The sequence below is a fragment of the Macaca thibetana genome, chromosome 3 (genome assembly GCF_024542745.1).
Source record: "Macaca thibetana thibetana isolate TM-01 chromosome 3, ASM2454274v1, whole genome shotgun sequence".
NCBI lineage: Eukaryota > Metazoa > Chordata > Mammalia > Primates > Cercopithecidae > Macaca > Macaca thibetana.
Genome location: NC_065580.1, coordinates 141,629,951 through 142,774,853, shown reverse-complemented (window position 1 = coordinate 142,774,853; position 1,144,903 = coordinate 141,629,951). Strand labels below are relative to the sequence as shown.

General features: G+C 47.3%; 18 protein-coding genes, 6 non-coding genes and 2 pseudogenes across 82 annotated transcripts; 14 read left to right on the top strand and 12 right to left on the bottom strand.

The window, feature by feature from the left end:
* The first annotated feature begins 122,655 nt into the window (after window positions 1-122,655).
* On the top strand, window positions 122,656-135,530 carry NPTX2 (neuronal pentraxin 2). The gene is made up of 5 exons (XM_050784134.1): window positions 122,656-123,262; window positions 124,954-125,170; window positions 130,253-130,497; window positions 132,808-132,987; window positions 134,107-135,530. The coding sequence occupies exons 1-5, from the start codon at window positions 122,837-122,839 to the stop codon at window positions 134,332-134,334; spliced, it is 1,296 nt and encodes a 431-aa protein (XP_050640091.1). The 5' UTR covers window positions 122,656-122,836; the 3' UTR covers window positions 134,335-135,530.
* Window positions 135,531-310,756: 175,226 nt separating this feature from the next.
* Window positions 310,757-310,863, bottom strand: LOC126951921 (U6 spliceosomal RNA). Its single transcript, XR_007724740.1, has one exon. It is a non-coding gene; the product is annotated as a U6 spliceosomal RNA (small nuclear RNA).
* A 50,813-nt stretch (window positions 310,864-361,676) lies between these two features.
* On the bottom strand, window positions 361,677-385,395 carry TMEM130 (transmembrane protein 130). 4 transcript variants are annotated; one of them, XM_050784074.1, is made up of 8 exons: window positions 385,003-385,395; window positions 377,595-377,900; window positions 374,739-374,898; window positions 370,870-371,036; window positions 370,080-370,164; window positions 366,306-366,508; window positions 363,425-363,537; window positions 361,677-363,086 (listed from the first exon to the last, which is right to left on the bottom strand). In XM_050784074.1, the coding sequence occupies exons 1-8, from the start codon at window positions 385,112-385,114 to the stop codon at window positions 362,898-362,900; spliced, it is 1,335 nt and encodes a 444-aa protein (XP_050640031.1). In that variant the 5' UTR covers window positions 385,115-385,395; the 3' UTR covers window positions 361,677-362,897. The 4 variants fall into 4 exon arrangements, with proteins under 4 accessions (XP_050640031.1, XP_050640033.1, XP_050640032.1 ...); XM_050784076.1 differs by having other exon boundaries at window positions 361,677-363,050; window positions 385,003-385,293; XM_050784075.1 differs by lacking the exon at window positions 385,003-385,395 and adding an exon at window positions 384,383-384,792.
* Window positions 385,396-392,899: 7,504 nt separating this feature from the next.
* Window positions 392,900-530,789, top strand: TRRAP (transformation/transcription domain associated protein). 13 transcript variants are annotated; one of them, XM_050783920.1, is made up of 73 exons: window positions 392,900-392,986; window positions 395,406-395,566; window positions 396,285-396,334; window positions 405,516-405,626; window positions 407,391-407,495; window positions 408,754-408,837; window positions 410,676-410,732; window positions 412,239-412,364; window positions 413,931-414,008; window positions 414,188-414,276; window positions 415,135-415,231; window positions 418,930-419,068; window positions 421,871-421,949; window positions 424,498-424,732; window positions 425,820-426,183; window positions 426,272-426,366; window positions 426,839-427,033; window positions 428,116-428,307; window positions 431,824-431,989; window positions 433,809-434,065; window positions 438,167-438,367; window positions 441,056-441,207; window positions 443,074-443,273; window positions 445,591-445,808; window positions 446,247-446,444; window positions 447,004-447,264; window positions 448,912-449,073; window positions 451,465-451,561; window positions 453,052-453,173; window positions 453,516-453,686; window positions 459,045-459,113; window positions 461,912-461,965; window positions 462,095-462,115; window positions 465,420-465,539; window positions 465,771-465,890; window positions 466,615-466,779; window positions 466,858-467,039; window positions 467,261-467,459; window positions 468,093-468,221; window positions 470,353-470,619; window positions 472,344-472,550; window positions 473,398-473,556; window positions 473,651-473,785; window positions 475,251-475,361; window positions 476,635-476,781; window positions 478,479-478,692; window positions 479,501-479,626; window positions 481,848-481,994; window positions 482,917-483,116; window positions 484,239-484,360; window positions 484,674-484,887; window positions 486,237-486,416; window positions 487,770-487,916; window positions 492,060-492,179; window positions 492,400-492,687; window positions 492,855-492,992; window positions 494,128-494,240; window positions 494,672-494,807; window positions 497,993-498,184; window positions 499,484-499,712; window positions 500,301-500,566; window positions 501,932-502,032; window positions 505,718-505,919; window positions 507,718-507,882; window positions 509,393-509,483; window positions 510,785-510,984; window positions 511,826-512,087; window positions 521,280-521,505; window positions 522,215-522,432; window positions 525,942-526,126; window positions 528,612-528,815; window positions 528,901-529,095; window positions 529,627-530,789. In XM_050783920.1, exons 2-73 carry the CDS (start codon window positions 395,467-395,469, stop codon window positions 529,909-529,911), a joined length of 11,652 nt encoding a protein of 3,883 aa, XP_050639877.1. In that variant the 5' UTR covers window positions 392,900-392,986; window positions 395,406-395,466; the 3' UTR covers window positions 529,912-530,789. The 13 variants fall into 13 exon arrangements, with proteins under 13 accessions (XP_050639877.1, XP_050639878.1, XP_050639881.1 ...); XM_050783921.1 differs by having other exon boundaries at window positions 426,269-426,366; window positions 448,912-449,058; XM_050783924.1 differs by having other exon boundaries at window positions 426,269-426,366; window positions 499,484-499,679.
* Window positions 396,003-396,198, top strand: LOC126951893 (small nucleolar RNA ZL1). The gene has a single exon (XR_007724727.1). It is a non-coding gene; the product is annotated as a small nucleolar RNA ZL1 (small nucleolar RNA).
* Window positions 399,267-399,370, bottom strand: LOC126951857 (small nucleolar RNA U13). The gene has a single exon (XR_007724700.1). It is a non-coding gene; the product is annotated as a small nucleolar RNA U13 (small nucleolar RNA).
* On the bottom strand, window positions 515,490-516,641 carry LOC126950506 (E3 ubiquitin-protein ligase RNF14-like; annotated as a pseudogene).
* Window positions 526,146-900,354, top strand: ARPC1A (actin related protein 2/3 complex subunit 1A). Its single transcript, XM_050784139.1, has 11 exons — window positions 526,146-526,149; window positions 860,085-860,166; window positions 867,239-867,331; window positions 872,599-872,703; window positions 878,730-878,952; window positions 883,528-883,635; window positions 887,904-888,116; window positions 892,417-892,492; window positions 893,621-893,814; window positions 897,586-897,676; window positions 899,983-900,354. The coding sequence occupies exons 3-11, from the start codon at window positions 867,268-867,270 to the stop codon at window positions 900,019-900,021; spliced, it is 1,113 nt and encodes a 370-aa protein (XP_050640096.1). The 5' UTR covers window positions 526,146-526,149; window positions 860,085-860,166; window positions 867,239-867,267; the 3' UTR covers window positions 900,022-900,354.
* Window positions 544,362-667,408, bottom strand: SMURF1 (SMAD specific E3 ubiquitin protein ligase 1). Of its 3 annotated transcripts, XM_050783965.1 has the most exons (19): window positions 666,989-667,408; window positions 579,880-579,918; window positions 578,628-578,736; window positions 575,153-575,286; window positions 574,940-575,005; window positions 572,547-572,622; window positions 569,592-569,833; window positions 568,740-568,824; window positions 568,320-568,397; window positions 566,977-567,123; window positions 565,101-565,299; window positions 563,149-563,252; window positions 559,557-559,671; window positions 557,493-557,671; window positions 555,470-555,607; window positions 553,922-554,042; window positions 552,407-552,608; window positions 549,968-550,052; window positions 544,362-547,609 (listed from the first exon to the last, which is right to left on the bottom strand). In XM_050783965.1, exons 1-19 carry the CDS (start codon window positions 667,041-667,043, stop codon window positions 547,510-547,512), a joined length of 2,274 nt encoding a protein of 757 aa, XP_050639922.1. In that variant the 5' UTR covers window positions 667,044-667,408; the 3' UTR covers window positions 544,362-547,509. The 3 variants fall into 3 exon arrangements, with proteins under 3 accessions (XP_050639922.1, XP_050639920.1, XP_050639921.1); XM_050783963.1 differs by lacking the exon at window positions 568,320-568,397; XM_050783964.1 differs by lacking the exon at window positions 568,320-568,397 and having other exon boundaries at window positions 549,968-550,043.
* Window positions 697,959-732,709, bottom strand: KPNA7 (karyopherin subunit alpha 7). The gene is made up of 10 exons (XM_050784192.1): window positions 732,521-732,709; window positions 727,951-728,082; window positions 720,994-721,076; window positions 719,961-720,229; window positions 717,550-717,632; window positions 712,625-712,888; window positions 708,983-709,216; window positions 706,066-706,248; window positions 702,630-702,776; window positions 697,959-698,190 (listed from the first exon to the last, which is right to left on the bottom strand). Exons 1-10 carry the CDS (start codon window positions 732,647-732,649, stop codon window positions 698,104-698,106), a joined length of 1,611 nt encoding a protein of 536 aa, XP_050640149.1. The 5' UTR covers window positions 732,650-732,709; the 3' UTR covers window positions 697,959-698,103.
* Window positions 770,880-845,411, top strand: LOC126950446 (myosin-16). Its single transcript, XM_050783938.1, has 43 exons — window positions 770,880-771,089; window positions 775,328-775,471; window positions 780,238-780,394; window positions 781,657-781,684; window positions 782,664-782,760; window positions 783,780-783,872; window positions 785,509-785,572; window positions 786,405-786,503; window positions 788,261-788,368; window positions 789,962-790,096; window positions 790,762-791,030; window positions 792,709-792,879; window positions 793,998-794,177; window positions 795,879-796,005; window positions 796,782-796,840; window positions 797,664-797,751; window positions 798,134-798,251; window positions 799,447-799,567; window positions 803,291-803,427; window positions 805,710-805,791; window positions 809,894-810,067; window positions 811,829-812,056; window positions 813,208-813,312; window positions 817,345-817,431; window positions 817,653-817,798; window positions 818,631-818,721; window positions 819,175-819,231; window positions 820,221-820,307; window positions 821,689-821,934; window positions 823,112-823,229; window positions 825,441-825,568; window positions 826,429-826,625; window positions 828,151-828,283; window positions 830,710-830,926; window positions 831,666-831,802; window positions 831,898-832,001; window positions 833,314-833,506; window positions 835,468-835,671; window positions 836,948-837,073; window positions 838,420-838,590; window positions 840,010-840,210; window positions 840,785-841,012; window positions 844,926-845,411. Exons 1-42 carry the CDS (start codon window positions 770,880-770,882, stop codon window positions 840,983-840,985), a joined length of 5,838 nt encoding a protein of 1,945 aa, XP_050639895.1. The 3' UTR covers window positions 840,986-841,012; window positions 844,926-845,411.
* Window positions 900,355-908,903: 8,549 nt separating the features above from the next.
* ARPC1B (actin related protein 2/3 complex subunit 1B) lies at window positions 908,904-929,775 on the top strand. Its single transcript, XM_050784138.1, has 10 exons — window positions 908,904-909,016; window positions 920,427-920,503; window positions 921,378-921,482; window positions 922,734-922,956; window positions 924,641-924,748; window positions 925,952-926,158; window positions 926,236-926,311; window positions 927,710-927,915; window positions 929,020-929,110; window positions 929,444-929,775. Exons 2-10 carry the CDS (start codon window positions 920,440-920,442, stop codon window positions 929,480-929,482), a joined length of 1,119 nt encoding a protein of 372 aa, XP_050640095.1. The 5' UTR covers window positions 908,904-909,016; window positions 920,427-920,439; the 3' UTR covers window positions 929,483-929,775.
* On the top strand, window positions 920,038-1,022,610 carry ZNF789 (zinc finger protein 789). 8 transcript variants are annotated; one of them, XM_050784063.1, is made up of 6 exons: window positions 920,038-920,043; window positions 1,005,876-1,006,098; window positions 1,010,661-1,010,738; window positions 1,014,259-1,014,385; window positions 1,019,031-1,019,144; window positions 1,021,500-1,022,610. In XM_050784063.1, exons 3-6 carry the CDS (start codon window positions 1,010,715-1,010,717, stop codon window positions 1,022,510-1,022,512), a joined length of 1,278 nt encoding a protein of 425 aa, XP_050640020.1. In that variant the 5' UTR covers window positions 920,038-920,043; window positions 1,005,876-1,006,098; window positions 1,010,661-1,010,714; the 3' UTR covers window positions 1,022,513-1,022,610. The 8 variants fall into 8 exon arrangements, with proteins under 8 accessions (XP_050640020.1, XP_050640016.1, XP_050640018.1 ...); XM_050784059.1 differs by lacking the exon at window positions 920,038-920,043 and having other exon boundaries at window positions 1,005,867-1,006,294; XM_050784061.1 differs by lacking the exons at window positions 920,038-920,043; window positions 1,019,031-1,019,144 and having other exon boundaries at window positions 1,005,867-1,006,098.
* ZNF394 (zinc finger protein 394) lies at window positions 935,581-1,038,663 on the bottom strand. 2 transcript variants are annotated; one of them, XM_050783986.1, is made up of 7 exons: window positions 1,034,687-1,035,403; window positions 1,033,771-1,033,897; window positions 1,029,177-1,030,184; window positions 943,548-943,609; window positions 939,970-940,061; window positions 938,509-938,616; window positions 935,581-935,702 (listed from the first exon to the last, which is right to left on the bottom strand). In XM_050783986.1, the coding sequence occupies exons 1-6, from the start codon at window positions 1,035,140-1,035,142 to the stop codon at window positions 938,547-938,549; spliced, it is 1,815 nt and encodes a 604-aa protein (XP_050639943.1). In that variant the 5' UTR covers window positions 1,035,143-1,035,403; the 3' UTR covers window positions 935,581-935,702; window positions 938,509-938,546. The 2 variants fall into 2 exon arrangements, with proteins under 2 accessions (XP_050639943.1, XP_050639944.1); XM_050783987.1 differs by lacking the exons at window positions 935,581-935,702; window positions 938,509-938,616; window positions 939,970-940,061; window positions 943,548-943,609 and adding an exon at window positions 1,038,566-1,038,663 and having other exon boundaries at window positions 1,028,980-1,030,184; window positions 1,034,687-1,035,178.
* BUD31 (BUD31 homolog) lies at window positions 943,624-953,518 on the top strand. 4 transcript variants are annotated; one of them, XM_050784171.1, is made up of 6 exons: window positions 943,624-944,022; window positions 945,045-945,182; window positions 946,085-946,207; window positions 950,065-950,187; window positions 951,366-951,532; window positions 953,293-953,518. In XM_050784171.1, exons 3-6 carry the CDS (start codon window positions 946,114-946,116, stop codon window positions 953,341-953,343), a joined length of 435 nt encoding a protein of 144 aa, XP_050640128.1. In that variant the 5' UTR covers window positions 943,624-944,022; window positions 945,045-945,182; window positions 946,085-946,113; the 3' UTR covers window positions 953,344-953,518. The 4 variants fall into 4 exon arrangements, with proteins under 4 accessions (XP_050640128.1, XP_050640130.1, XP_050640129.1 ...); XM_050784173.1 differs by having other exon boundaries at window positions 943,671-944,007; XM_050784172.1 differs by having other exon boundaries at window positions 943,986-944,262.
* Window positions 948,929-949,029, bottom strand: LOC126951870 (small nucleolar RNA U13). Its single transcript, XR_007724713.1, has one exon. It is a non-coding gene; the product is annotated as a small nucleolar RNA U13 (small nucleolar RNA).
* On the bottom strand, window positions 953,028-970,337 carry PTCD1 (pentatricopeptide repeat domain 1). Its single transcript, XM_050783971.1, has 8 exons — window positions 970,102-970,337; window positions 966,518-966,996; window positions 965,033-965,173; window positions 962,334-962,552; window positions 961,816-961,917; window positions 959,872-960,693; window positions 958,828-959,010; window positions 953,028-954,053 (listed from the first exon to the last, which is right to left on the bottom strand). The coding sequence occupies exons 2-8, from the start codon at window positions 966,968-966,970 to the stop codon at window positions 953,868-953,870; spliced, it is 2,106 nt and encodes a 701-aa protein (XP_050639928.1). The 5' UTR covers window positions 966,971-966,996; window positions 970,102-970,337; the 3' UTR covers window positions 953,028-953,867.
* Window positions 970,364-989,096, top strand: CPSF4 (cleavage and polyadenylation specific factor 4). Of its 6 annotated transcripts, none has more exons than XM_050784156.1 (8): window positions 970,364-970,606; window positions 976,543-976,593; window positions 979,964-980,116; window positions 982,112-982,207; window positions 982,562-982,655; window positions 984,379-984,451; window positions 986,073-986,165; window positions 988,140-989,096. In XM_050784156.1, the coding sequence occupies exons 1-8, from the start codon at window positions 970,504-970,506 to the stop codon at window positions 988,206-988,208; spliced, it is 732 nt and encodes a 243-aa protein (XP_050640113.1). In that variant the 5' UTR covers window positions 970,364-970,503; the 3' UTR covers window positions 988,209-989,096. The 6 variants fall into 6 exon arrangements, with proteins under 6 accessions (XP_050640113.1, XP_050640112.1, XP_050640111.1 ...); XM_050784155.1 differs by having other exon boundaries at window positions 986,070-986,165; XM_050784154.1 differs by having other exon boundaries at window positions 985,995-986,165.
* Window positions 974,261-978,095, bottom strand: LOC126950543 (SAP domain-containing ribonucleoprotein-like; annotated as a pseudogene).
* Window positions 989,917-1,130,020, bottom strand: ATP5MF (ATP synthase membrane subunit f). Of its 3 annotated transcripts, none has more exons than XM_050784186.1 (5): window positions 1,130,016-1,130,020; window positions 998,460-998,510; window positions 991,804-991,911; window positions 990,868-990,984; window positions 989,917-990,082 (listed from the first exon to the last, which is right to left on the bottom strand). In XM_050784186.1, the coding sequence occupies exons 2-5, from the start codon at window positions 998,470-998,472 to the stop codon at window positions 990,054-990,056; spliced, it is 267 nt and encodes an 88-aa protein (XP_050640143.1). In that variant the 5' UTR covers window positions 998,473-998,510; window positions 1,130,016-1,130,020; the 3' UTR covers window positions 989,917-990,053. The 3 variants fall into 3 exon arrangements, with proteins under 3 accessions (XP_050640143.1, XP_050640142.1, XP_050640141.1); XM_050784185.1 differs by lacking the exon at window positions 1,130,016-1,130,020 and adding an exon at window positions 1,118,337-1,118,340; XM_050784184.1 differs by lacking the exon at window positions 1,130,016-1,130,020 and having other exon boundaries at window positions 998,460-998,568.
* On the top strand, window positions 1,002,489-1,002,560 carry TRNAW-CCA (transfer RNA tryptophan (anticodon CCA)). Its single transcript has one exon. It is a non-coding gene; the product is annotated as a tRNA-Trp (tRNA).
* TRNAW-CCA (transfer RNA tryptophan (anticodon CCA)) lies at window positions 1,003,743-1,003,814 on the top strand. Its single transcript has one exon. It is a non-coding gene; the product is annotated as a tRNA-Trp (tRNA).
* Window positions 1,035,454-1,069,003, top strand: ZKSCAN5 (zinc finger with KRAB and SCAN domains 5). 6 transcript variants are annotated; one of them, XM_050783958.1, is made up of 8 exons: window positions 1,035,454-1,035,676; window positions 1,038,633-1,039,851; window positions 1,041,047-1,041,563; window positions 1,047,466-1,047,604; window positions 1,056,215-1,056,297; window positions 1,056,555-1,056,690; window positions 1,061,038-1,061,643; window positions 1,066,280-1,069,003. In XM_050783958.1, the coding sequence occupies exons 3-8, from the start codon at window positions 1,041,150-1,041,152 to the stop codon at window positions 1,067,419-1,067,421; spliced, it is 2,520 nt and encodes an 839-aa protein (XP_050639915.1). In that variant the 5' UTR covers window positions 1,035,454-1,035,676; window positions 1,038,633-1,039,851; window positions 1,041,047-1,041,149; the 3' UTR covers window positions 1,067,422-1,069,003. The 6 variants fall into 6 exon arrangements, with proteins under 6 accessions (XP_050639915.1, XP_050639916.1, XP_050639917.1 ...); XM_050783959.1 differs by having other exon boundaries at window positions 1,041,044-1,041,563; XM_050783962.1 differs by lacking the exons at window positions 1,035,454-1,035,676; window positions 1,038,633-1,039,851 and adding an exon at window positions 1,041,683-1,042,169 and having other exon boundaries at window positions 1,041,467-1,041,563.
* On the bottom strand, window positions 1,080,875-1,093,029 carry FAM200A (family with sequence similarity 200 member A). Of its 4 annotated transcripts, none has more exons than XM_050784011.1 (2): window positions 1,092,750-1,093,029; window positions 1,080,875-1,083,084 (listed from the first exon to the last, which is right to left on the bottom strand). In XM_050784011.1, exon 2 carries the CDS (start codon window positions 1,082,983-1,082,985, stop codon window positions 1,081,264-1,081,266), a length of 1,722 nt encoding a protein of 573 aa, XP_050639968.1. In that variant the 5' UTR covers window positions 1,082,986-1,083,084; window positions 1,092,750-1,093,029; the 3' UTR covers window positions 1,080,875-1,081,263. The 4 variants fall into 4 exon arrangements, with proteins under 4 accessions (XP_050639968.1, XP_050639969.1, XP_050639967.1 ...); XM_050784012.1 differs by having other exon boundaries at window positions 1,092,800-1,093,029; XM_050784010.1 differs by lacking the exon at window positions 1,092,750-1,093,029 and adding an exon at window positions 1,086,878-1,088,173.
* Window positions 1,093,115-1,111,989, top strand: ZNF655 (zinc finger protein 655). Of its 15 annotated transcripts, none has more exons than XM_050783991.1 (6): window positions 1,093,162-1,093,260; window positions 1,095,322-1,095,484; window positions 1,096,677-1,096,762; window positions 1,097,207-1,097,333; window positions 1,107,248-1,107,352; window positions 1,107,799-1,111,989. In XM_050783991.1, exons 2-6 carry the CDS (start codon window positions 1,095,349-1,095,351, stop codon window positions 1,109,139-1,109,141), a joined length of 1,797 nt encoding a protein of 598 aa, XP_050639948.1. In that variant the 5' UTR covers window positions 1,093,162-1,093,260; window positions 1,095,322-1,095,348; the 3' UTR covers window positions 1,109,142-1,111,989. The 15 variants fall into 15 exon arrangements, with proteins under 15 accessions (XP_050639958.1, XP_050639951.1, XP_050639955.1 ...); XM_050783992.1 differs by lacking the exon at window positions 1,093,162-1,093,260 and adding an exon at window positions 1,093,269-1,093,490; XM_050783993.1 differs by lacking the exon at window positions 1,093,162-1,093,260 and adding an exon at window positions 1,093,269-1,093,494.
* Window positions 1,125,681-1,140,351, top strand: TMEM225B (transmembrane protein 225B). 2 transcript variants are annotated; one of them, XM_050784164.1, is made up of 6 exons: window positions 1,125,681-1,125,951; window positions 1,127,712-1,127,790; window positions 1,132,672-1,132,882; window positions 1,135,698-1,135,844; window positions 1,136,635-1,136,772; window positions 1,139,911-1,140,351. In XM_050784164.1, exons 3-6 carry the CDS (start codon window positions 1,132,675-1,132,677, stop codon window positions 1,140,081-1,140,083), a joined length of 666 nt encoding a protein of 221 aa, XP_050640121.1. In that variant the 5' UTR covers window positions 1,125,681-1,125,951; window positions 1,127,712-1,127,790; window positions 1,132,672-1,132,674; the 3' UTR covers window positions 1,140,084-1,140,351. The 2 variants fall into 2 exon arrangements, with proteins under 2 accessions (XP_050640121.1, XP_050640120.1); XM_050784163.1 differs by lacking the exon at window positions 1,125,681-1,125,951 and adding an exon at window positions 1,126,065-1,126,178.
* The last annotated feature ends 4,552 nt before the right edge of the window (window positions 1,140,352-1,144,903 follow it).

The window sequence follows — 1,144,903 nt, the reverse complement described above, 5'->3', positions numbered from 1 at the left end:
GGAGGGGCTGATAAGAGAGAAACATGTCTCTTCCCACACTTCCTTGTCTTTCGGACCTTGATTTATTAGAGTGGGATTTCTATTCTCCCTAATTTACCCTCACTTAAGGCTTTAAGAAAAGATGAGGGGGACCAGGATCGCAGCAATCAACCTGCCTCTGTTTCTGATGGGAGTCTGGGTCTCTGGGCTGGGGAGATGTTGACCCGCTTGGAGAACATTACAGAGGAAGGCACCATCGTTCGTGAACACATAAAAGCCACGTGATTTCCAGTCATTTTTCAGCCAAAACATCTGCTTTATTAATATTGAATGAAAGCGCTTTAGGCTGTTAAGAAAACATTACTGTAAAACGTGTAAGTATAATGATGTCATTCTTGATATAGTTTATGAGATCCCCTGTATGGGAAAACAGGCAAACAGGTGCTTTTACACTTGTTTTTTTCTCCTATGTGAGTGTGATAGGTAATAAGAACATAAATCTACATGGTTACTGTCTCTTCCTGACATGAAAATCCTCTTGGATTGCATCCTCCTCTTCTCTGTGAGATGAATCTGGGCTTATTTCGAACGTTACTGTATCCTTCTGAAATATCAGCGCAACAGTCTAATTACAAGGGCTTGATGGAGTATATTTCTGTTAGTTCTGCGATTGGCAAGGGCAGAATGATCCGGTAGCCAATTCTCCAGCATCACTCGCCTTGGTGGAGGGAAAGTGTGAGGGGGAAGATCTTACTGGAACTCAGTGTAAAGGCATTTGGTAGTTCTGCAAACATCTGCCATCCATTGCAAATGTAGCGGCAAGCTTTGGAGGAAATGAGGGCGTGCTAATGGGGTAGCGTACATCTTCATTAAGACAGATATTTGTGGGGCCTGAAAAACCACCTTCATCCGTACGCGTAGCTTTGCAGGCAGGCAAGAAGTGCAGGTCGTAAGAGTGGTTGATAGAGCATTTTTTTCCCCAACAGAAATATCTATTAACAAGCAGATCTGCACACCTAAGGTAGGAATAGTAACTCATACTCATAACTATGGCCCTCCAGCAACATAAAATCCTGGTGAGCCTTTGTGTGTATCAGAGCCAGATTAAATTATGGTCACCAAGGTTTTAGTGCCAAGTGTATTTTGTTCTTTTATAATTCTCTGAGAACAGGAGATCTGTGCAAGGTACACATGAATGCTCCATTAACATGGATATCTGAGACAGAAGGGCCCTTTCCACTAGCCTTACTGGAGAGCAGAGTTAACTGAAATCTGCTAGTAAAATTGACAAACAGTGGCCCAGCAAGCCTAGTTCTCCTTACTGTGGTGATAGTAGCAAACGTAGCAGTCAGGATGGGGCTGGTGTGAGCTGGCCATAGGGAGAGGGGCAGAATTCCCAGCTCACTGGATGTCTCTATGGTGTGGGGAAGAGCTTGTGGGCATTGGCCCCTGCAGACTATGGCATGCAGAAATGTATCTGGGCCTCAGTGGTCCATCAATATCTCATCCTTGTCAACAAGCCAAAATGTCAACCCAGTGTGGAATTTAGGGGAATTCTGAGGCCCAGTGACATGAGCAGCTGGGCAGTGTTGTTATAGGACCACCAAGTTTGTGTGCCCATTGGAAAACAATAGGCCAATACATTGAGACAGCAGGATTTGCAGCAGAGAAAGAGTTTAATGATTGCAGGGCACTGAGCAAGGAGATGGGAGAAGATCCTCAAAACCATCATCCTGAGGAGTTCTGACCTGGTTTTTTTTTGTTGTTGTTTGTTTTTTTTTTTTTGAGACATGGTCTCACTCTGTCACCCAGGCTGGAGTGCAGTGGTGTGATCATAGTTCACTGCAGCCTTTACCTCTTGGGTTCAAGCAATCCTCCCACCTCAGCTTTCTGAGTAGCTGGAACTACAGGTGCATGCCAACATGACGAGCTATTTTTTTTTTTGGTAGAGATGGGGGCCTTGCTATGTCACCCAGGTTGGTCTTGAACTCCTGGACTCAAGCAATCCTCTTGCTTCAGCCTCCCAAAGTGTTGGGATTATAGGTGTGAGCCACCAAGTCTGGCTGAGTTCTGGGCTGTGATTTTTAAGGGGACCATGGAGGGCAAAGGGTTGGAAAATTGGGGTCATTGATTGATTAGGGTAAAGGAGATGAAATCATCAGGATATGGAAACTGCATTCTTTGGTGAGTCAGCTTCTCATGCAGTCCTTCAGACCAGTTGGTGTCAGTATGCAGGACCTGGAAGAACATCTCAAATGGAAAACATAATGTTTTATAATGTTCAAGTTGGTATCTACAGAGCTGGTAAGGCAACCTATAATCTTCTAACAGGGTCTACATGATTCTAGAATAATAGGCACCACCCAGCTATGTGAAAACAGGTCACAAAGCAGGCTGAGACCTCATGATAGATGCTGAATGTGTTATAAGCTTGGTTTATTTTCATTTCTTCCCCTCCCTTCTTCCCTGATTAATTTTATAGAGTTTATAGGGACAGTTTCAGTGTCTAAACAGGGCACTCACTGTCTGGGCCACTGGAGGCTGGGAGGGACAGTGACTTGCCCAAGTGACTCCACTTCAAAGTGGCAGAGGATGATCTTAGAACCCCACCTTCTGCCATCTGGAGTCTGGCTTGTAGCCCACAGCATGCAGAATTCTCTGTCCTGGCTCAGTGGTTCAGCGATATGGTCCTCTGCTCTCTGAAGATGTGGAAGTTCGCTCCTGCCTCACGACCTTTGCACGGGTTCCTTGTTGCCACCTGGAATGTTTGCCTCCTTGGCATTTGCATGGCTGACTCCTTTTGTCATCCCATTCATGGCATGGATAACACCTTAATGTTGACCACCCCGATCATCCAATCTAGAGTGGCCATTGGGTCACTTTCCATCATGCCATCTTGTTTAAATACCCCACATGTGCCCCTCACATGCTAATATTTTCTCTGGTCTTTTTTTCTGTTTCTTTTTTGAGATGGGGTCTTGTTCTGTTGCCCAGGCTGGAGTGCAGTGGTGCGATCTTGGTTCACTGCAAACTCTGCCTCCCAGGTTCAAGCGATTCTCGTGCCTCAGCCTCCTGAGTAGCTGGGACTACAGGTGTGCAACTTGTGCCTCAGCCTCCCGAGTAGCTGGGATTACAGGTGTGCACCACCACACTCAGCTAACTTCTGTATTTTTAATAGAGACAAGTTTCACCATGTTGGCCAGGCTGGTCTCGAACTCTTGACCTCAAGAGGTCTGCTTGCCTCGGCCTCCCAAAGTTCTGGTATTGCAGGCATGAGCCACTGCGCCCGGTCTTCTGATCTTCATGTGGAGTGTATTGTCTGTCTCCGTGAGGTTGGAGGACAGGCACATCTTGTTCAAAGCTGCATCTCCAATGCATCGTGCATATTGCAGGTGCTTTTAAATGTGGTGGAAGGAATGAAGTAAAGAATTGCTTTTGGGCAACTGTGGTTTGACGAAGAATACATCCAAATCCAGCTCTGGAGGTCCAGAGCACTTGACTGACAACAGGCCATCGATCCTTCACTCCTCTGTGGATGGGATGACATGGAGGAGAGTAACTTTTAGGGACAGGAAAACACCTGGAATGTGGGTGCTGCTTCAGGCCTGGGGAAGGTGGGATGTGCTGAGAGCAACATCTTCTAGTCAAGGTCATCAGCAACAAGGCAAGACTCACTCAGTTGAGGCTGAGGTGAAACAATTGCTTGAGGTCAGGAGTTCAAGACCAGCTTGGGCAACATAATGAGACCCTGTCTCTACAAATAATTAAAACATTAGTGGGATGTGGTAGCGTGCACCTGTAGAACCAGCTACTCCAGAGGCTGAGGTGGGAGGTTTGCTTGCCCAGGGGTTCAAGGCTGCAGTTAGCGGTGATTACACCATTGCATTCCAGCCTGGGCAACAGGGCGAGGCCCTCTCCCTGGACTGCTAAACAAAGGTTTTCACAAAATTGAGTCACAAGTGACAAAAGCAAAAAATAAAAAATAAAAAACAGGCCAGCCGTGGTGGCTCATGCCTGTAATCCCGGCACTTTGCGAGTCTGAGGTGGATGGATCATTTGAGGTCAGGAGTTCAAGACCAGCCCGGCCAATATGGTGAAACCCCATCTCTACCAAAAATACGAAAATTAACCAGGCATGGTGGTGGGTGCCTGTAATCCCAGCTACTCGGGAGGCTGAGGCAGGAGAATCACTGGAGCCCAGGAGGTGGAGGTTGGAGTGAGCCAAGATGGCACCACTGCACTCCAACCTGGGCAACAGAGTGAGATGCTGTCTCAAAAAATTTAAAAAAATGATAAAATAAAAACCGGACTCAAAACCTACCTAAGATCTCCCCAGGAATCATCTGGAGCAGGAATTAGGAGCTACAACAAAGACATCCTCAGAGGGGGTCCCAGCACTTCTCCCATGCAGGCACGGAAGAGCAGAAGGCAGAAAAATCCAAGTTCAGAACTTGGATAGGCCAGATGCTTGTAATCTCAGTGCTTTGGGAGGCAGAGGTAGGAGGATCACTTGAGCCCAGGAGTTCAAGACCAGCCTGGGCAACACAGCAAGACCCTGTCTCAAAACAAAAAAAAAATTATCTGGGCATGATGGTGCACACCTGTAGTCCCAGCTATTCAGGAGACTGAAGCAAGAGGGTCACTTGAGCTCAGGAGTTTGAGGCTTCAGTGAGCTATGATTGCACCCCTGCACTCCAGCCTGGGTGACAGGAAGACCTTGTCTCAAAAAAAAAACAAAAAAACAAAAAAACAAAAAAACAAAAAAAACCTTGAATGTATGGAATCCAGGCAGAGTTGACTGGAGCCCAGGTCTGCCCTCTCTGTGGCTTGTCTGCATAGTGACTGACAGCTCTCCCTGGCTTCTTCTCAGGGACTGTATTAGTCCGTTTTCATGCTGCTGATACCCAAGATTGGGAAGAAAAAGAGGTTTAATTGGACTTACAGTTCCACATGGCTGGGGAGGCCTGATAATCATGGCAGAAAGCAAAAGGCACATCTTACACGGCGGCAGACAAGAGAGAATGAGAGCCAAGAAAAGGAGTTTCCCTTTATAAAACTGTTGTATCTCATGAGATTTATTCACTACCATGAGAACAGTATGGGGGAAACGGCTGCCATGATTCAAATTATCTCCCACTGGGTCCCTCCCACAACACATGGAAATTATGGGAGTACAATTCAAGATGAGATTTGGGTGGGGACACAGCCAAACCATATCAGGAATACAGTAAAGGCCATATGCACCAGCTGGCACAGGTGGGTGTTGCATACGGTACAAATGTCAAATGGTTCTTACTGGACAGCCCCAACCATAAGCCGAAAATCAAGACCCAATTCCTCATAGCAGCACCAGCCTGAATTATGGCAAACATTTCTGGCTCCCGGCTGAACTTCGGAGACAGAGTCTCGTGTGTCTTAGACCAGTGAGAGATCACGGTCCCGCTTGAATAATAGCAATGACAGTAATAACTTGTGATGGCAGTGCTGACAGTTTGCATTTAGGAAAACTATTCTATGGGCTGAACACTGTGCTAAACACGTTCCACGTACTGCTGTATCCAACTCACACTAAAGCCATTTCACCAATGATAAAACTGGGGCTTAAAGAGATAAAATAATGTGCCTACCCAAGCTCACTTGACTGATAAGGGACAGAGTGAGGATTTGAACCTGGAGTCTGACACCCAAACCTCCCTACGAACCACCATGGCACGTGGTCTTTATTAGGGTTAAATGAGACCCAGGAGGTCTTGTCATGTCCGGAACAGATGGAGGGTGGCCAGAGGGGAGGCATCGCTCCCTGTCTGAGAGTGAAGATGATGACATAATGCATGGAAACGCTGTCATCTGTGGCTGGTGGTTGGAAAGGTCCCAGGTGGGTCTCCGTCTAGTGCTAATGATTTTGCAGCAACATAGGCCTCAAAGGAGCTTAAACGCAACACTCTCCAAGTTCAAAAGGGAGAACATAAAATTTCCTTCAAAGTAACATTGTCGTGAGAGCCTCCTTTTCCCTGAGGCTGATTGGACAAATTGCATTCAATACTTTTGAGTTCTTCCTGGCTAAAGATGGAGGTCATTAACAGGACCTTCGTTTGTTCTTTTTTTTTTTTTTAGACAGAGTCTTGCTCTGTTGCCCAGGCTGGAGTGCAATGGCATAATCTTGGCTTACTGCAACCTCTGCCTCCCCGTTCAAGCGATTATCATGCCTCAGTCTCCTGAGTAGCTAGGACTACAGGCACACATGACCACACCTGACTAATTTTTTTTTTTTGTATTTTTAGTGGAGACAGGGTTTCTCCATGTTGCCCAGGCTGGTCCTGAACTCCTGAGCTCAGGCAATCCACCTGCCTCGGCCTCCAAAAGTGCTAGGATTACAAGCATGAGCCATGGAGCCTGGCCTGGAACATTATATATGTATATAAAGTTAGTCTGCGCTGGAAACCAATTCAATGTCAAGCATATCACATAGAATATCCTTGTTCCTCATTAAAGCCCTGCAAGGGATACATTGTTCCCATTGTACAGGGGAATATATAAAAAATATGTATTTTTACATATATTATATATATGATTATATATTTTAATATATTATATATTATATATATAATCATATATATAATATATAATATATAAAAATATATAATCATATATATAATATATTATATATTACATATAATATATAATGTATTTATATATTATATCTAAAATAAAAATATATAAAATATATATATAAAAAATATATTTTTTGGATAGAGATGCAGTCTCACTATGTTGCCCAGGTTGGTCTCAATCTCCTGCCTTAAGAGATCCTCCCACTTCAACTTCTGAAGTAGCTAGGACTACGGCATGTGTCACCATGTCTGTCTAATTTTCAAAAACATTTTTTTTTTTTTTTGGTAGAGGGGTGGTGTCACTATGTTGCCCATCCTGGTCTTGAACTCCTGGTCTCAAGCAATCCTCTTGCCTCGGCCTCCCAAAGCACTGGGATTACAGGCATGAACCACCATGCTAGGCCTGGAACTTTTTTTTTGAGGTTGAAGCCGGTGGCCTTGCAGGTAATAAATAATAGAGGGTAGACCCAGCAGCCAGGCTCAGCCCTCAGAGAGTCCCAGTGCATCAGGAAGGGGAATGGAGAAGCCAGACAGAGCTGGTTGAGACTCCTATCTGCATCTTCCTTGTATGTGACCTGGGCACATTACTTAACCCTTTCTGAGCCTCAGGTTTCTCTCCTGTACAATGGGAATAATGTATCCCTTGCAGGGCTTTCATGAGGAACAAGGATATTCGGATATTCTATGTGATATGCTTGACATTGAATTGGTTTCTAGCACAGACTATCAACTCTGCTAGGACTCTGTGCATTTTTTTTTTTTTTCAGATGGAGTCTCGTTGTGTTGCCCAGGCTAGAGTTCAGTAGCGTGATCTTGGCTCACTGCAACCTCCACCTCCTGAGTTCAGGTGATTCTCGTGCCTCAGCCTCCTGAGTAGCTGGGATTGCAGCGCCCACCACCACGCCCGGCTAATTTTTGTATTTGTGTAGAGACGGGGTTTCACCATGTTGGCCAGGCTAGTCTCGAACTCCTGACCTCAAGTGATCTGCCCGCCTCGGCCTCCCAAAGTGTTGGGGTTACAGGTGTGAGTCACTGCACCTGGCCGAACTCAGTGCCTTTTGAACAAGGTGTCAGGTGGAAAAATATTTTCATGGACGTCTGCCCTCCTGTGCAGTGCTTCTGAGAGCTCTGAGCCCCACCTGCCCTGACAGAGGTGCCCTGATGACCTCCCCTGCTGGTGCCCGTTTGCCCTGTTCCCTGCGGAGTGTGACCTGTGATGCAGACTAAGGAATTCCCACCGTGAGTGAGTCCCCGACGGGCTGCCCCTCTTAAGAAGGCCCCACGCAGGCTGGGCGCGGTGGCTCACACCTGTAATCCCAGCACTTTGGGAGGTCGAGGCGGGCGGATCACCTGATAGGTCGGGAGTTTGAGACCAGCCTGACCAACATGGAGAAGCCCCGTCTCTACTAAAACTAAAAATTTAGCCGGGTGTGGTGGTGCATGCCTGTAATCCCAGCTACATGGGAGGCTGAGGCAGGAGCATTGCTTGAACCTGGGAGGCAGAGGTTGCAGTGAGCTGATATTGTGCCATTGCACTCCAGCCTGGGCAACAAGAGCAAAACTCCATCTCAAAAAAAAAAAAAAAAAAAAGGAAAAAAGAAGGTCCCATGCAAAAGGTGGTGGAGTGCGAGTAGGCTGGGGAAGCTGGGTTGCTGGGCTCCTGGAGTGTGCAGAGTGATTGACACCTGGAGGCAGGAGAGAGGCTCTGGTTAGGGCCTTATTCTGCAGCTCCCGTGCTGAGGAGCTGGAGAAGGTGAATGAATGTTGTGGGCAGGGTGGGGAGGGAGTGTCTTGACAAGCGTAGACCTTTGTTTTTTTTTTTGTTTTTTGTTTTTTTGAGACGGAGTCTCGCTCTGTCGTCCAGGCTGGAGTGCAGTGGCTGGATCTCAGCTCATTGCAAGCTCTGCCTCCCGGGTTCATGCCATTCTCCTGCCTCAGCCTCCCGAGTAGTTGGGACTACAGGCGCCCGCCACCTCGCCCGGCTAGTTTTTTTTTGTATTTTTTTTTAGTAGAGACGGGGTTTCACCGGGTTAGCCAGGATGGTCTTGATCTCCTGACCTTGTGATCCGCCATTCTCGGCCTCCCAAAGTGCTGGGATTACAGGCTTGAGCCACCGTGCCCGGCTTTTTTTTTTTTGAGAACAGAGTCTTGCTCTGTCACCCAGACTGGAGTGCAGTGATGCCATCTCGGCTTACTGCAACCTCTGCCTCCTGGGTTCAAGCGATTCTCCTACCTCAGCCTCCCGAGTAGCTGGGATTACAGGTGCCCGCCACTACGTCTGGCTAGTTTTTGTATTTTTTAGTAGAGATGGGGTTTCACCATGTTGGCCAGGCTGGTCTCGAACTCCTGACCTCAGGTGATCTGCCTGCCTCGTCCTCCCAAAGTGCTGGGATTACAGGCATGAGCCACCGCGCCTGGCCAAGTGCAGTCTTTTGAAGTCTGTCCTGGGTTGAATTGTGTACCCCCCAAAATTCATGTCCTTCCTGGACCTCAGAATGTGACTTTATTTGGAAACAGGGTCATTGCAGAAGTAATGGAAGTAATGAGTTAAGGTAAAATGAGATCGTACTGGGGTAGGAGAGCCTTTAATCTGACACAACTGGTGTCCTTATCATCAGAGAAGGACACAGAGACACACAGAGGGAAGACAGCCGTACGACGACAGAGGCAGAGATTAGAGTGGTGCATGCACAAACTGCTGTACCACAAGACTTGCTGGCAGCCACAGGCAGAGGCAGGCGGATCGCCTGATCCCAGGCATTCAAGACCAGCCTGGGCAGCATAGCAAGACCTCGTCTCTACAAAAAATGCAAACATTAGCTGGGAATGGTGGTGCGAACCTGTAGTTCCAACTACTTGACAGGCTGAAGTGGGAGGATCACCTGAGCCTAGGGAGATTGAGGCTGCCGTGAGCCATGATTGTGCCACTGTACTCCAGCCTGAGCAAGAGTGAGACCCTTTCTCAAGAAGCCAGGAAGAAAGCAAGGAGCAGATCATTGCCCTGAGCCCCCAAGAAGAAAACAACCTTGCAACAGCTTGAGTTTGGTGTTGTTCTGAGTCACCTAGTTTGGGTCACAGGAAACTAAGACAGGGACTCCCAGAGGGTGTGAGGAAGAGAGTCTGCAGAGTCTGGGGTCTTGGGCCCCCCAGGCAGAACAAGGAGGAGAAAAGCTCTAGAAAACTGCATACATTGGATGTGACAGCAAATAAACCGGTTGGTATAAGGAAGCACACAGGTTGATAGCACACAATACATTCAGAAACAGTTTCTCATACGCATGGAAATATGTTTGGCATTTCAAATCAGTAGAGAAAAAGTGAGATTATCCAAGACATGGTATTGAGATAACTCAGCACAGTCTGAAAAACATGAAACCGGGGTCCCTCTGTAGCAGGACGAGCCGCAGACAAAACTCCTCAGGCACCGGGTTAAAGAAGGAAGAGGTTTTTTATTCAGCCGGGAGCGTCGGCAGACTCGTGTCTTAAGAGCCGAGCTCCCTGAAGAAGAAATACGTGGGCTTTTTAAAGGCTTACAACTTTAAGGAATCCATGTAAAAGGGTCATGATAAATCAAGCAAGCGTGGAAAACGTGACGGGGGGCTACGTGCATCAGCTAACAGAACAAAAAGTTTTACAGTGCTTTCCCATACAATGTCTGGAATTTACAGATAACACTAGTAGTTTTGGTCAGGGGTTAATATTATTATTATTATTTTAACCACCAGGGCCAGGTGGTGGTGCCAAGGTCATCTAGCTATTTATCTTACTTCTGTTTCTTTCCAACTTTTTGCTTTCTCCCCCTTCTCCTGTCTTATAAACTAGGGAAAAGGGGAGATGGGGAAAAGCTGGGAAAGACAACATGAGAACTGGTGGTCTCATTCTATACCTCCATTGCTTCTTACGTAAAAATGAATTCTAGATGGATCAGAGAATTAAATGTCTTATCAAAAAACAAAACAAAGCAAAACAAAACAAAAAAACAAAGCCACAGCTTCCAGGATGGTGGAATAGACATACTTTTCACAATTCCTCCGGCTAAGTGCAGCTAAAACCTTTGAATATTGGATGTAAAACAAACAGACGAAGACTGTGAACAGTGGGGAGAGAAGGCAGATGGGCTGGGAGTTCCGAACTCGAGGAATGGCACGGCAGTGAGGTCCCTGGGTTTTCTTCTTGTCTCATATATCCCAGACTGCGTTCTGGAGAAGCTGGCAGCCTAGAAATGCCAACAGGTACAGGTTTGTTTTGTTTTGTTTTGTTTTTGTTTTTAAACATTCTTTGAAAAGCCTGCTTTTTAAAGCCAGATAACTAGAGGAAAGGGCCAGGAAAGGGACAGCCTCATGAGATTAAAAAAAAACTTCAGGCTGGAGGTGGTGGCTCCCACCTATAATCCCAGCACTTTGGGAGGTGGAGGCAGGCGGATCGCTTGATCCCAGGCATTCAATACCAGCCTGGGCAATATAGCGAGACCTCGTCTCTACAAAAAATGCAAAAATTAGCTGGACGTAATGGTGCAAACCTGTAGTTCCAGCTACTTGGGAGGCTGAAGTGGGAGGATCACCAGAGCCTGGGGAGATCGAGGCTGCAGTGAGCCATGATCATGCCACTGTACTCCAGCCTGAGCGGCAGAGTGAGACTCTTACTCAAAAAAAAAAAAAAAAAAAAAAAAATCCCAAAACGTTAGACAATAACCTCTGCACTCCAGCCAAATAAGGTTGAAAGCACTGAGACCCTCTGCCCACTTCTGCCAGCAAAGACCAAGTGTACAACTCAGACTGTCACCTTTTTTGGTTGTAATGAGGCACCCAACCCCCCCTTCACTGAGGTGGTGGCAGAGAAGTCTCCTGTGAGGGCTGATACTTGCCTTCCTGCTGGGTGCTCATGAGACCCCCTGCCTCTGCGGATTTGGTGGACACCCTTGTGGAGCCCACACTGACACCCCCACCCAGTGATAATGAGGCACCCCTTCTCCCCGTTGGAGTGATTAGAAGGAGTCCTGGTAAAACGGAGGGTTTAAATAAGATCCAGAGTCTTGTAACACATTATAAGAGTGATTTCAACTTAAGAAATCACTCATTATACCAAAATCGAGAAATATCTCAACTCAAATGAGACCAAGCAATCAACAGACACCAACACTGAGATGGCACAGATGTTAAAATTATCTGAAATGTATTTTAAAGCTGCTGTCATAAAAATGCTCCCATAATTGTGAACACACTGGAAACAAATGAAAATGTAGAATGTCTCAGCAAAGGAATAGGAAGTCCTGGCAAATAAATAGAAGATACGAAAAAGAACAAATGGAAATTTTATTTTTATTTTTACTTTTTTTTTTTTTTTTTTTTGAGACGGAGTCTGGCTCTGTTGCCCAGGCTGGAGTGCAGTGGCACCATCTCAGCTCACTGCAACCTCTGCCTCCTGGGTTCAAGCAATTCTCCTGCCTCAGCCTCCCGAGTAGCTGGGACTACAATCATGTGCCGCCACGCCTGGTTAATTTTTGTATTTTTAGTAGAGACAGGGGTTTCACCATGTGACACGGGTGGTCTCAAACTGCTGACCTCAGGTGATCCCACCCGCATTGGCCTCCCAAAGTGCTGGGATTGCAGGCGTGAGATGGCCCCAAATGGAAATTTGAGAACTGAAAAATACAATAATCAAAATGAAACCTCAGTGAATGAGCTCGACCACAGAATGATGGGACAGAGGAAAGAAGTGGCAAACTTGATAAAAGAATAATAGAAATTATCCAAGCTGAACAACAGGGAGAAAATGGGCTTGTAAAAAGCCTCAAGGATCCATAGGATAATAATAAAAGATCTAACATTAATGTTGTAGAAGTCCTGAAAGGAGAGGAGAAGGAGGGTGGGGCTAAAAACTCTTCAAAGAAAGAATGACTGAACCCCCCCCCCGACCTAATTTGATGGAAGACATAAACCTGCAGGTTGAAGAAGCTTGGTAAACAAACCCCAATCAGGAAAATGCAAAGAAATATATTCCAAGACACATCATAATCAGATTTCTAAAAAAAAAAAAATCTTGAACATAATGAGAGAAAATAACACTTTATCTATATGAAAAAATAATTAGAATTATAGCAGATTTCTCATTTGAAACCATAAAGGCCGTAAAGGAAGAAGCACAACAGTTTTCAAATGCTTACAGAAAAGAATCATCAGCCCAGAATTCTACATGAAGTAAAAATGTCCTTTGGAAATGAAGAGGCATTTAAGACATCCTCAGATTAAGAGAAGCTAAGAGATTCTGTCACCAGCCAACCTACTCTGAAAGAATGGCTAAAGAAAGGTCTCAGTTGGGTGCAGTGGCTCATGCCTGTAATCCCAGCACTTTGAGGGGCCAAGGCAGATGGATTGCTTGAGCTCAGGAGTTCAGAATCAGACTGAGCAACCGGATAAAACCCTGTCTCTACAAAAAAAATACAAAAATTAGCTGGGCATGGTGGTGCACACTGGTAGTTCCAGCTACTTAGGAGGCTACAGTGGGAGGATTGCTTGAGTCCAGGAGGTTGAGGCTGAGGTGAGCCATGATCACACCATTGCACTCCAGCCTGGGTGACAGAGCAAGATCCTGTCTCAGAAAAAAGAAAATGATAAAAGAATGAATCCTGGAATACTAAGAAAAAAGAGAAAAAGACAGAAAGGCTAAAAATATGGATAAATACAATATGCTTTCCTTGTATTCTTCAGTGTTCTAAGGTATGTTTGATGGTTAAGCAAAAAGTATAACATTGTCTGATGAAGTACTCAATTTATGTAGAGAAAATATTTAAGACAATTAAATTATAAATGGAAAAGTGTAAAGGGAAGTAAAGTTTCTATATTACCTTCAAACTGATTAAATGTTGACACTAGTAGACTGTGATTCATTATGTATACATAGTAAAATATCTAAGCTAAACTTAAAAAGTATGCAAAGGAATACACTAAAAACTATACATAAAAATGGAATTCTAAACAAATGTTCAAGTAAACCACAGGGAGGCAGAAAAAAGAAAACAGAGAAATGACACAAAAAAGAAAACAAAAAATAAAATGTCGGGCTTAAGCCCCAACAAATTAATAATTACATTAAATGTAAATGGCCCAAATATACTAGTTAAAATACAGATATTAGCATAGCAAATTCAAAAACAGCCACTGTGGAAAATAATTTAGCAGTTTCTTAAAAATTTAAGATACACTCACCATATGGTATAGCAATTGCACTCTTGGATGTTTATCCTAGAGAAATGAAAACTTATATCCATGCAAAAATGGACTATTCATAGCAGCTTTATTTGTAATGGCAAAAACTGGAATAACCCTACATTTGGTAAATGGTTTAACAAACTGTGAAGCATCCATGAAATACTACTTAGCAGTAAAAACGAATGAACTATTGATATTGGCAACAACTCAGATGGGTCTCAAGGGCATTATGATGATTCAGAAAAGCCAATCTCAAAAGGTCACTGACTGTAGGATTCCATTTATATAAAATTCTCAAAATGACAAAATTATAGAGATGAAAAACAAATTAGCTTGGGGTTAGAGGTGGTGGAGGGAAGAAGTATGGGTATTCCTATAAAGAGATAGCATGAGGGAGATCTTTGTGGTGATACACAGTTCTGTATTTTAATTGCAATGGTGGTTACACGAATCCACACAAGTGATAAAATTACATAGAACTACAAGTACGCATTGTGCCAACATCAATTTCTAAAGCTATGTAAGCTGTAATCACTGGGAGAAACTGGGTGGGATTATATACAACCTCTCTATCCTATCTTGATAACGTTCTATAAATCTATAACTGTTTCAGCATAAAAAGTTTAAAAAGAAAATAAAATTATAGAAGAAAGTGTGAGTGAAATAAAATACAACACCTAGAACTCAAAAAGGAAAGAATTGATAAATTTGACTACAGAAAATTTCTAAAACTTCCATTTGATAGAGAAGACCATAACATAAAGTCAAGAACGATGAAACACTGGGAAAACGTATTTGCAACATCTGTGGCAGACAAATGGGACAGGCCAGTTTCTCTGCTTTACAAAGAATTTGCATAAGTCGGTAAGAAAATGAAACAATAGAAAAATAGGCAAAGGATATGAATGGTCAGTTTATAGTAAAATAAACACAATTGGCTAGTAAATGTGGGAAAGCTGCCCAGCCTCATTCTTAAAGAACGAAATGTAAAACAAAGAACAGTGAAATTTGTTGCTCATTTATCAGGTTAACAAAAATGGAAAACTGTGATGCCTCAGGGCTGGTGAGGATGGGGAAGTAGACCCTTTCCTACGTGCTAGTGGGAGTGTAAATCAGTACACTTTTTCTGGAAGACAACTAGGAAATAATCATGAAAATTAAAAATATTCTCAGCAATAAAGTTATGCTAAAAATCTATTCTCAAGAGTTTCTCAAGATACATGCCCCAGAATCTTTGTTTTTCATTTCGTTTTGTTTTGTTTTGTGATGCTCTGTCCCCCAGGCTGGAGTGCAGTGGCATGATCTCGTCTCACTGTAACCTCCGCCTCCCAGGTTCACACCATTCTCCTGCCTCAGCCTCCTGAGTAGCTGGGACTTCAGGCAGCCACCACCACGCCCAGTTAATTTTTTGTATTTTTAGCAGAGACGGGGTTTCACCATGTTAGCCAGGATGGTCTTGATCTCCTTACCTTGTGATTTGCCTGTCTCGGCCTCCCAAGGTGCTGGGATTACAGGTGTGAGCCACTATGCCCGGCCGCCCCAGTATCTTTTTGTGCCAATAAATGGGTTATATTTGTAAAGCTCTTGAAATGGTGTGTGGCACATAAGAAGTCCTATGTAAGTGTTTATTAGATAAAACAACAGAAAAAGTATATATGCAAAGCTCTCAGAGAGAAACAAATAGTGTGTAAATGATGGGACTCCTTTTTGTATTTAAAAAACATGTCAACATAAATGTGAATATTTGCTTTATACATGCGTTTATGTGTCTATTTCTGTATGGGAGTGGGGAGGGAAGTGTTTACTTCATTTCTCTTTATTTTATTTTTATTTTTTGTAGAGATGAGGGTCTTGCTATGTTGCCCAGGCTGGTCTCAAACTCCTGGCTTTAAGAAATCCTTTCACCTCAGCCTCACAAAATGTTAGGATGACAGGTGTGAACCATGCCTGGCGTGTTTACTTAATTTCTTAGCTGTGTAGAAATCTGTGGTAGACTGAACCATTTTTCAGTAGTTCTCCGCTCCCCTTCCTCTTCCCACTAGGGATGAAGTAGATGTTTCTGCTTGGATTTGGTCATATGATTTGCTTTCAGCAACAGAATGTGAGTGAGTGTTGTGCAAACAGAAGCTTTCAATATGCTTTTGTGGTTTGGTCCGGCTTATTGTGTTTTTGTCAATGACCTGAGAAGAACATGCTCGAAGTTACCACCGGTCCTAGATTGGGGAAGATGTGGAGACCCACAGACTGGAGCTGCTCCAGCCACTTGCAGACTTGTCAGTGAAAAAAGTATTTGTCGCTGTAAGCCACTAAGATTTGGGGGTTATTTGGGATGCAGCATGATTGCTCTGGTAGATGACTAATATAATACCCCTCTAAACTTTTTTTTTGAGCTCTGTCGCCCAGGCTGGAGTGCAGTGGCATGATTTCAGCTCACCACAACCTCCGCCTCCCGGGTTCAAGTGATTCTTGTGCCTCAGCCTCCTGAGTAGCTGGGATTACAGGTGTGCACCACCATGCCCAACTAAAATTTTTGTATTTTTAGTAGAGACTGGGTTTCACCATGTTGGCCAGGCTGGTCTCGAACTCCTGACCTCAAGTGATCTGCCTGCCTCAGCCTCCCAAAGTGCTGGGATTATAGGCATGAAACACCACACCTGGTCCCCTATAAACTTTTGCTCTCTTTCTAATTTTACATATATATGTATATGTGTGTGTGCCTCTATATATACATAATTTCAACCTATGAATATACATGATATTAATACATAATGTTGAATATATGAATATGCGATATAAATATATATTCATATACTATATATTCAACATATGAATATATATTCAACATATGACTATATATAGATACACATACATATGTATTTTATTTTATTATTTCAAAATGTCAGTAGGTATTATCTAGGTGGAGAGATTATGGCTTATTTTGAATTTTCTTTTTCTTTTACTTTTTTTTTTTTTTTAAATAGAGACAGGGTCTCCCTGAGTTGCCCAGGCTGGTCTCAAACTCTTGGGCTCAAGCGATCCTCCTGACCCAGCCTCCCAAAGTGCTGGCATTACAGGCATGAGCCACCATGCCTGACCAATTTTCTTTAAAAATTAAACGATCTTAAGAAATATTATATTTTTCAAAGGGGAGATTCAGAAGGTGGTTGAAGGAGGCGAGTCTTATTCCTGACTGTTGTGGGGAGACCTGAGGTGGCGAGGAAGAGAGCTGTCAGTGGGTCTTTGCTTTTTCATTGACATCTCCATGTTTCTCTGCAGCACACACAGCCACCCGTGCATGGGGAGCTTGGTCTGGGAGGCTGCCTGCTCCCCCTTTGAGCCTGGGTGGCATGTGTCCAGGTGCCACCCCTAAGTGGAAGAGCCTTTCCTGGGGTGGTGTGCAGATGGCTACGATGGAGAGGCAAGGTGGCCCAGGGAGGAAGAGAGAAGCCCAGGAGAAGCCAGCTCAGGATACCTCTTGGACATGGCATGAGAGTGCGCTGTCTTTGGCACGTTCCGCAGGAGAAATCCATCAGAGGAAGTGAGAGTGAAGGTGGGAAACAGAACTCATCTTGTGGGCAGCCCTTCTTGCCAACGCCACACATCCTTGTTGTCCAAATGTCAAGGGAGAGATGTATCCGTGTGCATTGTCAGACCTCACTGCTGGGAGAGGTCAGCGCTGCCCATGACTCCACTGGGAGGGGACAACTGGGAGATCCACGTGTGGAGCCCTCCTAGACTCTGCCCCACGTGTCTCTTCCCTGGGCTGATTTTAATCTGTGTCCTTTTGCTGTAATAAGCTGTAAGTGTGAGTAGGATGCCCTTCTGAGTTCTGTGAGTCCTTCTAGCAAATTATCAAACCTGAAGGTGGTCTTGGAGACCTCCTGAACTTGCTAGGGGTGTCAGAAGTGAGAGTCCTTTTGTGGACTGTTTCCCTAAATTTCTTCTCCCTCATTTTTGGAATGCATATATACACACATACACATATATATGCATACGTGTACACACATATATACATGCATGTATACGTGTGTGTGTGTGTGCGCACGTGTGTATAATCTCACCCCTTGGTCTTCACAGGGCCTCTGTTTCCCTGTCTGAACCCTGTGGCAGGCACAGGGCTGGTGAGAGGGCATTTCCGGGCTCCAGTTTGGAGAATGGGTGAAACACAGACTATTCATTATCATAGTCATTGGTTTTTATTTTCGGTCTTGATGAAAATGGGGCAACTTTTACCTTGTCATAAAGCACACACCACCATGACTTAAGGATGCCAATTTATCGAGCTGACTTCATGCATTAATACATTTGATGGTTTGATACATTTATGACATTTTCAAAACCTGTCCCCTTTGGAAAATCGTAGGGTGAAGGGAACGTGTTTACCCTCTTCATACAATTACGACTGACCTGTTTTTAGGAATTGATTAGAATAGAGGCTTTTCCTGGTGGGGCTGAAGGAGAAAGGAGGTGATTTGGGTAGGAGTGGCTGGAGAAAGATGGGAAGAAGAGAATATCAAGGAGGAACTGCAGTATCTGTGTCCTTCAACAGCCATTGGAGTTGTGATGTGGAGAGGCATTTTCAGAAGAACCTCAGTGAAGCCCCAAAGATGGGCACAGTGGCCCTGGACTCTGTTGATAGATGCAGAGGTAGATCCAGCAGTGCTTGGCCTCAGGGAGGTCATGGCTTCCGGGGCACTGGCATGCAGATCCTGGGCTCAGACACTACAGTTGTGGTGTACATTGTTGGTGCCTACCTGTGATGGTTATTTTATTTTTTATTTCTTTTAGAAACATGGTCTCACTCTGTTGCCCAGGCTGGAGTGCAATGGTGTGATCGTAGTTTGCTGCAGCCTGAACTCCTGGGCTCAAGCGACCCTCCCACCTCAGCTTCCTGAGGTATGGGACACCACACCAGGCCAACAAAAAAAGAAACTTTTGGCCAGGTGCGGTGGCTCACATCTGTAATCCCAGCACTTTGGGAGGCCGAGATGGGTGGATCACGAGGTCAAGAGATCAAGACCATCCTGGCCAACATGGTGAAACTCCATCTCTGCTAAAAATACAAAAATTAACTGGGTGTTGTGGCGCCCACCTGTAATACCAGCTACTCAGGAGGCTGAGGCAGGAGAATCGCGCCATTGTGCTCCAGACTGGCGACAGAGTAAGGCTCGTTTAAAAAAAAAAAATTTTTTTTTTTTTGAGGGATTTAGTCTTGCTATGTTGCCCAGATTGGTCTGAAACATTGGCCCCAAGCAATCCTCCTGCCTCGACCTCCCAAAGTGTTGGGATCACAGGCATGAGCCACAGCTTCCAACCTGATGGTTAATTTTATGTGTCAACTTGACTGAGCCACAGGGTGCCTAGACATTTGGTCAAACATCATCCTGGGTTTGTCTCTAAGGGTGTTTTTGGATGAAATTAACATTTAACTCAGTAGGCTGAAGTAAGGCAGATTGCCTTCCCCTAATGTGGGTGGACTTCATCCAATCAATTGAAGACCTCATTAGGACAAAAAGCCTGAATAAAAGAGAACTTCTTGGCTGGGCGCGGTGGCTCACGCCTGTAATCCCAGCACTTTGGCATGACAAGGCAAGGAGATCACTTGAGGTCAGGAGTTCAAGACCAGCCTGGTCAACATGGTGAAATCCCGTCTCTACTAAAAATACAAAAATTAGCTGAGCATGGGCTGAGCGCGGTGGCTCACGCCTGTAATCCCAGCACTTTGGGAGGCCTAGGCAGGTGTATCATGAGGTCAGGAGTTCGAGACCAGCCTGACCAACATGGTGAGACCCCGTCTCTACTAAAAATACAACAATTAGCCAGGCATGGTAGTGTGCGCCTATAATCCCAGCTACTCAGGAGGCTGAGGCAGGAGAATCACTTGAACCCGGGAGGCAGAGGTTGCAGTGAGCTGAGACTGTACTACTGTGCTGCAGCCTAGGTGACAGAATGAGACGCCGTCTCGGGGAAAAAAAAAAAAATTAGCCAAGAGTGGTGGCAGGTGCCTGTAATCCCAGCTACTCAGTAGGCTGAAGCACAAGAATTGCTTGAACCCGGGAGTCGGAGGTTGCAGAGAGCCAAGATCGGCCCCCTGCACTCCAGCCTGGGTGACAGAGCAAGACTCCATCTCAAAAATAAAATAAAATGAAATAAAATAAAATGATAAAATAAAAGAAAAAAAGAACTCCTGCCTGTCTTTGAGCTTTAAGCCGGCACATCGGTCTCTTGCCTTCAGAGGTGGACTGGGACTGAATCTATACGATCGGTCCTCCTGGGCCTCCCGCCTGCAGACTACACATCTTAGGGCTTCTCAGCCTCCCTAATTCCATGAGCCAATTCTTTATAATACATTCCTTTATATAGATATCTTATTAGTTCTGTTTCTCTGGAGAACTCTTATGCACTACCCAAAATTCATTTCCCTCTTTCCTTCCACCAGGGCCCTAGGTTAGTAGAGTTGACCGTCTCCCCTCCCACAACACTGACCATTCCCGCTTGGACCCCAGTGAGCCTGAGCACGTGTCATCATTCCCTTGGTGACTGTGATTGGTCCAGGGCTGGCCATGTGACCTAAGCTGGTCCAATCAGATGGAAGGTGAGACTCCGCACTCTATTCCGGGGTGGAGTTTTGGCTCCTCCCTTCCGTCCCTGCTATTGGGTTGGAGCAGGAAACAGGGAGCTGTGATTGACACTTGCAGGCTAAACCGTGTGATGGATGCTGCGGCTTCACAGGGGGCACCAGGCAGTTGAGGCAAGAAGGCTAGAGCTGCAGAATGAGGGTGTGGGCCCTGAACCCAATTACGACATTTCTTGGGTGTCCCAGAAATATCCTGGGTGACACCGTGGGATGCTGTGGTCTTAGGGCCAGCTGTGGATTCAGAGATATTGTAATGTGGAAATTGCTGTGATCTCATTTGTAACCCCAGACTACTAAGGACTGTAGACAACTTTGGTCCCATAAGAACAAAGGAGGTCCCACCTCTTTTCATTTCCTTCCAAACTCAGGTGCCCTTTGCTTGAGAGATGCTGTTACCCAGCTCAGCTCCTGGGGGAAGACTCAGATCCTGAGGCAGCTAGTCCTGAGGACGATGAGGCCTCCTGTTGTCTTAGGCACTCACTGTATCTGTGTGCCTCCGATTTGATGCCATACAACACTCCTAAAGTCACATCTGCCTCTCACCTAGTTACCTAGAAACCACACTCAGGACGGGCTGTCCAACAAAGGCCTCCTGGCTCACGAGGTTCATGTCACACAGCAAAGAGAACCTCACATGTGGAGTCTTGGTTTTTCCCTAGTCCCCCTTCCTGTGATAATGAATGTCTGGTGCAGTGTTTCTTCCCTACACCCTCAAAAGTCTCTCTGTCTCTCTCTCTTGCTCTCTCTCTTTTTTTTTTTTTCCTTGAGACAGGGTCCTGCCCTGCTGCTCAGGCTTGAGTGCAGCTGCATGATCTTAGATCACTGCAGCCTCCAACTCCTGGGGTCAAGCAATCCTCCTGCCTCAGCCTCCTGAGTAGCTGGGACTACAAGTGTTCTCTACCACATCTGGCTAATTTTACATTTTTTTGTAGAGATGGGGTCTTGCTATGTTGCCCAGGCTGGAGTGTGGTTACATGACCATAGCTCACTTCAGCCTCCAACTCCTGGGCTCAAACAATCCTCCTGCCTCAGCTTCATGAGCATCTGGGACTACCTTGCCCTAATGTTGGCATGCATCTGTAGTCCCAGCTACTCGTGAGGCTGATTTTTAACTTTTTTCGCTAATTTCAAATTTTTTTTGTAGAGACAGGGTCTTGCTATGTTGCCCAGTCTGCAAAAGTCTCTACTCATTTTAAACATGTCCTAGGGCGGGATCTGATCCTGAGCACCCAGAAACTCAGCGTTCTGGATTCATAGTCTTTCCTGCTGCTCCCTGCACAGTGAGTCATCTACAGTGAAGACATTGGCCTTGGCCTTTGGGACACATAGTGTTTACGGCAGGCCTAGTGGACTGGGCCTCATCTCCAGGGAACTCCTATTTCACAAGTGTAGGTCAGGCAGAGTAAGAAAAGTGATGGTCACACCTTTCTGGTCTCAAATTCCTGAAGTCAAGGTCGTCTTGTGACGGGTGTGAATGTTGCTAAAAGTGAAACAACAGGATGCAGGCCTGTGCAGGAAATGCAATTAGCACCAACACTTTTATACCTCTCTTCTCACTTATCTAATTATTATCTAATTAAATAAGATTTTCTGTCTAAGGTAGAGGCAACCATACAGACAGGGTGACTTGCTCAGCTGGGGGACTTTGGCGTGCTCCATCACACGTGTTAGTGACATGTACAGTTCTTACTTTAGACTAAAAGACAAAATATTATCCTCTAGAATAGAATTAGAAAACAGAATTTTGACTTGTGAATTTCCTAGAATTCTTCCTTCTTTCTGTGTCCCTGAGGGGTATTGATTTGTTCTTTTTTTTTTTTTTCTTTTTTTTTTTGAGCTATAGTTTTGCTCTTGTTGCCTAGGCTAGAGTACAATGGGGCAATCTCAGCTCACCGCAACCTTGGCCTCCCAGATTCAAGCAATTCTCCTGCCTCAGCCTCTTGAGTAGCTGGGATTACAGGCATGCACCACCACGCCCAGCCAATTTTGTATTTTCAGTAGAGACGGGGTTTCTCCATGTTGGTCAGGCTGGTCTTGAACTCCTGACCTCGGGTGATCCGCCCACCCAGGCCTCCCAAAGTGCTGGGATTACAGGTGTGAGGCACCGCACCTGGCCTGATTTATTCGTTAGCCCATGAGATGCAAAGAAAGTTCTTTGAATGCATCTCAGAAGCAACCCTGGACTCTGAATCCCTGGAGACATCATCTTGGAACACACACCATTGCAAGCTCTCAGGGCAGTGATTTTTTTGTTTGTTTGTTTGTTTTAATAAATAAATGTAAGGTGAACACTCAGTTTAAAATGTTTCCTTCCATTTCTCTCCTCAACCAGCTCCCTTTCTCCCTCTTTTCTATTGAAATCTGCTTTTTAAAAATTTTTTAATTTTTTTTTTTTTTTGAGGCATGATTTCACTCTGTCACCCAGGCTGGAGTACAGTGGTGTGTGATCATAGCTCACTGCAGCCTCAAACTCAAGGGATCTTCCCATCTTAGCCTCCCCAGTAGCTGGGACTGCAAGCCCGTGTCACCAAACCCAACTGGTTTTTTGTAGAGATGGGGTTTCGCCATGTGGCGCCAGGCTGGTCTTGAACTCTGCCTCAGCCCCCCAAAGTGCTGGGATTATAGGTATGAGCCACTGAGCCTGGCCCCAAATTATATATTAACCAGTTTGCTTTAGATGAGTCAGGGAGGAGGGAGAGCTAATGTCTTCTCAGCAGATGTTTGCAAGAAACAAAGCTCTGAAATGAGGGACCCAGTAAGTTTCTCCATTGTGATTGGTGTCTGTGCCCGTAAGTCTTGTGAAAATGTTCTGGTTAAAAAGAAAAATACACAAATAATTTCCAATAATATAAGGCCTCAGACACAATTCTAACGAAGTGGAAGCTTAGGATAGAAAATGGCAGTTTCCTGACCCCGTCCTCCCACCCCCATCCTGCTGACTCCAGGACCACCTCTCTGCACAGTTTCCCTCTACAACTCATCTGGTAGCTGTTGCTGGAATGCTGGACAATATGCCTCTTTCTCTGTTTCTTCACTTGTCAAGAGTCACAATTGCGGCTGAGAGCCGTGGCTCGTGCCTGTAATCCCAGCACTTTGGGAGGTTGAGGCGGGAGGATTCCTTGAACCCAGGAGTTTGAGACCAGCCTGGGTGACACAGTGAAACCCTGTCTCTTTTTAAATTTTTAAAAATTAGTTGGGCATGGCGGTGCACATCTGTAGTCCTGTGCTACTCAGAAGGCTGAGGGCGGAGAATCGCTTAAGGCCAGTAGTTGGAGGGTGCAGTGAGCTATGATGGCGCCGCTATACTTTAGCCTGAGCAACAGAGCAAGAGCCTGTCTCTAAAGATAAAAATAAGCTGGGCATGGTGGCTCACGCCTATAATCTGAGCACTTTGGGAGGCCGAGATGGGCAGATCATCTGAGGTGAGAAGTTGGAGACCAGCCTGGCCAACATGGTAAAACCCCATCTCTACTAAAAATACAGAAATTAGCCAGGTGTGGTGGCAGGCACCTGTAATCCCGCTACTTGGGATGCCGAGGCAGGAGAATTGCTTGAACCTGGAAGGGGGAAGTTGCAGTGAGCCAAGATCGTACCACTGCACTCCAGCCTGGGCAAGAGAGCGACACTCAGTCTCAAAAACAAACAAACACACACACACAAAACAATCAAAAACCATACAAACAAAAATAAAAAAAGGACTTAATTGCTTAATTGATCAACACCACATTCTTCCTGCCTCTGCTTCTCTCCCCGTGTGAGCTGAGAACATTCTTTTTCCTTCTTGTATTGGCTCCCTGAGTGGTGTCTTTGGACACCATAAAGGCATGCTGACACCCAGGCTTCCTTTGAGGGTGTGTGAGTAGGTTACCCCGGATGCCCCCAGTCTCTGTGGGAGGAAGGCAATTCTGGGCGCTGGTTCTCCCTCTCCTGATTGCCCAATGGTCTGCCTGGGGTTAGATGAAGGCTTCCATATTTGTCAGCACCTGGGCCAGGGAGACGGCTGGTGAAAGCAGATGGGAGCAGACGTTTCCTAATCACGCCTTTCTCAGCCCCCCTTTCCCCAGGCTCCACCAGGCTGGCCTGGCTGGAATCCCCCCCCTCCCACTCCCACACCATTCCACTGAATTCCTAGTGATGACTTCCTCCCCTTTTCATCATTCCGTGTGGCCCCATTTATTTTCTTGTCTTCCAGAAACCCGCTGAAGTTTCTTACTCACCGGGTGAGAACTTTCCTCCCTTTCCTGTCTGCCTCCTCCCCAGGAAAACCATATCAGCCTTTTGAACAGGTCTCCAGGCGCCACACGGAGGCCCGAGCTCCACGGCCAGACGGCCCTGGACAGACAGTCTGCGAAGAAAGCCCAGGCGTGATCTCCGATGATGGGCTGCTTGGACCTTTCTGGGTTCCCTTTATAGATGTTCCAGGCAGTTCTATTCATCCTAAACTTCCTCGCAGGTTTAAAACAATCACTCAGCCTGGGGCCATTTGGGAAGTAATAAGTCATCTTTAGAGTGGGGGAGATGAGGTGGTGGTTGAGTCAGGCCAAACTGCACACACCTTCTTCCGTGAAGAGATGCCCATGGGAGCACACTTCTACCTGCCTGGTTACTCCAGGAAACAATTCTTGTGAAAAAGAAAGAAAAGTTTGAATGAATTCAAAAATCTCTGTGAGTACTTTTCTCTTTTTTTTTTTTTTTTTCCTTTTTTTTTTTTGAGACACAGTCTTGCTCTGTCACCCAGGCTGAAGTGCAGTGGCACAATCTCAGCTCACTGCAGCCTCCATCTCCTGGGTTCAAGCGATCCTCCTGCCTCAGCCTCCTGAGCAGCTGGGATTACAGGCACCTGCCTCCATGCCCGGCTAATTTTTGTATTTTCAGTAGAGACGGGATTTCACCATGTTGGCCAGGCCTGTCTTGAACTCTTGACCTCAAGTGATCCACCAGTCTCAGCCTCCCAGAGTGCTAGGATTACAGGCATGAGCCACCATGCCCAGCCTGGCGTTATTCCATTTCCCAGAGGAAACCAGTGGGCATAGAGGGGCTGCCAGACAGATCTGGGGTGTTGCCTCAGGTCTCCAGACAGAGTGGGTGTGTTGCAATTCGGTTTCTAGCAGAGTGTGGTTCTTGCATTAGGAACAACTCCGGAGCCACTCCCTGGGACCCCACATCAAATCATGGCTCTCCTAATGGCTTGAACCCAGGAGGTGGAGGTTGCAGTGAGCCGAGATTGTGCCACTGCACTCCAGCCTGGACAACAGAGCGAGATTCCATCTCAAACAAACAAACCAAAAAATCATGACTCTCCTGGTTTTATCACTTATTTCCAGTCATCAGTCTTTGTAGACAAATTATTTTTTCGTTTTTTCTTTTTCTTTTCTTTCTTTTTTTTTTTTTTTTTTCTGAGATGGAGTCTCACTGTGTCACCAGGCTGCAGTGCAGTGGTGCGATCTCAGCTCACTGCGACCCCTGCCTGCCGGGTTCAAGTGATTCTCCTGCCTCAGCCTCCTGAGTAGCTGGGACAACAGGTGTGCGCCACCATGCCTGGCTAATTTTTGTATTTTTGGTAGAGATGGGGTTTTGCCCTGTTGGCCAGGATGGCCTCCATCTCTTGGCCTCGTGGTCCTCCCCCCTCGGCCTCTGAAACTGCTGGAATTACAGATGTGAACCAGTATGCCTGGCATTTGTAGACTAATTCTATTACCCCAAAAGGTTGCCAGGCAGGACCGCCACAGTGAATGACAACCCTGACTTGGGGGAGTTTGGGATGGCCCCAAACAGGAGGGCGCTGACTGTTCTCAGAGGAGTCTCTTCCTCTTCTCCTCGCTGGATTCTTCTGCACAGACAAAAGTGCAGAAGGAAGCGTCACCGGCACTGTTTTATTTTAATTTTTTTCTTCCAAAGAGCTTTAATTAATAGAACTAAAAAAGAACAGAGTATAGCCAGGACCAAAATTGGAGGTATCCAGGCTGCATCCAGGCTGAAAGTGTTGGCTCAGGAACACCCATTTCGTGGAGCAGAAGCGCCTTGAGGGTGAACAGGGAACCTGTCAACTTTCCATGGGCAGGGCTCGGCTGTGAGGGGCGGGGCTCTGGATGAAAGTGGGCGGGGCTTTGGATAGGGATGCACAGGCCCTGGCTGGCAATAGGTGGAGCTCTGATGGGATAGGTGGGGCTCTGAATGAGAATGGGTGGGGCTCTGGCTGGGAGTGGGTGTGGCTCTGGATGGAGATGCACAAGACCCTGAATGGGGATGGGTGGAGCTCTGGGTGAGGTGGGTGGGGCTCTGGATGAGAATTGGTGGCACTTTGAAAAGAGATGGGCGGAGCCCTGGATGAGAATGGGCGCGGCTCTGAATGGGGATGCACAGGGCCTGGCTGGATTGGGTGGGGCTCTGGATGAGAGTGGGTGGGGCTCAGGATGATTGTGGGTGGGGCTCTGGCTGGGAGTGGGCGGGGCTCTGGATGAGAATTGGTGGTGCTTTGGGAGGAGTTGGGTGGCTCCCTGAATGGGGGTGTGCACATCTCTGGACATGCATGGGTGCAGATCTGAACCCGTCAGCAGTGGTTGGAAGAGGGGTAATGGGAGGACGAAGGCAGGCTGTGGGAGAAGGTGTGGTCCGGGGAGACCATGGCCTCTGGGTCTAGAATCTAGCTCTGCTGCTTGTCCGCTGCATAAGGTAGACAAGTCCTTTGCCCCAGTCTCCTCATCAGCAACAGTCACCTCATGCAGATCAAATGGGAAGGTGCCTGTGAGGCACTCACATGGTACCTGGCACATGGTGGGCTCTAGGACTGGGTTCCCCTCTTTCCTTCCTCTGGGTTTCCCATTGTTTTCCCTGCAGAAGGGGTCAAGGCACATGAGCGTGTGTGCATACCTATCCCAAGCCTTCTATGAGGCCCAATGCACCTGGATGTGTCTTCCCCTTGGGGAATGTTTAATGCAACAGAAACCAGGAGACCGAGTTCTGGTTTTAGGCATGCCAGTGAGTGGCCATGTGACCCTCGGCTTTCTAGACACAGTCGTCCCATCTGAAAACGACAGGTTTGAGACAAGAGAAGGTGTTTCCAGCTTCCCTATAAAGCCCAAAAAGTCCTGGGTCCTTGCCTCTTACTCCAAAACAGGCTCACATCATGAGTCTCTGTGGGCACTGTTGGTGGAGTCCTCGCCCTTTGGCTCCCACTCAGTCCCCTGTGTCCATTTGCTTGGTTCATGGGACCTCTGGGGGTCCTCACTACAGTCCCTGCCCACTGTGGGAATGTGGAGGGCACAGGCCAGGAAGCTCCTGACCCAAGGGGAGCCAGGGGGCTGAGTTGGATGGGGAAAGTGGTTCTCTCACGTCTGGGTGGTGCCTGTGGGGTCTGGATGGGGATGGATGCTGGGTGGCTACCTGTTCAGCCTCCTCACCCCTCCTCCTCCCCCCAGCTGGAGGCTCCCATCTTCCCCAGGCCCCTGAGGGTAGGTTATCAGTGTGTATGCACAGACACTGGTGTGAGTGTGTGTATGAGTGTGAGAGAGTGATATATGGTGTGAGGGCAGGTGTGCATGCAGGTGCATGAGTGTGGGACGGTGTGTGTGAGTGTGTGCATGTGCCTGTGTGAGGGTGTCTGAGCTGTCCCAGTTGCACATATGCAACAGATGAAGGGAGTTACTCTGGCTGTAGAGTTGGGGACCCAGGTGCTTCCATGGGCTCTTCCTCCCCACCCACAGCGGCTCCCAGTGCCCTCTGTGCAGCCTGGTAGATCTCTGGACTAGCGGACTTCTAAACTCTAACATTCTATGATTCCAAAATGTAAGACTCAGATGAGTCACTAGAGAAAACCTGGTAACAAAATCCCACTAAGGCACAGATGGCTGCCATGCCCTTCTTCCCAGGGGATACGTTTGGGCAGAGAAAGAGTTGGGATGCTGGAAAAAGTGGGGAGGGAGGGACATGGGTGACATGGGTACTTATGTCTGCAGGGGGGCATGGAGGGACATTGATGTCACATTCATGCAATAAGAAGGGAGAGGCCTTTCAAAAGAGTAAAAAGGAGGACCCCCAGGTCCTAGGAGATGCCTTCAGGGGTCTGCATGCACAAACACCCCAAACGGAGGTATCTTAGTCAGCTCAGGCTGCCGTAACAAAATAGCATAGTCTGGGTGGCTTGAACAACTAAAATTTGTCTTCTCATGGTTCTGGAGGATGGAAGCCCAAGGTCAGGGTACAGCTTCCGGTGAGGGCTCTTTTCCTGGCTTGTAAACAGCCACCTTCTCATTGTGTCCTCAAAGTGAGAAGAGAGGGAGATAGAGAGCTCGCTGATGTCTCTTCGTGTAAGGATACTAATCCTATCATGGGGACGCTACCCCAAGACCTCATCTAACCATAATTATCTCACAAAGGCCCCACTTCCAAATGCCATCATATCGTGGGGTAGGGCTTCACCCTGTGAATTTTTGAGTTACAAAAACATTCAGTCTGTAGCAGAGGGGTGGAGAACCATTGGGTGACCAGAAAGGGAAGACTGAATGTAACACGACGATGGCCTTTAGTAGTGACTGACAGCTTGCTGTGTGTTAGGCATTGTGCTCAGAATTCTATATGTATCAGCTTCCATCACTTTTGGGGCCCAAGGTGGGATTTTTTTCCCCATACCTTGCACCCTCTGAACACAACCACCCCAAAACACAGCCATCCCAACTGAGCACCCCACTGTCCCAAATAACTCAGTGTGGTTCCCTTTAAGTCACAGACTTCCCTGGTGCATTTAAAATGATTCCATTTAGCAAAATCAATTGACCCACAACTTTTCCAGGGACACAAATATTAGCTAATGCAAAAGACAAACAGAAAAGGATATTTTATCTCCTTGCATAACTAGCTCAGTGGTTTTCTTTTACCTCCCCGGAGAGGAAGCAGAGTTATATAAGTCAAGCTTTGGTGTCTCAGGATGTCTGAAGTCACTGATGGCAAAAACTTGGAGTTCTAAGAGCCAGTCAGTCACGAAACTCACTTTGTTAGGGGCAAAACAAGCAGGTTTGTAATCAACAAGCATCCATTTCTTTTCTGTTCTATGTGCTTCACTTTCGGGGCGGGGGTCTCCACTTTTCTTGGGTTTGCCCTTTAAACACAATTAATCAGCATGTCTTTGTCCAAACTGGGGCAAGGGAGGCATTCACAGACAATAGATCACTTATTTGGATCCTCATTTGTGTGTGCATCTTGCCCTATGCTTTTTCCTTCAGGTTCCATTATGGGTTTAACCGTGTCCTCTATACCAGCAATCCCCAACCTTTTGGCACAAGGGACCGGCTTAGTGAAAGACAATTTTTCCACAGACAGGGGCAAGAGATGGTTTCAGAATGATTCAAGCCCATTCCGTTTATTGTGCACTTTATTTCAATTATTATTGCATTATAATAGATAGTGAAATAATTCTACAACTCACCATCATGTAGAATCAGTGGGAGTCCTGAGCTTGTTTTCCTGCAACTAGACAGTCCTATCTGGGGGTGATGGAAGACAGTGACAGATCATCAGGCATTAGATTTTCATAAGGAAGGTGCAACCTGGATCACTCACATGCACAATTTACAATAGGGTTTGAGCTCCTATGAGAATCTAATGCTGCTGCTTATCTGACAGGAGGCAGAGCTCAGGCCATAATGCAAGCAATAGGGAGTGGCTGTAAATACAGATGAAGCAGCCAGGCGCAGTGGCTCACACATGTAATTCCAGCACTTTGGGAGGCCGAGGTGGGTGGATCATAAGGTCAAGAGATCAAGACCATCCTGGCCAACATGGTGAAACCCCGTCTCTACTAAATATGCAAAAATTAGCTGGGCATGGTGGCAGGTGCCTGTAGTCCCAGCTACTTAGGAGGCTGAGGCAGGAGAATCGCTTGAATGTGGGAGGTGGAGGTTGCAGTGAGCCGAGATCGCGCCACTGCACTCCAGCCTGGCGACAGAGCGAGACTCCATCTCAAATAAATAAATAAAATACAGATGAAGCTTCACTTACCAGCTGCTCATCTCCTGCCGTGCAGCCCTGTTCCTAACAGGCCGTAGACAGCTACCCATCTGTGGCCTGGGGATTGGGGATTGGGGACCCCTGCCCTACACCACCCTGAGTCCCCAGATTCATATGTGAAGGCTCCCAGTACTTCAGGAAATGACTCATCTGGAAATGGAGGCAACAAGTTAAAGGAAGGTCGTTAGGGTGGTCTGTAATCCAATGTGACTGATGTCCTTATAAAAAGAGGAAATTTGGGGCCAGGTGCAGTGACTCACACCTGTAATCCCAGCACTTTGGGAGGCCGAGGCAGCCAGATCACAAGGTCAAGAAAGAGAGACCAACCTGACCAACATGGTGAAACCCCGTCTCTACTAAAAATACAAAAATTAGCTGGGCATGGTGGCATGTGCCCGTAGTCCCAGCTACTCAGGAGGCTGAGGCAGAAGAATCACTTGAATCCGGGAGGCAGAGGCTGCAGTGATCTGAGATCACGACACTGCACTCCAGCCTGGCAACAGAGTGAGACTCCCTCTCAAAAAAAAAAAAAAAAAAAAAAAAAGTATATATATATATATACCTCCAATATTGTTAAATAACTTGTCAGGATTCACATTGTTTTCATTCTCTCTCCCTCCTCCTCCTTCCTCCAAAAAGGAAGCTTCCTAGGGCCAATGTAACCTATTGCCACAATCAGGTGAATTAAGGCAACAAAAATAGATTCTCTCATGGTCTGGAGGCCAGAAGTCCAAAATCCAGGCATTGGCAGGACTGCTTCCTTCTGGAAGCTCTGAGGGACAGTCATCCTCTGTTTCTCTCCAGCTGCTGGGGTGGCCGGCAGTCTTGGCGTTCCTTGGCTTATAGTTGCATCACTCCAGTCTCTGGCTCCATCTCCACCAGCCTCCTCCTTGTGTGTGTGTGTCTCTGTGTCTCTTCTTCTGAGGATACCAGTCCTCGGATTAGCACCCACCCTAATCCAGCACGACCTCATTTTAACTCGATTAATGACCGTTGCAAAGACCCTATTTCCAAACAAGATCCCATATACAAGTTTGGGGAATTGGGACTTCTACATGTATTTTTGGGGAACACAGTTTAACCCCCAGTGGGGCCATACCTTGGGATCAGTGGGCACGAAGGTGCTGCTTTGAGTGCTGGTGACAACAGCCATGGCGGCCAAGGGCCCCTCTTCTGCCTAGGAGTAGAGGGGAAGAGTTACCTTCCACCCCAGAGGCAGCCTGTGGGCATAAACCCTCTCCAACTCCTTGCTTCACAGCAGGACAGCTCTGCAGGGCAATTTTCTCACCAGAGACCCCTTAACTCTCATCCCCCTGTGGCCCGAGATCACATCCTTGCTGGACTTCCCCTGTGCCCTGTCTTGCCCTGGCTTCCATCAATAAACCTTGTCCTCTCCTCTCCAATTCCCAACTCAGGCTTTGCTTCCTGGGACCCGATCTAAGGAAATATCTCTCTTGATAAGTTCCCCCTCTATGGTTTTGACATTTTAATTTAATTTAATTTTTTAAAGAAACCAGGTCATTTGTCCTGCAGAGTCTCCATTGGCTGGATGTGCCTGATCGTACCCTGGGGTGCAGTTGGTTTTTACTGCCAGCCTCTCTCATGCTCTGATTCACCCTTTGAGGTCTGCAGCCCCTGCCCATGATGTAGACAGGGCACAGGTGCCACAGATTCACCTCCCGGACAGCCCGCCCCCAGGGCCCCAGTCATGTGGATAATCAGGTAGAGCTCTGTTGAAAAACAACCCCAACAGTCCAGGCACTGTGGCTCACACCTGTAATCCCAGCACTTTGGAAGGTCCAGGTGGGTGGATTACCTGAGGTCAGGAGTTCAAGACCAGCCTGACCAACATGGTGTAACCCCATCTCTACTGAATACAAAAGATTAGCCTGGCGTGGTGGCACATGCCTGTAATTCCAGCTACTTGGGAGGCTGAGGGAGGAGAATCACTTGAACCTGGGAGGTGGAGGTTGTAGTGAGCCGACATTGCATCGTTACACTCCAGCCTGGGCAATAAGAGTGAAACTCCATCTAAAAAAAACAAAAACAAAAACAAAACAACAATAACAACAACAATAAAAAACCCCACAACAAATTTTGTAAAATATTCAGAGGTTTATTACAAGCCAGTATGAGTGACCGTGGCCCTGGGAACAGTCTCAAGAGGTCCTGAGAAAGTGTACCTGGGGGCCAGCCATGGTGCTCATGCCTGTAATACCAGCATTTTGAGAGGCCAAAGTGGGTGAATCATTTGAGGTCAGGAGTTCGAGACCAGCCTGGCCGACATGGTGAAACTCTGCCTCTACTGAAAATATAAAAATTAGCCAGGCGTGGTAATGGGCGCCTGTATTCCTGCTACTCAGGCGGCTGAGGTAACAGAATCACTTGAACCTAGGAGGCGGAGCTTGCAGTGAGCCAAGATCGCGCCACTGCACTCCAGCCTGGGCTACGGAGGGAGACTCCGTCTCAAAAAAAAAAAAAGTGTACCTAATGGGGTTGGGTTACAGGTTGGTTTTATACATTTTAGGGAGACAAATTGTAGGTAAAATGATAAATCAATACATGGAAGATGTACATTGGTTCAGCTTAAAGGGGTGGGTTATCTTGAAGCAGGGACTTACAGGTGGATTCAGAGATTTTCTGATTGGCAATTGGTTGAAAGAGTTAAGCTTTGGCTAAAGACTTGAAGTCAGCAGAAATAAACGCTTGAGTTGAGATAATGGGGTCATATGGTTTGGATCCATGTCCCCACCCAAGTCCCAGGTTGAATTGTAATTCCCAATGCTAGAGGTAGGGCCTGCTGAGATGTGATTGGATCATGGGGGTGGAGTTCTCATGAATGGCTTAGCACCATCCCCCACTTGGTTCTGTAGAGTGAGTGAGTGTGCACAAGATCTGGTTGTTTAAAAGTGTGTGGCACCTCCCTCCTCTCTCTCTTGCTCCTATTCTGGCCTTGTAAGATGTTCCTGCTTCCCCTTCACCTTCCGCCATGATTGAAAGTTTCCTGAGACCTCCCCAGAAACTGAGCAGGTGCCAGGACCATGCTTCCTGTTCAGCCTGCAGAAGCATGAGCCAATTAAGCCTCTTTTCCTTATAAATTACCTGGTCTCAGGTCTGTCTTTCTTTCTTTTCCTTCCTTCCTTCTTTCCTTCCTTTCCTTCCTTTCCTTCCTTTTCTTCCCTCCCTCCCTCCCTCCCTCCCTCCCTCCCTCCCTCCCTCCCTCTCTCTCTCTCTCTCTCTTCTCTTTCTTTCTTTCTTTCTTTCTTTCTTTCTTTCTTTCTTTCTTTCTTTCTTTCTTTCTTTCTCTCTCTCTCTCTCTCTCCCCCCCCCCTTTCTCTAAGTCTCACTCTGTTGCCCAGGCTGGAGTGCAGTGGCACGATCTTGGCTCACTGCAACTTCTGCCTCCCAGGTTCAAGTGATTCTCCTACCTCAGCCTCCCGAGTACTGGGATTACAGGTGTCCGCCACCACACCCGACTAATATTTTGTGTTTTTAGTAGAGATAGGGTTTCACCATGTTAGCCAGGGTGGTCTCGAACTCCTGACCTCAGGTGATCTGCCTGCCTCGGCCTCCCAAAGTGCTAGGATTACAGGTGCCACTGCGCACGGCAGGTATTTTTTTTAATAGTAATGTGAGGATGAACTGATACACAGGGGTTGTGGACACCAAGGCTTTTGTTATGTAGATGGAACCTTAGAGGTGGAAGCCCTCAGAGAGAAGAGGTGGTAAATGTCCCTTTTCTGACCTTAAAAGGTGTCAGACTCTGAGTTGATCTCTCCTAGATCTGGGAAAGTCCTGGCTTCTTTAATGGAGATTCTCTACAGATGCAAATTTCCCCCACCAAAGATGGCTTTGCAGGGCCATTTCAAAATATGTCAAAGAAATATATTTTGGGGTAAAATATTTTGATGTCCTTCTGGGTGTACTATCTGTCATGTGATGCTATACCAGAGTCAGACTGGAATTTGAGGTCTTATTGCCACAGAGTCTGTCCTGTCAGTCTTATGATTTCTATTTTAATGTTAATGCTGGTCAGTTGTGCCTAAATCCCAAGAGGGAGGAGGTATAATGAGACATGTCCAACCTTATCATGGCAGACAATTCCATTTTCCAGGTTTCTATGGGGTCTTCTCGGCCCAGAGGGAGTTGACTGAGTCTTTTGGTTGGGAGTAGGAGTTTATTTTTGGTTTATAGCTCTGAGCCTGGGAGCAAGATGGGGGCCCTCCTGGCTGGAGTCAGGCTGAACTGCAAGGTGGGAGAGGCCTTTCAGGGCTGGCTGTGCCCCTTGTGGGACTTTGACATGGGGCTGTTTACAGTTCCTGAACTACCTCTTCTCAGCCTTTCCTGTCTTACTTGGTGAGGTCTTGTGAAATAGTGAGCCTTCTCCAGTGGGCAAGAGGAAACCAGGGGTTTCATGCACACCTTGCATTGTTCTGGGGGAGCATTTATCTCTAGTAGCCAGCAGGGGGTGGCATCAGGTACCAAAGGCGTGAGCCTGGCCCAAGGGAGTGGGAGCAGAGGGCTTTGCAGATTTGGGAGAGGTCAAGGTCAGGTCCCCCCATGCCCCACCACTCCTTTGTGCTCCACCACAGCTCTCTGGCCTCACCAGCAAGTATCATAATAGCTAGAAATGAGACTCGCAGATTTTTCTCCAAATACCTTCCAGTCCTAAACTCGGGGTGGGCATATGGCTGAGGATGTACCATGTCTGCGGTTGGCTTGAGCAGAGGTGAGAGTAAAGGTCGTGCAGGGCAACCCCTTGTCCATATGCATCCAAGGCCTATTTTGCCGGGCACACATTTTGGGCCTCTCATGGGGCAAACATTGTCACCCAGGTTTTAAAATCAGGCGTGGCCCTGGAAGTCATTTCTCTTGCCACCGAGAGACACAGCACCCCTGAGATGAATTAGCCCCTCTGGCATGGCCCTTCCACCAGAATTCTCCGCATGGGGCTATTTGTCCTTTCTTTCTCATCTTTTCCTTTTTCTGGCTGGGATTCTGGCGCCACAGCTGCCAGCCTGGTCCCAAATCTCACACCAGGGCTGCAGCCCTGAGAGGCTGATTCTGTCAGAGCCTTATTGGGTTGCAAGCCGCCCGGACAATGTCTTAGACAAGGGCATGCTGCTCTGAGATTAAATTCTTCCACAGAGATGGGGCCCGTCTTTCCTCGTAAAACATGAACTTCTGTCAATGTCAGTGCCCTCGGATCCGAGGGGAGCTCTGCAGTTGAGCCTGTGGGGACAGGGACAAGGAGATGACAAAGATGCTGCTCTCTGGGACTGCCTGCCTCTTGAGGGAGAGACTCCAGGCATGTGGGGAATGAGTCCTGGGTTGGAATTCTTAGCTTCTCGTCCTACTGGCTGGGTGGCTTTAGGTACCTCACTTTGCCAGCCGGAGCCACACAGCCCCTATCTGAGAGATGGTTCAGTGCAAATGTAATCAGAGAAGGCAAAGTGTCTGGCACATACTTTGTGATCAAGCTGTATTTGTTCTCTCTGCTCCCAGTATCTTCTCCAAGAGTCTGAAATTCCTACTTTTCAGGGTAAAGCAAGAACAATACTCTTCTGGGGTTATCACTTGAGTTTAAATGGATTAAGCAACACATGAACATTCAGTCTGTTTTAATGTGGATGCTATACTCTTTTTTCCCTTTTCTTCACCCCATCAGAAAATGTCAGTCCAGCCAGGTGCAGTGGCTCATGCCTGTAATCTCCGCGCTGTGGGAGGGCAAGGTGGGAAGATCCCTTGAGGCCAGAAGTTTGAGACCAGCCTGGGCAACATAATGAGACTGCATCTTTAGATGTATATATAAAAAATTAGCCTGGCATGGTGGTGTGCACCTGTAGTCCTAGCTACTTGGGAGGCTGAGGTGGGAGGATCACTTGAGCCCAGGAGGTCAAGGCTGCAGGGAGCGGTGATGGTGGCACTGCACTCCGGTCTGGGTGGTAGAGTGAGACCCACCTCAAAAAAAGAAAAATAACTTCAGCCCAGTCTAGGGTAGGAGTGAGGTGTGGGATGGGCAGGGTCCCTCTCCCTGACCCGACCATCAGGGGCAAACCCTTCGTTCGCCGGCCCGCTCACGTCTGTAGTCCCATCTCCTGGCTCTAGTAGTACCGTGGCTTTGGTGGAGGCTCTGGCCTCAGTGACTACCGGAGTGTGCCCTGCTAGGAAAGAGAAGATGGTTTCTGCTGTCAGGAAGAAAATTGTGTGCAGCTGGGGAGGGAGCTTGGTGCCTGGTACTGTTCTAGGTGCTTAGGACACAACAGTGTAGAGTCAGTCAACTCTCCTTCCTGGGCTCATATTCCAGTAGGAGAGAACCAGTAAACAGAAAGTATAATGCTTAAAAAGATGCAGCAGCCGGGTGCGGTGGCTCACGCCTGTAATCCCAACACTTTGAGAAGCCAAGGGGGGCGGATCATGAGGTCAGGAGTTCGAGACCAGCCTGGCCGACATAGTGACACCCCATCTCTACTAAAAATACAAAAAATTAGCTGGTGGTGGTGGCAAGCGCCTGTAGTCGCAGCTACTTAGGAGGCTGAGGCAGAAGAATCGCTTGAATCCGGGAGGCGGAGGTTGCAGTGAGTCGAGATTCCAACCCGAGTGACAGTGCAAGAAAGACTCTGTCTCAAAAAAAAAAAAAAAAAAAAAAGAAAAAAAAAAGATTCTGCAGCATGCTAGAGAGTAGCAAGCATCATGAGAAAAGGAAGCATCAAGCTGGGTAAGGGGCTGTGAGTGCAGGTAAGGGGTGAGAGGTAGCTCCCGGGGAGGGGTTGTGAAATCCTCTAAGGCTGCTGGAAGGTGGGGCTCAGTGAGAAGGTGACTTATTTTTTATTTATTACTATGTTAAAAATTTTATTTATTTATTTTAGAGAAAGGGTCTCACTCCACCAGCTGGAGAGCAGTGGAATGATCATAGCTCACTGCAGCATCAACCTCTTGGGTTCAAGGGATCCTCCTGCCTCAGCCTCCTGTGTAGATGGGACCACAGGTGTCACCCACCGCCATTTGCAGCTTTTTTTTTTCTTTACTTTTGGTAAAGATGGGGTCTCACTATGTTGCCCAGGCAGGTCTGGAACTCCTGGCCTCAGGCAATCCTCCTCACCTCAACCCCTCAAAGTGCTCGGATTACACCAGTGTGAGCCACCACACCTGGCCTGAAGGTGATTTTTAAACAAATAATTGAATTATGCAAGAGGAGTAGTCAAGTGGAGATCTGGGTGGAGGGTGTCCAGGCAGAGAGAACAGTCAGTGCCAACGCCCTGGGGCAGGAGTGTGCCTGGTGTGTTTGAGGCACAGAGGCAGGAGATGAGTGAAGCTGTGAAAGGATTTTGGGTTTTACTCTGAATGAGATGGGGAGGTACTACAGGGAGTTTGTTTTGCTTTGTTTTGTTTTGAGACGGAGTCTCGCCCTGTTGCCCACGTTGGAGTGCAATGGTGTGATCTCTGCTCACTGCAACCTCCACCTCCCAGGTTCAAGTGACTCTCCTGCCTCAGCCTCCTGAGCAACTGGGATTACAGGTGCCCAGCTGATTTTTGTATTTTTAGCAGAGACGGGGGTTTCACAATGTTGGCCGGGCTGGTCTCGAACTCCTTACCTCAGGTGTTCCACCCACCTTAGCCTCCCAAAGTGCTGGGATTAGAGGTGTGAGCCACCGAGCCCAGCCTGTTTTGTTTTCTTTTTAAGACATAGAGTCTCATTCTGCCTCCCAGGCTGGAATGCAGTGGCGCCATCACAGTTCACTGCTGCCTCAGTCTCCTGGGCTCAAGTGATCCTCCAACCTGGGCCTCCCAAAGTGCTGGGATCATAGGCATGAACCACCGAGTCTGGCTGAATTAGGGCTTTTATAAAAGACATGACATTGTCTGCTCTAGGGACACAAGAATAGAGCAGGTTGACCAGTTAGGAGGTGGTCACAGTGGTTCATGTATGAGATGATGGCCCTAGATCTGAAATTGGGTGGCTGCAGTGAAGTGGGGAGATTGGTTTCTGGGTGTATTTTTGTAAGTATTTCCAGCCAGATTGGATGTGGGAAAGAGGAGTCAAGGATGACTCAAAGCTTTTGACCCAGGGGCCTGGAGGAACAGAGCCTCCATCAACAAGGATGGAGAAGATGATGTGAGAAGTTGGTTTTGGATGGATGGAAGGCTGGGGGTTCAGTTTTGGACGGATTGACTTACACAAGAGGAGTAGCCAAGTGGAGATCTGGGTGGAGGGTGTCCAGGCAGAAAGAACAGTCAGTGCCAAGGCCCTGGGGCAGGAGTGTGCCTGGTATGTTTCAGGCACAGAGGCAGGAGATGAGTGAAGCTGTGAAAGGATTTCACAGTTGCATGGAGGTATCTGTTAGACAATTCCAGGAGGATACTCAGTCAGAAGTTGGATATAAACGTCTATCTGGAGTTTGGGAGAGAGAGCCAGGTTAGTGATGTACTGCGGGTCATTAGCCCATAGATGGAATTTATAGACCATGAGACTGAACAAGGTCAAAGCAACAAGGATATATGAAGAAGAGAAGAGAACAGAGGTCTGAGCCCTGGAGCCCTTCAAAGTCAAGGAGAAGAGAATAAACCAGCACAGAGGGTCAAGAAGCTGCCAGTGACGGGGTGGATGGGGTCATTGTTGACCTTGACAAGAGTACTGTTATCAGCAGCATCCACATGTTGAAGCCCTAACCCCTATCATCTCAGAATGTGACAGTGTTTGGAGACAGGGTCTTTAAGCAGTGAATTAAGGTGAGATGAGGTCACCTTAATCTAATAGGACTGGTGTCCTTATAAGAAGAGGAGCTTGGCCGGGCACAGTGGCTCACACCTGTAATTGCAGCACTTTGGGAGGCCGAGGCGGGCAGGTCACGAGGTGAAGAGATCGAAACCATCCTGGCCAACATGGTGAAACCCTGTCTCTACTAAAAATACAAAAATTAACTGAGCATGTGGTCCCAGCTACTACTCGGTAGACTGAGGCAGAAGAATTGCTTGAACCCAGGAGGCAGAGGTTGCAGTGAGCTGAGATTGCGCTGCTGCACTCCAGCCTGGTGACAGAGTGAGACTCTGTCAAAAAGAAAAGAAGAGGAGCTTAGACACAGATGTGTGCAAAGGAAAGATGATATGAAGACACAGGGAGAAAACAGCTATCCATAAGCCAGGGAGAGAGACTCAGAAGGAACCAGCCCTGCTAACAGCTTGATCTTGGACTTCCAGGCTCCAGAACCGTGAGACAATACATTTCTGTTGTTTAAGCCACTCTTCTGTTGTTAAGGTAGCACCAGCTCTGATAGGCTTAAGAAAGTGTGGGAAGAGAGAATAGGAACAGGAAAATATAGATAACTCTTCAGAGAGATTTACTGTAAACAAGAGCAAAGACGACTGGTAGCTTCCAGAGGAAGTAGGATTAAGGGATTATTTTTCCCTTTCTTTGAAACTTATTATTTATTTATTTATTTATTCATTTATTTATTTGATGGAAGAGATGGGAGACATAACAGCTTGTTATTTTGTTGCTGGGAATGATCGCCAGGCAAGAAAGATGATGGAGACCACTGTTCTACCTTCTGTTTCTATGATATCAACTCTTTTTTTTTTAATTTTTTCAAGATTTCACCTATAAGTGAGATCATGCAGTATTTGTCTTTCTGTGTCTGGCATTTGCTTTTCACTTAACATAATGACCTCTGGGTCCATCCATGTTGCTGTGAGTGGCAGGATTCCATTCTTTTTTATGGCTGCATAGTATTCCACTGTGTAGATATACCACATTTGTCCATTCCACCCATTACTAGACATTTGGGTTGACCCCACATCTTGCAGGGAAGGGGAAAGGGAGGATGGAAGGATGTTGGTTAATGGATACAAAGTGACAATTAGATAGGAGGAGTAAGTTCTGGGGTTCTAATGCACAGTGGGGTGCTGATGATGGGCAGTAAGGTATATATTATAAAATAGCCAGAAGAGAGGCTTTTGAATGTTCTCACTAGAAAGAAATAAGTGCATGAGGTGATGGATATGCTGTCTACCTTGATTTGATTATTATGATTATTATGCAACATATATATGTATCAAAACATCAAACTGTATCCCATAAATATGTGCAATTACAAAGTGTCAATATTTTTTTTCTTTTATTCTAAGAGACAGTCTCACTCTGTTGCCCAGGCTGGAGTGCAGTGGTGTCATCAAAGCTCACTGCAGCCTTGAAATCCTGGGTTCACGTGATCCTCCCACCTCAGCCTCCTGAGTAGCTAGGATTACTACTACTAGGCATGCCAGGATAATTTTTTAAAATTTTATTTCTTGTAGAGTCTTTGTAGGTTGCCCAGGCTGGTCTTGAACTCCTGACTTCAAGCAATCCTCCTGCCTCAGTCTCCCAAAGCACTGGGATTACAGGCCTAGCCAAAAATAAAATTATATATATAATATATATATATATATATATATATAAAAAAAAAAGATTATGTAGCACCCTGTCAGGTTGAGTTATCTCTGCCTTTTGTTGTGTTTGAGTTCTTTTACCACTCTGCACATTGTGATAGGATGCTCTGCACAATTGATAGGACGTAAGTGGTTCTCGTCTATTGAAATGCAAATGAAGTGTGTCTACTGGAAGGCAATTTATTATCACGCCATGGACAGATCAGTTTTGCATCTATTTGCAAATTTACATCAGCACTGTTTATTGTGATGCTTTCAATCCTTCTTTAAACCACTTGTAACATCTTACAGGTTCCCTCATTAATTAATGACTTAAAGAAGATCTTTGACATGTGTTCACTTTGGATTTGTATGAGAGTCATTTTTCTACCTGAAAAAAATCCTTTAATAAGATGCTGACAGATGATAGGTATCTTTAGATGTGCTCTTCTGATGGGTTAAATTTTTCCATGATGCTGAAGATCTGAGAAAAAGCAGACCCCTCTCTGAAACTTACCTGGGAACTTCTGAGTTTGGGCTACTGAGAGAGACTTTTTTTTTTTTTTTTTTTTTTTTTTTTTTTTAAGACAGAGTCTCACTCTGTTGCCCAGGCTGTAGTGCAGTGGCACAGTTTCAGCTCACTGCAACTTCCGCCTCCTGGGTTCAAGCAATTCTCCTGCCTCAGCCTCCTGAGTAGCTGGGATTACAGGTGCATGCCACCACACCTGGCTAATTTTTGTATTTTTAGAAGAGACAAGGTTTCCCCATGCTGGCCACGCTGGTCTTGAACTCCTGACCTTAGGTGATCCACCCGCCTCGGCCTCCCAAAGTGCTGGGATTACAGGCATGAACCACCACGCCCGGCCTGGACAGACTCTTTAAGTGTACTTATAAGCTGAGTCCTGGCTAGGGGATTGACCCAGGGTTCCTAAGATTGGTCCTGTGTGGATTGAGGGATCCCATTTGTATTTTGGCTGCAAGTCTGTCTGGCAACACCATGATTTTTCATGCTGAAACTCCAACGGAACTCAGAAATGCCCAGTATGGTTTATATTTTCATCTGACTGCAACCTGATGAAGGTGGGGCCATCCCACTGGGCTGGGATAAGACCAAGTGCATACACCTCCCTTACACAGTCAATCCCAACTCTCCAAGTTTGGCCTTGAGAGGAGAAACTGCAGGGGCTGGGGCCGCTCAAGGATGGAGAAGCGGGCCAGGTGTGGTGGTTCACGCCTGTAATCCCAGCACCTTGGGGAGCCGAGGTAGGAGGATCACTTGAGCCCAGAAGTTCGAGACCAGCCTTGGCAACATAGCGAGACCCCGTCTCTATAAAAAAGGAATTAGCCATGCGTGATGGTGTGTGCCTGTAGTCCCAGTTACTCGGGAGGCTGAGGTGAGAGGATTGCTTGAGCCCAGGAGTTCGAGGCCGTGGTGAGCCATGATCGTGCCACTGCACCCCAGCCTGGGTGACACAGCAAAATCCAATCTCAAAAAATAAAATAATAATAAAAAAAAAGATAAGCAGCTGGGCTTGGCCCCCTGATCCCACTTACTCTCCAAGACTGCAGTTGTCTCCTGGTGGAGTCCCTCTGTCTGCTCCCTGTGCACACCCCAGATAGAATGGGGCTCAGGAACACTAGTTCTTGCCACTCTGCCCCCGACCCTGTGCCCCTGCTTAGGCTCACAGACTCCAGTGTCCTTCAGTGCGGGGGCAGGACCTGCTCCTCAGCCTGTAATGAGCCCTTCTCCAGGGGTCATTCCAAGCTTCGCCCCTACTCCTGCCAAGGAGTAACCAATCCCATCTGTAACAATAGTAATTCGCCAATGAGTAGCAGCTGGAACTTCTCTTTGGCGGTCGTGGCCAGACTCTGGGCCTCCTTGACTTCCGCCAGAGATCTCTCTGTGACCATTTATTTTTATTTTTTATTTTTAGAGACAGGGTCCTGCTCTGCTACCCAGGCTGGAGTACAGTGGCACAATCATAGTTCACTGCAGCCTTGAACTCCTGGGCTCAAGTGATCCTCCTGCCTCAACCCCTTGAGTGGCTGGGACTACGGGCTCACACCACCATGCCCAGCTATTTATTTTTATTTTTTGTAGAGTTGGGGTCTTGCTATGTTGCCCGGGCTGGTCTTGAACTCCTGACCTCAAGTAATCTCCTACCGGCCTCCCCAAATGTTGAGATTACAGGCAAGAGCTACTGCACCCAGCCACTATCACTTATAAAAATGCCTCAGTGTTCTAGAATCTGATTAGGTTTGACCTTGTACAGGCTCTTTAGGACTACTGCCCCTGCTTCTGAGAAAATGTGTGTACTTTTTAATCTATGTCCTCCTTCTCCAGTTCTCAAAGGTCTACTCAATCTTTCAAGCTTGGAGCAAGTGCTGCCTCCTTCAGGCAGCCTTCCCGGATTGCTTGCAGATTGAATTGACTGCTCTCTACTCTATAGCTCAAATCCTCTTCCCATCCTGGTTGCATTTAGATGTTCATGTTGTTTCTTCTGGTAGATTCATTTGTTCATTCATTCATTCTTTCATTCATTCCTCAGAGGTTTTTGAGCACCAGTTCAAAAACAGGCACTGTGCTAGGCCTGGCATACAGGTGTAAATGCATCAAATGCCCTCTTTCCCCATGCCTGCATCCTTGGGTGGGCAGTGGACTGGGCTTGTTCCCAGCACCTAGCACAGCGCCTGCTGCCAGGTGACAGGTGTTTGATAAATAGATGCCAGGAGGCCATCTGATCACCTCTCCTGCACTTCAGCACATCTTATTTGTTTAGATTTTACCTGCTTTGCTAATTCACGCTTTAATGAACATTCTTCCTCCCTTGATGGGAGGGCAGCAGAGTAAGGCGGTTTGGAAGCTGGTAAGAAGCTGTCGTATGTTTACTGCAGCACTATTCACAATAGCAAAGACTTGGAACCTACCCAAATGTCCATCAATGACAGACAGGATTAAGAAAATGTGGCACATATACACCATGGAATACTATGCGGCCATAAAAAAGGATGAGTTCGTGTCCTTTGTAGGGACATGGATGCAGCTGGAAACCATCATTCTGAGCAAACTATCGCCAAGAACAGAAAACCAAACACCGCATGTTCTCACTCATAGGTGGGAATTGAACAATGAGATCACTTGGACACAGGAAGGGGAACATCACAGACTGGGGCCTGTTGTGGAGTGGGGGGAGGGGGGAGGGATAGCATTAGGACATATACCTAATGTAAATGACGAGTTAATGGGTGCAGCACACCAACATGACACATGTATACGTATGTAACAAACCTGCACGTCGTGCACATGTACCATAGAACTTAAAGTATAATTAAAAAAAAAAAAACTGTCAAGTCTCCACAGCTACTCTGGCCTGGGGCCCTGGGGCTGCCTGGTTCCTACGCTGGCTGTGGCTGCATGCCTTGGGCAATCCCCTACCTTCCGTTTCTCAGCCTCGCCTTCCTCCTCTGCCGCCTCTCGTCTGTTGGGAGCTCTGAGATGAGAGGAGTGGCCTTACACGGACCCATCCACGTGGTGTGGCTACCATCACTGCTCCTCAGCAAAAAAGGCCGCTCAGCCTTGATTTGGGGCTCCTATTCTCTGAGCCACTGAACCCTGCACAAAGCAGCCGGTGCCCAGGCAGGGTCAGACCAGGCAGAGAGGTGACCCGCTCTGCCCTCTGGGCAGCATAGCATCTGCAGGGGACTGAATGCCTTGAAGCGAGGCTGCCTTCAGGAGAGGATGGGGAGTAGGGAGGGGAGCAGGTCAGAGCCATGAATGTCACAGGGCAGGAGGCAGGCCCGCCTTCTGGTTCCCACTTTGCAGGATGACCCTGGAAGAGGGACAAGCATGGTCTGCAGAAAAGCATCCGTATCAGCTGGTGACTATGGCTAAGGCCCTGGACTGTGGCTGAGCCCCTGTCCTCCTGGGGTCTTGCTGTGGGGTGGACACAGGAGAGGCTTCCTGATCCACAGCCTGCCACCCCTCCTGCGGCCTCACCGTGTCTGCCATTGGGTCTTGGCTGCTGGTCACCATTTAGCAACGGTCTTGCATGTGAGCAGATGCTGACATGCCCATTGAATAGGGAGTCTACTGAGGGAGGGAGGTGGTGGCTGGCCCCCAGTCACAATGGAGACGGTTAAGGAGATGGTGGGCCAGGGACTGACCCTGGGGCAGTGGCTGCTCTCTCTTTATTGCCCCCAAAAGCCTTCAAGGTCATGGGCTCCAAAGGCTTGGTGAGACCTACAATCTGAGCTGGAGTGTAGGGACAGGGCAGCCAGGGACCACCATTCTCTTCCTCTATTCCCCTTTCCCAAGGCTGGAGGAGGGTCAGTAGGCTCTAGGATGTTCTGAACTTACAGGCAAACTAGGCTGTTGTCAACATAGTAGGTTTCCCGTGTGAACGTCAGGGGACTAGGCCCAGTGGCTCACACCTGTAATCCCAGTGCTTTGGGAGGCCGAGGCAGGAGGATCACTTGAGCCCAGGAATTGGAGACCAGCCTGGGCAACATAGTGAGACCCCCATGTCTACAAAAGCATTTAAAAATTAGCTGGGCATGGTGGCACACACCTGTATTCCCAGCTATTTGGGAGGCTGAGGTAGGAGGATGGCTTGAGCCCAGAAGTTCAAAGCTGCAGTGAGCTATGATTGCACCACTGCACTCCAGCCTGGGCGACAGAGCAAGACCTTGTCTCTAAACAAGCAAACAAAACAAACAAACATCAGAGAGATCAGCTCTCCAAAGAGAGAGTTTATTCAGGAGTTGCAATCTGGGATACATAGGCTATGATGAATCGTAGGTGCATCAAAAGAATTTGGGGCTGAGGGAAGCTTTTATTTTATTTATCTAAAGACAAAGTCTTGCTCTGTCACCCAGGCTGGTGTGTAGTGGTGTGATCATAGCTCACTACAGCCTCAAACTCCTGGGCTCAAGTGATTCTCCTGCCTCAGCCTCTCGAGTAGCTGGGATTATAGGTGTGTAATGCCCAGCTAATTTTTATTTTTTGTAGAGACAGGCTTTTGCCATGTTGGCCAGGCTGGTCTCGAACTCCTTGCCTCAAGCAATTCTCCCACCCCAGCCTCCCAAAGTGCTGGGATTATAGGCATGAGCCACCATGCCCGGCCAGGGAAGCTTTTAAAGACAAAAAAGGAGAGAAGTCCATGTAAACTGTTTCGAAACAAATACGTTGATGAAAGAGGCTCATTACAGGAGTTGGCAATTACTCACTGGTAGAAGGGGCCATTGTTGGGCAGGTGTTCTTGTGTTAGGTGCTTATTTGGAACCCTGATTTTTTTGTTTGTTTGTTTGAGATGGAGTCTTGCTCTGTCACCCAGGCTGGAGTGTAGTAGCGCGATCTGGGTTCACTGCAACCTCCGTCTCCTGGGTTCAAGCGATTCTCCTGCCTCAGCCTCCCCAGTAGCTGGGATTATAGGTACATGCCACTGTGACTACCTAATTTTTGTATTTTTAGTAGAGATGGGGTTTCACCATGTTGGCCAGGCTCGTCTTGAACTCCTGATCTCAAGTGATCTGCCTGTCTCCACCTCCCAAAGTGCTGGGATTACAAGCGAGAGCCATCGCGCCCTGCCTGGAACCCTGGATTTTAGAGGAGTTCCTTGCGTAGTTCCTGTCATAGGCATATGTGCAGGCGTTTTTTTTTTTTGTGTGTGTGTGTGTGTGTGATAAGTCCTGTTATGGCATACGTGCATGAGGGTTCCATCTCCATGGCCTCCTGGCAGCAGGCACTATGCTAGGAGCTGACTCTGTTTTGAGATTGGTAACGTCCACACTACATGAGTGTCCTGGGACTGCCATGACAAAGTACCACAAACTGGGTGGCTTAAGACAACAGGAATGTATTCTCTCACAGTTCTGGAGACCAGAAGGCCAGACGTGCAAGCTGTTGGCAGGGCCATGATCCCTCCAAAGTCCCTAGGGGAGGATTCTTTGCAGTGGCTGGTGGCTCTAGGAATCCTCAGGGTCCCTTGGTTTGGGAATGCATCACTCCAGTCTATTTCTGCCTTTCACATGGCTTTCAGCCCTGCATGCCTCTCTTTATCTCTTTCTTCCTTTCAAGACACCAATTACTGCATTAAGATTCGCCCAGATGAGTGATCCAGATGGCCTCATTGCAACTTGATTACATCTGCAAAGACCTGTTTCCAAATAAGATCACATTTTGAGGTTCAAAGGGGGCGTGAATTTTGGCAAGAACGCTATTCAAATTTGGTGTTGAGGCTGGGTGTGGCTCATGCCTGTAATCTCGGCACTTTGGGAGGTCGAGGCAGGAGGATTGCTTGAGGCCAGGAGTTCGAGACCAACCTGGGCAACATACTGAGACCCCATCTCTACAGAAACATTTAAATAATTAGCTGGGTGTGATGGTATGCCCCTGTAGTCCCAGCTACTCGGGAGGCTGAGGCAGGAGGATCACCCGAGCCCAGGAGGTTGAGATTGCAGTGAGCTGAGATTGCACCACTGTACTCCAGTCTGGGTGATGGAGTGAGACTCTGTCTCAAAAAAAAAAAAAAATAAAATAAAAAATTAAGAGTTGTCCGCATTTCCAGAGCTTCATCATGAGAACACAGGGGAGGGCCCCTCTGATCACAGCCACCCACCTCAGCCATCCTCTCCCAGCCCAGCTAGGGACCCTGAGGCTCGGTGGCAAGGCCTTGGTTCCCAAGGCCCTGGGTCCTGCAGTGGTAGAGATGGGAGTCCCTGCTAAAGCCCCTGGAGACCTGCCTGTCCCCATAGAGTGGTCGGATTCTCTCTCATGGCCTGCCTTTGTCAGCATCCTCCAACTTATTGTATAAACGTTGCCCTAAAACAACGTTCAGTGTCATGAGTCCAGTTTTCCCGAAACGAGGATATGGCTGAACATCTGATGGGAAAAAAAAAAAAAAAAAGCGGCAACTCTTCACCAATCAGCTAGAACCCTAAATGCATGAGTAAGAATTAAAATAGCCATTCAAATATTTTATGTTAATTAACATCTCTGGGGATGATTCAGTCTGGAGAGAAGTAAGCGAAGTGCTGGTTCTCCCTGGCAGGCTGTTGAGGGTGGCGACATCCTGAAGGAAGGGGATTGGAGGAGCTGGGTCCATTTATGCTCACTGCTGTGGGCATCTCTGCCCTGTAGCGCCTGGGTAGGACCTGGCTCTGCTGGGCAGAGATCTTTTCCTCTGAACACAGAATCAGTCCATGAGAGCTTCTTTCTTTTTTTTTTTTGAGATGGAGTCTTGCTCTGTCACCCAGGCTGGAATGCAGTGGCCGGATCTCAGCTCACTGCAAGCTCCGCCTCCCGGGTTCACGCCATTCTCCTGCCTCAGCCTCCCAAGTAGCTAGGACTACAGGCGCCCGCCACTATGCCCAGCTAATGTTTTGTATTTTTAGTAGAGACGGGGTTTCACTGTGTTAGCCAGGATGGTCTTGATCTCCTGACCTCGTGATCCACTAGCCTTGGCCTCCCAAAGTGCTGGGATTACAGTCGTGAGCCACCGCGCCCAGCTGAGAGCTTCTTTCTTTTGAGATGGAGTCTCACTCTGTTGCTCAGGCTGGAGTGCAGTGGTGCAATCTCAGCTCACTATAACCTCCACCTCCTGGGTTCAAGCAATTCTCCTGCCTCAGCCTCCTGAGTAGCTGGAATTACAGGTGCATGTGCCACCACGCCTGGCTAAGTTTTGTATTTTTAGTAGAGACGGGGTTTCCCCATGTTGGCCAGGCTGATCTCGAATTCCTGACCTTAGGTGATCTGCCCTCCTTGGCCTCCCAAAGTTCTGGGATTACAGGCGTGAGCCACCGTGCCCGGCAATGGGAGCTTCTTGCAAAGGTCATAACATTTGGGTTGGGGTTTGGGGTGGGTAGGGAACCCAGTGACCTGGGCTCCCGGGGAAGAGGGGGACTCGGAAAACATAGGCTGAGAGCCTGGGTTGAGACTCTGTCCTGTGCTGCCTAGCTCAGCCTGTCTGAGCTCCAGGTCTCCTCCTGGGTACCATGAGAATGAGGCCAGCATCTGCCTCAAAGCCTGCAATGAGGATTAAATGCCTCCTGTGCATAGAATTTAGCTTAGTGCAAGGCACGCCTAGTGGGCGCTCAGCTCGGTGAAGGTCAGCCACCATTATCCACACTTGCCGGGTGAATGCATTGACAGTGAATTATTTTGAAATGATCAGCAGTAGGAGGTGGGCTTTGCTCCCTCAGGGTCACCCCCAGCAAGGGATTACCTTCCCTCCTTGCAAACTTTCGTGGGTCACCACACACGGACTCAGAAGGCACTGCCTGCTCCTAGCGTTCAACCCTCAGAGCAGAACCACCACGATTATGATTCTCACTTGTGTCTGCTCCTAAAGTAAACAGCCCCTTCACACCCTGAGAACTTACAGATTGGTAAGGATATAAATACATCAATTTGTTTGAGGCCGTTGGGGAGAAGAGTGGCATTTTGAGCATTGAAAAGGACTGAATCACGCTCTCAGGGTGTACAATTGGATCAACTCGGAGCGGTCAAATGTAATTTTAGAGCAGAATTAGTATGATTCGTGATAGAGCTGTTAAACTTATAAAAACAATTTAGTTTTTTTCATTTCTAAGCAAGGGTTTTGGCTTTTTTAAAAGGATTTTCCCCCCAAAAAGTTTAACGTGTGCTTTGGAAAGGGGGAGGGGTTTGAGAGCCGTGGCAAGAGGCTGAACTGGCCTCTCTCAGCTGGGCATATCTTTGTTCCAAAGGTCTGTCGTGGTGACATGCCCTCATGATATGTGAGCTCGGGGAGAGCCTGGACTTCCTCATCAAGGTACTACCTCCTTTTCTTTTCTTTTCTTTTCCTTTTCTTTTTTTTTTCTGGGGGAGACAGAGTCTTACTCTGTCACCCAGGATGGAGTACAGTGGCACGATCTCAGCTCACTGCAACCGCCGCCTCCCAGGTTTAAACGATTCTCCTGCCTCAGCCTCCTGAATAGCTGGGATTACAGGCACCGGCCATCATGCCTGGCTAATTTTTGCAGAGACAGGGTTTCACTATGTTGGCCAGGCTGGTCTTGAACTCCTGACCTCAGGCGATCTGCCTGCCTCAGCCTCCCAAAGTGCTGGGATTATGGGCACGAGCCACTGCACTCAGCTGAATTAATTCAATTTTAATTGTTTCTTTCTTTCTTAGAGACACTCTCGCTCTGTCACCCAGGATGGAGTGCAGTGGCATGATCACAGCTCACTGCAGCCTTGAACTCCTGGGCTCAAGAGGTCCTCCTGCCTCAGCCTCCTGAGTAGCTGGGACTACAGGTGTGCACCACCACACCTGGCCAATTTTTAAATATTTTGTAGAGCTGAAGTCTCATGGCCAGGTGCGGTGGCTCATGCCTGTAATCTCAACACTTTGGGAGGCCAAGGTGGGCAGATTACCTGAGGTCAGGAGTTCGAGACCACCCTGGCCAACATGTCAAAACCCTGCCTCCACCAAAAAAATACAAAAATTAACTGGGCATGGTGGTGGGCGCCTGTAATCCCAGCTACTCAGGAGGCCGATGCAGGAGAATCAGTTGAACCAGGGAGCCAAGATCGTGCCACTGCATTCTAGCCTAGGCGACAGAGTGAGACTGTATCTTAAAAAAAAAAAAAAAAAAAAAAGAGAGAGAGAGAGAGAGAGAGAGAGATGAGGTCTCACCATGTTGCCCAGGCTGGTCCTAAACTCCTGGCCTCGGCCTCCCAAAGTGCTGGGATTATAGGTGTGAACCACCGAGCCCAGCTCAGTTTTAATTTTCAAAACAACTGGCTGGGCACGGTGGCTCATGCCTGTAATGTCAGCACTTTGAGAGGCCGAGGTGGGCAGATCACCTGAGGTCTGGAGTTCGAGACCAGCCTGGCCAACATGGTGAAACCCTGTCTCTACTAAAAATACAAAAATTAGCCAGGCATGGTGGCAGGTGCCTGCAATCCCAGCTACTTGGGAGGCTGAGGCAGGAGAATCGCCTGAACCCAGGAGGCAGAGGTTGCAGCGAGCCAAGATCGCACCATTGCGCTCCAACCTGGGCAACGAGAGCAAAACTCTGTCCCAAAACAAACAAACAAACAAACAAAGAAACAACCAATCAACCAATAGTAGGATTGAAGCAATCTCCTGCCTCAGCCTCCTGAATGCTGGGATTATAGGCACCTGCCATCATGCCTGGCTAATTTTTGTATTTTTGTAGAGACAGGGTTTCACCATGTTGGCCAGGCTGGTCTTGAACTCCTGACCTCAGGAGAGCTGCCTGTCTTGGACTCCCAAAGTGCTCCCCTCTAATCCTTCCCCAAAGACAAGCCCTAACTATTCCAGTTCTCACTCTATCAGTGCCTTTGGTGTTCCCACTCACACCCTCAGCGTCCTAGACCAGTTACTGGGGATTTTGTGGAGTGCATCCTTGCCCTGAAATCGCTTACTATTGGAAGAAGAAAGCATACTCTCAGAGACACATCTGTATCCATAGAGCAGGTTAGCCAATGGTACATTATTTCTGGAAAATCTTCAGAATATTCTGCTCAGATTTATTGCAAGTGTGGATTTAGTTTCTTTCCTGCAGTGTTGCCAGTTGGTAAGGACTTATTTTGCCAAGGTAATTTGTTCTGCTCTGGCCCAAGCAAGATGCAGCACGGGAAGACATGAAATCTTCAATTTGAGAAAGGAAAGAGCATAAATTCTGAAGTGTAGCACCCGCCAGTGTGGGAAGGTCCCTAGGGAAGGCTGTGCAAGAATTCTATAAAGTTTTAATAGCTCAAGACCCAAGGTAGCAGAATTAAATGCAAGCCTGGAGACCCACTCTTCTCTCGATCGTATAAAATGTGGGGAAATCTCTGCATCAACTCTGACAATTCCTCTGGTCTTTGGGCAGAATGTGGATGCTTTGGAGTTTCGAGGCACATGTGAGCCCTTCTTGTCTCATCACGAGAGATGGAGCTATTTTCTGGACGTGCCGAAGAGCATGATTACCTTATAGCTGCAGGACCCGGGGAATAGGACACAATCATGGGGTAGAAAACGGTCACTTCCCAGCGAGGTGCACAGACCCACCGTGACTGTGCCTCATCCATTAATGTGAAGCGAGGCTGTTTTCTTTTTCTATCTGATGTGTTCTGCAGTGGTGCTGTTGAAAGCAGGCCTCATCCCCCTGTAGTCATGCTACCTACTTACCTGTCGACCTACCTACCTGCCTATCCATCTACCTACCTATCTACCTGCCTACCTACCTGCCTATCTACCTGCCTACCTACTTACCTATCTACCTGCCTACTTACTTACCTATCTACCTGCCTACCTACCTACCTGCCCGCCTATCTACCTACCTGCCTACCTACCTACCTGTCTATCTGCCTACCTACCTACCTACCTGCCTATCTACCTGCCTATCTACCTGCCTACCTACTTACCTATCTACCTGCCTACTTACTTACCTATCTACCTGCCTACCTACCTACCTGCCCACCTATCTACCTACCTGCCTACCTACCTGTCTACCTGCCTATCTACCTGCCTACTTACTACCTGTCTACCTACCTACCTACTTACCTGTCTACCTGCCTACTTACCTACCTGTCTACCTGCCTACCTACCTGCCTATCTACCTGCCTACTTACTACCTGTCTACCTACCTACCTACCTACTTACCTGTCTACCTACCTATCTACCTACCTGCCTACCTAACTACCTATCTACCTGCCTACCTACCTACCTGCCTATCTACCTGCCTACCTACCTACCTGCCTATCTACCTGCCTACCTACTTACCTATCTACCTGCCTACCTACCTACCTGTCTACCTGTCTACCTGCCTGCCTATCTACCTGCCTACTTGCTACCAGTCTACCTACCTACCTACCTGCCTACCTAACTACCTATCTACCTGCCTACCAACCTACCTGCCTACCTATCTACTTACCTACCTACCTGCCTATCTACCTGATTACCTATCTACCTACCTATCTACCTACCTATGTACCTGTCTACCTACCTATCTACTTGCCTATCTATCTACCTGCCTACCTACCTACTTACCTACCTGCCTACCTACTTATCTACATACCTACCTGTCTACCTACCTGCCCGTCTCCCTACCCACCTACTTGTGCAGCTATCTACTTGCCTGCCTACCTGTCTATGTACCCGCCTGTCAACCTACCTACCTACCTACCTGTCTGCTTGACTGCCTACCTACCTACTTTCCTAAATAGGTAAGCAGGTACCTATCTACCTATCTTGAGAAGACAGGAAAGGGCTAACTATCTTCCTGCCTACCTTTTTCCCCAATAACTACAGTCTTTCTGTGCTCGTGGTTTTATTCTGGGAACCTACACAAGAACTGAGGCAAAGCCATGGGTGAGGGAGGTAGGGGAAAGACCCCTGCTGGGTGTGGGCAAAGCCTCCATCCTCCAGTGACAGAGTGGCTTGGCAGGGTCCTTGTGTTGGTTCCAACCCTCAACCCTCTGGCGTGAGGCACCAGTCTCCTCACCACAGCTGAACTTGTCTCCCAGGGCAGACCTACCAGAAAGGCTCCCGTGAGCATAAGGGCTGATCTGCCGTGGCTCCCCTCGAGCAGGGCCAGGTGCCCATGCTGATGGACACAGCTTTGGGCTGGGCATTGTGCCTGGGGTCAGGATTTTCATGATGAAATAGCTGAGCATTGGCCTCCTGTCCAAACATCTGCCGAGTCTGCGGAGGGTGACTTACTTCTCAGGAGGCTCCAAGATGAAGGGCAGGTGCCTCAACCTGGTGGCCCCATCTTCTGTGATCCAGATGTTCCTGCCCTGAGGCTTCCTTCCTGCAGCCCCCCTCCCCGCCTCTGCCACCCGGCCCCTGCGTCTCCTGCAATGGACACGTCTCCATCCCTGGCTCATACGCCGTGTCATCCTGTTCCAGTGTCTTTGCATATGCTGTTCCCCATGCTCCAATGCCCTTTTCTACCCTGTCTGTCAAAATCCCATCCACTCCTCAAGGCCTGCCTCACATGCCATCTGCACAGTCCCCGGTAGCTCCCTTCCCTGTCCTCACCAGGTCTGGACACCCCTCACTGCAGTTGGCTTCACACCACACCTGTATGTGCCTGCCCCCCAGCACTAGGTTTAAGATTCTTGAGGGCAGATACCTGGTGGATCCTTACCTTACACCCAGCAAGTGCCAATCAATAGGAGCATGAGATTTATTCAAACCTTAGTGTTGCCTCTTCATAGCTGTTTGACCTTGGGGAAGTTACTTGACCTCTCTGGACTTCAGTTTCCTAAATATACATATGTACATATATTTAGGAAAATGAATATATACATATTTAGGAAAAATACGTATATAATTATATTTGTATAATACATATAGAAATTATACATAAAATTTAGTGCATTGTATTTTTATATATATTATGCATATGTAACATGTATTTATGTATATTACACAAATATATATTACATACACATAAACATATATTTGTAATATATATTACAATATGTAATATATATACACATTGTATATATTTATATACATAAATATATATACATAAATATTTTATGTATTTTATTATAAATATATTTCTATATATTTATGTATATAAATGTATATATTTATGTATATAAATGTATATATTTATGTACATATATTTAGGTATATAAATATATATTACACATTACATATATTTGTATATGGAAATACATATATATGTACATATTACATATATTTGTATAAAGATAATGAATATATATTTAGGAAACAATATGTATAGAATTCTATATGTATAAATACATATATAAATTATATATAATTTAATGCATTTTATGTATTTTTATATATTTATGTATATGTTAATATATATGTATTTTTATATATATTTCTATACATATTACATACAACTTAGTGCATACAATGCACTACATTATATATATAATTTATATTTTATATAGATATGTATATATACTTATATATATAATTTCGTGCCTACAACATGCTGGGCCCTGCGCTGAATGCTTTATGTACGTTGTCTTGTTCATATAATTCCTCCTTGTAAGATTGGGACAAGCACAGGACCATTGTACCGGGATTTGGGGAGAATGATCATGCAGTAATGCTCAGAAGCTCCTCATAGCCTTGGGCAATTTCCTGTCCAGCTGGAGAATAAGACCCTCATAAGAAGAAGTGATTACTCAACGGTCCTCAATACAAGGTGAGAAACTGATGTTGTAGACACCACAGGAGGATGACCTGAGTGGGCACCTGCATCGGTCTGGAGGAGGAAGGCTTTCCTTTGGTGGGAGGGGTCTGGGGAAGCTTCTGGGAAGAGGTTGTTTTGGGACAGGGCAAGACAAGGTCCTGTCTCCTGAGTATTAGTCCTGCAAAAGCCTTTTCCTATTTCCATTAAAGAGCTCAGCTATGCTGACACTTCATCACCCATGTCTCAGGCTGGCTTCACAAACTTGACTACTGGGCAGGGGTTTTGGGTCTTGTTAATGGTGGTTTTCCTAGCATAGTGCTAAGTATTCATGAAGTGAATGCCATATATATATATATATATATATATATATATATGGCATATACATGTCATATGTATGGCATGTATATGTATATGTATATGTATATGTATATGTATATGTATATAGTCAGGATCTTGCTCTGTCGCCCAGGTTGGAGTGCAGTGGCACCATCATGGCTCATGGCAGCCTTGAACTCTTGGGCTCAAATGATTCTTCTGCCTCAGCCTCCTAAGCAGCTGGGACTATAAGTGCCCACTATCATGCCTGGCTCACTTTAAATTTTTTTTTGTAGAGATGAGGTGTCACTATGTTGTCCAGGCTGGTCTCAAGCTCCTGGGCTCAAGCAGGCCTCCTGCCTCAGTCTCCCAAAGTGCTGGCCTTACAGGCATGAGCTGCTGTGCCCAGGGAATGCCATATTACTTTCATCCCTCAAAGGGGCCATAGGAGGGGTTTTCATACATGCTGCAGTATTTGGTCATTCTCTGTTTTCTAACTTGCCCCCATTGGGCCAGCTTCCCAACTTGAAGCCAGATCCAAGTGGGAAAATGGCCCCGGAGTCACTCAAACAACAGTTCTTCTCACCCTGGTAAGTCCTCTATCCTGGAAAGATTCTCCCTGCAGCCTGTGATTAAACAACACTCCCCGAAGCAGCAGCCAGGCTGGCCTTGGGAGGGGCCCAGGATTCAGTAGTGTCTTATTACTCTCATAAAGTAATTGGCCTAGAAGTATCACAAACCCCACGGCGTCTGTACAAAGTAGGACTCCGGAACTAATTATATGACTGTGGGCATGAATGAATAATGGGAATGCCTGCCTGTATCGTGCTCTGCTCCATCGCTTCAAAGGGCTGCAAAGCCAGAACTCATCATCTCTGCCCAAATAACAGGGAGCTTTATGAGCTGAGTGTTGTATATCGACCCTGGGCCATTATGGATGTTGTTGTATAGTAAAGTCTGGAATTTCCCAAGAAATAGGAGTGCCATTGTTTTTCATGATCTCCTTGGATTCCATCTGAGTTTCAGCTAACAAGATGGCTCAGGATAAGGGCTGGTCAAGCCAGAAAGACCAACCAAGTGATTAGAGGGTTGGGGCTTTGAGCTACGTGATACCAGCTGGACCTCCAGGGAGAGGAGGGGGATTGGAGACTGAGTTCAGTCACATGACTAGTGATTCAATCAATCATGCGCATGTAATGAAACCTCAATAAAAACTCTGGACACCAAGGCTCAGGTGGGCTTCCTGGTTGGTGAAGATATTGATAAGAAGGTGACATTCCCGAGTTCATGGGGTCAGGGCAAGGAAGCTCTGCATTTGGGATCCTCCCTCATCCTGTGCTATTATGAGTCTCTTCTTTTGGCTGGTCTTGGTCTGTATTCTTTATAATGAAACTGTAATTGTAAGTACAGCATTTTCCTGAATTCTTCGAGTCATTCTTGTGAGTGATTGAACCTGAGGAAGTTGTGGGAGCTCACGATTTGTAGCCAGTCAGTTAGAAGTGTGGGTGAACTGGGGACCACCAATGTGTGTCTGAAGTAGTGGGAGCCTTGGGGGGTCCTTAACTTGTGAGGTCTATGCTAACTTTTGGTAGTTAGTGTTAGAATTGAATTGTTGCACACCTTGTTAGTCTCTTCTTTCCATCCAGCAGGGAAAATATTTCCATGCACATTCCTAAAAGGAATCAGGAGCTACTGGATCCTTCTTTCTTTCCAACGGGAGGCTAGTGTGGCCAGAGGGTTTGCCTGGGGACAAATGGCTTTTCGTGGGAACTCTTCTTGACAGCCAGGAAAGACCACAATCACACACTTTTTTTTTTTTTGAAATGGAGACTCACTCTGTCGCCAGGCTGGAGTGTAGTAGCACGATCTCAGCTCACTGCAACCTCCGCCTCCTGTGTTCAAGTGATTCTCCTGCCTCAGCCTCCCAAGTAGCTGGGACTACAGGTGCACACCACCACACCCAGCTAATTTTTGTCTTTTTAGTAGAGACAGGGTTTCACCATGTTGGCCAGGATGGTCTCAATCTCTTGACCTCGTGATCCACCTGCTTTGGGTTCCCAGAGTGCTGGGATTACAGGAGTGAGCCACTGTGCCCAGCCAATCACACACTTCTTATATCTTCATCTAGGTGCTACAAAGCCACAAAGCTAACCGGAAACCCAAGGTGTAAATGAACACCAAGATGGCAGCTCCAGGCACATGTGTCAAAATAATCTTTCCCAAATTGAGGTAGGAGGCAGGACTCAACTCTGGACCAGACTGAAGACTAGCTAAAACAGGGAAGAGGGGAAAGCATCTCTCCATATGGCATGCCCAGAGGGCCATGTCAGTTTACCACTGCCATGGCAACACCCAGAACTTACTGCCCCTTTCCATGGTGACAACCAGTAAGTACCACCCTTTTTCTAGAAAATTCTGAATAACTCACCGCTTCATTTGCAGGTAATCAAAAGTGGGTATAAATCTTACTTCAGGACTTCTCCTGAGCTACTACTCTCAGCACACTGCCCACAGGGGAGTCCTGGTCTGCAGGAGCAGTCACGGAGTGTAACATTGCTGCTTCCATGAAGCTGTTTCCTTCTACCACTGGCTTGCTCTTGAATTTTTTTTCTGAGTGAAGCCAAGAACTTTTCCAGGTTAAGCCCCAATTCTGGGGCTTGCCTGCTCTGCGTCAAAACGACAGAGAAGCCCTGAGTCTCTTGGGCTCTCCATTGGGTCTCAGGGTGACCATGTGACATACTCTTTTAAGCACAGGCTATAGGACAGTTAAGGTCTTACCCTTGCAACCAAAGTCTTTGCACAGCTTCACTGTGGGGTGGAGTTCCTGGCAGTGATATATTTGTAGTGCTGCTATTTAACTGGGTGATTTGCCTTGGCAGCTGCTGAGATCTCAGATCTCACAGAGATTTGAGACTTAATCACCCGCAGCACCAACAAAGACCTGCTCTTTTTATGCGGTTAAAAAAAAATATGACATCCAGACATAGCTCAGCCATGCTCTGTCTCCACGGCATTTAAAACACCTCTGCCCACGTGGGGTGCCCAAATGCAGCTAGGTTTCCTATTAGGAATGTGATCTTCAAAAAAAAAAAAAAAAAAAAAAGAGAGAAAAAGAACCCCCAAACCACCACCACAACACAAAAAGGGATGAAGAAAAGGCTCAAAGCTGGCTCTGGCAGTACATGAAGCTCATTTGAAGAGAAAGCGAAATTCTCAGTGTCTTGCATTGACATGGCCCAGAGTGGTGGGAGGCGGGAGAGGGGAGGATGAAGTCGTGTAAATGGACTTGAAGAGCTCCATGCACACTTCTGGAGTGCCCTGCACACTGAGGGTTTGCTTCTACTCTGAAAGGAAATTGCTTGGTTGAAGCTATGGATCTAAATCCACTTGAGGCTGGGCGTGGTGGCTGACGCCTATAATCCCAGCACTTTAGGAGGCCAACGTGGGTGTGGATCATCTGAGGTCAGGAGTTCGAGACCAGCCTAGCCAACATGGTGAAACTCCATCTCTACTAAAAAAAAAAAAAAAAATTAGCTGGGTGTGGTGGCAGGCGCCTGTAATCCCAGCAACTCGGGAGGCTAAGGAGAATCACTTGAACCTGGGAGGTAGAGGTTGCAGTGAGCTGAGATCATGCCACTGCACTCCAGCCTGGGCAACAAAAGTGAAACTCTGTCTCAAAACAAACAAACAAACAAATCCACTTGAATATCCTTATCACACTGTGTTTTCTCTGTTGGATGAAATAAAGACCACGTCTCCCTCTACCTGCTCTGCTCACACCCCAGGGCTGGCTCCTGCCTCCCCACCTCCTCTACTGTGTGTTTCTTTTCTTTTCTTTTCTTTTTTCTTTTCTTTCTTTGAGTTGGAGTCTTGCTCTGTCACCCAGGCTGCAGGGCAGTGGTGCGATCATAGCTCACAACAGCCTAGATCTCCTGAGCTCAAGTCATCCTCCCGCCTTAGCCTTCTGAGTAGCTGGGACTACAGGGAAGCACCACCATGCCCAGCTAATTTTAAAAATTTTTAGTAGGTCCAGGTACGGTGGCTCATGCCTGTAATCCCAGCACTCTGGGAGGCTGAGGCAGGTGGATCACCTGAGGTCAGGAGTTTGAGATCAGCCTGGCCAACATGGTGAAGTCCTGTCTCTACTAAAAATACAAAAAATTAGCTGGTCATGGTGCACTCCAGCCTGAGCAACAGAGACAGACTGTTTCGGGAAAAAAAAAAAAAAAAGACTTACCAAGTATATATTGTGCTAAAATAAGTTATTTTTGTTATTACTTGAATGGAGCTGCAGACAGTTGAAAAAAAAATTCTGTTTTTCATCAAGTGAAAAAAAGAAAAATCCAATAACACGGAACTCAGCCATTTGCACATCCGGATTCCTTTACCACAAATGGCTTAAGTGCCCAGACACGCCACTGTTCCCCTGCCACATGAACTCAGCGCTGGAGCCAAATGCAATTCCAGGCGGCAGGGGACAGAGCTCTCTCTGGCTTCCTGGAAGTGTGGTCACTGGTGAGACTTGATACGGGGCTGCAGCTGCAAGTGGCGAGAAACGTGTTCATTGCTCCTCGGAGTCGGTGCCAAGAGGCTCAGTGGACGGAGGCTCAGAAGGACGACCACGGAGCAAAGGCTATAGCACAGCCGCCCAGAGCAGGCAGGGCAGGCGACTCACCAGAGGGAAATAACCAAAGTCAGTTTGAGGAAGTGTTCTAAAACACACCTCGGGCCGGGCACGATGGCCCACGCCTGTAATCCTAGCACTTTGGGAGGCTGAGGCGGGCGAATCACAAGGTCAGGAGTTCGAGACCAGCTTGGTCAACATGGTGAAACCTCGTGTGTACTAAAAATACAAAAATTAGCCAGGCGTGGTGGTGTGTGCCTGTAATCCCAGCTACTCAGGAGGCTGAGGCAGGAGAATCGCTTGAACCCGGGAGGCGGAGGTTGCAGTGAGCTGAGATCGCGTCACTGCACTCCAGCCTGGGCGACAGAGTGAGACTCCCTCTAAAGAAAAAAAAAATCTTGCCACTATCTCCTGATCTCCCGGAATTTTCTTTTTCTTGGAGTGGGGGGAGCAGGAAAACAAATAAACTTCATGATATTTAAAACTCCTGATGTGCCAGGTGTGGTGGCTCCTGCCTGTAATCCCACTGCTTTGGGAGGCTGAGGCAGGAGGATCACTTGAGGCCAGGAGTATGAGACCAGCCTGGGAAACATAAGTGAGACCCCACCTCTACTAAAAAAAAAAATTGAGCCAAGTGTAGTGGCGCATGCCTATAATCTCAGTCACTCTGGAGGCTGAGGCAGGAGGATCACTTAAGCCCAGGCATTTGAGGTTGCAGCCAAGATTGCACTACGGCACTCCAGCCTGGGAGACATAGTGAGATCCCGTCTCTAAAACAGAAAGAGAAAACGAAAGAAAACCCTTGCTGTAATGATCTGCCTCCAGAAGGTGGGGGTCGAATCCCTACTTGGGCAAGGCTCTTACTCTTTGGAGCCTGTTTGCTGATATATAAACCTGGGAGGATGAGAACAGCCTCTCCTCTTCTAAGTGTCTGCATCTGGGCAACTGGTCATATGCAGGCTGAGCACATGTGGCCAGGTTTCCCTGGACCTCACTAGCTGAAAGCATTAACCCTTGCTTCCAGCCATCTGTGCGTATTTTTGCATAAAATGTGACTTTCGATTAAATTAACAAGAGTGGTAATGATAATCACGGGTTGCTGATATTAGCACAGTACATGGAAAGGAGCGACATGGTCAGGGAGATTTAGAGAAGGGCAAACAGACAGATGTGACTGGGCACTCCTGGAAGCAATCGCTGTTAGTCACTGCCACATGTCCTCTTACCTGTGTTCTCCTACCCGCGACTCAGGAGAAAATGACCTTGAACGTTTTCTCGCCATCTGAGGCCCACGGAGACCTTGACTCTCAGTCGCTCCGGATCTCACAGCAGAGATGACAGATCAGGGCTCTCCAAGGGCAGCGGGGCCTCTTAGCAGGAGGGTTTCCCTTTCCACTGCCCCAGGCCCCATCGTTGGAAACCCGGTGGTTTTACATGGATAAATTAGAGATGACATACCAATGCTTTCATTCCTACATTCTGCAAAGTTCCTGGAAAGGTGCAAAGCCAGCCTCTAACCCAGACTCAGAGACACAGAGTACTTCCTTGCATTCCCCACTTCCCCCACCGCTTTTTTTTTTTTTTTTTTTTTTGAGGCTGAGTCTCGCTCTGTTGCCCAGGCTGGAGTGCAGTGGCGCAATCTCAGCTCACTGCAGCCTCCACCTCCTGGGTTCAAGCAATTCTGCATCAGCCTCCCAAGTAGCTGGGATTACAGGTAGCTGGGATTACAGGTATGTGCCACCACGCCCGGCTAATTTTTGTATTCTTGGTAGAGACAGGGTTTCACCATGTTGGCCAGGCTGATCTCGAACTCCTGACCTCAAGTGATCCACCTTCCTTGGCCTCCCGAAGGGCTGGGATTATAGGTGTAAACCACTGTGCTCAGCCCCTCTCCCATATATATATATATATATATATATATATATATATATATATATATATATATATATTTTTTTTTTTTTTTTTTAAGAAGCGAAGTCACTTTCTCTCTCTCTCTCTCTCTCTCTCTCGGTTTTTTTCAAGGTCTTACTTTGTTGTCCAGGCTGATGTGCAATGGCGAGATCACAGGGCATTGCAGCCTACAACTCCCGTCTCAGGCAATCCTCCTGTCTCAGCTTCCCGAGTAGCTGGGACCACAGGCACATGCCACCAATATCAGCTAATTTTTGTCTCTCTTTTTTTGTTTTTTGGTAGAGATGGGGGCCTTGCTATGTTGTCCAGGCTGATCTTGAACTCCTGGGCTCAAGCGATTCTCCCACCTCAGCCTCCTAAAGTGCTGGGATTGCAGGTGTGAGCCTTGGTGTCCGGCCCAAAGCCATCTTTTCTTTAGAACATCATGACTACATCAGACAGAGGCACACAGCAGCTTCTCTCCAGCATCCTCCTCCTGCTCGGCTCCTGGGGTCTTCTTGGTGCCTCCTGGCTGCTCCCAGTCCCCGCTGTTACCCCGGGGCCTTCTCCTTATGCTCAGCGGCATCCTGAGTCGTGCATCTCTCTGGCTGTGCTTTCCAACCATCTAATCCGGGATCTACTTCATGCCAAGTTATTGCAGGCTGATGATAGATGCAGTGCACTGACCTCCCTAGAAAACTACCTTTGTTTTGAGTTGGGGTCTCACTCTGTTGCCCTGGCTGGAGTACAGTGGCACAATCATGGCTCACTGGAGCCTTGACCTTCTGGGCTCAAGTGATCCTCCTGCCTTAGCCTCCTGAGTAGCTTGTTTGGTTTGTCTTTTCTCTCTTTCTTTCTCTTTCTTCCTTTCCTTTCCTTTCCTTTCTTTTCCTTTCCTTTCCTTCCCTTTCCTTCCCTCCCTCCTTCCTTTCTTTTTTCTCTCTTTCTTTTTCTTTCTCTTTCTTTCCTTCCCTCCCTCCCACCCTCCTTCCGTCCCTCCCTCCCTCCCTCCCTCCCTCCCTCCCTCCCTCCCTTCCTTCCTTCCTTCCTTCCTTCCTTCCTTCCTTCCTTCCTTCCTTCCTTCCTTCCTTCCTTCCTTCCTTCCTTCTCTCTCTCTCTCTCTCTCCCCCTTTCTCTCTCTCTCTTTTCCTTACTTCCTTTCTTCTTTCCTTCAGGCATGCACCACCTTGGCTGGCTAATTATTTTATTTTTTGTAGAGATGAGATCTCATTATGTCGCCCAGCCTGATCTCAAATCCCTGGCCTCAAGCAATCCTCCTGTCTTGGCCTCCCAAAGTGCTGGGATTACAGGCACGAGCCACTGCGCCTGGTGAAAATACACATTGGAATAGAGATTTTTACTAAGGGTGAGTAGTCCCAGTGGACATCTGGGGAGACATTCTGGAGAGAAACTGCCACAGTTCAGAGTGGCTTGACCATCACAGGTCTGGTCATAGAGGAAAAAACTGTCATTTACTGAGACCCTGCTGAGCCTTCAGGCCTCTCTGTGTCTCGATTTGCTCTCGTTTTCTCTTCAATTGTTGTTCCTGCCTCTCTGTGTGCAGCTGGTATCTTGGGAGGTAAGAGGGCCATTTCTGGGAGGCAGGGAGGGGTTGTCCAGCCCTTGCAAACCTCAGAGGGCTGGGCTGAAAGGATTCAGAAGCAGAGTGTAAGGAGCAGGAACAAAGCAGGTTGGGAAATGGGTCCCGAGAGAGGAGGTGCCAGGAAGAAAAGGGGATGGCATGCATTGCTCTAAGGTGCCATGCCCTGTGTGGGGGAAGAGGAGAGAGAAAGGTGCCTGGCCTTCAGGCTCAGTGTTCTGCTATGTGGAAGGAGCCCCTGGGGTGGTTTCTAAGCAGAGCATCCACTCTGGGGTTGCAGTGGACTCCTCTGTGTGTGTCGGCAGCCATCACCCACTTCCTGGGGTAACCTAATCCCTCCCACAGGGTCATTCTAGTGGTGCTGCCAATCGTCACAACTTTGCTCAGGGATTGGCCCAAAGGGTGGGGACATGACTCAAGCAAGGCCAATCAGAGTCCTTCCCTGGGATTTTAAAGTTTAGAGCCCAAAGAAGGAGTGTTTCTTTCTCTTGGGCTGCTAAGCAGCCAGAACGTGAGTTCAGAGCTACCCCTGGCTGAGGTCCTTTCTTTTCCAAGTTAAAAACCCAGCAGCACTGGAACGGGAAGAAGCAGATGCTTGGAGGGAAACAGAGAAAGAGGCAGAGAGGGGAGGTCTGTCAGGGGTCGAGGGCCCAGAGCTAGCGTCCCACACCTATAGCGTTTTGGGTGGGCTGGGAGGGGTGGAGAGGAAGGAGGAGAACCCAGGAGAGAAGTGTGGCAGGAATGAAGATGTATTTGGAGGAGTATTAAGAAGAAATGGGTGGTTGAGAGTGGAAAGGACCATGGAAAATCACTCACTTGGATCTCAGTGTGAATCTATTGATGAATCTCATGTTGAATCTATTAGAATGGTCAGAAACAAAACAAAACAAAACAAAACAAAAACAAAAACAAAACCTGCCTCACACTGGCTCCACTACCAAAGGAGGATGGACTGAGTCGTATACCAGGAAGGTTGATAGGACAGCTGAGAACTGCCTGCTGCTGTTCTCAGCTGTCTCACGTGGCTGCTGACCAACATCTGCCCAAAGAAGTGCTTTCTCTCTTTTCTTCCTTTCTTTCTTTCTTTCCTTCTTTCTTCCTTCCTTCCTTCCTTCCTTCCTTCCTTCCTTCCTTCCTTCCTTTCTTTCTTTCTTTCTTTCTTTCTTTCTTTCTTTCTTTCTTTCTTTCTTTCTTTCCTTCTTTCTTTCTTTCTTTCCTTCTTTCTCTCTTTCTTCTTCTTTCTTTTCCTTCTCCTTCCTTCCTTCTTTCCTTCTTTCTTCCTTTTTTCTTTCTTTCCCTTTATCTCTTTTTCTCTCTCTTCTTTCTTTCTTCTTTCTCCTTCCTTCCATTCTTTTTTCTTCCTTCCTTCCTTCTCCTTTCTCTCCCTCTTTCTCTCTCTCCTCCTTTCTTTTCCTTCCTTCCTTTCTTCCTCCTTTCCCCTCTCCTCCACTCCCCTTCCCTTCTCTTCCTTCTTTCTCTCTCTCCCTTTCTTTGCTTTCTTGAAACAGGGTCTCACTCTCTTGTCCAGGCTGGAGTACAGTGGTGTGATTATAACTCACAGCAGCCTCAAACCTCTGGGCGCAAGCCATCTTCCCACCTCTGCCTCTTAAAGTGCTGGGATTACAGTCATGAGCTGCCATGCCTGACCTGGATGCTTTTTTCTAATTTTCCAAAGGTGCCGCGTGGTCCTAGGATTTTGTTCTCCGAATCATCTGCTGAGGGTCAGCCTCTGCCCTCAGTATGAGACATGGAGAGAAGAAGAGTCCTCCATCTCATAGTGTCTAGTCAGGAACTTTACAACGACTATATTTACCCCTCTATTCCATTGCAAGGTCAATGAGTTACCCCTTTTATTGACAGGGAGATTGAGGTTAAGGGCAACTTTGATTTTTGTCTTGTGGTGCAGAACTCTCACCTCTACAGAAGCCATTTTCTAGGCTGGATTGACTCTATTAGGACTATCAGAAAAAGAAAACCTATCTCCCACTGGCTCTACCACCAAAGGGAGATTGACTGAGTCATGTACCAGCAAGGTTCAAAGGTAAGATGGATTTCAGAGTTGGTTTGATTCAGCAGCCCAGCAATGTAATCAAGCACTCTGTTCTCTTTCTCTCTTTCCTTCCTTCCTTCCTTCCTTCCTTCCTTCCTTCCTTCCTTCCTTCCTTCCTTCCTTCCTTCCTTCCTCTTCCTCTTTCTCTCTCTCTTTCTCCCTCTGTCTTTCTCTTTCTTTCTTTCAAGACAAGATCTTGCTCTGTCATCTAGGAGAGTGCAGTGGCACGATCATAGTTCACTGCACCCTCTATCTACTGGGCTCAAGTGATCCTCCTGCCTCAACCTACCAAGTAGCTGAGACTGCAGGCATGCACTATCATGCCTGGCTAATTTTTAAAGGTTTTTGTTGAGATGAGTTCTTACTTTGTGGCCCAAGCAATCCTCCTGCCTCGGCCTCTCAAAGTGCTGAGATTACAGACATGAGCCACTGTGCCCTGGCCAAGCGATTTGGGTTTTCTTCAATTTCTGCTTTCCAGGATGGAAGACTTCTAGCTTAGTCATTGTGCAATTTCCCTCATGGTGGCAAAAAGACCTCTAGAGCTCCAGCTCTCACAACTGCTGTCATACCTCTTCTTGACGCTCTTCCAGACAGCAAGAAAACTTATCTAGGAAGCCCCTACACATTTTTCTTATGTGCCATTGAACACATGTGCATTCCTGAGGCCATGTCAGGAATACTCTGGGTTGAAAGGCTGAGCCCTGGATCCCTTGGAACAATCACTCTGGCCCAGAGCACGGGATCACTCTGTCTCCCCAGGTGGCCAGAGCTCACTGCACAAGCAGGCAGGCAGCTTGCTGAATGAAGCCAGGTGCTTCATGGGAGTTTGGGTGCTGTTGTGTGCTTGACCTGGGGGTGCTAGTGGGCCCCCCCAGGGATGCTGGTGACTTATTTTCCATGAGTGCAAGGTTGAACAGTTTTGTGTATTCACTGAAGCAGCAGAGCCTCTATTTGGATGCATGGATGCATTTCTGGCATCTTGGGGAGAAAAAGAACCAGATGAAGAGGCTCTCAAAGGACTTGATGTCCTCACTGGTTTCAAAAGGATGTTTTTCACGATCCTAGCAGACCTGTGCACACTCAGGAAATGGAATTCATATCAGAGCCTATAATTGCCTAATTAATTCAGGCACGGGGGCTTTTGGTAGGACGGAGGATGGGAAGGTGGGCGGCTCTACCTGGGTGCTCCTGGAGCTGGCAGCATCGGCCCCCGACAGTCAGAGCTGTAGGAAAACCCACCCAGATGGGGAGCCATAGGCACTCAAAGGCTAAACCTTCAGCCACAGTGTTTGACAAGGTGCTCCACTTGGCACCCCGCCTCTCTGACCTGGAGGGCACATCAATTCTACTCTCATCAGTTGTGGACAAGAGAAGGCTGTTAGTTAATTCGGAGCCCCAGGCTGTTCTGTGCATTTTCTCAGTTACTGCCTGGAACTGGCTCAAGTTCACCCAGGTCCTGGCTCAGGGAGCACCTGCAGGGTCCTCTTAATGGCATTGTTCTGTCATTCAGCATTCATTCTGCCAGCTACACCTGGGGCCAGGCTCTGTGCAGGGTGCTGTGGGGACAGATGGGTGGTCCCTGTCCAGGAGTGTGCAGGGTCAAGTGGGGAAGGGTGGGTCAGAGTGCACCTGGTCACCTGCTCTACGGGAGGAGCATGGGCTTTCTAAGCACTGACTCTTTGGGGTCTGGGCCATGAAAGAGCTTGGCATGTTTGGGAAACAGAGGTTCAGGGGACATGGGAGGGTACAGGGACAAGGGTTGTATGTGGGGGGAGGGGTCGTGGTAGAAAATGAGGCTATGGGGTAAACTGAGGCTAAGCCACATAGACTTTTTTTTTTTTTGAGATGGAATCTTGCTCTGTCACCCAGGTTGGAGTGCAATGGCACAATCTCGGCTCACTGCAACCTCCACCTCCTGGGTTCATGCAATTCTTTGACCTCAGTTTCCCGAGTAGCTGGGATTACAGGCATGTACCACCATGTCTGGCTAATTTTTGTTTTTTTAATAGAGACGGGGTTTCACCATGTTGGCCAGGCTGATCTTGAACTCCTGACCTCAAGTGATCTGCCTGCCTCAGCCTCCCAATGTGCTGGGATTACAGGCCTGAGCCACCACACCCGGCCCACAGAGACTTCCTGATAGGGTGGAAAACGGAGTGCCAAGTCACACTGGCAGGCAGATGGGTTTCTGGGACCAGATGTATCCGAAGGCTGTAGAGGGTGAGATATAGCAGGTCATGAAGGAGGGCGGAACAGGTGACAAGGTGAGGAATAGCCAGGAAGGAATCAAGTCTGGGAAGGTGGAGCCAGGCAGGACAGGTCTGATTGCCCATTGGATGTCGTGGCAAAAATCAAAGTTATCTTCAAAGTAATAGTAACTGGGCTAGAACATTCAGTTAGAGGACATAGGTGTGAGAGATGGGCTTGGATGGGTCAATGGAAGTCCAGTGCTGAAGTGCTTGTTGAACAGCCATAGTGTGTCCAGAGGGCAGCCAGATTCGGAGCTGGGGCACAGACGTGTCAGGAACAGGCCCCCAAAATCTGGCCATAAACTGGCCCCAAAACTGGCCATAAACAAAATCTCTGCAGCACTGTGACATGTTCGTGATGGCCATGACACCCACGCTGGAAGGTTGTGGGTTTACCAGAAAAAGGGCAAGGAACACCTGGCCCACCCAGGGTGGAAAACCACTTAAAGGTGTTCTTAAGCCACAAACAATAGCATCAGCGATCTGTGCCTTAAGGACATGCTCCTGCTGCAGGTAACTAGCCAGACCCATCCCTTTACTTCAGCCCATCCCTTTATCTCCCGTAAGGAATACTTTTAGTTAATCTATAATCTATAGAAACAATGCTTATCACTGCCTTGCTGTCAATAAATATGTGGGTAAATCTTTGTTCAGGGCTCTCAGCTCTGAAGATTGTGAGACCCCTGATTTCCCACTCCACACACTGTATTTCTGTATGTGTGTCTTTAATTCCTCTAGCACCGCTGGGTTAGGGTCTCCACAAAGCTGGTCTCGGCACAGACACATGATGCAGATGGGGATGCAGGGCTTGGCATCACTACCATTTTTATTTTGTACATTCCTTTCCAGTGTCTGTTCCTATGAGAAGCAGTTATAGCTCCCCTACTACAGACAGCCTGGGCTGGAGTCAAGCTCTGGCTCTCACCAGCTCTGCAGCATGTCACCCAGCTGAGCCTCTGTTTCCAGCAGCCATTGTTAGGACATGTGTAGATGCTTAGCATGGCCATGGTAAGCTGCACATCATTTGCTGAAATACGCCACTTCTCAACCCCCAGCATGGGAATGGTCTGGCAACATAGTTTGGATATTTGTCCCCTCCAAATCTCATGTTGAAATGTGGCCTCCAATATTGGAGGTGGGGCCTGGTGGGAGATGTTTGAGTCATGGGGGTAGATCCTCCATAGATGCCTTGGTGCCATCTCGATGGTAATGAGTGAGTTCTCGCTCTGTTAAATTCATGTGAGAGCTGGTTGTTTAGCCTGGCATCTCCTCCCCTCTCTCTTGCTCCCTATCACCATGTGATGCCTGCTCCCTGTTTACCTTCTGCCATGATTAAAAGCTTCCTGAGGGCTCATCAGAAGCAGATGCTGGCACCATGCTTCTTGTACAGCCTGCAGAACTGTGAGCCAAAATAAACCTCTTTTCTTTGTAAATGACTCAGCCTTGCATATCCCTTTATAGCAGAGCAAATGGACTAAAACATCCTGGTAGGCTGCCTTCATAGAAATCAAGGGAAGTGATGCTTCTGCTGTCCTCAGAGAGGGAAGATCTACTTTGGGGGAATTAATTTTTCTCAGGTCATTGTCTCTGATATATACAGCTGTGCTGCTTCACTACAAAGCAATATGGTTCCGTGTGACCAGCCCTTCCTCCCCTTTTTTTTGCTCTGTGGGCAGGACTACAGGACACAGGGTCAGGTGGTTTTACATAATGTAATTAACTCACACAATAGTGCTGATTTGCAGAGGATTGTTCTCAGAAGAGGGTCTGGAGGCACCAACAAACACAGCAGATGCGGGATCCAGGGCACCAGCACTTGGAGTATGTTGCTGCTTGAATGGCAAGCCCTGCTCAGACATTCAGACAGTTCCCTGTTTTCCCTGTGTCATGTTCTGGCTTTAGACAATGAGACGCATGCACAGTGCCCAGGAGAAAATCTGATCCAAATCCACTCTGAAAACTTGTGATTTCAGTGAAGATAATAAGCAGAGACAAGTAATGAAGGCCTTGCCCTTACCACAGGGAACTCAGGAGGAGGTTCTTTGGGACCTGGGGGTCCTACCTCATGGCCTCCATGTGTCCGAAGAGTCAAGATCTATTTAACTCCAGCCTCAGTCAGACCTCAAAGACTGTTCCCAAAAGACCATTCGAAATTCAAGGGATGAACTGGGGATCAGTGTGTAGAACAAGTGAAATTATTCCAATGAAAGATTTAGTTATGTCTGGTTTGCTCCTATCAGTCTTATTTCATATAGTTTCTCTGATATTGTATCAGAAGAATACTAAAAAGGGAGTTTGGTTGTACAACTTTAATAATGCCAACCAAAGAAAGGGAATACATTTGAGGATCTATGAGATTCTGGCAAGCAGAATATTTTAATATTTGTCAGTATCTTTGTTCAGCAGCGTAATTAACCCCCTGCTGTGGACCCAGCATTATGCTAATTGCTATCAGGGCTGCTATAATTTGAATGTGTCCCCCAGAAAGCATGTGTTGGAAACTTAATCTCCAATGCAACAGTGTTGGGAGGTGGGCTTAATGGGAGGTGTTTAGATCGTGGGGTCTCCACCTTCATTAATGAATTAATGCTGGTTATGAAAGATGTTGAGGCTGCAAGTTTGATCTCTTGCTCTCTCTAGCCCCCTCTTTTCTCTTCTGCCATGAGATGACACAGCAAGAAGGCCCTTGCAAGACACCAGGCCCTTGATCTTGGACTTCCCAGCCCCCAGAAGTGTGAGTCAATAAATTGCTGCTCATTATAAATTACCCAGTCTCAGGTATTCTGTTGTAGCAGCACAAAATGGACTAAGTCAGGGTCTAAACGTAACAGGTGCCTGACAAATGCTCGTTGGGTGGATGGTTGGATGAATGGATGGATGGCTAGGCAGATGGATAGATGGATGAATGAGTAAATGACAGGGTGAAGAGGGGGATGTGTGTCACGTCCTCAAGTCATCATGGCGATGCTTCATGCCTCCTTGGCACGTTTTAATAGACAAAGCATTCTCATTTACTTGTCTTGTGTACAATCTGTGATTGAGTCCATTACAGCATGGGAAAATCTGTCTGTCTGTCCTTCCTCTAACACCAGAGTGAGGCCTGAGGATTTGCTACTTTCCCTATGAATAGCTTTGCTTTTCTGTGTTTCAGTCCAGTTCCTTTGGCAGAAATGACAACACGGTGTCTGGGGAAGAGTTTAGCCCCAAATAGACTTTCTGCCTCAGATAATAGCAGAAGCGTTCATTTCACTTAGTTTATTAGATTTAGCCCTAGGTGGACGGATGGGCTGCTCCCTACTCCTGCAGGATTTGTACCACACTACAGAAAAATCCCAAGATAAGGAAGGAAGTCCAGGGCAGAGCAGTGCAGAGACTATGGGCACTTTTCATTTGAGGGAATCATGCAACCAGGGACAGCTATTTCCAAGGGTCTTTGCTGAGACACTCTAGCAACATCAGAGTTGAAATCCAGGTCGACTAATTAACCTTGGTTCCCATGACAACTCGCAGGGTGCGCCCATCTGCCCTCAGGCAAGAAAGCTTCTCTACAAGTGGCCTTGGGGAGAGACAAGAGGCAGAGTATCAGGGAGGAATATGAGAGCTGCCATGTCTGCTGTCCTGGCCAGGACTACGGACAGGGTGGAGTCCAAACTGCATTCCTTCCACATCAGCCTGAATACTGGGAAACGGAGGCCATGAAATTCCCAGAGGAATCCACCAAGGCGTGTCTATTCCCGTAGGATCCCTGTACATTCTGGGAGGTTTGCAGGTCCCAGGCAGCCGTGCCCCTGGCAGGGAGATGGAAGAATTCAGTCTCAGGATGAGAAACCAAGGCTGTGACCAACCCCATCGAAGTATCTTTCATTAACTTTGTGATGTTTGGAGAATGTCACACTGGTTTTGAGACTATCCCAGTTCTTGGGTCCTGTGTTCCAGAAGAATCTACTAATTGACAGAGGGGCGGGGAGGGAGGTGTCTTAGCTCCTTATTTATTTATTTATTTTTGAGATGGAGTCTCACTCTGTCACCCAGGCTGGAGTGCAGTGGCACAATCTCGGCTCACTGCAACCTCCACCTTGTGGGTTCAAGCGATTCTCCTGCCTCAGCCTCCCGATAGCTGGGATCACAGGTGCATGCCCCCATGCCCCATTAATTTTTGTATTTTTGGTAGAGACGGGGTTTCCCTAGGTTGGTCAGGCTGGTCTTGAACTCCCGACCTCAGGTGATCCACCCACCTTGGCCTCCAAAGTGCTGGGATTACAGGTGTGAGCCACCACGCCTGGCCCTTAGCTCCTACTTAAATGTATATATATTTTTAGGTTAGTTAATTTCAGAGATGGCAAAACAAAGAGAAAATGTGTGTGCGTCGGAGGGAACTTTTGATCCACAGCCACCGGCCTTTGCTTGGAGACATTTCTGGCTCGTCTTCAAAATTCTGTGCTAATTGACATTTGTCTTTTTCTCTGTGAAGCCTGCGCCATCTCCAGGTCATTAGGACACTGGGTTCTGGGCTGTAGTTTCTCTTCTATCAGGGCCAGACACCGCAGCAATTATCATAAAAGACAGTCGGATAAGGAACTTGCTTTGTAGGCTTAACTAAATTAGTAGACTCGTCTTGTGTCCAGATAGACTCTCCTTTTATTGGCACTGAAAAGTTCTCAGGCATGTGTCTGCGCAGAACAAAAGGCACCTAGACATCTTTATTTCTGCCCAACTCCTTTCCCCACCCCAAAACGCTACCTAGAAGTAAGAGATGACACGTGCTTTACAGAAACAAAATGACTCCCTTGACAATAGGAGCCGCAGTCTGGAAGATACATCTGAAAAGAGTAGTCAGAGGACCTTATTTTTCTGATTCCATATTGGCCGAGGAAGCATTTTTTTGTTTCGTTTTGTTTTTGAGACAGGGTCTTGCTCTGTTGCCCAGGCTGGAGTGCAGTAGCATCATCAGGAATCACTGCAGCCTCAAACTCCTGGGCTCAAGTGATCCTCCCACTTCAGCCTCCCGAGTAGCTAGGATTACAGGCAACGTGTCACCACACCTGGCTAATTTGTTTTCCTTTAGAGATGGGGTTTCACTATGTTGCCCAGGCTGGTCTTGGACTCCTGGCCTCAAGTGATCCTCCTGCCTTGGCCTTCTGAAGTGCTGGGATTACAGGCATGTGCCACCATGCCCAGCTAATTTTATTATAATTAATTAATTTATTTGTGAAGACAAGGTCTCACTATGTTGTCCAGGATGGTCTCAAGTCATCTTCCCACCTCAGCCCCACAAAGTGCTGGGATTATAGCACTTTATGAACCACTCACCTGGCCTTATGTTTTTTTTTGTTTTGTTTTGTTTTGTTTTGTTTTGTTTAGAAACGGTCTTGCTCTATCACCCAGGCTGGAGTGCAGTGGCACAATCATAGCTAACTGCAGCCTTGACCTCCTGGGTTCAAGCCATCCTCCCACCTCAGCCTCCCGAATAATCAGGACCACAAGCATGAGCCACGACTTCTGGCTGATTTTAAAATTTTTTTGTAGAGATGGGGTCTTGCTATGTTGCCCAGGCTGGTCTCTACCCCTTGGCCTTCACTGATCCCCCAACCTTGGCCTCCCAAAGGGCTGGGTTTATAGGCTTGGGCCACCACTTCTGGCCCTGGGGAAGCAATTTTTAAGAAATGTTCCCTCTTGATGCAGGGTAAGGTTTTGAAAGGTTTGCCCCCAATTACTGCAGGCAGGATGTGGAATAATTTGGAAATAAGGAAAAACTTGGGGAAAGGTGGAGGGGGAGTACTCGTGGCATAAAGTTAGGGGCACAACTCTCAGGCAGCAAAGCTAGTGGGGCTTAATTAGTGGCCAGAGCTGGATCCAGAGCCATGTCCCTGGCAGGCAGCCAGAACACAGCCTCATTTAAGGCCCAGGAATCCCTCCCTGATCCGTGAAGCTTGGGTCTCTGGTCTCTGATCATGGCTTACTCCTCTCAGACGACGGCAGCATTGATGGTGAGCGCGTGCACCCCTCAGCTCACAGCTAGGAGGAGCCTGTTAAAAATGGCCCTGCAGACCCTGGGGGCCACCCGTTAACCTCAGAAACAAGAATAAATAGGGGCCGGGCGTGGTGGCTCACGCCTGTAATCCCTGCACTTTGGAAGGCTAAGGTGGGCAGATCACGAGGTCAGGAGGTCATGACCAGCCTGGCCAACATGGTGAAACCCCGTCGCTACTAAAAATACAAAAATTAGCCAGGAGCGGTGGCGGGCGCCTGTAGTCCCAGCTACTCAGGAGGCTGAGGCAGGAGAATCGCTTGAAACCGGAAGGCGGAGGTTGCAGTGAGCCGAGATCATGCCACTACACTCCAGCCTGGGCGAAAGAGCAAAATTCCGTCTCAAAAAAAAAAAAAAAAAAAAAAAAAAAAAAAAGGAAAAGAAAGAAACAAGGAGAAAGAAAATCGCAGCGGGATGGATCTCTGTCTTTCTGTTAGTGTTTTGGAGACAGGGAGGGTACCTTTTGTGTGTGTGTGTATTGATTGGAGACGGGGAGGGTACCTTTTTGTGTGTGTGTATATTGAATGTCTGGCAAAAACTGAGTAATAGCTGAACAGAACAGTCAGGAATTCAAGTGCTCACTTCTGAATGGTTCTCAGGCAACAGGCACAGTGCCTGCTCCCAGAAACAGCTCTCTCTGCAAAGACGAACAGAACACAATGGTCTCCTTGTGTGACGTGCTACATTCGAGCCATACGCGGAGCCCGAGCCGGGAGCAGAAGTCACAGAAGCACATCGGGTGGGACAGCCCCTCTGTCCCACCCATCAGATAGGAATTATCTGGTGAGGGCGTGAGCAGGGGGCTGTACTTCTGGCCCCTTTATGGCCAGAAGACCAATTCTTGGCTGGCCTCTAAGCGAACAAAGAGAGCAGCACCTTGTCAGGGGATGTGATTTTTGTGACATCTGTCCCGCAGCCCCCATCAATTCACACCCAGCGTCTGCATGACTCATGTCCTTGAATTAGCCATTGTTGGGCCTGAGGGAGGCGAACGGGAAAACCGAACGGAAAAAAGGTGCGGGGAAGGGAACGTTCTGTTCTGTCCTCCGCCGATAAAGCGTCTGTTTGGCAGCGTCATGGCAGGGACAATGCAGAGATGGCCTTGAGAATTCTCAGGCTGTCAGGCTGAGGGGCAAAGAAAAGTCACCGGCAGCTGACAGTGGAAAGAGCAGAGCAAGGATTCATTCATTCAGTTATTCATTCATCAGTGGTTTATCGGCTTCTCTCTGTGACAAGCACCCTCCTAGGCACCGTAGGCGCCCTGGTGATCAAGACAACCACCCTTTTCTTGGAACTGAAGCTTCGTGGGGAGAGAGACGTTGAAAATTGGTGCTGAAATCACCAGCCTTGTGTGAAAAGCCAAAGTTCAACCCCACATCGGTGTTTGAGAGCGTCAGAAAAATTCTATCATAGGTGCTGCATGTCTCACACGTGTAATCCTAGTGCTTTGGGAGGCCGAGGGGGGAGGATTACTTGAGGCCAGGAGTTTGAGACCAGGCTGGACAACAGAGCAAGACTCTGTCTCTACATAAATTTTTTAAAAAAGTTAGCCAGGCGTGGTGGTGTGTGCCTGTAGTCCCTGTGGCTCACGAGGCTGAGGAAGGAGGATCGCTTGAGCCCAGGAGGTGGAGGCTGCAGTGAGTTACGATTGTACCACTGAACTCCAGCCTGGGCAATAGAGCAAGACCCTGTCTCTAAAAAAATGAAAATAAAATAAAAATAAATTTCAAGATGAATACTATGTGGTTCCTGCCCTAGAGGAGTGACTCTCCCATGAAGCAGCTACCTGGGGGTCTCAGCAAGGCATCCTGAAAGGACAGGGCAGGAAAGAAAGGGGCTCCCTTTGCAGAGTCGAATTATGGACTTGAGATGCCCTGCATCAGAGCGGAGTAGGCAAAGTCACCTTAAAGAGAGAGTCTTCAGTCAGCAGGACTATAATTGGATTTAATGTATAACTTATATAAAGAAAGATTGTGTTGAGAGGAAAGAAAGTCACTGGACAGGACCCCTCCCCCACCTGTCCTAGCTCTGTCCGGGGAGATTTGGCACCCTGGTCCAACCCCAACAGCAGGCACATTTGCATGGCGTTGAGACACTTCCAGGCTAGCTGTGGTGGGCAGGTTGCATTATTTGCTTACAATTCTTCCTTCCTTCCCTGCCCTCATCATGGTTTCCCTTGGTATGGGCTTGCTTGAGCCAATGGAAGGTTAGCGGATGTAACCCCAGCAGGGGCTGGACGTCCGCAGGCTTAAACATATGAGCGTCATTGGCCTCATGGTGGGTTCGCAAAGAGGGGTTGATACTCCCAGAAGCAAGGCCTCTGCCTGGCTCTGCTTGGCTTCTGAATGTCCAAGCTACATCCAGAGAATTAAATCCACTCATTCGTGGCCTTAAAAAACATTTTCTGGTTCCCTCCCCTGTCTGGGCTCTGGAGGGACCGTGATGAACAACACATACCGCTCCCCAAGGTGGATCTGCACCCACAATGAAGGAAGAACTCTGGGGCTGTGAGTTGGGCAAGGGAGCCTATTTGTCTGCCCGCGGCTGTGGCTGAAAAGAGGCTGAATCTCATTGAGTCATACGGCTTAAACTTTCTGCAAATAGGCACTCCCTGCATGACAAGGGCAAGAAGGGAGGGACATGGGTGGCCACCCAGGCCTGTCCGATGGAAGCCCTGGGCTGTACCCCACTCCACTTCCAACAGCACCTCTATCCCATGCTGCCCTTTCAAAGCCTTGAAGCCCATTTTAACCAAGTTCCTCGTACATAAACGTGTCACAATGCTATGCACCTGGGGACAGACATGGATGTGGCTTGCCCTGTTTGTAAGGCCACCAAGAGGGCTGCTCCATTCAGACAGCCCGGCAAAAAGATGGTGCCCTTCCCACTAGGGACCCAAGAGGCATGATTTGGTAGGATTAAGCACTTTACAAATTTTTGCAAGGATGACAACCTGCAGTGAACTCAGTGCTCCTGCTGGGATAGGAATGAAAATGTGTTCAGTAAATAAAAGCTGATTTTCCCAAACACTGTCTTGAAGACAGTGGTTTAATTGGTGGCAGCTGCTCCACACCTCCAGGCTGAACTGTCCCGTTTCAAGTCATTTCCTGTCCAGAATGCCACAGTATCTGTGCTGGAAGGACTTGGGGTCACTATACCAACGGCTCACAGCTTCTCAACTGTGTGAAACCCAAAACAAAAGAGAATAGAGCTTGGTTTGTCTATTTTCCTAACGGAGATATAATCTACCTGAAGTCAAATTCACACATTTTAATGCATTGCTCTGTGAGTTCTAACAAGGACGTAGAGTCGTGTAACCATTTGAGCACCTCAAAATGTTCCCATGTGTCCCTGAAATAGCCAACCTTCCTACCCATCTCCTGCCTCTGATATCCCTTATCTATTTTCTGTCCCTGCCCCCATCTTTTTTTTTTTTTTTTTTTTTTTTTGAGATGAAGTCTCGCTGTGTCACCCAGGCTGGAGTGCAGTGGTGCAATCTTGGCTCACTGCAATCTCTGCCTCCTGGGTTCAAGCGATTCTTCTGCCTCAGCCTCCCAAGTAGCTGGGATTACAGGTGTGCACCACCACGCCCAGCTAATTTTTGTATTTTTAGCAGAGACGGGATTTCACCATGTTGGCCAGTCTTGTCTCCAACTCCTGACTTCAGGTGATCCACCCTCTTCGGCCTCCTGAAGTGCTGGGATTACAGGCGTGAGCTACTGTGCCCAGTTGTTTTGTGTCCTTTCCCAGAATATCATATAAGTGGAATCATATAATGTGTGGTCTTTCTACATTTGGCTTCTTTCAGTTAAATTTACTGTTACTGTGCCTATGAACGGTCCATTTCTTTTTACTGTCTGGTCGTATTCCATGGTAGGCATACACCACAGTATGTTAATCCCTTCCCCAGTTGAAGGACCCTTGGGTGATTTCTGGTATCTTTCAGTGACTATGAATAAAGCAGTCATAAATATTCATGTTCAAGTTTTATGTGAACATAAGTTTTCATTTCTCTCAGGTAAATACCTAGGTCATGTGGTAAAGATGGATTTAATGTTATAAGAAATTGCCAAGGCCGGGCACGGGGGCTCACACCTGTAATCCCAGCACTTCAGGAGGTCAAGGCGGGCAGATCATTTGAGGTCAGGGGTTCAAGACCAACCTGACCAACATGGTGAAACCCTGTCTCTACTGAAAATACAAAATTAGCTAGGTATGGTGGTGCACGCCTGTAGTCCCACCTACTTGGGAGGCTGAGGCAGGAGAATCACTTGAACCTGGGAGGTGGAGGTTGCAGTGAGCTGAGATCGTGCCACTGCACTCCAGCCTTGGCAACAACAGCGAAATTCCATCTCAAATAAGTAAATAAATAAATAAGAAAGAAAGAAAGCGAGAGAGGAAGGAAGGAAGGAAGAGTGAGAGAGAGAAAGAAAGAGAGAGAGAGAGAGAAAGAAGAGAAGGGAGGAAGGAAAGGAAGGAAGGAAGGAAGGAAAGAAGGAAAGGAAAGAAAAAAAAGAAAGAAAGAAAGAAAGAAAGAAAGAAAGAAAGAAAGAAAGAAAGAAGGAAAAGGAAGGAAGGAAGAAAGAAAGAAATTGCCAAGTCTGAGAGTGGTGGCTCACGTCTGTAATCCCAGAACTTTAGGAGGCTAAGGTGAGTGGATCATTGAGGTCAGGAGTTCGAGACCAGCCTGGTTAATACGGTGAAACCCTGTCTCTACTAAAAATATTAAAAAACTTAGCCAGGCATGGTGGCAGGTGCCTGTAACCCCAGCTACTTGGGAGGCTGAAGCAGGAGAATTGTTTGAACCCGGGAGTTTTGAAGTGGAGGTCGCAGTGAGTCGAGATCATGCCAGTGCACTCCAGCCTGGGTGACAGTGCGAGACTGTATCTTAAAAAAAAAAAAAAAGAAAAAAGAAAGAAAGAAATTGCCAGCCTGCTTGCCAAAGTGGCTGTACCATGTGGTATTCCCATGAACAATGAGTAGAAGCTTCATTTGTTCCCATGCTCACAGGCGTTCTGTGTTGACAGGCTTTGTAGTTTGTTTATTTGCTTTAAGCCATTCTAGTATGTGTGTAATGGTATCTCACTGTGGCTTAAATTCGCATTTCTCTAATGACTAATGATATTGAATATGTTTTCATGGGCGTATTTGCCGTATGTATATTTTCTTTGGTAAAGTGTCTTTTCAAATCTTTTGCTCGACTGTATCATTTTATTCTCTTGAGTGTTTTAGAGTCTTTAAATCTTCTACGTACAAGTCCTTAATCACAATATATTGCTATGGTTTTTGCTTTCTACAGTCAATTACCTCTTAGAACAATGTAGAACAAGAAAAAAAAGTTTTAAATATTTATCTTCTTTCAAGCTATTTTTAGAGATGTTCGCTTCTTTGTATAAATCCAAATTTCTCTCTGGTACCATAGTCTTCTGGCTGAAGAATCTTCTTTAACATTTCTTGTATTACAGATCCGCAGATAATGAATTATCTCTGCTTTTGTTTGTCTGGAAAGAGTCTTTATTTTTTGTTTATTTTCGAGCACTAGAATTCTGGGGTGTATAGTAGAAGAAGTCTTCTACTATAATTCTATTTGTGCTTCTGTATGTAATGTGTCTGCTTTTTTTCTGGCTTCCTTTTTTATCACTCCTTTTTAGAAGTTCGAATGGGATGCATCTGAGTTTTTTGTTTTTTTGTATTTTGGCGATAAGCTATGTGTTCTAGTGTGGTCCTATGAGTTTTTAAAAGTCACATTTAATATTGACTAAGTTTATTTTTTTAAATTTCCAACTTTTAAGTTCAGGGGTACGTGTGCAGGATGTGCAGGTTTGTTACATAGGTAAACATGTGACGTGGTGGTTTGCTGCACAGACTCTCCCATCGCCCAGGGATTAAGCACAGCATCCACTAGCTATTCCTCCTGATCCTCTCCCTCCTCGCACCCCCTGCCCTCTGACAGGCCCCAGTGTGTGTTGTTCCCCTCTATGCATCTCTATGATTTTTTAAATCCATAATTTAATGTGATTTTAGTTTTGGAAAATTATCAGTCATTATCTCCTCAACTATTTTTTCTGTCTCATTGTTTCTCTTTGCCTTCTGGGATTTCAATTTCACCTATGTTAAACTTTTTTTTTTTTTTTGAGACAAGGTCTTGCTCATTGCCAAGCCTGGAGTGCAGTGGCATGATCTTGGCTCACTGCAGCCTTGACCTCCCAGGCTCAGGCCATCCTCCCATCTCAACCTCCTGAATATCTGGGACTACAGGTGTGTGCAACCACACCCTGCTAATTTTTAAAATTTTTCTGTAGAGACAAGGTCTCATAATGTGGTTGGTCTCAAACTGGTGGGCTCAAGTAATCTTCCTGCCTTGGTCTCCCAAAGTGCTGGGGTGACAAGCATGAGCCACTGTGCCCAGCCTTCACATATGTCAGACTATTAATTATTGCTCTATCTTGTAAAATGTCTCGTAAAATGTTTTTACTCTATTTGTGTGTGTATGTATGTTTCAGTTTGGGTAATTCTCGTTGACCTCCCTTAACATCCAGTTATTTTCTCAGTGGTGTCAAATGTTTCAATGAGCTCTCTAAAGGCATTTTAAAAATTTCTGTTACTTCTGTTTAAAAAGTATTTTTAACATCTACAGTTGACCCTTTCTTACACCCTTTTTTTCACCTCTGCTGAAATTTCTCATGTGTTCATGAATATTTTTCATCTTTTCTACCAGAGCCTTTAACATATCAATCATAGTCATTTTAAAATCTCTGTCTTATAGTTCTAACATCTAAGTCACTTCTGAGTCTAGTTCTCTTGATTGATTTATCTCTTGACAGAGGAGTGTTTTCACTTTCTTTTTTGATGTGTCTTGTAGTTTTCGATTGAGTGCTGAACATGGTATACAGAACAGTAGAGACAAGTAAACATTTATACCAGAAAATGGCAAGCCTTTTCTTTTGCTTGGCTGCTAGTATGCAGGAGGGGGGAGTTGAGTCAATCTAGTCAGGAATGAAACTGGAACTGGGTTTTGTTGTTGTTATATTTACTGTCAAGGCACTACCAGCTTGCATATTTCTAGAGGTGTCTTGTGCTTGCTGTGGGGGCTGGGTTGCTGGAGGATTTTTTCAATGCTCTCATGACACTGTCATCTTTTGGCCTTCCCTGTGTGCCTACATCTCAGAGAAGATTTCTATGTTCTTGGCTCTCCTACTGCAGTAGACTGATTGCTGTCACTTGGTGCTTACTAGCCTGGTGGTTGTGGACAAGGATGTTCCTTGTTTTCCTGGTCCAGCCTCAATCTTAGGCAGGTCTTGTGTCCCTGGGTCTTGGCAGTGGGATTTTCTCTGTGTTCCTACACTCCTACTAATGGTGGGCAAACACTGCCTTGCATTCTTGGTGTGTCTTCTGCAGGAGAAAATTTATTTCCCTCAACCAGCTAAAGACCTCTAATGGAATTAGTATAAAATTTTGGGCCCAGAATGATGTCCTGCTCCTCCTTTTAAGATACATTTTTATTCTTTTACTTTTCTCCCACCTGCAATGGGTCTTCACCTGTGTCTTGGGGGTGACAGTGTTTTTTGCTCTTCACCCAGCAGCTCATGGTCTTTGTTCCAAGAGGACAAGTGTCTCAGTGAGTTCTGTGTCTCTCCTACAGGAGCAGCTCCTTCCCTCATCCAGGCATGCATGCAAGGAAGGTTTGGTCTAGTGTCCCATTCTATGTCTAATCTTTTGTGCAAGCTCCTGATGGAGAGATGAAGAGAAAAGCCCACATTCGTACCAGAGCTCTATACTCTCATACTAGACCTCCCTTGGTCTTTAGAAATTCGTTAAATTTTTTATCTAAATTCTTCTTACCTATTTATATGTCACCTGGAGCCTTTTCCCCCTGTGCTCTGTCAGAGTTGATTCAGTGGCTGCATCCCATTTTTCCTTAGAAGAGCCCATCTTTCCTTAGATTTCAGACTATTTGGTTGCCCTGCAAATTCACCTATCTGACGGGTTCAGGAAAAGTGATGGTTTTCTTATTGTTAGGATAGGAGTGACATTCTCTCTGACTTTGTACCTCCAAGGCAGAAACAAAACTCTGATTTTTCCACTTTGAAAAGAAAGAAACAGCCTGGGTGTGGTGGCTCACATCTGTAATCCCAGCACTTTGGGAGGTTGAGGCAGGCAGATCACCTGAGGTCAGGAGTATGAGACCAGCCTGGCCAACATGGCAAAGCCCTATCTCTACTAAAAATACCAAAAATTAGCCGGGCGTGGTGGCGGGTGCCTATAGTCCCAGCTAATTGGGAGGCTGAGACACGAGAATTGCTTGAACCTGGGAGGAGGAGGTGGTAGTGAGCCGAGATGGCACCACTGTACTCCAGCCTGGGTGACAGAGTGAGACTCTCTAAAAGAAAGAAAGAAAGAAAGAGAGAAAGAAAGAAAGAGAGAGAGAGAGAAAGAAAGGAAGACAGAAAGAAAGAAAGAAAGAAAGAAAGAAAGAAAGAAAGAAAGAAAGAAAGAAAGAAAGAAAGAAAGAAAGAAAGAAAGAAAGAAAGGAGGGAGGGAGGGAGGGAGGGAGGGAGGGAGGGAAGGAAGGAAGGAAGGAAAGTAGAGAAGGAACGGCAGTGGAATAGACAGGGAGGTTTTTCCAAAACAGTAACAGGATGGACCCAAAGGCTCCATTCTTCTGCAGACCCAGGATACGACATTCTAGGACAAGGATGGGGGACATTTGCGAAGGTGCAATCAGCAGAAAAGCTTGAATCAACTAGGAGTCAAGAGATGTGACAATCCATTAAGACAAAGGCCGAATAATGCAGTGGGGCCAAGGCTGTATCTCAGCCTCACAGATTGATCCCATTGGAGGTGAGGGCTGGAGCCTGGTCCCCTGATACATCTGATGGAAGAGAAGCAGGAGCTGAGCAACTGCACAGTGAAAGGCAGCTGGCATACAGTACTATATCTCCAAAGTGTCCAGCAAATGAACCCCCAAATGTCTCCTCCCCAGCAACTCAGACTGCTTCGTGCACGGGGGTTTGCATCTCCTGATTTGGGTAGCTTCAGAGTCCTGCCTGTTTTATTTCCCCCCCTCCCCCAATTTTTTTCTTTCCACCTTCATTCATTCTTTCTTTTTTATTATTATTATTATTTTTTGAGACTGTCTCACTCGGTCACTCAGACTGGAGTGCAGTAGCACCATCATAGCTCATTGCAGTCTCAAACTTCTGGCTCAAGTGATCCCCCTGCCTCAGTCTCCCAAGTAGCTGGGACTACATGTGTGCACCACCACACCCAACTAATTTTTATATTTTTCTACAGAGATAGGGTCTCGCAGTGTTGCCCAGGCTGGTCTCAAACTCCTGGGCTCAGGCCATCCTCCAGCCTCGGCCTCCCAAGGTGCTGGGATTACAGGTGTGAGCCACTACACCTTGACAATTTGCTCTTTAAAAAGAGCTTTTTTGACATATACAGACCATAAAATTCACCCATTTAAAGTGTACAGGTCAGTGGTGGTTCGCATATTCGCATGAACTGATTTGTTCTTTAGATCTTAGTGACTTCTGAGTAGGATTTGAGGTTATTTATTTACAAAACTAAACACAATAGGAACAGGACAACTAATAACAATATGGCTCCCCCCACATAGATCTCAGCTGGGCACAGGGGCTCACGCCTGTAATCCCAGCACTTTGGGAGGCCGAGGCAGACGGATCATTTGAGGTCAGGAGCTCGAGACCAGCCTGACCAGCATGGTGAAACTCCATCTCTACTAAAAATACAAAAAAATTTAGCCCGGTCTGGTGGCACACACCTGTAGTCCCAGCTACTTGGGAGGCTGAGGCAGGAGAATCGCTTGAACCTGGGAGGTGGAGGTTGCAGTGAGCCGGGATCATGCCATTGTGCTCCAGCCTGGGCAACACAGCGAGACTCTGCCTCAAAAAGAAAAGAAATAGGATTTGCCAGGCACCCAAATGAGTTTCTCCATTTGGGCATTTAGTTTAGCTTAAGTCCCCTGGCAGAGAAGAAAAAAGGGAAATGGGTTGTATAATTCTCATTGTCTGATAAAACAATGAAGATACATTTCTCAAGGGAGATGTTCTTTCTTGGCAAAGACTCCAAGTAGGACATTTGCATAAAGAGCCATTATACATGACTCTTATTGATATACCAAAGACTTCTATTCAGAACAGTGCTGACATTTCTCCACTTAAATAAATTATTTACTCAATAGATTTGCTGGCGGGAATAAAATGTCTAGTGTAACACTGCAATTAAGAACACAGGCTTTACAGTCAGAAAACTTCCCCAACTTACCATCTTGTGTAACCGTCTGCAAGTTATTTTGTCTCTGTAAGTCTTAGTTGTCTCATCTGTAAATGGGGTTAATGATAGTTTTTCTATCAAAGGATTTCGGTATAAGGATTTCATGGTAAAGGAAGGTTAGGATGGTGCCTACAATGTTTCTCCACCTTAAATATGCTATATCTCAGACAGGTGCAGTGGCTCATGCCTGTAATCCCAGCACTTTGGGAGGCTGAGGCGGGTGGATCATGAGGTCAGGAGTCGGAGACCAGCTTGCCAACATGGTGAAACTCCGTCTCTACTAAAAATATAAAAATTAGCTGGGTGTGGTAGTGCGTGCCTGTAATCCCAGCTACTAAGGAGGCTGAGGCAGGAGAATTGCTTGAACCTGGGAGGCGGAAGTTGCAGTGAGCTGAGATCAGGCCACTGCACTCCAGCCTGGGTGACAGAGTAAGACTGTCTTTAAAAAAAAAAAAAAAAAAAAAAGGGAAAGAAAATAGTCTCACCCTTTCTGTCAATAGTTTTTGTTTGTTTGTTTGTTGTTTTTGTTTTTGAGATGGAGTCTCGCCCTGTCGCCCAGGCTGGAGTGCAGTGGCACGATCTTGGCTCACTGCAACCTCCGCCTCCCAAATTCAAGTGATTTTATTGCCTCAGCCACCAGAGTAGCTGGGATTACAGGGGCCTGCCACCACACCTGGCTAATTTTTGTATTTTTAGTAGAAATAGAGTTTCACCATGTTGACCAGGCTGGTCTCAAACTCCTGATGTCAAGTGATCCGCTCACCTCAGCCTCCCAAAGTGCTGGGATTACAGCCGTGAGCCACTGCGGCTGACCTCAATAAGTATCTTTTAAGGTGGTGCTTTGAGATTATGTAAATATCCTGTTACTCCTCAAAGTTTCACCCACTAGTTTTGTTACAGGAAAGGGGTTCCGATCCAGACCCTGACAGAGGGTTCTTGGATCTCACGCAAGGAAGAATTCATAGAGAGTCCATAGAGTAAAGTGAAAGCAAGTTTATTAGGAAAGTAAAGGAATAAAAGAATAGTTACTCCATAGACGGAGTAGCCCTGAGGGCTGCTGGCTGCCCATTTTAGTGGTTATTTCTTGATATGCTAAACAAAGGGTGGATTATTCATGCCTCATCTTTTTAGACTATCTAGAGTAACTTCCTGACGTTGCCATGGCATTTGTAAACTGTCATGGCGCTGGTGGGAGTGTAGCAGTGAGGACGACCAGAGGTCACTCTCGTCACCATCTTGGTTTTGGTGGGTTTTGGCCAATTTCTTTACTGCAAACTGTTTTATCAGCAAGGTCTTTATGACCTGTATTTTGTGCCGACCTCATATCTCATCCTGTGACTTAGAATGTCTTCACTGTCTGGGAATGCAGCCCAGTAAGTCTCAGCCTCATTTTACCCGGCTCCTATTCAAGATGGAGTTGCTCTGGTTTAAATGCCTCTGACAATTCTATCATCCACTGATAGTTCTTACCCAAATCAGTCATTCCTAGGGTAACTGCCAAATGGTAATCTTCTAATGCCATCATTCCTTCTGCAATTATTTGCTGACTTTCTACAGTAAGAAAGAGCTTTATGAAATTAAAGAAAATCTAAATAAGTGAAAACACTTACTTAGAACATTCTTGTTCATGAGTCAGAAAACTTAGTATTGTTAAGACAACTCTCCAAATTGATCTATACATTCAATGCAATCCCTATCAGAATCCTAGCTGATGTATGTGTGTGTATGGTTTTACTTTGTTTTTGTTTTGTTTTGTTTTTGCAGAAATGAATGAGCAGACCCTAAAATTGACATGGAAGTGCAAGGTACCCAGAAAAGTCAAATGATCTTGAAAAAGAAAGAAGTAGGACTCACACTATCTGAGTTAAAACTGACTTCAAAGCTCCATTAATCAGGACAGTGTGGTCCTGGCATAAGAGTAAACATATAGATGAATGGAACAGAATTTTTAGTGCAGAAATAAACTTTTACATCACGGACATTCAACTTTTGACAGAGTTGCCAAGACAGTTCAATGGGGTAAGGTTAGTCTTTTCAACCAATGATGCTGGGACAACTGGATATTCATTTGCCAAAGAATGATGTGAGATCTCTATGTCAGACCACACACAAAACAATCAAAATGGATCAAAGAGCCGGGTGCAGTGGCTTACGCCTGTAATCCCAGCATTTCAGGAGGCTGAGGCAGGAGGATTGCTTGAGCCCAGGAGTTTGAGACCAGCCTGGGCAACATGGCGAAACCCTGACTCTACTAAAAAATACAGAAATTAACCGGGCATGGTGGCACATACCTGCAATCCTCCCAAAATCAGGAGGCCGAGGTATGAAAATTGCTTGAACCCGAGAGGTGGAGGTTGCAGTGAGCTGAGATCATGCCACTGTACCCCAGCCTGGGCAACACAGAGAGACTGTGTCTCAAATAAATAAATAAATAAAGGATAAAAGATGTAAATATATGAGCTAAAACTATATATATATAAAAGGAAACATAGGAATAAAGCTTCATGATCTTGGATCAGCGTTAGGCAATGGTTTCTTAGATATGACACCAAAACCACAAGTGACAAAAGGAAATAGATATAATTGGACTTCATGAAAATTTTAAAAATGTGTGCTGCAAATGATGCCTTCAAGAGAATGAAAAGACAGCACACAGCATAGGAGAAAATGTTTGCAAATCATGTATCTGATAAGGTGCTTGTATCCAGAAATCGTAAAGCACCCCTACAACTCTATAGTAAAAAGATAAATTGGCCGGGCGTGATGGCTCACGCCTGCAATCTCAGCACTTTGGGAGGCTGAGGTGGGTGGATCACCTGAGGTTAGGAGTTTGAGACCAGCCTGGTCAACATGGTGAAACCCCATCTCTACCAAAAATACAAAATTAGCCAGGCAAGGTGGCAGACACCTGTAATCCCAGCTACTCGGGAGGTTGAGGCAGGAGAATTGCCTGAATTGCGCCACTGCACTCCAGCCTGGTGACAGAGCGTGACTCTGTCTCAAAAAAAAAAAAAAAAAAAGATAAATCACCCAGAATGGACAAAGGATCTTGACAGACATTTCTGCAACAAAAACATGCAAATGACCAACAAGCACATGAAAAGATGCTCAATGTCATTAGTCATTAGTGAAATCCAAATCAAAACCACGATGAGATAAAGTTTCACATCTAGTAGGAAGACTGTAATAATAATAAAAAAAAGACAGTAACAGGATGAGGAGAAGCCAGAAGACTCACGTATTGCTGGTGGGAACGTAAAATGCAGAATGTAAAAACGGTGAAGCTGCACTGGAAAATAGTTTGGCAGTTCTTCAAAATGTTAAACACAGCGTTATATGGTCCAGCAAATCCACTCATAGAGAAACCCACCCAAGAAATTAAGGTATATAGTCACACAAAAATTTGCAGGTGAATATTCATAGCATATTTATTTATTTATTTTTATTGAGACAGAGTCTCAATTTATTACCCACGGTGGTGTGCAGTGGGGCGATCTTGGCTCACTGGAACCTCTGCCTCCTAGGTTCAAACAATTCTTCTGAGTAGCTGGGATTACAGGTATGCACCACCACATCTGGCTAATTTTTGTATTTTTAGTAGAGACAGGGTTTCACCATGTTGGTCAGGCTGGTCTCGAACTCTTGACCTCAAGCAGTCCACCCATCTTGGCCTCCCAAAGTGCTGGGATTACAGGCGTGAGTCACTGTGCCCAGCCATAGCAGCATTATTTGTAAGAACTAAATAAATCATGGAAGGAACCCATATGACTATCAGCTGATGAATGGATAAATGAAAATGTGGTGTATGCATACAATGGAATATTATTTGGCAATGTAAAGGAATGAAGTAGTGATACATGGTACAACATAGATGGATGGACTTTGAAACAGTAAGTGAGAGAAGCTGATGACTACATATTATATGAACCCATTCCCGTGATATATCCAGAGTAGACAGATCTACGGAGACAAAGTAGATTAGTGGTTGCCTAAGGTTGGGAGGGCACTGGGGAATAACTACTAATGGTACAGGGCTTCTTTCTGGAATGATGAAAATGTTCTAAAATTAGATGTGGTGATGGCTGCAGAACTCTGTAAGTATACTTAAGCCACTGCATTTTACGATTTAAATGGGCAAATTGATGTGTGAATTACATCCATAAAGTTGCTTAAAAAGCAATATATAAACATTAAAATAATCAAATATATAAAAAGGAAGAACTTTCTCTCCCCCTATTTCCTTACTTATTTATGGCCATGTGGATTTGTGCATTCCATAGGTTAGAATCCTTTACTATCATTATTTATTTTGATGCTCAAAATATTCCATATTTTACCACTGGCAACACCTTCTGACTAACCACTGTGTCCTCTTGACAGTCTCCTATGATTCTTTGAGCATTTCTTTACTATTGTTTTCTTTACTTTTTGGTACAAGATAGTCCAGGCTTGTCTTGTATTTTTCTTGTCTCACCCTGGAGTTAGCCATCTCCCCAAAGAGCCTTGGTTCCTTTTGGTGAATAGTATTTAGAAACCAAAATCTGGGCACTAGGTGTGTTCATTGCTAGCGGGGTGTCAGCACTTTCCTGAGAACACAGAACTGAGTAATAGGTATTGGTAAATTCATTCACACATACATATGTGTGTGCACACATATATACATAGCTTTTCAATATTCATCTGTTTTTAAATCTAGTTATACTAAAACCCATGAGTTCACACTCATACAATTCAATTTCAACCCAACACCACAGGGTTCATTCCATCCTTCCCCCTTTCCACTCCTTTTCTGACAGTAAGAAACCTGACTCCCATTATCCACAGTAAGTGTACTTACTCATTTGCTCAATCCCAGGATGATCAGAAAGTAGTTTCAGAATTGCTAGCTCATGTCTCTGAGAAAAAAGAAAGCTACTAGTTAGAGTTCAATATTTATTTAGAGTTCTTTTTGTTTTTTACCTGAGGGCATACAGTTCAAATATTGTTTTCAAAAGTTCATTGGGTTTGTTCTTTTTTCCCTTATTTCTGTGGTTATGCTGCTCTTTGGAATTATGGTTCAGTTTGGGTTTTTTAAAGTCAATTTTAGAATTCTTCCCTGATCCTTGTTGATTTCCTTCCTTCCTTCTTTTCTCTTCCCTCCCTCCTTCCTTCCTTTTCTCCTTCCTTCATTCCCTCTTTCTTTCCTTCCTTTCCTATTTCCTTGTTTCTTTCCCTCTCTCCTTTTCTTTCCTTTCCTTTTTCCCTTCCTTTCCTCTTTCCCTTCCTTTCCTCTTCCCTTCATTCCTGTCTTCCTCTGTCTCCCTTTCCCCTTCCTTCCTTCCTTCTTCTTTCCTTCCTTCCTTTTCTCCTTCCTTCATTCCCTCTTTCTTTCTTTCCTTTCCTCTTTCCTTGTTTCTTTCCCTTTCTCCTTTTCTTTCCTTTCCTTTTTTCCTTCCTTTCCTCTTTCCTTCATTCCTGTCTTCCTCTGTCTCCCTTTCTCCTCCCTTCCTTCCTTTTTCCCTCCCTCCCTCCTTCCTTCCTCTTCTCTTCCTCTCTTCCTCCCTCCTTTCTTCCTTTCTCTCTCCTTCCTTCTTTCCTTCTTTCCTTCCTTCCTTCCTTCCTTCCTCCATTTCTCCTCCTTTCCTCCTTTTCTCCTTCCTTCTTTCTGTGTAAAACCTTACTTTCTTCTTTCTCTTCCTTTCTTTCTGTGTAAAACCTTAACATGGTCCTGAAGTCAGGATCATACAAAAAGATATATTCAGAGGAGTGTCATTTCCCCTCCCATTCTTTCTGTCCTTCTTACTCCATCCCCAATAATATCCTGTAGGTAACCAATCATATTAGTCTCTTGTTTATCTTTCCTGTAGTTCTCTTCAGTCAAATGAGCAGATAGATGTATATTTTCTAATTCACCCTTTCCTCTGCACAAAAGGTAGCATACCATCAATGCTCTTTCACATTTGACTTTCTTTTTTGACTTAAGAATATATCCTAAAAATTAGTCTCAATAAATTCATAGAGATCTTATTTTATTTTTTTAAGATGGAGTTTCATTCTTGTCGCCCAGGCTGGAGTGTAATGGTGTGATCTTGGCTCACTGCAATCTCTGCCTGCCAGATTCAAGCAATTCTCCTGCCTCAGCCTCCCGAGTGGCTGGGATTACAGGCATGCACCACCATATCCGGCTAATTTTGTATTTTTAGTAGAGACAGGGTTCCTCCATGTTGGTCAGGCTGGTCTCGAACTCCTGAGTTCAGGTGATCTACCCGCCTTGGCCTCCCAAAGTGCTGGGATTACAGGTGTGAGCCACCGTGCCTAGCCAAGATCTTATTTTTTACTGCTGCATAGGACTCCATGGAGTGGATGCACTACAGTTTATTCAACCACTCTGTTGCATATGTGAATTTAGGTCGTTTCCAATATTTTCCATTGTTGCAGGTGGTATCTTCAGCAAAAATTCCAAGAAGTGGGCTTACTGGTTGAAAAAGAAAAAGCATATGTAGTTTTGTGAGCTAGACAAATTCTCTCTATAAGGGTTGTAATAATTTTCACTGTCATCGATAATCTGTAAGAGTGTCTATTTCCCTACAGTCTCCACAACACAGTAAGTTGTTATGCTTCTTAATTATTTGTCAATCTGGTAGAAGAGAAATGATATCTTAATGCAGTCTTAATGAGCATTTCTCTTATCATGAGTGAGGTTGAACGCATTTTTTTTTTCTTCTTTGAGACGGAGTCTCGCTATCACCAGGCTAGAGTGCAGTGGCATAATCTCAGCTCACTGCCACCTCCGCCTCCCAGATTCAAGTGATTCTCCTGCCTTAGCCTCCCAAGTAGCTGGGACTACAGGCGTGTGCCACCACGCCCAGCTAATTTTTGTGTTTTTAGTAGAGATGGGGTTTCACCATATTGGCCAGGATGGTCTCAATCTCTTGACCTCATGATCCACCCGCCTTGGCCTCCCAAAGTGCTGGGATTATAGGCATAAACCATTGCGCCCGGCTGAACGTATTTTTATACAGTTGATCCTTGAACAATGCCAAGGTTAGGGGCATTGGCTCCCTATGCAGTTAAAAACCCATGTGTAACTTGACTCCTCCAAAACTTAATTAATAATATCCTACTGTTGACTGGAAGACTTACTGATAACATAAATAGCCAATTAACATATTTGGTATGTTATGTGTATTATATATGATATTCCTACAATAAAGTAAGCTAGAGAAAAAATGTTATTGAGAAAATCGTAAGGAAAATATATTTACTAACTACTTAAGTGGAAGTGGCTCATCATAAAGGTCTTCACTCTCATAGTCTTCACGTTGAATAGGCTAAAGAGGCGAAGAGGTTGGTCTTGCTGTCTCAAGGTTGGCAGAGGTGGAAGGGAAGGCAAGAGAGACAGGCACACTCAGTGTAATATTTATTTATTTATTTATTTATTTATTTTTGAGATGGAGTCTTACTCTGTTGCCCAGGCTGGAGTGCAGTGGTGCAATCTCTGCTGACTGTAACCTCTACCTCCCAGGTTCAAGCGATTCTCGTGCCTCAGCCTCTCGAGTAGCTGAGATTACAGGCACTCGCCACAATGCCCAGCTAATTTTTTTGTTTTTAGTAGAGACGGGGTTTTGCCATTTTGGCCAGGCTGGTCTTGAACTTCTGACCTCAGGTGATCCACCCACCTCGGCCGCCCAAAGTGCTGGGATTACAGACATGAGCCACCGTGCCCAGCCTCTTTTATTGAAAAAAAAATCTGCATTTAAGTGGACCCATGCAGTTCAAGTCCGTGTTGTTCAAGGGTCAACTATACTTTAAGGACAATTTTTATTTCACTTTTTCACTTTATAAATTATGAATTTATAAAGTTATCAATGTTAATATTAATTAATTCAATTAAATTTATAAAGTTATTAATATCAATAAATTCATAAATTACATTTATAAATTAACAAATTTTAAAGTATCTTAGCTGTCTTTTGTTTTTGTTTGTTTGTTTGCTTTTGAGATGGAATTTTGCTCTTGTTGACCAGGCTGGTGTGCAATGGCGCAATCTCAGCTCACTGCAAACTCCACCTCCCAGGTTCAAGTGATTCTCCTGCCTCAGCCTCCTAAGTAGGTGGTATTATAGAATAGAATTTTGTATTTTTAGTAGAGATGGGGCTCCATCATGTTGGTCAGGCTCGTGTAGAACTCCTGACCTCAGGTGATCCACCCACCTCGGCCTCCCAAAGTGCTAGGATTACGGGCACGAGCCACCATGCCTGGCCTCTTCATTGTCTTTTGACTTTGGATATATAGAGAAGTCTTTTTTCATGTAGTTAATTTATACATTTTATTTGAGACAGGATCTCACTCTGTTTTCCAGGCTGGAGTGCAGTGGCACAATCATGGCTCACTACAGCCTCAAACTCCTGGACTCAAGGGATCCTCTCACTTCTACCTCCTGAGTAGCTGAGACTATAGGTATGCATCACAATGCCTGGGCAATTTTTAAATATTTTTTAGAGATGGGATCTTGCTATGTTGCTTGGGCTGGTCTCAAACTCTTGGCCTCAAGTGGTCCTCCTGCCTTGGCCTCCTAAAGCCCTGGGATTACAGGCGTGAGCCACCATGCCTGAAGTATTCTCCTACATTATGTTCTGGATTATATATCCTCCTTCCAAAGGTAAATTATTACGCTAATATTAGTTATATTACATATTGATTACTGTTAGGTAATAGACCAAACATTTAAATAAATACTGCTGTTTTTATAGAAATCACACGGTGAGGGAGAATAGCATGCTAACTTTTTGTTTGGTTGTTGCCTGCTAACTTTTGACCCCACTATAGAAAGTTTTCCCATTTGGACCATATCGCTAGCTTAAGTGCCATCATTGATCTGCTGGAAGTTACCCAAATTTCAGGCATGAACCCTGGAAAGAAAGAAATGGCTTATGCATATAAACCTTGTCAAATTTGACCTATAACATGGCCGGTGTTAGTCCCTAAGGACTTGCTGAGAATTACTCATCTCTAAGGCCTTGCTAAGCATTATTTTGTCAGAGCAGACGTGCTAGCAGCATCCAGGTAGCTTGGAGCAATCGGCCCCTTGGGGGTAGGAAGAAGACACACTGAATACAAGCAAATCCTTCTTTATAATTTTCCCCCAACACAGGCCTTCCCCTGATATCCAAAGAGGTTGTTATTTCTAACATTCCATTGTACCAAAGAACTGGGCAGGTGTCTTCTTCATTTAAGAGGGAGTTGCCATGAACACAATAGATCAAGGAGTTCAGGTGATCCTGACCTGTCATCCTGCCCTGGTACCAGCAAAGGGAGGAAGTAGGTCAGGGAAAGGCATGTGGAAGAAAAGATCAAGTGTTTTCATTTTTAGTTTTTATTTTCAAGTTTCAGCTGTTTTAGGGTCATCAGCCAACCTTTACAGTGTCTTCCCATAAAATAGTAAGGGTCTAAATTGAGGAGCAACTGCATTTTTCAGACACGGAAAAGGAAGCTGAGAGTTGAGCCACATGGTAACTGGTCCTGTTTCCCCACCCACTGCTTGGCCTCAAAGATCAGAGGTCCCCTGGGTTTTCTCTCCACCATTCACTTGGCAAATGCCTGTTGTCTACCTGTGTGCTTGGCATTGTATGAGGTACCATTACCTGAAAAACAGTTTAGGGGACGTTTGCTCTGTTTCTATCTTAGTCAGCTCAGGCTGCCATAACAAAATACCACAGACTGGGCAGCTTAAGCAACAGACATTTATTTCTATAGTTTTAGGGGCTGGGAAGTCCAAGATCAAGATGCCAGAAGACCTGTTCCTGGTGAGGGCTCTCTTTCTGGCTTGCTGAGGGCCGCCTTCTGGCTGTGTCCTCATATGAACATTCCTCTGTGCATGGGTAGAGAAAGAGATATATCTTACTCTTCTTATAAAGATATCTTTCCTATTAGATTAGGGCTCTACCTTTATAACCTCATTTAACCTTAATCACCTCCTAAAGGCCCTATCTCCATATATAGTCACTCTGGGAGTTACGGCTTCAATATATAAATTTGGGGGTTGGGGGGGACACAACTCACACTGTAATGATTTCTTTCTGGAATTTTAAGATTTTGAAAAAGAGTTGGGGCTCATGCAGTGGCCTGTAATCCCAATGCTTTGGAAGGTTGAGGTGGGAGGATTGCTTGATGCCAAGGGTCTGAGACCAGGCTGGGCAATAGAGCGAAACACTGTCTCTACAAAAAAAAAAAAAATTAAAATTAAAAATTAGCTGGACATGGTAGCATACACCTGTATTCCAGCTACTAGGCAGGCTGAGGTGGGAGGATTACTTGAGCCTGGGAGGTTGAGGCCGCAGTGAACTGTGATTACATCACTGTATTCCAGCCTGGGTGACAGAGCAAGACTCTGTCTCCAAATAAAAAAAGAGTTGAGATCACAGGTATTTTGAGTCCAAGTGAGATTTTGCCTATTGGCCAAGACATCTGTGATCACCTAGTCTGTGGAACAAGTGGGAAAACTGGGTTAAAAAATCCTTATTCTTCCAAAGAGACAAGAGCAATGAGATGGAGTCACAAAGTAGCCATGCCTGTAGCACGTACTCATAAACTGGTTGGGTAGAAAGTCACTTACACAGTCTTAGCCTTGTGCCTTGCACATAGTAGGTGTTCCATCCAAATTGGCTGAATAAATGAACAAATGAATTTGTGTGTGAACGACCATGATTTCCACTGAATGTGGTCAATGTCCAATACCTAGGATTTTAATAAAAAGAGGCTTGCTGTCCCCCTTCTGTCTGCCATTCACACAATTCTGAGCTTGAAGCTGAGCATCTCATTTTTCAGCTTTGAGTTTCTCTTACTTCATATACTTTTGGAAGGGCAGAGCTTCCTCCAAGCCTTTGTGAAGTGAGCCTTAGATAAACTGCGGAGGTGTGAGAAGCACCTGTCTGAGAAGATCTATCAAATGTCTCCTGTAGGTCTTTAATCTGGTTCCTCCAGAGTGTGTGGCGTTGGCGGTTCACCAAGGTTCAATCAAATGCAGACAAGTGGGAATGGATTTCCTCTTGACGCAGTTGGCTAGATGGCGAGTTTCTTTGCTTTGCTTTTTTTTTTTTTGTCTTTTGCTTTGCACTGTTCACAAACCTATTTTAAGCTCTAAGATGGCTGGGACTCTGAAGGATCAGACAAATGCTTTTTGATAATCAAGGAGAAGGTTATTTAAAGATCTGTTTAAGGATTCTGCCAGCTTAACTTTAACTACACATGGGGTGTACTAAGTAAGAAAAATGGGCTGGGCACGGTGGCTCATTCCTATAATCCCAGAACTTTAGGAGGCCAAGGTGGGAGGATCTCTTGAACTCAGGAGTTTGGGACCAGCCTGGGCAACATAGCAAGACCCCAGCTCTACAAAAATTTTAAAAATTAGCTCAGCGTGGTGGCACATGCCTGTAGTCCCAGGTTTTCAGGAGGCTGAGGCAGGCGGATCACTTAAGCCTGGTATATTGAGGCTGCAGTGAGCCATGATCATATCGTTGTACTCCTGCCTGGGTGACAGAGTGAAACCCTGTCTCTAAAAAAGAAAAACAAAAGGTTCAGCCTAGGTCTATTTCACAGTGACTTATGTTCATGGTGAAATGTTTCATACTTTTCAAGCTATTTGAGATAAATTGAGAAAATTAAGTCTACCTTGCAAAATTTGAATTGGGATAAAACCATTAGAGGAGGTTCCCTAATCTAGCAAAACTATTACATTAAATGTAGAAGACTTAATAAATATTTGATAAACTCAATTCAGCTTATCTTCATGGGGTGCCTAACATGTACATATAAGGGCATAATAATCAATGCTACAAGGTTTACAAAAAAAGAATAAAATAGCTTGTCAAGGTGCTCTGGCTTCTTAAGAATTTCATATCACAATAATGTAAAAATATATAGCATTTAAGAAAAAGTAGCTCATGCATTTTATCTTCAAGGATTCCACTTCTTCTATATATAATTTTAATCCTACTGTACGTCAGAAGAGCTTTGTAGACATAAACAAAAGTTCCAACCTTAAGAAGGTAAAATGTCGGCTGAGCCTCAATAATGTTGTTTTAAAAACATTAATTGAGCCAAGGTGTTCTAGCTGAGAGCCAAAACAAAGGAACAGAATTCATGTATGGGTTCCTCTGCCAGGGGTACACACACATTCCCACCATCATTTGCTGATTTAATTCTGTCTTTGGCTCGAGATGTTTTCCCTGAGCGCCCATGAAGAAATCCACCCAGAGAGAGGCGAGTTCTCTCACCCACGGAACTCAATCTGGGCTTGAGAGCAGAGAAATAACACTAGTTCCTCTCAAAAAGGCTCTTATTACTGCTGGGATTCTTCCCCCCGCCTCCCTCCCCACACTTTCCGAAAGGCTCTATAGAAAGTCTCCATGATTTGCTCCTTTTGTGTTTCTCATTAGGGCTGAGAGGAACCCTATTGAGCTGCCCTGACATTATCTCGGTCCACCTGATGCCTGGGTGTTTTGCAATGTCGTTTTGCTTGAGAGATAATAGCAACCCTGATTATGTCCATCAGAGAGCCGGGCATGGAAAAAGTCAGCATAAAGGTGCTATAGGAAACGAAGTCCTCTTTTGGACTGTGGCAGCTCAGGGCAAGGCCAGCCAAGTGCCTACGATTCCAGGACACTGGGAACCTGCAGGGCCAGCAAACCACTCCTGTTTCCTCATTTACCCTGCCTTTCTGGGGCCTCACATCGCCCCTTGGTTTGAGGACTCCAGGGGAAAATAAGCACAATTGACATTGGTCTTAGGGATAATTTCATCTTGAATTTGCAATCTCAGAAGCCGACAGGGGCCAGGCAAGGATAAAAATGTATGCATCAGATTTGTTTATACATTATTATTGTTATTATTTTATGACAGGGTATCCTTCTGTCGCCCAGGTTGGAGTGCAGTGGCACCATCCTGGCTCATTGCAGCCTCGACCTCCTGGGCTCAAGCAATCCTCCCTCCTCAGCCTCCCAAGTAGCTGGGACAACAGGCATGAACCCCTGGCACCTGCCTTAGATTGTTTAATACAATAAGGAGTTGTGGGGTCAAGTGTCTAAACTGGCCATCTTAAGGAATTCAAATGTATGTGACTCCCTTCAAGCACACCAAACATATCCTGTGGCTTCCACAGGCCCTCAAGCTACCAATGTGCCATTCCTTTTTTTTTGTTTTTTCTAGAGATGGAGTCTCGCTCTGTCACTCAGGCTGGAGTGCAGTGGTGCAATCTCAGTTCACTGCAACCTCTGCCTTCCGGGTTCAAGCAATTCTTGTGCCTCAGCCTCCCTAGTAGCTGGGAGTACAGGTGCGTGCCACCAAACCTGACTAATTATTTATTATTATTATTTTTTAGTAGAGACAGAGTTTTGCCATGTTGGCCAGGCTGGTCCCAAACTCCTGACCTCAGGTGATCTGCCTGCCTTGGCCTCCCAAAGTGCTGGGATTACAGGCGTGAGCCACCATGCCCAGCCCCAACATGCCATTCCTTTTCTGGTCTGCCTTCTTCATTTTATAGATGGGGAAACTGAGCTGCGGGGTGAAAAGTGACCTGTTTCTGGGGCAGGACCCGAATCCAGGTTACCTGAACTTCCAACCATGGCTGGTGACTCCACAAAGCCTACCTCATTATTTGTTGGGGGCAGTAAATGGAGAGTGCTAGACCTGTAAATTCCACACCTTCAGATCTGCTGGCCCTGAGCAAATCCAAGTTGGGTGGCTCTGTGGCTCAGTTTCTCCATCTTCTGTAACCTGGGGATAAAGCTTCTCTTTTTATTTTGAAACAGTTTCATTCTGTCACCCAGGCTGGAGTGTAGTGGCACAATCTCAGCTCACTGCAACCTCCACCTCCCAGGTTCAAGTGATTCCCCTGCCTCAGCCTCCACAGTAGCTGGGATTACAGCTGTGTGCCACCACGCTCAGCTAATTTTTGTATTTTTAGTCGCATGGGATTTCACCATGTTGGTCAGGCTGGTCTCGAACTCCTGACCTCAAGTGATCCCCCTGCCTTGGCCTCTCAAAGTGCTGGGATGACAGGCATGAGCCACCGTGCTGGCCCAAAAACTTCCCATTTATCTATCATATGTCCATGACAAGTTACTTAACCTTTCAGCTTTCTCATCTATAGGATGGGGATTCCACAGATGAGGCTATTGTGAGAGTATAATGAGATGAGAATGAAAGCCTTTAGACCAGTGCCAGATGCAGACGAAGCTTTCATTCAGTGTTGATTATTATTGTGTTGCTGTATCGGTATTATGATATGGCGTGGTCCAAAACACCATTAGTAAAACACTAATGTTCCCCAGAAGCCTAAAAACAAGGAAATGACTAAAAACAAGCTTAGTATGTGAATCACACCGCATATCAAGGAAAATTACAAGGAGAGAAATTACATGGCCCAGCCAGAAAAAATGAATCATGAAAATCAAGCAGTAATGCTATCCAAGGTGAATGTTTTCAGCAGTCAGGGAGGTAAGAATTAAGCAAATTTGGTCTCAAGAAAGATATGGCATAGAACTTTCTCTGAAAAAGAAAAACTGAACAATCTGCTTAGTAAAAACTCTTAGGAAAGAATATTTCCTTCACCAAATTCATATTCAAAATGATCATGAGCCAGAAACGGAGGTGGGGGCATTTTTTCTCTAGTGAATTGAGATACAAAGTTTCTTGTAAATTAAAAACTTTCAGCCAGCTGCAATGGCTCACGCCTGTAATCCCCAGCACTTTTGGAGGCCGAGGTGGGAGGATTACTTGAGGTCAGGTGTTCAAGATCAGCCTGGGCAACATAGTGAGATCTTGTCTCTACAAAATACTTAAAAATTAGCCGGGCATGGTGGTGCATGCCTGCAGTCTCAGCTACTCAGGAGGCTGAGGTGGGAGGATTGCTTGAGCCCTGGAGGTTGAGGCTGTGGTGAGCTATCCTCATACTACTGCCCTCCAGCCTGAATGACAGAGTGAGACCCTGTCCCTAAAACAACAACGCCAACAAAAACGACAAAAGTTTCCAAAAGAATAGAGAAAATTAGCCAGGCGTGGTGGCTCACACCTGTAATCCCAGCACTTTGGGAGGCCGAGGTGGGTGGATCACCTGTCAGGAGTTTGAGACCAGTCTGACCAACACGGAGAAACCCCATCTCTACTAAAAATACAAAAATCAGGGTGTGGTGGCATGCACTTGTAATCCCAGCTATTCAGGAGGCTGAGGCAGGAGAATCACTTGAACCCAGAAGGCGGAGGTTGCAGTGAGGCAAGATCACGCCACTGCACTCCAGCCTGGGTGACATAGTGAGACTTCATCTAAGAAAGAAAAAAAGAAGGAAAAAAAGAAAGAAAGAAAGAAAGAAAGAAAGAAAGAAAGAAAGAAAGAAAGAAAGAAAGAAAGAAAGAAAGAAAGAAAGAAAGAAAGGAAGGAAGGAAGGAAGGAAGGAAGGAAGGAAGGAAGGAGAAGAGAGAGAGAGAGGGAGGAAAGAAAGAAAGAAAGAAAGAAAGAAAGAAAGAAAGAAAGAAAGAAAGAAAGAAAAAGAAAGAAAAAGAAAGAGAAAAGAAAGACACCTTCTTATTACTGTCGTAGGCCAGATTTCTGCATGCAAGTAGTTTACTGGGGACTGTCACTTCTGAGCCTTTGAATTTTTCTTCATCATCTGCCACAGTAGTTCTGACATTTCTGCTTCCTTTAATGTGAGCCTCTACTTTCTCCAAGATTCCAAGATTTATCCTAGCAGCACGTTAGCACCTTTTCCAGGGATCTTTGCAGGGTGTCTGATGCAGTATACATACACAGGACAGTATTTTCACACCAACAAACTCTCCCACATCCAATCCTTCCCCTTGGTCCAGCACCCCAAGAATCCAATCCCATGCATACTCTTCACCCCCTGGGAACAATCCCTCTGGTTCCTTAGCAGGTCCAGTCCTCCTCAGATGGCGCTGTGATGGCTTAATCCTTGACATGTGTCTGGTGCCAGGAGGGGGAGATCAGGCACCTCCTCACCAGGGTGCACATCACCCTGAAAAGTTGACACTTCTCTACAGTCTTCCAGCAGCCTCTAACAAGGAAGGGGTTAGAGGTGCAGGATCTAGGGGTTTAGAGGGGTCTGGGGCTTCAAGATTCTCAAGTGCATCAACCCAGGTGATCCCATCTCAATCCTCAGGGTCCCATCCCTTCCCATTCGTGCTCTGAGCTGACTCAGCAGACTTGCTGGAACTGAGAATACAATCCATTCTGGAAGATTGGGGCTGATCGAACAGTGAAGATCTGGGCTTGACTTTTCCTGTTTTCTGGCTGCAGGAGATAAGAGTCTCTTTCTATGCTATGGAGAAAGCCCTCTACATCTCACACTTCGACCCTTATGATCTTCCTCCAAGCCATCGGTGGGTGCTCATTAAAAAGCATCCCATTTCATTGGGATCATTCATTTCATTATATTACTTCATTCCCTTAACCTCTCAAAAGCCAGAGAGATTGCCCCAGCCAGAATGCCCCTTTCCCTTCACCATCTGTGTGAGTTTCACCCTTGCATCACTACAGCCCACCAAGCGTTACCAACACCCCATTTGCCACTGACACAGCCTCACCTGGGGGGCTGGGATTCAAATATCCTGCTTTTTTTTTTTTTTTTTTTTTTTTTTTGAGACAGGGTCTCACTCTGTCATCCAGGCTGGAGTGCAGTGGCATGTTCATAGCTCACAGCAGCCTAGAACTTCTGGTCCCAAGCGATCCTCCCGTCTCAGCCCCGCAAACAGCTGGGATTCAGGTGTGAGCCACTGCATCCAGCCCCATAGCCTACTTTTGAATCAGCTTCCTTGGACAGCTCCTGATGCCAACTGTCTGAAGTCTGTTTCTGCAGAAATAGGCTCTGAGTCTGAAATGTGCATGCAGGATGTTGATTGGGGAGGTCTAGAGTCCATCACCAGTGGGAGAATGAAGGTTGAAGGGGCTAAACTACAAGGCAGTTGCAACAAATGCTTCAACACATTCTGCGGAAGCTCCAGAGCAGTGCAGTCCCCTCAGGGCTGTCTGTCCTAGAGATGACGGGGCCTGAATCTTCAGACTGTCCCATGAGCCAGTCATGGGAGGTGGTTGTCCTGGGGAGGCAGTGTGACTTTGGGTGAGGACAGTTTCCAGATAGGGACTGATGATTGCCACTCCCCAAGCAGCAGACAACCCCTCATCACCTCCCTCCACCCGGGACCCCTGCTTATTGCAGCCAGAGTGGGGAAACCGCAGCAAATCTCATCACATGACCACTGTCCTGCCTAAAACCCTTTCCTGGCTTCCCAGTGCCCTCAGAGTCAAGCCCAGCTGCTGTCAAATGGTTCTTCATTAAGGCTTTGCATGGTCTGACATCTGAGGATTGTTGCAACCCCGTTTTTTAAATTTTATTTTTATTTTGTATTGCTTTTTGACAGACAGGGTCTTGCTCTATCACCCAGGCTGGAGTGCAGTGGCGCAATCATAGCTCACTGCAGCCTCGACTTTCTGGTATGAAGTGATCCTTCCACCTCAGTCTCCCAGGTTGCCTGGACTACAGGCATGTGCCACCATGCCTGGCTAAGATTTAATTTTTTTTTTTTTTGGTAGACATGGGGTCTTGCTATGTTGCCTAGGCTGGTCTTGAATTTCTGGCCTCAAGCAATCCTCCCGTCTCAGCCTCCCAAAATGCTAGGATTTTTTTTTTTTTTTTTGAGTCGAAGTCTCACTCTGTCGCCCAGACTGGAGTGCAGTGGTGTGATCTCAGCTCACTGCAACCTCTGCCTCCTGAGTTCAAGCAATTTTTGAGCCTCTGCCTCCCAAGTAGCTGGAATTACAGGTGCCTGCCACCACACCTGGCTAATTTTTGTATTTTTAGTAGAGACAGGGTTTCACCATGTTGGCCAGGCTGGTCTTGAACTCCTGACCTCAGGCGATCTGCCCTCCTCAGCCTCCCAAAGTGCTGGGATTACAGGCATGAGCCACCATACCTGGCCCACTCACTCTTACTTAGGGTGTTTTTTGCTACCTCTTTTTTTTTTTTTTGAAACAGAGTCTCACTCTGTTGCCCAGACTGGAGTGCAGTGGTGCAATCTCTGCTCACTGCAACCTCCACCTCCCAGGTTTAAGCAACTCTCCTTGCCTCAGCCTCCTGAGTAGCAGGGACTACAAGCCCGTGCCACTACAACGGGCCAATTTTTGTATTTTTAGTAGAGATGAAGTTTCACCATGTTGACCAAGCTGGTCTCGAACTCCTGGGCTCAAGCGACCTGCCTGCCTTGGCCTCCCAAAGTGCTGGGATTACAGGCATGAGCCACCATGCCTGGCATTTTTGCCACCTCTTGATCATAGATATTTGTACCTAAATTGCTTCCACAACATTAACCAGTTATTTTGCTGGTGACACTTTCAGTATTGCAACTTAGACAAGGACAAACTCTAAAAGCATGAATTGCTATGAAGGCCTAGAATCCTCTTCTGAATCCACGCTACCTCTCTGCCCCTCTCTGAATGAATATATATGCCTGGTGTAGACAAGTCACATCTGTAAATTAAACTTGAATTTTTTCCAGATACCATAAGTATGATGTTTAACAATGAGAAGCCGATAAGAGAGAAGTCTTTTAAACCTTGAAGCTGCATTTCAGAAATAGCTACAGATAGAGATATAAGCTATTAGGCCTTTTCCCAAAAGAGCGTGAGTAGAATGAAAAATCTATCTCAGCATGGATGAAAGAAAAGTAAGAAACAGGATTTTTTGTGTGGACACAGTGTTAGTATGATACAGGGAAAACTGAACTTCGAGCATGTACAAGTCTGATATTTATGAATCACCAAATGTATCATTTTCATCACTTTATTAGACCTCTTCGTTTTTATCATGACACTAATAATAATCATTAGTGAGTGCTGCTGTGTACCAAGTCCCACAGTCATCACTTAACAAATAAGTAGTATGTCATCTAATACAATGACCCCATGAAAAGATATGATTAGTACCATCTTATGGAAAAGGAAATTAAATCTGTTTTTAAGGTCACCAGCTCAAGTTATAAGATTAGTAGTGAACACAGGTTTGTTTGATCTAAACCCTGAATTCCCTTCTTATTTTTCATTTGTTAGAGACAGGGACTTACTATGTTACTCAGGCTGGAGTGCAGTGGCATGATCATAGCTCACTGCGGCCTCCAACTCCTGGGCTCAAGAGATCCTCCTGCCTCAGCCTCCCTGGTGTAGTTGAGGCTAGAGGTGTACACCACCACACCTGGATAATTTTCAATTTTTTGTGTGTGTGGAGACAGGTATACCATATTTTCTTTAACCTTTCATCCATTGATGGACCCTTAGGTGGGTTTCATATCTTTGTTGTTGTGAACAGTGCTGCAATCAACATTTAAATGCAGGTATCCCTCTGATATACTGTTTTCTTTTCCTCTGGATAAATACCCAGTAGTGGGATTACTGGGTTCTATGGTAGTTCTAGTTTTAGATTTTTGTTAGAATTCTGAAGGCATCACTACCCTGCCCTGTAGAGTTCAGTGGTGCTGCTGAGATACTTGATGCCGTTCTAATCCCTGATCCTTCCTATGTGAATTTTTACTGTCTTGGAAGTTTTGCTTTGGGGACTTCTCTTTGCCTCTAGTGTTCTGAAATTACATTATTACGAGTCTTACCGAAGGTCTATTTTGCACGGGGCCCTTGGTGGCCCCCCTCAATCTGAGCCCCTATGTCCTTTATCTCTGGGGACATTTATAAAAGAGTTTCATTGAGATACAACCTATATACTATAAAATTCACCCATGTAGAGTGTACAATTCAATGGTTTTCAATATATTTACAGAGTTGTGCAACCATCATCATAATTTCAAAATATCTTCATCATCATCAAAACAAACCTTTTACCCATTTGCCACAATTTCCCAATCTCCCCATCACCAGCCCTAAGTAACCACCAAACTACTTAGGGAATCATTCTTCAGAATTATTACTTTAATAACCACGCCCTCCATTTTCATTCTCCTCTGTCTAGAACAGCTATTATTCAGGTATTGGATCTCCCAAGTGATGTTTTAATTTTCTTATCTCCTCTCCAATTTCCATCTCTCTCCTTTCATCTGTTCTGCTCGAAAGGAGACCTCTGGCCGGGCACGGTGGCTCACGCCTGTAATCCTAACACTGTGGGAGGCTGAGGCGGGAGGATCGCTTGAGCCCAGGAGTTTGAGACCAGCCTGGGGCAACATGGCGAAACCCTGTCTCTATTTTTTAAAAAACAATCATAAAATAAAATAAATAAATAGAGTTCCCCAACTTAGCTTCCAAACCTTCCATTGAAGATTTTATTTGTTATGTAATGTTTAACTTGTTTTCTTGTTCTCTGAATGTCCTTTAGTAACTGCCTGTTCTTCTTTCATAGATGTACTATCCTTTTTTTTTTTTTTTTTTTTTTTTTTTTTAAAGTCTCTGAAGATCTCACTTGAAGGTTTCTTCTGCTCCTTGCATTGTTTCCTTTAAGCTCTTCCTTTCTTCTATTTATTTTGGTCTCTGACTTTCATAGTAGAGCTTCCTCAATATGAGGTGATATTTGACTATAGACTCATGCTTGGGAATGAAGCGCTCAGAAGTCCTCCGGTCTATGTGGCTGTGACTCATTGGCTGGTGATCTTTCCCGCAAAGGAGTGGTTCCAAGCCCGCCCTGGCAGTATGTTTTCATCACCCAGGAGGCTTTCAAACCAACACAAATGCCAGGACCCTGGCCCTGGAGCATGTGGTTTAATTGGTTGGATCCCTGACATTCATATACTTAAAAGCATCTCCGATGGTTCCATTGTCCAGGGGGGAGAACCTTAGCTGGGGGACTGGCCCCCTTCACTGGGAGGGACCTCAACTACCAATACACAGGATATGCTTTTTTTTCTTCAGGCTTATCAGATTCCTTGGAAGAGAATCTTTCAATCTCCCACCTTATGGGTAGGTGTCTAAGGTTCTATGACCCTATTGGGGGAAGTGGCTGAGGGTCTCTTTAATCAGTATGTAGGTATGGAAATGCTGGGGTTGGGTGCAGTGGCTCATGCCTGTAATCCCAGCATTTAGGGAGGCTGAGGTGAGGGGATTGCTTTAGGCCAAGAGTTTGAGACCAGTACAGGCAACATAGTGAGACTCCATGTCTAGAAAAAGAAAAAAAAAATAGGTAAGTAGATGCTCGTGCTATTCCTGTGGTCTGTATAGAAGTTGCACATTTGTTCAGTCACGATGGCTCATGCCCGTAATACCAACACTTTGGGAGGCCAAAGAGGGAGGATTGCTTGGGGCCAGGAGTTTGACACCAGCCTGGGCAACATAGCAAGACCTCATTCTACAAAAATTTTAAGAATAAGCCAGGCATGGTGGTGCGTGCCTACAGTCTCAGCTACTTGGGAGGCTGAGATGGGAGGATCACTTGAGGCCAGGAGTTGGAGGCTGCAGGTAGCTATGATTGTGCCCCTGCACTCCAGCCTGGGTAACAGAGCAAGACCCTGTCTCTAAAATAAATTTCAAAAAAACAAAACCAGAAAAAGAAGCACACTTAACTGTGCCTTGCGTGCCTGTGCCTAGAATCAGAGTGTAAATATCTAGTGTAATCAGCACTAGCATCAACAGCGCCTAGAAATTTGCTAGAAATGCAAGTTCTTGGGACCTGCCCTGGATCTGCTGCCTCAGAAGCTCTGGAAGGTGGGGACTCAGCCACCTGCCCCTGGACAAGCCTTCCAGGCATTGGGCTACTGGCTCGCCTTTGAGAACTACTCCTCTAGTCTTCCACTGGGGACGGAGCACAGCCATTCAGTTCAAACTGGGGAATGGCATTTGAGGATCCAAGCGCTTCTCCTGCAGTGTCTCAGCTGATCTTCCAGTGTCCAGCCTGAACTCCACATCCACTGTGAGAGGTGTCTGGGTCCCCAGTGCCTCCATCTGAGATTTTGTATTAGAAAGCAGTAGGCCGGGCACAGTGGCTCACGTCTGTAATCCTAGCACTTTGGGAGGCTGAGGTGGGTGGATTACTTTAGGTCAGGAGTTCGAGACCAGCCTGGCCAACATGGTGAAACCCTGTCTCCACTAAAAATACAAAAATTAGCCAGGCATGGTGGCACATGCCTGTAATCACAGCCACTAGGGAGGCTGAGGCATGAGAATCGCTTGAACCCGGGAGTCAGAGGTGGCAGTGAGCCGAGATTGCACCATTGCACTCCATCCTGGGTGACAGAACAAGATCCTGTCTTAAGAAAAAAAAAAAAAGCTGAGCGTGGTGACTCACGCCTGTAATCCTAGCACTTTGGGAGGCCGAGGCAGGTGGATCACGAGGTCAGGAGTTCAAGATCAGCCTGGCCAAGATGGTGAAACCCCATCTCTATCAAAAATACAAAAATTAGCCGGGCACAGTGACGGGCACCTGTAATCCCAGCTACTTGGGAGGCTGAGGTAGGAGAATTGCTTGAACATGGGGGGCGAAGGCTGCAGTGAGCCGAGATTGCACCACTACACTCTAGCCTGGGCAACAGAGTGAGACTGTATCTCAAAAAAAAAAAAAAAAAAAAAAAAAGAAAGAAAAAAAAAAAAAAAGCAGTGAACTGGGGTCTCTCTCCAATGTCCAGTTTTTATTTCTTTCATCCCCTAAGACAATTTCAGCTAGTCCATCTGCTTTCCTGTTCTGAGATTTTATTGTTCTAAGGTGTTATTGTTCTCTTCTCCTTTGTAGTTCTCTTTATCCTTGCAGCTCATATCCGTTTTAATCCCTTTTCTGCCACTTTCAGTGAGGTTGCAGGAGGGTATTTAATCTACCAGGTTTTCCCAAAGTCTCACGATACAGATTGAGTGAATAAAGAACACTACAGAAAAAAAAAAATACAGAAATATCTATTTTCCGTATATCACAAAGAAAGGAAGTGAAAAGCACAAAACCATGATATATGAGTTTATATATTTGTATATGTTTGTGCATGTATTTTAATACACAGAATGGAAGGATATATACACTCCCGACTGTTAAGGTAACTTATCTCAGGCTTCCAGGAAGTTGTATTAGAGGAGAAACGAGGAAGAGACTATTATTTTAAGATCTATTTACCTCTTAACTATTCAAATTGCTATGAAGAGTGAGTATTGCTTGTATAATTAAAAATATTAAAAATATACTTGCTTTGCAACAAGTGGCCATTTAAAAAAAATTCACATAGTGACCCCACCCAGGGGTTGGCAGACCTAGGAGTTCAGGGAAGAAAAATTCCTAATTCCCTGATGTTGTCTCAGGTTTAGGCTGGACCTACCCCTAATCAGCTAAATCCAAATATTCAAGTATATGAAGCTTGGACTTCAGCCTGTTTCCACCTTGATACTGGTACAGTATAAATGAGGAGTTCTCACACCTGACTGCATAGCCTGAACTCGTCAACAATCACAGCACCAAAGACAGCAAAACTCCTCATTGCCCCAGCCTCAGACTGGTTAAATCCCTAGGTGATTCTAATGTCCAGCCAAGGTTGATGTTCATTTATATGAATGGAATTTTGATCAGTGTTTAAAAGTCAGTTAAACCAGCTGCTATGGTTTGAACGTGTGTCCCCTCCAAATTTCACATTGAAATGCAATCTCCAATGCGGCAGTGTTGAGAAGTGGGGTGTTTAACAGGCGATTAGATCACGAGGGCTCTGTCCTCATGAATGCATTAACCCATTCATGGATTAATGGATTAATGGATTGTCATGGGAGTGAGACTGGTGGCCATGATTTATAAAGGAGAGGAAGAAAGATCTGAGCTAGCACGTTCAGCCCCCTCCCCATGTGATACCCTGCTCCATCCAGGCACCCTGCAGAGAGTCCCCCTCAGCAAGAAGGCTCTCACCAGATGCAGTCCCTCAACCCTGGGCTTCCTCAGCCTCTATAACTGTAAGAAATAAATTCCTTTTATTTATAAATTACCCAGTTTCGGGTATTCTGCTATATGCAACAGAAAATGGACTAAGACGTTGGCACTCTGGTGTCACTCAGACCTTATGAACAGATTGCTTTACTAGATTTTTAAAAATTATTCAACGTTCTGATGTTGTATAGCACAATACCATGCAAGTTTTTAGTCTAAGTCTTAAAATATAGCCTAGTTTTGGCTTTGCTAGAACCACAGTGATCAACCGAGCAGTATATCTCATAGCATTTTGAAACAGATGCTCTCTCATGGGCCTTAGAGATCATGCAAGTCTTCATTTTACAGATGAGGAAATATCACCCAGGAGGATTCTTTCACAGATTTACTGTATTGAGGGTGGGTGAGAGGGAAGAGAGGGAGAGAGAGAGAGTGTGTGTGTGTGTGTCTGTGTGTGTGAGAGAGAGAGCGAGGAGGAGGAGGAAGAGGAAGAGGAGGGCGGGAGAATGAGTGTTGTAAAATACTTGTATTACTTTTACAGGTTTATGTAGCTGGTTTATTCTATATTACGTCAGGAAGGTTCTCTAAGGATCAGTTTTACTTAACCTTGAAAAAAAAGCAGTCAAGGTCCAAATGAATTGTTGAAAATTGCTCATCTGTTCTTCCTCGTGGATTTTTACTAACTCAGCTCCAGCCCTGGCCTTGGCCTCTTGCAGAAAGTAAAGAATATATACATTTAAAATTTCTATATCTTTACCCAATCTACTTCTTTAAGAGGTCGTGGTTTTCTTCTTTGCAGTTTTATTGAAAGTATCTTGTTTCAGAAAGAAATCTTCTTGGCTTCACCTGAAATGTCCCAGAATAAATGGAGTGCTGCATAAACAAGGCCTTGGACTACGAGTTTATGAGTCTGAGAGCCACAGAAGGCTTAACGATTATGTTTTTCTTATTGAGGTCAAAGTGAGTAATAAGACGAGATGGTTCAGAGCAAAAAATAGGTTACTCATGTCATAAGCCAGGACTCTATGGTCAGAAGGGAGGAAATAAATTAATGTTTAATAGATGAAAATGTATTATTGGTCTTTCCTCCACTAAAATTATATTACATTTCCATGCTAGGCCATTACAAATGTCAGCTCATGACCAGGTGCAGTGGTTCATGCCTGTAATCCCAGTGCTTTGGTAGGCTAAGATGAAAGGAACGCTTGAGGTCAGGAGTTCAAGACTAGCCTAGGGAACACAGCAAGACTCTGTCTCTACAAAAATTAAAAATATTAGCTGAGTGTGGTGGCATGCTCCTATAGTCCTAGCTGCTCAGGAGGCTGAGGTAGGAATATCACTTGAGCCCAAGAGTTTGAGGTTACAGTGAGCTATGATAGCGCCACTGCCCTCCATCCTACACACGACAGAGCAAGGCCTTGTCTCAAAACAGAACAAAATAAATGCCATCTCATTGTGTATATGTCATCTCAAATGCACAATTACAATTTTTCAGGTGTATCTGTTAACGTATATGTACAGTTACATCATAAGCTTGCATTATTTAGATCTATACATTCTCGTATGTACAAAAATGTGATCTCATGTATGTGATCTCAATTGTACAATCATTTCTTTGTGTTACATCACATGGACACATGTCTATGTATAACGGTGTTATCCCAGCGGGTGTTCTTGGGGCCTTACATTCCAGCTACTGGTGATAACAATTTTGTTTTTGAGACAGGATCTTGCTCAGTTTCCCAGGCTGTAGAGTAGTGGCCCAGTCATGGCTCCCTGCAACCTTGACCTCATGGGCTCAAGCCATCCTCTCACAGCCTCCCAAGTAGCTGAGACTAGAGGAGTACGTCACCATGCCTGGCTAATTTTTTATAGTTTTATTAAAGACGAGTCTTACTTTGTTGCCCAGGTTAGATATATCACCTTTTTTAAAAACAGCTTTATTAGTATATAATTTGCACACTATAAATTTCACCTATTTTAAGGGTGCAATTCAATTATTTTTAATAAATTTACAGTTGCGTAACCATCATCACAAGTTAGTTTCAGAACATTCCCATTGCGCCCAGAAGACCACTGCGCTCATTTGCAATCAATTGCTATTCCCACCCCAGCCCAAGGCAACTACTAATCTACTTTCTATCTATAAATGTCTTTCCTGGACTCTTCCTATACATACAATTACATGTTATGTAGGTTTCTTTCACTTAGTGTAATGTTTTTAAGGTTCATCCATGTCATAGAAGTTCCTTTCCTTTTATTACTGAGTAGTATTCCATGGTATGGATGTATCACATTTTGTTTATCCATTCACCAGTTGATAGATATTTGGATCATTCTACTTCTTGGCTCTTCCGAAAAATGCTTCTATGAACATTTGTGTGCAAGTTTTTGTGTGAGCAAATGTTTTCATTTCCCTTGGGCAGATACCTAGGAGTTGAGGTTGGTGGGTCACATGGCAAGCATGTGTTTAACTTTATAAGAAGCCACCAAACAGTTTTGCTAAATGGCTGCATAATTTTGTGTTCCTACAAGCAATGTATGAGGTTTCCAGTTGCTTCATGTCTTCATCAGCCCTCAGGACTTTAAGTATTTTTTATTTTAGCCATTTGAATTGGTGTGTAATGGTTTTGATTTGCATTTCCCCAATGACTAACAATGTTGAGTGCCTTTTCATGTACTTACTAGTCATTTCTGTATCTTCTTTGGTGATCACTGGCTTATTTATTTTTCTATTTTTGTTAAGTTTCATTGAAATATAATTGACATAAAATAAACTTCACATATTTGAAGTGTACAACTTGGTAAATTTTTACAGATGTATAATCCATGAAGCCATCACTACAATCAAGATAATGACTATATCCATCAGCTATAGTTTGAATGTTTGTCCTTGCAAACCTCATGTTGAAATCTGAACCCCAGTGTTGGAGGTGGGGCCTAATGGGAGATGTTTGGGTCATGGAGTTGGATTCCTCATGAATGGCTAATGAGTGAGTTCTTACACTATTAGTTTCCACAAGAGCTGGCTGCTAAAAAGACTCTGGCAGAGGATCACTCGGGCCCCAGAGTTTGAAGCTGCAGTGAGTTATGATCACACCACTGCATTGCAGGCTGGGTTACAGAGCAAGACCCAATCTCTATAAAAATGTTTTAAAAAATTTGCTGGGCATGGTGGCACATGCCTGTAGTCCCAGCTACTCAGGAGGCTGAGGTGGGAGGACTGCTTGGGCCCAGGAGTTGGAGGCTACAGTGAGTTATGATCGCCCCACTGCACTCCAGCCTGGGCAACAGAGTGAGATTCGGTCTCAAAAAAAAACAAACAAAAAAAGACCCTAACTCACTTTCCTCTCTCACCATGTCATCTCTGCCCTCACCAGCTCCTCTTCCACGAGTGGAATCAGCTTGAGGCCCTTACCAGAGTAGATGTTGGTGCCATGCTTCCTATACAGCCTGCAGAATCATGAGCCAAATAAACTTCTTTTCTTCATAAATTACCCAGCCTCAGGCATTCCTTTATAGCAGCACAAATGGACTAAGATTTCATCACTCCTGAAAGTTTCCTTTTGGCCATCTGTAATTCCTCCCAGGCTCTCTCCAGTTCTCCACCCTCCCTTGCTAATTTGCTTTCTGTCCCTATAGACATACAGATTTGTGTTGCATTTCGTAGAATTTCACATAAGTGGAATTATGAGTACTACTCTTCTTTTTCTGCCTTCCCTCAATCATAATTGTTTTGAGATTCATCTGTGTTGTTACACATATTAATAGTTCATTCCATCTCATTTCTGAGTATTTAGCACAATTTATTTATCCACACATTTATTGGTGAATATTTGGATTGTTTCCACTTTCCAGCTATTCCAAATAAAGCTGCTATCAACATCCATGTACGAGTCTTTGCATAAAGGTAGCTTTCATTTCTCTTTGGTAAATACATGGAATAGAATGTCAGGAAATGTTAGCATATGTTTAATTTTTTAAAACCTGTTTTCCAGCACCAAACTGTTTTCCACAGTGGTTGTACCATTTTACATTCCTACAGCAATAGACAAGTATTCAGGTTTCTCCACATCTTTGCTAACACTTGGTGTGTTCCTCTGTTTATTATTTTAGATAGTCTAGTGGGTGTGTACCAGTATCCTGTGGCTGGAATTTGCACTTCTCCAATGACTGATGATGTTGTACATCTTTTCATGTGTTTATTAGCCACCTGTAGATCCTCTTTGGTGAGGCATCTGTTTAAATCTTCTACCATTTGTGAGTTGTGTTGTTTGTTTTCTTGTGCTGGAGTTTGAGAGTTCTTTATATATTCTGGATAAAAGTACTTGGTGAAATCTGTAATCTGAAAATATTTTCTCCAAGTCTTTTGCTTAACTGTTTTTGTATTCTCTTAACAGTGTCTTTCAAAGAGAAAAAAAAAATTCTTAATTTCTAAAGATGGGGATGTTCCATCTTTAGAACTGGGGATTTCATGACATAATTTATTGCCATCCAATGGGTAGGATAGTAACTTAAAGAACAGCATCCATTTCCACAATGAATTCCTTATTCAATATTTCTTGTGTCTAAGGATTTGGATGTTCTCTCTGGAATAAAACTGATCATAATAGAATAGGGATCAAGCTGAGTTTTTAGATCATTAAACTATTTCACATGACCTCCAAGATCTTATTTCACAACAAGAACTTCTTAAACCATATTTTCTGGTCTTACCATAGGTACTAGAAAAGATGTGAAAATGTGCTGGGCAGGCCCTCCCCCTCATTCTGCCACTTATGTTCCTGGTTGCTTCTCATTTCTTCCAACAGTAAGGCCTGTTGTGAAATTGAGTTTCAATTTCATTCTTTTCCAATCCGTCAGCTCAGATACTGATCACAGAGTGGGTCAATGTGCTATCTTTTGACAAAGCCGTTTCTATTTTAGATTTGTCAAAATAGTCTTTTAAAGGCATATGCTTATAATGATGATTGATGATTCAACAAAACTTCAGAGGGGTCACTTTCAATTTGGCTAAGAGGACCAAAAAGCCCTTTGTGTAACCTAGTTATCAATATCAGCCCACAAGCGTGGGAGCATCATAGAAATAACTCCTGTTCAAGTCAGGCCAGTCCAAAGATTCTGCAAGTGTTGTACTTACAGCAAATATTATAGCTCTAGAATTATGACAATCAGCACATAAGCAATGTGGGAGGTAAATGAATGCCTTCACGTTTTTGCTTTGTATTCCTAAGATTCCATTTGCAGAGTGTGTGTGTATGTATGTGTCTGTATGGCTTGGGTGGTGGTTGAGGTTCCACAAGGAATGTTAATTGCAATGATATGAAAAGAATAGCTGAGGCTTTTTCCAATGGAAAGGTCTTTTTAGGGATAGCCTCTGTTTTTGGCTGCTTCTCCTCATAACATCTCCTGTTAAGGTTTTCATTCTTTCTCTGGGGCAAGGCCATTCCCTCATTGTCTAATTCCCCAAAAGGCAGGCTTTTGTTTCTGTTGTTTTTCCCAGATGTGGAGATTTCCAATGTAAAATTAAAATTCCAATATAGTAGTCTCACCTGCAATTTTCAGAAGCAAATTAGGTCATTAAGTGAGCTTCTAGACCAGGAAGTTAGGAACATTTTACTCTAAGACACCATACCACCAGAATCTTACAATGTGCTACACTTGTGTAAGTGTAAGCCACACTTACACTATACCAGGCACTGTTTTAGTGCTGGAGACACAGAAGTAAACAAAATCAAAGTATTTATCCTTTATCACTACCAGTGGAGATAATATTTCCTGGCCAGTTTACTCTATCAGCATAACTTTCAGCAAGATTTGAAGCATCATGAATTGCAATTATATAATAATCTGAGGATTAATGTTGATTTCAAATGCAAAGGAAATGACATTCTCCCCGCTCACCAGCAAACACATACATTCTTTATACTTCCTGGCTTAGGTGGTTTTCAAACCAGAACTCACGATACCACTTATTTGTTTAAAGATAAAGATTAAACATCAAAACATTCACTGCAGTTTCAAGTAGCATACTTAATGCATATTTATTTTATTACAGGGCTTCGATGTTGAGAGAATTCTTTTTAGTGCCAAAATGGCAAAGGAAAATATGAAATACAATAAAAAGAATGAAGTCTAAGCTTTGGCCTAAAATACCACACATTGACTCAGATTCTTTTTGCTTTCATATGCCATAAGAATTTTTTATTATTAAATTGACCTTCTCTGTCAAACCCAAAGACTCAAGGCTGCAAATACATTATGATGCCTTTGTTCTCATAATCCTTTTTCTATCTTATGTAGTTTTCAGGAAGCTAGACTTAAAAACAATCATAACACAGTATCTCTTTACGCAAAATATTTTTTCTTCATTCTAAGGGTTTTAAACTATTTCCTAATGAATCCAACTGGGATTCATTTGAGTTAGGGAGTAAAATAAAGATTGCTTAACTGATTCTTGTTGAAGAGAGAAGAAAGTCATAGTTGGAGAATTGATTTATTTAGGCTGCTTATATTTAAGGGAAATGTCTCCTACATCCTTTAACCCAGATGGGCTGTTCACTAGCTAGACTGAATCACAGAGCAAAAGAAGAAAGAATCCGGATGGAATGAGCTGCTACTTCTGCAACAAAGGCAGCAAATGTACATGAGGGGTTTAATTCACTTCCTGTGGTCTAGGGCTGAGTGGAGATGGCAATGGGACATCTGGAACATAGAAGAACATATTTTCCTGATGCAGGCTGGTGATGGTACAATTCCTCTCTGATAGAAGTCTCAAGTATGCAGTCTTTCTGCATTTTTCATTCAGCTAAGAGAAGGCTATCCCAGGTGTGAACATCAGGATTCTGGGGGGAATAAATGATTAAACGAGATGAAAGGGCCAATAAGAATTTTAGCTCAAAGCTCAAAGCTGCACTGAACCTAATCTGTTGAGAATATACCACTGGAGAACTTGTCTTGGCTCTGACCCTCTAATTTCAGTTGCTTCTCAGTCTCAGAACCTGTAATAGTGCTGGGAGAGAGGTCTGTTCCTTTATAATTTCACTTTAACCCCTACCAAGTGGTGTTATAGAGCCTGAAAAAAAAAAAAAAAAAAAAAAAAAAAGCTAAACATCTCCCCGCCATTTCTGTGACACTTCCATCTGGGAAACCAGATGGAAGAATTTCAGAAAGTCTGGAATGTGTAGACATTTCAGACTCAAATTCCCACTTCCCTTTGCTCAATTAAAAACTGAACATTGTTACTACTCACTTTGTTCATTCTTGCAAGTAGATGTTTTGGTCACCTGTCTAAAATAATGGCCCTGTCCTTCCTTACGATGGTAGGTGAGTGATAGCTGCTGGAAATGAGATAAATTTATCCTAAGGTATCCTTGGAAACAGAAAACCAATTTGGAACAGAGGGCTGAAAGTCAGAGATTACTAACTACATATCTTGATTTTCTCTAATGGCTTCAACTTTCCCTTCTTTTGCCCCCTCTTCCAGATACCCAGCACTTTCTATCTACCATACCCTCCATTACCCTTTTCAAGGGCTAATTTCCAACTTCTCCATGAAAATGTCCCCTGTTTTCTAACACAGTGACTTTGTTCTTATGAAATTGCAGAATGGATTGATTACATGTTGAGCAAAACCTTCATTTCTTTCCCACAATGCTATTATGGCTGTGTACAATGACATCTAAGAGATATTTATTGAAAGAAGGAAGTATATCAGACTTAGATGTTGCCATTAAAAAGCTCATAATCCAGTAGAAAAGATAATTATAATACAGGGCTTAAAGTACTAAGAGAAATAAAGAATGTTATGGTGTCATTTCAAACTGAACAAAATCAGGGCAAGCTTTGTGGAGGAAGTAGTGTGTAAGCAGAGCCGTGAAGGATGAGTGGGTCTTGTGGTTCTAGAGATGGAAGAAAGATCATTCCAGATCTGTCTCCAGATATGGGAAACAACCTGAGTCCCAATGCCAGAGGATGAAAAATATGGGTCATGTGTGAAAAGCATAAGTTTACTTTGGAGTGAGGGTAGATCAAAGGATATAGTAAAAATTGGACTGAATAGGAGGGTGTGGGGGAAAATGATGGAGACTAAAGAGTTTTACACATTTGCATAGAGAAATAATGAAGGTTTCCGAGCAGTGCAGCTCAATGCTTTAGTGCTGTACTTCAGGAAAACGGACCTGGCAATAGAATATACAAGCTGAAATGGACATTGTAGAGCTGGAACGTTCAGTTAGAGGCAGCTGTATAGTTTAGAACAGAAGTAATGAGATCGTAGCTGTGAGAATAGAGTTGGCATATTGTACAAGCAGAATTAGGACTTAGAAATGAACTAGAATTTGAATAAAATTGGGGGTGGAGGAGATACAGATGTCTCCAAAGTTTTGAATTTGAATGACTTGGAAAGCATTAATGACATAAGAAATAGGAAACAGGAGGAAGAATAGAGGGAAAATAAAGAGAACAATAAGTTTACTTGACATATTGAGTTAGAAGTATGGGTAGTTTATCTCTGAGATGTCCAACATGCAATTGGTTTAGTATAATCTGGAACTCAGTATAGATAGTTTCTGCTATGGTTTGTGTCCCTCAAAATTCCTGTATTACATTTACTTACGTAACAAACTTGCACATCCGGCACATGTATATCAGAACTTAAAATTAGAATTTAAAAAGTTAATGTGTTAAAAACTTAACCCCCAAAGCAACAACGTTGGGAGGTGGGGCCAAGTATGGATTAATTGGGTCATGAGGAGGGAGCTCTCATGAATGGATTATTGCAATCATCTTAGGAATGGGTTATCACTAGAGTGGGTGGTTATAAAAGCAAGCCCAGCCCTTGGTGCTTTCTCTCCCACAGTTGCTCTCAGATATGTGCACTTGCTTCTGCCCTCCACCTTTCCACTATAGGTCAGATGCCAGCACCATGCTCTTGGACTTCCCAGCCTCCAGAACCATGAGCCAAATAGACTTCTTTTATTTACAAGTTACTGAGCCTGTGGTATTCTGTCATAGAAGCAGAAAATGAACTAAGACAGAATCACTAATATAACTTAAAAACTTAAAACTGTTAAGGTAGAGAGTATAGTGAGAGAAAGGAGAGAGCTATGGACAGTTCAACTTTGAATAGGGGTGTTGAGGAGGCAGGTAATGAAAGAAGATCCAGAAAATAAGAAATAAAGGAAAAAATGTTCAGAAATCAAAGAAAAAAACCAGAAGAATACAATATCATAGAAACCAATGTTGGAAAATTCTAATAAAAAAGACTTAGCCAACAATGTTCAATGCTCTATGAGTTCCAGGAGAATGACAGAAAAGGGGTCATTGGAATTAATGGCAAATTACTGATTTTTAAGAAAGTTGTTATTGAAGAAGAAACCAAGCATTCTAATAGGTTAATGAGTATGTTAGGGAGTGATACAGAGAAAAGAGCCCTTACTGGAAACCGGAGGGCCTGAGTTCCAGCATGGCCGTGCTGTTAAGTAGCCATATGATCTTTTAAGCATGGTTTTGAACTTATTTTGTGGGGAGGGGAAGTCTTTACTTTAAAATAATTTTAATTGACATGTAATAATTGTACCTATCTATAGGACACAGAGTAATATTTCAATACATGCATACAATGCATAATGATCAAATCAGGGTAATTAGCATATTCATCGCCTCAAACATTTATCATTTCTTCATGTTGGGTACATTCAAAATCCTCTCTTCTAGCTGTTTGAGAATACATTATAAATTATCATTAGCCATACTCACCCTACAGTGCTGTGGAACACCAGAACTTAATCTTCCTATCTAGCTGCCATATGACTTTTTAACCTTTCTCAAACTGTTTCCTAGTCTTAAAAATTCTATAAAATATCTTCAAACTCTCACTTTCAAAGATTCATACAAGCTACCTGTGTGCCTGAATCATACAGAGATATTGAGCCACATGTCTTTATCAGAAATAGGCCAATTTCACCACTTGTAACTTGTGTGAAAGTGGGGCACTTTCTTAGTGTTTCCTAATATAGAGAAATTGAGACTACATTCATGAAGATTTTCTCAAAGCAAACCAAGTTGATGATATTCCTTCCTTCAGCCTCCTCCCACTCCCAGTCTATTATCTTTTTACTTTTAAAAACTGAGGTAAGACATTATCCCTGGTATATCCGGTGACTTGTTCTATTGCTTGAAATCAGAGGATGCCACCAAAAGCCTTTTTTGGTTTGTTGAATCAGTTGAGTAATATGAACAACCAATTCCCCTAAATCACGGCTCTCTAACCACATGTGATAATATACTTGTACAGGGACACCACTTCCTGAAACTCAGTGTCTCATCTCACATGCTCCCAAAATTTAGCCAGAAATATGTTATTCAAGAAGAACCCAGATGCACTGAAGAAAGAACATTTTGCTTTATCCGAGGGGCTTCTATCTATTTGGATCTCGTAGCAATACAGATTCAGAACCATTGAGATGTTAAATATCACAAATGTTTTAGTGGGGTCCAGGCACACAGTCTGGTGATATATCCCAAGTGGAGGTGTGAAATAGTTCACTTTGACTGAATTCTCTGATTAAAGTTCAATAACATCATGCTTTATGCTTTTTTTAAAAACAAAAAACAAAAAACAAAAAACCCCACAAAGTAGTATATCTTTATCTTGCTGAGACACCAGTATATTTTCCTGACGTTTTCGTCCCTTATCTTTCCTCTTGGGAGGTTGGCCTGTTCTTTCTCAAGTATTCTTGCCTTATTTAATTCTAAAGAATATTGCAGAAAGTGAAGAATTTTCTTCAGCTTTGTTTTTAAAGGGACTTACATAATCCTGGTCTAAATTCAATGGAGAAAAGGGGAAGAAAAGGACAATTATCATCTATTGTGAACTGGCTATATGCCAAACATGTTCCCTTACATTATCTCACTCAAGCCTAACAATATTTTGTAGTAAATTTAGCTTTGATTTTAGAGATGAGGAAACTGAGGCGGGGAGAGGTTAAATCACTCTCTCAAGATAAAGTGGCAAGTCATAAAACTGGGACTGAAAGTAAAGCTGTCTGACTCCGAAGTTCAAGCCCTTTCTACACTATCATGCAGTTCAATCTAGTGAAAAAAAATCACTCTTGAAAGCGTCTTAGCATTTTAAGCATAAAAGTGTGTTAGTAAGGATCCTCTGGAGCTTCCAAATTCTGTTTTATCTGCACTGAATTTCACACACACACACACACACACGTCTCTTATTTCCCCCCTTCCTATTGAAATTCAGCACCGAGGACAGTTCCCGATTCATGTTTGCAGGAAGCTGTCCTTGGATTCTGTTAGAGCTCACACTCTCATTCTTGACTTCCCAAGTGGCACTGAGAAAGACAGGAGGAAATGTAAGAAAGTATGAGATGGGATCCTCTCACACCATGGTGGAAATTAGCACATTTCCCAGAAGACCAAGATAAAAATGCATGTGAGAAGAACAAGAGAACCAAACAGATGGGGCAATAAAATGGAGGCGGAATGAGCTCATCAGGATTCCCAGCACACGGTTTAAGTCCATACTGGGCTCACAGCTGACCTGGGACCAGCCGACATAGTGAATGAGTGGGTGGTTACTATGCTGCAGCATCAGTTACACTAAGAGATTAGGTGGAGCTGATTCACTGCTGCAGATCTGCACGACTTTTCAAGTGGAGGAAAATCTGTGGGCCCTGGTCTCTGCCACTCACATAACCATCCTCATGGGTAGCATGAGTCACACATGCAGGATCTTTCAGGTAGACAAAGTTGTTGTGCTGTGAGTAAATCCAGTATGAGCTTTCATGTCGTGGAGAGCAGGTTTTAACCACAGCTACAGCATCTCCGCATATGAAGGTTAACCTGCTATACTACACAACAACCCTGCCTTTCCACATTCACCTTTGGCTACAGGTGGTTCATAACACACACAGAAAAAACAAGTTTCTGAAACGTTTCTCACACCAACAGTGATTCCTTCTTTTCCAAACTACCAAGCTCTTGAGTACAGCTGAAGCACCTTTAGACAGTTGAGTCTTATCGTCTTACCTTTTTAAAATTATTATTATTATCATTATTATTATTCTGAGACGGAGTCACCCCCCATCGCCAGGCTGGAGTGCAGTGCTGCAATCTTGGCTCACTGCAACCTCGGCCTCCCGGGTTCAAGCTATTCTTCTGCCTCAGCCTCCCAAGTAGCTGGGACTATAAGCGGATGCCACCACACCCAGCTAATTTTTTTATTTTTAGCAGAGACAGGGTTTCACCATGTTGGCCAGGATGGTCTCGATCTCTTGACCTTGTGACCTGCCCGCCTCAGCCTCCCAAAGTGTTGGGATTACAGGCGTGAGCCACTGTGCCTGACCCCCCACCCCCGCCCTTATCTTATATGCAAGGAAACTGAAGTCCAGAGAGGAGAAATGACTTGCCCCAAACCAATTAGCTAGTGACAGAGTTAGAATTAGCACTGGATCCCTCATTCTTAAGCCAGCAGGCTTTTCATTGCACCAAGAAGATAAAACTGTCAATAGCATGGTACTCTGTTAACTAAGCCTCTAATTATACTGCCTCCAAAGAAAATAACATTTCAAATGTCTGGGTCTTTCCATTTGAGCTTTGGCAATTTCACTGATCACTTCTCATACTGGAATCTCTTTTAAGACGTTTAGGAGTAATTATATTGGGATATATGCTATTTTTACTCTTGTACACTGCTTTCTTTGTTTAGGAGGAAATTAGAATTCTGGAAATACACTTGATTTTGTTTAATTATTAAAGGAACAAGCTTCTATTTCAAGTAGTTGCAAATATGAATGTATCAGTCTGTGTGTCAAGAAAAGATATATGGAACAATATAGGAATGATAATACTCTATTGTCACATCCAATTAAGGGCCACCTAGGTCTACAAGTAAAGACGAACATCAAAGCTATGAGTGAAAATGGAAAAGTCACATTGTTATCTGAATAATTTTGAAAACGTCTGGATTTGGTGCCTTATGAATCATCTGAAATGTAACAAGGCATAAAGCGCTTTGCAACCCTGTTGCCTTCATTATTGTAATTTGTGCATATGTAGGTTTATTTGAACTTTTTCAAGTTTTCATCCAGCTGAAAAAGGATGTGGGAAGAATGAGTCCAGTCAAGGTCATACTTACAAGGTGAAACTGACACCTCCTGGGGATGCAGGCTAACAGAAACATGAGCCCATTACTCACCCCAAATCTCCCATCCATACCTTTTTCTGCTAATGAATATTCTTACCTGGACCATCATTACTTCCATTGTCCTCTGCTTTGGATACCTTGTAGACCAGGTTCCTGTCTCTCATTTTTATCCACGAAGAGATTTTCATGAATAGAACTTTTCTTGTAATTTAGCAATAATGTCCTTGTAAACCCCACAACTATTTACATAACAGAAGCTATTGTTTAATGTGCAAAGCAGGTCAGAATTTGGTTTCTAGAGATTAATCACTGCAGTCTAGTTTATATTATCATAATAATTTCATTTATTTTGATACAATTTGCTTTCAGAATCAACCTCGGCTTCTGCGCACAAGTGACAAATCCATTTGTTTCTGGTATAATGGATAACGTGATTAATGACCTTGCAACAGGATTTCTTAAAAACAGAGAGAGGAAAAGAAATAAAGATTTCCATTTATAAATGTGCAGTAAACCAGCTCAGTCTGTAGCTGTGCATCAAAATCCCTCTGAACTTGTTTTAAGCCACAGATTTAGAGAGATTCTGAAACAAATTTGCTCCTGACTTTTGGGGGTTTCTGCTCATATCTACTGTCTCCAAGAAGCTGAGGTCAGTGGCCTCACTTTGAGGAAGTGGTGACACTGTAGGCCCCCTGGTTACAAGGACGGGGCACTGTTTGACCACGTGGCTCCATCGCCATGACTCCAGTTAGATGTCACCCCGCTCCCCGAGCTCAGGTCTTGCTGAATAAGGTCACCGCCCAGGGGGCAGTCGATGAACACGCGCGCGAGGACTCTGCGAGTGGCCTTGTGACTTTGTCAACTCCGGGTGTCCCCGCCTTTCCGTCAGCGTCCGGTGCCTGGTCCTGGTCCCGGTCCCCGAGGCCCCGGGGATTCTTCCCGAGCGTTTTCCGAGTCGGCGCGGGGGATGGAGGCGGGGCCATGGAGCGCGTCCCGGGGACCGCTGCATCCGGAGGCGGCCGTCGTGCGGCTCCTTCCCGCCTCGAGAGTGAGGCGGCCGGGCCTTGACGAGATGGCCCACGCCTGCCGCGGGGGTGGCTCGCGATGGCAGTAGGGGTTCGAGTCCCGCCTGGTGGGCTGCTCCTGCTGGAGAAAACGCCTCCCTGTGGGCCGCGGCGAACGCACAGAGAGGCCCAGCGCCGCGCCGGAAGCCACCCTGAGGAAGTGGCACCGGGCACCGAGGGGTTCCCACTTTCTCCTCAGCCTGTGACGCCCGCGTCCTCGGGAGGGTTCGAGGGGCGCCCGGGCACAGCCAGCCGAGGCTCTCGAGAGCCCCAAGGTCGTTTTCCACCTCAGGTCTCCTCTCCTGAGGTGGGGCGCGGGACCTCGCGCTCTTGCTTCAGGCTCGGGCCCACGCGCCCGCCCGGCCGCCAGGCGCGCAACGGGAAGCGCCCCCGCCCCGCCCCGCCCACTGCGTGACGCGCACCCGGCCGAGCCAATCAGAGCTCGTGGCGCGCGCCCCACGCGCCGGCCCCCTCCGCCCCCCAGCTTAAGAAAGGGCGCGCGGACCGGGCAGGGCCAGAGCGCAGAGCAGCGCGAAGGGTGAGGTTGTGAGACGGCGTGAGACGTCGGCCGGGTGGTGCACGCGACCCTCGAGACGACAGCGCGGCTACTAGCAGCCGCGAAGGCGCCTCCCGCGGAGCGCCCCGACGGCGCCCGCCAGCCCATGCGGAGCTGAGCGCGGCGGCGGCAGCGGGATGCTGGCGCTGCTGGCCGCCATCGTGGTGCTCGCCGTGGCCGCCGGGGCCCAGGACAGCCCGGCGCCCGGCAGCCGCTTCGTGTGCACTGCACTGCCCCAGGAGGCGGTGCACGCCGGCTGCCCGCTGCCCGCGATGCCCATGCAGGGGGGCGCGCTGAGTCCCGAGGAGGAGCTGCGGGCCGCTGTGCTGCAGCTGCGCGAGACCGTCGTGCAGCAGAAAGAGACGCTGGGCGCGCAGCGCGAGGCCATCCGCGAGCTCACGGGCAAGCTAGCGCGCTGCGAGGGGCTGGCGGGCGGTAAGGCGCGCGGCACAGGGGCCACAGGCAAGGACACTATGGGCGACCTGCCGCGGGACCCCGGCCACGTCGTGGAGCAGCTCAGCCGCTCGCTGCAGACCCTCAAGGACCGCCTGGAGAGCCTCGAGGTAGCGGCCCGCGGGGAGTGCGGGGGACCTGGAATGGGGACGCTCCCGAGTCGGGGGCGGAAGACTCGGGAGGATGGGGAAAGCGGGCCTGGCCCTGGGGAGGCTGTGATCGTCCGTGGGGTGAGCTGGACTTGAGGGTGAAAGGCGGGGGTCTAGATCCAGCTCGGGAACTCCGCTGCGTGGTATCCCTTCCCACACCGCTGCTCTTGCTGGAAGGAAACGTTTAAATTCCACCCCCGCGCGCCGGGACTGCCGGCGGGATCCGCGGAGCACTTCCCGAGGTCCGGGCTGGCGAACCCAGACGGCCAAGCCGCGGGCGCCAAATACCCGGGGACGCGGTAGCCTCTATCCTCTTGCAAACGTCCAAATCTCTGCGAGCCGGGATGCGCTGCCGCAGGCCGTGCGGGTTGCTGCGAGGCTGCCGCGAGAGGTCAGCTGCCCCGGGCATCTGGTGTTTCTTTCTATAAATCAGGTCAGGCTGGACTAGAGGGGGCGGAAGTCTGGGGGTGGGGGTTGCAGGGAGGCGAGCGCAGGGGTTCACCGGAGACCCCAGAGCGCGCATTAGAGGTAACCTCTGGTTAACTTCAAAGACTCCCCTGCCTACGAGTTGGGTCACATTAAGGTGCTCTTCCGGATTGGTCCCTTCAGGGGAGGGGACCTTATTCCCTTCTCTCTCTCTCCCGCCACGGAGGGAAGATGCGTGCAGTTTGGAACTTTGAGAGAAGAATCTTCAATTATTTTTAATCTTTAGGCTCCACCCTTTTTAAGAAGTGTGGACATTGCTGCTAATAGCCTTTGTGAAAATACTTCTCAGCAAAACTAGGTTTAAATTACAGGTGGTAATTATTGCAAAAATGACTGGAGGGTTTCCTTTGGTGTGAGAGCTGAATACAGTATTTCCAGCATCTGTATATCCCCTGATTCATTGTGATTGCTAACAGCTAACATTTCTGGAGCACTAAATAACAGTCAGGCACATTATTTAATTTTTTAATCCTTGGAACAATGAATGGCACGAGGCAGATCCCATTATGTGCATTTCACAATTTGGAACACTTTGTGGAGAAGGGTAAGTAGCTTGCCATGAACTTATGGGCAGGCAGCCTGCCACAGCCTCCAGAACCACATGATGGTAGAGGAGAAAAAGAAATAGGAAGTGAGGATTTAGAAACAGCATTAAAAACAAAGATTGCTGGAGTTCAGAATAGCAACGTTTTAGATCTGTCATTTTCCAGAAACATCTCTGCATGCATAGTTATTTACCTTCGTGCCAGACCGGAACTTGGGGGCTGTTTTCATTTGTAGGTGAAAGCTCCTTGGCTTTGTGTAACCATCGATTTACTCTTAAAAAAGGAAAAAAATCCTAGAACTGCGTTTTGGTCTCTACCCAACATAGAATTATAGGTGTTGGTTAGAATGTTGACTTTTTAGTAAGAGGAGAAAAACGGCTTTTTGAGAAGGGAAAATGAGATTCACAAGTTTCAAATATTGCAGCAAAGTAATTCTTGTCTGACTTTGAAATCTTTTCCATACCAAAAAAGCATCAGTGAGATGCTCCCCTGCCTGCCAGTGGCACGATTCAGTTCTTAGTTTTGGAAGCTTCTCCCTATGTGGTCGGGCCATCACAGCCACATTTCACAATTTCTTTTTAACTGTTTCTGTGCTCCTCCTTTCTCCCCGGTGGCTGAAAGCACCAGCTCAGAGCAAACGTGTCCAATGCTGGGCTGCCCGGCGACTTCCGCGAGGTGCTCCAGCAGCGGCTGGGGGAGCTGGAGAGGCAGCTTCTGCGCAAGGTGGCAGAGCTGGAGGACGAGAAGTCCCTGCTGCACAATGAGACGTCTGCTCACCGGCAGAAGACCGAGAGCACCCTGAACGCGCTGCTGCAGAGGGTCACCGAGCTGGAGCGAGGTGTGTGCCTGGCCTGTTTCTCTGTCTGGGAGTGGCCTGATTTTCACCACTTGTGGTCAGACATGTGATTCCAGTTGACGGACAGCAGGGATTGTGACACCACATGGGCCTGGTTCCTGGGTGTGTAAGCAAATAATAAAGGTGACTGAGCATGGTCATCTCAGGAATGAGCTGCCAGCCCCCAGCCCCACTGGCATTATCCAGGGAAAAGCGAATGTGCCTGGGACCAACTTCAATAAGCAACCACAGGGGCATTTCAGTCCCTTCTTAACTAGTCCTGGCAGCAGATTCTGCATATCTTTCTCTTCTCTGCTCACACTGTGGTGAGTAAGTTTCTCCTACAGGAGACAGAGAGGGAGGGATCGGGGATAATTCAGATTGCATCATCAACCCCCAAACCACTGGGTGGCTTGGCTGTGAAGTTGTAGGTTTGCCCGTAGTGGGTGTTTATAGGACTGGCATTTTCCCAGATGCACTAACCTGATGAAGCCACTTCCCCGTGACTCCGTTCCATCCACTGATAGGAGGATGGCCAATAGCAGAACATCCAATGACTTTGACCGTGGTGGGGCAGATGGAGAAGGGGCTGGTGTTACTGTTCCATCTTACAGCCAGCATCCACAAGCCACAGGTCTCTTTCATCCCTTTCCCAGTCTCGTCCTCCAGAAAAACCCATCTTTTCTTCCTTGCCCTTCTCAGAAAAAGGTGAGTATGGCTTACCTGTTAGATTCTTGAGTTTCCAAAACATCTTCCTCTCTGTCTCCCCTCTGTTGCTGGGTGGCCTCAGGAGCCATCCCTGAAGGTAAAGTAGTCGCCGCTGTGACCCTCCTCCCATGACAGGAGGAGGGAGCATCTAGGCACAGGTGAGCGTGACTCCGTGGACCCTGCCTGAGCCACAGTGGATCCTCAAGACGGCCAGGGCTATGGACCTGGTACACTAAAGGTAGTTTGTCTCTCGAAAGGGGAGCTGTGGAACGGGAGGAGGGCTCTGTGAGAGACTTTGATGGCTGTAAATCTCCCTCTACACAGTGGCCAAGTTGCCACAAGGAGGTGGGTTAACAGCAGAATCCTGAGCCAGAGCCTCAGTCATGCCAGGCGGGAGCTCAGACTCCTGGTATACCCGTTTCATAGATGAGAAAAACAATCCGTTCTCAGCGGGACATGTATCTTTTGGGGAGAGGGGCCCAAAGTGGGGCCTGGGCCACTAGCTGGTAAACAGTGACAATCACATCAACCTGCACCTCCCCCTTCTCTTTCTCTGACTTAAGGCCGATGTCATTTCACTGGGCTTACTCCTAAGGTAAGCAATCATCACGGCTTTGGCCACCCAGAAGCTGCCACTTCGTGACTGTCCCTTTCGTCCCCAGCCTGTCCGTTACCAGCCAGAAAGAAACAGTCCGGACTCAGACCCCGCCAGCCTGACTGTTGATCCTTTAGTTTCCCAGAAAGCCCTCAGAGCTTGTCTGGCACAGAGGGGAAGCTCACCTCTACGAGGGCAAAAACCCTGCTGGCCATTTATGCACCCCAGAGAGGCAGCTCAGTCTCTCTTCACCCTGCCATGGGAAATCTAGAATCCTTCTGTAAGCTCCACCAACTCAGCTCTGGGATGTGCTTTAAGGAAAGTGATCATCTGCAGACCAGTTTATCTTCTGGGCAATTCTGAGTTTATATTTGTCCTGTTTGTGACAATTGTAGAGAGATGTGTAAACGCCCAGCCCCCCAAATGTACTATGATTGGAAACGATGCCAAGTTTCTTAGACACATCCAGCTGAATCCCGAGTAGCTAGACCTCAACCTCATGACAGGCAGGGGGCCTTGGTGGGGAGACTCTGGCCTTTGGTCCATCAGCCTCCACCCCTTGGGGACCAGATGCTCAGCTGTGAGTTGCACACTTGGCATTTTGTAACCCCTGCCACGACCCTGCAAGGTAGGTATTAGTTCAGACGAGGGACTCAAGTCAGAGAGCTGAAGTGATGTCTGCGTTCACGTCGCCAGCAGATTGCAGAGCTGGGAGTGAAGTGGGTGGAGCCCACAGAGGAGTAACGGAGGCTGCAGCCTGGAGCGGTGTGTGGGCCTCAGCCCTGCTGGATCGAGGCTCCTTGGAGCCCCCAGCAAACACCTGACCCCTGGCATATGGACGCCCCTGCCGCCTGGGGCCCAGGGTTGCTTGCTTTTCTGTGCTGCAAGACCTGCTCCTCTGCAAGGGCCTCCAGAGTCCGGGCCAGCTGTCCAGGCACCGCCTGGCTCAGTGTTGAAATAAATGTTGCTGCTGAGAAAACCAAAGCTGCATCTCTTCCAGCCCCAGGCTGCCCACCCCCTGCTGAACCTTTCCGCCACCTGCAGTGTTTGATTTATTGGTCAGGCCTTTTAATTCCTTAATTGGTTTTAACCAAGTTTCCTCCAAATCACCAAGCTGTTTTATTTAAATAAAAGGCACTGGCTCTCAGGGTACAGGCCCCCTCCTCTGCCCCTCGGCTCTCCCAGCTCTAATTAAACCTATCTGTTGTCACCAAGCTGACAGTATTACCCACACAGTCGTATCAGATTGGCAAGGCTGCCCTCCCGCAAGTATAGCAGCCATTTCTCTTTATTAGACAATGATGCCTTCATTAAGGACATGGTCATTTGCCACTTGAAGATTAAGTGCGAGTGCCTACGTGTCTTGGAAAGAGGGACTTGTGGCCCCTGGCCTGTCATTCACTAGCTGTGTGACCTTGGATACGTCACCTCACTTCACCGAGCCTCCGAGCCTCAACTATGCAACCTGCAAAAATGGGAGAGTAGGAACATTCTGGTTCTCTCTCTCAGTTTTGCTTTTCAGCCTAATGAGGGACTAGTCCCAGCTTTCACTCTGGCCTGGCCCCTTGGCTTCTTGGGTGAGCAGATCTTCCCAGCCCTCACCAGGTGCCCAGCAGCTCCGCAGTGGCATCGAGAGGTGCCCGTCCTTAGGAGGTCAGGAGCAATCAGGAGACCACCACTGGCAGATGTGAGTACACGCAACATGTGAAGCCCAGATTCTAGAATGTACACTGCCTGTTCCAGAGAAGTTAGAAAGGGGATAGTGGGTTCTGCTGTGCTCCTTTGCAGAAACCCTCCTTAGATAGATGTGAACTGTGGCCCCTGAGAGCCTTTCATGTGTATTATTCACTCTGAGGGAAAATGAGTTTGGGGGATTGTGGTGGAGAAAAGTTTATTCTGGCTCATGTTCTGCAGAAGGGACTGATTTAACTCCACAGTGACACAGGCAGTTCTGGCTTCAGAGAGCCCGCCTGTCTCTGATGGCCTCAGAGACTGTCTGAGCCCTTGTGGATGCTTAACCAACACTTGTTGAATGAGTGAAGGGCGTTTAGATTCCTTCAACGGCAGGGTCTGGTTCTCAAATAAGAGGGCAGCCTTTGCCATGACAGCTGGCACAATCAAACGGTGTCCTACAAACTTTGGGATCTGTGATGCCTGGATAAGGGCTACTGCTGTGGTTTACTTAATTTTGAACTTCAACCAAGGCTGCATTGGAAATTATGTAAACCCATTCTAGAATTTGTTTTCAAGGATTTTAGAAGCGCCAATGACATAGGGGTGGCCGGTGGATTCTCACCAATTCCAGGAAGGTCTGGAAGGGCCAAGGCTCTGGCCAGGTGTGTCCCCCTAAATGAGGACAGACACCCTGCGGTTTGGTTCCCCTGCCTCCCACTGGCTCCAGACGACAGGAAATGATCAACTAACTCAATCTTCTCTTGAGGAGGAAAAGACCAAGTGCTTTTCGTCAGGGATTTAGAGCAAAAAGCCACTTCTGAGTTAAGTTGTGGAGTCAAGACCCGGGAGTCTGACTCCTTCACCTCGGCAGTGGTAATTCTTTCCTGTGAGGAGTGACACAGACTCACTCACTCGACAAGTTTTTATTGGGTTCCTGGATCCCTGTAAGACTTCCTTCTTCTAAGCCCAAGTCCAGAGTTCCTAGATCCTGCCAAGATTTCAAGCAAATATCTGAAGTGATAAGATGTGGCTAAGGAAGCAGTTTCTGGCTTAACACAAGAAAATTAAATCTACCTTTCCTCTGCTCCTTCCTCAAGCTTTCTAGTCATCTAATATGACTTGTGAAAAGAGAGTATTAACTAGAAGGAACCAGAGCTTTTTCTTTTCTTTTCTTTTCTTTTTTTGAGACAGAGCCTCTGTCACCCAGGCGGGAGTGCAGTGATGCAATCATAGCTCACTGCAGCCTGGACCTCCTGGGCTCAAGTGATCCCTACCTCAGCCTCCCGAGTAGGTGGAACCACAGGTGTGTGCCACTCTGCCCAGCTAATTTTTATATTTTTTGTAGAGATGAGGTCTTGCCGTGTTGCCCAGGCTGTTCTCGAACTCCTGGGCTCAAGCAGTCCTCCCACCTCAGCCTCCCAAAGCACTGGGATTATAGGCATGAGCCACTGCACTTGGCTAATTTTTAAATTTTTTGTAGAGACGGGGTCTTGCTATGTTGCATAGGCTGGTCTCGAACTCTTGGCCACAAGCGATCCTCCTGCTCGGCCTCCCAAAATGCTGGTATTATATAGGTGTGAGCCACCACACCCATCCAAGAACATTTTTTCTTCTAGATTTCAAGAGGCCTCTTTTCCTGTCCTAAAAGATGGAGCTAAATTCTCTAACGTGCCCCACGCAGTGCCCACCAAATCTTCCTTTTCCTCCCTTTCCTGGGCGTCCTTGGGGTCTGGGGTTCTCTTCTGCAGGTCTTTCCAGGCCTTCCCTGCATCCTCTGCCTTCCCTCCCCCCGGCCACTCCCCGTCTTAGCCGGAGCCCCCGCCTGGCCTTCCCTCGCATACCTGCTGCTGGTTTCATGTCACCTTCCCCGCCCGAATGTAAGCTCCCTAAGGACAAGGACTCCTTCTAGTGTCCTGAATCCTGCTGGACTTCAGCCTTTTATCAGTGGCTGGCATGGAGCGGTCTTTGGTCACTTGCTGGAGGGTCCAGCAAGGCTGTGTGAGGGACCTTCTTGAGGATCTAGCAAGACGTGGCTCTGGGCAGTGCTGGTGGGTGGGGGGAGTGGGTGGCCTAACGCGCTGCTGGCGTCTCTTCCTCCCCACCCCCAGGCAACAGCGCCTTTAAGTCGCCAGATGCGTTCAAGGTGTCCCTCCCGCTCCGCACCAACTACTTATACGGCAAGATCAAGAAGACGCTGCCCGAGCTGTACGCCTTCACCATCTGCCTGTGGCTGCGGTCCAGCGCCTCGCCGGGCATTGGCACCCCCTTCTCCTACGCGGTGCCGGGGCAGGCCAACGAGATCGTGCTGATCGAGTGGGGTAACAACCCCATCGAGCTGCTCATCAATGACAAGGTGAGGCCCGCCTGCACCGCCACCCTCCCCGGAACCCATCGCGCGGCAGAGGGAGCCACAGTCCCCACCCCGGCCGTCCTCGCCACACCGAACGGGCCCAGACGTGGGACTGCGGGGCTGTCCTCCTGGAGGTGGGGATAGCTTTGTACACGCTGGGTGGCTCACAGGAGCGGGGCAGGGAGGGGCAGCTGCAGCTTGTGGGGGTCTGAGCTGTGAGTCCAACCACGAAGCGGCAGAAGGTCCAGGCACCTAGGCTGTGGAAGGGCAGAAGGAGCAGGTCTCCGTGTGCGGCCTGGATTGAGAGAGGACCTCAGGCCGGTCAGTGAGGGCTGTTCCCCAGGTCCACACTGATTAAGGGGGCATGTGTGTCTCAGTGTAAGACATTCCTCACGAGCATATTTTGGTGGGGATCAGGTTTCTAGAGATATGATTTATATACAGCAAAATGTACCCTTTTTTTTTTTTTTTTTTTTTTTTTTTGAGACGGAGTCTTGCTCTGTCACCCAGGCTGGAGTGCAGTGACCCGATCTCAGCTCACTGCAACCTCCGCCCCCCGAGTTCCCGCCATTCTCCTGCCTCAGCCTCCCGAGTAGCTGGGACTACAGGCGCCCGCCACCTCGCCCGGCTAGTTTTTTGTATTTTTTAGTAGAGACGGGGTTTCACCGTGTTAGCCAGGATGGTCTCGATGTCCTGACCTCGTAATCCGCCCATCTCGGCCTCCCAAAGTGCTGGGATTACAGGAAATGTACCCATTTTAATGTACAATTCAGGAAGTTTTAACAAAGGCACACAGTTGTGTAACCACCACCACGATGAAAAAATATAAAACAGTTCCATTGCCCCCCAAAACCCCCTTATAGCCCTTCATAGTTAGCTCTGATCGCAGCCCCAGCCCATGGCCACTGCTGACCTGTTATATATACCCTTAGTATCGCCTTTCCAAAGCAAATGCCCCTTCTTAATAGACTGCTTGGTTTTGGCATTCAGGAGCGGTCTTCTCGAGAGATCTGCTCCAAGAGCCGGGCATGGGAGCTCATGCCTGTAATCCCAGTGCGTTGGGAGGCCGAGGCAGGAGAATCGCTTGAGCCCAGGAGTTCGAGAGCAGCCTGGGCAACGTAGCAAGACCCCTTCTCTACAAAAAATTAAAAAGTTAGCTAGGTGTGGTGGTGTGCACCTGTAGTTCCAGCTACTCGGGAGGCTGCGGCAGAAGGATGAGTTTGAGCCCAGGATGTCGAGGCTGCAATGAACTATGATCGCACCACTGTACTCCAGCCTAGGTGACAGAGTGATACCCTGTCTCTTAAAAAATAAAAAAAGTCCACTTTGGGCCTCCTGGGGACCTCTCACAGCCCTACTTCCAAACTTTCATTCTAATGGCAGACTTCATATAACAAAAAGAGGATTCTCAGAACTTGGCCTGATTTGGGCATTTGAGTGACTATGCAAACTCCCTGCCACCCGGACCACCCCTGGTGGAGGTGGGGGCAGTTCAGTCCCTCACTCTGTTTGTCTTCACTGAACTGCCCTGGGTGGAGTTTGTCGAAGTTTAAGAAATGCTGTGGCATCAGCCTGCTGGGCTCCTCCTAGATAGACCCCCTTGCCTAAACCAGGAGTTAATTGTTCTAAATAACACCCTAGGACATAGTGGGGCTGAGAGCCTTGTTATCCTCTGGGTTTGGACTGCTTGTAAACATCGAATTCCTGGGAGGGAGGCTTCAGGTTGCTAGGAGACCAGCGGCAGCAACGCGGTGGTTCACAGGCGAGCCCGCATGGAAAGTGCTTGCAGGACCGCCAGGGATCCGGCCGGTGGCAGCGTCCTCCCCCCAGTTCCTCGTGCTGTCTGTGAGCTCCCTGCTCACACAGATACTCACACATGCCACTATGCAGGGAGGACAGGGGACACCCCCAGCACACAGACAGATCCCTGCATGCCACCATGGAGGTTTGGGACTTGGCATGAGAAATGAGGATCTCTGGTCTGTTTTCCAAGGAGACTGGCCCAGTGGAGCCCTGACTTCCCGAGGTTCTCTGGCATGGAGAGCTCGGGGCCAGCGTGGGGGTGTTGACCCTCACATCTGCTCGGCTGTCAGCCACGCCAGGCACCAAGGGTATCCCATTAATGTGAGGGCCGCTCTGGGGTCAGGGTTTCCACCGAGGCTGCCCCCTTTCATGTTCTCCACGTATGACCCCAGGTGACAGGAGGAGCAGTGTGGCCCAGGGGGATTGCGGGGTGTCCTTCCTGTTTCCTGCCCTGGCGAACCCCGAGGGCATGGGCCCAGCAGGTCCTTACCTGCACATTGCTGCCTGCAGGTTGCGCAGCTGCCCCTGTTTGTCAGTGATGGCAAGTGGCACCACATCTGTGTCACCTGGACGACACGGGATGGCATGTGGGAGGCGTTCCAGGATGGAGAGAAGCTGGGCACTGGGGAGAACCTGGCTCCCTGGCACCCCATCAAGCCTGGGGGAGTGCTGATCCTTGGGCAAGAGCAGGTGGGTGCAGGTGGGCACAGGGCAGGTGCAGAGCAGGTGCAGGTGGGTGCAAGGTGGGTGCGGGTGGACACAGGTAGGCGCAGGGTGGGTGCAGGTGGGCGCAGGTGGGTGCAGGGTGGCCGTGCACCCTTCCAGGAATGGTGCAAGGAGGGGCTAACCGAGCAGCACGAGGCCAGGCCTGCAGCTGTTCCCGCTCCTGGCCCCAGCTGTTGGCCCCACAGACCTGGCCACAGTGTCCTGACAGCCAGGTCGGGGGAGCGAGAACCCCAGCAGCCTGGCCCTTGCTGTCCTGTGGTCAGAGTTTGGGCGTGGGGACATGGCCTGCATGGGAGGGACCAGGTGGGTGTGGTTCAAACAGATTCCAAATAGAACCTGGCACAGAGGGGTGTGAGTGTCCCTGTGGTCATGGGTCATCTCGTGACACAGGCTACAGCTTCTGTCTGGGAGGAGGCTGAGTGAGGGAGTCTCCTGGAGTGCTCGTGGGACTGACTCAGGATTGTGGGGCTGGTGTCTTCCAGGAGTACCTGCTCAGGGTCTCCACCCTGATACCCAGCAAGGGGCACTTAGGTAATCCATGCTGGGTGCTCAGCCCATGGGGGAGACAGGGAGGAAAGGGTGGCACCTCAAAGCGCCCTCAAGAAACTTACCATCTAGGGGAAGGAATGGCTGAGCTGGCTGTCTGGTCTAGAACAGATAAGTGTTGGCATTTCAGTCTGTGTGTGGGTTTTTGATGATGGACAGTGGGGAGTAGATGCCAGGTGCACTGGGGGGCTTTGAGTCTGGTTCCTCCTTGGCCCACTCCTCCCTCAATTTCCCCTACTACATCTCCTCTGGGAGGGACTGGGAGTCATGAGACCTGGCTGTGATCCTGGCTTTGGGACTTTGAGCAGTATCTCCCCTTACCAGCCTCAGTTTCCCCTGTGTAAAATGGGGAGATTTGAGCAATGCCACCTCCCCCCAGTTCTGACAGGCCTGGGAGCTTCAGAACCTGCAGAAACAGGTAGTGTTGGTCAGAGCTGGAGGGGCATCAGAGAAATGCCCAAATCTCCTGTCTGTACCCCGTGTGCAGGGGGACTTGTGAGCCGGCCCTGATGCAGCTCTCTTGTTCCCATTCCCCAGGACACCGTGGGGGGTAGGTTTGATGCCACTCAGGCGTTTGTCGGGGAGCTCAGCCAGTTCAACATATGGGACCGCGTCCTTCGCGCACAAGAAATTGTCAACATCGCCAACTGCTCCACAAACATGCCGGGCAACATCATCCCGTGGGTGGACAATAACGTCGATGTCTTCGGGGGGGCCTCCAAGTGGCCCGTGGAGACGTGCGAGGAGCGTCTCCTTGACTTGTAGCCGCCTTCTCCTCTGTCCAGGAGGCCGGGATCAGGCTGTTGCCATGGAAGTTCAGGGCCATTGACTCCCCCACTTAAACTCTTGCCAGTCGGGGCTCAGGGTCGCCAGAGCTCATTCCCCAGGAATCTCTAAGACCGGGGCTAGGGCAGTGTCTGTCACTGGCTGATTTGTTCCCTACCAAGATTCTGTTGCTGTTTGAAGTAGTGCCGGGGTCCCCTGGGAAGATGCCCCAAGCCACGAGTGGGCGGATCTCTGCCCTCCTGCTACAAGTGGAGGCAGTTCCAGCAGCCCCTCTTCAGAGCCCATGTAAAGCTATCGCAGCCTGAGCCCTGTCGCCCTCCAGTTCCTTGGTGTCCCGTGCACCCCTTCTGTCTGTTCCCTTTCACGGCTGTGCAGCCATCCCGCTGGAGTGGCCGTGTCCCTTGTGCATTGAGTGTGTCCCCGTTGATGACTAAACTCGCGGCAAGCGGCTGCCCCCCGATCTGCAAAAGGGCCTCTCCCTTTGTGTTCCATACATTGTGAATCTTCCCATCTGAAGAACGCCCAGCCTGCCCAGACAAAGCCCTGCCCTCCCCAAAGCAGAGGGGCGGGGCTCAGAAAGGAGAAGGGCTGTGATCTCCGGCCCCTTCCCCCATCATCTCTTCCTTAGACGGATGCTTTGACTGAATCATCACTAGCTATGGCATTAAAAGGTCTCTCTTCTCATCTGGTGCCAAAGGTTCCATTGCAGCTTTTTACAACCATCCGGTGTGGTTCGGAGGATTTGTTTTTTGTTTTTTTTCCCCAACAGAAAAGAACAGCCATTAGAAGAAGGCTCCCATTTTCTGATGTTCCGCCCACTGTGAAGAGTGTGCTTGTTTTAAATTCATGTTGATTCCTGTAAGCAGTGGACTGTCTTCATCAACTATTTCCCTACAGAACTCCTCAAGAAAACAGATCATTTGCCTGGAGACTGGCTGAGTGACTCCAAGCTGCTCACTGTATTAGACAGGGGTGGTCATTTATTTTAAAGATAAAGTGACAAAGTGGGGAAATTTATAAAGCTAAATATTATATATTTTATTTTTCATACATGTTCGAAGTGCAAATCTGTGGATATTCCATTTGTAGGACCAAGTTGACATGCCCATCCTGACATTGTATGCTACGAGAACTCTTCTGATGACGGAATTTCGATTAAAGTGCACTGAAAGATGCTTCTGTGTCTGTCTTCCTCATGTTCTAAGGGCGAAGGTGGGAAGGGGTAGGGCTTTGCAACTTCTGGCAGAAGGATGATGGCTCTGGTTTGCCGGAGCCTGCATCTGGTGGGTTTGGGGACGCTGAGGATGGTTAGAGGAGGGTGTGGTCCGGCCGTCCATCCTTCCTGTTTCAATGCCTGGCTCACGCTGCGGGTGCCTGGCAGGCTGTGCCCGGGCTTCTTGTCCCCAGCCCACCCTTGTCTTTTCAATCAGGAAAGCCAGTTTAGCTAGAAGAACTGCAGCCGCCTTCCAGGTGTGGTACCTGCTTAGCGTCTACTCTGTGTAGGTGTTCTTTAGACATCATCTCATTGAATCCTCCCTGAATGAGCGAATCCCATTTTACAGGTGAATACACAACAATTAAAGCTATTTTGGGATCATGCAGCCGGTAGAGGATGGAGCTGGGCTCAAAGCCGGCCCGTGGCTCCGAGGGCTCTGTCCCTTCCACTGCTCACTCCAAGGCGCCCAGTGCCATTGTGTCCTCCCAGATCGGCCTCTCTGTGGCCACCTGGCCCTGGCAGGTGTGTTGACGGTCTTTCCTCCTCCACAAGCATTAGATTCCCCCCTACCACCACCACCACCTCTTTCCACTTTTGTAGCTTTACTCTGTCTTGGTAGCTGCAGAATGTAACTTAGTTTGTCCTTTTTCCAAGTAGCAATGTCAATTTCTATTATAATCGCAGAGCAGAGCCTAATCTTGGAGCCAACTGACACCGTGCGCCAGATGTACTTGATACCAAGGCTGAAATGGAAGCTGTAACCTCTAAAACCAAGACCGGGAGGTCATGGAGGTTCCTGGAGTCTATTTTTGATGTTGTGAAATATAACTTGGCAAGAACTGAAAACCACTGGTGTTGGGTAGAGCATGAAATGAGGCCAGATATCCCGCTCAGGGACCTTTGAAACTCAAAAGTGCTGAGACCAGGTGGAGAGCAGTTTGTTTTGAATCCCCTTCATGCTGGAAACACCAGCTACTCAGATCTCCCCCTGAAAGGTGCTGAGGGGTTTCCTCATTTCATATGCATGCCAGGCGCTGAGCCGGCCCAACTCGCTTCCCAGGCGCAGCCTCCCCCAAGAGCATCGCTTTGCATCAGGGCTTTGGAAACCCTGCTGAACCAGATAACTTCCTGCAACTGGAAGAGCTCTGAGCCCACAACATGGGATCAAAATGTTCCTTGCTGATCTGACCCGAAGATGAGAACCACCTCTCCATATCGTAGCTGCACACCAGTCCTCCTGCTGGCAGTTTGGTCCTCCTGACATACAAGCAGAAACAAGAATCATTTATGCAATCCAGCAAGTTCCTTATGCCTTGATCCTCCCATGTGAAGGAGACCTGTGGCCTCAGTTTCCCCCACTCAAAACTTTTTTTTTTTTTTTTTGAGACGGAGTCTCTCTCTGTTGCCCAGGCTGGAGTGCAGTGGTGTGATCTCGGCTCACTGCAACCTTGCCTCCCAGGTTCATGCCATTCTCCTGCCTCAGCCTCCCGAGTAGCTGGGACTACAGGCACCCCCTGCCATGCCCAGCTAATTTTTTGTATTTTTAGTAGAGACTGGGTTTCACTATGTTAGCCGGGATGATCTCGATCTTCTGACCTCGTGATCTGCCCGCCTTGGACTCCCAAAGTGCTGGGATTACAGGCGTGAGCCACCATGCTCGGCCTCAAAACTCCTATCCTTTGTGCAAGGCTGGAAAAATACTGATAGCAAACTGGGTTCTCCAAGAAGGGTGGGGTAGAGATTGTCCTGGATGTTGGAATATTCAGGTTGGTTAAGGGTTGTCATGGAAACTGTAGCCAAATGATCAATGATTAATGAATTGAAAAGTAATAAAATGCAGCTAAATCAAAGGCAGCCTGGGACCACGTCTCCACCAATAGGAAAGGCAGACCAAGATCCTGCCCAGCCTCTGGGGGCTTTGACATCAGCTCTCCTTATACAGAAGCTCTCAGAAAGAAAAGATGACTTCCTTTTGAGCACAGATGTTATAATTTATTCTATCAACAAATATTTGGGGCACCTACTTTGTGTCAGCAACTATTCCAGGCACTCAAGATGCAATGGTGAGCAACATAGCAAAGTTCTGCTTTTAAATGGAGATTAATTTCAGTGGGAAGTGTAGATAGAAGGCAAATATATAAACAAGAAAAATGCTGGTGATGTGATAGGGAGTAACTGGGGAACTACTTTCTAGGGTCACATTTAAGCTGGGACCTAATTGAAGAGAGGGAACCAATCGTGGGCGGAACCCACAGACAGAGAGAACAGGAAGTGTGAAAGCCTAAGGTAGAGCTGAGCTTGGATGTTCAAGAGAAGAAATAGCCAGGGTGGCTGCATTCACTGGAGAGGGGAGGGGTGGATGGGATAAAGAGATTGTAGGGTCAGATCACAAAGAACCTGTGTTGAGATCTCAGTGAAATGGGAAGTCTGGACGTTTTAAGCAGATGAATGTGATAATGTGATTAATATTGTTAGCCCACTACTCTTCCTGGTGGATGAAGAATAAACTGTAGAGCATTGTAAAGAGAAGTAGAGAGACTCATGAGGAGGTTACTATACTAGTCGTGGTAAGAGGTCATGATGGCTTGGACTAGGGAAGTAGCAGGGGAGACAGAAAAAATCGTGGAAGGATTTAGGATATACTTGGGAGTAGTCATCCTGACTTGCTGATATTTGGAAATTTGGGGAGAGAAATAACATACAATTTTTAAAAACCTAAACTCCAAGTAGGATAAACAGAGAGATTCACACCTAGAAATATCATAAACTGTTGAAAACCAACTAAAGACAGACAATTTTGAAAGCAGCAAGAGAGAAGAGAGAAGAGATGTACAAGGAATCCTCAATAAAATTTATAGCTGAATTCTCATCAGAATCTATGGATGCCAGAAGGCAGAGGGATGGACACATTCAAAGTGCTGAAAGGAAAAGACTGTCAACCAAGAATCCTATATCTGACAAAGCTATCCTTCAAAAATGAAGGCAAAACTAAGACATTCCAAATAAACAAAAACTGACGATTTGACACTAGTAGATCTGCTCTACAAAAAAATACTAACGGGAGTCCTTCAGGCGAAAGTGAAAGGATACTAGACGGTAACTCAAATCTACTTGAAGAAATAAAGGGCACTGTTAAAGGTAGCTGTGTGTGTAATTATAAAAGTGTAAGTGCATTTTTTTGTTTATAACTCTTTTCTTCTTCTATCTGATTTAAAAGACAACTGTAGAATGAATTCCCATTCACAATAGCTTCAAAGAGAATAAAATACCTAGGAATCCAACTTACAAGGGATGTAAAGGACCTCTTCAAGGAGAACTACAAACCACTGCTCAGTGAAATAAAAGAGGACACAAACAAATGGAAGAACATACCATGCTCATGGATAGGAAGAGTCAATATTGTGAAAATGGCCATACTGCCCAAGGTAATTTATGGATTCAATGCCATCCCCATTAAGCTACCAATGACTTTCTTCACAGAATTGGAAAAAAACTGCTTTAAAGTTCATATGGAACCAAAAAAGGCCCCGCATTGCCAAGACAATCCTAAGCCAAAAGAACAAAGCTGGAGTCATCACGCTACCTGACTTCAAGCTATACTACAAGGCTACACTAACCAAAACAACATGGTACTGGTACCAAAAGAGAGATATAGACCAATGGAAAAGAACAGAGCCCTCAGAAATAATACCACACATCTACAGCCATCTGGTCTTTGACACACCTGACAAAAACAAGAAATGGGGAAAGGATTCCCTATTTAATAAATGGTGCTGGGAAAACTGGCTAGCCATAAGTAAAAAGCTGAAACTGGATCCTTTCCTCACTCTTTATACGAAAATTAATTCAAGATGGATTAGAGACTTAAATGTTAGACCTAAAACCATAAAAACCCTAGAAGAAAACCTAGGTAATACCATTCAGGACATAGGCATGGGCAAGGACTTCATGTCTAAAACACCAAAAGCAATGACAACAAAAGCCAGAATTGACAAATGCGATCTAATTAAACTAAAGAGCTTCTGCACAGCAAAAGAAACTACCATCAGAGTGAACAGGCAATCTACAGAATGAGAGAAAATTTTTGCAATCTACTCATCTGACAAAGGGCTAATATCCAGAACCTATAAAGAACTCAATCAAATTTACAAGAAAAAAACAACCCCATGAAAAAGTGGGCAAAGGATATGAACAGACACTTATCAAAAGAAAACATTCATACAGCCAACAGGCACATGAAAAAATGCTCATCATCACTTGCCATCAGAGAAATGCAAATCAAAACCACAATGAGATACCATCTCACATCAGTTAGAATGGCAATCATTAAAAAATCAGGAAACAACAGGTGCTGAAGAGGATGTGGAGAAATAGGAACACTTTTACACTGTTGGTGGGACTGTAAACTAGTTCAACCATTGTGGAAAACAGTGTGGCAATTCCTCAAGGATCTAGAACTAGAAATACCATTTGACCCAGCCATCCCATTACTGGGGATATACCCAAAGGATTATAAGTCATGCTGCTATAAAGACACATGCACACGTATGTTTATTGTGGCACTATTCACAATAGCAAAGACTTGGAATCAACCCAAATGTCCATCAGTAACAGACTGGATTAAGAAAATGTGGCACATATACACCATGGAATACTATGCAGCCATAAAAAAGGATGAGTTTGTGTCCTTTGCAGAGACATGGATGCAGCTGGAAACCATCATTCTCAGCAAACTATCACAAGAACAGAAAACCGAATACCGCATGTTCTCACTCATAGGTGGGAACTGAACAATGAGATCACTTGGACACAGGAAGGGGATCATCACACACTGGGTCCTATTGTGGGGGGGGGGGGGGTGGGGAGGGATAGCATTAGGAGATACACCTAATGTAAATGATGAGTTAATGGGTGCAGCACACCAACATGGCACATGTATACATATGTAACAAACCTGCACGTTGTGCACATGTACCCTAGAACTTAAAGTATAAAAAAAAAAAAAGACAACTGTAGCTTGTCTACAGTTGTGTAGTGGCTCACACCTGTAATCCCAACACTTTGGGAGGCTGAGGTGGACAGATCACGAGGTCAGGAATTCGAGACCAGCCTGACCAACATGGTGAAACCCTGTGTCTACTAAAAAATACAAAAATTAGCTGGGCATGGTGGCACACGCCTGTAATCCCTGCTACTCCAGAAGCTGAGGCAGGAGAATTGGTTGAGCCCAGGAGGCAGAGGTTGCAGTGAGCCGAGATCATGCCACTGCACTCCAGCCTGGGTGACAGAGCGAGATTCTATCTCAAAAAGAAAAGACAACTGCATAAAGCAATAATTATAAATTTGCATTGATGGGCATAAATGTATAAAGATGCAATTTGTACAACAATAACAGAACAAAAGAGTGGAGAGGGGATGGAGCTATGTAAAAACAAATTTTTTGTTACTATTATAATGAAGTTGGTGTTAATCTAGGTTCAATGATTATAAATTAAGATGTTAATTGTACCTCAGGCAACCACTAAGAAAATAACTTGAAAGAATGTATTAAAAGAAACAACAAGGGAATTAAAATACTACACCACAAAATGCTCATTTAACATAAAAGAAGAGTGTCATGGGGAATAAGGGAACACAAAACACATTAATTAGACAAATAGAAAATAGCAAAATGGCAGATATAGACCCTACCTTATCAGTAATTACATTAAATGTAAATGTATTAAACACTCCAATTAAAAGGCAGAACAGGGTTTCACCACTTTTGGCCAAACTGGTCTCCAACTCCTGAACTCAGGTGGTCCTCCCACCTTCGCCACCTTGGCCAAAGTGTGGAATTACAGGCGTGAGCCACTGCATCTGGCTTTAAACAACACATTCTTAAACAACCAATGGGTCAAAGAAGAAATCACAAAGGAAATCAGAAAGCTTAGAGAGAAATTAAAATGAAAACATGACATACCAAAACTTATGGAACGTAGCAAAAGCAGAGCTAAGAGGGAAATTTATAACTATAAATGCTTACATTAAAAAAGAAAGATCTCAAATCAGCAGCCTATATTTAGAAAGTAAAGAACTAGGAAAAGCACAAACTAAACCCAATGCTAGCCGAAGAAAGAGAATAATAAAGATTAAAGTAGAGGTAAATCAAATAGAAAATAGAAAAACAATAGAGGAAAACACCAAAATTGAAATTTGGTTCTTTGAAAACATTTAACAAAATTGGCAAACTTTTGGCTAGACTGACCAGGAAAAAAGACACAACCTAGCCAGGCGTGGTGGTGCATGCCTGTTATCCCAGCTACTTGGGAGGCGGAGGCAGGAGAATCGCTTGAACCCAGGAGGTGGAGGTTGCAGTGAACTGAGATAGTGCCATTGCACTCCAGCCTGAGTGACAGAGCAAGACTGCCTCAAAAAGAAAAAGAAAGAGAAAAAAAAGACACAACCAAAATCAGAAAGAGGGGGCAGTACTACTGATCTTACTGAAATAAAAAGAATTACAAGAGAATACTATGAATAATTATATGCCAATAAATTGGCTAACCTAGATAAAATGGACAGATTCTAAGAATGATAAACTACTGAAACTGACTTAAAAAAAATCTGAATGTACCTAGTAAATAAATTGAATTAGTAATTTTAAAACTTCCCAGAAAGAAAAGCCCAGTACTAGATGTTTTCACTGGTGAATTCTACCAATCAAAGAATTAACACAAATCCTTCACAAAGTCTTCCGAAAAGTAGGAGAGGACAGTTAGGACTTTCTAACTCATTCTATGAGGCCAGCATTACCCTGATACCAAAACCAAAGATATTACAAGTCAACTCTAGACCAGGCCGGACATGTGGCTCACACCTGAATCCCAGCACTTTGGGAGACCGAGGGGGGTGGATCACCTAAGATCAGGAGTTCGAGACCAGCCTGGCTAACATGGTGCAACCTTGTCTCTACTAAAAATACAAAAATTAGCTAGGCATGATGGTGGGCACCTGTAATCTCAGCTACTCTGGAGGCTGAGGCAGGAGAATCACTTGAACCCGGGAGGCAGAGTTTGCAGTGAGCTGAGATCGTACCACTGCACTCCAGCCTGGGCAACGGAGCGAAACTCTGTCAAAAAAGAAAAAAAAAAAAAGAAAGAAAGAAAAGAAAAAGAAAAAGAAAAAAATTCTAGGCCAGACGTGGTGGCTGACGCCTGTAATCCCAGCACTTTGAGAGGCCAAGGTGAGTGGATTACCTAAGCTCAGGAGTTCGTGATCAGCCTGGGCAATATGGTGAAACCTGGTCTCTACTAAAATACAAAAAAATTTAACTGGGCATGGTGGCCTGCGCCTGTAGTCTCAGCTACTCAGGACGCTGAGGCAGGAGAATTGCTTGAACTCAGGAAGACAGAGGTTGCAGTGAGCCAAGATCGTGCCACTGCACTCCAGTCTCGGCGACAGAGCTAGACTCTATCTCAAAAAAAAAAAAAGAAAAGAAAATTCTAGACCAATATCCTTCATGAATATAGACACAAAATCCTTAATGAAATGCTAGCAAAGTGAACCTAATAGGAATTAAAATAGTATACCATGACCAAGTGGGATTTATTCCAGGAATTCAAGGGTGGTTCAACATAAGAAAATCAATCAGCGTAATACACTACATTAATAAAAAGAAGGAAAAAAGACCAAGTGATAATCTCAATAGACACTGAAAAACATTTGACAAAATCCAAGTCTCTTTCATGGGAAAAGCACTCAATAAAATAGGAAAAGTAGGGTACTTTTCAATATGATTAAGGGCATTTATGGAAAAACCCAAAGCTAACATTGGACTTAATGGTGAAAAACTGGATGCTGTTCTTATAAGATCAGGAGGCCGGGCATGGTGGCTCACGCCTGTAATCCCAGCACTTTGGGATGCCAAGGTGGGTGGATCACTTGAGGTCAGGAGTTCAAGACCAGCCTAGCCAAAACGGTGAGACTCTGTCTGTACTAAAAATTCAAAAATTAGCTGGGCGTGGTGGTGGGCCCCTGTAATCCCAGCTACTTGGGAAGCTGAGGCAGGAGGATCACTTGAACCCAGGAGGTGGAGGTTGCAATGAGCCAAGATCACGCCACTGCGCTCCAACCTAGGCAACAGAGTGAGACTCCATCTCAAAAAAGAAAAAAAAAAACAAAACAGAATTAAACCAGATATTTCTATTCTCATCATCTCTATTTGTTCCTGCATTGGTGGTTTTAGTCAAGGAACTTAGGCAAGAAAATAAAATACATAAAATGCATCCAGATTGTAAGTAAGAAGTAAAACAATTTTCTTGTCATATAAAAGTAAAGGAAGTGAAACTATCTTCTTTATAAGATCATAAGGAATCCACAAAAAAACTTACTAGAGCTAATAAATAAGTTTATCAAGGATGCAGAAAATAAGAGCGATATACCAAATCTACTGTATTTCTCCTGTATACATGATCAATGAACAATCTTAAATTTTAATTTCTTAAAATTAACTTAAGAAAGCATTTCTATTTGCAACAGTGTCAAAAATTCAAATACCTAGGAATGCATTTATTTATTTATTTATTTATTTATTTTTGAGACAGGATCTCACTCTGTTGCCCAGGCTGGAGTGTAGTGGCGTGATCGTAGCTCACTGAAGCCTCAACCTCTTGGGCTCAAGAAATCCTGCTGCCTCAGCCTCCTGAGTAGCTGCGATTACAGGTTAGCATTACCATGCCTGGCTAAATTTTAAAAAAATTTTTGTAGAGATGGGGTCTTGCTATGTTACCCGGGCTGATCTTGAACTCCTGGGTTCCAGCAGTCCTCCTGCCTTGGCCTCCCAAAGTGCTAGGATTACAGGAATGAGCCACCACACCCAGCCAGGAATAGATTTAATAAAACCAGGGAAAGATTTGTACCCTGAAAGCCATAAAGCATTATTAAAAAGAATTAAAGGCCAAAATAAATGGAAGGTTATCCATGTTTACTTAATGGAAGACTTAATATTGTTAAGACTGCTGGTGTGCAGCCTGACCAACATGGTGAAACCCCATCTCTACTAAAAAATGCAAAAATTAGCCAGGCCTGGTGGCACACGCTTGTAATTCCAGCTACTGGGGAGGCTGTGGCATGATAATTGCTTGAATCCCGGAGGTGAAGGTTGCGGTAAGCCAAGACTGCACCACTGCACTCCAGCCTGGGCAACAGAACAAGACTCTGTCTCAAAAAAAAAAAAAAAAAAAAAAAAAAAATAGACTGCTGGTGTGAACACTCAGTGGAAAAAATAATGTGTTGAGATGTTGAGTCTGATGACCCCACATGTACACACACCACGAGAGTGTGAAAAAGCTGATTACTCACTGTGATGGTAAATATTGAGTGTCGGCTTGATTGGATTGAAGGAAGCAAAGTATTGTTCCTGGGTGTGTCTGTGAGGGTGTTGCCAAAGGAGATTAACATCTGAGTCAGTGAGTGGGGAGAGGCAGACTCACTCTCATTCTGGGTGGACACCATCTAATCAGCTGCCAGCGAAGCTAGGATAAAAGCAGGCAGAAGAACGTGGAAGGCCTAGACTGGACTTCCTGAGTCTATGGCCTCCATCTTTCTCCCGTGCTGGCTGCTTCCTGCCCTCAAATATCAGACTCCAAGTTCTCCAGTTTTTGGACTCTTGGACCTACACCAGTGGGTGATTTGCCAGGGGCTCTTGAGTCTTTGGCCACAGACTAAAAGCTGCACTGTAGGTTTCCCTACTTTTGAGGTTTTTGGGACTCAGACTGGATTCCTTGCTCCTCAGTTTGCAGGCGGCTATGGTGGGACTTCTCCTTGTGATTCTGTGAGTCAATAGTCTTTAATAAACTCCCTTTCATATACACATCTATCCTATGAGTCCTGTTCCTCCAGAGAACCCTGACTAATACACTCACGTAATGAGGATTTCTGAGTAGAGCAGGTGGGTCCCAGGAAGGTCCAAAAATGGCTTGAGAGAGCAGGAAAAGCAGTCTGGTTTGGGTTTTTTATGGTAGTTTGAGGACAGGGCCAGTGTGGTGTGAATATTCTGAAAGCCACTGAATTATACATTTTAAAAGTAAAGGTGAATTTGATGGCGTGTAAATTATATCTCAGGTTTTGTTGTTGTTGTTTGTTTTTAGAGACAGACTCTCATTCTGATACCCAGGCTGTAGTGCAGTGATGTGATCATAGCTCACTGCAGCCTCGAACTCCTGGGCTCAAGGGATCCTTCCACCTCAACCTCCTGAGTAGCTGGGACTACACATGTGTGCCACCACTCCTGGCTAATTTTTAAAATTTTTTGTAGAGACAGGTCTCTGTCCTGTTGTCCAGGCTGGTCTCTAACTTCTGACCTCAAATTATCTTCCTGCCTGGGCCTCCCAAAGCACTAGGATTACAGGCATGAGCCACTGGACACAGTCTCATTTTCTAAAACAAGGTTTTGGACCAGGTGGGTAGATGACATTTACTGATGGGGAGTTGGAGCGGGCAAAAAGCAGGTTTTGGGGTGGGAAAAAAGAAAGAGTTCTGTTTTGGACTTCAGTGTGAGAATGTATTTTAGTGTAACTGTCAAGTGGGTAATTGGATTTGGGAAGAGGTCAGGGCTGGAGAGATAAAAAATGGGGTAGATTGGGCACAGTGACTCACATCTATAATCCCAGGGCTTTGGGAGGTCAAGGCAGGAGAATCGCTTGAGGCCAGGAGTTCAAGACCAGCCTGGGCAACATTTCAAGACCCTGTCTCTACAAAAATACAAAAACTAGCTAGGCATGGTGATGCATGCCTGTAGTCCCAGCTACTCAGGAGGCTGAGGCGGGAGGATGACTTGACCCAGGGAGTCAAGGCTGCAGTGAGCTGCGATTATACCACTGCACTCCAGCCTGGATAACAGAGCAAGACTCTGTCTCTAAAACAAATAAAAGATGAATTTTTGAAAACTGGATTAAAAGCATAGTCCTTGCCTCTAGGTACTCCCAGCCTCCCTACAGTTTGAAAGTAAAGACACAGACACAGACATGTTCATCCTTATTAGACCATTGACTGCTCACTGGTAGGAAGCACATTCAGGCATAAGCCAATTTAATTCAACATGCATTATCCTACTGTGTGTAGTGTCTACACGAATGAGACACAGTCTTCACTTCACAGTCCAGTATGAGAGACAGACAGTGAAGCCAATTAAGCAAATTGCTATATCAGAAAGTCTTCACCTGGCTAAGGCTGAGGGAGGGGCAGTTTCCATAGTGACTTCTTTAATCATCCATAGCTCTACCTTCAGCTACACACCGAACTAGTCAAGAAGAGTTGTTGACCTCAACCTTGGTGGCTCACAGAGCAGCTGATGACTCTGCAAGGGGTTGGTATTGAGCAGTCACACGGAAGTGATTTGATTGTTCCTGGGAATTTTAACATGGAAAGAAGCTTGTCAAGGCTGGGATCGTGCACGTTGGGTTATATGACTTTGGCCTTGACGAACGGCGAGCTTCCCATTGTTTTCTCAAAGAAGCACAAGACAAATTTACCAGGTTGTTTTACTTTTCTCTACAAAGCGATTCTGCTCTCTGTAGTTGTCAGTGCAAATATTCACAGGCACATTTTAAAACCCTGTTCAAGCAGAAATAAATCGCAGAAGACTGCAGCTGGGGGGCGGGTTGATATTTCCTTGTCACTCATCATCATACACAAGCCATCATGCCCTTTGGGAATAATATGGTCAACTCTGGCTTTCTGTGCTTAAGAGGGCAGCATAGATTGTGGAGAGTCTGTGTCTCAGCTCAAGACTCAGATCTTGCAAGAAATATCACACCTATTTATCATCTTTAAAGTATATTTCATTATGAGACATTATAGATACAACAGACCAAGTATACGCATATGCACAGTTGAAAAAATAATCATAAACGAATGTTTGTGTACCAATGACTCAGTTTAAGAAATATTTAATTAGTGCCTATTTTATACAAGGTACTTTGCTGGGTACTTTGTTGAAATCAATGAACAAAAAAGAAAAAGACTCCTCACTTTGCGGATCTAACATTCCGGAGGAAGGAGAATGATGACAACTACTAGACAGATGAGTAAGTAAATTATGTAATTTGTTAGAAGATGACAAGTGCTCTGGCAAAGGGAGAATGGAAATGTGATTGTTGGGGGTTCACAATGGAGGAGGATTCTTTGAGAAGATGACATTTGATCCAAGACTTGATGGAGATAAGAGAATTGGCCATGCATATCATTGCTTGATCAAACTCTATGAGTTCTTCTGTGACTTGCTTTTCTTTTTCTTGATATTATGTTTTTGATATTTCTCCAGGCTGATGTGTGTAGCTGTAATTCACCATTTTTCACTGCTATCTAGTCTTTTCTGACAGCATATACTATGGTTCTCTATCCATTCTCCTACTCAGGGACTGTTGGATGGTGCATATCTACTAATGCAGTGTGCAAAACTTTTCTCTAGGGTCAGTGCCTAGGAGTGCAATGGCTGGGTTGAAATCTGACACACTCTGCCCTTTACTTGGGGAATTTAGACCATTTACACTTATTGTGCTTATTGATTACTGGTTTTGGGCAAATCAATAATGATGTCTTTGTCAAGATGTGTGTTGGCCTTTGGTCAAGGCTTGGGTCAGTGTTACAGCTGAATGGGGCAGAGATAGGCTGAGAGAGTTCCACTCTCAGGTGGTAGGTGGCTGAGGTCAGCTGGCTGGTGGGGCCTGAGGCCCCAACCAGCAGGCAAGGAAGGTCTGGCTGAGGCCACAGAGCCCTACCAGGGAGGAGGTCTGCCAGCTGCCACCTGCCCCAGGGGCCTGACAGAGGCTTCCAGGAGCTTTATCCCAGCAAGTGTTCAGTGGCTTCCAGTCTGGGGATAAGTCCTCAACTGAGTGTGGTCTGTCTGCCATCTTTTACTCTGCATCTGCACATCTGTCCAGGGACAGTGAAATGACTGAGCAAGCTGTCTGCCCCCAAGGGTGGTGGGCTTGAGTGGAGGAACTCTCTGATGTCCTTCCTCAGGGTGCATGCTCTATAGGCCCCGGATCTCCTGCCTGTTCTGAGCTGGCCTTGTGTGGTAGGGAGGTCCCAGGAGATGACCATGCCTAGCATCTTCTCCTTAGGCAAGCAACCCTGAAGTGCAGAACTAGCTCAGTTGCTGCAGACGGTATTCATTTTCCCCAGGGCAGCCCTTCAGCTGGTCCCCAAGCTGCTTGTTAGAAACAGGGGCCTCCTGTAGAGCTGAGGAATCCAGATGTGGCATAGATGAGGAGGGTGTCCCACCCCTAGTGGGCTGTCGGTTTAATTCTGCAGTGGAAAGGGCCACGTTGTTGCAGGTCTTTCTATGGCATGGATGTGGAGGGTAAATTTGAAGCCTCATCAAACAGCTTCCTGCTCCTGAAGCCTGGACCATTCCTTGGGGACCTCCAAGAGGAGTCTGTGCCTGGGGATCTCTCCTCACAGCCCTACCTCCCTGTTCTATTTTAGGGATGTCCAGTGCAAAAACAGAGAAATGAAAACGAGAAATATATATGAGCTTTCAGCAGAGAAGAGGCAGATGGAGATGCCTCCCAGGAGACTTTCAGACCAGTGTGTCATGAGAATATTCAGACTCACTCCCAGCTGGGGGGCATTCGGAGCATGGACACAACCCTCGTTTACAGGTGAGGATCCAAGGCCCCAGACTTCTGAAAAAATGGATGCTCCATCCTGGATCTCTCCGTAGTATTTCTACATGCTAGCTCTGCATACCTCATTCTCTTAATAATAAGATGTAGTCTATTTTTCACCCCTGAGATGTAATTTAAATATAAATACAGCATCTGGCCTATTTATACATCAAAGTCTGTATGTGAACCAGTTAACCTGGAAACCTGTGGTGGTAGGGACCACCCCACTGGGAGAACCCGAGGTCCCTTCCCGGCGACTTAGGCCTACAGGGTTCTATTTCCATCTCCTCTCTGCTGAAATTTGCTCAGCAGACACTGTCCGTGCACGTGGCTCACCCAGGGCGTTGACCCAGATAGTAGCTAAGCCCTGAGCACATCTGCAGGGAAGCCTGGCTCAGCCATCCTTCACAACCACACAGCTGGTGACAGCTGGGCAGGAGGCGCCCTCATGGCCTGACATGGCAGCAGGATGAGGTAGCTAAGTTCTGGGTCCCGTTGCACTCGCTGTGTGGCCCAGGGCAAGCCACTTTCCCTCTCTGGGCTATCTGGAATGTGGCCTGGAGCTCACGACATCACTCTGTCCTGGAAGCCAGCCATGGGGTCTTTACAGCAATCCCTCAACAGGATGCTCTAGACGGCGATGGCTGGAATTCATTTTATTTTTTAAATTTTTATTTATTTTGGCCAGGCACAGTGGCTCACACCTGTAATCCCAGCACTCTAAGAGGCCGAGACAAGTGGATCACCTGAGGCCAGGAGTTCAAGACCAGCCTGGCCAACATGGCAAAATCCTGTCTCTACTAAAAATACAAAAATTAGTCAGGCATGGTGGTGGGCACCTGTAATCCCAGCTACTTGGGAGGCTGAGGCGGGAGGATCACTTAAACCCAGGAGGCGACGGTTGCAGTGAGCCAAGATTGCACCACTGCACTCACTCCAGCCTAGGTGCAGAGTGAGACTCCCTCTTAAAAAAAAAAAAAAAAAATCTATTTTTATTTGTTATAGAGACAGAGTCTCACTTTGCTGCCCAGGCTTGTTTCAAACTCCTGGCCTCAAGCAATCCTCTGGTCTCAGCCTCCCAATGTGCTGAGATTACAGGTCTGAGCCACCATGCCTGGCCTGGAATTCACTTTAGCCACACACCTCTGAAAACACAGGCCAGTTTGCTATTCCCATTTCACAGATGAGGAAACTGAGGCTCTGGTAAAAGAAAGGACTTGTCTAAGTCCACATGAACAATTACGTCAAGGGAGGCCCACCTGAGGTCTGGCTCTGGACATGCTGTTCTGAGGGCATATTTTATGCAGAGACCTTGGAGAAATAGTGCTTAAGACGGGGCATGAGACATCCTGACACCCCCACAGACACACCCTCCACCCAGGCACAGGATGGTAGAGGAGTTGTTACTGGAGGCATCTGAGTGCCCCCTGGGAACCCAGGAATAGCCCCCCAGCCATCTGCAGGTGCCCAGGGCTGAGCCCTCCTCCTGCTTCCCTCGCTGTCTCCCTCCCTCCCTGCTTTCTCTTTCGGCAAATATTTGCTGTTGCTGTTGTGAGCTGCTGCCATGGTTACAGGCATCCCCGGATCTGAGGGTCCAAGTTGGACTTGAAACCTCTTTAAAATTCAAGACCACGGTAAACAGCTGCTTTTTAAAACCCCAGTCCTGCAGGTGACCACATCTCATCACCCCAGACTGTAGGCTCTTTGCCAGCTGAGGGTTTGGGGAAGTAGAAGGGGAAGCTTCAGGTTTTCACCAGGCCCGGCAGCCTTGGAGTTGGGGGACAGCCTGAGACCACAAAGACCCACTCTGGGGAGACACCCCAGCATTCCTCCCAGCCCTGAAGAGGTGCCACTCCTGCACAGCAGGGCACCAGCCTCCAATAACCCCAGGTGACTGAGTTCCTGCAGGGCGCCCCTCCTCACCAGCTGTGCGACCCTGAGTGAGTCATGGTGGTCTGATGTGGTTGCTCATCTGTGAAATCAGGGCGATGAACCCTTGTGGGCTTATTTCGAGGAGTTAAGCCTTCAGCCCAGGTCACGCTTGCTGAGTAGGGTGGTGTGGTTGCTGATGGATGGAAAGCCCAGAGATCTGATGCGGCACCGGCTCCAACAGATGCAAACCCTCAAGTTTGTATTTCTCTGCACAACTTCCTCTTTGGGTGATTGTGAGCTGCCATTTTCTGCTTGGACCAGGGGAGAACAATCGTTTTGCATAGCGGAGGCTTCTCCTGAGGACTGAAGGAGCTGAGCATATTAGCTATCTGTTGCTACGTAATGAATGACTCTAAAACTTAGCAGCTAAAGACAACAAATGTTTAATATCTCACTGTTTCTGTGGGTCAGGAGTCCAGGAGTGGCCTCGCTGGGTAGTTCTGGCTCAGGGATCTTTCATAAAGTCACAATCAAAATGTTGGCCAGGATCAGATGCGTTGGCTCATGCCTGTAATCCCAGCACTTTGGGAGACCGAGGTGGGTGGATCATTTGAGGTCAGGAGTTCAAGACCAGCCTGGCCAACATGGTGAAAACCCGTCTCTACAAAAAAATACAAAAATAAACCAGGCATGGTGGTGCAAGCCTGTAGTTCTAGCTACTTGGGAGGCTGAGGCAAAGAATTGCTTGAACCTGGGAGGCAGAGGATGCAGTGAGCCAAGATTGTGCCACTGCACTCCAGGCTGAGCAACAGAGTGAGACTCCATTTCAAAAAAAAAAAAAAAAAAAAAAAAAAAAAGCAAAATACCACAACCCAAAACACACACCACACCAAAACACACACAAAAAACAACAAAAAGTTGGCCAGGGCTGCAGTCTCTGAAGATTGGACTGGGCTGGAGGAGCCCTTTTCATGATGGCTTCTGTGCATGGCTGTCGGCAGGAGGCCTCAGTTCCTCACCACCTGGGCCTCTCCAAAGGGCTGCTCATGGCCGGGCATGGCGGTTCACGCCTGTAATCCCAACACTTTAAGAGGCTGAGGCGAGAGGATCGCTTGAGCTTAGGAGGTCCAGACCAGCCTAGGTAACACAGGGAGACCCCATCTGTACAAAAAGTAAAAAATTATCCAGGCACTGTGGAGCACCTCTGGTCCCAGTTATTCAGGAGGCTGAAGTAGGAGGATCGCTTGAGCCCAGAGGTTGAGGCTGCAGTGAGCCGTGATTGCACCACTGTACTCCAGCCTGGGCTGCAGAGAGAGACCCTGTCTCTAAAAAGAAAAAGAAGAAGAAGAAGAAAAAAAAAAACACACACGCACAAAGGGCTGCTCATGACAGGGCAGCTGGCTTCCCAGGGTGAGCGATCTGAGAAAGCGTAATGTGGTTTATAACCTAACCTTGGAAGACACGCCCTCACTTCTGCTGTCTTGTACCGCTCACACAGACTAACCTTATTACAATATGTGAGAGGCTGTGAATACCAGGTGGCAGAGACGGCTGAGGCCATCTCTGGCCCCCAGTTCCTGCTGTAAGGTTGGCTATCATGGTAAGGAAAGGACTCCCCCAGGACCCGGCATACAGCAAATACTCAGTGTACGGGAGATGACACAGTTATTCTACAGTACACAACTCCAGAACCTAGAATGCCTCAGGGTTGGAAAAGGAAATGCAGAGAAGAGACCAGACCCAGAAGTGGGACCTCAGGCCCCAATGGAGACACATTTCTTGGACCAGGCAAAGAGACCTGGTGCCCAGCCCTGCCGTGCCAGGTGGAGAAGCGGCAGGAGGAGGACCCCAGCGAGGATACGAGCTTGCAGGAGCCAGGCCACCAGCTCAGAGCCAGGGCAGCCCGGGTCATTCAGTGGCCGGGAATCCGGCTGAACCCTGCACCCTGCCTGTCCCTGCCCCGCAGAGCAGGGAGGCATCTGGAGTGGGTAGAGTGGGCACCCTGGGCACTCTTGTCCTTGGAATTTCCCTCCGAAGCTGCCATCACCCTGTAAGAATCCAGTCCTGTGTGCTCTGTTCACACCCCCTGTGGGGTTTCCTGAGCTGTCTCCTTTGCTGCACCTCACTGATTGCCTCCTTACTCACCTGGGTTCCCACTGCTTCATTCACCTGCTTTGGAGCCAAGCACTTGGAAGGTGCAAAGAGCCTAGAATGAGATTATCTCCATGTACTGACTCCCTCTTTCCTGCCACCCAGGAAAATGCTCAGGGGACACAGCCTCAGAGGGGCCTTCCCAGACCTCCCGCTCTCCTGTGCCCCATCCTTCCCTCCCTATTACCACACCTGCTTTATGATCTCTAGAGCACAATGACTTCCCATCATCATCTGGTGTGTTTACTACTATTATTATATTTAGAGACAGGGTCTCACTTTGTAGCCCAGGCTGGAGTGCACTGTTGTAATCACAGTTCACTGCAGCTTTGAACTCCCAGGCTCAAACAATCCTCCCACCTCAGCTTCCCAAATAGCTGGGACCAGAGGTGCCCACCACCACATCCAACTAATTTTTTTTTTTTTTTTTTGAGATGGAATCTCAGTCTGTCACACAGCAGTGCATTGTCACCATCTTGGCTCACTGCAACCTCTGCCTTCCAGGTTCAAGTGATTCTCCTGCCTCAGCCTCCCAAGGAGCTGGAATTACAGGCGTATGCTGCTGTGCCAGCTGATTGTCATATTTTTAGTAAAGACGGGATTTTACCATGTTGCCCAGGCTGGTCTTGAACTCCTGACCTCAGGTGATCCACCTGCCTCGGCCTCCCAAAGTGCTGGGATTACAGGCGGGAGCCACTGCGCCCAGACAATTTTTTTGTGTTTTTTACAGAGCTGGGATCTCGCTACATTGGCCAGGCTGGTCTGGAACACCTGGCCTCAAGCACTCTTCCTACGTTGGCCTCCCAAAATGCTGAATGACAGGCGTGAGCCACCATGCTTGGCCTCTGGTGTGTCTCTTGACTGCTTGTGTATTCTTTTTTTCTTTTTTCTGTTTTCTTTCTTTTTTTTTTTGAGATGGAGTCTCACTCTGTCACCTAGGCTAGAGTGCAGTGGCGTGATCTTGACTCACTACAACCTCCACCTCCCTCGTTCAAGCAATTCTCCTGCCTTAGCCTCCCAAGCAGCTGGGATTACAGGTGCACGCCACCATGCCGGGCTAATTTTTGTATTTTTAGTGGAGATGGGGTTTCTCTGTGTTGGCTAGGCTGGTCTTGAACTCCTGATCTCAGGTGATTTGCCGGCCTCAGCCTCCCAAAATGCTGGAATTACAGGCGTGAGCCACCGCTCCTGGCCTACTTGTGTATTTTCTGTCCCCATATGTGGGACTGAAAGCAGAGACTGGGTCTGCCTTGTTCCTTGTGCACTCCCTGAGCCCAGCCCGGTGCCAGGGCTCAGCAACTTCTCCCATGAGTATCTGGAGAGTGAGTGGAGGAGAATGAAGAGGGAAAATGACCCCTAGATCAATCCAGCTGACACTCACTTTCTAGGCTGGGGGAGCAGCTAAGAGGCCTGAGGGAGTGAGCAGTCTTTTTTATTTTATTTATTTATTTTGATACAAAGTCTCACTCTGTCACCAGGCTGGAGTGCAGTGGCGCAATCTCAGCTCAATGCAACCTTTGCCTCCTGGGTTCAAGCCATTCTCCTGCCTCAGCCTCCTGAGTAGCTGGGATTACAGGCACCTGCCACCATACCCGGCTAATTTTTGTATTTTTGGTAGAGACGGGGTTTCACCATGTTGGCCAGGATGGTCTCGATTTCTTGACCTCGTGATCCGCCTGCCTCGGCCTCCCAAAGTGCTGGGATTACAGGAGTGAGCCACCGTGCCTGGCCAGTCTTTTTTATTTTTGAGACAGAATCTTGCTCTGTTGCCCAGGCTGGAGTGCAGTGGTGCGATCTCAGCTCACTAAAACCTCCGCCTCCTGGGTTCAAGCGATTCTCCTGCTTCACCCTCCCGAGTAGCTGGGATTACAGGTGCCTGCCACTACGCCCAACTAATTTTTGTATTTTTAATAGAGACACGAGTTTCACCATGTTGGCCAGAGATCTGCCCACCTCGGCCTCCCAAAGTACTGGGATTACAGGCATGAGCCACCGTACCTGGCCTGGAGTGGCCATTCTATTTTGAGCCCCAGGCAAGCACAGTCCCTAAGGCTCCAGCTCCCCAGTGCCTGGAGACCAGAGGCCAGGTCAGCTTTTCCAGCTGCAATTTCAGACCCAGACGACCTTTCCTTTTCAGCACAAGTATGTCCTCCCCATTTCCATCTCCATTGATCCGGATCCGGCTAGATTCAGAAGCACGCCCAGGCGAAGGCTGAGGGAAGGATGAACCCAATATTAAATTCTAATGAGCTGGGAAGCAGAGGAAAAGATGAGACTGATGCCAGCCCAACTGGAATGTCAATCATGTTTTCTGCAGGAACATGGAAATTTTCACGTCTTTTCTTGGAGCCCTGCTCCAAGAGTGATTTCCAGGCTATTCTATTGGGTGGATGTGAGTGATTAACTGTAAATATGAGGCAACAACTTGGCTCAGCAGGAAGAAATGAAGGGGCTCCCCTGCTGACGTGGGCGCCATTGCCAGCTGTGTAATTATTAAGTGCCTGTTGTGTACTAGCTGCTGGGGGAGGTCCCTGGAAATATCCCAGGACATCAGTCTCTGCTCAGGCTGTGGCTCAATGGTGATGCCCTTTCTTCTCCATCTGTCTGTATTCTGCCCCCATCCTCAGGCCCCAGTTCATTCCTCCTCCTCCTCCAGGCTGACCACCCGGCTGACTTCTCACCCACCTTGGCATAGCAATTAATAGTGTGTGTGTGCTGGACACCACTGGCCTCCACATTCTTTTTTTTTTTTTTTTTCTTTTTAAAGTCGGGGTTTTGCTCTGTTGCCCAGGCTGGAGTGCAGTGGTGCAATCACAGCTCACTGACGCCTCCAACTCCTGGGCTCAAGTGATCCTCCTGCCTCAGCCTCCCCAGTAGCTAGGACCACAGGTATGTGCCACCACACCAGTCTAATTTTTATTTTATTTATTTATTTATTTAGAAATGAAGTCTCTCTCGTCGCCCAGGCTGGAGTGCAATGGTGCAATCTCGGCTCACTGCAACCTCTGCCTCCCAAGATCCAGCAATTTTCCTGCCTCAGCCTCTGAGTAGCTGGGATTACAGTCATGTGCCACCACACCTGGCTCATTTTAGTATTTTTAGTAGAGGTGGGGTTTCTCCATGTTGGCCAGGCGGGTCTCAAACTCCTGACCTCAAGTGATTAGCCCGCCTCAGCCTCCCAAAGTGCTGGGATTACAGGCGTGAGCCACCACGCCCAGCAGCCCGGTCCCGGTTGAAGGCCCTGAGCCGATTCCATGTGAGCTTCGGGCGTTCTGTCTTTTGCACCATGAAGCACACTGGCTAAGATCCAGCTGCTGTCAAAGCGCAGCCCAGAATAACCTGCCTACAGGTTTCCAGGCCACGTCCTGGGGACTCTGACTCAGGGAATCTGTGGGGGCCCAGGATTCTGCATTGCTTGTGAACTCCAAGATGATTCTGAGGCTGATTCACTGCCGCTTTGAACTCCCAGGCTCAAGCCATCCTCCCACCTCAGCCTCCCAAACAGCCGAGACCTATGGGGATGACGGCAGATGCTGCTTGGTGAAATACCAAGGCTACATGGCAACGTGCACTCTCGGAGAGGCTGTCTGCTGTGGGACCAAGAGCAGGTGCCCCGGAGTGAGGCTGCTTGGGTCAGGCCTCACTCTGTCCCCTCCAGCTATGTCTCTTTGGGCAATTCAGCCATGAACTCTGGCTCAGTTTACTCATCACACACGGCCTGCAGGACAGATCCGTGCCCCTTCCATTCCCAACCCAGCAACCGGGCAATGTCTAAAGCCCAGGTTCAGCCTTCCTTCTCCCTATTGGAGGGTCTCTTTGTTTCCACAGTAAGCTCCTGGACCCGCAGTGGGTAGACAATGCTCTATCTGCCTTGGTCTCAGTTTTTGTTCCAGTTAAAGACCAATTTCTTGGTTTCAAAGGCAGCCAAGAGCTATTCTTTGTCCCTTAAATAAGTAGGCCTTCCCATGGGGAATACAGTGCCAGGCACAAGGAAACAAGAGAGAGAGGAGGGATTCTAGCCATCTTTAGCTGAGTACTGGCCAGCACATGTATGTGAGAAAATTACTGACTGGGCGTGGTAGCTCACACCTGTAATCCCAGCACTTCGGGAGGCCAAGGCAGGAGAAGCACCTAATGTCAGGAGTTCGAGACCATCCTGGCTAACATGATGAAACCCCGTCTCTACTAAAAATACAAAAGTTAGCCGGGCATGGTGGCGGGCACCTGTAGTCCCAGCTACTCAGGAGGCTGAGGCAGGAGAATCACTTGAACCTGGGAGGTGGAGGTTGCAGTGAGCCGAGATCATGCCACTGCACTCCAGCCTGGGCGACAGAGTGAGATTTCTCTCAAAAAAAAAAAAAAAAAAAAAAAAGAAAGAAAATTACCTGAGGCCAGGGGAAGAATCACCCAAAAGGATTAGAAAGAACAATTCAAGGAGCTCACGCAGGAATGGGAATACTTTCTGCTCCCTCTAGCCAGAGTAGAAATCCTCATAATTCACAGGATATCAGGGAGAATACTCAGAAGGGTCTTGCCTCAGTAGTGGGGGAAAATTAGCCCCACACTAAACACTTCTCTGATTCTACCTACCAAATCTTAAAGAGCAAGCCCTGAAAGGATGAGATGGTTAGGGAAGCGAGAGCCTCAGAGAGCCAGAGTAGCGCCATTTTAAAAGTTCAGCTCCATCTTGAGACTAACAAGGCACGTTCCTTGCCAGTTACGACCCATGGTCATAAGATGTTTACAGCTGAGAAAGCAGATTAGTAATGCCTGCAAGGACAAATACCTACAACAACAGAAAGTCCCGATGTCCCAATACCCATAACAATACCTGCATTCAAAATAATTACAGTTATGCTTTGATGTACTTATCCACTAAAATGTCAAGGATAGTTTTCTTTAAATCAATAGAATTGTGTCATGCTGTTTGCCCGCCCACATGTAGACACAGCTTGCTTTAGTCTTTACATAGACAAGACTTCTATATAAGAAAAACTTAGAACAAAGACAGTGCATTCCTCCTCTTGCTTTCTGAGGACGCCCTACTCCCTAGGGAAGTAGGTTTCAGTAACCTCTCCCTTTTCACTGCACTCTGCGATTTGCCTTGAATTCTTTCCTATGTGAGATCCAAGAACGCTCTCTTGGGGTCCGGATGGAGACCCCTTTTCTGGTAACAAAATGGTTTCCAAACTACTTATTCAGTTATTTGAGATGGGGTCTTGCTATGTCGCCCAGCCTGGAGTGCAGTGGCATGAGGTTGCTGCAGCCTCAACCTCCCAGGCTCAAGTGATTCTCTGGTCTCAATCTCTCGAGTAGCTGGGACTACAGACATACAACCACCATGCCTGGCTAATTTTTTTGTATATATATATATATATATATGATCCACCCACCTCAGCCTCCCAAAGCACTAGGACTACAGGCATGAGCCACCATGCAGAGCCCCCAAACTACTTAAAGATATCCCCAAATAAAACAGAACATTTGTGGTAATACGAAATTATCCAGAACCCAGTGAGGTAAAATTCACAATGCCAGGCACCCAGTCAAAAATGACCAGACATTCAAAGAAGCAGAGAAATACAATCAAAAATGAGGACAAAAAGCAACCAATTAATGCTGAGCCAGAATTTGTAGAATGGCCAGAAAAGGTCATGTTCCATGTGTTTAAGAAGCTGGAGAAAAGACTGAGCATTTCAGGTAGAGATAAGGGTGATATACCCAAAAAAGGTTCATATTGTACTTCTAGGTATAACAATAACAAGGTCTGAGGTGAGCCATTAGTTCTATATTTAGTGAAGCCATCCTTTGGGAATGAAGGGGCAACAAAGACATTCTCATATGAAGGAAAATAAAAAGAATGTGCTGCGAGTGGACTTACCCTTAACATTTAGCTGAAAAAAGTTTTTGTAACAGAAAGAAAATGATAAAAGAAAGAATCTGGCCAGGCGCGGTGGCTCACACCTATAATCCCAGCACTTTGGGAGGCTGAGGCAGGTGGATCATGAGGTCAGGAGATCGAGACCATCCTGGCCAAGATGGTGAAACCCTGTCTCTACTAAAAATACAAAAATTAGCCAGGCATGGTGGCACATGCTTGTAATCCCAGCTACTCAGGAGGTTGAGGCGGGAGAATCGCTTGAACCTGGGAGGCGGAGGTTGCAGTGAGCTGAGATCGTGCCATTGCACTCCAGCCTGGGCAACAAGAGTGAAACTCGAAAGAAAGAAAGAAAGAAAGAAAGAAAGAAAGAAAGAAAGAAAGAAAGAAAGAAAGAAAGAAAGAAAGAAAGAAAGAAAGAAAGAAAGAAAGAAAGAAAGAAAGAGAGAGAGAGAGAGAGAGAGAGAGAAAGAGAGAGAGAGAGAGAGAGAAAGAGAGAAAGAGAGAGAAAGAGAGAGAAAGAGAGAAAGAGAGAGAGAAGGAAGGAAGGGAGGGAGGGAAGGATCTTGGAGCATCAGAAGGGAGAAGGAGCAATGAGGAGAGCAGGGATCTGGGTCACATACAATAGACTGTCCTTCTCCTCCTGAGCTTTATAATCATATTGGACGATTGGAACAAAAATTATGAAACCATCCAATACTCAAGACCAAGGTATTTAAAAGTGGGAAAGAGAAAAAGACCAAAATTGAAATGAGGTCTTACTAGGAGATTATAATAAATTACATGTGTGTATTGTAATACCCAGGGCAACCACTACAAAAACTAGACAGAGATGTGCACCGAGAAACACTGCAAAAAAAAAAAGAAGATGGAAGATTCTGCAGCTCTTCCAAACAATCAGTAGATCTGCATGTACTGACATGGGAAGATGTCCAAGACACTCGGTAGTGAAATAAAAACAAGCTTCAGGACAATATACATATGACACTTTAAGTAAAAATCACATCTGTGTTATCTGTGTCACCTCAGGTCCTCTGAGAAACAGGCTGCAATGTGGAATTACATGGGATTCGATGCGCAAGACATTTATTGCAGAAAATGCCTGCAAGGAAAGATGGCAGGGAGGAGGGGCATTGAGGAAGCTGGGGGTATGGACAGTCCCTATGGAGGAGTAAAAGGAAGGATGGCTGGGTCACAAAGAGGGCTGGATATTGTCCCCCAAAAAAGATGTATCCAATTCCTAATCCCTGGTACCCGTGCATATGACTTTACTTGGAAATAGGTTATTTGCAGATGCAATTAAATTAAGAATCTCAAGATGGGATCATCTTGGATTTGGGGTCAACCCTAACGTCGATGACTGGCATCCTTATAAGAGGAAGGAGAGGGAGGTGTCAGACACACAAACACAAAGGGGCAAAGGCATATGAAGATGGAGGCGGAGGAGCCAAGAAACTCTAAGGATGGAGGGCAGCTGCCAGAGGCTGGAGAGAGGCACAGAACAGATTTTCCCTGAAAGCCTCCAGAGGGAACAAACCCCACCCACAACTTGATTTCAGATTTCTGGCCTCCTAACTGTGGGATGATACATTTCTGTTGTTTGAAGCCACTCAGTTTGTGGTCATGTGTTTCAGCACCTAAAAGAAACTAATACAAGTAGGAAAAATCTTAGGTCAGGGCGAGGTGGCTCATGCCTGTAATTCCAGCACTTTGGGAGTCCGAGACGGGCCAATTACTTGAGGTCAGGAGTTCGAGACCAACATGGTAAAACCCCGTCTCTACTAAAAATACAAAAATTAGCCAGGCATGGTGGCAGGTGCCTGTAGTCCCAGCTACTCAGGAGGCTGAGGCAGGAGAATCACTTGAACCGGGGAGGCAGAGGTTCCAGTGAGCCAAGATCGTGCCACTGCACTCCAGCCTGGGGGATGGAGCAAGACTCCATCTCAAAAAAATAAAAAATAAAAAATCTTAAACTAAGAAAGTTTTGCCAAAGCAGGTGGGGTGTCCTTGGCAAAGTTATTCATCAGAGGAGTCCTGCATGGCCCAGGAACGGGCCTGCCTCAGTGTTCCCGGCACACTCCATCATGGGCTGGGAGCAGCCTGCAAGACATATGGCCTTGGCGTGAACATGGTGATGGATTTCAGAATAGGCAGCTGGGGCTGTGGGCCAGTTGTCCTCCCTGCAGTGGGAAGTCTAACAGGCACGTGTTCATGATCACCCCGGTGTGGATATAGAATGCTGACCCTGAAAAAGAATACAGTTGCCTTGACAGCGATATCTTTGTAAGTAACTTTTTTTTTTTCCCCCCAGAGTCTCGCTCTTGTTGCCCAGGCTGGAGTGCAATGGAGCGACCTCGGCTCACTGCAACCTCCGCCTCCTGGGTTCAAGCGATTCTCCTGCCTTAGCCTCCCAAGTAGCTGGGATTACAGGAGTGCACCACAACGCCCAGCTAATTTTTGTATTTTTAGTAAAGATGGGGTTTTGCCATGTTGGCCAGGCTGGTCTCGAACTCCTGACCTCATGTGATCCACCCACCTTGGCCTCTCAAAGTTCTCGGATTACAGGCGCCCGCCACCACGTCTGGCTAACTTTTTGTATTTTAGTAGAGACGATGTTTCACCATGTTGGCCAGGCTGGTCTTGAACGCCTGACCTTCTTCTCAATTTGTTCCAAAATCCTAGATTTTTCATGCACAGGGCTTATCTGCATGGGGCATCTATTGCCATGATGGCTGGTCCTGCCTTGGAGACCTCCATGTTCAACCCAGGGCACCGCTAGTAATCCTATGCAATCCTAGAGTCTCTGATCATATCATTCAGGTTTCCTTTAGGTGACTTGACGTATGTTATGTGCTAGTGTGAGGGTAGCCGGCACATGCTTGCCTGGCCTCTGCAGTATCTTCTCCTTTCTCTCGACAATGACCTTGGGAGATTTACACACACACATGACCCTGACACAGGTGAGTGCCCTTCCACCCTCTTAAAATGCTCTTCCTTTGCAGAAACAGATTGCACTCTGTCTCCAGTGAGGAGGAGAGGAAGTGGCAAATGTCAGGTCCAAGCTCAAAGGTCTCTGAGATGAATCAGTGATCGCCTCACCTCTGAGATGGATCAGGGATGAACCTAGGACCCCACACAGGCCCTTGAGGTGTGAGGTAGGATCTGCCAGGTGCTGCTATTTTGAAGGATATCCTGAAACTCTTTCCTTCTGTCTCTCTATTCACCGGCATTGACCTCACTCAGATGTGGATGTTTCAAACTCATTCAAGCAGAGAGTAGAATGGTGGTTGCTAGGGGGAGGGAAGAAAAATAAATGGGGAGAATGTGGTCAAAGGGTAGAAGTTTTCAATAATGCAAGACAAACAAGTTCCAAACAGCTCAGCCTGGGCAACATAGGGAGACCCCCATCTCTACAAATAATTTACAAATTAGCCAGGCATGGTGGCACATACCTGTGGTCCCAGCTACTTGGGAGGCTGAGGCAAGAGGATTGTTTGAGCCTGGGGTTTTGAGGCTGCAGTGAACTATGATCGCACCATTGCACTCCAGCCCGGGTACAGCATGGTGATGCTAGTTGATACTCTGTATTGTATACTTGAAATTCACTAAGATATAGATCTCAAGTGTTCTAACCACAAAAAGGAAAAAAAAAGGCAGTAACAGGGAGTGTCGATGGCTTTGTTAATTAACTTGATGCTGGTGATTATCCCACAGTGCATACGTGTATCAAAACGTCAAACTGTACTCCTTGAATATACACAAGTTTTATTTGTCAATTATACCTCAGTAAAGCTGGAAGAAAAAAGCACACGTGGCAGGTGGGTTCTCTGGATGCAGGTGCTAATATGGAGTTTGGGGAACTAGGGACTCATCAGGAAGCAACAGCTGTGAAAAGAAGGAGGAGGAAGCAGGGCTGAGCTGAAGGAAAAGAGGAGCTGTAACCACAGGTCCAACAAAGCCTCGGCTGACCTGGAGGGACCCTGGAGAGAGGACGGCCTGTCAGAGTGCACCATCGCCAGACCTCTCTAGCCTTGTTCAGTCACCAGATGCAGGAGGTTTGAAGTGTATGACCTTGGGAAGGCATAGGCCTTTCCCCTGGATTGAGAACATTCGATCAAAATCAGCCTTGGAGATTTCACTCAGTGTGTGGGAACAAAAATCATCTCACTCCTCTTCTGGACTTTGTGGGTACTGGTGTAGGGCCTGGAGCAGCTGCAGCCATATGAGGGGAACAGATTGAGGCGAACAATTCCCCACTCCCACCACCAACTCCCACCACACCCGACCCACCTGCTACACATACCAGGTACAAATGCCAGAAAACCCACTGCCAACTGGTGCAAGCAGGAAGGAGGATTTCTTGACTTAGGAATCTGGAAGCACTAAAAGCAGGTTGACACCAGGATGGGTTTGACTCTGCAACTTAATATAAACTTAATATGTGTCTTAATATGTGTATAGTTATCTATCTACCTATCTGTCTATCTATCTATCTATCTATCTATCTATCTATCTTCTACCTATCATCTATCATCTATCACCTGTCTATCATCTATCACCTATTATCTATCATCTATCATCTATCACCTATCTATCTATTGATCTATCTATCTATCTATCAATCACCTATCATCTATCACATATCTGTCTATCATCTATCTATCTATCTATCATTTATCAATCATCTATCTATCTATCTATCTATCATCTATCACCTATCTGTCTATCATCTATCTATCATCTATCATCTGTCTATAACCTATCTGTCTATCATCTATCTATCTATCTATCTATCTATCTATCTATCTATCATCTATCATCTATCTATCACCTAAATGCCTATCATTATCTATCTATCTATCTATCTATCTATCTATCTATCTATCTATCTATCATCTATCTATCTGTCAATCTATCATTTATTTATCATCTATCAATCTATCAATCAGTCAATTATCTATCATCTATCTGTTTATCTGTCATCTATCTACCTATCGTCTATCCATCTGTCTATCTATCTATCTATCTATCTATCTATCTATCTATCTATCTATCTATCTGATATGGTTTGGATTTGTGTGCCTGCCCAAATCTCATGTTGAATTGTAATCCCCAGTGTTGGGGAGGGGACTGGTGGGAGGTGATTGGATCATGGGGGTGGATTTCTCCCTTGCTGTTCCCATGATAGTGAGCTCTTATGAGATCTGGTTGTTTAAAAGTGTATAGCACCTCCCCCTTCTCTCTCTTCCTCCTGCTGTGGCCATGTAAGATGTGCCTGCTTCCCCTTCTGCCATGATTCAAAGTTTCTTGAGGCCTCCCCAGCCATACTTCCTGTACAGCCTGCAGAACTGTGAGCCAATTAAACCTCCTTTCTTTATAAGTTACCCACTCTCAGGCAGTTCTGTATAGCAGCATGAGAATGGACTAACACACTATCTACCTATCGATCTATTATCTTAGTAACATAGTTACTAAAATGTGTAGAAAGTCACATGATGATTGCATTAGTCATACGGTGACTGTATCAGAGAAACAGAACTAATACAATATATATAGGTAGAGAGAATCGCAAGTGTCAGGACCCGGAGGTGGGACATTCTCAGAGTAACTTGGGGTAGGAAAGGTCCGTGAGGCAGGAGAATCCAAGGAAATATGGTGAGACATGAGACAAGACAGGTCTTGGAGCTGCAGCTTCTGGGGCCTGGATGTCCTGGGTCAGGACTCAGATTTCACTCTAGGTTTGTGGACAGCTGCTGGAGGGTATCTCAAGACAATGATTGTCTGACTCAGGTTGTAACAGCAGCATCCTGGCTACTGCAGGAAGACAGTGTAGGGGCCCTGGAAGAAAGCAAGGAGGCCTAGGAGCCTATTCTAGTAATTCAGGAGGGAAACGGTGGGGGCTGAGTCCGGGGTGCTGGCAGTGGAGGTGGTGAGAAGGGGTTGGATTCTGGGTTTGTTCTGAAAGTGGAACTGACAGGGGTTCCCGGCAGATTGGCCGTGGGTGCAAGAGGAGGAGAGGTATGAGAATGACTCAGGGTTTGGGCCAGAGCCCGGGGGACGGCAATGCCATTTGCTGAGTTGGAGCACCAGGGAAAGGGAGTCTGGGGGACATATAGTGGTTGGGTTTAGACGTTAGAGCTGTAGGTGTCTGTGAACACCAGGTGGAGGTGTGCACAGGTGTGCACATCAGCCTGGAGTTGGGAGAGTGGTCAGATTTGGGGACAAGAACGTGTCAGGGCCCAGGCATGGGAGTTGAATTTAAGCCATAAGGTCATCCAGGGAGCAAAGGGCAGGGTGCCAAGCCTGGACACTCCCAGGTTAGGGTCAGGAGAGGAGCAGGGACCATGTAGGTGTGGCAGGTGATAAAGGGTCAGTGCAGAATAGAGTCCTGGAAAACAAGCCTCAGGAGCATTTCAGCGACGAGAAAGATCTGGTGCCACCAGCCAGCACCCGACTGTATATCTCACACAGCTATGAAGTCCATTCTCACACTGCCATAAAGCACTACCCGAGACTAAGTAATTTATAAAGCAAAGAGGGCTCACAGTTCTGCAGGCTGTACAGGAAGCACGGCCGGGGAGGTCTCAGGAAACTTACAGTCATGGCAGAAGGGGAAGCAGGCACATCTTACATGGCCAGAGCAGGAGGAAGAGAGAGAAGGGGGAGATGCTACACACTTTTAAACAACCAGATCTCCTGAGAACTCACTATGATGAGAACAGCGGCCGGGCGAGGTGGCTCACACCTGTATCCCAGCACTCTGGGATGCCAAGGAGGGTGGATGACTTGAGGTCAGGAGTTCAACATCAGCCTGGCCAACATGGTGAAACCCAGTCTCTACTAAAAATACAAAAATTAGCCGGGTGTGGTGGAAGGCACCTGTAATCCCAGCTACTTGGGAGGCTGAGGCAGAAGAATCCTTGAATCCAGGAGGCAGAGGCTGCATTGAGCTGAGATTGCACCACTGCACTCCAACCTGGGCAACAGAGCAAGACTCCATTTGGAAAAAAAAGAGAACAGCAAGAGAGAAATCCACCTCCATGATCCAATCATCTCCCTCCAGTCCCCTCCCCTGACACTGGGGATTACAATTCAAGATGATATTTGGGAAGGGACACAAATCCAAAACCATATCAGATAGATAGATAGATAGATAGATAGATAGATAGATAGATAGATAGATAGATATAGATGGATAGATAGATAGATAGATAGAAAATAGATAATGGATTGATAGATGGATGATAGATAGATGGACAGATAGATGATGGATAGATAGATAGACGGATGGACAGATAGATGGATGGACGGATAGATAGACAATGAATAGATAGACAGATGGATAGATAGGTAGATGATGAATAGATAGGCGGATGGATGGATAGAATGATGATAGACAATAGATAGATAGATAGATAGATAGATAGATAGATAGATAGATAGATAGACGGTGCAGTGTGTGGAACAGTGTCCTTCAAATTCACGTCCACCTGGAGCTGCAGCATGAGCCCTTACCTGGAGATGGGGCATTTGCAGATGTAATTAATTAAGGTGAGCTCACACTGGATTAGGATGATTAGCCCTCATCCAATCCAATGGCTGGTGTCGCTGTAAAAAGAGGACGGGACACACAGAGAGACATAGACGGGAGGCCCCATGGGAAGACCGAGGCAGAGATGGGAGCCACCTATCTGCAAGCCAGGAATGGCCTGGGGCCAACAGAAGCTGGAAGAGGCAAGGAAGGGGCCTCCCTCTCTTGCTTCAGAGGGAGCGCGGCCCCACTGACACCACAATATCAGACTTCTGTAAGAGGACACATTCCTGGTGTTTTAAGCCATCTAGACTTGCAGTACTCTGTCCTAGCCGCCCTAGCAAATGAACACAGATGGCTACTTAAGAGTCCCTCTCCGGTTACCCAGGCCACCCTAGAGACCACTTTTAGCCAGAAGGTTGAGGCCTTGATCCCACACTGCCTCCTCCCCTGTGTCCCCGCCCCTACCCTGACGCATCAGAGCCGGGACCCTGGTGACTTTCCTGGGGAAATCTCTAGACGTGAGCTCTATAGCCGGGGACAGGGGACTGGGTTTGAGTCCTGCTCTGCCGCTTTCCAGCAAGCGCCCTCCTGCTTGGAGCCCAGATAAATGGACGGGACAGCATCCGGGCGGTGTGCGGGTTTAATCGGCACATGCGCTGCTGCCCGCAGGCCAAGCTCAGGATAATCTCTTGCAGTAACGAGCAATGTTTATGTCCTTCTACTCCTGGCTCAGAGACAGGACCCAGGCGGGAACTTGATTCGTGAAACCCACCAGGGATGAAGAGTTCCGACCCGTGCATTGAAGAATGGGGTGGACAGAAAGAAGGAACAGCAGTTAGAGCATTGGCGGATCCTGTAGCATCTGAGTCCCTGCTTGGACCAGCTTTCTGGGAGTAGGTGTCTGTGGGCTGCAGCCCAGCTTTGAGCACCCGAGGACGTAACACCTCACCACTCTTGGGGTTGACAGATAAAATACAGGATGCCCAGAAACATCTGAATTTCAGATACACGGCAAATCATTTTTTAGTAGAAGTATATTCCAAATATTACATGGGATAGACTTATACTATAAATTATTTGTTTATCCAAATTCAGATTTTTAAAAATCTTTTTGAAACCAGGTCTCTCTGTTGCCTAGGTTGGAGTGCAGTGTCCCGTTCACAGCTTACTGCCGTCTAGAGCTCCTGGGCTCCTCCCACCTCAGCCTTCCCAGTAGTGGGAACTACAGGTGCGCACCACCACACCTGGCTAATTCTTTTTTTTAAAGTGGAAATGGGGGTCTCACTATATTGGCCAAGCTGGTTTCGAACTCCTGAGCTCAAGTGGATTCTCCAGCCGCAGCCTCCCAAAGTGCTGGGATTACAGGCATGAGTCACTACCCCTGGCCCTGGATTCAGATTTAACTGGGTATCTTGTATTTTTATTTGCAGAATCTGGCAACCATACCCACCCCTTAACTTGCCCCCTCCACTGATGATTAATGACCAGGTGCAAGACAGTCTTCTGAAGGGGCCGCAAGACCACCGCGGGCTCCAGATAAACACTGAGTCCTGCCCTTGCCCACCTCCGCCTCTCTCCACCTCCACATCTTGGTTTCTGGTCCTCCATGTGCAAAATGTGTTTTCCTGCCCCACCTACGTCTCCACATATGAGGAATCAATAACAATTTTAGAGAGAAAATACAGTTGTCATGGAAAAAAAATGGAGTGAATTCAGAGTTCATTAGGCAAGTTAATCAAATTGTCCAGCCGTGTCTTGCTGTTTCTGGGAACCATCTGGCCCGCCTGATCAATGCGATTCCAGGTGGGAAGTGTTTGGGAGTGGGGGTGGCAGTGGCTTCCCTGAGGTCACAGCATGGAGATGCCAGGTAACTGGACGGGAGGGCTTGGCATGTCCCTGAGGGGTGCTGGGAATACATCATCCCATGCCTGGTCAGGGACAGCTTTGGCTGGGATCCTCCATCAGCACACACACACCTCTTTTTCTTAGAGCTGCACACACATAGAAAGAGGAACCAAGGCTGGGCACAGTGGCTCATTCCTGTAATCCCAGCAATTTGAGAGGCTGAGGCGGGTGGATCACCTGAGGTCAGGAGTTCAAGACCAGCCTGACCAACATGGAGAAACCCCGTCTCTACTAAAAAGACAAAAAATTAGCCAGGTGTGGTGGCTCATGCCTGTAATCCCAGCTGTTCGGGAGGCTGAGGCAGGAAAATCATTTGAACCTGGGATTCAGAGGTTGCAGTGAGCCAGATCACACTCTGTTGCACTCCAGCCTGGGCAACAGAGCAAGACTCCATCTCAAAAAAAAAAAGAAAAGAAAAGAAAAGAAAGAAAGAGGAACCAAGAAGCCGCCACTGGCTGAGCAAGGCCTGCTCTTTCACCAGTATTTCTAGGGCTCAGTATCTCTGGGGCTTATGCTCTGCGCCTGCTGCCATTCTAGGCGGCAGGTCATCCAGATGAGTCCCTTGGCCTCCCAGGGCTCATATTTCAGCCAGGGAGAGACAATCAGCAAAGAAACAAGGACTTGCAGGATGACCACCTTCTGGAGTTGTAGGTGGAGCCACGGGACCTGCCCAAACTGGGCCTACTCTGTTGATAGCTAAATGTCAAGTTTTATCTTGTAGCTACAATAGCTAAAAGCTGTAAGTCATGTAGCCCAGGCATGAATGGTAGAAAAAGCTTTGAGGCTGGGTGTGGTGGCTCATGCCTGTAATCCCAACACTTTCAGAGGCCAAGGCAAGAGGATTGCTTGAGTCTAGGAGTTCAAGACCAGCCTGGGCAACGTAGTGAGACCCCCATCTCCTCAAAAATTTTAAAAATTAGCTGGGCATAGTAGTGGCACATGCCTGTACTCCCCGCTCCTTGGGAGGCTGAGGTAGGAGGATCACTTGAGCCTGGGAGGGAGGTTGAGGCTGCTGTGAGCTGTGATCACATCAGGACAACAGAGTGAGACACTGTCTCAGAAAAAAAAAAAAAAAAGGGTGGTGGGAGAAAGAAGGAACAAAAGAAAAAGTTTTGACCTCTGACAACACTGGGAATCAATAATTCCTCCCCTTGGAGCCAAGAAGACTGGGACATGATGAAAACCCTAAACACTGAAATTCTTCCACAAGCGAGGGTCTGTTGGCCCAGAAGGTCTGGGGCTAAAATCCACCTCAACATACCTGACTGTTAATTGTCCAATTTGAAGCCCTCCAACCAGACCCTGCCATGCCCACGTTCCTAAATCCTTTCTCTTGCTCTCTGATCCCTTAGAACTTGCCCCAGACTCCAAACCAGAGAGACAGATCTGAGTCTGCCTCCTGTCTCCTTGTCTTACAATAAAACCCTTGCTTTTCTCTAAAGCTGTGACCATGGCATTGGCTTTTGTGTGCCTTGGAGGGTGAGCACCTTTGCTCAATGACACAGGGCTGCCGGCCCTTGGCCTCCACCAACCCACAGGCTTCCTGGAAGCCCAGCCCTCTTATTTGTAGGGGTGAGTGATATGGGTCTCAGTCTCTGTGGATGCCAGTGCTGAGTACATCCAGAACTTGCTCAAGTGGCACGGCAGAGGCCCATGGTTTCTGGAGCACTTGACCCCAGAGTCAGAAAGCAGGTTCACTTTCAGAGTCAGAAAGCAGGCTTACCAGGAGACAGCGTGAGACCCCAGCTCAAAAAAAAAAAAAGTAATTTAATTTTAAAAAGAAAGTCTCCTTACCAAATTTATAATATAGATTTCATGATTCTTTTGTTGGCACTTTCAACAATGTTGGCAACAGCATTCAAGCTGTCAGGGACTTTTCAGATTCCACAGTAGACATAGTTTGGGGTGCTGCCCAGCCTGTGCACCCAGCCTCCCAACTTAAAATACCCAGATTTCTGGCCAGGCACGATGGCTCATGCCTGTAATCCCAGCACTTTGGGAGACCAAGGCATTAGAGCCAGGACACCCGAGGCGGGTGGATCACCTGAGGTCAGGAGTTCGAGACCAGTCTGACCAATATGATGAAACCCCGTCTCTACTAAAAATACAAAAAATTAGCCGGGCATGGTGGTGGGCGCCTGTAATCCCGGCCACTCAGGAGGCTGAGACAGGAGAATTGCTTGAACTCGGGAGGCAGAGGTTGCTGTGAGCCAAGATCATGCCATTGCACTCCAGCATGGGCAACAAGAGTAAAACTCCATCTCAAAAACAAACTAACAAACAAACAAACAGATTTCTGTTCCAGGACTCCCTCTTCCCCCATCTCTGAGGTGGACTCTGTTTGACAGTGACCTGACTCAGTTCATTAAATTCTATTGGTCCAGCCATCAGAATGGTAACCTTCTCCAGCCAGGATGGCACAATGGGAGATTCTACGAGGCCTTGAGGGAAGTGAAGCCCCAGTGCAATGGCAGCCCTTTTGTGACCATGAGGGAAACCAGCCTTCAGTGAAGCTGATGCTGGTGAGGTAGCGTGGAGGGACCAAAGACACCAGGGTCTTGGTGTTGTCAAACAGCTGAATTGAACCTGACTTCAAAGCCCACCCATTCAGGAATCTTCAGTTTTGTGAGCTAATAAAGATCCTTTTTATTTAAGGACGTTATGTGTGAGGTTTCAGTTCCTTACAACTTAAGAGCACTGACCGATACATTCCTTCACTTCAGCTTTTTCCACAGAGGAGGGACTTGAGACTCCCAGGGGAGAGCAGTGAGCCTGAGGTCTCCCAGCTGGTCTGTGGCTCCCAGACCAGTGCTGCCCGTGAGTCCTGCAGCCTGTGAGGATAGCTCCAGGGACGAAAACACAAGTGTCCCCCAGGGCTCTCACCAGTGGAGCATGCCCTGAGCTTCTCACATGCACGGGACAACTTCATGCTTGTCCTTCTCACCCTCAAGATGGTGCCGCTCTTGGCTTGACTCGTGGGCTCCTTTGGGGGAGAGAAGGCTACCACTGGGTGACAATGTCACACGCTCCCCCAAGGCCCTGGCTACAGCCTGAGCTCTCCAGGTGGCCTGGGACACCACAGTCTGGGAGAACATCTGGCATGGCCCCTTTCTGCCCTGGCCCCAGCACCCCTTGTCAGGTGGGGTGGCAGCTGGGGAGTGGAGATGAGGAACAACAGACCACATGGGTGGCTCAGGGTCCCCCAGGAAACAGGTGCACCCTCACTCCGGAAGGGGAGAGGGAGGCATGGGGGCAAGGGTTGAAAAACTAACTATTGGGTACTATGTTCACTATTTGGGTGATGGTTTCACTAGAAGCCAGGATTTTTGCAGAGACTGTTTAAGGGGTGGGGATGTTATTTGCAGAGGTGGGGGACGGATGGAGAAACCAACCAGTGTGGGACAGTTCTCTGGGTAGGCTTGGATGGTCTCAGTTCTCCCCCGTGACCTGTTTCCCACTCAGAATACAGGAAAGACAGCTGAAACAAGGAGGAACCAGCTAGTGCAACCAGCCTCTGTTCCAAACCCCAGCCCCAAGAAACAGGTTGTCCTTCAATCCTTTTTTTTTTTTTAATTTTTCTTATTATACTTTAAGTTCTGGGATGCATGTGCAGAATGTGCAGGTTTGTTACATAGATACACACGTACCATGGTGGTTTGCTGCACCCTTCAACGCATCATCTACATTAGGTATTTCTCCTAATGCTCTCCCTCCCTTAACCCCCCCACTCCCTGACAGGCCCCAGTGTGCGATGTTCCCCTCCCTGTGTCCATGTGTTCTCATTGTTCAGCTCCCACTTATGAGTGAGAACATGCGGTGTTTGGTTTTCTGTTCTTGCATTAGTTTCTTTAATGCTTTTGTTGAGTGTATTATGTTTCTCCAGGGCACAAAACCCTAGATGGGCTGATTTTCAGTGTCCCTCAATTTCAGTGCAAGTGGAGCATGTGCATTTGAGACTCCATCTGCCCCAGAGAGTTTTCCTGAGCCCTGGAGCCCTGGCTCTCAATGAATCCTAGGCTTCTATCATCCCTTGCTGTCTATCTGTAAGGAATAAACCCACTTCACATCACTTCTTGTGGGTGGGTGGCCTATCTCACCGAACTCAGACAAGTTGGTAAGCAGTGTGTGATGAACCTGCTTCCCACCCAGGGGTAGTGATCTACCCAGACGTGAGCAGGAGGGGGAAGCTCTAGGCCTAAACAGGGAAGGACAGGGAAGGTGGTCAGCAGAGCCCAGGGAGTGTTCAGGGAAGCCCAGCAGCAACTGTAGCTTCTAGAACCACAGCAAAACAGAGCGTGTGGGTGCGGGGGACATTGGCAATGGTGAAACCGCACCTCTAAACTTTATGAAATTAATCAGGGAAGATGAGAGGGGGCAAAATAAAAATTTGCCAAGTTTGCATCACATTCAGCATTCCTCATGAGGTCAGCCTGCTCTCTGACCCTCTTCGTTAGTTTCATGCCTATTGTTCTAGAATCATGTAGATCTTGTTAAAAGATTAGTTCCCCTTAGCTGCTCTGTAGATAACAACTTGAACCTTATGAAATGTTAAGTTTTGCCTTTGAGATATTCTTTCAGGTCGTGCATACGGATGAAACCATTGACTTCCCTTGTCTCAGGGACCCCGCCAACACAAGCTGGTCTGAATGATCCCACTGACATCAGTTGGTCCAGAGGATCCTACAAGAAGCTGACCCACCAAGGAATGCAGTTTCCACATCCTGATGCCTTCATCTCCCTCATCCCAATCATTCTACAACCCCAATTCTCCAGCCTCTCGCCCTTTATGATCCCCTTAAAAACCCCAGCCCAGAACTTCTCAGGGAGACGGATTTGAGGGTCTCCTCCCATCTCCTTGCTTGGTACCCTGCAATCATTAAACTTTCTCTGCTGCAAACCCTGTTGTCTCAGCATAATGAGCCTGTTACTGCATGCGGGCATACAAACCTGGTGGTCCTATAACAATGGGGCAGGAATATCCTGACCTCTCTCCTCCAGCCCTTGGATCTGCCAGTGCCTTCCAATGGATCCCAGGTCTACTGGTTAGCTATTGCCATGATGGTGCTGGTCACAAACAACCCCGATATTTAGTGGCTTAAAACAACAACCATTTATTCTCACACTCAGGGGTGCATGGCTCATGGGAGCAGCTTGGCTTTACGTAGCTCATGTCTGATTCTCTGGCCAGGCTAGGTGCATCCTCCTCACACCAGTGGCAGACCCAGCTGCACAAGCACATTCCAAGCCTCTGATGTCTCATGTCCATTCATACTCCATGCATCATAGCAAGCCACATGGTCAAGCCCAAAGTCAGTGGGTGGTAAAGTCCCCTCCACCTGTTACCAAGCTGTAGCAAGAGTGTGAATGTGTATTCTCCCACAGAGGTGTACAGAACTGTGACCAATAAGTTAGTCACTTATGGAGTGGGGTGAAGCAGTCCACAGATCCAGGCTGCAGAAGCCCAGGGAAGGTAGAGACTGATGGGGCAAGTGTGCAAGAAGTAGGGCAAATCCTGTGCCTGCCGCCTCCCCATCTCACCTCCTGCCCAGGCGAGTCTGCACCATCTCCTCCTCCCTGCCCCTCTCTACATTAGGACTTGGCATTTGATGCTCCAAGACCCTTGGTCAAACGCCGGGAAGGGTTAACTGGAGCAGTATGCTGAATCACAGTCAGAGAGAGACTTTTTCAAAGACTTGATAAATAAATTACTCCTCATGTTTAATTCAAAGCCCCCGCTGCCTGCAGAGAACACAGAGAAGAGGCGATCTTTCAATTAAAACAACTCTGGGCCGGGCGCGGTGGCTCAAGCCTGTAATCCCAGCACTTTGGGAGGCCGAGACGGGCGGATCACGAGGTCAGGAGATCAAGACCATCCTGGCTAACACGGTGAAACCCCGTCTCTACTAAAAATACAAAAAATTAGCCGGGCGTGGTGGCGGGCGCCTGTAGTCCCAGCTACTCGGAGGCTGAGGCGGGAGAATGGCGTGAACCCGGGAGGCGGAGCTTGCAGTGAGCCGAGATCGCGCCACTACACTCCAGCCTGGGAGACACAGCGAGACTCCGTCTCAAAAAAAAAAAAAAAAAAAAAAAAAAAAAAACAACTCTGAGGGGCTTCTCCCCACTCTCCTGGGACCTTCCGGCCTCCCTGCTCTGGCCTGCCTGATCCCGCAGTGCTCCTAGGACAAGCTTAGAATAAAATGCAGACTCCTAATCCTAGCTGACGTACCAGCATCAGCCCCCGGCCATCCTCTTTGCTTATCTCATCATCTGAAAGTCCCTCTACTGGGCCACATTTCTACGTTTCTTTTTTTTTTTTTTTTTTTTTAATTTATTTATTATTATTATACTTTAAGTTGTAGGGTACATGTGCATAACGTGCAGGTTTGTTACATATGTATACTTGTGCCATGTTGCTGTGCATTTCTACGTTTCTATCAGAATCCAGTTTTCTTTTCTCCACAGCTCATCATCATTATGATACTTTTGACTGTTTCACTTCTTTCTTCTTTCTTTCTTCTGTCTTTTTCTTTCTTTCTCTCTTTTTTCTTTTTTCTTTCTTTCTTTCTTTCTTTCTTTCTTTCTTTCTTTCTTTCTCTCCCTTCCTTTCTCTTTCTTTCTTTCTCTCTGTCTCTCTCTCTTTCTTTCTTTCTCTCTCTCTCTCTCTCCTTCCTTCCTTTCTCTTTCTTTCTTTCTTTCTTTCTTTCTTTCTTTCTTTCTTTCTTTCTTTCTTTCTTTCTTTCTTTCTTTCTTTCTTCTTTATTTCCTTTGTGAGACAAGGTCTTGTTCTGTCACCCGGGCTGTAGTACAGTGGTGTGATCTTGACTCACTGCAGCCTCCAACTCCTGGGCTCCCATGACCCTCCTACCTCAGCCAGGTACTAGCTGGGACTACAGGCACCTGCCACCATGCCCAGCTAATTTTTTTTTTTTTTTTTTTTTTTGGTAGAGACAGGGTCTTGCTCTATTGTTCAGGCTGGTCACAAACTCCTGGCCTCAAGCAATCCTCCTGTCTTGACCTCCCAGAGTGCTGGGATTATAGGCATGAACTACTGCACCTGGCCTTCACTTGTTTCTTTGTTGTATGTCTTCTCCCACTAGAAAATCTCCTCCCTGTGAGCAGAAACTGGGCTCATCCTACTCCCTGCTGCATCTGTGGAACCCAGAACAGTGCTCAGTGCATAGTAGGTGCTCAATAAATATTTGTGGGTTGGGGTGGGAGGACAAGAATGTCTCTCCCAGAAGGCTTTTTTTTTCCCCAGGCTAAATACCCCCAGTTCCTTCATTTTCCCTCTTAGGTCAGGAGGCTGACCTCCAGGTCGGCCCCGTGCAGCTCTCTGAGCTTAGAGTTTCTGCAGAACAGCAAGAAAGTCAGAGAAATATGATGACACGTGTTCACAAGGGACTGTAACAGACCAGTCCTGCACTGAGGGCTTTATAACGATGGATGGACTGTCTTGTATGATCCTCACCAGAACCTATTTTATTTTATTTTATTATTTATTGAGACAGAGTCTCACTGTGTCACCCAGGCTGGAGTGCAGTGCATGATCTCAGCTCACTGAAACCTCCGCCTCCTGGGTTCAAACAATTCTCCTGCCTCAGCCTCCCAAGTAGCTGGGATTACAGGCAGCCACCACCACACTCAGCTAATTTTTGCATTTTTAGTAGAGACGGGGTTTTGCCTTGTTGGCCAGGCTGGTCTTGAACTCCTGATCTCAGGTGATCTGCTCCCCTCGGCCTCCCAAAGTGCTGGGATTACAGGCATGAGCCACCATGCCTGGCCAAGAGCCCATTTTATGGATGAACAAACAGAGGCATGGTGAGATAAAGCCATTTTCCCCAGGGCAGCACCCTTCGAAGAGTGATGGAGGCAGCATTTGAACCTAGGTCCCAGTGCTTTTTGAAGCAAGCAGCCTGAGTCACTCTTACAGAAGGTGAGAGCTTTTTATAACCACAGAGTGTTGTGAAGTGGGAATGATCACACACCTTAGCCGTCTGGCTTCAAAAATCCCAAGTGGCAAAAATCAGGCCCAGTGATAAAAGAAGGATCAACTCTTCTCCTTGTGAGCTCAGATCCAAATAATTTCTCAATCAGTATTTTGGACTTGAAACCTCTTCTTCGGTTTTTGCCAAAAAAGAGACCCTGTTCCCAGTGCCTTATTTATTCTAAGAACAGGTCTCAGTGCTAGCATTCAGCATCCTTTCCATGACTTAGTCCTCTGAGCAATATTATGCACTGGATATTTTTAATCTCCATCTTCCCTATAAGAAGTGAGGCTCCAAAAAATTCAATAACCCATGGTTGGGTGCAGTGGCTCACACCTTTAATCCCAGGATTTTGGGAGGCCGAGGCAGGCAGATCACCTGAGGTCAGGAGTTTGAGACCAGCCTGGCCAACATAGCGAAACCCCATCTCTACTAAAAATACAAAAATTAGCCGGGCATGGTGGCAGGCGCCTGTAACCCCAGCTACTCAGGAGGCTGAGGCAGGAGAGTCATTTGAACCTGGGAGGCAGAGGTTCCAGTGAGCTGAGATGGTGCCACGGCACTCCAGCCTGGGCGACAGAGTGAGAATTTGTCTCAATTAAAAACAAAAAAAAGTTCAGTAACCCAGTCATCCTTCTAGGGAGTGTTGGAGTCAGGAACTGAACCTCTGACCTCAGAATCCTGCCCTTTCTACTGTAATTCCACCACAGTGACTATATCAGTTGTAATTGTCATCACTAACTTTTTTTTTTTTTTTTTTTTTTTTGAGACAGAGTCTCGCTCTGTCACCCAGGCTGGAGTGCTTTGGTGCAATCTTGGCTCACTGCAACCTCCGACTCCCTAGTTCAAGCAATTCTCCTGCCTCAGCCTCCTGAGTAGCTGGGATTACAGGCACACACCACCACACCCAGCTAATTTTTGTAATTTTAGTAGAGACAGAGTTTCACCATCTTGGCCAGTATGGTCTCCATCTCCTGACCTAGTGATCTGCCCGCCTCGGCCTCCTGAAGTGCTGGGATTACAGGTGTGAGCCATCACGCCCGGCCTATCATCACTAACATTTAATGAGCGCTTACTATGTGCAGGGCAGTGTGCTTAGCACTAACAGGTATTAACTCGTTTGATCTCAGTTACAACTCTAGGAGGCAAGTACTCTTTTTAATTACCATTTTAAAGATGAGGAAATTAAGGTGCAGATGGGTAAGGAACTATTTAAAAATATAGGTTTGATTATTATTCAAGTACAATGAGGCCAACCAATCAGGAGAAGATTGACATTGGATAAATAGTTTGTTACTCACAGATCCCAAGAGGCAGGGGGCCTGCCACGCCACACAGGGCCATGCAGGGAAGCACTGGGGTTAGGCAGGAGGCAGAAGGACAGGGAAAAGCATGAACAAGAGCCTTTATTTTGTTTCATTTTATTTTGAGATAGGATCTTGCTCTGTTGCCCAGGCTGGAGTGCAGTGGTGTGATCACAGCTCACTGCAGCTTGAACTCCTGGGTTCAAGTGGTCCTCCTGCCTCAGCCTCCCAAGTAGCTGGGACTACAGGCATGCACCACCATGCCTGGCTAATTCTTTCACATTCTGTGTAGAGATGGGGTCTTACTATGTTGCCCAGGCTGGTCTTGAACTCCTGGGCTCAAGTGATCCTCCTGCCTCAGCCTCCCAAGTAGCTGGGATTATAGGCGTGAGCCAGTGCACTCAGCCTGTTGAGCAAGAGCCTTTATTGTGACTTCCTCTGGAGGGAACAAGCAAGGCAGAGTAAGAAGGCTTAGGATTGGTTATTCTGAAAATTTCAGAACCTCGGGCTCTGGAGTCTAGGGGCTGCCCATCATTGTCTGGCGCCTGGCCTTGGAATGATTAGGGCAGGGGAGTAGTGGCCCAGAGTGTGAGGGTCCCACAACGGAGGGGGTGGGGCGGGTGCTCTGGAGTGGTTGGTTTGCATGTGAAAGGCAAGTTCAGAGGCCAGTCCTTTACTATCCCTAGGAATTGAGGAGCCCTGGGAGAAACGGTCTCTCCAGGGTCAGCAAGGCCTCCAGATGTCAAAGCATCCGAAACACATGATTGATACAGGAATTCATGCAAAGTTGCTGGGAACTTGAAACCTGGGTGAGCTCATCTCAGAACCCTCACCCTGAGCTGCTATAGGATGAAATTTCCTCTCTGCAGCAAAATACTTGCTAATGCAACACGAGAAGAACTTAAAGGGAAGTCACTGAGAATATCAATATACAAATAGGGGCCAGCTGCAGTGGTTCAAGCCTGTAATCCCAGTGCTTTGGGAGGCAGAAGTGGGAGGATCGCTTGAGGCCAGGAGTTCAAGACCAGCCAGGGCAACATAGCCAGACATGGTGAGCGAGACCTTATCCACTTCATCTCTACAAAAAAATTAAAAATTATCAATGCATGGTGCTGTGCCCCTGTGATCCCAGCTATTTGGGAAGCTGAGGCACGAGGATTGCTTGAGCCCAGAAGTTGGAAGCTGCAGTGAGCTCTGATTGTGCCACTGCACTCCAGCCTCAGCAACAGAGCAAGACCCTGTCTCTTAAAAAAAAAAAAAAAAAAATGAGGCCAGCACGGTGGCTCATGCCTGTAATCCCAGCACTTTGGGAGGCAAGGTTGGGTGGATCACCTGAGGTCAAGAGTTCGACACCAGCCTGGCCAATATAGCAAAACCCCGTCTCTACTGAAAAAAAAACCACAAAAATTAGCTGGGCGTGGTGGCGGGCACCTGTAATCCCAGCTACTCTGGAAGCTGAGGCAAAAGAATCGCATGAACCTGGGAGGTGGAGGTTGCAGTGAGCCGAGATTGTGCCGCTGCACTCCAGCCTGGGTGGCAGAGCTGGGATATATACATCTCAAACGTATATATATACACACATGAACAGAGATGAGGCTGGGATACAGGCTGCAGGTGGGACCAGAGTGGAAGCCAGAAGGGCTGTATGCAGCTTTCTCCAGCCAGACGAAGTGTCCCTGAGAGGGCTGTCATGAGCTGGCACCCGTGTTGATTACACTGTTATTTCAATCTGGGAGAAAACCAGCAATACTTGACAGAAACTTGAACTCCCCCTTCCAAAAGAGCCCAGATTGGATCAAATGGTCCCTGTCGCATGGCTGGGCCACATCTCAATTGTGTTCTGATGTGGAGCCTCCCGTTCGAACATCCGCATGATTTGGGATGGGCAGCTGGAAGGGGAAGCACAGCCAGGATAAACAGCAACATCTGCTGGAAACTCCCAGGAGAAAAGCTCTCCTTTTGTTGCATATTAAGTCATTAAAACAGCAAGAAAAGGAAAGAGGACTTTAATTTCCCACCATATGTGGACAATATTTTAATGCCAAGGTACCCGGGGAGACGGGTCCTGCCTTCGGCTGGCAGTCCTGGGAGAAGGGCCAGGCATGGAGGGTTTGCCAGGTGCCTGAGCCAAAGTTTTCCCTGCAGGGAGGATTTCAGGAGCCTGGGCTGGGTCCACTCAACTCTGTCTTCCTGGTTTTCCTTTGCCTCCCCAGAACTAAGTCTCACTTAGAGCCCTGGGGATGCTACTGGGGTTTCAGACTCATGCCTACATTATTGTCTGAGACCCCCTTCGAGGCTGTGGTCATTTCTCTGAACCTGCTGCCAAGCCCCTGGGCCACTGAAGTAGGAATTCCTCAGCTGTCCAGCCTGGTATCAGGCTGACTGGATGCTGCCCTGTATCTGCCTGGACCCCCACGAGTCATCTGCTGGAAGGAGAATATGCTGGATCTGGAAGCCCCCATTCCAGCCTCCAAAATGGCCCATGTGACTTTGGTTGAGAGACTTGGCATCTCTGGGTCTTGGTGTCCTCATCTGTAGAATGGAGAAGGTGGAGTGTGCTACCGGGTGTCATGAGATTGAAAGAAATACTGACACCTGCACGTGCTGGGCGCTTCCACTGCTGGGTGGCATGCATGGTGCTGTGCCCCAGTGGGTTCCAGCTACTCAGGAAGCTGAGGCCAGAGGATCGCTTGAGCCCGGGAGTTGGAAGCTGCAGTGAGCTATCATTGTGCCACTGCACTCCAGCCTGAGCAACAGAGAACGACCCTGTCTCTTCAAAAAAATATATGGGCTGGGTGAGGTGCCTCACACTGGTAATTCCAGCACTTTGGGAGGCCAAGGCAAGTGGATCACTGGTCAGGAGTTTGAGACCAGCCTGACCAACATGGAGAAACACCGTCTCTACTAAAAATATAAAATTAGCTGGGCGTGGTGGCACATGCCTGTAGTCCCAGCTACTCAGGAGGCTGAGGCAGGAGAATCGCTTGAACCCGGGAGGCGGAGGTTGCAGTGAACCAAGATCGTGCCATTTCACTCCAGCCTGGGCAACAAGAGTGAAACTCCATCTCAAAAAATAAATAAATAATAAATAAAATGAACAGAGATGAGGCCAGGATACAGGCTGGTATAGTCTCTCATCTTCTGATTAGAATCAACGATGTCATTTCTTCCCTTCCTCCAGTGCTCATCTGGAGATCATGGTTGGGAAGAGGAGATGGGAGCGTCTTCTGAGCTAGCTCATGAAAGGGAGTTTCACCCTGTTGTGTGGCCCCTTGTTACAGGGCCTTTTGCCAAGGCTGCTCCTGGAACCTGCCAATAGCCTCATGAAGCCTCTGCACTCCTCGCAGTGATGATGCTACAAACCCAGAAGGAGCAACTGCCTCGTCTCTGTTTCTCGGTGTAGAGAGTAAATTGCACAATGTGCCCTTGCCTCTGTCATCTGCCCTCCCCTAGCTCCTTGGCCCAGAAAACACAGCCCTGTTGCTCCATCTCCCAGGAACAGGAATTCCATCTCTGCCCTGAGCTGGACACCAGAATCTGCCCACTGGGTTTGGACACCCACAAGAGCCTCCCTGGGCAATGCTCTTCACTGGCCGGGCTGGCCATTGGTGGTGGCTCTGTGCATCTTGGCATCAGCACCTACTGTAACTGCCACCTTTTGTGTGCCTGGGAGGGCCCTATTGAGAGGCTTATTATTATTATTATTATTATTATTATTCTTTAGAGACAGTGCCTAACTCTGTCGCCCAGGCTGGAGTGCAGTGGCACACTCTTGGCTCACTGCAGCCTTTTATTCCTGGGGTCAAGAGATCCTCTTGCCTTAGCCTCCCCAGTAGCTAGGACTACAGGCACATGCCACCACGCCTGGCTAATTTTTGAATTATTTTTCATAGAGACAGGGACTCACTATGTTACCCAGGCTGGTCTCAAACTTCTGGCCTCAAGAAAGTCTCCCACATCAGCCTTTCAAAGTGCTGGGACTACAGACGTGAATCCTGGGAGGCTTAGAACCAACATTTCTCTTTTGACTTGTCCTCAACCCTCCCTCTTGGGAAAAGAAGATCATCTTGTCCCACCTTTACTCTAAGCAAAAGGCTTAGAGCAAAGTTTCATTCTCAATTGTAGCAGCTACCCCGTCCTGATTGTAGATCTTGCTTATGAGTTTATTGAGTAGTTGACCTGAAAGAGGTATTAGTCAGGTTAAGCTATGCTCTGCTGCAGTAACAACAATGCCCAAGTCTCATGACTTTCACTCGGTTGATGTCTATTTCTTGTTCATGCACATTTTACTGCTGGTCTGGGTGACTATTCAGGACAATCCTCTATGTGTTTTCCCAACAATCCACCTATCCGTGCCCGATTCAAAGGAAGAAGGAGGTGCAAAGATCCCTGGATCCAGACAGAGAAGATGGTGGGGATGATGGGGAGTAGCCCTGATGCCTCCCACAGCTGGTAATCACAATAATAGTCATAACACACTCAAGGTGGCTGCTGACATCCTGGTGCTGTACTGAGCATGGCACATGTTAAGTCATTCAACTCTCACAGCAATCTTATAAGGCAGGCATTCTTTTCATACACATTTTATAGAAGAGGAAACTGAGACTCAGAGAAATGAAGTGATTTACCTGAGGTCTGTACCACCAATCCTCCAGTGCTACCTCCAGGAGAACCTCATTGATGAGGATAACAGGGAACAGTCTCCAAGCCTCTTGGCATCTCCCAGAGCTGTCTGGGACTGCACCATGGCATTCTCTTTGCTGAGTAATGTGCCTGATTTTCCCGATGTCTGTTGGGCCCAGATAGGCCAGAAAGCATGGTACTGCCTCAGTTTCCCCAAAGTAGTACAGGGACAGGGATGAAGGCAGTCAATCAGCACACAGACTAAAATCAGGACAAGATTTGTGGGTTGACTGTGCTCCAACCAGGAGACCCCAGTTCTGTGGGAAGTAGCTACTCATGGGGGATCTCAAAGTCTTTGAAACAACGGTGATGATTGTGGCCCACTGAGGAAACGCTCGCTGCCACCCTTGAAACTCCCTGGACATTTTCCAGTGGTGTTTGTGGGTATGAACCCTTGGCTTTTGACAAATCAAGGTTCATTCTAATGCTGTTTCCCAGGGCTCGGCCCAAAGCCCCCTGATTCATGGGCAGCCCCCAAATTGGGTCAATACCATGGACTTTGGAGGTCAGGTCTCAGTTACGATGGCTGCGTTAGTCCATTTGCCTTGCTATACAGAGATACCTGAGGCTGGGTAATTTATAAAGAAAAGAGGTTTGTTTTGGCTCATGGTTCTGCAAGCTGCACAGGAAGGGTGGTGCCAGCATGTGTTTCTTGTAAGGACACTCGGGAAGCTTCCAATTGTGGTGTAAGGCAAAGGGAGTGCAGGCATGTCACATGGCAAGAGAGGAAGCAAGAGAGAGAGAAAAGGAGATGCTAAGCTCCTTTTTTTTTTTTTTTTTTTTTCGAGACAGAGTCTCACTCTGTCACCTAGGCTGGAGTGCAGTGGCACGATCTCAGATCTCAGCTCACTGCAACCTCCGCCTCTTGGGTTCAAGCAATTCTCCTGCCTCAGCCTCCCGAGTAGCTGGAATTACAGGAGCCTGCCACCACACCTGGCTAATTTTTGTATTTTTAGTAGAGACGGGGTTTTGTCATGTTGGCCAGGCTGGTCAAAAATTCCTGACCTCAAGTGACCCGCCTGCCTTGGCCTCCCAAGGCAGGTTTGAGCCACTGTTTGAGCCACTGTTCCTGGCCCCAGGCTCCTTTTAACAATCAGATCTCGTGGTAAGCAACACAGCAATAACTCACTCATTACGGCAAGGACAGCACCAAGCTGTTCATGAGGGATTGACCCTAAGGACACAGACGCCTCCCACAAGATCCCATCTCCAACATTAGGAATCACATTTTGATATGAGATTTGGAGGGGACACATATCCAAACTATATCAGTGGTATTTGCCTGTGAGAAACCAGAAACCCAATGAATGGTATATTAAATAAGTTTACTTGCCTCATGCGATAATGACGGGGAAGACAATCCATGGATGTAATCAAAACCCAGATTACCCCTACCTCCTTGTTCTGCCATCCTTGGCATGTGGATTTGACTTCCTCATGGCCACAGAAAGGTTGCTGTGCCTCCAGGTATCATATCTGTATTCCAGGCAGAATAAACGGAGGAATCTGATTGGCTGAATCTGTTCCAAAGCCTCTCCCTTTTTGACTTACGTCTTCATGGCCCAAACTGGTCGGTTGGCCACATCTAGCTGCAAGGAAGTCTGGCAAGATAAGGCTTCCATCATGTCTAGAAGAGGAAGATAAGGAAAAGGGAGTTGGAAATGGCACTGGGCATCCAATCCTTGCCGTCTACCCGAGACAGGCAGATTTGGCAATACCACTTAGAATGTGACCTTGCATACATTATTTATTGGAACTTCAGCTTATTCAGTTGGAAAATGAGGGCAATAAGAGTATCTCCCTCCCAGGGTTGCAGTGCCTAGAATACAGTAAGAGTTTAATAAATGGTAAATCTCATTGCAATTATTATAATAGGGAAACAATATTTATATAAAAAGGCAGGCACAGCCCCAGTTAACGTCATTCTGGAAAATTACTGAACTATCCCAAATTATACAGAAATGTATTCCAAAATATATTCTACCATCCTTGCAGAGGTAGCTTAGAGTTTTACTTGAAGAGTCCTGAGGCTGAGGAAGGTGGAAATTGCTAATCTGTTTTCTTTGGAGCCTGTCAGAAGAGCCCACTGGGGGAATAAATCGAGAAGGAGGGAGGTAGACCAGGAAGCTCACAGGGCCACAGCCAGGAGCCTGCTCTGCCTAGGTAAGGTTGTGATTCTGCCAGGACAAGCAAGGATAGGGACTTCCCAGAACTGTAATGACTCAGATTTTCACCTGCTGCCCTCTCCTCGGTGGAGCTGGGACCCTCTCCCCACCCCACCCACTTTCTGTGATGCATCGTTTTGGTTGTTAAGCATACAGAAAGCGGATGGAAGCTGGAGGTGGGGGGGCCGGGCTGCAAGGTGAATATGCAGACGTTGAGAGCTGGGACCATCACTTGAGCTGGCTTCACCTTGGAGCTGGGGGCTGCAGCAGGGGGTGCCCCAGTTCCTGGTGTCCCATGGGGATGAAAACTGGAAAGGTCAAGTAGACAGATTTCTGCACAGAGGAGGTTCCAGCCCTTGTTTAACCAGCCCAGGTGACTCTAAGAGCCTCCGAGGGTCATGGTCCACAAGCAGGAGAGTGGACAAGACCCCCATGGCCCCCCCCCCCTCCCCCATGGCTGTTCTGCTTGAGGTTGGTCTCCAAGGAGCCCTATCAGTCCTGGGCTTTGGGAAAGTCACGTGGGCATGTCCCAGGGCCCTGTGCAGGCAGCAGCTCAGCCCTTGGGTCCTGAGTGGGTCATTTGAGCTGGTGCAACGTCTAGGGAAGCACAGATGTCCCAGAAATGGGTGGGAGATGCCAGGTGCCACTCCAAAATCTGCATACGGATGGTATGGAGCTGGCTTGACCGGGCTTGGCTGGTGTCGCTCACACGAGTGTCCATCTGTCCTGTGTCCTCCTGGGGCTGCCTGTCTCCTTCCCAGTACTCCGGCAGCAGGGAAGCCTAGGAGAGACTCAACAGGACATCCTGCCTGGTGAAGCCATTCATGCATATTGAGCATACATAATGCACCGACTGCATGCGCTGCCCTGGGCCAGACCAGTGTTAGAGACAGCCCTGGTCAAGTGCTGAATGCAGCTCTTGATTTTGCTTTGAAATCTGCTGATTTCTCCCCTCTAGGATGATTTTTGGGTTTTGTTTGTTTGTTTGTTTGTTTGTTTGTTTAGAGATGACTCAGAGTTCATCAATCGGAAAGAGACACGAAGGAAAAATTAAATTTGGAGTATCAGTGTCCTAAAAGGTCAATCCAAGCAGACACCAAACAGCTGACCCTCCTGGGAAATCAGCACCACCTAAGGGGGTTGGATTCAGGGAGGAAATTGGAGGACTACTGCCTGGCACACAGGTGTCCTCTTCTGAGGCCTCTGGGCTAAGCTGGGCCTGGGGATAATTGTCCATCAGCCCATTCCTCCTCCTAGCAGGTCCCTGACTTGACTTATTGGTTTGAGCTTCTCATTAACCTCCAAGATCGTTCCTGCCTTGGGGCCTTGGCACCTGCCGTCTTGTCTCCTTGAGCAGAAATGCTCTTTTCCCAACTCTGTGGCCAGAGCCCTTCCTTTCTCATTCTGCAGGGGTCACCTCTTAAGGCAGAGTAGCCACCCAGTTATTCTTCGCCCTCTCTGCCTTTCTCACAGTTTTATTCTTTTTTAAAATTTTATTTTAGAGAGAGAGTCTCACTCTGTAGCCCAGACTGGAGCACCGTGGTGCCATCATAGCTCACTGCAGCCTCGAACTACAAACTTCTGGGCTCAAGCAATCCTCCTGCCTCAGCCTCTCAAGTAGCTGGGACTACAAGCACAGTCCCCACATCTGGCTAATTTATTTATTTTTTGTACAGAGGAGGGTCTTGCTATGTTGTCCAGGCTGGACTCAAACTCCTAGCCTCAACTGATCCTCCCATCTCAGTCTCTCAAATTGCTAGAATTATAGGCATGAGCCACTGTGCCTGGCCCTATGATTTTATTCCTTTTTTTTTTTAAATTTCATTTTACTTTCAGTTCTGGGATACATGTGCAGAATGTACAGGTTAGTTACATAGATATACATGTGCCATGGTGGTTTGCTGCAACTATCAACCCGTCATCTAGGTTTTAAGCCTGGCATGCATTACGCATTTGTCCCAGTGCTCTCCCTCCCCTTGCCCGCCATCCCCCAACAGGCCCCAGTGTGTGATATTCCCCTCCCTGTGTCCATGTGTTCTCATTGTTCAGCTCCCACTTATGAGTGAGAACATGCAGTGTTTGGTTTTCTGTTCCTATGTTAGTTTGCTGAGAATGATGGCTTCCAGCTTCATCCATGTCCCTGCAAAGGACATGAACTCATTCCTTTTTACGGCTGCAGGCTTTATTCTTTAGCAGCACTTACCTTGACACGTTATCATAATATCCTTCTCCTCCCACTGTAGCCCCAGTATCTAGAAAAGATCATGGTGCATAGTAGGTCCTCAGTAAATATTATCAGGATGGATGAAAGGGTCCCATTTTACAGATTAGACAACTGAGGCCCAGACACCAATAGACTTACCAAAGCCTACATCACGGGTCAGTGCCAGGATTCGAACCCAGGTCTTCTGTGCTCTTTCTTCCTAGCACTGCCCTCCCTCTCAAATGCTCCAGGTCTCTTCTCATCTCAGCCTGATGATTCCAGCTCTACACTTACAGCCGCTTGACCTTATCCACAAGCCACCCACCTTCCTGTGTCTCAGTTTCCCCTTCTGTAAACTTTGGGAGTGATAGTGATATTGCCTGTCTTAGAGTATATGTAAATGGTAAATGAGATCATACACATGGGGCCTTGGAGCCAAGTCTTAAAAATGAGCACAGGCTGGGTGCTGTGGCTCATACCTGTAATCCCAGCACTTTGGGAGGCCGAACTGGGAGGATCACTTGAGCCTAGGAGTTTGAGACCAGCCCAGGCAAAGCAGTGAGACCCCACCTCTACAAAAAACAAAAGAAAAGAAAAATTAGCCAGGTGTGGTGCCATGCACCTGTGGTCCCAGCTACTCGGGAGGCTGAGGTGGGAGGATTGCTTGATCCTGGGAAATGGAGGCTCCAGTGAGCTATGATCACACCACTGCACTCCAGTCTAGGTGACAGAGCAAGACCCTGTCTCAGAAAACTACCTGAGTTCATTCATAGCTACTCTCTGCCTTTCACTGGTGTCTCAAAACATCCTCACCATCCTTGCTATATGGATGTTTCTTTGTTGTTGTTGTTGTTGTTGTTTTTAGACAGAGTCTCACTCTGTTACCCAGGCTGGAGTGCAGCGGCATAATCTCAGCACAACTGCAACCTCCACATCACGGGTTCGAGTGATTCTCCTGCTTCAGCCTCCCAAGTAGCTGGGACTACAAGTGCCCAACACCATGCCCAGCTAATTTTTGTATTTTTAGTAGAGATGGGGTTTCACCATGTTGGCCAGGCTGGTCTTGAACTCCTGACCTCGGGTGATCCACCCACCTTGGCCTCCCAAAGTGCTAGGATTACAGGCATGAGCCACTGTGCCCAGCCACACATTTCTGATATTACAAACTGGCCCTTGTACTGAATAAGACTGGGACCTCCACATTGAATAATGCTGGGACCGTTGGGCCAACCCAGGCTGTTGGCCCAGGATGACAGTGATGTGTGCAATGATGACAGTGGGAACTGCCAGGTCAGGAAGACTACTGGGGGGTGGAAGTGGGTATTCTAATACCAGACCCTCTTACATGTGATATCTGTGCCTTCCAGAAGAGCTGAGACTGTAACTGTAGATTTTGGTATCTGATCTGGGGACTGATGTTTGTTCTGAAAATGACATCACTGTGACCTTGCTGATGTCTGCATCAGCCGTCCCTGGTGTCAAGATTTCTCCTTGGGCCTGGGCTGTTGAGCTCCCTGCCTGTGATTTGTGGAACTGCTGGCATTGCAGAGGGAAGAGGAGGAGCAGGGCAGCAGGTCTGCAATGTATAGTTGTTCAGGTTGCAAACTTGAGGTCCTAGGGAGGCTCTGTGCACATGGCGGGTTTCTTCAGACCATCCTTGCATTCCTGCTCTTTCCATGCTTGTATTCTTGTTTGCTGTCTCTGAGACAAAGTAGCAAACATAAGACACCAGGTTGGCCAGGCTCTCGCCTGTAGTCCCAGCACTTTGGGAGTCCAAGGCCTGTGGATCACCTGAGGTTAGGAGTTCAAGACCAAATTGGCCAACATGGTGAAATCTGGTCTCTACTAAAAAATACAAAAATTAGCTTGGCATGGCAGCTACTCAGGAGGCTGAGGTGGGAGAATTGCTTGAATCTCAGAGGTGGAGGTTGTAGGGAGCTGAGATTGCACCATTGCACTCCAGCCAGGGTGACAAGAGAAAAACTCTGTCTAAAACAAAACAAAACAAACAAACAAAACAAAAAAACCCCACCAGGTTTGCTCATTTCTTGTAGCATCAGGATTTCACAAAGTCCCTGACTCTGTGAAGGTGGGCAGCTCTCCCGAAAGATGTTTTAAAGACAAAACAAGACAGAGCACACAGCCCACCACATCTCTTGCCTGAGTCACTGTATTCCTCAAAACGTAGACTGGGAATGGTGGTTCATGCCTGTAATCCCAGGATTTGGGGAGGCCAAAGCACACCTGTACTCTGAGCTACTCAGGAGGCTCAGGCAGGAGAATCACTTGAGCCCAGGAGGTGAAGGCTGAAGTGAGCCTCGATCACAAAACTGTACTCCAGTTTGGGTGACAGAGCAAGACCCTGTCTCTTAAAAAATAATAAGAATAAAATTAAATGACCCTAGTCCTTGCCTTTTTCTGCCCACAAAATAACATCTAACAGGGTTGTGATGACACTTCTGTAAGCGATAACCAGTTGTTCTTTTGCACTCAAACTTTGATGTGATTTTACACGTACTGAACCTCCACTACCTGTATGTAAGTGGTGACTTAAAACAGTAATTGGTCCCTAGCAAGCAGACCACAAAAAACAAACACAAAAGCAAAAAATTAAGAAACACTGATTGCTTCAGAGAAGTCTGATTGAACCTTTCTAAAGGGCTGCCCCTGGGCTATGGGCCTCAGTCTATAGTCCTCAGTAAGACTTCTGAATAAAACGAACTTTAATTCTTTAAAAGCTTGATTTTTCAGCCAGGTGGGGTGTCTCACACCTGTAATCCCAGCACTTTCGGAGGCCGAGGCGGGCGGATCATTTGAGGTCAGGAGTTCGAGACCAGCCTGGCCAACATGATAAAACCCTGTCTCTACTAAAAATACAAAAATTAGCCAGGCGTGGTGGCGGGCACCTGTAATCCCAGCTACGTGGGAGGCTGAGAGGCAGGAGAATTGATTGAACCCAGGAGGTGGAGGTTGCAGTGAGCCGAGATCGTGCCATTGCACTCCAGCCTGGGCAACAAGAGTGAAACTCCATCTCAAAAAATAAATACATAAATAAATAAACAAAAATTTTAAAAAAAGAAAGATAAAAACTTGTTCTTTTTTTTTTCTTTAGTTGACATGTCTATCTCCCCTACAGGTCTGAGCCCTTAAACACTGAGATGTCATTACCCCTGCATCCAGTGCCTAGCTGAGGCCAGGCCATCAACATGATTGCTAGTACTATTGCATAAGCCACACCTGTGGTCTAAATTCTCCAGCAACCACATTAAGCCTATGTATGCCTAGTGTTCCATTATTGGAATGCTAAGAATGTAGGGGTTGTTTATATCCTGTTGCTCAAGGTCATCACCAAGGTCTGATTGCAAATATTCAAAACATTGCAACCCCAGACATAAATGGGTTAAAATAGGAAAATGAAGCAGATGAAATACATTTTAAGAATATATTTCATTTTAACTCAACGTACCCAAAATGTTTGTAATCCCGACATATAATCAATATAAGAATTACGAATGAAATATTTTACATTTTTGGTACTCAGTCTTAGAAATCTGGTGTGTATGTTACACTCACTGCGTATCTCCATTCACACCCTAAATTTTCCTCAGAAATACTTGATCCGTATTTAGACTTCTTTAAAAATTTGCAGTTGAAGAAAAGCAGATTCAAACGTCTAAGTGGTTCCAAACATCTTGACGCGTTTTCTGATAACTCCTTCTGGTATCCATTCTTAAAATTCAACCGAATTGATAACAAATACAACTTATAAAAGAAAAGTTCAGCTCCTCAGTCATGCTAGCCACTTAAAATGCCAAATGCTTCATGGCCACATGGGGCTGGTGACCATTGTATTGGGCAACACATAGAGAACATTGTCAGAGCTCTAGAAAGTTCTGTGGGGCAGAGCAAAGCCAGGCTCTCGTGTCCTTTGGCCAAGGGTATGCCTTATCCATCTGGGTACTTAGGCCTTCAGCTCATCCCTGAGGGGTTTGAGGTCAGTGCCGTCTGTCCCTCTAGGTGACCCCAAAATACCCCCCACTGAAACTAGTAATGCTTTTACTACTAATAATACTTTTACAAAAGCCAAACACAATCCTGTCAAACATACGAGTAAGAAAACTTAGAGCCCACCCAGCTCAGAATGAAAAGGTAGATTTTGGCCAGGCACGGTGGCTCACACCTGTAATCCCAGGACATTGGTAGGCCAAAGTGGGCAGATCATCTGAGGTCAGGAGTTCAAGACCACCCTGGCCAACATGGGGAAACCCCGTCTCTACTAAAAATACAAAAATTAGCCAGGTGTGGTGGCGGGCGCCTGTAGTCCCAGCTACTTGGGAGGCTGAGGCAGGAGAATGGTGTGAACCCGGGAGGCAGAACTTGCAGTGAGCCAAGATCGTGCCACTGCACTCCAGCCTGGGTGACAGTGTGAGAATCTGTCTCAAAAAAAAAAAAAAAAATAGACATTATAATTCCCTCTACACCTTTGTTTTTCAGATGGGGACACAAAACCTAAAAAAAAATATAAGAGGCCAGGTGCAGTGGCTCACGCCTGTAATCCTAGCACTTTGGGAGGCCGAGGTGGGTGGATCACCTGAGGTCAGGAGATCAAGACCAGCTTGGCCAATATGGTGAAATCCCATCTTTACTAAAATACAAAAATTAGCTGGGCGTGATGGCGTGTGCATCTGTAGTCCCCGCTACTCGGGAGGCTGAGGCACGAAAATTGCTTGAACCTAGGAGGCGGAGGTTGCAGTGAGCCAAGATCGCGCCATTGCACTCCAGCCTGGGTGACTGAGCAAGACTCCATCTCAAAAAAAACAAAAATTGAAGAAACTCCTGGGAGACAAAGGGTTTCCAGAACACGTGGAAAAATGAAGTCTGAAATGGACACACCTTTAAGCACTTCCTGGATGGGGCCCATCTGGTCGCCTTCGGTGCCACTGGAGAGTGACGAGTGAGGCTGCCAGATGAGTACATCGTTGTGAGTTCGTTAGCAGACCAGATCTTACGTCGGCTGAAGGCTGCTGCTTTAATTTATTTACCGCTGTTTCAGGGTCTTGGTCTGCTTATGCAATCTCTGGTCAACACCCCCCAAATAAATAATCCGTCCCCAGAGTGGCACATTTGCTGGTACTGCTCAGATTAAAATCCCTAAACTAGGTATTTGGATTTGGCGTGGCCATTACAGGCCTCGGATAGCGTCAGAATCAAAATAAAATTTGGAACTCTTAGGAGACAACCAGCAACTTTTTCTGACGCCGGACTTCTCTCACACTGGTCTTCCTTGCTTCTAACGATGGATCTGGAGGCAATTGTCAGTGATCTTTTCGTGGCTGAGGCTGGTTTCTGGCCGAGACTACCTAATTACGTGTTGGAGTGCATGTCACACCTGCTTCCTGAGCTCTCAGAACAGAGGAATGCGCTATGTAATATTTATGGTTCCTGTAAAACCCACAGAATAATTTACGATGCTTGGCACTGGGCTGTTGTCTTCGACAGAGGCTCCCTGCCTTGGTAGAAATGCCCCTTTCCCTCCACCCCTGGGTCAGGACCAGTCTGGAGGAGACTCAGCTGACCCTGCCCTGAGATGGCCCTCCTAGTTAGAGAAGTGGGGAGGGGCTCCCCTAGCTAGCATCTGGCCTAGGAATTTGGGTTAGATGTGAGATGAAAACCCCATTTAAAAAGGCTCAGGCTGGGCGCAGTGGCTCACACCTGTAATTCCAGCACTTTGGGAGGCTGAGGCAGGAGGATCACCTGAGGTCAGGAGTTCCAAACCAGCCTGGCCAATATGGTGAAACTGTCTCTACTAAAAATACAGAAATTAACCAGCGTGGTGGCATGCACCTGTAGTCCCAGCTACTCGGGAGGCTGAGGCAGGAGAACCGCTTGAACCCAGGAGGCGGAAGTTGCAGTGAGCCAAGATTGCACCACTGGGTGCCTCCTGGGTTCCAGCCTGAGTGACAGAGCAAGACTCTGCCTGGAAAAAAAAAAAAGAGAGAGATGCTCAGAAATGGGCCAAGTGTGGTAGCTCATGGCCTATAATCTTAGTGCTTGAGAGGCTGAGGTAGGAGCATCCCTTGAGACCAGGAGCTTGAGACCAGTCTGGACAACATAGGGAGACCCCATCTCTACAAAAGAAAAATTTTAAAATTAGCTGGGCATGCTTGCATGCACCCGTAGTCCCAGCTATTTGGAAAGCTGAGGCAGGGGGATCGCTTGAGCCCAGGAGTTTGAGGTGACAGTGAGCTATGATCATGCCACTGCACTCCAGCCTGGGTGACAGGATGAGATCCTGTCTCTATTAAATAAAAAAATAAAAACTAAAACTCAGATACGTTTTCATATAGCCATGCCTTCTTTCATTCTGCATCCTCACCGTGGTCCTGTCTCCAGCTTTATTCTGTGCTGGACAGAAAGCTCGTGGAAGTGGGGCTGGAGGGGAAGAGTGATGAAGACAGTCAGGGGTGGGAGAGGGGAAAGGAGGGCACCCCAAGAGACCCAGGGTTCTGCTTATACTCCTCCCTCTCTCCTTCCCTCCCTTCTTTTCTGGGCTTTCTCCCAAAATTCACATTGAAACCTAATCCCTAGTGTGAGGGTATTTGAAGGTGGGGCCTTTGGGAAGTGATTAGGTCATGAGGGCTTTGTGTCCTTAGAAAAGGGATCCCAAAGAGCTCTCTTCCTCCCTCCTCCATGTAAGGACACTGTAAAGAAGATGTCATCTAGGAACCAGAAAGCAGGTCCTCGCCAGACTGAATTTGCCGTCACCTTGACCTTGGACTCCTCAGCCTCCAGAACTGTGAGCAATAAATTTCTGTTGTCGCTAAGCCACCAGTCTAAGATGTCCTGTTAAAGCAGCCTGAAGAGACTGAGGCCCGCCCGCCCTTCTTTCTTTCCTTCCTTCCTTCCTTCCTTCCTTCCTTCCTTCCTTCCTTCCTTCCTTCCTTCCTCCCTCCCTCCCTCCCTCCCTCCCTCTTTTCCTTCCTTCTTTCCCTCCTTCTTTCTTTCCTTCCTTCCTCCTCCCTCTTTTCCTTCCTTCTTTCCCTCCTTCTTTCTTTCCTTCCTTCCTCCTCCCTCCTTTCCTTCCTTCTTTCTTTCCTTCTTTCTTTCCTTCCTTCCTTCCTCCTTCCCTCCTTTCCTTCCTTCCCTCCTTCTTTCTTCCCTTCCTTCCTCCTTCTTTCTTTCCTTCCTTCCTCCCTCCATCCCTTCATTCCTTCCTTCCAATAATATTTGATAAGCACCTACTGCATATCAGACACTTAAAATACACCAAATAACAATAATAATAATAAACCCAAGTCCCTGCCCTTGGGAAGTGTTTTGCCTGGAGGAAGACAGAAACATTCCTTAGAGAATTCCACAATGTGTAAATTCACAACTGTGCTAACTACCATGGAAGAGCACCTACATTCTCCTCTCAGTTTCTTTCTCTCGTTTTTAAATTGTATTAACTAATTAATTAATTAATTAATTTTGAGATGAAGTCTTGCTCTGTTGCTCAGGCTGGAGTCTAATAGCACCATCATAGCTCATTGCAGCCTCCAACTCCTGGGCTTAAGTGATCCTCCTGCCTCAGCCTCTTGAGTAGCTGGGACCACAGATGCACACCAGCATGCCAAGGTTATTTACTTATTTTTATATATATATATATATTTATTTATTTATTTATTTATTTATTTTGAGATGGAGTGTTGCTCTTTTGCCCAGCCTGGAGTGCAGTGGCATGATCTTGGCTCATAACAACTTCCGCCTCCCAGGTTCTAGTGATTCTCCTGCCTCAGTCTCACAAGTAGCTGGAATGACAGGTGCCCACCACCACATCCAGCTAATTTTTTGTATTTTTAGTAGAACTGGGGTTTCACCATGTTGACCAGGCTAGTCTTGAACTCTTAACCTCAAGTGATCCACCCACCTCAGCCTCCCAAAGTACTGAGATCACAGGCATGAGCCACCATGCCCAGCCTATTGTCTCTGTTTCTTAAACATCTCCAAAGTCCAGGGAAGCATAAGTTTTGATCTTCACTGGCTTAATGCCCACATGGGTGCAGAGTAGGCTTGGATTTCTGGCAATTTGGCACTGTGGTACCAAGCGTTTGGTTATCTGTAAATAGTCACATCATTCATTCATTTATTCATTCATTCATTCATTTGTTCATTCCCTCAAACAACAAGCAGACTCTATGCTGGGTGCTGGGCTACAGAACTGTGAACAGGAGACTCTAGCTCAGAGGGAAGACGGCGATGATGGGAGTGAGCCATGGAGGGTTGGGAGGGCTCCGTGGAGGGAGGCCTTGTGCTTGGGGAGAAGGCAGATGGGTATCAGGGGCTGGTCGGTGTGGATGTAAATGAAAAACACCCAAATGAGAGAAGGCAAAGGCTCCTGATTCAGAGCTTGCTATAGCAAGGGGGTCGACCACTGTCATTTGGCGTTAGGTGGAAAGACTCAAAGGCAGGAAGAGGAAAGCTTTAGAGGGAAAAGGGAAGGCCAAGGTGTGCCCTGATTGAAGGCTGGAAGGATCTCCCTAGAAGCGGGGCTCCTATGAGGTTGGATAGAGGAGTGTCACTGGCTTCCTCTATTTGGTCATGAATTGGAAGTGGGAAAAATTATTCAGGAAGCTGATAGTTACTGATCTAGCCCTGGTGTTTGGTTCGGCTTCCTGGGCTGGCGGCTGCAGGAGGTGGGTCAGAGTTCCGTTGTCATACACAGGCCGAACACTGGTGCTTGCGTTCCAGTCTCTCAGCTCTGAATGCCCAGCTCTGTTCCATCTTCAGAACGAGCCCTCGTTTCCATGCATCCTATCTCTCATCGGGAAAGCTTTCTGGACATGGATTTGGGAGCTGAGTCTAGAAAGCAGAGGAGTTGTTTCCAGTAAAGGGTGGCCCGAGCAGAGGAATCAGCATCTTGGCACAGGACCCAGGCACCCAGGGAATCTTGGGCAGCTGCAGGGAAGGGCGGGACTTTGTGCTTCCAGAGGGAGCGAGATGCGATGAGGTCAGAGAGGGGAACAAGTGCTGGGGCATTAGGGACCCCATATATCCATGGAAAGTGTGTGAACCTTACCTGGGGGGTCGTGGGGAGCCACTGAAGGGTTTTAAGCCAGGGCAAGCCATGATCTGAACACAGTGCTAGAAGGATGGATGGGACAGTGTGGGGACAATGCGTTGTGGAAGGACCTTGAAAGGAGGTGGGAAAACCTTCAGTCCCAGTTGTCCAGCAAGAGATGAAGCTCCTGAGTCACTGTAGGGACAGTAAGGTGAGCAGATACTGCTGGGAGACATGGATGCACCCTTGGGCTCCACACAACAGCCTGGGTGTCCCTGAAGGCAGCCTCCCCTCAAGATGTTTGGGGCCACATTCTCCAGGCCTCCAACTTGCCCCAACCAATGTTTAAACCACATATCTCAGATTCAACTGACATTGGACTCACAGAACTCAAGTGGCTAAAAGCAAGGGTGGGTTGAACCTGAAGACAGGTTGGGATGGCTCTTAACTGAGATGTTGCCATGTCATACTGTGCCTCATGAACTTGAATAGATGACCAGGGGAACTTGACTGACTTCTGAGCATCTCCAATTTGGTATTGTGCAAAGGAATGAATGAGTTAATGAATGAGTGAGGGAAGGAGTGAATGAATGAATTAACAAACCAACTAGTGAATGAATGAGTGAATGAATTAATGAATGAACAAACCAAGTGAAATAAATGAGTGAATGACTGAATGAACCAACTGTGAACGAATGAAGGAAGGAGTGAATGAATGATTGAGTGAATGGATGAACCAAGCAAATGAATGAATGAATGAACAAACTGAGGGAGTGTATGAATGATTGAATGAACAAACCAACAAGAGTGAATGAATGAATCGACAAACCAACAAATGAATGAATGAGTGAACAAATGGACAAATGAACAAATGAATGAATGAGTAAATGAATGAATGGACAAACAACGAATGAATGAATGAGTCCATGAACCAGTGGATAAACTAACGAATGGATGAATGAGTGAAAGAAAGAATGGACAAATCAACAAATGATGGATGAGTGAATGAATGAGTAATACATCAAAGCTCCTGCATCCTACCAGTGTGCTTCCTTGTAAAACAAGGATATCATTTAAGCTCCTAATGAGCCCTTGAGTGTGTTCCATAATTAGGGAAGGCTCTGGTGGGCAGATGTGTGGCCAATTGCTACTCAGAGAACAAACCCCTTCTTTGTTGAGTTGATCCAGGATGGAGATTCACCAAAGTGAAAACTAATGAGATTGCGCAGTCACCGGGTTTTATGTGCAAGCGTATAATACCGGTGTAATTATACGTGTGCATCCATAAATTGGACACAAAGCTGAAAAACGGGCTTCAGTGGCAAATGCAAAAGAATGACAGAACCATAAAAGATACACTGTGCCCCAGCCGTGTGAAAGTCACCATGATGGAGCGTTTGTTTCCAAGGACTCAGCGATCTGGGGTCTCCTTTCTCATCCCCTAATCTTTTTTTTTTTTTTTTTTTTTTTTTTTTTTTTGAGACGGAGTCTTGCTCAGTCACCCAGGCTGCAGTGCGGTGGCGCGATCTCGGCTCACTGCAAGCTCCGCCTCCCGGGTTCTCACCATTCTCCTGCCTCAGCCTCCCGAGTAGCGGGACTACAGGCGCCTGCCACTACGCCCGGCTAGTTTTTTGTATTTTTAGTAGAGACGGGGTTTCACCGTGTTAGACAGGATGGTCTCGATCTCCCGACCTCGTGATCCGCCCGTCTCGGCCTCCCAAAGTGCTGGGATTACAGGCTTGAGCCACCGCGCCCGGCCTCTCATCCCCTAATCTTGCCCTTTCTTCTTAAAGTCAGGCAGTGCCCACATCTTGGCGTTCTCCCCACATCTGAACTGCAAATGTCAGGGATTGCTCTGAGCTGACGGGGAGCATTGCTTGTACTTTTTGTGGCTTCAAGCCATGTTGTTGGTTAATCACAGAGCTTAAAATCTGATCAGACAAGATCTCACTTTAGCCTTTCTAAGCTGGCAATTTTGCAGAATGCCCAGAGAATGACTGACATTCATTATATTAATTGTAAAACCCTTTAACCACCCGTTCTATCTGCAAACAGAAGCTCTTGAGCAGGGAGGAATTGGCAGTAAGCCTGCTCCTCTCTCTAAGCCCAGTTTCTTTCTCTGTAAATGGGGGGGTTTGGTATAGTTGCCCTCTTCGTAAATTACCCTAAACTTCGAAAACTCTAATTTACTTCCCAGGAGGTGACTTCTGTGGCTGTCTTGGGCCCACGCTGCACGAACTAATTCAGAATTTGTGAAGAAGGCTGAGGAACAGGCCACTCTGTGCTGAGATGACCCTGGGGAGGGAGCCATTTGGTTCTTCATTTGCCAAATCAGGTTTGTTCAGCTACAAAGGCTCTGAGAAATCTGCACAGAAGGCTACCCCAAACACCCTATCTCATCCCCAAAACAGATTCTCTCTCCAGTGTTTCCAAGGGTCCCCTAAAGTGCCAGATGCTGTTATAGGGACTGAGGGGCACAGCAATAAGATCATACTGCATCCGCTGTCCTGTGGGATGGCTCTGAAAAGGAACCAGGCTGGAGAAAGTCTCCGAGGGCTTCCAGGAGGTGGGCTGGGGAATAACATCATCAACTGGGTGGGATTCAGTTGAACAGACAGAAAGAGTCAAGGCACTTTTCCAACTCAGGCTTGGCAGTATCGCTCCTCCAGAGAAGGATCATTCTGCCATCAATGAGTTAGTGGTCCAAGAATGCACCCTTGACATTCACAAGCACGTCCATAGAGTGGGCTTCAAGAAGCGTGCCCCTTGGGCATGCAAAGAGATCCTGAAATTTGCCATGGAGGAGATGGGGAGTCTAGATGTGCACGTTGATATCAGGTAAGGAAAAGCTGCAAAAAAATAGGAAGGGAGAAGGAAGGAAGGAAAAAAGGAAGGAGGGAAGGAAGGAAGGAAGGGAAAGGAAGGAGAAGGAAGGAAGGAAGGAGAAAAAAGAGAGAGAGAAAGAAAGAAGGAGAGAAAGAAAGAAAGAGAGAGAGAAAGAAGGAAGGAAGGAAGGAAGGAAGGGAAAGGAAGGAAGGAAGGAAGAAAGAAAAAGGGAAGGAAGGAAGGAAGAAAGGAAAAGAAAGACAGATGAGGTATTTCAGGGAAGAAAAGCAGCGTAAATGAAAGTTGGCTGGCTAGGTGCTCATGCCTGTAATCCCAGCATTTTGGGAGGTCAAGGCAGGTGGATCACCTGAGGTCAGGAGTTCGAGACCAGCCTGACCAACATGGTGAAACCCCATCTCTACTAAAAATACAAAAATCAGGGTGTGGTGGCATACACCTGTAATCCCAGCTACTCGGGAGGCTGAGGCAGGAGAATCGCTTGAACCCAGAAGGCAGAGGTTGCAGTGAGCCAAGATCGCACCATTGTACTCCAGCCTGGTTGACATAGTGAGACTTCATCTCAAAAAAAAAAAAAAAAAAGAAAAAGAAAGAAAAGAAAAGAAAAGAAAAAATCAACCTTGCTCAAAGAGAGTTCTAGCCTTTTCCATCAGCTCCTGGGAAGGGATCTCTAAACCCTTGGAATGCCCTGTGTCATAAGTGTCTGTTTACCTGGGGGCCTTGGGCCACACCAGATAGTCTAAAAATGTGATTTAGGGTAGGGGCTTTGGGTTCTGCAGTATCAGCTCCGTGAAGAGGCTGGAAACCGAGGTCAGCCACATGGGCCATCAGCTACATCTCAGTGACTAAGTCCTAATAAAAACTGAACGCCAAGGCTCTGGCAAGCTTCCTGGTGGCCAGGGTCCCATGTGGGTTGTCACACATCACTGCAGGGGATATTTAGTGCTGCCCACAACTCTACTGGTGGAGAACAACTGGAAGCTCTGCTGGAACGTTCCTGGACTCCATCTCCTGAGTCTCTTCTCTGGGCTGATTTCAATCGTATCCTGCTCTGTAATAAACTGTAACGATGAGCGTAACAGCTTTCAGTGCATTCTGTGAGTCCTTCTAGGACATTGTCCAATCTGAGGACAATCTTGGGGACCCCTGAAGTTGGAGTTGGTGTCAGAAGTGAGAGCGGTTGTATTCGTTCATTTTCATGCTGCTAATAAAGACATACTGGAGACAGGGTAATTTGAAAAGAAAAAGGTTTAACGGACTCACAGTTCCACGTGGCTGCGGAGGCCTCACAATCATGGTGGAAGGTGAAAGGCGCATCTTATATGGCAGCAGACAAGAGAGAAGTGAAGACCAAGTGAAAGGCATTTACCGTGGTAAAACCATCAGATCTCATGAGACCTATTCACTACCACAGAACAGTATGGGGGAACCCCATTCAATTGATTCAATTGATTCAATTATCTCCCCCTGGGTCCCTCCCACAACATGTGGGCATTATGAGAGCTACAATTTAAGATAAGATTTGGGTGGGAACACATCCAAACCACATCAGCCGTCTTACAGATTGCTCCCCTAACTTCACAAATGACCTGCCCCGCAAAGCACACACCTGCCACCTGCCACCTGCCACCTGCCTGAGGAACACACCAGGAAGCACCCAGGAGGACCCCTGGCTGGTCTTTGCCAATAGTTCCTCTTGTTCAGGGGTTCAGGTGCTGCCTCTGGGACCCGCCTCACAGGAAACTCCAACTTCCCTGTTTCGAGGCCAACAAACAGACCCATGTCTGCTTCATAAAGTCATGAACTGGCCAGGCACAGGGGCTCATGCCTGTCATCCCAGCACTTTGGGAGGCTAAGCAGGGGGGCTAAGGTCAGGAGTTCCAGACCAGTCTGGTCAACATGGCAAAACCCCAACTCTATTAAAAATACAAACATTAGCCGGGCGTGATGATGGGCACTTGTAATCCCAGCTACTCGGGAGGCTGAGTCAGGAGAATTGCTTGAACCTGGGAGGCGGAGGCTCCATTGAGCTGAGATTACACCAGTGCACTCCAGCCTGGGTGACAGAGCAAGATTCTGTCTCTAAATAATTAATTAATTAATTAAAGTAAGTTATGAATCCATCTTTGGGACATGGCCCTTTAAGCCTTCACTGTGGTTCCAGTTTCTTGCTTCTCCTTCCCAGTCTCCTGTCTGGGGAGCATTTCCAGGTGCCATTGACTATCTGAAGTTGGCTCCTTCCTTCCTTCCTTCCTTCCTTCCTTCCTTCCTTCCTTCCTTCCTTCCTTCTTCCTCCCTCCCTCCTTCTCCTTTTTCCTCCCTCCCTCCCTTCCTTCCTTCCTTCCTTCCTCCCTCCCTCCCTCCCTCCCTCCCCCTCCCTCCCTTCCTTCCTTCCTTCCTTCCTTCCTTCCTTCCTTCCTTCCTTCCTTCTTCTCTTTCTTTTTTCTTTCTTTCTTTCTTTCTTTTTCTTCTTTCTTTCTTTCTTCTTTCTTTCTTTCTTTCTTTCTTTCTTTCTTTCTTTCTTTCTCTTTCTTTCTTTCTTTCTTTCTTTCTTTCTTTCTTTCTTTCTTTTTCTTTCTTTCTTTCTTTCTTTCTTTCTTTCTTTCTTTCTTTCTTTCTTTCTTTCTCTCTCTCTCTCTCTTTCTTTTTCTTTCCTTTCTTGACAGGGTCTCACTTTATCACCCAGGCTGGAGTGCAGTGGCACAATCATGGCTCACTGCAGCCTCAACCTCCTGGGCTCAAGCAATCCTCCCACCTCAGCCTCCTGAGTAGCTGGGACTACAGGCATGCACCACCACACCCAGCTAATTTTTGTATATATATACACATATATAATATATGTATATATATGTATATATATACACATATATAATATATAACATATATAATATATATAAAATATATATATATATATTTTTTTTTTTTGTAGAGACAGGGCTTCACCATGTTGCCCAGGCTGGTCTCAGACTCTTGGGTTCAAGCAATCTACCTACTTCAGCCTCCCAAAGTGCTGTGATTACAGTGTGAGCCACCGCACTCGGCCAGAAGTTGGTTTCTTCAGATCCCATCAAACCTTCATCCTCCGGTACCCCCAGAATCTGAAAAAAGCAAATGAGAACTGGAGATAATTTACTGGGAGAACCGTAGATAGTAAACAATTATGTGTATCTGTTGGTTTGTTTTCCACATCTGGTCACCAGGCCAAAGAGACGTAATTAATTTTTTGGTTCCAAAGAGACAATTCCACCAGTGATACACATCTTTAATTAGCCCAACTCGACAACTGCTCCAGTACTTTATTTCAGGGAGCTCAATGCTGACACATTCATGGAAGATGGTGCCAGACTCTGGGGTAAGAATAACTGTGATTGTAAAGGCTGAAATTAAAGCAGTTGCTTCAACAAGATAAGCACTGGGTTTTCATTCTAGAAGTGATCTGATCGGTTGTGTATCTAAGAGAGAAATGCAAATGGGTGAACAATGAAGCCGAATTCATTAGGAAGAAAGAGGGGCAAGAGAAAGGGGTTTCAGGCCGGGCGCAGTGGCTCACATCTGTAATGCCAGCACTTTGGGAGGCCGAGGTGGGTGGATCACTTAAGGTCAGGAGTTAGAGACCAGCTGGCCAACATGATGAAACCCTGTCTCTACTAAAAATACAAAAAATAAAATAAAAATAAATTAGCTGGGCATGGTGGTGGGTGCCTGTAATCCCAGCTACTCGGGAGGCTGAGGCAGGAGAATTGCTTGAACCCAGGAAGCAGAGGTTGTAATGAGTTGAGATCATGCCACTGCACTCCAGCCTAGGCGACAAAGTGAGACTCTGTCTCAAAAAAAAAAAAAAAAAAAGAGAGAGAGAGAGAGAGAAAGGGGTTTCAGGTCACTGGTATATTTTGCAAATGGTGGAAAATCCAATACAAACTAAGCATAAGGAACATTTGCTCTTTTAAGAAACTGAAGTCCTGTAGCAGAGCTGTCTGAGCAGTCTCTGACTCAGTTTCTCTGTTGTTCTCTTGTCTCTCTGTAATTGCCTGATGGGTTCTTCCTGCCCACTGCACAGACAAAATCAATTCATCGGGACGGCAACATTGCAGTGGAGAAAGAGTTTAATTGATGCAGAGCTGGGCATGCAGAAGAACTGGAGTATCACTCGATTCAGTCTTGCCAAGAGCTTAGAGGATACAGCTGTTTTTGTTTTTGCTTTTTGAGACAGAATCTCACTCTACCATCCAGGCTGGAGTGCAGTGGCATGATCTCGGCTCACCGCAACCTCCACCTCCCGGGTTCAAGAGATTCTCCTGCCTCAGGTTCCCGAGTAGCTAAGATTACAGGCACCCACCACCACGTCTGGCTTATTTTATTTTATTTTATTTTATTTTATTTTATTTTATTTTTGAGATGGAGTCTCGCTCTGTTGCCCAGGCTGGAGTGCAATGGCATGATCCTGGCTCACTGCAACCTCTGCCTCCTGGGTTCAAGCAATTCTCCTGCCTCAGCCTACCGAGTAGCTGGGATTACAGGCGCCCACCACCACGCCTGGCTAATTTTTGTATTTTTAGTAGAGACGGGGTTTCACCATGTTGGCCAGGCTGGTCTCAAACTCCTGACCTTGTGATCTGCCCTCCTCGGCCCCCCAAAGTACTGGGATTATAGGCATGAACCACCGCACCCAGCCAGAACCTAGAGTTTTATGGGTAATTTGGTGAGCAGGGGGCTAGAGCATGGGTGCTGCTGATTGGTTAGGGATGAAATCACAGGGGGCTGGAAAATGGTCCTCATGCACTGAGTCTACCTCTGGATGGGGCCACAGGACCAATTGAGTCATGAGTCATGGGTCCAGGTGGCGTCAGTGTGAAAAAACCTCAAAAGACCAATCTTAGATTCTATGATAGTGATGTTATCTATAGGAGCGATGGGAGAAGTCACAAATCCCATGGTCTCTGGCCACATGACTCCTGAATAGTAAGAGATTGTAGAAACCATGCCTACATTTTAGCAGAATTCTGGGCCCTCCCATAATCCTATTCTCATGGCCTTTCATTAGTTTGACAAAGGCAGTTTCAGTCCCCAAATAAGGAAGGGACCAGTTATAGGAAAGGACTATTGTCATCTTTGTTTCAAAGCTAAACCATAAACTAAATTCCTCCCAGGGTTAGCTCAACCTATGCCCAGGAATAAGCAAAGACAGCTTGGAGTTTAGACGCAAGATAGAGTCAGCCATGTCAGACTTCCTTTGCTATCATAATTTTGCAAAGGTGGTTTCATCTTCTCCTCCACCTGGTTTCTTTCTTATTTTTGTTTCCCTCATGGTCACAAGGCGGCTGCAGGAGACCTGCAGCTGCAGGCATCTCCCTTCTTATGGTAGGGGACTATGAAAACATTGGGGAGGATGAGTGAGAGAATGACTTCCCACGACTGCCGGAGACCTGCACTCTGCTGTGATTGGAACAACCTGGACGATCCCCGATGGGCTTAGGCAGATGACCCAACCTCTGTGCCAAATTAGCTGGACTTGAGATACTACGCCAGGAGAAGAGAGAAGCGAAATGTGGTTAGAAAGGAGGGATGTGTTGAAACTAACCCAATTTAGGAACACAAAATATTACGATAATTTGAGGAGAGCTTAACAGAGACCCATGAAAGATGTGGGCAGAATGTTACAAAAACTATGAGGTCGAGGCTATGTCCTGGGCTCCAAGAACACTCCTCAGTCCACAGCCACAGGAGACCCCCGTGGTCACGGCAGTCAGCAGCAGAAAGGCCCAAGGGGGCCCAGGCATGGTGGCTCACGCCTATCATCCCAGCACTTTGTGAGGCCGAGGCAGGTGGATCACCTGAGGTCAGGAGTTCGAGACCAGCCTGGCCAACATTGTGAAACCCTGTCTTTACTAAAATACCAAAATTAGCCAAGTGTGGTGGCAGGTGCCTGTAATCCCAGCTACTCAGGAGACTGAGACAGGAGAATCACTTGAACCCGGGAGGCAGAGGTTGCAGTGAGCCAAGATCGCACCACTGCACTTTAGCCTGGGAGACAGAGTAAGACTTCGTCTAAAAATAAACAAATAAACAAAGGTCCACAGGTAGGGGACCTGAGACCCTGGTGAAAGGAAACAGCCAGCCCGTGGTGACTGCACTGATAGCAAGTGAGGAACCAGTACTCAGACCTCAAGCTCTTCCCTCCCTCTATCACCTCCTGGGCTCCCATTGCTAAAGCTACTGAGAAGGCAGAGGACAGGGAACCTGTGGGTATGGCCCACACAGAGCTGCCCTGGCTAGAGAAGAAATTGAAGGAGAAGTTTCCAGAGGGCAGGAGAGGGAATTCCACACATGAACAGATGCAGAGTGTTCCCTGGGTGCACGCTGGGTGCAGGGTAGTGACACAGCTCCTGGTTTTGTCTCTCTGAGACTGACAGGACCAGGCAGGGGCATCGACAAGGGGTCAGACCAGCTTCTGCAGTGAGCCTGTGGGTCCTGACAGATGAGCCCTATAGGACCAATAGGACAGGGGTCTCCAGCCTTCAGGGACTGCGCCACACAGCAGATGAGCGGTAGGTGAGTGAGCAAAGCTTCATCTGTATTTACAGCTGCTCCCCATTGCTCACATTACCACCCTAACTCCACCTCCTGTTAGATAAGCCAACGCATTAGATTCTCACAGGAGCGTGAGCCCTATTGTGAACTGTGCATGAGGGATCTATGCTGCACATTCCTTATGAAAATCTAATGCCTGATGATCTGTCACTATCTCCCATCACCCCCAGATGGGACCATTTCGTTGTGGGAAAACAAGCTCAGTACTTCCACCGATTCTACATGATGGTGAGTTGCATAATTATTTCATTAGATATTGCAATGTAATAATAATAGAAATAAAGGGCACAATAAATGCAATGCACTTGAATCATGCTGAAGCTATACCAGACCCCACCCCTCCATCTGTGAAAAAAATGTCTTCTGTGAAACTGGTCCCGAGTGTAAAAAAGTTTTGGGACCACTGCAATAGGAGAAATTCATGATCTTCACACAGTGAACTGTAAAGAAGCAGACAGGTCAGTTTTTAAAGTATAGCCCTGTTATTTGCCATCTTTGTGAAATACAACTTAACCCCTGTGTGCTGTAGTTTCTGCAACCATAAGAGGGGGACCGTAAATCCAACCAATGGATCATTAGGAGGATTAAGTCAGATAATGTATATAAAGTGCTTGGCATGCAATAAGTGAAATCAATGTTAATAGTCAACGTTGGTTGACCAAATAAATAAATGAAGTCCTTAATGCTGTGACTATTTTTGACTGTGATGGACGTCTTTGCTCATCAGCTCTTAGGATAATGCTCAATATGTGGGCTTAGGCTGTATTTTTTTAATGGCTTTCTGAAAAGGTGGCATCGAAGCTGGGCCAGGATACATAAGAAAGAGTTTTCTAGGTGAATGCCACTGTCTTTCTCTTTTTTCTTTTTTGGAGACAGAGTTTCACTCTCGTTGCCCAGGCTGGAGTGCCATGGTGCAATCTCGGCTCACTGCAACCTCCGCCTCCCAGGTTCAAGCAATTCTCCTGCCTCAGCCTCTCAAGTAGCTGGGATTACAGGCATGTGCCACCATGCCTGGCTAATTTTGTATTTTTAGTAGAGACGGGGTTTCTCCATGTTGGTCAGTCCGGTCTCGAACTCCTGACCTCAGGTGATCCTCCTGCCTCAGCCTCCCAAAGTGCTGGGATTATAGGCATGAGCCAACATGTCAGGTGGGAAGATCTGTATTTATCTGCACCTTGATCACAGTGCTGTGCTGCTCAAACACCTGCCATGATTCCCTATTTCCTGCCATAACAATTCCAAGCTCCTGAATTTTTTTTTTTTTTTTTTTTTTTTTTTTTTTTGACATGGAGTCTCCCTCTGTCGCCCAGGCTGGAGTGCAGTGGCGTGATCTCAGCTCACTGCAACCTCCCCCTACCTGTTCAAGTGATTCTTCTGCCTCTGCCTCCCGAGTAGTTGGGACTACAGGAGTGTGCCACCATGCCCACCTAATTTTTATATTTTTAGTAGAGATGGGGTTTCTTCATGTTGGTCAGGCTGATCTCAAACTCCCCCCCTCAGGTGATCTGCCCGCCTCAGCCTCTCCAAATGCTGGGATTACAGGCGTGAGCCACTGCGTCTGTCACCAAGCTTGTGAAATTTGTTCCTACATCTGTCTGTGATATTCCTATCCATGGGAAAGCAGTGCTCAAGCTCATCCTCGTAGTTCTGAACTTCCGTAAACACTACCCCTGACCCCCACCTCTGAGCCAACATTGTCATCTTTCCAAATGTATAAATCCCTCTCACTTCACCTTACAAGGCTGAAGGAATCCATCCATCCCTGCTTTCATACCCACACATCCTCCTCCCATTGGATTGTTGCTGTTTGCTACACGTCCCCTTCACTCACCACCTTGGGAGTTCCTGGTGGCAGGACCTTAGAATTCTGGCAGACAGCCTTGTACATGTTGAAATCAATGTTAATAGTCAATGTTGGTTAACCAAATAAATGAAGTCCTTAACTCAATCTTTTATTAGTTATGGATAAGTGACTTAACTTTTCTGAGTCTGAATTTCCTCATTGGAAAACAAATGGATAAAATATCTCTTAGGGACTATATGAAGGATGAAATTACATAAGATCACACCTGTAATGTATAAGATCCATTGTAGGGGCTGGGCATGGTGACTCACACATGTAACACCAGCCCTTCAGGAGGCTGAGGTGGGTGGACTACTTGAGGCCAGGAATCCAAGACCAGCCTGGCTGACATGGTGAAACCTCATGTCTACTAAAAATACAAAAATTAGCCCAGTATGGTGGCCCATGCCTGTAGTCCCAGCTACTCAGGAGGCTGAGGCAGGAGAATCGCTTGAACCTGGGAGGCAGACGTTGCAGTGAGCTGAGATCACACCACTGCACTCCAGCCTGGGTGACAGAGTGAGACTCTGTCTCAGAAAAAAAAAAAAAATCCATTGTAGGGATTCAGTAATATATATTCCTCTTGACTTCCCTAGGCAATATAAGTTATCTGGAAGCAAGCCCCATGTTCTCCGAATGCTTCTTTTAAATTTTATTCAGGTATAATTTATATGCAATAAAATGCACACAGTTTTGTTTGATGAGTTTTGACTGTGTATACAGTCAAGATACAGAACATTTTCATCATTGCAAAATGTCCCATTATTTTCTCCCTTCCCAGTCAAAACACACTCCTCTTCCCAGGCTGCTGACAACCATTGATTTGCTTTCTATCATAATAGAGTAGATTTCTCTTTCCTAGAGTTTTATGAAAATAGAATCATACTGTAGCTACTCCTATGGGACTGGCTTCTTTCATTCACCATAAGGTTTTTGAATTTTGAGATTTAGCCATATTATTGCATTCCTTTTCAAGACTGAGTGGTGTTTCATTTTATGAATCTATTATAATTTGTTCATTCATTCACTTGTTGATGGACATTTGAATTGTTTCTGCTTGGACTATTATGATTAAAGCTTCTATGAATATTCATGTACAAGTCTTTGTGTGGGCATACGTTTTCATTTCATGGGTAAATATCTAGGAATGCAATCAATGAGTTGGATGGTAAGTGTACACTTAACTTTACAAGAGACTTCCAAACTGTTTTCCAAAGTGGTTGTACCATCTTATGCTCTGATGGGCAACATGTGAGAATTCTGGTTGCTCCAGATCCTTGCCAACATTTGATGTTATCAGTCTTTTAAGTTTTAGCCATTAGAATAAGCACATAGTAGTATCTCATTGTGGTTTTAATTTGCAATTCCTTCATGGCTAATGATGTTGACCATCTTTTCATGTGCTTATCGGCCATTTGTGCCTTTGCTTTTGTGAAGGGTCCATTCATAACTTTTGGCTACCCCTAATGCTTTTGAAGCCTGCTTTCTATGTTTTTGATAAAAAGGACCTGATAGTCACTTTCCCAGCTTCTCTTGCAACTAGCCTGCAGTCATGTGGTCTAGTCTTGACCAACCAGATGCTCCAAGTCTGCCTTCCACGTTTAATAAAAAGTGCCTGACAGTCATTTCCCCATCTTCCTTTTCAACTAGCCTACAGTCACATGACCTAGTCTTGACCAATCAGATGCTCCAATCCAGTCTTCAAATTAGTAGCCAGTGATTGAAACAAGTAGGGTCAGCAGAGACCATTTGGGCACTGGTGGGAGCCATAGTAAATCCATATAAAATGTTGAAGTGAAGCCAGCCCACTGGATTTCTTGAGTCCAAAGCAGCAGAGGCCTCACCAAGTAACTCCTTTTCCTGCTAACCTTAGATAAGTTCATTAAGTCTGTGTCTTACAATCAGGAAGACTAATTCCTTGATCCGTCCATGCTGAGACTTGGACCTGTCAAATTTTCAGTGTACTGGTGGAGCCCAAGGCTGTGATTTTCTTGGTCAGAAACTTTACCTGTCTCCAACGAGAACCAATGAATTAGCAGTCTGCTTGTCTTTGCAAGCTTGGCTGTCTTTCAACTTCTTTGCCAAAGGGCTGGATAATAAAAGTCACGGCTGAAAATAAAATCTTATAATTGCCTTTTTTAAAAGAGGGCTGAATTCCAAGGCATGGATCTCTGCCCTCATTTGCATTTGGATTGGGGATATCAATGCAGTATGATAAGTATTTATTTTTAAAAATCTGATAGCATGTAAATATATTTTCCTGTTTCCCAACTCCTTTCTCCTTCACCAACTTTTGCGCCCCTGACAAAAACAAGCAAACAAAAGCTCACGCCCTGTAAATGCAGCTGTGGATTTCTCAAAGACATGCCCTTTGGAAATTGCTAGAAGTTTCAAAGTTATATCACCTCTGGCATTGTGCTTTGAGTGCATACGGGACAGTGACGGGTGGGTTAAGGTTTTGTGGGATATGAAACAGGTGATTTGGCAGACTCCCCTTATAAAAAGAATACAACAGTAGCATTGCCAATTAGCAGCAGGATCTTGGAATAGGTCCTTGCAAGGGAAGGGGCTGACTCTGGCATTTCATTAGCCTTACTGTACATCTTTTTTCCTTTTTTGAGACTGAGTCTTGCTCTATTGCCCAGGCTATGGTGCAGTGGTGTGATCTCAGCTCACTGCAATCTCCACCTCCTGGGTTCAAGTGATTCTCTTGCCTCAGCCTCCCGAGTAGCTGGGATTACAGTTGCCCACTACCACATCTGGCTAATTTTTGTATTTTTAGTAGAGATGGGGTTTCACCATGTTGGCCAGGCTGGTCTCAAACTCCTGACCTCAAGTGATCCTCTTGAGGATCAGCCTCCCAAAGTGCTGGGATTACAGGTGTGAGCAACCTCAGCCTCCCAAAGTGCTGGGATTACAGGTGTGAGCAACCGTGCCTGGCCTCTTTATTGTACATCTTTTTCCTGCTGTCACTGATATTTTTCAAACATCAGCAGCAACCTAGATTCAGATGAAAGACTAAAACCAAGGTTCATCTTTCTTCTTTCTTTCTGCTTTTTTTTTTTTTTTTTTTTTTTTTGAGACAGGGTCTTGCCCTGTCACCCAGATTGGAGTGCAGTGACACCATCTTGACTCATTGCAACCTGCATTTCCTGGGGTCAAGCAATTCTCCCACCTCAGCCTCCTGAGTAGCTGGGACTACAGGCATGTGCCACCATTCTTAGCTAATTTTTTTTTTTTTTTTTTTTTTTTGTAGAAACAGGGTTTCACCATGTTGCTCAGGCTGGTCTTGAACTCCTGGCCTCAAGTGATCTTCTAGGCTCAGCCTCCCAAGGTGCTGGGATTACAGGCATGAGCCACCATGCCCGGCCAAGGTTCCCCTTTGAATGGGTCAGGTTTTTAACTTTCCCTTCCTTGCTTCTTCCATGGAAGGGGAAAAAAAATCCAGCTCTTTCTGGGCGTGTCTTTTGAACAGCTGTGTTGTCTGCCATCCCTGAACAGATTCAACATCTGGAGCAAATGAAGCATTAGTTTCACTAACCGACAGTCTTCTGTCACTGATCTACCATTAGGCAAAACCGCCACCAGTTAGGCAAAGCTAACAGTTAGTTTCCTCAGCCACCATTAAGCAAAACTGACAGTTTCCTTCTGTCCTCCCGTCACTGGTCAACAATGAAGTACAGCTGCCACCAGTGCTCTGAGCTTCCTCAGCTTTGGCCTGATGTCCAAATGACAAAGTGTACCCTTGGCTTGGTGGGTCAGAGGACAGGGAATTCCATCCTTTGGGTTTGGGAGCAAATATAAGATACGTAGTCACAACATGCGCGAACCCAGCTAGAAGAGACACAGTCACTTCGACTCACTCTCAGCCCAGATGCCTCTGTCTAACCCTCTCTAGTGATTTTTTGGGATAGGGTCAGGAGGCCTCTCTTAGGCTCCTCCATCGTCACCTCCTTGTTGCAGAATGAGTTTTGCTTGTACAGAAAGGCCAGACTGTGCAATGTCAGGAGGCTGGAGCTCTACGGAGCATGCTGCCAAAACTGCAGAGAGCAGGAGCGGCTGAACGTAGGTGGGGCTGCACCACCACTGGGGACCACAGTGCACTGTGAGAAGTGGTGGGTTGGGCTTTTCCAGGTGACTGACTTACTTTTTATGACTTCAGTGAGAAAAGGCGGAATCAGAGGAGTCTAGGCAAGATCTTGTATTTAGAAATTGTGCCAGCTACTTGGGAGGTTGAGGTGGGAGGACAGCCTGAGCCTGGGAGGTCAAGGCTGCAGTGAGCCATGATTGTGCCACTGTACTCCAGCCTGGGTGACATAGTGAGACCCTGTCTCAAAAAAAAAAAAAGGGAAATAAAGAAAGAGAGAGGTGAGGGGGGGGAGAGAGAGAGAGAGAAAGAAAGAAGAAAGAAAGAAAGAAAGAAAGAAAGAAAGAAAGAAAGAAAGAAAGAAAGAAAGAAAGAAAGAAAGAAAGAAAGAAAGAAAGAAAGAAAGAAAGAAAAAGAGGAAGAGAGAAAGAGAAAGAAAAAAAGAAAGAAAGAAAGAAAGAAAGAGAGAGAAAGAAAGAGAGGAAGAGAGAAAGAGAGAAAATAAATTTTGTGTATAGTCATATATACAGTTACAATGAGGCAGAATCTATGTCCCAAAGATGGTTGCAACAATATCTCCCGCCCCACAAACTCTTCCGCAGTGTGATCTTGACACTCCCCGCTCAGGGCTGGGCTCTAATCCCTTGCCCTTGAATCTGGCCATAGGATTCACCTTTAACCAATACAATGCAAAGAAAGTGGTTCCGCATGACTGTGAGACTCTCGAAACTCTTCCTCTCTGGAGGGCTCCTCCTGGGACCTTGCCTTGAGCAAGTTACCTGCCATGCTCTGAGGATGCCCAAGCCACATGGAGAGGCCATGGTTATGCATTCCAGGCCACAGTTCTGGCAGAGGCCAGGCTTCCAGGCACCTAGACAGTAGAACTGTCTAGTGGAGTGGAGTGGAGAAACCCCCAGATTATCCCAGTCTTCCCAGGTGAGATTCCAGACACGTGGAACAAAGACTGTGCCTTTCTTGAATTCCAGACCCACAGAAGCCATGAGCGTACTAAAATGATCGTATTTCATGCCACAACCCTTGGGGTGGTGAGTTATGTAGCAATGGATACATACGTCTTCCACCTCCTCCAGGAAGCCTCCCTGGCTGCACCCATCCCTGGGACCACCCTCTCCATCAAGGTCATGGCACCTCTTGGCCACAGCCCTCATTCCTCTCTTCATGAATATGTAGATATGTCGTGGCATGTTTGTTTAATATAACAGGAGTACAGAGAAAATGGACAGTCATATCCCAGGCTGACAATGACCAGAAGGGAGTGATGGGGAAGGAAAGAAAGGGAGAGAGAGAAAGAGAGAGGGAGAGTGGGGAGAGGGAGAGAGGAGGGGAAGGAAGGAAGAGAAAGAATGAGGGTAGGAGGCAGAGGCAAGACAAACAAAAAGGTTTCCATAATATAATGTGCTTGTATAATGGGATCCTATTTATGAACCTGTGTGTGTATGCGTGTGTGTGTAAATGCTTAAATAGATGTGTGAAAAGATGGTCCCAAAATGTTAGTGGTGACATTTAGGTGATTTTTCTTCTTTATGATTTTCTATGTTGTTGCAATTACTTTTACAATGAGCATGTATTTTTACATCATCAGAAAGCAGAGAAAAGCTATTTTCATTGAAAAAACAATTTTTTTTTGTCTTTAAAGCATCTATGGCTGACGACAGTGCGGCGCTGCAGTGACTCAGATGTCCCCTCTCGGGTTCCTGGCTCCTAAAGCCCCTGGCGCGTTGAGAACTTTGAATTACTGAATTTTTCCTGGATGGGGGCTTCCAGCATAGTTTTCTGGGACCCTTCAGTGGCCTCCAGGGATGTGGCCTGCTGGGGTGGCCTCCACCTCACCCATAACTCTGCCTCTCAGGGGATTCTCTGTAAGTCTGAGAGTTTCCCTGACTACTCGGTGTCACGCTGGGTGTGGTGATCGCCAGCGTGATCCTGGTCACCTCACATCATCCATTTCTCCCCTTCACAAACAGTAGAGTGAACCAGAAGAGGCGACAGGGAAGGCCCATCTGCTGTATCAGCACCTGCCACTGGCCTTTACAGCTTTTTTTTTGAGACAGAGTCTCACTTTCACTTTTCACTTGTCACTTTGTCACCTGGGCTGGAGTGGCATGGTGCAATCTCAGCTCACTGCAACCTCCCGGGTTCAAGCAATTCTCCTGCCTCAGCCTCCCGAGTAGTTGGGATTACAGGTGCACGCCGCCACGCCAGGCCAATTTTTTTTTTTTTTTATTTTAGCAGAGATGGTGCTTCAGCTTGTGGCACAGGCTGGTCTCGAACTCCTGAGCTCAGGTAATCCGCCCACCTCAGTCTCCCAAAGTGTTAGGATTACAAGCGTGAGCCAATGCACCTGGCCTTCGCTTTTTTAAAAACAGCTTTCATTGGGTGCAGTGACTCAAACCTGTAATCCCAGCACTTTGGGAGGCTGAGGTGAGAGGATCACTGGAGGCCAGGAGTCAAGACCAGCCTGGGCAACATAGCAAGACCCTGTCTCTACCAAAAATTCAAAACTCAGCCAAGCATGGTGGTGCACACCTGTGGCTGCAGCTACTCAGAAGGCTGAGGTGGGAGGATCCCTTGAGCCCGGGGAGGCCAAGGTTGCAGTGAGCTGTGACTGCACCACTGCACTCCAGTCTGGGTGACAAAGTAAGACCCTGTCTCAAACAGTAAAAAGTAAATTAATTAAAATAAAAACAGCTTTATTGAGATGTAATGTACATATCCTACAATGCACCCACTTAAAGTGTAGAAATCAATGGTTTGGGGCATATTACATTATTAAAATTTAAAAAACATGGTAAGGCCAGGTGCGGTGACTCACACCTCTAATCCCAGCATTTTGGGAGGTCGAGGCGGGTGGATCACTTGAGGTGAGGAGTTCAAGATCAGCCTGGTAAACATGACGCAACCCTGTCTTTACTAAAAATATAAAAATTAGCTGAGCATGATGGCACACACCCATAATCTCAGCTACTCAGGTAGCTAAGGCACAAGAATCACTTGAACCCAGAAGGTGGAGGTTGCAGTGAGCCAAGATCATGCCACTGCACTCCAGCCTGGGTGACAGAGTGAGACTCTGTCTCAAAAAATAAAATAAAACGAAAAACATGGTAAAATATACATAACATAAAATTTGCCATTTTGGCCGGGCGCGGTGGCTCAAGCCTGTAATCCCAGCACTTTGGGAGGCCTAGGCGGGTGGACCACGAGGTCAGGAGATCGAGACCATCCTGGCTAACATGGTGAAACCCCGTCTCTACTAAAAATACAAAAAACTAGCTGGGCGTGGTGGCGGGCGCCTGTAGTCCCAGCTACTCGGAGGCTGAGGCAGGAGAATGGCGTGAACCTGGGAGGCGGAGCTTGCAGTGAGCCGAGATCGCGCCACTGCACTCCAGCCTGGGTGACACAGCGCGAGACTCCGTCTCAAAAAAAAAAAAAAAAAAAAAAAAAAAAAAAAAAAAAAAAAAAATTTGCCATTTTAACTTTTTTTTTTTTTTATTTCTGAGATGGAGTCTCCCTCTGTCGCCCAGGCTGGAGTGCAGTGGTGCAATCTCAGCTCACTGCAAGCTCCACCTCCTGGGTTCACCCCATTCTCTTGCCTCAGCCTCTCCAGTAGCTGGGACTACAGGTGCCTGCCACCACGCCTGGCTAATTTTTTGTATTTTTAGTAGAGACAGGATTTCACCAATGGTCTCTATCTCCTGACATCATGATCCGCCCACCTCGGCCTCCCAAAGTGCTGGGATTACAGGCGTGAGCCACCACGCCAAGCGGATTTTAACCATTTTTAAGTGTACAATTCAGTAGCATGAAATTCATTCACTGCGTCATGCATGCATCACCACTATGACTCAAACTTGTAATCCCAGCACAGAAACGGTAGGTTTCCAAATCTCGTGGTTTTTTTTTAGACTGAGTCTTGCTCTTATTGCTCAGGCTGGAGTGCAGTGGCGCAACCTTGTCTCACTGCAACCTCTGCCTCCCAGATTCAAGGGATTCCCCTGCCTCAGCCTCCCAAGTAGCTGGGATTAATGCATGCGCCACCACAGCTAATTTTTTGTGTTTAGTAGAGACAGGGTTTCACCATGTTGGTCAGGCTGGTCTCAAACTCCTGACCACAGGTGACCCACCCACCTCGGCCTCCCAAGGTGCTGGGATTACAGGCGTGAGCCACTGTGCCCAGCCTCCAAAGCTTTTTTATCACCCCAAAGAGAAACTCTACTGGTTAAGCAATCACTCCCCGTTTCCCATCCCATCCGCCAGCCCCGGCTCATCTGCTTTCTGTCTCTATGGATTTGTCTATTCTAGAGATTTCATACAAGTGACGTCGCACAGCATGTGGCTTTTTGTCTGGCTTCTGTCACTTAGCACAATGTTTTCAAGGTTGACCCACGCTGTGGCACGTGTCAGGGCTTGGTTCCTTGTTAAAGCCAAATAAGGTCCCATTGGATGACTAGACCACACTGTGTTCTTCCACTCATCCATCATACACTTGGGCCATTTCCATGCTTCCTGCCACTGGCTCTTTCAAGTCACAGGAGTGTGTTTGTCCTGTTGGATACAGACCATCTTCATCCCCGCTCCCCATTGGAACTCACAAATCTGCCAAGGATGTTTCAGGTCTGGAGCAGAGGGTGGGATAAGGAGGAACAGCTCCAGAGGTTGGAGGGAGGAGAGAGGGGAGAAGACGGTTATGCCCACCGGTATGTCCAGTGACCCAGCGGACGTAGACTTGGTTCCCTCCCAACGTGCCAATCAGGGCAAGTTCCTCACCCTCTGTGCAACTCAGCTTCCTCATGTAATGCCTCCATGTGGAGTGCAGTCAGATGAGAAAAGAGAAGTTCAGGCAGACAGTTAGCCCAGCAGCTGACCTGTGACGGACATCCGACACATGGCAGCATAGGTGCGAGGCTGCTGTCCCGCCCTTTCCCTGGAACCATCTGCATCTCTCTGCCTGGGGCTTTCCTGGCAGCCAGAGCTTGCCCTAACAGTGCTCATGGCAGGATGGAAATGCAGGGAATAAAGCCATCCCCTGCCCTAGAAGCCCTCACCCAACAGTGCAGAAGCCCCCAGCTCCCTCCCACCTGGGTGGGGTAACTCCACAGTGCCCATTCTGCAGAGCTGCTGGGGTCCCCCAGGGAGATGATCCTCCAGTTGCCCATGGGGGAGCCTGACTTGCCATCACACCCTGTTTAAAAATATTTTGTGGGTACGTAGTAGGTGTATATATTTATGGAATACGTAAGATGTTTTGACGGGCATGGTGGCTCACGCCTGTAATCCCAGCACTTTGGGAGGCTGCGGAGGGTGGATCGCCTGAGGTCAGGAATTCGAGACCAGCCTGGCCAACATAGTGAAATCCCATTTCTACTAAAAATACAAAAAAATTAGCTGGGCATGGTGGGGGGCTCCTGTAATCCCAGTTACTAGGGAGGCTGAGGCAGGAGAATTGCTTGAACCCGCGAGGTGGAAGTTGCAGTGAGCAGAGATTGCACCATTGCACTCCAGCCTGGGCAATAAGAGTGAAACTCCATCTCAAAAAAAAAAAAAAAAAAAAAAAAAGGTGTTTTGATACAACCTTGCGGTGCGTAATAATCACATCAGTGTAAATGGGGTATCCCTTCCCTCAAGCATTTATCTTTTGTGTTACAAACAATCCAATTATACTTTTTAAAATTATTTTATTTTATTTTTTATTTTTATTAGAGACGGGGTTTCACCATGTTGGCCAGGCTGGTCTTGAACTCCTGACCTCAAACAATCCACCCGCCTTGGCCTCCACAAGTGCTGGGATTACAGGTGTGAGCCACTGTGCTGGCCTGTTTTTCATTATTTTAAAATGTACAATTAAATTATGATTGACTACAGTCACCCCATTGTGTTATCAAATACTAGGTCTTACTCATTCTATCTATTGTTTTGTACCCATTAACCATCCCCGCCTACACCTACCCCTACTTGTCCCAGCCTCTGGTAACCATCTTTCCACTCTCTATCTCCATGAGTTCAATTGTTTTTATTTTTAGCTCCCACAAATAAGTGAGAACATGGCCATCACACCCTTTATTGAACGCCTTCTCATCCCGCTCTCCCTCCCCACTCTTGGTGTTCCCAGTACCCCCCAAATAAACCACGTGCATTTGAACCCTTATCTCAGAAATGCTTCTGGCAGGAATTCAAACAAAGTTATTATCATTATTATCATTATTACTGTTAAATGGGATCCATCTCATCTTCCACCTCCTCCAGGAAGCCTCCCTGGCTGCACCCACCCCAGGGACCACCCTCTCCTACAAAGCCACAGCACTTGTTCGCCACAGCCCTCATTCCTGTCTTCATCGAGTCCACCTTATTTTATTCTACATTTCATCCGTTGCGAGTAGAAAATGCTAATTCCTTGGGCTGGCCCCCAGGAAGCCGGCAATGCATACCCTCTGAATCTGTGATGAAGCTGTCCCGCCTTTGATGGAGGCAGAAGATGAAACGTGAACCGCGGAGCGGCGAATCCCTGGGAGATGGGGCCTGCATGCAATATTTAAATGGTCCTTTCATGAAAGGGAGCTATCCAGGCTCTTAACATCAGTTTTCAAGAAAGTCGGACTCGATTTTTCAGCCTCAAACTGATGTTTGGCTGCACTTCGTGCTTTAAATACTCATTTCTACTGCCTTGATATTTTAATTTATTGCCTTTCAAGTTTTACAAGCCCAAAGAGTTTTCAGGGGCTTGGTCTCACAAGAGCCAGGGAACGAGAATTGGGGACTCATTGCATTCAAAGAGAGAATTTCACAGTCCCTGAGATGTCGGTGAGTGGATCCCTCTGACATGGAGGTATGAGGCACTTAAGGTTTGTCCTCACAGAGGCCAAGATATCTGTTGAAAAGTGCAGAGTTAATTCAGGGCGGCTTGACTCTTCTTCCTTCTTCTCCCTCCTTCTCTGTCTCTTTCCCTCCTTTTCTTCTTTTTCCTTTCTTTCCACGTTTTAATCGAGATATAACTTACAGTAGTCTAGGTTGCGGTGGCTCACGCCTGTAATCCCAACACTTAGGGAGGCCAAGACAGTAGGGTCACTTGAGGTCAGGAGTTTGAGACCAGCTGGGGCAATATAGCATTCCCCATCTATACAAAAAAAATTTTTTTAATTAGTTGAGCTTGGGGTCATGGTGGCATGCACCTGTAGTCTCAGCTACTCTTGGAGGGCTGACGCAGGAGGATTGCTTGAGCCCAGGAGTTCAAGGCTGCAATGAGTAATGTTTCTGCCACTGCACACCATCCTGAGTGACAGAGCAAGACCTTGTCTCAGAAAGAAAGAAAGAAAAGAAAGAAAGAAAGAAAGAAAGAAAGAAAGAAAGAAAGAAAGAAAGAAAGAAAGAAAGAAAGAAAGAAAGAGAAAGAAGGAAGGAAGGAAAGAAAGAAAGAAGAGAAGGAAGGAAGGAAAGAAAGAAAGAAAGAAAGAAAGAAAGAAAGAAAGAAAGAAAGAAAGAAAGAAAGAAAGAAAGAAAGAGATAACTTACAGAAAAGCAGACAGATCTAAGATCTAAGGGCACCGATTAATGCATTTCTGTGCACGTGCCTCTTGTCATTTCTACCAGGTCAAGATCTAGAACATTCTGTTTCTTCAGAGGGTCCCCCATGGCCCTTCCCAGCCAGTAGCCGCAAAAGGTAACCACTGTTCTGACCTCTTTCACCAAGATTAGTACTTTTTTTTTTTTTTTTTTTTTTTTTTTTTTTGAGACGGAGTCCCACTCTGTTGCCCAGGCTGGAGTGCAGTGGCACGATCTTGGCTCACTGCAACCTCCACCTCCCAGGTTCAAGCACTTCTCCTGCCTCAGCCCCCTGAGTAGCTGGGATTACAGATATGTGCCACCACACCCAGCTAATTTTTTGAATCTTTAGTAGAGATGGGGTTTCACTATGTTGGCTAGGCTGGTCTTGAACTCCTGACCTCAAGTGATTTGCCCATCTTGGCCTCTCAAAGTGCTGGGATTACAGGCGTGAGCCACCACACCCAGCCAATTAGTCTTAAACTTTATGTAAATGGAACTTTATAGCATGTCTGCATCTTTCACTCCACATGTTTTAAAATTTATCCATAAGGTCGCACACATCAATAATTTGTTCTTTTTCATGCCTACGTAGTATTCCACTGCAACATTAGTGCAATGTATTTAATCTATTCTCCTTTTGGCAGGGATTTGGTCTATTTCCAGTTTGGGCTCTGTATTCATATGCTCAGGCTGCCACAACAAAGTACCACAGACTGCATGGCTTAAACAGTTGAAATTTATTTTTCACAGTTTTAGAGTCTAGAAGCCTAAGATCAAGGTGCCAGCAAGTTTGTTTCTCCTGAGCCCTCTCTTGGCTTGCAGATGTCTTCTCATGATGTCCTCACATGGCCTTTTCTCTGGGTGTGTGTATCTGTGGTGTCTCTTCCTCTTCTTATACAGACAAGTCATACTGGATTAGAGCTTCGCTCTTATGTCCTCATTTTATTGTAATTATGGATTTATTTTTATTTATTTTTTATTTTTTTGAGACAGAGTCTCACTCTGTCACCCAGGCTGGAGTGCAGTGGCACAATCTCGGCTCACTGCAACCTCCGCCTCTCTGGTTCAAGCAATTCCCCTGCCTCAGGCTCCCTAGTAGCCTGGGATTACAGGGGCACGCCACCACGCCCTGCTAAGTTTTTTGAATTTTTAGTAGAGATGGGGTTTCACCATGTTGGCCAAACTGGTCTTGAACTCCTGACCTCAGGCAATCTGCCTGCCTCGGCCTCCCAGAGTGCTGGGATTACAGGCGTGAGCCACTGCACCTGGCCTGTAATTATCTCTTTAAAGTCCAAACACAGTTACATTAGGGGTTCAGGCTTCAATATACAAATTTTGGGGAGACAATTCAGTCTATAACAGGCTATTAAGAATAATTCTGCTATAAGGAACTCAAATAACTCAATAAGAAGGAAACAAGGAACTTGATTTTTTTTAATGGGCAAAAGGGACCGGGCATAGTGGCTCACGCCTGTAATCCCAGCACTTTGGGAGGCCGAGGCGGGCAGATCAGTCGAGGTCGGGAGTTTGAGACCAGCCTGGCCAACATGGTGAAACCCCATCTTTACTAAAAATACAAAAATTAGCCGGGCGTGGTGGCAGATGCCTGTAATCCCAGCTACTTGGGAGGCTGAGGCAGGAGAATCACTTGAGCCCGGGAGGCAGAGGTTACAGTGAGCAGAGATTGTGCCACTGCACTCCAGCCTGGGTGAGAGAGCGAGACTCTGCCTCAAGAAAATAAAAAAAAATAATAAATAAATAAACACACGATGAAATACCGTTCAGCTTTAAATGAAAGAAGGAAATCCTGTCACTTGCAGCAACATGGATGAACCTGGAGGATGTATGTTCGATGAAATAAGCCAGTCACAGAAAGACGACTACTGTGTAATCTCACTTACATGTGGAATCTAAAAACGCTGCTCTCAGAGAAGCAGACAGTAGAATGGTCGTTACCACGGGCTGGGAAGGTGAGGAGAGAGGGACTTGGGGAGTTGTTGGTTAGAAAAATTCAGTTAGCTAAGAGAAATAAGTTAAGTCAGGCGTGGTGGCTCACACCTGTAATCTCAGCACTTTGGGAGGCCGAGACAGGAGGATCACTTGAGACCAGGAGGCTGAGACCAGCCTGGGCAACATAGCGAAACCCCATTGCTACAAGAAAATAAAGAAAAAGAAATGAGCCAGTGTGGTGGTATGTACCTGTGGCGCCAGCTACTTGGGAGGCTGAGGTGGGAGGATTGCTTGAGCCTGGGAGGTCGAGGCTACAATGAGCTATGATAGCACCACTGCACTCTAGCCGAGGTGACAGAGCAAGATCCTGTCCCCAAAAATACATAAATAAATAAGTTCAAGAGACCTGACTATAGTGTTATAACAAGGTGTTGTATTCCTGCAAATTGCCGAGAGAGTAGGATTTAAGTGCTCACACCACACAAAAAAATGTATGTGAAGTAGGCCAGGTGTGGTGGCTCATGTGGTGAAACCCCCGTCTCTACTAAAAATACAAAAATTAGCTGGGCGTGTTGGCGGGCGCCTGTAATCCCAGCTACTCGGGAGGCTGAGGCAGCAGAATCGCTTGAATCCGGGAGGCAGAGGTTGCAGTGAGCCAAGATCGTGCCATTGCACTCTAGCCTGGGTTACAGAGTGAGACTCCGTCCCAAAAAAAAGAAAAAAAAAAGTATGTGAAGTAATGCATATGTTAATTTGCTGAATTTGCCATTCCGCAATGTGTATATATATATATTTCAAAACGTGTACCTGATAAAATATACCATGTTTATTTGTTAATTTAATACATATATATATATGTACATATCAATTCTTTTTAAAAAGAATACTGCTGCTATGAACATCCACATGCAGGATCTTTTCATGAACATCACACTCATTTTTGCTGGGGGTACACTCAGGGTTGAACTTACTGGTAGCATGTTGCATGCAGTAAGCGGTGTAACATGTTACATGCATGTAGCACATAGCATGAGTGACGTCAGTCAATACCCCCAAACGCCCTTCCAAAGTGACTGTACCAATCAACATTCTCACCGAGTTGGAGTGAGATTTCTAGCAGTTTAGGACTTTCAGTCATTTGCTGCTATATAAAGCCTGAGTGTAGGCAAAGCAGTGACTTAGATCCACTGACATTTCAAAACAGAAACTGCCTTTTCTGCCTTTGAGTATGCGCCTAACATCTAGCAACAGTATCTGCATGCGTTAATGCGCACGTAATTTTAGTGCTTCTTTAGAGACCTGGAAAGAATAAAGTGAGATTTCTAGTGCCACATCCTTTTTTGGTATTGTCTGTCCTTTTCGTTTTAGTCTTTCTAGTGGGCATATGCAGCATCGTTTTTTAAAAATCTACTTTCTATTTTGGAATAATTGTAGATTTGTAGAATGTTGCAAATACTACAGATTTGTAGAAAAGTTGCAGATATGGCTCCTGTATCCTTTTCATTCAGCTTCTCCTTATGTTAACATCAAAATAACATTCTTCTTTAAGAATTACCAACATTAAGGCCGGGCGCAGTGGCTCATGCCTGTCATCCCAGCACTTTGGGAGGCCGAGATAGGTGGATCACTTGAGATCAGTAGTTCGAGACCAGCCTGGCCAACACGACGAAACCCCGTCTCTACTAAAAATACAAAAATTAGCTGGGTGTGGTGGCGGGAGCCTGTAATCCCAGCTACTCGGGAGGCTGAGGGAGGGGAATCACTTGAGCCCAGGAGGTAGAGGTTGCGGTGAGCTGAGACTGCACCACTGCACTCCAACCTGGGAGACACAGCGAGACTCTGGCTCAAAAAACAAAACAGAAAAAACAAACAAACAAACAAAAAATACCAGTGGATCACATGTCACTTATCTAACTAAAATATCTAAATTAGACATGCTTCTTAAAATGAGCTTAGGCCCTACATTTATTTTCATAATTGGAACAGTTGGTATTTTGATCTTTTTCAGGATAATGAACATACTCCTATTACTCCTTATCATGGATGGAGAATTCATCATTTTCTGCATATATCAAACCAATTGTCTTTAAGTCATTCTTTGTCTCATGTATTCTCTTCACCCACAAAATCAGAGGAAAAACACACATACACACACACACACACACACACACACACACAGAGCTGAGTGCAGTGGCTCATGCCTGTAATCCCAACACTTTGGGAGGCCCAGGCAGGAAGATCGCTTGAGTCTAGGAATTTAAGGCCAGCCTGGGCAACATAGCAAGATCCTGTCTCTACAAAAATAAAAAACAAAAAGAACAAAATTAGCCAGGCGTGATGGTGGACCTGTAGTCCCAGCTACTCGGGAGGCTGAGGTGGGAGGATGGTGTAAGCCTAGAGACGTTGAGGCTTTAATGAGCCGTGATTGTGCCACTGCAGTCCAGCCTGGGTAACAGAGCGAGACCCTCTCTCAAAAAAGAAGAAGAAAAAAAAAACTTATCAAATACATACATCGGTATAGTTCACGTTTAGATTTTTTAAATTGTGGTAAAATATACAGACATAAAATTTACCATCTTAACCATTTTGAGTGTACAGTTCAGTAGCAGTGAGTATATTCACATTGCTATGCAACCCTCATCTCCATCCATCTCAAGAATTTTTCATCTTGCTAAACTGAAACTCTATATCATCCATTCAGAATAACCTTTTAAAAGTACAAATCAGATACGAGAGCCCTCTGATTTTTTCCCATATCTCTTACAATAAAATCTAAACTCTGGGCCAGGTACAGTGACTCACGCTTACAATCCCAGCACTTCGGGAGGCCAAGGCAGGAGGATCGCTTGAGCCCAGGACTTTGAGACTAGCCTGGGCAACATTCTGAGACCCCATCTCTATAAAAAATTTAGAAGTTAGCTGGGTTTGGTGGTGTACACCTGTGATCCCAGCTACTCGGGAAGCTGAGGACAGGAGGATCCCTTGAAGCTGAAAGTTGGTGAAAGAGACTCCAGTGATCCATGATCTTACCACTGCATTCCAGCCGGGGTGACAGAGTGAGACCCTGTCTCTAAAAACAGAGAAAAGAAAAAAAAAAAAAAAAAAAAAAGCCTAGACTCTGAACCATAAGGCCCCTGTGGAATCACCCAGGGCTCCGGTGTCTTGCTGTTTTTGGCCACACCCAGAATCTTCACCCGGCTGACTCCATCTGTCTTCGAATCATTCACCTTTATCTGAAGTTATCGTGTTTAGTCATTTGTTTGCGGCTTACTCTCTGTCTGTACTAGTAGGTGGTGTGCGCAAATTCTGTTCCCCTAAAATTCATACGTTGAAGTTCTCACTTCCAATGCCCCAGAAAGACAGGGCTTTGAAGAAGTGATTACGTTTGAGTGAATTCATTGGAGTGCCCCTTCTTCCAATATGACTGGGGTCCTTATAAGAAGAAAAGATTAGAATGGAGACACGCACAGAAGGACACTCCTGTGATGACACAGGGAGAAGACAGTGTCTACAAGCCAAGGAAAGCGGCCTCAGAAGGAATCGACCCTGCCGACACCTCGATCGTGCACTTCAGCCTCCCGAATTGACAGAAAATAAATCTCCATTGTTGAAGCCGTCCAGTCTATGTATTTTGTCATGGTAGCACCTGGAAACTCATAATACACTAGGCCTCACCCTTCTGTCATTGTCATCGAGGGCCCCAGGCTTCTGGCAGGACAGGCAAGAGTGGAATATGAGGTGGCAGAAGTGGGACAGTAAGTGAGACTCTCCGTGGAGTGTGGGACCCATGGAGGCGTGAAAGTTGACACGCTTCCTTGAAGAGCTCAGCATCCCGGGGCTCGTGGTACAAAGGTGGTACAAACCAGGCCTGCTTGCCAGACCTGGTTACCCAGGCACACAGAGCTCAGCTATCCAGAGGGACATAGCACAGCCTCCCCACGGTAAGATAGGGCACTGGGTCCACCAGGAGCCATCAGTTTCCTGGAAAGCAGTGCAAGGGCTTCTGTGGGTCGATGCAAAGGGCAGCCCAGCAGGTGACACCTGTTAGGCCAACAGGTGCCGCAGGGCCGCTGATGTACAGCTGGTGGAGATGGAGTCCATCGCAATGCTGGAGTCCTAGGATATCAATTCCTGCAGGTGTTTGACTTCTTCTGTCTTTCCTATAATCAGTTACGCGATTATAGGAAAATTAATCCACGGATCCTGTTCAAGTTGCACGCCTAGTAGAAGCTATGCCTGATGGGTAAAAATGAAAAGACACCAAAAAGGTGCTGTTGTGTTAGTCAGCACTGGATCCAACCAGCAGAACCACTTGGGACTGTGTATACAACATGAGGTTGACCATAGGTGGTGTGGGCTGAATTCTGTTCCCCTAAAATTCATATGTTGAAGTCCTAACCCTCAGCACCTCCAGAAAGTGCCCATATTTGAATACAGGGCTTTAAAGAGGTGATTAAATTTGAATGAATTCATTAACTGGGGTCCTTACAAGAAGAAAAGTTGGGCCGGGCGCAGTGGTTCACGCCTGTAATCCCAGCACTTCGGGAGGCTGAGGCAGGCGGATCATGAGGTCAGGAGTTCAAGACCAGCCCGGTCAAAATGGTGAAACTCCGTCTCCACTAAAAATGCAAAAATTAGTTGGGCATGGTTGCGTACACCTGTAGTCCCAGCTACTCAGGAGGCTGAGGCAGAAGAATCACTTCAACCTGGGAGGTGGAGGTTGCAGTGAGCTGAGATTGTGCCACTGCACTCCAGCCTGGGCGACAAAGCGGGACTCTGTCTCAAAAAAAAAAAAAAAAAAGAAGAAAAATAAGAAGAAGAAGAAGAAGAAGAAGAAGAAGAAGAAGAAGAAGAAGAAGAAGAAGAAGGAGGAGGAGGAGGAGGAGGAGGAAAGTTGACTGTGCTTCACAATAAAAAGTATATATGCAATTTGCCACTTACCACATGTTTGAAAATTCAACACAATACAGGATGTTTTTGAAATACACTGCCATTAGAGCATCACATCTTTTCTGAAACAAGCTTAGCACAGAGAACATCAACCGGCCAACCTTACATCAACTGTAACCAAGCAGGAATCTTGCATCTGGCTGAAATGTCATTACAGTTACAAAAAAGAATCACAAGCCTTAGTCGATTTGAGCTTCTTTTTCAAACGTCTTTAAAAAGTCAAAGCAAGCAATATTTTAAGCAGGAAAAGACTAATTTTCACAGAGTTGAGTGATCATCCGTCTTAGTGGCTCAGAGCACCCATTAGCCATCCCATAATAAACTGGAGTAGAAGTTTATTGCTTACATTAAGCATTGCAAATTAAAGGAAAAGGATAATTTCCTTTTAGCAAAATACTCTAGATACCACCTCAAAATTACAGAAATAATTGTGTCAGAAATACTGTTTAATAGCAAATGGTGTTCTGCCGTGAAACGAAATGCTTTTTATTAGGTTATATTTTGTAGAATCCAGCTCACCCTTGGACACCAGAAGGAAGGATTTCCCATAAGAAAAGCTTTAGGGCGATTTCACTTAGTGGCTAGAGATTTCTTTTCCATGTCACCAGATTATTAATAGCTGGGATTTGTGTTTCATATCAAGGCAGGAAATTAGTCATATCATGCACAAAGAAAGATTTCATGTGGTCCCATCTATTTCAAAAAGGAAAATGTAGTTAAGTACACTATTTAAATTAAATAAAACGATCAGTGTTTTAGCAATTACTGAGGCACGATTTCGTCAGATGGCAAGGAGAACGCATTAAAGATATGAACAGCTGTTTCTCAGTTTAAATTTATAGTATTTCAAAATTCAGGAAATGACTTTTGTGTTCAACTTAGAATCAAATTACAAAAAATAACAGAACCAGCCCATACTACAGCATTTCGAATTATAGAGGCATTTGGACCCTTTCACCAAAGTATATCGTTTTGGCAAAATGATCCAGTTCTAATAAAATCAGAACTGTAATGCAATAAAATCAGCTTTCTTGTCAGAGTTACATATTACGTTAGTGATCGTTTTCACTACAGAGATATCATTTGAATACCAAATCCAAGCACAATTGTGTGGCAGTTTAAGGAAGGACCAGTCAACCGTCTTTTAAACTAGAGCATCACGGCTTTTCTGGAACAAGCTTAGCGTACATAGAATATATACCATTCAAGCTTAGCATGTAATAAACTAACATGGCTTTTAAAATCATACAATCCCCATCCTTTTTCTTATTAGAAAGTTATTCATGCAGATTACTGAATTTCACACGGCAGGGTAATTATAGTATAAAGGTGAGTTGCTTTACTCTGAGGTTGATTCAAAACTAGGATCAACCATTTGAGGTTTAAGAGGCTTTCTGAGTTCTCTCTTGAGGGTGTTTAACACATCAATAATTAGTTAGGTCAGGCTGACCTAACCAGTATTTCAAGTATTACATCTGGCCGGGTATGGTGGCTTGTGCCTATAATCCCGGTGACTTGGGAGGCTGAAGCGGGAGGATCGCTTGAGCCCAGGAGTTCAAGACCAGCCTGGACAACATAACAAGACCCCATCTTCACAAAAAATTAAAAAATTAGCTGGGTGTGATGGCACGTGCCTGTGATCCCAGCTATCCTGGAGGCTGGGATGGGAGGATTGCTTGAGCTGGGGTTTTCAAGGCTGCAGTGGGCTATGATCACCTGGGTGATCCAGCCTGGCTGACAGAGGAAGACCCTGTCTCAATAAAAGAAGAAAATGAATGCTTCCTGTGAAGAATCAAGGGACTTTTCCACTAAACGCATCCTGGCCAGTGCCTTTGGTTGGTGCCTTTTTCAAGACCCTAATGAAAAAGCTGCTTTTTTTTTTTTTTTTTTTTTTTTTGAGATGAAGTCTCACTCTGTCGCCCAGGCTGGACATCGAACATTCATCCTGTATTTTCTGAATAAATGTTTCCTCAGAATAACCAAATAGTTGGGAGCATTTTCTCGTTGCAGAATTCTTCCAGCTCATAAACACAGGAGAAATCTTAGATTTAGGGTGTCATCAGATTGCAAACTCAGCAGTGATACGATCTAAGAAAGGGACCATCAGACATAACATGCCCCTAAGGGAAGACACACGGTCATCCATGAACTGGTCTTACCGAAAATGCCGCCTGAATCTGACAGGTCTTCAGACTTTCCCGATTAGATTAAATGCAGAGGACAGAGAAATACATTTCAGGACATCTCAGGGCTGCAAGCAGCAAAATCCAGGCAGTGGGAAACCCAACAGAATCAACAACCTAGTTTCTTTGATGAATAAATCACAAACAGGGTGGGAAAAATAAAGAGGGAGAGTGTGGGAGGGAAAATCCCCCAGAATAAAAGAAACGTAGGTATGATCCAATTGCAATGTGTGGACTTTATTTGGATTGTGATTCAAAGTGTAAAAAAAATATAGGCCGGGCGCGGTGGCTCACGCCTGTAATCCCAGCACTTTGGGAGGCCGAGGCGGGCGGACCACGAGGTCAGGAGATCGAGACCATCCTGGCTAACACGGTGAAACCCCATCTCTACTAAAAAAAAAAACAAAAAAACTAGCCAGGTGTGGTAGCGGGTGCCTGTAGTCCCAGCTACTGGGGAGGCTGAGACAGGAGAATGGCGTGAACCCAGAGGCAGAGCTTGCAGTGAGCCGAGATTGCACCACTGCACTCCAGCCTGGGCGACAGAGCGAGACTCCGTCTCAAAAAAAAAAATTTTTTAATATATACATATAAATATGTACAATTATAAGACAATTGGGGAAGTGGGGAAATTGGAACACAGGATTTTGGAAGAGATCAAGGGCTTAGAGTTCATTTTTTCGGTGTGATAATAAAATAGTGGTTATGTGGGGTTGTTTTTTTTTTTTGGAAAAGCATGCCCTTATCTTTTAAAGATGTTTACTGAAATGCTTACAGATGAAAGATGATGTCTGAGATTTACTTTTGTCATCAGAGAGACCAAAATAGATGGCCTCTATATTAACTTAGATGGACTCTAAGGAAACAAAATTACCTGCAGGTCAAGTGTTCAGGGCCTGGCTGACATGGCAAATTTCTAAATTCCTATAGCTGCAAGTAAAACCACACTTGCTAACCTCTTGACAATAGGAGCTATCAGACCCCTTCTAACTCTTTTCATTTTTTTTTTTTTTTTTTTTTTTTTTTTTTGAGATGGAGTCTCATTCTGTCGCCCAGGCTGGAGTGCAGTGGCACAATTTCAGCTCACTGCAACCTCTGCCTCCTGGGTTCAAGCGATTCCCTGCCTCAGCCTCCCGAGTAGCTGGGACTACAGGTGTGCACCCCCCCACACAGCTAATTTTTGTATTTTTAGTAGAGACAGGGTTTCACCATGTTGGCCAGGCTGGTCTCGAACTCCTGATTTCAGGTGATCCGTCCACCTCAGCCTCCCAAAGCACTGGGATTAGAGGCATAAGCCACCTCACCTGGCTTTTTATTATTATTATTATTATTTTTTTTTTTTTTTTTGTAAAGACGAAGTCTTGCTATGTTGTCCAGGCTGTTCTCAGACTCCTGAATTCAAGCAGTCCTCACACCTCAGCCTCCCAAAGTGCTGAGATTACAGATGTGAGCCACTGTGCCCAGCCCACCTCTAATTTACAACCCGGACCACTGCAATTCTGATTGGACAAAGGACCAGCCCTAACAAACACACTTTCCTGATAAGCAACTGCAGACTTTAAGCCAGTTTCAGCGCTCATAGATATTGCTCACAAAATGTCTTTGCGTCCTATTGTTCACCTTTTGTGTAAAAAGCCAAATGCCACCTCATTTTAATGCCAAAACTCCACGCCAAAGTGAGCACCAATGTATGTGACATATATGCTTACCCGATGTCCACGTGTTCAGCTCCTCTCATAAATATGTATAGCTTCCCCCCAAACCTCCTGAATATGCATGACTCTACGCATGAGGAACCTATGAGGCATAAATCCCAATCTGCCCTTTTGCTTCTCAAAGGAGGGCACCTTTAGCACACGGGGAGACTGTCTCTCTTTCGGTTTGCCAGCTGATGTCACCAATAAAGCTCTTTTTCCTGTGATTCAGCCATCCTGCTGGTCTTTTGCTTTATTTTTTATTTATTATTATTATTACTATTGAGATGGAGTCTCTTTCTGTTCCCAGGCTGGAGTGCAATGGCGTGATCTCAGCTCACTGCAACCTGCACCTCCTGAGTTCAAGCGATCCTCATGCCTCAGTCTCCCGGGTAGCTGGGATTACAGGTGTGTGCCACCATACCTAGCAAATTTTTTGTATTTTTAGTAGAGATGGGGTTTCACCATGTTGGTCAGGCTGGCCTCGAACTCCTGACCTCAGGTGATCCACCTGCCTCGGCCTCCCAAAGTGCTGGGATTACAGGTGTGAGCCACCACGCCCAGCCTGGTCTTTTGGATCACACTGGGTACTTATGGAAGCCAGGAGGTGAATATATAGGGGTTCACCTTCTCTATGTTTAGATTTGAAATATTCCATCATAAAACTTTTTTTAAAAAAAGCAATTTAAGATACAGCGAAAGCCACAGACTAGTATTGATTTTTTTTTTTTTTTTTTTTAATTTTTTGAGACAGAATCTCGCTCTGCTGCTCAGGCTAGAGTACAGTGGTACAACCACAGCTCACTGCAGCCTCAAACTCCTGGACTCAAGTGATCCTCCTGCCTCAGCCTCCTGAATAGCTGGGACTTCAACTGTGCTCCACCACACCCAGCTAATTTTTAAATTTTTTGTAGAGATGGGGTCTTGCTGTGTTGCCCAGGCTGTCTCAAGTGATCTCAAGTGATCCTCCCATCTCGGCCTCTCACAGTGCTGGGATTACAGGCATGAGCCACTGCGCCCATCCTACGATGACTTTTTAATCCAGTTCAGAAGTTAATGTTTTCATTGGGTAGCTAAAATCTCTGATCAACATATTTTTTTTTTCTGCAAAAAAAAAATAAAAAAAAAAAAGTGAGGTTTTTTTTCCAGGAGAAAAAAAAAAAGATGTGTACTATTTTATGTTTATAAAATAGCAATATATATGCAGCCAGCTTGGCGACCTTGATACACCCACCTTAGAGATCATTGTTCTAGAATACAATGGCCCCACTAGGGTCCCTATGCCAGCAGCTGTCCAGATGTCTCAGCCACTTTTTTTTTTTTTTTTTTTTTTGAGACAGAGTCTCACTCTGTTGCCCAGGCTGGAGTGCAGTGGCATGGTTTCGGCTCACTGCAACCTCTGCCTCTCGGGTTCAAGCGATTCTCCTGCCTTAGCCTCTTGAGTAGATGGGACTACAGGCGCCCGCCACCACACCCAGCTGATTTTTGTATTTTTAGTGGAGATAGGGTTTTGCCATGTTGGCCAGGCTGGTCTCAAACTCCTGGCCTCAGGTGATCCACCTGCCTCAGCCTCTCAAAATGCTAGGATTACAGGCTTGAGCCACTAAGCCCGGCCCTCTCAGCCACTTTTTAGGCACCCATTCCAAACTTTTGCATTTGACTGTCCTTTACTTCCCTTCAACCCCTCTGTGTCATCGCAGAGCCCAATGACTCCCCTGGAGACCATGGCTTTGCTAATTAAAATAGTTTTCCTGATTCTTGAAGGTGTGGATTATACATGAGTCTTACATTTATTGAAGCCGTTGCTGTGGGGAACGACTAATAGGTCGAGACGTGTCGTTCCCCCACAGGCTCGATTCACAGGATATGCCGAAACCGAAAGCCACTGCTGCTCTGGCCTGGGAGCCTGTGTTCCCTAGGACCTATTTGTCTGTTCAATTCATCAGGCCAACTTTACCTGGGTCCCCAGGAGTCCGGATTTTTGTATTGCGTGTAATAAAAGGGCTTTCCTTGAATGTTCAAAGACATACCCTGAAGTTCAGGACTTTTGGTGCCAGCAGCTCCAGCCTGGTCCAGGGACCCTGGAGCGCAGGGGCCGCACCTCACTGACTCTGCCCTCGTGGGAGTCCTGAGGTCATGGGCACTTCCTGAGGTCCCAGCGGTCCTCTGCTGCTGGCCTCTCCCGAGTACCCACGGCTGCATCACAGATCGGGGCAGCCCGGGCAGCAGGAGCCCCTCCTGGAACTAGACAGGGAACCAGGTGGTGGGTGCCTGGTGGGGCCTGCAGACCCCACACTGTGAGTCAAGACAGCTGCTTCAGAAGGAACCTGAACCCAGAAGTACCCTGGTGGAGGGGAGAAACATCAGCCTTGACACTTAGCTTTCCTGAACCTCAGTTTCCCTGTCTGTAAAATGGGTGTAAAACTACCTACGTGTATTCATTTGCTAAGCCCGCCCTCACAAAGGACCACAAAGGCTGAAAGTGACAGAAATGTATTCTCTCATCATTCCAAAGGCCCAAAGTGCAATATCAGTTTCACTGGCTTGAAATCAAAGTGTTGGCAGGACCACACCTCCCCCATAGGCTCTGGGGACAACACACACCTTGCCTTTTCAGCTTCCAGGGGCTGGTATCTCTTGGCTAATCTCTGCTTCTGACTTTACGTCACCGCCTCTTCTGCCTGTGTCAAATTGAAGCCGTCCCTCCATCTCCTACTTATAAAGACATTTATAATTGTATTTAAGGCCCACCTGGCTGTCATTGGACCAGCCTGAGAGGTACAAAGGTGGTGAGGTGTCTGCTCCAAGCTGAAAGTACCAGATGCACCTGCTTTCAAGATAATTCCCCCATCTCAATATCCTTCACTTAATTGCACTTGCAAAACCTCTTTTTCCTTATGAAAAGACAAGTACAGGTTCAAGGGATTAGGACCTTGGGTAGCCACCCTATCAGCCTACTACATGAACCCATAAAATAGTAGAGAGGATTCCTTGAGGGAATATATGTAAAATTCTCAGACACTGCGTGTATTAGTTCATTTTCATGCTGCTGATAAAGACATACCCAAGACTGGGTAATTGATAAAGAAGACGAGGTTTAATGCACTCACAGTTCCAGATGGCTGGGGAGTCTCCACAATCATGGCGGAAGGTGAAAGGCATGTCTTACATGGTGGCAGGCCAGAGAGAATAAGAGCCAAGCGAAAAGGGAAACCGCTTATAAAACCATCAGATCGGCTGGGTGCGGTGGCTCACACCTGTAATTATAAAACCATCAGATCGGCTGGGTGCGGTGGTTCACACCTGTAATTATAAAACCATCACATCGGCCGGGTGCAGTGGTTCACACCTGTAATTATAAAACCATCAGATCGGCTGGGTGCGGTGGCTCACACCTGTAATTATAAAACCATCAGATCGGCCGGGTGCGGTGGCTCACACCTGTAATTATAAAACCATCAGATCGGCTGGGTGCGGTGGCTCACACCTGTAATTATAAAACCATCAGATCGGCCGGGCGTGGTGGTTCACACCTGTAATTATAAAACCATCAGATCGGCCGGGCATGATGGTTCACACCGGTAATCCCAGCACTTTGGGAGGCCAAGGCAGGAGGATCACCTGAGGTCAGGAGTTTGAGACCAGCCTGGCCTTGTGAAACCCTGTCTCTACTAAAAATACAAAGATTAATCGGGTGTGGTGGTGGGAGCCTGTAATCCCAGCTACTAGGGAGGTTGAGGTTGGAGAATCACTTGAACCCAGGAGGTGGAGGTTGCAGCGAGCTGAGATTGAGCCACTGCACTCCAGCCTGGGCAACAAGAACGATTCTCCTCTCAAAAAAAAATATATATATATATCAGATCTTGTGAGACATATTCACTACCAGTACGGTGAAGCATCCCCATGATTCAATTATCTCCCACCCAGTCTCTCTTACAACATGTGGGAATTATGGGAGCTACAATTCAAGATGAGATTTGGGTGGGGACACAGCGAAGTTGTATCACTGTGCCTGGTGCCTGGAAAGCAATATTGTCCCCATTGTCCCAGGAGGCCAGGGAATTGGCATCTGATACATTAGCTTGGACCTGAAACCATGCTCTGAACTTCCCCCAACACCTCCATCCACATGCTTGTCTCATGATTCCAGTGACCTCTAAGGCTGGAAGCCTGACCCCTGTCCAGTGGAGCCTGTTCTCCGCAGCCCCTGGAGCCGGAAGGTCCATCTCACACACAGATACCCAGTGCCTACCCTACGGTAAGCATTCCCACCAAGCTTGTCTGTGGAATTCACTGGAGTACATTTTTTTGGAAACACTGAAGCTCGCCTTTTGAAATGTCTATGTGTTGGATCTTTTATGGAAATGTCCCTGAAATGGATCACATATTCCCCAACAGTGTCCCAGTGCAAACCATAAGCCTTTTGGAGCTGACACAGCCATGGTGGGGACTTGGTCCTTGCTGTGTGCACCTGATATTGGAGCAGCCTGATATAAGCAGAGGTGGCAGGGTATCTTCTCCAAGCTGAAAGTGCCACGTACATGTGGCAGGTGCGACTTGCAGCTTTCCCTGTTCTTCCCTCCTGCCAGGGTATCCATGCTTCTCAACTGCAAGGAACCCTTCTGCAAACAGTCATCCCCATCTCACCTGCCTTATACCCCCCAATTCCCACTCCATTTTTTTTTTTTTAAGACAGATTTTTGCTCTGTCACCTAGGCTGGAGAGCAGTGGCATGATCTCGGCTCACTGCAACCTCTGCCTCTCGGGTTCAAGCGATTCTCCTGCCTCAGCCTCCCGAGTAGCTAGGATTACAGGCGCCCACCACCACAATTAGCTATTTTTGTATTTTTAGTAGAGACAGGGTTTCATCATGTTAGCCAGGCAGGTCTTGAACTCCTGACCTCAAGTGATCCACCCACCTCAGCCTCCCAAGTAGCTGGGACTATCAGGCAGGCACCACCATGCCCGGTTTATTTTTAAATTCTTTTTTGTAAAGATGGGGTCTCATCATGTTGCCCAGGCTGGTCTGGAACTCCTAGCCTCAAGCTATCATCTCACCTTGGCCTCCCAAAGTGCTGGAATTTGCAGGCATGAGCCACCACACCCAGCCCCTACATTACTAATGCTGTCAGATATTATTTATAGGAAAAGGCAAGGATCAGGGTCATTTATCTTTTAAGGAATGTAGTGACTCAGGCAAGAGACATCAGGGACCATGTACTCTGTCCTGTTTTGTCTTCAAAGTATCATCTTTCTGGAGAGCTACACGTTGTCCCAGAGTCAGGGGCCCTGTGAAATTCTGCTACGAACAGAAATGAACAAGCATGGTTTCTTTTGTTTGTTACTTCATTTCCCAAGTGTTTTATTTGGTCATGAATTACTGGTTGTATTTATAAGATTAATGTTGATTGTTTTATATAGTTAGGAAGACTCTATTTTCTTTCCAAAAAATTGTATGCTGTCACAAACCAAGGAGATATATATATACACACACACACACACACACACACACACACACACACATTTTTTTTTTTTCTTTTGAGACAGACTCTCACTCTGCCTCCCCGGCTGGAGTGCAATGGTGCGATTTCAGCTCACCGCAGCCTCCACCTCCCTGGTTCAAGTGATTCTCCTGCCTCAGCCTCCTGAGAGGTTGGGGTTACAGGCGCCCACCACCACATCCGGCTAATTTTTGTATTTTTAGTAGAGACGGGGTTTCACCATGTTGGCCAGGCTGGTCTCAAACTCCTGACCTCAGGTGATCCGCCCGCCTTGGCCTCCCAAAGTGCTGAGATTACAGGCATGAGACACCACGCCTGGCCACAAACCAAGGATCTTATAAAATTATACCAAAAGCAAAAATAAGTAAACATGAGTTATTCTATTTATTGCTTTGTCTCATGTTGTTATTGTTTGATTATATGCCCTCCTCCACCACCACAAAGAAACTAAAACACTTTCTATCTTCTGACTTTTTTAATTGGCATCTAAAACTTTTCCTCAGTGCAAATGGTTGCAAAGGACAATATTTCTGGTGTAAATATTGACATTTAAAAAATAAAACTGTCACATCGCTCTCTTAAACGTGTCCATTGAAATCCACATGCCACAGTAATTTGATATCCATCATCATTTGCTTAGAAGATACACAGACAAGCTCCTTTTCAATAGTCAAGAATTTTGTAATTTTCATTGCTCTCCTTGATCTCATAGTTCCATTCCATTTCCCCCACAGAATTGTATTCTAACTCAATCTATTTTTATGCTTGAAAGTATTTTATTAATCGTCCTATTATAACTCTCTCAACAAAAAAAAATATCAGTTAAAATTACATTTTTTAATTACCTGTGACAAGAAAGCTCTAGAGTTAAATTCTTCTTGTTTGAGCTAACAATACAATTATGAGTACCCAATTTGTCAAAACCAACTCATTATACATTTTTGTACATAATTATTAAGCATAAATATAAACTTTTGTGAGACTTACATCTCTTAATGAGATCGATGGGGGTGTCTGCTTTTCCACACTGATTCCATGAATCCATAGCTGAGTGTCTCTCTCCTCAATGAACCCAATTCAGCAGCAGTTTTCCTCTCTTTTTTATTTTTATTTTTATTTTATTTTATTGAGACGGAGTCTCGCTCTGTCGCCCAGGCTGGAGTGCAGTGGTGCGATCTCGGCTCACTGCAACCTCCACCTTCGGGTTCAAGTCATTCTCCTGCCTCAGCCTCCCAAGTAGCTGGAATTATAGGTGCACACCACCATGCCTGGCTAATTTTTGTATTTTTAGTAGAGGCGGGGTTTCACCATGTTGACCAGGAGTGTCTCGATCTCCTGACGTCAGGTGATCTGCCTGCCTCAGTCTCCCAAAGTGCTGGGATTACAGGCATGAACCACTGCACCCAGCTTCTGTGTATTTTTTTAATGCAAGTTTTAAAAAGATACCATTCATAAAATAAGTAGATGGGCACATGGAAGGGGTTTTGTTAGAGCAGCACCCCTCAATTATTTGCAGTCTTTCAGAGTTAGGTGCCCAGATTCACATAATGATCTATCATCAAGAAAACTTCTATTGGTCTTGTTTTTTGTTTGTCTGTTTTTTTGTTTTGTTTTGTTTTGTTTTGTTTTGAGATGGAGTCTCCCTCTGTCGCCCAGGCTGGAGGGCAGTGGTGCAGTCTCAGCTCACTGCAAGCTCTGCCTCCCGGGTTCACGCCATTCTCCCGCCTCAGCCTCCCGAGTAGCTGGGACTACAGGCGCCCGCCACCACGCCCGGCTAATTTTTGTGTGTGTGTGTATTTTTAGTAGAGACAGGGTTCCACCATGTTAGCCAGAATGGTCTCGATCTCCTGACCTGGTCTTGTTTTAATGGTGTGGAAAGCTCAGTGCTAGAGACACCTGGCTGAATGATGACCTTGTCCCAGTAGGACATCAGCTCCCAAGGGCAGGCCCTGCTGGTCTCTCTGCTCTATCCCCAGGACCTGTCCAGTGGTCATCTCCAAGGACCAGAGTGGGTGAGTGGGTATAAAACTACCTACCTGTATTCATTTGCTAAGCCCGCCCTCACAACGGACTACTGACTTGGTGGCTGAAAACAACAGAAATATATTCTGTCATCATTCCAAAGGCCCGAACTGCAACATCTGTTTAACTAGCCTGTGACTCAGGTCCCAGTGGTGCTGACGGTGGTGGTGGCTGGCCAGGAAACCCATGAAGGCTCTAACTATGCATTGCAAAGGCTCTAGCCCCTCTACAAAACAGTAGCCTTTGTCAAAAACAGTTTTTCTTTTTTGTTTTTTGTTTTTGAGACAGGGTCTGGCTCTGTCACTCAGGCTGGCATGCAGTGATGCAATCTCAGCTCACTGCAGCCTCCATCTTCTGGGCTCAAGTGATCCTCCCATCTCAGTCTCCTGAGTAGCTGGGACTACAGGCATGCACCAGTATACCCGGCTAATCTTTGTAATTTTTTTATTTTTATTTTTAGTTTTTGAGATGGAGTCTTATACTATTGCCCAGGTTGGAGTGCAGTGGTGCAATCTCGGCTCACTGCAAGCTCCACCTCCTGGGTTCACGCCATTCACCTGCCTCAGCCTCCTAAGTAGCTGGGACTACAGGCGCCTGCCACCATATCTGGCTAATTTTTGTACTTTTAGTAGAGACGGGGTTTCACCGTGTTAGCCAGGATGGTCTCAATCTCCTGACCTCGTAATCCACCCACCTCAGCCTCCCAAAGTGCTGGGATTACCGGTGCGAGCCTGTAACCGTGCCCAGCTAATTTTTGTATTTTTAGTAGAGACAGGGTTCCACCATGTTGGCCAGGCTGGTCTTGAACTCCTGACCTCAGATGATCTGCCCACCTCGGCCTCCCAAAATGCTGGGATTACAGGCGTGAAGTACGGTGCCCAGACAACAAGGATAGTTTTTACTTTATTTTTTCTGTGAAATGGGATAATAGAATTCTTGGAAGGAAACCAAGGCTGCCAAGGAAAATCTTGATTGCAGCTGCCTTCTCAGATGGATCTGTTCCGGGAGATTGAAACTCTTAGAGTTTTCTTGTGTCCCAGCTAAAACGAGTGATGCCGGGGGCTCTCAGAGCTTAGCCTGAAGCACTTAACCAAGTGCTCGTTGGTCAACAGCCTGGCACGAAGAGGACATCAACTCCCAGGGAAGACCTTGCCTGGTCTTCTCTCTGCTCTGTCCCCAGGGCCTGCCCAGTGGATATCTCCAAGGACCAGTGTAGGTCAATGCACTGGTGGCTGTGGGTCGGGCCTTGATGGTTCTGATAGTGAGGGTCACCATCCAGGAAGCCCACGAAGGCTCTAACTATGCCACGCTCAAGCTAACAACCAAACACGGGGAGGCCCCATGGACTTGGCTTTCATGGTGCCAGCTGCCACTTTGCTCAGGTTTTCGAGGGATTTCCAACACATTTTAGCCAGAGGTTTCCATCAGTAGAGCTGAAACCCATGTCATCTATTGGTTACCTTATTTGTGCATTCATTTCTTCACTCATGAAACAGGTAGAACATGGAGCATTCAGTGGGTGTTCACTATCTGTGTGCCAGGCCCTGAACCAGGCACCAAAGGCAGGAGGATCACTTGAGGTCAGGAGTTTGAGACCAGCCTGGGCAATGTAGCAAGACCCCATTTCTAAAAAAAAAAAAATTTTTTTTTCAATTAGCCAGGCATGGTGGTGCACAGCTGTAGTCCTAGCTACTTGGGAGGGTGAGGTTGGGGGATCACCCAGGAGGTTGAGGCTGCAGTGAGCCATGATCACACCACTGCATTCCAGCCTGGGAGACAGCAAGATCCTGTTTAAAAAAATAAAAATTAATTGTACCGCTATAATCTGTAACCTGATGCACTCTGAAACGGTTTGGCTATGTCCCCACCCAAATCTCATCTTGTAGTTCCCATAATCCCCACGTGTCTTGGGAGGGAGTCAGTAGGAAGTGATCATATCATGGGGGTACCCTCCCCATGCTGCTCTTATGAAAGATCTAATGGCTGTTTTTTTTCTGTTTTGTTTTGTTTTGTTTTTGAGACAGAGTGTTGCTGCGACACCCATGCTGGAGGGCAATGGTGTGATCTCAGCTCACTGCAACTTCTGCCTCCCTGGTTCAAGTGATTCTCCTGCCTCAGCCTCCTAAGTAGCTAAGATTACAGGCACCTGCCACCACGTCCAGCTAATTTTTGTATTTTTAGTAGAGATGGGGTGTCACCATGTTGGCCAGGCTGGTCTTGAACTCTTGACCTCAAGTGATCTGCCCGCCTGGGCCTCCCAAAGTGCTGGGATTACAGGCATGAGTCACTGCACCTGGCCAGATCTGATGGTTTTATAAGCGTCTGGTATTCCCCTTGCTTGTACTTTTCCCTCCTGCTACCCTGTGAAGAAGGCACCTGCTTCCCCTTCACCTTCCATCATGATTGTAAGTTTCCTGAGGCCTCCCCAGCCATGCAGAACTGTGAGTCAATTAAACTTGTTTCCTTTATAAATTACCCAGCCCGGGTATTTTCTTATAGCAATGTGAGAATGGACTAATACACTCTTACCCTCAAACCTTGATGCAATTCTGCTATAATATAACTTCTAAAAACTTTGATATAATTTTACACATACTAAACTTCCACAACCTATGTATCAGCAATGGGCTTATACGCTGGTCCAGAAAAGTACAGTGGGTCTCCTGTCCTCAGGGCCCTCACCATGGGGAGACAGGTGCAGGCAGGACAACAACTTCCACCCTGCTGGAACGGAAATCCAAGCCCTGGATGCAGCAAGAGGGAAAGAAATTCAGGGTCTGGTGGCCTTTGGGCTGCAGTCCTTGACACTGTCTGCCCTGAAAAACCCCTAGCCCACTCTGCCATGTCATCATTTGAATACCTGGTGGGGGGCACTCGCATCTGGAAGGGTTCCTTGACAATCACCTTCCAGAACTCCGCCTCCTTAACATTCACCTCCCAGAGCTCTGTCTCCTTGACCTTCACCTCCCAGAACTACACCTCCTTAACATTCACCTCCCAGAACTCTGCCGCCTTGACAATCACCTCCCAGAACTCCGCCTCCTTGACCTTCACCTCCCAGAACTCCGCCTCCTTGACATTCAACTCCCAGAACTCCGCCTCCTTAATACTCATCTCCCAGAACTCCGCCTCCTTGACCTTCACCTCCCAGAACTCCGCCTCTTTGACATTCAACTCCCAGAACTCCGCTTCCTTAATATTCATCTCCCAGAACTCTGCCTCCTTGACCTTCGCCTCCCAGAACTCCACCTCCTTGACCTTCGCCTCCCAGAACTCCACCTCCTTGACCTTCGCCTCCCAGAACTCCACCTCCTTGACCTTCGCCTCCCAGAACTCCGCCTCCTTGACCTTCGCCTCCCAGAACTCCGCCTCCTTGACCTTTGCCTCCTAGAACTCCGCCTCCTTGACATTCGCCTCCCAGAACTCCGCCTCCTTGACCTTCGCCTCCCAGAACTCCGCCTCCTTGACATTCAACTCCCAGAACTCCGCCTCCTTAATACCCATCTCCCAGAACTCCACCTCCTTGACCTTCACCTCCCAGAACTCTGCTCCCTTGACATTCACCTCCCAGAACTCTGCCTCCTTGACAATCACCTCCCAGAACTCCGCCTCCTTGACCTTCACCTCCCAGAACTCCGCCTCCTTGACCTTCACTTCCCAGAACTCCGCCTCCTTGACCTTCACCTCCCAGAACTCCGCCTCCTTGACCTTCACCTCCCAGAATTCTGCCTCCTTGACAATCACCTCTCAGAACTCCACCTCCTTAATGTTCATCTCCCAGAACTCCACCTCCCTGACCTTCAACTCCCAGAACTCTGCCTCCTTGACAATCACCTCCTGGAACTCTGCCTCCTTAATATTCATCTCCCAGAACTCCGCCTCCTTGACATTCGCCTCCCAGAACTCTGCCTCCTTGACCTTCGCCTCCCAGAACTCCACCTCCTTGACCTTCGCCTCCCAGAACTCCGCCTCCTTGACCTTTGCCTCCCAGAACTCCGCCTCCTTGACCTTCGCCTCCCAGAACTCCGCCTCCTTGACATTCGCCTCCCAGAACTCTGCCTCCTTGACATTCGCCTCCCAGAACTCCGCCTCCTTGACCTTCGCCTCCCAGAACTCCGCCTCCTTGACATTCAACTCCCAGAACTCCGCCTCCTTAATACCCATCTCCCAGAACTCCACCTCCTTGACCTTCACCTCCCAGAACTCTGCCCCCTTGACATTCACCTCCCAGAACTCTGCCTCCTTGACAATCACCTCCCAGAACTCCGCCTCCTTGACCTTCACCTCCCAGAACTCCGCCTCCTTGACCTTCACTTCCCAGAACTCCGCCTCCTTGACCTTCACCTCCCAGAACTCCGCCTCCTTGACCTTCACCTCCCAGAACTCTGCCTCCTTGACAATCACCTCTCAGAACTCCACCTCCTTAATGTTCATCTCCCAGAACTCCGCCTCCTTGACATTCAACTCCCAGAACTCTGCCTCCTTGACAATCACCTCCCGGAACTCTGCCTCCTTAATATTCATCTCCCAGAACTCCGCCTCCTTGACATTCGCCTCCCAGAACTCCGCCTCCTTGACATTCACCTCCCAGAACTCCGCCTCCTTGACATTCACCTCCCAGAACTCCGCCTCTTTGACATTCATCTTCCAGAGCTCTGCCTCCTTGGTGCACTGTGTCAGAAACATCTTCAGGAGTGAGGAGGACAGAGACCAAGGAGTGAAGGAGCAGACACTCTCCCTCTCTCCCAGCAACAATGTCCCTGACCCCTGCATCTCTCCTGGAGGCTGCCCCCACCTTCCCACCCTAAACCAGGGCCCAGTGCTGGTCAGATCATGAATGTACCTATTGTCTCTGTCTTCCTGTCTGCCTGCAGTTGAAGACTGTGATGATTTGAAGAGCTTCAGTTTGTTGACTGCCACCCTTGCACTAGCTAAAAGGATTTTCAATCTCTCTCTCTTTTTTTCTCTCATCCTTTCTCTGCCTCTCTCTCTGTCTCTCCTCTCTCTCTTTTTCCGTCTCTTCCCGCTTTCTTTTCCTTTATTGGGAGTCAGATTTATTGGAGCATAATTTACATACCATAAAATTCACTCCTCAAGGCTGGGCACAGTGGCTCATGCCTGAAATCCCAGCAATTTGGGAGGCTGAGGTAGGAGGATTGCTTGAGCCCAGGAGTTGAAGACCAGCCTGGACAACATAGTGAGACCCCATCTTTGTAAAAATAATTTTAAAAATTAGCTGGGTATGTGGCATGTGTCTGTGATCCCAGCTACTTGGGAGGCTGAGGCAGGAGGATAGCTTGAGCCCAGGAGGTTGAGGCTACAATGAGCTATGACTGTGCCATTGCACTCCAGCCTGGATGACAGAGTGAGATCCTGTCACTTAAAAAATATAAAAAATGAAAAATAAAAATGAAAAAATTTTTTATTTTCTTGTTCATTTCTATGAGGTTTTGTTTTGTTTTGTTTTTTAGATAGAGTCTCACTGTGTTGCCCAGGCTGGAGTACAGCGGTACAATCTCAGCTCACTGCAACCTCTGCCTCCCAGGCTCAAGTGATTCTCTTGCTTCAGCCACCTGAGTAGCTGGGATTACAGGTGCCCACCACCATGCCTGGCTAATTTTTCTATTTTTAGTAGAGACGGGGTTTCGCCATGTTGGCCAGGCTGGTCTCGAACTCCTGACCTCAAATGATTCAGCCTCCCAAAGTGCTGGGATTATATGCATGAGCCACTATGCCCTGCCATTTCTATGAGTTTTGACGAACACATACAATTATATAACAATCACAGTCAAGAGAGGGGACATAATTATCACGCTAACAAATTCCCTTGTGGCCCTTCTGTAGTCAACCCCTTCTGTGCACCCACTCTGGCAACCAAAGATATGTTCTCTGCTACTCCTACAGTTTTACCTCTTCCAGATTCTTCTTTCCTTCCTTCCCTCCTTCCTTCCTCCCCTCTCCCTCCGCTTCTTTTCCTCCCTCTCGTCTTTTTCCGCTCCTTCTTCCCTTCCTTCTTCCCTCCCTCCTTCCTTTCTCTCCTTCCCTCCCCTCTCCCTCCCCTCCTTCCTTCCTTTTTTCTTCTCCCTCGTTCTTTCCTTTCTCCTTTAGCAGCCAACTTATTTCTGCAAATAAACAAGAAGGAAAGCAAACCAATTTTTTTAAGGAAACAAATTTTGTGTGCTTCCTGATGAATGCTGGTCTACTTAGCTCAAGGGAAGAATTTGAGAGCAGAAATTTCTTTGCTTTTCCTGGCCAGAACTTGCGCTGAGATGGAGGAAGGTTATATTACTATTCTGAAGGAGCCGAGAATTTATGTGGATGAAAAATGGATCCCCACTTGAGCAGGAATGGGGTCTTATGGCAGGAACGGAGCGGTGGGGTCACCATGAGCCTCGATACACTAGGCTCCAAATTAATAGCTTAGCTCCTAGTTCCTTGCAAACTGGAGATCTTGGCCATGTTTCTTTGGCTGTGAGTTAATAATTGCAACCTGTGTTCCAAGAAAGGCTTCAATCTGCTTTAAATGAGCAACAGAAAAAAAGCCAGTTTCCAAATATGTGCAACGTGAGACACATTCAGTAAAGTTCGCATCAGAAACTCATCAGCAACAAAAGGGAGAGGGTGGCTCGGGCTGCCCCGTGGCTGGGCTGCAAGATGGATTGAGTCAAGACATTTGCCAGTAAAGCATCAGCATTTCCAGCTGTGTCCCTCACATGCCATGAGGCCACCTCTCAGTGCAGATGGCCTCAGCCCTTTCTAGGAAGAGCTGGGTGGTGCAGAGGTGCAGAGCTGGGAAGAATGGGGCATAGGGGTGGGGTGGATCCTGCATGTCGGAGCCCCCAAATCTCCCCTCTATTCTCATATCCTAACCCTAATATCCTTCCTTAAGGGGTTAATTCCCCGAAGCTGCCTGACTTTTTTTTTTTTTCCCTGACACCAAACATGCGGTGTCTTCTCTGACACCAGTCAATGCTTCAATCCGCCCACACCAAATGGGTTTCCTACGATTCAATCCTAGCCTGACACTAACTTCTGGAGTTATCACAGACGGCCGTTTTCTCCCTGTGTCCTCGCATGGCTGTCCCTCTGCATGTTTCTGTGTCCTAATCTCGTCTTCCTACAAGGACGCCAGTCAGGTGGGATTGCGGCCCACCCTAAAGACCTCATTTGGATGTAATTCTCTCTTTTTCATTTTATTTTATTTATTTATTTATTTATTTATTTATTTATTTATTTGAGAGAGAGTTTTCAGTGTCGCCCAGGCTGGAGTGCAGTGGCGCAATCTTGGCTCACGGCAACCTCCACCTCCCAGATTCAAGCAGTTCTCGTGGCTCAGCCTCCCGAATAGCTGGGATTACAGGTGTGCACCACCATGCCCAGCTAGTTTTTGTATTTTGGGTAGAGATGGGGTTTCGTCATGTTGCCTAGGCTGGTCTCGAACTCCTGGGCTCAAGCAATTCTCCCGTCTTGGCCTCTGAAGTACGGGGATTACAGGCATGAGCCACCACACCTGGCCTTAATTACCTTTTCAAAGGCCCAATTTCCAAATAAGGTTACATTCTGAGGTGCCAGGGATTAGGATTCCAACATGTGAATTTGCAGCAGACACAGTTCAGCCCATAACACCAAACATGGTGTTATTCCTCGCTTGCAGGAGAAAGAGACAGAGGAAGGGAGATGAAGGTCACCAAAGGGGAAAATGGGACAAACAGGATGGAGGAAGATACAGCAGAGGAACAAGGCAGCAGGACAGATTCATGGGGTCAGGCTTCCGGGGATGGAAGGTGGACTTCCTGGAGGAGGTGGTCGCTGGGTCAGGCTCTGTGGGAAGCAGCATCGTGTTATGTCTAACAGGAGCATTGACACTGGAGTAAGGATGAGATCAATACAGGTCCCAGTACTTAGATGCTCAGCTGGGCAAGTTACTTAACCTTGGTTCCCTCCTCTATGAAACAGGGCTTCTTATACATCTGTGGAGTCATTAAAAGCAATAAATACACCGGGCACAGTGGTTGACGTCTGAAATCCCAGCACTGAGGTGGGAGGATCGTCTGAGGTTAGGAGTTCAAGACCAGCCTGGGCAGCATAGCAAGACCCCATCTCTAAAAAAAAACTTTAAAAGGGCTGGGCATAGTGGCTCACACCTGTAATCCCGGCACTTTGGGAGGTAGAGGCAACTGGATCAGTTGAGGTCAGGAGTTCGAGACCAGCCTGACCAACATGGTGAAACCCCATTTCTACTAAAAATACAAAATTAGCCAGGCATGGTGGAACATGCCTGTAATCCCAGCTACTCGGGAGGCTGAGGCATGAACCCAGGAGGCAGAGGTTGCAGTGAGCCTAGATTACGTCACTGTACTCCAGCCTGGGCAACGAGAGCAAAACTCTGTCTCAAAAAAAAAGAAAAGAAAAGAAAAGAAAACTTAAAAAAATTAGCTGGGCATGGTAGTGCTTCTGTAGTTCAGCTACTCAAGATTCTGAGGTAGGAGGATCGCTTGAGCCTGGGAGGTCGAGGCTGCCATGAGCTGAGATCGAGCTTTCCATGACGGTGAGCATTGATGACAACTATTATGGTGCTTAGTGAGCAGGGCTCCCAGGACCAGCCGGAGGGGCGGGAGTGAGTGATTTGGTTGTCAGGGGGGCAAGGACATGAGCTGGTGGGGCCTGAGCAGGGTGTGGCTGAGCACCCACTATGAGAGAGGAGGAAGAGGGAGCACAGGATTGAGTAGAGGCTGGGAGAGCTGGCCAGACCAGGAGCCCCAGGCTCCACCTATGTCAGAGAGACCCCCCTTCTGCCTGTTCCTGCCCTGGTAGGGCCCAAAGCGGGGTGTGTGTGTGTGTGTGTGTGTGTGTGTTTGTGTGTGTGTGTGTGTGTCAGTTTGGCCGTGCGCTGGGGGAGGCGTGCCACAGGTTGGAAGCTGCTAGAAGTTGGAACTGAGAAAGCAGCATCATGAGATGCAGGGTGAGGGAATTCGGTCAATTTGGCTGCCATCAGAGGCAACCAGTATGGGCCAGGGGTCCCCACATTATAGCTGACCCCAAGAAAGGGCAAATAAGAGCCCTACTCTCCTGGAAGGTGGGCCTGGCCCAGGCCCAGGGGCTCATGGTGTCACAGTTGTCCCCTCCCAAGACCTCCCCTGGGCAGGCCCACAGCCATCTCATCAAAGGCCCGGATATAGGTATCCCACTTCCTCAGTAATAATCCAGGATGGGGGCCGGGCGTGGTGGCCCAAGCCTGTAATCTCAGCACTTTGGGAGGCCGAGACAGGTGAATCACTTGAGGTCAGGAGTTCAAGACCAGCGTGGCCAACATGGTGAAATCCCATCTCGACTAAAAAAACAAGAAAGAAAAATTAGCTAGACACAGTGGTGTGCACCTGTAATCCCAGCTACTTGGGAGGCTGAGGCTGGAGAATCGCTTGAACCCAGGAAGCAGAGATTGCAGTGAGCCAAGATCACACCACTGCACTCCAGCCTGGGCAACAGAGCAAGACTCCATCTCAAATAATAAGAATAATAATAATGCAGATGGGGGCCTCTGAGCTCCAACATGGACCCCAACAGGTGCAGAAGGACCTACGACTGTACTGCCACCCTGTTGGAGAAGCAGGTAAACTCGGCCCAGGTTGCTGTTAAGGAGCCATCACCTGAGGGTGCTCCAAGCCCCCCAACTATCCAGGCTCCTGGGGAGCCAGAGCCTGAAGATACCATGACTCATTAGCTTTTATTTTTAGTTTTATGCCACAGAAGATGTGCAGTAATGAGACCAGCTTAAATGTCTTGCTATAAAAAGGATGATGGGTGGGGGGTGGTGGGAAGAGAGAGAAAGTCATACAGACATGGATGGACAAGAGATCAAGAAGAAGAAAAGAAGAAATATGCCAAAATGTTAACAAGGGTTTTCTCTAAGTGGCAAGATTGGGAGGAATCTTCAAGTATTTCTATAAATGATATATATTATTTTTATAATCAGAAAAATTCATGTTAAATAAATACATAAGGCATGAGAGGGCCTGAGAAAACTCTCTTGAGTCAATGCTATGCAGGTTTTCTACCCAGTTACCAGCCTTGCTGTAAAGGACACCACTTCTTTTCCAGGGATTTCAAAGAAGGTTCTAGAACAATCATGGACCACACCCACCCACCCCTGAAACTAAAACAATATGATAGCTGGCTTCCAAGACGGTATCAAGTCTTTCTGGCTTCCTGGTATTCATACTGTGGAGTTCCCTCTCTCCATGAATAGGGCTGACCTGTGTGGTCAGGGTATGTTTTGGAAATGATGGAGCATCACTTCTGAGGACCAGTCAGAAAGGACATTGGAGTTCTACCTTGTGTGCTCTTAGATCTCCCGCTCTGGGCAAAGACGGCCACCATGTCATAAGGACACTCAAGCAGCCTTGTGGAGAGGCCCATGCTGAGAACTGGGGCCTCGACTAACAGCAGTACCAGCACCAGCCACATGAGGGAGCCATCTTGGGAGTGGCACTTCCAGCCCCATTTGAGCCTTCAGATGATGACAGGCTTGACTAACCACATGACTGCAACCTTACGGAAGGTTTCAAAGCCAGAACTACCCAACTAAGCCACTCCTAAATGCCAGACCCACAAAAACTAGGAGATAATGAAGGTTTTTGGCCTTTTAAGCCACTAAGTTTAAGATAACTTTTTACATGGCATTAGATAACAAATACAAATGCTGATTTTAATTGGAAAGTCTTGGGTCACAAAACTCAGCCCCATAGCCAGGTTTGGGGTCATCCTACCCAACCCCAAGCCTGGAAGGGAGAAAAGAAATGGACTGTTATGCAGATGGAGCCAAAGGGGCCAAGACTGAAGGAGATAGGAGTGAATTTGTGCACATGCAGAGTTGGGTTTTGTCTTAATATTTAAGATATTTAAAATATTAATACTTTTTCCCTTGTGGGTTTTTTTTATTTTTGCATATTGCATTAAAATATTATTTATTTATTTATTTACTTTGAGATGGAGTCTCACTCTGTTGCCCAGGTTGGAGTGCAATGGCACAATCTTGGCTCACTGCAGCCTCTGCCTCCTGGGTTCAAGCAATTCTCCTGCCTCAGCCTCCCAAATAGCTGGTATTACAGGCACCCACCACCATGCCCAGCTAATTTTTGTATTTTTAGTATAGACGGGGTTTCATCACTTTGGCCAGGCTGGTCTCAAATTCCTGACCTCAGGTAATCCACCTGGCTTGACTTCCCAAGTGCTGGAATTACAGGCATGAGCCACCATGCCCTGCTGCAGTAAAATATTATTTATCCTGACTGCTGAGTTTTTGACACCCTTTGAAGTGTGAATCCAAGGTGAGTGCCTCACTTCTCTTACCCTAGTCCTGGCCCTCCTCTGTGGTAAGGTCCCATCCCACCACAGGCCCACATGATTCTCCTCTGCCTTTGTCCATGGGGGTGGGGAAAGTGGGGATCTCCCTTTCTGCTCACCTTGATCATGTTTGTCTGCTGACACTTCAAGCCCTGCTTCTCTGGTTTCCATGTTTGATTGTGAGAAGCTCTGTGCTCAAATACAATAGCCACTGGCCACGTGTGGATACCGAGCACTTGAAAAGTGACCAGCCCAAACTGAGATGTAAGTATAAAACGCATGCCAGGTTTTGAAGACTTACTACAAGAAAAAGAACGTGAAAGGTCTCAATCATAATTTTTTGGTTTTGGGTGTTTTTTTGAGATGGATCTCCCTCTATCATTTAGGCTGGAGTGCAGTGGCACAATCATGGCTCACTGGAGTCTCGAACTCCTGGCCTCAAGCGATCCTCCTGCCTCAGCCTCCCGAGTAGCTGGGAATACAGGCCTGTGCTACCACACCGTGTTAATTTTTTTTTTTAGACATGGGGGTCTCACTCTGTTGCCCAGCTGCTCTTGAACACCTGGGATCCAGCGATTCTTCTGCCTTGGGCTCCCAAAGTACTGGGGTTACCAGCGTGAGCCACTATGCCCTGCCTCGGTTGTAGTTTTTTATACTGATTCCATATAAAATAGTCTCTTTTAGATGTATTCTAGATAAAGGGATCATACATTTATCACATGTTAGATATATTCTACCTTCGTACAATGTGGCCACATTCTATTTTTATTTATTTTATTTTATTTTCAACAATAATTTTGGGGTCTTCAGGGACCTGGAAAACTTGCTGTCTTCAACATTTAGTATTATTTTTCAAGTCCTTTCTCTTTTTTATTGAGACGGAGTCTCACTCTGTTGCCAGGCTGGAGGGCAGTGGTGCAATCTCAGCTCACTGCAACCTCCACCTCCGGGTTCAAGTGATTCTCTTGCCTTATCCTACTGAGTATCTGGGACTACAGGCACGTGCCATTATGCCAGCTAATTTTTGTATTTTTAGTAGAGACAGAGTTTCACCATGTTGGCCAGGATGGTCTCAATGTCTTGTCCTCGTGATCTGCCAGCCTCGGCCTCCCAAAGTGCTGGGATTATAGGCGTGAGCCACCACGCCTGCCCTTTCAAGTATTTTTCTAACTTAGATCTTGGGAAAATATTCTTCGGGCCTGAGCATTTTGGGCATCCTCCAATAAGTCTTGGGTCCAAGTTAGTGTCTTCATCTCTAAGAATACCTTTGGCCAGGCACAGTGGCTCACACCTGTAATCCCAGACTTTGGGACGCTAAAGTGGGAGGATCACTTGAGGCAAGGAGTTTGAGACCAGCCTGGGCAACACAGTGAGATCTATCTCTACCAAAAACAAAACAAAACAAAAAATTAGGTGGGCATGATGGCACACAGCTGTAGTCCCAGCTCTTTGGGAGGCTGAGGTGGGAGGATTGCTTAAGCTCTGGGAGGCTGAGGCTGTAGTGAGCTATGATTGCACCACTACACTCCAGCCTAGGTGAAAGACGGAGACCCTATCTTAGGAATGGAGGGGAGGGGAGGGGAGGGGAGGGCAAGGGAAGGGAGGGGAGGGGAGGGGAGGGGAGGAGAGGGGAGGGGAGGGATATATTAATTTATACTTTTCTTCTGTAGTTGCTGGACATAAGAAGAGAAAGAAATGTATGATTTCCAAAGAGTTGTGGGTCCTTATTTGCTGGAATGGAACCTACACCTGAAAACCACAGTGGGCAGGGCTACTGTGGTCTGCTAGAGCTCACAAAAGTAAACCAAAGTCATTTTCCACATTCTCTGCAAACAGTGTGCTCAGGAGTCCACGCCAGCCATGACAGTGGTGTTGTTTCTGTGGCCTAAGGAGGTGGCACGTGGGATCACCCCTAAGTCACCACCCAGAGACGCGAAGTTCCTTAGTCAGGTCCCGGTGTGTCAGCTCCAGGGTCCTGTCCTCCCTGCTCCCCTGCCCACCGAGACCCTTGCCAACAGAGCCCCACTCTGGGCTTCAGCCTCCCGCTCCGAGAGCTTTCTCAACTCATTTCTTCCATGTGGGATTGGGGAGGTTGAGTCACTCTGAAGGAGCTTGACAAAATAGCTCACGAAAGTGTTTTTTATTTTAATAATAATCAGCACCAGATGCTTCCCCAGTGAGACTCCTTGCTTGAGTTGTGATAAACACAGCAACTGGAAAGTCACTTTATTAAACCATAAACACTCTCTACAAATCACAGCTAAATTAGCTTGTGGCAGGAGCTGCGCGGGAGCCCAGCCTGGTGCTTTAACTCCGCCAGGGAGGGAAAAGGTGACATCCTTTGAACACTTTCTCATTAGGCTTTTAAAAATCCCCAGGCCGGGCGTGGTGGCTCATGTCTGTAATCCCAGCACTTTGGGAGGCCAAGGCAGGTGGATCACTTGAGGCTGGGAGTTCGAGACCAGCCTGAGCAACATAGGAAGACTCCGTGTCTACAAAAATACAAAAATTAGCCAGGTATGGTGGTGTGTGCCTGTAGTCCCAGCTACTCAGGAGGCTGTGGTGGTAGGATTGCTTGAGCCCAGAGGTCAAGGCTACAGTGAGCTATGATTGCATCACTGCACTCCAGCCTCCAGCCTGGGCGATAGAGCAAGATTCTTTCTCTAAAAAAAAAAAAAAAAAGAAGGCCGGGCGCGATGGCACATGCCTGTAATCCCAGCACTTTGGGAGGCTGGGGTGGGTGGATCATAAGGTCAGGAGTTCAAGACCAGCCTGGCCAAGACGATGAAACCCCATCTCTACTAAATAATAATAATAATAATAATAATAATAATAAAATTAGCTGGGTGTAGTGGCAAGCACCTGTAATCCCAGCTACTCGGGAGGCTGAAGCAGAGAATTGCTTGAACTCGGGAGGTGGAGGTTGCAGTGAGCCGAGATCACACTGCACGCTGCACTCCAGCCTGGGTGACAGAGTGAGAATCCGTCTCAAAAAAAAAAAAAACCACACACACACAACAAAAACAACAACAACAAAAAACGAGGGCATTCTGTCCTATGAGTTAGGACATAAATGCAGGTGTGTACACACATTAAGGACACTGAGAGTGGAGGGAGGGAAAGGAAAAAGCCACCTTTGCTACTAGCCCTGGTGGCATTGGTCCCCATCACAGCCTGCCTGTCCATCAGATCTCCCTGCGAGGGAGACAGTCTGCCAGGCACAGGACCGGCCATGCGAGGGTGTTCCCACCTTAACCTCCCCAGATAACACCTGCATTTGAGCAACAGCCGCCTGGAGACTGAAGGTTGCGAACCAAGCCACTAGCCCATACTCGCCGTGATCTTGAGAAACCCCTTCCTCTCCTTGTACTGCTTCTTCAGCTATGAAGTGGGAGCAATGGGGAAACCACTGATTTCCAAACTGCCCCCAATGGAACCCTAGCGGAGTCACCGTAGGGACCTTTGTGGTGGCCCAGAGGGAGTTTCAGTGGAGGTGCAGTGGCCGGGGGCCGGGGGGCGGTGCTCCGAGCTGCCCATCTTCACTGTTACCTGAATAATTCCACCTTTACCTGTTTTTGATGTTGCGTTCTTGGAGGGTTTTGGTTTTTATTACTTTTTAAATTGTAATTATTTAATTTTTTTAGAGACAGAGTCTTGCTCTGTCACCCAGGCTGGAGTGCAGTGGTGCAATCATGGCCAAGCCTATAGGCACACAGGCTCAAGCCGTTTCTCAAGTCAGTCAATATTATAAACCAGGCATAAGAGGGTACTTAATTTACACATAAATGTTTTGTTTCGCTCTGTTTTGTTTCGTTTTGAGACAGAGTCTTGCTCTGTTGCCCAGGCTGGAGTGCAGTGGTGTGAGCTCGACTCACTGCAACCTCCACCACCTGGGTTCAACTGATTTTCCTGCCTCAGCCTCCCGAGTAACTGGGATTACAGGCACCCGCCTCCACGCCTGGCTGATTTTTGTCTTTGTAGTAGAGACGGGGTTTCACCATGTTGGCCAGGCTGGTCTCGAACTCCTGACCTCAAGTGATCCACCCACCTCAGCCTCCCAAAGCGCTGGGATTACAGGCGTGAGCCACTGCACCTGGCCAATACATAAATGTTATAGGCTAAGTATTTCACAACAAAGTAGCCGAGATCACAGCACTGTGGTCCAGCCTGGGTGACAGAGCGAGACTGTCTTAAAAAAAAAAAAAAGGAAACAAATATAAAATGGAGTGGATTTTCTAAGATAGAGTTAGTTATGTCAAGGGCACTCTGTATAGGCCCAAAAACAAGGTAGGGTGCTAGCAAGAAAAGGGAGTGGGAGGTTTTTTTTTGACACCACTCAAACACACCTAATGATTGTTTACAATGGCATTTATTTTCCTTCGGCTTCTGCCTCTCCAAATACATTCTCTGACCGCATTCATTCATCAAAACCAGAACGCTGCAGGACTTTCACTCCAAGAGCTAATCAGCTAAAATCACAATGAGGAGATTCAAATAAAGAGAAAACACTGACTCAAAAGAAGAAAAAACAAACATTTTGGTTTCTCCTCTTCCTCTCCCTTCTTATTAAAATACTTCTCCATTATGATAAGGCATCTTGAACTCCAATGAGTCACTCGAATTACTCTTGTTTATTACGTCAATGTGAGATTTTTAAAATTATTATTTATTCAATCTTAACTCCAGTCATGGATTTACTGCTTTTCCTGTGACCAGTTTTATTTATTTTATTATTTTATTTTATTTATTTATTTTGGAGACAAAGTCTCGCTCTGTTGCCCAGGCTGAATTGCAGTTGCACGATCTTGACTCATTGCAACCTCCACCTCCTGGGTTCAAGTGATTCTCCTGCCTCAGCCTCCCGAGTAGCTAGGATTACAGGCGCACGCCACCACGCCCAGCTAATTTTTGTATTTGTGGTAGAGACGGGGTTTTGCCATGATGGCCAGGCTGGTCTCGAACTCCTGACTTTAAGTGATCCGCCAGCCTTGGCCTCCCAAAGTGCTGGGATTATAGGTGTGAGCCACCACGCCCGGCCCCGTGACCAGTTTTCAAAGATTTGATTTAAGCTGTCAGAGTATAAATAACTTCAGGTATCTTCATAAATGGGGACTCCAAGTAGAGTTTTATTGTTGGAAAGAAAACGGAATAAGAAATCATGCTGCTAACACTAAAATGGTCTCTGTAGTCACAAAAAGAAAAAAAAGAAAAAAAACAGCCAGGTGCGGTGACTCACTCCTGTCATCCCAGCACTTTGGGAAGCCAAGGTGGGCAGATCACAAGGTCAGGAGATCGAGACCATCCTGGCTAACACGGTGAAACCCTGTCTGTACTAAAAATACAAAGAAATAGCTGGGCGTGGTGGCAGATGCCTGTAGCCCCAGCTACTCGGGAGGCTGAGGCAGAAGAATGGCACGAACCCAGGAGGCGGAGCTTGCAGTGAGCCGAGATAGAGCCACTGCAGTCCATCCTGGGCGACAGAGCGAGACTCTGTCTCAAAAAAAAAAAAAAAAAAACACTTTAAAGAGGCAGAAAGAAAGAAGAGAAAGAGAAGGGTAAGTGGTGATAGCTACAAGTCTGACATTTAATTTTAAAATCTAGCGAACCACCCTACGCTCAGTTTATCTTTTTATGTTTGTTTTTATTTTTATTTTTTTGAGACAGGGTCTCCCTCTGTCACCCAGGCTGGAGTGCAGTGGCACGATCACAGCTCACTGCAGCCTCGACCTCCTGGGCTCAAGCGATGATCCCATCCCAGCCCCCTGAGTAGCTGGGAACACAGGCATTCACCACCACGTTTGTCTAACTTATTTTGATATTTCGTAGAGACAGGGTCTTACTACGTTGCCCAGGCTGGTCACAAACTCTCTTGGACTCCAGCAATCCTGCTGCCCCAGCCTCCCAAGTGCTGGGATTGCAGGCATGAGCCACTGCACCCAGTCACTCAACTCCTCTTAAAGGCTATGTGTTCCGCGAGGTTGAATTCACACCTTCCTGGGATGCGTGGAACATCTTCCCCAGCTGGGGAAGGTAATTTTACCTGGAGAGGAGGAGTCCATGGCCTCACAGTGGGTCCAGTGGAAGAATCATTTGATGGACACTTGTGATTCTCAATGCCCAGTCGCCAGCCCCGTGCCTGCTCGACACGGGCACTCAGAAAATGTTTGCCACCTGAGGTCAGGAGTTCGAGACCAGCCTGGCCAACATGGCGAAACCCTGTCTCTACTAAAAACACAAAAATTAGCCAGGCATGGTGGTGCATGCCTGTACTCTTAGCTACTCAGAAGGCTGAGGCAGGAGAATTGCTTGAACCCGGGAGATGGAGGTTGTGGTGAGCTGAGATCGTACCACTGCTCTCCAGCCTGGGCAACAAGAGCAAAACTCTGTCTCAAAAACAAACAAACAAACAAACAAACAAAACGGGCCAGGCACAGTGGCTCAGGCCTGTGATCCCAGCACTTTGGGAGGCCGAGGTGGGTAGATCACCTGAAGTCAGGAGTTCAAGACCAGCCTGACCGACATGGTGAAACCCCGTCTCTACTAAATACAAAAAATTAGCAGGGTGTGGTGGCGCGTGCCTGTAGTCCCAGCTACTCCGGAGGCTGAGGCAGGAGACTCACTTGAGCCTGGGAGGCGGAGGTTGCAGTGAGCCAAGATTTTTCCACTGCACTCCATCCTGGGCAACAAGAGCAAAACTCCGTCTCAAAAAAAAAAAAAAAGAAAGAAAAGAAAAGAAAAAGAAAACATTTGCCAAATGAACAAATAATAATGAATGACAGCTGTGTCCCGTGCTGTCCGTGAGCACTTTCAGAAACAGGATTACACCGAGTCCTGCCTGAGCCTGACCAAGGAGGTATTATTTATTATCCCCATTTTACAGATGAGGTTATTGAGGTCCAGATGGATTCAGTAAATGTCGCATTATTACAGAGTCAGTAATTAATGATCAAAAGCCAGGTGTGTTTAGGCCGAGTCCTGGGCCTTTTCCTGTATGTCACAACACAATCAGAATGGACTTGAGGGTGGACTTCAGAAGAAGGTTGGTTGAAGTTCAGGAGGTTGTAGCAAGGCAGAGAAGCAGGACAAGTCACCCAGCCACTGGTTAGTGCCTCCCGGAATTAACAGACAGGTTCTACAGAGACGACTTATCTTCCAGACCTCTCCTATAACTGCAGAATATTCTGTCCCCTTCCTCTGAGAGCAGCATTTTTTTTTTTTTTTTTTTTTTTCTTCCTCCAGAGACAGGGTCTTGCTCTGTCACTCAGGCTGGAGTACAGCCGCGTCATCATAGCTCACTGCAGCCTCCACATCCTGAGCTCAAGCAATCCTCCCACCTCAGCCTTCCAAGTAGCTGCGACTACAGGTGCACACCACCATGGATGGCTAATTTTTTTATTTTTCGTAGGGGCAGTTCTCACTATGTTGCTCAGGCTGATCTCGAACTCCTGGGCTCAAGTGATTGTCCAGTCTCAGCCTCTCAAGTGGCTGGGATAATAGGGATGCGCCACCATGCCTGGCTGATTTTATCTTATCTTATCTTTTGTAGAGATGGGGTCTCACCATGTTGCCCAGGCTGGTCTTGACCTCTTGGGCTCAGGTGATCCTCCCACCTCAGCCTCCCGAGTAGCTGGGACTACAGGCATACACCACCACACACGGCTAATTTTTAAATTCTTTGTAGAGTTGGGTCTCACTGTGCTGCCCAGTCTGATCCTCCCACCTTGGCCTCTTGAGCAACATGATTGCAGCATCTTTGGTGTCTGGACACTTGGACACTGGGGAGGCAGGGATAGAGAAGGCACCAGGACCCTCTTCTAAAGGCTCAAGTGCCAGTTCCATCTGGCCTGGCCTCCTCCTGCTTTGTGCCTGGAAGTCTATGTCTGCCTCCCCCAGTTCTCCTTAGGAGAGTGGGGTTTTTTGTTTGTTTTGTTTTGTTTTGTTTGAGACAGAGTCTTGCTCTGTCGCCCAGGCTGGAGTGCAGTAGCGCAATCTTGGCTCACTGCAAACTCCGCCTCCCGGGTTCACGCCATTCTCCTGCCTCAGCCTCCCAAGTAGCTGGGACTACAGGTTCCCACCACCACACCCAGCTAATTTTTTTTTTTTTTTTTTTTTTTTGAGACGGAGTCTCACGCTGTTGCCCAGGCTGGAGTGCAGTGGCGCGATCTCGGCTCACTGCAAGCTCCGCCTCCTGGGTTCACGCCATTCTCCTGCCTCAGCCTCCTGAGTAGCTAGGACTACAGGCGCCAGCCACCGTGCCCGGCTAATTTTTTGTATTTTTAGTAGAGACGGGGTTTCACTGTGGTCTCGATCTCCTGACCTTGTGATCCGCCCGCCTCGGCCTTCCAAAGTGCTGGGATTACAGGCTTGAGCCACTGCGCCCAGCCGAGGGAGTGGTTCTTAACCTGGGCTGCACACTGGACTTACTTGCAAGCTTTAAAAAAGCACTGATGCAGAGGCCGGGCACAGTGGCACACACCAGTAATCCCAGCTTTGGGAGACCGAGGCAGGTGGATCACCTGAGGTCAGGAGTTCGAGACCAGCCTGGCCAACACAGCAAACCCCGTCTTTACTAAAAATACAAAAATGTGCTGGGCGTGGTGGTGGGCGCCTATATTCCCAGCTACTTGGGAGGCTTAGGCAGGAGAATCACTTGAATCTGGGTGGCAGAGGTTGCAGTGAGCTGAGATGGCACCACTGCACTCCAGCCTGGGCAACAGAGTGAACTCCATCTCAAAAAAAACAAACAAACAGGCAAAAAATAAACACTGATGCATGGGCCCCACCCTGAAGAGTCTGTGATTGAAATGCACAGCCGGGATTGGGAACAGCTGCCCTGGGGAGAGATGGGTACATCTGGGAAGAATATGGCAGCTTCCGGATCCCCAGGAAACACCCACCACCTTGGTGCTGGAGGCAGATAGGGACGAAAAGGAGGGTGTGCGCTGGTCTGGTCTTCAGTTCCGGAATCTGGGCATCACCCCAGCCATGGGCGGAACGTTTTGAGATGACAGGTGTCACCTCCAGGTTCCGATCAAGTAGCTAGGGTGGACCTGGGAGGTGGAGGTTTTGTTCAGATCAATACACCAGCTGCAGAGCATCCGGGCTCTTGAGATTCAGGAGTTGGGCCGAGTTTAGGCGGAAAGAGGCGGCTCTCTCCAGCTCTTCCTTCAGCTGTGTCCTCTTTAACCACGAAGGCCCGTGAGTGCGTATCCCTGCTATTTAGGATTAAAAGGGCCTAATCGTCTGCAGGCGGTCACAACCCTCTATTCATAGGAGAAGGGTCTCCAGGAAGCTGTTGAGGGATGAATTCTGCTTCTCAGAGCCAGGGTTGGCATTGCTGGGACTCGCAGCTGCCCCACCAAGGGGCTGTCTGTCATTTCAGATCTGCTGGAGTCACCCCACATGAAACGTGTTTGGATATTCTGAGTCCTGCTACGCAGCAGGTACTAAGCTGAGCCCGGGAGACAACGCTGAGGGACCTTGGTCCAAGGTGGGTGTCCAGCCAGGAGTGAACCACGTCAATGCTACAGGAGGGATGGACACCAAGGAAGAGAAAGAGAGGGGTAAGTGGTGATAACTAAAAGTCTGACACTTTTTTTTTTGAGATGGAGTCTCGCTCTGTCACCCAGGCTGGAGTGAGATTGCAACCTCTGCCTCCCGGGTTCAAGTGATTCTTGTGCCTCAGCCTCTCGAGTACCTGGGATTACAGGTGTGAGCCACCACGCCTTGCTAATTTTTGTATTTTTAGTAGAGACGGGGTTTCACCTTGTTGACCAGGCTGGTCTCAAACTCCCGACCTCAAGTGACCCACCCACCTTGGCCTCCCAAAGTGCTGGGGTTTACAGACAGGAGCCTCCATGCCCTGCCACTCAGCTCCTCTTAAAATCTATGTGTTCCATGAGGTTTAATTCACACCTTCCTGGGATGTCAGGAATATCTTCCCCAGGTGACCTGCAAATAATTTTACCTGGAAAAGAGGAGCTCACGGCCTCACAGTGAGTCCAGTGGGAGAATCATGTGACAGGCACCTACGTGGATGGGAGAGAGCCTGGGAGTCGGCTCCTGAAAGAGGAAAGGTTTCGCAGCTGGACACAGATGTCACACTGCTGGGGCAGAGTGAATACAGCAAAGCAAACAGCCCTCAACCCACTGAGACAGAAAAGAGCAGGATTTTATGTTCGGGGTGGGGTGACCGAGGCAGGCAGGATCCTGCTTGCAGGGACCTTGCGGGCAGGCTGAAGACATGGGACTTTATCCCAAGAGCAGCAGGGAGTCTTTGAAGGGCTTGAGTAGAGGAGTGACAAGAACAGGTTGGCATTTCAGAGACGTGGCTGGCAGGCGGTCATCCTGCGACCCCTGGGCAGTGGCTAAAATGCAGGTTCTCAGGTCCAAAGGTCAGGCTCAGATTCTGCTTCGGCAGCTCCCTGGAGGTGCGCCTTGAACAAGTTCCTGCCTTCCTCCAATTCCCTAAAATGCGGATGAGGATGGCTCCTGCCACGTGTAGTGGGGCGAGCACTAAGCCTGATAATACATAAAACATGTGGCACAGCGCCTAGCACGTGTTGAGCTCCCAGTAACTCCCCCTTCAGCTCCTGGTACAGTCCCTAACATACCCTGGTGCTCAGAATATATGAATGAATGGACGAATGAATGAAAGAAGTTCTAGGCTCATTTTACAAACATAGGACCCAAGAAGGTCAGAAGGTCAGGTCGAAACAATGGCCCAGGTACCAAAAGACAGACTAAGACACAGTGGCATATTAGTGTACGCTAACCATTAATGGCCAAAATAATGACCCCAAGCCCTCCAAGAGACTGCTTTGGCTTCATCAAAGCTCTCTCATCAGAGACACAATGAATTGATGGCCCAAGCTGATGTTCTCTTTGAGTTTTACCATATTTTATCATATTTCAATTTTTTTTTTCTTTTTAGAAAATGTTAGTGCTGTGACATGATCACAGATCACTGTGGTCTCAACCTCCTGGGCTCAAGCAATTCTCCCACCTCATCCTCCAGAGTAGCTGGGACTATAGGTGTGCACCACCATACCTGGCTAATTTTCTTTTTTTACTTTTTGTAGAGACGAGATCTCACTATGTTGCCCAGGCTAGTCTTGAACTCCTGGGCTCAAGCAATCCTCCTGCCTCAGCTTCCTAAGTGCTGAGATTATAAGCATGAGCCTATCGTGCCCAGCCTCAATTATTTTTTAATTCTTACATTAGTCATTAAGAGAAGCTTTGTGCATTAACAAATAACTCCAACATCTCAGTGACTTAATAGAACAATGATTTCTTTCTCACTCATTGTGTATATCCAGCACATGTCAACAGCGCCAGGAGGAAAGGCTGGACATGCTTTCCTCCACACAGTCACTCAGGGATCCAGGCTGATGGAAGCCTTCTCGATCATCAAGACAAGGGAAGAAGAGAGACTGGAGAATTGAGCCATCTGTTCAGTGCCTCGGCCCAAAAGGGACACATGCCACTTCTTTTGTTTGTTTGGTTTTTGTTTTTTTGTTTTTTAATGACACTTCTTATACTGTATATCATTGGCCAGATCTAGTTTGCACAGACTGGCCTACTGGCCAGGATGTGGCATCGCTGTGCTAGGAAAGAGAGGAGAATGGGATATTGGTGAACACTAGTGATGTCCACCCCAGTTCTTAATCCCCATTTTGGTTTATTTTTCCAGCTAGAAAAGAATGGGGATTTTCTCTTGAGACGGAGTCTCACTCTGTCACCCAGGCTGGAGTGCAGTGGCATGATCTCGGCTCACTGCAAGCTCGGCCTCCCGGGTTCACGCCATTCTCCTGCCTCAGCCTCCTGAGTAGCTGGGACTACAGGCGCCTGCCACCTCGCCCGGCTAATTTTTTGTATTTTTAGTAGAGATGGGGTTTCACCATATTAGCCAGGATGGTCTCGATCTCCTGACCTCGTGATCCGCCTGCCTTGGCCTCCCAAAGTGCTGGGATTATAGGTGTGAGCTACCGTGCCCGGCCCAAAAGCTAGAATATTTAATCTGCACTTCATTCAAAATATCTGCTGTCGCTATGCTATGGGTCAAAGTTGTGATCAAGCCTGAACCTTTCTGCTTCCTCCTGTTCAGTAGGAGAGTGAGTTTTGCCTGAATGACCCCCCTGTTTCTGTAGCTTCAGACGTGCAGGCAGAGAGCATGACAGATCTATTGTGGACTTTGCTTTATGTTTCATGCTTGGATTTTATGTCCACATTCATATTGATGATAAAGTTGCCATTTCTTTAACCAATTCTATGTCTACGCCTAGATGTTTGAATAGGGATTGGGAGGCTAAGTTCATCTGACAACAGCATCTTTGCTTGATATTACAGTGAAGTTTATAACATCAGTTGGGCTGATTTAACAAAATGTATAATGTATTCAGCAGTTGATGACTTGAGCCTAATTGAACACAAATTTATTATGCCATCCAGGGTTGTAATTAAAACACGGTAAAATGAGCCCATCAAATACTGTATACACACTCTCTTGCATGAAGCCATCAATGGCCTTTGTTTCCCGTATGGTCAATTACATTTTCAAAGTGGAATCCTTCCAAGAATTAGGCAGATGAATCAGGATGAAAGGAAACCCAACCAAAGGTTTAAGGCTGCTCTGCCCTGACAAGGAAACAGTCTGAAGATTGTCTTCAAACAATGAGAAAGTTAATTTTCCTATGTGGTGATTTTGGGGTATCCTTAGTCTTCCATATTACTTATTTATTTTTTTTCTCTTGAGAAAGAGTCTTGCTCTGTTGCCCAGGCTGGAGTGCAGTGGCCCGATCTTGGCTCACTGCAACTGCTGCCTCCCGGGTTCAAGTGATTCTTCTGCCTCAGCCTCCTAAGTAGCTGGGACTACAAGTGCCTGCCACCACGTCCGGCTAATTTTTGTATTTTTAGTAGAAACGGGGTTTCACCATGTTGGCCAGGATGGTCTTGAACTCCTGGTCTCATGATCTGCCTGCCTCAGCCTCCCAAAGTGCTAGGATGACAGGCATGAGCCACCATGCCCGGCCTAATTTTGTATTTTTAGTGGAGATAGGGTTTGGTATGTTGGCCAGACTAGTCTCGAACTCCTGACCTCAGGTGATCCACCTGCCTCGGCCTCCCAAATTGCTGGGATGACAGGTGTGAATCACCACGCCCGGCCTTCCATGTTATTTTAATGACCACAGAACTGTGGAAAGCTGGAGGAGGCTCAGATGCAATAAAAGGGAATTGTCCACGTGTCCTTGTCAGGAGTCCAAGCCATGCAGGAAAGAGAAAACAGGACGTCCTTCCCTCCCCAAAACCAGTTCCTTTATAATGACCCTGAAAAGGCGAATCAGCTGCAGGGATCATCCTGAGGGCTTCATGAATTCTAATCGCTCTTGGCAATACAGTGACACACTCTACCATGAGGGCGTCTTCAGGTCTAAAACTACATTTTGGGTCTAGAAACACTCCTTTCATAAATATTTTAAAAGGAAGAATTAAAGGAGTTCAGGAGAACAATAGCGGAGGTGGAGAAGCTCTGTTCTCACCAGTGGCGGTTCACAGTGCATTTTTGTCAGCCGTCTGCCATGGAAGAGTGCAGAGGCTCCTAGTTCCAGCTCAGAAAAAGGAGAGGAAAGGAATATGAGCTAATAATGAGATGCCTAATAATGAGTTGTCCCCTCTTATACGGGGAAAGAACTCTCATTTGTTCCAAGAGGAGACTTTCTCACCTGAGCCAGGCTCACACCCTCTCCACTGCGCCCCCTGGTGGTGTGGGCTTGTATCCAGCGTTAGCCGAACTGCAAGACCCCAACTATATACGTTCAGGGGTTTCTCAAAACCACTCTCAGGTTTTTGGTGTGTTTTTTTGTTTTTTGGGTTTGTTTTGTTTTGTTTTGTTTTGTTTTGTTTTGTTTTTGACAAGGTCTCGCTCTGTTGCCCGGGCCAGAGTGCAGTGGCACAATCACAGCTCACTGCAGCCTCAACCTCCCAGACCCAAGCAATCCTCCTGCCTTAGCCTCTCGAGCAGCTAGGACTACAGGCGTGTGCTACCACACCTGGCTAATTTTGTTTTATTTTTTTTTTTAGAGATGGGACCTCACTATGTTGTCCAGGCTAGTCTCTATCTCCTGGACTCAAGTGATCCTCCCACCTTGGCCTCCCAAAGTGCTGGAATTACGAATGGAAGGCACAGCGCCCAGCTAATTGTTTATATTTTTTTGTGGAGTTGGGGTCTCTCTTTGTTGCCGAGGCTAGTCCATAACTCCTGGACTCAAGTGATCCTCCCACCTTGGCCTCCCAAAGTGCTGAAATTACAAGTGGGAGCCACCATACCCAGCCAACTTTTTTAATTTAATTTTATTTTTTTATTTTTTACTTTTTTGTAGAGTTCAGGTCTTGCTTTGTTGCCCAGGCTGGTCTCAAACTCCTGGGCTCCAGCGATCCTCCCACCTCAGCCTCCCAAAGTGTTGGAAGTATAGGCGTGAGCCACCACACCCAGCCTCATTCATAACTCTGGAAAGACACCGTTTCTAAACAAAGTCACCTTCTGAGGTCCCGGGGTTTAGAATTTCAACATATGGATCTGGGTATGAGAGACAGTTGATCCCAGGACATAGCAGTGCAGAGGCCTGGATCACAGCCTCCCCTGCCAGGGGCTGGGGCCTTTCTACCATGGAAGTGTCTCCCCTACAAGGCCCCTGTCTCCCTTCAAAGCGGTTCTAGTTTGAGTCTGGAGAGGTAGCCTCCCCACTGGACCCTGAGGCAGGGACTTTGACCCAGGACATTGCTGCAGATGGTACCTCTAATACCTTCTCTGCAGCCCTCCCCTCCGAGCCTCTCCTCAACCAAACGTCTCCTGTAATCAGGGGCCCCATCTGCGGCCAGCTGGGATGGGGACGGTGTCTGTGATCATCTGACCTGCTGGGACGAGGGGGCAGTTATGTGGGGACACATTAGCAGAGCAGGAGGGTCACCAGGGTGGCCAGCCTGTGGCTCTTACAATCCAGCCAGAAATCAATTCCTTGCTCTCAGCAATACAGTTCTTCTCTTTAGGCAGAGCCTTTTCTGAAGGTGACTCAGAAGGTTCCACACCCTGTGGGCACATCCCCTGGGTCTTTTCCAACCTTGTTCTTTCTCATTATGCAAAGTGGAGAGTGTGCAGGCGACTCTCATGTCTGCGGACAACAGCTTGGAAGAGCCAGGAATTGCACATCTGTTCAGCATCCAAACCTGAAGAGCATCCAGTTGTGTTCCTCCCACGCCTCGCATCCATTTATCTCTTGACAAATTGTGGGCTCCTATCTAAATTAAAGAAAGGTGCACCAGACTACTCATTCTCAAGCAAAGGCAAACGTGCACACCTCGTGCCTTTGAAGCCAGGCTTCCTGGCTGCATCCGAAGGGCTCCTTCAAGGTTGTGGGTCCTGAGGACTTACTGTGAGAAAAGGAGCAAGCCACACAGCCTGTCCCCAAGTCTGATGGGGTTAACGCTACCCTGTGGTATAAAGATGAGGCTGAAAGACAATCTCAGAGAAAGAAAAAACAAACAAACTAGCAACTGCCTATACTAGGTCAAGGGTAGATGTGGGCCCGAGGGGACCTGCGCAGCAGCTGTTCTGCATTTGGGTTAGAGTGGGTGGGTAGAGGGTGAACAATGAGAGAGCAATGCCACTCAGGGAGCTTGGAGTTACTACCATCATCACTGCAATTTATTACAGGTTTGTACCAGGTTGAGCACTCTCTCATCTCCTTCACTTTGCACAACCTCCCTGCAAGGTACATATTAATACTGCCTGGCAGATGAGGAAACAGAGAAGTTAAGTGATTTGCCTAAGGCCAAGGTCAAATCTCAAGGTCAATGTTGCAACTCACACTCAGTCTGGCCAATCCCCAGCCTATGTTCCATGTAACTGCTGCATTCATGGTGTCCCACATGGATGGAGTGAAACCCTGCTGCAAAAAAAAAAAAAACAAAAGAGAGAAAGAGGGAGGAAAGGAGGGAGAGAAAGAGGAAAAAGAGAAGAAAGGAGAGAGAGGAGAAAGAGGGAGAGGCAGGGAGAGAGAGAGGAATGAGTGGGGGAAAGAAAAAGGGAAGGAAAAAAGGAAGGAAGAGAAAGACGAGAGAGAGGGAGAGAAGGAAGGAAGGGGAGAGAGAGAAAAGGAGGGGGAGAGGAAAGTGCAGAAGGAAGGAAGGAGAGAGAGAAAAAGAAAGAAAAAGAGAGGGCTGGGTACGGTGCCTCATGCCTGTAATTCCAGCACTTTGGGAGGCCAAGGCAGGTAGATCACAAGGTCAGGAGTTCAAGACCAGCCTGGCCAAGGTGGTGAAACCCTGTCTCTACAAAAAATACAAAAATTAGCCAGGTCTACTCAGGAGGCTGAGGCAAAGAATTGCCTGAACCTGGGAGGCAGAGGTTGCAGTGAGCCAAGATCGTGCCACTGAACTCCAGCCTGGGTGACAGAGCAAGACTCTCTCAAAAGAAAGAAAGAGAGAAAGAGAGAGAGAAGGAGGGAGGGAGGGCAAATGTTCAGACAGTCCCCATGTCACAGTGGCTCAACTTACAATTTTCGACTTTGCAAAGGTGCGAAAGTGATACATATTCAGTAGAATCCGTACTTTGAATTTCGATCTCGTCTGGGTCTAGTGCTATGCAGTCCAATGCTCTCTCAACGCTGAGCAGCTGCAGCTCCCAGGAAGCCACGTGATCACCAGGGTAGACAACCCATACCCTATAGTGTTCTGTGTTGCCAGGTAATTTTGCCAACTGGAGGCTAAGGGAAGTGTTCTGGGCACTTTTAAGGTGGTCAAGGCTAAGCAGAAATGTCTGGTAGGTTAATGTGTATTAAATGAATCTTCTGTTTATGCTTTTTTCAATTTATTATGGGCTTACTGGAGCTTAACCCCACCTAAGTCAAAGAGCATCTGTGTATCTCAAACTCTAGGGGAACCACTAAGAAAAAAATATTAAGTATAAATGAGATGCTATGAGAGTAAACAAAAGGAAATAGTAAAATGCTTAATTAAAACCATACAGCCGGGAGCAGTGGCTAACTCCTGTAATCCCAGCACTTTAGGAGGCCAAGGTGGGAGGATCACTTGACATCAGGAGTTTGAGACCAGCTTGGCCAACATGGTGAAACCCTGTTTCTACTAAGAAAAAAACAAATAAATACAAAATTAGCCAGGTGTGGTGGTGCATGCCTGTAATCCCAGCTACTCGGGAGGCTGAGGCAGGAGAATCTCTGGAACCCAGGAGGCAGATGTTGCCGTGAGCTGAGATCATGCCATCGCACTCCAGCCTGAGCAACAAGAGCAAAACTCCATCTCACAAAAAAAAAGAAAAAAAAATACAAAAATTAGCTGGTTGTGGGCAGGTGCCTGTAATCCCAGCTACTCAGGAGGCTGAAGCAGGAGAATCACTTGAACCCGGGAGGTAGATGTTGCAGTGAGCTAGGATCATGCCACTGCCCTCCAGCCTGGGTGACAGAGTAAGACCCCGTCAAAAATAAATAAATAAATAAATAAAACCACAGGAGGCAGAATAATAAGAAACAAAGTGCAGGCTGGGTGCGGTGGCACACATCTGTAATCCCAGCACTTTGGGAGGCAGAGGCGGGAGGATCACGTGAGCCCAGAGGAGTGTGAGACCAGCCTGGGCAACAGAGTGAAACCCCATCTTTACTCAAAATACAAAAAGTAGCCCGGGGTGGTGGAGGGCAACTATAATCCCAGCTACTCAAGAGACTGAGGCACGAGGATCTCTTGAACCAGGAGGCAGAGGTTGCAGTGAGCCGAGATCGCGCCCACTGCACTCCAGCCTGGACCAAACAGCAAAACTCCTCCGCCTCAAAAAAAAAAAAAAAAGAAAGAAAGAAAGAAAGAAAGAAAAGAAACTGCAAAAACTAGAAAACAGCAACAAACATGGCAGATATTAATCCAACTATAGAAATCATCACTTTAAAGGCAAATAATATAAATGTATCATTTAAAAAACAGAGATCGTCAGAGTGGATAAAAAGAAAAAACAAGACCCCACAATATGTTATTTATAACACGCCCACTTTAAATATAGAAACTCTGCTTGGTTAAAAGTAAAGGAACATACCTAGATCTGACACCTAAAGCACAAAACAACCAAAGAAAAAAACAGACAAATTGGACCTCATCAAAATGTGAAACTTCTGTGTTTCAAAGGATACCATCAAGAAACTGAAAAGACGACCTAAAAATGGGGGAAATGTTTGCAAATCATATATCTAGATAAACGTCTAGAATTCAGAATACAAGAACTCTTACAACTCAACCTAAAGAAGACAGCTAACCCAATTTTTTAAATGGCAGGAGATTTGGATGGATATTCCTCCAAAGAAGGTATACACGTAGTCAAGAAGCCCATGGAAAGATACTCACCATGTTTAGTCATTAGACTATTAGAGATACTTACCAATAAGACGACGCTTCGTACCCACTAGGATAGGTAATGAAAAAGATGAACGTTAACAGGAGTTGATGGCCAGGTGTGGTGGCTCACGCCTATAATCCCAACACTTTGGGAGGCTGAGGTGGGAGGATCGCCTGATCTCAGGAGTTTGAGACCAGCCTGGGCAACATAGCGAGACCCTATCTCTACAAAATATTAACATAAATTAGATGGGCGTGATGGTGTGCACCTACAGTCCCAGCTACTCAGGAGGTTGAGGTGGGAGAATCACCTGAACCCAGGAGTTTGAGGCTATAGTGAGCTATGGTCATGCCACTGCCGTCCCACCTGGGTGACAAAGCAAAACCCTTTCTCTAATACAAACAAACAACAGAAAGCAAGTGTTGACAAGCATTTGAACATTTCTTTTATATATATATATATATATATATGTATATATATATATATATATTTTGAGATGGAGTCTCACTCTATTGCTCAAGCTGGCGTGCAATGGCAATGATCTTCTCTCATTGCAACCTCCATCTCCTGGGTTCAAGTGATTCTCCTGCCCCAGCCTCCTGAGTAGCTGGGATTACAGGCATGCACCACCATGCCTGGCTAATTTTTTTTTTTTTTTTTAGTAGAGATGGGGTTTCACCATTTTGGTCAGGCTGGTCTCGAACTCCTGATCTCAGGTGATCCACCTGCCTCAGCCTCCCAAAATACTGGGATTACAGGCGTGAGCCACTGCACCTGGCCAGGATATGGAACCTTTCTAACTCCCATACGCTGCTAGTGGGAACAGAAAATAGCACAGCCACTTTGGAATATAGTTTGGCAATTTCTTATTGTTGTTTTTTTGTTGTTTTTGTTTTGTTTTTTTGAGATGGAGTCTCACCCTGTCACCCAGGCTGGAGTGCACCGGTACAGTCTCAGCTCACTGCAACCTCTGCCTCCCAGGTTCAAGTGATTCTCCTGTCTCAACCTCCCGAGTAGCTGGGATTACAGGTGCCCACCACCATGCCTGGCTAATTTTTTGTATTCTTAGTAGAGACAGGGTTTCACTCGTTGGCCAGGCTGGTCTTGAACTCCTGACCTCAGGTGATCCGCCCGCCTTGGCCTCCCGAAGTGTTGTGATTACAGGCGTGAGCCACCGTGCCCGGCTGTTTGGCAATTTCTTAAGAGCTAAGGGACATAAAACTTCTACTCAGAACACTGTGAATATTATTGAGAGAAACCAGAGACCAAATAAGTGGAGATCCAATGTGTGTGGAGGGAAGTGGTGACGAGCAGGGCTGGGGCTGCTGATGAAAGCTGCATTCCAGGGCCCCCAGGGAGGATCCGGACAGAGTTCCCTCCTGGTTCAGCCACTCAGGATCCCTGCAGGCAACAGCCCAGGGCAGGCTCCAAGGAAGGCAGGGAAGAGACATCCAGGCCCAGACAAGGTGCCTCCCAGATGCAGCTGAGACTTGAGCTGTGCTTTCCCATCCAGTCAGTTGCCAATTCTTCCCAGAGAAGCCGGATTCTGTTTAGGAGTTGACAGTGTGACACAGATTAGGGGAAATGCTTAGCCAGTCGGGAGGGCTCTGAACCACCCCAAACCCAGAACTGCCCAGCACACAAGAGGGACCAGAAGGCCAGTGTGGTGGGGAGGTTCCTGGGAGCTCATTGTTAGATTTTGAAGGGAAGGTGAGGGTTAAAGAAAGAGAAAGCGTGGCAGCTCTACAGCAAATGCAGGCTTTATGTCCAGCATAAGACCTACAGAGGTGGGGCATCAGCTTAATGCCAGTGCCCACCATCACTTACAGGCTGGGGTACTTACAGGTATGGGCAGGAGGGGTCTGGGCAGTATGGCTTGCAGCCTGGGAAGATGTTGATAAGATGTTCCCATGATGAGGCAGTTTGACCCTTGTTCCCACAGAATGAGATAGTGATGGTCCTTGGACTTTTTCCCGACAGAATGTGATCAAGTCAGGCAGCTGGGCAGGCTGTTTCTCACCTCACCGCCCCATCCCCCGTGGGATGTTTCACTTTGATCAAAGTCTGCGAAACAGCAGGAGGTTTACAAAATGGTGCAGTTTGGGCCGGGTGGCGCAGTGGCTCACGCCTGTAATCCCAGCACTATGGGAGGCCGAGGCGAGCGGATCACCTGAGGTCAGGAGTTCGAGACCAGCCTGGCCAACACGGTGAAACCCCATCTCTACCAAAAATACAAAAACTTAGCCAGGCGTGGTGGCAGGTGCCTGTAATCCCAGCTCCTCAGGAGGCTGAGGCAGGAGAATCGCTTGAACCCGGGAGGCAATGGTTGTAGTAAGCTGAGATCACACCACTGCACTCCAGCCTGGGTGACAAGAACGAAATTCTGTCTCAAAAAACAAACAAACAAACAAACAAAAAAGGTGCAGTGTGGACTAACAATTCTCAAGGTGGGTTTTTCAGAAGGCCTGGTCACAGCTGCCATGCAGACCTAGGTGCCCCCAACATCTCCCCACCAGGCCAGAAGGTAAACCCAGGCCTCAGGTCAGTGTGGACACAGAACAGTCTGTGGCTGGAAGGAAGCAGTTCGAGAGGGTTTGATTGATTTAGTCTGATTCAACCAGCACCTGTCTGTAGACCCCGCTGGTCTAGCCCTGTCCTGTACCAGGCTCTGTTTTGCCCAGCTCCCCAGTCCTCCAACCTGCACCCCACATTGGGCCTGTGCTGGCATAGCTCCTGCCCCAGGAGCTCCCTTTCCATGGAGCCCAGCTCTTCCACTGGGTAGGGCTCGCCATGAACGTGAGCGGGTGGATTTTGTGAGGTTGAGCGATGCATGTGTAGACAGGCACACACTCCGGGCAGAACCTGGCTTCACATAGGCAGGGCCACTGCTGCCTCAACCACCCACAGTCACCTGAGGCATGAAGCAGTGGCCTGGTGCTGGAGGTCCCCCAGGAATATTCTCCCCGTGATGCAGGGCAGGTGAGCTCCAAAGTTGGGGCTTAGCCCTACCGTCCACAGCACCCAAGACAGCCAGGCACACTGCAAGGGCTAGACGGCTACTGAGTAAATGACTGACAACATTCTTGGCTAGGACTAGGAAAGAATTCAAGGGCAAAACAGTGGCGTTAGACAGCAACTTTTGTTGTTGTTGTTTGGGATTTTTATTTTTATTTTTCGGGATAGAGTCTCACTCTGTCACCCAGGCTGGAGTGCGATGGCGTGATCTCGGCTCACTGCAACCTCCACCTCCAGGGTTCAAGGGATTCTCCTGCCTCAGCCTCTTGAGTAGCTGGGATTACAGGCACATGCCATCAGCCCCGCTAATTTTTCTTTCTTTTCTTTTCTTTTCTTTTCTTTCCTTTTCTTTTCTTTTCTTTCTTTTCTTTCTTCTTTCTTCCTTTCTTCCTTTCTTTCTTTCTTTCTTTCTTTCTTTCTTTCTTTCTTTCTTTCTTTCTTTCTTTCTTTGTATTTTTAGTGGAGACAGGGTTTTGCCATGTTGGCCACGCTGGTCTGGAACTCCTGACCTCAGGTGAATTGCCCACCTCGGCCTCCCAAAAGTACTGGGATTACAGGCGTGAGCCACCATGCACAGCCTAGACAGCAAATTTTATTGCAGAGCAGAGCTACCCCATAGGCAGTGTGCCAAGAGCAGCAGCTCAGAGGCAGTGCGGCAGTCATATTTATATCCACTTTTAATTATATGCAAATTAACAGGCAATTCATGCAGAGATTTCTAGGAAAAGGGTGGCAACTTCCTGGTTGTCAGGACTGTTGCCATGGAAAGGGGCGGTAACTTCCTGGTGTTGCCATGGCAATGGTAAACTGACATGGCACAGGGATGGGCATGTCTTATAGAAAGTAGCTTCTGCCCAGGACCTGTTTTAGGTAGTCCTCAATTTGGTACAGTGTCTGAGCCCTGCCTGCTTCACCCGCTTGTTGGTCTGCATCCCTCTGCTTGGGTCCTGGCCCCTGCAATCCCGAGGTGCCAGGAACCCATCAGGCAAATCACAGCCTCCACTCCCCTCCCTGCTGCCTGACTGCAGCTCCAGCCTCGGTCACCTCCTGGCTGGTCCCCGAACACTCCAGCAGCTCCCACCTCGGGCCTTTGCCCGGAACACTTCCCAGGCAGCACCCAGGCTCATTCTCCCATTCCCCAGGGTCTGTACTCAAAGATCCCTGTATTGGTTTCCTGGGGCTGCCCTTACAAAGCCCTACAAACTGCAGGGCTTAAATAACAGAAATGTTTGGTCTCACCATTCTGGAGGCCAGAAATTTAATATCGACACAACAGGACTGGTGTCTCTCTCCTTGGCTTTCCTATGGCCATCTTCTCTGTGTCCTCATATGGTCATCCCTCTATGTGTGTCTGTCCTCACCTCTTATGACACCAGTCCTGTTGGATTAGAACCCACCCTGATGACCCCCCATTGAAACTTAATTATCCCTTAAGGATCGTATCTGCAAATGCAGCCACGTTCTGAAGTACTGGGGGTTAAGACTTGAACCTATGAATTGGAAGGGATGCAGTTCAGCTCATGACAGTCCCCTGCACAGAACAGTCTTCCCTGACCACTCCTGATGCCACCTTCCTACCCTAACGTGGCATGTGGCACTACCAGACACAGCCTTCTCCTTTCCCCTCTCCCGCCCCTCCCAGCCCGTGAGGATGGAGCTCCTGCGGGAGGAGAAACAATGTTCTCCTCACTGCCATCTGCAGCACCCAAGACAGCCGGGTACACTGCAGATGCTGGACAGTTGCTGAGTGCATGACTGACAGCCAACCTCGGCAGGTGCATCCCCAGGGGCTACAATCTATGCATGAGAAGACACCGTCCCACCCAGCCCCTGGTGTGCAGAGCACTGAGGGAAGGGCCCTGGGGGGCAGCAGATGGCAGCATGGGACAGTGGTCAGGGCTTCTGTGGGGAGGCAGAAGGGCAGGCACAGTGCAGGGACGAGCGGGGACCAAGGTCTCAAGGTGGAGCTGGCCGGGCACGTGGCCAGTGGCAGGAGTCCGGGGCTGGGTGGGGGACTGGCTGCTGTGTGGCTCTCTCTGGAGTCACCCTCCTGATCCAGGGAAGTGACTGTCACACCCTGAGGCTCCGGCATACCCAGATGCCTTCTCCACCTCCCACAGGCAGCTCAGCCGCCTTGTCCTGTAGTTCAGGAGGAAGGAGGGCTGCCCTGGCATTTCAAGGAACAGAATTTGATGAAGCGGATGCCAGACAGTCTGCCCGCTCCACAGAGCCCAGCAGGCGCTGCCTCTCTCCCCTCCAATCCCAAACCCACATGGCCGGGGCATTCCAGGGACATGCACCTTCCTACGTGCCGCAACCAGTGCCCCAACCAGCATCGGGGGCCCCAGCCCTCCTGCCAGGCTATGGTTCCCAGGGGCTGTGTTCCCCAAAACTGCTTCTTAATTAATTTTCCCCACCACTCCCTGATGGTGCCATAACCACAGCACAAGAAACTCTTTCTAGGGCGGGTGTCACATAGCCCCCCAGCGCGTCCCCGCAGGAGCCCTATGCCTGCATGCTTTAATTAAGCAAGTTAATTACTCTCCAACTTGAGCGTCTGATCGGGCCTCCTGCTGGGAATGCCTCGCAGAGCTGCTCCGGATCCCACAGCCCCAGGCATCCCTGACTCCCACAGAGGACCCAGCTTGGGGTTCTCGGAACATCCCAGAATCTCCTGTTAATTTCACCAAGAAATCCAGCTGCAGACTCCTGGTAGAAGGAGCGCTCGTCTGGGCAGGGATATTTGTAAAACCCAAGGCATAAGGGAGGAAGGGAGCATGTTCGGGCTGGTGTTGGATGCGAGGGTCCCCGAGGTACCCACCTAACAGCACCGGAACTGGCTGACCTGACTTTAACTCTGGACCCCAGACTGCATTCCTTGTATCTCCCCCTTCCCCAGCAGGTTTAATCCTGGCTCACTTGCCCAGACCCAAGCAGATTCTCCCAAAATAAGGACCTGCTGGTCACCATCCACACATCACTGTCTAGCACTTCACAGTTTACAAACTTTTTTTTTTTTTTTTTTTTGAGGTGGAGTCTTGCTCTGTCACCCACACTGGAGTGCAGTGGAGAAACCATGGCTCACTGCAACTTCAACTTCCTAGGTTCAAGAGATCTGTCCTCCCACCTCAGCCTCCTGAGTAGCTGCCTATGCAGATTACATATGGGGGGATCTAATGGATTCCATGTGGGTTTGATGTGGGGATCTAATGGATCCCATGCAGATTAGATAGGGGGGATCCAATGTATCCCATACAGATTAGACACAGGCATGTGCCACCATGTCCGACTAATTTTTTTAGTTTTTTGTAGAGACAGGGTCTCACTATGTTGCCCAGGCTGGTCTCAGACTCCTGGGGTCAAGCGGTCCTCATGCCTCGGCCTCCCAAAGCACTGGGATTACAGACATGAACCACCGCCATGGCCCCCACGTTTCTAGAGATATTACCACACAGCAAGCACAATGCTATACGCTTTGCCTATTTCATCTCACCACCTTGCAGATGCCTGTTGGAGCTCCACCCATTGTGAATAATGGCAAACAGAGGCTCCTGAGGTTAAAAAAACTAGCCCATGGCTACCTGCCTGAGGAGCTGGAGATAGAACCACATCACAGGTGTTAAAGTCTATCCAACACCTCATGGTATGGCTTTTTTCATTCAGCACATGTTTATTGAGCATCTATTAGGTGTCAGGCACTGTTCTAAGAACCGACGACACAGCAGGGAGCAAGGAAATAAGTCAGCCAGGCATGATGGTGCTTTGGGAGCTCCCAGTGCTTTGGGAGGCCGAGATGGGAGGATCACTTGAGGCCAGGAGTTTGAGACCAGTCTGGGCAATGTAGTGAGACCCCATCTCTATTAAAAATAAAGCCACACTTGGTAATGCATGCCTGTAGTCCTAGCCACTCAGGAGGCTGAGGTGAGAGGATCACTTGAGCCCAGGAGTTTCTGTGAGCTATGATCACACCACTGTACTCCAGCTTGGGTGACAGAGTGAGACTCTGTCTCTAACAAAATGAAAGAACAAAAGAAGTAAAAACCCCTGGCTTTATGGAACTTCTAGTGGAGGAAAGTGATAATTTTCTTTTCTTTTTTTTTTGACAGAGTCTCGCTCTGTCACCCAGGCTGGAGTGCAGTAGCGCAATCTCTCTTCACTGCAAGCTCCGCCTCCCGGGTTCATGCCATTCTCCTGCCTCAGCCTCCCGAGTAGCTGGGACGACAGGCACCCGCCACCACACCCGGCTAATTTTTTGTATTTTTTAGTAGAGACAGCATTTCCACCATGTTAGCCAGGATGGTGTTGATCTCCTGACCTCGTGATTCGCCCACCTCAGCTTCCCAAAGTGCTGGGATTACAGGTATGAGCCATCGCACCCGGCCTTTTTTTTTTTTTTTTTTTTTTTTTTTTTTTTTTCTGAGACAGAGTTTTGTTCTTGTTGCCCAGGCTGGAGTGCAATGGTGCAATCTCAGCTCACTGCCTCAGCCTCCCTAGTAGCTGGGATTACAGACACCCGTCACCACACCTGGCTAACTTTTGTATTTTTAGTAGAGATGGGGTTTCACCATGTTGCCCAGACTGGTCTCAAACTCCTGACCTCAGGTGATCTGCCTGCCTCAGCCTCCCAAAGTGCTGGGATTACAGGCGTGAGCCACCGCACCTAGCCAGAGATAACTTTCAAATACATACTATTTAGGTTAAACCATGTGGTATATTAGAAGATTGTCCATGCTACTAAAAGCTTGATGGAGGTAGGAGGGGTAGCGTACAGGGCTTGGAGGCTGAATTTAAAGTTGGAATGATCAGAGCAGGCCTCGTTGAGAAGGTGACAGATGAGCAAAGACCTGTAGGAAATGAGGGAATGAGCCGCATGGGTATCTGGGAGCCTCATCCAGCAGAGAGAACAGCAGTGCAAAGGCCCTGAGGTGGAGCATGCCTCTATGTGTTCAGACATCAACGAGACCAGTAGCAGGAGAAGTGGCTTGAGCACAGAGGAGAGAGGTCAGAAGTGGGGGCTGCCTGTCCTGGAAAGGACTTTGCTCTGTGACATGAGTCTCTGGAGGGTTTTGAACAGAGGAGGAGAGACATGAACCCCACCCCCATAGACTTTTCATTGGGCCATTCTCCTGGGATTAGTTTTTTGGGATGGGATGGACATAGGGGTGCTAATGCAGCAGTCTAGGGGACAGATGGTGGTGGCTTGGATGAGGGTGGGAGCACAGGAGGTTGGATTCTAAATACATTTTGAAAGTGGAGCCAATGGGACTTGCAGATGGATTATATATTTATGCATGGAAGGATCTAAAGGATTCCATGTGGGTTAGATATGGGGGATCTAATGGATTCCATGTGCATTAGATATGGGGGGATCTAACAGATTCGATGTGGGTTAGATATGGGGGATCTAATGGACTCCATGTGGGTTAGATATGGGGGAATCTAATAGATTCCATGTGGGTTAGACATGGGGGATCTAATGCATTTCATGTGGGTTAGATATGGGGGATCTAATGGATTCCATGTGGGTTAGATATGGGGGGATCTAATGGATTCCATGTGGGTTAGATATGGAGGGATCTAATGGAATCCATGCAGATTAGATATGAGGAATCTAATGGATTCCACGTGGGTTAGATATGGAGGGATCTAATGGATTCCATATGGGTTAAATATGGGGGATCTAGTGGATTCTGTGTGATTAGATATGAAGGTAGCTAATGGATTCCATGTGGCTTAGATATGGAAGGATCTAATAGATTCCATATGAGTTAGATGTATGGGTGGATCTAATGGATTCCACGTAGATTCGATATGGGGGATCTAATGGATTCCATGTGGGTTAGATGTGGGGGATCTAATGGGTCTCATGTAGATTGGATATGGGGAGATCCAATGGATCCCATACACAATAGACATGGTAGGATCTAATAGATTCCATGTGACTTAGATATAGGAGATCTAATGGATCCTGTGCAGATTAGATAAGGTGGGAACTGATGATCCCATGTGGGTTAAATATGGAGGGATCTAATGGCTCCCATGTGGGTTCGATATGGAGAGATTTAATGAATTCCATGTGGATTAGCTATGAAGGAAGAAGTGAATCAAAGAGATCACCCAGGATTGGGCCCAGGATAGCAACTGAAAGAGTGGAGTTGCTATTAACTAGGTGAAGAAGTCCCTTGGAGGTAGTTTGCGGGTGCAGGGAGGAGGTCCAGAAATTCATATTCTGGGAGATGGTAAGTTTCAGATACCTAACTAGACATCTAGGTGCAGAAGTCCAAAAGGCAGTAGTATGTACGAGTCTGCAGCTTAAGGGGAATCTACCCTGGAGATATCAGTTTAGGGGTCATTGGTGAATTGATGGTTTTGATGCCATCAGACCAGATGAGCTCCCCATGGGAAGGAGAGTAGAAACAGCAAGAGGTCCAGGGTCCGAGCCCTGGGGCCTAACAGTAGAAGTTTGGTGGCGGCCGGGAGGAATCAGGAGAAACCAGCCAGCAGGTTAGGAGTCAAAGCAGATTTGGGGGCCAGAAAACTGAGGGAAGAAAGTGTTCCCAGGAGGACAGAGAGAGCAACTGTGCCCGATGCGGCTTCCAAGTCAAATGGGCCGAGGACCAAGAATCTACCTTGAAGGTCATGGGCCCTTGTGGGGGGCAGGTTCCTTGGAGTGGAGCAGGCAAAGCCTTCGTGGAGGGAGTTAAGAGAGGCGGAGCTGTGGGTGGAGGGCAAGAGAGCGTTGGAGACAGGGAGGAGTTTTGTTGCAAAGCAAAACAGTATACGGGGCAGTGGCTGGAGTAGGCAGGGGGTCAAGAAAGAGGTTCATAAGACGGGAGGAATAACAGGATCACTTCTCCCAGGCCTCTGCACGGGCGTGGAGTAAAACGAAACTCGTGTGTTACTGATGCGAAGTCGTGCCTTTGCGTCTCACATCCTGGGGGCTTTTACCAAATTCAGAAGGAATCCAGGCGTCCCACCAGCTACCAACGGCCACCCCCAGACAGATGTCACTGCTTTTCCGCCCATGACTCCTTAAGGTTGATACAGGGCCTGGCAACAGCTTCCTGCCCCCCTCCTCCCCATCCCTAGCTGAATAATTTAAGTGCTATTCTAAGTTGAAACCAAATAAAGCAGTTCAGAGTGACTAATTCCCTGTGAAATTTATGTTCCCCAAATGTCTTGCTGGTAACAATGCCGGGAGCCATTTACCCCCTTTAATTTCATCTGTGTTGTTTCTGGAAGGAGCTCCCAGCCTAACGTGGCCTCGTTCCCAGCCGCCCGTGTGAAAAGCGGCCCTGGAGGCAGGGCGGCCACCTGTGAGCCTCTTCCTGTACTTTCTCCTGGCCCAGGGCAGGGTGAGAAGCTGACACAGCTCCCAGGAGAGATGTGAGGATCTGCAGTAATGGAGCCATTCACAAGGCCGCCCTCCGCACTTCACAGTTGGAGAGGACAGAAGGAGAGTCCTCGGCCAGGGCAGTTGGGAGTTCCTTCCCAAAGCAGGTGTGACATTAGTGGGTCCCCAAGAACCGGAGGCTTTGGGAAGGTGACAAGAGGCTGCCAGTGCCCCCGCTGAGGGGATTGTAGGGGCATCTCCATGGAAAAGATGAGAGAGGCAGGAAGGAAAGGGTAGGGGAAAGGGAACGATCCCATACAGGTTAGACATGGTGGGATCTAATGGATCCCATAGGGGTTAAATATGGACAGATTAAATATGGAAGGATCTAATGGCTCACATGTGTGTTGGGAGCCACCTTCCATATTTAACCCACCTTCCCCGTACCCTGTCTCTGCCAGTTCAAACCTATCCTAACCCCCAGGGCTCTCCTACTTTAGAAACGTGAAACTACCTTGATCCGCCTTCCCAGATGCAGTCTGGGGTCTTCCAAGAGCCCTTCTCACGTTTCCTGGCTGTGGGGTGTTTTATAGACATAACGGGAAGAACCTTTATTATGTGACTCTCTGTGATGAGACACAGTGGCTTCAATTTAGGGATTTAGCCTGTGTCCTCAGCACAAGAAGCTTTTGTTTCTAAGCTTTACTGAGCATCGTTTTTTTTTTTTTATAATGACTCATCTACAACTTCTGAACATAGACACTACTAGCCTTGTCCCCACTGGGCTAGGAGCATCTGTGTCCAGACTGGCCTTCCCCTAGACTGGATACTTCCTTGCCATGTGGGTATCAGGAGAAGAATTATCCAGCAGAGGAAACAGCCAGTGCAAGGGCCCCGGGGTCCCGCATACCTCGTGTGTTCAGACAGCCAGGAGACCAGAGGCAGAAGTGGCAGGGCCTGGGTCTGAGCCATGTCACTCTCAGCACAGAGCCTGGCACACAGTAGGAGCCTTAAGGATGGTGGGGCGGGGGGTGGCGGGCACAGTGGGTCACGTCTGTAATCCCAGCACTTTGGGAGGCAGAGGTGGGAGGATCACTTGAGGTCAGGAGTTCAAGACCAGCCTGGCCAACATGGCGAAACCCCATCTCTACTAAAAATACAAAAATTAGCTGGGCGTGGTGGCGCATGCCTGTAATCCCAGCTCCTCAGGAGGCTGAGGCAGGAGAATCACTTGAACCAGGAGGCAGAGGGTACAGTGAGCTGAAATCACACCACTGCACTCCAGCCTGGGCGACAGAGGGAGATTCTGTCAAAAAAAAAAAAAAGAAAAGATGGGGAGGGGAAGGGGATAGACACATGTACACATCACATGTGCAGGGCGGAAGACCCCCTCCCCAGTTTTACTGTGACTATATTGTGCTGTAGACCTGAAATGCACCTGCCGCCGTGTGCTGTGAGCAGGGGGATGGTTGCTGGATCCTGCCTTTGTCTGGCTGGGTCCCCACGAGGCTGTCAGGAGCTGGGCATCAGGACCCTAGTGATGACTTCAGGCTGGTGGCACCTGCCTGCCTTGCACACAGGCACCCCTCCCTCCCAGCATGGGGGCCTCAGTTTCCCCCTCTGTATGGCCCCTGCCTGCCTTGCACACGGGCACCCCTCCCTCCCAGCGTGGGGGCCTCAGTTTCCTCCTCTGTACAGTGAGGAGGTTGCGGGGGATGCTCTCAAGTTTCCTTGCAGGTCAGAAGTGGAGACGGAAGACAGGCCTCAGAGACAGCCTGGTTTTTTAGCCAGACCTGGCGGGGTGGGATGTGTATTCTTTCAGGTGAGACTAAGGGTGGCAAGAACCTGCCTGGAAACCCCGGGAAGTTCTAAGGTCACCCTAGGGAAGACACTAGCAGCAGGGACAGGGGTCTGGAAGCCCTGCCATCCCCAGCAGTAGGCTCTGAAATGTGGCAGGAGGTGGAATGTGGACCCCTCCATTCTACAGGAAGAGCGTAGGGCTGCAGCACGGACCCCAGAGGCTTCTGCCTGGCAAAAGTATGAGGCTGCCTCACTCCTTCCAGGAGGAACCGAGTCCCAGAGCCAATTAGAGAGGGAGGTCTTGATTCCCTGAGGGCCCACCTCAGTACACAAAAATGTATTGAACACCTGCCGTATTCTGGGTCTCCTCATTCATTCTCACAACAGCCTTGGAGGTAGGCAGTTCAGTTTACAGAGGGAAAACAAGCTCAGAGAGGCTGTGTGACTAGCCAAAGGTCACACAGCATGGGAGTGCCTGAACCGAGATTTGAGATTTGCCTGGCTCCAGGCCAGACACAGTGGCTCACTCCTGTAATCTCAGCACTTTGGGAGGCCGAGGCGAGTGTATCACCTGAGGTCAGAAGTTTGAGACCAGCCTGGCCGACATGGCGAAACCCTGTCTCTACTAAAAATACAAAAATTAGCTGGGCGTGGTGTCAGGCACCTGCAATTCCAGCTACTTGAGAGGCTGAGGCAGGAGAATCACTTGAACTGGGAGGTGGAGGTTGCAGTGAGCCAAGATTGCGCCACTGCACTCCAGCCTGGGTTACAGAGCAAGACTCTGTCTCAAAAACAAAAAAAAACAAAAAAAAGGATTTACCTGACTCTGCTGGAAAAAAGTATTCCATTTTCACCTTGAAAGGATGATTCCCCAGTCCCCAGAGTTAAAAGGGGCCTCAGTTCCTCTTCGTACTGTCAGATTTCCCAGAATGAATCAAAGGTACTAAATTTATTGTGTTTAAAGCAACTTTTCAAGTTTCCCAATAAAGTCCTCTGATTTATAGCTAATGCGTTATTTTAAACACGTTGCAAAGGATAAAAATCAGTTCTGCAAATGCACCTCCAGAGAAATCGTATTAAAGGAAGAAAAGAAGCAGTGAGATTAGATATTGCATTAAAAGATAGAGTGATGAATTAAGACCCAAAACATAAATCTAGTGTGACTTCCCAGAAAATGTTGGGGGGCAGTAAATCCAAGGTGACAATCCATGTACGGTGTACCAATATTTGTCACTTTTATTACACTTTGTTCAGAAGTCGTAGATGGGTCATTATTTAAAATTTAAAACAACAACCAAAAAAAAACAATGCTCAATAAAGCTTAGAAATGAAAGCTGCTTGTGCTAGGGATATGGCTGGAACTCTAAATCCAAGCCACTGTGTCAGATCACACAACATCACATGATAAAAGTTTCTTCCTCTTATGTCCATAAAATATTCCACACCCGGAAAACGTAGGAAGGACTCTTGGAATATCCAGGCCATACCCAGGGAGGCGGATAAAGGTAGTGCCATGTCTCTAAAGTAGTACAGCCCTGTTCCCACCCACTCCAGCACCCTTATCAGGAGCAAGAATAGTCACTGGGGTGCCCGGCATGCCTCTCCATCACTCATTCAAGCAAGGGCTTTGGAGGGCTCTTCTTTGCTGGGAGGTGGTGGGAGTAGGGGATGTCAGAACTCCCTGCCTTGATCAGAGATCCTGGAGCCAATTAGATTCTTGTTCCAAATGTGTCCCTTCCTGGAACTGGATAATGCATCTACACTCTCTACCCTGTGACTCGAAGCACTTCCTGCTGGTAGTCAGGTACACATCCCGGCCCCATTGACATTGGCCTTGCCACCTAACTTGCTTCAGTGGATATGATACGAACAGAGATCAGAAATGTGCTTATGATCCCAGAACAAAAAAAGACACACATTAAAAACCTGAGCTCGGCCGGGCGCGGTAACTCACACCTGTAATCCCAGCACTTTGGGAGGCTGAAGTAGGCAGATCACCTGAGGTTGGGAGTTCAAGACCAGCCTGGCCAACATGGTGAAACCTCATCTCTACTAAAAGCACAAAATTATCCGGGCATGTGTGCCTGTAATCCCAGCTACTCACGAGGCTGAGGCAGGAGGATCACACCATTGCACTCCAGCTAAAAAAAAACAGCAATAATAAAAATTTAAAACATTTTTTAAAGTAAAAAATAAAAACCTGAGCTCAACGTATGGTGTGGATCAGACCCAGTGGAACCAAGCTGAGCCGACACACATCTGACCTGCAAATCCAGGCACAGGAATCAAATACGTGTTGCTGTAAGTCACTGAGGTTTTTTTAGGTAGCTTGTTACACAGCATCATTGCAATGGAAACTGATGGATACAGACTTTCAGCTGGACCAAAGGGCTGGGTAAATCCAGATGTCCTCCTCTATGCCCAGTGAGGGACAGGAGACTACACCATCATTCTGTCGTCCTTAGTCAAAGCTAACCCATTCATAACCAAGTGGGTATGACCAGTCTTCACAGTACTAGAAAGGTGGCTTTCTAGACGCTTCTAGTCTCAAGGTCTCCACTCCAGCCGCTTCCTGTTCTAGGCACACCTTTCCCTTAGGGGTCCACTTGACTCTGTCCCCACCCCTTCTCAGTTTGTAGAAACCTCACTGTCTCAAGATCTGGCAGCTGTATTTCAAATATTAGGTTTATCTGTTTTTTGTTTTGGTTTCTGTTTTGAGATGGGGTCTCACTCTGTAGCCCAGGCTGGAGTGCGGTGGTGCAATCATGGCTCACTGCAGCCTCAATTTCCCAGACGCAAACAATCCTCCCACCTCAGCCTCCCAAGTAGCTGGGACTCCAGGCATGCGCCACCACATCCAACTAATTTTTCTATTTTTTGTAGAGATGTGGTTTTGCCATGTTGCCTAAGCTAGTCTTGAGCTCGTGAGCTCAAGCAGTCTGTCTGCCTTGGTCTCCCAAAGAGCTGGGATTACAGGTGTAAGCCACCATGTCTGGTCTTATCTTTTTTTAGAAATAGGGTCTTGCTCTGTTGCCCAGGCTGGAGTGCAGTGGCACCACCACAGCTCACTTCAGTCTCGACTTCCCGGGCTCAAGCAGTCCTCCCACTTTAGCCTCCCAAGTAATTGGGACTACAGTTGTGCACCACCATGACTGGCTAATTTTTTTATTTTTATTTTTGCAGAGATAGGGGTCTCCCTTTGTTGCCCAGGCTGGTCTTAAACTCCTGGCTTCAAGCAATTCTCTTGCCTTGGCCTCCCAAAGTGCTGGGATCACAGGCATGACCTACCCTGCCTGGCCTTAAGTTTATTGAGGTATCATAAGCATGCACAGATTCTAAGCGTGTAGTTCAATGAGTTTCAACAAACGCGTTCAGGGAACCACTCCCAAAACCAAGATATAGAATATTGACCTCCTTCTTTAAATTGTAAACTGTTCTTTCCCATTCTTGTTATTCTGTTCTGCTTTTTCTTGTCCCATAATACTCATCACTTTCTAATTTACTGATTGATTTCTATATTTATTTATTTACCTATTTATCATATTTTTTACCCATTTACACAATATTGTTGTTTATGGCTTGTTTCTCCCCAGTAATATCCAGGCTCCACAGGGATGGAAATGGTTGTCTCTGTTGTTCACAGATGTATCCCAACAGCCTAGAACAGGTTCTGGCACATAGTAGGTGCTCAGTAAGTAGAATTTTTTTTTTTTTTTTTTTTTTTTTTTTTTTTGGAGACAGAGTCTCACTCTGTTGCCCAGGCTGTGGCTCAATACAACCCCCACCTCCCAGGTTCAAGCGATTCTCCTGCCTCAGCCCCCCGAGTAGCTGGGATTACAGGCACACACCATCATGCCCAGCTAGTTTTTGTATTTTTAGTAGGGATGGAGTTTTTCCATGTTGGCCAGGCTGGTCTCGAACCCCTGACCTCAAGTGATTCAGCCTCCGCCTCCCAAAGTGCTGGGATTACAGGCGTGAGCCACCGCACCCGGGTGAAATTTTGAATGAACGAATGAACCCCTACTTTGCAGATGAGGACAGTGAGGAACAGAGATGCTATGTGCTATGTTTTTGTCCAAGGGAGTGCTGTTTGTGAGTTTATGGAGAAGTGGGGATTTGAACCCAGGTCCTCCAGCTCCAGAACACTGTCTCTCCGTCATGCTGCCTCTCAGGAATGAGAAGACTCACCTGGTCGTCCAGGCCCCAGGCCCACCCAACAGCACCACGGCCTCCAACTGCCATCTTACCTCGACCTGCTCCCATGCGTTCCCTGTTCTCTTTGATCAGTTCGTTGGGCAGCACTTAACAGCCACTGATGATGGAGACTATCCTGTAGGAAGCTATGCTCTAGGCTGTGAGCTCACCAACAGTGGGGTCTAGGTCTGAGTCACACTGGGGTCCCTGGGTCCAGCACAGTGGCCTCGCAGGTATAGATCAGAAGTGGCAAATGAACGGATAGATGGATGGATGCCAGGGTAGATGGACGAACTTTCCTTCCCAGCCATGTCCCCTCAGGAGGGGACAACAGACAGTGGGTGGGCTGACGGAGGATGTTACCCTAGTACCTGTCTCTAAGAGGCAGGGTCTCCTGTGCAGAAGATTAGTGAGTTGCTTGACTTCCCGTTTTCTGGAGCCCCTGCCCTGCCTAATTACAAGGAGAGACCTCTCTTTTTGTTTTTTGAGACAGAGTCTTAATGGGTCACCCAGGCTGGAGTGCAGTGGTGCAATCTCAGCTCACCGCAACCTCTGCCTCCCGGGTTCAAGCATTCTCCTGCCTTAGCCCCCGAGTAGCTGGGATTACAGGCACACAACAACATGCCCGGCCAGTTTTTGTATTTTTAGTAGAGATGTGGTTTCACGTGTTGACCACGCTGGTCTTGAACTCCTGAGGTCAGGTGATCTGCCTGCCTCGGCCTCCCAATGTGCTGGGATTACAGGCGTGAGCCACTGCGCCCGGCCGCAAGAAGAAACGTCTTGCAGGTATGACATGAACGTCCATCCACCAGCTTTTCATCCCTCCCTTTGCCCTTCAATGGACGTCCCTGTGCTGGAGGGACATCACAGAATGAGGCCTATGCCGAGCTGCTGGTTAGGTTCGCCGCCTCCCCCCTCCAAAAAACCACAGGCATTTTCAGACATTGCTGGTGGAAGAATAAAATCGCACAACCCTCCTCTGCAGGGAAATTTGATTATAGCCAACAAAACAATATGCATTTACCCCTAACCCAGCAATCTCATGTCAGGGATCCACTCGGAAGATAAATTTCCAACAATACTGAGTAGATACACACGTGCTGAGCTTTGCAGTGTTATCTGTGATAAACTCACTCGCCCCACCGCCGGCAAGAGGGAAGTTGAGTAAATGGTGGTACATCCACACAAAAGGTGCTGTGCAGTTAATAATAAAAAAAATTTAAAAAAATGAAGATCTCTAGGAACTGATATGGAGTGACTTCCAGAATATATTGTTTAGTGAAAAAAAAAAAAAGTAAAAAAGTATTTACTGTGGGGCAATTTTTTGTATGAGAATAAAAGTACATATATATACATATATCTGCTGATTTTTGTAAACAGAAACACTAGAAGGATAACTTTAAAATGAATGAAATCATGGCCAGGCGCAGTGGTTCACACCTGTAATCCCAGCACTTTGGGAGGCCAAGGCGGGTGGATCACCTGAGGTCAGGAGTTCGAGACCAGCCTGGACAACATGGTGAAACCCCGCTTCTACTAAAAATACAAAAAATTAGCTGGGCGTGGTGCCACGTGCCTGTAATCCCAGCTATTCAGGAGGCCGAGGCAGGAGAATCGCTTGAACCCGGGAGGCAGAGGTTGTGGCGAGCTGAGATCGTGCCATTGCACTCCAGCCTGGACAACAAGAGTGAAGAAAAAAAAAAAAATTAATGAAATCGGTTACCTGTGGGGGCTGGGTAGGGATGGGGTATTTGACTACACCTTTTTTATTTAGTTCTCACTTTTGTATCAAAAATTAATAAGGTTGAGGGAAAATGCCTCAAAGTGGTTAAGAACATAAATAAATGGACCTAAATATATATCAAATGGATACCATAACCATATAGCAGAGAATTATTATTTTTATTATTATTTTGAGATAGGGTCTCACTTTGTTGCCCAGGCTGGAGTGCAGTGGCACGATCATAGCTCACTGCAGCCTCGAACTCCTGGTCTCAAGCCATCTTCCTCCCTCAGCTTCCCAAGTAGCTGGGACCACAGGTACGAGCCACCAATTTTTGATTTTTTTTTTTTTTTTTTTTTTTTTTTTTTTTATAGAGACAGGGTTTAACTCTGTCCCCCAGGCTGAAATGCAGTGGCACAACTATAACTCATTGCAGACCCGACCTCCTGGGCTCAAGAAGTCCTCCTGCCTCAGCCATCTGAGCAGCTATGACTACAGGCACACACCATCACACTGGGCTAGAATTTTTTTTTAAGTAGTTAATACAATTTTTTTTTTTTTGAAACAGAGTCTCGCTCTGTCGCCCAGGCTGGAGTGCAATGGCGCGATCTCAGCTCACTGCAAGTTCCGCCTCCTGGGTTCACGCCATTCTTCTGCCTCAGCCTCCCCAGTAGCTGGGACTACAGGCGCCCGCCACCTCGCCCGGCTAATGTTTTGTACTTTTAGTAGAGATGAGGTTTCACCGTGTTAGCCAGGATGGTCTCGATCTCCTGACCTCGTGATCTGCCTGCCTCCACCTCCCAAAGTGCTGGGATTACAGGCATAAGCCACTGTGCCCAGTGTTAATACAATTTTTTTTTAAATTCCCTCAAGCTTACTTAATTGTCAAACCCATTCCATAATATGCACTCAATAAATAAATGCTTCTTTGAGTGAGTGAATAAACGACATAAGGGAGAGTCTGTCTTCCCTTCCACTGAGATGTCTCTACTCTGATCGCAATTTAGGCTCTGTTAAGATCAACTTCATATCACAAAAATGAGCCACAGGTTGTTTCTGGGACCCATACCCTCGTCACCCACTTCTTCCCAAGCAAGACTCTGAAATCACACCTTGTTCTCTTTTCTTCCTCTTCCTTTTTGCTTCCCCCACATCCTCACTCTTCTCCCATGGGAGCCCTTTCTTAATAAAACACTTGCCATTTTGTTTGTTTGCAAGGGCCGCCAAAACAAAGCATCACACGCTGGGACTTAAGCAACACTTAATGTCCCACAGTTCTGGAAGCTGGAGGTTCTGAAACCAAGGGCATGGCAGCTGGTGGCTCACGCCTGTAATCTCAGCACTTTGGGAGGCCGAGACCAGAGGACTGTTTGAGGCCAGGAGTTGGAGACCAGCCTGGGCAACATAACAAGATAGTTTCTACTAAAAATATTAAAATTACGGCTGGGCACGGTGGCTCACATCTGTAATCCCAGCACTTTGGGAGCCCGAGGCGGGTGGATCACCTGAGATCAGGAGTTCAAAACCAGCCTGGCCAACATGGCAAAATGCTGACTCTACTAAAAATACAAAAATTAGCTAGGCATGGGGGCGAGTGCCTGTAATCCCAGCGACTCGGGAGGCTGAGCACAAGAATCGCTTGAATGCCTGTACGACAGAGAAAGACTCCGTCTCAAAATACATACATACATACATACACACATACATACATACATACATACAAAAATTAGCCAGGCATGGTGGTGCCTGTCTGTAATCCCAGCTACTCGGGAGGCTGAGGCACAAGAATCGTTTGAATGCCTGGGCGACAGAGCAAGACTCCGTCTCAAAATATATAAATACGTATATACATACATACACACATACATATATACATACAAAAATTAGGCAGGCATGGTGGTGCTCGTCTGTAATCCCAGCTACTCTGGAAGCTGAAGCAGGGGGATTGCTTGAGCCCAGGAGTTTGAGGCTGCAGTGAGCTACAATCACACCACTACACTCTTACTCTGGGTGACAGAGCAAGACCTTGTCTGTAGAAGAAGTAAAAAAAGGGGGGTGTTGGCAAGGCTGGTTTCTTATCAGGTTCTTATCAGGTCCGTGAGGAAGAATCTGTTCCGGGCCTTTCTCCTGGTCTCACAGATGGCCGTCTTCCCTGTCTCTTTGCAGCCTCTCCCCGCTGTGTGCTCCGTGTCCAAATTTCCCTTTTTCATAAGGACACCAGTCATATCGGATTCGGATCTATTCTAATGACTTCATTTTACTTGATCACCTGCAAAGACCCTATTTCCAAGTAAAGTCACTCATTACAGGTACTGGGGGTTAGAACCTCCACATCTTTTGGGGGACACAATTTAACTCATAACCTGTGTCTATGAACCTGCCTTAGAGAAGGGCATTACTGGAAAACAGCAGGACTGCTGTGAAGTTTAATTATTAATACACATAAAGCATTAATGACAGGACCTGGGACATAGCACATGGGTGATTTTTTTTTTTTTTTTTTTGAGACGGAGTCTTGCTCTGTTGCCCAGGGAGCGCCATGGCGCGATGATCTCGGCTCACTGCAAGCTCTGCCTCCCGGGTTCACGCCATTCTCCTGCCTCAGCCTCCCGAGTAGCTGGGACTACAGGTGCCTGCCACCACACCCAGCTAGTTTTTTGTATTTCTACTAGACACGGGGTTTCACTGTGGTCTCGATCTCCTGACCTTGTGATCCACCGGCCTCGGCCTCCCAAAGTGCTGGGATTAGGATTACAAGCGTGAGCCACCGCGACCAGTTGATTTTTTTTTTTTTTAAGACGAGGTCTTGCTCTGTGTCTAAGACTGGAATGTCGTGATGCAATCATAGCTCACTGCAGCCTCAAACTCCTGGGCTCAAGTGATCCCCCCCCTCAGCCTCCCACATAGCTGGGACTACAGGTGTGTGCCACCACGCCCAGCTAATTTTTAAATTTTTTGTACAGTAGGGGTCTCACTATGCTGCCCAGGCTGGTCTCAAATTCCTGGGCTGTTATTTTTATTATGATTTATTATTATTGTATAGTGAGGTGTGGTCTTCACTCTCTTCAATAGCCCAGGGCTCACCACCGAGCTGAGGGTATCCTTTGTGGAGGGGTACCTACCAGTCATTTTTCCTCCCATGCTTCATCACAGCTGCTTCCTAGGCTCCCCAGGCCCACAGCCCCAAGGCACAGATCTGATACTGCATCTTCCAAGAATCTTGGAAGAAGCACAAACCACTTAGGAAAAAATTTGAAGCCATGAAGGAAAACTACCAATGTCACAAGGACAAAGATGATCTCACCGTTAAAATGCCAGCGGCCTCAACACTCTGCCATAGAGGGGATCATCAAAGTTTCAACCCTCCAGAGCCTCCTTGTAATGTTTACAACTGTTCGCAGGGTTTCGCTTCCAGAGGACGCCGGAGGAGCAGATGTGAGCTGAGTCAGCAGCTGCTGGGGTCTTAAGGAATCAGAGCAGAAGGCTGGGGCTGGGTGTGTTGCTCTGAGATCTGCCTGGGACAGCTGAGCACGAGGGGATGAGTCAATTTTGGGCTCTGCGTTCCTTCCGGTTTGAGGAACGCAGGCCACAACACCCCGACCTGTGACTGTTTTTGCAGAAGACTTGGTCTGCCTGAGCAGACCCAGTATCGTGTCTCCACAATTCAACCAAGGTTTGAGAACCTCGACCACTCCCCTTTCCACGCATCAAATATTCAGCAATTCTTTCCAAAGGGATGGTGAAACGGGAGACAGCCTTGTGTGTCTGGCAGGCGAGGCCCCGGCTTTCAGCTCAGTTCAAGGTACAGGGGTTCTGCAAGCTGCCAAATGAAAGAACGCATTTGCGTATGAAAAGAAGAGCCCAGGAACAAAGGAGAGAGAACGGTGTGTGTGTCCCACTCTCGGTGGCCTTGGTGATGCTTGATATTTCTGCGAAATGAATTTAGCGCAAAAACCAACAATTCAAAACCTTGTGCCAAATAACTGATGCGAATAGAACCGGTGGGAGAAGAAACAACACGCGGGTGAAATGCATCCTAAAATAGTCATCGTTTGCTGCTGTGGTCCACGCCAGCAGAGAAGGACGAGTTGTCAGGGGAGTTGTATTAAAGCAGGAAAAAAGGAACGAGGGCCTCGCTGTTGAGTGAAGGAGTACGCGCTTGCATGAGCAGAGGGGGAGGTGGGGGAGTTCTTTCTCTGATGTACTCAGATTCTCCGTCTATAAATTCCCAGCAAACGGTGCAAATTCTACTTCTAATCCCCCGAGGACCCAGCCACATACAAAGCGGTGCCCCAAGTGACCAAGCACCATCCCACAAGCCCCTCCTACTCAACATGCCCGAAATGGACTCATTCTCTGCCCCCCAACAACTCCCTGTACCCTGAGCCCACTCCACTCCACCATTTTCCATCTCGGCAAGAGAACCCACCACCCAGACACCGGGAGACGGGGCCTCCTCTCTCGCCCCATCCAACCCACTGCCACCACTTCTGTATCCTCCCTGGGGAGGCAGTGTTGGGCCGTGAGGATGCTGGCAGGCTTTGGGAGCCAGACTGCTGGGGTTCTGAGTTCGAATTCCAACTCTTCCACGTACTAGTCATGTGACCTTGAACAAGTTCATTTCTTCAAGTCTCAGTCTCCTCTTCTGTCAAACAGCTCCTGCAGTCCCAGCTGCTCGGGAGGCTGAGATGGGAGGATTGCCCCACAGCTGCATCTGCATCTGTATTAGGGTTCTCTAGAGGGACGGAACTCATAGGATAGATGTATATACGAAGGGAAGTTTATTAAGGAGTATTGACTGTCATGATCACAAGGCGAGGTTTCACAGTAGGCCGTCTGCAAGCTGAGGGGTAAAGAAGCTAGTCCGAGTCCCCAAACCTCAAAAGTCAGGAAGCCAACAGTGCAGCCTTTGGTCTGTGGTAGAAGGTCCAAGAGTCCTAGAGCTGAAGAACTCAGATGTTTGAGGGCAGGAAGCCTCCAGCACAGGAGAACGAGGGAGGCCAGAAAACTAAACCATTCTAGTCTTTCCATGTTCCTCTGCCTGCTTTTTTTTTTTTTTTTTTTTTTTTTTTTTTTTTTTTTTTTGAAACAGAGTCTTGCCCTGTTGCTCAGGCTGGAGTGCAGTGGCACGATCTTGCAATCTTGGCTCACTGCAAGCTCCGCCTCCCGGGTTCACGCCATTCTCCTGCCTCAGCCTCCCAAGTAGCTGGGACTACAGGTGCCCTCCACTGTGCCTGGCTAATTTTTTGTATATTTAGTAGAAACCCGGTTTCACCGTGTTAGCCAGGATGGTCTTGATCTCCTGACTTGGTGATCCACCCGCCTCAGCCTCCCAAAGTGCTGGGATTACAGGCGTGAGCCACCGCGCCCATCCCTCTGCCTGCTTTTATCCTAGCTGCACTGGCAGCTGATTAGATGATGCCCGTGCAGATTGAAGGGGGATCTGCCTCTCCCAGTCCACTGACTCAAATGTGAATCTCCTTTGGCCACCCCTCACAGACACACCCAGGATCAGTACTTTGCATCCTTCAATCCAATCAAGTTGACAGCCAGTATTAATCATTAGAGCATCCTATTGCAGATGGGAGAATTCTGTGCTTTAAAACCCGTAACAGGCAAGGTGCAGTGGCTCATGCCTATAATCCCAGCACTTTGGGAGGCCGAGGCGGGCGGATCACTTGAGGTCGGGAGTTCGAGACCAGCCTGGCCCTAACATGGTGCAGCCCCGTTTATACTAAAAATACAAAAATTAGCCGGGTATGGTGGTGCATGCCGGTAATCCCAGCTACTCGGGAGGCTGAGGCAGGAGAACAATTGAACCAGGGAGGCGGAGGATGCAGTGAGCCAAGGTCGCACCATTGCACTCCAGCCTGGGCAACAGAGGGAGACTCCATCTAAAAAAAAAAAAAAAAAAAAAAAAAAAGGTGGCGCAATTCATATTCTTAGCTGGGAATTAGGAGAATAAAGACCCAATATCTGACCCGGGGACAGGCCCCCGATCCGCCCTGTTGGCAGGGGTGGTGGATACCGCCACACTGCACCTCCTCTGCCTCCATGCAGGGTTCAGCTGTGTTAGGGTTCAGGACCAGAAGGAAACTGGATGTCACTGGGGACCCTCATGCCTTGGGTAACTGGTTAGAAGATCAAATGAACTCTTGGAGAAGTGGGGGGCTATTCTTGCCTTGGGCTATTTTAAAGTGTTCTTACTAGACAAGGGCCAGGTGTCATTTCAGAACCACCTTCCACTAGAATAGTACACAGCTGCCCATGGCCCTGCTAGTACCTTCAAGAGAACCTAGGATAAGCTGGGCGCAGTGGCTCATGCCTGTAATTCTAGCCTTTTGGGAAGCCAAGGTGGGAGGATCGCTTTAGGCCAGGCGTTTGAGACTAGCCTGGGCAACATATTCCTACCCAAAAAAAAATACAAATAAAAATTAGCCAGGTGTCGTGGTATGCAGCTGTAGTCCCAGCTACTTAGGAGGCTGAGGCGGGAGGATGACTTGAGCCTGGGAGTTCAAGGCTGCAGTGAGCCGTGATCACATCACTGCACTCCAGCCTGGGCAAGAAAGCGAGACCCCCATCTCTAAAAATAATAATAAATAGAAGAGAAAATGACAAAATAATAATAATAAAAAATAGAAAACGAAAGGGCCCAGAGAAGGAGGCCATATAATGACGGAGACAGATCGGAGTGACATAGCTACAAGCCAGGGAATCCCAGGAGTTTTCTGCAACACTAGAAGCTGGAAAAGGCAGGACACATTCTCCCCTAGACCCCTCAGGGGATGCGTGTCCTGCTGACACCTGATTTCAGACGTCTGGCCTCCAGAGCTGTGATAGAAAAAACTTCTGTTTTTTCAACCACCCAGTCTCCAGTAATTTGATACAGGACCCCCAGGAGGCTAATACCGGCTTCTCTTCCACGTCACCCCCAGCAACTTTAAGCAACCCTGTGTCCCTCATTAAACACCATTTATAACCAACCACATCACTGTGGACTAGTAGCCATAACATGACATTCTGTAGATGTTTAATTAAACTTGTTATTGATTATGATTTTGCAATTTTCTTTTCCATATTTCACAGCCGATAATTGCTTTTCCCAGTTCTCAAACCTTTTCTTCAGCCTTAAAGAAGCCACAGGCTCCGTGCCCACAATGCACCAGCGGAACAAACATCTCTCACCTTGCTGTCTCCTCTCCCGGCAAGAAGACACCCCTAAAGACAAGGAAAATCCCGCCTGGTCCGGCATGGTGGCTCACGCCTGTAATCCCAGCCCTTTGGGAGGTTGAGGGAGGAGAATTGCTTGAGGCCAGAAGTTTGAGACCAGCCCGGGCAATAGAGCAAAACTCCATCTCTACAAAAAACAAAAAATTAGCCAGCATGGTGGGGGGTGCATGCATGGGGTCTCAGCTACTGGGGAGGCTGAGGCAGAAGGATCCTTTGAGCCCAGGAGGTTGAGGCTAGTGAGCTATTCTGGTGTCACTGCACTCCAGCCTGGGTGACAGAGCAAGACCCTGTCAAAAAATAATAATAATAATAGAAAAGAAAGAAGGAAAGAAAGGAAGGGAGGGAGGCAGGAAGGAAGGGAGGGAAAGAAAGCTCTGAACTGTCTCCTTGGGCAGACAAGCCAGCCCACCCCGGTGGGCTCTTCCTGCACCACTACAGACAGGTGCCAAGCCAGGTGTGGCAATGTCACTTCTGTTCAGGAGTGGAGGGAGTAAGTGTCCACTCTCTCCTCATTCACCGGGGACTGGGCTGTGGTCAAGTGATTCAGGCTCAGCCAATCAGACTCCTGATTGAAGGGGGAAGAGGGTGGAGGTCAGCAGAGGCCCTCCCTGGCACACCTGGGCTCCTCTCAGCCTCTGGGGTATTTTAGAGATTAGGACATTAGGAGAACAGAGGTCCAACGCCTGACCTGGGCACAGGCCCCGGATCCCGCCCTGTCTTCCCTTGGTCAGTCCCACAGCTGCCCCTGGCTTCAGCCAGCCCTCTTGGCCGCTCAGCCCCCGCCTGTTCACTACCTGGAGGTCCCTTTTGCCTTTCAGGCTCATCAACACTGACTGCATTCACAAGAGTCTTCCCCTTTTTTTCTAGAGACAGGGTCTTGCTCTGTGGCTCAGGCTGGAGCACAGTGGCAGGATCAGGGTTCACTGCAGCCTGGAACTCCTGGGCTCAAGTGATCCTCCCACCTTAGCCTTCTTGAGTAGCTGGAGGCATGCAACCCCACACCTGCTAATTTTTTTTTTTTTAGATGGAGTTTCGCTCTTGTTGCCTAGGCTGAAGTGCAGAGGTGCAATCTCGGCTCACTGCAAGTTCCACCTCCCAAGTTCAAACGATTCTCCCACCTCAGCCTCCCTAGTAGCTGGGGTTATAGGCGCCCGCCACCACGACCAGCTAATTTTTTGTAATTTTAGTAGAGACGGGGTTTCACTATGTTGGCCAGGCTGGTCTCAAACTCCTGACCTCAGGCAATCTACCCACCTCGGCCTCCCAAAGTGCTGGGATTACAGGCATGAGCCACCGCACCCAGCTACCTGCTAATTTTTAAATTACTTTTTGTAGAGACAGGGTCTTGCTCTGTTGCCCAGGCTGGTCTTGAACTCTTGACTTTAAGCAATCCTCCCATCTTAGCCTCCCAAAGCATTGGGATTACAGGCATGAGCCACCACCCCTGACCTAAGTCTCCTTCTTAGAGAGATGACACTTTCGAAATCAGATACACAGGGTCCAAGTCATGCTCCTGTTATCCTGAGCAAGCCACAACCCTCCCTGAACCCCAGCTTCCTTATGTGAAAAATGGGAGCACTTCCATCCACTATGGTCTTTGAGGAAACAGGTCTTAAACTGCAGTCATATAGTGGCTTGTTTTACCGTCCACTGGGTGGCCAGGCTGTGCCGCAGGACAGAATCACATAGGAAGGCAGACAAAGTTAAAAGGCAGATAAGTGTCCTCCAGGGAAGAGAAGAGAACAGTAAGGATTCAAAGTCACTTAGAACAGACAAAACGCACACACCAGGCCCCAGTGGCGCAGCATTTATTTACAGCAAGAGAGAAGAGAGGACGCTCACAATCCAGCCACTTGCAATATGCCAGTCCCGCAAGACCAGCAGAGCCACTCAACCACTGATATGGGCAGTGTAGCTGCACGAACCCCACTTCATGCTGCAGTGGAAGGAGCCCTCCTCCTCCCTCCCCCTCGGGGTTGGTGGGTCTCAGATACAGACAACTGGGGGCCATGTACGCATGCACTGAAGCAGAACAAAATACACGTGGAGTCTGAAACAGGGAACCATACCCCCACGCAGGGCGCTAAGCTCAGCAAGGGCTGCATGAGCTCCCTAGTTCTTGGTAAGAAAGTGATCCAGCCCTAAGACCCACTCTTTTAGTTGAGAGACAGAATCTCACTCTGTCACACAGGCTAGAATGCAGTGGCACCATTATAACTCACTGCAGCCGTTTAACTCCTGGGCTCAAGCCATCCTCCTGCCTCAGCCTCCCAAGTTGCTGGAACTACAAGCACACACCACCATGCACAGCTAATTTTTTTTTTTTTTCCTGAGACAAAATTTCACTCTTGTTGCCCAGGCTGGCGTGCAATGGCTTGATCTCTGCTCACCACAAGCTCTACCTCCCAGGTTCAAGCGATTCTCCTGCTTCAGCCTCCCAAGTAGCTGGAATTACAGGTGCGTGCCACCACACTCGGCTAATTTTGTATTTTTAGTAAAGACGAGGTTTCTCCGTGTTGTTCAGGCTGGTCTTAAACTCCCGACCTCGGGTGATCCGCCCACCTCGGCCTCCCAAAGTGCTGGGATTACAGGTGTAAGCCACCTGTAATCTACTCAACACTATTTCCCAGCCTTGTGTCCTGGACACACTCCATCAACCCATGCCTCAGGTGGGGCGTCCTGAGAAAGCAGAAGCTGAGAGTGAGACCTTTGCCCCACCCGGAAGGTGAGTCACCCCCAGGGTGGGCCACCCTGGGTTTGCCTTGCCCAGTTTCGTTGCTCTCCTTTTCCTCATCCACCAATCTGTTTTCTGTTTTCTGATCAGCTTTTATCTCCTTTCATCCTTCACCCTTGAACCTTCTCCATCACACACGACACATCTCCCAAGGGACACAGCAAAGGAAGAGCTGTCTCTTGGGGAGTAAGTGTCCATTGAGAGGCCGGATACCAAGACGGTGTTCATGAATATCCGCTCTTTTGGTTTAGAGAGAGAGTCTCCCTCTGTCACCCAGGCTAGAATGCAGTGGCACCATCACAGCTCACTGCAGCCTCGAACTCCTGGGCTCAAGCCATCCTCCTGCCTCAGCCTCCTGAGTAGCTGGAACTACAGGCACATACTACCATGCCTGGCTAACGAATGAGCAATGTCTCAGATGACAGCCAAGAGAAAGTGCATTTCACTGCTGATTTGGCGACATCCTTGGTGGCCTGTGACCTCTCCCAGAGGGGACACAGGATCCAGTTCCCACCCATCTAGGGACACTTAACCTGTTAGTCCCTTAGCATATCCACCTGTAAAATGAAGCAACCACATCTCAGCCCCACGCTGTGGTTGTGAAAGATTGTGGTGCCTGCATGGCACATGCCACATTATTTTCTCGATGCTCTTAAAAATGGGTGCAAGTGACTGCTAGACACCTGATCCCTACAGCACTGGCTCTGTCCATCATAAAGCTCTGGTTTTTTTTTTTTTTTTTTTTTTTTTTTTTGAGATGAAGTCTTGCTCTGTTGCCCAGGCTGGAGTGCAGTGGCACAATCTCAGCTCACTGCAACCTCTGTCTCCCTGGTTCAAGTGATTCTTCCACTTCAGCCTCCCAGGTAGCTGGGACTACAGGTGCGTGCCACCACACCCAGCTAATTTTTTGTATTTTTAGTATAGGTGGGGTTTCACCATGTTTTCCAGGCTGGTCTGAACTCCTGACCTCAGGTGAGCTGCCCACCTTGGCCTCCCAAAGTGCTGGGGTTACAGGCGTGACCCACTCCGCCCCACCATCTCCAAGATCTGGAAGTCTATGTTGTGCAACTTTTAACTTCTCCTTTTTAACTAAGAATTAACTCAGAGGTAATTGCTTAAGTCACATTGATGAAAATCAATATGGAGTGAATTAAACGTAAAGCTAAATGTATCCCGAACGTGTTCCTCGCTGCCTTTGCATAATGCTATGACAAAGCAAAGGTTTTATCTTCCAAGCTTAGCGCTTTTGTAGCTGGACATCTCAAAAGGAAATGTAATTAGAGGGTTCATTTATCAAAAAGATTAAGGAAATGGAGGAACGGGAATTGGTTTGCAACGGTTCTGGAAATTACATCAACGTGACCCTCAGGTCTGCATTTTTCACGCTGTGTCCAGCGAGTTTCTTGAAATACGCAATTTTTCCTCCACCTTCCCGACTCGACAAATCAATAGACATGACCAAGGTTGATTGGGAGGCGGTGAAGGAGCAGGCGCCTAAGAGAGGGGCCCTGTCTCCCATCCCAGGGTAGAAGTCTCCTCATCACGACGCCAGGCTGGCTGGCAGGAGAAACACTTATTTTTCTGCAACTGCACTGCCAAGGATACAGCATCGGGTCCTCCAGATCTGAATGAAAGAGCCTGGTTTCCGGGGTTTGTGTGTGTGTGTGTGCATTTCATAATTCAGAATGTGTTTGGTTTTCATTTGCAACCCAGCCTGCCGGCCCATCTTCCCCACAATGCTTCCCCAAAGCTCGTCCGTAACCAAGATGAATAAATCAAGTCTTCTTGGCTCTAGCTGCCTCGCCGGGAAGGAATGTGGGGGTGTTGGGAGTGAGATCAGAAGATTCTCCTGGGTGGGGGTTCTCAAGACTCACCCTGGGGGTCGAAATAGACACGGGTCACACCCAGGGGACTTTTACAAAGTGCATAGTCCCAGGCCCCCACTTACAGGGTGAGGCCCGGGCAGGTTTTGCAGAAGCTCCCTATGTGGTTCTGGTGGCTTAAGAACCTTCTCAAGTCTAGTGCCTTCACTTCCCAAGAGGCAGCAGGAGACCCAGGAGAGAAGGAAGATCTCTGGGAGCAGATGGTAATCAGCGTCAACTCCAACATTAACACCTGTGTCAGTGCCGAGGCCGGCCCAGGGAGATCCAGTATTCTGATTGGCCAGGCCTGGATCACTCATGGATGGCCAATCACTCATCCAGGTTCTGATTGGCCAGGGGGTGGGGTTAACCAGCTGAGTCCAAGGGGACCCCGAGTGGAGGGCGGTTCCCAGGGGAAATCAGGCTCGAAGGGCCCTGGGAGCCCCACCTGCTAGAAGCTGAGCCCAGGAAGCCCACAGTGCTCCAGGCATCCATTCCACAGAGTCATGACTCAGACAGGGGTGAGCTTGAGCCCCTGGAAGATTCTAGAACCTTCCAGAACCTCATCCATCTTATCTCCCAGGTCAGCAGAAAAACTATGAGTGTGCACAGGGTCTGGGGTGAGGGGAAGTCTGTTAACATTGCTGAGTGTTAACAGAAAAAAAAAAAAAATTCCTGTGAAATATTTAAAGAGGTTTATTCTGCATGCCATTCTCCTGCCTCAGCCTCCCGAGTAGCTGGGACTACAGGTGCCCACCACCATGCCGGGCTAATTTTTTGTAGTTTTAGTAGAGACGGGGTTTCATCATGTTAGCCAAGATGGTCTCAAACTCCTGACCTCGTGATCCACCCGCCTCGGCCTCCCAAAGTGCTGGGATTACAGGCGTGAGCCACCACGCCCGGCCGAGTCAAGCTTTTTCTAAAGACTTGAAGTCGTAGAAGGGAATGCTGAAGTTCCTGTTATCTGTCATGGGATGCTATACAGGAGTCAGGTTGGAAAGTAAACCACATTGACCCAGTGCAGTGGCTCACGCCTGTAATCCCAGCAGTTTGAGAGGCCGAGGCAGGCAGATCACGTGAGGTCAGGAGATCGAGACCAACTTGACCCCACCTGGTGAAACCCCATCTTTAGAAAAATAAAAAAATTAACCAGATGTGGTGGCACGTACCTGTAATTCCAGCTACTCGGGAAGCCAAGGCATGAGACTTGCTTAAACCTGGGAGGTGGAGCTTGCAGTGAGCCAAGGTCGGAACACTGCACTCCAGCCTGGGTGACAGAGTGAGACTCTGTCTCAAAAAAAAAGTAAGCCACATTATACCGGGTTATAAAAAAATTTTTTTAAACCTGACCAGGTGCAGTGACTCACACTTGTAATCTCAGCACTTTGGGAGGCTGAGGCGGGCTATCACTTAAGCTCAGGCATTTGAGACCAGCCTGGGCAACATGGCAAAACCCCGTCTCTACAAAAAGGTGGCCAGGTGTGGTGGTGTGCTCCTGTAGTCCCAGCTACCCAGGAGGCTGAGGTGGAAGGGTCACTTGAGCCCAGGAAGTCAAGGCTGCAGTGAGCCATGATCGTACCACTGCACTCCAGCCTGGGCATCATAGTAAGACCCTGTCTCGGAGAAAAAAAAAGAAAAAAAAAATACCTTTATTGAGATTTTATGGTTTATAGGGAGTGATTTAACTCTTGCCTAGCATAGCCTCAGGTCCTGTTTATAATTTGGTATCTTATTGCCACAAAGAGTCTGTTTTGTCAGTCTTAGGATCTCTTTCCTTTTTTTTTTTTTTTTTTTTTTTTTCTTTTTTGAGACGGAGTTTTGCTCTTGTTGCCCAGGCTGGAGTGCAGTAGTGCCATCTGGGTTCACTGCAACCTGCGCCTCCCAGGTTCAAGCGATTGATTCTCCTGCCTCAGCCTCCCAAGTAGCTGAAATTACAGGTGCCCGGCCATCACACAATTTTTGTATTTTTAGTAGAGACGGGGTTTCACCATGTTGGCCAGGCTCGTCTCGAACTCCTGACCCCATGATCCACCTGCCTCAGCCTCCCAAAGTGCTGGGATTACAGGCATGAGCCACCATGCTCGGCCAGGTCCTGTTTATAATTTGGTATCTTATTGCCACACAGAGTCTGTTCTGTCCGTCTTAGGATCTCTGTTTTAACCTTAATGCTGGTCACTTGTGTCTAAAATGAAAAAGGTGCTGTGTGGAGGTGGGTGCGTGGCATGACAGGACGTGCTCAACCTCTCCCTGTCTCCCATGGCCAAGAGCCCAGTGTTTCGGGTTTCTTTGGAATGCCCCTTGGCTGGCCAAATAGAGGGTACGCTCTGTTGGTGGGTGGAGGGGCTGGGGGTTTTATTTTTCATTTAGAAGAGGAAACAAAGGCAGATGTACAGGCTCAGTTTTAAAAAGGAATAGAAAGTAAAAAAGGCTGAGTCTTCCGGGCTGGGAGAAGAAGGAGGGGGCAGCGAGGAGAGGACCTCAACCAGCATCTGGAGCCGAGAATTCCCAGACTGGATCGTTTACACATGAATGTCTACTGAGAGGACCCTGGGGAGGATTATTTCATTCATTCATAGGAACAGAAGCCAAGCCAGCCAGGTTCATCTTGACACATGGGTCTACATCTGCGGCCCCTTCGTCTCCCCAAATCCACAACTGCTGGACATTCGTGTCCCTTTGACGCCTTTTGCAGCCAGACCTCAGTATTTCCCGATTCAGGACAAGCAAGCATTTGGATCTTTGGAATGGCAGAATTCTGAAGCTAATGAGGCCATTACTCTTCAAAGGTTTAATTTGCTTTGATGCCCCAATCTATAATCATATTTCCAAACAGCTTCTGTTTAATTACTGCACAAAACAAATGAGGTGCCTGAGCAGTTTGTGTCTGATTGACTCGCTGCCATGGTCTGAATGTCTGTGTCCCCCCAAAAATTTAGATGTTGAAACTGAGACCCCAGGGTCATGATATTAGGAGATGAGGGCTTTGGAGCTGATCAGGTCATGAGGGTGGAGACCTCCTGTCTCCTTTTCAATATTCACCTTGTTCAGTGTGAGCAACGCCCAGAGCTGCCTAATAATTTTGGGGGGGATTTAATGTACAGTATTCAGATTTTTTTTTTCTCTTGCTTGCAATCAAATATCCCCGACTTACACCAGACACCAGAACCACAGTCTTGCCCCTTGTAATACAGGTCTCCAGGCAGGGAGGGGACTAAGTACAAGACTCACTGGGGTTGTTCAGTGTGAAACCATCCAACTCTCTTGTCCTGACCACGCCCCTCATCCAGCTCATCTAGATCATATGTTTGCTGCAGGGATACTGCAATATACCAGGTGGCAGAAAAAGAAATGGTTAAAAAAGCAGTCGCGGCCCGGCGTGGTGGCTCACGCCTGTAATCCCAGCACTTTGGGAGGCCGAGGCGGGCAGATCACTTGTGGTCACGAGATCAGTCTGGCCAATGTGGTGAAACCCTGTCTGTACTAAAAACGTAAAAATTAGCCAAGTATGGTGGCACATGCCTGTAATCCCACGTACTTGGGAAGCTGAGGCGAGAGAATTGCTTGAACCTCGGAGACAGACAGTGAGCCGAGACTGCACCACTGCACCCCAGCCTGGGGAATAGAACTGGACTCCCTCTCCAAAAAAAAAAAAAAAAAAAAGCAATTGCAACACAGCCATGTAGGCATTAAAACAGAAGATATGGGACACTGTGGGAGCACAGATGAGGGCCACCTAATCCATGTAGGGGGTGGCCAGGGATGAGGAGGGACCAGAGCTGACTAGCACAGGAAGAGGATAGAGCCAGAGTGACCAGCTGTCCTGGTTTACCTGGGACTATCTTGGTTTTAGTGTTGAAAATTCCATGTCCTGGCTGGGTGTGGTGGCTCATGCCTGTAATCCCAGCACTTTGGGAGGAAGAGTTGGACGAATCACCTGAAGCCAGGAGTTTGAAACCAGCCTGGCCAGCATGTCAAAACCATGTCTCTACTAAAAATACAAAAATTAGCTGGGCATGGTGGTGCCCGCCTGTAATCCCAGCTACTCTGGAGGCTGAGGGAGGAGGATCTCTTGAATCTGGGAGATAGAGGTTGCAGTGAGCCGAGATCGCACCACTGCACTCCACCCTGGGCACAGAGCAAGACTCCGTCAAAAAAAAAAAAAAAAAAAAGGGAGGAAGGAAGGAAGGAAGGAAGACTGGGCGCGGTGGCTCATGCCTGTAATCCCAGCACTTTAGGAGGCCGAGGCGGGCGGATCACGAGGTCAGGAGATCGAGACCATCCTGGCTAACACAGTGAAACCCCGTCTCTACTAAAAATACAAAAAAATTAGCTGTGCGTGGTGGTGGGCACCTGTAGTCCCAGCTACTGGGGAGGCTGAGGAGGAGAATCGCTTGGACCCAGGAGGTAGAGTTTTCAATGAGCTGAGATCGCGCCACTGCATTCCAGCCTGGGCCACAGAGCGAGACTCCGTCTCAAGAAAAAAAAAAAAAGTCCCATGTCCTGAGAACCCCCGACAGTGCCGGGCAACCTGGGTGGTCAGTCTCCAGATGGAGCCCCCAGGGGATTTGTTTGTGCCTGGAGTGGAGAGTGCTGGGCAAACAGTGGAGAGAAATTGAGATGGAGCAGGATCATCAGGGGTCTTGCGGCCCATGGAAGAAGGTCTGGATCTTGAAGCCTAGATCGAATAGCGAGGGGAGGCATGGGAGATTCTCACACAGGAGCACAAGATGATGAGATCTGTGACTTTTCCAAGATTCTTTCACCTGCTCTCCATGAGAACGGGGTGTTGGAGTGAAAGACAGGGCAGAGAGGTCCGTCTGGGGGCTACTGCAAGAGACACCCCACACACAGGGACGCTACAGGGAGGCCCGTGGTGGCAGTAGGGGTGCTTCAAGTGCGATTCTGAGTCTTTTGTGGGAGAGTGAACTAGTGCCAGCCTCACTCTGAGCCCCCAAAGAGAGTCACAGCCCATCTCCTCTGATAGAGGCATCCAGCTGCACCCTGCACATGGATGATTTTCTCAGCATGTGCACTGTTGCAGGCAGTTCTAGGGATTTTGCAAACTTCTGAGATCCATTGTGCACCGCTGAGTCTGAACCCCTAAATTAGGGCTCTGGGTGGCCCCATCCTGCCATTCTTTGTAGATCAGTGCCTTGCCTCCCTTTCCTATACCTCCCCCAACCGTGGGGGCCAGTGGAACCGAATCCTCCCCCTCTCCTCCCTGACTCAGCAGAGTAGACACTGACGCAGCTCTTCCACCCAACTCTAACTCTGAGTGTCATCAATAAAGCCTCAAGGCTGTGGAAGGTTCTGTAAGGATCAGCCCTTTCCTGAGGACACCTGATTCCTGGCCCTCCAGAGCTCCTTGCCTCCTCCCCCACTTCCAGCCTAGGCCCTCCAATCACCTGGCCTTGCTGGGGGTTGGGGGAAGGGATAACCCTCCAAGAAACCCACTCAAGCTAATTCCCAGGTCAGTTTTGATCAAGTCCATTTTTCTTTTCTTTTTTTTTTTTTTTTTTTTTTTTTTTTTTTTTTTTTCTTTTTTTTTTTTTTTTTTTTTTTTTTTTGAGACAGAGTCTTGCTTTGTCACCCAAGCTGGAGGGCAGTGGCACGATTATAGCTCACTACAGCCTCCAATTCCTGGCCTCAAGTGATCCTCTCACCTCAGCCTCCCAAGTAGCTGGGACTACAGGTACATGCCACCATACCCAGCTCATTTTTTTTTTTTTTTTTTTTTTTTTTTTTTTTTGCAGAGACGCAGTTTCACTATGTTGCCCAGGCTGGTCTTGAACTCCTCGCCTCAAGTGATCCTCCCTCCTCAGCCTCACAAAATGCGGGGATTACAGGCATGAGCCGTCATTCCCGGCCTCAAGTCGATTTCATACATACAGCAAGTAGGTGGGGGAGCCTTGGGTAGTTCTGGGGCCCAGCCCGTTGCATTTTCTATTACCTTGTTGCCTACAGGGATGTGTGTTAGAGACATCCAGCTCTCCTCTTCTTTATTTGAAGATTATATTACAGATGGAGGTACAGCCGGCACTTGACTGAAATATAAATGGGTAGACAAGTTTTTTCCATTTCAAAACTCCACCAAGGAAATAGTACCTGAAGAATTACAACGGATTCTCAGGGCAACTCAACCAAGAGTTCTCTCTTTTCTCTTTTTGTTTTTTTGAGAAGGAGTTTCGCTCTTGTTGCCCAGGCTGGAGTGCAGTGGAGTGATCCCAGCTCTCTGCAACCTCCGCCTCCCCTCCCCACCCTCCACCCCTGGCTCAATCGATTCTCCTGCCCCAGCCCCCCAAGTAGCTGGAATTACAGGCATGTGCCACCACGCCCAGCTAATTTTTGTATTTTTAGTACAGAGGGGGTTTCACCATGTTGGCCAGGCTGGTCTCAAACTCCCGACCTCAGGTGACCCACCGCCTTGGCCTCCCAAAGTGCTGAGATTACAGACATGAGCCACCGCGCCCGGGCGAGTTCTCTCTTCTCCAAGGGGGGATATTGCACCATCTCTGACTTCACCAATTGGCATCTGGGGTCCAGGAAAGAAATAGAATACTGATTGTGTGTATCATGACACCATCTCCAGGAGGCAACAGAGGGAACAGCTAGAAAAATAGTGAACACACAGTCTAAGAAGGGAGAGTATTTCCCTGCTTTCTGCCCCGCACATGAAGGCGTTGATTACTGATAGAGTTGTTTGTTTTGTTTTCGTTTTTGAGACAGAGTTTCACTCTTGTCGCCCAGGCTGGAGTGCAGTGGCGCAATCTCTGCTCACTGTAACCTCTGCCTCTTGGGTTCAAGTGATTCTCCTGCCTCAGCCTCCCGAGTAGCTGGGATTGCGGGCGCCTGCCACCACACCCAGCTAATTTTTTCTGTGTTAGTAGTAAAGACGGGGTTTTACCTTGTTGGCCAGGCTAGTCTTGAACTCCTGAACTCAGGTGATCCGCCCAACTCGGCCTCCCAAAGTGCTGGGATTACAGGCATGAGCCACCACACCCAGCCATGATTACTAATAGAGTTTTAAGTTCTCCGGAAAGGAGACACAAATGCCCGGGGCTCCGGGAGAGGTGGAGATTGTGCGGATAAGGACTCAGGATAAGGATGCTGGATCCTGGTCAGAGACGATTACTGGAGGTCCCAAAACTAAGGTGAGCTACAAATTACACCAATAGAAACCTTCTGGCCAGGCACAGTGGCTCATGCCTGTAATCCCAGCACCTTGGGAGGCCAAGGCAGGAGGACCACTTCAGGTTAGAAATCTAAGACCAGGCTGGCCAAAATGAAACCCCGTCTCTACTAAAAAATATGACAACTAGCCAGACCTAGTGGCACAGGCCTGTAATCCTAGCTACTCGGGAGGCTGAGGCAGGAGAATCACTTGAACCCAGGAGGCCGAGGTTGCAGTAAGCCAAGATGGCAACACTACACTCCAGCCTGGGTGAGAGAGCAAGACTCCATCTAAAAACATAAATAAATAAAACCTTCTTAGGACCGTAAAGTGATTGGAGTATTTACTATTTACAGCAAGTGAAATCAGATGGGAGAAAGACATCCTTGCACAAGCAGGCCAGGCACGGTGGCTCATGCCTGTAATATCAGATCTTTGGGAGGCCAAAGTGGAAAGATTGCTTGAGACCAGGAGTTCAAGACCAGCCTGGGCAACATAGCAAGATCCCCCCTCATCTCTACAAAAAAAAAAAAAAAAAAAAAAAAAAAAAAAAAAACACACATTAAAATTAGCCAGGCATGGTAGCACGCACCTGTAGTCCCAGCTACTCAGGAGGCTAATGTGGGAGGATCACTTGAGTCCAGGAGTTCAAGGCTGCAGTGAGCTGTGATCCACTGCACTCCAGCCTGGGAAACAGAGACCCTGTCTCAAAATATTGCGCAAGCAGCCAGAAGTCTGGCATTCCTCAGCAGAGAGCCCGGTCCAGACTATTTGTGCCATAATGGTATCACTGCCTGCAGTGCAAACCCGCACGGTGGCTGTGACATGTGTCACTGGCTATTCTGGCACTGGCCTCTAGCCTTTGAGCCAGGCCACCAATCACCAAGAACAGTCCAGCCCTCTCTAGGGATTCTCTGGCTTAGTGCCCTGAGCAAGGCTGTTGGCTCAGACCCTGGCTGGCTGCCCTGCTATCATTCTTGCTGTCTGGGGCTGATGAACTGGGAGGAAAGACATTGATCCAACCCAAATGGCCCCAAGGACACAGACAGCGCTTCCAGGAAGAGCTGCAGAAGAAACGACACGTCAGACACAGGTCAAGGTGGAGAGAGATCCCCAACAACCCAGCGGCAGCCTCTCCAGCCTCACACAATCTCAGGTAAGCCTGTCATGAGAATTAAATGGTGCCTTTGTTTGCAGAGGCTGCCATCACACAGTACCACAAGCAGAGGCTTAAACAGCAGGAATGTATTTTTTCTCACCATTCTAGAGGCTAGAAGGCCAAGATCAAGGTGTTGGGAAAGTGGGTTCCTTCTTTTTTTTTTTTTTTTTTTTTTTTGACAGAGTCTTGCTTGGTTGCCCAGGCTGGAGTACAATGGCACAGTCTCGGCTCACTGCAACCTCTGCCTCCCGGATTCAAGTGATTCTCCTGCCTCAGCCTCCCAAGCAGCTGGGATTATAGGTGCCCAACACCGTGCCTGGCTAATTTTTGTATTTTTATTTATTTGTTTGTTTATGTATTTATTTTTCTGAGACGGAGTCTTGCTCTGTCGTCTAGGCTGGAGTGCAATGGCGCGATGTAGGCTCACTGCAAACTCCGCCTCCCGGATTTGAGCGATTCTCCTGCCTCAGCCTCACAAGCAGCTGGGATTACAGGCGCCCACCACCGTGCCCGGCTAATTTTTGTATTTTTAGTAGAGGTGGGGTATCACCATGTTGGTCAGGCTGGTCTTGAACTTCTGACCTCATGATCTGCCTGCCTCAGCCTCTCAAAATGCTGGGATTACAGGCATGAGCCACCATGCCCAGTCCAGTGGGTTCCTTCTGAAGCCTGTCTCCTTGGCTTGTATAGGGCATCCTCTTCCTATATGGTCTTCCCTCTATATGAGACTTTGTGTAAATTTCCTCTTCTTAGAAGGACAGCAGCCATGTTGGCTTAAGGCCCACCCTAACAACCTCGTGTCAACTCAGTTACTACCTTTGAAGACCCTGTCTCCTGGGCATGGTGGCTTATGCCTGTAATCCCAACATTTTGGGAGGCCAAGGTGGGCGGATTGCTTGAGGTCAGGAGTTCAAGACCCGCCTGGCCTACATGGTGAAACCCCGTCTCTACTAGAAATACAAAAATTGGCCAGGCGCAGTGGCGCATGCCTGCAATCCCAGCTACTCAGGAGGTTGAGGCACGAAAATCACTTGAACATGATAGGGCAGATGTCACGGTGAGTTGAGATCACGCCACTGCACTCCAGCCTGGGTGACAGAGTGAGACTCCCTCTCAAAAAATAAAATAAATAAATAAATAAATAAATACCCTGTCTCCAAACACAGCCACATTCTCAAGTACTGCGGTGTAGAATTTCAGTGCATGAATTTTAGAGAGACACTATTCAGCCCATAGGAGATGAGATGCCGGCTGGGCGCGGTGGCTCACGCCTGTAATCCCAGCACTTTGGGAGGCCAAGGCAGGCAGATCATGAGGTCAGGAGTTTGAGACCAGCCTGGCCAACATGGTGAAACCCCGTCTCTACTAAAAATACAAAAATTAGCCAGGTGTGGTGGTGCACACCTGAAATCCCAGCTACTCAGGAGGCTGAGGCAGGAGAATCTCTTGAACCGGAGAGGCAGAGGTTGCAGTGAGCCGAGATCACGCCACTGCACTCCAGCCTGGGCGACAGAGCGAGACTCCATCTCAAAACAAACAAAAAGAGATGAGATGCTGCACAGAGATGGCCAGATCCATGAGAGGTGGTTATTAAGCGGTGGCAAGTGTGAGTTCTTTCTTTAGAGTGACTGAGAAGGCAAGATAACATGGAAAAAACACCAGAATTCTGGGGTCTTTCCGCAGTCAACCTTTCTCTCCACCAGGAAGCCTTCCTGGATGACAGCAGTGAGTTCTTTCGGAAAGGAAGTAATTCCGTTGTACCCTGTGCAAGCCTGGATTTATGACTCGGCTCCTCTGAGCTGGTTCACAAACTCCCTCAAGCCTCCAGTGATGGGCAAAGTGAGCCTTGGGCAGGAATCCCAGGGCTGCTGCTGTGCCCACAGCTCCAGCCAACATCCAGTGCCAGCCTGGGAGTGCCTGGAGAGCCTGCAGCCTGCGTCAGGGGTCCTGATGTTGCTGCCTCCACACTGCCCCATGCAGACATCATTTGGATGGGAAGGAACAGAACTCGGGCAGGGACATGTTTAGAATTCCTTCCTAGAGCTGATTCCATTGGACATGGGGCAGGGGAGTGAATTCCGCCCCTCTGACGTTTTTCTTTTGCTGACCTGAACCTCTTGGTGAGAATTCCTCTTGGGACATCCTCAGAGGCCCTGAGGTCCATCTACCCAGGAAAGACACAGCCCTGAAAATAGGAGGCAGGTGCTCCAGCGACTGGCAAGGACCCAGGAATGGGAGCTCCCAACAGCCTGAGAGAGGGATCAGAAGAGAGAGGTCAGATTGATTTTAAGGCAAGAAGTGATTGAAAAGCATCTTCTGTGATTTAAAAGCATTCCCTAGGCCAGGTACTGTGTCCCACGCCTATAATCTCAGCATTTTGGGAGGCTCCCGTGGGAGGGTCACTTGAGGACCTCCCTGGGCAAGAGTTCAAGACCACCCTGGGCAACATAGTGAGACCTTGTCTCTACAAAAAGTTATTTTATATTATTATTGTTATTTATTATTTATTAATTTTTTACATATCTTTTAATTTTTTGAGATAGAGTCTCATTCTGTCACCCAGGCTTGGCTCACTGCAACCTCCACCTCCCAAGTTCAAGCAATTCTCCTACCTCAGCCTCTTGAGTAGCTGAGATTACAGGCACGCACCACCATCCCCAGCTAATTTTTAAAATGTGTTGTTGTTTTTTGGTTTTTGGTGGGGTTTTTTTTTTTTTTTTTTTTTGTAGTTTTAGTAGAGAGAGGGTTTTGCCATGTTACCCAGACTGGTCTTGAACACCCGACCTCAAGTGATCTTCCTGCCTTGGCCTCCCAAAGTTCTGGGATTACAGGTGTGGGCCACCGCACCCAGCCCTACAAAAAATTTTAAAATTGGCCAGGCATGGTGGAGTGGACCTGTGGTCCCAGCTACTGGAGAGGCTGAGGTGGGAGGATTGCTTGAGCACAAGGATTGGAGGCTATTCAGTGAGCTGTGTTCGTGCCACTGCACTTCAGCCTGGGTGACAGAGAAAGACCCTGTCTCTAAAAAAATAAATAAGTAAAATAAAAGCAATTTCTGATAGTTTCCCATGCTTCCCACTGATTTAAAAAATCGTCCCTAACCCCAAATCCCAAACAGCCTTTTCTTTTTTGTTTCTTGTTTTGTTTTGGTTTGGTTTGGTTTTTGTTTGTTTGTTTGTTTGTTTGTTTTTTGAGACAGAGTCTTGCTCTGTTGCCCAGGCTGGAGTGCAGTGGTGCAATTTTGGCTGACTGCAACCTCCGTCTCCTGAGTTCAAGCAATTCTCCCTACCTCAACCTCCTGAGTAGCTGGGATTACAGGCGCATGCCATGATGCCTGGATAGTTTTTGTATTTTTTACTAGAGATAGGGTTTTGCCATGTTGCCCAGGCTGGTCTGGAACTCCTGACCTCAGGTGATCTGCCCACCTCGGCCTCCCAAAGTGCTGGGATTACAAGCGTGAGCCACCGTGCCTGGCCCCAAACAGCCTTTTCAATGCTGGTTGTGTCAAAGGCCTTTTCGGCTTTTGCTAACTCTACTTCCTACCAAATGCAAACTGCTCTTGATGTCGTCCCTGAAATTTTGACATGTTGTATCAATTGGAAGATTGGAATGTTGTATCAATTGGAAGATGGTTGTATCAATTGGAAGATTGTTGTATCAATTGGAAGATTGTTGTATCAATTGGAAGATTATTGTATCAATTGGAAGATTGTTGTATCAATTGAAAGATTGTTGTATCAGTTGGAATGTTGTATCAGTTGGAAGATGGTTGTATCAATTGGCTTGTTGTATCAATTGGAAGATTGCTGTATCAATTAGAAGATGGTTATATCAGTTGGAAGATGCTTATATCAATTGGCTTGTTGTATCAATTGGAAGATTGTTGTATCAATTGGAAGACTGGAATGTTGTATCAGTTGGAAGACTTGTATCAATTGGCTTGTTGTATCAGTTGGCTTGTTGTATCAATTGGAAGACTGTTGCATCAATTGGAAGACTGGAATATTGTATCAGTTGGAAGGCGGTTGTTTCAATTGACTTGTATCGATTGGAAGATTGTTGTATCAATTGGAAGACTGGAATGTTGTATCGATTGGAAGATTGGTACATGTTGTATCAGTTGGAAGATTTTCTCCGAAACTGTGAGCAAGTTGCTGATAATTTTCTGCAACAGAAACGCCACCAGGGCTTTTTCTTTCTCCTTTTCCATTTAAAAACTGGATTATAGTAGACATTTTCCCCCTGGGGGTCTATATGTAGGAGAGCAGTTATTTCAATTCCAGAGAGTTTTAGCTGATGCATTTACAGAGATGTGTCCTGTGCGTCGTGAAATGCAGTACAGTCACCAGCATTTGTTTGCTGTGCACCAAACTGGGCTCTTGCCCCTGCTGGTCCACACTTTTGAACATGGGAAACTTTTTTCCTGTCTGGTGGATCCTGATAACTGCAAAACCAGCATTTGTGATCAAGCTCCAGGACCTGAATTGTGCAGAACAGAGTAAAGGCAAACCCCTTCCAGCTCCCTCCCTCGTCAAATCACAAAATTTCTCCAGAGGAGCCCTGGAGTCATCTTGCCTTCCATCAAAACCCCTTTTTTCTTTCTCTTGAAAATTTGATGAGAACCAAGTGGCGGCTTTCATCAGCGATTCCTGAAGAAAGAGAGAGAGGCGATAGTCCTCACCCACTGCCACAACCCCCATGTCACGCCGACAGTGCCTTCAGGAAGAAACATTAGACTTTTCTCTGTATGCACCTCATTCCTCTGCAGATTCATAAACAGCAGGGCACACAAGAAATGAACAAGGTTCCTCGAAAACTTAAAAACAGATCCAGCAATTGCACTTCTGGCTCTGTACCCCAAAGAAGCAAAAGCAGGGCCCCAAGGAGATATTTGCATAACCAATTTTTTTTTTTTTTTTTTTTTTTTTTTTTTTTTTTTTTTTTAAGATGGAGTCTTACTCTGTCACCCAGGCTGGAGGACAGTGGCACAATCTCCACTCACTGCAACCTCCCGGATTCAAGCGATTCTCCTGCCTCAGTCTCCTGAGTATCTGGTACTACAGGCATGCATGCGCCACCATGCCCAGCTAATCCATAACCAATTTTATAGCAGCATTATTTACAATAGCCAAAGGGTAGAAGCAACCCAGGTGGCCATCAACAGATAAATGGATAAACACAGTGTGATACATTCGTGCCGTGAAATATTTTTTTTATCATACTTTAAGTTCTGGGATTTATGTGCAGAATGTATAAGTTTGTTACATAGGTATACACATGCCATGGTGGTTTGCTGCACCCATCAACCCGTCATCTACATTAGGTATTTCTCCTAATGCTATCCATGCCCTAGCCCCCGACCCCCTGACAGGCCCCAGTGTGTGATGTTCCCCTCCCTGTGTCCATGGGTTCTCATTGTTCAACTCCCACTTATGAGTGAGAACATGCAGTGTTTGGTTTTCTGTTCCTATGTTAGTTTGCTAAAAATGATGGTTTCCAGCTTCATCCATGTCCCTGCAAAGGACATGAACTCATCCTTTTTTATGGCTGCATAGTGTTCCATGGTGTATATGTGCCACATTTTCTTTATCCAGTCTATCATTGATGGGAATTTGGGTTGATTCCAAGTCTTCACTATTGCGAAAAACAATATGGAACACTTCACAAATTTGCGTGTCATCCTTGCGCAGGGGCCATGCTAATCTTCTCTGTATCTTTCCAATTTTGGTATATGTGCTACGGAATCAAGCACCATGCCATGGAATATTATTCAGCCATAAAAAAATGGAAATTCTATCACATGGCACACCATAATAAAACATGAGAACATTATGCTCAGTGAAATAAACCAGTCATAAAAAGACAAATATTGCATGATTCCACTTAAATGAGGCACCTAGAGCAAGCTAATTCATAGAGACAGAAAGTAGACTGGGGGTTACCAGAGGCTGGAGGAGGGAAATAGGGGAGTTAGTATTTAATGGATAGAGTTTCAGTTTTGCAAGATAAAAAGTGTTCTGGAAATCCCTTACACAACAATGTGAATGTACTTCTTTTTTTTTTTTTTTTTTGTAGATGGAGTCTTGTGCTGTCACCCAGGCTGGAGTGTGGTGGTGCCATCTTGGCTCACTGCAACCTCCACCTCCCCGGTTCAAGCAATTCTCTGCCTCAGCCTCCCGAGTAGCTGAGATTACAGGCACCTGCCACCATACCCAGCTAATTTTTTTATTTTTTATTTTTAGTAGAGATAGGGTTTCACCATGTTGGCCAGGCTGGTCTTGAACTCCTGACCTCAGGTGATCCACCCACCTTGGCCTCCTGAAGTGCTGGGGTTAACAGACGTGAGCCACTGCACCTGGCCAATGTGAATATACTTAACACTACTGAACTATTTTATTTTATTTTATTTTATTTTATTTTGAAATAGAGTCTCACCCTGTCACCCACACTGGAGTGCAGTGGTGCAATTTCAGCTCACCACAGCCTCTATTTCCAGGCCCAAGCAATCCTCCTGCTTCAGCCTCCTGAGTAGCTGGGATGCACCACCATGCCTGGCTAACTTTTTTTTTTCTTTTCTTTTTTTTTTTTTTTTAGACAGATCTCAGTCAGTCTCCCAGGCTGGAGTGCAGTGGTGCAATCTTAGCTCACTGCAACCTTCGCCTTCTGGGTTCCAGCAATTCTTGTGCCTCACCCTCCCCAGTAGCTGAGACTACGGGCAAGCACCAGCACACCTGGCTAATTTTTGTATTTTTAATAGAGATGGGATCTCACCGTGTTGCCCAGGCTGGTCTCAAACTCCTGGCCTCAAGCGATCCTCCCTCCTCGGCCTCCCAAAGTGCTGGGGTTACAGGCGTGAGTCTCCACACCTGGCCAAGTGTACATTCAAAATGGTTAAAATGGTAAATTTCATAATGTTTATTCTACCACAACAAAAATGAATAAGTAGGGCTTTTTCAAGTGCTAGGGTCACGGTGGGTCTGCAGGAAGGAGTTGGAGGTGGGCATGGTGGCAGATGGCTGGGATGGTCCCCAGAAGTGGCTGGGCCTCAGTCCAGAGCAAACGGGCTTCCCAAGTTCTCCTACTGGTTGGATCCCTGGCTCTTCATCCTTTTTTGGCGAGATGGTGTTTTTCTTTGCATGTCTTTTGCCATGACTAGTTTACGGATGCCCAAATTAAGAAGTCAGCTTCTAGAATGAATTCTGAAGATGACTGCAAACTTCTTCAATAAACAGCACAGCCAGGACTGGGCCACCGAAGAATTTCAAATCTCTAAGTGACCTGCCTTTCATTTTACACTTCTTGTTACTCATTTGGAGAACTCCATTATGTGGGTAAGAGCTCACTCGTTCCTAGCTAAGTTCTTCAAACTAGACTCTTTGGTTCACATTTAAAAATTTTCAGCTGGGCTTGGTGGTTCATGCCTGTAATCCCAGCATTTTGGGAGGTCAAGGCAGGCGGATCACTAGAGGTCAGGAGTTCAAGACCAGACTGGCCTACATGGTGAAGCCCTGTCGCTACTAAAAAATACAAAAATATTAACTGGGCATGGTGGCCCACACCCGTAGTCCCAGTTACTCAGGAGGCTGAGGCAGGAGAGTTGATTGGACCCGGGAGGTGGAGGTTGCAGTGAGCCGAGATCATGCCACTGCCCTCCAGCCTGGGCGACAGAGCGAAACTCTGTCTCAAAAACAAACAAACAACAACAAAAAAAACTTTTTACAGCTGGGTGCAGTGATTCACTCTATAATCCCAGAACTTTGAGAGGCTGAGGTGGGAGAATTGCTTGAGACCAGGAGTTCAAGACCAGCCGGAGCAACATAGTGAGACCCTGTCCCTACAAAAAAAAATTAAAAAGCAATAAGGCATGGTGGCGTGCACCTGTAGTCCCAGCTACTCAGGAGGCTGAGGCCAGAGGATCACTTAAGCCCAGGACTTTTCAGGCTGCAGTGAACTGTGATCATGCCCCTGCACTCCAGGCTGGGCAACAGAGCGAGGTGCTGTCTCAAAAACAAAACCACAAAAATATACACTTTTTTCAAATATCTGATAACTTTACAGGGGCTGAACATAAAAGTATGTGCACTTAAAATTAATTAATTAATTAATGGCCGGGCGTGGTGGCTCACGCCTGTAATCCTAGCACTTTGGGAGGCCAAGGTGGGCGGATCACGAGGTCAGGAGATTGAGACCATCCTGGCTAACACGGTGAAACCCCATCTCTACTAAAAAAATACAAAAAACTAGCCAGGTGAGGTGGCGGGCATCTGTAGTCCCAGCTACTCGGGAGGCTGAGGCAGGAGAATGGCGTGAACCCGGGAGGCGGAGCTTGCAGTGAGCTGAGATCCTTCCACTGCACTCCAGCCTGGGCGACAGAGCAAGACTCCGTCTCAAAAAAAAAAAAAAAAAAAAAAAAAAAAAATTAATTAATAATGCCACTCCAAAGTAGCCCAGGGACTTTGCTGTCCCCAGGATGGGCAAAATGGCCCAGTGGGTGTCACCCTGGGTGTCTGGCAAACCTGGAACCAGCTCTCCCAGGTATCTTGGTGCTCGGGCAGACTACCCTCAGTCTGGAAGGGGGCCCACTTTGTCTCCATAAATCACCAGGCAGAAACAGCTCTGGGCACCTGTCACATGAGATTAAATTTAGATAACGGGGCCCTTGGGAGGCACGGGGCTGATGCCACGCAGGAGGCCAAGGAGCTCAAGGATGTTCTTCGTGTTCCACTGTGTCAGAGGCCGATGGAGGGTTTCAGGAGTATAGATGCTGTCACTGCACATTTGTGGACAGAGAGAGCAGAGTAAGGGATGCTGGGCCTGAGTCGAGGGCCCTGAGGACTGGATGTGACCAAATGGACAGACAGAGCAGCTTCTTGTCCGTGAAGTCTTTTTAAAAAATTATTTTTAACTTTTTTGGAGACAAGATCTTGCTCTGTCCCGCAGGCTGGAGTGCAGCAGTGCCATGATAGCTCACTGCACCCTCCTACTTCTGGGCTCAAGTGATCCTCCCACCTCAGCCTCTGGAGTAGCTGGGACCACAGGTGCACACCACTACGCCCAGCTAATTTTTTTAATTTTTTGTAGAAATAGAGTGTCTCCTGGCAGGGCGTGGTGGTTCACAACTGTAATCTTAGCACTTTGGGAGGCTGAGGTGGGTGGATCACTTGAGCTCAGGAGTTTGAGACCAGCCTGGGCAACATGGCGAAGCCCTATCTCTACTAAAGATACAAAAATTAGCCAGGTATGGTGGTGCATGTAGTCCCAGGCTACCTGTGAGGCTGAGGCATGAGAATCACTTGAACCTGAGAGGCGGAGGTTTCAGTGAGCTGAGATTGCACCACTGCGCTCCAGCCTGGGTGACAGAGGGAGACTCCATCTCAAAAAAATAGAAAAGAAATGGAGTCTCTCTATGTTGCCCAGGCTGGTCTCGAACTCCTGGAGTTCAGCAATCCTTCCATCTCAGCCTCCCAAAGTGCTGGGATAACAGGTGTGAGCCACTGCACCCAGCATAGACCAAGTCTTTATCCTTTCTGAAGACAAATGCTTCTGCCAGGAAGAGTAGGAGAGAGAAGGCTCTTTTCATTCTGGTGAAGAGCAGGGGCTTTGGACTTAAAGAGGACTCAAGCCCCAGCACCCCCTCTTGCCCACTGTGTAACCTGGGGCGGGCCCTCACGTCTCTGGGCCTCATTTCCTTCCTCTCCGTTTTTATAGGGATAATAATTGCACCTTTCTTGTAAGAATTAAATTAGATCACTCATGGAAGATACTTTGCACGGTTTCTGCCAGATGATATGTGTTTGATGAATGCTGAAGATGATCACGCAACTCTGTAAATATAAATTCCTTAAACCTGAAATGCAGGGATCTAAATCAAATCGCAACTTGAGCCGGGCACAGTGGCTCACACCTGTAATCCCAGCACTTTGGGAGGCTGAGGCGGGCAGATCACCTGAGGTCAGGAGTTAGAGACCAGCCTGGCCAACATGGTGAACACTCATCTCTACTAAAAATACAAAATTAGCCAGTTGTGATGGCACATGTCTGTAATCCCAGCTACTCAGGAGGCTGAGGCAGGGGAATTACTTGAACCCGGGAAGTGGAGGTTGCAGTGAGCCCAGATCACTGCATTGCACTCTAGCCTGGGCAAAAAAAAAAAGAGAGTGAAACTCTGCCTCAAAGGAAAAACAAAAAGAAACACAAATTGGAGTTTGGCTTTGTGGAGTCTGCAAAGGTACGTTTCCACATTTACTCAGCTCTGATTCCTGGTTTCCCCTGGAGGAGTGTTTGTTGGGAAGGCGCCAGGCCAGTGTTTTTTGCATTTCTGTGTTTTATATAACAATAATGACCATGTATTGAGCACCCCTTCTGTGGCTGGTCCCATACTAAACATGCTCTTTGCACAATTGGATTCTAGTCTCCAGCATCTCCATGAGCCTAGGGTTGTTATCTCCTGCAGTGGGTTGAATAGTGATATGGTTTGGATCCGTGCCCCCACCAGATCTCATATTCAGTTGTAATCTCCAATGCTGGAAGTAGGAGCTGATTGGATTATGGGGGCGGATTTCTCTCTTGGTGCTGTCCTCACCATAATGAGTAAGTGCTGGTGAGATCTGGTTGTCTAAAAGTGTGTAGCTGGCCGGGCGCAGTGGTTCATGCCTGTAATCCCAACACTTTGGGAAGCTGAGGCAGGTGGATCACGAGGTCAGGAGTTCGAGGCCAGCCTGACCAACTTGGCAAAACCCCATCTCTACTAAAAATACAAAAATTAGCCGGGTGTGGTGGTGCATGCCTGTAATCCCAGCTACTCAGGAGGCTGAGGCAGGAGAATCGCTTGAACCCAGGAGGCGGAGGTTGCGGTGAGCCGAGATTGTGCCACTGCACTCCAGCCTGGGCAACAGAGTGAGACTCCTTTCCAAAAAAAAAAAGAAGTGCGTAGCACCTCCCCACTCACTCTCTCCCTCCTGCTCCAGTCATGTAAGATACGTCGATCCTCGTTCACCTTTCACCATGATTAGAAGCTTCCTGAGGCCAGAAGCAGAAGCTGCTATGTTTCCTGTACAGCCTATAGAACCATGATCCAATTAAACCTCTTTTCTTTATGAATTAGCCAGTCTCAAGCATTTCCTTTGTTTTAACTTTTATTTTAGGTTCAGAGGCACATGTGAAGGCTTCTTGCATAGGTAAATTTGTGTCATAGGGGTTTGTTGTACAGATTATTTCATCAACCAGGTATTAAGCCCATACCCACTAGTTATTTCTCTACTCTTCTCCCTCCTCCTGCCTTCCACCCTCAAGTAGACTCCAGTGTGTGTTGTTCCTTTCTTTGTGTTCATGAGTTCTCATCATTTAGCTCCCACTTATAAGTGAGAACATGCGGTATTTGGTCTTCTGTTCCTGCATTAGTTTGCTGAGCATTATAACCTCCAGCTTCATCCATGTTCTCACAAAAGACATGATCTCATTCTTTTTTATGGCTGCATAGTATTCCATGGTGTATACGTACCACGTTTTCTTTTTTTTTTTTTTTTTTTTTTTTTTTTTGAGACGGAGTCTCACTCTGTCGCCCAAGCTGGAGTGCAGTGGCGCGATCCTGGCTCACTGCAAGCTCCGCCTCCTGGGTTCACGCCATTCTCCTGCCCCAGCCTCCCGAGTAGCTGGGACTACAGGCGCCTACTGCGCCCGGCTCATTTTTTGTATTTTTAGTAGAGACGGGGTTTCACCGTGGTCTCGATCTCCTGACCTTGTGATCCGCCCGCCTCGGCCTCCCAAAGTGCTGGGATTACAGGCGTGAGCCACCGCGCCCGGCCACCACGTTTTCTTTATCTGGTTGTCACTGATGGACATTTAGGTTGATTCCATGTCTTTGCTATCGCAAATGGTTCTGCAATGAACATTCATGTGCGTGTGTCTTTATGGTACAATGATTTATATTTCTCTGGGTGTATACTCAGTAATGAGATTGCTAGGTTGAATGGTAGTGCTGCTTTTAGCTTTTTGAGGAATCACCATACTGCTTTCCACAATGGTTGAACTAATTTACACTTCCACCAACAGTATATGAGTATTCCCTTTTCTCTGCAACCTTGTCAGCATCTGTTATTTTTTGACTTTCAGATATTTCTTTACAGCAGTGTGAGAACAGACTGACAGAGGTAGCATCCACCCAAAATTCATGTCCACCTGGACCTCAGGGTGTGACCTTATTCAGAAATAGTTCTTTCCCACATTGAACCAGCTTTATGTCTGGAAGGTAGGAGAAAAGGGCCAACTGGGGCCCAGTTTTTAGAGCTAGGAGGACTGTGAGTTTCCACGTCTTCCTTCTTGGATTCTGTACTTTTGGAAGCTACGAGCCATCATCTAAAAAGTCCAGGTGCTCTCCAGGAAGACCACATGGAGTAGTGAGATCTTTGCACTATAGTAAGCTGTGTATAGATGACACCAGCCCGGCCACTATCTAACTAGAACACACAAAAAGCTGTAGTGAGACCAGAAGAACTGTCTTGCTGAGCCCAGCCAACCCACAGGACTATAAGAGATAATAATATGGCTCTTTGGAGGTTGTTTTGCTACAGGGCAATTTGTAAGTGAAATAGCAGTAGTTCATGCTTTAGCTTCCCCAGGGCTGAAATCTGCAAAAGGGCCTATGTGGAATGTCAGCAGGAGATGATCTTGAGAAATGTGTGTTTAAGTGACTGCCATGATATGGCATGAGTGTAGGAGGCTCTTTTGGAAGGCTCCCTTTTCCAACCATCTCTACTTTACCTTTTCTTCTGTAACATTTGAAACTAAGAATTGTGGAATTGTTGGAAGCAGCACAGCCCAAAGAGATCACAAGATTAGGGGTTCCAGGGCAACCCTTGCAACACAGTGCAACCCCTCCTGATGAGAGTCTACAGGAACATGGGGCTGTGTCAGAACAACGGTGAGCCTTCTCCGAGGAGGGTTAGCTCCCTGGTTAGAGCCAGTGATCTCACAGAGAGACCACTTAGCCCAATCACCTGGATCCAAGCCCCCTCCAGGCCACAGAGAAGGGTAGACCCCACACTTAGCCTTGGAGGACAGGGGAGGAAAGGCTCCAGGCAGGGACAGTGCTGGCCCCTGAATCGAGAGGAAACTATCCCCCCAATACCAAGAACCTGCTCCTGGGAGAATCAGATGGCCCTGAAGCTCCATGTTCTAGCCCAGTCCTCTAGTATAGTAGAGGCCCACAGAAGGCACAGTCCTGCCCAATTTGCACAGCAAGACAATGGTATGGCCTGGCCTGTTCCTAGGTCCTGGGTCCCCATCCCGGGCTCCTCCTGCATCCTAACATCCCTGCTAAGGTTGTCCAGGCAAGGAGGATAGTCCAGGGTAGAACCTGGGTGGGCTCTAGAGAGAGGGGCAGGAGAGCCACCCCCACTCAGCATCCTTGTCCCCTCTGGCTGCAAGCACAGCTGGACGCAGTCTGACTGGCTGTCATGGTTGTCGTCTGCCTTGGCAACAAGCCAAGGCTGTTGCTGCAAGTGCTATTGCCATGGAAACCCTGAGTCAGGGCTGCACTTAGCAGAGCCAAGCATGCCAGGGGCTCTCAGGGCCTCTCTTCTGCCAACGGGGAAGGTGATGTAAGGCAGGCAGCATCTCCCTGGGACTCATTAAGAGAGTGGAGTGTGTGGGTGGCAGGGAGGGAGTAGAATGGGGGTGGAGTGGGAGGAAAGGGAAGGAGGAAGTTAGAGTAATGACATGGCTTGGGAAACAGCTTAGGGCTGCCAAGCCCAGACCACAAGAGCCAAGGGATCTCCCCTGCCAAGCAGCCAAATTTGAGCCAAACCAAGTTTGGTCTTTGGAGTCAGTTCCTGAACCCAAAAGACCAAACTTCCCAGGAGACCAGAGCCCCAAGCTGGGCCCCACAGATGTGTTACCTTTTGGTGATAGTGGGGGATCGTGGAGCCTCTGAATCTAGGCTGCAACCTGAGAGGCCACCCAGCACAGCTTTATTCATCCCAGTGCTCAAGGGAGATTTGGGGACTTGGTCAGGGTCACAGAGTGGGCCCACATGGAGGCCAGGAAGGCAAGAGGTGAAGACCCCTTCCTAGTAAATGAGCTTCTTCCCAGCTCACTGTCATCCAATGGCTGGACAGGCGAGGTTGGACAAGAGCCCCTGATGTGGCCTGAGCGCAGCAGAGAACAATCCCACCACCAGGTCTTCTTGCAGATTGAGTGAGTTGCTGATTTCACAACATGTGGACAGTCAGGTTCTCATGCTAGCTCATGCAAACAGTCAGGTTCCCAGGCTAGCCCATGCAAACTTCATTACCACATCCTGTGGGGTTCCCTTCTACCCAGAGTCTGACTTTCCTTGAAAATTGAGAGGCTCAGCTGGGTGCAGTGGTTCATGCCTGTAATCTCAGCACTTTGGGAGGCTGAGGCGGGTGGATTACTTCAGGTCAGGAGTTCGAGACCAGCCTGGCCAACATGGCGAAACCCATCTCTACTAAAAAAAAAAAAAAAAAAAAAATTTAGTTGGGCATGGTGGCGTGTGCTTGTAATCCCACCTACTTGGAAGGCTGAGACACGAGAATCGCTTGAACCCCAGGAGGCGGAGGTTGCAGTGAGCTGAGGTCATACCATTGCACTCCAGCCTGGGCAATAAAAAAAAAAAAAAAAAGAAAAGAAAAGAAAAAGAAAAGAAAAGAAAAGAAAAAGAAAGAAAGAAAGAAAATTGAGAGGCTCTACCCCAGGGAGACCCATCCTTCTTGCCTACATTGCCAAACTCTAGCTGCTGTCTGCAGACATGCAAGCCAGGAACCACAGATGAGGGACTGTCGGCGCACATCACCCTGACATCTTTACTGATCACACTCAAGCTGGGCCATGTTCTGGGCTCCCGTCTCCGTTACCTGCTGCACACACCTCATTCAACCCTCAAACAGTCCTCGGAGGCAGGTGTCATGTCCTCAGCAGTCCCATTTTGTACAATAGAAAACAGCCTTCTGGAGACTGGGTGGCTTGCAAAGTCCACACAGAAGGGAAAATTGGGCTCTGAACTGAGGATATTTTGGGATTGCAAAACAGCCTCATTGGCCACTCTTCCACTGAGCACAGGACAGGTGGTGGAGTCATCTTGGGGTAGTCCTGATACCTACCTGCCCTCACAGATCCGGCATGGGGGCAGCTGCTGGAGACAATGCTGCCTCAGTGATCCCAGGCCAACCTCTTCTCTCCGCCATGCAATTCCTGAGGTCTGGAGTTGGGAGAGGGACGAGGGCCATGAAAACTGAGGGCAGGGGGCAGTTGTGTCCTCACTTTAAGATAGAGCCATGCAGCTGGTCCTTCATGCTGGCTTGCTAGCAAGCAACAAAAAGTTGGATGAAACATTCATATTGCCCAGATATGACACTATCTCTGAACATGACATGCTGCTCTCCTGGTAGCATAGTTAACACTGGTCCTCTAGCATCCCAAGCAAGGAGAACGAAGGGCCACTCATTGGGAGATGGCTGGATGGGGAGTGGATTTTGACCTGCTCACCCTCATGGCTGGGGGTTGTGGTCTTTGATGCAGGAATTAATAAACCCAGAGCCACATCTGTCAAGAACTCGGTGGCTCTTCCCCGGAGCTGTGGAGGCCACCCCTGGGCCTGGGGGACCCATTCATTCCAATGCTGGGGTCCTGGAATCAGAATCTTCTGCAGAGGCCCAAGCCCCCCTCCTTCCCTCTGCCACAGACCCATCCCACAGGTCTGGGCCCCAACACCAGCTAGTCTTCAAAGTCACATGAGTATGAGCCACATGGAGCTACAAGTGGGCTTAAAAGGAACTGATTTCAGCCAGGTGCGGTGGCTCAAGCCTGTAATCCCAGCACTTTGGAAGGCTGAGGCGGGCAGATCACGAGGTCAGGAGATCGAGACCATCCTGGCTAATACGGTGAAATCCCGTCTCTACTAAAAATACAAAAAATTAGCCAGGCGTGGTGGTGGGCACCTGTAGTCCCAGCTACTCGGGAGGCTGAGACAGGAGAATGGCGTGAACCCAGGAGGCAGAGCTTGCTGTGAGCCGAGATAGCTCCAGTGCACTCCAGCCTGGGCGACAGAGCGAGACTCCGCCTCAAAAAAAAAAAAAAAGATGAGCTAATTTCAGCCATGCCATCTTCCATTTCATCCAGTATTTCTCTGGATTTGTGGACATTTTTAAACTAATCTCTCCACTGCTCATAAAATTAAATACTAAGGAATAAGACTGAATTTGATAGTGTTAAACTTCGCATGACCACAAATCATTGTAAGAGCTAAGACTTTGTTATTGGTGATGGTTTGTGTTTTTTGTTTTTTTGTTTTGTTTTGTTTTGTTTTTGAGACAGAGTCTTATTCTGTTGCCCAGGCTGGAGTGCAATGGTGCAATCTTGGCTCACTGCAACCTCTGCCTCTCAGGTCCAAGTGATTTTCCTGCCTTAGCCCCCCAAGTAGCTGGGATCACAGATGTGTACTACCACACCCGGCTAATTTTTGTTATTTTTAGTACAGATGAGGTTTTGCCATGTTGACCAGGCTGGTCTCGAACTCTTAGCCTCATGTCATCTGCCCTCCTCGGCCGTCCAAAGTGCTGGGATTACAGGCATGAGTCACCACACCCGGCCAGTAATAGCTAAGACTTTTTCAGCATCTCCTCCAAGAACCAATTTTGGCCCCTTGGGGTAATGTCACCTCCATTGAGAATGTGTGGTCTAGTCATGGGGTTGCATCTTGGGGGGAGGCCACCATCCATTGCTCATTTGATGCTCCATGATGGGCCCCTGGGCTGGGCACTGAAACCAGAACCTTCTTTTTCATTCATTTATTTTTTCTCACCCTGTCTTATGGTGCTAACCAGAACCTTCTTATGCACAGCCCGTGCCCCAAGGAGCTCATGCCAGTGAGGACAGCAGACAGAGAAGGGGAGAATTAAGAGAAAGGAAGATGGGACAGCCCTAAGTCTGCTGCTGCCTGAAAGGGAGCAGTGAAGCATCTTTCAGAAAACAGCCTGGCTGGTCCCCGGAATGTGACCCAAATACTGGGAACTGTTGGGGCACAGAGAAAACCACGTCTCTTGGAAGCTGACTCATGGGAGGAAGATGGGAAACATCTCCAGGTGGTTCACAAGCATTGTCCTTCCCCATGGACCCAATACTCGTGTCTACTATTTGGGATCCCCTTTCCTGGAGTGGAGCCTCCTGGCAAGCTGAATGAATGATCAAAGGAGGCAGTGGGAGTTGGAATCAGAGGCGAGAGAGTGATGTGTCATCCTGACCGCTGGTGCTGGACTAGTCCCCAGAGGAAAAGAGTTTTGTGGTAGCCAAGCCACAGACAGGACTGGACAGGGCCGAACATGCACCCCCAGCTTGTGTCTGAGGTTCCGTCTTCGTGGCCGTGCACTTGTACTTCCTTCAGATGGATGAAGCTGCATGGCAGATGCTGCCGGAATCACATTCATATTCCCTTTGGCCTTACCACTTCCATGCGGGCTACTGGGCTTCCAACTGCCAGCCTGCATACCTTGTGGCCTGATGGCTTTCTCTGACCCCCAGTGCCTGCTTGCCTGCTCTTGAACACACAACTGCCCAGAAGCCCTCAAGGGGTGCTGGAGTATCAGTTGCAATTGGGACACAGGCCAAGTCCTGACAGTAAGCATTTCCAAGGGGAACAAGAGGGATTTTCCTGGTTTGCTCCCCTAAGAACTGTTCCTTGCTTTTATGTCCTCTCCATGATGACTCTAACAAATCCTGACTCAAGTTTATATATGTTTTTGTTTGTTTGTTTTTTGTTCTCAACCAATGCCAGCTTAGACTGTTGAAGTATCAGTACCCCAGCTCCTTCACCCCTGGAGTAGATAACTCTGAAGTGTGTGTCTACGCTGTCTCCCAGAGCTTCCTGGCAGCTTTGAGCTCCAGCTGCCCATAGCAGTAACTTCCTTGATAATTTGCTCTTTATTGGTTACTTTCTATGTCCAGCCTCACTTCATCCCTCCTCTTCCTGGAGAAGGCCACCTCCAAATAAACTATGTATCTCTGACTCCTTGTCTCAGGGTCTACTTCTTGGGCAACCCAAACTGAGATAAGCTCTCATCATCCTCTGAGACAATCATTTAATCTCAACCATTACCTGTTGCTCTTTTTTTTTTTTTAAGACAGGGTCTCACTCTGCTGCCCAGGTTGGAGTGCAGTCGCATGATCATAGCTCACTGCAGCCTCCAACTCCTGGGCTCAAGCAATCCTCCTGCCTCAGCCTCCTGAGTAGCTGGTACTACAGGCATGCACCACCATGCCCAGCCAATTTTTTATGTTTTGTAGAGATGGGGTTGCCCAGGTTGGTCTGGAACTCCTGGCCTCAAGTGAGCCTCCTGCCTCGGCCTCCCAAAGCACTGGGATTACAGGTGTGCACCACTGTACAGAGAGCAGCCCCACCTTTGCTCTTTCCCCACATGCGCTTTATCAGGAGTGTGGTTAGCAAGGATGGGGAACAGCAGGGGCACTTCAAGGTTGGGGCCTCCAAAAACTCGGTGGCATGGGGACAGAGCTGCTTCCTTTTACCGGCAAAGAGAAGGTGCAAATCAGAAGTTTTAACATATTCCTTAATTAGAGCCAGATTTTGTTTTCAGCTGCCCACCCGTGTGGGGCCCGATAACACCAGGCAGCATTGTTGTTTTTATGCTTATGAGGCGGATCGGCTGGAAGAGCGCATTCCAAATGAGATTACATCTTATACATGTTTAATGTACTGTTCTCGCCATTTAAAATGCAGCTCTATTAAAATAGCAGGGAGGGAAAGTTGACTCATGGAGCTGGGTGTGGAGAGAATAGATCACCAGTGAAATGAATAATATATTAACAGAATAATGATGTTGCTTCTCATATTAATCGTATAAATCACAAGATTCTCGGGCTGTCAGCAGACCTTAAAAAAAAAAAAAAAAAAAAAAAAAAAAAAAAGCAGACTTCTGGTTTTCCGGCCCAGGGAAGACGGAGGCCCATAGGGCGTGAGGTTCCTGGTGGCCCCTCTGGTTATGAAACGGAGGTTTTCTGGGCATGCTGAGGAGGCTGCCAAGGACCCAGAACTTTCCCTGGAGGCAGCAGTGATGTTGTAAGAAAACTGCAACTCAGCCCCAGCTTGCATCCCTCACTGAACGTCAACTGTTTACCAGGGATATAAGAATGATGGGTGCGATGTGGTCCCTGCCCACTGGCAGGGGAGGTAGAAATATATACAGAGGCCAGGCATGGTGGCTCACGCCTGTAATACCAGCACTTTGGGAGGCCAAGGCGGGCGGATCACTTGAGGTCAGGAGTTCAAGACCAGCCTGGTCAACATGGTGAAACCCCATCTCTACTAAAAATACAAAAATTAGCCAGGCATGGTGGTGCATGCCTGTAATCCTAGCTACTTGGGAGGCTGAAGCAGGAGAATCGCTTGAACCTGGGAGGCGGAGGCTGTAGTGAGCCGAGATTGCACCATTGCACTCCAGCCTGGGCAACAGCCAGACTCCGTCTCAAAAAAAAAAAAAGGGGAAATACGTACAGATCATTCCAATGACGTGATACAGGTCAGGCCAGTCCCTCAACAGCCAGGTGTCCCCCACCCCATTGGAGACACATCAGATAATGCTGGATCCCAGTACCTAGCCAGTACTCGATACACAGCAAGCATCCAATGGTGTCTGTAGGTTTTGAGCCGCAAACATGTGTAGGATGAACACCATGTGGATCAATACCTTCCTCCTAGTGCTCTTGAAAGAGGAAGAAGGTCCTGTGGAACTATCAGGAACAGGTGAGCTTCGTGGGGGTTGTGATGTGTGGGGCAGTAAGGATCGACTGTGGTGATTGAAATTGTTGCAATGGATGTTGCCTGCATGTGGAATTTCTGCACAAGAGCAGAGAATAGAGAACTCAGTCCTCGGTAAATATAAACCAGTGGTCTGTAATCCCAGCACTTTGGGAGGCTGAGGCAGGAGGATCATTTGAGGCCCTGAGTTTGACACCAGCCTGGGCAACATAGCGAGATCATGTTTCTACAAAAAACAAAGAAAGAAAAACAATATATAAACCGAGTCAGGATTCATTAGAGTCATCATGGACAGGGCATAAAAGCAAGAAACAACTCTCGGGAAGCAAACCAGGAAAATCCCTCTTGTCCCCCTCAGAAATGCTCACTGTCAGGACCTGGCCTATGTCCCAATTGCCAGCCTGTGTTGACCACCAGGGCTTTAGGTGGCCACGCTGATATCTAATTGTTTAGAACGTGGAGAAGAAAGGCTCCCCACTCGAGCTGAGAACAGAAATCCTGGGACTTACAGAGCATCAGCACTGCCCTCTGTGATACCTGGCCCAGGTGACTGGTCACAGTCACTCTCTGGGCCTTACCTGCACTCATGTTCACAGCCAGCAGGTGCTGTGCGTGTTTTCCCACTTTAGGGAGGCAGGAACTGAGGACGGCAGACGGCAGGGGATGTACCCCAGTCTGCCCAGCTGCTAGGTGGCTGGGCTCAGTTGGGTTACTGAGCATGTACTTACAATTCTCCAACCCCGTTGGTGTTGGGTTCAGCAAGGTGACCCTGCCAAGGGGAATGTGAACCAATGCAAGCATAGCAATGGCTCAAAATGTGCTGGGGGCTGGGTACGGTGGCTCATGCCTGTAACCCCAGCACTTTGGGAGGCCAAGGCGGGTGGATCACATGAGGTCAGGAGTTCGAGACCAGCCTGGCCAACATGGTGAAACCCTGCCTCTACTAAAAATAAAAAAAATTAGCCGGGTGTGGTGGCAAGCACCTATAATCCCAGCTACATGAGAGGTTGAGGCAGGAAAATCACTTGAACCTGGGGGATGGAGATTGCAGTGAGCCAAGATCATACTACCGCCCTCCAACCTGGGTGACAGTCGAGCAAGACCCTGTCTCAGTAGGATTAGATAATACCACCAGGGTGATGGGCCCCGGTGATGGAACTGGTGGCTTTCTGAGAGGAAGAGAAACCTGAGCTGACACACTCTTGCCCTCTCCCAGTATGACACCTTTCACCACGTCATGATGCAGCAGGAGGGTCCTCACCAGATACTAGCGTCATGCTCTTGGAATTCCCAGCCTCCAGAACCATGAGCTACATAAATGTCTTTTCTTTATAAATTGCCTAGTCTGTGTTTTCTGTTACAGCAACAGAAAACAGAAAAAGACACAAAACATCACCTCGGTTTTTGAATGTGCTCAAGCATCATACCCCACAGCTGTCCACAGCAGTGACTGCTCAGGGCTGGTGCAACAGAGAGCCTGGCCTGGGGGAAGCATTCGACCCGTTTGGGTCACTGTGGCTATTAATGCTATTGTTGCTGTGCTGGATTCCCTTCCCTGCAGAGACCACATCTGAACACAGATCTCTGCCCCATCCTGGGAAGATGTAAGGGGCTGAGAGGTAAATCATCTCCATGGCAACCAAACCCACCCCCCAGAGGGGCGTCATTGAATTCCAGTTTTACAGGCCACAGGAGAACAGCTGAAACCCACAGGCTGGAAAAACTGGGACACAGACCAAAAAAGTGGCTTGTGGCACCAAATGGATCACAAACTCCCTAGGCTCCTGGGCTGCAGCCAGAGCCAGAGAAAGCTGGGAAAATAGGCCAAAGCACATGCATCCCATCTGTACACCCTCTGCCTCCTCTCCCTCTTCCCAATGCACCAGAAAAGGCTCTTGCAAGGACCGGAAGCCTAAGGAGGTCTTAGGCTTTGTGTGAAAACAGCTGTAAGCTGTGGGAGCCAGGAACAGACAAGAGGATCCCAGAGAGCTGTGGGGAATGCCGTCTCCAAGGCAGAGAAAGAAAGAAAGGAATCCTTGCCTCCTGGGTGGTTTTTCTGCAGACTTGAATGCCTATCTCTGCTAACCAGGGGTGACTGACCACCAATGTCCCTAACAATGTGGAACAGATTATAGTGTATGGAGCTCTGCCTACAGGCAAGAAAATATAGGGAAACTGAGGCTCAGAAAGGCAACCAGGTGTCCTCAATGTCACCCAACAAGGCAGGACAGAGCTGGAGGCAGATTCAGCTGTCCTAACTTCCAGACCAGCCTCTCATTACTTTGCCAGTGAAATCATCTAGTGAGATTTTCTTAAATCCCCCTGCCCATGCCCCACCCAAGGCCAAAGAAATCAGAGTGTCTGGCAGTGGTGGTGGTGGTGTGGTGGTGGGTGGTGGTGGTGGTGATTGGCAGAGGTGGTGGTGGCGGCGGTGGTGGTTGTTGGTAGTGGTGATGGTAGTGGTGGTGGTGGTTGGTAGTGGTGATGGTGGTAGTGGTGGTGGTGGTAGTGATTGGTAGTGGTGATGGTGGTGGTGGTGGTGGGTGGTGTCAGTGGTGATGGTTGGTAGTGGTGGAGGTGGTGATGGTGGTGGTTGCTAGTAGTGGTGGTGGTGGCAGCAGTGGTAGTGTTGGTGGTGGGTGGTGGAGGTGGTGGTTGTGGTGGGTGGTGGTAGTGGTGGTGGTGGTTGTTACTGGTGGTGGTGATGGTGGTGGTGGTGATGGTTGGTGGTGGTGGTGGTGGTGGTTGTTGTTGGTAGTGGTGGTTGGTACTGGTGGTGGTGGTGGTGTTGGTGATGGTTGGTAGTGGTGGTTGGTCGTGGTGGCTGGTACTGGTGGTGGTTGTTCATGGTGGTGGTGGTTGGTGGTGGTGATGGTTGGTAGTGGTGGAGGTGGTGGTGGTGGTTGGTAATGGTGGTGGTGGTTGGTAATGGTGGTGGTGGTGGTGGTGGTGGTTGGTGGTGGCAATGGTTGGTAGTGGTGGAGGTGGTGGTGATGGTTAGTGATGGTGGTGGTGGTGGTGGTGGTGGTTGGTGGTGATGGTGGTGCTGGTAGTGGTGGCTGCAGCACTGAGGTTTTGGCAAAGTCCAGGGGATTCTGCTGGGCAGTCAGGGCTGCTGTGCTGCCTCCTGGTCGTTGCTGACCCACTCCCTGGCTGGCTTGATTCATCTGCTTCAAAAATTCCTGACAGTATTTGAAAACCAATTTTTTAAACATTAAGATTCAATGTACATTTATTTATTTATTCATTTTTGAGATCGAGTCTCACTCTGTTGCCCAGGCTGGAGTACAGTGGCTCAATGTCAGCTCACTGCAACCTCCACCTCCTGGGTTCAAGTGATTCTCCTGCCTCAGCCTCCCAAGTAGGAGGGATTACAGGTGTGAGCCACCAGGCCCAGCTAATTTTTGTATTTTTAGTAGAGACAGGGTTTCACTATGTTGGCCAAGCTGGTGTTGAACTCCTGGCCTCAAACAATCTGCCCACCTCAGCTTCCCAAAGTTCTGGAATTACAGGCATGAGCCACCGTGCCCAGCCACATTTATTCTTAACAGGTAGAACATACAGTATAAAGATTTCAGCTAGGCATGGTGGCTGATGCCTGTAATCCCAACACTTTGAAAAGCCAGGGTAAGAGGATCACTTAACTCCAGGAGTTCGAGACCAATCCTGGGCAACATAGTGAGACCCCACATCTCCAAAAATGTTTTAAAATTAGCCAGATGTGGTGGTGTACGCCAGTAGCCCCAGCTACTCGGAAAACGAAGGCGGAGGATCACTTGAGTCCAAGAGTTCAAGGCTGCAGTGAGCTATGAGTGGGCCACTGCACTCCAGCCTGAACAAAAGAGCGAGATCTCATCTCTAAAAATTATGTATGTATATGAATGTGTATATATATACACAAATATTGTGTGTGTGTATATATAGCCTATATATGTATATATGCTAGTATGTATGTATATACATACATGTATAGGCTATATACATAAAAAAATACATATACACAGGGCTTCCCAAAAGCCCTATCTTTCATTGCCTATATATATGTGTAGGCAGTGATATAGACATTGTATATATCATGTACATATATCAATGTATATATCATTGTATATATCCTGTATATATATCAATTGTATATCATATATAGACTTAATGAATCTTATTCATTCAGTATGACACATGTATGTCTGTGTATATATATAAAATATATATATTGAATGAATGATACTCATTAAGCCAAAAAAATGGAGAAAGGAGGAACTTGCATCCAGTTTTAGCTACACTGGTGAAATACAAATATGTAACTTATGAACCTTCTCCCTGCAACCTTGTCTCTACCAATCACTTGCTTGGCAGACCGTCTCTTCATAGAGGGCTCCAAGGTCAAATTTAAATGATCCGTTTTCAATGAGTGGAGAGAATATCCAATGTCGCCCTTCTGAGCAGCCTTTGCCAAGTCACCTCCTGCTCAACCCAGTTCCCCCTGTAGGTTTCATCTCTCTGCTCTGTGCTGCCCAGGTCCTCTCCTGGCTGTACTCCTCATCCTGGGTCCTGAGTTCCCAGGCCCAGAGTATCTGAGTTCGTGTCACCTCTTCCTCCCACCCTTGGCTGTGAACTCCATGTCTAACTCATCCTCAAATCCAGAGTCTCCGGCTTGCATTCCTGGCAGATGGATGAATACTGAGGCTTACTCGAGCCAGCAGCAGTTATGAGAATGGCAATCAGATGAACTTGAGAAATGAATGTGACAGGCTGAGACATCGCTACTGAGAGCTTTGATTCATTGTGACGTTCGTTCATTCTGACCATCTTACATCACAGCTGAAGAAGCTTTGAAACCCTCTGCCTTTGGGAGAAGTGAAGCCCTGTGGACATTTGCACTAAGAAAAGTTGGTTGTAGTGACTTTTTGGTCATTTTAGAAAAAATTTCCACTATCTTTTATCCTAATTTACACAAAATGTGTGTGGGTCTCCAAAAGACAGTAAACAGCCACAATGCCACCCAACGCCACAGTCTTCTATGCTATGACTCAAGGGATGTATAGATTCCTGAAGGCAGCAAGAGGGCTCCTATCATCAAAAGAAACTTACTCCAGGCCAGGCGCAGTGGTTCACGCCTGTAATCCCAGCATTTTAGGAGGCTGAGGTGGGCCAATCACTTGAGGTCAGGAGTTCAAGACCAGCCTGGCCAACCTGATGAAACCCTGTCTCTACTAAAAATACAAAAATTACCTGGGCGTGGTGGCGCATGCCTATAATTCCAGCTACTTGGGAGGCTGAGGCAGGAGAATTGTTTGAACCCGGGAGGCAGAGGCTGCAGTGAGCCGATATGGTGCCACTGCACTCCAGCCTGGGTGACAGAGACTCCACTTCAAAGAAAAAAACTTATTCCAAGATGTGATGTGCAGCAATGTTGGGGAGGGGATGCAGAGGGCAGAAAGCTTGAGTTCCCAACCCTTATTGTGCGACTTCCTGGATCTATGGCTTGGGGCAGCCCCTCGGCATACACATAGACACCCATCCTTCTTTGGAGCTGCCTGGGATCTGATGAATCTCCACGTGCAATAAACTTCGTGTGCTACATGGGGGACCCAGTGCAGACAGCAGCCACTGAAGGGGACTCCAGGATGGTGCAAGAGGTTCCACTATCCAGGACATTTGCAAACATAGTACATGTCCCAGGCCTGCCTTCTGTGGAAGAAGGAGGCATGGAGGAGGATGAAGAGAGCGTGGAGGGGCTGGATTGTAATATGGAAACCCAGCTGGGATCAACGTTGTACTGGGAGCTTTTTGAAAACAGATGGCGTCTTCCATATTGGTGCTGGAGATCCTCTTGGACCTGCCTCGGAGCTGTCACCTGATGGTGGTGACAGTCGTGGCTCTGAAGTCCACAGTGGAACCCTCACCCTCTCGCCTCGCTGTGTCCATCAGGTCTGTGCCTTTTCCCCAAGTGTCCATCTTGGAGTGTGTGGCCCAGCCAGGAATATGAGGGGACAAGTTTGTCCCCAAACAAGTTTGAGTCCAACTCAGGACAAATTTGTCAAATGGAATCATCTCTCACAGATGCAGATTTACTCCTCCTTTGTGCTAGGCAGGCCCGCTCTTGTCTCATTCCTGGTTTGATTATCACTAGAAGATGCTATGAGTACAAAGCTAGATCTCTGTTCAACCCAGGTCGGAGGCAGACTAGGACAACCTTCCCCTCCCTTGGCCCATCTGGTCCAAAAAGAGATGGATGACCAGGCATGGTGGTTCATGCCTGTAATCCCAACACTTTGGGAGGCTGAGGCTGAGGGATTGTTTGAGGTCAAGAGTTTGAACAGCCTGGGCAACATAGAAAGACTCAGTTCTCTATAAAAAAAAATAATTTTAAAAAATTAGCCAGGCACGGTAACACATGCCTGTGGTTCCAGCTACTTGGGAAGCTGAGGCAGGAGGATCACTTGAGCCCAGGAGTTCAAGGCTGCAGTGAGCTGTGGTTAGACCACTGCACTCCAGCCTGGGCGACAAAGGAAGACCCAGTCTTTAACAAAAGATAGATAGATAGATAGATAGATAGATAGATAGATAGATAGATAGATGATAGATAGAAGATTATAGATAGATAGATAGAGACAGAGATAGATAAGTAGATAGATGATAGATAGATAATAGATAGATGATAGAGACATACATAGATAGATAGATACAGACAGAGATGATAGATACATAGATAATAGATTATAGATAGATAGAGACAGAGATAGATAGATGATAGATAACAGATAGATGATAGAGACAGACAGAGGTAGATAGATACAGACAGAGATGATAAATAGATAGATAGATAGATAGATAGATAGATAGATAGATAGATAGATAGATAGATAAATTAGGCAGGCAGACAGAAGCACAGATGATAGATAGATAGATAGATAGATAGATAGATAGATAGATAGATAATAAATAGATAGATGATAGACAGATAATAGATAGATGATAGATAGATACATAGATGATAGATAAAGACAGAGATAGATGATAGAAGATAGATAGATAGATAATAGATAATAAATAGATAGATGATAGATAGATGATAGAGACAGAGATAGATGATAGATAGATGATAGAGACAGACAGAGATGGATAGATAGATGGATAGATAGATTAGACAGGCAGGCAGACACACAGATGATAGATAGATAGATAGATAGATAGATAGATAGATAGATAGATAGAGATGATAGATAGATGATAGATAGATAATAGATAATAAATAGATGATAGATAGATAGATGATAGAGACAGAGATAGATGATAGATAGATAGATAGATAATAGATGATAGATAGAGACAGAGATAGATAGATAATAAATAGATAGATGATAGATAAATAATAAATAGATGATAGAGACAGACAGAGGTAGATGATAGAAGATAGATAGATAATAGATAATAGATAGATGATAGATAGATGATAGAGACAGAAATAGATGATAAAGACAGAAATAGATGATAGATAGATAGATAGATAGATAGATAGATAGATAGATAGATAGATAAGAGATGGAAGATCAGAGGATTGGGAGAGGTTAACAGAACATTCAGGTCTCAGCCGTGAGGACCTTTGCTCCAAGGTGGGATTGAAGGGATGAAAGGCGGTGGGGGTTCTATCCTGATCTCATAAAACAAGGCAATATGAACGATCCCCAGCTGCCACTGGACCCATTAAAGACCTAATTTCCATTCACCTATAACTTTATTAGGCTCATCCAAGCTATTCATCAGACAAGGCTGTCTGGAAAACGGTGTACAGTGGCCCTTATTAAAATGTCTTCGCAGTAGGCAAATGCATTAGGCTTTATGGCCCCACACACAGATCTGCCCACACAATGGCGAAGAGCCTCCTCAACGCCGCTCAGGCCTGACGGAGGTTGCAGGTGAGACACTGGGATGCCTAATGTCAAAGATGCCCATTCTTATTCATGAGCCCCAGAGTCTAGAGTTGATCCTTGCCATATCCCCATGAGTTTGGGTAAAATTTTCCATCCCAGCGTGCTACTGGCTGACTCTCTTGCAGCGCCAGCCCCCACAATTCCCGGCTGCCCTGCCCTTCAGCCTCGTGCTGAAGCCAATGTGTATTTTTGGAAACTGGTCCCTGGGTACAGCCTGGAGAGTCTGGATAAGGGGTGGCTGGGCTGCTGGAATATTATGACAGGCGGCTCTGGGGGGCACAGGGCTTGGCAGATGGTGAAAAGCGTAAATGGGAAGAGACACAAGAGGCCGGACACTGAGAGTTGCTAGGCAGCCGAGAGTCCCAGAGAAGAGCGTCTGTGCCTCTTGCCAGAAGCAGAGAGAGGAAGGAAACATCACTGACTTACCCTTGAGTTTGCACGTCTTCTCTGCCATGGATGGAAGGCCCTCGTGGAGACCAGTGGAAACAGAGATCAAAGTGAATCTCCCAGGATTGGAGCTGGCGACCCAGCTTTGCTGAGGAGCAAGTTACTTAGCCTGTCTGAGCCTCAGTCTCCTCATTTGTGCAATGAAGTCCACGCCCTCCATGACGCTGGGTTATTGACAGGGTGAACAAAGCATTCCACAAGGGGCCTGGCACATGGTGGGAACAGAACTCACGTTGGCTTCAGTATGAGAATTAACACAGTGTCCCAAGATGGCCAAATGTTAGGGCTTGTAGAGTTACCAATGGTTCCACCCCACACTCAAACTAGAGTAAAAAGAATGAGACATCAACTCTTCCAAGCTCATTCCTACCAAGCTCCTATTGACCAAAAAAACCAGGAATTGTGTTCCACCCCAGCTGTCTTGGGTTTCACGTTTGTCTACCTGTCCCAGGAAGAATTTTCAAAGAATGAGCTGTTATTGACAATAATTGCGATGTTGCAAGAAAGAATCTGATAAAACCCCACACGTCTGGAAATAATAGTAGTAACCTGTCTTCTGGGTCATTGTAAGGATTAAATGAATCAAATCTCATTTAAGGACCTAGAGCTGAATGGAGTCAGTGAGTGTGTGTGTGTGTGTGTGTGTGTCTGTGTGTGTGTGTCTGTGTGTGTGTGTCTGTGTGTGTCTGTGTGTGTGTGTCTGTGTGTGTGTGTGCCTGTGTGTGTATCTGTGTGTGTGTCTGTGTGTGTGTGTGTGTCTGGGTGTGTGTGTGTGTATGTGTGTGTCTGTGTCTGTGTGTGTGTCTCTGTGTGTGTGTGTGTCTGGGGGTGTGTGTGTGTGTGCCTGTGTGTGTGTCTGTGTGTGTGTCTGTGTGTGTGTGCACGCACACATGAATGTATATTCAGGGAGGATTTTCTTTGGGCTTCTGGCTGCATTATGAAACAAGATGGTGGCCGTTGTATGTCCCATGGGAAGAGCTCTAGCTATTCTTAGGGAGTTTCCTGCACTGGCAGTGGTGGAACCTGCTCACCTCCTGAGCCTGATGCAGTACAGGCAAGCCCCGAAACTGGGGCTTAGTCTGGGACAGTTCAGGGCTTCACTCAGGAAAGAATTCAAGGGCAAATCGCTGGTGTTAGACAGCAACTTTTTTTTTTTTTTTTTTTAGATGGAGTCTCAAGCTGTTGTCCAGGCTGGAGTGCAGTAGTGTGATCTCAGCTCACTGCAACCTTCACCTCCCAGGTTCAAGCAATTCTCCTGCCTCAGCCTCCCAAGTAGCTGGGACCACAGGCGTGCACCACCACACCTGGCTAATTTTTGTATTTTTAGTAGAGACAGGGTTTCACCATGGGCAGGCTGGTCTCAAACTCTTGATCTCTGGTAATCTGCCAGCCTCAGCCTCCCAAAGTGCTGGGATTACAGACGTGAGCCTGGCCTAGATGGCAACTTTTATTAAAGTGGCCGTAGGGCCGGGTGCGGTGCCTCAAGCCTGTAATCCCAGCACTTTGGGAGGCCGAGATGGGCGGACCACGAGGTCAGGAAATCCAGACCATCCTGGCTAACACAGTGAAACCCTGTCTCTACTAAAAATACAAAAAAAATTAGCCGGGCGAGGTGGCGGGTGCCTGTAATCCCAGCTACTTGGGAGGCTGAGGCAGAAGAATGATGTGAACCCGGGAGGTGGAGCTTGCAGTGAGCTGAGATCCGGCCACTGCACTCCAGCCTGGGCGGCAGAGCAAGACTCCGTCTCAAAAAAAAATGAATAAATAAAGTGGCCGTGCACAGCTAGCAGCAGAGGTACTGCTCCTTGAAGAGCAGGGCTACCCGTTAGGTGATGCACCCAGAGCAGCAGCCCAGAGGCAATTCTGTAGTCATATTTATACCACCCACTTTTAATTATAGGCAAGTTAAGGAGCAGTTTATGCAGACATTTCTAGGAAAAAGGAGTGCCAACTTCTGGATCATTGGATCATTGCCACGGAAAGGAGCGGTAACTTCTGAGCGTTGCCACAGCAATGGTAAACTGACATGGCACACTGGTGGGCGTGTCTTATGGAAAACTGCTTCCACCGAAGTTCTGTTTTAGCTAGTCCTCAATTTGGTCTAGTGTTTGAGCCCTGCCGGCAGAGTGGAGTCCCACCATTAGGAATAACACTCAAAATCGTAAGGAAATTGAACACTTCGAACAAAGGATTCCTGGCAAAGCAGTTTTACTTTTGTACAGAGGGGTGCCTCCTTGGCCAGTCGCCCTGACCGCGCACCTGAACAAAGGGGCATGGGAGTCTTTATTCCTGATGCAAGTTCTGCCCGTGTACCCTTTTTTCTATTGGCTGGGATCAGGTCATACAATCTAAACTAATCCTGATTGGCTAAACATTTGATTTTTTTTTTTTTTTTTTTTTTTTTTTTACATAAGGTGATCATGTAAAAGAAAGTGGAGAGGAAGGGGAAGGGGTGTCTACAATGAGCTAAAAAGTCCTCTTTCCAAATAAGGAAAGGAATGTGAGCTGGTACTGATAACGCCTGGTACTGTGGCGTGCCTGGACATCTAACAAAGGCAAAAAGGAACAAAAGGAGAAAGCAGAGAGGAGGCGGGGGTGGGTACTAGGAATTAAAGGATAAAAGACTGATCAGATTATTTGAAGAGAGAAACCTCATTATATCCCACACCACCTTGTACCTCAAGCCCAGATCCCTACTCTGGTGCCTGATTTCAGGATGGGTGGCTCTAGCATGATAGGACCTCCCACATTCTGGAACCCCCTGCTGCCTATGAGGTCCCCCTGCCACAGTGAACAAGGAGTGAAGTCAGGGAGTCGGACAGGAGCAGGTCAGAGATCCTAAGCGAGACCAGGAGACTTGGAGGATTTGGGGCAGGGGTGTGGCCTGATCAACCTAGGTCTTAATAGGCTGCTGCGCTGAAACTAGATCACGGGGACAAGGGCAGAAACAACGGCAATAATCCAGGCAAGAGGTGGTGATGACAGACTGGGTGAGAGCAGCAGAGGTGGAAAAAAATGGGTCGATTCTGGATAAATCATGAAGGTTGGCCAGGCGCAGTGGCTCACGCCTGTCATCCCAGCACTTTGGGAGGCCAAGGCGGGTGGATTCCCTGAGGTCAGGAGTTTGAGACTAGCCTGGACAACATGATGAAACTCCCATCTCTACTAAAAATAACAAAAATTATCCAGGTGTGGTGGTGGGTGCCTGTAATCCCAGCTACTAGGGAGGCTGAGGCAGGAGAATCACTTAAACCCGGGAGCCGGAGGTTGCAGTGAGCGGAGATAGCGACAATGCACTCCAGCCTGGGTGACAGAGTGAGACTCCAGCTCAAAAAAGAAAAAAAGAAGAAGAAGAAGAAGATCTTTGAATCCTCCTATGGCAGGTGGGCTCCTACTTTGAGATGTCTCACCTTTTTAGGTGAAACCAACGTGTAACTTCCACGTATTGACTGACAGCTTTGACTGTAACTTCCCTCTCCTTGTTTGGAGCCCTGCAATGAACACCTTCTTCTCTCCCACTGCAAACCGTGGTGTGGATGTTTAGTGTTACTGTGCTGGGTGAGAGGACCTCAATTTGGTTTGGTAACAAGACAAGCTCAGAGAAGGATGTGGTGGGCAGTGGGTGGTGGTGGACAGTGGATCTTCACTTCCTCTTCCTGTTTCCTGAAACGTCTCCCCATAGGCCCCTGTGGTCTTCCTCCAGCTTTGTTCCCTCCCACCTCTTCATTCCAGCCTTTCCATCTCCGTTGATGGCAATTCTACTCTTCTGGTGTCTCAGGCCAAACCTCAGGGAGACCCTGGACCCCTCTCATGTTTTCTCAAACCTCACCTTCAATCTATTGACACATCCTACTGGCAACCTTCACTATTTTCTTATTTTTTATTTTTTTAATTTTTTTGAGACAGACTCTTGCTCTGTTGCCCAGGCTGGAGAGCAATGTGGGGCAGTCTCGGCTCACTGCAACCTCCACCTCCCAGGTTCAAGCAATTCTTGGGATTAAAGGCACGTGCCACCACGCCCAGCTATTTTTTTTATTTTTAGTAGAGACGGGGTTTTCCCATGTTGGCCAGGCTGGTCTTGAACTCCTGACCTCAGGTTATCTGCTCACCTCAGCCTCCCAAAGTGCTGTGAGCCACCATGCCCCGCCAGGCATGGACTTTGAGGGTGGGTCATGGAGGACCTGTCCTCCTGGCTCCAGGTCCACTGGAAAGCCCTCCCTGAAGATGCAATAGAGCAGAGGCCCTGTTAGGGGCCTGGTGGACACCTTCCCTCTCCAGGCATGGAAATAAAGGAAACTCTTGCGTTCCTTCAAGGGGAAGTCCAGGTGCCTGACTAGTCCTGAGCAGCAAATGGCCACCTTGATAACCAAGAAGGTAATAGTAGCTTAAAACAATAGCCAAGGAAGCTAGAGTCACAAGATGTTTAGTTCCTGATGGAAAGTGAAGACGTCCTTGAGCTGTTCAGAAACCTGGGCTCCTGCCAAACGGACCTGCTGGCAGGTCGACCTCAGATAAGGGGGAACTGAGCACTGAACTCTGACAGTGCTTTGTTCTAAATTTCTTCCTGAGGGTCCTGGAGGGGGTCATACGCACAGGCCAGAGCTAACATTCTTTTCTACTCTCCCCAATTTTCTTTTTTGTTGTTGTTGTTGAGATGGAGTCTCGCTCTGTCACCCCGGCTGGAGTGCGGTGGCACGATCTCAGCTCACTGCAACCTCCGCCTCCTGGGTTCAAGTGATTCTCCTGCCTCAGCCTCCCCATTAGCTAGGATTCCGCCCAGCTAATTTTTGTATTTTTTGTAGTAGAGACAGGGTTTCGCCACATTGGCTAGGCTGGTCTTGAACTCCTGATCTCAAGTGATCTGCCTGCCTCGGCCTCCCAAAGTGCTGGGATTACAGGCATGAGCCACCATGTCAGGCCCTGTCCACAATTTTTTAGACAAAGCCTTGCCTCCTTAACCGATCACAAATAGAAAATCTTCAACTCCTGCTCGGCAAGCTGGCTCATGCCTGTAATTCCGGCACTTTGGGAGGCCGAGGCAGGTGGATCACCTGAGGTTAGGAGTTCAAGACCAGCCTGCCCAACAGGCGAAACCCCATCTCTACTAGAAATACAAAACTTAGCCGGGTGTGGCAGCATGCACCTGTAATTCCAGCTACTCGGGAGACTGAGGCAGGAGAATCACTTGAACCCAGGAGGCAGAGGTTGCAGGAAGCCAAGATCACACCGCTGCACTCCTGCCTGGGTGATAGAGTGAGACTCCATCTAAAAAAAAAAAATTCCATGCCTGCCAGCACATTTCTCAAAGTGGAAACTCCATGTGTGGAATCCTCCTGGTCTCTGTCCCCTGCATCCTTTCCCTGGGCTGCATCCTTTTCCTCCTTTCCCCTCGGGGAGGAGCTCAGAGCTGACTTCTCACTGCCAGCAGATGACACAGCCCTGGATTTGTCCCCTAAAAGGCGCAGTTGACATCTGGCCCCGCTGCCTTCTCCTTGATGGGGCCCTGACTGTGGCACAGCACCTCTCAGCCCTCAACCTGCTCAGTCATTCTGCACAAAGTTTACTTCTCCCAGTAAAGCCAGAATTCCTCTCACTTCAGAAATAAAATGTGTACATCTGCTGGTGGCCTCACATCCCTTCTCTGCGTTCTCAGCATGAGACTCAGGCTTTTTATAATTCATCAAAAAGGCCACACATAATGAGCTCGGTTCTTACTCTGTAGCTGGGGTGGCAGCTCACCTCTTAAGAACCCCGCACACGGCCAAGGCCCCTTAGATCTTGTCCTAAAGCTGGGGATGAGTCACCTGTGAGTCAGGCAGCAGGCTGAGCCAGCACTGCTCTCTGGAGGCCTCCTTCCCTTCCAGAGGACCAGCCCTGTGCAAGAGTCCAGGCTGGGGGCTTCTCTGCCTTCCCTCATTCATTCATTGAACAAGAGTTTATTGGCCGGGCGCAGTGGCTCATGCCTGTAATCCCAGCACTTTGGGAGGCCAAGGCAGGCAGATCACCTGAGGTCAGGAGTTGAGACCAGCCTGGCCAACCATGAAACAATGTCTCTACTAAAAATACAATAACAAGCCGGGTATGGTGGTGGGCACCTACAATCCCAACTAGTTGGGAGGCTGAGGCAGGAGAATCGCTTGAACTCGGGAAGCAGAGGTCTCAGTGAGCCGAGATTGCACCACTGCACTCCAGGCTGGGCGACAGAACGAGACTCCGTCAAAAATAAATAAATAAATAAATAAATAAATAAAGGGCGGGGGAGCTAGGTGCAGTGGCTCACACCTGTAATCCCAGCACTTTGGGAGTCTGAGGTGGGCAGATCATGAGGTCAGGAGATTGAGACCATCCTGGTTAACACGGTGAAACCCCGTCTCTATTAAAAATACAAAAAATTAGCCGGGCGTGGTGGTGGGCACTTGTAGTCCCGGCTACTCGGGAGGCTGAGGCAGGAGAATGGCGTGAACCCGGAAGGTGGAGCTTGCAGTGAGCCGAGATTGTACCACTGCACTCCAGCCTGGGCGACAGAGTGAGACTCCATCTCAAAAAAAAAAAAAAAAAAAAAGAGAAAAAAAGAAAAACTCAGCCCAGGGAAAGGATGCAGGGGGCAGAGACTAGGAGGATTCCACACATGGAGTTTCCAGTTGTCCCCTCCTTTGGAGTCACGGCTAGGATTCCCAACAATGATGTGTGACAATGTGCACAGAGTATTGCCAACCAGGGCAGCTCACCTGAGCCTTGGCATCCAGTTTTTACTGGGACTTGGTCATATAGACATGGCTGACACCCCCTGTAGCTGACAATGTCCAGCCCCTCTGGAGGTCAAGCTGATGTCATGTAGCCCAATAAGTCATGTAGTTAGGTTTCATGGCCCGTAGCTGGGACTACAAGCGTGTGCCACCACCACGCCTGGCTGCCTCTTCTAGCTTCTAGTGACTGCTGGCAAAACCTTGGTGTTCCTTGGCTTGTTGACCCATTGCTCCAATCCCTGTCTCTCTTGTCACATGGCTTTGTTCTCTGTGCATGTCAATGTTCTCGCCTCTTCTTCTAAGGACACCTGTCATTGGTCTTAGAGTCTTCCCTAAATCCAAGATAATTTCACCTTGAGATTCTTAACTAATTGATATAGGTTGCACAGACCCTTGATATAGGTTGGATGTTTGTCACCTCCAAATCTCATGTTGAAACATGATTCCCAGTGTTGAAGGTGGGGGCTGGTGGGAGGTGTTTGGGTGGCGGGAGTGGGTTCCTCATGAATGGCCTGGTGCCCACCCCCTGGTCATGAGTGAATTCTTGCTCTATTAGTTACTGTGAGGTCTGATTGGTAAAAAGAGCCTGGAGCCTCCTCCTCACTCTCTTGCTCCCTCTGTCGCCATGTGACCTGGCTGCTCCCACTTTGCCTTCCGCCATGATTGGAGGCTTCCTGAGGTTCTTGTGAGAAGCAGACGCCAGTGCTGTGCTTGCACCACCCACAGAACCGTGAGCCAAATGAACTTCTTTTCTTCATAAATGATCCAGCTCAAGTATTCCCATATAGCAACACAAAATGGACTAATACAGGCCAGGCACAGTGACTCACGCCTGTAATCCCAGCACTTTGGGAGGCCGAGGCAGGTGGACCATGAGGTCAGGAGTTCAAGACCAGCCTGGACAAGATGGTGAAACCCCATCTCTATTAAAAATACAAAAAAATTAACCGGGCATGGTCGGGGTGCCTGTAGTCCCAGCTACTCAGGAGGCTAGGCAGGGAACTGCTTGAACCCAGGAGACGGAGGTTGCAGTAAGCCAAGATGGTGCCACTGCACTCCAGCCTGGGCAACAGAGGGAGACTCCGTCTCAAAAAAAAAAAAGGACTAATACAACCCTTTTTCCAAATAAAGTTACATATTCTGAGGTCTGGATGAACATAAACTTTTGAGAAGGACACTATTTAACCCATTATATAGGTGATTCCCCGAATAAAATCCCCCTTGACTTCTGATTCCTGTGGACCTGAACTAACACAACCCAGTGGCCCATGGAACCAGTGGGCCAGGTTCCATGCTAGGCACTGAAGCTACAGAGGGGGAGTACCCAGTCATGGCCCCTGCCCCCACAGGAGAGAAGACGTGGGAGTCAGGCAGGTGCTAAGGGCCAGATCTGGGAGGGAGGGAGGGAGGCAGGGAGGAAGGGAGGTGTGCTCCCCTTCACCCAGCTTCCCTGCCTCCCAGCAAGGGGCTCTGGTCCCACCGCTCTTTGGAGCCAGGCCCTGGCTTCCAGGGTGTACGTGCTCAGGAGCCTGTCGTGTTGATGAAAATACCACAGAGACGTCTGCAGGGTTCTTCCTCTTGCTGCTTCTCCTGTGCCCGAAATAAATGAAAAAGAGACGTTCCTGGCAGGGTCTGCGGAGAAGCTTCATGGCAGGAATGAAAATTGGCCGCAGCATCCAAGAAATCCTCGAACGGCAAAGGGATTTCTAGGACAACACACCTCTAGGAACAGAGGATGTCGGTGGTGAGAGCTGGAGGGGGAGGCAGGCCCGCCACCCCAGGTGTCTGCGTGTCTGCGGTCACACCGTGGTGTGCACACCTACACAGGTATGCGTACCTGCTGGCCGCGTGCAAACGCGGGGGCGAGTTTGGGGAACCCAGTTGAAATCACAGCACAGACTTTCTCCCACCGTCGGCCCATCTGCCAGCCTCTTCCATCACCCTCAGGCCCACTGGCCATCTGGGGTCACCTTGTCCTGCCACATTGCAACAACATTGGGCTTGGTGCCCGTTGGCTCCCCAGGGATTCTCTGCAGGCTGACACGGCTCCAGGCCCGTCTGGCACTCAGTTCTGGCTCTCGCTGAATTCTCCATCTGCCCTGCTACGGGGAGTGCCCTGTGCCAGCCGTCCTTCTCGGCCAGACGTCACATCCACAGAGCTTCAGGGACTCAACACTGCCTGTAGGCGGCTTTTTCCGGGCTCCAGCACAGCCTTGGACACCTTTAAGCTGAAATAAGGCCACCTGGCCCTGGACATCCCTCAGCCAATCCCGCCTCTGAGAACTGTCCCTGACCCCTTCTCCTACCCGCTCAGGACCTGGTCTTAAGACTCCACTTTTCATCAGAATGGTCCATCAGGGGGTTGCTAACCGCCCCCTCACTCTCCACCCCCACCTCTAATGGAATCTGCCCCATCAGCCAGGACTGTGCCCTCTTTCAGCCCTACTCCAGGTGGCCCTCGACTGCCTCCCCCAAGACACTGGATCCCTCCATCCTTCCAGAAACAACCCAGAGGGTCTGGCATAATGGCTCATGCCTATAATCTCAGTGCTTTGGGAGGCCAAGGCAGAAGGATCATTTGAAGCCTAGAGTTCAAGACCAGCCTGGGCAACACAGCGAGACCTCCCCTCCGGACCCATCTCTACAAAAACTAAAAATAAATGTAGCCAGACATGGTTGCATGCACCTGTAGTCCTAGCTACGTGGAAGGCTGAGGCAGGAGGATCCCTTGAGGCTTGGAGGTCGAGGCTGTAGTGAGTTCCTATCTCTAAAACACACACACACACACACACACACATACACACAACCTGGAGAGACCTGCTGGTGTTTGCCTGTGTGCAAGCTCTGACCTTGAGTCGCAGTGGTGGAAATCCAGGAATCGATGAGCTGGGCATGCTGATCTGAAACTTCTGATTTTACAGAGGGGAAACTGAGGTCAGAAAGAGAATCAGCTTGCCTAAGCCATGTCGTGGTCCTGGGGAAAAGGAGCTCAGGTCTCCTAAGGTCTTCATTCCAGCCCATGGCTGCAGCCCCTCTCAGGCACAGAGCCATGATGCGAGAGGGGTCCTTAACACCCCAGCATCCTCCACAGACAGCTTTCTGTTACAACTAGGGTTACAGGCAGGGCCTGTTGCCTCCCCTGCCTCCCTCTCCTCCTTTCCAGGAGTACCAGACCTTGGTGAGCAGACCTTAGCACCTTTTTTCTCTTAGAGACAGGGTCTTACTGTGTAGCCCAGGCTGTAGTGCAGTGGTGCGATCATAGCTCACTACAGCCTGGAGCTCCTGAACTCAAGCGATCCTCCCGCCTCAGCCTCCCGAGTAGGTGGGACTGCAGGTGCATGCCACTACACTCGGCCCTTTTTTTTTTTTTTAGATGGAGTCTCGCTGTGTCACCAGGCTGGAGTGCAGTGGCACAACGCTCTCGGCTCACTGCAACCTCTGCCTCCTGGGTTCAAGCGGTTCTCCTGCCTCGGCCTCCTGAGTAGATGGGATTACAGGAATGGTCCACCATACCCAGCTAATGTTTGTATTTTTGATAGACTGAGTTTCACCATGTTGGTCAGGATGGTCTCGATCTCTTGACCTCGTGATCCACCCTCCTCGGCCTTCCAAAGTGCTCAGATTACAGGTGTGAGCCACCACACCCATCCTTGGCTTTTTTTTTTTTTTTTTTTTTTTTGAGACGGAGTCTCGCTCTGTCGCCCAGGCTGGAGTGCAGTGGCGCATCTCGGCTCACTTTAAGCTCCACCTCCCGGGTTCCCGCCATTCTCCTGCCTCAGCCTCCTGAGTAGCTGGGACTACAGGCGCCCGCCACCGCGCCCAGCTAATTTTTTTTTGTATTTTTAGTAGAGACGGGGTTTCACTGTGGTCTCGATCTCCTGACCTTGTGATCCGCCCACCTCGGCCTCCCAAAGTGCTGGGATTACAGGCTTGAGCCACTGCGCCCGGCCTCCTTGGCTTATTTTTAAACTTTTTGTAGACGTGGGGTCTGACTGTGTTGCCCAGGCTGGTCTCAAATTCCTTGCTTGAAGCGATCCTGCTACCTCAGCCTCCGAAAGTGCTGGGATTACAGGCATGAGCTACCGTGCCCGGCCAGACCCTAGCACCTTTCTGTCTGTCCTCTTCACTGCAGCCCTCTAAGTACCTGATGTCCCCATCTTCCTCCCCTTCGAGGGAGGACATCTTTGCTAAAAGATACAGACTGTAACAGGCTGAACGTTTGTGTCCAGATATTCAGTATGTTGAATTCATATGTTGAAATCCGACCCCTAGTGTGGGCTGTATTCGGAGATGAGACCTATGAGGAGGTAATTCAGGTAAATGAGGTCATGAGTGAGGGGTCCTGATCTGACCTGATCTGATAGGATTGGTGTCCTTATAAAAGGAAGAGGACACCAGGGTGCCTCTGCACCAGGCACCAAGGAAAATCATGTGAGGACATAGCGAGAAGCGGCCCTTGAGCTTGGGAAGTTGAGGCTGCAGTAAGCTGTGGTTGTGCCTCTGCACTCCAGCCTGGGCGACAGAGCAAGACCCTGTCTCTTAAAAGAAGGGAGAAAGGGGAGGGGAGGAAAGAGGAAAGGCAGGGAGGGGAGGGGAAAGGAGGGGAGGGGAGGGAAGGGGAGGGGGGGAGGGGAGAGGACGGGAGGGAAGGAAAGGGGTGTAGGGGAAGGGAAAGAAAAATCAACACTAGCAGGGCTGGGCTCCGTGGCTCACACCTGTGATCCCATCACTTTGCGGGGGCCAAGGTAGGTGGATCACTTGAGGTCAGGAGTTCAAGACCAGCCTGGCCAACATGGCAAACCCCATTTCTACTAAAAATACAAAAATTAGCCAGGCGCAGTGGCGTATGCCTGTAATCCCAGCTACTCGGGAAGCTGAGGCAGGAAAATCGCTTGAACCTGGGAGGCAGAGGTTGCAGTGAGCCGAGATTGCGCCACTGCACTCTAGCCTGGGCAACAAGAGCAAGACTCTGTCTCAAAAAAAAAGAAAAAAGAAATCAGTCTTAGCAGATCCTTGATCTTGGGCATCCAGCCTCCAGAACTCTGAGAAGTTAAGTGTTTGCCTGTTTTTTTTATTTTTTTGAGATGGAGTCTTGCTCTGTCACCCAGGCCGGAGTACAGTGGCGCGATCCTGGCTCACTGCAACCTCCGCCTCCCAGGTTCAAGCAATTCTCCTGCCTCAGCCTCCCATGTAGCTGGGATTGCAGGTGCCCACCACTACATCCAGCTGATTTTTGTATTTTTAGTAGAGACGGGGTTTCACTGTGTTGGCCAGGCTGGTCTCGAACTTCTGAACTTGTGATCTGCCCGCCTCAGCCTCCCAAAGTGCTGGGATTACAAGCGTGAGCCACTGCACCCGGCCAAGTGTTTGCCTTTTAAGCTGCCCAGTCTATGGTATTTTGTTACGGCAGCTCCTGCACACTAAGACAAGGACTGAAACATTTACAGATTCAATGATATCAAGTCTGGGAGATGCTGCGAAATTGCACAGGTGAGGAAGTGGGCAGGGTTAGCAAGAAACAGGATTGGCCACAAGCTGAAAATTGGCCGGGCAAGTTGACTCACACCTGTAATCCCAACGCTTTGGGAGGCTGAGTCGGGCAGATCACTTGCAGTCAGGAGTTTGAGACCAGCCTAGCCAACATGGTGAAACCCCATCTCTACTAAAAATACAAAAATCAGCCAGGCATGGTGGCGCGCACCTGTAATCCTAGCTACTCAGGAGACTAAGGCAGAAGAATCACTTGAACCCAGGAGGCAGAGCTTGCAGTGAGCCAAGATCATGCCATTGCACTCCAGCCTGGATGACAGAGCAAGACTCCATCTCAAAAAAACAAACAAAAGCCAAAAACAAGCTGAAAATGCTGGTGAGTGATGAGGTCACGTGGGAGGAGGCCTCTATTTTCCCTCCACGTTTGTATGTTTGAAATGTTCTCTACTAGAAGGTTTGTAAAAATAATATAGTGGAGTGGGTCATGAAATCACTTTTTTGGGGTCAGAACCAATATCTTCTTAAATGAGATAGAATAAAATAGAACCGTCTAAGTCAGGTGTGGTGACTCATGCCTGTAATTACAGGACTTTGGGAGGCCAAGATAGGAGGACCGTTTGAGGCCAGAAGTTCGAGACCCTTCTGGGCAACATAGCAAGACCCCCATCTCTACAAATAATTTTAAAGATTAGTTGATCATGGTGGCATGTGCCTATAGTCCCAGCTACTCAGGAGGCTGAGGTAGGAGGATGACTTAAGCCCAGGAGGTTGGGGCTGCAGTGAGCTATGATCACACCACTGCACTCCAGCCTGGGCCACACAGTGAGATCCCATCTATAAATTTAAAAAAAAAAAAACAGTCTAGAATAGAACACACCAGGATTCATTCCATGTGATAATGTAAGCAATACTTTATAAACTTTTTTTTTTTTTTTTTTTTTTTGAGACGGAGTCTCACTCTGTCACCCAGGCTGGAGTACAGTGGCCGGATCTCAGCTCACTGCAAACTCTGCCTCCCGGGTTTACACCATTCTCCTGCCTCAGTCTCCTGAGTAGCTGGGACTACAGGCGCCCGCCACCTCGCCCGGCTAGTTTTTGTATTTTTTAGTAGAGACGGGGTTTCACCGTGTTAGCCAGGATGGTCTTGATCTCCTGACCTCGTGATCCGCCCATCTCAGCCTCCCAAAGTGCTGGGATTACAGGCTTGAGCCACCGCACCCGGCCACTTTGTAAACTTTTTTCAGGCGTGGGTGGGGAGGTAATGTGCTGAATGTAAAATGTACTTCTTACTGTATGATCCAAAGAGCTGGAAAAATCACTTCTTGTAGTTGGTGTGACCGTGGCCTTCGGAGCCAGCTGCCTGACTCTAGTTCTGTCGATTATTGGGTGTGTGACCTTGAACAAGTTGCTAAAACGCTCTGTGCCTCAGCTCCTTCACCTTTAAAATGCCGTTAATAATCCTACCCTCATTACAGGATTGATTTGGGGATGAAATAAGCTAATGGACGTCAAGTGTTCTAAACATTGCTCCTAGCACATTCTAAGTGCTCCATAAATAGCAGCTATCACTATGGTGTTGGGAATTTGCTGGCCTGAAAAGGGAGGAAGAAGAGAAAGAAGAGAAAGGCAACGCTCAACCACAAAGAGCACTGTGGGGTCCCAGGCAGTGTTGCACTTCATTCATTCATTCACATTCACTCATTCACATTCATTCATTCATTCACATTCATTCATTCACATTCATTCATTCATTCATTCACATTCATTCATTCATTCATTCACTCACATTCATTCATTCATTCATTCACATTCATTCACTCATCGTGATTATTCATTTCTTCATGGATATTCATGTGATCGTTCATGAATATGTGTTCCTTCATGAATATTCATCTGTTCATTCATGGCTATTTACTCATTCATTCATTCATTCATTCAATAAGTCTTCTATAATGCCCACTATGTACTCCTCCCAAAACACTGGAGACATCATGATAAACAAGATGGCCTTGGTCTGTGCCCTCACGGAGCTCACCCTCTACCTGGGAAGATAAATTAAACAGTTTATCATAATAAACATGTAATTATTGGAATGGGGAACCACAGAGGCAAGCTGGGCCATCCCCTAACAGCTAATTAATGTTTGCGACTCAGCCAAGAGAAAGACTAGGGCGAGGTTCGGATGTTTCAGGCAGAGGCGAGAGGGCCGCGATGGGTGTGGGGAATGTCAGAAGCTCAGTATGACAAGGCCTGCTCTCTCCAGTAGGAGGCGCCACTGACCAGATACGGCTATTTAAGCTGATTTTCATTTTTTTTTCGTTTCTTTCTTTTTTTTCAGAGGCAGGATCTTGTTCTGTTGCCCAGGCTAGAGTGCAGTGGTGCAATCACCACTCACTGTGGCCTCAACTTCCTGGGCTCAAACAATCCTCCTGCCTCAGCCTCCCGAATAGCTGGGACTACAGGTGCACGCCACCACACCCAGCTAGCTTGTTTTTGTTTTAGTTGTTGTTTGGTAGAGACAGGTATCACCGTGTTCCCCAGGCTGGTCTCAAAGTCCTGGGCTTAGGCTATCCTCCCACCTAGGCCAGGACTTTAGGCTATCCTCCCACCTAGGCCTCGCAAAGTGCCGGGATTAAAGGCAGGAGTCACCATACCCAGCCTAAATTTAAGTCAATGAAAAGCAAACAGAATTAAAAATTTGGTTGCTCGGTGCTCAAAAGTCACAGTGCATTGTGCAAGGCAAGCACAGAATGCTTTCATTATCGAGGAAAGGTGAGCGTGGTCAGTGCTGGTCAAGACACGCCGAGCTGTGCCATCCCAATGCCACAGCCACGAGTCACAGGCGGCTGCTGGGCACTTGAAATATGGCTAGTGCCACCGCGGAGCTGAATTTTAAATCTTATTTTATTTTAATTAGTTAAAATTAAAATTTAAACACGGATCTTTAATTCAGGCACTGGAAGACTTTTAATTATGTTTGGTACAACTCGGATATGTATATCTATTTTTTAAACTGTACATTTTACAAAATCTAAACACAGATCATATTGAAATGCTCTATAAAAGGAAAGTAGGCACACCAGACGGTGAAGACGTAGAACAAAAAAAAGAAGGTAAACTATGTTATTATGAAATGTTATATTGATTGCATAGTGAGATGATAATATTTTAGAAGGAGTGTACTAAAAATATATATATATATTTATATATATATATATAAAATTAAAATGTGGTGCCTGGCGTGGTGGCTCATGCCTGTAATCCCAGCACTTTGGGAGGCCAAGGCAGGCAGATCACTTGAGGTCAGGAGGTCGAGACCAGCTTGGCCAACATGGTGAAAGTCCGTCTCTACTAAAAATACAAAAATTAGCTGAGTATGATGATTCATGCCCGTAATCCCAGCTTCTCAGGAGGCTGAAGCAGGAGAATTGCTAGAGCCCAGGAGGTGGAGGTTGCAGTGAGCAGACATCACACCACTGCACTCTAGACTGGGCAACAGAGTGAGGCTCCATCTCAAACAAAAAAAAATACATATGTGGCTCACATTATATTTCTATGGAACAGTATGGGGTTAGGTCTTAGATGGGGAGGAAGGGGGCAGAAAGGGAGCTGGAGAGGTCTGGAATTCTCATAAGCTCAATGGGGAGCTTGAACTTTTTCCTGGGTAATGGGGAGCCACGGCAGGTGTTGGAGCACGGCAATGACAGGGTCAGACACTTATGCCTGGAAAGTATTTATGCCTGGATACTTATGCCTGGAAAGTCAGATACATACGCCTCTGGCAGCTTTGGGGAGGATGGAGGGAGGAGGGAAGCCAGTTGGGAAACCATTGTCATCAAGCTCACCAGACATGAGAGGGGCTTGGGTTAGGATGGTGGCCCCATCAGCCTCATCCTCATTATTATTAGAGACAGGGTCTTACTCTGTTGTCAGGCTGGAGTACAGTGGTGCGACCACAGCTCACTGTAGCCCCCAACTCCTGGGTTCAAGCAGTCCTCCTGCCTCAGCCTCAAGTAGCTGGCACTACAGGTGCCAGGGATGGAGAAAGCTGCCTGGCTCTCTTTTAAGGAAATTTCATAGAAATTTCACCCAAAATTTCTGCTTTAATCTCATCAGCCACCCCAGCCATATGGGGGGCTGGAAAATACAGTTTAGTTGGCTCCATGGCTCTCCGGGACAAAATTAGGACCCCGTCCTAGGGAGAGTGAACAATGAGTAAGCTCAGGGACGGCACAGTGGGTTCTGGGTAGGTGGCTCTGAGTCTTGGAGGGGCCCACAGCCATGACATGCACGGGTGCCACCTCAGAGGGCTGCGCTGTGGAGGTGAGAGGTGGCCGCAGCTCTCCTGAGCTGCTTACTGGCAAGGTGACCTCCTGGAGAGGAGGGTGACCTCCTATCCTTCAGAGACAGGCGACACAGCAGGGTTCCCAGCACTGAGCCTTGAGATACATCATTAGAGAGGAAGTCAGGAAAAAGGAGGGAAACCCTGGCTAGTGGGCATAAGGGAAACCAGGAGAACACAGGGTTTTGGGGGGAAGGGCTGGGGCCCAGGATCTAGCACCCCTCCAAGCTTCAGGCAGGATGAGGCTGGAAGCTGCCTAGGACCAGCCTGGGCAGCATAGCAAGACCTCTGTCTCTAAAAAAAAAATTTTGTAGAGATCACCCCCTGGCTCACAGGAGGTGATCAACACGTATTTATTTTCTTTTCATTTTTCTTTTTCTTTTTTTTCTTTCTTTTTTTGTTTTGTTTTGTTTTGCTTTGTTTCGATAGGGAGTCTCGCTCTGTTGCCAGACTGGAATGCAATGGCACTATCCCAGCTCAATGCAACCTCCGTCTCCCGGGTTCAAGTGTTTCTCCCGCCTCAACCTCCTGAGTAACTAGGATTACAGGCGTGCGCCACCACACCCAGCTAATTTTTGTATTTTTAGTAGAGATGGGTTTCACCATATTGGCCAGGCCAGTCTCAAACTCCTGACCTCAAGTAATCCACCTGCCTCGGCCTCCCAAAGTACTGGGATTACAGGCGTAAGCCATTGTGAGCAGCCTGTTTCTTGAATAAGGTGGATTTGACCATGTGAACATTCTCAATATCTTTGTTAAGAGCAACTTCCGAGGAGACAGGAGAGAGGAGGCCGGGTCCCCTTGAGCAGTGGGCAGACAGGAAGGAGTCATTCTCTCCAGAATTTTGACTGGGGAGGTGAGGGGAAGTGGAGAGAGGAACGGGGCCCTACTCAGCTCTGAATTTCAGCACCCAACATCATCATCATCATTATTATTAAAGACAGGGTCTCACTCTGTCATCCAGGCTGGAGTACAGTGGTGCGATCATAGCTCACTGTAGTCTCCAACTCCTGGGCTCAAGTGGTCCTCCTGCCTCAGCCTCCCAAGTAGCTGGCACTACAGGTGTGTGTCATCACGCCTGGCTAATTTTTCTTTAAATTTTTTATAGAGACGAGGGTCTCACTATATTGCCCAGGCTGGTCTTAAACTCCTGGGATCAAGCGTTCCTCCTGCCTCAGCTTCCCAAAGTGCTGGGATAACAGGCACCACGTGCCTGGCCCTTATCACCAGCATCAGCATCATCATCATCATCATCATCATCATCATCATCATCATTACCCCCAACATACAGATGAGAAAACTGAGGCCCAAAGAGGTAGAATGATTGTCCAGATTTGCAGAAGGGACTGGAAGTTTGCATCTGAGCCTGGCCCTCCAGCCACAGCCCAGCCCAGCCCAGCCCAGCTCCACCATCATCCCTACCCCTTCCCCCTCTCCCTCCTTCCCATCATCCTATTTTTCTTTAATAAGCCAGCTCTTTGATAACTGCAGTGTGTTTTTTAGGAACTAAACAAACTGAAACTGCAGGGTATTCTTTTTTTTTTTTTTTTTTTTTTTAACAAAAGAGCTCATTGAATAAGCAATGGGTTTTTCTGCAACTATTTTTAAAGATGGAGCTGCAGGCTAGGCTGTGAGGAAAATCACAGAGAGTGCTCTCCTCAAGGTCAGGGCATTGAGGGAAAAATCCATTATTGGTGAGGTGCCCCGCGGACAAATATTCCGCCGTCAGAAGACCCAGGCAGTGGAGAAGGCTCCTGGGACAAGCGCTCCTTCCCCGGCTACCCGGCTACCCCAGGACACTCAGGACAATGGTGTCCCTCCATCCTCTGCAGTGGCCCTAGACCGGTCCCTTAGGCGGAGAGATTTTGTGATCCTTAAGCCCTGGTCCCCTCATCCCTGGTATCCTCACCAGGACACTGTTGACCACCAACCCCGCCCTCAAGGAGCTCCAAGTTGGGGCCAATATTTCTGGAAACAAAGCATTTTCACGACATCCCCACACCTAATTTCCAACCACTTCCAAGCATTATCTCCAGGGGAAACAGGCTCAGAGAGGTCAGTGTGGCTGCCTGTGGCTGAGCTGAGGCTCAGACCTGGGGCTCTCTCTGCCCCCATGGTGGTCCCAGTATTATCCACTGCAGGGAGCTGCCTATTCCAATATAAGTCTATGTTACAGCCGGCCACAGTGGCTCACACCTGTAATCCCAGCACTTTGGGAGGCAGAGGCGAGCGGATCACTTGAGGCCAGGAGGTCAAGACCAGCCTGGCCAACATGGTGAAACCCTGTCTCTACTAAAAATACAAAAATTAGCCAGGTATGGAGGCACATGCCTGTAATCCCGGTTACACAGGAGGCTGAGGCATGGGAATCTCTTGAACCCAGGAGGCGGAGGTTGCAAGGAGCCAAGATCATGCCACTGCACTCCAGCCTGGGCAACAGAACAAGACTCTGTCTCAAAAAAACAAAAACAAAAACAAAAATAAAGATGTCTGTTCCAGGGACACTGGAAAATTCTTGAACCTGGAGCAAAGGCATGCCTGAGCTATGCAGCCAACTGATTTTTTTTTTTTTTTTTTTTTTTTTTTTTTTTTTTTGAGACAGAGTCTTGCTCTGTCTCCCAGACTGAAGTGCAGTGGCACGTTCTTGGCTCAATGCAGCCTCCACCTCCCAGGTTCAAGTGATTATCCTGCCTCAGCCTCCCAAGTAGCTGGTATTACAGGTGCACGTCACCATGTCTGGCTAATTTTTTGTATTTTTAGTAGAGACGGGGGTTTCACCATGTTGGCCAGGCAGGTCTCGAACTCCTGGCCTCAAGTGATCCACCCACCTCGGCCTCCCAAAGTTCTGGGATTACAGGCGTGACACACCCGGCCTCAACTGGATTTTTATTAAGAACTGGGTGGGGACATTTCTCTAGTTTTTATGTGCAAGTAGCCCCAGCTCCCTGGGCTCAGTTTTCTCAACCGTAGATTGGGGCCGACAGCGGCCGTCAGAGTTAATATTTTCTAAGTCCTCCCTATGTGGCACACGGCACAGGGTTCCCTAGGTGGGTGCTATGGTTTCCCTCAATTGAGACAAGGAAAATGAGACTCAGAAAAGCTAGCTTATTTCTGTTTATTTCTATCATGCAGCTTTCAAGGATTTGAGCCAGACAGGGTCTTGAACTGTCTTGAGTTGGGCCTTAAACCCTCCTGTTCTTCTGGAGTCTGGGCGCCCCCTGGTGGTCACACCAACCCCTGCGGTTCAGCTCCCATCTTTCTGATCCAATTTTCACCTGGTCACCGTGGGATAAGTGGGCCTCGGGCAGGTCGACAGTCAGAAAACCCAAGCAACACCTGCTGAGATGCCCAGGAGGGTGGTGATCCATCCAGCAGCCCAGGACCTCAAATCTCAGCCCTGCGGCTCTCAGCTCTGTGACCTCAGTGAGGTGCCCAGGTAGGAGGAATCACTGAGAGATTAATTTCTGTTTTGTTCTTGATGCATTTTCCCCTTCCTGGTTCCAAGAAGAGATCAAGTCTCCAGGTCTTTGCATGCGGTCATCTTTTGTTTCCTGGCTTTTGTTGTGAATGCTGGACTAGTGGGGGATGATGCTGGGCTGTGTGGGGAGAGGGTGGCTGGGGGAGTCTAACCCTGTCCGTGTGTTGTCACAGACTTGGGGCTAAAATCATGTGGTTTTGCTCCTTTGCACATGAAAGCATTTTCCCCACCAATTGTGGGGGCCTGTTTCGAGCCTCCGATAGGGCCTGCACATCCCAGGGAACAGGAGGGAAGGCTTCCTGCTAAGTCTCCTGAAACTTGAGCCCAGTCACTAACAACCATCTCTCAAGAGTGTCAAATAAAAATAAACCCAGGCTTCGTAAGGAGAGACTTTTTTCAAAAGGGCTATTGCAAAGGAGGGAAAAGTGCCAGGCACCGTGGCTTATGCTTGTCATTCCAGTAATTTGGGAGGCCAAGACAGGAGGACCCCTCGAGCCCAAGAGTTCAAGACCAGCCTGGGCAACACAGGGCAACCGCATCTCTACAAAAAAAAAAAGTGTAATTGGCCAGGTGCGGTGGCACACGCCTGTAGTCCTAGCTACATGGAAGGCTGAGGCAAAAGGTTCCCTTGAGCCTAAGAAGTCGAGGTTATAGTGGGCTATGATTGTGCCGCTGCACTCCAGCCTGGTGATAGAGCAAGACCCTGTCTCAAAAAAAAAAAAAAAAATAGGGAGGAAAGCATTTATTGCAAGAGAGACAAGTCTGCAAGCTGCTCAATAGTTGGGCAAAAGGCAAAAAAAAAAAAAATTGTTTTAATAGAAAGGAATAAACAAAGGCAGAATCGGGGGGACCAGATGCCACTGTCACTCATGCCTGTGAGCCCAGCATTTTGGCAGGCCAAGGCAGGAGGATGACTTGAGGCCAGGAGTTTGAGACCAGCCTGGGCAACATAGTGAGACCCCATCTTGACAGAAAAATTTAAAACTAGCTGGGCGTGGTGGTGCACACCTGTGGTCCCAGCTACTTAGGAGGCTGAGGTGGGAGGATGGCTTGAGCCCAGAAGTTGGGGGCTGCAGTGAGCTATGATGGTGCCACTGCACTCCAGCCTGGGCAACGAAGCTAGATCTTGTGTCAAAAACAAAAACAAATCAAACAGGCAACGTGTGAAAGCTGTAGCAAATGAGCTGGAGTGCCGCAGCTGGGATGATAACCCTTAAGCGTTTGGACCTGGGGCTCAATGTTATGGGGAATCCATGAGGGTTTTGAGTGGGAGAGTGAGCTGACGCAGCTTACAGTCTGGAAAACAATGCTCCAGTGTATGGCCCAGAGACACAAGCTGTGCTCTCTGCTTGAGAGAAGCAGTTCCTGCTACACACCCCCAGCCTCCCCCCAGAACCAAGCCTGCAGCAGCCCAGTGCCAGGTCAAATGCCCTTTGGGGACCTAGGAGTTGAGGACCTGGTTTCAGCAGGACAACCTTGTCTTAAAGGGAAGCCTGTCTTAAAGGGAACCCTTGCTCCCTGAGGCTTCCTCTCAGAAGAGCTTATAGCACCGCCCCCCACCCCCAACACCCAGTGTTTGTTCCTAGGAGCACAAAGGGGCTTTGGGGGCAACTGGAAAAAAACTAAAAGGCGGCAAAGCCCAAACCCTACCAGATAGGGTGTCTGCGCTGGGGACTGTTGGCTGATCACAGTCTCCAAATGTTCACACACACTCTCTTGTGACTTTAAAATGCACCCAGCATTGGCCGGGCACGGTGGCTCACGCCTGTAATCCCAGCAATTTGGGAGGCCGAGGTGGATGGATCACGAGGTCAGGAGATCAAGACCATATTGGCTAACACGGTGAAACCCTGTCTCTACTAAAACTACTAAAAATTAGGCGGGCGCGGTGGCGGGTGCCTGTAGCTACTTGGGAGGCTGAGGCAGGAGAATGGCGTGAACCCGGGAGGCGGAGCTTGCAGGGAGCCGAGATCGCGCCACTGCACTCCAGCCTGAGCAACAGAGTGAAAAAACGCACCCAGCCTTGAGCCAGGCATGGTGGTTCACGCCTGTGATCCCAGCACTTTGGGAGGCTGTGGTTGGGGGGATCGTTTGGTTTCAGGAGTTTGAGGCCAGCCTGGGCAGCGCAGTGAGACTCTGTCTCCACAAAAAAATACAAAAATGAGCCTGGTGTGGTGGCTCACACCTGTAATCCCAGCATTTTGGGAGGCTGCGGTGGGGAGATTGCTTAGTTTCAGGAGTTTGAGACCAGTCTGAGTAATACAGAGAGACCCCATCTCTATGAAAATACAAAAATTAGCGGGCGTGGTGGTGCGTGCCTATAGTCCCAGTTACTGCAGAGGCTGAGGTGGGAGGACCCCTTGAGTCCATGGGGTCGAGGCTGCAGTGAGGCATGTTGTTGCTACTGCACCCCAGCCTGGCCAACAGAATGAGACTCTGTCTCAGGAAAAGGAAGAAAGGAAGGAAAGTATCCAGCATGCAGATGCCCCCACACATGTACACACGCTCATGCACACACGCACATGCACAGTGTGCTGTTTATAGAGAAGAGCAGACACGGGGATAGTAGAAGCAGGAGAAACAGGTCGATTGATCACGCTGTCACGGTGGTGACAGCCCCGGAATCAGCAGCTGTCCAGAGCCGAGGCAGTGGCAGTGACACCAAGTGGTTAGTGCACCCTGGATCCCCAAAGGCCTCCCTGCTCCCCCCAGGGTCCTGTGCAGGGGTCCAGCTGGTGGCCTCTGCTCCTTCCCTCCTTCATCTACCCACCACAGCCATGCTCTGGAGCCCTGGGGCATCTGTCCCCATCATCTGATGGAAGGGAGTCGTGGCCGGGTCTTGCACACCTCTGAGCCAGTGTCCCCAATGCCCAGCACAAAACAGGTCAGAAAGATGCCCGTAGAGGGAGGAGTTCACTTAGAAACTTCCCGTCCCCAGTGAGAAGCTCAGCTTGGGAGACTATAGGGCAAGGGTTGCTGTGGGTCACACGTAGACCTGGTGAGAAGCTGGAGAATACAGCACAGCCTGGAGAGGGGGGTCAGGGAGCAGGTGGGCAGCTCCCTCAGTCTCTCTTCACACTTCTTCCTACAGAATCTTCCATTCCCAGTCGACGACAGCCCTAGGAGCTGTGTGTGAAGTGATGTCTCGTGGTTTGGATTTGCATTTCCTGAATGACCAATGACATCGTGCATCTTTTCATGGGTTTATTGGACATTTGTATATTTTCTTTGGCTAGATGTCTATTCAAGTCGTTTGCCCATTTTTTTAAATTGGGTTATCTTTTAATTGCTGAGTTGTGTGAGTTCACTATGGTCAACAAGCTGGGAAAAAAATGGGCAGGTATCTAGGCTCTGCTGGGTCCCTGGGACAGCGAGCTGTGGGTGCCTCCACAATGTTTTCTGAATGAATGCCTAGAAAAACACACCCTTTCCCTCTTTCTTTCTCTCTCTCTCTCTCTCTCTCTCTCTCTCTCTCTCTCTCTCTCTCTCTCTCTAAGACACAGGGTCTTGCTCTGCCACTCAGGCTAGAGTGCAGTGGCGTGATCCTAGCTCACTGCAGCCTCCAACTCCTGGGCTCAAGCAATCCTCCCACCTCAGCTTCCCTAGTAGCTGGGACCGCAGGCACCCACCATCATGCCCAGCTAATTTTTTTAATTTTTATTTTTTTGTAGAGATGGGGTCTCGCTGTGCTGCCCAGGCTGGTCTCAAACTCCTGGCCTCAAATGATCCTCCCACTTTGGCCTCTCGAAGCGCTGAGATTACAGCGAGTCCCCTCTTTATCCACATTGTACACATGAAAAAACAAACGCTTGGACAGATTCAGCGGCTGACCCAAGGTCACAGAGCCAGGCTGGAACACAGATCTCCATTTCCTCAACCCCCAGTCAAACTATCTTGTGATTGTAGCTGTGGACTTGTGCTGACCTGTGGATGCCTCGGAAAAGCTACTGGGCAAGAAAAAGAAGAGGCAGAACAAAAGCGATCTCCTCTTCTGAAAAGATTTCTCAAGGGCCAGAGTCCCAGAAAAGGCTTCTGTCCTGGAAGGGGCTGAAGGTTCTAGAAGTTCGTTGCCAGATGGGCTGTTTCACTGATCTGTGAGTATGTGTGTGTGCATACAGTGTGCCTGTGTGTTCATGCAGGTGTGCCAGCAGGTGCTGCAATGCCAGGACCCCGCCCATCCATGCCCCTCTGCCCGCCTTGCCCCACAGCGCACCCGGCAGAGGCTGGGAGGCTGCAGAAAGCATAGCCGGGCAGATACTGCCACCTGCTGGACACACTGGGCACTGCATGCAGATGGCTTGGGGCCTGGCACTTCATCTCCTAGATCTTTTAAGGTCCCCAGAAAGTAGTGTCTTCCATCACCCCTCATTGCCTATGTGGGCCTCTGTAGAAAACACCTACAGGGTGCAATCCCAGCATTTTGGGAGGCTGAGGTGGGCGGATCACTCTGAGCTCAGGAGTTCAAGATAACGTGGTGAAACCGCGTCTCCACGAAAAATACAAAAATTAGTCAGGCGTGGTGACAGGCACCTGTATTCCCAGCTACTCGGGAGGCTGAGGCAGGAGAATCGCTTGAACCTGGGAGGCGGAGGGTGCAGTGAGCCGAGATCACACTACTGCACTCCAGCCTGGGCAACAGAGAGAGGCTCCACCTCAAAAATAAAAAAAGGAAAACACCTACTGATGAAACTTTTGGCACCATGAACCGCTTTAAATCAAGTCAAGCCCTCTTCTCAGAATGTTTTCAAAAGCATACTATAAAATAGCACTGGGCACACTGGCTCACACCTATAATCCCAGCACTTCAGGAGGCTGAGGTGAGAGGATCACTTGAGGCCAGGAGTTCCAGACCAGCCTGGGCAACACAGTAAGACCCCATCTCTAAAAAAAAATTTGTTTTAATTAGCTAGGTGTGGTGGCTTATACCTGTAATCCCAGCACTTTGGGAGGCCAAGGCAGGAGGATCACTTGAGGCCAGGAGTTCAAGACCAGTCTGGGCAACAGAGCAAGACGCCCATCTCTACAAAAACTTTCTCAAAAATTTAGCCAGGTGTGGTGGTTCTCACCTGTAATTCCAGCACTTTGGGAGGCCAAGGCAGGAGGATCGCTTGAGACCAAGAGTTCAAGACCAGCCTGGGCAACATAGCAAACTCTGTTGAGTTTGTTCCTTAGAGTCTTGTCTTCCCTCCCCTAATTCCAGTCATTGTGAGGTTACAACACAAGTGTGAAGAAGTAGCTCTTTCTCCCTCCCTCACGCCATCCCTCTTTCCTTTGAACAATATTTAATGAACACCTACTATGTGCTGGGTAGTATTCTGGGTGTTAGAAGTAGAAATAGTGAACAAAATAGGCAAAATCCTTTCTGTCTTCAAGTTTATATACCGTGTAAGGTTCAGATTAAATAAACAAGTTAAGGCCAGCTGCAGTGGGTCATGCCTGTAATCCCAGCATTTTGGGAGGCCGAGGTAGGAGGATCCCTGGAGACCAAGGATTCCAGACTAGCCTCAGCAACATAGCAAGACCCCATCTCTACAACAACTTTTTGAAAATTAGCTGGGCATGGGGGTGTGCCCCTGTGGTCTCAGCTACTTGGGAGGCTGAGATGGGAGGATTGCTTGAGCCAGGGAGGCCGGGGCTGTGGTGAGCTATGATTGCACCACTGCACTCCAGCCTGGGGGACAGAGTAAGACTCTGTTTCTATTAAAAAAGAAACAAAAATTACAAATAAATTTTAAAATAAATAAATAAATAGTATGTTAGGCAAAGCGTGGTGGCTCACGCCTGTAATCCCAGCACTTTAGGAGGCCGAGGCGGGCGGATCACTTGAGACCAGCCTGGCCAACATGGCGAAACCCTTTTTCTACTAAAAATACAAAAAAAATTAGCCAGGCCTGGTGGCGGTGCCTGTAATTCCAGACGCTTGGGAGGCTGAGGCTGGAGAATGGCTTGACTCTGAGAGGCAGAAGTTGCAGTGAGCCATGATCGCACCACTGCACTCCAGCCTGGGAGACAGAGCAAGAATCCGTCTCAAAAAAAAAAAAAGTATGTTAGAAGGTGACATTCGCCATGGGTATGAGGACAGGAAGGAGAGGAGAGTGCTAAGGTGACTTCACAGATGAAGGTGATGTTTGAACAGCCCTGAAGGAGCAGAGAGGGAACCCCACACATGTCCAGGAAACGGCGGCCTGCCCGGCAAAGGGAACAACTCGGGAAAGACTCAGCCAGACAAGCAGCAGGGGCTGGGGGTGACAAGGCCACAGGCCAGGTTGGACAGGGACTTAGGGGGCCACTGGAAGGATTTGGGGTTTGCTCTGAGATGGGAGACGCTGAAGGTTTGGGGCAGAGGAAGATGTGGTCTTGGAGCAGTTTTATAGACAGACTTCTGGCGCAGTGAGGGGTGAGCGGGACCCGCCAGGCATTGTGAGAGCCCTGCCAGGGACGGGGGTGGTGGCAGCAGGGGAGGAGGGAGCAGCGGTCAGATTCTGGATCTCAGTTGAAGGATTTCCCGTAGGATGGATATGAAATGTGAGAGACAGAGCTGCCGAAAATGACGTAGGGAAGTCTGTTTCCTGGGGCTGCTGAAACAGAGTACCACAAACCAGGTGGCTTAAAACAACAGAAACGGGACCGGGCGCCATGGTTCACACCTGTCATCCCAGCACTTTGGGAAACCTAGGTGGGTGGATCACGTGAGGTCAGGAGTTCGAGACCAGCCTTGCCAACATGGTGAAACCCCATCTCTACTAAAAATACAAAAATTGGCCGGGCGCGGTGGCTCAAGCCTGTAATCCCAGCACTTTGAGAGGCCGAGACAGGCGGATCACGAGGTCAGGAGATGGAGACCATCCTGGCTAACACGGTGAAACCCCGTCTCTACTAAAAAATACAAAAAACTAGCTGAGCGAGGTGGTGGGCGCCTGTAGTCCCAGCTACACGGGAGGCTGAGGCAGGAGAATGGCGTAAACCTGGGAGGCAGAGCTTGCAGTGAGCTGAGATCCAGCCACTGCACTCCAGCCCGGGCGACAGAGCAAGACTCCGTCTCAAAAAAAAAAAAAAAAATACAAAAATTAGCCGGGTGTGGTGGTGGGTGTCTGTAGTCCCAGCTACTCAGGAGATTCTCATGAGGCAAGAGAATCGCTTGAACCCGGGAGGCAGAAGTTGTAGTGAGCCAAAATCATGCCACTGCACTCCAGCCTGGGAGCAACACTCTGTCTCCAAAAAACAAAAAACAAAACAAACAAAACAACAACAACAACAAACCCTCAGGGCTGGGCACAGTGGCTCACGCCTGTAATCTCAGCACTTTGGGAGGCCGAGGCAGGAGGATCACTTGAGCTCAGGAGTTCGAGACCAGCCTGGCCAACATAGTGGGACCCCATCTCTACAAAAAATAAACAGAAAATTAGCCAGGGATGGTGGCATGCACCTATAGTCCCAGCTACTCAGGAGGCTGAGGTGGGAGAATCACTTGAGCCCAGGAGGTCGAGGCTGCAGTGAGCTATGATCATGCCACTGCACTCCAGCCTGGGTGACAGAGACAGACTCTGTCTAAATAAATAAGACCAGGTGTGGTGGCTCATGCCTGTAGTCCCAGCACTTTGGGAGGCCGAGGCGGGTGGATCATGCGGTCAGGAGATTAAGACCATCCTAGCCAAAGATGGTGAAACCCATCTCTACTAAACATACAAAAATTAGCCGGGCGTGGTGGCGTGTGCCTGTAATCCCAGCTACCCGGGAGGCTGAGGCAGGAGAATCGCTTGAACCAGTGAGTCGGAGGTTGCAGTGAGCTAAGATCATGCCACTGTACTCCAGCCTGGCAACACAGTGAGACTCCATCTCAAAAAAAAAAAAAAAAAAAAAAAAGACTTAAAGAAATGCAGAATCCCAGGCCCCACTCCAGACCTCCAAAATGAAAATTCTTGTTTACCAAGATCTCTAGCAATTCTCACGAACCTCAAAGTTTAAGAAGCCGGCTAGAGACTAGGGGTTCTCACACCTGATTTGCACCAGAATCCCAGAGGGCCTGTGAAAACAGGTGGTTGCCCCCCTCCCCAGGCACTGCTTCAGGTATCAGGTCGATCCCAGGGGTCTGCATTTCCAGCACGTCCCCAGGTGTGGCCCACGTTCCCCCTCTGACTCTAGAATCCACCTGAGGTCTCAGACTGGGATGCATGTCCAAGTCACCCAGGGACAGCTCTCCCCACCTCCAGGGACCTGAACTGGCTCCCTTCCGTTGTCTTCACCACAGAGGACAAGTGGGATGTCCTGCTACGTCACAGCACTGCCGTTGCTGTCTGCAAGGCAAAAATGTCCATGCACAAAAGAGAGACTCCAGCCACACCGTCTATGCTTGGCTATATTCAGAGCACACAAGCTTTATTTAGCAACAATGGCAGTATTTCATGAGAATGAGCTGCACAATAGCATAAATGCCATTTCCTGCACACAGCCTGGGAGCAGATGGTTACAAAGACAGAGCCCAGACCCTACAGTCCTCCCCTGCCCTTCCCGACTGGCTCCGGCTACTTCTGGCCTCATTATTGTCTCTCTCAACCACAGCCCAGGTCGCCGGGCCAGAGGGGAGAGTGCAGTCTGGTTCCGCTGCTCAGGCTCTGTCATCCTGCTTCTTCCTTCTCAAGGCCACCTCGGGAGCAGCTGGCCGGCAAGAATGCCCCCCTCACACACAGGGAACCCAAGTCCCTACTGACTCAACCTCTTCTACCACTGCAAGCCCTTTTCCTTGATGAAAGCTTTACATATGGGTTTTGATAAAATAAGGTGATATTTATAAAGCCCTCTGCACTCACTAAGAGTTAGTACTGCCCCCCATCCAGCCCCCTGCCAGCAAGCAGGGACTAGGGTGGCCTTATAAAAGGTGTGGGAACTGCAGAGACAAAGCACAAAGGGAGGGCCCGGCCCAGGACCTGTCGGGGCTGCTTGGAGGTCAAATTTCCTTTCAGCTCTAGTGCAGGCTACATCTCAGCAACCGACTTAACCGGATACAGAGCCGATCATCTGAAATCTCCATGTGACACGTGTGTTTCTATTTCTGTGTGTGTGTACATGCACACTTGTCTCTGTGAGTGTGCCCATCTATGTGTACAACCTTTAATTATGGATTTTTAACCCTTTGTGACCTCCTTTCTAGCTCTCTGGCACAGGCAGAGCTGTCTGGGGGAGGAAACTGAGAACCCCCAATGGACAGCAGATGTGCCAATGTGAGAGGAATGGGCAATGGGCAGCCAGGCCCACCTGGAAGTGAACATGGAACACCCCAAGCATCAAAGTCCTGCATGAAGCCTCTTCAAAGGTAGGGGGTTGAGGGGGTGGTAATCGAGTGGGGCTTACATCAGTGGCTGGACTGTACAGGTGGGTGAATGGTTGGGGGCAGGGGTTACCGAGAGGGAGAGGCTTGTGGCAGTGGCTGAACTGTACAGATGGATGGATGATCCAGGCCAACAGCCCCACGCACATGAACCCCTCCTGGTCAGTGGTGCACACCACCCTGCCAGAAACTCCAAGTCAGCAGTCAGTTAACACTGAAATGGGGTGGGGAGGGGGAGTGCTCACACAGTGTAAGTTTTGACAGACTTATAGAGGGGTGGGAGCAGCCCATGGTTCTCGCGAACAATTTCCAGGTACTCAGATGGAGTCTCCAGCAAGAAGGGCCCACAGCACATCTGGCAGCAGCACCTGACCCCAGAGGGTGGCTCCGGGTTCTTGTCAGACATGGGGGAAAAGTCAAAATCAGCCACCTATGATGAACAAAATCCCACGGGTCAATCACCCACCCACCAGGAGCCCCATCAGGTGGCCTTATGAGCTCAGCTGCCTGGCAGCAGAGTGCACAGAAACACCTTTCTGGTACCACACAGATGCAAGAGATGGACATAGGAGATAAATCAGCTGGGACACAAACTTAGCAATTTTTCCTAGTTTACAGATGCCTCTTGGGCACATCACCCCAAGTCCCAGAGCCTCGCTGTAACATCAAGACCCCCTCAAGGCATCCTGGCCTGGCCCCCATACCCTCTCTAAAGATCCTCTCTAGGCAAGGCCCAGTAGTCCAGCCTCCACCCCACTGAGTACCCACCTCCACCATATCCTTTTGCTGAGTGGCATTCCGCAGGGTCATGTACATGATGAAGGCCAACATCACAGTGATAAGTGTAGCACATGGGAAAGCAAAGACAGCCGGCTGGATTCCTGGGAATGAAAGAGGTAACATTACAGGACTGGGTAGCTGGTGCTGCAGTGCTGGTTCTCAGGAAGCAAGCACAACAAACGAGGGAATGAATGGTCAAGTCCTACCAGTGATTTTTTTACCCTCGTGTACATGCATCCCAACTGGGTAACCCCAATAGGTAAATCCAGGACTTCACAAAAAATAAACTGGGGTCTGGGTGGGGGGCTTTCAGCATACATCCACAAGTTACTTGATAGTAGCTTCCAAGAGTGGCAGCTAAATTCCTCACCGCTTGAGTGAGGGCTGGACTCAGTGACCAGCTCCTAGTGTACAGCAGATGAAAGGAGTGACAGTGCATGGCTCCTGAGTCTAAGCCATAAAGGACACCACAGCTCCTTCTTTGCTCTCTTGGGTGACACCCTTTTGGGAAGGGCAGCCCTGTTGTGAGGTCACCCAATTGGCATTGTGTCTCTGCTTCGGCTTCCTCCCTCTGGCAACTCCAGGCTCACCCACTAAACCTGTTGCAATGAAGTGGTATGATAGAAAGAGTCTAGTGTCTGAAGTTAAACAGTTGTGGGTTCAAATCCTAGCTCTGAACATGCTACCTCATGCTAATGTTGACCTGCAAGACTGCTAAGGAGATGCAACAAGAAGAGGGGTGTTGATGTGTGTGGCATGTGGTAGGTGATCAGGAAGTGTGGGTTCCCTCTCCCTTTTCCCTCACCCTCTGCCGTAAGTGTCTGTTTCCCCAGGAAAAGTTGGCATTGATTACCTGTACTGCTGTCTTCTCTGCAGAATTCAGGGGGTTCCTGATTGGAACTTGGTCCCCAGAGGGTGCTGAGAGACGCAGGGCTCAAGTGACCTGACGATGCCCACAAAGTAAGCCAGGGCCCACTTGGACTGTAGCATTCTCTCAAGGGCCCAGAGTGGGACTGGGGAGACTGTAGAGGACAGTGACAGCTTCAGGTGCATCCATAGGACCAACCTTGAAGACAGGTGCAGCTGGCAGGGTTTGGCATGAGCTTGGGAGCACTGGGAAGAACTAACTCCTATCCCAGGACCAGAGTCTGAAAGCCTGGCTCAGGCTCAGGCTAACATCCAGTCTTGTTGCCTCCCTGTGCCTTAGTTTCCCCTTTTGTAGCATCAAAAGTAGGACTAGGTTGAGCATCTGAAAGACGGTGCCTTCAGGACCTGAGATCCTACTCTATGTAAGGACGTACTTATCTGGGGCTCCCAGAGTCCTCCATAAAAATGAACTGTAGAACCCAATGCTGTCATCAGCAAAGCCTATGACCGTAAGCCAGGGACTGGGCCTGATGATGGTTTTGGAAGGGTATTTCAAGAAAGAAGGTTGGACATCCTTTTCTTCCTTTCATTCATTCATTCATTCATTTCATTCATTCATTCATGGAGACAGGGTCTCACTCTGTTGCTCAGGCTGGAGTGCCGTGGTGCGATCTTGGCTCACTGCAGCCTCAACCTCCTGAACTCAAGTGATCCTACCACATCAGCTTCCCAAGTAGCACAGCAGAGACCTGCAGGCACACGCCATTCTCTCTCTCTCTCTCTCTCTCTCTGTGTATATATATATATACACACACACACACACACATATGTATATATGTGCACATATATATACATATATATATATATATATGTTTTTTGAGATAAGAGCCTCTCTGTGGCCCAGGCTGGAGTGCAGCGGTACAATCTCAGCTCACTACAACCTCCACCTCCCAGGTTCAAGGGATTCTCATGCCTCCACCTCCTTCATAGCTGGGATTACAGACACACACCACCACACCCAGCTAATTTTTTGGTATTTTTTAGTAGAGATGGGGTTTCACCATGTTGGCCAGGCTGGTCTCGAACTCCTGACCTCAAATGATCCACCCACCTTGGCCTCTCAGAGTGCTGGGATTACAAGCACGAGCCACCGCACCTGTCCTATTTTTATATTTTTTGTAGAGACAGAGTTTTACCACGTTGCCCAGGCTGGTCTCAGACCTCTGGGTTCAATCAATCCACCCACCTCAGTCTCCCAGAGTCCTGGGAGCCACCGTGCCTAGCCCAGGCATCCTTATTAATGATATGCAATGCCTTCTCCCTGGAAGACTCACTACCACACTGTGAGTTGAGTTACTGTTGGGGATGCTGGTTTTAGCGGTGGCAACTGCTGGGGCAGGCGTGATGGTGATGAGGGAGGGAACATTGCAATCATGGTGGCTCATTTGGTGCAAAAGTGTTTGTGCTGGGGACATGTGTGGTCTTGGAAATATGTGGGAGAAGACATTGGCATGGTTGCTTTTGGTCCACGAAGCTGGCATTGGGGCAGGTGGTAGCATGGGCTTATAGATGTGGGTAGGGGCAGGGGCCATTGAGGTGACTTGGTGAGAATGCTGATAGAGTCGTTAGTGGTGGCGCTGGTGGTCCTGGAAAAGTTGTCAGGAGAGCATATGGTAATGGTGGTGTCTGAGTTGGTTACAGTTGTTAGTGGTGCTAGTGTTGATGGTGGTGCTGGTAGAATCGATGGGTGCTGTACTGGGGTTGGCAGAGTTGGTTGCTGGTGGGATTGGAGAGTTTGGTGGTGGTGGTATTGGCAGTTGGCCAACGCTGATGTTGGCCATCACTGGAGTCAGTAGGGTTAATGATGGTGCTGATGCTGGTGGGCTTCGTTGCTGAGGACTTTGGTAAGGTTGGTTGGTAGGAGCGTATTGGTGGTGGTGGCAGGGTGGACAGGCTTGTGCTGCCCATGTGGCACTGGAGCAGAAGGCGAGGTGTCACTTACTGGAGGGCCACACCTGGATCCTGTGGTACTGATGCGTCTTGCTGATGACATTCTCGGCCCGAATGCTGAAACAGTAGTCCCCAGGGTCCCTGAAGGTGTGGGTCAGGTTGTACGCTGTGCTGGCCACGGACACAGGGTGGCACTCCCCTTCCTCCAGCGGGAGGCACTCAGGCTTGAGACGCCAGCACACGGTCAGAGGAGGGCTGCAGGGAAATGCGGGCGGTTTTTAAAAAAAGGCTCAGTAAAGCGTGTCAGCACAGACCAAGTCCGAGACAGGCCAGGTGGCCAGGAACTTCAGTGTCCTTTCCAGGACAGGACATCAAGCTGTCCTGGACTCAGCTTCATGCATTCCAGACCAGGGGACACTATGGTGCAAAAGAGATGGTCCCGGACCCCCAAGGGAATTCCAAGTGAATAAGGCAGAGATACACACAGACTGCTCACTGGAGGCAGGATGAGGGGTCCAACGGCACACATGGCGTACCACAGAAGCCCAGGGGAATAATAGGCACGTCCCATTTTTTGGTTTTTGTTTTCTATGAGACAGGGACTCACTCTGTCACCCAGGCTGAAGTGCCGTGGCTCAATCATAGCTCAGTGCAGCCTCCAACTCCTGAGCTCAAGCGATCTTCCTGCCTCAGCCTCCCGAGTAGCTGGGGCTACAGGCACCAGCCACCATGCCCAACTAAATTTTTTATTTTATTTTATTAGTTAATTTATTTATTTAGAGATGGAGTATCGCTCTGTTGCCCAGTCTGGAGTGCAATGTCGCGATCTTGGCTCACTGCAACCTTCACCTCCTGGGTTCAAGCCTCAGCTTCCCAAGTAACTGGGACTACAGGTGCGCACAACCATGCCTGGCTAATTTTTGTATTTTTAGTAGAGACGGGGTTTCACCATGTTGGCCAGGCTGGTCTCAAACTCCTGACCTCAGGTGATCTGCCCGCCTCAGCCTCCCAAAGTGCTGGGATTATAGGCGTGAGCCACCGTGCCTGGCCAATTTTTTTATTTTTTTATAGAGATGGGACTATATTGCCCAGGGTGGTCTCCAACTCCTAGCCTCAAGTATTCTCCTGCCTCAGCCTCTCAAAGTGCTGAGATTACAGGTGTGAGCCACTGCAACCAGCATGAGAGGGTTGGTTTTTTTTTGTTTGTTTTGTTTTCGTTTTTGTGTTTTGTTTTGTTTTGTTTTTGACAGTCTCACTCTGTCACCCAGGCTGGAGTACAGTGGTATGATCTCGGTTCACTGCAACCTTTGCCTCCTGAGTTCAAGTGATTCTTGCACCTCAGCCTCCCAAGTAGCATGCGCCACCACGTCTGGCTAATGTTTGTATTTTTTTGGTAGAGATAGGGTTTCACCATGTTGGCCAGGCTAATCTTGAACTCCTGACCTCAAGTGATCCACCCACCTCAGCCTCTGAAAGTGCTGGGATTGCAGACATGAACTACCGTCCCTGACCATGAGAGCATTCTTAATGAGGTAGCCAGAGAAGGCTTCCTGGAGGAGGTGGCAGTTGAGCAGATCTGAAAGGATAAATGAACCTTTGATGCATGAGAAAGGATAAGGGCATTCCAAGTTATCCACATTCCACAAGCATAGGCTCAGAAGCTGGAAAATGCAGGTCCATCCAAGGAATGTGAAATGAACATTCCAATTCCACATAACCCCAGGTCCACAGGAAAAGCCACGCACTCATGCCACCTCAAAGGTCAGGGCTGCTAAACCCACGGGGCTTCCCATTCTCCCCATGCTGAGCTCCTGCCTCCAACGCCCTGTGAAAACTACCTCCAACCCCTAAATTATTCATAGCTCATCTTCCTCTTCCCCTGGCCTCCATTGCTCACTCTCTGTCTGGCCTAGCATCCCTCTCATGTGTCTCCGTGTGGGGACAAGAGTCCTTCAAGGGCTGGCCAGGTACGGTTGCTCACGCCTGCTCCCAGTACTTCGGGAGGCCGAGGTGAGCGGATCACTTGAGGTCAGGAGTTTGAAAGCAACCTGGCCAACATGATGAAACCCTGTCTTTACAAAAAATACAAAAAATTAGCCCGGCATGGTGGCATGCACCTGTAATCCCATCTACTCAGGAGGCGGAGGTTGCAGTGAGCTGAGATTGTGCCACTGCACTCCAGCCTGGGCAACAAAGCGAGACTCTGTCTGGAAAAAAAAAAAAAAAAGAGTCCTTTAAGGCCTGGGCCCCGACCACTGATGTCTGCTGCTCTATCCATCCCAGTGGCCCCAGGGAGGGGCACCCTTGTGGACAGAATGCACTCGGCATCTGTGTCTCCTCACTTACTGAACAGCCTGGTGCTGTACTTGCCAGGAGCCTGGGCCAGGCTGCCTTGAGTAGACTGGCTGATGAGAATCCCCTGGGATGATCTGCTTCTGTGTCATGTGGGGTGCCCCACCCTGCACACAGAACCCTTGGAAGTAGTGGCTCTGTCTTGTCTACTCTGGTCTAGAAGCTTCCAGAAAAGCACCTGGTCCAAAGCAGATGCTCAATCAACTTCTGCTGGCTGGTACAAGCTCCCCTGTGCAGGCTGGAGGGCAGAACAGGTTTGGTTTTTTGTTTTTTTGGGTTTTTTTTGGACAGAGTCTCGCTCTGTTGCCCAGGCTGGCGTGCAATGGCAGGATCTCAGCTCACTGCAACCTCCATCTCCCAGGTTCAAGCAATTCCCCTGCCTCAGCCTCTCAAGTAGCTGGGATTACAGGCATGAGTCACAGCGCTCGGCCTCAGAAAAGGCTTTTGAAGTCAGGCATTCCAAGGGGCTTAGAAGAATAAGAAACATCTGGACATGTAATGGGAGAGAAGAGAACCCTGAAAGAACCACAGGACAAAGGCCTGGGGGCTGGAAAATAGGCCACGTTTTATACAGAGGGCTTCTCAACAGGAGGGTTCCCTCCCAACCTTTGTCTCCATGCCCACGGTGAATACAGCCCCAAAAGGCAGGTCCTCCCTCCCTGGGACCTCAAGAATTGAGCTGAGGGCTAGGTGTGGTGGCTCATGCCTGCAATCCCAGCACTTTGGGAGGCCAAGCTGGGAGGATCGCTTGAGCTCAGGAGACTGAGACCAGCCTGGGCAACTTAGGGAGACCCCAGCTCTACAAAAATTAAAAATTGGCCAGGCATGGTTGTGCCCACCTATAGTTTCAGCCACCCAGGAGGCTGAAGCAGGAGAATCATTTAAGCCTGGGAGGTCAAGGCTGCAGTGAGCTGTGACGGTGCCACTGCACTCCAACCTGAGTGACAGGGCGAAACTGTCTCTAAAAAATACAAATTAAAGGCTGGATGCAGTGGCTTATGCCTATAATCTCAGCACTTTAGGAGGCCAGGGCGGGTGGATTACTTGAGGTCAGGAGTTGGAGACCAGCCTGGGCAACATGGTGAAACCCCATCTCTACTAAAAATACAAAAATTAGCTAGGCATCATGGAGTGTGCCTGTAATCCCAGCTAGTCGGGAGGCTGAGGCAGGCAGGAGAATCGCTTGAACCAGGGAGGCAGAGGTTGCAGTGAGCCAAGATTGCGCCACTACACTCCAGCCTGGCGACAGAGTGGGAGACTCTGTCTCAAAAAAAAATTAAAAATAAAAATAAAATGAAGACTGGAGCTGAGCCCATGCTTTCCCCATGGCCCAGCCTCAGGACAGAGTGGCACTGCCCTTCCACGAGGTCCCAGACGTGGGGACCGTCACAGAGTGAAACACACTTGGGGTCACCATGAAAGTGGATGTGCAGAGCCCATGGGGCGCCCACAGTGCACTCTGGAGTTCACTTACCTGCCCAGGAAGTTCAAGGTCACGGTCATCTTTTGGAAGGTCTGAATTAGGGTGGGCCCCAAGACTTGGATGCCTCGAAGGGTTTCTGTAAGGCCGAGAGAACCCCATTAGACCTGGTGGCTAAGGATTGCTGTCAAGGCTCCCAGGGCACAGGGTGGTGTGACCGCCACCCTGTCCTCCCCTCTGCCCTCTCCTAAGAGCAGGTCACAGGTCTGTGCGGGGTTCCTCTGGGCCCTGCCCTTCCCTGTCAGCAGCAGGTGCTGGAGCAGGCTCAGAGGGAGGAATTTGGAAAAGGCAGGCAAACACACGACTGTCCCACCCAATGCCAAGTCATCGTCCGTGTCATACAGGGCAGCGCCATCCCATCAGCAAGAACCAAGACATCTTCTGCAGCTGCCCAAGGGCTCCATCTTGCCAAAGCCAGGGAGAGATGGAGACCATCCCACCCTGGGGTGAGCCTCGGTGGGAGGCCGATGGGGCCAGGGAACAGGGAATGGCATGGACTGGCCAGTTCACAGTAGACAGCTGATCACCGGCTCAGGCTCCGGGTGCTCAGGCTCAGGCTCAGGCGGCCCTGGGCACGAGGGCCGCTCAGCCACTGCACAGCCACGTGATCCCATCCATGGCCTGCAGCGCCCTGTCTGAAACAGGGGTAATGATAGACACTCCTCAGAGGTCTGTGGGGCTCCAGGAGACAGGATGTGGGTCCAGCCCGGAGCCACTGTGATCTGTGCATATGCTGACCCCACTCTGGAACGCCCAGACCGCATCAGCCTGCCTGGACACCCACCCTGCAGCTTCAGCGAGGCAGAGAAGTCCCCGGTCTTCTGCATCACACCCTTTGTGGCATCCGGCTTCACCTCTTCCCACTCTGCCACCACTTTGAGCTTCACGGTGAAGGTCCCGATGATGGAATAGTTATAATAGACCACGGAGTCTTCAGTCACCATCTGGGTCCTGTTAGGAGACAGGGAGGAGAGAGGAGGAAGACAGCAGATGGTTACTTCTCCTTCCTGTAACTCAGAAGTGATTCATGGGATTGCCAGAGTCAGGGGAGGCTGTGCAGTGATACTCCCAGCTACCAGTGAGCACACCCGTCATCACAGGGCTCCAGGTCAGCTGACCCATTTCCCAGATGAGGAAACCGAGGCCAGAGAGGGCCTAAAATTCAGGAGAATTACAAATTTCTCACATTAGCCAAAGTTCAAGGGCTCAACAGCCCCATGTGGTAAAGACAGAAGAATTGTTTGTCAAAAAGTTTTGTTTTTGTTGTTTTTGGTTTTTGAGACAGGGTCTCACTCTGTCACCCAGTGGTACAATCATGGCTCACTGCAGCCTTGAATTCCTGGGCTTGAGCAATCTGCCCATGTCAGCCTCCCAAGTAGCAGGGATCACAGGCGCATACCACTGTGCCCGGCTAATATATGATTTTTTGTAGAGACAAGGTCTCACTATGTTGCCCAGGCTGGTCTTGAACTCCTGTGTTCAAGTGATCCTCTGACCTCAACCTCTCAAAGTGCTGGGATTACAGGCATGAGCCACTGTGCTAAGCCGAGGGTTCTGCTGGACAAAGCTGCCATCCAGATTTTTCAAGTAAATGATCTTTTCTGCAAATTGTCTGCTTTCCAATATTTATACTGTACTTTTCTCTCTCTCTCTCTCTCTCTCTTTTTTTTTTTTTTTCCTTTTTAGAGATAAGGTTCTGCTCTGTTGCCCTGGCTGGAGTGCTGTGGTGCAATCAGATCACTGCAGTCTCTGAACTCCTAGGCTCAAGCAGTCCTCCCACCTCAGCCACCCGAGTAGCTGGGACTACAGGCACGTGCCACCATCCCTGGCTAATTTTTGTATTTTTTGTAGAGACAAGGTCTCCCTATGTTACCCACACTAGTCTCGAATTCCTGGGCTCAAGTTTTCCCCCACCGTCTTGGCCTCTCAAAGCACTGGAATGACAGGTGTGAGCCACCATAGGCCTGCACTTATTTTCTTAACTTTACTGAGTAAGTTAGAACTTTCAGAATAATATTGAGGGACCCTGATAAGGAGCACCCTTGTCTTATTCCCGCATCTAGAGCCAGGTTCCCCCAGCATCTCAATGCAATGATTCCCCAAAGGTATTTGACCACAGGTCACTTTTGTCACCAAGAATTAGAGAATCCACATTCCACGTTTTGCCAGGCACGCTGGCTCACCCCCTGTAATACCAACACTGTGGGAAGGCAAGGTGGGAGGACTGCTTGAGCCCAGAAGTTCGAGACCAGCCTGGGCAACTTGGCAAAACCCCGTCTCTACAAAAAATACAAAAATTAGCCAGCCGTAATGTTACAGGCCTGTGGTCTCAGCTACTCAAGAGGCTGAGGTGGGAGGATCTCAAGGTCAGGAGGCAGAGGTTGCAGTGAGCCGTGATCACGCCACTGCACTCCAGCGTGGGCAACAGAGTGAGACTCCGTCTCAAAAACAAAAACAAAAACATGTCTTTTTTTTTTTTTTTTTTCCCCCCCCGAGATAGAGCCTTGCTCTGTCACCTAGGCTGAAGGGCAATGGCATGATCTCAGTTCACTGCAACCTTCTCCTCCCTGGTTCAAACAATTCTCCTGCCTCAGCCTCCTGAGTAGCTGGGACTACACGCACACGCCACCATGCCCAGCTTTTTTTTTTTTTTTTTTTTTTCAGTAGAGACGGGATTTTGCCATGTTGGCCAGGCTGGTTTTGAACTCCTGACCTCAAGTGATCTGTTCACCTTAGCCTCCCAAAGTGCTGGGATTATAGAAGTGAGCCACTGAGCCCGGCCATAAACAAAAACATATTCTAAGTTCTCTACTCAGTACAATGTTAGTTGTTAGTTCCAGCAACTTCTTTTTCTAGTTTATTGATATTACATTGAATGTTCATTTCTGTTCATACTAACACTTTTTTGGCATCTAAAGAGATGATCTGGCCGGGCACGGTGGCTCCCATCTATCATGCCAGTGCTTTAGGAGGCTGAGGTAGGAGGATGGCTCGAGACTAGGAGTTCAAGACCAGCCTGGGCAACAAGCAAGACCCCATCTCCAAAAAACATTAAAAAAAAAAGTCATGTGTGGTGGTACACGCCTGTGGTCCCAGCTACTCGAGAGGTCAAGGCAAGAGGATTCCTTGAGCACAAGAGATTGAGGTGGCAGTGAGTCAGGTTTGTGCCACTGCACTCTAGCCTCGGTGACAGAGCAAGACCCTGTCTCTAAAAAAGCGGGGGAGGGAAACCAAGCACAGTGGCTCACACCTGTAATCCCAATGCCTTGGGAAGCTGAGATGGGAGGATCTCTTGAGCCCAGGAGTTCAAGACCAGCCTCTGCAACATAGTAAGACCCTGTCTCTACAAAAAAGTTTTAAAATTAGCAGGGCGTAGTGGCGCATGCCTGTAATCCCAGCCACTCAGGAGGCAGAGGTGGGATGATTGCTTGACGCTGGGAGGTCAAGGTGGCAGTGATCTATAATCACACCACTGTACTCTAGCCTGAGTGTTTGACCACAGGTTGCTTTTGTCATCAAGAGTTAGAAATCCACATTCTGAGTTTTGCTGGGCACAGTGGCTCACCCCTGTAATCCTAACACTTTGGGAGGAAGGAAGGAAGGAAAGAAAGGAAGGACGGGGGGAGGGAAGGGAGGGAAGGGAGGGAGTAGGGCCAAGCACTGTGGCTCCCACCTGTAATCCCAGCACTTAGGAAGGTAGAGGCGGGAGGATCACTTGAGCCCAGGAGTTCAAGACCAGCCTGGGCAACATAGCAAGACCCTGTTCTCCTCCACAAAAAAGGGGAAAAAAGACAAAAAGTTAAAAGGGAGGAATAAAGAGAAATGAAGCTAGAGCACCCAGGTTCTACCTCGTATCTAGCACGGCTGGGTACCCTTCAAAGTCAAATGGGAAAAAGTCCTATGCACCTTGACCTTCCTTAAATGGCTGTTTTGGGCACCAATGGCCTCCTTTATCAGGTGAAGACACCACAAAGGCAGGGCTAGTGACTGATTCACCAGTGTTCCCCAGGATCCCCAAGCGTGGCAGAGAGGAGGTGCTTGAAAGATGTTTGAAGGGAGACAGAGTGAGCAGGGAAAGGTGAGGAGCTTCAGGTGGGTCCAGTGGCTCACACCTGTAATCCTAGCACTTTGGGAGGCTGAGGTGGGAGGATCACTTGAGGTCAGGAGTTCGAGACCAGTTTGGCCGACATGGTGAAGCCCCATCTCTACTAAAATAATAATAATAATAATAAATAAATAAATAAATAAATAAATAAATAAGCTGGGCATTGTGGCTCACACCTGTAATCCCAGCACGAGGCCAAGACAGGCAGATCACTTGAGGCCAGGAGTTCGAGACTAGCCTGGCCAACATGGTAAAACCCCATCTCTACTAAAAAAAAAAAAATTAGCCAGGTGTGGTGGTGCAAGCCTGTATTTCCAGCTACTGGGGAGACTGAGGCAGGAGAATCACTTGAACCCAGGAGGCAGTGGTTGCAGTGAGCCAAGATGGCACTACTGCACTCCAGCCTAGATGACAGAGCAAGACTGCATCTCAAAAAAAAAAAAAAAAATTAAAAATAAAAGTGGGGAGATTCAGAGTACCCTGCACAGTGCATGAGACGGTGGGGCACCAGTGACAGCTGTAGGGCCTGCAGAGGGGTAGGGACCTACCCGTCCCCAAAGTCCCAGCTGTAGAGAAACACGGCGGTCTTGAGGAAGTTGCTCGGGTCGTGGAGAAGGAAGGAGACTTTCAGGACTGTCTTAGTGAGATAGGAGCTGGGCCAGGGCAAGGAGGTGTTCTGGGTGACAACGAGGTCCCCAACGAGGAACTCTGAGAGAGAGAGAGAGACACACGGGAGGATGAGTCTTGGAGATTCAGGGATCAGGGAACCAGATAGAGACCTCGTGGGCAGCTGTCAAAGCCACTGCTTCCCTGGCCGGACCTTCTGGCTTTCAGAGCTAGGCAGGGAGAGGGGACCCCCCCCTTCCCCAAAGACCCCTGAACACAGAGGCCTCCATACCCTCCCCCTGCTGCATGAACACTGCTGAACACCAGAGGACTTTGTCACATTCACTGTTTTCTCTCCTGTCCCCTCTCACCAGGACCCTGAACTTTCTGGCACAAAAGATGGCCAAGGTCAGAAGAAAATGCATGGGCAGGCGCCATGGCTCACGCCTGTAATCCCAGCACTTTGGGAGGTCAAGGCAGGTGGATCACAAGGTGGGGAATTCAAGACCAGCCTGGCCAAGATGGTGAAACCCCGTCTCTACTAAAAATACAAAAATTAGCTGAGTGTGGTGGCACACACCTGTAGTCACAGCTACTCGGGAGGCTGAGGGAGGAGAATCGCTTGAACCCAGGAGGCGGAGCTTGCAGTGAGCCAAGATCGCGCCACTGCACTCCAGCCTGGGTGACAGAGCAAGACTCCGTCTCAGAAAAAAAAAAGAAAAAAGAAGGAATGCATAAGCTTTGAAAGGAACTTTTGGGAAATATTTCAGAATGTCAGGTGACCCTAGAAAAATTAGCAGTTCCAATGGTCGGGCACGGTGGCTCACGCCTGTAATCCCAGCACTTTGGGAGGCGGGCGGATCATGAGGTCAGGAGATCAAGACCATCCTAACATGGCGAAACCCCATCTCTACTAAAATACAAAAACAAAATTAGCCGGGCATGGTGGCGGGCGCCTGCAGTCCCAGCTACTTGAGAGGCTGAGGCAGGAGAATGGCGTGAACCTGGGAGGCAAAGCTTGCAGTGAGCCGAGATCACACCACTGCACTCCAGCTTGGGTGACAGAGCAAGACTCCGTCTCAAAAAAAAAAAAAAAAAAAAAAACAGAAAAAAGGAAAAATTAGCAGTTCCACTGATCACAGCTCCACATGCTGGGACCACTGTCCTGTGTCTACTTCTCTAAAAAGAAAAAAAAACTGGTGAGGCGCGGTGGCTCACACCTGTAATTCCAGCACTTTGGGAGACCAAGGTGAGCAGATCACTTGAGGCCAGGAGTTCAAGACCAGCCTGGCCAACATGGCAAAACCCTGTCTCTACTAAAAATACAAAAATTAGCTGGGCATGATGGCCAGCACCTGTAGTCCCAGCTACTCCGGAGGCCGAGGCATGACAATTGTTTGAACGGGGAGGTGGAGGTTGCAGTGAGCCAAGATCACACCACCACTCCAGCCTGGGCAACAGAGGGAGACTATCTCAAAAATAATAATAATAATAACAAATTAATTAAAATTAGTAAAAGTGGAAAGGGAGGCATGTTCAATAGAGCTCATTTGGAAAATGTTCAAACATAAAATAAGAAAAGAAGCTAACTACCATTCAACTCTACCACTGTTGCCATTTTGAAGTGTGACAAAGTATTTGCTCGTGTGTTTAATATACACATATATTAAATACAGATTATTGGGTTAGTTAGACAATTCTGTGCTTTGCTTTTTTAATATGTAATTTTACATGCATGTGTGTTTCCCCATGGCATTACAAACTCATTGTAAGGGTCACTGTTAATAGTGGTATGAATGATTTCATTATATTTAGCCGGTATCCTCACGGTTGCTCACTTAGCTTGTTTATCTCTTCTTTTGCTATTATAAACGCTACTGCAATGAACATCTTCATGCATAAGGCATGACCCAAATGCAGGTTTATTTCCTGAAGATAAATTCATTATTAGACTGTAAAGTCCAAAGGGGCATCTTCTCTTGCAATGTGAGAGAGAGAGAGACAAAGAAACAAAGAGACAAAGATAAAGAGACAGACAGAGACAAAGAGACAGAGACAGAAAGAGAGAGAGAGACAAAGACAGAGAACAGAAAGAGAGAGACAGGGAAAACAGAGAGAGAGAAGAGACAGAGAGACAGGCAGAGATAGAACAGAGAGAAGGACAGAGAGAGACAGAGACAGACAGAAAAGAAAGGTGAGAAAGAGGGGAGAAAGAACCAGTGAATGACCGCAAGGCTACAATAATTTTTTTTTTTTTTTAAGACGCAATCTCACTCTGTCCCCCAGGCTGGAGTGCAGTGGCACGTTCTTGGCTCACTGCAACCTCTGCCCCTCAGGTTCAAGCAATTCTGCTTCAGCCTCCTATATAGCTGGGATTATAGGTGCCCATCACCATGCCCCACTAATTTTTGTATTTTTAGTAGAGACAGGGTTTCGTCATGCTGGCCAGGATGGTCTCAAACTCCTGATCTCAGGCGATCCACCTGCCTCGACCTCCCGAAGTGCTGGGAGCCACCGCGCCCAGCCGAGACTACAATAATTTCTAACCATCAGTACCTATTGACCAGCTGCTCTCCACAGGATTGTATTAATGTATACCCCCAGCAGCAAGAGGCGTCCATTTTAGCACAATACCTGCTGGGGGGAATCACTGCAATTTTCAGATCCTTTCTAACTCGGCTGACCCAGGGAAGGAACCCATGGGCCTAATCTGCATTGATCTGATTCCTAGTGAAGCTGGATGTTTTTCTCTGCACCAAGGGTTTGAAGGCAAACTAACAAACAGGAGCAACCCTCACCTGTGATGGGGAGGACCACGAAGCCCCTGGCCACGGGCTGGCACATCCAGCAGTCAGCGGCAGTGACCCAGACGGAGACCGGGAATTCCCCGGGCACGTGGCCGACCACATGGATGGTGGAGCTGAGACCCTTCTCCGTCTTGCCAGTGAGCACCAGCGGGGTGTGGATCCAGTGGAAGCGGTAGAGGTGGGCGTCGGCGGGCAGGGCCAGGCTGCTGTTGTCCTTGGCCACCAGGCTGGCCGAGATGGTCACCTCCGCTCCCGTGGTGGCAGGGCTATCGGTGGTGAGATTGAGTTCATACAGGCCTAGGAGCCCAGAAACAAAGACTGTGTTTCAGGAGGGTATGTGGCAAGGAGCCCCACAGCCACCTCTGGGCTGGCATCAACTATTCTATTTCCCAGGTGGAGAAACTGAGGCTCAGGCAGCTCAAGTGACTTGCCCAAGGGTCACTCAGCCAATTCAACATCAAACTGAGGTTCAAACCTGGGTCCCACTGACTCAAAATAACAGTCTTTTCAATGTTATTTCCCCTTCCTTCCTTCCTTCCTTCCTTCCTTCCTTCCTTCCTTCCTTCCTTCCTTCCTTCCTTCCTTCCTTCCTTCCCTCCCTCCCTCTTCTCTCTCTCCCTCCCTCCCTCCTTCCTTCATCCCTCCCTCCCTCTCTCCCTTTCTTTTCTTCCTTCCTTCCTTTCTGTTTTTCTTTCTTTCCTTTCTTTCCTTCCTCCCTTCCTTCCTTCCTTCCCTCCCTCCTCTCATTCCCTTCCTTTCCTTCCTCCCTCCCTGTCTCCCTCCTTTCTTTTCTTCCTTCTTTCCTTTCTTTCTTTTTCTTTCTTTCCTTCCTTCCCTCTCTCTTTCTTTCCTTCTTTCTTTCTTTTTCCTTCCTTCCTTCCTTTTCTTTCTTTCTTTTCTCCCTTTCTTCCTCCCCTCTCTCTCTCTTTTCCTTCCTTTCTCTGGATCTCACTCTGTCACCCAGACTGGAATACAATCATCACAGTTCACTGCAGCCTCCACCTTCCAGAATCAAGTGATCCTCCTGCCTCAGCCTCCCAAATAGCTGAAACCGCAGGCACACACCACCACACCCAGCTAATTTTTTATTTTATTTTTTGTAGAGATGGGGGTCTATGTTGCCCAGGCTGCCCAAATTATATTTTCTTTTCATGCCAGCCAGGCAGGGCCTTGGTTAGTGGCTACTCTTCTGGGCAGGCCACAAAGAGAGCATTTCTACCGTTCCCCAGAATCCTTGTGGTTTTGTTTTGAGACAAGGTCTCCCTCTGTCATCCAGGCTGGGGTGCAGTGGCATGATCATAGCTCACTGCAGCCTCAAACTCCTGGGCTCAAGTGATCCTCCCACCTCAGCCTCCCGAGTAGCTGGGACTTGTAGGTCCAAGTCACCACGCCTGGCTGATTTTTTCATTTTTTTTTTTTTTTTTGTAGAGACGGGATCTCACTATGTTGCCCAGGCTGGTCTCAAACTCCTGGCTTCAACCACTCCTTCTGCCTTGGCCTCCCAAAGTGCTGGGATTACAGGCATGAGCCAGCAAGCTCGACCACATTGCCCAAGATCTACTGGACAGTGCTGATCTTATGCCTCTGGATTCCTCCTCTCCTCACTCCTCCCTCTCTGTCAGGGTTAAAGGATCCAGCTGTCGGCCAGGCACCATGGCTCACACCTATAATCCCAGCACTTTGGGAGGCTGAGGTAAGCTGATTACTTGAACTCAGGAGTTCGAGACCAGCCTGGCCAACATGGTGAAACCCCGTCTCCACTAAAAATACAAAAAATTAGCGGGGCGTGGTGGTGCATGACTGTAATCCCATCTACTCAGGAGGCTGAGGCAAGGGAATCGCTGGAACCCAGAGGCAGAGATTGCAATGAGCCGAGATCGAGCCACTGCACTCCAGCCTGGGCGACAGAGTGAGACTCCGTTTCAAAAACAAAAGAAAACAAACGATAAAAACACTTCCCTGTACCTCTCACCCCTCAGCTCTCTCCCAACAGCCTGAGTCCACTGTTGTCACAACTCCACGTGGGAACGAAGGTTTCTTTACCTCTCCTACTACGCTTCAAAATCCTTTACAGCAGGGGTCATCGCCACCGTCCCTGTGACCAGCACAACGCTTGGCACATAGCAGGTGTTTGGTACTGCTGTTGCCAAGAGGCACCTGGAGAGCAGGTGCAGCAGAGGGACCAGCCCACCTGGCCCGGCCCCGGGAGACCGTTCACCCGGGCAGCACTGACTGAGTCCCTTCCGTGGACCCCATCCCTACTGTGTTGGGAGGACCCAGAAATGCAGAACACGCCCCTCCCCCAAGGGACCTCACAGGAGACCTGCTGGGCTTTCAACAGGAAAGGCTGGCCAGGCGCAGTGGCTCACACCTGTAATTCCAGCACTTTGGAAGGCCGAGGTGGGCGGATCACCTGAGGTGGGGAGTTGGAGACCAGCCTGACCAACATGGAGAAACCCCTGTTTCTACTAAAAATACAAAATTAGCCAGGCGTGGTGGCATGCGCCTGTAATCCCAGCTACTCGGGAGACTGAGGGAGGAGAATCGCTTGAACCCAGAAGGCAGAGGTTGCAGTGAGTCAAGATCGTGCCACTGCACTCCAGCCTGGGCGACAAGAGTGAAACTCTGTCTCAAAAACATTTTTTAAAAAAGGCCAATTATTTTACCTTGTGGTTTTCAACTATTTCAACTATTTTACCTTGTTGTTTCTCTTTCACAAATTTTCTTTAGAACCCTTACCCTCTCTCTGCCACGCTATTATGAAGGGGGAGGGGGATGAAAACTGTTGGATAATATTCAACCCCCTTAGCTGCCCACGTCCCACGTGTCCCTCGACAAGTCTCCAATCTGGGTCCTTTTACAGTTCCCAAAATGTGACCGAAAGGTGGGTGCTGGCCTTCTGGCAACGGGGATGTGGGGAAAGTAGATGCACGACCGGGTGGGCACAAGGTCCCCCCACAAGTCTCCTCAGGAACCTGTCAGCTCCGGGTCCATTTTAGGAAATCACTTCCAGAAGAAATAGCACCCTGGTCTCCCGGGCTCTAAAATCGCATCTTGGTCAGGCACGGTGGCTCATGCCTATAATCCCAGCACTTCGGAAGGCCGAGGTGGGCGGATCACCTGAGGTCAGGAGTTCGAGACGAGCCTGGCCAACATGGTGAAACCCCGTCTCTACTAAAAATACAAAATTAGCCAGGCATGGTGGCAAGCGCCTGTAATCCCAGCTACTTGGGAGGCTGAGGCGGGAGAATCACTTGAACCCAGGAGATGGCAGTTGCCATGAGCCAAGATTGCGCCACCACACTCTAGCCTGGCCAAAAAGAGCAAACTTCATCTCAAATAAATAAATAATAAATCAAATAAAATCACATGTTTCCAAAGCCAGTACCAACAGGGTGGAAAACCCCTCTAGATGAGGTGGCATTTTAAAGTAAAAAGGCTTCCTATCCTGTGCTCCTTGGGGGCTGGGGGTTGTGGCTCGATGACTGATCCTGATACATCCCCACCTCCCTGCCTCGTCCTCCCCTCCCTTCGCAGGTGCATAGTCCCCAGAGATCTGACGGATGCGCGGGTCACCCTCGCACAGTTTCCAGGGCAGGGCTAGCCCGGGAAGTAGAAGCAGGAATCGAGGGTGCAAGGGGCACCCCCTCCAGTGCTCAGGCAACTCTGAGATTATTTTTTTCAGCTGCATCTCATTCATTTCGAAGCAACATCACCTGTCCCCGTGGGGGACTCCGACTCCAGCTTTCCTCAGGACCACATCACACCTTCACTGCTTTGGCCCACATTACACATTTCCCTTTCTTTCAGGGCAATTTCTTAAATTATAAAGGCATTTGAGGCCAGGCCTAGTCAGCTCACACCTGTAATCCCAGCTCTTTGAGGCCAGAGGGTCACTTGAGCCCAGGAGTTTGAGATCAGCCTGAGCAACACAGTGATACCCAGTCTCTACAAAAAATAATTTAAAAAATTAGCCGGGCATGGTAGCGTGCACCTGTTGCCCCAGCTACTTGGAAGGCTGAGGCAGGAGGATCTCTTGAGCCCAGGAGTTCCAGGTTGCAGTGAGCTATGATGGCACCCCTGCACTTCAGCCTGGGCAACGAAGTGAGAGACTCTGTCTAAAAAAAATAAATAAATAAAAATCAAGTCATTTAAGTCAAGATGCTGAGAGCTGGTCACTTCTGAGAGAATGCTGGCATTGAAAAGGGGACCTGCAGTGTCTTAACCCCAAAGAAGGAATTCCAGGTGCTGTTGTGGGAGCTTTTTCACGCAAATACAGTGTGTATATCACATTGAGGGACTTGAAGCCCATGTGGGCTACTGCTGCTGCCTGAGGCCACCCAACCAGTCTGTACCACCCTGGTTAGGCTCTGCTCTCCCTCCCCTTTGACTGGGAGGCAGCATTTGACCAGGCTGTGGACAGAGAGGTGCATGGATGAGAGACCACCTCCTCCCTTATCCCCCTAACTCCTGGCACCCTCCTCTCCTTCCCATCCCCTACCCACCACCCCAGCCCAGGAGCGTGGGCCTGAGCGAGGCTGGCAGGTGGCAGGGACATTCGGCTGCATGCTAATGGCCAAACAGCATCTGCAGTGAGACAGGCGCATGTCATCACGCAGATCGGTTGCCAGGGGAATGGATCAGGAGGGCAGCCGGCTGGGACAGGGAGGGGGGATTGGGGGGGCAGGGAGGGGCTGTGTCTGCTGCAGACGTTGCTGCAGACACTGGCCCAGCTCATGGGAGCCCGCCCCCCCGCTCCACCACCACCTGCCGGCTCCACGGACACTTTTTTCTCAGTCTATTTTTTCAAAATCAGTTTTGTCACAGCCCCTGGGTGATGCTGCCCCTGTTCCTCAGGGGTCTCAGGGATTGCCAGGACATCCAGGGTGGAAATGGACCAGGAAGCCTTTGCCAAATGTGGCCGAAGGAACCAATCACAGGGCCTGCTGCTCTACCCATCAAATTCATCTTTCCAGGCCGGCACGGTGGCTCATGCCTGTCATCCCAGCATTTTGGGAGGCTGAGGCGGGTGGATCACCTGAGGTCAGAGGTTCGAGACCAGCCTGGCCAACATGGCGAAACCCCACCTCTACTAAAAATACAAAAATTAGGTGTGGTGGCAGGCGCCCGTAATCCCAGCTACTTGGGAGGGTGAGGCAGGAGAATTGCTCGAACCCAGAAGGTGGAGGTTGCAGTGAGCCAAGATTGTGCCACTGCACTCCAGCCTGGGTGACAGAGCAAGACTCCATCTCAAACAAACAAAAAATTCATCTTTCCATGTTTGGGAGTCCAGGTGACATGACCTTGGGGTATGGAGCAGCCAAGGCAGAGGTTTAGGGGACTCCACGGGCCCCCCAAGTCACCCAGAGCTGAAGAGGCAAAAGCAAAAAGAGATGGGGCAACCACCCCGAAGCTTGGCTCATGGAAGAAACACCTACCTTTTCCAACAACACAGCATGTGTGGCCCTGAACATTCTAGAAAATGGCTACCTCAGTCCTTTCACACAGAATATGCAGACTACCCAAAACACTAAAGTCTGGGTAACACAAGCCGGAATTAATTAATAGTCCAGTACATGGACTTCTGATTTACAAATCCCTGATTCATGCAGACTCCCGAAAGGGGAAGGGTAGAAAAGTCTACCCCACGGGTGAAGGAGAAGATATATTTCCCAACTCCACTCCCAGCCACTGTAATTTTGACCACATCGAGGGTGCAATTGGCTAGAATGGGAATCACACATGATTTCCAAATAATTCACTTTTGTTATTTTCTTTTATTCTTTTTCTTTTGCAATTGAGGACACATTGAAAATCTCTGGACACAAATAAACCTGATGGACAAGAGATCCCTTTTCTGTATTTCCAGGAGGAAATAGGTGATCTTGTCCAAACGCAATGCCCATAAAATTCATCTAATTCATCCCTGAGTTGCAGGTTTTCTTTTACCTCGTGGTTTTTCTTTCACAAATTTTCATTAGATCCCTTGCTCTCTCTCTCTACTGCTCCTTTATGAGGGGGGAGGGGGATGAAAAGCGTTGGATGGTATTCAACCCCCTTAGCTGCCCACGTCCCACCTGTCCCTCGACAAGTCTTCAATCTGGGCCCTTTGATGGTTCCCAAAATGTAGCAGAGAGGTGGGTGCTGGCCTTCTGGCGGTGAGGAAGTGGGGGCAGTAGACACACGACCCTGCCCCCCGACACACACCCCGCCCACACACACACCCCAGCAACCTGTCAGCTCCGGGTCCATTTTGGATATCACCACCAGAGACGAAATGGCAGCCTGGCCTCCTGGGCTCCAAAATCGCATCTCCCCAAAGCCAGCACCAACGGGGTGAAAAACCCCTCTAGATGAGGCGACATTTTAAGGCAAAAACATTGCCCACCCTGTGCTCCCTGGGGGCCTGGGGTATTGTGGTGCGATGATGGACCCTGGCGCATCCCCACCTCCCTGCCTCATCCTCCCCTCCCTTAGCTGGTGCATGGTCCCCAGACATCGACGGATGCGCCGGCCACCCCCGCGCAGTTTCCAGGGCAGGGCCAGCCTGGGGTAGGGGGGTGGAAGCAGGAATCCAGGGGGTGCGGGGAGCCCCCTGCAGTGCCCAGACGACTTTGGGAGAAAAGGGTGAAAGGAGAGGGGAGAGGGCGCTGCAGTGGCCTCAGCCGAGGAGGGAGATGCGCTCAGGGCGCACGGTGCCACCTCCGCAATCCCGGATCCCGGGCCCACCCGCCCGCGGAGACGGTTCCAGGCCCCGGGCGGGCTGCCCAGCGCCTTACCTGCGGCCACCCCTGCCGGGGCCCAGGGCAGGAGGCAGGAGAGCCATAGGATGCGGCCGAGGCGCGACCACACTGCCCGGGCCATGGCGGGGCCCGGAGCGGGAGAAACGTGGGGCGGACGCGGAGGGAATGCAGCTCGAGCTGGAGAACGGCGGCGGCCGCTCCGCGTGGCGCGCAGCGCGGGCGGTGCGGGGAGGTGCGGGCGCCGTGCTCGCTCGTCCTCGCCGGGGGACGCTCTGTCGCTGCGCGCCGCCGCCGCCCACAGCCCGCTGCGCGACCCCGGCCCACGTCAGCCTCGGCGCGCGCCCTCCTCCTCCTCCTGCCGCCCCTTGCTCCCGCGTCCCTCTCCACCGCCGCGTCCCTCTCCACCGCCGCGTCCTCCCTCCCCGCGTCTCTCCCCACGGCCGCGCCCCCTGCCCTCCAGGAGTCCAGATCGCCCCTCCCAGTTTGCCTCCCCTCTAGGGGTTCCCGAGCTCCCTTCCTGCGCCCTGGCTCCTCCCCGCACCGCCACCCTCCAACCCAAATCCACCCCCGGCCGCATCCTTCCCCTCCACTACCCGAGTCCACGCCCCCCGCACCTGCATTTTTCCCTTCCCCCGAGCCCCTCCATGTCCACTGACTCAGCGTCCCCAGGGGTGTGAGCTGCGCTGCAAGCCGCCTGCAGGTCCCTTGGGGCTCTCCTCCAGGTGCCTTCTCTCTGCACGCTCGTGGCTCCGAGATGCTGCTCCTCATTCAGGAACTGTTGAGTGCTAAGGTGTGCCAGGCGCTGGGCGAAAGGCCTGGAAAGGGCGAACGACCTCGAAATTCCCCTTGCTGTTGCTACTGCTGCTTCTCTTCTTTTCTTTTCTTTTCTTTTTTTTTTTTTATCTTGAGACAGTCTTGCTCTGTCCCAGGGTGGCGCTATCTCGGCTCACTGTAACTTCCGCCTCCCGGGTTCAAGGGATTTTCATGTCTCAGCCTCCTGAGTAAACTGGGATTACAGGTGCCCGCCACCAGGCCTGGCTAATTTTTGTGTTTTTAGTAGAGACGGGGTTTCACCATGTTGGCCAGGTTGGTCTCCAACTCCTGGCCTCAAACGATCGTCTCGCCTCAGCCTCCCAAAATGCTGGAATTACAGGTGTAAGCCACTGTGCCCAGTCTCTTGCCCCTTCTTGAAAGAGGGGCCTGAGCGCCTGGCCCCTGCGCTGGGCTTGATGTCATCCCCTGTTTACCCTCTCACAGCTGCTGTGAGATGGGGGTCCTGCTCATATCTGGGCCCAGGGCCACTTCTTTGTCACTGAGGGCCTTGTGGGAGTCAGGCAACTGCAGTGAGGGGTGACCGGCCTACACGGTTACTGCCATTTGCCTTAGAGAAGCAGGGCTGGGCTCTGCTAGAAGCTGAAGGGGCCTGGCTGGCCTTAAAGGCTGGAAGCCCAGTGGGTTCTGGTTCCAGCTATGCTTCTGCTTTGCTACAAACCTGGGCGAGGGATCCTCCCACACAGTGAGGGCCTTTGACCTCCTCTCTGGCTTGTGGGGCACTGATGGACCATCACTGCACCACCCGGTGCACTGACATCAAGGCGTCTAAAGCAGGGGTCTCCAAGCCCCTGGTCGCCAGTACCAGTCCATGGCCTGTTAGGAACTGGCTGCACAGCAGGAGGTGAGCAGGGCCTGTGAGCCACACTGAGCTCCACCTCCTGGCAGATCAGCAGGGCATTAGAGTCTCAAAGGAGTGCAAACCCTACTGTGAAATGCTCAAGTGAGGGATCAAGGTTGTGTGCTCCTTATGATAATCTAATACCTGATGATCTGTCACTGTCTCCCATCATCCCCAGATGGGACCGTCTAGTTGCAGGAAAACAAGCTCAGGCTCCCACTGATTTTACATGACAGTGAGTATGTAATCATAATAGAAATAAAGTATACAATAAAAGTAATGCACTTGAATCGCCCCGAAATCATCCCTCCAACCCCTCATTCGTGGAAACATTGTCTTTGGTGCCAAAAAGGTTGGGGACTACTTGTCTAAAGGGCCCCTGGCTCTGGGATAGCTGTGAGTTTCCCTAAGAATGGGCCCCACCAGCCCCACTGCCATGTTCAGGGAATGGAGGGAGAATAGATTTGAGTGAAAAGTTAAAAGGGCTAGACAGGGCCGGGCACGGTGACTCACACCTATAATCCCAGCACTTTGGGAGGCCGAGGCGGGTGGATCATGAGGTCAGGAGTTGAGACTAGCCTGACCAAGATGGTGAAACCCCATCTCTACTAAAAATACAAAAATTAGCCAGACATGGTGGCAGGCACCTGTAATCCCAGCTACTTGGAAGGCTGAGGAAGGAGAATCGCTTGAACCTGGGAGGTGGAGTTTGCAGTGAGCCAAGATTGTGCCACTGCACTCCAGCCTGGATGACAGAGCAAGACTCCATCTCAAAAAAAAAAAAGGCAGGGGGGAGGGTCGGGTGTGGTGGCTCATGCCTGTAATCCCAGCACTTTGGGAGGCCAAGGTGGGCAGATCACGAGGTCAGGAGATCGAGACCATCCTGGCTAACACGGTGAAACCCTGTCTCTACTAAAAAACAAAAAAACAAAAAATTAGCCGGGTGTGGTGGCGGGCGCCTGTAGTCCCAGCTACTCGGGAGGCTGAGGCAGGAGAATGGCGTGAACACGGGAGGCAGAGCTTGCAGTGAGCCGAGATTGCACCACTGCACTCCAGTCTGGGTGACAGAATGAGACTCCTTCTCAAAAAAAAAAAAAAAAAAAAAAGTGCTAGACAGATGTCACCCCCTAGTGACATCAACTGCCACGGTGGTGATAATTACCCGACCTAGGAACAAGGAGAATTTGGATTCTCCCTGAGAGTTACAGGACTCTGGAGAAGTCACTTTCCTCTCTGCTAATTTTTTTAAAAATTATTTTTTACAGAGATGGGATCTTGCTAGGTTGCTCAGACTGGTCTCAAACTCGTGAGCTCAAGCGATCCTCCTGCTTCAGCCTCTGGAATAGCTGGGACAACAGGCATGAGCCACCATGTCAGGCCCCCTTTTTCTTTAAAATGGGCATCATCATAGTCCCAACACAATGAGACTATTGTAAAGATAAAAGGAATTAACATGTAGAACAGAGCTTAGGACATAGTAAAGGGTTCAATCAGTGTTGGGTGTCAAATAGCAGTTGCTGAAGGACTTCGGAGAAATTGGCTTGTTCAGCAGGAGTTTGAAGCGCTTGAGAAGAAAATAGTCAGGGTTGCAAAGTTGCAAATCTTTAAGACTGTTTAACATAATTGGAAGGTCAGGTTGCTCCTGCGTTTTAAAATGTACCAAATAGAATAAGATGTATTGTTTCTAAAATGTGTAACTTTATTTCACTGAGTAAGAATTTTACAGCAGCCACAGTGTTATCTATGTTATGGAAGCCACCTTCAAGGCCACCCTGAAATTGATGCTGATGCCACCCTTTGGCTACTTCCTGTTTTTCACTCAGGATTTTCTTTTTTTTCTTTGTCTTTTTTTTTTTTTTAGACAGAGTCTTGCTCTGTCACCCAGGCTAGAGCGCAGTGGTGCGATCTTGGCTCTCTGCAACCTCTGGCTCCTAGGTTCAAGCAATTCTTCTGCCTCAGACTCCCAAGTAGCTGGGATTACACACGCCCGCCTCCACGCCTAATTTTTTTTTTTTTTTTTTAGTAGAGATAGGGTTTCGCCATGTTGGCCAAGCTGGTCTCGAACTCCAGACCTCAGGTGATCCACGCACTGCTGCCTCTCAAAGTGCTGGGATTGCAGGCACGAGCCACCACGCCCAGCCAGGATTTTCCATAGGCATTACCCTTACCCCATCACCACCACCACCCTCACAGTACCCATCTCTGCTCCATCCCATAACAAGCTGGGAAGCTTCACTCTTCCAGGGAGTATCCGATAAGGGAGGGGCAGAAAATCCTCTCAGAAGGCTAGGTTTCCTTTTGATTTTTTTCTTTTTCTTTTATTTTTTGAGATGGAGTCTAGCTCTGTTGCCCAGGCTGGAGTGCAGTGGCAGGATCTTGGCTCACTGCAACTTCCGCCTCCTGAATTCAAGCGACGCTCCTGCCTCAGCCTCCTGAGTAGCTGGGATTACAGGCGCACACCACCATGCCCAGCTAATTTTTGTATTTCTTAGTAGAGACGGGGTTTCACCACGTTGGCCAGGCTGGTCTCAAACTCCTGGCCTTAAGTGATCCACCCGCCTCTACCTCCCAAAGTGCTGGGATTACAGGTGCGAGCCACCGTGCCCAGTCCAGAAAGCTAGCTTTTCTTTTCTTTTTTCTTTCATTTTCTTTCAGAGAGGGGTCTCTTTACATTGCCCAGGTTAGTCTCAGACTCCTGACCACAAGTGATCCTCCCACTTCGGCCTCCAGAGTAGCAAGGATTACAGGTGTACACCACTGAGTGCAACTTGGCTTTCCAAAATTAATGTTGTTGGCTAGAAACAGAATTGGAGCCATGTATGTAATTTTAGATTTTCGAGTAGTCACAGTTCAAAAAAGAAATAAGTGAAATCAATTTTATTGCTGTTATAAAACTCCACATATTCAAAATATCATTTCAACGTATAATCAATGTAAAAATGATCAATAAACTGGGAGCAGTGGCTCACATTGATAATCTCAACACTGTGGGAGGCCGATGGGGGGGATCTCTTGAGGCCAGGAGTTCGAGACCAGCCTGGCCAACATGGCGAAACCCCATCTCTACTGAAAATATAAAACCTAGCCAGGCGTGGTGGCAGGTGCTGTAATCCCAGCTACTCTGGAGGCTGAGGCACGGGAATCTCTTCAACTGAGGGGCAGAGGTTGCAGTGAGCCAAGATCGCGCCCCTGCACTCTAGCCTTTTTTTTTTTTTTGTAAGGGTTCACCATCTCATGTGCATTTTACACTGCGATTTCATCTCCATTCAGATGGGCCACACTGCACATGGGGCTAGCGGTTACTGAAGTGGGAAAGCACAGCACTCAGTTGTCTGGGTACAAATGGTACAAATAAGTCTGATCATCCCAAGAGTCTTCTTGGTCATCCTCCTTTTTTTTTTTTGAGACAGGTTCTCTCCCTGTTGCGCAGTCTGGAGTGCAGTGGCACAATTGTGACTTGTAGGTCACTGCACCCTCTAACTCTTGGGATCAAGTGATCCTCCCACCTCAGCCTCCCAAGTAGCTGGGATTACAGGCATGCACCACCATGCCCAGCTAATTCTTTAGATTTTTGGTAGAGATGGGGTCTCACTATGTTGCCCAGGCTGGTCTTGAGCTCCTAGTCTCAAGTGATCCTCCTGCCTCAGCCTCCCAAAGTACTGGGATTACAGGCATGAGCCACTGTGCCCGGCCTCAAGAGTCATTTTTTTCCCCCCACAAATTCTCCCAGCCTAGCCTATAGTGGCCACAAGTACCTCTTACCAGGGTGACTTTGACCCTCCTCCAAGCATCCTCGCCTATGCCATGTGTCTTCATCCCTGCTACTTAGCATGTAGTTGGGTGCAAAGTAGATGCTTGTGGATTGGCTGAAAGAATAAGATGAGGCCTCCCTTTGATAACTCCCCCGAAGCCTCGAACATGACTCAATGTTGGAAGCCGTTTGTCCGTGCCTCCTCCGTACTGACCTTGGACTGCTTTTGCAGACACCATCTCATATGGTCACAGCAGCACAGAGGGGACATTCTCTCCCTTGGCGAGGTGAGCACTGCTCAGAACAGACACTGAGGGCAGCCTTAACAGGGGATGCCTGGAGCCAAACATCTAGAACGGCAGCCACGGGTAAGGGTCTGGGACCTGGGGACAGATCAGATGTTGTGAACAGTCAGACCTCATTCATCTGGCTCTGGGAGGGGGTGGTGGGGGAGGGATGGTGGCCTGTTTTGGTTCATTGAATTTTTCTGGGTAATGGAAAGTTTACACTTCTTTGATGTCAATTCTTGTTGATGAAAGTTAGTGTTAGTTGGTCTGTTGGCCCTAGCAAGGTGGTATAATCAAATCTTCTTTGGTCATTCGAGGGCAGTAGCCCTGGGGTCCATATCCCTACCACACATCCTCATTGTCCTGCATTGGAAATTAACTATGGGAGGTCAGGGGGTGCCGGGCAGGTAATGATGACTTGGAATCAGCTCCTGGGAGATGCATTTGGGGCTAAATCCTGGAGTAGCTTGGAGGGGTCAAAATGAGTTCAGGGATATCCTTTTTTTTTTTTTTTTTTTTTTTTTTTTTTTGAGAAGGAGTCTTGCTCCGTCGCCGAGGCTGGAGTGCAGTGGTGCCATCTTGGCTCACTGCAGCCTCTGTCTCCTGGGTTCAAGCAATTCTCCTGCCTCAGCCTACCAAATAGCTGGGATTACAGGCACTCACCACCAAGCCTGGCTAATTTTTGTATTTTTAGGATAGATGGCGTTTCACCTTGTTGGCCAGGCTGGTCTCAAACTCCTGGCCTCAAGTGATCCACCCGCCTCAGCCTCCCAAAGTGCTGGAATTACAGGTGTGAGCCACCACGCCCAGCCTATTCCTTCGTTTTCTAAAGACAGGGCCTCTCTCTGTCACCTAATTGGGAGTGCAGTGGTGTGATCATAGCTCACTGCAGACTTCAACTCCTGGGCTTAAGCCATCCTCCTGCCTTAGCCTCCCGAGTAGCTGGGACTTCGGGTGCATACCACCATGCCCTGCTAATTTTTAAAATATTTTTTAGGGATGGGGTCTCGCTATGTTGCCCAAGTGGGTCTCGAATTCCTGGCTTGAAGCAATCCTCCCACCTCAGCCTCCTGAATAGCTGGGATTCTGAAAAAATCTCCAAAAATCCTGAAGGATTTTAAGCAGAGGAGTGAATGTGATCTAATTTACCTGATCGGGAGGAAGTTGACACCGTCCCTCACCTCTAATTCAGGAGACAGATGAGAAAACAGGCAAAAATCATGAAAGTGTGATGACTACTTTGATAGAAGCTTAGGCCACCTGAAAGCGCAAGGATTTTGCCAATGTTAGGGCCAGGCTTAACTGTAGGTCTTTATCATATGCAATTGAGCCAAAACTTATTTTAAAAAAGTGTCTACAGCTGTTTTCCTAACTCTCCTCAAAAAACAATATTAAACAATCGTTTAGCACACTAATTTCAGCCCTCAAATATTTCAGTCTTCAACTTTGGACCTCCTACTTATTATTTTTTTATTTTTATTTTCTGAGACAAAGTCTCGCTCCCACCTCAGCCTCCCCGGTAGCTGGGACCACAAGTGCCTGCCACTAAGCCCGACTAATTTTTGTATTTTTTTTTGCAAAGACAAGGTCTGGCTGTTGGCCAGGCTGGTCATGAACTTCTGAACTCAAAGTCCTCCCACGTTGGCCTCCTGAAATGCTGGGATTACAGGCATGAGCCACCACAGCCGGCCTGGACCTCCCACTTTTTGGGGGGCAGTGGAGGTAAGACAATAGCAGATTTTGCTTGCAAACAGGCAACTTCTTCCGTGATGGAAGGGCTATTCTGAGCCATTTTGTTTCTCCTGGGGCAGAATTAACTGGTGCTAAAAACATCCATTCACAATCCCAACATTTCAGCTGTGGCTTTGTTCTCGAGTGGCAACATTAAACAAGTAAGGAGCTTATTTCAGAAAAGAGCACCTCCCCTCCAGGGTACCCACGGGCATCGCGGCATTTATTTATTGTAGGGTGTGCAATGTATCTGTCTGGGAAGGGAACATAATGATATTGGTGGGTTAGTGGTAAATGGGGTGAGGGTGGGGGGTAGGTGAGGGAAGGTGTAGGAGGTGGAACCAGGGCCTGGAGGTGGCCAAGTTCACGTCATGCTTCCACACTCTGTCCCTGTAACATGGTAACCATGGTGCCTGACCGTACCTTAACCTTCGAGACACCTTTTGGTCTGGCCCATGCCACCTCTCCTGGCTCCATCCCCACTCTGTCCTTTCATTGCTCTGGCCTGGCTTAGGCCTCTCTCCATCCAGTTTTGATGGAGGTAGATCTGCCTGCCAGGTGGATCCAGCCTCGGAGGTAAAGCAGCTGCAGAACCAATGGGGCCTTTCTGCACCTGGGCGGCCACTTCCAGGAAGCCCACCTGGACTTTCTTTCACTAAGAGGGTCTCGGTCCATCTCCAGCCTTCACTTTCCCAAAGACCCTCTTGGCTTCCTCTCCCTTCTGCGGGCCGAGAAGAACCCCAGGAGGGCAGCGGGGGGCCGGGAGCGAGGAGTGGAGGTGGCAAATCCTACCCTGCCTGCCACCTTCAGTCCAGTGGTGGACAATACCTGGGCCCCATCGCTGCCAACTGGGGAAGCCCCCCACCCCCAGGATCCCCGAGCATTCCCCGCGGCCTGGCTCTTGGGAGGAGACTTAGGGAAAAAGGAGCCCCTAGAACCCGGGCGCCGGCCCGGCCCCGTGACGGCTGGCGGGGGTTTAAAGGGCTGGGGCCCACCCGGACGGCGGACGCCCCTCCCCGTGCCCGCGCCCGCCCAGGCCGCACCCACTTGGGGGCGGCGCGCCGGGGCCTGGCGCTCGGTCGGCGGGCGCGGCCGCTTTAAGCGGGGGCGGGACTGCGCGCGGCCAAGCGGCTGCGACGAGGACTCGGCTGGGGGTCGCAGGGGTCGCGGGCCGGGCCTGCGGGAACCCGGCCGCCGAGGTAGGGGTAAGTTGGCGGGCGGGGGTCCGAACGGCCCCGGGAGGTGCGCGTAGCCCCCAGGCGTGGGGAGGCCTCTGCGGCGCGGCGGCTCCGCGGAGGGATGGAGCTGGGGGCTCCGAGCGCCCCGGGATCCTCTAGGCCCCAGCCAGAGCCCACCCGGGGCTGCTGGGCCGACGGCGTTTGCGGCCGAGCTGAGAGGAAGCTGTGGGAGGCGCAGAGCTCGCGGGCGCGGGAATTGGCGCTCGTCGCTCGCCGTAGCTCGGCCTGGGACGCGGTCGCAGAGCGCCAGGGACGGCGACAAAAGGAGGGAACCGGAGGGCCGTTTGCGAGCTGAGAGATCGGGTGGGACGTTGCGGTCCTGTCCCTCCGGAGGCGCCCCCCGGCCAACCTGGCACCTCCGGGCCTCTACGCAGGCACTGGGCTCGGTAGGCCCGGCGAGGGGAGAGAAGGTAGCTGCGACCACAGCGCCCCCTCTGGCCTGGCGGCGCCGCCTCAGGCAGGGCTCGGCGGGGTCTGGGGGTGGCAGGGCCGTTTTGTCCCCGGGAGTGGGAGCGGGCGCCGCGCCAGCCAGGCCTGGGCTTTCGGCGTTCGGGGTGGTGAAGTTGCTTTCCCTCAGACACGCGGAATGGGGGCGTTTTCCCCCGGCCAAGGCCCCCAGGCTCCGCGGGACCCCGGGAAATGGAAGAGTTGTCGACTTCCGTGGGAAGGGGGAAGTTTGGACAGGACTAGGGAGGTTCTTAGGCAGGGAGAGGCCGTGATCCCGAGTCTTGGGTCCCCTGGGATGGGGATGGGCAGGGAGAGGCCGTGACCCCCGAGTCTTGGGTACCCTGGGTTGGGGATGGGCAGGGAGAGGCCGTGATCCCCGAGACTTGGGCACCCTGCGTTGGGGATGGGCAGGGAGAGGCCCGAGAACCCCATGTCTTGGCCCGATGGAGATGGGGAAGGGGGTGTGGGGTCTTCTGTCTTGGGGCGGGGGTGTCACCTGGAACAGGTAGTTGCCAGGTGCCCTAGCAGGGCATGACACACTCCCCCGCCTTGGTTTCCTTCGTGGCTTTTCCTACCTGGAGCCAGAAGGCTGGGGCTTCTGGTGGGCGTGTTTTGGGACACCTGTGGGCATGCTCTGTGCATGGAAGAAGCGTTTTTGGTGTTTAGGAGAGTGCCCGGAAGGAGCTCTCTAGTGTCACCGGTGTCCGCTGCAAAGCAGTGTATCCGGTAGGCCTGCAGAGGAGGTCCTGGTGTGTCTGTTGAAAGAAAACGAAGCAGTGAAACTGCCACTTAGTGCAGAGCAGGATTATGCAAGGAGGAGGGGTTAAAGCAACTTATTTCACCAGCTTCTCGGGATACTTTGTGACACCTGTTAAAATAGAAACCAAGTCTCCATCTGTGTGTCAGCTGGGTGCAGCCGTTGAGTACCTACTGTCTGCCAGCTACAAACAGAATTCATAGTTTCCCGTGCCCCTCACATAACCACAGTCTGAAGGGGGGCTGCTTGGGAGCCCACCTTTGGCACTTGGGGATTTTAATGCCGGCTGAAGTTTGGGAACCAGTCACACGTACAACCAAGGTTGCCTCGATCCAGCCTGCTGCTTGGTTTTTTTTTTTTTCCCTCCCCCCGAGACTGAGTCTTGCTCTATTGCCCAGGCTGGAGTGCAGTGGCACAATCTTGGCTCACTGCAATCTCCACCTCCCGGGTTCAAGTGATTCTACTGCCTCAAGCCTCCCGGGTAGCTGGGATTACAGGTGCCCGCTACCATGCCTGGCTAATTTTTGTATTTTTAGTCGAGATGGGATTTCATCATGTTGCCCAGGCTAGTCTGGAACTCCTGATCTCGTGATCTCCCTGCCTTGGCCTCCCAAAGTGCTGGGATTCTAGGCGTGAGCCACCGCGCCTGGCCTGCTGCCTTGTTTTATACCGCCCATGAACTAAGAATGGTTTTATATTTTTAAATGGCTGGGGAAAAGAGGAAGGATATTTCATGGTAAATGAGAGTTATATGAAATTCAGATTTCAGCATCCATAAATAAAGTTTTATTGGAACACAGCCTCACTCATTTGTTTACATGTTGTCTGTCTGTGACTGCTTTCTGGTTATAGCAGAGCTGAGTAGTTGTGACAGACTGTGTGGCCACAAAGATTAAAATATCTACTATATGGCTCTTTACAGAAAACGTTTGCCAACCACTGACTCAGGGAAAGAGGAAATACCATAGGAAAGAAAATATCTGCGTAGAAAAATCATGTTTCAAAATTAATAGACAAAATGGGTAAACTTCATATTCAAAAAACCAGAAGGAATAGTGTTAGATTCTGGATTAAGATGAAAGCATATCAATTATATAGGCATTTAAGTAAGATTTTCACAGAGATTGTGATCCTGTGCCCTCCGTAAGTTGACTAACTCTATGCTTCTTTTCATAGGCTGGTTAAACTCATGGACCTGATACTTTTCTCTTGAGAATCAAACCAGCCCAAAAGAAAAATGGCATTTGTTGCAACACAGGGGGCCACGGTGGTTGACCAGACCACTTTGATGAAAAAGTACCTTCAGTTCGTGGCAGCTCTCACAGATGTGAATACACGTGAGTTGATCCTTTTTGTCATTAAGAAATGCATAAACAAGGCTGGACGTGGTGGCTTACGTCTGTAATCCCAACACTTTGGGAGGCCGAGGCAGGTGGATCACCTGAGGTCAGGAGTTTGAGACTAGCCTGGCCAACGTGGTGAAACCTGTCTCTACGAAAGTACAAAAATTAGCCAGGCGTGGTGGCTCACGCCTGTAGTCCCAGCTACTCGGGAGGCTGAGGCAGGAGAATCACTTGAACCCAGGAGGCAGAGGTTGCAGTGAGCCGAGATCATGCCACTGCCCTTCAGCCTGGGTGACAGAGCGAGATTCTCTCTCAAAAAGAAAGAAAGAAATGCATAAATATGACACATCCATCTCAGCTCCAATGTTGTGCACTTTAAAATTAATTGTAACATTAACTTTTATTCTCGTTTTCCTTTTCTCTACCTTGTAGAGAAGCAAAGTGATGAGTAATACTGGCTGGAGCCCCAAAGAGGCACATGTGTGTATGTTTGTGTGTATGTATATGCTTGTCAGTGCATGCGTGTGTATGTCTGAGAGTACAAATGTGTGCGACTGGTTGTAGGGAACTAGCTATGTGCCTTCTATTAGGCCATGACAGTCAAACTGATAAGATCTGATTGCTTCTCTTAAATTACTAAATCCAAGTTTTGCATTAACATAATTTCCTTAACATAATTTCAATTACCTGATGCTTGTATTGCCATTTACAGCTGATGAAACGAAGTTGAAAATGATGCAAGAAGTTAGTGAAAATTTTGAGGTATGAGCATTATATTTTGTATTTTTCATTTTGAGGTAAATACTGTCATGCACTTTCCTGTTCCTGCTTTGTCAGTCTTTTTACTAGCAACTCAAAGATCATTGTCTTTGTTCAAGTAATTTATTATATTTCAAAACTGACATTTGAAACTTTGTACACAGTGTTTTCCATCTGCACGCTAATGATAGCGAACCCCGCACCATGTTGAGGGTTGTCAGTTTTGTTTTGGTTGTTTTAACAACATTGTTTCATTTTAAAATATGATAGCTCTTATAGGCTACCATGCCTGTTGGGATGTACTCAGATTATTCTTGTGTTTAGTTTCTTTCTTTTTTGATTTTTGTTTGAGATGGAGTTTCGCTCTTGTCGCCCAGGCTGGGGTGCAGTGGCGTGATCTTGGCTCCCTGCAACCTCTGCCTTCCAGGTTCAAGCGATTCTCCTGACTCAGCCTCAAGAGTAGCTGAGATTATAGTGCCTGCCACCATGCCCGGGTAATATTTGTATTTTTAGTAGAGACAGGGTTTCGCCATGTTGGTCAGGCTGGCCTTGAACTCCTGACCACAAGTGATCTACCTGCCTCAACCTCTCAAGGTGCTGGCATTGCAGGCATCAGCCATCTCACCTAGCTTGTTTATTGTCTTCTTTGAGGCGGAGTCTGACTCTGTCATCCAGGCTGGAGTGCAGTGACGTGATCTTGGCTCACCGCAACCTCCGCCTCCCGGGTTCAAGTGATTCTCCTGCCTTAGCCTCCCAAGTAGTTGGGATTACAGGTGTGCACCACCATGCCCAGCTGATTTTTGCATTTTTAGTAGAGGCGGGGTTTCACCATGTCGGCCAGGCTGGCCTTGAGCTCCTGACCTCAGGTGATCCACCTGCCTTGGCCTCCCAAAGTGCTGGGATTACAGGCATGAGCCACTGTGCCTGGCCGAGATGCACTCAGATTTATGTTGTAAATTTGTTGTGTTCAGGTAATTTGATGGTGTATTCCTATGCAATGAGATCTGGATGTCATTTCTGGTTCTGCTAATTAGAACATCTGTGACCTTGATCAAGAAAGAACTTTCTCTCTTGTGGACCACATATCCTACAATTTTATATGTACTGCGTGTCCCTCAGACACTTTTCATTTTTCTTCAGTCTTTTTTCTTTTTGTCCTTTACATTGGATAATTTCTGTTGATCTTCTGAGAATTTTTTTGTTATCTCCAACCTGCTGGGTTTTTCTTAGAATTTCAGTTTATGTTTTGTATTTTTAAAAATTTTAGCTATTGTGCTTTCAGTTCTAGAATTTCCATTTGGTTCTTTATAGATTTCGTTTATCTGCAGATTCCCCATCTTCATTTATTAAGACCATACTCTTTTATGTTTTGAACATACTTACTGTATGAGGGCTGTTTTAAAGTCTTCGTGTATTAAAGCCAACATTTGGGCTATATGAAGGTCAATTTCTATTGGCTGTGGGCCTCGTTATCCTGTTTCCTTGTCTAGTAATTTATATATTTATATATTTTGAGACAAGGTCTTACCGTCACCCAGTCTGGAGTGCAGTGGTACCATTTCGGCTCAGAGCAACCTCAACCTCCTGGGCTTGGGTGAGCCTGCCACCTCAGCCTCTTGAGTAGCTGGGACTACAGGCATGCACTACCATACCTGGCTAATTTTTGTATATTTTGTAGAGACGAGGTTTCACCATGTTGCCCAGTCTGGTCTCAAACTCCTGCCTCAGCCTCCCAAAGTGCTGGAATTACAGATGTGAGCCACTGTTCCCAACCATCTAGTAATTTTTTTACTGTACAGTGGACATTACATGTGAGACATCATAGGGAGTCTATATCCTGTTATCTCCCTCTGAAGAATGTCAGTGTTTTGTCGTAGTAGGCAGTTCAGTTACCAGCTGATCCCACTGAATTTGCATAGGATTGGTTTTATGCTTTGGGGAGGATCTGTGGATGGCCCAAGGTCTTTCCCAGGTCTCTAACTTGGTGGGATTCAACCTTCAAATTCTGCCTTTGGATCTCATCAGAGGCTGATTTTAGGCTTTGTTGGGGTTGGTCTAGAATAGGCCATGTTCTAGGACATAGTCTAGCTGGATGTGTGAGGTCTGGGATGTTATTAAGATGTTAAGTAGGTCTTTGCACTCCGGCTAGGCTTGAAATCCAGCATTCTCTAGCATTACTAGATGTATGGTATCTTCATTCATCTTGCAATTTGTTTTTTTTTTTAAGATAGGGTCTCCCTCTGTCGCCCAGGCTGGAGTAGAGTGGTGTGGTCACAGCTCACTGCAGTCTCAACTTCCTGGGCCCACCTCAGCCTCTGGAGTAGCTGGGACCACAGGTGTGCACCACCACGACCCACTAATTTTTGTATTTTTAGTAGAGATGGGGTTTCGCCATGTTGCCTAGGCTGGTCACGAACTCCTGACCTCAGGCGATCCGCCCACCTCGGCCTCCCAAAGTGCTAAGATTACAAACATGAGCCACCATGCCCGGCCGCATCTCTCAGTCTTGAAGCAAGTACACTGTGGTGAGCTTCAGGCAGTGTCACCCTATGTGTGTGCAGTCTAGCCCTCAGCTGGCTTCACTGGAGGCCTGCTCTCTGGTTTGCTTTTCTCTGGTGCTATGCCCTCCAGATTCCAGCCACTTTAGCTCTCCTGAACACTAAGGATTTTACTCCTCAGCTCAGCAGGCCGTGACCCCTGCGTGGACCCAGCTTGCTGAACCCCAGTTGGAAAATCGTACCTAGGCAGAGAACCATGGTGGTCATAGGGCTCAGCATGTGAATTTCCCTTCTCCTGGGAGTCATGCTCTGGTATTGCCCCTAATCCAACACCTGAAAAGAGTTATCTCGTATTTTGCCCAACTCTTTGGTTCACCTGGGTACCAGTTAGTCTCATAGACAGATGAGAAAGTCACTTTTGTTACTTATTTTTTTCACATCAGATGGGTAATGTGCTGACATCATAACAAGATTTAAGGGAGACACGTCTCACACATAAGCATGAAACCCCAATCATCATGCTTACAAACTACAAAAGGATCATGTTTCCGATTTTTATTGTTTATTTGATTAAAAAAATTTTTAAGAGACAGGGTCTTGCCGTACAGTGGTGCAGTCACAGCTCACTGCAGCCTTGAACTCCTGGGCTCAGGTGGTCCTCCTGAGTAGGTGGGACTACAGGTGTCAGACACTATGCTTGGCTAATTTTTCTTTCTCTCTCGCTATGTTGCCCAGTCTGGTCGAACTCGGGGCTCAAGCGAACCTCCTGCTTCGGCTTCCCAATGTGCTGGTATTATAGGTGTAACCCACTGCGCCCAGCCAACGTTTCTGTTTTAAAATGTGAGGATAATAATCTAAGAACAATAGAGAAAATGTTCCCTAGCTTCCATAAGGTTTTTTGTATTAACAAACGTTGAATACATGCTGGTGGGGTTGAATCAAATACCCTACTATCTGTACTAATGGATAGTATCTTTTTTTTAATAGACATTTTCAAGGACTTGTTGCCTTGAGCTGAGCTAGAAAAAAACCTTGAGATATTTAGAGATCTAGCTAAAGAGCTTTCTCTTCTGCCCAAGCTGCTAAAACAAGCTGTTTAAAAAATACATATATATATTAAAAAAAAGGTGAGAGGCAGAAGAGGATATGCCTGCATTCCGCATTTTGCTGGAAGAACTGATCTGAGAGAACCATAGTCCTGGCAGGTTTATCGGAGAGGCTGAAATGGGCAGTCTGTGAACCCGCAGGAACAAGCCCTTGAGTCAGGGCTCCGAGCATGGACATAGGGCTGTCTGGATTAAATATCTGTAAATATCTGACCCTCTTGAGGTTCTGAGACTTTATTCTCCTTTTTAGGATTTGCAGTTATCAGGTTACCTCCTTCCTGGCTTTTGGTCTCAGATGCATTGATTAACAACTAGAAGTTAGTGGGGCAAGTCTGGGTGTGGTGGCTGACGCCTGTAATCCCAGCACTTTGGGAGGCTGAGGCAGGTGGATCACTTGAGGCCAGGAGTTCGAGACCAACCTGGCCCACATGATGAAACCCTGTCTCTACTCCAAATACAAAAATCTAGCCGAGCATGGTGGCACATGCCTGGCCTGGAGTCCCAGCTACTCGGAAGGCTGAGGCAGAGAATCACTTGAACCTGGGAGGCAGAGGTTGCAGTGAGCGGAGATCATGCCACTGCACTTCAGCCTGGGCAACAGAGCGAGACACTGTTTCAAAATATTACATATATATAATATTATATATATAGATATATAATCTACATATATATATCTCTCTCTGTATCTGCGAGGCAGTACAATTAGGGCTTTTCCAAGTAATGACTTTTGCAGTCTGTGTATCAACATTTACCTTAAATGAAATTCAGATGACTGAATTCTTCAGAGAATTAAATACTAGAATGACCATCAAGAAGCAGTTCTTGGCGGGGCACAGTGGCTCACGGCTGTAATCCCAGCATTTTGGGAGGCCGAGGCGGGTGGATCACGAGGTGGGGAGATCGAGACCATCCTGGCTAATATGGTGAAACCCCATCTCTACTCAAAATACAAAAAATCAGCCGGGCGCAGTGGCAGGCGCCTGTAGTTCCAGCTTCTCGGGAGGCTGAGGCAGGAGAATGGTGTGAACCCGGGAGGCGGAGCTTACAGTGAGCCGAGATGGTGCCACTGCGCTCCGGCTTGGGCGACAGAGTGAGACTCTGTCTCAAAAAAAAAAGAAAAAAAAGAAGCAGTTCTCTAAATTACTACCACCCCAGAAAAATGTTTAAATGAGGTGAGTGAAATTTAAAAAACTCCCAGTGATTGCAGGAGTCTTACAGCTTCATTATTAAATGGGCCATCTTTCAAGACAAACCTTCAGGTTAGGAATCACATGAACAATTTATCTGGATCAAAAAGCTGGTGGCTGAGTTGAGATACTTGCAGAATAACCAGGCAGCTTGTTGAATAAATCTTTTTTTAATTATAAAAATGTTTTTTTAGAGACAGGGTCTTGCTATGGAGTATAGTACCTATTCACAGGTGCCATCCTAGCATACCACAACATTGAACTCCTGGGCTCAGATGATCTTCCTGCTTCAGCTTCCGAGTAGCAGGGACTACAGGCGGGCACCACCATGCCCAGCTTGAATGAATTGTTTTAACTGGAGAAATTCTTTTCTCTTTTAGACATGGTCTTGCTATATTGCCCCAGCTGGTCTTGAACTCCTGGGCCCAAGCGATAGTCCCACCTCGTCCTCCTAAATAAAGTGCTAGGATTACAGGCATGAGTCACTGTGCCCAGCCTTATTGGAGAAATTTGAAATGCAGATATTTGAAAGCTGTGTAATCATTAGTTAATATGGACTTACATGCAAATATGTTTGACTTCTTGATAACCTGGCAGTTAGTTCAGTGTTCCAGCATGAATCTTCTCCCTCTTTTTCTTGAATACTTGATTGTGGGTGTTTCATCAAAAGTCTTAACCTTTAGGGACGAAAGGTGCCAAACACAGTTCTTCTGCCCGACACATTCACTGTCTGCTTGGAGAGAAGCTATTTGGTTTCTGCACAGCTCCTGGGGCCACCTCCCATACAGTGTTCTGTGTGAGTGGAGGCCCCAGAAATCTGCACCAAGTTGGCCCAGGAAACAGGTGCTTAGGTGTGTTAGCCAGGCGTGGTGGTGAGCTCTGTAATCCCAGCTACTCCAGAAGCTGAGGCAGGAGAATCACTTGAACCTGGGAGGCGGAGGTTGCAGTGAGCCGAGATGGTGCCATTGCACTCCAGCCTGGCAAAAAGAGTGAAACTCCGTCTCAAAACAAAACAAAACAAAACAAAACGGCCGGGCGCGGTGGCTCAAGCCTGTAATCCCAGCACTTTGGGAGGCCGAGACGGGCGGATCACGAGGTCAGGAGTTCGAGACCATCCTGGCTAACACGGTGAAACCCCGTCTCTACTAAAAAAATACAAAAAACTAGCCGGGCGAGGTGGTGGGCGCCTGTAGTCCCGGCTACTCGGGAGGCTGAGGCAGGAGAATGGCGTAAAAACCCGGGAGGCGGAGCTTGCAGTGAGCTGAGATCCGGCCACTGCACTCCACCCTGGGCGACATAGCGAGACTCCGTCTCAAAAAACAAAACAAAACAAAACAAAACAAAAAAACCCACAGTGAGGCAGGAGAATGGCGTAAACCCGGGAGGCGGAGCTTGCAGTGAGCTGAGATCCGGCCACTGCACTCCAGCCTGGGCGGCAGAGCGAGACTCCGTCTCAAAACAAAAACAAAAACAAAACCCACAGTGGTTTTCTTTCCTTGCTCCATACTGCTTTCTGATTTTTGATTGTTTCACTGTCCTTCCTTTACAGACCCCTCTTCTGAAATTGCGTAATATGATAGACAACTCCAGATCTTTCTCTTGAGCCCCACATTTAACCGCCCAGGTGTCTGTTCTCACCAGCTTGTCAGACTCCTGATAGTAAAAGTTGAACTCTAGGCTGGGCGCGGTGGCTCACGCCTGTAATCCCAGCACTTTGGGAGACCGAGGTGGGCAGATCACCTGAGGTCAGGAGATCGAGACCATCCTGGCTAACCCGGTGAAACCCCATCTCTACCAAAAATACAAATAATTAGCGGGGTGTGGTGGCAGGTGCCTGTGGTCCCAGCTACTCGGGAGGCTAAGGCAGGAGAATGGCGTGAACCCGGGAGGCGGAGCTTGCAGTGAACCGAGATCATGCCACTGCACTCGAGCCTGGGCGACAGAGCGAGACTGTCTCAAAAAAATAAATAAATAAATAAAGTTGAACTCCAGTCCAGGTGTGGTAGCTCATGCCTGTAATTCCAGCAGTTTGGGAGGACAAGGCAGATGGATCACCTGAGATCAGGAGTTCGAGACCAGCCTGACCAACATGGTGAAACCCCATCTCTACCAAAAATACAAAAAATTAGCGGGGTGTGGTGGCAGGTACCTGTGGTCCCAGCTACTCGGGAGGCTAAGGCAGGAGAATGGCGTGAACCCGGGAGGCGGAGCTTGCAGTGAACCGAGATCATGCCACTGCACTCGAGCCTGGGCGACAGAGCGAGACTGTCTCAAAAAAATAAATAAATAAATAAAGTTGAACTCCAGTCCAGGTGTGGTAGCTCATGCCTGTAATTCCAGCAGTTTGGGAGGACAAGGCAGATGGATCACCTGAGATCAGGAGTTCAAGACCAGCCTGACCAACATGGTGAAAAACCTATCTCCACTTAAAAAAAAAAACAAAAAACCGTTAGCCAGGTGTGGTGGCGCATGCCTACAGTCCCAGCTACTCGAGAGACTGAGGCAGGAGAATTGCTTGGATCCTGGAGTCAGAGATTGCAGCGAGCCAAGCTCACACCACTGTACTCCAGCCTGGGCGACGGAGTGAGACTGTCTCAAAAAAACCTTAGAAGTTGAACTCCTTTCTTTTCTGTTTCCTTCTCCAAGATGCTGAACTCTGTTTATGCCTTTTACACTCGTGCTTTCTCTTGATTTTGTGCCTTTGCATATGCTTTTCTTAGAATCTTCTTTTCTGCCTTTTCATGGGTAACTCCTACTTGCCTTTCAGGTTTTAGCGTTAAGTGTCACGTCTTCAGGAAGGTGTCCTCCACCCTTGGTTACATATAGTAAATGATGTCTCACAGTTATATGTTCCCTTAGTTGTTGGCACAACCCCCCTCATGGTTCTGTATCCTTAGTCTTTTTGTTTGATACCTGCCTTACTTCTGCTGCTGCCTCCCCCGTCTCTGATGGCATGAATATTATGTGTTCTGTTCATTATTTTATCCCTTTTGAGTACATGATAGGAGTTCAGTAAATATTTGTTGAATGAATAAGTGAAGCATTAAACAAGAAAAAGAATTTGGGTGTTAGATATATACTTGATTTGAACCCACTTCCAAAACTTTACCTTTCTTTTTTTGATATGAGGTCTTGCTATATTGCCCAGGCTGGCCTGGAATTCCTGGGCTCCAGTGATCCTCCCACTTCAGCCTCCTGAGTAGCTGGGACTACAGATCAGCCAGTGTGCCCATTTTCAAAACTTAACCTCTTAGATTCTCTTTCCTTATCTGTGAAATGGAGATAATACCTATCTTAGAGATAATACCCATCTCAGACTAAATGAGAAAGACTAAAAGGCACACAACACAGTATCTGACACATAAGTGCTCTGTAAATAACAGCACAACACTTACGAGCATTTCCCGTAGGCAGTGTTAGAAACTTCATAAACTTTGCATATATTAACTCATGCAATCTTCACAATAGTCCTGTAAGGAAGGCGGGAAATAATATCCTCAGAGAGTTTAGGTAACTGTCCAAAGTTTCTACTTCCTAAGTGAGATCCAGAAACTGCCCTAGTATCTTCACGTTATATTTTATTTCCCATTCTCCTTTTTTTATTTTTTATTTTTTTTAAATAGAGATGGGATCTCATACTGTTGCCCAGGCTGGAGTGCAGTGGCACCATCATAGCTCACTGCTGCCTTGAACTCCCAGTCTGAGGTGATCCTTTTACTTCAGCCCTCTGAGTAGCTAAGACCACAGCACAGGCACGTGCCACAATGCCCAGCTTTAAAAAAAATTTTTTTTGTAGAGATAGAGTCTTGCTGTGTTGCCCAGGCTGGTCTTGAACTTCTGGGCTCAAGCGATCCTCCTGCCTCGGCCTCCCAAAGTGGTGGGATTACAAGCATGAGCTACAGTGCCCAGCCCTTCCTATTCTCCTTTTAAAATCAGTACTAGCATCAATAATGGATTAGATTAGATTATAATGTAATTAGTATACGTCTAATTAGTACATAGTGAATATACATCTAACTAATATGTTAGTTTGCTCAGTCTCTTCATTTTCCAGATCAAGAAACTGAGATGTAGAAGCTAAATAACTTTGCAGAGGTTTCATACTTAGATTGTGGCAGAGCCAAGCTAGAATGGGTTCCGGGTTCAGCATTTCCCAAAGCATTGATATTTCTAATTTTAATAGTAAAAGTTAGCATTTAGTTCTCCTGAATTGGGTTTCAGAAATACAACCATCCTAATTTAAAATTATGTTATTACTAAATAATACAATAGCACCAATTTGCTTTTGGCTAAAATGTTTTATATTCCTTTGCAGTTAGTATATTGAGTGAATTTGAAATGAAGATATGTACACATAACTGAATGGGGTCTTCTTTTATTTTTGCACAATTAGAATGTCACGTCATCTCCTCAGTATTCTACATTCCTAGAACATATCATCCCTCGATTCCTTACATTTCTTCAAGATGGAGAAGTTCAGTTTCTTCAAGAGAAACCAGCACAGGTAATGTAAAAAAAAATACCACTGAGAAGACAAGGGTGCTCTGGGATTGTGACCAGTTACGAATTAACTCAGAAAATTTATGGTTCCACTTAAAAATGAAAGAGGTTTTATCACATATGGCTAACTTTGTTCAAGACCGCTGCCTCCTCAGTTACATGTCTTGGTTTGATTTTTGTCTGGGACGTCTCTTACAATTTATATTATTCACATTTGCCAACTGATGCCGTATGTGTGTACACTGTTTGTTACAGACCAGTGCAAATGTATACAGAAGAAGAAATGACCCCTCCCATACCTGTTGCCCAACTCTAATCTTATTATCTTATTAATGTCATTTCTTTTTTTTTTAAAGACAGAGTCTCACTCTGACACCCAGGCTGGAGTGCAGTGGTGCCATCACAGCTCACTGCAGCCTTAACTTCCTGGGCTCAGGTGATCCTCCCACCTCAGTCTGCCCAGTAGCTGGGACTACTGGTGTGCGCCACAATGCCTGGCTAATTTTAAAAAATTTTTCTGTAGAGAATGGGTGTCTTGCTCTGTTGCCCAGGCTGGTCTTGAACTCCTGAGCTCGATAGGTCCTCCTTCCTCAGCCTCCCAAAACTCTGGTATTACAGGTGTGAGCCACTGCGCCTAGCCTAATGTCAGTTCTTATAGCTCATGGTCAATTTTGTTTTATCGACATACCCCCAACACACTGTTTGTACCTCCCTGCCTTGATCATTTAGAAATAGTCCCATTATATATATACACACACACACACGCACGTGTGTGTATATATATATGTATATATATGTGTGTGTGTATAGATGTATATACATATATATATATATATATATATATATATTTTTTTTTTTTTTTTTTTTTTTTTTTTTTTTGAGACAAAGTCTCGCTCTGTCACCCAGGCTGGAGTGCAGTGGCACGAACTCAGCTCACTGCAACCTCTGCCTCCCAGGTTCAAACAATTCTCCTGCCTCAGCCTCCCAAGCAGCTGGGATTACAGGCACACACCACCATGCCTGGCTTATTTTTGTATTTTAGTAGAGACTATGTTGGCCAGGATGGTCTCGAACTCCTGACCTCAGGTGATCCGCCCACCTCGGCCTCCCAAAGTCTTGAGATTACAGGCGTGAGCCACTGCACCCGGCCTACCACTTTTTCTATAAATATTTCAGCATGTAGTTCTTAAAAATAACTTTTAAAAAACATTCCCATAACACCAGCTTCTTAGTAAATAAAGCGTTTTTATATCATACCAGTGCAAGAGCTTATGTATTTGAGCTTTTAGTTGTCAGCTCCACAGACAGAATCACAGAAGCTTAGCACAGCTCATAATGTAACTAGTCCTTGGGCCCAAGGTGGTTGGTGATAGCATTATGGAAGCTAACGCTAGATGGTAAGGGGAGATCCCAAACTACGTTCAGTTTGTGTTTTGCTCTTTTATCTTCAATGGACTCCATGTTCGTACACCAGTGTCCGCCTGTTGGACTTACTGATAAGCCATGGAAGAGGAGAAATCGGCTTAGTCGATTAAGAGTCGGTACAGAGTTGTAGAAATACTGAAAATGATCATCTGCAGTACTTACTTTGGGTTACATTTAAGTAGTTTCTAGGACTGTTTCAAAAATTGGGTCCCTCTTGTAGGATGGTGGTTTGTTGCTAGTGCTGGGTGTAAACAGCTGTGTGACACTTGCAGAGTGTAAGATAATTAGTTTGGAACCCTTGGAAGTATTTTTATCCTTACATTTATTTATTTTTTCTTGCCAGCAACTGCGGAAGCTAGTACTTGAAATAATTCATAGGATACCAACCAATGAACATCTTCGTCCTCACACAAAAAATGTTTTGTCTGTGATGTTTCGCTTTTTAGAGGTAACTTTTGAGAATTCATTCTTGTCGTATAGCCATATGTAAAACTTTCACTGATTTTTCTTATGGTAAATTTCACCATTATACAACTGTTTTATCTTTTGCCCAAATTCCAAGTCACAGGAGTAAAACGTTTTCTTAATGTCCCTTTTCCCCCATTTCCTCCACTCAGAAAGTTTACTTAATTGAAAATCATCGAGTTAACTGAGGAATTAGCTAGACATAGTGGTATCTTTGAAACGGTTGTGGACGGTGAGCCGGGTGTGGGCCCACAGACGCCCAGTGAGTGGCTCACTTGCATTGTTCTTTCCGTGTGTATCTCCAGTGCGGCGCATTACACCTAGTAGATGCTCATAAAGAGTATCTGACATCCTTAGGGCGAATCCATCTGGCAAACAAAAAATTGTTTTCTTGCTTCTCTTAGTCTTTTTTTTTGAGATGAAGTCTCGCTGTGTCGCTCAGTCTGGAGTCAGTGGTGTGATCTTCGCTCACTGTATCCTCCGCCTCCCGGGTTCAAGTGATTCTCCTGCCTCAACCTCCCGAGTAGCTGGGATTACAGGCCCGTGCCACCACGCCCAGCTGATTTTTGTATTTTCAGTAGAGACGGGGTTTCGCCATGTTGGTCAGGCTTGTCTTGAACTCCTGACCTCGTGATCCACCTGCTTTGGCCTCCCAAAGTGCTCAGATTACAGGCGTGAGCCACCTCGCCCTCTTAGTCTTGATGCAGTTAGATTTCAGTCGTGTTTCTGGTCCCCTTGGAAAGTTGAGCTTGGATTCAGTCTTGGCTGGGACAATTTGTTGCTGTGTCATGCCAGCCACATTGCTTAACCCCTGAGATTTCGCTCCCTCACAGGTCAGATGTAGATGGAACCCCGTCCTCACAGAGCATTTGTAAGGTGCTTAGCACAGGGTCCAGTCCATGGTGCTTGCCCATTAATTCTTTACTGGTCTTTTCACAATATTGTCCAACACGGAAAGTGTCATTTGGGCCAGGAAGTCCTTAGCTCCTGGTGCCACTTGCCATGAAGGCCGGTGAAGCCCCTGTCCAGGTTACTCATGCAGAGCTGGCTGGTGGGATTCCCTTCTTGTGGCGCACAAAGCTTTCTGTCTGGAACAACTGTGTTCTGTGAGCTGGTAAATTTTCAGCAAATCCAGTAGAAGCTGGTTGATGGATAGTGTGTGTGCAGAAACTGCTTAGAAAATTAGCCTTTAAAGCGAGTCTTCAGAAGTATAACTTTCTTTAAATGCTTTTTTTTTTTAGACGGAAAATGAAGAAAATGTTCTTATTTGTCTAAGAATAATTATCGAGCTACACAAACAGTTCAGGCCACCGATCACACAAGAAGTGAGTTGTTTAAAATCCTGATAGCATTTATAAAGTGTGTCAGCATGTTCCTTATGTGAAATTTTTTGTGCTCTCAAAGTTGACTGAACACATGCTGTTTTCAATTGTAGAAATATAGCCTAAGTTTGGGGCAGTTCTTTATGAATTTAACATTGACTTAAAAAATATATTTATCAATACTTTGCTAAATTGGTTCCGTAGTTGAAATGTATTAAATGACCGAACTGACAGGTTATTTGGGCTGTTCTGGTATTTATGCGTATGATGTACAAGTCATTTTATGTTGTACAGGGATTAAGATATGGGCTCTGAAGCCAGAGCCGGGTTTGAATCTCACCTCTGCAATTCAGTAGCTGTGTGACACTGGTTAAGTTTGTAACCTTTTGGAGATTTTTCTGTAAAATGACTTCCTTAAAAGGTCGTTTGAGGAATTAGGCATAAAATTTAAAGTTCTTAGCAGAGTGATTGGCATTTACCTATACAGTAAGCAGCAAGTATACATTTACCATAATTATATCTTCTCTGACAATAACCTAAGTGCCTGTTACAGATGATTTAATATAGAAATTAAATTACTTATTAAAATTAAAAATTATTTATTGAATTAAATTACTTAAAATAGAAATTAAAAGCATTAAGATGAAATAGGATTCCTGCCATCTCAAAAACAGGATTTTATATCTTGGTGATTTTCTTTTCTTTTTTTTTTTTTTTTTTTTTTTGAGATGAGTCTTCCTCTGTTGCTCAGGCTGGAGTGCAGTGGCGCAATCTCGGCTCACTGCAACCTCCGCCTCCCGGATTCAAGCGATTCTCCTGTCTCAGCCTCCCCGAGTAGCTGGGACTACAGGCTCATGCCACCACACCCAGCTAATTTTTTTGTGTGTATTTTTAGTAGAGATGGGGTTTCACCATGTTGCCCGGCTGGTCTGTAACTCCTGACCTCATGTGATCCACCCACCTCAGCCTCCCAAAGTGCTGGGATTACAGGCGTGAACTGCCGTGCCCGGCCTTTTCTTTCCTTTTTCTCACCTTAATGTGTTTGTATATTTTCTGCATAGTTGTGGTAATACTGTATATAACATCGTATAGCTTGATCACTTCATGTTAAGTGTAAGCATTTTCACAGTCATAAAAAATTCTGTATACAATTAAAAAAAATTTTTTTGTAGAGACAGGGTCTATGTTGCCCAGGCTGGTCTAAAACTCCTGGCCTCAAGTGATCCTCTAGTCTCAGCCTCCCAAAGTGTCAGGATTGTAGGCATGAGCCATGTGCCTAGCCACAATTATTTTTTAATGGGTACAGAGTATTCTTTCTTATGGGTGTCCTTATTTCTGGATATTGAAGGTATTTCACACTTCTTATTTTAATGGTTATTGTGGAATACCTTTGTTTATGGTTCAAATTATTTCATAGACTAGCTTTGTAGGAGTATTACCAAGGCAGAAGCATTGAAGTTTTAATGTTCCTGTGTTAAACTGATTTCTAGAAAGGTTTCAGTAGTTTATGGTCCCACAGTATGAGAATCTGTCTCTCATTCCATCCTGTCAAGCATTGTGTATTACGATTTTTTGAAAGGCAAAAACTGGCATTTATTTTAATTTTCAACTCTGTGCTCTTCCTGAATCAGAAACTTGTTTTCTGTTTATCAGTACTTTATGTTTACTTATTTTTTGTTTGTTTGTTCACATCCATTGCCTATTTGTATCTTCAGCCCACCATTTTCCTTACCTCTCTTAGGAGTTCTTATGTAGCAAGACATTTACAACTTTTCTTATTTATTATAGGTATTTTCTGTTTATGAATATCTTCCTGTAATGAAAGTGTCTGCTTTTTTTAGATTCATCATTTTCTGGATTTCGTAAAACAGATTTACAAGGAGCTTCCAAAAGTAGTGGTATGTTTTCACTTTGGTTTTAATTAGTTACATTTGTTTATACTTCCTTATTCCAAAAAGTCTTTAGAACATTTGGGTTGGAGAAATAGTGTTTGGGAAGGGGATACTATTTTAGAATGGGGAATGTTTAGTGATGGTTAAAAGCTAGGTTGATAAGTCAGCCATTCAAAAAAATAGCTTTTTTAGTTTCTCTCTTTCACGTAAGTACTTTTTTTGTACATAAAGGCAATATATTTTTATTGTAGAAATTTTGGAAAAAAACTTTTCATAATTCATTTACTTGTAAGCAACAATTGACATGGAGATTTTGCTTTTGTTTTTCACTTTGTGCATTTTAACGACGGTTGAATTTATAGGCTTGAAGACTTTTTGGGGAGGTGGTGTATATTTTTAGTGTTTTTTTTTAAATTTTACTAACATTTTTTTCGATCTCATTAACTCTTACAAGCAGTGCCACAACATACAGGTTTGTGGGGTAGAAAAGGAAAATCTCCTCATCTCCTTCCCGCTTATTAGAAGTAAACACTCTTGCCAGAAGAACAGCTTCTTCCAGACTCTTCTGGGAATCATAATTCTTTTTTTTTTTTTTTTTTGGCAGGGGATGCGGGGAGACTGGGTCTCTGCCCAGGCTGGAGTAGAGTGGCGCGATCTCTGCTCACTGCAGCCTCCACCTTCTGAGTTCAAGCAGTTCTCCTGCCTCAGCCTCCCAAGTAGCTGGAATTACAGGCATGCAGCACTCCACCCAGCTAGTTTTGTAGTTTTAGTAGAGACGGGGTGTGAGTGGATAACCTGATGCTGGGAGTTCGAGACCAGCCTGGCCAACATGGTGAAAAACCCAGTCTCTACTAAAAATACAAAAATTAGCCAGGCATGGTGGTGCGTGCCAGTGATCCCAACTACTTGGGAGGCTGAGGCGGGAGAATTGCTTGAACCTGGGAGGCGGAAGTTGCAGTGAGCCAAGATTGTACCACTGCACTCCAGCCTGGGCGACAGAGTGAGACTCTGTCTCGAGAAAAAAAAAAAAAATGTCCTGTGTTTTGTTTGTTCACTCTTTGATCTCTATTTAGAGAGTGAAAAGTTAATCAGTGGGGACTGCCAGCTCATAGTTTCTTCCCAAGAGGGATGGAGTGCCTTCTTTCCTACCTCACTGTGGTAGGAATGTGATATGGTTTGTATTCAATCATTTATTAGCCAGGGAAAAAGAAGTAGAAAATACTTTTAGGCAAGCTTTGGTCTTCCATTGTTGAAGATGGAGAACCTGGTCCCTGTTGTGTTATCTTTATGGTCCTGTGGGAAGAGTAAACATCTAGTGGTGTGTTGGTTTAGGCTTTAAGGGGGATTGGAAAATGAATGACTGAGCCCAAATCCTGTGGAGTTGGTGCAGCATAAAAATGTAGAACATTCTGTTTTTTCCCACCAAAGAGTCAGGTGTTTTTTGCCTTTTTTTTTTTTGGAATGAATATTGGGTTTGACTTTAGGAAAAAATACTTTTTTATTTTTATGTAGAACCGCTACTTTGAGAACCCTCAAGTGATCCCCGAGAACACAGTGCCTCCCCCAGAAATGGTTGGTATGATAACAACAATTGCTGTGAAAGTCAACCCGGAGCGTGAGGACAGTGAGACTCGAACAGTAAGTGTCTCGCTAACTGAGTTGTTTCTACCGGTGGCTGCTGTAGTTTAAGATACTGGCCTGTTAAACCATTTAAGTTTTTTTTTTTTTTTTTCTGTTAAATACATGGAGACATTTAAGACAAATAAACGTGTGTGCCTGGCAGAGCATCACTGGTCCTTCTCTGCAGCCTGGGAGGGGTGAAAATGACCTGTCCCGTGTCATTGATGCCAGGCTAGAAAGATAAGGTTGTTATTGAAACCCAGGATCACCCTGCTGGGAACAGCAGCAGACCAGGTGTGGGGTGTCTGTTCTGTCCCTTAGCTTTAAGTCTTTTGACATAAATAAAGTCCCTTAAACTATAGATAAAAGTACTCTCAGTGACTGAGAGTGTGGGCTCTGGGACAGAGAACTCCAGTACAATGTCCCGGCCCCACCCACTGGGGTTTTCTGACTCCAGGAAAGTTAACGAACCTGCGTTCTGACCTTATTTTTCCTCTCGTTATCTGAAAAACCTGTCTCACGGACTTTGTGAAGGTAATGCTGGCATGGTCCGCAGGTAATGTATCGTATATTTGTGGTGTCTGCCACATAGGTAACATGTTTTGAGCATTTACTATGACAATTTTTGTGATTGAATTAATATTATCCATGTTTGTTTTGCTGAAATGGTTGTGCAGAGTGTTTCAGTTTGTGCTAGGATGAACAAGAAACTTTGAATAAAGCTTTCCTCCTTTCGTTGTTCTTAATTAGAAATTTGTTTTCTGAGTATCATTCCTTTGTATTTTCTTTTTTCCTTGTCTGTTCATGTCCATTGCCCATTTGTATTTTGAGCCTAACATTTTCCTTGTTTCATGAGTCCTTATGTATTAGGGCTGTTGAACTTTTCTATTTGTAAGCATTTTCTCTTTATAAATATCTTTGAATAAAACTGCTGGGTAAATTATACGTTGTGGTGTTCTTTTAAATAAGTAAAATCATAGGTATTCGTTTTAAAAATTTCTCAGGTGATTTGAATCTCCAAGTTTCAACATATTTTCCTGAAGTTTTTACAAATGATTATGTAGAAAATTATGAAAACCTTTAGGCTGGGCACGGTGGCACATGCCTGTAATCCCAGCACTTCAGGAGACTGAGGTGGGCAGATGACCTGAAGTCAGGAGTTTGAGACCAGCCTGGCCAACAAGGCAAAACCGCGTCTCTACTAAAAAACACAAAAATTAGCTGGGCGTGGTGGTTCGTGCCTGTAATCCCAGCTACTCGGGAGGCTGAGGCAGGAGAATTGGTTGAACCCAGGAGGTGGAGGCTGTAGTGAGCCGAGATTGTACCATTGCACTCCAGCCTGGCAAGAGTGAGACTCCATCTCAAAAAAAAAAAAAAAAAAACTATCATATTAAATTATGTTAAATGATAGTTCTGCATTATTTGTTTTCAACATAGTTTGGATCTTTCATCACAAATATTTACAAAGGGGTGTCACCCTTTTCTGTTCTCTCTCTTTCAGTGGGTGATGCCCAGTGGGCACTGGTGGGGGCTATTTTAAATGCCACAATGGTAACCCAGCTCCTACCCGTTTCTGTCTTCTAGCATTCCATCATTCCGAGGGGATCACTTTCTCTGAAAGTGTTGGCAGAATTGCCCATCATTGTTGTTTTAATGTATCAGGTATGTGTATTGCTCATTAGTCTCTTGAGTTTTGGGCTTCTTATGAGAAAATTGACATCTGGGGCAAAAAGATGTGCATAATACACACATGCTAAATGACGTGATGATTCTTTGGTATGCCAAATTTTGTTGCCATAGTAGAGCGTAGATGTATGAAAATCTGGTATGTTTGCTTTTAGCTCTACAAACTGAACATCCACAATGTTGTTGCTGAGTTTGTGCCCTTGATCATGAACACCATTGCCATTCAGGTGTCTGCACAAGCCAGGTGAGGCGTCACTGTAGCCAGCTGCCACAGCGCTTGGATTCCAAGTAAAAATACACTTGCTGTTGTCATTCTTAAGACATGAAAATTATGAGTGATAAAATTTTGGTAAAATTATATGCACTCTTGACTTTCTGCACCTGTGTTTCAGGGATGACAGTTGTAGCTATTTTCGTTCTTAATTTGGAAAGATGAGATAATAGCCCGTATTTTGGTGTGTTGTAAATTAGAAACGTCGTCAGGTGTGAACTGTGCTCAATAACAGCTGTGGCATATCCAAATCTTGCTCATCTTCAAGCCTTTATTCTTGCTCATTATTCAGCTTGAGCGCTAGAATGTTCTTTACACCCTCAGTTCCCCATCAGCCTTCATCTCCAGATAGGCTGTGTTCATCCTTTGAAGCCTCTCGGTGAAGCCTTTTCTCAAACCTAAGGATGTTCCTCCTGAGACTGTCTCCATGCACTCTCCTGACTTGGAGCCTATCTGGCTGTGTCGTTTGAGGGCAGGATCTAAGGAGGAATACTCTTTGGCCATGGCCACGGCCCTAGTCGGGGTCTTGCACTGAGCAGATGTTACACGAATTCTTTCTGCGGATTGAGTAGATTGGCCTGGCACTGGCTTTGTGGGATTCACATTGTAACTGCTATAGAAGGGGTTGGAGAACTGTTGGGTGTGTTCCCTTAAAACTAGTATGTTATTTGGAATTGCATGAAAAGTGTAGACACCTTTGCTATTGCTGCTGTCTGTGTTGCTTGGGTCTGTGTGGAAATCAATCTTTTGGGTTTAGTGATAGTTACAGGCTTTTAATTAATACTAACATCACCCAAAATTGAGAGGTAATATTTTTATTCTCTTATTCAGGCAACATAAGCTTTACAACAAGGAGTTGTATGCTGACTTCATTGCTGCTCAGATTAAAACATTGTCATTTTTAGCTTACATCATCAGGATTTACCAGGTAAGGTCATTGACTTTTATGTCAGGTTTATTGAGATAGTTTACATACAATAAAAATCACCTTTTGTGGGTGTACAGTTCTAGGAATTGACAGATGTTGGCAATCATTACTAGCACATCAAAATACAGTACGTTTCCATCACCCTCCAAAATTCCATTGTTATGCATTTGTTGTCAGTTTCTTCCCACCACCTCCATTCCTTGGCAAACCCATGGATTTATTTGGTCCCCATAGTTTTGTCCTTTCTAGAATGTCATATCAGTGGAAATGTCCAGTGTCTGGTCTCTGCAACCTTTTAAGTCTGGCTTCTTTCACTTAGCAGTAATGTTGAGATAGGACCTTGTTTTACTGATTACCTTTTATTGCTGTGTAGTTGTCTTTGCTTGGCAGCCTTAACAAAAATCGCATAGGCTAGGTTGCTTACACGGCAGCAATTGTCTCATAGTTCTGAAGGCTGGAAGTTTGAGATCAAGGTTTCTGGTGAGGGCTTTCTTCCTGCCTTGCAGACAGCTGTCTTCTACTGTGTCCTCACAATGGCGAACAGAGAGGGAGAGTTCTCTCCTCCTCCTCTTACATGGCCACAGTCCTGCCAGATAACGGCTGCAGCCCCATAACCTCACTGAACTTTCATCCCCTCCTGAATACTCTGTGTCCAGATACAGTCACATTTGGAGTTAGGGCTTTCACATGGGAATTTTAAGAGGATGCAACTCAATCTGCAGTGGTAGAATCTCATTGTGTGGATGTATCACGGTGTGTGTTTATCCATTCACCAACTGATGAGTATTCAGATTATTTCTAATGTTTTTAAAAACAGCTTTATTATTTATTTACTTACAATTTTTTTTTTTTTTTTTTTTTTTTGAGACAGAGTCTTGCTCTGTCATCCAGGCTGGAGTGCAGTGGCCGGATCTCAGCTCACTGCAAGCTCTGCCTCCCAGGTTCCTGCCATTCTCCTGCCTCAGCCTCCCGAGTAGCTGGGACTACAGGCGCCCGCCACCACGCCCGGCTAGTTTCTTGTATTTTTTAGTAGAGACGGGGTTTCACCGTGTTAGCCAGGATGGTCTCGATCTCCTGACCTCGTGATCCACCCGTCTCGGCCTCCCAAAGTGCTGGGATTACAGGCTTGAGCCACCGCGCCTGGCCTTACTTACTGTTTTTTGAGACAGAGTCTCACTCTGTTGCCCAGGCTGGAGAGTAGTGGCACAATCTCAGCTCACTGTAGCCTCTGCCTCACTGGTTCAAACTATTCTTGTGCCTCAACCACTTGAGTAGCTGTGATTACAGGCATGCACTACCACGCCTGGCTAATTTTTGTATTTTTGTAGAGGCGAGGTTTGGCCATGTTGCCCAGGCTGGTCTCGAACCCCTGGCCTCAAGTGATCTGCCCACCTTAGCCTTCCAAGGTGCTAGGGAGCCATGCCTAAAATAGGCGTGAGCCAGGCCTAAAAACAACTTTATTGAGATGTAGTTTATGTATCATAAAATTCCACCTCTTTAAGTGTACAATTAAGTAGTTTTTAGTTTAGCCACAGATATGTACCATTACCACCATCCAATTTTAGAATAATGTCATCACCCCAAAAAGAAACCCTCTCCCATCAGTAGCCTTCCTTGACTGCATGCTCTTGGCAACCACAAATGTACTTTTTGTCCTTATGGATTTGCCTGTTTCATTTTTGGCCATTATTAATAAAGCAACTATACACATTTACATGCAGATTTTTGTATGGACCTATTTGGTTCATTGACTTTTGCTGCTGTTAAAAGTTGTGTGTTGTGGCAGCTAGGTGTGAGAGAGATTGGAATTTAAAAGGCATTATCAGTAAAACTGATAAAGAAGTTTTGGGTGCTTTTTTAAGGAGCCTGTGTGGTGGAGCATTATCAGTAAAACTAATGAAGTTCTGGGTGCTTTTCTGAGGAGCCTGTATGGTGGATTTTTGTTTCATTTTTTCGTGCATAGTTGTGTTCTTATTTAAATCATAAAAACTTGAAGGAAAAAATACCTTATCTCCTGTTAGTGTTTTTGAAAAGAGTTCTTACATGATTGTTCTATAGTATGGAATAAATTCAGTACTGATCTATATCAGTGGAATTGGATTATAATTTATGCTTTTTGTAAGGCTTTTATTTCAGAAAAATAAAAATTAAAACAGGTGCTGAATTGTTTAGAATAAAAACTACTTTTGAAAGCATTTGTAACCTTTTCCCCCTTAATTTTTTTATTTTTTATTTTTTTTTTTTTTGAGGCGGAGTCTCGCTTCTGTCGCCCAGGCTGGAGTGCTGTGGCGCGATCTCGGCTCACTGCAAGCTCCACCTCCCGGGTTCACGCCATTCTCCTGCCTCAGCCTCCCGAGTATAGCTGGGATTACAGGCCCCTGCCACCACGACTGGCTAATTTTTTGTACTTTTAGTAGAGATGGGGTTTCACCGTGTTAGCCAGGATGGTCTCGATCTCCTGACCTCGTGATCCGCCCACCTTGGCCTCCCAAAGTGCCGGGATTACAAGCGTGAGCCACCGCGCCCGGCCGTCCCACTTAATTTTAATGTATATAACTAGATAATGATAGCTTACATGACGAAAATGGAACATTTGATGTAAAAAGTCTAAATTAGGTACCCCTTGACATTTTAGTCAGCTTGTGTTATCTTGGTGAGTGGCCTTCTGCTGACACCCCAAAAGAAGATTGTGATTAGAGCTGTTCTGAGTTGGCTCAAGTTGACTCCACTGTTGTTCACAACCTACATTACTGGGATGACTGAGTAAACATGCAATTACTTTTAAAAAATCTTTCAAGCCTGACATGGTGGCTCACGCTTACAATCCCAGCAGTCTGAGAGGCCAAGGTGGGAGGATTGCTTGAGCCCAGGAGTTGGAGGCCAGCCTGGGCAACATAGCGAGACCCCATCTCTAAAAAAAAAAATGAAAATTAGTCAGGCATGGTGGTATGCACCCTTAGTTCCAGCTACTGAGGTGGGAGGATGGCGTGAGCCCAGGAAGTCGAGGCTGCAGTGAGCCTTGATCATACCACCACACTTAAGCCTGAACAACAGAGTGAGACCTCATCTCTAAAAAATAAAAATCTTTCAGTACTTAATTGTCTTTCTGTTCAACACTGAAAGTAATACATGTTCACTGTTGAAAGTTGAGAAAATACAGAGAAGTACAAAGAAGGCATCCACAGTCTCACCATGTGAAAGAGACTGCTCTGTGGCTATACCTCCTTCCCATACGGCATTGTATACATGCACACACATACCATTAAAACTTTTTGGATATTGCTGTGTAAGTAGGCCTGCTACTTTATGAGGGTCACTTGAGTCAAGCTTAGTCTTAATGTTTTTTTTTTTTTGGAGACAAGAGTCTCACTCTTTCGCCCAGGCTGGAGTGCAGTGGCGTCATGTTGGCTCACTGCAACCTTCTCCTCTCAGGTTCAAGCGGTTTTTGTGCCTCAGCCTTCCAAGTAGCTGGGATTACAGGTGTGTGCCACCACACCCAGCTAGTTTTTGTATTTTTAGTAAAGATGGGGTTTCACCATGTTGGCCAGGCTGGTCTCTCTCGAACTCCTGACCTCATGCGACACCCCCACCTCGGCCTCCCAAAGGTCTTACTGAATTTTTAAGAAGCTAATAACATTTTAATTTTTCTTAACACTCTCCTATCCGTGTAACTGTGTTGTCTCACTCTGTTCTTACAGGAGTTGGTGACTAAGTATTCTCAGCAGATGGTGAAAGGAATGCTCCAGTTACTTTCAAATTGTCCAGCAGAGACTGCACACCTCAGAAAGGAGCTTCTGATTGCTGCCAAACACATCCTCACCACCGAGCTGAGAAACCGTACGTCCGACCTGTCTTGTCTTGAATGCTGATGCTACTCCTACGGCCGTCTTTGGGGACTCGGCTGACACTCCATAGTTGTGTTGCGAGGTTTCCGTGTGTCCCTGCTTCCTTCATTGCTGTCTTGAGTTTGTTCTTTCCCCTCTTTTCTCTCCTTCTCTGCCTCCCTGTATTAGTCTGTTTTCACGCTGCTGATAAAGACATACTCGAGACTGGGCATTTACCAAAAAAAGGTTTAGTGGACTTACAGTCCACATGGCTGGGGAGGCCTCACAGTCATGGCAGAAGGCAAGGAGGAGCAAGTCACATCTTAGTGGATGGTGGCAGGCAAAGAGAGAGAGCTTGTGCAGGGAAACTCTCGTTTTTAAAACCATCAGATCTCAGCCAGGCGCGGTTCTCATGTCTCAGCCTCCCAAGTAGCTGGAATTACAGGCACCCACCACCATGCCTAGTTGTTTTATTTTTAGTAGAGGGGATTTCACTGTGTTGACCAGACTGGTCTCGAACTCCTGACCTCAAGTGAAGTGCCCTCCTCAGCCTTCCAGTCACACCTTGGGACTACAGGTGTGAGCCACTGTGCCCGACCTCTTTCCAGTACTCCTGCCATGAGTAAGAATTTTGGAGATGTGTTGGGGACCTTTGTAGCATGAGGATTCTTATAGAACTGCTAGCACATTAAAAATCCTTTTTGGCTGGGCGTGGTGGCTCACGCCTGTAATCCCAGCACTTTGGGAGACTGAGGCAGATCAAGAGGTCAGGAGATCGAGACCATCCTGGCTAACATGGTGAAACCCTGTCTCTACTAAAAATACAAAAAATTAGCTGGGCGTGGTGGCGGACACCTATAGTCCCAGCTACTCGGGAGGCTGAAGCAGGAGAATGGCATGAACCCGGGACGGCAGAGTTTGCAGTGAGCCGAGATTGCACCACTGCACTTCAGCCTGGGTGACAGAGCGAGACTCCGTCTCGAAGTGTGGACATGCTGTTGCTGCCCCATCTGCACATCCTCAGATGGGGTCTTGCTCTGTCACCCAGGTTGGTCTCGAACTCCTGGCCTCAAGTGATCCTCTCACCAACAGAGCAAGACTCCGCCTCAGGAAAAAAAAAAAACCAACCAAACAAACAAACAAACAAAAAACCTTTTCATGCTTACCAGGTCACCTCCTTCCCATTACTGCACAAGCTGGCCCCTTCTGAGGGCATAGAGCTTGGTTTTAATCAGTGTTCACGTCCGCTAGCCAGGATTGCTGGCTTCCCAAGCTGCTGCTCTCCAGGGGTTGATCACATTAGACTTTTGGGGTTCAGCTTTTAGTCTTCCCTTTTTTTTAAACTCCGTTTACTAGTTGGCTTGATTTTTTTTTTTTTTTTTAATACAAGGTATTATAGGATGCTTTATTTTGAAGCCCTTTAGTAGTTCCTGAGACTTAAATAGACATTAGCATCACATCTCAACGTTTTGGTGGAAAGAAACATTTAGAGAATCATGTTAAATGTTAACTGTGTATTACAGTTAAAACATCCACTTCCGCCAGCATTTTCCCTTCAGTTTACTTTTTTGGCACCTACAACGGTATCAAATGGTAACCCATTTCACTCATTGTGAAGAGCCAGTGGTTTGAGAAAACCTGCCATTTTAACAAGTTCAGCATTTTCCTAGAGATTCCGATTCTGGGTCATGGAGAGGATCTGGAAAGTAGTGGTTGCACAATTTAATCTCCTATCACTCCTCCCTGTGCTGGAGGTGTTCCCACCTCCCCAGCCAGTTTGCCACATCACAGCTGAGCCCTTTGCATCCCTCTGTGCCTCCTTCGTCTTGGCCACTTCACTGCAGCCTGCCCAGCCCGTTGCATCCTCTGACCTCAGAAGGGCCTGCTTGTCGCTGCTTCCGTTTGGCTGCTCCTCCGTGTGCTGCCTGGCTGTGGAATTACCTAGAAATGTGCATCTTGCACATTTCAGTGTCTGCATTTCTTTTATGCCTTTGACCCTCAATAGCTATGAGCTGGTGGAAAGTGTACTTTATTTGACTTACTGCAGCTGGCTTTGTGTCAGGCTTATTCCAGAACCTGAACATCCTTTGGGATGATTGTATTAATAGAGCTCCCCAGGGGAAGTGTGGACATGCTGTCGCTGCCCCATGTGCACATCCTCAGAAGCCTGAATTGTCCCTGAGTGGTGACCGGCTGTTTCTATAGAACCCTGGTTAGGTTCAGGCCTGCAAGGGCGCAGAGAGTGAGTTTAGGGGTGGTTCTACCTGCAGGAATAGAGCAAGAGAGGAACCCTGGCGGGGATTCTGGTGAGCATCATCCGGGGAGTCAGGAACCGTAACCTGGGACTCATACCTGTGAGAACATTGTAAAAACGCCTGGACCTTTGTGATTTATATAGAGAAACATTCTTAGGTCTTCTTAGTATGCTTCAGGGTAGTAAAGGAGCATTTAAGAGATCTCGTTCCCTTCTCCAAACTGGTTGGGAGGGTGGTGGCAATGTTTAAGGACGGTGGGATGTGCCTGGGTGGTTAAGTACCAGAGGTGGAATCTCTGCCTGGGGACACCAAGCTGATTTATTCTTAATTTGATCTCTGACCCTGACTGCATCTTTGACAGCAGGTGGCTGGTGTGGCCTAGTAGAGCTGCTGTGTTAGACTAAAATAGCATTTGTGCCTTTCTGGTCTCCTCTCTGTCCCTTTTCAGGCCTGGGTTGCATATCAGACTGCGGGCTAGCTACTTTTTGAAAGCACTATAAAGTAATTTAATATGTAATTGGTTTTGTTAGTGATCTGTGCAATGAATGTTTGTCTTCTAGAGTTCATTCCTTGCATGGACAAGCTGTTTGATGAATCCATACTAATTGGCTCAGGATATACTGCCCGAGAGACTCTAAGGTACGAGATTAAACCAGTGATACCTGGTTGGTTAAATGCCAGGAACATCAGTTACTGGCACTTCATGTTACAAGTGTTTCAGTGAACACAGGCTGTTGGGCCTTGACATACCTGTTAGGTTTACAATTGCAGGATTTTTGTTTTTGTTTTATTTATTTATTTATTTATTTATTTATTCATTCATTCATTCATTTTGAGGCTCAGTCTCTCTCTGTCGCCTAGCCTGGAGTGTAGTGGTGCAAACTTGGCTCACTGCAACCTTTGCCTCCTGGGTTCAAGCAATTCTCCCTGCCTCAGCTGTCCTAGTAGCTGGGATTACAGGTGCCTACCACCACGCCTGGCTAATTTTTGTATTTTTAGTAGAGATGGGGTTTCATCATGTTGGCCAGGCTGGTCTTAAACTCCTGACCTCAGGTGATCTGCCTGCCTCAGCCTCCAAGTGCTGGGATTACAGGCGTGAGCCACTGTGCCCAGCCAAGAATTACAGGATTTTTGGAAAGCCCTTAGATTACCTTTTGTTCTTTAGCTTAAAGGAAGAAATCAAAGTAATCATCTTGATTTAAATTTTAGGTAAAACTTTATCTGACTTTATTATTGTTTTTTGCTTTTTGTATAATACATCTTTTTTTGTTAAAAAAAAAATTTTTTTTTTTATGGTAACCTACCTGGAAGATAGAAGGGAAGAAAACCTTTTGGTCCTGCGCAGGGAGATGGAGTAATGTTGCTAATATCTTAATGTACGTCTGTATAATCTTAGTTTCTTACACTTAAAAAAAAAAAAAAGTAGTTGTGTCCAGGCATAGTGGCTCACGCCTATAATCCCAGCACCTTGGAAGCCCGAGGTGGGCGGATCACCTGAGGTCAGGAGTTTGAGACCAGCCTGACCAACATGAAGAAACCCCGTCTCTACTAAAAATACAAGATTAGCCGTGTGTGGTGGCGCATGCCTGTAATCCCAGCTAGTCAGGAGGCTGAGGCAGGAGAATTGCTTGAACCCAGGAGGCGGAGGTTGTGGTGAGCCGAGGTCACGCCATTGCAATCCAGCCTGGGCAATAACGGCGAAACTCCATCTCAAAAAAAAAAAAAGTGATAATGGTTACTATTTCTAAAGCAGAAAATTAACAATTTAATCATCTTTACATTATAAAATGGATCAATATTTGCCATATTTTGCTTCCAGTAAGGAAGGTGTGATGGATCTTTTGAAAAATGTTTAGGATCCTTTGAATATGGTACAGTTTTCTCACTGTTTTCTGTAGACAGTGTTGTTATAGGCATTTTTTGTAACTTGGGGTTGAACCTCCCTAGAATTGGATGTGAAATTATGTTACTCCTGCTCGAAGCCCTCCAGTAGCTTTCTGTTGTTCTTAGACAAAACCCAAACTCTTGACCATAGCATTTGAGTCTCTGTGTGATTTGGCTCTGTCCATCTGTTCAGCATCTTGTGTTGGTCCTTCCTCTCTGACTTGCTGCAGCCACACTGGCTCCTGCAGCTCCCCTCCCCAACCTGCTGCAGCATGCCACCCCCTACAGCTCCCCTCCCCAACCTGCTGCAGCATGCCACCCCCTACAGCTCCCCTCCCTGACCTGCTGCAGCATGCCACCCCCTACAGCTCCCCTCCCCAACCTGCTGCAGCATGCCACCCCCTACAGCTCCCCTCCCCAACCTGCTGCAGCATGCCACCCCCTACAGCTCCCCTCCCCAACCTGCTGCAGCATGCCACCCCCTACAGCTCCCCTCCCTGACCTGCTGCAGCCATGCTGGCCCCTACAGCTGCCCTCCCTGGTGTGCTGCAGCCACACTGGCCCCTATAGCTTCTTGGCTACTTCAGGCAGTTACTATCTCTGGGCCTTTATCTTTCCTGTTTCTTCCATCTGGAAATTTCCCTGGATTTTTGCCTTAAGGCCCCTTTTTGTCTTTAAGATGCCACCTCAAAGGAACCGTCCCTGGTACCCTGTTTAAGAATAGCTCCCCCCACTTATCTTTCTCATGTGTCCTTTTTACATCTCCCCCAGCACTTATTAACTTGTGTAGCTTATTTCTTTACTTGTGTGTTTCTCTGCTGTAAGTAAGCTTCCTGAGGGCAGGGGCTCTGGTCACTGAGATGTCCCTGGCATCTAGCCCAGGATCTGGCACATGGCAGGTGTCCATGTGTTTAGTGGGGGAAAAAACTCATAGCCTGAAAATTCTTATTGTGTCTCTGTAAAGTGGTCATCATATATAAAGATCGATTGACCTGTCCTGTTTGTTTTTGAGTAACAAAGCCCATTCAGTGCATGATCAAGCTGGTAGTATTCCTCCTCGGGTTAGCTGTATGTGCCAGCATCTGTTAGCAACTTTATGGCATGCACAAAGTTAACCTTTTAGCTTGGAAGGTAAAGATGGAGGTATCAGTACAAAACCTGAACCCTCTTCCGTCATGTGTCTGGGAGAGAGTAATGTGGGGAAAACGGGCCATGTAACTGTGTCGTCCCAGTGGTGGTGTTCCTGGGGCAGAGCAGGCATGGCCACGTGGGAATGAGCACTAGCAGAGGTCTCTGCCCGCAGGCCCCTCGCCTACAGCACGCTGGCTGACCTCGTGCACCATGTCCGCCAGCACCTGCCCCTCAGCGACCTCTCCCTCGCCGTCCAGCTCTTCGCCAAGAACATCGACGATGAGTCCCTGCCCAGCAGCATCCAGACCATGTCCTGCAAGCTCCTGCTGAACCTGGTGGACTGCATCCGTTCCAAGAGCGAGCAGGAGAGCGGCAATGGGAGAGACGTCCTGATGCGGATGCTAGAGGTACCAGCTCTTCTGAGTATCATCCATCCTGCAGTCTATCCTTTTGTGGCTAAACCCTTTTTTTTTTTTTTTTTTTTGAGACAGAGCCTTGCTCTGTTGCCTAGGCTGGAGTGCAGTGGCGTGATCTCAGCTCACTACAACCTCTGCCTCCTGGGTTCAAGTGATTCTCATACTTCAGCCTCCCAAGTAGCTAGGATTATAGGCATGCGCCATCACGCCCAACTAACATTTTGTGTTTTGGTAGAGACACGGTTTTCCCATGTTGGCCAGGCTGGTCTTGAACTCCTGGCCTCAAGTGATCCTCCTGCCTCAGCCTCCCAAAGTGCTCGGATTACAGGCGTGAGCCACCATGCCCGACTTGTGGCTAAACTTGAACCAGTGCTGTAGGGGCGGCTCGATTGCTAGGCTCGATCCCAGGAGTTAGACCACCTAGGTTCAGACCCAGGGTCCCCAGATGCTTCACTTCTGTGCATCAGTTTTTTCATCTTTTCACCTGAGTTGTGATATCTGCCTCATAGGATCGCTGTGGAGTTAAATCAGGCAGCACTTGAAAGCTCTTAGCACACTTCCTGGCAAGTAATTAGGAGAGTTATTTTCTGGGGCCATAGTACCCAAGTGCTAGACTGGCTGTGGACATCTCTGGGGAGACACCCAGAGTATGAGGGATGTGATTCCTGAGCCCCGGGGGTGGTGGCGGGGCCCTGGTGGGATGAGGCCTGTAGTCCTGGGTGAAATCTAGGCCTTGCCTGTCAGGCCAGTCACTCAGCCTTCCTGAGCCATACTCTGCACATGCAAAACGGAGATGGTGTTGGGAGTAAACCAGCACTTTTCCTTTACACCTGGCACAAAGGAGGTGTCCAGATGTTACCAGCCTTCCACCAGTTTTGTTGGGGTGGTACAAAAGTAACTGTGTTTCATCAGAAGTAATGGCAAAAGCTGCAATTCCTTGGACGCCAACCCCATAGAAAAGCAGCATGACTTCAGCAGCTCGTGTCAGTCCTGTCTTATTTCACTGTGATCTGAGCAGTATTTGGCCTGTTGAAGAGAAATAATTCTGTCCTCTCCCTTGAATTTCTCTTCCCGTTAGGTTTTCGTTCTCAAATTCCACACCATTGCTCGGTACCAGCTCTCTGCCATTTTTAAGAAGTGCAAGCCTCAGTCAGAACTTGGAGCCGTGGAAGCAGCTCTGCCCGGGGTGCCCACTGCCCCTGCAGCTCCTGGCCCTGCTCCCTCCCCAGCCCCTGTCCCTGCCCCAGCTCCACCCCCGCCCCCACCTCCACCTGCCACCCCTGTGACCCCAGCCCCAGTGCCTCCCTTTGAGAAGCAAGGAGAAAAGGACAAGGAAGACAAGCAGACATTCCAAGTCACAGATTGTCGAAGTTTGGTCAAAACCTTGGTGTGTGGTGTCAAGACAATCACGTGGGGCATAACATCGTGCAAAGCGCCTGGTGGTAATTCTGCTCTTCAGTTACGTAGACAAACGATACTTTTCATAAAGTGAGTTTTATTCGAGTTAATATACTTTCTTTTTTCCAGAAGCTCAGTTCATTCCCAACAAGCAGTTACAACCCAAAGAGACACAGATTTACATCAAACTTGTGAAATATGCAATGCAAGCTTTAGATATTTATCAGGTAAGGAAGTGCCCTCCAGCCAGGCTTTCACATATGGAAAGTACCTCTTAGTATTAGAGGTGCTAGTGATGGGGTGGCAGTGAGAGCTGTTGGTATTTGGATGGTCCACAGTATTTGTATACCCAGATGTGCTTTGTTCCGCAACATAGCACTGGGTTTATGTGGGAATTCTTATTTATAAGAGTCTATGTGCATTTTGTGGGGCAGATGGTGTAAACGGAATGCAATAGAAATATAAGACTTAAGTTTACTAATTTTTTTCATGGTCTGAACACCTAGAGATTTTGTTTTTTTTTTAATTCTTTGCCAAAATTAAGGTGAGAGAGGAGAATTTAAAAGGTTTTGGAGGGGGACATTTGTTATCTAATTTAAGTGCTCTATTTTAAGTGTGCAGCTGATCTGGTTAGGTAATGGAACATATTCAGAGAGGTTCAGTTTTAATGCCGTGGGTGGCTTTTTTCCCCTCTATTAGGTCCAGATAGCAGGAAATGGACAGACATACATCCGCGTGGCCAACTGCCAGACTGTGAGAATGAAAGAGGAGAAGGAGGTGTTGGAGCACTTCGCTGGCGTGTTCACAATGATGAACCCCTTAACGTTCAAAGAAATCTTCCAAACTACGGTCCCTTATATGGTGGAGAGAATCTCAAAAAATTATGCTCTTCAGGTATAAAACTCCTTTTTTTAACATTGTTTGAACATTAACTTTACAATTCTTTATGTCTTAAATACTTTTTCATTTATTTCAAGGATTTTAAAAATAATGTAGCCAAAGATGTGCTTATAGCATGAAATTTAAAGAAATATTAGGCCGGGCGCGGTGGCTCAAGCCTGTAATCCCAGCACTTTGGGAGGCCGAGGCGGGTGGATCACGAGGTCAGGAGATCGAGACCATCCTGGCTAACATGGTGAAACCCCGTCTCTACTAAAAAAAAAATACAAAAAACTAGCCGGGCGTGGTGGCGGGCGCCTGTAGTCCCAGCTACTCGGAGGCTGAGGCGGGAGAATGGCGAACCCGGGAGGTGGAGCTTGCAGTGAGCCGAGATCGGGCCACTGCACTCTAGCCTGGGCCACACAGCGAGACTCCGTCTCAAAAAAAAAAAAAAAAAAAAAAAAAAAAAAAAAAGAAATATTAGGCCATAATGTCTTGAAACAATTTTTGAAAGATTCAAATGCTTTGGGTCAGTTCCTTTCATTAGTAGAAATAAATGTGTGGGCTGGTTGCGATGGCTTATGCCTGTAATCTCAGCACTTTAGGAAGCCAAGGATAGCTTGAACCCAGGAGTTTGAGATCAGCCTGGGCAACAATGGTGAAACCTGTCTCTACAAAAAATACAAAAATTAGCTGGGTGTGGTGGCGCACACCTGTAGTCTTAGTTACTCGGGAGGTTGAGGCAGGAGGATTGTTTGAGCCCAGGGGGTTGAGGCTGCAGTGAGCTGAGATCACACCACTGCACTCCAGTGTGGGTGACAGAGAGATACCCCTTTCTCAAAGTCTCAAAAAATATGTGTTAAATGTAGTCCTTGGTATTTGATGATGAGGATGAAATAACAGATTATATCATTGAAGTGAACTGCCCTGCTCTGTGCTCAGTAAACCCATTTCATTTTTTTCCTTTGGTAGATAATTAAATTTCTTGGAGTGTGTGATACAGGCTTGGTTTTATGTTTTTGGAAAGCTCACTACTTTGTCTTAAAGCTGCTTTGGGGAAGGGATTAATTTTTCACATGTGTTTCTTGTTTTGACAGATTGTTGCCAATTCCTTCTTGGCAAATCCTACTACCTCTGCTCTGTTTGCTACGATTCTGGTGGAATACCTCCTTGATCGCCTGCCAGAAATGGGCTCCAATGTGGAGCTCTCCAACCTGTACCTCAAGCTATTTAAGCTGGTCTTTGGCTCTGTCTCCCTCTTTGCAGCTGAAAATGAACAAATGCTGAAGGTAAAGTCCATTTAATCTAAGTAGTGCTTCTGTTCAGGGTTTTGTTATTGTTGTTAGAGACAGGGCCTCACTGTGTTGTCCAGGCTGGTCAGCCTCTGGACTCAAGCAATCTGCCTGCCTTAGTCTCCCCAGTTTTTGGGACTACAGGCGCTCACCACTGTGAGTGTGCCTGGCTTGTTTTTTTTTTAATTCTTATTTTCACTTTTAAACAGAAATTGTAGTGACTCTATATATTTATAAAGTGCTCTTTGAAATAGTAAATATTTGCAACAAATAAGGGCCAAGTGTGAAAAACATTCCGTGTATTTCTAAGCAGTAACTAATTTGTCTAGTAACTTAAAATGAAAAATCCAAAACTCTTATGGCAAGCAAGTGTGGTGTTATTAGTATTGACACCACTGATTTTCTTTTTTAAACCTAATTTCTTTTTTGGGTTACAGAAATAAAATAGGAGCAGATGGTTCTTATTTTTAAACATTTCATTGATGCAAACGAACTTATTAGAAGGAAAAAATGTCTTCACCTACCTCTCAAATACGGTGTGACGGTTCCGATTATGTTACCAAGCAGTGGTCTCACTCCCAGATGCACATTGAAGCCAATACAATGGTACCAGCTTTTCAGGAAAAAAAAAAAAAAAAAAAAAAAAAAAAAAAAAACACATCTTTATTGCCAGGTCGATTGACAAGGAGACAGGAGACCTCATTCTCCCAGAGCTGGGGTCTCAGGGTGGGTTTTATGGGAAGAGTAACGGTGAGGGAGACGGAAAAATGCAGTGAGGTATGATTTGATTGAGCTCTGCAGTGAGGCAGTGCTGGGCCTTTTGCTCTTAAGTTCCTGTTGCAACAAAACAGGGCTCCCTTTGCTTCTTAATTTGGTCCTTGTTGCTTGGTCCAGGTACTTGGGTTCCATCTGTGGTTAACTTTTCCTTCCAGCGGGCCCCAGGGTCACTAATCCTACGTGCCTGGTTCACCTGCGCATGCTTGCGACTTGCAGCCTTGGGGTCTGTTGCAACTGAAATCAACTCAGGTGAAGCTGAACCAGTTTGAACTGGTTCTGCGGTTACAGTTACATCAGCAGTTGTCCACTTCACTCGGGTTTTGTTTTTGTTTTTTTGGTATTTTGGGGTTATTTTTTGAGTCTGTCACCCAGGCTGGAGTGCAGTGGAGCAATCTTGGCTTACTGCAACCTCTGCCTCCTGGGTCCAGCAATTCTCCTGCCTCAGCTTCCCTAGTAACTGGGATTGTAGGTGCATACCACCACATTTGGCTAATTTTTGTATTTTTAGTAGAGATGGGGTTTCACCTGTTGGCCAGGCTGGTCTCAAAACTCCTGACCTCAGGTGATCTGCCCGCCTTGTCCTCTCAGAGTGCTGGGATTACAGGTGTGAGCCACTGCGCCTGGCCTTCACTCAGATTTTGTGTTTTCTCTGTGTTAACGGTCTTGGCAGTATGTAAATGACACTTTTCAGGAGTATTTCTTTCTTTTTCCCCTTTAAATAAATTCTGATTAGTCTGTGCTTCTTTATTAAGAACGTCTTAGAGAAGATGTCTCATCATACATTTTTATAGATGAATAATCCTGTGTAATTGGATCTCCTCTGTTATTTGAGTCTAGCAAATGGGTAAAACCTATCCATAGTTATATCGCTAAAAGCAGCAGGTGGTACAATAAAAACCTTATAAAAATGCACTCCCTCTTGTGGCAAAATATCTTAATTTCTATAGAAAATTGAATATGTCAAAAGAGATGCTTTCTCAATGGAAAACTTGAAGATGTAAATAAGATCTGTTCATTTGGAGTAATTGCACAGATGGTGACACAGAGCTCCAGTAACCTGTGCTTTCACACAGCACTTTCCTTGTTTTCTTTTCACAGTTCTACAGAAATTATCAACAACCTTAACTTTTGTGTTAATATAGAAGGAGAGTACTGGTCAGGCGTGGTAGCTCACACCTGTAATCTTATAATCCTAGCACTTTGGGAGGCTGAGGCAGGAGGATTGCTTGAGCCCAAGCGTTCAAGACCAGCCTGGGAAGCATAGTGAGACCCTATCTCTACAAAATTAGTTTAAAAAAAAATTAGCTGGATGTGGTGCTGTGCAGCTGCTCAGGAAGCCGAAGAGAGAGGATCGTTTGAATGAGCTGGGAGGTTGAGACTGCAGTGCACTTCAGCTTGGGTGACAGAGTGAGAGCCTGTCTCCAAAAAAAAAAAAAAAGGGGGAAAATACTTATTTTTAAATTTAAAGATATAAAATATTTAATTGTAACCTGCGTCCACATAATTCATTATCCTCAAATAATTCATTTTTTGCCAGCATTAGATATGACTATGCAGAACAACAACAAAAAAGCCCAGAATAAAACCTACTGGGACAAATCGAATGTTGGAATATGGCTGGGCATGGTGGCTCATGCTGTAATCCCAGCTACTCAGGAGGCTGAGACAGGAGAATGGCTTGAACCTGGGAGGTGGAGGTTGCAGTGAGCCAAGATTGTGCCACTGACTGTACTCCAGCCTGGGAGACAGAGTGGGACTCTGTCTCAAAAAAAAAAGAAAAAGAATGTTGGAATGTTTAAGAAAAGTATTCAAAAAACAATGTTCATAGAACCTTTTGTCCAGAATAATACATGTAGTTTTGTAAAATAAATCTATTCTGCCATATACCATAATAAATTTGGAACCATATCAGTGACTGTACCAAGAATTTATAGTTGCTTAAGTACACAGGCAAAAAATGTTCATGTTAAACTTAGCATGTGACATGTCAAAACCAGGATTTGACAAAATAAGAAGTTAATATGGTTTAAAATTTTGATTAAAGCTAGTATGATCTAGTAGAGTAGCTTTTTAAAAGAAAGATTTATACAAAAATTTTCCCCAATTAAGTCTTCCAAAACACTGTAATCTTCAGTGTCTTCTGAGGTTTTTTTACACTTTGCATACATCTTATTTGGTGGTACAATTACAGTTCCTGTAGGTTACATTTTTTTTTTTTTGAGACAAGAGTTTCACTCTTGTTGCCCAGGCTGGAGTGTGATGAGGCCATCTCAGCTCACTGCAACCTCCGCCTCCTGGGCTCAAACGATTCTCTTGCCTCAGCCTCCGTAGTAGCTGGGATTACAGACGTGTGCCACCACACCTGGCTAATTTTGTATTTTTAGTAGAGACAGGGTTTCACCATGTTGGCCAGGCTGGTCTTGAACTCCTGACCTCAGGTGATCCGCCTGCCTTGGCCTCACAGAGTGCTGGGATTACAGGCCGGAGCCACCTTGCCTGGCCCCTGTAGGTTACTTTTTGCATTTGATTTGTTACAGATACCAACATATACTTTAAGATAAACTATTTTGAGTTAAATAAAGATTGGAATGTGCTTATTTGTTTTTTTTTCCTTTGAAGTAAACACATCAGAATTGCCTTCCATTGCTGTCGGATTGCAGTGACACTTGAAGAGTCTGGAGGGTATAGACCCTCCTCATTTAGATGCCACTAATCTGCATCTTCTCCACCCTGCAGCCTCACTTGCACAAGATTGTGAACAGCTCTATGGAGCTCGCACAGACTGCCAAGGAACCCTACAACTACTTCTTGCTGCTACGGGCGCTGTTTCGCTCTATTGGTGGAGGTAGCCACGATCTCTTGTATCAGGAGTTCTTGCCTCTCCTTCCAAACCTGCTGCAAGGTCAGAGCAGTGACTTTGGTTGCCTTTTAGTCTTGTGTGTCATTTAGTCATGTGTCTAGCCATCTGATTGCTGGGTTTCATCCTCTGTAACTGGTGAGGGTCGTGGTTGGTGGGTTGGGATGTGGCACATCCGCTGCCTCCCTGCGCCCCCGGTCCCCCACTGGGACTTTGAAGGGCGCTGCCTTCAGGAATGGGCCCTTCCCCTCCCTCCTCAGCACTGAATGGGATTTAGGTTTTAGTTGTCCTGCCTAGGGCTTGGTTGCATTTTCATAGTGTTTGGTAAGCAAGTCTAGAAAGTGGTTTCTAGTGGTTTAGCAAGATCAGAGATCCCTCAATTGAAAGATAATCAGAACAAAAAAAGAAAAAGCAGGTGACGAAGCTGACTTACAGTTAGTTTATATTTTCATTTAGCTTCTTATTTGCATAGCTAGAATCCTGTAATTCTTGTATAATTAGGAATGCTCTCAAGGTACGTAGTTAACAGGGATCTGGGTTCATTGAATGCTTACGGGGTGTGTGCTGATTGGAAACACTGTCCCAGGAATTCATTACACTTCTTGGTAAGGTGAACTCTTGGCAAGGAATTGACCCTTCTCATGTATTTCCTTAACTTCCTTAGAGAAGTGACATAGGCTCCCCAGGAGGCAGCAGGGACATCCTTTACTGTTGACTGAAATGGCGATGAATCTGCCATGAGAGGGGCCCATAACCTGGCGCCATGTCCGGATTTAACCCTGTCTTCGGTGGATCCCTGCCCGAGCCCCTGTTTGCACAGTCTGATTTCCTCCTGGGCTCTCAGCTGTCCCCAAGGGTGTTCCTCTCTCCCGGTCTCATTCATGCTGACCCTCTGCTGGGAACTCAGCCCCTTGCCCTCCTCCATCCTCCTCATCCTTTGGATTTGGGACCTGGTTCTGCTGCCCCATGAGGCCATCCCTGATGGCTCCTCTTCTCCCTGAGTTCTCGTCCTTCATCCTGCCTGCCTGTGCCGCACAGGACGTGCCTTTTCTCGGGTCCACTGCCACATGCCTTTCTGTTTCGAGCCAGTCTCGGCTCTCAGTGGCACTGTCTCAGGAACGGGATCAGTAAAGCCTTAACTGTCCTCATGAGTGGTGGGGAGGTGGACTTTATCAGAAAGAGGCTCCTCGCCATTTATAATACACAAAAATTAGTTTTAAAAACTGTTTAGAGAATAGACCTCAGCTGTGGTTTACTGGAAGTCTGATAGTACAACATAATTAAATAATTTATGATATTAAAAGGATATAGTACTATGATTATAATTTAAATTATAATTTATAACAGTTACATACGGCCTGCTGTTGCCACTCAGAAGGGGTCATGAGTGCAATTATGGGACAGATGTTACAGGATGGATTCTTTTTTTTTTTTTTTGAGACGGAGTCTCACTGTGTCTCCCAGGCTGGAGTGCAGTGGCGTGATCTCGGCTCACTGCAAGCTCCGCCTCCCGGGTTCACGCCATTCTCCCGCCTCAGCCTCCCAAGTAGCTGAGACTACAGGCGCCCGCCACCACGCCCGGCTAGTTTTTTGTATTTTTAGTAGAGACGGGGTTTCACCATGTTAGCCAGGATAGTCTCGATCTCCTGACCTCGTGATCCACCCGCCTTGGCCTCCCAAAGTGCTGGGATTACAGGCTTGAGCCACCGCGCCCGGCCTGCGGGATGGATTCTAAGGGCACAGAGGTCTCCCTGCAGTCGTGCTGGTGTGCATGAGAGAAGGAGAGGCAGTTCTTTTGGTGTTTCACCTGGGCCTGAGTCTGGGGAGCGTCTTCCCTCTCTGATGGCTGCACCCCTTTCCCTAGGGCTGAACATGCTTCAGAGTGGCCTGCACAAGCAGCACATGAAGGACCTCTTTGTGGAGCTGTGTCTCACTGTCCCCGTGCGGCTGAGCTCGCTCTTGCCGTACCTGCCCATGCTTATGGATCCCTTGGTGTCTGCACTCAATGGCTCTCAGACGTTGGTCAGCCAAGGCCTCAGGACGCTGGAGCTGTGTGTGGACAACCTGCAGCCCGACTTCCTCTATGACCACATCCAGCCGGTGCGCGCAGAGCTCATGCAGGTAAGATCTTAGTGAGGGTGTTAGCTGGCTGCTTCCCCGGAAGCAGTGGGCTGTCATTGTGCTCTCTGTACTCAAGAGTGGGCTCTCTGCAAGATGGACCAGTGCAGCTCTCTGCTTACTTCATCTTCGTGAGTCTTCTGGTGGATTGAAATATGTAAAGAAGGCTGGGCACGGTGGCTCCTGACTGTAATCCCAGCACTTTGGGAAGCTGAGGAGGGTGGATCGCTTGAACCCAGGAGTTAGAGACCAGCCTGGGCAGCATGGTGAAAACCCATCTCTACAAAAAATACAAAAATTAGCCAAGCATGGTGGCCCACACCTGTAATCCCAGCTACTTGGGGCTGAGGCAGGGGGATCACCTGAGCCCAGGGAGGTCGAGACTGCTGCGAGGCATGATCACACTGCTGCACTCCAGCCTGGGTGACAAAGTCAGACCCTGTCAAAAAAAAAAAAAAGGAAAAAGGAATTGTGTAAAGAAATACTGTTGGTACTGAATGGACATTATTTTGCAGCATTGCCTGTTTTTCAGAGAGCTTTCGCAAGGGTTCTTTTTCTTTTTTTTTTTTTTTTTGAGACAGAGTCTTGCTCTGTCTCCCAGGTTGGAGTGCAGTGGTGCGATCTCGGCTCACTGCAACCATCGCCTCCCGGGTTCAAGCAGTTCTGCCTCAGCCTTCTGAGTAACTGGGACTACAGGTGCACACCACCACGCCTGGCTAATTTTTGTATTTTGAGTAGGGTTGGGGTTTCACCATATTGGCCAGGCTGGTTTGAAACTCTTGACCTCATGATCTGCCCGCCTCAGCCTCCCAAAGTGCTGGGATTACAGCCGTGAGCCACTGTGCCTGGAGAGGGTTATATTCTTAATAAGTTGATGACTGATGAAGGCAGGTGTTATGGTTACTATATGGCCACTATTGCTTCCAGTGAGAACCTCTCTATCCAGAAAAGATCTTCAGTTGCATAGTAAAGGGATATTTACTCTAAAGGAAAAATACAGGTATTTGCTCCACCCTACCCAGAGGGAATAAGAAGCAGATAATAAAGGAGGTTGTTTTGAAGACATTTGTATATTTGTTTATTAAAGTTCATATGTTGGCCAGGCACGGTGGCTCATGCCTGTTATTCCAGCACTTTGGGAGGCTGAGGCAGGCAGATCACTTGAGTCCTGGAGGTCGAGACCAGCCTGGCCAACATGGCGAAACCCTGTCTCTACTAAAAATACAAAAATTAGCCGGGCCTGGTGGCAAGCGCCTGTAATCCCAGCTACTTGTGAGGCTGAGCAGGAGAATCGCTTGAACCATCTCAAAAAAAAAAAAAAAAAAAAGAAAAAGAAAAAAAGTTGATATGTTAAAGTTAGTTTTTCCTACATATTTTGCTATTGTTACTGATTTGTGATCTGGTTGGTAATTGTTGGAGGGTTAGAGTGTGTGTCTCAAAGCATCTGCCCCTGTAGTAGCAGGTATTTAGCTCCAGATAGGAGTGAGAGTATGAACTTGAGATGATGGAGGCTCAGTTACTCCTAGGAGTCTCTGGACAAATTAGATTGGAGACTGCGGCTAGGACTAAGTTTGAGGTTGGGAGATTTTCCCTCCCTGTCCTGAGATTTAGATCTTGGGCTTCATCTAGGCTGGAAGAAGATGGCATAGGGGCCAGGCGTGATGGCTCATACCTGTAATCCCAGCAGTTTGGGAGGCTGAGGCAGGAGCATTGCTTGAGCCCAGGAGTTCCAGATCAGCCTGGGCAACATGGTGAAATCCCATCTCTACTAAAAAGACAAAAAATTAGCTGGGTATGGTGGTGCATGCCTGTAGTCCCAGCCACTCACGAGTTTGAGGTGGGAGAATCAGTTGAACTCAGGAGGTTGAGGCTATAGTGAGCCATGATTGAACCACTGTACTCCAACCTGAGTGACAGAACAAGACCCTGTTAAAAAAAAAAAAAAAAAAAAAAAGGTAAAGATGGCATAGGGCGTGGGTCAGAGTCCCTGCTGGTCACTGGGGGATTGATGAGAGCCTGCCTTTAGAACAGTAGGGTTGGTTCCACAAGACAGACCCTGCGCCTGACCTAGGGTGCATGCACAGCTTGTGGGAGAGGAGGAGGGGGTGGTTCTTAGGCCTTCTCACCATCCATGAGGCAGATGGCCCACGAGAGACACACACAGGGTCAAGGCCACAGGAACCACCACAGGCCTCCAGATGAATGGCACAGGGTCAGCCTCTCCTAGTTCCATCAACCAACTAAGACCATGCGAGCACAGCGGGAGGGCATGCTTGTTCCCAGGGCTGCCCCCTCCTGAGGACACCCAAGGGTTGGGTGGGCCAGATGGAGGGTAGATGAGGCGAGAGGTCTTAGACCCCACCTTTCTGACAATTTCTAAGAAGCCTGTTTGAATCTACAGGAACGTAAGAGAAATTGGAATTTTGCTTGGTTTAGGGAAAAGTTCCAAGATTTTATGTTGAGTATTGCTAGACGTGAATATTTGGCATTGTTAAACGGAAGGTGATTTAAGAAAATAGACTTATGACCAGGTGTGGTGGCTCACCCCTGTAATCCCAGCACTTCGGGAGGTTGAGGCAGGTGGATCACTTGAGGTCAGGAGTTCAAGACCAGCCTGGCCAACGAGGTGAAATCCTGTCTGCACTAAAAACAAATTAGCTGGGCATGGTGGTGCATGCCTGTAATCTTAGCTACTCAGGAGGCTGAGGTGGAAGGATTGCTTGCTTGGACCTGGGAGGTAGTGGTTGCAATGAGCCGAGATTACACCACTGCACTGCAGCCTGGTTGACTGAGCAAGACTCCATCTCAAAAAAAAAAAAAAAATAGACTTACACAGTGACCTGTAGTAATTTTTAGGACCTCCGATAATTCACACAAAAAAATGGGGGGAAATTTACCGAGTTTTTTGCAACAGTTGAGTGTGGATGTTTCTTAAATGCAGAGTCCACATTAATTTACTTCTTCTCCGTAGTCCTGTAATGCAGGTGCCTTCGTGATCGATGTTTTTCCTTTGCCACCCTTTCTAATGTAAGATTTGAAGTGTATGAGACAATTTATGTCATGTTTGTAAGTTATAAAGCCTAATAAATAGACCTAATAAACCTGAGAAGTTGCCATCCCACCCACGACTGGAACCTTACTACTAAGTTGCATCCCCCTGCATGCCCCTCTGCACCCTTTTTTTTTTTTTTTTTTTTTTTTTTTTTTTTAGATAGAGTCTTGTTCTTGTTGCCCAGGTTGGAGTGCAGTGGCACAATCTTGGCTCACCAAAACCTCCGCCTCCCGGATTCAAGCGATTATCCTGCCTCAGTCTCCCCAGTATCTGGGATTACAGGCATGTGGCACCACACCCAGCTAATTTTGTATTTTTAGTAGACAGGGTTTCTCCATGTTGGTCAGGCTGGTCTCGAGCTACTGACTTCAGGTGATCTGTTCCCCTCAGCCTCCCAAAGTGCTGGGATTACAGGCCTGAGCAGCATGTGCCTAAACGAGATACTGCTTAGTTTTCTTGCTTTGGAGCTCTGCAGCCCTTAAAATATGCTGCTATTTATATTCTAAGAGCATGGATGAACATTTATGTTTACATGTGTACTCTCTTTATAAAGACATAAAACTTCCTTGGAAGAACGTGCAAGACTAGTAACATTGGTTTCCCCAAAGAAGGGAGAGCAGTGTGTTTGGATAACAGAGCTGGGGGGAAAGATTGTCGCCAAGCAGTGTTTCGTCACTTTGAGGGTTTTTTTTTGACATGGAGTCTCCCTCTGTTGCCCAGGCTGGAGTGCAATGGCGTGATCTTAATTCACTGCAACCTCTGCCTCCTGGGTTCAAGTGATTGTCCCACCTCAGTCTCTCAAGTAGCTGGGATTACAACTGCCTGCCACCATGCCCAGCTAATTTTTGTATATTTAGTGGAGACGGGGTTTTGCCCTGTTGGCCAGGCTGGTCTCGAACTCCTGACCTCAGGTGATCCACCCGCCTCAGCCTCCCAAAGTGCTGGGATTATAGGCATGAGCCACTACGCCTTGGCCTCCCTTTGAGTTTTGATCTGAACCTCGTGAAGGCATTACCTTAAGAGGACCTTAATGAAAGCATGCTGATTTTCAGGCTCTGTGGCGCACCTTACGCAACCCTGCTGACAGCATCTCCCACGTGGCCTACCGTGTGCTCGGTAAGTTTGGTGGCAGTAACAGGAAGATGCTGAAGGAGTCGCAGAAGCTGCACTACGTTGTGACTGAGGTTCAGGGCCCCAGCATCACTGTGGAGTTTTCCGACTGCAAAGCCTCCCTCCAGCTCCCCATGGAGAAGGTAAGCTTGGAACTCTGTGACAACGTTGTTTCATTTAAGCCTTATGAAGATACTGCTTCAGTCTATGTGAAATGTTAATTAGACCTGTGCCTTAGGCAATCTCTGAGTAGAACCAGATGTATCAGGTGATCAGCCTGGTTGGCACAGGGGCTTTCCTAACGCCAGGAGGCCGGTGGAGTTGTGTCACCTGAGAACTTGGGACCCTGGAGCAGCCCTCTCTCCTGGTGACCAGGAGGAGATGCCAGCCCATCCCGCCGTGAACTCCGTCCATTCTGATGCCTAGCAGGCTTACTGAGAACCTGAGTTGAGTCCATGTGTCTCTCTCTTCGCAGCCACATGCAGTGCCTCGCGTTCTCCCATTCTCTATCAAAACGCAGCTCTCTCTGTCTCATTCCTGGCTCTCATCCCACTGCTGACAGTTCCTGGGTCTCAGACTCTTTAGAGACCCTCATTTTTACTATGTAAAAACAGACAGTGCCCCCGCACCCTGCTGGAGTATCCCGCCCGCTGCCTTTGCCCTGCCCATGTTGAATACCTGCCATCTCTCCTCCCTGCCCTGCTGACTTTTCTGCTCCCTGTCCTAGTTCTGTGTCAACATCGTCCCATCGTCACGTTGGCGTTTTCCCCGACTCTGTCCCCAGCCATTCCCCACATGGTGTCAGCACTTGTTTCCACGTCTTTGCAGGACATCATCTAGCTGATGTGTACTGGGTATTTTTTTAAGGATATTATCGTAGTCTTTGAGTGGATCCGCATGAGTTGGGCATTTCAGTAAGCTGGCTGCCTGCTGGGGTCCTGAGCCTCTTGCAGATCTGATCTTCAGCCAGCATTGTGTGGCCTGGAACCGCTCCAGGCCCTCCCTTTGCTCTGGCTAACTCCGCCCTGCCCTGCTGCATAATCGCGTAGCCCTGGGCGTGTTTACCTCTGTAGAAGACGTGTGCCCATGTAGTGGCTTCTGTGTCCATGAGTAAACATTGGGGAGGGAGATGCCAGTACAGATAAGCGTCACTCTGGAGTTGTTTTGTGTCATCATCTCAGTCTGCCTGTCCCCCCAACTTCTCAAGCCTGTGCCTCCTCCCCAGCCCTCCCCAACTCCCACCTTCTGAAGCACTGTTCCCTCTCCAGCCTCAGGGTAGGTGCAGTCTCAGCTTCTAACCCAAACCTTTATCCACATGCTTTCCAATTGAATGCTACTCTCCTCCTAAGAAAACTGGATGGCTAAAATTCTGTCTTTTGAAAATAGTAGCATCCTTGTGCCTGCAGTACTTTCCCACATCTTAGGTAATTTCCTTAAGAGAAAATTCTGCTTGTTTAGCTGCGTCCTTGTTAAGGTTAGTATTAGTAGTGAAAACTAAAGCGTCTGACTTTTATTTGACTCTGTATAGACTACGAGCTCCCCCCACTCCCAAAAAAAATCCCTTTAGAAGTAGTTTTGCCCCAAAACAGCTGAAGTCTGGAAGAAATCAGGTTTTGCAGAAAAGTGTGAGATAGGATTGTAAGGGTCCGGACCCCCTTACAGAGGCTCACCGTGGTGCCCATCAAGGCTTTCTTTCTGAGCAGGACGGCATCCTGCTGGCACTGGCTGCAGCACACCCCTCATAGCTGAGGAGCCCATGAGGTAAAGGGAAAGATGAGCATGGCTAAGCCAAGCGCCAGTGAGTTTCCATTAAACCATTCTGCTTTTGGCGCACTTGGCAGTCCTTGATTGTTTTTTGGAAGGTAATTGACTCGTAGATTATATTGATTCTTAAAAATAAATTTTAGAAAGACTGTTAGTGACCAGATCACACACAGTTTCTCAGTACCCACAAAGAGCACGGACACTCAAGCTGGAGTTCATCCAGGCAGGAGCTGTTGTCATGCTTGTGTGCACTGTGTGTCTCCAAGCCTGGCAGGGGCTGGAGGGGGAGGGCCTCTGTCCCTGTCGTCACCCTCTCCTGGTTCCTCACACAGGGCCTGGGTAAATTTTTAACAAAGATTAGTTATTTGATTTATACGTACATAATTATTATTAAAGTGAATATCTTGCCTGTTAAAGGCTTCAGAATACTTTTGTGTGTGATTGTGTCTTCCCCACTATCTCAGTCAACCCCATGGGAATGAAAGAATAAAAATGTGTGCATGTAGCTATGTAGGCTTTCTGCAAAAAATGATGTCAACCTTTTTGTTTCTTAAAGAGTGAGTTTAGTAAAAGCTTAAGAAGCCATCTTTCAGTTTTGAACCTAGACACAAGAAAGTCTGCTTTGCAGAAAGTTCATTATTATTCTTATTAGGACCTTGATGAGTGTGTGTAGGTGAGGCAGAATCTGGTTTAACCCAGCAAATCTACCACAAGAGGCTCTCCGAGCTCACTTAGTTCCTGTAATCTGCCATCGGCTATTTGAACATGAAATTGTTAAACTCCATCTTGGCATTTTAATTTGAACTGTGCAATTCCTTATTTCATAATACTTCCACCACCTCTTTTGGAAGCTTCATCAGGTGAATACCTATTAGGTTGTATTGGCCCACTGTGCTCTCTTCGAAAGAAAATATGCATGCGACTGGTGCCATGGCTTAGTTGGTTAAGGCGCCTGTCTAGAAACGTGCATTAAGATTCTTCTGGGTGCTGCAGATGCTTTCAGTGAAAGCTTTTCACAATCATGTAATTCCAGCACAAACTGTAGTTTCTTTGTGTCTTGGTCGTAGGCCATTGAAACCGCTCTGGACTGCCTGAAAAGTGCCAACACTGAGCCCTACTACCGGAGGCAGGCGTGGGAAGTGATCAAATGCTTCCTGGTGGCCATGATGAGCCTGGAGGACAACAAGCATGCACTCTACCAGCTCCTGGCACACCCCAAGTATGTCGGCCGCTTCCTTCTCTGCGGTTGGGTGGATCCTGCTTTAGGAATTGGGACTGTAGAGGGCCTCCCAGGTTTCCTGGTGCTAGGAGCAGGCTCCTTTAAGTCCAGCAGATGCCATATTATCTACCTACTCCTTCTTCTTGAGGCTTTGGAGAAAATGGAAAGGAGAACTGGGTGCTTGAGAATTAGAAGGGATCACAGTGGTCACCTGCCTTTATTGTGTCTTGTCACCTCCTCCATTAGTTTGTAAGCATGAAGAAATCAAGGGTCAGGTCCCTTCTCCCTCCCTTTGTCTCACCATTCTGTCCACAGCAGCTGGCACCTGAAAGGCATGCAGTGGACCCTCTGCATTTTCAGTTCACAGTGATATTTCTCATGTGATGTCTGTATCTTGCTCTTACCTCTTGAGACTGTGCATGACCTTAATTTAATGATCTTTTGAGGTAACACACGTATACCATTTTTCTTCATTGTAAGTTTCAGGGGATGGATTTTTCCTATTTATTTTCACATTCCTCACAGCATCAGAAATGATACTGAGTATATAGTAGGTGCTCAGTTGTTTAAAGGACGTTGAAGAGAGAGGAGTCAAGGTAACCAAATGCACCAGGAAGTAAAGCAACATGAGTAAGAGCCAGCAGAATCAATGGAAGGCAGAAATAGACCCACACAGGCTTCAGGTGTTATAGGATGATCAGAACTAGGTTGTAACTTTGCTTAGAATGTTTAAATTAATGTAAGACAAACTTGAAATTACCTCCAAGAAATAGAAACCTATAAAAATTGCCCAAAAAATTAAAAAGAGAGAGAACCTTTAAGAAATTGTCAAATACTTATCCAGAACGCATGCAGAGAGAGAAAAGATGGAAAATTCAAGAGAAAGTAAAAGACATGAAGAGTAGAGGGAAGTAGCATCATTTACTTGAAACCCCTCAAAAAAAGCAGAGGGACATAATGACTGAGAATTTCCCAGAACTGATGAAAAAATTAGTGTGCAGATTCAAGATGTTCAGTGAATCCAAAGCAGGATAAATAAAAAGAAATCCATACAGGCAAACTATAGTGAAACAACTACAAATCAGAAACAAAGGGAAAATCTTAAAAGATGGCAGAACAAAAAGATGACATTCAAATGAATGATCACTTGGAAGCTGTGAAAGCCACTGTGGAATAAACCTTTAGTCTGAAAAAAGAGTTGCCAACGTAAAGTCATGTATCTGGTGCAATATGACCCATGAATAGGGATGAAATAAAGATGTTTTCAGATAAAAACAGAAATCTGCCACCAGCACATCTTGAACCTCACTCAGACGGAAAGTTCCTCCATGGAAGATTGGGGATGGGGGAGGGAAAAAGAGCCAAGAAAATGATAATTCGTGACCAAATGTAAACAGGATGCAGCTAAAGTGATACTCAGAGGGAAACTTACAGCCTGAAAAACAGTGCTGTAACCCCAGCACTTTGGGAGGCCGAATGTGGGTCACCTGAGGTCAGGAGTTCAAGACCATTGAGACCAGCCTGGCCAACATGGTGAAATTCCATCTCTACTAAAAATACAAAAAAAAAATTAGCTGAGTGTGGTTACGGGCACCTGTAATCCCAGCTAATTGGGAGGCTGAGGCAGGAGAATCACATGAACCCAGGAGGCAGAGGTTGTGGTGAGCCAAGATTGTGCCACTGTACTCCAGCCTGAGTGACAGAGCAAGACTCCATCCAGGTATTGCTGAACTTAAAGCAGAGAAATTACCCAGGCCTGTCTGAATGAGAGGGAAATGAGCAGATTAAAAATTTAAAAAGAAGTGCTGGTGGAGTCATCAGCTCAGGAGTTGGGTGTCATGATGCCAGATCGATTTTGCCTTTCAGCTTTACAGAAAAGACCATCCCCAATGTCATCATCTCACATCGCTACAAAGCCCAGGACACTCCAGCCCGGAAGACGTTTGAGCAGGCCCTGACAGGCGCCTTCATGTCCGCCGTCATTAAGGACCTGCGGCCCAGCGCCCTGCCCTTCGTCGCCAGCTTGATCCGCCACTATACGATGGTGGCAGTCGCCCAACAGTGTGGTGAGCACGGGGGCACGGTGGGGCATGGGATTGGTTCTTTGACTTCTTCGGATGCTTTAAAAACTTGATCAGGACGTTTTGTTGTTCTAGAAAAAGCTGAGTTTGACTGATTGATTTTCGGCTTTTATTTTCTAATTTTCTATTTACTACATTGATAATTGGTATTTCAGTGGTGGGTGCTATATCAACTTGAAAGTTATTACCTACCAAGTTTTGTTTGTAAAATAGACCCGATTTAATAATACTTCTGTGTCCAGGTGCTTTTGGACAAGCTGCCTGTGAAACAGTTAGTTTGTGGTCACACTCACTGCTCGCCTTCCTCTGCCTGACTGTGTTTTCCAAGACCAGTCTTGCCCTCCAGAAACTTCTCCATCACCTGCTCCCTGCTCTCCAGCCCATGCCTCGCAGTCTCCCCTGCGATGCCCGTTTCTGCTCCCAGGATTCTCATTCTGCTGTTCTTCCTGCCTGGAATGGCTGCTCACCTCCGCTTCAGTGGCTCTCGTGCTCTTGGTGGTGAAGGACCACTTGTATTTGTTCATTTTTATTTCCAATCCATTGTAGATGATGTCTTTGTAAAAGACAATAAAAATGGCCGGGCGCATTGGCTCACACCTATAATCCCAGCACTTTGGGAGGCTGAGGCAGGCAGGTCCCCTGAGGTCGGGAGTTCGAAACCAGCCTGACCAACATGGAGAAACCCCGTCTCTACTAAAAATACAAAATTAGCCAGGCATGGTGGTGCATGCCTGTAATCCCAGCTACTCAGGAGGCTGAAGTAGGAGAATCGCTTGAACCTGGGAGGTGGAGGCTGCGATGAGCAGAGATGGTGCCATTGCACTCCAGCCTGGGCAACAAGAGCAAAACTCTGTCTCAAAAAAAAAAAGAAAATAAAAATGTAATGATGCTGCCAGTTGCTACGTAAGTTTCTGAAAACTTACTGTCAATTTTGGCATCTCCTCCCAGACCAGTCACAGTTTGTCTGCAGACCCCACTGGAGTAGCACTGCCCAGTTTGTGTCCTCAAAGCTCCTTACCCTTAAGATCAACCAGCAGAGCACATAGAATTTTCCACTTTAACTTTTCTTGGCCTGACCGGTCAATACTGTACAATTTAGCACTTTGTTTCTCAGTGTTTCTTCTATGTTAACATTGTCTTTCTGGCAAAACTAAGCTTCTCAGTAACTTCCACCTTGGACCTGGGTACCTCTGAGGCATTACCTCATAATGTTGTGACCGACTGTTCTCTGCCATAGCTGGATGCCATTGCTTTTTGTTGTATGTTAGGAATATCTGGAGCATAACCCATGGTCATTCCCATGCTCTGCCCCTTGGCCTATTTAACAATTTTTTTTTAAAAAAGGTTACCTCATTGTGGTTTTCTTTATTTTTTAATTTTTGTTTTGTTTTCCTTTTTAGATACAGAGTCTTGCTTTGTTGCCCAGGCTGGAGTGCAGTGGTCTGGTCACGGCTCACTGCAGCCTCTCTATCTGCTGAGCTTAAGTGATCCTCCCACCTCAGCCTCTTGAGTAGCTAGGACTACAGGCGTGTAACACCATGCCCAGCTAATTTTTTAAAAAGTTTTTATGGAGATGCATCTCATTATGTTGCTCAGGCTGGTCTTGAACTCCTAGCCTCAAGTGATTCTCCTGCCTTGGCTTCCGAAAGTACTGGGCTTATTTAATTGTAAAAGATTATAAAAGTGGCATGAGCCACTGTGCCCGACCCCTGTGGTTCTCATTTTGAACTAATATATTTTTGAGTTATGATTGAGAAATATCTGAAAATAATAGTGTATCATAGAAAACATTCAGAAAAATATAGCCTAAAGGCATATCGGACCACTTAATTTACATATAATTGCAGTTTAACAGAAGTTGACTTAAAATCTCAGTGCTGGCTTTGTGGAGTTTTTTTGTTTGTTTGTTTGTTTTCTTGAGACGGAGTCTCACTGTGTTGGCCAGGCTGGGGTGCAGTGGTGTGATCTGCAACCTCCACCTCCTGGGTTCAAGTGATTCTCCCGCCTCAGCCTCCTGAGTAGCTGGGATTACAGGTGCCCACCACCATGCCCAGCTAATTTTTGTATTTTTAGTAGAGATGGGGTTTCACCATGTTGGACCAGGCTGGTCTCAAACTCCCGACCTCAAATGATCCTCCCGCCTCGGCCTCCCAGAATGCTGGGATTACAGGCGTGAGCCACCGTGCCCTGCTTTTTATGGAGTTTCTAACTTCAAGGAAAACATCGGGGAGTTCTGCAGTTTGAGGGACAAGACTGTTCTCGTAAATGAACTCTCACGTGCCTCCCCTCTCTCTCCTTTTAGGCCCTTTCTTGCTGCCTTGCTACCAGGTGGGCAGCCAGCCCAGCACAGCCATGTTTCACAGTGAGGAAAATGGCTCGAAAGGGATGGATCCTTTGGTTCTCATTGACGCAATAGCTATTTGTATGGCATATGAAGAAAAGGAGCTTTGCAAAATCGGGGAGGTGGCCCTGGCTGTGATATTTGATGTTGCAAGTATCATCCTGGGCTCCAAGGAGAGGGTAAGGAAGGGTTGAGGAGTGTCTTCTGATTTGGAGGGTGTCTGTACCTGAGGGTGGGCCTTCTAGAGACTGATAGTTTAAGAATTGCGGCTGGGCGCAGTGGCTCACGCCTGTAATCCCAGCACTTTGGGAGGCCAAGACAGGCGGATCACCTGAGGTTGGGAGTTCGAGACCAGCCTGACCAACATGGAGAAACCCCCGTCTCTACTAAAAATAAAAAAAAAATTAGCCAGGTGTGGTGGCGCATGCCTGTAATCCCAGCTACTCAGGAGGCTGAGGCAGGGGAATCACTTGAACCTGGGAAGCAGAGGTTGCGGTGAGCTGAGATCATAGCGTTGTACTCCAGCCTGAACAACAAGAGTGACTCTGTCTCAGAAAAAAAGAAAAAAAAAAAAGAATTGCAGTAATGTGTTGTGGTTTGTTCATTTTCCTCTCCAGGCCTGCCAGCTGCCCCTGTTTTCTTACATCGTGGAGCGCCTGTGCGCGTGTTGTTATGAACAGGCGTGGTATGCAAAGCTGGGGGGTGTGGTGTCTATTAAGTTTCTCATGGAGCGGCTGCCTCTCACTTGGGTTCTCCAGAACCAGCAGACATTCCTGAAAGCACTTCTCTTTGTCATGATGGACTTAACTGGAGAGGTAGGTGACGGGCAGCCCCAATCCTAACCATGCTGTTTTTGAAATGGTGGTTTCCTGAAGAACAGTATAACATCCTTCTGCAAATATGCTCTCCAAGCAGCATGGTGACTTTGATACTCAGATTTCATTTCAGCATTTTTGCTAAAAGGACAGCTCAGAGCTCCCATAGGTCTTCTGTGGGTATCCAACTACCTGTTTGCTTTGATAAAGAACAGTTACAGGCCAAGTATTTACTCAGTGCGTCTGAAAAGGGGAATTCCACTTCTCATGTGCTGTTTCTAGAGGAGCCACATTCTTAAACCTGTGTGCAGATATGACTCACAGCAGTAGAACATGATGGGCATTGCCAGCTTATCTGGTGAATGCAGGATCCACGTTTTCCGAGTAGGCGACTTAGGGACTAAAGCACCAAGTGGGTGCTGTGAAGTCACTTCATTAAAGCAGCTGGCGAGAGGGGCATGGACCCCCAGTGAAAGTCTTTATGGCAGACGGGTGTGCAGGAGATGGTGCAGTGGGTGGCATCGCCCTGCTTTCATTCTGAGTCGTCCCTGACTTGCAGGTTTCCAATGGCGCAGTTGCCATGGCAAAGACCACCCTGGAGCAGCTTCTGATGCGGTGCGCAACGCCTTTAAAAGACGAGGAGAGAGCTGAAGAGATTGTGGCCGCCCAGGAAAAGTCTTTCCACCATGTGACACACGACTTGGTTCGAGAAGTCACCTCTCCAAACTCCACTGTGAGGAAGCAGGCCATGCATTCGCTGCAGGTGTTGGCCCAGGTCACTGGGAAGAGTGTGACGGTGATCATGGAACCCCACAAAGAGGTGAGATTTCTGTCACCAGAACTAACGTAATTTCAACAGAATGTTGAGACTTTTTTTTTTTTTTTTAATTTGAGTTGAGATGATATTCCGTTTATAATTTTGCGTCCGTGTTGCAAAGTACAGTCATCCCTTGGTATCTGTGGGGGCCTTGGTTCCAGGACCCTGCGTGGGTACCAAGATCTGGGATACTCAAGTCTCTGATGTAATAATGGTGTGGTATTTGTATGTAACTTATGCACATCTTCTGTGTACTTTATTTATTGATTTATTTTTTCTTTTTTAATACTTTTTAAATTTTCATTTATTTACTTTTTTGAGACAATCTCACTCTGTTGCCCAGGCTGGAGTGCGATCCTAGCTCACTGCAGCCTCGAACTCCTGGGCTCAAGTGATCCTCCTGCCTCAGCCTCCTAAGTAGCTGGGACTACAGACGCACACCACCACGCCTGGCTAGTTTATTTTTTATTTTTTTTCACTTTTTTTTTTTTTTGAGACAGAGTCTTGCTGTGTCGCCCAGGCTGGAGTGCAGTGGCACAATCTCGGCTCACTGCAAGCTCCGCCTCCCAGGTTCACGCCATTCTTCTGCCTCAGCCTCCCAAGTAGCTGGGACTACAGGCGCCTGCCACCACGCCCAGCTGATTTTTTGTATTTTTAGTAGAGACGGGGTTTCACCGTGTTAGCCAGGATGGTCTCGATCTCCTGACCTCCTGATCCACCTGCCTCGGCCTCCCAAAGTGCTAGGATTACAGGTGTGAGCCACCGCACCTGGCCTATTTTTTAACTTTTTAAATTACTACTTTTCTTTAAGGAAATTATCCAGCCCAAAATGTCCTTTTTTTCTTTTTAGTTTAAAAATTTTTTTCCAGCTATTTTTTGTAAAGATGGGATCTCAATGTGTTGCCCAGGCTGGCATTGAACTCCTGGGGTCGAGCAGTCCTCCCATGTCAGCCTACCAAAGTGCTAGGATTACAGGTGTGAACCACTGTACCTATCCTTAGATTTTATGGGTATCTAAAAATTTGTATAATCTCCCATATACTTTAAATTAGTTCTAGACTACTTATAATACCTAATACAATGTAAATGCTATGTAAATAGTTATGCTTTATTAGTTTATTTGTTTTTCGTTGTCATGTTATTTTTTATTTATTTTTCCCTCAAGTATGTTTTCTTCTCACTTGGAAGCATCTGAGGATGCAGAACCACAGACACAGAGGGCTGGCTCTACCCTTGTGCCTGCTCTTTATGACTTGAGATTTGCAAAAAACAGTGTACTTCTAGTTACGGCTGCATCAGTGATCGTTAGAGTCAAGAGAGTAGAAGGCTGCGTTCCTGAGGCTATGGCACAGTCTGGTAGTTTTATTCTTGTTTTGTTGTGGTTTTGTTTTTTGTTTTGGATTTTTTTTTTTTTTTTTTTTTTTAGTTTTTATTTTTAAGGAGAGAGAGGTTACCCTGTAGCTTTAGGAGCTAACATATCTTACATGCCTCTCCACGACCCAGGTTTTGCACATGAAATTTATCTCCCCTTCCCTAGTGAGAAGATATCTGTAATAACTTTGGATCTCACACACGGTTTTCAAATTTTTAAAAAGTGTTTGTGTCTCAAGGAGCAGCTGGTGAGTGGTGCCTCCTCCTTGGCTTCCCCAGGTCCTGCAGGATATGGTCCCCCCTAAGAAGCACCTACTCCGACACCAGCCTGCCAATGCACAGATCGGCCTGATGGAAGGGAACACATTCTGTACCACGTTGCAGCCCAGGCTCTTCACAATGGACCTTAACGTGGTGGAGCATAAGGTGTTCTACACAGAGGTAGGGGGGTGGTGGTGCAGAGTGGTGTGGATGGTGATGACGTGTGTCTGCTAGCCTGTCTTTGTACGCGAAGACTGGTCAGGCAGCATTCAGAGAAGGCTCGGGCAGGGACCTGCAGGTAACCCGCCGACACCTGGCACAGCAACCTGAGCAGGTATGTTGCGTCTGGGCTCGGGCGGAAGGGGGAGGTGTGGCCAGCAGAGACGCTGATGTCTTCTGAGTTCTCAGAACTCGGTTAGCCCCAACAGGAACCCTTGCTTGAATTTAGGGCCTCAAGGTTGTACTTTAAAGATGAAGCTGCACCCAGTTGCTTTAATCACTCTTAGATCAGCTGGCCCAGTGCAAGTGCCTTATTGCATTCACTAATCACTGAAACGTGCCATGCGCTGTTGAGAACGTCACATGAGTGCCCTAAGTTCTGACAGCACCCACTGAAGTGTAGGGGTTGAGCTGTTTGTTCTCATTTTGAAGGTGTGGAAACTGAGGCTTAGAGTTTGCTGATTATCCAAAGCCGCGGGGCAGTCCTGAATTTAAGCCAGGACTGTTATTAAGAGCCTGGTTCCTAATCACTGCACTGTCCAGCCGGGTTCTTATTTTTTTGCTGGACTTGATTTGCCCCTTGACCCAAACACGGACCCTGGCAGACGGCGTCTTATGCATCTTATGAGTATTTGTCACTGTAAACGTTCCAGTGTGGGGGTGATATTAGACTGACAAACAGGAATGAAACTGGATGTTGCCAAATTATAAGCAACGTCCTTAGAATACAGTAATGGTCTGGTGATTGGATAAAATTTAAAATTTTTGGGGACATGAATCATACACGCAGAGGCATTGTCAGAGTATACCACGGCAAAAATCAGAAGAAAGCAAATTCTTCCAGGTCCACACTGTCTGAATTTCTGGATATGAAAAATTTACCTCTTGACGTTTTAAGGTCCTGTTTTTGCTTGGACATATGGTTATAGGATCATATGGTCTGGCTGTGATCTTTATACCTTATCATTTGGGCTTGACAGAAGGGCAAGACCTTTAGGAAATGCATAACTTCCCTTGGCTGATCTAGAGACAGATGTATTTTAGCCTGCATGGAAAACTCCTCACTGCACTTAAGACCAGAGCCTGGCAGTATTGAGGGCATGAAACTGGTTTTCCAGATGTCTGTCAGTGCCTGGCTGCATCAGAACACGTGCGGATCTTTTGAAAAGCTTGGACTCAAGTCCTTTCCCTGGAGATTCAGGTTCAGTAGATTTGGGTGAGACCTGGGAATCCACTGTCTGAAAGCTTCCCAGGTGATACTGTGTGGCTGTGTTGGGGTTTTGTTTTGTAGTTGACTTCTCTCTCTGTACCTGCACACATATACACGCATTCTCTCCATACCTGCACACATATATACACTCATTCTCTCCATACCTGCACACATACACACACGCGTTCTCTCCATACCTGCACACATACACACACGCGTTCTCTCCGTACCTGCACACATACACACACGCGTTCTCTCCGTACCTGCACACATACACACACGCGTTCTCTCCGTACCTGCACACATACACACACGCGTTCTCTCCGTACCTGCACACATATATACACGCATGCCCTTATATGTGAGGAGAGTATTTTTGGAGGTCATATAAGGCCCTACCAACAGTGGTTTCCTCTGGGCAGTGGAATGGGGTGGGTAACTTGAAGTGCTTTTCACTATGTATCCTTTTCTGCTGTTTTAAATCTTTTACCAGGTTGGAATCTTTTAAGGAGGAAAAAATGGTCAAAGCCTATACTAGTTTTGCAGGATGTGAATGAAGAGGAGGGGGAAATAGTGATAGAACACCATGTCTGTTACTTAGATAACAGATACAGAAGTATCTAGTTGTGTGGTAAAATGTCTGGAAGGATAGTCACTGGAATTCCCAGTGCTGTTCAGCTTCTTTCTTATGCATTTCTGTACTTGAAAAGAAAAAAAGTGCGTTCACTTAAATATTTGAATTATAGCCCATCTGTTTCTTGAACACTTGCCCGTGGCCCTGGGGAGGCTAATGTGAACCAGGAGGAGACAGCCCCGCCATCATGGGATTTGCAGTTAGATAAAGTGACCCCCTGTTTTGAGGAAAAAAAAACATGATGGTATCAGAGTGGGTGAGAAAAAAACATCGTGGTATCAGAGTGGGTGAGAAAGTGTCTAAGAATTCTTTTCACTAATGAGGTAAACTGAGTTTTGCCTTAAAGAGTCTCGGTCATAATTTGATACTTAAAATCTTGAGAAATTGAGCTTATTTTATCAGTTGTTAATTGTGTGGCTGTGTGTGTGTTGCTGTGCTCTGTTATTTGCTAGGTTATTATGTCTTCACAGGAAGAGTGGGCTAAATGAAATTGTTTTATCTTTTGCAGCTGTTGAATTTGTGTGAGGCTGAAGATTCAGCTTTAACAAAGCTGCCCTGTTATAAAAGCCTTCCGTCGCTCGTACCTTTGCGAATTGCAGCATTAAGTAAGTTAATGAAAATCTACAGGGTATAAAAGTGAAAGGAGACTGACCATAGAGGAGGTCTATAGAAAACAAAAGTGGCCTGTTGTTAATTTTTATGACTTTTTGTAGTCTTTTTAAGATGGGATCAAAAAATTATTTTTGTATGTTTGTCAAATTGTATAATGTGTATAATGAGGTGCCGTAAAATTATATGTGTTGTTAGGATTGAAGTAATTTTGTGCTTTATAGTAAAGTCTGTTGTTGTTTTATGAATCAGACGTTCTGGTTTAAAAGGATTGTCGTATCATGCATATGGTGCCATTTCAATCAGAATCACAGTGTATATATAGTAAGGGACACGACAGTCTTAAAAGCTTTTTAATGACTCAAGCATTTGTTAATCCTGCAGTCTCTAGGTTTTCATTGGGAAACCTCAGTTCTCATTGTCAAGCACAGGAATGATGCAAAGTGTAGGAAAATAGACCAGATCTGTACTGACCGACATAGAAACAGTCATTTTCTCTCTTGTGGGGAGTGAATATAAATGCCCAATGCAAACTTTTTTAGTTGATTCTCTCTTGCTTTGTTGATTTTTATGCTCTTAATAAAATATTTCCAGAATCTTCCTTGAGTTAGAGTTGAAGAGCTGAGAGGCAGACCATAATACCTGAGCTAGAAGATGGGGGTGGAGTGTTCCAGACAGTGCAAGCCAAAGCCAGCAGGGGGACCAGGGATGACAGGCAGCTTTCTTCTTCTCTTGAGGTGTCTTCTTTGGGGACCTCTGCTGCACCTCCTTCCCGTTAGCCATTGTGGGTGCTACTTTTGCTAGAATGAATGTTACCTGTCACCTAACATAGAAGATTGAAGTGTGTCTCGTTCCTTAAGAATATTTGCCTTTTGAAAGTCGTAAAGCCTTTCAACCTCAAACCTGGGTAGTGAAGAAAGCCTGGACTGTGTGTGTCTGTCCCCTGCATTGCCTGTCACCGGAGGGCCAGAGACCATGCCATCAGCCTTATTCAGATGGGACTGCCCTGGGGCCCGTCACCCCATTACCCCGTGAAGGTGTCCTGGAATAGGGGTGTCAGTGGGTGTCTTTTCTTCCCCCTCAAGCCTTCTTCTTATCTGGAGATGTAAGATTTATCATGGCTTTTCTGGCAGGCTGGACTTCACTCTTAGATTATACTCAACATGAGGATGGAAGACCATGTGTACTTTTGTCTTTCTCAAGGCCAAACACTAGGAAAGAGGGCTCGTGGTTCATATTTTTTGTTGGTTGGTAGGAGCCTTTAGGAAAGAAAATTCAGCTGGGGCAGTGGCTCACACCTGTAATCCTAGCACTTGGGGAGGCCAGGGCAGGAGAATCCCTTGAGATCAGGAGTTGGAGATTAACCTGGGCAACATAGCAAGATACCTTCTCTACCAAATAATAATAATAAATAAATATAGAGAAGAAAATTATTTGGGTATCTTTCCAGTTAATAATGAAATTGTCTTGATTTCTCTCCCTGAAGATGCACTTGCTGCCTGCAATTACCTTCCTCAGTCCAGGGAGAAAATCATAGCTGCACTCTTCAAAGCCCTGAATTCCACCAATAGTGAGCTCCAGGAGGCCGGAGAAGCCTGTATGAGAAAGGTGAGTGGGTGAGTGTGTGTGTGTGAGTGTGTGTGTGTGTTGTGCATTGAGTTCTTCCTGTTTATTGCTATATAAACAGTATGTGCCTAAAAAGCTTTATGCATGTGGTTATTACACATTAAGCTGTAATAAGAATATACCTGTTTCATAGTCATACTGAATTTTTAAAAATATTAAACAGTAAAGATAAGTCTTCTTCATTTCATCATGAATTTCTGAAAGACAGTATATGACTAATATTCCATCTTCCTAAGGGAGAACGGAAACTAAGGTTGTAGATGACTTCTGTTCTATTATGGAGTGTCCTCAGTTGTCTATTTTTCTTTACAACTTTTCTAATAGTTTTTAGAAGGTGCTACCATAGAGGTCGATCAAATCCACACACATATGCGACCTTTGCTAATGATGCTGGGAGATTACCGGAGCTTGACGCTGAATGTTGTGAATCGCCTGACTTCGGTCACGAGGCTCTTCCCAAATTCCTTCAATGATAAATTTTGTGATCAGATGATGGTAAGCCAAATGCATTTAAACGCTCTATAATTAACTTAAAAAAGGTTAAATTAATTTAAAAATAAATAATGCAGCTAGGCACAGTGGCCCACACCTGTAATCCCAGCACTTTGGGAGGCTGAGGTTGGTAGATCGCCTGCAGTCGGGAGTTCGAGACCAGACTGGCCAACATGGTGAAACCCATCTCTACTAAAAATACAAAAATTAGCCTGGTGTGGTGGCACGCATCTGTAATCCCGACTACTCGGGAGGCTGAGGCAGGAGAATCGCTTGAATCTGGGAGACAGAGGTCGCAGTGAGCGAAGACTGTGCCACTGCACTCCAGCATGGGCAACGAGTGAAACTCCATCTCAAAAAAAAAAAAAAAAAAATTAGCCAAGCCTGGTGGCACGTGCCTGTGGTCCCAGCTTCTTGGCTCGGAGGCTGAGGTGGGAGGATCGCCAGAGCGTGGGAGGTGAAGTTTGCATGAGCCAAGATGGCATCCCTGCACCCTAGTCTGGGTGACAGAGCAAGACCCTGCCTCAAAAAAAAAAATAAATAAAATAAAATAAATAATGCATTCAGATGGCTTAAAATTGAAAAAGTGTAAAGGATATACTGCAGAAAGCCTCCCCCCAACCCTGTCCTCTAGCTACCCAGACCCCTCCCTGAGACAGCCAGGGTTAAGACTTTGTTGTGTATCCTTTTAGAGATGTTTTATATATGGAAGAGGACGTATGTATATATATTTTTTCCTATAAAAGGAGGTACAATATATATATACACAGTCCTTGCTTTTCCCATTTAACACCCATCATTTCGTATCAGTACCTGAAATACTCCATTCTGCTTTATGGCTGCATAGTACCTCATGACATGGACTTGCCATAATTTATTTAACCATGGCCTCAATGGTGAACATTTAGATTGTTCCCAGCCTTTTCATTATATCCCAAGATGCACTGAAGAACTTGTTCATAATTTCACATGTGTTTATCTGTGGTGTACATTTCTACTGGTAGAATTTCTAGATCAAAAGAATGTATGCATTTTAATCTTTTAGCACCTTGTCAAATTGCTCTCCAAAAAAATTTTTACTAATATACACTCCTACAAAATAGGTAAGTGTGCCTTCTTTCATACAGTCTTGCGTAAGAACATCAGAGTCCTTTGGGTTTTTAGAATTAACAGAGAAATAATTATGCAGGAAAAAAACCCATTTGTCAGTGTTTAAAATTGAAATGTAAGTGGATGGAGGATATCATCTATTAGCTTTCTTTTGCATTCAATTTTGCTTCTGGTAAATGGATTTATATATAATAAACAGGATTTCATGATCCACCACTGCAAACATGAATGTATTTTTCATGTTTATGTTTCCTAAGTAGCGTTTGACCATCTGACATTTTAAGATACTGGAGCTACTTTTTTCTTTTTGGTATACTTTTCCCCCAGCTATAAACAGGAGTTTATACAATGTATCACAGTGCATAGATACATTGTATTTACATGCGGAATGTAGAGAAATATATATGAAAGACACATAGCTTTTTACCTCATCTATATGTTAGTTTCTTCATATCTACAAGTACCTAAATAATGAATAATGAGCCAAACACTAAAATTGTAAGTTGTGCCCTAGTAATACATTATAATTGAAGAAGTATAATATGGAAGTGAATGTTCCAAATTGGAGACTTTCTCCTTAAGCTTCCAAATACATGTAATAGACATACATACCTATCAGTTTCCATATATTCCATATATTCACAAGAGTGGCTAAAATAAATATATAAAGTTACATCACTTCCTAACCAGAACACATCCTGTAAACACTATCTTGTGTTACGGCTGAGGTGCTTTCACACATGAGGCCCATGAGCTCTGTGCATGTGTCCAAATGTCCTAATGCTTTTGTGTATGTTTCCTCTTGAAAAGTCATCTGTCATTTTTTGCTGCCTTTGTATGCTTGCCTGAAGCAGCTTTGATTTGTTTATTTTTATTTTTGAGACAGAGTATGGCTCTGTTGCTTAGGCTGGAGTGCAGTGGTGTAATCTCGTCTCATTGCTACCTCTGCCTCCCGGGTTCAAGTGATTCTCCTGCCTCAGCCTCCCAAGTAACTGGGATTATAGGCGTCCGCCACCACACCCAGCTCATTTTTTTATTTTTAGTGCAGACTGGGTTTCACCGTGTTGGGCAGGCTGGTTTTGAACTTCTGACCTCAAGTGATTCACCTGCCTCGACCTCCCAAAATGCAGGGATTACGGATGTGAGCCACTGCGCCTGGCCTGTTTGTTTGTTTGTTTGTTTATGAGACAGAGTCTCACTCTGTCACCCAGGCTGGAGTGCAGTGGCGTGATCTCGGCTCACTGGAACCTCTGCCTCCTGGGCTCAGGTGATTCTCCTGTCTCAGCCTCCCGAGTAGCTGGGATTACAGGCGCCTGCCACCACGCCTGTATTTTTAGTAGAGATGGGGTTTCATCATGTTGGCCAAACTGGTCTTGAACTCCTGACCTCATGTGAACCACTGCACCTGGCCCAGCCTGTTTATGTTTAATCCCTGGTCTAACCCTTCAAATCTGCTGTGAGCTGGGAAATCATTCAGTGAACATTGTTACCAAGATTTTATTTTGGTGCAATATGAAGACAACTGCCTTAATGTCTGTAGTTTCTGACCAAGGCCAGTGGTCTTTCCGCCTAAAATAAATCACATGGATTTTGTGTTAATGGTTCGTTTAGGTGAATTTTTTTCCTCCCTTTTCTGCTCTCTGCGTGGTTCAAGCTGGAGGAGTTTCCATCCAGACGTTTTCATCTAGCACCCACCTGGACTGAGTCCAGCCTGGACTTAACGTTGACGGTGCCTTTGTGCTTAATGGCGGAGGTCTTCCTGAGTTACACCTGCCTGCTGGGCTCTGCCAGAGGCAGTGGTAAGGGACACACTGGTCCCTACTTAGTCATGTTCTTCAGAACCATGTTCAGTCACTGCTGGAGCTCTTGTCATCCCTCATAAGCCTTCGAGTTTAATAGCTCAAGCCTTCAGCAGTATTTTAAGAGCTAAGGCACCTTACTTTTAGGGTGGGCATTCATGGAAACAACCCTGAAAATTGACCTTTTTTTTAAGAGTTTTAGAGTTTTAGCTCTTACATTTAGGTCTTTGGCCCATTTTGAGTTCTTTCTTGTATATAGCATTAGATAAGGGTCCAACTTCATTCTTTTGCATATGGTATTCAGTTTCCTTAAGATTGAACTACTTGACATGATTATTAAGTCTTTTATGTGGTTAGTTGGTTTTTCTGTTTGTTTATCGAGACAGGGTCTTGCTCTCCCAAGCTGGAGTGCAGTGGCGTGATCATAGCTCACTGCAACCTCCACCTCGGGTTCAAGCAATCCTCCCACCTCAGCCTCCTGAGCAGCTGGGATTATGGGCATGTGCCACCATGCCTGGCTAGTTTTTGCATTTTTAGTAGAGACAGGATCACACCATGTTGGCCGGGCTAGTCTAAAACTCCTGGCCTCAATCGATCTGCACGCCTCCCAAAGTGCTGAGATTACAGGAGTGAGCTCCCGCACCTGGCCATGTGGTTGGTTGGCTTGAATAATTTCCTCACCAAGCTAAAGATGAATTTTATATACCCATTAGCGTCATTTTATTCCTTTGGGAAAAAAAGAATGGTGATGTGGCTGGCTGTTGTCTATCCCTTGAATTCTGTTACTCTCATTTATATTTTTGTGTAAGGAGCCATTCTGGTAAGGAGTAGGGTTCATGAATTTCTATTCTGGTGATTAATATCCTTTAGGGAATGTTGTTGTAGTGCTTTGAAGAAATGTGTATTATTGTATGCATTTCTCAATGCCAGTGGTCCCTAGAACATTGACTCTGCACGATGGCGGTGTTTCATGAAACCAGTTTGTTGGCTACGTAAGGTTGGGAAATGCAGCCTCTCCAAGTCTGACATGGACTGTAAGGACGTTAAAGGCTCAGAGAAGGCTTGTCTTAGAGAGGAGTGTTTAGGTGTCCAAACCATTGTTCCCCGTTCCTGTTCTACCATGGAACCCCTTTTTTTTTTTTTTTTTTTTTTTTGAGACGGAGTCTCGCTCTGTCGCCCAGGCTGGAGTGCACTGGCCGGATCTCAGCTCACTGCAAGCTCCGCCTCCCGGGTTTATGCCATTCTCCTGCCTCAGCCTCCCGAGTAGCTGGGACTACAGGCGCCCGCCACCTCGCCCGGCTAAGTTTTTGTATTTTTTTTAGTAGAGACGGGGTTTCACCGTGTCAGCCAGGATGGTCTCGATCTCCTGACCTCGTGATCCGCCCGTCTCGGCCTCCCAAAGTGCTGGGATTACAGGCTTGAGCCACCGCGCCCGGCCCATGGAAACCTTTTTAAAGCAACTTGCTAACTTCCTGTAGGACATCGGTGTTCTGAAGGGAGGGTTTGAACAACGCAGGATATTAAAGATGCAACTGTTACCGAATGCTCTTGTTGTGGTTTTAGCTTTAAAGCCTGGGCATTTGTCTGTCTGGTTTTGCTGGACACAGAGGCTGGAGCCTGGCTACCAGGTGCCTGGGTAGTCGGGGGTCTCTTCCCATACTCTTAAATGCAGAGTCCCTTGCTGAAGCATGGCCCTCATTCTGCAGAGGGAATTGCGGCCCTGTGGCACTCATTTGCACAGTCCCTGACCGAATGGGGTCCATATCTATCTCACCAGCCCCTTCCCTAGGGTCCCCATTGTGCCCACTGCTCCCCAGCTGCTGTGGCCGCTGTTCCTTCTGTGCTGTCAGGGCCTTTGTCCTCCTCTTCTCTCTGCCCCTCTGCTTCTGGCTTTCCTACCTTTTCCGAGTCCTGTCCTCAGCAGGAGGACCCCGACCCCCTCCTCTCTCATCAGAGCTGGTTCCTGTCTTCCTCTTACAACACCGTAATTGTAGCTACACACAGTAGGCACCTTTATGTTTACCTTTTTCCCCATCAGACCACGGGCTCCACAAGGAGAGGGACATCAGGACACGGATGAGGTCGGCCGCTCACGTCTCTACTGTAACACCCAGTGTGGGAGCCGACACTTCCAAGCACTCAGTGAACAGCTGGGAAACAAGTTAACAGAAAGTAAAATGGCAGGGCCTGGTATTGGAACACCCAGGAGTCAGGGCGCTTCCTTCTGTGTCAGAGCAAGTTAGCATTTTTATTTTGAAACATGAACAAATGCCAATTATTCTCATCACTAGTTAGATGGTTGCACTGTTTTAATAATGGAAACGTTGCAGTTCTCACACTAAACATGATGGAAATGAATGATTACATAGGAGTTTCCACCAGAGAGCAATACTTTGGAAGTGGAATGCACCTCTGTGAGGAAGTTGTGTCTCAGGATGTGTTTTTCCAACAGCAACATCTGCGCAAGTGGATGGAAGTGGTGGTGATCACCCACAAAGGGGGCCAGAGGAGCGACGGAAACGTGAGTGACTTGTTTGTTTCTGGGAAGGGCACCAGCCGCCATGCTGGGTCATTGCTAATGCCGGGACAGTGCTTTCATTAAAATGCCGGTCAGAAATCTAGTTTGACGTGATTATAGTCCTTGTAAATTGTTAAACACATTTGATTGGTATTCTGTTTTGCCTGTCTTTCTCTTAATTGCTGAACATTCCTTTTTATGTTTCTTTAAAATCTCCCCTTTGGTTCACTTTAATATGACTTTTCTGTTGAGAATTCTGGGGGGCTTGAATGTTAGTATTTCAATTTTACCAGCTCTGCTTTAAACAGCGGATTTTCTAGCCTGTCCTTGGCAGCCGCTGTTTACATGGTGGTGCGTTCCTCAGCTATTGTTTCCATCGCTTTCCATCATGGGGTGGTCGGTAAATGTGTTTAATCATTATTGCCTGATAAAACCAACTGGAGATTTTTTAGGACTTAAAGCCTTCAGGGGAATGTAAGAAGGAATCCCATAAATACCGGCACGTGTGTTTTCAAGGTCTGCGTCATCCACCCCAATTGTTTGTCCAGTTATATGACTGGCCCTTCAAAGCACATTTGTATGGTTTTAAAGGAAAACTGCTTCAGCTAAATCTTAAAGTGTCTGATGTGGGTCATTAAAGACTTTGTCTCTTAAGAATGCATGCTTTCTGCTCTTTTAAATCTAATATTATTTGTATATGTTTATTTTTTACAGTTTTTGTTTTTAACTTGATGTCCTCGCAGTGGAATTGCCTTTTCCATGGGTTTCATAATCCCCAGTGAAACTTGACAACAGTGTTCCTGTTAGGGACTTCCTCATAGTTCTTCAGAGGCATAATTAACGTGGCTTTTTGTCCTCGTGTGCCTTTGCTGGATGTGTTCCATCCCAACTTGGATTTTTCTTTTCTGGCTTTATTATGCTTTGTTTTGACCATTGTGTATCAAGGTGTTTTGTTTATGTAAGTCTTGTTTCCTACTGCTTCTAAACAGCCAAGTAAGCAAAACTAAACCAGGATTTTAAACTTTTTAAAGAAGTGATATGCCACGCATGATCCTGTTGAAGGTTTGCTATTTATATACGCAGAAGAGAATCAGGAACTCTTCGTGGAGGAGAGCAGAGTATGTTAATGAGCCCAGGCCCCTGGGATGAGGTGCAGGTGTCTCTGTGCTGCTCTCCCTCTCTCATCTGTTAGGTACTTTTGCTTTACATTTTATATTTGTTTTTATAGTAAGCTGTTACTTTTCTGGAACTCAGTCAGTTCTAGAATAAACATTTAAAAAAACCTAGTGGGTAGATGAACAACCTCATTTGAATCAAAAAGATTTAATATAAAATCCTTAACTTGGCCTAGTTAAAAAAATAATAAAAGATTTCATAAAAGTTTACAGCAGGTTATTTGGAGGTGGGACAATTAATAAACATACATATAAAAAAATCCATAAATCACAAAAAAAATTCATCAATATAAATATCAAAAAAAATTGGTGCAGTTGTATAGGGGATGGAGTCGTGGATACTGGAAAGTCCTTGAGCTCCTCCTGGAACATTTTTATCATCCTGTGATTATATTACCTGAACATCCGGGGAGGGTCCAGCTCCGTGAGGTTGGCCGCTTGTCTGAAACTCAGAGGCCATGGTGTTTGGGGGCCCAGAGACAACTAACATGGCCGTGGCTTCATCACCTAAGCCTGGGGCCAGGCTGCCATTCAGCTCCTGAATTCTGATCACATTTTAATCTTGGAGAGTAGTTTGTTCCTATTTGGTAGCATCCCCAGATGTCATTCCGTTGAGACACTACCATTGAAGATATGCTAGACAGTTGACTAAGCTGCCCTCGAGCCTTTTTTTTTTTTTTTTTTTTTTTGAGATGGAGCCTCTGTCGCCCAGGCTGGAGTGCAATAGCACAGTCTTGGCTCACTGCAGCCTCTGCCTCCTGGGTTCAAGCAATTCTCCTGCCTCAGCCTCCCAAGTAGCTGGGATTACAGGTGCCTGCCACCATATCCGGCTTATTTTTGTATTTTTAGTAGAGACTGGGGTTCACTTTGTTGGCCAGGCTGGTCTTGAACTCCTGACCTCAGGTGATCCACCTGCTTTGGCCTCCCAAAGTGCTGGGATTACAGGTGTGAGCGACTGTGCCTGGAGTGCCCTGAGGCTTTGGATACCCCTGTGATCAGAGCTCTGCCCCATCACTGTTTAGGAAGCTTTCCTTTTTAACCGTGAGCTTACAGGGGAGAATGCATGACCACCTGTTATGCCTGTTCTCTGCGTGTGCACGCATAGTGCGTGCGCAGACACACACACACACACACACAGAGCCAGTTTTAGGAAGACTGTGCTTCACTTTACATGATAACCCAGCTGTTCATTGGGTGTGGTCATGGCCTAAACCACCTGGACCTCTTCTGACTATAGCCGGGAAAGAGGTTTTTGTTATTATCTTAGCACTTCATATAAAATTTGAATTGTTCACTCTATGAAAGACTTTTTAAAAATGTGCTTGCATACAACAAGGTCTTCCAGTTTCTCCCCTTTCACAAGAATCCTGAAGCTCTATTTTGAAAATGTGCTGTAGGGAAGAAGTCCACTGTTAGCCACTCTCTGTCAGAAGGGCTGTGTTTTGACCTCGAAGGTGAAGGTGTGCTTTTTGCTGTTGAGCATTTGTTAATTACTGTGTGCTTTCTGATAATTTGTGTCTTTACTGTCTTGTTAACCCCAATAACCCTTACTGTGTTTGAGTATATGGGAAGTTTTTATGTAAATAACATAAATAGAAAAAAGATGATTTTCCTCCCCATCCTCAGGAAAGCATTTCCGAGTGCGGGAGATGTCCCTTGTCTCCATTCTGTCAGTTTGAGGTGAGAACAACCTATTAACAGTCAGTTTCTGACTTGCAATGTGAAGAACAGTTTACCTTTTCTTTTCTTTTCTTTTCTTTTTACCTTTCTGTTGCCTTTTTTCATGCTGTAATTTTTGTTTTGGTTCAGCCTGCCATGGAAGGGGTAGAGGTGAGAACTTGAGCGGAGCTACAGGAGGGGGTTGTTGTCGTTGCTGGTTTTGCTGTGACTCGTTAGCTGTGTCGTGGTTCTGTACTGGACAGAGTGCGTTGTGCCCTTGAGTGCAGTGACCTGTATTGTCTGTCTGTGGCAGAGTTGTATCAGTATCATTGCTGTGAACTGTCCAATGCCAAGCATGTTTTCTATTAGGACGTTTTAAGCAAGACTCTTAAGTTCATGTGAGAATTGCAATGTCTCAGTTATACTTAAAATTGAATTAGATTTTGTGTTCATAACCTCCATCTGAATACACATAGCTAGCAACCTCCTGAGAGGAAACTCACACAGAGTATATTGTACCTGCTAGAAGTGGGAGGAATTACATGTTCTTTCACACTACTGACTGCCCTGAATTTAAACCCTCACAGCTCGTCCCACTCACCCACCTGGTCCCCTTCATCTCTCTCTTGCATGCATACACACCACACATGCACTCAGACCACACGTGTGCTCACACCACACGTGCGTTCACATCACACGTGCACTCACACCACCAGTGCATTCACACATGTGCACACAGCACACGTTCACATACATTGATGCACTCACACCACACATGGACACACATCACACCTGCACTCACACCACACATGCACACACAACACACATGCACTCACATCACATATGCACACGCAGCACACGTGCACTCACACCACACATGCACATGCAACACACACGCACACACCACACATGCACTCACACCACATGCACACACAGTGCACTCACACCACACATGCACACACACATGTGCACTTGCACCAGTACACACACACCACACGTGCATTCACACCATATGTGCACTCATACCACATGTGCACACACACCAATGCACTCATACTACATGCACACACCACCATGCACTCACAGCACCATGCACTCACAGCACACATGTACATGCAACACACATGCACACACCACACATGCACTCACACCACACACAACAGTGCACTCATACCACACATGCGCTCACACCACGTGTGCTCACACCACGTGTGCTCACACCATACGTGCGCTCACACTGATGCGCTCACACCACACATGTACTCACACCACACGCGCACACACATATGCACACACCACACATGCAGTCACACCACATGCACACACGCCAATGCACTCACACTATGCATGTACTCGCACCAATGCACACACACAACACATGCACTCGCACCAGTGCACACACACCACACATGCACGCACACACACCACACATGCACACACATGTGCACACACCACAGTGCACTCATACCACACGTGCACACACACCAGTGCACTCACACCACACACACCACACATGCACACACCACATGTGCACACACACCAATGCACTCACACCACACACACCACACATGCACTCACACCAGTGTACTCACACCAGATGTGTGCTCACACATTTGCGCTCACACCACACATGCACCACACATGTGCACACACCACACATGCACACACACCCCGAGCTTTCTGTCTTGTGTAAAATGGGGATGACGGCATCTGTCACTCCTGCTTCCTAGCAGTGTTGCAAAGACCCAAAGAAGTGGTTTCTGTGACAGTGCTTTGAAAATGAAAAAGCGGATTGTAAAAGTACCATTTTAGAACATTATAATTTCAGGATGGAACTTACTCTGTCCTAAGTCTTGCAGATTCTGGGGAAGGGAATTTTAGGGGACACGGAGCTGGCCTTGAGCCCATTTTTCTCATTTCGTACCCATCTCCTGCTTTGCCTTTGGTGTAAAGAGAAATTCCGAAAGTCTCTCGGGTGCTGCTGGGAGTGAGGCCCTTCCTGACCTGTGCTGTCATCCCCATCTTACCCTGAGGATCGCAGCACACACAGCATAGTGCGGCACATTGGAACGTGTCCCTCCCTGTGGCCGTGGAGAATTCCTTTGAATGACAGGAGCGAAACTGGAAAGTGAGAAGGGAAAGCTGGAGCAACAGCAGCCCACCCCCGAGCTGTGAGATAGTAGAACGTGTAGCACCCTTGGCATTTCACACATCTTTGATTTAATTCAGTGGAGCAGTTCGTCACCTTTATTTTTGGGCCTGGTTGACAAATACTTAGTACCAGGATCAGTTGTTTATATACATTGATATTTAATTTCCAGGGTAAATACTTAAGTTTTTTTTTTTTTTGTTTTTTTTTTTTTTTTGAGACGGAGTCTCGCTCTGTCACCCAGGCTGGAGTGCAGTGGCCGGATCTCAGCTCACTGCAAGCTCCGCCTCCCGGGTTCACGCCATTCTCCTGCCTCAGCCTCCCGAGTAGCTGGGACTACAGGCGCCCGCCACCTCGCCCGGCTAGTTTTTTGTATTTTTTAGTAGAGACGGGGTTTCACCGTGTTAGCCAGGATGGTCTCGATCTCCTGACCTCGTGATCCGCCCGTCTCGGCCTCCCAAAGTGCTGGGATTACAGGCGTGAGCCACCGCGCCCGGCCAATACTTAAGTATTTTTTGAAGAACTTTGCTAGGGTTTTTTTTTTGTTTGTTTGTGTGGTTTTTTCTTTTTTCTTTTGTTTTTGAGACTGGGTCTCATTCTGTTTCCCAGGCTGGAGTGCAGTGGCACGATCTCAGCTCACTGTAATCTCCGCCTCTCAGGTTCAAGCAGTTCTCCTGCCTCAGTCTCTGGAGTAGCTGGGACTACAGGTGCCCGCCACCACACTCGGCTACTTTTTGTATTTTTAGTAGACAGGGTTTTGCCTTGTTGGCCAGGCTGGTCTTGAACTCCTGACCACAGGTGATGCACCCGTCTCAGCCTCCCAGTGCTGGGATTACAGGCACGAGCCACCACGCTGGCCTCTGCTAGGTTTTGCAGGCAAAAGATGTCTATGCCCTTAAAACTTAGTGTATTGAGAGGACCTCGTGATACCTTGGCGAAGTAGGGCATCCTCACGCTGCTCTGGCCCCAGGCGGAATCGTCCCCACTTCTGTGGGGGGACTAGCATGGCAGCCCAGTAAGGTCACCTTTACCACTCGTCAGCACACATGACAGCAAACAGCACGATCACATTAGGTGTACACAGTCGGCCCCTCCACACCCTGCACAATGGACAGGAACGCTGAAGGCCACAGGCAGTCAGTTTCCTTAGGACACAGCACAGTTAGAACCTAAGGCTGGTAAGTTGTGGCTTTTACATGTGAACCCTTTGCTTCACTGCCTAGCCTTGCCAACATAGTTAGACTATGGTAGGGTCTGTAGTGACGTTGATCTCTGTCGCTTGCAAAATTAATTGACCTATTTATAATTTCTGGTTTTCTTGATCAGGAAATGAAGATTTGCTCAGCAATTATAAACCTTTTTCATCTGATCCCGGCGGCTCCTCAGACGCTGGTGAAACCTTTGCTAGAGGTTGTCATGAAAACGGAGCGGGCAATGCTGATCGAGGTAAGGGCCACACTGAAGGCTGCTTCTTGCTCTGCCACTCTCTGGTGCTTGTAGCATCCTCACTTGATTGTATTTTCAATGGACAGATGGAACAGCTTAAAGACATTCTATGTCAGTATTTGCTTGTGGGTGTTCATGCCCTCCAGTAACAAGGGACTGTGTTAGGTAGACAGAGCCTCAAACTCTGAGGAGAGGAAGGTGTGAAATGCAGCGTTCCCACATGTTTTGCAGGCGGGGAGTCCGTTTCGAGAGCCCCTAATCAAGTTCCTGACTCGGCACCCCTCGCAGACCGTGGAGCTGTTCATGATGGAAGCCACCCTGAACGATCCCCAGTGGAGCAGAATGTTTATGGTGAGAGCTGTGAGCGGCTAGAGTCAGGGGTCCCTGCAAATGCGTGTGAGCTGCTGTGCTCTGACATGTTCAGTTCTTATTTCACTGTTCGGTGTCCTGGCTGCTTGTTTCTTAGATCCATTTGACTATTGGAAACATCATTGCTGTTTGGTTGTGTCTGTGAAACGCGCAGGTCTAGGAACCGCTCTTTGTAGAACTTTGGTGGTGGTAGCAAATAAATGCTCTGCTGGGATTATAAACTCATAAAGTATGGTTACTGTTTAAAAGTACGTTTTAAGGGCCCACACCTGTAATCCCAGCACTTTGGGAAACTGAGGCGGGTGGTTTACTTGAGCCCAGGAGTCTGAGACCAGCATGGGCAACAGAGTGAGACCTTGTCTTTACAAAAAATATGAAAATTAGCGGGGCATGGTGGCGCATGCCTGTAGTCCCAGCTACTCAAGAGCTTGAGGTGGGAGGATTGCTTGAGCTCAGGAGTTGGAGGCTGCAGTGAGCTATGATTTTACCACTGCACTTCAGCCTGGGCCACAGACCCAAGACTCTCTTTTTAAAAAGAAAAACAAGCATCTTTTAAAAAGCATGAGTGTGTTGCTTTTTTGGTAAGCCTTCTTCGAGAGATTTAGAAAGATTTTTCAAAGGTTTAGAAAGATTTAAAATTCATATCCTCTAACTTTCTATCAGTTTGATTAGCGTAAAACGGCTTTTCTATTTGTTTTGCTTTCAGAGTTTTTTAAAACACAAAGACGCCAGACCTCTGCGGGATGTGCTGGCTGCCAACCCCAACAGGTTCATCACCCTGCTGCTGCCGGGGGGTGCCCAGACGGCCGTGCGCCCTGGCTCACCCAGCACCAGCACCATGCGCCTGGACCTCCAGTTCCAGGCCATCAAGGTAGCGCCCCTTCCTCCGGCCCCCGACGCCCAGGGGTTTAATCGAGATGCAGTTCCCTAATTGTCTCTTCTTTGACAGATCATAAGCATCATAGTGAAAAACGATGACTCCTGGCTGGCCAGCCAGCACTCTCTGGTGAGCCAGTTGAGACGTGTGTGGGTGAGTGAGACTTTCCAAGAGAGACACCGCAAGGAGAACATGGCGGCCACCAACTGGAAGGAGCCCAAGCTGCTGGCCTACTGCCTGCTGAACTACTGCAAGTGGGTGCCTCCTCCGCCCTGCTCCGCGGGACCGGCTCTGGACCACAAGTTCAGCCGGAGCCTCCTTCTTGTCTGTACAAGGCTGTGGTCATGGGATACGTGCAGTCGGATTGGTTGTAGAGAATGGGCTATGTCTCTGAGCTGTTTCAAGGCAAGTCAGAGGTGTAGTTGTTAATGAAGTTTGCTGTAAGTTAACCTGTCTTCTTCTTTTGACTCTCCAGAAGGAATTACGGAGATATAGAATTGCTGTTCCAGCTGCTCCGAGCCTTTACTGGTCGTTTTCTCTGCAACATGACATTCTTAAAAGAGTATATGGAGGAAGAGATTCCCAAAAATTATAGCATCACTCAGAAACGTGCCCTGTTTTTTCGCTTTGTAGACTTCAACGACCCCAACTTCGGAGATGAATTAAAAGCTAAAGTGAGTCCCAGTCTGATGCTGTAGAAGGCTACGGGTATTTAATCTGGTTTTCTAGGGAACCTCAGGCCCTTTTCTTTTTTCGCTGTGTCTCCCTTGAATAAATAGTAGAGTGAGCCAGGTGCTGTGGCAGGTGCCTGTAATCCCAGGTACTCAGGAGGCCACGGTGGGAGGATTGCTTAAGCTCAGGAGTTGGAGGCTGCACTGAGCTATAATCACACCATTGCATCCCAGCGTGGGTGACACAATGAGACTCTGTGTCAAGAAAAAAATAACAATTAGTGGGCCGGGCTGTAGGTGAGAAAGTGCCATCGCTGAGGAACGTCAAGTTCATGCAGCGGTGACCCAGCGGTGAATGGTGGTTCGTTAATTGCCTTATTTTTAGAAAATGGCTTGTGTGACGTGAAAAGAATAAAGCAGGCTGACATCTCTTTTCCACAAGTTTTTAACCTACCTTTCTAGTTGTTCTTTGTGTAGAAGTCAAGGTTGGTAGTCTCACCCTGGGTTGAGTTCCAACGTGATGGTGTGGTATGGCCGAGACTGGCTGTTCTTCCCGTCTTACTCAAGAAACAAGCAGCATGGCTTTGTTTTTCTCCTTCTTTATTTAAACTTTTTCTTTTTTTTTGTTTTTTGTAGGTTCTACAGCATATATTGAATCCTGCTTTCTTGTACAGCTTTGAGAAGGGGGAAGGAGAGCAGCTATTGGGACCTCCCAATCCAGAAGGAGATAACCCAGAAAGCATCACCAGTGTGTTTATTACCAAGGTGGTATCACTATGCGCATGGGCGTGAGAAGTAACCTGGCATGTGGATGAATGTCTGTGTGTGTGTGTTAAGAGGGTTTCATTGAAATAAGTTTGTTCCCCCAACACGTTCATTTTTCGTGATTGTGTTAGTTTATAGCAAACCATCACATTACCATTCTTATTAGTGAGTTTTTGAAGGCAGCCTTACTTTGGAATGAATTAACTTTCCCACATTAATAGATTCTAATCAGAAATGGAATAGATCTCAATGAAAATTCATATAGCAGTTATTTTGTGAAAACCCCTGGCTGGTCAACAGAGTTTCTGTGTTCTGTTTTCATCTTCAGTTTTGCAAAAGACTCTCCTAACAGCCAGTGAGCATATGAGACTGCCTGCAGTAGCTGCTGTGACTCCTCCTTGTCCAGTGAATGAAACCCTGTGGTGGCCGTAGTCCAGTCTGAACTGAGCTCGGTTTTAACATCTCTGCGCTTTACAGTTTGTGTTAGAGAGGGTTTTTGGAATTAAATGCCTGCATTGTGTTATTTCCCCAAGGCTTACTGTATTGATCTTCACTGTTAGAGGCTGTGTTTGCCCTGAGATTCTCACATAGAGTGTTTGTTGGAATGCTGCGTGTTGGTGTTCCTCATCAGAAATACAGATTGCTGGTTTTAGCCATTTTGTCCTGGGATCAAGGCAGAGGGGACTGTTGTTTCCATTGGCAGATTCCTGGAGCTTACATAGTCTTTGTCCTTTCAGACGGGCCTCCTTCCTGCAGTGTTGACATCTGATCCCCAGGATCAGAGTGAGCCCAAACGTTTATTCTTGGTCTCCGTAGTGATATTTGCCTTATTCTGGGCAAGTGTAGGGAGATGGAGTCCAGACGGGACCCCTTCCCCTTTGTTACCTTCTCCAGGCTGTGTCTCCTGGGTCAGATGCTGCTGCTATAGGGATTTTGAACGTCAGGATGAGGAGAAAAGGAGCTGGCAGGCTGGAGGCTACAGATGCAGGTGTGGGCCTGCCAAGAAGCAGTACATCTAGGGAAGAGAGGACCTTGGGGCTAAAAGGGACCTTGATAAAAACATGATTATAATGGAAGACTTCAGTCTGTCCATTTTTCAGAATTATTAAGACCTGGTAGATAGACAGTGGTTAGGATACTAAGTTGAACTGAATGATGCTGCCATTATACTTGATTTAATAGAGACGTGTAGAATATTCCTCACACAAGGTACATTTTTTTTCTTATGTCCGTGAAACACTTAAAAAATCTGTCAGATGCTTTCAAAACTGCAACAATTTTTTGAAAGTAGACATTTTTCCAGGTCACATTTTCTGATCATCATGCAGAAAAATAAGGAGTAGACAAAAGTTGGCCGGGAAAAAAAAATCTCAACTATTTGGAAATTAAGAAACTCAGTCCTAAATCACCTTGAATCAAAGAAGTCTTCTTTTCCACCTCACCCTCCTCCAGCCCCTGCATCCTGACTCTTAAGCCTACCCTATTTAAATGTTGAAATGAATTTGTTGGATTTCTAATCCATATGTAAACCAAAAAGTACCTGAGATGGATCTCAGTCAGTTTAGAAATTTATTTTGCCAAAGTTCAGGATGTGTCCGGGAGAGACATTTGTGCCTTTCTCTAAAAATGGCTTTGAGGGCTTCAGTGTTTGAAGGGGGAAAGTCGGCTGAAGGGGAAAGGGGGCGGGTGTGGTCATCCACACATTGCCAAAGAAGGGGAGCAGGTGGGGGAAGAGTCAGTTCTATGTTCATCTCACGCTTAGTAAGCCAGCACTTTATATAAGATAAGGTGAACACGGGGTCGTTACCTGTGGAGATCATTAACCTTTCATCTGTAGCTCTGCTTAGCATCAAAAGGAGCCAGTTTCTTGCATGACTCAGCTTTCAGCTTAATTTTTTCCATTGGGCAGAGCCAACTGGGGTCCTGAGGTTTTTTTCTCCTTTCACATATATATGAAGAAAAATGGATAAGATGTTATTGATATCCTCATTGTAAAACTTCACGTTACATACTGTGTGTGTGTGTGTGTGTGTGTATGTATGTATTTTTAAGGGTTAAACCTGCTGTGTGACCCTCAGTCAGTAACCCAGTTCACAACTGGAAATGAGTCCTTCCCGCTGTCCCTGCACAGGTCCTGGACCCCGAGAAGCAGGCGGACATGCTGGACTCGCTGCGGATCTACCTGCTGCAGTACGCCACACTGCTGGTGGAGCACGCCCCCCACCACATCCACGACAACAACAAGAACCGCAACAGCAAGCTGCGCCGCCTCATGACCTTTGCCTGGCCCTGCCTGCTCTCCAAGGCCTGCGTGGACCCGGCCTGCAAGTACAGCGGACACTTGCTCCTGGCGCACATTATCGCCAAATTCGCCATCCACAAGAAGATCGTCCTGCAGGTATTTTGCAAGCCCCCTCCTGTCCACCGACATCCACGTGAATCCCACGTGGTGACTTGGCTCCCTGGCGCAGTCTCAGCCTCTCCTGTTGTCTTTTCCCAATACCGATGAAAACCATGAAAACATAGACACTCTGTGATTCCACTTAGAAGACCCTAGGGCACTCGAATTCAGAGAGACAAAGTAGAATGGAGATTGCGGGGGGGCGGGGAGAGGGGGTGGGGAGTGAGTATTGAATGGTGCAGAGTTTCAGCCTAGGAAGATGCAAACGTTCCGGAGATGGTGGGGCTCGTGGCTGCACACAGTGTGAAGGTGCCAAGCGCCACTGGGCTGTGCACCCAAAACTAGGTAAGATGGTACATTCCGTGTTATGTGTGCTTTACCATTTGTGGGGAAAACACCCCACACTGTGAGCCCTCCTGTGACTGTCCACGCTCTCCCTTCCTCCCCCATTCCTGCTCTGCCCTCTCGTTCCTCCCTTCCATGACTGTCCACGCTCTCCCTTCCTCCCCTGTTCCTGCTCTGCTCTCTCGTTCCTCCCTCCCGTGACTGTCCACGCTCTCCCTTCCTCCCCCATTCCTGCTCTGCTCTCTCATTCCTCGACAACTTTGCTTTTAAAAGGAAAGGCCACCCTTTCCATCTCAAGCTTCTCTGTCCGTTGCATTTTAGCTTCTGACTCTGACATTCCATGGCAGATGTTATAATATTCAGGGGCTCTAGCCCACTTCTCTTAGCCAGAGACAATAGGTACCTTTGGATCCGTATCTCATGAGCTTGCTGCCGTGCAGCTCGTGTTGAGCACCTCTTCCTGGAGTCCCTCGGTGGTCTGGACTCTGAGGTCGGGCACCCCGGGTTTGAGTGTTGTTTCTTCCGCTCACGCGGTGTGTGCCCTTTGGCAGGTTAATGTCTCTGTGTGAGAATTAAATGTAATACTCCACTCGAGCTTGCAGCATTTGATCACTGATAGTTCTTTTCTTCCGTGAGACCATCTTTGATGGCTTTCCCTTGACATCTTTCTCTTGTGAACCTCTGTTGAACTCTGCACCCCCATCAAGCCAGTGGCCTCTCACATCCCCTCCCATGAGCCCTTGAGCTAGAACTCCAGCCTCGGGGCTGCACTGCCCTCCTCCAGTTGTCTCAGAGGTAAACACTCAAGAACTCTGTGACCTTCTCTGCTCTTCCCCAGTGCCCAGGCACCAGCAGGTTCTGCAGCTTCTAACACCCACCCTGTCACCTCCACCCTCAGGACTGGTCTTCTCTGCTTTCCCATGACCTCACATCAGGGCCTCACCTCTCAAACTTGAGTGACTACAGCTGCTGCTTCTCAGCGCCTCTCCTTTTGGCCCTGTTTACTTTATTTCCCATCCCGCAGCCGGAGGGAGATGAGCCGTGTACCTCCCTAACTCGCTGCTGGTTAGGTGGGACGTGGGATCCCTGCAGGGACTTGGTCTTATCTGTCTGCATACCCTGGCCTAGTTCAGCACGGGTGCATAGTAGGTGCATTTTAAATACTAGAATGAATGTATTCATTGGTATTAACGAAGTGTATTCTGGTCTTAACGAAACAGAAAGCAACTAAGTTGTTTCCTAATAAGAAACTCCTAAGAAATTTTTAGAAAATTGTTTTGGAAAAGTATCATGTCTCGATACCAAGGGATTGTTTGTCTTCTTGTTTTTTAAAGCCTGCCTTCTCATCCTCTATAAGCGTCTCTTCCCTGTTTTAGGTTTTTCATAGTCTCCTCAAGGCTCATGCAATGGAAGCTCGAGCGATCGTCAGACAGGCGATGGCCATTCTGACCCCGGCGGTGCCGGCCAGGATGGAGGACGGGCACCAGATGCTGACCCACTGGACCCGGAAGATCATCGTAGAGGAGGGGCACACCGTCCCACAGCTGGTCCACATTCTGCACCTGATAGTGCAACACTTCAAGGTGTGTAGGAGGGACAGTGGGCTGCGGGGCATGCATCTTCAGGCATTCGCTCTGAACCTTCACCTTGTCTTGTTCTGCAATAATCAGGTGGTTCATCTTTTAGTAAGGTTACTTCTGGTTCATTGATTAGTTTATGTGATTAGTTTGTGTATGTGTGTATGGCTTTATCAGCATGGAAATTGCTGTAATATAGAGAATATGTCACAGGTGTGTGCATCTTTGCATCTAAGGCTACATTTCTGTCATAAATACTGTGCTTAGTTAACCCTTGTATGCTGCTGAGTTTGCACCTTAAGGTGGGAGATAGTCCTCATTGACTCCAGATTTCCGTCACCTGACTTGGAAAGTTACTCATGCTGCTGGCACCTCCTTCTCTATGACCAAATCACCCCTTTTGTGGGATTTATTTATATGTAAATGTTTCTTGTAGATTTGGGGTAGAAGAGAAAGGATTGAGTTGAAAGCAAATTCTTTTATAGCCACCTCTTAGAGGAACTTTGCTTTTTGGTATGTCTTAAACTTTTACACTGTCAAGTCTGAAGTTTGATACATGTGATTAGACTCAGCTTCCTGTCTGAAGAGAATTTGATTTTTCAAGACTGAAGAATACTATTGTAATAAGATGTGATTGGGGCGGGGGAGGGTGATAAACACACATACGTAAGGCAGTGAGAATTTCCTCGGTAAGGTTAGGATTCCGAATTCTTGAGCATCAGGTTGGGTTGTGTGTGTATGTTGGGGCTGAGAGGCACGTCACGGGGGGGTGTGTGTGCACGTGCACACACGTGCATGCGCTCTGGGACCAAGGTCCCATGTTCCCGGCGTGATGCTGGCCCTGCGCCCGCAGGTGTACTACCCGGTACGGCACCACTTGGTGCAGCACATGGTGAGCGCCATGCAGAGGCTGGGCTTCACGCCCAGTGTCACCATCGAGCAGAGGCGGCTGGCCGTGGACCTGTCTGAAGTTGTCATCAAGTGGGAGCTGCAGAGGATCAAGGACCAGCAGGTAGGGGTGTCAGCCTTGGGGGTGCCCCGATTGTCTTCCTTCGACTTCTCCCTAGAAATCAATCAGTAAAGCCAAGCGCCTGTGTGTTTTTAAGCCGGATTCAGATATGGACCCAAATTCCAGTGGAGAAGGAGTCAATTCTGTCTCATCCTCCATTAAGAGAGGCCTGTCCGTGGATTCTGCCCAGGAAGTGAAACGCTTTAGAACGGCCACCGGAGCTATCAGTGCAGTAAGATCACGTGTGCCTCTGTATGGGTGCTGCGCAGTCTGCTGGGAGTTGGTTCATTTATTCCCTACATTTAGAATGTGAGCTCGGTGCCCAGCTGCATTTAGGAGAGGCAGCTGGGAACAGCTATGCTTACCAGATTGAAACTCCAGGACATGTCACTCATGCCAGGGGTTCCCAGGTTACCAGACATGCTTGCCTCTGCGTTCAGTTCATACCATTAAAGTTCTGTCGATGATGGTTGATTACTTGCAGAAAGGCATCTAGAGAAACTCTTTGAAGTAAGGAGTTGATTAAGAACATGTGCCTGTGCTGAGATCAGTTTCTGAAAAGGACATGTGTTCTGTTTCACGAGGCAGCCACCAAGAGGGTCCTGGGTATTGCCCCTTGTGGAATGGTGGCCCTAGGAGCCCTGAGTCTGACCTCAGCTGGTGTCATGGACCTGCTGGCTTGTGGACACAGGCCTGGCTGCCCCACTTCCGGCTTCGTAGGCCTGAGGCTGAGCTCTTCTCCCACCCTCACCATCCCACATCTTGTGTGGCACCCACATCTGCCCTCGGCTCCTGTTAGAAACCTGGCACTGTCTGCACTTTGTCCATTGGCCTCTCTTCACACATCCGGTCCGGAGCAAGTCTCACTGACTCTGCCGCAAATAACCCATCCCTGCCTCCACACCGTGGTCCCAGCCTCTGTCACCCCTTGCAGGGTGACAGATGGGAGCTGCTCAACTGCCTCCCTGTTCTTTCTTTCCCTGTTCCTCTCTCCACCTCCACTTTTATTCCCTCTTGATTTTTCACAAAGCAGTCAGACTTCTACAAAAGTTTCCTTTCGCAACTTGAATCGGGAAGCTGGGTGAAGGGTACATGAGACCTCCGTAGTGTTTTTGTAAAAATCTCTTGTGGATCTTATAATCCTTTGGAAATAAAAAGTTGAAACAAGTCAGGTTGCCGTTCCCCCTGCTCAAGCCCTCCCCTTGACCTTGGCACTCCAGGCCTGGGTGACCAGGCCCTGCCGATGGCTCTTGGCCCCCAGCACCATCTCGGTGCTCGGCCACACGGGCTATCCCTCTGCTCTAAACGCACCCCTGGTTCTGGCCCTGTGCTCACTCAGGATGTGTACCCTGGCCTTTTCTCTCCACTGGGAGCCGTCTCTCTTCTTTTTTCTCATGGCCGCCTTTGTCTCAACCTAAAGACCTCCCTTGATGTTATCCTGGGCCTTGGCACTTTTGTTCCCCATCACATGAGCCACTATTTTGCATGGCTGCTCTGTTGACTAGCCATCTGCCCTCCTGCTGGCTGTGTCAACTTCACCAGGGCAGAGACCACATCTGTCTTTGGTATCCCGAGCGTCCAGATCTGCCTCTGTCCCCGGGAGGTATCGCATACCCATTAGCTGGGTGAAAAGTCAAGCCTGGGTTGGAAATTCATGTTGCGATTATCTTCCTGCCTGAAAGGAGGTCCTTTTCCAGGTATTTGGGAGGAGCCAGTCACTACCTGGAGCGGACTCTCTCCTCGCCAAGCCCATTGACAAGCAGCACACAGACACCGTGGTGAACTTCCTCATCCGCGTGGCCTGTCAGGTATAGGATCCGAGTGCCTTGTGTTAGGGCTTCTGCAGACTGGAGGCTACTGACTAATACCCCAGGAGGTTATCTGTGACCGTTTCGTCAAAAAAGATACAGACAAACCAAGGTCTGCGAGCTGGTTCTGTCATTTTCATACCACATGCACTTGATTTTGTGGCAGGTTAACGTTTCCTAAATCTACCTATGTCTTATAATTGAGATGTATATATATATATATATATATATTTTTTTTTTTTTTTTTGAATTGGAGTCTCGCTTTGTTGCCCAGGCTGGAGTGCAGTGGTGCGATCTTGGCTCACGGCAACTTCGACTCAGGTTCAAGCAATTCTCGTCCCTCAGCCTCCTGGGTTGCTGGGATTATAGGCACCTGCCACCACGCCCAGCTAATTTTTGTATTTTTGGTAGAGATGGGGTTTCACCACGTTGGCCAGGCTGGTCTCGAACTCCTGACCTCAAGTGATCCGCCCACCTTGGCCTCCCAAAGTGCTGGGATTGCGGGCATGAGCCACCATGCCCAGCCTGATATGATTTTTTTAAAAAGCCTTTCACTCTTTCAGTGGTAATAAAATAATGCTGTGCCTTCTAATTGACGGCATGTTAGCATGGTGGAATATGGTAGACCGTGATCTCGGCTGATCGTTTAACTTCCAGGTGTTCTTTTTGCATCCTTAAGATGGGAATGGTACACAGTTCAGTAAAGGATGAGATGATCCAACCTACAGAAAGAATGGACATTTAGCAGTTTCAGTGCTTTAATAACTTGGGTTTATTTATCATTCATATCAATCTGTATCTTCATAGAATTTTTGGAAATTCATTTCTGAAACTTTATATTTCGAAAAACCATTGTAAATGAAATTTTCCTAAATTTTAAGTTCTTATTCCTGTTAAACAAAATAGTATATCTTAGAGTTCTGTTGAGAATCTCCAAGTACTGAAAAGGATCTGCTAAGTACCTAACCAATAGATAATTCCTTGCCTCCCTGCAATGTGCAGGGAGGTCCTATGGGGAGCCAGCAGGGCCCACAAGCCATTGCAGGCCACCACAGATGCGCTGCAGAGGAGGGGGCCGTGAGGGGTCACGAGTCAGGCTGGTTGGGGAAGGTGTCCAACTGTGTGGAGGTCAGACGGAAGAGGGGTGGCTATGAGGTGAAGATCTGAGACAGCCAGGTGCAAGGGCCCAGGCACAGTTGAAACATGCTGTCACTGGAATGACTGTAAACTCGGATGCAGTGAAATACCAGCTGTAACTAGGATGAATTCCTAGGTTAATGACAACACCAACACGGCGGGGTCCCCTGGGGAGGTGCTCTCTCGCCGGTGTGTGAACCTTCTGAAGACCGCGTTGCGGCCAGACATGTGGCCCAAGTCTGAACTCAAGCTGCAGTGGTTCGACAAGCTGCTGATGACTGTGGTGAGTTCTAGTGTGTGAAGGGCCAGGGCAGGGCCACCAAGGCCACTAGCGGATACTGTCACCTGGGCAGGGACTGGACGTTTGTGGATCACTCTGAGCCTGACCCCTAAGCCCCAAATCTCCTGTCCCTTTTGCCAGTCATGGCCTCTCCCTTGTTGCCCTCCCCTGCTGATACCAGGGAGAGAGTTTGACTAATAGATGATGGCTTTGCTCTTGAGGCTTGAGAAGTTCGAGACCAGTCTGAGCAGCATAGTGAGATCCCAACTCCACAAAAGAGAAGAGAGAAAATTAGCTGGGCATGATGGTGTGAGCTTGTAGTCCCAGCTACTCAGAAGAGGCTAAAGCAGGAGGGTTGGCTGAAGCTGGGAGGTTGAGGCTGCAGTGAGCTGTGATTGGTGTCACTGCAATACAGCTTGGGAGACAGAGCAAGCAAGACCTGGTCTCTTAAAAAAAAAAAAAGAAAGAAAGACTATGGCTTCGGAACTTGAGCTCTCATGCTGGCCCCAACTACACGTAGGAGTGTTTAACCTTAATACAGTTGTCTTGCATTTTGTGGACTCGTTCCTAAAACTTACCTACCATTTGGCTTGGGATAAGCATTTTCAGCTGACTGTTGCAACAACCTTTAGGATGAGCTTTGGATTTTTAAAACAGATTTTAATGATAGAGCTATAATTTGTTATTAGGAGCTAGTCCCAAAATGCTAACTATTTTATTTTGGTGGCTGTTTTTTTGCTTATAAAAACCTTGATCCTGTACTCTTCTGGTGGCAACAAAAGCTATTTTCTTGCTTTATCCAGATTTGTTTTTCTAGCTCTTGTTAGGATTTGGAAACCTTTACTACTGAGGTTATAAAACCTATTGCAAGCACTTGTTATTCTGGACTACGGAGACCATGTTGCTTCTATTTGACCTCTGCTATGAACCATGAACTGTGTCTTCTATTTTATCCCGTTTCTTTGGTTTGTTTTTATTAGTTTTTAGTGCTGCCATCATCTGTTAGTTGATTCCATGATACGTAGTTTGAAAGATGCTTCTCTTTGGAAAGATGTTTGTTTTTTGTTTTTGTTTCATTTTTTTTGAGACAGTCTCACTCTGTCGACCAGGCTAGAGAGCAGTGGCACAATCTCGGCTCACTGCAACCTCCTCCTCCTGGTCTCAAGCGATTCTCATGCCTCAGCCTCCTAAGTAGCTGAGACTACAGGCATGTGCCACCATGCCTGGCTTTTTTTTGTGTGTGTGTATGTTTTTAGTAGAGACAGGGTTTTGCCATGTTGACCAGGCTGGCCTCAAGTGATCCATCCACTTCAGCCTCCCAAACTGCTGGGATTACAGGCGTGAGCCACTGAGCCCAGCCTGGAAGGATATTTGTATTTTTATATCTTAAGAAAATGGGAAGAGAAAAGCAAAATTCATTGCAGGAACTTTTTTAGAATTTTATGATTTCAAGATGTTAATATTGTTTATTATCGAATATTAATATTTTAATGAGTCTTTTTAAAAGAGTTTGAGTATATATTTAAAGTGATTTTATAAAGTAATCATACTTGTGAAATCCGGTTGTCATTCTCTAGTGGTTTTTTTACTTAGTCTCCAAATAATTAATCCAGTGCTAGATTTCGCTGGATCTTGTTTCTAGAATTTGTTGTCGTTGAGTGTTCGTTTCCTCTGTGAGTGGCCTGTGTTCTCCATTCCAGGAGCAGCCAAACCAAGTGAACTATGGGAATATCTGCACGGGACTAGAAGTGCTGAGCTTCCTGCTAACTGTCCTGCAGTCCCCAGCCATCCTCAGTAGCTTTAAACCCCTCCAGCGTGGAATCGCCGCCTGCATGACCTGTGGAAACACCAAGGTGTTGCGAGCCGTCCACAGCCTTCTCTCACGCCTCATGAGCATTTTCCCAACGGAACCGAGTATGTGGCTTTCCCACCGGTGCTTTTCTTTCAGAGTGGTCAGTGGGCGCGCTTGCTGTGAGAGCACTCATCCTCCAGTTACTATGTCGAGCGCTTTGTTTTTACTTTCCTTTCTACTTGACGTGGAGACATAGAATGGGCCGGGCGCGGTGGCTCACACTTGTAATCCCAGCACTTTGGGAGGCCAAGGTGGGCGGATCACCTGAGGTCAGGAGTTCGAGACCAGCCTGATCGATGTGGAGAAGCCCCGTCTCTACTAAAAATACAAATTTAGCCTGGTATGGTGGTGCACACCTATAATCCCAGCTACTCAGGAGGCTGAGGCAGGAGAATCACTTGAACCCAGGAGGTGGAGGTTGCAGTGGGCTGAGATCACGCCATTGCAATCCAGCCTGGTCAACAAGAGCAAAACTCTGTCTCAAAAAAAACATAGAATGGCAGCTGTCATTGAATTTTGTCTGCTTTGGAAATTCAGTTCTTCATCAATTGAACATTATTTTTTTAAGCTACTAAAGAGAAGTCAATTTAAAATATTAAAGTATTCAAATGTTGAACATTTGGCAGGATCAAATTTTAGCATGTTATAAATAAGTATATTTCAAGGAGATTCTGTTAGGTTTTTTGTGTATTCTGCATATAGTTGTGTAGAATGGAAACCAGCCTAGAGGTGAGGCCCATACCCTCCTGCAGGGAGAGAAGTCCCTGTGCCAATCCCTCCTGATACCCAAGCAGCCAGCACTCAGTCCCTGACATCAGCACTGGTGGGCCCACGAGCCCTAACCACAGTGCCTGGGTCCCCGCCCCGTAGGTACTTCCAGTGTGGCCTCCAAGTATGAAGAGCTGGAGTGCCTCTACGCAGCTGTTGGAAAGGTCATCTATGAAGGGCTCACCAACTACGAGAAGGCCACCAACGCCAATCCCTCCCAGCTCTTTGGTGAGTGTGCGTGTCTGTCCTGGTGTTCGTGGTGGCTCAGTTTGGCATCTGTCCCTGCACACTGGATGTGCTTCCCTTTTGGGAAGGGGCTCTGGTTGTTGGGCAGAGCTTTGAGCCGCTGCATTGTTCAGGTGTCTGTTGCCTGGGGCCCTCAAGGCTGCCGTCTCCTGTAGACCACCCCTCTTCGCCGATGCTTGCTCTATGCTCCCTCCTCAGCCTCCAGCACAGGCTTTGGTGTGAGGGATGTTGCCAGGGTGTGTGTGACTTGCCACCCTGGTGTCACCCCAGTGTCACACTAAACAGGCACCGCAAGAGCTACATGAGAATGTGTGGACTCTGCCTTTCACCACCAGCCCGCCTGTGAGTCAACCACTCACAAGATGAGAACTTGTCCCATCTCATTGCTTAGGCTCTGGCTGGCCCAGGTGAGACAGAAACTGCCTCCCTCCTTAGGTGATCAGGGCAGCTGGGTCACTCTGGCCCCAGGTACGCAGGAGTCAGATTTATAGATGTGCCCTCAGCTTTGTGGCAGACACATGTCTTTGATCCTAGACTTCGGGTTAGTGCCTCAAAATTTATTTTCTCCTTTAATTACATATTCATTGGGTGAAATTTTGAAAATACAAATGAAGGAATACTAAGTAGAAGTCACCTGTCAGGCTCTCTTTCCAATAGCAATCAGTTCCAGTATTTTAGAGTGATGATCATGTTCTATACACATGTATACAAATACCTATATAGATAGCCCTTGTTAGGCAAACGCTAGTCTGCATTTGCCAACTGAATGTATTTGGATGAGTTCCTTGCTCCAAACTTGCCAGAAGCTAAGGGAATTTGGTTAAAATGGTGTCCCTTGCTCCCTTAGCTTGCTCTCTCTCTTCAGGCAGCAGCCAGGTGCGGAGAGTGAGGAGTGCTTCCGGGTCTTTTTCTAAGTAGGGTCACCCTGCAGAAGATCCCAACTTCCATCCCAGGGCAGCACAAATATCTTCTTCCGCTGCTCATTCTCTGGAGGACTCTCATTGAGAAGGGCTGACCTCATGGACCCTCCCTCCCTCCTCTGTGGGGTATCAAAGGCCAGGGGCAGCCTCAGGGTAAGGTGGGCCTGGGGAGTTGACCACACCGTCGTCACCGTGCTGGATCTGGGGTGTAGTCTTCGCCATCTGCTCCATAGAGGAAAGCACGGCACTCGGGAACCACAGGGTATACCCCGTTTCCGTCACTGTCATCAACTGTCATGGGTTGCCTGGGTTACAACCAGGCTGGTCGTATGTTGACTGCTCTGGTTAAGAATTGGTCTTTTAACAAAGCTAGCCTGAAATCACCTCGTAACTGGCAAACACTCTTTGGTTGATCCATGAATACAGATTTAAAGTTTAATGAGTAGGGCCGGGTGCAGTAGCTCACGCCTATTAATCCCAGCACATTGGGAGGCTGAGGCAGGCGGATTACTTGAGCTCAGGAGTTTGAGACCAGCCTGGCCAACATGGCGAAACCCCGTCTCTACTAAAAATACAAAAATTAGCCAGGCATGGTGGCAGGCGCCTGTAATCCCACCTACTCGGGAGGCTGAGGCAGGAGAAGTGCTTGAACCCCGGAGGCAGAAGTTGCAGTGAGCCAAGATTACTGCACTTCAGCCTGGGCCACAGAGCGAGACTTGACATCAAAAAAAAAAAGTTTAATGCATAGGTCAAAATCAAGGTGATTGTCACAATGCCGATTATGAAAGATAATTCTTCCATACACTCGGTGTTTCTGTTCTAGTATTGGCTTTGCTGATTTTTATTGATCTTAGGCCGTTTTTCAGAATGAAGTGCAAATTGAATTCGAAGATAGTTGACATGTCCTCTAGATGGCTAGATTTTTTGAAAAAGGTTTTCTTCCTCTTTTTCTTATTTTTCCCAAACCTATTATAGGACTAAAAACTTAGGGTAATTTGCCATAACCCAAAAATAAAATCCAGAACTCAAGGTAAGAATGTTGTTTCTGCTGAAGCACAAAAATCAGTTCTCATTCATGGTGATTTGAACTAGTTGAGAATTAGGAGTGAAAATACAATGTTTCATTCAGAATGTAGCATGAGCCATGTAAAAGCTCACAGTGTTGACACTGGGATTAACTATGCCTTTGTTAGAATACGTTGTTTTAAATAATGCGTTGCTTTCACTCCATTTTTCGTGGTGGTTACTGTTCTGTAAAACACCTGGCAATTTCTACATTTTAGGGACCCTTATGATCCTCAAGTCTGCCTGCAGCAACAACCCCAGCTACATAGACCGGCTGATCTCCGTCTTTATGCGCTCCCTGCAGAAGATGGTCCGGGAGCATTTAAACCCTCAGGCAGCGTCGGGAAGCACCGAAGCCACCTCAGGTGATGTGCTGGCCACTGGGGGCCTTTCCTCAGACTCTGATGAACAGAGAACAGACTCTGTTGTGCAGGCTAGGACTGAACTCTAAAGGGAATGTACGTTCACCAAGTCCTGTTGTTTGGTTGTAATTCGTTACCATTTGCTCTTCAATGTAGGAGTTTAAAAAACAACTCATTGTTAAAAATTGACTGTTATTAAGCTGGATGTGGTGGCACACATGTGGTCCCAGCTCCTCAGCGGGCTGAGGCTAGAGGATTGCTTGAGGCCCAGAGTTAGAGGCTGCTGTGAGCTGTGATCACGCCTGTGAATAGCCACTGCACTCAGTCAGTGCAAAAGATTGAGACTCTCTCGCTCTCTCTCACCCGCGCGCGCGCACACACACACCCCTACGTAGTTTTAAAATCTGCGAATGTAAGAACGCAGAAATTTAAAAATAGTTGGCCTTTTATATGCTGCATTCACCACTGAGAGTTACCAGTGCTTACTATGAAACAGAGATTGCTTAATCAGAGTTGCTGTTTCTGAAGAGTTAAGTCACAGGTTCCAGAGCTGAGCAGTGGGCTCCTGGAATCTGGATGCTATGTGGAGGTATGGGGCTGCCTGGCAGGGGCTGTGGTGGGCATGGCTTCTGGGTGCACCTCAGAGTACAGGGGCCATGATTAGGACTTCAGAGCTGGGTGTGGAGAGGCCGGGGCCGCCTGCACTGGTCCGTCAGTTCCCTCATCCCTCTCCCTGCGGAGAGGGCTACACTTTCAAGATGCACATAAGAACGTATGAGTGCTTCAAATCCCAGAGCTCTAGTTGCAGGAGAAAACATTGAGGGGGAAAATGGGCAGAACCCAGCATGCCAGGCGAGGCTGAGTGGCTACCTGTTTAAATCAATGTGTAGAGACCCCTGGGTTTGTTCTTTCTTGGGGCGAGCAGGTACAAGTGAGCTGGTGATGCTGAGTCTGGAGCTGGTGAAGACGCGCCTGGCAGTGATGAGCATGGAGATGCGGAAGAACTTCATCCAGGCCATCCTGACATCCCTCATCGAAAAATCACCAGATGCCAAAATCCTCCGGGCTGTGGTCAAAATCGTGGAAGAATGGGTCAAGAATAACTCCCCTATGGCAGCCAATCAGGTGAGCGGGGACGGTGTGCCATGTGATCTTCCTTTCAATAAAAGAAAATTCAAGCCTCAACTTCTTGGTCTTTCTGAAACTTGAAGCAAAACATTCTTGTCTGCTGTAATTGCACTCACAGCATCTTTTCTTGATTAAGATGGATTTTTGCCTGTAATCCCAGCACTTTGGGAGGCCGAGGCGGGCGGATCACGCAGGAGATCGAGACCATCCTGGCTAACACGGTGAAACCCCGTCTCTACTAAAAATACAAAAAATTAGCCAGGTGTGGTGGTGGGCACCTGTAGTCCCAGTTACTCGGGAGGCTAAGGCAGGAGAATGGCGTGAACCTGGAAGGTGGACCTTGCAGTGAGCCGAGATCACGCCACTGTACTCCAGCCTGGGCAACAGAGCGAGACTCCTTTCCAAAAAAAAAAGGATTTTTTCAGTGCAATTAACAGATGTTAAATAGAAACTGAGTTGCTCATCTTAATGTGGCTTTGCTCCTCTTAAAATGTTAAATGAAGGCTCGCTTCTCTCATCCCAGCACTTTGGGAGGCCGAGGCAGGCAGATCACTTGAGGTCAGGAGTTTGAGACCATACTGGCCAACATGGTGAAACCTCGTCTCTACTAAGAATATAAAAATTAGCCAGATGTGGTGGCACATGCCTGTAATCCCAGCTGCTCAGGAGGCTGAGGCAGGAGAATCGCTTGAATCCAGGAGGCAGAGATTGCAGTGAGCCAAGATCACACCACTGCACTCCAGCCTGGGCATCACGGCGAGAGACTTAGGAAAAAAAAAAAAAGTTAAATGAACCTTGTTACCTTTTTATGGCAATAAAGATAAGACAAATAATACTAAAAGTAATAATAGAGACTATCATTTCACTTAGTGAGATGCTTGCAAACTTCTGATTTGTTTTATAATTTATAGTTGCGTTCTTTCTAAAATGAGTTGTAGCCCCTATGAAAATTGTATTGGCATGTCTTGATTTTAAGCATCCAAAGATAAAGCCATCTTTGCCTTACTGTTTAGGAATGACCTTGTTTTATTGTGCTTGACAAAATTGTAGGAGCTTAAAAAATACTAAAGCAGATGGTTGAAATACTTTTAACTGCGTCTTTTCTCAAATTTCATACAGACACCTACACTCCGGGAGAAGTCCATTTTGCTTGTGAAGATGATGACCTACATAGAGAAACGCTTTCCGGAAGACCTTGAATTAAATGCCCAGTTTTTAGATCTTGTTAACTATGTCTACAGGTAATTACAGCAATTAATCAAGTATTACATGTATTGGTCCTTAATGTGCTCCCGGCGAGCCAGTCATGAGTTTAATCTTTTACTCATACCTAAGTTTAAAATATTCATTTAAATACTAAATTGTGTGACCTACTTTGGTGTCATTAAAGGACCTTTTGTTGTAATGCTGCATGAGCCTGCCATGATTTATAAGATACCCTTGGTTTTCCTAGTGGCATTTCAGCAAGTTCACGTCCGCATCCACCTGTTTCTGCTTGTTTGCATATGGCTTGGGGAGTCCATCGTCTTGTTTCTCTCTGACTTGGTGTTACAGGGATGAGACACTCTCTGGCAGCGAGCTGACGGCGAAACTTGAGCCTGCCTTTCTCTCTGGGCTGCGCTGTGCGCAGCCACTCATCAGGGCAAAGTTTTTCGAGGTTTTTGACAACTCCATGAAACGTCGTGTCTATGAGCGCCTGCTATATGTGACCTGTTCGCAGAACTGGGAAGCCATGGGGAACCACTTCTGGATCAAGCAGTGCATTGAGGTAGGAAGACTCGGCTCACGTCTGTGGCCGGGGGGCAGCTGTGGGTTTTCTGAGTGGGGGCTCCAAAGCCAGGAGGTGTTCACACACACTGAGATGAATTGGAAATCTCCAGCACAAACCTGCTTCTGATCTCTAGGAAGAAATAAAGACTTCAGGGCAAGCGTTTCAGTGCCAGGCACTGGGTCAGGTGCTAAAAATACAGAGACGGATGAGATATTGGCTGTGGCAGGTCCATGTGAATTGGTCAGGGGAAGGGCACAAGCCAGGAGTCCTCTACTCCCTCCTTCCTTTGCCCCTGAGCATCTGCTCCCTCACTGCGGGTGACAGTTCAGGGCCCACTGGACACCACCATCTCTCATTAGGACGATGGGAACCGTTTCCTTAGTGTTCAACCACCTCCCCTCCTACTGATAAGTTTTCTCTGTCGTTACAAAATTATTCTTAATAAAGCAGGTAACCATACTCTTTCCATTGTGCGTGGCATAAAATCCAGCCTCCAGGCTATGGTCCCCAGGTGACTGGCCCCCCGCCTCTCTCTGCATCCCCATCTCATCTCTCTCTCCCTCCAGCATCCGTCTCCAGTGTGCTGGCCTTCTGTGTTCTTGAACTTGCCTCACTCTTGCTACTCAGGCTAATGTGCAGCTCCCTTTTAATTCCGTCAGTCCACCCTGTTTCCTGGCCACGTTACCACAGTGAGCACGTGCCTGGCTGTGTCCTTCCCTCTGACACTTCAGCTCCTTGAGGCAGGGGACACCATCTCTGTGCAATCGACAGATGAGTCTGCAGGGCCTCCATGACACCCAGTGGGTGCTCAGGGAATATTTGCCCAAGACGGCAAGAGTGGCGTAGCCAGGCAGTGTGCGCACGGCCCATGGGGAAGCATGGTGGAGTGGGGAGTGGCCCAACTCCAGAGGCAGGCAGGAGCTTCAGTACGTCACGGAGGGGCTGGCGACTCACACGGGGGAGCCTGCGCTGTCGCCTGAGGCTGCGGGAAGCCATGGGTGGGTGGACCGGGGTAAAGGGCCACTGTGTGGAAAGAGATGGTTCAGGAGGACGAGTCCAGGGGTGAGGTGGGAGCAGGCACTGCCTAGGTGTTCAGGAGTTAAGAGTGGCAGGGCCTGGCGTGTGCTATGAGTGAAGCAGAGGTCTTCTGTATGTGGACAGTGCCTTGGAGGGGATGGAGGAGAAAAAGCCCATCTGGTCGAGGAGAGGTGGGAAAAGGTGCTGAGCTCATACTTGTACCTGCAGAATCAGAGGTGCCCGAGTGAGGGGCATCTGGGAGATAAGTCTAGATGCCCCAAATGCCACACGCATGCCTTGGTTCTGTCTCCTTTCTGCACCCCTTGCAGCTGCTCCTGGCTGTGTGTGAGAAGAGCACCCCCATTGGCACCAGCTGCCAAGGAGCCATGCTCCCATCCATCACCAACGTCATCAACCTGGCTGATAGCCATGACCGTGCCGCCTTCGCCATGGTCACGCATGTCAAGCAGGAGCCCCGGGAGCGGGAGAACAGCGAGTCTAAAGAGGAGGTGAGGCCCTGCACCCCACGGGCAGAATCCCAGAGAGGAGGTGAGGCCCCGTGCCCCATGGGCAGAATCCTCGGTCCTGCAGAAGAAGTTTTTGTATCAGCTTTAGATTTGTTTCGGGCATGAACAAGGTATAAAAACCTGTATACCTAAAAGCTCCGAATGTGGTACCTAAGTTCAGCTAGGTTTTTTTTTTTAATTAGTTAGAATTGAGAAGCATCTTGCACTGCCATTTGGTTTCGAGATGGATCACATTACCATGAGATAGTACTGTTGAGAACAGAACATTTCCCTGTGCTGTGATTTTTCTCTCCGGGTGAGAAAAGCCCGTGTTCATTACAGAAAGCGCTGCCTGGGGGAGTGCTGCCTGTCACGCAGGGGCTGGGGCTCTAGTTGGTTCCTGCAGCAGCCTGCTCAGAACCCATGTCTCTGCTTAGTCCCAGGACAGGCAGCAGGGAACCTTTGCTCCTCCAAGAACCTGTCCCAAGGCTGATGCCTTAGTCTTGGTGGCTCTCTGTCCTCCATGAAGAAGTGGCTGCCACTGTTCCTGGCAGGGATTTTTGTAGACTGTGTCTCCTTAAGGTCGTTGGTTTTTGGAGGCTCAGCCCGCATGGAGGCTGCGTCTTAGGAGACAGTCACCCCGTGCTGCAGGTGGGCCCGGCACCCTCTTTGTTCTAAAAGGGGTGGTGCATTCCCTCTTCCATGTGCAGGATGTCTACTCATTAACCATTTTTGAATTAAGTTTTTTTCCTGTTGCTGGAACACTAGATTATCTGGGCGCTTGGCCTTCTCTTCCTGTGTGAAATAAATTGCCAACTCTGAAGGTCTTCGTTTTCAAGGGCACACACCAAATTGTCGATACCTGACTTCAAGGAGTAGTTTGAGTGTTGACTGACTTCTCCAAACCTTCAGACAGAAATAAGGTGTATTCCTTTCTGGGAAGAGTCATATAAAACATTGCACCAGCAACACGCTCCGCCGTGGCCCGGAGGCGATTCTCAGCCTGAGCAAGCCAGGCGGCTGGGCGACCGTGTTGCCTTTTGCGAAATGATAGACTCTGATTCCATTAATCTTTATTATTTTTACTGTTTAAAGTTGATTCTTTTAAATTTTGCTGTTCACAACCCAAATATGAAAGCACAGTGGTGGCTTCTTTATAGTTATTTTTTAAGAGAGAGAGATCTGGTCTAGTTAATCCGGGTTTTATTTTAGGATGGAAGATTATTTAAAGACTTGCACACTTCCAGGAAATGAACACAAATTTTACTCGCCAAAATTGTAACAAGAGGAGGTGTGTTTATTGGCTTTTCTTGAAGGCTTTGACTTTTTGGTTTTGCTTGCTGCTTTGTTTCTTAGGATGTAGAGATAGACATTGAACTAGCTCCTGGGGATCAGACCAGCACACCCAAAACCAAAGAACTTTCGGAAAAGGACATTGGAAACCAGCTGCACATGCTAACCAACAGGCACGACAAGTTTCTGGACACCCTCCGAGAGGTGAAGGTCTGTACGCAGCTTGGAAAGGATTCATTGCTTTCCTCCCATGGATGGTTGAAAGCCTAAATCAGGATCATTCCACAGCAGTGTAACTTTTTCTGTTTCTTTCCTTTTTCTTTTTGAGATGAGATGTTGCTCTGTCACCCAGCCTGGAGTGTAGTGGCACAGTCACACCTCACTGTGGCCTCAGTCTCCAGGGCTCAATCGATCCTCCCACCTCAGCCTCCCAGGTAGCTGGGACCACAGACATGAGCTGCCACGCCCAGCTAATTTGTTAATTTCTTAGTAGACACAGGGTCTTGATATGCTGCTCAGACTGGTCTTGGACTCCTGGACTCAAGTGATCCACCCAACTTGGCCTCCCAAAGTGCTGGGATTACAGGCGTGAACCAGAGATTTGGGAGTGTCACAGTGTCTTATAGGAGAAAATAGGAAAAAAATTAATTTCTCCACCACCATCTCTTAAAAGAAACAGTAACACTGTGTACAAAAAATGTGTGAGGAGACATAATAATGTTGGATTATTTTTCAATTGCACTAAAAGAGGAGAAAATGAGAAATTAATTTGCTAAATCAAGCCCACTTTGTGGAGTGGGGGCCTCCAGGTGCGTTTGTGTTTGAAATCTAGCCAGGTAGAGACTCTCTGGCTTCTGCAAACTCTCAGGGAAATAACGGGTCTGACTGGTTTTACGTCATGACTGTGAAGGACTGGTTGAAGCGCCACGTACCAGGTTACTTTTGATAAGGAGATGTTTTTCTGTTCTTTCAAGAGCTGGGTGGTTATTCTAATTATTCTGTTCATATCAGGAGCTAGGTGGGAAAAAAGCATGAACTACTTCTCACAAGTGATTTTTACATTAGAATCTTTTGGTGACCTGTGCTGAACTTGTGCGTGGGATCAGTCTTTGAACTTGTACCTGAGTGACACCACTGTCATCTTGGATAAGCACCCATCTTGCTTTTCTGTGGTATGGAGCGGGAAGCAGAGCAGCCTGATAGATGTGAGTGATAGCTCTCATGTCATGGGCCAGGTACTTCTTTTGTTTGTTTGTTTCAGACAGGGTCTCACTCTATTGCTCAGGCTGGAGTGCAGTGGCACGATCTCCGCTCACAGCAACCTCCGTCTTCCAGGTTCTAGCGGTTCTCCTGCCTAAGCCTCCCGAGTAGCTGGGATTGCAGGTGCCTGCCACCACACCTGGCCAATTTTTATATTTTTAGTAGAGACAGGGTTTCACCATGTTGGCCAGGCTGATCTTGAACTCCTGACCTCAGGTGATCTGCCTACCTCGGCCTCCCAAAGTGCTGGGATTACAGGCACCTTAATAGACCCCTGTCCCTACTGCTGCCACCATGAGAAAAAAGGGCTGTAAGCACATGTCCTGAAGCCCGAAGGCTGCCTTTGGCTGATGGTCACCATGACACATCACCTCGTCGTCAGCTGCCTGCGCCTCAGTTTTATCCTCAGCACCTGGTGGGAGTGCCATCAGGAGAGGAGGTTCCAGCAGTACATCATGTGAGGGGTAGGGATATTTGGTTTTACTCATTAAGATTTTTGTCTTGGTTGAATTGGTCACCGCTGTACACCTCCACGTCCTCTGTGGGGCTGTGGCTGCTCTCTGGATGGTGGCTGGGTTACACCAGATGTGGCTGAGAATCTTGGCAAATCTCACGGAGAATCTTGCCTGCAGGTGTCCCCATGGTCTTCTCTTAATCTGAGGCTTCATAGCCTGAGTCTCAGGGCCCATCTGTGTCACTCTTTGTAAGAGGATTGCTCAGGCCAGAGCTGCAGATGTCGTCAGCCATACTGTGCCTAGGTGTGTGTCACAGAGGAGACCCTCGAACTCAGTGCCCAGCACAGGTGGGCACACCATTGCCCCTGAGCCCCGTGTGCCACCCGCTTGCTGCATGTCCTTGGGCCGCTCTGACAGGGTGTGCCCACCTCTTAGCAGGGTGTGGCTCTCAGGGTACTTGGGTGTGACTTAATTCTTCCCTTCTCCTTGGGTTCTTCTGTGTCCTATTTTCCTCTTTCACCTTTTACATTTGATCTCATTTCGTCGTTTCAGCATCTTTTTACTGAGAGCCTGCTCTGTGTCAGGTGATGTTCTGGACGCTGGAAACACAGTGGTAGCTGTTCCTCAGCAGGTTGTACGCTCTAGTGAGGGGAAATAATGAACAGAAAGAAGTGCTAATCCCTCAGGAGGCGAGATGGGTGCCGGGGTAAAGCAGCCAGGGCTGGCGGGGATTGGAGAGGGTGGTGGTGTGTTATTTCATCTTCTGTGTATTTATGGGAGTTGAGATTTTTCATGGAGCAAGATGGGGTTATAAATCATTGTGTTTGTTATTTCCGCCCTGACGTTTTCCTTCCTGGAGCTCCTCTACTTTGTGAAGTGGTCAGGTGCCACCGGCTCTTCTTGGACTCTTGGATTCTAAATCCGGAGAGGGTGGTCCTCACCCCAGGCCCACAGACTCGTTCACCTCATTTCCCGGTCTGGCCATTGTTCCCTGTGAGAAGCCTGTGGAGGCAGCAACCCCTCATTGGGCTCTTTTGACGCTGTGAGGACCACGGGGTCCTCACCCCTGCACCTCTTTGGGACGGTGTGTACATCAGAACAAGCTGTGGACTTGGGGAGCAGGAGCCGATTGTAATCCTGAGACACAATCCTGAACGCTGTAATCCTGAACGCTGTAATCCTAAATGTTGAAATCCCTAAAGATCAAAATTTCTAACCTCTGAAATCCCGAAAATATAATGCTAGAAAAAATAATTTAAAAATGCTTTAAAACATACACAGGCACACCCCAAATAATACTTTACTAGGTAGGTTTCCAGGCATTCCTTAGTCAAGTGGACTCCATAAACATGGCACCCATAGGCATCTCCTTAAACCATGCAGACAGTAGCAGGTCATAGTTCTGACCTGATGCAGCTGTCCTATGATGATGATTTTCAGGAATTTTGACCTTTGAGGATTTCAACACTCGGGGTTAGGGCGTTTAGAATTGTGTTTTGGGATTCTGATCCAAACCCCCACAGTTGGAGTTGAGCAGCTTTATCAGCAGGTCAGTGACCTCGCTGGGCCCTTTGGTTCTCCCCAGCTCTTGGCCTCTGCTAAATTGACGTGGAGCTGAGAGCCCCCGACAGGCTGGTCAGGGTGAAGTGTGTGACCATGTGAGGGGAACCGTACTCACTTCATCACAGCCCTCCTCACAGGGCAGCCTGATGCCAGATACTTGGGAGCGTTCTTTATCTAGATGTTTTCACCCATTTTCCTTGAACGATTTGTATCCTTGGTGTCTCTTTTTAGTAGAAACGTTAATGTGCCTGTGGTTTCCCCTCTTGGGTTTGCTGTAGGAGAGATGAACGCCTAATCACGTCCCTGGCACTGTGCCTCCATGCTGGGGCAGCAGGGACTGTGTAGCTGTCAGCATGTGCCCCAGCCCCTGGCGCTACTGCCTGATGCCATGTAGGGTGTCTCCTGTGGGCTAGAGCAGCCTCAGGCAGACTAGAAACCTGGCTGTTAATAAGGAATGTTGGCAGCTAATTCAGATCAGATCTTGAAAAACAACAGGCCTGGGACAAGATAAACACATCTGTGGATTTGCTGTCCATTCCATTCTCTTATGTTCTGTTTCAGTCTGTCTCAGTCATTTTCTCCTGCCTCTTGTCTGCTGCCAATTGCAGAGACTGAACTTTGAGTTCCTGATTTGTTCTTCAGAATAATACCTGTTGGCAAATAGTTTACGTCATATACTGTGTGTTTTCACTTTCCTGTTTTCAGTGACCTGGGCCTCGGTGACATCTGTGTCCCTCTGAGTTACTCCTTCAGTCTTGTCAGTGTTTTTGTCCTTCTTGGATATGATGGGATCAGTAGTGTTAGGAAACCCCCTTAAAAACTAAGGACAAATGCAGGCGCCATTGCTGAGTCCCTTGGGGTGCCTGGGCTTGGCTGCTAAGTGCGTGTGGCCTTCCACCACTCGGGATCCATGGGCTTTACTCCAACATGGCATTTTCTTAGATCTCTGAAACTTTGAAAGTGGAGGAGCGTCTAATAATGTATGAGATGGATCATGGGTGTCTTCTGAGCGTGGGTGTGCGAGACACCCGCAGCCCGTGGCCATCTCAGCCTGTTCTTGTCTTTCTGTTCATAGACTGGAGCGCTGCTCAGCGCTTTCGTTCAGCTGTGCCACATTTCCACGACACTGGCAGAGAAGACGTGGGTCCAGCTTTTCCCCAGATTGTGGAAGATCCTCTCTGACAGACAGCAGCATGTGAGTGTATCTTTAAAATCCTGTTTTGGAAAATTGTAGTTTTAGCTTTTAATAAGTATTCGTAAAAAAACACAGTCTTGAACAAGTTTCAGAGAACGCGGAAACCGCTGGCTGTCACTCAAGAGCGAATTAGGAAAGGTATTCTCAGATGCATCAAGAGAGACAGCAAGACTTGCCAGTTTTCGAATGAAGGCCTAAATGACATGCGCTTTGGTTTCAGGCACTTGCGGGCGAGATAAGTCCGTTCCTGTGCAGTGGCAGTCACCAGGTGCAGCGTGACTGCCAGCCCAGCGCGCTGAACTGCTTTGTGGAAGCCATGTCCCAGTGCGTGCCGCCAATCCCCATCCGACCCTGCGTCCTGAAGTACCTGGGGAAAACACATAACCTGTGGTTCCGGTCCACGCTCATGCTGGAGCACCAGGCTTTTGAAAAGGGTCTGAGTCTTCAGATTAAGCCAAAGCAAACAACGGAGTTTTATGAGCAGGAGAGCATCACCCCGCCGCAGCAGGTGAGGGTGCGCCTCAGTCTGTTAATTACGTCTTCCCTGCTAGTGACTCCACACTTTAAATACTGCTTCCAAATGATTTCAAATGACAACACAGTGAAACTGCATTTTTAGAAGGGGAGAAAAAGTCCCTGTCCTGAGCACTCAGGACCCTTGCTTTGTGTTTTCAGGAGATACTGGATTCCCTTGCGGAGCTTTACTCCCTGTTACAAGAGGAAGATATGTGGGCTGGTCTGTGGCAGAAGCGGTGCAAGTACTCGGAGACGGCGACCGCAATTGCTTACGAGCAGCACGGGTTCTTTGAGCAGGTAAACCTCAGACCACTGACGGGCTTGGGTGCGTAATGAGAGGCCATTTATAACGGTTCTTTAATAAAATGGCCTCAAGTCGGAGTTCACGTTCTCTTTTTTTGAGATGGAGTCTTGCTCTGTCGCCCAGGCTGGAGTTCAGTGGTACAATCTTAGCTCACTGCAACCTCCACCTCACAGGTTCAAGCGATTCTCCTGCCTCAGCCTCCCAAGTAGCTGGGATTATAGGCGCCCACCACCATGCCTGGCTAATTTTTGTATTTTTAGTAGAGACGGGGTTTCGCCATGTTGGCCGTGCTGGTCTCGAACTCCTGACCTCAGGCGATCCACCCACCTAAGCCTCCCAAAGTGCTAGGATTACAGGTATGAGCCACCACGCCTGGCCCAGAGTTCACATTTAAATACATTTTAAAGCATTTCAGTCCCACACGTAAAGGCCCTGTGATTGAAGTCTGCATTTAAGGGACGCCTACGTGTATGACACGAGCTAAATCACAGTCCTAAGAAGTCCTTTGCATTTGATGCCAACATGGATGCTTTTTCTCTCCCATTGTTGGTTCTGTTGGAAGCGATAGGTTTTGTTTTTGCTTACGTTTTACTCCCCGTGTCTGCCCTTCAGTGTGGCGCGGGCTACTGTTTCAGGGTGCGATTCCTAGCACTGTGTAGGGTGCTGTGCCGTGGAAGCTCCAGAAGCAGATGTGGCCTTGTGGCTCCTGCTCTGATCACTAAAGGATGGAGAAATTAATCCCACGTCTGGACAGCCTCCCCTTCTTCCATTCTGTTCAGGGAATCCCACCCTCTTCTGTCTCTGAACAGAGAGCTGTGGGTGTTTAGTGCTCCTGGAGAAGAGCTCCATGTGCTCCCAGGTGTGTGATTCAGCCTGCTCTCGACAGCTGGGCCCTGGCGGTGAAAAGGTTGTGTTCTTAGCCAGGTGCAGGCATGCACCTGTAGCCCAGCCACTCAGGGAGGCTGAAGCAGGAGGGTCCCTTAAGCCCAGGAATTAGGAGTTTGAGTCCAGCTTTGGCAACATAGCAAAACCTCATCTCAAAAAAGTTCTCTAAGTTTTAAATTTAAAAAGAAAGAAAAGGTGTGTTTCTAGTTAAACAGTGGTTTAAAAGCATTAACTTTTTTTTAGGCACAAGAATCCTATGAAAAGGCAATGGATAAAGCCAAAAAAGAACATGAGAGGAGTAATGCCTCCCCTGCTATTTTCCCCGAATACCAGCTCTGGGAAGACCACTGGATTCGGTAAGCCAAACACAGTGCTTGACGTGTACATGAATCAGTTGAGGGAACCGGGGAAAAATACCTGACTTTTTCTTGTAATGAGTGTTTTTTAAAGAGAGCTTTGCTACTTTGTGGCCTTGTAAAGAACAAACAGAAACCCAAGATCAGCATTTAAAGCCTTGAGTAATTAAACAGGTCGACTGGAGAAGCAGTAAACTGTCCCTGGCCCCAGTGCTCTGGGCCCTCTGCTGAATAGCAGGTGGTTTGTGGCATCCAGGGTGGGCAGGGGCTCACCCCGCAACGGAACACACCTCCGTGTCCTGCGGAAGTCCACTCTTGCTGTGCTGTTCTTCTGTAGAATGGAAATTTGCCATAAAACCCTATCCCTGCCTCTGTGAATGCCTGAGTGTGCTGGTGACTGAGCTTTTGCTCTTGGACATGTGGTCTTGCAGATGCTCCAAGGAGTTGAACCAGTGGGAAGCCCTGACGGAGTACGGCCAGTCCAAAGGCCACATCAACCCCTACCTCGTCCTGGAGTGCGCCTGGCGGGTGTCCAACTGGACTGCCATGAAGGAGGCGCTGGTGCAGGTGAGACGCCCCGGGGGCATCCCCGCAGCTGCCTGGGTCCCTTTTCCTGCAGCTGCAGGGGTCTTTTGGGAGATTTCCTGTAGAACAAGCATTTTGGCAGTGGAAAAAAGGTAGCTTTTGGGAAAGAAAGGTTCCTTTTGATTGCCTCAATCTAACACCTTTCCTGAATTTGAGTAATGTCACTTTTTAACAAAATGAGAAATTGAAGATTAGAAATAGTTACAAACTATTAACTAGAGGATGGAATCGAGCCCAGGTGTTGAATTCTGGTTTGGGACCTGGGAAATGACTCATTGGATGCAGGGAGTTTGTGTTCCTTTGGGAAATAACCAGTCATTTATGTCAGTAAAAATACATTCTTCCCTCAGTATCCAGGACCCCCCCGCAGACACCAAAATCCATGGACACTCAAGTCCCTGATATAAAATGGTGTAGTATTTGCATGTAATCTCTGCGCAGCTGCCTGGGTTCCTTAAATCCTGTCTAGGTTATTTACAGTACCTAATACGATGTAATTGCTACATTCATAGTTGTTTTGTTACACTGTAGTTTTTAGGGAATGACAAGAAAAAGCTCTGTACATGCTTAATACAGATGCAATTTTTTTTCCCCGAATATTTTCTATCCACAGTTGGTCGAATCCACACATATGGAGGACCAGTTGTATATATTTTGCTGTCAGAATGCATTTACGATTGCTTATTCTTTCTTTATTCTGACAAAACATAAAACTGAATAAGTATTTGTAGCTCACCTTAATGTTCCCTTCTTTCTCCTTCCCAAAGTTTCCCTTAGCTGGATATATGCAGCGTCACACCATCCTGAGGTCTCACAGATGCGTTTCTTCTTTCATAGATTCTTGTCATTTTATAAAAATTGTAAGTTACTCACTGCTTAGAAAAAAACTCAAATATGTGAGTAAACATCCAGGGTAATCTGCACTAAATTCAAGTAGTCTTGAAAAGGATTCAGCAAATTACTTTTGTCTTTGTTTCTGTGCTTCCTAGGGTAGTTGCTTGGTTTGATTTAGTAAGGGGTTTAGCTTTTTTCCAGTGGGGAAAATCGAAGAGACACTGTTGTTCTTAGTGTAACTGAGGGTAGGTGTTGTAATTGGCAAAAATCTATCTCACCTGGTGTTGGAGTCCAGCCCCTGTGATGTTGGTGCCAGCGTGGCGGGTAATGTTGGAAGCTGCTGTAGTCTTCTTTGCCTTCCTGAATTTCTTCATCGGTGGGTTATTGAGAACTGAGAGGCATCATGAATGTGAAAGGTCCGTGGAAGAGTAAGATGTCAAAAACAAGCCATGGTGTCATATAATTGCGGGGTGGTGTCATTATTACCATTATTGCATGTAGTCCTTGGGACAGATACCATCATGGCGCTAACTTTTGTTGCTTTTTTTATTTTTATTTATTTATTTTTTTGTGACAGAGTCTTGCTCTGTCGCCCAGGCTGGAGTACAGTGGCGCGATCTCGGCTCACTACAAGCTCCGCCTCCTGGGTTCACGCCATTCTCCTGCCGCAGCCTCCCAAGTAGCTGGGATTACAGGCGCCCACCACCATGCCTGGCAAGTTTTTGTATGTTTTTAGTAGAGACGGGGTTTCACCACGTTAGCCAGGATGGTCTCGATCTCCGGACCTTGTGATCCGCCCGCCTCGGCCTCCCAAAGTGCTGGGATTACAGGTGTGAGCTATCGCGACTGGCCAATGTGTGTAGCTTTTATTGTTACTTTCCAAAGAGGAATGTTTATTCATCTTGCTACAGCGATTCCTGTAAACATCCATCACAGAGATGTCCTTCCATCTTTCTTATCACAAAGATACTATGTTTGGAAACTTTCATGAAAAAAAATTTTTTAATATTTTTAAATGCTTGGTAAGAGATTAACAAAACGTGAGACGTTCCAGTGCTTTCTTCAGAAGGTAGTGGGCAAAAAAAAGGGCCTTCCGGGCAGAAAGGAACACGTGGTCTCCACCTGGGCTGAGGAGTGGTTGGCCCAGGTTCATCCGCTGCTCCACTGAACTGACGCTGGAGTGTGGGAAATCTGGGGAACATTTTATAGTAGACGAAAAAGTGTGGCTTTAAAATGACAGTAAAATTTGCACATATTCCCTCATGTTCATGTAAACCTGAATTAATACCTATACCGTTTAATTTCCCGGGATAACCTTATGAATTGGAAGCAATTCAAAATTACACTCACGTGGCCAGGCATGGTGGCTCACGCCTGTGATCCCAACACTTTGGGAGGCCAAGGCAAGCAGATCACTTGAGCCCAGGAGTTTGAGACCAGCCTGGGTAACATAGGAAGACCCCTGTCTCTACAAAAAATAAACAAAAATTAACCTGGTGTGATGGTACATGCCTGTAGTTCCAGCTGCTTGGGAGACTGAGGCAGGAGGATCACTTGAGCCCTGGAGCGGCTGTAGTGAGCTATGAGCATGACATTGCACTCTAGCCTGGATGACAGAGTGGGACCCTGTCTCAAAAAAAAAGTAAAATTACACTGATATTTATCATACTGGAGATTAATATATATTTAACAGTTTAAAATGTGGTGACTGGCCAGGCTCAGTGGCTCATTCCTGTAATCCCAGCACTTTGGGAGGCCACGGCAGGCGGATCACCTGAGGTCAGGAGTTCGAGACCAGCCTGACCAACATGGTAAAACCCATCTCTACTAAAAGCACAAAAAATTAGCGGGGCATGGTGGCACACGCCTGTAATCCCAGCTGCTCGGGAGGCTGAGGCAGGAGAATAGCTTGAACCTGGGATGCGGAGGTTTCCGTGAGCCGAGGTTGCACCACTGCACTCCAGCCTGGGCAACAGAGCAAGATTCTGTCTCAAAAAAAAAAAAATGCCGGCTACGCAGAGTGTGTGATTTTTCATCTGATCTGTCATAACAGCATTGATCAGTCTCTCTTCTTTGGAACAGCTAATGACCTTAAAGCCAGGAGCCTGTGGTGTGCTTTCATAGCTGGAGAGATTGGCCGCTCACGGAATTTAGAAAGGGAGAGTATCCAGGAAAGACTGTAAATGCATGACTTCTCTATTTATAGCCTAATTTCTGTTTATTGCCTTGCATAACTAGTGGCAAAAAAAAAAGTGATTTTTTTTCCTGTTTGACCCTTTACACTGAGGGAAAGAAGGCCCCTCACTTCCTCTGTCTCGTTCTTTCACTGTCAGGTGGAAGTGAGCTGTCCGAAGGAGATGGCCTGGAAGGTGAACATGTACCGCGGATACCTGGCCATCTGCCACCCCGAGGAACAGCAGCTCAGCTTCATCGAGCGCCTGGTGGAGATGGCCAGCAGCCTGGCCATCCGTGAGTGGCGGCGGCTGCCCCATGTGGTGTCCCACGTGCACACACCACTCTTGCAGGTGCGTGCGGCACCCCAACACGAGCACGGGCCTGTGGCCAGGTGCAGCCAAGCACCGATGTCCAGGCTTAGTCTGCAGACTGCGCTGGACGGCAGGGATGAAACTCCTTCCCCTTGTCTTGTCCTCTCCCACTTAACACTCGTCCTCATGAAAGGAAGGCCACAGTTAAAACATTGAGGAAAAATGTTAGAGCTTCTGCGGGATTGAAGACATCCTCACCAGTGATTCTGGTTTCAAATTTTGCCTGAGGGACTGTTTTCAGTACCCACTCTGCCGCCCTCAGTTATAGACCCTGTTGCTCTGTTTTCAGCAAGCTTTTGGCGGGAGCTGTGGGGACAGGATTAGGAAATGCTTTCCGAAATCTGAATGTAATGAGTTAAACTTGAAATATAAACAGAAAGCACAGATTCTTCTAGGCAACTTAAAAAATTACTGTCAACCAAGATACAGAGTACTGAACTAGGTGCTATGTTTAGGAGATTAAAAAACATTTTAAAACAATAGATTCTGCCTCAAAGGTGCATTGAACCGGAGACAGCAGGCATAGCCGTAGAAGCAAATTTACAGCTGGAGAGAGACTGATTCAGAGCCATGCCAATCAGACGGAAAATCAGGATAACAAAGATCAAGAGAAGGGAGATAATCGTGTGTGCCATAGAAACCAGGGACAGAATTTGGATAGGCTGAGGATTGTGGCCAGGGCCTTCCAGGTGAGAAGGTGGCATCAGAAGTTTGGTGCCAACAGTGCATCTGGAATTTAAGGGTAGTCAACCTCCCGGTCTTGTAGGGCGGTGACTTAAAACGTGTTTACATTTCATGCGTCCAAAGAGGTCAGGAGAACCACGTTTGCAGGTGCTTAGTATGGCTGTGGGGTTTAGCAGGCACGTTGAGAAAAGGCACGTGTGCAGCGGGGATACCAGGCTATCCTGACCTCAGGCGTTGCTGGACAAAGAGCTGGGCAGGGAGGGTGGCAAAGGGCATGGACAGCAGGAAGAGGAGTTTTGAGGACTGCCCATTAGCGAGGTTTGGTGTCTGTACCATCGTTCTCCCAGTATCCTGTCTCTCAGGAGCCACAGGCTGAGGTTTTAAAATTGGAGACGCCATAAGGAAAGTAGCGTTTGGGGTGAACAGGAAATGAAATGTGGATCTCAGGTGTCTGTGTGTAAACGAGAGTGCTTCCTTTGGTAATCGCACCATAAGATCTTTGCGATAATCAGGCCGCCAATGGACTCTGGTGTGTTTTTCCCGATTGATCTTTGCTGACGTTTACTATGGAATCTCTTATGCTGGTCCCATCAGGCAGCCCAGCAAATCATTGAACTCCAGGAAGCTGCACAGATCAACGCAGGCTTACAGCCGACCAACCTGGGGAGGAACAACAGCCTGCACGACATGAAGACGGTGGTGAAGACCTGGAGGAACCGGCTGCCCATCGTGTCTGACGACTTGTCCCACTGGAGCAGCATCTTCATGTGGAGGCAGCATCATTACCAGGGTAAACCGACCTGGTCCGGCATGCATTCATCATGTAATTTTCCAGACGCCCCACGGTTCTGGTTTCGTCTCTGTGTTTTGGCTTGTTTTTTTTCCCTCAGGTTTTCTATTTTTGGGTAGGGATGACAGGTCGGGGTGGTAATGGTGTGGGGAAAGATGAAGGTGGTAGAAGAAGTAAAGTTTTGTTTTTTGTTTCTGCACCTGTTACATTTTTCTACTTGGGGCAGAATCGTGCAGGCGGGGGGTGATCAATGCTCTGAGCCATGGCACTCTGCGTTGAAGCTCCCATCCCAGGACAAGCTGTGCTCAGGTGGCTCTGTGTGGCCTTTGCTGGTTTTCCTGGTCCCCTCTTATCCCCTAAACCTGTCAGGCATCCACGTGTTTAGAGCAGCCTTTGTCATTTTATGATTTGGTTAGCCAAGATGGTAACACTCGACTCAAGAATTAGCACCTTTTAGAAGTTGCTTATGGCATAAAATACAAAGTAACGAGGGTTTAGTCACACAGCTCCCCATTTTCATAAGCCATGTGTGTGTGTGTTTCATTTTTTATTTAAGCCTTGTTGTGAAGTGCTTTGAAAGAGGATCTGTGTGGTCTGATGATTCCTTTCTTTGCCCTCTAGCGATTGTAACTGCCTATGAGAATAGCTCTCAGCATGATCCCAGTTCAAATAACGCTATGCTTGGGGTTCACGCATCAGCTTCAGCAATCATCCAGTACGGAAAAATCGCCCGGAAACAAGGACTGGTCAATGTAGCTCTGGATATATTAAGTCGGATTCATACTATTCCAACTGTTCCTATCGTGGATTGCTTCCAGAAGATTAGACAGCAAGTTAAATGCTACCTCCAGCTGGCAGGCGTCATGGGCAAAAACGAGTGCATGCAGGTGCGGACAGGACGCTTGAAGAATGAGGCTGGGTAGAGAATGAGGCTGGGTGGGGAATGAGGCCAGGTGGGGACTCTTGGTTCTGAATATAAGGAAGGCGGATTCGAACTCTCTATAAATACAGCCTCAGTAAGGGGAAAACAGTCCTTCCAAAACACAAAAGGGAAAGGAAGCTACTTGACTGAATTACAAGACTTACAATCTTGTAAGAATTACAGTCTTGTAAGAATTACAGTCTCTTGTGGTCTCTGTCCTACCATATACTTAGTTAATGTGTTTAAGGAAAGAAAAAAATTTCACACTACAGAATTATGAGGATCTAAGATAGATTTTGACTATGTTCAGAGGAATCTTAAGAACAATGAAACCAACTAGAACTATAAACCTTTGGAGAAAATAAGACCCCTAAGTATTTAGGATCAAATACTTAAAGTTTAGCATTAGTGATTCGGTTTAAATTCTGAACGTCAATCAGTAAATATTCATGGTAGGCAAATCTGTTGTCAATTTAAAGTACATTGGTCAATGACTCATAGACTTACTACCTAGATTAGTACTTTATGAAGTTTTCATATTGTTTGGAAATTTCAAGAACTTTTTTTCTGCTCATTTTTTTTGAACAGGGCCTTGAATTCATACTATTCCAACTGTTCCTATCGTGGATTGCTTCCAGAAGATTAGACAGCAAGTTAAATGCTACCTCCAGCTGGCAGGCGTCATGGGCAAAAACGAGTGCATGCAGGTGCGGACAGGACGCTTGAAGAATGAGGCTGGGTAGAGAATGAGGCTGGGTGGGGAATGAGGCCAGGTGGGGACTCTTGGTTCTGAATATAAGGAAGGCGGATTCGAACTCTCTATAAATACAGCCTCAGTAAGGGGAAAACAGTCCTTCCAAAACACAAAAGGGAAAGGAAGCTACTTGACTGAATTACAAGACTTACAATCTTGTAAGAATTACAGTCTTGTAAGAATTACAGTCTCTTGTGGTCTCTGTCCTACCATATACTTAGTTAATGTGTTTAAGGAAAGAAAAAAATTTCACACTACAGAATTATGAGGATCTAAGATAGATTTTGACTATGTTCAGAGGAATCTTAAGAACAATGAAACCAACTAGAACTATAAACCTTTGGAGAAAATAAGACCCCTAAGTATTTAGGATCAAATACTTAAAGTTTAGCATTAGTGATTCGGTTTAAATTCTGAACGTCAATCAGTAAATATTCATGGTAGGCAAATCTGTTGTCAATTTAAAGTACATTGGTCAATGACTCATAGACTTACTACCTAGATTAGTACTTTATGAAGTTTTCATATTGTTTGAAAATTTCAAGAACTTTTTTTCTGCTCATTTTTTTTGAACAGGGCCTTGAAGTTATTGAATCTACAAATTTAAAATACTTCACAAAAGAGATGACAGCCGAATTTTATGCACTGAAGGGAATGTTCTTGGCTCAGATCAACAAGTATGTATGTTATATTGAAAGAGGATAATAGAAAAAATGCGTCGGATTATTTAAATAGTTATTTATAACCTGAAGCCAATGTGAAGCTCAAGCTAGAAATGGGTATGATTTGGTGACAGTCATTAGATAGGATTTTTTAGGTATTGCACCTCTGCAAAGAGAGTAACTTGCAACAAATCGATAAAAAGCCTATTTAAAAGCATTTCTCAAATGAGCTACTGGATCACAGAACTGATAAAATGGATTCATTTCCCCATTTCCTCAGCCCGCCATTTACAGAGCTGGTTCCTTTTGTGGAGATGATTCTTGCCTTAGACCAGGGGTCAGTAAAGGATGGCCTGGGGGCAACATCCAGCCACTGCCCTGTTTTTGTCAATGAAGTGTTGTTGGAATACATCCCTCCCCACCGATGTTGCCTGTGACTGCTTTCACCCTACTGCAGAGTTGAGGAGTTGTGATAGGAATTGTATGGTCTGCAGCACCTAAACCATTCGCTGTCTGGCCCATCACAGAAAAGGTTGCCAAACCCTGGTTTAGAGAAGTAAATGTCAGAGGAGATTTTGTAAATAGCATGCAAATGAAGTAGACTCCACAAGATGCTGCTTGTTGCCTTGTGTAGGCTCCAGTGCCTGCTTTTCACATCTTCAATCTATGGGGCTTGCATGTTTAGCTTATTTTTAAATTAGGAAGCAGTTTTGTCAACATGAAAAGGTTTTATCTTTTTGTGTAATGTTTTAAATTCATATGACAGACACAACCATTTAAAAGTGTACAATTTAGTGGGTTTTAGTATATTTACAGTGTTGCACAACCATCACCACTAGCTAATTCTAGAATATTTCCATCATCCTCAAAGTAAATCCTGAATCTGTTTGCCGTCACTCTCCTTTCTCCCCTCCCCCTTTCTCCTGACAACTGTTAATCTATTTCTGCCTCTATGGATTTGCTTATTCTGAACATTAATATAAATAGAAGCATACACTATGTGGCCTTCTGTGACTGTCTTCTTTCACTTAGTAGGATGTTTTCAAACTTCATCCATGTGCTGTCATGTATCAGTAACCTGTTCCTTTTCATCGCTGAGTAATGTTCCATTGGATATCCATACATTTTGTTTGTCCATTCAGCAGTTGATGGACATGTGGATTGTTTCTACTTTTTAGCTACATGAGTGATGCTGGTGTAAACACTGAATACGTGTCTTTGTGTGAGCATGTTTGAGTTCTCTTGGGTATATACCTGGGGGCAGAATATCTGGGTCATATTGTACTTTTCTGTTTATCTTTTTGAGATATTGTCAATCTTCCACAGTTGGCTGTACCATTTTGCATTCCCACCAGCAGTGTTTAAGGTTTCTAATTTCTTCACATCCTCACCAGCACTTGTTATTTTCTTATTATGTATCTGATTATAGCCATCTTAATGAGTATAAAATATATTTCATTGTGGTTTTGAATTGCATTTTCCTAATGACCGATGACAGTGAGCTTCTTTTCTTGGTTTTTATTGTTGGTTTGGAATTCTTTATATGTCTGGATAAAAGTCTCTTTCAGATATATGATTTCCAAGTATTTTGTCACATTCTGTGGGCTGTCTTTTCACTTTTTTGATAGTGTTCTTTAATGTGCAAGTTTTTAATTTTGATGAAGTACAATTTATATGTTTTTTTCTTTTGTTGCTCATACTTTTCACATCTTCTAAGAAACCATACCGTAATCCAGGATCAGAAGCATTTATTCTTATGTTTTCTTCTAAGCGTTTTATAGATTTACCTTTTACGTTTGGGTCTCTGATCCATTTTGAATAATTTTTTTATGTGGTGTGAGTTAGGGGTCCATATTTATTATGCTGCATGTGGATATACTGTTGTCCCAGCACCATTTGCTGAAAAGTCTAGTCTTTCTCCATTGAATGGTCTTGACACCCTTGTCAAAAATCAGTTGAGGCCAGGCCCAGTGGCTCACACCTGTAATCCTAGCACTTTGGGAAGCTGCGGTGGGAGGATCATTTGAGCCCAGGAGTTGGAGACCAGCCTGGACAATATAGTGGAGACCCCCATTTCCAAAACCCGAAAAACAAAAATCAGTTGACCATTTTTTGTGGGCTTATTTCTGGACTCTCACTTCTATTCCATTGATCTATATAGAGTCTCTTATATTTCCATATGAATTTTAGGTTATTTTCATGTATTTCTGCCAAAACAGTTGGAATTACGATAGAGATTGTATTGAATCTGTAGATCAGTTTGTGAGTATTTTGCCAACTTAAGCAAGTTTTCCAGTGTGTAAACACAAGATGTCTTTCCACTAGTTTAGGTCTTCTTTAGTTTAATTCAACAATGTTTTATAGATTTTAGTGTACAAGTCTTGCACTTATGTTAAATTTATCCCTCAATATTGTCACGTGAATGGAGCCGTTTGCTTCATTTTCACATTGCTCATTGCTAACATTTGGAAATACCAGGGTTTTGTATATCAATCTTAGATTTCTCAACCTTGCTGAGTTTATTTGCTCTAATAGCTTTTTGGGGATTCTTCTTTTCTGTATATAAGATCCTGTCAACTGCAGGTAGAGATGGACTTACATCTTCTATTCCAGTAAAGATGCATTTTATTTCTTCCCAATTGCCCTGACTAGAACCTTAAGTACAGTGCTGAATTAAAAAGACAAGATCCTTGTCTTTTTCTTGCTCTTGGGGAAAGCCATTCAGTCTTTCAGCCTTGAGTATGATGTTAGCTGTGGGTGTTTTGTAGATGTCTTTTATAAGCTTGAGGAATTTCCCTTCTGTTCTAAGTTTGCTGGGTATTTTTATCGTGAGAGGATGTTGGATTTTTTTCAAATGGCTTTTTCTCTGTCCTCTGAGATGATTGTGGTTTTTTTTCCTTCATTCTTTTAATGTCATATATCACATTGATTGGTTTTATTTATACTGACTTTTCTGTTTCCCATGTTGAACCACCCTTATTGCTGGGATAAATCCCACTTGGTCATGACAGATAATCCTTTTGATCCACTGCTGGAGTTGGGTTGCTCATTTTTGTTGAGGATGTTTGCATCTGTATCATAAAGCACATGGGTCTGAAGTTCCCTTGCTATGTCTGGTACATTGCTGGTGTCATAGTGAAGCGGTGTAACTGCCGTGGAAACAGTTTGATGGTTCCACAAAAAGTAAGCATAGAGTTCCCACGTGACCAGCATTTCCACTCCCTGGTGTACACCCAGAAGTGTTGAAACAAACAGATACCTGTTTGGGAATGTTTGTAGCAGGACTATTTGCAGTAACCAAGATGTGGAAACAACACAAATGAACAGATAAACAAAATGTTTATGGTGTATATATACAATGGAATGTCATTCACTTGTTAAAGAGAATGAAGTACCGACACAGGCTTCAACATGAATAAACCTCGAAAACACTATGCCAGATTCAAAAGATCACATGATGTATGATTCAGTTTATATGAAATGTGCAGAACCAGTCAGTCCACAGAGACAGAAGGCAGACTGCAGGTTCCCAGGGGCTGGAGTGGGAGGGGCTCAGAGTGACCGTTTATGGGGCGGTTGCACAACGTTTCGAATGGACCAAGTGCCCTGCAGTGTTCATTTTATACTGGTCAATTTCAGGTTACGTGAAGCTCGCTTCAATTGAAAACCATATGCATTTCGGTTTTCTGTCTCCTGACAGGTCCGAGGAGGCAAACAAAGCCTTCTCTGCAGCCGTGCAGATGCACGATGTGCTGGTGAAAGCCTGGGCCATGTGGGGCGACTACCTGGAGAACATCTTCGTGAAGGAGCGGCAGCTGCACCTGGGCGTGTCTGCCATCACCTGCTACCTGCACGCCTGCCGGCATCAAAACGAGAGCAAATCGAGGAAATACTTAGCCAAGGTGAGACCGAAAAAATGAGCTTTGACCAGAGGTCATTGGTCGCCTTCAGATATGGACCGAAATTTAGCTACAATTCACTTATCCATGCCAGGTGTGAGGCATGATTTCATGCCTTAACTCTTTTTATTTTTATTTTTATTTTATTTTATTTTATTTTTTTTTGAGACAGAGTCTCGCTCTGTCGCCCGGGCTGGAGTGCAGTGGCCGGATCTCGGCTCACTGCAAGCTCCGCCTCCCGGGTTCACGCCATTCTCCTGCCTCAGCCTCCCGGGTAGCTGGGACTACAGGCGCCGCCACCGCGCCCGGCTAGTTTTTTGTATTTTTTTTAGTAGAGACGGGGTTTCACCGTGTTAGCCAGGACGGTCTCGATTTCCTGACCTCGTGATCCACCCGTCTCGGCCTCCCAAAGTGCTGGGATTACAGGCTTGAGCCACCGCGCCCGGCCTTCATGCCTTAACTCTTAATCCTCATTACTCTTTGAAGCGTCTTTCACAGTCTGTTTTAAAGCTGAGAAAACTGAGGCCTGGACACTCTTGGGGCCCCAGAACTTCCAAGTGGCAAAGCCCCGCCTAGAGCCCGAGTCTAGCACTGCCTGTGGGAGCTCACACGGAACAGAGGGCTGAGGAGGGGATGTGGAGCTAGAGCTTCCCTCCTGGACGCCCATTAGGTTGTCATCCCTCCCCTGCAGGGCCGCTGTCAGCACAGCCAGAGAGCCGGCATGCTGGGGTGGTTATGGGTTTCTCTCTGCATGGTTCCCCCCGCAGCAGCCCCGTGGGTGTCGCCCACGTGCTCACTGCACTTGACATTCAGGTTCCTCCTTCATGTGGCTTCCTGTCTTCCCCCAAGAAGCAGACAGATAAAACCCAGAATTAATTCCAGCAGGAAACCCAAGAATAAATTGTTCCCTTTCCTATTTTGTTCATTAAAGGTTTGGATTTTTTAGAATTCCTTGATTTAACGTAAAAATTTGAAATGTACACCAGCACATGGCGGTTAAAGCCGATTACAGAGACAGCTACATGCGCTGCCTCAGTGCCTGACTCCTGATTGCTTACACCCAGATGTAATTGTTTCTGTCATCCATGGACACCTGGCTGCCAGCCTGTGGCCTCCCTGATGCCAGGGTGATGAGCATCTGAGAGTTTTACCAAAAGTTCATTGTGTTTGGATGAGATCATGAGTGTGAGTTAATGGGTGGGCAGGCCCCAGGCATCTGCCTATTGCTGTCTTACGCTTAGTCACTGTTCACTGCTAGCCAGTGGATTAGATCAGTGAGTAATTGTCATTAAAAGGGTGGGCACGGTGGCTCACGCCTGTAATCCCAGCACTTTGGGAGGCCGAGGTGGGTGGATCACTTGATGTCAGGAGTTCGAGACCAGCCTGGCCAACATGACAAAACCCTATCTCTACTAAAAATACAAAAGTTAGCCAGGCGTGGTGGGTATGCACCTGTAATCCCAGCTACTGGGGAGGCTGAGGCAGGAGAATCGCTTGAACCCGGGAGGTGGAGGTTGCAGTGAGCCAAAATTGCACCACGGCACTCTAGCCTGGGTGACAAAGCAAGACTGTCTCAATAACAAAACAAAAAAACTAAAGAGAAAATCTGTATTTAAATTATAGGTTATATATACTGTAAGATTTATGTTAAGTTTAGCAATAATGTTGGCCCTCTTACAGATATTTTTTTTACATGGCCAGTAAAGCCGCTCTTTACAGTGTTGTAATGTTGGGGAAAAAGTCTCTTGCTTGAGGGCTTCAGAATTGTCATTCAACTCTAGAATTTCTCCTTCTGTCTCAGGTGCTGTGGCTTTTGAGTTTTGATGATGACAAAAACACTTTGGCAGATGCCGTCGACAAGTACTGCATTGGTGTGCCACCCATCCAGTGGCTGGCCTGGATCCCACAGCTGCTCACCTGCCTGGTCGGCTCGGAGGGAAAGCTGCTCTTGAATCTCATTAGCCAGGTGGGAAGAGCAGAGTGGCCTTGTTCACGTGCACAAAACGTTGTGTCTCCATTTTGCGTTCTGTTTTTTCCCAGAAAGTAAATTTGAGTGCTCAAAGTATTAAAAATAAGTTAAAGAGCTGGAAAGATGTAATCATCTAGATATTACTTAATATAAAGCATAATTAAAAGTTATTAAAGAATATATCAGTTGAAATGAAATAGCTGATAAAGCAGTTCAGTGTTCAAATTGTAATTTCTTAAGTATTTTCCCATATATAATGCAAGTAAAATAAACTTGTACTATAATGTACAATTGCCAGTGGATACCCTGAGAATGACAGCAAGCCCTGAATCTGATGGGTAGTTTTCCTCTGATTTTTTTGTCATGTGCTGGGAGCTCTTCAGAGCTGCCCTTAAACTAAAACATTCCCGTGATTGTGGCTGTCATCCTTTTGACAGTTGAACTGTGTCATAAGGAACCCACGGTTTTCGAGGGCAGTGGGGCGGGGCTGGGGAAGCGGACAGGCCAGGGCCCTCTGGAAAGGCTCTCGTAACCATCTCTCGAGAATGGTTCCAGGATGTCCCTCTACCGTGAAACGATCCAGGCATAGAAGGAGGACCAGAAATGGCATAAGCGTGGCCGCAGTAAGGTTTGGGACACAGCGCCTTCGTGCTTGCTTTTGTAAAATCATGAAGTGCCACAGGAGTCTGCGAAGGTCTTTAAGAAGGAACTGGGCCCGTGCTCTGCCCACCCATTCTTCTGGCTCCTTCCTGCAAGCACCACCTGTGCTGTGTGGGACCTGAACAATGCCCTGGTTTTCGTTGAGGAAGCAGCTGTGTTTTTGAGTCCCGGCATTCTGTGTAGTGCTTACCCTCAGGGTGCAGATCCGACCTACTTGGTCTCATCACTCGTGGAACATCTCAGGTTCAAGAGCAGCTGCCTGTGCCTGTGACAGCTTAGATGTTATTCCTTCCTTCATTTCATGGGCACATTCTGAAGGATCCAAGTGACATGGTACTATCCTGTCAGCCACAAAAGTCCAGTTCAATAAAACGGGAGTTTCTTAACTGAAACGGACATCCCTCCATCTCCTCCCAGCTGCAGTTATGCAGAATAAAGTTATTTGATAATGGAATTAGTTCACAATCCACAGTGAATTGTGCCTGACAGAAAGATTAGCTGGTATTTGTATGTTTTTTTATTTGCTTCAGTGAGATCGGGGGACACGTGTGTTTTGCCTCCCTCTGATTTAGTGCCTGGAAGGAAAGCGTGGTTTCCCTGTCACAGTTCCTGGGTGGAGTTGATGAAATGCATGTGTTGATGTGTCTTGGCTCTTTTAAAGTGAAGTAAACATTTTGCCTGATGTTGAACCTGGCCTTGTGCGTCAGATCAGTGCTGTAGTATTTGCTTTCTTGTTCCAAAGGCAGATCAGACACCTGTTTCTGACTTGACATTGGTTGTTTTCAGTACAAATTATCCAGAGCTCAGTGGAGAGCAGCACTATTTATGATGTCTTGTCTCTGAGCAGGTTGGACGCGTGTATCCCCAAGCGGTCTACTTTCCCATCCGGACCCTATACCTGACCTTGAAAATAGAACAGCGGGAACGCTACAAGAGCGGTACGTCTCGGGTGGGGCCGGCAGGCCAGGCCAGGAAGGGCTTATTCCAGGGGGTGCCCCACATCCAGACAGACCACTGCGGCCACCCCCTGCCCTGCAGCTCACTCCTAGCCATGGCCAGTCTCTCCTCAGTGGGCAGCACTGTAAGGCAGGAAGCAAAGCCTGATCTGAGTAGTCTCTCTTTTGCCAGGATGTAACAGGCGTTCATTTATCCCAGTGATTTGATCTATAGGTAGAGAAAATGTGTGAAATTTTCAGCTTCAGAAAATTGTAAAGTTTACCTTCCTCCTTAGTAGTAAGTGCATCCCGATACACAGCACAGATGCCAGGTGCCGTGTGTGTGTGTGTGTGTGTGTGTGTAAGTTATGAGGAGTATCTCCAGCTGTGAGAAGAATCAGCGTTGAAGTCAGTCTTACCAGATGTTGGTGAAATCTCACTCACAGTGTAAGACTTTTAATCCATATTGAATAGCCCTTGTATGCAAAGCAACAACTGATTTGATGGCTTCAGGTACCCTCCAACCACGGTACTTTAACAAGAGGACTGTTCACTGCCCCTTGTTTTCAGTGCTGAATCTCCTAAGGGCCATGGACCGTGCTTGGTTGGCGAGAGGCGGTGGATGAGGGCTGCATGGCACTTTTCAGCTCTAACCTCTGGAGAGTCAGTCTCCCTAGGTGGCTTCATGTCTTGGTCATTTGGAAATTAAGGTTTTTTAGTTTTAAGACTAAGTGTAGAGAGGTAAATTCAGAAAAAAATTGTCATTAAGGGCTCTGCAGTGTATCTCACAGGGAAAAATGACCATATTTTTCAAAAGCAGTATTTTGCAATTGGCTTGGCTTTCCAAACCAGTTTCCTATTAACTACTTTTAGATCTCTGAGTTTATAGTAGCAAGGAACGTGTAACATACTGTGAGATAGTTTCCTAAACATTTACGTTTACGATGATCAGACCTAACAGAAACATTAAAAGGAGTGCTCAGGGAACCGTTGTGCGCCCTCACCTGGACTCACCAGGTGGCGTGTTGTCACAGCTGCGTCCTTTGAAACACATACATGGGTTTATTTAATGGAACGGATTGAAGCCACGTTGTAGACAACTGCGCTGTCCCTCCCCGCGTCCCTCAGCGCACCTGCGCCTATAACCAAGGCCTTCTCCCACGCGGTCCCTGGGGAAGCGGTCTTGTGAGGATTCACACGCCGGCAGGAACCAGCGCTCCTTTGGCCCATGGGTCCTGCAGCGCTCCGAGCCCTGGCGTCTGTCGGTTTTGCGCTGACACTGGCGTTGTGTGTGTTGCTCTCAGATTCTGGACAGCAGCAGCCAAGTTCAGTGGGTAACCAGTCCCATTCTGCATCAGATCCAGGGCCCATAAGAGCAACAGCACCCATGTGGCGCTGCAGCCGAATCATGCACATGCAGCGAGAGCTCCACCCCACCCTTCTGTCTTCCCTGGAAGGCATCGTCGATCAGATGGTCTGGTTCAGAGAAAATTGGCATGAAGAGGTATTTGGCTCTGATCTTGCACATGATGGCTTCTTGTAGAGGGGACGCGGCATTCTGTATGCTTCTGTGGTTCTCTTCCCTTGAGGTTTAGCTGCCGGTCCTTTTATATATTTGTTGTTGAACTTAACCATGGACCAGGCAAATAGCTATCTCCACACACTAATACAGCCTTAAAGATTCGAAGCAGAAGACATAAAAGAGGGTGGAATTGAGGAAGCTGCTTCTTGCTATTAAAATGCTGGCTGTGCTCACTTCTCTGAGCTCATTCACCTGAGTGCCACTGTAAACCGGGTGTGAGCAGAAGTAGTGGCGTGAGTAACAGGGTTATAATTTCCAGAGATGGGAAATTGTAGGTATGTGGGGTCTTTTCAGCAGTCAGACCACTTCCTTAATAACATTGGCTTCCGCTGATGACAAAATAGTCTACGCCTCACTGCCCAGATGCTTGCCTGGTTGAGCCCCGGGGCAGCACCTCACTGCTGGGAAGTCTCATGCGTGCACACAGGCACACAGTGGGAACGGTACAGCTGCCTGAAAATACAGGGGTTTTGTGGCTAATTGCAGATGGGTGTATGATCCGAAAAAGTGGGGCTTTTCCGTTTTTGCTTTTTTAATGCTCAAGGCCCTTACTCCCCAAGGTGAAAAGTGCCTGCTCCCATGCAGCACGCACAGGTGTCCCGTTTCTTGCACATGCCGATTTCATGGCTGCTGTGTGTGGGTCCTGCTGGGCGGTGCGGAGATGACCCTGGGCTGGGAGGGCCGCACTCAACAGGCGCTTTTGGCTGCTGGTTCTGGAGTGGAGGGCTGTGTTTGTCAGTTGTCTCTGGCTCTTTTCTACCAGGTTCTCAGGCAGCTCCAACAGGGCCTGGCGAAATGTTACTCCGTGGCGTTTGAGAAAAGCGGAGCGGTGTCCGATGCTAAAATCACCCCCCACACTCTCAATTTTGTCAAGAAGTTGGTGAGCACGTTTGGGGTGGGCCTGGAGAATGTGTCCAACGTCTCGACCATGTTCTCCAGCGCAGCCTCCGAGTCTCTGGCCAGGCGGGCGCAGGCCACTGCACAAGACCCTGTCTTTCAGAAGCTGAAAGGCCAGTTCACGACGGGTAAGTCTCGATTTTCCTTCCCTTCCGTAGGGAGAATTGTGCACGCTGATTTCCTCCGGCTTTAGTGTCGAAGCTGATTAGATTGTTGGTTTTCTGATCACTGCACGGGGCACACTGGTTACACTCTGTTTACGGTGCAGACTTCAGAGTGCATAGCTGTGACCACGTGTTTTTCTCCCTAACGAGGAGTCAAGGTTTGGAGCAGGAGCTGCCAGGATCCAAGACAGGGTAGAAAGTTTCAGGCCACACTGCCCTTCTGCCGTCCTGCCTTCCTGAGACCCTTCCTTCACTTGGTTTGGTGGGAATCAGTGTAGGGTGGGGTGGTGGGAGACAGTGTTAGTGTGAGCCAGTAGGAGACAGAGTCCTGGTGAGCCTGTGCGAGACGGTGCTGGTGAGCCGGTGAGAGATGGGGTCAGGTGAGCCGCTAGGAGATGGCGCCGGGTGGGATGGTGGGAGACGGTGCTAGTGAGCCAGTGGGAGACAGCGTCTGGTGGGCCCATGGAAGACCGGGTCTGGGTGAGCTGGTAGGAGATGGCGCCGGTGAACCAGTAGGATTTATAGGGGCAGGGCCTGCGGTGACGAGCTAAGTGCAAGCTCACTGTGGATTCTGGGCATCGTGATAGGGAGATGTATTTTCAGTGCTTGTCTGTAGTTCAGGTTAATGCGTTTTCCTAGACTCACAGCTTAACTCCCGGCTCTGCCTCTTATGTTGTGATGTGAGGGAAAGGAGTCCAGTTTCCTTCAGCCCAGGTTTCTTCCTCTGTCAAATAGGGATCCTCACCCCACAGTACCCCCGCCCCCCATCTATACACCCGCGTTCCATCCTTGTGCCCTTGTCCCATCCAAGCACTCCCGTTCCATCACACACACATGTCCCATTTACGCACCCACGTCCCGTCCATGCACTCCATCCACTCACCTGTATCCTATCACCTGCATCCCATCACTGCTGTGTCCCATCTACACATCTGCATCCCATCTACTTACCTTGTCCCATCATACACACCTACATCCCATTTACACAACACGTGTCCCATCATACGCACCCCTGTCCCATCTACACACCCGCGTCCCATCCTCACACCCTGTCCCATCCTCGCACCCCCATCCCGTCCTCGCACCCCCGTCCCGTCCTCGCACCCCCGTCCCATTTACACACCCCCGTCCAGTCCACACACCCCATCCACTCACCTGCATCCCCTCATCCTCATGTCTCATCTACACACCAACGTCCCATCTACTTACCCTCATCCCATTTACACACGCGTGTCCCCGCATACGCACTGTGTCCCATCTACACACCCACATCACATCTGCGTACCTGCATCCCATTGTACACACCTGCGTCCACCGCCGTGCACACAGGCACAGCTGCTTCTCGTGCTGTCTGGAACACATTGCTTCTCACTCCTCATTCAGCCTCCATCCCACTGACCTGCGGGCGCCCCAGCAGAGAAGCGCATGGCAGCCTCCCTTGCCAGGCTCTCACTGAGAGCCCCTGGTCCCAGGATGTGGCTTCGGCTGCCTGAGTAACTCCCCAAGCCTTCACCTCTTGAGTGTCAGCACATGAGTGGTTGTTGTGTGAAAACAAGGTTTGTCTGGTACAGTTTCCCAGAGGTGAAAGAAACATTGAATCATTCACATTTAAAAGCTTAATTACTGCGTTTTTAAAATTGTAGAACAAATCATTTTAATATTCATTTCTTATCTTCAACTTATTCTTTAACTTCAATTTTTATACAAAGTGTCCTGAATGGAAGTCCGTGAAACTATCTGGTTAAAACAAAATATGGGCCTTCAAACCTAAGCTCAGTCACTAGCCCAGGTAAAAAGAAGAGATGCTATTCTGTGACCTTTTTCCTCTTTTAATATGTTATATGCTGAACAATTTAAGAATGTGATTAGTTGCCTTGGTGACAGAATAAATAGCAGCAACTCTGTTCTAATTTTAAGATGATTTTAAATTTTATTTTTAAGATTAAGCATCCTCTTTGACAGTCCAGAAATACAGTCTTTGCTGACTTTTTGGACACATACCTAAAACAGTTAAAAGTGATTCCTCAATTTTCAATGACAAAGTACGAGAAAAGAGTGTGTTCTTGGTGGGCATGGTGGCTCACGTCTGTAATCCCAGCACTTACGGAAGCCAAGGCGGGTGGATCACTTGAAGTCAGGAGTTCAAGACCAGCCTGGCCAACATGGCAAAACCCCATCTCTACTAAAAATACAAAAATGAGCCTGTCATGGTGGTGTACGCCTGTAATCCCAGCTACTCAGAAGGCTTAGGTGGGAGGATCCGTTGAACCTGGGAGATGGAGGTTGCCGTGAGCCAAAATCACGCCGCTGCACTCCAACCTGGGCAACAGAGTGAGACTCTACCTCAAAAAAGAATATATTCTCAAGCTGTGGTTCAGTTTTTCTGTCCTCTTTTCCAAAGAACCTTACTTTACTACCAAGCCACTCACCTAACTATAAGGAAAGACAGTTTTTCAAAAAGGCAACAAAATCCAGAAAAAGGAGTAGGTATCAGTCCAAAATTATCACCTAAAACACTGCTGTTGCAAAAAAGAAAAAAAAATTAGGGTAGGAAGCCAAATTCCCATAGCTTGTTAGAGAAGATCTTCAAAAAAAAAAAAAAAAAAAGAGTTCAGAAAGTTAAGAGTGGAACTACAGTGGTATAGACAGGCTCAAAATGCAGATAATTCAGGAACATTCAGCTTGGAAATATATTAGGCTTTCTCCTAGTCCAGCAGAGGAAATAAAATCATGTGTTGCTGGAATTAATATTAAAATTGTCCCCACACGCAGAAGGTAAAGAAAGAATGTGGAACAAACATAGCAAAGACAAGTCACCATAAGTCTAGGCTCTAGTGCCCGGGAAAATGGAATCGAACTTCAATTCTTCCTGAGTCAGTATCACTAAATTATTTGACCTGAAACCAGTGGACCACATACACCACTAATAAATATCAAGTGACCCACAGTGTCTGTGGTGTTAAAAAAAATTTTTTTTAATTATTGTAAGTTTCTATTCTGAAAAGCAGTAGATCAAAATGACACTGGACCTTCCAGTCGGTTACGGAGTAAATGGCTCCCTCCAAAGAGGACTGACTTGGCAGCAACCTAGGCTGGAAGGAATGTGAGTAGCATGAAGTAAATCAGGCTCTCAGTATAATTTCCATAAGGCTTTTCTACCCACCCCAGTTGTAGGCAGTAGTACTGAGGGAGCTCCAACACAGTGTCTTACGGGTGCTTCCCAGAGACAGAAGGGCTCTAAGTTTAACTCGTGACCCCTCTTCTCCTTACCTAAAGCTTGGGGAAGAAAATAAATATTTAATTGTTAACTTTTCAGAACTTTGGGCACATTATAATATTTAATATTCTGTAGTTTCATTTTCCGAACCTTTGGCTTAGAATTTTTTTCTCAACTTACATTTAAAAAAAATGTATGAATGTACCTTCACCAGATGAAAATATAAGCCATGTTCTTCCATCTCTTCTACACAGGAAGAGTGAATGAATAGTACCGTAAATATCCTGCAAGGTTACTTTGTGTACTTGACAAAAGATTATCTCCATTCACATCCAAGCATGAAACAGCCGGTTACAACACGGTGAAGTAGGGTTGGCGAAATGTTTGTAAGGGGCTGCTAGAGAGAGAACCCATGCGGACCCAACAGAAATAGTGCCTGCAGCCAGTACATGGCATCTACCTCGCTTCTCTATGGGCACTCCACAGCATGGGCATCTCTTTGAGTCCTCTTCTAGCCACTCCTTACTTTTCATCTCTTCCAGTGCCTTCTGAATCACCCTCTCACCTTACCTCTTAAATCTTGTCTTGGCCTCATATGCTTGCAGGCATTCGTTTTGTAAGTCTATTAATTTATCTGCGATCACCTTACATGGAGAGGCCGCGTGGTAGGTCAGTCTGCACAAGGTACAGAAGGCAAAGTTGCAGCTGGAGCAGATGCCCGTGGTACAGCCACGCCCTGCAGGCCCCCATGGGTGGGGGCAGCACACCACATCTGCCTCCAGCTCCAAGGTGGACAGGAGGAGAAGGCAGCCATGACGAGCAGATAAGTACTTCCACTGGCTCTTTGACCTGGCCAGGAGTGGCCACCGGGGGGCACTTTGGTTCTGAGCAGTTGAGGCGTTGAACGTGGCCATCTCTGATCTGGATTTCAAAGCAGTCCTTCAGACAGGCTTTGCAGTACACAGGCCTCACTGCAAGAAGTACATGCATTCACTGCCTAGCTTCTCACAGAAACAGGCATCGTGCAGGAACAATCTACTATTAAAGCATTTTATCTGCTGAGCTTGATCAAAGTCCAAGGTTTCCTGGACCAGACTTGACAGTGATTCCACATCCTGCACAGCTCTCTCATCCGCAGTTTCCTCTGGGTCTACATGAGATCCAGCAGCTCCTCCAAAATCTAGCTCTGTGATGGGAGAGGCTTGAGCTGTCCTCGGCACTTTTTCCTGATAACCCATCTTGAGCTCAGAAGGAGAGATGATGTTCAGGTGCACCAGGGCCTCTTGCTTAAGAAACTGCATCCGGGCAGACAGGATCCTGCTGCCACTGTGTTCTTCCCATAGGTTGTCTAGTGCTTGCATAGAGCAGAGAGCTGAGTTGGTGACAGCAATTTGCCACTAAGTGTGAACGAAGATGGGAAGGAGGCTGGCTAATCTGGTGGCAGTTCAGAGTTCAGCGCAAGTGGAGGGAGAAAGCAAATGGTATATTCAAAGCCACTATTCTGGAGGCACTCATCTGAATTGCCACTCAAATATCTTGAAGTTCTGTGGCAAATCCAGAGCGATCCTGATTTTCCACCGTAGACAGGTTCTGCTTTTCCAAATTTATCTCCATCATCAATACTCGCCGGGGCCAACAGTTCACCTCCTGAGCTTCTCAGTCTTCTGACAACGTTTAATTTTATGAGGAATTGTTAATAACAATTTTTTTAAAAGGATATCAGCACCGCAGTGTGTATTTCAGTTTATTTATTTATTTTAAGATGGAGTTTTGCTCTGTCGCCCAGGCTGGAGTACAGTGGCGCGATCTTGGCTCACTGCCACCTCTGCCTCCCAGGTTCAAGCGATTCTCCTGCCTCAGCCTCCCGAGTAGCTGGGATTACAGGTGCACGTGCCACCACACCTGGCTAATTTTTGTATTTTTAGTAGAGATGGGGTTTCACCATGTTGGCCAGTCTGGTTTCGAACTCCTGATCTCAAATGATCCACCCACTTCGACCACCCAAAGTGCTGGGATTACAGGCGTGAGCCACTGCCCGACCATGTATTTCAGTTTAGAGTGGAGGTCATGCAGATCCCATTTATTCTCCAGGTGGTGGAGATGAGACTGCCAAAGCTGGATAACAGGCCAAGATGTGGAACTCATACTACGTATACTATGGAAATCCTGCCATTTGGGGCAAATGGGAAACTGCTACCCCAGTGAGGGAAGCCCCTCCTCCACAGTGTTTCCCTCCAGTCTGGGAAACTCCTTTCATTCTTCCAGGCCACACCGTATGCACTCCAGCCTTGGGGCCAGCCCTGGTCTGTGTTCAGCATGCCACTGCTGCCGTCTCCAGCACTCGCCACCTGGCATCTTTGGGCAACTGACCAGCAAGTGGGGCAGGCCCCAGCCCAGCTCTCTGCCCAGCACTGGGATCAGAGGGCGCTGTGTGGGCCTGTGAGCCATGGGCCAGCCTGGGGTGTCCTGAAGGAGCAGGGCCCACACCTTTCCCTTCCTCATCAACGCCTTGAATGGTCCTGGCCAGGCTGGGCTGGGGCCACCCTGTCTCGAGTTTGGGGGACCGAAGCCCACTGAACAGTCCTGGCCCAGCCCCCTTCTCCGCCTCACGTGTCCAGAGCGTGGTCCCTACCATACCTTCCAGCCGCCCTGCGGTGCCCTGCTTAGCGCTTTTGTAATGATCTTTACCATGTTCTTTCTTCATTGATGGGTTAAATCATAGAATAAGTGGTTCACATTTGTGATATTTAAAGAATCTTCTAAAGACTCATTGTGTCTTAGATGACACAGTTAAAGTTAATATTAAGTCACATAGAAGAAAATCTTTATCTCCTTAATCGGAAAGGACCCTCGACAGCCACAGCCATGACCAGGGTTGCATCAAGGCTGCTCGCGGCTGAAGTGTGGCGTGTGCCCTGCAGTCGCTGGAGCGGGGGCGGCGGGGGGCAGTCTGGGGGCCTGGCTCCCCATTCGTGATGTGTGGGTTGGGCTTGCCTCAGGTGAACCCACAGCTGAGGGAGGTGCTCTTTGAAAAGTAAAGGGTGAGCCCAGTCCTCCCGGTCTTTCACGTGAAGCGCTTTCATCTCCTCAGGCTTGTCGCGAAACGTGCGTTATGTGTGGTCTTTCACCCTTCTCTGGGAACGAAAGAGTCCAAGATGAAAGGTTTACAGAAATCATATTTTACTTAAAAGAAATGGTGGTATTCAGCATGCTTTTATCTTAAAATGTCCACATTATTTAAAAAGTAGAGAACCAGAAATGGGATAGATCTTCTGGCTTTTGATGTTAAAAAAAAAAAAAAAAAATCACAAAACCAAAACTGGAAAAAGTCAGCATGAGGCTCCTGACTCATCTCAAAGTGCAGCAGGTCTCAGACTCACAAAGCCAGAGTGTGTCCGCCTTCCGCTCTCCTGTTCACAGGGGCGGCTGTTTCTCTCTTGCTTCATCTGTGTTCTGTTGATGGAGTGCAGTCCGATTCTGTAGCAGAGCTGTGTGTGTGGGCTACCAGCCACATGTCTGTGAAGAGGTGGAAGGAAGCTCAGAAATGGCACACTCCATGTATCCCACAGAAATGAAGACTTCATTCGTGTGGGAACGGGCACACAAATATTCAGAGCCTTTGTTATTGTATTTGTAATAGCTCAAAACTGGAAACCATGCAGGTGCCCTTTCAGAAGGTATTGAATACGTTAGAAACACCCGTCCTCGGCAGTGAGGAGTTCATTACTGATACGCTGTAATGTGGGTGAACCTCCAAGAAATCATGCTGAGTGCAAAAAGCCAACTTGGAAAGGATGTGTACTGCAGGATTCTTATTTGTGAAATGTTTGTGAAATACCACAGTGGAGATGGAAAAGGGATTGGTGCTGGCCAGGTGTTCAGGATGCAGGGGAGAGGCGGGAGTGCCTGTGAAGGGAAACCAAGGGCATCCTGTGCTGATGGTGCAGCTCACAACTGATTGTGCTGATGGCTCTGCGAGGCGACACAATGACATGACCAGAGGTGTGCGCACGCATACACACGTGCACACGCACATGTGCACACGTAACTGGTAAAGTCTGAATCAGCTCTTTGGATTGTGCCAATGTCGCTTTTTGATGTTGGCATCGCACTGGCTTGCATAGGACGCTGGTGTGGGAGGAATGGGGTTAGGAGTACATGGGACTTTCTGTATAATTTGTTTGCATCCTGCTGTGAATCTCTAGGAATTTCAAAATAAAAGTTAAAAAGAGATCAGGCATGAGCTTGGCGGCACCTTCTTGGTCCAGCGTGGAGAGGGAACAAACAGTGAGGTGGCCTGCGTCCTTTGGCGGTGGCCTCTGTCCCTCGCAGCTCTGCTGGGAGATCTCACCTTGGTGCACAGCGGCTTCTCCAGCACCTGCCCGTGTGGAGTCGTGGCGCTGTGAGGAATACAGAGGAGGGAGGTGCCAGAGCTTAAAATGAAAGGGAAACCAGACAAGTGCTGTGAAAAAAAACACACACAAAATACTTTGGCTTTCCTGAAACTGATGACATCTGTGAACAGCCAAGTTCAGACATGGGCAGGAATAGGCCACTTGTATAGCTGGGTGTTATCATGCATGGGCAGGGATGGTCAGGCCACTCGAACAGCTGGGTGTTATGCCAGGCGCCTCATGTGCACTGCCTTGTTTAATTTCATCCTTACGGGGTAGGTGTTAAATTATTCCTGTTCGTCTACCATGGGTTAGAAAAGTGAGGCCCTGAGAGGTTCAGCGGTGTGCTCCAAGCTCTAAGCTGGTATGTCTGCCGCCACGGCTCAGCCAGCGTTCCCTCTGGGCTCAGGACGCCAGCCCTGAGGCAGCCTGGGGACGGCGCCTCCTCGTGGCTCCCCCAGGGCCCCTGCTTTGCTGCAGAAGCGGTTGGGTTCGTCCTCACCTCTGGTCGCCCTGGTGAGTTAGGGTGGTGAGGCTCGTTCCAGCACTGGTGCTTATCTGGGAGGAAGTCGAGGTTTTTTTACAGAAAGACATTTTTGAGAAATATATTAACCAGGGATTTTTGAATGCTTCAGTGAAAAATGTTTTTGGCTTTTGCCATTTTGGTATCTTGCCCTCTCGGGGCTCATTTAGAATCTGTCTCCTGGGTGGCCCTTTCTGCTGCCTCAGGCTCACTTTGATTACATTATCAGCTTTGACACGAGATCTTAGGGCTCCGTATGACACTTATGCTCAGAGGCGGGGTTGCTGTTGGATGCTGGTCTTCAGGCCCTGGTGACACGGGCTCCTGGTTGTTGGGATTCACAGGACGCCCTCAGGCTCCTGTGTCTCCCAGGGCCCCAGCCTCACACACGGAGGTAGATATTGCCTCCACGGCATTATTCCCGAAAGGGCCTGTGGGGTTGGGGATGGGGTTTCAGGTCCCTCTCTTCCTCTTCCTCTCCACGTGGTGGGAGGTCTCGGACAGGGCTTCTCTTGTTCTGTCAGCCTCTTGGGGAGCAAGGAATATAAAATGTTTTGCTCCACACTATGTATAAAACGTGTAATTTGGCCGGGCGTAGTGGCTCACGCCTGTGATCCCAGCACTTTGGGAGGCCAAGGTGGGCGGATCATCTGAGATTGGGAGTTCAAGACCAGCCTGGCCAACATGGTGAAACCCTGTCTCTACTAAAAATACAAAAAAAAAAAGGAAAAAAAAATTAGCCAAGCGTGGTGGCGGGTGCCTGTAATCCCAGCTACTTGGGAGGCTGAGGCAGGAGAATCACTAAAACCCGGGAGGTGGAGGTTGCAGTGAGCCAAGATCACGCCACTGCACTCCAGCCAGGGCAACAAGAGTGAAACTTCGTTTCAAAACAAACAAAACGTGTAATTCGTAGCTGGAAGGGGCTTGAGCTCTTTTTGTTTGTTTTTGGTTTTTGTTTTTTGCAGTGAATTAGAACTGGCCCAGATGACTAAAAATGTTTTTAATCATGTTTTATTTTGAAGATTTTGACTTCAGCGTTCCAGGATCCATGAAGCTTCATAATCTTATTTCTAAGTTGAAAAAGTGGATCAAAATCTTGGAGGCCAAGACCAAGCAACTCCCCAAATTCTTCCTCATAGAGGAAAAGTGCCGGTTCTTGAGCAATTTCTCAGCACAGACAGCTGAAGTGGAAATTCCCGGGGAGTTTCTGATGCCAAAGCCAACACATTATTACATCAAGATTGCACGGTGAGTGGGCCAGCCTGGTGGGTGGAACTCACCCACGGCGTCCGTGGGCATGGAGCCCCACGGGAGCTCCAGGGTGGACCCTGTCTGGAATTTTGGACTCAGATTCCCTGACATGGGAGAACCTAAGATGATTCTAGAATGTAAGTGGTCAGGCACTTTAGGAGTTCTGCCCGCACTGACCGGTTAGCTGTCCTGAGTGCAGTCTGGGTTTGCATTCAGCAGACCTTCTGAGTCACCATAGAACTTGACAAAACAGTGTGTGTCCCAGTCTTTTGTAAATCCTCGAAGCACAGTATTCAGGCAGAATCAGATGATCGTAGCATTTCCTAGAGCGTGCTGCATCTCATTTGAAACGCAGAAAGGGCTTTGAAGAGGTTTCTCTTAACAAAAAGTGTGTTTCGTCTTTATTTCTGAACCAGACACAGCTCTGCTTTTCCATACGTCCAGAGTTTAGCTGCCCTTTCCTCCAAAGCTGGCTCCTGTCCTGGCCAGCTGTCCCTCGTCCTTGACTTCTGTCGGGGCTGCTGAATTGAAAATATTTGGCTCATTTCCACCGCGTCAGGGTGAGGCAGGGTACAAATAAATTGATAAACGACTGCTGGCCTACACAGTCCGTTTTCCCGTGACAGTTCGGACATCCCTAGCTGCTTCTCAAGACCAGGACTGGTAGAGATGCAGGGCGCGTCCTCATGGCTTCTCGCTCTGGCAGGTTTATGCCCCGGGTAGAGATTGTGCAGAAGCACAACACCGCAGCCCGGCGGCTGTACATCCGGGGACACAACGGCAAGATCTACCCGTACCTCGTCATGAACGATGCCTGCCTCACGGAGTCACGGCGAGAGGAGCGTGTGTTGCAGCTGCTGCGTCTGCTGAACCCCTGTTTGGAGAAGAGAAAGGAGACCACCAAGAGGCACTTGTTTTTCACAGGTGGGGGTGAGAGCCACGCCTCGCGGGGCGCGCAGGCAGCCTCACGGGTGGGGGTGAGAGCCACGCCTTGCGGGGTGCGCAGGCAACTCAAGTTAGCCTTTGAGGGTCCGGCTGTGTCAGCAGAGAATGTTCTAGTCTGTGCTGACCAGGGAAGGCCTCAAGAAGAGGAGCAGCTCTGGGCCTTCAGGCCTCTCACTGAGAGATGAGAGCTGTGTCCACCTTTCGTCTAAGGCAAGCTTGTCCAATCTGCGGGCTCCATGCGGCCCAGGATGCCTTTGAATGTGGTTCAACACAAATTCGTCAACTTTCTTAGAACATTATGAGATTTCTTTTGCTTTTTTTAAAATCTTTTTTAGCTCATCACCTGTTGTTAGTGTCAGTGTATTTTATGTGTAGCCCAAGACAATTCTTCCGATGTGGCCCAGGGAAGCCAAAAGATTGGGCACCCCTGTTCTAAGGCCTTTTGCACTCTACAGAGTGGGCCCTTGGGGAGCCAGCGCCTGCCAGTGCGTGCTGCCGGTTTTGCTTCTCCCTGGAGCCTGGGGAACCCGGCCCAGCTGAGCCTGGGTGCCAGCGGGGCAGCACCTCGCGTCAGGTTTCCAGCGCACCTCGAGCTGCTTCACACGCTGCACTCTGGGCCCTCCCTGAGTTTCCTTCCTGGGTGAAACACAGGACTCGGGAAAGTCTAGCTGCCCTGTTAAGGCCACAGAAATTGCCAGGGAGCACAAATAGCTGATAAGAAGCAACCTCTGAGGAAGTCTTTGTCACTGAGTTACCATGAGTGGCCCGATTGTACGGGCACATAGATGAGACGCTTGTGCTGTGATCCAGAGAAGAGAGCCACTTTATAACTTTTTAGCGTGCAGTCCCTGTAGTCGGGAGCCCGCCGCAGTGCACGTTACCTAGTCCTGTGTGGAACTTTCTTTTGCCACCTAAGCTGTGATCAGCCCCTTCTGACCTGAAATCTCTGATGCTTAAGTTTTGTATCTCAAAATAAGAAGATTTTTAAAATAAGCCTACAGAAAGCTCAAAATGCATCACAGAAAAACTGTGTGTTTTAACGTGTATATAACATGACCTGTAGTGTTGATCCCAGCTGTGGGTTATTGATTTATCTGCTTCCAAACGCTTGGTTGGCACGGAATGGCGGTCCTAATGTGTGTCCTGGAGTCATTTGGGGATTTCTTTATGGGTAAACACCAAGACAGCAAGCCATCAGCTGTGGCTTAACTGACGTTAGAATCAGCCACTTGGTTCACAGAAGTCAGAATCATCCGTGTGCACCTCACACGCCCCTGACTCCACGTCAGGGGTTACGGTGGCTGGGACACAGCGCCACTGGTTCCCTCTCTGGGCAGGCTGAATCTGCCACCTTCTGGAAACCTCTCAGCTCCCTCCAACCTTATTGCAACAAGATATCTGACTATTCCCTGAACCTAGTATCTTCATAAAGTATTATCTCATTTAATCCACAAACAACCCTATGGGGTAGGTAGTATTATCCCACTTTTGGAGGAGAAACTGCGCACGCAAGTCCAGTGCTGCTCCCCAAGGTGTCATCACTGGGAAGGCAGGCTCTGGAGTGGTCGCCCAGCGCTCCTGCCACCTCCAGCTAGCTCAGACCAGAGTGGTTTCAGTGCAGTTTAGCATCCTGTCGGGCGGGTCGTAGATTAACTGCATCGCAGATAGCGAGTGGTGATTGGGAACAGAGTGCTGGTCGCCATATATGGACAGGGATTCACACACTAATGGCGATTGGGAACAGAGTGCCGGTCACCATGTGTGGACAGGGATTCACACACAAATGGCGATTGGGAACAGTGCCGGTCGCCATGTGTGGACAGGGATTCACACACTAATGGCGATTGGGAACAGTGCCGGTCGCCATGTGTGGACAGGGATTCACACACTAATGGCGATTGGGAACAGAGTGCCGGTCGCCATGTGTGGACAGGGATTCACACACTAATGGCGATTGGGAACAGAGTGCCGGTCACCATGTGTGGACAGGGATTCACACACAAATGGCGATTGGGAACAGTGCCGGTCGCCATGTGTGGACAGGGATTCACACACTAATGGCGATTGGGAACAGAGTGCCCGTCGCCATGTGTGGACGGGGATTCACACACTAATGGCGATTGGGAACAGTGTGCCGGTCGCCATGTGTGGACAGGGATTCACACACCAATGGCGATTGGGAACAGTGCTGGTCGCCATGTGTGGACAGGGATTCACACACCAATGGCGATTGGGAACAGTGCTGGTCGCCATGTGTGGACGGGGATTTACACATTAATGGCAATGGATGATCAGGTTGATGCTGGATGCTTTCCTTATGTGGACAGAACACAGAAGATGATTTTCCTCCTTCTCCAAAGATGGGGCACAGCCATCCTAGGTGCTGAAAGGCAAGTTTGCGTCATTAGACAGCAGCTGTCTCAAAGCAGGAAGGCTGGACTCTTCCCATAGACTCTGATTAAGGAAAACCTCTGAGAGCGAACATTGGGCAGAGTCTGCTGATTCTTTTTTTTTTTTTTTTTTGAAACGGAGTCTCACTCTGTCACCCAGGCTGGAGTGCAATGGCGCAGTCTCAGTTCACTGCCACCTCCGCCTCCTGGGTTCAGGCAATTCTCCCGCCTCAGCCTTCTGAGTAGCTGGGACTACAGGTGTGCGCCACCATGCCTGGCTAATTTTTGTGTTTTTAGTAGAGATGGGGTTTTGCCATGTTGGCCAGGCTGGTCTCAAACTCCTGACCTCATGTGATCCACCTGCCTTGGCCTCCCAAAGTGCTGGGATTACAGGCGTGAGCCACCACGGCCAGCCATGTTTATTCTTATTTTTTAGACAGGGTCCTGCTCTGTCACCTGCAGCCCCCAACTCCTGGCTCAAGCGATTCTCCCATCTCAGCCTCCTGAGTAGCTGGGACTATAGGCTATCCTTTATATTTTGTTTTTTAAGATGTCTTTTTGTTTTTTGTTTTTTTTTTCCTTTGAGATGGAGTCTCGCTCTGTCACCAGGCTGTAGTGCTGTGGCACGATCTCGGCTCACTACAACCTCTGACTCCCTGGTTCAGGCCATTCTCCTGCCTCAGCCTCCTGAGTAGCTGGGATTACAGGCACCTGCCACCACGCCTGGCTAATTTTTGTATTTTTAGTAGAGATGGGGTTTCACCATGTTGGCCAGGATGGTCTCCATCTCCTGACCTCGTGATCCGCCCACCTCGGCCTCCCAAAGTGCTGGGATTACAGGCATGAGCCACTGTGTCCAGCCAAGATGTCTTTTTAAGATTGCCTTCTAAAGCATTTCTGTTTGTGGACACAGGGTGACGATCAGCTCGTGCCGTCAGAGCCTCGTGCCATCTGTTGGGTAAATGGATGGTGCATGACCACCGGGTTCTTCCAGCCAGCCCCCAAGGCACACAGCTGGGTCAGCTCTGCTCCCAGTGGAGCCAAGCACTGGCCTGCGGTCACCCTCAGCCTGCCCTGTTTTTCTTCCCCTCTCCCCAGTGCCCCGGGTTGTGGCGGTTTCCCCGCAGATGCGCCTCGTGGAGGACAACCCCTCTTCACTTTCCCTTGTGGAGATCTACAAGCAGCGCTGCGCCAAGAAGGGCATCGAGCACGACAACCCCATCTCCCGTTACTACGACCGGCTGGCTACGGTGCAGGCGCGGGGAACCCAAGCCAGCCACCAGGTAGCAGCGGGGCTGGGCGGGGGCCAAGCTGCCACCTGCAGCCCTCCTGCGTGTGGCGGTGCCTGGAGACAGGGATGCTTAGAAGATGAGCGGGCATTTGTTGGGGGCTACCTCTGTCATTTAAAGTAACTATTAGACTCGTGAGATGGTAGAAATGAGACAGCTCTTGACCTTGGTGAGAGGACACTTGTCGTGAACGGTTTGTTATGACCGGACGCGGGTCAATCCTCGACCTTGGAAAAGCCCCTTGTCCTCTACTGTACTTACAAAGAAGCTCTGAAATTAGAATTTTGAAGTAAGTTTCTGACAGTCTCACTTGGCAGCCACACCTGGTCTGAGGTGATGGGAGGCTGTTTACAGTCTTCATTCATCCACTTCATGTTGCTGTTCACCCGGTCTGCTGCTGGGGGCGTTAGGCGATGTGCGGCATGTGTGCTGTTTTCTAAAATACAAAAAGCGACAGACTCTGGAGTGCGTGGGGCACAGCTGTTTCGGTTGCCTAAGCCAGGAGCATAGTGCCCACAGGAGTCTTGGGTGGCCCTGGCCTGCAGCCCCTCGGAGGTGCAGAGGCCCCTCATTCACCTGCACGTTTTTGCCCTTGGTGGGAGGCAGGGCAGGCATGAGCTTTGGGTGAGGAGATTTTTGGAGGGTTGTGTGGAGCACCCAGGGGCAGCTGTTCCGGCCTCTCCCCGGGTGCCCCGTGGTCCTTTCTGTAGGTCCCAAGGAGGAGAGACCACAGAGGTGGATGCTGCGACCTTGCCCCGAGTCTCCCAGGGACTCATTCCAGTTCTCCGGGCTCCTGGAGGACTTAGTGTGGTTGAGGAAGGTTGAGCCCATGGTGTCCTCTGTGGCCCAGGGCACGGCAGGGCCCAAGGTGTTCCAGGCTGCAGGGTCAGGTGCAGCCTCCAGCTCTGCAGGCAGAGGCATGGATCCTTGTTTCTGATCAGCCTCTGTTGACAGAGGGCATGGCCTCTCGTGGGAACTGACGCCAGGGCTTTTTTGTGGCACAGGCCATGGCCTGGTCATTCTGTGGACAATGGGCAGTTCTGAGGTATTTGCAGGAGAAGAATGGATTATATTCTTAAGGCAACATTAACTTTCGACAGCGTGGAAGCCAGTGACAAATACGTGCTGACCCCAGAGTCATCCTGTTTCTAAACAGCGTGAGTGTCCAACTGGGATGTTTGTTCCAGGTTAGCAGCTGTCAGGGCCTGTCGGCAGAGGGAGATGCCCACAGCACAGAGGAATCCAGCTTCAGAGCCACTTCTTCCTCTATGTGCCTCTTGTTTGTTTTGTTATTTATTCTACTCCTTCATTCTTCTCTCTTTTTCTCTTTTTTTGTTGAGATGGAGTTTTGCTCTTGTCGCCCAGGCTGGAGTGCAGTGGCATGATCTCGGCTCACCACAACCTCCGCCTCCTGGGTTCAAGCAATTCTCCTGCCTCAGCCTCCTGAGTAGCTGAAATTACAGGTGCCTGCCACCACGCCTGGCTAATTTTTGTATTTTTAGTAGAGACGGGGTTTCACCATGTTGACCAGGCTGGCCTCAAACTCCTGACCTTGTGATCTGCCCGCCTCGACCTCCCAAAGTGCTGGGATTACAGGCGTGAGCCACCATGCCCAGCCCAGCCTTTGTTTTTTTGTTTTTTTTTAAATAAATTTTTAAAAAAGCTCCTCAGACTTGTAAGCCTTTAGTTCCTAGAGTTCTGACAAAGTTGATTTTGGTGGTTTTGCCAGCATTCTAACTGCTTCAGGAGCAGACTTTGGAAATCCTTTGCCGTCTCAGAAGTGCTCCTTCCCATTTGACAGATGAGGAAACAAACTGCGTGTGTGGCCAGTGGCCTGCCTTGTTCTTCCCGGTGGAAGGCAAGAACTTTCTCACGACCTTTCTCACGTTCTGCCTCACGGCCATTCGGAGCACGTGGGTAGGACTTAGTCTGGAAGAGACCCTGTGCCTCTACCAGATGGTCGAACAGGAACTCCATTAACTCAGGAAACTTTCTGAGTTGGTGATGTCTGCAATAGTCCATGAGTACGGAGTTCAGTCTCGAGTGTGTGTGTGGTTAGACCAGCTCCTTCAGTTTGTGAAATATTGGTCATTAGTATAAAGTCTTGGTTGGAAGTGGTGCTGCTGGTGTCCGGCTGTTGTGTTCTGTTAATTGGCCTGATACCTTCTGTGGTCAGCAAGGGTGGAAGTGTCAGATACTTGCCTGCATTCTTGTCAGGTATCACATGTCAGGTAACTGCGGCTTTGGCGCAGACCAGCTGCGTTGGTGCTTTAGAGCAGACGGCGGCGAACCCTGGACGGAAGCAGCCATCTTGCGCCTCCTCACGTTCAGTCTCCTAACAATGCGCGTGTTAAATCTGTCACCAGAATTTACTCTCGGTGCTAAGTTAAAGAGGAATTGCAATTTGAGAGTTTTTCTTTTGCCAAAAAAAAAAAAATCAGTGAGTGAGATGGGAGTGTCACGGGGTGATGTGTTTCAGGTCCTCCGCGACATCCTCAAGGAGGTTCAGAGTAACATGGTGCCACGCAGCATGCTCAAGGAGTGGGCGCTGCACACCTTCCCCAACGCCACGGACTACTGGACGTTCCGGAAGATGTTCACCATCCAGCTGGCTCTGATAGGCTTCGCGGAATTCGTCCTGCATTTAAATAGACTCAACCCCGAGATGTTACAGATCGCTCAGGTAACCTGGTTTGAACCGCCAGATCCTCTCCTCGTGACATTGCCTTTCTGCTGAAGTTCCTAAAGTGTCTCCTTCTGAAATTTAGGACACTGGCAAACTGAATGTTGCCTACTTTCGGTTTGACATAAACGACGCCACTGGAGACCTAGATGCCAACCGTCCTGTCCCGTTTCGACTCACGCCCAACATTTCTGAGTTTCTGACTACCATCGGTGTCTCCGGCCCGTTGACGGCATCCATGATTGCGGTTGCCCGGTGCTTCGCCCAGCCGAACTTTAAGGTGGGTCTCCGCGTCGTCCTATCACGGGCACAGGCTGGGGCCACTCAGATGCCCACGCGCCACGGCCTTGCAGGAGCTGCTGATCTGCCTCACGGGCTCTGCGTTCTCCACAGTGGCCGGCACCCGTGTTACGTCCTTTGCTGTGCGGGCAAGGGATGGTTTTCTCTTTGGTTCACTCTCGTCTGTAGTGCTTGGAATGGGCCTGCTGGACACTGGGCAGACGCTGGAAGGCATCAAGTGAACAAATAAAAAGATCGGGCCCCAGTCGCAGCATGGCTGCCTTTGCCGTCCGGGTCTGTGCTGCCCAACACGGAGGCTTTCTGGCTGCTGCTCCAAGTGGAGGAAGGGGTTTGTCCCTCAGCGGCTTCCCCAGCCTGTCCTGAGAGCACACAGCCTGGCCTGGTGCTGAGGCTTGACGGGCCCTCGGTGGCCCTGGGCGGCCACTGTGGTTGAGTCCCACCCTGTTAGGAAGCTGCCCCTCTGGGCTGTTCTTGGTTAAACACACGTCCTCTCGTTCTCTCCCTCACGCAGGTGGACGGCATTCTGAAAACAGTTCTCCGGGATGAGATCATTGCTTGGCACAAAAAAACGCAGGAGGACACGTCCTCTCCTCTCTCGGCCGCCGGGCAACCGGAGAACATGGACAGCCAGCAACTGGTGTCCCTGGTTCAGAAAGCCGTCACCGCCATCATGACCCGCCTGCACAACCTCGCCCAGTTCGAAGGCGGGGAAAGCAAGGTGAACACCCTGGTGGCCGCAGCGAACAGCCTGGACAATCTGTGCCGCATGGACCCCGCCTGGCACCCCTGGCTGTGACCGCGGCCGCCACGGCCACCCGCAATGTGAAGGGCGCCCCGGGCTCTGAGCCCGCAGCTTATACGACTTGTCCCTGCCTCGTTCCTTTTATTCTCAGAAGCCCCGCGGTTCCACTGGGTTGCAGTTATTTTCCTGGTAGTTGGTGTGTGAGAGGGAGAATTTAGTTTTAGAGGAAGCTGAACTATGACGACGCTGGGCGAGGCGGTTGGAAATGGCAGAGCTGAAACTTCCTGCAAGCTTTTAAAATAATCTTTTAAGAAACCAGGATTCTCCGGTCTGGAATTTCTGGGTGAGCCCTTTTTTTATGGTGTCCTCTGTCTGTGAACGTACAGGCGGGACTGTGCGAACCGCTCCTTACCATCCATTTTTAACTCTTTCGGAAATAACACCTCACAGCAGCTTCCTGCTTTTGTACAGACCTTTGTAACAAGTGTACAGAAAACCCGTTTGGTTTGAGAAACAGATGATGAACCCATCGTGCTGGTTTTTCTCTGAGCACAAACTTTTAGGCTGTACACAGCCAGCCTTGGGAGTCTCGTTGAGTGTCCGGCGTGGATCCACAGGGCCAGATCACCCTGCGGGAGCGCCACACACATCCACTTTGGATTCAGCGGGTGAAGACAGAACTCTGAGAGTCTGCAGGCGGCTCCTGTGCTTTTTATTTCCGGCTCTTCGGATGTCTTCTAGACATTTACTATCATTGCACCTGAATAAAAAATCACTTTTACCTTCCTAATTTAAAAAGACAAAACAGAAATGTACGTTCCTTCGCTACCTTTAGTCTTTCTGTTCACATTTTTATAAATCTGAACATTGAGAATGTTCTATCTAAATTTGTACAGTGTGATTTTTTTTAGAATAAATATTTTATAAAAGGGTTTATTGTCCCTTATTTATGTTAAAATGCTTGTTCCCATGAGGGGTTTGTTTCTTCCCTCTCAGTGTCCCTCAGCCCCTTGGGAACCAGAGGCCCCAGAGACAGTGTGGGCTCCTCAGTGTAGCCTCTTGGTGACAGCGTGCGCTGCCTGGCAGGTACTGTGCTGCTGTGATCACAGGGGACGTCATGACATGGCACGTGGGAAGCCAGTTCAGAGCATATTCTGTCAAGGCGACGAGGAATGGCGGCCCGACCTCAGCAGCGGGCTGGCGTGCCAGACTCTTGGAGCCCTCGGCTGTGTTCATGTGTTCATGCTGCCATGTAACGTGTGTGGAGTGTGCCCGAAGCATGCCCGGAGGCTCAGCATGAAGCACTCTGTGCCCATCTCTACCTCCTCATTGTCCTTCATCCAATGTGTACTGTGGGCCAGGCCTGCCCTCGTGTGGGAGGGACGGTCCCCAAGGAGCACACACCATGACGTCAGAAATAGCAGGGCGGAGGGATGGGGTTGCCGCTCCAGGGCTAACATGATGGGCCCTGAATTGGAAAGGACTTGCCTGTTAGGAAGTGTTAAGTCTTTTCGAGGAAGACGGCCCTTTACAGGACCCAGGGGATGGGGGTAGCATGGAGCCCTCTCTGGGCCTCTGCCCCAGACCACAGAACCTTCTCCAGCTCTTGACTCTCCTTGCCTTTCATTTATCCTCCATCGTTCCAGGCTACCACGGAGGTGAGTTTACCCAAATCCCACCGCGGGGTCAAATGAAAGGGCCTTGACAAGATGTCCCTGGGCAGCTTGAGATTACAGTTGTGTTGCTGGGTTATGGTCTGGGTGCGGACTGGTTTACAGTAGGTGGTACTGGCTGGGTTATGGTCTGGGTGCGGACTGGTTTGCAGTGGGTGGTACTGGCAGCTGTCATCAAGGTCTCTGTGCTGGGCTGCAGCCCTCAGCCCAAGGGGCACTTCCCCACTTTATAGAGCGGGGGTTTCCAGCTCAGAGAAGGTGAGAAGCTTGTCCAAGGCCTGGAGAAACTGGGAGGGAAGCCCGTCCAGCCTGATTCGAAGCTCCCATGCTGCTCCTGGGCCACAGGTCAAGGCCGAGGGGCTGGCTTTTGCCAGTCTGACCGGACTCAAGTTACTTCCCAGTTCCTTGCAGAGAGCTGTCTTTGTGAGACGGTGTCTCGGGTCCTGGAAAGATGGGAGCAGTGCTTTGCAAATGAGGAGTGATTGCGTGCTCATCTGGCAGCTGGTTGGTGTCCTGCGGGCGTCAGGCCTGAGCGGGGACCATGCTCCTCCGATCGTCCTCACTGCGTGTGACGAGGCCTAGGCCACTGTGTGAGTCGTCTTGCGCTCCATGAAGCCTGGTGTTTGTGCAGATGTGTGGGTGGCGTTAGGGTTGGGGGACATTTCTTTCACACTGGAGAACAGGAGTCTGGAGCTGGTGCTATTGGTGAGGAGGAGGCCCAGCCCGCTGCGAGGCTCGCCCACACTGTTCCCCTGGTTGTTGGGAAAACCAACCTTGGAGTGGTCAAGGCAGGAGATAGCCCCTCCCCGGTGAAAGTCCGGCATCTCGTGAGCGCCATGTGGAAAAATCAAGGACCTGGAGTCTGGAGCCCTTCAGGCAGCAGCTCAGTGACCATGAACCTCAGCTCTGTCGACCCCAGCGCAGCATTGCTGGGAGCTGTGCCCGGGAGGCTGCCGGCTCCAGAGTGAGGAGGGTCCAGAACACGCAGTCAATATGCCCTGTTTCTCCAAACACCATTTCAAGGTAAGTGCTAGGACTAGACTTCTTTTTATTCTTGTGGTAAGACATGTATAACATCAAATTTACCATTTTGATGAATTTTAAGTGCACAGTTGAGTGGCATTATGTACCTTCGTCGTTGTACAGCAATCACCAGCATCCACCTCCAGAACTTTTACATCTTGTTATCTGGAAAAATCTGTCCTCATTAAATACTCACTCCCCATCAGTCCTTCCCCCCACCCCTGCCAACTACCATTCTACTTTCTGTCTCTGTGAATTTGATGACTCTTAAGGACCTCATAGAAGTGGAATCATGCAATATTTGTCCTTTTCTGACTGGTTTTTGTTTGTTTTGGTTTTGAGACGTAGTTTTGCTCTTGTCGCCCAGGCTGGAGTACAGTGGCACGAACTCAGCTCACCGCAACCTCCGCCTCCCGGGTTCAAGCAATTCTCCTGCCTCAGCCTCCCGAGTAGCGGGGATTACAGGCACCCACCACCACACCCAGCTAATTTTTGTATTTTTAGTAGAGATGGGGTTTCATCATGTTGGCCAGGCTGGTCTTGAACTCCTGACCTCAGGCGATCCACCCACTTTGGCCTCCCAAAGTGCTGGGCTTATAGACATCAGCCCTGGCGCCTGGCGCCAAAAGGCACCTGGAGTTTTGTGACTGTTTTATTTCGCTTAGCATAATGACCTCAGTGTTCATCCACGCTGCAGCGTGTCAGACTCTCCTTCCTTTTTAAGGCTGAATTGCATTTCGTTGCCTGTGTAGACATTTTGTCCATTCATTTATCTGCTGATGGGTACTTGGCGTCTCTCTCTTTTGTCCACTATGAATAATGCTCCTATAAACGTAGGCATACAAATATGTGTTCATTTTCCTACTTTTAGTTCTTTGGTTATCTACCCAGAAGTAGACTTGCTGGATCATATAGGAATTCTATCTTTAATTATTTGAGGAACTGCCATGCTGTTTTCCATAGCAGCTGTATCATTTTACGTTCCCACCAGAAGTTTTCTCTGTCTTCACATTCTTGCCAGCTCTTGTGATGTTCTGTTTTTTCGTTTTTGTTTTATGACATCCATCGTAATGGGCATGGAGTGGTACTTCACTGTGGTTTTGACTTGCATTGCCCTGGTGATGAGGAAAGTTGAGCAGCTTTTCATAGGCTTGTGAGCCAGTCATATATCTTCTTTGGAGATGCGCCAGTTCTAGTCCTTTACCCGTTTTTCAATTGAGTTGTTTTTGTTGTTGAGTTGCAGTTCTTTATATCGTCTGGATGGGAATCCCTTGGAGATAGATGGTTTACAAATAATTTCTCATATCGTGTGAGTTGCCTTTTCACTCTGTTGATAGTGTCATTTGATGCACAAAAGTTTTTAATTTTGATGCAGTTCAATTTGTTTTTCTTTTTGTTGCCTGTGCCTTTCATGTAATATCAAAACACCATTGCCAAAGCTAATCTCATGAAGCTTTTTCCCTAGGAGGTCTTCTAAGAGTTTTATAGTTTTCACACTCACTTTAGATCTCTGGTCCACTTGGAAGGTAATTTGTGTATATGCTCTAAGCTAAGGGCCCAGCTGAGTTCTTTTGCTTGTGGATATCCAGCATCCCCAACGTAATTTTGTTGAGAAGACGATCCTGTTGGAAAGGGTCTTGGCACCCAAAACTCAGCTGACGCATAGAGTGTGGAGAGCTGATTTCCGGGCTGTCTGTTCTGTTCAGTCTGTCTCCGTGTCTGTCTTTATGCCACCACTACAGTGTTTTGCTTACTGTGGCTTTTTAGTCAGATTTGAAACCAGGAAGTGTAAATTCTCTGAGTTTGTGCTTCTTTTTCAAGATTGTTTTGGATTTGGGGTCCCCTGCAATTTCATACAAATTTGAGGATGTATTTTTCTGTTTTGGATTTGGGGTCCCCTGCAATTTCATACAAATTTGAGGATGTATTTTTCTGTTTCTGCTAAAATGTTGGGATTTTGTTTTGTTTTGTTTTGTTTTTGAGACGGAGTCTTGCTCTGTTGCCCAGGCTGGAGTGCAGTGGCACCATCTCGGCTCAGTGCAGCCTTCACCTCCGGGGTTCAAGCGATTCTCCTGCCTCAGCCTCCCAAGTAGCTGGGATTACAGGCGCCCGCCACCATGCCCAGCTAATTTTTGTATTTTTAGTAGAGATGGGGTTTCACCACGTTGGCCAAGCTGGTCTCGAACTCCTGACCTCAGGTGATCCATCCGCCTCAGCCTCCCAAAATACTGGGATTATAGGCGTGAGCCAGTGCACCTGGCCCAATGTTGGGATTTTGATAGTGATTGTATTACATCTGTAGATCACTTTGAGTAGTAATGACATCTTAACAATATTTTGGCCAGGTGTGTTGGCTCACACCTATAATCTCAGCACTTTTGGGAGGCCGAGGCAGGAGGATTGCTCGAGGCCAGGAGCTTGAGACCAGCCTGGGCAACACAGCGAGACCTCATCTCTGCCAAAAATATAAAAAATTAGCTGGGTGTGTTGGTGTGTGCTTGTAGTCACGGCTACATGGTAGGCTGAGCCAGGAGGATCACTTGAGCGCAGAAGTTGGAGGCTGCAGTGAGCTATGATTGTAGCACTGCACTCCAGCTTGGACGGGAGAACATCTTAAAAAAAATAAAAAATATAAAATACAGGCCGGGCGCGGTGGCTCACGCCTGTAATCCCAGCACTTTGGGAGGCCGAGGCGGGCGGATCACAAGGTCAGGAGATCGAGAGTGAAACCCCGTCTCTACTAAAAATACAAAAAATTAGCCGGGCGCGGTTGTGGGCGCCTGTAGTCCCAGCGGGAGGCTGAGGCAGGAGAATGGCGTGAACCCAGGCGGAGCTTGCAGTGAGCCGAGATCGCGGTACTCCAGCCTGGGCGACAGAGCATCTCTCAAAAAAAAAAAAAAAAAAAAAAAAAAAATATATATATATATATATATATATATATATAAAAATACAATATTATGTCTTTTATTCCATAAGCTTGGAATGTCTATTTATTTGTCTTCTATAATTTTTTTTTTTTTTTGAGGTGGAGTCTCACTTTGTCCCCCGGGCTGGATTGCAGTGGCATGATCTCGGCTCACTACAAGCTCCGCCTCCTGAGTTCACGCCATTCTCCTGCCTCAGCCTCCCGAGTAACTGGGACTACAGGCATCTGCCACCACACCCGGCTAATTTTATATTTTTAGTAGAGACGGGGTTTCACCACGTTGGCCAAGCTGGTCTCGATCTCCTGACCTCGTGATCCACCCGTCTCGGCCTCCCAAAGTGCTGGGATTACAGGCATGAGCCACCGCACGCAGCTTGTCTTCTATAATTTCTTTAATCAGTGATTTATGGTTTCTAATATACAAGTATTTGACTTCATTGGTTAAGTATGTACCTGTTTATTCTTTGTAATGCTGCTGTAAATGGAATTGTTTTCTTAAATTCCTCTTTGGATTATATATTGTTAGTGTATAGAAACACAGCTGATTTTTGTATGTTGATTTTTGTATCCTACAATTTTGCTGAATATGTTTATTCTAATACTTTGTTTTCTTTAGGCTTTTCTATAATCATGTCATGTGTAAACAGGTAATTTTACCTCTTCCTTTCCAATTTGGATTTTTTCCCCCTTTTGCCTAATTGTTCTGGCTAGAATTTCCACTACTGTGTTGAGTATAAGTGGCAAAAAAAAAAACGGTCACCTTTGTCTCATTCCTTATCTTAGAGGAAGCCCTATCAGTCTTTCACCATTGAATGTGATCTTAGCTGTGGGTTTTGCATAATGGCCTTTATTATATTGAGGTGTTTTCCTTCTATTCCTAGTTTGCTGGAAGTTTTTATCTGAAAAGGTGATAAATCTTGTCAAATGCTTTTCTGAATCAGTTAAAATGATTTTGTGGTTTTTCCTCTTTATCCTGTTCATTTGTTGACTCATCCTTGCACATCCCAGGAATCAATCCCAATTTATCATGGTATGTAGTCCTTTTAATATGCTGTTGGATTTGGTTTGCTGGTATTTTGTTGAACATCTCTGCATCAGTATTCATCAGGGCTGTTAGTTTGTGGTTTTCTCTTGGTGCCTGGCGTTGGTATTAGGGTAATATTCAAGTTCATGTTATAAAGCCAGTACTTGATCCTGCATCCTAGTTCTGCTCTCAACAAACTCATCCTGCCTCTTGAGAGCACAGACATGGGAAAAAAATCGGTACACACAAAAAATATGTACACACATGTATCTGTATACAATCATCAGGTAAAATCCAGAAGACAAGGATGCTATGGCTGCCTGAGGGAGCTGCAGTGCTGATGGTGGTGGAAGGGAAGATGAAGGAACAAACGAGAAAGTTTCCTAAGAGCATGTTTTTAAAAAGTCTTTGGCTGGGCGCGGTGGCCCACGCCTGTAATCCCAGCACTTTCAGAGGCCAAGGCGGGCAGATCACCTGAGGTCAGGAGTTCAAGACCATCCTGGCCAACATGGTGACAACCCCCTCTACTAAAAATACAAAAATTAGCCAAGAGTTGTGGCAGGCGCCCAGCTACTCGGGAGGCTGAAGCAGGAGAATGGATTGAATGCAAGAGGCAGAGGTTGCAGTGAGCCAAGACTATGTCATTTGCACTCCAGCCTGGGAGACAAGAGCAAAACTTGGTCACAGAAAACAAACAAACAAAAAAAAGTGATCAAGATAGTAGACACAGTAGATGTGGGCACACAGATAGGTTTACCAACTTGGTTAAAGCCCCAACTACCTGGTGATAACACTGAGATCAAAACCTGAAAAGATTCCGACTTTTGACAGTAGAAAATGCCCCAACAAGCCAGACACACGTTCCCTAACTTAGAGTGCTGCATCCTCTCACAGACGTCAGAGTGCAGGACTGTGTCTGCTGGCTGAGCTCACAGACACACACTGCGTTCTAGTGACTGTGCCAGGGTGGGAAATAAAAACAGATATAAGAGTGACATCCAGCAAGGGGACAGAAGAGGAAGGAATCTCTCTTCGCACCGAGACAAAAATTGGAGTGGCAGAATCTGTCTGAGATAACTGTTTTTGGAACTGTGGAGTCTAATTTGAATGCTTGCAACTCCCAAGGAAAATCTTGGCTGGTAAGTTGCAGTTAATTTTGGTCAATTTCGGCCTTTAGGATATTAGGGTCTCCCCAGCCTGAGTCTTGTGGTAGGTAGCCATACCCATGTTCCTGGCATGACTTCCTGGAGACGGGGTGGAAAGTAAGGATCTTGGCCTCCACATATCAAGGTTCAGTGTTTTGATTGCAGAAGTGCAGACATAGGGGTGGGCAGCCATTGTTGCATTCCCCACTGGCTGAAGTGGCTTCCACAGGATTTAAGGGAACAGCCTGAGCTGTTGTTTTTCTTCTTACCTGTTTTTCCACTTGGGGTGCCAGACTTAAGGATTAGGATATTGGAAAGCACGTGTGTGGACAACTTACTTGGGCCTCCTGCCAACAGCCAGTAAGATGCCAGGTCCCTCAGTCACAAAGCCACATGAAAATAAATTCTGCCAGCAGCCTGGAGGAGCCTGCAAGAAGATTCTCCTTGGTTGAGCCAAGAGATGAGAATACAGTCTGGCTGACTCCTTGATCGCAGCCTTGTGAGTCCCTGAGCAGAGCATTCAAATCAACTGTGAAATAAACATGTATACAGGGCAATTTAGAAAGCCACTCCACATACCTAGAGAAATATGCAGGCTCAGAAGAGACCTGGGAAGACTTTTTAAGCTTTTACATCAAGCTGATCCAGAGATACCCTCAACAGTTGATGTGGGGAGACAAGAGTAAATGCTCGGGGCGGGGGGGTGGGAAGGAGAATCTGATTTCCAGAGTTACAAGATTCAAATGTCCAGTTTTCAACAAGAAACTATCACAAGACCCTCAAAGAAATAGAAAAGTAAGGCACGTTCAAAGAAACAAATCAACAGAAACCATCATCACTGAGGAAGCTCTGACAGCAGACTTACTAGACAATAACTTTAAAACAACTGTTTGAAAGATGCTGAAGGAGCTAAAGGAAAACAAAGACAGGAGAACAGTATATGAACAAAATGAGAATATCATAAAAGAAATAGAAATTTTAAAAAGGAAACAAATTCTGGAACTAAAAAGTACAATAACTGAAATGAAAAATGTCCTAAAGGGTTCAAAATATTTAAGCAGGTAGAAGAACCATTCAATGAACCTGAAGATAGGGCAATTGAAACTATTGAATCTGAGGAATCAAAAGAAAAAAAAAATGAAGAAAAGTAAATGAAAACCTAAGGAACTTACCTATGGAACGCCATAAATGAGACCAGAAGTAGAGAGGCAAGGGCAGAAAGTATATTTAAAGAAAGTTGAACAGAAAACTGCTCATATTTGATAAAAAGACATGTATCTACAAACCCAAGAAGCGTAACAAACTCCGGATAGGATAAGCTCAAGGAAATACACACCAAGACACTTCATTGAAGACAAAAGAAAACCTTGAAAGCAGCAAGAGAGAAGTAATTTATCACATACAAGAGATTCTCAAGATTATCAGCATATTTTTCATCAGAAACTTTGGGTATCAGAAGGGAATGGGCTTATATATTAAAACTGCTGAAAGAAAGAAAACCTGTTAGAATTCTGTATCTAACAACTGTCTTTCAGAAATGAGGAAGAAATTAATACTTTCCCAGATAAAAGCTGAGGGAGTTCATTATCATTCTTTGCAAGAAATGCTAGAAGGGGTCTTTCAGGTTGAAACGCTGAACAATAAACTTCTTTAAAAGAACACTAAGCATCTTACAACTTGAAGTTGTAAGAACTATAGATCTCCAGTAAATGTAAATACATGGACAATTACAAAATCTAGTATATTCTAATGATGGTTTGTAACTCTACTTTTTATTTCTACATGATTAAAAAGGTCCATTAACGACTGCTAATATTGGGTGCACAATGTATAAGGATGTAATTTGTGATGTCAATAACAGTAAGGAAAACAGAGCAGTACAGGAGCAGAGTTTTGTATGTTACTCAAATTAGGTTGATATAAATTCAGTTTAGGTTGTTGTAATGTTAGGATGTCAAGTGTAATCCCCATGTCACTATAAAAAATGAACCAAACACAGAAGGCAGTAATGGAGGAAATAAGGAACCAAAAAAAAAAAAAAGTTTAAATGGCAGAAGTAACTCCCTTCTTATCAGTAAGTACTTTCAGTGTAAAATGGATTGAATTCTCCAATCAAGAGAGATTGGAGATGGCAGACCAGGAAGCTCCAGGCCCACATTTCCCCGAGGAAACATTGAGGGGAAAAAAAAAAAAAAAACAACTGGGCACTCACTAGGAGCTCTGGACACCAGCCCAAGGTCTATAGCAACCAGGTGAACACCCAGTCAAGAAAAACCCACATTCAAAATAGTTTTTATGTCATTTGTATTTGCCTTTCCCCCATCCCTCTCTGGCACACAACTGTGTGTTTCGGAGGAAGCAGCCCAGTTTCCAGTGTCTTCCCTTGCACTGGAAGGAGCAGAGCAGAACTGATTTGCAGTGTTCGGCCATCTTTGGGCTGCCCGAAGGGCTGGTTTCTATGTCATCTGACTCAGAGGTGAAGCAGGGAAGGCAGCCCAGTTCACATCTCAGGCCGGCAAGAGCCATGGGAGGCAGTGGCAGGCACGACATATAAAAGCTGCCGGGGGACCACAGTGGATACCTGGGGCAAGAGATTATGGGCACAAAATATAAGAGGACATCTTGTTCCTAAGAAGCAGCTGGGTGAAGACCTTTTGAGAAATTAAGACTTTTTTTTTTTTTTTTTTTTTTTTTTTTTTGAGACGGAGTCTTGCTGTGTCGCCCAGGCTGGAGTGCAGTGGCCGGATCTCAGCTCACTGCAAGCTCCGCCTCCCGGGTTTACGTCATTCTCCTGCCTCAGCCTCCCGAGTAGCTGGGACTACAGGCGCCCGCCACCTCGCCTGGCTAGTTTTTTTGTATTTTTTAGTAGAGACAGGGTTGAAATTAAGACTTTTAAAAGCAGCCATGTGTATGGTATAAGCCAAAGAAAAACAGAGGCCCCTAAAAGATCTGAGATGACCTTAAGCTGTCACCTCAAGCTGATACCAGGTATTAGGATATGCCCTCTGAATTAGTGAAGCTTTTCCCCACCACTCTTCAAAGACTGGAATAGATGACTGCTTTTGCGAATGCCCAGTTTAAAAACACACACACACACACACACACACACACACACACACAAGGATACAAAGAAAGGGGAAAACATGTCCCATTCATAGGAACAAAATGTATCTCTAGAAACCATCCCTGAAGAAACCAAGGCATCAGACTTGTTAGAAAAGACTTTAAAACAGTTGTCTTGAATATGCTCAGAGATCTATGGGAGAACATGAGAAAGGCCTAAAGGAGATCAGGATAGTGATGTATGAACAAAACGAGAATATCAACCAAAAACAGAAATTATTTAAACCAAATTCTGGCGCTGAAAAATACAATAAATGAATTGAAGTATTCAATACAATGGTTCAGCAGCAGACTCAAACAGGCAAAAGAATCAGAGACCTTAGAAAATGGATCATTTGAAATCACTGAATTGGAGGAGCAAAAAAAAAAAAAAAAAAAAAATTAAGAGAGCCCAAGGGATTTTTAGGACACATCAAGGTGTCCAGTTTAGGAAGTTCCAGAAAGAGAAGAGAGACAGGAAGAGGACAGAGCTTATTTGAAAAAAATAATGGACAAAACTTTCCCAAATTGGAAGAAAGAAATGGATATACAAATTTAGGAACCTCGACAAATTTCAACTAGGATAAACCCAGAGAGACTCATAGCAAAGGTGAAGGGTGAAATAGCTCCATTATAAAAGTAGGAAGCTTCAATACCCCACTTTTTTTTTTGAGATGGAGTCTTGCTCTGTCACCCAGGCTGGAGTGCAGTGGTGTAATCTCAGCTCACTACAACCTCTGCCTCCCAGGTTCAAGTAATTCTCCTGCCTCAGCCTCCAGAGTAGCTGGGATTGCAGGCATGTGCCACCACACTCGGCTAATTTTTTTATTTTTATTAGAGACGGGGTTTCGCTGGTCTCGAACTCCTGACCTCAAGTGAACGCCTGCCTCAGCCTCCCAAAGTGCTGGGATTACAGGCATGAGCCACTGCACCCAGCCCAGTACCCCACTTTCAATAAATTATTAATAGAACAACTAGACAGAGGATCAATAAGGAAATGTAGGACTTGAACAACACTATAGACCAACTGGACCTAACAAACATACACAAAACACTCCACCCAACAACAGCAAAATACACATTCTTCTCAAATGCACATGGAACATTCTCCAGAATATACTCTCTCCAGAGAGGTCATAAAACAAGTCTCAATAAATTTAAGAAGACTGAAGTCACACGAAGTATTTTCTCTGACCACAACAGAATGAAGCTAAAAATCAGTAACAGAAGGAAACTGGGAAATTCACAAATATGTGGAAATGAAACAAGATGCTTTCAAATAACCAATGGGTCAAAGAATAAATCACAAGGGAAATTAGAAAATATCTTGAGACAAAACACAACATACCAAAACTTAACGAATGCAGCGAAAGCAGTGCTAAGGATTATTCACCATGACCAAGGAAACTTATAGCTGTAAATCTTTATATTAAAAAGAAGGTTAAAAATGGACAACCTACATTATACCTTAAGGAACAAACTAAACCCAAAGAACAAACTAAACCCAAAAAAAACAAACTAAAAAAAGAACAAAAAGAACAAAGAACAAACTAAACCCAAAAAGAACAAACTAAAAAAAGAACAAACTAAACCCAAAGCTAACAGAAGTAAGAAAATAAATATTATAGCAGAGGAAATAAAAGACAAATGAGAAAAATCAGTGAAGCTAAGAGTTGGTTCTTCAAAGAGATCAACAAGATTGACAAAACTTTAGATGATTAAGAAGGAAGAATCAACTAAAAGAAGAGGGGACATTATTACCAATTTTACAGAACTATGAAGGATTATAAGAGTATTATGAACGACTGTATGCCAACAAATAACCTAGATGAAATGGATTTCCTAGAACTCTACAACCTACCAAGACCGAATCGTGAAGAAACAGAAAATCTGAATAGACTGACAATTAGTAAGAAGATCAAATCAAAAATCAAAAACGTCCCAACGAAGAAAAGCTCAAGACCAGATGGCTTCACTGGTGAATTCTATCAAACATTTAAAGAAGAAGTAATGCCAGTCTTTCTCAAACTCCTCCAAATAGTTGAAAAGGAAAGAATGCTTCCTAACTTATTCTGTGAGGCTAGGATTACTGTGATTTGAAAGCCAGAGAAAAACACTACAGGAAAACTATAGACCAATATCCGTTATGAATATAGATGTAAAAATCCTCAACAAAATATTAGCAAATTGAATCCAACAGCTTTTTTTTTTTTTTTTTTTTTTTTTTTTGGAGACGGAGTCTTGCTCTGTCACCCAGGCTGGAGTGCAATGCCGCAGTCTCGGCACACTGCAAACTCCACCTCCCAGGTTCAGGCAATTCTCCTGCCTCAGCCTCCTGAGTAGCTGGGACTACAGGCGTGTGCCACCACACCCGGCTAATTTTTGTATTTTTAGTACAGACAAGGTTTCACTGTGTTGACCAGGCTGGTCTCGAACTCCTGACCTCGTGATCTACCTACCTCAGCCTCCCAAAGTGCTGGGGTTACAGGCGTGAGCCACAACGCCCGGCCCCAAGACCATATTAAAAGGATTATTCACCAAAACCAAGTGGAATTTATCCTAGGAAGGGAAGGGTGGCCCAACATAAGAAAATCAATGTAACACATCACATGAATAGAAAAGAGGGAAAAAATCATGTACATCTCAACTGACACAGAAGGGCGGTTTACTATAAACATTCCCTCTGTGATCAGAAACAAGAAAAATATTCCCACTTTTACCATAGTTTTTCAACATTGTACTGGAAAAGTATAAGCCAGAGCTAATAGATAAGAAATAAAAGGCATCCAAGTTGGAAGGAACAGGTAAAGCTATCTCCTACAGAGAGAAAATTGCAAAGAATTCACAAGAAAGCCACTAGAGCTAGGAAGCGAATTTTTGCAGTTTTGGGGTACGAGATTGACAAACAATGCAGTTATGTTTCTATATACTAGCAATGAATATCCACAAAAGAACTTAAGAAAGCAATTATGTTTATAATAGCATAAGAATAAAGCTAACCAAGCAGGTGCAAGACTTGCCAGTTGTCTGCTGAAAACAAAATACTGTATAAAGAAGTTAAAGAGGCCGGGCACGGTGGCTCATGCCTGTAATCCCAGCACTTTGGGAGTCCGAGGCGGGCGGATCACCTGAGGTCGGGAGTTTGAGACCAGCCTGACCAACATGGAAAAACCCCACCTCTACTAAAAATACAAAATAAGCCGGGCATCGTGCGCGCCTGTAATCCCAGCTACTCGGGAGGCTGAGGCAGGAGAATCACTTGAACCCGGGAGGCAGAGGTTGCAGTGAGCCGAGATTGCACCACTGTACTCTAGCCTGGGTGACAAGAGCAAGCCTCCATCTCAAAAAAATAAAGAAAAATGAAGGGAAAAACGAAAAGATAACCAGTGCGCAAAGAAATTCTAAATGTTCTCAGTCCCATGTTTTTGCTTGGTAGAGCACTTTCAACCCACTGCCATATTGTCATTAGTTTCCCTTACAATTCTATCCTTAACTCTGTCCTTTTCCCTTGGAAGGCCCTTGCCAGTATTCCTGCCTACACACTTCCTTTCTTGTGGGTTTGCAAAGACACTGGAATCTCATTTCCACACCAAAATAACAGACGCCAAAAATGTAAAGTCGTGAGTTTATTGCATATGTAACAAAATGAACCTGACCTCCTGGGCCCAGCCTGCTGTACAATCACTGTTTGTTTTGTGTTTCCAGCTGGTTCCATAACCACATTAAATAGAACTAGTATTTCATTAAATACTTTTGATTTTGACATAAAACAGAACATTAGTGTACAACTTTCACAAAATAAATCAGCGATAAAAACCGTGGGAAGGATAACAAGGATAGCAGCAATACTTAAAAACAAGACATTACAAAATAAATTAAAAAATACATTATAAAGTGGTTGAGAAACAAAAATAAACACATTTTTAAAATCCATACTATGTTTCGGGAAGGCTGCCGTGCGGCACACACCTGGCGGCAGATGGCGGGTAGGGGGACATTTTCTCTGCAGAAGGCCTTTCCTGACATCTCGGACTGGGTGACCACCTTAATCTGAATTCGGACCATATGTCTGAACAAGCTCAGGGGTCGAAATTCGATCTGGTGGCAGATTCTCTTTTCAGAACTGGAGAGAGCCCTTTTCCTGTCGCCCCGGGCCTCCCAGGCAGCCTCAGCTCTTCCTACCAAAAGCACTGGCGGAGTGGTGTTTGCTACATCCCTGAGTGTCGGCTGACGGCCGCTGGTGAGGGCAAGCCTGAAAAGCCGGGCCCCTGAAGCATCTGGGCAGAGGGGCAGGGGGCATGGCTGGATCGCCTGGGACCACCGAGAGGGGCGACACAGATCACACGTGAATGGGCTTCGTGCGGACCCAAAGTCCAACAGTCGGGAAGCTTTTACCATTTGCTTGCCATATTGAGTTCTTTGGGGTGGTTCAAAAGGACCAAACAAACCATCGTAGAAACTGAAGGTACTGGGAGTGCGATGCCACCGACAGGGAGGCCTGTTTGGAAAGAGTGAACCGGAGCTCTGGAAAGGTCTGCGACACTCACACGACCGATGACAAGGCGGCAAACCCACACGCAGGTGGAAGTGGAAAAGCAGAGACGGGGGCCGGGACAGGAATGCCATGTGTCCGCCGGGGCCACGTGTGGAGGACCCGGGACCCAGCCCTCTGGCTCTGGGCTGAAGCAACACCCGGCACGAGAGGCAGGGCAGCACCCACCAGCATGGGGCTGGCGGGTGCAGCTGCTAAGGCTCGCCCCCGACTCCTCCCAACAGCAAAAAGGTAGTTTTAAAGGCGTCAAATGCAACATTCCTGCTTCAAAGTCTTTTAAACCATGAGACCCTGGTTTCCTTCCTAGTTACTGCAGATTTTGGATACCACCACCAGGAAAATCAGGTGGGGCCTCCGACCTCATCCCGGAGGCCGCTTCAGTTCTCGGATGGATGTCTCTTCTGCCTCCCGTGGGTTAGGCTCGTGACAGAGAGTGGGCTCTCCGGGGGAGGGCTGTAGTTTTCACTTCCTCACCTTCAAGAGGAAGATGCAAGGAAAGGCTGGATAGAGCCACTGGGAAACGGGCTTCTAGAACACCTTCAGGAAGCATCATGGTGAATGAGACACAGGATGCGCCCACCTGGGGGGGCAAGGCAGAGCTTTTCAAAGAGGCTAAGCCCACCATTGGGCCTGGACTTCTGGAATGGGGGATTAAACTTTCCTCCTGCAGCAAACCTCGTTTGGCAGCCCTTCCATTCTAGAACCTCAGCAGCCCAGAAGTTAACAGTGACAAAAAGAACAGATAAAACCGTTGTCCACAAGGTCCTTCCCAGGCCATCTCAGACCCACAGCGGGATCCCAGAGACTTCGACAGCAGTGAAATGTCTTGCTCATCGATTACCCTGTACTTGCCCCCACCCCAAACAAAAACAACAAAGAAACCATACAGGAACATTGGTTGCTGCTGCTGTTTTCTGCCCAAGTTCAGCTACTGGAAATCAAGCCACTTTAAGATAAAACACTGTTTGACTTCTGTGCAAACTGGAAAATGGTGTCAGAAACTTCGAGTCTAGGCTTGCTTCTGGCCTTGCTGATCATACGAAGACATCTGGGCAAGTGAACCGAGTAGCAATCGTTAGTGTCACCAGCTGCCACTGGGAAAGGGGCCACACGAGGCAGTGTGGAGCTGTCCCCCTCTGCGGTCACAGGTTTGCGTCCACACTCTACTTTTTGTAGAACAGTATCTTTGGGTGGATTTACATCATCGAGGTTATCCTTTCACCATTGCTTTTAAGCTAGTTCGCACCAAGCCAGCAGCTATGATAACACAATTTTGTTAGTTTAGCTCTTAGCAGTTGCCGCATCATGGTTTACTAATATTTTAAGTGACACAGTTGATGCTCTTCTATGGACAACAGTGGCACAGAGGTCACAGCTTTGGGACTGACTGGTTGGCTCTAGGGCTGATTTTGGTCTGCTCTTTTCTACACTCCGTGACATGGTGTTTTCACTGAAAAGAAAAGTCAAACTGGACAGATAATGCAGCAAAAGGGGCCCTTAAAAGATGGTTTTTCTCTACGTAAAATATTCTCAGCCAAGATACCCAGCAAAGAAATATCCTGGCTCCAGGAAAAGCTGCTCCAATTCCTTCTCCTTTCAAAGGGGCAACGCATTTTGACTCAAGCTTCCTGCTGTGGCAGAATTCCAATAAGCATACGTTATGCAGTTATTTTTCAGTTGGAAATTCATCTGCTGCCCAGAACAGGCTGCTGGGATGTGAAATCTGGAATCTGAGCTCTGGTAAGATATCTAGCAGCTGCTCAAATTGAAAAGGGGCCCCAAGGCTATTTGAGATGGAACAGCGGGGATAGCCACCAGTTCCAAACCCTCAGCCAGCCACACTCAGTCCCCTAACTGTGGGCTGATGCTCCCGTAAAGAGCTCAGGGCCATGAGCCTTATCACCACATGGGTTGCAACCACAGCAGAATATCCTGTGTGACCAAAGCCAAAGGCTAACCCGGGCTGCATTTTATTGGATGGGTGATGGAAGCGGGTGGGAGTACTATAATAAAGGAGAGATATATGGGTGGGAGCCACCAACAAAAGTCCCCCATCCCCCTCCCCCAACAGAAAGGAGAGAGACAACCCTTTCCCCTCAGGTGATCCGGAATTCCAGGGCCTCTGCCAGCTTTGCAGGAGGCGCACAGAAGCTGGATGCTTTTGGTCTGGTGGCCATGAGCTAGACTCTGTTGCCTTTGGTTGCTTTTCACTCCACAGCAAACCCGCAGGTCTCCTCCACGGCTGTCAGCAGCTTCTCATAGAGCTTCTCATAGGACTCATATGGTGGAATGTCGATCCGGTTAAAGCTGAAAAAGGACAAAAAAGTGAGAGTCACTGGGTGGGCAGTCCAGCCCTGGGACCAACCTCAAGGCCAAGGACAGGCAGCGAGAAGTGTGTGTGGGAGGGGAGAGGAATGGGGGGCGGGGCAGGAGTGGTGGTGAGTTCTCCATGTCCCCCTGTGCTTTTCTGCCTCTAATACAAAGATTTGTAATTTGTTTTTGCTTTTTGGTAGAGACAGGGTCTTGCTAGTTTCCCCAGGCTGCTCTCAAACTCCTGGCCTCAGGTGAACCTCTTGCCTTGGCCTCCCAACATGCTGGGACTACAGGCCTAAGCCACTGTGCCCAATCAACACACAGTGAAGTAAGTCTTGAGCCTTGACAACCAAAACATCACCAAATTACTGTTCACGGCTTCTATCAGGACAAAGCTCTCCGCTTGTTTTTGTCTGTCTGTCTGTGGGAGAAATTCTTTCTCTGTGCTAGGAATGCCTCTTTGGCAGCCCGTGTAACCCAGACTGGCTGTCAGGCAACGTCACCACTAACAATGTATTGCGTGTCTGTCTGTTCCTCTGGGACTTGATCTGAGACCAAAACGGGGCAGTCTGGAAAATTCCTTGCAAAAACAAAATCTCAAAACTAGTAAGATGACAAATCCTTAAAAGATGAAATGAATACTCAACTTTTGACTCGATATTTCCAGGGGGAAACTCGTTTCCAGTATTTGTGCAAAGAAAAAGACGTCCTTTAAGAAGCTACCATAGCAAACCAAAAAGTACAAAATTGTGACCCAGAGGACGTACAGTGACTTCCTGGCTTCCTAGGGTAAGCAGTTACGGAGGGTGTCTGTCTCTACAGAGCTGGGTTCCAGGGTGGGCCCTCTTTTTTCTGTGCTTCAGAGCATACTTTCCACATGCATCTAACACCAAGCACTAAACTGCTAAAGGACAAAAGCCTTGTGAGTAGGTGCGCAGCCAACATGGTGCGTTCCCGTAACGGATGCCACAGCCACGCTCGGAGCAGGACCCTGGCACCCACCACCACGGTCCAGGACCAACTGCATTACCCCATTTCACAAGTGCGGAAAACCAAGTTAGAATATGAAGTCACTTGCCCCAAACCACATGTCAGAGGGTGTCACAGCTAGCATTTGATCCCGCATCCTTGGTTTCCAAGACAGGAACCTTCCATCATCTCACTGGGCATCTCAACAGCATCTAGAACTGGTTCCCCCAAGGAAACGCGGCTACTCGTCTCAACGGATGGTTCCAGGACAAAGTGCGTGCCAGTGACTGGATTTTTAAACCATACAGGAAATACTCTAGTATGGAGACTCATTTTTAAGTTAAAATTTAGGAAGAAAATATTTGCAATAGACAAGGTGCGTGTATCATAAGCAGGAGTCTAAGAAGATGGGGACCCAGAAATGTCAGATAAAGTGAAGACCAAAACTAGACTATTTTCCTTACCAACAGGTGTGTGTACATAAGACCCGGCAGAGAGGAAGATTTGAGCCTGCTGGAGTGGTAGCCACACTCCACTGAAACACCAATGTTAATTAATGACATGGCTCATAACAAAATTAGTTTCATAAGATACTGTGACAACCTTTCTGTGGCATGCTGCAAAGTACTCGTCCCATCTGACACAAGCACTACTGCCAGTCATTGAGACTTGGCATAAATGAAACAGAGTCCTACAAATCAGAAAACAGCTTTAAAAAAATAACATGAGGCCGGGCTTGGCGGCTCATGCTTGTAATCTCAGCACTTTGGGAGGCCGAGGCGGGCAGATCACCTGAGGCCAGGAGTTCCAGACTAGCCTGGCCAACATGGCGAAACCCCGTCTCTACTAAAAATACAAAAATTAGCCGGGCGTGTTGGCGGATGCCTGTAATCCCAGCTACTCGGGAGGCCAAGGCACGAGAATAGCTTGAACCCAGGAGGCAGAGGTTGCAGTGAATCAAGATTGTGCCACTGCACTCCAGCCTGGGTGACAAAGCAAGACTGTCTCAAAAAAATAAAAAACTAAATCAAGAGAAAAATCTATATTTAAATTTTAGGTTATTTATACTGTAAGATTTTATGTTAAATTTAGCAATAATGTTGGCCCTCTTATAGATATTTTGTTGCATGGCCAGTAAAGCCACTCTATACAGCGTTGTCATGTTGGAGGAAGAGTCGCTTGCTTGAGGGCTTCAGAATTGTCATTCAACTCTCGAATTTCTCCTTGTGTCTCAGGTGCTGTGGCTTTTGAGTTTTGATGATGACAGAAATATTTTAGCAGAGACTCCATCTCCAAAAAAAAGAAAAAACAACAAAACGAACGTGAACGTCGGCATCCTCCGGGGCTCCCAGGACGCCGTGACTTCCTGGCCGCAGTGCTTACCAGGTATGGGCCTTCGGAAGGTTGTCTGTGTTCGCGTCTATCAGGTGGATGGTGAACAGCCGGGGCCCTGCCGCGCCTGTAGAACCTTACAAGACAACATTCTAGTTAATGTACTTCAGAGGCACAGCTGTGGCACTTCCTGGCCACACGGCCCCCAAGAACCAGGGCCCTGACCACGTTCCCACCCCTACACCCAGGCAGGCTGTCCTGTGATAGGGCCGTGAGGTTCCCAGGCCCGGTTTTAGGACATGCCTGCAATGGCCATCAAAGTGACAACATTCAGACATTTTTTTGAGACAGGGTTTCTGTTGCTCAGGCTGGAGTGCCGTGGGGCAGTCTCAGTTCACTGCAACATCTGACTGCCGGGTTCAAGCAATTCTTCTACCTCAGCCTCCCAAGTAGCTGGGATTACAGGTACACACCACCACACCTGGCTAATTGTTATATTTTTAGTAGAGACGGGGTTTTGCCGTGTTTCCCAGGCTGGTCTGGAACTCCTGGATCGCCTCAAGTGATCCACCCGCCTCGGCCTCCCAATGTGCTGGGATTACAGGTGTGAGCCACTACACTTGGCCAAAATTCCAACATTTTAGAATATCTTGCAGGGGGCAGAGCAAGAACTGCTAAGGCCCCTCCTAAAGTGCACCCTGACCATGAGCCTGCTCCAGACAGGCTCCCTGAGGATCAGTGCTGTTTGCACCCACCCTCTGGAACAGACGACTTGCCCACCAGTTCTGTGGGGCAGGGTGAGGCACCAGCCCCTTCTTCCTCAGGTCTTTCCAGACTCAGCCCCAAGTGAGCACCAGGCTGGCCAGCAGCCACCACTGCTGCGGCAAAGACGGCTAGCTGACAGGGCTGCTGGGCGCCGGGAAAGGAGGGCACAGAGGTCACGGGCCTTGGCTGTGCTGCCCCTTGCTCCTGTGTATTCACAGATATTCCTTTCAAGCTGGGCCAAGGTCAGCGGCAGGACAGGAATCCAGGAGCAATGAGGACCAGCAGAGACACCATCTTTCTGTTGGGCAGACAGTCTCAGAGTGCAGCCTCCTGCTTCCTGGGGACCTGGGACAGGAAGGTGGCTCCTCCCCCTCGCAGGCCACACCCTCCAAGCCCCAACCTCCTGGGGAGTCAGGACAGGCTGCGCCAGGTGGGGGGCTTCAGAGACCTCCTGCAGGGCCCTGGCCACTCTGCCTGGCCCTGCCACCCTCCCACAGCACCAGCACTCCTTGTTCTGCACTGTGACCCTGTTCACCTCTGACCCACCTTCTAGACACTTCGGGGACACTGGGCTAAAGTCTATCCAATTATCGGGGGACGAGTGAGACCCTTATGACGACAGGGACCATCTCTAAGCGGGAACATTTAGCACGTGGACCTGCTGTGGGCAAGACAATGGCGCCATGAGAAAAGACTTGGTCAGGAAGCCTGGATTCCTGCCCTGCCTTGCCGTTCACACCTGCCTGTTTCTTCCCCTTGGGGGGATAATAAATCCCATGGTCTCAGTGAGTCTCGGCTTCCTCATCCATGGGATGGGGCTAATAATCCTCGTCAGCCAGGCTCTCTGGGTTGTTGGGAGAACGGAATGAGAAAGGCTTTGTAAATGACAGGCACCAGCACGCTCTGGGAGCAGCTGTCATGGTCAGGCTGGTCAAGCAGACAGAGACTCCCAGATGCGAGTGGGGCTCAGCCTCGAACCCCTTTTTATTCAGGCCGGGCCCCTGGCAGCAAATCCATAGGCAGAGGTCACAATGGAAAATTGAAGGCGCCCTGATGGCTAAAGCCGACTGAAATGGAATTAACCTCCTTTTACTCAGCGAGGCACAGGCAATATTCTGTGTTCACAATGTGTCTGTGTGTCTATCCGCATTTACAGTTCAGTCAGCTAAATTTCCGTATGGTGACACCGTGCACCTCACTCCTTCCAGCAGCATTCCCTCCGAACCCTCAGTGTAAAAGATGAGACATTAGGCCGCCGGGCCTACAGGCAGACGGGCACCTTTCCCTCAGTGGCTTAAACAGAGTGAGCATGACATCATCTTTCGGTGTGATCTGTGGCTGAACAGGGGTTCATGTGCAGCTCCAGGAGCCACTGAGACTGGGGGCGGTTCCCCCATAGCTCCCTCCCCGGGGTCTTGGCTAAGCTGGCCTCACAGACACTCTGAAGGCCTCTGCTGGCCAGACCCTCTTGGCTTTCTGGAAGTAGTGAGGGGGGGGAATCCACGTGCCCTGGGGTGGCTCCACAGTCTCTGCTCAGCGGGGCCCCACACCTGCTCACACACAGCCTCTGCAGGGCAGAGCATTAGCTACTGGAGAACATTCCTTATGCCATTTTCTAGCACACGCCTCAGAAAAACATCCCAGCCACCCTCCAGCTCTTCGGCTAGTACAGAACACAGCCCCCACAGACGCGCCATCGAATAGCCCCGCCTCCACGTCAGTCACCTTGCAAAGCCTTGAAGCCTTGGAGCGGGACCCGCGTGGATCCAGTCACAAACTGCAGGAGCCTGGCCCTCCTTTCTTCATCGAACGTCTCCACCGCTTGCCAGAACCACCGCACGATGTTGCTGTCGGCCACACAGTGCTTCAGCCGCGTGTTCGACTTCCAGTCGTTCAAGTCTATTTTATCCAGGCCGCCTATGATCAGCTGAGGAGGTGCAGAAAGGTGAGTTACTTCCAAAATGTATAAACCCACGTCAGGATGCGCCTCCTAGGTACCCGACACACACACGAGTGAAAAGTCGGTTCCCAAGCAAAGCAGCAGCTGTGTCTAAATAAACTAGGCAGACGCTGAGATGGGAAGAAAGCTACACACAGGAGGCCTGTGGCACATGCTTCCGTCCGCCGCCTCCAGACGGGTCTCCAACCCCAAGGACCACAGTGCACAGCTGCTGATGGGACGTTGTCTTATAACCAAAGCGGGCTTTTTGCTCTGCATGGGTGAGCAGTATCAAAGCACCAACGCGTGACACTGAACAGAGCTACCACCATGAACAAGGGCACGTCCCAGGGTCTCTCCAGGACACTCAAGGACATGTGGAGTTTCGAGTCTGAAGAGAGGAGAATTCCGCAAGAGTTACGTGGGGCTGGGGCTGATGGGGCGTGTTTGTGCAACTGGCTTAAAAAGTTCACCCCCTGCTAGGTGCGGTGGCTCATGCCTGTAGTCCCAGCACTTTGTGGGGGCTGAAGTTGGGCGGATTGCTTGAGCCCAGGAGTTCAAGGCCAGCCTGGACAACATGGCAAAACCCTGTCTCTACAACAAATACAAAAAGTAGCCAGGCATGGTGACGGGCACCTGTAGCCTCAGCTACTTGGGAGGCTGACGTGGAAGGATTGCTTCAGCCTGGGAGGTCGAGGCTGCAGTGAGCCACGATTGCACCACTGCACTCCAGCCTGGGCAACAGAGCAAGGCTGTCTCAAAAGAAAAAAAACACAAACGTTCACCCCAGAACTACTGCTCCATCCAAGCTCTTGGCTCCCAAGCTCTCCTCACTGGCAGCAGAAAAACTTGGAGAACAATCTACAAGGCTTGAGCTGTTTGGCACCAGAGATGGAGAAGGGCTGAATGAATCACCGTGTTCAAGCACATGCAGTATGACTAGAGAATACAATAGCCCCTTGTTCTTAGTCTAGGAACAGCCAGAATAAAAAGCACTAAGTTACTGCTGTGGGAGCACCTGGTTCTCCCCCGCTAGATACCCTGAAAACAAGGGAAGCCACAACCACCTTGACCAGTTTTCCGGGAACTATTCAGATTTCCTACCGCCAGGCAGACATCTCGCCGGTTACCAACCGGCATAAACACCCTCTACTCCCCACTCTTGCTCTAGTCTGGGAACCCCAACAGCTCCTAGGCTTACTAGGAAACGGCCGCTCGCAGCAAGGATTTAAAACAGGCAGACGCCAGCCACAGGGGAGCCCCCGAACGCCCTGGGTCAACTCCGCACGGCAGGCACCTACCTCCAGTTCCTTCTGGTCAAAAGGCTTCAGCAGGTGTTGAGGGATGAGCTCATTGAACCCCTTCTGCAGAGCTAAGAACTGGGCTTCAATTCCTCTCATAAACCTCCAGTTTACATACAGCCTGGAAGAAAAACTCGCAAGTTGGATGCAACACCAAGTGGATTTTCCACCATGGGCAGGCTTTTTTTTCCTTTTTTTTTTTTTTTTGGAGACAGGGTCTCACTCTGTCACCCAGGCTGGAGTGCAGTGGCGCAATCTCAGCTCACTGGAAACTCTGCCTCCTGGGTTCAAGCGATTCTCCTGCCTCACCCTCCCCAGTAGCTGGGATTACAGGCACCCGCCACCACGCCTGGCTAATTTTTGTATTTTTAGTAGAGACGGGGTTTCACCATGTTGGCCAGGCTGGTCTTGAGCTCCTGACCTCAGGTGATCTGCCCGCCTCGGTCTCCCAAAGTGCTGGGATGACAGGCGTGAGCCTCCGCGCCTGACCTGTGAGCCGGTTCTGATATCACAGTCTGACAAACATGGGAACACACTGGGATCCCCCCCAGATCTCTCCACCAAGACAGACATACCACCAGCTAGTAGTACCAAACCTTGGCATCACGTTAAAAATGACTCAGTGCATGCCCTGATTCATTCCGATTCGCCCCTGAAAACAGGAGGATTGAACCTGATCTGTCACATCAATTGCTGCAATTTGAAAGCATGTTCTGGCCAGGCACAGTGGCTCACACCTGGAATCTCAGCCCCTTGGGAGGCCGAGGCAAGAGGATCGCTTGAGGCCAGGGGTTCAAGACCAGCCTGGCAACATAGCAAGACCCTATAAAAATGTAAACAATTTTAAATGTGTAAAAGTACATTTGAAAGTACAGCACAGGACAGCGTGGCACACAGACGTGCCCACATAGTTCTCAGCTGCAAGTGCCGAGGCCTGAACATGGATTTGCCTCAAGTTAGGGATGGAAAAAAACTGAAAGGGTGGCTTCCTCGGACGGAGCACCGAGACCCTCCAAAGCCACTGCTCTCTCCTTTGCCTCTGACCTCTGCATCCATAATTAGGTGGTCACTGAAAAGTCCTTCCCCACATGGGTTCTGTCCCTCAGGCCAGGCCTGGCCCCATTAGGGCCCCTCCAAGCAGATCCCCGATGCTGCTGCTGAGCTGTTGGTTTCTGAAAGTCGCCTCTGTTCATGTGATCTGATCACAAGTGCCAGCCATCACACAGCGAAGGAGCTACAGCAACTAAATGCAGGCTCGGCCTCGCTGCAGGCACCCGGCCGTCCCCCACAGGCGACTAAACGCAGGCTCAGCCTCGCCCCAGGCGCCCGGCCGTCCCCCACAGGCGACTAAACTCGCCGCAGGCACCCGGCCGTCCCCCACAGGCAACTAAACGCAGGCTCAGCCTTGCCCCAGGCACCCGGCCGTCCCCCACAGGCGACTAAACGCAGGCTCAGCCTCGCTGCAGGCACCCGGCCGTCCCCCACAGGCAACTAAACGCAGGCTCAGCCTCGCCGCAGGCACCCGGCCGTCCCCCCAGGTGGCATTACCGGACATATTCTTTCTTGTTCTCCTCTGTGACCGGCACATTTCTGCCATTGGGTTTCAGTTCATGCTGAAGGATCCGTCCGAAGGCGTTGTGTTCCACGCAGAAGGTGTGGTCCAGTACAGGCGTGATGTCGTTCTCTCTGTTGAAATAAGACAGGAGGATGTAGGTTAGAGCTCTGCCACCACGTGGGGTCATTGGGTAGACAGACAACATTTACGACGGCCAGACCCGGGGCTGCAAGAGAGGACAGCTTCGGGCAGACACAGAACCTGTGTGGGGGCGGCACAGCAACAGGTGCTGGAGGACCTGGACACCACAGCTCTGGTTCCAGATGTCCCCACTCCTGGCTTCCACAATCATAGAAGGCGGGGAGCAGGTTGCTCTACCATCCTGTGGTTTCAGGAGACCCACAACCCAGCTGCTTTGTACGCTGAGTGTGGGAGTCAAAAGGCAGGAATGTGAAGAGGTATCAGGGTCAAAGGGAAATTGACCTGGAGATGAAGCCACGCCAAGAAAATGCCGTTCCCGGCCAGGTGCAGCAGCTCACACCTGTAATCCCAGCACTTTGGGAGGCCAAGGTGGGCAGATCACGAGGTCAGGAGATTGAGACCAGCCTGGCCAACATGGTGAAACCCCATCTCTACTAAAAATACAAAAAACTAGCCAGGCGTGGTGGCGGGTGCCTGTAGTCCCAGGTACTCGGGAGGCTGAGGCAGGAGAATCACTTGAACCTGGGAGGTGGAGCTTGCAGTGAGCCGAGATCGAGCCACTGCATTCCAGCCTGGGCGACAGAGCGAGACTCCACCTCAAAAAAAAAAATAAATAAATAAAAAACCATTCCTCCCTTAGAGGCAGCCTTTCCAAACGCATCAGTTCAAACACAAAAGCACTCAAAAGTGAAAAGTAGCTCTTGAATCTGCCATCGTTCTTGAGCCATAGGCAGAGTGGAAGATTTTCTTTTTGTTTTTTTTTGAGACAGACTCACTCTGTCATCCAGGCTGGAGTGCAGTGGTATGGTCTCAGCTCATAGCAATCTCTGCCTCCTGGGTTCAAGCAATTTTCCTGCTTCAGCCTCCCAACTAGCTGGGATTGCAGGCACATGCCACACCTGGCTTCTTAAAATTTTTTTATTTTTAGTAGGGGCGGGATTTCACCATGTTGGCCAGGTTGGTCTCGAACTCCAACCTTTGACCTCAAGTGAAAAGAGCAAGTGATCTGCCCACCTCAACCTCCCAAAGTACTGGGATAATAGGCATGGAGCCACTGCACCCAGCTGAGTAGAAGATTTTCTACCCGATCCCCAGAGTCCCCTCTTCAAGTTGGAACACATGACACATGGGACACAACCAGGAGGCCATGACTCCGACTCACCCACATCCCTCCATCTGCCAAAGCCTGATCTTTTGTCCCCTTGAAATCTGCAAGGACCCGTGACAGTCACGGTTCATCTTGTCACTGCCTGCTGCTCTGAACAGAGTGTTTAGAATAATTCTAAAGCACAGGTAACTAAATGTTCATTTTGTTTTGATACTTGCTTGGCCCTTGTGTAGGTTAACTGGAGACACCCTGAGTGTCACACACACCCCACAATGGGCCTGGGGAGTGGCCTGTTAACGTCTGGGATCTTACCTTCATCATTCAAGGAAACAATCTAGTCCATGAAGAGAAACCTATCCAACATCACGAGGAAAATAAGTCAACTGAATATTTTTACTAGATCTGGTGGGTTTTTTTGTTGTTGTTTGTTTTTTTTTGTTTGTTTGTTTTTTGCTGTAATGGGATCTCGCTATGTTGCCCAGGCTGCTCTCAAACTCCTGGGCTCAAGTGATCTGCCCACCTCGGTCTCCCAAAGAATCTCCTTTTCTGTTTCTGGTTATAATATAATGGTTTCTTTGTGTCTCTTCAATTTCACAATGATCCCCAAAATAACACACACACACAGAGGCACACATGCATGCATACAGTAGACGCGGTGGTTGGTGTACCCTAAGCCAGGTGACCGTGCGCCGTCAGTCAATACTTACAGGATCCACACCAAGCTCTTATGCAGCTCCGGGTCCACGGATTCCAGGTCTGAGAGCTGGATGGGCTTCCCCAGCAGCTGCTTATAGAAGGGCACCGTGAAGCCCCCATTGATGTAGTGTCCGTGGAACACAGCCAGCCCCATGATCCGCCCCACAAAGTGAAAATAAGACAAGTGGTCCTGTAGGGGGCACCAGAGAACACGAATTTGTCAGCACGATGCCGGCCAATGTGGAATCTCGCTTCCCAAGAAGTGCTGTCCCCAAGCTTCTTGGGAAAAGTGTCCCAGAGGCAGCCAGACCTACTGACTCAGGGACTCACAGGCCCCGCTGCTGAGCAAGTGAAAGAAGGCTGCTTGTGTAGCAGAAATTTACCTAGATTCACTGGACAACGTTTTCTATGCTGTCAGGGCCAACACCTCCTCAGAAGGGCCATATAACTGGCAGAGGAGCCCCGTGTTCAGCATTGACTGAGAATTTCACCTTGGTGACAACAGAGAATTAAACCAAGCCCGGGGCCTTGACACTGTAGGGCCTCGGCACCATGCTGGACACACGCCCAGGAAGCCAGCCCTGCGCTCCCTCCCAGGGCATGAGAAAGAAAAGGGCAAGTTCCCTTCCTCCTCTAATCCAGAACAAAAGGAAGGGAGGGAGGGAAAGAAAGAGAGGGAGGGAGGGAAGAAATGCTAAGGGGGAAAAAAGACCACAGGAAAATATGTATGAATAAGCCAAGTCAAATAACAATTCTAGGCTGGCTGTGGTTGCTCACGCCTGTCATCCCAACACTTTAGGAGGCTGAGGCAGGAGGATCACCTGAGGTCAGGAGTTTGAGACCAGCCTGGCCAACATGGTGAAACCCCATCTCTACTAAAAATACAAAAACTAGCTGGGCGTGGTGGCGGGCGTCTGTAATCCCAGCTACTCGGGAGGCTGAGGTGGGAGAATCCCTTGAACCCGGGAGGCAGAGGTTGCAATGAGCAGAGATCACACCACTGCACTTCAGCCTGGAGGACAGAGCAAGACTCTGTCTCAAAAAAAAAAAAAAAAAAAAAAAAAAAAAAAACCAGAACCATTCCAGAACCAGAGCCGTTCTAGCTTTTTTTTTTGAGACGGAGTCTCGCTCTGTCGCCCAGGCTGGAGTACAGTGAGTGGCGCGATCTTGGCTCACTGCAAGCTCTGCCTCCCGGGTTCACGCCATTCTCCTGCCTCAGCCTCCCGAGTAGCTGGGACTACAGGTGGCCGCCACCTCGCCCGGCTAATTTTTTGTATTTTTAGTAGAGACGGGGTTTCACCGTGTTAGCCAGGATGGTCTCGATCTCCTGACCTCGTGATCTGCCCGCCTCGGCCTCCCAAAGCTCTGGGATTACAGGCGTGAGCCACACCGTTCTGGTTTTTAACTCAGGAACCACACATCTCTACTTTCAGGTTTGAATAACGTTCACCTCAAACAATGAGTCAAAACTCTGCTTCCATGTTGGTGAAAGGTTCTTCCGCATTTGAATGCACAAGCGGGGCCTGCCCCGCCTTTGCCTCAGCGGCCTGTGCAGGACACTGGTGAAGGCCGTGGCGCCATAGGAGGAGCCCCTGCTGGCCGGCTGCCCACCCTCGGGCTGGGCATGCAAACACTGCACTGACTTCCTCATCTCTAAAACCAGCACACTAAGGGTGGCAGCATTTGTGGCTTAGAAAGCTAGTTCTGGAAAGATTCCAGTTTTGACTGGGAGGAGGCTGGACTTCAGAACCCACTCCTTAGAATGACACCATTAACAAATACAGTCATCATTCCACAGTTCCCTCGAATGATCATAAAGTGTCCCGAGTGTATGAACAGCTTCGCTTCCCACTTCAACTCCTTCAACACAACACACCCAATGACCACAGTCTCTGAAAATACCAGATTGAAATCATCCATCTTAACTCAGTTTTCACTTTACCTTTCCATGTTTTGCTTACCGATGTCTTCGATTAACTCTACAACGAATAGACCAAGAACTGAGAATGAAACTGAAAATCCATCTCAAAAATTCTCCAACTCAATTCCCTACCTCTTTGTTCATTCATACTTACGGGGTTGATTGAAGAATCCGGATTTATTTGCAACATGTAAATATTGTCTGTAGAATACTGGAAGAGCCCGTAGTAAGGATTCAACATTTCATGGCACAGCAAATAAAGCCACTCCCTGGGAGCAAACAACAAAAATGCATTTGATACGTGCTAAAATTTCTATATATATTTTTTTTTTCCTGAGATGAAGTCTCGCTCTGTCGCCCAGGCTGGAGCACAGTGGTGTAATCTTGGCTCACTGCAACCTCTGCCTTCCGGGTCCAAGCGATTTTCCTGCCTCCTGAGTAGCTGGGAGTACAGGCATGCGCCACCAGGCCCGGCTAATTTCTGTATTTTTAGTAGAGACGGGGTTTCACCATGTTGGCCAGGCTGGTCTCGAACTCCTGACCTCAAATGATCCACCCACCTCGGCCTTCCAAAGTGCCGGGATTACAGGAGTGAGCCACCGCGCCCAGCCTGAGTTATTATTTTCTGAGTTTCTTTAATGTTTGCATCATTTTATTATTTTAAAAACCCCAAAGTTAAAAAGAGTCAAGCCAAAAAAAAAGGCACTTCAACTAGAAACTGTATGGTTCAGTGGCTGCACTCGGGTTGCGATAAGCCCAGCTAGTGGGCGGTCTCAGACAAACACCTGTGGCAGATCTACAGAGTCTTTCGTTCATTCTACTCAAAACTCCTTTTCAATGGATCGCATTAAGATAGCAGCCCCAAATTTTATTCTGGAATTTCTTACTCTTTCAAACAGAAATGAGAGAGAATAGGGAAGGACAGACACAAAGGCAGAGAAGCTGTCCAAGAAAATCATGAGAATACACGAAAAATATCAAACAAAAACAGTTCTGTATTGTACTCAAAAGAACAGAAAGGACAGCCAGAAGAGATGAGACTCTGAATCCTATAAAGTTTCTTTACTACAAAGGCAATGTTGCTGAATTTGAATTCATCCCAAGTTTTGGAGTTTCGATTTAGGAAGAACCTTTTTTGAAAAAGACAAAGACCTTCAATTGTCTAGACAGGAAGTGATTAAAATATAAGCAAACGTTCCAACCGAGCCATGGACCACATGAAGATACAATCAGCTGTGTTCTGGAAGTGGTAGGGGAAGCAATAACTAAACAGGGGAAGCTACAGAAAGGACTTCAGGACTAAATACTGGGGAGATAAGTGTAGCCTGACTCCCACAGATCGGATAATGAACACACTCCTGCACATGTGTAATACACGTGCAACTGGAATCGCTCCACCTCTCTCTGAGATAGGTATGACCCCATTAGGAGGAAGACTCCAGTGGTGAAATAACACTGCAAGACCAAACTGGAGGTGGCAGAGCAGGGATTCCCAGCTCTTCCCACTACAGCATCATGTCAGTCAAGGGAAATTTGCAAACACTTGTCTCCACGCAGAAGACTGGACGACTACGGAAGACGCGGAAGGAATGTAACTCCTACCAGACCAAACCAGGGAGTCCAACAGCTGAGTAACAAGCATTTCAGAACGACCAAAGAAAGAAAATGTGCGAAGAAATTAACAAAAAGTAAAATTCATTCATTTGGCACGTATTTACGGAGACAAGTGCTCCGCTGTGTGTTAGCTGCTGTTCTAAGAACCGGGGATCAGCTGTGAACAAGACAAGGTTCCTGGCTGTGTGCAGTTTGAGTCTCTCGGAAAACGCAGACGAGAAACGGAGACATCACACCACACAACCATGAGGTGGTCACAGCATGACAAGGGAGGACGCCAAGAAAGGGGAAGCTGCGGGACGCCCAGGACAATGGACCTCACCCAGGGAAGCAGTGAAGTCTCACGACGACAGTGGCACGGAGGAGCGAGAGAACTGCCATCAGGCTGCACAGAAGCCTTGCAGGAGACACAGCGGGGCTGTCAGAAGGTATGATGTGTAACCGTCCTGGAGGACTTGAAGTTCAAGGGGCAATAGAGACAGTGAAAGCTACTGGGGAGGGAAGCCAAGGCGGGAGGATCACCTGAGGTCAGGAGTTCAGCACCCACCTGGCCACCATAGTGAAACCCCATCTCTACTAAAAATACAAAAATTAGCTGGACATGGTGACTCGCTCCTGTAATCCCAGCTACTCAGGGGGCTGAGGCGCAAGAATCACTTGAACCTGGGAGGTGGAGGTAGCAGTGAGCTGAGATCCAGCCAGTGGACTCCAGCCTGGGCCACAGAGTGAGACTCTGTCTCCAGAAAAAAAGGGAAGAAGAAATTCTTGGAAAAATTAGAATTTGTTCCAAAAAGTTAAACAAATTCTAGAAACTATTTAACCCCTTAATGGACAATATTTTCATTCATAATAATATAAACCATATAAACTTTCATCCCTTTACAAATAATTGGTAGACAGGCATAGGAGACTCACCAAATTTTGGTTACCGAAGAGAATGTAAATCTTAACCTTGACAATATAAAAGTAGTATTACAGATGACAGAATTTAAGAGGCAGAAGGAATGCTGAAGAGAAGTTACAAGTATGAATATCCTGTTCTTATGTAACTGAGAGGTCCAGAGATCATGTCTCTAGTTGATAAATCAAAAACTAAAGGTGAAAGCACAGGACATGAAGTTACAAATGAGGGAAGAACTAAAAAGATTCATATTACTAAATTGAACATGAGAGTAACTAGAGTCAGTCTATCTTCTGTATATGCCCATAAATCATTAAATCCAGAAATAATAAGACACCTATTCAAACAAAGAGCTAAATGAGTTAAGGAGCAGTTGTCTTAGCCAAGCACAGTGGTTCACACCTGCAATCTCAGCACTTTGGGGGCCAAGATGGGAGGATGGCTTGAGCCCAGGAGTTTGAGACCAGCCTGGGCAACATAGTAAGACCTCATCTCTACAAAAAACTTTTTAAAAATTAGCCAGGCGTGGTGTTACACACCTGTAGTTCCAGCTACTTGGGAGGCTGAGGTGGGAGGCTGGCTTGAGCCCTGAAGGTTGAAGCTGCAGTGAGCTATGATTGCGCCACTGCACTCCAGCCTGGGCAACCGAGCAAGATTCCGTCTCAAAAAAGACAAAAAAGAAAAATTGTCTTGAAAGTGAAAAGAGGCAGGACGTGAAATAGCAGCTTTTCATCATTCTATTCTGGTTTTTAAATATCATTTTCTTGAATTATTTTGACCACAATTTCAACATTTTACATATAATTATTTTGACATGAATGCGATTTACATGCAGTTTACATGCACAAATGCAGTCCCTGCCCTGCTCCCTGCAGAAAATCCTCTACAGAGGAGAGCAAGGCCACCTCCTGTGTTAATTTCAGGAGCATGTCCTGAAATTATGTTTCAAAAGAAGGGAGTGAGTTTAAAAGCTGAATTCTAGCTTTACAAGAAGTTGATTAGTGGTGATGATCATGGATATTCTGGTAGGTTATGGCAAGAGGCTGGCACGAGCACGCTCTGAGGAATTCCTGTTAGAGGGTGGCTGCAGCCAGCGCATGCTGGCCCGACTGCTCCAGGGAGACATCAGCCCTGCCCAGGAGTGCTTGGTGATGAGCACTGGAGAAGGGCAAATGACTTCTCCTGAAAAGACGGAAATCCACGCAGCAGAGAAGGTGAATTAGCAACTCACCTGGCCACGCCACCGTAATCCAAACCTTCTTCCCCGCGGAATTTCACCATTAGCCGTTTCTTCAAGTCTTTGGGTCGCATCTTCATTATCTGGCGGTAAGACTCCTGAATAGCAACATCACAGTTTCAGAGAGAAGAATATTTCTTATTCTTCAAGTTATAAGCGGTTATTGGTAATGGCGCCTGGTTAAGAATACGCATCCATTCCAATTCAAGTTTTATCTGGCTCCTAATCGGAATGTTTCTTTGGTATCTAGTATATTCCATCATCTTTTTTCTCAGTTTCTCCCTCTGAGACAACAACAAAACAAACACAATGCCAGGAAACACTAACCTTAAGGGAAACACGTGTCTGTTTTCAGTGAATCACCAAGGAGTGAAGGACAAATCTCACTAGGGTTGGTTTTTCTCTGTATAGATTAATTTCAGTGCACACTATAAACAACTTATGTATTGCAACCAAAATCAAGACGTTAGAAAGTCTGAATGCTAAGGGAGTTCTGAGCCTGTTTTTATATCTAAAGTGAAAAATCACATTTGACTTCACACTGAGTCAAAAAGCAAAAAGATTTTAAGTTTTTAAGTAAGACATAAGGTGGCTTAAGCACAGCACAGAACACAGGTGATCAGCCTGCTATTCCCTCAGACTCAGCACTTGAAGTAGAAGCTACTACATGTCTGTAGATGTAGATTCAGTAACAAAGTACTTAAGAATTTTTTTATGCTTTAAATTTAACGCAATTCAAACTCCAGCAACCCAGCTGGGTGCAGTGGCGCACACCTGTAATCCCAGCACTTTGGGAGGCCAAGGTGGGCGGATCACCTGAGGTCAGGAGTTCGAGACCAGCCTGGCCAACATGGTGAAACCCCGTCTCTACTAAAAATACAAAAAATTAACCGGGTGTGGTGGCGGGTGCCTGTAATCCCAGCTACTTGGGAGGCTGAGGCAGGAGGATCGCTTGAACCTGGGAGGCGGAGCTTGCAGTAAGCCGAGATCACGCACTCCAGCCTTGGCAACAGAGCGAGACTCTGTCTCAAAAAAAAAAAAAAAAACAAAAAACACTCTGGCAACCTGAGAGGGAAAGAGGAAACAATCTGGTAGTTAAGTCAGTACTTCAGCGCTTTTCTAACCCTGCAACAAGGGCAGACATGCAGCAGGCAGGGCTGGGCACTGCGGCCAAGCTGCCCATCCAACACCCAGGCCCAGCCCTGGCGGTGGGGAAGGCGCTCAGCTCCTCGCCCCGCTGTGCTCCCTCAGCACTGTCACCCAGGAAGAATCTGTGCTCTGTCTCCTTTGATCATTTCTGACAGTGTCTCCACAAAGGAGGGCAGGAAATGGCCCAAATGCCATGGAGATTTTTCCGAATGGTCAGCTTTCTTGGGAAAAGGGCCAGTCTGTTTAGAGATCTGCTCCTGCAGGAAGCCGTGTAAGGGACAGAACCTGTCCCAGGAGCCACCTGCTCCCCGCCAATTTCCACAGGAGAAGCAGGACGGCCCCCAGCCCCTGAGCTGCCCTGAGAAGGACAGCCCTCAGATGACATCTCGTACAAGAAGAGAGGAGGGAGACTGCCTGGCTCTGGGGAAGGCGCAGATTGCAGGAATATTTAACCTGCATCATGTAGACAAGGCGGTTCCCACTATTTTTTAGTGCTAGTTTCTATGAAAACCTAGAGGTGAAACTATTTAGTTGTCTCCCTTTTTACCATGAGAGGAAATAAATACCGTTCCCTCCCTCTACACAGGCTGTGGTTCTGACAAACTCTGCACTTCCCTTAGTAATAAAATCAATACCTGAAATACCAAGAGAAAGAAGGGTTCCCTGAAACGCAGACATCACCCACAAAGCAGTTCATTTAAAGCAGCCCTTTAAAACAAAGGCATTTGAGATTCCTTTGTCTGAGCTGCCTTATTTGTTTCTGAACAGGGTCTGGGCAGTGGCCCTAAACTCTCTACCTCGAAGATTTCTTCTCTGGACACTTCGATGCGGCAGTGACCAGCTTGGGGCTGCTGAAGCGACAGTTCGTGTCTGAGGACTTTCAGCTTCTGGACTAGATCTCTTTCGTATCTCTGGGCAGGAAGCTCCTCGTCCTCCAGAGAGCCCTCGCTGGGCAGTGGCAGCGGCTGGCTGGGCTCCTTGAGTTGGCACTGGTGACTTGGGAAGAAGAGACGCAGAGAGTCACTCTGAAGCCCCGGCCAGGGGAGCTGCAAGCACCCACATACGCGACAGGGTAGGCGGAGAGGGCTTGCTACATGCACCTTCAGGGAGAATTTGCTTCCCTGATGGCATAACCAGGTACCTAGCTAGCTGTGTAAAAGTCGCTGATGGCCACATTAGCCTAAATATAGGTCTACAGTACAATAAAGGAGGTACCCCAGGCCGGCCGTGGTGGCTCAAGCCTATAATCCCAGCCCTTTGGGAGGCCGAGGCAGGTGAATCACCTGAGGTCAGGAGTTCGAGACCAGCCTGGACAATATGGTGAACCCCGGTCTCTACTAAAAATACAAAAAATTAGCCAGGTGTGGTGGTGGGCACCTGTAATCCCAGCTACTCAGGAGGCTGAGAGAGGAAAACCATTTGAACCTGGGAAGTGGAGGTTGCAGTGAGCCGAGATCGCGCCACTGCCCTCCAGCCTGGGCGACAGAGCCAGACTCTGTCTCAAAAAAAAAAGGGAGGTACCCCAATTCCAAGCAACCACTTATCTCGCACATTACTACTACAAATAAAAATGGAAATGGTTGTCATTTATTATGCATCTATTACACACCCATGAGATGGACCAATACCATCAGATGCACCTTGGCAGTTAGAATGAAATGGAGATGACGGGAAAAAATTTTAAAGGAGATAACAGTGGAGAGCTCAAATGAAATCTAATGATAGGCACAACGGACCGCTCAAGTGAAATCTAATGAAAACCATCCCTCATTTTTACCGCCAAGAGATTTCCATGCCTGCTCATTGAGAGCAAACTTTCAGTAAAATAAAAGGAGGAGGATTAGTACGGTGACAAAGTGGCAGTTGTCCAGTTTAAGTTTTGCCACTGAGACACACAGCTGTCGGTAAAAAGAGCTATGTCGAGGGTGGGAGCAGTGGCTCATGCCTGTAATCCCAGCACTTCGGGAGGCCGAGACAGGCAGATCACCCGAAGTCAGGAATTTGGGACCAGCCTGGCCAACGTGGCAAAATCCCATCTCTACTAAAAAAACAATAAATTAGCCGGGTATGGTGGCAGGTGCCTGTAGTCCCAGCTACTCAGTAGGCTGAGGCAGGAGAATCACTTGAACTAGGGAGACGGAGCTTGCAGTGAGCCGAGATCGCGCCACTGCACTCCAGCCTGGGCAACAGAGCGGGACTCTGTCTCAAAATTAAAAAAAGAGCTACGTGGGATGTTTGGCTCTGAGAACACAACAGGCCTGGAACACTAAATATGGGATCCAAGAGAATTCCCAGTTCCCAGGTATCGAGTTCCCCACCGTGCAGGCACTAGGGGGAGGACATCGCCTATCTCTACTTCTCAACCTAAGGGCGGCATGTCTCGAGAGCGCTGCCTGCAGAAGCTTCCTTCGTGAAGCTGCCTAAGACTCCCATCTCGGTAAATTTTATCTAGGCTGCAAGTAAGAAAAGGGTAGCAGCAATCTAGGGCTTCACTGCTCTTCACAGCTAATTTAAGAGTTTAAAATATGCAGTTATCCACCAAATATCTAACATCATTTTGACCACGCTTATTACCCAACCAGCAAGGCAGTCAATACATTCACACAAATCAGTCCAAGAAAACATTCAATTATCAATGAAAGAGGTCAGCAAAAACTATTTTTAAAGTCTTACTTCATGATGTGGTGTAACCTTGGGTCTGTAAACTGGGTTGTTCGGTTATTATGATCTACAAAATATATCCTCCCAGAAACTGTACTTCTGACTTCCCAGCCCGGCGGCAGTGGTCCAAGTTCATCACAGTTCACACTGTTAAGGTCTCTACCAAAATGGAAGATACAGAGAGGTTTCTCCAACTGAGTACGGAGGAATGAGGCCAAAAGTCAGCAACAGAAGCCACAGAGGTTCCTTATCAAGGTGTCTGTGTCCCAGCTCTGCTAAGATGGACCTTCGTGGTGCTACTTACGCCAAACCTCCACTCAGTCCAGGCCCCTCTGTTGCAAACAGCGGCAACATCCAAGAGATTAAAAACCAAACTTTCAGGCTGGGTGCGGTGGCTCACGCCTGTAATCCCAGCACTCTGGGAGGCGGGCAGATCACCTGAGGTCAGGAGTTCAAGACCATCCTGGCCAACATGATGAAACCCCGTCTCTACTAATAATACAAAAATTAGTTGGGTGTGGTGGCGGGTGCCTGTAATTCCGGTACTTGGGAGGCTGAGGCAGGAGAATCGTTTGAACCCGGGAGGTGGAGGTTGCAGTGAGCCCAGATCACACCATTGCACTCCAGCCTGGGTGACAAGAGCAAAATTCCATCTCAAAAAAAAAAAAAAAGGAAATTTGAGCGCTTATAACCATGATAAGGAACAGGGGCTCCCCACGGAATATCATTTCTTATAGGAAAGAAGGCCCAAATAGTAGGAAGTATCTTAGTGCTGTCAGAAAACTAACTGAATTCACAAGTGTCATTAAACGCTCCAGGCCAGAAGGGTTTCTTCATTGGAAAGTTCTCAGACAGCACCAAGCTTTTCAGGGGGAAGGGAGAATACAGGAACATGCATTCAGAAACTTGCTTCTAAACAGTTGCAGGACAAGCCATTCTCATTTTCAAATGGGCTTTTTGTTCAACAAGTATTTTCCACGCTAAGAATGATTATTCTCCTGATTAATCATTTCAACACAATCTACAGTCAGAAGGGAGCACAGCTTTACCGACCAAGATGTTTCTAATTAACACAAAAGCCTGTCATTTCTAACGGGGTACAAAAGAGACACCGCATTCGTTTGCAGGTAATATATTTCCAGTCTCATTATAGGTACTGAGTCATAAATTAAACACAGATTTGGAAAATCAAAGACAGGAAGTTTATTCTCAGATGAAACAAATTATGAATAAAAAGGAACTAAGTATTACCAAAACTCGTATTAGGTAGTAATGCTATTCCAAAAGGAAATAAAAAGCAAAGAAAAGAAACAAAGAAACTTAACTCTGTTATGGGGTGGGGGGGTCTCTCTAACCTGGGCTCAGATGTATGGCCTTGCAGAAGGAATTCGTATAGAAAAGCTTCATCTCCCCCAGGAATGGTCCCCGAGGGACTGAGGCAATGGGGACAGTAAAGTAGAAGACAGAAAGGGTAACAGAGTCTTTACATTTCCTTGACTTATGACAGAAAATTTTAAGCATATAAAAAATGAGCGATCCTAAGGAATCGCTGTGTAACCAACTTCAGCAATGATCACGGTCAACCTCGTTTCAAACGTACCCCTGGCCACTCCCCCCACCCCAGCTTATCTGAAGGAAATCCCAGACATCAATATCATCTCATTCATCAATATTTTTAGTTTGAAACAAGAGCAACACATCTGGGAGAGGGCACTGGCTTTTCAAGTCAACTGCTGGAAAGACAGCTGGGAGGGTGTGCATTTCAGGAGGCTTACCTTGGTATCCTAGGGTCGTGCCACGTGCTAACTCCGGTCTGTGTGTGCAAAAAGTAAACCTGGCCCTGGACTGTTGTTCTTTGTTCTACACAAGAAATCAGGGATCCACATTAGACAACTTGAGTTCCAGGGAGAGTCTGTAACCAACCCTCGATGCCCTCCCTTCTGGTATTATCTACATCTAGCTAACGCTCCCCGTCTTCTCCCGGTTCTTCTGAGGTGGCCAAATAATCCCCTCTTCTCCGTCTTGCCCCATGCTCTCCTTTCCAGAGCACTACAGACATCCTCATCTAGCCTACATGTTATCTTGGTTGGCTCTGGTCTTCGTTTGCCTAAGATTTTCACTTGATTTCTAGACTGGGAGATGTGGAGCAATTGCTGAAAATTCATGCTTAGCTAGATTGAGCACCATTTTCTTCCAGTTGTCTTTACACTGCCACGATTATCAAATGGCATAGCCATGCAAACATCCGCACTTACGGCACAAACAGGCTACTCAAAAAAGGTTAAAGGCCGGGTGCCGTGGCTCATGTCGGTAATCCCAGCACTTGGGCGGCTCAGGCAAACGGATCACTTGAGCCCAGGAGTTTGAGACCAGCCTGGGCAACATGGCGAGACCCATTCTCTACAAAAAATACAAAAATTAGCTGGACATGATGGTGTGTGCCTGTAATCCCAGCTACTTGGGAGGATCACTTGAGCTAGGGAGGTCAAGGCTGCTGTAAGCCAGGATCATGCCACTGCACTCCAGCATGGGTGACAGAGCGAGACCTTGTCTCAAAAAAAAAAAAAAAGTCAAGCTCGTGGAAACAGGGCAGATGGCACTGGCCACAGCAGGGTACATTCTCTCACCGTAGCCTTCGGGCAGTTCCGGGGACTGGTGGCCGTGTGGTCGGTTCTGGGGCGTCTGTAGTGAACCTCGCACATCAGGGTTTCGAAGCCGCTGTGCCTGAAGTCTTTGATCTTGACTTGGGGACTCCACAAACCTGCAGTTCCCTCCTCCGGCAGCAGCACCGGTGCTATCTGTGTAAGGGGCTGGTTCCTCCATGAAGCAGCTGAGTGGCCTCCCAGGCCCTGAGTCTTCATACACCGATCTGAAAGGGACGAGAGCAGGCAGGCATGGTGTCACCATGGAGGAGTCACAAGACCAGCGCCCTAGGGCTAGTGTCCTGGGGACACTGTCACATACATTCATTTGCTTTCCTTTAACAATGTCCAGTGTTCCAAGGGCCTAGTTTTGTAAAATTCACCCTGTGCCACTCAAACAGAAAGACAGACTCTTCTAAGAGGAACAGGTGGCTGGAGTGTCCCCAAGGCCAACTGTACAGTTTCACTGTAGGGTAGACTGGAATGATTAGAAGAAACCAGCCTTAGACCCAGAGGAGTTCGTGAAATGAGATCTCATTTTTCTTGATTTAAAATCACATCCAGGCCGGGTGCGGTGGCTCACATCTGTAATCCCAACTTCGGGAGGCCAAGGTGGGCAGATCACTTGAGGTCAGGAGTTCAAGACCAGCCTGACCAACATGGTGAAACCCCATCTCTACTAAAAATACAAAAATTAGCTAGGCATGGTGGCACATGCCCATGGTCCCAGCTACTTGGGAGGCTGAGGCACGAGAATTGCTTGAACCCAGGAGGTTGCAGTGAGCCAAGATTGCACCACTGTACTCCAGCCTGGGTGACAGAGCAAGACTCCATCTTGAAAATAAAATAAAATCATATCCAAATACTCCATTTTCCTTGTTATTTTACTCTATAATGAAACTCCTGGTTACATAAAATACCAAAATACCTTTAGGTACTTTTTAAACATCAATCTTTACCCCCTGAGCAATTTTGAAGACAATTTACCTTAATAGGCTACTGTCCCTTAGAAGCAAATACTTTTTTAAAATCTTAGATTGAAAAATTTCAAATATGTACAAAAAATGAGAGACCAGTACAATGAACCCCCCGTGTCCACCCCTCCCAACTAACCATCATCCAATGTCCACTCTTCCAATCCCCCCCACCAACCCCAACATTTTATGATTTCATCCTTAAATATTTCAGCCTCTAAAAGGATCTATATTGTCCCTCTAAAAGACAAGGACTTTTTCCATTATCACGACTAAAAAATGTTCATTAATTTTTTAAAAAATCAAATGCCAGTGTTCAGATTTCTCCAATTGTTTCATAAATCAGGATCCAAAGTCCACACCTTGCATGTGTAGCTATGTCTCAAGTTTGTTTTCATATGAATTGTTGACAGTTCTCCTCCCCTCCTGTCTTTGCTTTCCTCGCAGTCTATCTGTTGAAGACAGTGGGTGTCTGTCCTACAGAGGGCCCCATTTTGGATGCTTGTTAATTATATTCCCTTGGGGCCGTGAGACACACTCCTGGTCCCCAGTATTTCCAAGAGGTGTGTTAACGTTGGATCATCTCTCTTCTGTGATGTTAGCAATTATTGATTGTTGGCCAGGTCCATTAATTCATGGGGGACTGCAAAATTGTGACAGTGACCAATGACAGTTCGGCAGTTTGTTTTTAGTGTGTTGAGTTCTTTCCCCCGTCATTATGAACCCAAGGATTTTTAATATATTTGATATGTTCCAAATTCATGGCAGTTATAATTCTTTTCTTCTCTTTGAGCCAGGGTCTTGCTGTGTCGCCCAAGGTGGAGGGCAGTGGTGTCATCAGGGTTCACCGCAACTGCAAACTCCTGGACTCAAAGCAATCCTCCCGCCTCAGCTTCCCTAGCAGCTGGGACTATAGGTGCATGCCACCATGCCCAGCTAATTTTTTTGTTTGTTTGTTTTGTTTTGTTTTTTGAGACGGAGTCTCGCTCTGTTGCCCAGGCTGGAGTGCAGTGGCGCGATCTCGGCTCACTGCAAGCTCCGCCTCCTGGGTTTACGCCATTCTCCTGCCTCAGCCTCCTGAGTAGCTGGGACTACAGGTGCCCGCCACCGCGCCCGGCTAATTTTTTGTATTTTTAGTAGAGACGGGGTTTCACCGTGGTCTCGATCTCCTGACCTTGTGATCCGCCCGCCTCGGCCTCCCAAAGTGCTGGGATTACAGGCGTGAGCCACCGCGCCCGGCCCCAGCTAATTTCTTATTTTTTAATTTTTTAGCAGAGACAAAGTCTCGCTATATTGCCCTGGCTGGTCTCAAACTCGAGACCAAAGCCTCCGGCCACCTTGACCTCCCAAAGTGCTGGGATTACAGGCAGTTATAATCCTTATTGATGCTCAAACTCACCCATCTTTGGCCCATGGGAGCCTCTTTCATTGGATTCTGAGTCTTTCAGGCACAACCTGAATTGTTGTTGTTGTTGTTGTTTGTTTTTGTTTGTTTGTTTCTGAGACAGGGTCTCACTCTGTCACCCAGGCTGCAGTGCAGTGGCGCAATCTCTGCTCATTGCAACCTCCTCCTCCCAGGTTCAAGCAATTCTCCTGCCTCAGCCTCCTGAGTAGGCTGGGACAACAGGCTCCTGCCACCACGCCTGGCTAATTTTTTATATTTTTAGTAGAGATGGGGTTTCACCATATTAGCCAGGATGGTCTCAATCTCCTGACATCGTGATCCACCCGCCTCGGCCTCCCAAACTGCTGGGATTACAGGCGTGAGCCACTCTGCCTGGCCAACCCCAGTTGTTTTTACAGCTTCCTTAATAGACAAGCAAAGTGGTTCACAGTTTTATCCCAACATCCTTATGCATCTCAAGCATTCTGCAGAGTGACTTAAGGAGCGAAGGGCACTCTCCTATAGGCCGAGAGATTAAGGCAGCAGAGAACTCAGCCTGCCTCTCGCTGTGGTCATACGTACCCTTCATTTTCTAACAGTCCCCTGCAGTCCACCACCGAGCCGCCAGTTCCTATTCTGTCTCGTGTCTGTAAACTGACTAAAAGAGAAAAGAACGACTTGTGTTAAAACCCAGCGGGGTTTACATAATTATAACACAGTGAGTCACTGCTCATTTAGCATTTATGTACGATATCATAAAAAATGAGGCATATGTGTATGCATACACACATATATTCCTATGCTTTCGAACACGAAGCATTTTACTCCAGTAGCTGCGTCCTACTTGGAATATTCCTTGTAAATGTGGCTCAGAAAAGGGTGCTATGTTTCTTCTGGCCTCCATAAAAATAACAATGCAATATTCAGTCCCTCTATTTTTAAGAAGATTTATTTTTTAAGAAGACTTTTTTTTGGGCCGGGCACAGTGGCTCATGCCTGTAATCCCAGCACTTAGGGAGGCCGAGACGGGTGGATCGCCTGAGCTCAGGAGTTTGAGACCAGCCTGGGCAACGTGGCAAAATCCCATCTCTACTAAAAATACAAAAATTAGCCGGGCATGGTGGCTCACACTTGTAGTCCCAGCTACTTGGGAGGCTGAGGCAGGAGAATTGCTTGAACCCAGGAGGCGGAGATCCTTACAGTGAGCTAAGATCGCACCACCGAACTGCAGCAGGGGTGACAGAGTGAGACTCTGTCTCCAAAAAAATTGAAAATTAAAAAAAAATAAAGAAGTTTTTTTGGGGGGGATTAAGTCTCACTGTGTTGCCCAGGCTGGCCTCAAACTCCTGGGCTCAAGCAATCCTCCCGCCTCAGCCTCAGAGTAGCTAGACTATAGGCATGTGCCACTGAGCCCAGTTTTTATTTCTTAAGAACATTCCGACTTAAGTTTAATAAAGACACAGAGAGGCCAGGCACGGTGGCTGACACCTGTAATACCAGCACATTGGGAGACCAAGGCGGGCGGATCACCTGAGGCCAGGAGTTCCAGACCAGCCTGGCCAACATGGCGAAACCCCGTCTCTACTAAAAACACAAAAAATCACCCAGGCGTGGTGGCGGGCAGCTGTAACCCCAGCTACTCAGGAGGCTGAGGCAGGAGAATCGCTTACACCCGGGAGGCAGAGCTTGCAGTGAGCTGAGATCGCGCCACTGCACTCCAGCCTGGGCGACAGAGCAAGATTCAGTCTCAAAAAAATAAATGAATCAAGACACAGAGTACATTTAGCATCTGCAAAGTCTAAGTGAATCTAAATATTTATTCTCTATCTTTACTATGAACAAGACTTTTATAAGTTGTTTTCAGTTACTTGTTTTTCTCCCTGGCACATCCCTCCACAAAGAAAAAAAAAAAGAAATTACACACAAGAAAGCATTCAGTGAGAACTTTTTCATGATGGTAGATTTCAGGGTGTATGCCTGCACTATTCCTTTATCTTGAGTCAGGTCTACACAGGACAATACCTAGAAGATTTGGAGTTAGAATCACTCCAGTATGCTGCAGAGAGACCGTTTTGATTCCGTGCAGCAGTGCTTACAAGTCAATATCTCAGTTACCCTAAAATACTACTAATACAAATGGGAGGATAATAGGGTGAGCTATTTAACAGCTGAATCACTTCCAACAGACTGCCTCTAGTCAAACTTTGTAATGTTAGCACACTTTAATTTTTCACTCTAAATAATGCAATCCCCTGGCTGTAGAGATTATATTACATGGAATTCTTCACAACTCTTTGCTTTTTACGTATATGATGGGGCTTCCAGAAGCAACTGTTTCCCAACTCCTGTATGTGCGGCCACCATTCTTATTATCTACCCTTGGATAATGCAGTCACAAATGTAGTGTCCATAAACGTGATGATTAAAATTACATTTAAAATTCTAACCCTAAATCTTTCTGTACCCGAGTCATTTTAACTCAACTTTAAAAGCCAGGAGAAGGGGACCGGGCGTGGTGGTTCACGTCTGTAAGCCCAGTACTTTGGGAGGCCGAGGCGGGCAGATCACTTAAGGTCAGGAGATTGAGACCAGCCTGGCCAACTTGGTGAAACTCCATCTCTACTAAAAATACAAAAATTAGCCGGGCGTGGGGGCTCACACCTGTGGTCCCAAGTACTCGGGAGGCTGAGGCAGGAGAATCGCTTGAACCTGGGAGGCGGAGGTTGCAGTGAGCTGAGATCTCACCACTGCACTCCATCTCAAAAAAAAAGAAAAAACAGAAGGAAAAAAAAAGCCAGGAGAAGGGAATTAGATAAAATAATAAAACTTCCTAGTACTGAAGAGAAGGCCCCGTATGTGGTCTGGCCTCTGAGGCCCGTCGGCATCGTCAGTGCCTGTACGTGAGTTCTCGGCGATGAAGGGTTGAATGTAAGTTCTAGAAAAGCATCTCTTTACACAGACAAGAAAGTTCTTACCCACTATCTGGCCACGAACTGCATCAGTATCTGAGGGGTTTAGTTTGCATAGATCCAAACGCTGGTCTGTAAACAAACAATTCAAAACTTAACCCAAGGAATGTGAACTAGGGAGGAAGGCAGGAATTCAGTATTCAGCAATCGAAACAAAAAACGATGCCTCCTAAGCTTTCTTCGGTTGCATTAAAAGGCAGGAAAGCGTTAGGTTCTTACATCCGGTATCTTTTAATCTGCTGATGGCGTTGGAAAGCAGCCGCACACAGCCCAGGAAGCCAGCCCCCTGTTTCTTGTGAATTTTCTTGTGGTTCCACACGCTAATGGTTATCGAATCCGTTTTCCCAACATATCTGGAAAGAAAGAGCAAAACTCAATTTTGTGTTTCTTTCTTTTTTTTTTTTTTTTTTGAGATAGAATCCTGCTCTGTTGCCCCCAGGCTGGAGCGCAGTTGCGTGATGGCTCACTGCAACTTCTACCTCCCAAGTTCAAGTGATTCTCCTGCCTCAGCCTCACGAATAGCTGGGACTACAGGTGTGCATCACCTTGCCCAGCTAATTTTTCTATTTTTAGTAGAGATGGGGTTTCGCCATGTGGCCAGGTTGGTCTTGAACTCCTAACCTCAGGTGATCTGCCTGCCTTGGCCTCCCAAAGTTCTGAGATTACAGGCATGAGCCACCATGCCCAGCCTTTAATTGTATTTCTGAATTATGATAGCTCAATGAGATTTTCTCTTTAAGAAATCTTATAGAATAATGTTGCCTCTGTATTACACACGTAACAGGCATTTAATAAATACGTGTCCATTAATTTCGACTGGCTGGGAAGAAGAATTACTTTGCTCCTTACAGAAGGAGCAAATGTAGATAACCACATGATAATAATAATCTTATAACAAACTTACTATATTTTATTTATTTATTTATTTTTTTTTTTTTTTGAGACAGAATTTTGCTCTTGTCGCCCAGGCTGGAGTGCAATGGCGCAGTCTCAGCTCTCTGCAACCTCCGCCTCCTGGGTTCAAGGAATTCTCCTGCCTCAGCCTCCTCAGTAGCTGAGATTACAGGCACCTGCCATCATGCCTGGCTAATTTTTGTATTTTTAGTAGAGACGGGATTTCACCATGTTGGCCAGGCTGGCTGGTCTTAACCTCCTGACCTCAGGTGATCCACCTGCCTCGGCCTCCCAAAGTGCTTGGATTACAGGTGTGAGGCACTGCACCTGGCAAATTTACTATATTTTAATAGTTGCATAGGACAGAAACATGATTCATAAATTCTCACCAATTAGGTTTGATATAGAATACTGGTTTGTAACAAGGGACTACTTACAAACCTATGGATCTATTCGAAGTACACAAGAGGACACTAAGACATTAAACCTCCATTTACTGTCACTGCAAGTCAACCACAGAGACAGGAACTCAACCCACTTACAGAGCCTCAGTGTCACTGAAACTGAATCTTAGAATATAATTCTTAAAAATCCCACCCAAGGCCGGGCACGGTGGCTCACGCCTGTAATCCCAGCGCTTTGGGAGGCCAAGGCGGGCGGATCACGAGGTCAGGAGATCGAGACCATCCTGGCTAACATGGTGAAACCCCGTCCCTACTAAAAACACAAAACATTAGCCGGGCACAGTGGCGGGCGCCTGTAGTCCCAGCTACTCAGGAGGCTGAGGCAGGAGAATGGCGTGAACCCGGGAGGCGGAGCTTGCAATGAGCCAAGATCTTGCCACTGCACTCCAGCCTGGGCAACAGAGCGAGACTCTGTCTCAAAAAATAAAATAAAAATAAAAATCCCACCCAAACACAGTATAATTTGTGTTAATTAAAAGACAATAATCTTTCAGGATTACTTTGATGAAAATATCTTAGTAGGAACATGAAAACTTGGGTGCATACAAAATAGTGGTCTTCATGGCCGGGCGCTGTGGCTCACGCCTATGATCCCAGCACTTTGGGAGGCTGAGGCAGGTGGATCACCTGAGGTCAGGAGGTCGAGACCAGACTGGCCAACGTGGTGAAACCCATCTCTACTAAAAATACAAAAATTAGCCGGGCGTGGTGGCGGGCGCCTGTAATCCCAGTTACTCGGGAGGCTGAGGAATGAGAATTGCTTAAACTGAAGAGGAGGAGGTTGCGGTGAGCCGAGATTGCGCCACTGAGCTCCAGCCTGGGCAACAGAGTGAGACTCTGTTTTCAAAAAAAAATTAAATTAAATTAAAAAATAAAATAAAATAGTAGTCTTCAAAATACAATCCAGTTTTTGAATGAATATAAGAAATTGTCTGATGGCTTTGATCAAATAAAACTGTATTTTCTGTTGCAGAAAATATATATGTACTAAAAAGCAAAAATTTCCAAAGTCAACAGAAACATATAGTCGTAATAACGCATTTTTTAGGCAGAGCACTGGTGGCTCATGCCTGTAATCCGAGCACTTTGGGAAGCCGAGGCGGGTGGATCACGAGGTCAGGAGTTCAAGACCAGCCTGGCCAAGATGGTGAAACTCCATCTCTACTAAAACTATAAAAATTAGTCAGGCATGGTTACAGGTGCCTGTAATCCCAGCTACTGAGGAGGCTGAGGCAGGAGAATCGCTTGAATCCAGGAGGTGGAGGTCGCAGTGAGCTGAGATCACACCACTGCACACTCTACCCTGGGTGACAAAGCAAAACTCCGTCTCAAAAAAAAAAAAAAAAAATGCATTTTTTAGGTAGAAACTACAACTAGGTTTAGGGTTTTGCTGAAAAACAGTAGCATGTGGAGTTTACAAACTACAGCCTTTTTTTCTGCTAAAATGGCCAGGAGATTGAAAAGTTTGAGGATCACAGGTATGAAACCAAACCATAAAAAATCTATGAAAATGCCAGATGCAGTCGGGCGCGGTGGCTCACGCCTGTAATCCCAACACTATGGGAGGCCAAGGTGGGCAGATCACGTGAGGTCAGGAGTTCAGGACCAGACTGGCCAACATGGTGAAACCCCGTCTCTACTAAAAAATACAAATATTAGCTGGGGATGGTGGCGTATGTCCATAATCCCAGCTACTTGTGAGGCTAAGGTAGGGGAATCGCTTGTACCCGGGAGGCAGAGGTTGCAGTGAGCTGAGATCGTGCCACTGCACTCCAGCCTGGGTGACAGAGTGAGATTCCATCTCAAAAAAAAAAAAGGAAAAGAAAAAAAGAAAATGGCAAATGCAAGAACTTCCAAGTACATAAATTCTAAAATTAGGCAACGTAGACATTCATTTGGCCATCCGCTTTTGGTATCAATAAAAAGTCATCCGGCCGGGCGCGGTGGCTCCAGCCTGTAATCCCAGCACTTTGGGAGGCCGAGACGGGCGGATCACGAGGTCAGGAGATCGAGACCATCCTGGCTAACACGGTGAAACCCCGTCTCTACTAAAAAAAAAATACAAAAAACTAGCTGAGCGAGGTGGCGGGCACCTGTAGTCCCAGCTACTCAGGAGGCTGAGGCAGGAGAATGGCGCGAACCCAGGAGGCGGAGCTTGCAGTGAGCAGAGATCGTGCCACTGCACTCCAGTCTGGGCGACAGAGCGAGATTCCGTCTCAAAAAAAAAAAAAAAAAAAAAAAAGTCATTCTTTTTTTTTTTCTTAAATGTTTCTCGTAAAAGCTAGACACCTGCTTTCTTGCCACTCCGCATGGGGTTTACAGAACATTCAACTCACAGATCATAGTGCTGGTTCCACTTTGGGTCCAATGTGTTTTTCACAGTGTCGGTTGAGTGGCACTGCCCAGACCCATCCACGACAATCTTTGCAAAAGGGTCAGGGAGCCCTAGAGGAGAGAGGAGATGCACACCTAGATGAGACCTCAGATCTATCCATGTGACACAGAACACAATTCAGGCTAAAGGGAGCTTCAGGATCATCTCATTCGGTAAAGATTACCATTGTACATTTTGTTCTCTAATTTCAGGATAATTTCAATCAGCAAAATAAGTTATGTCTATTGAGCTTTCTAAGAGAGGACCTAGTATGCCTCCATACTCAGATTTTTAAAGGGAAGAAAAGAAAGTGACAAAAAAAAATAGGCTTACATTCAAATTTCTATTAAAGCGGGGCTAATTAAGTGGAGGGAAAAGTGTCTGAAAGTAATTGTATTTAGACTTTCTAAAAATTAATAGTGCCCCGAAATGTGTTTACTGATCTCTGCCTATCTTATCTATGGAAGCAAGTATTCACCAGGCCTTAATTCGGTTAAGTCCCTAAATGCTAGGGAATGAATCAGACAGGTTTATTACATCAGACAGATGGCAAAGTGGACAGTTGTCAGAGATAGAGATGGACACGAGCCACCATGCTGGAGCTTCCTGGCTACCTGGAGAAAGCCTTTGAGCCTAAGTTTCTTCATCTTGAAAGCGTGAATACTACTACTCAAGAACTGAAAGATGTCCTGTGTGGATCAGAAAGTGTGTGAAGAATTTAATGCTGCAGGCACTGACCAGATACTAGGTGACTTTCTTAAGGAGTGATTCCTTCCTTTAGAAAAAGAGTCTCTATATTTGCAATTCCTTTAATTACAGGATGCTGTAAATGTGATTTAATTTATAAAATCTGATTAACAATTTTATGCAAATCCAGCTGTTTTATAGAAAAGTGTTTCATTTGTATTAGAGCTGAGAATACATCATCCAGCAGAAAGCAATATTCTCATAGGTAGAGAGGCAGAAAAAACTGGGTGTGACCAGAACAGGAAATGAAAGGCAGGTTTTGGGTTATGATTTATTAAGTTCTGTGTCTTTCAGCTAAGGAACCCCCATGTTGTAGTCAACTGGGAAATAAAGTTTGGAAAACCATGGATTTCTATTAAGTAAAGGTCAGACTTTAAAGAGAATACACTCAATCTTTTTTTAAAGTTTAAAATTTCAGAAATACATGCATAATATTATAAGAGGAAAAAAAATAAGTGTTTACTTACTGAAGAAGTCTTTCTTTGCAAGGTTCTTGGCACATAACACTAAAAACAAAGAAAAATTACTCAGGTTAGCATTAAAGACAAGATTTCCATAATAGCTAATCTATATTTACACCAGAACAAAAAGACTCTAAAAATTAGCTTTGCCAAAGATTTGACTTTCAAATCTAGTATCACATGAAACAAAAAATGGACAACCATCTAAAAAGTGTTTTCTTCTCAAACTGAAGATCAACTATAACAAATACAAAATGCTTTAGTTTAAACTAAAAATCTTAAACACATTCAGATGGGTTTATCAATATGCTTTTTTTGTTTTTTTTTTTTTAAAGAGACAGGGTCTTGCTCTGTTCCCCAGGCTGGAGTGCAGTGGCATGATCATAGCTCACTGCAGCCTGGGATCAAGCAATCCTCTTGCCTCAGCCCTCCCAGTAGCTAGGATTATAGGCACACGCCCCCACCCCTGGCTAAATTTTCTTATTTTTGTAGAGATAGGGTCTTACTATGTTGCCCAGGCTAGTCCTGAACTCCTGGCCTCAAGTGGTCCTCCCACCTTGGTCTCCCAGAGTGCTGGGTTTACAGGCTTGAGCCACTGCACCCAGCCTACCAATATTCTCTTATACTGCATACAATCACATAAAAACCAATTCAAATAAAGACCTGAAGTATTTATCCTTATAGGTACTGCTAATGACAGAAGAAGCTATGCATTTTTTGTATTCTGATAAATAATACAACTTTGTAAATGTAAACTTTGTTATGTTGGAAAATAGTAAGCAAGGGGAAGGTAGTAAATAAATGAATATGGGGCCATCATCAGGGTGATGTGAACAAAATATGATAAAATGCATGTTAAGAACTTAGCACACGCTGGGCGTGGTAGCTCATGCCTGCAATCCCAGCACTTTGGGAGGCTGAGGCGGGCAGGTCACCTGAGGTCAGGAGTTCAAGACCAGCCTGGCCAACATGGAGAAACCCTGTCTCTACTAAAATACAAAAATTAGCTGGGCATGGTGGTACATGTCTGTAATCCCAGCTACTCCAGTGGCTGAGGCAGGAGAATCACTTGAACCCGGGAGGCAGAGGCTGCAGTGAGCCAAGATTGCACCACTGCACTCCAGCCTAGGCGACTGAGCGAGACTGTGTCTCCAAAACAAAGAACTAAGCACAGTATTGATGTATAGAAAGAATGCAATTAAGCCTCCTATTATTTTATTAATGAGTAATGAGGTAGTATCAATTACTGTTAAGACAGTTTGTCACCAGACATGCTTGCTACACAATGAAAGTGACTTTGTCAGGGAGACACTGAGGTGCTTTTGTCTTTTGCTTTACAGATTGTCCTCAATTTTAAGCATATTATATTTTATTAAGAACTTATACTTTACAAAAATGTGTTCACATAATATTGTTCTGTCAAGTTTCACTTAGTTTTATAAAAACTAAGTGAATGTCATAAGTGATAAGCTATATATAGCTTTATCAAGATAAATAGATATATAATCTATATATCTATAATATAGATATAAATCTATATACAATATATATAGATAATCTATATATCTATGTATATAGATATATAAAAGAGACAGGGTCTCACTCCATCACCCCAGGCTGAAATGCAGTGGCACAGTCATAGCTCACTGTAGCCTCAAACCCCTGGGCTCTAGGGATCCTCCAGCCTCAGCCTCTCAAGTTGCTGGGACTACAGGCACACACCACCACACCCAGCTAACTTCTTTTTTTTAAAGAGACAGTCTGACTACGTTGCCCAGGCTTGGTCCCAAGCTCCTGGCCTCAAGCAATCCTCCCACCTTCGCCTCCCAAAGTGCTGGGATTACAGGCCTAGGCCACCATGCCCAGCCAAGATATAAGTTATACAGCACACAATTCACCCATTTAAGGTGTGTAATAAAGTGGTTTTTAGTATACTCATGGGTTGGACAACTATCATTACAAGCAATTTTAGAACATTTTTATCATCCCCAAAAGAAACGCCATACCCAGTTTAAACTAACAATCGGAAACACATTCAGATGGGTTTATCAATATACTTTTTTTTTTACGAGACAGGGTCTTGCTCTATTGCCCAGGCTGGAGTGCAGTGGCATGATCCTAGCTCACTGCAGCATCAAACTCCTGGGTTCAAGCAGTCCTCTTGCCTCAGCCTCCCCGGTAGCTAGGATTACAAGCACACACCACCCAGCACACTTTGGGAGGCCGAGGCAGGCGGATTACTTGACATCACGAAGTGGTGTTAGATTCTGTCAAATGCTTTTTCTACATGTGTGGAGATGCTGGTTTGGAGTTCGGCCTTTGTCTATTGATACAGTGTGTGACATTAATTGATTTTAAGTTGTTAAACCAACCCTGCATTGTGAGATACACTCAACTTGGTCATGGTACACAATCCTTTTAATACGTTGCTATATTCAGTTTGCTAGCATTTTGTTGAGGAATTTCACTTCTATATTCATAAGGGACATTGGTTTGTATTTTCCTTTCCTTCCTAGGCTATGTAGTTTTGGTATCAGAGTGATACTGGCCTCATAAAATGAGCTGGGAAATATTCCCTTCTCCTCCTCGTCTTTTTGTGTTGTTTTGTTTTGGAAGAATTTGGGAAGAATTGGTGTTAATTATTTTTTAATGTTGGGTAGAGTTCATCAGTGATGGCCTCTAGACACTTCTTTATGAGAAGTGTTTTAAATTACTAATCCAATCTCTTTACTTTTTGTAAATCTAGTCAGATTTTTCCATTTCTTCTTCAATCAGCCCTGGTAGTTTGTGAATTTCCAGAAGTTTGTTGATCTCGTCAGTTTTTATAAGTCTATTCAGATTTTTCCCTTTCTTCTTCAGCCTTCGTAATTTGTGTCTTTGTAGATGTTTGTTGATTTCACCCATGTTATCAAATTGTTGGCATACACTTGTTCATAGTATTCCTTGATATTATTTCTGTATAGTCAATAGTAACATTTCTTTTTCGGAGTAATGTAATCCTTCCTTTCCACCTCAGTCTTTTTAGTGGATAGATCACTATTAATTCCACCTCCTGCTGATGTTTCATTTCTTGTTACTCTAATTACAAAAGTAATACATACTTGAAAATATGGAAATGTGAAAATAGAAAATCCACAGCCCTAAAACCTCATCATTACTGTTTGTCCAGCGTTTGCCTGGCTAGTCTCATGTGCTTATTTTTCCCATTGACATTTAGAATCATTCTAAGCAAGTTTTTAAACAATGACTTCACAAGTGAATAAGGAAATTTTTTACCTATTTACAATATTGAGTATTCTCATTCTTGAATGTAGCATATTTATCCCTTTATTAAGTTTTTTGATGCCCTTAAGTGAGTTGGGTTGTTGTTTTCTTTTTTTGAGACAGAGTCTCTGTCGCCCAGGCTGGAGTGCAGTGATGCGATCACAGCTCACTGCAGCCTCGAGCTTCCCAGGCTCCGTGAGCCTCCCACCTCAGCCTCCCAAGGAGCTGGGACCACAGATAAACACCAGCACACTTGGATAATTTTTTTGTAGAGATGGGGTTTCAGTATGTTGCCCAGGCTGGTCTGAAATTCCTGGGTTCAAGCAATCCACCAGCCTCGGTCTCCCAAAATGCTGAGATTACAGATGCGAGCCACTGCATCCAGCTGAGATTTTAAAGTATTTCATAAAAGTCTTGCACGTTTCTATTTGGGTGGATTCTTTGGGTATTTTTTGTTACTATTGTGAATTGAATCATTCCTTTTGTTGCATTTTCTCATTGTTATTTGGATATAGACGAGCTATGAGTTTTCTCGCATTAATTTGAAATCACCCATCTATTTGGGCTGTCTTCACATGGGCCTATAATGTTCTGTTTGCTTCAGCTTTCCTTTTCTTTTCCAAAGCTTGGAATATCTCAACAGCTCTCCTATAAAACTCAAAAGTATCCAAAACTGAAGTTCTTCCCAATCTGACTAGAAACCTGGTCCTCTCCCAGGATCCCTCAGTTCAGAGACCTTAGCAGCCCCCATCAAAGGAACAAGCGAGGCCGGGAGCGGTGGCTCACACCTGTAATCCCAGCACTTTGGGAGGCTGATGCGGGCGGATCACAAGGTCAAAAGATCGAGACCATCCTGGCCAACACGGTGAAGCCCCGTCTCTACTAAAAAGACAAAAACTAGCTGGGCGTGGAGGTGCGTGCATGTAGTCCCAGCTACTCGGGAGGTTTAGGCAGGAGAATCGCTTGAACCCAGGAGGCGGAGGTTGCAGTGAGCTGAGATCACGCCACTGCACTCCAGCCTGGTGATAGCGAGATTTCGTCTCAAAAAAAAAAAAAAAAAAGGCACAAGCGAGAAGACTACATGTTCTCCCTTTTTCCTCTCAATCTCACATATGTTACCTTCTTAGCATCTCCACCCTTGTCCAAGTTCCCAACACAAGCTATGATGATGTGACCGTTTCAAGACTTAAATCTCATGTCTATCTTCCTTTTAAAATTCTCCAGTGCCTTCCCCTTGCAAAACTCTAGCCTTGTGAGCCTCCGATCCCTCCCCACCTCCCTGTGCAGTCTCAAATATTAGCCACCAATTCTGGGCCCTGGTTTTCGGAGGTGCTGGTGCTAGATTGCTTCTGAATAGAATAACCCGGTCACATGTCTCACAAATATTAATCTTTGCTCATACAGTGTTTGAGTTTAAGGCTCATTCCAGTGGAATCTGGTTACATCATAAAGTGGGGAAAGGTCTCAGCAGTGTTAGCACAAAGAAAATTTTGCTTTGGCCAGACAATGGCTCATGCCTGTAAGCCCAGCACTTTGGGAGACTGAGGCAGGTGGGATTGCTTGAGTTCAGGAGTTCGAGACCAGCCTAGGCAACATGGCAAGATCTCATCTCTATAAAAAAAAAATACAAAAATTAGCCAGGCAAGGTGGTAGGTGACTGTAGTCCCAGGTACTTGGAAGGCAGAGATGGGAGGCTCACCTGAGCCTGGGGAGGCAGAGACTGCAGTGAGCCATGACCACACCACTGCACTCCAGCCTGGGTGACAGAGTAAGACTCTGTCTCAAAAAGAAAAAAAAAAAGGAAAGAAGAAATTTGCTTCAGTTCTCCATAAGGATCATTTAGGGTCATTCTTAATATGGTTAAGTCAATGGTATATTATTTCTCCTACTAAAATAGCTTTGTGATCAGGACATGGAATTTGGTCCACTCTAGAGATATACGAATAAAAGGTAATTCATTAGACAGCATAAAATCTCATTCTATGTAGTTTTTTTTTTTTTTTGAGACAGAGTCTCGCTGTGTCACCCAGGCTGGAGTGCGGTGGCGCGATCTCGGCTCACTGCAACCTCCACCTTCTGGGTTCAAGCGATTCTCCTGCCTCAGCTTCCTGAGTAGCTGGGACTACAGGTGTACACCACCACGCATGGCTAATTTTTTTATTTTTAGTAGAGACGGGGTTTCACCATATTGGTCAGGCTGGTCTCGAACTTTTGACCTCATGATCCACCTGCCTCGGCCTCCCAAAGTGCTAGGATTACAGGCGTGAGTCACCGCGCCCGGCCTTAGATCTATTTTTTTTTTTTTAAATACATTTATGTACCAATACGAGTGAGGTTCTGGGGATATAGCAATGAACAAAAGACACATTTCCAGAAAACTGAGCTTATTTTTCAGTGTGGACCAATGCATGGCTTCTTCAGTTCCAGCCAGATCATGCCTTTTACATCCCATAATTTCCTAATCACATCCCATAGTTTTCCTAATGTTGGGGATATGGTCAAAGCAAATTACATAATGTTCACAAAGCACTTGAAGACATGGAAAGGAAGTGTTTTGCTAACATGATGTACATTCAGTTAGTAAAACGAGCTTCTTTTACCTGGCAAAAGACAGGGTTACAAAAATACTACTTGAGGCCGGGCACGGTGGCTCAGGCCTGTAATCCCAGCACTTTGGGATGCTGACGCGGGTGGATCACATGAGGCCAGGAGTTCCAGACCAGCCTGGCCAGCATAGTGAAACCCCGTCTCTACTAAAACTACAAAAAAATTAGCCGGGCGTGGTGGTGGGTGCCTGTAATCCCAGCTAGTCAGGAGACTGAGGCAGGAAAATTGCTTGAATCTGGGAGGGAGAGGTTGCAGGAAGCCAAGATCACGGCACTGCACTCCAGCCTGGGTGACAGAGCGAGACTGTCCCTCCCACCAAAAAAATACTACTTGTGGATTCACCCACTCCAACAATGAACGACAGCAAAAATTTAGTACTTTATTCAATCTTGTGAAAGTTTCTAATTTGTGTCAATACTTCTTCTATTTCTCTAGCCTGTGGCTAGAAACTTTCACTGCAATGTTTTTATTCCTGTCTTCTTCTTATATTTCTGTGTCTCCAAGTCCTATCACTGTCTGTCTTCTTCTGAATGTCTCTTGAATTTGTCTGTTCCGTATTTTTAAACCCACCCTCTTCTTCTTGGCATCCCCTGCACACAACTGTGTCCTCCCTGATGGAAGCCTCCCTGGTCCACAAGACATTTAGCCACTGTATCAATCTTTTTTGTATCTGTAGAGGCAAGATCTCACTTTGCCCAGTCTAGAGTACAGGGGCACAATCATGGCTGACTGCAGCCTCAAACTCCTGGGCTCAAGTGATCCTCCCACCTCGGCCTCCTGAGTAGCTGGCGCTATAGGCATGCACCACTATGCTCAGCTAATTTTCCTATTTTAAAAAAATTTCTGTAGAAACAAGGTCTCACTATGTTGCCCAGGCTGCTCTCAAACACCTGGCCTCGAGTGATACTCCTGCCTCGGCCTCCCGAAGTGCTGAGATTATAGGCCTGAGCCACCGTGCCCAGCCCGGATCAATCTTTTGAATGCCATTGTCATGTTCTTAGGCAAAAACATCAACAACAACAAACAACAACAAAAATGACCCTGTATTATATTTTAGTGTGAATCTGAGTTTCTCCCTGGGTGTGAAGGTTTCCCATTCCCTACAACACATTTATTTCCTTCCCACTATTCCTCAAGGTGTAGCTTGGATTAGCCCCTTTTACCCACCCCAACCACCTCCAAGAGTCTATTCTTGCTTCTTAGCCCATCAGACAATCCCTCTGTCTTTGCTGGGCCCTAGATTCAGGGTCCAGGCCAGGCATTTTGTCAGGGAAGCCTCCCTCAAGCCAGTGTTCCCCACACGTCAGTCTGTGATGACATTTTCACTAGTGCCAACTCCAAAACAATAAGGACAATGTAAGCAGGTTTTCAGAAAACGAAACTAATTTTAAGTGGCTGCTCTTTGTTCTGATGTTATGTCTTTCCTGCTTTTTTCATGTGAAAATGTCCTTTCTTTAATGAAAGAGGTAATAAAAAATGGTGGCAGAGCAGTGACTTGGCAAAATAAAAATTGGACAATGTTCTACTGATCCCCACGTGTACATAACTGTTTTGACTGCTCTGGGAATTACAACTCTAACCATCAATGATCAGCTCCCTCTTTTTAATCCTATTTACTCTAAGAATCATATAGTTTACTATTCAATTACTTCCCATACAGCTGGCTTTGTTCCCCAGCTAAGTTAGGCCCCTCTGAGGGAGGAACCATCCATCCATTCACTCATTCAGTTTCTGGGCCAGGGCCTCACTCTGTCACCCAGGCTAGAATGCAGTGGCACGAACACAGCTCACTGCAGTCTCGAACTCCTGGGCTCCAGTGATGCTCCCACCGGAGCCTCCTGAGTACCTGGGACTACAGGGTGTGCACCACCACACCTGACTAATTTTTTAATTTCTTGTAGGGACAAGGTCTCACTATGTTGCCCAGACTAGTCTCAAACTGAGCTTAAGCGATCCTCCCGCCTCAGCCTCCCCAAGTTCTGTGCCACTTTCAAGGCCAGTACCAGAGCCACGGATCTGTCAATTCTGATACAAATTTAGGATATCTTCAAATTTGCATTGAAGGAAAAAAAAATCACATTTCAGTTATATCAATAGACTCCAATGCCAAAAATGTTAAGCCCATACAGGAGAACTGAACTCCACTCCATTCCCAGCGACCGAAACAAACACTTATTTCCAATCTTGCTCAGTAAGTTCATGCATACACAAGACACACACACGTTTCCACTATTCAGACACCATTAACTGATCAAATGATTTCTTCCTGCGGGGAAAACGGTCTAAGTTAACAAAACACACTTCAGCACCCACCAGCCATGCCTACTGGCTTTGGAGGTGGGAACAGATCTCTGGTAAAGTGACAATCCTGAGGTAAGTTTTCAAAACACCTGTTTGCTTAAAATATGGATGTTACAGTTCATCTTCTACAATTGCACTAAATTAAAAATAAATGACAAAATCATGTGAACTCTTTGCCATCAGAAGTGTGACAGAATTCAGATCATACCCCCAGACCTGGCAGGGTGAGGCAGAGCTGTTGTGACAGAAACTGTCTCTCCTGAGGCACAACTGAGCCCCAAGCATGAGGTGGGATGTGCCACCTGCTGCCTGTCCCCATGGGTTCCCCGCCAGCACCAAACACTCATACTCTCTGTAGGATCCTTTCCAGTCCAGAAAGCTCTTCTATATACACTATTCTCTTCCTATTCTCACAGAATGAGGTTCATGGACACACAGTCAGATGGACTTGTTTCCCAATTCATGGGTGAAGGCATCTCCGCTCCACCCCCATCCCACTCTACATTAATGTGGCATCGTCATAGTCCTTCGCAGAGCCTGAAATGAAACCCTTTCTTTATCTGCATTCTTCTTCATGCCTAGCTCCACTGAAGCAAGGATTGTGTCTTTTATTATTAACCACTGTATCCCCAGAGGCTGAAACAGTGTCTGGCACACACAGTTGACTTTCAACATATTTGCTAAATGGTATTAGGCAATGACTTTTTGTTGCTGTTGTTTGTTTGTTTTGTTTTTTAACTGTGTAATTAACCCACTAGAATATAAGCACCAAGAAGGCAGAGGCTGCCTTCTCAACTGTTACATTCCCAGCACGGAAGCATAGGGCCTGGCAGAAGTCAGCGCTGGATCAATGTCTGTTGAAATTAATGGATAACTGCCTGCTTAAATGAATGTATGAAAACAACTCTTCCGCAAGCGCCACAGTGTGACGTGTCTGACTCCGATGCCACGTTCCACAAGGAGTCGACAGCCTGGAAGCTTTGCATACTACTGCCTGGCAGATCTGGTTCTTCAGAAATAAAAAATATATATATATTCTGCAGGTTCAAAGCAGAAGTATTATTATAATGAGGGAGAAATAAAGTAATAAAGTACATGTCAAAAAACAAGTACTAAAGTCCAGAGGGCATTTGGAACTTTTTTTTTTTTTTTTTTTTTTTTTTTTGAGACGGAGTCTCACTCTGCTGCCCAGGCTGGAGAGCTCACTGCAACCTCCGCCTCCCAGGTTCAAGCGGTCCTCCTGCCTCAGCCCCCTCTAGTAGGGATTGGGATTACAGGCATGTGCCACCATGCCCAGCTAACTTTTGTATTTTTAGTAGAGATGGGAATTTGCCACGTTGGCCAGGCTGGTCTCGAACTCCTGACCTCAGATGATCTGCCCGCCTCGGCCTCCCAAAGTGCTGGGATTACAGGCGTGAGCCACCATGCCTGGCCAAAAACAGGACACGGAACTTTATATTTGAACAAAGCTCTCATGAAGGAACCGTCATTTTTACATCTTAAGGGACGATCTTTAAAGATCTGTTACACAATCACATTCCAAGAAAACCGGTAACTGGGAATCACTCTCTATTTTTTAATTTTAACATTAAAATGTTATTTTTCCCAACACCCCCACAGAATCTGCAGCCCCTGAAGTAGGAGCTCTTCCTGGATGGAGAAAGAAGACAGGTCCCACACAGGAAGCAATTGCCAAAGCTATTGTTGTCTTTTGTTTGGTTTCTTCTGAAGTATTATAGGCTAACACCTTTGCTTTGAAAGATAAGAAAAGTGTCTCATTAAAGTCTATCTATATAGGACAACTTCTATCTCCAGATAATGTTTCTATCTTAAATAAACCCAATGGAATATTTTACAGCAGAACAAAGGCAAGGCCAGACTTGGCGGCTTATGCCTGTAATCCTAGCACTTCGGGAGGCTGAGGCAGGAAGATTCCTTGTGCCCCTGAGCAACGTAACAAGACACTGTATCTTAAAAAAAAAAAAAAAGAAAAAGAAAAAAAAATTAAAAATTAGCCAGGTTCAATGGTATGCACCTGTGCTCCCAGGTCATCAGGAGGCTGAAGCAGGAGAACTGCTTGAACCCAAGAGTTCGAGGTTGCAGTAAGCTATGACTGCACCACTGCACTCTAGCCTGGGCAACAGAGTGAGATGCCGTCTCTTTAAAAGAATAAATAAATAAGAAGAAGAAGAAAGGAAAAAAAAAAAGTAATCATAAGTAATAGCAAGATAAAGCAATGTCAGCATTTTTCCTCTCTGTGTTCTACCAAATGAGGCAGTATTATTATTTTACAGAGGTAAGATCTTGCTATGTTGCCCAGGCTGGTCTCAAACTCTTGGTCTCAGCAATCCTTCCGCCTCAGCCTCCCGGAGTGCTGGAATTACAGGTGTGAGCCAACATGTCCAACCAAGGCAGTATTAATTTGACACATAGAAAGGTCAACAGAAAATCCGAAGGCGGCCAAGCGTGGTGGCTCACAAGCACTTTGGAAGGCCGAGGCAGGTGGATTGCTTGAGGTCAGGAGTGTGAGACCAGCCTGACCAACATAGTGAAACCCCATCTCTACTAAAATTACAAAATTAGCCAGGCATGGTGGCGCAAGCCTGTAATCCCAGCTATTTGGGAGGTTGAGGCAGAAGAATCACTTGAACCTGGGAGACAACGACTGCAGTGAGCCAAGATTGTGCCATTGGACTCCAGCCTGGAGACAGAGCAAATTTCCATCTCAAAAAAAAAAAAAGAAAAACCGAAGGTGAGGATGAAGTTTAGCAAGGTAATACACTGCAAAAAACCCACACATGGTTATGAAAACCCCAGGAAATACACACACTCTTCTAAAACAGAGTGCCTTATAATTTCCTTCCTGTTTATCATTTTATAGTGCTACTTCCATAACACTGAAGTATTTACCGGTATTATTTTGCCTGGTTTTATCATAAAAGCCATTATAATTATTTGGCTAATCATTATTCACATCACAGTATAAATCAGGGTAAAATAATTATGCTCAATTTGATTGAGCATAGAAGGAAATTAGAAGCTCAGAGAGATTAAGCAACGGCTCAAGGTGACCTGGCAAAGTTAGTGACGGAGATAAGAACTGATCCATCTCCTCAATGAAAACCACAGCATTCACTGACTCACACGACTTCATCAAGACAACTGAGCATTAAGAATGAAAACATTTCGGTGGCTTACGCCTGTAATCCCAGCACTTTGGGAGGCCGAGGTGGGCAGACCACAAGGTCAGGAGTTCAAGACCAGCCTGGCCAAAATGGTGAAACCTCGTCTCTATTAAAAATACAAAAAACGTTAGCCGGGCCTGGTGGCAGGTGCCTGTAGTCCCAGCTACTTGGGAGGCTGAGGCAGGAGAATTGTTTGAACCTGGGAGGCGGAGGTTGCAGTGAGTCCAGATCACGCCACTGCACTCCAGCCTGGGTGACAGAGTGAGACTCCATCTCAAAAAAAAAAAAAAAAAAAAGAAAAGAAAAAATTTGTCACATTAAACATTTCCAGTCGATGTAGCCAACAATAGATTCATAAGATCACTTAAAACTTAAAAAAAAAAAAAAAAAAAAATTGACCAGGAGCGGTGGCTCACATCTACAATCCCAGCACTTTGGGAGGCCAAGGCGGGTGGATCACTTGAGGTCAGGAGTTCAAGACCAGCCCAGCCAACATGGTGAAACCCCATCTCTACCAAAAATATAAAGAATTAGCTGGGTATAGCTGGGCACAGTGGCTCACACCTGTAATCCCAGCACTTTGGGAGGCTGAGGCGGGTGGATCACGAGCTCAGGAGATCGAGACCATCCTGGCTAACACGGTGAAACCCTGTCTCTACTAAAAATACAAAAAATTAGCCAGGCATGGTGGCAAGTGCCTGTAGTCCCAGCTACTTGGGAGGCTGAGGCAGGAGAATGGCGTGAACCCGGGAGGCGGAGCTTGCAGTGAGCCGAGATCGCGCCACTGCACTCCAGCCTGGGTGAGAGTGAGACTCTGTCTCAGGAAAAAAAAAAAAAAAAAAAAAGAATTAGCTGGGTATGATGGCATGCGCCTATAATCCCAGCAACTCAGGAGGCTGAGGCAGGAGAATTGCTTGAACCCAGGGGCCAGAGGTTGCAGTGAACTGAAATCATGCCACTGCACTCCAGCCTGGGTGACACAGTGAGATTCCATCTCAAAAAAAAAAAAAAAAAAAAAATTGATCATGACCCAACAATTTCACCCTTAGGTATGTCCTCAATGAAAATGCACAGATACATGCTCACCATGTAGTAAAAGGATACTAAATAATAGTAGCACAGTTCCTAATAGTTCCTTTATTGATTGTACTGTTTGATTGTACTCAGTTTTGGAACTGAGAACCATTGAGATGTCCATCAAAGTACAAACAATAAAAAAGTTGTGGTCATCACAAAATGGAATACTAGACAGCAATGAGAATGGCAGATCCTAACTACACACACGTATGAATGAATCTCACAAACATAATATTCAATGAAAGCCACAAGACATTTCATACAATGCCATTTATATAAAGTACTAAAGCAGACAGAACTAATATATGCTGTTAAAGTTAGGCGAGTGATTATCCTTTAGCAGGATAAGGTAATGACCTGAAGGATGCATGAAGAAGGTCACTGGGGACTGGCCATGCTCTATTTCCTGACCTGGATGCTAATTATATATGCGTGTTCAGTTTGTGAGAATTCAGTGAGCTGTACACTCAAATATTTATAAATCAATCATAAACATCAATAGACAGAATAGAAAGTCCAAATATAGAACCATCTCAACTGATGTTCATCAGAGGTGCCAAGACAATTCAATGATGGGGAAAAAAAGATAGCCTTGTCTAGACTGGAAAATAGGAAATCCAGCTAGAATGAATGGGATATCCTTATGAAAAATGTATAATAATAAGTCTTAACCCTTAACTCACATCATACACAAAAATTGACCTGAAATGGAGCAGAAACATAAAAATTAAATACAATAACATAAAAACTAGATACCACTAGGAAAATGAAAGGGCAAGAGACAGACTGGGAGAAAATATTAACAATCCATATGACTGACAAAAGACCTGCATCCAGAATAAAGAATTCTACAACTCAATAATAATAATAATAATAATAAAACCCAATCCAATTTAAAAATTGACATTTGGCTGGGCACGGCAGCTCACGCCTGTAGTCCCAACACTGGGAAGCCAAGGTGGGAAGATCGCTTGTGTCCAGGTGTTCAAGACCAGCCTGGGCAAAATAGTGAGACCCTATCTTTATTAAAAATTTTTAAATTAACATTTTTTTAAAATAGACACCTTACCAAAGAAGACATCATGTGGCCAATAAGCACACAAAAATATGCTCAGTATCACTAATCATTGGTACAATGCACATGAAAACCACAGTAAGGTACCACCACATACCTACCAGAATGGCTAAAATTAAAAAGACTGACAATATTAAGTGCTGACAAGGAGGTGGAGGTGCTACAACTCTTATACATTGCCCGTGGAGGTATAAAATGGAACACTTACTTTAGAGAACTGTTGAGTTTACAGTCTACCCTATGACCTAATAATTCTACTCCTAGGTTTTTATCCAAAGCAATGATAACAGGCCAGCTGCGGTGGCTCATGCCTGTAATCTCAGCACTTTGGGAGGCCGAGGCGGGCAGATCACTTGAGGTCAGGAGTTCCAGACCAGCCTGGCTAATATGGTGAAACCCCACCTCTACTAAAAATATTTTTTAAATTAGCTGGGCGTGGTGGTGGGCGCCTGCAATCCCAAATATTCGGGAGGCTGAGGCAGGAGAATTGCTTGAACCCGCGGGTTGCAGAGGTTGCAGCAAACTGAGAGATCACACTACTGCACTCCAGCCTCCAAACAAACAAACAAAGAAATGAAAACACACATCCACAAAACACCTATACGTGAGAGTTCACAGCAGGTTTATTCGTAATAGCCAAAAACTATAATCCAACGTCAACCAACAAGTAAATGGAGAAACAATTGTGGAACAATATTTGATTTTTGTCCCAGTTGCTGACACATACTTTCTAAGACTGCTGGAATCTCCAGAGTGAGGAGTGTCTTCTGTGTATTAATGAGAAGACTGGTGGCTGGGGGCCCTAGATAGCTTCAGGATGGAGGCTGGTTAACAGAAAGAGGAAGGCATGGTGAGAGGGTTCGAATTTCGGCCCCACCCTCTGACCTTCAGGAAGGAACTTGAGGTTGAGCTCAATCACCAGTGGCCAACAATGTAATCAATCGAGCCTAAAGTGAAACAAAACAACCATTCCAAGTCCTAAACAATGGGGATCAGATAGCGTCCATGTTGGTGAGCACATCAAGGTGCTGGGAGTGTGGCCTGCCCAGAGACGACGTGGAAAACTCCAAGCCCCTTCCCCTATACCTGGTCCTGTGCATCGCTTCCATTTGTGTGTTGCGGAGTTGTATCTTTTATAATAAACCAACAGTAGTAAGTAATGTTTTCCTGACTCCTGGAGCCATTCTAGCAAATTACTATTATTTTGAGACAGGGTCTCACTCTGTCACCCAGGCTGGAGTACAGTGGCACAATCACAGCTCACTATAGCCTCAACCTCCCAGGTTCAAGTGATCCTCCCACCTCAGCCTCCCCAAGTAGCTGGGACTACAGGCACATGCCACCAAGCCTGGCTAATTTTGTTTAATTTTTTGTAGAGATGAGGTATTGGTCTGTTGATCAGGCTAGGCTTGAACTCCTGGCCTCAAGTGATCCGCCCACCTCAGCTTCCCAAAGTGCTGGGATTACAGGATTACAGGCCTCTAGCAAATTACTGAACCTGCAAAGGGAACCCTCGATTTATTTATTAGTCAGAAATATAGGTGACAACCTTTGAATTGCAACTCATGGATAAGGTAGGAGTAGTCTTGTGGGACTGAGCCCTTAACCTGTGGGGTCTTTGCTAATTCTGGGGAGTTGGGATTGAATCGAACTGTAGAATAGCCAGTTAGCATCAGAACTGGGACTGATGTGGGAGGGGGGAACCCACACATTTGGTGTCATCAGTGTCGTGTGTAACAACAGCTCAGAGTGATACACTCACACAATGAATAACACAGCAATAAAAAGGAATGAACTGTGGATACATTGAACAACATGGATAAATCTCAGAAACAATAAAACACACTTAGGAGTACTCACTAGATGGTTGCATGCATGTGCAGCTTTAGAATAGACAAACTAATCAGCAGTAGGCAAAAGCAAATCACTGGCTGAAGGGTGAGGGGTGGTGTAAGAAGACTGTAAAAGATCATGATTGTCTTTCTGGAGTGACAGAAATGCTCACTTAAAATGAATGCGTTTTATAACAGGTGAATTACACTTCAATAGGTTGATTTTAAAAGTAAAACACAGAGGCTGGGCATGGTGGCTCACATCTGTAATCCCAGCACTTTGGGAGGCCAAGGCGGGTGGATCACAAGGTCAGGAGTTCGAGACCAGTCTGGCCAACACAGTGAAACCCCGTCACTACTAAAAATACAAAAATTAGCTGGACATGGTGGCACGCACCTGTAATCCTGGCTACTCGGGAGGCTGAGGCAGGAGAATCACTGAACCTGGAAAGCAGAGGTTGTGGTGAGCCGAGATCGTGCCACTGCACTCCAGTCTGGGCAACAGAGCAAGACTCCGTTTCAAAAAAAAAAAAAAAAAGTAAAAAAAAACAGGGCCAAGTGTGGTGGCTCACACCTGTAATCCCATCACTTTGGGAGGCCAAGATGGGTGGATCACTTAAGGCCAAGAGTTCAAGACCAGCCTGACCAACATGGTGAAACCCCATCTCTGCTAAAACTATACAAATTAGCCCGGCATGATGGGCGTATGCCTGTAATCCCAGGTACTTGGCTGGCCGAGACAAGAGAATCATTTGAACTTGGGAGGCAGAGGTTGCAGTGAGTTGAGATCACACCACTGTACTCCAGACTGGGAGACAGAGCAAGACTCTGTCTCAAATAAAATAAAATAAAATAAGATATAAGTAAAAAACATTGTTCTGTAGAGGAATATATAATGACATGAGATGACAGTATATTCAGTTGGAAAAAAAGATTATATTTCTAATATTTTTTATTAAAAGGAAAAGGGGGCCAGACACAGTGGTGCATGCCTGATTACCCAGCACTTTGGGAGTGGGTGGATCCCTTGAGCCCAGGGGTTCGAGACCAGCCTGGGCAACATACAGAGACCCTGTCTCTACAAAAAATTTTTAAATTAGCTGGATGTGGTGGCTTATGCCTATAGTTCCAGCTACTAGGGAGGCTGAAGTAGGAGAATCATTTGAGCCCAGGAGTTCAAGGCTGCACCACTGGACTCCAGCCTGGTGACAGACAGAGACCCTGTCTCAAAAAAAAAAAAAAAAAGGAGGAGGAGGAGAAAGAGGAGCTGTATAGAGAAATGGCTGATTCTAGGACTGAAACGAGTGATGTACAGGATGAGCATCTCACAGATGAGCATCTTCATTATAGAAGGTAGTGAAGTGCTATTAAAAAAAAAAATTTAAGGCCGGGCGCGGTGGCTCAAGCCTGTAATCCCAGCACTTTGGGAGGCCGAGACGGGCGGATCACCAGGTCGGGAGATCGAGACCATCCTGGCTAACATGGTGAAACCCCGTCTCTACTAAAAATACAAAAAACTAGCCGGGCGAGGTGGCGGGCGCCTGTAGTCCCAGCTACTGGGGAGGCTGAGGCAGGAGAATGGCGTAAACCCGGGAGGCGGAGCTTGCAGTGAGCTGAGATCCGGCCACTGCACTCCAGCCTGGGCGGCAGAGCGAGACTCCGTCTCAAAAAAAAAAAAAAAAAATTTAAAAAGAAAAGAAACAAAGAAAGCTGGCCAGGCCCAGTGGCTCACACCTGTAATCCCAGGATGTAATCCTCCTTTGGGAGGCTGAGGCACAAGAATCATTTGAACCCGGGAGGCGGAGGTTGCAGTGAGCTGAGATTATGCCACTGCACTCCAGCCTGGGCAACAGAGTAAGACTCTGTCTAAAAATAAAAATTAAAAAAAAAAAAAATCCCACTGCATTTCTGGGGGTACCTCAAAGAGACACCAGAGCCAACTGAGAGAGCTCCCAATGGCCAAAGCTGGAACATTTTGAGCAGTAAAAGAAGTAAAATAGTCCTGGGTTATAATCCAAACTGAAAAATCAATTTCTATGAGTCTATGCTGATATTAACAAATGACTAAGTAAATGAATAATGGGGGGAAAAGAGGCAAATCCCATGTGCAAAAGACTCTAAATAAATGACGCAGATGCTCTACCGTCAAGGCAGAGTGGCATCACTCTCAGCTCGTTTCTTTTTTTTTTTTTTTTCCCCCCGGAGACAGGGTCCCTCACTGTTTCCCAGGCTGGAGTGCAACGGCACAATCAGAGCTCACTGCAGCCTCAACCTCCTGGGCTCCAGCGATCCTTCTATTTAGCTTCCCAAGTAGCTGGGACCACAGGTGTGCACCATCACACCTGGCTAATTTTTTATTTTTTATAGCAATGGAGTCTCACAATGTTGCACAGGCTAGTCTCAAATCCTGGGCTCAGGTGATCCTCCAGTCACAGCCTACCAAAGTGCTAGGATTATAGGCGTGGGCCCCCACGCCCACCCCCTGTTCCTTAAGTGTGGGCTGCATGCTTTGACTTCCTTCCAAAGAGTCCAGTATGGAAAGAGGGAAAAAAGAGTAACTTTACAGAGGAGAAACCTGACAAACACCACCTCAGCCAGGTGATCAAGATCAACATCAACAGTGACAAGTCATGCTGACATTAAGAGCATGTAATTTTGATAGGACGTGATGAGAATGGTACTTCACTTCTGTGGTCTTCCTCCCCAAAATGCATAACCCCAATCTAATCATGACACAAACATCAGACAATTCCAATGGAGGAACATTCTACAAACACCTGACCAGTGCTTCTCAAAGCTATCAAGGTCACCAAAAACAAGGAAAGACTAAGAAACTGTCACAGCCAAGAGCAGCCTAAGGAAATATGACAACTAAATGTAATGTCATAACAGAGTGTGTCAGTAGGTAAAAAATAAGACAGTGAAAGCATGGACTTCAGTTAGTAACAGTGTATTAAAATTCGTTCATTAGGCCGGGCGCGGTGGCTCAAGCCTGTAATCCCAGCACTTTGGGAGGCCGAGACGGGTGGATCATGAGGTCAGTAGATCGAGACCATCCTGGCTAATATGGTGAAACCCCGTCTCTACTAAAAAATACAAAAAAAAAAAAAAACTAGCCAGGCGAGGTGGTGGGCGCCTGTAGTCCCAGCTACTCGGGAGGCTGAGGCAGGAGAATGGCGTAAACCCGGGAGGCGGAGCTTGCAGTGAGCTGAGATCCGCCCACCGCACTCCAGCCTGGGCAACAGAGCGAGACTCCGTCTCAAAAAAAATAAATAAATAAAATAAAATAAAATAAAATTAGTTCATTAATTGCAACAAATGTACTGCATTCATGTTAGATGTTGTTAACTGGGGAATCTGGATGTGTGTGTACATGTGTGTACATGTATGTGTGTGCATGTGTGTGTGCAAGCGCGCATGTGTGTGTCTGCCCACGTGTCCATGTGTGCATGCAAGCGTGCATGTGTGCACATGTGCCTGCGTGTGTGTGCACGCCCATATGTATCCATATGTGTGCGTGTGCCTGCGTGTGTGTGCGTTTGGGGGCGCCAGGGGTAACATGGGAACTGTCCTACCTTGGCAATAATTCCGCAAGTCTAAAATTGTTCTAAAAAATAATGTCTCTAATAAAAAAAAAAGGCTACAAAACAGTGACAAGGTAAACTCTTTTTGGTAAAATTGTGTGTATGTGGATAAATGTGTATTTAAGAGTCTGGAATGATGTCAACTAACACAATATAATTTTCTTTTTTTTTCATAATAAATTATGGTATAATTTATTTCTCTTCTTTTCACCTGGTTGTAATCTTTAAATTTTCTGCAAATAATGATGATATGAAAAATATTTATGAGGAAAAGTAAAAGCTTACTTTTTATATTAAAATATTAGTGACTTTGTTAAAAAAAAAGGGGGGGGATTAAACTGACAGTAGCTAGGATTCTTTTTTTTTTTTTTGAGACGGAGTCTCACTCTGTCACCAGGCTGGAGTGCAGAGGCACGATCTCGGCTCACTAAAACCTCCGCCTCCCGGGTTCAAGTGATTCTCCTGCCTCAGCCTCTCGAGTAGCTGGGACTACAGGTGCACACCACCACACCCGGCTAACTTTTTATATTTTTAGTAGAGACAGGGTTTCACCATGTTGGCCAGGATGGTCTTAATCTCTTGACATCATGATCCACCTGCCTCAGCCTCCCACGGCCCCCAGTCTCTTAATCCACTTCTAAGCACAGTCACTGGTGCTATGTCTGGTTCACTTTCTATTCTTTGTTCAGATTATTAATATGCCATTTGTGATTTTCACCATCAGGCAACTCTCAAGGGCTGAACATGGAATTTTTCCAGGTTGATACATAATATAAATATGTTACAGAAGACAGGGGCAAATCAAAAACAAATGTCGCCAATGTCAGTAACCACAGAAAAATACGAAGTTTTGAAGACTCGGGGTAAAATTTTTCAAAAATTAATTCACAAAATAGCTTTTACAGAGCCCTGAAAGTGCTCATTCTGTTACTCGGTTAATTGCTTTATTATCTGAAATCTTGCGGCTTTTCTTGTCTTTATTTCAAACAAATAGTGGTACCAGGGCTGGGTGCGGTCACTCACGCCTGCAATCCCAGCACTTCAGGAGGCCGAGACAGGTGGATCACCTGAGGTCAGGAGTTCAAGACCAGCCTGGCCAAACATGGTGAAACCCAGTCTCTACTAAAAATACAAAAAAAAATTAGCCGGGCATGGTGGTGGGTGCCTGTAGTCCCAGCTACTCGGGAGGCTGAGGCAGGAGAATCGCTTGAACCCAGGAGGCGGAGGTTGCAGTGAGCTGAGATCGCGCCAGTGCACTCCAGCCTGGGCAAAAAAAACAAATAAACAAACAAACGAAAAATAGTGGCACCAAATTGAGAGCTTAATTTCACACTTCCAACTTGAATAAAATTGACAGATAATTAGGTTTTGAGACCGACAGACTGAACATATGCTGGGGACTGCCCCTTCCTTGCTATGCCGATAGGAATGACAGATAGATATTTAAGATAAACATATACACAGCTCTGTTCACAGAAGGAATCCTTAAAACAGGGGTCCTCAACCACCCCTCCCCCGCACCCTTTTTCCCGCCCCTAGGCCGCACAGCAGGAGGTGAGCGGCCAGCAAGCAAGGGAAGCTTCATCTGTATTTACAGCAGCTTCTGATCAGATCACCGGCATTACGGCCTGAGCTCCGCCTCCCATCACATCAGCTGCGCGGCATTTGATTCTCATAGGAGCATGAACCCTTGTGAACTGCACATGCGAGGGGTCTAGGTTGCACCCTCCTATGAGAATCAATGCCTGATGATCTGTCACTGTCTCCCATCACCCCCAGATGGGACCGTCTCGTTGCAGGAAAACAGGCTTAGGACTCCCACTGATTCTGCATGGTGAGTTGTAGAATTATTTCATTTTATGCTGCAATGTAATAATAATAGAAATAAAGTGCACTATAAATGGAATGCACTTGAATCATCCCGAAACCATCTCCCCCACCCCTGTCCATGGAAAAATTGTCTTCCATGAAACTGGTCCCTGGTGCCAAAAAGGCTGGGGATCACTGCCCTAAAAGATGGAAAGCAAAGGAGCAGAGGGAAATCTTCGCTACTGACAGACGACACAGCCACACTCAGGCAACTGCCACTGCAGGAGGCAGGATCAACCCTTGGGGGATGCACAGGTGGGAAGCCAGGAAGCTGAGGCCCAGGAGAGGCCACTAGAGTGATGCCTCAGGCAGGGCATGTGAGCTGCCACAGCAGCTGCGCTTGGACTCCTCATTGCTTGACTACGCCCACCTCCCAGTGGAGGTGATGACCTGGGGCCAGGCTTGTTCTCCATCTGCAAGACTGAGTATGGGAGCCTGGCTCTGGCACACAGGGCCATGTTCTGGGCAGGTTGGCAGGTGACTGAAGAACACAGTGTGTCCAGTGCACACCGTAAGAGTCCCTCCTGCAGCTCATCCCCAGTTCCTCCCCACAGCTCCACGGAGAAGCAGGAAATCCCAGCTGCAAGAATGAACACAGAACCAAGAACCATCCAACATTTACAGGAAGTCACATCTTGAAACAAAGAAATAAACTCAATAAAAGTGTTTCCTCGTAAAACAGAGACTACATACTCGTTTCAAACACACATGGAATTTAGAAATGCTGACTACACACTAAGCTACAAAAGAGACTTTAACAAATCTCCCAAATTGAGAAACAGTCTGCATTCATTCACTAAATGTAACCCAAAAAAAAAAAAAATCCTCGCTAAATATATATCCTAAATAAATCCACACATCTGGGAATTTTAAAACAGTTTTAAATAACTCTTGGATTAAAGAGAAAGTCAAAGTAGAAATGAGAAACTATTTGAATCAAATGAAAATAAAAAATGCTCTCTATTAAAATGCAGACTTAAATTCATTCACTAGAAACCCAGAAGGACTGAAAATGAATAACCTACACTTTCAACTCAAGGATGAATAAATAAAGCAGAAAGAAGGAATTAATAAAGATAACAGTGCAGGTGAACGAAAGGGGCAACAACTGTCAATCAAACCAGAAGCCGGTTCTTTTAAAAGATTCATTAAAAAAAAAAAAAAAAAGAATAAACCTTTTTAAGTAAGCTCAAGAAAAAGAAAAAAGGCACAGATACCCCCAAATAAAGACAAAAGGAGAAAATACAACCACAAGGAACAATTTTATAAATTGTAACAGTGCACCACAGAGTCCCAACTTTAAACCAACAGCTAGAATGAAACATTTTCTAAGAACATATAAATTGCCCAAATTTGGCCAAAGAGTAGTGAAACCCTGACCAATGGCTGTAAGTTGCAATAGTAATCGAAAATCTACCCAGAGAAACAAGGCACTAAACATAGATAGGTTTTTTGTTTTGTTTTGTTTTTGAGACGGAGTTTCGCTCTTGCTGCCGAGGCTGGAGTGCAGCGGTGCCATCTCGGCTCACTGCAACCTCTGCCTCCCAGGTTCAAGTGATTCCCCTGCCTCAGCCTTCCAAGTAGCTGGGATTACAGGCATGCGCCACTACGCCCGGCTAACTTTGTATTTTTAGTAGAAATGGAGTTTCTCCATGTTGGTCAGGCTGGTCTTGAACTACCGACCTCAGGTGATCAGCCCGCCTCGGCCTCCCAAAGTGCTGGGATTACAGGTGTGAGCCACCGCACCCAGCCAAGCCTAGATAGTTTTACAGGAAAACTCTAAGAGTTCAAGGTACAGATAATTCCCACCTTGTAAAAACTGTTCCCATCTTCTAACAAAATAATAATGAGAAGCTACCCCAACTGAGTTGATGAGACCGACACTGAAACCAGGAAAGTACAACAAAAGCAAGCAAAATTACAGGCGATGGTAGATTCCCCCAGTGCTCCCAACATCTCCTTTTCCTTTCCTTCCAGGAAAATAGAAGTCTGTACTTCCCAGCTCCCTGCAAGGGAACATGTGACTGGAGTGCTTCTAGCAAAAGTGTGTGTGTCACTTCTGGACCACAGTACAGAAGAGCAGGTAAGAGATCTCCAAGCCTCAGTGAAGCCTGAAGCCACAGAACTCCTATTGGCCTTGATATCTGAATGACAGGGTGGAAAACAGCTCCCCCTGACCCCCAACTCACAATGAACATGGGCAAAAATTAAATCATAGTTACCTGGGGCAAGGGTCGGGGAGTGGAAAGAGATGGCGCACGGAGGATACCAGGCTTGGAAGAGGTGGACGAGGAGGCCTTCAGCCTAACATTTTTTTCTTTCCACAAAGAGAATGCATTTATATATTGCTTCTTAATTAAAATAAATCTTGGGCCAGGTACAGTGGTTCACATCTATAATCCCAACACTTTGGGAGACCGAGGCAAGAAGATCACTTGAAGCCAAGAGTTTGAGACCAGCCCAGGCAACACAGCAAGATTCCATCTCTACCAAAAATACTGTTTGAAGTGAGCCGGGCATGGTGACGTACATCTGTTAGTTTCAGCTCCCTGGGAGGTCAAAGCGGGGATGTCACTAATGAACATTCATGTAACGAGTTTGTGTAGACATGTATTTAATTATCTCGCGGATTCTGCCTGGAGGTAGAACTGCTGCATTACAAAGGAACTCTGTGTCCAAATTTTGGGGAACTGTCAAAGTGTTTTCCAAAGTGGCTGCACAATTTTACATTCCCAACAGCAATACATAAAAGTTCCAATTACTCCACATTCTAGCCACCACTTATTATGATCTCACTTTTGTTTTTGTTCTTTTTGGAGACAGTCTTGCTCTGTCACCCAGGCTGCAGTGCAGTGGTGCAATCTAGGCTCACTGCAATCTCTGCCTCCCGGGTTCAAGCTATTCTCCTCCCTCAGCCTCCCGAGTAGCTGGGATTACAGGCGCCCGCCACCAGGCCCCGCTAATTTTTGTATTTTTAGTAGAGATGGGGTTTTGCCATGTTAGCCAGGCTGGTCTCATACTCCTGACCTCAGGTGATCCGCCCGCCTTGGCCTCCCAAAGTGCTGGGATTACAGGCATGAGCCTCCACACCTGGCTTGATCTCATTTTTTAATTTTAGCCATCTAGTGAGTCTAAGGGGTAACTCACTGTAGTTTTGATTGGCATGTCTCTGATGACTTTGATACTGAGCATCAAAGGCCACGTTGGTATGCCTTCTTTGGAGAAATGTCTATTCAGATCCTTTACCCACGTATTAAACTGAGTTATTTGTTTTTTCGTTGTGGAGTTGTAAGCGTTCTTTATATATTCTAGAGACAAGATCCTTTTCAAACATAATTTGCAAATATTTTCTCCCATTCTGTGAGTTTTCTTTTTCTTCAAGAGTCCTTTGAAGCACAGAAGCTTTTAATTTTGATGAAATCCAATTAATCTATTTTTCTTTTGTTGCCTGTGGTTTATCATATCTAAGATTCCATGTCTAGACCAAAGTATTGAAGATTTATTTCTGTTTTCTCCTAAGAGTTCTTGAGGTAGGAGCCCAATTTCATTCTTTTATATGTATATCCACTTGTTCAGGACCATTTGTTGAAAAGACTATTATTTTCCCTGTCAAATTATCCTGTCATCACAGTTGAAAATCAACTGACCATAAATATGAGGACTTATTTCTGGATTCTGAAGTCTATTCTATTGATCTCTATATCTACCCTATTGTCAGTACCATTCTGTCTTAATTACTTTAGCTTCGTAGTAAGTTTTGAAATTGAGAAGTGCTACTCTCCAACTTTGTTCTTGTTTTTTTCAGGACTCTTTTGGCTACTCTAGATCTCTTGCATTTCCGTATAAATTTTAATCAGCTTGCCAAATTCTGCCAAACAAAAAACAATAACAAAAAAACACCTCCCGGCATGTTAACAGTTACGGTGCTGCATCTGCACATCTGGTTAGGAAGGACTCCTGTCTTGACAAGGGCAAGTCTTTCAATCCATGAACATGGGCTGTCTTTCCATTTAGTCAGGTCCTCTTTAATTTCCTTCCACGACATTTTAGAGTTTTTAGTGTACAAATCTTATACTTCTTTTGCTGAATTTACTCCTATGAATGCTTTTTTATACTATTTTAAAATAGATTTTTAAAATTTTTTGATTTTCAATAGATTAGGGTTTGCATAGGATGGTGGGGTGGAGACAGGAAATAAGGGGACCTGGGCATAACAGCTAAGGGATGCATGGTTTCTTTTGGGAGTGAAGAAAATGTTCTATAATTGATTGTGGTGATGGTTGCACAACTCTGACTACACTAAAAACCACAGAATGGTACATTTAAAATGGTGACTTTTATAGTATATGAGTTATCTCAATAAAAATGTTACCAAATGAGAGAACCTTGTTAACTCGATATTACAAACTTTTAGCATTTTGTACTCTGTTTCATTTACCTCAGTAGGAAAAAAGTTCCACATCCTCAGGCCAATGTCAAAAAGACACTGTTTAGATACTAATGATTTACTTGGAAACATTGGCTCCTGTTAAATTAGTCTAAAATAAAGTATGATATGACTGCCATAATATTAAACTAAGAGAAGAGAAAACATAAACCCCTGCTGTTTGGTTTTGTAAGTTATTCAATGGAATGTTGATAGAGTACATTTGGGATTCACAAATAAATAACCTACCCATTATAAACAAACCAACTACAATCTTGGGCAATGATTTCAAAATTACTGAAATAGTCTCTAACTAAAATCTCTGCTTCCTGCGTTGATTCAAATCCAAATTATTCTTAACACATTATTAAAATCCATCTTGATTTTTCAAAGATCTCCACTGCCTACAAACTGCATTCTTTGGAGTTCAAATCCCCCCAAAATGCAGTTTCTCTTGATCTACTTTAGCAACCTTATCATTCCAACATGGTTTGTTTAATGGTTCACAGACCAGGACAGGGAAACGTTTACCTCAGGGTCTTTCTTTGTGTTGCATGTTGGTTGCCCTCCTTTCGATAACATCTAGCCAATATTTCAGTTAGAATGTGGGCTCAACAGAGCGCACAGCACATAGTGGGCACTTGATCAATATTTGCTGACGAGCACCACTTGCTACTGTATGCTTCACTCTGTGTTAAGCCCTTCCCCTACATTATCTCCTGTATTTCCTCCACAAACTGTGTGAAGAAACTATCAGTCTAACAGATTACTTGTCCAAGGCTGCACACGTTGAACCACTGTCGAGTGACTGAAATCCTAATCATTCTTCAGGTTACTGCTCAAATCCTATCTCCTCTCGAATCTCTAAGGCCAACAATGATTGTCCTTTCTCTACACTGCTTAAGTACTTCCTGCCTTTGACACATAAATCTATATTACCTTGAATTATTTCTTGAAGTAGACTTTTTATTGATTGATTGATTGATATTTATTTATTTGTGAGATGGAGTCTCGCTCTGTCACCAGGCTGGAGTGCAGAGACAGGATCTTAGCTCACTGCAACCTCCGACTCTTGACCTCATGATCCGCCCGAGGGTTGAACAAATGGAAAAACATAACAAGTTCTTGGATAAAAAGATGCAACATAAACATCAGTTCTTTCCAAATTAATCTAGAAATGTAATGCAATCCCGTTAAAATATTTACGGAATTTTTCTTGGGGAAGAATCAGGGAACTAGATAGCGAGAACTAGCTCACAGAAAATAAACATCAATAGCCCGTGAATATGTGGCCAGGATGGTCTCGATCTTGACCTCATGATCCACCCGCCTCGGCCTCCCAAAGTGCTGGGATTACAGGTGTGAGCCACCACACCCAGCTGACTTTATTTTTCAGAGCAGCTTTAGTACAACAAAATTGAGCAAAAGGTACACAGAAGTCCTACATACTCCCTCCCCGACCAAATGCACAGCTACCCTTACTGATGTGGTTTGGATCAGGGTCCCCACCCAAATCTCACATCGAATTGTAATCCCCAGTGTTGGAAGCAGGCCTGGTGAGAGGTGATTCAGTCATGGGGGTAGGCTTCTCATGAGTGGTTTAACACTACCCCCCTTGGTACTGTATAGTGAGTTCTCACAAGATCTGCTTGTTTGAAAGTGTATAGCAACAAGCATCCCCCCTCGTTCTCTCTCTTCCTCCTGCTCTGCACCTCACCTTCCACCATGATTGAAAGTTTCCTGGTGGCTGGGCACGGTGGTTCACACCTGTAATCCCAGCTCTTTGGGAGGCTGAGGTGGGAGAATCACTTGAACCTGGGAGACGGAGGTTGCATTGAGCCAAGATCACACCAATGCACTCCAGTCTGGGCAACAGTGAGACTCTGTCTCAAAAAAAAAAAAAAAAGAAAGAAAGAAAGAAAGAAAAGAAAAGAAAGAAATACCACTTCCCACCTAAGATAATTACAATAATAATAAAAAAAAAAGATAAATACAGAGGGGCAAGGATATGGAGAAACTGAACACTCCTACATTGATGGTGACCATGTAAAATGGTGCCACCACTTTGGAAAACAGGTTGGCAGTTGTTCAAAATGTTGAACACGGAGTTACCATACAATTCAGCAATTCTACCCCTATATGTAAAATACCAAAGAAAATTGACAACCTATGGCCACACAAAATGTTATACGTGAATGCTCATAGCAGCGTTATTCACATAGCAAAAATGGAGAAACAACCCAAATGTCCATCATCTGACGAATGGATAAACAAACTGCAGCAAATCCGCACCATGGAATATTATTCAGCCATGAAAAGCAATGAAGTATTGACACATACTCCAACATAAGTGCACCTGGAACACAATGTGCTAAATCACATACAAAGGACCACATATGCACAATTCCATTTATTGGAAATGTCCAGAATAGGCAAATCTATATATAAAGGAAGTAGATTAGTGGTTGATAGGGACTGAGAATAAGGAGAAGAGGGAGTGACTGCTGAAATATGTGGGGTTTCTTTTTTGGGTGATGAAACTATTCTGAAATTAGAGGGTGATGGTGTACAATTCTGTGAATATACTGAAAATACTACATTATGTACTCTAAGGGGTTAAATTTATGGTATTACAATTTCATCTCAAAAAATTAAATGTACTGGGTGCAGTGGCTCATGCCTATAATCCCAACACTTTGGGAGGTCAAGGTGGAAGAATCACTTGGGCTCAGGAGTTTGAGACCAGCCTGGGCAACATAGCAAGACCCCATCTCTAAAAAAAAAAAATTTTTTTTTAATTTTAACAAAATTAGCCAGGCATGGTGCCATATGCCTATGGTCCCAGCTACTTGGAAGGCTGAGGTGGGAGGATTGCTTGAGCCCAGGAGGTCAAAGCTTCAATAAGCTATGAGTGCACCACTGCTCTCCAACCTGGGCAAAAGAGCAAGACCCTATCTTAAAAAAAAAAAATTAAACACAAGAGTGATTTGAAGACTTACAGAAGTGGCCTTTGTTTCTTGTAAGTCTTAGCATTATCTTATTAGAGGACGCTAAGTTGGTATTTAAAATGCCATGCTGTGCGGAATAATACATTTTAAATAAATTATTTAAACAAGAATAAAACGACAATGGCACCTTTTGTAAAAGGAGTATAAAAGGTAGTGCCCGGGCATAAGAGTTTAGAGTTTAGCTAGACAGACAAAAATGCACCAGCAAGAAAAGTGACGATAGTGCAAGGCTGATCGCTTTCGCTGCGCACATTAAATGACTCCTCCGGCACTATCAATTCATCTTTTGTGCTGTCTTTTAGGTCCATTCTTTCCAGCCCCGCTGCCACTGCTCAAGTCCCGGCAACTCTTATCTCATGTCTAGATGATTACAATAGGCTCTGGCATCTCTTTTCTCTAATTCATTTTAATCATGAAATAATTATTTGTTGGATAAATGAATAAAACATTTTCATTGTTTAACTCTCCTACACATAAACCTCTGAGCTCAGCATCATTTGCTAAATGATAATTTCTTTAAAAAAAAAGTGTTTGGCTGGGTGCAGTGGCTCACACCTGTAATCCCAGCGCTTTGAGAGGCCGAGGCAGGTGGATCACCTGAGGTCAGGAGTTCAAGACCAGGCTGGCCAACATAGCAAAACCCCATCTCAACTAAAAATACAAAAAATTAGCCAACCATGGTGGCAGGCGCCTGTAATCCCAGCTACTCAGGAGGCTGAGGCGGGAGAATCGCTTGAGCCTGGTAGGTGGAGGTTGCAGTGAGCTGAGATCGTGCCATTGCACTCCAGCCTGGGCAACAGAGCAAGACTCTGTCCAAAAAAAAAAAAAATTAAAAAGAGTAGAAACTCCCCTTGGATCGAACTACTGACCTCACGGCTTCCCCCTTTCCCCTCATGCATTTTTTAAGTGCTCCTTTGCTCAGGGTCCCCTGGCAACCAACACGCTCCACCTCCTTTACCCCTGTGCTTCCAGGCCGAGTTCAAGTCCCCCGTCCCCCTTCTTCAATCTGTCCTTTACTGTCCTGTAAAGTTACCTACTCTTTTTTCATTGGTACTTATATAGCTCTCCAAACAGATTTCAAACTCACTAAAAGTAGGATCCATGCGGGGGTAAATCTAAGACAATAAACAATAACACAGAGAATCAAATTTCAAAATGGGCTGTTCAGGCAGATTATAAGAATTCAGAAAAATAGAATAGTATTGTAGGAATGGTTAAGAAGGCGGTTTGTTTGTTTTTGTAGAGGTGAGACAGGCTGGGTTTCAAAGGGCGGGTAAGTTTTGGATATATGGTAAGGATGTATTGTCAGAAATCAGTGCCTGTAAATCAGGCTCACGCCTGTAATCCCAGCACTTTGGGAGGCTGAGGTGGTCGGATCACCTGAGGTCAGGAGTTTGAGATCAGCCTGGCCAACGTGGTGAAACCCCATCTCTACTAAAAGTAAAAAAAAAAAAAAGGCCGGGCGCAGTGGCTCACGCCTATAATCCTAGCACTATGGGAGGCTAAGGCGGGCAGATCACAAGGTCAAGAGATCGAGACCATCCTGGCCAACATGGTGAAACCCCATCTCTACCAAAAATACAAAAATTAGCCAGTTGTGGTGGCGTGCTCCTGTAATCCCAGCTACTCAGGAGGCTGAGGCAGGAGAATCACTTGAACCTGGGAGGCGGAGGTTGCAGTAAGCCTAGATTGTGCCACTGCACTCCAGCCTGGCGACCGAGTGAGACTCCATCAAAAAAAAAAAAAGAAAGAAAGAAATCAATCTATCAATTAATCAGACAGTACACCGCATATCCCAGGGTCCATGTGTCAATTGCTTGCATGCCTTAGCGTGGATCTAAACACAAATACAAATTGAATCTTTAAAATACAGTTGGTTAAGGCTAGGCACAGTGGCTCACACCTGTAATCCCAGCACTTTGGGAGGCCGAGGCAGGAGGAGCACTTGGGCCCAGGAGTTCGAGATCAGCCTGGGAAACATGGTGAAACCCCATCTCTACAAAAAAACAAAAAACAAAAATTAGCTGGGTGTGGTGGTGTGTGCCTGTAATGCCAGCTACTCAGGAGGCTGAGGTGGGAGAATCGCTTGAGCCCAGGAGTTCCAGGCTGCAGTGAGCCATGATCATATCACTGCCCTCCAGCCTGGGCAACAGAGCAAGACCCTGTCTCTTAAAACAAAACAAAACAAAAAATACAATGAGTTAGTGGTTTTGTCTTCAAAAAGCCTTGCAAAATGTTACACTATTCATCAAAATCATATTGGAAAGTGAACTCTAATTGATCTACTTAACTCAGTTTGCACTAGCATAGTCAGAAGCCTACGTTTTCAATCTGTTACTTCTCTTGGATTAACTTTTCTGCAAACTCACCTAACTGGATCTTTTCTCGTACTACCATTTTCTGTTCACTTAAACCTCCAAGGAGTGTGGGGTAGGAGAGAAGAAAGGGGCTCATTCTTCATTTTAATAACAATAATAAAAAATGCTTAAAGCAAGGGCAGCCTTCATATGATAGCATTTAAAAGAAAAGGACTTCCTGGAAAAAAGCAGATGAATTGACAAAGACTAGCAAACATATCTCCATGGCCATGAATGAGTAAAAGTCAGTTAGGAAAAGGATGGTGAGAAACAGGTGGATAACTGCTGATGCTTCCCACGCGCACTACTGTTCAGCAAAGGCGCCCCACGAACACTGAACTAGTGTTTGTCCTCTGTGGCCTCCAGCAGGTGATCCGAGGCGCTGGGTGCAAAACTGCAAGGTGTTTAGAGAAGGGGCCGTTTTAAATAAAGCTCTTTAGAAACGGATCCTCTACAAATTGACCATGATCAAACAATCATGGAGGTGGAACTAGCTGATCATGGGCTGAGAGCTATAAACCTACCCCTTCCTTTCCTTACTGCTTACAGTGATAGTAGGGTTGGAGGTGGCATCTTGCTGGGACCCTCTTGTCTCTCCCTCCCACATAGACCCATATCCCCTTACAGTCAATTTCCCTATCCCAACAGAGGGACAGAGAGGAGGAGTGGGAAAGGGCAGGGCAGTGGGGGGCAAGAAGAGAGAGAAAATGTATCACATTTTAGGGGGCAAAATAAAATTAATCTCTGCCTTCTGTTCTGAAATATTAAATCCCCCTCCCACATTTATCATTAAATGTTCAATCTGTAATAGAAGAAAAATGAGCACGAGCAAGCTTTTGGAGTTCCTGTATGTAATTTCAATTTTCCTTTCCTACTGCCAATAAAAAATGTTCAACAAATGTCATACTTTAGTATTAGAATATTTTTCTTAAAACAAAATTCCTAGGAGATGGTAACTTTCCTATATAACATTACTTTCACTGCCCTGCCCACAAGGTTATAATGCAAACTCGGAAATACTTCGGGCAGAATTCTTGCAAGGGTGTAATCCTACAAAGAAGTTATGCAGGTCTCAAAATGACAGCTATGCTCTAGTTAGGGGGTTGGCAAGCTACTGCCTGTGTTTGTAAATAAAGTTTTATTGGAACACAGCCATGCTAATCAGTTTACTCAGTATCCATGGCTACAACAACAGCAGAGTTGAGTAGTTGTAATAGAGGCCACATAGCCCGCAAAGCATAAAATATTTACTATCTGAGCATTTCAGAAGCTTGGCAGTCTCTACTCCAGATGTACAGTAGTAGTGAGTGCATATATACATAAAATCAGTGGACTAACTTCTTGGGGACCCACAAAAGTAAGAAAAATATATTCCCACAAACACTACCCTTACTTTTGACTACTTATTAATTTATGCGGATTTGAAACACACACACACAATTTGGTAAAATTCATGCAATGCACACCCATCAAACTTGAACCAGATGTAAGAAATAATCATTCCACAAGAACACCATGAAGCATTCCTCTGAAATTGCTATGTTGTAGTCTACCAACAAATATTTGCAGAATAATAACAAGTAGAAAAATAATAGGAAACTTCCATGTGTCTCTCAGGGTTTGGGCATTCACAAGACTGCTCTGCCTTGACTCAGAATAATCTCTACACAACAATTAGGAGGGGAAAGGGAAGATTTGGACAGCTAGAAAGATGGTGGACAGAAGTATCTGAAACCAAGGAGCCTCAAACTCACCACCTCCCTTAAATACAAAATGTTCCTTGCCCAGATCCTCTTTCCAGATAGTTCCTAGCTAAAGCCTTTATTCTTGTTCTAGCCCCCTCTGGCTTCTTTCCTAGTCTTATAATCTTTTTTTTTTTTTTTTTAATGTCTTTTCATCCCAAGACTAGTCAGTTGGATCACTCTGCCCTAATGTCTCCAGCTCTGGGCAGCAAGTCTAACCTTCCCCACATGGCTTTCCTCTTGCCCTAACTACTTTCTGCTCTCACCTGGATGTATTAGGTGCAATTACTTTTGCACCAGCCTAATATCAATCCCAACTTCATCATCTGGGACCTGAAGCCAGACATAATCTTTATTCACTGCACCAGATCGAAAGATGTGGATTTTGAAGTCATCAAGTACTGGGTTCAAAGTCCAGTTTGGCTACTTCCCAGATGGGTGATGGGGCAAATTACTCAACCTCTCTGGCCCTTAAGGTTCTCATCTGTGTCATACAGATAATACTTCCTACTTTTCAGGGTTATTGCGAGCAATGGTATAGGTACCAAATAAAGATGGCTGCTATTATTTTTAACTTGTCTTAATAATTACTACTAACACCACTATCACCTATTGAGGACTCAAATGTCTGGCAATGCGATGAAAACTTTACCCACTTAACCTTTCCATATTGATATTCACAAACTTTTAGTGTGTGTCATATTTATACCCATTTTATAAATATGGAAACTCAGACAGAGAGACTCCAATTCTAGTCTTTCAAGTATGGATGATTTTCATTATTTGTGGATTCTGTATTTGTGAATTCACCTACTTGCTAAAATGTATTTGTAACCCCAAAAATCAATACTCCTGGCACTTTCCTGGTCATTCACAGATGTTTGCAGAGCAACAACAATAAAAAATTGAGTCATCGAATGTGCATATTCCCAGTTGAGGTCAAACCAGGCAACGATGTGCCTTCTTGTTTCAGCCTCGTACTATCAACAAATGGTCTTTTCATGGTCTATTTAGTGCCATGTTTTTCACATGTCTGTGCTTTGTGTTGGTGATTTTGCTGTTTAGAATGGTCCCCAAACGGAGTGGTGAAGTGTTATCCAGTGTGCCTGCAGAGAAAATGCTTGGATTAGGGAAATTTTGTTCAGGCACGAGTGGCGGTGCCGTTCGCCGTGAGTTCAGTGTTAACGAATCCACAATATATAGTGAGTAAGGTATCTTTAAACAGAAGCACATATAAAACAAGGTTACATATTAATCAGTCAAAGACAATGTTGCGACTTGAGGCTCACAGGACCCTAACCCTCTATTCCTCTGGGAACGATGGTTCAGGATTCACTAATTTGGTGTTCGCAGCAATTTTATAGAACATACCTACTGAGAATAATGGGAATCAACGGTACAGTTCTCTTCCGCTGTCAGAGCTGGTACTCGCCACACCCCGGGAACTATGCACCGACTAACACCAATGGTTTTCACTCCCATAGCCTATATCACACCACCCATGAGACACGTTGATGGGGTAGGAGGGCGCAGAGGGAAGAAATGTAGCATTACAATAATCTCATGCTGCTCCAAAAACGGAGGAAAGAATGCAACTCACACACAAAAACACATACTGTTCCTCTCTCCTTCCCACTTCCAGAATTATAAGAAGGTTTCGTGTTCTCTGAAATTGTCATATTCTGGAAATGTTTCCCAAAAATGAATTACAAACTGGTTAATCAAATTAAAAGCTGCCTTCAGCCTGGCATTTTTGATCATTGTCAAATTTATTTTCCTTCCTTTTCAAAGCTACTCTCCTACCCTGCTTTCAGCTCTGGCTACAGAAAGGAGGTGAGAAAATGGAAAGGATTAACACTACATTGAGTTTAATCCTGGTAAATAAAGATTCTCCTGGAATTTATCACTAAAAAGTCAATAAAATGCAACAAAGCAACCACTCTATAATGACATTACATTATTGCCGAATTGCCAGAGTCCTATAGAAATGGCACCCAAGTCCTAAGCAGCTTTTGCAGTTTTACGCCTATAATTTCCATGCCAAAAAAAAAAAAAAAATCATTTTATGCCAAACTAAGAATAGTTTATGACTCCTTTCCTCTTCGTATAAAGAGTTTCTCTTTAAGACACTTTCCGTATTTAGAAAACTTAACCTATGACAAAGTATGACACTATATATATGTACTTTTATCTATATATATATAATTTCAATTTTAAAAAACTAAATACCCCAGGTTGAATTGAGATTAGAAGCCAATTCTTCAATTATAAATTGATCATAAGTAAATTTGCTAAAACAAAAAGCTTTACAATCTAAATGTTCAAGATTTGATAGAGACTTTCTATGTTGTAATATATTAATTTGAATTTTCAAAAATAACAAATAATGGAAGTCAACTGTAGGTGTCATTAATAGCTCAGTTGAAATTTATGCAAAAGATTAACAAGACTGAAATCAATTAAAAGAAATTATTTGAAACTGTATTTGTGTGTGTGTGTGTGTGTGTGCGCGTGCGTGATGTGTATGTATCTATATATGGTCAAAATTAAAGTCTGCTAATTGTTACCTAAAAGTGACCTTAACTATTTTAGGGAACCAAACCAAAAATATTAGAAATACAATTAGGATCACACTAAAAATTTATAAATAACCTCTTTTGTAAGAAAGAAAATCAATAAGAACAACAAATAGCTTTCTATATCACAAAGAGAATGTCTCTATTAATTGAAAACACTCAATTTTTTAATGTTTCAATGAATTAATTCAATTCAAATTTTGAACAAGTTTTGGGCAATATATATCAACTTAATTTTTAAATAACTCCACAGGTAATTTTAAATATGCAGCTCTGGCTAACTCAATACATCTGAAGTCACTTGAATTTATCATAAGCACAGGAGACTAACAAATGAATATAAGGAGTACAAAAGATAATTCAATTTAATTCAAATACCATCTGTTCTGTTCTGCTTCTGTAACACAGATGAGCTCATGTTTGATTGGTAAGTGGCAGTGACATCTTATAGCATGGAAGTCACACCGATTCATTTGAGAGTTTCCTAAGCAAAAAAGTGGAGGAAGTGAAATGAAAATCTTAGGCAAGAAAAGGAAAAAAAAAACCCGTCACCTAACTTGGCCTCAGCAAGAAACTGTATTTTAAGAACAAAGCAACCACCATATAATGACATTAAATCATTGCCAAATTGTCAGAGCCCTTTAGAAATGGCACCCAAGTCCCAAGCAGTTTTGCAGTTTCATGACTAAAAGTTTCAGGCAAAAAATTATTTTATGCCACACTGTCAAAGAGCCTACAGCTGGGTCCCACTCCCCAGACAGTGCACCTACCTCCAGGCAGAGGCTCCCTCAGTTTGGCTACCTGTACTGGCTACATCAATGGCCACTATCACAGGAGGCCCAGGGCTCAGAGTTCCACTTCTATGTGCATTGTCTCAACACCCACCGCCCATGTACCAATTCAAGCATTGTCAGGTTTCCATGCTGCTGTTTTTTATTTTATTTTATTTTATTTTATCTTATTTTTGAGACGGAGTCTTGCTCTGTCACCCAGGCTGGAGTGCAACAGTGCGATCTCAGCTCACTGCAACCTCTGCCTCCCAGGTTCAAGCGATTCTTGCTCTGTCACCCAGGCTTCCTGCCTCAGCCTCCCAAGTGGCTGGGATTACAGGCATGTGCCACCATGTCTGGCTAATTTTTGTATTTTTAGTAGAGACGGGGTTTCACCATGTTGGCCAGGCTGGTCTTGAACTCCTGACCTCAGGTGATCCACCCCCCCTGGGCCTCCTACAGTGCTGGGATTACAGGCTTGAGCCACCACACCCAGCCTGTTTTTTTGTATATTTTAGTATCCATTTTAGCAACATGTAGCCACACTGAGATGCCTGCTTGGGTGGTCCAGATAATCTCTTTAGGTAGCAATTATGGTTTTTGCTAGTAGTTACCAAGTTGCAATGATTTTGAGAGATCAGCTGTAATCTTACTTTTCCCACAAGATACTTACTATTTTTAGTGTATTGTTGTGCAGAACGTATGGTTTTTCAGGGACATAAATTTTCCGTCATAGCAGAAACACCAGTGAGTATTTATCAAGTGCCTACTTCCTATGTACAGGCAATGGACTAGGTACTCGAAGTTAAATTTAAGGACCTAAAAGAGTATGTTTTCTTAAAGATCTCAACTTAGCCACGGGAGCCTGGGGGAGATGAGAATTGTGCACTTAGCATGAGTTTGCTAGGGCTGCCATAACAAAGTACCATCTGCTCAGTGGCTTAAACAACAGAAATGTATCGTCTCACAGTTCTGAAGGCTAGAAGCCTGAGGATCAGTGCCTGAGCCTGGAGAAAGCCCAGATGTCCAGCTGCTTTGGCCGTAGGGTCATTTGCTGAAAGGAGTCCTTTTAGGGTTTGGAGGATGAGGGCTGAAATTCTTTAACTTCCAAGAATGGGGTCCTGGGGCATTACCTGTCAGTGTGGGCTAACCTTCAAAGGGGCAGCACCCTGAGGGTACAAGTTCAGACAGCAGCCCAGCTTTACATCAGCTGAGTGACCAAGAAAATCTCAAACCTTGGTTCTGGACTACTATGAACAGCTTTCACCTACAAATGACCAGGACGCCTAAATCATGGGATAAACCACCAACCAGGCTCCAGGTGGCCACATGGTAAATACAGATAGGTAACAAATAGCACTACAAAGGTTTTGAAAACAGAAGTGGCATTGAAACCACAACCTGCAAAAGGCTAGTTAGAACAGAACACATGCCCTGAGCTCAACTAGGTCAATGCCTGCTAAACAAATGCGTCAATATTCTCCATACTATTTACACAAGACACAGAGTCTCAGAACATAATAACCAAAATGTCAAGGATAAAATCCAAAATTACTCAGCATATAAAGAACCAGGGAAATTGCAACTCACATGGGGGGAAAAGATATGCCATGCAAACACTAATCATAAGAAAGCCTGAATGGCTATATTAATATTCAACTTCAGAGAAAGAAAACTGTGGCAGGTAAAGAAGGGACACTATATACTAATAAAAGGGTCAATGCACCAAGAAGATATAACAATCCTATACATGTTTGTACCTAACAATAGAGCATCAAAATACATAAAGCAAAAACTGACAGAATTTAAAGAGACAGGCAAATCTAAAATTACAGCTGGAGACATAAAAACTCTAATCAGCAATTGACAGAGCTAGTAGACAGATCAGCAAGGATATATATAGAAGAACTGAACACTATTAACTAATGGGATCAAATTGACATTTATAGAATACTCCATTCAACCATAACAGTATACACATTCTTTTCAAGTACAAAATGGAACATTTATAAACATATTCTTTTCAAGTACAAAATGGAACATTTATAAAAGAAATCTTAGCAAACTGAAAGGGACTGGAGTCATACGATGTATGTTCCTGACCATAATGGAATTAAACTAGAAATTAATATGAAAAAATAACAGGAAAATCTTCAAACACTTGGATATTAAACATCACACTTCTAAATAATCCATGGGTGACAGGGAAGGTCTCAAAGGAAATTAGAAAATATTTTGAACTGAAAGAAAATGAAAATAAACGTTTGTGAGATTCAGCTAAACTTAGAATGAAATTTATAAGATTAAATGTTTTTATTAGAAAAGAAAAAAGTCGCAAATCAAGCATCTAAGCTTCTACCTTACGAAATTTTAAAAGGAAAGCAAAATGAACCACTGCAATCATAAACTCTAACTTGAGCTTCACTGGAGTACCAACAAGAGGGGAGAGAGAGGGAATGAGGCAAAAGCAACAGTGAAAGAGATCACGGCTGCAAATTTTCAACAAGTGATTCAACAAGTGATTCAACAAGTGATTTCAACACATTCAACAAGCCTGAATGTGCACCCCAAAGAGTAAATGTTGGAAACTTCATCTTCAGTGCAACTGTGCTGGGAGGTGGACCTAACGGGAGATATTTAGGTCATGAAGGCTCCACTTGCATGAATGGATTGATGACATTAAAAAAGGGCTTGAGGCTGTGAGTTCAATCTCTTGCTCTCTCTCACACACACATGTTCTCTTGCCCTTCCATCTTTCACCATGGAATGACGCTGCAAGAAGGCCCTTGCCAGATGCTAGCACCCTGATATTGAACTATCCAGCCTCAAGAACTGTAAGAAATAAACTTCTTTTATTTATAAGTTACCCAGCCTGTGGTATTCTGTTATAGTAACACAAAACAAAGACAGTAATGAATGGCATCAAAGACAGTGCTGGGCTTCAAAAAGTCCAAACAGGATAAAAGAAATACACACCTGGTTACATCACAGTGAAACTGCAGAAAGTGAAATACAAAGAGAAAAATACTGAATGCAGCCACAGAAGTAGGAAAGATAACTTTCCAAGTACTAGTGATTAACTTCTGAAAAGTCACAGTGAAGATTTGAAGACGGAGAAATATCTTCAAGAAAATAACCGCTAACCTAGAATTATCTACCCAGCAAAAATAGCTTTTGAGAATCAAGAGAAAAATGAAGATCTTTTTCAACAGAGAAAACCCAAGTTAGCCACCAGCAAAATTTTCATTGTCAACATCAAGAACTGCTTTTATTGAAAACACGTAAAACGAAGAAAAAAATCCCAATTAGTAAAATATTATAAAGTAATTATACGATAAAGCCAAATTTGCTATAAGAATAAATAAAATCATCTACACCTTTCTCCTTATTTCAGGAGTTAAATCTGATCCTCGAATTTTAAATCTAACAGATAATAACCTAATTTTCTGGTAAGGTAAAGAAACTGAGATGGAAGCAGGGGAGACTATAAGATATTAACCCCAAAATGAGAACTGTCCTATGGACATTACAAAAGGTGACTGAGTTAGAAGGACCTCTGTTTATGAACATGTTAACTGGCTGGGAGGGAAAGAAAAATGACTAACCAAAAAGAGAGAGAGGTATGTATATAATAACAAAAGACAGAACAGTCTCACAATGTAAAGCGAACTTTTTTCAATTTGACAAGATCAACCTATGATGTCAAACAGTGCATTTTCTCATTTTCATCACTAATTGACTCATATTTCTTCCCCATTGCAACAAACATCAGCTCCATATTGACAAGCCCTCTGCTTGGAGCTTCGTTGACAAAGAACGGCAACATACAAAATAACACCACAGTGCACTGAGAAATGTCACCGAACACTAAGTTATGGGGCAACTAAAACTGGACATATTTACATTTGTTCTATATCTGGTCAAGGGAAACTGCAGAATTTAGCTGAATAATACACAATTGCCATTCAGCCACATGTTAGTGACTTTCAGCCCTCTGATCATTTTCCCTCCTCATTAAATTATAAGATCCTTTAAGGAGGTACTCTGCATCATTCATTGAAAACAACATTTAATAAGCGCTTTGTGCCAGGCCCTGGAATAGAAATGACTGAGATCCCTCCTTTCATCTTTGGCAGCAGCAAAGACAAGGAAATAAATAATGTGAATAGGGTTTTGAAGACACTGTGATGGGAAGACAAGAAGGAGTAAGTAGGGAGTAGATCATTCTACAGAAAGAACATGTGTAAAGACATGTTTGAGAGGCAGAATGCATTCAGGGAAATGTGTTTCCATGGGAGGTTTGGTTCAGGAACAAGAGGAGACTAGAGCCCGATGAGAAAAGGTCTTATATGCAATGTTAAGGAATTTGGACTTTGCCCTGGAGGCAATGAGGAGCCAAACATTACTACTTTTTTTTTTTTTTTTTTGGAAAGCTATAAACTCTGGCACTGCAGTAGAAAATGAGAAGGAATGGAGAGAGGCAGGAGGCAGGAAGTTGACCTCTTTGGAGGCTGTTTCAATAGTCTAGGGAGGTTTTACATTGCTTTATTCTCACTCCACAGTATCTAACCCAGGGCCTAATACATAGAAAACAACAGTAACACTGAACTGAATTGATTCTAAGAGGAAAATACCTACATTTCTTATAGAGTGCTTTATCTGCTTTCTAAGGTCCGTGCAGTAATTCCTTTCCCAGGATAGGGGGGAAATGCCATTATCATGTACGCGCTGGCAAGACCACTGCTGTGGTTTGGTTTGTCCCCACCAAAACTCATGTTGAAATTTGATCCCCATTGTGGCAGCGGTGGGAGGTGGGGCCTAGTGGGCCTACTGGGAGGTGTCTGGGTCGTGGGGGTGGATCTCTCATGAATAGATTAATGCCTTCCCACAGGAGTGAGTTCTCACTCTCACAGAATGGATTAGTTCCCAAGAGAGTGGGTTGTTAAGAAGAGTCTGGCCTCCTTGGTTTCTCTCTCTTGCCATGTGGTTTCTTTGCACACATCATTTCCACTTCTGTTTTCCAACATGAGTTAAAGCAGTCTAAGGCCCTCGCCAGATGCAAATGCTCAGTCCTGAACTTTCCAACCTCCGGAATCATGTGCTAAATAAACCTCTTTTCTTTATAAACTATCCAGTTTCAGGTATTCTGATACATCAACTCTAAAGGAACTAGGACAGCCACCCGTGCCTTTCATAGCATTCCAGGTAGACAGTCAAATTCCTGGAGAATCCTGGTTCTCACAGGTTTCTTTGTGTGTGTTCATCTTATCACATTTACAGTAATCTTATAACCTTTAGTGGGAAAAGTAAAAAAAAAAAAAAACTGCAAAGCAAAATGCTCTGACCCCAGAATGCCATATATTTTTAACTATATAAACTAAGCAAAGGGAAAGATGTTGTACTCTACCTAGTAAAAAAGTAAGAGCGCATCCAGCAGTTAATTTCAATTTAAAAAAGCCATTCCGGCCCTGCCCGGTGGCTCACGCCTGTAATCCTAGTACTTTGGAAGGCCGAGGAGGGTGGATTTCCTGAGGTCAGGACTTAGAGGCCAGCCTGGTCAACATGGTGAAACTCCATCTCTATTAAAAATAGAAAAATTAGCTGGGCATGGTGGCTGGTGCCTAAAATCCCAGCTACTCGGGAGGCTGAGGCAGGAGAATCGCTTGAACCTGGGGACAGAGGTTGCAGTGAGCTAAGATCGCACCACTTCACTCCAGCCTAGGCAACAGAGTGAAACTCCATCTTGAAAAATAAATAAAAATAAAATAAAAATGCAGTTCAGAATTCTCAGCCCAACATCACAGAAATATATATATCTAGCTTTCCCAGGAGACTAAAGAAGCAGATTTATTTGAATAAATTTTGTATCTTTGTTAAAACAACAGTTATCAACTCATAGTCATAGCTTGTAAGTTAATAATGGAAACATTCTATCAATAATCAAACTGAGACTTAAAACAGAAGACTAAAGAAGGAAGATTTCATGATGTAAAGAGATTAAATTTAGACACATACGTCTTACGAAGCAACAAGAATATTCAGAGTCAAAGAGAGAGACAATAATTCTTCTCAAATTTTAAATCCAAAGCCAAGAAAGAATGTTTCAGAGATAAGAAAGGTGGAGAAAAGAACACTATACATAATGAAGTGATTTTGAGACTTTTCTTAACTGGAGGAAAAGGTGACCAATTTTTAAATGCATTGGATAAGTTTTCCAGCCATCCCCTCATTTTAGAACTGAGTCCAATTTTCTGGGAGGCTACCAATGAACTTGGTTCTTGATAAGGAACAAAGTTATTATTAAGTTCTGAAGAAATATGGGGGGTAGGGAATAGTGCAAGGAATGTCCCATCCCCAGCCTGGGCAACATGGCAAAATCCCATCTCTACAAAAAAATACAGAAATTAGCTGGGTGTACTAGTGTGTGCCTGTAGTCCCAACTACTCAGGAGGCTGAGGTGGGAGGATCCCTTGAGCCCAGGAGTTCGAGGCTGCAGTGAGCTATGATTGCATCACTGCACTCCAGCCTGGGTGATAGAACAAGACCCTGTCTCAAAAAAAAAAAAAAAAAAAAAAAAAAGAATGTTCCATTCATGTAACATGCAGTTTCTACTAATTTTAAAACTGAGCTACAGTCTTCCTGGCTCATATTTGGAGCAGAGATTTAAATAGCAAAAAAATACCCTACCAGAGACATGCACAATTAAATTTCAAACTGAAACACAATAAATAGATTTAATTTATTGCCCAATGTATAATCACTTTTTGTAAATGGAGGTGGGAATTCCACATCTAAAAGTCTAGACATTTTACTTTCACCCTAAAGGGAAAAAAATGATACATACGGCCGGGCACGATGGCTCACACCTGTAATCCCAGCACTTTGGGAGGCCGAGGCAGGTGGATCACCTGAGGTCAGGAATTGGAAACCAGCCTGGCCACCGTGGTAAAACCCCATCTCTACTAAAAATACAAAAATTAGCCAGGTGTGGTGGTGTGCGCCTGTAAGCTACTGGGAAGGCTGAGGCAGGAGAATCACTTGAACTGGGAGGTGGAGGTTGTAGTGAGCCGAGATTGTGCCATTGTACTCCAGCCTGGGCAACAGAGCAAGTTTGTGTCTCAAAAAAAAAAAAAAAAAAAAAAAAAAAAAAAAAAAAAGATACATACAAAAATAGGGAATAATTTAATTTTTCTTATTTTGCATTTCCATGTCTAGGCACCTTCAAAGACTTTTAATGTGATATTATGATGCACAATTGAAATTTTAAAAGACAAGGCATTGGATGCTGGCTACCCTTTTATATGGGCACACTAGAATTACACATTTTGATTCCACTTAAATTTGCACTATATATAAAAGATAGGTAAAATAGGATCCTATACATAGTAACATGGAATTTTTATATTTTTATACATTCTAAAATCTCCCTAATATTATAAAATTATTTCAGTATTTTGTTGTTCTTTTTACATATTAATATCCTACACATCTGTCTCTCAAGAGTTTTGAAAGAAAACTTATCCACTCAATAGTTATATCAATATCATGACAAATGCATGCTATATGGCAGTGTCTGTGTGTGTGTGTGTGTGTGTGTCTGATTCACTGGTTAAAAAAAACAAAGGACAGGGAGAACAAGGTCTCAAGGAAATTCAACAATGGAAAAGGAAGGCTGGTCTAATTTGTGGATGTGATACTTATAAATGGAGAGTTATCACTTAATGGTTACAGAGTTTCTGTTTGGGTGACGAAAAAATGTTTTGGAAATAGACAGAGGCCATTGGTTGCACAGCATTCTAAATGTAATTAATGCTAGTGAATTGCATTACTTAAACATGGTTAAAATGGCAAATTTTATAATGTATATTTTACTAAATTTACAAAATGAATTGAATATACCCAAAACCATTGATATCTACACTTTAGAGGGACAAATTGCACGGTATGTGAATTCTATCTTAATACAGCTGTTCAAAAAAAACCCTACAGAGCCCTCTTCCAGAAAAGCTGCCTTGTCAACACTTTGATTACTCATTATGTGAAAAGACACAAATATTGTTGATTCTGTGTCAAACGGATGATTCAGAAGAGATGGACACTGACTGTGAAGAAATGTTAACAATTCTTTAATCTATTTTTCTTATACTTTTAAATTATGTATATACAAGAATAATGCACGCAAAAAAATCTATCCTTAAATAAGTGGCTCTTTCAATGTTATAAATAAAGGTTCTAGATAATTAGAAAGCATCAATTCATAGCATTTTTTCTCGTTTGGTGGTGCATGTAATTGTAAATCTTACAACTGCATTTTTTTGGTTTTTTTGGTTTTTTGTTTTTGAGACGAGGTCTCACTCTGTCTCACTCTGGAGTACAGCAGTGCATCTCCTGGGCTCAAGCGATCCTCCCACCTCAGCCTCCCAAGTAACTGAGACCACAGGTGCATGCCATCATGCCTGGCTTATTTTTGTATCTTTAGGGGAAATAGGGTCTCACCATGTTGCCCAGGCTGGTATCAAACTCCTGAGTCAAGTGATCCACTCACCTCAGCCTCCCAAAGTACTGGGATTACAGGTATGAGCCACCACACCCGGCTACAATCACATTTTTTTCTTTTTTGGTGGCACATGTAATTGTACATCTTACAATCAATGTGGTTTCAGATTCTGAGCTGAGATTTAGCAAAAAGGGGGAAGAAATGGAGAGACATGGAGCTTCTAATCTCTAAACACCTAGGTACACACCACTCCCAGCACCGTATACATATGCCTGTGTTCATATACATGTGGCCCTTTTCCTAAGCCTCCTGTGAAATCAAACACACATTTCCTTTTTTTTTTTTTTTTGAGACGGAGTCTCGCTCTGTCGCCCAGGCTGGAGTGCAGTGGCACGATCTCAGCTCACTGCAAGCTCCGCCTCCCAGGTTCACGCCATTCTCCTGCCTAAAACTCCGGAGTAGCTGGGACCACAGGTGCCCAACACCACACCCGGCTAATCTTGTGTGTGTGTGTGTTTTTGTTTTTTTAAGTAGAGACGGGGTTTCACTGTTAGCCAGAATGGTCTCGATCTCCTGACCTGGTGATCTGCTGGCCTCAGCCTCCCAAAGTGCTGGGATTACAGGTGTGAGTCACCACACCCGGTCCACATTTTCATTCCAATAAAGCAATTTCTGGAAAGTTACAAAAGAGACTGGGGAAAGGTATTTAAAATGAATACCGTTTTGCTAATTAAATGTGTTTGCTATTACAATTACTAAAATAAATGTACTCCGCTTATGTGACGGTATGACAAAGCAGGAATCTGATGGACATATTATGTCAATTACTCACTTGAATCCATGACTCAGAGTATTTTAAATATACATATGGAAACCAGAGTCTTTTCATAACCAGACTCTACAAACAAGAAATGTGTGCCAAGACGTGACAAACACAATCTTAAAAAGCTTCACAGATTTAAATCTTCCATTTAAAGCACAACCTATTTTATCAATGCTTTTATGTAATCCCCAAAATACAGCAACACTGGTTTAAAATTCCAAAGATGTTTTCTGGTTTCAATGATGGAAATTGCTTGTCCTGTCTACAATAAACACACACAGTAGGACAAAAAATTTCAAAGAGAAAATTCATATATTGATGGAGACAATTACTGAAATTTTCTTGTCATATGTGAAAAGAAATGTGTGATGGATATCTCTGGACCATAACTTTTGTTGTTTTTTTTTTTTTTTGAGATGAGGTCTCGCTCTGTCACCCAGGCTAGAATGCAGTGGTGTGATCTCGGCTCACTTCAGCCTCTGCCTCCCGGGTTCAAGCAATTCTCGTGCCTCAGCCTCCCAAGGGATTACAGGCATGCGTCACGATGCCTGGGTAATTTTTGTATTTTTAGTAGAGATGGGATTTCACAACGATGGCCAGGCTGGTCTAGAACTCCTGACCTCAAGTGATCCGCCTGCCTCGGCCTCCCAAAGCGCTGGGATTATGGGCAGAAGCCATCGTGCCCTGCCTGGACACACAACTTTTCAACTGGAAGAAAAGTATTCTAAAATGTTATATTTTTACAATAACTTAAGAATCATTTTGGTCACTCTATAGAGGTAACATATGCTCATAGGAATCAGAATAAATAAGTAATAATAAAAGTATCCATGATCTCACTACCCAGCTATAACTTCTATTACTACTTTTTCCTCTAGAGCTTTTCTGTGTTTATCAGGGAAAGGACAGTGAAATAGCTAAGTGCCTGGTTCTGGAGCCTCACTCCCAGTTTAAAACCCCCTCTTCCACTTACTAGCCCACGTGATCTCGGGCAAAAGAGTCAAAATCTCTATGCATCATCTGTAAAACAGGAATAGTAGTAATACCTACTTCATCAGATTTTTTAATGTAATTATCCTGCCCATACAGTTTTGTTACCTGCCACTTTCACTTAATAGAATGTATGAACAGTTTCCATGTCATTAGATATTCTTACATAAAATGTTTAAGGGCTGCAATTATTCCGCTAGATGGCTGTTCCATAATGTATTAAGATCCCTATTGCTAGGCATTTAAACTGCTTCCAATTTTTTGCTATTATACAACAAGCAGTTACATGAGGAGAGTAGGAATGATTGGAAGCTGGATATCCCACATTGCAGTGACAATGACAGCAATAGGGGCTTCACGCAGACCAGGCTGTTTGCCTATGACCAGGATGCTGTGTTTCCTGGTCACCCAAGCTACCTTGCTTCTTGCTTTTTCCCAAGCTTGGTGCCCAGCCCCCCAGCCGCTGGCCCTTCTAGGCGCTCCTAGCAGCCTTCCAATTAATTTTCTTCAGCCTAAATTAGCCAAAGTCAGTTTCTGTTGCCTGGAACCAAAACACCCTCCTGATAGAAAAGATATCACTCTCTTCTAAATATATCCCATTAATTTAAAAATGGACTCAATGAGAACCTGTGATACGCACACAGGTGTACACGTGCACACACACGTGAATAAGCTACACAACCAACTAACCCTCACAATCTGCCACATCCCAAGGAGTAGCCAGTGACACTAGACAGCGATAATGCAAAGCACAAATTCTCTCTGAAAGACAGACATTTTTATCACAACGAAAATTCCACCATAGGAGTCTTCATGCACTTATGAGCTTGAGATGCTATACTTTCACTAATGCAAAATTATATAGAATACATAAGCTACAGAAAGGCTAATCTAATCTTTCTCAGAGGAAGAAAAGATAAATTACACATTATGCCCAAATGCAAATACTAAAACAACAACCGCTACTACTGATTACTAACAATTACATACTACCCCTTACTATATGCCAGGTACTGTTGTTAAACCCTTTTCGTGTTAATCATCTAATCTAATTCTTGCAATTAATCTATCATAGGGACTAGTCTTATCCTGTGTTATAGGTGAGAAAACTGAGGCATCAGAGAGACCGAGTAGCTTGCCCAAGATAACACAGCTATTAAAGATTTGAACCCAGGCAATCTACCTTCAAATCTATGTTCTTCACCACCATATATACTGTTGGTTTTTGTCTCATAATGACAGATTTTTGCATTCTAATCATGTATTAAATTTTGGCTGTGTGTGTCACAGATGGGGCCTAAATGGCCAGAGGATATTTACCACACAGTTGGATGAAGACCTTCTATATCGCCTGTCCCACTGAGCCTACAATTCCAGTCCACAGAGGGACTGTCGTTCCCCTTCTCCCAACAAATTTTGCCAAGTGCTATTCTACTTACAAGTCTTTGCTCAATCTATTTGCGTTATTTAAAATGCCCTCCCAACCCCTCATCCCTTTGCCTATTTCCACCAATCATGCCGGGCCAAGTTCATATGCCACGTCCTCCACAAACCTTCCTCAAATCCCTCCAGCTGGAATCAATCTGCCTATCTCCATACTCCTGTGATTCTCTTCACCTTTCCACCCTTCCCCTCCCAATGTACAATTCTACAAAGCAGGGACTACATCTGGTCAATTCTCCTTTTTTATTTGATATCCTCTATGGTACGGAAAAAGGTTATTGCCAAAAGTAGTTGTTCAATTAACAACTACTGAAGTTAAGAAAATTGGGGTGTTAAAAGACTTCTCTAGCAAAATGCAATCCCAAGGAGGCAAACTGGAAAATATCAAAGATTGAGAAAAATTCCCCCTATCATGAAACTACTATAAGCCCCCCGTAAACCTGTATCTAAAAACCTATCATTAAGATACACTGTGGTTTGTGAAATTTCGGCATTTATTCCAGTAGGTCCTTTTATGGTCTGAATGTGCACACTGTGCGAAATGAAGGAGGAAATTTTTTGGGAAACTATTTAAAATATTTGGTAAATACTGGGAACACAAGGTCACATGAACCACAAGGAAAAGGCCTGAAACTCGCTAGTAGTTTCATAAGCAGTGTGGGTGCTAACTACGAGCAAGTCAGACAGGTGGCCGGCCTCTGTCTTTAACAATTCCATTGTTGCCGGGAGCAGTGGTGTATATGCCTGTACTCCCAACCACTTAGGAGGCAGAGGCAGGATCGCTTGAGCCTGGGAGTTCAAATCCAGCCTGGGCAATATAGTGAGACCCTGTCTCTTGAAAAAACAGAAAAGAGAATTCCAGTGCTTTCTACAACCTCTTTTTTCCCCTTCAGTTGTTTTTTCCCAAGTGATTTAAGGATTGAATCAAAGCTAAGCAGCTCTTTGCTTTTCTCGTTACCAGTTTATGACTGCATTAATCACAGGCACTGCTGCAGTGAAGATGAAATATTCCTTTTGCATTTTCCCCAAGTAAGTGTGGAAAGATGGTAGCAAGAAATCCAAAAGTAGTTATAATTATTAACCAAATGGAAATAACCCATCATAGATTCTATGGTAAATTTTTGGTAATGGTACATTCACGTGTCACCAGAAGGGACAAGATTGAACAAAGAGGACTCACCGCCCTCAGCACCTGCAAAGCAGACAGAGTTCCCATCACCTCTGTAGCAAGGGTGTGAAATTGAAATCTACCCTCATTAATTCTTCTGCCACTACAAAGTACCCTCACCATGGGGAACCTCTTTCAGAAAGCATTCTTTTTTTGGAAAACTTCATATATTTCAAAATAACTTAAAGAATGTAAGTGGATTATTTGTAACTCAAAGGATAGATGCTTCAGGGGATGGATACTCCATTCTCCACAATGTGCTTATTTCACATTGCATGCCTGTATCAAAACATTTCATGCACCTCATAAATATATACACCTACTATGTACCCACACAAATTTTCAAAGATAATAAAATTTTTTTAATTGTCACCAAAAACAAACAAACAAAAAATACACTGACATTAAGATATTTCTGATTGGGCTTCATTGATTCCTTAAGATCCAGACTCACGAGGAGCTCTTGGAAATGCCTCCGACCTAACACAACTGACAAATGGTAAACAAACATTCTTGAACACAGAGAAAGTTGAGGGGCAACCTCCAGCCATTCTCACTGCAAATGATCTTTCCATCCTGTTCGCAGGGTTACCCTGCACCAAACAGCATACAGTTACGGGAAGCAAGAAATATTAAGCTCCTCCCAGCCTTCTCGGAGCCAGTCCTGGAGTGGTATTAAGTGGCATTCCCGGAGAAAAGAAGTTGCCCTTAACGAAACCCCACACTTGATCGATCTTTTGAGTATCAGTAACAACACCAGCGTATTGAGACATCTTATTGTTCACCTAAACAGCCAGCATATTGGCTAGGTGACAAATATCCCCAAAGTGTGAAAAGCATGGAAAGTGAAGTTGCTGACCTAATTTGCCTATGTGAGAACCCTTTCAAAAATCATTCTTCTTAAAATCTCATTCATAACGGACATCTCTGAACTCACTCACAAGTTTAGGAAAATCCCTTGAAATTATGCAAAAACCATGAACAGAACAAACCTCATCACACTGTAATGAAATTCACAACCTACTCACACACAACCTAAAGAACACTTGGCCATTGTTGCTGTGTGGAGCCTTAACAACTGGTCCATACCAGGCATTCCCTGTTACGCCCTTGCACTCAAGACTTGCAATTTTTTTTTTTTTTTTTTTTTTTTTTTTTTTGAGACAGAGTCTTGCTCTGTCGCTCAGGCTGGCGTGCAGTGGCACAATCTCAGCTCACTGCAACCTCTGCCACTTGGGTTCGAGCGATTCTCAGCAAGGCACGGTGGCTCACTCTTGTAATCCCAGCACTTTGGGAGGCAGAGGCGGGCAAATCACCTGAGGTCAGGGGTTCGAGACCAGCCTGGCAAATATGGTGAAACCCGGTCTCTACTAAAAATACAAAAAAATTAGCCAAGGGTGGTGGTATATGCCTGTAATCTCAGCTACTTAGGAGGCTGAGGCAGGAGAAATGCTTGAACCCGGGAGGCAGAGGTTGCAGTGAACTAAGATCATGCTATTGCACTCCAGCCTGGGTGACAGACTAAGACTCCGTCTCAAAAACCAAAACAAAACAAAACAATGTAATTCTCATGCCTCAGCCTCTTGAGTAGCTGGGATTACAGGCGTGGGCCACTATGCCCGGCTAATTTTTGTATTTTTGGTAGTGACGGGGTTTCACCGTGTTGGCCAGGCTGGTCTCAAACTCCTGGCCTCAAGTGATCCTCCTGCTTCAGCCTCCCAAAGTACTGGGATAACAGGCATGAGCCACTGCATCCACCCAAACCAGGGCATTTTTTAAAAGAAAGGGTGCTATTATTAATTATGCACAGAAAAAAGTTCTTTTTTTTTTTTTTGCTGTTTTGGGTTTTTTGTTTGTCTTTGAGATGGAGTTTCACTTTTACTGCCATGGCTGGAGTGCAACAGCACAATCTCGCCTCACTGCAACCTCCACCTCCCAGGTTCAACCGAGTCTACTGCCTCAGCCTCCTGAGTAGCTTGGATTACAGGCTCACGCCACCACGACTGGCTAATTTGTGTATTTTTAGTAGAGATGGGGTTTCACCACGTTAGCCAGGCTGGTCTCAAACTCCTAACCTAAGTGATCCACCTGCCTCAGCCTCCCAAAGTGCTGGGATTACAGGTGTGAGGCCCACCACACCTGGCCTGGACAACAGGTTTAAAGTAGAATTATTCCATGCAGAAGCAAAAAATAGGGTCACCCTAGAATACACCCCCCAGATAAAACTGTTTTTGAGCTTTGAGGGATGTTTCTGCTGTTCTACAGATGCCAAAACACTCTAATAATTAACCTCCTATTAGGCATACTATTTGATGATGAAAGCATAGTAAGATCTAGGAGAAAAAGGATGGTTAGATATGACTAAGATTTGAAATACACTGTTCTTCCAGTTAGCTGATGCAGAGACTGACAGCAATCTTGCTCATCCAAGATTTGAAAAGGACACAACAATGGGTGGGTGTGTGGCTCATGCCTGTTATCCCAGCACTTTGGGAGGCTGAGGCGGGCCGACCACTTGAGGTCAGGAGTTCGAAACCAGCCTGCCAACATAGTGAAACCCCGTCTCTACTAAAAATACAAAAAAATCAGTGGGGTGTGGTGGTGCATGCCTATAATCCCAGCTACTCAGGAGGCTGAGGCAGGAGAATCACTTGAACCTGGGAGGTGGAAGTTGCAGTGAGCCGAGATCGCGCCACTGCACTCCAGCCTGGGCGACAGACTCTGTCTCAAAAAAAAAAAAAAAAAAAAGAAAAACAAGAAAAAAAGAAAAGGACACAGCAGCATTGTCCATTAGATGCACAGCACTTTCCAGAGCCATTTCTTCAATTTAGTCACTAGAGACACAGCTGCAAGCCTAAAGTAATATGCACACTTTAAATCGAAGAAGTTTAGTAAGAAGGCTCTTACTAACCTTCTGAGCACAACAGAATGGAATTCAGTATTGACAAGAGTAACAAATTTGTGGTGTGACCTGAAATTTGGAAAAGGTTGAGTTTTCGTAATACAATATTAAGCTAATGCATTGTGTTGAAAGTCATTCTATACACCTAGAAGTGACATGTTCAGGGAATAGCATGATTCCTGATGTGCAGTTATTTACCCATGTTCTTTCCTCTCCCAGCCTACTCTGCTATACTCTCTCTACCATGCTGGGGCTAGGGTTCCACCAACTCACCTAGGCTTTCCAGACCCCTTGTTGGCTGACTCCCTGTTAACTTCTGCCAATAGGAAGTCCTAGAGAGAGGATGGAAGATGACAGGAGAGAAAAAGAGACTTCCTTGCTAGTTTCCTGTCAGTATGCCACCAGCAGCAGCAGATGGTGGTTCCAGCCCCCACCTTCCGTTGTCACTCTTAGTGCCAGCCTCGCCACACCCCCTCAAAGACACCCGCAAGCCGCAGGGCTTAGCCCTAGGTCGTCCTCAGGCTATCCTGTGTTCATTCCCTCATCGGCTGGCTCTCCAAACACTGACCAGATGGGACCCCTCTCAGTTGACTTGGCACCCACCAGGTCACAGACCCTCCCTAGGGGTTCACTCACTGAGCTGCACCCACACCCTCAAAAGTCTATACAGCAGTTCTGCAGTGCCTCTCTCGAAGGCCTGGAGACCAGCCCCACAGGAGCCCTGCACCAAGCTCCAAAGCTGTGGCAACACCATCTCTTATCTTTCCCCAGCCCTGGAAGTGACAGTGTCTGCACTATCCTAGTATCCCACTTCCTTTGTGTTTTGTCAGCCTTTGAACACGTATGTAACCCAATCCCCGTATTCAATCTCTTCCGTCTGAAATGCCTGGAGTAGTCTGTTTTTCTGACTGGACTCTGAGTGAGTCACCAAAGATACCGAAAAAGCATTTGATAAAATTCGACATTCATGTATGATTTTCTTAAACTTAATACAAGAAAAAGATATAAATGTTTTCTCCACATGATAAAATATACATATTTCAATTCAAAAGTCAGTATCATGCTTCATGGAGAAACACTGAGACACATTTCCATCAAAGCCAAGAGCAAACAAGGACATCCCTCAAACCACCAACACACAGTACATAGTACACAGACTCTTTTGTACTGTCAGAGAGTGTTGGGATGCTGTAATGACTCAACAGAATAAGAAAAAGAGCTAGAAATAAAAAAAAAAATGAAGTCCTGAAACATCATGCATTGATATAATTATTTATCAGGAAAATATACTGAAAAACTATTATAAAGAATAATACAGTAAGATAACTGGGAACACAAATAGAATACTGAAAACAACAGCCTTTGTATCTACAGACAATCTTAGTTCACAGATGTGAACAAGATCTCATTGAAAGCAATAGTGAAAAAAAATGACTAGAAATAAACTTTAGAAATAAAACCAAGTTTTATATATGAAGGGTTGAACAAATGGAAAAACATAACAAGTTCTTGGATAAAAAGATGCAACATAAAATTAGGTCTTTCCAAATTAATCTAGAAATGTAATGCAATCCTGTGAAAATATTTATGGAATTTTTCTTGGGGAAGAATCAGGGAACTAGATGTCAAGAGCTAGTCCACAGGAAATAAACATACACAGCCCGTGAATATAGGAAAGGACCTCAACCTCACTCAAAAGAGATGCAGATTAAACCTAAAATAAGATGCCATCTCTCACCCATCAGACTGGCAAAAATCGAAGTTTGACTTTTTTTTTTTTTTTCAAGCTATTGAAAAGATGATGCAGAAACAGACTGGGACAAATGCAAAATGTTACAATACCTATGTAGGGAAGTCCAGCCATATCTATCATATCTTTTTAAATGCATGTGCCGTTTAACTCAGCAGTCTTACTCCGGGAATGTCGTCCATAGACAAACTGGCACATGTACAGAAATGACATGCATGGGGCTACTTAGCACATCACTGAGGAACAAAGGCCTGGAAAAAGCCCAAGTGATCCAGCAACACAGGACAGATTGAGTAAATTCTGATAAATACACAACCAGGAAAAAGGATGAGAGAGGTCCCCAGGAAAATAGTACGTGAAAAAACAATACGCGAGTGGTATACATAGGGTGCCGCCTTTTATGTAAAAATGGAGTTAACAAGTATTTTAGCGTTTGCTTGTATTTGCATGTTGAGAACCGTGGAAGGATCAGCAAGAAACTAATAAAATAGCTACCAACTGCAGGTGCAAGACTTAATGAGTACTCCATTTTATAGCACATTGATTTTTGAAGTAATGGTAATAGCTAATAATAAATTTTAAGGCCAAGAATAATGGAATAAAGGTCAATGATACAAAAAGGCAGTTCAGTGGAAAAACAAATACGAATGACACCTAAAAAGATGTTTATCCAAAATCATAAGAGAAAAGCCAAGTAAACCAAAAAGAGATGGCATTTATCTAGCAATTTGTGAAGATCAAGAAATCTGATACTTAGTAGTGTTGATGACGGTATAGAGAAACAGCCACTCTCAGACATTGCTGGTAGGCATATAAATTAAAATAATCTCTATGAAGAGCTATTTAGCAAATTTAAATTTAAATTAATTTTAAATAAATGTCTTTTCTTTATGAATTACCCAGTCTGTGGTATTCTGTGATAGTACCAGACAATGGACCAAAACAGTAGAGAATACCAAGTCCGTCACTCTATTAAAAACAATGAATAACTGGCAAAAACTGTCAGAATCAACTGTTTCAGAACACTGGGAAATAATCAAAAGCTTACTACAAGCAAGGGAACACCTAATAAAAAATAAACAGCTAACAGAGAGTCATGGAATTGTAATTTAACCTGGTCCCATCCACTCCCCAGTTCAGCAGCAGCCTTGAAGGCAACAGTTGACATTCCCAGTAGAGGTACCCAGTACCACAGGGAGCAGAACATATCTTATTCTCAAAGAATTGTGGGCCCGGCGTGGTGGCTCAAGCCTGCACTTTAATCCACACAGCCCATCCGCAAACACTGGGAGGTTTCTGCTGAGTTGTCAGGTAAATAAATCTCTAGATCGGAAGGACTACAGCCTTCACCGTCCTAAATGAACAAAGCATAGCTATGACAAGCAGCAACAAAGATCCGGTCTAGTCACTGGACTTACTAGACAAAACACTTTAAATCAATGGTCAAAGAGCTCGAGACCCGGGCCTGGCTATCCCACACGGTGGGAGGCCGAGAACACAAGGTCCGAGACCATCCTGGCTAACAAAACCCCGTCTCTACTAATAAAAAAACTAGCCGGGCGAGGTGGCGGGCGCCTGTGCAGTCCCCAGCTACTCCGGAGGCTGAGGCCAGGAGAATGGCTGAACCCGGGAGGCGGAGCTTGCAGTGAGGGAGGCCACTGAGGCAGGAGAATGGTCTAAACCCGGGAGGCGGAGCTTACAAAAAACTAGCCGGGGTGAGGTGGCGGGCGCCTGTAGTCCCAGCTACTCGGGAGGCTGAGGCAGTGAGCTGAGATCGGGCCACTGCACTGCACCCCAGCCTGGGCGACAGAGCAAGACTCTGTCTCAAAAAAAAAATAAAAAAAATAAAAAAAAATAAAAAATAAAGAGTCTAAGAAGTCTGTAGAATAGCATCTAGCATAACATAAGCATAATGAGAATCCCAGAATGAGAAAAAAGAAAGGAGCAGGAAAATTATTTTTAAAAATAATGACTGCAAGTGTCCCAAACTTGATGAAAAACATGAATCTACACATTCAAGAAGCTAAACAAACTTTTAAGTAGGATAAACTCAAACGGATCCACACAGAAACACATTATAATCAAATTGTTATATGACAAAGACAAAGAGAAAATCCTGAAAACAGCAAGAGAGAAATAACTAAACATGTAGAAGGGATCCTCAACAAAAGTCGCATCTGACATCGCATCAGAAACCATAGAGCCAAAGGCAATGGAATTATATATTCAAATTACTAAAAGAAAAACATTGATAACCAAAAATTCTATATGTGCGAGAACTATCCTTCAAATACAAAGGAGAAATGAAGACATTACAAAGCTAAAAACCAAGAAAGTTTGTAGCTAGTAAACCTGCTCCACAAGAAATGCTGAGGGCAGTCTTTCAAGTTGAAACAAAAGAACAATAGACGGCCGCTCACACCAGTTATCTCAGCACTTTGGGAGGCCGAGGCGGGCAGATCACGAGGTCAGGAAATCGAGACCATCCTGGCTAACACGGTGTAACTCTGTCACTATTAAAAATACAAAAAAGTAGCTGGGCCTGGTGGCAGACGCCTTGCAATCCCAGCTACTTGGGAAGCTGAGGAAGGAGAATGGCATGAACCCAGGAGGCGGGGCTTACAGTCAGCCGACATGGCGCCACTGCACTCCAGCCTGGGCGACACAGTGAGGACAGAGTGAGACTCCGTCTAAAAAAAAGAACATTAGTCAGTAACCTGATCCATATAAAGAAATAAAGAACACTAATAAAGGAAAATATATAGGTAAATTTAAAAAATCAATAGTAATGTTATTTTTGGCTTGTAACTCTTCTTTTTAAAATATGATTTAACAAATGGCTGCATAAAAATAATTACGAATACACACTGATAAGCACATAATGTATAAAGATATAATCTGTGACAATAACAAGATAAAATGGTGGACAGAACTATATAAGAGCAAAGTTTTTATATACCATTGAAACTAAGTTGGTATTAAGTTAAACTAGATTGTTATAAATTAAGATGTTAACTGTAAACCACAGGGCAACCACTAAGAAAATACTATTTAAATTTGTACTAAAGGGAATTAAAATAATACACTAGAAAATACTTACTTAACATAAACAAGAGATTCTTTTTAGATCCAATTACACAAATAGGTTGAAAGTAGAAGGACAGGTCGGGCGCGGCCTGTAATCCCAGCACTTTGGGAGGCCGAGGCCGGCAGATCACGAGGTCAGGAGATCAAGACCATCCTGACTAACAGGGTGAAACCCTGTCTCTACTAAAAATACAAAAAATTAGCCAGGTGTGGTGGCGGGCACCTGTAGCCCCAGCTACTTGGGAGGCTGAGTTAGGAGAATGGCATGAACCCAGAAGGCGGAGCTTGCAGTGAGCCAAGACTGTGCCACTGCACTTCAGCCTGGGCAACAGAGTGAGACTCCATCTCAAAAAAAAAAAAAAAAAAAAAAAAGAAAGTAGAAGGATAGAAAAGGATAACTCATGCAAACAGTAACCAACTGCAGCGGCTATGTTAATATCAGATAAAATAAACTTTAGACAAAAATTGTTATAAAGGACAAAGAAAAACCTTATATAATGATAAAAGTCAAACCATCAAGAAGATGTAACAATTATAAACATATATGAACCTAACAATAGAGCCCCAAATATATGAGGAAAAAAACTAACAAAATGGAGGGAGAAATAGCTCTACGATAATTGTTGGAGACAGCAATACTCCATTTTCAGTAACAACAGAACAACTAGACAGAAGATCAACAAGAAAAGAGAAGACTTAAAAAATACTATGAGGCCGGGTGCGGTGGCTCAAGCCTGTAATCCCAGCACTTTGGGAGGCCGAGGCGGGCGGATCACGAGGTCAGGAGATCGAGACCATCATGGCTAACACGGTGAAACCCTGTCTCTACTAAAAAATACAAAAAACTAGCCGGGCGAGGTGGCGGGCGCCTGTAGTCCTAGCTACTCGGGAGGCTGAGGCAGGAGAATGGCATAAACCCGGGAGGCGGAGCTTGCAGTGAGCAGAGATCCGGCCACTGCACTCCAGCCTGGGCGACAGAGCGAGACTCCGTCTCAAAAAAAAAAAAAAAAGATACTATAAAGCAACTATACCTAACAGACATATACAGGATAGTTTACCTAGCAGTAGCAGAAAACGTATTCTTCTCAAGCACATGTGGAACATTCTTTAGGATATATATTAGGCCACAAAACAAGTCTTAATAAATTTTAAAAGAATGAAGTCATACACAGTATCTTCTGCATCCATACTGGAATGAAATTAGAAATCAGTAACAGAAGGAAATTTGGAATTCACAAAAATGTGAAATTATACACTGTTAATAAATAGATCAAGAAAAAAATGACAAGAGAAATTAGAAAACACTTTGAGAAGAATGAGAATGAAAATACAACATATCAGAATGTGTGGTATATAACAAAAGCAGTGAAGAGAACAAAATTTATAGCTATAAATGTCTATATTGAAATAGAAAGACCTGAAATCAATAACTTAAACTTCCAACTCGAGGAATTAGAAAAAGAACAGCAAATTAAACCCAAAGCAAGCAGAAGAAAGGAAAGATTAAAGATTAGAGCACAGATAAGTAAAATAGAGAATAAAACAGCAATACAGAGAATTAAGAAAATCGGAAGTTGGTTCTTTGAAAATATCAATAAAATTGACAAATCTTTAGATAGACTGACCAAGGAAAAAGGAGAGAAGATTTCAATCAATAGATATAAAAAAAAGAAAGCGGGGACGTGGGCCAGCACAGTGGCTCACGTCTGTAATCCCAGCACTTTGTGAGGCTGAAGTGGGTGGATCACCTGAGCTCAGGAGCTTTGAGACCAGCCTGACAACGTGGTGAAACTCTGTCTCTACAAAAAAGACAAAAATTAGCTGGATGTGGTGGCACACACCTGTAATCCCAGCCACTTGGGAGACTGAGGTGGGGGGATCACTTGAGACTGGGTGGTTGAAGCTGCAGTGAGCTGAGATCATACCACTGTACTCCAGCCTGGGTGAGAGAGAGACGGTGTCTTGCAAGAAAGAGAGAGGAAGAGAAACTAGGGACATTACTACTCAACTTAAAAAAATGCTATGAATAATTGTATGCCAATAAATTAGGTAACCTAGATGAAATGGACAAATTCTTAGAAATATGCATACTACAAAAACTGACTCAACACAAAAATTAAAAATTTTTTAAAGACTCAAGAAGAAATAGCAAAATGAATAGACCTATAACAAACAGATTAATTCAATAACCAAAAGAACTTCCAAGAAAAACTCTCAGACCAGATGGCTTCACTGGTGAGCTTTACCAAACATTTTTTTTTTTAATTAACAAAAACCCTTCATAAATTCTTCCAAAAATAAAAGAGGAATCATTTCCTAACTCATTCTGTGAGGCCAGTATCACCCAGATACCAAAGTCAGACAAACACATTACAAGACCAGTATCCTTTATGAGTACAGATGCAAATAATCCTCAATGAAATATGCACAAATTTAATATAGCAGCATATTAAAAGGATTATACATCATGATCAAGGGATTTATCCCAGGAATACAAGGGTTCAACATACAAAAAGGAGTGAAGTAAAATCAATGTAATATGCCATGTTAATAGAATAAAGGGGGAAAACCACAAGATCATGCGAATTGATGCAGAATTTTTTTTGGACAAATTACAACATTCATGATAAAAATATTCAATATCCTTGGAATAGAAACTCCCTCAACTAGATAAGGGGCATCTATGAAAAACCCACAGCTTAATATCATATTTACTGGTGAAAGACCAAATGGCTTCCCCATTAATAATAGGAACAAGACTAGACTGCACTTGCCAAATAAGGTATCCAGATTGGAATGGAAGAAGTAAAACTATCTCTATTGAAAAATGACATAATCTTATATATAGAAAACCCTAAAGAATCCACACAAAAGCTGTTAGTGCTAATGAATAAGCTCTGCAGAACTGCAAAATACGAGATCAACATACTAAAATCAACTGTATTTCAATATATCAGCAATGACAATCCAAAAATGAAATTCAGAAGAGAATTCCATTTACATTACCATCAAAAAGAATAAAATACTTAGAAATAAACTTAACCAAAGAAATACAAGACTCATACACTGAAAATTACATTATTGAAAGAAACTGAAGACTTAAACAGAAAGACATCCTGTGTTCACAGACTTAATAATATGAAGACATAATATTAGATGGCAATATTCCCAAAATTGATCTACATATTCAAAGCCATTTCTATTAAAGCCCTGAGTGCCTATTTTATGGAAATAGACATGCTCATCCTAAAATTCATATGAAACTACAAGGGAGCCCAAACAGCAAAAACAATCTGGAAAAAGAACAAAGCTGGGGCACTCATACTTCCTATTTTAAAACTTACTACAAAACAATAGTAATCAAAACAGTGTGGTACTGGCATAAGGAAAGACATTATAGATCAACAGGATACAATTGAGAGTCCAGAAATAAAGCCATATATTTATGGTCAACTTTTTTTTTCAAGAGGGTACCAATACTATTCAATTGGGGAAAAGTCTTTTTCAACAGTCTTTTCAACAAATGGTGCAGGAATAACTGGATATCCACTAGCAAAAGGATAAATCTGGACCCCCCCCCCCATGTCACACTGTATATAAAGATTAATTCAGAACAGAACAGAGATCTAAATGTAAGAGCTAAAATAGTAAAACTCTTAGAATAAAACATAGAGGTAAATTAGTTATGACTTTGGATTAGGTAATGATTGCTTCAATATGATACCAAAAGCACAAACAACCTTTTTTTTTTTTTTTTTTTTTTTTTTTTTTTTGAGAGTCTCACTCTGTCGCCCAGGCTGGAGTACAACGGCACAATCTCAGCTCACTGCAAACTCCGCCTCCTGGGTTCAAGCAATTCTCCTGTCTTAACCTCCAGAGTAGCTAGGATTACAGGTGTGCACCACCACACCCGGCTAATTTTTTTTGTATTTTTAGTAGAGACAGGGTTTCACCATGTTGGCCAGGCTGGTCTCGAACTCCTGACCTCAGGTGATCCGCCCACCTCAGCCTCCCAAAGTGCTGGGATTACAGGCATGAGCCACTGCACTTGGCCACAACAAAATTTAAGATAAAGAACTCCATAATTTAAAACTTTTGTGCAGCAAAGAACACTATTAAGAAAGTAGGAAGATAACCCATAAAATGGGAGAAAATATCTGGAAATCATATATCTGATAAGAGTCTAATATCAAGAATATATAAGCCGGGCGTCGTGGCTCACGCCTGTAATCCCGGCACTTTGGGAGGCCAAGGCGGGTGGACCACCTGAGGTAAGGAGTTCAAGACCAGCCTGGCCAACATGCTGAAACCCATCTCTACTAAAAATACAAAAATTATTGGACATTTCTCTAAGGAACATATACAAATAATGGATAAATAGTGGACAATTCTCTAAGGAAGATATACAAGTGGCCAATAAGCACATGAAAATACCCTCATCCTCATTAGTCATTAGGGAAATGCAAATCAAAACCACAATAAGATACTACTTCCTACCCTTTAGGATGCCTGTAATAATAACTAAACAGCAAAAAAAAACAAAACTACGATGGAAAATAACAAGTGTAAACTAGGATGTGGAGAAACTGAAACCCTTGAACGCCACTGATGGGATGGTAAAATGATGCAGTGACTGTGGAAAACGGTTTGGCAGTCCCTCAAAATTTAAATACAGAATTCCATATGACCCAGCATTTCCATTCTTAGGTACATATCCAAGAATAAAAACATATGTTCACACAAAAACTTGCCCACAAATGTTCACAGCAGCATTATTCCCAGTAGCCAAAAAGCAGAAACAATCCAAGTGTCAATCAATTAAAAGAATGTGGTCTATCCATACAAAATATTACTTAGCAAGAAAAAGGAGTGAAGTCTTGATGCAAGTTACAACTTGAAAACATTACGCCAAGTGAAAGAAACCAGACACAAAAGGCCACATACATATGATTTCATTCTCATGAAACATCTAGAGCAGGCAAATTCATAGGGACAGAAGCAGATTAGTAGCTGCAAAGGCAAGGGTTGGGGGAACAGAAAGTGACTGCTTAATGAATATTGAGTTTCTTTTGGGGGTGATGAAAATGTTCTGGAGTTAGATAGTGGTGATGGTTGTGCAACACTGGGAATGTACTAAGAGCTACTTAATTATACAACGTAAATGTTATGTTGCATGAATTTTACCTCAATTTTTTTTTTAAAGACAGCTCTATATTATACTGATATGGGAAGATCTCTAAGATAGTTCTTATTTATTTTTGTATTGTTATTTTTAGACAGGGTCTTGCACTGTCACCCAGGCTGCAGTACGCGATGCAATGACAGCTCACTGTAGCCTCGACCTCCTGGGCTCAAGCGATTGCCCCATCTCAGCCTCCTGAGTAGCTAACATGCCCAACTAATTTTTTTTCTTTTTTTTTTTTTTTTTTTTTTTTTTGGTAGAGACAGGGTCTCACTATGTTGCCCAGCCTGGTCTTGAATTCTTGATCTCCAGGATATACTGAGAGAAACAGCAAAGTAAAGAACAGTGTATAGTATGCTTCTTCTTAAAGGCAGATGGCGAGAGAAAGAATATATGTACAAGTATTTTTATCTAGCGTATCTTTGCCAAAATATACAAGGAATTGTTACCAGTGGATTGCCTCTGGGGAAGAGAACTTGAAGGCAAAGGCCAGGTGTGAAGAGATTTCCTTTGCAAATAAGCCATCCTGTACAGTTTAAATGTTACACTGTGTATATATCACCTTCCCTCCCCCCAAAGAAATTAACCTTTTAAAAAGAGTAAATATGTAAATAAAGGGACCATTCTATAATGAAAATATGCTCCCAGGAAGGTTGTTGACCCATGCCGGGAGGAAAGAAAAACACTGGGAATGAGATTCTAGAAGTGTTTATCTAACAGTGACAGATATTGGAGTAATTTTAAAAAATACAATTAGGCATTGCCCAAACACAAGAGTATGTAAACAGTACAATGCGTCATAATAGAAGCTGGAAGGCTGTGTATGTGACAACAGCCTGCCCAATGATAAGCCTGCCCAGCAAGCAATCCTCAGGACCCATGGCTCTCCAGGGACAGCAAAACCTGGGCACCTTCCTCCTCCCACTTCAGATCTCTCCAGTCGGGGGCCTCTGGGCACTACAGGTAAGGGAGTTCTCTATATTGAAAGGAGCCTTCAAACACCGTTTCTATGATTCAAGGAGAAAGACAGATTGTATAAAATACTCATGGTTCTAGTCCAACATCCCATTTTCAACTCTTCTATCTTGACTCTGAAGATCTTCCAACTGTCCCTAAAAATTCAATGTATTGGTTTAACTCATGGTGATATGGTTTGGACATGTGTCCTCTCCAAATCTCATATTGAAATGTGACTTCCAGTGCTGGAGGTGGGGCCTACTGGGAGATATTGGGTCATGGGGGCGGATCCCTCATGAATGGTTTGGTGCCAAGGTAATGAATGAGTTCTTGCTCTGGTAGTTCACATGAGATCTGGTTGTTTAAGGAACCTGGCACCTCACCCCTTCCCTCACCATGTGATGCCTGCTCTCTCTTTGTCTTCTGCCATGATTGGAAACTTCCTGAGGCCTCCCCAGAAGCTGAGCAGATGACAACATCATGCTTCGTGTACAGTCTGCAGGACCATAAGCCAATCAAACCTCTTTTCTTTGTAAATTATTCAGTCTCAGGTATTTCTTTATAGTAATGCAAGAATGAACTATGGCTTAAAAGTCTCTAGGTACACTTACAGGCATCAGACAAAAAGATGTCCTATCATTGTTTATTACCACCTACAACCTACAACACAACCCAACCAAAGCAACTTGTTTCACCCACACTCCCTCAGAGTCGTGATTGTTTTCCACTTACATCAGATTACCACCAAATCCTCTCTCCTGAGTTTCCAATTCATGACAGAAGCTGCTACTGCTTCTGTCTACAATGGCAGAATCTCCCAAAGAAGCCGAGAGTGAGAGCCAGTCCTTCCTGCCCTGTCTTCTTTATTTCTAGAGCTGAAAAACAAAAAATAACAAACCTGGAAGCCCTACTCAGCAGCAGCTTTTGCAGTCTGTGGCTTAATTTAAGGAAGTATTCTACGAAACCTCTGAAGAGAATCTAAATTTAGATTAAAGTCTTTCACCATCAATGGCAGCTTCTCAGCTAGGGAACCCACATGCAGAGCAGTGTAGTGAGAAAGGGAAAAAAAAAACCAACTTTAAAATACAGATAAATGTGTCATCATTGAGGGAAGTGAAGCTGGCACTGTTTAGCCCAAAGAGATTTGTTGTTGCTGTTGTTTTTTCTGGCATCCCCAACATCTTAATTCTTGATAAAGGGGTGGGATACAAAAACTTTTAGGGAAAGAGACAGTAAAATAAGATGGATTTTCTTTACAAGATTTCTATTAAGAGAGCAAATAAGCTATTCTGTATACCAGGATGTCTGTAATGATAAAATCGGGCATCAAGATATTGAAATCAACACTGTCTCAAACAGCGTTCTCTAACACTGAGTCAGATGGGAGGGGAAAACCATCTACTTACCAGTTCTGTTTCCCCAACACCCTGCTCTTCCCAAATATGTCAATTTAGACCTTGAATTCTGAGATAAGAGTCAAAGCAAAAAAAAAAAAAAAAAAACTGATGTGAGTTGAGATTAATGACAATTAATAGGGAAATAATGCTATTTTCTAGGCATTTTTCTAACCTTGAAGAGTAAATCTGATCCACTTAAAAGCTAATCTTACCCAGTGTTCCATTCCCAAAATAAAATTAAAATATTATATATAATTTCTAAATTAACACTTAGCAGACCTATCCTCTCTCTCCTCCAAAACAACACCTAGTTTGCAAGCCATATCTGTAGACAGATTTCAGCAGATAACTGTGTAAAAGATAAGAGAGTGATATTTTCTCTGTTCTTTAAGACTCGCATCCTCCTCTTCTCCCCGCCCCCAGTCAGCTGGGAAACACTCCCAGATCCTTCTCAAGCTTAGTTTGGAAGTAAAGCTCAGCTTTGATAAACACTCAGCCCAGGAAATGCTTCAGATCGTAGACCACTTAGAATACTTAGCTTGTCCTTTCCCAAGAGGTCTCTTTTCAAACTCAGTTTGATAGGCGATTTGGCGGTTTTTAAATTTTCACTAAAACCTCCTGGCGCATTGCTGAGAGATAAAATCATAGCAGTCTGGAAACTGTACACATGGTGCAGGGACGCACCACACCCAAGCCAAGCTCCTCAAACTTCAGGGGAAAACTATTGTTCCAACGAGCTCCCAACAGGACTCTCTGCAGGAACCAGGGAGTGGCGAGGGGAACAGAGTCTCCACTGCGCATCATCTTCACTGCGCCATCTTGGTAGCTGCTTGATATTGTCAGCAACAAACGATGCTGGACACAAGGAAAAGACTAGAAAAACCTGTTTTTAGCATTTTGAAAAACAGGCAAGTTAGACCGGGCAAGTGGCTCACGCCTGTAATCCCAGCACTTTGGGAGGCTGAGGCGGGTGGATCATCTGAAGTCAATAGTTCAAGACCAGCCTGGGCAACATGGTGAAAGTCCATGTCTACTAAAAATACAAAATTAACTAGGCGTGGTGGCTCATGCCTGTGATCCCAGTTATTTGGGAGGCTGAGGCAGGAGAATCACTTGAACCTGGGAGGCAGAGGTTGCAGTGAGCCTAGACTGGGCCACCGCACTCCAACCTGGGCAATAGAGTGAAACTCTGTCTCAAAACAAAAAACAAAACAAAACAAAAAGGCCGGGCACAGTGACTCACGCCTGTAATCCCAGCACTTTGGGAGGCTGATGCGGGTGGATCACCTGAGGTCAGGAGTTCAAGACCAGCCAGGCCAACATGGTGAAACCCCATCTCTACTAAAAAATACAAAATTAGCCAGGCGTGGTGGCGGGCACCTATAATCCCAGCTACTTGGGAGGCTGAGGCCGGAGAATTGCTTGAACCTGGGAGGCAGACGTTGCAGTGAGCTGAGATGGCACCACTGCACTCCAGCCTGGGTGATAGAGTGAGAGTCCATCTCAAAAAAAAAAAAAAAAAGCGTCAGTGTCCTTGACTGCACTACTAAGAGGCTCACTCCATAGCACTGACGTCAACCATACCACAGGGCTTTTTTCTTTTTCCTTTTTTTTTTTTTTTAACATAATCATAATTTCACATCACTACTCTATGTCTTTTGGACAACCACTGGTGTTGTACTTGGGAACTGTGCAAAGTATCTTGAAGATCCAACAATTGTCTATTGCAGCAAATCCTCTCAACTGGGTTCATGAGTTCAAAGGCTAATGAAGCAGAATCCCAAATGCTGCCTCAAAGTGACAGGCAGGTTCATGAAACTGAACAGAATGTGAAGCCAAGTTCTTTCACCGAGAGAGAATGGTGGCAAGGTCTGAGGACAGAGCCAAATAGAAACATAGCACAGGGCTAGCGTAAACCAAGAATTCCCAAACTTCTGGAAGTCACCAAAACTTTCATTTTTTTTTTTTTTTTAGTGAAACTGCAATCACAGAGTGACCTTTCAAAAATATATATGCAATACATAATAATAAGGCAAAGTTTGCTCTGATTTTTAGTAAATAGCCAGTAGCGGTGTAAGCCAAGTTATAAATGGCAATAAAAAAATAAATATTATGGCCAGGGCGTGGTGGCTTACCCCTGTAATTCCAGCACTTTAGGAGGCTCAGGATCACTAGAGACCAGGAGTTCGAGACAAGCCTGGGCAACGCTGTGAGATCCTGTCTCTACAAAAAATTAAAAAATTAGCCAGGCATAGTAGTGCACACCTGTAGTCCCAGCTACTCAGGAGGTCAAGGTGGGAAGATCTGCATGAGCCCAGGAGGTTGAGGCTGCAGTGAGCTATGACTGCACCACTGCACTCTAGCCTGGGCGACAGACAGAGACCCTGCCTCAAATAATTTGTAATAGATAGATAGATAAATATTAGATTGAAAGAGAGGATGGGAATGTGGGGAGAACAAATATTCTTTTCCATTTTATATGGTTACTCATCTGTATCATAATAAAGCTTACATCATTTCCCCTCCATGCCACAGCCCTTGAACTGATCACTTTCTGGGAACGTTGGCTAAACATGAGAGCTCCTTACTGAATGATAGTAAAAGTTTAATCTGGAGACAAAAAGGAAAAGAACTAGATTTAGAAACGATCTTTACCCAGCTTACAAAGAAGCCAAATATCTTCCCAAAGCAGTTCAACTTTAGTCCACTTGCAAAATACTCTCAGTGAAGCCTTAGGCAAGCCAGCCCCTAACATGTGCTGGGCAACAGCTGGTACCAGGTTACTTCACTTGTTCCTTGCAACAACCTGATGGGGTAGGTCTTGTCTGAGGCTTAAAGATGAAGCACACGATTTGGCCAGGGCTACTGGTATGTGGTGGAACTGGGTTGGCTGACTCCATTGCAATTTCACCGTCTCAAAAATAGGGACAAGAATAGGACCTATCTTGTGAGTTTATCAAGAGGAGGAAATATAACCCATAAAAAGTGCTTGGCATCATTGCTGCCTGGCAAATGGTAAAAAGCTTCAATAATTGACAAATAGCTTTATTATTATTGTCCAAAGTCACCCCCCTAGCAAGCAGCAGAGCTGAACTGGAAATCCAGGTTAGCAGCACTCTTAAACCCATACTCCAAGTGGTGATCACCTTAGAATAGTAAGGTATAGCTTACCAGCTTCGCCCAGATTCCATTTAAAAAGGCCAAAGGGCAGAAGGGGCACTCCAAAGTCCCAACACTCAAGCTTTAATGCTAGCACTTGGCAGAATCTCACTCTAGAATACTTTTGGAGAGACTCCAAGCTTTGGGCATGAAGGTTGTACAGCTCTAGCAAAAGTGATCCAAGGGCAGAACCAAGTGAAGGGAAAACAGGACAGGAGCTTCTACGGAACCTGCCTCTCTACCTGAGCAGTTCCCTTCTGTGCACTTTAGGTTTGACCTACTTTGCCCACAAAAAGATTTTAAGCAGTATCTGATTGTAAATGGAAGTAGGCTCAGTGTCAAAAAGGAAAAAAAAGTCACTACACAAATACTAACTTACCATTGACTGGAGGAGCCACAGTTGGGATCCAATTAGTACTTCTAAGAAGGTTTTAAGAAAGCATGTTACAATAAAGCAGCAAGATACTAAAGCAAGGACATCCAGGGCAGGGCCAACTAAACTTCCCTCTGAATGCCACTGCTCTTTATCAAGACATCCGTCATCATACAAAAATTTAACTTACTTACAGATACTTCTTATCTACTTGGAGTGGTTTTTCAAGGGCCAAATAGAAACCTGACATTAACTTAGTAACAACGTACAGAATGGATAAACAGTATTTACTTCCTCTGGTCTCTACCCTCTTTATTATGTCCAGTACTCTACTTGCCAGACACCTACAGCAAAGTAGTTATTCAATAAAAATTTTCATTCATTCGTTCACTCATTCATTCGAGACAGGGTCTCACTCTATTGTCCAGGCTGGAGTTCAGTAGCACCATCATGGCTCACTGCAGCCTCAAACTCCTGGGCTCAAGAGATCCTCCTGCCTCAGCCTCCCAAGTAGCTAGGACTACAAGCATGCACCACCATGCCTGGCTAATTTTTTGTTTTTGTTTTTTTAAAGATGGGAGGTTCTCACTTGTTGCCCCAGCTGGTCTTGAGCTCCTGGGTTCAAGCCATCCTCCCACCTCGGCCTCCCGAAGTGCTGGGATTACAGGCATGAGCCACTGTGCCCAGCGAATAAATGTTCTTGTTTTTTGTTTTTAAAGAATCTTTGTAAAGCACTTAGTCTAAACTCTGTGCCCAATAAAGGAGCGCTTGTGAAACACCCGAGAAAGACTATATCATCCAGCATTTGTGTAAACACAGTAACACACTTTGTGAATGGGGCCTAATTTATTCCCTTATTAGGTGTTGCTCTGTGTCACCAGGTTCCTTCCCAAGTAGCACAACGGCAGTCACCATCACAGCTCACATTACCTATACACTTACCCCATGCACCCTCCCAGCACTTTCCATAGCTAGAAGGTGGCAAAGCCAGGACTGGAACCCAGGCCACTTGCCTCCAGCACCTGGCCCTTCCTTACCACGCTACTCCATCCCTGGTTTCCATGCTGTCCTCAGGGCATGAAAGGAAAAGTCCCTACTTTCTACCCAGCAGGCCTATAAAATTACAATTGATCATCTCATTTCCTGATCCAATCTCCCCAACATCTCATGACTTCTACAGAAGCCACGTGTCCTCTCTTCCCTCTACCTGCCTGGCACCTTTTCTGTCAGTATGACCTTCAAAGCAGTCAGACTCATGTCCACTTTGTCTTTGCTTATGCTATTACCACATGGTCTCTCAGCCCACCCAGATCTTTCTAGAGCCAGTTCACATTTGGCCTCCCCAGCAGCTAGACTCGGGGGCGTTTTGTATTGTTACTTAACTGTTTCTAGTGAACGTCTCATTTCCCTATGGCTGTTAAGTTTCTCATAGAGACAGTCTTTTTTAATACTCCTCTCTCGACTGTAGTATTCAATGAGAACAGAGAGCATGTATGGCTTTGGTATTTACCTTCCTTTAGAATGACTAGAAAATTAATATCAAATTCTAATGCAAAAATTGTAAGCCTTAATATTAAAGAATCAAGCCCATTTCAAATAATAAAGTACTTATTTCTACTTTACACTTTTCAATAAGCATATATTCCTTTTTATTTGTTTTTTTGTTTTTAATTATAGGCTTGGCCAGGTGTGGTGGCTTATGCCTGTAATCCCAGCACTTTGGGAGGCTGAGGCGGGCGGATCACGAGGTCAGGAGTTCAAGACCGGCCTGGCCAACATGGTGAAACCCCATCTCTACTAAAAGTGTAAAGATTGGCCGGCGTGGTGGCTTGCGCCTGTAGTCCCAGCTACTTGGAGGCTGAGGCAGGAGAGCTGCTTGAACCTGGGAGATGGAGGTTGCAGTGAGCTGAGATTGCACTACTGCACTCCAGCCTGGGCAACAGAGCGAGACACCATCTCAAAAAAATGAATTTTAAAAAAATTAAAAAGTTTAATTAGAAATTATGTATACAGATATTTGTGCGGTAACACATTGGGATAAGATGCATTGATCTGGTATTTGTATATTTAAAGTTATTATTCTTTAATTAGATGCTCTTTTGTTCTTAAGCTATTTGATAATCTGAACTGGGTTCATTCAAAGTGTTATGAATTTCACAGCTATTAAAAAGAAATCGGCTATATCAGGAGGAGCTGTGTGATGTAGAAACAAATTAACGTAACAGAAGTTTATTTCTTGCTCAACTACGTGTTCAGCATAGGCTGGATCTGAGCAGGGGCCAGGGAGGAAGGGCCGGCTCCGGCTTCACGTAATCACTCAGGGATCTAGGCTGATAGAGGCTCCACCACACGACACGCAGCTTCTGCCACAGAGCTGGAGGTTCCTAGTGCTTCAGCCCGGAAGTGGGACACTCACTTCTCACAGTTCGCTAACCAGAAGTAGTTACATGGTCCCACCTAACTGCAAGGTCACGCGGGAATGTTGACGAGCACAGGGATAGTCATTGCATAGTGAATGTTCCTGCCACGGAGGCAGATCAGGAGGTAAAGATATGGAGAAATCCCTGATCTGTATGTGCAAAAAGCAAGTATACAACAATGCACACACAATGCTCCCACCTGTGTTAAAAGAAAAAGAGGGAGGGAGGGAGAAAAGGACAAGGCATTTAAAAAAATCTCTGGAAGAACACAAGAATACCATGGTAAGAAAAGCTTGGCCGGGCGTGGTGGCTCACACCTGTAATCCTAGCACTCTGGGAGGCCGAGATGGGAGGATCACTTGAGGCCAGGAGTTCAAAACCAGCCTGGTCAACATAGCAAGACCCCATCTGTAAAAAATAAAAATAAAAAAAAAGAACAGCTCTTTCTCTGGAGCAAGCTGGTTAACAAGGGACAGAGCGGAAAGGAGGCTTGTTTTTCACGATAACCCTTTTATACCATATGTATGTATTATCTACTTAAAAATACTAACTAAAATAATTTTTAGGCTTTGAGACATGCACTTCAAATTAACAAGTTGGGTTTTTTTCCTGAATAAAATCCAATTTATTCTAGTATGTGAAACACCAAATCCTTGACTTATACTGCTTGAAGTGAAACACCTGGAGAAACTGTGACAAAATCATATCCTTTTGTAAAGTCTTGCTGAGAGATCGTGGACTGGCTTGCGTCTATTCTAAATATAAACAACACTACTACACAGGCGATACGAAATGTACTCAAATCGAGAAACTGTCTCCTTTTGAGAATAATTTTACTTTTATTTCAATTCAGGTTCCATTTTCTAAACAAAAACTGCTTTTCTAAAATAAAAATGTACTTTTTGTACCGTTCAGCTGAACCCTATGCAAGATACAGTAAATAAACCCTCTGGGGTTTCCAAAAACGATAATAATATTGCTGTTTCAGAATGCATTAAGATATGGCATGTACCAGGGTACAGTCTTTTACAAAATTATACCTCAACACCCTCAAATAATACTTAAATACATCACATGCCAGATGTGCCAGGAGATAGCCTCTGCGGCTTATGACAAGATGACCCAGTGGCACATCTGTTCTTCTCATGTGGTTGTCTTAAAAGTAGAATCCTGCTGACATTTGGCTGATAAGATTAAGCCATGAATAATGCAGTCAGTAAACAGGTCAAGGCTCCAAAACGCTTCCATAATTCATTTCAATATTAATATCAAAAAGCAAGCCTTTAAAAAAAAACAGGCTTATAATAAACTATCCCATTCATAATATTCTAAATACCAGGCTCCTAAGGGAAATGGCAGTCTCATAAGGCTATGTGCTATCCTTGCGGGTTTTACTTCTAAATTTATGCTAAGCGCATTACATAGCAACTTTTTACTCTGCAAGTTGGTCCTTAAATAGCCTGTGACTATCATTCAAGCTCCATAATACACTGTCCACATTTAAATTTTAGTGGAAAATCAACTACCACGCATTGCTTTCAAATATCAGTATTGTACTTTCTAAACTGAATGTGCTGGGTGTATCAAAGGTGTTTACCTAAGCAGGCTTTCTGCCAATAGTTCCTGCTACTCTAAGAGGTTACAGGCACTACCATTTAGCCTGCCTTTACCTCCCAAACAGGTTTATTCAAGCAATAGGAATGATTTCCAAAAACATGTCTCATATTTTTTCTAAATCGCTAAAGAAAAGTAAATAACTGAAGTTGCCAAGCCAATCTTGGGTGTTATATAATCCATTATTTAAGCCTACAGAATAAATTAGTGATTATTAAATTTCCAGTGTTACAACACATGAGGCCAAATTCCATGTTGAGTTTAGAACAAAAACAAAAATGAAAAGAAACTTTAGATCATACTCTATTATGTTTAAACCAAGACAGATGGTGTATATTTATGGGTATGCAAACAATTCCCAGGACTTCCAAGTCAGAGGCAGCCCTAAAACCATATATCATTGATTTCAAGACACATTTTTTCATATTTTTTGAAATCCTCCAATGAATCACATTTTGCAATCTAATTACCTGTGTTTCTTTTTAAGCAGTACATAAAACAATGGCATGACTTGCAAGTGGTCATCTTAGACTCATTGAAATAAGACCATGTTAGTATTAGCTAACACATACTGAACACATTACGTACCAGACAGTGCATGTGGATTTTAAGACAGTCTCACTCTGTCACCCAGGCTAGAGTAGAGTGCAGTGGCACAATCACAGCTCATTGCAGCCTCAGCCTCTTGAGCCCAAACAATTCTCCCACCTCAGCCTCCCAAGTAGCTTGGACTACAAGTGTGCACCACCACGCTCAGCTAATTTTTTTTTTATTTTTGTCGAGATGGGGTCTTGCTGTGTTGCCCCAGCTGGTCTCAAACTCCTGGCCTCAAGTCATCCTTCCACCTCAACCTCCCCAAATGTTGAGATTACAGGTGTGAGCCACTACTTCGAGCCTTCCCCCACTTTTATAGCTAAGGAAAATAAGAAATGAAGTTATTTGTGTAAAGGCACAGGCTGGCTTCAGCCCAGCCCTTAATCATTCCACTTCACTGATTCCACAGACAGAAGAGCTTAGGGGTCTGTAGGATTCAACCGTTCCTGGAACACAGGTTCGAACTTCAGCAAAGCATCTTACAAGAACTTTTTTTTTTTTTTTTAAGAGTATAGAAGTGAAAATACAGAGCTCCAGATATAAAGAACAAACATTAATTCAAAGAATTTATTATAGGGTAGGGCTGGTAATCACTTATCCTATAAACATTATATTATTGCATAAAAACTAAATTATTTTTCTTTCTACACATCCTGAATTCAATTTACAGATAATTAGCATGTATTTTTCTTTCTTAAAACTGCCCTGTTATCTCTAGAGAAACAATTTTTTTTTTTTTTTTTTTTTTTTGAGACGGAGTCTCACTCTGTCGCCCAGGCTGGAGTGCAGTGGCCGGATCTCAGCTCACTACAAGCTCCGCCTCCCGGGTTTACGCCATTCTCCTGCCTCAGCCTCCCGAGTAGCTGGGACTACAGGCGCCCACCACCTCGCCCGGCTAGTTTTTTGTATTTTTTAGTAGAGACGGGGTTTCACCATATTAGCCAGGATGGTCTCGATCTCCTGACCTCGTGATCCACCAGTCTTGGCCTCCCAAAGTGCGGGGATTACAGGCTTGAGCCACCGCGCCCGGCCAACTAGAGAAACAATTTAAGAATGTATTCCTATAATCTGTACCCAAATTTTGTTTAAAAATACTCCCAAATAGGCTGGGCATAGTGGCTCACACCTGTAATCCCAGCACTTTGGGAGGCCGAGGCGGGCCAATCACATGAGGTCAAGAGTTCAAGACCAGACTGGCCAACATGGTAAAACCCCATCTCTACTAAAAATACAAAACATTAGCCGGGCGTGGTGGCACATGCCTGTGGTTCCAGCTACTCGGGAGGCTGAGGCATGAGAATCGCTTGAACCCGGGAGGCGGAGATTGCAGTGAGCTGAGATTGCACCATTGCAATCTTGCAATCTTGTCCAGCCTGAATGACAAGAGTGAAACTCTGTCTCTAAAAAGATAAAAAAAAAAAAAAAAGTCCCAAATAAAATAACATTATACAACAATCCAGTAACATTCTGCAATACAAACTGACAACAAAATTTACAAGGCTAAGTTCACATATAAAGGTATCACTCCTAACCCTTGGTCAAAAATTCTTGGCACTTTTACCAAAATAGATCTTTTGCTTCATACTACCACAGAGAAGGTATACCTCTTTTTCAGAAGTGCATTAAATGGTAGCTGTACCTTCCTTTGACTCAGCATAATGAAGCTAACATAAATTTTAAAAGAAAACAATCAGTATCATCTAGTTATTTATTGATTGCCCACCTGGCATCTACATTCTTGTTCCTCCAAATAACCCAAGTCTGTTTTGTGAGTGGGACTAATCCCCGATTAGATTCAAAGATGGAACCTGATTGTTCAACTAGCACATCCCATCATCCCAGCCACAGTAGTTGGTTCAGCAATGAACACTTGACCCAAATTAGGCCAATGAGACAAGAGGATTCGACTCCAGGCCTTCTATCCCAGGACTGAGCTGTTGAAGAAGCAGACTTTTAACTTTTTTGGTGGATTTAAAGCTGCAAGCAAACAGCCACGGAGCTGCCGGCAGCCACCTTTTGAGCACAAGGGGAACACCTGGTCGTGAATGGTGCTGAGGTCACAACACTGAGATACCGAGAGAAACCAGGGCCTTGCTTTGCCACAGGAATAACTTGTGCTTTTCAGTGAATTCACTAAAACTCTCTCTACTGAGCCAATTTAACCTAGGTTTTCTGCTACTTACATCTGAAGGTATCCTGCTTTTAAACAACAGCAACATTAGAAAGTACGATATTGTAAATAAAAGACAGAACTAAAAATGTGGAAATTAGTTGAAGAAAGGAGGCAGGGTGAAAACCAATGAACACCCTCCTCACCCGACCTGAGAATTTAACTATCTTTATTATCAGGGAAAGAAACAATCAGACTGTGATCTGATGCAGCCACCGAGATTACAAGGAACACTAAGGGACCTGGTAGGAAAGAATCAAGGAAATGGGTAGGTGGGTGGTTCTTGCCTGCAATCCTATACTTTGGGAGACCGAGATGGAAGGATCACTTGAAGCCAGGAGTTCTGTACAAGCCTAGGCAATATAGTGAGACCACGTCTCTACAGAAAGTTTAACAATTAGCTGGGCATGGTGGCTCATGCTGAGGTGGGGGATGACTTGAGCCCAGGAGTCTGAGGCTGCAGTGGGCTATGACTGTGCCATTGTACTCCAGCCTGGGTGACAGAATAAGATCCTGTCTCAAAGAAAATGCAGTGAAGAGGGAGGAAAAGAGGCCCTTTCTGCTACAAAATGCAGGAAAGAAACAGAGAGAGAGAGAGAGAGAGAGAGAGAGAGAGAGAGACTACTTAGCAGGAGATAAGGCTGTGAGGTAGGGTGAGAAAAAGAAGCCGTCCCCAGGTCTCTCCCAAGCAGTCAGGTCCAGTATTCACAGCCTGAAAATGGGATACGTTATTCAAGATGCAACCGCAAAGCTTGGGCAAGGGGCAAATGAATGAGGTCTCTCCAGCCCAAACAGTTATCCCCAACAGCCCTGAGGGACAGGCTAAGAAGAAGACCAGGAAACCAAATGCTACGAAGATGCGCCAAATTCCAGAATTAAAATTTCAGGCTTTGGGTCAAGCCCCTGGAATAGCCCAGAAGCCCAAGATACAGTAGACTTGGCTTTTAGGGTATCACATAGTCAAAGAAACCCCAAGCCTGGCTGACAACAACCTGTAATTGCTTGATCTCTAATCCGTGCTCATATAACAAGAAGTGGCTATGAACGCAATGCTGCCTCCGAGAGAGGTGTCCTCCGATGCCCAACTCAGAGGCGACCAGGAGATCCAATAAACAAGGAGGGCATTAATTCTCTCATTCACCAGGTATTTGTGAGCACCAGCAGGTGCCAAGCAGTGTTTAAGGGGATACAGAAGTAAACAGACAGCAAGGACCCTACCTTCACGGAACCTGACTACCAAAAGCAGAGACAGAAAATAAAAATTGATTGGACCTTGGTAGATGGATGATGGCCGAACAACCAAACAAAAATACCATGAAGTGGTGAGTGCTGTGAAGACAGCAGAATAGGCTGCCTGATGGTGAGTGAGGGAGCGACTATGATGGGATGGTCAGGGAGGGTCTCCCTGAGCTGATGATATTTATTTAGGCTGAAGGCCTGAATGACAGGAAGAAGCCATTGAGAAGTCGAGAGGAAGAGTATTATAACATCACACAGACACACGGACACACACACACAGAGGAATAATTCACACAAAAGCCCTTAAGCGGATTAAACTCACCTTTAAGGACTGGGGTGGAAAATAAGGCAGAACCTGGCACAGAGGCGGCCAGAGAGGAAGATGGCAGGATCAGAGAGGGAGTTTGATTTTATTCTGAACAGGGATCTGCTGGAGGGCTTTAAGGAAGGAAATGACACGATCTGATTTATGCTCTTAAAAGATGTGGGGATGACAGTTTAGTAGTTGCCAGGGTCCCAGGGACTGGGGAGGGGTGGATGAAGCTAGAAAGGGGTAGCTCCAAGGAGCCTGGGGTGATGGTGCAGCTGGGCATCTTGATTGCAATGGTGGTGACATGAATTTGTACATGGGATCAAACTGCATAGACTGTTACACACACACACACACAGTGCACACAAAACCACACCCACACACAGGGCACACAGAGCTAGTGAAATCTGACTAAGCTCTGGATTGCACCAATGTAAACAGTTAGTTTCCCAGGGCTTTTTGCTTGTGTTATTTTGCCCTCACTTCTTCCCAATCCTTAGAACCCGTGGACAGGTTCCTGGTTTTGATATTATACCATAGTTATACAAAACACTAAAATTGGGGGAGGCTGAGTGAAGGGTACACAGGACCTCCCGGTACATTTCTCTCCCAGCTCCTGTGAATCTATCATTACTTCAAAATTATAAAAGAAAAAAAAAAAGATTTCTAAGGCTGCCATTTAAGGTATAGATTGGAGAAAGTAGGAAGTAGAACCACAATGTGTGACACCAATCCACACTCAAGGAAAGGATTAAAATGAAAAAGAAAACACCCAGGTTGGCAAAGGAGCACCTGGAACTCTCATATGCTACTGGTGGAAAATGTAAATTGGTACAACCACTTCGGAAAAGCATTTAGCAAGTTTCACTACAGTTGATCATATGCCTATTCCACAGTCCAGTTATTCTACTCCTGAGTACACACCCAACAGAAGTGTATGCAAATACTCACCAAAAGACACATACATGAAAATGCCAAACGGCACTAGTCTTAAAAGCCAAAACTAGAAAGGACTCTGCCCATCAAAAGATAAAGGGATAAATTTTGGTATACGCCCATAATGGGATACTGAACAGCAAAGAGAATGACTGACGTACAATCACACATAACGATATGGATAAATCTCACAAAAATAACATTGAACAAAAGAAACCAGTTGCATGCAGTGTGATTCCATTAATACAGAGTTCAAAAACAGGCTGTTACAAGTCAGGACTGTGGTTATCTTTGGGGGGTTTCAGGGAGGTAGAAAGTGAGAAGGAGGTATTTTCAGGATTGTGGGGCTGTTCCAAGCACCCGCGATATTCTATTTCTTGATCTAGATCAGGAAAAATGCTTCTCCACCACTTTTTTTTTTTTTTTTTTTTTGAGACATGGTCTCGCTCTGTAAGGCTTAATGTGCATTATTTCCAGAGTTTTTTGGTTTTGTTGCTTTTTTTGCAAATTCTACTCCTGAGCAATTTGTTTATTTTTCTCTTTTCCCCAGTCCTTAGAATCTGTGAGCAATTTCCTGGTTTTGATATTATACCAGAGTTTTACAAGGGACTAAAACTTAAACCCATGTTTATAGGTATTTCCTCACCAGGCTCAAGTGAGGAACCATGTGAGAACCCTTTGGAAACTATGAAACACTGTACAGACTTGAGGCATTAGTATCACTGACAGGTATGAACAGGCAGCAAGCAGGTCTCACCTCTATAATTTGTAGGTAATATATGTAGAAATGAAATTGAGTAAACTTTGGATTTTTTACCCCAAAGACCTAAGAGGGGAAAAAAAGTCAATATATGACATTGAGGTTACCATGTTTTCTACTTCTCCAGAGCCAGATGCCAATATTGCTTTTTAAAGCACTTCTAAAATTAAAAACAATCCCTTAAAAAAGTTCATGGCAAACATATTGACTATAAATACTTGGAAAAATACTAAATTATTATTAATGGCTTATGCAAATGAGCATTTTACTCCTACTTTAGGGATGAGATTATTTTATAAAAATAGGTCAGTGATAACCGTAAATGACATTCTAAATAAATTATGTAAACCACTATTATTCAGAACCAAACCTCAGTTTTTTAAAGAACTCACTGTATAAACAAGATCTAAGGACTCCAAATTTCTTAATCTGAAAGTAATCATTTTGCCTTATTTTAATATGATAGAACAAGCTTTTTTTGGGGGGGGGGTCAGGCATCTTGCTATCATATAATAAACATAGTCTCTGGGAAAATAAGTCTATTCAGAGCTATAAGACAAGTAGCCAAGAATTTTATTCTGTAGAACCCAGGAGTCTTCCTAGTGAGGAAGTCCTTATAAACGTGAGTATATACTTTGAAATGCTATAATATTTTAGCCTTTTAAAATACATTCGGCACCATCATTTTGATTTTTCAGAATGTCTACATTTCAAAACGATTCCTATTGGCAGTTAATGTACTTACTAGTTGCACTAAGAAATTCTTATCTATTTAAGAGCTTTTTAATCTTTTTAATTGTTGAAAAACAATATACGCTCAAGGGGGTGAGAGAAGGGAGGAGATTAAATATTACAAAAGGCATATAATGAAAAGTTGCCCTCTCTTCTCTCTTTTCTCTCCTCTCTCCTCTCTCTCTCTTTCGTCTGAAGAGGAGAACAGGAGAATCTCTTCAGAGGAAATCAACAGTCAACATCTTCCAGTCATATTCTATACAGACCTATCTATAAATTTCCCCCTTTATTTTTATTTCTTGTTTTATTATTCAAATAGCACTCACACTAGTCTCTGTTTTGAATCATGCTTCCCCCCCGCTCCACTCAATAATGTATCTTGGAGAATGTTCCATATCAGAATATAAAACGCTATCTTACTATTTTAAACAGCTACGCATCATTGGGGATACACAACCATTTACTTAACTAGTCGCTGCTGATACACATTCACGTTGATTTCAGTCTTTTGTAATTTCAATCAATGCTGCAATGATTTTGCATATCAGACTTGACATAAATGTGTGAATACACCCATAAAAGTCCGACATGTAGACTTGCTAGATCAAAGAGCATAAACATTTATGATCTGATAGATAGTACCAAACTGCCCTTAGTACCTACTCTATCAATTTATATTCTCAACCACCAGGGTAAAAGACCTGTTTTTCCACACCCTTGTCTCATCACAGAAAAATTTCAAACTGTTTGGTCTGCCATTCTTCTAGATGAAAAATTGTTTCATTCTTACTTTTAATTTGTAGTTTGTTTAGTATGAATAGGACTGATTATCAATGAAAAATAATTTCTTAAAGAAAGAAAATGGGCATTAGAGAGAACAGGGCACAGTGGCATATACTTGTAGTCCCAGCTACCCAGGAAATGATGTTTGCTTGAGCCCAGGAGTTCCAGGCTGCAGTGAACTATGATCATGCCAGTGTACTCTAGTCTAGCCTGGGCTACAGAGCAAGACCCCATCTCTAATAAAGAAAAGAAAAGGAAAGAAGAAGAGAGAGAAAATAGGGTAGCCTTTTCTTTTTTTTTTTTTTTTTTTTTTTTTTTTTGAGACGGAGTCTTGCTCTGTCGCCCAGGCTGGAGTGCAGTAGCACGATCTCAGCTCACTGCAAGCTCCGCCTCCCGGGTTTACGCCATTCTCCTGCTTCAGCCTCCCGAGTAGCTGGGACTACAGGCGCCCGCCACCTCGCCCGGCTAGTTTTTTGTATTTTTTAGTAGAGACGGGGTTTCACCGAGTTAGCCAGGGTGGTCTTGATCTTCTGACCTCGTGATCCGCCCGTCTCGGCCTCCCAAAGTGCTGGGATTACAGGCTTGAGCCACCGCGCCCGGCCAGGGTTGTCTTTTCACGTTTCAAATCCATTTCTATTTTCTTTTATGTGAATTGCCCATATCCTTTGCCTATTAGGTACTGGCCTTTTCCTAATTGATTTTGAAGGCTCTTTATGTATTAGGAAAACCACACTTTCATTTTCATATCCATTATAGATTGTTTTTATAGTTTGTCTTTGCATGTTTATTTTATCCTATTTTTGCCATGGAGAAATTTTCCATCCAGCTAAAGTTTTTTTATTGTTTATAATTGTTTTTCAGCTGATCTTTTGGGCTTTTAAAGATATATCATAACATCTGTAAATAACAGCAATTTTGTCTCCCGCTTTCTGATGTCTTTCTCTAGTTATTAATAGTAACTATTTTGACAGTGTACATCCCTGCATTGTTCCTGATTTTAATGGGAATGCTTCCACAATTTCATCATTTAAAGATGATGCGGGCTAGGTGCAGTGGCTCATGCCTGTAATCATAGCACTTTGGGAGGCTGAGGCAGGTAGACTGCTTAAGCTCACGAATTCAAGACCAGCCAGGCAACACGGCGAAACCCCTTCTCTACCAAAGCTACGATGATTAGCCGGCCATGGTGTCACATACCTGTGGTCTCAGCTACTCGGGAGGCTGAGGTGGGAGGATCACTGGAACCCAGAAAGTCGAGGCTGCAGTAAGTCATGATCGTGCCACTGCACCCCAGCCTGAGTAACAGAGCGAGACCCCGTCTCCAAACAAAACAAAAAATAAACATGAGGCTGTCCCATGGCACATTACCTGGCCTGGGAAAAACATAAAATAAAATAAAAATAAAGATAATGCTGGTTTTGGCTTCTAACACTATTTCTCTAAGGAACTTTCTGAATACATAGAGAATTTATCAATTCATTGTATTATTTTTCCATGTTTATTAATCGGTTCTATAGATTTTCTTCAATATAAAAGTACATTATTAGCTTTATTATTTACCTGGTTATTTAGGAATAAGAAATAACAGGAATCTATGACCGTATTAACATTGTGATACTCTATAAATAATTCATAACTACTCATTAAAATATTTAATCCATCTCTAGCAGGTCCCTTTGTAATCTAAAAAGACAGATCTCTGGCATTAAAGATAGGAAAACTGAATCAAGAAAAGATTATAGTTCTATGCACCCCCTCCCCTTTCTTCACTGTGGTACTTGTGTGAATTAGAAATCAAATTCAGACCTTCTGATCCCCAATCCAGTGTTGGAGCCATAAGAAACCATCATGTCCTTTAGAAAACTCAGCGGATGCCCAACATACAAAGAAGAACACAGGCTGCCGTCTACAATCTGCAGCTTCATGACATGCTCTTACAGACTCCTGAAAGCAAGCCCCAAGTTGGGCTCAGGAGCTTAAAACATCTGAAATGCATCATCCAGCAGCCAGGAGGATAGGTTCCTGTTCAGTGATAAACGATGTTGCCGACATTCCTCAGCCAATTAGAATTCCTTTCAGCTGCAGTGGAGGTGAACACAGCTGGAATTACAGAGTGGGGCGCGTCACCAGACGGGCTCATTGTACATTATTTAAGCCTTGTTTTAAAAGAATATAAGGGTTTTTTCCCCCCATTAGTCCAGAAATGTAGAAACAACATTCCACTTGGTTTAAATATCTAAATGAATTAAATTGCGTCTGCAGACAAAACAGTAATACTGACATTTTAAAAAGAAGCCACATGGCTATGTGCTTTTGTTTTTTAAACATAGCTCCACGGCTTTCCTTTAACTAGAAAGGCCTTAGGGACTTTAGTCAGTCAGAATGAGTTCCCTGGACAAGAAGCTAATTTAGGTTGGAGGCTTTCACTTACAAACTCACTCACAAAATAACAAACCAGTAATTTAACTTGTTCAGTGACCAAAAAAAAAAAAAAAAAAAAAAACTGTATATTCCTTATTTGTTTTAAAAAAATTAGCCTCTAAAATGGTTTTGAAATTATATAAAATTGATCCAAATAAGCATCCTATAAGTTAGCTTTCTTACCCAGCAAATCAGAGCATGGCAAAGATACCAAGTTATTTCATCCATTTGAGGCTTTTTTGAACCACTCAATAAAATGCACAATTCAGCTATTTTAACTGTTAACCAGTGCCCACAATGTTGTACAAAACAGCCAGTCTAGTTAACTGGATCACTGAGGTGATATTGAAACATTATTTGTCTTTTTGTCTTTTTTTCTTTCTTAATCCATGAGGAAATATTTCATAAATAACACAGCCTCCAAAACCTCCTTTCTTTCACCCAATGTTCCACACTAGAACCTGACATTGTGACTGAACCAAGAAAATGAAAATTTGTGGAAGAGAAAGAAAAACCCAACATTCAGAAATGACTTTTGTATGTCGTTTAAACTAAGACTAGAGGGTTTAAACTCTGACAGATGGGCTTGAAGTAAAAAATCTTGGTTTGATAAATCACAACTACGGTAAAAATGGAGATAGAAATAAAGCATATGAAAAATTTCATGTCTAAAGTCAGTTGGGTGGGCCAAGAAGATTAAAAGGAAAAAAAAAAGTATTTGAAAAGAGAAAGTTGTTTTAAAAGGCAACGCAAATGTGATCAAATCACAAAATCAATGATAAAAACCTCTATTTGGCAGGACGTGATTCTTCTTAAAGTATAATTGCAATTCAAGTTTTGCAACAGCATTTGTTCTAACCCATCCTACACCTTCCAATAATTCAGCTCAAAGAACTGCCTTAAGCTGTGTCTTCCTAAACTTGAGGCAAACCCTAATGTAAATGCAAAGGGAGCTAAAAACTGACCACTTATTCCATCTTATCACAACAACTGTGTTATATGGTTTTTGAAACAAAAGTTTGGCCTGCCTTACATAAGTGAGGTTCTTAGCTGGTACAAATTGACAAAGTCAACAGTCTGAACAATTTTCTTAATCTTTCTTGAGAAACTTAACTATTTTGAATCAATCGAGACACGTATAATTGATGAATCAACGTCATCAACAGCTATTACTACAACTATTTCACTCAAAGTTGCACCATCTGAATGCCAAAACACAAGTCACCCTTGTATCTCATGTGCTACAATTTTAAAAACAACCTCATATTTCCACATGCTATGAAGGAAAGCCACTTTGTCCCTCTCTATTTGGAATTAGAGTTTTTCTTACTTCACAATATGTAGTCATGCTCCAAAAGATATAAAAACACCAAGACATCTGAGAGTATTTCAATGCATAAAAGCAAAAAAAGTTTAGGCACTTGGTATTTCACCTAATTGGTTGACATTACAATAAAATTTAATCTTCTTGAAGAGCATTGTAGAACCCTGAATTCCATTCTTTTACCTAAAGTGGCCTAAACAATGCGTCTGGGATTCGTTTGTGTACCACATAAGAACAAAGTTTTTGCAAAACCTGCTTGATTCTTCAATCGAAATGTTTCTAAAGTGTTTGATTTGCCAGTGAACTCCAATGACTACAAGATAATGCTCTTTAACAAAGATTACTTGATTCTGGATATATTATGCCCCCAAACCTACTGAAACAATTTAAAAACTATTTTCCTACTAAAATACCACAAAAACATTCATTAAAATGATATTATTTTAAATATAAAGGCTCAAATATTCTTCTGTTTAGACCAGGTTGCCAAAGCAGTTCCACATATTATCCAACAGTTTTCAAAAACAATCTCACATGAAGAAATAAAGTCATAAATGTAATCAATACACAAAATTAATGCTTGGCATAAATCAAACACATGTGCTACACTGCAACACAATTTTCTGAATATCAGGATTAAGAACACTAGTAAGCCTAAGTGCCCAACGGTGATTTGAAATAAGTAGGTAGCCAAATTGATATATCCTGTGAGAAGGAGGATCAGAGTATTATAACAGAGCTGAAATCTCATTTGATATATAAAGAAACTGAGACCCAAAAAGGTTAAATAACTTGTTCCGTAACACGTAGTTAATGAGAAATCTGTCTAGAATCCAGGTCTCCTAACTCTAAATCTAATGCCCTATTCACCCCCAAATAGAATCGTGGACCCCAAAGTTCTAAATGTAGTCTCTTCAGCATCTTTTTTCTTTTTTTTTTTCTTTTTGAGACAGAGTCTTGCTCTGTCCCCCAGGCTGGAGTGCAGTGGCACAATCTCAGTTCACTGCAAGCTCCACCTCCCGGGTTCAAGCTATCTCCTGCCCCAGCCTTCCAAAGAGCTGGGACTACAGGCACGTGCCACCACGCCCAGCTAATTTTTTGTCTTTCTAGTAGAGATGGGGTTTCATCCGTGTTAGCCAGGATGGTCTCAATCTCCTGACCTCATGATCTGCCCCATCTCAGCCTCCCAAAGTGCTGGGATTACAGGCGCGTGCCACCACACCCTGCTAATTTTTTGTATTTCTAGTAGAAACGGGATTTCACCGTGTTAGCCAGGATGGTCTCAATCTCCTGACCTCATGATCCGCCTCAGCCTCCCAAAGTGCTGGGATTTCAGGCGTGAGCCACCGCGCCCAGCCATCTTCGCTATCTTTGCACTGAATTTCGCTCTGTGTATATTCATTGACTGGTTGAAACAGCCCTCATTTTTTTAAAGTCCTTTTTTTTTTTTTTTTTCAAATAACAAACATGGAAATAAACTCTGAAACCTGTAACAAAAGTATTCAACTTCTGAAAGATTGTTACTCAACATTCCAGAAGTGAGAGTTCAAACTTCCCTTAACCAAAAAGATGAGGCCAAAACCTATTCCGCTGTCAACAAACTTTCTAGTTCAAACCTTTCGAGGTAAACTAAGGTTCCACGTACTGGCATTGCATGTGTACACCATCACCGCTAAACCGCAATCGTATTGTAAGGATGATCACACTCACAGATCCTCTCAAACCATTCATAACATCTACTGAAAGGGAAAGGGAAAGGGAAAAGGTGTTTCAGAAAGAACACTCATCACCTGGTCCTTCCCTATCAAATGTCATCCAAAAATTCCTTAAAGCATTCTTGCATCGATAATCTAAATTCCTGAATCCAAAAATAATTTGGGAGGAGGACAACCCAAGTCCTCCCTTTCAAGGCCCAGGCTTGGCAACTAGGATTAATTAATATATATATACCGGACATAAACATTTCAATTAAAACCTATTCCTTCTAAAACACTCATCATATTTCTAACAAAACACAAAATCAGTTGCTTTCGCTTTTAACAAGATAACTGAAACCAATATGATGTCAATTACAGACTGAGTTGTAAATCAGAACCAAGTTAAAAAGCTTTCCAAGTATTACAATCTCAAAAATGTTACTTTTATGTTACCGCATAAATAAAAATGTATCTACATTGTATCTACAAAGTGAGAAGTGTTTCCTATCAGCCCTGGTGTGAAGAAATCTATTTCCCCAGAAGCAAAGATCCCAGAGGAAACTACCTCTTACATTACAAAACCAGGGTCTGGGTCTGGGTCCAAATCATTATCTCATTATCTTTATACAAAAAAACAAAACCTTCTCTTCAGACAAAAGTTGGGCCATGCAACAACTATGGGCTCTCAAAGTAAATTTTAGTTTTAAAAAAATTACCCATTGTTTGCATGGATTTTACCGATGACTTTATGGCTGCGCATCTGCCATATAGTGTTCAAGACGCTCATTCTCTCTTTGAAAGGACCTGCCCAGACCAGGACTTTGGAGTTCTCACCCGACTGAGCCACTGAACAGAAAAATCCAGGGGAAAATCCCTAACGGGGATTAGAATGAACTTTTTAGTTTCTTTCCAGAGCTGGAAATATTCGAGTTTGGAAAGTCCCGGAGCAGAGCCACATTTGCAACACGGCCGTCCTGCTTTAGGGATGAATTGAAACTGGGAAGACAGTAGTACCAGGGAGAGTGAGAAAGGGAAGATGAGGATGCAGCCTGGTCCAGAACCTCTGGAGCCCACTGGGGAGACAGGCTGGCATCACATCCACGCCACCAAGTCGCAGGCCCACGGCAGAGAGTTGCGCTCACCCTTGAAGGTGGCACTACAGAGCCACCCAGGAAACACGGGCTTTTCACTGAAGACGAAATGAATCAAGGAGCCTGCGTGTGGGCAGCTTCCAAAGCCTCCAGTGAGTGTGGGAGTAGGGATCAGCGTCTCACGGGCGCTCAGGGTTGCTGAGTGTGAGGGTGATGGTGAAACAAAATGCAGAAAAGGTAAAAATTGAAGAAGCCGAGTCAAAAGTAGCTAGCGGTCTGGCCTAAGAGACAGGAAGTGGCCCAGACTGAGACTGACGAGGGCTGGACCAGGGGGAAGTGAGGAGAGCAGGACTGGGAGCAGCTACAAGATAGGATTGAGGAATTTCAGGCTGAAGGAAAGAAAGGGTGGAGGCCCCGCCAGACAGCAGCGAGGGGGCGGGGCTAGGCAGGAATGAGGGCGGGGCTTGAAAGTGAGGGGCGGGGCTAGTGGAAGAAGGAAATGAGGACGGTGTAGGGGGTGAGGGAGAAACGAAAAAGGATTGAGGGGGTGAGAAGCGGGTGGGTGGGGGCAGGAGGGCAGAAGCAAGGGGCAAGTGGAAGGGGAGATAGCAAAAGAGAGGATGGAAGTGGGGGAGAAGCGGGTGGGAAAGTCCAGGAGGATGAAGGGAGCGAGCAGGTGGGAGGGGAAACAGGAAAGCAAGAGAGAGGATGGGAAAGTGGTGAGAAGTGAGGGATGGGACCAGGGGAACAGAGGCGAGGCCAGGAAGGAAAAGCGAGGGGGCAGGTGGGCGGAGAGGTTGGGAAGCAAGGAGAAGCATGGAGGGCGTAAAAACGGCGGAGGAGAGAAAAAAACGAGAGAAGCAAGGGGACGGGGCCAGGAATGAAGAAGCGAGGGGGTGGGACCAGGAAGAAGTGAGGGCCGAGGCTAGGAAAGAAGTGAGGAGGCGGGACCAGGAAGAAGTGAAGGCCCAGGCTAGGAAAGAAGTGAGGGGGCGGAACCAGAGAGAAGCAAGGGAGCTGGACCCAGGGAGAAGCGAGGGGGCGGGACCAGGGAGAAGCGAGGGGGCGGGGCCAGAGAAGTAAGGAGGCGGGAGCAGACAGGAGCGAGGGGGCGGGACCAGGGAGATGTGAGGGGTCAGGTGCCGGGGAGGTAAAGGTGGGGAAAGGAGAGGACCGCCAGGGGGCGGGGCCTGGAGGGAGAAGCGAGGGGTCCGGTGCTAGGGAGAAGAAGGGAAGCGAGAGGCAAGGGGCCGAGCCCCTTGAGAGGTGAGGGGACAGGGCCTGGAAGGAGATGCAAGGGGCGGGGCCAGGGAAGGAGATGCAAGGGGCGTGGCCAGGAATGGAAATGAGAGGGGCGGACCCAGGACGGAGACGCGAAGGGGCAGGTGCGGGGGAACTGGAGACCGTGGGGGCGCGAGCGGCCAGGGGGCGGGGCCGGGCAACGGCGAGGGGGCGGGGCCGGGAGGGAGAAGCAAGGGGCGCACGCCGAAGGGGGTGACGAGGTCCTGGGACAACGGCCGGCGTGGGGGAGGGCCGCTTCCAAGGGCGCCCGGCGGGGAATTCCACGGAGGGCGAGGGGGCGCAGGGGCGCAGGGGCGCGGGTGGGCCTCCCGCCGGCCGTACCTGTCAGACGGATCTTGATGCTGGAGCCGTTCCTGCGTGTCCCGGGGTTCGACATCTCCCGCCAACGATCGGGCAGCCGCGGATCCAGCGCCGCCGCCCCCCGGCCCGGCCCGGCCCGGCCCCGCCGCCGCCGCCTCAAGGTTACGGCTCCGGGCTGGGCGCCGGGGTCCGAGCCGGGACACAAACTCCGCGGCCCAGGCGTCCGGGCGGCAGGCGGATGGTCGAGCCGGGAGATCGGCGCTCGCTGCGGCGCTCTGACTCTCGCTCCTCCCAGCCGAGCCCAGTCCCGAGCCGCAGCCGCCGCCGCCTCCACCACCTCAGAGCCGGACGCCCGCCGCCCTCGCCGCTTCCGCCGCCGCCGCCGCCTCCCCGAGCCGCGCGCGCGCCCGCCGCCGTGCCGGCCCGGCCCTGCGCGCCCCCGTGCCTGCGTGCGTGCGCGCCCCCGCGGCGTGCTCCCGGGCGGGGCGGGGCGGGGCGGGGCGCGCCGCTACGTCGCCCACCCGCCTCGGGCGCGCGAGGCCCGGATCGGGCGGGATGGGGTCTTCCCGCTTCCTCCAGCCAGCGGGTGGGAGAGTCTGGCCCCAAGCCCGGGAAGGGAGAGCAGAGCTGGCCCCGGGGCCCAGTGCGCCGTCGCCCTCTGTTTTGGCCCCTGTCTCTGCGAGGCTCTGAGTGGCTCCTGAGTGACTGAAGAGGTGTTTGCATGAAACCGTGGGCTGTGTCCACACCAAGCACCTTGCACACAGGCGTGCAATACCAGTTTTTTTAGTTGAGAGCTTTCGATCATGCAAGTTCAAGGGAGGGACTTCTCAAAGAGACAAAGCGCTTAGGTGTGTTCTGTACAACCGGTGTGCTCCACTGACCCATAACAAAGTTGCCAGAATCGCAGAAGTGCCATATACGGACAAGGAAAATGAGATGAGAGAGGGATAAAGTTGAGAGGCGGATGCTTGTTATTATCCAATCTGCATACAATTTTACCAAACAAGAAAGCAGCATTGTGGTTGGTGTTCCCCAGTCTTCTGCTAAGTTTCCCCTTCTCCCAGGGTTGCAGGTTAGAACCAACAGCTCATGGCTGGGTAAGGTGGCTGTAGCCTGTAATCCCAGCACTTTGGGAGGCCGAGGCGGGCAGATCACTTGAGCCCAGGACTTTGAAGCCAGCCTGGGCAACATAGGGAGACACCATCTCTACAAAAAATACAAAAATTAGCTGGGCATGGTGGTGCACGCCTGTAGTCCCAGGTACTGGGAGGCTGAAGTGGGAGGAACGCTTGAGCCCCAGAGTTCAAGGTTGCAGTGACTATGATCAGGCCACTGCACTGCAGCCTGGGCGACAGAGCTAGACACTGTCTCCAAACACACACACACACACACAAAGTTCATTATGCGCTTTCTCCAGCAAACAAACGCCTTTCTGTTAGCATGTTATAGAAAGAAAATGATATGTTATTAGAAAGAGAAAGCTAGATTTATCAAACTTGTTTTTTACCCACTACCTTTTTTTTTTTTTTCTTTTGAGACAGGGTCTCACTCTGTCACCAAGGCTGGAGTGCAGTGGCACGATCTTGGCTCACTGCAACCTCCACCTCTGGGGTTCAAGCGATTCTCATGCCTTAGCCTCCCAGATAGCTGGGATTACAGGCGTTAGCCACCACACCCAGCTAATTTTTGTGTTTTTGGTAGAGATGGGATTTCGCTGTTTTGGCCAGGCTGGTCTCAAACTCCTGAGCTCAGGTGATCTGCCCGCTTCAGCCTCCCAAAGTGCTGGGATTTCAGGCGTGAGCCACTGCTCCCAGCCCCCACTACCCATTTTCATGTAGAAATTATTACTTTTTCTGATTCTTCATCAATCAACTTGAACAAATTATTTTAATACCATATGTGTATATGTGTGTGTGTCCCGAAGAAAGTAAGCTCTGGGCCATTGCTACCATCCCCTGCAGCCTTAGGCCTGTCCTGAGGTCACAGTCTTCTGTGAACCTTCTACATAGAGCGCCTAGACATGCCTGCCTGCCTGCCTGCCTGCCTCAGGATGAGCCTAGTGAAAGCAGAGTCTCTCCTGGGCAGGATTCAAGGCATCACATCTGTGAAATAAAAGGATGGTCCTGGGTCATTTCTGTGGCACCTTACAGCTCTTTCAGTTATCCTCAAGAAAAACCCAAGAATACAAGCAATGTTTAAGCAATAGCAGTAGAGCCACAATCCAGCTGTTTCCATTTGTAGATGATTGTCACAGAGAGTGAATACCTGGGTCTGAGTTAATCCATCCAGTCTCTAATGCTCCCAGGTAATCCCCATTCTTCTGCCAATCCCTTTAGTATTTCCCCCTCCTCTTTATTCCCCTATTCAAAGAGTCTCCTCTCTAAACAAAACCAAAAATCACTCTCTGCTTACCTGGGTGCAGGCTCCTGTTCTTATTCCCAGGTGTTCTGATCTAGAAACCTTTCATTGATTAATTTTGTTGCTTTTCTCCCTGCCCTGAGGGCTAGTTCTTCCTTGGCTTGACTGTTTCCTTACTCTTTGAGTCAGGAGGTTGCTTCTGGAGGTTTCTGAAAGGCATTTTGTTCACTCAACAAGTACAGATGCTCCTTGACATACAATGGGGTTACATTCTGATAAACCCATACTATGTTGAAAATATCATGTCAAAAACACATTTCCGGAGGCCGGGCATGGTGGCTCACACCTGTAATCCCAGAACTTTAGGAGGCTGAGGTGGGGGGATTACCTGAGGTCAGGAGTTCAAGACCAGCCTGGCTAACATGGTGAAACCCTGTCTACTAAAAATACAAAAGTTAGCTGAGTGTGGTGGTGTGCACCTGTAGTCCCAGCTACTCGGGAGGCTGAGGCACAAAAATCAAACTCAGGAGGCAGAGGTTGCAGTGAGGCGAGATTGTGCCACTGCACTTCAGCCTGGGCAACAGAGCGAGACACTGTCTAAAAAAAAAAAACCAGAAAATGCATTTACTACACCTAAAATGCATTTACTACACCTAAGCTACCAGCCATTATGGCTTAGCCCAGCCTACCTTAAGTGTGCACAGAACACTTTCATTACCGTACGGTGGGGCAAAAACATCTAACACAAAGCCTATTTTACAATAAAGTTATTATAAAGAATTTTGAATCAAAATTCGAAATTTGAAGTATGGTTTCTACTAAATGTGTATCGCTTTCCTACCATAACATCAAAAACTCATAAGTCAAACCATCATAAATTGGGACCATCTGAAATTGCTAGATATTCCCAATAGTATCTTTCACCACAGCTGCACAAAGGTGATCTTCCTACCTGGAAGCTAGTGTTTTACTCATTCAGGAAACATCGGCCACCTACTATGTGGCTAGGAACAAGGAACACAAAATAAATATATTACGGCTTCAGCATTCCAGAGGCTCAGTTAACTGTATGAAACAGACACGAGCAACTGACAATGATACAGTGATGGGGATGTGTATAGCAGGCTAGAATGTAGATGACAGAGCAATTCTGCATAAGAAGAGAAATGGAGACATCTCAAGTCACAGATGACTTTAATCTAGAGCTTAAAGCCAGTGTTCAAGTTTGCTGGGCAAAGTGGTGAGGAAGGGCGTTATAGATAGAAGGAACAGCTATACAAAGGCATGAACATGAATGCATTTTCCAGCACCATTTTCAATAAAAGTGTACTCATGGAGCTGCTTGTATACTGTATCCATACAACTTACTCCATTAAAAGTTGATCAAAGGCCGGGCACAGTGGCTCACACCTGTAATCCCAGCACTTTGGGAGGCCAAGGCGGGTGGATCACCTGAGGTCAGGAGTTTGAGACCAGCCTGGCCAACATGAGGAAACCCTGTCTCTACTAAAAATACAAAAATTAGCTGGACATGGTGATGCATGCCTGTAATCCCAGCTACTCGGGAGGCTGAGGCAGGAGAATCGCTTGAACCCAGGAGGCAGAGGTTGCAGTGACCCAAGATTGTACCGCTGCACTCCAGCCTGGGTGACAAGAGCAAGCCTCTATCTCAAAAAAATAATTTTTTTTATAAAAGCCTGGGCAACATAATGAGACCCCGTCTCTACAAAAAATTTAAAAATTATCTGGGCAAGGTGGTGCATGCCTGTAGTCCCAGCTACTCAGGAGGCTGAGGTGGGAGGAAGGCTTGAGCCCGATAGCTCAAGGCTGCCGTGAGCTATGATTGTGCCACTGCATTCCAGCCTAGATCACAGAATGAGACCCCATGTCTTTTAAAAAAATAAATAAATAAATAAATAAAGGTTGATTAAAAATAACAAAAAGCATTTGCCCACTTAAAAATCATCAGACACTATCATATTGAACTTAAGATATATCATCTTGACTTCCTTTCATCATGTATCACGTTCCTCAAAAATACGATCTTCTAAAGCTATCTGGAACAAACAGATGCAAAATGTCAAACAATTCTGCTGAAACAGAGATGGAACTTGGTGAGCCTCTTCGAGTGTCCTCTTTGCAATGGCTTTACACAGAGCAGTTTTGACCCTGCTCTCTAGGTAGGATTGGACTGCTTTTATTTCCCAAAAATGTGTCAGTTCCCTGTGTCGGTGTTATTGAGCATTTGAAATATTTTCCAGTGGGCAAATCTGCCTTTGGATCTGACTGCAGTAGTTCTTAACCAGTTTCTGAGTCCCAAACCTCTTTGACAATCTGATGGAAACTCTGGACTCCTTCCTTCAGAAAAATTCACATGTGGAAATACACATCAAAATTTGCTTCCGATTTTGGTGGGTTTATGATCAACTGAAACCAATTTATGAATCCTCTAAGGGCCTGTAGTCCCTAGATTAGCAAGTCATTTTTTATTCTTTAAGAGAGAGGGTTTCACTCTGTCACTCAGGCTGGAAGGCAGTGCCGTGATCATGGCTAACTTCAGCCTCGAACTCCTGGGCTCAAGCGATCCTCCCACCTCAGCCTCCCAAGTACCTGGGACGGGACTACAGGCATGTGCCACCAAACACACCTGGCTAAGTTTTTTATTTTTCATACACACAGGGTCTCACTCTGTTGGCCAGGCTAGTCGCCTCAAGTGATCCTCCTGCTTCAACCTCACAAAGGGCAGGCATGAGCCACTGCACTCAGCCCAAGAACCTTCTGTTTGTTTGTTTGTTTTTTGTTTTTTGTTTTTTTTGAGACGGAGTCTTGCCCTGTCGCCCAGGCTGGAGTGTGCAATGGCACCATCTCGGCTCACAGCAACCTCCACCTCCCAGGTTCAAACGATTCTCCTGCCTCAGGCTTCCAAGTAGCTGGGATTACAAGTGTGCACCATCACACTTGGCTAATTTTTGTATTTTCAGTAGTTAGTAGAGATGAGATTTCACTATGTTGGCTGGGCTGGTGTCGAACTCCTGACCTCAAGTGATCCGCCTGCCTCGGCCTCCCAAAGTGCTGTGATTTCAGGCATGAGCCACCATGCCCGGCCACAGTAATTTTTTTCTAAAGGAAATTATCAAGCAAATGACGTTGAGCATATCCCGTATGTATGTGTTCGGGATCCAGGACAATACTTTGGGAGGCCGAGACGGGCGGATCACGAGCTCAGGCGATCGAGACCATCCTGGCAAACCCGGTGAAACCCTGTCTCTACTAAAAAATACAAAAAAACTAGCCGGGCGAGGTGGCGGGCGCCTGTAGTCCCAGCTACTTGGGAGGCTGAGGCAGGAGAATGGCATAAACCCGGGAGGCGGAGCTTGCAGTGAGCTGAGATCCGGCCACTGCACTCCAGCCTGGGCAACAGAGCGAGACTCCGTCTCAAAAAAAAAAAAAAAAAGAAAGGTAGCGGGTGTGCTGAAAAGAGGACGACTATGACCCATGGAGGCCCACAGTCTACCTGGCCTCCATCACATCACCAGCCGGTGCTGAAGCAAGATATTAAAATTCTCCAAGCCTCACTTTGCTCATCTGTAAAATGGAGATAATGCTTCTCTCTGAAAGTTATTGGTGAGGCTTAAATCATGAATGTAGATTTAGCATGCCAATACAGCAAGCTCTTGGTAAATGGCAGTTCTTATTAGTATGTGTGTGGTTGCCTTTGCTCCAAAAGCTCCTAGTGAAGCTTCTTACCCTGAGAAAATCTGGGACTTTGTGCAGAGGGTCCCTGGCGGGAGTGAACAGTTATAGGGAAGGCCTCTTGAAATCACATTTCTGTTCCTGAGCTGGTGCCTCTGAGGCCAGTGGCCAGATCATATTAGCCTTTAAAATTTCTTTATCTAGGGCCTAGGCTTCTTTTGCTTTTCATCTGAACATCAAGTTTTGTTTTGTTTTTCAGATGGAGTCACCCAGGCTAGAGTACAGGGGCAGGATCTCGGCTCACGTGCAACCTGCAACCTCCCCGCCTCCCGGGTTCAAGCGATTCTCCTGCCTCAGCCTCCCAAGTAGCTCGGACGGACCACAGGCACGTGCCATCATGCCCCGCTAATTTTTGTATTTTTAGTAGAGACAGGGTTTTGCCATGTTGGCCAGGCTGGTCTCGAACTCCTGACTTCATATGATCCACCTGCCTCAGCCTCCCAAAGTGCTGGGATTACAGGCATGAGCCACTGTGCCCGGCCTTTGTTTCTGTTTTTGAAACAGGGTCTTGTTCTGTTGCCCAGGCTGGCGTGCAGTGGTGCAATCATAGTTCAGGGCAGCCTTGACCTCCTCAGCTCAAGCAATCCTCCCACCTCAGCCTCCTGAGTAGCTGAGACTACAGGCACACACCACCAAGCCCAGCTAATTTTTATATTTTTAGTAGAGACAGGGTTTTGCCATGTTGGCCAGGCTGGTCTCGAACTCTTGACCTCAAGTGATCTCGCCACCTCGGCCACCCAAAGTGCTGGGATTATAGCCGTAGTGACATTAAACAAACTGGAAACTTCATGAATCAGATTTTTTTTTTTTTTTTTTTTTTTGAGACAGTGTTTCACTCTTGTTGCCCAGGCTGGAGTGCAATGGCGCAATCTCAGCTCACCACAACCTCCGCCTCCCGGTTTCAAGCGATTCTCCTGCCTCAGCCTCCCGAGTAGTTGGGAATATAGGCATGCACCACTATGCCCGGTTAATTTTTGTATTTTTTAGTAGAGATGGGATTTCTCCATGTTGGCCAGGCTGGTCTCGAACTCCTGATCTCAGGTGATTCGCCAGCCTCAGCCTCCCAAACTGCTGGGATTACAGGCATGAACCATCACGCCCAGCCAGACATTCTCATACTAATTAAGAAGAACGGTAGTTGAGTGCCCAGCTCTGGCAAATATTCACCATTGTTCCTGCTGGCAAGGGGGTGACCCAATTCTCTAGTCGTACAGTTGTGCAGAACCCGTAACCAAATCATTCCCTTATGCATTCTCAGAGTATTTAAATCAAACTCATCCTTCTGCTGAGTCCTGGCGAGGCTCTAATCTTACCCTGATTGTGCAAAAATAGAACCAAGTATGGATCAATGTGACAAAGATTCCCCTACTACCAAAGGCATTCATTCATTAAAGGCATTCATATAAACAAATTAAGTTAATTTGAGGTTTAACGGCATCTGGTTTGTGAGGGAGGGATGCTAGGTAATTATTAGTTACTATTCCTGCTTAGCCAACATGAGGAAGGTTTTTCAAGGAGAGAGATCTCCAATCCAGGTTCCTGCCCTTTTTTCCGGTGCCTGCATTGTGCTGATGGCCAACATCATCTGTCTGTCTGTCTCTTTAGCCTGCATCAATCCTCCATCTGCCTAGGACTTCTCTGGACCTAGTCCTGCCTAAGACTTAATCTGTAGAATGGTTTTAAAATTTTGATTTTTTTCTCCCCAGGAACCATATTCTAGAAAACACAATTTTGTCATTTGTATGCAACTATTAGTAATATTAATTCATTGTTCCTCTCTTTGTACTGTAGAATAGTAAGAATAGTAAGCAAACCTTTTTTTTTTTTTTTTTTTTTTTTTTTTTTTTTTGAGACAGCCCTGTTGCCCAGGCTAGAGTGCAGTGGTGCGATCATAGCTCACTGCAATCTCGAGGTTCTGGGCTTGACTGATCCTCCAGCCTCAGCCTCCCAATCCTGAGTAGCTGGGGATCACACCACCATGCCTGGCTAATTTAAAAAAAAAAAAAATTTTTTTCTAGAGACAGGGTCTCCCTGTTGCCCAGGCTGATCTCAAACCCCTGGGCTCAAGCAGTCCTCCCACCTCAGCCTCTCAAAGTGCTAGGATTATAGGTGTGAGCCACTGAACCTGGCCACAAACATTAAGAACCTCCTATGTATCAGGCAATGTGGTAACATGCAGGGAATTTTAAAAGATCAACAAGATATAGTCCCTGTTATTTTGTGGTTCACTTCTAGTCATGGAGCCAATCACATAAACACATCATTAAAACAATGTATAGGCCAGGCACGGTGGCTCACGCCTGTAATCCCAGCACTTTGGGAGGCCAACGCGGGCAGATCACGAGGTCAGGAGATCGAGACCATCCTGGCTAACACAGTGAAACACCGTCTCTACTAAAAATACAAAAAAAATGCCGGGTATGGTGGCATGTGCCTGTAGTCCCAGCTACTCGGGAGGCTGAGGCAGGAGAATGGTGTGAACCCGGAGGCACAGGTTGCAGTGAGCCGAGATCATGCCACTGCACTCCAGCCTGGGCGACAGAGCGAGACTGTCTCTCAAAAAAAAAAAAAAATTAGCCAGGCATGGTGGCAGGTGCCTGTAATCCCAGTTACGCGGGAGGCTGAGGCAGGAGAATTGCTTGAACTCAGGAGGCAGAAGTTGCAGTGAGCCAAGATTGTGCCACTGCACTCCTGACAAAGCGAGACTCTGTCTCAAAAAAAAAAAAAAAAAGTAAAAATGTGGCAGAAAGGTCCAACTGAACTGTCCCTTTCTCTGTGGACATCAATATGCCTTAGATATGGGCATACAAAGGGAAGTGTTTGGTGCGTTCACCAGGATTCTATGCAGAAAGTAACTTCATGTTTGGTGTTTTGCTGCTTATCTTAGACAGTGTCTAAAGAGATTCAAAAATTAACAGTGGTTAATTCAGGAATCTTACCAATTTAAAAATACTTGGGACATATCTTTGGTAACTTCATTTCTTGTAAGGCGGCCCCAACCTTTGCTATTTTACAGTCTTGAGCAGTTCTGTCTCCACAAGCCGCATGTATTTCTGCTGCGAGTTTTCATCTCGGGTTGTCACTTAGAGGTATAATCATTTTAGACATTGCAATCTGCTCAGAGAGCAAGGCCTGTGATGTCTTCACTGAGCAGGATGAGGGCTGCCGTGCCTCTCTTTAATAAGTGAGAGTACTGGCCGGGCGCGGTGGCTCATGCCTGTGATCCTAGCACTTGGGGAGGCCAAGGCAGGTTGATCACGAGGTCAGGAGATCGAGACCATCCTGGCTAAGACAGTGAAACCCTGTCCCTACTAAAAATACAAAAAATTAGCCGGGCGAGGTGGCGGGTGCCTGTAGTCCCAGCTACTCGGGAGGCTGAGGCAGGAGAATGGTGTGAACCCAGGAGGCGGAGCTTGCAGTGAGCTAAGACCCTGCCCCTGCACTCATCTCAAAAAAAAAATAAAAAAGAATCCTCAGAATCAAATGGGAAAACAGTTTTATTTTTCAACTTACTTTTGTTGAATTCATAGATTATGGTCGAATTCTCAATTCATTGACAAAAATTAAGGTTTAAATGCTAATTTCGACAAGCCACCATGCATCGGAATGGAATATTTTTATGACAACGGACTGGTCTTAGGAGAATGCTTACCTTGCAAAGGGGATGAGGATTATAGGATGTTTCATGGAACCTTTTGGACTAACACATCTTTCCCTGAAGGAGTTTCTGTCCTTAAATGCAATCCTTTGCAGAATAATTTTTATATATGTGGGAGGAGAAAGGAAGTGGTCGGGGGATTAGTACCAACACAGTGAGTGACTTTAAAAAGATATAAACCTACCGTTGCTCTGAATATGGTATTTGGGACTGGGCACAGTGGCTCACACCTGTAATCCCAGCACTTTGGGAAGCCAAGGCGGGCAGATTGCTTGAGGTCAGGAGTTCAAGACCAGCCTGGCCAACATGTGAAACCTCATCTCTACTAAAAATACAAAAATTAGTTGAGCGTGGTGGCCCTTGCTTGTAATCCTAGCTACTCGGGAGGCTGAGGCAGGAGAATCGCTTGAACCTGGGAAGCAGAGGTTGCAGTGAGCTGGGATTGCACCACTGCCCTCCAACCTGGGCAACAGAGAGCGAAACTCGGTCTCAAAAATAATAATAATAATAGTAACCCCTGAACAATTAACTCCCTTGCATGAATTTGGCATCAACAGATTCCCTTAAATTCTAAGATTCGAGTTTTGTCATCTGTAAAACAGAGGTGATACCAACATCATACAGCTATTGTAAGCATTACTGGTATAGGAGATGATGTCTATGAAAGTTCTTTGTAGAAGTATTATATAAATGTTCATTTTTGGCCGGGTGCAGTGGCTCATGCTTGTAATCCCAGCACGTTGGGAGGCCGAGGCGGGCAGATCACCTGAGATCAGGAGTTCAAGACCAGCCTGGCCAACATGGCGAAGCCCCATCTCTGCTAAAAATACAAAAAATTAGCACTATTCACAATAGCAAAGACTTGGAATCAACCCAAATGTCCATCAGTGACAGACTGGATTAAGAAAATGTGGCACATATACACCACAGAATACTATGCAGCCATAAAAAAGGATGAGCTCATGTCCTTTGTAGGGACATGGATGCAGCTGGAAACCATCATTCTCAGCAAACTATCGCAAGAACAGAAAACCAAATACTGCCTGTTCCCACTCATAGGTGGGAATTGAACAATGAGATCACTTGGACACAGGAAGGGGAGCATCACACACCGGGTCCTATTGTGGGGAGGGAGTGGGGGGAGGGATAGCATTAGGAGATATACCTAATGTAAATGATGAGTTAATGGGTGCAGCACACCAACATGGCACTTGTATACATATGTAACAAACCTGCACGTTATGCACATGTACCCTAGAACTTAAAGTATAATAATAATAAAAAAAAATTAGCCAGGCATGGTGGCACATGCCTGTAATCCCCAGCTACTCAGGAGGCCAAGACAGGAGAATCACTTGAACCCAGGAGGTGGAGGTTGCAGTGAGCCAAGATTGTACCACTGCACTCCAGCCCGGGTGAAAGAGCGAGACTCTGTCTCAAAAAAAAAAAAAAAAAAAAAAAAAAGGTCCTTGATCTCTTGATCTTTGAGTAAACCTGCAAGTGTCCAAAATGAGACTTTGATGTCCTTCGTATATTTACTGAATGGAATGCACAGATAGTGACCAGAACTTTATAAATAATAAAAGTTCCAGATGGGGGCAGTGGCTCATGCCTGTAATCCCAGCACTTTACGGGGCTGAGGTGAAAGGATTGCTTGAACCCAGGAATTCAAGACCAGCCTGGGCACCACAGCAAGACCTCATCTCTACAAACAAAATAAAAAATAAAAATAAAAATCAGCCGGATGTGGTTGCTCATGCCTGTCGTCCCTGCTATTTGGGAGGCTGAGGTGGGAGGATCATTTGAGCCCAGGAGTTCAAGGCTGCAGTGAGCCATGATCACACTATTGCACTTCAGCCTGGGTGACAGAGCGTGAGTCTCTTAAAAAAAAGAAAGAAAGAAAGAAAGAAAACAGTTTCCATAATTTTTAATAATTGTTAAATGTTATGATCCCCCTTCCCATCCCAAAAAAACACTTTAAATGTTTTCTAAATAATCACACTCCTGAAAGACAAGTAAATCAGGGATACAGCATATTTTTTCCATTAATAATTCACCAAAAATGAGAGTAGCTCACACTTTTTTTTTTTTTTTTTTTTTTTTTTTTTTTTTTTTTTAGAGGGAGTGTCTCTCTCTGTCACCCAGGCTGGAGTGCAGTGGCATGATCTCAGCTCACTGCAACCTCTGCCTTCTGGGTTAAAGTGATTCTCATGCCTCAGCCTCCCGAATAACTAGGACTACAGGTGCCCACCACCACACCTGGCTAATTTATGTATTTTTAGTAGAGACAGGGTTTTACCATGTTGACCAGGCTGGTCTCGAACTCCGGACCTCAAGCGATCCACCCCCGGCCTTGGCCTCCCAAAGTGCTGGGATTACATGTGTGAGCCACCACACCCAGCAAAAATATCTTTTTATTACAGGCAACTCCCAGGTCATTTATCAGAATTTCAGGTCATTTATCAGACTTTCACCATACATAGTTATGCTTCAGAAACTTAGGTTTTTTTTTTTTTTCTCTCGAGACAGAGTCTTGCTCTGTTGCCCAGGCTGGAGTGCAATGGCACGATCTCAGCTCACTGCAACCTCCACCTCCTGGGTTCAAGTGATTCTCCTGCCTCAGCCTCCTGAGTAGCTGGGATTACAGGTGCGCACCACCACACCCGGCTAATTTTCTGTTTTTTTAGTAGAGACAGGGTTTCACCATGTTTACCAAGCTGGTCTCGATTTCCTGACCTCGTGATCCACCCACCTCAACCTCCCAAAGTGCTGGGATTACAGGCGTGAGTCTTGAGTCTATGTTCATGTAATATACACCATGAAATTACACAGTTTTAATGTATGTGAGGTTTTCCTAAATTTTAAATCACTAAAAAGCTACCAATGACAAAATTGACACACCCCCTCAATTCTGTCTCCTAGTCGGAAGCCAGCAGTTTGGTGAACATGCTTCCAGAATTATTTTCTATACATATACTAACACATATATACTTTTTATAAAAGTTTATTTATATATGTGTGTATATATATATAGATATGTGCACATATATTTATTGATTCACCAATTTAGGACATTATCTGTTGGCTCTTCATTTATGAAAGATGAGGAGTTAGGTGACTAACACTTCCCTCTTCCTGCCTCCATTTTTATAGTTACTATTTTCAGTTCTTCTATTTGTACTTTTAAATATTTTTTTGAACCTGTGTTTCCTATCAGCTTGTAACTTATGATCTCTTCCATGTTAGACAAAGATATTGGCACTGAACCATCTGCTCCAGTCTATACTCCCACCTTCATCCTTCTCAGCTGAACGTTGACAATGTCAAGGATGACAACAGTCACATTCTCTTCTGTGTGCATTGCTGACTTCCCTGGTTTGTCTGTTGATTCTATAAATGGATTATTTCAGAATCAAGGTCAAAAATCACACCACATTTCAGTTGGCTTCATGTTTGGACCTGGAGTTTTCTTACACATTTTTTTTTCCTTGTTTCTAATTGCCTTATTTTCCTCTTATTGGTGGAAGAAACAAATTTATGGAGTTGTTCTTGGCTTTGAGATAGGATCTTGCTCTGTTGCCCAGGCTGGAGTGTAGTGGCATGATCACAACTCACTGCAGCCTCAACTTCCTGGGCTCACATGATCCTCTCACCTCAGCCTTCCGAGTAGCTGGGACTAACAGTGCATGCCACCACACTCAGCTAATTTTTTTTTTTGTAATTTTTAGAGAGATGGGTTTTCATCATGTTGCCCAGGCTGGTCTCAACCTCCTGGGCTCCAGCAATCTGCCTGCCTTGGCCTCCCAAAGTGCTGGGATTACAGACATGAGTTACTATGCCCAGCCCAGATTTATGTTTTGTCATGTCATTAGTATAATCTGGCATCTTAGTCTATTACTTGGAATCAATTTCATCCTTCCCTCAAGTAGAATGAATCAACTTCATTCTTCTTGTTGAAGATAGTCTACCTGGAGCTCACTGCCTGTCTGTTCTAATATGGAAAAAACAGCCGCCTTCCAGGTTTGCTGTCCAACTCTCATCTTGGGATTATTTTTCAGTGGACTTCTAGGTTGGTTTCACCATTTCTTGTATTTTATCTTTTTTTGGGAGGTGGGGTGTTTACTTCCTTTCTTGATGGAGTACATTCTCAGGTAACTTCCTTAGTACTTGAAATGTAATCTTTCTGAGTTTATATCTGAAAATATGATTATGTCTTATATGGCTATATGGTTCTAAATAATTTATGGTTCTAAATGTATGGTTCTAATTTTCCCTCAGAACTTGGAATTTTTCTATCATTCAGTCCACAAAGAGAAATCTGATGCCAGTCTGATTCTCATTCTTTTATAAGTAATCTATTTTTTCTTTCCGGAAAGAATCTTCTGTTTATTCTTGGTATTCTGAAATTTCACAGCATTGAATCCAGGGATTGATTTTTTTTTATTTGTTCTGCTTGGCATTCAATGAACCCTTTCAGCCTAGAGATTTACTTTCTTCAATTCTGATACTTTTTTTTTTTTTTTTTTTTTTTTGAGACAGAGTTTTGTTCTCGTCACCCAGACTGGAGTGCAATGGCACAATTTTAGCTCACTGCAACCTCCACCTCCCAGGTTCAGGTGATTCTCCTGCCTTAGCCTTCCAAGTAACTGGGATTACAGGTGCCCGCCACCACACCCAGCAAATTTTTGTATTTTTAGTAGACACAGGGTTTCACCATGTTGGCCAAGTTGGTCTCAAACTCCTGACTTCAAATGATCCACCCCCCTCGGCCTCCCACAGTGCTGGGACTACAGGCATGATCCACCATGCCTGGCCTCAATTCTGATAAATTTTCTTCCAGGGTTTCTTTGATAATGTCTTTCCCTATGTTTTCTCTTTTGTCTTTTTCTAGAACTTCAGTTACTCAGATGTTGAGCCTCCTGAATTGATTTTTTTTCCTCTCCCCAAACTTTCATCTCTTTGTAACTTTCTGGTCTATGTTCTGAAAGATTTATCTTCAAACCTTTCTCTTGAATTTTTTTTCTGGTAATCATTTAATTTCTGAGATTGTTCCTTTATCCTGGCATCTTTTGTTTTATGGCCGCAGAATCTTCTCAAATCCGTTGAGAATATAAATTAGAGGATGTTGGTTTTAATTTCCCCTGATTCTCTTAGGACTGTTTCTTCTGCGAAATTGTTGTTTTGTTCATTTACCTTTTTCTTTTCCATCATGCCGATTTTTTTTTCCTTTTTTTTTTTTTTTATGAGGGAGTTTTGCTCTTATTGCCCAGGCTGGCGCGATCTTGCTTGACTGCAACCTCCGCCTCCGGGGTTCAAGTGATTCTCCCACCTCAGTCTCCCGAGTAGCTGGGATTACAGGCATGTACCACCACATCCGGCTAATTTTGTATTTTTAAGTAGAAATGGGGTTTCTCCATGCTGGTCAGGCTGGTCTTGAACACTCAACCTCACGTGATCCACCTGCCTTGGCCTCTCAAAGTGCTGGGATTATAGGCGTGAGCCACTGCACCATCCCCGATTTTCTTCTTGTGTCTGATCTTTCATATTTAAGAATGGGAACCCACATTGATTTTTCAGGACAACTCATTTAGATTTCTTCTATACATCTGTGTGTTCCTGTTAGAATTCTCCTATGAATAGATTAGGTAACAGAATGCCTGATGGATGTGATTTTAAAATTTCTTGATAGTCAGGTAAGAAAGCAAGCCATTGTGATTCTTAATCTTTCATATATGACTTATTTTTACACTCTAGATGTAGGTTTTGTTTTTTGATACAGGGTCTCACTGTCACCCAGGCTGGAGTGTAGTGATGTGATCACAGCTCACTGCAGCCTCGACCTCCTGGACTTAAGCAATCCTCCTACCTCAGCCTCCTGAGTAGCTGAGACTACAGGCAAGTGCTACCACACCTGGCTAATTTTTTTGACTTTTTGTAGAGATGGGTCTCATGTTGCCCAGGCTGGTCTTGAACTCCTGGCCTCCTGAGTAGCTGGGACTACAGGTACATGCCACCACATTTGGCTAATTAAAAATTTTTTTTTAATAGAGATGGGTCTCCCTATGTTTCCCACACTGGTCTGGTACTCCTGGCCTCAAGCGATCCTCCCACCTCAGCCTCCCAAAGTGCTGGGATTACAGGCATAAGCCACCACACCCAGCTGGATCTTACTTTTTTAATCAGAGTTTTAAATTTTCACAATGACATGCTTTGGTATAAATCAGCTTTCATCCATTTTTCTGGGCTAGTTACGGGATCCTTTAAATGTGGAGATCAGTTTTCTTCTGTTTGGGGAAATGCTCTCATCTGATAATTTTCTTTCCTCTATATATTTTTTCTCTACTTTTGGAACTCTTCTGTTCAGATTTCAGACCTCCAGTTCTGGACTTTATATGATTTCATCTTTTCTGTTTTTGCTATTTTGTTCTACTTTATGGGAAATACCCTCAATTTCATCTTCCAATTCTACGATTTTCATTTCTACTATCTTTTTATTATTTTTTTTTTAGATGGAGTCTCACTCTGTTGCCCAGGCTGGAGTGCACTGGCAAGATCTCGGCTCACTGCAACCTGCACCTCCTGAGTTCAAGCCATTCTCATGCCTCACCCTCCTGAGTAGCTGTGGGACTATAGGTGTGCACCACCACGCCCAGTTAATTTTTGTATTTTTAGTAAAGATAGGGCTTCACCATGTTGGCCAGCCTTGTCTCGAACTCCTGACTTCAAGTGATCCCCCGCCGGCCTCCCAAAGTGCTGGGATTATGGGTGTGAGCCACCACGCTCAGCCCAGTTCTACTATCATTTCTAATTTCCAATAATCCTTTTTGTTCTTGGTATGTATATAAACAGCATCTTTTTTTTCTTTTTCTTTTTTTTCCTGAGATGGAGTCTAGCTCTGTCACCCAGGCTGGAGTGTAGTGGTGCAATCTTGGCTCACTGCAACTTCTGCCTCTCGGGTTCAAGTGATTCTCCTGTCTCAGCCTCCTGAGTAGTTGGGACTACAGGTGCACATGACCATGCCTGGCTAATTTTTGTATTTTTGGTAGAGACGGGGTTTCACCGTGTTGGTCAGGCTGGTCTCGAACTCCTGACCTCAGGTGATCCACCTGCCTCAGGCTCCCAAAGTGTTGGGATTACAGGCGTGAGCCACCATGCCCAGCCACATCCTATGTTTTGCTTCATAAAAGAAATGTCATTAGCCAGGCATGGTAGTGCCTGCCTATAGTCCCAGCTACTTGGGAGGCTGAGGTGGGAAGTTTCCTTGAGCCCAGGAGTTCAAGGCTGTACTGGGCTATGATAGTGCTACTTCACTCCAACCTGGGCGACACAGGGAGACCCGCTGTCAAAAAAAAAAAAAAAAAAGAATAAACTTCCAGTTTACTGCCAGGTGGGGCAGGGGGCAGTTGGTCAGCCTCCTGGAATAGGGGGATAAAACAGCTTTTTGTCTTTTCAACCTTACATTATGGATAACTTCAACCACCCACAGAAAGAAACAGAATAGTATATAACTCCTTATAGACCCATCACCAGCCCTGGTAACCATGACCACATTGCCAATTCCACCCCATGCATGTATCTCTTTCACTTCCATCTTCCCACATTACTTTGAAACAAATCCCGAACATCATATCATTTCATCTATGATCATTCTGATTTCTCTAAAAGGACTTTCTAATTAACATAGCCCCAATATGATGATTAAACCAAAATACCCAATAATTCTTCATCATCAAACCTCCATCCAATGCTCAAGTTTCCAATTGTCTCATAAATGTCATGTGTGTTTTATTTTCTCAATTGTTTGGTGGTATCAGAATACAAATGAGGCCCATTCTGGTTAGTCAATACGTCATTTAAGTCTAAATGTATAGGTTCCCCCACCCCCAAGCAATTTTTTAGTTGGAATTTATTAAGAGGAGGAGAGAAGGGTTTCTCACAGTCTGGAGTCTGCTGCTCGCTTTTCTGAAGTGTAGCTTAGTGTTTCTCCTCTATCTTTTGTATTACTTATAAATTGGTAGTTGCATCTAGAGGTTTAATTGCAGCTTCCTATTGTTTTATCTTCAAGTTCATGGATTCTTTCCTGTTTCCTCCGTTCTGCTGTTAAGCCCATTCAGTAAATTGTATTTATTTATGAGACAGGGTCTCGCTATGTTGCCCAGGTGGGTTTTGAACTCCTGGGCTCAAGCAATCCTCCTGCCTTGGCCTCCCAAAGTGCTGGGATTCAGGTTTGAGTCACTGTACTCAGCCATCATCCAGTAAATTTTAAATTCCAGTTATTGTATTTTTCAGCTTTAACATTTACATTTGATTCTATTTCTTTGCTGAGACTTCAGTGACCCTAGGCTATCATTTAAATGATGTCGTTTCAAATTAGAACAAATGATCCACTCCAGGATGTAGTGCAGTGGCATGATCTCAGCTCACTGCAACCTCCTGGGTTCAAGCAGTCCTCCTGCCTCAGCTTCCCGAGTAGCTGGGACTACAGGCATGCGCCACCACACCTGGCTTATTTTCATTTTTTTTTTTTTTTTTCCTTTTTTTTTTTTTTAGTAAAGACAGGGTTTCACCATGTTTACCAGGCTGATCTTGAGCTCCTAACCTCAAGTGATGTGCCCACCTTAGCTTCTCAAAGTGCTGGGATTTCAGGCATGAGCCACCACACCTTCTAAGATTAGGTTATAAAGGACCATGGCTTCTGTCTTGGGGATTCTTTCTCTCTGATCACTAGCTCTGGGAGAAGCAAACTTCCCTGTCATGGGAGATTCAGGAAGCCCAAGGGAAAGCCTATGTAGTGTGGAACTGAAATCTCTAGCCATCAGCCACTGAGGAACTGAAATCCTCTAATTACCACATACTACCATTGTAAGTAGGTCCTCTCCCAATTGAGCCTTCAGATGAGACCACAATTCTGGCTGACAGCTTAAGTCCAACCTCGTAAAAGACCTTGAGCCAGAACCACCTAAACTGTCCCCAGATTCTTGCCTTACAGAAACTGTAATATTTTTTTAGCTGTTAAGTTTCTGGGAAATTGTTTTATAGCAAATAACTAATTCATGAGGCTTTGAATTAGTTATTAGTGATTCCCTGTCTGCCACTTACTGAAAGATGAAGGGCAAGTTGGCTAACCTTATGAGCTCCAGTTTACTCGGATATTCAGGATAACCATTTTTGCATCACCTTGTTTGATATTTGAACCCCTTCTTTTATAGATGAAAAAAAAACTGAAGCCCAAAGGAATTGACGGAAAAGAATCCACAGATGAGGCACTTAACAGTGAAATTACATGAATGTCCAGGCTTCGGCTATTTAGAAAAAGAGTAGGACTGACCCCAGGGCTCATGGCTCCAAGTCAAGTTATTCTTTTATGCCTTAAAGCAAACTGTGCTGCCTTATAATATGTGCCATTATCATGAACACAGTCCATGTTTCAGGAAAAAACAGCAGATAAGTTATGCAGTGTGCGTGGCTAACCAAGAAAATTGCATTTTTTTTTTTTTTTGAGACGGAGTTTCGCTCTTGTCGCCCAGGCTGGAGTGCAGTGGTGCAATCTCAGATCACTGCAACTTCCGCTTCCCGGATTCAAGTGATTCTCCAGCCTTGCCTTCTGAGTAATAGGGATTACAGGCATGTGCCACCATGCCCAGCTAATTTGGTACTTTTAGCAGAGACAGGGTCTTATTATGTTGGCCAGGCTGGTCTTGAACTCCCGACCTCAGGTGATCCACCTGCCTTGACCTCCCAAAGTGCTGGGATTACAGGCATGAGCCACCATGCCCAGCTGAGAATTGCGTTATTCGAGGTACATGACAATTTCTGGGCAAATGCAAAAGGTCAGAGTTGTTACAGTTCAGTGTTCACACTGTAAGCCAACCTACAGCCATTCACGCCTTCCTTCCTCTCTGTTGCCTCGCCAGTCATCCCAACTCCCCGAGTCTAAGCACATGGGCACCCAGCCAGAAGGTGACTAACACCATCTCTTTGCACCCAGACCATGTACAAAAGGCAAATTGCTCCTTTTTTTAAACCTTGCTAGGCAAGTCGGTATTAGTATCTTCAAACTACAAAGGCTCCTTTGTCATGCAATTTTAGCAAAGAAGAGTTAACCGAGAGAGAAGGAAAAAAAGAGGTTGACAGTATTTTGAGTCAACAAGGTTAGATCACTTGGACAACAGTGACTAAGCTCAACAGGGCTTCCAGCTTTTTTAATTAAAATTTTTTTTTCTCAAAGATGAATCTTTGTAAACCATCTCACCTTTCTGACTACCTTCAACTACACTCTATGAATAGAGGGAAAAATGCTTTAAGATATTGAAAAAGAATCTGTATTCCAATCAGATTCTTTAAAACAGTATATGTAAGGCTGGGCGAGGTGGCTCACGTCTGTAATCCCAACACTTTGGGAAGCCAAGGCAGGCAGATCACCTGAGGTCGAGAGTTCAAGACCAACCTGATCAACATGGAGAAACCCTACCTCTACTAAAAATACAAAACTTAGCCGGGTGTGGTGGTGCACTCCTGTAATCCCAGCCACTCAGGAAGCTGAGGCAGGAGGATCACTTGAACCTGGGAGGCGGAGGTTGCGACAGCTGAGATCACGCCATTGCATTCCAACCTGAGCAACAAGAGCAAAACTCTGCCTCAGAAAGAAAAGTGTATGTAAATTCAAACTAGAAAAGCAATGCAAACAAAAATTATTGTGTTGAGGTCATAGGACCATTTTTTCTGTTGTTAAACGTGTAATATATTTATATATATATTTTGTATATGCACTATAAATATATGAGTGTGTATATATACATATTTTTTGAGACAGGGTCTCACTTTGTTGCCCAGGCTGGAGTGCAGTGGTACAATTGTAGCTCATTGTAACCTTGAACTCCTTGGTTCAAGTGATCCTTCCACCTCAGCCTCCTCAGTAGCTAAGGCTACAGATCCTCACCACCACGCCCAGCTAATGTTTTATTTTTATAAAGATGGGGTAATGCTATGTTGCCCAGGCTGGTCTTGAACTCATGGCCTCAAGTGATTCTCCCACCTCAGCCTCCCAAAGTGCTGAGATTATAGGTATAAGCCACCATGCCTGGCCGAATGTGTATTTTATATATAACTAATATTACCTACTTAACATTATTTAATGTAAAAATTCCAATGTTATACACTGTCTCTATTTTGACAGAATGGAACTTAACAGATCTTTTGGATTTAAATATTGTCTTGAGTTATGGTATCATTTTCTACTCCTCATGGACATCGCTTAAGATCCTTCTGTTTCAAGCAACAGGAACCCACTCTGGCTACTTAAAAAGAATTTCTTTTTTTTTTTTTTGAGACGGAGTCTCGCGCTGTTGCCCGGGCTGGAGTGCAGTGGCCGGATCTCAGCTCACTGCAAGCTCCGCCTCCCGGGTTTACGCCATTCTCCTGCCTCAGCCTCCCGAGTAACTGGGATTACAGGCGCCCGCCAACTCACCCGGCTAGTTTTTTGTATTTTTTAGTAGAGACGGGGTTTCACCGTGTTTGCCAGGATGGTCTCGATCTCCTGACCTCGTGATCCACCCGTCTCGGCCTCCCAAAGTGCTGGGATTACAGGCTTGAGCCACCGCGCCCGGCCTTAAAAAGAATTTCTTGAAAGAGTATGGGAGAGCGCCTAAGACCAGAAAGGAGGCCTGGAGAGGCAGGATGCAGGCGCCACTGGAAATGTCCATGGCAGGGCTTGCCGCTGGAGTCATCAAAGACACGCGAGCTATTTCTTCTGTCCCAAGCTGCTGGGTTTAAGATTCAAAGTCTCAGACCAGGCGCAGTGGCTCACGCCTGTAATCCTAGCACTTTGGGAGGCCAAGGCAGGAGGATCACCTGAGGTCAGGAGTCTCGAGACCAGCCTGGTCAACATGGCAAAACCCCGTCTGCTAAAAATACAAAAATTAGCCGGGTATGGTAGTACATGCCTGTTGTCCCAGCTACTAGGGAAGCTGAGCATAGTGGCGTGTGCATGTAATCCCAGCTACTCAAGAGAATGAGGCAGGAGGATCACTTGAGCCTGGGAGGCAGAGGTTGCAGTGAGCCGAGATCATGCCACTGAACTCCAGCCTAGGCGACAGAATGAGACTTTGCCTCAAAAAATAAAAATAAAAATAAGATCTGCAGCTCTGATTATTGGGATCACTTGTTGGAATGGCCAGGTTCCTGTGTGGTCACCCAGTAGATGTCCACCAATGACAGGCCCCGCTCACAGCCACTGTACTCCAGCCTGGCGACAGAGCGAGGCCTTGTCTAAAAAGAAAGTCTCAGAGAAAGAGCGTGCTTGGCAAAGATTTGCCACCTAGGGTATCCTGAGTTGATGAGGAAAGAGGGTACAAAGTGGAGTCTCCCAGGTGCCCCCATCTCCATGTGGGATGGCACAGCCCCTCGAGGAGTGCCCCCACCCCTAGCATAGCCCTCAGCTGTGGACAGATAATTACTGTAGGAGGAGATGAAGATACTAATTGCAGGTCCCAATGTCCATTCAATCATAGACTTGCTCTCATCACTAAATGAGAAGTTGGTGCAGGTGAACTGTCTTCCAGCAGTATTTTAGACAAACACCTTTTCTCTTCATTTATCAAAGGCCACCAAAGACCTGCTTTGGGCATGTTTTGGTGTGACACTTTTGAGCCAAAATTTAGCTTAATCTCTACTCTCAACTTGTGCAAATCAAGCCCAATCCCTTTGAGACAGGGTCTTGCTATGTTGTCCAGGCTGGACTTGAACTCCTGGGGCTCAAGGGATCCTCCAGCTTCAGCTTCCCCGGTAACTGGGTGATAGGGTTTGGATTTGTGTCTCCAACCAAATCTCATGTCAAATAGTAATCCCCAGTGTTGGAGGTGGGGCCTGGTAGGTGGTGATTGGATCACGGAGGCAGATTTCCCCCTTGCTTTTCTTGTCATAGTGGGTTCTCATGAGATCTGGTTGTTTAAAAGTATGTAGCACCTCCCTCTTCTCTCTCTTCCTTCTTCAGGCATGTAAGACATGCCTGCCTCCCCTTCACCTTCTGCCATGATTGAAAATTTCCTAAGGCCTCCCCAGCTGTGCTTCCTGTGCAGTCTGCAGAATCATGAGCCAATTAAACATCTTTTCTTTCTAAACCACCCAGACTCAGGTATTTATTTATAGCAATGCCAAAACAGACTAATACTCTGGGATTACAGGTACACATCAGCACGCCCAGTTTAATCCCTTTCAACATCTCATATCCATGCCCACACTGCCTAGCACCTACTATGTTTCTAGATCCTTTCCATCCCAGTTACTTTTGAGACGGTATCACCCAGGCTGCAGTGCAGTGGCGCAATCTCGGCTCACTGCAGCCTCTGCCCCCATGTTCAAGAAATTATCCTGCATCAGTCTCCTGAGTAGCTGGGATTACAGGTGTGCACCACCATGCTCGGCTAATTTTTGTATTTTTAGTAGAAACTGGGTGTCACCATGTTGGTCAGGCTGGTCTCGAGCTCCTGACCTTAGGTGATCCACCCGCCTCGGGCTTCCAAAGTGCTGGGATTACAGGCATGAGCCACCGTGCCTGGCCTATTTTTAATTTTTATTTTTTTGAGACAGTTTCGCCCTGTTGCCCAGGTTGGAATGCAATGGCACAATCTCGGCTCGCTGCAACCTCTACCTCCCAGGTTCAAGTGATTCTCCTACCTCAGCCTCCCAAGTAGGTGGGATTACAGGCATGTGCCACCATGCCGTTAATTTTTTGTATCTTTAGTAGACAGGGTTTCACCATGTCGGCCAGGCTGGTCTTAAACTCCTGACCTCATGATCCGCCCACCTCAGCCTCCCAAGTGCTGGGATTACAGGCGTGAGCCACCATGCCCAGTCTAGTTACTCCCCTTCTGACCACTGCCCACACAGCTTTTTCTGAAGAATGTTCTGTATTCACAGGTGTTATATGAAAAGTGAAGGGGACCAAAAGTCACTTGTGTTTGGGAGATTCTAGTTAAATCCAGTGGGACAAAGCTCTTTGTCTGACCAAGGCTGTAGGAATGCCACGGCAGACAACCCCTCTCCTGTAAGACATGTGTTCCCAGTATTTGCTTTCTGCCCAGTGACACATAGGAAAACGTCTAGCTTTAGAGTTTTGTTAGACATGGAATTGAGAGAAAGAAATACGAGTCTGGGCATGGTGGCTCATGCCTGTAATCCCAGCACTTTGGGAGGCTGAGGCCGGAAGATTGCTTGAGATCAGGAGTTCAAGACCAGCCTGGGTAGCATAGCAAGACCCTATCTCTACAAAAAGTAAAACAAAATTAGCCTGGTATGGTGGCATGCACCTGTGGTCCCAGCTACTCTGGAGTCTGAGGCAGAAGGATCACTCCAGCCCAGGAGGTCAAGGATGCGGTGAGTTGTGATTGCACCACTGTACTCCAGCCTGGGCAGCAGAGCGAGACCCCATCTCTAAAAGAATAGGAAGGCATGAACAGGGAGTGTCATAGCAGCTTGTCCTTTGAAGCAGGAACAAACCAGGAACTCTGCAGGCTGTGGCGCCAACACACTTCCATCTCATCTGATCCTCCTTTTCTCACTCAGCCTATGATGGTTCCAACAGTAACTGCTTCTTCAGCTTCCACTTCAGTTGCCCACAGCAGTCAAAGGAGACCCTTCTAAACTGTTAGGATCCGTCACCCCCTACTGCAAATGCTCCTGTGTTTTCCCACAGTATTGTTTTTATTGGTTTTGGTGTTTGTTTTTGAGATGGAGTCTTGCTCTATCACCCAGGCTGGAAAGCAATGATATCTCAGCTCACTGCAACCTCTACCTCCCAGGTTCAAGCAATTCTCATGCCTCAGCCTTCCAAATAGCTGGGATTACAGGTACACACCATGACTCCCAGCTAAGTTTTGCATTTTGAGTAGAGACAGGGTTTCACCATGTTGGCCAAATTGGTCTCAAACTCCTGGACTCAAGAGATCCACCTGCCTCGGCCTCCCAAAGTGCTGGGATTTCAGGTATGAGCCACCATGCCTGGCCTCTCACAATATTTAAAATAAAATTCAAAGTCTGCATCTTAGCTTACAAGGCCCCCTGATGTGATGCTCTCAAACCTCAGCCTCTCATACCCCAACTCCACCTTGCTCCAGCCACAGAGGCTGCTGCTCACACACCTGGAGCCAGCTCCCACCTCTGTGTCCTGGCCCCACTGTCTCCTCTGCCTGGGATGCCTTTCCCAGGAATTTGCAGAACTACCTTCACCTCCTTCAGGGCCAGCCTTGCCTTAGCACAGTGGTCCTCAACCCCTAGACTAGCCTGTAGCCCGATAGCAACCGGGCCACCCAGCAGGGGGTGAGTAGCAGGTGAGCGAAGCTGAGCTCTGCCTGTCAGATCAGTTGCAGCATAAAATTCCCATAGGAGAGAGAACCCTATTGTGAACTGTATGTGCAAGGGATCTAGGTTGCATGTTCCTCAGAATTTTTCAGATAAGGTAAAAAAAAAAAAAAAAAAAAAAAAAAAGGCTGGAGTGTACTGGTGCAACCTTGGCTCATTGCAACCTCCACCTCCCGGGTTCAAGCAATTCTCCTGCCTCAGCCTCCTAAGTAGCTAGGACTACAAGCTCATGCCATCATGCCCAGCTAATTTTTTTTTTCTTTTTGCATTTTTAGTAGAGACAGGGTTTCACCATGTTGGCCAGGCTGGTCTTGAATTCCTGACCTCAGGTGATCCGCCCCCCTTGGCCTCCCAAAGTGTTAGGATTACAGTTATGAGCCACTGTGCCCAGCCTCTTTATGAGAATCTAATGCCTGATGATCTGTCACTCTTTCCCATCACCCCCAGAGAGGACCGTCTAGTTGCAGGAAAACAAGCTCGAGCTCCCACTGATCCTACATGATGGTGAGTAACAGAATTGTTTCATTATCTATTACAATGTAATAATAAAGTACACAATAAATGGAATGTCTTGAATTATCCCCAAACCATTCCCCTCCCCGGCACCCCACTATCCGTGGAAAAATTGCCTTCCACAAAACCAGTCTGTGGTGTCCGAAATCTCAGCCACCTGAGTAGCTGGAATTACAGGCATGCACCAACATGCCTGGCTACTTTTTGTATTTTTAGTAGAGATGGGGTTTCACCATGTTGGCCAGGCTGGTCTCGAACTCCTGACCTCAAGTGATCTGCCCACCTCAGCCTCCCAAAGTGTTAGGAATGAGCCACAGCACCCAGCCAAGGTGAGGTTGTTCAGTAAGCAAAATACTCATTTTTCTCAGTTTTGCTCCCTCAGATGCTATCTTCCCCAAGTCTAAAACACTGTCATCATGTTCTCTTATTCTGCTTTTTCTTCCTGGAACTTGACTTACCTTACATTGGTTTATTGTCTGTCTCCCTAACTAGAATCTAAACCTCTTGAGGGCAGGAACTTCATCTGCTTTAGCATTTGCCTCTCAAATGCCCCTGAGAAGCTGGTTAAACACATTGATACTTAGGTCCTACACCCCAGAGTCTGTTTGAGGGGCAAGAATTCTGCATTTTTGCCATGTTCTTGGATGGTTCTCAGACAAGTGGCCATAGCCAGCACTCTGAGGGATATGGGAATAGGGGGTTAGTATCCCTAACAGAGCAAAACCCTCCCTCCCCCACCCACCCACACAAAACATGTGCTTTCAGAACAGCAGGGTAAATCTTGGCCCTGCTCTTACTTCGTGTTCATCTTTACCGCTCTGGGACTTTTTTTTTAAAGAGGTAGGGTCTGGTTCTGTCACCCAGGCTGGGGTACAGTGGCAGGATTGTGGCTCACAGCCACCTCAACCTCCTGGGCTCAAGTGATCCTCCCACCTCAGGCTCCCAAGTAGCTAGAACCACAGGTGTGCACCACCCCATCCAGCTAATTTTTAAAATTTTTTGTAGAGATGGGATCTTGCTATGATGCCTAGGCTGCTTTCAAACCCCTGGTCTCAAGCGATTCTTCCACTTCGGCCTCCTGAGTAGCTGGGACCACAGGCGCACACCACCAGTCCCGGCTGTGTTTCCTTATCTTTGACATGGATGCACTGCCACCTACTTCAAAGAACTTTAATGCACATCTAGCCCTTGACATTTAGTTTGCTTCCCATCCTGAACTCTCCATTAATGAAACCGCGGTAGCTCACACCTGTAATCCCAGCACTTTTGGAGGCCAAGGTGGGAGGATCACAAGGTCAAGAGATTGAGACCATCCTGGCCAACATGGTGAAACCTCATCTCTACCAAAAATACAAAAATTACCTGGCCATGGTGCCACGAGCCTATAATCCCAGCTACCCGGGAGGCAGAGGTTGCAGTGAGCTGAGATCGCACCACTGCACTCCAGCCTGGGTGAAAGAACAAGACTGTCTCAAAAAAAAAAAAAAAAAAAAAAAAAACAACCAAACTTGGGATCACTTGTTGGAACGACCGGGTTCCTGTGCGGTCACCCAGCAAATGTCCACCAATGACAGGCCCCGCTCACGGCTCCAATCAGCCCGAGGACCTTTCTATTATAAGCAGAGATCCAAGGACACCAGACATCTGATGGAAGCCTTTGCCGTGGGCACACCAAACCAACAGACACTCCCCAAGAATCAATGCACAAACAAAGCTAGGTCAATAGCACAGAGATAGGATCTTGCATTAATGAAGAAGGGGGCTTGAAAAGAGAAACCTATGTAAACAGTGTCTCCAATTAAGTGACTGCAGAAATGAAAAGCCTGGAAGAAAGCCCCAGAAAGTAAAAAAAAAAGATGGAAAATAGAGAATGGGACAAGAAAATGAGAGAATCCGTTTCAGTGGGAAAAAAAAAATGGTGGTGGCAGGGGAGATAATTCTATTTTTTCTCTTTTTCTTTTTAGAGATGGGGTCTCGCTATGTTGCCCAGGCTGGTCTCAAACTCCTGGACTCAAGGGATCCTCCCACCTCAGCCTCCCAAAGTGCTGGAATTATAGGCGTGAGCCACTGTTCCAAGCTCTTGATTTTAAAAAATTAAAGGACATAATTCTAGACTGCAAGGCTCATATTTGGTTGTACAGAAAATAAGTTTCTATTCAGGACAGCACATTTAAGAATACTGGAGACACAACCTACAAACTTCAGTCAGTGGAGGTGAGACAGGGGAAGAGAGTCATGCACAAAATAATTGGCAATCAGAGTAGAAGACTTTGAACCCAACACTGAAAACTAGAATATAGGCCGGGCGCGGTGGCTCAAGCCTGTAATCCCAGCACTTTGGGAGGCCGAGACTGGCGGATCACGAGGTCGGGAGATCGAGACCATCCTGGCTAACACGGTGAAACCCCGTCTCTACTAAAAAAATACAAAAAACTAGCCGGGCGAGGTGGCGGGCGCCTGTAGTCCCAGCTACTCGGGAGGCTGAGGCAGGAGAATGGCGTGAACCCGGGAGGCGGAGCTTGCAGTGAGCTGAGATCCGGCCACTGCACTCCAGCCTGGGCGACAGAGCGAGACTCTGTCTCAAAAAAAAAAAAAAAAAAAGAAAACTAGAATATAATGATCGATGCTTGCAACATTCTGAAGGTCATAGTTTCCAGTCTAGAACACTCTCTGCAGCTGGATTATCAACCAGGAGTCAAAACGAAGTACGTGTTTTCAAGGTTGGGTGCAGTGGCTCACACCCTGTAATCCCACGGAGGTCAGGAGTTTGAGACCAGCCTGTTCAACATGGTGAAAACCCATCTCTACTTTAAAAAAACAAAACAAAACAAAACAAAACAAAACAAAAATTAGCTGGGCATGTTGGCGGGTGCCTGTAATTCCAGCTACTCAGGAGGCTGAGGCAGCAAAATCACTTGAACCCAGGAGATGGAGGTTGCAGTGAGCCGAGATCGTGCCACTGCGCTCCAGTCTGGATAACAGAGCAAGACTCCGTCTCAAAAATAAAAATAAAAAATCAAGTACATGTTTTTGGATGAGCAGTGTCTGAAATTTAACCTCCCATGCACCCTCTCCGAAGAGACATGCATATTAAAAGCCAGTGGGTCTCAGTGGCTCACGCCTGTAATCCCAGTGCTATTGAGAAGCCAAGGCAGGACGATCGCTTGATCCCAGGAATTCAAGGTCAGCTTCCCTGTTTCCTAGATCCCATGCCTACCTCATGCCATCATTTATTTTGGAGACAGGGTCTCACTTCGTAGCCCAGGCTGGTGTGCAGTGTCGCCATCATAGCTCACTGCAGCCTTGAACTTCCTGGCTCAAGCAATCCTTTTGCCTTAGGCTTCCCAAAGCCAAATTAATTAAAATTTTAAAAGCCAAATTAATTAAACAATTAGCTGAGCATAGTGGCACACACCTGTAGACCCAGCTGCTCAGGAGACTGAGGCAGGAGGACTGCTTTAGCAAGGCTGCCCTGAGCTGAGCTGTAATGGTGCCGCTGCACTCCAGTCTGGGCAACAGAGTGAGACCTTGTCCCTAAAATAAAGGGGAAAACAAGAGCAGGCAGGCATGAGATCCTGGAAACAGGTAAATTGACCCAGGAAAAGTGAATGGAGCCCCCAGGATGATGGTAAAAGCCGATCTCGGGACAACAGATGTGTACCAGAAGATGGGGGCAACTATTTCAGGCTGGAGCATGACAGAGAGCTCTCCAGTGGGTGTGGATGACAAGCATGTTGGTAGATTACTGATGTATTACATTCAGCAGGAGGTTGACACTTGTAGCGAAGAATTTGATAGGAGGTAAGCCCAAGGTAAAACAAAGCATACGAGCGAAGGTATGGATTAATGCTAAGGAAAACATACTTCTGAATATAATTCACATCATTATGATAGAACCTGGACATCAAGCTAACAAAAATTAGGTATCTATGATGGGAAGACAGGGAGGGTATAAAAAATGGCTACCTCTTCTGTAAATTCGATCATCTTCAAATGTAGCAGAAGCATGATGTTTAGAATTACGAAAGCATAGACTAAACAGATCAAAGGGTAGAAAGTTCTGGTCTCTGGGGATAGGGTGGAGCTGGCATGGGTCCTCCCTTATTTTAAATATCTATAGCTCTGTAAAATGTACATTGTATCAAAGTTCATTTAAGTTATGAAAACTAAGTATACAAGAAAGTCATGGCTCAAATATAAAATGTAGGCCAGGTACAGTGGCTCATGCCTGTAATCCCAGCACTTTGGGAAGCCAGAGAGAGATGATGGCTTAAGGCCAGCAATTTGAGACTAACCTGGACAACATAGTAAGACCCCATCTCTACAAAATTCTTTAGAAGGTTACCTGCATATGGTGGTGTTGCCCTGAAATATAGAAACACACACACACACTCACTCTCTCTCTCTTTCTAGGAAGAATAAGAGAGATTGAGTTTCTAGAGAAAATTATCTTAGATCTTGTCAGTGTCAGGATATTAATTGCCAGAGGAAAGAAGGCCAGTAACACTGTCCCTGCAGCACCAAGAACCAATGATATTGTATCTGCAAGTCAAAGTCTGTGTAGCGGCCGGGCATGGTGGCTCATGCCTGTAGTCCCAGCACTTTGGGAGACTGAGATGGGTGGACCACCTAAGGTCATGAGTTTGAGACCAGCCTGGTCAACGTGGTAAAATGCCGTCTCTACCAAAAATACAAAAATTAGCCTGGCATGGTGGCAGGCACCTATAGTCCCAGCTATTTGGCAGCAGAGGCAGGAAAATCACTGGAACCTGGGAGACGGAGGTTGCAGTGAGCCTAGATCACACCATTGCACTCCAGCCTGGGTGATAAGAGCGAAACTCCATCTCAAAAAAAAAAGAGAAAAAGAAAGAAAAACAGTCTGTCCAGATAGCTATAAGACCATTCTACTCTGTCTTGAAGGTTTTACTTTAAGATCTTTTAAAAGGCAATTACTAAACAAATGTTCTTTATTTTTTATTTTTTTGAGATAGAGTTTCACTCTTGTTGCCCAGGCTGGAGTACAATGGCTCGATCTCAGTTCACTGCAACCTCCACCCTCCTGGGTTCAAGCAATTCTCCTGACTCAGCCTCCCAAATAGCTGGGATTACAGGCATGCGTCACCACACCTGGCTAATTTTTTGTATTTTTAGCAGAGAGAGTTTCACCATATTGGCCAGGCTGGTCTCGAACTCCTGACCTCAGGTGATCTACCCGCCTTGGCCTCCCAAAGTGCTGGGATTACAGGTGTGAGCCACCACGCTCGGCCTAAACAAACAAACATTCTTAGGAGATGAATTCCACATGGTTTTAAGAAGCAAGGGGTTTATCTGAAGTTCAGATAGAGAAAGGTGAAAGTGTTAAACATTTTATTAATGTCAAGTTTTAAAAGCTTCACATTGGGGTTATACTTGGGTTACACTAAGATAGTGGACTGCAGCTTCTTAAAGAAGTTATCCTTTAGCACTGGGTTGTTGGCTTAGGAGTTATGGAGCTTGGCTATTTTTTTGCTAAGCATTCATAATCTATAAATTCATAATCTTGGTCTAGGACTTGGCTCAGTAAAGTTAGGCTCTCATCTTCTTCCTTCAGGAGAGAACAGACACTGTTATAACCTCCAGGATTCTCAGCACATTATCACTGCACATTTGGCAAAATGCACCTTGTAACCAAATCGACCCTCTTTCACCATGTTTAAGCAGGTAGCTCAGTAGCAATTAAGTACATTTACACTGTTGTGCAATCATCACCACCACCCACCTCTGGAACTTTTTCATCTTGCACAACTGAAGCTTTGTACCTATTACATCAGGAGTCCCCAACCACCGCCCTGTCCCCGGTCCATGGCCTATTAGGAACTGGGCCACACAGCAGAAGGTGAGCAGCAGAGCAGCAAGTGAAGCTTCATCTGTATTTACAGCCACTCCCCATCACTCACATTACCACCTGAGCTCTGCCTCCTGTCAAATCAGTGGCAGCATTAGATTCTCATAGCAGCACAAACCCTGTTGTGAACTGCACCTGCCAGGGAACCAGGTTACACGCTCCTTATGAGAATCTAGTGCCTGATGATCTGTCACTGTCTCCTGTCACCCCCAGATGGGACTGTCTAGCTGCAGGAAAAAAGCTCAGGGCTCCCACTGATTCTGCATGATGATGAGCTGTATAATTATTTCATTATACATTACCATGTAATAATAATATAAAGTACACAATAAATGTAATGCTCTTGAATCATCCCGAAACTATCCCCTAACTCCCCATCTGTGGAAAATTTGTCTTTTATAAAAACTGGTCCCTGCCAGGTGCGGTGGCTCACGCCTGTAATCCCAGCACTTTGGGAGGCCAAGGTGGGTAGATCACGAGGTCAGGAGATCAAGATCATCCTGGCCAACATGGTGAAACCCTGTCTGTACTGAAAATACAAAAAATTAGCCTGGTGTGGTGGCGGCGGGTGCCTGTGGTCCCAGCTACTCGGGAGGCTGAGGCAGGAGAATGGCGTGAACCTGGGAGGCAGAGCTTGTAGTGAGCCAAGATCATGCCGCTGTACTCCAGCCTGGGTGACTGAGCGAGACTCCATCTCAAAACAAACAAACAAACAAAACTGGTCCCTGCTGTCAAAAAGGTTGGGATCACTGATTAAATCACTCCTCATTCCCTCCTTCATCCAGCACCTGGCAAACACCATTCTACTTTGTTTCTATGAATTTGATGACTCTAGGTACCACATCTAAGTGGAATCATGTAATATTTGTCCTTTTGTGAGTAGGTTGTTTTTAAATGCAGTTTTGATAGACATAGAACACCGTCCTGACAATGAGTAAGCAAATGATGGGTATAGCTACTACTTCTAGTCCAGAAATCTTTACCCTGGAATTCTTGGATAAGCCCCAGGGATCAAACCACCTTTAACAGATGAGTCTCTTTTTATTTATTTATTTGGGATGGCATTTCGCTCTGTCGCCCAGGCTGGAGTGCAGTGGCATGATCGCAGCTCACTGCAACCTCTGCTTTCCAGGTTCAAGTGATTCTCCTGCCTCAGCCTCCTGAGTAGCTGGGATTATGGGCGCCTGTCACCACACCCAGCTAATTTTTGTATTTTTAGTAGACACGGGGTTTCGCCATGTTGGCCAGGCTGGTCTCGAACTCCTAATCTCGGGTGATCCACCTACCTCGGCCTCCCAAAGTGGTGGGATTACAGGTGTGAGCCACTGCACCCAGCTGAGCTTATTTATGAGGTTTTCATAGGAACCATTAACCTGGAAAATGCTTATCACCATTATCACCATTCTGGGTCTGGTCTCCTTTGAGAACTTTTTTTTTATTTTTTAAGACAGTCTCGGCCAGACACAGTGGCTCACGCCTGTAATCCCAGCACTTTGGGAGGCCAAGGCGGGCAGATCACGAGGTCAGGACATCGAGACTATCCTGGCTAACATAGTGAAACTTCATCTCTACCAAAAATACAAAAAATTAGCCTGGCATGGTGGCGGTAGGTGCCTGTGGTCCCAGCTACATGGGAGGCTGAGGCAGGAGAATGGCATGAACCCGGGAGGTGGAGCTTGCAGTGAGCTGACATTGCGCCACCGCACTCCAGCCTGGGTGACAGAGCAAGACTCTGCCTCAAAAAAAAAAAAAAAAAAAGTCTCACGCTGTTGCTCAGGTTGGAGTGCAGTGGCACAATCTCAGCTCAAGCAATCCTCCCACTGCAGCCTCCCGAGTAACTGGGATTACAGGCACATGCCATTACGCCTGGCTAATTTTTGTATTTCTTGTAGATATGGGGTCTTGCTATTTTGCCCAGGCTGGTCTCAGAGCTCCTGGGCTCGAGCAATCCACCCGCCTTAGCCTCCCAAAGTGCTGCAATTACAGGCCTGAGCTACCACACCTGGCTTGAGAGCTTTTTTTTTTCTTCTCCTCGGAGATGGAGTTTTGCTCTGTTGCCCAGGAATACAGTGGCACCATCCTGGCTCACTGCAATCTCTGTTCTGGGGTTCAAGTGATTCTCCTGCCTCAGCCTCCTGAGTAGCTGGGATTACAGGCACAAACCACCACACCCAGCTAATTTTGTATTTTTAGTAGATACGGGGTTTCGCCATGTTGGCCAGGCTGGTCTCGAACCCCTAACCTCGAGGGAAGCCTGCCTCGGCCTCCCAAAGTGCTGGGAATACAGACGTGAGCCACTGCTCCCAGCAGAGAGCATCTTCTTGGTCCCAAATCAAGATTAAATGCCCCAGCTAACCACACCATCTACCTGGTCATATTGACTGTATGGTCCTTTATTTTGCTGATAAGTTACCTTTGACACTTAAGAGAAGTGTTACTCTGTAAACTCCTAGCCCCATGTTGATCTGGTCATGAAATAAATGTGAGGTTGCCTTCCTCATATGAAAAATTTCTGATATAAGTGCAAATCAAACCACAATGAGATTCCACTTTATACCCATGAGGATAGCTATTACCAAAACACCCAGAAAATAACAAGTGTTGGCAAGGGTGTGGAGAAATTGGAATCCTCATGCATTGTTGGTAGGGATGTGAAATGGTACATCTACTATGGAAAAGAGCATGGTAGTTCTTCAAAACTTCAAAATGGAATTACCATATAATCTAGCAATTCCACTCTGGGTATATATACTCCAAAGAACTGGGCCAGGCGTGGTGGCACACACCTGTAATCCCGGCACTTTGGGAGGTCAAGACAGGTGGCTTGCTTGAGCTCAGGAGTTTTAGACCAACCTGGACAACATGAAGAAACCCCATCTCTATTTAAAAAAATACAAAAGTTAACTGCTGTCATGGTGGTGCATGCCTGTAGTCCCAGCTCCTTGGGAGGCTTAGGTAGGAGGACTGCTTGAGTTTAGGGAAGTCAAGGCTACAGTGAGCAATGATTGCTGCCACTGCCTTCCAGCCTGGGTGACAGAGCAGGGCCCTGTCTTTAAAAAAAAAAAAAAAAAAAAAAATTGGAAGCAGGGACTCTAACAGGCTTAAACACCCACGTTCATAGCAGCGTCTTCACCATAGCCAAATAGTAGAAGAAACTCACATGTCCATTGACAGGGAAATGAATAAATACAATGCGGCATATATATTCAATGGAGTATTATTCAGCCTTAAAAAAGAAAGCAATCCTGACATGCTACAACACGGATGAACCTTGAAGACCGTATGCCAAGTGGAAATACATCAGTCACGAAAGGACAAATGCTGTACCAATTCCACTCATGAGGTCCCTAGAATAGTCAAATTCATAGAGACAGAAAGCAAAATGATAGTTACTGAAAGGGCTGGGGGAAAGGTGTGTTGGGGACTTTGTAGTTAACGGGTAGGGAGTTTCAGTTTGAGAAGATAAAAACTGTTGTGGAGACGGGCCGGGCGTGGTGGCTCATGCCTGTGATCCCAGCACTTTGGGATTACACCGAGGCGGGTGGATCACTTGAAGCCAGGAGTTTGAGACCAGCCTGACTAACATAGGGAAACCCTGTCTCTACTAAAGATTAGCTGGGCGTGGTGGTACATCTCTCTAATCCCAGCCACTCAGGTCACGGAGGCTCAAGAATCAACTGAATCTGGGAGGCAGAAGTTGCAGTGAGCCGAGATGGCGCCTCTGCCCTCCCGCCTGGGCAACAGAGTGAAACCATCTCAATAAATAAATAAATACATACATACATACATACATAAATACATAAATAAATAAATAAAAAGTCACTTTAGCATCAAATCCTCTCCCCTGCCATACCTCTCCCAAAAAGGAGACCAGTAAAGTGAAGTTTTAAGCCAGAGGCAGCGGGATAAGCTCCTAAGGAATTCGAACAGCTTCCAGGCACCAAGAAGCCACTACTCAAAGATGACCTGATACAGCACGGGTAGAGGAGACACATTAACTTCAGAGGATGTGGCGGGAGAGAAGCCCACCTGCCCAGTCACCTGCCACACGCAACAGCCCAGGCCCCGGCAGGGTCACCCGCTGCAGAGCTGCCCCACCAGGACCCCTGGACACTCCTTCGCACTCCTAAGTCACTTACCTCACCAAAGTGCTTCTCGATGATGTTCAAAGCCGCCCGGCCAATTTGACGGTTCTCATGCAGTTGTAAAGCCTCAATTCTATCGATCCCACCAAGTTCTTCTATCAGAAGACACAGGCTTTCCTTCTCAGACAGTTTCTCTGCTGCCTGTGGCCAAGTATAAGGGGACATGAGACCCCCAGCAGGAGCCCTTGTGGGGTGGGACCTCTGCCAGTCCTCTAGGGAGCTGCCCCCAGTGGAAGCAGACCAAAGCCTACCACTCCTGAATGGATAGTTGCAATTTCACTCTTCCCAAATTGGTTGAAAATTACATGATCTTCCTCCCATTTCAGGTATCCACGTTATACAGACATATATCATAAATACAGGGCCGGGCGCAGTGGCTCATGCCTGTAATCCCAGCACTTTGGGAGGCCAAGGCAGGCGGATCACTTGAGGTCAGGAGCTTGAGACCAGCCTGGCCAACACGGTGAAACCTCATCTCTACTAAAAATACAAAAATTAGCTGGGTGTGGTGGCAGGTGCCTGTAATCCCAGCTACTCAGGAGGCTGAGGCACAAGAATTGCTTGAACCAGGAGGCAGAGGTTGCAGTGAGCTGAGATTGCACCATTACACTCCAGCCTGTATGACAGCATAAGACTCAGTCTCAAAAAAAAATTAGTAAATAAAGAAGATACACAGGGAAGACTCAGAAGGTATCACAATTTTGTTAACATTTTGTGTAGAGACAAGATCTCGCTGCATTACCCAGATTAGTCTCCAACTCCTGGCCTCAAGCGATCCTCCTGCCTTGGTCTCCCAAAGTGCTGGGATTATAGGTATGAGCCACTGAATTTGGCCCAAATATCTTTTTTTTTTTTTTTTTTTTTGGAGACAGAGTCTTGCTCTATAGCCCAGGCTGGAGTGCAGTAATCTTGGCTCACTATACTCTCTACCTCCCAGGTTCAAGAAATTCTCTTGCCTCAGCCTCCTAAGTTGCTGGGACTACAGGCACATGCCATGCCAGTCTAACTTTTTTGTATTTTTGTAGAGATGGGGTTTCGCCATGTTGGCCAGGCTGGTCTCGAACTCCTAACCTCAGGTGATCCACCTGCCTCTGCCTCCTAAAGTGCTGGGATTACAAGCACGAGCCAACGCACTTCACCCAAATATCTATTCTTTGTCTGTGTCGTTTGATCCAAGTTTTAGGATGTCACTGGGTTGAGTTTCAAATCTAGTCTTGACTCAGATCGTTCTTTTCAAGAAAATTACATTAAAAAGATGCTTAAAGTGGGCTTCTAAAAGGAGCTCCCCAGTGTTACTTTGAAGCTTTTCAGATGGTTTTGTCACCTATAAAAGAACCTTAACTAAGCTGGACATGGTGGCCCATTCCTGTAATCCCAGCACTTTGGGAGGCCGAGGTGAGAGGATCACTTGAGCCCAGGAGTTTGAGACCAGCGTGGGCAACATAGCAAGACCCCACCTCTGCTAAAAATACAAAAATTAGATGGGTGTGGTAGGACAAGCCTATAATCCCAGCTACTTGGAAGGCTGAGGTGGGAGGATCACCTGAACCTAAGAAGTTGAGGCTGTAGTGAGCTGAGATCACGCCATTGCATTCTAGCCTGGGTGACAGAGTGAGATCCTGTTATATTTATATTTATAATTTATTTATAGAGACAGACTCTTGCTTTGTCGCCCAAGCTGGAGTGCAGTGGCTTGATCTCGGCTCACTGCAACCTCCACTTCCTGGGTTCAAGTGATTCTCATGCCTCAGCTTCCTGACTAGCTGGGATTACAGGCGTGAGCCACTGTGCCTGGCTAATTTTTTTGTAGACATGGGGTTTCACAATGCTGGCCAGGCTTGTCTTGAAATCCTGACCTCAGGTGGTCTGCACACCTCGGCCTCCCAAAGTGCTGGGATTACAGGTGTGAGCCACTATGCCCAGGCAAAAAATATTAATTTTTTAAAAGGACCCTAACCAAATGAATCTAGCTAGCCTCTGAGATTGCCCTGATGATCCCTGACCCCTGGTGCCCAAACCCTGTGTAGTTCCCCACTCACATTGAATGGGGGTGACCTGTATAACCAATAGGATGTTGTGGAAGTGACAGAATGTGACCTCCAAGGTCAGGTCATGAAGGACATTGAGGCCTTCACCTTGCTTTTAGACTCCGTACTCCATAGGAAGCCAGCTGCGTGATGTGAGGACACTCAGGCAGCCCAATGGAGAAGGTCCACGTGTCCAAGTGACTTTCCAGCCGTCGTGTGAGCCTCCTCAGAAGCCAATCCTCTTGGCCAGGCATGGTGGCTCACACCTGTAATCCTAGCACTTTGGGAGGCTGAAGTGGGAGGATGACTTGAGCCCAGGAGTTAGAGAACAGTCTGGGTAACACAGAGAGACGCCGTCTCTACTAAAAATACAAACATTGGCCAGGCGTGGTGGCATCTGGTTATAGTGCCAGCGATTCAGGTGGCTGAGGTGGGAGGATTGCTTGAGCCCAGGAGATCAAGGCTGCAGCGAGCTAGAATCACAGCACTCCAACCTAGATGACAGAGCAGAGATCCTGTCTGTCTCTGTCTATCCATCTCTGCCTGTCTGTCTCTGCCTGTCCATCTCCGTCTCCGTGTCTCCGTGTCTCCGTCTCTCCGTCTGTCTCCGTCTGTCCGTCTCCGTCTCTGTCTGTCTCCGTCTGTCTCTGTCTCTGTGTGTATCTGTCTGTCTCTGTCTGTGTGTCTCTGTATGTGTCTGTCTCTCTCTGTGTCTCTTCTCTCTGTGTCTCTCTGTCTGTCTGCCCCTGTCTCTGTCTCTATAAAAAGACAGCTATAGCCACTCCCCACCCTGAACTATTAGTGACTGCCCCTTTATCTGATTTACTTTATCCGTAACTCCCTACCTGATGTGTCTGTCCTCCGCCTCCCCACTCATACCTAATGTCCATTACAGCAAGGACTGTCATAGTCTGAGCACCTGAAAAAATATCTGGCACACAGACATTTGTTCGAGAAAACGAAGACCATGGTCCTTCGAGATGGCTCCTTTTGTGTTTATCCACAGGACACATGGACAGAGGAGGGTGGAGGGATTGGGGGAAGAGAAATAATCCAACTTGGGTTTTGTTTTGAGACGGAGTCTGGCTCTGTCACCTGGGCTGGAGTGCAGTGGCACTATCTCGGCTCACTGCAACCTCTGCCTCCCGGGTTCAAGTGATTCTCCCACCTCAGCCTCCAGAGTAGCTAGGATACAGGCATGCGCTACCATTCTGGCTAATTTTTGTAATTTTAGTAGAGACAGGGTTTCACTATGTTGGCCAGGCTGGCCTCAAACTCCTGACTTCAGGTGATCCACCCGCCTCAGCCTCCCAAAGTACAACTTGAGTTTTAAGAGCCACATTAAATGCCTATATCCAGTTGGAGACAGCTATTTACAAACCAACCTGTTCAGAACGGCTCACCTGGAGGATGCAAGAGATGACATCGAGGATGATGAGAACAATTTTAACATCTGGGGCTGTGAGCAGATTCACCAGTGGCTCCAGGACCCCAGAGTGGACGAGCTGGATCAGCTGATCCATGGTGGCCCCTGTTGCAAAGTTCGCCACCATCCAGACAGCCTCTTTCTGGACTTTAAATTCTCCCTGCAGAACAAGGACGTTTACATTCTCTACAGATCCTGAAGAACCTAAATATAGGACACCAACTTGGTTCACATTCTCGGGAGGCTGGTGACAGCCAGAACTGCATGTATGATTTACATAGAATGCCTTGGCTACCTGCCTCTAGTTCTTTTTCTTTTTTCCCCCACCCTCACTCTGTCACCCAGGCTGGAGTGCAGTGGTACAGTCTCAGCTCACTGCAACCTCCACCTCCCGGGTTCAAGCGATTCTCCTGCCTCAGCCTCCCGAGTAGCTGGGATTACAGGCACTCACCACCATACCCGGCTAGTTTTTGTATTTTTAGTAGAGATGGGGTTTCACCATGTTGGCCAGGCTGGTCTCAAATTCCTGACCTCAAGTGATCCTCCCATCTCGGCCTCTCACAGTGTTGCGACTACAGGCATGAGCCGCCATGCCCAGCCCCTGCCTCTAGTTCTTGATCAGAAGACGGCATCTTTGGAAAGCCAAGAAGCAGGCAGGCAGACTCAGGTGGGGTCTTAGAGGGAAGCCCTAAGATCAAATAGGCTCATTTGCCCATATCAGGCTACAGGGAAAAATTGAAACTGACATTAACCAATTTAGGTAATCTACATAGACTAGGAGTTATACTTTGGGTTTAGATGACAGTAGCCTATGTCTGCATTTTTAGTCTTTCTGATCTAATAAAGCTTTGGCCAAGAAGCTATAAGGCTGGGCACACAGATACAACCTAAGGGACCAAGCCAGCCCAGAGGTGACAGAAAAAATATCACTCACATCGGGCGCTGTGACTCACACCTACAATCCCAGCATTTTGGGAAGCCGAGGCAGGTGGATTGTCTGAGCTCAGGAGTTAGAGACCAGCATGGGCAACATGGTGAAACCCTGTCTCTACTAAAATTTTAAAAAATTAGCCAGGCATGAAGGCGTGCACCTGTAATCCCAGTTACTCAGCAGGCTGAGGAAGGAGAATCACTCAAACCCAGGAAGTGGAGGTTGCAGTGAGCCGAAATTGTCCCGCTGCACTCCAGTCTGGGTGACAGAGCAAGACTCTGTCTCCCAAAAAAAAAAAAAAATTGCTCAGTAAATCTTTGCATTTATAAAGTGCACTCTCGGCCAGAGATACAGGAGGAATTTATCTTCTACTCTTCTATTCCTGGGCAGGATTTATTCCCAATTTATGGCTGGGGAAAACTGACCTCAGTGTAAAACCAAAACAAAAACAAAACAAATAACTTATGGCTCCAAGCAAGTTCTAGTTCAAAAGATACCACTTGAAATATAAGTGCTCTTTGATTCATAACTAGATATTTCTCACTAGAATATGTACAGATTCACAGGGGTGTGCAGGACCGGAAGTACTGAATAGGTCGGAAGATGCTATAATTTGGGTAACACACCTAGCCTTTCTTGCCTAGCTTGTCATACGTGGTGCACCCTGGGAACTCACCACCCAGCCTGAGAACAAGAACACCGCCAGTAGCTTCTCCTCAACGCCATGAGACTCCATCTGCCTCCCCACCCCCAGCCCAAGGTAACCACTCCTGACTATAAATGGTTTAAACATAGCTCATTCCTTTAAAGGTAGCAAAAAGAAAAATGCCAAGGATAGTTGTGCTCCTGCAAAAGGGGAATGCAAATCAGGAGAAATAATGAAGTTTTGTTTGTTTGTTTGTTTTTGAGACAGAGTTTTACTCTTGCTGCCCAGGCTGGAGTGCAGTGGCACGATATTGGCTCACTGCAACCTCCACCCCCCAGGTTCAAGTGATTCTCCTGTCTTAGCCTCCCAAGTAGCTGGGATTACAGGCGCCCACTATCACAACCTGGCTAATTTTTTGTATTTTGAGTAAGGATGGGGTTTCACCATGTTGGCCAGGCTGGTATCGAACTCCTGATCTCAGGTGATCCACTTGCCTTGGCCTCCCAAAGTGCTGGGATTACAGGCATAAGCTACTGTGCCTGCCCCCAATGTTTTTTTTTTTTTTGAGACAGGGTCTCACTGTGTCACACAGGCTACAGTGCAGTGGTACGATCCTAGCTCACGGTAGCCTTGACCTCCCGGGCTCAATTGATCCTCCTACCTTAGCCTCTGAAGTAGCTGGGACCACAGGCATATGCCACCATGCCTGGCTAATTTTTGTATACATATACTTTTCATAGAGAAAGTTTCACCACATTGCCCAGGCTGGTCTCATACTCCTGAGCTCAATCTATCCACCTGACTGGGCCTCCCAAAATGTTGGATATACAGCCGTGAGCCACTGCACCCAGCCTGCTTTAGTGTATTTCTACATTTAGATTTGAATTTTGACATTACCACTTTCGTCAATTTAACTTGGCTTTTTCCTTCCGTGTATGATATCACCATAGCATGATATGTTTGTCCTGCTAAAAATAAAAGCTCCACCCTCTTTTGGTAGGGAGAGAATAGATGGCATATTCTTTGAACACCACTTAGACATAAGCCAATATTTACTAGCTCTTGAGCTTTCTGGATGCTTGAGCCATGGGGTCACCTTGTCATTGAACAATGCTTGTTCCATCTTCCAAATCTTTTAATGGGTTCTTCAGAATGGAACGCCCCCTTCCTTTTTTTCAGGCAGAGCTAGGACTGAGGTTTCATAGCTCTGCTGTGATCTCAGTCTGCTTCTGCGCCTGTGTCTGGATTCCTGAAGGAGTTCAACCCAGTGCTATTGAAAAGTAGTCCTTTGCCATGGTTGCTGTGTGCGCCACTTACGTTTTTTAGCACGGCCACCAAGGGAGGCAAGACATCGTAGGCAAGCAGCTGCTGGATGTGGTGACAGGGCCCCGCCGCTACGTTGCTCAGGGCCCAGGCTGCCTCCTTCTGGATGGAGGGCTTGTTGTGTTGCAGGAGCTGGGGGAGCACGTTCAGCACGCCCGCGTCGATGGCCACCTGCGTCTGCTCATCTGTGCCCGTGACAATGTTCCCCACGGTGCGGAGAGAAGGAGTCTGGAAGAGTAAGGCTAGAAGTCTAAGTATTTCAAGTCTATCCAAGGAAAGGCAACACTCACACCAAGTTCTGTTCCCTCCCAAACACTGTCATGCTATAGCTGATGGTTGTCTAGAAGACTGAACAGGAATTGTATCTGTGATCATTATTTATTCAATTCACCTATGGCCTTTTTACTTTAAGGGAGAGGGTCTTACTGTTATCCAGGCTGGAATGCAGCTCACTGCAGCCTTCAACTCTTGGGCTCAAGTGATCCTCCTCCCTCAGCCTCCCAAGTATCTGGGACTATACGTATGTGCCACCATGCCCGGCTAATTTTTAAGTTTTTTTTTTGTGGAGACAGGGGTCTTGCTATGTTGTCCAGGCTGGTCTCAAGTGATCCTGCCTTGACTTCCCAAAGTGCTGGAATTACAATCATGAGCCACTGTGCCTGGCCCTTGGATGTTTAAATGTGATTTAAAGGAACTTTCTGGCTTCCCACTTGTTTGGCTCAAGTGGGATAGAAATCCCCAAGAAACACTGTTGTACTTTTCATATGCTTTCAATTTCATCATCAAATGTTAAGCTGACTCTAGTTTTGCTTTTTTTTTTTTTTTTTTTTTTTGAGGCAAGGTCTTGCTGTTGCCGAGGCTGGAGTGCAGTGGTACGATTTTGGCTCACTGTCACTGCAACCTCTGCCTCCTGGGTTCAAGCAATTCTCCTGCCTCAGCCTCCCGAGTAGCTGGGATTACAGGTGTGCACCACCACGCCCGGCTAATGTTTGTATTTTTAGTAGAGACGAGTTTTCACCATGTTGCCCAGGCTTGTCTCAAACTCCTGACCTCAAGTGATCTACCCACCTTGGCCTCCCAAAGGTCTGGGATTACAGGCGTGAGCTACTGTGCCCAGTGACTATACTCTTTATCATGTAACAACGACTGAATTCGTATTTATCACCAGTGTCAAGCTTGTTGCATATTTAATTGGAGATCATGAGATCTCAATGCCATTATGGTGTGATCAGAAAACGCTTCATAATAACTCAGAAGATCCCCAGGACAGGTATCTGATTGAACTTAAAACAACTCTCCTACAATAGCTGACTATGGCTTTATTCAGATTTCTCTGCGCTGTAGTGGCAGCCCCAATAAAGCGCCCAGCAACAGTTCTAGAATTTTCCTAGCCTATTAGGCTACTTACCTGATACTGAAGTGAGAGGTAGAAGTGGTACTTCAGGCCAGTCATGGCCTTACCAGGGCAGCTCCAAACGGGCCCCAGAAACCTGGGGGTAAGCAACTTCTTAGAGAATTTGCTTCTCCACTTTGGGAGGCCGAGGCAGGTGGATTACTTCAGTCCAGGAGTTCGAGACCAGCCTGGCCAACATGGTAAAACCCCGTCTCTACTAAAAATATAAAAATTAGCTGGGCGTGGTGGTGCACACCTGCAGTCCCAGCTACTTGGGAGGCTGAGGCAGGAAAATTGCTTGAACCCAGGAGACAGAGGTTACAGGAAGCCAAGATCGCATCACCGCACTCCGGCCTGGGCAACAGGGGCGACAGAGTGAGACTTCGTCTCAAAAAAAAAAAAAAAAAAAAAATTCTTATCTCATACTCTCCATGCCCCTAGCACTATCCCCAACCAACTCGACATCTGAGAAATCCTATGCTAATCTCTAAATAGATGATCACTAAAGCTGCAGAATATGCAACATTAGGCAAAAGATTAAGAAAATAAAGAGCAGGCAGTGTAAAGACATCTTCAATATAATAAAATGCACCCACGTTTCAAAGCAGTATCTGATGTAGGTGGCATGTTTAATAACATAGCAAGGCGGCAGGGTACAGTGGCTCATGCCTGTAACCCCAGCACTTTGGGAGGCTGAGGTGGGCAGATCACCTGAGGTCAAAAGTTCAGGACCAGCCTGGCCAACCTGGTGAAACCCTGTCTCTACTAAAAATACAAAAATTAGCTGGGCATGGTGGTAGTGGGTGCCTGTGATCCCAGCTACTCAGGAGGCCGAGGCAGGAGAATCGCTTGAACTCGGGAAGCGGAGGTTGCAGTGAGCCAAGACTGCGCCACTGCACTCCAGCCTGGGAGACAGACTCTGTCTCACAAAAGATAATAACCTAGAAAAGCAATTAGTAATGGTTTCACTAGCTTTCTGCCTATATCTGAGCTAGTCTAAGAGAACAAACTGGGGAGAGGATAATGGTTTTTTTTGTTTGTTTCTTAATCCCCAGCATCTCACCGTGTCACTCTGGCTAGAGTACAGTGCGCCATCATAGCTCATTGCATCCTCAAACTTCTGGGTTCAATAAATTCTCCCAACTCTGCCTCCCCAGTAACTGAGACTACAGGTCTCAGCCAAATTTTTTTTTTTTTTTGAGATGGAATCTCACAGTCACCCAGGCTGGAGTGCAGTGGCATGATCTCAGCTCACTGCAACCTCCACCTCCTGGGTTCAAGGAATTCTCCTGCCTCAGCCTCCCAAGTAGCTGGAATTACAGCTGTGCAGCACCACACTCAGCTAATTTGTGTTTTTAAAAAGAAATTTTTGTATTTTTGTATTTTTACAGCTGTGAGCCACCATGCCTGGCCTTTTAAAAAAAAAAAAAAAAAAAAAAAAAAAAAAAGGAGATGGGGTCTCACTATGTTTCCCAGGCTGGTCTCAAACTCTTGGCCTCGAGCAAACTGCCTGCCTCAGCCTCCCTAAATGTTGGACAGGCGTGAGCCAGTATACCCAGTGGAATTTTCTTTTATACTTGTGTAAAAAATTCAAATGTTATGATGAGCTTATACACCCATTCAGTATAAGCCAATTTGCTAAAGTCTACACATGTAGACCGCTAGAAGGAGACGGTGTGTGAATAGTTCACTGGGTGGTGGGATTATAAGTAATTTCACTTGGTACTTTTCTTTTTCTAGTTATTAAGAAAAAGTCAGTTACTTAACACCCACTAGGATTTGACATCAAAATAGATTCAAGCTTTTGGCTAGAGAGTAGCAAAGACGGGCAGGCATGGTGGCTCGCGCCTCTAATCCCAGCAGTTTGGGAGGCTGAGGCAGGAGGATCCCCTGAGGCCAGGAGTTCGAGACTAGCCTGGCCTACATGGTGAAACCCTGTCTCTACTAAAAATACAAAATGAGCCAGGTGTGGTGGCGGCCGCCTATAATCCCTGCTACCCGGGAGGCTGAGACAGGAGAATCACTTGAACCCTGGAGGCAGAAGTTGCAATGAGCTGAGATCGTGCCACTGCATTCTAGCCTGGTTGACATAGCAAGACTGTCTCAAAAAAAAAAAAAAAAAAAAAAAAAAAAAGAAGAATAGCAAAGACCAGGGAAATGCAGATGACAAGCCTTGCTCCAAAACCTGCTAAAGTGACTATGACTCAAGGACTCGAATCCTCAGGGCCCAGGATTACATTTACCAAGACACTGAGTTCTGAACTGGTCATGAGCACTACCAGCCTGGGCAAGACCCCTGTGTCAACCACTTGGCCGATGCGTTTGTTGCAGCCATCGGTGAGGTAGGACAGTGCCCAGCAGGCATCCGAGAGAATCTCACTGTCCTGGTGCTGCAGGAGGTGAAGGAGGGCCGGCAGTAACTGCTTCACTGCAGAGTCACAAGGATATGGGTTCTTGTTTCGGCACAGATTCGACAAGGTCCACGTGATGTTCCGCAGAAATGTGATCTGTAACAAGGAGACTGCCTCCAGCATTGGGTGCAAAGGAGAGAAAATGTAGACAGCAGTGTGTTCTTGCAATTTCCAATCAATATTGTGGATCAGCATGAACCAGAGCTTTTTACAATTTAACTATTTTCAGACAGCCTTGCTCTGTCACCCAGGCTGGAGTGCAGTGATGCAATCTTGGCTCACTGCAACCTCCGCCTCCCGGGTTCAAGTGATTCTCCTGCCTCAGCCTCCTGAGTAGCTGGGATTACAGGCACCCGCCACCACACATGCCCAGCTAATGTTTGTATTTTTAGTAGAGATGGGGTTTCACCATGTTGCCCAGGCTGGTCTCAAACTCCTGATCTCACGAGATCTGCTGGCCTCGGCCTCCCAACGTGCTGGGATTACAGGGTTGAGCCACTGTACCGGGCTGAACCAGAGCTTTTGAACTACAAATAGAAATGTGTTCTAGGCAGTGATGAGTATTAGGGATACAGAACGAGCTTTGTATTTCACATTTCAACGTTAGATGGAAGTTTCCTCGTGTCTTTCAAAATGTTCTTTCCCACTCTACTTGATGACCTAATTCTATTTTTCACTGACAACAAGATCAAGCAGGAGTTACTTGGTCTTCCCACTGGTCTAAAACACTACCAGCATGTCATCCCCAGATTTCTAATCTTCTATTTGAGGATCGGTCTTCCTACTCTGCCTCTGGATCCCATCCCTTTCGGCCTTTTATAATTATTAGTTTTAGTTTCAGTAGAGACAGGGGTCTTGCTATGTTGCCCAGTCTGGACTTCAACTCCTGGGCTCAAGTGATCTGCCTACCTCGGCCTCCCAAAGTGCTGAGATGACAGGCCTGAGTCACCACACCTGGCCCTTACTTTTTGCCTTTAAAGATTCTGCCCAGAATCATCCCTGCCCCCAAATCACTACCACCAGTAAGGAAACATTCTGGGACTGTCAGCCCCTCCCTTTCTGGCCCTTTCAGCCATCACCCTACTTCTGTCTTTCAGAGTCCACCCTCAAAGAGGCATCTATATTCACTGTCTACCTCCCAAATTCTCAACTGTTAGGGTTATTTGTTGAGACAGGGTCTCACTGTGTTGCCCAGGCTGCAGCGCAGTGCCATGATCATAGCTCGCTATAGCCTCAACCTCCCAGGCCTAAGTGATCTTCCTACTTCTGCCTCCTGAGTAGCTGTGGCTGCAGGCATGCTTTTTGTAGAGAAAAGTCTTGCTATGTTGCTCAGGCTGGTCTCAAATTCCTGGGCTCAAGGGATCCTCCCACCTCGGCCTCCCAAAGTGCTGGGGTTCCAGACATGAGCGCCTGGCCTCCAGTTGTTCTTCGGGCCATTCTAGTCATGTTTCTAACCCTTCTTTGGGGTTAAGGATGCTTCTTGGTCCTAAAGGCACTTTAGGACCTAAAGGCTCTTTAGGATGTTTAGGATGGCTATGTCCCAGACCCACCTGCTTCACCATCTCTGCTATATAATTTTTTTTTTTTTTTGAGGTGGAGTCTCGCTCTGTCACCAGACTGGAGTGCAGTGGCGCAATCTCAGCTCACTGCAACCTCCGCCTCCCGGGTTCAAGCAGCTGCTTCTTGGTCCTAAAGTTCCTGTCCCTCTCAGCTGTGGTTAGTAGTCAGCCCTTCCCTTTCGAGGGAGCTCTTGGCCAGGCGCAGTGGCTTACACCTGTAATCCCAGCACTTTCGGAGGCCGAGGCCGGTGGATCATGAGGTCAGGAGTTCAAGACCAGCCTGGCCAAGATGGTGAAACCCCGTCTCTACTAAAAATACAAAAATTAACCAGGCATGGTGGCACGTACCTGTAATCCCAGCTACTCGGGAGGCTGAAGCAGAAGAATCGCTTGAACCCGGGAGGCAGTGGTTGCAGTGAGCTGAGATTGTGCCACTGCACTCCAGCCGGGTGACAGAGCGAGACTCGGTCTCAAAAAAAAAAAAACCACACTTAAAAAAACTAAAAAGAAAAGAAAGAGCTCTTCTTGGCAACTGTGACACCAAGCCCGGTTTTCTATAGCCAAATGATGAGCTGTTTCTACTCAGTTTTTTTGGCAGGCTCTGCCTGACTTTAGAATCTTAGAGCCCACAGGACTGGGTCCCAGGCTCTCCTCACATTCTAGGTCAGGGGTTGGCAAGCTTTTTCTGTAAAGGGCCAGATCGCAAACATTTGTAGCCTGTGGCTTCTGTGGCAACAACTATGGTCCTTGTAGCCCAGACAGTACGAAACGAAAATGCGTGTCAGTAAAATTTTTTTTTTTTTTTTTTTTTTTTTTTTTTTAGAGACAGGGTCTCACACTGTCACCCAGGCTGGAGTGCAGTGGTACAATCACAGCTCACTGCAGCCTCAAGCAATCCTCTCACCTTGGCTTCCCAAGTAGCTGGGACTACAGACATGTGCGCCACACCACTCCCAGCTTGATAAAACTTTATTTACAAAACAAGCAGCCAGCCAGGTCAGGTCTGTGACCCCTGGCCCCAACTGACCTTGCCTGGCTGGGTGACATATACACATATGTCATCTAGCAGGACACATCAATCCCACTCTACTGCAATGGTGTCTCTAACTCGCCTCAACTTCACACCTGCAACGAAAGCTCCAATTTTTTTTTCCCTGCACTTTTCCCCTTTCTCTAGGAAGACAATCATCTGAACAATCTAACCTGAAACCTAGGGGCATTCTAGCTTCTAGGTGTCTCCCTTTCATGTCTAGGATGGCTACGTCCCAGACCCACCTGCTTCAGGTCCACTCTGCTATGTAATTTTTTTTTTTTTTTTTTTTTTTTGAGACGGAGTCTTGCTCTGTCACCAGGCTGGAGTGCAGTGGCACAATCTCAGCTCACTGCAACCTCCACCTCCCAGGTTCAAGCGATTCTCCTGCCTCAGCCTCCCGAGTAGCTGGGACTATAGATGTGTGCCACTACGTCAGGCTAATTTTTGTATTTTTAGTAGAGACGGGGTTTCACCATGTTGGCCAGGATGGTCTTGATCTCTTGACCCACCCACCTTGGCCTCCCAAAGTGCTGGGATTACAGGCGTGAGCTACCGCACCCGGCCTCCCACTGCTATATAATTCTAGAGCCGGCAGCCAGAAGGACCTTTCTGAAACATCAGACCACTTGACTCCCTTGCCTCAAAATCCTCCAAAGCCTCCTCGTTGCCTGCAGGAAGGTGTCTAAGCCCTTTTCCTGCTTGCCATCTTAAGTGTTCTCTACTTAAACTCTCTCAAGTCATGGCTAGTCTTTTTTTGGTTCAACTATGTCAGATTTTTCTCCCATCTTGAAGGTTTCTGAGACGGAGTCTTGCTCCATTGCCCAGGCTGGAGCACGGTGGCGCCATCTTGGCTCACTGTAACCATCACCTCCCGGGTTCAAGCAACTCTCCTACCTCAGCCTCCCGAGCAGCTGGGACTACAGGCACGTGCCATCATGGCTGGCTAGTTTTTGTATTTTTAGTAGACATAGGATTTCGCCATATTGGTCAGCCTGGTCTCGAACTCCTGACCTCAGGTGATCCACCCACCTCAGCCTCGCAAAGTGCTGGGATTACAGGCGTGAGCCACTGTGCCCAGCTGAAGGTTTTGAACATAGTCCTCTGGCTTCTCTTCATTTTTGTTTGAGGCAAACCTAGAACCCAGTTCCTAAACCAGACGTCCTCTTCAATCAATAACCACAATCAACCAACCTTGACTCCAAGCCTCAAAAGAAGATCCTGTTCCCCATGAACAGAACCGGGGAGACAACCCATTTAAGCCGGAGGTTGCACATTTTTTTTGTGTGAAAATGTAGACCTTGGCGATGACCATGAGCAGTAGGATATAAATAACTCTCACAAGCTTAGCATTCCAATAATGGAACACTAGGCACATATGCTAAACTGTGACCCTAGAATGGAGATTTCAGTCATCTATTTTGCAAGATGGTAAGCTTGTAGGCCTCTTCCAATGCCTCAAAGAGAAAGATCAGTGCTACGGGCCCCAAAAGACAGAGCTGAGTCAATCTTTACCTAAAATGATACTCAGTCCTAAGCCTCATTATTATTGGTTTTTTTTTTTTTTTTTTTTTTTTTAAGAGACAGACTCTCAATCTGTCACCCAGACTGGAGTGCAGTGGTGTGATCTTAGCTCTCTGCAGCCTCCATCTCCTGGGCTCAAGCAATCCTCCCACCTCAGCCTCCTGCGTAGCTGAGACTACAGGTATGCGCCACCATGCTCAGCTATTTTTTTTATTTTTAGAAGCAAGGTCTCACTATGTTGCCAGGTTGATTTTGAACTCTTGGTGTCAAGTGATCCTTCTGTCTTGGCCTAGAAAGCACTGGAATAAGACACAAGCCACCGTGCCCAGCCCTGAACCTTGTTTGTAGGGTCCTAAAAGGCCAGGCAGCAGCGACATGGTCTAGCATTGATTTGGAAGTACTTCCCAATTTCTCAACATTAGAATTTGTTACCTAACGAGGTTCTCTCTCATTTAAAGACATTCCCTTGGCTCGGTACTGTGGCTCACGTGCATAATCCCAGAACTTTGAGAGGCCGAGGTAGGAGGATTGCTTGAGGCCAGGAGTTCAAGACCAGCCTGGGCAGAATAGTGAGGCCCCATCTCTATTAAAATTAAAATTTTAATTCAAAAAAAGAAAAAAGAGAGAAAGAAAAAGACACTCACCGGTAGGGTGGGTGAAATCAAGGCTAGCAGATGTGGGATGGCATTGTTTGAGATGACGCTATCTCTGAACTCTGGGCCGTCACCTACAAATAGATCAGAATGTGACATTCAGAGAGAGAACAAAGACAATCCTGAAGTGGGCGACTAATTTTTTTAAGAGCGTGCAAAGGGCAAGAGATAAAACCTCATTCCCGGGTTTAGCAAGTAGGTAGTATAGCCACGTACTAAATTCTGTATCTCTGGCGTGGCTGGTGGGTGGACAGTCCTGATGTAACAGGCAGGCATCACACAGCAGCAACTGCTAGAAGCAGAGGCTGTGGGCATAGTAGAGCCAGCCAACTCAGCCGAGGTGGGCTGGTGGCATCTCACAGCATGGTTCTCAGGAAGACGAAGGCTGGTGCAGGCCAAGTTGTCTTCCCAGAAGACCTTGGCACAGGGCAGTAACTTCCAATGCAACTCAGAACAAAGTCTGGGGATCTGTTGGTGCTGGTGACCAGCCACCGGCTACCTTAGCTAGGATAACAATTTTAGACCCTAGAAGTCTCTATTTGTATTTGTCATCCATCAAGGCAAGGAGTCACATTGTACCATCCAGTCTTGCCCACTTTACTGCACCAAGCGAAATGAGAGACAACTTCTCTAATAGGTACTTTTTCCTTGTGCAACTTTTGTTGTTATTTTTTTGGTGGGGGGGTGGTGCAGGGGAGGGGGAAATAGGATCTCACTCTGTTGCCCAGGTTGGAGTACAGTGGTATGATCATAGCTGACTGCAGCCTCGACCTCCAGGACTCAAGCAATCCTCCTACTTCAGCCTCCTGAGTAGCTGGGAGTACAGGCACGCACCACTATGCCTGGCGAATATTTTTATTTTTTGTACAGATGAGGTCTCACTACATTGCCCAGGCTGGTCTTAAACTCCTGGGCTCAAGTCATCCTCCCACCTCTACCTCCTAAAGTGCTGAGATTAAGGGCATGAGCCACTATGCCAAAGCCTCTGCAAACATTTTTTTGTTTTCTTTTAGCAGTTATTTTATATTCTGTTTGCTAATTCCAATATGTGGAGTCCTTGGAGGTCTAATCATACTGTTTCTGATGACTCAGTCACAGGGGGTTGTTGCTTCTGTGAACTTGAAAATGCTAATAGTTGGCTGATCTTAATTTGTCAAAATCCTGAGGGACCTAATTGAGTTTTCCCTAGAAAGTCACTGGATTAATGTCAGTCAAGAATCTGGGGCCGGGCGCGGTGGCTCAAGCCTGTAATCCCAGCACTTTGGGAGGCCGAGACGGGCGGATCACGAGGTCAGGAGATCGAGACCATCCTGGCCAACACAGTGAACTCCCGTCTCTACTAAAAAAATACAAAAAACTAGCCAGGTGAGGTGGCTGGCACCTGTAGTCCCAGCTATTCAGGAGGCTGAGGCAGGAGAATGGCGTAAACTCAGGAGGCGGAGCTTGCAGTGAGCTGAGATCCGGCCACTGCACCCCAGCCTGGGTGACAAAGCGAGACTCCGTCTCCGGAAAAAAAAAAAAAAAAAAAAAAAAAAAGAATCTGGGGGCTTCCAACCCTGCAGCACTAATTCACTACACCATGCAGGAAACAGCATTGAGTACCACATTCAGAAAGGTAGTCTTAGGATTCTACTTTCAGGGAAGGCTTGTTAGCCCAAACTAAGGAGTTTTTTTTGTTTTGTTTTGTTTTGTTTGTTTGTTTTTGGCATGTTCCCTTAGCAGCCTCCACGGAAGGCAGAGTCCTTCTGGGGTCCCGAGTTATGTAAGGGTCTGTCATAAACTCCCACACTGCATAAGCCAAAGACTTGTTCTTAAAGCCACTAAGCCCTGAGGCTGTAGGACCCTGGTGTTGGCAGATGTCTCTAGTTAGCCTGTGGCTTCAGTATACACTGTATCATCCTGTTCCAGCTTCAATATTTGCCCTCTAAACTTGGATTTGAGGGTTCTTGGTGTTTTGAAACAGTATCTCCCTCTGTTGCCCACACTGGAGTGCAGTGGCATGATCTCTGCTCACTGCAACCTCCTCCTCCCAGGTTCAAGTGATTCTCCTGCCTCAGCCTCCCGAGTAGCTGGGACTACAGGGCACGCGCCACCACGCCTGGCTAATTTTTGTATATTCAGTAGAGATGGGGTTCCACCATGTTGGCCAGGCTGTCTTGAACTCCTGACCTCAAGTTATCCGTCTGCCTTGGCCTCCCAACATGCTGGGATTACAGACATGAACCACCGTGCCTGGCCTGGCTTTGAGTTTTGAAACAGCTCATTGTACCCTTGCCAGCACTTCTGGGTATTTACATGGCAAGGGGTTCTGGGACATCGAGTATACCCCACCACCCAAAGAACCCTTACGGTATCCTACACACCTGGCCCCCCGTCTTAGCCCACTAAGGGGAGAGTCTCACCGGCTATATTACCAAGAGCCCACACTGCCTGTTCACACACAGCCACGTTGGAGGAAGACAGGAGCTCGATCAAGGGCTGGATGGCTCCCCCTTCTACCACGGCTCGAGTCTGCTCCGAAGTCCCCGAAGCAATGTTGGTCAGGGCCCAGGCAGCCTCAAACTGCAAGCAGGGGTAAAGTGATGACTTCAGGAACTCCACCATCCTGGGAATGAGGCCCGCTTCAATGACCAATTTCAGAGGGGGGTTCTTTTCCTGGGATAGCATTTTCCTGTTCAATCAAAGAGAGGGTGGGGAGGGGGAGGTCATGTGAGGGAGGTATTGAGGACCTCCTTTTAGGCCAGGTGCAATGGCTCACACCTGTAATCCCAGTACTTTGGAAGGCCAAGGTGGGCAGATCACTTGAGGTCAGGAGGTCAGGAGATGGAGACCAGCCCGGCCAACATGGTGAAATCCCGTCTCTACTAAAAATACAAAAATTAGCTGGGTGTGGTGGTGCACGCCTGTAATCTCAGCTTCTCTGGAGGCTGAGGCAGGAGAATCACTTGAACTCAGTAGGCGGAGGTTGCAGCGAGCCAAGATCATACCACTGCACTCCAGCCTGGGTGACAGTGAGACTCCGTCTCAAAAGAGAAAAAAAGAAAACCTCATTATATACGTGTTCTTGGCATTCCTAACTATCAGATGAGCCACATAGCTGGGCCGGAGCTACTTAACATCCTAGCATTCAGCCGATAGCATTTTTCAGTGGTAAATCAACATTTTCCCCTTTAAGGTGTTATCTACAAGATGAAATTTCTGTAGAGGCCAATGTAAATTAAGCAATTCATCTCTGACAACACATCGTACCTTTTAAATTGCCCTCAAGGACAGTGTAGAATAGCAATTTTGTCTTTTAGACGGGCTAGCCTTTTCTTGTGTTTTACGGGCATGTTGCTAATGCCAAGGAACCAAATAGGCCACTGGAGCTGTAACCACCACTGGAGCTCATTGCTAACTATGAACCTGCAACAGCAGAAGTCTGTTTGGAGATACCTGGCTGTCTGGGTGGCCTGGAAACATAGGACTGGATCTGAGCTATTCACACCTTTGATTATTTCACCCAGATTGAGGCTGACCTGCAAGGAGAGACACATTTCAGGTCAGATTCTCTGCCAAAATGAACTGTAAACATCACTTACTCTAGCCATCATCCATCTGATTAAAACAGCCTGGCTTGAACAGGATGTCCCATCTTGCATGCTGTTCTATATTTGGGGAGGGAAGAATATAGTCCATAGATCTCACAGATCTGTGTGACCCTTCCCACTCTTAGGGGAGAAGTAATTCCTATCATTACTTGGATCCCCAGAACATTATTATCCCATGCAGTAAGAACATGCTAGTGAACACAAAACAAAATGGCAGACTAAGGACGTCCAAAAAATTATCTCCTCCACAGGGGCAATGAGAAAACTGACAAAAATAGAATCAACTTTTTCAGCACGGTAGAAATTGACCAAAGGCTGGCGGCCAATTGTTTTATTCAAGCCAGGAAGTATTTATCCAAGAAAGACAACTGAATCGCTGTAAGAATCATGAGAGCTTTGTGGCATTTTGACTTGCCCTATTCCCACCCACCCTCAGCTCCATGGTAGCCTTGAAAACCAACAGTCCACAATCATTGTGAAAAACAACAGCCTCACAGCCACCAGAAGAGGTAAAATAGGTAGGTGCTCCTTTGGAGCCTCATTCCCAGAAAATTATTATTTGATCTGTCTGGTCATACCCTGAAAGATCCTACTTACAGACTGCTTTGACTCAGAGCTTACTCAGTATGAAAAGGCTTTTCCCTAAGAATATATGTTGAAAACAGAGGAAGTTGTTTAACTTCACAGCTACCTGAGAGGTTGAATAAGAGTTGAGATAAACAGGCTAACAAAAAAAACTTGAAAGGAATATTATGTGTAGGGCTATGCATATGCTTTAAACACACACACGCACACACACACACACACCCCCCTAAGACCCTCAGCTCTTACCTCTCGCTGACCTTGAGGCTCTGTGCAAACAGGACGTAGAGGCTTACGGCAGAATTGTCAACTACTTGGCTGAGTGGTGAAAGCATGCCCCCAACAGAGAGCTTCTTGGCAAAATTTGAGTGTTCTTTTCATTGTGGTTCCGAGTGTTAAAGTGAATCTCTAATTATTAGTTGACCACTAAGCAAACTGAGCAGATACTTCAGCAGCCACACATCACAAAAAATACAGATTTTAGATAATTAATTCAGAAATTACTAATCACACCCAGCAACAACAACAAACCCTGGGGCAATGGAAAACCTGGTTTCTAGAGTTGTTACACTACTTTATATGACTAGTTTTCAACAAAGATTATGAGACAAGCAAAGAAAGTGTGACACACACATATACATATATATGTGAAAAAAGCAATCAATAGAAATAGTCCCTGAGGAGACCAGATGTTGAACTAGACAAATATTTTAAATATAGTCAAAGAACTAAACCATGACTAAAGAACTAAAGTGCAAGAATGGTGTCTCACTAAATAGAGACTATCAGTGAAAGATAACAGTTACTGGAAGGAGCCAGATACAAATTCTGGAATTGGAGAATAACTGAAACAAAAAATTCACTAAAGGGGCTTAACAGCAGATTTAAGCAGACATAATAAAGCAGCAGTGAAGCTGAAGATAGGCTAATTGCAATTATCCAGTCTGGGGAAGATAACACACACAAGAGACTGAAGATGAAAATTGACAGATCTTTAGAGATCTGTGGGACATCATCAAGGATACCAACAAATGCAGAATAGGAAGGAGAAGAGGGAAAGAGGCAGAAAGTATATTTAAAGAAATAATGGCCAAAGAAATTCCCAAATCCAATAGATTAATCTACACATCCAAAAAGCTCAATGAACTCCAAATAGAATAAATTCCAAGATCCAAACATTTATAATCTAACTGTTGAAAGCCAAAACTATAGAATCAAAAACATTGAAACCAGCAAAAGAGAAGCAATTCATGTACAAAGCGTCAATAAGATTAACAGCTGATTTCTTATCAGAAAGCATCAACGCCAAAAAGCTGAGGCGCAGTGAGCCAAGGTCGCACCTTTGCACTCCAGCCTGGGTGACAAGAGTGAAATTCCATCTCAAAGAAGAAAAAAAAAAAAACTTTACCATCTTTACAAAAATTTCTCGCTCATTCTTCGAGGCTAGTATTACTCTGACACCAAACCAAGGATATTACAAGACAAGTATACACTAATATCCCTCATAACTACTGATGCAGAAATTCAACAAAATAGGAGGAAACCGAATGCATAAACTTTTGAAACATATGGTCAACATATTGGTCATCATGATGAATTAGGATTTGAACTCAGGAATTCAGAAGTGAATTTAACATGTGAAAAAAATCAACATAGTACCCCGTGTATTAATAAAGGGGGGAACCACATGATAATCTCAATGCAGAAGAAACATTTAACAAAATTCAACATACTTCCATAATTTAAAAAAAAAAAACACTCAACAAACTGGAATAAAAGGAAACTTCTGATAAAGGCATCTACAAAGAACTCAGAGGTAGCCTCACACTTAATGGTGAAAGTCTAAAAGGTTTCCCCCAAGATCAGGAATAAGACAAAGATGCTGCTCTTTTCACTTTTATCCAACATGGCATTGGAAGTTCTAGATGCATTAATTAGGCAACAAATAAAGTGCATACAGATTGGAGAGGAAGAAATAAAACTATTTGCAAGTGACATCATCTTATATGTAGAAAATCCTAAGGAATTTACACAAAAAGCCTAGAGTTAATAAATTCAGCTAGGTTGCAGAATTGATATACGAAAATTAATTGTATCTTTAAACACTAGTAGTGATCAAAAATCAAAATAAAGCAATTTAATTTACAACATAAAAAGAATAAAATGCTTAGTAATAAATTTATCAAAAGAAATCCAAGAGTTATATGCTGCAAACTGTAAAAATAAAAAATAAAAAAATAAGGAGAACAGAAATGAAAAGGTATCCCATGTTCATGGACTGGAAGACTTAACATTGTTAAGATGGCAATACTCCAACCTTGTAAGTTCAATGACTCCTTTCTATAGGTTCAGTGCAATCTCCATCAAAATCAGAGCTGCCTTTATTGTAGAAATTGACAAACTGATTTTAAGATTCATATGGAAAACAAGGGATCCAGAAGAGCCAAAATTATATTGAAAAAAGAACAAATCTGAAAGACTCATCCTTGCCAATTTTGAAACTTACCACAAAACTACAGTAATCAAACCTTTCATGACATAAAGATAAACATATAGATCAATGGAAGAGAACTGAGAGTCCACAAATGAATCCTCACATTCATGGTCAATTGATTTTTTGACAAAGGTACCAAGACAATTCAATGGGTAGAAAATAGTCTCACCAAATAATTGTACTGGTACAACTATATATCACGTGCAAAAGCACAAAGTTGGACTCCTATTCTCACCATTTACAAAAATTAACTCCAAATGGCTCAAAGGCCTAAAAGTAAGAGCTAAAATTATAAACTCTTAGAAAGAAATTATAGACGTAAATCTTTGTGACCTTGGATTAGGCAATGAATTCTTAGATATGATGCCTAAAACACAACCAAGAAAATAAACTAGACTTCTTCAAAATTAAAAACCTTTATGCTTCAAAGGATACTATCAAGAAAATGAAAAGACAACCCACAGAACAGAATATATTTGCAAGTCATATCTGCTAAGGTTTAATATCTAGAATATATAAATATCTAGAAATTATAAGATTTAATATCTAGAATATATAATCAATAAAAAATAATTTGACTTAAAAATGGACAAAGGACTTGAATTTTTTTTTTGGTGGCAGGGACAGTCTCGCTCTGTTACTTAGGCTGGAATGCAGTGGCACAATCTCAAGTCACTGCTCAAGCCATTCTCCTGCTTCAGCCTCCCAAGTAGCTGGGAATACAGGCGCATGCCACCACACCCAGCTAATTTTTATATTTTTAGTAGAGACGGCGTTTCACCATGTTGGCCAGGATGGTCTCCAACTCCTGACTTCAAGTGATCCACCCACCTCAGCCTCCCAATATGCTGGGATTATAGGCGTGAGCCACCAGGCCTGGCTAATTTTTATATTTTTCGTAGAGATGCAGTTTCACCACGTTGGCCAGGCTGGTCTCGAACTCCTGAGCTCAAGTGATCCTCCTGCCTCAGCCTCCCAATGTGCTGGGATTACAAGCATGAGCCACCATGCCCGGCATCTGCTTTTGTCATCACATTGCTCTTCTTATAAGAATCATTGAATGCCAGGCCCACCCAGATAATTCAGGATCACCTCTCTATCTCAAAAATCCTTAACTTAATCATATCTGCTACATCCCTTTTGTCATAGGGTAACATTCACAGGTTTGGGTATTAGAAGATGCAGACACTTGGGGTGCCATGATACAGCCTACCACAAAGAGTGAAACAGGCTTAGTACACAACCCAGTTATTTTCAGTGGAACTGAAAACACCCATCCATACAAAAACTTGTACACAGGATGTTAATAACAGCACTCATCATAATAACCAAAAAGTAGAAACAACTCAAAAGTCCCCCAACTAATAAATGGATAAACAGGCCAGGCGCAGTGGCTCATGCCTGTAATCCCAGCACTTTGGGAGGCCAAGGCAGGCGGATTGCTTGAGGTCAGGAGTTCGAGACCAGCCTGGCCAACATGGTGAAACCCCGTCTCTACTAAAATATAAAATTAGCGCGTGACACATGCCTGTAATCCTAGCTACTCAGGAGGCTGAGGCAGGAGAACGGCTTGATCCCGGGAAGCAATCAAGTTGCATTGAGCTGAGATTGTGCCATTGCATTCCAGCCTGGGTGACAGAGTGAGACTCCATCTCACAAATAAATGGATAAACAAAATGTGGTCTCTCCATAAAACAGAATATTATTCTGCCCAAAAGGAATGAAGTATTGATACATGCTAGAACATGGATGAACTTTGAAAACATAAAAGCTCAACACAAAAGCTCACATGTTGTATGATTGCATTTATAGGGAATGTCTAGAAGAGGTCGTTCCAGAGACACAGAAAGTAGACTAGTGTTTGCAGAGACGGTGGGGGATGAGGAATGGGGAGTGACTCCTGAATGAGTGTGGAGTTTCTGTTTGAGTTGATGAATAGGTTCTGGAATTAGCTAGTGGCAATGGTTGCACAACTTTGTGACTATACTAGAAACCACTGGTTAGGTAAAGAGTGAATTTTGATGTGAATTATACCTTCATTTCTTTAAAATATGCTAATACACCGGGTGCGATCGCTCACACCTGTAATCCCAGCACTTAGGGAGGCTGAGGCAGACGGTTCATGAGGTCAGGGGATCAAGACCATTCTGGCTAACACGGTGAAACACCATCTCTACTAAAAATACAAAAAATTATTCGGGTGTGGTGGCAGGCACCTGTAGTCCCAGCTACTCGGGAGGCTGAGGCAAGAGAATGGCATGAACCCAGGAGGTGGAGGTTGCGGTGAGCCAAGATCGTACCACTGTACTCCAGCCTGGGCAACAGAGTGAGATTCTGTCTTAAAAAAAACAAAAAAACAAAAAAACAAAACAAAACAAAAAAACCTTTTTGTTGTTGTTTTTTGAGATGGAGTCTCACTTTGTCACCCAGGTTGGAGTACAGTGGCACGATCTTGGCTCACTGCAACCTCCGTCTCCCAGGTTCAAGTGACTCTCCTACCTCAGCCTCCTGAGCAGCTGGGATTACAGGTGCACGCCACCACGCCCAGCTAATTTTTTGTATTCTTAGTAGAGACGGGGTTTCACCATGTTGACCAGGCTGGTCTTAAACTCCTGACCTCAGGTAATCCACTCGCCTTGTCCTCCCAAAGTGCTAGGATTATAGGCGTGAACCACTGTGCCTGGCCTTTTTTGCCTTTTGTTTCATACCTTCCTTGGATGGGGGGATTCTAGGGACTGCTCCAAACAAACGAAGCTAATTAGAGATATAATTCAGACTCCTGTGGCAATTCAGAGAATGACTACACATTTCATTGATGAATGGGAATGTGTCATAGGACCCACCCACTTGACAAAAATGGAACCAGTCTCTGCCCTTTACAAGCCCTAAGCCGAGCAGGGTAAAAAGGGTGCATGTGGGTGGTTAAGGTAGGACAGACAGTGGTATACCCCAAAAGAATATAGAGACACCATTATTGAGGTGCTAAGAAGGAAAACTTCCTGGTCAAGGTATTTGGTATCCACAGAAACCAGACTAATCTTGAAGTCAACCCAAGATCTGCATTTAATGAGGTTGGGGCTGAGAAATAACCTTCACCCACCCTCATTTCCTCGGTTTTCAGGCTAAGGGGTAGCAAGTAAATTTTCAATTAGAAATATCACTTTTGGCCAGGTGCAGTGGCTCACACCTGTAATCCCAGCACTTTGGGAGTCTGAGGCAGGCAGGTCACTTGAGTCCAGGGGTTCAAGACCATCCTGGGCAACATGGCAAAATCCTGTCTCTATAAAAAATACAAAAATTCACGAGGCATGGTGGTGAGTGCCTGTAGTCCCATATACTCTGGACGCTGAGGCAGGAGGCTCACTTGAACCCAGGAAGGTTAGGGCTGCAATGAGCTCTGATTGTGACACTGCACTCTATCCTGGGTGACAGAGTGAGACCCTGTCTCAAAAAATAAAAATTAAAAAAAATTAAAAAGTAAAATAAAAGAAATAGCACCTTCTCCATCCCACACTAGAACTTTGATTCCACAGACTCAGAGCCATAGGAGTAACGGCCATTAGCCTTTTGACAAAGGCAGTTTAGCTCAAACCATAATCTCTTCACTCCTTTCTTTAAAAGGCCAAAAAGAGTTTGCAAGTTCTGAATTTATTAAACATTATCCAGCCAGAGACACTTGCTAAGAACATATTTTGCCCAAGACTACTCTAAACACTACGTACTGACCGCCACCCCTTTGGCTGGTTTTTCAGGTGTGTCAAGGCAGAAGCTCGTGATATTCCTTCTCTTTAAGGTTTGTTCATCTTTCTTGGCCTTTCGGAGCTCCAGGCTGACCGCCATCCTCTGCTGTCGCCTCAGCTAGTGAGGAAAAGAAATTGGAGCATTTAGAACCGGGAGTGGGGATGTCACCACATGTAGAACCAGGAGTGAGGATGCCACATTTAGTCTGTCAAACATGTTTCAAATCATCCAATTTCATTTTCACAGATACAATAGGCTGGAAGAGTTCAGATCACACAGTTAGTAAATCATCTCAGCTCTGTTTACCTCCTCTTTTCTCTTACACCACGTCTGGAAAATAATTTGATCTTCCTTCCAAAATAAAGCAAGACCATGCACAACCTTGACAGGCCGGGATTCTCAGCTGTAAAAACACTTCAGCAAAGCATCCCATTGCCCTAAGTCTGAACACATCTTCAATGACTCTGATGATTTCCTGAAGTGTATGGCTGCTTCCTGAATGTGCTCAGGACTGTTCAGTGGTGGCTACGATAGGTGGTGCTGGGGACAACTGGGGGACTGCCCATGTCCTAGACACCCTGATCATTTTCACTATATATATATTTTATATATTATACAATATATATATTATTTTATATATTATATAATATATAATATATATCAAATATATATTTGATTATAATTATAATATATATCAAATATGTATTTGATTATAATAATAGATATCAATAGATATTATATATAAATATATCAAATATTTATATGTAATATAAATCTATATTACATATTATATATATTTTATTTATTATATATATTTTATATATTTTTTTTCTTTTTGAGATGGAGTCTCACTCTTTCACCCAGGCTGGAGTGCAGTGGCATGATCTCAGCCCACTACAACCTCTGCCTCTGGGGTTCAAGCCATTCTTGTGCCTCAGCCTCCCAAGTAGCTGGGATTACAGGCATTTGTCACCACACCTGGCTAATTTTTGTATTTTTAGTAGAGATGGGGTTTCTCCATATTGGCCAGGCTGCTCTAGAATTCCTCAGCTCAAGTGATCCACCTGCCTCAGTCTCCCAAAGTGCTGAGATTGTAGGCTGAGCAACTGTACATGGCCCATTTCCACCATTAATGAAACCTGTCTATAAGCCATTAAAGCCTTCATCCCCAAAACTGCATACTGAGGGAGATTAAAACCAAAATGAGGCTGGGCATGGTAACTCATGCCTGTAATCCCAGCACTTTGGGAGGTCAAGACAGGAGGATCACTGAGGCCAGGAGTTCCAGACCAGCCTGGACAGCATAGCAAGACCCTTTTTCTACCAAAAAAAAATTAGCTGGCCATGGTAGCATGCACCTGTAGTCCTAGCTACTTGGGAGGCGGAGGTGGGAGGATCCCTTGAGCCAGGGAGGTCTAGGCTGCAGTGAGCTATGATTGTAGCACTGCACTTCAGACTGGGCAATAGAGTGAGACCCTGCCTCTAAAAAAACACATGCTCACGCTCATGCTCTCTTTCTCTCTCTCTCGCTCTCTCTGCCAGTTAATGACTCAAACTTTATAGTATTAAGAATCCTGAGGAAATGACTTAACCTTTCTAGATAGCTGAGCTTAGGCTGAAGACATTTCAGGAACAATTATAAAGAAGTCACCATGTATTAGATATTTTTGGTTCCTTAAGCTACTTAATTCTTGCTTGAAAAAGGACCATCAACTGGGCACAGTGGCTCATGCCTGCAATCTCAGCACTTTGGGAGGCCAAGGCAGGAGGACTGCTCGAGCTCAGGAGTTCAAGAACAGCCTGGCCAACATAGTGAGACCCTGTCCCTACAAAGAAAAATAAAAAATTAGCCAGGCATGGTGCTACTTGGGAGGCTGAGGTGGGAGGATCACTTGAGCCTGGGAGGCAGAGGCTGCGGTAAACTATGATCGTGCCACTGCACTCCAGCCTGGATGACAGAGCAAGACCATGTATCAAATAATAAAAGGAAAAAATGTAAAAGGGTCATGGTGGCATTATATGGCAAGGCAGGAACATCTTTGGGAATCACTGAGCCCATCACATTGTTGCCCCCTTGCTGGGCAGGTCTTCCCTGTAAACACTTTTGTACCTTTCTCTCTTCTCTTTGGCAGGCCCTACATGTTGCTGTGAAGACTCAATTCCTTTGTTCTCACTGATTTCCTTTAATCTGCAGTGGTTCTGGAACCCAGACAGCTTCTTTGTTGGAATAGGTTACTATAAGAGTGATTTGGTTCTTGGGCCAGGCACGGTGGCTCACGCCTGTAATCCTAGCACTTTGGGAGGCCAAGGCAGGGGGATCACGAGGTCAGGAGATTGAGACCATCCTGGCCGACATGGTGAAACCCCATCTCTACCAAAACACACACAAAAAATTAGCCATGCGTGGTGGCAGGCACCTGTAGTCCCAGCCAGCTGGGAGGCTGAGGCAGGAGAATTGCTTGAATCCAGGAGGTGGAGGTTGCAGTGAGCTGAGATCACACTATCGCACTCCAGCCTGATGACAGAGCAAGGCTCCATCTCAAAAAAATAAAAATAAAAATAAAAAGTGATTTTGTTCCTGATGGTGGCCTAACCAGGCTGCTGTGACCCTGTGCTTCCCTCATTCTCATCAGGCTTTTGGATTCCCAAGGTGGAGCTAAACTTATATGATGCCAGTCAAGATACAGAGATGGGGACTGGGTGCAGAGGCTCATGCCTGTAATCCCAGCACTTTGGGAGGCCAAGGCAGGCAGATCACTTGAGGCCGGGAATTTGAGACCAGCCTGGCCAACATGGCAAAACCCTGTCTCCACTAAAAATGCAAAAAATTAGCCAGGTGTAATGGCGCACACCTGTAATCCCAGCTACTTGGGAGGCTGAGGCATGAGAATCACTTGAACCTGGGAGGCAGAGGTTGCAGTGAGCCGAGATTGCGCCATTGCACTCCAGCCTGGACTATGAAGCAAGTCTTCATCGCAAAAATAAAAAGATAGAGATGGAGGACAGAGCTAGCAACGGAAAACTACGCTACCAAAGAAGCTGAGTGAGAGTTAGAATCCATATATGCAGCACAGACCCCCGCCTCCCACTGTCCCCAGCCCCTGGGCTCAACCTGGCAGCAAGAACAGCCTGGACCTCTCAGTTCCAAGTCCTATGTCTACAAGGCGTGCTTGTTGGCCATACCTATATGCTGACGTTTTAGCTCCTTGGTAAGCCTCATTGACATGAGCAGCTGTAAACACCTGTATACTGGCCCCTGGGGAAGCCATCCAGCCCCTTGGAAATAAATAGCGGTCTGTTTTTTTGTTTTTTTCAGACGAAGTCTCGCACTGTTGCCCGGGGTGGAGTGCAGTGGCACAATCTCGGCTCACTGCAACCTACGCCTCCCAGGTTCAAGCAGTTCTTCTGCCTCAGCCCCAGCAAGCAGCTGGGATTACAGGCCTCCGCCACCATGCCCATCTAATTTTTTGTATTTTTAGTACAGACGGGGTTTCACCACATTGGCCAGGCTAGTCTCGAACTCCTGACCTCAAGTGATTTGCCCACTTCAGCCTCCCAAAGTGCTGGGATTACAGGCATGAGCCACCACGCCCAGCCCAGCCTGGTTTTTTGGTTTGGTTTTGTTTTAGAGACAGGGTCTGGCTCTGTCACCCACACTGGAGTGCAGTGGCGCAATCACAGTACACTGCAGCCTTGAACTCCTAGGCTCAAGCAATCCTCCTGCCTCAGCCACCAGAATAGCTGAGACTGCAGGTACCTGCCACCACACCTGGCTGGTTTTGTTTTTGTAGAGTTGGAGGTCTTGGTATGTTACCCAGGCTCATCTAGAACTCCTGTCCTCAAGCGATCCTCCCACCTTGGCCTCCCAAAGTGCTGGGAACACAGGCATGAGCCACCACAGCCCAGCTAAGCAGCCCTGTTTTATGGATGAAGAAACTGGGGTTCTGAAATTAAATAATTTCAAGATTCCATGGAAACTTTGATTTGATTCCACAGTTGTCTGGCTCCTAAGTCCACATGCTTTTTGTCTTCCCCACCTTTAATATTTTACGATGAAAATAGCAAACATACAGAAAAGTTGAAAGGTTGATTCAGGGAAACACCTAGGCATCTATCTAAAGAATCTTTTGCTATAGTTGCCTTATCAACCCATCTCTCCACCACCACCACTCCCCATCCTCCCTTTTTTTTTTTTTTTTTTTTTTTGAGATGGAGTTTCTCCCTTGTAGCCCAGGCTGGAGTGCAGTGGCTTGATCTCAGCTCACTGCAACCTCCACCTCCTGGGTTCAAGCAATTCTCCTGCCTCAGCCTCCCAAGTAGCTGGGATTACAAGTGCATGCCACCACGCCCAGGTAGTTTTTGTATTTTTAGTAGATACAGGCTTACACCATATTGGCCAGGATGGTCTTAATCTCCTGACCTCGTGATCTACCTGCCTCAGCCTCTCAAAGTGTTGGGATTACAGGCATGAGCCACCGTGCCTGGTCTCTTCACCCCATTTTCTATGCAGATTGCACTGGCCCCCGATAGAAGCAGGTAGGTGTTTTATACTCACAGATGCATCTTTGCCACAGTACTTAAATTTTCTCCGCCTGTCTTCTGGAGCATCTAAGGTCGGCATATTGACTGGAAGTAGTAAGTTACCTGCAGGTTGGACAGGAACAAAGAAATTTTCAGCGCCCATTATGTGGGTTATTATGTCAGTATCATCAGGCTCTAACCCTTAAAGGGCTCACAGTGGAACAGAGAGTAGACCCAGGAAGTTAGCCTTTTTTTTTGAGACGGAGTCTCGCTCTGTCACCCAGGCTTGAGTGCAGTGGCAGGGTATCAGCTCACTGCAATCTCCACCTCCTGGGTTCAAGCAGTTCTCCTGCCTCAGCCTCCCAGGTAGCTGGGATTACAGGCACCTGCCACCATGCCCTGCTAATTTTTGTATTTTTAGTAGAGATGGGGTTTCACCATGTTGGCCAGGCTGGTCTTGAACTCCTGAACTTATGATCTGCCTGCCGCAGCCTCCCAAAGTGCTGGGATTACGGACATGAGCCACCGTGCCCAGCCAGCGTTTTTTATTTTTTTGAGACCAGGGAAACAGAGAGAGTTAGAACCCATATACACAGCACAGACTCCCCATCCCCAACCCTTGGGCTCAAGCTGGCAGCAAGAACAGTCTGGACTTCTCCAGTTCCATGTCCTGTTTCTGCAAGGCTGCTTGTTGGCATCAGGGAGTCACTCTGTCACCCAGGCTGGAGTGCAGTGGCACAATCACAGCTCACTGCAACCTCGACCTCCTGGACTCACGTGATCCACCCACCTCAGCCTCTTGAGTAGCTGGGACTACAGGCATGAGCCACCACACCTGGTTTATTTTTGGTTTTTTGTTTGTTTTTGTAGAGTCGGCATTTCACCATGTTGCTGAGGCTGGTCTTGTACTCCTGAGCTCAAGTGATCCTCCCACCTGAGCCTCCCAAAGTGCTGGGATGACAGGCATGAACCCGAAGTCAGCTTTTATAAGCATCACCACGCCAGCTCAGTAGGCTGTGAGCACTGTGGGAGCACCAAGACGACCAACACTGGGCATAGCAGTAAAGGAAACCTTTTAAAGATGCTTTGGTTTCAACTGGGTCCTCAATGAGGCAGATGGGCTGGTTGTCATATATAGAAGCCTTTCATGCCAGGCACGGTGGCTCCCGCCTATAATCCCAGCACTTTGGGAGGCTGAGGCAGGCATATCACTTGAGGCCAGGAGTTCGAGATCAGCCTGGGCAACATGGGAAAACCCCGTCTCTACTAGAAATACGAAAATTAGCCAGGTGTGGTGGCGGACACCTGTGATTCTAGCTATTTGGGAGACTCAGGCAGGAGGATCACTTGAATCCAGGAGGCGGAAGTTGTAGTGAGCTGAGATCACACCATTGCACTCCAGCCTGGGCAACAGAGTGGATTCCATCTCAAAAAGAAGAGGAAGAAAAAAAGAGAAGCCTTTTACACAGTGTGTCTGAGGAGTTATGAATCAGGCATATGTACAGGGGGGTGAGGAGAGACCCACCAAGGCTGCAACAGGAACCCCCACGCCCCATGCACCAGCACATGGGGTCAGGACAGTCTCAGGTACAAGTTGCTGAGAATCCTGTGGTAGACTGCCTCGACCCCAGTCCAGACCACCATCACCTCTTACCCACACTACCGCTATGTTGCCTTCCAGCTGGTCTCCCTGCTTCTCCCATTGCCTTATTCCAATCTATTCTTTGCACAGAGTACATGTGATTGTGGATCACCTAAAGTCAGGAGTTCGAGACCAGCCTGACCAACATGACGAAACCCCATCTCTACTAAAAGTACACAATTAGCCAGGCGTGATCACGGGCGCCTGTAGTCCCAGCTACTCGGGAGGCTGAGACAGGATAATTGCTTGAACCCAGGAGGCAGAGGTTGCAGTGAGCCAAGATCGCACCACTGCACTCCAGCCTGGGCAACAGAACAAGACTCCATCTCAAAAAAAAAAAAAAGAAAAGAAAAATATCTGATTAGCCAGGCACGGTGGCTCATGCCTGTAATCCCAGCAACTTGAGAGGTTTAGGTGGAGAACTGCTTAAGGCCAGGTATTCAAGACCAGCCTGGGCAACAAAGCAAGACCCCATCTCTACAAAAAACATAAAAATAAGCTGGGCATGGTGGTGCGTACCTGTAGTCCCAGTTACTTCAGGCTGAGGTGGGAGGATTTCTGGAGCCCAGGAAGTCAAGGCTGCAGTGAGCCATGATTGCACCACTGAACTCCATCCTGGGCGACAGTGAGACCCTGTCTCAAAAAATAAAATGAAAAAAAAAAAAAAAAAAAAAAAAAAAAAGGAAGATGTTCTCTGGCCAGGTGCGGTAGCTCACGACTGTAATTCCAGCACTGGAAGGCCAAGGTGGACACATTGCTTGGGCCCTGGAGTTGGAGGCTGCAATGAGCCATTATTACACCACTGCACTCCAACCTGCACAGCCCAGCGAGACCCTGTCTCTAAAGCAAATTGTTTAAAAAATACAAAAACAAAATCAAGAAGAATCTGATCTAACTCTCCTGCTTAAAACACTCTCTCCTGGCTACCCATTAAGTTTAGAAGAAAATTCACTTTCTACACTGGCCCCAGCCCACTTCACCTCCAACAACTCTTCCCTTGATCATTGCGTTCTAGACCCCTGGGCTTCGTTATGAAGTATTCCGGGTTCATTGTACTTGGGCCTTTGAAGGAGCTGCTCCGCCCAGGATCTCCGCACACTTGGCTCCTCTTCATTCAGTCTCTGCTTAAACATTTCTGAAAGCCCTTCCTGTCTTCCTAGTCTTATTTTCTTCTCAGCTTTAACCACTGCCTGATATTTTCTTGTTTGTCCATCTTCGTCTCCCTCCACTCCCCGTGATAACTGTACTGTGTGTCTCTTAGGCGGGGATTTCTCACCTCTTTCACAACACATGACAAAGTAGGTACTCAAATATTTGTCAGGGGAGGGTGGTGCGTGATACGAGACAGGGCGTTGGTCCTCAGTGAGAGGTGGTTTTTCAAATCAGGCCAAGTTTGAACTTTTTTTTTTTTTTTAATTGGAGGGAGTTTCCTTTTGTGTTTTTGTTTTGCTTTTGAGACAGAGTCTTGCTCTATTGCCCAGGCTGGAGTACAATAAATAGTGCGATCATGGCTTACTGCAGCCTCAACCACTTGAGCTCAAGTGATCCTCCTGCCTCGGGCTCCCGAGCAGCTGGGACTAAAGGCACAAGCCACCATGGCTGGCTAATTTGTATTTTTTGTAGAGATGGGATCTCACTATGTTGCCCAGGCTGGTTTCAAACTCCTGGGCTCAAGCAATCCTCCCCGCTCAGCATCCCAAAGCATTGGGATTACAGGCATGAACCACTGCAACTGGCCCCAAGTTTGAATGTTCACAAGGCAGCAGGGAATATTTCTTACAGGTATGTAATATTCATCTGTTTCTGATCATACGAGATGTTCCAGACTACATTATAGAAAATAGAAAACTGGATAAAGAAAGTCAACTGACTCTCGTCTTCGGTGAATAGCAGCCAAGAATAGTTTTGGTAGAAAAGACTAATTCAGACATATCAATTTGAAAGGGGTAGTGTAGACAACTTGAAGATTTGTATCAGGGAATTTATAGCCGGCCGGGCATGGTGGCTCATGCCTGTAATTCCAGCACTTTGGGAGGCCGAGACAGGTGGATCACCTGAGGTCAGGAGTTCGAGACCAACCTGGCGAAACCCTGTCTCTACTAAAAATACAAAAATTAGCTGGGCTTGGTGGCAGGCACCTGTAATCCCAGCTACTTGGGAGGTTGAGGCAGGAGAATTGCTTGAACTTGAGAGGAGAAGGTTGCAGTGAGCCGAGATCAAGTCACTGCACTCCAGCCTGGGTGACAGAGTGACACACTGTCTGAAAAAAGTAATTTAGAGCCAAGACTGATGTTGTAAGAAGAGAGACAAGCTCTGTGTAAGATCAGACCAAGGATTGAGTCTTGAGGATACTCACATTAGGGCCTGAGAGAATAAAGAATTAGCAAAGAACCAGGATAAAGAAGGGAATTAGAGATAGAACAACAGAGTTAGAGGCACTGCCAGTAACAGTAGTCACCATGCCAGGGACAAGTCCCTAAAATGAAGCTCCAGCCACCCACAGCAAGACAGGAGCTACAGGAGAGCATGTCAGCTGAGCCTCAGAGCAGAGGAAACCAACAGTCTACACTATCCCTCTGGGTTTCAGATCCTGGTGGCTCTGCCTGCTTTAAAGCATTAGTTTCCTCCAGAGCCTGGGAAAGAATAGCCTATATACCTTGTCCGCAAATCTGATCACGGGAAATGCAAATTAGTTCCTCAAATTGACCAATCTCTCCCACTCTCTGATCTCAAAGCCAGAGAGGTGGAGGGTGACACCTGGTTTAAACATTCACAAAGCTCTCAATCATTGTGAGTCATGTTGACCTCGTCCGCAACCAGTGTGGACAAAGGGACCTCAGTGAATCCGGAGTCCCTCAGTTGTTGTCCAGGGAGCCCTCACAGAAGTTGGCTTAAGACTATCTCAAGATTTAGATTTCTTCAGTACAACTTCAAGCTCAAGGTAGCTTTACCCCTAGTAACACGTCAGAACTCAGCGCACCCGGGAAGGGAAGAGAACTGCACTGCAAGACAGCCTCAGCACTGGGAGCTCAGGCTAGGAAACACTGATGTCTGATCCAGATGTGTCAACTTTTTTTTTTTTTTTTTTGAGATGGAGTTTCATTCTTGTAGCCCAGGCTGGAGTACAGTGGTGCAATCTCAGTTCACTGAAACCTCCGCCTCTCGGTTCAAGCAATTCTTCTGCCTCAGCCTCCCAAGTAGCTAGGATTACAGGCACCTGCCACCACACCCAGCTATTTATATATATATACACACACACACATATACATATATACATGCATACATATATACACATGCATACATATATATACACATATATATATATATATATATTTTTTTTTTTTTGTAGAGATGGGGTTTCATCATATTGGCTGGGCTGGTCTCAAACTACTGACCTCAGGTGACCCACCCGCCTTGGCTTTTCAAAGTGCTGGGATTACAGGCATGAGCCACCATGGACAGCCTACTTTTAAGTAATCTCAAATTCTGCCATGTAAGGAAGAGAAGAGTTGCTTTTTAAGACTAAATTGGCCAGGCACAGTGGCTCACGCCTGTAATCTCAACGCTTTGGGAGGCCAAGGCTGAAGCTTGAGCCAGAAGTTTGAGACCAGCCTCAGCAACATGGTGAGACCCTATCTCTACAAAAAAAAAAGAATTGATCTGGCATGGTGGTGGGCATGGTAGTCCCAGATACTCAGTGGGAGGATCACTGAGCCCCAGAAATCAAGGCTGCAGTGAGCCGTGATTGTGCCACTGCACTCCCACATGGGTGACAGAGTGAGACCCTATCTCAAAAAGAAAAAAGACAAAATCATTGCTATTGATTACAGTATCCTTTAAACATCTTGAAAACTAGATTCCTAGTCCCTAGAATAACCAGTGTCAAGAGGATCATCAGTTGAACCAAAATTTGGGTTTAAATGAGATTTTACCTCTAGGTCTCCAAGAATAGAGACACAGGGCATTTATAAGCCTGGAATAGACAAGAATTATGGGTCTATTTAGGGAGCAATGGCCAAAAGGGTTTTTTTGTTTCGTTTTTTTGAAACGGAGTCTCACTCTGTTGCCCAGACTGGAGTGCAGTGGTGCGATCTCGGCTCACTGTAAGCTCTGCCTCCCAGCTTCCAGTAATTCTCCTGTCTCAGCCTCCTGAGTAGCTGGGATTACAGGCATGCACCACCACACCCAGTTAATTTTTGTAGTTTTAGGAGAGACGGGGGTTTCACCATGTTGGCCACGATGGTTTCAAACTATTAACCTTGTGATCCGCCCACCTCAGCCTCCCAAAGTGCTGGGATTACAGGTGTGAGCCACCGCGCCTAGCCTTTTTTTTTTTTTTTTAAACAGAGTCTCACTGTTGCCCAGGCTGGAGTGCAGCAACGCAATCGTAACTCACTGCAGCTTTGACTTCCTGGGCTCAAATGATCCTCCCACCTCAGCTTCCTGAGTAGCTGGGACCACAGGAACAAGCTACCACAGTTCACTAATTTTTTACATTTTTCGTAGAGATGGGGTCTCACTCTGTCACCCAGGCTAGGGTGCAGTGATACAATCATAGCTCACTGCAGCCTCAAACTACTGGGCTCAAGCAATCTTCTCACTTCAGCCTCCCAAGTAGCTGGGACTACAGATGTGTACCACCATACTCAGCTAATGTTTTCATTGTTTAGAGATGCGGTCCTGCTTTGTTGCCCATGCTGGTCTTGAACTCCTGATCTCAAGTGATCCTCCTGCCTCCACCTCTCAAAGCACTGGAATTATGAGCATAAGCCACTGTACCTGGCCCAAAACATTTATTATGTGCCCAGAATTTTAGATATTTAGGATTAAAAGAAGCAACATCTAATACTACGGTAAAAATATCCCCACTTTGCAGGTGAAGGAGCCATTTCAGACATCACTTCCCAAAGTTCCCATAACTGTGAAGTATCAGAACCAGGACATCAGATTTGACTCCTGCTTCCAAGCTTTGCAGCCAACAATCTGTAACAAGGTCTAATTAGGAAAGCATGAAATCACCACCATGGCCAGCGCTGTGGCTCACACCTGTAATCCCAAGCACGTTGTGAGGCCAAGGTGGGCAGATCCTCTGAGATCAGGAGTTTGAGACCATCCTGGCCAATGTGGCAAAACCCCTACTAAAAATATACAAATAAAAAAAAAATTAGCCAGGCATAGTGGCACGTGCCTGTAGTCCAATCTATTTGGGAGGTTGAGGCAGGAGAATCACTCGAACCTGGGAGGCAGAGGTTGCAGTGAGCCAAGATCACACCAGTGCACTCCAGTCTGGGTGACAGAGCAAGACTCTATCTCAAAAAAAAAAAAATTAGCCAGGTGTGGTGGTGTGCACCTGTAGTTCTGGCTACTTGGGAGGCTGAGGAGGGAGAACCGCTTGAACCCAGGAGGTAGAGGCTGCAGTGAGCAGAGATCATGCCACTACAATCCAGCTTGGGTAACAAAGAAGGACCCTGTTTCAAAGGAAGAAGGGGGAAGGGGGGAAAAGGGGGAAGGGGGGAAGAAGGGGGAAGGGGGGAAGAAGGGGGAAGGGGGGAAGAAGGGGGAAGGGGGGAAGAAGGGGGAAGGGGGGAAGAAGGGGGAAGGGGGGAAGAAGGGGGAAGGGGGGAAGAAGGGGGAAGGGGGGAAGAAGGGGGAAGGGAAAGGGAAGGGAAGGAGGCAGGCCAGTCACCACTATGGTTGGCACTTAACACATGGGGTGAGATGTTAGAAAGGAGGAAAGCCCGTTTTATGCAACAGAAACAATAGAGGCCACTTCTGAAATACCTGCTCTAGCTGCCACCTTGTTGCTACACTTCACATGTTGCCAATGGCACGATTATCTCAGTTAGTGAGACTGAGCATGTGTGAGAAAGAGGCCAGTTTGGTACAAGGGGCTGCAATCCTGCCTCTCGGAAGACCCAAGACAGCACTCAGCTCTAGAACCATTGCCAAAGGAACCGCTCATCCTTCTGCCACATCCTGGAAGCCATGGCTATTAGAAACTTCGAAAGTGTAGCTGGGCACGGTGGCTCATGCCTGTAATTCCAGCACTTTGGGAGGCCAAGGTGGGTGGATCACAAGGTCAGGAGATCGAGACCAGCCTGGTCAACATGGTGAAGCCCTGTCTCTACTAAAAATATAAAAATTAGCCGGGTGTGGTGGTGGGCGCCTGTAATCCCAGCTACTCGGAAGGCTGAGGCAGGAGAATCGCTTGAACCCGAGAGGCGGAGGTTGCAGTGGGCTGAGATGGCGCCACCGCACTCCAGCCTAGGTGACAGAGTGAGACTGTCTCAAAAAAAAAAAAAAAAAAAAAAAAGTTTGCCACCTTCCTTCAAACCAAGTATCACAGGAGATGTCTTAGAGCAGACAAAGCTCAATAGCATATGAGACAGGGTCCTCCCCACTCCTTGAGGTATCTTTAGGGAGAGGGTTGAAGGTTACAGATTTAGCAAATCACTTTGTGTAGGGACATTCTGCAAACCCAGCTGCAGAGCAGATCCCTGTTGCTTCTCTAGTCACAGCTCAGATCCCGCTGCTTTCCCCTCACGTGGCTGTTGGCAGCGACCAGGCGAGCTGGCTGCCCTGTCATTCTTCACTTAGGAAAGTGTTGACAGCCAGGCACAGGGGCTCACACCTGTAATCCCAGCAGTTTGGGAGATCATTTCAGACTGGGAGTTCAAGACCCACCTGGGCAACATAGTGAGACCCCCATCTCCACACAAAAAAAGAAAAAAATATATAGCCAGGTGTGTTGCTGTACACCTGCAGTCCCAGCTACTCATGAGGCTGAGGCAGGAGGATCACTTGAGCCCAGTAGGTTGAGGCTGCAGCACTGAGTTATAATTGTACCACTGCACTCCAGCCTGGGCAACAGAGACCCCTTCTCTAATTAAAAATGAAAGCACTGAGTTATACACAATCCAAATCAGTACCCCACCCCTTTTAGCTTTGAGATAGGTCCCATCATCCAGGCTGGAGTGCTGTGGCGCAATCACAGCTCACTACAGCCTCGACTTTCTGGGCTCAGATGATCTCCCACCTCAGCCTTCCAAGGAGCTGGGACTACAGGCACATACCACCATGCCCAGCTAAATTGTTTGTATTTTATAGAGACAGGGGTCTTGCTACATTGCCTGGGCTTGTCTCAAAGTCCTGGGCTCAAGCGATCCTCCCGCCTCAGCCTCCCAAAGTGCTTGGATTACAGACGTGAACCACCGCACCTGGCCCAAGTCTGTACCTTTGTTCATCGGTTCTTCAAGTTTGAGATCCCAAGAAAGCCGAACTGGTGATTAAGGTAAATGTCATCCACCTAGGGGTTTTATTTATCCCTGGGGTCTCAGGCCATCTCGGTTGCTTCGCACACACTGTAAGACCCCTGGCCTGTGTGACAGGTGCCAGAGGACCTGGCAAGGAACCCTATCATGCTTGACGTCCCCCAGGCTCCCAAGCTTTTTTTTTTTTAAGATGGAGTCTGGCTCTGTTGCCCAGGCTGGAACGCAATGGCATGATCTCGGCTCACTGCAATCTCCACCTTCCAGGTTCAAGCGATTCTCCTGCCTCAGCCTCCCAAGTAGCTGGAATTACAGGCATGCACTACCACGCCTAGCTAATTTTTGTATTTTTAGTGAAGACAGGGTTTCACCATGTTGGCAAGGCTGGTCTCGAACTCTTGACCTCAGGTGATCCACTCACCTCGGCCTCCCAAAGTGCTGGAATTACAGGCATTAGCCACCACACCCGGCCACCCCTTACTCTTTCAATCCTTCCTAGTAAGGGACCATTACAGACTTCCAAGTCTTATTAATGGTATTGAGTCTCTTCCTCTGGTTGGGACATTTCGGGCCATTTTTGAGCTTCCTATACTTTTCTAGATCTAGCTGAGCTTTTCCTGTGAGCAACTTTCATGAACTGAGAACCGTTTTAAATTAAGACATATCATCATCCAAGCATTGGCTTCTACAAAATAGCATTTTTCAGATTTCAAAGTAACACATAGTGAGAGCTTAAAGGATATAAATACTTCAGAAATATATTGAATGTTAGCTTCCAATAACCCCACTCCTCCAAGTCAGCCCTAAAAAACTCACACCAACCTGTGTGTGGCCAGCCCGGCTGCACAGGCACTGACGTGGTAATTCGAGGAGATCTTGAACATGCCATTTTGCGACATGTGTTTCCTTCATCTGTACTTTGGACATCATTTGATGTCAGTATGTTCAGATCTGCATCACTACTAGCCAGTTATTCAAAGTAGGGTTTGTTTTGTCTAAAACCACATGTTGGATTTCAGCGAGCAAGCGAATGAGACTTATCTGCCAGGAAGGAGGGGTTTGGGGATCCCAGCGGCCTCTGCCCCAAAGCCCCAAGGTGCATTGGTCCACAAGCTGAGGCTAGCTGGGGTTGGGGGTGGAGAGGGAAGGTAAAGTGTTCAGGGACAGGAAAGGATAGCCAGGGAGGGGAAAAGGCCCAGGAATGGGGGCTCCACCTTGCCTTTTTTTTTTTTTTTTTGAGACAGAGTCTTGCTCTGTCACCCAGGCTGGAGTGTAGTGGCACTATCTCGGCTCACTGCAGCTTCCACCTCCTGGGTTGAAGCTGTTCTTCTCCCTCAGCCTCCCGAATAGCTGGGATTACAGTCACACCACTCCACCCAGCTAATTTTTGTATTTTTACTAGAGACAGTTTCATCACGTTTGCCAGACTGGTCCGGAACTCCTGGCCTCAAGCAATCCACCCACCTCAGCCTCCCAAAGTGCTGGGATTACAGGCATGAGTCACTGGGCCCGGCCCCACCTCGCCTCTCTTTAGCTCTCTGAGGGGCTTTACCAACATGAATGAGACGCACCTGGGGATTCCAGACTTCACTTTCCATGCTGAGAAAGACGGACCAGAGGGGCTTGCAGGTCATGCCCAGGTTGGAGTGATCTCAGCTCACTGCAGCCTCAAACTCCCAGGCTCAGGCAATCCTCCTGCTTCAGCCTCTCGAGTAGCTGGGACCACAGGCATGCGCCATCACACCCGGCTAATTTTTGTATTTTTTGGTAGAGACTGGGCCTCACTATGTTGCCCACTCTGGTCTCCAGTGATCCTCTCCCTTCAGCCTCTCGAGTAGCTAAGAGTACAGGTGCACACCGCCAAACCTGGCTAAGTTTTCTTTTCTTTCTTTTTTTTTTTTTTTGGTAGAAATAGGGTCTGCGTTGCCCAGGCTGGTCTCAAACTCCTAGCCACGAGGAGGAGGCAAGAGACCAGGCCCTCTACCTGTCAAGGATAGAAAAGCAAGCTTCCTGGGAGGGGGCTGAATGGGGAACAATTCCCACAGGTGACAACATCCCGGGGAGTACTTCAGGAAGGAGGGGCGCACAGCCAGGCCCAGGACACGGGAGCCACAGCCCACTATGTGGTTAGACTCACTCCAGGCACTCTGCAAGCCCGCGTCTGGGCTCGGCAGAGCAAACAGAGCCCTGCACCTACCACTTCCCTCCTTATCTACCTGCGAAAACAAGCCAAGGACGATCGATCTAGCACAGTGTCTCTAAACCAAGGCTGATTTCAGCAGAGAAGACAGCCTAGGCCTTCTCCGAGCTGCCCCCACGGGCAGGCAGATGGGCTTCAGAAAGGGCCCCGAGAGGCGCCTCCGTGGTGGAGGGCAAGGGCACAGCAGCCTCCCCAGGGCCCCCAAACAGCTGCCTGGCTCATTACCCGAACGAGAGCAAGATATGTGATCAGCCAATACCCAGACAGAAGGACTCAGCCACATCTGGAGCTGGGGCACACGCACACATACACACCCTCTCACACAGGGACGAGCCACCAACCACTCACCTGGCCAGGAGCCTCGGCCTCCAGCCCCTTGGTCAGCCTTAAATGCTTTCAGCTGATGGCAGGTGTTTCCGAGCCCTTGGCCCCACCTCACAGGGCTGATTCTAACCCCGCACTGATGGCTCTTATGAGTGAACGCAGATTGGAATCACCTGGGGAGTTCTGAGCACGCCCAGGGCAAGAGGCTGATTGAATTGGTCGGGGAGGCTGAGGGGCGAGGCCCAGGTCTCCCAGGTGAGTCTCATGTCCAGAACCTTCAGCCTCTGCAGCTGTAGCCTTTTGAGGCCCTTGGGTAAACCATCACAAGGTGAAGTGGGGTGAGGGTTGGGGGGACTCCTTCTAGGGAAGGGTTTGCATTCTGGACGTTTAAGTCTCCTAGGATCTAGCTAGGTTGAGTGGCCTCTTCCTAAACATGCATAACAGGCTTAAAAGCTGCTGTTGAATGAATTGGCGTTTACTCCCAAGGCAGGCAATAAGATCTGATGCAGGTGAGAATAGATCTGCTTCATATTGAAACGAAAATAAGAACAACATTTCAGGTATTGATTCCGCAAATATTTAGAGTGCCTACTCTAATACTCGTGTGCCACACCCTGTCAAAGCAACAGCGAATGAACGACCTGGTCCCTTTCCTCCCAGCAAAGTGGAAACCAGATGGCAATTGTAGTCTGGTGCAGTGGCTCACGCCTGTAATCCCAACACTTTGGGAAACCAAGGCAGGAAGATTACTTGAGCCCAGGAGTTTGAGACCAGCCTGGGCAACATAGCGAGACCCCATCTCTTAAAAAAAAAAAATTCCTGTGGTGGCACACACCTGTAATCCCAGCTACTCAGGAGGCTGATACAGGAGAATCACTTGAACCTGGGAGGCAGAGGTTGCAGTGAGCCGAGATCACGCCATTGCACTCCATCCTGGATGACAAAGCAAGACTCCATCACACACACACACACACACACACACACACACACACACACTAGCTGCAAGGGGTGGTGCACACCTGCAGTCCCAGCTGTTTGGAAAGCTAAGGCGGGAGGATCACTTAAACCTAGGAGTCAAGGCTGCTGTGAGCTGTGATTGTGCCACTGCACTCCAGCCTGGGTGACAGACCAAGACTCTGTCTCTGAGATAAAAAACTTTTTTTAAAAGACGGCAATTGGGACAACATAGCAAGGGAGGTCAGGGCGGGCTTCCTGGAGGAGGGGATGCCCAAGCCAAGTCCTCAGGAAAAAGAGTTAGCAGGTGGAAAACCGAGAAAGATGCTCCAGGCAGAGGACACAGCACAGGAGGAGTTACTGAGGCAAGAAAAATGGGCAGGGGTTCTCTGCGAATGAAGAAGCAATTCAGTATTGCTAGAGGGACGAGGGAGTCAGATGCCAAGGCGAAGACGGTCTGGTGCCCAGCGGAGGGGGCAGTGGGAGCCATCCACAATGGGCCAGGCAATAAAGGGTTGCACTGTCTAATAAGGGATTATTGATTTTAAATATATATATATGTTTCAGGTCAGGTGTGGTGGCTCACACCTGTAATCCCAGCACTTTGGGAGGCCAAGGTGGGCAGATCACCTGAGGCCAGGAGTTCAAGACCAGCCTGGCCAACATGGCAAAACTCCATCTCTACTAAAAACACAAAAAATTAGCTGGGCATGGTGGCAGGCATCTGTAATCCCACCTAATTGGGAGGCTGAGGCAGGAGAATCACTTGAACCCGGGAGGCAGAGGCTGCAGTGAGCCGAGACGGTGCCATTACACTCCAGCCTGGCAACAAGAGCAAAACTCCATCTCAAAAAAAAAAAAAAAAAAATTGTTTTAGAGATGGGATCTTGCTCTGCTGCCCAGGCTGGAGCACAGTGGCGCGATCACAGCTCACTGCAACCTTGACCTCCAGGCTCAACCCATCCTCCCAACTCAGCCTCCCAAGTAGCTGGGACCACAGTTGTGTGCCACCATGCCTGGCTAATTTGTTTTTATTTCTTGTAGAGATCGGGTCTACCTATGTTCCCCAGGCTGGTCTCAAACTCCTGGGCTCAAGCATTCCTCCCACCTCTGCCTGCTGAGTAGCTGGGATTACAGGCACACACCACCGTGCCTGGATAATTAAAAAAAAAATTTTTTTTTGCACCAAAAAAAGGGTTTCACTATGTTGCCCAGGTTGGTCTCTAACTCAACCATCCTCAAGCCATCCTCCTGCCTTGGCCTCCCAGGGATGAGCCACCACACCCAACCACATCAAGCTTTGGAATCCAATAATCATTCTTTGGTTAAATCTAATTAGCCAACCACCATGGTGCTCACAGGAGGTCCCCAAAGGTCTCAGGAAGGCAGGAGAAGCAGCACTGTGGGGAGAAACCTGGACATCAGTGGAAGCCGTGAGCCCTCCCCAGCTCCACAGCCCCACTCTGTGTGAGGCCGTGTCCACCCTGGCAGGGAGCTTCTGTGGTCTCCTTCACTCCGTCTCCATCCTCATCTTGCCTCCTCACACCACCAGCTCCACCTTCCATGGAGCCCGTCTCCTCGGCCCTCCCAGCTTCTGCTGACCCCTGAGGGCCACTCGCCCACTGGTCTGGTGGTACTTCCTCTCCTCTCCAACAAACTCTCACGTTAAATTCTCGAGGTTAAACTACCTGGAGGGGTATGTCTGCCTGGTTTGTTGAACCAGCTTTGATTCTTCTGATGCAGTAGGAATCGCCGATCTCATTTCACAGAGCAAGAAACTGAGGCTGGGAACATCTAGGTGACTTACCCAAGGTCACATGATGAGGGAAGTTCTGATCAGTGTGACCTCATCTTCCCCCTGATGCTTTCATGCCTGGTGTCAGGCTGTGCTTGTCTCTCTCTCTGTCTCCTTCCTTCCCTCCTGCCTCCTTTCCTTCCTTTCTCTTTTTTCTTTCCTTCATTTCATCCCTCTTTTCCTCATTCCTTCTCTTCTTCACTTCCTCTCTCTCGTTCCTTTTTCTTTTTCTTTCTTTTTTTTTTTTTTTTTTTTTTGAGACAGAGTCTCACTCTTGTCACCCAGGCTGGAGTGCAGTGGCGTGATCTCGGCTCCCTGCAACCTCTGCCTCCCCGATTCAAGAGATTCTCCTGTCTCAGCCTTCCGAGTAGCTGGGATTACAGGTGCCTGCTACCATATCTGGCTAATTTTTGTATTTTTAGTAAAGATGGGGTTTCACCATGTTGGCCAGGCTGATTTTGAACTCCTGACCTCAGGTGATCCGCCTCCCTCGGCTTCCCAAAGTCCTGGGATGATAGGCGAGGGCCACCGGGCCTGGCCCCTCCTTCCTTTCTTTTATCTATTTCTTTCTTTTTTTCCTTCCCTCCCTCCTCCCTCCTCTCCTCCCTCTTTCTTTCCTTTCCCTCATTTTTTCCTTTCCCTCCTTCTTTTGCTTTTATTATTGTGGTAAAATACATATAACATGAAATTTACCATTTTGACTAGTTCAATGCACAGCTCAGCGGCGTGACGCACATTCACATCGCTGTGCAACTGTCACCACCATCGGACCCCAGAATATTTTAATCTTCCCAAGTGGAAACCCTGTCCTCATCAAACACTCACCCCCCATTTTCCCCTCCAACCCCAGCCCCCGGCAGCCACCGTTCCACTTTCTGTGTCTGTGAGTTTGACACCTCCAGGGACCTCACGGAAAGGGAGTCGTGTGGTATTTGTCCCCGTGTGTCTGGTTTATTTCACTCGGGGTAATGTCCTTGAGGCTCTTCCATGTTGCAGTGTGTGTCAGAATTTTCTGCATTCTGATTCATTTCTTCAAAGCAAAGCACATCTTCCTGTTTCTATAGTATCATTAATACTGCTGTTTACGGTGGCATCCCAAGGCGGGGTGTGGGGAGCGGCCCTCCCCAGCGGCCGGGAGCATTTCTCATTGGCATTGTGTATCATTGCCAGGGCAGGGCAGTCATGAAAGGGGGCTGATTTCTATTTGGATTTTATTGTTGTTTTTAAATCCTCTGTAGTTGATCCCCTTGTTGCCACAGCCCTGGCCAGTTGTTTCTACTGTCCCCCAGGCTGGCATGTCCCTGGTCATTCATGTATCAATACATATTTATTTCGTTATTAATAGAAGAAGGGTTTTTTGCAAACTCCCAATTGGAGAGTTGACAGCACACTTCCCTCAGGGGATTCAGGGAGGATTTTGCGCTTGAGGTCAGTCTTCGGGAATCCACTGGCTCCGATGCACACAGCTGTCGGCAGGCCTGGCCTCTGTGTGTGTCTGTGTGTGTGCTGCGCGTCTCTCTGTGTGTGCCTATATGTGTGTGTCTGTGTGTTTCTATGTCTGTATTTATGTGCATGTCTATGTGTATGCGTGTCTGTGTGTGACTGTCTATGTGTCTGTGTGTACCTGTATGCCTGTGTTTGTGTATGCCTGTGTATGTCCGTGTGTGTCTCTTTGCGTGTGTCTGTTTGTGTGTATGTCTAGGTGTCTAGGTATGCATTTCTGTGTGTGTGTCTATGTGTCTGTGTCTCTGTGTGTCTCTGTGTGTGTCTGTGGGTGTCTGTGTGTGTCTGTGTGTGTGTGTCTGCATCTGTATGTCTGTGTCTGTGTGTGTGTGTCTGTGTGTGTCTGTGTGTGTGTGTCTCTGTGTGTGTCTGTGTGTGTGTGTCTCTGTGTGTGTCTGTGTGTGTCTGTGTGTCTGTGTGTGTCTGTGTGTGTCTGTGTGTGTGTGTGTGTGTGTGTCTGTGTGTGTCTGTGTGTGTCTGTCTGTGTGTGTGTGTCTGTGTGTGTGTGTCTCTGTGTGTGTCTGTGTGTGTCTGTGTATCTGTGTGTGTCTGTGTGTGTCTGTGTGTGTCTGTGTGTGTGTGTGTCTCTGTGTGTGTCTGTGTGTGTGTCTGTTTCTGTGTGCATCTGTGTGTCTGTGTGTGTGTGTCCATGTCTCTCTGTGTGTCTTCCTGACACATGTCCATGTGTGTGTGTGTCTGTATGTGTCTGTGTATGTGCTTATGTGTATCTGTGTGTCTATGTGTCTGTGTGTGTCTGTGTCTGTGTGTCTATGTGTGTGTCTGTGTGTGCATATGTCTGTGTGTGTGTCTGTGTGTATATGTGTGTGTCTGTGTGTGTATATGTCCATGTGTATCTGTGTGTCTGTGTGTGTATGTCTATGTGTGTGTGTCTGTGTGTGTCTGTGTGTCTGTATGTCTGTGTGTGTGTGTCTGTGTGTCTGTGTGTGTGTCCATGTCTCTCTGTGTGTGTCTTCCTGACACAGGTCCGTGTGTGTGTCTGTGTGTGTCTGTGTCTGTGTGTCTATGTGTGGGTCTGTGTGTGTATATGTCTGTGTGTGTGTCTGTGTGTATCTGTGTGTCTGTGTGTATATGTGTGAGTCTGTGTGTGTATATGTCCGTGTGTGTCTGTGTGTGTGTATGTCTATGTGTGTGTGTGTCTGTGTGTGTGTATGTCTGTGTGTGTGTGTCTGTGTCTGCATCTGTATGTCTGTGTGTCTGTGTGTGTATCTGTGTGTGTCTGTGTGTGTATATGTGTGTCTGTGTGTGTGTATCTGTGTGTCTGTGTGTATCTGTGTGTGTGTATATATGTGTGTCTGTGTGTGTCTCTGTGTGTGTATCTGTGTGTCTGTGTCTGTGTGTATATCTGTGTGTCTGTGTGTCTCTGTGTCTGTGTGTGTCTGTGTGTCTGTGTGTGTGTATCTGTGTGTGTCTGTGTGTATCTGTGTCTGTGTGTGTCTCTGCGTCTGTGTGTGTGTGTCTAAGTGTGTCTGTGTGTGTGTGTGTGTCTGTATGTCTGTATGTCGTGTGTGTTCATGCACAAATGTCAGGACGTCCCCAGGTGAGGGGACCTCCCCTCGTCCGGATGCCGACCCCTCGGAGTGCCGCTGAGGTTCCTGGTAGACTTTGTTTGGCACAGGGTCGGGGGTGAGGAGGAAAATCGGTGTGTTAAGGGAAGAAAAAAGAGGCGCAGGGGGAGAAAAGGCAGCAAACGGAAACCAAAGGCTCCGCCATAAAATTTTGTGGGGAGATAGAGACTATGTTGCCTGGACTGGTCTTGAACTCTCGGGCTCTAGCAATCCTCCGCCTCAGCCTCACACATCATCAGAACTACTAGTGCGTGCTACCTTGTCTGGCTAATTTTTTAATTTTTTGTAGAGATGGGGTCTTGCTATGTTCCTCAGACTGGTCTCGAATTTCTGGGGTCAAGCAATCCTCCTGCCTCAGCCTCCCAAAGTGCTGAGATTACAGGCATGAGTCACCATACCCAGCTAATTTTTAAATTTTTTGTAGAGATGGGGTCTCACTATGTTGCCCAGGCTGGTCTTAAACTCCTGAGCTCAAGCAATCCTCCTGCCTCAGCCTCCCAAAGCTCTGGGATTGCAAGCATGAGCCACAACGCCGGGCGTGTTCACCTTTTCATTAATTCAACCTTGTCTTAGACAAATGTGGTGGCACTGAGGATAAAATGGGGGGACAGAGCACCCCCTTCCCTCCCACGGGGCTTATGATCTGCCGGGGTTCAGACCATACCCAGCCTACAAAGGAGGAAGCTCATGGGAATCTGGGGGTTCCATGTGGAGTTTTTTGCCCAGGGACAGATGATGGGGAGGAGAGGGAAGTGGTCCCCTTCTTATAAAGCACCCTGGTTCGCACTCTAAGAGAATGAAAATTGGGCTGGGCACAGTGGCTCACACCTGTAATCCCAGCACTTTAGGAGGTCAAGGCAGGTGGATCATCTGAGGTCAGGAGTTCGAGACCAGACTGGCCAACATAGTGAAACTCCATCTCTACTAAAAACACAAAATCAGCTGGGCATGGTGGTGCACGCCTGTAGTCCCAGCTACTCAGGAGGCTGAGGCAGGAGATTCGCTTGAACCCAGGAGGCAGAGGTTGCAACAAGCAGAGATTGTTCCACTGCACTCCAGCCTGGGCGACAGAGTGAGACTCTGTTTAAAGAAAAAAAAAAGAAAGAGAAGAAAATGAAAATTGGAACACGTGTAAACCAGCCTTCCCGGGTTGCAATGACAGTGACGGGGCCTGGTTTCCATCACTCCAGGTCATTCCACTCTGTCTTGTCATCTGTGGAGAATAAATGAGACGGAGAAGGTGCATGAGGCAGAATTGATTTTCTTGCCCAAACTGACTTCACAGAGCATCGTAATAAAAAGACGGGTCGTTTACAATCCTGCTGTTCTCCTGAGGCTTCTCAGCCTTGAATAAGATGAACAATCCAGGGCTCCTGCTCCGCAGCCCTGGGGCCGCATCCTGCCCTACAGGGGCAGGCAAGGAGGAGAGGGACATGGGCAGAAGCATGGTCAGGTGTCACACGGCCTCAGTGAGTGCCAGCACTTACCACATCCCGGGAGAATGGGTTTTACTCTTTTTTAAATCTTGTTTTGAGACAGGGTCTTGCTCTGTTGCCCAGGCTGAAGCGCAGTTGTGCAGTCACGGCTCACTGCAGCCTCCACATCCTGGGCTCAAGTGATCCTCCCACCTCAGCCTCCTGAGTAGCTGGGACCACGGGCACTTGCCACCACACCCACTTAGTTTTTGTATTTTTTGTAGAGATAGGGTTTTGCTATCTTGCCCAGGCTGGTCTCGAACTCCTGGGCTCAAGTGATCCTCCTACCTTGGCCTCCCAAAGTGCTGGGAATACAGGCCTGAGCCACTGAGTCCGGCCCAAATACTTCTTGACAAAGAGAAATGATGGATGAAGAGGTGGGAAGGAGAGGGAAGAAGGAGGATGAAAAATCAGAAAGATTTTTGAAATATTTTCAAGATAATAAAATAAAAATGTCACTTTAGCGCCAAATAAAATCAAGTTGAGATATAAATCCAAATACAGTATTAAAAAAGAAAGAAATACAGCTGAACCCCTGGAGAAACCTGTCTTCAGCAGCCTGGACTGCCATGTTTCATATTTCTGGGATCTCACATAATTCACATTTATTAGGTGCCGGGCGCAGTGGCTCATGCCTGTAATCCTAGCACTTTGGGAGGCTCAGGCAGGCAGATCACCCGAGGTCAGGAGTTTGAGACCAGCCTGGCCAACATGGAGAAACCCCGTCTCTATTAAAAAATGCAAAAAGTAACCAGGCATAGTGGCAGAGGCCTGTAATCCCAGTTACTCTGGAGGCTGAGACAGGAGAATTGCTTGAACCCAGAAGGCAGATGTTGCACTGAGCCAAGATCTCACCTCTGCACTCTACCCTGGGAGAGAGCGAGACTCCTTCTCAAACAAACAAACAAACGAAAATAAATTCACATTTATTAGGAAATCTCCTGTTGGCTTGGAAATAGAAGCCCTTCTAGCTGGGCTTTTTTTTTTTTTTTTTTAAGAGTCCGAGTCTCACTCTGTCACCCAGGCTGGTATGCAGTGGCATGATCTCAGCCCACTGCAACCTCTGCCTCCTGGGCTGAAACCATCCTCCCTCCTCAGCCTCCTGAGTAGCTGGTACTACAGGCATGCACCACCACATCCAGCTAATTGCAATTTTTTTTTTTTTTTTTTTTTTTTTGTAGAGATGGGGTTTTGCCATTTGGCCAGGCTGGTCTCAAACTCCTGGCCTCAAGCGATCTGCCTGTCTCACCCCCCTAAAATGGTGGGATTATAAGCATAAGCCACAGCGTCTGGCCTGGGCTGACTCTAGGGAACTCTTTGTCCAGGTCGCGGTTCCATCTCTGCCCAACTTCAGGACTGTCGTGCTCAGTGGAGCCTGTCCCAGGTCCCATCTTCCATTTCGGGGTCTGCAAGAAAGGTTTCAGCAGTAGCCTGCTCAGGCTCTCCCCTCCCTGAGATGAACCTGCAAAATTCCAAGGGTCTCTGGAGCCAAAGGGGCTATTTCTGGGCCCAGGCTCCGTGTCCAAGTTTGGTCTTCAAGGAGCACGTGGTGAACCTGCCAAGGCTTCATCCCATCGCCCTCCTGGGAGGGCACGGATCTCCTTCCTCCCCCAAAGCCTCAACAAACAACAGCTGGGAATGTGGCTTCCAAAGCTGGCCAGAAAGGACTCCCCTCACCCCTCACTACCCCCAGGCGAGGGCCCAAAGGGAGCCTCTTGACATTGATGGGCATTTATTTCCTCCTTTTCATTAAGAATGATTTCAAGCCTAGGCAACATAGTGAGACCCCGTCTCTACAAAAAAAAAAAAAATTTTTTTTTAATTAGACAGGCACGGTGGTGCACACCTGTGGTCCCAGCTACTCAGGAGGCTGAGACAGGAGGATCGCTTGAGCTCGGGAGGTAGAGGGTACAGTGAGCTGTGATCATGCCACTGCACTCCAGCCTGGGAGACAGAGGGAGACCCTGTCTCAAAAATAATAGTAAAAATAATTTCAGATTTAAAATAGTCCTCATTCATTTAAAAAAAAAAAAAAAAACAAAAAAACTTCGGGCAACACTTATAAATGTAAAGAAGGTTTTTAAAAAATCACCTGAAATCCCACCAGCCAGATAAGCTCACCATGATCTGATCTGATCTTATCTTGATGATCAGAGTGGCACCCATTTTGCAAAAAAGGGGTTAAGCTGTTCTAGAACCTTAAAAATATATACATATACATTTACAGCCTCAGTTTTTTAAATATTCCATTATATGGGCTGGCTCACACCTGTAATCCTAGCACTTTGGGAGGCCAAGGCAGGAGGATGACTTGAGCCCAGGGGTTTGAGACCATGTCACTACAAAAAAAAAAAAAAAAAAATTAGCTGGGTATGGTGGCACATGCCTGTAGTCCCAGCTACTTGGGAGGCTGAGGTGGCAGGATTGCTAGAGCGCACAAGGTTAAGGCTGCAGTGAGCTTTGATCGTACCACTGCACTCCAGCCTAGGTGACAGAGTAAGACCCTGTCTCAAAAAAAAAGAAGAGAGAAGAAAAGAAAGAGGAGAGGGAGAGGGAGGGAAAGAGGAAAGAAAGAAGGAAGGAAGGAAGGAAGGAAGGAAAAGAAAGAAAGGAAGGAAGGAAGGAAAAGAAGGAAGGAAGGAAGGAAAGAAGGAAGGAAGGAAGGAAGGAAGGAAGGAAGGAAGGAAGGAAGGAAGGAAGGAAGGAAGGAAGGAAGGAAGGGTGTGGTGGCTCACGTCTGTAATCCCAGCACTTTGGCATGCCAACACGGGCAGATCAGGAGGTCAGGAGATCAAGACCAGCCTGGCTAACACAGTGAAACCTCGTCTCTACTAAAAATACAAAAAAAGTAGCCAGGCGTGGTGGCAGGTGCCTGTAGTCCCAGCTACTTGGAAGGCTGAGGTAGGAGAATGGCGTGAACCCAGCAGGCGGAGCTTGCAGTGAGCCAAGATCCCGCCACTGCACTCCAGCCTGGGCGACAGAGCAAGACTCTGCCTCAAAAAAAAAAAAAAAAAAAAAAAAAAAAAAGAAAGAGAAAGAAGGAGGAAGGGGAAAAATGGAAGGAAGGAAAGCAAGCAAGAAAGCAAGCCAGAAAGCAAGAAAGAAAGAAAGGAGGAAGGAAGGAAAGAAGGAAGGAAGGAAGGAGGGAGGGAGGGAGGGAGGGAGGGAGGAGAGAGGGAGAAAGGGAGGGAGGGAAGGAAGGAGGGAGGGAGGGGGAGGGAGGGGAAGGAAAGAAGGAAAGAAGGAAGGAAGGAGGGAGGGAGGGAGGAAAGGAAGGAAGGAGGGAGGGAGGGAGGAAGGGAAGGAAGGAGGGAGGGAAGGAAGGAAGGAAGGAAAGAAGGAAGGAAGAAAGGAAGGAGGGAGGGAGGGAAGGAGGAGGGAGGGAGGGAGGGAGGGAGGGAGGGAGGGAGGAAGGGAAGGAAGGAAGGAGGAGAGGAGGGAGGGAGGGAAGGAAGGAAGGAGAGAAGGAAGGAAGGAGGGAGGGGGAAGGAAGGAAGGAAAGAAGGAAGGAAGGAGAGAAGGAAGGAAGGAAGGAGGGAGGGAAGGAAGGAAGGAGGGAGGGAGGGAAGGAAGGAGGGAGGGAAGGAGGGAGGGAGGGAAGGAAGGAAGGAGGGAGGGAGGGAAAGAAGGAAGGAAGAAGGGAGGGAAGGAAGGAAGGAGGGAGGGAGGGAAGGAAGGAAGGAGGGAGGGAGGGAGGGAGGAAGGGAAGGAAGGAGGGAGGGAAGGAAGGAAGGAAGGAAAGAAGGAAGGAAGAAAGGAAGGAGGGAGGGAGGGAAGGAGGGAGGGAGGAAGGGAAGGAAGGAAGGAAGGAGAGAGGGAGGGAGGGAAGGAAGGAAGGAAAGAAGGAAGGAAGGAAGGAAGGAGGGAAAGAAGGAAGGAAGGAAAGAAGGAAGGAAGGAGAGAAGGAAGGAAGGAAGGAGGGAGGGAAGGAAGGAAGGAGGGAGGGAGGGAAGGAAGGAGGGAAGGAAGGAGGGAGGGAGGGAAGGAAGGAAGGAGGGAGGGAGGGAAGGAAGGAGGGAGGGAAGGAGGGAGGGAGGGAAGGAAGGAAGGAGGGAGGGAGGGAAAGAAGGAAGGAAGAAGGGAGGGAAGGAAGGAAGGAGGGAGGGAGGGAAGGAAGGAAGGAGGGAAGGGGAGGGAGGGAGGGAGGGAGGGAGGGAGGGAGGAAGGAAATGTGGAGGCACAGTGACTACTTCCCCACAGCCATGCAGCTCATGAGGCATTTGGTGATGCTCACCTGCCATCACAGAACTCCACAAGGAACTGAGGAAAGAATGAAAGAGGAAAAGGGAGGGGAGAGATTGGAACTTAGGGGCCTATTTCCTAAATCTGGCTGTTTGAGGGCAGGATCCAAGCCCTCTGCATGTGTCAAGTCCGGGGGTTTCTGGATGTGAATGCCAAGAACGTCTCCATCTCCACCACCCCCCAAATGGAGCGTGGTGCTTGGGAGTCGTCATTCCCATCCCAGAGACCTGGCTTTCATTCATTCAATAAATATGTCTTCGTCGTCTAATAGGTGCTAGGCACTTCACATATAGGAACTCATTTAATTCCTCTAACAACGGGATTTGGGGCCAGGCGCAGCAGCTCATGCCTGTAATCCAAGCACTTTGGGAGGCCGAGGTGGGTGGATTATGAGATCAGGAGTTTGACACCAGCCTGGCTAACACTGTGAAACCCCATCTCTACTAAAAATACAAAAAATTAGCCGGGCGTGGCGGCATGTGCCTGTTGTCCCAGCTACTCGGGAGGCTGAGGCAGGAGAATCGCTTGAACCCGGGAGGCAGAGGTCGCCGTGATCTGAGATCGCACCGCTGCACTCCAGCCTGGGTGACGAGAGTGAAACTCCATCTCAAAAAAAAAAAAAAAGAAAAGAAAAAGAAAAGAAAAAGAAGAGAAATGGAGCCATATCTCAGATGCTGACTCATTGTGTGTGTTTGGGCAAATTGCTTCATCCTTCTGAGCCCATTTGCTCACCTGCTGAAAGGAGACCATTACTCATCTGCTCCACCCACCTGCCCAGGCTGTTGGAAGGATCAAAATTAGATAATGGACTCAGGGGATGTCTGTTTTTGTTGTTGTCCCAATGTCAACCCATGACTCTGGGGAATTTTTTGCAGCCAGAGGATTTAAGCCCGCTTGAGTTCTATAGAAAAACCCATTAAACTTTCTCCAGATACCATGAGCTAATGATTCCATCCAATGCACTTCTTGCTGAATTTTTAAAGGCAGAGCACTGTGTGTGCCCACTCATTCTTGAGCAGTGGCAGCCACCTGACAGTTAACCTGAGTCCTTCCCCAAAGCAAGCTCTGTCTTTCTCTTTCTTTCTTTTTTTCTTTCTTTCTTTCTTTTCTTTTCTTTCTTTCTTTCCTTTTCTTTCTTTTCTTTTTTTCTTTTTCTTTCTTTCTTTTTCTCCTTCCTTCCTTCCTTCCTTCCTTCTTTCCTTCTCTCTCTCTCTTTTTCTTTCTTTCATTTGTTTATTTTGTTTTGAGACAGAGTCTGGCTCCGCCACCCAGGCTGGAGTGCAGTGCCGGGATCTCAGTTCACTGCAAACCTCCACCTCCTGGGTTCAAGCTATTCTCTTGCCTCAGCCTCCCGAGTAGCTGGTATTACAGGCGCCTGCCACCACACCTGGCTAATTTTTGTATTTGTAGTAGAGGCGAGGTTTCACCATGTTGGCCAGGCTGGTCTTGAGCTCCTGACTTCAGGTCATCCACCCGCCTTGGCCTTCCAAAGTGATGGGATTACAGGCATGAGCCATAACGCCTGGCCTATTTTATTTTATTTTTATTTTAGAGACAGAGTCTCACTCTGTCACCCAGGCTGGAGCGCAGTGGTGTGAAGACGGCTTACTGCAGCCTCGAGCTCCCGGGCTCAAGCAAACCTCCTGCCTCAGCCTCCTGAGTAGCTGTAATTGCAGGTGCCTGCCACCACGCCCAGCTTATTATTTTTTTTTATTTTTGTAGAGACTGGGTCTTGCTATATTGCCCCGGTTGGAGAAGCAACATTATCTGAGATAGAACTTTCTGGAATATTAACCATTAAACCTCCCCACCCCCATGAGAAGCTCAAACCACAAGAGACCAAGGGGCAGCTCTTGCCACACAGGACCAGGAGCTGATGGCTTCCATTGCTCCAGATCCACCTGCCATCCTTTTCTACCCCGTCCTGGGTCCAGGAGGCTGACCCCCCGAGTACTTGCCTGGGTTCCTGCTTTCTGGCTCTAGTTGGGTTTGGCCGAAGGAGATGCTAGGAGGAGATGGGTGCACAGGAGGGGAGCGGTAAACGCACCCCCGGCTCTGCTGGGTCTGGTTGGTCAGCAGTTGCACTGTCCCCCTGGAGTTGCTCTGTGCCCCTGGGGGCCAACGCTTCTCCCGCAGCCATATCCAGGGTGCAGGGGCTTCGCCTGTGGCCTGAGCAGGGGGTGCTTTACTGTACCTACTGTCTTTCTTGAACCCTGCCCCGCCTCAGTAAATTGGCTCTTCATTAAACCCTATGCAGTGAGGCTGGGCACCGCGGCTCATGCCTGTAATCCCAGCACTTTGGGAGGCCAAGGCGGGCGGATTACTTGAGCCCAGGACTTCGAGACCAGCCTGGGCAACATAGCAAGATCGACCTCCATCTCTAAAAAAATAAAAATAAAAGTAATCAGCCTGGGCTGGACACAGTGGTTCATGTTTGTAGTCCCAGCACTTTGGGAGGCCGAGGCAGGCGGATCACGAGGTCAGGAGTTCAACACCAGCCTGGCCAACACAGTGAAACGCCATCTCTACTAAAAATACAAAAGTTAGCTGGGTGTGGTGGCAGGTGCTTGTAATCTCAGTTACTCAGGAGGCTAAGGCAGGAGAATCACTTGAACCCGGGAGGCGGAGGTTGCAATGAGCTGAGATCACGCCACTGCACTCCAGCCTGGGTGACAGAGCGAGACAAGACTCCGTCTCAAAAATAAAAAAATAATAATCAGCCTGGCATGGTGGTGCACGCCTGTAGTCTCAGCTACTTGTGGGGCTGTGTGAGGCAGGAATATCACTTGAGCCCAGGCGATTGAGGCTGCAGTGAGCTATGATCGCACCACTACATTCCAGCCTGGGTGACAGAGCAAGACCCTGTCTCTAACAAATAGATAAATAAATAAACGCTCTGCAGTGGCCCCCCTGGAGTGTGCTGTTTCCTGCTGGGACCCGGACTAGGGCAGAAAGAAAACCTCTGGCCAGAGAATAGACCTTCCTAGAATCCCGGTAGGGCAGAGGCCCGTTTATTCTCACCAGCCTTTACCCCCATCAGCCAGAGCATGGTGATCACATGGGAATAAGCTAGAAGCACCTCAGGACCCAGGCTTGGGAGGGTGGTCCACGGATGGGCTCCAGGCCCCGGCTGCCAGGTGACAGCTCCCACCAGCAGCCTCTCCTGGATCTCTGGACACTGCCGTCAAAAGGCCCAGGAGGGGATGGGACGTGGATCATCATAGGATTACACACAATTGAGCTGAAAGACTTGTACAACACATAATCCTCATATCAGGTGGAGAACAATGTAAATTTCACCTCCATTTTAACCTCCCCCGCTTTGCCCAGAGAAGCTCCACTTTTCTCTTTACAAACCAGAACTCTGCACAGGAATCTGCCCGTTAAAAGCTCTGCTGCTAAAGATATTAAAAACAGACCTGGCCAGGCATGGAGGCTCGCAGCTGTAATCCCACCACTTTGGGAGGCTGAGACAGGACGATCGCTTGAGGCCAGGAGTTCAAGATCAGTGTGGGCAACATAGTGACTCCCCGCCAGTCTCTAAAAAAAAAAAAAAAAAAAATTAAAAAGTTAGTTGGGTGTGGTGGCATGCATGCCTGTAGTCCCAGCTACTTGGGAGGCTGAGGTGGGAGGATTGCTTAAGCCTGGGAGTTCAAGGCTGAAGTGAGCCATGATTGCACCACTGCCCTCCAGCCTGGGCAATAGAGCAAGACCCTGTCTCAAACATTGAATTTAGTTTAATTTTAAAATAATAAAAAAATAAAAACAAACGTGTCAGGTGGTCAGATTTGGGGGAATGGCATCTCAGAAGACAAAGCTCTGAGCTTCCCATACCCAGAGACTGACAGCATCCATGTGTGGAGGCCCTCCAAGCCAAAATCTTATTTCAATTTTGGGGAATCTGAGGCCCAGCATGGGAGAAGTGAGGTTCATCCTCTATTGTGAAGTATTCTGACAGAGCCAGTGTTGGTTGATGTCATGGTTGCTACTTTCTCTTTTTTTTTTTTTTTTTTTTTTTTTGAGACAAAGTCTTGCCCTGTTGCTCAGGCTGGAGTGCAGTGGTGCGATCTCAGCTCACTGCAACCTCCGCCTCCCGGGCTCAAGCAATTCTCCAGCCTCAGTTTCCCGAGTAGCTGGGATTAGAGGCACACACCACCATGATCGGCTAATTTTTGTGTTTTTAGTAGAGATGGGGTTTCAACATGTTGGCCAGGCTGGTCTCGACTCCTGACCTCAGGTGATCCACCTGCCTCGGCCTCCCAAAGTGCTGGGATTACAGGCATGAGCCACCTCATCCAACCCATGGTTGCTTATTAATATGATTCTTCATTGCTGGATTCCAGTTGTGAGAACACAATAATATGTTTGTAAATGGATTGCTGTCAGGGTCAGATGATAATAGAAAGCATTTGAAAACATCTATATGAACTTAAAAGGTTCTCTGGGTTTAAAATAGTTGCTTTTCAAAACTAGAGAGATTTTAAAAAGGAAATCAGTTTTGTGCTCAGATAGGTTCCTTTTTCCCTTAAGAATGAATTGGAGGATCAACAATCCAAATATAAAAGCTAAAACCGATCAACACTTAGAAGAAAACACAGGGGCAAATTTTCAAGACCTCGAATGTGGCCATGGTTTCCTAAAGATGACACCAGAAGCACAAGCGACAAGAGAAAAAACAGATAGATTGGATTCAGCAACATTAACTCTTGTGCATCAAAGAACATTATCATGGCCGGACACAGTGGCTCACGCCTGTAATCCCAGCACTTTGGGAAGCCGAGGCGGGCAGATCATCTGAGGTCAGGAGTTCGAGCTCAGCCTGACCAACATGGCGAAACCCCGTCTCTACTAAAAATACAAAAAGTAACCAAGTGCGGTGCCAAGCTCATGCCTGTAGTCCCAGCACTTTGGGAAGCAGAGGCAGGAGGATTGCCTGAGCCGAGGAGTTAGAGACCAGCCTGGGCAACATGAAAAGTCCCCATCTCTACAAAAAATACAAAAATTAAGGAGGCGCTGTGGTGCCTGACAGTTGTCTCAGCTACTTGGGAGTCTGAGATGGGAGGATCGCTTGAGTCTGGAAGGTTGAGGGGCTGCAGTGAGCCATGATCGTGCCACTGCATTCCAGCCTGGGTGACCAAGTGAGATCATGTCTCAAAAATAAATAAATAAATAAATAAATAACAAAAGACTTAAATAGACATTTCTCCAAGGAAGATAAACAAGTACCAACAAGCCCATGGCAAAGTCCTCAGCGTCATCAGTCATTAGGAAAATGCAAATCAAAGTCACAGTGAGATGCCACTTCACATTCACTAGTGTGACTACAACTTTTTTTTAGTCCAATCAACATGTTTATTAAGCAACTATGTACTAAACATTTACAAGTACCATATCCCATTTCTTTTTTTAATTTGTAACTTTTATTTTAGGTTCAGGGGTTTATGTGCAAGTCTGTTACATAGGTAAATTGTGTGTCACATGGGTTTGGTGTACAGAGTATTTTGTCACCCAGGCACTAAGGATAGTACCCCATAGGTACTTTTTTTTTTTTTTGGAGATGGAGTCTCCCTCTGTCGCCCAGGCTGGAGTACAATGGCACCATCTCAGTTCACTGCAACCTCCGCCCCCCGGGTTCAAGCAATTCTCCTGCCTCAGCCTCCCAAGTAAGCTGGAATTACAGGCATGCACCACCATGCCTGGCTAATTTTGTAACCATTTTAGTAGAGACGGAGTCTCACCCTGTTGGTCAGGCTGGACTCGAATTCCTGACCTGAAGTGATCCACCTGCCTTGGCCTCCCAAAGTGCTGGGATTACAAGCATAAGCCACCGCGCTTGGCACCATAGGTTCTATTTTTTGGACCTCACCCTCCTCCTGCCCTCTACCCTCAGATAGACCTCGGTATCTATTGCTCCTTTCTTTGTGTCCATGTGGACTCAATGTTTAGCTCCCACCTATAAATGAAAACATGCAGTATTTGTTTTTCTGTTCCTGCATTAGGATAGAAATGCATTAGGATAGATAGACTTGCTTAGGATAATGGCCTCCAGCTCCACCCATGTTACCGCAAAGGACATGATCTTGCTCACTTTTTTTTTTTTTTTTTTTGAGATGGAGTCTCACTCCATCGCCCAGGCTGGAGTGCAGTGGCGCAATCTTGGCTCACTACAAGCTCCGCCTCCCGGGTTCACACCATTCTCCTGCCTCAGCCTCCCAATAGCTAGGACTACAGGCGCCCACCACCACGCCTTGCTAATTTTTTTTTTTTATTTTTTAGTAGAGACAGGGTTTCACCATGTTAGCCAGGATGGTCTCGATCTTCTGACTGCATGATCTGCCTGCCTCAGCCTCCCAAAGTGCTGGGATTACAGGTGTGAGCCACCGCGCCCGGCCTGTCTTTTCCATGGTGTATACGCACCATATTTTCTGTATCCAGTCTACCACTGATGGGCGTTTTGGTTGGTTACATGGATGACTACAATTTTTACAAATGGAAATAATATGTGTCAGTGAGAAGGTGGAGAAATTAGACTCCTTGCGGCAGTTCCTCAAACAGCTAAATGTAGAATTATCATATGACCTAGAAAGTCCACTCTAGATAAATATGCGAAAGGATTCAAAACAGGCCCTCACAAAATATATGTGCACATACGTTCATAGCAGCATTATTCACAATAGCCAAAAGGTGGAAACAAACCAAATGTCCGTCAACGAATGAATGGACAAAGAAATTGTGATATATCCATACAATGGATTATCATTCTATTTATTTATTTATTTATTTATTTTATTTATTTTTTTTTTTTTGAGACAAAGTCTGGCCCTGTCCCCCAGGTTGGAGTGCAGTGGCGCGATCTCGGCTCACTGCAGCCTCTGCCTCCCAGGTTCAAGTGATTCTCCTGCCTCAGCCTCCCGAGTAGCTGGGATTACAGGCGCCCACCTCCATGCCTGACTAATTTTTTGTATTTTTAGTAGATAAGGGGTTTCACCGTGTTAGCCAGGCTGGTTTTGAACTCCTGACCTCAAGGGATCCACCCTCCTCTGTCTCAGATTACAGGCATGAGCCACCATACCCGACCAGATTATTATTGAGCCTTAAGAAGGAATGAAGTATTGGTACAAGATACAGCATGGATGAACTTTGAAAACGATGCAAAAGGTTACACATTGTATGATTCCATTCATATGAAATCTCTAGCATAGGTAAAGCCAGAGAGGCAGAAGGCCAATCAGTGGTAACCAGGAGCTAGGGGAGAAATTGCTTATTGGGTAGTAGGCTTCCTTTTGGGCTGATGAAGACGTTCTGAAACTAGATAGAGACGACAGTTGCACAACATTGTGAGTGCACCAAATGCCACTGGATTGTCGGCTTAAAGTGGTTAATTTTATGTTATATAAATTTCACCTCAATTTATTTACACTTAGGTAAGGCTTAATATATTTCAAAAAAAAAGTCAATGACATTTAAATACGCATCATTAATGAAGGAGTTTAGTCCCTATTTTCGCCATAGGATTACATACAGTTGAGCTTAACGACTTAAACAGGCCAGCCGAGATGGCTCACGCCTGTACTCCCAGCCCTTTGGGAGGCCGAGGCGGGAGGATCACCCAAGCTCAGGAGTTCGAGACCAACCTGGCCAACGTGGTAAAACCCTGTCTCTACTAAAAATACAAAAAACTAGCCAGGTGTGGTGGCATGCACCTGTAAGCCCAGGTACTTGGGAGGCTGAGGCAGGAGAATTGCTTGAACCTGGGAGGCAGAGGTTGCAGTGAGCCGAGATCGCGCCACTGCATTCCAGCCTGGGTGACAGAGTGAGACTGACTCAAAAAATAAAAATAAAAATAAAAATAAAAATAAAAGGCTTATACAACACACGGTCTTGGTATCAAGTGAACAAAAATGTAAATTTCACGTCAATTCTTAAAAAGTGAATTGGGGATGTAGAGTATAGAGATAGGGGGATGATGGATGCCAGGAAGCACGTCCCCAAGGCAGTTTCTCCCTCTAGATACAGAGGCCATCTCTGAACTCAAGGACAACACAAAGGACTCCTAGGGTTCACCCACCCAGCCACCCACTTTACAGATGGGAAAGTCAAGGCCAGAGACAGCGGGGACTTGCTCAAGGCTACGTGTCACATGGGAAGCCATAGAGGAGTTAGAGCGAGGGCTTTAGGGGCTTGAGGCTGACACTGCGCCCATGACACTGCATGGCCACGGGGGCTGCAGGGGGCCTATGGCTGTGATCAGAAGAGTAAAGTCCAAGCTAACATGGGCCTTCCAGCCTGAACATGTGAAAGAGACAGTGTCATCAACCGATTGGTTATCCCAGTTCGTCCACGCCAAAGGCTCTGTATGAGTCATCCCAGGTCTTCCTTGACCGTCAGCCCCTCCGCGAAGGCAGTTGTAACTTTAAGAGGAAAACTCATTACCCAGCTGTTCTATTTCTGCCCACAGCCTTCACCGCTGGGCTGAGGTCATCAGTTTCCCCACAAGGGTAATGGGAGGAAGGTGAATGTCTTAGATGCAGGGCATTCACGGATCCCCCCTGAGGGACCCAGGAGTGCCCAGTCAGGGCCTGGAAGGAGAGGCCAGCTAAGCTCCTGGACCCCTGAGGGCGTCTCTTCTTTTTTAAGGTTTTGCTGACCCAGACCTGTTAGGCAGGTATAAAAGGGAATGGCCAGGCTCGGCCAGGCACCCGGACTCTTCCAGTGTGGTCTCAGGTAGGAACCTACGGGATGCTGGGGAAGATGGGAACGGGGAGGGCTTGCAGTGGAGGACAACTGGCGGGAGGAGAGTAGAGGTGATGATAAGAGATGAGCCAGGGGGAAGGAGGGGATGAGCATTTTGCCAGCACCTGCCTGCCCCAGGGGCTGCAGGGACAGCATCTCATTTAATCCTCCAAATTGCCCAGTGCAGTGGCTCACGCCTGTAATCCTACCATTCTGGGAGGCTGAGGCAGGAGGACCTCTTGAGGCCAGGAGTTCAAGACCAGCCTGGGCAACATAGCAAGGCCCTGTCCCTACAAAAGCATTAAAAATTAGCAGGGCATGGTGGTGTGCACCTGTAGTCTCAGCTCTTTGGGAGACTGAGGTGGCAGGATTGCTTGTGCCCAGGAGTTGGAGGCTGCAGTGAGCTATGATCGCACCACTGTACTCCAGCCTAGTCCACAGAGTGAGACCCTATCTCAAAAAAAAAAAAAAAAAAGAAAGAAAGAAAGAAAAGAAAAAAAGGAACTCCCCCAAGTGATCTGTGTTGCACGACCGCTGGATGTACAGATGAAGGGACTAGTCTGGAGAGCTGCTGGGACTCCCACATATCCACAAGTGAGACCGGGGAAGCCAGGATTCAAACCCAGATCAGCCTCCTTCCCCTGCACCACCTGCCTTCCTTGGTGCGTGATGCCAGATTCCTGGGTTCGATCCCCACTCTGCCCTTCCCTTGGTCTGCAAAGCATCATCTTTCCCTCTGAAGACTCTTAGCTTTTTCATTCCACGAGCTACATTGTCTGTACGTTTTGTGGTTCATGATTTATTGAAGTCGGTCTTAGTTATCAAAGATACCTGAGAAGAGCCGTTGCCTGGAGGGACAGGAGGGTTTTGGATTCGGGGGGGGGCCTGGAAGTGGGGAGTCATTAGCAAGCAGGAGGCTGGTAGCCACTGAAAGGGATGGAACCTGGTGTCAGAGACCTGCATGTCCCTCAGGGCAGCTCCTGGCTGGAGGGCCTATGCCCTAAACCACCAGACCCACGCAACAGCAGTGACACCTTAGCTTGCTGTTTACAGCAGAACCATCATTAAAAAAACAGTACAAAGGCCTGGCACAGTGGCTTATACCTGCAAACCCCGCACTTTGAGAGGCTGAGGTGGGTGGATCACTTGAGGTCAGGAGATCAAGACCAGCCTGGCCAACATGGTGAAACCCTGTCTCTACTAAAAATACAAAAATTAGCTGGGCATGGTGGTGGGCGCCTGTAATCCCAGCTACTCAGGAGGCTGAAGCAGGAGAATTGCTTGAACCCGGGAGGGGCAGAGTTTGCAGTGAGCTGAGATCACGCCACTGCACTCCAGCCTGGGTGACAATAGCGAAACTCCTTCTCAAAAAAAAAATACAAGTGCCTGGCACAGTGGCTTATACGTGCAAATTCAGCACTTTGGGAGGACGAGGTGGAAGGATTGCTTGAAGCCAGGAGTTCAAGACTTCAGGGAGCTATGATTGCATGACTGCACTCCAGCCTGGGTGACAGAATGAGACCCTGTTCTAAATAAATAAATAAAGTCAAGCAGCCTAATTGGTATAAACAAAGGCAACTGTCTTACCTCCCCTACCCCCATTAGAGCAATTGAAAAGAAACTCAGTTCTCAGATGTGGGCATATGTTTCATTTTAGTGACAAGTAGAATGCGTCTTCACCTGACTGCTGGCACATGCATTTCTTTTCTCTTTTTCTTTTCTTTTTTATTTTTAGACAGGGTCTTGCTCTATCACCCAGGCTGGAGCGCAGTGGCACAATCTCGGCTCACTGCAACCTCCACCTCCCAGGTTCAAGCGATTATCGTACCTCAGCCTCCCAAGTAGCTGGGATTACAGGCACCTACCACTACACCCAGCTAATTTTCGTATTTTTAGTAGAGACGGGGTTTCATCATCCCGAGCTTGAGGCCAGGTTGATCTCAAACTCCAGATCTCAGGGGATCCCCCCCCCACCTCAGCCTCCCAAAGTGCTGGGATCACAGGCGTGAGTACCCGCACCCGATCACATTTCCTTTTCCTGTGGATTTTGGTCTCATCTCCCTGGTGGTTTCCATCTATGTTAAGCAGAACCAGGGAAACTGGCAACAAAAAGATGATGCAATTGAGCCACCAGAGGCAGCAAATGACAAAAGGAAGTTTACGTAGAGCTATTGTAGCTTCCAGAAGGGGCAGGGGCAAGGCTGGACAAGGCAGCTTAGCTGCCCAGGAACCAGGTCTCCCGGATGCTGGATACAGACTCCTAGATGCTATGGCAGAAGCCAGAACTCCCAGCTCAGTGCTCCCTGCTGACAGGGCATAGGAAGGATTAGACAGGAGTTCTTAACCTGGCGCTTGGGAGTCTTCAGTGGGAAAACAATTCCATTGTGATTTTTCACTGCCTTTAGCCAAAAGGTTTCATCTTCTCCCTTTTGTAACATGGTCTTACTCATCCCAGTCTCATTAACAGTACTTGCAACTTTCTCTACAGTGGAAGTCACTGGTATTTTTTTATTTTATTTTTAATACTTATTATTTATTTTGAGACGAAGTCTCACTCTGTTGCCCAGGCTGGAGGGCAGTGGCACAATCTTGGCTCACTGCAAGCTCCGCCTCCCGGGTTCACGCCATTCTCCTGCCTTAGCCTCCCGAGTAGCTGGCACTACAGGCACCTGCCAACACGCCCGGCTCATTTTTTTTTTTTTTTTTTTAATAGAGACAGGGTTTCACCATGTTAGCCAGGATGGTCTCGATCTCCTGACCTCGTGATCCACCCGTCTCAGCCTCCCAAAGTGCTGGGATTACAGGCATGAACCACCGCGCCCAGCCAGTCACTGGTATTTTTAAATTTTCTTTTCTTGAGACAGCGTCTCGCTCTGTTGCCCAGGCTAGAGTGCAGAAGTGCAATCATAGCTCATTGCAGCCTTGACCTTCGCAGTTTAAGCAATCCTGCCTCAGTTTCCCAAGTAGTTGGAACCACAGGCGTACACCACCACCCCCAGCTAACTTTCTAATTCTTTTTATTTTATTTTATTTTGAGACAGAGTCTCACTCTGACCCCCAGGCTAGAGTGCAGTGGCACAATCTCAGCTCACCGCAACCTCTGCTTCCAAGGTTGAAGTGATTCTCATACCTCAGTCTCCCGAGTAGCTGGGACTATAGGCACACACCACCATACTTGTCTAATTTTTTTGTATTTTTGTTAGAGATGGGCTTTTGCCGTGTTGACCAGGCTGGTTTCGAACTCCTGGCCTCAAGTGATCCACCTGTCTCGGCCTCCCAAAATGCTGAGATTACAGGCATGAGCCGTGGCACCCTGCCTAACTTTCTAATTTTTATAGAGACAGGGTGTTGGTATGTTGCTCAGGCTGGTCTTGAACTCCTGGCCTCGAGCAATCTTCCTGCCTCAGCCTCCTGAAAGTGCTGGAATTACAGGCGTGAGCCACCTCCACCCAGTCAATCACTGGTATTTTCATATCAAATTACAGTAGTTGCAGACATCTCAAAATATAATTAATTCTTAATGCTGCTCCAAAACTACAGTGCTTGTGAGACCTGCTGCTAGATTATGTTATTTGATGCATTTATAAAGAGGTACATCTATTACTAGATCATGCATTTTTAATATTTTATTAATTATATTTTAATGGCATGTGTTTCCCTGGTAATCCTACATATTTATTGCTTGAATTTGAAATATTTTGTCCAATAGGACCACAGGTATCACCAGACAACCAAAGGGGTTCCTGGCCTGTGAGGGCACAAGACCCCTGCCCACCTCCTCTCCTTTCTTATTTTCTGTGCAACAGCGGAGCTTTCGGTGCTAGGATAGCGGGGGTGGACGACGCAGAAAAAAAGTTCCAGCCAGAACTCTCTACGCCAGGCCCCACAGGGAGGCGAGAGGAGGAGAAAGCGCCTGGCTGTGCCTCAGTGGCTTGCCTGTTGTGACTCAGCTTCTTTTGGAAAAACCGGGGGTGTTGGCAGGAGAGGCTGCAGGCGCAGTACAGCGGTTGCCCAGCGCACAATTAGGAGTCCCTCATCTAAAGGCTGAGGCTGTACCCTTGGCCTTGAGAAATGCACTGCTGGCAAAGGGGCTCAGAACCACACCCTCCCTGAATCTTCGAGAAGGTTCTTCATCCCCAAGACGAACTGGGGAGGCCCCTGATTTCTGTTTTTGCTCCCTTGAGCCTCCAGTTCCCCTCCTTCCTGGGGATTCAGTGAAACCGTTTGGGGTTTGGGAATTGAGAGACCCAGACTGTCCTCGTTTTAGGAGAGACAATGATTGACCCAGGCAATCACTTTGTACCTGGGACCTGCTTGACGTCTGGTGAAGCCTGTGGACCCTGCTCAGATTAGTGTTTTTAAATGAATAAAATAGGCTGGGCATAGTGGCTCATGCCTGTAATCCTAGCACTTTGGGACGCTGAGGCAGGCGGATCACTTGAGGTCAGGAGTTCAAAACCAGCCTGGCCAACATGGTGAAACCCTGTCTCTACTAAAAATACAAAAAAAAAAAAAAAAAAAAATTAGCGGGGCGTGGAGGCGGGCACCTCCCAGCTACTCAGGAGGCTGAGGCAGGAGAATTGCTTGAACCCAGGAGGCAGAGGTTGTAGTGAACCAAGATTGCACCACTGCATTCCAGCCTGAGCAACAGAAGAAAATTCCATCTCAGAAAAAAAAAGTAAAATAAAATACACAGAGCTACAAAGGAAACCAATGGTATTGCAATACTGGCTGGGTGCGGTGGCTCAAAAACCAGTAATCCCAGCACTTTGGGAGGCCAAGGTGGGAGAATCGTTTGAGGCCAAGAGTTTGAGATCAGCCTGGGCAACATGGTGAGACCTTATCTCTACAAAACATTTGAAAATTAGTCGAGCATAGTAGCTTATGCCTGTAATCCCAGCATTTTGGGAGGCTGAGGTGGGAAGATTGCTTGAGCCCAGAAGTTGGAGGCTGCAGTGAGCTATGACTGTACCAAAGAACTCCAGCCTGGGTGATGGAATAAGACCCTGCCTCTGAAAAAAAAAAGAAAAGAAAAAATATATTAAAAAACTAATTTGTGACATGGCAGTAAGGCAATAATAAATGTCCTTATTAATAAATTTAAAGAATGATATCAAAATGAGGGTTTAAAGAGACCATAATTTTAAAGTTGACATGAAGATAAACAGTATTTTGAGACATCTGCAGCCACCCTAACGAGAAGTGAAGAGCTTTGATTTTTGCTAGGAGAAAACAGAGGCAGTGATGGTGCTACTGCGGTCTGTGGCCTCTGTTCATATCAGATAGAAAGAGAAAACCAAGTGGCAATTGATTTCCTGTCCCATTTATTTCACAGATCCTGGTTAGAAACCCTACCTTTAACCTCTCCATGCCCCAGTATTCTCTTTCATAAAATGGGCTTCCTGATCCCTACCTCACAGCCTTAGTGTGAGGAACATATGAGATGACAGAGGCAGAAGCATTTGTGTTGTTGGGAGTTGGGGGCACTTAACTGTGAGGATTTATTAGCTTGTTTCATTTTTAAATATAACTTCAACTTTTATTTTAGATTCTGGGGGTATATGTGCAGGTTTTTTACGTGAGTATATTGAGTGACACTGGGATTTGGGATCCAAATGATCCCATCACACAGGTGGTAAGCATAGTATCAAATAGGTCGTTCTTCAACCCTTGCCTCCCTCCCACTCTCCCCCATCTAGTAGTCCCCATTGTCTATTGTTTCTATCTGTATGTCTGTCTGTACCCACTTATAAGCTCCCACTTATAAATGAAAACATGTGGTATTTGGTTTTCTGATTCTATGTTAATTCACTTAGAATAATGGCCTCCAGCTGCATCCATGTTGCTGCAAAGGACGTGATTTCATTCTTTTTTACAGCTGCATAATATTCCATGGTGTATATGTACCACATTTTCCTTCTGTTTTTTGAGGTTTTTTTTTTTAAAGACAGGTTCTCGCTTTCTCACCTAAGCTGGAGTGCAGTGGTACAATCATGGCTTCCTGCAGCCTTGACCTCCCCAACTCAAGCGATCCTCCTGCCTTAGCCCTGAGAGTAGCTAGGACTACAGGCACACACCACCATGCCTGGCTAATTTTTAAATGTTTTTGTAGACATGGGGTCTTGCTATATTGCCCAGGCTGGTCTCAAACTCCTGGGCTCAAGCTGTCCTTCCACCTTGGCTTCCCAAAGTGCTGGGATTATAGGTGTGAGCCTCTGTACCTGGCCTGTACCACATTTTCTTTATCTAATCCACCACTGATGGCCACCTAGGTTGATTCCATGTCTTTGCCATTGTGAATAATGCTGCAGTGAACATACAGGTGCATGTGTCTTTTTGGTAGGATGACTTAGTTTTCCCTTTGGGTATATAGCCAGGAATAGGATGGCTGGGTTGAATAATAGTTCTGTTTTAAGTTCTTTGAGAAATCTCCATACTGCTTTCTACAGTGGCTGAACAATTAGCTTCTTTCTTATTCTTGGTTATGAAAGCCTAATGGCACCAAGACAGACAAGGTGACATGAGAGAAAAAAGCCTCTATCTTTCTCGGGACATTGCCTCCAGCCTGTCCACCAGCTTCAGCAGCTTGTCTCTGCTTCCCCCCACAGCACCCAGGGAAGTACTGGTTCCCGCCCTCAGTTCCTTCCTGCTCCATCTTCAACCAAGCTACCATGCCTGGTGGGTACAAAGGGGAGTGTGGGGACGATGTGGATCCTATGCCTTTCCTGGCACCTCCCGAAAAGGAGAGGATTGAAGCCATGAACAAGCCCTATGACATTAAGAGGTCCTGCTGGGTCAAAGATGAGAAGGAAGGCTTCGTCGCTGGGGAGATCCAGTCTGAACAGGGTGACCAAGTCACCGTGAAGACAATCACCAACCAGGTGAGTGGGTCTCGATCTCCAGGATGAAACCAAGTGGCAGGCACCCAGGCCTTTTCTAGGCATGCTCCTGCCCAGAAGGCAGGGTGGCAGAAAGAGCAGGTGCCTCCAAGTCCCATGTGCTGGGGTCAAATCCAGACTCGCCTACACTCAAGCTGTGCTGTCCTGGGCAAGATGCATTCCCTCTCTGAGCTATATCACAATAGAGATTCCGAGACAGGACACATGAAAGCACTTCATAGACTCTAAAGCAGTACTGTGCATAAGGGATGATCATGAGAGTTACTTACCTTTGATGTCTCAAACGGCTCTCAAGTGGAAGCTATTTTCTAAGCATGAGAGTGAGCATGTCACTCATGATCATGTCACTGTGTGCCATGGCCCCTGGTGGCATGAGGGGCATGAGAGAGGGTACAGAACACCCTGGCTCACTGGCTGAGCTCTTCAGCTGCATGAAGAACAGATGGTGGTTCCTAGGTCCCTTGGAGCATGGCGGTGGTGTGCTGGATGCGATGGCTTGTGATGGCTTTTAATGGGTTGCAAAGACCCAACCTGGCTTGTGATGGCTTGCAGGGACCCACCTAGCTTACTATGGCTAGCAAGGACCCAACCTGGCTTCTCTTGGATTGCAGGGATCCAACCTGGCTTGTGATGGTTTGCAAGGACCCCAACACTAAACAATGAGGGACTTTACAGCCAGTTGTTAAACCTTGGGTAGCTTGCTATCAGCCATGATGGAAGTATTTACACCACGGAAATGGGCACATGCTGTAAATCAGGGATGCTTCCCCTCAGACAGGTGGTTTACCAACCCACCCTTCTCTCTGCTGGCCCACACTACGTCTGACTGTGAGATATGACTTGAGAGAGTGGATAGAAAATTTGGGTTATTAGGCTGGGCATGGTGACTCACGCCTGTAATCCCAGCACTTTGGGAGACCGAGGCAGGAGGATTACTTTAGCTCAGGAGTTTGAGACCAGCCTGGGCAACTTGGTGAGACCCTATCTTTATTTAAAAAAAAAAAATTTTTTTTATTAGAATTTTAAAAATTTGGTTTATCTTAAATGGGTAAGGGCAGGGGTCTCTTATATTCTTGGCAGACCCCTGGTGAGGCACTTGACACTTTGTTTAATCCTTTTGGCAATCTTATGTGGTAGGATTTATTGACCCTATTTTGCAGAGAAGGAAAAATGAGGATCAAGGGCACTTTAGGTGACCTGTGCATGTTGAAAAAATAGCAAATGATGAACTTGGATTCAAACCCACCGTATCTGGCTCATATGCCCATGCCCCCTCTATGACACCATTCCATCTCTCCATGGTGGGCTGCCAAGAGGGAGGCATGAGCCATCGCACCTGGCCACTTTTCCATTTAAGAAAAAAGACATTCCACTGCTCCCTCCAAACCACCTTCAAGGATAAAACTGAAAGCAAGCAAGCAAAGAAGACAAAAAAAAAAAAAAAAACCACACAGAGCAATGAGTCTTCAGCAATAAATATGTTAGCATCTGCGAGGTCCATTCCCTGGTTAATTTCTCGTTAAAAGAAGTCAGAGGCCAGGCACGGTGGCTCAAGCCTGTAATCCCAGCACTTTGGCAGGCCGATACAGGCAGATTGCTTGAGGCTAGGTGTTTGAGACCAGCCTGGGCAACATAACGAGGCCCCCTTTCTACAAAAAATTAGCCAGGTGTGGTGGTGCATCCCTGTACTCCCAGTTACTTGGGAGGCTGAGCCAGGAGGATCGCCTGAGCCCAGGAAGTTGAGGCTGCAGTGAGCTAGGATTGCACTGCTGCACTCCAGCCTGGGTGACAGAGAGAAACCTTGTCTCAAAAAAAAAAAGGAAGCCAGAGACCTCAGTGATCAGAACTGGCAACAGCTATATTTTTATCTGTTCCTGCCTTTGAGAGGAGCAGTGGTGAAAAGATGCGGCTATAATGGGTTTGAATGAAAGTCAAGCTTGATTCCCAGGAGAAACATAGTTTTCGGAGAGGAGAGTGCTGCAGTGTTGTGAGAAATGATGGGTGATGATAGTGGAGACCCAGAGTGCATCCAAGTTTGGATGCACATTTAGGGACAACATAATTTCCTTGAGTATCTGCAGCAGACAGGGCTGGCCAGCCGGGTTTGGGACAGAAAAGATGGAGCCTACGACGCTGACTTCCCTGGCTTCTAAAATAAAGGCCGAGTTCTCCATTCCTCTACTGAAAGTGAAGTGTCTGCACATGGACGAGGACCAGAGATCTGGAAACCCCAAACCCAGCTTGAGGCCAGGCACGGTGGCTCATGCCTGTAATCCCACCACTTTGGGAGGCCGGGCAGAGAGGATCACCTGAGGTCAGGAGTTTCAGACCAGCCTGGCCAACATGGTGAAACCCCATCTCTACCAAAAATACAAAAATTAGTCGGGCATGGTGGCCTGCGCCTGTAATCCCAGCTACTCGGGAGGCTGAGGCAGAATTGCTTGAACCCAGGAGGCGGAACTTGCAGTGAGCTGAGATCATGCCACTGCACTCCAGCATGAGTGACAGAGTGAGACTCTGTCTCAGAAAAACAAAAACAAACAAAAAACAGCTTGATTTACTAAGGGTGTGGTAACCATTACGGGGAGTGGGGGTGGATTTTCCAGAACTGTCAAGATTTCAAATTATCTGCCTATTGTACTAATAAATTATTAAAAGTCCCAGAAATCCCAGTATGGATTCAGGCCTCACATCTAAGGCTGCAGGCAGCCAAAAGATCCTTGTTTTCCAGCTTGTGTGTCTTCAGCTTTGATCCCAGATGCTGGAGCTTCTTAAGAGCTGGCACTAGTTTTTGTTTTTTTGTTTTGTTTTTTTCTTGCTCTGTCACCCAGGCTGGAGTGCAGCGGCATGATCTCGGCTCACTGCAACCCCCGCCCCCTGGGTTCAAACAATTCTCCTGCCCCAGCCTCCCAAGTAGCTGGGATTACAGGAATGCGCGACCACGCCCAGCTAATTTTTGTATTTTTAGTAGAGACAGGGTTTCGCCATGTTGGCCAGGCTGGTCTCGAAATCCTGACCTCAAGTGGTCCACCCACCTAGGCCTCCCAAAGTGCTGGGATTACAGGCATGAGCCACTGCACCTGGCCTAGTTTTCATTTATAGATGAAGAAATTGGGGTGCAGCATGGGGAAGAGATCTGCCCACATGGCACAGGCGCGAACACACCTACTGATGAACACTCATTGCTGTTTTGTTTGTTTTCTTCTTTTCTTGCTTGCTTTCGGTTTTATCCTTGAAGGTGGCTTGGAGGGAGCAAGGGAATGTCTTTTTTTCAAAAGGAACAGTGGCTACAATGTGGTGGCTCACACCTGTAACACTTTTGGGGGCCAAGATGGGAGGATCATTGGAGGCCAAGAGTTTAAGACCAGCATAGGCAACATAGCAAGACCTTGTCTCTAGAAAAAAAAATTAAAAATTAGCCAGGCGTGGTGGTGTGCACCTGTAGTCCCAGCTAATCGGGAGGCTGAGACAGGAGGATGACTTGAGCCCAAGAGATCGAAGCTGCAGTGAGCTATGATTGTACCACTGCACTCCAGCCTGGGCAACAGAGCAAGATTATGTCTCAAAAAATAAAATTAAATTAAAAATTTAAAAATGGAGAAGTTTGGCTGGTCTGAAGGTAGTGAGTTATCTCAATTAATTGTTCATGGTCAGTTACAGATCAAAATCCTTGTTCCACTCTTCCACCCACCCTTCTCATTACTGCACTTAGTCTTTAAAAAAAAAAAGTGAAATGGAAAAGCTCATTGCTATTTCGAAATCACCGCTAACTCTCAAGGCAGAGAGCCAAGAGTCACATCTTTGCAAAGTGTTCATGGGATCAAAGAGTAAGCTCTGATCATCTATCAGGATGGATTTGGCTGGAAAAGAAGCACAGCCCAGAGGTTCTCTGTAACATAGGGAGGGAACGTCATAGTTTATAAGGTATTTTTACATGATTCCACTTCAGTTCATATAATTCTCCCAGCAACCTGCCAAGGAGACTACTGTCATCTCAACTTCAGAGAGGAGGCAGTTGAAGCTGCATTGGCCTCAGAAGTGCCTCCCCATCACAGGACACGCAGGGGGATGTGGCTGGACCAGGACTTGGGTCCACTGCATGCTCCACTCCATCTCCTTCTGGGACTCCAGAGGGTGTGTGGTGACCTGGGCCAGATGCCCCATGCCTGGTACAGCACTATTTCCTGATGCCTGTGCTGCTGTGTCTTGACCCTCCCCAGACACTCACTGTGAAGAAGGATGATATCCAGCAGATGAACCCACCCAAATTCTACCAGGCCAGCGACATGGCAGACATGACCTTCCTGAATGAGGCCAGTGTCCTAGACAATCTGCGCCAACGCTACACCAACATGAGGATCTACGTGAGTGCTGGGGATGGGGTGAGCATGGGGAGGAAGGAGTGACTGCAGATCTTCTGCTCTTCTTTTGATGAGGAGGGGGGTGGCTACTCCACCCTGCCCAGCTCTCAATACACATTACGACTTAGACAAAGGCACAGGGACCACATTTCTGACATGTTAGAATTTCCACCCAGGCCAGGCGCGGTGGCTCAAGCCTGTAATCCCAGCACTTTGGGAGGCTGAGACGGGCGGATCACGAGGTCAGGAGATCGAGACCATCCTGGCTAACACAGTGAAACCCCATCTCTACTAAAAAATACAAAAAAAAAACTCGCCACCAGGCAAGGTGGCGGGCGCCTATAGTCCCAGCTACTCGGGAGGCTGAGGCAGGAGAATGGCGTGAACCCAGGAGGCGGAGCTTGCAGTGAGCCGAGATCCGGCCACTGCACTCCAGCCTGGGCGACAGAGTGAGACTCCGTCTCAAAAAAAAAAGAATTTCCACCCAAAGCCTTCGGCATCTCAGTAATGGCACCATATCCATGAGCAGCTGAAACACATTTTGCTGAGGCTGTCACCCAAAAATCTTCCTCCTCAGGCTCCACCCCTCTTCCTCAAACTCAAATCAAAACATCACTTTTCCCCTAGTGACTTCATGTGCCATTATTAGAAGTCCATCCATCCATCTATCCATTCATCCATCTATCCATTCATCCATCCATACATCCATCCAAACATTCATCTATCTAAACACCCATCCATCCATCCAAACACCCATCCATCCATCCAAATATCTACCCATCCATCCAAACATCTATCCATCAACCCAAACATCCAAACATTCATCCATCCATCCCTCCATCCAAACATCTATCCATCAATCCAAACATTCATCCACCTATCCAAACATCCATACACCTATCCATCCATCCAAACATCTATCCATCAATCCAAACATCCAAACATTCATCCACCTACCCAAACATCCATCCCTCCATCCATCAACCAAACATCCATCCATTCATCCATCCATCCACTCATCCACCCAACCAAATATCCAAATATCCATCCATCCATTCAATCATTCATCAAAACACTCATCCACCCATCCATCCAACAAACATTGAGGAAATGTGATGTAATTGTAGCCTGAGGCACTTAGGAAGGACAACAGACTGCATCCTTGAAGAAGTTCAGTTTCACTTTGTCTGACATGATGACCAGAGTGAGTTACAATCAGTCCTTTGAGCATCTTGGAAATCGTAAGACAGAAAGATGATTTTCTGAAGGTGTTGCAGCTTAACTCCCAAAATGGGTTGTCTAAGGATGTATTGGTGTTTGCCTCTCTAGATGTCTTTACTAAAAAGGAAAGAGGCTTATCTGGTAGGAATAGGTAAGGTGCAGCCTGATTCCCAGGTAAGGGCCTGCCGGGGGTTCACCCTCCCTGGGCGTATGGTTATAGCCAAGAGGGCTTCTGTGACCCCAGATTCATCCTGCTTTAATACTACTGTGGTTCTAGATTCAGGCCCCAGCAGCACCATAGACCCAGGTGGTGGTGGAAGTTCTCTGAAAAGCTCTTGAAGATATTTGCTAAGTCTGGAGGTTAGCAGGGCATCCTTGGACCCGAGGTCTAGAAAGAGCCATACCCGGCCAGGCACGGTGGCTCACACCTGTAATCCCAGCACTTTGGGAGACCGAGGCAGGTGGATCAAGAGGTCAGGAGATTGAGACCATCCTGGCTAACACGGTGAAACCCCGTCTCTACTAATAACACAAAAAAAATTAGCCGGGGGTGGTGGCAGACGCCCATAGTCCCAGCTACTCAGGAGGCTGAGGCAGGAGAATGGTGGGAACCCGGGAGGCGGAGCTTGCAGTGAGCCGAGATTGCACCACTGCACTCCGGCCTGGGAAACCGAGCGAGACTCCATCTCAAAAAAAAAAAAAAGAGAGAGAGAGAAAGAGTCACACCCACTCCCGGCTGAGCCTGGAGCCTGGAGCCTGGGCTGAGAATGTCAAGATGCAGGCTCAAAGGTCAAGCTCAGGGCCAGGGCTTACCTGGGGCTATTCTGCATGCAAGCCCTTGTTCCTCCTGGGTGACCACATCATGACTTTGGGCCAAGGGACTGCAGGCTCTGTGGAGTATAGCCTGAGAGACCAGGGCAGGGAGTCCCCTCCTACATTAAAGCGCCTCGATAGAGCCACTAGTGCAACAACGCTAGCTGGCAAGGGCTGCTCCCAGCTGCTTCTCTCTCAATTCCTCCTGACCACAGCAGGGAGGTAACTGGCTTCCAGGCTGCTGTCTGCCCCCACCCCACAGCTGAGACAGGCTGGAGGGGAAGAGTGATTCCATGGCTGGCGTCCCGGGATGAGACACCGTGTGTCATACTCTCAGCTGTTCCACTGGGTTTCCTTCATCATCTCTTTAGTCTTTTTTCCTGTGGATCAGTTTCTACTTAATAAGTTTCCTTTTGAAAATTCAGCATATCCCAGTCATGCTAAGGAGAAGCTGGTGGCAGGGAGAGGGGTGGATGGGGAGCAGTTATTCTTACTTGGTTCAAAATGGAAGGGTTTAAAGTTGAACTGAAACCAAGTATTTGGTGGAGGGTTTAGAGGTCAATGTGACTGTCCAGCAAGGAGAAGGGAAATTTAAGATTCATAGATTTGGCCATTTCCTATCTTCACTTATTCTTCCTGCTGTTCATTTATTTAATGATGTAATTGGTTTTTCTGGGGTTTTGTTGTTTGTTTGTTTGCTTGTTTGTTTGAGATGGAGTCTCACTCTGTCGCCCAGGCTGGAGTGCAATGGCGCAGCCTCAGCTCATTGCAACCTCCACTTCCCAGGTTCAGGCGATTCTCCTGCCTCAGCCCTGTTAGTAGCTGGGATTACAAACATGCACTACCATGCCCAGCTAATTTTTGTATTTTTAGTAGACACAGGGTTTCACCATGTTGCTCACGCTGGTCTCGAACTCCTGACCTTGTGATCTGCCTGCTTCAGCCTCCCGAAGTGCTGGGATTACAGGCATGAGCCACTGCACTTGGCCTTCCTGTTTTTTTTTTAAAACAGGGTGATTTCCTACAAAATTGCAATCTTGGAGTGAAAAGAAAGTTGGGGTCTCTTTTTAAGAGGAGGTCAAGGCTGGGTGCAGTGGCTCATGCCTGTAATCCCAGCACTTTGGGAGGCCAGCATGGGTGGATTGTTTGAGGACAGGAGTTCATGACAAGCCTGAGCAACACAGTAAGACTCCCATCTCTACAAAAAAACTTTTTAATTATCCAGGCTTAGTAGGCACATGCCTGTAGTCCCAGCTACTTGGGATGTTGAGGTGGAAGGATCGCTTGAGCCCAGGAGGTCAAGGCTGCAGTGAGCTATGATTGTACCACTGCACTCCAGCCTGAGAGACAGAGCAAGCCTCTGTCTCTAAAAAAAAAAAAAAAGAAAAAGAAAAAGAAAGAAAAAGATAGGTGGTCAAACCTAGCTGCCACAAGTAGGGAGCTGCATCCACACAGTGAAGATTCCACAGCTTTTGAATCACCCTAGACATCTCTCGATGGACTCTCATGGAAAGCCAGATATATTAAGTGGCAAAAGCAAAATATAAAACAGTACTATAGGCTGAGCACAGTGGCTCGCGCCTGTAATCCCAGCGCTTTGGCAGGCCAAGGTGGGTGCATCCCTTGAGGTCAGGAGTTTGTGACCAGCCTGGCCAATATGGCGAAATCCCATCTCTACTAAAAATACAAAAATTAGCCTGATGTGGTGGCGTGCACCTGTACTCCCAGCTGCTCAAGAGGCTGAGGCAGGAGAATCACTTGAATCCGGGAGGCAGAGGTTGCAGTGAACCCAGATGGCACCATTGTACTTCAGCCTGGGTGACAGAATGAGACTCCGTCCACAAACTATATATAAATAAAAAAATATATATATGGAAGGGAGCAAAAGAAACTAGCCCAGCATTTACCTGTGGTGAGGGTAGGGGTGGACAGGGAGCAAGTGGTATATACTTTGCAGTATATATGTTGCCACAGTGACAGTGTTACCTATTCAAATACAGATGGACCCCAACTTACAATGGTTCAAGTTAATGATTTTCGACTTTATGATGGGGCAAAAGCAATACACATTCAATGCACTCCTCGATTTATGATCAAACCCATCATATGTTGAAAATATCATAAATCGACTTCTAATACAATATTTTCAACATATGATAGGTTTATCTAGATGTGACCCCATCTTAAGTTGAGGAGTGTCTGTAATTAAACCAAAAGAAAACAAAAACAAATATATATTAAAGATAAGCCTTATTTAGCTTAATGAAAACAGACTCAGATACTCATAAGATTTTGCCTCCAGAGGGCTGAGTTTTGTTGTTTTTGTTGTTTTTGAGACGGAGTCTCACTCTGATGCCAGGCTGGAGTGCAGTGGCACAATCTTGGCTCACTGCAACCTCTGCCTCCCAGGTTCAAGCGATTCTCCTGCCTCAGCCTCCCGAGTAGCTGGGATTACAGGTGTGCACCACCACTCCCAGCTAATTGTTTTGTATTTTTGGTAGAGACAGGGTTTTACCATGTTGATCAGGCTGGTCTCAAACTCCTGATCCCAGGTGATCCACCGGCCTCAGCCTCCCAAAGTGTTGGGATTACAGGCGTGAGCCACCACACCCGACAGAAAGCTTACCTTCTTCACAGCTTGCTCTTTGATAAACTGGGGCCTGAAGGGAACTTCACTGGGGGAAAAGGGTACCAGGAGGAAGAACCAGCTGACCATCTTCCCTCCCTCCCACCAGACCTACTCGGGCTTGTTCTGCGTGACAGTCAACCCCTACAGGTGGCTGCCCATCTATGGGGCCCGTGTGGCCAACATGTACAAGGGCAAGAAGCGCACAGAGATGCCACCTCACCTCTTCTCCATCTCTGACAACGCCTACCACGACATGCTCATGGGTGCGTCAGGGTGGGCTCGCTTTGCTGGGGCAGGGGTGGCGGGAGACAAGCCTTCCTTTGCCATTGTGGCTCCAGACACATTAAGACTTTGTGATACCCCATCCTAACCCTGACCCTGAGCCACCAGTTGAAGTTCTTTGCTAAATGTTGAGCAGCAGCTGCTGCTACTGGGTGCCAGGGCTCGGTAAGTGTGCTGGGTACTTGCTAGGCACCAGCCCTACCTCACACCCTATCTCATTTAAGCTTCACAAACCCATGGGATGCCAAGGTAAGTAGGTAAGTAACTTGCTCAGAGCTCAAGTTAATGCTCTTAACTATTACCTGTATGATCTTTGCTGCATATTATAGTGATTCCTCTACGTGATTTTTTTCTTTTTTTTTTTTTTTTTTTTTGAGATGGAGTTTCACTCTTGTCGCCCAAGCTGGAGTGCAATGGTGCGATAGCTCACTGCAACCTCCACCTCCTGAGTTGAAGCAATTCTCCTGCCTCAGCCTTCCACGTAGCTGGGATTACAATCATGTGCCACCATGCCCAGCTAATTTTTATATTATTAGTAGAGATGGGGTTTCAACACGTTGGGCAGGCTGCTCGTGAACTCCTGACCTCAGGTGATCCACCCACCTCGGCCTACCAAAGTGCTGGGTTTACAGGCATGAGCCACCGCACCAGGCCATGATTTGTATTTAAGAGATGGGGTCTCTGTTGCCCAGGCTGGAGTGCAGTGGTGCAATCTTAGCTCACCGCAGTCTAGAACTTCTGGGCTCAAGCAATCCTCCTGCTTCAGCTTCCTGAGTAGCTGAGACTATAGGCATGTGCCACTATGCCCAGATAATTTTTTAATTTTTTGTAGAGACAGGGTTTCACCATCTTGCCCAGGCAGGTCTTGAACTCCTGGGCTCCAGCCTCAGCTTCCCAAAATGCTGGAATTACAGGCATGAGTCATGCTGTCCAGCCCTCTGTGATTTTTGTCCTCATTTCTCTTTATGTTGCTTAGGGCTGGGTAGCTTTATGGCAACTCTGGGCTGGTAGAAAGAGTGGCTGATAAATTCCTGATCCTTTCTGCAAGGGTGTACACTGCAGGGATGGGCACGGGGCCACAGATCCCACAGGATCCTGGATTTTGGCCTCCAAGTGTAGCCAAGGCCACGATCTAAGCCAGTTGGAATCTGGGGAAGCCCTGACTGGCTGGGGCATTGTTGAATGCCTAGTTTCTAAATGTTTCCTAATTACACCTTCCTGTTTCTTGTTTTCTTCCCTACAGATCGTGAAAATCAGTCTATGCTAATCACGTAAGTGTCTCTTCCATCTCTCAGTCTATACACATATAATTAGATCTGTGTCTTACACATATAATCAAGCCTTCCTAGAATTAATTGTGGGACTTTGTTTGGAACTCTGCAGGCAGTGAGTGGGCTTAGCAGGGCGGGTGAGGCTGCACCTGCTAAACTGATGGGGTGGCCTCCCTGTCTCCTGGACCTCCCCACCTGCCTGTCTGTCCTAGCTAGGGGGTGAAATGTGAACAGAAATGTGTACCTTTGAGGCCAGGTGTGGTGGCTCACACCTGTAATCCCAGGGTTTTGGGAGGCTGAGGCAGGAGGATCGTTTGAACCCATGAGTTTGAGACCACCCTGGGCAACATAGTGAGACCCCATCTCTACAAAAAATTAGCCAGTGTGGTGGTGCACACCTGTAGTCCCAGCTACTCAGGAGGCTGAGACAGGAGGATTGCTTGAGCTCAGGAGGTTGAGGCTGCAGTGAGCTATGATCACACCACTGCACTCCACAGATGACAGAGCAAGACTCTCTCAAAAAAAAAAAGAGAGAGAGAGAAAGAAAAGAAAAGAGCACTTTTCCTTTCTTTGAGATGGAATCTCACTCTGTGGTCTAGGCTGGAGTGCAGTGGCACTATCTCGGCTCACTGCAAGCTCCGCCTCCTGGGTTCAAGCGATTCTCCTGCCTCAGCCTCCCGAGTAGCTGGGATTACAGGCACGTGCCACCATGTCTGGCTAATTTTTGTATTTTTAATAGAGACGGGGCTTCACCATGCTGGCCAGGCTGGTCTCGAACTCCTAACCTCAGGTGATCCTCCCACCTCGGCCTCCTGAAGTGCTAGAATTATAGGCATGAGCCTCTGTGCCTGGTTAACTTTTGTATTTTTAGTAGAGATGGGGTCTCACCTTGTTGGCCAGGCTGATCTTGCTTCTTTTCTCTGCGGCTGACTGCCCCCTCTTCCCGCTTCTCTTGTCTGCTCTTTTTTTCCACCTGCAGTGGAGAATCTGGTGCTGGTAAGACTGAGAACACGAAGAAGGTCATCCAGTACTTTGCCAACATCGGAGGAACTGGCAAACAGACCACAGATAAGAAGGTAGAGCTGACTGGGTGGGCCCAGGGTCTATTTTCCGTCTTCAGGCTTCTGAGACACACACAGTGGCGACCCTTCAATCTTCACAGCTGCTCACAGCTTAGGGCCATTTTACAGATGAGGAGACTGAGGCTTAGAGCGAAGTGATTTGGATGGGGTCACACAGGGAGAAGGTGGCCATAAATCAGGATCTTCTCCCCGAGGACTTGTTCTGCTGCCCCAGGCCATGTCTGCGTCCAGAGGGACAGGTAGCAGAGCCCCTTGTACTTGGCAGAGGAGAAACGGGAAAGTTCGCTGCCTGTTAAGTGGCTTCTGCAGGCCCTGGCTGCCCCAGGGGCACAAAGAGCCTTAGCTGGGCAGCCAGCTAAGGCAACTGTAAAAGGCCGACAGAGGCCAGTCACAGTGGCTCATGCCTATAATCCCAGTACTCTGGGAGGCTGAGGTGGGAGGTCACTTGAGTCCAAGAGTTAGAGACCAACCTGGGCAACATAGCAATACACCATCTCTACAAAAATCTTTAAAAATTAGCTGGGAGTGGTGGCATGTACCTATAGTCCCAGCTACTCAGGAGGCTGAAGTGGGAGGATCACTTAAGACCAGGAGTTGGAGGCTGCAGTGAGCCAAGATAGCGCCACTGCACTCCAGCCTGGGCAACAGAGCAAAACCCTGTGTCAAAAAAGGGGCGGGGGGATGTGTAGGGAGGGGTTTCAGACTTGCTCAGAGGGCTCTCTACCAACAGCAGAGTGAGGAAACAGTAGCTAGGGATCAAGTCCAAGTGGCTGCCCATGTCCCCAGGTGCCTGTCCCAGTGTCATGGAGCCACAGAGGGACAGACGCTGTCAGGCAGGGGCCCTCCTCCCAGGTTACTACATGCAGCCCCTCTGGCCCTGATTTTCTGGCCACCCCAAGGCCATTCTCCTCCTGGGTTCCCAGCACATGAGCCACTGTCATTTGCAAGCCCAGTCCCTCAGCCCTGGCCTCCCAGGCAGAGGCCAACTAACTTTGGGTTTCTTTCTGCGTCAGGGGTCTCTGGAGGATCAGATCATCCAGGCAAACCCCGTGCTGGAGGCCTTCGGGAACGCCAAGACCACCAGGAACAACAACTCCTCTCGCTTCGTAAGTGTGGGGGCTGCATGAGAGGCCCCCTGGGTGGTGAGACAGGTGTCACGACCCCGCCCCAGGTAAAGAAATTGAGGCTGGTTTAAATTAAGGTCAAAGGGGTGGGGCAAGTGAAGACATCCCCTTCCCAGAGATGTTTAAGGCACAGCAATCAGAATCAAATTGGCAACGAGGCAAAACTAATTCAAAAGACAAATAATCCCTCGTGGAATTCAGTGCAAGATTTGAAGACTCTTCCTAACCGGTCCAATCAGCCTCAACACCGAGAACTACAAATTGCAAATTTCACAGGTCATTTTGTATCAAAACATCAATTATGAAGCACGTAGAATTTTTCAATGGTACGAAAACATTCTCTGGGTTCTGCAGAGACCCGGACAGGGTTAACTTTTTTTTGTTTTGATTTTTTTTTTCCCCTCAGAAATTGGTTTTCTTTGATGTATCCAAGTCTTACATTTCTCAACAAAGAAAAAAACAAAATCTCTATTAGCGTAAAAGAAGGAGGCTGGGCACAGTGGCACACTCCTGTAATCCCAGCACTTTGGGAAGCCAAGGCAGGAGGATCCCTTGAGCCCAGGCAGAGTTGCCAGGCCAGCCTCGGCAACATAGCAAGACCAGCCCCCATCTCTATAAAAAATAAAAATTAGCCAGGCATGGCCATGCATGCCTGTAGTCCCAGCTACTTGGGAGGCTAAGGTGGGAGGATCACCTGAGCCCAGGAAGTCGAGGTTGCAGTGAGCTAAGATTATGCCACTGCACTCCAGCCTGGGCAACAGAGCAAGACCGTGTCTCGGGGGGTGGGGGTGGGGGGTAAAAAGTATCTAATCAGCAAACAGAACCCTCTTTAGTATTAATATTTAAGTCAAGTGGCTTTGATGCAGAACCTTGGCGACAATAAGGGTGGAGGCGCTGGGAGGTCACCTGGGGAGACAGATTAACAGCAGCAAGAAGCTGCAACCTCCTTCCACGCTGGAGGGACATAAGAGAGGTGCTGTCCTAGGGTCCTAGTGGGTTCTTAAACCAGTGCAGCTATCTGGCGGGAGCTGCAGTCACAGAGGCACCCTGAGACGCCAACTAGAGAGGAGCGATGCCCTGGCCTGGTCTCCCTCACTCCCACGTCTCCTCTGGGGCTTCCCATCGGCAGAGCGCAATGAGCTTGCACGAAGCCTGGGAAAACAGGGCTGGCAGGGGGTGAGAGGAGGAACAGAGGTGAGTGCAGACAGGCCCAGGAGCAGCCGAGGTAGAGAGAGTCCTGTTTCCAGGAGAATTTACTGATGGCTCTGCCATGCAAGCCAGAGAGAGGAATGACACGGAAGTCTCCCGATAAAGAAGCATGGGAGGTGCTCCAAATTCACATGGTGCCTGGTCTCTACACAGAATTCCAAAGGGTAGCAGCCCTCCTGCTGGCACTTCTCTCCCTGACAAATGCCCCAAACCACAGACCCTAGATTTAGCTCCGAGACCTGTCCGTGTGCTTCTCTGCCTATCTTCGTGGGAAATCCACTACTGCAATAGAGCCCGGTTACATCCCCGCAGGCCCCGATCAGCAACCCTTGGCCAACTCTGGGCCACTTATTGCTCTAAAGCTATGGCCGACCTCCCTCCTGATCCCTCCCTTCTCTTCCTTGCTCAGGGCAAGTTCATCCGAATCCACTTTGGAACCACAGGGAAACTGGCTGGAGCCGACATCGAGAGCTGTAAGTCAGGCCCTCCTTGGAGGGTTTGTCTGGGCAGCTACATGATCTGTGAGGCCCAGTGCAACATGAAAATGAAGGGCTCTTGTTAAAAAATACCAAGAATTTCAGGCCAGGCGAGGTGGCTTATGCCTGTAATCCTAGCACTTTGGGAGGCCGAGGCGGGAGGGTTGCTTGAACCTAGGAGTTCAAGACCAGCTGGGCAACATAGTAAGATCCCATCTCTACAAAACAATGTGAAAAATTAGCCTGGCATGGTGGTACATGCTTGTAGTCCCAGCTACTCAGGAGGCTAAGGCAAGTGGATCGCTTGAGCCCAGGAGTTAGAGGCTGCAGTGAACAGTCACCAGTGGTGACTGTTCTGGGCTTTAAGGAGAGGGGATTCCTGCTTTGAACCTGGGAGGCGGAGGTTGCAGTGAGCCAAGACCACTCCATTGCACTCCAGCCTGGGCAACAGAGCAAGACTCCATCTCAAAATAAATAAATAAATAATCACACCACTGCACTCCAGCCTGGGCAATGCAGCAAGACCTTGTCTCTAAAAATCGTAATAATAATACAGGAATTTCGAAACAGCAACAGAGGAGCATTAAACCAAGTGGGAGGTCCTTCTGATTGCAGCCTGTTAGTGCCCAGGAGGCTGGCCCCATTCCCAGGACTCCCTCCGTGACAGTCAGGTCCCTGGAGGCTGCCTGTCTGGGAAGAGCGAAACGTGGGGCTCACCACCACTGGTGCCTGTTCTGGGCTTTATGGAGAGGGGATTCCTGCTTTGTATGGAGCCCTGAACTCCAGGGAAACAGCTGTGTACTCACCAGGATCTTCACTTCTTTTTCAGATCTCTTAGAGAAATCTCGTGTCATCTCACAGCAAGCAGCCGAGAGAAGCTACCACATCTTCTACCAGATTCTCTCAAACAAGAAGCCTGAACTTGTTGGTAAAGACCTTTATGTCTATCCACCTGCCCCTGACCTTGCTTTTCTTCTTTTCCATAAGGAAAGAATTCCCATGTGTAGGGAGTCTCGTGTCACTCCTGGGGTTCTGTGATAATGTCTTCAGTTTAAAGTGATGTGAATGGGGCTGGGTGTGGTGGCTCATGCCTGTAACCCTAGGACTTTGGGAGGCAGAGGCAGGTGGATCACCTGAGGTCAGGAGTTCAGGACCAGCCTGGCCAACATGGTGAAACCCCGTCTCTACAAAAATACAAAAAAAATTAGCCGGGCATGATGGCAGGTGCCTGTAATCCCAGCTACTCAGGAGGCTGACGCAGGAGAATTGGTTGAACCTGGGAGGAGGAGGTTGCAGTGAGCCAAGATCACTCCATTGCACTCCAGCCTGGGCAACAGAGCAAGACTCCATCTCAAAAACAAACAAACAAAGTCATGTGAATGGGTTACAGGGAACTTTCTCCAAGTTCTATTTGCACATCGCATTGCATCCTCATAGTAGCCAGATGAGGACCACTGTGGGCCCATTTCACAGATGAAGCTTTGAGTACCTGCAAAATCTGGGATATAAACAGGAGATGTGAGGCTTTAAACCGTTTGTGTCTGCAACCTGCTGCCTCTGAGCCTGGTGCTCGGGCAGCAGCACGGGGATCAGCCCAAGACCACGATGAGCTCTGCCAGTGCTTGCCTGCACAGTCCCAACAGGCTCTCCTCTTGGCAGACACAGCATACACCAGGCACACAGCTCAGAGAGTGGAGGACACTCACCCACTCAACTGGATGCCCTTGTGCAGGTGCCAACATGCTCAATGGTCCACGGCAGACCTCCCCAGACATAAAGTGGGAGGAGGGATGAAGACTCAGTCTTACAGACACACACACACCTCCTAACCCAGCCAGAAATAAGGGCATTGAGTACCAGTCCCCACCCATAGGTGGGCTTTCTTTGTTTGGACAAAGTATACTTTTAAATTAACAGCATTTTGAGATTGGGAGACTTCACATAAAAATGCAATTTTCAGCCAGGTGCAGTGGCTCATGTCTGTAATCCCAACACTTTGGGAGGCGAAGGCAGGAGGATCGCTTGAGCCCAGGAGTTTGAGACCAGCCTGGGCAACACAGCAAGACCCTGTCTCTACAAAAAATAAAAAATGGCTCACACCTGTAATCTCAGTACTTTGGGAGGCCAAGGCAGGCAGATCACCTGAGGTCAGGAGTTCAAAACCAGCCTGGCCAACATGGTGAAACCCCATCTCTACTAAAAATACAAAAACTAGCTAGGTGTGGTGGTGCGCACCTGTAATCCCAGCTACTTAGGAGACTGAGGCACGAGAATCGCTTGAACCCGAGAGGCAGAGGTTGCAGTGGGCCGAGATTGCTCCACCACACTCCAGCCTGGTGACAGAACGAGACTCCGTCTCAAAAAAAATTTTTTTTATAAATAAATAACAAAAATTAGCCAGGTGTGGTGGTACCTGTGGTCTCAGCTACTCAGGAGGCTGAGGCAGGCAGGTCACTTAAGCCCAGGAATTCAAGGCTGCAGTGAGCTATGATTGTGCCACCACACTCTAGCCTGGGTGACAGAGCCAGACCCTGTTGAAAGACAGACAGAGAGAAAGAGAGAGAGAGAGGAAGGAAAGGAAGAAGGGATGGAGAGAGGGAGGGAGGAAGGGAGGAGAGGTTAGAGATGGCAGAGAAGAAAACCGCATGTCCGCCATTGGTTAACCTGCTTTGCTGCTCTTGGCAGAGAGTTTGCTGCTGGTCCCCAACCCTAAGGAATACCATTGGGTCAGCCAAGGCGTCACCACGGTGGACAACATGGACGACAAGGAGGAGCTGCAGATCACAGACGTGAGTGGGCAGGCAGAGCTGGAACAGGACGGGGAGAAGGCTTGGGACTCTGCGTGCATGGCCACTAGATCGGGGTGGCGGTGGGGACAGGAGCCCACTTAGAGTTGCCAGACAGCTGCCCAGATCTTCCCTGGAGATTTCTGGGGTTGCAGTCAGCGTTTTATTCCAAGCCCATTTTAGCAAGCTGAGTTTCTCTTTGCAGAGTCGAACTAGAATTCCATGGGGACTTCAGGGGCCATCAACCCCAGGCAACTTTTCCTCCTCCCCAGCCCAGCTAGAAGTGACTCTGTCATTCTTCCGGTCCCCACCACACCCTCTGGCTCCTCTTACGACACTCAGCACTCATGACTCCTGTTAGGATTATTTGTGTACTAGGTTCTCTCTCCTCTTGGACAACAGAATCAATTCCTGATTTATCTTTGCCTTCCCCTCACCTAGTACCTGGCATGAAGCCTTAACAATAATAATAGTGCCAGGCACAGTGGCTTACACCTTTAATCCCAGTGCTTTGGAAGGCCGAGGCAGGAGGATTGCTTGAGTCCAGGAGTTTGAGACCAGCCTGGGCAACATAGTAAGACCCCGTCTCTGCAAAAAAAATTTTAAAATTAGCTGGGTGTGGTAGCACGCACCTGTTATGATAACCAGCTACTCAGGAGGCTAAAGTGGGAGGATCACTTGAGCCCAGGAGTTCTAGGCTGCAATAAGCCATGATCATGCCACCACACTCTAGCCTGGGCAACAAAGTAAGACTCTATCTCAAAAAAATAAAATAAAATAACTGGCCAGGCATGGTGACTCACAGCTGTAATCCCAGCATTTTGGGAGGCCAAGACAGGGGGATCACTTGAGGTCAGGAGTTCAAGACCAGCCTGACCAACATGGTGAAACCCCGTCTGTACTAAAAGTTCAAAAAATTAGCCAGGCGTGGTGGTGCATGCCTGTAATCTCAGCCACTTGGGAGGCTGAGGAAGGAGAATCACTTGAACCCAGGAGGTGGAAGTTGCAGGGAGCAGAGATTGTGCCACTGCACTCCAGCCTGGGCAACAGAGGGAGGACTCCATCTATAAATAAATAAATAAATAAATAAATAAATAAATAAATAAAATTAGCCAGGTGTGGTGGCACGCACCTGTTATCCCAGGTACTCAGGAAGCTAAAGTGGGAGGATCACTTGAGCCCAGGAGTTCTAGGCTGCAGTGAACCATGATCGTGCCACTGTACCCTATTCTGGGCAAAAAGGTAAGACCCAATCTCAAAAAATAAAATAAAATAACAATAATAATACCTCCCTTTCTTGAGCACTTACTATGTGCCAAGCACTGGACTAAACGTTGTCACATCATTCTGATCTATCCTTATCATCACCATCTTGCAGATGATGAAACAGAAGCCAGAGAGGTTATTGTAAATAAATAAAATGACTATATTGCAGAACATCTGATCTGGGCCCCTTGGAGGAAAACAGAACTCTCCCTGTTCAGGGGATGTCCAATTCCAGCGTCCATGCCTTGCCACAGTGGCCCTTTGGCGTGGCCTCCACTATGTAGAATGAGAGGCCAGGGGTCACGTGACTTCATCTCTGTTGCTTTGCAGGAAGCCTTTGATGTGCTGGGCTTCAGTGCCGAGGAGAAGATGGCCGTGTATAAGCTGACGGGAGGTATCATGCACTTTGGGAACATGAAGTTCAAGCAGAAGCCCAGAGAGGAGCAAGCTGAAGTGGACACCACTGAGGGTGGGTGCTGGGGCTGGGGCTGCTCAGAGACAAGGTGGCCAGTGTGGGGAGTTCCCTGCTTTCCAGGGCTTTGTGACCATTTTAGGGATATGCCAGCTCTATGTGGCTGCAAACCATGTATGTTCAGACATTGATATTTTCAGAAAGGCACAATTGAGAGTCAAGACGTTATTTTGGTTTTGTGTTGTTGTTGTTGCTTTAATTTGTATTTATTTTTTGAGACAAGGTCTCGGTTTGTTGCCTAGGTGGGAGTGCAGAGGTGCAGTCACACAATTGTGGCTCACTGCAGTCTCAACCTTTTAGGCTCAAATGATCCTCCTGCTTCAACCTCCTCAGTAGCTGGACTACAGGTGCACGCCACCACACCTGGCTGATTTTTTTTCTGTTTGTAGAAAGGGGTCTTGCTATATTGCCCAGGCTGGTCTCAAACTCCTACCTTAACCACCCAAAGTGCTGGAATCACAGGCATAAGCCACCTTGCCCAGCTGCCACCTGACCTTGAGCAAGTGTAGAAACTACCACGTCTTTGTTTTCTCATTGGCAAAATGGGATCTCCTCCACCCTGCCTTTCTCCCCATCCCTGAACCACAAGAGATGTTGCCAGGTTTCTCCTGGACATGGCAACATCTTCCTTGCACTCACCTGATTTTTCCATCTCTACTCAGTGGCTGACAAAGTCGCCCATCTCATGGGTCTCAACTCTGGTGAACTGCAGAAGGGCATCACCAGGCCCCGGGTCAAAGTCGGCAATGAGTTTGTGCAAAAAGGTCAGAACATGGAACAGTGCCAAAACTCCATTGGGGCTCTGGGCAAGGCTGTCTACGACAAGATGTTCAAGTGGCTGGTGGCCAGGATTAACAAGACCTTGGACACCAAGATGCAGAGGCAGTTCTTCATTGGAGTGCTGGACATCGCTGGCTTTGAGATCTTTGAGGTGGGCCTGGCCTTGCATTTGGTTTTTGCTTTGGGGTGGCTGTCCTCCTTATGTAAGCTACTTTTTTGCTTGTATAAGTTATAAAATTCTCATGTTTCTCACCTTGGACCTGGGGCAGACCAATCTCAGTTTGCCACTGGATCTCTGACTTTTTCTCACCTTGGTTCCAAGTCCTGAACGGGCCGGGCGCGGGGGCACTTTGGGACCAATCTCGGTTTGCCACTGGATCTCTGACTTTTGGACTCCAGAAATTTCCAGCTTCATTTGTATGGTTCCAAGTCATAAAGAATGGTGTGAACTTTAAGGATGGGATGAGTGGTGTGCTGAAGCCAGCCTGTACTGGCTAACAAGATTGTGTTATTTTCAGGAATTCTGTGAGCCAGTTGACATCATGTTGATAGCTTGAAATTAGCCATGGCTTGAATATTTACACCATGGAAATTGGCAAACACTATAAATCAGGGGTTTGGTTTTTAAGAAGAGCTGATTTATCAGCTCACCACATTAAAAAAAAAAAAAAAAAAGCTTGTAAACCCCTTTTATTAGTCCATTTTCAAACTGCTATAAAGAACTACCTGAGACTGGGTAATTTATAAAGAAGGGAGGCTTAATTGACTCACAGTTCTGCATGGCTGCGGAGGCCTCAGGAAACTTACAATCACGGTGAAAGGCAAAGCGGAAGCAGACACGTCTTACATGGTGGCAGGAGAGAGAGAGCAAGGCAGGAGGTGCCAAATACTTTTAAACCATCAGATCTCATGAGAACTCCCTTGCTATCACGAGAACAGCATGAGGGAAATCTGACCCTATGATCCAATGTGGGGATTACAATTCGATATGAGATTTGGGTGGGGACATAGAGCCAAACCATATCACCCCTTAAACTCCTTCATCTTACAGATGAGGAGGAGAAAAACTACAGAGAAAAAGACAAACTGCCCTCAGGCATATGGGGTTCAGATCCATAGAGCATTTCGAGTGATTTCCATCCCTGGAAAGAAAATGGTTCTTTCTTCAATGATTTCTATTCAGACTGGGGCCGCATGCAGTGGCTCATGTCTGTAATCCCAGCACTTTGGGAGGCAGAGGTGGGAGGATCACTTGAGCCCAGGAGTTTGAGACCAGCCTGGGCAACAGGGTGAGACCTCATCTCTTTTTTTTATTTTTATTTGTGTTTTTTGTTTTGTTTTGTTTTGTTTTTGAGACAGAGCTTCACACTTTTTGCCCAGGCTAGAGTACAGTGGAGCCATCTCAGCCCACTGCAACCTCCGCCTCCTGGGTGCAAGTGATTCTCCCGCCTCAGCCTTCCGAGTAGCTGGGGTTAAAGGCATGTGCAACCATGCTCAGCTAATTTTGTATTTTTAGTAGAGACAGGGTTTTACCATCTACCTGTCTACCATCCAGGGCTGAAGTCTGGTTGCCTGGATTTTGGGTCTGAACATCATACTGTGTGGCCGGAGGCATGTGTTAAACCACTTTGTGCCTCTGTAGAAGAGGGAACAGAGAGCTGCTTCTCATAGGGTGCTAAATGGCCATTGTTAGGCACTTAGGGCAGTGCCTGACACTAGTGGGCCCTCTGCAAAGTTTTGTGTTGCTTTTGGTCACTTCATTCAATCCTAGGAGAGGCTCTGTCTGTGCCTGTGCTGACACCCCTCTTTCTGCCCTCCTGCCACCACAGTTCAACAGCTTTGAGCAGCTGTGCATCAACTTCACCAACGAGAAGCTGCAGCAGTTCTTCAACCACCACATGTTCGTGCTGGAGCAGGAGGAGTACAAGAGGGAAGGCATCGAGTGGGTCTTCATCGACTTTGGCCTCGACCTGCAGGCCTGCATCGACCTCCTGGAAAAGGTGACTTGCTTCTCAAAGGAGGGGCTTGGAGAGAGGCCAGGGCCAAGGGATGTCACTGGCGCATGCAGGGAGGTGGCACTTGGCTTCAGGGAAGTCAGTGACACCACTGATGACCTTCCTTGGTATGACCTCTAGCTCCCCATCTGCAAAATGGGTACTGAAGTGACTGCAATGACTACTGTTCATTGGGCTATTGTATGCCACCATTCACTGGATCATCACAACCTATTGTATGTGGGGGAGGGGATACTTTCATTACACCCATTTCACAGATGGGAACATTGAGGCACAGAGAAGGGAACTCGCTTGTCCAAGGTCCCACAACCTGTGAGTGGCAGAGTCAGGCTCTGACCCAGGCAATACAATAGTTTCGCCTATAACCACATCCATGGAAGGTCTCAGCAAATAGTCCCCTTCAAGAATGTGTATTGTGGCCAGGCATGGTGGCTCATGCCTGTAATCCCAGCACTTTGGGAGGCCAAGGCAGGTGGATCACCTGAGGTCAGGAGTTTTGAGACCAGCCTGGCCAACATGGTAAAACCTCATCTCTAATACAAAAATTAGCTGGGTGTGGTGGCGGGTACCTGTAATCCCAGCTACTTGGGCAGCTGAGGCAGGAGAATCACTTGAACCTGGAGGCGGAGGTTGCAGTGAGCCGAGCTCACGCCACTGCACTCCAGCCTGGGTGACAGAGCGAGACTCTGTCTCAAAACAAATAAATTAAATAAAAAAAACAAAAGCAAAGAGCACAGGTGGCATTGACGTCCCCATTTTTCAGAAGGCCAAGCTTGCCAGGGGCCACTGTTTAGTGGGATTAGCATTTGGGAAGCTATCTGGTCCCTTCAGATCTCAGTCTTCCCTTCTGTTGGACTCGATGAATTCAGCCTCTTTCAAGTCTTAATGGCCATGGTGTTTAATGACAAGGCCACAGAGCACCAGGCACTGTTCCCAGATGTCACCAGGCACTGTTTCCAGATGTCACTGCACAGAGTCCTGCTTCCTGGATGGCCACGTGGGTGTCTGATGCATCTCTACACTGGCCCTGGGCTCAGTGCCAGTTTGACCTCTTTTGGGACCTGCAACCTCCTCTAACATCACCCTGTTCCCTTCCCTCCCAGCCCATGGGCATCTTCTCCATCTTGGAGGAACAGTGTGTCTTCCCCAAAGCCACGGATGCCACGTTCAAGGCAGCCCTGTATGACAATCACCTGGGCAAGTCCAGCAACTTCCTGAAGCCCAAGGGGGGCAAGGGCAAGGGGCCTGAGGCCCACTTCGAGCTCGTTCACTACGCAGGCACCGTGAGTACTGGCCTCAGGGTCCCTCTGTGTTTCAGGTCCCAGCTGGCTGCCATCACTGCCACTATTGTAGGTACATGCTGACATACCTCTCCAGACACGTCCCGCTTCCACTAGCACAACCATGGTATAACAGGGTGATCAGCCAATTGAAATGAGTGCCGCTCACACCTCCTCATCACTTCTCTAAAGGAGATATCCATTGGGGAGCAGCTATCAGACCTGTCCAGGCCACACCCTGCCCAGGCCCATCAGACTTGTCCGGGCCCTTGGTTTGACAGCTGAAGTTCAGTCTTGGCCAGAAATGACAATACTTGCAAAAAGAACAAAAAAGAATAAACAACAAAAAAATTCCACAAGCCCATTAATTACTCCCAACTGATAACTTGGCTATCTGACAGCTTGTAGCCACCAAACCAACAAGGTGACATTTATAGAGTGGTTTTTTCACTCGTGACAAACTTAATCCTTGGGAAGTGGGGAAATTAAGTGCAGCCAGGACTCAGGTTGCATTTGCATAATTAATAGGGGAGGTGACATTCGTCCTGCCAGCTTATGAGAATGCATTTGGTTTCCTCGGGATTTTATTATCGCTGTAAGTGCCAATGTTCCTGTTACCCACAGAGGTTGCTGAGCCTCCATGGGCTTGACTGCCACGAAACAGCAGCCTTAAGACGGAGCTGTCGGGAAAGTCATGATGGCATTGGGCATCAGGGCCAAGGTTTTATGATACCATCAACCATAACCGTAATGCCAATTGCTTGTAAAATGGATTTGGCCGATACTTGGAGCAAACAGCAGGCTTGGGACCAAATTGCAGCTCTCCATCCCCTCTTCCCACACTGAACTGAGAAGAGTTCCTTATTTATAGCAATGGAACATTCAAAGTCAAGTGGGACCTGTGCATTTCCAAGAAGGCCCTAAAATAAGGCACAGAGATGACAAATGTCTTTGTGCTGCACAGGAGATGGCAAGCCCAGAAGTTCTGGCATCTCCTCTACTTACCTCACTTCTCTGTGCTCAATGGAAGGACCTGAAAGACTCCTTCCTCCTTACCCTTGCAGTGGGGACCATGTGGCAAGATGGGAAGCAGAAATTAGTGGATGTCCAATTACCTGGATATATGCAGTCCCCAGTGCTGGATGGATGGAGCCCCCTTTCCACCAGCCAATGACCCTACAGTGGTATAAGAGAATGTGCATGCTCCCCTAGCAAGAAGAGACCCTACAGTGTTTCAAGAGGGGCTGCATGCTTCCAAGCGAAGAGATTTCTTCATGTAGCTCACGATTCTACAGCCACGGTCAGTCACTGACAGCAAACCACTAGGCAGAAAAAGACCCAAGGTCAGGGAGGGTCAGTGTGGCCAGCAGAGTAAGCTGTGCAAGAGAAGGTCACACAGTCCAGGAGAGAGTAGCAGAGGAGTCTGGGTTTATGTGCAAAGCTCAGAGTTGGGGTATCCTAGATGGGCAAACTGCAAACGCCCAAGAAGGCAGATGATGGAGCCTCCAACTCAGATGGGGCTTCAGGGGCATCCCAGGACACAAGGCAAGTTATCAGGACAAGAACTGGAGCCCCAGGACATGGGAGTGAAATTTGGTCCTGGGAGCTGAGAACGGGAGAGAGCTGTAAGAGGGGCTCTAGCTGTGGCACCTGAAAGGGGGAGGCTGGACCTCAAAGTTATGCACTCGTGTTTGCCCTCTCCAGGTGGGATATAACATCACAGGCTGGCTGGAGAAGAACAAAGACCCCCTGAATGAAACAGTGGTGGGCTTGTTCCAGAAATCGACTGTGGCAATCCTGGCCCTTCTCTTCAAAGAAGAGGAGGCTGCAGGTAGGGCTGACCCCTTGTTGTGTCCAGTCTCCCTGTGCTGATGCCATTTTGTGGCCAAAATGGAAAGAAGGAACCAAAACTCTCTGATTCAACTCCTGCGGAATGAGTAAGAGAGTGAACCAATGAATGAATGAATGAAAAGTGGCTGAGATAGGCCATGGATGATACTGCAAAAGAGGCATGTAGAGGCAACCTGGGAGCTTCCAATGACTGACCTGATTGCTGGGCACATCTCGCATCTAGGTGGATGGATACTGCTTTGGAAAAGTTGACACCCAGATGTTCTGTGTTTCTTTCCTGTTTCCCTCTCCCTTGTCAGAAGCAAATGCCAAGCTCAGCCCTGCCTCCCATCCAATAGAGGTCATGGAGCTCATAGAGGAATGCCCTGGTGGATGCTGCCCCATAGGGTTGCCAATTAGTGGGGCCAGAAACACCAGTCTCCCTGGTCTCACCACCAAAGTGCACCTTCTCCCGTGGTCTATGGGTGCTTCTTCTTCCCCAGGCAATGGGAGTAATTTGTCACCTTGCACCAGAAATCACAAAAGGCTGCACCCTCCCAAGGAGCACAGCAGCTCTTTTGACAATTACGCTGTAGCCAGCCCATTTGACCACTCCCTGGTAGATCTCATTTTCCTCATGTGAGGGTCCCCCTTATCCAGCCCCAAGATAAGCCGTTTTGAATCCAAAGAATGGGTGTGCTTAGGTGCAGCGTGCTTAATGAGGCTGCCTTTCTCCACACTGGGTACTGACGTGAAACGTGCTTGTCCCTTCCTCAGCCGGAAGCAAGAAGCAGAAGAGAGGCTCCTCCTTCATGACAGTCTCCAACTTCTACAGGGTAAGCAGGGGTGCCCCCAACCCTCCCTTTCAATCTTGGGTGGTCTGGCTGCTGCTTCATGACCCGGGGCAGCCTGATTTCATTTCTCTGTCTATGATCACCTCTTTACCTGGAGGGGTCTGTTTCCTTCTGAAGAGGCCACAGAATCAAAGGACCATTGGGCAGAAGAGAGCTTTACAGAAGGCCCAGTCCAACTATATCATTTTTGGATTTAAACCTGGAGAGTAAAGGGATTTGTGCCGTGTGACCACGCGAGATAGCAATGCCCAAGATCTTGTGTCCTAGAGATGGCTGGCAGGTCTTAGGCTGGCTACAACTTCCATGAAGTTTGGGCATTACCTTCCAAAGTGCAGTCTACAAGGAGATGTTGCACAAAGCAAGATGTCAACACTTTTCAAGAATCAGGCTGTTCCAAGGCAGAGTAGGCCACCTCATTGGAGATATCCAAGCAGAGGAGGAGGGAGCATCCATTAGGGAAGTTAACAGTGGACAGGGCTTTGCCCACATAGACCCTACAGTTCCTCCTGGTACTGAGATTCTACAATGAACCAGCTCTTAATCTGGAGGGGCCCCACTTCTTACAAACCACGGCCCCTTGAGCAAGTCATTGGACCTTGAGAGCAGTGCTGCCCAACCGCACTCTCTGCAATGATGAACCGTTCTCTTCTGCACTGCCCAATATGGTAGCCACTAACCACATATGGCTGAGTTTTAATTCAGTTTTAAGTGAATAAATTCTAAATAAAATACCTCTCCTGGGTGCAGATGTCCTGCAACATCAATGCAGAGTTTCACTCACTCGTTCTCTGTCCTCCAACCCCAGGAGCAGCTGAACAAGCTGATGACCACCCTCCATAGCACCGCACCCCATTTTGTCCGCTGTATTGTCCCCAATGAGTTTAAGCAATCGGGTATGTTGTGGGGTCACGGCTCCCTGCTGGAAGTCCTGAGGTTCTATGAAGTTAGTTTTCATTCCAAATTAAGTCCACCTTTCATCACCAAGGCTGATGGGGGCAAAACAAGGCTCAGAGAGAAATCTCAACAATGGGTCATCCAAGAATCATATTCTAGCTGCTTTATAAAGCAGAATAGTGCCCAACCAGCTAGAAATCAAACTCAGGGGAGCTTTTGGGCATTGGTCAAATGGTGGGGGACCTGGGGCCTCCAGGACAGTGACAGGAGAAGCCTGGGGATGATGGCACAGATGCTCAGTTCAGCTTCCTTGAGTGGCCAGGACTGGCCTGTCCCACCCCAGAGGAGGGATTCTCCATCTTGCACCCTCCCCCTTGGCAGGTGTGGTGGATGCCCACCTGATCATGCACCAGCTAGCTTGCAATGGTGTCCTGGAAGGCATCCGAATCTGCAGGAAGGGCTTCCCAAACAGGCTGCAGTACCCGGAGTTCAAACAGAGGTGAGTGATATCTCCCTCAGTGCAAGGCTTAGATGCCCAGGAGTTGACCAACTGATAAGTCACATCCCACTGCAGCAGACACAATGGTGCTCTGTCAATACCACCTCACTGTCAGTCACTACCTTAGTACACACTGGCCCAAATTTCAGATGAGATTGGGTATGTTCAGGGAGGTATGGCCATAGATGCTGGCCCAAATTTCAACTGCCAGCCCTTGCATTTCTTGGCTGCTGGATGCTTCTTTACCCCTCCTTGGCAAGCTGTCCTGGGAATTAATGCCTCCCTGGAAGGAGCCCTCAATCAGTGACTGAGGAGAGCTGGTGTATAAATACCTCAGCTCCCTCACCCTTCAGGTAGCTAAGTCTGAGACATTTTCCACACATGTGCTCAGATAGCAGTGTGTTGGTAAATGTTTAACAAGGGCTCCCAGGTCCAAAAAAAGAAGCCCTAATTGCTAGTGTCTGCCCATTTCCTTGGTGTAAATACTCACGCTGTGGCTCCCAGTGATCCCAAGCACCATTAAGCTTTGGTTGCTTGTTGTGCTAACTGCCTCCATAACATGCTTTTCATTGGCTTTCTGCCCATTCCCCACTCTGCCACTTTCCAGGTAAACTACTTGCACTTGAATTCTTACCTCAGGGCTTCTGGAGGAACACTGGGTAACTAATACCTCCACCTTAGAAATGATCTTCTTCTACCTTCTCTAACTTCCTAGAACATAAGACCACAGATTGATGGATCAGGAAAAGTCACTAGAGGTCACCTTATCCAAGCCCCTCTGAAGTCCCCAGTTGGGGACTTTTGTGTCCAAGATCACAAAGAGGGCTGCTCACAGGTCAGGATAAAAAATAAATAAATAAATAATAAATTTTTTATAAAAGCTGTTTTCTGATATCTGAGTCAATGCCCTTTTCTCAACTTCAGCCTCTATCAGGAAGGGATTTTTGGTGTCTTCATTTCTAGAAACAGCTTCTCCCTATACCCCCAACCCACACCAATGTCCACTCCCAAGCTAGAGCCCTTATTCCAGAGCCTCCTATTGATCTCATCTCTCTGCCTCACTGGGGCATCTGTCAAACAAGTCTAGTGCCTGTCCAAAGTCCATCCCAAAGACCAGCAGATAACCGCATGAACATGTTTTATGTGCTGTCGGCTTGGGCACAGTGATGACTGTCAATCATCTCTGTCCTGCCAGGTACCAAGTGCTGAACCCCAACGTGATTCCCCAGGGGTTCGTGGACAACAAAAAGGCCTCAGAGCTGCTTCTTGCAGCCATTGACCTGGATGCAAACGAATACAAAATTGGACACACCAAGGTAGGGTCTGGTGGGCGGTCTCCCTCTACACACCTCCCTCAGCCTTTTCCCAAGAAGGTGGGCTTTGGGGTATGGATTCCACCTGGTCACTGACCAATGGCCTGCTTTGGGCAAGTCTGCCAGTTGCTGAGAGCATCAGTTTCCTGAAAAATCAGGGTTGATCATGCAAGTCTCATAGAATTTGGGGAGATTAGAGGCAACATGCATAGAACCCAGTTCAGCTCAGAGGGGAAGTCAATCATGGTAGAATATTTCTTAGAACCCTACGCTTTGTTTTGTTTGAGACAGGGTCTTCCTGGAGTGCAGTGGCACAATCATAGCTCACTACAACCTGGAACTCCCAGGCTCAAGTGATCCTCCTGCCTCAGCCTCCCAAGTAGCTGGGACTTAAGGCATACACCATCACACCCAGTTAATGTTTTAAATTATTTGTAGGGATGGGGTCTCACTCTGTTGCCCAGGCTGGTCTCAAACTCCTGGGCTCAAGCAATCCTCCTGCCTCAGCCTCCCAAAGCGCTGGGATTACAGGCATAAGCCACTGCACCTGGCCTCAGCCTTGAGTTTCCAAGAATAAAAAGGGCCAATCAGAATCAAGGTCCCGGATCTGACCCATGGGGAAGTTTGCTTGGGCGGAACCTGGACAATGAAGCACTGTAAGCCCAGCTCTGAGCCGGCGGCTGAGTCGGGACTGACTCAGACAGAGCAGCCTCCTGCTCCTGACTCATGGGGCCTGAGTTGCCCTGGGTCTATCCCATTTCCTGGCCCCGCAGCATCCTGGTGGGGTTGTAAAGGCTGGCCAGGCCAGTGGTGCCAGATGTCCTTCCATAGCCGCCCCACCTGCCCCCCACCAACAGACTGCACCCCAACATGATCGCCCCATGACACAGGAGGTTCACTGGCTTTGCAATGAGGAGAGCTGGGCTCAAAGCCTACCTCTGAGCTGCCTGGAGCAGATCATTTCTCCTTCCAAGTTCTCAAGCATGACGCAGGCTTGGCATGAGAGCTTCCAGCATGCCTGTGCCTCTAATGCATCTGGTCACTCAGCAAACACTTATGGTGCGCCTACTGTGTGCCAGGCAGGGTTCCAGGCTCTAGGGACACACAGTGAAGAGAACAGAACGAGTCCCTCACTCCCTGGAGCTTGCTTTATAACACTGTGTGTGTGGAATTGTAACACTGCCCTAGAACCTGCCGGAACTGTTTGTTTTGGCCTCCTTCACAATTAAGATGTGCTGTAAATAGCTCGATTGACTTGCGGGGGACACTCGAGGTTTGGAGACAGGATCGTTGAATACTTGAGCTGGAAAGAATCTTAGAAACCAGCAGGCCCCTCCTTTCCCCACCCACCCTTGACAGATGGGGAACTTAAGAAAGCCTGGAGAGGGGGTGGAGATGGCATGCCCAACTTCACAGAACGAGGCGGGACACAGCTAGTCGGCATCGGGCCCACTGGCGCCGGTCGTGTGGCCAGGGAAGCCGGAGCTGGTATCTCAGAATCTGGCACAGCTCAGAATCTGGCCCATTTACCACCTGGCCAAACAGACAGCATCCTGCTGTTGTACAAGGGTTGCATGAGGCACGTCAGTTCCAGGGGAAGGCCCAGGGCTGCTGGGGACAGCTTTGCTCCCTGAGGACTAGGCAGACTGGCAGCAGGAGCAGAACAAAGAACAGGATGGTTCTGACTGCAAATGGCGTTCCTATGTTTGGAGGTGGCTCAGGTGGGCCCCACCCCCAGCCACATGCTTGTTTCAAAGACCAAACCTCAACGCCAATTAATTTTGAAATATCAGGAAACGTTTTATAACATCAAGCCCGATTTCTCTACCTTGCGATGTCCAGCTCCTTGGGGGCCTTTTAGGGGGCAGAGAGCATTCTTCCTCATCTTTTGCCCACAGTGGCTCAGCTGGGTGCTGTCCTCCCTGGCCCCGTGTGGCATCTTGGGCTCCTGCAGCTCAGAGGTCCCAGGGGCCCTGCAGGCGGCATTCTCCCCAGATAGGAGAGGAGGCCTAGGTCCCCCAAAGGGATAGTGACTTAACCACAGTCAGACACACAGCACATCCAAGGCAGGCTAAGGCCAGAATGCAGGTCTCCTGGCACCTTCTCTCCTTCTAAAAGTTTCTATTATGTCCTATTTGAAGCCTGTAAAAAGGTGTTACATTATGAAACATAATAATAAAACCAGCACCCTGTGAACCCACTGAAAAGCCCAGAATGTCAACCTTACATGTCTTTCCTCCCCCACCCGCTTCCCACCCCTAGGAGTAACCCTGTCTTGAATTCTGACATGAACCATTCCTTTTTTTTTTTTTTTCTTAAGAGACATGGCCTTGCTCTGTCGCCCAGGCTGGAGTGCAGTGACATGATCACAGCTCACTGCAGCTTCAAACTGCTGGGCTCAAGCGATTCTCCCACCTCAGCCTCCCGAGTAGCTGGGACTACGGGTGCACACCTCCACACCTGGCTAATTTTTGTATTTTTTATAGAGATGTGGTCTCAGTATGTTGCCAAGGCTATTCTCCAACTCCTGGGTTCAAGTGATCCTCCCACCTTGGCCTCCTAAAGCGTTGGGATTACAGGCAGAAGCCACACCACCTGGCTCATTTCGTTACCTTTCAAAAATAGCTTGAGCACATATGCCTGCAGGTCGTGCTTGGTTTTGAGCTTCATGGAAGTATCATACTTGACACACCCTCTGTGACATTCCTCCATGACGTGCTTTTATCGCTTCGCCATGTTTCTAAGCTTCATCCTCACTGGTAGGTGACATTGTCACTGCCACACGGTACTGCAGTGCTGCTGTGAACATCCTTGCTCATGGTCCTGTGCAGGAGTTTCTCTAGAACAAAGTTCTCAACCTTGGCTATACACTAGACTCATCTGGGGAGTTTTTTTTGTTTGTTTGTTTGTTTATTTTTTTGAGACGGAATCTCACTCTGTTTCCCAGGCTAGAGTGCAGTGGCACTGTCTTGGCTCACTGCAACCTCTGCCTCCCGGGTTCAAGTGATTCTCCTGCCTCAGCCTCCCAAGTAGCTGGGATTACAGGCACCTGCCAGCACGCCTGGCTAATTTTTTGTATTTTTAATAGAGATGGGGTTTCACCATGTTGGCCAGGCTGGTCTTGAACTCCTGATCTCATGATCTGCCCTCCTTGGCCTCCCAAGGCACTGGGATTACAGGTGTGAATCATCGTGTCTGGCCTGGGGGGATTTTTAAAACATCAATAGGCGGGGCATGGTGGCTTATGTCTATAATTCCTGCCTTTTGGGAGGCTGAGGTAGGAAGGTCACTTGAGTCTAGGAGTTCAAGGCCAGCCTGGGCAACATAGCCAGACTTCATCTCAGAAAAAAATTTTTTTAATTAAAAATTAAAAATGGACATGGTGGCACATGCCTGTAATCCCAGTACTTTGGGAGGCCCAGTCTGGATACCATATCTCTACAATAATAATAATAAATTTAGCCAGGCATGGTGGCATGTGCCTGTAGTTTCAGTTACTCGGGAGACTGAGATGGGAGGATTGCTTAAGCTCGGCAGGTCGAGGCTGCAGTGATCCATAGTGACGCCACTGCACTCCAGCCTGGATGAGAGAGAGAGATCCTTTCTCAAAAACAAAAAGAAAACAAACAACAAAAAACAAAAACCCTTCTTTGATTTAAAGCTCCCCCAAGTGGCTGCCATCGGTGACAGCCGGGCTTTTTCAAAGGCATGCCGTCTTTCCCCCAGGTGTTCTTCCGTGCGGGCATCCTGGCCAAGCTTGAGGACATGAGGGACGAGCGTCTGGCCAAGATCATGACGATGCTGCAGTGTCGCCTCCGGGGCTTCCTCATGAGGGTGGAGTTCAAGAAGATGCTGGAACGAAGGTAGCACTCACAAACACCGACACAAAGGCCCAGAGGAGCCACACGTACTCAGGGCCAGCTCCACTAGCCACACCGCGTGGTAGGCAAGGGGTGGATGCCAACATCTTTGATGGCACAAAGAACCCCGTGTGGCTGGCCAGGTGTGGTGGCTCATGCCTGTAATCCCAGCACATTGGGAGGCCAAGGTGGGAGGATAACCTGAGGTCAGGAGTTTGAGACCAGCCTGGCCAACATGGTGAAACCCCGTCTCTACAAAAAATACAAAAATTAGCTGGGCATGGTGGTGGGTGCCTACAATTCCAGCTACTTGGGAGGTTGAGGCAGGAGAATCGCTTGAACCCGGGAGGCGGAGGTTGCAGTGAGCCAAGATCGTGCCATTGCACTCTAGCCTGGGCGACAGAAACAAAACTCTGTCTCAAAAAAAAAAAAAAAAAAAAAAAAAAAAAGGAGCCCTGTCTCTCAGATCCCAGTCTCTCAGAGCTGCTGCAACCAAGTTCACACACTGGGTGGTTTCAAATGACAGGAATTTTGTAAATTTTTTTACTGATACCTAATAGATATGCATATTTTGGGTTGTATATGATAACTTGATACATTCATATAACAAAATCAGGATAACTGGGATATCCATCGCCTTAAATTTTATTTTTGAAGGGGGATGGGGTCTTGCTCTGTGGCCCAGGCTGGAATACAGTGGTGTGATCATAGCTCACGGCAGCCTCAACCTCTTGGGCTTGATCTTCCCACCTCAGCCTCCTGAGTAGCTAGGACTACAGGTGCACAGTACCACACCTGGCTAATTTTTTTTTTTTTTGGTAGAGACAAGGTCTCCCTATGTTGCCCAGGCTCATCTCAAACTCCTGGGCTCAAAGCAATCCACCTGCCTCAGCTTCTCAAAGTGTTGCGATTATAGGCGTGAACCACTGCACCCAGCCCGTCTTCCCTCTTTTTATATGGACACCAGTCATTGAATTAGGGTCCACCTTACTCCAGTATGACCACCTCATCTTAACTAGTTACATTTGCTGAGACCCTATTCCCAAACAAGGTTCCCTTCCTAGGTATTGGCGGTTAGGACTTCAACATATCCTTTCAGAGGACACAGCTTAACCCCTAACAGGAAACAACTAATATAAACCCTCTCTTTACAGTTTCAAGTCACTTTCACAGCCTTCCTCTTACTTGATTCACGTAATGATGCTGTGAGAGGGGCATGGTAGGGCCAACACCCCCACTTTACAGATGTGGAAACTGAGGTCTGAGAGGTTAAGGAACTGGGACAGGTTCATGCAGAGCCAGGATTAGAACTCAGCAATTCTCACTCCACATACCTGCTCTTCGAATCATGTTTTTCAGCCATCTCCCTAACCTGGTAATTTAAAAATGACCGGGTCCGGCCAGGTCTGGTAGCTCATACCTGTAATCCCAGCACTTTGAGAAGCCAAGGTGGGAGATCACTTGAGCTCAGGAGTTTGAGACCAGCCTGGGCAACAGTAGATAGAGAGACCCCATCTCCACAAAAAAAAAAAAAAAGATAGCGGGTGGTGGTGCATGCCTGTAGTCCCAGCTACTTTGGAGGCTGAGGCAGGAGGATCGCTTGAACCAGGGAGTACAAAGTTCCAGTAAGCCATAATTGCACCATTGCCCTCTAGCCTGGGCAACAGAGTGAGACCCTGTCTCAAAAACAAAAACAAAAACAAAAAGTTAGGTCCATCCCAGATGACCTGTGATTCACTCTATTTCTTTGTGGCCATAGAATTAGCAATGAATTCCTGTTCCCATCAGCAGGCCACCTGCAGCCCTGGACTGAAGGCAGGGACATCAGTTAGGGGCTGATGTGAGGGATCTTGGCCTGATTCAGCCCAGGGCCTTGGTGCACAGGAGGTCCTCAATAAATGGCAGTTGAATGAAGCTGCAGGGAACAAGACATGGGTGGATTCCAGCATCTTTGCAGATCCGTGGGATTCAGAGACTAATGGGTGATTTCTGGTGGAGGAGGGAAAATGCAGGAGTCAATGACTGGTCTGTCTCAGCCTTGTGCCATCTGGGAGGGACCTGGTTCCATCAGGTTTCACTTCAGTTCCTTTATCGTGCTGCTAAGCTCTGACCCCAACGTGAATCTCCCTGCCCCAGACCACATGGGCAATGCTGGGTGTTGAGAAAGCACTTTGGTGTCTGGACAAGATCTGCTGGCTTCTATTTCCAGGCCCTGCTCCTTCCCCAGGGAAGCCAGGTCCTAACACCTTCATTGTAACCCATTCAACCCTGGATTCTTTTCACAGAATGGGCCTGAAAGTCATTCAGCGGAACGTGCGCAAGTTCCTGCAGCTCCGTTTCTGGGGGTGGTGGAAGCTGTATAACAAGGTGAGGGCCAAGGGGCCAGGCCAGTGGGGACTGCTACTGCCTGTGGGCTGGGGGAGGGCTCAATCCTGGACGGAGGTGCCCCTCAGGAGAGGCTGCAAGAACAGTTTGAAAATGAGGGCGCCTTAGAGACAAAATCTAGCCTCTGTCCAGACAGGGACTAATTCCTCCCTAAGAAAAATCATGGGGCCAGGCACAGTGGCTCACATCTGTAATCCCAGTCCTTTGGGAGGCTGAGGCAGGAAGATTGCTTGAGGCCAGGAGTTTGAGACCAGCCTGGGCAACACAGTGAGACCCCATTTCAAAAGAAAAGAAAGGAAGAGAGAGAGGAAAGGAAGAGAAAGAGGAAAGGAAGGGAGAGAGGAAAGGAAGAGAGAGAGGAAAGGAAGGGAGAGAGGAAAGGAAGAGAGAGAGGAAAGGAAGGGAGAGAGGAAAGGAAGAGAGAGAGGAAAGGAAGGGAGAGAGGAAAGGAAGAGAGAGAGGAAAGGAAGGGAGAGAAGAAAGGAAGGGAGAGGAGAGGAAGTGTCTTTCTGCCTTCCATCTCATCCCTCAAAATAAAATCCACTTGAGATAGTGCCATACCACCCCCACCAAAAAAAGTGAGCTTGATTATTGACTCCTTGCCCCTGGGCATGTTGAGGTATCTTCAGCTCCAGTGAGTTCTTGGTTTAGAGCTGGAGGAACCTCGGGAAATAAGGTCTGACCTCTCATCTCCTGTTCTTCCGAAACAGCAGTGAGTGTGGTAAGTGAGTCAGCCAGCCGGTAGGACCCACAGAAGTCCCAAGCAGCCAGGCCACCCTCAACCAAGGCAGGAGGCCACCAGCCATGTACATGGGCCCAATCACACCTGTGCTGGGGCCACCATTAAGAGGGAACATGTCCCTGGGCACCAGAGGAGGGAGTCAGGCACCAGGCAGCTGTGTTCAGGAGAAAGGAGGACCCACAGAGGGTGGGGACAGGCTCTGAGTCATCTCGGGTGGCCCTGAGTCCTCCAAAGCTCACAAGGAAGTTTCTTTACACTCCTGTCAAAGAACCGGCTAACAATCAGCACCCACCACAAACGGAAAGGGAGGAATAGTAAGTTCTGCTTCCCCAAATGTATCCACACACAAGCCGGCCCTGGAGGACCTGGGATTGGAGAGGAATCTAGAAGAGCATGTCTCAAAGGCCAGGCGTTGCAGGTGCTGCCTGGCTTTCTCCGCCTGTTCCATGACTCACCTTTCTTTACATTCATTCACTTTTTTTTTTTTTTTTTTTTTTTTTTTTTGAGACGGAGTCTCACTCTGTCACCTAGGCTGGAGTGCAGTGGCACAATCTCGGCTCACTGCAAACTCCGCCTCCAGGGTTCAAGTTATTTTCCTGCCTCAGCCTCCTATCTGGGATTACAAGCATCTGCCACCATACCTGGCTAATTTTTGTATTTTTAGTAGAGACAGGGTTTTACCATGTTGGCCAGGCCGGTCTCAAACTCCTGACCTCAGGTGATCCGCCTGCTTTGGCCTCCCAAAGTGCTGCTGGGATTACAGATGTGAGTCACTGCACCTGGCCTCGCTTTTCTATTTTGGAAAAAAAAAAAAAATTCAGACAGGGTCTGACTCTGTTGCCCAGGCTGGAGTACAGGATGCAATCATAGCTCACTGCAGCCTCAAACTCCTGGGCTCAAGCAATCCTTCCACCTCAGCCTCCCAAATAGCTGGGACTATGTGTGCCACCATGCCCAGCTAATTTTTAATTTTTGTTGTTGAAGAGACAGGGTCTTGCTATGTTGCCCAGGCTGGTCTCAAACTCCTGGCCTCAAGCAATCCTCCCACCTCGCCCTCCCAAATGGCTGAGATTACAGGTGCACAGCGCCTACCCAGCTCATTTTTAAACTTTTTGTAGAGAGAGGGTCTTGCTACATTACCCCAGCCAGTCTTGAACTCCTGACCTCAAGTGATACTCCCCAGCCTCCTGGAATTACAGGTGTAAGCCACTGTTCCCAGCCACAAATTTTACTTTAAAAGGAAACTTTGCAGTCTTACCTGCTTTAACCTCATCCTAAGCAAAGATTATCCACAAAATTGTGGATTTGAGTTCTTTTTCATTTTTTAAATTACCTATTAAAGTAACTATTTCACAACTCAAATCAAAGGGTGTCTATGCTTGAATGCATCTCACCAGATCCCTTGGTATACAATTAGACTCTTGGAAGACCCAGGCCAATGGCCTTTAAGGTTCCTTCTGAGCAAGACATGGTAGCAACAGCTGTGAACTCCCCTGCTCGTTACTAATTAGACCTGACAGAGCAAGGTCCTGTTCTAATTAGTTGTTGTCGTTGAGACAAAATCTTGCTCTGTTGCTCAGGCTGGAGTGCAGTGGCACGATCTGGCTCACTGCAACCTCTGCCTCCCGGGTTCAAGCGATTCTCCTGCCTCAGCCTCCTGAGTAGCTGGGACTACAGGCACCCACCACCACACCTGACTAATTTTTTTGTATATTTAGTAGACACGGGATTTCACCATGTTGGCCTGGCTGGTCTTGAACTCCTGACCTCAGGAGATCCGCCCGCCTCAGCCTCCCAAAGTGCTGGGATTACAGGCATGAACCATCGCGCCTGGCCTTTTTATTTTTTTTTATTTTTTATTTTTTTTTAATCCTCTCCTCTTAGTATTCTAACCAAGTTCTAATCTTATTTAACAAAGCCGGATAGGCTGGGTCAATGAAAAAACACTTGTAGTAGGTTTCCATTGAATAAAAAGTGCTACACAGCGGCAAGGTATAGTGGTTACTGCAACCTTTTCATGCCAGCTTTGCCACTGTGACATTTCAGATTCTCAACAGCCAGGCTGGCAATGAACGAGGTTTATCTGTTATCTTTCAAAAGGGGCGCAGGCTGTCCCTCCTCCCAAATCCGTGTCTAGGTCATTTTCCCTCCTGGGAAATGTATCTATTGACTATGTATCTATAGTATCTATGGTATAATGTTTCTGTGGTTCCCAGGGGATCTGCCCCACCAGCTCTGCTAGGTGTTTTAGGAACCCTCAAGGGATGGGAGGGAGGTCTTTGAGGGGCTTGCAGATGCAGGGCAGAATACGGGTGGTGGGACTGGATGGAGCCTGGTGCTCCAGTGCAGGTGAGAAGGGTCAAGTGCACAGAGAGGTCCCGGTGGGTGTTGCGGGTGCAGAGTAGGAGCAAATGCTCCTGGCTAAATGGCAAAGAAGGCCCAGCCCTATAGACACAGGGGCAGGGTCACCGGCCAGGGTGGGAAGTGTCAGCCCTCCTCCTCCACACAGTGCAGGAGGAGGGAAGGGGCTACATTGTGGAAGGCCTGCAAGGCCAAGTCGAGAGGTAGGACTTCATGTTAGAGAGAAGATGAAATAAGTGAGAGACAGAGAGAGAGAGAGAGAAAGAGTAAGAGACAGAGAGAGAGATACACACATAGAGAAAAACAAAGAGAACTGCACAGAAAATGAGAGAGAGAGAAACAAAGAGAGAGACGGCGCAACAGAGAGACAGGCAGAGAGAGAGACAAAGATAGAGACAGCATGAGACAGAGAAAGAGAGACAGGGAGAGAGAAAAACAGAGAGGGAGCAGAGCAACAGAGAGAGACTGAGAAGAGAGGCAGAGATAGGAATGGCAGGAGAAAGACAGAGACAGAGAGAGAGAGAAACAGTGGGTGAGAGAGAGACAGCAAACAGACAGACAGAGACAGAAACTGAGAGCGCCAGAGAGTGGGAGGATTCAGTAGGGAAGGAAGGAGGGAGGGGATCCCAAGGCTGTGATTTCACCGGGGCTCCTGGTGTCTACACAACATGCAGAACAGATGTAAGCCATGGGGCACCCAGATGCTGAGGATACCTGACTCCATGTCACTCAGGATTAAAGAGCATCCTAAGAATTGTCCTAGGTGAGGATGGGCCTTCTCTGTTGAGGCCAGGGATGCTTTACACAAGTTCAGCCTGGTGGCGTCTGTGGAGAGGGACCCCACCCCAGAGTTACAGCAAAGCTGCTTCCCACCACAGTGGTGCCGTGAGGTCACACCTGAGGCAGAGACTCCACCGCCCTCCGTCTACCCCCCGGCAAAGCCCATTCTCCTAACGCTCTTTGGTGTTGCTCATTGCCCAGGTCAAGCCGCTCCTGAATGTGGCTCGGCAAGAGGAGGAGATGAAGGCCAAGGAGGAGGAGCTCAGGCAAGCCATGACCAAGACCCAGGAGCTGGTAAACAAGGTCAAGGAACTGGAGGAGAAGACAGCCACGCTCAGCCAGGAGAAGAATGACCTCACCATTCAGCTGCAGGCTGTATGTGGGGTCGCTGGGGAGAAGGGTGGGGAACCCAATACAGCCTTGACCCTGGGAGGGAGGAAGGGCGAGCTCTTTTGAAAATCCGTGTCCCTCCAGACCACGGGAAATTCTCCAGCATACAAGGTCACCCTCGACCCAACTACCAAAAGGTCTCCATCCAATTTGTGTGTGTGTGTGTGTGTCAGAGAGAGAGAGAGACAGACAGACAGACAGACAGACAGACAGACAGGGACAGGGTCTTGCTCTGTTGCCCAGGTTGGAGTGAGGTGGCTTGATCACAGCTCACAGCAGCCTCCATCTCCTGGACACAAGTGATCCTCCCACCTCAGCCTCCCAAGTAGCTGGGACTATACCACCAAGCCCAGCCAATTTTTTGTATTTTTTGTAGAGACAGGGTCTCACTGTTGCCCAGGCTGGTCTCAAACTCCCAGCCTCAAGTGATCCTCCCATTTCGGCCTCCCAAAGAGCTGGGATTACAGGTGTGAGCCCTTGTGCCTGGTCTCCATCAAACTCTTATTTGCACACAGCAGCAGGCTGGGCATACACAGCTACAGGACCTGCCTGCAGGGAAAGTCCAGGGATGGTGGCCACGAGATGGGGTGAGAACAGCGTCCCCTAGAGTCAGGGCGGGGCTCTGCCCTACGAACTTGGCAATTTACCCTCTCCAAGCCTCCTTTTCCTCACCTGTCCAGGGAAACACAGCAGGGAAGAATAAACGATGTCATTTCTGAAGGATGCCTGACTAAATGTCCCGTGGTGAATTCACTGCTGGGGTCCTTCTGGTTTGCAAAGTTTTTCCTATTCCTTCCCTGATTTGACTCTCACCACCCCCCTGTTAAGACACCCGATTTTCACGTGCGTCATACAGGGTAGAAAAACTCAGTTTGGCAGACATTTAGAGATTTGATCAAAGTCCCAGACCCCTTAGTAGAAAACCCAGGCCTGGAAGGGGCCCAGTTCCATCTTCAGTCCTCCCTGCTCTGCCACGGCTGTCTCTGCAGCCATGAGTATGTGTGGCACTTGCATTTTCTTTTCACCGTCCCCAAAGGCCTCCAACATCATTTCTCAGTATACTCTTCAGACCCCTGAGAAGTTGCTTGAACTGATATCCCCATTTTGTTTGTGGAGGCTGAGGCTGGGCAAGACTAAAGTGATGGAAGAATCATCCTGGGCCAGGTGCAATGGTTCATGCTCGTAAACCCAACACTCTGGGAGGCCAAGGCAGGAGGAATGCTTGAGCCCAGGAATTCCAGACCAGCCTGGGCAACATAGTGAAACCCCATCTCTACAAAAAAGTTTAAAAATTAGCTGAGTGTGGTGGCACATCTGTAGTCCCAGCTACTCAGGAGGCTGAAGTGGGAGGATTGCTTAAGCCTAGAAGGTCGAGACTGCAGTGAGCCATGATTGTGCCACTGCACCCCAGCCTGGGTGACAGAGCGAGACCCTGTTTCAAAAATAAAAATAAAAAACTTAGCTGGGCATTGCAGTGTGTACCTGTAGCCTCAGCTACTTGGAAGGATGAGGTGGGAGGATTGCTTGAGCCCAGGAGGTCAAGACTGCAGTGAGCTGTGATCACACCACAGCACTCCAGCCTGAACAACAAAGCAAAACCCTGACTCAAAAAAAACAAAAAACAAAAAAAAGGAGCTCAGAGATAGCCCGGCCCCTTGTCCAACCCCCAGGACACATTTGTTCAGCTCAAGGCTGTGTGGTCTTTGCCTGGACCCTGCCTGCCACTGGGGCTCTTTCTCCCAACAGGAGCAAGAGAACCTGATGGATGCAGAGGAGCGCCTGACACAGATGATGAAGACCAAGATGGATCTGGAGAGCCAGATCTCAGACATGCAGGAGCGGCTGGAGGAGGAAGAAGGCACAGCGGCCTCGCTGAGTGCTGCCAAGCGCAAGCTGGAGGGGGAGCTGAGTGACCTGAAGCGGGACCTGGAGGGCCTGGAAACCACACTGGCCAAGACAGAGAAGGAGAAGCAGGTGAGGAGAGGCCAGGGCCCTGCCACGCTTTTCTCAGGCCACCGTCAGGGGCCATACCTGAAGCCCCTGTGGTGGCTATGCCCAGTGCCCTGACCACTGACCATATGCGGCGTTTTTTTGGTTTTTTTGTTTTTTTGAGCTTTTTTGTTTGTTTTGAGACAGAGTCTCGCTCTCACTCTGTCACCCAGGCTGGAGTGCAATGGTGCGATCTTGGCTCACTGCAACCTCCCCCTCCCGGGTTCCAGTGATTCTCATACCTCCGCCTCCTAAGTAGCTGGAACTACAGGTGTGGCGCCACCATGCCCAACTATTTTTGTATTTTTAGTGGAGACAGGGTTTTGCCATGTTGGCCAGACTCATCTTGAACACCTGACCTCAGGTGATCTGCCCGCCTTGGCCTCCCAAAGTGCTGGGATTACAGGCATGAGCCACCGTACCCAGCCCACATGGGGCTATTGTCACATCCATTAATTTACAACTTAAAATGCAATTCCTCGGTTGCACAAGCCACATTACAGGTGCTCAGCAGCCATGTGCGGTAAGTGTCACTGCATGGGACAGCAAAGGCAGAGAACATGACCGTTACTACAGACAGGTCTGCTGGGCAGGGCAGCTGACTAAGGGGACTGAGAGGTGTTCCCATCACTTTGAAGTGTCTACCTTCAGCTGTTGAATTTCTGCCCAAACAAGCAGTTGCTGCCCCTCTGAGCAGCTCCCTGGGGGAAGCCCTGGCTCCTGATGCCATCTGGCCGGCCCCTGGGCCCAAGGGCCCTACCTGCTATTGCAGGTAGGTGGGGTTCTCCAGCAGGGTAAGCGGGGGCTCTGCCTAAACTTGAGCTTCTCCTGCTCTGCTGCACACACAAACCACCAGGGATACTGTCAGGTGCAGACTCTGGCGGGCCCAGCGGAGTCCGAGAGTCTGTATTTCTAGCATGCTCCTAGGGGATGCCACTGCTGACATCCGGGGACCATGCTTTGAGAAGCCAAGGTTCTTGCTGCTCCCCTTCACCCCCACGGTTCTGACTTGGTTGGTCTGAGACATGCCCTGGGCACTGGCATTTCTGAAGCTCCCAGGAGACTCAAGAGTACACCCAAGCTGAGGATTCCCTCCAGCTTTAAGGCTCTACCTCTCTCCCTGCCCTGGTTTCTAGGCCCTGGATCACAAGGTCCGTACCCTGACCGGGGACATCTCGCTCCGTGAAGACTCCATCGCCAAGCTCCAGAAGGAGAAGAGGGCCCTGGAGGAGCTGTACCAGGTAGGTTTCCCTTGCGTCTTCCTCGGCCCAGCAGCTGGAGCTTGGCACAGTGTGCTTTCCATTGGACATTGGAGCCCCGAGTTCAAATCCTGGCCCTGCTGCCCCCTCAGCTTGGAGCCTTAGGAAAGTTAAGGAATTCTTCGTATATCTCGGTTTCAAGAGTGACGTGGGTGTGGCCCCCTTTTACTGCCTTCCTTCCAAGTTTGTTATAAGTGGGGTGACAATATAATTTGTCTTCCAAACTAGGACAGTTTTGAGAGCAAGAGGGGGAGCTATTAACAATTATGAATCAACTAGGCATGGCAGCTCACATCTTTAATCCCAGCACTTTGGGAGGCTGAGGCAGGAGGATCCCCTCAGTTTAGGAGTTTGAGACCAGCCCGGGCAACATGGCAAAACTTCCATCTCTACAAAAAATTACAAAAATTAGCCAGGTCTGGTGGCACGCACCTGTAGTCCCAGCTATTCAGGAGGCTGAGGCAGGAGGATAACTTGAGCCCAGGAGTTGCAGGTTGCAGTGAGCCAAGATTGCGCCATTTCTCTCCAGCCTGGGTGACAGCGAGACTCTGTCTCAAAACAAACAAACAACAAAACAATTATGAGTTAGGTTGGGCCCATGCACACCGGAGAAAGTATGCTCACCGGAGTGGTAGGGATGGAGTGGGGTGTATGGAAGTGCCCCGTGAGCTCGAAAGCCCCAGCAAAGCCTAAGACACTGTGGCAACAACAGGTCATGAGCTCTTGAGGCCATGGGGAGACCCACCGACTTTCCCAGGGCCACTGTCACAGGCTCAGGCTCCTGAATGCAGAGCCAGCTCTGACCGGCCACCAGTGCTGACCTCCAGAGAAACAGGAGCAAAGAGCCGGACAGTGGACCCCTCGTCCCTGTGTTTGCTGACACTGTGAATCCACATGTCCCCTGAGTGCCTCTCCCTGGTGCCTCAGGAACTGCCGCCCTTGCCCTGTGATTTTCAAGCATATCAGAGCCAGAGCCTCCTTTCATAACAAACACAGTCGATGAGTGTTATTCACACTGGTTATGTTTTTGTTGTTCTGAGACTGAGGCTCGCTCTGCCACCCAGGCTGGAGTTCAGTGGTGTGGTCTCGGCTCACTGCAACCTCTGCCTCCCAGGTTCAAGTGATTCCCCTGCCTCAGCCTCCCGAGTAGCTGGGATTACAGGCACGCGCCACCATGCCCAGCTAATTTTTTGTATTTTTAGTAGAGATGGGGGTTTCACCATATCGGCCGGGCTGGTCTTGAACTCCTGACCTCAAATGATCCTCCCACCTGAGCCTCCCAAAGTGCTGGGATTACAGGCGTGAGCCACCGCACCCGGCCTCACAGCGGTTATGTTCTGTAAAGTTGCCATAAACACTGAATTAACCAATAATAATTCAATACTGAATTAGCAAATATGAACCACTGCTCCTGGGGAAAATACAGGGTTAGACTCTTACAAGCCTCTGGTCATAATATTTTTTTTTTTTTTTTTTTTTTTTTGAGACACGGTCTCACTCTGTCACCAAGGCTGGAGTGCAGTGGTACAATCACAGCTCACTGTAGCCTTGACTTCCCAGGCTCAGGCGATCCTCCCACCTCAGCCTCCTGAGTAACTGGGATTATAGGCACGTACCACTGCACCCCGCAAATTTTTGTTTCTTCGTTTTTGAGACAGAGCCTCACACTGTCACCCGAGCTGGAGTGCAGTGGCGCCATTTTGGCTCATTGCAACCTCGGCCTCCCAGGTTCAAGCGATTCTCCTGCCTCAGCCTCCCGAGTAGCTGGGATTACAGGTGCATGCCACAATGCCTGGCTAATTTTTTTGTGTTTTTAGTAGAGACGGGCTTTCACTATGTTGGCCAAGCTGGTCTCAAACTCCTGACCTCGTGATCCACCTGTCTCAGTCTCCCAAAGTGCTGGGATTATAGGTGTGAGCCACCATGCCCAGCCAATTTTTATATTTCGTGTAGGGTTTCATCATGTTGCCCAGGCTGGTCTTGAATTCCTGGGCTCAAGTCATCCTCCCGCCTCGGCCTCCCAAAGTGCTGGGATTGCAGGCATGAGCCACCGCATGCCCCACCAACATTTTCATCAATCTATCAATACATAATTCATGCAACTATGGTCAATACATTACTTTGTTATGTATGTCTTATTTAAATTGTTGATTCGTTCACACTGAACTTAGGGCCAGCAGCACTATACCTTGCATCTGAATGAAGCTTCTCTCACACACATCACAGCCCTCTTGCACTTAGGGACACTCAACAGCCCTTCAGCACTGTGCTTGGGGGTCATTTTAAGCAGCAAAACCCCCCATAAAAAAAAAAAAAGTAAAAAAAGCCATGGCATTAAATATAGCATAAAAATGACATTTTTTTTTTACAGTATGAGGCTGAAACAAAAAGGCACTTTGTTCAACCTCAGCAGAGAATGTGCGCATCAAAGTTTCTCCCCACCCCACATGCATGTTTGCAAATAACCATGAGAAAGTGTTGCGAGTAGTGATTTTGGATTGCAAATATGTTTTGGGGAGTGGGTAAATGGACAAATAGAGAATCTACAAATAGGCCGGGCACTGTGGCCCATGCCTGTAATCTCAGCACTTTGGGAAGCTGAGGCGGGCAGATCACCTGAGGTCAGGAGTTTGAGACCAGCCTGGCCAACATGGTGAAACCCTGTCTCTACTAAAAATACAAAAATTAGCCAGGTGTGGTGGCACACAGCTGTAGTCCCAGCTACTCAGGAGGCTGAGGTATGAGAATTGCTTGAACCCAGGAGGTAGAGGTTGCAGTGGGCCACGCCACTGCACTCCAGCCTGGGCAACAGAGCGAGACCCTGTCTCAAAATAAATAAATAAAAATAAATAAAATAAAATGTAGTACAGGCCAGTGCAGGCCGTGGATCATCCCTGTAATCTTAGCATGAGGATTACAGGAGGATCACTGAGCCAGGAGGATCACTTGAGCCTAGGAGTTTGAGACCAGCCTGGGAAACATAGCAAGACCTTGTCTCTACAAAAAATTTAAAAATTAGCCAGGTGTGCTGGCGTGCGCCTCTAGTCCCAGCTACTTGGGAGGCTGAGGCAGAAGGATTGCTTGAGCCCAGGAGTTCAAGACCAGCCTGGGCAACACAGCAAGACCCTGTTTCTACAAAAACTAGAAAAAAAAATTAGCCAGGAGGCTGAGGCAAGAGGGTTGCTTGAGCCCAAGAGGTGGAGGCTGCAGTTAGCTATGATCGTACCACCGTACTCCAGTCTGAGTGATGGAGTGAGATCCTATCTCAAAAAAACAAAAATTGTAGTGCATATGAAATGAAAAAGAACATTGAGTTACATGTAAAAGGGTGCTAGGCTCTAGGTTTAGAAGAGTAGAAATGGTTGTTTTACTGACATGAGTGCCTGGGTGTGACATCAGGAATGTGTTCTAGAGAATTCTTCTTCATGGTACCAGATGGTCCAGAGCAAAATGGGATGTCCAGCATCACTGGAGTCATCCACTAAATGTCAGAGGGGCCTCCAATCACTGTGACAACCAAAAGCACCCCACCTATTTCCCATATGCCCCCTGGGGAACCAGAGATAGGGTCCCACTGTTGCTCAGGCTGAAATGCAGTGGTGCCATCATAGCTCACTGCAGCCCCAACCTGCTGGGCTCGTGATCGTCCTGCCTCAGTCTCCTGAGTAGCTGGCACTACAGACGTGTGCCACCACACCTGGCTAATTTTTGCATTTTTTGTAGAGACAGGGTCTGACTCTGTCACCCAGGCTGGAGTGCAGTAGTATGATCATAGTTCACTGCAGCCTCAACTTTCCTGGTTCAAGCAATTGACCTCCCTGATGGGTGGCTCTGGTCCATCTGCTCGGGCCTCACCCACACCCAGGAGCAGGTGCTCAGTACCTACTCACTAAAGTCAACTGAACTCCCCAAAGCCTGGGAGCTGCACGGCTCAGAAGTGATGACTGAGGATCAGGACTGTTCAGCTGCTCCCACTGGGCCTCATGGCACTCACGTGTGTATCTGTCCTTCTAGAAAACCCTGGATGACCTACAGGCTGAGGAGGACAAGGTGAACCACCTGACCAAGAATAACAGCAAGCTGAGCACACAGATCCACGAGGTAATACCCGTTGCCATGGCCGCCTTTACAACTCCAAGGCCAGATCCCTCTGGGGGCACGGGGTCCGAAGATAAGTTTTGAGAACTGGACCAACACATCCCCCAGGGCGTGAGGGCCCTTCTGATGCCACAGCTAAAGGATCGGACCCAGTCTGGTTCCTTCTTGCCTTCTGACCTCAGTCTCTCCTCGTCTACCTTCTCTTGCTGTTCTTGTCTCCGTAGCTGGAGGATAACTGGGAGCAGGAAAAGAAAATCCGGGCGGAGGTGGAAAAGGCTCGTCGCAAAGCTGAGAGTGACCTGAAGATGACCATCGACAACCTCAATGAGATGGAGCGTTCCAAGCTGGATCTCGAGGAGGTGGTGAAAAAGTATGTCTTGTCGTTCATTCGTTCTGTCCGTCACAATTGTAGCAATAGATGGAGTTGCCTGGAGGGCGCCAGGAGCCAGTCACTGTACGGAGGGCCTCACATACATTCATGCATGTCCCAAGCACCTGCCAGGCATGGAAGATATGCAGAGAGGTAGGGGCTGCCCTGTCCACAGGCAACACTCAACGTCACACAATACCTGGTGGGCACTGGAGAGGAGGTGAGCACCACTATCCCAGGGAGCACTGAGGACTCAGCAAGGCAGGGAGGCATCATAAAAGCCTGTGACCAGGTCGGGTACGGTGGCTCATGCCTGTAAGCGCAGCACTTTGGGAGGCCAAGGCGGGAGGATGGCTTTGAGGCCAGGAGCTCAAGACCAGCCTGGGCAATGTAGCAAGACCCCGTCTCTACAAAAAATACAAAAATTAACTGGGCACGATTGAGCCAGCCTGTGGCCCCAGCTACTAGAGAGGCTGAGGTGGGAGGATCATATAAGCCCAGGAGGTCAAGGCTGCAGTGAGCCATGATCATACCACTGCACTGCATTCTGGGTGACAGAGCAACACCCTGTCTCAAAAAAAAAAGTGTCACATTAGTAAATGTGTGAATGAATGAATGAATGATGAAATGCTTGAGGAGCTCATTCAGGGGTCTAATTGTTCTGTAGCGTGAGACCTTCTGGGCTGTCACCACAGAAGGCCAGAAGGGGCTGGGAAGTGCGTGCGTTTCGGCAGGTTCAAGGCCTCCTCTGGCAGCCCAGGCGCCATTCCCTCACCAGCTCGCTGGTCTGCCCTCAGAGCCTTTCCTCAGGAGACCAACCCTTCCCTTGCAGGAGGGATTTGGAAATAAACTCTGTCAACTCGAAATATGAGGATGAGCAGTCTCTGAATTCCACGCTGCAGAGGAAACTGAAGGAGCACCAGGTATGTCTAGGACCAAGAAGCATGAGCTCTCTGTCAGAAATGCACTTCTCTGAACCCTTTGTTCGCATCAGCTACTTGGTGGCTGAGGTTTCCTGAGGAGCGAGAGTGCCATAGAGTCCTTGGAGATCGACCCATGTTCCCCTCACTAGGGGTGAAATCCAAAGTCCCTACCATGGTTATGAGGCCCTCCAACTGCTCCCCGCCTGACCTCATTACCGAGTGCTTCCCTCCACTCTATCCAGCCATGCTGGCTCCTGGCTGGGTGTCACGCATGCCAGGCCCCCTCCTGCCTGCCCCGGGGCCTTTGTGCGTGCTCTCTGGGATCTGCCTCTCTCTGCTTTTGACAGTGGCTCTCATATTCTCACATCCCTATTTTCCGTCCTAAAAGGCTAAGGGGCTAACTTACTAACTTTGCCTGGGAGAGATGAATCCCCTCCCTTCTCTGTCTGCTAGGCCCGAATTGAAGAGCTGGAGGAAGAATTAGAAGCTGAGAGGGCCATGAGAGCCAAGGTAAATGAAATATGTTTCCCCTTCTTGAGTCAAAAGACGTAACGGCAGCCATACATCCAACCATGGATAGAAACCTCCTCTAAGAAAACCAGTAGAGAAGGCAGGTGTCCAGTTAAAAAGTCTAGTTGCTTCTTGAGCACCTGCTGTGTGCCAGGGACTGAACTGCACATTCACATTAATCATTACGTGAAAGGCAGATGCTTTGTGTGGCTTGAGTCCAGAGGAGAAGAGGCTGGTTCTACCCGGGAGAGATGGGGGAGGGAACACTTGACCTCAAAGATGGAATTCAACAGGTAGACGCAGGGAGGAAGGGCTGGGCAAAGGGAGTAAAATAGCACCTACCTTCATTGGGATGAAAGTGTAAACAGAGAAAGCACCTGTTCGCAAGAACAGAGCATGGAGGGAGGCTTGAGGGTGGGGATCCTACACGGCATGAGCCCAGAAAGCTGGTGGGAGACAAATCACAGTGTACCTAATCCCAAATTCAGCCAAATTGGACAGGTGGTGGGTAGGACAGGCACTAATGCCCACCCAGTGTGGGGAAGACAGTGTCCTTCACTGATGACAGGCAGGGCACAAGGCCCCCAGGCACAGAATCCTGGCTTCTCAAAGGTGAAGCAGTCATCATGCTCTTTACTGGAGAAAAAGGAGCTCTGGGTGATTATCATTGGTATCATTAAATCTCATCCCATGGCCAGGCACAGTGGCTCATGCCTGTAATCCAGATACCTTGGGCGATCAAGGCAGGAGGATCAGTTGAGACCAGGAGACCAGCCTGAGCAACATGGTGAAAACCCATCTCAACAAAAACTTTAAAAATTAGCTGGGTGTGATGACACATGTCTGTAGTCGCAGATACTCGGGAGGCGAGGTTAGAGGACTGTTTGAGCAAGGCAGGTGAAGGTTGCAGTGAGTCAAGATGGTGCTGCTGCACTCCAGCCTGGGCCACAGAGGAAGGCTCTATCTCAAAACAAAAATTTTCATCCCAGGTGGAGAAACAACGCAGTGACCTGTCCCGGGATCTCGAAGACCTCAGTGACAGGCTGGAGGAAGCGGGTGGAGCCACATCGGCTCAGGTACCCATCCCAGGGGGCTCAGAAACCCCCAGCCCTGCCCACACGTAGGGAGAAAAAATGCTGGACTATAAGCAGTTTGATCAAGACCAGTTCATTCTTGCTAGGTTCCTGAGACAGACTTGAGGAGAAACCAATTAATAATTTAAAAATGAGGCCTGGAGCAGTGGCTCACGCCTGTAATCCCAACACCTGGGGAGGTAAAGGCAGAAGGCTCACTTGAGCCCAGGGGTTTCTGACCAGCCTGGGCAACACAGCAAAAGCCCATCTCTCAAAAAGAAAAAAAAAAAGGAGCTGGGCATGGTGGCACATTCCTGTAGTTCCAGATACTCAAGAGGCTAAAGAAGGAGGATCACTTGAGCCCAGGGAGGTTGAGGCTGTAGTGAGCCATGATGGCACCACTGCATTCCAGCCTGGGTGACAGAGCAAGACCCTGTCTCTTGAAAACAAACAGAAAGAGTTTGCTACTCACAGTTCCCAAGAAGCCAGGGCACAGCAGGCCACGCAGGGCCAGAGAGAGGCACTGAGGCTGGTTAGGAGGCAGATGGCTGGGGGGAAATGTAGGCACAGGCCTTTACTCTGGCTCCCATGGGAAGGAACAGGTGAAACAGGGTGAACAGGCTCCTGACTGGCCAGTCTGGACAGTGTCAGTGGACTGTGGAGCTGATCCTAGTTGTCAGTACCTGGACCTGGAGTGATTAGGGCAGGAATATAGTGAGTAGAAATCTGAGAGCCCAGCCAGGTGCGGTGGCTCACGCCTGTACTCCCAACACTTTGGGAGGCTGAGCCAGGTGGATCACCTGAGGTCAGGAGTTCGAGACCAGCCTGGTCAACATGGTGAAACCCCATCTCTACTAAAAACACAAAAAATTAGCTGGGCATGGTGACAGGCACCTGTAATCCCAGCTACTTGGGAGGCTGAGGCAGGAGAATCACTTGAACCCAGGAGGCGGAGGTTGCAGCAAGCCGAGATCATGCCACTGCACTACAGCCTGGGCAACAAGAGTGAAATTGCTTCTCAAAAAAAAAAAAAAAAAAAAAAAAAAGGACATCAGTCGTTAGCTTAGAGCCCACCCTAATCCAGTATGACATCTTAACTAGTTCCCTCTGCAAAGACGCTATTTCCAAATCAGGTCCCATTCACAGGTACCCACGGTTAGGACTTGAGTGTATCTTTTTGGAGGGTACAATTTAACACACAACACTCCCTAAACAATTCCTGTGGGCAACCCCCGCCCCCCAAAGGCTAAGCATTGGCATTTCAAGCAGGACTTCTTTTAGCGAGGTGCGGGAAAATCAGGGAACCACCGAGCAGCTGGGCGGTGTCCACCCCAAAAAGGCTGGCACTGGCCATTTCTGCTAAGCCGCTCCTCTTCTACCCCAGATCGAGCAGAACCGCAAGCGGGAGGCTGAGCTGCTGAAGCTGCGGCGGGAGCTGGAAGAGGCCGCCCTGCAGAGTGAGGCGACGGCCTCCACACTGCGCAAGAAGCACATGGACTCCATGGCCGAGCTGACAGAGCGTGTGGAGAGCCTGCAGAGGGTCAAGTCCAAGTTGGAGAAGGATAAACAGGTCATGAAGGCCGAGATTGACGACCTCAGTGCCAGTGTGGAGACGATACAGAAGTCCAAGGTGAATAACCTAACTGTGGGCCGGGCACAGTGGCTCACTCCTGTAATCCCAGCACTTTGGGAGGCTGAGGCAGGAGGATCGCTTTTGAGAGGCCAGGAGTTGGGGACCAACCTGGACAACATAGCCAGACCTCATCTCTTCAAAAAACAAAATTACCCAGGGATGGGAGCATGTGCCTATAGTCCTAGTTACTCAGGAGGCTGAGGCAGGAGGATTGCTTGAGCCCAGGAGGTTGAGACTGCAGTGAAATGAATATCATTGCGCCACTGCACTCCAGCCTGGGCAACAGAGAGAGACCCTGTCTCTAAAATAAAATAAAATAAAATACAATAAAATAACCTGCCGGTCACAATGGCTTACGCCTGTAATCCCAGCACTTTGGGAGACTGAGGCAAGCGGATTTCCTGAGGTCAGGAGTTCGAGACCAGCCTGGCCAACATGCTGAAACCCTGTCTCTACTAAAAATACAAAAATTGCTTAAACCTGGGAGGCAGAGGTTGCAGTGAGCCGAGATTGTGCCACTGCACTCCAGCCCGGGCGACAGTGCGAGACTCTGTCTCAAAAAATAAAAATAAAAAATAAAAATAACCTGTGCTTCAATTTCTTCATCTATAACATGAAGACAATTGTCATAATCCCCACCTTAGAGTGCTATTATGAGGGCTGCAATAGTTTCTGGCACATAAGAAATGCTCAGTAGGCCAGGCACAGTGGCTAATGCCTGTAATCCCAGCACTTTGAGAGGCTAAGGCAGGCAGATCACTTGAGCCCAGTTCAAGACCAGCCTGGGCAACGCAGTGAAACCTTGTCTCTACAAAAAATAAAAATAATTAGCTAGGTATGGTGGCATGCACCTGTGGTCCCAGTTACTCAGGAGGCTGTGGTGAGAGGATGGCTTGAGCCCAGGATGTCGAGGCTACAATAAGCTATGATTGCATCTACGCACTCCAGCCTGGGTGATAGAGTGATACCCTGTCTCAAAAAAAAAAGAAAAGAAAAGAAAAGAAAAGGCAATGGTGAGCCATTTGGGGTTTCTGAGACAGAGGCATTCTAGAAGGACTAGGCAGGTAGCCTGGGAGGCACACAGGAGGAACAGGGCAAAAATCAATGGGGAAGTAGGGAGGGCTTGGCCTCCCCCACCCGCAACTTCCCCACTGAGTTCATCCTTCCTGAGCAGATGAATGCCGAGGCCCACGTCAGAAAGCTGGAAGACAGCTTATCAGAAGCCAATGCGAAGGTGGCAGAGCTAGAGCGAAACCAGGCAGAAATCAATGCCATCAGGACCCGCCTCCAAGGTGAGCCCTCTCCGCCCTGAAGCTTGCTAAGGAGCAGTGCATGGAAAGGAACTGGGATACTCAAGGAAACACAGCTTTCTTGGCCTTGGAAGATTCCCATCCAAACCCCTCGTGATGAGACGAGGAGATTTTATTCCATCTGCTGAATATTCCAAGTAACATCTTTACAATGCAAAACAGGGAACACAATTCAATGCATTTTCGTATCCGTTCTCTCACCTTCCCGGTGAGATCAGCAGGAGAGGCATTCATGCTGACAAAATACAATTTTCAAACATTTTTAAACATGACCCACATACCAATAGAAAGCGAACATGTGTCAAGGGTTTATTTAACTCCTTAATGAGGGAACCAGAAAAAATGGTAAAACTGCCTTCAAAGAGCATTTGAAAGGCAGAGATTTCAGCTGGGAAAAGAAATGCTAAAATTGCTGAGTTAGATGCAGAACTAGTTAATATCCTATCGGACAATAATACTGTAACCTCAGGTTTAGTTTAGGGTTTGTTTTCCCCCCTGCCGGAAGAAACACACCTTTGTCATAGAAATGCATCTTTGCATCTCTGTAACAAAAATAATTGGCAATTTATCAATGTATAAGTCGATTTCTAACTTTGCAGAAGCTGTGCTCTAATAACACAGGGGTAAACAGTAAGTCAAACAAAGGCACATTTCCGTAGAGAACTAAATAGTCTGCAGGTGGGCCTGTTAGTGCTCCGGTGTAACATCAAGAGAACTTGCAGGCACCCTTTCGCCTTATTTCTCACGTTTGGAATTCTTTGACAATATCCTGGCTGGGTGCGGTGGCTCACACTTGTAATTCCAGCACTTTGGGAGGCCAAAGTGGGAGGATTACTTGAGGCCAGGAGTTTGAGAACAGCCTGGGCAACATAGCAAGAACCCTATATCTACAAAACAATTTTTTTAAATAGCTGGGTGTGGTGGCGCACACTGGTGGTCCCAGCTACTTGGGAGGCTGAGGCAGGAGGATCGCTTGAGCCCAGGAGTTCAAGGTTGCGATGAGCTATGATTGTGCCACTGCACTCCAGCCTGGGCAACAGAGCAGAACTCTACTTCAAAAAAATCAGTATCAGGCTGTGCGCAGTGGCTCGTGCCTGTAATCCCAGCGCTTTCGGAGGCTGAGGTGGGCAGATCACTTGAGGTCAGGAGTTCGAGATCAGCCTGGCCAATGTGGTGAAACCAGGTCTCTACTAAAAATACAAAAAAAAATTAGCTGGGCGTGGTGGTACATGCTTGTAATCCCAGTTACTTGGGATGCTGAGGTAGGAGAATCACTTGAACTTGGAAGGCAGAGGTGGCAGTGAGCCGAGAGCACGCCACTGCACTCCAGCCTGGGTGACAAGAGTGAAACTCAGTCTCAAAAAAAAAAAAAAAAAAAAAAGGCTGGGCGCAGTGGCTCACACCTGTAATCCCAGCACTTTGGGAGGCCGAGGTGGGCAGATCACAAGGTCAGGAGATCGAAACCATCCTAGCTAACACGGTGAAACCCCGTCTCTACTAAAAAAAAAAAAATACAAAAAATTAGCCGGGTGTGGTGGTAGGCGTTATGTAGTCCCAGTGACTCAGGAGGCTGAGGCAGGAGAATGGTGTGAACCCAGGAGGCAGGGCTTGCAGTGAGCCGAGATCACGCCACTGCGCTCCAGCATGGGTGACAGAGCGAGACTCCGTCTCAAAAAAAAAAAAAAAAATCAATATCCCCACTTGATGGATAAGAAAAGTGAAGCTCAGTAAGCTCAGTGACTTACAGGGTAGAACTGGAAATCCTTGCTTTTTCTCTCGGGCTCATGAACTTCTTCCTGGCCTCTGGCTCCAGTGATCATCCCACAATTGACAGGAGTGTAGGTTCTGGAATGGTGACAAATACGTTTTACAAAGGAAATAGTCTCTGTCCCACTGTTTCTCCAAACTCCTCCACTGCATCTCCTGACATGTAGGAGATGGGGGTTTCATTATGTGAGGCCCCTAAGTCCATGCAGGTTACCTGGATCTTGGTAACCCTTGAGCACTTGTCTTTCTCCTGGGCTCACTTAATTTGGAGGCTAGAGTGGTGATCCACCATGCTCCCCATTCCAGTTCCATTGGCCAAGTCACCATATTTATTGGGTACTTTAGGAGCAATGCCCTGGGGAACTTAGGATCTGGCTGAGGAACCAGTTCTTCATCCAATATTTCTTCCATTCCCTTCTCACCCAGCTGAAAATAGTGAACTGAGCAGGGAATATGAGGAGTCCCAGAGCCGGCTCAATCAAATTCTACGGATAAAGACATCTCTGACGTCACAAGTGGATGATTACAAGAGGCAGCTGGATGAAGAGTCAAAGGTTTGTTTGGGGGTGGGGTTGTGGTGGAGACAGCTGCCTCCTTAAAGTTACAGGTTACAGCTGGGTTTGGTGGCGCATGGCTGTAATCCCAGCACTTTGGGAGGCCTAGGTGGGAGGTTCGCTTAAGGCCAGGAGTTCAAGACCAGCCTGAACAACACAGCAAGACCCCCCCCCCCAACCCCCTCTAACCCCATCTCTACCAAAATAAAAAATAAAAAAGTTGGCTGGGCGTGGTGGCTCACGCCTGTAATCCCAGCACTTTGAGAGGCGAGGGTGGGTGGATCAGCTGAGGTCAGGAGTTCGAGACCAGTCTGGCCAACATGGCAAAACCCAGTCTCTACTAAAAATATAAAAATTAGCTGGGTGTGGTGGTGAGTGTCTGTAATCCCAGCTACTCGGGAGGCTGAGACAGGCGGAGGCGGAGGTTGCAGGGAGCTGAGATCGCACCATTGCACTCTAGCCTGGGTGACAAGAGTGAAACTCAGTCTCAGAAAAAAAAAAAAAAGTTTCCAGGTATGGTGGTGTACACCTATAGTCCCAGCTAAAGAAAGTTACAGATTATGAAGATGTCAAGGGAGCACAAAAAGCATTTGATATCATAGCAAGTAAAAAAGCTAACTACAAAACTGTAGGATGTGATGTGTACAACTAAATGAAATTACATATCCTTGTGGACAATAATAGAATGAGAAGAAGTCACAGGATGAAAATTAAAACCCCAGTGGTTTGGATTGTGGGATTGTGGTATCTTTTCCCCCTTTCACCTGCCATCACTGCTGCTCCAGTGTTATGTGTATCTAAGTGGTGGCCCTGTGGGCTACGGAAAGCCCCCACGGCCCCTGACACGCGGGTCCCCACAGTCTCGCAGCACCGCCGTGGTGAGCCTGGCCAACACCAAACACGACCTGGACCTAGTAAAGGAGCAGCTGGAGGAGGAGCAGGGAGGCAAGTCGGAGCTGCAGCGCCTTGTATCCAAACTCAACACCGAGGTCACCACCTGGAGGACCAAATACGAGACCGATGCCATCCAGAGGACAGAGGAGCTGGAGGAGACCAAGTGAGTGTGGTCCTCCTGCTGGGAGAGCCAGGTGGGCTGGGCAGGTGGCGCTGGGGGCCTCACCACCATGTCAATCACTGCTACGGCCAGGGCCAAGCCCAGGAGAAGGACGTTCACAGGCTCCTTTAAGAGGAGGACAATGTGTGTGGACAAAGGAGCCTGCTCTGTGGGCCAGAAATGGTGGCTCAGGCCTGTAATCCCAGCACTGTGGGAGGCCAAGGTGGGAGGATTGCTTGAGCCCAGAAGTTCAAGGCCAGCCAGGGCAACATGGTGAGATCCTCATCTCTACAAAAAATTACAAAATTAGCCAGGCATGGTGGCACGTGCCTGTAGTCTCAGCTACTTGGGAGACTAAAGTGGGAGGATTGCTTGAGCCCAGGAATTGGAGGCTGCAGTGAGCAATGATCGAGCCACTGCACTTCAGCCTGGATAACAGAGAAGGATCCTGTCTCTAAAAAAAAAAAAAAAAAAAAAAAAACTACAGAAGTGGACACCTGAGGAAATAAGGGGGGACATGGAAGTGGGCCTCTCTCTGGTGTAAAAGGAGGCTGGCCTGGATGCCCCTGGGCCCATGCACGCAGGGAAGCCCTGTGAGTGAGCCACCCTGGGTCAGGAAGCAAAGGGGATCCATGACAAGTTAAATCAAAGAACATGGTCAACTTAACAAACTCCTCTATAGACTTTTCTGGATTTTCTGAAAAAATAGTCAGATTTTTTCTTGTATAAAGCCAAATTAGACAGAAAATGGCACATATGCTCTAAGTGTTTCCGGGATCCCAGCCTGCTGGCTGGTCCCGTCCATCCACTGAAATTTCTGCTAATATGATAGCAAATAAGGCATAGTGACTTCCAGCTGATGCAATACTTTCATCTAAAGCTCTAAGCTCTTTTTTACCTTGAGCCTAAATTTGCCTTCCTGTGACTTCCACCTCTGTCCTCCAGGTCTTTGCTATAGAGGCTGCTGGGTACTGCCTAGTGTTCCCCCAAGGCTCCCACTCCTGGGCTAAACCTAAATCTCAACCCCTAAGCTTGTCTCTGTCCCAGACACCCTCAGGGCCCCTCCATCCCCTGGCTTAGACCTTTGCTCCTGTGTCCCCTTCTCAGAGAGTCTCCCCTGAGTCTGTATTTGACACTATCACCCCCTCCCACCTGGACTGCCTGTCCTCTTCCTGGCTCTATTTGTCACTGCAGTGCTTATGTTCTATAGGGCATGTATTGTGTGCCCCGTCCCAGCTCCAGAACAAACATTTCATTTGTTAGGGCAGGTATCCTAGCCTGTTTTATTCAGTGCTGCATCCCTAACACCTGCAACAATCCTTGGCACAGAGTAGAGAAAGTGTTTGTTGAATGAATAAATGAGAGAGTGAATGGGCAGCTGTGGCTGTCCTGTAAACGCTCTGCATCGTTTCCAATGTTGACACCAGAGCTTAGTACCATGCCCACCACACTCTGACCCTGGCAATGTGGAGGTGGTGCCTGTGAGCGCCTGTGTTTCCTTGACAGCCCCTCTGGCCCTCATTTGCAGGAGGAAGCTGGCCGCCAGGCTTCAGGAGGCAGAAGAAGCAGCTGAAACCGCCCAGGCCCGGGCTGCCTCCCTCGAGAAAAATAAACAGAGACTCCAGGCAGAAGTTGAGGACCTCACCATCGACTTGGAGAAGGTCAGAGGGTCAAATGCTTAAAGCTGCCTATTTACCGGGGCAGAGAGCCCACAGCAGGGCGAGGGCAAGGCTGTCACACGTCTGGGGTCATCAGGAAGAAACACATGGTTCAGGAAGGTGCAGCGCAGGGGTGCCTTCAGGAGCTTGCTGGACACGGCTGCCGCTTGAGCACGCGTTCATGAACTCTTCTGAGATCTAAGAGCACAGTGGCCCATGCCTCTAATCCCAACACACTGGGCGGCCAAGGCAGGAGGATCACTTGAGCCAAGGAATTCAAGACCAGCCGAACAACACAGGGAGACCCTATCTCAAAAGAAAAAAAAAAAGAGATGGAGTTTGGCTTTTGTTGCCCAGGCTGGAGTATAGTGGCGCAATATTGGCTCACTGCAACCTCCGCCTCCTGGGTTCAAGCAATTCTCATTCCTCAGCCTCCTGAGAAGCTGGGATTACAGGTACCCGTCAACGCGCCCAGCTAATTTTTTGTATTTTTAGTAGAGGCGGGGTTTCATCATGTTGACCAGGCTGGTCTCGAACTCCTGACCTCAGGTGATCCACCCGCCTCGGTCTCCCAAAGTGCCGGGATTACAGGTGTGAGCCACTGTGCCCAGTCCCCCAAAATTTTTAAAATAAAAATTTAGCCAGGTGTAGTGGCATATGCCTGTGGTCCCAGCTACTTGGCAGGCTAAGGCATGAGGATCATTTGAACCAGGTGTTCAAGGCTGCAGTGAGCTATGCTTGCACCGCTGCACTCCAGCCTGGCAGACAGAGTAAGACACTGTCTCAAATAAACAAATAGGGCCATAAGCAGGGTAAAATTTGCCCTGAAAGTTACACGATGCAGCTGGGCACAGTGGCTCATGCCTGTAATCCTAGCACTTTGGGAGGCCGAGGCAGGCGGATTGCCTGAGTTCAGGAGTTCGACACCAGCCTGGGCAACACGCCGAAACCCTGTCTGTACTAAAATACAAAAAATTAGCCAGGCATGGCAGCGGGCACCTGTAGTCCCAGCTACTCGGGAGGCTGAGGCAGGAGAATCGCTTGAACCCAGGAGGCGGAAGTTGCAGTGAGCCAGATCGTGCCACTGCCCTCTAGCCTGGGCGACAGAGCAAGATTCTGGCTCCAAAAAAAAAAAAGCAAGTTACATGATGCACCTTCCCTGTTCCCCTCTCTCTTCCACAAACTGTATCCCATATACTTTGCGTGGCTAACTATTCCTACTTGCATCCCTGGTTCAAACTGAGTTGCCAGTGTCTATGAGAATTAAATAAGATTTCCACTGGCCTACACCTCCCTGGTCTTGGTCTAGATGGAACCATGATTCATGCTGGCTGTGAGGGGCCATATGCAGCCCAGTACAAGAATGTGCCACATGAAGTGGCCTCATAGGTAGAAGGTCACATCCATATGAGAGGTTTCAGAAAAAAAGTTCTGGCAAGGTGGTTCACGCTTGTCATCCCAGGACTTTGGGAGGCTGAGGTAGGAAGATTGCTTAAGTCCAAGAGGCTGAGGCTACAGTTAGCTATGATTATGCCACTGTACTCCAGCCTGGGTGACAGAGTGAGACCTCATCTCTTGAAACAAAAAAAAAGGTTGGGCACTGTGGCCCATGCCTGTAATCTCAGCACTTTGGGAAGCTGAGGCGGGCAGATCACCTGAGGTCAGGAGTTTGAGACCAGCCTGGCCAACATGGTGAAACCCCATCTCTACTAAAAATACAAAAAGTAGCCGGGTGTGGTGGCACATGCCTGTGTAATCCCAACTACTCAGGAGGCTGAGGCAGGAGAATCGCTTGAACCCAGAAGACAGAGGTTGCGGTGAGCCGAGATCACACCACTGCACTCCAGCCTGGGTGACAGAGTGAGACTCCGTCTCAATTAAAAAAAAAAAAAGTCCTGAAACTCAAAAAGGTTTTGCTACGCCACAAAAGAAACAAAGCAAAACTTTACAAAAGCTAATATAGCACAACAGCAAATAGTTGCCAGGGAGTTATGAGAAAGATGAACTCTATAGAAAAATAAAGTCTAAGAATAGTCTGTTTTGAGTTTATGTGTAATGTATATTACTACATTACGGTGAAATATATCAAGAGGAGTTAGGCCAAATGTCATAAATCTGGGAAGGCCACTGTGGCCCAAACTCCTCATTTGACACCTGAGAGAATTCTAACCTGGGAAAATAAGGTGGAACGCCCCAGGCCACACACCTCTCGGGGGGGGGAAGTTTTAGAACTGGCATGCAGCTCTTTGCAGACTCTCTGTTCTGTGCTTCTGCCATAGGTGTTGAATTACATTCCAATTCCCAAGGAGTCCGTAGTCTCAGGAGTTACTGGAGAAAGGGAAGGAAGGAAGAGAGGTTGGTGGGGGGTGGGAGGAGGGGACAGAGGCAGGGAGTTTGGACCCCTAGAGGCCATTTCCAACTTTCCTTAGGCCAATGCGGCAGCCGCTGCCCTGGACAAGAAGCAGAGGCTCTTTGACAAGATGCTGGCTGAGTGGCAGCAGAAGTGTGAGGAGCTGCAGGTGGAACTGGATAACTCACAGAAGGAGTGCCGCATGTACATGACGGAGAGCTTCAAGATCAAGACTGCCTACGAGGAGTCTCTGGAGCATCTAGAGTCCGTGAAGAAGGAGAATAAGACCCTGCAGGGTGAGTCTGAGGGCAGGTGGACGGGATGGGCCTGTAGGGATGGGGACACAGCCAGAGTCCCCTTCGTCCTGAGCACATCATCAGTTGAGTACCTGGCACATAGTAGGTGCTCAATAAATGTTTGTTGACTGACTAGCAAGTGCTTTGCAGAAGCACTTCAGCATTCAGCAGTATAACTTTAGGCGAGTTGCTCAATCTTTCTGTGCCTCACTTTCCTCATCTATAAAATGAGGAAATAGCTGGGCATGGTGGCTCATGCCTGTAATCCCAGCACTTCGGGAGGCCGAGGCAGGAGGATCACTTGAGGTCAGGAGTTCGAGACCAGCCTGACCAACATGGTAAAACCCTGTCTCTACTGAAAATACAAAAAATTAGCTGGGCATGGTGGCGGGTGCCTGTAGTCCCAGCTACTTGGGAGGCTGAGGCAGAAGAATCGCTTGGACCCAGGATGTGGAGGTTGCAGTGAGCCAAGATCATGCCACTGTACTCCAGCCTGGGCAATAGAGCAACACTATGTCCCAAAAATAAATAAATAAAAAAAATAAAATGAGGAAATAATTCTACCCTCCTTAAAAGGTTGTCATGACAATGAAATAAGATTATAGCCAGGCGTGATGGTTCATGTCTGCAGTCCTGGCACTCTGGGAGACCTGCTTCTTACCCCAATGGAGGAATGATGGTGCCACCTGCCATGACTCTGGAATGCTGAGTCTTATTAACATGAATATTTCTATCTCAGAGGAGATAAAGGATCTCATTGATCAGCTGGGTGAGGGAGGAAGGAGTGTGCATGAGCTGCAGAAGTTGAAGAAAAAACTGGAGATGGAAAAGGAAGAACTCCAGGTGGCCCTGGAAGAAGCTGAGTCTTCCCTGGAGGTAACCACAGGGCCATCACGTTGGGGACTGTGGACCCTTGGCCAGGCACTGCACACCTTCTTGGCCAGAAAGACTCATGTTTATATTCCTGGTAGGTTGAAGAGAGCAAAGTGATTCGAATTCAATTGGAACTGGCTCAGGTTAAAGCTGACATCGACCGGAGAATCCATGAGAAAGAAGAAGAATTTGAGGCTACCAGGTACAGAGCTGGTGGGATGGGAGGCTGACTCTTGGGCAGCGTGATGGAGCAGAGTCCAGAAACCTGGGTCTCTTTCACCTACTAGTTGCATGACATTGGGCAATTCAGGTGAACCTCGCTGAACCTGTTTCCTCATCTATGAAATGGAAATAAAGACGGTACCTCACACTACTGTGTCTAGTTTATGAACACTTTGTTTTTGGGGGTTTTGGTTTTTTGGTTTTTTTTTTTGGAGTCATAGTCTTGCTCTGTTGCCTAGGCCACAGTGTAGGAGTGCAATCCAAGCTCACTGCAACCTCTACCTCCTGGGTTCAAGCAATTCTCCTGCCTTAGCCTCCCAAGTAGCTAGGATCACAGGCATGTGCCACCGTGCCAAGCTAATTTTTGTATTTTTACTAGAGACAGGGTTTCGCCATGTTGGCCAGGCTGGTCTTGAACTCCTGACCTCAAGTGATCTGCCCACCTTGGCCTCCCAAAGTGCTGGGATTACAGGCACGAGCCACCGTGCCCGGCCTATGAACACTTTAGATGTAGTATTTTAGCCATGATGGTTAATGAAGCAGAGAATCTATTATGTGCTTACTGGCTGTTTGTATATCTTCTTCGGAGAAAAGTCTGTTCTTTGCCCCTTTCGAAAATTGGATTGCTTCTTTTTATTGTTGAGTTGTAAGAGTTCTTTATATATTCTGAACACTAGACTTATCAGTAATGATTTGCAAATATTTTTTTCCCATTCTATGGGTTGTCTTGTCACTTTCTTAAAGGTATCCATTCAAACATAAAGGTTATTTCATTTTGGCTGGGCACAGTGGCTCACGCCTGTAATCCTAGCACTCTGGAAGGCTGAGATGGGAGGATCCCTTGAGCTCAGGAGTTTGAGACCAGCCTGGGCAACACAGCAAAACCCCCATTCTACCAAAAAAAAAAAAAAAAAAAAAAAAAAAAAAAAACGCTGGGTGTGGTGGCATGGCCTGTAGTCCCAGTTACTGGGGAGGCTGAGATGGGAAGATCACTCGAGCCGCAGAGTTCAAGGCTGCAGTGAGCTATCATCACACGACTACACCATCACAGAATGTGATGGTTTTTCCATTACAGCCTGAGCCAGAGAGTGACTCTAAATCAACAAAATGACCTTCCTTTAATTTCCCCAAAGCATGAAACCCTCATCCCTGTCTTGTACCTTTTTAAGGGTTTAATTTCACAACATGGTGCCTGGACTCATGCTGATGCTGAGACCTCTTCTCTAGGGAGGCCTAGCACAGACTGAACAGCTAGCCCAGTATGTCAAGGTCTTCTCTGCTTGGACTTACAGGAAGAACCACCAGCGGGCAATCGAGTCCTTGCAGGCCAGCCTGGAGGCAGAGGCCAAGGGCCGGGCAGAGGCACTTCGGCTCAAGAAGAAGATGGAGACGGACCTCAATGAGATGGAAATCCAGCTGGACCATGCCAACAAGAACAACAGCGAACTTGTAAAGACACTGAAAAGGCTGCAACAGCAAATCAAGGTAGCGATCTGGGAGAAGGAGAAACGAGGTACAAGGCACACTATCATCGGTTGAGTCTGAAGGCCTAAAGGGGGCTAACTTAATGCATGTCTTCAGCCAGCATAAAGGCATAAGAGTGAGAATGTGGGGTGGCTGTCAGTCCAGGGAGCAGGAGGCTTGGGGACTATATAAAGAAGAGGCCCTCAACCACCAAAAGTCCCAATTCTGGACAACTGGAAAGATGGACCAAAGGAGGGAAACAGGAAGTTAAGCTCATCTTGATCCCTCCCTCCCTCCCACCCTCCCTTCCTCCCTTCCTTCCTTCCTTCCTGAGATGGAGTTTTGCTCTTGTCACTCAGGCTGGAGTGCAGTGGTGCAATCTCGGCTCACTGCAACCTCCACCTCCCGGGTTCAAGCAATTCTCCTGCCTCAGCCTCCTGAGCAGCTGGGATTACAGGTGCCCGCCACCACGCCCAGCTAATTTTTGTATTTTTAATAGAGACGGGGTTTCACCATGCTGGCCAGGCTGATCTCCAACGCCTGACCTCAGGTGATCTGCCCACCTCAGCCTCCCAAAGTGCTGGGATTACAGGCGTGAGCCACCACAGCCAGTCCTGTCTTGATTTGTAAAATCATTTTTTACTTATTATAAACCATTTCAGACATAGAGAAATGAAGAACACAACAAAATTCATATACCCACTACTTGCCTTAAAAAATAAACACAAACAGAGCTGAAGACCCCTTTACAATCATTCTATTATGAGACTGTTCTTTACAGCATACAGAGCTGGAACCACACTTGCTAACTGGAGACGTGCCCTAACCAGGTACTGTTTTAGGTGTCCAAGAGTGGACAAGACAATGCTGGACACAGTTGGTGTTCACATGTAGTCCCAGCTACTCAGGAGGCTGAAGAGAAAGGATTGCCTGAGGCCAGGCTTGAGTTTGTGACCAGTCTGGGCATCATAGCAAGACCCCATCTCCACAAAAAATAAAATGAGCCAGGCATGGTGGTGTGTGCCTGTAGTTCCAGCTACTCAGGAGGCTGAGGTGGGAGGATCACTTGAGCCCAGAAGTTGGAGGCTGCTGTGAGCTATGACTACACCACTGCATTCCAGCCTGGGTGATAGAGTGAGACTCTGTCTCGAAAACAAAACAAAGAGTGGACAAAACAGACAAACATCCCCATGCAGACAGCAACAAAAATAAAACTGTATTGTTAAAACTGGTGATAAGTCCTATGGAGAAATAAGAGGACAGCCTGGGCGCAGTGGCTCACGCCTGTAATCCCAGCACTTTGGGAGGCTGAGGTGGGCAGATTGCTTGAGGTCAGGAGTTTGAGACCAGCCTGAGCAACATGGCAAAAACCCATCTCTACTAAAAATAAAAAAATTAGCCAGGTGTGGTGGCAGGCACCTGTGATCCCAGCTACTTGGGAAGGTGAGGCAGGAGACTCACTTGAACCTGGGAGGCAGAGATTGCAGTGAGCCAAGATCATGCCATTGCACTGCAGCCTAGGGGAGCCAAGATCATGCCATTGCACTCCAGCCTAGGGGACAGAGCAAGACTCCATCTCAAAAAAAAAAAAAAAAAAAAAAAAAAAAAGAGAAATAAGAGGACAGAAGAAAGCTGGGGATCAACCTAGGCAGGATTAGAATATGATTGGCTGAGGTCACTGGGGAGGCCTCCTGGAGAAGGCTGTGCTGGGAACACCAGGTGCTCTATCATCGGGAAAGGTTTGACTTCACGTTGACCTCATGTTAGATAACTTCCTGGGTCCTGGCCCTGCTGGAGCTCCACCACACCATAAGCTCCCCAAGCCCAGGTCTGTTCCTCACTCTTCTTCTGTGACCTCCCCGCCTGCCCAGTTTCCTGCTGAACCCAGTCGATAAAGGTCACGGCGCCCTCAGGTCTGGCCATCCCCAAGGTCATACCATGGCCCAGTGTATGGGCTCAGGCTGGGTCCCTGTGCCCCCCAGGACTTGCAGGTCCAGATGGACGAGGATGCCAGGCAGCACGAGGAGCTGCGGGAGCAGTACAACCTGCAGGAGCGGCGCCTGAGCCTGCTGCAGACGGAGCTGGAGGAGGTGCGTTGTGCCCTGGAGGGCAGCGAGCGTTCACGAAAGCTGCTGGAGCAGGAAATGGTGGAGATCACCGAACGGCACAACGAGATCAACATCCAGGTAGGACAGGGCTCCTGGGTCAGTGCCACTTGCACCCACACTCTGGGGGTTAGGGGGTGCTGGGGTGAGGCCAGGATGGTGCCCAAACCATGTGAGCCCCCATCAAAACTCAGAGGAAGGCAGTGCACCCCACTCAGCAAATCCTCAAAACTCATCTGCAGAGCTTTTTGTAAAATTGTGACTTTAAAGTCCAGGATATAAAAGATATCCCAGCCTGGGCTGGGCACGGTGGCTCACACCTGTAATCCCAGCACTTTGGGAGGCCGAGGCAGGCGGATCACCTAAGGTCAGGAGTTCGAGACCAGCCTGGCCAACATGATGAAACCCCATCTCTACTAAAAATACAAAAATTAGCAGGGTGTGGTGGCAGGCACCTGTAATCCCAGGTACTCAGGAGGCTGAGGCAGGAGAATTGCTTGAACCCAGGAGGCAGAAATTGCACTGAGCCAAGATCATGCCACTGCATTCCAGCCTGGGTGACAGAGTGACCATCTAAAAAAAAATGTGTGTGTATATATATATTTATTTATTTATATATATATAAATATTTATATATTTTATATATATTTACTTAAATAGATATCTATCCCAGCCTGACCAACATGATGAAACCCCATCTCTACTAAAAATACAATAATTAGCCAGGTGTAGTCATGCATGCCATAATCTTAGCTGCTACTTGGGAAGCTGAGGCACAAGAATCACTTGAACCCTGGAGGTCGAGGTTGCAGTGAGCCAAGATCATGCTACTGTACTCCAGCCTGGGCGACACAGTAAGACTCTGACTCAAAAATAAAAATAAAATAAAATATATAATCTTGGCCAGGCACAGTGGCTCACGTCTGTAATCCCAGCACTATGGGAGGCAGAGGTGGGAGGACTGCTTGAGGCCAAGAATTCAAGACCAACCTAGGCAACATAGCCAGACCCTGTCTCTAAAAACATGAAAAATTAGTTGGGCGTAGTGGTGCTCATCTGTAGTCCCAGGTACTTGGAAGGCTGAGGTGGGAGGATTGCTTGAGCCTAAGAGGTTGGGGCTGCAGTGAGCTGTGATTACATGACTGCACAATCCAGCCTGAGTGACACAGCAAGATCCTGCCTAAAAAAAAATAAAATAAGAATGCAGGAGAGGGACCCATACCCCACGCAGAGGGCCCAGGGCCATTTCCTGTTGGGGTTGGGCAAGCATGTCTGGCAGAGGTTGTGTTCTTTCCTGGACACAGGAAGGCCCATGCAGACTCCTGGCTCATGGTGAGATCTCCATTTCTTCCTCCAGAACCAGAGCCTCCTCGTGGTCAAACGCAAGCTGGAGTCAGATGTCCAACGCATCTCCAACGAGCACGAGGAGCTCATCAGTGAGTTCCGCTCGGCCGACGAGAGGGCCAAGAAGGCCATGACGGACGTAAGTGCGTGTGCCCCTTGCTGCTGGCAGGCAGGGTTTCGGTGCCTGCTGAGGACCAGGCTGTCTGGGCGGGAAGGCCACTCCTGCCATCGTGGGCCACTGTGGACCCAAGCGTGGTTCCCTGCCAGGGAGAATGTGGCCCTGCTCTGGAGGAGCCCAAGGCTTTTCTAAAAAGCCACACACATGAAAGTAAGAAAGATTTACAAGCTCTAGGTGATCATGTGAAAGATTATAGCACAACGCCCTGGGTCTTGCATCAAAGAAGCCATCAAAGTGGGTTCATCTGGGCAGGCTTTTTGGCAATGGGATGCATTAAAACAGCCTTGGGCTAGGCATGGTGGCTCACACTTGTAATCCCAGCACTTCGGGAGGCCAAGGCAGCAGGATTGCTTGAGGCCATGAGTTCAAGACCAGCCTGGGCAATATAGCAACTACTAAAAATGTTAAAAATTAGCCGGGCATCGTGGCATGTGCCTGTAGTCTCAACTACTCACAAGGCTGAGATGGGAGGATCACCTGAACCCAGGAGTTTGAGGTTGCTGTGAGTCATGATCCCGCCACTGCACTGCAGCCTGGGTGACAGAACAAGACCTTGTCTCAAAACATGAAATAATAACAAAAACAATAAAATCAAACCGCCTTGAGGGAAGGGCTAGTAAAAGGAAGAGACACGAGCCCAGGGACGCAGAGGAGGACGTTGGCAGGATGTGCCCCCAAGTGCTCTCAGCCCAGTATCCCTTCGGGTGTTCACACCAGCCTCGAGTGGTGGGTTCTGTTTACTCCCTACTTGGAAGATGAAGGAATACAGATTCTCATCATCAGTCTCCTCTCACTTGATGGAAATCCCAGGAGTTCAGGAACATTGCTGGTCTTACTTGTTGCTACCTCCCAAGAGCACAGGCCCATGCCTGGCCCACCGTAGACCCTCATGAACATCTGTGGAACGAATGTAAGGAGAAAGGGACTGAGAGGGGACAAGCAACATGCTGAAGGTCACTCAGGGCTGGACACAGTCCTGGGTCTTCCAACTCCAGAGGCTGTGCTTTTCCCACCCTCCATGCTGTGCCCCTCATGGAGAGGGCAGTCAGTAGGGTTTGGCTTGAGTGTGCCCGGCTGGTGGGAGTCTGTGAAGATGGGAGGCATGAGCTTGGCTCCCTCTCCCCTCTCGGGGGCAAAGGGGAGCATAGGGCACCCCTTCCACCAAACCCCAGCGGCATGTCAGCGGGGCTCCCCCTGTCAACCAGTTAGTTTCCTAGAGACAGGGAGACAAGTTCTCACATCTCTCAAAGGAGCTACGAGCCTGGGTAGCACCCAGCTCTAACTCCTGCTCTTCTCCCCACTTGCAGGCCACCCGCATGGCAGAAGAACTCCGGCAAGAGCAGGACCACTGCATGCACCTGGAGAAGATCAAGAAGAACTACGAGGTCACCATCAAAGACCTGCAGGCCAAGATGGAGGAGGCCGAGCAGCTGGCTCTGAAAGGCGGGAAGCGCACAATCATGAAGCTGGAGGCCAGGGTGAGGGCGATGCAGGGCTCTGCTAAGGGAGGAATGGGGATCTGGTGGGGTGGGGGGTGTGTGTGTGAGACACCTGTCTTTTTTTTTTTTTTTTTTTTTTTTTTTTTTTTGAGACAGAGTCTCGCTCTGTCGCCCAGCCCAGGCTGGAGTGCAGTGGCGCGATCTCGGCTCACTGCAAGCTCCGCCTCCCGGGTTCACGCCATTCTCCTGCCTCAGCCTCCCGAGTAGCTGGGACTACAGGCGCCCACAACCGCGCCCGGCTAATTTTTTTTTTTTTTTGTATTTTTAGTAGAGACGGGGTTTCACCGTGGTCTCGATCTCCTGACCTTGTGATCCGCCCGCCTCGGCCTCCCAAAGTGCTGGGATTACAGGCGTGAGCCACCGCGCCCGGCCGAGACACCTGTCTTTTGCCAAAAAACATGTCCTGGGTTTGATGAAGAATCGGGTTATGCAAGTGCTAGGAAAGAAGAGGAAATTGAAAGGACCAGGTGCAGCGGCTCACGCCTGTAATCCTAATATTTTAGGAGGCTGAGGCGGGAGGATCGCTTGAGGCCAGGAGTTTGAGACCAGCTGAGGCAACATAATGAGCCCTCCATCTCTACAAAAAAAAAAAAAAAAGTTAAAATTAGCTGGGTGTAGTGGCACATGCCTGTAGTCCCAGCTACTCAGGAGGCTGAGTTGGGAGGCTAGCTTGAGCCCAGGAGATTGAGGCTACAGTGAGCTATGACAGCACTACTGCACTTCAGCCTGGGTGACAGAGCCAGACCCTGTCTCAGAAAAAAAGAGAAAAGAAGGAAAGAAAGAAAGAAGGGAGGGAGGGTAAGAAAGAGAAAAGGAAATTGAGAAAAGAGCTCTAATTTCTCTCAAGTTCTCCTCTCCTCCTTCCCTCCCTGTCACCTTCCTCCCCGGAATGTCCTTAGCCTTGAGCAGAGTAATCCCCAATATACTCCTTGCCTTTTTTTACTCACTGAAAGAAAACAAGGCTTAGTCTTTACCCCATGAAATGCCAGAGCTGGAAGGGCCCGGAAAGTTCCATCATTTTGTCTGACTCCCTGACACCCCCATTTTCCAGAGGAGGGAATTTGAGGCTCAAGAGAGTGTTTGACAACCACAGCATGGCCTGTAAAAGGCAGAGCCCACCCGACTCTCCTGTCCAGGGTCCATCCCCTCACCTCTGGGCAGGAGGCGGATACTGCAGCCACAAGGCCCCTGTCTGAGGCCACTGAGCTCTGAAGCTCAAAACCATGCATTCCAGGAGGCTGAGGCAGGAGGATCGCTTGAGCGCAGGAGGTCAAGGCTGCAGTAAGCCATGATCACGCCACTGCCCTCCAGCCTGGGCAACAGAGCGGGACCCCGTCAAAAAAACAAAAAACAAAACACACGTGTTCGCTCAGCTGCATTCCTCTCTTCCTCCCACAGATCAAGGAACTAGAGACAGAGCTGGACGGGGAACAGAAACAGCACGCGGAGACGGTCAAGACGCTGCATAAGAACGAGCGTCGCCTCAAAGAGCTGATCTTCCAGACAGAGGAGGACAACAAGACCAACCAGCGCATGCAGGAGCTGGTGGAGAAGCTACAGAACAAGCTGAAGATCTACAAGAGGCAGATCGAGGAGGCGGTGGGTGCCTATGCGCCTCCCTGCTCCTCCTTCCCTGATGCTTGTTTTCTCAGTGCAGGTCCCCAGCCTTTCTGGGAATTAACCACAGGGAAAGAAGCAAGCGTAGGCCCTAAGATGATTCTGTGAGGCTCATGTCCATGGCGTCTCCTCCTTGGAATCCAGTGGGAGGGGCAACCAGACACTACATACCAGAGATAAGAACTTGTAAAGAGGCCAGGCATGGTGGTGGCTCATGCCTATAATCCCAGCACTTTGGAAGGTTGAGGTGGGTGGATCCCCTGAAACCAGGAGTTCGAGACCAGCCTGGCCAAAATGGTGAAACCCATCTCTACTAAAAATACAAAAATTAGTCAGGCATGGTGGGAGGCACCTTAACCCCAGCTACTTGGGAGGCTGAGGCAGGAGAATCGCTTGAACCCTGGAGGTGGAGGTTGCAGTGAGCCAAGATCGTGCCCCTGCACTCCAGCCTGGGTGACAGAGCGAGACTGTCTCTCAAAAAAAAAAAAAAAAAAATGCACATTTAACCAGAACCAGCCATGTTTATGCCCCGTTTCCTGCCGTGCCTTTGTCACAGGAGGACCAGGCCAACCAGACCCTGGCTCGATACAGGAAGACAGTGCACGAGCTGGATGACGCTGAGGAGCGAGCGGGCATGGCAGAGACTGCCCTAAACAAGCTGCGCACCAGACACCGCGTGGCCGCCAAGGGCATCACCTCTGTGGAGATCATCCAGGTGTCCAAGACAGGCACCTCGAAAACCCTTTCTGAGGAGTGAGGCCCTCCGTGTCCTAGGCCACAGCCGGTAGGTGTGGACTCTGCTCTGGACGACCTCGCTCAGAGTGCTCCTTCCCTGCACTGGCTTTGCTCCTAGCAGTGGTACTATGTGACCCAGCCATATTCCCCCTGCTCCCCAGCTCTAGTCTTTGTCACACCCAGTCTCATGCAACAGGAAGCACAAAGCTCTTCCCCTCCCTGTTTAGCTGCAAAACCCCTTTAGATGCTCACAGCCCTCGGGTGGGGCGTTGTTCACCTGTATCACAGGTGCTGGCCGACCTGATGTTCCCCCATCTGCATGGAAGGGCGGTTCCCAAGTGTGATGCCACTTGACGCTAGCCTTGGTACCTAGTGCTTAGTACACAGTCACTGGGACATCCACAAGCTTATGGCAATGTGTGTTCATCTTTCATGTTCCCCACGATATCATTCTTCACTGGATATTTCATCAATCCTGGTTGAGTTCAGGTCTCTAATGCTAAGAAAATGATAATTATCATCACAGCTGCCATTTCTCGAACACCGAGTGCAGGTGGGATTTTGAGGAAACAATGTAAAGTAGTCTTTATTCCCCTGAATTCAGAACTAATCAAGGATGAAAAATATTGGAGATAAATATATAAAAGTTAAAATAGGCTGGGCGCAGTGGCTCGTGCCTGTAAATCCTAGTACTTTCGGAGGCTGAGGTGGGAAGATGGTTTAAACCTGGGAGTTCAAGACCGGCCTGGGCAACACAGTGAAACCCTGCCTCTACAAAAGTAAAAAAAAATTAGCCAGGCATGGTGGTGTACACCTGTAGTCCCAGTTACTCGGGAGGCTGAGACAGGAGGATCCCTTGAGCCCAAGAGTCTGAGGTTACAATGATCTATGATCATACCACTGCATTCCAGCCTGGGCAACAGAGCGAGGTCCCATCTCAAACAAAAAAAAAAGTCAAAATACCAGTTTTATTTATTTGTTTATTTGAGAGGGAGTCTCGCTCTGTCACCAGGCTGGAGTGCAGTGGTGCGATTTCGGCTCACTGCAACCTCCGCCTCCCAGGTTCAAGCGATTCTCCTGCCTCAGCGTCCCGAGTAGCTAGGACTACAGGGGAACATCACAATGCCCAGCGAATTTTTGTATTTTTGGTAGAGACAAGGTTTCACCATGTTGGCCAGGATGGTCTCAATCTCTTGACCTCATGATCCACCCACCTTGGCCTCCCAAAGTGCTGGGATTACAGGCATGAGCCACCACGCGTGGCCCAAATACCAGTTTTACTATGCTATAATTCTAGATTGAGGATGTGGCTTTAATGTGCGTCCACCATAGGCATCCTCGTACTTTGCCTCAAAATTAAAGATACCTGAAACCCCAACTCTACTAAAAATACAAAATTTGCCAGGCATGGTGGCGCACGCCTGTAATCCCAGCTGCTCGGGAGGCTGAGGAACTAGAATTGCTTGAACCCAGGAGGCACAGGTTGCAGTGAGCCGACATCACGCCACTGCACTCCAGCCTGGGTGACAGAGCAAGACTCTGTTTCAAAAAAAAAAAAAGATAACTGCAGAACTGAACAAATGCAGGCTTAATCCCTGGGGAGCAGCCACTATTCCCAGGAGAGGAACGATCAGAACCCAGCATCCCTGGCAGTAGATCTAAAAGGAGAGATTAGGTGGGGCTCAGCTCTGCCTTCCTGGTTCCTTCCTTATTCCAAAAACAAGATCAATCACTCCTTTTCCCATGGACAGAAGCAAAAAGAAAGTGAGGATTAAGGCACAGAATGTGATTCTGGAAGAGTGGATCCCAAAACGTGGTCCCAGGACCAGCAGCATCAGTGTCACCTAGGACATTCTTAGAAACGCCTATTCTTAGGCCTGGCTCCAGACCTACTGCATCAGGAGCTCCGGGGGTGCGCCCAGCATCTGTGATTTAGCAAGCCCTCCAGGTGACTCAGATGTGTGACTGAGTTTGAGAACCACCCAGATACACGCAGCCAGGGTGTGGAGGTTTCTCCTTGAACAAGAGCCAAGTGCTAGGAAAGTAAAGGAAACTCAAAGGGCTGGGCGCAGTGTCTCACGCCTCTAATCCCAACACTTTGAGAGGCCAAGGTGGGAGGATCACTTGAGGCCAGAAGTTTGAGACCAGCCTGGGCAACATAGCAAGGCCCTATCTCTACAAAAAAAAAATGTAAAAAATGAACGTGGTGGTGGCTAAGTGCATGGAAAATGCTTTTCACTCTCTTTTCTATCCTACAAGGTAGGTATAACTACCCCCATTTGTCAGGTGAGGAAAATGAGCTTGGAGAAGTTCGGTGACTTCCTCATGGTCACACACACCTTGTGCTATGAAAAGGCAAGTTATCTTTTATTTGAAGTTACTGTGGAGATTGATATGGTTGCCATCTGTGTGGGATTAACCAGGGCAGCAAAAAATCAAAGACTTGGTTCACTTTGGGAGGTGGGGTGGGCTGAACCCTAAGCACCACCCTCCATGGCTTCTGGGAATTATATCTGGCCTCCCTGAACCAACATCTTGTTGAATCAGCCCTAGTGAGGAGGGTAAGGTTCCCTGCTCAGTTACAATTCGCTATCTTTCAGTAATGGTGGTCAGTTTGGGTTTTGGCCAAAAGCGATAACCCCATTGACCTTTGATGTGAAGCTGAGCTTTATCTGACCATTTGCTTAGGGAGGAGATAAAATATGGGGCACAGAATCTTTTTCTGAATTCTCTAACCCTGAAATAATGGTTAGCTCAGGAAGTTAAGGAAATCAGAAGCTTGTCCCTGCATTAATGTGTAACCATCTCCTTTCAGGGCAAACACCTGAAAGGGATCCTTCCCAGTGAGCTCTGACCTAGGTGGGGACTACTCATGAGGCTTCCTGCACACCAAGAGTCAGGAGGCAGTTCAGCTCCTTCCCCTAGGAGTCTTAGGCTCCAGGATTAGACATCCTTTAAAGCAGGTCCCCTGCCCTGGCTTGGCTGGACCTGGTACAATTGCTCTGTCACAGCAAGGATCTACTTCCATGCCATCAGGCTGCCATCCTGCCACCAGAGGTGATGAGGCTGTGCCTCTGGGGTCTACTCTCCATGTCCTGATCTGTCCATTTTGTTTTTATTTAATCAGCCAGGCATGAAGGCAGGTCCCTGTAATCCCAGCTACTCAGGAGGTTGAGGCAGGAGAATTGCTTGAACCTGGGAGGCAGAGGTTGCAGTGAGACTCTGTCTCCAGAAAAATTAAAAAAAAAAAAAATTAAAACTGAAAAGGAAAAAAATTAAAAACATAAAAATAAAATATTTTAACAGAAATGTAAGAGAATAAATAAAACCGATCCTTCACCAGGCAGAGGAGAGAAGGGAATTCCAGATAGAAGGCCCAACACACACAAAAGTGCAAAGGTGGGAGGTACATAAGGGCACAGGCTGGCTGGAGCAGATGGGCTCAGGATGAGGCCAGAGACCTGCAGCGCGGTGGGGGATGAAGCTAGCAGGGTAGGGTAGGCAGGGGTGAGACTGTGAATGGCTCTACTGGATGCAAATATTCCATGAACTCCATAAGGAAACCTTACTAATTTTAAAAGTCCATTTGTGGGAATGTGATGTGCAGTAGCTTTTCTTTCTTTGGAAGATGGTCACATCACAATAGCAAAACCCCTTGTGACACATCACAGGCAGGCTCTCAGGGAGGGCTCTGTATCCCAGGGCACTGCACTCTGGGCCCACCCAATGACTTGTAGGGGTACATTAAGCCCAAAGAATGTGTCTCTTAACTCTCAGAACTTCATGCAGAACAAGCTAGGTATGACTCAACAGTATCCATTACTAGGAAGGAAGCCTTTGCAGAAGCTTCCTAGGCATCTCAGGGAGCTGATGTTAGAGGAGCAAAGATGTCAGAGTTCCCAGCTCTGACCCACATGGACTTGCTCACCTTGCTCACTATCTATCTTTCTCTCTTTTTCCAGGGTAATACAGATCTCAACTGCGGTTCATTGAGAGGGAGAAAATGGAAAACTGGATCTATCCTGAGAATGTTTACTATGCAAAAGAAAGTGCAAGCCAGGAAGAGACAGGTGGTGAAGAATAAAGAGTGCTATGGTAGAGAATGAACTTGGGAACGTAAATACCAGCCATTAGAAAAATGAAAATGAGCGGGGCTTCTCTGGGACGGCAGTAAGCATTTGGATGACAGTAACGATGGGTCTGTTTCAGTTGAGTTCCTACATGTTCATGTCAAGGACGGAATATGTAATGTCTGTGACCCAGCTGTTCTCTACAAAGAATTCCTCATGTTGACAATGTTAATGTCCCAATATAGCTTAAATAAAATAAACATTAAAAAAAATAGACCAACTGGGGCTTCTTTGCTTTTTTAGACAAAGAGTCTTGCTCTGTGGCCTGGGCTGGCGTGCAGTGGCACAATCATGGCTCACTGCAGCCTTGAACTCCTGGGTACAGGCAATCTTCCTGCCTCTGCCTCCAGTCCAGTACAGTAGCAGTACCGACGTGTAGCTCTGCCAGGCTAATTTTTATTTTTCTAGAGATGGGTTCTCACTATGTTGCCCTGGCAGGTCTTGAATTCTTAGGCTCAAGCAATCCTCCCACCTCAGCCTCCTAAAATGTTAGGATTACAGGTGTGAGCCACTACACTAGACTTGGAGCTTCTTTTTAAATGGAGAAATTTTATTTTCCTAAGACTTATCCAAAGGCAATTTTTACCACCGCCACATAAAAAAGTTTTGTTGCATCCCTATATACTAATTCACAGGCTTGTTTCTACTGGAAACCATGAAAACAATACAGTCTTGGTGAAGTTCTTTCCAAATTTTGAAAGTCTGTATCAGAGAAATGAAAACAAACTAGGTTTCTTAAAGCCAAGAAAGTTACGGAATCTCCGGAGCAGGTCAAGTCCATCCAGGCTAATGCTCCACATCGCCCCTGCACGTTCCATCTCATCTCCCAGGATGTCCAGACACCAGTGGGTCAGCTCCGCGAGGGCAGGCAGTTAGCCATTTTGTTCACTACTGTATCCTCAGCAACTAGAGACTGCCAGGGCTGAAGTGTGCACACAGTAAACACATAGAGAGGAAATGAAAGAATGAGCTGCTTCCCAGGGTAGTGTCCTTCCTGACACTGCCAGAAAGTTCTTCCTTCAATCCAGATGAGACCTGTGCCCCAGTGGCATCTGCATGCTGACCTGCTATTTCTTTCTTTTTTTTATTTTTTTGAGACAGAGCCTCACTCTGTCACCCAGGCTGGAGTGCAATGGCACAATCTCGGCTCACTGCAACCTCCGCCTCCCGGGTTCAAGCAATTCTCCTGTCTCAGCCTCCCAAGAAGCTGGGATTACAGGCACGTGCCGCCACACCTAGCTAATTTTTGTATTTTTAGCAGAAACGGAGTTTCACCATGTTGGCCAGGCTGGACTCAAACTCCCGATCTCAGGTGATCCCCCCATCTCAGCTGCCCAAAGTGCTGGGATTATAGCCATGAGCCGCTGGCCCCAGCCGCTGGCCTGGTGTTTCTACCCAAAGCCCTACAGAACAACCTTCATGGAAGTCAGTTCTCAAGATAGGTCCCAACAAGTTTTCTCTTCTCTAGGCTGAATATTCCTGGGTCCGTCAACTTTCCCTCGTGTGGCAGGGTTTCTATTGTGATCGAATACTCCTCGACCCTTTCCTTTCCTTGCCCTCCTAGTCTTTGGAGAGCTGCTGTGGGGGCAGCGCCATGAGGGAGGGCTCCCTGCCAGTTCCCAGCCCTCAGAACACACGGGCTCTCTGGGAATGGTGTGTCTTCCAGCATTCTGACCTCTCTCCAATCTGTTGGCAGGCAGAAATCACTGTGTGGGGTGGTGGAGAGAGGAACACTACTTCTTCGGTGGGTCCCTCTCTACCTTCACACAAGGGCACATCACCCCTGTGATGGTTTTGAACTTGGCACTCTTGGCCGGGCAAGGTGGTTCATGCCTGTGATTCCAGAACTTTGGGAGGCCGAGGCAGGAGGATCACTTGAGGCCAGGAATTGAAGACCAACCTGGGCAACATATCGAGATCCTGTCTCTACAAAACATGTAAAAATTAGCCAACAATGGTGGTGCATGCCTGTAGTCTCGGTTACTTGGGAGCCTGAAGAGGGAGGATCACTTGAGCCCAGGACGTCGAAGCTGCAGTGAGCTCTGATTGCATCACTGCACTCCTACCTGGGTGACAAAGCGAGACCCTATCTCAAAAAAAATAACTGGGTGTTCACTAGTCGGAGCCCTGCGGGGAGCTTTGGTTCCTTCTATGCAATTGAACCAAATGTGGTAACACTGCCCTCAGGTGGCAGGGTCTCTGACTGCTGCATGTGGATTTCCCAGGAGACATCAAATCACAGAATCTTAGAATTGTATATTACAAAATTCTAGGACTGGAAGGGGCATTTAAAGGGCATCTAGACCAACTCTGAGGCAGCTGGGGATTCCCCTCCATAATATCCCTGAAAAAAAAATGATAATCCAACTTCTACGTGAACCTTCCCAGTGAAAATAGGCAGCCCATTCCAGTTTTTAGTTTTGTTTTGAGACAAAACAAAACCAAAACCAGGGTCTTACTCTGTTGCCCAGACTGGAGTGCAGTGGTGTGATGATAGCTCACTGCAGCCTCAATCTCCCAGGTTCAAGCGATCCTCCCATCTCAGCCTCCTAAGTAACCTGAACTACAGGTGCACGCCACTACATCCAGCTGATTTTTTTGGGTTTTTTTTTTTTTTTTTTTTTTTGGCAGAGATGGGGTCTCCCTACGTTGCCCAGACTAGCTTCGAGCTCCTGGGCTCAAGTGATTCTCCCGCCTTGGCCTCCCAAAGTGCTGGGATTACAGGTGTGAGCCACTGTGCCTGGCCCCATTCCAGTTTTGACTAATGATCATGGTCAAAAAGTCCCACTTAATATTGAATGAGAATATATGTCCCTGCATTTTGCCCTTACTTTGCTCCAGCCTTCACCTCTATAATTACATAAGTCAAATCTGTACACTCTGAAGTCAGACAGATACAGGTTCCACTTTCCCAGCAGTGTGACTTTGCAATTAGACACTTGCCCAGTTTCTTCCAGCATTCCGTAGGACTTCAACACTTGTCCTCCAGCTAGGGATTTGTCATGAAAAGGTCAACCCTGAGTTATGGTTGAATCAAAGGCTAAAAGGGAACCTATCAGCTATTATAAGGGACTCTTCTTCCCACTTCTTCCTGAGCCCTGGCTTAGGCTAATAAAAAAATGTATTCTGTAGCTTTGCAGTAATACTTCCATAAAACTTCCCTCTACAGATGTTTTTTGTTTGTTTGTTTTTTGAGATGGAGTTTTGCTCATTGCCCAGGTTGGAGTATAATAGCACAATCTCAGCTCACTAGAACCTCCACCTCCCAGGTTCAAGTGATTCTCATGCCTCAGCCTCCCAAGTAGTTGGGATTACAGGCGCCCACCACCACACCTGGCTAATTTTTATATTTTTAGTAGAGATTTTTAGAGAGATTTAGTTTCACCATGTTGCCTAGGTTGGCCTCGAACTCCTGATCTCAGGTGATGCACCCACCTCGGCCTCCCAAAGTGCTGGGATTACAGGTGTGAGCCACTGCGCCCAGCCTACAGATATTTTTAAAAAACAACTTTAAATAAGGCAGCAATAAAGTAACCAGACCGAAGGGAGAAATGCACTATGGGAATTAGGTCTGGTGATCAGAAAGGCTCCTGTAGGAGTAGGTACAGGGTGCTACAGGAGAGGCACTCGGCCCAGTCTTGGAGGATAAAGGACTGTGTCTGGAAGAAGTCATGTCTCTGCTGAAGCTTAAGGATGAGTAGGAGTTAGGCATCCAGGGGAGAGAGGGCTTGTGGGAAGGGAGAGTGGGAGAGCAGAAGGAGGTAGGCAGGGTGTGTCAGCTAAGAGTGTGCTTGGCTGCAGGTGGCAGCACACTGAGCCAACAATGGCATACGTGGCAGAGACATTTAACGATCTCACACACGCACACACCCCACCCCGCCCTGGCAGATGGTTTCAGAATGAGTGCAGTGTGAAAGCACCAGGTCTCCACCTTTTCATCCTGCAGTATCCTTGGGCCTGTCAAGGCGATTGCCACAGTGTTAGGCATCATATCTTCCTCTGCCATGTTTAAGCCAGTAAAAAGATATAGGCTGGGCGCGGTGGCTCACACCTGTAATCCCAGCACTTTGGGAGGCCGAGGCGGGGGATCATGAAGTCAGGAGATCGAGACCATCCTGGCTAACACAATGAAACCCTGTCTCTACTAAAAATACAAAAAACTAGCCAGGCGTGATGGCAGGTACCTGTAGTCCCAGCTACTCGGGAGGCCGAGGCAGGAGAATGGCATGAACCTGGGAGGCGGAGCTTGCAGTGAGTCCAGAACGTGCCATCCTCCATTTTTTTTTTTTGGAGATGGAGTCTTGCTCATCGCCCAGGCAGGAGTGCAGTGGCGCGATCTTGGCTCACTGCAAGCTCTGCCTCCTGGGTTCACGCCATTCTCCTGCCTCAGCCTCCCAAGAAGCTGGGACTATAGGTGCCCGCCACCACCCCAGGCTAAACTGCAAAATACTATTTCAAATCAGAACCAGTGACTAAGCGTAAATGTCTGTTATTTTTCACCGTGTTGGCCAGGATGGTCTCCATCTCCTGACCTCGTGATACGCCCGCCTCGGCCTCCCAAAGTGCTGGGATTACAGGCCTGAGCCACCATGCCCGGCCTCTTTTTTTTTTTTGAGACGGAGTCTTGCTCTGTGCCCAGGCTGGAGTACAGTGGTGCGATCTCAGATCACTGAAAGCTCCGCCTCCCGGGTTCACGCCATTCTCCTGCCTCAACCCCCAGAGTAGCTGGGACTACAGGCGCCCGCCACCACAGCCAGCTAGTTTTTTGTATTTTTAGTAGAGATGGGGTTTCACCGTGTTAGCCAGGATGGTCTCGATCTCCTGACCTCATGATCCACCCGCCTCGGCCTCCCAAAGTGCTGGGATTACAGGCGTGAGCCACCGTGCCCGGCCTGAACTTGCCATCCTTTTATCAAGGAGTACATTTTTTTTCCAGAAGCTCCCCATGAAATGAACTCGTGAGTGTTGATTAGCAGAAATGGGGCACAGGGCCATCCCTAAACCAATTAGCAGCAAGTGGGAATGGGCTTGCTGCATTAGACGTGGACCAATCGTGGTTCATTTCCCGGACTTGGGGAGGGCCTAAGCTTCCCTGAGAGCCACTAGAACAAAAGTAGGGAAGCCATGTAGGGAAAGGTGTTGTGTGGGCAGCCAGTGTCTACCACATAGACGATGTGGTCAGAGACAAAGGTGACAGATCACAGAGACCTCTGTGACTTGTTATGGAGTGCAGACTTTATTCTAAGGGTGAAAGAGATGTGTCCAATGGTTTCCTCATGATCCGATTCAGGTCCTCTATATAATGTAGGTGAAGTTGTATCTCACCTACTGCATCACACTGGAAGACACATGATGTCAACCTAAACTCTGTTCGTGACGTCAACTTTGATCACTTGATTAAGGTGTCTACCTCCATCAAGGAACATTCTAGAAAACAACTGGTATGGGCTGTTTAAGACTCCCAACTCCACCAGGTGCAGTGGCTCATGCCCATAGTCCCAGCACTTTGGAAGGCTGAGGCTGGCAGATCATGAGGTCAGGAGTTCGAGACCAGCCTGACCAACATGGTGAAACCCCCGTCTCTACTAAAAATACAAAAATTAGCTGGGCGTGGTGGCGCACGCCTGTAATCCCAGCTACTCAGAAGGCTTGTATCGCTTGAACCCAGGAGGCAGAGGTTGTAGTGAGCCAAGATTGCGCCACTGCACTCCAGCCTGGGTGTGCAGACTTTGTTTCAAAAGAAAAAAAAAGACTCCCAATTCCACAAAAGTCAAAACAAAAAACAAACAAAAAAAGGCTGAGGACCTCGTCTCTAGTTCCAGCTACTTGGGATACTTGGGAGGCTGAGGCAGAGTCACTTGGGCCCAGGAGTTCAAGGCTGTGGTAGCTATGATCGCACCTGTGAATAGCCACTGCACTCTACCCTGGGCAACACAGCAAGACCCCATCTCAAAAAAAAAAAAAAAAAAGACTGAGGTGAAGAACTGTTCCAGATTAGACTAAAGAAACAAGAACTAAGTGCAACGATTGATCTCAGATTAGTTCCAGGATTGAGGGGGAAAAAAAAAGCTAGAAAGGACATTATTGACCAGGCACAGTGGCTCATAGCTGTGATCCCAGCACTTTGGGTGCCTGACGCAGGCAGATCACTCAGTCCAGGAGTTTGAGACCAGCCTGGGCAACATGGTGAAACTCCGTCTCTACTAAAAATACAAAACTTAGCCGGGCATAGTGGCCCGCACCTGTAATCCCAGTTACTCAGGTGGTTGAGGCACGAGAATCGCTTGAACCCTGGAGGCAGAGGTTGCAGTGAGCTGAGATCGCACTACTGCACTCCAGCCTAGGCGACAGGGCGAGACTGTGTCTGAAAAATGAAAAAGAAAAAAAAAAAAAAGTAGAAAAAGACATTATTGGCACAAGTGAAATTTGAATATAAACTTCTAACGAACATATTAATTTGTTACATTAAGATTTGTAATTAATGTATTTATTATTATAGTAAATAACATTGAATTAATGTTAAATGTCCTAAATTTAATTGTATTACAGTTGTTAAAGAGAAGTTCCGTGTTCTCCAGAGATACATACTGAAGTATGAGGAGTGAAGAGTCTCATGATGTCTGTGACTTACAAATGACTCAACAAATAATAATATCACTATTACTATTACACAGATACATATATCAAACATATACATATATGAGAGAGAAAGAGAGAGAACAAATGTGACAAAATGTTCACAAGTGGTAAATTTAAGGAAACAGGTATGTTGATATTCATTATTCTCACATATTTTGCAACTTTTCTGTAGGTCTGAAAGTTTTTAAGGAAAAAAAGAAATACATAGGAGGTGGAGGTGCTATGACTTGGTAACTAACTTTCTGGGGGCCATTAATCAATCTGTGGTGGATGATGATACCTGGGACTGAGAGGTAGAGGAGAGCAGAATCTGAGGTGGGGAGCAGAGGGAAACACCGGGTTTGACATGGATTGAACTGAGGTGGGAGGTGATGAGACACCAGGTGGAGACTCTCAGGAGCAGTAAGAATTAACAGGGGTCAGGAACAAACTGAGACACAGATCTGCGGGTTGGCAGCCTATGGGTGGTGGCTGAAGCCAAGAGCCTGTGAGATCACTTAGAGGGCAGGTGTGGATGGGCCAATATTCTTGGGCTCACTCGCACTTAAGGTTCGGGTGCAGAAGTAAGAATCAAGCAAGAACGGTTACGCTCATGAGCAAACCAGCTATTTCATTCAGGGTTCCTATAAAAATAACCATTAGACTTGCGATTTTCTACCACTTTACATTTCCTCCTAGAGACACTCTTTTATTGGTTAACTTCTCTCCAGGTAGGGGATTATGAGGCTTTTGTCAACATCTTCCTGGGGAGCGTGATATGGTAAGAAGCCTACAAATATATTTGTGATATAAGCATGCAAAACAGAGGTACGCTATATGCTACAATTAGAACTACGATCCTCCCAGGTTAATTCATTCCTGAAAACAATTCTCAGATCAAATAAGCCTATATGAAGTTATTTTAAATGAGAAAATAGGAACGTATTCCCAGCCTGTCCAGAAACTCCACTTTCTCCAAATATCACTAAAACCCTCTCAAACATCTATAAAACAATCCTCCAAACATTTCTGCACAATATAGACATGTAAACATGAATTATCTAATTATTTAACACTTAATGAACTCCATGGTGATTATGTTTGCAATAGTACACAATGATATGCACTCTATTGAATGAGAATTAGGTATTTTCCCCAATCTGCAACTAACGTGTACAGTAAAGTAAACAACAACATAATAATGAGTTAAAGATAGATAATTAAAAGCAATAAGATTTAGCAAACTGAAATGGACAAATGGGATTTTTCTTTTAAATGGCTACTTGCCAAATGATTCTGGTAATGGAGCATGGGGCAACAGACAACCCTCCCATTAGTGATCATTAGAAAAGTGGACAAAATATACAAAATATCTACTCAAAGATAAGCGAGCAATAATGAGGCAGTAAATACCTACCAGGTCAATGTCCAAGAGAACAGAGTACCTAAGAGAGTGAGCCCATCAGTAGGACTGTTTTGCCCCAATCAGCTACTTGCTGATTCCAGAACAGGTGGCTGAGAGCCTAAGCAGTACTTTTTTTTTTTTTTTTGAGAAGGAGTCTCGCTCTGTCGCCCAGGCTGGAGTGCAGTGGCACCATCTTGGCTCACTGCAGCCTCCACTTCCCAGATTCAAGAGATTCTCCTGCCTCAGCCTCCGGAGTAGCTGGGATTACAGGCGTGCGCCACGACGCCCAGCTAATTTTTGTATTTTCAGTAGACACAGGGTTTCACCATGTTGGCCAGGCTGGTCTCAAACTCCTGACCTCAGGTAATCCACCTGCCTTGGCCTCCCAACGTGCTGAGATTACAGGTGTGAGCCACTGCACCTGGCCCTAAGCAGTACTTTTGATAGCCTTTCAGGGGTCTGGGGCCCTCCAAGGATGGGGAGTCTTGGGAAATACCTGTTATACTAGTCAGGGTTCTCCAGAGAAACAGAATAGGAGATATCATATAGAGATATAGAGAGATGGAAAATTGACTCACGCAATTATGAAGGTTGGCAAGTCCAAAATCTGCAAAGCCAGTGTCCCAGTTCAAATCTGAAGGTTGGAAGCTTCTGCAGAACCAGAAAAGGTCAATGTTCTAGTTCAAAAGGCTCACTTGAGCCTAGGGGTTTGAGGCTATAGTAGCTATATGACCACACCTGTGAATAGCCACTGCACTCCACCCTGGGCAACACAGCAAGACCCCATCTCTGGAAAAAAAAAAAAAAAAAGACTGAGGTGAGGAACTGTTCCAGATTAGACTAGAAAGAATTAAGTGCAGCAGTTGATCTTGGATTGGCTCCAGGACTGAGAAAAAAAAAAAAAAAAAAAACGCCATCAGGAAGGAGAATATTCTCTTACTCAGGTGAGGGTCAGACTTTTGTTCTATTCAAGCCTTCAACTGATTAGATGAGGCCCACCCACATTAGGGAGGCCAATCTGCTTTATTCAGTCTACTGATTTAAACGTCAACCTCACCCAAAAGCATCCTCACAGAAACACCCAGAATCATGTTTGACCAAATATCTGGGCACCCTGCGGCCTAGTCAAGTTGACACATAAAATGATCCAAGCGTGACATACTAAGAAATATAGGCTGGGCACAGTGGCTCACGCCTGTAATCCCAGCACTTTGGGAGGCCAAGGTGGATCACTTGAGGTCAGGCGTTCAAGACCATCCTGGCCGACATGGAGAAACCCCGTCTCTTCCAAAAATACAAAAAATTAGCCAGGCACGATGGCACACGCCTATAGTCCCAGCTACTTGGGAGGCTGAGGCAGGAGAATTGTTTGAACCTGGGAGGCAGAGGTTGCAGTGAGCCGAGATCGCACCACTGCACTCTAGCCTGGGCGACAGAGTGAGACTCCATCTCAAAAAAAAAAAAAAAAAAAAAAAAAAAAAAATATATATATATATATATATATATATATATATATTTGGTTTCTGACACGGAGCTTTTAAAATTGTTATACTGTCCTGTATAATAGGGGTGATAGGAACATCTTTCTTTCTTTTTTTTTTTTTTTTTTTTTGAGACAGTCTTGCTGTATCCCTTGGGCTGGAGTGCAGTGGGGCGATCTTGGCTCACTGCAACCTCCGCCTCCCGGGTTCAAGCGATTTTCTTGCCTCAGCTTCCCGAGTAGCTGGGATTACAGGTGCCTGCCACCATGCCAGGCTAATGTTTGTATTTTTAGTAGAGACAGGGTTTTGCCATGTCAGCCAGGCTAGTCTCGAATGCCTGACCTCAGGTGATCCACCCACCTCAGCCTCCCAAATTGCCGGGATTACAGGTGTGAACCACCGTGCCCAGCCTAACATCTTTTGTTATAAATATTCGGTTTTAGCTCCCAGTTCCTCACATAGGAGATTATAAGCCCCTTGGAATCTCTGGTGTCTTTTTGTATGCTAATGAGATGACAGGTGGATGACGGTGCTAGATGGCTCCAGAATGAAACTAATTGCCTGAGGAACCAACCATGTGCCCTGTGATTAGAGGGTAGGAATTTTCAGTCCCACCCCTCAACCTCCAGGGATGAGAGGAGCTGGAGATTTATTTCAATTACCAATGGCCAGTGATTTAATCATCATGCCTATGTTATAGAACATCCATAAAAACCTTAAATGATGAGGTCTGGAGAGCATCTGGGTTAGACAACACGTGGTGGTGCTGGGAGGGTGGTGCGCCCAGAGAGGATATGGAAGCTCTGTGCCCCTTCCCACACACCTCGTACTTGTCCATCAGTAACTGAAACATCTTTTGTTATAATATTTGGTCTTAGCTCCCAGTTCCTCACACAGGAGCTTTTAAGACCTTTGGAATCTCTGGAGTGATAAGTGTGTCTCTCTACGCTAACGAAATGACTGGTGGATGAGGGTGCTAGATGGCTCCAGAATGAAACTACCTTTTTATTAAAATAATCTAAGCTTTGCCTAACATGGAAAAATGTGTCGGAAACAAAATGTCTAAGTGGCTCTGGCCTCGAGGAGATTTACAGGTTCGTGGATTACAGATTTCATTTATCAAATTAGGTAAGTAATACAGGGAATTCCCGGGCCGGGCGCGGTGGCTCAAGCCTGTAATCCCAGCACTTTGGGAGGCCGAGACGGGCGGATCACGAGGTCAGGAGATCGAGACCATCCTGGCTAACACAGTGAAACCCCGTCTCTACTAAAAATACAAAAACTTAGCCGGGCGAGGTGGCAGGCGCCTGTAGTCCCAGCTACTCGGGAGGCTGAGGCAGGAGAATGGCGTGAACCCGGGAGGCGGAGCTTGCAGTGAGCTGAGATCCGGCCACTGCACTCCAGCCTGGGTGACAGAGCGAGACTCCGTCTCCAAAAAAAAAAAAAAAAAAAAAAAAAAAAAAAAAAAAATTGTTTTAGCAGCCATCCCTGGTCTATAAAATAAGATAAAATAATTTGTGACCTGGTCATATCCTAACCTCTAAATTATTTGAGAACAGAAGGATCTTACTCTACTCATTAACACAATACTTGGCACTTGGTATTTATTAAATATTTGATGACTTGAATCTTGACCAAATTCTAATTCAACTCAATTCCAATTCCAATCCAATCAGCAAAGCCAACAAAATCACCCACAGTAGTGTCCAATCCCTCCCCTCCCTTCCATTGCCCACTTCTAAGTACCACCTTCCCTGGCACTAATTATGAAGTCTAATTAGGGAAAAAGAGTCAGGATGGTGGGAGCAGGGGAAAGCAAATAAGCAGCAAGTAAACTACAAGTCTGCCATTCTTCATGGTCCAGACACACAGCCCTCCTCTGCAAATAACTCACAATCTTCCTGCACCCAACAATTACGGCATAAACACTATTCCATAAAATCCCCAGCAAGCCTTTCTTTGCAGTCGGCTGCTCTTCTGCTGATTCTGCCTGTTGCCTTCTCGTATCTTCCTGCTTTCTCTAACAAATCTGCCTTTGTCTACAACTGTCTTGGTAAATCCTTTTACTCACAAGCCACCCAGACAGCCACCCCTCACCCATGATACTAATTTTTTAAAAGGTTGAGTCTGCATTTTGGATACTACATCACACATGCCTTAAAAATAAACACTAAAAGTAACTCACCCTCCTTAGAACCCTGATGGTTGGCTTTTATAGCAGGGCATGATGGTAAACAGGTAAGGCCAGAGCAGGTGGCCAGTCCTGCAACCCTTCCTTGTATCAAAACCCTCAGGTTTCAGGCCAGGTGTGGTGGCTCATGCTTGTAATCCCAGCACTTTGGGAGGCCAAGGTGTGTGGATCACTTGAGGCCAAGAGTTCAAAATCAGCCTGGCCAACATGGCAAAATCCCATCTTTACTAAAAATACAGTAATTAGCTAGGTGTGGTGGCACACGCCTGTAATCCCAGCTACTCCGGAGGCTGAGGCATGAGAACCGCTTGAACCAGGGAAGTGGAGGTTGCAGTGAGCTGAGATCACGTCACTGCACTCCAGCCTGGGCGACAGAGCAAGACACCGTCTCAAAACAAAACAAAACAAAAAAAACCCTCAAGGGTCAAAATATGCTGGTCCTTTTTCTTCAGTTACAGAATAGGTGGTTTAACTTTAAGAGCCCCGCTTAGAGCTGAGATTCTACCATCTGGAATGACTCATAAAATATAAAGTGGGCTGGGTGTGGTGGCTCACCCCTGTAATCCCAGCACTTTGGGAGGCCGAGGCGGATGGATCACGAGGTCAGGAGTTCAAGACCAGCCTGACCAACATGGTGAAACACTGTCTCTACTAAAAATCAAAAATTAGCTGGGTGTGGTGGCGTGCGCCTATAATCCCAGCTACTCAGGAGCCAGAGGCAGGAGAATCGCTTGAATCTGGGAGGCAGAGGTTGCAGTGAGCTGAGATCACGCCATTGCACTCCAGCCTGGGTGACAGAGCAAGACTCCATCTCAAAAAAAAAAAAAAAAAAAAAAAAAAAAAGAAGTGAAATGCATCAGATGGTAAGATTTGGTTAGGCTAAACTGCAAAATACTATTTCAAATCGGAACTAGTGACTAAGAGTAAATGTCTGTTATTTTTCTGGGGCTAACATTTCTTGTCACTTATCATAAAGTCTGGTATTAATTTGCATTTGTCACTCTCGTCCATCCAGATTATAAATTCCATCAAAGCAGTAAGTGTTCCTTGTAAAGAGGTGGGACCTTCATAAACTCCTCTATATACTTGGGAATTGATTCATGTAACTTGCAGACACACAAGAATCCCTGCTTTCCACAACTGCTGTCCTCCCTTTCCCAAGCTGTCTCTTGGAGGCGGTAAGGAATTTACAATGGTCTTCATGCTCCATCTGCTCTATTACCCTATGACCAAAGACTTTGTAACCATGGGGCAGAGTTAAAATTAGTGACTTTCAGTGCAGAGAGTGCTCCATTAACAGCTGGATTCACTAACTCAGTGGTCCCCAATCTTTTTGGCACCAGGGATCAGTTTCATGGAAGACAATTTTTCCACGGACTAGAGGGCAGGGGCAGGGGGAGAGGGGTGGGATGGTTTTAGATCATCAGGCATTAGATTCTTATACGAGCATGCAACCTAGATCCCTCACATATGCAGTTCACAATAGGGTTCACTTTCCTATGAGACTCTAATGTCCCCACTGATGCAACAGCAGGCAGAGCTCAGGCGGTAATGCGAGAGATGGGGAGCAGCTGTAAATACAGATGACACTTCGTTGGCTCGTCCTGCTCACCTCATGTGCCAATGGGTTCCTAAAAGGCAACAGACCAGTACCCGTTAGCAGCCAGGAGGTTGGGGACCTCTACACTAACTCCAAAGAACATAGCGGGTCTGGTGGGGCACCGTGGCTCACGCCTGTAATCCTAGCACTTTGGGAGGCTGAGGCAGGTGGGATCACCTAAAGTCAGGAGTTCAACACTAGCATGGCCAACATTGTGAAACCCCGTCTCTACTAAAAATACAAAAATTAGCCAGGCATGGTGGCGCGCGGCTGTAGTCCCAGCTACTCAGGAGGTTAAGGTAGGAGAATCACTTGAACCCGGGAGGCACAGGTTACAGTGAGCCGGGATGGCGCCACTGTACTCCAGCCTGAGCGACAGAGCAACACTCCGTCTCAAAAAGAACATAGCGGGTCTGAACTTGAGAGTTTGACAAGTACACCTATGTAAACCTCAACTTACAACCAAGCATTGGGATAAAACTTGTAAATACCAAAGGGAAGGAGACAAGCCCTTGGTTGGCCTGGCACGGAGGGGGGGCTCACACTCAGCACTTTGGGAAGCAGAGGATGGAGGACTGCTTGAGCCCAGGGGCTCAAGACCGGCCTGGACAACATAGGGAAACCTCATCTCTACAAAAAATATAAAAATTAGCCAGGCACAGTGGCTCACACTTGTAATCCGAGGGCTTTGATAGACCAAAGAGGAAGGACAGCTTGAGCCCAGGAGTTCAAGACCAGCCTGAGCAACACAGCAAGACCCTGTCTCTACTAAAAAATAAAAATTAGCCAGGCGTGGTGGTGTGCACTTGTAGTCCCAGCTACATGGGGTGCTGAGGCGGGAGGATCGCTTGAGCCCAGGAGTTCCAGGCTGCAGTGAGCTATGATCGCGCCACTGCACTCCAGCCTGGGCTACAGATCGAGAACCTGTTTAAAAAAAGAGAAAAAGAAAGAAAAAAGAAAAGCTCTCGAGTAGCCCCATCTGAGGGGGCTGGGGCTGCTCCAGAATTTCTACGGGTTCAAGGGCAGCAGCCTGGTTGCAGGTGGGGATCAGGGCATTTCTCAGAAGCTGCATCTGCGGGACAGGCTCTGTCCTCTGTGAATTGGGGACCTTGCCAAGTTCCCCCAACCCTTTTTCCCTGAGGCGCCATCTTGGGAGCAGGGAACAAGTGACTCTGCCCCAGGAAGGGTCGAGAATGTTCCTGGGGGGCTTCAGGGGTTTTCCACAGAGGGAGCACCGCGGGGGTGGAGGCTCCCTGCAGCGAGCAGCGCTGAGGTTGACTGGCTCTGACCTTGGCTCTCTGAAGGGAGAAAAACAATTGTTCGTCAGGTCCAAGAGCTCCAAAGACCCCCAATCCTCAATCACTCATCTCCTGACAAAAGAACTTGCGAAACTGCCAAGGCGCCACACTTCGGCTCGCGATTGTGAGGAAATTAGTTGAGGAACGGAGTGAGATGACCATGCCGCTTCCCCAGCACTTGCCAGGCGTTCCGTGGGGCCGCATTTCCTCTGAAGGGCCGCCGCCGGTACCAAGCCGATCGGACAGCGTATCCTCCTGCTCCACAGCCTGCCTAGCCCCGGACTGCACGCCCGAGCTGTGCGCATGCGCGGACGGCCCGCGCGGCCGCAACGCGCAGGCGCTGTGGCCACTTCCGGGATCTGTCAGCCGCTCCCTCTGGGCTTCCGTCCTCCGCCCGCGCCCGCCGGAGCCTGTTCGCGTCGACTGCCCAGAGTCCGCGAATCCTCCGCTCCGAGCTCGTCCGGACTCCCCCGATCCCAGGTAACGGCCAGCAGGGGCGAGCGTCTCAACCTGTCGGCCTCTGTTGTCCAGGCCTCGCGCCGGCCTTGGACCCGCGGGGGCAGTGAGACGGGGTCTTAGGCCGCGGGGCCCCGAGGCTGAGGCGCGGCCGGGTCTCCCGGCTGGGGCCTCCTGAGGGGGCGGGGATCCCCTTTCTCCGTGGATCCCCTGGAGCTTCTCTCAGGATGTTCAAGCTCCCAGCCGCCTCCGATGACCGAATTAACGGCCCCTTCTGCGCTCCCAGGGTCCTACTTGCATCTCTGCTGGGGGCATTTGTCACCGTCTTTAAAATTGTGTCAAGCAGAAGGATCTCCCCTAATCGAGCGACCTGCGGGACTTTTCATCTCTTTGGCGCCTACAGTCGATCCCTGCATACAGTAGGCGCCCATAGGATGTTTGCCTGCTCTCTAGGGCAGCCCTCAATCCTTCAGTTATTGGGGAACCTTCCCGATCTCGAGAAAAACCTTCTCCCGAGTTCTTTAAGATTCCCCTGCATGAGCACCGCCTTCCCCCAAGTCAAAATTTCTCCCTTCTCGGCGCTCTTATTCGCTTGTTGGAATCTTTTATGCCAATCCTGGCACCGCCACTTTTGCTGGGTGATCCTGGGAAGATGCTTCTCTGTGCCTGTTTCCTCATCTGCAAGAAAAAGATTCTTACTGTTTTGCTAAGGATGAAATGAGCTTATTTGCGTAAATTGCTTAGAATAGTTCCTGGCCCAGAGTAGGTGATCAATAAATATTAGCTATTATTACTGCTTCTGGGCATTCTATGCATATCCGTCTTCCTTTCCTTTTCTACCTCCTCCACTCTCCCCAAACACCAACCCTCCAGACTTGAAGACCAGAATGGTGTCAGCCTTATTTAAGTTTCTGGCCCCATCCCGGTATTTACAACGCTGCTGGGAACATGAGAGGCACTTAATCAATTATAGCTTAGAATCTTTGATTATAAAGCCATCTGTTTTGCAGCTTTGGAACCTTCTGTCTATGTCAACTCATAGCTTAAATTGCCGAGATTATCTTAGTTCTGCCCTCTCTTCTCAATTTTATCTAGTCTTTTGGTTTTACATAGGGCCTGGGTTTTCAGGTATCCAAAAACAAAAGAGGGGCATCAGTCAGGAAGGTGTTTTTGTCCTGTTAGGGAGTGGGTAACTGTATGGCTGTTGTCTTCCTTTTTGTGTGTGTGTGTCCTGCAGCCTCGACCTCCTGGGCTTAAGAGATCCTCCCACCTCAGCCTCCTGAGTAGCTGAGACTACTGGCATGTGCCACCACGCTGGGCTAATTTTCATTTATTTTTATTTATTTATTTTTGGAGATAGAGTCTCACTCTGTCACCCAGGCTGGAGTGTGGTGGTGTGATCTCGGCTCACTGCAACTTCCACCTCCTGAGTTCAAGCGATTCTCCTGCTTCAGCCTCCCGAGTAGCTGGGACTACAGGCATGAGCCACTGCACTTGGCTAATTTTTTTTTTCTTTTTGTATTTTTTGTAAAGACAGGGTCTCCATATGTGGCCCAAGCTGGTCTGGAGCTCCTGAGCTCAAGCTGTCCTCCCACCTCGACCTCCCAAACTGCTGGGATTTGGGGTGTGAGACACCGCACCCAGCTTATATGGCTATTTTCTCCCACAAAGTATTCGGAGATCTTCTGGAGTACATCTGTTAATCACAGTTAAAGGAAGGGACCATTTTGGAAAACTCCTATTTTGGACGGGGAGTGGTGATACTTTGATCTAATCGTCTCATCCAATGCTGAAACAAATCCTACATAAAGAAGTTTAAAATGGTCTGCTGGTGAGGCTGGTGCCTGGACTGGAGCCTGTCTGAACGTTGAGGAGGGTGTGGTGACCTTGTTGGAGTACTTGATGTTGCTAGATTGGGTAATGAGAGTGATTAGGAACTAGGTGAATCACGGTCTTAAAAACTGACCCTAAATAGGGGACGGAAATTCCCACTTGTGTGAATACTTTCAAGCTCCAAAGGAGTAGGGCCAAGAATTTATAGCATATGTCAACGTTTCCAAGCTCAGAGAAACTAACTGGTGGGTTCTATGGTTGGTTTAAAAGCCTTGGGTTGGCCAGGCGCAGTGGCTTACGCCTGTAATCCCAACTTTTTGGGAGGCTGAGGCGGGTGGATCACCTGATGTCAGGAGTTTGAGACCAGCCTGACCAACATGGAGAAACCCCGTCTTTACTAAAAATACAAAATTAGCCAGGCATGGTGGCACGCACCTATAATCCCAGCTACTTGGGAGGCTGAGGCTGGAGAATCACTTGAACCCAGAAGACAGAGGTTGCGGTGAGCTGAGATCGCGCCATTTCACTCCAGCCTGTGCAACAAGAGCAAAACTCCATCTGAAAAAAAAAAAGCCTTGGGTCAAAGGAAGAAAGGGAACCTACTGGCATGTATTTTCAGGCTACGCTCTGTACTACTTGCTTTCACATGTTGTCTCATTTAATTCTCCTTGTGATATCGGTGGTATATCTATTTTACAGAAGAAAAAAATGATATTTAGACATATCAAGTGACTTGCCCAGGGTCTCATAGCTAGTGTGTGTCAAAAGCCAGGGTTCAAACCCAGCCTCGGCTTCAGAGCCCATGGCTAGCCATACATCAGAATGACTCTGTATTCCGTGTGATAGATAAAGAAAAGGGATGGGGGGGCCGGGTGCGGTGGTCATGCCTGTAATCCCAGCACTTTGGGTGGCCGAGGCGGGCGGATCACGAGGTCAGGAGATCGAGACCATCCTGGCTAACACTGTGAAACCCTGTCTCTACTAAAAATACAAAAAAAATTAGCCAGGCGTGGTGGCAGGCACCTGTAGTCCCAGCTACTCGGGAGGCTGAGGCAGGAGAATGGTGTGAACCCGGGAGGTGGAGCTTGCAACGAGCCGAAATCGCGCGCCACTGCATTCCAACCTGGGTGACAGAGACTCTGTCTGAAAGAAAGAGAGAAAGAGAGAAAGAGAGAAAGGAAAGAAAGAAAGAAAGAGAGAGAGAGAGAGAAAGAAAGAAAGAGAAAGAGAGGAAGAAAGAGGGAAGAAAAAAAAGGAAGAAAGGAAAGAAAGAAAGAAAGAAAAAGAAAGAAAGAAAGAAAGAAAGAAAGAAAGAAAGAAAGAAAAGAAAGAAAAGAAAAGGGATGAGGAGTTCCTGACATTTTTATTTGTTCCCTTTTCTCCCTCTCTAGCTCTCTTAAGACAAAACTTTTCAGATTTCACTTAAACATTAATCATAGTTTAGAAATTATAATTATCACCCTATGACAGAAGGTACCCTTTCTTGGTACATAATTCAGGCTATTAGGAATTTCTTCTGCATTCACTGGGTTTCATGAATGCAAGCTGTGTTTGCTAGGTGCATTCTAAATTTGACAAACATGAGTGTTGTCTTGGCCTACAGACTTAAAATAGCCACCTGATTATAAAAGAAGTACAGGTCTTGAGTGTATGTCCAAATATGGAACTTGAATGATATGGCAAAATTAGAAATTTTAGAAGCAATTACACTGTTGTGTAAATGGCCACCTCTTTTGAAGTCTTTGCTACATTGCTTATAAAACTGAGTTGAACATGAGAAAGCCTTTTGTCCGCAGCTGTACTTTTCAACTGGACGTGAAACATATACTTTATGGCACACAGATATTTGCATCAAATTACTGATTTGCAGACCAATTTTATTTTTAGTTAACAAATAAGCTTATCAAATGTGGCTTTTGAACTAAAGCACTTTTAATTAAGGAGTTATTTTATGACAGCGTGTTATTTTGAGTAGCTGTAACTAAAATCTGTTGTGATGGAACAATTTGGAGTGAGCATCTGATATCAGAGATAAAGAGAGAAGCATGCAGTGAGCATCTGGAAGTTCTTTAAAAAAAATAAATAAATAAACATTCTCATTTGAATTCATTTAAAACTTTTTTAAATTGCCAATTCCTAAGCTTTTTCTCTGTGAGTTGTAGTTTGCTTTCTAGACTGTATGAAAGAAGAAAGTAACGACTTAACTATCTTCACTCTTAGAATAGAATATGAAATACTAGCATTTCTCTGCCAGTTCAAGATATTGGATGTTTTTTATTTAAAGTTGCACTTACCTTTGGGTTCCCCCCTCCTTTTTTTTTTTTTTTTTTTTTTTGATATAGAGTCGCCCTCTGTTACCCAGGCTATAGTGCTGTGGCACCATCTTGCTTCAGTGCAACCTCCGCCTCCCATGTTCAAGAGATTCTTGTGCCTCAGCCTCCCGAGTAGCTGGAATTACAGGTGCCTGCCACCATGCCCAGCTCATTTTTGTATTTTTAGTAGAGACGGTTTCTCCATGTTCGCCTGGCTGGTCTGGAACTCCTGGCCTCAGGTGATCCACCCGCCTCGGCCTCTCAAAGTGCTGGGATTACAGGCTTGAGCCACCGCACCTGGCCTGGGTTCCTTTCCAATTAGCAGAGGTGCTATTTCTGCTTTCTAACTGAGATTGATTTCTGCTTTGTCAGCTGAACTTTCATTGTTCACTTTACAACCTTCTAGTGGCCCTTCCATTCATTTCCTGCTTGCATCAGAATTCATGTCTCACATTCAGCCTCCACCCTGGGTTAACATGACACGTACTTATGTGTGTTGAAACTTGAGTTTATAGTGAGGGTGCCTCCTGGAAATGATAAAGTTGGGGGTAGAGGAAGGCTGGCTGCATTTTGAAAAATGTTCCCATTTCAGGTAATGGTTGCTTCTTCAAGTGTATCTAGATTTGGGTACCTATAAAATAGAGAATTTTTAATTTAATGTTTTGCAGATTCCTGCTTTTCATTTAGTTACAATTAAAAGTTTGAAAAGTATTATCACAAACACCTACATACTCTTTGCCTCGATTCACCAGTTAGCATTTTGCCACATTCACATTCTATATATTTTCTGTCCTGAACTGTTGAAAATAAGTTACAGTGGCTGGGCATGGTGGCTCATGCCTGTAATCCCGGCCCTTTGGGAGGCTGAGGCAGGTGGATCACTTGACAGGCAGAGCAGCCTGGGCAACATGGTGATACCCCATCTCTACAAAAATTACCTGGGCTTGGCGGTGCATGCTCGTATCCACAGCTACTCAGGAGGCTGAGGTGGGAGGATCACTTAAGCCCAGAAGACGGAGACTGCAGTAAGCGTAGATTGCACCACTGCCCTCTAAACCTGGGTGAAAGAGCAAGACCCTGTTTCCCCTGCCACCCCCACAAAAAGAAAAGAAGTTACAGAAGACATCATGATACTTCATCCCTGAACACTTCATCATTATCTTTGTCTCCTAAGAGCTAGGATATTCTCCTACCTAATGTCAATACCATTATCTTACCTAAGAAAATGAAAATAATTCCATATGTAATATCTAGTTTAAATTGTAATTTTCCCTGTTGTAGAAAATACATCTTTTCTGCCCAATTTAAAATGTAGATTATGGGCCAGGCACGGTGGCTCACACCTGTAATCTCAGCACTTTGGGAGGCTGAGGAGGGCGGATCACTTGAGGCCAGGAGTTCAAGACCAGCCTGGCCAACATGGTGAAAGTCCGTCTCTACTAAAAATAGAAAAATTAGCCGGACCTGGTGGTGCACACCTGTGATCCCAGCTACTCGGGAGGCTGAGGCAGGAGGATCACCTGAGCCCAGGAAGTGGAGGTTGCAGTGAGCTGAGATGGTGCCGCTATACTCCAGTCTGGGCAACAGAGTGAGACTCTGTTTCAGAAAGAAAGAAATAGATTATAATCAACTTTCACTTACCAAATTTGGTTTTCATAGCTCTCTAGAACAGTTCTCGCCCTGCCTCCATATTGCTATTTTTGGAATAGTCCAGGCCAGTTATTCTATAGAATGGCACACACCCTGGCTTTAACTGTTTATTTCCTCCTTGTATTGTTTGACCAGTTCCTTTACCCTTTATTTCTTGTAAACTGAAAATTAGGTCTGAATCTTGATTGGGTTTAGAGGAAATATGTTTGAAAGAAAGACTTCACTGGTAGGTTGACCATATTCCCAGGTTTCTCCAGGATAGCCCTGTGACCTGTTGTGTCGGCATAACCATTGTTTATTTTTGCTCTCAGAAGTGTTCTGATTTGGATGGTAAGTTAAGTCACTATTTATAAGTGATGATGTACTTCATGTGGACTACCATCAGGAGGCCCATCCAGTTAGATTGATCCGCTATTTATAATACTGAGTTTGATCACGTGGTGATTGCCAGATTTCTTCAATGTAAAGGCATCTTTTTCTCTTTGTAGTTAGTAAGCAATCTGTGGGATAATAATTTGAGACTAGGAATATCCTGTACCTATGACCCTTAACAGAATAAATTCCACATTAGTTGTTACAATGCTAGATTTATTCAGACGGTTAAGTTTCGACAATGAGACAGATTTTTTTTTTTTTTTCTTGAGGCGGAGTCTTGCTCAGTCACCCAGGCTGGAGTGCAGTGGCATGATCTCGGCTCACTGCAAGCTCCACTTCCCAGGTTTGCCATTCTCCTGCCTTGGCCTCCCAAGTAGCTGGGACTACAGGTACCTGCCACCACGCCCAGCTAATTTTTTGTATTTTTAGTAGAGACAGGGTTTCACCATGTTAGCCAGGATGGTCTCAATCTCCTGACCACCACGCCCGGCATTTTTTTTTTTTTTTTTTTTTTTTCCTTGAGACAGAATCTCGCTCTGTTGCCCAGGCTGGAGTGCAGTGGTATGATCTCAGCTCACTGCAACCTCTGCCTCCTGGGTGCAAGCAATTCTCCTGCCTCAGCCTCCCCAGTAGCTAGAACTACAGGTGTGTGCCACCATGCCCAGCTAATTTTTATATTTTTAGTAGAGACGGGGTTTCACCAGGTCGGCCAGGCTGGTCTTGAACTCCTGACCTCGTGATCCACCAGCCTTGGCCTCCCAAAGTGCTGGGATTACAAGTGTGAGCCACCACGCCTGGCCAGATTATTTTTTAATGGGAGAACAATGTTTTATTTCTGACCATCTTAAGATCCTCAGACAACTTAAACATTGGTTACTTACCTTTTCCCTATTGTACAAAATGTTTTTTGTTGTTGTTCATTGCAGCTTTCTCTCCTTTGAAAACACTAAGAATAATGTCACTGCATCAGTTTTTACTAGAGCCAATCACCTGTCATGCCTGGAACAGGGATCGTACTCGTAAGTATTTTATTAACTTTGCTTTTGTATTTTGGTACCTTTGGTACATCTCATCTTTAGACACATTTGGGGCTCACATATCTCAGTATCACATGTGCAAGGAACATACATCTATTATGTACATTCAGAAGGGAACTAAGTCAGTCCTTTGGTTTACAGATAGATAAACTAAGACCCAGAGTGAAGGAAGGGCTGTGCAGAGGTTACATACCAAGTTCAGGTTTAGTCACAGCACTAGGACCTAGAATAAGCTGTTTCAGAGACAAGCGGTTTGTTCCTGAGCTACTCAGAGCTTTATTAACTAGTATTTACTGTGTTATTCATAAGCAGCTTGAGTTTCTCATTTTCTAGCTCCAGCAAACTAGAAAGGGATGGAGAATGCTCTTAGAAGTAGGCACAGTCCAGCAAGCAAAGTGACAGATAATATAACAAGATGAGGCTGCATGCAGTGGCTCATGCCTGTAATCCCAGCACTTTGGGAGGCCAAGGCAGGCAAATATCTTGAGCTCAAGAGTTCAAGGCCAGCCTGAGCAACATGGCAAAACCCTGTCTCTGCAAAGAAAAATACAAAAAATGTGTGTGTGTGTACATATATACATATTTTGCTTGTTTGTTTTGTTTTGTTTTGTTTTTGAGACAGAGTCTCGCAATGGCACAACCTCAGCTCACTGCAAACTCTGCCTCTCGGGTTCAAGCAATTTTCCTACCGCAGCCTCCTGAGTAGCTAGGATTACAGGCATGTGCCACCACTCCTGGTTAATTTTTTTATTTTTAGTAGAGATGGGGTCTCACCATGTTGGCCAGGCTGGTCTCGAACTCCTGACCTCAAATGATCTGCCTGCCTCGGCCTCCCAAAATGCTGGGATTACAGGCATGAGCCTCCATGCTCAGCCTTGTCTGTCTTTATTACAGACATCATAGTGTGTATAAAGTAGTATCTCATTGTGGTTTTGATTTGCATTTCCTCCATGAGTATTGATGTTGAACATTGTTTGACATGCCTGTTGGCTATTTGTATGTCTCTGGAGAAATGTCTATTCCGACATGTCTGCCTAGTTTTAAATAGGGTTATCTTTTTATTGTTGAGTCATAAGAGTTCTTTATATATTCTGGCTGCAAGTCTCTTATCAAATATTTTCTCCCATTCTGTGGGTTGTCCTTTCACTTCTTTGAAGGTATTCTTTGACACACACAAGTTTTTAATTTTGAACAAGTTGCCAGGCACGGTGCTGTAATTCCAGCACTTTGGGAGGCCAAGGCGAGAGGATCGCTTGGGTCTAGGAGTTCGAGATCAGCCTGGGAGAGATAGTGAAACCTCGTCTCTACAAAAAATAAAAATTAGCTGGGTGTGGTAGCACGTGCCTGTGGCCCCAGCTACATGGGAGGCTGAGGTGGGAGGATCACTTGAGTCTGGAAGTCCACGGCTGCAGTGAGCCATGTTCATGCCACTGTACTCCAGCCTAGGTGACAGACCAAGACTCTCTTTCTCAAAAAAAAAAATAATAATTAAATAATAAAAATACAGAAAGAGCAGAATTGGAGAGAAAAAGTCCAATTTCGCTTATTTTTCTTTTGTTGCTTGTATTTCTGCTGTTGTATCAAAGAAACCATTGCATAATCCAGGATCACAACGATGTGTGCCTATGCCTATGTTTCCTTCTAAGAGTCTTAAAGCTTTAGTCCTTTTATGTAGGACTTTGATCCATTTTTAGTTAATTTTTGTGTATCCTGTAAGATAGGGTTCCTTTTGTATGTAGATATCCAGTTTTCATGGTTTTTTTTTTTCTTCTTTTTTCTGTGTTTATTTATTGAGACAGAGTCTTGCTCTGTCATTCAGGCTGGAGCGCAGTGGTGCAACCTCAGCTTACTGCAGCCTCTGCCTCCCAGGTTCAAGTGATTCTCGTGTCTGAGCATCCTAAGAAGCTGTGATTACGTGCATGTGCCACCACACCCGGTTAATTTTTGTATTTTCAGAAGAGACAGGCTTTCACTATGTCGCCTAGGCTGCCCTCGAACTCCTGGTCTCAAGCAATCCACCTGCCTCAGCTTCCCGAAGTGTTGGCACGAGCCACCATGCCGGCCAAGATAATCAAGTTTTTCCCGCACCTTTTGTTGAAAACTATCCTCTCCCCATTTAATTGCCTTGGCACCCTTTTTGAAAATCAACTGACTGTAAATATGAGAGTTTATTTCTGGACTCCCAATTCTATTCCATTGTTCTTTATGTTTATCCTAATTTCAGGACCAGTGTGTCTTGATTACTGTAGCTTGGTAGTAAGTTTTGTTTCTTTTGTTTTTTGTTTTTTTTTGAGACAGAGTCTTGCTCTGTCGCCCAGGCTGGAGTGCAGTGGGGCAATTTTGGCTCACTGCAAGCTCCGCCTCCCAGGTTCATGCCATTCTCCTGCCTCAGCCTCCCGAGTAGCTGGTACTACAGGCACCTGCCACCACGCCCGGCTAATTTTTTTGTGTGTGTTTTTAGTAGAGATGGGGTTTCACTGTGTTATCCAGGATGGTCTTGATCTCCTGACCTCGTGATCCTCCCGCCTCGGCCTCCCAAAGTGCTGGGATTATAGGTGTGAGCCACTGTGCCCGGCCCCGCTTGGTAGTAAGTTTTGAAATCAAGAAGTATAAGTTCCAACTTTGTTCATTTCAAGATTATTTTGGTTATTGTGTCGCTTGCATTTCCATATGAATTTTAGAATCAGCTTGTTAATATCTTTTAAGAAGTGAACTGAGATTTTGACAGAGATTGCTTTGAATCTGTAGATTCACCATCTTTTTAAAGCATTTCAGGGCCGGGCATGGTGGCTCACACCTGTAATCCCAGCACTTTGGGAGGCCAAGGCAGGTGGATCATGAGGTCAGGAGATCGAGACCATCCTGGCTAACACGGTGAAACCCCATCTCTACTAAAAATACAAAAAATTAGCCAGGTGTGGTGGCGGGTGCTTGTAGTCCCAGTTACTTGGGAGGCTGAGGCAGGAGAATGGCCTGAACCCTGGAGGTGGAACTTGCAGTGAGCCGAGATCACGCCACTGTACTCCAGCCTGGGTGACAGAGCAAGACTCCGTCTCACAAAAAGAAAAAAAAAAAAAAAAGAGCCTGTGTATTGGGTGCTTGAATATATATAACCTGGCAGGATAGTGAATTTAGAGCATGTGCTTTGTAACCATCTCACAGAGTTTCATAGCCAGCTTTCCTGGATCTTCTGTTTCCACTTTCCCATCTAAAAATAGGCTTTTGGAGTATTTCCAATTATTTTTAATACAGATGCAAGCTATCATTGTCCTCATTTAAACTACTTGATAAATTCAGCATATTAAGTCAACATTTTTTTTTTGACATTGGAATTTGAAATTTATAACATTTTCCAGGTTTAAATTTGTACTTGGCTTTTGAAATCTCTATATCCATGTGAGAAAGTTAGAGAAATATATAACTAGTTTTCAGAAAGCACTCTTAAGTCCTTAGGATTTTATAGCTAGATATTTACCTAGTTCCACAGTTTTATCTGTAAAGCAGATAGATGTAGCTTTCCTAAGGAGGGTAGGAAAGTGAGTGTAGGTGGGGACTATTCATGACTGGCCTAAAGCTTGGATCATAGGTCCTAATTTTTTTTTTCTTTTTTTTTTTTGAGACAGGGTCTCGCTCTGTCACCCAGGCTGGAGTGCAGTGATGCAGTCTTGGCTCACTGCAGCCTCTGCCTCCTGGGATCAAGTGATTCTCCTGCCTCAGCCTCCTGAGTAGCTGGGACTACAGGTGCGTGCCACCATGCCTGGCTAATTTTTGTATTTTTAGTAGAGACGGGGTTTCCCCATGTTGGCCAGGCTGGTCGCGAACTCCTGATCGCAGGTGATCTGCCTGCCTCATCCTCCCAAAGTGGTGGGATTACAGGCATGAGCCACCATGCCCAGCCCATAGATCCTAATTTTAATTTTAAGAAACCAATAAAAAGAAAGAGGGGCAGGGCATCTTGGCTCATGCCTGTAATCCTAGTGCTTTGGGAGGCCAAGGCAGGAGAATTGCTTGAGGCCAGGAGTTCAAGACCAGCGTAGGCAACATAGTGAGACCCTGTCTCTACTAAAAATAAAAATTAAATTAAATTTTAAAAAAACAAAACAAAAAACAGATGAACTAGAAAGGGTAAAAAATGATATATGAATATAGGTCTAGTATCCCTTATCTGAAATGCCTGGGACCAGAATTGTGAAATCCAGCCGAGCCCAGTGGCTCATGCCTGTAATCCCAGCACTTTGGGAGGCCGAGGCAGGCAGATTACCTGAGTTCAGGAGTTCGAGACCAGCCTGACCAACATGGAGAAACCCTGTCTCTACTAAAAATACAAAATTAGCTGGGCGTGGTGGCACATGCCTGTAATCCCAGCTACTTCAGAGGCTGAGGCAGGAGAATCACTTGAACCTGGGAGGCGGAGGTTGCAGTGAGCCAAGATCGCGCCATTGTACTCCAGCCTGGGCAATGAGAGCAAAACTCCATCTCAAAAAGGAAGAAAAAGAAAATCAGAAATCCAAAATGTTCCAGAGAGCATTACGTTTTAGCATGACCTTTTGAGTGTCATGTTGGTACTCAAAAAGTTTTGGATTTGGGAGCATTTCAGATTTCAGCTTTTCAGATTATGGATGCGCAACCTGTATGAGTTTTTAAAAAGTCCGTTTTGTGTATTATATTTTGGATTAGTTCAGGAAATTACTCTTGAAAACAAAGTATTGTGATCTATATTGGCTTTATTGTAAAGGAGAAGTTCAGTATAGTTTATCAGCAGAATCAATTTTTTTATATAAACTAGTTGTTCCAGCGTGGGTCCATGATAACAGTAATGGAAGTCCATAAACTATTTTCAGCATTTCAAAAAGACCAACAGAAATTTAGATTTAGCTCTAATAATATTCCACAGGTGAATGAAACTGTCAAATATTTTTACCTGATCTAAATTTATTTATTTTGACTAGGTATAGTAACATTGTTTATTTTTTGCTGGTTAGAATCATTAATTGACAGTTGTACATGTCTCTGGGAAAATGAATTTTTAATCTTAGTTTTCCTGTAAAGCATTATAAAATATAGGACCCAAGTAAAGTTAAAAAATAAATAAATAAAAGGAATTCTTCAGAGGTGAATTTGAGAACTACTTTTTCAAAAGTTTTTCTTTTCCTTAACTACAGTCTGCTTTTAAAACAACTGTGACATGTCTCCTTTTTGGTGACAATTTCAAGTTCAGGTGTTAACTGTTGTTTGAATTCTGTCTCCAGAGATTGCCCTCAGTCCCAATAATCACGAAGTGCACATCTACAAGAAGAACGGAAGCCAGTGGGTGAAAGCTCATGAACTCAAGGAGCACAATGGACACATCACAGGTAAAGGAAGATAGCCGTGAGCTTAGTGTGGTATTTCCAAATCAGGCACTCTTCCTTTTAGATAAAGAGCCTGGCCGGGCGCGGTGGCTCAAGCCTGTAATCCCAGCACTTTGGGAGGCCGAGACGGGCGGATCATGAGGTCAGGAGATCGAGACCATCCTGGCTAACACGGTGAAACCCCGTCTCTACTAAAAAATACAAAAAACTAGCCGGGCGAGGTGGCGGGCATCTGTAGTCCCAGCTACTTGGGAGGCTGAGGCAGGAGAATGGCGTGAACCCGGGAGGCGGGGCTTGCAGTGAGCTGAGATCGCGCCACTGCACTCCAGCCTGGGCGACAGAGCGAGACTCCGTCTCAAAAAAAAAAAAAAAAAAAAAAAAGAGCCTAATAAACCCAGTTGGCCTTTTTTTTTTTTTTTTTTTTTTTGAGACAGAGTATCACTCTGTCACCCAGGCTGGAGTGCAATGGCGCAATCTCTGCTCACTGCAACCTTTGCCTCCCAGGTTCAAGTAATTTTCCTGCCTCAGCTTCCTGAGTAGCTGGGATTACAGGCGCACACCACTGTGCCCAGCTAATTTTTTAATTTTTAGTAGAGACAGGTTTCACCGTGTTAGTCAGGCTGGTCTCGAACCCCTGACCTCGTGATCCACCTGCCTCGGCCTCCCAATGTGCTGAGATTACAGGATTGAGCCACTGTACCCAGCCCATAGTATTTAAAGTCATGCAGCACTTACTGAATTTCCTTAAAATTTTAGAGAAAATACTGTAATAATGATCTCAGTTGTTAAGTGCTTCTTGTAGCCCCAGTTGGTACCTAGCACTCTACTGTTGCTGTGGAAAGCACTGAACCTACCCTGAGGACTAAACAGCTAAAATTAGGAGATGAGACGTGAAATTGAAAGCTAGATAACATGAAAATGTAGACAACATGAAAACGTGAGCCAAACTGTATTTCCAAGTGTCTTCCAAAAGTTTCTTTGTGTTTTCAGGATAAGGAAGACTTTCCAGAATATTGAAAAGAACAAAGTAATATAATAAACACCCATATCAGATAATTGCCACCAGAATTACCAACTTTTTCCCTGTGCCAGGAAGTAATTTCTTTTCCTGTATCAGGAAACTTAAGGAAAAAGGATATAATAATAAGGAATATTATTCTAGGTAATGGTAAAGTCACCTCTCACCAGCAGTTCTATTCCTCTCCCCTAGAAGGCAGACTATAATTTGCTATGACACCATTCCAGTCCATTTTAATATATTTACATACACACATGTTCATAAACAAGCTTAGGCCAAGCACAGTGGCTCACACCTGTAATCCCAGCACTCTGGGAGGCCGAGGCGGGAGGATTGCTTGAACCAAGGAATCCAAGACAAGCCTGGGCAACATAATGAGACCCCCTCTTTACAAATAAAAAAATTAGCACAGCGTGGTGGCACACACCTATGGTCCCAGCTACTTGGGAGGCTGAAGTGGGAGGATCACTTGAGACAAGTAGATCAAGGCTGCAGTGAGCTGTGATCATACCACTGCACTCCAGCCTGGGCAACAGAGCAAGACCCTGTTTTCAAAAGAAAAAAGAGAAAACAATCTTTAGGACTATTGGCTAGTATTTTTTGAAGCTACATAAATGGCATGATATTATGCATCTCTGGCAGCCTGCTTTTGCATTCGTGATTGTTTCTGAGATCCATCTATGCTGCTGTCTAGATCAAGTTGATTCCTTTTAACTACTCTTTAGCATTTTATACCTCACTTACTTACTCTTTCCTCCATTGAAGGACATTTAGGTGGTTTCAATTTTTCCATATTACATGGAAGTGCTGAATAGGCATCCCTTGATTTCTGTACGTATGCGTGAATGTTTGTAGATGGTAGATGTGTTAATACCATAGGATATGCACATCTGCAATGTTGCCAGGCCTCATCAGATTGCCGTCATTCCCACTTGTCCTGTATGATAGTGCCCGTTTTCCCACACCCCGCCACATACTTGAGGTGATAAGACTGATGAATGCATAAAAGGTTCATCCGTTGCTTCTGTAAGTCGTATTTTCCTGATTAATGGAAAAGATGAGCATACTTTCAGACGTGTATTAGCCATGAGAGTTTTTCTTCGTTGTGACTGTCCTGTTCATAAATCCTGATCATTTTTTCATTGAGTGTTTGTTTTTTTCTTTTTCTGTTTTTTTGTTTGTTTGTTTTGAGGTGGAGTCTCATTCTGTCGTCCAGGCTGGAATGGAGTGGTACAGTCTTGGCTCACTGCAGCCTCTGCCTTCCAGGTTCAAGCAATTCTCCCGCCTCAGCCTCCCGTGTTGCTGGAATTACAGGCACCTGCCACAATACCTGGCTAATTTTTGTATTTTTAGTAGAGTTGGGATTTCACCACATTGGCCAGGCTGGTCTCGAACTCCTGACCTCAAGTGATCCGCCTGCCTCGGCCTCCCAAAGTGCTGGGATTACAGGTGTGAACCACCGTGCCCGACTTTTTTTTTTTTAGACAGGTTCTTGCTCTGTTGCCCAGTCACCCAGGCTAGAGTGTCATGGCTCACTACAGCCTCAACCTCCAGAGCTCAAGCTATCCTCCCACCTCAGCCTCCCCAGGGAGCTGGTGCTAAAGGTGTACGCCACCACACCTCGCTAATTTTTTTGTAAAGATAGGTTTCACCATGTTGCCCAGGCTGATTTTTTATTCTTTTAGTTGGACTCTGTAATTTTACCTCTAATCACCTAAAATACTGATGAGCTTAGAGATCTCCTTACCCAAATAAGAGAACTTAGCATGTTTTGCTATTCTGCATCCTTTACAGAAGTTGTCCTTCATTCTTCAGCATAACTCACGACCACCCTTGCTTTGACCAGTGATTTGTAAATAATGCTCTTGAGTACCAGGAGCTGAGTATATTTCCAAACCAGCGCCAAAGACAGCGTTTCTATTTTTGTCGCTCTTCCTTTCCCACAACCTTATTTCTATTAGCTTTGGCCTATTTTCTTAAGTTCCTTTGCCAGTGGCCTCATAGGCTAAGAATAAGAATACTCATATTTTAAATTGGAATTTTAGGCCAGGCAGGTGGCTCACACCTATAATCCCAACACTGTAGGAGGCTGAGGCAGGTGGATCACCTGAGGTCAGGAGTTCGAGACCAACCTGGCCAACATGGTGAAACCCTGTCTCCACTAAAAATACAAAAATTAGCCAGACATGGCAGCAGGCACCTATAATCTCAGCTACTTGGGAGACTGAAGCATGAGAATCGCTTGAACCCAGGAGGCAGAGGTTGTGGTAAGCCGAGATGGCGCCATTGTACTCTAGCCTAGGGGATAGAGCAAGACTCTGTCTCCAAAAAAAATTAAAAATTAGGCCAGGCGCAGTGGCTCACACCTGTAGTCCCAGCACTTTGGGAGGCTGAGGCGGGCAGATTGCCTGAGGTCGAGAGTTCGAGACCAGCCTGACCAACATGGAGAAACCCTGTCTCTACTAAAAACATACAAAATTAGCCGGGCATGGTGGCTCACGCCTGTAATCCCAGCTACCCGGGAGACTGAGGCAGGAAAATCGCTTGAATGCAGCAGGTGGAGGTTGCGGTGAGCTGAGATTGCGCCATTGCACACCAGCCTGGGCAATAAGAGCGAAACTCTGTCTCAAAAAAAAAAAAAAAAAATTCAATTGGAATTTTAGCATTTAAAAGGAAATACTTTTAAATGACAAAAGACAAAGATGAAAGACGAAAGAAATTGCCAAAAATGTGAAATATTTAGTTATGTGGTTTTTTTCCCTCTACTTCTCTTTTGGGGTTCTTTGAACTTGGGCCTGTTTTCTGTCTAGCTGCTCACGTGGCATTTTTTAGATCTGAAAAAAACTTGTTTGAAAAATCTAAATATAACTCTGGGGCAAGAGATCAAGGATCAGACATATTTTCTCAGAAAGATAGTGATTTTAGGGGGAAAAATATTTTCTAAAGCATTCTAGAAGAAAAAACTAGTCCATACTACAAAGAAAAGAAGTGTGGCAAACATCAGGGATATCATAGTTCTGAGGTTTTATTCTTTTGTGTTAAATATTTGATTGTTCACCTTTTTAAGAAACATGTTTTGTTACCATGGAAAATTTTAAACAGATTTTAAAAAAAAAATGCAATAGTGTATAATGAGCCTTTTATACCCATCACCTAGATTCCACAATTATCAAGTAACGGCCAATCTTGTTCTCAATTCACTTTCTCCTTTCCTGTACTAATTTGAAGCACATCCCAGACATATTATTTCACATTTCAGTTTGTATCTCTAAAAGGTAATGATTTTTCTTTTTAATAATAATAAATATTCAGACTTACACCTGTAATCCCAGTGCTTTGGGAGGCTGAAGCGGGCAGATCACTTGAGCCCAGGAGTTCAAGACCTGCCTGGGCAACATGGTGAGACCCCATCTCTACAAAAAGTTAGCCAGGCATGGTGGCTTGCACCTGTAGTCCCAGCTACTCAGGAGGCTGAGGTAGGAGGATTTCATGAACCTGGGAGATTGAGGCTGCAGTGAGCTATGATTGCACCACTGCACTCCAGTCTGGGTGATAAAGTGAGACCCTGTCTCAAAAAAAAAAAAAAAAAAATCTAAAATCTAATAAAGAGGACTGCAAGCAAAATTATCTTGTAATGAATAAATAAAATACACATCACTTAGAGTACAGTCTCATATTTTTTTCCCTTCAGTAGTACAAAAAATTGAGCTGACATTTCATGCGGGTAAATGAATGAATAAATTAAACTCTTCATACTAAAGTCACTATGACTTATGGGTAATTGAGCCTTGGATTTATATTTGTCTTTTTTCCATATACATGTCAAGAATGCTAAGTATTAATTTTTAGAGAGAGATCTGTAATATTTATTAGTAATATTTCTGTACTTTTTAATGTGAAATTATATTTCTAGAAAATAACTCATCAAGGCCAAGTGCAGTGGCTCACGCCTGTAATCCCAGCAATTTGGGAGGCCAAGGCGGGCAGATTGCCTAAAGTCAGGAGTTTGAGATCAGCCTGGTCAATATGGTGAAACCCCGTCTCTACTAAAAACACAAAAATTAGCTGAGCGTGGTGGCATCCACCTGTAATCCCAGCTACTCGGGAGGCTGAGGCAGGAGAATCACTTGAACCTGGGAGGTGGAGGTTGCAGTGAGCTGAGATCACGCCATTGTACTCCAGCCTAGGCTACAAGAGCAAAACTCCATCTCAAAAAACAAAAACAAAAGCAAAGAAAATACCTCATTAGTAAATGTTAAATGAGTCATGGTAAATTTTGCTCTTAGTATATAAGAAACTGACCTTGACTTTGGGATTCTTCACAGAGGTACCAGATAAGTAAAGTCTCATCAAATAAGAAAAGTAAACCTTAAATTCAGATACACATTTAGGTATCTTCCTGGTTTAGATGCAAAGATAATCAAGAATTTTACAGAACCTGCATCATGTAGAAAAGGTTTTCAGTATGGTTCAACTGACAGCAACTTTCAGAAAAATATATGATGAATCACAATATATATTTCCTCCTTTACACTAAAGATTATTTTTATTTACCCTGTATGCTGTTTTAGTTGAATGCCATGTAGCAGACTGTTGGTTAATATCATGGAATGAGGTCTGTTAATGAATGAATACAGTTATTTTCACACACAAAAATCTAATAAAGAAGAAAGAAAAAAGTAATGAATCTTGAGATCTTTAGAAGTCTTAGAAATGTGTGAATTTTCTGGGTCGAAAGAATGCCCCCGTTTAGTTTTGTAAAGTCTGTAATTATAAAACAGCTCTGTTCTACATGACCTCATAGATAATCCTGAGTCCCAGATGCTTTGCAGAGAAGCATCCTTGCCTTTCCTTGAGGCAGTGATCAGGACATAGATGGGGGGAAGGATGTGCCTGGGAGGAAGGTCCCAAGACCACATCTCATCCTGGCATGCCAGTGCCACCCACCTGCCTGTGCTGCAGTTGTTTGTCATTGACTGGGCAAAGCAGGTGACCCACATCTCACTTGCAGGTATTGACTGGGCTCCCAAGAGCGATCGCATCGTCACTTGTGGAGCAGACCGCAATGCCTATGTCTGGAGTCAGAAAGATGGTGTCTGGAAGCCAACCCTGGTGATCCTGAGAATTAATCGCGCAGCTACTTTTGTGAAGTGGTCCCCCCTAGAGAACAAATTTGCTGTGGGAAGTGGAGCACGACTCATTTCTGTTTGTTACTTTGAGTCTGAAAATGACTGGTGAGTGACATCTGAACTTTTTCTATCCCTCTCTATAGAATTTACATTTGCACTGCTGTGTGAGAAAAAACTCTGGTTTTTTCTCATCTGGAGTTGTGTGGTTTTTTTCTCTGAAATTCTTGATGCTGTCTGAGCATTTTCCCTTCTGATGTGCATGTTAAGTTAAATCGCATGTTTTTTATATTAACATAGAGCTATTGTGTCCATGTTCTGTTCTCACTCTATACTGCACATATTGCTGTTTTCTTACTCTCATATACAAATAATAACCTTGAAAGAGTCTCTGTTCCCTGAGGAATTTTTTTTTTCACACGATATCTATGTAGGATTCCTACAGATAACAATGTTCTTTTTTTTTTTTTTTTTTTTTTTTTGAGACAGAGTCTCACTCTGTTGCCCAGGCCAGATGGAGTGCAGTGGCACGATCTTGGCTCACTGCAACCTCCACCCCTCGTGGTCCAAGCAATTCTCCTGCCTCAGCCTCTCGAGTAGCTGGGATTACAGTCACCTGCCATCACGCCCGGCTAATTTTTGTAGTTTTAGTAGAGACGAGGTTTCACCATCTTGGCCAGGCTGGTCTTGAACTCCTGACCTTGTGATCCACCCCCTTGGCCTCCCAAAGTGCTGGGATTACAGGTGTGAACTACCACGCCCAGCCAGTGTTCTCCTTTCTTTAAAGCTTATTTGCCAAACAACTCTGTGTCTTGATGTAATATTTTACTTGTTTAAACTATTGAAGTGAAAACTCACCAGAATCGTAGAAGTCTAATCAGGCTATTGTACATTTTTTAAATAAATCACTCGTAGCTGACCCAGTCAAAACATAGAGGTTGACTTTATGACCAAAACTTATTTTAACTACTCCTTCCTGTTTATTTTGATAAGAAAACAATTATTCTCCACCCTGGCCAAGATGGTGAAACCCCATCTCTACTAAAAATACAAAAATTAGCCGGGCACAGTGGCAGGCGCCTATAATCCCAACTACTCGGGAGGCTGAGGCAGGAGAATCATTTGAACTCAGGAGGCGGAGGTTTCAGCGAGCCAAGATCATGCCATTGGGCACTCCAGCCTGGGCGACCCAGTGAGACTCCATCTCAAAAAAAAAAAAAAAAAAAATTGTATTCTACCTGGCGTGTGTTCAGCGTGACTGGTAAATATCCTTCAACATAAAGTTGTCATTTAGTACTATACTGGCAGTGTTTGTGTTTCTACTAAAAATAGCAGAGTATACATGACTCTTTGTAGCCGTTTTGTTATTTGTATTCTGCTGAAACTGAAAGGAGGGGATTATCATGTTACCTTTGTAATTTAGTAAAACTTCAGAAATTTTATTCTTCGAAAAGAGATTGGGAACTTGCAGTAAAATTGAGTTATGGGCCGGGCATAGTGGCTCACGCGTGTAACCCCAGCCCTTTGGGAGGCCAAGGTGGGTGGATCACCTGAGGTCAGGAGTTCGAGACCAGCCTGACCAACATGGAGAAATCCCGTCTCTACTAAAAATACAAAAAAATTAGCGGGGTGTGGTGGTGCATGCCTGTAATCCCAGCTACCTGGGAGGCTGAGGCAGGAGAATCTCTTGAACCCAGGAAGCGGAGGTTGTGGTGAGCTGAGATTGTGCCATTGCACTCTAGCCTGGGCATCAAGAGTGAAACTCCGTCTCAAAAAAAAAAAAATTGAGTTATGAATTTGAAACATGTTTTTCTTTCAAATGTGTATAAATCAAGGCCAACAAAATGTTACCTGCTAGAAACGATTTAGAAGTTTCATTGTAATGGGATAGGAAACTAAGTTCATTAATATTCCCTCAAGGCTAAACTTTATGTCAGCTGGTACTCCTTGCAATCTTACAAATTTCTACAGGAAAGTTTTCTTCCAAGTTAAGCTTCAACCTCAGTAATTGTTTACTTTTTTTTTTTTTTTTTGAGACGGAGTCTTGCTCTGCCGCCCAGGCTGGAGTGCAGTGGCCGGATCTCAGCTCACTACAAGCTCCGCCTCCCGGGTTCCCGCCATTCTCCTGCCTCAGCCTCCCGAGTAGCTGGGACTACAGGCGTCTGCCACCTCGCCCGGCTACTTTTTTGTATTTTTTAGTAGAGACGGGGTTTCACCGTGTTAGCCAGGATGGTCTTGATCTCCTGACCTCGTGATCCGCCCGTCTCGGCCTCCCAAAGTGCTGGGATTACAGGCTTGAGCCACCGCGCTCGGCCAATTGTTTACATTTTTATTCGTTGAGAATTAGTCTCAAGTTAGGTAAATTGGATTTTATTATGGTACAAGGTATTGTCTTTGAGCAAGCTGTATGTTTAGGGCAGTTTTTCAGCTATAGAATAGTTATTTCATATTTCATAGGAGTACTTTAAAACAACCTCTCAGCAGCTTATAATTATTTTGTTTGCCATCTTTTCCTCAATTAAAAAAATTACATTATAAAGGCCAGGCACGGTGGCTCACGCCTGTAATCCCAGCACTTTGCGAGTCCAAGGCAGGCGGATCACAAGGTCAAGAGTTGGAGACCAGCCTGGCCAACGTGGAGAAACCCCATCTCTACTAAAAATACAAAATATTAGCCGGGCGTGATGGCGCATGCCTATAATCCCAGCTACTTGGGAGCCTAAGGCAGGAGAATCGCTTGAACCAGGGAGGTGGAGTTTGCAGTGAGCCGAGACCATGCCACTGCACTCCAGCCTGAGCAACACAGCAAGACTCTGTCTCAAATATATATACACACACACACACATATTATGAAACAGTTCAAAATATTGTTCTTTCTCCTTTTTTAGAGACTTTGTGGGGGAGGGTTTGGTTTGTTTTTTGAGACAAGGCTTCTCTCTGTCACCCAGTCTGGAGTGCGGTGGCACAAACACGGCTCACTGCAGTCTCCAACTCCTGGGACCCAGCAATCTTGCCACTTCAGCCTCCCAGGTAGTTGGGACTACAGGTTTGCACTACCACACCTGGCTAATTTTTTGATTACTTGTGGAGACAGGTTCTCACTTTGTTGCCCAAGCTGATCTCAAATTCCTGTACTCAAGCAATCCTCCTGCTTTGGTCTCCCAAAGTGCTGGGATTACAGGTGCAAACCTCTGCACCTGGCTGTCTTTTTCAGAACGAACTTTTTCAGATAGGATTCTAAGAAAGCAATTCTATAGCCAGGCGTGGTGGCTCATGCCTGTAATCCTAGCACTTTGGGAGGCTAAGGCAGGTGGATTGCCTGAGACCAGGAGTTTGAGACCAGCCTGGCCAACATGGTGAAAGCTCATCTCTTCTAAAAATACAAAAATTAGCCAGGTGTGGTGGTGTGAGCCTAAAATCCCAGCTATTAGGAGGCTGAGACACAAGAATTGCAAGAACCCAGGAGGCAGAGGTTGCAGTGAGCTAAGATTACACCACTGCACTCCAGCCTGGGCGACAGAGTAAGACTCTGTCTCAGAAAAAATAAAAATAAAAAATAAATAAATAAAAGAAAGTGATTCTCGCTTGAAGCTGGGAGGCGGAGGTTGCTTTGAGCCAAAGTTGCGCCACTGCACTCCAGCCTAAGCAGCAAGAGCGAAACTCTGCCTCAAAAAAAAAAAAGTGATTCTATAGAAAGGTAATTTAGCATTCAAGGAAAGGCATTGGCTCAGTATTTAGTTTCCCAACTGTAGAGCAATCAGACACGATTGGTTTTTAAACAGCAGTTTGGGGGCAGAAATGAATGAGTTAAGCCAAAATACTGACTGGTCATAGACATAAATCATCTTTTTTGGATGGTGCTAGAGAATTAGAGGCTAATCCCCAATATGAGGTTCTTCCAATTTCTTGGTTGTGATTTTTCAGTGAAAGAAATTAAAAAGAATTTGCAGATTCATGGAGACTTGGGAAGGATATTAAGCTATCTTACAACCCCAAATTGACCAAAAATGGAATAGCAAATCACTGAATATTCATAATAAAAATTGAAGTATTTTCAAACTTCAGTTTTTATCTCAGAGGTTAATGTCATATGTAATCCAAAATCTCACAAAAAAAGTAACTGAGTTAATCAATATCTATGCTTACTAATGAGGACCACTGAAAACCAGCTGTTGTGCCGATATCATCAAGGCCAGGAGTGGAGAAGTGCTTGTTCATGGTTCTTTTCCTTTCTGTCCTTTAGAAATGCACCTTGTCAGCTGGGCATAGTGGCTCATGCTTGTAATCCCAGCACTTTGGGAGGCTGAGGCCGGTGGATCGCTTGAGCCCAAGAGTTTGAGACCAGCCTGGGCAACATGGAGAAATCTCACCTCTACAAAAAATACAAAAATTAGCCAGTCTCAAATTATAACCTGTTCTTAAAAAACCTTGCCTCTGGCAGGAGGCCTGGTGACTGACAGAAAAACGTTGAATGATCTGTTACTTTTCTATAGAATCTTTTTTCATAGAAACCTATCTGAAAAAGTTTATTCTGAAAAAGATAACATTCTGAATTGTTTTATCATTTTTTTTTAAATTAAGGAAAAGTGTGGCATGCTTAGGTGTTTTCACCCAACATAATTTGTAGGTCATTTGGGGATGCTTGTTGAGTGGATAAACTGAAACAGTTTTCCCCTCTCATAGGTGGGTGAGCAAGCACATTAAAAAGCCGATTCGCTCCACAGTCCTCAGCTTGGATTGGCATCCCAACAACGTTTTGCTGGCAGCAGGATCATGTGACTTCAAATGCAGGTGGGAACCAATAAGAACTGATAGACTCGAGCTGTGCGTTCTTCATCCTTCAACAAATAATTTTGGGTTCCCTTTGTTTTGTTGTTGTTGTTGTTGTTGTTTTTGAGACAGGGTCTCACTCTCACCCAGGCTGGAGTACAGTGGCACCATCATAGCTCACTGCAGCCTCCAACTCCTGGGCTTAAGCGATCCTCCAGCCTCAGCCTCCAGAGTAGTTGAGACTACAGGCATGTGCCACCACACCTGGCTAATTTTTTTTTTTTTTTTTTTTTTGAGACGGAGTCTTGCTCTGTGCCCCAGGCTGGAGTGCAGTGGCGCGATCTCGGCTCACTGCAAGCTCTGCCCCCCAGGTTCACGCCATTCTCCTGCCTCAGCCTCCCGAGTAGCTGGAACTACAGGCGCCCGCCACCACGCCCGGCTAGTTTTTTGTATTTTTTTAGTAGAGACGGGGTTTCACCGTGTTAGCCAGGATGGTCTCGATCTCCTGACCTTGTGATCCGCCCGCCTCGGCCTCCCAAAGTGCTGGGATTACAGGCTTGAGCCACCGTGCCCGGCCCACCTGGCTAATTTTTAAAAAATTGTTTTTATTCTTTGTAGAGATGGGGACTTGCTGTGTTGCCCAGGTTGGTCTTGAACTCCTGGCCTCAAGTGATCCTCCCTCCTCGGCCTCCTAAAGTGCTGGGATTACAGGCATGAGCCACTGTGCCTGGCCTGTAAGTTTCCTTTTCTTTGCAAGGTACTGTGCTAGGCACTGTGAGGGACTCAAAAATGAGGCCCAGTGCTGTGGCTCACACCTGTAATCCCAGCACTTTGGGAGGCTGAAGTGGGCGGATCACCTGAGGTCGGAAGTTCGAGACCAACTTGGCCAACATGGTGAAGCCCCGTGTCTACTAAAAATACAAAAGTTAGCCTGGTGTGGTGGCACACGGCTGTAATCCCAGCTACTCGGGAGGCTAGGGCATGAGAATCATTTGAACCCGGGAGGTGGAGGTTGCAGTGAGCTGAAATCACACCACTGCACTCCAGCCTGGGCAACAGAGCAAGACTCCATCTCAAAAAAACAAACAAAAACAGAAAACAACAAAATAGAAGCAGCTTGTGATCTAGAAAAGGAGCTCAAGCATGACGATTAAAAGAAAAAGTGCGTAAGTCACAGGTAGAAAGAAGTCGACTTGGAGGTGGGATAGGAGGGAGAGGCAAAGGTGGGGCCAGCAAAGATTTTCTTAAGTGTAAGAATATCTACGGTTTAGAGGGGAGGGTTAGCATGTACTCTCTCTGTCTCTGTCTCTTTCTCACCATCTCTTTCTGTCTCTCCCTTTCTCCCTGTCTTTCTTGACTACACTATTTTTCTCATTTCATATTCCAGGCAGCAGTCTCTGCAAATTCCAAAGTGAAATGATTAATAAAACATAGCTAAACAGTGCACTGCTAAGCTGTTATTGAGCTGCTCTTTCCGTTAAAGCTTTTTATTTTGTCATCACTATGAAGCTAGAAGAAATGCAGCTGCTTTGCTAGGAACTTTAAGGATCATACCATGTAATTCCATGTAATTACTTTTTAAAGTTCTTTCTCAAGAATGCTTTTTCCCCTTAGCTGAAAGGAAAGCAAAGCAAACACATGTTGCTTCGTGTTGACTATATGGTAGGTTGGAAGATGAGGTGCACTTTGTTTTTTTTTTTTTTTTTTTTTTTTTTTGAGACAAGGTCTTGCTCTATCACCCAGGCTGGAGTGTGGTGGTGCGATCATAGCTCACTGCAGCTTTGACCTCCTGGACTCAAGCAATCCTCCCACCTCAGCCTCCTGAGTAGCTGGGACCACAGGCATGAGCCACCATGCTTGGCTGATTTTGTTCATTTTTTGTAGAGATGGGGTCTCACTATGTTGCCCAGGCTGGTCTCAAACTCCTGGTCCCAAAGGATCCTTCTGCCTTTTACTCCCAAAGTGCTGGGCTTATAGGGATGAGCCACTGCCACTGCACTCAGCTGCGATACACTTTCTTCAGTAACTGTGGAGAATTCCCAGAAAACCAGGCCAGTGGTTTATATCCAGGAATACTCAAAGCTTAAGGAGAAAGAGATGTGTGTTTGAGTTTGGCAGAGAAGATGGGGGTCACGGTAGTGTCAAGGCACTTTATATTGTGGACCTGTGTTACTTGTGATTTCTTAACCAGAGTCATTGGAAAATAGAACTAGGTGGCACTAACCCGCACCACCTGGATTCTTTGATGGTTATGAAAATAGGTTGCAGTTATTTTGTTAATATTAATTTCCACGAGTGTTTCTCTGTCACGAAGGCTGGAGTGCAGTGGCGTGATCTCGGCTCACTGCAACCTCCACCTCCCAGGTTCAAGCAATTCTCATGCCTCAGCCTCCTGGGTAGCTGGGATTGAAGGCATGCACCACCATGCCCTGCTAATTTTTTTGTATTTTAGTAGAGACGGGGTTTTACCACGTTGGCCAGGCTGGTCTCGAACTCCTGGCCTCGAGCTATGCGCCCGCCTCGGCCTCCCAAAGTGCTGGAGTTACAGACATGAGCCACTGTGCCTGGCCCAGTCCTGTGGATATGGGTTTGTCCCATTCGTGTCCCCAACTTGGTGGCTGAGAGCCACTGCTTCTTTCTTGGCCGCCTAAGACTTAAGCAGCTGCTGTCATGATGCAGATTTAAAGCACAATGCTTCTACCGTATCGTCATATAACCTCACATAACTCCTCTGCCAGGCATCTTCCAGAACCTCTGTACTGCCATGGTCATTTGGGGTGGTAGGTGGGATTCCTCGGTTCTTTCAGGGAGCCTTGAGGTTCAGCAGTTTTTTGAAGAGAAGAAGATATACGAAGTAGAAATCACAGTGGAGGGTGAAAGGGCCCTAAAGGGTAGATTTCCAGCCATTCCCCTTTGTCCTTAACTCTGGGCCAGAACATCCTCACACACAGCTGTGTGGAATTAGATAAAAAGAGTGAGTTAGTGGAAACTGACGACACCACCTGTAAAGGATCTGCCTCCATCTTAAGCTATTCCTGCCACAGAGACTGGACAGTGGGCCTGAGGGTCCAGGGAGCCTGCCCATTCCTTGTCACTGGCCTCCCTTGGCTTTCTCTCAGGGTATGTCTTTAAAAGGGTCATTACCAGCCGGGTGCGGTGGCTCACGCCTGTAATCCCAACACTTTGGAAGGTCGAGATGGGCAGATCACTTGAGGTCAGAAGTTCGAGACCAGCCTGGTCAACATGGTGAAACCCCGTCTCTACTAAAAATACAAAAATTAAGCAGGTGTGGTGGCACGTAACTGTAATCCCAGCTACTTGGGAGGCTGAGGCAGGAGAATGCTTGAACCCAGGAGGCGGAGGTCGTGAGCCAAGATCATGCCATTGCACTCCAGTCTGGTCAACAAGAGCAAAACTCTGTTCCCCCCCACCAAAAAAAAAAAAAAAAATATATATATATATACACACACACACACTAAAATATAGATTTGCCAAACTTGGGTTGGCCTGTAGATAGCTCTTAATAATTCTGTTACTTGAGAGGTTTGAATATCTGAACTTACCTATCATGATTGATTGATTGATGGATTTTTATTTTTTTGAGATGGTATCTCGCTCTGTTGCCCAGCCTGAAGTGCAGTGGCGTGATCTTGGCTCACCGTAGGCTCTGCCTCCTGAGTAGCTGAGACTACAGGCGCCTGCCACCACGCCTGGCTTATTTTTTGTATTTTTAGTAGAGACTGAGTTTCATCGTGTTAGCCAGGATGGTCTTGATCTCCTAACCTCGTGGTCCGCCCGCCTTGGCCTCCCAAAGTGCTGGGATTACAGGCCTGAGCCAGCACACCTGGCCTTATTTATTTATTTATTTATTTATTTACTGAGATGGAGTTTCACTCTTGTTGCCCAGGCTGGAGTGCAATGGCGCGATCTCGGCTCACTGCAACCTCCGCCTCCTGGGTTCACGCAATTCTCCTTCCTCAGCCTCCTGAGTAGCTGGGATTACAAGCAAGGGCCACCACGCTTGGCTAATTTTGTATTTTTAGTAGAGACAGAGTTTCTCCATGTTAGTCAGGCTGGTCTCAAACTCCCAACCTCAGGTGATCCGCCTGCCTAGGCCTCCCAAAATGCTAGGATTACAGGCATGAGTCACCGTGCCCAGCCCATGTTTTTTGTTTTTATTGAGTCAACCTCTTTGCATTCTGAGATTCCTTGTGGCAGCTGCCTATGGCCTGTTTCTAGATATATATTTTTTCATTTGCTTTTTCCTTTTCTCTCTGCCCTTTAAACAGAGTGTTTTCTGCCTACATTAAAGAAGTGGATGAAAAGCCAGCCAGCACGCCCTGGGGCAGCAAGATGCCTTTTGGGCAGCTGATGTCAGAGTTTGGTGGCAGTGGCACTGGTGGCTGGGTCCACGGGGTCAGCTTCTCTGCCAGTGGGAGCCGCCTGGCCTGGGTCAGCCACGACAGCACCGTGTCTGTTGCTGATGCCTCAAAAAGTGTGCAGTGAGTATTTGCCTTTCATTTGGAAGGTGGGGAACAAGGGGTGGGATCTCTCACCAGCTGAACCAGGACTGCCCTTCCTGGTCAGTCAATCAGTCCGGGCGCGAAGGCTAACGCCTGTAATCCCAAAACTTTGGGAGGCCAAGGTGGGTGGATCACAAGGTCAAGAGTTCAAGACCAGCCTGACCAAGATGGTGAAACCCTGTCTCTACTAAAAATAAAAAATTAGCCAGGCGTGGTGGTGGGCGCCTGTAATCCCAGCTTCTCGGAAGGCTGAGGCAGAGAATTGCTTGAACCTGGGAGGCGGAGGTTGCAGTTAGCCGAGATCACGCCACTGCACTCCAGCCTGGGTGACAGAGCAAGACTCCGTCTCAAAAGAAAACAAAACAAAACAAAATAAAACAAAAGAACTCAATCAAAACTGCAGGCAGGCTGGACTTGGTGGCTCACGCCTATAATCCCAGCACTTTGGGATAGGCTGTGGGCAGATCACCTGAGGTCAAGAATTCAAGAACAGCCTGGCCAACATGGTGAAACCCTGTCTCTACTAAAAATACAAAAATTAGCCTTGCTGGGCACAGTGGCTCACACCTGTAGTCCCAGCACTTTGGTAGGCCATGGGTGGACCACCTGAGGTCAGGAGTTCAAGACCAGCCTTGGCCGGGCGCGGTGGCTCACGCCTGTAATCCCAGCACTTTGGGAGGCTAAGGCGGGCGGATCATGAGGTCAGGAGATTGAGACCATCCTGGCTAACAGGGTGAAACCCCGTCTCTACTAAAAATACAAAAACTTAGCTGGGCACGGTGGCGGGCGCCTATAGTCCCAGCTACTCAGGAGGCTGAGGCAGGAGAATGGCGTGAACCCGGGAGGCGGAGCTTGCAGTGAGCCGAGATCGCGCCACTGCACTCCAGCCTGGGCGACAGCGCGAGACTCTGTCTCAAAAAAAAAAAAAAAAAAAAAAAAAGACCAGCCTGGCCAACATGGTGAAACCCTGTCTCTACTAAAAATACAAAAATTAGCTGCAGTGGCTCACACCTGTAATCCCAGCACTTTGGGAGGCTGAGGCAGGCGGATCACTTGAGGTTAGGAGTTCGAGACCAGCCTGACCAACATGGAGAAATCCTATCTCTACTAAAAATACAGAAAATTAGCCGGACGTGGTGGCACATGCCTGTAATCCCAGCTACTCAGGAGGCTGAGTCAGGAGAATCACTTGAACCCGGGAGGCGGAGGTTGCAGTGAGCCAAGATCGCGCCATTGCATTCCAGCCTGGGCAACAAATGCAGAACTCTGTCTCAAAAAAACAAAAATTGTTTTTGCCAGGTGTGGTGGCATATGCCTGTAATCCCAGCTACTCAGGAGGCTGAGGCTGGAGAATCTCTTGAACCCAAGAAGCAGAGGTTGCGGTGAGCCAAGATTGTGCCATTGCACTCCAGTCTGGGCGACAAGAGCGGAACTCTGTCTCAAAAAAAAAACAAAAACAAAAAACTGCAAGTCAGCCTTTACCGTGACAGGCACAGATACAAATTCTCGGGTTGGAAAATTTTTAAGACCTAGGTGTTCCAGAAGTACTTCTTAATGGAAGTACTGATAATGATTCCTTTCAAGAACCCTCCTGGTTTGCTACTGATAAGGGTCGCTTAAAAAGGGCCAGTTTACGCTGGGCACAGTGGCTCACACCTATAATCCCAGCACTTTGGAAGACCAAGGTGGGTGGATCACCTGAGGTCAGGAGTTCGAGAGCAGCCTGGCCAACATGGTGAAACCCTGTCTCTACAAAAATACAAAAATTAGCCTCGCATGGTGGTGGGTGCCTGTAGTCCCAGCTACTTGGGAGGCTGAGGCAGGAGAATCGCTTGAACCCAGGAGGTGAAGATTGCAGTGAACCGAGATCATGCCAGTACACTCCGGCCTGGGCACGAGAGCAAGACTCCATCTCAAAAAAAAAAAAAAAAAAGGCCAGTTTAGTCTGTTACTCTGAACTCCTTACAAAATGTAAATACCATTCACCGGCCTTAAATTACATTGGAGATATATTCTTACTCAGGGTAGTCAGCAAACAATGACTTCATTAATTTGAGCCTTCCATTCAGTAAGGCTTAAAAACCATTGACGCCACTTCCTCTGCCGTGTGCTGGAAGGACTCTAATTATGGTGGCTTCTTTGTGGGTGGTGTGTCTGCTCAGCCATAAAGTACCTGGCCAAATATCAGAGTTCATTTTGTTCAATATATGTTGGAGGAAGAGAGAAGATTGGAATCCTTCTTCTTTTATCAATCTTTGTTCTTCCCTGGTGAATCCTTTTCCATTGATAGCTAAAGGAAACTCACCATTAAAGGTTTTGTGATGGACATGGCCACTTGAGTATCAAAAATCAATCACACTGGGTGACCTTTACTCCCTGTCAGGTCAGTAAGAGTCACCCAGTGTAAACAGCATGATATTTCAGACATGATACGTTTTTCCTAACAGGATTAAATGTGCATTTTTAAGCTAGTTTTACATATTTTTTTAAAGATTATCCCCTCCGGCCAGGCACAGTGGCTCATGCCTGTAATCCCAGCACTTTGGGAGGCCAAGGCAGGCAGATTGCCTGAGGTCAGGAGTTTGAGACCAGCCTGGCCAACACGGCAAAACCCTGTCTCTACTAAAAGTACAAAAATTAGCCAGGCAAGGTGGCAGGCACCTGTAATCCCAGCTACCCAGGAGGCTGAGGCAGGAGAATTGCTTGAACCCAGCAGGTGGAGGTTGCAGTGAGCTGAGATCGCACCACTGCACTCCAGCCTGGGCAACAAGAGCGAGACTCTGTCTCAAAAAAAAAAAAAAAAAAAAAAAAAAAAGATTGTCCCCTCCATTATAAAATTTCTCTACATAAACAAGCACTTATATATCTTTTCATTTTTAACAGAAATGAGGTTATACATTTTATACATTTTTGTATACATTTGGTAATTTGCCTTTTGATACTTGATAATACTTAGGTATTTTGATGCCAGTGTTACTTAATTTTTATATGGTTTATTGTGACACAGTAAGTTCTTAGCATATGCTTATTACAAGTCCCTATCTACCCTCATATTGACTTCTTTCCCTTTTCCAGTCCTGCAAGTCAGATTACATGCTCCACCCTTCCGCTCCTCCAACATAAATATCTCATGTGGTAAAAGTCAGGTATACCACACTAAGGGCTTCAGATGACACATTAATTCTTCAATGGCAACTTTATGAAGGGCGTCCTGAGACATGTACAGTTAGCTTTTATTTTGTTATTATTTAGAGAGACACTCTCTGTCGCGCAGGCTAGAATGCAGTTCTGCAATCATAGCTCATTACAGCCTTGAACTCCCGAGCTCAAGTGCTCCTCCCAACTCAGCCCCTCAAGCAGATGGGGCCACAGATGTGCACCACCACGCTAGGCTAATTTTTTTTTTATTTTAATTTTTCATAGAGACTGGGTCTCACTATGTTATCCAGGCTGATCTCAAACTCCTGCCTCCAGCAATCCTTCCGCCTCAGCCCCTCAAAGTGCTGAGATAACAGGTGTGAGCCACCACGCCCAGCCACAGTCAGCTATTGAATGCATCGTTTCTTGCATGAAGTGAGGTGCTCCTAACTCATCAGCCAGTGTGTTTGCCTGCCATATCTGTGTAATCTCTTTGCCACACTCAAGAGCAAATAACTACATGCACACACGTGTCCCTGCACGCACACATACACACACACGGCCCATTCGAGTGCGAGCTCCTGGCTAAGACCATTTGGTTCATTTTGGTGGCTCTAGTTGCTGACACAGTGCCTGGCCGTCAGCACAGATGTGTGTGGCCACAGCCGTCTCGGAGCTCCGGGGAGCACAGGCAAGGAGAGGGTCCTAGCACAGGTGTTTGCTGCCAAGTCATAGTAACAGAAAGAGCTCTAGGAGCTAAGAGCAGGGAGAAGCTGCTTTAGGCTGCAGTGGCCTCTGGGAAAGTGGACCGTGGGATCATGGGGGTGATCCCTTTAGAGCTGTGCTGGGGGTCGAAGGGCGTGGGCGGAAAGACAGGGCTTTGGGAACCAGTTTGTCATGAGTGGGCGGGGTCTCAGAAGCAGGCGGGAGGAGCCCAGGCTGGAGCTGGAGCCGGAGCCGGAGCCCAGGGCCACCCCTGGCTCAAGAGGCCTGCAAGTTGAGGTCAGAGGCTCCTTTTCAACATAAGTGCCCGTTGATACTGCAGAAGCCCCTGTGAGAATGGGTCCTTTGTTGTCATCTGTGTCTGTAAAGAAGCTAATAGTCTGTTACATCTTGGGATAACAAACGTTCTTGTGTTTAGGGTCTCAACTCTGAAGACGGAGTTCCTGCCGCTCCTGAGTGTGTCATTTGTCTCAGAGAACAGCGTCGTGGCTGCTGTGAGTATTTTTCTTCATTCTCCCTCGGGGTGCACTGTATGTGATGCGCAGACAGGGAACAATGTGTGCTCTGTCACCCTAGCACAAAGCAGAACAGTTTTTTGTTTTTTGGTTTTTGGTTTTTTTTGAGACAGAGTTTCGCTCTTGTCCAGGCTGGAGTGCAGTGGGTGATCTTGACTCACCGCAACCTCTGCCTCCCGGGTTCAAGCGATTCTCCTACCTCAGCCTCCCGAGTAGCCGGGATTACAGGCATGTGCCACCATACCTGGCTAAACTTGTATTTTTAGTAGAGATGGGGTTTCTCTATGTTGGACAGGCCAGTCTCAAACTCCCGTCCTCAGGTGATCTGCCCACCTCGGCCTCCCAAAGTGCGGGCGTGAGCCACCGTGCCTGGCCTTAGAGCTCACTCTTTTTTTTTTTTTTTTTTTTTTGAGACGGAGTCTCGCTCTGTCGCCCAGGCTGGAGTGCAGTGGCCGGATCTCAGCTCACTGCAAGCTCCGCCTCCTGGGTTTACGCCATTCTCCTGCCTCAACCTCCCGAGTAGCTGGGACTACAGGCGCCCGCCACCTTGCCTGGCTAGTTTTTTGTATTTTTTTTTTAGTAGAGACGGGGTTTCACCGTGTTAGCCAGGATGGTCTCGATCTCCTGACCTCGTGATCCGCCTATCTCGGCCTCCCAAAGTGCTGGGATTACAGGCTTGAGCCACCGCGCCCGGCAAGCTCACTTTTAAGAGTAAGAGCAGGTGGGGCACGATGGCTCACGCCTGTAATCCCAATACTTTGGGAGGCCAAGGCAGGTGGATGACCTGAGGTTGGTAGATTGAGACCAGCCTGGCCAACATGGTGAAACCCTGTCTCTACTAAAAACACAAAAATTAACCAGGGCATGGTAGTGCGCATCTATAATCCCAGGTACTTGGGAGGCTGAGGCAGGAAAATCACTTGAACCCGGGAACCAGAGGTTGCAGTGAACTGAGATCGTGCCACTGCACTCCAGCCTGGGCAACAGAGCAAGACTCAATCTCAAAAAAAAAAAAAAAGTAAGAGAGGCCTATCATGGTGAACACTCTGCCAAGGAGCTGGGCGGTGGGCAGTGTGTCCTCCAGGGACTGACTGAGTCTCGTTTCAGGGCCATGACTGCTGCCCAATGCTCTTCAACTACGATGACCGCGGCTGCCTGACCTTCGTCTCCAAGTTAGACATTCCAAAACAGAGCATCCAGCGCAACATGTCTGCCATGGAACGCTTCCGCAACATGGACAAGAGAGCCACGACTGAGGACCGCAACACGGCCTTGGAGACGCTGCACCAGAATAGCATCACGTAGGTGCCGTCTGTAGAAAGGTGGTCAGGTGACAAGGTGCCCTCCTGCCCCTCGCCGTTTCCTTACTGGGTTCCTACAAAAGCTCTATGCCCCGCAGGCCCAGGCATTCCTTCAGGGACAAGTGCAGCAAGAAGTCCGTATCTTCCCGACTGCCATGCTCTCATTTCCAGCTCGTGATAGGGAGAGAGTCGCCACCACCTGGTCATTCTGTCCTTCAAGGTGCAGATTACAAGGCAGCAGCCAGCAGCAGCAGTGCAGACCCTGTTGCAATCCGAGGTGGTGGGGCTTCAGGGCAACCGCTTCTAGGGCACCCTTTCTCAGCTACTCAAGAATGAAAGGAGACTTTCTTGAATGCTGCGTTCCCATGGTAGTGCACACATAACAGAAAGCGAAGTTACAGCCTGTTTGAAAAGGTAACTGTAACTGTCATTTCAAGTAATGGATACAAAAAGAAGATTCTTTAATTAAAGAAACAATTTCTTAGCATCATGATGACAAAGCTGAGGAGTGTTTCAACTGGGTTTTCGTAGGGTATATGTAATTATGTAAGACAACAGAATTGTGTTTTGTCCAGAAAGTTTGATTTTTATTTATTTATTTATTTATTTATTTATTTTGAGACAGAGTCTCACTCTGTTGCCCATGCTGGAGTGCAATGGCACAATCTCAGCTCACTGCAACCTCCGCCTCCCGGGTTCAAGCAATTCTCCTGCCTCAACCTCCCGAGTAGCTGGGATTACAGGTGTGTGCCACCACACCTGGCTAATTTTTTGTATTTTTACTAGAGACGAGGTTTCACCCTGTTGGCCAGCCTGGTCTCGATCTCCTGACCTCAGGTGATCCGCCCACCTTGACCTCCCAAACTGCTGGGATTACAGGCATGAGCCACCACGCCCGGCCTGAAAGTGTGATTTTTAAGGTCTAGAGGAGAGGCTGGGCATGATGGCTCACACCTTTAATCCCAGCACTTTGGGAGGCTGAGGCAGGCAGATCACTTGAGGTCAGGAGTTTGAGACCAGCCTGGCCAGCATGGCAAAACCCATCTCTACTAAAAATACAAAAATTAGCTGCTCGTGGTGGTGCACACCTGTAATTCCAGCTACTCGGGAGGCTGAGGCAGGAGAATCGCTTGAACTGGGGAGGTGGAGGTTGCAGTGAGCCAAGATTGAGCCACTGCCCTCCAGCCTGGGATATAGAGTGAGACTCCGTCTCAAAAAAAAAAAAGAAAAGCATCTGGAGGAGAAATATATGCTTGATATTCTAAATTACTGTGGTCAGAGTTGGGTCCCATGGGATTTTCCCTCATTGAGAAGCCTTTTCTATTGAGAAGCTTTTGTTGTGGTATTGATGGTGGGAGGAGTAATGGAAACCTCTAGACTTCCTGTTTGAGAGAACTGCAGTGAAGTGCAGGTTGTGCTTCATCTTCAGCACGTAAAATAGGCTGCAAATGCTCTATGGAAAAATGAGAACCAGAGGCCTGGCACCATGGCTCACGCCTGTAATCCTAGCATTTGGGAAGCCAAGGCAGGAGGATTGCTTGAGGCCAGAAGTTCAGTACCATCCTGGGCAACACAGCAAGACCCCATCTCTCTCTTTTTTTTTTTTTTTTGAGACAGAGTCTTGCTCTGTGGCCCAGGCTGGAGTGCAGTGGCTCAATCTCGGCTCACTGCAAGCTCTGCCTCCTGGGTCCACGCCATTCTCCTGCCTCAGCCTCCCGAGTAGCTGGGCGTACAGGCACACCCCGACACACCCAGCCAATTTTTTGTGTTTTCAGTAGAGACCGGGTTTCACTGTGTTAGCCAGGATGGTCTTGATCTCCTGACCTCGTGATCCGCGCACCTCGGCCTCCCAAAGTGCTGGGATTACAGGCGTGAGCCACTGTGCCCGGCCATAAGACCCCATCTCTACAATTTTTTAAAAGTTAGCTGGCTGTGTTGGCGCACACCTGTAGTCCCAGCTACTTGAGAGGAGTGAGCCGTGATTGTGCCACTGTACTTCAGCCTGGGCTACATTGCGAGATCCTATCTCAAAAAAAAAAAACAAAAACCTGAAGGCATAGCAAAACTTACCTTTTCTCCACATTCTTCAGGTTTCTCGTTCCACAGCAAAACTTACCTTTTCTCCATTCTTTAGGTTTCTCTGTCTTGAATGACTCTGAGTTATTTCTTGTGAATTTCTCTTAAGCTTCTATGCAGACCAAGTGTTAAGGAAAGAAACAGCTCTCATTGCCTCTCTGACACTTCTAGGTGAAAAGTGAAAAGACAAACCCTTGCCCATTAGTCTACTTTTATTTGCAGAAATTAGGTGCTCTTCGCACTAGAGCTGTGTCAGCTAACTTTTTCTGTAAGGGACCAGATAGTAAATATTTTAGACTCTCAGAGGCCGTAGGTCTCCATTGCAACCACTGAACTCCGTGGTTGTGGCAGGAAAGCAGGCACAGACGCTGTAAACAAATGAGATGGTGTGTTCCAGTTAAACTTTATGGACACTCAGATTTGAATTTCACATAATTTTCATTTCATGAGATAATAGTCCTCTTTTAATTTTTTTCCAGCTATTTAAAAATGTAAAAGCTGGGTCGGGCGCAGATGCTAACACGTATAATCCCAGCACTTTGGGAGGCTGAGGTGGGTGGATCACTTGAGGTCAGGAGGTCGAGACCAGCCTGACCAACATGGTGAAACCCTGTCTCTACTAAAAATACAAAAATTTGCTGGCGTGGTGACGGAGGCCTGTAATCCCAGCTACTCGGGAGGCTGAGGCAGGAGAATCGCTTGAACCTGGGAGGTAGAGGTTGCAGTGAGCCGAGATCGCACCACTGCACTCCAGCCTGGGTGACAGAGTGAGACTCCATCTCAATAAATAAATAAAAATGTAAAACCTTTTTTTTTTTAAGCTCACAGGCTGTACAGGAATAGGCGGTGTGTGCCATAGTTTGCCATCCCCTTCCCAGCGTCGGGGAAGAGGAGGGTAAGTTCTAGACATTTCAGAGAAGAAAGAAAAATATAGTCTGAGCAATGGAAGATTGTCTTGAAAGCTTTCCAGATAATTAGGCTAAGACAAGTTGTTTCATTTATCTGTTCCCCTGCTTGGCTTGGTTGGAGTCTGGGGGTATGTCTGCTGCTAACATTTATAATGATTCATGTCAAACTCACGGAGGGCTGTTGGCTTATCTGCACTGGCTGTCTTGGAGGCTGATTTGAGAGGTTTTGTTTGGAGTCAGTTGGATTTCAGTCATGCTTCATCATGCCTCTGGTTTATTTAAAAACAAACAAAAACATTGTTTTCGCCATGGCTGTGGTGCTGCCCACAACCTGCTCCCAGCATTTGAGTGCCGTGTGGGCTGGGTCATTCCTGCTTCCCCAGGTCACTCTAACTGAGGCAGGTTCTTAACTTCTCCCTTTTCCAGTTTTGTCTTTCCTGGACATCTGGTAATAAGATGTTTTGGGGTATTTTCTGAGCCAGACTGTTGCAGCCTAATGTTCATGGACAAGTTCATAATCAGGAGTTAAAAGATAATTCATTTCCTGGCGCAGTGTGGTGGCTCACGCCTGTAATCGCAGCATTTTGGGAGGCTGAGGCAGGAGGATCACTTGAGCCCAGGAGTTCAAGACCAGCCTGGGCAACATAGTGAGACCCCCATCCCATCTCTATTTAAAAAATAAAGAAGATAATTCATTTCATTAAGCTGCCCTTATACGATTAGTCAGGAATGTTGTGTTCACTTCCACTACATACCTTACGGTCTCTTTTGCTTTGCTTTTTTTCAGTCAAGTCTCTATTTATGAGGTGGACAAGCAAGACTGTCGCAAATTTTGCACTACTGGCATCGATGGAGCCATGACAATTTGGGATTTCAAGGTATTTTCTACCTAACAGAACAAATTTTGTTTGTGTTAAAACTTTTTTTTTTTTTTTTTGAGAGATAGGCTCCTTCTCTGTCACCCAGGCTGGAGTACAGTGGTGCAATCATGGCTCACTGCAGCCACCAACTCCTTGCCTCCAGCAGTCCTCCCACCTCAGCCTCCCAAGCAGCTGGGACAACAGGCACGCACCACCACACCCTGCTAATATTTTACAAAACTCTTGTGAGAGGAATGTTTCTCAATTGTTGAAACAAAATGTTAAATCTAGTATACAGTTTAATGTCCTAATATAAGACATTAAACTGGAAATCTCTCTCTTATTTTTTTTTTCTTTCTTTTTTTTTTTTTTTTTTTTTTTTTTGAGACGGAGTCTCACTGTGTCTCCCAGGCTGGAGTGCAGTGGCGTGATCTCGGCTCACTGCAAGCTCCGCCTCCCGGGTTCACGCCATTCTCCCGCCTCAGCCTCCCAAGTAGCTGAGACTACAGGCACCCGCCACCACGCCCGGCTAGTTTTTTGTATTTTTAGTAGAGACGGGGTTTCACCATGTTAGCCAGGATAGTCTCGATCTCCTGACCTCGTGATCCACCCGCCTCGGCCTCCCAAAGTGCTGGGATTACAGGCTTGAGCCACCGCGCCCGGCCTTTTCTTTCTTTTTGAGACAGAGTCGTGTTCTATTGCCCAGGCTTCAGTGCAGTGGTGCAATATTGGCTCACTGCAACCTCCGCCTCCCGGGTTGGAGCGATTCTCTTGCCTCAGTCTCCCAAGTGATTGGGATTACAGGAGCACACTACAACACCCAGCTGTTTTTTGTATTTTTAGTACAGATGGGGTTTCACCATGTTGGCCAGGCTGGTCTTGAACTCCTGGCCTCATGTGATCTGCCCACCTTGGCCTCCCAAAATGGTGGGATTACAGGCATGAGCCACCATGCCCGGCTGGAGAACTCTTTAAAACCTAAAAGTCATCCACTGAAGAACGGCACATTCTCAGTGAACTGAAATTTTTACTTCTAGATGTCCATTTGTTCATTGAGGAAAAATGGAGTGCTATTTTGGAAACAGGCCCTATTGAACACCAGCCCAGGTTTAACTATATAGATATATATTTATGGCTGACACTAATTAATTTAATAAACATTTACTAAGTGTCTTCTGGGTGCCATGCATGGTGCTGAGCACTGAGAATATCCAGTCCGAAGAAGCCTGTCTGGTAGAAGAGAGAAGTGGATACAGGGGCTGGGTAGGGGATTCGGCAGAGCTCGGAAGAGAAGCCGGTGCTTCTGTTTTCACACAGAGGAATCGGGCGATGCGCCGACTGCCCGACTGCCCGCACTGCAGGGAAAAGGTTGCACCTGAGCAGCATCCTGAGCTGCGATGGGTTTTGGAGGGGAGGGGACTAGGAGTTGAGAAAGCACAGGCGAGCATCGTAAGTTGCAAGCGCAGCACACCCAGGCCAACTCTGGGCTTCGGAGAGCGCACACTGCCTTTGAGGCACTGCCCATGGTGTGGTCCTCCAGAAGCATGGATTAAACTAGAAAAAAGAGCTGTGGGCAGCCAGGCTGTGTCATCCCAGCACCTTGGGAGGCCAAGGTGGGAGAATCGCTTGAGGCCAGGAGTTTGAGACCAGTTTGGGCAACATAGTAAGACCCCATGTCTATAAAAAAGCCCGGTGCAGCCAGGCATGCTGGCCCACTCCCGTAATTCCAGCACTTTGAGAACCTGAGGCTCGTTTCTCCTCCCTGCTTCCCCGTCTTGAGCACAGGAGTTTGAGACCAGCCTGGGCAACATAGTGAGACCCTGTCTCTATTTTTAAATATATATATATATATATATATATATATATATTTAAAAACCAGGTGCAGTGACGCATGCCGTTAGTCCCAGCTACTTGAGAAGCTCAGGCAGGAGGATCTCTTAAGCCCAGGAGTTGGAGGCTGCAGTGAGCTGTGGTCACACCACTGCACTCCAGCCTGGGGCCACAGAGCAAGACCCTATCTCAAAAAAAAAAAAAAAAAAAAAACCACACACACAGGAGTGAGGAGTGTGCCCACAGCCTGTGGGTGGAGCAGTGGGGAAAAGGGACACCTGGCCTGCGGGAGCCAGCAGGGGGAGCCCGGGCCTGGAGTGTCTCTGCAGGGTGAGTCCTGGGAGAGCCTGTCTGGGGTGGGGCAGGGCCAGGTTCAGGGTGGGGACAGGCAGCACCTCCACTGAGGAGGAGGGAGTGGTGTGATACCTCCCTCGGGGAAAACCTCAGGGTGGACACTCCTCAGTGACATGAGTGCTCTTCCCACCTTTTCCAAGACTCTCGAGTCTTCCATCCAGGGCCTCCGGATAATGTGAAGCTGAGTGAGCCTCCGCCATCCAGCATGACAAACTGTGGCCGACCGCAGCTGTGCCGTGGCACGATGGCGAGGAAGCCAGCCCCAAGGAAACACTGAAAACATATCACGCCAATGCCGTGTGGTTTTGTTTGAATATAAAATTGGTGAAAGTGTTGGTTTTTTAAAAGCAGTAATTTTTTTGTTTTTGTTTTTTTGCGATTTCATTCCATTCTTGACCAAAGCTTCTCTTTAAGTAGTTTATTATGGAAAACTGTCACACTAACTTAAAAGACAGGGTGAGGGAGATATGTAAATTGTCCACTAGAAAATTAAATAAAGGAACTGAATGTGGTTTTGGTTTTGTTTCCTTGTAGTATTTCAATTTTTAGTAGGAAAATATGAGTGAATTCTTCATTCAATTAGGTTTGTTTTAGGCAAAATCGTAGATCCTTGGTTTCTTAAATTGCACCATTCTATACAACCTTGAACCAAAAAGCAGCATTTAGTGGGGGGTGAGAGAGAACCATTTCTGAACGTTGCAATACTTCTGCAAAGCAGGTTGTGTTGGTCTGTTTTGTGTTGCAATAAAGGAATACCTGAGACTGGGTAATTTGTTTAAGACAAAGATTTATTTGGCATACGGTTCTGCCGGCTGGACAAGAAGCACGGTGCCTGCATTTGCTTTTGGGGAAGCCTCAGGATGGTTTTACTCATGGAGGAAGGCGAAGGGAAAGCAGGCATGTCCCATGGCGGGAGAGGGTGCAAGAGAGAGGACCAGGCTCCTTGAAACAACCAGGTCATAGAGTGAGAACACACTCATTCCTGCCAGGGGGCACAAAGCCATTCATTAGGGATCCGCCCCATGACCCAAACACCGGCCACCAAGCCCCACCCCAACACTGAGGATCGCATTTCAACATGAGATTCGGAAGGGACACACAGCCAAGCCCTGTCAGAGGTACACTGTTCCCATCTTGCATGTGAGCAACAGAGAAGCCTACGTCCACTGAGCGGCCAAGTCCGAATGGAAGCCTGCCCTGGGAGGCCCCGGGCCCGGTGCCCACACCACGGCAGCCCGCTGTTAGCAGCGCACCTGCAAGGGTGTGCTGTGGGGAGGGTGCAAGGAGGTGGGAAAAGGGGAAAGTCAGCATCTTGCGTGAGAGACAATTGTGCCCACACTGAGCTCCTTTCGTCATGATGAGATGTGAACTTTGACATTCCACGGCAGAGAATCTTAAGAGGTACAAGTATAAATGAAAAGCAAAATAAAGAGTAGCCGGAGCCTGGCCACATCCTTGATCTCACGGCTCCCTTCTAGAATGCTGGTAACAGTGCTTCCCAAGGCACGTCGTGATGTGCTCAAGGGAAGGTAATTTTGCCCTCTTGGTGACTCATGGGAAGCCCTCACTGTAAGAGGGAATCCTACCTAGCACCAGGGTGCTGGCCTCATGGCCCTGCCTGGTCCCTATACTGTCCTCTCTGGGCCCCCAGTGGCAGGAGCTCCTTTTTGTACACGTGTTTGTGTACACAGTGCATTGGCAAGGCTCTGTGAGGGTAGACAAAAACTGGCCATAAAACAGGAATTAGCTAAAGATTTCTCTTTTAGCCGGGCACGGTGGCTCACGCCCGTAATCCCAGCACTTTGGGAGGCCGAGGCGGGTGGATCACAAGGTCAGGAGATCGAGACCATCCTGGCTAACACAGTAAAACCCCGTCTCTACTAAAAATACAAAAAATTAGCCGGGCGTGGTGGTGGGTGCCTGTAGTCCAGCTACTCGGGAGGCTGAGGCAGGAGGATGGCATGAACCCGGGAGGTGGATCTTGCAGTGAGCTGAGATTGCACCACTGCACTCCAGCCTGGGCAACAGAGCGAGACTCTGTCTCAAAAAAAAAAAAGACAAAATTGACTGACTTCGCCTCTAAGAACTTAATAGCCACAGAGTTATTTTGCTGTTTTTTTCTTTTTTCTTTTTTCTTTTTTTATTATTATTTTTATTTATTTATTTATTTTTTATTTATTTTTTTATTTTTTTTGAGACGGAGTCTCGCTCTGTCGCCCAGGCTGGAGTGTAGTGGCCGGATCTCAGCTCACTGCAAGCTCCGCCTCCCGGGTTCGGGCCATTCTCCTGTCTCAGCCTCCTGAGTAGCTGGGACTACAGGCGCCCGCCACCTCGCCCGGCTAGTTTTTTGTATTTTTTTTTAAAATTTTTTTTTTTTTTTTTTTTTTTTTTTTTTTTTTTGAGACGGAGTCATGCTCTGTCACCCAGGCTGGAGTGCAGTGGCCGGATCTCAGCTCACTGCAAGCTCCGCCTCCCGGGTACACGCCATTCTCCTGCCTCAGCCTCCCAAGTAGCTGGGACTACAGGCGCCCGCCACTTCGCCCGGCTAGTTTTTTGTATTTTTTAGTAGAGACGGGGTTTCACCGTGTTAGCCAGGATGGTCTCGATCTCCTGACCTCGTGATCCGCCCGTCTCGGCCTCCCAAAGTGCTGGGATTACAGGCTTGAGCCACCGCGCCCGGCCGTGTTTTTTTCTTCTTTAAATAAAAACATTTTGAAATTATAATAGAGACAGGGTCTCCCTATGTTGCCCAGGCTGGTCTCAAACTGGGCTTAAGCAATCCTCCTGCCTCAGCCTCCCAAAGTGCTGACATCACAGGCGTGAGCCACTGCACCCGGCCTATTTTGCTTTTTTTTTTTTTTGTAAGATGGAGCCTCTTTCTCTGTCAACCAGGCTGGAGTGCAGTGGTATGATCTCGGCTGACTACAGCCTGCGCCTTCCAGGTTCAAGCAATTCTCCTATTTCAGCCTCCTGAGTAGCTGGGATCACAGATGACCCCAGTCTCCAAGTAGCTGGGATTACAGGCATACACCACCACGCCTGGCTAGTTTATTTTGCCATTTTTTAACACAGGCCCATTTCTCCTGTGGGGAGGAAGGCCCACTCCAATCACAGCAGCCAGAAGCCCTCAGTGCTTTATTTCAGTGCTGGGGTCGTTTGAGTTTGTGACGCTCCATCCTCCTCTCACTCTACCTTTGAGACTCAGACCAGGCTCTGTAAACAATGACTACAGTCTGGGATGTTCTGAGAGGGTTCTTCAGGAAAGGTGTGTGTGCCACGCCCTGAATGCAATACTTTAGCTAACTGTGCAGGCACCAAGAAAAGCCTTTGGAAGCCATTAACAACCCCTCATAACAAACCTGTAGGGTTGGAACTCTTATTAGGACATTTTTCAGATGACAAAATTCCAGAGAGGGGAATGACCGGTCTCTCCAAAGCCCTGGTAGTAACCACTAAGCATGTGCTCCCCACTGGGTGAGGGAAATGCCTTAGTGACAGCCCCTTTTCAGTTCACCCACGCTCAGGGGCAGGCCCTGTCATTGGAAGTGATGAGAAGGTATTTGAGGCCGGGCACGGTGGCTCACACCTGTAATCTCAGAACTTCAGGAGACCAAGACGGGTGGATCCCTTGAGGTCAGGAGATCAAGACCAGCCTAGCCAACATGGTGAAACCCCTTCTCTACTACAAATACAAAAATTAGCCAGGCATTGGTGGCACGCGCCTGTAATCCCAGCTACTCGGGAGGCTGAAGCACGAGAATTGCTTGAACAATTGCTGGGAGGCGCAGGTTACAGTGAGCCAAGGTCATGCCACTGCACTCCAGCCTGGGCAACAGTGAAAACTCCATCTCAAAAAAAAGAGAGAGCAAGAAGGTATTTGACAATACCTTGTGGGTTTCATTGTAGACCTCAGTTTCGCAATTAAGCTGACACATCAGGCCACGTGGTTTGGAAGCGGGGTGTGCAGGGAGGGCACAGCCCCATCAGAATCCTGGGCTGGGATGTGGATGCTGAGTGAGCGTTATGGGGGCCCCAGCTGTGGGGTACATCTGCCTTGCAGGCCTTTAGCCACCTTATCAGATATGTGGCCTTGGGTTTTTGGCCCCGAGGTTTTCTCCTCTCCCCTCCTGCCGTCAGTTGGGATGGATCCCTTGATCCCAGGGAAAGTGACCCACATTCTGGGGTGGACCAGTGGGACAAAGGGGAGATTATACTGGAGACTGGATGCTCTTAGAAAAGGTACCCGCCACCTCCCCCCACCCGCATTTCCCGTCTCCCTGGTCTGCCTTGGCCCACTCACTGCTTGTCTGCATCAACTTGGCCGCCATTTTGTGACTAGGAGGCAACAAAACCAGTGCTTAAACCCGGGAGGCAGAGGTTGTAGTGAGCAGAGATTGTGCCACTGCACTCCAGCAAGACTCCATCTCAAAAAAAAGAAAAAAAAAAGCGATGGGCAAGGAGCAGAAAGCCAGCAAGAACCTGGGAGACTGCACCAGCCCTGGCCTGCCTCCCCCATGTCAGCCAGCCCTGGAGAGTCACGGCCTGGGTTTGTGGCTGCATTTCTTGGAAATACAAGAAGGCAATAAAGGAAGCAGGAGTGCATAGCATCTTCATCCCAGGGCCCTGCACAAAGCCAGTTCCAGGAAGAAACAGAATACTCTCCAAGTTGTTCCGGGAGCTCCAGATGAAATCCTTCCATCCCCAAGTTCCCTAACCCAAGGTGTTTCTCCACAGAGGGCTTAGAAAACTTTCTGCCCCAAGGAAACCATTTCAATTAATGCCTTCCATCGCTTCCCAATCTGAGGTCTGCTTCCTCCCATCCACCGGGTCTTCCCTCCACGACTGTAGGCCTGAGGGGCAGGTGGGCAGGTGGACAGTGCTTGTCAGCTTCGCTTTACAGATGTGGAAACTGAGGCACGGTTACACTGCAGGTTAAGTGGCAGCACCAGAACTGGACTGACTCTCTTTTTTTTTCTTTTTTTGAGATGAAGTCTCGCTCTGTCACCCAGGCTGGAATGTAGCCTGGTTGCAGTGATCTCGACTCACTGCAACCTCTGCCTCCCGGGTTCAAGCGAGTCTCCTGCCCCAGCCTCCGGAGGAGCTGGGATTACAGGTGTGCACCACCACGCCAAGCTAATTTTTTTTGTATTTTTAGTAGAGACGGGGTTTCGCCATGTTGACCAGGCTGGTCTCAAACTCCTGACCTCAAGTGATCCGCCTGCCTTGGCCTCCCAAACTGCTGGAATTACAGGCATGAGTCACCGCGCCCAACCCTTTTTTTTTTTTTTTTTTTTTTTTTTTTTTGAGGCGGAGTCTCGCTCTGTTATCGGCTCACTGTAACCTCCACCTCCCTCATTCAAGAGATTCTCCTGCCTCAGCCTCCCGAGTAGCAAGTAGCTGGGACTACAGGCATGTGCCACCACACCCAACTAATTTTTGTGTTTTGTTTTGTTTTTGAAGACAGAGCCTCACTCTTGTCACCCAGGCTGGAGCGCAGTGGCGTGGTCTCAGCTCACTGCAACCTCCGCCTCCCGGGTTCAAGTGATTCTCCTGCCTCAGCCTCCCGAGTAGCTGGTATTACAGGCAGCGTGTGCCACCACACCCAGCTAATTTTTGTATTTTTAGTAGAGACAGGGTTTCACTATGTTGGCCTGACCTCAAACTCCTGACCTCGTGATCTGCCTGCCTCAGCCTCCCAAAGTACTGGGATTATAGGTGTGAGCCACTGTGCCCAGCCTTTTTTTTTTTTTTTTTTTTTAGAGATAGGTTTTCACCATGTTGGACAGGCTGGTCTCACACTCCTGACCTTTTGTGATCAGCCTGCCTCCGCCTCCCATAGTGCTGGAATTACAGGCGTGAGCCACCATGCCCGGCCTGGACTCAGTTTTCTAACACCACTTGATCATTCATTAACACGTCTGTTAAGATGTGTGTTGAGTGACTCATGCACCGGGCTCTGTCACGGGCCCAGGGGAGAGCAGAGCAAATAGTACGGCCATGGTTGTGGCTCGCATGGGCTTTTAGAGCCTTTACATCAACTCAGGTGACCTTAGTTACATATTCACAGTTAGGAAAAAGGAGTATTGAGGTATGCATGTTTGTTAGGATGCTTCGATGATTCGCAGCAGAAAAACTCAAAGCAGCCTAAAAATATAGTGGAGGCTGCACACCGTGGCTCATGCCTGTAATCCCAGCACTTTGGGAGGCTGAGGCAGGAGGATTGCTTGAGGCGAGGAGTTTGAGACCAGCCTGGGCCACACAGGGAGAGCCCTGTCCATACAAAAATTTTAAAAATTAGCTGGGTGTAGTGGCGCGTGCATGTGGTCCCTCCCAGCTATGAGAGAGGCTGAGGTGGGAGAATCACTTGAGGCCAGGAGTTTGATACCAACCTGGGCAACACAGCAAAAACGCTATCCGTATAATTTTTTTTTTTTTTTTTTTTTTTTTTTTTAGAGGGAGTCTCGCTCTGTCACCCAGCCTGGAGTGCAGCGGTGTGATCTTGACTCACTGCAATCTCCGCCTCCCAGGTTCAAGTGATTCTCCTGCCTCAGCCTCTGGAGTAGCTGAAATTACAGGCGCGTGCCACCATGCCTGGCTAATTTTTGTATTTTAGTAGAGACGGAGTTTCACCATGTTGGTAAGGCTGAGTCTCGAACTCCTGACCTCAAATGATCCGCCTGCCTTGGCTTCCCAAAGTGTTGGGATTATAGGCGTGAGCCACCGCGCCCAGCCTATAAAAATTTTAAAACTTAGCCAGGCATGGCATTGCACACCTGTAGTCCCAAGCACTCGAGAGGCTAAGGTGGGAGGATCGCTTGAGCCCAGGAGTTGGAGGCTGCAGTGAGCTGTGATTACCTCACTACACTCCAGCCTGGGTAATGGAGCCAGACCCTGTCTCTAAAACATATTAATTAATTAAGCAGATAACTTGGCTCACATAGTTGAATCTTTGGAGGCAGGTTGGGCTCAGGCCGGCCAGAGGTGACCAGAGCTCCAGTTACTTCTCTGACCTTCTCTCCGCTCTGCACTCTCCCTGCAGCTTCCCTTGTTGCTGTTCCACTTCCGCGTTCCACTTACAAATCCGGATTCCTGCAGCTCGCCCAGAAGGGGCTTCGGTGCTGGATCATCAGCTGAAGTCCTGGGCTTTGCTTTGATTGGGCCATCTTAGGTCACAAGTGCAGGACAGGGAACACTGTGAGCTGATTTAGACCACTCAGGGCCACTTGGGGTCATTCCCTGGGCATCTACAAAGCGGTGGAAGAGTAGGATGGAAGCCAGAGAAGCAGCAACAGGGTCACCTCAGTTACCCTACACTTGTCCCCGTGGGAAGAGGGCTGCCGGTACAGACCCCTTGAAGCTTTTTATCTGCTTGAACTAAAGCCACTGCCTGTATTTGCTGAGGTTGCCGACATCTGTCTGAGCAAATCTGCAGGAGCAGCAAGATTGGGGGGGGGGTCACAAAAGTTCGAGCACTTCCTGTGAGCACGCATACTGGATGACCCGCTTCGCACACTTGGACACATTTAATCCTCCCAACCACCCTTGGGGGTCGAATTCAGTGGAAAAGAGAGCAGTGGCTAAGGGTACCTCCAATGAGGAGGGTGTCGGGACAAAGCGACCTGAGACCCCCCCAGCCACATCCTGCAGGACAAACCAATGTCCGCAGGTGAGGACGGGGTGGGAAAAGTGTTCCAAGCAGAAGGAACAGAGAGTGTCAAAGCCTCTAAGCCTGACGGGGTGGGAGTCTGGCTTGGACCTCCAGAGATCTAGGAAGACCCTGCACAAATACTAGGGAGAGGGGTCTGAAGGAGGCAAGAGGAGGAAAGGTTTTTGTTGTTGTTGTTGTTGTTTGAGAGGAAGTCTCCCTCTGTTGCCAGGCTGGTGTGCAGGGGCACCATCTTGGCTCACTGCAGCCTCTGCCCCGGGGGTTCAAGCAATTCTCGTGCCTTAGCCTCCCGAGTAGCTGGGATTACAGCAGCGCTCCATCGCGCGATGGGGCTCCTTGCAGCGGTTTTTTTTTTTTTTGAAACAGAGTCTCACTCTGTTGCCCAGGCTGGAGTGTGTTGGTGCGATCTCGGCTCACTGCAACCTCCGCCTCCTAGGTTCAAGCGATTCTTCTGCCTCAGCCTCCTGAGTAGCTGGGATTACAGGCATGCGCCACCACGCCTGGCTAATTTTTGTATTTTTTAGTAGAGACGGGGTTTCACTGTCTTAGCCAGGATGGTCTCCATCTCCTGAGCTCATGATCCTCCCGCCTCGGCCTCCAAAAGTGCTGGGATTACAGGCGTGAGCCACCGCGACTAGCCGAGGGAAGGTTTTCATCGGTGGCTCTTCCATGTGTCTGGCCGCCTGGGCACGTATTCACTGAAGAGGCAGAGGGTCAGGATGGGGAGACTCCAGGGACCACCTGGCTCAAGACCCGCAATTAGGTGGCTGCAAGGCCAACCCGGTAACTTTAAGAAGTGAAGCCGATTGACGTGAAACAGAAAGGAAAGAAGTTAGCTGGCCGGCCAGCGTCAGCACAGGCAGCCAGTGTCACCCTGCCCGGGGACGGCACCCCGGTTTTGTGGCGACGACACCGAGGGCCGAGGGGGCGGGGCCGGGCTGCCCTGGCCACGCCCGACCGCCTGCGCCCCGCCCAAGGCCTGCACAGTTGGCGCCCCGCGGGTATCAGCGTGAAGGGGGCTCCTCGCCGGCTGGGGACGGGGCTGCGGGGCTCGCCAGCTGCTCACCTGCGTGGGAGCGCAGAGCCCGCAGTACCCGCCGTCCGGGCTCAGAGGACGCGACTCCCCGACCCTGCGCCCGGCAGCCCCCGGTGGCCGTGCGCCCGGCCCAGGCTCGGAGGTCTAGCCCAGCGGCAGCTTAGGCTGCGCGCCTGGCTCCCAGCCTCAGTTTCCCCATTGGTAAAGCGTTGACGGGAGGTTGCGGACGGCTTCTACGGACAGAGCCTTAGGCTCCGACGTCTGCGCGGGTCCTGGCAGCACCCCCACCCCGAAGGGAGGGCGGGACCTGGATCTCGCGACCGCTGCCCCAGGTCCCCGCCCCCGGGCCCTACAGGGCTGAGGTCGGGAGGCCCCGCCCCCCGCCCACGAGGAAGTGGCTGCGGCTCCGGCGCGGATCCCAGAGCCGGTTCGGCGCGTCGACTGCCCAGAGTCCGCGGCCGGGGCGCGGGAGGTGAGGGCCGCGGGGGCGCCCGGAGGTGGGGGTCGGGGGAGCCATCCGGAGGTGGGGGGACGCGTGGATGTGGGGCGCCGCCTGGGAGTGAGCGGGACGGGAGGGATGAGAGGGGGTGCAAGGAGGGGGCCGGGGGGCGCCTGGAAGTGAGGAGGACGCATGGATGTGGGGCGCCGCCCAATAGGGGCACGGGGATGAGTGAGGGCGCACGGAGAGGAGGGGGCGCGGGGACGGGGGGCTCGCGGAAAGGAGAGGGAACCCTGGGATTGGAGGGGGCGCGGGGGTGGCTACAGGGCCAGGCCGTGGAAACGCGGGCTCCCCGCGCACCGGGCGCCCTCGGGGCGTCCCCAGCCCCCGGTCCCGAGCGTCCGCCTCGTGCCTTCCACCTCGTGCCTTCCGCCCCTGCTCCCGGGCCCGCATCCCCGGCCTTGCCCCGCGGTCGGTCGGTGTAGCCCCGTTACTTCGGGCCGGCGGAGCCCCACGCCCAGTCACTTCCCCTCCATCCCGGAGCCTTCCGGGTTGCAGCCGCCGGGAAATGAGTTGGCGTCCCCGGCCGCCCCGCCCCTGCCCTCCTGGCCGCTCCCGCTGCTCCCAACCGCCTCCCCTGGGCCAGGTCCGAGGGGTCCCGTATAGGGCGGGCCTGGCCGGTGGAGTCCCGGAACGCACCCCTCAGCTGCGGGGCTCCGCGGCCAGGGCAGATCCGAGCAGCCCCTCCCTTTCCGGAGGCGCAGGGAGAGCAGCCAGGCCGCCCAGGGCGGGGCGGGGCTGGGCCGGGCTGCACCCGCGGGCAGAGAAGAGATCAGGAGGGCAAGCCCTGGGGAGTCAGACCTCTCCCTGCCTCCTCTGCCAGTGCAGCCCGGAGGCTACCACCACCCATCCCGGCCGGGCGCGGCGGCTCACACACACAATCCCAGCATTTTGAGAGGCCCAAGCGGGAGGATCGCTTGAGGCCAGGAGTTGGAGGCCAGCATGGACAGCACTGCGAGACCCCTTCTCTATTAAAATAAATAAATAAAATGCAGTCGGGCGCTGTGGCTCATGCCTGTAATCCCAACACTTTGGGAGCCGAGGTGGACGGATCACTTGAGGTCAGGAGTTCGAGACCAGCCTGACCAACATGGTGAAACCCCGTCTCTACTAAAATTACAAAAATTACCCAGGCATGGTGGCGCTAACCTGTAATCCCAGCTACTCAGGAGGCTGAAGCAGGAGAATAGCTTGAACCCAGGAGACAGAGGTTGCAGTGAGCTGAGATCACACCATTTGCACTCCAGCCTGGGCAACACAGCAAGACTCCAACTCAAAAAAAAAAAAAAAAGTTAGCCAGGTATGGTGGTGCATACGTGTAATCCCAGCTACTCGGGAGGATGAGGCAGGAGAATTGCTTGAACTTGCTTTGGCAGTGAGCCAAGATTATATCACTGCACTCCAGACTGGACAACAGAGGGAGACTCCATCTCTAAATAAATAAATAAATAAAATCTTAGGGATCTAAGTAGGAGTGCCAGCTTCTCCCTTCACTGGCCAGTGACTGGTAAGCTACCCAACCCCTGCCAGCCTCAACTTTCCTTATCTGGAAAATGGGAACCTTAAGGATTGTGAGGCTGCAATGCAATAATGCAGGACCCTTGGCAGCGTGTCAGGCGCTGACAGTATAAACGTGTGCTTGTTGCTCACCTTGATCATAGTGTGCCCCCAGGTGAAACTAACTTCCTGGCCTCCAAGATGTGGGGTCAGAGTCCCAAGTTTCGTCATTTAGTAGGAGCCGAGTGACTTTGAGCAAATCATTGCCTTTGTCAGGCTGGGTTTCCTCTGGTACAAACTGAAGGTAAAAAGCAAACAGGCTGGGTGTGGGTGGCTCACGGTTATAATTCCAGCATTTTGAGAGGCCGAAGCAGGCGGATTACCTGAGGTCAGGAGTTCGAGACCAGCCCGACCAACATGGTGAAACCCCGTCTCTACTAAAAATACAAAATTAGTCGGGCATGGTGGTGGGCAGGAGAATCGCTAGAACCCGGGAGGTGGAGGTTGTGGTGAGCTGAGATCACGGCATTGCACTTCAGCCTGGGGACAGAGTGAGACTCTGTCTCCAAAAAAAAAAAAAAAAAAGCAAACAAAAAATGTCCAGGCTTGCTTCAGGGTGTAAAAGAGAGAATGGTGAAAGTTCTGGGTAAAATTGCCTTGCCAGATGCCAGTAAAGTTCGTTTCTTACATATGTCTGTACGTAATCCATTGATAGGTCTTTTTCTTTTTTTGGAGTCCGGTCTCACTGTGTTGCCCAGGCTGCAGTGCCATGGCTTGATCATAACTCACTTTAGTCTCAAACTCCTGGGCTCAAGGGATCCTCCTGAGTAGCTGGGATTACAGGCATGTGCCTCCATGCCCAGCTAATTTTTAAATATTTAGTAGAGATGGGGTTTTGCTGTGTTGTCCAGGCTGGCCTCAAACTCCTGGCCTTAAGTGATCCTCCTGCCTTGGCCTCCCAAAGTGCTGGGGTTACAGGCATGGACCTCCATGCCTGCCTTATAGGTGTTTTTTTTTTTTTTTTTTTTTTTGAGACGGCGGAGTTTCACTCTGTTGCCCAGGCTGGAGTGCAGTGGCATAATCTCAACTTACTGCAACCTCTGCCTCTCGAGTTCAAGTGATTCTCTTACCTCAGCCTCCCAAGCAGCTGGGATTACAGGTGCCTGCCACCATTCCCAGATAATTTTTGTATTTTTAGTAGAGACAGGGTTTTATCATGTTGGGCAGGCTAGTCTCGAACTCCTGACCTCAGGTGATCCACCTGCCTCCGCCTCCCAAAGTGCTAGGATTACAGGCGTGAACCACCATGACCTTCCGTTGATAGGTCTTTTTTTTTTTTTTTTTTTTTTTTTTTGAGACGGAGTCTCGCTGTGTCGCCCAGGCTGGAGTGCAGTGGCACGATCTCGGCTCACTGCAAGCTCCGCCTCCCGGGTTCACGCCATTCTCCCGCCTCAGCCTCCGAGTAGCTGGGACTACAGGCGCCCACCACCTCGCCCGGCTAGTTTTTTGTATTTTTTAGTAGAGACGGGGTTTCACCGTGTTAGCCAGGATGGTCTCGAACTCCTGACCTCGTGATCCGCCCGTCTCGGCCTCCCAAAGTGCTGGGATTACAGGCTTGAGCCACCGCGCCCGGCCAATGCTATGTAATTATTAATATTAGAAAAGACCTATCAGGCCGGGCGCGGTGGCTCAAGCCTGTAATCCCAGCACTTTGGGAGGCCGAGGCGGGCGGATCACGAGGTCAGGAGATCGAGACCATCCTGGCTAACACGGTGAAACCCCGTCTCTACTAAAAATACAAAAAACTAGCCGGGCGTGGTGGCGGGCGCCTGTAGTCCCGGCTACTCGGGAGGCTGAGGCGGGAGAATGGCGTAAAAACCCGGGAGGCGGAGCTTGCAGTGAGCTGAGATCCGGCCACTGCACTCCACCCTGGGCGACATAGCGAGACTCCGTCTCAAAAAAAAAAAAAAAAAAAAAAAAAAATTACATAGCATCTCAACATGTGAATGTCACAATTTACTCTTTCCATATTGTCACCTCGGTTTTTCCACACTGTCACCATTATAAAGAGGGCTGTTATAAACATGTTTGCTTTATTTTTTGAGATGAGGCTTCACTCTGACACACAGGCGGGAGTGCAGTGACGAGATCTCGGCTCATTGCAACCTCCGCCTTCCTGGCTCAAGGAATCCTCCAGCCTCAGCCCCTCAGATAGCCAGGACTACAGGGTGCAGTACCACGCCCTGCTAATTTTTTTTTTTTTTTTTTTTTTTTTGGTAGTTTTTATAGACACAGGGTTTTGCCATGTTGCCCAGGCTGGTCTCGGAACTCCTGGATTCAAGCGATCCACCTGCCTTGGCCTCCTAAAATGCTGAGATTACAGGTGTGAGCCATGGCACCCAACCTATGTTTGCTTTTGAAAAAGAAAAATGGGGCCAGGTGTGGTGGCTCACACCTGTAATCCCAGCACTTTGGGAAGCCAAGGCAGGTGGATCACAAGGTCAGGAGTTCGAGAACAGCCTGTCCAACATGGTGAAACCCCATTTGTACTAAAAATAAAAATAAATAGCCAGGTGTGGTGGTGGGTGCCTGTAGTTCCACCTACTTGGAAGGCTGAGACAGGAGAATTGCTTGAACCCGGGAGGTGGAGGTTGCAGTGAGCCAAGATTGCGCCATTGCACTCCAGCCTGGGCGACAGAGACTCCATGTCAAAAATAAAAAAAGAAAGAAAAATAGTGTTGCTGTTTTCTTAGGACAAAGAATGCTGATTTTTTTCTTTCTTTCTTTTTTTTTTTTTTTTTTTGAGACAGTCTCGCTCTGTCACCCAGGCTGGAGTGAAATGGCGTGATCTCAGCTCACTGCAACCTCCGCCTCCCAGGTTCAAGTGATTCTCCTGCCTCAGCCTCCTGAGTAGCTGGGTTTATAGGAGCACGCCACCACGCCTGGCTAATTTTTGTATTTTTGGTAGAGACAGGGTTTCACCATGTTGATCAGGCTGGTCTCGAACTCCTGACCTCGTGATCTGCCTGCCTCAGCCTCCCAAAGTGCTGGGGTTACAGGCGTCAGCCACCGCACCCGGCAAGAATGCTAATTTTCAAGTTCCTGTTAGTGTTATTCTGTTCTATTAATATTTGTTCCCACCTACTTGTTGAATTGAGTGCCCTTCAGAAGAATTAAACCAATTAGCAACCAGTGACAGTTTCTCCACAGCTCTGCCAGCATTGAATTTTATGTGGTTTTGGTTTTTGTTTGGTTTGGATGACTAACCGGTGCTTTAATGGTGCCTTACGATTGTTTTCGTGTGTGTTTCTTGACTTGCCTTTGCATGGTTGGTAAGACTGAAAGAGCAGAGCTGGGGAGGGAAGGATAGGGGTAGCAAGAGCTCCAGCCCAGCATAGGAAGTTGAGTAACCGCTTAGCACGGTGCAAATTAGCCTGCTGGCTGCTCTATCCAAGAACTGTCTGAGCTGGGTGGGGACTTCCCGGAGCGCCTGTAATGCTGAGATCTTTCCTCCAGGCAGCTCCTGCTTGGTTTAGCCTCAGATACAGCCAAACCTCTGAATTCAGGGAAACCTAGGGAAGCCAGGCCAGAAAGGTCCCACAGCTTGTGCCTGGTCCAGCCCCAGCCTCATCTGGATAAAGATGGGAGGGAAGTATTGAGCTGAGGGCACCCAGCCACTATGAAGAGAGCTAGAATGTTAACCCAGCACAGTGAGGAAGACAGTATCAAGGCCCAGGACTTTAGAGTACCCCCCTCCACCCCCCACCCTGCCGCCACCACTGGGCAGCCTGAGGCTTTCTTTGCCTGGCACCACCATGCCCAGCTAATTTTTTTTTTTCTTTTTTTTTAGTAGAGACAGGGTTTTGCCATGTTGGCCAGGATGGTCTCGAACTCCTGACCTCAAGTGATCCACCCGCCTCTACCTCTGCCTCCGAAAGTGTTGGGATTACAGGTGTGAGCCACTGTGCCCGGCCGTCCCCTCCTCTCTCTTGTTCCTCAACATCAAACAGGCCCACAGTGCTGGCTCACAGGGCCACAGTGGCAGTGGGTGGGTGTCCTGGATCCTTCCCCCAGGAGCCATCACTGAGACCTCATGCTGTCAACACTCGTGGGCGAAGCAGCCCTTGTATTTTTCTCTGAGACATCCATAGCAGGGTAATTGGCAGGCAGGGGGTGGGCACACCCTGGCTCACGCAGGTTTGGTAGGTGAGAGGTTTTCCTGAGGATGATCAAGTCAGAGTGTCCCCGGCTAGAATCCCTGAGGCAGGAGACTGGAGCCCCATGGCAGCATTGGCTGAGAGAAGCCACTCCCTTTTTGCTCTCCCACTTCCTCATTGGTAAGATGTGGGAGTTGGGGAGTTATCGCCAAGGTGCTTTGGGTTTCAGCTGCTTTGCAGAAGTTACAGAAAGGGAAATGAGTCTTCCTCTCTTTCGCCCCCTTAACCCTTCCCCCTTGCCCCATTTAAGGGGTTGGTTCAACAGACTAGGAAGTATTTCTGCTAATTCATGCTCAAGTGTGATTGGCTGATAGGTGTGGTCTGAACCTCCCTCCTCTGCCAGTCACTAGTGTACCACTGTGGCCATCTTTTCCAGCCCCTCCCCTGCCCCTTGAGTATGTCTGGGTCCTAGAAACAGTGGTCAGGGCTCTTCAAGTCCTCTCGGTTGCCCTTGCCCACTGGCACACGGGGGGCTGCTGTCTTCAGCAGAGCCAGCCACTCTGTCTTCACAGCCAGGGCAGATATGTGACTGGGCACACAGCAAGTGTGTGACCGCTGATGCTGGGACATCAGAGTCTGTGCCTCAACCCAGGGTTCTGAGTCTGCACTCTCCCACCCTCATCCCTGGAGGTTCCTCCCATATGGGCCTCCTGGGGCTGAAAGGGAGGGAAAAGTTGGCCTCAGCTGGAGTCCTGGGGCCAACCAGGGCCTGTCTGGAGTTTGAAAGTGGGCTTCTGGCCTTAACCCTGCCCCTGCCCTGCTGGTGGCCTTGGACCATGGGGGTTGTGGGGGTGTAGAGGAGCACTGTGAATCAGTCAGAGGCCTTGAGCTTCTCTCTGCACAGTGTTGGCATCAGATGTGGGCGGTGATGCCCCAGCCCGGGAACACAGGAAGCGCTCAGGGAAACCCCCATCAGGCCTGCTGACATGGCTGAGGGTGCCGAGGTGGTGCTTCCGGGGCCCTCGCCTTACAGAAAGAGGCCTTATAAGGGGAGAGAGGCTGCAGAGGCAGCCCCAGTGGGCGCCCGGTGCTTGTTCTGGGTAAGGCTGCCCACGCATGCAAAGTGTGCTTGTGGACACAGTGCGCTTGCATGTGTGCAAGGCTGAACATACATGTGTTCAGGGGTGCAGTGTGCTTGTGTGTGAGGCTGAACACGCATGTGCATGTGGGCAGTATGGTCACATGTGCAAGGCTAAACGTGCTTAAAGTGTGTGGGGGTGCAGTGTGCATGTGCGTGTGCAAGGCTGAACATGCACGCAAAGTGTGCTCGTGTGTGTGAGGCTGAACACACCTGTGTTTGCATGTGTGGCCTGAGCCTGTGCTGCGTGTGTCTACTTGCTTAGCAAATGCTGACTGGGGACCTGCTGGGGTCCTGTTCTAAGCATGGGGGAAACATGAGGTCCATGCTCCATGCATGTACACGTGTGTGCATGTGTGTGTGTCCTGTGCTGCCCCAGGAATCTTCCAGGACATCTGGCTACAAGTGAAAGCAAGCGGTTTGGATCTGGAGTGAGCAGAGGTGGACAGGGCCTTCCAGGCAGTGAGCGCAGGGGGCTTTGTGGTGCGACCTCAGACAGGCTGGTCACTGAGCCCTGCGGGGCTAAACTGCAGCCCCAGGCAAAGGTCGTTCTGCCCTTCCCTTGTGCCTGGGCCCAGATGCAGTGCAGGATGGGCCGGCCCCAAGGCAGGGCAGTGACGGGGCAGCCACTAGCCTCCTGGGGCATTCAGGGTTCCCAGTCCTGGTTGACTCCCAGCCCAGGCCCTGGGACCCAACACAGAACTGCCAGTCTGGTGAGGGAGGCAGCCGCGTTATCTAATGGCTGTCACTGGTGACTCTGGGCAGGTGGCCTCAGACCCCACATCTGTCATCTGGAGCTGACCTGGAGCCTGGCATCCTTCCCCAAGTGCAGCCAGGCCTCCCTGAAGGTCCAAGGCTGGTGGGAGTGTTGGCAAGAATGTATACAAAGCACCTGGCCAGACGAGGTGGCTCACGCCTGTAATCCCAGCACTTTGGGAGGCCGAGGCGGGTAGATCACTTGAGGTCAGGAGTTCGAGACCAGCCTGGCCAACATGGTGAAACCCCGTCTCTACTAAAAATATAAAAATTAGGCATGGGGGTGTGTGCCTGTAATCCCAGCTACTCAGGAGGCTGAGGCAGGAGAATCGCTTGAACCTGGGAGGCGGAGGTTGGAGTGAGCTGAAACTGCGCCCCTGCACTCCAGCCTGGGCGACAGAGACTTCATCTCCAAAAAAAAAGGATACTTTTTTTTTTTAGAGCTGGCAAGGAGGGAGTATCCAGGAAGTGCTGGATAGTACTAGTTAATACATTTTATCTGAGAGACAAGGTCTGGCTCTGTCACACCGTGGCACAATCATAGCTCACCACAGCCTCAACCTCTTGGGCTAAGCACTCATCCTGCCTCAGCCTCCTGAGTAGCTGAGAATACAGACGTGCACCACCACACCCTGCACGTTTTTTTATTTTAATTTTTTGTAGAGAGAGGATCTCACTGTATTGCCCATGCTGGTCTTGAACTTCTGGCCTCAAGCAATCCTCCTGCCTAGGCCTCCTAAAGTACTGGGGTTATAGGCATGAGCCACTGCACCCGGCCCAATTTAATAACATTATTTATTTATTTATTATTTTTTAAGTTATTTTTTCACACACATTCATCCTAACTTTTTTTTTTTTTTTTTTTTTTTTTTTTTTGAGACAGAGTCTCGCTCTGTCGCCCAGGCTGGAGTGCAATGGTGTGATCTCGGCTCACTGCAACCTCCACCTCTCAGGTTCAACAGGTTATCCTGCCTCAGCCTCCTGAGTAGCTGAGATTACAGGTGCACACCCCCATGCCTAATTTTTATATTTTTAGTAGAGACGGGGTTTCACCATGTTGGCCAGGCTGGTCTCAAACTCCTGACCTCAGGTGATCCATCCGCCTCGGCCACCCAAAGTGCTGGGATTACAGGCGTGAGCCACCACGCCCAGCTAATTTTTGTATTTTTAGTAGAGGCAGGCTTTCACCATGTTGGCCAGGCTGGTCTTGAACTCCTGACCTTAAGTGATCCACCTGCCTCGGCCCCCCAAAGTCCTAGGATTACAGGCATGAGCCACCGTGCCTGGCCTTATTCCTAACCTATTTAATGATAATATTTTTGAGGGCTGGGTAGGGTGGCGTGAGTGTGTACTCCCAGCTACTTGGGAGGCAGAGGCAGGAGGATCACTTGAGCCTGGGAGGTCAAGGCTGCAGTGAGCCATGATCACACCACTGCACCCCAGCCTGGGCAACAGAGCGAGACCCTGTCTCAAATATGTATATATACACACACACACACACGTTTCTGAGAACGTACTCTGTTGGTCACTAATGGCAATGAAAAATTTGTTCAGCACATATTTCTTGAGCACCTACTATGTGCTAAACATTTAAGCAGTGGAAATAGAAACGAGAATAAGATAAAACAAAAATGTGTCTCTGCCAAGCTGGTTCTATTCCAGCAGGGGAGGAAGGCAGCAGGCCAGATCAATGAGTCCATGTCCGATGGTGACTGCTGAACAAATTTAATCGGAAATAGGGAATTAGGAAGTGCTGGACCGTGGGAGGTGCTGCAGTTTCCAGCAGAGGGCGTCAGGGAAGGCCTCCCCAAAAGTTGACATTTGAGCACAGACTTGAGTGGCAGCACCAGAGCGAGAGCTGTGTGTGCCGGTATCTGGGGGAAGAGCGTCACGGGCCGAGGGTACAGCCAGCATGGAAGCCCGAGGCAGGTGCGCGCCTCTGTGCCCCAGAATCGGCCTCTGGTCGGCTGGGGAGGCCTGCTCCTCAAAGGGCGCATCAGGGCTGGTATATCACGTCCATCACAGGCTAAGAGTAACCACCTCGTGGCACCTCGTCACGGAGGCCAGGTGCTGTGTATCATCTGCTTCCAGCTCTCAGCACCTCTGTTGGGAGGCAGGATTCCTGCTCCAATTTTACAGATGAGGAAACTCAGGTTCAAAGAAGGCAGGTGACATGTCCAGGGGCACGTGGCTGGGCTCCTCTACTCCCAGGTCCCTGTGATGCTGGGAAACTGAGTCACGGAGGCGGGGAGAGATGGGCTTGAGGAACTGCGCTGAGACCGTGATCTCACCCCACCTCAGGCCTGGTGGGCTCCTTTGACACTCAGCGGTGGGTGGAGGAGGCTGGGACAGGCTGGTGGGGGCTGAGCTGGGCTGGTGGGAAGATGAGTCGCTGCCCTCTGCCAGGGTTCCCCTTCAGTGCTGGGGCTAGTCTAGGGGGCTGCAAAGTCTCCTTTGTTCTGGCCGAGTGTGGTGGCTCACACCTGTAATCCCAAATACTTGGCAGGTGAGGAGGGAAGATCTCTTGAGCCTGGGAGCTTGAGACCAGCCTGGACAACATTGTGAGACCCCCGTCTACAAACAAATTAAAAATTAGTTGGGCACAGTGGCACACGCTTGTAATCGTTGGAGTTCATGGCTATAGTAAGCCATGATCACACCACTGCACTCCAGCCTGGGCAAGAGAGAGAGACCCTGTCTCAAAAAAAAAAAAAAAAAATCTCCCTCCTTCAGTTCCTCAAGGCTGGGTCACCCTGGGGCCTCCCCAAGAGCCATCACCCAGGCCTGGCCTAGCCCTGTGCCTCCTCCCAGCCCTGGGTGCAGCCAGTGGGTGTCTGGATGGAGAATGGGATATATCTGTTAAATACCTGCCTTTGCCTCACCCATGAGCCCCTGTATATCGGCCACCTCCCCTCTCCCCGTCTGAGTAGTGTAGGGGAAGACCAGGGCTCTGGGCACCTTTTTAGGTGGTTTATGAGATTACTTCATTTCTTTCTTTTTTTTTTTTTTTTTTTCCTGAGATGAGTCTTACCGTGTCACCGAGCCTCCTGAGTAGTGCGTATTACAGGCAGGTGCCACGACACCTGGCTAATTTTTTTTTTTTTTTTTTTTTTTTGAGATGGAGTCTGCTTTGTGGCCCAGGCTGGAGTGCAGTGGTGCGATCTTGGCTTACTGCAAGCCCCGCCTCCCGAGTTCACACCATTCTCCTGCCTCAGCCTCCCGAGTAGCTGGGACTACAGGTGCCCGCCACCACACCCGGCTAATTTTTTGTATTTTTAGTAAAGACAGGGTTTCACCATGTTGGCCAGGCTGGTCTTGAACTCCTGGCTGCAAGTGATCCACCCACCTCGATCTCCCAAGGTGCTGGGATTACAAACATGAGCCACCAGGCCTGGCCTGGATGACTTCATCTTCATCCCATCCTTAATGGGGCAGGGAAGTTGGGGGGGGGGGTCCATCCTGTGAGGAAACTGAGGCACAGGTGACAAGTGAGGGGCCTGTCCGGCTTGGAGTCCTAGCACCCCACCCCGCCCCAGGGAGCATCTCCCCTGTAGTACTATCTCCTCCACTCTGTCCCTGGAGCCTCAGAGATATCCCGTGAAAGCTGCCCTTTTATAAGGAGGGAAACTGAGGCCCCAGGAGGGGAAGCAACATGTCAGGCCAGTTAGGAGCCAGGGCTGGCCCCTGCTGCTCGTCTCTGCAAACAGCTGCCTCTCTAGACTGAGGGGCCTCCCTGGTGTGAGGCCCTTGAGGATCAGCTGGGGCCTGGTATCCGGGTAAAGTCAGGGGCAAGGTCAGGGCTGACGTGGATTCTCTCTTCGTTTCTCGGGCACAGGAGCCAAGCCGCCATGGCCTACCACAGCTTCCTGGTGGAGCCCATCAGCTGCCACGCCTGGAACAAGGACCGCAGCCGTGAGTGCTTGCTGGGGGTCGGTGGGTGGCTGCTTCTACCTCCTGGGATGGGGAGACTGGAGCAGCCAGGCCCCCGGACCATAGGCTCCATGCGGCTGTCCCCGGGCCTCACCCCTGGGTCTTCCAGCTGACCAGGGGTCTCCTGGGTTAAAGTTTAAGGAGGGAATGGGCCAGGTGCAGTGGCTCACGCCTGTAATCCCAGCACTTTGGGAGGCTGAGGTGGGTGGATCACTTGAGGTCAGGAGTTCCAGACCAGCCTGGCCAACATGGTGAAACCTTGTCTCTACTAAAAATGCAAAAATTAGCTGGGCGTGGAGGCATGCGCCCGTAATCCCAGCTACTGGGGAGGCTGAGGCAGGAGAATCACTTGAACCCGGGAGGCGGAGGTCGCAGTGAGCCGAGATTGCACCACTGCACTCCAGCCTGGGTGACAAAGCAAGACTCTGTCTCAAAAAAAAAAAAAAAAAGAAAGAAAAAGTGGCCAGGAAAAGCCTTTTGGAGGAGATGACATTTTGACATTTACACAGACACCCAGAGGAGGAGAGGGAGGGACCTCTGCCCCAGCTGGGGAGGGGCTGGCAGGTGCAGGGGCCCTGAGGTGTCAGCAGGAGCAGCGAGGGGACCCTGGCTGGCCAGAGCGATAGGGTGGGGAGAGGTCCCAGGGGTCATTGCTGCGAGTAAAGGACAGTCAGTCCCAGGAGAAGAGAGGGTGAACTGGCAGGGCCTGAAGGACTTCAGGGGGCCCCCTCCAAGGCAGAGGAGGAGAGCCTGAGTCATGAAGGATGAGGCTGTTGCCCGGGTGCACTGTGTAGTGTGTCCTGGCAGAGGGCAGTCATGGAGAGGGCCCCTCAGTCTCCCTCCATCTCCCCTGCAGAGATTGCCATCTGCCCCAACAACCATGAGGTGCACATCTACGAAAAGAGCGGTGCCAAATGGACCAAGGTGCACGAGCTCAAGGAGCACAACGGGCAGGTGACAGGTATGTCAGGGTGGCTGGGACTACCCTCCTGAAAGGAGGTGGGGGGTGGGGTGCAAGGCAGGACATGGCCACTCATTATGGGGCATCTACCCACTCACTGTGAAACCCTGATTCAAACTGGCTTCAATTTTAAGGGGACTGTGTTGCCTCATGTTACCAAAAAACCCAAGAGGGTTGAGGGCTTCAGGAGAGGCTTGATCCAGCAGCTCCACATGACCAAGAACCCATCTTTTCTGCCTCTTGGCTTTGCCCTCCAGCATGTTTACTGATAGCATGGAGGGCTCTGACACTCCCTCATAAGCTCTAGGAGTGCCCCCTGGTGTCACTCTAAATAAGCACTGGATCTCAGTAAAAAGTGCTTGCTGGGCCGGGTGTGGTGGCTCATGCCTGTAATCCCAGCACTTTGGGAAGCCAAGGAGAGTGGATCGCTTGAGTTCAGGAGTTCGAGACCATCCTGGCCAACATGACAAAATGTTGAAAAATACAAAAGTTAGCCTGGTGTGGTGGCACACACCTGTAGTCCCAGATACTCCAGAGGCTGAGGCAGGAGAATCGCTTGAACCCAGGAGGCAGAGGTTGAAGTCAGCTGAGTTCACACCACTGCACTCCATCCTGGGCGACACAGCAAAACTGTGTCTCAATAAAAACAAAGAAAGAAAGAAAGAAAGAAAGAGGCTGGGTGCGGAGGCTCACGCCTGTAATCCCAGCACTTTGGGAGGCTGAGGCAGGCGGATCACCTGAGGTCAGGAGTTCAAGACCAGCCTGGTCAACATGGTGAAACCCCATCTCTACTAAAATACAAAAATTAGCCAGACATGATGGTGGGTGCCTGTAATCCCAGCTACTTGGGCGGCTGAGACGTGAGAATCGCTTGAACCCGGGAGATGGTGGTTGCAGTGAGCTGAGATCACGCTACTGCACGCCAGCCTGGGCGGCTGAATGAGACGCCATGTCAAAAAAAAAAAGAAAGATTGGTGGTACACACCTGTAGTCCCAGCTACTCAGGAGGCTGAGGCACAAGGATTGCTTGAACCTGGGAGGCAGAGGTTGCAGTGAGCTGAGCTCATGCCACTGCATTCCAGCCTGGGTGACAGAGTGAGACTCCATTTCAAAGAGAAAAAAAAAAGTGCCTACTGGGCAGATAAAGCTTCCACCTTGATTGTGGCCTTTCAGCCTCTCCTGTGTGGCCACCATAGAGCCACCCCTGCCTGAGTGTCGTCAGCCTCCTGTGTCCCCTCCATCCCCCCACAGGCATCGACTGGGCCCCCGAGAGTAACCGTATTGTGACCTGCGGCACAGACCGCAATGCCTACGTGTGGACGCTGAAGGGCCGCACGTGGAAGCCCACTCTGGTCATCCTGCGGATCAACCGGGCCGCCCGCTGCGTGCGCTGGGCCCCCAATGAGAACAAGTTTGCTGTGGGCAGCGGCTCCCGTGTCATCTCCATCTGTTATTTCGAGCAGGAGAACGACTGGTGGGTACCTGGGCGGGGCTGGAGTGGGCTGGTAGGGACCTGGGGGCAGGACTAGAGTGTCCCCGGGAAGCACCAAATGGGATGTCAGGACCCCTGTTCCCATGACCCCTGGGGAGTCCATCCTCTCCTCTCTGGGCCTCATTCACGAGGCAAGGGCCTCTCTGCAGTGCCCGGATGTTCTCACAGCCGACTGCTTGGGACGACGACATCCACCACACCAGAAACACCTCTGGGGGCACCTCACTAAGCCCTGCACACACAGTCCTGACCTCCCTATAGCTCCGTGGACTAGGCATCACTCACTCTCCCCACTTTACAGATTAGCAAAGTAAGGCCCTGCAGCAAAGTCACTTTCTCAAGGCACCACTCACAAGCTCGCAGCCACATGTTGTTCCTTTTTTTTTTTTTTTTTTTAATGAGACGGAGTCTCACTCTGTCGCCCAGGCTGGAGTGAGTGCAGTGGCACAATCTTGGCTCACTGTGGCCTCCGCCTCCCGGGTTCAAGCAGTTCTCTGCCTCAGCCTCCCAAGTAGCTGGGATTACAGGCGCCTGACACCATGCCTGGCTAATTTTTGTATTTTTAGTAGAGGTGGGGTTTCACCATCTTGGCCAAGTTGGTCTTGAACTCCTGACCTTGTGATCCACCCACCTCGGCCTCCCAAAGTCCTGGGATTACAGGTGTGAGCCACCGTGCCAGCCCAATTTTTTTTTTTTTTTTTTTTTTTTTTTTTGAGACAGAGTCTTGCTCTGTCGTCCAGGCTGGGGTGCAGTGGCACAATCTCAGCTTACTGCAACCTCTGCCTCCCAGGTTCAAGCGATTCTCCTGCCTTGGCCTCCCAAGTAGCTGGGACTACAGGCACGCACCACCACACCTGGCTAATTTTGTATTTTTCAGTAGAGATGGGGTTTCTCCATGTTGGTCAAGCTGGTCTTGAACTCCCAACCTCAGGTGGTCCACCTGCCTCAGCCTCCCAAAGTGCTGGGAGTACAGGCGTGAACCACTGCGCCCGGCCATATATATTTTTTTGAGACAAGGTCTTGCTCTGTCGCTTAGGCTGGAGTGCAGTGTTGTGATCATAGCTCACTGCAGCCTCAGCCTCCTGAGCTCAAGTGATCATACCGCTTCAGCCTCCTGAGTAGCTGGGACTACAGGCCCAAATTATTTATTTATTTTTTTTGTAGAGATAGGGTCTCGTCAAGTTGTCCAGGCTGGTCTTGAACTACTGGCCTCAAGCAACCTTCCCACCTCAGCCTCCCAAAGTGCTGAGACTACAGGTGTGAGCCATGGTGGCCAGTCCATGTCTTAGTTCTTAATCTTCTCCCCTGCATGGCTGAGGGCAGAGGCCAGGCAGGAGCATCTGAGAGACGCAAATTTGCATCCCACCATGGCCAGTTAGTAGCTGTGTGACCTCTGGTGGTGGCATCACTTTGCTGAGCCTGCCCTGAGGGTGACTGTGTGGCTTAAAGGATAGAGAGCACAGAGTTCCCACTCCAGAAGCAACCTAGCACATCCCTGCCGCCCCCGGGCCCTGAGCGCCTTGTGGGCTGGGAGTGCCCAGTTGCATCTCTCCTGGGTCTTTGGTGGGCTGTAGGGAGCAGTGGGAGCCTGAAGTCCCTGGTGCTGAGGTCCGTGAGTCCCACCTGCCTGTCCCTCTCTCCCTGTCTGCCTGACCACCATGCCCAGGTGGGTTTGCAAGCACATCAAGAAGCCCATCCGCTCCACCGTCCTCAGCCTGGACTGGCACCCCAACAACGTGCTGCTGGCTGCTGGCTCCTGTGACTTCAAGTGCCGGTGAGACAGGGCACCATGGGGGAGGGCGGGGCTGACGTTAACTGACTGCTGACATCATAGCGGAGATTGGAGGGTGGTGGGGGAGCCACACCTGAAAGTTCTACACCCCACCTTCTAGACCCGCTCCAGAAATGCTACCAGTGGATCACCTGGGCGTCGGTTGAAGGTTCTAGTCCCCGGGGAACCCTTCATGTCTCAGCTGGACATGCCTCTGCCCACCTCTTTTATTTTTTTGAGATAGGGGCTTGCCCTGTTGCCCAGGCTGGAATGCAGTGGTGCAATCATAGCTCATTGCAGCCTCCAAATCCTGGGCTCAAGAGATCCTCTGGCCTCTCAGCCTCCCAAGCAAGACTACCATTCCCAGCTAGATGGGATTTTTTTTTTTTTTTTTTTTTTTTTTTGAGATGGAGTCTCGCTCTTTCGCCCAGGCTGGAGTGCAGTGGCGCGATCTCAGCTCACTGCAAGCTCCGCCTCCTGGGTTCACACCATTCTCCTGCCTCAGCCTCCCGAGTAGCTGGAACTGCAGGCACCCACCACCACGCCTGGCTAATTTTTTGTATTTTTAGTAGAGACGGGGTTTCACTGTGTTAGCCAGGATGGTCTCAATCTCCTGACCTCGTGATCCACCCACCTTGGCCTCCCAAAGTGCTGGGATTACAGGCATGAGCCACCGCGCCTGGCTGGGATTTTTTTTTTTTTTTTTTTGGAGACAGAGTCTCGCTCTTTCGTCCAGGCTGGAGTGCAGTGGTGCGATCTCGACTCACTGCAACCTCTGCCTCCTGAGTTCAAGCGATTCTCCTGCCTCAGCCTCCTGAGTAGCTGGGACTACAGGCGCCCACCACCACGCTCGGATAATTTTTGTATTTTTAAATGTAGAGATGGGGTTTCACCATGTTGACCAGGCTGGTCTCGAACCCCTGACCTCAAGTGATGCATCTGCCTCAGCCTCCCAAAGTGCTGGGATTACAAGCTTGAGCCACCATGCCCAGGCACCTGTTAACCCTTAAAAATTTTTTTTTTTTTATTTTGAGACAGTCTCACTCTGTTGCCCAAACTGGAGCACAGTAGTGCAATCACAGCTCACTGCAGCCTTGACCTCCTGGGTTCAAGCAATCCTCCCGCATCAGCCTCCTGAGTAGCTGAGAGTACAGGTGCACACCACCATGCCTGGCTACTTTACCTCTATTTTGCCTCTCCCGGTAGGATCTTTTCAGCCTACATCAAGGAGGTGGAGGAACGGCCGGCACCCACCCCATGGGGCTCCAAGATGCCCTTTGGGGAGCTGATGTTCGAATCCAGCAGTAGCTGTGGCTGGGTACATGGCGTCTGCTTCTCAGCCAGTGGGAGCCGCGTGGCCTGGGTGAGCCACGACAGCACCGTGTGCCTGGCTGATGCTGACAAGAAGATGGCGTGAGTAGAGGCCATCCTGGGGGAGGAGGTGAGTGCAGAGGAGCGGGACAGTGTGACTGACAGCTGTATCCCCTCAGCGTCGCGACTCTGGCCTCTGAAACGCTACCGCTGCTGGCGCTGACCTTCATCACAGACAACAGCCTGGTGGCAGCGGTGAGGAATAGGGAGGGAGTGTGGTCACAGCACAGAGCCCAGCTTCCCTCCTTTCTCCTGCCTCCCTCCTTTTTTCTTCCTTGCATTCTCTCATGTACCAGAGTTGGGCAGAACAGGTTGGATTATGCTGCAGTAACCAAAAGTTCCTGGCTACAGCTGCTTAACAGAGTAAAGATTTGGTCAGGTGCAGTGGCTCATGCTTAAAATCCCAGCACTTTGGGAATGTTGAGGTGGAAGTATCACTTGAGGCCAGGAGTTTGAGACCAGCCCAGGCAACATAGTGAGACCCTTGTCTCTACAAAAAGTTAAGAACATAGCTGGGTGTGGTGGTGCACCTGTAATCTCATAATCCCAGTTACTTGGGAGGCTGAGGCAGGAGGATCACTTGAGCCTGGGAGGTTGAGGCTTCTGAAGTGAGCTGTGGTCGTACCACTGCACTTCAGCCTGGGCAACAGAGAACCTGTCTCAAAAAAAAAAAAAAAAAAAAAAAAAGCCAGGCCTGGTGGCTCACGCCTGTAATCCCAGCAAATTGGGAGGCTGAGGAGGGCAGATCACTTGAAGTCAGGAGTTCAAGACCAACCTGGCCAACATGGCAAAACCCCATCTCCACTAAAAATACAAAAATTAGTCGAGTGTGGTGGCGGGCACCCATAGTCCCAGCTACTTGGGAGGCTGAGGCAGGAGAATTGCTTGAACCCAGAGGCAGAAGTTGCAGTGAGCCAAGCGTGCCACTGCACTCCAGCATGAGCCACAGAGACTCCATCTCAAAAATAGAAAAAAAAGAAAAAAGAGATTTACTTCTTGCTCACATTTTATGTCCAGTGTGGGTGTTGTGAGGGGCTCTGATGGAGGCTGTCGCCAGCATGCTGTCCCAGATGCCACGAGGGAGCCGGAACCTGTGGAATCATGCCCTGGGTCTGAACATTTCTGCCCACATTTTATTGGCAGGTGCAATGGCAAGGCCACGCCTAATGCAAAGGACAGGAGTTCGGGGTGTGCAGTTCCTCCAGGTGTCCGGGAAGGGCACTGCTCTCCCTCCCCTCTGCCCACATCTGTCAAATCCCTTTTCACCCCTCTGCAAACATAACGGGGATGCCAGGGTCAGGTCAGGCTTGCTTTTTGCCTAGAAAAGCAACCAGCTGCAGGGGTCTCCCCTAGAGCAGGTGTAACTGGCTGGCAGGACAGAAGGCGCCTGGGCTCCCAGGGAGTCCCAATATTGGCTTTGCTGGGGGAGGTGGCAGCCCCCAGCATGGCCCCGGTTTTGATACACCTGCTATTCGGGCCTCCCTCGCTGTGGCCCGTCTGTGTCCTTGAGCTGGCATCTGCCTCCCGGGCCGCCAGATGCCCGCCTGCCCTCCCCTTCGGCAGCGCTCCAATGGTCCCCGCCTCCCCGCTCAGGGCCACGACTGCTTCCCAGTGCTGTTCACCTATGACGCCGCTGCGGGGATGCTGAGCTTTGGCGGGCGGCTGGACGTTCCCAAGCAGAGCTCGCAGCGTGGCTTAACGGCCCGCGAGCGCTTCCAGAACCTCGACAAGAAGGCGAGCTCGGAGGGCGGCACGACTGCGGGCGCAGGCCTGGACTCGCTGCACAAGAACAGCGTCAGGTGAGGGCGGGGGCGGGGCCTCGACTCGCCCAGTAGCAGCGTCGGGTGAGGAAGGGGTCTGGACTCTTCCTACTGGGGCGTTGTGCTGGGACGGTGAGGACTGGGGGCCCGGAGGGAGGGTAGGCCTGCCCTCTACTCGCTGCGCGGGAACGGCGTCAGATGAGGGGCAGGCCTGGACTAGGGGACGGGGCCTGTTTGTGGGCGGGGCCTCGACGCTGCATGATAACCACGTGGGGCGGCAAAGGGGGCGTAGCGGGCCCAAGGTAGGGAGTGGCTTCGACTCGCTGTAGGATTAACGTTCGTTGTGGGCGGGGCCTGTCTCGATCTCACCCTAGCAGCTCAGGTGCTAGTGGAGCCCGGGAGGGACACGGTGGGACCGACATAAAAGACGGAGTCGACCTCTAGGTTGCATAAAAATAGCATCAGATAGGGGCTGAGCAGCTAGCCCTCGCTCTGCATTTCCCGGACATAGCTGGGTGGGGACTGTTCTGTGGGGTGGTCAGGCAGTGACCAGCGGGTGTCCTGGGCGGGGTCACAGCTGGGGTGGGTCTGTTGCTAGTACTCAGCGAGGTGGGGGCGGAGCTGAGGGTCTCTGCAGCCTTCTAAGGATCTAGGGTGGGATGGGGAAAAAGAGGCTCTCCAAAGCCCAAAAGCTGCCAGCCACACGCATCCACCCCACGGCGAATCAGAGGGAGCTGTATGGCAAGACTGGCCAAGCCCTTCGGCCTGTAAAACCTCCTGTGGCCGCCAGATCCGATGGCTTCCTCAGACGGAACACCTTTGCCCGGCTGTCATCTTAGTCCCTGGCTGCCTCCACCCTCATCTCCTTTTTTGTCCTGTCCAGCTGCACTGCTGTCACTGTGTATACTCCGCAAACACATGTGTCTTTCCTGCCTCCCTGGACTTGAGTGTCCTGTCCCATTTGCCTGCACTTCCCACACCACTGCTCGTTCCCAAAAGCAGAGCTGACTTAAGTCCACTACACCGTCTCAGCATTTCTCACTGAAGCCCGCTCCCCAAGAAGTCTGGGAGCGCCTGAACAGCGTGAGCCTGAGCCCAGCGCCAGCACAGGTTGGATTCATAAGCTCCTCTTCCTCTTTGCAGCCAGATCTCGGTGCTCAGCGGGGGCAAGGCCAAGTGCTCGCAGTTCTGCACCACTGGCATGGACGGCGGCATGAGCATCTGGGATGTTAAGGTGAGGCTTGCCCTTCCTGGCTTCCCGCTGTGCCCCCCAGGTCAACTCTTTCCCCCCACCCCCACTCCCTGGAGGTGACCCCCATCCTTCACTCCTGCAGAGATGGCACTGCAAGAGGATGAGGGCTGGGGGCGGCCCCTTGTCATCTGGGCCTTGGTGCTCACTGGGGCACCCGTCTTCAGGGCTGGGATTCAAACCCAGTTCTGACAGACTCCGAAACTGCAGGTTCTCTGCCCTCTGCTGTTCTGGGGCTGAGATGGGTGATCAGGTCCCTGGGAGTGGGGTGCCTGCCGGACAGCTGAGAACCAGCCTGTCCGTTCTGCCTCCCTGCAGAGCTTGGAGTCAGCCTTGAAGGACCTCAAGATCAAATGACCTGTGAGGAATATGTTACCTTCATCCTAGCTGCTGGGGAAGCAGGGAGAGGAGTAGGGGAGGCTAATGGTTGCTTTGCTGAATATTTCTGGGGTACCAATGTGAGTCCCCATAGGGGCTGCTCCCTCAAAGAGGGGACAGATGGGGAGCTTTTCTTACCTATTCAAGAAATATGTGCCTTTTTCTTAAAGAAATGCTTTCATTTATTGAAAAAAAAAAAAAAAAATGCCCCCAAAGCACTATGCTGGTCATGAACTGCTTCAAAATGTGGAGGTAATAAAATGCAACTCTGTTTAAAAAAAAAAAAAAGCAATTGTGGACACGCTTGCCTATGTGGAAGGAGAGGTTTTTTGTTATTTTCTTGGGGTCTTGCTAAGTTATCCAGGCTGCACTGGAACTCGTGGGAGCAATCCTTCTGCCTCAGCCTCCCAAGCAGCTGGGACTCCAGGGAGAGGTTGGTGTTTGCACAGCCATAGGTAGATAGCTTATTTTTACTGCTGGCCAACAACATTGATCCTGAAGCCCAGCAGCCTTATGCCAAATGGTTCCTTCCCCAGTGCTGTCCATCCTGGGCTGCCACTCCCAAAACTGCCAGTACCAGGTGTCATTGATTGACTAGTGAAATTCCTGCACAAAGGGGCTACACATTCCAGGCTGGTTGTGGAACTTTTGTTTTGAGATGGCGTTTTGCTCGTCGCCCAGGCTGGAGTGCAGTGGTGCGATCTCGGCTCACTGCAACCTCTGCCTTCCTTGGGTTCAAGCGATTCTCCTGCCTCAGCCTCCCGAGTAGCTGGGATTACAGGCGCATACCACCAAGCCTGGTTAATTTTTGTATTTTTAGTAGAGATGGGGTTTCTCCTTTTTGGCCAGGCTGGTCTCGAACTCCTGACCTCAGATGATCCACCCACTTCGCCTCCCAAAGTGCTGGGATTACAAGCTTGAGCCACCGTGCCCGCCTGGTTATGGAACTTCACGGGAATTTATTTTGTCATTACAATGTTGGCAGTTGATTTCTGATACATGCTCATTTTAGATATACTTTTCCTGTGCTGCAAAGTGAGGTTCTGTCTTGGAGTTGATGTCATGTCACCGGGTCCTGCACTAAAGGGCATTTGCACACCTTTTGTGGCTTCTCTCAGGAAAATGTGGGCCTTGGCGACATCCAATGCCAGTGCTACTCCCCTTCTCCCCTAGAGTTACAGAATTATAACTACCAGGGGACATCTACAGGCCAGACCAGGATCCTGGTGCAGCTTCAGCCTGCTGTGGCCTGGAAGGGTCCCTGCCTGCTGAGGCCTAAGATCCCAACTTGGCTAAAGGAGGGGAGGGAGCAGGCTGTGGCATCTGAGGTCTCTCCCAGCCCCAATCCTGCAATCCTGGGGTCCATCCCCGAACCCTGCTTAGTGCCTCCTAACAGATGTCATGCCCCAGGGCCCCAGGTAGATATGTGCCCTGAACCTTGCCAGGTACGTGTGCCTGAACATGGCACCATACCCAGCTGGGTAAAAATGGCTCAAGCATGGGAGCCAAAGGATGGAGTGCAAAACAAAGATTACGATAATGTCAAGTTTAATCTGCCAAATATACAAGTTGAATTTGTGGAGCATGTTTTGCCTGGGTGCCACACAGTAAACAGAGGTTTCTTGAAATGATCAATGGGTAGGGTTAAAAATGGGCACTGGCCCTGGCCGGGTGGGTAGGAACCGGGCAGGGAAGGGCAGACAGGCGAGGCCTCGACCAGACAGGACTGACCAGGGACAAGCCATGACCCTCGAGGACCCAGGGGCACAGGCTCCCGGATGACAGCCCCTCTCTGAATGAGCACCCAGGCAACACAGTCCGGGGCTGGGTATAGCAAACCTGTCGGCAGCTGCCTCCTGGGACAACCATCCCCTTACATGCTATCTACCAGACAAATGAAAGTTCTTCTTACCCCATCTCCCAGGCACCCCCCAGCAAGGGCTCTGAATTCTAAAAACAGCGAAAACATTCAAATGGTTACATATGAAATGCTGTCCTGCATCTTTCTGTCTCAAAGATAGCAGCTGCCCCTCCCCCAGCCCCCCCCCACATTCCCCAAACAATTTCTGTGCCAAGATGAAAAGGAGGCCCCAGGCCGTGGGGGGCTCCTGGCCGTGAGGGGCTGTTGCAGCGGCGCCAGGGCACAGGGTGGGCAAGACACAGCAGAGGTCCTGGCAGCGCGGCCCAGGTCCCCGGCATCTCCTCCCACGCGTCGCGGTTACTTATTCAGGGAGAGCGACTGCATTCGTTTTCCTGACAATGTGGCATCATCTTTTGCTGAGGGTGGGAGGAGAAGGGCAGGGGTTAAAACAAAGCAACTCCCACCCCTCCCAACACACGCGCCAGAACCCTAGAACCTTAGGTCTGAAAGGCTGCAGAAAACATCCTGTGCAACAAAGAAGGGAGCCGAGGAGAGCCGAGGCATGGGAGAGGATTTCTGCTGCAGCTACCACCCCAGGACCCCCTGACATTACCAACACGTTTCAGTGGCCAGACCACCTTATAGAAAGCTGTCCCCTCCACAAAGCCCCACCAACACACACTCTTGTGGGCAAATGGAAACTTCACACCCCACCTCCCAGCAGAACCCTATAATTCTAACCTCCCGCCACGGGTTCTGAAGTCTAAATTAAACGTTCTAACAGTTACATGTGAAGTCCTTTCCTGCTTGGGGTTGGTGAAGCAGGGTTGAATCGGAAGTTGGGATCACTGGATTTCTGGTGCAAGTGACAACATCCCTGGGCAACTGGTTTCCCCTTTCTGGGCCTGCTTCCAGGCAGGACAGATGGACATGTAGGGGCTCTCACAGACCCCCGGGAGATGGAAGGCTGCAAGTCAAATGCTCCTATGAACGACCAACTCCCATAGCCACCCTGGCCTAGAGGAACTTCTACCACCTCTGGCCTGCCTGGAGGGAGAGCACAGGAAAAGGGATGCCTGGGCCGGACGTCAAGCCGGTCTGCACTGCTGTGTATCCAGCTCACCCTCCCAAGCCCTGGAGATGGCCAGCGGTGGCCCCAGGCAGCTCTCCGGGGTTCCTAAGGCACCAGAGACCTTGGTGGGACCTGTGAGTCTCAGGCAAGGTCTGTACTAGGGGTGTGGTTTCCTGTGACCTCCTGGGACTTCAACCCACAACTGACTCCATGATGTCACTGGACCCTCCTGGTCCCCCGGCAAGTGGCAGGCATAGGGAGTGTGGGCTCTCTAGGCAGTAATCACTCCTCACCTTATCATCACCACGCGGACAGGGACACGAGTTCAGGGCTTTGTGGCTGGCCCAGGACCAAAGTTGGGGGCTGTCCCTGCATGCACAACCCAGCCCTTACCTTTCCTTTCCTCTTCCTTCTTCCGGGCAGCCTCCTCCCGCTGTTTCCGGATGATGGCCAGTCGGGCCAGGTCGGCCTTGGCTTGCTCTGTCTTCCCAGCCAAGTGCATTTTCATGTAACGCTCTTTTGCCTTCTGCTTCTCAATCTCTTCTCTGTGTGGATAAAATGGTGTCACGGGGACATCTTTCCCACCACTGTTTGCCAAACTGGATGGGAGTCAGAATAAAGGCCAGGGATTCGGCCTAGGGCCAAGGTGGAAGGGGTGCTCTGGCTGTGAGTCCCTGGCTCCATGAACCCCCTGCTTGATGGACGTTCACCAAGAAAGTGAGCAGGAAGAAGAGGCCCAGGGAGAGAACATCTATGATTTCCAGAAAGCCTCAGTGGGAGAGGGGACAATGTCCACCTACAGCAGGGAGGGGAGGATGCCTGAGGGCTTCATGATCAGGCTCTGGTGGCCATGGAGAGAAGGGGGACCAGGCCAGGAGTGTTCCAGGGAAGATGACCAGGAGGATGAAAGCAGTGGGGACCATATCCTACAATGAATGAAGGGCCAGGCGCACTGGCTCAGGCCTGTAATCCCAGCACTCTGGGAGGCCAAGACAATAGGATCACTTGAGGCTCTAAGTTTGAGACCTGCCTGGGCAATACAGCAAGACTGTCGTACAACAAAGAAAATTTAAAAATTAGCCAGATGTGGTGGCACACATCTGTTGTCCCAGCTACTTGGGAGGCTGAGGCAGGCGGATTGCTTGAGCCCAGGAGTTCAAGGCTGTGGTGAGCTATGATTGTGCCACTGCACTCCAGTCTGGGTGACAGAGTCAAATCCTATCTCTAAAAAATACAAACAAAAAAAGGAGTGAAGTGGAAGAAGCAGCCACAGGGCATAGGATGAGGACCACAATGGGAAACAGACACACCCAGTCTCAGGTCAACACCACACGACCCATTCTTACAGCAGCTCAGATGTGCACGGTGCTGCCCCCCAAAGACACAGCCCCCATCAGTAGGGGGATGGGAATAATCGCTGGGCTCCCATGGGACAAAGGTGTCAGGAATGAACCCCCTGAATGGAGTCAGTGGTGAGGGTCATTCGCTTCCTTTTGAGGATCTTCCCAAGCTTGAGATTCTGAACTGGAGTGGATGCCCTTCGGGGTGAGATCGGAGGGCCTATTGGCACTGGATTCCTGGAAGAGCCAAGTGTTGGAGTGGGGGAGGGCCCTGCCTGGCAGGAGGCTGGGGGAGAGACTCGGCCTCCCAGAGGTCTTCAGGGTACACAGAGCTGGGGAGTAATGAGAAATCAGGCATGGGAGGTAGCCAGAGGGGAGGGAGAGGGACTTAGAGGAGTGGAAGGAGCAGATGCCTCACTACAGAGATGAGGAGATAATACCTGGTGACCTAAAGATCCTAGCCCAGGAAGGACATGCCACACTCAGAAGCCTCTAAGCTGAGCCTCAGGAATGATGACCGAGGCAGCCCAAAGGCTCTGCAGCGCCCTTCGGTGAAAGCAAAGTGCCAGGCACGGCATCTCTGCAACCTCAAAGGGCAGAGGGAGGGAGCAATAGGATCCCTTTTACTGGTGACGACACTGATGCCCAGAAAGGGCACAGCCTTATTATTATTTTTTTTTTTTTGAGACGGAGTCTTGCTCTGTCACCCAGGCTGGAGTGCAGTGGCCAGATCTCAGCTCACTGCAAGCTCCTCCTCTCGGGTTCACGCCATTCTCCTGCCTCAGCCTCCCGAGTAGCTGGGACTACAGGCACCCGCCACTTCACCCGGCTAGTTTTTTGTATTTTTTTTAGTAGAGACGGGGTTTCACCATGTTAGCCAGGATGGTCTCGATCTCCCGACCTCGTGATCCGCCCGTCTCGGCCTCCCAAAGTGCTGGGATTACAGGCTTGAGCCACCGCGCCCGGCCAGAGGGCACAGCCTTATTGAAGGCTGCACAACTGCCAATGGCAGAATACTACAGTGGCAGAATACCCAGGTTGCTGGGTTTTTGAAGTCAATGCCGAGAGAAAGCTACTGAAGGGGGACAGAAGGGTCCTTAGCAGCTGCAATCACACCCAAGCTCATGGCTTTCCTCATGAGGCTTTCACAGACACACCCTTCCGCCATTATCCTAAATGCCCAGTCAGGAGAGAAACCAGCAGGCTTCAACCTCTTGTAAGGCCCTTGAGGTCACCTGGCGGCTGCCAACAGTCAGGGCACCAGTCAAGGACTGGTCCTGTGCCAGGTGCTTCAGTACATGATCTTGATCCTCATACAACTCTTGAGGAAGATATTTGCAGCCTCATTTTCACACGAGACTTGGAGAGGCCTGGGACAGCTGGCTGAGCTGCGCTGGGCTGGACTGCCTTTCTGGCCGCACAGGCTCACAGACCTCTTCCAGTCCCCAGGGCCATGACACTACAGATGGATGCAGGTCAGGAATGGTCAGATCAGTGGGGTAAGGGAAGTCTCCCCGGGGTGTGGTGCTCTGGAAGAGGGGAATGGAGGGCAACCCTCTGTATCCTGTACCATTACCTCAAGCGCAATGCTCAGGTCTGAGTCTATTGTCCTATTTCCCCTGATACCACGTATCAATTGGTGAAAACAAATTCTGTGTGGCTTTTTAAAGGCTACTGGAGGGCCGTTGGGGAATGAGACAGAAATAAACAGCCACAGCTCCCAGCCAACTGGGGACCTTAGCATCCCACAGGCCAACTGCTAGCCTGTATTCCCTGGGTCACAAGGCCCAGCCAGTGATGTTACCGTTCTCTCCTCGAAAGCTCCTTTGGCCCGTCCAGATCCAGCTGTGTGACCTTTTTGGTTGTCTGTGCCACCCGGTTGGGGTTCTCGATGTCGATGAGCCCTTCGACGCCTTTGCGCTTTTGCTAGAACAGGGCAAGAAGCTGGTTGTTGGAGTTCAGGTCCTGTGGAGCCCCTGAGGGCCACTCCCACCATCTCTAAACAGCCCATCTGGATGAGGACAAACTCATGCTCCACCCCTAGCCCACATAGTGCTCAGCCCAAGTCTCATGGTGGGGACAGCTCTCTGGAGCATCTTCACCAGCCCGGGAAGAGCCCACAGAACGGCTGCTCAGGGTCCAGTAACTTGCCTAAGTCAACCAGGAAGTAGGTGGTAGATAAGAGGTGCGCCCTACCCCAGCTTGCAAGCACTCACACAGTGCCACTCCCCCACTTCAAGCTCAGCTTCCAAAAGCAGTTTTCCATGGAATCCCATGCCTGATTCTTCTTGCAAGAAGCGCTGGCCTGGAATCCCCAGGGCAGGGTGGGCCAAGTGTGTGCTGTCAGGACCAGTTCCAATTCCTGCCCACCTTAGCTGATGGACTGGACATGTAACTCAAGAATGAGCCACTGGATCACAGACTACAGGTTTGGGGTGCTGGCCCAAGAATCTGGAACCTGCACCCTTCCACCTCCCCTGGGGAAGTTCCAGAAGAAAGGAGTGTGTTCTCAATGCAGCAGGTTTGGTCAAAGTTTCAGGTCCTGTCAATTCCATCAATTCTCCTTAAGGGGGCAGGGAGACACCTTTGACTCCACAGAGCTCCCTCCACACACTTCCAGTCCAGCTGCACACTTACACCTCCACTCAGATGCCTGGCACTGTAAATTTAACATGCCCAAGACAGAACTTGAGATTCATCCTTTACCCAACCGGACCCTCCCTGCAATCCTAAGCATATCCTTGATTCCTCGTTCCTTCAGCAACCCCCAAATACAGCTTACATCTGTCCACTCTTCTCCACTGCCATTGTCACCACCCTAGGGCAAGCCACGATTTCCTTTTTTTTTTTTTTCTTTTGAGACGGATTTCGCTCTTGTTGCCCAGGCTGGAGTGCAATGGCACAATCTCGGCTCATAGTAACCTCGGTCTCCCGGGTTCAAGGGATTCTCCTGCCTCAGCCTCCTGAGTAGCTGGGATTACAGGCATAAGCCACCACCCCCGCCTAATTCTGTATTTTTAGTAGAGACAGGGTTTCTCCATGTTGGTTAGGCTGGTCTCGAGCTCCCGACCTCAGGTGATCCGCCTGCCTCAGCCTCCCAAAGTGCTGGGATTACAGGCGTGAGCCACCACGCCATGCCCAGGACTTCTGATCTAAACACTGCTCTTACTCTTAACATCCTATCATTCACTCTGCGTGGAGAAGCCAAAATAATCTTTTAAAAGCATATCTGGAGGCCGGGCGTGGTGGCTCACACCTGTAATCCCAGCACTTTGAGAAGCCAAGGCAGGTGGATCACGAGGTCAGGAGATCAAGACCATCCTGGCTAACATGGTGAAACCCCGTCTCTACTAAAAACACGAAAAAATCAACGGGCGTGGCAGCGTGCACCTGTAGTCGCAGCCACTTGGAAGGCTGAGGCAGCAGAATGGCGTGAACCGGGAGGCAGAGCTTGCAGTGAGCTGAGATCACGCCACTGCACTCCAGCCTGGGCGACAGAGAGACTCCGTCTCAAAAAAAAAAAAAAAAAAGCAAACAAACGCATATCTGGTCATGTCTCTCTCACCCTTCAAGGCCTTCCCCAGCTGCCACTACCCACCATAAACAAGTCCCATGCCAGGCATGGTGGCTCATACTGTAATCTCAACACCTCAGGAGGTTAAAGTGGGAGGATTAGTTACGCCCAGGAGTTGGAGACCAGCCTGGGCAATATAGTGAGATCCCCGTCTCCATAAAAAATTTAAAAATTAGCTGAATGTGGTGCCAGTCTGGGCAATATAGTGAGATCCCCATCTCCACAAAAAATTTAAAACTTAGCTGAGTGTGGTGGCGTGTGCTTTTGGTCCCAGCTACTTGGGAGGTTGAGGCTGCAGTGAGCCGTGCACTCCAGCCCGGGTGACAGAACGAGACCCTGTCTCAAAAAAAAAAAAAAAAAAGAGAAAAAGGGGCCGGGGCGGTGGCTCACGCTTATAATCCCAGCATGTTGGGAGGCTGAGGCAGGCGGATCATGAGGTCAGGAGATCAAGACCATCCTGGCTAACACAGTGAAACCCCATCTATACTAAAAATACAAAAAATTAGCCGGGGTGGTGGTGCGCACCTATAGTCCCAGCTACTCGGGAGGCTGAGGCAGGAGAATCACTTGAACCCAGGAAGCGGAAGTTGCAGTGAGCCGAGATCGCACCACTGCACTCCAGCCTGGGTAACAGAGCAACACTCTGTCTCAAAAAAAAAAAAGAAAGAAAAGAAACCCCAACCCCTTCAACAACTACACAGGAGGTGCCCTTGCCAATCTCTCCTGCATCTGGACCACTCTGCTCCTTACCCACTAAGTCATAGCTACACTGGCCCCTGTCTGGTCCTTGAACATGCCAAGCTTATTCCCACCACAGGACCTTTGCGCTTGCTAATCTAGTTTCTCAGTTGCTCTGCATGCCAATTTTTACACAGCTGGCTGCACCTTGTTTTTGAGATCTCAGTGTATAAGTTGCTTCACCACCACAATGCTTTTCCAGGTCCCCTCAATCACAGTCTGTTTGTTAGTAACACTTCTCACTACTTGAAATGACACTCTCTGTTTACTTCTTTATTGTCTGTATCTCCCATAGAGTGTAAACCCTCAAGAACAAGGACGTTGTCTGCATCTACCTTTGGGACTGGTACTAAACGGTCACTCAATGTTTGTTTGTTGAATGAATGAGTCCAGGCCCCAGGTCCTCAAAAGACTCAGTACCTGGTAGTCATCTTCTTCATCCTCACTCTCATCTGAGTCTAGAGATTTCTTCTCCTTTTTGGGGTCACCTGCAGCCCCATCTCCACCTTCTTTTTGCTCCTCTTCTTCCTGTTTCAGAAATGGACAACCTGCAGAATCAAAAATGCAAAACAAATCCCCAAGACTGTGACCCCATCACCCCCCAGATTGTGGACCTTGAGAAATCAAGCCGCTGGAAGGATGGAACCAAGGATGACAAGGGTCCTACTGTGACCCTGGCCCCCAGGGAATGGGACCTGGGCCAGACACAGGCAGCCTACACACTCAGCACCACAGCTTAGAGGCCATTCCCATAGTCCAGCAAGCCCCTCACACAGCCACAGAAGGCCCTGCTCCCCTTCCTAACCCAGCCACCTCAGCCAGGGTGAGAAGTTTGTTTCCTGGAGTCAGAAGGACTCAGCCACCAGGCTGAAAACCACCATCCTGCTCAGCTCCCACCTGCCGCATGCAGCTGCCAAATCATGCTGGCATTCCCAGGCAAGTCCTCTCCGCTCTCCACTTCACTCCATGGCAAGCCATCCCCACCGACCCACCCACACAGGTGACCTCATGCACCAGCTTCCCAGAACAACACCTCAGAAGGCTGCTTCCCTCCACCTTTCTTGCCTTCCCACCAAAAATGTCCCTTACAGAAACCTCATGTCCTTCATCTCTTGGCACTTGCCCACACATTCTCCATGTCCTGCTCAGCTGCCGGCTCCCCCAAGGACCCCTCCCAGACCCCACAGCTGGATGTGGCCTTTCCCTTCTTGAGGCTCCTGGGGCAGGTCACGGCTGTGTACCCATCTGGCCCTGACTGCTCCCTTAGGCCCTTGATCCAGGCATCAATCTAATGATGTGGTAAGGATGCAGATGCTGACGATGGGAATGTATTCTATTTCCTAACAGGGGCCTGAACAATGTACTATGGGAGCAGAGGAGAGGGAACTACTAAATCAGCTCTGGCTGGAGGGGAGGCACAAGTCACAGAGGAGGAGAGGCTAAACAACGTCTCCAGGGATGGAGAGCATGCTGCTGATGGGGGTGTGGGAAGTCAGGGCACATGTCATGTGCAGTGTGGCAAATCGTCCTGTGTGGCTGCAGCAGACAAGCAGGGGTGCTGGGAGCTTGAGCTGTGAATGGACAGGGCCTGCAGGAGGGAGAGCCTCCAGAAAGTAGGTGCACAAGACCAAGAACAGGGCCCTACTAAGGCAGCTGCTGCAGAGCGGCCACAGTTCTTTCTAACCCATCCAGGCAGAGGATGCCCATGCCCTGACTGTCATTGGTTGTTCTGAGACTCACACCTGGGGCTCACTGCCCTCCCGACCGCCACGTGCTAGCTTGTCCCTGCGAATGGGTAGTCCTTGCCTGGCCTCTCTGTGAACCAAATTAGCAGAGCACCACCCTGGGCCACTGGCGTGGCCTGGACAGGCACGTACTCACCCTGGCCTTCTGCTTCTCAGCCTGCAGCTGTGCGTCGATCTCCTCAGGGCTCGTATACTGCCTCGCCCGGCCTTTGTGGCCTCCCTTTCTCCCTGCAGGGACCCGCAGTTTAGAATGTGAAGGGGGAGGCAGCTGCCTCGACTGTTCTGACCTCCCAAGGGCTGTGTCCTGCTTGGAGTGCTCTCATCAGAGGCCACAGAGGCCTCACCTACCCCTCACCCAGCACCACCCAAACCAACACCTCCTCCACCCTGTGTTCAGAGGCACACAGGAAGCAACTTGTGACCATCTGATGCATCACCAAACTGTGTACTAAATGATGGCTCCCACACAGAAGACCGGAGGGGAGGACATGGCAGATGGTGCACTGCAGTGACTGGCCACATCCCCTGGTCCCTTACAATCCAAGCATAGTGGACTCGGATGCAACCACAGAAACATGTACCACTTACACCCCTGCTGTCACTATAAGGGCTTTTTTCACAATGTTTGGTCACAGCCAGGGGCGCATTTTTTTATTTTTATTTTTTCTGAGACGGAGTCTCGCCCGAGCTGGAGTGCAGTGGCACAATCTCGGCTCACCGCAACCTCTGCCTCCCTGGTTCAAGCGATTCTCCTGCCTCAGCCTCCCAGGTAGCTGGGACTACAAGCGTGGGCACTATGCCCAGCTAATTTTTGTATTTTTAGTAGAGACGGGATTTAACCTTGTTGGCTGGCCCGGATGGTCTCGATCTCTTGACCTCGTGATCCACCCACCTCAGCCTCTCAAAGTGCTGGGATTACAAGCGTGAGCCACTGCGCCCGGCCAGCCAGGGGCACATTTGATTCTCAGAATAAACTTATGGTACAGGAGTGATAGCTGGTCCCATTTCATAGACTAGGAGACTTAGACCAAAGCAGAGTGCTGAACACCACGAAGTTTAGAGTCTGACTCCCAGGTTCTACGCTTACTGGCTTGATGACTTTGGGCAGGTAGTTAACCTCTCAGTCTCAGTTTCCTCATCTGTGTCCCTACCTCACAGGGTTGTCACAAAGATAGATGAATTTATCAATATACAGAAAGCTGCTGGAACAGTGCCTGCTACTGAATAAGCACTACAAAAATGTTCACTAATAGCTGGGCACGGCAGCTCACGCCTGTAATCCTAGCATTTTGGGAGGCTAAGGCAGGCAGATCACTCGAGGTCAGGAGTTCAAGACCAGCCTGGTCAACATGGTGAAACCCCCTCACTACTAAAAATACAAAAATTAGCTGGGCATGGTGGCATATGCTTGTAATCCCAGCCACTTGGGAGGCTGAGAATCGCTTGTACCCGGGAGGCAGATGTTGCAGTAGCTGAGACTGCGCCACTGCACTCCAGTCTGGGCCACAGAGCAAAAAAATTAAAAAAAAATAGCTAATGGTTACTTTTCCCTCTAATCTAGTATTTGGTGGAAAAACAACAACAACAACAAAAACCACCACTGAGCACATAAGCAATTTACTGCAGATATCAGAAATACAATAAAATATCTCATGTTCATCTTAGTAGTTTGGCAAAAAGAGAATACTTAAGGCAAAAAAAAAAAAAAAACAACAACCCAAACCTACAGGCAAAAACTTTGTGCTGAGACTTAGAAATGATTGGCAAAGTACAGTTGAAAACAAACCTGACTACACAGTCTTAAAAGTTAAAAATGTGCCTAGCAATTAAAGTGTCAGTTTTATAGTCTGACCCTCTTCAGCCAGGACACCAGGCTGACCCTTGCTAAAGCCATCAGCCAGTTTTAAAGCAGGATGGCATCCCCCTCTGCTGGTCCCCGAGTATGCAGGAGTGGCTGTGGCCTCGACTTCCACACACGACCTCTCCTGGAAGCTGAGGCCCACCTGATTTCCAGAGTCTGTCTCTGAGCAGAGACTCTGTCATCAGCCAGAGTTGCTCTACACTCCAGAGGCGGTAGCAGAGATACTGGTCTCCTGATTCCTTACAGCAGCTGCAGAGCCATAATTGGGCTGCTACAGACCACACCACCCATTTTTAATGACTACCTAGATTCCCAGGGGTGTCTAAGTATATGCTTACTAAAGTCCTATTGTGAGACAGCAAGTGTGCCAAGAAAAAAACCAACACCCTTTCTTGCTCTCTTAATACACCAGGCAACATTAACAACTCGAAATTTAAAAAACACTTTGCAGTTAACATAACGCAAACAAGAGTTGGTCCTTTGCTCTTGCGGAGGTTGATACTTTTAACACCTTCAGGGTTTTTTGCAGTTTTCAGATTAACCCAAGAAAACGTACACCTTGTCTACCCAAAAAAGCTTTTCACAAGCCCAAAGACCATTTAGCTATGAATTCATATTTAAGGTTTTCTAATTGTAACCTCCAACCTTTGCCCAAAGTATCCATTAAGTAAAACTTTGGAAGGAGGATGGCTCATTCAGCAACCTCCTTTTACAGATGAAGGGACTGGGGAACAATAGCAGACTTTTCCAGCTACAGAATAAATCAGTAGAGAGCTAGGTTTAAACACATTTAGCTCTGTAATGCCCAATTATCTCTGGAGTCAGGAAGCGATTTAGGTTTGAAAACGCTCCAGGCAGATGTTTCTGTGGGTTGAGTGCATTAACCAACATAACACATGAGCTACCAATACAAATATATTTGTTTTGTGCCAGGAGGTAGCCAGGCACTCTGTGAGCGCTATCATTTTACCACCCCAGCCCCAACTCACCCAGCTAAGGATTAGCCCAGTGTTTCAGATGAGAGGGAGGTTAACTTGTTCACGACCACAGAATTAGACAGTGACACGGCTGGGATTCAAATTGGGGAATATCGATTCTAAAGGGGGAAACAGGATAGAGGACGGGCTACAATGGACTGGGCAGTCATGGACCTTCTTAGAAGGCCAAGAGCTGGCAAAGCCTTAAAAATAGGAATAGTTATTGCTTCACTGGGCACTTTTAACGACTGCCTGGCACTGTACTGCCCACTCCACGTGGATTACCTAGTTGAAGCCTCCCAACAGTACTACGAGGTCGGTACAATCGTTATTCCCATTGGCAAAAGAGAAAACGGAGACACAGGAGGTGGAGCGACTGGCTCAAAGGAACACACCGAGCCGTTACCGAACAGGGGAGTCGAAACCAGGTCTGCAAGGCTCATGGGCATCGCCTTAAGTCTTCCTACGCAGGCCTCACTGAACCGAAGCCAGAAAAGGCCCACGTTTTACGCGAGAGGCAGGCGGGCCCGGCACAAGCGCGGGACGCGGTGACTCAGTTCCCGGCCAGCCTAAAAGTGGGATAAATTCCAGAACCCCTAGGCCCGGAGAAGCGCATCCTAGATCCGGGTTTCTACGCTGGCCAGGACCCAGAGCTTCCGAAACTCCTCAGACCACTGACGGAGTGGCTCTTGGACACCACAGTCCTCAGTTTCCCCATCGGGACAATTGGGCGTCGAGGCCCAGGCCTGGCTCTCAACCAGTGCGGACAGCCTCCCTCTGCGTTGCTCTCAGAGACGCCCACGGGCTGAGGGGACAGCGGGAGCCGGACTCGGGCCGCCCCTCTAGGCCTGCGGGACACGCGCGCCCGCCCCTCACCTCCTTTAGGCATCGCGGCTCCGGCGGCTGCGGCGGCGGCGGCGCCTCGAACTGACACCGGAACCGGAAATGTCTTGGGCTCGACTTCTTCCGCCCGGCCCAGTCCCCGCCGCCGCCGCCCCCACCTCAGTGGCCGCAGTGGCCGCAAGGACCCGGACCTCAGGGAGGGCTCCGCACGGAGTCGGACTGTCCTGTGCGCCGCCTGAGTCCAGGCTTGCCCGCGCGCTGCCAGGCAACAACGCCCCCAGTCTCTCCGTTCGGGGAGACGCGTGGCCCTGCCGGACACTCACCGGAAATGAGGGCAAAAGGCAACAGCGACTCTGGAATTCTATACAGGCATTGCTGAGGACACCTAAGATGACGCAATCTCCGCGCGGGATGGGCGGGGCTCCGCGAGGACCTCATGTCTCAGAGCTCGCCTGAGGAGCGGAAGCCGTCAGTCGAGAAGCAGCTACCCAAGGTACCGTAGGGTCCGGTAGGTGTTTTCTCTCTGTTCTCGATTACCTTGGCAACGGCCGAGGCGGGAGATCAGTGGTCTGCACCGTCCTGGAGGGCGATCTGAGTAGCTGGACTCTCAGCCAGCCACTAGGTTGTGTTCGGGCTTTGGACCTTGAGGTCGGAGAGAGTCCCGAGAGGAGGCGGCGCCCCCGTTCATTCTTCTGAGGGGCGGTAGATTTGGGGGTTTTCTTCTAGGATTCTCACGCCGTTTTCTCTGGTAGGAACGTCTTCTGTCTAAATACTGATTGTTTTTCTAAGCCAGGTTCAGATGCTGTCCTTTTTATGAGTTTTCATCACAATCCCGCACTAATATCTTTCTTCGCTCCTCCTGCCCTCCTTCCCCGGGCGCCGCTCTCTCTCTTACACCTCCCGGCACATCTTTCTTCTCGATCTGATTACCTCCTACCTCCTCTTTTCTCCTCGATCTGGTTACCGCCTACCATTTCCACCTCGGGGAGTCCTCGTCTGACTCCCGGGCTGGATCAGGGCCCTCGAATTTCCCTGGGTCATAGAAAAGCGATCATTCTCTCGTCACAGGCTATGCGCCTTGGGGCCGAGACCAGAACTCACCTATATCAAGCTTCAGCGTAGGGGAGACTAGTGCGAAGACCGCTGATTTGGGAGTCAGGGGCCCTCCAGAGTCAGGCTTTGCAAATTCCCAACTGTGTGACCCTGAGTCTACCTTCTAGAGTTTGATTCCTCATCTATATGGTTGTTTTAGAGAGTTCATGAGAGGAGGCTCTGTGGGGGGATTTCTTAGATACAGAAGGGAGTGACTGAATGAATTTGAGAGAGATGAATCTGTTATGCTGAAAGGTAAATACTTAACCTGAGTTCTCTCTGGCAACAAGGAAATGCTGTGTGGTTTGAAAAACGCTTTGCTATTTAGATTTGGATTGGCCTCTTATATGGGAACTACCTGACGTGTCTTTATGGAATATGTTGCTTGGTGTGAAAGAGACCTTGGCAAAGGTCTGATCCACTGCCCTCATTTTACAGATGAAACCGAGGACCAGAGAGGGAAAGTGACCTCAAAGTCACAGACTAATTTTTTAGAGCTGGACAAGAATCCAAGCCTGCAACTGCAGAGACCAGAGATCTTTCTGCTATCTATACTCTTGGGAAGCACATCCTAAGGTACTTTGATTTTACAACCATCGTTCCCTTTTTATTTTATGTTTTGTTTCGTTTTGTTTCTTATTGAGACATAGTCGCACTCTGTCACTTAGGCTGGAGTGCAGTAGTGTGACATGGCTCACTGCAGCCTTTCAACCTCCTGGGCTCAAGTGATCCTCTTGCCTCAGCCTTCCTTGTAGCTCAGATCACAGGCATCCACTGCTGTGCTCAGTTAATTTGTTTTTTTTTTTTTTTTTTTTTTTGTAGAGACAGTGTTTCACCTCATTGCTCAGGCTGATCTCAAATTCCTGGGCTCAAGCGAACCTCCCACTTCAGCCTCCCAAAGTGCTGGCCAAGACCAGAATTACAGGCATGAGCCACCGCGCCTGGCCTTCCATCTTTGCCTTTTTAAATACTCACCCCCATGGCTCCCTGAGTCACAGCCCTCCTTATACTCTATTGTAATTGCTTTTTCTCTTGTCTGTCTTTTTGCTAAAATGTCACCTTTTAAGGGGCAGAGGCTGTGCCTTAACTATTTGTTCTGTGTTCCCAACTTCCAGTATAGGGTTAAGCTTGTAGCTGAAGTTAGCTAATGACAACAGCAAATGTCTCTTAGGCATACATTATCCACCAGGCATGATAGATACAATTATAATGAAGTCTTTGCAATGACCACATAAGGTAGCTTCCATTATCCCCATTTTACAGATGAGGAAACAGAGACTTAGGAAGGTTAAGTACCTTTCTGAAGATCACAGCGGGTAAGTAGCAGAGCCAGGATTTGAACACAGTCTGGGTGCTGAGCCCTGTCCCATAGCTGTGACCTTGTGCAGACTCAAGGAAGTCAGCCTGTACTAAAATAATGACTGACAAAGGCCTTTGGTGATTTGAGACTCAGAAACCAATTCATTTTTTCCCCCCAGATCTTTGCAAATTATCCGGTGGAAGGAAAATGCCTAAAGTCAAAAGAAGCCGGAAAGCACCCCCAGATGGCTGGGAGTTGATTGAGCCAACGCTGGATGAATTAGATCAAAAGATGAGAGAAGGTGAGTAGGGGAGTTCCTGTCTGGGTGGGCTGGGTCCAAGGGTCAAAGGCTTAGATGCCCCCAGGGGACAGGCATAAATGCAAATATAAAAAGAGGGTGGTCTACTAACACTGAGCTGTTGTGTTTGCTTATGAACTCATGGAAAGTGCCCAAAAATAAGATAACGTTAATGAAAAGGTCCTCAAAAAGCCTTTTTTTTTTTTTTTTTCCAATTTGAATATAAAAGGTTATGGACTTTTATAGTCTACCTATAGTTATTTACTATTTTGGTTAGATGTATATTTAAAATCATACAAAATATATTTACTTGGAAGTGCTATTCCTTTTCAGTCTCATTGATTAGTCTTTGCAGCATCTGTTTTCTGTCACTTCCGTGTAAATGGCGTGTGAACCTGCTTTGTGAACCCATGTCCTATGCTGTCTTTGGAAATTGGAAATTTTATCTGAAGCCACAAGCATCTGTTTGCCTTAAATGATCACAGTGTGACTACTTAACCAATTTACTTTTTTTTTTTGAGATGGAGTCTTGCTCTGTCTTCCAGGCTGCAGTGCAGTGGCGTGATCTCGGCTCACTGCAATCTCTGCCTCCCGTGTTCAAGCAATTCTCCTGCCTCAGCCTCTCGAGTAGTTTGGATTACAGGCACGCGCCACCACGCCCGGCTAATTTTTGTTTTTTTAGTAGAGATGGGGTTTCTCCATGTTGGCCAGGCTGGTCTCCAACTCCTGGCCTCAAGTGATCCACCCACCTTGGCCTCCCAAAGTGATGGGATTACAGGTATGAGCCACTACACCTGGCTGAAGTTACTTTTTAAAGTAACTTTTGAAATGCTTGCTTGTAACTAACCTAATCATGGTTATTATGAGGTCGTGCTTCCAGCAGTAATTACTAAATTAAAGCAGTGTTAAATTACTTTGCCCCTTCTTAAAAAACCTGTTGTTTCCAGATACCTTCTATTAAATACTCAGAACTTGCTTTGCGATTTAGATTTGGATGGGCCTGTTGCAGTAATCATGGTCATTCTGGGCTGAGAGATTTCTTCCCCAAACAGCTTTTTATCAAAATAAAGGAAATGGGAGCGTGCAGGAATAGAAAAGATTTTGCAAGTCTTTGAAAGTAAATTAACTTCATTTTCTAAAGGGTGACTTTTGAGGGGAGGAGGAACCTTACTTTGTGTTCAGATATTCTTTATCTCCAGAAAAAAGTATTCTTTGTTCTGTTTTTCTTCTTTTTGTTTTTGTTTTGAGATGGTCTCACCTTGTTGCCCAGGCTGGAGTGCAGTGGTTCAGTCACAGCTCACTGAAGCCTCCACCTCCCAGGTTCAGGTGATCCACCCACCTCAGCCTTCCAAGCAGCTGGGACTACAGGCATCCACTGCTGCGCTTGGCTAATTTTTCTTTTTTTTGAGACGGAGTCTCGCTCTGTCACCCAGGCTGGAGTGCAGTGGCACGATCTCAGCTCATTGCAAGCTCCGCCTCCCGGGTTCATGCCTTTCTCCTGCCTCACCCTCCTGAGTAGCTGAGACTACAGGCGCCCGCCACCACGCCTGGCTAATTTTTTGTATTTTTAGTAGAGACGGGGTTTCACTGTCTAAACCAGGATGGTCTCTATCTCCTGACCTCGTGATCCACCCACCTCGGCCTCCCAAAGTGCTGGGATTACAGGAGTGAGCCACCGCGCCCGGCCTGCGCTTGGCTAATTTTTCGTAGAGATGGGGGTGTGTTAGTCTGTTTTCATGCTACTGATAGACATACCTGAGACTAAGCAATTTACAAAAGAACGAGATTTAATGGACTTTCCGTTCCACGCGACTGGAGAGGCCTCACAATCATGGCAGAGGCCAAGGAGGAGCAAGTCACGTCTTACATGTGCACCCGCTGAATCTTTACTTCCTGCTTTTCTGCTTGGATCACAGCATTCTGTTTGTTGAGCTGAATTGTAATACCTAGGTAATTGAATGGCTTAAAAGCTGGAGACAGGGAGGCATAGTCTTCTTGACCACTCCTCGCCCGTCTGTTCTTCCCTAAAAACTGAGGAGGTCATAGACAAAGATGAACTTCTGATTGCTAAGAGAGAACTGCCTTGTGGCGAGTATGAGTGCCACTTGATCCTGCATGTGTTGAAGGGTCAGCTTCTCCTGCGGCCACTTCGCTGAGAACCTGTAGACTGGTCTAGTTTATTTGGCTTTTCCTCAGCCCTAAAGGACTTTGGCTGGGAGATGAAATTAGAGGTGCCTTCAGGATGATTAGGATGCCCATCTGTGGGCCTAGAATTATCTTGAGAAATTACTATGCTGTAGAACTAGATCTGAAAGCATAGGGACCAAGGTTGGTTTTTTGGCTTTTTTTTTTTTTTGAGACAGGGTCATCTGTTATCCAGGCTGGAGTGCAGTGGCATAATCTCAGCTCACTGCAACCTCTGCTTCCTGGGTTCAAGCACTTCTCGTGCCTCAGCCTCCTGAGTAACTGGGATTATAGGCATGTGCCACCATGCCCAGATAATTTTTGTATTTTTAGTAGAGACAGTGTTTCGCCATGTTGGCCAGGCTGTTCTCGAACTCCTGACCTCAAGTGATCCATCCACCTTGGCCTCCCAAAGTGCTGGGATTACAGGCGTGAGCCACCGTGCCCAGCCGGGACTAACCTTTTAACAGAAGTTACCATTGAATGATCTTTTTAAAAATCTATGTTTTCTAATTCTGTAATTAAAAAGACTTTTTTTCGTGTCACACAGGTAATGTGCCAACATTGTGACAAAGTTTGAGAGTGGCATGTCTCACACATGGATGTGAACACCCAATCACACTCATGAATTACAAAAGGATCCAAAAATAGACATTTTTAATTTAAAACAAGTATGTTTAAATTACTTAGCTTACTTTTTATTTATTTATTTATTTTTTGAGATGGAATCTCACACTGTTGTCTAGGCTGGAGTGCAGTGGTGTGATCTCTGCTCATTGCAACCTCCACCTCCCGAGTTCAGGCAATTCTCCTGCCTCAGCCTCCTGAGAAACTGGGATTACAAGCGTGCACTACCACGCCTGGCTAATTTTTAAATTTTTAGTAGTGATGGGGTTTCACCATGTTGGTCAGGCTGATCTCGATCTCCTGACCTCATGATCTGCTGACCTTGGCCTCCCAAAATGCCCAATGGCTTATTTTTATTAAATAACAGCTTTATTGAGATACTAATCATATACTATGAAAGTCATCCTGTTGAATTATCCAATTAAGGGGTTTTTAGTATATTCACAAAGTTGTGTGACCATTGCCACAGTCAATTTTATGTTTCAAGGTTCATCTGTGTTGTAGAATACATCAGTACCTAACTTCATTCCCTGTTTTTTTTTTTTTTTTTTTTTTTGATACCGCATCCTCCCCCTCAGGGTTCAAACGATTCTCCCACCTCAGCCTCCCAAGTAGATGGGATTACAGGCACGCACCATCATACCCTGCTAATTCTTTTGTATTTTTAGTAGAGATGGGGTTTCACCATGTTGAACGGGCTGGTCTCAGACTCCTGACCTCAAGTGATCTGCCCATCTCAGCCTCCCAAAGTGCTGGGATTACAGGTGTGAGCCACCGAGTCCGAGTCCAGCCAGCCCTGTTTAACTTCTTGAGGAGCCACCTAACTCTTTTCTGCAGTGGTTCCACCATTTTACATTCCAACCAGGAAGGTAGGAGACTTCCAATTTCTCCACTTCCTTGCCAACACTTGTTATTGTGCCATAGTTTTGATTATAGTTGTCCTAGTGGGTATAAAGTAGTATTTATTCATTATCACTAGTTATTTACAAAAAGAAAATCCTGCGCAGACTGACCCTGTTCCCCCAAACACACACTTTGTTTCTCCCCAGCTGAAACAGAACCGCATGAGGGAAAAAGGAAAGTGGAATCTCTGTGGCCCATCTTCAGGATCCACCACCAGAAAACCCGCTACATCTTTGACCTCTTTTACAAGCGGAAAGCCATCAGCAGAGGTAATTAGTCTCTCTTGGCCTTTCAAACTCGAGTCACTTTTGGAGTTACTGAGCTAACTACAATCCTTATTCTCACAACTTCTGCAAGTCATGGTTTTTCTTATCACTAAAAATAAAGGGGAGCCAATGTTGGCTGAGTTTTGTGTGTGTGTGTGTGTGTGTGGTTTTTTTTTGAGATGGTGTCTCACTCTGTCACCCAGGCCTAGAGTGCAGTGGCACGATCTTGGCTCACTGCAAGCTCTGCCTCCTGGGTACAAGCGATTCTCCTGTCTCAGCTCCCAAGTAACTGGGATTACAGGCACCCGCCACAACACCTGGCCAATTTTTGTATATTTAGTGAAGATGGGGTTTACCATATTGGTCAGCCTGGTCTCGAACCCCTGACCTCAGGTGATCTACCCGACTCGGCCTCCCAAAGTGCTGGAATTACAGGCATGAGCCACCACTGTTGGCTTTTTTTTTTTTTTTTTTTAAATGAAACAGGGTCTTGCTCTGTTCCCCAGGCTGGAGTGTAGTGGTACAATCATGGCTCACTGCAGCCTCAACCTTCTGGGCTCAAGGGATCCTCTCACCTCAACCTCCCGAGTAGCTGGGACTACAGGTGTGCACCACCCCACCCAGCTAATTTTTAAATTTTTTGTAGAGATGGACCCTTGCTATGTTGCCCAGGCTGGTTTAACTCAAGTGATGCTCTGGCGTTGGCTTCCAGAAGTGCTGGGATTACGCCACCTTGCCTGGCCTAAATACTTGTTTTTGGTTCCTCCTCCAAGGACTGTCCCACTGCAATACTGAATGCTTTTTTTTTTTTTTTTTTTTTTTTGAGATGGAGTTTCACTCTGTCACCCAGGCTGGAGTCCAGTGGCATGACCTCAGGTCAATACCACCTCTGCCTCCTGGGTTCAAGCGATTCTCCTGCCTCAGCCTCCTGAGTAGCTGGGATTACAAGTGCCTGCCATCACGCCCAGTTAACTTTTGTATTTTTAGTAGAGACGGGGTTTCACCATGTTGGCCAGGCTGGTCTGGAACTCCTGACCTCAGGTGATCCGCCTGCCTCGGCCTCCCAAAGTGCTTGGATTGCAGGCATGAGCCACTGCACCCAGCCTGAATGCTCTTTTTGATCAAGGGTGGGGAAGGTTTTTAGACCATGGTCTGATGCTCTTTCCCCATCTTTTTGACAGAACTCTATGAATATTGTATTAAAGAAGGCTATGCAGACAAAAACCTGATTGCAAAATGGAAAAAGCAAGGGTATGAGAACTTGTGCTGCCTGCGGTGCATTCAGACAAGGGACACCAACTTCGGGACGAACTGCATCTGCCGTGTGCCCAAAAGCAAGCTGGAAGTGGTAATGTCTGACACACACGCTTGATGTTATTTTCAGCTCAAAAGCTCTAGTCGACTCCAAGGGATCTTACGATATTTGGTTGGGCTGGAATGTCGTTTTGTCTCTGAATGTCCTGCTGGCTCTCCCTCGCGGGAGTGGGTCCCTTTGTTCAGGAATCCGTGTGAGGCAGCGTGTGGCTGTGAGTGTCTCTGTTAGGTCTGGGGCCAATCTCAACTCCACCTTTGGGCAAATTACTGAACCCCTTTCCTCACTTAGGAAATGGTAGTGAGGAGCCCTGATCCCGAGATGGTGGCAGGGTGACATCAGGGAAGGGTGGCCACTGAGTTCCTGTCCCTTTCCCTCAGTCCTCACAGTGATACTTTAGCATTATCATCACTGTTTTTCCCCCCGCCCCCCGAGACGGAGTCTTGCTCTGTCGCCCAGGCTGGAGTGCAGCAGCGCCATCTTGACTCACTGCAACTTCTGCCTCCTGGGTTCAAATGATTCTCCTGCCTCAGCCTCCGGAGTAGCTGGGATTACAGGCGCCTGCCACCATGCCTGGCTAATTTTGTATTTTTAGTAGAGACGGGGTTTCTCCATGTTGGTCAGGCTGATCTTGAACCCCCAACCTCAGGTGATCTGCCCGCCTCAGCCTCCCAAAGTGCTGGGATTACAGGCATGAGCTACTGCGCCCAGCCCACTATTTCTTCTTTCAGAACTTTCTGTTCCAAGTACCACTCCTAGGCCAGGCACCTCAGGAGTGGTGCTGAGGGACAGGAGCTGAGCTCTATCCGGCCCCAGGCCCCTCTGAAAGGCAGCTGTGGCCTCGGCACACAGTTGTTGGCCCAGCTGGGAGATCAGGCCCCACGGCCCATCTGCCAGCCTGGCCTTCTTGTCCCCAGCTCCACACAGGTGCCTCTTCACACAGGTCCCTTCATGCTGCAGTGAGACAATGGAGAGCTGCGGCTGGATCTGAGGACTTGTGTACTGAGCAGTGGGGGCAAGCAAGGGCCGCCTCCCCGAGGAAAGACTAGGGTGTTGGTTTTCTGATGGAGGCAGGGAGGGGTGGCAGAGTGGCAGAAGCCACCCCTCCCCTGAGTGCCCACATTCCACAAGGGATCCAGGTCGGGGGGCTGGTGGACTGGGGTGCTGCTTCAACCCAGTGGCCAAAATAGCCTGCTGTAGACTTACCTGGGTTTCATCAGAGGATCCTGTTTACTTAAACTACGGTCTTGCTCCTCCAAAAAAAGAACTGAAAAAGTAAAATAAACACAAGCCACTGTTCTAGGGCTTTCTGGCCAGCCAAGCATTGGGCCGCACCAGGCCTGGGGGACAAGACGCTTATTTCTGGAGGGCTCTGGGCCAGAAGGGTGTAACTCAAGTGCATAGCCTCCTGCCCTCTTCCCCACCAGAGTGTCCCAGCCCAGAGGCTGCCCTGAAGTCCCCAAACAGTAGCAGAGCCACCTCTGCTTATTGCAGCGTCTGTCATGCTCACTTAGGGGAATAACGAGACTCATTCACACCGATTTCTTTTTCTTGATTGGCAAACGTGTGTTGGATTTGCATAACGTATTATAACTACACATACAGATGTAACCTTGGTATCAATAGCAGCTCTTTCCACGTTCATGAGGGAGCCAAATTTTCCTTCTAGAGCTGTCACAGAAGGGTTTCTGAGGTGTGTCCCTATACGGCATGGTGGCAGAGGGTTGCCACGTATGTGAGCGTGCAGGGACGAGTGTGGCGCAGTGGCATCATCTCAATGTCCTCCTCCATTGCAGGGCCGCATCATCGAGTGCACACACTGTGGCTGCCGTGGCTGCTCTGGCTGAGGCTAGCGCTCTCCACCCTGGACTCTGGACTTCGCAGGTTCCTGCCTGTGGCGCCACCCCCTTCCTGGGAGCAGCGAGCAGTGCCCCAGGCCCAAGTTGGAGCACGGGTCTCTACGGGGAAGGCTTCGCTGTCCATCAGCTGTGATTTGTAAAAATAAAATCTTTAAACCTCTCGGGCCCCACGTCTATTCTTTCAGAGCATTGGCCTGTGGAACCCGGCAGGGCGGCACCAGGCCCCAGGGACCAGATGCCCCAGTCCCCTTGTGGTGTGTGAGGTGACACGCAAAGGTACTGGAGCTGGAAGACCCAAGGTGACATGCGAAAGTGGCTGGAGCTGCCCTTGGACCTGCCGGGAGTGCAGGCACCTTGGGCCTAGCATGTGTCCTCACACCAACACCCGTGACACACTGCAGCTGTTCCTCAGGGCCTGGCTCTTCCCCCAGGCAGGAGGTGACACCAGCTCACTTGTCCTGGGGCTCCCACAGAGCACTGAGGGCTAAGCACGCTGTTCAGCTGTGCTCCCATCACCTGCCCCCCAGGGCACATCCGTCCACATCAGCCTCCTTGCCAGTGTCCTGGTCCTCCTGGGGCTTGGTCCGGAACTTCTGCCAGGGGTGCAGGGTTTCCTCTGCGGGCATCACTGTCAACCACTGCTTGTAATAGGCTCGGAACCCGTCAATCTTCGCCAGGTAGGTGTTCCTCCCTTGGTACTGGAATTACAAAAGCGAAGCTAGAATCACTCCTGTTACCTACAGCTAATCCCAAACCTCGGCAGCTGGCTCAGGCCTCAGGGAAGCTGGTAGCTGCCATTTTCCCTTCCAGGTGGCTGCAGGGGACAGGGCAGAAAAGCTGTGAACATGCACTATGGGAGTAGCTTACTTCAGAGAAACAGGTCCCAGCTGGGTACCCTGGGGCAGGCCCAGAGCCATCTGCCTAACAGCGTTCTTCCCAAACCGGCACTGCTGTGCTCCTCCATCCGCACTTAATACCCTACGCCCCCAAGCTAGAATCACTGGGTCCCACCTGCCTCCACAGCCTGCCGAGCCCCTCCCCCTCAAAGCCACCTCCCTCTGACCATCATCTCAACACTGCCGAGATAGGCTCCATGGAGATAGGGGGAAAAAAGAAAACACGCACCAGACAGAAACAGAGAGCTGGCGGGGGAATATAAAAAAAAAAAAAAAAAAAAAAAAAAAAAAAAAGCCAAAAAGTACTATCTGACATACAGCTACTACCACACGATGACAAAAGGTTTGGCCGGGTGCGGTGGCTCACGTCTGTAATCCCAGCACTTTGGGAGGCCGAGGCGGCAGATCACTTGAGGTCAGGAGTTCGAGACCAGCCTGGCCAGCATGGTGAAACCCTGTCTCTACTAAAAATGCTGGATGTGGCGGTACATGCCTGTAGCCCCCAGCTACCTGGGAGGTTAAGGCAGGAGAATGGCTTGAACCCGGGAGGCGGAGGTTGCAGTGAGCTGAAATCACAGCACTGCACTCCAGCTTGGGCGACAAAGCAAGACTCCATCTCAAAAAAGAAAAGGAAAGGTTTGACTCAAAAGACTGAACAATTCTAAACCTTAAGGTGCCGGCTAGAGCCTGAAAGCACAGAAAGCAAAACTCAACAGAATCACGAATATAAACAAGGCCACCATCGTGAGGGAATATGAGTACAGATGCTCCTGACACCATGGTTCCACCCCCCAAAACCCACCGTAAATCAAAAATCAATCTGGCTGGGCATGGTGGCTCACTCCTGTAATCCCAGTGCTTTGGGAAGCCGAGGCAGGTGGATTACATGAGCTCAGGAGTTCCAGACAGTTGAGGCAATATAGTGAAACCCTGTCTAAAAGATTAGCTGGGTATGGTGGTACATGCCTATAGTCCCAGCTCCTCAGGTGGCTAAGGTGGGAGGACTGCTTAAGCCTGGGAGGTCAAGGCTACAGTGAGCCATGATCGTGCCACTGCACTCCAGCCTGGGCAACAGAGTGATTCTGTCTCTTTTTAAAAAAAGAAAAAATTCGGAACAGCACGGGGGCTCACACCTGTAATCCCAGCACTTTGGGAGGGTGGGGTGGGTGGATCACGAGGTCAGGAGTTCAAGACAGCCTGGCCCAGATGGTGAAACCCCATCTCTACTAAAAAAAAAAAAAAAAAATACAAAAATCAGTCGGGCGTGGTGGCAGGCGCCTGTAATCCCAGCTACTCGGGAAGCTGAGGCAGGAAAATTGCTTGAACTTGGGCGGCAGAGGTTGCAGTGAGCCAAGATAGCGTCACTGCACCCCAGCCTGGGTGACAGAGTGAGACTCCATCTCATAAAAACAAAAGGAAAATGCATCTATTGCTGGCAACACAGCAGAGGGTCCTGACTTCATAATTATGCAAAAGTGACATACATTCAGTAGAAACTAACCCTTCACAAAGTCGATCCTTACAGAGTTACATCCTGATAAAACTATTGCAAAGTTGAAAAATCCTGTGTAGAACCATCTTTAAGTCGGGGACATCTGTCTGTGACTTAAATACGATATGCTTTAGGCCTGTGATAGTCTTGTGACTGTGGAGTTGAACCCCTAGTGAGCCCTACGCTAGCGGGAAGAGACAATCCACTAGGAAGATATGCACATGTAATCAACAAAAAACCAGTATCCAGAATATGTGTGTGTGTGTGTGTGTGTATGTGTGTATATATGTATAAAAACCCTGGAATCAATGAGAAAAGGCTCGCAACCAACAGTTTAAAGCACAGACACACAGTTTAAAAATGCCCAGCTATGCCTTCAGCCAGGCACAATCTCCACTGCTGTCCCACCCATTTGTAGGAAGCCCTCAAAATGGCATTCAGGTGTGACACCTGCACGGCATTCCTGACTCTGCACCTTCTGGCTGTGTGTGTCCCTGCCCATTTACTGGTCTCCGTCCCATCCGGGTTGTGCTCCAAGCCACAGTGGCTCTGGACGCTCCGGAGGTGCTCAGCACAGAGTGTGGCTCGATGGACCCAAAAGCCAAAACCCCAGAGCCTGATATCCTCAGAACAGCAGGAAGAGGCTGTGGCTGTAACAAAGCAGATTCCATGACTCTGCCCTGCTCCTGCTGATACAGGAGGCAGAAAGAAATTATTTGGGCAGATAATAAGGGCAACAGAGTCCTTGGCAAATTTCCCTTTTAATATAAAGCAGCCTCCAAATAATTTCTTTTCTAACAAAGAGCAGCCTGAAAAGTCAAGCTGCAGACATAGATAAGCAAGCTGGAAGTTTGCAGGGGTATATGCTGGCAGCTGTGCCAATAGAAAAAGGCTACCTGGGAGCCAGCTTTGTTCAAGATGGGGGCCCCATCTTCCCTTCTTTTGTCGCCATGTGTACAATAAAGAACCAGGCAACATGGTGCTGGAAACCTTTGGCATAATAAAAGGTTAGGGTGGGCGCCAGCTTTTATACAAGCTATGTAAATGGCACACCTGGTCCAACCAATCTTTTGTGTCCTTTGTAAATCAGACACCACCTCCTCAAGCTCATCTACAAAACCTCTGCATTTCATGGTGGAAGCAGCAACCCATTTCTCTGGCACCTCTGCTCTGCAGAGAGGTTTTTTTTTTTTTTTTTGAGACGGAGTCTCGCTCGGTCGCCCAGGCTGGAGTGCAGTGGTGCGATTTTGGCTCACTGCAAGCTCTACCTCCCGGGTTCATGCCATTCGCCTGCCTCAGTCTCCCAAGTAGCTGGGACTACAGGCGCCTGCCACCATGCCCAGCTAATTTTTTATATTAGAGACAGGGTTTCACCGTGTTAGCCAGGATGGTCTCAATCTCCTGACCTCATGATCTGCCTGCCTCAGCCTCCCAAAGTGCTGGGATTACAGGCATGAGCCACAGCGCCAGGCAAGAGCTCTTCTCTTTCACCTATTAAACTTCAGCTCTTAACCTCTTTTTTTTTTCCTGTTTTTGAGACCGAGTCTCCATCTATCACCCAGGCTGGAGTGCAGTGGCACGATCTTGGCTCACTGCAACCTCTGCCTCTTGGGTTCAAGTGATTCTTGTGCCTCCTGAGTAGCTGGGATTACAGGTGCCCGCCACTACCCAACTAATTTTTGTATTTTTAGTAGAGACAGGGTTTCACCACGTTGGTCAGGCTGGTCTCAAACTCCTGACCTCAGGTGATCCACCCGCCTTGGCCTCCCAAAGTGCTGGGATTACAGGTGTGAGCCACAGTGCCCGGCCTTAACCTCACTCTTTTTTTTCTTTTTTCTTTTTTTTGAGACAGAGTCACCAGATGCAGTGGGTCACGCCTGTAATCCCAGCACTTTGGGAAGCCAAGGCGGGTGGATCACGAGGTCAGGGGTTCGAGACCAGCCTGGCCAACATGGTGAAACCCCGTCTCTACTAAAAATACAAAAATTAGCTAGGTGTGGTGGCGGGCGCCTGTAATCCCAGCTACTTGGGAGGCTGAGGCAGGAGAATCACTTGATTCCAGGAGGTGGAGGTTGCAGTGAGCCTAGAACCTACCATTGCATTCCAGCCTGGGCGACAGAGCGAGACTTTGTCTCAAAAAAAAACAAAAAAAAAGAGAAGGAATCTTGCTCTGTAGCCAGGCTGGAGTGCAGTGGCGCAATCTCAGCTGGTTCAAGCAATTCTCCTGCCTCAGCTGAGTAGCTGGGATTACAGGCACGCGCCACCACGCCCAGCTAATTTTTGTATTTTTAGTAAAGATGGGGTTTCACCATGTTGGCCAGGATGGTCTAAATCTCCTGACTTTGTGATCCACCCACCTTGGCCTCCCAAAGTGCTGGGATTACAGGCATGAGCCACTGTTAACCTCACTCTTTGTGTCCACATCCTTGATTTCCATGGAGTAAGACAACAAATCTCAGTGATTCACCCCAGATAACAATGCCACTTCACTGCCTGTCCAGTCCCTGAGCAAGCAATAACCTGTTTGGAGTAACTGGCAATGTGCAGGTGCTGGGGACCCAGATGAGCACAGCAGACAGCCTCTGCCTCCAGAAGCCTGATACAGGGAAGGCCAGGGCTGCCCATGAGCATGTGACCTGAGACTATAGGACACGGCATAAAGGAATAGAGCTGGGGGAGGGGAGACTTTCACCCCAGGTCAGAGCAGCAGCCAGCTGGGCATCTCTGAGAGCCACGTAAGCAGAGACCTCCAGGAGAAAGAGCCCACCACACGAAAGTGGGTGTCACCCAAGGCAGCGGGAACACCAATCCCGAGGCAGGCAAGAGGCTGGTGGCCTTTGGGAACTGACGGAAAGCCACTGGGATGGACAGAGGCAGCAAAGGGAAGGCTGGCCTGAGACTTGAGATGAGCCATGTGGACAGGGACTCAGGCTGTGGTCTACAGACTTAGGGACTGCTCCTAAGAGAAGCTGCTGGACAGTTTCAAGCATGAGAACACAATCCCAAGGGCCAGAACCAGGGTTGGGTGGTGGCAGGGGTTAGAAATGGTGAAGGAGCTGATGAGCTTGAGCTTGGGGCACACACCCGGTCAAAGGTCGGAGGGTACTGGGCTGCAAACTCCAGCTGGCGGATGACCACTTCGTTCACTGGGACCCTGTTCTGCTTCATGTCTTTCAAGATGTTGATGAGATAGGTGTAGTCCAGCTTCCTGACGGCCGCGTTGATGAGGGCGCTGTAGATGTGAGTGTTGGGGGTCACCTGGGACTTCTAGAACACAGGGACATCATAGAATCAGCAAGATGATGGCAGCCATTGGGACCCAGCAGCTCCCACCCTCTGTCAATCAAGCTGGCTCCTGGGACCAGCGGCCACAGCCAGCAAGGCAAACCTGGCAGCAACGATGCGCTGAATGTCCCTCTCCAGCAGGAAAGCCAAGCCCAGCCCTTCTGCTCAGCCCTAAAGAAGCTGCGGAAAAGGACGCCCGTGCTGCTCTCAGACACCGACCGACTCAGGCAGAAAATGATGCGGCAGACACCACCTCCTCGCTCCCTGGGGTGGGTTTCCCCATGATGCATGGTCACCAGGTGGTGGTCAGCCTAGAAAAGCGTGAGTCTTGGCTAGGTGAGCACGGCAGGGTCCAGGAAAACAGCCCGAGGGTGATGGACCCGGGGGACCCCGACAACGCAGGACGCAGCCTCTGCTGTGGTCGGATGAAATCCACTCAGCACTTCCAATGGGGGCTAGGTGGGAGGCACAGGAGATCTCAGGGGCTTTGAAAACCACCCACGGCTCCCCAGGAATTCTGAGAATCCCTGCCATACCTCTAGAGTGTTGGGGCCGAGGCCTGTCCCCAGCCCTCAGTGTCACCCCACGACCACCTTCTTCCAGACGGGAACGTCCGTGCATCTCTACGCCCAGCCCTGAAGCACTCTCCGGGGTCTGCTTCCCCCAAAATGGGACCGAAGACCATTCTACACCAGAAGCTCATCAACCCCACTCTCTTTGCCCCTATGCACAGTTCATCCAAGTGGGGGGCTTGAGGGACCCCTGCTCCCCCAAACTTTCCTCCTGAGCTGCAGAGTGCTCCTCAGGACCACGGGCGTCCTGCCCAGGCCCAGGTCCACTCACCTTCATGTCTGTCAGCAGCTGCAGACCATCCTTCGGCCTGTGGCACCCGATAGCCAGGTTGCAGAATGTCTGCAGGTTGGGGACAAGGCCCCTCTTCGCCAGGACTGGCAACAGCGCCTTGGCCCCCTCCAGGTCTCCCAGCTTGCTCTTCTTTCTCACCAGCGTGTTAAAGAATGTCAGGTCGGCCTCCACCTGGTGTTTGTCCAGGAGGGCCAGCAGCAAAGACTCCGCAGGACTCCCGGACTCCACCACCTCGGCCAGTAGCGTGAGGGTCCTGATGTCAGGCTGCTGCCTATGCTCTGCCATCTTGCTCAGGAAGCCCTCCAGGCCCCCTATTAAGGCCAGCCTGTCAGCTGGGGTGCTCACTGTTCCAAAGGAGACCACGGTGGGGGGAACGGCCCCAGGGGTCAGGAGATTGACTTCCAGCTCCACGGGAGGTGGCTTCAGGGCCACAGGGGGCAGGGCCACTGTGTGGCTGGGCTCTGCCTTGGTTTCCACCTCTGGCTGGGCCTTGCCGGGCACTCTGGCTTCCTGAGGCTCTGGAGGCCCAAGTGCCTGAGAAGGTTCCAGAAACAGCTGCCTCTCCAGGGCCTCCACGTGCAGCACAGCTGACATACGGTTGCCTGCCTTGGCCTGGGCTGTCCTCCTTGGTCGCTGCCTGCCCACTGGGGGCTGAAGCACGGTTGCCTCCTCACTGGGCTTCAGAAGCAGCTCTGAGGCTACCTGGGGGTCCCCTAGGCCACAGTCCCGAGCTGCTGCCAACAGCAGGTTGTAGCTGTCCCGGCTCGGCTGTAGCCCCAGACTCAGCATCAGCCGCCACACCTGCCAGGGAGGACAAACGTCAGCTCAGTGCTCCTGTTCAGCAGCTGGGCGCAGGACTCACACCCGGAATCCCAGTGCCCCAGGAGTTTTAGATGGGAGGATCCCTTGAGAGCAGGAGTTCCAGACAAGACTGAGCAAAATAGCAAGACCCTGCCTCAAAAAAATAGGCCAGGCGTGGTGGCTCACACCTGTAATCCCAGCACTTTAGGAGGCTGAGGCGGGTGGATCATGAGGTCAGGAGATTGAGACCATCCTGGCTAACACGGTGAAACCCCATCTCTATTAAAAATACGAAAAATTAGCCGGATGTGGTGGCGGGCGCCTGTAGTCCCAGCCACTTGGGAGGCTGAGGCAGGAGAATGGCGTGAACCCGGGAGGAGGAGCCTGCAGTGAGCCGAGATCGCGCCATTGCACTCCATCCTGGGTGACAGAGCAAGACTCTATCTCAAAAAAATAAATAAATAATTTTAAAAAAGCTTTCCAGCCGGGAGCTGTGGTTCACGTCTGTAATCCCAGCACTTTGGGAGGCCCAGGTGGGCAGATCACATGAGGCCACGAGTTCAAGACCAGCTTGGTCAACATGGTGAAACCCTGCCTATACTAAAAATACAAAATTAGCTGGGCGTGGTGGCATGCACCTATAATCCCAGCTACTCAGGAGGCTGAGGCAGGAGTATCACTTGAACCCAGGAGGCAGAGGTTGCAGGAGGCTGAGATCACGCCATTGCACTCCAGCCTGGGCGAGAGTAAGACTCCATCTCAAAATAAATAAATGAATGAATGACTCCTCGGTTGCACCTGCAGAAGTGCTAGCGGGCTGTGGGAGGGTTGAACAAGTCCTCAGGTGAGTGTTCGGCAGGCTTTCAGGGAAGGTGAGTTTAGAGGGGCTGAGCCTACTGCAAAGCAAGGTGGGAGAGGCGGGGGCCACCCTCATTGCGCCTCTAAGGGCCTCCTCTCCCTACCATCTGTAGAACAGAGGCTACAGTGGCTGCTGGGTTTTCAAAAAAGAGCACAAATATAAAAATACTCAGCACAGGGCCATCATGGGTGCTCACAGGATCACCATTTTGCACCTCTTGCACCAGGGAAGCAGGGCAGGAAGGTGGGGTGGGAGGGACATACCTGGAGGGCGTACCGGAAGCCCGTCTTCTTGTCTTGGATGCAGCCCATGAGCAGGAAACTGAAAGTCTCCTCTGTGACAATGTGCCCTTTGTGGATGATTTCCTGGGGGAGGGAACAAAGAGGTCCCATTGAGAACCTGCAGCAGGCTGGGCGTGATGGCTCATGTCTGTAATCCGAGCACATTGGGAGGCCAAAGCAGGAGGATGACTTGAGGCCAGGAGTTTTGAGACCAGCCTGGGCAACATAACATAACAAGACCCTGTCTCTACACTCGGATAGAGAACACCCCTTCTAGGAAGCCTTCCCTCGAGTGCACAAAGCAGGACACAGCACACAGCGGCACACACAACCTCCAGCAGGGTCTCATCAGATCTGTCTGTGAACCCCAGTGCCCAGTACTGGCTGTCTCACCCTCTCTGAGCCTTCCTGCACGAGGAGAGACAGACACCACAGCCCCGCCCCCGCCACATGGTACCAGCCCCACAATGGGGAGCAGGATGGCAGGTGAAGCCCCCCACCTTGAACACATCAAGGCACATTCTAAGGTCTGCACACTTGGCAGCCATCTTCAGCAGCGCGTGGTACGTTTTCAAGTTGAGTTCGATGTTTTTGGCCTGCAGCTGCTGCCGGAGCTTCAGGGCGCTCTGCAGAGCCGAGTCCTTCCAGGGGGACTCGGCACAGACGTTGAACAGGGCCGTGTAGGTGGCATCTGAGGGCTCCAGGTCCCGCTTTTTCATCTGTGGAGATGGAAGCAGCTCAGTGGTGGCCTGGGATCAGCTGGACGCACAGGTGAGCAGCCGCCCCAGAGGAGGCTGAGGCTGGAGAGGACCCCATTACTGCATACACCAGGCCAGGCTCTAAGGCAGAGCCATGGGACACATCAGTGCCCAGCTCTCCAAACTCAGACACATTGAAGGGACACTGAAAACTGAGCCCACACCCCCATATGTACCAAACAGAAGCTATCCTGCCCTGGGCACCTGTCAGCCCACTCCAGGCCTGGGGTCCTGGCAGCAAGGTCTTCCTGATGCCCCACCTTCAGGCCACCCAGTCAAGGGGAAAAGGGGCTATAGTGCTTACTACCTGAGGGTTCCTGGGCAAGTCAGCGCTTCCTTGTGAAAATGGGGATGACACCATCACCTTGAAACCAGGGATGCCTGTGGCAAGTGGGAGGGTGCACTGCAGTGCTCTAGGGGTGGCCCCGAACCACTGGCACAATGCACATTCTCAGGGCCACCTCATCTGGTGAGTCACAAGCCCCGGAGGTGAGTGACACTCAGCTTATTGAGCCTCTGGGGGACTAAGGCAGGTGCTCAGGGTTGACAATCCCTGGTGAAGCCTAGCACTTGCAAATGCCCAGAGAAGGGTCATCTGGTTGAGGGCAGGCGACAGGCGGCTCAGTGGCAAAAAGAACCCTGCTAGAGTCAGGCCATTTGGGGCTCAAATCTCAGCCCTGGTGCATTCAAGTGGGGTGGCCTTGGACATGTCCTTTCATCTCTCTGTGCCTCAGTTTCCTTATCTGAAAAGCAAAGATGGCAGTCCCTACTTTGAGGATGATGTAGGCTCTGTGTGTATTGCTGCACTCCACAGAGGTGCACTGACAACTCGCTACCCGCCCAGCACCAGCCCTGGGGTTAGCAGAGTGGGCACAGCCTGTCCTTACTGAGCTGACACTCGAGAAGGCAGACACACTGCAGGTGAGTTACCAAAAACAGTAACAAGGCTGGGTGCTGTGGCTCACGCCTATAATCCCAGCACTTTGGAAGGCTGAGGGGGGCAGATCACATCTGAGGTCAGGAGTTCGAGACCAGCCCAGCCAACATGGCGAAACCCCGTCTTCTATAAAAAATACAAAAAAATTAGCCAGGCGTGGTGGTGGGCGCCTGTAATCCCAGCTGCTCGGGAAGCTGAGGCAGGAGAATTGCTTGAACCTGGGAGGTGGAGGTTGCAGTGAGCCGAGGTTGTGCCACTGCACTCCAGCCAGGCTGACAGAGCCAAGACTCCCGTCTCAAAAAAATAAATAAAATAAAGTAAAATAAATAAAAACAATAAAAATATTTTTTTTTGTTTGTTTGAGATGGAGTCTCAGTCTGTCACCAGGCTGGAGTGCAGTGGCATGATCTCGGCTCACTACAACCTCTACCTCCTGGGTTCAAGTGATTCTCCTGCCTCAGCCTCCCGAGTAGCTGGGACTACGTGTGCGTGCCACCATACCTGGTTAATTTCTGTATTTTCAGTAGAGACAGGGTATCATCATGTTGGCCAGGATGGTCTCAATCTCTTGACCTCATAATCTGCCCACTTTGGCCTCCCAAAGTGGTGGGATTACAGGCGTGAGCCACCACACCCGGCCAAAACTAATAGTTTTTTAAAGTGGATGTAATCAGCCAGGCGCAGTGGCTCTTGCCTGTAATCCCAGCACTTTGGGAGGCCGAGGTGGGTGGATCACTTGAGGTCAGGAGTTCGAGACCAGCCTGGTCAACAAGGTGAAATGCTGTCTCTACTAAAAATACAAAAAAATGAGCCGGGCGTGGTGGCATGTGTGCCTGTAGTCCCAGCTACTCGGGAGGCCGAGGCATGAGAATCGCTTGAGCCCCGGAGGCGGAGGTTCCAGTGAGCCGAAGTCACACCACTGTACTCCAGCCTGGGCGACAGAGCGAGACTCCGTCTCCAGGAAAAAAAAAAAAAAAAAAAAAAAAAAGAGGCGCAGATGCAGTGGCTGGGCTGTGGCCTATAATCCCAGCACTTTGGGAGGCCAAGGCGGGTGGCTGGGGTTAGAGACCTGCCTGGACAACACAGCACAATCCCACCTCTACAAAAAATTTAAGAATTAGACAGATATGGTGCTACACACCTGTACTCACAGCTACTGACGAGGCTGAGGCAGGAGGAACTCTTGAGCCAAGGAGTTGGGGGCTGCAGTGAGCTATGATTGCACTCCAGCCTAGGCGATAGAGTGAGGCTACCTCTGTCTCTCTTTTTTTTTTTTTGAAGGGAAAAAGAAAGGGAACATGGGGACCGCTGCAGTCCAGACAGGTGCTAGAGGGCTTTCCACATCATCTCGTTTATCACCCACAATCACCATCATTTTAAGGAGGTGACTGAGGCCAGGGAGGTGAAGTCACCTGCCCAGTGTAAAGCACTAGCAAGCAGCACACTCGGGATCCGCCCCCAGCTTTTCAGAGCCTTGCCCCTGCTGCCCCGCGCTCACACACACCTGGTTGTAGAGCTTGAAGGCCTTCTTCAGGTAGCCGACCCGCCCGCAGCCCCCGATCAGCACCGTGTAGTTGCTCTCCATGGGCTGCAGTCGCTCCTCCTTCAGCATCTGCCTCTCAAACAGGTCCAGCGCTTCGACCAGCTGCAGGGAAGAGGCAACAGGGCAGGGGCTCAGAACTGCCCCAGAGACTCTCGGCAGAGAGAGGGAGGCTGAGGCTGAGGGACGCTCCTGAGACAGTGCAGGACAGCGGCCCTGGGTGACTGCAAACCCCCTGGGCCCCCGGCTGTCTCTGCCTCTTCCCTTCCCTCACAACATTTCCCCGGTAAAGCCTCAGTTCGTTCCTTTATTCCTTCATTATTTTCATCTATTCATTCAAACAATAATTACTGAGTGCTTCAATGAGCCAGACAAGGTCTATCCACTGCAGATATAGCTGGGAACAAGAGGGCGCTCCTTCTTGGAGCTCATGTTCCAGTGTGGAAAGTCAGACATGAGGCCGGGCGCGGTGGCTCACATCTGTAACCCCAGCACTTTGGGAGTCTGAAGCGGGCAGATCACAAGGTCAGGAGTTCAAGACCAGCCTGGCCAACATGGTGAAACCCCGTCTCTACTAAAAATACAAAAATTAGCCAGGTATGGTGGCGCGCAGCTGTAATCCCAGCTACTTGGAAGGCTAAGGCAGGAGAATTGCTTGAACCTGGGAGGCAGAGGCTACAGTGAGCCAAGATTATACCACTGCACTCCGGCCTGGGTGACAGAGCAAGACTCTGTCTCAAAAAAAAAAAAAAAAACAAAAAGACAGACATGAAATGGGATAAGAAAGACATACAACATATCAAGTGATGACAGGTGCTACAAACAAAACTAAAGCAGGGGCAGGGTGTAATGGCTCATGCTTGTAGTCCCAGCATTTCAGGAGACCAAGGCGGGCAGATCACCTGAGGTCTGGCCAACACGGAGAAACCCCATCTCTACTAAAAATACAAAAATCGGCCAGGCGTGGTGGCACATGCCTGTAATCCCAGCTACTTGGGACACTGAGGCAGGAGAATCGCTTGAATTCCCCAGGAGGCAGAGGCTGCAGTGAGCCAAGATCGTTCCGCTGTACTATAGCCTGGGCGACAGAGTGAGATCCTGTCTTAACAACAAAAAAAAAACGTAAAGCAGGGAGTGCCAGAAGGGTGTGGAGGATTCACTTTTCCTTTTTTTTTTTTTTTTTTGAGACAGATTCTTGCTCTGTGACTCAGGCTGGAGTCCAGTGGTAAGATCAGCTCAGTGCAACCTCCATCTCTATAAAAAAAAAAATACAATAAAATAAAACTGTGGCGGAGGATGGCAAAGGGCAGTGATACTTACAGCCATAAGGCTGGTAGTTCACAGGGTAGGCCCAAAACTTAGAGGCTGGGAAGGTCAGGCGACCCCTTGCAAAACACTGAGCTGCCAGGGGTAAGAAGCCAGGAGCCGCAGAACCAAAGCGCCCCTCACCTTCCCTTCCTTGATCAGGCGTTTGCACTGCAAGAAGTACCAGTACGGGGTGTTTCTCCGGCCTTGCCATAATTTGGGCTCCGGTTCCTCTGGCTCCTCTCTCTGTTCCCTGAACCGCAGGTTATGGAACTGGGCTGTGGATTTGTGGAATAGTCTCCGGGAGGAGTATTTGTCAGAGAGGGTCCCAAAACTCTCCTCCTCCTCCTCGTCTTCTTCCTGCATGGCCGCGGAGTTGGAGTGGCTCGGGTCAGAGCCCAGGCTGCCCGTGTTCTCCGGGTGCTCCTGGCCGAGGGGCAGCTGAGAGGAGGAGCTGCTGAAGGCTGCCCACACTGGCCGCATCAGCCCCTCCCTGCCTCCCGCCCACCTGGCGCTACAGGGATCCAGGTGTTGCAGGACGAACAGTCCCATGGGGCGGGCCCTGGAGAACAGTCTAGTGAGTCTCATGAGGTTCATTTCTGGCTTTCCGGTCCCTCCAGGGCCTGGAATATATCAGGAAAAGTAAGAGAGTCAACTCAGTTCCTAGTCACAAAAGGCAGAAAGAAAGAAGTGCTTAGAAGTATGGGCCCAGGCTGGGCGCGATGGCTCATGCGTGTAATCCCAGGACTTGGGGAGGTCGGGGCCAGCATATCACTTGAGGTCAGGAGTTTGAGACCAGCCTGGCCAACATGGTAAAACCCTGTCACTATGAAAAATACAAAAATTAGCCAGGCATGGTGGTTTTTACAGCCAGGTGCGCCTGTAATCCCAGCTACTCAGGAGACTGAGTCAGGAGAATCACTGGAACCCGGGAGATGGAGCTTGCAGTGAGCTGAGATTGCGCCACCATACTCCAGCCGGGTGACAAAGTGAGACTCTGTCTCAAAAAAACAAAACCAAACCAACCAAACAAACGAACAAAAAAAAAGAACAGGCCAGGAACGGTGGCTCATGCCTGTACTCCCAGCACTTTGGGAGGCCAAGGTGGGCAGATCAGTTCAAGACCAGCCTGGTGAAACTCTATCTGTACTAAAAATAGAAAAAAAATGAGCTGGATGTGGTGCTACATGTCTAATCCCAGCTACTCAGGAGTCTGAGGTAGGAGAATCACTTGAACCCAGGAGACCGAGCTTGCAGTGAGCTGAGATCACGCCACTGCGCTCCAGCCTGAGTGACACAGTGAGACTCTGTATCAGAAAAATAATAATAATAATAAATAAAATAAGAAGTATGGGCCCAAAGGTTAGAAAGCCTAGGTTCAGGTCAGACATAGCTCACTGCAACCTCACCCTCCTGTGCTCAAGCGATCCTCCCATTTCAGCCTCCTGAGTAGCTGGAACGACAGGTGCGTGCCACCATGCCTAATTTCATTTTTTGGTCGAGACGGGGTCTTGCTGTGTGCCCAGGCTGGTCTCGAACTCCTGGACTCAAGCAATCCTCTCACCTTGACCTCCCAAAGCACTGGGATTACAGGAATGAGCCACCATGCCCAGCCTAAAATATTTTGAAGTCTGGTTATATTAGAAGGTTGCCATTGGAAAAGTCTCACAAGTGATGGCAGATTGAACAGATTAAAAACTAGGCCCAGCAGGCCAGGAGCGGTGGCTCACGCCTGTAATCCAGGAACTTTGGGAGGCAAAGGTGGGTGGATCACCTGAGGTCAGGAGTTCGAGACCAGCCTGACATGGTGAACCCCATCTCTACTAAAAATACAAAAATTAGCTGGGCATGACAGCATGTCCCTGTAATCCCAGCTACTCGGGAGGCTGAGGCAGGAGAATCACTTGAATGTGGGAGGCAGAGGTTGCAGTGAGCCAAGAAAGCGCCATTGCACTCCAGCCTGAGCAACACAGCAAGACTCTGTCTCAAAAAAACCAACAACGACAACAAACAAAAAACTAGGCCCAGCAAGGGGAGAGACTTGCTGGGGTCCTGCAGCAGTGCAGTGGGTGAGACTGGCCAGTTTGGCCTGGGCTGGCTTAGAACTCAGGTCCATGTAACGTATGGACAGACTCTCCTGACTAGCACCTTTGTGAAACTAGTGCAGGGGGCCTTTATCATTCTGCATCTGGCAAGCCCTGCCACTCCTTCTTACAAGCATGGTGTTTATGTAATTTTCTTTTTATGGGAATGGGGTCTTCATGTTGCCCAGGCTGGAGTGCGACGGCACAGTGGCAAACGCACAATCACTGCAACCTCCAACTTCTGGGCTCAAGTGATCCTCCTACCTCAGCCTCCCAATTAACTAGCACTACTGGTGCACACCACCATACCCAGCTAATTTTTTGTAGAGATGTAGTCTCCCTATGTTGTCAGGCTGGTCTAGTACTCCTGGCCTCAAGCAATCCTCCAGCCTTGGTCTCCCAAAGTGTTGGGATTGCAGGCGTAAGCCTCCATGCCCTGCCTTATGTGCATTAATTACAATACACAGAATTACAAAACAAAAAGCAATGATATTGAAATGGCATCAAAATGCTTTAAAAACAAATTTCTGCTATACTAGCATAGATGCTTATTTTCAATGCATTAAATAACAAGACCCTACAATAATTTCAAAGCAGTAACGCATGTAAGTGACAGCTTAAGATACCACCTTGTAGGTGCTGCACAAACTGTTTTTTTTTTTTGAGTCTCACTCTGTCGCCAGGCTGGAGTGGGGTGGTGCCATCTCGGCTCAATGCAACCTCTGCCTCCCGGGTTCAAGCGATGCTCATGCCTCAGCCTCCCAAGTAGCTGGGATTACAGGCACGCACCACCACTCCCGACTAATTTTTATATTTTTAGTAGAGACGGGGTTTTGCCATGCTGTCCAGCCTGGTCTTGAACTCCTGACCTCAAGTGATCCTCCTGCCTCGGCCTCCTAAAGTGCTGGAGTGACGGGTGTGAGCCATCACGCCTGGCCCTGCAAACTCTTATCTGGAACTATCATTTACACTCACCCCAACTTGAAATTATGACACAGTTTCAGGCACTGCTAAGGCTGCTCCAGCAATTGGGAAAGGAAATGCTAAATTTCACAGAGAAAATAGGGGTGTCATTTTGTTCCTATACAATTTCATCACCCCACCCTGGTTAGAAAACCCTGAATTAGACCATACAGTGGCTCATGCCTGTAATCCCAGCACTTTGGGAGGCCCAGGCAAGTCGATCGCTTGGGGCTTGGGGCTAGGAGTTCAAGACCAGCCTGGGCAACATAGCAAGGCCCTCATCTCCACAAAAATTAAAAATAAAAATTTAAAAATTAGCCAAGCGTGGTGGTGCAGCTACTCAAGAGGCTGAGGTGGGAGGATCGCTTGAGCCTGAGAAGTTGAAGCTGCAGTGAGCTATGATCGTACCGCTGTACTCCAGCCTGGGCCACCTAGCGAGAAAAGAAAAAACCCTGAATTAGAGACACGCTGCGGCCGTCCTTCTTCGGAGAGACCCGCCCCTCCTCAGACGCCTACCCGGACCCTCAGGCCAACGCCGACCCCTCTCCACACAGACTTTTGCAGCCTCAGTTTCCCTCCTCGGACGCCCCTGGCTCCAATCCTGGTTCGGGCACTTCCTTCCCCTCTGGCGTGTCTCTGCCCGGATCCCGGGGTTCCTGCGAGGATCACACAAGAACTCACTTGAAGTGTCCGGCGCAGTGCACTCCGACGGGGCTCTCTACCCGGTCCCCGCGACGTACCCGGCTCTCCCAAGGGGCACCCTCTCCCCTGACGCGCAAGCGCAGCCCGCGTCGCCGACACACGCGGCTCGTTTCAGGTTTCCGGCGAGACTAGGCCGGCGTTCGGCTGGCGGCTAGCCGGGACTAGCGGAGCGGCGGGACTCCGCGCTCGATTGGCAGTGCCTGGACAGGCGCAAGAACCGGCGCGGGCTCTGGGCGCTCCCGGCATCCCTCGGGCGGCGGCGGCGGCGGCGGCTGCGAGGCGCAGGAGGAGCGTGTGCGGCGGGCCCGGCGGCGGGTAGAGAGGCGAGAGGGCTGCAGGAGACCGAGGGGGAGCCGGGCCGGTGGGGCCGCCGCCGCCGCCATGCAGGAAATAATCGCCAGCGTGGACCACATCAAGTTTGACTTGGAGATCGCAGTGGAGCAGCAGCTCGGGGCGCAGCCGCTGCCCTTCCCCGGCATGGACAGTGAGCGCGGGGCCCTGGCGGGAGGGCGAGAGCGACTCGAACCCCGGACCCGCTCCTCTGTGTTCCCGGGACTCCTTCGCCTCGGTCCTGAGACCTCCCCCGGCTTCCTCTGGATCCTGGGACCACTCCCCTTCGGTCGCGGGACTCCTCCCTCTATGTCTTGAGAGTCCCTCCCACCTCCTCCGGGTCCTGGGACCCTCCCCTTTAGTTCCCGAACTCCCTCATCTGTGATCCGGGACTCTTCTCACTCCATCCTGAGACCTCCTCTTCTGGATCCCGGGACGCTCCCCCTTGGTTCCAGGACTCCTGACTCCCAGGCCCCCATTTCCACCGTCTGGGGACCCCTTTTCCCCTCACTCGAACTCAGGAGTTCACTGCCTCGGATCTTTGGCCCCCTGCGGCTGTTTAAAGGTAATCTGTAGGCGGGTAGGACCTTGTCCGTTCGCTTAATTCTTGAATAAGGGTGGGTTATCCTGGATTGGAACTCTCCCTCAACACTCTCCCAGCTACAGGAGAGTACTAGGATATCGCACCCCCTACCTCCCAACCCCGCTACATTGAGCGTCTCTTCTTTTTGCTTTCATCAAAACTAGGCTGTTGGAGGAGGCGTGCTGAGGGAAGGACCACCTCTCTGTAGGAGACCCCAGCTAGACTCTTAAACTTCCTTCTAGGACTCTCTCTCCTGGGAGCTCATCCTTAGTTTTTGGCCTGTCCCTACTTTTTTCTGGACCCCAACTCTGAGTTGTTCATCACACCCAGCAGGTGGTGTGGTCCCTTAGCCTGAACTCCCTTCACTCCTCCCTTTCACATGGTGGCTCCTGGCTCCCCATATCTTGTACTTTAAAAGAAACCGGTAGTTTTCTTTGTGTCTTCTTTCCTATCCGGACACACTTGAAATCTAATGCTATAGCCTTAAAGTCCGCGGGCTTGTGGAAGTCACTGAGTTCAATCCACAGATGGGGAAACTGAGACCCAAGCAGGGGAAGGGACTTGCTGACGACCACTCAGTGCATAGCAGAGCCAGGCAAGTTCTCCAGTGTTGTGTGCTGTCACCCCGCACTACCAGCGGGGTCTCCCACGTCTCCCAGCAGCCTCTCTCCCCTCAGGCGGCCACACCTTCTCATGCACATGTGACCTCTGAGTCTGTCCCTTTCTGTGGTTTTTTTGTTGTTGTTTGTTTGCTTTTGAGACAGGGGCTCCTCTTTTGCCCAGGCTGGGTGCAGTGGCGCAATCATGGCTCAATGCAGCCTCGACTTCCCAGGCTCTGACAATCCTCCCACCTCAGTTTCCCAAGTAGTTGGGACCACAGGTGTGCACCAACACGCCTGGCAAATTTTGTGTGTGTGTGTTTCTTGGTAGAGACACTGTTTCACCATGTTTCCCAGGGTTGGTCTTGAACTCCTGGGCTCAAGCGATCCTTTCACCTCGGCCTTCAGAAGTACTGGGATTACAGGCATGAGCCACCACACCTGGCCTATATTGGCCTATATATATATATATGTGTGTGTGTGTGTGTGTGTGTGTGTGTATATATATATAAATTTTTTTTGCTGCCTGTCCCACAACTTTACATGGTGATACTTCTGTACAAGATAGTTTCGTTGGAAGTTAAGTCATCAAGAAAAAACAAGATAGTGCTTATAAAGAGACATCATCAGACCACCCTATTTGACACACGCACAAACACCATCGCCACTGTACACCCCCTAAAAAGCAGCTGCTGAAATTCACACACACACACCCCCTCTTACCTACCCCTCGAGTCCTGTGATAACTTCATCCCTGCACATGTGGCCTTTTCCTGTCTCTTTTTTTTTGAGATGGAGTTTCGCTGTTGTTGCCCAGGCTGGAGTGCAATGGCGCGATCTCAGCTTACCGCAACCTCCACCTCCCGGGTTCAAGCAATTCTCCTGCCTCGGCCTCCTGAGTAGCTGGGATTATAGCCTCCCGCCACCATGCCCAACTAATTTTTGTATTTTCAGTAGAGATGAGGTTTCACCATGTTGGCCAGGCTGGTCTTGAACTCCTGACCTCAAATGATCCGCCTGCCTTGGCCTCCCAAAGTGCTGGGATTACGGGCGTGAGCCACTGCGCCCAGTCGGCCTTTTCCTGTCTTGATGGCACTGGCTTGAGACCATGGAACCACCCATGCAGGGCAGATCTTTCCCTTCCACCCTTCTGCCACCTGACAGATCCACAAGCCTGTGAGGGGAGGTACAGTGGTGAGGGGCCCACATACCTGTTCTTGAGGCCAGGGACACGCCTGGCCCTGGGTGCTGCCCCAGCCAGGGCTTCAGGGTCGGTAGGCACCCTCCACACTCACTGCTTGTCCATATCCTGTTCAGTTAAAGCCCAGTGAGGCCACAGCCCTTCCTCACCCATCCCTCCTCTTCATGCCCATCTAAGGTTTGGGAATAACTGTCACTTTGCCCATAAGGCATACTCATCCCATCCACATGAGGCTCAGTTCCCAGAACTGTGGATTTCTGAGCAGAAACAACTCTAACCTCTGAAGAGAAAGACCAGACCAGAGATACTTTCAGAATTTTTTTTTTTTTTTTTTTTTTGAGACAGAGTCTTGCTCTTGTTGCCCAGGCTGGAGCACAGTGATGCAATCTTGGCTCACTGCAACCTCTGCCTCTGGGTTCAAGCGATTCTCCTGCCTCAGCCTCCCGAGTAGCTGGGATTACAGGCATGTGCCACCACGCCTGGCTAATTTTTGCATTTTTAGTAGAGACGGGGTTTCTCTACATGAACTCCTGACGGCAAGTGATCCACCCGGCAAGTGATCCACCTGCCGCAAGTGATCCACCCGCCTCGGCCTCTGGAAGTGCTAGGATTACAGACGTGAGTCACCACACCTGGCCACTTTCAGACTTTTTGAAATGCAAATAGAGTGACCTCCCTGTGACAGCCAAGGAATCTTTTGTGATTTAGTAAGGGGGGGCACGTTAAGTGGACTTCAGAGATGCTGTCATTGGTTTTTCAGCAATTCTAAAATGGTTACTTGTAAGGAAACTGTTTCTGATGCCAAGGTCAGTTTAGTCTGGCAACCGGGTGCTGGTGAATTCCTGGACTCATCAGAACAGCTGGTCCCTGGAGCCCACTGAATTCCAGCACACTCTTAACTGTGGGAATGAAAGGCTGTGCTTTTTTTTTTCTTTTTTCTTTTTGTTAACAAGCAACATAATCAAAAACAAAAGCACAGCAACCTTAAAGCTGAAACAGCAATAAGTCAAACTGCTGCGGCAGTTCACAGATGTACCTGGGGTACATGCTTCCTCATTTCGAGGCAGGACATAGGCACATGACTGTGCATTTAGGTATATATGTGACCAAAAAGAATGAGAGAAATGAATCCCAGCACTTTGGGAGGCCGAGGCGGGCGGATCACAAGGTCAGGAGATCGAGACCACGGTGAAACCCCGTCTCTACTAAAAATACAAAATATTAGCCGGGCGTGGTGGCGGGCGCCTGTAGTCCCAGCTACTCAGGAGGCTGAGGCAGGAGAATAGCATGAACCCGGGAGGCGGAGCTTGCAGTGAGCCAAGATCGCACCACTGCACTCCAGCCTGGGTAACAGAGTGAGACTCCGTCTCAAAAAAAAAAAAAAAAAAAAAAAAAAGAATGAGAGAAATGGAAAACACTGGAGAACAGAAAGTATCAAGAACCTTTCATTAGGCAGTCCCAAAGCGCTCTGCTCTTTTCCTCTTCTCTACCTCTTTATCCTCTGTGGTTCCAGTTCCAGCTGAACTTGTGACAATCCCAAATCGCTCCTTCCTCTTTTTCAGTTTCTTGTCATCTTCAGACTTTCTGGAGATTGAAGAGACATTCAAACCAAATCTTTTTTTTTTTTTTTTTTTTTTTTTTTTGAGACGGAGTCTCGCTCTGTCGCCCGGGCTGGAGTGCAGTGGCCGGATCTCAGCTCACTGCAAGCTCCGCCTCCCGGGTTTACGCCATTCTCCTGCCTCAGCCTCCCAAGTAGCTGGGACTACAGGCGCCCGCCACCGCGCCCGGCTAGTTTTTTGTATTTTTTAGTAGAGACAGGGTTTCACCGTGTTAGCCAGGATGGTCTCAATCTCCTGACCTCGTGATCCGCCCGTCTCAGCCTCCCAAAGTGCTAGGATTTCAGGCTTGAGCCACCGCGCCCGGCCCAAACCAAATCTTTGAGCTCTTTCCTTGGACTTATCCAAGTTAACCGTAGGTTTGTTCTCAGGTGACAGACTTGTGTTGGAACTGAAGAAATCACCAACCTAGCTGCCCAGGTAGCTTTCTTACTCTCCAAGCTCACACGTACACTGAATCGTTCAGCCCTCTTCTCCATTCTCTCAGAATGGTATTCAGATGTAATTTTCATTGAGTGGTATTTCAGATGTAATTTTCACCACTTTCTTCTCTGCTGTCACATCAACAGTTTTTTTTCAGGGGGTTCTTCCTCTTTGACAGGGGGTTTGTTTCTTCTTCTGTTTCATCTCCCAGTACATCTTCATTTGCCTCCCTTCAGCATGTTCTTCAAGATACGCCTGGAGTCTGTGGATAAGATCTTGCTTTATTCCCTTGGTCTCCAAACCACAAGTAAGACATTCTTGTTTAGTTCAGCAAGCTTCAGCTTATGGAGCTCCACCATCTCAGTTACCATCTTGTTACCCCCTCTGGGTGTGCTCTTTTAATAATTGTATGTGGGGTGGGTTGCGGTGGCTCACGCCTGTAATCCTAGCACTTTGGGAAGCCAAGGCAGGCAAATCACGAGGTCAGGAGTTCGAAACCAGCCTGTAATCATTGTATGTGGGCCAGGCGTGGTGGCTCACGTCTGTAATCCCAGCACTTTGGGAGGCCGAGGTAAGCGGATCACTTGAAGCCAGTAGTTTGAGACCAGCCTGGCCAACATGGCAAAACCCCCTCTCTACTAAAAATACAAAAAAATTAGCCAGGCGTGGTGGTGCACACCTATAATCCCAGCTACTCAGGAAGCTGAGGCAGGAGACTCTCTTGAACTGGGGAGGCGGAGGTTGCAGTGAGCCAAGATCGCACCACTGCACTCTAGTCTGGGTGACAGAGTGAGACTGTCTCAAAACACTAGAAAAAAATTGTATATGGATGTTGCATATTAAAAGCAGTCCTCTGTGTCTGCACTTAACGTGCTTTCCTTTGGACTAGTGTCTCAGAGGCACTGCCTCTTCCTTGAAGCCTGACCCTTCTCAGAGGCCCTGACTGTCTATACTTCTGTGAGATCATTCCTCCCCTCTGCCTCATGTTAAGGTGTCCGTGAATTCACCTTCCTGGAGGAAGGTGTCAGCTGGGGGCCATTAATTTATTTCTGTGGGTCAGGCACGGTGGCTTATGCCTGTAATCCCAGCACTTTGGGAGGCCGAGGTGGGTGGATCACCTGAGGTCAGGAGTTCGAGACCAACCTGGCCAACAAAACCCTATCTCTACTGAAAATACAAAAATTAGGTGGGCGTGGTGGCAGGCGCCTGTAATCCCAGCTACTTGGGAGGCTGAGGCAGGAGAATTGCTTGAACCTGGGAGGCGGAAATTACAGTGAGCTGAGATCGCGCCATTGTACTCCAGCCCAGGCAACAAGAGTGAAACTCCATCTCAAAAAAAAAAAAAATTATTTCTGGGATCTTGTACTCCAGCCTTCCTTTCCCCACCCGCTCTTAACTCCTTGAAAAGATCTTATATACAGGAGGCTCTCAAAGCACTGGGTAATGACTGCTCTCAATGTATGTGTCTCATTTTGTAGGGCATGCCTAACATAAGCAGCTTCTTCCTTGCTTGGTTGGGCTTTGCATACTTTTGCTACTTTATTTCCAGTACCCTGAACCCTTGGTGGGTCAATAAGTCGGAAGGGTTCCCTCCCACTGTCTTCAGACATTGTCAATAGCAATTGCACCTCTTTGTTTGATTCCTCTCGTTTTCTCTCCTTTCTACAGAGTCGGGTGCTGCTGTCTGTGAATTCTTTTTGAAAGCTGCCTGCGGCAAAGGTAAGAAACTCTGGGCTCCCTGATGTGCTTCCCGAGGCGCCCTTCCACCTCCTTGTCCCCAGCTGAGTTGGAGGCCGCCAGGGCTCTGGCTCACATTGCTTTTTACAGACTAACGATCTCTGTAGATAAAACTGGTTTGGACAGGCTAGGAACCTGATGGGGTGTTCCACCTGAAACCTAAACGCAGGACTGAACCTGGCTCTAAGGCTGCCTTATCACTTCGCATTCCCCGTGGCCACAAGCTGATGTGACATGGAAAGAAGCCCCCAGCATTGAGACATTCAGGAACTTTCTCAATGTCACAGAGTTAATCAGTGGCGGAGCCCAGTGTCTGAACCCAGGTCTTTCTCATTCCACAGTCTCCACGGGCTCATGGTTTTCTGTGGCCTCCCATCCAAAACACCCCATGATAACCCATCTTGTGGGGTCTTGTTCTCCATAACCAGCCCCCAACACAGACTACACAAGACTACTGAGGTGGGAGAATCCCTTGAACCAGAGAGTCAGAGGTTTCAGTGAGCCGAGATCATGCCATTGCACTCCAGCCTGGCAACAGAGCAAGACTCCATCTCAAAAAAAAAGAAAAGATCTTGCTTCATTCCCTTGGTCTCCCAACCACGAGCAAGACATTCTTACTTTAGTTCAGCAAGCTTCAGCTTATGGAGCGCCACTGTCTCGGTCGCCATCTTGTTACCCCTCCGGCTGTGCTCTTTTAATAATTGTATGTGGGCTGGGTGAATCCATCAGAAGTATCACTAGGGGCCAGGCGCGGTGGCTCACGCCTGTAATCCCAGCACTTTGGGAGGCCGAGGCGGATGGATCACCTGAGGTCAGGAGTTTGAGACCAACCTGGCCAACATGGTGAAACCTCATCTCTACTAAATATACAAAAATTAACTGGGCGTGGTGACGCCCATCTATAATCCCAGCTACTTGGGAGGCTGAGGCAGGAGAATCACTTGAACCCAGGAGGCAGAGGTTGCAGTGAGCCAAGATTGCACCACTGCACTCCAGCCTGGGTAGCAGAGGGATACCCCGTCTCAAAAAAAAAGAAGTATCACTAGGCATAACCTTAACTTTCCATGGTCTGGGCATTTTTCTCCTGTAGGAAAATTTATTTAGGAGACTTAAATATTAATCAGAAGCTTGAAAAGGGGGAGCAGAGAATCAGAGCAAAGGGCTGGTTTTAATGAATGGTTTGGTGAGCTTTGCTTCTATAACATAGTCATTTACCACTGTGGTAGTAGACTTCCTGGCAGATCAGCCAGGCCAACTTCACAATGTCGTCAGAACGTCATTACCTCCACTGGGCCTCTGGTCTTGCTCCCATGTCTTTGCTCAGTAATTCTGCCCTTCTGACCAGCCGCCTTCTGTTAGCACAGCCATCCCTAACACAGGGCATTCTGACTGTCTCTCTGTTGACTAATACAGTAGCCACTAGTCACATGTGGCAGTTCATATTTAAGTAAAATCAAATCACATTTAAAACTTGAAATTCTCAGACACACTAGTCATGTTTCAAGTGGTCAGTAGTCACATGGGGCTAGCAGCTGCCATATTGGACAGCAGAAGTGTAGAATGGACCTCCATGGTTGTCTTGCCAGGCCACCTGTTAGAAGTCCCGCACATCCCCAGAGGCTGGCTCTGTCCCAAAAGGCACACGTCCCTCCATGTGTATACATCACATTTCCTCAATTCTGAAATTGGTCTTTCTTTTTTTTTAAGAGGCAGCATCTTACTCTGTCACCCAGGCTGGAGTGCAGTGGCACAGTCATAGCTCACTGCAAGCTCAGCCTCCTGGGCCCAAGTGATCCTCCCACCTCAGCCTCCCCAGTAGCCGGGACTATAGGTGTGCACCACCTTAGCCTCCCGAGTAGCTGGGATTACAGGTGCACACCACCACACCCAGCTAATTTTTTGTATTTTTAGTATAGACAGGGTTTCATTATGTTTTGGCCAGACTGGTCTCGAACTCCTGACCTCAGATGATCCACCACCTCGGCCTCCCAGAGTGCTGCGATTACAGGTGTGAGCCGCTGTGTCTGGCCTCCCAGCTTGCTTGCTTGCTTATTTACTTATTTATTTATTTAGTGAAAACAAAGTCTCAGGCTGATCTTGAACTTCTGGGCTCAAGTGATTTTCCTGTCTTGGCCTCCCAAAGTGCTAGGATCATAGGTGTGAGCTACTACACCCGGCTAAGTTCATCTTTCTTTTTTTTTCTTTTTTTTTGGGGGGGACAGAGTTTTGTTCTTGTCACCCAGGCTGGAGTGCAATGGCGTGATCTCCGGTCACTACAACCTCCGCCTCCTGGGTTCAAGCGATTCTCCAGCCTCAGCCTCCCAAGTAGCTGAGATTACAGGCACCCCCACCACTATACCCAGCTAATGTTTTTTTGTATTTTTAGTAGAGATGGGGTTTCATCATGTCGGTCAGGCTGGTCTCGAACTCCTGACCTTGTGATCCACCCGCCTCAGCCTCCCAGCATCTCCCTCTTTTTATGCCTCCATCTTACAGTAATATCTGTGAGATGATGAGTAACTTTTTTTTTTTTTTTTTTTTTTTTTTGAGAGGGAGTCTCCCTCTGTCGCCCAGGCTGGAGTGCAGTGGTGGGATCTCGGTTCACTGCAAGCTCCGCCTTCTGGGTTCATGCCATTCTCCTGCCTCAGCCTCCCGAGTAGCTGGGACTATAGGCGCCCAGCTAATTTTTTTTATTTTTAGTAGAGATGGGGTTTCACCGTGTCAGCCAGGATGGTCTCAATCTCCTGACCTCATGATCCGCCCGCCTCGGCCTTCCAAAGTGCTAGGATTACAGGCATGAGCCACCGCACCCGGCCATGAGTAACTATTAAAATGTAAAGTGGGCCGGGCGCGGTGGCTCACGCCTGTAATCCCAGCACTTTGGGAGGCCGAGGCGGGCGGATCACAAGGTCAGGAGATCGAGACCACGGTGAAACCCCGTCTCTACTAAAAATACAAAAAATTAGCCGGGCGCGGTTGTGGGCGCCTGTAGTCCCAGCTACTCGGGAGGCTGAGGCAGGAGAATGGCGTGAACCCGGGAGGCGGAGCTTGCAGTGAGCCGAGATCGCGCCACTGCACTCCAGCCTGGGCTGGGCGACAGAGCGAGACTCCGTCTCAAAAAAATAAATAAATAAAAAATAAAATAAAATAAAATAAAATGTAAAGTATCTGTCAGCGTACTGCCTCAAATCATGTTGCCTTCTGTGAGGCAGACCTCTGCGCCCTTGCAGGACATGATGCCCTCAGGTGGCTCCAGGAGTTAGGAGGTGAAGATGCCTCAGCTTCTCTAGGCCCTGTCCCCTGGGCTCAGGGTGGCCTCTCTGCTGACACCCTGTCCCTATCTTCCCGGCAGGGGGCATGTGTCCGTTTCGCCACATCAGCGGTGAGAAGACAGTTGTGTGCAAACACTGGCTGCGTGGCCTATGCAAGAAAGGGGACCAGTGCGAGTTCCTGCATGAGTATGACATGACCAAGATGCCCGAGTGCTACTTCTACTCCAAGTTCGGTAAGGCACCTGGAGCTCTGGAGGCTCTGCTGAGAACCAGGGTGCAGAGGGGTCTGTTGGCTGCCCAGTGCCCACACACTCTCTGCCTGCTTTTCCCATCTTTCCATTCTCAGAGGAGAAACTTGGGCAGAGCCTGCCAGCCTCAGCCAGCTTTTAGGAGACAGCGTGGCTATTTCCTGCTCATCTCTCTTTTTTTTTTTTTTTTTTTTTTAAAGACACAGGGTCTCGCTATGTTTCACATACTGGTCTTGAACGCCTGGGCTCGAATGATCTGCCTGCCTCAGCCTCCCAAAGTGCTGGGATTACAGGCGTGAGCCACTGCGCCAGACCCCTTGCATTCTTTTGGAGTGCTTCAGTGTTTGGAGCTCTTTCAATCACTCTGGGATTTGAGGCTAATGAGGGTGACCTGGAAGCAGCGAGTTGTGCAGCTGGCTGCATTATGTCCGTGGTTGGTTTCTGTCCACATCCACCTTCTCCCTGAAACCCACTTCTCCCTACAGTGTGGGAACTGCCTCTCAGGCCGGAGCTGGTTCCTTCTCTCTGGGAGCCGTGATCCTGGTGACATTTCAGCCATCCTTAACAGTCCTTCAAAATGGCAGCCTCAGATGTGTCTTCTGGTACACCAAGCTTGCCTTGAGCCCTGCTTAGAGAATGCGTGGCCTCAGCTGTCCTGAGTGGCCTGCGTGGAGAAGCGGGAGACCGGATGGAGTCGGTGGGGCTGGCACAGAGTCTGGCAGAGATGTTGTGCTCCCTGCTGGAATGAGTCCCCAGGGTCTCTGCTCAGGTCTGCACTTCGTGGTTTCCCAAGAAGCAGCTCTGTGGGTCAGCATGAGGCTGGCTCTAGTCCTGGGCAGGGAGCCCGGCAGAAGGCCGGAATCCTGCAGGGAGCCAAGGGTTACTGGATATGCTTCATGCTTTCAAAGCACTGCTTTTGGAGGAGACATTATTTCAGCATCCCAATAGGTGTGGCCTGCTGGCTTATTAATGAGAGCTGTGGCTTGTTTTGTGGAGGTGGCATAAGCTGAGAAGAAATAGAACCCAAGCTTCCCAGCTCCCCAAGTGCTGTCCTCTGCTATTGTGCAATGTAGCATGTTCCCCCCTGACGCCTTGCCCATAGCAGCACTGGGATGGGGCAGTGGCCTCCCATCTGTCCCCAGAGGCAGCAGCTGGCTCTCCTGGGCAGGCTTTCAAGGCACCGCTATCCAAGTGGCCTGTGGGTCCCTCCTTCCTTGCTGACGGCCCTGGTGCAGGACACACTGTGTGCAGCTTCTGTCACCTGCACCACAGACATTGGGTTGAGGGCCTCCTTTCTAGGCACTGGAGGGACAATGGTGAAGAGGTCCTTGCCCTGTGAATTCTTCACTCTTGTGGTCCAGGGAAAGATGTAGCCGATAAGCCATGAGACGAACAGAGAAGAAATTACTTGTGACAAGTGCTCTGAAGGAAGGAAACCATGACCAGAACCTTGAGGCAGAGTGGTCAAGGATGAGGGGATTCCTGAGCTAGGAGCGGAAGACGGAGAAGGGGCTGGTCCTGGTGCAGGGGGACCCATGTGACTGGGGGGTGGCAGAGGCGGAGCCTGTGGGGGAGCCTGGGGAAGGAGTTTGCAGTTCCTTAGAATTTTGAGCACAGTTGTTAACGTGGATTGGAGAAGGTGAGCCAAGAAGCGGGCAACTACCCAGGAAGGCAGTTCTCAGTGCTGGTGGTCCCTGGGGCCCACTGCTTCGGAGAGGGCCAGGTCCACTAGTGCTTCTCCCTACCCTTGTCCCAGCTCTTAGACATGAAGAGCCAATCAGAGTGGAACTTCCTGGTCTCCATGGGTGCTTTTCTGTCACAGCCCCACTGCACAGGAAGCTGGGGCTCAGAGACACTCTTCCCTGGCTCTCAGGGCTCATCAGGCCAAAACTGGACACCAGAACCTCTTTTCCTTGGATGAAGCCAAGGTGGGCCTGGCCCCGGCCTTCCTAGCGGCCTCACGTCTGAGTTTTCCTGTAGGAGAGTGCAGCAACAAGGAGTGTCCCTTCCTGCACATCGACCCCGAGTCCAAGATCAAGGACTGCCCTTGGTATGACCGCGGCTTCTGCAAGCACGGTAGGTGCCAGGGTGAGCTGGGCCCCTGGCAAGAAGCCAAGTCCTCCCTTCTCTGCCTACATGACCCTGGAGGCTGCCATCTGGTCTACCTGGGACATCTTGCCCTACCTGTCCCAGCAAAACCTGACATTCTGCAGCTAACGGCTTGCTCATACCCCTCATCTCCCTTGACTCTCCCAAGAATGCTGGGTGGGTGGTGGTCCACCTGCATTTTTGATAAGGAGGCCAGTGTTGGGAGGTGAGGTCCCTGCCCCCTGTCTCCCATGAATGGGGGACAGCCAGCATTTGAAGCCATGCTCCAGCTCTCTAACTGGTAGAGGGGATGTCTAAGTGACCAGACACTTGGCTCTGCAGGTCCCCTCTGCAGGCACCGGCACACACGGAGAGTCATCTGTGTGAATTACCTCGTGGGATTCTGCCCAGAGGGGCCCTCATGTAAATTCATGCAGTGAGTAGCCAGCCGCTCTGCCCTCTACCCTCTACCCCAGCTCCCAGCCCAGGCCGTGCTGCCCTCTGTATCTTCCCTGGGCCACCTGGGCTTTGGTCATTGTGTGATGTCAGTACTAGAGCCAAGGGTGGGGGCAAGAGATAGGGAAGTAATCCCTGCTTAAGGCCACCAGTGCTTCCTGAGCCCAGAGGTGGCGCTGCCTAGACCCATTTCTTGGGTCATGGGCCATCTGGTAATCTAATGGAAGCTGTGGGATACAGACACACATGTAGCCTTGCATATCATTTAGGGAATTTGGGGACTTCCAGTTAAGAACCTGAACCCTAAAGGAAGGAAACTAGAATTTCAGTCTCCTATGTGGAGGCTCAGAAAACCCTGAGCTTGGGGTTTCACATAGAATAAGTAGTCATCTAACAGTGAGGGTAGGAGAGAACACACCCATTTCACACAGCAGCACACTGAGGCACAGGGCTTGGTCCCTGGCCAGGGGCACATGGTCAAACGCAAGTCTGGGCTGGGTGTGGTGGCTCACACCTGTACTCCCAGCACTTTGGGAGGCTGAGGTGGACAGATCACGAGGTCAGGAGTTCAAGACCAGCCTGGCCAATATGGTAAAACCCTGTCCCTACTAAAAATACAAAAATTAGCCAGGCATAGTGGTGTGTGCCTGTAGTCCCAGCTACTTGGGAGGCTGAGGCAGAAGAATCACTTGAACCCGGGAGGTGGAGGTTGCAGTGAGCCAACATCGTGCCACTGCATTCCAGCCTGGGCGACAGAGCGAGATTCCATCATAGTTTAGATAGATAGATAGATAGATAGATAGATAGATAGATAGATAGATAGATAGATAGATAGATAGATAGATAGATAGATAGATAGATAGATATAAGATAGATAGGATAGATAGAGCGAGACTCCATCATAGTTTAGATAGATAGATAAGATAGATAAATAGGATAGATTAGATAGGACAGATAGATAGCAAGTCTGTGAGCCTCTGAAGATCGGTTTTAATTCTTGCTCCATGGGGTTAGCACCCCTCTTCTGGCTCCATTGTCTTGTCCTTGGAGCCCAGTGCCCATCTGTCACTTTGCTTGTGGACCCGGGCTTCCGCCTGGGGTGGCACTGGGGCTGCAGACAAGCCTCCCCTCCTCCTGGCTGCCTCGCCCACACTGCTGAACCTGCAGCGGGATAACAGTCTCCAGGTCTGTGGGGACCCTGGTCCCTGCTTCTCACTGCAGGGAAGTGGCCGGTGCTGCCACTGGGTCTTACTCCCTGAATGAGAGTGCAGGCACCTGCAGGTGGCCTGGGGCAGACCGTTACCAAGTGATGGGAGGAGGGGCTGACGCCAGAGTAAGACCCTGCGGGGAGCGGGGCTTCCCTGTGTACAGCTCCTGGGGCGCAGCAGGCGCGTACCGGTGCAGCTTTTGTCATTTCTGAGCAGCACTGGCCATGAATATCCCAGTTCAGTGTAGGCAGGGCTGGGCCTGAGCCCAGGCAAGTCAGTTGTGTTCTCCACGCCACTCCCGCGGCCTCCCAGGAGCAGAGCTGAGTGCCAGCCCCACCCCATCCATGCAGCTTGTGTCAAATCACTTTGTGCTGGGGCAGCTGAGTGTGATTTTCCTAGGGCTGGAATTTAAGAGCATGGCCTGGCTTCTCTCTTCTCATCCCCCGTCCCCGACTCCTTCTCTTGTTCTCATCCCCTCTGGCTGCTGGTGACCAGCCCTCGATTTGAACTGCCCATGGGAACCACCGAGCAGCCCCCACTGCCGCAGCAGACCCAGCCTCCGGCAAAGGTACCGTGCCTGGCCCTCCTCAGTAGGAAGGAAGTGCCTTTTCTCCAGCGAGAACCTCAGTGTCCCCCGGGGGTGCGGTCTGCCTTAGACCCCACTGGAGAACTTGGGAGAGAAGGGCCGTCTCCCAAGTTCCCGCAGAAAAGTCAGGGGCAGAGCCATGTGTATCTCCCTCGAGAGATGCAGGGCCTCTCACCCTGGAACCTCAGCAAGGCCAAGCGCAGCAGCAAAGTTGAGGCACCATGCAACCAGCCACCCATTGTGAGATGGGGCTGCCTGGCACAGCAGCGTCTGCCCCAGGAGCCGGCCTGGGCACCATGTCTGCGCCCGGGGAGCTGGCATGGAGCCGGCCTGGGCAACGTGTCTGCTGCTTTTGCTCCTGGGCCAGACCCTTCGTTTTGCAGATAGGGGAACTGAGACTTCCAGAGCAGGGGGACTTGCCTGAGGCGACGCCACTGGGCAGGAGCAGGTGTGGCAGCAGAACTGACCACTCTGGCCAGCACTGCCCCTGCTCCTGTGGAGTGGAGGCTGGGAGGAGGGGTGAGAACAGGCCCAGCTGGCTCCAGTTTTCTAGATAAGGGGCCCCGCAGCCAAGCAGCTGGTCCGACCCCTCCAGCCCAAGGAGGGAGGGAAATGCCATAGACACATGGGGATCTGCAGCAGCCCCTCAACGCCAAGGGCACCCTGAGTTTGGTTATGGGAGTCGGGGGTTGAGCCAAGAGGAAGGGCTGGCATCAAGGCAGGGCGGGCATCAGGCAGGGTTCCCAACAGGCCCACCAAGCCCACCCACCTGAGCCCAAAGCCTCACCTCCTACCCTGCTGGGCTCTGGACTGGCTGCCAAAGCCCCACCAGCCCCGCTAAGTGCTAGAGGCTGAACAGCCAGGAGAGGATGCAGTGGATACAGCTGCGTGGAGGCCAGTCATATTGAACTCTTGATGGGGAAAGCCGGGAATTCCAGGTGTAGGTGCAGCCATGCCAACCTGGGGGTTTTCTAGCTCGGGTTCTGCACTTATGGGCCAGAGCCAGGAGCCCACGGGTCGGGAGGAGGCCCTGCTGTGGAATCCCTACCCCAGGAGCCCTGGCCCTCCTGGCGGGGCTCCCTAGAGGAGGGTCCTCTCAGCCCGAGAACGCAGCTCAGTGTGTCAGGCTCCAACTGTTTTTCTGTGACTTGCTCGCCGTGTAGGCTGCTAAACATCTGGCTGAACCAAGCGTTCATCCTGACCTGAAGCCAGAACCTCAGAAACCAAAGTAAGGCCTGAACATGCCCTCGCCCCACTGCCCCAGAGACCTCCTCTTGTCTCCTTGATGTTTTGTTTTCTATTTTATTTTTCGTTTTTGTGTGTCTGCATGGTGTTTTTCGGGCAGTGGCTTCTGCCATCATCACCAGATGTTTCTCTGTTGCCCGCTGTCCTGAGCTGGGCTGTTGTGGAAGCCCTTCTTCCTGCCGTTTGCGGGACGAGTCCCGCCCTCTTTTTTCCTGTCCCCATCGGTAGTCTGCGTGCACGTGTTTTCCACAGTAAAACCGTGTTGTGTAACTCTTTCCAGCAAAGTAACAATCCGCCATTACAAAGGTCGTCCTCCTTGATCCAGTTAACGAGTCAGAACTCTTCTCCCAATCAGCAGAGAACCCCACAGGTCATCGGGGTCATGCAGAGTCAAAACAGCAGCGCGGGCAACCGGGGACCCCGGCCACTGGAGCAGGTCACCTGTTACAAGGTGAGTCCCTGGGCTGGGGGATGGGGTGGGGTCTTCCCTTACTGTCAGTGGCCATTCCCTCATGCCCCATATGTTTGGTGAAATGAGAAAAGTGAAAACATTCGTTTTTGCTGATTGTAAGCATAAAGTTACAGTCTAGTTACCCATCCACTATGGTGGGCTAGAGACTGTCCTATTTCCTACCACACCGCACTGAGGCACAGTAAAGGATGGTGAGAACGCCTGCCCAGTGAATGGATGGGGCCTGCAGGCAGGTGAGGGAAGCCCCCAAGAGGGCGGGAACAAAATGGAAACACTGATCCAGGGAAGGGTAAACCCTTGGAGCTGCTGGCTGTCCTGAAGGCATCCTCGGATCCTGCAGGGCACATCCTAGGAGACAGGACACTGGGTTACAGCACCCCCGTCCCCATCGCCTCCCCCAGTACATAAAATGGACTCAGGGAAGGGTGAGCTCAAAGAAACCTCCTCGAAAACTGTCCTGTTCACTCTTGGCTCTGTGGGAGGCGGGGAAAGAGGAGGGAAATCTCTTCATAGTTTGATGTTGTTGATGAGTCTGGGCCTATATTCATGTCCTTGGTTAAGGCTGGAAAGTTACAAACTAAGTTTTCTAATCTAAAATCGCCCCAGGATTGGTATGCCCCTGGCACCTGGCAGGAGCAACCCCCAGTACTCTTGGAAGAGTATGTTCTCAACCCAAGGCACACACAATTCCTGCGTCTGGAGTTCTGAAGAACGAGTCCAGATTAGAAATCACAAAACAGGCTGGGTGTGGTGGCGCATGCCTGTAGTCCCAGCTACTGGGGAGGCTGAGGTGGGAGGATTGCTTGGGCCTAGGAGGTCAAGCCTGCAGTGAGTTATGACTGCACCACTGCACTCCAGCCTGGGCGACACAGTGAGACTGTTGTCTCAAAAAAAAAAAAAAAAAAAAAAAAAAAGCACAGAAGTGGGACTGTGTATAGAGCAGACTTAGCTGTTATCTTGCCGCCCTGTAATCCCAGCACTTTGGGAGGCCAAGGCGGGTAGATCACAACAAGGTCAGGAGTTCGAGACTAGCCTGGCCAACATGGAAGAAAGAAAACAGGGACTGCGGAGCCAGGGAATAGAGCTGGCAAGAGTGCTGGGTGTTGACTGGGCAGAGCCCCTCGGGGCAGCAGGGACTGGGGGGTGGGTGTCAGCAGACAGTGCCCCCAGCTGCCTCCTGACCCTTTTGTTCAGTGCTTGAGGCTGCCGTTTAAGGAGTCACAGAGTAAAGAGAAACTACGGAAGGGCCTGGATAATCAGGATGGGATGAGGCAGGGTCAGGGCTGGATTTGTCATGTGGCTCTGCAGGCTCCCCTTATAAGCATCATCCCATCTCTCTTATCCTGTGATCAAAACCTGTCCCCAAGGTAGCTTAGACAGGTGTGTCACAGCCACGAGGGAAAACGTTGGGTACAGCCCACCTTCTGTCCCCAGCACTGGTTCCCAAAGGGAGGGGGGGCTGGGGCACTTCTCATGCTGTTCCCTCCCGTCTCCTGCCAGGGAACCCCAGACCTTGGCTCAGAGGTAAGTGACTGGCCTGTGGTGCAGAGGGGCTTGGTCCCCAGACGGGGTGGCGGAGCTCAGGTGCCACGGGCTTCTCTTTGTCCTGCTACCCACTTGGGAGTCCCTCCCTGGGCAGGCCCTGTGTCCATGTGGGAGAGGTGTGGGCCTGAAAGAGCCACTGCAGGGTGCTAGCAGGTCGCCTTCTGGTGGCCTGTTCTCCCTCGCACCTGTGACTTGCTGGCTAGTTTCTGCACCACTGCACTTTCCATCCTGAGCTCCCTCACCCTCCAATTTGAAAAAAACTGTACCACTGAGAATTTCAGAGTCCTGTTCCGACTGGGGACTTGGTGGATGACTGGGGATTTGGTGGGCACTGCCTTAGTTGAAAACTGCATTTGAACAGTGTTATTGTCTGTCTCTCCTCTTCCCCCCACTTCCTGCTCTTCCCAGTGTGGCGAGAAAGGACACTACGCCAACAGATGCACCAAAGGGCACTTGGCCTTTCTCAGTGGACAGTGACAGCAGCTGGAGCCAGCTCCGAGCAGCCCGGGGGCCCCGCTGTTGGGAGTGTGCATTTAACTATTTCATGCGCTTATTGGCGCGACTGTGGCTTGAGCTGGCCCGCAGGCATGTGGGTTTCATCGCTCTGAGGGGCCACGCCTGTTAGTTTTCTATTATTCTGCCGTAATATTTTTTGAAAAAGGGACAAGTGTCCTGCTGGGTCCCTGCAGTCGACATCCTATTTGGCTGGGCATCGATGCCCCCTTTCTGGATCGATGCCTCCTTTCCGGGACTCCCAGCACGAGTCCCCTCATCCAGGGAGGGAGGAAGCTGCTGGGGAGGGGCTTGGCTAGGCAGTTCTGTGTGGCGATGGTTTTCCCCTCATTAAACACCAGTTCTTGGTGACCGCAGGGGCTGGTAGGTCATTCAAAGCTTTGGCCAGCTCATGCCTGCTTCCTCCCTCCCTGCCCTGCTGAATCCTAAAGCTGTGCCTCTATGTGATTTGAATGAGGGAGCCCTTCAGGGCAAATTCAGGTGCCCCCATTGCCTCAGACTGGCCCTGGTCCCAGGTGGTAGCGGTTGAGGAGGGGTGCAGGGCTCTCAGGCCTGAGGTTCTCTCCTCTGGGCTTAATTTTCTCTTGGGGTACGCTCCTGACAGAGTTTAAGGTGTCCCTTGAGCTGGAGCTGCAGACCTTTAAATAGATGGCCCCTTCAGATCATCTGTGCCTACCTCCTGCCCGCCAGGCGTCTACACTCACTCAGATGCCTGTGGCATGTGGAGGAGACTGCCTTGTCCTGAGCCTGGAAAATGTGAAACTGTCTCCTGTCTCCTGCTGGGCATGTGGGCCTGGCCACGTTCAATTGCAAGAACAATTTTTATGAAATGGATTAAAGCTTGTTTTTTAAGCCATGCCTCATTACTTAAGGTTCTCATGCCAAGCCTCTTACACTGGATGCAATCACAGCCTAGCTTTCTTGTCCCTTTCAACAAATGTCAATCTCACAAAGGGAAGTGCAGCTGCCCAGAAGGCCTTTGTGCAAGCAGCTGGTCAAGTCTGGGAGTCTGACCTGTGGAGCCAGCAGGCAGGTTCTCCACCTCAGCTCAGATGTCAGGTGGCCCCCCTTTCTGGAACACAGCATCCCACCCCCAATGAGGCTCTGATGAAGGGGAAGAAGGAGGGGTCGCCATGGCCCCTCACTTTTCCCTGTCACTCCCATCCCACTAAGCCTGCTAGAGAAGCTTCCTCAGCCGGAGGGCCACACACTGCAGCATGGGCATTAGTGCTGCCTGAGGTCTCTCCAGACAGTGCCGGGACACCTCACCCTGTAGCCCTTGATGCCCCAGGGTGATGCAGAAACGAGATGAGAAAACATCCGGGCCGTCTAAAAATCCCCTGCCTAGAGCCACAGGACGGCCGGGGTGGGGTCTGGTACTCTCAGGCACACAGGCCTTTGTGTTACACCATAAAGGGTCAGCCAACTAAAGGCCAGAGTGTCTGCGAATGCACCTGTCCATAGCACTCATGGCAGGGGACAGACTTCGGCACTGCTGCTGCAGGAAGGTCTGGATGACACCCTGCCCTCCAGGGAGCTGGACACAACCCAAGTGGTGGTCTGGGAAGTCCACAAAGGCCTTCACAGGTCAATGCCCTGGAAAGACAACCTCCCCCCACCTTGTGCCACAGGAGCCCCTGGAGCATGGGCTACGGCAGGCAAGCAGCACACGTACCAGTCATCTTTTATTTGGAGGTTAATTCCCATTAGGACATGAAAGGATTCAGCAACAATCGAGATTGTGTTCCTCACGGAGGGGCTCAGGCCAAGGTCATGGGGTCGGGCCGGGTGGTGCATAGTGTGTCCTCTTCAGTGGTATTTGCGGAGCCGCTCGTGCTCTGAAGTCAGGAAGGCAAGATGGTAAGTATCTTACAAGGTTACAGTGAAGGCACGGCATGACAGGAAACAGGCTGAGATCACACAAAGCCTTCCTGAGAATTCCCTTCAGAGATGACCCACGACCCGCCTGCCGGTGTCTGCAGAATCAGCAGACCCGGGGGTCACAAAGACACCTCAGGAGCCAACTTGCCACCTGGCCAGCTGCTTTCTTTCCAGAAGGAACAGAGGGAACACCTGCTCAGACAAACAGCCCTGAGAACCCGTCCTTCAGAGGCAGCACCGCCCTGGTGCAGCAGAGGGGGAGTGAGGTGGGGGTGGGGGGTGTACACGACACTGTTAGAAACAGTCTAGTCAGAGGACGTCAGCAACACTTCCTGCCAATCTCCCACCAGACAAAATCCTCTCGAGCCTCAAAGCTGGAACAGCCCTGCTTTTCTGGGGTACCAGATTATCCCACTCAACTCATTTCTCTGTCTGCATTGGCTACTAGGAAGATCGAGCCAAATTTTCACAAAGCCTGCTGTATTTTAAAGAATGCTTCTAAGTATTCTCTTTACCCTGGCTTCATTGTGATTTTCCTGTGTTCTCGTCACAATTTTCTCATTCAAACAATATCCCACATACTGTACTCTGATAGGTCCCTCCAATTCTTTTAGGTGGAAACATAAGGGATTTACTAATGGTCTCTCAGCCTCAGAAGAAGGTGGGCTGCTGTCTCTAATGAAATCAGTCACCACCACCCTCTCTTGGGAAACTGAAGGCAAGATGCCGCAGAGGCACTCACTGAGATGCTTGTAGGAAATGCTGTAGTTGAAGAGCACGTAGCATGCCAGCACCATGGTAATCCCCGAGATGCTCCCCTTCTTCACGTTAATGTACTTGTTGTAGTACCGGTAGTAACCTGCAAACGCAAGAGGCGCTCATTGCCCTGCTGGGCTTCACATTTCAGTGAAGTTGAGCACACAGTTGAGTCTGGCTGACATTCAGGGACCCAGTCCTGCTCTGGCTGTTTAAGCCCCTCGCCCTGCATTCACTGGCTGATAAAGGTGATAAGCACAAATGCCAGTAAGGTCTCCAATCCCCATAGCCTAAACTATAAGCACATACCAGCTCCTGAACTAGGCCCACCTGGATTCCACCTCTCCCCTTTGGCCTTGATCTTGTAGCCTCCTGAGTAGCTGGGACTACAGGCACGCACCACCACACCCAGCTAATTTTTCTTGTGTGATTTTTTTATAGAGATGGGGTCTCTCCACATTGCCTAGGCTGGTCTAAAACTTGGCTCAAGCAATCCCCCCGCCTTGGCTTCCCGAAGTGCTGGGATTACAGGCATGAGCCACTGCACCCAGCCAAGATAGGCCATTTCAAATATTTGTCCTGGAAGTTCTGGCAGGGAGGTGAGCATCATATTATAGACTAATGCCCACTATGGTTCCAATTCATTTTCCTCTTAAAGAAGTCTTAGGATTTCTCTAAGAGGCAGACGTACTGATTCCAAGCAATAGGAAACACGTTCTTGGCTGCAATATCTCAGAGCCAGCCTTTGAAAGCGCCAACCAACCATGGAGGTCCAAGGCCTAGCCACCCCTCCCTGTCCTCCTCTATATAACTTACTGCTTTCAGACAACAAGACCTTCGTCGCCCAAATTAATTCATGGCAAAAAGAGACCTGAAGACCCAGAGATTTGCTTTCATTTACACACATCCACAAGGCTCTGACCTCTTTGAAATGCTCCGAGAATGCCACTAGGGCTGAAGTCCCGCATCAAGATCCAGCTTGGCAGCTCCCCCAGTTTGACCTCCAGAAGTTTCTTGTCCTTCACTGGTACTGAAACGGAAGAGTGAGAAAAAATACCCACTGAATAATCTCCCAGTAACACAGATGGCATCCTTTCCTGCCACTACTTCAACTATGCAACAACGGTGCATAATGCAATTACACAGAGGCTGCACATACAAAATATTACAAAGAAATGCGTCACATCAAGCCCACTATTTTAAGCCTGAGTCCACACAATAGCAGAACTGCTACAGCGTCAGCTTTATTAACCAACAGGACGTCTGAGTAACAGCTTGCTGGGAGTAACTCCAGAAAAGGGTCTTGAAGAAAGTAGTAACGTGGAGGACAGGAAAGACTACTGCAAAGCTAACATTTACTTGACATTATTAGCTTATTTCATCTTCACAGCAAGCAGTTCATGCCTTTATCTTACAGGAGGGGAGGGGGGATAGACTCAGAGAGGTTGGGCCACGTGACCAAGGTCACACACACAACGTGGGGGCAGGACTGGCCCCCCACGTCCCTGAAGCCAATATGAGAGTGCCCTGTCCAACCCTGGGGATGCGTGCCCGGAGAACGTACTAGAGGGGATGTGGAAGGAGAGCGGCATGACGGTGGCCCCAAGTGTCTCACTCAGACTTGATGTACTTGTTTACTGGGGAAGGGCTTCAAAGAGCATCTGGGTTCACATAGCTGCCAGCCTCCCCAGATGGGCCAGCCCGAGCAAGTATAATGAAAGAAACCCAAGGAATTTCCACCTCCAGCATCCTGGGACCACGGACGCCAACAATTTCCAGAGATAAAAATAAGAGATTACACATTCCGAGAAGCAACTGACTTAGGAAAAACCACTCCAAATGACTGAACGGCCCCAGACCATATTCCAATGGGAGTCTGAGAACAAGGAATCAGAAGAATTCCTGGCTGACACTGCACTGTCCTCACATTTGGGCCCAGGAGGAGACCACGGAGGGCCAGGGAGTGGGTGGGCCTGTGGGTGTCAAGGAGATGCACTTAAGGAAGGAATGGTCTCCCCTGTTCTCCCTGCAAAGATTTTATTTATTTATTTATTTATTTATTTATTTTTAAGAGACAGGGTCTCGCTCCATTACCCGGGCTGGAGTGCAGTGGTTATGCACAGGTGTGATCACAGCTCACTGCAGCCTCACTGAGCTTCCTGGACTGAAGTGATCCTCCTGCCTCAACCTCCTGAACAGCTGGGACTACAGGTGTGTGCCACCACACCCAGCTAATGATCAGTTTTAAAAAGCTTTTAGCAGGTGTCCTATTGAGGGCAAAGAGTCTAGGACCACGGTGCCTTCTCAAAGATAACCACAAGAGGAGCCAGATTAAATCATTCCAAGGATTTCTTCTCCATTTTGGGATCAAAGGAAAGACTAAGGCTCTGTCAGGACCAGCCTCAAGAGTCTGCTGAGGGAGGCCGGGCACAGTGGTTCACACTGTAATCCCAGCACTTTGGGAGGCCAAGGCAGGCAGATCACCTGACGTCAGGAGTTTGAGACCAGCCTGGCCAACACAGTGAAACTGCACAATGAGATCGCGCCACTGCACTTGCCCAGGCTGGAGTGCAGTGGCACAATCTTGGCTTACTGCAACCTCCGCCTCCTGGTTCTAGCGATTCTCCTGCCTCAGCCTTCTGAGTAGCGGGGACTACAGGCATGAGCCATGACACACAGCTAATTTTGTATTTTTAGTAGAGATGGGGTTTCACCATGTTGGCCAGGCTGGTCTCGAACTCCTGACCTCAGGCAATCTGCCCGCCTCGGCCTCCCAAAGTGCTAGGATTACAGGCGTGAGCCACCACACGAAGCCAGAAAACTCACTTCCTGATCCAGTGAAGCCATTTTTTCACATTTACATAAACTATGCAGGCATATTCTGCATCTCATAACCATGTTCAGAGGCTGGCATGGAGTCTGGCACATCACAGGAGAAAAAAGCCAACAATTCACAACTTGTTTTTCTCCCTAGTTCTATCTCTGTATTATGAAGACAAGGGTGTTTCCTTAAAACTAACACATTTGGGGCTGGGCGCGGTGGCTCACGCCTATAATCCCAGCACTTTGGAAGGCCGAGGCAAGAGGACCACGAGGTCAGGAAATCAAAGACCATCCTGGCTAACATGGTGAAACCTCATCGCTACTTAAAAAAAAATCAGCCAGGCGTGGTGGCAGGTGCCTGTAGTCCCAGCTACTCAGGAGGCTGAGGCAGGAGAATGGCGTGAACCTGGGAAGTGGAGATTGCAGTGAGCGGAGATCCTGCTACTGCACTCCAGCCTGGGCAACAGAGCGAGACTCTGTCTCAAAAAACAAAACAAAACAAAACAAAAGCAAATCTAATACATTTGGCCGGGCGCGGCAGCTCACGCCTATAATCCCAGCACTGTGGGAGGCCAAGGCGAGCAGATCACGAGGTCAAGAGTTCAAGACCACCCTGGCCAACATAGTAAAACCTCGTCTCTACTAAAAATACAAAAATTAGCTGGGCGTGGTGGCACATGCCTGTAGTCCCAGTTACTCGGGAGGCTGAGGCAGGAGAATTGCTTAAACCTGGGAGGTAGAGGTTGCAGTGAGCCGAGATCGCACCACTGCAAGCGACTATCCAGTTCATCCCAGATGCATCTATACTTATTCCACGAATTTCTCTTTTACTGGAAGGCAGAGGAAGGCCTCAGTCCTTGGTTGCCCTATTCAAATTCCCACCCCCACTCTACACACCCCACTCCTCTGCAGCACTGAAGCTTCCATCTGCAATCATTGGCTCACGTAAAGAGAGAGAGTAGAGTTCAGAGGCAGAGCAGACCCTGGGGTCAGGTTTCTGGGTTTAGTGCCATTTTGTAGGTGTGTGCCCTTGGGCAAGGTACTACTCCTTCTCAGTTTCCTCCTTTGTGAAATCCTTGGTACTTGGCCCTCAGTACTATGTAAATGAGAACTATTACCACCTTTCTGCCTGATTATGAGCTACCTGAAGATGGGAATATCCCCACTTCTTGGTATACGACAGATTCTCAGTAATGGTTGTAGAACCACCACAGATCCTTGAGAGGAAGCATACTGTTCATTACTATGAAGCCACATGGAAATGACAGTCTCTCCTGAGTGCTAAATCCAGCCTGGGGGTTGTCCAGAGAAGAAAGATTTTAGGCTTTGCAGGCCACATAAGGTCTCCATAGCATAGTCTATTTTATTTATTTATTTTTTTTTGAGACGGAGTCTCGCTCTGTCGCCCAGGCTGGAGTGCAGTGGCGCGATCTCGGCTCACTGCAAGCTCCGCCTCCCGGGTTCACGCCATTCTCCTGCCTCAGCCTCCCGAGTAGCTGGGACTACAGGCGCCCACAACCGCGCCCGGCTAATTTTTTGTATTTTTAGTAGAGACGGGGTTTCACCGTGGTCTCGATCTCCTGACCTTGTGATCCGCCTGCCTCGGCCTCCCAAAGTGCTGGGATTACAGGCGTGAGCCACCGCGCCCGGCCAGTCTATTTTATTTTTAAACAATCTTTTTAAAAACAGAAAACGGCCCAATGCAGTGGCTTATGCCAGCAATCCCAACACTTTGGCCGAGATGGGAGGATCGCTTGAGGCCAGGAGTTTGAGACCCCATCTCTATAATAAATAAATAGGCCGGGCGCGGTGGCTCAAGCCTGTAATCCCAGCACTTTGGGAGGCCGAGACGGGTGGATCACGAGGTCAGGAGATCGAGACCATCCTGGATAACACGGTGAAACCCCGTCTCTACTAAGAAATACAAAAAACTAGCCGGGCGAGGTGGCGGGTGCCTGTAGTCCCAGCTACTCGGGAGGCTGAGGCCGGAGAATGGCGTGAACCCGGGAGGCGGAGCTTGCAGTGAGCTGAGATCCGGCCACTGCACTCCAGCCTGGGCTACAGAGCGAGACTCCGTCTCAAAAAAAAAAATAAATAAATAAAATAAATAAATAAATAAATAAATAAATAAATAAAATAAAAACAAAAAACCATTCTGGGCCCAGCGTGGTGGCTCATGTCTGTAATATCAGCACTGTGGGAGGCCGAGGCGACCAGCCTAGCCAACATGGCAAAACCCCACCTCTACTAAAAACACAAAAATTAGTAGGGTATGGTGGCGGGCACCTGTAATCCTAGCTACTTGGGAGGCTGAGGCAGGACAATCGCTTGAACCTGGGAGGTGGAGGTTGCAGTGAGCTGAGATCATGCCATTGCACTCCAGCCTGGGCGACAAAAGCAAGACTCTGTCTCAAAAAATAAATAAATAAAAATAAAAAATAAAAACAAAAACAAAAAACCATTCTGAGCTCATGGCCAGACAAAAACAGGCCACAGGAAATCCAAATCACTGGCCATAGTTTGCCAACCTCTGATCTTATCTACTGCTGCTAATTCATATTTCCCACACTTTGTGCTCATGAAATACTGTCTTTGTACTCTGGTGACAGACACCACCTAAAAGATCATCAATACAGTACCTAAGAGACATGGACTCCAATTTCTTCACTGGGGTGATGCTGAATAGGCCAGGCACGTGACTGGGGTGATGCTGAATAGGCCAGGCACGTGACCCTGCCTTAAGGTCACAAAGTAAAGGCTGGGATGACCAGCTCACACCAACTGAGTACTCACTGTGGGCCAGGCAGTGTTCCAAATGTCTTTCATGTACTAAATGGATTGATCCTTAGTCCAGAGCTCTTGACCACAGCCCTATGTTTAGACACAATGCCCCAGTGTTCGCTTTTCACAGGTTGTCTCCTTAACACAACTACCGTGTATGACGAATATGCCCATTTTACTGAGGGGAAAACAGCTTCCCTCTCATCTTTTCTGAAGCCCTCTTCTTCAGGTTGAGATTAAGAATACAGAGGCCGGCTGGAGTCAGGAGTTCGAGACCAGCCTCACTAACATGGTGAAACCCCGTCTCTACTAAAAATACAAAAATTAGGCAGGTGTGGTGGCGCGCGCCTGTACATCCAGCTAGAGATCATGCCACTGCACTCCAGCCTGGACAACAAAGACTCCGTCTCAAAAAAAATAAATAAATAATACAGAGGTCAGGTGCGGTGGCTCACGCCTGTAATCCCAACACTTTGGGAGGCCAAGGCAGGTGAATCACTTGAGGTCAAGAGTTTGAGACCAGCCTGACCACCGTGGCGAAACTCCGTCTCTACTAAAAATACAAAAAAAAAAAAAAAAAAAAAAAAAAAAAGAGCCGGGTGTAGTTACTGCTGCGCGCCTGTAATCCCTGCTACTCGGGAGGCTGAGGCAGCAGAATCACTTGAACCAGGGAGGCAGAGGTTGCAGTGAGCTGAGATCAGCCACTGCACTCCAGCCTGGATGACAGCGCCAGACTCCATGTCAAAAAAAAAAAAAAAAAAAGAATATAAAAACTGCGCCACGTGGACACGGTGGCTCACACCTGTAATCCCAGCACTTTGGGAGGCCAAGGTAGGTGGATCACCTGAGGTCAGCAGTTCGAGACCAGCCTGGCCAACATGGTGAAACCCCATCTGTACAAAAAACACAAAAATTAGCCGGGCATAGTGGCTGACGCCTGTAATCCCAGCTACTCCGGAGGCTGAGGCTGGAGAATCGCTTGAACTCAGGTTGCAGTGTGCCGAGATCGCATCATTGCACTCCACCCTGGGCAACAAGAGCGAAACTCCGTCTCAAAAAATAATAATAATAAAGAAAAATACAGAAACTGAGCTAAGACACACATGGGTTAATAAAAACTCTGCCACTATCAGGCTGTGTGACCTCAGAGAGGCCACACCACATCCCGAACGGTTATTTTCCTGATCTGTAAAATGGGATCAACTTTCCCAACAAGGACTTGCTGACAAGGCTACTATGGAGCATCTAGGACTAAAACACGGTTTAGCCCTATTTCAGAAACAAACAAAAATCATGAGTGTGCACAGCTGGATGAATGTAGCGATTTGCATATGGGTGTCACTGAAAACCCATTTGACGGGCTGGTTATAAGCCCATCCTAGAGAATAAAGCTCATTTACCACGAAGCCTCAGTCAGGTTTGAATACTAGCTCAGCCCTCTCACGAGTTGTGACCTTGAACAGGTCACCCCACTTCTCTGAGCCTATTCAACACATATGCATCGAACCTTACATGGTATGAGGCACAGTCCTAGTCCTGAGCTCCCACTGGAACATTAAGCGTAAGCTTTGGAAAGAAGGGCAGAAGCTGCGCGTACCATTCAAGTGCAAAGCAACTGGGTCGCAGCGGGACAGGGAGGCGGCTATTTCTTAGCGGAAAGAGGGACGCAAGGCCCAAGGCGGCGCATTCCCAGGCCCAGAAGCGCGTGCCCCAGCTGCCTTCACCCTCCACGCCTAACCCTGTTGGCGCGGGCCCTGGGCAGCAGGAAGGCGCGGCTGGGCGGGCGGGAGGGGGTCGGGCAGCGTAATACCCTAAAGTAGGGTCTCGCGCGCCTCGAGGTCGTGGCGAAGTCCCCGAGCGAAGAGCAGGCAGCTCCGCAGGTTCCTTCTGTCCCAGTGCGGCTTTGGAGCGTGGACCCTGGCTCCTATTTCCACCACGGCATCCAAACAGCCTTACCCGGGGCCTGACACTCACCGACTGACGCCATCTTGGAGTCCTGGTGTCCGCTGTGCCTGGCCGCGCGAGGGCTGCGGGGTAGCAAATGCACGCTCTATCCGGGACCGTAGAGCAGAGGCTCACGGGAAGCAGGTCACAACTGCGCACACCCTGGAACTACTAGAGGGCCATGAAGCGAAGGGCGAGGTGCCTGGAAAGCAAAAATCCAAGGGTCCTGCAGTTAGAGAGAGGGGGCGTCTCAGCCTGGCCTCCCTACCTTAAAAGGGACAACAGGCGTGCACCAGCACGGCAGGCTAGGTTTTGTATTTTTAGTAGAGACAGGGTTTCACCATGTTGGTTAGGCTGGTCTCGAACTCCTGGCCTCAGGTGATCTCCCTCCGCCCCGCCTCAGCCTCCCAAAGTGCTGGGATTACAGGCGTGAGCCACCAAGCCCAGTCTATTTTTATTTTTATTTTTTACTTTTCAGACAGAGCGTTTACTTTTCAAACAGTGGCTTGATCATGGCTAACTGCAGCCTCGAACTCCCAGGGTCAAGCAATCCACCCACCTCAGCCTCCCAAGTAGCTAGGACTACAGGCGCACACCACCACTCCCAGCTTTTTTTTTTTTTTTTTTTTTTTTTTTTTTTTTTTGGTGGAAACAGTGTGGTGGGGAGTGGGGGTAGAAGCTCTCTATTTTGCTCAGGCTGGTCTTGAACTCCTGGCCTCAAGCGTTCTTACTCCACCTGCGAAGTAGCTGGAACTACAGGTACACACCACCATGCCCAGCTAATTATATTCTGTAGAGAAGAGATCTCTCTATGTTGCCCAGACTGGCCTTAAACTCCTGGCCTCGAGCTTTCCTCCCACCTCGCCTCCTAAAGTACTGGAATTGCCAGCATGAACCACACTGCCCGGCCTACTTCAATTTTGATTTATTTTATTTTACTTATTTATTTATTTATTTGTTTATTAGACAGAGTCTCAGTCTGTTGCCCAGGCTGGAGTGCAGTGGTGTGACCTCTGCTCACCACAACCTCCCGGGTTCAAGCGATTCTCCTGCCTCAACCTCCGGAGTAGCTGGGATTACTGGCGCGCGCCACCACACCCGGCTATTTTTTGTATTTTTAGTAGAAACGGGGTTTCATTATGTTAGCCAGACTCCTCTGGAACTCCTGACCTCCTGATCCACCCGCTTCGGCCTCCCAAAGTGCTGGGATTACAAGTGTGAGACACTGCCCGCCGGGCCTCCGATTTTTTTTTTTTTTTTTTTTCTCTTCTTTTTTTTTTTTTTTTTTTGAGACGGAGTCTTGCTCAGTCGCCCAGGCTGGAGTGCAGTGGCACCATCTTGGCCCACTGCAGGCTCCGCCTCCCGGGTTCACGCCATTCTCCTGCCTCAGCCTCCCAAGTAGCTGGGACTACAGGCGCCTGCCACTACGCCCGGCTATTTTTTTTTTTTTTTTTTTTTTTTTGTATTTTTAGTAGAGACGGGGTTTCACCCTGTTAGCCAGGATGGTCTTGATCTCCTGACCTCATAATCCGCCCATCTCGGCCTCCCAAAGTGCTGGGATTACAGGCGTGAGCCACCGCGCCCGGCCTGGCCTCCGATTTTTAAAACAACCTCCAGAGCAGGTCTTGCAGTCACCACCACCCTGGTTCAGTTCATTCTGCTACATTTCTTGTTTCAGAGGTGCCATTGTGGGGTTGGTCCATGTCTACTCCCCTTCTCCCCAGGCAGTGAAAATCACACATACAATTACAGGTGTGTGGAAGCATGGCCAGCATCTCCAGTGGGAATCAAAAATGGTTAAAAAAAAACAACCCGGGTGCGGTGGTTCACGCATGTAATCCTAGCACTTTGGGAGGCAGAGGTGGGCGGATTACTTGAGGTCAGGAGTTTAAAACCAGCCTGGCCAACATGGTGAAAATAGGAAAAAAATTAGCTGAGCGCGGTGGCGGGTGCTGTAATCCCAGCTACTTGGGAGGCTGAGGCAGGAAAATCACTTGAACCCAGGAGGTGGAGGTTGCAGTTAGCGGAGGTCAAGCCACTGCCCTCCAGCTTGGGCGACAGAGCGAGACTCCGTCTGGGAAAAACAAAACAAAACAAACAGAAAACCAGGCTAGCCGCGGTGGTTCACGCCTGTAATCCCAGCACTTTGGGAGGCCAGGGTGCACAGATCACCTGAGGTCAGGAGTTCAAGACCAGCCTGATCAACATGGTGAAACCTCATCTCTGCTAAAAATACAAAAAGTAGCCAAGCTTGGTGATGTGCGCCTGTCATTCCAGCTACTCCAGAGGCTGAGGGAGGAGAATTGCTTAAACCTGGGAGGCGGAGATTGCAGTGAGCAGAGATGGGGCCACTGCACTGCAGCCTGGGCGATGGAGTGAGAACTTGTCTCCAAACAAAGAAACCCCAGCGAATACAGTAGTGTAGCGCAGTCAGAGTGTTCTCAACGGTTCCATGCGCCCTTGAACTCTGTCTTCAAAAGTTTATTTCACTTGCTCCTTGCGGTGTGGTGCGTGTTGACCATCCACGGTATAATGCAGGTATAATGTAGTCTTAGGAGTTTATAACCCGCCTTGGGCTGCGTACCTAAGCAACTGAACCCCCAGGGAAAACCCTGCCCATTGCCCCAGGACCTATGTAACTTCCACTCCCCGGGGCTGGGGCAGATGGCCCGGCAGGAGGGATCAGGGATGGGGTCTACTGGACCCCAGGTGTCAGGTCCTCCGTGGGGCAGGAATTCGGCCTGGGGACCACCTAGGGAATCGTAAGTTTCACCGCGCTACTATGCTTTGTTTGACTTAGCGGTGCCAAGTCTGGCCTGAGGGTCTGACTTAAGGTCTGTTCTGGGAGGGGAGGGCGTAGAGGGCGGGCAGCGCGCGCCTTCTGCGGAGGTGCGAGAAGGGGACCTGGAAGACTACGAGGGACCGAAGAGACCTGACTGCACTGTGTCCAGGAAGAGGCAGCCTCCGGGTGCTGATGGACTTGAGGGCTGTGGGAGGGGAAGCTGAGGGGGCCGCTGTTCCGTGGGCCGCGCAGGAGAGCAGCGAAAGTCAGGAGTGGCCGGTGGCACCCGCGCCCCCGTCTTTTCCCCACGCCGGCACTGGACACTCGCGGGGACGCAGGAGCCGCCAGAGCCCAGGATCCGCACACTGGAATCCTGGAAGGCCCCGGGAAGAGGCCGGAGGGAAGCGACGCGATGCCCGATCCCCTGGGGCGGATGGAAGGGCTGAGGGCGCAGGAGCTGTGATTGTATACCTATAAATGCCAAGGTTTTAGTTAACGAACTGGGGTTGTTTCAGGGAAGGTGGGGGTGGGTTGGAGGGAGCAGATTATTCCAAATATACTTTTTTTTTTTTTTTTTTTTTGAGGCGGAATCTCGCTCTGTCGCCCAGGCTGGAGTGGAATGGCACGATCTCGGCTCACTGTACCTCCGCCTTCCAGGTTCAAGCGATTCTCCTGCCTCCCGAGTAGCTGGCATTACAAGCGCCCGCCACCACGCCTGGCTAATTTTTATATTTTTAGTAGAGATGGGGATTCACCATATTGGCCAGGCTGGTCTCGAACTCCTGGCCTCAGGTGATCCGCCTAGCTTCCCAAAGTGCTGGGATTACAGGCGTAACCCACCGCGCCCGGCCTGAACATAGTACTCTTTCCTTGATCTGGCTCACGTGCAAATTCTTAGTGTTCCCCATGCAGAGGGCTGGGGAGAAGAAAATCCGATTCCCTCACAACACCGCCCCAGCCTTCTCCGCTAAACTGCGCTTTCTCATTTTCCACTGTGGCTTCCCATACGTTTCTCCTTAGGAGACTCCATAGCCTGAGGGAGGTGAATTTTCCCGAATGAGAAGAGGATTATTTACGAACCCCGTGGTGGCATCTGTTTCTATGCTGTTTCGTTTACTTTTACACTTTCCTCCGAATAGCTGCATTACAAAAGGGAAAGAACTCTTAGTCAATCCCAAACCATAATAAAAGGATAGTAAAAAAAACTATACTGGTCGCTACACCTGACAACTGCTGAAATAGGATCCATCTAAAACACAAAAAACTTATTCTTCCAAGACCTCGTGGCGCAACGGTAGCGCGTCTGACTCCAGATCAGAAGGTTGCGTGTTCAAATCACGTCGGGGTCAAACATATGCTCATCCCTTTCTTTAGCCACCAGGAGTTATATAGACGTCTTGCCGCTAACTCTCAACCTTGGACACTGTATTTTCTGTTCTTTAGCCCTAAAGATTTCTTTGCGTAGGTACTTCAGCAGTGGACCAGCACCTTAGCTAAAGTGTGAGGAAAAATTCAGAGCCAATATTTAGGTTGTGCTGTTCACATCTGTAGCAGGATTTATCGGGACTGTGCTTCAGATAGTACATTCACAGGACTTCAGATAGGACCTTAAAACAGTGCAGGAGGAGCACTTTGGGAGGCTGAGGCGGGCGGATTGCTTGAGCCCAGGAGTTCAAGACCAGCCTGGGCAACGTAGCAAAACTGTCTCTCAAAAAAGCAAAACAAAACAACAAAAACAAAAATAACCACACCAGATGTGGTCGCACATACCTGTAGTCCCAGCTGTTGCTTAGGAGACTGAGGCGGGAGGATCCCTTGAGTGCGGGAGGTTGAGGCTGTAGTGAGCTATCATTGTGCCACTACACTCCAACCTGGGTGACAAGGTGAGACGCTGTCTCTAACTGAAAAAATAAACGGTTCAGAGCTCAGGAAACAGTTGCCTTCCCAATCCAAAAACTACCCGCCCACCCTGGAGGGGCTGCTGTCCTTGGAAAAGTGTTGGTGGTGCAGCCTGATCTCCAGCATTTGAAGTTCAAGCGCCACTAGGACAAAGCTTTATTCAAAACAAACGAGGAGGAAGTCAGTAGTCTTCCCCGAGCGGCTCCTACAGGACTGCGCTGGCCTGACCTGTCATCCGGCTCCCTCCCCACGTTTGTATTCCTGGAACGACCTGCTGGACTGAGTTCCTTGTCCTCTGCCTAGAGGTGGCCAGGCCTGACCTCACTGCTTTCCCTATGTTCAAATGTCTCGAACCTGGAGCACTGAGTGTTTCCGTTTTCTGTTAAAGCAAACAGGAGTCAGGCGGGATGGCTCATGCCCGTAATCCCAGAACTTTGGGAGGCCGAGATGGGAGGATCGCTTGAGCCCAGGAGTTCAAAACCAGTCTGGGCAACACGGCACGATCCCATCTCTTGTATTTTTAATTAATTAATTAATTAATTAAAGGATAGTAAAAAAAACTATACTGGTCACTACACCTGACAACTGCTGAAACAGGGTCCATCTAAAGCACAAAAAATTTATGTTTCCAAGACCTTGTGGCGCAATGGTAGCGCATCTGACTCCAGATCAGAAGGTTGCGTGTTCAAATCACGTCAGGGTCACAGCTGTCGCCCAGGCTGGAGTACAATGGTAGAGTCTATTTACAGAGTCTCACTCTGTTGCCCAGGCTGGAGTACAATGGCACAGTTTATTTATTTATTTGTGAGACAGAGTCTCACTCTGTCTCCCAGGCTGGAGGACAATGGCACAATTTTGGCTCACTGCAGCCTCCGCCTCCTGGGTTCAAGCAATTCTCCTGCCTCAGCCTCCTGAGTAGCTGGGAGTACATACTCTTGCCACCATGTAATTTTTGTATTTTAGTTGAGACAGGGTTTCACCATGTTGACCAGGCTGGTCTCAAACTCCTGATCTCAAGTAATCTGCCTGCCTTGACCTCCCAAAGTGCTGGAATTACAGGCGTGAGCCACTGTGCTCGACCAACACACGTATGTTTATTGCAACACTATTTACAATAGCAAAGACATGGAACCAACCCAAATGCCCATCAATGGTGTACTGGATAAAGAAAATGTGGTACATACACATCATGGAATACTAAGTAGCCATTAAAAGGAATGAGATCTTGTCCTTTGCAGGGACATGGATGAAGCTGGATGTCATCAGCCTCAGCAAACTAACACAGGAACAGAAAACCAAACACAGCATGTTCTCATTCACAAGTGGGAGCTGAATACTGAGAATGCATGGACATAGAGAGGGTAACAACACACACCTGGGCCTGTTGGGGAGTCCCAGGTAACGGTAGGGAACTTAGAGCACGGGTCAATAGGTGCAGCAAACCACCATGGCACATGTAACAAACCTGCATGTTCTGCAGATGTGTCCTGTTTTGTTCTTTTTGAGACGGAGTCTTGCTCTGTCACCCAGCCTGGAGTGCAGTGGCTGGCCTGATCTCAGCTCACTGCAAGCTCCGCCTCCCGGGTTTATGCCATCCTCCTGCCTCAGCCTCCAGAGTAGCTGGAACTACAGGTGTCCGCCACCTTGCCCGGCTAGTTTTTTTTTTTTTTTTTTAGTAGAGACAGGGTTTCACCGTGTTAGCCAGGATGGTCTCAATCTCCTGACGTCGTGATCCGCCCCTCTCAGCCTCCCAAAGTGCTGGGATTACAGGCTTGAGCCACCGCGCCCGGCCTGTTTTGTTTTAGAAGAAGTAAAAAACAAACAAACTTGGGAGGCCCGAGGCAGGCTGATCACTTGAGGTCAGGAGTTCAAGACCAGCCTGGCCAACATGGTGAAACCCCATCTCTACTAAAAACACACACAAAAAAGTAGCCGGGCATGGTGGCGGGCGCCTGTAGCCCCAGCTACTAAGGACGCTGAGGCAGGAGAATGGCGTGAACCCGGGAGGAGGAGCTTGCAGTGAGCCGAGATTGCGCCACTGCACTCCAGCCTGGTCAACGAGGCCAGACTCTGTCTCAAAAAAAAAAAAAAAAAAAGGAAAAATTAACTCCTTACTCACATTAAAATTGTATTTTGGGGGTAATTTACATAAGTCACACAATTATGCCTTTAATTAAAATCTAATATTTTTTTTTTTTTTTTTTTTTGAGGTGGAGTCTCGCTCTGTCGCCCAGGCTGGAGTGCAGTGGCGGGATCTTGGCTCACTGCAAGCTCCGCCTCCCGAGTTCAAGTGATTCGCCTGCCTCAGCCTCCCAAGTAGCTGGGACTACAGGCGCGCGCCACCACGCCCTGCTAATTTTTTTGTATTTTTAGTACAGACGGGGTTTCACCATGTTGGGCAGGATGGTCTCAATCTCTTGACCTCGTGATCCGCCCGCCTCTGCCTCCCAAAGTGCTGGGATTACAGGCGTGAGCCACCGCGCCTGGCCCATTTTTCTTCCTTCCTCTGATAACCTTTCTCCCCTCCACAAACACACAGCCAAAGAAACGAATTGTGTCGCTCCTGAATCATAGAATAATTGTAAATTAATGTTGTGATTAATAGGAGGGGCGGGGCCCTGTTCGTCACGTGACTCTCCGGGTGCTGTCTGCGGCCGTTGATTGGTCTGGGCGGGAGGGCGGCCGTCGATTGGTCCGGGCCCACTCGCGCGGGCGCCACTCTCTTTGTCTGACCAGAGAGTCGCGAAACCTCCGCGGTCCTAGAGGGGCCGCTGGCAGGGACGCTTCGCTCGGCGAGCGCAGGTGGAGCCAGCGAGAGCCTCTGAGGCTGCCGGGGTGGTTGTGCCCGTTCCTCGGGCAAGGGGTGGTTCGCCGAGGGGCGCGGACCAGACAGACCCCGGGTCGGGCCTGGGCACCCGGAGAGGAGAGCCCAGCCCCGCCGCCGCACCTGGTGGAGGCGGCGCGGCGGAGATTCGGAGGCATCAGCAGGTTTGGGAAGAAGGAAGCGAGTGTTGTGGGGGGCGTCGGTGCTTGGGGGAGGCCACTCCGGAGACCGCCGGCTCTCAGGGGACGCTCCCGGGCCTGTGCGGCAGCTCTCGGGACCCGTGGCACCGGCTTTTGAGTATTTTCGGCGGTGTCAAGTCTTCAGCAGCGAGAGGAGCAAAGTCCGAAGAATGAATGGCTGGTGAACGCCGGGGCTTGGTTTTGTTAGACTGGGAGATGAGCCGTGGTTGTTAGTGGAAGGTGTTCACGTGATTGTGAAGAAGCGGCATTTAGGAATTTCTCAAAAGTTAACAATCCCGTCCAGTTAAAGTTTTGAGTTTATTGTGCATGCAGAGGAACAGCTGGGAAATTGTTCCAATGGCAGCTTAGAAAGCTAAATGAGGAAGTGCAGTGATCTTGATTGTAATTGGCCATTATCAACTTGCATTCCTTCTAGGGTAAGTCGAGCTGGATCAGCCTTGCATCTGTAGCTGATTGGTTCCGTTGGACTAGAAAAAAAGCTTCCTTCCTGGTCAGCGCACACTTTTCAGGGAAATAAGGAATTGTTGTTGTTGCTGTTGTTGTTTTTGAAGCGATGTGTCACTTTGTTGCCCTAGCTGGAGTACAGGCAACCTCCAACTCCCGGGTTCAAGCGATTCTCCTGCCTCAGCCTCCCTAGTAGCTGGGACTACAGGCACGCGCCACCATGCCCGGCTAATTTTTGTATTTTTAGTAGAGATGGGGCTTCACTATGTTGGCCAGGGTGGTCTTGAACTCTTGACCTCGTGATCCGCCCGCCTCGGCCTCCCAAAGTGCCGGGATTTACAGGCGTGAGCCAACGCGCCAGGCCTGTTGTTTTTAAGAGAGACAGGGTCTCGCTGTGTCACCCAGGGTGGAGTGTAGTAGTGCCATCATAGCGCACTGCAGTCTCCAACTCCTGAACTCAAGGGAGAAATCAGTGTATTTTAAATGCCTTATGTGGCTGTGGGTGGTTGGCCTAGGGCTATACCCAAAACATGGCCTCCATTTAATTTTTCATTAGCAAGTCTGACATCCAGATGCACAGCCTTCACAAACAGATGTTCAATAAATACAGTGCAGGGTTGTCCAATCTCTTGGCTTCCCTGGGCCACATTGGAAGAAGAATGGTCTTGGGCTACACATAAAATACACAAACACTAAAAATAGCTGATGAGCAAAAAAAAAAAGAATTGCAAAAAAATCTCGTAACGTTTTAATACAGTTTACAAATTTGTGTTGGATTGGATTCAAAGTCGTCCTGGGCCACATGCGGCTCACAGGCTGAGGGTTGGACAAGTTTGGTATAGAGAATGAAAGGGATGTGGCCTCTGCCCCAGCCTGGGAGCCACTGATCAGGATACTTTTTAGAGTGTACCTTTTTGAAGAGGCAGAGGGTCCGCCCTGGGCAACATAGCAAGACCCCATCTACAAAAAAACTACAAACAGCTGGACGTGGTGGTGCATTCTTGCACTCCCAGCTACTTAGGAGACTGAGGCAGAAGCATTGCTTAAGCCCAGGAGTTCGAGGCTACAGTGAGCCATGATTACACCACTGCACTCCAGCATGGGTGATAGAGGGAGACTCCTCAAAAAAAAAAAAAAAAAGGTCGGGCGCGGCAGCTCACGCCTGTAATCCCAGCACTTTGGGAGGCTAAGGCGGGCGGATCATGAGGTCAGGAGATTGAGACCATCCTGGCTAACAGGGTGAAACCCCGTCTCTACTAAAAATACAAAAGTTAGCCGGGCGTGGTGGTGGGCGCCTGTAGTCCCAGCTACTCGGGAGGCTGAGGCAGGAGAATGGCGTGAACCCGGAAGGTGGAGCTTGCAGTGAGCCAAGATCGTGCCACTGCACTCCAGCCTGGGTGACAGAGCCAGACTCTGTCTCAAAAAAAAAAAAAAAAAGGCACAGCGTGTTCTAAACTGTGTTTTCAGGGAAGGTGAACTGTGTTTGAGGGGCATCCATTAAAATGAAAGTGAATTTCATTAAAATTCACCCTTAGAAAGCAAATTTGTAGGCCAGGCGCGGTGGCTCACACCTGTAATCCTAGCACTTTAGGAGGCTGAGGTGGGTGGATCACCTAAGGGCAGGAGTTCAAGACCAGCCTGACCAACATGGTGAAACCCCATCTCAACTAAAAATACAAAAAAATTAGCTGGCCATGGTGGCAGGCACCTGTAATCCCAGCTACTTCTGGAGGCTGAGGCAGGAGAATGGCGTGAACCCGGGAGGCGGAGCTTGCAATGAGCTGAGATCCGGCCACTGCACTCCAGCCTGGGCGACACAGCGAGACTCCGTCTCAAAAAAAAAAAAAAAAAAAAAAAAAACTACAAACAGCTGGACGTGGTGGTGCATTCTTGTACTCCCAGCTACTTAGGAGACTGAGGCAGAAGCATTGCTTAAGCCCAGGAGTTCGAGGCTACAGTGAGCCATGATTACACCACTGCACTCCAGCATGGGTGATAGAGGGAGACTCCTCAAAAAAAAAAAAAAAAAAAAAAAAAAAAGGTTGGGCGCGGCGGCTCACGCCTGTAATCCCAGCACTTTGGGAGGCTAAGGCGGGCGGATCATGAGGTCAGGAGATTGAGACCATCCCGGCTAACAGGGTGAAACCCCGTCTCTACTAAAAATACAAAAAGTTAGCTGGGTGTGGTGGTGGGCGCCTGTAGTCCCAGCTACTCGGGAGGCTGAGGCAGGAGAATGGCGTGAACCCGGAAGGTGGAGCTTGCAGTGAGCCAAGATCGTGCCACTGCACTCCAGCCTGGGTGACAGAGCCAGACTCTGTCTCAAAAAAAAAAAAAAAAAAAAAAGGCAAAGCGTGTTCTAAACTGTGTTTTCAGGGAAGGTGAACTGTGTTTGAGGGGCATCCATTAAAATGAAAGTGAATTTCATTAAAATTCACCCTTAGAAAGCAAGTTTGTAGGCCTGGCGCGGTGGCTCACGCCTGTAATCCTAGCACTTTGGGAGGCTGAGGTGGGTGGATCACCTAAGGGCAGGAGTTCAAGACCAGCTTGACCAACATGGTGAAACCCCATTTCAACTAAAAATACAAAAAAATTAGCTGGGCATGGTGGCAGGCACCTGTAATCCCAGCTACTTCTGGAGGCTGAGGCAGGAGAGTGGCTTGAACCCGAGAGGCGGAGGTTGCTGTGAGCAGAGATTGTGCCATTGCACTCCAGCCTGCATGACAGGAATGAAACTCTGTCTAAAAAAAAAAAAAGATAGCAAGTCTGTAATTGTTACTGTTGCTGAATCCTGCTAGCAAATCACCAGGCTAGAGGTGGCGGTTGAGGGACGCCCCTAGAACACTTTCAGAGGGGGCTTGTTAGCAGGTGGAGCTGGCCGTAGGAGCAGGGTTAGAAATACATAAGTAGGCCGGGCGCGGTGGCTCAAGCCTGTAATCCCAGCACTTTGGGGGGCCGAGACGGGCGGATCACGAGGTCAGGAGATCGAGACCATCCTGGCTAACACGGTGAAACCCCGACTCTATTAAGAAATACAAAAAACTAGCCGGGCGAGGCGGCGGGCGCCTGTAGTCCCAGCTACTCGGGAGGCTGAGGCTGGAGAATGGCGTGAACCCGGGAGGCGGAGCTTGCAGTGAGCTGAGATCCGGCCACTGCACTCCAGCCTGGGTGACAGAGCGAGACTCTGTCTCAAAAAAAAAAAAAAAAAAAAGAAATACATAAGTAGATTTAGAGAAAGAAAAGCTGGTTAACTGGAATCCCTAGGATAACTAGACTCGAACATCTTGTGTGATAGGGGAGGGGAGCATTTGGCTTTTCTCCTGTTGGTCCTAAATTACAGGGAGCAAAATTTTGGATAAAGCTGTTATTGATCAAGTCCTGATGTGGGGCCCGTGCCTCAGAGGCTATGGTTTGGTTTCCAGAGCTGGTTGCTGCAAGGTGTGGATCAGAGTGCTATGTGTGGTTTGTTTGTTTTTTTGGTTTTTTTTTTTTTGAGACGGAGTCTTGCTCTGTTGTCAGGCTGGAATACAGTGGTACAATCTCGGCTCACTGCAACCTCCGCCTCCCAGGTTCAAGCGATTCTCCTGCCTCAGCCTCCCGAATAGCTGGGACTACAGGCGCATGCCACCACGCCCAGCTAATTTTTTGTATTTTAGTAGAGACGGGGTTTCCCCATGTTGGCCAGGATGGTCTCCATCTCCCGACCTCGTGATCCACCTGCCTCAGCCTCCCAAAGTGTTGAGATTACAGGCGTGAGCCACCGCACCTGGCCAGAGAGCTATTTTTATATGTGGTCTATCTGCTGTCCCTTTGTATATGAGGTCCTGAGGATGACATGTTCTAGGGAGAAGGGGAGGGCAGGGCTGCAGGTTCCCTTGGATAGAGCTTGGGAAATAGTTCTAGCCTCAGAAATTCATAGACTTACTGTAGTGGTTCATGTATTTCATCACATGTTCCACCACCAAACACAGGGACTTTGTATTAAGCTTTGTCTGTGGGCCCCATTGGTATTCCTGGTCCCAGATCTGCCAAGCAAGAGAGCTTCAAATTAGGGCTGGCTTTACTATCTTTTTTTTCTTCTGCAGCTCAGCCTGACGCCCAGGATCCCACCCCTTGTCAAAGACCAGGCCGTGGAAGCCATGTTCCCACCAGCTAGGGGGAAGGTGAGCTGTGCCTCCCCCTCTGCTTCATCAGCATAGTCACTGCCACCAGCAGCTCCTTCCTCAGGTTGAGCCCTCTTCATCAGTGCGGGGAGTTTCCCTTGTTAGACAGTGCGATGTAGAGAGCTTAGCCTCTGGAGTCACACGGGCTCCCTTCAGCAAGTTACATAAACACTCTGGCTCCAGTTTTCTTTTCTATAAATTGGGTCAATGAGAGTGCCTATCCCAGCGAGTTGTGAAGATTCAATGGCAAATGCCCCGTGAAGTCCTTTGCACAGTATCTGGTTACAGTTCAGCACTGTGTTAAGTTGTCGCTCTTGTTACTGTAGTAGTTGTCCATTGTTTCTATCCATGAGCATTATCGTGCATCTACTGCTGTACACTCCAGGTGCTGTCTTCTGTGCTGGGAAATCAACGCTCATCTGTAGGAGAGTACAGTCTGATTAGAGAGATAGATGTGTAAGGAACTTCTCATAATAAATTCTGAACTGTTCCTATGAAAGGGTATAATGGAAGGTCAGTTATTGAATTTGTAGCATTATGGAGGGTGATTAGAAGAGACTGAGTTGTTTTGTCTTTTTTTGAGACAGTGTCTCACTCTGTCGCCCAGGCTGGAATGCAGTGGCATGATCATGGCCCATGACACTCTTTTTTTTTTTTTTTTTTTTTGAGGCGGAGTCTCGCTCTGTTGCCCAGGCTGGAGTAAAGTGGCCGGATCTCGGCTCACTGCAAGCTCTGCCTCCTGGATTTACGCCATTCTCCTGCCTCAGCCTCCTGAGTAGCTGGGACTACAGGCGCCCGCCACCTCGCCCGGCTAGTTTTTTGTATTTTTTAGTAGAGACGGGGTTTCACTGTGTTAGCCAGGATGGTCTCGATCTCCTGACCTCGTGATCTGCCCGTCTCGGCCTCCCAAAGTGCTGGCTTGAGCCACCGCGCCCGGCAGCTCCTGACACTCTTGACCTTCCCAGGCTGAGGTGATCCTCCCACCTCAGCCTCGCAAGTAGCTAAAACCACAGGTACATGCTACCATGGCTGGTTAATTTTTGTATTTTTTATAGACAGGGTTTCACCATGTTGCCCAGGTTGTTTCTGAACTCCTGGCTCGAGCCATCCACCTGCCTCAGCCTCCCAAAGTGCTGGGATTCCAGGCGTGAGCCACCGTGCCCGGCTTAGAAGAGACTGAGTTTGAAAGAAAGGAGGCCGGGCGCGGTGGCTCAAGCCTGTAATCCCAGCACTTTGGGAGGCCGAGACGGGCGGATCACGAGGTCAGGAGATCGAGACCATCCTGGCTAACACAGTGAAACCCCGTCTCTACTAAAAAATACAAAAAAAAAACTAGCCGGGCGAGGTGGCGGGCGCCTGTAGTCCCAGCTACTCGGGAGGCTGAGGCAGGAGAATGGCGTAAACCCGGGAGGCGGAGCTTGCAGTGAGCCGAGATCCGGCCACTGCACTCCAGCCTGGGCGACAGAGCAAGACTCTGTCTCGGAAAAAAAAAAAAAAAAAAAAAAAAAAAAAAAAAAAAAAAGAAAGGAGAGGTCGGGCCTGGTGGCTCATGCCTGGAATCCCAGCACTTTGGGAGGCTGAGGCAGGTGGATCACCTGAGGTCAGGAGTTTGAGACCTGCCTGGCCAACATATAGTGAAACCCCGTCTCTACTGAAAATATAAAAATTAGCTGGGTGTAGTGGCGCATGCCTATAATCCCATCTACTTGGGAAGCTGAGGCAGGAGAATTGCTTGAACCCAGGAGTTGGAGGTTGCAGTGAGCCAAGATTGAGCCATTAAGCCATTACACTCCAGCGTGGGCAACAAGAGCGAAACTCTGTTTAAAAAAAAAAAAAAAGCCAAACAAAAGAAATGGAACTTTTAAGCAACATTTGGGGCCCACCTGGCAACCTACAGGTCCTAGCTGTTGATGGGTTCTTGGAAACTGCAACTTTAAGGGTAACTGTATATCAAAACCATTTTTTTTCCCATCAGTGTTACAGTGAAACAAAGTTATTCCAGGACCTGCTGCTGTACATACTTTTGGTAAAAATCAGTTTCCAAGAACCTATTGTGGATGTTAAGAGAGGAGTTATCTTGCCGCGATGACTCTGGGAGGTGAAGCCACTTTATTCCCATGCTTGTTAACCTTGTGCAGGTGCGGGAATGCAGGTGGCTGAGTAGGTCAGATTGAGGACATTGCAGCGCAGCTCTGGTAAAAGAGTGACATTCTGGATGATGGTGAGAAAGGGCCTGCCACCATAGCAGTAGAACTCAGGTTTGATAGGCAGGAAAGAATGTCCGTATAATTTGGGAGGTTCTGGTGTGTGCCCGCAGAGGGGAGCTACGTGAAGCTTCTCAGGATGAGGGTGGGCATTTCTTGTTACTGACCACTTACAGGACAGCGAACATTTGCTGTTTCCCTGCACACGTCCCTGCTGAACCCATGCAGTGTCTTGTGAGAGCAGGGAGTTTGTAGACAGCCGCTGGGCCCCTCTGCCCCGAGTGCTGCAGTGGTGTGGGAGTGAGAGTGTGGCAGCTTCGGTGCTCAGCCCACTGGAGGGGGACAGTCACTTGCAGATGTAATGTCCCCTGTGCTCACTGTGCCGTGTCCACTGTTGCCCCCTCTGGATATGCTACCCAGGCGTCTGCGCCTTGGTCTGTACCTTTTATATTCTCCAGCAACGGGCTCCTCTGGTCTCCGGCATCTGCTTGGCTTGTGGCAATGGGATGAAGAGGGTTGGAGGACGGGGAACAGGGTTCCAGAGGTCTGGGGGAAACTGAGGTTGGGTTTCTCTTCCCACGGCTGGCTCCCTCCCCAGGCTGTGGGATGGGTGTGGCTGCATCCTCTTCGGCCCCAGCTGCAGTCTTGCTCCCCTTCCAGCAGCCTTCTGGGCTCCAGCACCCCTCCCCACCTTACCCCTTCAGACCTAGCAGGCCCTGATTTCCCAGGGTGGCCAGCACCTGTGAGCTTCCACATTTCTTGTTCATGTTCGTTGAGACTATTCATCCCTTTGTCGATAGTCTGCACATTAACCAATCCCCCAGTGACCTCATCTCTTTCGTAAGGAAGCTGGGGCAGAACCAATAGGTTATTTTTATAGAACAGGGGTCAGCAAACTACCCTCGACCTCTTGGTAAAGTTTCCCTGAAACACAGCTGTGCCCATTCGCTTACTTGTCCATGGCTGCTTTTGTGCTCCAACACAAAAGCTGTTACTCAAATTGTTGATTTGCTGTTCCTCAAATCAACAGCAGATTTGAGGTACTGGAACAGAGACCAGAGGGCCTGAAAAGCCTAAAATATTTACCCTCTGGCCCTTTAGAGATTAAGTATGTTGACCCCGTGGTATGGAAGCCAGCACATGTCTGGCCTGAGGGCCATCAGGCCTGAAAGGAGCCCTGAGTCTATTCCTTATGAATTGGGTACCCTTGGCCTACACACTTTACCTCCCAAACCTCGGTTTCCTCACCTGTGGAATAATCATTGCGCGTAAGTTATTGTAAGAATTGCAGTTACCTTTATCAGCTACTTTTCCAGGAGCTGCTCTCGTTTGAGGATGTGGCGATGTACTTCACCAGAGAGGAGTGGGGCCACCTCGACTGGGGTCAGAAGGACCTCTACCGAGATGTGATGCTGGAGAACTACAGGAACATGGTCTTGCTGGGTAGGACACAGCTTGAAGATTGGGCTTTGTCTGTGTTCTGAGTGTCTGTGCAAGCCCTTAGTCCCTTATCTGCAATTCCAGAATCAGAAAAAGTGCTGAAAACTGAAATTTTTTTTCATAACTTGTGTGGCTACAAGCCCTGACCAGACATCACCACAGTGAAACCTGACTTCACCCCATAGGAAACCATTTATTGTCTTTATTTTTCCAACTTGGTGTGCATATCTGTATACCCAACTTCAGAAATAACAGTGTAGGCCGGGTGCGGTGGCTCACGCCTGTAATCCTAGCACTTTGGGATTCTGAGGCAGGTGGGTCACCTGAGGTCAGTAGTTTGAGACCAGCCTGGCCAATATGGTAAAACCCATCTCTACTTAAGATACGAAAATTAGCCAGTTGTGGTGGTGCACGCTTGTAGTCCCAGTTACTTGGGAGGCTGAGGCAGGAGAATCGCTTGAACCCAGGAGGGAGAGGTTGCACTGAGCCGAGATCACGCCAGTGCATTCCAGCCTGGGCGACAGAGTGAGACTCCATCCCAAAACAAAACAAAACAACAACAACAATAACTGTATTTGAGGGCACCACTCCAAACCCTACTGGGGATGATACGTTATGTAAAATATTTACACCAGGTCACCTTTCTGAAATTGGAAAAATTCTGACTCCTAAAACACATCTGGTCCTAAGGGTTTCACATAAGGGACTGGGGACAGCGAATAGTCGTGTTGTGTTAGGGCTCAGACAGAGACACTTCATGCGTTCTTCACTCTCACCCCATGTTCCTCATCTGTAAGACCTCCAGGAGTTGAGAATTATGGTAGATTTACATTCCAAAGGCTCACTTCTTATGCTCTTGAAAGTCTTTTTCTTTCTTTTCTCTGGAAATGGGTAACTTCTTGGTGTGTAGCGTTAGTGGGTGCTCAGGAAATGATTTTAAGCCAGCTTCATTTCTGAACCTTCACTGCTTCCATCTTTTCAGGAGCCTACCCTGTCCTATTCCACTGTAGTCTCCTACTGTGGGAATTGCCTTGCTAAATAGTTTTCTTTCTGGGGCCACATGTTTAACCCCTGCACTGACACTCTTAGCACAGAGTCTTGACCACCTCTTGTGGGATCGTCCACCCACCTCTGGATTTTTATAATTTTAATTTTCCCTTTAAAAGCATTACAAGGCCAGGCACGGTGGCTCACGCCTGTAATCCCAGCACTTTGGGAGGCCGAGGCAGGCGGATGATGATGTCAGGAGATCGAGACTATCCTGGCCAACATGGTGAAACCCCGTCTTTACTAAAAATACAAAAAATTAACCGGGCGTGGTGGTGGGCGCCTGTAGTCCCAGCTACCTGGGAGGCTGAGGCAGGAGAATGGCGTGAACCTGGGAGGTAGAGCTTGCAGTGAGCCAAGATCGCGCCACTGAACTCCAGCCTGGGCAACAGAGCAAGACTCCGTCTCAAAAAAAAAAAAAGACATTACAAGAGCATACATAAGTACATGAAAGGCATAGAAAAGGAGGAGGAGAAGAGGAAAGTGTTCATGAGTAACACTGTTAATATTTTGGAAGATTTCCTTCCAGTCTTTTTTTCCTATGCCTTTACAAAAGTAGCTGAACATATTCTATGTGTAATCCTGTAATCTGTTTTAAACCTAACATTATTGTATCAGCGTTTCCCTACAGAATCAGTAAATGAGCATAATATAATTCCATTGTGTGATCCATGATACTATTTCATTGTTTTCCCATGTGGGAACATTCAGCTTGGCTTTGTTTTTGTTCGTTGGTTTGCTTGTGTATTTATAATGTTTGAATAGATGTTTCTAAGTATAAATCTTTATATGAATTTTTGATCATTTCCCAAGATACTTTCCCAAAATCAGAATTTTGAAGTTAAATGAGATGGCACTTTAATCTTTATTGATTACTGAATGATTCGTCAACAAAATTTGTACTGTTTTGCATATCCAATAGTAACATTTGAGAGTGTGTCTTTTTTTTTTTTTTTTTTTTTTTTGGTCTGAGACGGAGTTTCGCTATTGTTGCCCAGGCTGGAGTGCAATGGCACCATCTCGGCTCACCACATCCTCCACCTCCCAGGTTCAAGCAATTCTCCTGCCTCAGACTCCCTAGTAGCTGAGATTACAGGCATGTGCCACCACGGACGGCTAATTTTGTATTTTTAGTAGAGACAGGGTTTCTCCATGTTGGTCAGGCAGGTCTCGAACTCCCAACCTAAGGTGATCCACCTGCCTCGGCCTCCCAAAGTGCTGGGATTACAGGTGTGAGCCACCATGCCCGGCCTTTTTTATTTTTTTGAGACAGAGTTTCACTATTGTTGCCCAGGCGGGAGTACAATGGTGCGATCTCTGCTCACCGCACCTCCGCCTCCCGGGTTCAGGTGATTCTCCTGCCTCAGCCTCCTGAGTAGCTGGGATTATAGGCATGCCCCACCACGCCTGGCTAATTTTGTATTTTTAGTAGAGATGGGGTTTCTCCATGTTGGTCAGGCTGGTCTTGAACTCCCGACCTCAGGTGATCCGCCCGCCTCAGCCTCCCAAAGTGCTGGTATTACAGGCGTGAGCCACCATGCCTGGCTGAGAGTGCTTTTTTACTATATCCCTGCCCTCTTTTATGGATTTTACTAGTTCTAAAAATAATTTTGATCACAGAAAATTTGGAAAACACGTCAGTACATACAGTAGATAATAAAAATCACCTGCAGGCCTACTTTCCAGAAATAACTCTTGTTATTAACATTTCAGTTTCCTTTTTCCCAATCCGTCTTGTGTCTATTACAGGGCAAGGATCCCTTATCCAAAATGCTGGGGACCAAAAGTGTTTTGGATTTCGGATTTTTTTTGGATTTTGGAGTACTCACATATATGTAATGAGATAATTTGAGGACCTGACCCAAGTCTAAACAGGAAATTCACTTATGTTTCATATACACCTTAGACACATATCTTGAAGGTCCTTTTATCTTTCCCTGGAGAAGGCTGAATTAACTGTGTGTTGTGCGCCTGCGTTTTGACTGCCACTGGTCACATGAGGTCAGGTGTGGAAGTCTCCACTTCTGTCAGGTTAGTGCTTAAAAAGTTTCAGATCTGGGAGCATTTTGGATTAGGGATGCTCAAACTGTATTACTTACTTACACACGCATACATAACACACACACTACATTGTTTTTTTAAAACAAAATTTGGGGCCAGGCATGGTGGCTCACGCCTGTAATCCCAGCACTTTGGGAGGGAGGCTGAGGCGTGCAGATCACCTGAGGTCAGGAGTTCGAGACCAGCCTGAGCAACATGGAGAAACCCTGTCTCTACTAAAAATACAAAATTAGCCGGGCGTGGTGGCACATGCCTGTAATCCCAGCTATTCCGGAGGCTAAGGCAGGATAATTGCTTGAACCCGGGAGGCAGAGGTTGTGGTGAGCTGAGATTGTGCCACTGCACTCCAGCCTGGGCAACAATAGCGAAGCTCCGTCTCAGAAAAAAAAAAATTTGGATCATGCTATATGTGAGTTTTGTATTCTGCTTTAAAATACATAGGCAGCATTTTTCTATTTTAATAAATAGTTGGGCTGGGCGTGGTGGCTTATGCTTGTAATCCCAGCTCTTTGGGAGGCCGAGGCAGGCAGATCACTTGAGTTCAGGAGTTCGAGACCAGCTTGGCCAAAATGGTGAAATCTCATACCTACTAAAAATGCAAAAATTAGCTGGGCGTGGTGGCCACGTGCCTGTAATTCCAGCTACTTGGGAGGCTGAGGCAGGAGAATCACTTGAACCTGGGAGGCGGAGGTAGCAGTGAACAGAGATGGTACAAGTGCACTCCAGCCTGGGTGACGAGAGTGAAACTCTGTCTCAAAAAAATAAAAATAAAAATAAAAAACTTAGCCGGGTGAGGGCGACAGCACAGACTCCGTCTCAAAATAAATAAATAGATTTATAAATAAATAAATACATAGTTGGCTAAGTACAGTGGCTCAAGCCTGTAATCCCAGCACTTTGGGAGGCCGAGGTGGGTGGAGCACCTGAGGTCAGGAGTTCGAGACCAGCCTGGTCAACATGGTGAAACCTGTCTCTACTAAAAATACAAAAATTAGCTGGGCATGGTGGCGGGTGCCTGTAGTTCCAGCTACTTGGGAGGCTGAAGCAGTATAATTACTTGATCCTGGGAGACAGAGGTTGCAGTGAGCCGAGACTGTCACTCCAGCCTGGGTTACAGAGCAAGACTCCATCTCAAAAATAAAAAAAACAAACAATTGAATACAAGGATTTTTAATATCTGCCTAATAGTTATGCCTTCACCGCATTAATGTGCTACGCTTGATTTAATTGTTCCCTTTCGATATTCAGTTTATTTCCAGTTTGACGCTGCAATCCCACTGTGCTGAACGTCTCTGGCACATTCATCTTGGTTGCAATTGTACTTTAGGCTATATTTCTAAGAGTGAAATGACCACAGCCAAAGGTATGAACATTGTTCAGGCTTTCAATAAATACTGCCAGATATTTACAAAGATTGTGCCAGTCTCTATTCTCACCAGCCCTTCTGATTATTGTCCTTATCTCTGCTTGCCACTGAGCTCCCGGGCCATGTCTCTGTAACTCACTAACGGGCACATCCCATTTACTTCCCCATGAGTAGGATTTCAGTTTCCCAAACCTGAGGTGATCTGTCAGCTGGAGAACTGGGACGAGCAGTGGATCCTGGATCTACCGAGAGCTGGGAGTAGGAAGGCTTCCGGTAGTGCTTGCCCAGGTGGGTGAGGAAGAGACCCAGGCGAGTGGAATCAGGAAGAGGAAGGGAAGGCACGTTAGTGAAGCCCCTTCTGTGTGACAGACGCAGAGCCAGGTGCTGGGCATATATTATCCCACTTCTTCATCGCTGCTGCCCTGTGAGGTGGGAGGAAGATCGGCATCCCTACTTCCCAGATGAAGAGACTAAGATTAAGAAATCTTGACCGGGCGTGGTGGTTCACGCCTGTAATTCTAGCACTTTGGGAGGCCAAGTCGGGTGGATCACCTGAGGCCCGGAGTTGACCAGCCTGGCCAACATGGTGAAACCCCGTCTCTACTGAAAATATAAAAATTAGCCAGGCGTAGTGGTGTGTGCCTGTAATCCCAGCTACCTGGGAGGCTGAGGCAGGAGAATTGCCAGAACCTGGGAGGCAGAGGCTGCAGTGAGCCAAGATCACGCCACTGAACTCCAGCCTGAGTGACAGAGCAAGACTCTGTCTCAAAAAAAAAAAAAAAAAAAAAAAAAAAAACTCACACAGGCCTGGTATGGGGGCTCACACCGGTAATCCCAGCACTTTGGGCAGTAGAGGCAGGAGGATCACTTGAGCCCAGGCGTTCAGGATCAGCCTGGGTGACATGGTGAAAACCCATCTCTACAAAAAATACAAATTTAAGCCGGGTGTGGTGGCGCACGCCTGTAGTCCCAGCTACTCAGGAGGCTGAGGTGCAAGGACCGCTTGAGGCTGGGAGGCAGAGGTTGCAGTGAGCTGAGATTACATGACTGTACTCCAGCCTGGGTGACAGAGCAAGACTCTCAAAAAAGAACTCTCACTGTTGGGAGGTGGACACTGGGGTTTGACTTCAAGTCTAGAACATTCATCCTGTCTCTCCTGCAGGAAAAAGCGCTGCTCGGACACAGCTGCTCTAGTGTTTTCTAAGTGACAGCTCTCAGGGCACCCTAGATGCCCCTTGATTCCACCCTCATTTCTTGTCCTCTCTCTGTGCTGCCTCTTGTTCCCTTGCTTTGTTTTGTTTCCATATTACTCCCGTATTTCCTGACATATCTGCATTTTTCTACTTACTGTGTCCTGATGCAGCTCCTCCTGTTTTTCACATCCAAGGTTTCTCCATGGCACTACTGACATTTTGGGCTGATGAATTCTCTGGGGGCAGGATGGGGGCATGTCCTGTGCATTTTAGGATGTTAAGTAGCAGCCCTGGCCTGCACCCACTAGATGCCATTTGAACCTCCCCAGGTGTGACAACCAGAAATGTCTCCAGACATTGTCTGAACCCTGCTCACCCCTAGTTGAGACCCATTGCTCTAGTCAGTTGGCTTTTGTCCCTATTTCCCTCTGGTTCCTTTTCTGTTCTATACTTTGTCCATTTTTAAGCAGATGTTTCACCTAGAGTTATTAAAAACTTGTATCTAGGCCGGGTACAGTGGCTTACACCTGTAATCCCAGCACTTTTGGAGGCCGAGATGGGCAGATCGCTTGAGGCCAGGAGTTTGAGACCCACCTGGCCAACATGGTGAAACCCCATCTCTACTAAAAATAACAAAACTAGCCGGGCGTGGTGGTGCGTGCCTGTAATCCCAGCTACTCGGGAGGCTGAGGCACGAGAATCTCTTGAACCCAGGAAGTGGAGGTTCCAATGAGTTGAGATCATGCCACTGCACTCTGGCCTAGGCATGTCTCAAACAAAAAGCATGTATCTTGAAAAATAACACGCTACCTCTTTGACATTTATTGGTGCCAAACAACTTACTAGAGTAAGTTGTTTTTCTGATAATGGTGATGGCCTCTGCTCTCACATTCTCTGGCATACACACTCCTGTGCATTTTTAGTGAGTTTGTTGGTGCCGAGAGCTCTTTTTGTTATGACAGTGAAGAGTCCATTGAAATTCAGAATTTTGGGCTGGGTGCAGTGGCTCACGCCTGTAATCCCAGCACTTTGGGAGGCCGAGGCAGGTGGATCACTTGAGGTCAGGAGTTCAAGACTAGCCTGACCAACATGGTGAAACCCCATCTCTACTAATACAAAAATTAGCTGAGTATGGTGGGCTGGCATCTGTAATCCCAGCTACTCGGGAGGTTGAGGCAGGGGAATCACTTGAACCTGGGAAGCGGAGGTTGCAGTGAGCTGAGATCGTGCCACTGCACTCTAGCCTGGGCAACAGAGCGAAACTCCGTCTCAAAAAAAAAAAAAAAGAAAAGAAAAATTCAGAATTTTGGCCTCTTGAGTGTGACGATGTAAACAAGAGATCACTTCTTAGCTTCATTTGATTGTCCTAGAGCCCTAACAGTTGGCTTCTCTTCCTTTTTTTCTTCTGCAGTGGATAGGTCATTTACATCTTTTCTTGTTATTTGGCTAGGTTCTGAAGCCAGACACAGGATGAAAAAGCTAACTCCAAAACAGAAGTTTTCTGAAGATTTAGAGTCATATAAGATATCAGTGGTAATGCAGGAATCGGCCGAGAAACTTTCAGAAAAGTTACATAAGTGTAAAAAATTTGTGGACAGTTGCAGGCTTACTTTCCCTACTAGTGGCGATGAATACAGCAGGGACTTCCTTCAAAACCTTAACCTTATTCAAGATAAGAATGTGCAAACCAGGTGGAAGCAGGGCAGGTATGATGAGGATGACAAACCCCTCAATCAAAGATCTTTTCTTTTGGGGCACGAGCAAATTCTCACAAGAGCAAAGTCTTACGAATGCAGTGAATGTGGAAAAGTCATTAGGCGTAAGGCATGGTTTGATCAACATCAAAGAATTCACTTCTTAGAGAATCCCTTCGAATGTAAGGTATGTGGGCAAGCCTTCAGACAGCGGTCAGCTCTTACGGTCCATAAACAGTGTCACCTGCAAAACAAGCCATACAGATGTCATGACTGTGGAAAGTGTTTTCGGCAGCTCGCGTATCTTGTTGAACATAAGAGGATTCATACCAAAGAAAAACCCTATAAATGTAGTGAATGTGAAAAAACCTTTAGTCAGAATTCAACCCTTATTCGACATCAGGTGATCCACAGTGGAGAAAAACGCCATAAATGCCTTGAGTGTGGAAAAGCCTTTGGCCGGCATTCAACCCTTCTGTGTCATCAACAGATTCACAGTAAACCGAACACCCATAAATGCAGTGATTGTGGACAGTCCTTTGGTCGGAATGTGGATCTCATTCAGCATCAAAGAATCCATACAAAGGAGGAATTCTTTCAATGTGGAGAATGTGGGAAAACGTTTAGTTTTAAGAGGAATCTTTTTCGACATCAGGTCATTCACACCGGAAGCCAACCCTACCAATGTGTCATATGTGGAAAATCTTTCAAGTGGCACACAAGCTTTATTAAGCACCAGGGCACTCACAAAGGACAGATATCCACGTGATATTAACTGGAAAGCAGTCATTGAAGGACTAGAACTTCTACTTCAAGTGTGTATCACATGATTGTTTTCATGAAAAGCAATAAATGTAACAAAGAGTTTTTCTATGGGGGCCCTCTTTTTGTGGCCAATCTGCTGCCCTAGTGAAGAAACACTTCAAAGGAAATGTTAGCCTGGGCAACATAGTGAGATCCTGTCTCTACAAAAAACAAAAAAGCCAGGTGTGGTGGCTCACACCTCCAGTCCCAGCTACTGAGAAGGCTGAGATGGGAGGATCGCGTTAGCCCAGGAGTTCAAGGCTGCAGTGAGCCATGATGTGTCACTGTACTCCCGCCTGGGTGACAGAGCAAGGCTGTCTCAAAAAAAAAAAAAAAAAAAAAAAAGAAAAGAGAAAAGTTTACTAGGCTGTTGTGTTCACTCTCTTGCACCCTCTATGCCCTCATCCCCTCCAGCCTAGTTAAGGCAGAAGCGAGCCATAGAAGCTTTGCCCTGTGGTTGCCAGGCTGGGGACCATTGAATGGGTTGTGAATGATTGAAGGACTGAGGAATGGGCCAGGTGCAGTGGCTCACGCCTGTAATCCGAGCACTTTGGGAGGCTAAGAATGGAGAATCACTTGAGGTCAAGAGTTCAAGACTAGCCTGGCCAACATGGTGAAACCCCATCTCTACTGAAAATACAAAAATTAGCTGGCTATGGTGGCATGTGCCTGTAGTTCCAGCTACTTGGGAGGCTGAGGCAGGAGAGTTGCTTGGACCTGGAAGGCAGAGGTTGCAGTGAGCTGAGAACACACCACTGCACTCCAGCCTGGACAACAGAGTGAGACTCCATCTCAAAAAAAAAAAAAAGGATTGAAGAAGAATGCTTTTCCTGTATTACAAACAACTATGACCTGCTAATGTTTAGACTTAAAAAAACAAAAAAAACTAAGGGCTACTCACTAGTAACTAGTGAGGTATGAAGAACTGCTAAAAGTTGCCCATAATCAGGCCGGGCGTGGTAGCTCATACCTGTAATCCTAGCACTTTGGGAGGCCAAAGCGGGTGGATCATGAGGTCAGGAGTTCAAGACGAGCCTAGCCAAGATGGTGAAACCCCGTCTCTACTAAAAATACAAAAATTAGCCAGGCACAGTGACGGGCACCTATAATCCCAGCTACTTGGGAGGCTGAGGCAGGAGAATCACTTGAACCCGGGAGGCAGAGGTTGCAGTGACCCGAGATTGCATCAGTGCACTCTATCCTGGGAGACAGACCAAGACTCCGTCTCAAAAAAAAAAAGTTGCGCATAATCTAAAATGAATGTGTTAGTAGATTCTGGAAAGAGCTATAAGTCAGTATTTGTAATAGGTGCTGTGGGCCCTGCCGAAGTCCCTCTGGCCTTACTTACACCTTCTGTGGGCTTCATCTAACTGTGTCTGCACCTTGTGGCCTGAGGGCAAAAGAGACATCCTGGGAGCAGCCGTCAACCAATCATTGATGGGCATTTGATAAACACCAAATTCTCCATCTCCCCATGTGTGGAAAACTCTGAAGCATGTGTTTTAGTTTCCAGAGGTTCCCCAGGAATTGCACACAGGCACTCACCATGGTAGCTGCCTCATTGGGTGACTTCTCTGTCTTCCACCTTCCCTAACAGTATTGCAACCTCTCCCCAACAAATAAACTCCTTGTATTCAAAAAGTGTCAATTATGGTCTCTGAGGAGCCATATCCCTTCTGTTTTCACAGTTATTATAAGCACATTCTAACATTCAGTTTAAATAGGTTGAGCTGAGTGTATTCTCCCTAGAGCTCAACAATATAAGAGATACACTTAAATTATTTTGATATCCTAAACATCATCCTATGTCTGTATTAAACATTGATCTAATTTGCCGGGCGTGGTGGTGGGTGCCTGTAATTCCAGCTATTTGGGAGGCTGAGACAGGAGAATCGCTTGAACCGGGGCGGTGGAGGTTGCCGTGAGCCAAGATTGCACCACTGCATTCCAGCCTGGGCGACAGAGTGAGACCCTGTGTCAAAAAAAAAAAAAAAAATTGCTCTCAGGCCAGGTGCAGTGGGTCACACCTCTGATTCCCCAACACTTTGGGATGCTGAGGCGGATGGATCACTTCAACCCAGGAGTTTTGAGACCAGCCTGGCCAACATGGCAAAACCTTTTTTTTTTTTTTTTTTTTTTTTTTTTTTTTTTTGAGATGGAGTCTTGTTCTGTCGCCCAGGCTGGAGTGCAGTGGTGCAATCTTGGCTCACTGCAACCTCTGCCTCCTGGGTTCAAGCGATTCTCCTGCTTCAGCCCCCCGAGTAGCTGGGACAACAGGCACCCGTCACCATGCCCAGCTAACTTTTGTATTTTCAGTAGAGATGGGGTTTCGCCATGTTGGCCAGGCTGGTCTTGAACGCCTGACGTCGTGATCTGCCAGCCTCAGCCTCCCAGTGTTGGACTTATAGGCGTGAGCCACTGTGCCCAGTCTCTCTTATACTTTTAAAGTATAAAAACTAGCTGGGTATGGTGGTTGTGTGCCTGTAGTCTCAGCTGCTTGGGAGGCTGAGGTGGAAGGATCGCTTAAAAACCCAGGAAGTTGAGGCTGCAAGTGAGCCAAGATCATGCCACTGCACTCCAGACTGGGCGACAAAGTGAGACCTTGTTTTTTTTTTTAATTAATTTTTTTAAAAAAAGATAGTTTGTATTTACAATTTTCTCCAATGACCAGGCATTCAGGCACTTGTCACTCAGATTAATCCTCATGTTTAAAGAAGATACAAACAGGAGAGAACTGTTAATTCACTGAGTAGTCATATCCAAAGCGCAGCCATCCTGAGATGGCTACAGACTTAGAGGGAGGTGTAGATGCTGTCCAGGCCAGACACCCTTCAGTTTCCAGACAGTTCCTAGAGCAAGAGAAGCCACCATTACCTATACTCAGACTAGACTCACGGTTCTGCCCTGTGTTTTTCAGAGGCCAGCAGGCCAGTAGTACTGCTGCTTCCTGATGATATTCCTTCAAGCAGAGGCCTCTATTACATGTGCCCCAGCTCACCTGCATTGGGAGAGGGTGGTCTCCTGACCGTGATGGTGGGTGCCCCTAGTGGAGCTGAGCAGACACCCCCTTCCCTTCATTTTCACAGGACCTGGAAAGGACAAGCACACTTGCTCTACTGGAGATGATTTTTATGTTCTATTTTATTCATTTCTGCACGAAATACTCAAAATTTGTATACTAAGCCTTGTGATATCATGATAAATATATATTTGGTCTTCATCCTCAGTGACTAGCAGAGAGCTCCCCAAACCTTGGAGAATTCCTGAGGGATAAGGGTGCCAAGAGCATCTTTTAATACTTGGTCTTTTGACACTTGTTCCTCACACAGAGCTGCTAAACTCACTGGAATTTCCTTTTTTTTTTTTTTTTTTTGAGACGGAGTCATGCTGTCGCCCAGGCTGGAGTGCAGTGGCCGGATCTCAGCTCACTGCAAGCTCCGCCTCCCGGGTACACGCCATTCTCCTGCCTCAGCCTCCCAAGTAGCTGGGACTACAGGCGCCCGCCACTTCGCCCGGCTAGTTTTTTGTATTTTTTAGTAGAGACAGGGTTTCACCGTGTTAGCCAGGATGGTCTCGATCTCCTGACCTCATGATCCGCCCGTCTCGGCCTCCCAAAGTGCTGGGATTACAGGCTTGAGCCACCGCGCCCGGCCGGAATTTCCTTAGTGATGCATGTCTTTGTTCTAACAAGGCAACTCTTGGATTCCCGATGGGTTCAACTTGGGGGCTGGTCACTGGTAAGACCAAGGCATGATTAGAAACTTGGAAGCCAAGGCGGGCGGATCACGAAGTCAGGAGATAGAGACCATCCTGGCCAACATGGTGAAATCCTGTCTCTACTACACTACAAAAAGTTAGCTGGGCATGGTGGCGAGTGCCTGTAGTCCCAGCTACTCAGGAGGCTGAGGGAGGAGAATGGCGTGAACCCGGGAGGTAGAGCTTGCAGTGAGTTGAGATCTGGCCACTGCACTCCAGCCTGGGCGACAGTGCGAGACTCAGTCTCAAAAAAAAAAAAAAAAAAAAAATTGGAACTTCCAGTTTAAGGAGAATTGCTTGAACCCAGCAGGTGGAGGCTGCAGTGAGCAAAGATCGTGCCACCGTACTCCAGCCTGGGCCACAGAGGTAGACTGTCTTAAAAAAAAAAAAGAAATCCACTTTGGGAGCCAAGGCAGGCAGATCCCCTGAGGTCAGGAGTTTGAGACCAGCCTGGCCAACACGGTGAAATCCCGTCTCTACTAAAAATACAAAAATTAACTGGGCGCAGTGGCAGGTGCCTGTAATCCCAGCTACTCGGGAGGCTGAGGCAGGAGAATCGCTTGAACCCGGGAGGTGGAGGTTGCAGTGAGCCAATAATCATGCCACTGCACTCCAGCCTGGGTGACAAAGCAAGAATCCGTCTCAAAAAAAAAAAAAAAGGTTGGGCGCGCTGGCTCACGCCTGTAATCCCAGCACTTCGGGAGGCCGAGACTGGCGGATCATGAGGTCAGGAGATTGAGACCATCCTGGCTAACACGGTGAAACCCCGTATCTACTGAAAAATACAAAAAATTAGCCGGGCGTGGTGGCAGGCGCCTGTAGTCCCAGCTACTTGGGAGGCTGAGGCAGGAGAATGGTGTGAACCCAGGAGGCAGAGCTTGCAGTGAGCCGAGATCTCGCCACTGCACTCCAGCCTGGGCGACAGTGCGAGACTCTGTCTCAAAAAAAAAAAAAAAAAAAAAATTGGAACTTCCAGTTCAAGGAGAATTGCTTGAACCCAGGAGGTGGAGGTTGCAGTAAGTGAAGATCGTGCCACTGTACTCCAGCCTGGGCCACAGAGGTAGACTGTCTTAAAAAAATAAAAAAAAAGAAATCCACTTTGGGAGCCAAGGCAGGCAGATCCCCTGAGGTCAGGAGTTTGAGACCAGCCTGGCCAACACGGTGAAATCCCGTCTCTACTAAAAATACAAAATTTAACTGGGCGCAGTGGCAGGTGCCTATAATCCCAGCTACTCGGGAGGCTGAGGCAGGAGAATCGCTTGAACCCGGGAGGTGGAGGTTGCAGTGAGCCAATATCATGCCACTGCACTCCAGCCTGGGTGACAGAGCAAGAATCCGTCTCAAAAAAAAAGAAATCAGTAAGTCAAAAAACTGAACTCCTAGGCCCCTAGAATGGGAAAGAGGGACTATGTAAAATTAGGTTTTCTGGAAAGTGAAAAATAAGAGTGTTTCTTGTGAGCACTGAGCTTTACCAGGTCTTCTGGGGATTATGAAGTAGTTGAAACCCTCTCTACCGTCTAAGGACAAAGGCAAATTTTAAAAGACTAAAATACATTCTTAGAGAAGTATTAGTACCTGTAGTGAGCAAGATTTGGTTCAAAATAAAGAGGCTGGGCGTGGTGGCTCATGTGTGTAATCCCAGCACTTTGGAAGGCAGAGGTGGGCAGATTGCCTGAGCTCAGGAGTTCACTAGCAGCCTAGGCAACACGGTGAAACCCCATCTCTACTAAAATACAAAAAATTAGCCAGGCGTGGCACGGTGCGCCTGCAGTCCCAGGTACTCAGAAGGCTGAGGCAGGTGAATTGCTTGAACCCAGGAGGTGGAAGTTGCAGTGAGCCGAGATCATGCCACTGCACTCCAGCCTGGGTGACAGAGCAAGACTCCATCTCAAAAAAAAAAAAAAAAAAAAACGAAGTAAATAAAGGTAGGCTGGGTGTGGTGGCTCATGTCTGTAATTCCAGCACTTTGGGAGGCTGAGGCAGGAGGATTCCTTGAGCCTAGGAGGTTGAGACCAGCCTGGGCAACATAGCAAGACCCTATTTCTTAAAAAAAAAAAAAAATAGCTGGGTGTGGTAGTCTGCCTGTGGCCCCAGCTACTCAGGAGGTTAAGACAATCACTTGAGCCCAGGTTGAGGCCACAGTGAGCCATGATCACACCACTGAGCTCCAGCCAGGGGAATATGATGAGACCCAATCTCAAAAATAAACACATAAATAAAGGTAGAGCACAGATGACAAGGACAGAACCCTCTTACATGTTGGCCTCACTCTTATCATCAGAAGTCTCTTACCTGGCACCAGCTCACATTTCAGAAGGCCCCTTACTTCCTCATTCCTCACTCAAACTATCAGTCTGTAATGGGGCTCAGGACAGATTGAACCTATCTTGTAGGAGATCCTCAAGGAAGATCCATAATTGACTGATATACTCCAAATGGCAAGGAATGTCGTTCTGGACAGGAAAAGAAACAGGCCAAGTCACACAGAAACATATCAAAATGATAGCACTTTATTTCTTTCTTTTTTGAGATAGAGTCTTGTTCCGTTGCCCAGGCTGGAGTGCAGTGGCGTGATCTCGGCTCACTGCAACCTCCGCCTCCTGGGTTCAAGTGATTCTCCTGCCTCAGCCTACCAAATAGCTGGGATTACAGGTACGCACCACCACGCCCAGCTCATTTTTGTATTTGTAGTAGAGACGGGGTTTTACCATGTTGGCCAGGCTGGTTTCAAACTCCTGATCTCAAATGATCTGCCTGCCTTGGCCTCCCAAAGTACTGGAATTACAGGCGTGAGCCACCGCGCCCAGCCGACAGCACTTTATTTTGATGAATTCTTTGGTGTCGGATAAGGTGTGTACTTTGTCTAAATCTTTCCCCACATTCAAGACATTTGTAAGGCTTTTCTCCAGTGTGAATTCTCTGGTGTTTAATGAGGGTTGCACTCTGATTGAAGCGTTTCCCACAGACAGAACATTCATAGGGCTTCTCCCCAGTGTGGATCCTCTGGTGTTTAAAGAGGTCGGAGCGCTGTTTGAAGCTTTTCTCGCATTCTTCACACTTATAGGGTCTCTCCCCTTTATGTAGTCTCTGATGTCTAAAAAGGTGGGAAATATGACAGGTTTCCCCGCATTCCTCACATTTAAAATGTTTGTCTCTACTGTGGGTACTTTGATGACGATTTAGGTGTGAATTCTGCCTGAAGCGCTCCCCACATTTCAGACAGGTGTATGGCTTCTCACCTGTGTGTGTCCTCTGGTGCTTGGTCAGGGCAGCGCTCTGGCTGAAGCTTTTCCCACATTCTTGGCAGCCATAGGGTTTCTCACCTGTGTGGATTCTCTGGTGTCTAAAGAGGTCAGAGCGTTGTTTGAAACTCTTCCCACAGTTACCACATTTATAAGGTCTTTCTTCACGGAGCTGCCTCTGGGTCTCAAAAAGGTTGGAATGATGGAAACTGTCTCCACTGTCAGACTTGTGAGGTTTCAGCATGTGCCACGTCACCATGTGGAAACTCTGCTTGCACTTGTTCCCGTGTTCCTCACTGTCTGTGGGCCTCTCTGCTTTTGGGATGTGCTGACACAGAACAAGGTTGGAGCGTCTGGCACTGTTCTGCAGGTCATTATTTTTAGAGTCTTCCCCTTCTATGGAACCGTTCTTGTTGACATCTGAGATGCTGTTGCGTCCTTGTGCTTCAGGAGAATTTTCAAGTTTCAGGGGGAAGGGGTTTCTGGACTGCTTTTCCACGCTGTCCTCATGGGTACTGCCACACTTAGACAACAGGGGGCGCTTCCCCTGGAACGCTTCTTGTAGTCGCCCCTGTGGCTCTGCTTCTAAAATTTCTTGCATTGGAATCAACTCTTTGTTCTCAGCTCTGCTTTCCAAACCTGAAACATGAAAATACAAATTCCTGCCATTGCATTTCTGTGCAACACTGAAATAAGCAAGTGCTGGCAGAATGTTAAATCCTCAAATCCCTTTTACTTTTTATTTTAATTAATTTATTTTTTGAGAAGGAGTCTTGCTTTGTCACCAGGCTGGAGTGCAGTGGCCTGATCTCAGTTCACTGCAACCTCTGCCTTCGGAGTTCGAGTGATTCTCCTGCCTCAGCCTCCAGAGTAGCTGGGGTTACAGGCACACACCAGCACATCCAGCTAATTTTTATATTTTTAGTAGAGATAGGGTTTCACCATGTTGGCCAGGATGGTCTCTATCTCTTGACCACATGATCTGCTTGCCTCGGTCTCCCTATTTATTTATTTTGAGACGCAGTCTCACTCTGTCGCTATTTATTTTGAGACAGAGTCTCACTCTGTTGCCCAGGCTGGAGTACAGTGGCGCCATCTCGGCTCACTGCAACCTCTGCCACCAGGGTTCAAGTGATTCTCCTGCCTCAGCCTCCCAAGTAGCGGGGATTACAGGTGCCAATTCTGCTAGTTTTAGTAGAGACAGGGTTTCACCATCTTGGCCAGGCTGGTCTTGAACTCCTGACCTTGTGATTCACCTGCCTTGGCCTCCCAAAGTTCTCAGATTACAGGGTGAGCCACAGCACCCAGTTTATATTTTATTTTATCTTAGCGTATCTTATTGTATTTTTGAGATGGAGTCTCACTCTGTTGCCCAGGCTGGAGTGCAGTGGTGTGATCTCTGCTTACTGCAACCTCTGCCTCCCAGGTTCAAGTGATTCTCCTGCCTCGGCCTCCCGAGTAGCTAGGATTACAGGCACCTGCCACCATGCCCGGCTAACTTTTTTGTAGTTTTAGTGGAGACAGGGTTTCACCATCTTGGTCAGGATGGTCTCAAACTCCTCTGACCTTGTCATCCACCCACCTTGGCCTTGCAAGGTGTTGCGATTACAGGAGTGAGCCACTGCACCCAGCTATTTTATTTTTTTGAGATGGAGTTTCGCTCATTGCCAAGGCTGGAGTGCAGTGGCATGATCTTCGCTCACTGCAACCTCCAACTCCCAGGTTCAAGCAATTCCCCTGCCTCAGCCTCGAAAGTAGCTGGGATTACAGGCACGTGCCACCACACCAGGCTAACTTTTGTATTTTTAGTAGAGATGGGGCTTTACCATCTTGGTCAGGCTGGTCTCAAACTCCTGACCTCAGGTGATCCACCTGGCCTTGGCCTCCCAAAGTGTGGGATTACTGGCGTGAGCCACTGTGCCCAGCCTATTTTTTATTTTTTTGAGACAGAGTCTCACTCTGTCACCCAGGTTGGAGTGTAGTGGCATGATCTCGACTCACTGCAACCTCCACCTCCCAGGTTCAAGTGATTCTCCTGCCTCAGCTTTCTGAGTAGCTGGAATTACAGGTGCCCATTAACTGGCGTGGCTAATTTTTGTATTTTTAGTAAAGACGGGGTTTTACCATGTTGGCCAGGCTGGTCTTGAACTCCTGACCTCAAGTGATTTGCCTGCCTTGGCCTCCCAAAGTGCTAGGGTTACAGGTGTGAGCCACTTCGGCCTCCCAAAGTTGTGGGATTACAGGTATGAGTCACCACACCCGGCACAAGGGAGCAATTTGAGCAAAGCTCTGAAGCTTTGCTTCCTACAGAGCTAGAGTAGAATATTTCAGGCAGAGCGGTCACATAGCACAAAGACCAGGAGGCAGAGGGGCTTGGCATATTTTGGAGCAGCAAGGCAGTGTGGCCAGAGTGGGTGAGGGGCAGCGGAAGGGATGGGTGGGTAAGCAGGGTGCCAGGGCCCCTGCACATCAGGCATCACAGGCCCGACTAATTTTTTGCATTTCTAGTAGAGACGGTGTTTTACTATGTTGGCCAAGTGGGTTTTGAACTCCTGACCTTGTGATCTGCCCACCTCGGCCTCCCAAAGTACTGAGATTACAGACGTGAGCTATCACCTGGCCAAAATGTATTACTATTTTTTTAATTAAAAAAAATTTTTTTAAAAAGATGGGGTCTTGCTGTGTTGCCCAGGTTGGTCTTGAGCTCCTGGCCTCAAACAATCCTCCCATCTGGGCCTCCCAAAGTGCTAGGATTACAGGTGAGAGTCACCGTGCCCGGCCAACAGCAAATGTTGACGAGAATGTGGAGAAAGAAAAATTCTCAAAATTGCTGGTGGCGTATACATTAGTTATGAGCTCTTTGGAGAGTAAGATGAATATACAGTTGTCTCCTCTTCTCTGTGGGAACACATTCCAAGACCCCCAGTGATGCCTGAAACTGTGTATAGTACCAAAGCCTCTCTCTCTCTATATATATATATAATGTTTTTTCTTATACATATGTCCCTTTAATCAAGTTTAATTCATAAATTAGGTACATTAAGAGATTAACAGTAACTATCAATTATAACAATATACTTAACTAGGTTTGGTGGCTCACACCTGTAATCCCAGCACTTTGGGAAGCTGAGGCAGGAGAATCACCTGAGGTCAGGAGTTCAAGACCAGTCTGGCCAACATGGTGAAACCCCATCTCTACTAAAAATACAAAATTAGCTGAGCATGGTGGGGCGTGTCTGTAATTCCAGCTACTCAGGGGACAGAGGCAGGAGAATTGCTTGGCTTGGGAGGCAGAGGTTGCAATGAGCTGAGACCACACCACTGCACTCACTCCCCCTGGGCAACAAGAGGAAAACTCCACCTCAAGAAAACCCCCAAAACCAAAGACAAAAAATGAAAAACAAATGCTATACTGTAATAATAGTCATGTGAATGTGGTCTCTGTCTTAAAATATCTGGTTGTATTGCATACTGTGGGTAAGTGAAACCACAGAAAGCAAAACCAGGAAGAGGGGACTACTGCCTGTCTCTAGGCATATTCTCTTCAGAAACTCCAACATAGGAACAAATACACAAAAATATGCAAGAATATACAAGAATGTTCGGTGCAACGCTGTAATGGTTAAAACTTAGGACACCTAGATGTCCATTAACAGAAATGGATAGAATTCTGGAGTATCTGGACAGTAAAACAGGTAGAGCTCCATGCATCAACATGAGTAAATCTCAAAAATGTAATACTGAGTTAAAAAAAAAGCCGTACAGTAATGATATACAGCGTGGAGCTACGTGTCTATGTAGAGACAATATAAGACATGCATGGAAGTCATAAACCCAACAGTCAGCTTACTGGCTACCTCTAGAGAAGGATAGAGGAGAAGGATTTCCAGGAGGCTATGTGGGAGCCTCACCTCCAGCTGTAACATATTTCTCTGGCAATGTGGCCAAGTATTAAGATCGGATAAACTTGGGTGGTGGACACAGGGAATGGTCATTATCTATTTTTCTTTTTTATAGTTTTCTTTATGTATAAGACATTAAAAATGAACCAAAGTAAAAAGCTGAATCTAGCACCTAGCAGTACATAGGCTCCTGCCTGGGTTACAGAAGACACCTGAAGGCTCTCAGCCCAAGTCTGGGAATGGCATAATGGCTCAGGGATGGTAATGGACCACCCCTTCACAAATCACACACCACAACAAACCAGCAGAGCAACAGCACTCACTAGGCGGAACTGTGCTCCCGGAATCCTTCTGTGCACTCTCTCTGCAGAAGTCCCTCCGTGCTGGGTCCAGGCGCTCCCACTCCTCCCAGGTTAGAGACACAGTCATGTCCTCGAAAGTCGCCATCCCCTGGGAACAACACAAGAGCCCAATTCAGTACCTGCTGTCCCTGTACAGCATTATCGCTCTTCTTGAGTCTTGTACTGACCAGGGAGTTTGGAGAGATCAGAGATAGAGGCTGACATTCTCTTGTAATCCTGAAAAGCCTTTCTGTGGACTATTTACACTAATTTTGGGGGTAGGTAAGAGCAAAATATTTCTTTAACTTGTATCACTGTGATGTATGGGAATAGAAATATGACACAGATTAAAAGTACACACGACCGGGCGCGGTGGCTCATACCTGTAATCCCAGCACTTTGGGAGGCCACGGCGGGCGGATCACCTGAGGTCAGGAGATTGAGACCAGCCTGGCCAACACGGTGAAACCCCATCTCTACTAAAAATACAAAAATTGGCCGGGCGTGGTAGCGGATGCCTGTAATCCCAGCTACTCAGGAGGCTGAGGCAGGAGAATCTCTTGGACCCGGGAGTCAGAGGTTGCAGTGAGCCGAGATCGCGCCATTGCACTCCAGCCTGGGCGACAAGACTGAAACTCCACCTCAAACAACAACAACAGAAAAGGAAAAAAAAAGAAAACAAGAAAAAAGAAAACCAGTAATCCGTGTTGGCTTTATGCTGAGGTCTATAAAGTCATCTCCTGGATGGATCTGTCACTGTGGCCTGCGGAAAGGAAGTCCATACACACCCCAACGTTCACACGAAATGTAATAAGGAAATAACTTCCGAAACGCAGAGCACCCCATACACGCCTATTTTCCACACTCCCACCTCCAGAATGGGTCTTTCGCTTCTCACCTGAGGTGAGGTTCCATCGAGCGCTCGCTGCAGAGCCCGCACCACGGCCACTGCCTCCTCCCCACTCTCCGGGCAGTGCTCTCGCACCCAGGCTTGGAGCTCCTCGGGCAGGATGGTGAGGAACTGCTCCAGCACCAGCAGCTCCAGGATCTGCTCCTTGGAGAGCAGCTCAGGCCTCAGCCACCGACGACAGAGTTCTCGGAGCCGGCTCAGCGCCTCTTCCGGTCCAGCCACCTCCTGATAACGCAGCTGCCTAAAGTGCAGTCGAGAAGTTTCGGGGTCTGGCCAAGCCCCTGGATAGCCGGGCTCCCAACTTCCGGGTGAGTCTTCCTCCACTTTCACGGGCAAAAGTCCGTCGCGTTGGGACGGCGCCGCTTCTTTGGACCTCGCAGCCATTACCCAGGGTCCCAACTCGGCGTCACTGCCGCGACTCTGGGCGGTCAAGCTGGAATTCATCTTTCTCCGGCATGTGCTGCCCTTCCTGGAGTCTTCCTTTCAGGTGAAGAAAGAGCAAACCCAAGGAACTCATCAGCCCTCAAACCCTCCGGTCCCAAACACCGGGCCCCACCACACCAGGCCCCTCTCCCACACTTCTTCCTTTCCTCAGCTTTGCGCCTACAGCTCCCTCAGTCCAGCCACCGAAAACATCCCGTGCCGGAAGTGTGTCACGGACGCCCTGCGGCACCCTTCCCTGCATTTCCGGGGCCTCTCTAGGCGCCTGATGGGGTGAGGTGCATCTCGCTGGTTTATCGTCGGAGCCCCGCCCGACGCAGTGGGTCTTGACGGTTTCCTGCAGCCCAGGGAAATACAGGCGTCCGAGCCGGTGGCCCGAGCTCCGGCAAGTGCGGGAACTTTCAGGATTAAATAGACAGAGTCTGGCTCTGTCGCCCAGGCTGGACTGCAGTGGCGCGATTTCGGCTCACTGCAACTTCTGTCTCCCGGGTTCAAGCAGTTCTCCAGCTTCAGCCTCTCAAGTATCTAGGACTACAGGTGCGCGCGAACACGCCCAGCTTTATTAATTTTTTTGTAGGGACGGGGTTTCACTATATTGCCCAGGTTGGACAAAGTTTTTTGTTTTTTCTTTTTTGAGACGGACTCTCGCTCTGTCGCCAAGCTGTCTTAGCCTCCTCAGCAGCTTGGACTACAGGCGCGCGCCACCATGCCTGGCTAATTTTGGTATTTTTAGTAGAGATGGCGTTTCACTCTGTTGGTCAGGCTGGTCTCGATCTCCACACCTCGTGATCCGCCTGCCCTGGCCTCCCAAAGTGCTGGGATTACAGGCGTGAGCGACTGCACCCGGTTAGAAGAAGTTTTTTTGTGTTTTTGGTTTTTTTTTTTAGACTAAGTGCTTCCATGTACATCAGATGTTAACGACTTTGATCCTAACAAAGATGAGGAAATTGAGGCTCAAAGATGTGTCCTGGCCTGGCTCAGTGGCTTATGCCTGTAATCCCAGCATTTTGGGAGGCCAAGGGGTAGAGAGCGCTTGAAGTCGGGAATTGGAGACCCCCATCTATACAAAAAAATAAAAAATTAGCTGGGTGTAGTGGCGTGCATCTGTAGTCCTAGTGAGAGGGGAAGCCAGTTGGACTTCCTGGGTGGAGTGGGGACTTGGCCTTTTCTGTCTTACAAGAGGTTTGTAAAAATGCACCAATCAGCGCTCTGTAGCTAGCAAGAGGTTTGTAAAATGCACCAATCAGCGCTCTGTAAAATGGACCAATCAGCAGGATACTAAAAGTAGCCAATCGCAGGGAAGATGGAGAAAAGGGCATTCTGATATGACAGAACTAGGACATGGAGGGGACAAATAAGGGATTAAAAGCTGGCCACCCCAGCCAGCAGCGGCAACCCGCTGGGGTCCCATTCCATGCTGTGGAAGGTTGGTTCTTTTGCTCTTCACAGTAAGTCTTGCTGCTACTCTTTGGGTCCGTGCCATCTTTAAGAGCTGTAACACTCACTGCGAAGGTCTGCAGCTGCATTCCTGAAGTCAGGGAGACCAAGAACCCACCGGAAGGAACCAACTCCTGACACACCACTTACTCAGGAGGCTGAGGTCAGAGGATCCTTTGAGCCCAGGAGGTCAAGACTGCAGTGAGATATGATCCGACCACTGCACTCCAGCCTGGGTGACAGAGCAAGAGTCTATCTCTAAAACAAAGTGCCTTGGTTGATGTCAAGCTGCTGGTGACTTGCAACTTGCATAAAATGAGAGGATCGCTTGAGCCCAGGAGTTCCAGACCAGCCTGAGCAACATAGTGAGACTGCATCTCCATACAAAATTAAAAAAAAATTTTTTTTTTTTGAGATGGAGTCTCGTTCAGGTTCAAGCGATTCTCCTGCCTCAGCCTCGCGAGTAGCTGGGATTACGCTTCGCGAGTAGCTGGGATTACAGGCGCTTGTCACCACACCCGGCTAATTTTTTGTATTTTTAGGAGAGATGCAGTTTCACCATGTTAGCCAGGATGGTCTTGAACTCCAGACCTCGGCTCACTGCAACCTCCGCCTCCTGGGTTCAAGCAACCCCCCGTCTCCACCCCACGCCCAAACAAACCAAACACTATTTATCAATCCAGGCATGTTTAATAACTAGACATAAAAATGTCACCTATGGTGCCAGGTGTAGTGGCTCACACCTGTAATCCCAGCACTTTGGGAGGCCAAGGTGGGTGGATCACCTGAGGTCGGGAGTTCAAGACCAGCCTGACCAACATGGAGAAACCCCGTCTCTACTAAAAAATACAAAATTAGCCGGGCATGGTGGCTTATGCCTGTAATCGCAGCTACATGGGAGGCTGAGGCAGGAGAATTTGCTTGAACCCGGGAGGCAGAGGTTCCAGTAAGCCAAGATCGCACCATTGACTCCAGCCTGGGCAACGGGCAAAACTCCATCTCAAAAAAAAAAAAAAAGAAAAGAAAGAAAGAAACTAGTCATCTTGGCTATCTCTAGAGAGAAAAATGAATGTAGAAAGAGAATGAGAGGAAGACTGTAAGTGCCTTTCTGAATTTTGACTCATGCAAATCTGTTATCTATTTAAGAAATAAATTATTGAAATGCAAAAGGTATTTATAAATAATTCAGGCCGGTTGCGGTGGCTCGCCCCTGTAATCCCAGCACTTTGGGAGGCTGAGGCAGGTAGATCACAAGGTCAGGAGATCGAGAGCATCCTGGCTAACACGGTGAAACCCCGTCTCTACTAAAAACACAAAAAATTAGCCAGGTGTGGTGGCACGTGCCTGTAATCCCAGCTACTCGGGAGGCTGAGGCAGGAGACTCACTTGAACCTGGGAGGCGGAGGTTGCAGCGAGCCGAGATCGCGCCACTGCACTCTAGCCTGGGCAACAAAGTGAGATTCCGTCTCAAAATAAATAAATAAAAATAAATAAATAATTCAAATGGAGGTAAATATATTAGAAAAGAATGGATATCCACCTTAAATTTTTTTTTTTTTTTTTTAGACGGGCTGTCTCTGTCACTGAGGTGCTGAAGTGCAATGGCACAATCGTAACTCACTGCAGCCCCAACCTCTTGAACTCAAGTGATCCTCCAGTCTCAGCCTGCTGAGTAGTTGAGACTACAGGCATGCACCACCACGCCTAGCTAATTTTATTTTATTTTTTGCAGAGACAGGGTAAAAAGGGCAGGCCGGTCTTCAACTCCTGGATTCAAGTGATCCTCTCACCTCGGCCTCCCAAAATGCTGGGATTACAGGCGTGAGGCACCATGCCCATCTGGAGCAACTTTCATAGACATTAAACAACTTTATAAGGGCAACGAAATTAAGCCATAGGTGCAAAATCCTATACCACCTCACTCACACACAAAGTACAGGCAATGCAAACATTCACCTGGGGTTCGGTCCTAGATAGGAAGCTACTTACAATGCAAGATTTTAGGTTCCCTGAAAAGAGACCTTTAACTTCTAAATATCTTCTCATCTCTTTGCAGATGCTGCAATTTCACAGCAGTTCCTTCCTTCGCGCCTGTAAAACAGTGGCAACAGTAACTCTTCTCCTGCCTGCCCATCAACTTTGTGAACGGCGCGGGGCACTGGGGTGGGGCTTGGGAACTATAAGGCACCATATGAAAATATGAAAAGGAGAGATTGGCCGGGCGCAGTGGCTCCCGCCTGTAATCCCAGCACTGGGAGGCCGAGGCAGGAGCATCACCTGAGGTCAAGAGTTCGAGACCAGCCTGGGCAACATGGGGAAACCCGGTCTCTACTAAAAATACAAAATAAGCCGGGCGTGGTGAGCATGCCTGTAATCCCAGCTACTCGAGAGGCTGAGGCAGGAGAGAATTGCTAGAACCTGGGAGCAGACGTTACAGTGAGCTGAGATCGTGCCATTGCCCTCCAGACTGGGCAACAGAGTGAGACTCTGTCTCAGAAAAAAAAAAAAATCAGGAGAGATTATTACTGAGAGATGGGGTCTCACTGTGTTGCGGAAGCTGGAGTGCAATGGCACGATCCCGGCTCACTGCAACCTCAACCTCCAGGATTCAAGTGATTCTCCTGCCTCAGCTTCTCAAGTAGCTGGGATTACAGGCTCGCGCCACCACGCCCAGCTAAGTTATTGTATTTTTAGTAGAGACGGGGGTTTCACCATGTTGGCCAGGCTGGTCTCGAACTCCTGGCCTCAGGTGATCCACCCTCCTCGGCCTCCCAAAAAGCTGGCATTACAGGTGTGAGTCACGGAGCCCGTCCAAGGGAGGGTATTACAAATAGACGGGGGTCTCGCTATGTTGCCCAGGCTGGTCTCTAACTCTTGTGCTCAAGCTGTCTTGCTTCCTTAGCCTGTCCATTCGCTAGGCTTACAAACATGGGACCCCGCGTCTGGCTGAAAAGAGGTTATCATTAAGGATGAGAACCCCTTGGCCAGGGAAGCCCTGCGTAAGCAACGCCCCTTCCTTCAAAGGGATGCCCCGCTCCCTCCGCCCACCCCCAGCCTTCTTGCCGGGGCTCCCGAGGACACGACTCCCGGCTCTGCCACCTTCTGATAGGCTTGCGAGACCGAGGCTGCAAAGAGAGCCGCGCCCCCATTGGCCAACCGGCGAGTCCCGCGCGCCCCCTCCTGGGAGATGTAGTCCTGGGAGCCGATGGTCCCCGCGACTCCCGGGTGTGACGTTGAAGATATCGGCCTTCTGAGCCTACTGCGGTGGTCAAGAGGTGGGTGTCTTTGGAAAGTGGGTAGTGAGAGTAGCGAGGATGCGGGTGAAGAAAACCCAAGGGCCCCAAATTCAACATAAGCGAGGTTTGCGAGCGCTCAGCAAGGTACAGACCTACTTCGAATCCGGGCGCAGAGCGTTGGGGGTGGGGGAGGGCGCAAGCTCCCCGGCCAATCAGACACGAGCAACCTCAGCCCAACCCCGGAGACCCCTCCCCCGCCCCACTGAAAGGGGAGGAGCTTGGGCTGTTTCAATGGCCTTGGGTTGGAGCAGGGGAGAGGGTGGCTCCGTTTGCCTCCTCGCTTTGATGATGCTGTGCGAGCGGCTTCGGGGGCCCTGGGGACGTGCGAGTCACTGAGGGTGGGCTGGGACTTGGGGCCCGCGTCCGTATCCCCGCCGATTGGTCCGCCCCGCCTGCGAGGCGAGGTCCTCCGGGATTCCTAGAGAGGACGCGGAAGTGCTTTCGGGGGGGTGGGATCTAACCGTTTAACCCCGTTGGACAGGGCAAGATTGGACTTGGTTACTTCCGGCGAGGAAGTATTGGGAAGTGTCGGCTTCGGTTTCTCTCCGTGGGAAGAATCGCATCTTCCCAGCCTCGGCTGCGGGGAGCTTGATGTTCCAGGAGAGCTCCCCTAGAGTGGGGCCTTGAGGGGAGAGGGCAGGGGCTTCGTGACTGGACGGGGGTCCTGTCCCTAACCTTGACCCGGCCACAGTCTCTGTATCTCTGGGTCAAGGGCCATTCTGAGGAATCCAGGTTCAGATGTGTACCTTATAAACGCTGCTTCTCTTTGGGACCGATGGAGTCTCCCCTTGGCCTGTCAAGCTCTTGTAGGTTAGAGGACAGGCTCAGTTTTGACCATTATAATGATTTTCACCCCTATTCCGACTTAAGTTTGTCTTATGGTAGAGAGAAGGAGCGGCTGCGTCTGGACTAGTCTTGTCCCGTTGTTTATATGGAATGTAAAGTTCTTCACTCTAAAACTGTGTTTTAGGTTGGGCCTGATGTTAGATTTGTATGGCTCTCTAATACACTTTTTAAATGTTGGCGATATTCCTTATTATCATTTTGTGGGTGAAGTGATGGCTACCTTGTAGTCCTTATTTTTAAGTAATTACTTTGTTGAGTGGTCATCTTTAGTATAGATGACCTCTTTGCCATCTGTCTTTGCTAATAATGATTCCCAATACGTCAGTAGGTTGCATGCTACTGAAAGTGTCCTTCAGAAGATCTTAAAGAGTAGAAAACCAATTGGTTCAGTGTAACACAGCCAGCCTCAAGGGACTTCCCTCTGAGTTGGAATGATAATGACCGAATCCCGGGAAGTTATAGACTTAGACCCCCCAGCTGAGACTTCCCAGGAGCAGGAAGACCTTCTCATAGTGAAGGTGGAAGAAGAAGACTGCACCTGGATGCAGGAGTACAACCCTCCAACGTTTGAGACTTTTTACCAGCGCTTCAGGCACTTCCAGTACCATGAGGCTTCAGGACCCCGGGAGGCTCTCAGCCAACTCCGGGTGCTCTGCTGTGAGTGGCTGAGGCCCGAGCTGCACACAAAGGAGCAGATCTTGGAGCTGCTGGTGCTGGAGCAGTTCCTGACCATCCTGCCTGAAGAGTTCCAGCCCTGGGTGAGAGAACATCACCCTGAAAGTGGAGAAGAGGCAGTGGCCGTGATAGAAAATATACAGCGAGAACTTGAGGAACGCAGACAGCAGGTGAGTCAAAGAGAAGCTATACGAGCAGTGAAGGAGAGGAGTGAACGATCTGCTGAGCAGGGGTGAGATTCTTAGTCCTCTGGTGCTTCATTCATATTCTTTTGTTCTCCTGGGATTAGGTACCCTGTGACTTCCTGCCACTCCAGCAAAGAGAAGCAATATCCATTGTGTTAACCTGTAGAAGACAATCTGCGATTTTGTTTATTTTTTAAATTACTGGATTGATTGATTGATTGATTGTTGAGACGAAGTCTCGCTCTGTCACGCAGGCTGGAGTGCAGTGTCGCAATCTCGGCTCACCGCAAGCTCCGCCTCCCGGGTTCCCGCCATTCTCCCGCCTCAGCCTCCGGAGTAGCTGGGACTGCTTGGACCCGCCACCACGCCTGGCTAATTTTATTTTTTATTTTTTATTTTTGTATTTTTAGTAGAGACGGGGTTTCACTGTTTTAGCCAGGATGGTCTCGATCTCCTGACCTTGTGATCCTCCCACCTCGGCCTCCCAAAGTGCTGGGATTACAGGCGTGAACCACCATGCCCGGCCACTGTGTTTATTTTTTGAGTGACATGATACAAAATTCAAAGAGGTACATAAGGTTATAATGAAAAGTAAGTTTTCCTCCTATCCCCAATTTCTCTCAACTGCCTAGTTCTCATCTGTGTATTCTTACAGAGCTGTACCATATTATGTATGTATAAGCATATATATATGTCTCATACTTTGGAAAAACGCAATTGTCTTTTAAGTCACTGTACACTTCTGCCTCTTTTTTCTTATATCTTGGTTTCTTCCATGCCACTGCCATTACAGCTATCTTGCTCTTTGAAATTGCATTGTATTAACTTCTGTGGAAGGAGTTTGAGTTGTTCCATTTAAATTGTTCCTTGAGATTGTTTATAAATTTGTATTATAACAAACTTTGCTGCAATGAATATCTCACCTATGTATGAATATATATATGTATGTATGTAATATACATATGTATGTGTATTTATACATATGGGCTGGGCACGGTGGCTCACACCTGTAATCCCAGCACTTTGGGAACCTGAGGTGGGAGGATCACTTAAAACCAGGAGTTCCGGCCGGGCGCGGTGGCTCAAGCCTGTAATCCCAGCACTTTGGGAGGCCGAGACGGGCGGATCACAAGGTCAGGAGATCGAGACCATCCTGGCTAACCTGGTGAAACCTCGTCTCTACTAAAAAATACAAAAAACTAGCGGGCGAGGTGGCAGGCGTCTGTAGTCCCAGCTACTCGGGAGGCTGAGGCAGGAGAATGGCGTAAACCCGGGAGGCGGAGCTTGCAGTGAGTCGAGATCCGACCACTGCACTCCAGCCTGGGCCACAGAGCAAGACTCTGTCTCAAAAAAAAAAAAAAAAAAGCCAGGAGTTCCACACTAGCCTGGGTAATGTAGCGAGACCCCATCTCTACCAGAAAAACAAACAAAACATTAGCTGGGTGTGGTGGCATGCACTTATACTTCCAGCTACTCAGGAGGCCGAGGCAGCAGGATCCCTTGAGCCTGGGAGTTTGAGGCTGCAGTGAGCTGTGATTTTGCCACTGCATTCCAGCCTATGTGACAGAGGCATACCCTATTTCAAAAAAAAGTAAAAAGTTAAAAAATTTAAATTGAAAAAATATATGTGTATAAAATTAACTGTAGGAGTGCTTGAAACTCAAAATTGTTGGCTTAGATGTACATTTGTAGGCTGGGCACGGTGGCTCACACCTGTAATCCCAGCACTTTGGGAGGTCGTGGTGGGCGGTTCATGAGGTCAGGAGATCGAGACCATCCTGGCCAACATGGTGAAACCCCGTCTCTACTAAAAATACAACAATTAGCTGGGTGAGGTGGCACGTAATCCCAGCCACTTGGGAGGCTGAGGCAAGAGAATTGCTTGAACCCGGGAGTCGGAGGTTGCAGCGAGCCAAGATTGTGCCACTGCACTCCAGCCTGGCGACAGAGCGAGACTCCATCTCAAAAAAAAAAGTACATTTGTAATTTTGATAGCTGTTGACAGGCTCGTTCCCTCATAGAGGGTATAACAATTTAGACTACCACCAACAATGTATGAGAGAAATTTTGTGGCCATAACCTGATAGCACAATGTTACCAAAATTTGTGATAATTGCCAGTACATAAGATGCAGTATTGGCCAGGCACAGTGGCTCACGCCTGTAATCCCTGCACTTTGGGAGGCTGAGGCAGGTGGATCACGAGATCAGATCGAGACCATCCTGGCCAATATGGTGAAACCCCGTCTCTACTAAAAATACAAAGATTAGCCCTGTGTGGTGGCATGTGCCTGTAGTCTCAGCTACTCGGGAGGCTGAGGCAGGAGAATCACTTGAACCCGGGGGGCAGAGGTTGCAGTGAGCCGAGATTGCACCACTGCACTCCAGCCTGGACGACAGAGTGAGACTCTGTCTCAAAAAAAAAAAAAAAAAAGATTCAATATTTTATTTCTGTGAATTTTTTTTTTCTTTTTCTTTTTTTTTTTTTTTTTTTTTTTTGAGACAGGGTCTTACTCTGTCGCCCAGACTGTAGTGCAATGGTGCAGTCTCGGCTCACTGCATCCTCCACCTCCCAGGCTCATGCGATTCTCCTGCCTCAGCCTCCCAAGTGGGTGGGATTATAGTCATGCGCCACTACCGCCTGGCTAATTTTTTTAGTTTTTTAATTTTAATTTTTTGAGATGGAGTCTCGCTCTGTCTCCCAGGCTGGAGTGCAGTGGCGCAATCTCATCTCACTGCAACTTCTGCCTCCCGGGTTCAAGTGATTCTCCTGCCTGAGCCTGAATAACTGGGATTACAGACATGCACCACCACACCCAACTAATTTTTGTATTTTTAGTAGAGATGGGGTTTCGCCATGTTGGCCAGGCTGGTCTTGAACTCCTGACCTCAGGTGATCCTCCTGCCTTTGCCTCCCAAAGTGCTAGGATTACAGGCATGAGCCACCATGACTGGCTTAATTTTTGTATTTTTAATAGAGACGGTGTTTCACCATGTTGGCCAGGATGTTCTCAAACTCCCGACCTCAGGTGATCCACCTACTTTGGCCTCCCAAAGTGCTGGGATTATAGGTGTGAGCCACCACGCCCGGCCATTTCTGTGAAATTTCAATTGGAATTTCTTTTGTTTGACCACAGCATATATTTTTAAGGATTATTTGTATGCCCTTTTCTGTGGTGAATTATCTGTTTATATTCCTTATCTTTTTTTTTACCTATTAGAAACAATAAGCATTGTGTCTGTCATATGAGTTGTAAGCGTTATTTTTCCAGTTTGTTGTTTGTCTTTGCTTGTGGAGATTTTTGTTTTTAATGTTTTCTTTCTTTAGAGATAGGGCCTCACTCCATTATCCAGGCTGGAGTACAGTGGCACGATCATAGCTCACTGCAGTCTTGAACTCCTGGCCTCAAGTGATCCTCTTGAGTAGCTAGGACTACAGGCACTTGCCACCACATACAGCTAAACTAAAAAAAATTTTTTTTGTAGATGAGGTCTTGCCAAGTTGCCTAGGCTGGTCTGGAACTCCCGGGCTCAAGGGATCCTCCTGCGTTGCCCTCCCAAGGTGCTGGGATTACAGGTGTGAGCCACTGTGCCCAGCTAGGTTTTAAATTTTTTTCTTTTTTTTAGACGGCGTCTTGCTCTGTCACCCAGGCTGGAGTGCAGTGGCCTGATCTTGGCTCACTGCAACCTCCGCCTCCTGGGTTGATTCTCCTGCCTCAGTCTCCTGAAGGTTTTAACATTTTTATACAGTTAGTTAAGTATTTTATTTTATGGTTAATGGATTTTGTTTATTTTTTATTTTTATTTATTAATTTAATTATTATTATTATTATTTTTGAGATGGAGTTTCACTCTTGTTGTCAGGCTGGAGTGCAATGGCATAATCTTGGCTCACTGCAACCTCCACCTGCCAGGTTCAAGCAATTCTCCTGCCCCAGCCTACTGAGTAGCTGGGATTACAGGCGTGCGCCACCACACCCGGCTAACTTTGTGTTTTTGTTAGAGATGGGGTTTATCCATGTTGGTCAGGCTGGTCTTGAACTCTTTACCTCAGGTGATCTGCCCGCCTTGGCCTCCCAAAGTGCTAGGATTGCAGGTGTGAGCCACCGCTCCCGGCCTGTTTATTTATATTTTTGAGACAGAATCTTGCTCTGTCACCCAGGCTGGAGTGCATTGGTACAATCTCAGCTCACTGCAACCTCTGCCTCCCAGGCTCAAGCGATCCTTCCACTTCAGCCTCCCGAGTAGCTGGGACTATAGATGTATGCCACCAGACCTGGCTCATTTTTGTATTTTTAGTAGAGGCATGGTCTCGCCATGTTGCCCAGGCTGGTCTCAAACTCCTGAACTCAAGTCATCCACCTGCTTCTGCCTCCCAATGTGTTGGGATTACAGGCATGAGCCACCATGCCCGGCCTGCAGCTGTCTCTTAACGGAACTCCTACACCACATTTTACCAGTACCAGGAGGGTTCGGAAAAAAAGTGCTTTGAAACCTAAGGGAGGGAGAAAACGGGAAAGGAACTTACTACATTCCAATGTGTTAGTAGTGAACTAGTACCTTCCAGAATTGGCAGGTTCTAGAGAGTGGTTGTGGCAGAGTAATTGTGTATACCTAGGGCTGAGCCAGAACCAAAAACAGAAAGGGGGAGGACTGTAGCATGCAGGGTGTGAGGTAGCCTCAGTCTCGATGTTGGTCTGTCCAGTGTGACTTCCTGAGTGCTATGATGACTATTCCAATCTCCCTTCTCACCTCTATTTCCTCTTCACACACTGGCCTTCTTATGGTTCCTGACTGTACCAGACATCCTCTTTCTGCCTAATTTTCCTTCCTTCCCTCCCTCCCTCCCTTCCTTCCTTCCTTTTTCTTTTTCTCTTTTCTTTTCTTTCCTTTTCTTTCTGTCACCAAGGCTAGAGTGCAATGGTGTGATCATAGCTCACTGCAGCCTTGACGTCCTGGGCTCAAGTGATCTTCCCACCTCAGCCTCCTGAGTAGCTGGGACCACAGGGACATGCCACCATGCCTGGCTAATTTTTAATTTTTTGGAGAGACAGGATCTCACTGGGTTTCCCAGGCTTGTCTTGAACTCCTGGGCTCAAGTGATCCACTTCAGCCTCCCAAGGTGTTGAGATTACAGGCATGAGCTACCCCTACCTGGCCCTGAGAGAGTTTTTGAGTGTTCTGTCTGCCTGGGTCACTTCTGCGTTTTTCCTGGCTGGCTTCTTTTCATCCTTTTTTTTTTTGAGATGGAGTCTTGCTCTTGTCACCCAGTCTGGAGCGCAGTGGCCTGATCTCGGCTCACTGCAAGCTCCGCCTCCCGGGTTCACGCCATTCTCTTGCCTCAGCCTCCTGAGTAGCTGGGACTACAGGAGCCCGCCACCACACCCAGCTAATTTTTTTGTATTTTTTTTTTTAGTAGAGATGGGGTTTCACTGTGTTAGCCAGGATGGTCTTGACCTCCTGACCTCATGATCCGCCCGCCTCGGCCTCCCAAAGTGCTGGGATTATAGTTGTGAGCCACGGAGCCCAGCCCTTCTCAACCTTTAAGTGTTTACTTAAGGGACACTTCCTCTGGAAAGCCTTCCCTGGCCTCCCAGTCTAAAATAGGTCTCCTCTGTTCTGTCTCATGGAATTAGTTTCTTTTCCTTTCCAACATACAGCCCAGTTTGTAATTATGTATTTTTTGTGTTTTGATGTGTTTGATGAACGTCTTCTCCAACTAGAAGTAAACCATATTTATTAAATAACTGCATAATCAGTGCCTGGCTCATTGTAGATGCACATTAAATATTTGGCAAAGGAATGAATGAAAGTCCACTGTGACTCTGCTGATTTCTTTCATAGCCTTCTCTGTAACTGTACTGATCGGTTGTGGTTGTGGTTGTTAGATTGTCGCCTGCCCTGACGGGCTTCCTCAGAAGATGGCACCACCTGGAGCAGTGCAGGAGTCCTGCAGTCTCCAGCCCCTGACCGTGGACACCCAGCCAGAGCAAGCACCACAGAAGCCTCATCTCCTGGAGGAAAATGGTGAGGCTCAGTGATGCAGTGGAACAGATAGAGCTTGAGAATGGGTGTCTTGGCCATGTGGCAGGCACCATCTGCAGGAGAGGGACTCTAGGCTGAGCAGCCCCTCTACAGCCTGCAGGGTCTAGAAGCAGAGAAAGGCCAGGGACCTGGAGTTGAGTCCCTGGTGTTCCATGAAAGCCATCCCTAGGATGTCTAGGAATTACACCAGTTTCATTAAAAAGCTACAGTGCAAATGATGACAGCTCTGGGTACAGGGACTGTTAAAAGATCTACAGGTCTTTTACAAAAGTATCACAGATTTTTGCTTCTCTGTCATAGATTGTCTTTCTTTTATTTTTGAGATAGAGTCTCGCCCTTTTGCCCAGGATGAAGAGCAGTGGTATGATCTTGGTTCACCGCACCCTCTGCCTCCCAGGTTCAAGTGATACCCTCACCTCAGCCTCCCGAGTAGCTGGGACTACAGGTGCCTGCCACCATGCCCAGCTAATTTTTGTATTTTTAGTAGAGATGGGGTTTCACCATGTTGGCCAGGCTGGTCTTGAACTCCTGGCCTCAAGTGATCCACCTGCCTTGTCTTCGCATAGTGCTGACATTAGAGGTATGAGCCACTGTGCTCAGCCTCCCTCACAGATTTTCTTGTCTTAATGCTTATGTTAAAAAAAAAAAAAGCTCCCCAGTTCCTAATTGCATTCATTTCTCGCTGCTCATTCACTCACCTTGAAATCTAACTTAAAGTAGCTTTTCACAGTGACCTTTAAAACATTTATTCTCTCTTTTTTCCTCCCCTCCTCAGTTTTATTAACCAGTCTTAGATACACATCAAGTTAGAAAAAAGGAACAGCTGAGTATTATATTATGATGTGTTCAGTCCCTAATCAGAAGCCCTTGGTGTCAGATATATTTTAGAATTCAGCATTTTGCAGATTTAGTAAGGTAATATGATTTATTTATTTTATTTTAATTTTTTTTGGATAATATGACTTATATACCACACATCAAACTAGCAACAGGGTTTGAGTTGGTACCTGTAATCACACACATTAATATTTCTGCAGTGAAATGTGTGCATTTTTATACTAAGTTTATTAAATAAAGATTTAAATACCTTCACATCAGGTCAAATTTTGCTGTCAAATTAGTTCAACGCCTAAGTTTAATGAAAGGAAAGGAACACCTTTGGTATTTCAGCTTTCAGATTTCAGCATTGTGGATAAGAGACTGTGGATAAGGAACTGTATTTTCTCGGTTTAATTCCAGACTTCTAGGCTCCGTTTGTTGGTCAGGTCTTTCCCTTGATATGTGTCCCTGCCCTAATCATTTCCAGCTTTCCTTTCACTGTGATAAAAAGAACAGCAGCAGCAGCAGCAGCGATGTGGCTTCCATAGCATGTGCTCTGTGCAGGAACTGTTCTAAGCATTTTCCCTAAAAGCACTCATTTAACCCTCAGTGTACCAGGAAAAATAGATCTCATGGTTGACCCTGTGGGGCCAGTGAATCCTTCTAATTTTTTTTTCTGTTTTTTTCTATTTTATTTATTTTATTTTATTTTATTTTTCCTGAGACAGAGTCTTGCTCTATCGCCCAGGCTGGAGTGCAATGGCACGATCTCGGCTCACTGCAAGCTCCGCCTCCTGGGTTCACGCCATTCTCCTGCCTCAGCCTCCCGAGTAGCTGGGACTATAGGCGCCCGCCACCACGCCCAGCTAATTTTCTGTATTTTTAGTAGAGACAGGTTTCACCATGTTAGCCAGGATGGTCTCGATCTCCTGACCTCGTGATCTGCCCACCTCAGCCTCCCAAAGTGCTGGGATTACAGGCGTGAACCACCGCGCCCGGCCATTTTTTTCTATTTTAAGAGTCATTTTATGCATAGTTGACAGAAGAATCAAAGGATAGTGAAAAACAACTTTTTAGAAACTTTAATATATCAAGTACATTTTTATGTGTGAACATCATAAAAGAGGAAAGAGGCTGGGCACAGTGGCACACACCTGTAATCCCAGCAATTTGGGAGGCTGACGCAGGCAGATCACTTGAAGTCAGGAGTTTGAGACCAACCTGGACAACAGGGTGAAACCCTGTCTCTACTAAAAGTACAAAAATTAGCTGGGTGTGGTGGCATGAGCCTGTAATCCCACTTACTTGGGAGGCTGAGGCACGAGAATTGCTTGAACTCGGGAAGTGGAGGTTGCAATAAGCTGAGATTGTGCCAGAGCACTCCAACGTGGGTGACAGAATGAAACGCTGTCTCAAAAAAACAAACAAAAAAAACGGCTAGGCGCAGCGGCTCACGCCTGTAATCCTAGAACTTTGGGAGGCTAAGGCAGGCAGATCACAAGGTCAGGAGATCGAGACCATCCTGGCCAACATGGTGAAACCCTGTCTCTGCTAAAAATACAAAAATTAGCAGGGTGTGGTGGCGTGCACCTGTAGTCCCAGCTACTCGGGAGGCCGAGGCAGAAGAATTGCTTGAACCAGGGAGGCGGAGATTGCAGTGAGCCAAGGCTGCGGCACTGCACTCCAGCCTGGCAGCAGAGTGAGACTCCATCTCAGAAAAAAAAAAAAAAAAGAAAAAAAGATACAAGAATACTGTTGGCTGGGTGCTCACAATTGTAATCCCTCCACTTTGGGAGGCCAAGGTGGGTGGATCACCTGAGGTCAGGAGTTGGAGACCAGCCTGGCCAAGATGATGAAACCCCATCTCTACTAAAAATACAAAAAATTAGCTGGGCGTGGTGGTGCGCGCCTGTAATCCCAGCTACTCAAGAGGCTGAGGCAGGAGACTCATTTGAACCCGGGAGGCAAAGGTGGCAGTGAGCCAAGACCACGGCACTGCACTCCAGCCTGGGCAACGAGCAAGACTCTGTCTCAAAAAAGAAAAGAATAGTGTCACACAATGCTTTTAGAAAGTCCTTCTAGCAAAATGTGATGGTCCAGAATCTCTTACTATCTTCTTCTTATTGCAAAATACTCTGTGATGAAGTCCTTCCTGTTGAATGACTCACAAGATAAGAATGCCATTTTCCATTTTGAAATTAGAAATACATTTTTCATCATTGATTCTTGAGTTTAAGAAAATTCATCTAGGATGTTATCATTTGAAACTCATTCTAGAAGCTCTGTTACACTTTCAGTTTCATCATTCTCATTGGAGAGTGTAGCTGTCTTTCTGTGTCATCTTCTGAATTGACTGATAATAGTCGTCCTCTGCAAATTTTCCTCTCTGCCAATGTGGGCAGCAAATGAAAAATTCGGAATTCTCAACCATGTTCAATGAAAGCTAAACAAAGGTGTTAGTGATCTTATTTTTGGTATAAAAGAAAGTAGCTTCATGCCTGTAATCCCAGCATTTTGGGAGGCTGAAGCAGGTGGATCTCTTGAGCCCAGGAGTTTGAGACCAGCCTGGGCAACGTGACGAAAACTCGCCTCTACAAAAAATACAAAAATTGGCCATGCACGGTGGCTCATGCCTGTAATTCCAGCACTTTGGGAGGCCAAGGCGGGTGGATCATCTGAGGTCAGGAATTTGAGACCAGCCTGACCAACATGGCAAAACCCCATCTCCACTAAAAATACAAAAAATTAGCCGGGCATGGTGGTGGATGCCTGTAATCCTAGTAGCTACTTAGGAAGCTGAGGCAGGAGAATTGATTGAACCTGAGAGGTGGAGGTTGCCGTGAGCCGAGATTGCACCACTGCACTCCAGCCTGGGTGACAAGAGCAAAACTCTATCTCAGAAAAAAAAAAAAAAGCCAGGCATGGTTGCACACACCTGTGTCCTGGCTATACCAGAGGTTGAGGTGGGAGATTGCTTGAGCCCAGGAGTTCGAGGCTGCAATGAGCTGTGATGGTGCCACTGCAGTCCAGCCTGGGAGCCAGAGTCAGACTCTGTCTCCATAACAAAAAATTAAAAATGAAATTTAAAACTTCTCAGAAAAGCCTGGGGCGGTGACTGATGCTTGTAATTCCAGCACCTTGGGAGGCTGAGGTGGGTGGATCATCTGAGGTCAGGAGTTTGAGACCAGCCTGGTCAACATGGTGAAACCCCGTCTCTACTAAAAATATACAAAAATTATCCAGGTGTGGTGGTACATGCCTGTAATCGCAGCTACTTAGGAGGCTAAGACAGGAGAATCGCTTGAACCTGGGAGGAGGTGGTTGCAATGAACCGAGATTGTGCCACTGCACTCAGGCCTGGGCAACAGAGTGAGACTCCATTTCAAAAAACAAAACAAAACAAACAAACAAAAAAAACTGCTCAGGAAAGAAATGGGAACACTAGAATTGTGTACAGTACACCTGGATGTGCCAACAGGTAATCCTTGCAGTAGCTCAGTGGAATAGCTGTTACTGTTATCCTTCTGTTAGAAATTAAGCTCAGGGCTGGGCCTGTGGCTCACGCCTGTAATCCCAGCACTTTGGGAAGCCAAGGCGGGCAGATCACCTGCGGTCAGGAGTTTGAGACCAGCCTGGCCAACATGGTGAAACCCCATCATCTCTACTAAAAATACAAAAAAAATTAGCTGGGTGTGGTGGCAGGGGCCTGTAGTCCAGCTCCTTGGGAGTCTGAGGCAGGAGAATCACTTGAGTCTAGGAGATGGAGGTTGCAGTGAGTGGAGATTGTGCCACCGCACTCCCGCCTGGGCGACAGAGCAAGACTCCGTCTCAAAAAAAAAAAAAAAAAAAAAAATTAAGCTGAGGCCTCGAGAGGTTTAGTTGATTTGTCCCACATCACAAAGCTAGGGAATAACAGAACTGGGATTTGAACCCAAGCAGCCTGACTGAATCCATCCTCCTCCCATCTTCTGAGCCATCTCGTCTTTGCTTTTTTTTTTTTTTAAAACAGGGTCTCACTCTTGCCCAGGCCAGAGTGCAGTCGTGTGACTGCAACCTCTACCTCCCAGGTTCAAGCGATTCTCCTGCCTTAGCCTCCCGAGTAGCTGGGATCACAGGCATGTGCCACCACGCCTGGCCACATCTTGTCTTTGCTTCAGCACCAACTTCTCCTAGGCACAGACTGCTCCCTCCTCGAGTCACTTGGGTTCTGTCCACTTTCAGGGTTTCTCTCCATCCGGCTCTTGTCCTTTGTTTCCAGCTGCTTCTCATCCTCTGTGCCCTGTTAACCAGACCCTAGCTGGTTTATTTTAGCAAAATTACTCTTCATTCGGACATAGACCTTACTCACCATTTTCATCAACTTATGTATTCAGTCTTTAGCCAGTCCTGGTTTCAGATGCCTTCTCTGCTTTTGGCTTTCATCTGTAACCATTGTCCTGTCCTTTTTGTGTCATTGCTCCTTATTCCCTAGTCATTGGAAATCAGCAAGCCATGGATGCCCCGAGATCTCCAGGACTCCAGATCTAAATACAGGGTCTAAACTGTCCAGTTACAGCTTAATCACAGGCAGGCTGTGCAAGTCAAGGCACAGGTGGATGGTGAGATCCAGACATGCTGTGGATCTTAGACAAACAGCAAGCAGAGGTGACCTCGGGGTCAGGTGGTCCCTGGCTTCCAGAGGCGAGACGTCTGGGTGTTGCGCATGCTGTTCCTGCTGTGGGGAAAGCACCCCATCTTCCCCATCTCCATTCCTACAGTCCAGAGTCACTTTCCGGGGAAAGGCTTTGCTGCTGCCCCTGCCTCCCCTGCTCCACTCTGTAAGTGCCCCTGCCTCTGTGGTCCCACGGGAACTTGGGTCAACTTTCGTCATGGCACTCTTCATGCTGTGCTGTAAGGCTTGCCTGTGTGCCCTTCCTGTTAGGCCAGGGGTATCCAATCTTTTGGCTTCTCCGGGCCACACTGGAAGAAGAATTGTCTTGGGCCACACAGAAAATACACTCGCACTAACCATAGCTGATGAACTTAAAAAAATAAAAATTGCAAAAAAAAAAATCCCATATTTCTTTTCGTGAGACAGAGTTTCACTTTGTTGCCCAGGCTGGAGTACAATGGCGCGATCTCAGTTCACCACAACCTCCGCCTCCTGGGTTCAAGCGATTCTCCTGCCTCAGTCTCCTGAGTAGCTGGGATTACAGGCATGCGCCACACGCCCCGCTAATTTTGTATTTTTAGTAGAGATGCTTTCTCCATGTTGGTCAGGCAGGTCTTGTACTCCCGGCCTCAGGTGATCCGCCTGCATCAGCTTCCCAAAGTGTTGGGATTACAGGCATGAGCCACCGTGCCTGGCCCTTCATAATGTTTTAAGAAAGTTTACAAATATATGAGCCGGGCATGGTGGCTCACGCCTGTAATCCCAGCACTTTAGGAGGCTGAACCAGGCAGATCACTTGAGACTGGGAGTTCGAGATTAGCCTGGCCAACATGATGAAACTCAGTCTCTACTAAAAACACAAAAATTAGCCAGGCATGGTGGCACATGCCTGTAATTCCAGCTACTCGGGAAGCTGAGGCAGGAGAATCTCTTGAACCCGGGAGGCGGAGGTTGCAGTGAGCCAAGATCGCACCACTACACTTCAGCCTGGACAACAGAGCGAGACTCCATCTCAAAAAGCAAAACTAGCCAGGTGCGGTGGTGGGCGCCTGTAATCCCAGCTACTTGGGAGGCTGAGGCAGGAGAATCACTTGGACCCGGGAGGCGGAGGTTGCAGTGAGCTGAGATTGCACCACTGCACTCCAGTGTAGGCAACAGAGTGAGACTGGTCTTAAAAAAAAAATAAAAAAGAAAGTTTACAAATTTGTGTTGGGCCACATTCAAAGCTGTCCTGGGCCGCAGGCCGCGGGTTGGGCAAGCTTGCATTAGACAGTAGTTTTTCAAGGTAAGAATTGTTCTGTCTGTTCCTGAGATAGGCAGATAGAGAGTAGTTTTAATACACACTTCTTGACTGAATAGAAAGTAACCATGGAAATTCTGGAAGGGATTTCTGAGGCCATGGTAATCCAAGAGTGGTCCAGGGAGCAGTAGCACCAGCATCACCTGGGAGCTTATTAGAAATGCCAACTAGGGGCCGGGCACCGTGGCTCACACCTGTAATCCCAGCATTTTTGGAGGCCATTGCAGGCGAATTACCGGAGTTTGAGACCAGCCTGGACAATGTGGTGACACCCTGTCTCTACTAAAACTACAAAAATTAGCCAGGCTTGGTGGTGCACACCTGTAATCCCAGCTACTCGGGAGGCTGAGGCAGGAAAATTGCTTGAACCTGGGAGGCAGAGGTTGCAGTGAGCTGAGATGGTACCACTGCACTCTAGCCTGGGCCACAGAGTGAGACTGTCTCAAAAAAAAAAATTTAAAAAGATATGCAAACTCTCAGGCCTCACCCCAGGCCTTTTCAGTCAGCATCTGCACGTACCAAGATCCCCTAGGGGATGTAGGTGATTTATTTGTACATTAAAGCTCGAACAGCCCTGGGCTGTTAGGAATGCTTCAGTTTCATGGAAGATGTGGGACTTTGGTGGTTCTTCAAGTTAATAAAATTTGATCGTGGCAAAGTAGAATGCATCCTTTGTTTTTCTTTGGAGAGGGAATCTTGCTCTGTCACCCAGGCCAGAGTGCAGTGGTGTGATCTCAGCTTACTACAACCTCCACCTCCCGGGTTCGAACAATTCTCCTGCCTCAGTCTCCTGAGCAACTGGGACTACAGGTGCCCGCCACCATGCCCGCCTAATTTTTGCATTTTTAGTAGAGATGGGGTTTCACCATATTGGCCAGGTTCGTCTCTAACTCCTGACCTTGTGATCTGCCTGCCTCAGCCTCCCAAAGTGCTGGGATTACACGTGTGAACCACCGTGCCTGGCCCCCACTTTTTATTTTATTTTTATTTTTTTGAGATGGAGTCTTGCTCTGTCGCCCAGGCTGGAGTGCAGTGGCGCGATCTTGGCTCACTGTAACCTCCATCTGCCAGGTTCAAGCAATTCTCCTGCCTCAGCCTCCTGAGTAGCTGGGACTACAGGCACCCGCCACCACACTGGCTAATTTTTGTATTTTTAGTAGAGGCGGGGTTTCACCATATTAGCCAGGCTGGTCTCGAACTCCTGACCTTGTGATCTGCCTGCCTTGGTCTCCCACAGTGCTGGGATTACAGGTGTGAGCCACCACACCCAGTCTTTTTTTTTTTTTTTTTTTTCTGAGACAGTGGCTGACTCTGTTGCCCAGGCTGGAGTGCAGTGGTGCAATCTTGGCTCATTGCAACCTCTGCCTCCTAGGTTCAAGTGATTCTCATGTCTTAGCTTCTCAAGCAGCCAGGATTACAGGCATGTATCACTACATCTGGCTAATTTTTGTATTTTTAGTAGAGACGAGATTTTGCCTTGTTGGCCAGGATGGCCTTGAATCCTGGCCTCAAGTGATCTGCCCGCCTTGACCTCCCAAAGTGCTGGTATTACAGGCGCGAGCCACTGTGCCTGGCCACAGAATGCATCCTTTATAGCAGAATGACAAGCAAGGATTAGCCTGACCAACGTAGGAAGTCTAGGGGAAAGGAGATAACACAGTGTGAGAGGATCCAGAAATTAAAGGGTCTTGACAGCCAGGCAGAAGAATTTGGCTTCAGTGCAGTAGGGGCCATTATGGATTCCTGAGCATAAGAGGAACATGATGGCAATGAGAACCGGGCAAAGATGTTCTCACTTAAACCTCTTTTTCTCCTCCCTTAGCCCTTCCTGTTCTCCAAGTTCCTTCCCTTCCCCTGAAGGACAGCCAGGAGCTGACAGCTTCACTTCTCTCAACTGGGTCCCAGGTGAGCTGGTGCCCCTTTGCCCTCAGAGAGGACCCATCCTGAACCTTCACCAGGAGTTCAGTTTATTTAGCCAGTGACCAGGCCCATCTTGGGTTGGTACCTTCATTCCTTTGGCCTTTTTCCTTTCTGCCTAGTCCTTCCCCATCCTCTTTGAGGCACAGTTCCTCCTTGTTTCTTTTCTTAATGAGCCCAGTTCTTCCCCTCACTCCAAATTTGGATATAGGGAATGAGAATTTAGTGGAGATCTCCTGTTTCAGAAGTTGGTGAAAATTGAAGAGGTGGCTGATGTGGCTGTATCCTTCATCCTGGAGGAATGGGGACATTTGGACCAGTCCCAGAAGTCCCTTTATAGGGATGACAGGAAGGAGAACTATGGGAGTATTACTTCCATGGGTAAGGATTATTTCATCTGCATGGATTAGGACATCTTTATTTTGTTATATTATAAAGAGTATTTCTAGCACACCCTATAATGGCATTTATGTTTTATGTGCTATGACTTTGCTTTTTTTTTTCTTTTTGTAAAAGAATAAATCAACCTTCACTTTCTTATTCAGCTTATTCTGATCATTTCCATCTTAAGAGTATGATTAGACACTGATAGTACCTGGGGGGACTGTTTTTGCAATCCAGCAAATGCTAACTTTTTACTACTTTAAAATAAGAGCGGGCTGGCTGTGGTGGCTCATGCCTGTAATCCCAGTATTTTGGAAGGTCGAAGCGGGTGGATCACCTGAGGTCAGGAGTTTAAGACCAGTCTGGCCAACATGGTGAAACCCCATCGCTACTACAAATACAAAAATCAGCCGGGCGCAGTGGCGGGCGCCTGTGATCCCAGCTACTCAGGAGGACTTCATTACCATTCTTAAGTCACCGATACCTGTTTTATGATGTTCGCCTTGGCACCTACATTTTACGTGTCATATCGCTTCTTGAATTTTGTGGCCCTATTTCTAAGTTATAATCCTGGAAGCTAATATTTAATTGTACTGTCTGGAGCAGTTATAAAAATCTCAGCACTCCTGCAAACATTTTGGAGATTATAGCTTTTAGTCTTTTTTTAGTAAATTCTTTTAGAAGAACCACTCTATCAGGCATACTGGAAGACTTCAGATGCAAACATACACACTGCAAAATATATTTATTTTATTTTTTTATTTTTTTGAGATAGAGTCTCGCTCTGTCTCCCAGGCTGGAGTGCAATGGTGTGATCTCGACTCCCTGCAACCTCCGCCTCCTGGTTTCAAGCAATTCTTCTGCCTCAGCCTCCTGAATAGCTGGGGTTACAGGCATGAGCCACCACGCCCGGCTAATTTTTGTATTTTTAGTAGAGGCAGGGTTTCACCATATTGGCCAGGCTGGTCTCAAACTCCTGACCTCGTGATCTGCCCAGCTTGGCCTCCCAAAGTGCTGGGATTAACAGGCGTGAGCCACCATGCCCAGCCCACAATGCAAAATTTCTTTTGAAAAGCACTGTGTCAGTTTACATTGTTTAACCATTTCAGTTTGCTTACAGGCTTTTATTTAACAGGTATAGAGCTGACTCCTGCTCTTTTAAAATTTCCATATTTATTTGTATTTATTTCCTTTTTTGATTTATTTGTGCATGCCTCTGTTCATTAATCTATTGGGATCTTGGTAGTCTTTTTTTATTTTGATGTTTGAATTTTTGTGGAAAAAAGTCAAATTTATGCTTTAAAATTATTGATTAAATCAATAATTTTATTATTGATTTTTCATGGAGCCTTTTATCTCAGTGAATTACTCATATAGTATAAATGTTATATTTAATGCAAATTTAGAAAATTTTTCTTCTTTTTAAATTAATTACCAATAGCTTGCTTGTTTATTTGAGCCTGTTACTCTTGCTTTATCTTTTTCAGTTACTTTACAGGTACCTAATGGATTTCAGAGTTTGAGGTTCTTGGCATAGTTCTTTTCTGTGGTATTCTCTAAGCAGTTTTAAATGTGTAGTTTCTGATGTTTTTCTCATTCTCTGTCTCTTCATTACAACATCTGTATTTATCACTTCAGTACACTATTCTACATAATCACATGGCCGTGGTTTCTCCCTCCTTCACTTCTCTTGGAAGGCCATATTAGATTATTTTCAGATCTGCGGATTTCTATTAATTACAGCATCACCAAAAGTCAAAATTAAAGAAAGTACTCATCAGATTTAGAAGTGAGATTTTTACAACGTAAGTAAATGAGTCTTGGAGGCAGCAGTTTCTGTGGAGGGAGCGGCAGGGGTGTTGGGGAACAAGAGACAGTTTCTTTGAAGATTGCGAAGGAGTGGAATTTGAAAAAGCTATCATAGATGAATGTAAGGACTTTGTCTCTGAAGGGGAAATGAGGCCTGGTCACTGAAAGAATAATGGGTTGGATGGGTGGATTGTTTTTTGTTTCTTTTTTTTTTTTTTTCCCCGACAGATCTCGCTCTGTTACCTAGGCGGGAATGCAGTGGTACGATCTCGGCTCACTGCAACCTCTGCCTCCCGGGTTCAAGCTATTCTCGCGCCTCAGCCTCCCGAGTAGCTGGGATTACAGGCACCCTCCACCACACCCACCTACTTTTTGTATTTTTAGTAGAGGTGAGGTTTCACCACGTTGGCCAAGCTAGTCTCAAACTCCCGACCTCAGGTGATCCAACCGCCTCGACCTTCCAAAGTGCTGGGATTACAGGCGTGAGCCACCACGCCTGGACCGTATGTTTTTTTAATGGGAGAAATTTTCAGCATATTTAAGTGCTACTGGAGAAGAACTAGTAGAGTAAAATATGGAAGCAAGGAGGAGCAGATAGGCTGTGTGTGGTGTCTCATGCCTGTAATCCCAGCACTTTGGGAGGCTGAGGCAGGCAGATCACAAAGTCAGGAGTTTGAGACCAGCCTGGCCAACATGGCAAAACCCTGTCTCTACTGAAAATACAAAAATTATCCAGGCATGGTGGCACACACCTGTACTCTCAGTTACTTAGGAGCTGAGGCAGGAAAATTGCTTGAATCTGGGAGGTGGAGGTTGCAGTGAGCTGAGATCACACGATTGCGTTCCAGCCTAGGTGACAATGTGAGACCCTGTCTCAAAAAAAAGAAAAAAAAAAAATGGAGGGGCAGTTAGGTGATGTGGGGAGATCCCTGGAAAGCAGGAAGGTATGGTGAGATCTGGGATACAGGAAGGAGGAAGGACTGACCTTGGCTCGAGAGACATGACTCCATAGAGAGACAAGGGGAGGAGGAAGTGAACACGCTGTCCTGTTGAGCGCAGGAACTCATGCCTGTAATCTCAGCACTTTGGGAGGCCAAGGAAGGAGGATCACTTGAGGCCAGGAGTTCAAGACCAGCCTGGGCAACATAGTGAGACAAACCCTTACAAAATATACAAAAATTAGCCAGGCGTGGTGGTGCACACCTGTAGAGGCTGAGGTGGGAGGACTGCTTCAACCAGGGAGTTAGAAGTAACAGTAAGCTGTGATTGTGCTGCTGTGTTCCAGCCTGGGTGACAGAGCTTGCTCTGTCTGTGCAAACCTTATTAAACATCAGTGTTTTGAGTAAAGTATCTTGCTGATACAGATGCACAAAGGAACTAATTTTAGCCACTGAAGCATCCACGTTTATCAGTGACTGCTGAACGTTAACCTAGCTCTTGGAAGTAGTAGGTTCTCTGGATATGGAAAGAATGTCTTTTTTCCTTTAGATTAATTCGTACCAAGCTGAAATCCTGTGGGCACTGAGAAACCTAGAAAGATCACCTTTCTTCTCAGGCTATGAATTCACAGGAAGAGGAAGGTGAAGATGGAGTTAGCTGCATAACCTGCTATCCAATTTCATTAAGAATATTGCCCAGTTGCGACCGGGTGCGGTGGCTCACATCTGTAATCCCAGCACTTTGGGAGGCCGAGGTGGGCGGATCAGTGGGTCAGTAGTTTGAGACCATCCTGGCCAATATGGCAAAACCCTGTCTCTACTAAAATTACTAAAATTAGCCGGGCGTAGTGACTTGCGCCTGTAGTGCCAGCGACTCGGGAGGCTGAGGCAAAAGAATCGCTTGAACCTGGAGCTGCACTCCAGCTGGGGCAGCAGAGCGAGACTCCATCTCAAAAAAAAAAGAAAAAAGAAAAATGAAAAAGAATATTGCCCAGTCACGTTGGCTCACGTCTGTAATCCCAGCCCTTTGGGAGGCTGACGTGGGAGGATCACTTGAGCTCAGGAGTTTGAAACCAGCATGGGCAACATAATGAGACCCTCATCTCCACAAAAAATACAAAAATTAGCTGGGCATGGTGGTGTGTACCTGTAGTCCTAGCTACTCGGGAGGCTGAGGTGGGAGGATCGCTTGAGCCCAAGAGGTTGAGGATGCAGTGAGCCATGATTGCCCCACTGCACTCCAGCCTGGGTGACAGAGTGAGACCCTGTCTCAAAACACACACACGCGCGCACACACACGAGAACATTTAACATGATACAGGTATTTGCAAGTGCCATACTGAGAGGAGACCCTCTTCGTTCAGTGGAATGACTGATTTCCAGTCTCCTTCCTTTGAACCTTCTTTGCCAGCTCTTCCTTCCCTAACCTCCTCCACTTTTCTGCTTGAATATTTTTCATCCCATCCCGGTACTGTAAAAGTCCCTTTACAAAATCATGGATCCCTAGCACTTGTCAGTTTCACTTCATTATCCCCTCATTTTATTTCTTCAAATTCAAGGAAGAGCTCATTTTTTCATTCTCCCTCTGTTATTTCAGGTTATGAGTCCAGGGACAATATGGAGCTCATAGTGAAGCAGATTTCTGATGACGCTGAATCACACTGGGTGGCGCCAGAACACACCGAAAGGAGCGTTCCCCAGGATCCAGACTTTGCAGAAGTCAGTGACCTTAAGGGCATGGTACAAAGGTGGCAGGTCAACCCCACCGTGGGGAAATCAAGGCAGAATCCTTCCCAGAAAAGGAATCCGGACGTGATCACAGACCTCAGCCCTAAGCAAAGCACACATGGTGAGAGAGGGCACAGATGCAGCGATTGTGGCAAATTCTTCCTCCAAGCCTCAAACTTTATTCAGCATCGGCGCATCCACACTGGAGAAAAACCGTTTAAGTGCGGAGAATGTGGGAAGAGCTATAATCAGCGGGTGCACCTCACCCAGCACCAGCGGGTCCACACGGGGGAGAAACCCTACAAATGTCAGGTGTGCGGAAAGGCTTTCCGGGTGAGTTCCCACCTGGTTCAGCACCACAGTGTCCACAGTGGAGAGAGGCCTTACGGCTGCAATGAGTGCGGGAAGAACTTCGGTCGCCATTCGCATCTGATCGAACACCTAAAACGCCACTTCAGGGAGAAATCCCAGAGATGTACGTGTGAAGAGTTTATATCCAGGGGATAAATGGAGGCAAAAAGCAAAAGGTGTTTTATTAGTGCAGTACAGCAGGATAGATGCGTGGTGATACTGGGAGGGGTAGGCCGAGGCAAAGGTTATCGTTTGTTTGGTTCTTATTTATTTATTTTTTGAGACAGTCTCACTCTGTCACCCAGGCTGGAGTGCAGTGGAGCGATCTCGGCTCACTGCGACTTCCGCCTCCTCGGTTCAAGCGATTCTCCTGCCTCAGCCTCCCAAGTAGCTGGGACTACAGGCACGCACCAGCACACCCGGGTAATTTTTGTGTTTTCCGTAGAGACAGGGTTTCCCCACGTTGGCCAGGCTGGTTTTGAACTTGTGACCTCAGGCGATCCACCCGCCTTGGCCTCCCAAAGTGCTGGGATTACAGGCGTGAGCCACCGTGCTGGCTGTGCTCTCAGCTCTTAGTGGTTCCTTCTGGTAGTTCCGTATTTTAAAATACTACTACTATTATAAGTTGGCTCATCAATTATAGATGTTATCCATTGACTTTCTATGGTAGTGAGGATTTGGCTCTCTTATATGCTTTTCTCTCTTTCCCTCATTACTTTACTTATTTTAAAACAATAGCCTGGGTATAGTGGCTCATACCTGTAATCTCAGTGCTTTGTGAGGCGGCTGAGCTGGGAGGATTACTGGAGGCCAGGCGTTCAAGACCACCCTGGGCAACATAGCAAGACCTTTTCTCTACAAAAAAATTTAAAAATTACCTGGGAATGGTGGCACGTGCCTGTAGTTCCAGCTCCCCAGAAGGCTGAGGCGGGAGGATCTCTTAGCCCAGGAGTTCAAGACTACAGTGAGCTATAATTGTGCCTGTGAATAGCCACTGCACTCCAGCCTGGCCAACAGAGTGAGACTTCTTCTCAAACAACAAACAAACACAAACCCAATAAAATAACAGTAGTACAGGAAGCTTGGAGAAAATAAAAAGAAAAAAATAAATCACCCGTAATCATATCACGCTAACTAATAGAACTGTTATTACTTAGAATGCTTCCTTTGTTTTTTCATAAGTCTGTTTTATGTAGTCATACTCAGAATTAAATGTTAAGCGTACACATTTTCCAGTGCTGTTCAGCCCTCCTGTTTATTTCTGACAGGCTGCCATTGTGTGGTGGCATTGTAATTTCCTCAACTGTTCCCAGTTGCTGAACTTCAGATTTTTTCTCTTTTCTCCTGATAACTGTTTATGCCCGTGGCTTTTTCTTTTTTTCTTTTCTTTTCCTTTTTTGAGATGGAGTTTCACTCTCGTTGCCCAGGCTGTAGTGCAATGGCAGGATCTCAGCTCACTGCAACCTCTGCCTCCCAGGTTCAAGCGATTCTCATGCCTCAGCCTCCCGAGTAGCTGAGATTACAGGCATGTGCCACCATACCTGGCTAATTTTTCTGGTATTTTTAGTAGACAGGGTTTCACTATGTTGGCCAGGATGGTCTTGAACTCCTGACCTCAAGTGAGCCACCATGCCTGGCCAGTATTTTTAAACATCTGTTCAAGTGACAGTAAATTTATCTGTGAATGAGATCATCGTAAACTGTGCTGTGAACTTAAAGGCCCTTACTAATATTCTTCAGATGATTCTAAGACCAGCCAAAGTGCTTTTCTTTTTTTTTTTTTTAAATTCTGCCTTTGATGGTTACAGCCACGCTGCATCTTCCACCATGGTATAGAAGTCAGTAAAGTGTCTTTAAAGTTCTGGGTTGAGCTGAGCTATCCTCTCAGCTAGTGTTTTCCCATTCTACTTGATGATTCCCTCATTTGGGAAATCCACCAATAGTGCTTTGGACTTGAAAAGCAATCGCTTTAAAAGTTATCTGTTGTTTTATACCTTCCCTGCAATTGTTTCTATGGCTAGTTTCCCCGTGAGTACTCACTTGCCTCCCCCAATTTTTGTTTCTTGGGGTTTTTTTTTTTTTTTTTTTTGAGATAGGGTCTTGCTCTGTCACACAGGGTGGGGTAAAGTGTCAGGATCTCAGCTCACTGCAGCCTCCACTTCCTGGGCTGAACTAATCCTCCCACCTCAGCTTCCTGCATAGCTGGGACTACAAGTGTTCACCACCACACCCAGCTAATTTTTGTATTTTTTTTGTAGAGAAGGGGTCTGACTCTGTTGCCCAGGCTGGTCTCGAACTTCTAGGCTTAAACGATCCTCCAGCCTTGGCCTCCCCAAGTGCTCGAATTTATAGGTGTAAGCCACCATGCCTGGTCCTCCCTCATTTTTTGGATCAAAGGGGGAATACATGTTTTGCACATCCAGCCATATTATTGAGAGTCTCTGTTGCTAGTTGCACAGGATCTGCAGTGAGCTGAACAGAGATACAGTCCATGCCCTCATGGAGTTGATGGTCTGGTGGGGGTAGGAGATAGTAAAGGTGATGAGCGTTCCCAAAGGAGAAGGATGACGTGCCGGGGGAGGAAAACTGAGGCTAGAATGTTGGCTAAGGGTGAAGGGGGCAGGGATTGCTGTATCGCCCACCCTCTTGACAATGCTTCTGTTGGCTCATTTTGCCTTATTTCCTGACTCCTAGTCAGATATTCCCTGACTCCAAACCCTCTTCATCATCCTTTGCTCCCATTCTTCCAGTTTTTGTCAGTTGTCACCATCCAGTTGTGTATTTGTTTTTTGTTTTTCTTTTTTGAGATGGAGTCTTGCTGTGTCACCCAGGTTGGAGAGCAGTGATACGATCTCGACTCACTGCAGCTTTTGCCTCCCGGGTTCAGGCGATTCTCCTCCCTCAGCCTCCTGAGTAGCTGGGACTACAGGCACCTACCACCATCTCTTGCTAATTTTTGTATGTTTAGTAGAGACAAGGTTTTACCATGTTGGTCAGGCTGGTCTTGAACTCCTGACCTCAAGTGATCCACTTGCCTCAGCCTCCCAAAATGCTGGGATTACAGGCACGAGTCACCACACCCAGCCTGCTACATTTTCTTTATCAACTCATTGCTCGACGGGCACTTAGATTGGTTCCATATCTTTGCAGTTGTGAATTGTGCCACAGAAGACATACGCTTACAGTCTTTTTGGTGTATTGCTTTTTCCTTTGTGTAGATATACCCAGTAGTGGAATTGCTGAATCAGCTGGCAGATCTACTCCTGGTTCTTTAAGAAATCTCCATACTGTTATCCACAGAAGTTGTATTAATTTATCTCTCACCAGCAGTGTATAAGTGTTCCCTTTTCACCACATCCATACCAACATCTATTGTTTTTTGACTTTTTTTGAGACAGAGTCTCGCTCTGTTGCCCAGGCTGGAGTGCAGTGGCACAATCTTGGCTCACTGCAACCTCCGCCTCCTGGGTTCAAGCAGTTCTCTGCCTCAGCTTCTGGAGTAGCTGTGATAACAGGGCACCCACCACCATGCCCAGCTAATTTTTGTATTTTTAGTAGAAATGGGGTTTCACCATCTTGGCCAGGCTGGTCTTGAACTTCTGACCTCGTGATCCACCCACCTCAGCTTCCCAAAATGCTGGGATTACAGGCGTGAGCTACCTGTACCCGGCCTTTTTTTTTTTTTTTTTGAGATGGAATCTTGCTCTGTTGCCCAGGCTGGCATGCAATGGCGCAGTCTTGGCTTACTACAACCTCCGCCTCCTGGGTTCAAGCGATTCTCCTGCCTCAGCCTCCCGAATAGCTGGGATTACAGGCGCCTGCCACCATGCCCAGCTAATTTTTGTATTTTTAGTAGAGATGGGGTTGCACCATGTTGGCCAGGCTGGTCTCGAACTTCTGACCTCAGGTGATCCACCTGCCTCGGCCTCCCAGAGTGCCAGGATTACAAGTGTGAGCCACTGTGCCCGGCCTTTTGACTTCTTAATAATGGCCATTCTTGCAGGAGTAAGGCAGTATCTTACTGCGGCTTTAATTTGCACCTCCCTGATTATTAGTGATGTTGAGCATTTTTGTCATGTTTGTTGGTTATTTGTATATATTATTTTGAGAAATGTCTCCATGTCATTTGCCTACTTTTTGATGGGATTTTTATTTTCTTGTTGACTTGTTTGAGTTACTTGTAGATTTTGGATATTAGTCCTTTGTGTGATGCATAGTTTCTAAATATTTTCTGCCGTCCCGTGGCTGTATCTTGCTCTTTTCATCGGAAAATTCCAAAAGTTTGTTGTTTACGTTCCTGTTGGCATCAAGTACACACACACGTCCAGCTCTGTTACTCCTGTTACATCATAGTTTCATCTGATGATCATTTTTTATGACAGTTTATTTTTCCTTTATAAAATAACTGATGGGCTGGGCATGGTGGCTTAAACCTGTAATCTCAGTACTTTGGGAGGTTGAGGCGGGTGGATCACCCAAGGTCAGGAGTTTGAGACCAGCCTGGCCAACATGGTGAAACCCCGTCTCTACTAAACATACAAAAATTAGCTGGGTATGCCCATGCATGCCTGTAGTCTCAGCTACTTGGGAGGCTGAGGCAGGAGAATCGCTTGAACCCAGGAGGCCGAGGTTGCAGTGAGTCGAGATCACGTCACTGTACTCTAGCCTGGGCGACAGAGCAAGACCCCATCTCAAAAAAAAAAAAAAAAAAAAAAAAAAAAGAACTGATGACATTTGCACTTGTTCTTTATTTTTTTTAGGCAGTGACAAAAGAAGTAAGAACACAAAATTAAGTGTTAAGAAGAAAATTTCAGAATATTCAGAAGCAGACATGGAACTATCTGAAAAAACCCAAAGAAATGTTTCTCAAGTTCAAGATTTTGGGGAAGGCTATGAGCTTCAAAGCAAGCTGGATAGAAAGCAGGGAATTCCCATGAAAGAGATAGTAGGACAACCCTCTTCAAAGAGGATGAACTACAGTGAAGTCCCTTATGTCCACAAAAAATCCTCCACTGGAGAGAGACCACATAAATGTAACGAGTGTGGGAAAAGCTTCATTCAGAGCGCACATCTTATTCAACATCAAAGAATACACACTGGGGAGAAACCATTCAGGTGTGAGGAATGTGGGAAAAGCTACAACCAACGCGTGCACCTAACTCAGCATCAGCGCGTCCACACAGGTGAGAAGCCCTACACCTGTCCTTTATGTGGGAAAGCCTTCAGAGTGAGGTCCCACCTTGTTCAGCATCAGAGTGTGCACAGTGGGGAGAGACCCTTCAAGTGTAACGAATGTGGGAAAGGCTTTGGGAGGCGTTCCCACCTGGCTGGACATCTGCGACTCCACTCCCGAGAGAAAGCCCACCAGTGCCGTGAATGTGGGGAAATCTTTTTTCAGTACGTTAGTCTAATTGAACATCAGGTGCTCCACATGGGTCAGAAAAATGAAAAACATAGTGTCTGTGAGGAAGCGTATAGTTGGAACTTGACAGTGATTGAAGACAAGAAGATCGAGTTACAAGAGCAGCCTTATCAGTGTGATATCTGCGGAAAAGCCTTTGGTTACAGTTCAGACCTCATTCAGCATTACAGAACTCATACGGCAGAGAAGCCCTATCAATGTGATACATGTAGAGAAAATGTTGGCCAGTGTTCCCACACCAAACAACATCAAAAAATCTACTCGAGCACAAAATCCCATCAATGTCATGAATGTGGCAGAGGCTTCGCTCTGAAGTCACATCTTAATCAACATCAGAGAATCCATACTGGTGAGAAACCTTTTCAATGTAAAGAATGTGGAATGAATTTCAGCTGGAGTTGTAGCCTCTTTAAACACCTGAGAAGCCATGAGAGGACAGATCCCATAAATACCTTAAGTGTAGAGGGGTCTCTGTTGTAGAATAGCTCTGAATTTTAGAGAAGCCTTCCTGGAGGGAAACCGTACTCCTATAATGAGCAAAGTAACAACTTCAAGCATTTTTCCAGCATAACCATCAAAAAAAAAATCACAAATAGGTTGAAATCCTTTAGTTAGAACTCAGCCTTTAGGAACACCGGGGAACCCACAATAATAGATATCTGCTCGTGTTCCCCACTGAGAAATGCTTTAGTTAGCATCTTCATGCTTGGGAATCTAGACAAGAAGAGAATCCATGGATGGACATGGTCGAGGAATTCCGAAAGCCTTCAGATGACATTCAGTCTTCACTTGAAACTGAAAACTGACACTAGGAACAGCCTCATGAGTTCAGTAGAAGTAAGCTTGATTTGTAGCTTCTGCCTCGTTTGATGGCCTGTCTATCCAGGGAAGCGCACAGTAAAAGACTTCTTCAGCATGATGTCTGTTTTGGTACCTCAGCAATTAATCTTTTCTAGAAATTATTATTCCAACCACTAGAATACCCTACTCACTATTCCCACTTTGAGCATTAACCCCTTTGAAAAGAAACGGACTTAAAGTATCTCTATTTTGGCAAAATTCGGGTTCAGGGGCTGGATGGTATGTGTTTCTGCTGCCTTATTTAATCTACCACTTCTCTGTGAAACACTCTACCTTGTTTTTGGTTTGATTCTACTGACGTCAAGGTTTAGCCAGTAGAAGGTAGAGTTAAATTTGTCAATTCAGAAGAAACTGTGCTGGTCAGTCACATCTTAAGGCGAAGGGAGAGGGACCTTAGGGGAACAGAGAAGACAGGCAAAGCTGTGGACTGTTTGATCTTGTATTACCCACAGGAATGAGAGCAGCTAAACCCATAGAAGGAATTGGACCAAGGTGAATTACGAGTCCTGGCCCCAGCAGTATGTGTGCTGACTCCTGGGTGCCCCAGAAATAGAGCTCTCCCATGGAGTGGTGATATACAGCATGAGTTTCAGTTTGCATTGCAGCTAGGATTGAAAGGAATCAGTCATGAGCAGGCAGGCAGAAGGTCCTGTTAGCCCTGCCTTCCAGGAAGGTCGGGGTGGGAGTTTTGAGTGGGAAAGAGATGACATGCACGAAGAGAGTTCCCCTGAGCCTGTTTGCCAGGGACAGTGAGTGAGTGCTCTTGGGCACTGCTCAGGCCCTGCTTCTGCTGACTTGCCTGGCTTACAATAAATGCCTAATAAATATTTGTTGACCGTATGTGTCGTACACTATGGTACCCTGTCCAGTCCCCTCTACCAAGCTGGGACCCCTCAACTTCTGCTCTGAGTTTGGGCCGCAAGTGCTCACAGCTCTTGTTCTCCGGAAACTGGAGAATTACCCTCAGGAGATGAGAGACATCTCACCTTACCCAGGAGGCACCTCCTCTCTACAACCCAATGCCTGGTTCATTTGATTAAAGCAGGGAAAACCCCAGGGTGCTATGACTGCTCCGGCACCCTTGGATCAGGCTAAACTAGACTTTTTCTGAGCCTTCATCCATGCTCAGCTCTCTCCCTTCTCTATCCTGTTTCATTCCCTCCCTCAAAGGCGTTTCCTGAATAAATCACACTGTCAATCACATGGTTCTGAATCCCTGTCTCAGGCTCTGCTTTAGAGAACCTGATCTAAGACATTTGGTGCCACGAGTGGTCCTAGGAAGCTGCTGTGAGAGTGGATTGTGGAGTTGGTCACTCACCAGGAGGGAGTGAAGACCGCCATCACTGTTAATAGTCTTGGCATGTGGTACCTGTCCGGTCACTAAGTCGTTCACTTGGAAACTGGGATAGGATACAGGTGGAAAAGGATCTATTGACTTGTGGAGGTTTGGGACTAACAGGAAAATAAGGATTATGGAATTGAGTGGCTCTTGCTGAAAGTTACTGACTCCTTGAAGAGAAAAAAATGACAGGGCAAATAACCACCAATTTAATGCCAAGTGTGTATCAGAGGACCTTCTTGGTAGCTTTTTAGTATTTTTATAGACAGGGTCTTGCTCTGCTGCCCAGGCTGGAGTGCAGTGGTGCAATCGGTTCACTGCAGCCTTGACCTCCTGGGCTTAAGTGACCTAGCCACCTCAGCCTCCTGAGTAGCTGGGACTACAGGCACATGCCACCACGAGTGGCTAATTTTTAAAAAACATTTTTTTTGAGTGATGGTATCTCCCTATGCTGCCCAGAGTGGTCTCAAACTCCTGGGCTCAAGTGATCCTCCAGCCTTGGCCTCCCAAAGTGTTGGGATTACAGGCATGAGCTACTGTGCCTGGCCTTGGAATGATTCCTGAAAGCTTAGAAAAGTCAGTGGCCCACATTAAATGAAGTAGAGATGACAAAACCATGGTGGACTTAACAAAGGGGTCCAAAGATTCATACATAAACTAGGATGGAACTAGAAGATAAGACCAAACAACCCACCTTCAGTTATGTTCCTTAGGAGGGTCTGGAGAGCATTCTGTTTACCAGGATTCCAAGGAATGCCCTGATTGGGGGGCCATCAGCATCACTGAGAAGCTTGATATTGGCTATCCTCGTTTGCAGGGGCTGATTATTACATAACATCACCCCAGACCATTCAGCCAGAGGTGCAGCAGTGGGCATGTGACCATGGGGACCATTGTTTCTTTTTTTTCCTTTTTGAGACAGGGTCTCGCTTTGTCCCCCAGCCTGGAGTGGAGTGGCACGATTACAGCTCACTGCAGCCTCAACTTCCTGGGTGCCAGTGATCCTCCCACCTCAGCTTTCCAAGTAGCTGGGACCAGAGGCATGTGCCACCATGGCTGGTTCACTTTTGTATTTTTGGTAGAGACAGGGTTTCGCCATGTTGCCCAGACTGGTCTTGAATTCAGGAGCTCAAGCAATCTACCCATCTCAGCCTCCCAAAGTGCTGGGATTACAGACATGGGCCACCTCACCAGGCTATTTATTTTCTATTTTTGGTAGAGATGGGGTCTCACTATGTTGCCCAGGCTGGTCTTGAATTCCTGGGATCAAGGAATACTCCTGTCTCTGCCTCCCAAAAATTACAGGCATGAGCCATCATGCTTGGTTCGTACACTCTTTAAACCAACAGCCATTAAAGGTGCTGTCTTTAATAGGCAGAATAAGGCTGGGCATTGTGGCTCATGCCTGTAATCCCAGCATCTTGAGAGGTCAAGGCAGGTGGATCACTTGAGCCCAAGAGTTCAAGATCAGCCTGGGCAACATAGTGAGATCCTCCCTACTCTGCCCCACCCTCTAGAGAAAATAAATTAGTTGGGTGTGGTGGTGCATGCATCTGTTGCCAGTTACTTGGGAAGCTGAGGTGGGAGGATCACTTGAGCCCAGGAATTCAAGGCTGCAGTGAGCTATGATTGCACCACTGCACTCCAGCCAGGGAAACAGAGCGAGACCCTGTCTCAAAAAATAAATAAATAAATGAAATAATGGGATGGTGTATCAGAATTCTTTGGCAGCATTGTGCCAATCTCCTTAAAACATTGGGGTGGGCTGGGTGCAGTGGCTCATGCCTGTAATCACAGCACTTTGGGAGGCTGAGGCAGGTGGATCACTTGCAGTCAGGAGTCCAAGACCAGCCTGGCCAACATGGTGAAACTCTACCCCTACTAAAAATACAAAAAATTAGCCAGGTGTGGTGGCAGGCGCCTGTAATCCCAGCTAATCAGGAGGGTTAGGTGGGAGGATCGCTTGAACCTGGCAGGCGGAGGTTGCAGTGAGTTGAGATCGCGCCACTGCACTCCAGCCTGGGTGACAGAGTAACACAAAAAAAAAAAAAAAAAAAAAAAAAAACCTTGGGGGTGACGGTGAAAGCAAAGACTTTCAGCAGGAATTTTTGCCTCCTTAAAAATGAAGTCCTACTTTACTTCAAGTTTGGCTTGAAGCCAAACTATGCCCCTCCTTACCATGTTTCGTGTAAATTCATATTGGCCATCCCTTATCAGGATACTAGCCTCTTTTTGACAGCTCTTTTAGATCTGTTTGGTATGATTAGATATATGCAAATTACAAGTTGTCATAAACTGTATTCTCTTCTCCGCTACCCCCCCCACCAAGAAGGAATTGTTGAAGTCCCAGCCCCTAGCCCCTAGTACCTCAGAATGTGACCTTATTGGAGATAGAACCATAGCAGATATAATTAGTTAAGACGAGGTCTCGGCGGGGCACGGTGGCTCATGCCTGTAATCCCAGCACTTTGGGAGGCCCAGGTGGGCGGATCACTTGAGTTCAGGAGTTCGAGACCAGCCTGGCCAATATGGCGAAACCGTGACTCTACTAAAAATACAAAACTTAGCTGGGCGTGGCGGGTGCCTGTAGTCCCAGCTACCCGGGAGGCTGAGGCAGGAGAATCGCTTGAACCTGGGTGGCGGACGTTGCAGTCAGCTGAGATTGTGCCATTGCACTCCAGCCTGGGCAACAGAGTGAGATTCTGTCTCAAAAAAAAAAAGAAAAAAAAAAAGACCAGGTCTTACTGGGATGGGACGAGCCCCTAATCCAAAGCAACTGATGTCCTTATGAGAAGCTGACTGTGTGGACGCAGGCACATAAGAGAGAAGGCCACATGATGGCAACAGCAGTGGCAGAGATGGGTTATGCAGCTGCAAGCCAAGGAATGCCAAAGATTGCCAGCAAACCACCAGAAGCTAAGCCAAAGTTTCCCTTGCAGGTTTCAGGGGGAGCATAGACCTGCTGACACCTTAGTTTCTGACTTCGGAACTCCAGTACTGAGAGACAATACATTTTTATTGTTTTAAACCACCCAGTTTGTGGTACTTTGTTACAGCAGACCTGGGAGATGAATGCACAAGTGTATTCTCTCCTTTGTGAATATTAGCATATTAAGGATTTTTTTTTTTTTTTTTTTTTTTTTTTTTTTTTTTGAGATGGAGTCTCACTCTCTCGCCCAGGCTGGAGTGCAGTGGTGCAATCTTGGCGCACTGCAACCTCCGCCTTCCGAGTTCAAGCGATTGTCTTGCCTCAGCCTCCCAAGTAGCTGGGATTGAAGAGCCGGCCGCACAGCTGTGTGTGGGAGCCACCGGACTAAGCAGCCGAGACAAGGTGGACAGTATAAGAGAATAGTGTAAGTAAGCTGCTAAGAGAGCTGCTAAATAAAACGACATTTCACCTGCCTACTGCCTCCTGAGTGTTCTTTCAGCTATCTGCTCATCCACCCACTCCCTTTGAACCTCAGCATGAGTTGGAACCTGACCCTGGGCATGACAGTTGGCGTAGTTGTGAACCAGACACCGACGGAACAGTATAGCTCTAAGGCGATCAATTGGAATATGAAGCAGTTAATTTTTGCATTGAGTTATTTCCATTTGTTAAAAGTGAAAAAGGGGGAAATTATTAAAATCTGCTTTTGTTGTTATTGTTGTTGAGACAGAGTCTCACTCTGTCACCCAGGCTGGAGTGCAATGGTGTGATGATGGTTCACTGCACCCTTGACTTCCTGGGCTCAAGTGATCCTCCCACCTCGACCTCCTGAGCATTAGGGACTACAGGTGCTCACCATCATTCCTGGCTAAGTTTTAATTTTTTTGTGTGATGAGACTGGCTCTCACATGTTGCCCTGGCTGGTCTGTTAACTCCTGGCCTCAAGCAATCCTTCCACCTCAGCCTCCTGAGCAGCTGGGTCCATAGGCACACACCACCGTGCCTGGCTAATTTTTGCATTTTTGTAGAGATGGGGTTTTGCCGTGTTGCCTAGGCTTATCTTGAACTCCTGGGCAAAGGATCAAGTGATCCTCTGACTTCAGCCCACTTTGGCCTCCCAAAGTGTTGGGACTACAGGTATGAGCCACTACACCTGGCCCTGCTCTCTCTTTAGGAAGCAAAACCCATAAGAACTTTAAAGACTTCCTAAAGCAATTTGTCTTAACATTTTGGGGATAAGGTAGCCTTCTTAGAATCTGTTGAAATCCACTGGCCTTCCCCCCAGAAAAGTCCGTATTTACAGAGTCTGATGCATGATGTCAGAATGTCTGTGGAGCCACTAGGGCTATCTGCAAATTCCAAAAGAAGGGACACAGAGGAAAAATTGGCTGAGGGGAATTGCATCAGGAGCACTGGGGGTAGTGACACAATCATACTTAAAGTAAGAGAACACCAAAGCATTACGGGGCATAGATGGATGTTAGAGAGTGGGGAAAAGGCAGGTTTATAGAGCCTGCACTACAAATGAGAAAGTAGGCAAAAATTAAAAAAAAAAAGACTTTGGCAGCTCAGAGTAATAACAAAAAAGAGGGGAGAAAATTACCTTTTTTCCCTTTTTTTTTTTTTGAGACAGGGTCTCACTCTGTCCCCCAGGCTGGAGTGCAGTGGCATGATCTCAGCTCACTGCAATCTCTGCTTCCTGGTTTCAAGTGATTCTCCTGCCTCAGCCTCCCAAGTAGCTGGGACTATAGGCACCCATCACCATGCCCAGCTAATTTTTGTATTTTTTGGTAGAGATGGGGTTTCACCATGTTTGCCAGGCTGGTCTTGAACTCCTGACCTCAGGTGATCCACCCGCTTCATCTGCCCAAAGTGCTGGGATTACAGGCATGAGCCACTGTGCCTGGCCTCATTTTCTTTTTGCTTTGATGATATACATTCTTTACATAATAATCACTCAGTACTAGTACAGAAAACACTTGTATTTCTTAAAAACCTAGGCATGATTGTTAACCTCAATGATATTTCCCTGAGGGAGCCCACGTGCTTAGCCAGGGTCAGCAAATAAAGTCAAAGAGTGATGAGTGGAGGTCAAGAGAAAACTCTCAGAGGTCACCCTAAAATCAGCATTTGTGGCTCAGATAACCCTGTTATATTTCAAGGATTATGTCCCTTCCTATCAGGGAATCTTCCCTTGGTCTTGACATTCCTGACCCTTGCTCAGTATCTTTTCCACTGGCTGACACGTGAAGATAGGACACAGGAAGTGAAAACACACACTCTTTCCCCTGTGCCTGGGCTATCTATTCAACACCATGTAATTAATCCTGGGGCGAAGGAAAACACCAGATGTCTTCGCTCATGTAGTATTTTATTCACAAGACACACCCCTTTGAAGTAGTGGTTTCTCTCCTTTGCTGGGTATTGTTGCTTATGACCAAGGAAATCTAGTTTTTTTGTTTTTTTTTTTCTGAGACGGGGTCTTTCTCTGTTCCCCAGGCTGGAGTGCAGTGGCAAAATCCCAGCTCACTGCAGCCTTGAACTCCTGGGCTCAAGTGATCCTCTTGCCTCAGCCTCCTGGATAGCTGAGACTATGGGTGCACCACTGAGCCTTCCTACTTTTTAAAATTTTTTGTAGAGTTGAGGTCTTGCTATGTTGCTCAGGCTGGTCTTGAACTCCTGGCCTCAAGTGATCCATTTTGACCTCCCAAAGTCCTGGAATTACATGTGAGAGCCACCGCCCCCAGCAGAAATCTAGTCTTTTAGAGCTTTTCTCTGTCACATCATTCCTGAGATGTGGATTTTCTGGCACCTTAAAAGATGAGGGCTCCACCAAATCTCCTCTCCCATGCATGACAGTCATAAGGTTTATCTCTCAGGTAGATTCTATAATGTAAAATTAAGCTAATGCTGTGGCCCAAACTTTCCTACCTGCAGGATTTACAGGGCTTCTTTTCTGTCTACCACAAATGTCATGCTGAGGCTGGAAGCCTTTTCACACCCATTGCACTGCAGGATCTCTCCCCAGGCAGATCCTTGGTGCACAGTGAAGCATGAGCTTGACCTGAAGCTTTTCCCACACTCGCCATAAGGGTGGAATTGCTCTTCAGTGGAGCTACCTGGTAGTGATGAGAGCTGAGCTCAGCCTGAAGCTTCTGCCACTCTCCCTACATGTTACAGTTTGGTCTCAGTGTGGATTCTTCCATGCACCATCCCCGTGGTGCATGTAAAGTGTTCTCACAGTCAAGGCAATGATATCACCTCTCCCTGGTGCGATTCATGGTGAGGCCTGAGTTAGAACTAAAGCTCTTCTTGCACTTGTCACATGTTTGGGGCCTCTCCTGGGTATGCACTCTCAGCTCTGATCTGGCTGAGCTTTTCCTGCATTCTTTTTTTTTTTTTTTTTTTGAGACGGAGTCTTGCTCTGTTGCTCAGGCTGGAGTGCAGTGGCATGGCGTGATCTTGGCTCACTGCAAGTTCCGTGTGGTGTGATCTTGGCTCACTGCAAGCTCCGTCTCCTGGATTCATGCCATTCTTCTGCCTCAGCCTCTCGAGTAGCTAGGACTATATAGGCACCCGCCAGCATGCCCGAATAATTTTTTTGTATTTTTAGTAGAGATGGGGTCTCACTGTGTTAGCCTTTGATCTCCTGACCTCATGATCTGCCTGCCTCGGCCTCCCAAAGTGCTGGGATTACAGGTGTGAGCCACCGTGCCTGGCCTACATTCTTTACACTGGTAGGGCTTCTCTCTGGCATGTGTCTTGTGATGGCACACCATGTTAGAACTCTGCCCAAGTTTTTTCCACTCTCCCCTATATGGATTATGAAGACTATTTTTTTCTGGGCTTATTTTCCAGACATCTCTGTGCACATCTTCACATTGGACCTCTCTCTCCTGATCTCCTCTTCCCGGCCTTGCCCACCTTGCAAAATCATGGCCAGCTTATTGTTTGGTTTCTCCTCATAATGTCCTGGCAGGTATTTTTTTCACCGTTTTCTGCCTTGAAGGCCTTTTCCTTCTTCACGTTAGAATCCAAAGGCAAAAGTACAAAGTGAAGGTGTTAGCCTTGAAATAGGGTGTGGAACTGGGAAAAAAATAACAGGAACAATTGCATTAGATTCAGTTTAAGTGCAAGTTTCTTTGAATGAAGTAATTCACAGAGCTCAAAGGCAAAGCTAGAAGGAAGGTAGCTTTGGGTGACTGTCAAAACAACCCCTGAGCAAGGTCTTTTTCATAGGCTCATATGGACTTATGGACTGCTTCTTTTTTTTTGAGATGGAGTCTCTGTTGCCCAGGCTGGAGTGTAGAGGCGTGATCTCAGCTCACTGCAACCTCCGCCTCCCAGGTTCAAGTAATTCTCCCACTTCAGCCTCCCAAGTAGCTGGGATTACAGGTGCCCGCCACTGCCTTCAGCTATTTTTTTTTTTTTTTAAGACAGAGTCTTACTCTGTCACCCAGGCTAGAGTGCAGTGGCTTGATCTTGGCTCACTACAACCTCTGCCTCCTGGGTTCAAGTGATGCTCCTGCCTCAGCCTCCCGAGTAGCTGGGACTACAGGTGCCTGCCATCATGACCAGCTAATTTTTTTATTTTTAGTAGAGATGGGGTTTCACCATGTTGGCCAGGCTGGTCTTGAACTCCTGACCTTAACTGATCCTCCCACTTCGGCCTCCCAAAGTGCTGGAATTACAAGCATGAGCCACTGCGCCCGGCCTGGACTGCTTGTGAACGACCATTTTACAGCCTGCCATGTATTTACTTCCTCTACAAAGATCTTTGTGATTCTTTCACAGTCTTCTCTACAGTCCCTCATTTAATTGAAATTACTCATTTATAATCCTCTTTTGTTTAACATTTATTACTTGTGTAGCACTTACTAAACATCAATCAGTCTCCTAAGTGTATGACATATATTAATTCAGTTATTTCACACAATAACTGCATTAGGTAGGTACTATTATATATGTTTATTTATCAGGAGGTATTTTTTTATCCATGTACGAAAGAATGGTTAGGAAAAGACTGGGGACCGGGCACAGTGGCTCAGGCTTGTAATCCTAGCACTTTAGGAGGTCGAGGTGGGAGGATTGCTTGAGCCCAGGAGTTCAAGACCAGCCTGGGCAACACAGCGAGACCTCATTGCTACAAAAAAAAAAAACCAAAAAACAAAAAACCCAACATTAGAGGCTGGGCGCAGTGGCTCACGCCTGTAATCCCAGCACTTTGGGAGGCTGAGACGGGTGGATCACCTGAAGTCAGGAGTTCGAGACCAGCCTAGCCAACAATGGTGAAACCGCATCTCCACCAAAAATACAAAAATTAGCTAGACATGGTGGCGGGCGCCTGTAATCCCAGCTACTCAGGAGGCTGAAGCAGGAGAATTGCTTGAGCCCGGGAGATGGAGGTTGCAGTGAGCTGGGATCGTGCCACTGCACTCCAGCTTGGGCGACAGAGTGAGACTCCATTTCACAAAAAAAAAAAAAAAAAAAAAAATACCAACATTAGCGGGGCGTGGTGGCACATGCCTATAGTCCCAAGAGGCTGTGGTGAGAGGATCACTTGAGCCCTGGAGGTTGAGACTGCAGTGAGTTGTCATCATGCCCACCTGGGCACCAGAGAAAGGGTCTGTCTGCCACCCTCCTACCCCAGGCCCCACCAAAAAACAAGGAAAAGAAAAAAAAAACTATAGCCTCACCGAAATCTTGGGCCACTTCAGTTAGGTAGTGACAGTCCCACGACTAACTTGGGTCTCCTGTCTACGGGACTTTCTGCTAACACTCACCTTCTAACTCCAGTTCCACCTGTCCCACGTCAAAAACCCTAATTTCAGCGTCTCCGGGTTGGGGTCCAGGCGCCTCACCGTCCCTTTTGTTTGTGCCGCGCGCTCGCCCGGGTGAGGCCGTTGGGTAGGGCAGGTGCATGGGGCAACCTGGGGTGGGGGATGGACGTGTTCACTGCAGGCGCCAACCGCATGCACACAATGCTCGCCTGCAGGCCTCGCCACCCAGGGTGGGTATGGAGCACCACAGTCTTTTGCATAACTACAGTTCTGGCTCTGGATTTTCCGCCATTGCGACTGTGGCCGAGGCAGAGGCACCAGCTCACAACGGCGCTCAGCCAAGGGCAGTCTGGGTCATTCCTGCCACTTGAAGGACCGGGGTGGCCGGGCTAAGGACCTGGAGGAGAAGTGCCCTGTGCCCTGGTGTGCCCACTCCCAAAGCCTTTCTTCCCCATCCCAGGAAGCAGCCCTGAGTAGTGGTTTGTGCCCCGGTGTTGGTTCTGAGGCCCAAGTTCTGTCCGCGGTCTAGGAAGGAGCCACCTAATACCAAGGGTCTGTGAGCAGGAGTGCCCACTGGACAGGGGTCCCCAGCTCTGGGCAGAGGGAAGGCTTGGACCTCAGGCGGGCTCAACACACCCTTAGCTGGTCAGCGTGGGGACCAAGTGTGGTGTGGCTGCAGACGGCCAAGGAAAAGGAGAAAGGGGTCGAAGAGCAGCTACCTCCTACCTCCTGTTTGCTCTGTCTGGCACAGGGGCGCCAATCCCTGGAAGTGGAGAGAAGCACTTTAACTTCAAGTCTGAAGTTGAGAAAACTTCAGGCTTCACCTTGTACCCCAGTGAATGGCTAAACTAGCAAATCGACAGTCACTGTCTGATGTGTCCCACGGACATACCATTTGTCCCTCACCATGTTTTCGGTATCTTTGAGGCAACATTAAAAATTGGATTTCAGGCCAGTCTCAGTGGCTCACATCTGTAATTCCAGCACTTCGGAAGGCTGAGGCAGGAGGACCACCTGAGGCCAGAAGTCAAGGACAGCCTGGGCAACACAGTGAGATCCGTCTCTACAAAAAATAAAAATGATGAGGCAGGAAGATCGCTTGAGCCTGGAAAGGCTACAGTAAGCCCTGATTGCAAAGTGCATTCCAGCTGGGTGATGGAATGAGACCCTGTCTCAAAACAAAACAAAGCAAAACAAAACACCATCATCATCTATCTTCTTTCCTGTGTTCGGTTTTTTTTTTTTTTTTTGAGATGGAGTCTCGCTCTGTTGCCAGGCTGGAGTACAGTGGTGCGATCTCCACTCACTGCGACCTCTGCCTCCTGGGTTCAAGCTATTCTCCTGCCTCAGTCTCCCAAGTAGCTGAGATTATAGGCATGCGCCACCACACCTGGCTATTTTTTTTGCATTTTTAGTAGAGATGGGGTTTCACCATGTTAGCCAGGATGATCTCAATCTCTTGATCTCACGATCTGCCTGCCTCGGCCTCCCAATGCACTGGGATTGCGGGTGTGAGCCACTGTGCCTGGCCTTTGTTTTTGTTTTTGAGATGAAGTCTCATTCTGTTGCCCAGGCTGGAGCGCAGTGGCAAAATCTTGGCTCACTGCAACTTCTGCCTCTCAGGTTCAAGTGATTCTCCTGCCTCAGCCTCCTGAGTAGCTGAGATTACAGGCACCCACCACCACACCCAGTTAATTTTTGTAACTCCTGACCTCAAGTAATCCACCGCCTTGGTCTCTCAAAGTGCTGGGATTACAGGTGGCAGCCACCGCACCTGGTCTCTTGCGTCCTTTTTGAGAACAGGGGAAGTCAAGAGATATCCCAACAGATGGCCTAAACGTCTCATTAGCTAAATTGTAACACTTACCCATCTAAAAAAACCCAGCATGGTGTTAAACCAAGACAGGCATTAAGACTCACTTCCGGTGGTGCGCGGTGGCTCATGCCTGTAATCTCAGCACTTTGGGAGGCCGAGGTGGATCACCTGAGGTCAGGAGTTAGAGACCAGCCTGACCAAAATGGTGAAACCCTGTCTCTACTAAAAATACAAAAAAGTAGCACTCCATCCTGGGCAACAAGAGCAAAATTCTGTCCAAAAAAAAAAAAAAAAAAAAAGACTCACTTCCTGGAATTAGGACAAAAAAGGACAAGCACATAGACAGGGAGTAACTGAATGTCAACAAGGTTCTGATGGAAAAGAGGAAGCAAGCCGATGGCGGTGGACAGGGGAACAGATTTGGGTATAAAAATAAAGTGTTAAAAGCACTATTTACACCAGCCCGGTGGCTCACGCCTGTAACCCCAGCACTTTGGGAGGCCGAGGCGGGCTGATCACCTGAGGTCAGGAGTTTGAGACTAGACTGGCTAACACGGTGAAACCCTGTTTCTACCAAAAATACAAAAAAAGTTAACTGGGCATGGTAGCGCTTGCCTGTCATCCCAACTATTCCGGAGGCTGAGGCAGGAGAATCGCTTGAACCCAGGAGGTGGAGGTTGCAGTGAGCCGAGATTGCACCACTGCACTCCAGCTTGGGCAATAAGAGTGAAACCCTGTCTCAAAAAAAAAAAAAAAAAAAAAAAAAAAAAAAGCAAAGCAGTACTTAAAAAAACTTTTTTTCAAGACAGAGTCTCGCTCTGTTGCTCAGGCTAGAGGGCAGTGGCACGATCACAGCTCACTGTGGCCTCGACCTGCTGGGCTCATGATCCTCCCACCTCAGCCTCCCAAGAAGCTGGTACTAAAGGTGCGCACCACCAAGCCTGGCTAAATTTTTGTATTTTTTGTAGAGATGGGATTTGAATGTGTTGCCCAGGCGGGTCTCAAAACTCCTGGGCACAAGCAATCCACCCACGTTGGCCTCCCAAAGTGCTGGGATTACAGGTGTGAGCCACTGTGCTGGCCTCTTAGTTTTCAAAATTCTTGACAGTAATTCACAGAAGGACATATATTTTATATAATCATCTTCTACACATACACACATTCATGTAACTGAGTTTCATGAAACATACTATGTAGAAAAATAAAAACCTAATTGCAAATATAATTTTATTAACATTTAAATACAATATACTGCAAAATCCCTTTAAAAGTACAGATATAATTTTTTTTTGTTTTTGAGATGGAGTCTCACTCTGTTGCCCAGGCTGGAACGCAGTGGGATTATCTCAGCTCACTGCAATCTCTGGTTTAAGAGATTCTCCTGCCTTAGGCACCCAGGTAACAGGGACTGCAGCCATGTACCACCACGCCTGGCTAAGTTTTGTATTTTTAGTAGAGATGGGGTTTCACCATGTTGGCCAGGCTAGTCTCGAACTCCCGATCTCAAGTGATCTGCCCACCTCCGTTTCCCCAGTGCTGGGATTACAGGCGTAAGCCACCACACCCGACTAAACACAGAATTTTGTAAAGATTTTATTTAATGTGATGGGTGTGCTTGTCTGTTCATAAGTTCCTTCCAGTCAGGAACACATGAAGATAATGCTACCCGCATGTCCGGTGCACTGTTGAGCCTATTTCTCTTCTTTGTTTTTAATCGTGTCAAGATTGAAAATCCTAGTTCACACAAATAAGTAGTTGTGAATGGTAGTAACAGCAATATACTCTTCCTACTTAGTAGTGGAAATTCATCTTTAATCTTAATCCAAAATGCTGATAAACTTAATGTCTTATAATAATTCTTTAGTGTGAATGATGAACTGAGCTGCAATAATTCATTCTCTTCTTCAGGCTCCAAGTTTAACTTAATTATTGATGCTGGGTTTTGAAAAGCAAATGGATCTTTCATCCAAATATTTTCCTTTAATGATTCAAATTTCTCTTCTGGAAAGTAATAATTAAAAGTTTGAGACAAAGAAGTGAGATGCAACAATATCTCTAATTTTATTTCTTTTAAGCAGTCTTCGTTAATAATGTTCTCTTCGATGTGTTGCAATAATGTTGGAAACATATAGTAGCTAGGGCGGTTACTTTTAAGTCTTGCTTGCCAAAATAATAATGTCTTTTGGAATCCTAGAATATGTTCAAGATACTGAAATATATCATTGTTTTTCCCCTGTATTTTCAGGTTTAATTCATTAAGAATGCCAAAAATATCACTTAAATATGCCAATTTGGTTACCCAAATGTTGTTTTCAAAAATATTTGCCAAATGAGATTGCTTTTCAATGAGAAAAATGTAAATCTCATTTCTGAGTTCATATACTCTGCTCAATACCTTTCCTTGAGAAAGCCAACGAACTTCTGTATGAAACAGTAAGTGGGTATGGTTAACTCCAATCTCTGAACAAAGTATTTCGAGAAGTCGGCTATTCAGTGAGCTTCCTTTAATAAAATTAACAATTTTCACTGCCTTTTTCAATACATCCATTAGACTTGGTGAAATTTCTTTGGATACCAAAGCTTCTCGATGAATAAAACAGTGATTCCAAAGAGCATTGTTGTGGGTTGCTTCTAACAATTTTTCAGTAAGTCTGCTGTGTTTTCCGGTCATATTGGCTGCTCCATCACTTGAAATTCCTTTACAATGTTTCCAGTTTAATTTATACTGACCAACAATGCAGTTTTCTAATTCAGTAAATAAATCTAATCCAGTTATATGTGAATTTAAATTTAAACAACATAAGAGATCCTCTACGAAATCATCTTGCCACACATATCTGACATAGACCAAGAGTGTGGGACAACTTGCAATATCAGTGCTCTCATCAAGTTGGATTGCAAAGTCTATACCAGACTGCAGCCGCGTAATAAGCATTGCTTCCAAATGTTTTGCAATCGTACAGATTCGACGAGATATTGTATTATCACTAAGAGGTATAGTTCTTAGTTTATCAGCTGATTTGTCATCAAAAATTGTCCGTACCATGTCCATACATGCTGGAAGGATAATTTTTTCAGCCGCCGTGTGAGCCATTTTCTCCTTTGCCACTCTATATGCAACTAAATATGATGATAATAAGGCTCTCTCATTCATGGTTGTAGAGCGACTGAGAACTTGTGACGATGACTCTACTTTGTTTCTTTGCTTTTGAAAATGGTCTTCTTCATCTTCCTCCTCCACCTTCACTACCACGATGCCTTCCATCTCCTGGGTACCCCGTGGAGACAAATCTGTAGTATCCCTTGATTCAGGAGTCATTATTCAGGTTCCAGGAACTGGCTCACTTGATCCAAATAGCGTCTGTTTTGCAGGGCTGTCCTTTGTGACCTAGGTTTTATGAGATCAGGTTTTGCTATCCTGCAAGGTAGAAAAACGTAACAGCAGTATTAAAAAGCAACATGGTATGGCTGGGCTGCTAACAACTCATACAAAACAATTCACTAAATGTAGTGGTAAATGATGAGTAACTGTCATTCATGTTGTCTGTGTGTGTCAGGGAGATTTGGCATACTATATACACCACTCATTTAATACCCAGGGAAACCTAATGAAGTTCACATAATTACTATTCTTATATTATAGATGAAAAATAAAACTTCAGAAAGATTAAATGTGTCTAACAACCCACAGTAAGTACAGAACTAGCACTCAAATCCAACTCTGAAGCCAGTGTCCTAAATGTGCTGCTACACTGCCAACTCTAAAAAGTGATCTGGTCATTCTTTTTTTTTTTTGAGACGGAGTGTCGCTCTTGTTGCCCAGGCTGGAGTGCAATGACGTGATCTCGGCTCACAGCAACCTCTGCCTCCCAGGTTCAAGTGATTCTCCTCCTGCCTCTGCCTCCCAAATAGCTGGAATTACAGGCCATGTGCCACCACACCTGTCTAATTTTGTATTTTTAGTAGAGATGGGGTTTCTCCATGTTGGTCAGGACTGGTCTTGAACTCCTGACCTCAGATGATCCACCTGCTTCAGCCTCCCAAAGTGCTGGGATTACAGGGGCATGAGTCACTGTGCCTGGCTGATCTGGTCACTCTTAAAAATGATCATCAAAGTAGGGTATACAATATGATCCACTGGGGCATAGGGAAAAAAATTAGAACTTGTATTTATTTCTTAAAAATAAGAAATTAAGCTGTATAGTTAGTATTATGAATACTGAAACATGTTCATGTTACATAGATCCATGAATTATTCTGGAGAGAGAATGAGATTTCTACAACACACGGGATTGAGAAAACACCTTCATTTGTTTGTTTGCTTTTAGTACACTGCAATATTTCACCATTCATGTGAGCTTAGTGGATTTAAAGATACTGCCTGACTTTACTAAACGAGCCCCATTTTTTTCTTCTCCTTTTTGAGGCGGAGTCTTGGTCTGTCGCCCAGGCTCGAGCGCAGTGGCACAATCTTGGCTCACTGCAACCTCTGCCTTCTGGGTGCAAGTGATTCTCCTGCCTTGGCCTCCTGAGTAGCTGGGATTACAGGTGCCCGCCACCACGCCCGGCTAATTTTTTTTTTTTTTTTTTTTAGTAGAGACAGGATTTCACCATGTTGGCCAGGCTGGTCTCGAACTCCTGACCTCGTGATCCATCCGCCTTGGCCTCCCAAAGTGCTGGGATTACAAGCGAGAGCCACCGCACCTGGACAACGAACCCCATTTTTTCTTTGGTACCACTCAGCCTCTCAAAAATGCAAGTAACTTTCTGTATGTTGGTGGCACAACTGGAAATGAACATGGGGCAGTAGGTTTTGCCTAGCTGAATGTTAAATTCAGTCTACCAGTGAATTCCAAAATTGGAAGAGACCTTGAGATAATCTATTTTACTTAGGACACTTTTGAGACTTGGTGGGTCTATGTGTTCCACCCAAGAACATCAATGGCAGAACTGGTACCATTCGCCAATGGTCTGCTGCATCGTCCACAAATTCCCTTCTCTCCTTTACCCCTCAGTGTAAAATAAAGCACTGATACTTCCCACAACTGAAAACCTCCCATGCCCGAAACTGCTCATTTAAAACCCTTCCTGGCAGGGTGCGGTGGCTCACGCCTGTAATCCCAGCACTTTGGGAGGCCAAGGCGGGCGGATCACCTGTGGTCCGGAGTTTGAGACCAGCCTGGCCAACATGGTGAAACCCCGTCTCTACTAAAAGTACAAAAATCAGCCGGGCATGGTGGCGAGCGCCTATAATCTCAGCTACTCAGGAAGCTGAGGCAGGAAAAGCTTGAACCCTGGCGCTGGAGGCTGCAGTCAGCCGAGATTGCGCCACTGAACTCCAGGCTGGGCGACAGAGCAAGACTCCGTCTCAAAAAACAAAAAACAAACAAAACAAAACAAAACAAAACAAAAAAACAAGACCACACAGACACAAAACAAACACAAAATAAACAAACAAAAAACCCCTTCCTGTAGTCTTGAAACTGAAAGGGTGAAGTGTAAATAATCTTTCCCTATTACATCCAAATCACTTCTTTATTTCTTTGTAGGCTTCAAACGTTCTTTTTTGTTTGTTTGTTTTTGAGACAGAGTCTCACTCTGTCACCAGGCTGGAGTGCAGTGACACGATCTCGGCTCACTGCAACCTCCACCTCCTGGGTTCAAGCGATTCTCCTGCCTCAGCCTCCCAAGTAGCTGGGATTACAGGCGTGTGTCGCCACGCCTAATTTTCTGTATTTCTAGTAGAGACAGGGTTTCACTAAGGAGGCAAGACTGATTTTGGAACTCCTGGCCTCAAGTGATTCGCCCGCCTAGGCTTCCCAAAGTGCTGGGATTACAGGCGTGAGCCACTGCGCCCGACCTTCACTCTAATCACCACCATAATGGTGGTGGGTTTGAGGGTGAACATATCATCCGCGGACACTGGCTTAACAAGCCCATCTGAATAAAAAAAATTATAACGCCAATGGCACTCGGTATCATGTAAGATCGCCCGAATTTTACAACTTGGGGTACATAGGAAACCAAAAACTCCCCACCACAAGAAAAACCAGTGGGGACAACTGGGGAGCAGAGATATCTGACTGGGGTCATTTTGTCCGCGCGTCTTTAGGGTAAAAAACCAGGACTCGGGGTCCAGAAGGGACACGCAGACCGCCTCTCCCCAGTCCCAGGAATGTCTCATTCCAATCCGGAAACCAAAACTTCGTTCCCTTCCCACCTGTATCCAGGGACGCCTCTGCTGAGGGACAGCGCTTGCCACCGCCGAGGCTGACGCGAGGGACAGGGGCACGGACCCGCTTCCACTCTGTCCGGGGCGGTCGTGGCGAGCGGATTGCAGGACACAGCCGTGCACGCCCAACTCTGTCCCCGCCCGGAGACGTCTGGGGTGCTGGGATAGAACCGGTTGTGACTTTGGGGACCAGGAGCGCTGGACTCAGATCTAGGTCCCCTGGACGTCAGAACCCAGGGAAAGCGTCACAGAAGCCGGAAGTGCGTCACACCCGCCTTCCGGAGCTGCGCTCCCCTTCGCGGTCCTCTCTAGGATCGCGGGAGGACTTAGCATTCCTGTGTAGGGCTCTAATCCCGGGTTTGGGGGTCGTGGTCCTCAGCTTGTCCGCTCTGAGGAGGTGCGCGGGGTGGGGAAAAAGGGACGAATTTCCTTTTATACCGCCCTGCTCAGATACTTATATATTCCTTCTATTTTTCTTAATGACAATAATTTTAATAGTTACAATAAAAATAGTGATTGTCTGTGGCAGAGGAGCTGAATGAAACGAGGGTGGAGACAGGATCAAGAATAAATGGCTTCACAAAACCAAGAGGTTGTCTCTTGAGATGCTGATTATGTATGTATTGCCAGTTGAATAGGTAGTATTTTCAAATATTTGATCTATAGGCAACAGACGTTCTTTCCAACACTAAATAGTTACAAAATTCTGAGTTTGCCTTATGTTTCCAGGGAGTTTTCAGATTAGCGACGGTGAAGAAATTTGAGGCGTTTTTGCTGTCAAAGTGTTATTGTATTAAGGCTTCAATGATTGGATCAAGCATAACTTCACCTTTTATAAAACAGTAACTGAAACCTTGAATGCTGTGACATGACTCTAAAAGTTCTGGGCAAGTCTGTGGTACAGCCCAACAAGAGAAAAGCCCACAAAAGGAACTGCTACCTGCTACAGAGCCTCTGATTACGTGGTATCCCGAATTACCTTCTAGGCCCTGACTAATGCTCCATTCCTTTTGGGGTTTGATCTTGCTGTGGTTGCCATTTTCTACTTCCCCATGAGTCTTCTCAGTAATCCACTTGACTGTGTCTTTGCTCCATATATATATATTTTTTTCCTCCTACGGCACCGTCAAGTCCAATCTTTGCTCCTTTATCACTGGCTGGCCCTCTAACCTATAGTCCTCCTTGATGACATCATAGTCTCAGAACTTACTCCTCCAGATACATCCTCATATTTCCTTCCAGTGTTCCAAGTCATCTCTAAGAGCCATTACATTGCTACGCACTGTATTTTTCTTGTCTAAAACAGTCTCTCCTCCCCACCCCTGTCCCCATTCCTACACTGAAGTGCCTAAAGGATCCAGGAAGGCAGATTACTGAATGCAGCTGACTGGGTATATGATTTTGTATTTATGTTGTGTGTGTGGCAGGAATTGTGGGCATCTCTATAACGACTCCTTTCTTTGCCTACGGACCTGCTGGCACAAGAAACTCAAAGTGGCCTGGTGGTGTTCTGTTTTCAGTTCAGTGGAACAATTTAATGTCTCCTAAAGGAAATGTTCTTCCTGGAAATGAGAATCATAACCCAGCTGGCTCCAGATTTCAGAGCTAGGAGGCACAAATTCTACAGGTGAGTGGCTGGGTGTGATAGTAATAGAGGCTACTCCTGTATGCACGTAGTTCTACTGGAGACACAATACTATATATCCATTTTGGCCCAATGCATATCAGTGCATATACCATATCCTGAAGAACTGCTCCCAACTTTGCAAGGCATTACATCTTAGTCGGCAATTTAGCCCAGTCTTCAACAGGCCATTCCAAAGTCCTATCTGGCTAGCTGCTTCTGGATGATGAGTATGCACCATTAATTTTGTAGCTTCGAGTTCACTGTCACACCTCCTTGGTTATCAATGGGTTCCTTAGTTTCAGGTATGTCAATGGATAAAGCACCCTGTAAGCTCTCAGATGGTGGTACTGCTGGAGGCAAAGTAGTTGGGGAAGACAAGCTCATTTAGAGTATATATCATTTCTGGTAAGAACAAATTGATGCCCATTCCAAGGTAAAGGGGATCTGATGCACTCAACCTGGTGGTAGCTGGTATCCCCAAGACTAAGTGTTGGTCTCCAGTGCTGGCAGGCTGGACGCTCCACCATGGTGGGAGTTACATCAGCCTTGGTAAGAGGTAGCCCATATTGGCCGGGCACGGTGGCCCACGCCTGTAATCCCAGCACTTTGGGAGCCCAAGGTGGGTACATCACAAGGTCAGGAGTTCAAGACCAGCCTGAGCAACATGGTGAAACCCCATCTCAACTAAAAATACAAAAATTAGCTGGGCATGGTGGCATGCGCCTGTAGTCCCAGCTACTCGGGAGGCTGAGGCAGGAGAACTGCTTGAACCCAGCAGGCTGCAGTGAGCCGAGATCACACCACTGCACTCCAGCCTGGGCAACAGGGCGAGACTCCATCTCAAAAAAAAAAGAAAAATGAAAAAATAAGAGGTAGCCCATATTGTTGGGACCACACACAGCCTCTATCCCTGCTACCATGGTCTCTGTTCATAAGCCTATTGCATAAACAATAAGATGGCCCCTAACCAACAAGCCAAGTCATTCATCACTGCCCAGGAGTCAATGCATATCCGTACCTTAGGCTACCTTCTCCAAAATATGGCATGGGTGACTAAATGTACCATTGCTCACTGAGGTAATTTCTCTTCACCAGTATGCTTCAGGGCAACTCAAGTGGGTCTGGAATGAAGGAACAGTCTGTTTCTGGAAGATGCCAACATGGTGAACTGACCCAATCTCCAATCTTTGAAGAGGCCAAGGCTCTTCTGTCTCCATCAGTTAGTTGTAGGGAACTTCTATAAGGCCATAGGTGTTAAGTTTATGGGAGAGGTGGCAGTAGAGCAGAGGTAAGTGACATGGGAGCTTGGAAACGTGTTTTTTTTTGCCTTAGAAGGCATGACCTTGCTCCAGAATCTTAGGTATTTGTGCTGTGATTATTATTATTATTTTTTTTTGAGACAGAGGCTCGCTCTGTTGCCCAGACTGGAGTGCAGTGGCACGATCTCGGCTCACTGCAAGCGCCGCCTCCCAGGTTCACGCCACTCTCCTGCCTCAGCCTCCCGAGTAGCTGGGACTACAGGCGCCCGCCACCACGCCTGGCTGATTTTTTGTATTTTTAGTGGAGATGGGGTTTCACCGTGTTAGCCAGGATGGTCTCAATCTCCTGACCTCGTGATCCGCCCGCCTCGGCCTCCCGAAGTGCTGGGATCACAGGAGTGAGCCACTGTGCCCAGCCTGCTGTGACTCTATTATGGGTTGAATTGTACCTCCACCTCATCCCCAATTAATATGTTGAAGTTCTAGCCTCTGATACCTCAGAATGTGATCTTATTTGGCAATAGGAGCCTTGCAGACGTAATTACTTAAGATGAGGTCATAGCGGATTAGGGTGGGTCCCTCATCTAATGACTGGTATCCTCATAAAAAAGGGAAGTTTGGACGTAGCAAGCAGGGAGAATGCCAAATGAAGATGAGGGTAAAGACTGGGTAAAGACAAGGAATGCAAAAGACATGCAGCAAACCCCCAGAAACTAGGAGAGAGGCATGGACAGATTGCTTCTCACAGCCTCAATAGGAACCACACCTTAATTTCTGACTTCTAGCCTCCAGACTGTGAACCAACAGATTTCTGTTGTTTAAGCCACCCAGTTTGTGGTACTTTGTTATGGGAGCCCTAGCACACAAATGTACTCTCCTATTGGGGTTTGCCAGCGACTGCATACAGCACCTGTATCCATCAAGGATATTTCTGGAACCAATGAATTTGCAAGTAAGCTTGCACTGTTGCTTGAATTTACTATAGAGCTCTCTCTTGCCTCAATAAAAAGTGGAAACTGCCAGGCATAGTGGCTCATGCCTGTAATCCCAGCACTTTGGGAGGCTGAGGTGGGTGGATTGCTTGAGGTCAGGAGTTCAAGATCAGCCTGGCCAACATGGTGAAACTCCTCTTCTACTAAAATACAAAAATGCTGGGCGTGATGTCAGGCACCTGTAATCCCAGCTACTAGGGAAGCTGAGGCAGGAGAATTGCTTGAATCCAGAAAGTGGAGGTTGCAGTGAGCCGAGATCACAGCACTGTACTCCAGCCTGGGCTACAGAGCAAGCCTCTGTGTCAAGAAAAATAAATAAATAAATAAATAAATAAATAAATAAATAAAAAGTAGAAGCCTTTTAGGTCACCTAATACATGTGTTGGAACAGTTTTCTCAGGTGCAGAATACGCTACCTCCCAAATCCAAAGGGTCCCACCAGGACCTGTACCAATTTCTTTGGGATTAGAGGGTGCAAAGTGGAACAAATTTTACCTTTGGGTGATGTCCCCAAACCACTGGACCCCACCAAAACTTCATCCATTTGGTAAGTGCCCATATCTTCAGGTTTCTGTACTGCCTTAGTAAGAAGTTTTACTAGGATATCTATGACCCTTGTCACTTGCTGCCCACTGGGTACTATTAGCATTTGTCATCAATATGTGGACCATCATGATGGTTGAGTAAAGTTCCTGCAGACTACACTGTGACAGAGAACAGGTCTCAGGATCCCACCCTCTCCCTGTATGAGCCACGACTTTGACTCAGGGGACCTGCCGAGTATGCACAATTGGTCTCCTTTGCATCACTGTCACTGTTATAAACAGATCCTCGGCCTAATTTTCAGCTTAGCTAGATGCAGAATTACCTTAGTAATTTATAAAACAGCTATTGTATGTATCTAGGCCTATTTCTGGACTTTTTTCTTCTTTAAGAAATGCACCCTGATATTTTTGGACTTTCTGTTCTGCTCTATTGATCTATTTGTCTATCTTTATGCTGATACCATATCGTCTTGATTATTGTAGCTTTAGGAAAAAATCTTAAAAGTATAGAAGCATTCCAATTTTATTCTTTTTCAAAATTGTTTTGGCAATTCTAAATCCTTAGCACTTCTCTATAAACTTTAGAATCAGTTTTTTTTTTTTTTTTTTTTTTTTTTTTTTTTTGAGATGGAGTCTGGCTCTGTCGCCCAGGCTGGAGTGCAGTGGCCGGATCTCGGCTCACTGCAAGCTCCGCCTCCCGGGTTTACGCCATTCTCCTGCCTCAGCCTCCCGAGTAGCTGGGACTACAGGCGCCCGCCACCTCGCCCAGCTAGTTTTTTTGTATTTTTTAGTAGAGACGGGGTTTCACCGTGTTCGCCAGGATGGTCTCGATCTCCTGACCTCGTGATCCGCCCGTCTCGGCCTCCCAAAGTGCTGGGATTACAGGCTTGAGCCACCGCGCCCGGCCAGAATCAGTTTGTTAATTTGCACTAAAAAAACAAAATAGGCTAGGTGCGGTGGCTCACACCTGTAATCCCAGCACTTTGGGAGGCCAAGGTGGGCAGATCACCTGAGGTCAGGAGTTTGAGACCAGCCTGGTGAAACCCCATCTGTACTAAAAATACAAAAATTAGCCGGGTGTGGTGGCACCCGCCTGTAATCCCAGCTACTCTGGAGGCTGAGGCAGGGAAATCGCTTGAACCCGGGAGCTAGAGGTTGCAGTGAGCTGAGATCACGCCACTGCACTCCAGCCTGGGCGACAAAGCAAGACTCTGTCTCAACAACAACAAAACAAAAAAGAAAAAAGATAACAACTTTCTGAGTTGTTGCCACCGGTGTCATCTGGCAAACTGTTAAAAGAAAATTTTGCTCAAAAGCAAAATAGTAGCTTCTGTTTCTTAGGACTCTTTGTTATGTTTCGATGAGTATTGGTGGGAAGTGGCCTCTTTAAGTGGGTGCCTTTTGTGGTCCTCTCACTGGAGCCAACAGCCCCAGTCAGCTAAAACTTGGACGCAGTGTGCCTCACTGTCATAGCTCACTCACCTCTGCTGCTGAAATGGTTTCCCATCACTTTGCTAATAGGTACAACTGTGAAGGGTTCTGAGGTGGGGAAATGGCAACTCAGGAAATAACTCCAAACCTTTAGCTCTCCTAGCACATTAAAATAGCCGTTATGAAGAGGAGGAAGTACTGTGTCATCTATTGTCCTCGGGACCTGTCAATAGGAACAATAGCTAGACATCACCGGGGGTGTATTTCTATTCAACACAAGGAAAAGTTTCTAATTGGAGCCCTCCAGCATGAAATGGACTAAGCCGTGTATTTTCCTTCTCTGATCCTGACTCCACTGTGACAAGTACTGCAGATTAGAGAGACTGTGTCATAGTATGAATTTAGGTTAGGTCGATACTTAGGGGGAAAGAGGGCAAATGAATATCAGAATCTCCAAGAAGCTGATACAATTTGAAAAAATATATAAAATGCCACACTTCAGGTTTTCTTGTATTTAATTTGAAATGTCAAGTAACATTAAAGAATAGCATTTGATTTGCTTAAACAAAGTAGTAATAGCTGAAGTTCCTCCCAAATCACTTTTTGGATTCTCTAAGACGCTTGCCTATGCCTCGCAGATTAGCTCCATCCACAAAACATATTGTTTAAGGATCCAGGATCAGCAAGGGGTCACAATGTCCTAAGAGTTTCTGTCCCGGCGCTCTACCTGTCCTGCCCGTGCACCATGCTTTTGCCTATCCCTGTTTCTGCACAGATTTTAGTCTTCCCACCAGGGGCGCAACTATCAGTCTCCTCAGTCTCTCTCGGTTCCATTCCAATCTGCTCATCTCCCCTCCCGTCCCCGCTTTCCCCAAGGACCTACTGAGATTTCGATCCCACGACTTAGTGGGTCCCATCTCACCCAGGCCCCGCAATCCTCGCCTTCTACGAGTCAGCGTAGTACCACACTCTGAGCAGGCACCCCTGTGCTACTCACGGAAGCGGGACCATTAGGTCGGCCATTCCTCCTCACCCCACGACACGCACCCACAGGGTCGGGCCGCCTCCGAGTCTCAAGGGTGGGCTAGCGTCAGGGAGAGGCCCCGGGAGCGCTTTCCCAACATTGGTCGCAGTCATTGCTGGTATAACGGCTAGAGAAGCCCAGTGAGTTAGGATGGAGGGCGGTAGGACCGGAAAAAGACGTGGAAAAGCTGCGAAAACGAGCCTTTAAAGCCTGCACGCGCGGGCCCAGCTCCTCATCCGAGTTCCTCATCCGGGGCCCTCACTCACATCCGGGGCCCTCATCCTGGGCTTTTACCCACATCCGGGACCCTCATGCCGCGGCGGGGTGAGGGGGCCCTCATTCTGGGCCCTGCACTCCGTCGCCGGAAGTGCTACCGAGAAGCGCCGGCCTCCGGGGTGTCTAGAGCGGCCCGGGAGAAGCTGTGGTGGCCCGGAGCGCGGGTGTGTAGGTGACAGGACAGCTGCCAGGCCCGCCCCTCCCCTCGGTGAGTACCCGGAAGCCGTTCTGGGGTCGCAGTGGGGTAGCCGCTTGTTTCGCCTTCACTGGCGTAGAAGGAGGCGGCGTCTGTCTGCGGCCGACAGTGGTTTGCTTCCCCGAGAGTGCGCGGAGGCCCGGGTGCGAGGAGGGCCTGTTTTTCTTCAGCCCTGGTTCCTTCACCTCGCGAACCTAGGGCCCCGCCGTCAGGAGCCGGCGACCGTGCCCTGGTGCGAGCTGGTCGGTATGGCCCCCCTGGTTCTTTTGGGACTTTGCCTTGGCCTAAAAGGGAAGTGGGAGGAGGGCAGCGCCGGGCAAGGCCTTCTGAGGACCGAGCTGGGAGCCCGGCGAGGGCCCAGGGCGAGGGTGGTGGGAGGGGGACGGCACCCTCATGCGTCCTTGGGCCTGAAGGACGCCGCTCAAACCTGTTCGAACCGCGGCTTTTCCCTGCGTTGCTCTCAGGATTGCGGGAAAAGGCCAGCCTAGCTGGTCTGGGTTAGCGAAGGGCCTGCCCCAGAAGTGGAGTTTTATTTGCTAAGCCCGTTTAGTAAATCAGAGTGGGCTGACGGTGTTACCAAGACATTCCTAAGGGGGCTGCTGTTTGTTTATTTATTTAAATGAGTTTATTTACGTAAACGCGGGCCTGTCACGGTGGTTCACGCCTGTAATCCCCGCAGTTTGGGAGGCCGAGGTGGGAGGATTGCTTGAGGCCAGGAGTTCAAGTCCAACCTGGGCAACATAGGGAAACTCCCATCTCTACTAAAACAAAATTAAAATGAGTAATCATAACCAGCGTTTTTCTCTGGGCACCAACTTGAGCCTCCAAAGAAAATTGTAAATTTTAAATATTTTATTTGAGACGGGCTGTCATACAGGCTGGAGTGTAGTGGCGCAGTCATAGCTCACTGCAGCCTCTACCTCCCAAGCTCAAGCGATTCTCCTTCCTTGGCCTTTGCAGTAGCTGGAACTACAGGCCTGGCCCACCACGCTTGGCTATTTATTTTTATTTTTTGTAGAGATGGGGTTTCACCGTGTTGTCCAGGACGGTCTGGAACTCCTGAGCTTAAGGGATCCACCCGTCTGGGCCTCCCAAAGTGTTGGGATTACAGGCTCGAGCCACCCCACGTGGCCAATTTTAAATATTTTAAACTTTCTACAGAAAGTTTTACACTATTGAATTGTACTGTGTTGATTTTTTTTAATGCTGCGAATTCCAAATTAGAGACTCCTCCGTACTTGGATCATATGATTTGGTTTTTAAGTATTTAAAGCTGAAGCATATCCATATTTCTTTTTCTTTCTTTCTCTTTTTTTTCTTTGAGACGGAGTCTCACTCTGTTACCCAGGTTGGAGTGCAGTGGTGAGATCTTGGCTCACTGCAACGTATGCCTTCTGGATTCAAGCAATTCTCCTGCCTCAGCCTCCCAAATAGCTGGGATTACAGACCAGTACCAGCATGCTGGCTCATTTTTGTGTTTTTAGTAGAGATGAAGTTGCACCATGTTGATCAGGCTGGTCTCAAACTCTTGACCTCAAGTGATTGTCCCGCCTCAGCCTCCCAAAGTGCTGGGATTACAGGCCACTGCACCTGGCCCCATTTTTCTGTAACTTTTTTTTTTTTTTTTTTTTTTTTTTTTTTTTGAGATGGAGTCTCGCTCTGTCACCCAGGCTGGAGTGCAGTGGCCGGATCTCAGCTCACTGCAAGCTCCGCCTCCCGGGTTTACGCCATACTCCTGCCTCAGCCTTCTGAGTAGCTGGGACTACAGGTGCCCGCCACCACACCCGGCTAGTTTTTTGTATTTTTCAGTAGAGACGGGGTTTCACTGTGTTAGCCAGGATGGTCTCGATCTCCTGACCTCGTGATCCGCCCGTCTCGGCCTCCCAAAGTGCTGGGATTACAGGCGTGAGCCACCGCACCAGGCCTCTGTAACTTATTTAGGGTGGTTAATCATTATCAACTAATTTTTATTGAATATCCTCAGTGTGTAAGATATTTTGCAAAGTCCTGATGATATAAAATGATGAAATGTTTTAACTTATTACAGTAATTTATCTTAATCTCACCTTGCAGTGATGGTCATTGTCCTCCAGAGCAGTGATGGAGGAAATACCAGCCCAGGAAGCAGCAGGGTCACCAAGGGTCCAGTTTCAGTCTTTGGAGACCCAGTCTGAGTGTCTGTCCCCAGAGCCTCAGTTTGTGCAGGACACCGACATGGAACAGGGACTCGCTGGGGGTAAGGCAGAGATAGCACTTCTATCCGGGAGAGTGGGAGTGTGGAGGGGCTCCCGAGGGGGCTCCTGGGACTGGTGTGAGAGAGGTCAAGAACTGGAATAAGAATGTGGTCCCTAGAGGGAGGAATGAAAGCAGGGGCAGGTGTGACTCAGTTCAGTCCTAGTCTGAGCCCTTTTATTAAGGACAGCTCATCTTTCTTAAATAAGCAGAGTGATGGCTACTTACTCGCTGTGGTTGTTTTTCCTTCAGGCAACCTTCACTTCATCCCAGTTCTCACATCGGAATAATTTCTAAAATATGCTGCTTTTGCCACATCTCACAGTCCTTTCCTGGCTCTCACTTCCTCTTAGATTCAGGACCTTTCCTTCCCTGGTTCCCTTCACTTAGTTTTGCTTTGCTTTGTCACCTGCCATCCATTCTGTTGTAACTGCAGTTTTTTGTGACTAGACTAAATTTGGTCGAGGAAGCAACCATTTAATTCCTTGGTTGGACACAATGCCTGTATGAATGTATATATACTGTATTTTGACTATGCAGTCACACTTTTCTGTATCGTATAGGTAGGTTGGTCTTTTTCTTCCTTTGTTTTGTAAGAGCTGTGTCTTAGATTGCCTGTGGTTAACCCTAGTGCCTGAAATAACTTGTGTGTCACCCACACAGATCAAGTGGCACAATGTGTAGAGTGCTGTGGGGGATTGTGGGACTGTAGAAAATATTTCGAGGAAACAGATGACCATTTCTTGTTCTTGGGGGCTTTACACACTGGTTGAGACAGTGCCCATTCACAAGAGAAAGGCTTATCAAGTGTCTAGAACAGTGCCTGGAAAGGGTCAGAAGTCTGCTAAATAACCCTAGCCCAGGACAAGTCCCCTCAAGTCTTTATGCTTTGCTTTGCCCATCTGCAAAACAAGTATAGTCTTACTCCTCTGTAAGAGGACTGTCATGTGATGAAAATAAAGTGAAATACAAGCTTTCATAAGAAAATCCTGTATCACAGGTCTAAACTTGCATAAGACATGCAAGTACTGAGACAAAGCAGAGTAGACACAACCCAATACCTAAAAAATGTTCATTGGTTTTACTAGAGTATTGAGGAGGGTCCTGCTGACACCCCTTGGGCTGGAGAGGCCTCCTCTGAAAGGGAGTCCTGGGTTAGGGCTGCTCTCACCCTTCACTCCTTTCTCCTCCCTCAGCTCCACCTGTTCCCCAGGTGCCTGCTCTTCCCTGTGAGGGAAGCCCAGGAGACCAGGCAGCTGCGCTCTTGACAGCCAGGTACCAGGTGAGCTGAGGAACCCTCTGCATTTCCTCAGGGACTATTGCTACTGATGGAGTGTGGCCTCTCACTCATCCCATCTGTAGACCTTGCCTGGAATTTTTTTCAATAGCAGAATCCAGTTTGGGAATTGATCCTCTTCAGAGACCTGGACTTCACATAAACCAACTTCCCATCTCCCCAGTACCATGAGCAAACTCTGTTTTTTCTTTGTTCATGGTTGTGTGACGGGTGCTTATTAGATGTTAAAGGGTTATGGGCTTTATTCCATAGGTTCTAATCTGTTCTCCCTCCTCCTCAACGTAAGTACATACCGGATACCCTCTCTGTGATCTTCATTCTCTGGCCATGATGCTACAGTGTTCTCATTCCCTCGCTATGATCTTCATTCTCTGGCCGTGGTACTACAGTGTTCTCATTCCTCAGAGCAGCCAGGATGTGTTATTTCAGGAGTTTGTGACATTCGAGGATGTGGCTGTGCACCTTACTCGAGAGGAATGGGGATACCTGGACCCTGTTCAGAGGGACCTCTACAGAGAAGTGATGTTAGAGAATTATGGGAACGTGGTCTCACTGGGTAAGGACTTCCTTATTATTTGGTTTATCTATTTGAATTTCTTTACTTTCTTGTTTCTTCATAAGTATAAGGTCTCTGAGAAGGTCTGTAGAGTGTGGCTTAGATTCCAGGTCTTAGAACCTCTGAATCCTTATCTTTCATGTCATCTTCTCTGGGAGGGATAATTAAGGTTTGTTTGGGGGTGCCAAGAGGAGATATTCTCCTCATCCCCAGTTCATATTTCTGGCCATTGTGGGGCATCTGTTCCCTTTTAGCAAAGGGAAACTTTCTTGTGCTTTGCTTGATTTCTCACTCTTTTCTCTTCCATTTTTGTAGGAGAGACCCCAGGGTGGCCTCCCAACCTCCAACCGGACACTTTCCTCTTTGGTATCTCAGTGTCCCTGTATTGGAGAATTGGAGAATTTCCCATTTTTCCAGGAAAAAGAAATGCCGTTTAAAAAGACAGGCTAAATTCCTTCTTGCTGAGTAGTCCCTCACCCCTTAAGATCCCCAGATGTATCTCCAAGCAGGCAGAACTTGAGATGTCATTTGAAGGCATGACTCACTGTGAGTACATTTCAGTGAGTCACCCAGAATGGTAATCCAACGTAACTGCACCCAGGGCAGCAGAAATCTCAGATGTTTACCCCACGCTGAGGTGGGGTCAATGCTTAACTCATATCTCTCCATTGTCATTTTGAAAGGTATAGTAGGAAGCTGGGACTAGGCAAGCTGTAGTGCTGCCGGGAAGCATCAGTAGGGTTTGTCGGCAGCTCCCTTGGTGTGAGCATTGTTCCTTTCTCTTTAGTTTATTTTTTATATTATATTTTTAATTTAATTTTATTTTTAGACAGAGTTTCACTCTTGTTGCCCAGGCTGGAGTGCAATGGTGCAATCTCAGCTCACTGCAACCTCTGCCTCCCGGGTTCAAGCAATTCTCCTGCCTCAGCCTCCCAAGTAGCTGGGATTACAGGCGTGGGCCACCACGCCCGGCTAATTTTGTATTTTTAGAGGAGACGGAGTTTCACTGTGCTGGTCAGGCTGATCTCGAACTCTTGACCTCAAGTGATCCACCCTCCTCAGCCTCCCAAAGTGCTGGAATTACAGGCATGAGCCACTGCAGCCGGCCTCCTTTTTCTTTAGTTTCTTGCTTGCTTCTGCACTCTTCTTTTTGTGTGTGTAAATACTGAATCACGCGTTTTATTTTCTTTTTTTTCCCGTTGGCTTTGTCTATGCTGCTGGTATCCAGGGCATTGCTTTGTCTCCCGCTGACTATGCTCAGAATTCAAGGTCTTCTTATCTGTGGGGAGGCAGCCTGCCCACTGGGACGGTTTTTAGTGTGTTTTCCATTCCCGGCTCTTTAATCTTTGTAGGCATACTTCTCCGCCTTCCCACCACCCGGATTCATAGTGTGAATTCCTGCCCGGCCCTGAGTCATACCCAGGCAAGTGCTTTCTCTGGAGAAACACTTGCCATCCTTACAGCAGGAATCTCCAAGAGATGGCCCAAGTATCGGCTTCCCATCGATATTGCTCGTCCCTGCTCGGAAACTCCTTTTCCACGATTGTGAGATATTAAACTTGACTGATGGAATAGAAGCTCCCCAGGATGCCACCACTGTGTAAAATCGCAGCTCCTCAAATTACCTCTGTTTAATTTCTAATGTTAGGGTCCAAGGAAGCCCTCTGTTGCAACCAGATGCATTTTGAACTCAGTTCATTCAGAAACCATGGTTTGTGGTCATCATCTACTTGTGTTGTGAGAAACCAGAAATTCCAACTTCAGCTCTTCAGTTACGGTCTTTTCGTATTATTTTAGAATGTGAAACTTACGCTGTGTGCCCCTCCTTTTATGTGGCAAACACAACCTGCCCCGTATGGTGCCTAACTCTCCTGTGAACCCTGGGCTTTCCTCATGTTTAACATTCTGGTTTCTTCCTTCCTTGAAGTCCCTGTGGCCCTCTTCAAGGTCCTACCTTCTTCCCCTTTATTCTTTGTGGTTCTGTACAGATTGATGTGTTTATATTGCCTTTCCTGATTAAGTGTTCCTTACTCTGTCCTTGATGGAGGGGAGAAGGGAGGGCAAAGAAGTTAAATTTATTTCAGCACATCAAAATGAATATCTACTTAATAACTTTGTAAACTGTAAAGTGACATACATATAATTGTAAAGTACTGTTAATTTTGTCTAATAATTACAGAGTTTCCAACAGTTAACCTGTCTACTTTTTGAAGTAAAGAAACTTTGTAGCAGTTTAATGCAGTCTAATAGCATAGTATGCTATAGATTGAACTTTATCCCATTTCCTCTCTTATCTCTGCATGCACACTCCACATGCATGCACACTTACACATACAAGAGACATACACATGATGTAAGAGACCCTTCTACTCATCTTGCTTTTGTGATCAAGTTAGCAGCATCTCCTTAGCAGTTATTTTTACAATCATTGGGAAGTCATTTTCATATTTGTGGATTCAGCAAACTTCATCTGAAATTTAACTCATTTATGCCTAGAGTTCCATTATTGGAACACTAAGCTTGCGGGAATGATTTATATCTTGCTGCTCAAGGTCATCGCCAAGGTCTGATGTTTAACAAAAAAAATGTGCAACCTCTGGCACAACTGGGTTAAGTTTATACATTTATTAATTTAACTTTTTGGGGTTGTAAGACTTTTTTTTTTTTTTTTTTGAGACGGAGTCTCGCTCTGTCGCCCATGCTGGAGTGCAGTGGCACCATCTCGGCTCACTGCAAGCTCTGCCTCCTGGGTTCATGCCATTCTCCTGCCTCAGCCTCCCAAGTAGCTGGGACTACAGGCACTCACCACCACGCCCGACTAATTTTTTTGTACTTTTAATAGAGACGGGGTTTCACCATGTTAGCCAGGATGGTCTCAATCTCCTGACCTCGTGATCTGCCCGTGTCAGCCTCCCACAGTGCTGGGATTACAGTCGTGAGCCACCACACCCAGCTAAGACTTTATGATTCAGTCCTGCTTTCCAGTTTACATCGTTTTCTCATGGCAGGAGCTCCAGATTGTATTTTGTTTTGTTTTGTTTTTGAGATGGAGTCTCACTGTGTCGCCCAGGCTGGAATGCAGTGGTGTGATCTCGGCTCACTGCAAGCTCCGCCTCCCGGGTTCACACCATTCTCCTGCCTCAGCCTCCCGAGTGGCTGGGACTACAGGCGCCCACCACCATGCCCAGCTAATTTTTTGTTGTATTTTTAGTAAAGACGGAGTTCATCATCTTAGCCAGGATGGTCTCGATCTCCTGACCTGGTGATCTGCCTGCCTCGGCCTCCCAAAGTGCTGGAATTACAGGTGTTAGGCACTGCGCCCGGCCTCCAGATTGTATTTGTCACAGACATCAGGACGTTGGTCCTTTGCTTAAGTGCTTCCACTATGTAGCAGTAAATATACAGAGTACAAATAGCTGAGTAAAGAAGTCGGTAATAAGTAGTTTTCATTACCACATAATTTAAAAAGGAACATACTCCATTGATGATGAATGAACAATTTGCTTGTGGGTCACTATCCATAGGGAAGTTACCTGTTACTTAGTGTGGGAGATTAAGACTGGGAAAGGGGACCGGGTTGCTTTTCACATGGTCAGTGTGGCAGGTGCCCTATTAGATGCTGGCCTCAGAAACATGCTTGTTAAAATTCTAGTTGATACTAACTGGGTCAATAGATTGGGAATGTTTGGCACATACTCTCTGCTTTTTTAACTTGATGTCATGAAGGATTACAGTGATTTTGCACAGAATGTTTTCCATTGTCACAGCTATTTAATATTTATTGAACAGCCAGTATGTTATTGGGTGCTATAGATATGTGTGTGTGTATACACACACACACACACACACACAGACATAGGACATTTATATGTGTGTGTGTATATATATGTAAATGGGATATATATATATATATATAAATGAGATATATATATCTCATTTAATCCTTACTATAACCCTGTGAGCAGATGATACTGCTCCATTTTATATCTGAGGAAACTGAGGCTCAGAGAAGTTAAGTGATCTTTGCAGGATCAGTGAGAGGATTGGGACCAGATCTGCCTCTGAAGCCCCTGCACTTTCTCACTACTTTGTGCCTTTAGGACTATAAGTTCAACTACACGTGAAGTTTTTAATATTTTTGGTGAGTTGTGTGTACTCTGATGACAAGAAAAATTCAAAATGCCATAACAAATTGGACAGACAGGCCAGTTTATAGTTTGGGACCAGAAAGACATGCACTCAAAAAGTAAAACTCTCTAGGGACACATTCCAGTCCAGCAGGTATCTACAAAAGAATGATATTGCTATGGAGAGAGATTATTTGTGTATTAAGGACCAGGAAGAAAAGCGTGAAACTTTCAGATGGCTAAAAGCATAGCTGTAGTAAAAGCAGCAAACCATATAATATGGTAGATTTTAAATATTATTATTACTATTTTTGAGACAGGGTCTCCTCTTGTCTCCCAGGCTGGAATACAGTGGCAAAATAACAGCTCACTGCAGCCTGGACTTCCCCCCAGGCTCAGGTGATCCTCCTACCTCAGCCTTCTATGTAGTGGGGCATATAGGCCTGTACCACAGTGTAATTTTTTTCTGTTTTTAGTAAAGAAGGTATTTAGCTGTTACCCAGGCTGTTGAACTTCTGGACTCAAGTGATCTGCCTGCCTCAGCTCCCCAAAGTCCTGGGATTACACATGTGAGCCAACACCACGCTCGGCTTTAACTGTTATTTTTGAAGACCAGATTAAAATAAATTTTATTCGAGACCATCCTGGCTAACACGTGTGAAACCCCGTCTCTACTAAAAAAATACAAAAAACTAAAAGGCTGAGGCAGGAGAATGGCGTGTACCCGGGAGGCGGAGCTTGCAGTGAGCTGAGATCCGGCCATCTGCTCAGAGCATGACTCGTCTCAAGATTTAAATAAAATGGCGTGTAAGGCGGAGCTTGCAGTGAGCTGAGATCCGGCCACTGCACTCCAGCCTGGGTGACAGAGCATGACTCCGTCTCAAAAAAAAAAAAAAAAAAAAATAAATAAATAAATAAATAAAATTTTATTCAAAAACTCTCAAGATTTAAATAAAATCTTTTTTTTTTTTTTTTTTTTTTTTTTTTTTTAGACAAGAGGCTTGCTCTGTCACTCAGGCTGGAGTGTGGTGGCACAATGTCAGCTCACTGCAACCTCCACCTCCCAGGCCCAAAGCTATTCTTGTACCTCAGCCTCCACAGTAGCTGGGACTACAGGCATGCACCACCATACCCAGCTAATTTTTGTATTTTTAGTAGAGATGGGATTTTGCCATGTTGGTCAGGCTGGTCTTGAACTCTTGGCCTCATGTGATCCACATCCAGCCTTAAAATCAAAAGGTTTTAATACGTTAATTTTAAATGGGAAAAATGTAAAACAAGTGCATATTTTGAAAGCATAGAGTCGGCCGGGCGTGGTGGCATGAGCCACCTGTAATCCCAGCACTTTGGGAGGCCTAGGCGGGCAGATCATCTGAGGTTGAGAGTTCGAGATCAGCCTGACCAACATGGAGAAACCCCGTCTCTACTAAAAATAAAATTAGCTGGGCATAGTGGCACATGCCAGTAATCTCAGCTACTCTGGAGGCTGAGGCAGAAGAATCACTTGAACCCAAGAGGTGGAGGTTGCAGTGAGCTGAGATCGTGCCTCCAGAGTACTCTACCCTGGGCGACAGAGTGAGACTCTGTCTCAAAAAAAAAAAAAAAAAAAAGGCATTCACATCAGTGTCAAGAGAACCTGCTACTAATGCTTTCTTTGATAGGCAGTATGGTAGGTTGGAAAGAATATAAACTGTGGGATCAAACTTGGGTTCCAGTATGTTGAGCAAATTATTTAATCTGACACTCATTTTCTTCATTTATAAAACATGAAAAACAACATCTACCTTCTGGGTTGTACAGCATTGAATTTGATTATGCATATAAGTACCTGGCTTGTACTGGGTGTGGTGGCTCACGCTTGTAATCCCAGCACTTTGGGAGGGTGAGATGGGCGGATCACAAGGTCAGGAGTTCGAGACCAGCCTGACCAACATGGTGAAACCCTGTCTCTACTAAAAATACAAAAATTAGCCAGGCGTGGTGGTATGTGCCTGTGATTCCAGCTACCCAGGAGGCTGAGGCTGGAGAATCACTTGAACCCGGGAGGTGGAGGTTGCAGCAAGCCAAGATTGTGTCATTGTACTCCAGCCTGGGTAACTCCATACACCCCCACCAAAAAAAAAAAAAAAAATTAAGTACCTGGCTTGTGCTAGTAACTTTAATATTTTGGAAAGAACAGCAAGTGATACGAGCTATAGACCAGATTTTTAAATACAAATAAAAATTTTAGGAATGTGTTCCAATTATTTATTTATAGTGGAGTTTCCTCAAATTGATTTTTGTTTGGATTATTGCTTAGGGGTTTGCATTTTTTTTTTTTGTTTTGTTTTTTTGAAATGGAGTCTCACTCTGTCGCCCAGGCTAGAGTGCAGTGGCGCGATCTCAGCTCACTGCAACCTCTGCCTCCTGGGTTCAAGCGATTCTCCTGCCTCAGCTTCCCGAGTAGCTGGGACTACAGGCACCCGCCAGCATGCCTGGCTAACTTTTGGTATTTTTAGTAGAGACGGGGTTTCACTGTGTTAGCCAGTATGGTCTCGATCTCCTGACCTTGTGATCTGCCCGCCTTGGCCTCCCAAAGTGCTAGGATTACAGGCGTGAGTCACTGCGCCTGGCCGGGGTTTGCATTTTTATTGTAAAGGGATTTGCATTTCCTTGAAAATAAATCATCTTTTAGATCACTTTTAATTTTTAATTTTAATTTTTTGTAGCAACAGAGTCTATGTTCCCCAGTCAGGTCTCAAATTTCTGAGCTCATGAGATCCTCCTGCCTTGGCTTGTCAAAGTGCTGGGATTATATGTGTGAGCCACCATGCCTGGTACATAGATCCCATTGATTGGTTTATTGGTTGATTGACTGACTGACTGACAGGATCTCACTCTCACCCAGGCTGGAGTACAATGGTGTGATCTCAGCTCACTGCAGCCTGGACCTTCTGAGCTCAAGGGATCATTATGCCTCTGCCTCCCAAGTAGCTGGGACTACAGGCATGTGCCACCATGCCTGGCTAATTTTTGTATTTTTTGTAGAGATGGGATCTCACTATGTTGCCCAGGCTGGTCTCTGACTCTTGGGCTGAAGCGATCTGTCCGTCTTGGCCTCCCAAAGTGCTGGAATTACAGATGTGAGCTTCTGTGCCCAGCCATAGATCCCTTTTAAGTAACACTTCTACAACTCCCAATTATTTAGGCTCCTGGCTCACCGTGTATTATTCTAATCACTTTTTCTCTGTTGTTTGTATTATTACCTTTTACTTCACTGTCAATATTTTATAAATCATATTAGAAAACTCAAGATTTAAATAAAATCAAAAGGTTTTAATACATTAATTTTAAACAGGAAAAATGTAAAGCAAGTACCTATTTTTGAAAGCAAAGTTTTGAGTTAAATTTAGGAAACAGGCATTTAGGCTAGTGGCAAGAAAACTTACATGTTCTTTCTGTGTGTAATTTGGAGGAAGGGATGAATTTTGTCCACAATCATTATTTATTTTTTTTCAGGGCTTGTTAGGAGGCAAAATCATATATATATATATATATATATATATATATATTTTTTTTTTTTTTTTTTTTAACTAGCAGATTGTTTAAAGGCTAGGTTTTGAAATAAGACTCTACAGGTTTGAAAACTAAGCATTACCAGTTATTGTAACCTTGGGCAAGCTACTTAACCTCTGTGAATCTTAGTATTCCCATCTGTAAAATGGCTATAATAATAGTTTCTACCTTTTAAATTTATGGTATTAAATGAGTGAAAACCTAAGAGAGCTCTTAGGTACTTCGCACCTACCAAATACTTGGTAAAACTTAATAATATTTTGATGATACTGATGATACCCTGTTCCCTCTTCTAAACTGTGATATTGTATCTGTGCCTGCTCAGCGTTTTCTCTCTCTTTTTTTTTTTTTTTTAAAGTTATTTCAGTAGTGTTGGGGGTACAAGTGGTTTTTTGTTACATGGATGAATTATATCACATAGTGGTGAATTTTGAGATTTTAGTGCACCTGTCACTGGAATAGTGTACATTGTGCCTAATATGTAGTTTTTTATCCCTTATCCCTTCTCCCACCCTTTCCCTTCTTACTCTCTGAAGTCCATTTTATCACTCTGTATGCGTTTGCATACTCATCTGCTGGGCATTTTCTCTTACACCTTCCTACATTACATTAAACAGATGTCTAAAATCAAACCCCTCATCCTATATCAAGACCACCTTTTTGGTTGTGCGTATGTGTTTTAAGTGTAGATATGGAATAAACAGCCAGAATTTCTTTCAGTTACTAAATATCGACAGACACCTTAAATATCTCAGTTAAAAGTTGCAAATTATGTTATTGGAATTCTGAGAATAATATTGATTGCTGCTTCATGTTAACACTAACTTTACTTTTTAAACTTCCGAAACGATTTCATTTGACATAGCAGACCTTAATTAAATAAATATCCACAAGGAGAACTGACTCTAAATGTCCAGCAGGATTTCAGAAACACAGTAAATACTTTTCTTCTATCTATTCTGATCTCCTTGCTCATAGGCTCTCACGTGGAATTTTCGGGGCAGCTGTCAGCTCTTCATATTTTCCAGCCCCAGTGCCCTTTTTATAAAATTGGGTGGCTTTTAATACACTGATGCTTGGGCGCACAGAGTTGGCACTCAATAAGTAGCTGTTAAGTAAATTAATGAAAGGAAGTACAAGATACAAGATACCTGGTCCCTTCTATCAAAGAGTTTATAAATCAAGTATGAGTGATAATGCCTGAAACCACTTAAAAAAATCTATGTAAACACCATTATATGTGACATGTCAGGATAAGAGGAACAACTAACAAATTTGGTACACATTCAGTAAATGAAGAGAAAGGTTTTTGGAGATGAGGGGCTTGAGCCAGACCTTGTATGTGTGCTATTAGAAGCTTTCTGGGATGGACAAATATAAAAACTGCCCTTTGATACTAATAGTATTAAAATTCTGTCTCTTTGGAAGCTGACTGTGTGTTGCTTTAGCCTTAAAAGAGATTTATATCCAATCATTGCATTATGCAAGCCATAGAAGGACTGTTTTATGTGAAGATGCACTGATTGCACTTTACTCTCTATATTTTATTGTAGTTAGTTGTTTAGAGCTGTTTCTGTGTAGAGTGTGAGGTCCTCAAGGGAAGGGACCTTCTTGGCCTCTTTCTCCCCTGCATGCTTTGCATAGAGGAGGCACTTCATAAATGTTTATCGAATAAATACTACACTCCTAATGGGTAAGAATGTGTCATATTACTCTTTTTTTTCTTATGTGCACTGAAACAAATTGTTTCTTGAGATTGGTCCTTAGAATATTTATTTCGTTTTCACTGATTCTGTTGCTACAGGTTAGCTAACCGTGCAGCAGGTGCTTGAGTTTCACCTTTCTCCAGTCCAGCAGAATTATATTTTGATGACCTCCGTTTTGATACTTGTAGACCAGATCTAATCTGAAGATTAATCTTTAGGTAACAGATGGAGAGTGATAATGATAACTTCTGTGAAGACAAACCCATGCACACATTCTGTTGTCTGAATAATATTTAAATGAATCCTTCTGCTCCCAAGTCATCACCTTGCCCCTTAACACACATCTCTCTAGAGCACAAATCTGAGCTCCTTGTAGAAGATCTTTGCCCTCTTCACTCTCCAGGCCTTCCTAATTAATGCCTTCTCAGAATTGACCTCTCTCTCTTAATCATTAGTTAAAAGAAAAAGTGACTGGTGTAGGACCTGGGGATACATTGCCACATTCCATTTCCTTCTCTATGAGCAGGATTTCCAATTTCCAAGCCTGATGGGATCTCCCAGCTGGAACAGGATCTACAGGTCTTTGATCTGGAAACTAAGACTAGAGAAGTCTTAAGAGGTGACTGCTCAGGTGAGTAAGGCAGAATCAATCAATTAGTAGGGAAGTAAAAGTTGTTCAGCCAAGTTGTAGCTGCTTTGGCACTCAGAATGAAGAGCTCTGTGTGTGTGCTAGCATGGAGAGTTCCTTCCTTTTCCCTTCAGTTAGGCTGACCTTTCCCATTTGTTTAGTACCTGTGCATATGTCGTACTAGACCCCTAATGAAGTTGCTTATCTAAAATTCTTTCAACTGTTTCCCTGTTATCTCCTTACTCTGCTGAACATGTCCGCTGTTTTACCTCACTGCTCCTGTTTATGCCCTTACTTCTGCTGTTGAGATTTTGTGCCTGTTTTTCAGAGGAAATAAACTTTTCTTGTCCTTGTAGATACTACATTGTTTAGTTTTCTCATCTGAGTTTTCTTTTCCTAAGCACAGGGTACAGATTACGTTTGCATTTTCTATTTATATATTGTATCAGATGGAGAGACCAGAGAAGAAAACAAGCTGTCGATTCCTAAGCAGAAAATTTCGGAAGAAGTACATTCGTACAAAGTGAGAGTAGGAAGACTCAAACACGGTATTACCCAAGTTCCTGAGACTAGAGAAGTGTATAAGTCTGAGGACAGATTAGAAAGGCTTCAGGAAATTCTAAGGAAATTTCTGTACCTGGAGAGAGAGTTTAGGCAAATAACAATCAGCAAGGAAACCTTCACCAGTGAGAAGAACAATGAATGTAATGAACCCGAGAAAAGCTTCAGTCTGGACTCTACTATTGATGCGGATCAGAGAGTTCTTAGAATACAGAAGACCGATGACAGTGATAAGTACGACATGAGCTTCAGCCAGAATTCAGCCTCTGGTAAACATGAACACATAAATCTAACACAGGATTTTCAGAGTAGTGAATGTAAGGAAAGCTTAATGGATCTCTCCCACCTTAATAAATGGGAGAGCATCCCTAACACTGAGAAATCCTATAAATGTGATGTATGTGGGAAAATTTTCCATCAGAGTTCAGCCCTTACTAGACATCAGAGAATCCATACTAGAGAGAAGCCCTACAAATGTAAAGAATGTGAGAAGTCTTTCAGTCAGAGCTCAAGTCTTAGTCGACATAAAAGAATACACACTAGAGAAAAACCTTACAAATGTGAAGCATCTGATAAATCCTGTGAAGCGTCTGATAAATCCTGTAGTCCAAGCTCAGGCATTATTCAGCACAAGAAAATTCACACCAGAGCCAAATCTTACAAATGTAGCAGTTGTGAAAGAGTCTTCAGTCGTAGTGTCCACCTTACTCAACATCAGAAAATTCACAAAGAGATGCCCTGTAAGTGTACTATATGTGGCAGTGACTTCTGCCATACTTCATACCTACTTGAACATCAGAGGGTCCATCATGAAGAGAAAGCCTATGAGTATGATGAATATGGGTTGACCTATATTAAACAACAAGGAATTCATTTCAGAGAAAAGCCCTATACGTGTAATGAATGTGGAAAAGACTTCAGATTGAATTCACATCTTCTTATTCAGCATCAAAGAATTCACACAGGAGAGAAAGCGCATGAATGTAATGAATGTGGAAAAGCTTTCAGTCAAACCTCATGCCTTATTCAGCATCACAAAATGCATAGGAAAGAGAAATCATATGAATGTAATGAGTATGAGGGCAGTTACAGTCATAGCTCAGATCTTATCCTGCAACAAGAAGTCCTCACCAGACAGAAAGCCTTTGATTGTGATGTATGGGAAAAGAACTCCAGTCAGAGAGCACACCTGGTTCAACATCAGAGCATTCATACCAAAGAGAACTCATGAATGTAATGAAGATGGGAAGACATTTAGTCAAATTCAGGCTTCATTCAGCATCTGAGCGTTCACACCAGGGAGAAATCATGTATGTACTGCATGTGGTAAAACCTTCAGTCATAGCTCAACCATTGCTCAGCATCAGATAATTCACACCAGAGGGAAACCCTCTGAATGTGACGAATGAAGAAAAGGTATTAGTGTTAAACTTCTAATTGACTCTGGAAATCGATACCAGTGAGAAATCTTATAAATGTATTGAATGTGGTAAATTTTTCATGCTGTTAATATTTTCATATCTTAGTCACATTCAGATAATTCACACGGGAATAAAATTCCATTGCTGCAGTGAATGTGAAAAAGCCATCAGTCAAAGAAACTACCTTGTTTAGTATCAAATTCATGCCATGCAAAAAGATTATAAATGTAATAAACATGTATGTGTGTGAGGAGATTCAGTCATAACCCAACACTCATTCAACATCAAAGAATTTATACCTAAGATAACTTATTTGAGTGTAGTAAATGGCAAATCTTTCAATAGGAGTTTAGTCTTTGTCATATCAGAATATCCGTAGTAGACAAGAATTTGATGTAATGCAAATGGAAAAACTTGACACCACATTTCAGGCTTTACCCAACATCAAAATAATGGAGAGAAAATTGTTGATTATTTGTTTATGAAATTGTTAATATGTAGTCCCAATCTTTTTCATTACACAAAAATCTAGGGTTGACTTGGTAAATGCAGTGCCATTTTCTCATGGAGTTCCTTTATTTAATATGTATTCTAAGTAGGTACATTTATTTTTACTTTTTTATTATAATTTTGATATTAAAAAGAACAGAGATGGGGTCTTGCTTTGTTGCCCAGGCTGGTCTCGAATTCCTGGCCTCGAGCAATCCTCCCACCTGTCCTCCCAAAGTGCTGGGGTTACAGGCGTGAGTCACTGTGCCGGGCCTATTTTATTCATAGAACTCATTTAAGCTGTTTTTATTTTAATATGCCCTATAAACATTTTTATTTTTTTTTTGAAATTGGTTCTTAGTGTTCACAACTTCCGTAAGGCTGCTAATGCACCAATGTTAAAACACATCGACATAAGTAGCTCATTTAGCTTTTTCTGCTGTTCTTGGCCTAAGTTCTTCCAAAACCAACTCTTAGGCCTGCTCTTTACTAGGGATCCTATGTCATATTGCTTTACAGCCACAACACTTGGATTCCTGTTGATTAACTTCTCCATTCTCTTAAGCACCTTTAGAAGATTTAGAAGTTTCCTAATTTTAAGCGTTTCACCAGCAAGTATTCCATACCTACTTGATGTTGCTGGTCTGGTGTCTTATTTCCTAAAGCGAAGCATCTTTTTTAGAAAAATAATTGGATTGAAAATACATCCAGTCCAATGTAAGTATGAAGGATTCTCTCTCCTGAGATTGTAGCAGGCAGCCAGACATTTTCAAATGATGCCCAAGGTTTTAGCTGTCTTATGTGCATCCACAGTCTGCGAAGAAGAGAGATGATAAGGACATCAGGGAGCCACAAAGACTCCTGGTAGCCTCACTACATTCATCCAGTGCCTATTCTGCATGCCTAAGCTTAGAGTTCTTTTATATACCTCTCAGGCCAGCAAAATGCTCAGGTCTGCTTTTGGTAGGGTAAACATAAAGAAGATACACAGGCTGGGCGCGGTGGCTCACACCTGTAATCCCAGCACTTTGGGAGGCTGAGGCAGGTGGATCACGAGGTCAGGCGATCCAGACCATCCTGGCCAACTTGGTGAAACCCCGTCTGTACTAAAAATACAAAAATTAGCCGGGCGTGGTGGCGTGCACCTGTAATCCCAGCTACTCAGGAGGCTGAGGCAGGAGAACCGCCTGAACCTGGGAGGTGGAGGTTACAGTGAGCTGAGGTCGCGCCACTGCACTCCAGCCTGGGCGACAGAGCGGGACTCTGTCTCAAATAAATAAATAAAATAAATAAAATAAAAACACACACAAATCAGCATCATATGGGAATGTAGCCTTCCAACAGAGATGATGCTGTTCTTATGTTAATCTCAGAGACAGTATTTCAAGAGAGTGGCAGGTCTGTTCCTGGTAAAATTTTAACCATTAGGATTGCAGATAAATATTGAATTCTGCTTCCCCCCTCATCAATCCAGGACAGTATTTGAAGTGTGAGGGCTTTGTGTATAGTTGTTTATCCATTGCCACATTTTTGTATTTTAATAGTCTACAGGCTATATAAAAGAACATGGCTTTTTGATTGATAAAAGTGATTACAGATGTTGGCTCAAGTTCAGGGCCACCATCATACACCGAACAAGAGTTCATGATTCTTTAGGTAATGTCAAAACATTTCGTATTTTTCTGTCTTAAGCTTTATAACATTTTGTGAGTGAGACAGATGTTTAAAATTCTTGTTGTCAGTCCAGCAATTGAGGCTTTCATAGTTCAGTGTTAATAATATTCAGTAGGGACCCTCAACAAATATATAAAAATATATTGCTCACTCTGTAATCTTCCTATGGCTAACCTCTAGGATAGTTCTGCCACTATATTTTACTTCTTTGCCATCAGCAAGAATAGGATCTCATCAAGGCAAGGTAGGAATCTAAATGAAATTGATATATAAATGAATTGATCTAAATGTAAAAGCAAATGAAAAATGCATGTGTTTTTTCCTATCAAACATGTATACCCTTATGTATAGAGACCAGTAGTCACCTGTGGTGACTGAAACAGGATTATGTAATCCCTAAAAAGCAGAATATGTAAAAATCACATGTATGCATTTGGTTTAGGAATGTGCTTTTGTACTTCCACTTGAATAAAGGTGTGTTTGGTATTCTGAGAATTTGTTTCAAACAAAATCTGAAGGTCTCAGCCAGAAGCATTTGGGAATGTTGGAATCACCTCTGGCTGCAACTCCTTTCCTTCCTGAAACTTGCTTCACAGCAAGAGTGGATCATTTTCCTTTGCATTGATGCAAAGCTTGCTTTTCCACAGACCTCTGGAACAAAAGCTGAATGTTTGGAACTTAAAGCAGATTTGATTGGGAAGTTGTTGGTATATAAAATAAGACTAAATAGTTTGAGGTTTCAGTAGAACTAGGAATTTTTTTTTTTTTTTTTTTTTTTTTTTTTTTTGAGACAGAGTCTCATTCTGTTGCCCAGGCTGGAGTGCAGTGGCCCAATCTTGGCTCACTGCAACCTCCGCCTCGGGTTAAAGTGATTGTCTTGTGTCAGCCTCCCAAGTATCTGGGATTACAGGCACCTGCCACCTTGCCTGGCTGATTTTTGTATTTTTAGTAGAGACAGGGTTTCACTATGTTGGCCAGCCTGGTCTCAAACTCCTGACCTCAGGTGATCTGCCTGCTTCGGTCCCCCAAAGTGCTGGGATTACAGGTGTGAGCCGCCGTGCCCAGCCATATTTTTTAAATAAGTAAAACTTTCCTGGGCGTGGTGGCTCATGCTTGTAATCCCAGCACTTTGGGAGGCCAAGGTGGGCGGATCTCCTGAGGTCGGGAGTTTGAGACCAGCCTGACCAACATGAAGAAACCCCGTCTCTACTAAAAATACAAAAAATTAGCCAGGCGTGGTGGCACATGCCTGTAATCCCAGCTACTCGGGAGGCTGAGGCGGGAGAATCCCTTGAACCTGGGAGGTGGAGGTTGGGATGAGCCAAGACCACGCCATTGCACTCCAGCCTAGGCAACGAGCAAAACTCTGTCTCTAAAATAAAATAAAATAAAACTTTAAAAAATGCGGAATCAAAATAGTCCTTCAGGGCAATCCTTTAAGCAGCTATTTAAGGGGCCTGATACATGAGTTTGTGTTCTGAGTCATTTTGGTCTTGAAAGGGGAGAGAAGAGAAAAGAATAGTAGAGAGCACCTTTATCTTCTGTCTTTCCACCTACCTACACACACGTATGTTTGTACATATCTAAACTTTATTCTCAATTCTGCAAAGCAGCTAGCTTCATTTTACAGATGAATGTTTTAGTAAACATACCCCAGCCCTGGTGCAGTGGCTCACGCCTGTAATCCCAACCCTTTGGGAGGCTGAGGCGGGCAGATCACTTAAGGTCAGGAGTTTGAGACCAGCCTGGCCAACATGGCAAAACCCGGTCTATATTTAAAATAGAAAAACTAGCCAAGCGTGGTGGTGTGCGCCTAAAATTCCAGCTACCTGGGAGGCTGAGGCACAACAATAGCTTGAGCCCGGGAGGCAGAGGTTGCAATGAGCCGAGATTGTGCCACTGCACTCCAGCCTGGGTGACAGAGAGACTTTGTCTTAAGAAAACACACAAAACAACAATATACCCCAAAGTGATGTTGGTATTACACAGATCTCAAAACCCAGAGAAGTTTGATAGCTCTTCATTCCCTAGTACATTGCTGATGACTCATTGTCATTAGTTTGCAACTGATCTCAAGCGCTCCCAGAGCTCTCTGGGATACTAGGAGAGAATATCCTGAGGTTTTTTTAGGGAGCTAGTCAAACCTGTGCTCTGAAACAGGTTTGGACAGTTTTGACAATGACAGGTCACAGGTCAGAGCTCCCAAATTCATATCTCCTGTCAAGATACCGCTGCTGCCATCACTAGATTTGCATTTCCATTACACGGTGACCAAATTTACTCTTATATTTTTCTGATAACCAGAACTTGCTGGTGGACATGTATCCTTGCTATGAGTCACTGTCACCTCTGGTTATAGCAGTGGAGCAAAGTGGTAATGGGAAAATTCCTAGGTTTTTGGCCTGAGTAAAAGGGTGGATAGAAGTAGATGACAGGTGGGGAACATGGTGAGAGGAGCAGGAAGAGTTTTAGCAAAAGAGCTAGCATGTCAAGGCTACATGTGAGAGTATGGCACTTTCAAGGTAATAAGTGAAGTCTGGAGAAATGCCTCACCCTAGGATGAAGTATGTGGGCAACTGAGGAGGTTGAAGAACCAAGTTCAAAGGAGGCCCCTAGAGATTAATCTAGAGAACCAAGCACTGTGGGATTCCCACATCTAAAAATGTTGCCTTCATTCATCCATTCATTCAGTAAACATTTAGCAGTGTAGGACTGGCATTGTTTGAGGAGGGATGCCCTGGATTTGGAGATCTTAACATGTAACTAGAGAATACATTGGCATCCTGGGCTGTGGTGAGAACTACCACCCAAAAGGTAACTCCTTGCCGGAGTCAGCAAACTAACATCTGTCCTTTTTCTAACATTTGTATCATATGGAACCACTTTTTTTTTTTTTTTTTTTTTTTGAGACAGAATCTTGCTCTCTCGCTCAGGGTGGAGTGCAGTGATGCGATCTTGGCTCAGTGCAACCGCTGCCTCCCAGGTTTAAGTGATTTCCTGCCTCATCCTCTTGTATGTGTATTTCATTCGTGTTTATAAATTTACAACCTGGGCATAATAAAAGCATTTGTTTTTGTCTTTTCCCCATTTGCTCATGTTATAATGACACAGTCTTCCTCCATTGTCCTTTGTGGGTGCAGTTAGATGCCCCCGCTCTGGTATGAGCAGGCCAGGGTTCAAATGCTGCCTTTGTTACATACCAACTGCAGCTCCAGAATGTAAGATGGTAAAAAAAAAAACACCACCTGCACAGGACCGTTGTGAGGATTAATGAGTGTCAGTTTAAATGCTTCATAACTGGTAGTTGCTGTTTCTGAGTTTATCAGGAAACCCCTTATCATGAACAATTTGTCTCCTTAATCTTTTTTCTTCCTTTTCTGCTTCAATATATCTCATGCCTCTGGCAAACCAATACTCCTGGCGGGCTAGGTGATTGGCTCTTGGCGCCTTCTCTAAGGCTTTTTCTTGTCCGTTCCCCCTGCCTATTTATAGGTGGTGCAAAAGTAATCGCGGTTTTTGCTATTTGTAAAAAATTGCAAAACCACAGTTACTTTTGCACCAACCTAATACATACTCCAGGCCAAACTGGGAGGCGTTGGGGTGCACACAGGGAGACAAGAATAGGCTGGCCTGAGGGTGAAGAGCGCAGGCCCCGCAGGGTCAACCCGGCCAGCGGTCACGAAAGGAGGTGAAGTTGAGGGGAGGCGACATAGGGCAGGAAGAGGGGAGGACAAACGGGGTGCACATGGGGACCGTGGCGATGACACGGAAGGGACAGCCAGTTAGAGTGTAGGCCCACTTAGGCGATGAAGGGCAGGTGAAGAAATCCCGTTCCATCTTCCTGCAGTCCTCCCTTGGGGAACCCCCATCCTATCCTGCTCTGGACCAGGGCGGTTCTTGGAGGGCCCGCTATCGAGATGAGGCCTCCGAGCCGCCCAGAATAGACTCCGAAGTGCGCGCAGCTGACCCCGCGGTTTCCTTGCGCCCTCTAGGGTGAGTGGGCGAGCTGCGCGCCCCCGTGCGAACAGAAGCGGGGTCAGCACCGTAGCGGCTGGAAACGCGGTTGACAGCGGGGCCCAGCTTGCAGGGCTCCTGGTCGCAGGGGCGGGGCCCGCCGCCGGTTTCTAAGGGCTTGGCTGCGTTCCTGCAGTCATGATCAGGGGTCTTCGCTGTCTCCCATCCCCTCCTGGAGAAAGAACGCAGCTTCTAACGCCTTCTCGGTTGGGCACCCTTCTGGGGAAAGCTCCGCCTACCATTGCCCTTGTACCTGCCCTCTCTCTCCCTTTCCTGAAGTGACTGCCTGTCTCTTGCATCATGTTGTGAATGTGTGGAGATCTTGGCGCTGCAGCAGCGTCGGAGATTGGATCCAGCCCACGGAGAGGTCCCCGGACTCCATTTGTCCGTCCCCAGGGCAGGGGCCTCGGAAGAGCAAGGGGGAGGAGCTGATCTAGCCGGCTGATCTTTGTGGCTTAGACAAAACTTTAGAGTTTATTTGTCCTTCTGACCATGCTCTCAGATCAGATGGACAAGATTAGCCTTACACTTAGAAGCGTTGTGGTGCAAGACTAGTGACTTTTTTCCCCCTCCCTCCCTTTCCTTCCTTCCTTTCCTCCCTCCCTCCCTCCCTCCCTCCTTCCCTCCCTTTCTTCGTTCCCTTTATCCACCTCCTTCTCTTTTTTCTTTTTGAGACAGAGTCTCACTCTGTTACTCAGGCTGGAGTGCAATGGCATGATCATCACTCACTGCAGCCTCGACCTTGTGGGCTCAGGTGATCCTCTCACCTCAGCCTCCCAAGTAGCTGGAACGACAGGCCCACACAACCACGCCCGGCTAATTAAAAAAATTTTTTTTTTTTGTAGAGACAGGGTCTCACTATGTTGCCCAGGCTGGTCTCGAACTCCTGATATTAAGCTATTCTCGCTCCTTGGCCTACCAAGATGCTAGGATTACAGGTGTGAGCCACTGTGCCCAGCCATGACTTTTTTTTTTCCTTCTTTTTTAACCTGAAGCTGTAGCCCATGTCAGTAAAGCCTGCAGCTAATGTTTCCTCTCTAACTGTGTAATCTCCCTTAGATATTATGAACAATACCACAGGATGTACACCCACTGTGATATTAGGAGTAATATCTCCCTAAGATATTACGAATAATGTCAAAGGGAGTACCCCCACTGTGATATGAAGGTAGTATTTCCCTTAGATATTACGAATAGTGTCACAGGGTGTACATTCACTGTGATATTAGGAGTAATATCTCCCTTAGATATTAGGAATAATATCACAGGGTGTACAGCCACTGTGATGGTAGCATTAAGATCTTTCTTAGATATTATGAACCCACTGTGACATTAGGAGTAATAGCTCCCTGAAATGAATAATATCATAGGGTATACATCCACTGTGAAATTAGAAGTAATATCTCCCTTAGATATTATGAATATTATCACAGGGTGTATAACCACTATGATATTAGAAGTGATATCTCTCTTAGATATTACAGATAATATCAAAGGGTGTACATACAGGGTATAAACCCACTGCGATATTAGGAGCAATATCTCCCTTAGGTATCATAAATAATATCACAGGATGTATAGCCACTGTGATATTAAAAGTAATGTTTTCCTTAAATATTATGAATAATATCAAACAATGCACATCTACTTTGATATTAGGAGTAATGCATTCCTTATATTACAAATAATAGTAAAGGTTGTACATCTACTGTGATATTAGGAGTAATGTCTCCCTTAGATATTATGAATAATATAACCCCACCATGATATCATTAGTAATATTCAGGGGGGAAGAGGATGATAATACTGCCAATATCTCAGGGGGTGTACACCCCACTGTGATATTGTTCATAATATCAAGGGAGGGAGAGGTTGATATTAATTCCAATATCGCTGCCGTTGTAGATATCCCTGTGATACTGTTCATAATACACAGAGGGGGACAGTATGATATTACTCCCAACATCGCAGGGGATGTACACCTTCCTGTGATATTGTTTGTAATATCCGGGGGGAGAGGATGATATTACTCGCAATATTGCAAGGGGTGTACACCCCCCTGTGATATTGCTTGTAGCATCCAGGAAAAGAGAGGATGATATTACTCCCAATATCGCAGGGTGTGTACAGCCTCTGTGATATTGTCCGTAATATCCAGGGTGGAGAGGATGATATTACTTCCCATATCGCAGGGTGTGTACACCCCCCTGTAATATTGTCTGTAACATCCAGGAGTGGAGAGGATGATATTATTCTCCATATTGCAGAATGTGTACACCCCGCTGCGATACTGTTCCTATCATCCAGCGGGAGAGAGGATCATATTACTCCCCATATCGCAGAAGGTGTACACCCCCCTGTAATATTGTTCATAACATCTGGCGGGGAGGGGATGATATTACTTCCCATATCGCAGGAGGTGTTCACCCCCCTGTGAAATTGTCCATAACAGCAAGAGGGAGAGGGAATGATATAACTCCCCATATCGCAGAGGGTGTACACCCCCGTGTAATATTGTACTTAACATCCAGGGGCAGGGAGGATGATATTACTCCCCATATAGCAGGGAGCGGACACTTCCTGTGATATTCATATTCAGGGGGGAAGAGGATGATATTGTTCTCCATGTCACAGAGGGTGTACACCTTCCTGTGATATTGTCGGTAATATCCAGGAAGAGAGAGGAAGATGTTAGTCCTCATATCGCAGGGGGTGTACACCCCCCCCCGCGATATTATCCATAATATCAAGAAAGGGCGAGGATAAAATTACTTCCCATATCGCAGCGGGGAGGAAGATGTTACTCTTCATATCCCAGTGGGTGTACACCCCCCTATGATATTGTTTATAATATCCAGAAGAGGAGAGGATGATGTTACTCCCCGTATCGCCGGGTGTGTACACCCACATGCGATATTGTTCGTAATATTTGGGGGGAGAGAAAACGATATTACTCCACATATTGCAGGGGGTGTGTACCCCACTGAGATATTGTTCATTATATCCAGAGGGGAGATGATATTACTCCCAATATCATAAACACCCTTTGTGTACATTTTCTGTGATATTGTTCATAATATCCAGGGTGGCAGAGGATGATATTACTCCCAATATCGCAGGTTGGGTACACCCTCCTTTGATATTGTTCGTAATATTCAGCTGAGGAGAGGATGATATTACTCCGAATATCATGGGGGGTGTACAACGCCCCGTGATATTGTTCATAATTTTCAGGGGGGAAGAGGATGATATTACCCTGAACATCGCAGGAGGTGTACACCCCCCTGTGATACTGTTCATAATATCCAAGGGGGGGAGAGGATGATATTACTCCCTATATCGCAGGAGGTGTGCACCATTCTGTGATATTGTTCTTAATATCCGGAGGGGGAGAGGATGATATTACTCCCTATATCGCAGGTGGTGTACATCCCCCTGTGATATTATTAATACTATCCAGAGGGGGAGAGGATGATATTACTCCCTATGTTGAAAGAGGTGTATACACCTCTGTGATTTTGTTCGTAATATCCTGGTGGGGAGATGATGATATTACTCCCAATATCGCAGAAGGTGTACACCCCCCTGTGATATTGTTCCTAATATCCAGGGAGGGTGAGGATGATATTAATCCCAATATCACAGGGGGATGTTCACTCCCCTGTGATATAGTTTGTAATATTTAGAAAGGTAGAGGATGATATTAGTCCCAATATCGCAGGGGGTGTACACGTCCTGTGATATTGTTTGTAATATCCAGTGAGGGGAGAGGATATTACTCTCAACATCGCAGCGGGTGTACATTACCCTGTGATATTGTTTTTAATATTCAGGGGAAGAGAAGATGATATTACTCCCAATGTCACAGGGGGTGCACCCCCCCGTGGTATTGTTTGTAATATTCAGGGAAGAAGATGATATGATTTTCAATATCGTAAACACCCTGTGTGTGCAAAGTCTGTGATACTGTTTGTAATATCCAAGGGAAGAGAAGATGATATTACTTCCCATATCGCAGAAGGTGTACATTTCTCTGCGATATTGTTCGTGACATTAAGGTGGGGAAAGGATGATATTACATCTCATATCGCAGGGTGTGTACACCCACTGTGATATTAGGAGTAATATCTTTCTTAGATATTATGAGTAATATAATACACAGTAGGTGTAAACCCATGGTGATATTATGAGTGATATCTCCCTTAGATATTACGAATAATATTACAGGGTTTACACCCACTGTGATACTAGGGGTAATGTCTCCCTTAAATATTACAAATAATTGAATAGTATCACAGAGTGTACACCCACTGTGATATTAGTAGGAATATTTCCCTAGGATATTACAAATAATATCACAAGGTGTACACCCACCATGATATTAAAAGTAGTATCTCTGTTAGATATTATAAATAATATCAAAAGGTGTACACCCACTGTGATATTATAACATCTCCTTTAGATTTTATGATTAATATCACAGGGTGTACACCCACTGTGATATGAGGTGTACTATCTCCCTTACCTATTACGAATAATATCACAGGGTGTATATCCACTGTGATATTAAAGGTACTATCTCCCTTAGATATTATGAATAATATAACAGGGTGTACACCCACTGTGATATTAGAAGTCATATCTTCCTTACATTTTATGAATAATATTACAGGGGGTGCATACACAGGGTGTACACCCACTGTGATATTACGAGTAAGGTCTCCCTTAGATATTACGGATAATATCACTGGGTTTACACACAGGGTGTACAACCACTGTGATATTAAAGGTAATATATTCCTTAGATATTACAAATAATATCACTGTAATATTATGAGTAATATCTCCCTTATATATTACAAATAATATCACAGGGTGTATACACAGGGTGTACATCCACTGTGATATTAGGAGTAATATCTCCCTTAGATATCATGAATAATATCACTGGGTTTACACACAGGGTGTATACCCATTGAGATATTAGGTGTACTACCTTCTTTAGATACAACAAATAATATCACAGGATGTACACCCACTTTGATATATGGAGTAATATCTTTTTTAGATATTACGAACAATATCACAGTGGGTGTACACACAGTGTACTGCACCACTGTGATATTAGAAGGAATATCTTTTAGATATTACGACTAATATCACATTTTGTACACACAGGGTCTACACCCCCAGTAGTATTAGGAGTAATATCTTTTCGATGTTGTAAATAATATCACAGGCTGTACATCCACGGTTTTATTAGAAGGAATATCTTTTGGATATTGTCAATAGTATCACAGGGTGTACCCCCATGGTGATATTAGGAGTAATATCTTTTAGATATTGTAAATAATATCACAGCGTGTACACCCAAGGTGATATTGGGAGTAATATCTTTTAGATACCGTGAATAATATCATCACGTGGTGTACACCCACTGTGATATTAGGAGTAATGTCTTTTAGATATTATGAATAATATCATCACAGGTGATACTCCCACTGTAAACACTCTGAAAGGCTACTTCATCAATATCACAGTATGTAAACCCCCTGTAAACACTGATATGATAAATATCAGAAGCAATATTTCATCAATATCACAGCGTGTAAACACTGTTACATGATAAATATCAGAAGCAACATTTAATCAATATGACAGTATGTAAACCTATGTAAACACTTTGGTATGACATATATCAGAGACAATATTTCATCAATATCACAGTGTGTAAACACGCTGTGTAAACACTGTGATATGACAAATATCAGAAACGATACTTCATCAATGTCATAGTGTGTAAACACTCTGTAAACACAATGATATGGCAAATATCGGAAGTGATATTTCATCAGTATCATAGTGTGTAAACCCCCTGTAATCACTGTGATATGATAAACATCAGAAGGGGTATTTCATCACTATCACAGCATGTAAACACTGATATGATAAATATCAGAATCAATATTTCATCAATATCACAGAGTGTAAAGTTCCTGTAAATAGTGATATGATAAATATCAGAAGCGATATTTCGTTAATATCACAGTGTGTAAACACTCTGTAAACACTGTGATTTGATAAATATCAGAAGCTTTATTTCATTAATATCACAGTGAGTAAAAGATCGGTGTAAACACTGTGATTTGATAACTATCAGAAGCGATATTTCATTAATATCACATTGTGTAAACACTGTAAACACTTTGATACGATAAATATCAGAAGTGTTATTTCATTAATATCAGAGTGTAAACAGTGTGTAAACACTGTGGTATGATAAATATCAGAACCAATTTTTCATTATCACAGTATGTAAACACTGTGTGTAAACACTGCAATATGATAAATTTCAGAAGCGGTATTTCATTAATATCACGGTGTGTAAACTCTGTAATATGATAAATATCAGAAGCGATATACCATTAATATCACAATATGTAAACACTCTGTGTAAACACCGTGATATGAAAAATATCAGAACGGATATTTCGTTTATATCACACTGTGTAAACACTGTGATATATCAGCAGTGATATTTCATGAATATCAGTGTGTAAATGCTCTGTGTAAACACTGATATATCAGAAGCAATATATCATTAATATCAAAGTGTGTAAACACTGTGTAAACACTATGATATGATAAATATCAGCAGTGATATTTCATTAATAACAGTGTGTAAACACTCTGTGTAAACACTGTGATATGAAAAATATCAGAACTGATATTTCATTAATATCACAGTGTGTAAACTGAGAAATATCATAACAGATATTTCATTAATATCACAATGTGTAAACACTGGATATTATAAATATTACAGTGATATTTTATTCATATAACAGTGTGGAAACACTGGCTATTATAAATATCACAGGGATATTTCATTTATATCTCTGTGCATAAAGAGTGGATATTATAAATATCATTGATATTTCATTTATAGCCCTAAATGTGGAAACACTGGATATTATATATATATCACAGCTGTATCTCATTTATATCTCTGTGTGGAAACACTGGATATTATAAATATCACAGCAAGATTTCAACTTTATCCCTGTGTGGAAACAGTGGATATTATAAATATCACGGTGATATTTCATTTATATCCCTTTGTGGAAACACTGGATATTTTAGTATTTCATTCATATCCCTATGTGGAAACACTGGATATTTTAATATTTCATTCATATCCCTGTTTGGAAACACTGGATAGTTTAAGATTTCATTCATAGCACGGTGTGGAAACACTGCATAGTATAATATTTCATTCATATCCCTGTGTGAAACACTGAATATTATAATATTTCATTCATAGCATAATGTTAGAAACACTGGATATTATAATATTTGATTCATAGCACAGTGTGGAAACACTGAATATTATTTCATTCATAGCACAGTTTGGAAACACTGGATATTATAATATTTCATTCATAGCACTGTGTGAAAACACTGAATAGTATAATATTTCATAGCACTGTGTGAAAACACTGAATAGTATAATATTTCATAGCACAGTGTGGAAACACTGGATAGTATATTTCATACATAGCACAGTGTGGAAACACTGTATATTATAAATGTAACAGCGATATTTCATTAATATCACAGTGTGAAACAATGGATATCGGTAGTGATATTGATGATGTTATGAACATAATACAGTGTGTTAAAATTGCCTTTTCACCCTGGATGTCAGTGGTAATATCATGGATATTATGAATAATATCACAGGGTGCGAACACAGTGTGTTCACACCCTGGATATCAGTAGTAACATCATAGACATGAATATCACATCCTGGGGTGAAACCCCGTTAACAAAAAACAGTGTAGGTTATCCTGGATATCAGTGAGTGAGATCCGGCCACTGCACTCCAGCCTGGGTGACAGCGCAAGACTCCGTCTCAAAAAAAAAAAAAAAAAAAAAAAAAAAAAAAAAAAAAAAAAAAACATCAGACATGAATATCACAGGGTGTTAACACAGTGTATTATCCTGGATATCAGTAGTGGATCAGTATCAGGATATCATCCTGGATATCACAGGGTGATATTATTCATAATATCATGGATATTAATTGTATTAACACCCTGGATATCAATAGTAATACACTGGATATTGTGAATAATATCAGAGGGAGTTAACCCAGTTTAACACCCTGGATGTCAGTAGTAATACATTGGATATTATGAATAATATCACAGTGTGTTAACAACAGTGGATATCAGTAGTAATATCGTGGATATTAGGAAGAATATCACAGTTTGTTAACACAGTATGTCAACACTGGATATTAGTGATGTTATGAAAAATATCACAATGTATTAACACTGGACATTAGTAGTAATATCATGAATATTCTGAATAACATCACAGTATGTTAACATAGTGTGTTAACACTGAATATCAGCATTAATATCATGGATATTATGAATAATATCACAGTGTGTTAACATAGTGTGTTAACACTGGATATTAGTATTAATCTCTAATGTGTGTTAACAGTAGTAATATCATGGATATGAATAATATCACAGTGTGTGACATTGATAATATTATTAATGTCATAAATAGTATCACAGTGTGATAACACTGGATATTATTAATATATAGATATTAGTAATATCTAATATCTATAATCGATATTAATATAACACTGGATATCACTAATATGATAGATAATATAGATATTAGTAATATCACAGTGTTTTAACAGTGTGCTAACACTGGATATTATTGTCACAAATATTAGTAATATCACAGTGTGCTAACACTGAATACTATGAATATCATAGATGTTAGTAATACCACAGTGTGTTAACACAGTGTGCTAACACTGGGTATCATTAACATAACAGATATTAGTAATATCACAGTGTGCCACTATTAATATAAGTGTTAATACTATTGACATTCTATTATTAATATAACAGTGTTAACACTATATTATTAATGTGTTAATACTATATTATTAATATGAGTGTTAATACTACTAACACTGTATTCTTAATATGATGATGTTAACACTACATTACTAATATAAGTCTTAACACTATTATATTAATATAGTGTTAATAATATTAACACTATTATATTAATAATATAGCATTAACACTATTAATAATATAGTGATATTTTTCATAACATCACTAATATCCAGTGTTGACATACTGTGTTAACACACTGTGATATTCTTCCTAATATCTACGATATTACTACTGATATCCACTGTTGTTAACACACTGTGATATTATTCATAATATCCAATGTATTACTACTGACATCCAGGGTGTTAATAATAGTGTGTTAACTACATTGTTAACTAATAATAGTTAACGCCATTAATAATATAGTGTTAACGCTATATTATTAATATAATAGTGTTAATACTATTAACACTATATTATTAATATAATATATTACGCAGTGTTAACGCTATATTAATATGTTAATAGTGTTAACGCTATATTATTAATATATTAATATAATAGTGTTAATACTATATTATTATACATTATTATTATTATTATTATTATTTGAGACGGAGTCTTGCTCTGTTGTCCAGGCTGGAGTGGTGCAGTGGCGCGATCTCGGCTCACTGCAAGCTCTGCTTCCCAGTTTCATGCCATTCTCCTGCCTCAGTCTCCCGAGTAGCTGGGACTACAGGCGCCCGCCACCACGCCCGGCTAATTTTTTGTATTTTTTAGTAGAGACGGGGTTTCACCGTGTTAGCCAGGATGGTCTCGATCTTCTGATCTCATGATCCGCCTGCCTTGGCCTCCCAAATTACAGGCGTGAGCCACCGCGCCCAGACTAACACTATATTATGAAACACTATATTATTGTTATAGTGTAGATACTATTACTACATTATTAATAGTGTTAACACTATTATATTAATAGTACAGTTAACACTATTATTAATATAATAGTGTTAACACTATTAGTAATGTAGTTAATGACATATTAATATAGCAGTGTTAATACTAATAATGTAATCATGTATTATTAATATAGCAGTGTTAATACTAACCCTATATTATTAATACAAGTGTTAATGCTATTAACGCTATATTATTAATAAAGTGTTAACATTATTAACACTATATTACTAATATAATAGTGTTAATAGTATATTAATATATAGTGTGAATACTATTAACATTATATTATTAATACTATTATTATTCCCATTTTACAGATGAGAAGCCCAGGACTCAGGAATGAGACACAGGAAGTTTACTCAAAGTCCCCACACTGGGAATGGCAGAGCTAGGATTTGAATTCAGATCCCTCCCGCTCTCTATTCCTCCGCCCCCACCCACCCGTGAGCGAGGCCGGTACTGTGGGCAGACGCCAGGGCCAGATTTCCCCACCCTCTGGCCAGATTTCCCCACCCTCCACTCGCCAGATGTGCGGCGGCGGGGGCGGCAGGTAGGGAGGGATGAACCCGCGTCTCCTCCGCAGAGCTGGAGCTGGAGCTAGGCCCAGAGGCCCAGGCTCAGTGGGTTCTGTCCCGGGTCGGGGCAACCCCCCGCCGGGGACTCTGGGGCCAACGGAAGCTCCAGGAGCGCGGTGGAGCCTGGAGGGGCGGGCGAGGGTCCCACCGAGACCCGCCTGGAGGGCAGCCCAGTCCTGGGACGCGAGACCCCCTACCGCAGGTGGAGGGAAGGGTAGAGGGGAGACCAGTAGGGGGCCAAGCAAGGTGGCCCCACAGGTTGGGAGAGGATGTGGGGAAGTCCCCCTACCCACCCAAGGCCGAACATCACCTAACTGGCTGTGGGAAGCCCGGGGCAGGGGCTGGGGGCGGATGGCTTGGTTAGGGCCCGGCTTGGGGTCTTGAAAATATACCTATGGCTTTGGGGCCATGGAAGGGCGGAGTCCTGGCATTCAGGGGAAAGGGCCGAGGAGGGTTGTCAACGGGAAGGAACTTTGACCCCACCCTGGGTCAACGTGCAGTCCAAGTTGCCACAAATGACCAGAGGAAACAGTGGGAAGGGAAGGTCTCTTTCCCATTCCAAACCAGGATGCCCTTTAGGTAGCCCACTTCCTTCATCCCCAGCGCAGCTGCCGGCTTTACCGGGAGGTGCCAGGGCCTGGAAGGTGCGGGGCTGCAGCTCAGGCGCTGAAGAGGGGCGGGGGTCCAGGAACCTCCTGCCAAGCCAATGGTCCTCAGATGCTGGTCCAGGCACCACCACGGGGTACACAGGTCTTACCTCCTGGTGTTGTGGACCCTTTAAAAAATAATAATTTGGCCAGACGTGGGGGCTCACGCCTGTCATTTCAGCACTTTGGGAGGTCAAGGTGGGAGGATCACTTGAACCTAGGGGTTGCCTGGGCAACATAGCAGGACCCCATCTCTTAAAAAAAAAAAAAAAACAAAAAAACAAAAAACAGGTGTAATGGCATACACCTGTAGTCCCAGCTACTTGGGAGGCTGAGGCAGGAGGATCACTTGTGCCCAGGAGGCATGAATGCACCACTGCACTCCAGCCTGGGTGACACAAGACTCCGTCTCAAAAATAAATAAATACAAAAAAAAAAAAAAAAAAAAAAACAAAAAACCAAACCGGTGACAGTAGATAAGTTGCTTTGTTTTGAATGCTCTTGGCAAAATAAAAAGTTGGCAGTCCTATATTCCCCCATTTTCTCTCCCTTTTTCACACATGCACATGCCTATAAAGAAAGCATTCTCTGGATCCACAGAATTCCAGATTTTGGAATCACTGAATTGAACTGCCGGCCACTGGTGGCTGGTGAGGCTGGCCTGGCAGTGATGCAGTATTCTGGTCCCTGTGCCAGCACTGATGGGCTGTGGAATCCTCCACCAGTTATTCCCTCTCTCCAGCTCTCCATCTCTGCTTCTGTACAAAAGGATCTTATACAAATCCCCTCTTATATTCAAATATCTATGATCTTTCAGCTTGGCCTATATCCGTGCGGATCTTAAGTTGTGTATCCGAAGATATACCCTTGTCCAGTGCTGGCACTAAGGGCTGCTTCAGGGAGGGCCCTGGCCTAGTGCCCAGGGAAAGGAGGACAAGGTCCTCATCACTGGAGAGTGGAGGGGGCAGTGGGAAAGGGACAGATAAGGGGTAGTGCCCTGCAGTATGCCTGGTCCCAAAGTAACCCCAGGCTGTGAAGATGAAAGCACTGCATCACACGATGTGTTTCTGTGTCTCTCTCCCTAACAGTTCCAAGAGCCTCTGAGTTCCTGTCTTTTTTTCATCTCAGAATCTCCACCATTGGCCTACACTGGGAACAGGGAGACCTGTAAGTGCACGGTGAATTTTTGCTGAGGGAGTGGCTGGGAGGGCTGTGTGGAGTGGACAGGACCAAGCTGCACTTTTCAGGGGAGTGGGATTTGGAAAATTTAGGAGAGCAGAACGGTCACCCTCCAGGAAGGAACCCATGTGTATTAGTCTGTTCTCATGCTGCTAATAAAGACATACCCGAGACTGGGTAACTTATAAAAGAAAGAGATTTAATTGACTCGCACTACATGGCTGCGGAGGCCTCACAATCATGGCTGAAGGCGAATGAAGAGCAAAGTCACATCTTTCGTGGTGGCTGGCAGGAGAGAGCTTAAGCAGGGAAACTTCCACTTATAAAACCATCAGATCTTGTGAGACTTATTCACTACCACGAGAACAGTATGGGGGAAACTGCCCCCGTGATTCAGTTGTCTCCACCTGGCCCTGCTTTTTTTTTTTTTTTTTTTTTTTTGAGACGGAGTCTCGCTCTGTCACCCGGGCTGGAGTGCAGTGGCCGGATCTCAGCTCACTGCAAGCTCCGCCTCCCGGGTTCACGCCATTCTCCTGCCTCAGCCTCCCGAGTAGCTGGGACTACAGGCGCCCGCCACCTCGCCTGGCTAGCTTTTTGTATTTTTTAGTAGAGACGGGGTTTCACCGTGTTAGCCAGGATGGTCTCGATCTCCTGACCTTGTGATCCGCCCGTCTCAGCCTCCCAAAGTGCTGGGATTACAGGCTTGAGCCACCGCGCCCGGCTCTGGCCCTGCTCTTGACACATGGGGATTATTACAATGCAAGGTGAGATTTGGGTGGGGACACAGCTAAACCAAATCACCAGGTACAGAGGCCAGAGGAGCCTGGGGGTGACGGTGATGTTCCGGGTGTGGAGGGAGATGTGGTAGGCGTGGGGACAGGAAGGATGGAAGGTTGGAGAACTTTATGAAGGGAAAACTGAGAAGATGAGGAAGGCTGGTGAGATGGAAGTGGGGTTGGGGAGAGGGAAGAACCAGCATGAGCTCAAGGCTAGGGTTTGGGTGAAGGAGAGAAAAAAAGGTAGAAATAAAGGAGACACAGAGATCACTTCTAGACAAATTGAGGTGGAGATGGGGTAGACAGGAAGAGGTGCCCCCTATCAAATAAGAATGCCCAGTGTTCTCCCATCTATACAGAGGACAGGGTCTAGATGCAGCCAGGACTCCTTCCCATTGAGTTCTAATACTAGAAGGATGCCTCAACGCTCTCTGGTCCAACAGACTTCATCATTTTAGAGAGAAGGAAACGGAGGCCCTGAGGTTGGGGTGGCTTGTATGACCTGGAGAGTGGATGGGAGATGGAAAAGGGAGATTTAAAGAGAGGGGAAGGCTGAGTGTGGTGGTTCATGCCTGTAATCCTAACTTTTTGGGAGGCCAAGGCAGGAAGATCACTTAAGCTCAGGAGTTTAAGACACCCTAGGCAACATAGTGAGACCCCGTCTCTACAAAAAATTTAAAAATTAGCTGGGCGTGGTGGCATGCACCTGTAGTCCCAGCTACTCATGAGGTTGAGGTAGGAGGATCGCTTGTGCCCAGGAGGTTTAGCCTGGGTGACAGAGTGAGACCCTGTATCTAAAAACAAAAAATAATAAGGAAAGAAAGGGAAGAATTCAATTTTTCAAGTGGGAAGAAGAGAAACTAGAGAACGTCAGAAAGGAAGAGAAAGTACAAACATTTTCAAGTCACTCTGACAGCATCGAAGATGAACATGTGTTTACCCGTTTATAACCAGGGTATTTGGGTGTGGGGGATACAGGAAGGGACCCACACCTCTGCCCTCTGCCATTAGGCTTGTTCAGCCATAGCCATCGGTAACTCTCAAAAATGCCCCCTTCCCTGGCTGCAGTGAGGGTCTGCATGGGGATTGGGTAGAGGCCCCAGTTTCTGCACTGAGCAAGGTTTCCACAGGGTGTGGGAGGAGGGAAGCATGCTCACTCCGAGGGCCTTGTGCTGTCTACTCCCTAGGCATAGCTTGAAAACCGCGATGCTGCCAAGCCCAGCCTTGCACAGGCGAGAGAATCCCCAGGCCTGGCTTTGGGTAGGACTTGGAAAGAAAGGCTGTCATCTTGGGGTGCACTTCCCTTGTCACATCTTCCTTTCACCTCCTGATGCCCCCTTTCTGCACTGCCAGGTAGCCAGGGTCATCACAGTGCCACCTGGAGGCCTCTGGCCAGGCTCACCCTCCCTGCAGCTCCAACCACCTTCCCTGCTCCCCCCCCCCCCTCCCCCCTCCCCTCCCCCTCCCTCCCTCCCTCCTTCCCTCCCTCCCTCCCTCCCTCCCTCCCTCCCTCCCTCCCTCCCTCCCTCCCTCCCTCCTTCCTTCCCTCCTTCCTTCCTTCCTTCCTTCCTTCCTTCCTTCCTTCCTTCCTTCCTTCCTTCCTTCCTTCCTTCCTTCCTTCCCATTGCTGGATAACTCTCATTCCTCAGAGCTGCCAGGCTCAGCACAGACAGAGGGGAAAGCAGATTCGGTCCTGAAGTTGGGTGTGGCCTCCCACCCCCTTCTCCCACAGGGATATCTGAATTTTAGAAGCCTGCCCTCCATTCCAGCCCTCCCAACTTTAACCAAGTACCTGAGTGCTCAGCACTGTGTTGGACACTTTGGTATGCGTTGTTTCATTTGGTCCTCTCAGTGGGCAGGTGTTGTATTCTTATCATTGGGCAGGTGTTATAATATATCTTTCCTTATCATTAGGCAGGTGTTATATCCTTCCTTTTCCACATGGGGAAAGCAAGGTCCTGAGACTCTGAGCAAGTTCCCCAAGATCACACAGCTAGGAAGTGATGAAGCTGAGACAAGACCAGCCAGCACTTACCCACCACGGTGTAACTACTCATTCAAAAGATGACATCTTTTGAAAATGTTTATTCTTTGAGCGATAAGGTCTTGCTTTGTTGCCCAGGCTGGAGTACAACGGCATGATCATAGCTCACTGCAGTCTCTAACTCCTGGGCTCAAGAGATCCTCCTGCCTCGTCCTCCCAAGTAGCTGGGAACTACAGACAGGCACATGCCCCCATGCCTGGCTAATTTTTAACAATTTCTTGTGGAGACTGGTCTGACTGTGTTGCCTAGGCTGGTCTCAAAACTCCTGAATTCATGCGATCCTCCCGTGACAGCCTTCCAAAGTGCTGAGATTATAGGCATGAGCCACCAGTGACTGGCCACACAAGAGACACCTCAGTGACAGATGGTGATGAAAGAGAAGATGGGTTTGGGGGAGGAACTCCAAGTGATAGGGAGCCTTCACTGAGGGCCCGGGCTGCGGGAGGCTCGTATGAAACACCAGAACTCTTTGTAAAACTTCCTGTATGTACATGACCTGCTCATTTCTCAGCATAGGCTCCTCCTGCCCAGATGGACCCCTCCGCATCTAAACCCACAGTTCCTGTCGTCAGAAGGCCAGTCACTGAATAAGGGCACCTAAGGCTCTGGTCTGAATATCTCCCCTTGGTTCTCAGTCTGAAATCCCAAAAGGAAGACAGCTGACTGCAAAATAGGCTGGAGTTGTCCTTCTGATGGCCAGTAGAGGTGGCTGTTGATAGAACTGAAAGCTTAGGGCTGGGCGCGGTGGCTCACGTCTGCAATCCCCGCACTTTGGGAGGCTGAGGCGGATGGATCACCTGAGGTCAGGAGTTCGAGACCAGCCTGGCCAACGTGGTGAAACCCCATCTCTACTAAAAATACAAAAATTAGCTGAGTGTGGTGGCGGGCGTCTATAATCTCAGCTACTCAGGAGGCTGAGGCAGGAGAATTGCTGGAACCCAGGAGGTGGAGGTTGCAGTGAGCTGAGATTGTGTCATCGCACTCCAGCCTGGGCTGACAACAGCGAGACTCCACTTAAAAAAAAAAAAAAAAGGCTGGGCGTGGTGGCTCAAGCCTGTAATCCCAGCACTTTGGGAGGCCGAGACGGGCCGATCACGAGGTCAGGAGATTGAGACCATCCTGGCTAATACGGTGAAACCCCGTCTCTACTAAAAAATACGAAAAAGTAGCTGGGCAAGGTGGCGGACGCCTGTAGTCCCAGCTACTCGGGGGTCTGAGGCAGGAGAATGGCATGAACCTGGGAGGCGGAGCTTGCAGTGAGCTGAGATCTGGCCGCTGCACTCCAGCCTGGGCGACAGAGCGAGACTCTGTCTCAAAAAAAAAAAAAATAATAAAATAAAATAAAATAAAATAAAATAAATAAAAAGAAAGCTTAGAACTTCAGTTTTTAAAAATTTTTTTAATTAAGTTAATTTTTTTTTTTTTTTTTTTTTGAGACAGGGTCTTGCTCTGTCACACAGGCTGGAGGGCAGTGGTGTGATCATGGTTCACTGCAGCCTTGACCTTCTGGTCTTAGGCAATCCTCTCACCTCAGTCTCCTGAGTAGCTGGGACTACAGGCATGCACCACCATGCCTGGCTAATTTTTGGTAGAGACAGGGTTTCGCCATGTTGCCCAGGCCGTTCTTAAACTCCTGGACTCAAGCCATCCACCTGTCTCCACCTCCCAAAGTGGTGGGATTGCAGGTGTGATCCACCGCACACAGCTGCAAGTTGAGAACTTTGAAGCTGAAGAGGCCTTGTGAATGGCCCAGGTCAACCTCCTCACTTTACCAGAGGAAGAAATTGGAGCTCAGAGAGGGAACCTGACATGCCCAAGATCACCTAGTGACTTAGCGACAGAAACGTTTTATGCAATTTTTTTTTTTTTTTGGTCTGCTGCAGAGGTGTGTAGGCTGTAAAGTTAAGCAAAGAAATCATCATTTACTGAGCTTCACATATGGGCCATACACAGCACTGACACTTCCCCAGCCGTCATCTCCTTCCCTCTGTGCTGCAGGAGAATTTGGGTCGGTGTCCCACCTCCGTGATCACTTTTCTCTTACACAGGTGATGCTGATGTTAGAGGACAAGGACATGAAGGGATTCTCCTGGGCCATAGTCCCAGCCTTAACCTCCCTAGGCTACCTGCTTATCCTGGTGGTCTCCATCTTTCCCTTCTGGGTGCGACTGACGAACGAGGAGTCCCACGAAGTCTTTTTCAGTGGCCTATTTGAGAACTGCTTCCATGTCAAATGCTGGAAGCCTCGACCCTTATCCAGTAAGGAGGGATGGAGGTGGGGAGGGGAGAGAGGGGGACGGGGCCAGTGTCGGGACAGAGGTGAGGGGTGAAAGAACAGAAAGGGAGCAGAGAGGACAAAATCTAATTAGCTCAGGGCTGGATGCAGTGGCTTGTGCCTGTAATCCCAGCACTTTGGGAGGCCGAAGCGAGAGGACTGCTTGAGACCAGCCTGGGCAACATAGCCAAACCCTGTTGCTACAAAAATGAAAAAATTAGCTGAGCATGGTGGCATGTGCCTGTAGTCCCAGCTACTCAAAAAGCTGAGGTTGGAGGGCTCCCACTTGAGCCCAGGAGTTCAAGGCTGCAGTGAGCTGTGATCACGCCACAGAATTCCAGCCTGGGAGTGAGAGTGAGGCCCTGTCTCAAAAAAACAAAACAAAACAAAAAAAACCCAACCAATCAACAAACAAAAAAACACATACAAAAAATTAACCAGGCTTGGTTAACCCAAGGGTAGACTCTGGGATATCTGGGACTTCAACAGCAACTTTGACTCCTTGTCCCACTGCCAGCTGCCCACCTCTGCCAGCTCAGGAGGGTATGCAAACTCATTTTCACATGGGTCTGCATCATGCCAGCAGTCAGAGAACAAATCACCCTGTTACCAGACTCTGGCTCTGCTAATTTTGGTCTGTTTCACTACTCTGGTTGTTGTTGTCGCTCTTTTTTTTTTTTTTTTTTTTTTGAGACAGAGTCTTGCTCTGTCGCCCAGGCTGGAGTGCAGTGGCCCGATCTCCGCTCACTGCAAGCTCCGCCTCCCGGGTTCATGCCATTCTCCTGCCTCAGCCGCCCGAGTAGCTGGGACTACAGGCACCCGCCACCATGCCCGGCTAATTTTTTTTGTATTGTTAGTAGAGACGGGGTTTCACCGTGTTAGCCAGCATGGTCTTGATCTCCTGACCTCATGATCCGCCCGCCTCGGCCTCCCAAAGTGCTGGGATTACAGGCATGAGCCACCGTGCCCAGCCTGTTATTGCTTTTAGAGATGGGGCCTCACTCTATTGCCCAGGCTGAAGTGCAGTGGCATGATCATGGCTCACTGCAGCCTCCAACTCCTGATCCTCCCGCCTCAGCCTCATGAGTAGTTGGGACTACATGTGCTCACCATAGCTCCCAGCTAATTTTTAAATTTTATGTTTTGTGAAAAACAGGATCTCGCTCTGTCACCCAGGCTGGCACGATCATAGCTTACTGGAGCCTCCAACTCTTGAGTTCAAGCGATCCTCCTACCTTAGCCTCCTGAGTAGTTAGGACTACAGGTGCGCACCACAGCTCCCAGCTAATTTTTTAATTTTAGGTTTTGTAAAAACAAGATCTTGCTCTGTCACGCAGGCTGGTGTGATCATAGCTCACTGCAGCCTCCACCTCCTCAGCTCAAGTGATCATCCTGCCTCAGCCTCCCGAGTAGCTGGGACTACAGGTGTGCCCCACCATGCCAAACTTTTTAAAATTTCTTGTAGAGATGGGGTCTTATTATGTGGCCCAGGCTGGTCTCCAACTCCTGGCCTCAGGCAATCCTCCCACGTCAGCCTCCCAAAGTGTTGAGATTATAGGTGTGAACCATTGCACCCAGTCTCACTCCTATTAACTAGGAAAATTAAATAGGGGTGTGGGGATTCCTTCAGAGTTCAGAACATTTTGACCTCACAAAGTTCTGATTTTCCACAGGTGAATTATTTCAGGGTAACCAATACAGGTGTGATTCTTCACATTTGCACATGCAACAAATTTTATCACAAGAGTTTGATTTTGTGTTGCTTTTTAAAACCACCATTTTCCCCTAGTGGATGATACATGATTTGGTACAACCAAATTCACAAAATAACATTTGTTGGCTGGGCGCCGTGGCTCAAGCCTGTAATCACAGCACTTTGGGAGGCCGAGACGGGCGGATCACGAGGTCAGGAGATCGAGACCATCCTGGCTAACATGGTGAAACCCCGTCTCTACTAAAAAAATACAAAAAAACTAGCCGGGCGAGGTGGCAGGCGCCTGTAGTCCCAGCTACTCGGGCGGCTGAGGCAGGAGAATGGCATAAACCCGGGAGGTGGAGCTTGCAGTGAGCCGAGATCCGGCCACTGCACGCCAGCCTGGGCGACAGAGCGAGACTCCGTCTCAAAAAAACAAAACAAAACAAAACAAAACAAAAAAACATTTGTTAAGCCCAGGCACGGTGGCTCACGCCTGTCATCCCAGCACTTTGAGAGGCCAAGATGGGAGGATCGCTGGAGCCCAGGAGGTTGAGGCTGCAGTGACCTATGATGGTGCCACTGCACTCTAGCTTGGGCGACAGACCAAGACCCTGTTTCAACAAAACAAAAATAAAAAATTAGCCAGGTGTGGTGGTGCATGTCTATGGTCCCGGCTACTCTGGAGGCTGAAGCAGGAGGATTGTTTGGTCAGCCTGCAGAGTAGCTGGGACCATAGACATGCACTTCAAACTGTGAGGTCGAAGTTACAGTGAGTTAAGATCGCACCACCACACTCCAGCCGGGATGATAGAGTGAGACCCTGTTGCAAAAAAAGAAAAAAAATTATTAAGAACTGGTGATTTCAGTGTCTGACATTGTCAATTTAATTTTTTTCATATATTTCTATGTCATTGGGAATCAAATTGTGGGACCAGAGCATTCTTGGGGCCAAAGTGGCATGGTCACAACCTTGGTCCCAAGGCCATGCTTTGGGATCCAAGGGTGGTGGAGGCTCCGGGGGCCAGCCCTGCCAGGCTCTGCGGGACTCTGTGCTTTTCGGGTCAGGGTTCCCAGCTTCAGCCCCACTTTTCCCTCCCCTGCAGTTTACATCCTCCTCGGCCGAGTTTTCCTGCTGTCTGCAGTTTTCCTGGCTTTCCTCACCACCTTCATCATGGTGCCCTTTGCATCCAAGTTCTTCCCGAGGACCTGGAAGCAAAACTTTGTGTTAGCCTTCGTCAGCTTCTTCACAGGTGTGGAATAGCTAGGTGATCCCTGACCTTTGCTAGAGCCTGGGGAGGAGTCCAGAGAAAGAGGGTTGCTCAGTCTCTGTGATGTCAAAAGAGGCATAATTTTTCTTTTTAGGGACAGGGTCTCACTCTGTTGCCCAGGCTGGAGTGCAGTGGTGTGATCACAGCTCACTGTAGCCTCAACCTCCTGGGCTAAAGTGATCCTCCCACCTCAGCCTCCCAAGCAGATGGGACTCCAGGCATGTGCCACCATGCCTGGCTAACTTAAACATTTTTTTTTTTTTTGTAGAGATGTGGATCTCGCTATGTTGCCCAGACTGGCCTTGAACCCCTGGTGTCAAGTGGTACTCTTGCCTCAGCCTCCCAATTGCTGAGATTACAGGCATGAGCCACTGCACCCGGCCCCTTTTGACATTTATAAAGGGTGACCCAGGCTCAACCCTGAGAGGCTCCCAGGCAAATGGTGGACGTCGAGCACATGCAGTGGGAAAATGGGGTTGCATTTAATCCAAAGTGTTGCACCCAGAGGGCGCAACCTGAAGTGAGCTAAGGGCAGATGCAGAGGGTGCTAGGAAAGGGAGTTCTGATGATGGTTCCCTGCAAGTTGAAGCACATAGGTTTGAAGATGAGTCAGAAAGGAGGGAGGGACAGGCATCTGGGTGGGAGTTTTTTTTTTTTTCAGAGAGGGGGCAAGGATGAAGGAGCCTCCAGGCAGGAGCCACAGGGGGTGAAGTTTGGAGGGAAGGTGGGCAGCATGGGAGGAGAGTGAGAGTGCCTCCCTGTGACCCTGCAGGGGCCTGTGCCTTCCTGGCTTTGGTGCTGCATGCCCTGGAGATCCAGGCTCTGCGGATGAAGCTCAGCCCCCTGCAGTTCTCCGTGCTATGGCCTTACTACGTGCTGGGCTTTGGCATCTTTCTGTTCATAGTGGCTGGTGAGTGTCCAGGGAACAGTGCCCTGCTTCTTGTCCTCGGTCTGGATTTAGGAACCTGTCTTGTGGAGGCCTTCCCTTTGGATTCTCTAGAGTTGCACTGCTCCAAACTGCAGCCACCTGCTAGACGTGGCTATTTAACTTTCATTAATTAAAATAGTTATTAGCCGGGTGTGGTGGCTCACGCCTGTGATCCCAGCACTTCGGGAGGCCGAGATGGGTGGATCACTTGAGGCCAGGAGTTTGAGACCAGCCTGGCCAACATGGTGAAACCCTGTCTCTACTAGAAATATAAAAATTAGCTGGGCGTGGTGGCACATGCCTGCAATCCCAGCTACTTGGGAGGATGAGGCAGGAGAATTGCTTGAACCCAGGAGGCAGAGGTTGCAGTGAGCCGAGATCACACCGCTGCACTCTAGCCTGGGTGACAAAGCAAGACTCCATCTCTAAAATAAAATAAAAAGTGACGAATTCAGTTCCTCAGCCATACTAGCCACATCACCAGTGTTCAATAACCACATATGTCCAGTGGCTATTGGACACTGTCATATTGGACAGTGCAGACAGAGAAATTTCCTTCTCTGCAGAACGTTCTACTGGACAGCACTGCTCTGGAGCTTCAACCCCATACTTGGCCTTCTCGTTCTTATCCTTCTTGACTTAGAACTAAACTCTTTCACATTTTTATAGTCTCCCTTCCACCATGCTGGTTGCTTCGGCTATCTATTCCTGTCTCTACCTTTTTTTTTTTTTTTAAGAGACAGGGTCTTGCTTTGTTGCCCAAGTTGGAGTGCAGTGGTACAACTGCAGCCTCCAACTCCTGGGGTCAAGCGATCCTCTTGCCTCAGCCTTTTGAATCACTGAAACTACAGGCATGCGCTACCATGGCCAGCTAGTTTAAAAAAATATATATATGTACACACACACACACATATATGTATAAATACACACATACATATATATGTATATATGGCCAGGTGCGCTGGCTCACGCCTGTAATCCCAGCACTTTGGGAGGCTGAGGCAGGTGGACCACCTGAGGTTAGGAGTTCAAGACCAGCCTGGCCAACATGGGGAAACCCCATTTCTACTAAAAATACAAAAATTAGCTGGACATGGTGGCGCGTGCCTGTAATCCCAGCTACTCAGTAGGCTGAAGCAGGTGAATTGCTTGAACCCAGGAGGTGGAGGTTGTGGTGAGTGGAGATCTCACCACTGCACTCCAGCCTGGGCAACAGCGGGACTCCATCTCAAAAAACAAAACAGAACAAAAAGCAACAACAACAACAACAACAACAAACCCCACATATTTATTTTTGTTTTTTTATTTCTTATTTTCCCCATCACCAAATAGAGTTTCAATATTTTATATTTTAACCTTTTAATTCCATTTTTTCATGATTTCCATGAACTCTTTGAAATTCCCTCACATTTTATTTAAAATTTTTGTGGCTTTTAGTGGGAGAGTAGTCTGCTATAATGCTGAAAATATAAGTTGTCTTTTATCTTAGTCTTCATCTTAACACAGCATTGATCATTCACTCAGGATATCTCCATTTATTCTTTTTTTTTTTTTTCCTGAGACGGAATCTTGCTCTGTCACCCAGGCTGGAGTGCAGTGGTGTGATCTCGGCTCACTGCAACCTCCGTCTCCTGGGTTCAAGCAATTCTGCCTCAGCCTCCCGAGTAGCTGGGACTACAGGCGCACATCACTATGCCCGGCTAATTTATATATATATATATATATATATATATATTTTTTTTTTTTTTTTTTTTGAGATGGAGTCTGGCTCTGTCGCCCCGGCTGGAGTGCAGTGGCCGGATCTCAGCTCACTGCAAGCTCCGCCTCCCGAGCTTACGCCATTCTCCTGGCTCAGCCTCCAGAGTAGCTGGGAGTACAGGCGCCCACCACGTCGCCTGGCTAGTTTTTTGTATTTTTTTTTTTAGTAGAGATGGGGTTTCAACGTGTTAGCCAGGATGGTCTCGATCTCCTGACCTCGTGATCCACCCATCTCGGTCTCCCAAAGTGCTGGGATTACAGGCTTGAGCCACCGCGCCCGGCCAAATTTTTATATTTTTAGTAGAGACAGGGGTTTCACCATGTTGGCCAGGCTGGTCTCGAACTCCCGACCTTGTGATCTGCCCGCCTCAGCCTCCCGAAGTGCTCAGATTACAGGCATGAGCCACCACGCCTGGCCATTTGTTCTGTCGCTCAGGCTGGAGTGTAGTGGCGCGATCTCAGCTCACTGCAAGCTCTGCCTCTGGGGTTCCGCCATTCTCCTGCCTCAGCCTCCTGAGTAGCTGGGACTACAGGCGCCCGCCACCACGCCCAGCTAATTTTTTGTATTTTTAGTAGAGACAGGGTTTCACTGTGTTATCCAGGATGGTCTCGATCTCCTGACCTCATGATCCGCCCACCTCGGCCTCCCAAAGTGCTGGGATTACAGGCTGAGCCACCACGCCCGGCCCATTTGTTCTTTTTTTAAAGGGACAAGGTCTTGCTCTGTCGCCCAGGCTGGAGGGCAGTGGTGTGATCATACCTCACTGCACCCTTGACCTCCCGGGCTCAAGTGATCCTCCTGCCTCAGCCTCCCAAGTAGCTGGGGCTTCAGGCTCATGCTATCATGCCTCGCTAATTTTATTTTTTTTTGTACACAAGGTCTTGCTATGTTGCCCATGATGAGTCTCGAACTCCTGGGCTCAAAAGACCCTCCTGCCTTGGCTTCCCAAAGCACTGGAATTATAGGCGTGAACTACCACGTCCATCCCTCATTTGTTCTTATTCATGTCAGTTGTCTATCTTTTACTTCACTGAAGGTCTTGAGTTGGGCCTGGGTTTTGTGTTGGAACTTCCTTTCTCTAAACCCTAGTTTTTTTTTTTTTTTTTTTCCACCCATTAAGGGACTACATGATTGCTGAGATGTCCTTCTAGGTGCTGACCATGGGTCTGTGATTTTATACATGTATTTGTATTTCTTGTCCTTTGATGCATCCTGTCTGTAATCTCTCTCTGTAATACCCTAGACTGGGTGGCAGGGGTGCAGAATGAGGGAGGGTGGGTCTGGAGCTAGAGGGACCTGACCTCCAGGGCGTGGAGCTCTGGACTCTCTCTGACCTAACCCAAACCTTGGCTGTTCCCTAGGTACCATCTGCCTCACTCAAGAAATGGCCTGCCCTTGCTGGCACTTGTTGTCCACTTCCCAGAGGATGAAGGAGGACCACGGGAGCCTGTACCTGGACAATCTGGAGAGTTTGGGAGGAGAACTGAGCTCAGTACAAAAGGAGACACAGGTGACGGGAGAAACAGTCATCTAGTCCAAGACACGGCTTCTCTACCCTTCTTCAAGCCATGTGAGTGCACACATGTAGCTGTTTGTAGCCCTCCCCACCTTCTCTGCCAGCATCTGTGCCTTTGAGGAGCTTCTTGCATGTCAGATCAACTCTCCACCTCCCCATACTCACAGCAATTCTATCTTGCTTGTATGTGAAATTTGCTAAAAGTCCTTTCAACTCTTCTGAGCTTCCTGAGTGACATTTTTGCAGGGATTTTCAATAAAAAGAAGGGCTACTTTGTTCATCCATACCTCAAAAACAAAGCCTGCAGGGCAGGAGGGGAGGGAGGAATATTACAAGATAACCAAGTGAAATGGGATTTTGCAAAACAGAAACCGTACAGAATACAGAATATACTCAGGAGAATGACAACTATTTGGGCTGGTGGTACAGGGGTAAAAGAATTTACTAAGACGGTAGTAGATAAAGAAAGGCAGATTTATTAAAGGAAGTATAAAAGTACGTTGCCAGGCTGGGCACGGTGGCTCATGCCTATAATCCCAGCACTTTGGGAGCTGAGGCGGGCAGATCACCTGAGGTCAGGAGTTTAAGACCAGCCTGATCAACATGGAGAAACCCTGTCTCTATTAAAAATACAAAATTAGCTGGGCGTGGTGGTGCATGCCTGTAATCCCAGGTACTTGGGAGGCTGAGGCAGGAGAATCGCTTGAACCCAGGAGATGGAGGCTGCGGTGAGCCAAGATTGCGCCATTGCACTCCAGCCTGGGAAACAAGAGCGAAACTCCGTCTCAAAAAAAAAAAAAAAAAAAAAGTACATTGCCAGGGAGCAACAGGCAGAACCAGCAGAAAAGGAGCTGACTGTAAGGAAACAAAGACTTGCTGGAGATTTGATGGCATACTGTTTATGCTGTATGCTGAAGAGGGCTTTGTGCAGTACTGATAATGCCAACGTTGCAGTGAGCTAACTTGCAGGTGTCTGGTGATAGTTTGGGCACAGGAAGATTGTGAGTTATTTGCACAGGAGGGTTCGTGTCCTGGACCATGAAGAAAGGCAGACTTGTAGCTTATCTGCTTCTTCTTTTTGCTTTCCCCTCCTCCCGCCAACCTGACTCCTTTTCCACAATTAGGACTGCACATTAGCCAATCAAAATATCTGGCATTCCATCATTTTCCTATAGCCAGAGGCCTCCCGAGTGCTCCTCCAGTGTGCTCCATTCACAGCCCTATGGTGCTTACATCATGGGGAGCACTCAGCCTCCCAGCAAGAATGGGTGTAGCTGGGAAGAACACATGCTTGGGGCAGTGGGGCAGCTAGAACAGCAATCCAAGCCCTCCACTGGCTTCATCTCTGTATTATTCTGTTTTCATGCTGCTGCTGAAGACCTATCCGAGACTGGGTAATTTATCAAGAAAAAGAGGTTTAATTGATTCACAGTACCACATGGCTCAGAGTGCGGGGGTGCTCACAATCATGGCGGAAGGCAAAAGGCATGTCTTACATGGTGGCAGGCAAGAGATAATGAGAACCAAGCAAAAAGGGAAACCTCGTATAAAACCATCAGATCTCGTAAGACTGATTCACTACCACAAGAACAATAGGGGGGAACCACGCCCATGATCCAATTATATCCCACTGGGTCCCTCCCACAACACGTGGGAATTATGAGAGCTACAAATTCAAGATGAGATCTGGATGGGGACAAAGCCAAACCATATAAATCTCCATCCTTCATCTCAAAGATACCACCTATCAATGGCTTCCCACTTCTCTCTCCAAAAAACAGATGTGCAGAAAAAGCTCTTAGCACTTAAGCAGTGCAACTTCTAAAGCAAGTGCAGGGAACTGTGGATGTCTTTTGGGAGAGAAGATGCCATGGACATGGCTAGAGTCACGTGGACTCCATAGTGATTAAATAGCATTCATTGAAGGTGAACTCATGTGGTGCACCTTGGAGTACAAAGAGATTTCAGAATTTGTCCCTGTTCCTAGAGGCAAACACCCAAGCAGAGGAACTAAGACATACACACTTGAACAACCAACAGTCACTAGGTGCTTTAGTTAATTTTTTTGGAATTTCTTTTTTTCTTTTCTTTTTTTTTTTTTTTTTTTTTTTTTTTTTTTTTTTTTTGGAGACAGAGTCTCACTCTGTCACCAGGCTGGAGTGCAGTGGCACGATCTCGACTCACTGCAACTTCCACCTCCCTGGTTCAAGCGATTCTCCTGCCTCAGTTTCCCGAGTAGCTGGGATTACAGGTGCATGCCACCATGCACAGCTAATTTTTGTATTTTTAGTAGAGACAGGGTTTCACCACGTTGGCCAGGATGGTCTCGATCTCTTGACCTCGTGATCCGCCCGCCTCAGCCTCCCAAAGTGCTGGGATTACAGGCGTGAGCCACCACGCCCGGCCTGGAATTTCTTATTACATTTCTCCCCAGAAGGTATCTTGGGAGTTTCTTATGGGGATATGATAACAGCCTAGCTCCAAATTGTCTCACTTTTCCATCTTAAAAAAGAAACCATAGGAACTGAAATTGTCAGTGAAACTAGGAATAGAGAACATCTACAAACTCCAACTTATATATCTGTGGCCCAAACCACCCCAATCCAGCAGAACCAGTTTGGGAAGCCACAGATGGGGGACTGGCTTGGTGGGCACAGTAGGGCAGATTAGAGAACATATAGGGGTTCCAGTGGTAGCAAATTTCAAATCATTAGCAAATATCAACCCTCAGATGCCTGAGAAGGACCCACCCTGAGGGGGAATGGCTATGAATGCAATAGAGAACAAACATGGTGGGATGTGTGTTGGGGAGGGGTGAAGACATGGAAAGTGCATTGGGGCCTGTAGAGGGAAAGATTTAAGAATCAGCCTGTTTTAGTTATTTCAGCTTAGAATTAGAATAGGCCAGTAGTCCATGACTCACCTCCCCCAACTTCTCACCCAAATTCCTATAAAAAACCAGAAAAGAATGGAAATTCAGCCAGGCGCAGTGGCTCATGCCTGTAATCCCAGCACTTTGGGAGGCTGAGGCGGGCGGATCATGAGGTCAAGAGATCGAGACCATCCTGGCCAACATGTGAAACGCCATCTCTACTAAAAATACAAAAATTAGCTGGGCATGGTGGTGTGCACCTGTAGTCTCAGCTACTTGGGAGGCTGAGGCAGGAGAATCGCTTGAACCCAGGAGGCAGAGGTTGCAGTGAGCCGAGATCACGCCACTGCACTCTAGCCTGGTGACAGAGCGAGACTCTGTCTCAAACAAACAAACAATGGCTATTCATGCCACCAGTGAAAGCTAGGATTGATGATGGATTTATTGCCAGAACTTGGAAAGAATTTTTACTAAAGGCCTATAAAACTGGTCAAATAAAAAAATTAAATGAAAATCAAATCCACAAAGATTAGAAACCAGTCTTAGCCAATTTTGGTGAGTTGAGCACTCTCATATAAATTTGATGGGAATGTAAATTGGCATGAACTTTCTGGAAAGCATTTTATAGTAGCATGCATTAATAGGTTTAAAAATATTCATACCTGGTGGCCCAGGAGTTGAATTTTAGGAATTTATTCTAAGGAAATAACCAGGGGTGAGGTCAAGTATTTATATACAAGAATGCTTGTTCCAGGTTACTTACAATAGCAAAAATAAAACAGTATATTCTAGATTATTTCCCCCATGTTGAAATACTTTTTAAAAGTATAGTATATTCAGAGGATGGAATATTATACAGGCATTAAAAATGTAATTTTAAGTGTCCTATTTGGAAGAAATAAAAACATATAAACAAAGAAGCCTGGAGAAAGCCTGCATCTGATAACATGGCAGACTAAATAGTTGGGCTGATTCTTCAGCCAAAAACAACAGAAATGATAAAATACATAAAATCTAAAGGTATCAGAGAGATAACAAAATAGTAATGCATTATAAGATAACATCAAAGTAAAGAATAATACCTAGAGAAATCGTCTTGCAGAGATTTGATTTTTTAAAACTATGCGTAAAGTTTACTCAAGGAAGGGCATCTGATAGGAGAGCTTTCCCCCCATAAACCAAGGACCGCAAAAGGCTGGATTATCAGAAGAGACCGGGTGCGTTCAGGGTGGTATGGTCATAGACAAGGGCTGGCTTATCAATGTAAGGGTGAGAGATAAGTCACCTATCCCGTACCCCTACCACCAGGCGCCAGCAAGGCAATTTGTCTTAGTGCCAAGCTGAACAACCACAAAACCACAAAGATTTGTGGTTGAGAAGTTGCAACCACAAATCACCCCTCAATATTTGCAGCCCAAATTCATATTACTATTATAGCATGGTTCAAAAATCCTCAAATTATAAATTTGGTTTACAATGACCCTGGACTGGTGATGCTGACAAGAAAAAAATTTACATGGAAGAAAAAAATATCAACCTTCTCTAGATAAATTCACTTTATCCTGGAACTCAAGTTTCACAAAAACGTTTCCAAGGAAAATGAGCAGCCTGTCACACAAGGAAACCAGGTACCATGGTATGTTCGAGGAAGATATGTTTGAGGAATGCCCCCAATTAATGTTCTGGGGACGTTATTTAATGTACTGGAGACATAGTTAATGTCCTGGGGACAGTATTCAATGCTCTGGGGACATTATATAATGTCCCCAGAACTCATAAATCAATAAGAGATAAACAGCTTAATAGAAACAAACAAAAGTCAGTTCACAGAAAAGGGAAGGCAAGAAGTTAATGAAAAGTAGGAATAATGACTGACCTCACTCATAATGAAGAACATGCAAATTAAAAAATGAGGTAACATTTACTTCACCTGTCAATTGGCAACGATTAAAGCTGGATAATGGCA

Bases quoted from the DNA above. Each gene is read 5' to 3' on its own strand.
- SMURF1 (XM_050783965.1), bottom strand. From the start codon at position 667,043: ATGTCGAACCCCGGGACACGCAGGAACGGCTCCAGCATCAAGATCCGT. The intron at 563,253-565,100 runs GTAGAGAGTTTA...GTTGCTATTCAG, and splicing joins CCAGAGAAGAAATCTTCGAG to GAGTCTTACCGCCAGATAAT. The intron at 552,609-553,921 runs GTAGGTGCCTGC...GCACCTCCTCAG, and splicing joins TTGACCAGAAGGAACTGGAG to CTGATCATAGGCGGCCTGGA.
- PTCD1 (XM_050783971.1), bottom strand. From the start codon at position 966,970: ATGAACCTCATGAGACTCACTAGACTGTTCTCCAGGGCCCGCCCCATG. The intron at 960,694-961,815 runs GTATGTCCCTCC...CCTCCCTGGCAG, and splicing joins GCTTCCGGTACGCCCTCCAG to GTGTGGCGGCTGATGCTGAG. The intron at 954,054-958,827 runs GTGTGTGCCCCA...TTGTAATTCCAG, and splicing joins ACCCTCCGACCTTTGACCGG to TACCAAGGGAGGAACACCTA.
- FAM200A (XM_050784011.1), bottom strand. From the start codon at position 1,082,985: ATGACTCCTGAATCAAGGGATACTACAGATTTGTCTCCACGGGGTACC.
- ZNF789 (XM_050784063.1), top strand. From the start codon at position 1,010,715: ATGTTCCCACCAGCTAGGGGGAAG. The intron at 1,014,386-1,019,030 runs GTAGGACACAGC...CCCCATGAGTAG, and splicing joins CAGGAACATGGTCTTGCTGG to GATTTCAGTTTCCCAAACCT. The intron at 1,019,145-1,021,499 runs GTGGGTGAGGAA...TTATTTGGCTAG, and splicing joins TTCCGGTAGTGCTTGCCCAG to GTTCTGAAGCCAGACACAGG.
- CPSF4 (XM_050784154.1), top strand. From the start codon at position 970,504: ATGCAGGAAATAATCGCCAGCGTGGACCACATCAAGTTTGACTTGGAG. The intron at 982,208-982,561 runs GTAGGTGCCAGG...TTGGCTCTGCAG, and splicing joins CCGCGGCTTCTGCAAGCACG to GTCCCCTCTGCAGGCACCGG. The intron at 986,166-988,139 runs GTGAGTCCCTGG...TGCTCTTCCCAG, and splicing joins AGCAGGTCACCTGTTACAAG to TGTGGCGAGAAAGGACACTA.
- TMEM225B (XM_050784164.1), top strand. From the start codon at position 1,132,675: ATGCTGATGTTAGAGGACAAGGACATGAAGGGATTCTCCTGGGCCATA. The intron at 1,132,883-1,135,697 runs GTAAGGAGGGAT...CCTCCCCTGCAG, and splicing joins GAAGCCTCGACCCTTATCCA to TTTACATCCTCCTCGGCCGA. The intron at 1,136,773-1,139,910 runs GTGAGTGTCCAG...GCTGTTCCCTAG, and splicing joins CTTTCTGTTCATAGTGGCTG to GTACCATCTGCCTCACTCAA.
- BUD31 (XM_050784171.1), top strand. From the start codon at position 946,114: ATGCCTAAAGTCAAAAGAAGCCGGAAAGCACCCCCAGATGGCTGGGAG. The intron at 950,188-951,365 runs GTAATTAGTCTC...TCTTTTTGACAG, and splicing joins GCGGAAAGCCATCAGCAGAG to AACTCTATGAATATTGTATT. The intron at 951,533-953,292 runs GTAATGTCTGAC...CCTCCATTGCAG, and splicing joins CCAAAAGCAAGCTGGAAGTG to GGCCGCATCATCGAGTGCAC.
- TRRAP (XM_050783918.1), top strand. From the start codon at position 395,467: ATGGCATTTGTTGCAACACAGGGGGCCACGGTGGTTGACCAGACCACT. The intron at 479,627-481,847 runs GTGAGTGTGCGT...TCTACATTTTAG, and splicing joins CAATCCCTCCCAGCTCTTTG to GGACCCTTATGATCCTCAAG. The intron at 521,506-522,214 runs GTGAGTGGGCCA...TCGCTCTGGCAG, and splicing joins TATTACATCAAGATTGCACG to GTTTATGCCCCGGGTAGAGA.
- ZNF655 (XM_050783991.1), top strand. From the start codon at position 1,095,349: ATGGAGGAAATACCAGCCCAGGAAGCAGCAGGGTCACCAAGGGTCCAG. The intron at 1,095,485-1,096,676 runs GTAAGGCAGAGA...CTCCTCCCTCAG, and splicing joins GGAACAGGGACTCGCTGGGG to CTCCACCTGTTCCCCAGGTG. The intron at 1,096,763-1,097,206 runs GTGAGCTGAGGA...GTGTTATTTCAG, and splicing joins TCTTGACAGCCAGGTACCAG to GAGTTTGTGACATTCGAGGA.
- ARPC1B (XM_050784138.1), top strand. From the start codon at position 920,440: ATGGCCTACCACAGCTTCCTGGTGGAGCCCATCAGCTGCCACGCCTGG. The intron at 921,483-922,733 runs GTATGTCAGGGT...ATCCCCCCACAG, and splicing joins GCACAACGGGCAGGTGACAG to GCATCGACTGGGCCCCCGAG. The intron at 926,159-926,235 runs GTGAGTAGAGGC...GTATCCCCTCAG, and splicing joins GATGCTGACAAGAAGATGGC to CGTCGCGACTCTGGCCTCTG.
- ATP5MF (XM_050784186.1), bottom strand. The intron at 990,985-991,803 runs GTCAGAGCCTTG...TTGCGTTTGCAG, and splicing joins TCTCGGAGCATTTCAAAGAG to GTTACTACCGGTACTACAAC. The intron at 990,083-990,867 runs GTGAGTGCCTCT...TCCTGACTTCAG, and splicing joins CATTTCCTACAAGCATCTCA to AGCACGAGCGGCTCCGCAAA.
- ARPC1A (XM_050784139.1), top strand. From the start codon at position 867,268: ATGTCACTGCATCAGTTTTTACTAGAGCCAATCACCTGTCATGCCTGG. The intron at 867,332-872,598 runs GTAAGTATTTTA...TTCTGTCTCCAG, and splicing joins CTGGAACAGGGATCGTACTC to AGATTGCCCTCAGTCCCAAT. The intron at 897,677-899,982 runs GTATTTTCTACC...ACCTTTTCCAAG, and splicing joins TGACAATTTGGGATTTCAAG to ACTCTCGAGTCTTCCATCCA.
- TMEM130 (XM_050784074.1), bottom strand. From the start codon at position 385,114: ATGAGGAGCAGCATCTCGGAGCCACGAGCGTGCAGAGAGAAGGCACCT. The intron at 374,899-377,594 runs GTGAGGGTTGCT...TCTCTCTCTCAG, and splicing joins CGTGGTCCTCCCCATCACAG to AGTTCCTCGTTGGGGACCTC. The intron at 371,037-374,738 runs GTAGGTCCCTAC...GTCTCCTAACAG, and splicing joins AGCTGGGACTTTGGGGACGG to GACCCAGATGGTGACTGAAG.
- LOC126950446 (XM_050783938.1), top strand. From the start codon at position 770,880: ATGCCTGGTGGGTACAAAGGGGAGTGTGGGGACGATGTGGATCCTATG. The intron at 790,097-790,761 runs GTGGGTGCTGGG...ATCTCTACTCAG, and splicing joins TGAAGTGGACACCACTGAGG to TGGCTGACAAAGTCGCCCAT. The intron at 813,313-817,344 runs GTAGGTTTCCCT...CTGTCCTTCTAG, and splicing joins CCCTGGAGGAGCTGTACCAG to AAAACCCTGGATGACCTACA.
- ZNF394 (XM_050783986.1), bottom strand. From the start codon at position 1,035,142: ATGAATTCCAGCTTGACCGCCCAGAGTCGCGGCAGTGACGCCGAGTTG. The intron at 1,033,898-1,034,686 runs GTGAGAAGCGAA...TGTTGTTCCCAG, and splicing joins TCGATGGAACCTCACCTCAG to GGGATGGCGACTTTCGAGGA. The intron at 943,610-1,029,176 runs AAAGATTTAGAC...GACATTTCCGGT, and splicing joins CAAATGTCTTGAATGTGGGG to TCCGGTGTCAGTTCGAGGCG.
- ZKSCAN5 (XM_050783958.1), top strand. From the start codon at position 1,041,150: ATGATAATGACCGAATCCCGGGAAGTTATAGACTTAGACCCCCCAGCT. The intron at 1,041,564-1,047,465 runs GTGAGTCAAAGA...TGTGGTTGTTAG, and splicing joins TTGAGGAACGCAGACAGCAG to ATTGTCGCCTGCCCTGACGG. The intron at 1,056,298-1,056,554 runs GTGAGCTGGTGC...CTCCTGTTTCAG, and splicing joins TTCTCTCAACTGGGTCCCAG to AAGTTGGTGAAAATTGAAGA.
- KPNA7 (XM_050784192.1), bottom strand. From the start codon at position 732,649: ATGGGCGCTGAAAATTTCTTTGTTCCTGTCCAACCTGCAGGTAACTTA. The intron at 702,777-706,065 runs GTGAGCCGTTCT...ACTTGGCCACAG, and splicing joins TCATCTCTTGCATCCTCCAG to GCAGCAGAGAAACTGTCTGA. The intron at 698,191-702,629 runs GTAAGTGACTTA...TCTCTCCTGAAG, and splicing joins TCGAGAAGCACTTTGGTGAG to GAAGAAGATGAGAGCCTAAC.
- NPTX2 (XM_050784134.1), top strand. From the start codon at position 122,837: ATGCTGGCGCTGCTGGCCGCCATCGTGGTGCTCGCCGTGGCCGCCGGG. The intron at 130,498-132,807 runs GTGAGGCCCGCC...TGCTGCCTGCAG, and splicing joins AGCTGCTCATCAATGACAAG to GTTGCGCAGCTGCCCCTGTT. The intron at 132,988-134,106 runs GTGGGTGCAGGT...CCCATTCCCCAG, and splicing joins TGATCCTTGGGCAAGAGCAG to GACACCGTGGGGGGTAGGTT.